The 876,414-nt window shown below is 50.5% G+C and overlaps 308 protein-coding genes and 7 non-coding genes across 315 annotated transcripts; 152 read left to right on the top strand and 163 right to left on the bottom strand.

Moving 5' to 3' along the window:
- Positions 1-9,050: 9,050 nt before the first annotated feature.
- On the bottom strand, positions 9,051-9,124 carry PC9H_009609. Its single transcript has one exon. It is a non-coding gene; the product is annotated as a tRNA-Ala (tRNA).
- A 17,057-nt stretch (positions 9,125-26,181) lies between these two features.
- Positions 26,182-27,600, bottom strand: RRI1 (COP9 signalosome catalytic subunit rri1; the record flags this gene model as incomplete). The annotated part of the gene is made up of 7 exons (XM_036779107.1): positions 26,182-26,326; positions 26,375-26,436; positions 26,486-26,620; positions 26,676-27,068; positions 27,124-27,306; positions 27,359-27,410; positions 27,467-27,600. The coding sequence occupies 7 exons, from the start codon at positions 27,598-27,600 to the stop codon at positions 26,182-26,184; spliced, it is 1,104 nt and encodes a 367-aa protein (XP_036628496.1).
- A 159-nt stretch (positions 27,601-27,759) lies between these two features.
- Positions 27,760-29,564, top strand: LYS4_3 (mitochondrial Homoaconitase; the record flags this gene model as incomplete). Its single annotated transcript, XM_036779106.1, has 8 exons — positions 27,760-27,988; positions 28,058-28,279; positions 28,336-28,677; positions 28,731-28,784; positions 28,832-29,009; positions 29,060-29,179; positions 29,228-29,300; positions 29,355-29,564. The coding sequence occupies 8 exons, from the start codon at positions 27,760-27,762 to the stop codon at positions 29,562-29,564; spliced, it is 1,428 nt and encodes a 475-aa protein (XP_036628495.1).
- Positions 29,565-29,891: 327 nt separating this feature from the next.
- Positions 29,892-34,064, bottom strand: PC9H_009606 (uncharacterized protein; the record flags this gene model as incomplete). Its single annotated transcript, XM_036779105.1, has 20 exons — positions 29,892-29,960; positions 30,028-30,177; positions 30,231-30,409; positions 30,458-30,569; positions 30,616-30,819; positions 30,872-31,027; positions 31,079-31,206; positions 31,267-31,645; positions 31,696-31,866; positions 31,919-32,077; positions 32,138-32,323; positions 32,376-32,597; positions 32,661-32,749; positions 32,801-32,915; positions 32,966-33,085; positions 33,144-33,225; positions 33,276-33,440; positions 33,488-33,710; positions 33,769-33,930; positions 33,983-34,064. 20 exons carry the CDS (start codon positions 34,062-34,064, stop codon positions 29,892-29,894), a joined length of 3,153 nt encoding a protein of 1,050 aa, XP_036628494.1.
- Positions 34,065-34,259: 195 nt separating this feature from the next.
- On the top strand, positions 34,260-37,452 carry VPS34 (Phosphatidylinositol (PI) 3-kinase; the record flags this gene model as incomplete). Its single annotated transcript, XM_036779104.1, has 14 exons — positions 34,260-34,333; positions 34,383-34,469; positions 34,521-34,622; positions 34,675-34,818; positions 34,865-34,985; positions 35,035-35,121; positions 35,173-35,253; positions 35,303-35,536; positions 35,589-35,870; positions 35,921-36,187; positions 36,238-36,835; positions 36,884-36,958; positions 37,016-37,030; positions 37,079-37,452. 14 exons carry the CDS (start codon positions 34,260-34,262, stop codon positions 37,450-37,452), a joined length of 2,541 nt encoding a protein of 846 aa, XP_036628493.1.
- A 22-nt stretch (positions 37,453-37,474) lies between these two features.
- PC9H_009604 (uncharacterized protein) lies at positions 37,475-40,080 on the bottom strand (the record flags this gene model as incomplete). Its single annotated transcript, XM_036779103.1, has 5 exons — positions 37,475-37,707; positions 37,763-39,523; positions 39,582-39,684; positions 39,738-39,855; positions 39,911-40,080. 5 exons carry the CDS (start codon positions 40,078-40,080, stop codon positions 37,475-37,477), a joined length of 2,385 nt encoding a protein of 794 aa, XP_036628492.1.
- A 124-nt stretch (positions 40,081-40,204) lies between these two features.
- On the top strand, positions 40,205-41,112 carry PC9H_009603 (uncharacterized protein; the record flags this gene model as incomplete). Its single annotated transcript, XM_036779102.1, has 6 exons — positions 40,205-40,393; positions 40,445-40,473; positions 40,532-40,625; positions 40,679-40,782; positions 40,842-40,950; positions 41,008-41,112. The coding sequence occupies 6 exons, from the start codon at positions 40,205-40,207 to the stop codon at positions 41,110-41,112; spliced, it is 630 nt and encodes a 209-aa protein (XP_036628491.1).
- A 320-nt stretch (positions 41,113-41,432) lies between these two features.
- Positions 41,433-45,310, top strand: ACL1 (citrate synthase; the record flags this gene model as incomplete). Its single annotated transcript, XM_036779101.1, has 8 exons — positions 41,433-41,445; positions 41,508-41,818; positions 41,908-42,435; positions 42,485-42,746; positions 42,801-43,746; positions 43,798-44,935; positions 44,991-45,089; positions 45,143-45,310. 8 exons carry the CDS (start codon positions 41,433-41,435, stop codon positions 45,308-45,310), a joined length of 3,465 nt encoding a protein of 1,154 aa, XP_036628490.1.
- A 260-nt stretch (positions 45,311-45,570) lies between these two features.
- GAR1 (H/ACA snoRNP pseudouridylase subunit) lies at positions 45,571-46,422 on the top strand (the record flags this gene model as incomplete). The annotated part of the gene is made up of 4 exons (XM_036779100.1): positions 45,571-45,607; positions 45,656-45,718; positions 45,771-46,049; positions 46,166-46,422. 4 exons carry the CDS (start codon positions 45,571-45,573, stop codon positions 46,420-46,422), a joined length of 636 nt encoding a protein of 211 aa, XP_036628489.1.
- A 280-nt stretch (positions 46,423-46,702) lies between these two features.
- On the bottom strand, positions 46,703-47,484 carry PC9H_009600 (uncharacterized protein; the record flags this gene model as incomplete). Its single annotated transcript, XM_036779099.1, has 4 exons — positions 46,703-46,816; positions 46,866-47,033; positions 47,111-47,262; positions 47,319-47,484. The coding sequence occupies 4 exons, from the start codon at positions 47,482-47,484 to the stop codon at positions 46,703-46,705; spliced, it is 600 nt and encodes a 199-aa protein (XP_036628488.1).
- Positions 47,485-47,799: 315 nt separating this feature from the next.
- ILV5 (Bifunctional acetohydroxyacid reductoisomerase) lies at positions 47,800-49,356 on the bottom strand (the record flags this gene model as incomplete). Its single annotated transcript, XM_036779098.1, has 7 exons — positions 47,800-47,849; positions 47,900-48,126; positions 48,183-48,303; positions 48,356-48,371; positions 48,428-48,847; positions 48,902-49,138; positions 49,189-49,356. The coding sequence occupies 7 exons, from the start codon at positions 49,354-49,356 to the stop codon at positions 47,800-47,802; spliced, it is 1,239 nt and encodes a 412-aa protein (XP_036628487.1).
- A 248-nt stretch (positions 49,357-49,604) lies between these two features.
- Positions 49,605-51,499, top strand: PC9H_009598 (uncharacterized protein; the record flags this gene model as incomplete). Its single annotated transcript, XM_036779097.1, has 11 exons — positions 49,605-49,676; positions 49,728-49,876; positions 49,941-50,025; positions 50,080-50,140; positions 50,194-50,290; positions 50,343-50,448; positions 50,500-50,596; positions 50,646-50,740; positions 50,798-51,114; positions 51,169-51,254; positions 51,306-51,499. 11 exons carry the CDS (start codon positions 49,605-49,607, stop codon positions 51,497-51,499), a joined length of 1,359 nt encoding a protein of 452 aa, XP_036628486.1.
- Positions 51,500-51,590: 91 nt separating this feature from the next.
- On the bottom strand, positions 51,591-53,841 carry LYS4_2 (mitochondrial Homoaconitase; the record flags this gene model as incomplete). Its single annotated transcript, XM_036779096.1, has 2 exons — positions 51,591-53,544; positions 53,606-53,841. The coding sequence occupies 2 exons, from the start codon at positions 53,839-53,841 to the stop codon at positions 51,591-51,593; spliced, it is 2,190 nt and encodes a 729-aa protein (XP_036628485.1).
- A 202-nt stretch (positions 53,842-54,043) lies between these two features.
- PC9H_009596 (uncharacterized protein) lies at positions 54,044-54,969 on the bottom strand (the record flags this gene model as incomplete). Its single annotated transcript, XM_036779095.1, has 3 exons — positions 54,044-54,204; positions 54,265-54,518; positions 54,587-54,969. 3 exons carry the CDS (start codon positions 54,967-54,969, stop codon positions 54,044-54,046), a joined length of 798 nt encoding a protein of 265 aa, XP_036628484.1.
- A 167-nt stretch (positions 54,970-55,136) lies between these two features.
- Positions 55,137-57,660, top strand: RAD17 (Cell cycle checkpoint protein rad17; the record flags this gene model as incomplete). Its single annotated transcript, XM_036779094.1, has 10 exons — positions 55,137-55,244; positions 55,303-55,432; positions 55,487-55,527; positions 55,585-55,683; positions 55,735-56,222; positions 56,302-56,612; positions 56,677-56,819; positions 56,890-57,033; positions 57,104-57,298; positions 57,376-57,660. 10 exons carry the CDS (start codon positions 55,137-55,139, stop codon positions 57,658-57,660), a joined length of 1,944 nt encoding a protein of 647 aa, XP_036628483.1.
- A 335-nt stretch (positions 57,661-57,995) lies between these two features.
- PC9H_009594 (uncharacterized protein) lies at positions 57,996-59,357 on the bottom strand (the record flags this gene model as incomplete). The annotated part of the gene is made up of 4 exons (XM_036779093.1): positions 57,996-58,313; positions 58,389-58,801; positions 58,851-58,972; positions 59,032-59,357. 4 exons carry the CDS (start codon positions 59,355-59,357, stop codon positions 57,996-57,998), a joined length of 1,179 nt encoding a protein of 392 aa, XP_036628482.1.
- A 114-nt stretch (positions 59,358-59,471) lies between these two features.
- PC9H_009593 (uncharacterized protein) lies at positions 59,472-59,869 on the bottom strand (the record flags this gene model as incomplete). The annotated part of the gene is made up of 4 exons (XM_036779092.1): positions 59,472-59,519; positions 59,568-59,660; positions 59,692-59,779; positions 59,835-59,869. The coding sequence occupies 4 exons, from the start codon at positions 59,867-59,869 to the stop codon at positions 59,472-59,474; spliced, it is 264 nt and encodes an 87-aa protein (XP_036628481.1).
- Positions 59,870-60,206: 337 nt separating this feature from the next.
- On the bottom strand, positions 60,207-63,336 carry PC9H_009592 (uncharacterized protein; the record flags this gene model as incomplete). Its single annotated transcript, XM_036779091.1, has 11 exons — positions 60,207-60,283; positions 60,385-60,712; positions 60,798-61,304; positions 61,375-61,460; positions 61,532-61,653; positions 61,713-61,796; positions 61,876-62,066; positions 62,280-62,561; positions 62,619-62,993; positions 63,036-63,211; positions 63,267-63,336. 11 exons carry the CDS (start codon positions 63,334-63,336, stop codon positions 60,207-60,209), a joined length of 2,298 nt encoding a protein of 765 aa, XP_036628480.1.
- A 189-nt stretch (positions 63,337-63,525) lies between these two features.
- On the top strand, positions 63,526-65,708 carry PC9H_009591 (uncharacterized protein; the record flags this gene model as incomplete). The annotated part of the gene is made up of 11 exons (XM_036779090.1): positions 63,526-63,547; positions 63,608-63,688; positions 63,748-63,879; positions 64,036-64,165; positions 64,227-64,314; positions 64,367-64,484; positions 64,530-64,639; positions 64,698-64,770; positions 64,833-65,111; positions 65,307-65,379; positions 65,462-65,708. 11 exons carry the CDS (start codon positions 63,526-63,528, stop codon positions 65,706-65,708), a joined length of 1,353 nt encoding a protein of 450 aa, XP_036628479.1.
- A 3,156-nt stretch (positions 65,709-68,864) lies between these two features.
- RAS1 (Ras GTPase) lies at positions 68,865-70,125 on the bottom strand (the record flags this gene model as incomplete). Its single annotated transcript, XM_036779089.1, has 5 exons — positions 68,865-69,136; positions 69,240-69,433; positions 69,481-69,568; positions 69,948-70,068; positions 70,117-70,125. 5 exons carry the CDS (start codon positions 70,123-70,125, stop codon positions 68,865-68,867), a joined length of 684 nt encoding a protein of 227 aa, XP_036628478.1.
- Positions 70,126-70,249: 124 nt separating this feature from the next.
- Positions 70,250-72,355, top strand: CNHHK5_2 (His Kinase A domain containing protein; the record flags this gene model as incomplete). Its single annotated transcript, XM_036779088.1, has 2 exons — positions 70,250-71,799; positions 71,926-72,355. The coding sequence occupies 2 exons, from the start codon at positions 70,250-70,252 to the stop codon at positions 72,353-72,355; spliced, it is 1,980 nt and encodes a 659-aa protein (XP_036628477.1).
- Positions 72,356-75,255: 2,900 nt separating this feature from the next.
- CNHHK5_1 (His Kinase A domain containing protein) lies at positions 75,256-79,703 on the top strand (the record flags this gene model as incomplete). Its single annotated transcript, XM_036779087.1, has 20 exons — positions 75,256-75,593; positions 75,682-75,754; positions 75,827-75,865; positions 75,936-75,971; positions 76,026-76,290; positions 76,459-76,605; positions 76,732-76,847; positions 76,907-77,019; positions 77,087-77,120; positions 77,183-77,364; positions 77,473-77,662; positions 77,728-77,808; positions 77,888-77,986; positions 78,051-78,074; positions 78,145-79,091; positions 79,152-79,173; positions 79,222-79,292; positions 79,351-79,388; positions 79,439-79,586; positions 79,640-79,703. The coding sequence occupies 20 exons, from the start codon at positions 75,256-75,258 to the stop codon at positions 79,701-79,703; spliced, it is 3,027 nt and encodes a 1,008-aa protein (XP_036628476.1).
- Positions 79,704-80,146: 443 nt separating this feature from the next.
- Positions 80,147-82,363, bottom strand: PC9H_009587 (uncharacterized protein; the record flags this gene model as incomplete). Its single annotated transcript, XM_036779086.1, has 8 exons — positions 80,147-80,263; positions 80,316-80,459; positions 80,513-80,570; positions 80,621-80,823; positions 80,880-81,569; positions 81,630-81,793; positions 81,852-82,294; positions 82,341-82,363. 8 exons carry the CDS (start codon positions 82,361-82,363, stop codon positions 80,147-80,149), a joined length of 1,842 nt encoding a protein of 613 aa, XP_036628475.1.
- A 1,930-nt stretch (positions 82,364-84,293) lies between these two features.
- PC9H_009586 (uncharacterized protein) lies at positions 84,294-85,201 on the top strand (the record flags this gene model as incomplete). The annotated part of the gene is made up of 5 exons (XM_036779085.1): positions 84,294-84,337; positions 84,427-84,541; positions 84,627-84,663; positions 84,813-84,864; positions 85,000-85,201. 5 exons carry the CDS (start codon positions 84,294-84,296, stop codon positions 85,199-85,201), a joined length of 450 nt encoding a protein of 149 aa, XP_036628474.1.
- An 877-nt stretch (positions 85,202-86,078) lies between these two features.
- Positions 86,079-87,160, bottom strand: PC9H_009585 (uncharacterized protein; the record flags this gene model as incomplete). The annotated part of the gene is made up of 2 exons (XM_036779084.1): positions 86,079-86,996; positions 87,059-87,160. The coding sequence occupies 2 exons, from the start codon at positions 87,158-87,160 to the stop codon at positions 86,079-86,081; spliced, it is 1,020 nt and encodes a 339-aa protein (XP_036628473.1).
- A 692-nt stretch (positions 87,161-87,852) lies between these two features.
- SSL2 (DNA repair helicase RAD25) lies at positions 87,853-91,266 on the bottom strand (the record flags this gene model as incomplete). The annotated part of the gene is made up of 15 exons (XM_036779083.1): positions 87,853-88,364; positions 88,415-88,508; positions 88,558-88,677; positions 88,736-88,924; positions 88,995-89,031; positions 89,072-89,159; positions 89,270-89,477; positions 89,531-89,624; positions 89,672-89,782; positions 89,835-89,992; positions 90,043-90,104; positions 90,160-90,517; positions 90,640-90,727; positions 90,777-91,191; positions 91,242-91,266. 15 exons carry the CDS (start codon positions 91,264-91,266, stop codon positions 87,853-87,855), a joined length of 2,559 nt encoding a protein of 852 aa, XP_036628472.1.
- A 156-nt stretch (positions 91,267-91,422) lies between these two features.
- On the top strand, positions 91,423-93,249 carry PC9H_009583 (uncharacterized protein; the record flags this gene model as incomplete). The annotated part of the gene is made up of 5 exons (XM_036779082.1): positions 91,423-91,465; positions 91,516-91,680; positions 91,864-92,056; positions 92,106-92,553; positions 92,608-93,249. 5 exons carry the CDS (start codon positions 91,423-91,425, stop codon positions 93,247-93,249), a joined length of 1,491 nt encoding a protein of 496 aa, XP_036628471.1.
- A 345-nt stretch (positions 93,250-93,594) lies between these two features.
- Positions 93,595-95,479, bottom strand: PC9H_009582 (uncharacterized protein; the record flags this gene model as incomplete). The annotated part of the gene is made up of 9 exons (XM_036779081.1): positions 93,595-93,755; positions 93,808-93,990; positions 94,039-94,122; positions 94,179-94,243; positions 94,302-94,447; positions 94,509-94,746; positions 94,797-94,905; positions 94,964-95,221; positions 95,272-95,479. The coding sequence occupies 9 exons, from the start codon at positions 95,477-95,479 to the stop codon at positions 93,595-93,597; spliced, it is 1,452 nt and encodes a 483-aa protein (XP_036628470.1).
- A 301-nt stretch (positions 95,480-95,780) lies between these two features.
- PC9H_009581 (uncharacterized protein) lies at positions 95,781-97,704 on the top strand (the record flags this gene model as incomplete). Its single annotated transcript, XM_036779080.1, has 10 exons — positions 95,781-95,856; positions 95,889-95,948; positions 96,006-96,034; positions 96,223-96,272; positions 96,330-96,597; positions 96,778-96,860; positions 96,907-97,024; positions 97,080-97,409; positions 97,465-97,560; positions 97,618-97,704. The coding sequence occupies 10 exons, from the start codon at positions 95,781-95,783 to the stop codon at positions 97,702-97,704; spliced, it is 1,197 nt and encodes a 398-aa protein (XP_036628469.1).
- Positions 97,705-97,956: 252 nt separating this feature from the next.
- On the top strand, positions 97,957-99,366 carry PC9H_009580 (uncharacterized protein; the record flags this gene model as incomplete). The annotated part of the gene is made up of 9 exons (XM_036779079.1): positions 97,957-98,203; positions 98,256-98,375; positions 98,445-98,482; positions 98,538-98,611; positions 98,667-98,740; positions 98,802-98,846; positions 98,899-98,993; positions 99,045-99,229; positions 99,282-99,366. The coding sequence occupies 9 exons, from the start codon at positions 97,957-97,959 to the stop codon at positions 99,364-99,366; spliced, it is 963 nt and encodes a 320-aa protein (XP_036628468.1).
- Positions 99,367-99,595: 229 nt separating this feature from the next.
- Positions 99,596-100,760, bottom strand: PC9H_009579 (uncharacterized protein; the record flags this gene model as incomplete). Its single annotated transcript, XM_036779078.1, has 8 exons — positions 99,596-99,902; positions 99,963-100,042; positions 100,096-100,140; positions 100,194-100,200; positions 100,256-100,329; positions 100,385-100,509; positions 100,567-100,647; positions 100,697-100,760. The coding sequence occupies 8 exons, from the start codon at positions 100,758-100,760 to the stop codon at positions 99,596-99,598; spliced, it is 783 nt and encodes a 260-aa protein (XP_036628467.1).
- A 183-nt stretch (positions 100,761-100,943) lies between these two features.
- SWD2 (member of Set1p complex, histone methyl transferase) lies at positions 100,944-102,308 on the bottom strand (the record flags this gene model as incomplete). Its single annotated transcript, XM_036779077.1, has 4 exons — positions 100,944-101,018; positions 101,070-101,940; positions 102,013-102,179; positions 102,234-102,308. 4 exons carry the CDS (start codon positions 102,306-102,308, stop codon positions 100,944-100,946), a joined length of 1,188 nt encoding a protein of 395 aa, XP_036628466.1.
- Positions 102,309-102,410: 102 nt separating this feature from the next.
- Positions 102,411-103,320, top strand: RPB5 (DNA-directed RNA polymerases II 24 kDa polypeptide (RNA polymerase II subunit 5); the record flags this gene model as incomplete). Its single annotated transcript, XM_036779076.1, has 6 exons — positions 102,411-102,485; positions 102,540-102,619; positions 102,682-102,786; positions 102,845-102,926; positions 102,977-103,116; positions 103,176-103,320. The coding sequence occupies 6 exons, from the start codon at positions 102,411-102,413 to the stop codon at positions 103,318-103,320; spliced, it is 627 nt and encodes a 208-aa protein (XP_036628465.1).
- Positions 103,321-105,789: 2,469 nt separating this feature from the next.
- Positions 105,790-106,968, top strand: COP4 (Linoleate 10R-lipoxygenase cop4; the record flags this gene model as incomplete). The annotated part of the gene is made up of 4 exons (XM_036779075.1): positions 105,790-106,166; positions 106,221-106,509; positions 106,559-106,803; positions 106,860-106,968. 4 exons carry the CDS (start codon positions 105,790-105,792, stop codon positions 106,966-106,968), a joined length of 1,020 nt encoding a protein of 339 aa, XP_036628464.1.
- A 465-nt stretch (positions 106,969-107,433) lies between these two features.
- Positions 107,434-110,756, bottom strand: STR3 (cystathionine beta-lyase; the record flags this gene model as incomplete). The annotated part of the gene is made up of 11 exons (XM_036779074.1): positions 107,434-107,720; positions 107,777-107,930; positions 107,992-108,105; positions 108,161-108,251; positions 108,317-108,688; positions 108,741-109,045; positions 109,104-109,215; positions 109,289-109,480; positions 109,543-109,895; positions 109,955-110,448; positions 110,510-110,756. The coding sequence occupies 11 exons, from the start codon at positions 110,754-110,756 to the stop codon at positions 107,434-107,436; spliced, it is 2,721 nt and encodes a 906-aa protein (XP_036628463.1).
- A 181-nt stretch (positions 110,757-110,937) lies between these two features.
- Positions 110,938-111,608, top strand: PC9H_009574 (uncharacterized protein; the record flags this gene model as incomplete). The annotated part of the gene is made up of 4 exons (XM_036779073.1): positions 110,938-110,962; positions 111,022-111,104; positions 111,163-111,360; positions 111,411-111,608. 4 exons carry the CDS (start codon positions 110,938-110,940, stop codon positions 111,606-111,608), a joined length of 504 nt encoding a protein of 167 aa, XP_036628462.1.
- Positions 111,609-112,669: 1,061 nt separating this feature from the next.
- PC9H_009573 (uncharacterized protein) lies at positions 112,670-115,072 on the bottom strand (the record flags this gene model as incomplete). Its single annotated transcript, XM_036779072.1, has 8 exons — positions 112,670-113,763; positions 113,832-113,942; positions 114,014-114,206; positions 114,258-114,373; positions 114,428-114,580; positions 114,645-114,665; positions 114,725-114,962; positions 115,019-115,072. The coding sequence occupies 8 exons, from the start codon at positions 115,070-115,072 to the stop codon at positions 112,670-112,672; spliced, it is 1,980 nt and encodes a 659-aa protein (XP_036628461.1).
- A 640-nt stretch (positions 115,073-115,712) lies between these two features.
- On the bottom strand, positions 115,713-118,343 carry RAD30 (DNA-directed DNA polymerase eta rad30; the record flags this gene model as incomplete). The annotated part of the gene is made up of 12 exons (XM_036779071.1): positions 115,713-116,131; positions 116,195-116,407; positions 116,457-116,645; positions 116,715-116,734; positions 116,793-116,842; positions 116,975-117,052; positions 117,107-117,163; positions 117,205-117,249; positions 117,305-117,334; positions 117,392-117,732; positions 117,796-117,874; positions 117,933-118,343. The coding sequence occupies 12 exons, from the start codon at positions 118,341-118,343 to the stop codon at positions 115,713-115,715; spliced, it is 1,932 nt and encodes a 643-aa protein (XP_036628460.1).
- Positions 118,344-118,827: 484 nt separating this feature from the next.
- Positions 118,828-119,651, top strand: PC9H_009571 (uncharacterized protein; the record flags this gene model as incomplete). Its single annotated transcript, XM_036779070.1, has 2 exons — positions 118,828-119,153; positions 119,177-119,651. The coding sequence occupies 2 exons, from the start codon at positions 118,828-118,830 to the stop codon at positions 119,649-119,651; spliced, it is 801 nt and encodes a 266-aa protein (XP_036628459.1).
- A 149-nt stretch (positions 119,652-119,800) lies between these two features.
- PC9H_009570 (uncharacterized protein) lies at positions 119,801-121,201 on the bottom strand (the record flags this gene model as incomplete). Its single annotated transcript, XM_036779069.1, has 3 exons — positions 119,801-120,334; positions 120,388-120,784; positions 120,834-121,201. The coding sequence occupies 3 exons, from the start codon at positions 121,199-121,201 to the stop codon at positions 119,801-119,803; spliced, it is 1,299 nt and encodes a 432-aa protein (XP_036628458.1).
- A 1,796-nt stretch (positions 121,202-122,997) lies between these two features.
- On the top strand, positions 122,998-128,506 carry PC9H_009569 (uncharacterized protein; the record flags this gene model as incomplete). The annotated part of the gene is made up of 24 exons (XM_036779068.1): positions 122,998-123,098; positions 123,150-123,645; positions 123,692-124,293; positions 124,353-124,534; positions 124,592-125,028; positions 125,094-125,231; positions 125,282-125,365; positions 125,423-125,904; positions 125,958-125,978; positions 126,038-126,065; positions 126,118-126,222; positions 126,271-126,321; positions 126,379-126,412; positions 126,464-126,493; positions 126,547-126,704; positions 126,758-126,894; positions 126,947-127,114; positions 127,166-127,423; positions 127,473-127,620; positions 127,720-127,941; positions 127,995-128,064; positions 128,123-128,206; positions 128,258-128,319; positions 128,378-128,506. The coding sequence occupies 24 exons, from the start codon at positions 122,998-123,000 to the stop codon at positions 128,504-128,506; spliced, it is 4,227 nt and encodes a 1,408-aa protein (XP_036628457.1).
- Positions 128,507-128,910: 404 nt separating this feature from the next.
- On the top strand, positions 128,911-130,603 carry PC9H_009568 (uncharacterized protein; the record flags this gene model as incomplete). The annotated part of the gene is made up of 2 exons (XM_036779067.1): positions 128,911-128,919; positions 128,972-130,603. 2 exons carry the CDS (start codon positions 128,911-128,913, stop codon positions 130,601-130,603), a joined length of 1,641 nt encoding a protein of 546 aa, XP_036628456.1.
- Positions 130,604-131,463: 860 nt separating this feature from the next.
- Positions 131,464-133,246, top strand: PC9H_009567 (uncharacterized protein; the record flags this gene model as incomplete). Its single annotated transcript, XM_036779066.1, has 7 exons — positions 131,464-131,613; positions 131,666-131,781; positions 131,869-132,033; positions 132,086-132,221; positions 132,274-132,504; positions 132,567-133,103; positions 133,166-133,246. The coding sequence occupies 7 exons, from the start codon at positions 131,464-131,466 to the stop codon at positions 133,244-133,246; spliced, it is 1,416 nt and encodes a 471-aa protein (XP_036628455.1).
- A 594-nt stretch (positions 133,247-133,840) lies between these two features.
- PC9H_009566 (uncharacterized protein) lies at positions 133,841-135,600 on the top strand (the record flags this gene model as incomplete). The annotated part of the gene is made up of 10 exons (XM_036779065.1): positions 133,841-133,999; positions 134,069-134,154; positions 134,214-134,230; positions 134,283-134,404; positions 134,468-134,655; positions 134,705-134,747; positions 134,813-135,097; positions 135,157-135,180; positions 135,234-135,458; positions 135,520-135,600. The coding sequence occupies 10 exons, from the start codon at positions 133,841-133,843 to the stop codon at positions 135,598-135,600; spliced, it is 1,230 nt and encodes a 409-aa protein (XP_036628454.1).
- Positions 135,601-137,243: 1,643 nt separating this feature from the next.
- On the top strand, positions 137,244-138,196 carry PC9H_009565 (uncharacterized protein; the record flags this gene model as incomplete). The annotated part of the gene is made up of 5 exons (XM_036779064.1): positions 137,244-137,285; positions 137,336-137,580; positions 137,640-137,838; positions 137,903-138,055; positions 138,107-138,196. 5 exons carry the CDS (start codon positions 137,244-137,246, stop codon positions 138,194-138,196), a joined length of 729 nt encoding a protein of 242 aa, XP_036628453.1.
- A 2,485-nt stretch (positions 138,197-140,681) lies between these two features.
- On the bottom strand, positions 140,682-143,097 carry PC9H_009564 (uncharacterized protein; the record flags this gene model as incomplete). Its single annotated transcript, XM_036779063.1, has 12 exons — positions 140,682-140,697; positions 140,748-140,887; positions 140,956-141,347; positions 141,405-141,577; positions 141,630-141,694; positions 141,751-141,800; positions 141,857-142,084; positions 142,147-142,321; positions 142,381-142,411; positions 142,471-142,631; positions 142,688-142,873; positions 142,945-143,097. 12 exons carry the CDS (start codon positions 143,095-143,097, stop codon positions 140,682-140,684), a joined length of 1,770 nt encoding a protein of 589 aa, XP_036628452.1.
- A 1,959-nt stretch (positions 143,098-145,056) lies between these two features.
- Positions 145,057-145,507, top strand: PC9H_009563 (uncharacterized protein; the record flags this gene model as incomplete). Its single annotated transcript, XM_036779062.1, has 3 exons — positions 145,057-145,098; positions 145,158-145,296; positions 145,350-145,507. The coding sequence occupies 3 exons, from the start codon at positions 145,057-145,059 to the stop codon at positions 145,505-145,507; spliced, it is 339 nt and encodes a 112-aa protein (XP_036628451.1).
- A 79-nt stretch (positions 145,508-145,586) lies between these two features.
- PC9H_009562 (uncharacterized protein) lies at positions 145,587-147,224 on the bottom strand (the record flags this gene model as incomplete). The annotated part of the gene is made up of 2 exons (XM_036779061.1): positions 145,587-146,854; positions 146,906-147,224. 2 exons carry the CDS (start codon positions 147,222-147,224, stop codon positions 145,587-145,589), a joined length of 1,587 nt encoding a protein of 528 aa, XP_036628450.1.
- Positions 147,225-147,602: 378 nt separating this feature from the next.
- PC9H_009561 (uncharacterized protein) lies at positions 147,603-149,566 on the bottom strand (the record flags this gene model as incomplete). The annotated part of the gene is made up of 5 exons (XM_036779060.1): positions 147,603-148,422; positions 148,482-148,780; positions 148,831-148,925; positions 148,977-149,163; positions 149,213-149,566. 5 exons carry the CDS (start codon positions 149,564-149,566, stop codon positions 147,603-147,605), a joined length of 1,755 nt encoding a protein of 584 aa, XP_036628449.1.
- A 1,474-nt stretch (positions 149,567-151,040) lies between these two features.
- Positions 151,041-153,259, bottom strand: PC9H_009560 (uncharacterized protein; the record flags this gene model as incomplete). The annotated part of the gene is made up of 7 exons (XM_036779059.1): positions 151,041-151,115; positions 151,171-151,633; positions 151,689-152,090; positions 152,143-152,456; positions 152,512-152,606; positions 152,658-152,847; positions 152,897-153,259. The coding sequence occupies 7 exons, from the start codon at positions 153,257-153,259 to the stop codon at positions 151,041-151,043; spliced, it is 1,902 nt and encodes a 633-aa protein (XP_036628448.1).
- Positions 153,260-153,893: 634 nt separating this feature from the next.
- Positions 153,894-160,318, top strand: PC9H_009559 (uncharacterized protein; the record flags this gene model as incomplete). Its single annotated transcript, XM_036779058.1, has 41 exons — positions 153,894-154,045; positions 154,103-154,154; positions 154,202-154,267; positions 154,325-154,666; positions 154,716-154,760; positions 154,816-154,950; positions 155,004-155,144; positions 155,199-155,231; positions 155,290-155,296; positions 155,353-155,405; positions 155,456-155,600; positions 155,657-155,707; positions 155,765-155,831; positions 155,882-155,999; positions 156,054-156,380; positions 156,434-156,547; positions 156,599-156,695; positions 156,751-156,767; positions 156,822-156,866; positions 156,919-156,985; positions 157,039-157,437; positions 157,487-157,610; positions 157,660-157,744; positions 157,807-157,902; positions 157,957-157,999; positions 158,049-158,069; positions 158,116-158,145; positions 158,196-158,261; positions 158,324-158,407; positions 158,459-158,618; positions 158,667-158,715; positions 158,767-158,839; positions 158,890-158,942; positions 159,001-159,025; positions 159,079-159,358; positions 159,428-159,491; positions 159,542-159,557; positions 159,611-159,884; positions 159,935-160,020; positions 160,073-160,134; positions 160,187-160,318. The coding sequence occupies 41 exons, from the start codon at positions 153,894-153,896 to the stop codon at positions 160,316-160,318; spliced, it is 4,296 nt and encodes a 1,431-aa protein (XP_036628447.1).
- An 897-nt stretch (positions 160,319-161,215) lies between these two features.
- Positions 161,216-163,929, top strand: LCC5_6 (laccase; the record flags this gene model as incomplete). The annotated part of the gene is made up of 22 exons (XM_036779057.1): positions 161,216-161,337; positions 161,398-161,432; positions 161,487-161,518; positions 161,569-161,622; positions 161,675-161,724; positions 161,778-161,858; positions 161,912-161,973; positions 162,024-162,065; positions 162,116-162,143; positions 162,197-162,352; positions 162,402-162,535; positions 162,592-162,655; positions 162,715-162,749; positions 162,806-162,915; positions 162,978-163,052; positions 163,106-163,216; positions 163,272-163,347; positions 163,400-163,486; positions 163,539-163,568; positions 163,626-163,657; positions 163,720-163,826; positions 163,884-163,929. The coding sequence occupies 22 exons, from the start codon at positions 161,216-161,218 to the stop codon at positions 163,927-163,929; spliced, it is 1,569 nt and encodes a 522-aa protein (XP_036628446.1).
- A 332-nt stretch (positions 163,930-164,261) lies between these two features.
- On the bottom strand, positions 164,262-164,761 carry PC9H_009557 (uncharacterized protein; the record flags this gene model as incomplete). The annotated part of the gene is made up of 4 exons (XM_036779056.1): positions 164,262-164,462; positions 164,510-164,575; positions 164,630-164,703; positions 164,755-164,761. 4 exons carry the CDS (start codon positions 164,759-164,761, stop codon positions 164,262-164,264), a joined length of 348 nt encoding a protein of 115 aa, XP_036628445.1.
- Positions 164,762-165,100: 339 nt separating this feature from the next.
- On the top strand, positions 165,101-167,303 carry PC9H_009556 (uncharacterized protein; the record flags this gene model as incomplete). The annotated part of the gene is made up of 10 exons (XM_036779055.1): positions 165,101-165,294; positions 165,358-165,371; positions 165,433-165,842; positions 165,896-166,094; positions 166,150-166,316; positions 166,370-166,726; positions 166,782-166,869; positions 166,927-167,006; positions 167,060-167,194; positions 167,247-167,303. The coding sequence occupies 10 exons, from the start codon at positions 165,101-165,103 to the stop codon at positions 167,301-167,303; spliced, it is 1,701 nt and encodes a 566-aa protein (XP_036628444.1).
- A 151-nt stretch (positions 167,304-167,454) lies between these two features.
- On the bottom strand, positions 167,455-167,825 carry PC9H_009555 (uncharacterized protein; the record flags this gene model as incomplete). Its single annotated transcript, XM_036779054.1, has 2 exons — positions 167,455-167,717; positions 167,789-167,825. 2 exons carry the CDS (start codon positions 167,823-167,825, stop codon positions 167,455-167,457), a joined length of 300 nt encoding a protein of 99 aa, XP_036628443.1.
- A 402-nt stretch (positions 167,826-168,227) lies between these two features.
- PC9H_009554 (uncharacterized protein) lies at positions 168,228-172,227 on the bottom strand (the record flags this gene model as incomplete). The annotated part of the gene is made up of 10 exons (XM_036779053.1): positions 168,228-169,783; positions 169,851-169,994; positions 170,049-170,283; positions 170,337-170,426; positions 170,482-170,817; positions 170,875-171,446; positions 171,495-171,528; positions 171,580-171,689; positions 171,735-171,990; positions 172,060-172,227. The coding sequence occupies 10 exons, from the start codon at positions 172,225-172,227 to the stop codon at positions 168,228-168,230; spliced, it is 3,501 nt and encodes a 1,166-aa protein (XP_036628442.1).
- Positions 172,228-173,335: 1,108 nt separating this feature from the next.
- PC9H_009553 (uncharacterized protein) lies at positions 173,336-175,193 on the top strand (the record flags this gene model as incomplete). Its single annotated transcript, XM_036779052.1, has 6 exons — positions 173,336-173,472; positions 173,541-173,616; positions 173,684-174,094; positions 174,150-174,427; positions 174,482-175,055; positions 175,110-175,193. 6 exons carry the CDS (start codon positions 173,336-173,338, stop codon positions 175,191-175,193), a joined length of 1,560 nt encoding a protein of 519 aa, XP_036628441.1.
- A 250-nt stretch (positions 175,194-175,443) lies between these two features.
- DBP6 (ATP-dependent RNA helicase dbp6) lies at positions 175,444-178,027 on the top strand (the record flags this gene model as incomplete). The annotated part of the gene is made up of 11 exons (XM_036779051.1): positions 175,444-175,503; positions 175,573-176,125; positions 176,179-176,321; positions 176,374-176,490; positions 176,539-176,609; positions 176,659-176,767; positions 176,821-177,231; positions 177,285-177,550; positions 177,606-177,771; positions 177,827-177,931; positions 177,989-178,027. 11 exons carry the CDS (start codon positions 175,444-175,446, stop codon positions 178,025-178,027), a joined length of 2,040 nt encoding a protein of 679 aa, XP_036628440.1.
- A 926-nt stretch (positions 178,028-178,953) lies between these two features.
- KNS1 (dual specificity protein kinase kns1) lies at positions 178,954-180,870 on the top strand (the record flags this gene model as incomplete). Its single annotated transcript, XM_036779050.1, has 8 exons — positions 178,954-179,427; positions 179,481-179,550; positions 179,599-179,779; positions 179,834-180,000; positions 180,054-180,154; positions 180,209-180,350; positions 180,403-180,671; positions 180,724-180,870. The coding sequence occupies 8 exons, from the start codon at positions 178,954-178,956 to the stop codon at positions 180,868-180,870; spliced, it is 1,551 nt and encodes a 516-aa protein (XP_036628439.1).
- Positions 180,871-181,781: 911 nt separating this feature from the next.
- On the bottom strand, positions 181,782-183,768 carry PC9H_009550 (uncharacterized protein; the record flags this gene model as incomplete). The annotated part of the gene is made up of 10 exons (XM_036779049.1): positions 181,782-181,871; positions 181,927-182,154; positions 182,208-182,231; positions 182,292-182,582; positions 182,632-182,674; positions 182,724-182,911; positions 182,964-183,082; positions 183,133-183,149; positions 183,205-183,545; positions 183,607-183,768. 10 exons carry the CDS (start codon positions 183,766-183,768, stop codon positions 181,782-181,784), a joined length of 1,503 nt encoding a protein of 500 aa, XP_036628438.1.
- A 552-nt stretch (positions 183,769-184,320) lies between these two features.
- On the top strand, positions 184,321-185,461 carry PC9H_009549 (uncharacterized protein; the record flags this gene model as incomplete). Its single annotated transcript, XM_036779048.1, has 7 exons — positions 184,321-184,375; positions 184,436-184,651; positions 184,707-184,751; positions 184,801-184,842; positions 184,896-185,017; positions 185,073-185,315; positions 185,366-185,461. 7 exons carry the CDS (start codon positions 184,321-184,323, stop codon positions 185,459-185,461), a joined length of 819 nt encoding a protein of 272 aa, XP_036628437.1.
- Positions 185,462-186,210: 749 nt separating this feature from the next.
- Positions 186,211-188,213, top strand: PC9H_009548 (uncharacterized protein; the record flags this gene model as incomplete). Its single annotated transcript, XM_036779047.1, has 8 exons — positions 186,211-186,357; positions 186,410-186,780; positions 186,831-186,950; positions 187,001-187,136; positions 187,193-187,423; positions 187,480-187,610; positions 187,664-188,013; positions 188,077-188,213. The coding sequence occupies 8 exons, from the start codon at positions 186,211-186,213 to the stop codon at positions 188,211-188,213; spliced, it is 1,623 nt and encodes a 540-aa protein (XP_036628436.1).
- A 507-nt stretch (positions 188,214-188,720) lies between these two features.
- Positions 188,721-190,062, bottom strand: PC9H_009547 (uncharacterized protein; the record flags this gene model as incomplete). Its single annotated transcript, XM_036779046.1, has 6 exons — positions 188,721-189,115; positions 189,173-189,298; positions 189,350-189,438; positions 189,490-189,546; positions 189,646-189,909; positions 189,965-190,062. 6 exons carry the CDS (start codon positions 190,060-190,062, stop codon positions 188,721-188,723), a joined length of 1,029 nt encoding a protein of 342 aa, XP_036628435.1.
- An 850-nt stretch (positions 190,063-190,912) lies between these two features.
- PC9H_009546 (uncharacterized protein) lies at positions 190,913-191,565 on the top strand (the record flags this gene model as incomplete). Its single annotated transcript, XM_036779045.1, has 4 exons — positions 190,913-190,973; positions 191,033-191,169; positions 191,236-191,362; positions 191,414-191,565. The coding sequence occupies 4 exons, from the start codon at positions 190,913-190,915 to the stop codon at positions 191,563-191,565; spliced, it is 477 nt and encodes a 158-aa protein (XP_036628434.1).
- A 310-nt stretch (positions 191,566-191,875) lies between these two features.
- Positions 191,876-192,328, bottom strand: PC9H_009545 (uncharacterized protein; the record flags this gene model as incomplete). The annotated part of the gene is made up of 2 exons (XM_036779044.1): positions 191,876-192,192; positions 192,268-192,328. 2 exons carry the CDS (start codon positions 192,326-192,328, stop codon positions 191,876-191,878), a joined length of 378 nt encoding a protein of 125 aa, XP_036628433.1.
- A 1,705-nt stretch (positions 192,329-194,033) lies between these two features.
- Positions 194,034-194,624, top strand: PC9H_009544 (uncharacterized protein; the record flags this gene model as incomplete). Its single annotated transcript, XM_036779043.1, has 3 exons — positions 194,034-194,091; positions 194,156-194,428; positions 194,482-194,624. 3 exons carry the CDS (start codon positions 194,034-194,036, stop codon positions 194,622-194,624), a joined length of 474 nt encoding a protein of 157 aa, XP_036628432.1.
- Positions 194,625-195,286: 662 nt separating this feature from the next.
- Positions 195,287-195,890, top strand: PC9H_009543 (uncharacterized protein; the record flags this gene model as incomplete). The annotated part of the gene is made up of 3 exons (XM_036779042.1): positions 195,287-195,344; positions 195,407-195,691; positions 195,748-195,890. The coding sequence occupies 3 exons, from the start codon at positions 195,287-195,289 to the stop codon at positions 195,888-195,890; spliced, it is 486 nt and encodes a 161-aa protein (XP_036628431.1).
- A 1,140-nt stretch (positions 195,891-197,030) lies between these two features.
- Positions 197,031-199,184, top strand: PC9H_009542 (uncharacterized protein; the record flags this gene model as incomplete). Its single annotated transcript, XM_036779041.1, has 8 exons — positions 197,031-197,160; positions 197,324-197,364; positions 197,416-197,485; positions 197,552-197,700; positions 197,770-197,884; positions 198,014-198,304; positions 198,357-198,529; positions 198,579-199,184. 8 exons carry the CDS (start codon positions 197,031-197,033, stop codon positions 199,182-199,184), a joined length of 1,575 nt encoding a protein of 524 aa, XP_036628430.1.
- A 470-nt stretch (positions 199,185-199,654) lies between these two features.
- Positions 199,655-202,019, top strand: FBP26 (Fructose-2,6-bisphosphatase; the record flags this gene model as incomplete). Its single annotated transcript, XM_036779040.1, has 15 exons — positions 199,655-199,728; positions 199,783-199,874; positions 199,926-199,969; positions 200,026-200,085; positions 200,138-200,158; positions 200,220-200,272; positions 200,327-200,469; positions 200,526-200,553; positions 200,608-200,959; positions 201,017-201,145; positions 201,202-201,321; positions 201,438-201,498; positions 201,561-201,652; positions 201,705-201,829; positions 201,911-202,019. The coding sequence occupies 15 exons, from the start codon at positions 199,655-199,657 to the stop codon at positions 202,017-202,019; spliced, it is 1,503 nt and encodes a 500-aa protein (XP_036628429.1).
- Positions 202,020-203,027: 1,008 nt separating this feature from the next.
- Positions 203,028-203,786, top strand: PC9H_009540 (uncharacterized protein; the record flags this gene model as incomplete). Its single annotated transcript, XM_036779039.1, has 1 exon — positions 203,028-203,786. The coding sequence occupies one exon, from the start codon at positions 203,028-203,030 to the stop codon at positions 203,784-203,786; it is 759 nt and encodes a 252-aa protein (XP_036628428.1).
- A 657-nt stretch (positions 203,787-204,443) lies between these two features.
- PC9H_009539 (uncharacterized protein) lies at positions 204,444-206,482 on the bottom strand (the record flags this gene model as incomplete). The annotated part of the gene is made up of 3 exons (XM_036779038.1): positions 204,444-205,991; positions 206,138-206,271; positions 206,341-206,482. 3 exons carry the CDS (start codon positions 206,480-206,482, stop codon positions 204,444-204,446), a joined length of 1,824 nt encoding a protein of 607 aa, XP_036628427.1.
- A 735-nt stretch (positions 206,483-207,217) lies between these two features.
- Positions 207,218-208,496, top strand: PC9H_009538 (uncharacterized protein; the record flags this gene model as incomplete). The annotated part of the gene is made up of 7 exons (XM_036779037.1): positions 207,218-207,364; positions 207,415-207,478; positions 207,530-207,878; positions 207,932-207,972; positions 208,031-208,225; positions 208,264-208,302; positions 208,360-208,496. 7 exons carry the CDS (start codon positions 207,218-207,220, stop codon positions 208,494-208,496), a joined length of 972 nt encoding a protein of 323 aa, XP_036628426.1.
- A 522-nt stretch (positions 208,497-209,018) lies between these two features.
- PC9H_009537 (uncharacterized protein) lies at positions 209,019-209,448 on the top strand (the record flags this gene model as incomplete). Its single annotated transcript, XM_036779036.1, has 3 exons — positions 209,019-209,145; positions 209,212-209,347; positions 209,400-209,448. The coding sequence occupies 3 exons, from the start codon at positions 209,019-209,021 to the stop codon at positions 209,446-209,448; spliced, it is 312 nt and encodes a 103-aa protein (XP_036628425.1).
- Positions 209,449-209,690: 242 nt separating this feature from the next.
- Positions 209,691-212,062, bottom strand: PC9H_009536 (uncharacterized protein; the record flags this gene model as incomplete). Its single annotated transcript, XM_036779035.1, has 17 exons — positions 209,691-209,831; positions 209,882-210,021; positions 210,076-210,096; positions 210,147-210,328; positions 210,382-210,440; positions 210,489-210,558; positions 210,607-210,663; positions 210,715-210,746; positions 210,802-210,829; positions 210,879-211,079; positions 211,133-211,193; positions 211,252-211,373; positions 211,434-211,537; positions 211,586-211,728; positions 211,843-211,869; positions 211,928-211,953; positions 212,007-212,062. The coding sequence occupies 17 exons, from the start codon at positions 212,060-212,062 to the stop codon at positions 209,691-209,693; spliced, it is 1,470 nt and encodes a 489-aa protein (XP_036628424.1).
- Positions 212,063-213,204: 1,142 nt separating this feature from the next.
- PC9H_009535 (uncharacterized protein) lies at positions 213,205-214,670 on the top strand (the record flags this gene model as incomplete). The annotated part of the gene is made up of 5 exons (XM_036779034.1): positions 213,205-213,470; positions 213,527-213,599; positions 213,656-213,904; positions 214,381-214,479; positions 214,530-214,670. The coding sequence occupies 5 exons, from the start codon at positions 213,205-213,207 to the stop codon at positions 214,668-214,670; spliced, it is 828 nt and encodes a 275-aa protein (XP_036628423.1).
- Positions 214,671-215,516: 846 nt separating this feature from the next.
- On the bottom strand, positions 215,517-217,177 carry PC9H_009534 (uncharacterized protein; the record flags this gene model as incomplete). Its single annotated transcript, XM_036779033.1, has 6 exons — positions 215,517-215,564; positions 215,630-216,052; positions 216,115-216,345; positions 216,404-216,444; positions 216,503-216,687; positions 216,738-217,177. The coding sequence occupies 6 exons, from the start codon at positions 217,175-217,177 to the stop codon at positions 215,517-215,519; spliced, it is 1,368 nt and encodes a 455-aa protein (XP_036628422.1).
- Positions 217,178-218,191: 1,014 nt separating this feature from the next.
- On the top strand, positions 218,192-220,991 carry PC9H_009533 (uncharacterized protein; the record flags this gene model as incomplete). Its single annotated transcript, XM_036779032.1, has 8 exons — positions 218,192-218,357; positions 218,410-218,583; positions 218,645-218,780; positions 218,834-219,124; positions 219,175-219,696; positions 219,746-220,298; positions 220,350-220,893; positions 220,954-220,991. 8 exons carry the CDS (start codon positions 218,192-218,194, stop codon positions 220,989-220,991), a joined length of 2,424 nt encoding a protein of 807 aa, XP_036628421.1.
- Positions 220,992-221,234: 243 nt separating this feature from the next.
- PC9H_009532 lies at positions 221,235-221,307 on the bottom strand. The gene has a single exon. It is a non-coding gene; the product is annotated as a tRNA-Arg (tRNA).
- Positions 221,308-221,690: 383 nt separating this feature from the next.
- Positions 221,691-223,190, top strand: PC9H_009531 (uncharacterized protein; the record flags this gene model as incomplete). The annotated part of the gene is made up of 9 exons (XM_036779031.1): positions 221,691-221,861; positions 221,928-222,020; positions 222,076-222,246; positions 222,297-222,449; positions 222,499-222,605; positions 222,652-222,675; positions 222,726-222,847; positions 222,901-222,954; positions 223,009-223,190. The coding sequence occupies 9 exons, from the start codon at positions 221,691-221,693 to the stop codon at positions 223,188-223,190; spliced, it is 1,077 nt and encodes a 358-aa protein (XP_036628420.1).
- Positions 223,191-223,533: 343 nt separating this feature from the next.
- Positions 223,534-224,329, bottom strand: PC9H_009530 (uncharacterized protein; the record flags this gene model as incomplete). The annotated part of the gene is made up of 2 exons (XM_036779030.1): positions 223,534-224,263; positions 224,319-224,329. The coding sequence occupies 2 exons, from the start codon at positions 224,327-224,329 to the stop codon at positions 223,534-223,536; spliced, it is 741 nt and encodes a 246-aa protein (XP_036628419.1).
- Positions 224,330-225,162: 833 nt separating this feature from the next.
- Positions 225,163-225,668, bottom strand: PC9H_009529 (uncharacterized protein; the record flags this gene model as incomplete). The annotated part of the gene is made up of 2 exons (XM_036779029.1): positions 225,163-225,537; positions 225,600-225,668. The coding sequence occupies 2 exons, from the start codon at positions 225,666-225,668 to the stop codon at positions 225,163-225,165; spliced, it is 444 nt and encodes a 147-aa protein (XP_036628418.1).
- A 1,221-nt stretch (positions 225,669-226,889) lies between these two features.
- Positions 226,890-227,395, top strand: PC9H_009528 (uncharacterized protein; the record flags this gene model as incomplete). Its single annotated transcript, XM_036779028.1, has 2 exons — positions 226,890-226,958; positions 227,021-227,395. 2 exons carry the CDS (start codon positions 226,890-226,892, stop codon positions 227,393-227,395), a joined length of 444 nt encoding a protein of 147 aa, XP_036628417.1.
- A 1,897-nt stretch (positions 227,396-229,292) lies between these two features.
- Positions 229,293-230,738, top strand: PC9H_009527 (uncharacterized protein; the record flags this gene model as incomplete). Its single annotated transcript, XM_036779027.1, has 9 exons — positions 229,293-229,409; positions 229,459-229,551; positions 229,604-229,774; positions 229,828-229,980; positions 230,036-230,142; positions 230,190-230,213; positions 230,266-230,393; positions 230,445-230,501; positions 230,557-230,738. 9 exons carry the CDS (start codon positions 229,293-229,295, stop codon positions 230,736-230,738), a joined length of 1,032 nt encoding a protein of 343 aa, XP_036628416.1.
- Positions 230,739-230,857: 119 nt separating this feature from the next.
- PC9H_009526 (uncharacterized protein) lies at positions 230,858-233,313 on the bottom strand (the record flags this gene model as incomplete). The annotated part of the gene is made up of 7 exons (XM_036779026.1): positions 230,858-231,292; positions 231,346-231,905; positions 231,958-232,141; positions 232,210-232,375; positions 232,442-232,640; positions 232,696-232,739; positions 232,784-233,313. 7 exons carry the CDS (start codon positions 233,311-233,313, stop codon positions 230,858-230,860), a joined length of 2,118 nt encoding a protein of 705 aa, XP_036628415.1.
- Positions 233,314-233,750: 437 nt separating this feature from the next.
- Positions 233,751-234,315, bottom strand: PC9H_009525 (uncharacterized protein; the record flags this gene model as incomplete). The annotated part of the gene is made up of 2 exons (XM_036779025.1): positions 233,751-233,980; positions 234,030-234,315. 2 exons carry the CDS (start codon positions 234,313-234,315, stop codon positions 233,751-233,753), a joined length of 516 nt encoding a protein of 171 aa, XP_036628414.1.
- A 791-nt stretch (positions 234,316-235,106) lies between these two features.
- Positions 235,107-236,332, top strand: PC9H_009524 (uncharacterized protein; the record flags this gene model as incomplete). Its single annotated transcript, XM_036779024.1, has 4 exons — positions 235,107-235,437; positions 235,497-235,610; positions 235,671-236,080; positions 236,141-236,332. The coding sequence occupies 4 exons, from the start codon at positions 235,107-235,109 to the stop codon at positions 236,330-236,332; spliced, it is 1,047 nt and encodes a 348-aa protein (XP_036628413.1).
- Positions 236,333-237,323: 991 nt separating this feature from the next.
- On the bottom strand, positions 237,324-237,989 carry PC9H_009523 (uncharacterized protein; the record flags this gene model as incomplete). Its single annotated transcript, XM_036779023.1, has 3 exons — positions 237,324-237,522; positions 237,575-237,617; positions 237,671-237,989. 3 exons carry the CDS (start codon positions 237,987-237,989, stop codon positions 237,324-237,326), a joined length of 561 nt encoding a protein of 186 aa, XP_036628412.1.
- Positions 237,990-238,047: 58 nt separating this feature from the next.
- PC9H_009522 (uncharacterized protein) lies at positions 238,048-239,971 on the top strand (the record flags this gene model as incomplete). Its single annotated transcript, XM_036779022.1, has 9 exons — positions 238,048-238,083; positions 238,138-238,218; positions 238,268-238,481; positions 238,537-238,645; positions 238,698-238,848; positions 238,897-239,062; positions 239,112-239,274; positions 239,327-239,476; positions 239,527-239,971. 9 exons carry the CDS (start codon positions 238,048-238,050, stop codon positions 239,969-239,971), a joined length of 1,515 nt encoding a protein of 504 aa, XP_036628411.1.
- A 4,549-nt stretch (positions 239,972-244,520) lies between these two features.
- PC9H_009521 (uncharacterized protein) lies at positions 244,521-245,618 on the top strand (the record flags this gene model as incomplete). Its single annotated transcript, XM_036779021.1, has 9 exons — positions 244,521-244,525; positions 244,583-244,622; positions 244,678-244,687; positions 244,739-244,832; positions 244,908-244,967; positions 245,036-245,063; positions 245,295-245,411; positions 245,469-245,531; positions 245,592-245,618. The coding sequence occupies 9 exons, from the start codon at positions 244,521-244,523 to the stop codon at positions 245,616-245,618; spliced, it is 444 nt and encodes a 147-aa protein (XP_036628410.1).
- A 2,826-nt stretch (positions 245,619-248,444) lies between these two features.
- PC9H_009520 (uncharacterized protein) lies at positions 248,445-249,088 on the top strand (the record flags this gene model as incomplete). The annotated part of the gene is made up of 5 exons (XM_036779020.1): positions 248,445-248,515; positions 248,572-248,599; positions 248,651-248,708; positions 248,786-248,943; positions 249,002-249,088. 5 exons carry the CDS (start codon positions 248,445-248,447, stop codon positions 249,086-249,088), a joined length of 402 nt encoding a protein of 133 aa, XP_036628409.1.
- A 312-nt stretch (positions 249,089-249,400) lies between these two features.
- On the top strand, positions 249,401-252,074 carry PC9H_009519 (uncharacterized protein; the record flags this gene model as incomplete). Its single annotated transcript, XM_036779019.1, has 6 exons — positions 249,401-249,592; positions 249,683-250,361; positions 250,416-251,321; positions 251,378-251,568; positions 251,622-251,723; positions 251,775-252,074. The coding sequence occupies 6 exons, from the start codon at positions 249,401-249,403 to the stop codon at positions 252,072-252,074; spliced, it is 2,370 nt and encodes a 789-aa protein (XP_036628408.1).
- An 834-nt stretch (positions 252,075-252,908) lies between these two features.
- Positions 252,909-254,159, top strand: PC9H_009518 (uncharacterized protein; the record flags this gene model as incomplete). The annotated part of the gene is made up of 1 exon (XM_036779018.1): positions 252,909-254,159. One exon carries the CDS (start codon positions 252,909-252,911, stop codon positions 254,157-254,159), a length of 1,251 nt encoding a protein of 416 aa, XP_036628407.1.
- Positions 254,160-254,463: 304 nt separating this feature from the next.
- LYS4_1 (mitochondrial Homoaconitase) lies at positions 254,464-255,276 on the top strand (the record flags this gene model as incomplete). The annotated part of the gene is made up of 4 exons (XM_036779017.1): positions 254,464-254,607; positions 254,673-254,696; positions 254,764-254,913; positions 254,968-255,276. The coding sequence occupies 4 exons, from the start codon at positions 254,464-254,466 to the stop codon at positions 255,274-255,276; spliced, it is 627 nt and encodes a 208-aa protein (XP_036628406.1).
- A 67-nt stretch (positions 255,277-255,343) lies between these two features.
- Positions 255,344-258,233, bottom strand: PC9H_009516 (uncharacterized protein; the record flags this gene model as incomplete). The annotated part of the gene is made up of 10 exons (XM_036779016.1): positions 255,344-255,707; positions 255,760-256,639; positions 256,739-256,955; positions 257,017-257,075; positions 257,125-257,239; positions 257,298-257,482; positions 257,534-257,635; positions 257,688-257,869; positions 257,979-258,002; positions 258,067-258,233. 10 exons carry the CDS (start codon positions 258,231-258,233, stop codon positions 255,344-255,346), a joined length of 2,295 nt encoding a protein of 764 aa, XP_036628405.1.
- A 169-nt stretch (positions 258,234-258,402) lies between these two features.
- On the top strand, positions 258,403-258,755 carry PC9H_009515 (uncharacterized protein; the record flags this gene model as incomplete). The annotated part of the gene is made up of 3 exons (XM_036779015.1): positions 258,403-258,444; positions 258,515-258,656; positions 258,709-258,755. The coding sequence occupies 3 exons, from the start codon at positions 258,403-258,405 to the stop codon at positions 258,753-258,755; spliced, it is 231 nt and encodes a 76-aa protein (XP_036628404.1).
- Positions 258,756-259,092: 337 nt separating this feature from the next.
- Positions 259,093-259,726, bottom strand: PC9H_009514 (uncharacterized protein; the record flags this gene model as incomplete). Its single annotated transcript, XM_036779014.1, has 3 exons — positions 259,093-259,490; positions 259,547-259,597; positions 259,651-259,726. 3 exons carry the CDS (start codon positions 259,724-259,726, stop codon positions 259,093-259,095), a joined length of 525 nt encoding a protein of 174 aa, XP_036628403.1.
- Positions 259,727-259,977: 251 nt separating this feature from the next.
- PC9H_009513 lies at positions 259,978-260,062 on the bottom strand. The gene has a single exon. It is a non-coding gene; the product is annotated as a tRNA-Tyr (tRNA).
- Positions 260,063-260,643: 581 nt separating this feature from the next.
- On the top strand, positions 260,644-262,371 carry PC9H_009512 (uncharacterized protein; the record flags this gene model as incomplete). Its single annotated transcript, XM_036779013.1, has 7 exons — positions 260,644-260,740; positions 260,790-260,909; positions 260,971-261,221; positions 261,297-261,503; positions 261,557-261,803; positions 261,866-262,013; positions 262,077-262,371. The coding sequence occupies 7 exons, from the start codon at positions 260,644-260,646 to the stop codon at positions 262,369-262,371; spliced, it is 1,365 nt and encodes a 454-aa protein (XP_036628402.1).
- Positions 262,372-265,303: 2,932 nt separating this feature from the next.
- On the top strand, positions 265,304-267,118 carry PC9H_009511 (uncharacterized protein; the record flags this gene model as incomplete). Its single annotated transcript, XM_036779012.1, has 7 exons — positions 265,304-265,352; positions 265,403-265,490; positions 265,542-265,836; positions 265,891-266,002; positions 266,114-266,533; positions 266,581-266,695; positions 266,752-267,118. The coding sequence occupies 7 exons, from the start codon at positions 265,304-265,306 to the stop codon at positions 267,116-267,118; spliced, it is 1,446 nt and encodes a 481-aa protein (XP_036628401.1).
- A 401-nt stretch (positions 267,119-267,519) lies between these two features.
- PC9H_009510 (uncharacterized protein) lies at positions 267,520-268,518 on the top strand (the record flags this gene model as incomplete). Its single annotated transcript, XM_036779011.1, has 6 exons — positions 267,520-267,623; positions 267,677-268,041; positions 268,095-268,211; positions 268,262-268,273; positions 268,331-268,364; positions 268,416-268,518. The coding sequence occupies 6 exons, from the start codon at positions 267,520-267,522 to the stop codon at positions 268,516-268,518; spliced, it is 735 nt and encodes a 244-aa protein (XP_036628400.1).
- Positions 268,519-268,930: 412 nt separating this feature from the next.
- Positions 268,931-271,764, bottom strand: PC9H_009509 (uncharacterized protein; the record flags this gene model as incomplete). The annotated part of the gene is made up of 20 exons (XM_036779010.1): positions 268,931-269,007; positions 269,062-269,127; positions 269,189-269,204; positions 269,264-269,333; positions 269,384-269,406; positions 269,464-269,540; positions 269,597-269,708; positions 269,771-270,405; positions 270,463-270,484; positions 270,540-270,679; positions 270,730-270,795; positions 270,846-270,872; positions 270,922-270,967; positions 271,019-271,037; positions 271,094-271,101; positions 271,168-271,242; positions 271,297-271,328; positions 271,377-271,425; positions 271,477-271,511; positions 271,560-271,764. 20 exons carry the CDS (start codon positions 271,762-271,764, stop codon positions 268,931-268,933), a joined length of 1,800 nt encoding a protein of 599 aa, XP_036628399.1.
- A 1,537-nt stretch (positions 271,765-273,301) lies between these two features.
- Positions 273,302-274,502, top strand: PC9H_009508 (uncharacterized protein; the record flags this gene model as incomplete). The annotated part of the gene is made up of 6 exons (XM_036779009.1): positions 273,302-273,558; positions 273,615-273,880; positions 273,938-274,050; positions 274,113-274,173; positions 274,238-274,400; positions 274,457-274,502. The coding sequence occupies 6 exons, from the start codon at positions 273,302-273,304 to the stop codon at positions 274,500-274,502; spliced, it is 906 nt and encodes a 301-aa protein (XP_036628398.1).
- Positions 274,503-275,003: 501 nt separating this feature from the next.
- ERG24_2 (erg24, C-14 sterol reductase) lies at positions 275,004-276,634 on the bottom strand (the record flags this gene model as incomplete). The annotated part of the gene is made up of 7 exons (XM_036779008.1): positions 275,004-275,070; positions 275,132-275,266; positions 275,317-275,398; positions 275,458-275,698; positions 275,754-275,969; positions 276,017-276,231; positions 276,292-276,634. 7 exons carry the CDS (start codon positions 276,632-276,634, stop codon positions 275,004-275,006), a joined length of 1,299 nt encoding a protein of 432 aa, XP_036628397.1.
- Positions 276,635-276,945: 311 nt separating this feature from the next.
- On the top strand, positions 276,946-278,533 carry PC9H_009506 (uncharacterized protein; the record flags this gene model as incomplete). Its single annotated transcript, XM_036779007.1, has 3 exons — positions 276,946-277,004; positions 277,071-277,189; positions 277,302-278,533. The coding sequence occupies 3 exons, from the start codon at positions 276,946-276,948 to the stop codon at positions 278,531-278,533; spliced, it is 1,410 nt and encodes a 469-aa protein (XP_036628396.1).
- Positions 278,534-278,907: 374 nt separating this feature from the next.
- PC9H_009505 (uncharacterized protein) lies at positions 278,908-280,229 on the bottom strand (the record flags this gene model as incomplete). The annotated part of the gene is made up of 10 exons (XM_036779006.1): positions 278,908-278,950; positions 279,011-279,080; positions 279,140-279,276; positions 279,331-279,347; positions 279,401-279,487; positions 279,541-279,604; positions 279,658-279,737; positions 279,789-279,834; positions 279,894-280,128; positions 280,178-280,229. 10 exons carry the CDS (start codon positions 280,227-280,229, stop codon positions 278,908-278,910), a joined length of 831 nt encoding a protein of 276 aa, XP_036628395.1.
- Positions 280,230-280,394: 165 nt separating this feature from the next.
- RPT2 (ATPase of 26S proteasome regulatory subunit 4) lies at positions 280,395-282,006 on the top strand (the record flags this gene model as incomplete). Its single annotated transcript, XM_036779005.1, has 6 exons — positions 280,395-280,397; positions 280,449-281,069; positions 281,116-281,402; positions 281,454-281,669; positions 281,729-281,906; positions 281,959-282,006. The coding sequence occupies 6 exons, from the start codon at positions 280,395-280,397 to the stop codon at positions 282,004-282,006; spliced, it is 1,353 nt and encodes a 450-aa protein (XP_036628394.1).
- A 582-nt stretch (positions 282,007-282,588) lies between these two features.
- On the top strand, positions 282,589-285,248 carry PC9H_009503 (uncharacterized protein; the record flags this gene model as incomplete). Its single annotated transcript, XM_036779004.1, has 21 exons — positions 282,589-282,671; positions 282,731-282,903; positions 282,959-282,971; positions 283,024-283,073; positions 283,131-283,248; positions 283,305-283,390; positions 283,445-283,538; positions 283,597-283,665; positions 283,714-283,884; positions 283,939-283,959; positions 284,015-284,028; positions 284,084-284,129; positions 284,185-284,256; positions 284,311-284,323; positions 284,376-284,428; positions 284,487-284,591; positions 284,716-284,738; positions 284,798-284,871; positions 284,929-284,973; positions 285,034-285,131; positions 285,197-285,248. The coding sequence occupies 21 exons, from the start codon at positions 282,589-282,591 to the stop codon at positions 285,246-285,248; spliced, it is 1,473 nt and encodes a 490-aa protein (XP_036628393.1).
- Positions 285,249-285,507: 259 nt separating this feature from the next.
- Positions 285,508-286,377, top strand: PC9H_009502 (uncharacterized protein; the record flags this gene model as incomplete). Its single annotated transcript, XM_036779003.1, has 5 exons — positions 285,508-285,603; positions 285,667-285,755; positions 285,815-285,932; positions 285,989-286,131; positions 286,185-286,377. 5 exons carry the CDS (start codon positions 285,508-285,510, stop codon positions 286,375-286,377), a joined length of 639 nt encoding a protein of 212 aa, XP_036628392.1.
- A 516-nt stretch (positions 286,378-286,893) lies between these two features.
- PC9H_009501 (uncharacterized protein) lies at positions 286,894-287,318 on the top strand (the record flags this gene model as incomplete). The annotated part of the gene is made up of 3 exons (XM_036779002.1): positions 286,894-286,925; positions 286,976-287,104; positions 287,159-287,318. 3 exons carry the CDS (start codon positions 286,894-286,896, stop codon positions 287,316-287,318), a joined length of 321 nt encoding a protein of 106 aa, XP_036628391.1.
- A 227-nt stretch (positions 287,319-287,545) lies between these two features.
- On the bottom strand, positions 287,546-289,159 carry CDB4 (Curved DNA-binding protein (42 kDa protein); the record flags this gene model as incomplete). The annotated part of the gene is made up of 7 exons (XM_036779001.1): positions 287,546-287,780; positions 287,843-288,057; positions 288,122-288,282; positions 288,366-288,643; positions 288,705-288,765; positions 288,824-288,983; positions 289,076-289,159. The coding sequence occupies 7 exons, from the start codon at positions 289,157-289,159 to the stop codon at positions 287,546-287,548; spliced, it is 1,194 nt and encodes a 397-aa protein (XP_036628390.1).
- A 435-nt stretch (positions 289,160-289,594) lies between these two features.
- PC9H_009499 (uncharacterized protein) lies at positions 289,595-291,656 on the bottom strand (the record flags this gene model as incomplete). The annotated part of the gene is made up of 8 exons (XM_036779000.1): positions 289,595-289,808; positions 289,883-290,781; positions 290,849-290,887; positions 290,950-290,967; positions 291,029-291,110; positions 291,173-291,279; positions 291,336-291,474; positions 291,538-291,656. 8 exons carry the CDS (start codon positions 291,654-291,656, stop codon positions 289,595-289,597), a joined length of 1,617 nt encoding a protein of 538 aa, XP_036628389.1.
- A 282-nt stretch (positions 291,657-291,938) lies between these two features.
- On the top strand, positions 291,939-292,531 carry PC9H_009498 (uncharacterized protein; the record flags this gene model as incomplete). Its single annotated transcript, XM_036778999.1, has 3 exons — positions 291,939-292,172; positions 292,226-292,438; positions 292,499-292,531. The coding sequence occupies 3 exons, from the start codon at positions 291,939-291,941 to the stop codon at positions 292,529-292,531; spliced, it is 480 nt and encodes a 159-aa protein (XP_036628388.1).
- A 353-nt stretch (positions 292,532-292,884) lies between these two features.
- On the top strand, positions 292,885-292,956 carry PC9H_009497. Its single transcript has one exon. It is a non-coding gene; the product is annotated as a tRNA-Met (tRNA).
- A 1,463-nt stretch (positions 292,957-294,419) lies between these two features.
- RAD2 (DNA repair protein rad2) lies at positions 294,420-298,406 on the bottom strand (the record flags this gene model as incomplete). Its single annotated transcript, XM_036778998.1, has 10 exons — positions 294,420-294,908; positions 294,971-295,058; positions 295,108-295,190; positions 295,244-295,297; positions 295,359-295,784; positions 295,836-297,093; positions 297,149-297,877; positions 297,926-298,038; positions 298,094-298,304; positions 298,354-298,406. 10 exons carry the CDS (start codon positions 298,404-298,406, stop codon positions 294,420-294,422), a joined length of 3,504 nt encoding a protein of 1,167 aa, XP_036628387.1.
- A 351-nt stretch (positions 298,407-298,757) lies between these two features.
- On the bottom strand, positions 298,758-304,086 carry PC9H_009495 (uncharacterized protein; the record flags this gene model as incomplete). Its single annotated transcript, XM_036778997.1, is given in 6 exon segments — positions 298,758-299,935; positions 299,985-301,815; positions 301,833-302,255; positions 302,320-302,933; positions 302,987-303,218; positions 303,271-304,086. 6 exon segments carry the CDS (start codon positions 304,084-304,086, stop codon positions 298,758-298,760), a joined length of 5,094 nt encoding a protein of 1,697 aa, XP_036628386.1.
- Positions 304,087-304,534: 448 nt separating this feature from the next.
- PC9H_009494 (uncharacterized protein) lies at positions 304,535-305,434 on the bottom strand (the record flags this gene model as incomplete). The annotated part of the gene is made up of 3 exons (XM_036778996.1): positions 304,535-304,648; positions 304,701-304,920; positions 304,995-305,434. The coding sequence occupies 3 exons, from the start codon at positions 305,432-305,434 to the stop codon at positions 304,535-304,537; spliced, it is 774 nt and encodes a 257-aa protein (XP_036628385.1).
- A 945-nt stretch (positions 305,435-306,379) lies between these two features.
- PC9H_009493 (uncharacterized protein) lies at positions 306,380-309,826 on the bottom strand (the record flags this gene model as incomplete). The annotated part of the gene is made up of 18 exons (XM_036778995.1): positions 306,380-306,714; positions 306,765-306,853; positions 306,906-307,021; positions 307,081-307,268; positions 307,321-307,387; positions 307,438-307,519; positions 307,571-307,752; positions 307,799-307,963; positions 308,015-308,116; positions 308,167-308,267; positions 308,323-308,493; positions 308,546-308,635; positions 308,686-308,736; positions 308,788-308,882; positions 308,939-309,313; positions 309,370-309,617; positions 309,663-309,727; positions 309,781-309,826. The coding sequence occupies 18 exons, from the start codon at positions 309,824-309,826 to the stop codon at positions 306,380-306,382; spliced, it is 2,568 nt and encodes an 855-aa protein (XP_036628384.1).
- Positions 309,827-310,159: 333 nt separating this feature from the next.
- PC9H_009492 (uncharacterized protein) lies at positions 310,160-313,105 on the bottom strand (the record flags this gene model as incomplete). Its single annotated transcript, XM_036778994.1, has 20 exons — positions 310,160-310,339; positions 310,396-310,434; positions 310,489-310,542; positions 310,719-310,819; positions 310,938-310,988; positions 311,039-311,046; positions 311,103-311,156; positions 311,211-311,300; positions 311,360-311,485; positions 311,550-311,580; positions 311,639-311,769; positions 311,823-311,921; positions 311,971-312,250; positions 312,312-312,380; positions 312,447-312,491; positions 312,542-312,651; positions 312,705-312,727; positions 312,832-312,859; positions 312,915-312,976; positions 313,028-313,105. The coding sequence occupies 20 exons, from the start codon at positions 313,103-313,105 to the stop codon at positions 310,160-310,162; spliced, it is 1,659 nt and encodes a 552-aa protein (XP_036628383.1).
- Positions 313,106-313,977: 872 nt separating this feature from the next.
- On the top strand, positions 313,978-315,565 carry PC9H_009491 (uncharacterized protein; the record flags this gene model as incomplete). The annotated part of the gene is made up of 6 exons (XM_036778993.1): positions 313,978-314,110; positions 314,164-314,226; positions 314,279-314,342; positions 314,394-315,074; positions 315,141-315,351; positions 315,410-315,565. The coding sequence occupies 6 exons, from the start codon at positions 313,978-313,980 to the stop codon at positions 315,563-315,565; spliced, it is 1,308 nt and encodes a 435-aa protein (XP_036628382.1).
- A 213-nt stretch (positions 315,566-315,778) lies between these two features.
- Positions 315,779-318,506, bottom strand: MCA1_6 (Ca(2+)-dependent cysteine protease; the record flags this gene model as incomplete). The annotated part of the gene is made up of 24 exons (XM_036778992.1): positions 315,779-315,805; positions 315,855-315,875; positions 315,932-315,968; positions 316,027-316,072; positions 316,140-316,158; positions 316,221-316,301; positions 316,377-316,577; positions 316,646-316,659; positions 316,723-316,747; positions 316,810-316,872; positions 316,921-316,956; positions 317,012-317,022; positions 317,079-317,141; positions 317,194-317,254; positions 317,305-317,390; positions 317,450-317,531; positions 317,589-317,748; positions 317,800-317,919; positions 317,974-318,018; positions 318,071-318,121; positions 318,174-318,206; positions 318,257-318,331; positions 318,392-318,403; positions 318,457-318,506. The coding sequence occupies 24 exons, from the start codon at positions 318,504-318,506 to the stop codon at positions 315,779-315,781; spliced, it is 1,419 nt and encodes a 472-aa protein (XP_036628381.1).
- A 921-nt stretch (positions 318,507-319,427) lies between these two features.
- On the top strand, positions 319,428-321,235 carry PC9H_009489 (uncharacterized protein; the record flags this gene model as incomplete). The annotated part of the gene is made up of 7 exons (XM_036778991.1): positions 319,428-319,457; positions 319,657-319,767; positions 319,817-319,944; positions 319,992-320,025; positions 320,084-320,277; positions 320,339-320,802; positions 320,859-321,235. The coding sequence occupies 7 exons, from the start codon at positions 319,428-319,430 to the stop codon at positions 321,233-321,235; spliced, it is 1,338 nt and encodes a 445-aa protein (XP_036628380.1).
- A 5,965-nt stretch (positions 321,236-327,200) lies between these two features.
- Positions 327,201-328,433, top strand: PC9H_009488 (uncharacterized protein; the record flags this gene model as incomplete). Its single annotated transcript, XM_036778990.1, has 5 exons — positions 327,201-327,226; positions 327,277-327,310; positions 327,365-327,558; positions 327,612-328,075; positions 328,129-328,433. The coding sequence occupies 5 exons, from the start codon at positions 327,201-327,203 to the stop codon at positions 328,431-328,433; spliced, it is 1,023 nt and encodes a 340-aa protein (XP_036628379.1).
- A 694-nt stretch (positions 328,434-329,127) lies between these two features.
- On the bottom strand, positions 329,128-330,708 carry PC9H_009487 (uncharacterized protein; the record flags this gene model as incomplete). Its single annotated transcript, XM_036778989.1, has 7 exons — positions 329,128-329,519; positions 329,575-330,038; positions 330,118-330,278; positions 330,330-330,363; positions 330,409-330,527; positions 330,576-330,621; positions 330,677-330,708. 7 exons carry the CDS (start codon positions 330,706-330,708, stop codon positions 329,128-329,130), a joined length of 1,248 nt encoding a protein of 415 aa, XP_036628378.1.
- An 865-nt stretch (positions 330,709-331,573) lies between these two features.
- Positions 331,574-333,051, top strand: PC9H_009486 (uncharacterized protein; the record flags this gene model as incomplete). Its single annotated transcript, XM_036778988.1, has 5 exons — positions 331,574-331,671; positions 331,851-331,884; positions 331,937-332,130; positions 332,182-332,645; positions 332,699-333,051. 5 exons carry the CDS (start codon positions 331,574-331,576, stop codon positions 333,049-333,051), a joined length of 1,143 nt encoding a protein of 380 aa, XP_036628377.1.
- Positions 333,052-333,898: 847 nt separating this feature from the next.
- On the top strand, positions 333,899-336,971 carry PC9H_009485 (uncharacterized protein; the record flags this gene model as incomplete). The annotated part of the gene is made up of 2 exons (XM_036778987.1): positions 333,899-334,440; positions 334,502-336,971. The coding sequence occupies 2 exons, from the start codon at positions 333,899-333,901 to the stop codon at positions 336,969-336,971; spliced, it is 3,012 nt and encodes a 1,003-aa protein (XP_036628376.1).
- Positions 336,972-337,338: 367 nt separating this feature from the next.
- On the top strand, positions 337,339-339,390 carry ERG11 (Lanosterol 14-alpha-demethylase; the record flags this gene model as incomplete). The annotated part of the gene is made up of 8 exons (XM_036778986.1): positions 337,339-337,497; positions 337,557-337,673; positions 337,725-337,847; positions 337,899-338,363; positions 338,425-338,597; positions 338,651-339,119; positions 339,183-339,275; positions 339,328-339,390. The coding sequence occupies 8 exons, from the start codon at positions 337,339-337,341 to the stop codon at positions 339,388-339,390; spliced, it is 1,662 nt and encodes a 553-aa protein (XP_036628375.1).
- A 1,858-nt stretch (positions 339,391-341,248) lies between these two features.
- On the bottom strand, positions 341,249-341,723 carry PC9H_009483 (uncharacterized protein; the record flags this gene model as incomplete). Its single annotated transcript, XM_036778985.1, has 4 exons — positions 341,249-341,372; positions 341,419-341,521; positions 341,582-341,634; positions 341,695-341,723. 4 exons carry the CDS (start codon positions 341,721-341,723, stop codon positions 341,249-341,251), a joined length of 309 nt encoding a protein of 102 aa, XP_036628374.1.
- A 217-nt stretch (positions 341,724-341,940) lies between these two features.
- PC9H_009482 (uncharacterized protein) lies at positions 341,941-342,791 on the bottom strand (the record flags this gene model as incomplete). Its single annotated transcript, XM_036778984.1, has 2 exons — positions 341,941-342,329; positions 342,389-342,791. The coding sequence occupies 2 exons, from the start codon at positions 342,789-342,791 to the stop codon at positions 341,941-341,943; spliced, it is 792 nt and encodes a 263-aa protein (XP_036628373.1).
- A 1,242-nt stretch (positions 342,792-344,033) lies between these two features.
- Positions 344,034-345,347, bottom strand: PC9H_009481 (uncharacterized protein; the record flags this gene model as incomplete). Its single annotated transcript, XM_036778983.1, has 5 exons — positions 344,034-344,386; positions 344,441-344,904; positions 344,960-345,153; positions 345,204-345,237; positions 345,295-345,347. The coding sequence occupies 5 exons, from the start codon at positions 345,345-345,347 to the stop codon at positions 344,034-344,036; spliced, it is 1,098 nt and encodes a 365-aa protein (XP_036628372.1).
- Positions 345,348-349,327: 3,980 nt separating this feature from the next.
- PC9H_009480 (uncharacterized protein) lies at positions 349,328-351,056 on the top strand (the record flags this gene model as incomplete). The annotated part of the gene is made up of 10 exons (XM_036778982.1): positions 349,328-349,454; positions 349,509-349,579; positions 349,634-349,725; positions 349,777-349,801; positions 349,856-349,924; positions 349,975-350,390; positions 350,440-350,548; positions 350,602-350,697; positions 350,757-350,960; positions 351,015-351,056. 10 exons carry the CDS (start codon positions 349,328-349,330, stop codon positions 351,054-351,056), a joined length of 1,251 nt encoding a protein of 416 aa, XP_036628371.1.
- Positions 351,057-351,326: 270 nt separating this feature from the next.
- On the bottom strand, positions 351,327-352,296 carry PC9H_009479 (uncharacterized protein; the record flags this gene model as incomplete). The annotated part of the gene is made up of 3 exons (XM_036778981.1): positions 351,327-351,532; positions 351,582-351,819; positions 351,874-352,296. 3 exons carry the CDS (start codon positions 352,294-352,296, stop codon positions 351,327-351,329), a joined length of 867 nt encoding a protein of 288 aa, XP_036628370.1.
- A 309-nt stretch (positions 352,297-352,605) lies between these two features.
- Positions 352,606-353,793, top strand: PC9H_009478 (uncharacterized protein; the record flags this gene model as incomplete). The annotated part of the gene is made up of 4 exons (XM_036778980.1): positions 352,606-352,726; positions 352,783-353,151; positions 353,204-353,685; positions 353,737-353,793. The coding sequence occupies 4 exons, from the start codon at positions 352,606-352,608 to the stop codon at positions 353,791-353,793; spliced, it is 1,029 nt and encodes a 342-aa protein (XP_036628369.1).
- A 3,992-nt stretch (positions 353,794-357,785) lies between these two features.
- Positions 357,786-358,489, bottom strand: PC9H_009477 (uncharacterized protein; the record flags this gene model as incomplete). Its single annotated transcript, XM_036778979.1, has 4 exons — positions 357,786-357,899; positions 357,952-358,037; positions 358,090-358,185; positions 358,231-358,489. The coding sequence occupies 4 exons, from the start codon at positions 358,487-358,489 to the stop codon at positions 357,786-357,788; spliced, it is 555 nt and encodes a 184-aa protein (XP_036628368.1).
- Positions 358,490-358,671: 182 nt separating this feature from the next.
- Positions 358,672-360,785, top strand: PC9H_009476 (uncharacterized protein; the record flags this gene model as incomplete). The annotated part of the gene is made up of 3 exons (XM_036778978.1): positions 358,672-358,756; positions 358,807-360,269; positions 360,321-360,785. The coding sequence occupies 3 exons, from the start codon at positions 358,672-358,674 to the stop codon at positions 360,783-360,785; spliced, it is 2,013 nt and encodes a 670-aa protein (XP_036628367.1).
- Positions 360,786-361,275: 490 nt separating this feature from the next.
- PC9H_009475 (uncharacterized protein) lies at positions 361,276-363,391 on the bottom strand (the record flags this gene model as incomplete). The annotated part of the gene is made up of 13 exons (XM_036778977.1): positions 361,276-361,414; positions 361,498-361,614; positions 361,678-361,720; positions 361,799-361,837; positions 361,893-362,082; positions 362,132-362,145; positions 362,200-362,323; positions 362,379-362,482; positions 362,534-362,618; positions 362,673-362,736; positions 362,783-362,955; positions 363,010-363,158; positions 363,208-363,391. The coding sequence occupies 13 exons, from the start codon at positions 363,389-363,391 to the stop codon at positions 361,276-361,278; spliced, it is 1,425 nt and encodes a 474-aa protein (XP_036628366.1).
- A 388-nt stretch (positions 363,392-363,779) lies between these two features.
- Positions 363,780-366,044, bottom strand: PC9H_009474 (uncharacterized protein; the record flags this gene model as incomplete). The annotated part of the gene is made up of 13 exons (XM_036778976.1): positions 363,780-363,879; positions 363,943-364,086; positions 364,152-364,268; positions 364,335-364,377; positions 364,433-364,471; positions 364,528-364,725; positions 364,840-364,963; positions 365,010-365,113; positions 365,169-365,253; positions 365,301-365,364; positions 365,422-365,594; positions 365,659-365,807; positions 365,858-366,044. 13 exons carry the CDS (start codon positions 366,042-366,044, stop codon positions 363,780-363,782), a joined length of 1,527 nt encoding a protein of 508 aa, XP_036628365.1.
- Positions 366,045-366,950: 906 nt separating this feature from the next.
- PC9H_009473 (uncharacterized protein) lies at positions 366,951-372,913 on the bottom strand (the record flags this gene model as incomplete). Its single annotated transcript, XM_036778975.1, has 29 exons — positions 366,951-367,098; positions 367,154-367,231; positions 367,295-367,707; positions 367,762-368,008; positions 368,063-368,133; positions 368,190-368,265; positions 368,328-368,348; positions 368,400-368,534; positions 368,590-368,791; positions 368,839-368,958; positions 369,025-369,189; positions 369,245-369,401; positions 369,453-369,729; positions 369,783-369,873; positions 369,929-370,206; positions 370,261-370,289; positions 370,346-370,529; positions 370,585-370,680; positions 370,730-370,853; positions 370,917-371,090; positions 371,143-371,239; positions 371,360-371,635; positions 371,687-371,717; positions 371,767-371,774; positions 371,827-371,942; positions 372,003-372,037; positions 372,091-372,226; positions 372,279-372,476; positions 372,529-372,913. The coding sequence occupies 29 exons, from the start codon at positions 372,911-372,913 to the stop codon at positions 366,951-366,953; spliced, it is 4,368 nt and encodes a 1,455-aa protein (XP_036628364.1).
- A 341-nt stretch (positions 372,914-373,254) lies between these two features.
- Positions 373,255-373,953, bottom strand: HYR1 (peroxiredoxin hyr1; the record flags this gene model as incomplete). The annotated part of the gene is made up of 5 exons (XM_036778974.1): positions 373,255-373,365; positions 373,422-373,595; positions 373,649-373,716; positions 373,770-373,792; positions 373,847-373,953. 5 exons carry the CDS (start codon positions 373,951-373,953, stop codon positions 373,255-373,257), a joined length of 483 nt encoding a protein of 160 aa, XP_036628363.1.
- A 763-nt stretch (positions 373,954-374,716) lies between these two features.
- PC9H_009471 (uncharacterized protein) lies at positions 374,717-376,112 on the top strand (the record flags this gene model as incomplete). Its single annotated transcript, XM_036778973.1, has 3 exons — positions 374,717-375,668; positions 375,724-375,860; positions 375,915-376,112. 3 exons carry the CDS (start codon positions 374,717-374,719, stop codon positions 376,110-376,112), a joined length of 1,287 nt encoding a protein of 428 aa, XP_036628362.1.
- Positions 376,113-376,429: 317 nt separating this feature from the next.
- Positions 376,430-377,236, top strand: PC9H_009470 (uncharacterized protein; the record flags this gene model as incomplete). The annotated part of the gene is made up of 1 exon (XM_036778972.1): positions 376,430-377,236. One exon carries the CDS (start codon positions 376,430-376,432, stop codon positions 377,234-377,236), a length of 807 nt encoding a protein of 268 aa, XP_036628361.1.
- A 125-nt stretch (positions 377,237-377,361) lies between these two features.
- Positions 377,362-381,027, bottom strand: PC9H_009469 (uncharacterized protein; the record flags this gene model as incomplete). The annotated part of the gene is made up of 21 exons (XM_036778971.1): positions 377,362-377,558; positions 377,724-377,890; positions 377,942-378,011; positions 378,067-378,144; positions 378,198-378,296; positions 378,351-378,435; positions 378,488-378,619; positions 378,680-378,828; positions 378,878-378,965; positions 379,030-379,126; positions 379,186-379,292; positions 379,345-379,419; positions 379,482-379,601; positions 379,656-379,787; positions 379,844-380,061; positions 380,118-380,205; positions 380,254-380,406; positions 380,456-380,500; positions 380,554-380,676; positions 380,723-380,949; positions 381,000-381,027. The coding sequence occupies 21 exons, from the start codon at positions 381,025-381,027 to the stop codon at positions 377,362-377,364; spliced, it is 2,478 nt and encodes an 825-aa protein (XP_036628360.1).
- Positions 381,028-382,263: 1,236 nt separating this feature from the next.
- IWS1_2 (Transcription factor iws1) lies at positions 382,264-383,607 on the top strand (the record flags this gene model as incomplete). Its single annotated transcript, XM_036778970.1, has 5 exons — positions 382,264-382,272; positions 382,331-382,385; positions 382,443-382,700; positions 382,752-382,986; positions 383,037-383,607. The coding sequence occupies 5 exons, from the start codon at positions 382,264-382,266 to the stop codon at positions 383,605-383,607; spliced, it is 1,128 nt and encodes a 375-aa protein (XP_036628359.1).
- A 3,296-nt stretch (positions 383,608-386,903) lies between these two features.
- On the top strand, positions 386,904-388,946 carry IWS1_1 (Transcription factor iws1; the record flags this gene model as incomplete). The annotated part of the gene is made up of 3 exons (XM_036778969.1): positions 386,904-387,161; positions 387,246-387,604; positions 387,653-388,946. 3 exons carry the CDS (start codon positions 386,904-386,906, stop codon positions 388,944-388,946), a joined length of 1,911 nt encoding a protein of 636 aa, XP_036628358.1.
- A 1,828-nt stretch (positions 388,947-390,774) lies between these two features.
- On the bottom strand, positions 390,775-391,121 carry PC9H_009466 (uncharacterized protein; the record flags this gene model as incomplete). The annotated part of the gene is made up of 2 exons (XM_036778968.1): positions 390,775-390,956; positions 391,028-391,121. 2 exons carry the CDS (start codon positions 391,119-391,121, stop codon positions 390,775-390,777), a joined length of 276 nt encoding a protein of 91 aa, XP_036628357.1.
- A 166-nt stretch (positions 391,122-391,287) lies between these two features.
- PC9H_009465 (uncharacterized protein) lies at positions 391,288-392,272 on the top strand (the record flags this gene model as incomplete). Its single annotated transcript, XM_036778967.1, has 8 exons — positions 391,288-391,390; positions 391,452-391,471; positions 391,530-391,558; positions 391,611-391,686; positions 391,739-391,831; positions 391,890-392,013; positions 392,077-392,160; positions 392,220-392,272. 8 exons carry the CDS (start codon positions 391,288-391,290, stop codon positions 392,270-392,272), a joined length of 582 nt encoding a protein of 193 aa, XP_036628356.1.
- A 276-nt stretch (positions 392,273-392,548) lies between these two features.
- On the bottom strand, positions 392,549-394,471 carry PC9H_009464 (uncharacterized protein; the record flags this gene model as incomplete). Its single annotated transcript, XM_036778966.1, has 8 exons — positions 392,549-392,599; positions 392,887-392,963; positions 393,014-393,551; positions 393,605-393,764; positions 393,836-393,874; positions 393,941-393,986; positions 394,040-394,235; positions 394,289-394,471. 8 exons carry the CDS (start codon positions 394,469-394,471, stop codon positions 392,549-392,551), a joined length of 1,290 nt encoding a protein of 429 aa, XP_036628355.1.
- A 543-nt stretch (positions 394,472-395,014) lies between these two features.
- PC9H_009463 (uncharacterized protein) lies at positions 395,015-397,665 on the bottom strand (the record flags this gene model as incomplete). The annotated part of the gene is made up of 16 exons (XM_036778965.1): positions 395,015-395,105; positions 395,172-395,178; positions 395,227-395,317; positions 395,368-395,387; positions 395,438-395,661; positions 395,967-396,104; positions 396,155-396,194; positions 396,243-396,332; positions 396,383-396,594; positions 396,654-396,776; positions 396,827-396,837; positions 396,888-397,070; positions 397,123-397,226; positions 397,276-397,462; positions 397,512-397,576; positions 397,638-397,665. The coding sequence occupies 16 exons, from the start codon at positions 397,663-397,665 to the stop codon at positions 395,015-395,017; spliced, it is 1,614 nt and encodes a 537-aa protein (XP_036628354.1).
- Positions 397,666-398,049: 384 nt separating this feature from the next.
- MAP2 (Methionine aminopeptidase 2) lies at positions 398,050-399,785 on the bottom strand (the record flags this gene model as incomplete). The annotated part of the gene is made up of 10 exons (XM_036778964.1): positions 398,050-398,112; positions 398,163-398,243; positions 398,300-398,408; positions 398,461-398,513; positions 398,563-398,729; positions 398,781-398,877; positions 398,930-399,075; positions 399,125-399,423; positions 399,483-399,621; positions 399,674-399,785. 10 exons carry the CDS (start codon positions 399,783-399,785, stop codon positions 398,050-398,052), a joined length of 1,266 nt encoding a protein of 421 aa, XP_036628353.1.
- Positions 399,786-400,002: 217 nt separating this feature from the next.
- On the bottom strand, positions 400,003-402,731 carry PC9H_009461 (uncharacterized protein; the record flags this gene model as incomplete). Its single annotated transcript, XM_036778963.1, has 16 exons — positions 400,003-400,116; positions 400,172-400,341; positions 400,440-400,663; positions 400,714-400,802; positions 400,853-400,910; positions 400,971-401,108; positions 401,169-401,217; positions 401,268-401,360; positions 401,416-401,630; positions 401,683-401,805; positions 401,853-401,863; positions 401,921-402,112; positions 402,174-402,277; positions 402,335-402,521; positions 402,574-402,638; positions 402,683-402,731. The coding sequence occupies 16 exons, from the start codon at positions 402,729-402,731 to the stop codon at positions 400,003-400,005; spliced, it is 1,881 nt and encodes a 626-aa protein (XP_036628352.1).
- Positions 402,732-402,942: 211 nt separating this feature from the next.
- Positions 402,943-404,153, bottom strand: PC9H_009460 (uncharacterized protein; the record flags this gene model as incomplete). Its single annotated transcript, XM_036778962.1, has 5 exons — positions 402,943-403,077; positions 403,131-403,161; positions 403,221-403,677; positions 403,738-403,943; positions 404,023-404,153. The coding sequence occupies 5 exons, from the start codon at positions 404,151-404,153 to the stop codon at positions 402,943-402,945; spliced, it is 960 nt and encodes a 319-aa protein (XP_036628351.1).
- Positions 404,154-405,110: 957 nt separating this feature from the next.
- Positions 405,111-406,145, bottom strand: PC9H_009459 (uncharacterized protein; the record flags this gene model as incomplete). The annotated part of the gene is made up of 5 exons (XM_036778961.1): positions 405,111-405,167; positions 405,219-405,550; positions 405,604-405,828; positions 405,876-405,964; positions 406,021-406,145. The coding sequence occupies 5 exons, from the start codon at positions 406,143-406,145 to the stop codon at positions 405,111-405,113; spliced, it is 828 nt and encodes a 275-aa protein (XP_036628350.1).
- A 377-nt stretch (positions 406,146-406,522) lies between these two features.
- On the top strand, positions 406,523-407,879 carry PC9H_009458 (uncharacterized protein; the record flags this gene model as incomplete). The annotated part of the gene is made up of 6 exons (XM_036778960.1): positions 406,523-406,723; positions 406,778-406,868; positions 406,916-407,019; positions 407,098-407,176; positions 407,227-407,791; positions 407,846-407,879. 6 exons carry the CDS (start codon positions 406,523-406,525, stop codon positions 407,877-407,879), a joined length of 1,074 nt encoding a protein of 357 aa, XP_036628349.1.
- Positions 407,880-408,410: 531 nt separating this feature from the next.
- PC9H_009457 (uncharacterized protein) lies at positions 408,411-410,129 on the top strand (the record flags this gene model as incomplete). Its single annotated transcript, XM_036778959.1, has 9 exons — positions 408,411-408,489; positions 408,543-408,637; positions 408,689-408,928; positions 408,990-409,080; positions 409,134-409,260; positions 409,379-409,392; positions 409,459-409,478; positions 409,540-409,971; positions 410,022-410,129. 9 exons carry the CDS (start codon positions 408,411-408,413, stop codon positions 410,127-410,129), a joined length of 1,206 nt encoding a protein of 401 aa, XP_036628348.1.
- A 416-nt stretch (positions 410,130-410,545) lies between these two features.
- On the top strand, positions 410,546-412,254 carry PC9H_009456 (uncharacterized protein; the record flags this gene model as incomplete). Its single annotated transcript, XM_036778958.1, has 7 exons — positions 410,546-410,624; positions 410,688-410,782; positions 410,837-411,061; positions 411,121-411,211; positions 411,265-411,391; positions 411,664-412,087; positions 412,144-412,254. The coding sequence occupies 7 exons, from the start codon at positions 410,546-410,548 to the stop codon at positions 412,252-412,254; spliced, it is 1,152 nt and encodes a 383-aa protein (XP_036628347.1).
- A 152-nt stretch (positions 412,255-412,406) lies between these two features.
- Positions 412,407-416,070, bottom strand: PC9H_009455 (uncharacterized protein; the record flags this gene model as incomplete). The annotated part of the gene is made up of 8 exons (XM_036778957.1): positions 412,407-413,147; positions 413,196-413,863; positions 414,152-414,293; positions 414,353-414,610; positions 414,663-415,439; positions 415,492-415,571; positions 415,622-415,767; positions 415,829-416,070. The coding sequence occupies 8 exons, from the start codon at positions 416,068-416,070 to the stop codon at positions 412,407-412,409; spliced, it is 3,054 nt and encodes a 1,017-aa protein (XP_036628346.1).
- A 359-nt stretch (positions 416,071-416,429) lies between these two features.
- Positions 416,430-418,419, top strand: PC9H_009454 (uncharacterized protein; the record flags this gene model as incomplete). Its single annotated transcript, XM_036778956.1, has 3 exons — positions 416,430-416,684; positions 416,744-417,147; positions 417,207-418,419. 3 exons carry the CDS (start codon positions 416,430-416,432, stop codon positions 418,417-418,419), a joined length of 1,872 nt encoding a protein of 623 aa, XP_036628345.1.
- Positions 418,420-418,681: 262 nt separating this feature from the next.
- Positions 418,682-418,993, bottom strand: VMA9 (H(+)-transporting V0 sector ATPase subunit e; the record flags this gene model as incomplete). The annotated part of the gene is made up of 3 exons (XM_036778955.1): positions 418,682-418,710; positions 418,764-418,852; positions 418,902-418,993. 3 exons carry the CDS (start codon positions 418,991-418,993, stop codon positions 418,682-418,684), a joined length of 210 nt encoding a protein of 69 aa, XP_036628344.1.
- Positions 418,994-419,819: 826 nt separating this feature from the next.
- Positions 419,820-420,251, bottom strand: PC9H_009452 (uncharacterized protein; the record flags this gene model as incomplete). Its single annotated transcript, XM_036778954.1, has 3 exons — positions 419,820-419,893; positions 419,945-420,029; positions 420,069-420,251. 3 exons carry the CDS (start codon positions 420,249-420,251, stop codon positions 419,820-419,822), a joined length of 342 nt encoding a protein of 113 aa, XP_036628343.1.
- A 772-nt stretch (positions 420,252-421,023) lies between these two features.
- Positions 421,024-423,611, bottom strand: PC9H_009451 (uncharacterized protein; the record flags this gene model as incomplete). Its single annotated transcript, XM_036778953.1, has 4 exons — positions 421,024-421,530; positions 421,583-421,682; positions 421,738-421,822; positions 421,895-423,611. The coding sequence occupies 4 exons, from the start codon at positions 423,609-423,611 to the stop codon at positions 421,024-421,026; spliced, it is 2,409 nt and encodes an 802-aa protein (XP_036628342.1).
- A 368-nt stretch (positions 423,612-423,979) lies between these two features.
- On the bottom strand, positions 423,980-425,291 carry PC9H_009450 (uncharacterized protein; the record flags this gene model as incomplete). Its single annotated transcript, XM_036778952.1, has 5 exons — positions 423,980-424,359; positions 424,418-424,881; positions 424,928-425,121; positions 425,176-425,209; positions 425,263-425,291. The coding sequence occupies 5 exons, from the start codon at positions 425,289-425,291 to the stop codon at positions 423,980-423,982; spliced, it is 1,101 nt and encodes a 366-aa protein (XP_036628341.1).
- A 1,313-nt stretch (positions 425,292-426,604) lies between these two features.
- PC9H_009449 (uncharacterized protein) lies at positions 426,605-427,069 on the bottom strand (the record flags this gene model as incomplete). Its single annotated transcript, XM_036778951.1, has 2 exons — positions 426,605-426,654; positions 426,697-427,069. The coding sequence occupies 2 exons, from the start codon at positions 427,067-427,069 to the stop codon at positions 426,605-426,607; spliced, it is 423 nt and encodes a 140-aa protein (XP_036628340.1).
- Positions 427,070-427,771: 702 nt separating this feature from the next.
- Positions 427,772-428,468, bottom strand: PC9H_009448 (uncharacterized protein; the record flags this gene model as incomplete). The annotated part of the gene is made up of 3 exons (XM_036778950.1): positions 427,772-427,968; positions 428,045-428,187; positions 428,335-428,468. The coding sequence occupies 3 exons, from the start codon at positions 428,466-428,468 to the stop codon at positions 427,772-427,774; spliced, it is 474 nt and encodes a 157-aa protein (XP_036628339.1).
- An 833-nt stretch (positions 428,469-429,301) lies between these two features.
- Positions 429,302-429,840, bottom strand: PC9H_009447 (uncharacterized protein; the record flags this gene model as incomplete). Its single annotated transcript, XM_036778949.1, has 2 exons — positions 429,302-429,724; positions 429,793-429,840. The coding sequence occupies 2 exons, from the start codon at positions 429,838-429,840 to the stop codon at positions 429,302-429,304; spliced, it is 471 nt and encodes a 156-aa protein (XP_036628338.1).
- A 104-nt stretch (positions 429,841-429,944) lies between these two features.
- On the bottom strand, positions 429,945-430,958 carry PC9H_009446 (uncharacterized protein; the record flags this gene model as incomplete). Its single annotated transcript, XM_036778948.1, has 1 exon — positions 429,945-430,958. The coding sequence occupies one exon, from the start codon at positions 430,956-430,958 to the stop codon at positions 429,945-429,947; it is 1,014 nt and encodes a 337-aa protein (XP_036628337.1).
- Positions 430,959-431,235: 277 nt separating this feature from the next.
- On the bottom strand, positions 431,236-432,347 carry PC9H_009445 (uncharacterized protein; the record flags this gene model as incomplete). Its single annotated transcript, XM_036778947.1, has 6 exons — positions 431,236-431,516; positions 431,579-431,749; positions 431,825-431,865; positions 431,952-432,015; positions 432,077-432,152; positions 432,225-432,347. The coding sequence occupies 6 exons, from the start codon at positions 432,345-432,347 to the stop codon at positions 431,236-431,238; spliced, it is 756 nt and encodes a 251-aa protein (XP_036628336.1).
- Positions 432,348-433,267: 920 nt separating this feature from the next.
- PC9H_009444 (uncharacterized protein) lies at positions 433,268-433,810 on the bottom strand (the record flags this gene model as incomplete). Its single annotated transcript, XM_036778946.1, has 1 exon — positions 433,268-433,810. One exon carries the CDS (start codon positions 433,808-433,810, stop codon positions 433,268-433,270), a length of 543 nt encoding a protein of 180 aa, XP_036628335.1.
- A 647-nt stretch (positions 433,811-434,457) lies between these two features.
- Positions 434,458-435,327, bottom strand: PC9H_009443 (uncharacterized protein; the record flags this gene model as incomplete). Its single annotated transcript, XM_036778945.1, has 1 exon — positions 434,458-435,327. One exon carries the CDS (start codon positions 435,325-435,327, stop codon positions 434,458-434,460), a length of 870 nt encoding a protein of 289 aa, XP_036628334.1.
- Positions 435,328-438,564: 3,237 nt separating this feature from the next.
- PC9H_009442 (uncharacterized protein) lies at positions 438,565-439,925 on the bottom strand (the record flags this gene model as incomplete). The annotated part of the gene is made up of 3 exons (XM_036778944.1): positions 438,565-439,336; positions 439,383-439,508; positions 439,564-439,925. The coding sequence occupies 3 exons, from the start codon at positions 439,923-439,925 to the stop codon at positions 438,565-438,567; spliced, it is 1,260 nt and encodes a 419-aa protein (XP_036628333.1).
- Positions 439,926-440,330: 405 nt separating this feature from the next.
- On the top strand, positions 440,331-441,699 carry PC9H_009441 (uncharacterized protein; the record flags this gene model as incomplete). The annotated part of the gene is made up of 3 exons (XM_036778943.1): positions 440,331-441,305; positions 441,367-441,600; positions 441,658-441,699. 3 exons carry the CDS (start codon positions 440,331-440,333, stop codon positions 441,697-441,699), a joined length of 1,251 nt encoding a protein of 416 aa, XP_036628332.1.
- A 178-nt stretch (positions 441,700-441,877) lies between these two features.
- On the top strand, positions 441,878-442,799 carry PC9H_009440 (uncharacterized protein; the record flags this gene model as incomplete). The annotated part of the gene is made up of 4 exons (XM_036778942.1): positions 441,878-441,990; positions 442,060-442,330; positions 442,383-442,568; positions 442,617-442,799. The coding sequence occupies 4 exons, from the start codon at positions 441,878-441,880 to the stop codon at positions 442,797-442,799; spliced, it is 753 nt and encodes a 250-aa protein (XP_036628331.1).
- Positions 442,800-442,805: 6 nt separating this feature from the next.
- Positions 442,806-443,397, bottom strand: PC9H_009439 (uncharacterized protein; the record flags this gene model as incomplete). Its single annotated transcript, XM_036778941.1, has 3 exons — positions 442,806-442,907; positions 442,963-443,146; positions 443,207-443,397. The coding sequence occupies 3 exons, from the start codon at positions 443,395-443,397 to the stop codon at positions 442,806-442,808; spliced, it is 477 nt and encodes a 158-aa protein (XP_036628330.1).
- Positions 443,398-444,027: 630 nt separating this feature from the next.
- Positions 444,028-446,903, top strand: PC9H_009438 (uncharacterized protein; the record flags this gene model as incomplete). Its single annotated transcript, XM_036778940.1, has 18 exons — positions 444,028-444,048; positions 444,298-444,325; positions 444,375-444,410; positions 444,457-444,618; positions 444,669-445,006; positions 445,054-445,229; positions 445,372-445,445; positions 445,498-445,608; positions 445,663-445,730; positions 445,791-445,810; positions 445,865-445,923; positions 445,973-446,154; positions 446,207-446,315; positions 446,373-446,458; positions 446,509-446,529; positions 446,582-446,604; positions 446,661-446,703; positions 446,760-446,903. 18 exons carry the CDS (start codon positions 444,028-444,030, stop codon positions 446,901-446,903), a joined length of 1,701 nt encoding a protein of 566 aa, XP_036628329.1.
- Positions 446,904-447,601: 698 nt separating this feature from the next.
- Positions 447,602-448,183, top strand: PC9H_009437 (uncharacterized protein; the record flags this gene model as incomplete). Its single annotated transcript, XM_036778939.1, has 1 exon — positions 447,602-448,183. The coding sequence occupies one exon, from the start codon at positions 447,602-447,604 to the stop codon at positions 448,181-448,183; it is 582 nt and encodes a 193-aa protein (XP_036628328.1).
- Positions 448,184-449,419: 1,236 nt separating this feature from the next.
- On the top strand, positions 449,420-452,004 carry PC9H_009436 (uncharacterized protein; the record flags this gene model as incomplete). Its single annotated transcript, XM_036778938.1, has 3 exons — positions 449,420-449,739; positions 449,793-450,175; positions 450,236-452,004. The coding sequence occupies 3 exons, from the start codon at positions 449,420-449,422 to the stop codon at positions 452,002-452,004; spliced, it is 2,472 nt and encodes an 823-aa protein (XP_036628327.1).
- A 3,406-nt stretch (positions 452,005-455,410) lies between these two features.
- Positions 455,411-456,404, bottom strand: PC9H_009435 (uncharacterized protein; the record flags this gene model as incomplete). Its single annotated transcript, XM_036778937.1, has 4 exons — positions 455,411-455,718; positions 455,768-456,131; positions 456,184-456,249; positions 456,309-456,404. 4 exons carry the CDS (start codon positions 456,402-456,404, stop codon positions 455,411-455,413), a joined length of 834 nt encoding a protein of 277 aa, XP_036628326.1.
- A 3,344-nt stretch (positions 456,405-459,748) lies between these two features.
- PC9H_009434 (uncharacterized protein) lies at positions 459,749-463,587 on the top strand (the record flags this gene model as incomplete). Its single annotated transcript, XM_036778936.1, has 12 exons — positions 459,749-459,792; positions 460,988-461,051; positions 461,101-461,287; positions 461,393-461,436; positions 461,498-461,567; positions 461,694-461,739; positions 461,826-461,909; positions 461,970-462,187; positions 462,532-462,683; positions 462,796-462,884; positions 462,932-463,031; positions 463,480-463,587. The coding sequence occupies 12 exons, from the start codon at positions 459,749-459,751 to the stop codon at positions 463,585-463,587; spliced, it is 1,206 nt and encodes a 401-aa protein (XP_036628325.1).
- Positions 463,588-467,509: 3,922 nt separating this feature from the next.
- PC9H_009433 (uncharacterized protein) lies at positions 467,510-470,382 on the bottom strand (the record flags this gene model as incomplete). The annotated part of the gene is made up of 8 exons (XM_036778935.1): positions 467,510-467,805; positions 467,868-468,375; positions 468,507-468,893; positions 469,011-469,414; positions 469,472-469,850; positions 469,914-470,012; positions 470,084-470,105; positions 470,168-470,382. 8 exons carry the CDS (start codon positions 470,380-470,382, stop codon positions 467,510-467,512), a joined length of 2,310 nt encoding a protein of 769 aa, XP_036628324.1.
- Positions 470,383-472,009: 1,627 nt separating this feature from the next.
- Positions 472,010-474,295, bottom strand: PC9H_009432 (uncharacterized protein; the record flags this gene model as incomplete). Its single annotated transcript, XM_036778934.1, has 5 exons — positions 472,010-473,403; positions 473,471-473,596; positions 473,651-473,942; positions 474,016-474,117; positions 474,176-474,295. 5 exons carry the CDS (start codon positions 474,293-474,295, stop codon positions 472,010-472,012), a joined length of 2,034 nt encoding a protein of 677 aa, XP_036628323.1.
- A 2,634-nt stretch (positions 474,296-476,929) lies between these two features.
- PC9H_009431 (uncharacterized protein) lies at positions 476,930-478,649 on the bottom strand (the record flags this gene model as incomplete). The annotated part of the gene is made up of 4 exons (XM_036778933.1): positions 476,930-477,442; positions 477,494-478,117; positions 478,184-478,486; positions 478,587-478,649. 4 exons carry the CDS (start codon positions 478,647-478,649, stop codon positions 476,930-476,932), a joined length of 1,503 nt encoding a protein of 500 aa, XP_036628322.1.
- Positions 478,650-480,509: 1,860 nt separating this feature from the next.
- PC9H_009430 (uncharacterized protein) lies at positions 480,510-481,041 on the top strand (the record flags this gene model as incomplete). The annotated part of the gene is made up of 5 exons (XM_036778932.1): positions 480,510-480,599; positions 480,650-480,671; positions 480,728-480,791; positions 480,852-480,924; positions 480,979-481,041. The coding sequence occupies 5 exons, from the start codon at positions 480,510-480,512 to the stop codon at positions 481,039-481,041; spliced, it is 312 nt and encodes a 103-aa protein (XP_036628321.1).
- A 2,676-nt stretch (positions 481,042-483,717) lies between these two features.
- PC9H_009429 (uncharacterized protein) lies at positions 483,718-487,504 on the bottom strand (the record flags this gene model as incomplete). Its single annotated transcript, XM_036778931.1, has 2 exons — positions 483,718-486,401; positions 486,448-487,504. 2 exons carry the CDS (start codon positions 487,502-487,504, stop codon positions 483,718-483,720), a joined length of 3,741 nt encoding a protein of 1,246 aa, XP_036628320.1.
- A 4,115-nt stretch (positions 487,505-491,619) lies between these two features.
- Positions 491,620-493,249, top strand: PC9H_009428 (uncharacterized protein; the record flags this gene model as incomplete). The annotated part of the gene is made up of 2 exons (XM_036778930.1): positions 491,620-491,880; positions 491,930-493,249. 2 exons carry the CDS (start codon positions 491,620-491,622, stop codon positions 493,247-493,249), a joined length of 1,581 nt encoding a protein of 526 aa, XP_036628319.1.
- Positions 493,250-494,279: 1,030 nt separating this feature from the next.
- Positions 494,280-494,878, bottom strand: ATG8_2 (ubiquitin-like protein atg8; the record flags this gene model as incomplete). Its single annotated transcript, XM_036778929.1, has 5 exons — positions 494,280-494,367; positions 494,418-494,554; positions 494,606-494,674; positions 494,730-494,785; positions 494,845-494,878. 5 exons carry the CDS (start codon positions 494,876-494,878, stop codon positions 494,280-494,282), a joined length of 384 nt encoding a protein of 127 aa, XP_036628318.1.
- A 346-nt stretch (positions 494,879-495,224) lies between these two features.
- On the top strand, positions 495,225-497,707 carry PC9H_009426 (uncharacterized protein; the record flags this gene model as incomplete). Its single annotated transcript, XM_036778928.1, has 11 exons — positions 495,225-495,265; positions 495,322-495,382; positions 495,447-495,485; positions 495,606-496,018; positions 496,078-496,162; positions 496,251-496,340; positions 496,540-496,606; positions 496,673-496,845; positions 496,922-497,051; positions 497,131-497,183; positions 497,240-497,707. 11 exons carry the CDS (start codon positions 495,225-495,227, stop codon positions 497,705-497,707), a joined length of 1,620 nt encoding a protein of 539 aa, XP_036628317.1.
- Positions 497,708-500,607: 2,900 nt separating this feature from the next.
- On the top strand, positions 500,608-501,234 carry PC9H_009425 (uncharacterized protein; the record flags this gene model as incomplete). The annotated part of the gene is made up of 3 exons (XM_036778927.1): positions 500,608-500,913; positions 500,972-501,075; positions 501,132-501,234. 3 exons carry the CDS (start codon positions 500,608-500,610, stop codon positions 501,232-501,234), a joined length of 513 nt encoding a protein of 170 aa, XP_036628316.1.
- Positions 501,235-503,891: 2,657 nt separating this feature from the next.
- PC9H_009424 (uncharacterized protein) lies at positions 503,892-505,017 on the bottom strand (the record flags this gene model as incomplete). Its single annotated transcript, XM_036778926.1, has 5 exons — positions 503,892-503,956; positions 504,254-504,325; positions 504,378-504,444; positions 504,498-504,625; positions 504,681-505,017. The coding sequence occupies 5 exons, from the start codon at positions 505,015-505,017 to the stop codon at positions 503,892-503,894; spliced, it is 669 nt and encodes a 222-aa protein (XP_036628315.1).
- A 536-nt stretch (positions 505,018-505,553) lies between these two features.
- Positions 505,554-506,898, top strand: PC9H_009423 (uncharacterized protein; the record flags this gene model as incomplete). Its single annotated transcript, XM_036778925.1, has 5 exons — positions 505,554-505,634; positions 505,703-505,765; positions 505,831-506,063; positions 506,121-506,275; positions 506,330-506,898. The coding sequence occupies 5 exons, from the start codon at positions 505,554-505,556 to the stop codon at positions 506,896-506,898; spliced, it is 1,101 nt and encodes a 366-aa protein (XP_036628314.1).
- A 921-nt stretch (positions 506,899-507,819) lies between these two features.
- Positions 507,820-509,632, top strand: PC9H_009422 (uncharacterized protein; the record flags this gene model as incomplete). The annotated part of the gene is made up of 4 exons (XM_036778924.1): positions 507,820-508,116; positions 508,175-508,503; positions 508,561-509,345; positions 509,400-509,632. 4 exons carry the CDS (start codon positions 507,820-507,822, stop codon positions 509,630-509,632), a joined length of 1,644 nt encoding a protein of 547 aa, XP_036628313.1.
- Positions 509,633-509,754: 122 nt separating this feature from the next.
- On the bottom strand, positions 509,755-511,531 carry PC9H_009421 (uncharacterized protein; the record flags this gene model as incomplete). Its single annotated transcript, XM_036778923.1, has 2 exons — positions 509,755-509,813; positions 509,869-511,531. The coding sequence occupies 2 exons, from the start codon at positions 511,529-511,531 to the stop codon at positions 509,755-509,757; spliced, it is 1,722 nt and encodes a 573-aa protein (XP_036628312.1).
- An 899-nt stretch (positions 511,532-512,430) lies between these two features.
- PC9H_009420 (uncharacterized protein) lies at positions 512,431-513,624 on the top strand (the record flags this gene model as incomplete). The annotated part of the gene is made up of 4 exons (XM_036778922.1): positions 512,431-512,658; positions 512,722-512,917; positions 512,991-513,523; positions 513,580-513,624. 4 exons carry the CDS (start codon positions 512,431-512,433, stop codon positions 513,622-513,624), a joined length of 1,002 nt encoding a protein of 333 aa, XP_036628311.1.
- A 298-nt stretch (positions 513,625-513,922) lies between these two features.
- On the bottom strand, positions 513,923-517,486 carry VTC4 (vacuolar transporter chaperone; the record flags this gene model as incomplete). The annotated part of the gene is made up of 16 exons (XM_036778921.1): positions 513,923-514,204; positions 514,269-514,945; positions 515,002-515,072; positions 515,127-515,234; positions 515,288-515,489; positions 515,547-515,687; positions 515,742-515,844; positions 515,910-516,067; positions 516,143-516,311; positions 516,371-516,466; positions 516,524-516,613; positions 516,664-516,719; positions 516,775-517,147; positions 517,198-517,299; positions 517,348-517,413; positions 517,463-517,486. The coding sequence occupies 16 exons, from the start codon at positions 517,484-517,486 to the stop codon at positions 513,923-513,925; spliced, it is 2,718 nt and encodes a 905-aa protein (XP_036628310.1).
- Positions 517,487-517,685: 199 nt separating this feature from the next.
- SGD1 (suppressor of glycerol defect) lies at positions 517,686-520,371 on the top strand (the record flags this gene model as incomplete). Its single annotated transcript, XM_036778920.1, has 12 exons — positions 517,686-517,803; positions 517,852-518,034; positions 518,086-518,194; positions 518,246-518,316; positions 518,381-518,509; positions 518,566-518,829; positions 518,883-518,979; positions 519,040-519,179; positions 519,236-519,480; positions 519,537-519,632; positions 519,700-519,975; positions 520,030-520,371. 12 exons carry the CDS (start codon positions 517,686-517,688, stop codon positions 520,369-520,371), a joined length of 2,070 nt encoding a protein of 689 aa, XP_036628309.1.
- A 25-nt stretch (positions 520,372-520,396) lies between these two features.
- On the bottom strand, positions 520,397-521,303 carry PC9H_009417 (uncharacterized protein; the record flags this gene model as incomplete). The annotated part of the gene is made up of 5 exons (XM_036778919.1): positions 520,397-520,478; positions 520,531-520,597; positions 520,647-521,077; positions 521,135-521,200; positions 521,248-521,303. 5 exons carry the CDS (start codon positions 521,301-521,303, stop codon positions 520,397-520,399), a joined length of 702 nt encoding a protein of 233 aa, XP_036628308.1.
- Positions 521,304-521,540: 237 nt separating this feature from the next.
- Positions 521,541-521,915, bottom strand: PAM18 (mitochondrial import inner membrane translocase subunit TIM14; the record flags this gene model as incomplete). Its single annotated transcript, XM_036778918.1, has 2 exons — positions 521,541-521,691; positions 521,755-521,915. 2 exons carry the CDS (start codon positions 521,913-521,915, stop codon positions 521,541-521,543), a joined length of 312 nt encoding a protein of 103 aa, XP_036628307.1.
- A 1,265-nt stretch (positions 521,916-523,180) lies between these two features.
- On the top strand, positions 523,181-525,477 carry PC9H_009415 (uncharacterized protein; the record flags this gene model as incomplete). Its single annotated transcript, XM_036778917.1, has 10 exons — positions 523,181-523,316; positions 523,365-523,446; positions 523,506-523,578; positions 523,634-523,715; positions 523,770-523,876; positions 523,930-524,134; positions 524,190-524,794; positions 524,848-524,923; positions 524,976-525,337; positions 525,388-525,477. 10 exons carry the CDS (start codon positions 523,181-523,183, stop codon positions 525,475-525,477), a joined length of 1,818 nt encoding a protein of 605 aa, XP_036628306.1.
- A 1,477-nt stretch (positions 525,478-526,954) lies between these two features.
- PC9H_009414 (uncharacterized protein) lies at positions 526,955-528,717 on the top strand (the record flags this gene model as incomplete). The annotated part of the gene is made up of 6 exons (XM_036778916.1): positions 526,955-527,148; positions 527,199-527,307; positions 527,360-527,486; positions 527,537-527,739; positions 527,792-527,934; positions 527,994-528,717. The coding sequence occupies 6 exons, from the start codon at positions 526,955-526,957 to the stop codon at positions 528,715-528,717; spliced, it is 1,500 nt and encodes a 499-aa protein (XP_036628305.1).
- A 312-nt stretch (positions 528,718-529,029) lies between these two features.
- PC9H_009413 (uncharacterized protein) lies at positions 529,030-530,144 on the bottom strand (the record flags this gene model as incomplete). Its single annotated transcript, XM_036778915.1, has 3 exons — positions 529,030-529,589; positions 529,703-529,853; positions 529,917-530,144. The coding sequence occupies 3 exons, from the start codon at positions 530,142-530,144 to the stop codon at positions 529,030-529,032; spliced, it is 939 nt and encodes a 312-aa protein (XP_036628304.1).
- A 1,136-nt stretch (positions 530,145-531,280) lies between these two features.
- Positions 531,281-532,411, bottom strand: PC9H_009412 (uncharacterized protein; the record flags this gene model as incomplete). The annotated part of the gene is made up of 3 exons (XM_036778914.1): positions 531,281-531,850; positions 531,972-532,112; positions 532,172-532,411. 3 exons carry the CDS (start codon positions 532,409-532,411, stop codon positions 531,281-531,283), a joined length of 951 nt encoding a protein of 316 aa, XP_036628303.1.
- Positions 532,412-533,659: 1,248 nt separating this feature from the next.
- Positions 533,660-534,491, bottom strand: PC9H_009411 (uncharacterized protein; the record flags this gene model as incomplete). The annotated part of the gene is made up of 4 exons (XM_036778913.1): positions 533,660-533,665; positions 533,715-534,241; positions 534,300-534,310; positions 534,367-534,491. The coding sequence occupies 4 exons, from the start codon at positions 534,489-534,491 to the stop codon at positions 533,660-533,662; spliced, it is 669 nt and encodes a 222-aa protein (XP_036628302.1).
- A 1,550-nt stretch (positions 534,492-536,041) lies between these two features.
- Positions 536,042-537,217, bottom strand: PC9H_009410 (uncharacterized protein; the record flags this gene model as incomplete). The annotated part of the gene is made up of 6 exons (XM_036778912.1): positions 536,042-536,191; positions 536,242-536,648; positions 536,699-536,773; positions 536,824-536,915; positions 536,969-537,009; positions 537,068-537,217. 6 exons carry the CDS (start codon positions 537,215-537,217, stop codon positions 536,042-536,044), a joined length of 915 nt encoding a protein of 304 aa, XP_036628301.1.
- Positions 537,218-539,476: 2,259 nt separating this feature from the next.
- Positions 539,477-540,834, top strand: PC9H_009409 (uncharacterized protein; the record flags this gene model as incomplete). The annotated part of the gene is made up of 7 exons (XM_036778911.1): positions 539,477-539,504; positions 539,562-539,726; positions 539,780-539,849; positions 539,910-540,066; positions 540,116-540,173; positions 540,229-540,425; positions 540,481-540,834. 7 exons carry the CDS (start codon positions 539,477-539,479, stop codon positions 540,832-540,834), a joined length of 1,029 nt encoding a protein of 342 aa, XP_036628300.1.
- A 1,008-nt stretch (positions 540,835-541,842) lies between these two features.
- On the bottom strand, positions 541,843-543,362 carry PC9H_009408 (uncharacterized protein; the record flags this gene model as incomplete). Its single annotated transcript, XM_036778910.1, has 2 exons — positions 541,843-542,534; positions 543,341-543,362. The coding sequence occupies 2 exons, from the start codon at positions 543,360-543,362 to the stop codon at positions 541,843-541,845; spliced, it is 714 nt and encodes a 237-aa protein (XP_036628299.1).
- Positions 543,363-545,147: 1,785 nt separating this feature from the next.
- Positions 545,148-558,023, top strand: FAS2 (3-oxoacyl-[acyl-carrier-protein] synthase; the record flags this gene model as incomplete). The annotated part of the gene is made up of 21 exons (XM_036778909.1): positions 545,148-545,225; positions 545,279-546,602; positions 546,703-547,012; positions 547,071-548,481; positions 548,536-549,432; positions 549,489-550,330; positions 550,387-551,251; positions 551,303-551,398; positions 551,451-551,652; positions 551,704-553,338; positions 553,389-554,448; positions 554,510-555,216; positions 555,267-555,777; positions 555,828-555,908; positions 555,959-556,169; positions 556,223-556,329; positions 556,380-556,794; positions 556,847-557,034; positions 557,090-557,568; positions 557,623-557,927; positions 557,982-558,023. 21 exons carry the CDS (start codon positions 545,148-545,150, stop codon positions 558,021-558,023), a joined length of 11,766 nt encoding a protein of 3,921 aa, XP_036628298.1.
- A 469-nt stretch (positions 558,024-558,492) lies between these two features.
- On the top strand, positions 558,493-560,533 carry DBP5 (RNA helicase required for poly(A+) mRNA export; the record flags this gene model as incomplete). The annotated part of the gene is made up of 11 exons (XM_036778908.1): positions 558,493-558,535; positions 558,592-558,658; positions 558,713-558,753; positions 558,816-558,876; positions 558,932-559,024; positions 559,077-559,179; positions 559,228-559,758; positions 559,813-559,944; positions 560,032-560,176; positions 560,304-560,449; positions 560,510-560,533. The coding sequence occupies 11 exons, from the start codon at positions 558,493-558,495 to the stop codon at positions 560,531-560,533; spliced, it is 1,386 nt and encodes a 461-aa protein (XP_036628297.1).
- Positions 560,534-561,623: 1,090 nt separating this feature from the next.
- On the top strand, positions 561,624-562,742 carry PC9H_009405 (uncharacterized protein; the record flags this gene model as incomplete). Its single annotated transcript, XM_036778907.1, has 1 exon — positions 561,624-562,742. One exon carries the CDS (start codon positions 561,624-561,626, stop codon positions 562,740-562,742), a length of 1,119 nt encoding a protein of 372 aa, XP_036628296.1.
- A 2,702-nt stretch (positions 562,743-565,444) lies between these two features.
- Positions 565,445-566,898, top strand: PC9H_009404 (uncharacterized protein; the record flags this gene model as incomplete). The annotated part of the gene is made up of 5 exons (XM_036778906.1): positions 565,445-565,537; positions 565,613-565,678; positions 565,742-566,145; positions 566,200-566,775; positions 566,832-566,898. 5 exons carry the CDS (start codon positions 565,445-565,447, stop codon positions 566,896-566,898), a joined length of 1,206 nt encoding a protein of 401 aa, XP_036628295.1.
- A 1,506-nt stretch (positions 566,899-568,404) lies between these two features.
- On the top strand, positions 568,405-570,575 carry PC9H_009403 (uncharacterized protein; the record flags this gene model as incomplete). Its single annotated transcript, XM_036778905.1, has 6 exons — positions 568,405-568,674; positions 568,732-569,255; positions 569,309-569,389; positions 569,445-570,054; positions 570,112-570,243; positions 570,297-570,575. 6 exons carry the CDS (start codon positions 568,405-568,407, stop codon positions 570,573-570,575), a joined length of 1,896 nt encoding a protein of 631 aa, XP_036628294.1.
- Positions 570,576-571,387: 812 nt separating this feature from the next.
- PC9H_009402 (uncharacterized protein) lies at positions 571,388-572,662 on the bottom strand (the record flags this gene model as incomplete). The annotated part of the gene is made up of 6 exons (XM_036778904.1): positions 571,388-571,851; positions 571,908-572,042; positions 572,096-572,216; positions 572,269-572,461; positions 572,520-572,593; positions 572,645-572,662. The coding sequence occupies 6 exons, from the start codon at positions 572,660-572,662 to the stop codon at positions 571,388-571,390; spliced, it is 1,005 nt and encodes a 334-aa protein (XP_036628293.1).
- Positions 572,663-572,934: 272 nt separating this feature from the next.
- On the top strand, positions 572,935-573,017 carry PC9H_009401. The gene has a single exon. It is a non-coding gene; the product is annotated as a tRNA-Gly (tRNA).
- Positions 573,018-573,181: 164 nt separating this feature from the next.
- On the bottom strand, positions 573,182-575,847 carry PC9H_009400 (uncharacterized protein; the record flags this gene model as incomplete). Its single annotated transcript, XM_036778903.1, has 11 exons — positions 573,182-573,262; positions 573,317-573,644; positions 573,702-573,770; positions 573,837-574,036; positions 574,105-574,372; positions 574,426-574,666; positions 574,788-575,029; positions 575,079-575,162; positions 575,266-575,301; positions 575,352-575,486; positions 575,540-575,847. 11 exons carry the CDS (start codon positions 575,845-575,847, stop codon positions 573,182-573,184), a joined length of 1,992 nt encoding a protein of 663 aa, XP_036628292.1.
- A 315-nt stretch (positions 575,848-576,162) lies between these two features.
- PC9H_009399 (uncharacterized protein) lies at positions 576,163-578,544 on the bottom strand (the record flags this gene model as incomplete). Its single annotated transcript, XM_036778902.1, has 14 exons — positions 576,163-576,206; positions 576,258-576,334; positions 576,396-576,527; positions 576,586-576,635; positions 576,689-576,800; positions 576,862-576,992; positions 577,051-577,101; positions 577,161-577,369; positions 577,424-577,657; positions 577,704-577,783; positions 577,837-577,867; positions 577,924-578,050; positions 578,121-578,395; positions 578,451-578,544. The coding sequence occupies 14 exons, from the start codon at positions 578,542-578,544 to the stop codon at positions 576,163-576,165; spliced, it is 1,647 nt and encodes a 548-aa protein (XP_036628291.1).
- Positions 578,545-578,761: 217 nt separating this feature from the next.
- On the top strand, positions 578,762-578,842 carry PC9H_009398. Its single transcript has one exon. It is a non-coding gene; the product is annotated as a tRNA-Gly (tRNA).
- Positions 578,843-579,127: 285 nt separating this feature from the next.
- PC9H_009397 (uncharacterized protein) lies at positions 579,128-581,401 on the bottom strand (the record flags this gene model as incomplete). The annotated part of the gene is made up of 9 exons (XM_036778901.1): positions 579,128-579,957; positions 580,048-580,200; positions 580,303-580,318; positions 580,377-580,409; positions 580,466-580,552; positions 580,693-580,778; positions 580,832-580,854; positions 581,027-581,156; positions 581,266-581,401. The coding sequence occupies 9 exons, from the start codon at positions 581,399-581,401 to the stop codon at positions 579,128-579,130; spliced, it is 1,494 nt and encodes a 497-aa protein (XP_036628290.1).
- A 646-nt stretch (positions 581,402-582,047) lies between these two features.
- On the bottom strand, positions 582,048-583,462 carry PC9H_009396 (uncharacterized protein; the record flags this gene model as incomplete). Its single annotated transcript, XM_036778900.1, has 5 exons — positions 582,048-582,272; positions 582,343-582,720; positions 582,756-582,877; positions 582,993-583,251; positions 583,283-583,462. The coding sequence occupies 5 exons, from the start codon at positions 583,460-583,462 to the stop codon at positions 582,048-582,050; spliced, it is 1,164 nt and encodes a 387-aa protein (XP_036628289.1).
- A 526-nt stretch (positions 583,463-583,988) lies between these two features.
- Positions 583,989-584,793, top strand: PC9H_009395 (uncharacterized protein; the record flags this gene model as incomplete). The annotated part of the gene is made up of 3 exons (XM_036778899.1): positions 583,989-584,477; positions 584,529-584,580; positions 584,633-584,793. The coding sequence occupies 3 exons, from the start codon at positions 583,989-583,991 to the stop codon at positions 584,791-584,793; spliced, it is 702 nt and encodes a 233-aa protein (XP_036628288.1).
- Positions 584,794-584,907: 114 nt separating this feature from the next.
- On the bottom strand, positions 584,908-585,408 carry PC9H_009394 (uncharacterized protein; the record flags this gene model as incomplete). The annotated part of the gene is made up of 3 exons (XM_036778898.1): positions 584,908-584,980; positions 585,030-585,231; positions 585,285-585,408. The coding sequence occupies 3 exons, from the start codon at positions 585,406-585,408 to the stop codon at positions 584,908-584,910; spliced, it is 399 nt and encodes a 132-aa protein (XP_036628287.1).
- A 288-nt stretch (positions 585,409-585,696) lies between these two features.
- HCR1 (Translation initiation factor 3 subunit J component) lies at positions 585,697-586,710 on the top strand (the record flags this gene model as incomplete). The annotated part of the gene is made up of 5 exons (XM_036778897.1): positions 585,697-585,709; positions 585,785-585,879; positions 585,940-586,210; positions 586,274-586,589; positions 586,644-586,710. 5 exons carry the CDS (start codon positions 585,697-585,699, stop codon positions 586,708-586,710), a joined length of 762 nt encoding a protein of 253 aa, XP_036628286.1.
- Positions 586,711-587,340: 630 nt separating this feature from the next.
- On the top strand, positions 587,341-589,072 carry PC9H_009392 (uncharacterized protein; the record flags this gene model as incomplete). Its single annotated transcript, XM_036778896.1, has 6 exons — positions 587,341-587,834; positions 587,891-587,989; positions 588,041-588,112; positions 588,172-588,410; positions 588,460-588,737; positions 588,794-589,072. 6 exons carry the CDS (start codon positions 587,341-587,343, stop codon positions 589,070-589,072), a joined length of 1,461 nt encoding a protein of 486 aa, XP_036628285.1.
- Positions 589,073-589,610: 538 nt separating this feature from the next.
- Positions 589,611-591,344, top strand: PHO5_3 (acid phosphatase pho5; the record flags this gene model as incomplete). The annotated part of the gene is made up of 9 exons (XM_036778895.1): positions 589,611-589,796; positions 589,854-590,056; positions 590,116-590,176; positions 590,235-590,390; positions 590,446-590,633; positions 590,684-590,785; positions 590,837-590,926; positions 590,980-591,093; positions 591,155-591,344. 9 exons carry the CDS (start codon positions 589,611-589,613, stop codon positions 591,342-591,344), a joined length of 1,290 nt encoding a protein of 429 aa, XP_036628284.1.
- Positions 591,345-592,461: 1,117 nt separating this feature from the next.
- On the top strand, positions 592,462-593,693 carry CAP2 (F-actin-capping protein subunit beta; the record flags this gene model as incomplete). Its single annotated transcript, XM_036778894.1, has 6 exons — positions 592,462-592,673; positions 592,786-592,899; positions 592,952-593,034; positions 593,100-593,314; positions 593,421-593,522; positions 593,577-593,693. The coding sequence occupies 6 exons, from the start codon at positions 592,462-592,464 to the stop codon at positions 593,691-593,693; spliced, it is 843 nt and encodes a 280-aa protein (XP_036628283.1).
- A 310-nt stretch (positions 593,694-594,003) lies between these two features.
- CYP10 (Peptidyl-prolyl cis-trans isomerase cyp10) lies at positions 594,004-594,802 on the bottom strand (the record flags this gene model as incomplete). The annotated part of the gene is made up of 6 exons (XM_036778893.1): positions 594,004-594,054; positions 594,123-594,335; positions 594,389-594,550; positions 594,604-594,642; positions 594,708-594,743; positions 594,800-594,802. The coding sequence occupies 6 exons, from the start codon at positions 594,800-594,802 to the stop codon at positions 594,004-594,006; spliced, it is 504 nt and encodes a 167-aa protein (XP_036628282.1).
- Positions 594,803-594,955: 153 nt separating this feature from the next.
- PC9H_009388 (uncharacterized protein) lies at positions 594,956-597,028 on the top strand (the record flags this gene model as incomplete). The annotated part of the gene is made up of 10 exons (XM_036778892.1): positions 594,956-595,147; positions 595,224-595,242; positions 595,297-596,029; positions 596,083-596,135; positions 596,186-596,379; positions 596,438-596,546; positions 596,599-596,653; positions 596,704-596,836; positions 596,891-596,924; positions 596,979-597,028. 10 exons carry the CDS (start codon positions 594,956-594,958, stop codon positions 597,026-597,028), a joined length of 1,572 nt encoding a protein of 523 aa, XP_036628281.1.
- Positions 597,029-605,467: 8,439 nt separating this feature from the next.
- On the top strand, positions 605,468-607,345 carry PC9H_009387 (uncharacterized protein; the record flags this gene model as incomplete). Its single annotated transcript, XM_036778891.1, has 3 exons — positions 605,468-606,166; positions 606,217-606,919; positions 606,972-607,345. The coding sequence occupies 3 exons, from the start codon at positions 605,468-605,470 to the stop codon at positions 607,343-607,345; spliced, it is 1,776 nt and encodes a 591-aa protein (XP_036628280.1).
- Positions 607,346-610,208: 2,863 nt separating this feature from the next.
- On the top strand, positions 610,209-611,583 carry PC9H_009386 (uncharacterized protein; the record flags this gene model as incomplete). Its single annotated transcript, XM_036778890.1, has 10 exons — positions 610,209-610,227; positions 610,285-610,364; positions 610,422-610,476; positions 610,530-610,585; positions 610,633-610,771; positions 610,821-610,847; positions 610,897-610,990; positions 611,041-611,158; positions 611,214-611,354; positions 611,404-611,583. 10 exons carry the CDS (start codon positions 610,209-610,211, stop codon positions 611,581-611,583), a joined length of 909 nt encoding a protein of 302 aa, XP_036628279.1.
- Positions 611,584-613,380: 1,797 nt separating this feature from the next.
- On the top strand, positions 613,381-615,037 carry PC9H_009385 (uncharacterized protein; the record flags this gene model as incomplete). Its single annotated transcript, XM_036778889.1, has 8 exons — positions 613,381-613,589; positions 613,638-613,657; positions 613,715-613,809; positions 613,863-613,941; positions 614,008-614,529; positions 614,590-614,768; positions 614,821-614,903; positions 614,956-615,037. 8 exons carry the CDS (start codon positions 613,381-613,383, stop codon positions 615,035-615,037), a joined length of 1,269 nt encoding a protein of 422 aa, XP_036628278.1.
- Positions 615,038-615,782: 745 nt separating this feature from the next.
- RFC5 (Replication factor C (RF-C) subunit) lies at positions 615,783-617,396 on the bottom strand (the record flags this gene model as incomplete). Its single annotated transcript, XM_036778888.1, has 11 exons — positions 615,783-615,821; positions 615,873-615,950; positions 616,001-616,075; positions 616,132-616,300; positions 616,365-616,501; positions 616,562-616,743; positions 616,796-616,893; positions 616,950-617,044; positions 617,099-617,209; positions 617,260-617,325; positions 617,376-617,396. 11 exons carry the CDS (start codon positions 617,394-617,396, stop codon positions 615,783-615,785), a joined length of 1,071 nt encoding a protein of 356 aa, XP_036628277.1.
- A 266-nt stretch (positions 617,397-617,662) lies between these two features.
- PHO5_2 (acid phosphatase pho5) lies at positions 617,663-619,374 on the bottom strand (the record flags this gene model as incomplete). Its single annotated transcript, XM_036778887.1, has 9 exons — positions 617,663-617,852; positions 617,914-618,027; positions 618,086-618,175; positions 618,230-618,331; positions 618,386-618,573; positions 618,623-618,784; positions 618,836-618,896; positions 618,947-619,152; positions 619,213-619,374. The coding sequence occupies 9 exons, from the start codon at positions 619,372-619,374 to the stop codon at positions 617,663-617,665; spliced, it is 1,275 nt and encodes a 424-aa protein (XP_036628276.1).
- Positions 619,375-619,791: 417 nt separating this feature from the next.
- Positions 619,792-621,774, bottom strand: PHO5_1 (acid phosphatase pho5; the record flags this gene model as incomplete). Its single annotated transcript, XM_036778886.1, has 9 exons — positions 619,792-619,984; positions 620,036-620,152; positions 620,204-620,299; positions 620,355-620,456; positions 620,513-620,700; positions 620,763-620,924; positions 621,005-621,065; positions 621,240-621,448; positions 621,577-621,774. 9 exons carry the CDS (start codon positions 621,772-621,774, stop codon positions 619,792-619,794), a joined length of 1,326 nt encoding a protein of 441 aa, XP_036628275.1.
- A 362-nt stretch (positions 621,775-622,136) lies between these two features.
- On the bottom strand, positions 622,137-623,146 carry PC9H_009381 (uncharacterized protein; the record flags this gene model as incomplete). Its single annotated transcript, XM_036778885.1, has 6 exons — positions 622,137-622,196; positions 622,260-622,395; positions 622,453-622,492; positions 622,554-622,841; positions 622,899-622,988; positions 623,047-623,146. 6 exons carry the CDS (start codon positions 623,144-623,146, stop codon positions 622,137-622,139), a joined length of 714 nt encoding a protein of 237 aa, XP_036628274.1.
- A 536-nt stretch (positions 623,147-623,682) lies between these two features.
- PC9H_009380 (uncharacterized protein) lies at positions 623,683-624,291 on the bottom strand (the record flags this gene model as incomplete). The annotated part of the gene is made up of 2 exons (XM_036778884.1): positions 623,683-623,906; positions 624,039-624,291. The coding sequence occupies 2 exons, from the start codon at positions 624,289-624,291 to the stop codon at positions 623,683-623,685; spliced, it is 477 nt and encodes a 158-aa protein (XP_036628273.1).
- Positions 624,292-625,081: 790 nt separating this feature from the next.
- On the bottom strand, positions 625,082-627,296 carry PC9H_009379 (uncharacterized protein; the record flags this gene model as incomplete). Its single annotated transcript, XM_036778883.1, has 12 exons — positions 625,082-625,129; positions 625,219-625,261; positions 625,372-625,430; positions 625,705-625,838; positions 625,943-626,033; positions 626,089-626,170; positions 626,227-626,241; positions 626,299-626,598; positions 626,654-626,772; positions 626,823-626,898; positions 626,951-627,108; positions 627,201-627,296. The coding sequence occupies 12 exons, from the start codon at positions 627,294-627,296 to the stop codon at positions 625,082-625,084; spliced, it is 1,221 nt and encodes a 406-aa protein (XP_036628272.1).
- An 850-nt stretch (positions 627,297-628,146) lies between these two features.
- Positions 628,147-630,288, top strand: PC9H_009378 (uncharacterized protein; the record flags this gene model as incomplete). Its single annotated transcript, XM_036778882.1, has 12 exons — positions 628,147-628,218; positions 628,276-628,341; positions 628,401-628,432; positions 628,489-628,587; positions 628,662-628,861; positions 628,914-629,109; positions 629,162-629,362; positions 629,420-629,458; positions 629,505-629,658; positions 629,713-629,791; positions 629,849-629,952; positions 630,013-630,288. 12 exons carry the CDS (start codon positions 628,147-628,149, stop codon positions 630,286-630,288), a joined length of 1,518 nt encoding a protein of 505 aa, XP_036628271.1.
- Positions 630,289-631,031: 743 nt separating this feature from the next.
- Positions 631,032-631,823, bottom strand: PC9H_009377 (uncharacterized protein; the record flags this gene model as incomplete). The annotated part of the gene is made up of 2 exons (XM_036778881.1): positions 631,032-631,178; positions 631,236-631,823. 2 exons carry the CDS (start codon positions 631,821-631,823, stop codon positions 631,032-631,034), a joined length of 735 nt encoding a protein of 244 aa, XP_036628270.1.
- A 528-nt stretch (positions 631,824-632,351) lies between these two features.
- Positions 632,352-633,430, top strand: COQ4 (Ubiquinone biosynthesis protein; the record flags this gene model as incomplete). The annotated part of the gene is made up of 3 exons (XM_036778880.1): positions 632,352-632,556; positions 632,617-632,843; positions 632,978-633,430. The coding sequence occupies 3 exons, from the start codon at positions 632,352-632,354 to the stop codon at positions 633,428-633,430; spliced, it is 885 nt and encodes a 294-aa protein (XP_036628269.1).
- Positions 633,431-636,177: 2,747 nt separating this feature from the next.
- Positions 636,178-637,883, top strand: PC9H_009375 (uncharacterized protein; the record flags this gene model as incomplete). Its single annotated transcript, XM_036778879.1, has 10 exons — positions 636,178-636,191; positions 636,243-636,431; positions 636,483-636,631; positions 636,687-636,802; positions 636,862-636,982; positions 637,036-637,049; positions 637,107-637,378; positions 637,431-637,562; positions 637,623-637,766; positions 637,817-637,883. 10 exons carry the CDS (start codon positions 636,178-636,180, stop codon positions 637,881-637,883), a joined length of 1,218 nt encoding a protein of 405 aa, XP_036628268.1.
- A 1,091-nt stretch (positions 637,884-638,974) lies between these two features.
- Positions 638,975-639,593, bottom strand: PC9H_009374 (uncharacterized protein; the record flags this gene model as incomplete). The annotated part of the gene is made up of 6 exons (XM_036778878.1): positions 638,975-639,057; positions 639,115-639,174; positions 639,225-639,354; positions 639,405-639,424; positions 639,480-639,489; positions 639,540-639,593. 6 exons carry the CDS (start codon positions 639,591-639,593, stop codon positions 638,975-638,977), a joined length of 357 nt encoding a protein of 118 aa, XP_036628267.1.
- Positions 639,594-640,498: 905 nt separating this feature from the next.
- PC9H_009373 (uncharacterized protein) lies at positions 640,499-641,845 on the bottom strand (the record flags this gene model as incomplete). Its single annotated transcript, XM_036778877.1, has 11 exons — positions 640,499-640,625; positions 640,685-640,710; positions 640,765-640,805; positions 640,856-640,882; positions 640,933-641,034; positions 641,094-641,198; positions 641,261-641,392; positions 641,439-641,471; positions 641,522-641,581; positions 641,631-641,766; positions 641,813-641,845. 11 exons carry the CDS (start codon positions 641,843-641,845, stop codon positions 640,499-640,501), a joined length of 822 nt encoding a protein of 273 aa, XP_036628266.1.
- A 697-nt stretch (positions 641,846-642,542) lies between these two features.
- Positions 642,543-644,625, bottom strand: PC9H_009372 (uncharacterized protein; the record flags this gene model as incomplete). Its single annotated transcript, XM_036778876.1, has 5 exons — positions 642,543-643,273; positions 643,337-643,396; positions 643,448-643,486; positions 643,540-643,578; positions 643,632-644,625. The coding sequence occupies 5 exons, from the start codon at positions 644,623-644,625 to the stop codon at positions 642,543-642,545; spliced, it is 1,863 nt and encodes a 620-aa protein (XP_036628265.1).
- Positions 644,626-645,095: 470 nt separating this feature from the next.
- Positions 645,096-645,610, bottom strand: PC9H_009371 (uncharacterized protein; the record flags this gene model as incomplete). The annotated part of the gene is made up of 3 exons (XM_036778875.1): positions 645,096-645,106; positions 645,161-645,450; positions 645,513-645,610. The coding sequence occupies 3 exons, from the start codon at positions 645,608-645,610 to the stop codon at positions 645,096-645,098; spliced, it is 399 nt and encodes a 132-aa protein (XP_036628264.1).
- Positions 645,611-646,213: 603 nt separating this feature from the next.
- On the top strand, positions 646,214-647,656 carry PC9H_009370 (uncharacterized protein; the record flags this gene model as incomplete). The annotated part of the gene is made up of 8 exons (XM_036778874.1): positions 646,214-646,270; positions 646,343-646,360; positions 646,421-646,766; positions 646,821-646,900; positions 646,960-647,000; positions 647,050-647,203; positions 647,262-647,426; positions 647,480-647,656. The coding sequence occupies 8 exons, from the start codon at positions 646,214-646,216 to the stop codon at positions 647,654-647,656; spliced, it is 1,038 nt and encodes a 345-aa protein (XP_036628263.1).
- Positions 647,657-647,747: 91 nt separating this feature from the next.
- On the bottom strand, positions 647,748-649,034 carry CWC2 (Pre-mRNA-splicing factor; the record flags this gene model as incomplete). Its single annotated transcript, XM_036778873.1, has 4 exons — positions 647,748-648,301; positions 648,358-648,713; positions 648,777-648,828; positions 648,878-649,034. The coding sequence occupies 4 exons, from the start codon at positions 649,032-649,034 to the stop codon at positions 647,748-647,750; spliced, it is 1,119 nt and encodes a 372-aa protein (XP_036628262.1).
- A 231-nt stretch (positions 649,035-649,265) lies between these two features.
- Positions 649,266-653,027, bottom strand: PIM1 (ATP-dependent Lon protease pim1; the record flags this gene model as incomplete). Its single annotated transcript, XM_036778872.1, has 9 exons — positions 649,266-649,522; positions 649,579-649,846; positions 649,902-650,393; positions 650,459-650,697; positions 650,750-650,796; positions 650,849-651,016; positions 651,066-651,364; positions 651,449-652,042; positions 652,098-653,027. The coding sequence occupies 9 exons, from the start codon at positions 653,025-653,027 to the stop codon at positions 649,266-649,268; spliced, it is 3,294 nt and encodes a 1,097-aa protein (XP_036628261.1).
- Positions 653,028-654,935: 1,908 nt separating this feature from the next.
- PC9H_009367 (uncharacterized protein) lies at positions 654,936-655,786 on the top strand (the record flags this gene model as incomplete). Its single annotated transcript, XM_036778871.1, has 3 exons — positions 654,936-654,978; positions 655,039-655,154; positions 655,211-655,786. The coding sequence occupies 3 exons, from the start codon at positions 654,936-654,938 to the stop codon at positions 655,784-655,786; spliced, it is 735 nt and encodes a 244-aa protein (XP_036628260.1).
- A 1,095-nt stretch (positions 655,787-656,881) lies between these two features.
- On the top strand, positions 656,882-658,308 carry MFS1_1 (MFS sugar transporter; the record flags this gene model as incomplete). The annotated part of the gene is made up of 8 exons (XM_036778870.1): positions 656,882-656,912; positions 656,934-657,404; positions 657,470-657,494; positions 657,556-657,579; positions 657,644-657,701; positions 657,755-657,857; positions 657,914-658,113; positions 658,177-658,308. The coding sequence occupies 8 exons, from the start codon at positions 656,882-656,884 to the stop codon at positions 658,306-658,308; spliced, it is 1,044 nt and encodes a 347-aa protein (XP_036628259.1).
- A 253-nt stretch (positions 658,309-658,561) lies between these two features.
- Positions 658,562-662,581, bottom strand: PC9H_009365 (uncharacterized protein; the record flags this gene model as incomplete). Its single annotated transcript, XM_036778869.1, has 11 exons — positions 658,562-659,721; positions 659,782-659,848; positions 660,186-660,243; positions 660,290-660,336; positions 660,974-661,138; positions 661,199-661,392; positions 661,459-661,565; positions 661,620-661,678; positions 661,736-662,082; positions 662,135-662,380; positions 662,437-662,581. The coding sequence occupies 11 exons, from the start codon at positions 662,579-662,581 to the stop codon at positions 658,562-658,564; spliced, it is 2,595 nt and encodes an 864-aa protein (XP_036628258.1).
- Positions 662,582-666,149: 3,568 nt separating this feature from the next.
- On the top strand, positions 666,150-668,345 carry PC9H_009364 (uncharacterized protein; the record flags this gene model as incomplete). The annotated part of the gene is made up of 4 exons (XM_036778868.1): positions 666,150-666,617; positions 666,672-667,392; positions 667,445-667,850; positions 667,907-668,345. The coding sequence occupies 4 exons, from the start codon at positions 666,150-666,152 to the stop codon at positions 668,343-668,345; spliced, it is 2,034 nt and encodes a 677-aa protein (XP_036628257.1).
- Positions 668,346-668,853: 508 nt separating this feature from the next.
- On the top strand, positions 668,854-670,104 carry CAR1_2 (Arginase, catabolizes arginine to ornithine and urea; the record flags this gene model as incomplete). Its single annotated transcript, XM_036778867.1, has 6 exons — positions 668,854-668,889; positions 668,952-668,971; positions 669,031-669,310; positions 669,370-669,472; positions 669,530-669,930; positions 669,985-670,104. 6 exons carry the CDS (start codon positions 668,854-668,856, stop codon positions 670,102-670,104), a joined length of 960 nt encoding a protein of 319 aa, XP_036628256.1.
- Positions 670,105-670,498: 394 nt separating this feature from the next.
- PC9H_009362 (uncharacterized protein) lies at positions 670,499-671,974 on the bottom strand (the record flags this gene model as incomplete). The annotated part of the gene is made up of 9 exons (XM_036778866.1): positions 670,499-670,640; positions 670,687-670,734; positions 670,794-670,819; positions 670,871-671,053; positions 671,103-671,184; positions 671,238-671,278; positions 671,398-671,457; positions 671,513-671,790; positions 671,842-671,974. The coding sequence occupies 9 exons, from the start codon at positions 671,972-671,974 to the stop codon at positions 670,499-670,501; spliced, it is 993 nt and encodes a 330-aa protein (XP_036628255.1).
- A 304-nt stretch (positions 671,975-672,278) lies between these two features.
- Positions 672,279-673,964, bottom strand: PC9H_009361 (uncharacterized protein; the record flags this gene model as incomplete). Its single annotated transcript, XM_036778865.1, has 5 exons — positions 672,279-673,095; positions 673,155-673,542; positions 673,608-673,724; positions 673,780-673,807; positions 673,869-673,964. The coding sequence occupies 5 exons, from the start codon at positions 673,962-673,964 to the stop codon at positions 672,279-672,281; spliced, it is 1,446 nt and encodes a 481-aa protein (XP_036628254.1).
- A 3,253-nt stretch (positions 673,965-677,217) lies between these two features.
- PC9H_009360 (uncharacterized protein) lies at positions 677,218-678,705 on the top strand (the record flags this gene model as incomplete). Its single annotated transcript, XM_036778864.1, has 12 exons — positions 677,218-677,268; positions 677,323-677,332; positions 677,391-677,410; positions 677,463-677,595; positions 677,654-677,791; positions 677,843-677,974; positions 678,027-678,125; positions 678,179-678,280; positions 678,334-678,360; positions 678,412-678,452; positions 678,503-678,528; positions 678,576-678,705. The coding sequence occupies 12 exons, from the start codon at positions 677,218-677,220 to the stop codon at positions 678,703-678,705; spliced, it is 909 nt and encodes a 302-aa protein (XP_036628253.1).
- Positions 678,706-679,894: 1,189 nt separating this feature from the next.
- Positions 679,895-680,447, top strand: CYC1 (iso-1-cytochrome c; the record flags this gene model as incomplete). Its single annotated transcript, XM_036778863.1, has 5 exons — positions 679,895-679,910; positions 679,967-680,066; positions 680,125-680,242; positions 680,295-680,378; positions 680,439-680,447. The coding sequence occupies 5 exons, from the start codon at positions 679,895-679,897 to the stop codon at positions 680,445-680,447; spliced, it is 327 nt and encodes a 108-aa protein (XP_036628252.1).
- A 317-nt stretch (positions 680,448-680,764) lies between these two features.
- Positions 680,765-682,032, top strand: PC9H_009358 (uncharacterized protein; the record flags this gene model as incomplete). The annotated part of the gene is made up of 4 exons (XM_036778862.1): positions 680,765-680,851; positions 680,903-681,058; positions 681,143-681,318; positions 681,396-682,032. 4 exons carry the CDS (start codon positions 680,765-680,767, stop codon positions 682,030-682,032), a joined length of 1,056 nt encoding a protein of 351 aa, XP_036628251.1.
- Positions 682,033-682,135: 103 nt separating this feature from the next.
- Positions 682,136-683,321, bottom strand: PC9H_009357 (uncharacterized protein; the record flags this gene model as incomplete). The annotated part of the gene is made up of 4 exons (XM_036778861.1): positions 682,136-682,306; positions 682,371-682,477; positions 682,540-682,648; positions 683,196-683,321. 4 exons carry the CDS (start codon positions 683,319-683,321, stop codon positions 682,136-682,138), a joined length of 513 nt encoding a protein of 170 aa, XP_036628250.1.
- Positions 683,322-683,536: 215 nt separating this feature from the next.
- Positions 683,537-684,847, bottom strand: PC9H_009356 (uncharacterized protein; the record flags this gene model as incomplete). Its single annotated transcript, XM_036778860.1, has 7 exons — positions 683,537-683,704; positions 683,770-683,909; positions 683,965-684,086; positions 684,137-684,320; positions 684,454-684,580; positions 684,636-684,753; positions 684,810-684,847. The coding sequence occupies 7 exons, from the start codon at positions 684,845-684,847 to the stop codon at positions 683,537-683,539; spliced, it is 897 nt and encodes a 298-aa protein (XP_036628249.1).
- A 1,715-nt stretch (positions 684,848-686,562) lies between these two features.
- Positions 686,563-688,026, top strand: PC9H_009355 (uncharacterized protein; the record flags this gene model as incomplete). The annotated part of the gene is made up of 2 exons (XM_036778859.1): positions 686,563-686,856; positions 686,926-688,026. 2 exons carry the CDS (start codon positions 686,563-686,565, stop codon positions 688,024-688,026), a joined length of 1,395 nt encoding a protein of 464 aa, XP_036628248.1.
- Positions 688,027-688,771: 745 nt separating this feature from the next.
- PC9H_009354 (uncharacterized protein) lies at positions 688,772-690,100 on the top strand (the record flags this gene model as incomplete). Its single annotated transcript, XM_036778858.1, has 2 exons — positions 688,772-688,990; positions 689,039-690,100. The coding sequence occupies 2 exons, from the start codon at positions 688,772-688,774 to the stop codon at positions 690,098-690,100; spliced, it is 1,281 nt and encodes a 426-aa protein (XP_036628247.1).
- Positions 690,101-692,828: 2,728 nt separating this feature from the next.
- On the top strand, positions 692,829-693,633 carry PC9H_009353 (uncharacterized protein; the record flags this gene model as incomplete). The annotated part of the gene is made up of 2 exons (XM_036778857.1): positions 692,829-693,069; positions 693,125-693,633. 2 exons carry the CDS (start codon positions 692,829-692,831, stop codon positions 693,631-693,633), a joined length of 750 nt encoding a protein of 249 aa, XP_036628246.1.
- Positions 693,634-693,951: 318 nt separating this feature from the next.
- PC9H_009352 (uncharacterized protein) lies at positions 693,952-696,189 on the bottom strand (the record flags this gene model as incomplete). Its single annotated transcript, XM_036778856.1, has 3 exons — positions 693,952-694,058; positions 694,329-695,793; positions 695,845-696,189. The coding sequence occupies 3 exons, from the start codon at positions 696,187-696,189 to the stop codon at positions 693,952-693,954; spliced, it is 1,917 nt and encodes a 638-aa protein (XP_036628245.1).
- A 701-nt stretch (positions 696,190-696,890) lies between these two features.
- Positions 696,891-698,118, top strand: PC9H_009351 (uncharacterized protein; the record flags this gene model as incomplete). Its single annotated transcript, XM_036778855.1, has 5 exons — positions 696,891-697,025; positions 697,074-697,275; positions 697,339-697,522; positions 697,574-697,883; positions 697,951-698,118. The coding sequence occupies 5 exons, from the start codon at positions 696,891-696,893 to the stop codon at positions 698,116-698,118; spliced, it is 999 nt and encodes a 332-aa protein (XP_036628244.1).
- A 1,253-nt stretch (positions 698,119-699,371) lies between these two features.
- On the top strand, positions 699,372-702,192 carry PC9H_009350 (uncharacterized protein; the record flags this gene model as incomplete). Its single annotated transcript, XM_036778854.1, has 10 exons — positions 699,372-699,629; positions 699,678-700,022; positions 700,070-700,248; positions 700,299-700,526; positions 700,578-700,662; positions 700,721-700,898; positions 700,956-701,638; positions 701,694-701,745; positions 701,805-701,895; positions 701,961-702,192. The coding sequence occupies 10 exons, from the start codon at positions 699,372-699,374 to the stop codon at positions 702,190-702,192; spliced, it is 2,331 nt and encodes a 776-aa protein (XP_036628243.1).
- Positions 702,193-702,803: 611 nt separating this feature from the next.
- On the bottom strand, positions 702,804-703,874 carry PC9H_009349 (uncharacterized protein; the record flags this gene model as incomplete). The annotated part of the gene is made up of 1 exon (XM_036778853.1): positions 702,804-703,874. The coding sequence occupies one exon, from the start codon at positions 703,872-703,874 to the stop codon at positions 702,804-702,806; it is 1,071 nt and encodes a 356-aa protein (XP_036628242.1).
- Positions 703,875-704,466: 592 nt separating this feature from the next.
- On the bottom strand, positions 704,467-706,402 carry PC9H_009348 (uncharacterized protein; the record flags this gene model as incomplete). Its single annotated transcript, XM_036778852.1, has 2 exons — positions 704,467-706,254; positions 706,307-706,402. The coding sequence occupies 2 exons, from the start codon at positions 706,400-706,402 to the stop codon at positions 704,467-704,469; spliced, it is 1,884 nt and encodes a 627-aa protein (XP_036628241.1).
- Positions 706,403-707,302: 900 nt separating this feature from the next.
- On the bottom strand, positions 707,303-708,752 carry PC9H_009347 (uncharacterized protein; the record flags this gene model as incomplete). Its single annotated transcript, XM_036778851.1, has 3 exons — positions 707,303-707,988; positions 708,297-708,483; positions 708,537-708,752. The coding sequence occupies 3 exons, from the start codon at positions 708,750-708,752 to the stop codon at positions 707,303-707,305; spliced, it is 1,089 nt and encodes a 362-aa protein (XP_036628240.1).
- A 207-nt stretch (positions 708,753-708,959) lies between these two features.
- Positions 708,960-712,402, bottom strand: PC9H_009346 (uncharacterized protein; the record flags this gene model as incomplete). Its single annotated transcript, XM_036778850.1, has 12 exons — positions 708,960-709,162; positions 709,237-709,275; positions 709,340-709,401; positions 709,466-709,543; positions 709,606-709,672; positions 709,725-709,839; positions 709,956-710,112; positions 710,208-710,339; positions 710,427-710,560; positions 710,631-710,719; positions 710,906-710,986; positions 711,049-712,402. The coding sequence occupies 12 exons, from the start codon at positions 712,400-712,402 to the stop codon at positions 708,960-708,962; spliced, it is 2,511 nt and encodes an 836-aa protein (XP_036628239.1).
- A 540-nt stretch (positions 712,403-712,942) lies between these two features.
- Positions 712,943-713,052, bottom strand: PC9H_009345. Its single transcript has one exon. It is a non-coding gene; the product is annotated as a tRNA-Leu (tRNA).
- Positions 713,053-713,172: 120 nt separating this feature from the next.
- Positions 713,173-716,933, top strand: ORC1 (Origin recognition complex, subunit 1; the record flags this gene model as incomplete). The annotated part of the gene is made up of 8 exons (XM_036778849.1): positions 713,173-713,700; positions 713,763-714,909; positions 714,975-715,057; positions 715,153-715,352; positions 715,767-715,936; positions 716,008-716,230; positions 716,322-716,589; positions 716,661-716,933. The coding sequence occupies 8 exons, from the start codon at positions 713,173-713,175 to the stop codon at positions 716,931-716,933; spliced, it is 2,892 nt and encodes a 963-aa protein (XP_036628238.1).
- Positions 716,934-717,424: 491 nt separating this feature from the next.
- Positions 717,425-719,077, top strand: PC9H_009343 (uncharacterized protein; the record flags this gene model as incomplete). The annotated part of the gene is made up of 2 exons (XM_036778848.1): positions 717,425-717,634; positions 717,689-719,077. 2 exons carry the CDS (start codon positions 717,425-717,427, stop codon positions 719,075-719,077), a joined length of 1,599 nt encoding a protein of 532 aa, XP_036628237.1.
- Positions 719,078-719,334: 257 nt separating this feature from the next.
- Positions 719,335-719,681, bottom strand: PC9H_009342 (uncharacterized protein; the record flags this gene model as incomplete). The annotated part of the gene is made up of 2 exons (XM_036778847.1): positions 719,335-719,370; positions 719,427-719,681. 2 exons carry the CDS (start codon positions 719,679-719,681, stop codon positions 719,335-719,337), a joined length of 291 nt encoding a protein of 96 aa, XP_036628236.1.
- Positions 719,682-724,281: 4,600 nt separating this feature from the next.
- Positions 724,282-725,567, top strand: PC9H_009341 (uncharacterized protein; the record flags this gene model as incomplete). Its single annotated transcript, XM_036778846.1, has 2 exons — positions 724,282-724,584; positions 724,782-725,567. 2 exons carry the CDS (start codon positions 724,282-724,284, stop codon positions 725,565-725,567), a joined length of 1,089 nt encoding a protein of 362 aa, XP_036628235.1.
- A 1,758-nt stretch (positions 725,568-727,325) lies between these two features.
- On the top strand, positions 727,326-728,345 carry PC9H_009340 (uncharacterized protein; the record flags this gene model as incomplete). Its single annotated transcript, XM_036778845.1, has 1 exon — positions 727,326-728,345. One exon carries the CDS (start codon positions 727,326-727,328, stop codon positions 728,343-728,345), a length of 1,020 nt encoding a protein of 339 aa, XP_036628234.1.
- Positions 728,346-730,663: 2,318 nt separating this feature from the next.
- On the top strand, positions 730,664-731,314 carry PC9H_009339 (uncharacterized protein; the record flags this gene model as incomplete). The annotated part of the gene is made up of 3 exons (XM_036778844.1): positions 730,664-731,022; positions 731,070-731,223; positions 731,273-731,314. The coding sequence occupies 3 exons, from the start codon at positions 730,664-730,666 to the stop codon at positions 731,312-731,314; spliced, it is 555 nt and encodes a 184-aa protein (XP_036628233.1).
- Positions 731,315-731,325: 11 nt separating this feature from the next.
- PC9H_009338 (uncharacterized protein) lies at positions 731,326-732,889 on the bottom strand (the record flags this gene model as incomplete). The annotated part of the gene is made up of 4 exons (XM_036778843.1): positions 731,326-731,718; positions 731,768-731,944; positions 731,993-732,499; positions 732,548-732,889. 4 exons carry the CDS (start codon positions 732,887-732,889, stop codon positions 731,326-731,328), a joined length of 1,419 nt encoding a protein of 472 aa, XP_036628232.1.
- Positions 732,890-734,406: 1,517 nt separating this feature from the next.
- PC9H_009337 (uncharacterized protein) lies at positions 734,407-735,035 on the bottom strand (the record flags this gene model as incomplete). The annotated part of the gene is made up of 2 exons (XM_036778842.1): positions 734,407-734,888; positions 735,029-735,035. 2 exons carry the CDS (start codon positions 735,033-735,035, stop codon positions 734,407-734,409), a joined length of 489 nt encoding a protein of 162 aa, XP_036628231.1.
- A 2,585-nt stretch (positions 735,036-737,620) lies between these two features.
- On the top strand, positions 737,621-738,409 carry PC9H_009336 (uncharacterized protein; the record flags this gene model as incomplete). Its single annotated transcript, XM_036778841.1, has 3 exons — positions 737,621-737,719; positions 737,776-737,983; positions 738,042-738,409. 3 exons carry the CDS (start codon positions 737,621-737,623, stop codon positions 738,407-738,409), a joined length of 675 nt encoding a protein of 224 aa, XP_036628230.1.
- A 5,763-nt stretch (positions 738,410-744,172) lies between these two features.
- Positions 744,173-744,601, top strand: PC9H_009335 (uncharacterized protein; the record flags this gene model as incomplete). Its single annotated transcript, XM_036778840.1, has 3 exons — positions 744,173-744,281; positions 744,333-744,420; positions 744,469-744,601. The coding sequence occupies 3 exons, from the start codon at positions 744,173-744,175 to the stop codon at positions 744,599-744,601; spliced, it is 330 nt and encodes a 109-aa protein (XP_036628229.1).
- Positions 744,602-746,134: 1,533 nt separating this feature from the next.
- PC9H_009334 (uncharacterized protein) lies at positions 746,135-746,580 on the top strand (the record flags this gene model as incomplete). Its single annotated transcript, XM_036778839.1, has 2 exons — positions 746,135-746,470; positions 746,536-746,580. The coding sequence occupies 2 exons, from the start codon at positions 746,135-746,137 to the stop codon at positions 746,578-746,580; spliced, it is 381 nt and encodes a 126-aa protein (XP_036628228.1).
- A 2,774-nt stretch (positions 746,581-749,354) lies between these two features.
- On the bottom strand, positions 749,355-751,527 carry PC9H_009333 (uncharacterized protein; the record flags this gene model as incomplete). Its single annotated transcript, XM_036778838.1, has 9 exons — positions 749,355-749,608; positions 749,677-749,703; positions 749,762-749,922; positions 749,980-750,110; positions 750,173-750,537; positions 750,591-750,851; positions 750,924-751,025; positions 751,090-751,279; positions 751,333-751,527. 9 exons carry the CDS (start codon positions 751,525-751,527, stop codon positions 749,355-749,357), a joined length of 1,686 nt encoding a protein of 561 aa, XP_036628227.1.
- A 2,306-nt stretch (positions 751,528-753,833) lies between these two features.
- On the top strand, positions 753,834-754,733 carry PC9H_009332 (uncharacterized protein; the record flags this gene model as incomplete). Its single annotated transcript, XM_036778837.1, has 5 exons — positions 753,834-753,876; positions 753,932-754,171; positions 754,231-754,320; positions 754,372-754,545; positions 754,606-754,733. The coding sequence occupies 5 exons, from the start codon at positions 753,834-753,836 to the stop codon at positions 754,731-754,733; spliced, it is 675 nt and encodes a 224-aa protein (XP_036628226.1).
- A 932-nt stretch (positions 754,734-755,665) lies between these two features.
- On the top strand, positions 755,666-756,500 carry PC9H_009331 (uncharacterized protein; the record flags this gene model as incomplete). Its single annotated transcript, XM_036778836.1, has 5 exons — positions 755,666-755,737; positions 755,789-755,960; positions 756,022-756,075; positions 756,133-756,300; positions 756,358-756,500. The coding sequence occupies 5 exons, from the start codon at positions 755,666-755,668 to the stop codon at positions 756,498-756,500; spliced, it is 609 nt and encodes a 202-aa protein (XP_036628225.1).
- A 1,631-nt stretch (positions 756,501-758,131) lies between these two features.
- Positions 758,132-759,412, top strand: PC9H_009330 (uncharacterized protein; the record flags this gene model as incomplete). The annotated part of the gene is made up of 4 exons (XM_036778835.1): positions 758,132-758,257; positions 758,335-758,922; positions 758,981-759,236; positions 759,321-759,412. The coding sequence occupies 4 exons, from the start codon at positions 758,132-758,134 to the stop codon at positions 759,410-759,412; spliced, it is 1,062 nt and encodes a 353-aa protein (XP_036628224.1).
- Positions 759,413-759,646: 234 nt separating this feature from the next.
- PC9H_009329 (uncharacterized protein) lies at positions 759,647-760,078 on the bottom strand (the record flags this gene model as incomplete). Its single annotated transcript, XM_036778834.1, has 3 exons — positions 759,647-759,691; positions 759,762-759,934; positions 759,994-760,078. The coding sequence occupies 3 exons, from the start codon at positions 760,076-760,078 to the stop codon at positions 759,647-759,649; spliced, it is 303 nt and encodes a 100-aa protein (XP_036628223.1).
- Positions 760,079-761,143: 1,065 nt separating this feature from the next.
- PC9H_009328 (uncharacterized protein) lies at positions 761,144-762,315 on the top strand (the record flags this gene model as incomplete). Its single annotated transcript, XM_036778833.1, has 6 exons — positions 761,144-761,269; positions 761,327-761,519; positions 761,575-761,743; positions 761,801-761,892; positions 761,954-762,132; positions 762,193-762,315. 6 exons carry the CDS (start codon positions 761,144-761,146, stop codon positions 762,313-762,315), a joined length of 882 nt encoding a protein of 293 aa, XP_036628222.1.
- Positions 762,316-763,081: 766 nt separating this feature from the next.
- D25_3 (Carbohydrate esterase 4 protein) lies at positions 763,082-764,168 on the bottom strand (the record flags this gene model as incomplete). The annotated part of the gene is made up of 6 exons (XM_036778832.1): positions 763,082-763,406; positions 763,470-763,593; positions 763,646-763,672; positions 763,726-763,845; positions 763,895-763,985; positions 764,040-764,168. 6 exons carry the CDS (start codon positions 764,166-764,168, stop codon positions 763,082-763,084), a joined length of 816 nt encoding a protein of 271 aa, XP_036628221.1.
- A 1,313-nt stretch (positions 764,169-765,481) lies between these two features.
- Positions 765,482-765,935, bottom strand: PC9H_009326 (uncharacterized protein; the record flags this gene model as incomplete). The annotated part of the gene is made up of 2 exons (XM_036778831.1): positions 765,482-765,618; positions 765,668-765,935. 2 exons carry the CDS (start codon positions 765,933-765,935, stop codon positions 765,482-765,484), a joined length of 405 nt encoding a protein of 134 aa, XP_036628220.1.
- Positions 765,936-768,543: 2,608 nt separating this feature from the next.
- Positions 768,544-769,614, bottom strand: D25_2 (Carbohydrate esterase 4 protein; the record flags this gene model as incomplete). The annotated part of the gene is made up of 7 exons (XM_036778830.1): positions 768,544-768,561; positions 768,616-768,853; positions 768,913-769,036; positions 769,090-769,116; positions 769,169-769,288; positions 769,339-769,429; positions 769,486-769,614. 7 exons carry the CDS (start codon positions 769,612-769,614, stop codon positions 768,544-768,546), a joined length of 747 nt encoding a protein of 248 aa, XP_036628219.1.
- Positions 769,615-771,473: 1,859 nt separating this feature from the next.
- Positions 771,474-772,774, bottom strand: D25_1 (Carbohydrate esterase 4 protein; the record flags this gene model as incomplete). The annotated part of the gene is made up of 8 exons (XM_036778829.1): positions 771,474-771,487; positions 771,544-771,724; positions 771,782-772,019; positions 772,077-772,200; positions 772,251-772,277; positions 772,328-772,447; positions 772,498-772,588; positions 772,646-772,774. The coding sequence occupies 8 exons, from the start codon at positions 772,772-772,774 to the stop codon at positions 771,474-771,476; spliced, it is 924 nt and encodes a 307-aa protein (XP_036628218.1).
- Positions 772,775-774,458: 1,684 nt separating this feature from the next.
- On the bottom strand, positions 774,459-777,889 carry PC9H_009323 (uncharacterized protein; the record flags this gene model as incomplete). The annotated part of the gene is made up of 14 exons (XM_036778828.1): positions 774,459-774,543; positions 774,600-775,334; positions 775,381-775,517; positions 775,566-775,789; positions 775,837-775,954; positions 776,005-776,164; positions 776,214-776,282; positions 776,332-776,489; positions 776,545-776,895; positions 776,947-777,348; positions 777,401-777,455; positions 777,504-777,523; positions 777,576-777,658; positions 777,790-777,889. The coding sequence occupies 14 exons, from the start codon at positions 777,887-777,889 to the stop codon at positions 774,459-774,461; spliced, it is 2,697 nt and encodes an 898-aa protein (XP_036628217.1).
- A 619-nt stretch (positions 777,890-778,508) lies between these two features.
- Positions 778,509-783,292, bottom strand: PC9H_009322 (uncharacterized protein; the record flags this gene model as incomplete). Its single annotated transcript, XM_036778827.1, has 4 exons — positions 778,509-781,739; positions 781,797-782,794; positions 782,953-783,114; positions 783,208-783,292. The coding sequence occupies 4 exons, from the start codon at positions 783,290-783,292 to the stop codon at positions 778,509-778,511; spliced, it is 4,476 nt and encodes a 1,491-aa protein (XP_036628216.1).
- Positions 783,293-788,715: 5,423 nt separating this feature from the next.
- PC9H_009321 (uncharacterized protein) lies at positions 788,716-789,990 on the bottom strand (the record flags this gene model as incomplete). Its single annotated transcript, XM_036778826.1, has 3 exons — positions 788,716-789,750; positions 789,801-789,897; positions 789,956-789,990. 3 exons carry the CDS (start codon positions 789,988-789,990, stop codon positions 788,716-788,718), a joined length of 1,167 nt encoding a protein of 388 aa, XP_036628215.1.
- A 1,495-nt stretch (positions 789,991-791,485) lies between these two features.
- Positions 791,486-793,574, top strand: PC9H_009320 (uncharacterized protein; the record flags this gene model as incomplete). Its single annotated transcript, XM_036778825.1, has 3 exons — positions 791,486-791,953; positions 792,029-792,214; positions 793,242-793,574. 3 exons carry the CDS (start codon positions 791,486-791,488, stop codon positions 793,572-793,574), a joined length of 987 nt encoding a protein of 328 aa, XP_036628214.1.
- Positions 793,575-793,710: 136 nt separating this feature from the next.
- PC9H_009319 (uncharacterized protein) lies at positions 793,711-798,657 on the bottom strand (the record flags this gene model as incomplete). Its single annotated transcript, XM_036778824.1, has 7 exons — positions 793,711-797,964; positions 798,041-798,067; positions 798,120-798,161; positions 798,218-798,277; positions 798,333-798,398; positions 798,453-798,518; positions 798,574-798,657. The coding sequence occupies 7 exons, from the start codon at positions 798,655-798,657 to the stop codon at positions 793,711-793,713; spliced, it is 4,599 nt and encodes a 1,532-aa protein (XP_036628213.1).
- Positions 798,658-799,022: 365 nt separating this feature from the next.
- On the bottom strand, positions 799,023-800,751 carry PC9H_009318 (uncharacterized protein; the record flags this gene model as incomplete). Its single annotated transcript, XM_036778823.1, has 6 exons — positions 799,023-799,158; positions 799,215-799,378; positions 799,427-800,096; positions 800,147-800,172; positions 800,221-800,453; positions 800,508-800,751. The coding sequence occupies 6 exons, from the start codon at positions 800,749-800,751 to the stop codon at positions 799,023-799,025; spliced, it is 1,473 nt and encodes a 490-aa protein (XP_036628212.1).
- Positions 800,752-801,319: 568 nt separating this feature from the next.
- PC9H_009317 (uncharacterized protein) lies at positions 801,320-803,405 on the bottom strand (the record flags this gene model as incomplete). Its single annotated transcript, XM_036778822.1, has 10 exons — positions 801,320-801,496; positions 801,550-801,932; positions 801,986-802,155; positions 802,209-802,251; positions 802,299-802,373; positions 802,430-802,648; positions 802,700-802,857; positions 802,921-803,081; positions 803,136-803,309; positions 803,364-803,405. The coding sequence occupies 10 exons, from the start codon at positions 803,403-803,405 to the stop codon at positions 801,320-801,322; spliced, it is 1,602 nt and encodes a 533-aa protein (XP_036628211.1).
- A 1,349-nt stretch (positions 803,406-804,754) lies between these two features.
- PC9H_009316 (uncharacterized protein) lies at positions 804,755-805,554 on the top strand (the record flags this gene model as incomplete). The annotated part of the gene is made up of 2 exons (XM_036778821.1): positions 804,755-804,931; positions 804,982-805,554. 2 exons carry the CDS (start codon positions 804,755-804,757, stop codon positions 805,552-805,554), a joined length of 750 nt encoding a protein of 249 aa, XP_036628210.1.
- A 449-nt stretch (positions 805,555-806,003) lies between these two features.
- Positions 806,004-806,382, bottom strand: PC9H_009315 (uncharacterized protein; the record flags this gene model as incomplete). Its single annotated transcript, XM_036778820.1, has 2 exons — positions 806,004-806,266; positions 806,346-806,382. 2 exons carry the CDS (start codon positions 806,380-806,382, stop codon positions 806,004-806,006), a joined length of 300 nt encoding a protein of 99 aa, XP_036628209.1.
- A 713-nt stretch (positions 806,383-807,095) lies between these two features.
- PC9H_009314 (uncharacterized protein) lies at positions 807,096-807,583 on the bottom strand (the record flags this gene model as incomplete). Its single annotated transcript, XM_036778819.1, has 3 exons — positions 807,096-807,129; positions 807,216-807,368; positions 807,435-807,583. The coding sequence occupies 3 exons, from the start codon at positions 807,581-807,583 to the stop codon at positions 807,096-807,098; spliced, it is 336 nt and encodes a 111-aa protein (XP_036628208.1).
- A 1,724-nt stretch (positions 807,584-809,307) lies between these two features.
- Positions 809,308-810,411, top strand: PC9H_009313 (uncharacterized protein; the record flags this gene model as incomplete). Its single annotated transcript, XM_036778818.1, has 2 exons — positions 809,308-810,001; positions 810,050-810,411. 2 exons carry the CDS (start codon positions 809,308-809,310, stop codon positions 810,409-810,411), a joined length of 1,056 nt encoding a protein of 351 aa, XP_036628207.1.
- A 3,042-nt stretch (positions 810,412-813,453) lies between these two features.
- On the top strand, positions 813,454-816,985 carry PC9H_009312 (uncharacterized protein; the record flags this gene model as incomplete). The annotated part of the gene is made up of 5 exons (XM_036778817.1): positions 813,454-813,837; positions 813,905-814,058; positions 814,118-814,437; positions 814,503-815,334; positions 815,865-816,985. 5 exons carry the CDS (start codon positions 813,454-813,456, stop codon positions 816,983-816,985), a joined length of 2,811 nt encoding a protein of 936 aa, XP_036628206.1.
- Positions 816,986-817,463: 478 nt separating this feature from the next.
- SPT5_2 (transcription elongation factor spt5) lies at positions 817,464-820,643 on the top strand (the record flags this gene model as incomplete). Its single annotated transcript, XM_036778816.1, has 9 exons — positions 817,464-817,481; positions 817,530-817,608; positions 817,663-817,931; positions 817,987-818,389; positions 818,600-819,123; positions 819,298-819,515; positions 819,562-819,743; positions 819,814-820,101; positions 820,537-820,643. The coding sequence occupies 9 exons, from the start codon at positions 817,464-817,466 to the stop codon at positions 820,641-820,643; spliced, it is 2,088 nt and encodes a 695-aa protein (XP_036628205.1).
- Positions 820,644-827,708: 7,065 nt separating this feature from the next.
- Positions 827,709-829,521, bottom strand: PC9H_009310 (uncharacterized protein; the record flags this gene model as incomplete). The annotated part of the gene is made up of 13 exons (XM_036778815.1): positions 827,709-828,033; positions 828,084-828,193; positions 828,244-828,357; positions 828,416-828,457; positions 828,512-828,574; positions 828,624-828,665; positions 828,725-828,808; positions 828,867-828,908; positions 828,963-829,028; positions 829,082-829,165; positions 829,215-829,277; positions 829,336-829,377; positions 829,441-829,521. 13 exons carry the CDS (start codon positions 829,519-829,521, stop codon positions 827,709-827,711), a joined length of 1,158 nt encoding a protein of 385 aa, XP_036628204.1.
- A 141-nt stretch (positions 829,522-829,662) lies between these two features.
- PC9H_009309 (uncharacterized protein) lies at positions 829,663-831,084 on the bottom strand (the record flags this gene model as incomplete). Its single annotated transcript, XM_036778814.1, has 5 exons — positions 829,663-830,155; positions 830,208-830,315; positions 830,371-830,532; positions 830,587-830,948; positions 831,022-831,084. The coding sequence occupies 5 exons, from the start codon at positions 831,082-831,084 to the stop codon at positions 829,663-829,665; spliced, it is 1,188 nt and encodes a 395-aa protein (XP_036628203.1).
- Positions 831,085-831,739: 655 nt separating this feature from the next.
- Positions 831,740-834,141, bottom strand: PC9H_009308 (uncharacterized protein; the record flags this gene model as incomplete). The annotated part of the gene is made up of 8 exons (XM_036778813.1): positions 831,740-832,168; positions 832,220-832,609; positions 832,664-832,927; positions 832,976-833,134; positions 833,185-833,420; positions 833,474-833,695; positions 833,752-834,039; positions 834,105-834,141. 8 exons carry the CDS (start codon positions 834,139-834,141, stop codon positions 831,740-831,742), a joined length of 2,025 nt encoding a protein of 674 aa, XP_036628202.1.
- Positions 834,142-834,630: 489 nt separating this feature from the next.
- PC9H_009307 (uncharacterized protein) lies at positions 834,631-837,369 on the top strand (the record flags this gene model as incomplete). Its single annotated transcript, XM_036778812.1, has 8 exons — positions 834,631-834,780; positions 834,837-835,019; positions 835,069-835,216; positions 835,267-835,399; positions 835,451-835,534; positions 835,590-835,938; positions 835,998-836,109; positions 836,165-837,369. The coding sequence occupies 8 exons, from the start codon at positions 834,631-834,633 to the stop codon at positions 837,367-837,369; spliced, it is 2,364 nt and encodes a 787-aa protein (XP_036628201.1).
- Positions 837,370-838,498: 1,129 nt separating this feature from the next.
- PC9H_009306 (uncharacterized protein) lies at positions 838,499-839,828 on the bottom strand (the record flags this gene model as incomplete). The annotated part of the gene is made up of 6 exons (XM_036778811.1): positions 838,499-838,860; positions 838,909-839,218; positions 839,291-839,375; positions 839,437-839,458; positions 839,508-839,616; positions 839,667-839,828. 6 exons carry the CDS (start codon positions 839,826-839,828, stop codon positions 838,499-838,501), a joined length of 1,050 nt encoding a protein of 349 aa, XP_036628200.1.
- Positions 839,829-840,160: 332 nt separating this feature from the next.
- PC9H_009305 (uncharacterized protein) lies at positions 840,161-840,744 on the bottom strand (the record flags this gene model as incomplete). Its single annotated transcript, XM_036778810.1, has 4 exons — positions 840,161-840,436; positions 840,491-840,569; positions 840,668-840,684; positions 840,742-840,744. 4 exons carry the CDS (start codon positions 840,742-840,744, stop codon positions 840,161-840,163), a joined length of 375 nt encoding a protein of 124 aa, XP_036628199.1.
- Positions 840,745-842,029: 1,285 nt separating this feature from the next.
- Positions 842,030-842,534, bottom strand: PC9H_009304 (uncharacterized protein; the record flags this gene model as incomplete). The annotated part of the gene is made up of 2 exons (XM_036778809.1): positions 842,030-842,268; positions 842,321-842,534. The coding sequence occupies 2 exons, from the start codon at positions 842,532-842,534 to the stop codon at positions 842,030-842,032; spliced, it is 453 nt and encodes a 150-aa protein (XP_036628198.1).
- A 761-nt stretch (positions 842,535-843,295) lies between these two features.
- PC9H_009303 (uncharacterized protein) lies at positions 843,296-843,798 on the top strand (the record flags this gene model as incomplete). Its single annotated transcript, XM_036778808.1, has 3 exons — positions 843,296-843,459; positions 843,508-843,678; positions 843,765-843,798. 3 exons carry the CDS (start codon positions 843,296-843,298, stop codon positions 843,796-843,798), a joined length of 369 nt encoding a protein of 122 aa, XP_036628197.1.
- A 782-nt stretch (positions 843,799-844,580) lies between these two features.
- PC9H_009302 (uncharacterized protein) lies at positions 844,581-845,366 on the bottom strand (the record flags this gene model as incomplete). The annotated part of the gene is made up of 5 exons (XM_036778807.1): positions 844,581-844,774; positions 844,824-844,942; positions 844,997-845,126; positions 845,170-845,214; positions 845,261-845,366. 5 exons carry the CDS (start codon positions 845,364-845,366, stop codon positions 844,581-844,583), a joined length of 594 nt encoding a protein of 197 aa, XP_036628196.1.
- A 167-nt stretch (positions 845,367-845,533) lies between these two features.
- MIP1 (DNA-directed DNA polymerase gamma mip1) lies at positions 845,534-849,666 on the top strand (the record flags this gene model as incomplete). Its single annotated transcript, XM_036778806.1, has 3 exons — positions 845,534-845,726; positions 845,779-847,190; positions 847,252-849,666. The coding sequence occupies 3 exons, from the start codon at positions 845,534-845,536 to the stop codon at positions 849,664-849,666; spliced, it is 4,020 nt and encodes a 1,339-aa protein (XP_036628195.1).
- Positions 849,667-849,879: 213 nt separating this feature from the next.
- Positions 849,880-856,338, bottom strand: PC9H_009300 (uncharacterized protein; the record flags this gene model as incomplete). The annotated part of the gene is made up of 9 exons (XM_036778805.1): positions 849,880-850,214; positions 850,262-850,734; positions 850,784-850,923; positions 850,993-851,666; positions 851,720-854,772; positions 854,824-855,005; positions 855,052-855,900; positions 855,954-856,147; positions 856,242-856,338. The coding sequence occupies 9 exons, from the start codon at positions 856,336-856,338 to the stop codon at positions 849,880-849,882; spliced, it is 5,997 nt and encodes a 1,998-aa protein (XP_036628194.1).
- A 2,018-nt stretch (positions 856,339-858,356) lies between these two features.
- PC9H_009299 (uncharacterized protein) lies at positions 858,357-860,155 on the bottom strand (the record flags this gene model as incomplete). Its single annotated transcript, XM_036778804.1, has 7 exons — positions 858,357-858,672; positions 858,725-858,937; positions 858,985-859,277; positions 859,335-859,468; positions 859,522-859,567; positions 859,618-859,911; positions 859,964-860,155. 7 exons carry the CDS (start codon positions 860,153-860,155, stop codon positions 858,357-858,359), a joined length of 1,488 nt encoding a protein of 495 aa, XP_036628193.1.
- A 101-nt stretch (positions 860,156-860,256) lies between these two features.
- On the bottom strand, positions 860,257-863,643 carry PC9H_009298 (uncharacterized protein; the record flags this gene model as incomplete). The annotated part of the gene is made up of 13 exons (XM_036778803.1): positions 860,257-860,912; positions 860,971-861,115; positions 861,168-861,289; positions 861,341-861,494; positions 861,555-862,042; positions 862,093-862,272; positions 862,320-862,564; positions 862,622-862,934; positions 862,982-863,347; positions 863,399-863,454; positions 863,505-863,521; positions 863,573-863,583; positions 863,640-863,643. 13 exons carry the CDS (start codon positions 863,641-863,643, stop codon positions 860,257-860,259), a joined length of 2,757 nt encoding a protein of 918 aa, XP_036628192.1.
- Positions 863,644-864,782: 1,139 nt separating this feature from the next.
- Positions 864,783-867,247, bottom strand: PC9H_009297 (uncharacterized protein; the record flags this gene model as incomplete). Its single annotated transcript, XM_036778802.1, has 8 exons — positions 864,783-865,728; positions 865,778-865,841; positions 865,892-866,127; positions 866,178-866,640; positions 866,699-866,722; positions 866,778-866,813; positions 866,867-866,932; positions 866,989-867,247. The coding sequence occupies 8 exons, from the start codon at positions 867,245-867,247 to the stop codon at positions 864,783-864,785; spliced, it is 2,094 nt and encodes a 697-aa protein (XP_036628191.1).
- A 468-nt stretch (positions 867,248-867,715) lies between these two features.
- On the top strand, positions 867,716-869,879 carry GUA1 (GMP synthase (glutamine-hydrolyzing); the record flags this gene model as incomplete). Its single annotated transcript, XM_036778801.1, has 10 exons — positions 867,716-867,772; positions 867,827-867,926; positions 867,976-868,088; positions 868,140-868,280; positions 868,331-868,546; positions 868,597-869,215; positions 869,274-869,533; positions 869,596-869,645; positions 869,699-869,804; positions 869,862-869,879. The coding sequence occupies 10 exons, from the start codon at positions 867,716-867,718 to the stop codon at positions 869,877-869,879; spliced, it is 1,680 nt and encodes a 559-aa protein (XP_036628190.1).
- Positions 869,880-871,868: 1,989 nt separating this feature from the next.
- On the bottom strand, positions 871,869-873,550 carry PC9H_009295 (uncharacterized protein; the record flags this gene model as incomplete). The annotated part of the gene is made up of 7 exons (XM_036778800.1): positions 871,869-872,109; positions 872,165-872,263; positions 872,326-872,530; positions 872,579-872,635; positions 872,691-872,938; positions 872,994-873,120; positions 873,175-873,550. 7 exons carry the CDS (start codon positions 873,548-873,550, stop codon positions 871,869-871,871), a joined length of 1,353 nt encoding a protein of 450 aa, XP_036628189.1.
- Positions 873,551-876,414: the final 2,864 nt, after the last annotated feature.

Raw genomic sequence — 876,414 nt, 5'->3', positions numbered from 1 at the left:
TCCCTCTGCTAGGTGAGCAGCCCTCTCATGTACTGTAGTTAGTCTTATTCATCTCTTTGGATTCTCCCTCTGCTAGGCTTGCGCTGTGTGGCCACCTTGAGGTTGCCCTTACAGCAGAACAGGATCTCCCATCCTGGCACCAGAGTCCTACGGAAAACGTCCTGTGCCACTCCGGACTCATTCCCGACGTCTCTCCGGTTTTGCGGACATTCCGGACACTCTCCTGCTACTCCCACCCACCTCTGAGGACCCAAGGAACTCCATCCCTCGCTCCCCTGACGACTCCAAAATGCCGGGTGCCTCCAGCCAGATCCCGCCATCCGAGCCAGTCGCTTCAGGACCGGACTCCGACTCATTGAAACTTAACATATTCCTCGTACAACTCAAACTCTACTTCAACGCCACCCCCGCACTCGCCTCCGACGAGGATAAGGTGATGTTTGCCTGCTTGTACCTCAAGGGAAACACATTCGCCTACTTTCAGCCTTGTTAGGGCAACACTAGTCAAAGACTAACGTGGCTCCTACAAGAATACTAAAACCAAGAGGATAGACGAAGTAGCTTAGTTGACTTAGTTCTCACTATTACTAGTGGAAATCCCAAGAGAACGAGCTAGCGTTCTAGGGCCTGTTATTGGTGCTTAAATACTAAGATACATGCGTAACCCTCATGTACTACTACATGCCTACTGCAGCCGTCTTTCCATGGAACGCGCACCGATTCCATGAGGGTGCTTGGTAATGTACTGCGGACATGTGTTGTGCGTGAGGATCTTACTAAGGTACCGTAATGTGAATTAGTAATAGGCGCGTCCTGCGCGTTTAGATAAGATATCGAGAAAGATAATATTCGGAACAGACCGGACCATAACATCACCCCCCCTCTAGGATTCGTCAATTCCACTTGACGAAACCGCTATCTCTTGATGTCCCACATCTCCTTTGACGACATCATTCCTCGGCTCCCCATTTGGGATCGTTTCTCCCCCGCTGAGCAAGCCGGCCTGATTGCCATGCTTGTCTTCGTGGCTGTCGGGTGTGTCGGGTGGATCAGCGCTCCCCTCGGGTTCGTCGATCTTGGTCGTTTTACTGATGGTCGGGGTAGTGAATACGTATTTTGGTTTCCAGATCAGTTCCTCAAATACCGCGGCCGCAATTCGACGTGGAGCTGCAGAGTGTCGGGCGTGGAAGGCCCGAGTTTGCTCGGGTGCGTTCTCAAGGTTCTTCTCGGGTTCCCATGTGTTATGCTCATCGGTATACCCTTTCCACTTGACCAAATATTCTAGCCGTCCTCGTCTGAGTCGGCTGTCTAGAATATTTTCGACTTCGTACTCATTCTCGCCCTGGATCCGTACCGGTGGGGGTGGTGGTGTTTTTTGCCCTGGTATCGTTGGCATGTTGGCCTTTTCCGTTCGGTGGGTGGAGATCGTGGGGTGAATAGATAATGTTTTTGGAATTTTAAGGGTTATTGCGTTTTTTGTGGGTACCGCAACCACTTCGTACGGCCCGATTTTCTTTTGTTCCAATTTTCGCGAAGGTCGAGACGTGTTTAAGTTATCGGTGAAGATGAAAGCTTTATCCCCCACTTTGTACTCCGGCATCTCCCCTACTCGTCGGTCTGCGTACTTCTTCATCTCCTCTCCTGCTTTTACCAAGGCTGACCGTGCTTCTTCCCAGCTCTGGGCCATTTGTTTGGCAAAGTCATTGGCGGCTTCCACTTTTGACTCTCTCCGTGGTTCAATCCCCATTCGTGGATGGCGTCCATAATTTAAGAAGAAAGGGCTCTGCCTGGAGCTCGTTTGAGTTTTATTGTTTAGGGAGAATTCACATATTGCCAGCCATTCCGCCCAGTCGTCTTGTCTATGGTTGATGAACATTCGTAGGTAAGTCTCGATTTCTCGATTTACTCGTTCCGTTTGTCCATCGGTCTGTGGGTGGAAGGCTGTGGACAGTCGTGTCTGAATTCCCAATAATTTATTCAGTTCCTGCATCATTTGTGATGCAAATTGGGGTCCTCGGTCTGATATGATAGTGGTGGGTAGACCAAAGTCCTTCCAGACATGGTCCCGATATAATTTAGCTAGACCTAATGATGACAGTTCTTCGGTGGTTGGTACTAGACGGACCATTTTGGTGAAGCGATCCACTACTACCAGGATTGCGTCGTAACCCTGTGACCTCGGCAGTTTGGTAATGAAGTCTGCTGAGATATCCGTCCATGGTTCTGACGGGATGGGGTTGGGTTGAAGCTTTCCCTGCGGTTGTCGTGAGTAGGCTTTGCTTCGTTGACACTGGTCGCATCCCTTGACATACTCCGCTATGAACCTGTTCATTCCTGGCCACCAGTAGTTGCGTGAGACCAGCTCAATTGTCTTCCATCTTCCTGGGTGACCTGCCACCGTTGAATCATGGTGCAGTTTTACGATCTCCCTTCGGACCTCCGTGTCTTTGGGTACGTATACCTTCCCATGATATAGCACCAGGTCTTGCTCTTCTGACCACTCCGCCTCTCTCAGCACCTTCGTTGGGGATCTCTTCAGCTCCGTTACTGCTTTTACCACCGACTCATCGTAATTTTTCGATTTTCTGATTTTCGACAAGATGGTAGATTCCAGTCCTTCGATCAAGACGTGGCCCTGTTGCATGGCTTTGATTCGAAAGTATTCTGGTTTCAGTAGGACCATCGTGTTGTCCTCTTCCCCCCTATCAAGGTCTGGTCGTCTCGACAAGACATCTGCTTTCATATTCGACGCTCCTGGCTTGTGTTTTAATAAGAAGTTAAACCGTGATAAATACAGTGCCCATCGCGCCTGGCGTCTGTTGAGTTTTTTGGTGGTCATGAAATATTCCAAGTTTTTGTGATCCGTCCATATTGTGAATTGTCGACTATTTCCCTCTAGGTAATGTCACCATGCCTCCAGGGCCCGAATTATAGCCAGCATCTCTTTGTCGTGGATGTCGTAGTTTCGTTCTGTTTCCGTGAACCCTTTAGACAGGAAGGCGCATGGTCTCCACTTGTTGTCGTCACATAGCATTGAGAGTACCGCTCCTGATGCGTAGTTCGACGAGTCTGCTTCGATCTTCATTTCCTTGTCTGTATCCGGTAGTACCAGGATTGGTTCCTCGGTAAACAGCTTCTTAAGCTTTTCAAAAGCTTCTTGTCTCCTTTCGTTCCATACAAACTCCTCATCTTTTTTGGTGAGCTCGTGCAACGGTTTAGCGACGGTGGCGAAGTCCTTTATGAATCGTCGGTAATAGTTGCTGAATCCTAAGAACTGTTGCACTTGTTGCACGTTCTTCGGAACCGGCCAGTTTTTCACTGCTTCTATTTTCGCCTCTTCCATCTGCACCTTTCCGTCCTTCACTACTACTCCTAGAAACTCGACTTTGTCTACTTCGAATGCACATTTTTCTGGTTTTATATATAAATCGTTGTCTTCAAGAATCTTCAGAGCCCGTCGTACTACTTCTCGGTGTTTTTGTACATCATTGTCCGTAAAGATAAGTAAATCGTCTAAATAGATAACTACAAGGCCTTCGTCAATCAGTTCTTTGAAAAGTTCGTTCATCATGGTTTGGAACGTGGAAGGGGAATTGCTAAGTCCGAAGTGCATGACCATTGGTTCGAACGCCCCTTGTGGCGTTTGGAACGCTGCCTTCCACTGGTCTCCTTCTTTTATTCGTACATTGTTATACCCCCATCGGAGGTCCATTTTGGTAAATAAGCGAGCCTTAGATACTTTGTCTACTAGTTGCGAAATCAGAGGTAATGGATATGCATTTTTCACGGTGTATCTGTTTAGGTATCGGTAGTCCTGTACCAATCGTTTTTTTCCATCCTTTTTTTGCACGAAGAATACTGGTGAGGTTTGTGGGGATTTGGAGGGTCTAATGTACCCCTTTTTTAGGTTGCCGTCGAGAAAGTCGTTGAGTTCTTGTTGCTCGATTGGCGACAGTGGATACACCTTTGAGGCCTTTGGTACAAAGTCTGGTGTGAGTTCGATTGCGTGGTCCCATGGTCTCGTCGCTGGCATCCTTTCTGAGTCCCGTTTTCGAAATACTTTCATGAAATCATGGTAGTAATTCGGTACCATTTCTTCTTCGGTTTTTTCCTTTTTGCTTTCTATTTTCTCTCGATCGTGCTCAATGACATAGTTGTACTTTCCTACTGCTTTCAGGTGCATTTCCTCCTCCTTGTCTGCCGTTTCCACCTGCATGTGTTTTTTCCACATTCGGTTAATGTACATCCGGGCTACCGACTCGTGATATTGGTTGGTTAAGTCGTCCAAGTCTCGTAAGTAACCGCTTCTCAGCCTATTCCACTGTCTTACTCCTGCTACTGAAATGTTCCTCGGTTCCATTTTCCGCACTTCCTTCACCTCTTCCTCGTCTTCCTCAGTTTCTACTTCCCCTGGGTACGGTTCGTCCTGTAAGTCTTCTGCCTCCTTGTTCATCCTTCTCTTGCACTCCCTTGGGCATCTGGTCATTACCACCTCTCCTGTTTTCCAGTTTACTTCTGGGTTGTGTCGTCTGAGCCAGGTGAGACCGATGATGACGTCTACGTTTCCTAGGTTGGTTACGTAGAACGTGGCCCATTCTGCGTGTCCTTTGAAACCCATTCTTAGTTCTACCTTTTCTTCTACCCTTCCCGCGTTGTTGGGGGTGCCGTCTGCGTTCCTTATGATTGCGGGTCTAGTCAGTTTCTTGGTTTTCAGCCCGTGCTTTCTGACGTATTCGCGATCAATGAACGAGTCTGAGGCGCCACAGTCCAACATTGATTTGGGGTCGAGAGTTTTAAGGGTGTCTAGAGAAGTAATGGTGATCTTTATGGGGACGTAGTTTTTCTCATTGCCTGTCCGGTACAAGTACCCTTCCTTGGATTTGCTTTGCGTCTTAGTTTCCGTCTCGTTGTTTTTAGTAGTCGAATCTTCATTATAAATAGCTACTGGTACATCGGATTCTACTAGTGACGAGTCCGGCTCCTGGGTGAGTACGGAAAAAGAATTCTTGGAGCTCAGGTCGACGCTTCCTGAGTTCCTTCGGAAAAACCCTGACGGGTCAACTCCTCCCGCCAGTATTGCAACTGCTCATCGTAATTCATGGCCCTAATGTCCAATCTTCTTTGACAATTTCGGGCGATATGTCCCAGTCCTCCGCACTTAAAGCACTTGACCGGGGTCCTCTGCGTTCTGTCTATGTCCATCGCGTTTGGATCCCTTGGACGTGATTGCTGGTTCTGTTGTGGGGTCGGTTGCTGCTGCCCTTGTCCCCTCCCTTGCCATTGGCCTTGCTTTTGGCCTTGCTGCTTCTGCTGGGACTGTCCCTGTTGTCGTCCCTGTCCATGCCCCTTGGCATAGGACTGCGCTTCGCGCCACTGCCTGTCAAACCGGATTGCCTCTTCGCTCCATGCCTGGTAGTCTGCGGGGAGCGGGTGGAGGCTGTAAAGCCGGTTCAACAGTCCGGGGTTCATTCCTCGTTTGAATAGTTCCACCAGTGCTACGTCGTTGTAGCCGGTGTCCGCTCGTAGCGCTTCGAACTTCATTACGTACTCTTCGGCTGGTTCGTTGCCCTGCCTGAGGGCGGATAGAGTGGAGATAGCCGTTTCCCTGGGGTTTGGGTCTCCAAACATTCTTTCCAGTTCGTCCGAGAACCTTCGGAAGTCAGAGACCACGGGATCGTATCCTCCCTGGTCCCGCCAGTTGAGTGCTCGGTTGATGACTTCGTTTTTCCAGTTATCGACTTTCCGTCCCTGGATGAATGAGAGGGCGTATAAGACTTTGGTGTTTTCGTTGGTGAACTGCCACTGATTAACCGCGATGTACATCCGGATGCTTCTGAGGAACGAACGGCATTTGGCACGTTCGCCGTCGAATATCTCGGGTTTGGCCAGCTTAGGGCCTACTGGTCGTGCGGGTTCGGCAGGTTGGGGAATCGGGGCAGGAGCGGGAACGGGAGCTGGTGCTGGGGCTGTTGGTGGCGGACGGGTTCGTACGTATTGGGCTAGTTGTTCGTATCGAGCTTCCATCTGAGCCAGCCGGTCCATCATCATCATCATCATTTCTTGTGTTGATGGTTGTGGAGGTGGTGCGGGTTGGTCTGAAGGGCCGGGCATGTTCTGGTCTCCGATGTTCTCGAAGCTCGATCCGCTGGAGTGGGACATGGTGGGGTTGTTGGTAAGGTACCCTGTCAATTGACGTTGAACTTCAAACTAGTGCACGCCGGCACCTGAGCGGACAACGTAAATGAGGAAGGAGTTCTTCGGCTTGGCTAAATGCGAAGCTTCACACCGTCTTGCTGAACCGACGAGGTAGAGCCTTCTTTCTTACTCAGCACCTCGCGCGCTGACCCCTCTCCGAGGATTAGTGATCAGTCGGCGCCTTTAGATTCACTCGGAGGGTCGTCTCGACGTTACCCCGCTGGAGTATTGAATCTGCGGTTCGAATTGGGTGGGAAACTATAAGGGTGTGAAACAAACAATCAAAGCCTAACGGGCTTATCGGCGGAAATTGGAAAGAAGTTATGCGGTAGAGAAAATGAGAAATATGAGACGTATCCTGTCTTGATGTCGGGTGGTCGATCTTCGCAGTTAGACGCTGCAGAGTAGGATGGATGAGAATGTAGAGCGTAGGAGGGACGTTGAAGGGATAGCTCGTTCTTCTGTTAGGGCAACACTAGTCAAAGACTAACGTGGCTCCTACAAGAATACTAAAACCAAGAGGATAGACGAAGTAGCTTAGTTGACTTAGTTCTCACTATTACTAGTGGAAATCCCAAGAGAACGAGCTAGCGTTCTAGGGCCTGTTATTGGTGCTTAAATACTAAGATACATGCGTAACCCTCATGTACTACTACATGCCTACTGCAGCCGTCTTTCCATGGAACGCGCACCGATTCCATGAGGGTGCTTGGTAATGTACTGCGGACATGTGTTGTGCGTGAGGATCTTACTAAGGTACCGTAATGTGAATTAGTAATAGGCGCGTCCTGCGCGTTTAGATAAGATATCGAGAAAGATAATATTCGGAACAGACCGGACCATAACAAGCCTGAGCTGATCGATGACGCTGCAGACCCCGAATGGCTCCATACAGTAGCTACTTGACCTTCATTCAAGTTCTCCAAGAGAATTTTGGTGCATTTGACGCTACCGCAGAGGCCGAGGCGGCATTGGATCAACTCAAGATGGGGGACAGGCAGCGCATAAGTAAGTACAATGTGTTGTTCCAGCAGCACTCTGTGTTGGTGTCCTGGGGCCCCGCGGCTCTCCAGCACAATTTACTACCAGGGTCTCCCGGACAGAATCAAGGACACTCTCCTGAACCACTTGAAGCCAGGCTCGCTCGCACGGCTCCGCTCCCTTGCACAGGCCATCAACCAGCATCACTGGGAATGGGAGGCCGAGCGTACGCACAACACCCATGCTTCCGAGAAATCCGCGCCTGTGAAATCCTCTTCCGCGTCCACCCCATCCTCTAAGTCCTCCACTCCTTCATCCTCAAAATCTTCGTCCTCGACTTCCCGCACACCTGCGACCTCCAAAGACTCCACCCACCTCGGCGCCAACGGCAAACTCACTCCTGAGGAACGTCAACGACGTTTCAACAACGAGCTTTGTTTTTGGCTCTGCGGCGGCGCGGGGCACAAGGCAAACAAATGTCTGAAGAGTCAGAAGAAGGCCAAGGGCCGCGCCGCGGTCACCGAACCTGCGGAAGACGCAGAGTCCACCGCACACATCTCTGATGCCAAATTGAAAAACTAACTGGCGCCTCTGATGTAAGGGGACACTCCTATTTTCTCTCCTTTCCTTCATCCCATGGACTCTTACCTATATTCCCTTCATTCCCCTTCGTTCCTTTTCGCTCCCTTTCCTTTCCACTTCCTTTCCACCCACTCCTTTCGCATCCGAGCCACGTCCGGTGACTCCGGAGTCTTCCCGCACTTCGGACACTTTGGACTCGCTCAGACTCGTTTCGGACACTTTGGACTCGCTCGGACTCGTCTATACTCTTCGGGGCTCGTCCGGGTTACCTCTATCCTCTTTCCCCACTTCGCTACCCTTCGCCCTTACTCCCCCAAGTCGCTGGCACAACTCCTGTGCATTTACCCTCCACTTCATTATCACATGTTTCCTTGTACCTTGTGATATTCGCTTGGACTTGTGGCTGGTGTACTGTACAGTTATCCTGCATTCCTCTCACGCTACTACAGTATATACTTTGCTTCCTAGCATGGAGAATCCTTATCCTGTTCTCTTTGGATTCTCCCTCTGCTAGGTGAGCAGCCCTCTCATGTATTGTAGTTAGTCTTATTTATTATCTTTGGATTCTCCCTCTGCTAGGCCTGCGCTGTCGGCCATCTTGAGGTTGCCCTTACATCTGAGTCTCCGGCTCGTGTAGGTTGCCCTTCTGTTCTATGGCTGGCAGTTTGTAGATTAAACGGTTCCGCGCTTTCCTCGCCCTCCGCATTACATTTACTACTTACTTCTAATTCGCTCTCAGACTCCCTCGCTCGTTTTCATGCTCTCGTTGATTCTGGTTCGACCCATTGTTTCGTAGATACTATGTTCTCTCATTCACATGGACTCATTACTTACCCTATAGCTCCTATTAAACTACTGCTCTTTGATAGTACCTCTAACAACTTCATTACTGAAGCTATAGATATCCATCTCCGGTTCCCGTCTGGTGACAATATGACTGTCACTTGTCTTGTGACTCCTCTGGATTCGTCCTGTTCTGTGGTTCTTGGATATGACTGGCTCTCCCACTACAATCCGTTGATTGACTGGGCTCAGAGCAGCATCACTTTCCATTCCCCAATTCTCAACTTCTAGTATAAGCACTTGTGCGCCGCCTGTGGTGCGCGCTACCTCTTGCATTGAAGCACCTCCTTCGACTCCTTCGACACCCTCGGCTCCGACTTCATCCTCTCCGCCAAACATCTCACTGGTCAATGCAGCCGCATTCCGCGCTGCATCCTGACTTGCGGGATCCATGGTTTTCCAGATTATGATACACCCCAAGACCTGTTAAAATCAGGGGCAAGAAAAGATGGCCAGACTAGGGTTTGAACCAAGGACCTCCTGGATGCTTTCCAGACGCTCTAACCATCTGAGCTATCTGGCCTTGTTCAATGACTGCACAACCAACAATTATGTATTCCCCATCACATGACCACCCAACCATTTATTCATTACTGGCCGGGCAATGCCCCTTTCCAGTCCATTCAAATGGTGATCATGTGCCGGATTACATCATTCCAACAAGACCACCTCCGCCAGAGCCGCTAGCATGGCCGACCCCAACCCATCCGTGGTCCCCAAAGAATACCACGAATTCTCGGACATGTTTAGTAAAGGCAAGGCTGACACACTAGCTGAACACCGACCCTATGATCTCAAGATTGAACTTGAAGACAGCGCTGCACCTCTGGTCGGCGCCATGTACTCGCTTTCGCAATCAGAGCAGCAGACCTTAAAGGAGTTTATCGACAAACACCTTGGACTTGGATTTATACGATCCAGCAAGTCGCCCCACAGCGCACCCGTTCTTTTTGTCAAGAAGAAAGACGGTTCCCTTCGGCTTTGCGTCGATTACTGCGGTCTCAATCACATCTTGAAGAAAGGCCACTACCCCTTGCCCCTCATCTCGGATCTCCTCGACACTCCACGCAAAGCATCGGTATATACAAAGATCGACCTCCGGCACGCGTACCATCTGGTGCGCATCACCGAGGGAGACGAATGGAAAACCACGTTCCGGACCCACTACGGCTCCTTCGAGTGGTTGGTTGTACCCTTCGGGTTGACTAACACTCCCTCTGCGTTCCAGCAGTTCATGAACGACATTTTTGCAGATCTCCTTGACGTCTATGTTATCATTTACCTGGATGATATACTAATCTACTCTGATAACATGGCAGATCACAAGAAACACGTCAAGGAGGTTCTCCATCGGCTCCGCCAACACAAACTCTATGCGTGCGCCGACAAATGAGAGTTCCATGTGGACACCGTGGAATACCTTGGCTACATTCTCTCCCCTCAAGGTCTTACCATGGACAACTCGAAAGTCAAGACAATCCAAGACTGGCCGGAACCGTAGAAGATTTGTGACATACAATTCTTCCTCGGCTTCGCCAACTTCTACCACCACTTCATCTGGAATTACTCAGATATTGTGGTCCCTTTGACCCGTTGCACGTGCAAAGGACTGCCCTGGAATTGGGATCAGGCAGCGCGCAACTCCTTTGACACTCTCAAACGAGTGTTCACCTTGGCCCCCATGCTTACGCATTGGGTACCAGATGCGCCGCTCGTCGTGGAGACGGACGCCTCGGATTATGCGCTAGGCGCAATTCTGTCCATCTACATGTCTGACAGTGAAATCCACCCTGTCGTGTTCCACTCACGCACTTTCAGCTCTATGGAACTGAACTACGACATTCACAATAAAGAACTCCTCGCCATTTTCGAAGCATTCCGTGTCTGGCGCCATTACCTGGAAGGGTCTGGTAACCCAATTGACATGGTTACTGACCATAAGAACCTAGAATACTTCTCGACCACCAAGATTCTGACCTGCCGCCAAGCACGGTGGTCCGAGTACCTCTCACAATTTAACCTCCTCATCCGCTTCCGTCCTGGAAGGCTCGGCTCCAAGCCTGACGCCCTCACGAGATGTTGGAATGTCTACCTTAGGGAGGGAGGTGATGACTATGCTACGGTCAACCCTCAAAATTTTAAGCCTATCTTCTCAAACGAACAACTGACCGCATCTATCCGCGCGACTTACCTCTCGGGACCCGTGCTCCGCAGCTCCATTATTATGGACACAGAGAAGTTACACAAAGATATTATTGATGCTTACCTGTCAGATCCAGTTACCAAGGCCCAACTTGAAAATCTTGAACCACGGTGGTCGCCTCCAAAGATAATCTACTTCGCCTTGACGGCCGCGTCTACGTCCCCGACCACGGAGATCTTCGCCTCCACGTACTCTGTTTCAAACATGACCATATTCTTGCTGGACATTACAGCCAGAACAAGACCATCAAACTCGTGCGCCGCGAATATACGTGGCCAAAGCTCCGAGAATTCGTTCAACACTACTGCAGTAAAGTAGATTGGCCTGCAACCTTTGCCTTATGTGATGGTTGTAAAGACTATTTGAGTAGTTATAAGTAACTTGTTGAATGGGTATATATAAAAAACGGAAAAGAGTATGACCAGCGTGTAATGGTAATGAAGGTAAATCGGTACTGGTTTGTATACTAAAGGTCTGCGGGGTTGGGAGATTTCCAAGTAATAGCGCGGCGTCTACCATGGCCATCAAAATAGTATGTAGGGTCTAAGTATCCATCATCCAGGAGTTGGCGCACATCGTCCTCCATGAAGCAGGTGAGCCGTCACAAGTGACGAACTGTTGAAGTGATGTGCACACTTGTTGTACAAATGTATAACAAAGTTGCGCTATACTAAGCGCCCGGTTCCCACGCATTGGGGACCACCCATAGACACTGCCAACACCCATTGGGACAACCCAGGTCATCATGGGATGACTGGTGTTGACAGTATTGCTAAAAGTGCGCAAGCACTGTTTAGCAATCTGTACATACTTTACAAGCGCACGACTCCCACGGTCAATGCATCGTTCCCACGTTCAGCGCCCCATTAGTAGGTCTGTTGACCTCTATTGTGACCGCCGGAACAGGCACCGGAACGCCTCGGGAAGCAAAAGCAGCAAAAATGAAACATGGAGCCATCATTAGAATGATGTCTGGCATGTTCCCAAGCTGCTCCGGAGCTAATCAAATTCGGACGCGATTTAGTGGACAGCTATATTCACGCCTCGCGCAGAACAGTACCCGTGGGAACCTGGGATGGTCATTTTCCATACATGTCTAGAGTAATAGACACAAAGAGTCAATAGAGCGCAAATCATTACATATTATTGATTGATTGCATCAACATCATTAGTGATTGTTACCAAGGCAATTAGAGTGTATTAGGACGCTTGTACAAGCTTCTGATCAAACTATAATAGCCTATAGTTTAACACCTCTCCCTTAATCCCAACCTCAACCTCGCCTCAGCCCGCGCAAGGACCTTCGTAACCAACCTCGACGAGCTCCATCAAGAGCTGCGTACCGTGATGACTGAGGCACAAGCCCATTATCAAGGACCAGCTGACCGTTGCCGCGCACCCACGCTGGATTTCAAGGTTGGCAAAAAGGTCTTTGTGAAGGCCAAATTCTTCCGTACCATGCGCCCCTCGCACAATGCGCCCCTCGCACAAACTTGCGGAGAAATTCCTCAGTCCATTCGAAATCATTCACCAAGCAGAACCCTCTTTGTTCACTATCCATCTCCTGGAAAATCTCTGCGGGGTCCACCCCGTATTCCACATCTCTATGCTCGAATCCAAGAGACCCAACACAGCCCCAAATCGTGTACAATCCCCTCCTCCACCCATTGAAGTCGATGGTAACAACGAATTCGAAATAGCTGAAATTGTAGACTCCAAAGTCGACCGTTGATGGAAAGTAAAACTCCAATACTACGTTTGATGGCTCGGCTACGAGCACACTGATGAAGAATTCTTGTGGCTCTCCGTAGACGAACTCGGGAATGCGCAAGAACTTGTCGCAGAGTTCCACCTGCGCCATCCTGACAAGCCCGAACCCGCGTAGCGGCCCTTCATCTATTTTCTCTATTTCTTTTCCGCGTTACCGCGCACCTTACTTATCACTCCTTTTCCCCCATGCACACCGCACTTGTATGAACTGTAGATTACTTCCGCTGCACATCCTGTTAAACTTTAGGCTATTATAGTTTGATCAGAAGCTTGTAGAAGCGTCCTAATGCACTCTAATTGCCTTGGTAACAATCACTAATGATGTGTTGATGCAATCAATCAATAATATGTAATGATTTGCGCTCTATTGACTCTTTGTGTCTATTACTCTAGACATGTATGGAAAATGACCATCCCAGGTTCCCACGGGTACTGTTCTGCGCGAGGCGTGAATATAGGTGTCCACTAAATCGCGTCCGAATTTGATTAGCTCCGGAGCAGCTTGGGAACATGCCAGACATCATTCTAATGATGGCTCCATGTTTCATTTTCGCTCCTTTTGCTTCCCTGCTGAGACCGAGGCGTTCCGGTGCCTGTTCCGGCCGTCACAATAGAGGTCAACAGACCTACTAATGGGGCGCTGAACGTGGGAACGTTGCATTGACCGTGGGAGTCGTGCGCTTGTAATGTATGTACAGATTGCTAAACAGTGCTTGCGCACTTTTAGCAATGCTGTCAACACCAGTCATCCCATGATGACCTGGGTCGTTCCCATGGGTGTTGGCAGTGTCTATGGGTGGTCCCCAATGCGTGGGAACCGGGCGCTTGGTATAGCGCAACTTTGTTATACATTTGTACAACAAGTGTGCACATCACTTCAACACTTTCTTAGATACCCAGCAAGCAGACCTTGTCCCCATTCGCAATGAGGGCAGGGTCTTGGTGTACAAGCATGAGGACCGCACCATCGCTAAGCCCCGTGCTGTAAGGATCCCTTTGGCTTACACCTTGTGGCCTGTTCTCAAGGCTATGGTCAAGAAAATGACCACTCTTGCAGGTATGATACACATTTTGACTTCGCTTTTTTGCTTACTATTTGTTGCCATTTAGACTCCGACATCTCGTTGTGGGTCAACGATGACTGGGAGATGAAGGGCCCATTTGCTGTGGCTATTGAGGGGGATGAGCCTGTTGAGTGGGACAACAACAAGGAAATGGAGTTGTTAATGGTAAGCAAATTCCGACTTGACTTGAAAAAAATTCTGACTCTATCTCACTCAGGAACGCTCAACCCAAGGCTCTGGCTTCCACCCCCCTCCTTCCCCCTCTGTCACCTCTGTCGACGCTCCCTCCACCATCTCATCTCTTGCCCCCTCTGCCTCCGTCTCCACTGCTGGTGCCGACACCGCCTTGCTTACCATTTCCCAGCAGCTCACCACCGCCTTCTCCGACCCCGCCCTTCTTCAGCTTGCCATCATGCTGAAGGTGCCCTACAGCATGACGCCCAAGGCATCTCAGAAGGGTGAGATCCTGCAGATCTATGCTTGGATGAAGGCAGCTGCCCAAGTCCCAGCAAAGTGGTTGGAACTGAAGAATGCAGGGAAGTGGACTGGTCGTGATCTTTCCATCGACGAACTTCGCTCACTCTACATCCGCAAGACCAACTACAAGTATATCTGGCGGTCCACCACATGTCCACGTGATGCCCACGTGGCACCATGTGGTCAAGTGATTGTCACTTTTTTGCCACATGGATACCATGTGGATACCACTTTTGCCACTCAATTCCACTTCTGTTCACTTAATTCCACTATTTTACCACCTGGTGACCACTTCAAGACCACTTTATATAATATGAAACTAAGTAGACTTGTCAATGTGGTCTCCATGTGGACACCAGGTGACATCCAGGTGGTGAAAAAGTGGCAGGGTAGACTAAACAGTACAACACCATTAAGCTCTTAGCCAGGTGGTGCCCAGGTGGTAGAATGGTGACATAGTCAGATGGTGACCATGTGGTGTCCAAGTGGAGACCATGTGGTATAAAAGTGACTAGAGTATTACACATACCCTTACAGCCATAGAGTAGAAGCTCAGCTGGTACCAGGTGGTGACCAGGCGGTGTATATGTGGTATTAATGTGACTCACAGATTTCTCAAAAAAATATACAAGTCCAAACTGATACTCAGGTGACTACCATGTGGCATTCATGTGGTGTATATGTGGATGTTTTGTGGTAGTCACCTGGGTACCACCTGAACATCATGTAGGACTTATGTGGTAATGCAGTAGATGTCCTAGTAAAAGCAGTGAAATTCATCAAGTGTTCAGGTGGTTTTCATATGGTCACCACCTGGTGTTCAAGTGATGAAAATGTGATATTCCGATGGTTGCCAGGTGATATCCAGGTGGCACATATGCGGGCATTGTGTGGTCACCCCTTGAATACCATCTGAGTACCATGTGGTACTCAAGTGGTAACAGAGTGATGTGTTGGCAAAAATATACACAAGTCCACACAGATAGTTAGCCTTTTTTCCTGCTCATGTGTCATATTTGTGGCATTCATGTGGTGTACATGTGGATATCAGGTGGGTGCCAGGACGTAACCAGATGGGCTCCAAGTGATATATATGTGGTATTTATCTGGATATCAAGTGGTGCCCAGGTGGTAAAAAAGTGGTTGCTGGTATTTGTTGAAGTGATGTGCACACTTGTTGTACAAATGTATAACAAAGTTGCGCTATGCCAAGCGCCCGGTTCCCACGCGTTGGGGACCACCCATAGACACTGCCAACACCCATGGGAACGACCCAGGTCATCATGGGATGACTGGTGTTGACAGAATTGCTAAAAGTGCGCAACCACTGTTTAGCAATCTGTACATACTTTATAAGCGCACGACTCCCACGGTCAATGCAACGTTCCCACGTTCAGCGCCCCATTAGTAGGTCTGTTGACCTCTATTGTGACCGCCGGAACAGGCACCGGAACGCCTCGGTCTCAGCAGGGAAGCAAAAGGAGCGAAAATGAAACATGGAGCCATCATTAGAATGATGTCTGGCATGTTCCCAAGCTGCTCCGGAGCTAATCAAATTCGGACGCGATTTAGTGGACACCTATATTCACGCCTCGCGCAGAACAGTACCCGTGGGAACCTGGGATGGTCATTTTCCATACATGTCTAGAGTAATAGACACAAAGAGTCAATAGAGCGCAAATCATTACATATTATTGATTGATTGCATCAACACATCATTAGTGATTGTTACCAAGGCAATTAGAGTGTATTAGGACGCTTCTACAAGCTTCTGATCAAACTATAATAGCCTATAGTTTAACAGGTTATGGGCCCTGAGCTCTAACTTGACAACACTGATTGATTGTTCCTGCATTATTGAATTGCTGCCTATTGTTATACTGGGGGTTTATTGTGATTGATCTAGTGACTCATTGAGTACTGATCTCGCATTTTGGCCTATTGGAGCTTATTGAAAGTCACAACAAGACTATAACATTGTTATTGATAGTCACTACAGGACTCTAAGCTGTTATTGATAGTCATCACAGGACTCTAAGCTGTCATTCATAGTCATCACAGGACTCTAAGCTGTTAATTGTCAGTCAAACAAGACTATAAATTGTATTGTTGCACTATGTCTACTAGTTCTAGCTCAGATAATGGGGTCAAGGTGAAGCCACTGACCAACTCCAACTATCAGGAGTGGTGTGGTGAAGCCAAAGCCTATCTGATGCGACTGGGGCTGTGGAGACTAGTGTCTGGGAGGGAATCTAAACCTTCAGACAAGGCTGAGCTGACCAAATGGGAGGCAAAAGCTGAAAAGGCTGCTGGGGAGATTTACCTGTTGGTGGAAGCGGACCAAAGGATTCATTTCCGAGGTCTAGAGGATGATCCAGTGGGAATGTGGGCTGCCATAGAGAAGGCACACCTGTCCAAGAAGCCCGGCGCACGCTTCAATGCTTATGATGACCTGTTCTCAATCCACAAGGAGGACAACGAAGGTCTCATCGATTTGGGAGTCAGGATTAGCAAGGCAATGGCTAATATCCAAAATCTGCGTCCAACAGGCTTTACCATTGAGCAGTTAGACGAAGAGCTACAGTGCATGGCATTGATTCGGGCTCTGCCTGATGAATACAAGCACTTGTCAGCTTCTTTGTTGCTAATGGAAAAGCTGGACAAAGACACCATACTCCAAGCATTCCGAAGCGAAGAGCTTAATCGTCAGCGCCAGACTGAGCAAGCGAATAGAGCCAGTCACAAGGGTTATGGAAAGAAGGGTGGGGCATACAATGGAAAGGGCAGAGGTCACCCCACAGTTGATGCAGACACCTGCTCATTCTGCAAGGGCAAGGGTCATTGGAAGAAGGATTGTGAAGCACTGAAGAAGGTCATTGCTAGCAACAAAGAAAGTGGATCTGGGGGGAGCAATGCCAAAGTGGCAGTGGAAAAGGCAGATGCTGCGACGGAGTTTGCTGGTCAGGCAAGTGCTCGTTCTATGGATGAAGCTTGCGCTGCATTTTCTAATGATACCCATTGGAACACAGATACAGGGGCCACTTCTCATATGACACCTCACAAAGAATGGATTCGCAATTATACCACATATAGAGTGCCAATTAGGCTAGCGGATCACACCATTGTATATAGTGAGGGCGTCGGAAATGTGCTCTTCAGACCTGTAGTTAATGGTAGACAAGTTAGAGATGTGGAGATCACTAGAGTACTCTATGTTCCTGCATTGTGCAATAATCTGCTTGCTGTTTTGTACTTGACTCGCAATAAAGGCTTTAATGTTCATATCACAAAGGAGAAAATGGAGTTTGTTCGTAATGATGTTCTTTTGTTCTGTGCTACAATCAATGATGCTGGTATAGGCTATTTAGATGGTAGTACAATAGATACAAATGAATTTGTTCATGTTGCGTCCACTCTGCCTTTGGATCTGACTCTATGGCATAGACGGCTTGGCCACCAACACCATGATGGAATTAAGCAGATGATTAAAGATGAAATGGTGGTTGGATTGACACTGGACTCTTCTGCAAAGCCAGATCCTGTTTGTATTCCCTGTCTGACTGGGAAGATGCATGCAAATCCATTTCCTTCGTCAGCCAACAGAGCTGATGAGCTGTTGGCATTGGTACACTCTGATGTTCACTATGTCGGAATTGATTCCCACTCTGGTCAGAAATATTGGGTCACATTCATTGATGACTACTCCAAGCTGAAGGTGGTGGTGCCACTGAAGCTGAAGAGCGAAGTCTTTGCTGCCTTTAAGCGGTTCAAAGCATGGGCGGAGAACCAAACTGGCAAACATATCAAAGTCTTCAGATGCGACCAGGGTGGTGAATTCATGAGCAAGGAGTTTGACAAGTATTTGGAGGAGCATGGGATAGAAAGGCAGTTCTCAGTGCGAAACAGACCACAGCAGAATGGAGTGGCTGAGCGTGCAAACAGACTGCTTAGTGAACGGATCACTGCAATGCTAGATGAGGCTGGATTGTCAAAGGCGTTTTGGGCTGAGTGTTTGGCTGCACTTGTTCATGTCTTGAACCGATGCATCACGTCTTCAGTAGCTCATGCTACGCCATATGAGGTGTGGCATAGACGAAAACCTAATGTTGGGCATTTGCGCGTATGGGGATGTGTTGCTTATGTGCATGTCCAGAAGGACAAGAGGGAGCATTTGGGTTCGCATATGGAGAAGTGCATATTCATTGGGTATCCTGATGGGTACAAGGGTTGGAAATTCTACAATCCAAAGACGAAGAAGGTCATCATCTGTGAACGCGCAGACTTTGATGAGCGCTACACATACAGTGGTCAACTTCTGAAGGGCATTGATGAGCACGATCTCTCCGAACCAGTCCCTCCAAAAACCAGTCAGCAGAGCGCACCAGAGGCACCATCCAAGGATAACAATGATGCTCAGCAAAGGGTTATAGACTTGCCTGCAGCTGATAATGACGATGAGGACAATAGCAGTGAGGATGACACTGTTGATGATGATAATGTGAAAGAAGAAGAACAGGTGGAGGGTGAAGCGCAACAGGAGACACCAGAGCCAGAGGAGATACCCCCACCTCGTCCTCGTCGCAGAAGAGCTGCACCTCGTGTGGATGACAGTGATGATGAAGCTGAAGTCGATGATAGACCTGTGGCTGTAAGAAGACCAAAACGCGACATCAGACCTCCAGGGGAATGGTGGAAGGTTCCTGCTGCACCTCCAAAGGCCAGGGAGGCAACTCCGGACGTCTGGGAAATGCGAGATCCAACTCCTGCTTTAGATGATGATGATTCTCAGTCTGAAGAAGAAGCTTTGGAGGCTGGTCCTGTTGGCAAGCTAGTCGAGCCAGAGACTTATGCTCAGGCAATGAGGTCACCTCACGCTGCACAATGGCATGAGGCTGCACTAGCTGAATACAACATGCTGCTTGCTAATGGGACTTGGACACTAGAACCTTTGCCAGAAGGAAAAGTGGCAATTGGAGTCAGATGGGTCTTTCGGGTCAAGTATCATGCAGACGGAAGCATTGAACGGTTCAAGGGTCGGATTGTTGCTAAAGGATTTAGTCAACGGCCCGGATTTGACTATAATGAGACCTTTGCTTCGCCATCGAGACACGCTACCATCAGGACTGTGCTCGCTCTAGCTGCTAGAGATGATCTGCACTTGCGCTCAGTTGACATTTCGCAGGCATTCATAAACAGTGATATTGATGCTGAGGTGTATATGGAGCAGCCTGAGGGATTTAAGCAAGGTGTAACCAAGGGTCAAGGAAGGATAGTCTGCAAATTGAACAAGTCTCTGTATGGGTTGAAGCAGTCACCTCGGTTGTGGAGTGAGAAGCTGGGTGAAGCACTACATTCAATGGGCTTCAAGAAGATTTACTCTGACCCCTCACTCTACATCTATGATGATGGCACTGTCAGAATCATAGTCCCAGTGTGGGTGGATGATATCACTCTTGCTTCGAAATCAAAGGAGGCTCTTGACAAGTTTGTGATTGAGCTGGAAAAGCATTTCAAGTTGCGGGACTTGGGGGAGACTTCGTATCTGCTGGGCATGGAAATAACACGAGACTGGGACAACCACAAACTCTACATCTCGCAGCGTCAGTACATTGTCAATAAGCTAGCGCAGTTCAATATGTCTGATTGCAAACCAGTGGGGACTCCCATGGCTCCGGGTATGAAGTTGACCACAGATGACTGTCCCAAAACGTATGAAGAAGCACAAGAGATGGTGGATATCCCCTACATGAGTGCTGTTGGCTCCTTATTGTACTTGGCTACAATGTCCCGGCCTGATATAGCCTTTGCTGCGAGTGCATTGGCTAGGTTCAACTCGAACCCAGGCATGATCCACTGGAAGGCTGTAAAGCACTTGCTACGCTATGTGAAGGGCACAATGGATATGAAGTTGGTATATGGACCTGATCCTGCCATAGGAGATGAAATCTTCGTCACGTACAGTGATGCAGACTATGGTGGTGACAAAGGGACAGGGCGGTCTACAAGTGGTTATTTGGTTAAGATTGGGCTGGGAGCGGTCTGCTGGAGCAGTAAAGCGCAACAGATGGTTGTTCTATCAACCACTGAAGCAGAGTATGTTGCTGGGGTTGCTGCTGGTAAAGAAATATGCTGGATGAAGAACCTCCTCTCGGAAATTGGTTACAAGCCAACTTCACCATCCACGCTCTACATGGACAACCAGTCAGCGATTAGAGTGGCAAAGAACCCCGAACACCATGGCAGAATGAAGCAACTGGACTTGAGCTTCTTTTGGTTACGCGATCAAGTTGATTGCAAGCGCATCCAGCCAGTCTATCTTCAAACAGAGGAAATGCCGGCAGACCTGCTCACCAAAGCACTGGCCAAACCACAAGTGGAAAAGTTGAGGGAGATGATGGGATTGGTGGGATAGGAGGATGTATTGGGCCAGGGGGTTGTTTGTGGGTGCCCCAATACGTGGGTCCACCAAGTGTTGCATCAGGGGGTTGTGTTGAAGTGATGTGCACACTTGTTGTACAAATGTATAACAAAGTTGCGCTATGCCAAGCGCCCGGTTCCCACGCGTTGGGGACCACCCATAGACACTGCCAACACCCATGGGAACGACCCAGGTCATCATGGGATGACTGGTGTTGACAGAATTGCTAAAAGTGCGCAACCACTGTTTAGCAATCTGTACATACTTTATAAGCGCACGACTCCCACGGTCAATGCAACGTTCCCACGTTCAGCGCCCCATTAGTAGGTCTGTTGACCTCTATTGTGACCGCCGGAACAGGCACCGGAACGCCTCGGTCTCAGCAGGGAAGCAAAAGGAGCGAAAATGAAACATGGAGCCATCATTAGAATGATGTCTGGCATGTTCCCAAGCTGCTCCGGAGCTAATCAAATTCGGACGCGATTTAGTGGACACCTATATTCACGCCTCGCGCAGAACAGTACCCGTGGGAACCTGGGATGGTCATTTTCCATACATGTCTAGAGTAATAGACACAAAGAGTCAATAGAGCGCAAATCATTACATATTATTGATTGATTGCATCAACACATCATTAGTGATTGTTACCAAGGCAATTAGAGTGTATTAGGACGCTTCTACAAGCTTCTGATCAAACTATAATAGCCTATAGTTTAACAGTATTTTATCACTGCACACTTATACATGGTGCTCAATGTCAGAGTCATGTCATCAGGTAGACACCAGGTGAATGCCACCTATACTACAGGTGAAGTCCATTTATCTAATACTCAATCATATCCTCATCATCACTTTCCTCACTCTCAACCACCTCTTCTATTCCTGCTGCCTTCTTGATGTTCCTCTCCTCCTGCCTGGCAATGACTCGCTGGGTATGCAAGAATAGCAACACATGCATGGTGAAGTCAAAGTTGCTGACAGTCATCCGGTTGAGGACTGTCTGGAACCCACCCAACCATGCATTGAGTTGTTCACAAGCCTAAGTACAACAAATGAGACAAGTACAAGTGGCTGGCTAGTAGAATCACTTACCTGAGTGTTGAAGGCCCTCTTGTAGTACAGGTTGCCTTGTTTGTCTTTATCAACCACCACCAAGTTGGGGGCATCTCCATTGAGAGGTGCAGGATTGCACCAAGTTCGACAGAGGTGGTCAGTGACCCCGTGATTGATGTAGTGGTAAGAGTCAACAATGATTCGAGTGGTGGGTCCCCAAGCAGGCCAGTGCCCTTGCCAGACAATGTGCTTGAGCAAGGCACACCCCTTGTCAATGGCAACGTAGCTGGGGCGTGAGGCAGGATCAGGATAGACATCTTCAAGTAACTGAAGAATCTTGGCCACCCCTTCCGACTTGGCAAACTTGTGCCTGGCAATCACCACACCACATGGAGCACAGATGGTCTCCACACAGTAGAACCTAGGAGCAGAGAAGTAGTTGTTATACTTGCTGCCACTGACCTGTTCAACCTCCTGCTCTGCAAGGTCATCATGTTCTGGCGCCTCTGCTCTTCCACCAACAGGCAACCACTCCTGCCTCTCCTCCTGAGCCCTCCTCAACATCCTCTGAACTCCCAAGAGTGAGGAGTTGGCATAGCGTCCACGGAAGGTCCTCCACTGCTCCTGATGATCTTCACATGCCTGAGTGAGACCAACCTTATTCTTGTTGCAGTTCTTCATCCGGCAACAACCCTCCATCTCCTCCTCGTGCTCTTTGCAAAACACCCCAGTCTGAGCATTAAGCAGCCCAGCCTCACACCCAGCAATGGCACAGTGACGTGGCCCCATGACAATGCCATCAATGACAATCATGCGGACATCTGCATTTGTGTGAAGTGCAACACCTCCAGCAGGTTCAGGTGCATCATTGGCTGGGACATTGTCAACATCCATGGCCTCAGCATCTGCAACAGCTGCTGCCACAGCAGGTCCTGCATGCTCAGGCACATCACAATTTTCATCATGACCAGCAAGAGCAGCGGGATTGTCATCCTGGTTGGGAATGACGTCAGCCACATCTTTGAATGCATGACAGCACTCATCGCATGAATGGCCAACTGCGCTGCGGATGATTCCCCCATCTCCAAGGTACAAGTAGGCAGCAGCCACAAGCTCACTGATCTTCAGATTGTCCATGAAGATCATGGTCGAGTTGCTGAAACCTGCAAGTAGGCGGATGGACTCCAAGACAAAGGCTTTCCAGACTTGTCTGTGAGTGAGGGTGAATGAAGCTCCACTGGGCTGGACAAACGAATAGTTCCAGAACTCTGTTATTGCTGCTGTCAAAGCATGGAAGCTGTAGTTGGCATTCATGACAGCCTTGGAGACAATGCGATCCACCCAGACCTGCTTGCCAACTTTGAGGTACTTGGCATTGGGAAGATAGAGTGCGAGTTGTCGATTGTCGTCAATGAAGCTCTCATGGTCTGCCCAGAACATGGTGGAGCACTTGGGACATCTACCAGCCAATACCGGAACCTTCTCAAAGCACTCACTTCCACGAAGCAAGGTGACTTTGGAGATATCACGTTCACGGAGGTATTGAGTGAGACCATGGCCATGACAGCCAGCAGTAGAGCAGCCCATGACAGGAGGGGTGATGATGATGATAGGCTGAATGGAGGAAGTGGAAATGGGAAGGAGTTTGCGACGTAGCTGGCGTTTATCGTTATGTGTGTAGAGATCCAGAGAGTGGCAGAGAGAGTCAATTTTTTTACCAAGTATGGTGGTCTGGCTCTTTGCAGAACACGATTTGTGGTTGTCGCTGGCCAGAAAGAGAGTATCGAAGACAGTCTCAGCATTTACAGAAGCGTCAGAGGAGCCAGAGCTAGAAGAGCCAGAGGAGTCCATGTCTTCATCAGATCCAGAGTTGGAATTATTGTCAGAGGCATCCATATTGTCCTCAGAGGACCCAGAGTCTGAATCGACATTGCCAGCACCAGCATCATCATCATCAGAGTCGCCAGGGACGTCAGAGACATCAACCTGAAGCTTGTCTTTAATGGCACGAACAAAGGCTGCCATCCAGCTAGTGACGACCTGGTTGTTACTACTCACTGTTGAAGTGATGTGCACACTTGTTGTACAAATGTATAACAAAGTTGCGCTATACCAAGCGCCCGGTTCCCACGCATTGGGGACCACCCATAGACACTGCCAACACCCATTGGGACGACCCAGGTCATCATGGGATGACTGGTGTTGACAGTATTGCTAAAAGTGCGCAAGCACTGTTTAGCAATCTGTACATATATTACAAGCGCACGACTCCCACGGTCAATGCAACGTTCCCACGTTCAGCGCCCCATTAGTAGGTCTGTTGACCTCTATTGTGACGGCCGGAACAGGCACCGGAACGCCTCGGTCTCCGCAGGGAAGCAAAAGCAGCAAAAATGAAACATGGAGCCATCATTAGAATGATGTCTGGCATGTTCCCAAGCTGCTCCGGAGCTAATCAAATTCGGACGCGATTTAGTGGACACCTATATTCACGCCTCGCGCAGAACAGTACCCGTGGGAACCTGGGATGGTCATTTTCCTTACATGTCTAGAGTAATAGACACAAAGAGTCAATAGAGCGCAAATCATTACATATTATTGATTGATTGCATCAACACATCATTAGTGATTGTTACCAAGGCAATTAGAGTGCATTAGGACGCTTCTACAAGCTTCTAATCAGACTATAATAGCCTATAGTTTAACATCTTTTACGCCAATTTCTGAGTCGATCAATATTAATCCAGATGGTCCATCATCCTCAAGTACTACTGCTGATATTCTTCCCACCTCCATCTCCGCCGATGAGGATTGTGATATGCATATGAGGGCAATCCGGGGTGCCGATGATAGCCTCCAATGGTGTTGTGAGTGGCCAGTGACGGGATCCAACGGACCTGTCCTTTGTCTCTATACGGCTAGTAAACCCACAGTTAAAGGCCACATCCAGACAGTCCACCTAAGAAAGAAGCCAGTCTTATTTATTATCTTAACTTGAATGGGTGTCTAACCTTTATATTTTAGGTGTTTCGTCTGTAAGACGTGTGGGATGGCCTTTCCTCACTGTGCACGCCTGTTCGAGCACTCCCATTCTCAGTAAGTGTCAAAGACTTGTCTGTTATGCTCGCGCCGCTTAATGAGGATATATTAGCACTGGGACAAAACCATACATATGCAAATTTGGCTGTGGTAAAAAATTCACCATCACTAGTATCAGGTTTACGCATTACCTCGTGGAACACGGTCATATTCCAAAACCCATCAAAAAGAAATCCAAGAATCAGTAACAAGGCATGCTCACATACAACAGCCATCAAAATATCTAGACGCACATGTACAGATTCAACTTGGTTACGTCGAAGATAAATAAAGATCATATCCACCATAAATATCACTTGGTCGAGCAGTGTCACGAGCTGGACTTGCTTCATGCAAGTGTTGTAGAAAATAGCAATCGGTTATTCCTGAGTACGAAAGAACTCAACAAGCTTAAGATGGAATACGCGAGGCGGTGTTAAACTTTAGGCTATTATAGTTTGATCAGAAGCTTGTAGAAGTGTCCTAATGCACTCTAGTTGCCTTGGTAACAATCACTAATGATGTGTTGATGCAATCAATCAATAATATGTAATGATTTGCGCTCTATTGACTCTTTGTGTCTATTACTCTAGACATGTGTGAAAAATGTCCATCCCAGGTTCCCACAGGTACTGTTCTGCACGAGGCGTGAAAGTAGCTGTCCACTAAATCACGTCCGAATTTCATTAGCTCTGGAGCAGCTTGGGAACATGCCTATGGGTGGTCCCCAATGCGTGGGAACTGGGCGCTTAGCGTGCGACCACACAGCACAACTTTGTTATACATTTGTACAACAAGTGTGCACATCACTTCAACATCAAGAACAATAGCTTGTTCTCTTGAGATTGTTGAGTGAGCATCTGTCCATCAACTCTAATGAGGAGGACAAGCATGTGCTGAGTGAAAGAATAATGTCTACTCACTGGTTGTTGAAACTAATACTACTTGTAGCTAGGTAGCTTGAGGCACACATTTAGTAGTTCTGTGGATAGAGCACTGGCAGATTGTAGACAGATACAGGCTCCTTATATACTGTAATCTATCTATGATATAAATAGATCTGCAGTCAATACCCAGTCAGTATGACTCACACTGTTAGTAAGATCCTTCTATGAAGTTCTACTGCAGACACCAGTCTGACTAATGGTCATGGTCATGTGGAGGTGCATGTGCAACAGGGATTTTCACTAATTCTAGTGTGACATCTGAAATCAACTAAGCTAATCCTTTTCTACTTCACTTCAGTATTCTTGTAGGAACCACATTAGTCCTCTGGATTAGTGTCACCCTAACACCTCCACCCCTAATAGATGAGCTAGGAGCCCTTGATACGGTCCTTAACACAGGCCCTTAACAGGTAACACAAAAGTCAAGGAGAAGTGTAGCCAATAAGAACAAGCAACTGCCTAGTACTGAATGATCATGCAAGACAGTGAGAATATTGCTCACTCTTATTTCCTTTTATGGGTTACTAAACCTTAAAGCAAACTAGTACAGTACAATTGAAGCATAGCTATTCAGCCAATGCTCATCGATGCATCTACTACATCGGACACCTGGGCATCTGGAACTATGTTGTGCATCCTAGGCCTCATAGAGAAAATGACATCTTTGAGTACTTGTGATATCAGGCCATGTTGAGCTTCAATGGCAATCTTTGTGCTGCAAAATCCCGTCAATACGGCGACAATACATTGAATCGTATTTTACCTGTCTCGAACGCTTTTAGCGAGCTGATTATCTTCTTTCTTCTTACCGTCTTCTTTATCCTTCTACGGGATGATTAGATGGCATAGATAGCATGGAGTAATCGAGGGAGACCTTGTTAGCCAATGCTCCGTCCTTGTCTTTCACAGCAAGGGTGGGGACGGCAGCGCGCGTCGCGTGTACAGAACTTTGAGCTTTAGCGAGCTTTTGATGAAAGTCAGAGAGCTGTGATACTGCATACGCCCGGTTCTACATGCGCGAGGTATCAGTATATGGAATCTGGCAACTTCGAAGGGTCGCCTACGGAGATCAGGGGGCTCTGGCTGAGGGTGTTGACCCAGTATTTATTCCACAGCATGCCGAGAAGCTCGTTATCTAAACTCGATTTGAATATTTCAACATCTATGGGGTAGTATTGATTAGCGTGAACGCCGAAATCCTCGATCTTGCTCAGAGGAATCGACTGATATTCGGATGTGGTGGCATTTGGCGGTGTATAGTTTTCGGGATACGTCCTGAAGGCGCCGATGTCGACCTTGCCTGCAGAGATGGTGCGATTGGGGTCAATCACGACGGCGACGAAAGGATCTTGAAACTTTTGATTGTTCATTTGCGTATTGACGTCTATTCCCGAGAGCCAGCATCCATATCCTGGATGGGAGTGGTACCATCCTATGACATGCTCTAATCGTCCTGCCTGCGCGATTGTGCGATGAGACGCGACGATTATAAGAGACGGAGACGAGGCTCGCCTTCTCATTCCCGTTGACGTACTCGACCATGTACTCATTGGCTTCGTTTGCAGCATTAACGCGTGTCTCCGTTCCCTGCACAGGTAGAGCGAAAGAGTCCATGATGACGAGGGATGTGCCAACGACTTTGCCTTGCATCAGCCCCATGATCTCGTGGGGGACACCCGACCTGGCATGAATGACCTGAAACGAAAGATCGAGAGCAGGCTAGTACACGAAGAGCATAATAACATACCATCTTAATGAGCGCGATGGCAGATATCTTGCATGACTTGAAGTAGTGTGGGCTAATGGAACAGAATTTGGATCGGTGGGTGTGATTGAGGACGCGGGGACGACTCACTCTGCTTTCCAAGGAGCTTCACGGTCGATGCGCCTGTTCTCTTCTACATCGAATTTGAATATCTGATCCTGCGGCGATACTTCAAGAACATCGTTTGCAAGGTTGAAGGACCTGTACGCCGTGCTGGATGACATGGGCCTTGCAGTTGAACGACATTATGCATGTCCGTCACTCCAATCGGCCGAATTACATAAACCCCGACATGTGACCTGGGGTTAGAGTCACAGCAGATCCTCAAAAGACGAAACATATTCAAGGCTCCTCAAAAATCCCTGTCGCCCTCCTCCCTCACAATGTGCCCACACCAAAACGGAGACTCCCTGCCCACCGTCGACCGCGCTGAGATGGTCCCAGTGGATTTAACCAACGGAAAGGCCTCCGTCAATGGCAAGAGGGGAACATCCTACAAAAACAGCGCCGCTGCCCAGCTCGAGCAGCAACGCCTCAACCCTTACGCTCCCCGAGCTGCTGATTTCCTCAATAATGTCTCAAACTTCAACATCATCGAGAGCACCCTGAGAGGTTTGTCTTTGATCCTCTACTCCGCGCATCTTGATCGACTGACACTGAATAATCATCCCCGGCGTGCAGAGGGAGAGCAGTTCGCTAATGCTTTCTTTGATACCAAAACCAAAATCGCCATCGCAAAGGCACTCGATGCATTCGGCGTTGAATACATCGAGCTCACATCTCCGGCAGCATCAGATCAATCGCGACTGGATTGCGAGGCCATCTGCAAGTTGGGTTTGAAGGCCAAGATCCTCACCCACATTCGATGCCACATGGACGATGCCAGGATCGCTGTCGAGACCGGTAAGCAAGCTTTTAGCCGCGTGCTTTCGGGTATTCAAGCTCTACTGTGCCTTCAGGGGTGGACGGCGTCGACGTTGTGATTGGAACTTCGTCTTTCCTCCGCGAGTTCTCTCATGGCAAAGATATGGCATATATCACCAAGACTGCTATCGAGGTCATAAATTTCGTCAAGTCAAAGGGAATAGAAGTCCGATTCTCTACCGAAGACTCGTTCCGATCAGACCTAGTCGATCTCCTTTCAATATACCAAACCGTTGATAAGATCGGCGTCAATCGAGTTGGCATTGCGGACACTGTTGGCTGCGCCAACCCAAGGCAGGTATATGAACTAGTCCGAACGCTCAGAGGTGTCGTTGGGTGCGACATTGAAATTCACTTACACAATGACACTGGAATGGGTGCGCCGAACAATTAACTGTGTACCAGACTTACGTGCTTACTGTAAACTCAGCAATCGCCAACGCCTACACCGCTCTGGAAGCTGGTGCAACCCACATCGACACATGTAAGTCAACCTTCCATCGTCCAAACATTTTATCGACGTTGCCTTAGCTGTTCTCGGAATTGGAGAGCGTGTCGGAATCACGCCTCTCGGTGGCCTCGTAGCGTGCCTGTACGCAGCCAACCCCGAATACGTCAAGGCCAAATATAACCTCTCGATGCTACGAGAGATTGAGAATCTGGTCGCCGAAGCCGTAGAAGTCAATGTTCCATTTATGAATCCCATCACGTACGTCATTCAAACCACTCATATCGCACATCGGGCTCACGCCCTTGCAGCGGCTACTGTGCATTCACTCACAAGGCCGGCATCCACGCCAAAGCCATCCTGAACAACCCCTCAACTTACGAAATCCTCAAACCAGAAGACTTCGGCCTCACCAGATATGTGTCCATCGGGTAAGTTACCATCACCATCTTCTCCGTACCCCGGGCTAACATATCCAGTCATCGTCTCACCGGCTGGAACGCTGTCAAGTCTCGTGTCGAGCAACTTGGGCTCAAGCTGACCGATGAGGAGGTTAATCACATCTCTCAACGATCACCATTTTGATACTTACCCCACTGTCCCCAGGTCAAGGACGCGACAGCTAAGATTAAGGAACTCGCTGACGTTCGAACACAATCTATGGACGATGTCGACTCGCTCCTCCGTATCTACCACTCTGGTATTCAATCGGGCGAACTGGCTGTAGGTCAGAAGGAAGCTCTTGATCGTCTGCTGAGGAAGCACCGTGAACAAGCACAAGGCCGCGAGGAAACATCTGTCGAGCGATCTGATTAAATCTCTTGCACCAAAATTTGCATGAACGCAAAAACCGATCTACGTTGTACAACACCATCATTTACCATCTCAGTCGTTTGTACACCGCATCACTCGCTTGTAACTATCTATATACTCTTGCTGCATGTATCGCAATTTCCTTCACGCCGTTGAAAATGGCCAAATCGATGACAAGGTACATATATGTTTTAATGCGCGAGGACCACCCGATTAGTCCCTCCCCGGAAGTAAACCACCACCTCTGGCGATTAATAGATAGTGAGAGAAAGAGACCAGATATTATACACTTGAATTTATCTGTATATATCGATACGTACAGTAGAGCTATTACTTTAACTGTAAGAACATTGACTTCGATGCCTCCAGCGTAGTGATCTCGGCTTCCAAGGTCTTCCTCTGAAAACGCGAATGTAGACGGATATAATCAGCATGAGTTGAATGATTTGATATCATTCAAACGAACCTTTTCTTCGTTAACCAACCGGACATTGGCGGGAACGGTGTCTTCATAGTCCGCCTGGGACTCAACCTTGACGATCTTCTGCAGATTCAACTTGGCAAGGTCGAGCTTCTTGTCGCACTTTGAGATCTCCACATCGAGGTCCACAAGTCCCTATGCACCGGCTGGATGTTAGCGAAGTAGCGTTCACGGGTAATTCGACGTACCCGGACGAGCGTATGCACCGCGACAGTCGCAGTAACAATGGAGCCACCACATCCAGGTGGAATCTGAGAAAGGTCTCGAACTACTTGGGCACTCTTGCAACCTTTGGTTAATGTCACAATGGTAGGTATTTGCGATTCTAGGAGCTTCGCTTCTTCGTCCGTCTGGGCATGGAAGAAGACTGGTGGGGCGTTAGTGGGGGTCGTTGGAGGTGTTGGTGCCTACGTACATTGGATTTCGCTCTGGAGGTTGTATGAGGCTGCGAGCGAACGTCCAGTTTTCAGTGCGGAAAAGATGAGGTCAAACTGTTTGTCTGCCTCTTCGAAGGCAAACGCCGCATCCTAGGGTATTTTAGTACGAGAGCAGAGGGTATAGTGAACCACCCACGTGGACCGGGAACGAAGAAACCATAATGGAAGGAGTCGAATCGTTCGGGCGACGTGGCAGACGCTGCCAGAGTTCCTCGGTGACAAATGGCATGAAAGGATGCAAAAGTCTTAAACCATGATCAAGACACGTATACAAAGTCTGCTGCGCAGATCTTCGTACTGCTGGGGATGCAGCTTCGTCGGTCATGGGTTTCATGGCTTCCTAAAAAGGATACGTTATCCCTGAGCAAATGGCTTTACGTACCAGAACTTACAATATAGACATCGCACAGTTCGTACAGCCAGAAATTGTACGCAGCTGTAGTGGCATTCATGAAGTTTCTGTCGGCGAGCTGCTTGTTGATCTCCGCAGCAGCAATATTGAGCTTGTGTAAAATCCACTTCTCAACGAGACTTTCTAAGCCCGTTGGCTAAAATACAATTCGTGAATAAAAGCGATGATTAGAAAAAGGAATAAGAACCTTAGGTAAAGCTTCGGGAACGAAGGTTTGATCCAGTTTCAACATTGCGAACTTGGTTGCGTTGAAAATCTTGTTGCAGAATTTACGGTATCCTTCAACGCGAAGGATTTCAAGGTTGATATCACGCCCTATATTATACATATATACCATTAGCGTAGACTTCTGATCAAGGCCCTGTTATCACATACCTCCTCCGGAGTAAGCGCACAAAGCGAAACGCAAGGCATCCGTCCCACACTGAGGGATACCTTTCGGGAAGTCTTTCTTCTGGCCAAGCTTTGCCTTCTGGATTTCTTTCTCGTCCAGGTTACCCTCGTAAAGCTTTTCGTGCAAAGCCTCTAATGGGAGACCCTGGATAACATCCAAGGGGTCGATAACATTGCCCAGAGATTTGCTCATTTTACGGCCGTGGGCATCACGAATCATAGCGTGGCAGTAAACCTCCTCGAAAGGAACTTTACCTGTGAGATGGATGCCGAGAAGCACCATTCGGGCAACCCAGAAGAAAAGGATATCCCAGCCGGTCTCTAAGAGAGAGGACGGATAGAAGTCTTGGAGGTCGGGAGTCTAATCGGGGATGGTTGGAAGATGAAGGAGCTAAGGAGGCCTGCACGTACCTTGTCTGGCCAGCCCATGATCGAGAAGGGCCAAAGGCCTGAGGAGAACCACGTATCAAGAACATCCTCATCTTGCTCAAGAATAAAGGGCGCTCCATTCGCCACAACCTTCGCACGTTCGGTCGCCTCTTCGAGGGTGCGGCCGACAACCCAGTTTGCCCCGTCGATACGCTAAAGTCTAATCAACGAGATGAAAAAGCCTCATGATGGAGGTGTTACTCACATCTTGGTCCTTTCCTTCGATTCGGACAAAGTATGCTGGGCAACGATGTCCCCACCATAATTGTCTAGAAATGCACCAGTCCTGTATCCCTTCAAGCCAGCGGTACCAGTCTGCTTCAGACTGTTTCGGTTGAATGTGGAGTTCGCCGGCTTTTGTCCTCTATATATTATATAAATACTCAATCGCGGCAGATATGTTCTCTGGACTAAATCGGCTTACTTTTATCGCTTCGTCCGCTAAGGGCTTACAACTCACCCACCACTGAGGTTTGAGAAGAGGTTCGATAATGTCGCCGGATTTGCTGCACAAGGGTATCTGCATCGGATTGTCCTTCGTTTCAATATATAGGCCCAGCTCTTTCAAGGCCTTGACGACCTCAACCCTACCATGGAACCGTTTCATTCCCTACAATTTACATCTGAGTAATTGGAGTTCCATGTTATGGGAAAGGACTCGCCTTGAATTTCTCGCCCGCATTCTCATTGAAGGTACCATCATCGTTGAGAATATTGATGAAGGGAAGTTTATGACGAACGCCGACTTCATAATCGTTGGGATCGTGAGCCGGCGTAATTTTGACAGCTCCAGTTCCAAACTCCATATCGACGATGATAGAATCCGCAACAATGGGAATGCGACGGTCCACAAACGGATGTTTGGCAAATTTGCCGTGAAGGTGCTACATAGTTGTAGATCTCGGGTTAGCAGCGTGTAAATGAATGGCGCTTTAGGGACGGGCAACCTTATATCGAGGATCGTCAGGATGAACGGCTATTGCTGTGTCACCAAGCATGGTCTCCGGACGCGTTGTAGCGACGATAATCTTTTCGTCTACCCAGCTTGCACGTCAGTTGAGGTACCCAAAAGGGCAAGGAAGCGTACCTGAATCTTCTAGTGGGTACGCAAAAGATGTGATGACACCAAACTCGAACCTTTCTTTTGCATCATAACCGGGGACGTTGAGCATTGTCCGCCCCGTTAGTTGCTTTTGATCGACCTAAACGAAAATGAATCCGAGTAATCGACGATAAGAAACCAGCTACGTACTTCCAAATTCGACAAAGTTGTATTGAGTTGCACACACCAGTTGACCAGACGGTTGGCCCTATAGATAATCCCGTCTTCATGAAGGCGACAAAAAGTCTCTATGACTGCTTTTGACAGTTTCTGTAAGCGAATGAGCATGCTTGTATCACTCTCGAGTAATAGAAGCCTGTGTTTGCACCTCATCCATGGTAAATGCCACACGCTGCCAGTCATAACTTCCTCCGAGACGGTGTAACTGGTTGGTAATCCGTGCTTGGTAACTGTAAGAACATGGTAAGCCACATTAAATTAAAGGTACGCGTTCTCTTACTCGTTCTTCCAGGACATCACAGTCTCCAAGAATGCTTCTCGACCAAGGTCGTGCCTAGTTTTACCACTAGATTTGTACAGCCGCTTCTCCACAACGGACTGGGTTGAGATACCAGCATGATCAAATCCTGGAACGAAAAGGGTCGTCTTGCCAAGCATGCGATTCCTATACAATATCAAAGTCACTGTATACGTCTTTGTCGCGCGACGTACCAGCGTATTAACGAGTCCTGTATCGCAACGGTGAGGGCATGACCAATGTGTAAGCTACCAGTGACATTGGGAGGAGGTGAAGGGATGACAAAGCTCCCTTCAGCTTTGGGCTTTCCCTCGGAGGTCGTCTGAGGGGCGAAAAATCCTTGCGCACTCCACCAGTCATACCATGCCGCTTCTACAGCGATCGGGTTGTATCCTGCCGGCATAGGAGCAGAAAGATCTACAAAATTATCAAGCTGAGTCACGGCTACGTTGCACGGGTAGCCATTACAACGTACCTTTCTTCTCTCCCTTCGGCGTAGTGTTGACGAACGGCGCTTCCTCCACCTTCTTCTCCTTCTCTGCCTTGGCCTTTTTCTCGCTGCCTGGGGCTACTGCTGATTTGGATACTTTAGCAGCAAGTTTGGCCTCTTTCTCAAGTCGTTTTGCCTCTTTCTTGGCTACGCGTCGCGTTTAATCAAGATAGATTGCTCGGGATAGTGATCTACCCACCTGCACTCTTTGTTATCGGTGTCGACTCGCCAGCGGGAGTGACAGATACATCGCTGGGAGTACTTGCTGCTTCTTGGGACATTCTAGCGATCAGGCGCAGAGCTGGTGGTCGTCGAAGAGCAAGATATCGATACAAGATTGACATCCAAATACGGTCATGCAGGTACGAGTCACGGTGATGATGAGCTACAGGACACGTGATACCATGTCCGAATATGGCGCTTAAAGTTAGACTGCTCTCACTTGTACTACTACTACCCTCACGGTCACCGCGTCAATGGACAAAGACAGTAGAGATGACTTTACCTTTGCCAAGCTCTCAGACTTGAATATGCCTGTAACATTGCGAATGTCGGTGCTTGCACAAAATAGCCTGAATCAATGTTGAATGAACCTGTAGATCTCAACTAGAGGGCATGCGCAAACCCAAGTCCTTTCGGGAGATCCTGGACAACCCAGAGTTACGCTTTCATGGAGTTCAACTTCCGTATGGCTAATAGCTCTTCTATTGTATACTGCTAACGAGTTTAGATCAAAGGACACTCTCGGATCTATATGTTACTTGCCAACTGGTTGCCGACAACAAACCCCTCACGATTCCCTTTCGGACATCATTCAAAGCCTTCAAGAGTAACTACATGTGACGTAGCATGATTATCCTCGTTTTCGCTCTATGCTCAACATATTTGCAGATGGAATGAATGGATCACATTCCCGGTTCGCTATTGCGACCTCCCTCTAAACTCTCAAGTCACTTTCACCGTTTGGGACATTGCTGGTCCGAGGACTGCAGCTCCTGTTGGGGGCTCTACCTTCCGCCTGTTTAGCAAGAAATGGTAAATGTCAACTTCACGCCCTAATAATCCCTCTCAATGCGTACAGGACCCTACGCCGTGGCAAACATAGACTGTGGTTATGGCAGGGAGTTGAAGCGGATGGTTCTGTTGAGAGCTCGACACCCAGCAAGCTTGATGTTCGAGATGAGATGGGAAGATTAGAAAAGGTTCGCATCCCTCTACGAGTAATTCTACCATTCTCAAGCCCTCCCAAAGCTAGTTAAGAAGTACGAACGGGGCGATCTTCCCAAGTCTGATTGGCTTGATAAACTTGCCTTCCGCAAGATGGAGGACGTCCATGCTGTGCGATGCTAAATCTACTGCGCATTCGGTCCGTAACTTGACATTTTACAGGCAGAGACGGAAAAGTCTCAGAATTTATTCCTGTACATCGACTTGCCAAGGTTCGACTTCCCGGTGGTCTTCACAGAGCCAGTGGGTTGAACCCCTCTACTGTCCTGAACGAATTGACACTTCGGAATAGGAAATGTCAGCTCCTTCATCGTCACTAACAGTGTCTCCCACGTCGATGGTGCCTACTGCGGGCTCTATATCTTCCACATTCATCCACGAAGCACACCTGTGGGGTGTTGTTGATCCCGAAGTGACCCGAGAGAACCCCGTAGAAGACAAGCATCGGCGGTTGATTCGAAGTCATCGCAGCGGTCCGTACGACAGGGAACTGAAACCGAATGCAAAAATAAGAGATGAACTCGGAGTAGGTTCACACCCCAGGTGCCATGGCGCTTATCGAACTCGTTGTTGTATAGATCATACTCAACTATGCTCCGAGCCAACCGCTGACATCCGAAGAAAAGGATCTTATTTGGAAATTTCGTTTCTATCTCGTAAGGGATAAGCGAGGCCTTACCAAGTTCTTGAAGTCAGTGACTTGGAGAGATTCATCAGAAGTGAAGCAAGCAGTCGAAGAGCTACTTCCCCAATGGACGGAGATCGACACGGATGATGCCCTAGAACTCCTGGGACCAGGTACCGTAGACTCAAGGGTGCGCGCATTTGCTGTAAAGCAGCTAAGTCGAGCAGACGACGAAGTGAGTGCGACGTAACTTCCGTTTCTTTTTCATTGGTTCACGCAAAGCAGGAATTACTTCTGTATCTACTGCAATTAGTTCAAGCCCTCAAATTTGAGAACGCCGCTAGCGATCAACGGTCATCTCGTTCTGCGACAAGTGCTATTTCGTATGATGACAGCGGGCTAACGGACTTCTTGGTCCAGCGAGGCGTAAAGAACGCTGTATTAGGCAACCGATTGTATTGGTACCTCATGGTGGAAGTGGCTTTAGAAGACCAGGTCATTGCCAAGTTGTATGGTCGAGTCGTCTTCAAGTTCATGAATGATATTGTCAAGGCTAGCATCTGTTTTTTTGCGTACATACACGATTCATAACACTTTTCTAGACGGAGGGAGGCTCTGAGCGGCGGGAATCCATGCGGCGGCAAGGTTTGCTGGTTGAAACCTTAGCCAAGCGAGCGACAGAACTACGGACCTCGAAGGATCCTCGCCCAAAGAAAATCGAGAAGTTGAGAGCTTTCATATCTGATTCTAAACATGGGCTATCTTCCATGCCACCAATGCCGCTGCCCCTCGACGCACGCAAGGAAGTCACCGGCATCATAGCAGAGAAGTCTTCGGTGTTCAAGTCCAACCTATACCCGATGCTTCTCTGCTTCCAGTGCAGCGACGGCTCTGAGTTTCCCGTCATTTTCAAGGTTGGCGACGATATGCGGCAAGACCAACTTGTAATCCAACTCTTCACGCTCATGGACAGGTTGTTGAGGAAGGAGAATCTCGATTTAAAACTGAGCCCGTACGATGTTCTGGCTACTGGTCCTCTCCAAGGCATGGTGCAGTATATCCCCAGCAAGACCATTGCGGCCATCGTTAGCGAACATGGCACTCTTTTAAATTATCTCCGAGCAAATTATCCGGATGAAGGCAGCGTTGGGACCTCGGGTGTAGAACCCTCAGTTATCGATACTTTTGTAAGGAGTTGTGGTACGTGTACATTGCTTGCTCTGTCGATCTCCTTCTTATTTCCATCAGCGGGGTATTGCGTCGTCACGTACTTGTTGGGAGTAGGTGATAGGCATTTGGACAATCTCCTACTGGCCCCGGATGGTTAGTCTGACCGTCATCCGTCTATTTTTGTATTCAGGCTTACCCTTAGATCTCTAGGTCACTTTTTCCATGGTGCGTTATCTCACAGACCGTGGATACAATGACTGACGCCAGCGATAGTTGATTTTGGTTATATCCTTGGACGCGATCCAAAGCCTTTTCCTCCGCCCGTCAAGGTCTGCAAAGAAATGGTTGACGGGATGGGAGGGGCCCAATCACCTCATTATGCGCGGTTCAAGAACTTCTGTTTCACGGCGTTTTCCATCCTTCGCAAAAGTGCGAATCTTATCCTAAATTTGGTGGCGCTCATGGTCGACGCCAACATCCCCGACATTAAGCACCGAGATGTCCACGAACAGATCCAGGAGAAATTTAGGCTAGATCTGACAGAAGAAGAAGCGATCGAGCACTTCGAGGCTCTCCTTAATGAGACTTCATATCTGACCGTAGTATTAGATCGGATCCATGATCTAGCACAATATTGGAGAAGTTAGAATACAATTACGGTCTTGTTATCTACTCATCCTGTACGGCGTGTTTCTGCAACGCACGCCATATTCTATCCTCTAGAGAGCGTATAACGTCAGGCGAGGTGTTGAGGCTAGTCATGAAATAGGCCACATCCCCAAGCGTGCGGAAGTGAACTCCAAAAGGTACACCGCCGGGTGAAGGTGAGATGCGGCTTGAGTCCTGGGGTTCAGGGACCTTCAGTGAACTCAGCAAAGCTTGCGCCGACGTCGACACGTAGCCTAGATGAAGATGAATATAGTGTAGTTTAGGAATAGACTTGGTGGATATTCTTACCTTCTTCTCCTTTGAGTTTTACTACCAGGACCGTGCCCATGGACATAACTTCCTTAACTACATCCATGCGCGACAACTCCATAACGAAATTTCGGTCCCAAAGACTCCATATGCGAGATGACCCCGAGGCTTGCGACCAATTCTCCTTGGCTGTTATCCAACTTTCCGATGTCGAAAGTTCCTGGATGATTTTAAGTGTTTCGCTTGCAACGGCGCAACCTATTGGATGCGCTGTATACGAATGACCGTGTAGCAGAGCATCTGCTTTGCTGTCCCCCAAGAAAGTTTGGAAGATAGAGTCCGACGCCAACGTTGCCGCCAGAGGCATGTTTCCGCCAGTCAAGATTTTGGCGTGAACTGAAATGTCGGGCAAGACGCCCAGAAGTGGGCCGGTACTCTCCATTCCGATACGGTACAGACCAACGAAAACTTCGTCAAATATGATGGGGAGACCCCGCCAGCCGGAGGACGAGGTATCTTCGCTCCGTATGGTGTCTATCATGATTCTCTGGAAGAGGGGATCCACGAAGATCATGCCGCCAGCTCCCATGACCAAAGGTTCTAATACCAAAGCACCAAAAGTGACACCCTGGGCTTTGAGCTTTTGGAGGGTGTGTGTGATATGTTTAGAGTAGATTTGTGCCAACTCAGTTCCCATTCTCTGTTCGACATCGTAAATGGCGGCGGATGATTCGAATCGGAAACTAGATGGGTCTAACACTGTGCCGTCAATCCCGTTTGGCAAGGTGATAGATACCCGTTCGTCTTTGATTCCAACCGTTGGAGGATCAAACCAGTAGCCCTTCGCATTGTGCCAGTCGCAGGTGTATACGCCTTCCTCACAAGCATCCATAGCACCTATAGTATCGCCGTGGTAGCTTCCTTTGAGGCCCAGTACGCCCAGTCTTTTGCTATCCTCTCGTGAAATACCCGTGCGTGCGGAAACAGAACGCAGTGCCATTTTGAGTGCAACTTCCATGCCCGTGGAACCGTCATCCGAGTAAAATACTCGTGATGCCCAACCCCGTCCCGGACCCTGGAGGAGCTTTTCAGCGAGTTCGAGCGCCGGTAAATGTGTTGCTTCGGGGAACATTACGTGTCCGTAACGGCCACTCGCTCGCGCCGCCGCGAGAGTAAGGGAGGGATGACCATGACCGAGGGCTTGTGTCCACCAGGAAGCAGAACCATCGAAATCGGACTGTAGCAAGGACATAGTCGTTTTGGCTGGTGTCCGGCGTCTGAAGACGCTGAAGAAATCGGAGAAGGCGCTATCAATCACAGATACGTCGGACTCGCTCTTGACGTGTTTGTGTTGCACAAACGGCCACCAAATGGCGTCAAGGGTTCGACGAGGGAGGGAGTCTAGGGTTGCAAGCCGACTTTGATGGCAGGTGTCGAGATGAGTGACCGCGGGGGTGATGTCGCTTTCAGACGACTGCGACGCGATGCGCTCATAATACTCTTCAGTCAGGCTGGTGTTCAGAGTGGGATCGGGGTGCTTTTCTGGCGGGGTATCCACTGCGAAAGTGCGGATGCTGCGCGTCTTAAAATAGGATTCTAGGTATTCATAATTGCGGTAATAAGAATCCTTGAATAGAATGACGGCGTCGATATCGTATCCGCGCAATAAAAGCGATTCGTAGGCCGAAATGGTAGCAGATATTCCGCCTAGCCTAGAATCGCCGACCAGGATTGCAGGTAGAAACAACCGTCGATATAGGTCAAGCTGGGTAGTGCCGGAGATCCCGGGGCTGTGAACACCTGAGAGTTCGGTAAATTCGAGTCCGCGAGGAACTGTGATTTATTGAACAAGCCTTACCTCCCGCCGTTTCTACGTACATGTAGGTTTGCTTGCCTACTTCCTGGGCTTGTCGCTGAATAGACATAGAAATTGCATTGATAAATGTATCATCTGTGGGGGCCTTGATGACATATTGTAAGGTTCATTGCGGGGGAGAAGTGCCAAAGTAATGACATTATACGTAGCATCTTCACGAATGGCTGCTAGGTGCGGACTGACTGGATCGCGCAGCCGGTACAAACACTCGGCTTGAACGCGACGATTGCCCAGATTCGTATACTTCACGACGTGCCTACAAAGTAAATGAGTGAGATGAAGGCAATGTCGCGAAACGAACACCGGCTTACCCGTCGTCGGCATCCTCAGATGGTCCAGAGCTCACCGGCTTGAGGTAAATGACACGATCTGCCTTCGCTAGAGATGCCCTAGCGAGGGCAGTGGATATGATAGTTTTGCCGACATCTGTATTTGCACCGAATATTTGATGAATTCGGAGATGTTTAAAGAGAAGAGACATCTCATGTCCGGCGCTCACTTGCGAGATCGCATTATCCCCGCGTTATTTGTCCCGAAGGTATTTGGCAAACAACCACCACAGTCTCGGACACGGGACTCGGGCTCATCGTAGCTTGCAACCAGCCATGCCTCACGAACACCATCACGGATGTGGGCACGATGCACACGACCATGACCACGATCAAATCGATGACCTGGGCCCACAGGATAGCCTATTCAATCAGATAGATCGCGAAAACATCGTGGCTTTGAACGGCGACGGGGATCCTTCTGTCCTTGTCAAGCCCTGGCACGACAGGTTGGATGAGACCAAGGTTTGCACGGGCTCTGCTTCGTGAACAGCGGTCCCTCAATGGAATAGATAGTCTCTTCAATCTGATGATGACGACGAACTGTGCGTGAATTGATTTTCGCACAGCTCCCAGCCATTTACCTGCTGTGCCTGTACATAGAATAGTCCATATCCCGTTCAACACATCCGTCAAGCTGCGGGGTTTCATGCTCAAGGCTGGCCCTGGTGCGGTTACGCCAAAGAAGGTTGCGCTAGTATGTCGACAGGTCTTCCTCGAAGCCGGCAAAGCAATTGAATCTACTTGTAGTATACCGGCGACTCCGTCATGTCCTTTGATGATCTGTCGGATAAGGTGCCACTCCAGGAGCTAGAGGTCGTAGAGAGTAGAGAAGTTGGAGAATATCCACTGAGGTCTGTTACCCGGTCCCCTTTTGCGTTTTCCGACACTTAGTAATGGGCCGGGTGGCTAGGACTGCGAAGTTTTCGAATGTATCTTCGATAACGTTATTCTTTCCAGAGTCCCAAGGGGCTGACAAGGTCCAAATATACTACATCGGATTCCTCGGGTCGTGGTCGGAGGTGCGTTACATGGTATGCTGTTGGTTGTGACGAGAGGCTGATCTTTACCACTGCCAGCACAAAAGAGGGCCAGTCGTCACTGTATACGAAGCGCAAGCCAATCTGGCCGATCATGAAAAAATACAGGGCACAGATGGTGCGTTCAGCAGCGCCCAGTTTTGATAAGGATTGGCTATCATCGAGACAACAAGAGATGGTCGAGAGTACTCCTATTAGGTGACCGGTAGCCGGCAATGTGCAGAGATCTCTGGACAAAAATGAGGCCTGAGCCCTGTGTGATCGCCTACTTGTGCGATGAGACATGGGGAGACCATGAGGACTAATTTAATGATACGATTGATATTTGAGACATGCAGCATCGATGGCACGATGTTTTGATACAAATCATAATAACTCCGTGCGAACTTTGGGGTTAAAAAGGACGCGCGACCTCAGTCCCCTCCAGGGATCCTCTCTTTCTCTCTTCTTCCTCTATCTCCACCATGTCGTCCAAAGGTAAGCCCACCGCGTTGACGCCCCCTTCGTCCCCCAACTTCTTTACTGATCCCCATCGCTAGCCATTAGAGAGTACGATGCCAAGCTGCTCCTTGCTTACTGGCTCGAGCGTGCGCCCCCGGTTGATGCATCGGCCAAGGCGTCACCAAACTTCGTCTACCCGTCTCCCAAGGTTGCTCAGATCTCTTGGGATCCCGAAACCAATACGATCACCCCGGATACGAAGCTCCCTCAATGGGTCTTCACCACAAAGCTTGTAGCAAAACCAGATCAACTCATCAAACGTCGTGGCAAGGCCGGTCTGCTGGCTCTCAACAAGACCTGGGACGAGGCCAGAGAGTGGATCAGCGCCCGGGCTGGTAAACCTCAGAAGGTGCGCGTTCATTAATGATACCACGTGACCGATCTTTCATCTGCTTTCGATCACTTGAAGTAGACCTCATATTGACATTGTTTCATTAGGTGGAATCGATCACCGGTACTCTCAACACCTTTATCGTCGAGCCATTCCTCCCCCACCCTTCTCACACTGAATACTACGTCTGCATCAACTCCGCGCGCGAGGGCGACAACATCCTCTTCACCCATGAAGGTGGTGTAGACGTCGGTGATGTTGATGCCAAGGCTCTCGTCCTGCAGATTCCAGTCAACGCGCCATTCCCCGATCGCGCTACAATTGCATCCACCCTCCTGAAATTTGTCCCCGCTGAAAAGCGCGAGACCCTTGTCGACTTCTTGGTCCGCCTCTACTCCGTCTATGTCGATCTTCACTTTGCCTACCTTGAAATCAATCCCTTGATCTGCCTCGATGCAGTTGACGGTGGCCAACCCACCATTCATTATTTGGATATGGCCGCGAAACTTGATCAGACGGCCGAGTCAATCTGCGGACCCAAGTGGGCTATTGCCCGTGACACCTCCGTGTACGAGCCCTCAACCAGTGCTGCGACTTCGAAGGGAAAGATTAACTCCGATCGCGGCCCACCAATGGTATAAAGTTTACTTCCCAGTACGAATGTTAACTTACCTGGCAATATAGGTTTGGCCAGCTCCGTTTGGTCGTGACTTGACCAAGGAGGAAGCGTACATCCAGAAATTGGATGGATCGACTGGTGCTTCGCTCAAACTCACAGTTTTAAACCCCGAAGGACGTATCTGGACCATGGTTGCTGGTGGTGGTGCCTCGGTCGTCTACTCCGATGCCATTGCCGCACACGGCTTCGCCCACGAGTTGGCCAACTATGGCGAGTACTCTGGTGCTCCCACCGAAGGACAAACATACGAATATGCCAAGACCATCAGTGAGCTAATTTCTCCAACCTCTTTCTAGTGTTAGTTCCTAATATGTCAACCAGTCGACTTGATCACTCGAGGCACTCCCAACCCCAAGGGCAAACTCCTCATCATTGGTGGAGGTATCGCTAACTTCACCAACGTCGCCGCTACGTTCAAGGGTATTATCCGTGCCCTCAAGGAGTTCAAGGCAGGCCTCATTGCCCACGGCGTCAAGATCTACGTCCGCCGCGGTGGTCCAAACTACCAGGAAGGTCTCAAGGCCATGCGTCTCCTCGGAGAATCCCTTGGGGTGCCCATCAGGGTCTATGGGCCCGACACGCACATCACCGAGATCGTCCCTCTCGCCCTCGGTATTCCACCAAAGAACAAGGGAGCTATCCCCCAGTCTGTCCCCGCCACGGCCCCTGGCTCGCCTTCCCAGAAAGCTGGAACTATCCCGGAGCCAGAACCAACTGCCGCTGTCGGTGCCATCCACCCGGACGGAGAGCGCACCCAACCCGGTGATCAAATCGTACACTTCGACACCACCAGCATCAAGCAACGTCCCTCATACCGCCCCTTCGATGCCTCCACCCGTTCATTCGTCTATGGTCTCCAGCCTCGTGCTATCCAAGGCATGCTCGACTTCGATTACTCCTGCGGTCGTGAAGTCCCCTCAGTCGCTGCCATGATCTACCCCTTCGGTGGTCACCATATCCAGAAGTTCTACTGGGGAACAAAGGAAGCTCTCCTCCCCGTCTACACTTCGTTGGAAGAGGCCGTCAAGAAGCACCCTGATGTCGATGTGATTGTCAACTTCGCTTCTTCCCGTAGTGTCTACAGCTCGACCCTCGAAGCGCTGAACTTCCCTCAACTCAAGAGCATCGCCCTTATTGCAGAGGGTGTACCTGAGAGACACGCCAGAGAGATCCTGCATCTCGCTAAGCAAAAGGGTGTTCTGATCATTGGACCGGCCACTGTCGGTGGAATCAAGCCTGGGTGCTTCAGAATCGGAAACTCTGGAGGGTATGTTGTATCTCTTGACATTGTCATTTCAATGGTCTGACTTGCTACTAGTATGATGGACAACATCATTGCGTCTAAGCTTTACCGACCAGGATCCATCGGCTACGTCTCCAAGTCCGGTGGCATGTCGAACGAACTCAACAACATCCTCTCCATCTACACTAACGGAACGTACGAAGGCATTGCCATCGGTGGTGATCGTTACCCAGGCTCGACCTTCATCGACCATCTCCTTCGTTATGAGGAAGACCCAGAGTGCAAGATGCTCGTGCTCCTTGGCGAAGTCGGTGGTATCGAAGAATATCGTGTTATTGACGCCGTCAAGAAGGGCATCATCAAGAAGCCAATCGTTGCTTGGGCCATTGGTACCTGCGCCAAGATGTTCACTACTGAGGTTCAATTCGGTCACGCTGGCTCAATGGCGAACAGCGACATGGAAACCGCTGATGCTAAGAACCGCGCCATGAGAGCAGCTGGGTTCGTTGTACCCGAGACCTTCGAGGACTTGCCATACGTCCTGAAGGAGACCTATGACTCACTCGTTGCGCAAGGAACCATCAAGCCCCAGCCTGAGCGAGAGCCCCCTGTCATCCCTATGGACTACAAGTGGGCGCAGGAACTCGGTCTTATCCGCAAGCCCGCTGCTTTCATCTCTACCATCTCGGACGAGCGTGGACAGGAGCTCATCTACGCTGGAATGCGCATCTCTGACGTGTTCAGAGATGAGATCGGCTTGGGAGGTGTTGTCAGTCTGCTTTGGTTCAAGCGTCGTCTACCACCTTGGGCTACGAAGTTCATCGAAATGGTGCTGATGCTCACGGCTGACCACGGTCCCGCCGTTTCTGGTGCCATGAACACTATCGTCGCTACCCGTGCCGGAAAGGATCTCATCTCATCGCTTGCTTCTGGTCTCCTCACTATCGGATCTCGCTTCGGAGGTGCCCTCGACGAGGCTGCCGCTATGTTCTCCAGCGCTCGTGACACTGGTCTTACACCCCGTGAATTCGTCGACAACTCACGCAAAGCCAACAAGCTCATCAGTGGCATTGGTCACAAGATCAAGAGCGTAAACAACCCCGATCTCCGTGTTGAACTCGTCAAGGAATATGTGAGGAAGAACTTCCCCAGCCACAGTCTCCTCGATTACGCGTTGGCCGTTGAGAAGGTCACAACGGCGAAGAAGGATACTGTGAGTAAAATCCTCTCACTTCTTAATCGACTGGCAACTAATAACATATCTGCAGCTCATCCTCAACGTCGATGGGTGCATTGCTGTTTGCTTCGTTGATCTCCTCAGAGACAGTGGTGCCTTTACTCCAGAAGAAGCTGACGAGTACATCAAGGTATGTCCATTTCACCCTTCATTTTGTGTACTCCGATCTCATTCACTGTGTAGATCGGTACTTTGAATGGCCTATTCGTCCTCGGCCGTAGCATCGGTTTCATCGGTCACCATCTCGATCAGAAGCGACTCCGTGCTCCTCTCTACCGTCACCCCGCAGACGACATCTTCATCAACATGGCCGACGTTGCGCAACCTCGTGTCTTGGGAAGAATGTCATGAGTTGCGCCGTTCCTTGTCAGTAAAATCAGTAAAATACAATGTAGTCGGACGTTGTCATGCACCTTTGCTATGGATTAGTAGAATTCTCGGTTACCCTAGTTAGTGTAGATCTCAAGTGAATGTATGTTTTAGCGCTCAGAAACCTTGCAATCCGTTGGCGTGAACTGCAACTGAACTGTTGTATTGCCTGATTTGGTATTTCATTGGCTTACCTCATTTCTCATTTTTGCGCCAGTGCAACGATCTTGACTGCAGTCACAATGAGCCGTGGTGCAAGAGGCTTCAGTCGCGGCGGTGGTATGCTGAATCACTCATGCTTTACCGAAAAACTGACCCGATAAATAGGCCGTGGAGGTGGACGAGGGGGCTTCCAACAACGCGATTTTGGTCCTCCCGACACCGTTCTCGGTTGGTAGCTTTCGTGCAAACATATCAGCTAGGGGATCTAACATGCCTTCAGAAATGGGAACGTTCGTACATGCTGTAGAAGACGAGATGCTTTGCTCATCACTCCTTCCCGACAAAGTCCCTTACTTCAATGCGCCAATTTACCTACAAAATAAATCCGTCATCGGGAAAGTCGATGAGATCCTGGGGCCAGTCAACGAAGTCTATTTCTCCATAAAGATGGGAGAAGGCATGGTTGCAAGCAGTTTCAAAAAGGGCGACAAAGTCTATATCGGTGGTGACAAGCTGTTGCCCATCGAAAGATTCTTGCCAAAGCCCAAAGTCGCTGGAGGTGCGTTGCACATCGTCCGTCTTTTCTGCAACATGTGCTCATTGTCGTCCTTTAGGTGTCACGAGTAAGCCTTCATCTAGGATATTACAATCACCAGTGTTTGATGGTTTTTACAGAACGCGGTCGCGGGGCCGGTCGTGGTGGACGTGGGGCGGGTAGGGGCGCTCCAAGAGGTCGGGGTGGACCTCGTGGCGGTGGTAGAGGCTTTGGCGGTGACAGGGGACGAGGAAGAGGAGGATCGAGAGGAGGGTTTGGAGGAGGTGGCGGCGGCGGATTTGGTGGAGGAGGGTTTGGAGGTGGAAGGGGCGGTGGTCGAGGCGGGTTCGGAGGCGGTCGTGGAGGTTTTGGAGGTGGCAGAGGCAGAGGTTCATGATCACATTTGTAAGATCGCCACAAAATGTACCAACGCTAACTGCACGATTGGCCATCCAAGCAACTTTGTAGGCACCAATGGTAACTTTCTACCGTTGCGCCTTGCTACCATCACGGTGTTCGCCCACCGTTTCTATCCTTTGTTACTACACGCATACCAATGCAATTGTGGAACTACGAAAACATACAGCAATGTATATTATCACTTTTGACTTTGATTGGTAAAACGCAGGGAGAATGCTCTTAGCATGCCCGGGTGGAGTCGTGCCCCTTCTCTCGACTCAGTCCAACTCCTGTGTCAGCTTCACGAAGTTAGCTCCCCCATCATCCATGTGCGGCATGAGTTTGTCAACCTCGAGGGCGAACAGATCTGTTTTCGAGTACGCGGAATGGTGCTGCAATGAATATCAGAAACGCCGCGTTTTTATGTGCCACTCTACTTACTGCGCGACTTTCCCATCCCAAGTAATAATAGTTCATATTGTCATCGTTGGTCGCTGTGCTCCAGTGGCCACCCGTAAACCCATCAGCGAAGTAACAGTCAGTGAAGGTCTTGTTCAGCGAGTGGGCAAGGCTCTTCTTGTCCGCCGTTTTATCAACGTGAAGGAAACACTGTTATTCATTCATTCGAACACACTCGTTAGCTAATGATCCTTGCGAACAGGGGTTATATATCATATAGCTCGTACCAGTTCGCAGACAGGAGCAGTCAGGGCGGGTCTTGGTATACTGTCGTGGGCGAACGGCAAGTACCAACTTTGCGGCGTTTCATTCACGTCCAGAGTTTTGACCGCACTTCTGAACTCTGGCGATTCAAGGGGGCCTTTATCGGCGTGCCATTCTGTCTCAAATCAGGAGTAAGCTCCAGTTCCTCGAAGAAAAAGGGGAAGTACGCACGAATAACCCACAATAGGATGCTCGACGAATTCATGTCTGTTCCATAGTATTGCTCCTTCGCGCCATTCGCAGCCACAGTTCGGCGTAGGTTGGTGAAACTTGCGGAAGCAAGCCGAAAGCTGGGGGCAACAGTGAACTTGAGGAGCTCTGAGATAATGGGAGGCATTGTTCAGTGTCCAGAAAGGACATGAGTTCAGTTTCTCTTATACGCGACATTCTCCATCTTGTCGGTAAATCAACGTTCTGGACAGTGCATCAGTGATGCTATAATAATATGGACTCACAATGACTCAGCAGGATCCTACTTCGCGCTTTCTTACGTCCCTATGGAAGGAATGATGCACGATTTCCAGTTGATATATTTGTTCGTGAGATCATGATAGAAACAAGGAATAATATAAGCGTAGTGGCTAAGATGATCGCGGCATCATAAGCGCGATCTTTTGACTCAGTGTTCGACCCCCGTAAGCATAGGAGAAATTTACTCGGATTCAGGCTTGTAGTCGGGTCGTAATGAGCGAACGACTTTGCCTGTAGAAGGATCAGTATGAGGCAATCGTCAACAGCGTTTATGCACGAACCTGCTCTCCAGATCTCCTGGTTGTCGATCACAGCCAACTCCTTAGCGAGATCCTCGCGGTAAGTTGATCGTCCATTGAACTCCAAGGATTTGCGCGTCTCAGTCCCGTTCTTTACACTCTCGTAGAGTTGCTCGAAGATGGGAAGGTTGGCCTTCTCGAACACGGGTGCCCAGTCGAGGGCACCGCGACGTGCTGTTGTAGAGCAAGCATTGTACATGTAGTCCATGCTAAAAGGGACAACGTCAACCAGAAGGTACATCCTAGGTAATCACATCGAACTCACCCTTTCTGACCAATCAAAGGGTACAGAGATTGGGTGGCCTCTTCCACAGTCTCGTTGAAGGCCTCTGAGGGAGTGTGTCCATTCTTGCGGAGAACTTGGTACTGAGCGAGGAACAGACCCTCTGTGGGAGAGGAATAAGTAGCTATTTCACAGCAGCGGACTTAACAACTTACGAATAGCACCCATGAGCTAAAGAAAAGAAGTCAGTCAAATGTATTGCCGGTTGGAGGCGGGGGAAGACTCACAACACCACGTTCACCGTACAGATCCGAGTAGACTTCCTTTTCGAAGGTCGTCTCGTACATGTACCCTGATCCGATACCTACGCCGAGGGCAATAGCCTTCTCCTGGGCCTTGCCGGTCACGTCCTGGAAAACGGCAACGCTGGAGTTGATACCACGGCCCTCCTTGAAAAGGGTGCGGACGGTTCGTCCAGACCCCTTGGGGGCAACGAGGATAACATCGACGTCCGGCGGAGGAATGACTTTCGTGTCCTCCTTGAACACAACAGAGAAGCCGTGAGAGAAGTACAATGTCTTGCCCTTGGTGATCAAAGGTGCGATGGTGGGCCACGTTTGAGACTGAGCAGCGTCGGAAAGGAGGTTCATGATGATTGTGCCCCGGTTGATAGCCTCTTCAATGGGGAACAGAGTCTCTCCAGGCACCTTGGAAAAACATGTAAGTAAAAAAGGTAAAGCGGGGCGCAAAGGTGGATTTACCCATCCGTCTTCCTGGGCTTGTTTCCAACTTTCACCGCCTTCACGAACACCGACGATGACATTGAGTCCGTTGTCGCGTGCATTCAAGCCCTGTCCGTGTCCCTGTGAACCGTATCCAATCATGGCCAGAGTGTCATTCTTGAAGTAGTCCTGGAGCTTCGCCAACGGCCAGTCGCTTCGTTCGAATACAACCTCCCTCGTTCCAGCAAAGTCGAGGGTCTTAATGCCTCTGGCACCCTACTCAGAGTTTGATAAAAGCACAAAGTCGACAAGCCTACAAGGCATACCTTGACATGTGTGCGCTGAGCTGCTGATTTCGCGACAGCGGCACGAGAAAGGGCTGAATATGATGCTCGCTGCACTGGACGGGCAGCAGCATTGGCCACGGCGCGTGAAGAGCGACGGCTCGCTGTGCGGAGGGCTTGGGAGAATGAGGAAGAAGCAAATGAGGCCATGGTGTTGGTCGGTGAACAAGTTGCAATTCAAAACTTTTTAGTCGCGCTTTTTCAACGACCAAGCCTAGTCACGTAGCGATCGGCCGAGATCTCTCCTACCGACTATTCCCGACGAACCATGATGAGTGGAATTCACCGATCATTGTTACCTAATACGGCTCAGCCATGCGCGACAGGGGAGAGGATCCGACTCGGTAAAAGACGACGGTGCTCGGTGCTTGATCTCACATCAGGAAACTATATCAGTGATGAATTCACTACTAATTCGCTCTCTGGAACGTCTGGCTAGGACACGGCGTGCTGACATTCGCGCTCCTCAGGTAGGAACTCAATCCTAATGCTACTACTACCGCTCCGTTCACTAGCAATAGATCCGTAGTTTCTCCTGCGCAACGAAGCTCTTGTACGCCCACGAGCAACGGATTCTATTTCCAAAAGCTAGCCCGACTCAGTTGCCTTCCGCAAACGTACAAGACTCAAAGATCGTAATAAACTGGGAGACGAATGTACAATCTAAATTGTACGTATAAATCATCAATGCGTCGTTCGTCAAACAAAACACTGAACGGGATCTATTCCGGCAGCCATAGCATTTGGTTGAGAGACCATTGCCGATGTCCTCAGTGCTTCCATCCTATCACGAAGCAACGTCTCGTGAACACATTCCAGGTACGCCACATTACTTTGTCGTACATTACCCGATCTCGTTAACATCTTGGCTAGTTACCTCCCGCGATCAAACCCGTCAGCTTCCAGGTGCTACCACAAGGCCTTGAGGTTACTTGTATGGCCACTACGCATCGTTCATAGTTGCATTCGCTCAACCAATGTTCCTAGGGTCCTCCACGGACAGTCATAAATCAGTATACCCTTGGACTTGGCTCCAACGAAACTCTTATGACCCGAAGTTCGATGCCGTTCCAGATGTCGACAAGTAGGCCGTTTCACCTACGTCTCGCCTGTTTTTTGACATATGGCTATTCCAGGAAATCTTTATGGGGTTCATCGATTCAAAAGAGTCCCCCAACGGTTCAATACGGCGAAGTGATGTCCAACGACGACAAAGGGCTATACCAATGGCTATCCCATGTGGTGTGTTGACTTCCAGCGGCGCCCAGGCTATGCTTACCACTGCTCCTGTAGCACGAACATGGCTTCTGCTTCGTTTCTGGTGTCCCAGCGACGCCAGAGGCAACCGAAGAATTGTCTCGACGTATCGGTTTTATTCGCGAGACCCAGTGTAAACTTCCCTTCTCTTCCATTTGCTCCGAACCTTAACATTGTTGTAGATGGACAATTTTGGGACTTCACATCTGACCTCGCTAAGGGCGATACGGCGTACACGACGCTGGCCCTCGGTGCGCACACCGATAACACATATTTCGTAAACATCCTCCTCCTACTACTCCTCATCTCACAGTTATTAATCACGTTGCGTTAGACCGACCCTTGTGGACTGCAACTTTTCCACCTGCTCTCTCACACCGAGGGCACTGGAGGGGCCACGCTGCTCGTCGATGGGTTTTACGTCGCATCCCTCATCAAGGACAAACACCCAGATGCCTACGCCCTACTATCCAACACCCCCATCCCCGCCCACGCAGCCGGCGAACCATCGTCCATCTACTGCCCCAGCCCCTCTTCGGGCTATCCGGTGCTCGGCCACGACATCTCAACTGGCAAGCTCACCACCGTACGCTGGAACAATGACGACAGAAGCGTAATGAAGCACATCGCACCCCATTTAGTGGAGGAGTGGTACCACAATTCCCTTCCCTTTTCCTCTGTATCATATATCTGAGCGTGTTATAGGTACGACGCCATCTCTGTATGGTACAAATACCTCACCAGTCCCGAATGCGAATACTGGGTGCAGCTGAACCCTGGCACAGCTGTCGGTAAGCACGGATTCCAATGCTCGTGGGATTGTCTCAATGGTACACTTCTAGTAATCGACAATCATCGCGTCCTGCACGGCCGCTCTGCATTCGATGGCAAACGGCGCATGTGCGGGGCCTACATCGGCATCGACGAATATCACTCCAAACTCGCGACACTGCGCGAGAAATTCAATCCTACCCCATACGCCACGACAAATGAGCATACCATCAATGGTCGATCTATCTGGCATCCAGCATTGTAGCTGCAGGTCCCAAGATCCAAACAAATGATGATCACAAATATACAGTTGGTAGATCTAATACAGTCTACACCAATTGGTAATGTAATATAACTTATGGCTGATCCTGTTCGCTGGCTTGGATCTCCTTGAGCACATATCCTTCTAAGCCGCCACATACCCACAACTCCTGCACACTCGGACCAACGGGGCGCAAACGATATACCTTCTCCTCGTCATTCCCGTATCTAACAACCGTCTCACCAGTATCCATACTAATATCCACTTTTATATCCTCATTCACCGTCAGCTCCCCCTTGAGTCCCCCCGCCCCGCGCTGACCATCCTTAGCGAACCGTTCCGTAAGGTCACTCACCAGCTCCGGTGATTCCAGACAGACCAATCCGTTGTTAATTGCATTTCGCTTGAAAATATCACCGAACGATCCCCCAATAACCACAGGAATCCCCGCCGATTTCAGGGCCGTCGCAGCCTGCTCCCTCGACGACCCCGTGCCGAAGTTGTACCCCGACACGAGGACAACGCCCTTTCCCTTCGCGCGGGGGACGCCCAGTCCCTTCACCAGCGAGGCGAACCCGGGATCGTAGTTCTCCATCACGACCTCCGCCTGTTTCTCCAGCGTGATATCGTCCTGATACGTATACTTCCCTGGATAGATCCCATCCGTGTTGAGGTTATCCTGCGGCGCGAAGAGCAGCGGGCCCGCGAATGACTTTGGGAATTCCGGAAGTAGAGGTTCGACGCTCTGCGCATCCGTGGATGGCCCAGCATTTTTGGCGGAGGAAATCGAGAATGTTGGTGCTTTCACCGGCGGCATGGACGCTGGGTCGGGAATCGCTGGGCCGCAGATATACCCTTTCACCGCGCTGGCCGCTACAACTGCTGGACTGGCGAGGTAGGCCTGGGCCTTTGGGTGCCCCATCCTCCCCTTGTAATTTCTATTTGTCGCACTGATTCCTACTTCCCCTTCTTCCAGCAACCCAGTCCCCAACCCGATACACGGCCCACACCCAGCAGGCAGCACCTTAGCACCTGCCGAGACCAGCGTATCCCAATATCCCAGCTTCTCCGCCTCTTCCTGGACCACCGAACTCGCCGCAGCGATGTAAAACTCGACGCCTGGCGCGACTTTCTGTCCGTGCATCACCGACGCGGCGGCCGCGATGTCTGAGACACGGGAGTTGGTGCAGCTAACCAGGTATGCCTTGTTGATTTTGATGTGTGATTCTTCCAAGACGGGTAGAGGGGTAGATATCTTGACGCTATTCGGGCCAGAGACGTGCGGGACGAGAGTTGACAAGTCGAACACCAGGTGGACAGCGTACGAAGCATCGGGGTCTGAAGCCAGTCGCGATGCGCGAAGAGCCTCTAGCCGAGTCCTGTTAATTCTTGGGTGTTCAGGCGGCGGTGGGATAGCCAGATCGTCGAGCCCACTCGAGAACGTCCTCCGTTCCATCTTGTTCACCATCTCCTCATACCACCCAACCAATCTCTCATCCACCCCAAAGAACCCTACCAGCGCGCCCCACTCCGTTGTCATATTCGCTATAGTAAGCCTCTCATCTACGCTCAGCGACGTGACGCCCTCGCCACAGAACTCGATCGCGCCGTTCAGCACCTCGTCTTTGTTAAACGACCCGCACAAAGCCACGATCACGTCTTTCCCCGTCACGCCCGGCGGTAGCTTACCCTTCAGCTCGACCTTGACCATCCGCGGGACCTGCCACCACGTCTTCCCCGTCGCCCACAGCGCCGCCGCGTCCGTCCGCACGATCGGTGTGCCCACACAGCCGACCGCGCCGTACATATTGCTGTGGCTGTCACTGGCCACGGTCAGCGTATTCGGAAACGCGTACCCCTCTTCTATGAGTACTTGATGCCCGATTCCCCGCCCTGCCGGGTAGAAATCCACCCCGTGTACCCGCGCGAACTGCTCAATGGACGAGTACTTCGCCAGGTTCTTCGACGACTTATTCTGTACGTCGTGGTCAAGCGTGAACACCGGTTGCTGGGGATTGTGTATCCTCGTAGCACCGATTGACTTGAATCTGCCAAATGACAGTATCATTAATGAGTACTTAGACTTGTACCGGTAGAATGTGCACTCACTTTGATATAACCGGACCCGTATTATCATGGGTCATAACATGCTCGGGCTGAATCATGACATAGTCCCCTGCTTTCACCACCTTCCCTTCACTCAGACCCACAGCATACTTTTGCACGATCTTCTCAATAGCCGTTTGAGGTATGCGCACGCCATTGACGACGGCGGCTAGCCATCGTCTCTGCGTGCGTTTGAACGCATGGGGGGCAGCGACTGCCCGCCTGGCGAGAGGAAACATGAAAGAGTGGAAGAAACCTTATACGTTGTCATTTCAGTTGTTCACCAGAATTCAAGGCCAAATTTGGGATGTCGGCCGAAACATGCGACCCTGATGAAATCTAAATCCACAAAGTTGCATTGGCTGGTATTATCAATGGGCATTGTACATGGCATATGAGCTACATCGAAATAGGAACAAAACAAGCACGAAGCAGAAGCAATTATGCACCAACACTGGCAGAAATCGGTGTCGCAGCAGCCGGCTCAGGAATGGGAGCCTTTGCCTTCTCCACCGTGACCACCTGCTTCTCAGTATCTTTCTCCACAGCTGCAATCGCAGTGGGGTGCGACAGTTTCGCCTTTTTCTTCTTCTTCAGCAGTGCTACAACACACATATTGTATGAGCCAACCGGACGATGCAATTGAGAGGGAAGAAACGCACCTGCAGACACAGCACTCTTCACATTATCTACCAGCTCCTTGCTCTCCTCCAAATACTCCGTGTCCTCAAAACGATGCTTCTTGCCCGCGAGCGCAACCACATCCGTATTGCTTGCACTAGACCCCGACCCAGAGCCAGACGCAGCGTCCCCCGGCTGAATCCCTAGCTTTCTTTCTAGTGCTTCCAGTTTTGCCTTCTGTGCATCGGCCTGTGCCCGCTTGCGCGCCGGCTCGTTCTCCAGGTACTCGGCCAACCTGTGGTGAGTGAAATAGAACAATGAGCACCAGTAACAACGCCATCGGCGGGAAAGGGCGAAACGCACTTTTTCGCCTCCTTAAGAGTGCTCAACCGCCGCCCGTTCAGATCCCTGCAGGAGTCATTGTTGCTTGTCTTCTGGCTGCTCATCCTCCCACCAGCAGCCCTCAGCTGCGACCCAAAGCCCCCCTTGCCTCCAAGCACTCGCGGGACCAACCTGAGAGAAACGAACTCGGCTGACCCTTCATGTCCTTCGTTGTTGTAGAGGAAAGATACCGGTTCATCATCCAAAGGACACACCCCTCTGTGCGTCGCGAGTCGCAGCCCTCTCGGCAGTTCGGGATACCGTGAGTGAATCTCATCCTGCACTTCTGATAACCGTGCGGACGGCCGTAGCGAGAGGGAGAGAGTGGGGAACGGGGCGAAGGTCGATACGAGTACGGACAGCATATTTTGATGACGGAAGTGAAGAGAGAACGAGCAACCGTCGTAGAAAGTGAGTCTAATGTGGCTGTGTCCTCCGACGCACACAGTCACATGATCAAACTCTCCCTATCTCCCCATTTGCCACTAATAGTAAGGCGCCTCTTCGTTCCATATCACTCACCGCAATAATAATGTCTGCAAAACTAAGCCAGCCAAAGAAACTCCCGAAAAAACGCAATGTTCTTCAACTCGACTCGCAGCCAGCTCCCCCGACGCGACGCGTAAACCCCCTTACCGCGGTATGAGCGATCTCTGATTCTCCACGGCGCGCGAGTGAATTGACGAGAAGCAACGTAGTTCTCGTCCCAGCCCACTGCTTCAAGCAGCCAGCCCAAATCAACGATGCCGCCACCATTGCAAATTCAATTTAAGAATTCAAAGGGGAAAGGCAAGGCAGTATCACTCGTATCGAAGCGAGACGTTCCCAGTATGTTGCATTCACGCGTCGAATCATGTGCACTGAGTATCTAAACCATTCTAGCTGATTCACTTTGGGTGGATATCTACGAACCCTGCTCAGAGGTACGGCTGAACCCTCACTACACGCGGTGGGGCAATTAACGACTAGCGAACTTGAAGGCCGAATTAGCTGTTCACCCAAAGAAGGTAGAGGAGGTGAGGCGCTGGTTCTGCGAAGCCTTTGAGGGAGGTCCTTCTGGCAAACTGCGCAAATACCGAGTGCGTGATACACTTCATCGTTCCTCAGGCCAGTCCAACGTGTTTGAGTAGAAGATCCTGGCGTTGTCTGGCCCCGCAGGGGCAGCGAAGACTGCCACTTTACGCGTCTTATCCCGCGAAATGGGTTTCAGTATTACCGAATGGCGTAGCTCCTTCGAAGACCAATACCGAGCCTACGGTGGCGACGACGACTACGAAACCCTTTTCACAAAGTTCCAGAACTTCATGAGCAGGGCGACAACGTGCACCAGCAGTCTCTTCCCCTCGACCGGCGGTGCCGAGCGGCAGGTCATCCTGCTCGAGGACCTGCCCAACATTCTGCACCAAGACACGCAGGCCAAGTTCCACGCGCTGCTCGAATCGCTCCTCGACCTGCCGCGTTCGACGCCTATTGTCATGATCCTCAGTGACGCGGGCGTGCGGAGCGAAACGGGGGATGACGAGGGTGGCAGCTGGCGCAGGAACACGAGCAGCGCCGTCGACGTGCGCTCCGCCATCCCCAAATCCCTGCTGGCCGGCCCATACGTCACACATATCGCGTCCGTCCGTCTATCTTACTCTTTCTCTTCCCCACTATCCCCGCCTCCATTTCTAACCGCAATGCACTTGCCATAACAGATTCAACCGCATCGCACCGACGCTTATGCGCAAAGCCCTGCACGCCATGCTCAACACCCATTTCGCCGGCTTGACCGCCGCGCCGCCGTCCAAAGAGGCACTGGATCTCATCGTTGAGTCCGTTAATGGAGACATCCGCAGTGCAATTATGGCTCTGCAGTTCGCGTGCGTCGTGGACGCACCTGCGAGCAAAAAGGGCCGGGCCAAAACTGGGCGTGGGACGTCGACACGGGCCATGCTGGAGGTTATAACTAAGCGGGAGAATAGCTTGGTGCTGTTCCATCTGCTCGGCAAGATCCTGTACAACAAAAGTGGGGTCTTTATCCCTATGGATGTGCGAATGCGAGGCGACTGACGGCACAATGGTATGTATAGGGAAAGGAGATCCCCCGAACGCGTCGGCTAGTGCGAAAGATATCCAGCGGGAGAAGGACTCAGACCTCAAGATCAAAGACCCCCCGCGTCTCCCTCCGTTCTTCCAAGAGCACGACAGAGCGGCTAGTCGCGTCGACGTCGACGTGAGTTCCCCCACCTTAAGCGTGTTAGCGTCGTATCCGGTATATAGTATATTGACATCGCGACCTGAAGATGCTCTACGCCGATTCGCCTATCGACGCGTCTCTGCTCTCCCTGTACATCCACCAAAACTACCCGCAGTTCTGCGACGACGTCGAGGAATGCGCGGATATCGCGGAGTGGATGAGCTGGGTCGACTGGAGCGGCGGCGAAGCGGTGCGTGCTCCGTTCCCTAATCTTGGACTCTTGGTTATCGACATTGATTGTACTGATTGTGACATTTTAGTGGTATCAAGCAAACCCCCACCGGTTCCATCTGCTGACACTGGGGACCTTGCATTCTCTGCCAACGCCCGTCACGCGGAGGTCTCAGAAGTTCTACAAGCCCGCGTACTTCGAGCAGCTGAAGCGCGAGCGGGATACCGGTTGTGCAGTCGCCGACGTGCAGGGATGGCTGGCTGACGGGCCTCACAATCACAGTGTAAGCCAAGCCCTATTCCCCGCGATGACGACAGCACACTCAAGGCTTGCCCTTCACTGATTACTCACCGTTGACAGACCCGCGCGTTGAGCAAGGCCGTCATTGCGACCGAGCTTGGGGCCGTTCTCAAGACGCGGACGGCGCCGCGCTCGCACCAGCTATTTACGCACATGCCATTCAGTTATGGTAACGATGACTTGCAGCTTTTGGAGGAAAGTGATGTTCTTTCACAGCATACTCACAATGATGAAGCCGAGTGGGCAGAAAGCCATGCAAAGGATTTCAGAGGCGGAGAGGGTGCGGATGATGAGGTGAATCCTAATGGTGGATGGTTGGAAGGCGATGACATTGAGGAGTTCTGAGCCATCAGAATGCAACACCCAGAGATCTGCTGAGGCCATTGCTATTGGAGTCCATCTACCCCACACTACTTCTGCCACTCACTAACAATGTCCTCTGTTATCCCCTTCCATAGCAGCATCCCAAACTACCTCTACCCTCATTACTCTCAGAGTACACCCCTGTCCCCTGACCAAACCAGCAAGATCTAGGATCAATGACTCAGGACATTATAGTAGTATGCAACAGAAAACAATACCAAGTAACAATTTATCAACTTAGCTATGAACAACTTGAAAACGCACCCACAACACATTGCAAGACATTAACTATAATGAATCATCAGTAACCAAGCCTTTCATTCACTTTTACTCTTCCCACTCCCGCTTCCACCCAACACACCCAGCACACCCTTCACCACAGTCCCCACCGGACTGAACATCGCCACCCTCGCTCTATACGCCCTATACGCCTCGGGGTACTTCCCCGCCGTGATTGACTCCGTGAATATCGTCGATGACACAAACAAGATTGACAGGCATACTGCTGGTAGGAGGGGAGCGAATGGTGTGAGGGATGAGAGGGACGGATTGGATACGAGTTGGGGAAGGGACGCGAGGGAGGGCAGGAATGGAGGGGCGGAGGGTGCGAGGATGGGGAAGAAAGTGATAATCCACTATTCAACCCGTCAGCATAGCCCACCACATGTGAAGGGAAAAGGAAGAGGGGGGAGGGGAGGAGAGAAACGCACCCAAAACGCCTGCTCGCACGCAAAATTCGGATGTCTCGAGTACGCCCACAAACCCCTACATACAAACCCCCTCTTCGCATCTTCCTCCGTCCAGCTGAGCCTCGCACCAGGCCACTGGTTCCCCGCATCATACGTCCACCCGTCACGGCTCTTCACGCCCCTGCTATTGTGCAGGTCCGTATTCGTCGTTAGGACCGCCGCGACCGTTTGCGCGAGGGTGTCTTTGTGGAGTAGAGCGTGTTTATATGTTTGGAACGCGAACTGCTGGTTGTCCGCCGTAAACTCGAGCGCGAGGGTCACCAGTGCGAGCGATGCAAGGGCGAAATCGGTGGCGCCGAGGGGCGTGTGGGGCTGGAGGGCGGCAGAGGCGGTAGGGATGCCGAGGAGCCATAACAAGAAGTTCTGGGTGATTGCTGGGGGACGTCAGTGAGAGTTGTGAAACGGCGCACATATTGGGCGTACCAATGAAAGATATGTTGAAGATCTGAAACAGCACAGGGTGCAATTTCGTGCGCAGCACCGCCCAGCGGTAGTCTTCCTCCGTCAGCGAGAACAGCCCACGTCTATACGTGTTATAACTCAATCTACAATACGATCACCCTCAGTACTCAGTTCTAGAGACGCATGCTTGTCATCGACGCACCTGAACATCCACAGTGTCACTAGCCCAAGCATCAGGAGCGCCCTCGGGCTGTAGTCCTCAACTAACTGCAGCCAAATGTCCTCTGGCTTATATGGCACGACATTCGGAGACAGAAACCAAAACTTAGACGTCGCCGCCGAGGTCGTAGGCCATACGGGGAGTAGAGCGTAGTACGCGGTGTATATGGTGGGGAGGAAGGTCCACACGCGGTCGACTTGGGAGACGTTGCCTGTGAGGATACTCAGCACGAACGTCGTCGCCGAGGAAAAGGCACAGAAATGCAGAGGCCATCGATGCTCTGGGGGAATTGCGTTCACGAAATCCATCGTGGTGGTGGTTGGGGTGAAAGGGAAGGGAAGGCAGTTCTGATTTTATTCCACACATGGGAGGAGTCGTGAACGTCAGATGGAAGTCTCGTGCTATAAATAGACTGCCCCTGTTTACTCTACTACCTCGTTTAGCTCGCTCGCCTTTTTCACCACAGCGTTCTATCTAGACTGTCAGTGCACACTCGAATACGACAGAATCGTACGCACTCCATTGCTCTGCTTGATCTCGACGGCCGGATTGCCTGGCTCGCCGTTCTTCGTTATCTGCCCCCCGGCGACGTGCATGAGATTGCGAGACGCCTAAGCGAACTGATGGCCCGGGCGGACGTACATCATTCCCGTTCTTGCTTTTGATTGTGGTCTTCTCCTCGTGGACGCCGACGACCTCGCCCTTCGGGTGGCCTTGCCCCCAGTTCCAGCTGCGCGTAACAGGTGTTAGGGAACAGCGGTATGCAATGAGTGAGTGACACGCACCTGACTGTATCGCCTTTGTTGAGTTGGTCTGACATGGCGTGGTTGTGAAGAATGGGTGGTATGGTGGTGGTAGATGAAAGAGTTGTTGGTCTCCGGATGGCCTTATATGTTGTACGTGCACGGCCCCTTTACGTCGATCCGTTCCCTGACCCTCTCCTGCTAGCCCTCTGGTCTGCCGAATGACTTACTTATCTGATTTCGCTACATCCTGACGGCACTCAGAATTTGTTTGCGGCAGCTCGCTATTCAGGCTTGGTACTCATTGCGGTAGAGATAATTAGATAGATTCATTCCCAAGCGGTAAACACAGTGAGGATTCGCAGAAAGCCAAGTCAGGTAAGTCGGAGCGTGATGTGGAACGGGAGACCACGCTCAGCCAGCATTGATCTTGCATTGCAGGCCGAGCATCCTACAAAAGGAGTCTGTTTGGGGATTCCTATACGCCGGCGCTATACGCAGAGAGCGAATGAGTCAGTCAGCTTTAGCCTACCACCTCCACCTCCACGCAAATGCACAAAAGCAAGAACACGAAGGAACAGGGTGCACGTACGTTGTTGCCGCGCCTGCCCACCTTCTACTCCTGGCCCCGGGGCCGTCATAACGAATTGCTGATACTCTTCCACGGTTTTGCATCTCCCGTCGCCGCCAATACCACCGTTTAAATTCGCTTCAACCCATGCAAGCTCCTTCGCCACCATCGCCCGCGCCTCTGCTTCCTCAGGGAACGGCTGCTGCTGGGCCCGGAGGCTGAAATACGGATCGAATGCACGAGTGATGGCTAGCCATTCCGGATCGTACGTTAACGTCGGTTTAGCAGGGGATGGGGGAGTAGGGGAAGGAGAAAGGACATTGTCACTTGATGTTGGGACATCTATCACCTAAACACTCAATTAGCCATACAGATGCGTTGGATAATTTACCAGTTGGAAGAAGGATAATGGACCTAGAGTAGGGAGTACGTACTTCCAGGAACTGTCGGCCAGGAAGGCATTTATCCAAAGCGAGGAAGTTTGTGACCGTTGGTGCCGGCGGCGGCAGCGGCGGCGGCGCAACCTCCTCCTCTTCGTCGTCTAATTTTATCTCATCGGGGTTTAGAGGGGCACCACTAGAAGGCACAACATCCGCCGTTTTGCTTTCTTCCCCTCCCTCTTCGTCGTCAATCACAATCTCATCAGGATTGGTCCCTTCAGCGGTGCCCACGGGAGCAGAGGCTCCAGAAGGCACACCTCGAGCACCCTGACTGCCATCGCCGTGTGTTACAGTAGCCTCGAACCGCGTATGCAGATGCGCGGAGAACCACCACTTCGGTTGGAGCGTTCGAAGCAACCCCATGAGCGGAGGTGAACCCAACCTCCCAGAATTAACGTCCTCGGTGAAGAACCGCTTCCTGCGTAGAAGATCGCGGACGTCCCCATGTTGTTCGATGGACTGAGGCCAGTCGTGAGATAGAAAGATGTCGGGTGAGGATAGCTAGGGGTGGAAGACGTTAATATTCAGGTGGCAACCTTTGACAGAGTAGGGTACAAAGACATCTACTTACCAGTGACAGTCGCCGAACGTTATACTCCCGGATATGATATATACTTCTCATAGTGCCGTGGTCGTACGGTAACCTTTCGTAATGTCCTGCAATCAGTCGCGTCCAGAAATACACACGTCAATACCCTCATCTATGCAAAAGCTGTGGATTTACATACCCTTCCTGAAATCATGGGCTTTGAATATGCCCGACGCGCCTGCTATCCGGATACCGTTGACCTGGACGCAACCCGCATGGCCCATGAAATACATATTCGGCGCGATCCATCCTCCATGATACCTACGAGACTTAAGAATCAGATCATACTTTCCGCGCCGAGAAATGTCGACTCAACTCACAATTCCCAAAAGTAATTCGAGGCTTCGTGATTCCCCCCAATCACGATCGTCAAAACAGGAGCGACGCGTTCCCCCGTGTAATACCTACATAAAACCGTTCAAGTCAAAGTCAAAGTCAACAATTTCGTCGTCAGAATCAAACCCTTCAATGAGATTGAATTACTTATGGAACTCGCCCAGTTGCTTGTACTTATCGGGCACGGCCATGCACTGCAAGTCGCGAACGTTTCGTATTGCCTGGAAGTCGCCACAGATAATGAGGAGGTCGACTTTGTAGTTGTTTCGTTGTTCAAGGGTAGCGATTTGGCGGTAGATGGCGTCGAGCGCGCCGTGACAGCATCCTTCGACCGCGATCTATACCGACAAAGGTGTGGGAGGGGTGCCACATTTACCAACTGCAAGCCTACCTTCATCACGAGTAGTGTTGAACCGCACACGGGGTATTCCCAGAGCTTGAAGCTGAAGACTCCAACGAAGATGAGTGTACGAGGTTGGGATCAAGCATTTCTCACGGTGATAGTGCACAGTGACTGTAAATATATGTGGTGACTACTGCTACCGCCGAACATCCTCATCGTTAACCGCCCTAATCTCATCAATACCAAGTTCATATCGCCCCTCTACACCGCTGTTCCCTCCTAATATGCTGATTCCGATAGATTTGACTTTCTCGCGACGAATTGTTGGTTTAGATTGAAGGGACTGGAAGGAGGGAGACGACGGTTGCTGGTACGAGTCGGGGGATGTGTCCGGGTCTGAGGAGTGCGAAGCTGAGTCTGACGGGGCCGAAGACGAAGGGGAGTCGACAATTTCGCCGGCGTGCGTAAGGACGAAGTTGTTGAATGGTATCTTTAGTGGATCAAATGAATACGAAGGCAAAGAGAGATAGAACACAAGGATACGCACATACAACTCCTCCCATCCACCGTCTTTTACCCCCAGCAACTCCTCTTCTGGCACATCCTGGTTCTTGAACATCAGTCTGTGCTGCCAGACTTCCATTCCTCCTCCCAACCCGCCTATCCCCATGCCTATATCATCCTCCGTCTGGATATTCACGAAATACGACGTGCGTGTAATTGGGTTCCCTGAGGGGCGGAGGCGGAGGGCGAGGTAGTCGTGTGAGGAGAGGTCTTCTGTTATGTTCCCGAAGAGTGACGGGCGAGCTTTGTTACGAAAGCCTGCGTAGCCTGAGCGTGTGATGCGTGGCTTGTTCGCAGCGGGTGTAGATGGGATTCGAAGGCTCATTGTCCCCCAGAACCGACCTGTGCCTACAAGCGGCTGTGCACCATCTTTGGTTGATGGAGGGGTCGGTCGATTCACGCGTCCAATGGGCCCGTTCACCGTCTCATCTTCTATGAAATCAAAATTGACGGTCGAGAGGCCACCAATATCCGAATCCGATCCCGTGGCGAACTGCGAAATGTCCTGCGGTGTGTTGAACGTGAACAGTGATCGTGGGGCACGAGAAGGTGCGTCTGCACCCTGCATAAGCAAGACTGGGGCCGAGGGTGAGGCTAGCATGCTAGTAAATGGGATCCGGATAGGACATACTCTTTGCAAGGTTGTCCCGGAGGACTTGAGACGATCTATTGACATACAGCGACCAGTGCGACATAGACATGTTTTGGGAAACTCGGTGGGCGGGAGAAAGGGAGATCGCCACCACGTGACCCGGCGCACTTGGCTACAGCGAGTCATCTTCACATTGGCTTCACCTGTACTTCATCTACGCGCGGTGCTCTCCGCTGGCTCTGTTACCCGTGTCCCTTCCAGAGCTCTACTCAGACACAGAACGTTCCATACATATATAATGCCCCCCAAAAAGGCTGAACGTATGTTTCTCTGCTAATCTACAGACGTGTGGTGTCTGAGGGCTTATATTGATGAAATAGCGAAGACAAACCCCAAGAAGCGGGGCGTTGAAGATGTGGGGGATAATGTTGCAAGTTCTTCGAGCTCTAAAATCGCGAAAGGTAGGTCTTGTGCTCCCAATGAAGTTGATGCCGTAACGTTCGGCCATGCGGCATTTCAGTGCACCCATTCTTCTCGAAACCAAAGCCTAATGAAGAAGGGGACGCCTCATCCTCTAGTACTGGTTTCCGATGGCACGAACCCCTCGGACCGAAGAAGACGCTCATATATGGGACCAACGGCAACCCCAGCGGTCTTCCCTCGTCGACGTCGTCTACGATAACTCAAACCGAGGCGGAAACAAATATAGACGTGCAAATCCCAGGAGATCATAAAAGGGTGGAAGTGAGAAAGGGGGACCTTGTGGTCACCGAGGAGATAACACTGAAGGCGAAGGCGAAGGGGAAAGTGAAAGTGAAAGTAGCAGCATTCGATTTGGACGGAACGATCATTGAAGGGAATGGGCGGACCGTGTCTGCCGATTGGAAGTTTTGGAAAAGTGGGGTGAAGGGCAAGTTGGAGGCTGTTGTTGCTGAGGGGTATGTCTTGTGTTATGATACATTTGTCGCATTAGGGAAGGTGACTGACGCAATTTTTTAGGTACTCGTTGGTTATCATCTCAAATCAAGGGATCAAAACCGAGCGACTAAAGGTGTGGAGGGAGAAAGTAAAGTCGATTGCAGCTGCTGTGAGTAGGTTTCACCAGCTGTCCGAACCACCCCAACTATGTGCTTGGCCAGTTACCCGACGTTCCCTTCCGATTATTCGCGGCGACAGCGAAAGATGGGTACCGCAAACCTATGCCGGGGATGTGGACCGAATTGGAGAGAATGGTTGCTGAACACGGGCAGGAAATTGGTGGGTTGCTCCACTCCCCCTTCCGTGCCAACACTGATTATGCAGATAAAGACCAGTCCTTCTTTGTCGGTGACGCCGCTGGCCGCAAGGGTGACTTTGCAGGGACGGACAGAAAATGGGCACTCAACGTTGGGATCAAGTTTTATACACCCGAGGTACGTTTGAAATCATTCAAAGCATCTCTATAATAAACCTGGTTTCTTGTGATTCAAGGAATATTTCCTAGGACATCCGCCTGCAAAATACGAGCTTCTTGGTTTCCATGTGTCTTCACTTCCAGTCGACAGTACGCTTTATATCATTATTATGAGCTCTCTCCTCCCATGTAACCGCTGTTCACTACCACAGTACCGCCCTTCACGCCTACATCCACCCCCCTCGTCCCTTCTTCCGACCATAAACCTAAATCAAAGGGAAAATCCAAGCCCTCCTCCTCCTCCTCACCAAACCCAGCCCCGGAAATAGTCCTCTTCGTCGGATACCCAGGGGTCGGTAAAACAACGTTTTACAAGCGTCACTTCGCGGACGCTGGGTACGTGCATATCAACCAGGACGTGTTGGGGAGCAAGCCGAAGTGTTTGAAGGCGGTGGAGAAAGCGGTTGAAGATGAGCAGAGATGTGTCGTTGGTGAGTTAGCTTCATTCTCTTGTTCCTTTTCTACGAAGAGTAGCGACGATGGGTCCCGTCAATATTGGAATGGTTGCTATAATTACGGTATCGCCTTTTGGGCATGACCCCGATTTCACGACCCTATCTTTGCTCTATTCGGCTCCCGCAAGCGGGAAGTAAATTGCTCGAAGCCAAATCTCACTAAACGCGTAGATAACACAAATCGAGATGGAGCGACAAGGCAAGCGTACATCTCTCTTGCCAAGAAGAAGAATATTCCCATTCGGTACGTTCTGCATTCCTATCATCCAATGCTCCATGACACAACGACTCACTTCCGCCTGCTTTTTTTCGATTTCCATGCGTAGGTGCTGTCACTTTACCGCTCCCATGGAACTCGCGTGGCACAATAACCTGTATCGCGCGTACATCGTACCTGAAGAAGAGCGACGACCCGCCGTGCCATATCTGGCGTTCACTGGCTATCGAGCGGCGTTTGAGGCGCCTGAAGTAGATGAAGGGTTTGATGAGATTAGACAAGTCAACTGGGTGTTTGAGGGGAGCGAGGAGGAGAGGAAGAAGTGGGGAATGTGGTTGCAGGTGGAGGGCAAGTAAACAGAGGGCGGGGCCGAGAAGTGGTGGGAGGCAGTGGGGTAGATGTATAGGGAAGAGGGGGAGAGGCTTATCGAGTGGTAAATTCGCCGAAGAATCCGGCCTCGTATGCTCAGAAGTGCAGAAAGCATATTACATCGCGCAATCTCTGATTACATCAGTGCTTCAAGTACAAGTGGGACCAAGTGTCCGACCCCAACACTCCGCTGAAAGCCAAAATAGTTGTTACCCCCTCTGTATTGATTCAAAGTGCTCGTCAACCCGTCTACATCGAACTTCCTTGCGTGGCTACCAAAGCGATAGCATGAACAAGCTGCGTCTTGTTAAGAGACTATTCAAACTCATCTGCAAGGAATACACCCGATCCATCTTTGCCACTCCCCCCAGCAAACCCGTGCTACTTGTGACTTACAGACACCGAATTCTAGGCGCCTGGTGTCACTCGGTCCCAACAAGCCACTTAGCAGCACCGACGCGAGGGAAAAGACTGCGCTCACGAGCCTCGACCTGCCCATCCGGACTTATCCTTTGCCTCTCGCGCTCCCACCTTGCTTTTTTTGAAGCCCCCCTCCTTGCGCCGAAGCATGATACGGCGATCCCACGTCCCCGCAGGCGCTAACTAAACGCCTCAGTACAACAGCGATGGAATTCACTGAATCTTCAGGACAGTCCAAATGGATCGTCCCACCACCCTCCCACAGAAACTGCTGCCAACGCCAAGATGAGGACAACAACCATACTATCACTTCTGCGCAAGACTCCTGCTTTGGGGTGACTGGGGGTTTGTGTGCATACCCCAGCAACTTCAGTCGACGAATATATGTCAGTCGACCTTACCCACCTCTCCTTTATATCCTACACAACAGAGGACCGACTGTGCTTCGGTTTATCTACTGCCTACCTTCCACGCGGGCCAAGGTCAAGGTCCAAAGTACACAGCGCCGCCCTCCCTATGTATCGATGAGTTCAACGCAATTATATCACACACGGGATGTGGTGGCGATGCTGCGGCTATTGACACCCTGACCTTGAACGCCAACTTTGGCAACTTCAACTTTGGCAACTTCGTCATGGCGGCATGTATCGTGAAACGGTACTCAAATTACTTATCTCCATGACCACGATGATAGACGATGGGCTCCCTTTATTCAGGCTCTCTGACATGCTGAATGCCTTCCTCAGCAACCTGACTCTTTCTCTCAAACGAATCTCAGACTCAGTCAAGCCTCTGCATGGGGCTGATTGTATTTACTACATACACACAGCCGGGCAGTGATCAGGCCCTTCTGTTTGCAACATATAAATAATTATTAATTATTTGCTACCTAGATATTCGACAAGTTCGTCACTGTCACTGGTGAAGGAATACAATGATATCCGCACAACTACCCCACCACGAGATCTGACGATGTCACCAAATGATTGTCTGAATCGTCGTTCTCGTCGTCGTCATCATCATCATAATCAAATCCATAAACTTCGTCAAAACATATTTCTCCAGTTGACCGATGATATCCTTCGTTATCCTACACGCAAAGATTTGAAAGAAATCGATAACTATCCCAATCAGCCTACGTTCTTCAAGGACCCGCACGATTAATGTGACACTGAGTTTGACATCGTAGTTACCCAGTTGAAGTGTTTTCGTTTTCAGCCTCGGGAACGGTTGCTCGGTGTCAGCGGGTTTCAAAAGGGCTTGGATACAAGTTGCATTCACTTCCTCAGCTTCCAACTTTTGCACATGTTCGTGTCGTCTAAACAAGCTCACCCAATCGCCCCCCCCCTTATTAGAGAGAAGCCACTAATGCGGAAGGTTTGTGCTTGTGAACGAGGCAATATAACAGAGAGCCTGAACAGAAGAAATATTTCTTGGGCCGTTATGGAAGATGGAGCTCGAGCACCATCGAAATCCTGTATCGTCACGGTATCGATATGTGCAGCGCCGTCGTTACTCGCCATATATGATAGGATGGCCCTCAGATCGCCTATGCACAGGGAGGTGCGAGCATGATCACGGGAGAACTGCGATGTAAACTTCACCCGCGCAGGGGAGGATGATGTGCCGAATTGTTAATGCCGAGTTGGCTCGACAGGGAGGCGCGTAGGTGAATTGGCGAAGTTGTGGGAGTATGGGGATCATGATAGGTGGTTTCCGACGTCAAGGGTCTGCAGATATGGCATCTGTATCGCGCTGAAGACGCGGTGTATTCCCTCGTGGACAGGGTCGGTGGCACTGTATAGGCTCGCTAGTTTATCCAGATGCAAGAACCGCAGTGAGCTAGGCGCGTTGTTCGTGGCAATCATTTCCACGATCCTCAAGAGGCCGGTGGAAGTATGAGTTGTCACCGACTTGATCTTTAAGTGTTCAATGCTGTCCATGTGGGCCATAACAGCAGAGAGGATGGCCCTCTCACTCGCCGAATCTGTACATTTGACGTGTAGCGGCGCGTTTTGAGAACGCGCCAGAATCTCTGCTGCCCAGAGGCGTCGTGGCCAACGGCTTGGCCAAAATAAATATACATATCTGCGAGCAGCTCTGGCGGAGTCCTTGAGATGGGGGCAAGGGTGTTTCTCCGTGTCCTTAGCTCCCGAATGGCTTCTTCGTGGACCGCGATCTCTTCATCGATCGCTCCTTGGGTCGCGTGTCCTTCCTTCGTGGATGGGAGAGAATACAGGATCAATTGCTGAAGAGTAGTGCGAGCAAGAAACCAATACCTGAAGCATTACTCGCTAGTTGTGGTGGGCGCAGTCTTGTGATGGCACGGTGGTGACGATAAGTTGGATGGTGGCTTGATAGAGTCGAGCACTAAGTTATGAGCAATTGTCGTAGCCATGGGCGCGCACGCCCACTCTATTATCACTGTCTCGCACCCTTGAAGAGCCCGGAAGTCGCACTCGGCCAGAACGAATAAATAATCCGCGTGCGTTGCATATCATATTCCTTTGCTCGTTTACTCGTATGATTCGTTGAGCGCATAGCCATAGAAAGTCAAAGTCAAAACCATATCAAAACAAAACAACATCTGCTGCATCATTGGCGCTCGTCCGCTCGAGCCTCGTAGCAGTCGGTCTTCCAACGCCTCTCCCTCCCCACTGCCTCACCGCGCTCCTACCACGGGTCGCTGTCCTCGATCCACTCTCTCCTCGATCCAATCTCCCCTACAACACAACACACCCACAGCACCCGCTGCCCCCCTCATTCCCGTACCCCCTTCCGCCCGCGCCGCCCATACCGCCGCCCCCTCCCATCCCCATTCCCGAACCGCCCATGCTCCCGCCGCCAGGCAGCACCGGCCGCCCCGTCTGCTGCTCCTTGTTGTATTTTCGGATCTCGCGCACGAGGTTGCAGAACGCCTCGTCGACGTTGATGCGCTGCTTCGCGGACGTCTCGATGAATTTGCACCCAAAGTGTTTGGCGAGGTCGCGGCCCTCTGTTGTAAAAGAACAAAGTACATAATTGAATTATTAGACGGTTAATCAAATCATTAAGGATGATGGGGTGATGGGGTGAGGATGGGAATGGGGGGGACGCACCGTTCATCCCAACCTGCCTCTCGTACTCCAAATCGCACTTATTCGCGACTACAATCACCGGGAAGCTGTCCTGGTCCTTGACGCGCAGGATCTGCTGGTGGAACGTCGAGATTTCCTCAAACGAGTTGCGCGATGTGATCGAGTAGACGAGTAGGAATCCCTCGCCTGTTCGCATGTATTGTTCCCGCATGGCGCTATTAAATTAACCGTTAGCGTTCGGTGAAGGGGTCAGAAGGGGAACACATGCCCGTATTCCTCCTGCCCGGCAGTATCGAGGACGTCCAGCAATGCGACCTCGTCGTCGATCACGCATTGTTTGCGGTACGAATCTAATTCGGTCCGTACGTCAGCGTTCCGCCAGTCCACGTAAATGATCAACGGGTCACGAGTGCAAATGAAAGGGATTGATGAACGGAGTGGAAATGATGTGATGTGTGTGATGTGGTTTGTGATGATTATTAGGAAAGGGAAAGCGGCATAGGCAGAAATGATAGATGGCAGGAGAGGTAGGGATGCTGCCTGATGATAGATGGTCGTATGGGTAGCAGGAAAGGGCGGTGCACGTAGGTACGCAGAGCTGTAGAGGTACCTCAACAGCCCGCTCCGTTGAATTCCCCCGCGCCAAAGACATCTCGCGACGCACCCATGGTGAAAATAGAGTAAAGCCAAAGCAAGAACCGGTAGCAAAGGCAAGGAAATGGAGCTCACCCTCGATAGTAGGATCATACTCGTCCACGAAATGGCTTTGGATGAACTGGATGGTCAAGGCTGATTTTCCGACACCACCACCACCGACGACGACCAATTTGTATTCACGTAAGAAGGTGGCCTATATGGCCATCTTAGCATCGACTTGCCAAGGTAGAAAAGCACGTACCCGAGACATTGCAGTAAGAACGAGAAAGAGAAGAGGAAGAGAGGTGAGGCGCGCAAACAAATACAAACTCAATATATTGAGTCTGGGCGCCTATTCGCTGGCTTGAATCGGTCGCTGTTGCTCGTTGATTGCAATGGCGTCGCACACAACGCACACGCTCCAGACGACCGCCGCCGCCCTTCGTTGGGCTGGTTCCTTTGTTGATATCTCACCTCTGGCCCTGCCGTCGCCCGAACACGAGCTCACGGATCCGATGCGAGGTGCGCTGACCGCCGTGCCGCGATCGCATCCCCCGCCAGACCAGCATCTGCCCTCGTCGCCGTCGCTCTTCCACCATCAGCGCCATCCATCGTTGCCCACGTCCCCCAGCGCGACGTCTGCGTCGGCCTCCTCGTCGTCGAACACACCATCAGCCCCGTCAAGCCACAGCCATCATAGCAGCAGTATCTACACGCCAGGCGGGTCGCGCGCACGGCTGTCGTCGTTCTGGGAAGACGTGCTGCCGCAGCAGAACCTGGACGACGTGCCAGAGGATGCAGCGCCTGCGACAGACTACTTCTCGCCCTCGCATCTTCAGCTATCGCAGCCCCAGCCCCGTGCTCGACCTCGACTACTGTCTAATTCGAATTCTTCCAACAATCCGACCCCGACATCTTCCAGCGCAAACTCCGTCTCGTCTTCTACATCGACACTGACCACCGCCACGCTCACGACATCCCCCACGACTGCCGCTATTCCCATCCCCCTGCCAAACTTCCCTCTCCAATCCCCCCTCCGCCGCCCCTCGCACTCCATATCCCTCTCCGACAATCCCCTCCCCTCCGCCTCCCGCCGTGCTCACTTGATGCGCCAGTCATCTTCGCCACTCCCCCAGCCCGTTCAGCCGTCCCCCCATCATCTCAGTCTCAACCTCACTGGTGGTGAGCTGGGGGGTCACGGATATCCACTGCACCTGCAACAAATCCTTGCTGACCAACGCACGCGCAACGACAACCCCAACCGCACTGTGCAGACGCAGAGTCCTGTGCCCTTCAATGGTGATGACGTCAATGGGAACGACTCTGATGTAGTAGATGAGAACGAGTATGCGTTAGATACGGACAGCACTGATACCGACTCGAATGCTTCTGGGGATGGGGAGCATGCAAACGCAAGGGAGATGGGGGTATTTGGATCAGATAGTGCGATAGCGTTTCCGGCTATGACGAAGGCACGATCGACATCGACGCTGCTGCCTGCGTTGCCCGTTGCTGAACGCGACCGTGAGGAGGGAGGGAGTAAAGAAGTGAAGGGGAAAGAGACATACAGAGAAGGTGGCGGAGACGGAGAGGGTCCAGATATGGAGAAGGACAAAGAGGGGGAGGGAGAAAAGGTAAAAGAGCAAGTGAACGGGAGCGTAGGTGAGGGTAGTGATGATAATATCGAGGGACAGCGTGATGCAGAGAGTGGCGCAAAAGACGCAGATGGTAGTACGAGTACATTCGCTACCCCCCTTCCTACTGCCAATCCTTCAGCTAACGTCCCCGCAATCAACTCTACGACTACCCCAATGAACATTCTGAGTGTCCCAAACATACACACGATGAACATCCCGACGGCCTCGCTCGCGTCTTACCTCTCGCTCGGCTACCTCCCTGCGCCCTCGCCGCCTGACGAGCTGGAGCGCAGAAGGGCATTGTACAAGTGCGTACCGTCTATATTCCTCGCAGCTTATCCCGTCTTTATCTTTTCTGTCTCGCCTTCGCTTTCACTCTTTAATCCTTCCCAAATCGCCTTGTTTTGTCATTGAACACTGATGATCGGCCGTAGATTCAACATACTACACACCCCACCCTCATTCCCCTCCACCACCACCACCACCCCTTCCTCCGCCTCCGCCTCGACTTACACCGCTGCGCATGCTGCGAACTACACGAACCCCGCGCACTCGTCTTCCCTGCCGAATCCACCGTCGTCGTCCTCACTGCCCAATTCTACTTCCATCTCCAACGCCATCGCCAACACGGATGCCAGGAGCGTAGATAGTACGAGTAGAACCTTGGAAGGAGGCAGAGAAGCAATGAGGGATAATAGGGATAATAGGGAAAGGGATGGCGGGAGAGTCGTCGAGAGGGACAGAAATGGGGACAGGCTAGTCGACCGCAGCACGGAGCCCTTCTCGCGCATCGCGCACCTCGCGAAGCTGGTCTTCGCGACGAAGGGCGTGGGCGTTGGGTGTATAGATGGCGGCGAGCAGTGAGTGCTTTTCTTCTAAGCTCTGTTCGCTTTTGTTTGGGGTTTGGGGTTTGTACGTGTGTGAAGTTGGAATGGGGGGAGGGCAGGGGGAGGGCAGGGGATGGGACAGAGGAAGAGTCGGGAGTTGGACGGGTGAAGTGAAGTGTACGCGACTCTAGGACGCGTCGTGTCCCTTTCCCCCTTCCTCCCGCCTCCCCTTCTCGCGCGGATCCGTTCTCGGCTCTCTCTAGCTTTGTTCTCTTTTTGTTTCGTTCTGCTCGCAATCCACGCTAATCAAACCATCATCACTGATTAGGTGGTTCAAAGCACAGTGGGGGCTCAACGTCTCGAGCATCCCGCGTCATGTCTCGATCTGTGCGCACGCGATTCTGGAGAGGTACGTTACCTCCCTTGTTTGCCCCTTAACGCTACCCCTATTGCCTCTCCCCTTTAACGCTACCCCTATTGCCCCTCCCCTTCCCTGATCCCCTGTCTCACCCCTTTACTCCTGATGACCCTTCAATCCTAACTGACTATGCCGACTGCTTCATCCTAAATGCATGAACATATACATATAACCACGGAATAGAGGTGACGAGCCGATGATAATTCTCGACACGCACCTCGATTGGAGATTCGTGAATAACGTGCGTCCTTTGAACTACATTAAAGTATCAACAACATAAACTCAATCAACGTACTGAAAACCAATAAATCATGTTGAACCGGAAAACGCCAACAGCCTCTGGTAACGGGCCCGCCGTACATCCGGTTCTACGCAGGCGCGCCGCTCCGCACGAGCGATGGGTTCAATATTGGAACGTGAGTACCGCTCGTCTTTCCACTTCTTGTTTTATTTTTCGTGGGTTTCTGGGTTGTGTTTCCTTGGTGGATTTTCCGATATGCGACGTTCACTTCCGGTCCCTTTTTCACTCTTGGGCGCCGTTTGGACGCCGTACGCGTCGCGTAGCGCGGCGTCCTGTATAACGTCATTTCGGCGAGCGCGCCATGCTACATACCGTTGCATTTCGCACTTAGCGGACTTATCGCTGTGGCACGCGAGGCAAGCGACGCTTTGATCACCGTTCCTTTCGCTCCTCGTCCCTCGTGCTTCGCCTCGCATACCGCTTACCGCTTACTGCGTGTCGCGCATCGATCCGGCATCCACACAATCACCCGCTCTCTTCTATTTCCTCGCTCCCTTCTTTCTTATTCTCGCCCCATTTATTATCTTATTTCGTTTGCATCCTCCGAGCGCTCGCATTTTACTTTGTGCGTGGTTTATATTCGCCTGTGAGCGGCTCGCCGTGGAATGCTTCGAACGCCCCCTGGCTAGTTGTGCACTATATTCGTGGCCATTATCTCTGTTCTATTCGCCTCTGAATTTAGGGCTTTGATGACCGTGGGTTCTCTTCTATCTCCCCTCCTGTGCGCGCCTACCCGTGCTTTACTCGCCGTACGCGAGCTGGCGAGATTCGCGGCCACAATCTATGGAGTTCTGTGTTCTTCATCGGCTGCGGTTTGAGGGTTTGTGGGCTTTGATCGCCGTATCTTCGCGCCTACCCGCCTACCTCCACCTCCTACCTTCCCACCATTCCCTTCATTCCCTTACTCCCATATCCCTTTTTTTAAAATTTTGCTTCGCATCCACCATGTTCGAGCATATTCGCCGGACCGATGGGTGCTATTCTCCCTCCACTTCCTCCCATCTGAGCCTTCTCTCATTTCTCTTTTGATCGCCGTCCGACTTCTCTTCTTCTCTCATTTCTCTTCGACCTTCGCTCGGTATCTCCCTTACTTCGTTCTTCGCTCGGCACTTGCCTTGCATCTTACATACTCGTTGTTTGCTCTCTCGCCTGCTCCCACTCTCATTTCGCTTTCTCGCCATGCGATGCGATACGATACGCTGGGAAGTGGGGTGGTGAGGTGAGTGGGGGCAGAACGCGAGAATGCAAGGAAGGCGAGAAGGGTGGGGCTTCTTAAATTTTCGTTTCTACTTCATTTCTGCATCTTCTGTTATTTTCTCTGAGTTTTCAATCTCACTCATTTCTTTATTTTGGTCCTTTCCGTCTCCGTCACTCGTTTCTTCCTCCTCTTCACTCTCCTCGCAATCCTCCCACTCTTTTCCCTCTTGTTTTCATTTATTTCTTAAATTAAATCCTCCTCGATCTATACGCGGTTGCTGACGAATTTCTCCCTCTATCTCTCCCCAATCTCCCAAACAACCCTCGCTAATCTCTCCATCCCTCCCCCTCGACGACATCAACCCTCAATGTCTCCTCGCTTTGATGGTTTCCCTGGCCATCCATGGATGACGCTCGCCCATCTATTCCTTAACACCGCTAAAATCCATCCCTTTATCCACCGGTCTGTCCACCTATCACACTCTGTAACATCACCTGGCTCGATCGCGTGCGTGATTGTCTCGCTCGCTCACACGTATCGACGACGTGGACCCTCCCCCACAAACATAAACACGAACACGAACACGAACGAACGAACTATTCTATGTGCATGTGTTGCATTCCGGACCTTCAACTCGTCGTCAACGCCTCGCGTAATCTGCTGCACGCTACCCGCCGGCTCTCCATTCCCCCATTGACCTACCCTCCCCACTCTCTATTCCCCATTCTCCACTTGACTACGCCACTCATCCCCATTTTCTCAACCCCCCTGCCTACCCTGAATCCGGATTGTACTTGATGATCGCACTCGTCGACGCCTGCGCCTCGGATTCTCCCTTCGGTGTTGCTGACCCACGGTATGTGGTAAACGACCCTTGCGAACTTTGTCGATTCGCCCCCACTTGACCCGACCCGACCCGGCTCCATCATGCGTCAACCCTACCCATGCGTTCTTGCGTTCATTCGCACTTGTTCCCTCGTATCCACCCACGATCCATGCGTCCTCCTTACGCAACCTACGATGCCTGTACTCGCGCTATCTTCGTATCTGCATCCGATGGATATCTGCATCACCATCATTGACATCACCGCACCCCCCACCTACACCTCCACCATCACCGCCCAATACAACCAATCCCTCTACTTGGGTTATTATTATCTGAACATGACATCGTATCTTGTCCCTTCTGGTAACCGTAACCCGGTAATTTGCCTGGTTCGCATTCCTTTCGGTGTTACCCCACCTCCCCACCTTGTTCACACGACTTCGACCTTACGCGACTTGACATTCGGACTGGACTGGACTGGATCGGTTTTGACGCCTGTTTGCTTGTTCCTCGCTGACTTTGCTTGCGTTCGGTGACGTTGGCACCGGTTGCACTTGGAACACTCCAAACATAATTCTTCTATCCTCGCTCTGTTGTCACGGTTATGTACAAACTGATAGTTTGATGGTAATCGACGATGCGCCTCGGGAAGAGTTTTCCCCGAGACAAAGACATACGCTCAAAGAATTTGCGGTACGTGACTATCTCTCGTTTCCGTGTTGCCTCTTCGTTGAGCTCACGCTTTGGACATGGTGGTGGTTATAGGCCATTGCGATGCGCGAAATGGAACTTTGGAGGGACAAGGTAACGATTTTATCGCCGTCGAGTCGATTTATTCCTTTTTTCTGTCGCTGACGTTTGCTGCGATGCATAGATCCAATTACGCATACGAGATAAAATACAGAATTCGGTAGGTCTCCCGCTATTCGCGGCTCTCCCCATCATAACACACGCCCAATGATAGATGGAGCAATTTTCTCGCGAATGTCTCGAGATCGATTCTGAAGCCCAAGCCGTAAGCCCGGACCAGCCTCATAGTATCGTTGGTGCATCGATGGATAAGGTCTACTCTCGGGCTGCCAAGTTGGTGAAGAAGACCTTGGATGTCGAGGGGGTCATTGTGGTGGATGTAAGCCATTGCGAGGTTCTCGAGAGTTTGAACTCGGAGGGGAGCGTCAGCGTTGTTCTTCATCACGGCGAGCCTGTAGTGAATGTAGCTGCCGCAGGGGGTAGCTGCGTCGACAATACGGATGGCGAGTTGAACGATAGTGCTCATGGTACACCGACTCCCAGCACGCCCCTTGCATTGCCATCCTTCAGTAGCGCGCCTCCTCCCTCTTCCTCGGGATCCAACACGCTACCACATGACAACTTCACCCCGCAACATTGCGCGTCAGGCGAAACTACTGCTCGTCAACTCACGCCCGAAGAATACAGTCGCCTCGTAGATTACTTCGCTAAACACCCAGACGGGAAGATATCGGAAGGAATCGTCCCACCGGCGTTCAGGCCGTTCTTGCCTACAAGGATCCAGTATGCACTAAGTGAGTTTTATGAGTTTTCCTTCCACGTCCATTATTTCCCTTCCACCCCGGCCATTGTTGCGATGATCGGACGCTGGGTTATTCGTCTCTATGCTCTGCATATTTGATGCTGTGCATCCTATTGAGTTGTCACTGACGGCGTTCATCTGTCGGAACGAGTAGCCGTCCCTATATTCAATGTTGACAAGAGGCCGTTCGCCTTACTCTGTGCCTACAATGCATCGGAGCATACCAAAAGATTCGTACGTGATCTGACCTTTTCAACGCCATACCTGGAAGCGAATGTTCAGCACTCGATTAGTTGGAGGGCCACGAATTATCATATCTGAGGGCTATCGGGGTAATTATCCTGTCCGCTGTTTTGAAACGCAGGATGGCATTAGCGGATAAGGCGAAGAGCCTGTTCATATCCAAGTATGTGTCGTCTCCGCGCGTCGGTCTACATCTGAGATGACGCATTTTCTTCATTTCTACCATCTAGCATCTCGCATGAACTCAGGACGCCGCTTCACGGGGTCCGTAACTTCGGTCGAATGAATTGTTGCCACGGCTAACGGTTCCGTTGACTCACATGTAGATTCTCGCCGCCGCCGAACTTCTGGCAGATACCCCGCTAAACCACAGCCAAGCCTCATTCCTTCAAACCGTCCAAGCCTGCGGTACATCGCTCGTCGAAACCGTCAACCATGTCCTAGATTTCACTAAACTGAGCGGAAACTCAAAATCTGGAGGCGTCGAGAAGGTCATTGTGCCCACTAAGTAAGTCGTGATCTCAACGCTAAAACCTTTTCCTATATTAACAATAACGGAAAATTGCCCGTACTAACTTTTCATGGTCTTTGTGGCACCGACTCATTATTGATCAAGGGTTGATCTGATGCAGCTTGTGGAGGAAGCAGTCGACGGTTGTTGGGTGGGTTACCGCGCCCGAACCCAAATTATGCGCGACTCTGCTATTGGCAGCGTATATTCTCCACCGGAGAAAGACGCAGGTAACGGCCAGTCGTCGAAGCGTAATCTCGTAGAGACCGTCGTAGACATCGGTCATCGTGAAGGGGTGCGTGGATATTCCTTCTCGCTTATCAGTTCCTAATTAATCTTGTTTGGCTTTGCTTGTGTCAGGGTTGGCTCCTAAAGTGCGAAAGGGGAGGCATTCGGAGGGTGTTGATGAATTTATTCGGGAATAGTCTGAAGTTTACCTCAGTTAGTGGACACGCTGCCTTATGGTCGCACTGCTTGCTTATTATTCTCCCTTGCCTCGTGTTTGTGGTCGTGGTGTTAGAATGGCTTTATCCATGTCATCCTGCGCCAATTACCCTCAAGCAAGGACGATCCACCTAATAGAGTGAAGATCGAACTCGGTGTTTGTGATACGGGAAAGGTAAGCACACGGAACATTCTATTTATTCCTTTGGAACCCCACCTAACGTCAGGATCCTTCCTAGGGGATTAGCCAAAGTTTTCTGAAGGTTTGTCGTTCAATCAGAGTCTACCTAACAAAAATAGGGAAATCCATTCTATTGACACAAATTCTTCCAGAATCAGCTATTCCATCCTTTTTCGCAGGAAAATCCACTACAGACCGGAACCGGCCTCGGTTTGGCGATCGTCAATAGCATTGTCCACTCGGATAGTGTGAACGGTACCGTCGATGTATGGAGTGAAGAAGGGCTAGGTACGGAGCTCAAAGTAACCTTTTCCGCGGACGTACTACCCACCGATGAGGGAGGTTATTTGCCCTCCTCGACGGACATGTTCCGGTTTGACGACCCCAACAATCCGCCTACAGTCGCCTTGGTTGGGTTCGACACATCACACCCTGGTGTCCAGTTATTGTTTACCGTCACTCGAAATTATCTCGTCTCGTGGTGGGGGTTCAACGCCATTCAGACAGAAGACCCCGGATTAGGAGACATCGTCATTATCAACAACGATCCGTCCGCCATTGTGGCCGCCACGGAACGGCGAGATACTGCTAGGCCCTTCCTCATATTTTCGGCATTAAGAGGTAGCCCGGCCTTAATGGCCATCGCTAGCGACCACGAAAACATAGGAGGTTTCTGCCGAATCGTTTACAAACCCGGAGGCCCATCGCGACTGCGCACGATCTTGAACTTAGCTATGCATGCTCTCAAAATCGTCACTCGATCGCAAAGTATCTCTCCGTCGGGGGACCCAAACACCGAAGGGTCTAGAGTCATTGGTTCACCTATCCCTCGAAGAAATTCCGAAGAAATAAGCACCATCCGCGGCTCTCGACCTTTCTTCCCTCGATCATCGACGGCTCACCCAGGAGTAACGTCTTGGAAGGCACTCGTCTCCCCTATAGAGGCTGACGAATCCCCCGAGCCGGAAATAGTTGGCCCGACGATCCCTATCGGTAACGGTGGGACCTTGCTAAAGTCTTCAGTAGGCACAATCGACGTCGCTGTACGTCGGTTTCGTGTGCTTGTAGTTGAAGACAATAGTATCCTTCGGACCTTGCTGTATGTAAAGTCCAACATCTATCTATATGGGGCTTACAACTTCTTACTGCCCGGTCACAGAGTCCGATGGCTGAAAACAAAGGTCAGGACTTTGACAATGTACTCGTGAACTCGTTTACATCATTTCCAGGGATATGATTATCGGGATGCCGTTGATGGTCGTGATGGCGTCAACATCTATCAAGCCGAGGGTCCTTTTGAGTGAGCAACAGTACAGTTTTTTTGTCTCCATTATTGTGCCTCACCCTTAATATTGCAGCGTGGTCCTGCTTGACCTGTCTATGCCCGTCTTAGATGGTCGGTGCGATCTTCATTAGCGTTGTCTATCCTGACAAAACGGTGGCTAGGTATTGGAGCCACTTCCGAAATTAGACAAATTGAGGCTGCTCGCGAGCAGTCCGACAACAAGCCTGCTCGGGCATGTATTTTAGCACTAACAGGTATGTCCTCGCTAGAGGATAAGAGAAGGGCGTTTGAAGCGGGTGTAGACGGCTAGTATGTGTATAACGCTACCCTAACGTCGCGCCGACTAACGAACGCTACCTTAGTCTCGTCAAGCCAGTAGCATTCAAGACGCTTGAAGATATGTTCCATAAACTCGGCATAACATGACCTGTATATTTCAAGGGTTTTTTCTTGGTTCCTGCACGGTACCTTTCCCTCCGCATCAGCATATCCTCTACAGCTCGAGGGACAATGTAATCGGACAATCATAAAAGCTAGACACCACCATATGTACCAGGAACGCGATGAAGGATCAGGAAGGCTTTGCTCAGGGGCTATGACATACTTAGTCATCTTCCCCGATCGTTTCTAGATTGTACATCTACCATCTACAATAAAATAATTCGCATCAAAATCAGAGTCTGTCCCAAAATGACAATCTGAGCTGCTCTTTTTGCCCTCAACTGCACGTATAAGGAAATTACTCGCTCGAGGCGGCGATCGGAGTTTGTTAACCGCCGGCTTCCCACGCCATTCATTGTACACTGTAAAACTGTAAACGTATGCTCTTGCTCTCAGGATCGCCAAACTTAACAGTGAGTGCGCATTCATTACCCTAGAAACTGTAGTATACTCCACATGAACAACGGTAGAGTAAGGTTGTCATTCTGAACAGAAAGGGCCTCTAGAACTGAAGAAATCGCTACGGTGGCCGCGTATTGTACGGTCTAGCCGAGGTATCAGATGGAATGGACAACCGAACCACGGAAGATGACTCACAGAGAAGGGTTCTACCAGTCCTAAAATGCGAAGCAACCAGGCACTTGCAACAACTGATACGGTGAGTGCCATGCTTCCTTCCACTGTTTTGGGCGAGGTAGGCGACCACCGGTGAGTGCCAAACCGCTTTCCGATAATGGATGCCTTTATGAGATTAATTAATCATCTAGACACAACGCCATTTATCGGCTACTTACTAGAGCGTCGCCCACGCCGATAGTCAAAATGCCCGTAAATTGTGAAAGGTGTGATGGGCTGGAGACGGTGAGATTTTATTGTTTTCGGCTTAGGAAGCAATGGCCTACCCCTCAAGCCATAGAGAACCAGCGCATCCTGTCAGAAGGTAAAAGTGGCTGAGGATGGCCGTCCCGCTATCTTTGTGATCGAGGAAATCGTTCATGAACACATGGATTGCAGCTCCGAACGGATAAACCGCGAAATATCGGATATACTCGGCGAACGTAAAGACGGCGAAGGCGACACTCAGCGATAAATGTGTGAAAGCAGGCTATCAGGTGCAAGTCGTCAGCCACATCTGGCCGAAATGATAACGGTAAGACATACGTCGATTGCAACTCCTGGGACGAACATGACCACGGCTAATGCGTGAAAATATTTCCTTCTTGCGTTAAGGCTTAGTGTCGGAACATGTTTGTCGGCCGCATCCAGAAGATCCGTGGTGACCTGAGAGGCGTTGGGCAAGGCATTCAGATTGGGGAAGGTGAGACTCAAAGGCCCTGGACTGGCTCCATTCGTGGATGCTATATCAGCTTGGCTGGTCGTGTTCGTTTCGGAGGCAGTGACACCGTCAGATGTTGCGCTTCGAGGCTTAAACCTGCGGGATCGGGCGAGTTGTCTATTCCACCCAGCCACACTGAGTGACACCAGCAGTCCCCAATAGGCTAGCAACACTGGTCGACTCCATTTCCTGCGCCCTTCGAGTAGAAAGAACACTGCCCAAAGCCAGGGATCACGATCGCCAAGGCACCATCGTGCCCACATACCGATGAGCCCCACAACGATGAGGACCGTTCCGACATAAAATCCAAGAGCAAGTTGGCGCCGCTGGCGTAATTTCTCTTCCGGCCGTCGGAGGCGGCGTACAGGGCGTTGAGCAATGTGACGAGACAAGATAAGGAAGGGAGATAGCATAAACCCCGTGAGAAAAGATCCTGCAATGAGGGCGACCTGGAATACCAAGAGTGGCGTAGGCAGACGGTAGGTCTTGATGTATGGTGTAGTGACCGGCCAAATCTATCATGTTATGGTTAGCATCGTTAATAGGAGGTGTAAGATGACAATAAGAAGACTAACGCGTGCCATGGTGATATTGAGTAACTCCATGAACAATGCAGTGCCTCCGAAACACACAAGACCCAATTCTCCAATGGTAAAGCCACGATGGGCAAGGCGTAGCGCCGCGTAAAGCGTGAATTGATAGAAGAAGCTGCATACCAGCAGCTCGAACTGGCTCATGTCTAGATTTATAGATTTATGGTGATTACACAGTGGGAGAAGACCAGTGAAATTGCGCACGCTGCCATAGACCTATTTTTGCGGATTCCAACCAGAGATTTAGGCCGAGCACCACGGATGATACACCGATGGTAAACAGGACATAATACCAGAGCCTGCTTCCCTCGCTACGAGGGACAGAACTTCGCTCGCCTTCAGGGGCGTTAGCGCGACGACTATGTTGTGCTTCTAGCCAAGATGATGACCAAACGTGGATGAGGAGGAGAGTAGAACACAGAGTCGAGATATCCAATATATTGAACCGTGAGCCAATTAGAGCGCCTAAGATATTGATCGCGTCGGTTTGGCGAGGAAGTTGGATGGGAGGTTCTATAAGCCATCCAGTAGGTAGTAGATCTTGATTGGAAGGAGAGAAAGCCCGTTGCAGAGATGAATATAGCAGCGCAGATGCAATAAGTGGCCCGAACAGCAACGCCGTCAGAATGCCATCATCAGAGGACTCTCTGAAACGACATGAGATGATGATATAGGCTTGAGAAATAAACTCACCTGTAGTTTTTAGGAACAGACATCCAGATAAACCCGAAGTCAGACTTCCGGACGACGGGGGGCGCCGGACTCCTTTTAGTTTCTCGTACATCGGTCGGACGGCCTCCGGAGTTCGTGTAATGAAAACGAAGAGCGAGTGGAGAGAATGATATTAATTTCGGCAATGCTGCTGAAACTGATGGATGCTTTGATATCGAGGTGTGTGCCCATATTATATATATGAAGGAGGCGATGGATAATAACCAGAGTTCTGGCGCGAAGGAGTTGGTTTCTCAATAACCACGCAGTTAGCTGTAACTCACCTATTGATGCCCATAGGATATCATCGCTATACGTGTACGGCGCCGGGCCTGTGGTTCGTAGACTCGCGATTTTTCCGGCCGCAACGACCGTCGACGCAAGCAATATTAGGCACTCTGCCCCTCGCCTTGCGTCAATATATATACTCATGCTTGACAAATTATTCCAGAGTGGTACTTCAAGTTCTATTGCTGTGGGTAACATTGATCTATGGGCTGAAGCCGTAGAGAGTCGGGAGAACAAGTTCATGGAGGCCGTCGATCGCCGCGAAGAGGGTTCAAGGTTTGACGATGTAAGCGGCCTTGGGGCAGGTGACCGAGACCTAGTAAAGGATAGGTGTCGTTTTGGTTGAGGAGAACGACTCCGCGAATCGCTTCTTGGGCCTGACACTTGAACTGGTGGCACCCGCGGATGATTGCTTTCCGCACGCGACTGCTGGCTGTTAGCAGCACCAGAGCGTCGGCGCAGAACATTTGTTCGTCCGCGAGAGGTCTGGGTCGATTCCTCCTCCGTAGAGCTGTCATTGTCACTGCTACTGTACATCGCCGAGCTAGGCCGGGTCTAATAAGTGCTAGAAACGGAGCCAACCGTGAAATGAGGACGTACCTGGACGATCCTGCCTGGTAACTGGTACTCCAATCCAAGGGCGGTGCATCTGGCGACGTGGGCTGCACCTGCAAAACATACCAATTGGGCTTGCGCCTTGCCACAGAGCGGCCACCGTCTGTGATGGTATTCTTCCTCCCATCACGAACTACGGCCTGCACAGAGCGTGGCGGACTTGGAGATGAGCGTGAACGCGGCAGCTTGAAATGTCGGGTATTTCAAGGTCGATGTTGACGTTGAGGTCGAACGGTTGAGTCTACCAGATGCACCCTGGACAGCGGACGGTGCAGTACGACCACGCGCTCACACAATCTTTCTCGTGATTTCCTAACAAAGCAAAGACAAATAAAGTAAGCGCCGGGACCACTTTCGCACCTCAACTTGAAAGTACTTCAGTACCCGAGCCTGAAGCTATGCTTGTCATATTGAAACAACGATTTCTTTGTCGTTCCAATGCCCCGAGCGCGCATCTGTCCTCATGGGTCTTGATATCTCGAAACATGACGCGTACTTGACACACCTTTAGACTACAGATAGAAACCTTGCACGCGGGGTCTTGCCCCGACTTTGCATCTGTCTTCTGGTAAAAGGAATAAAGAAAGGATATATATGATAGTATCGACTACGTTCTATACCTGCTACATCCTGTATTGGAAAACAATTGGTCAACTTGAAGTGCGTACTATAAATGTCGATGAGATGAGCGCTCGCCAATAGTCGATCGTCCGAGTGTCCTTCTACTTGGCGTTGGTCACGACCCATAAGCCAGATATATTTCGAAGATATTTATACAGCGTTCCAACAGGTGGCTTTCAGTCTGCCATACATCAGGAATCCCCGCCTCAAGCAACCAACAAATAACGGCAATGTATTCTCGTCAAGATGTGTTTTCTGGTTCACGAACGAGTTCAGGTGCCAAGAGTTCCGAAAAGGGAATTAAGCTATCAATACCAACCAACTCATAAGGAGGACCAGTTTGTTGGCGTCACGCCCACTTGATTGAGCGCTTCGAAGGCCGGACCCCATCATTCCGACCTGTCTCCACAAATGCCTCTTACCACAGAGTACTACTCACTAACGAGTGGAAGGAGGTACTTGGTTTTTTTAACCCGGGTGGTTGGAAAGGTTAGTATGCATCACCTAGTAGCGGAGAACGCAGGAACTCATGTCATCTATCTAGGTCAAGAGCACCCGTTGATGAGATCAAGAAACCGCGTTTCCTGGCTCTCAAGGAATTTCGGTGGGACCGGAGGTTGAGGAGTGACGACACTTCTCCCTCAGCGAATATACCCACCGTGGGTTTCCGCCCAGTCTAGTATTCAACGACTTCCTCATATCGTATGTGATACGGCAAAAATACCTACGCTTGATCTTGGGCAGGGTATCCTAGGCCAGGGCTATCACAGTGGCCGTGGCTGTAAGCACGAAACAAGATGTACAGGGCTGATCCGCCACTGTGTAGTGCTTTCTATCCCGACAGGCCTAGCCATTCCGCCAGATACGCACCCAATATTTGCCACGAACGAATAGAAAGCAAGCTAACGGCATTAATATTTTTGACTCGAGACCGTGCAGAGCTTCAGGCGGAGTATCCCGAATTCCAACCCCCGAAACATGGGTAAGTACTTACTCGTGCCGTCCATCGTGGTGATACACTGACGCCATTATCTTGATACCGCCAGAAATCTGACAGCATGGGCATCTAATGGGGTTCTTATGTTGAACACCTGTCTTACTGTGTGGGCTGGCCAAGCTGGTTCACACTGAACCAGGGCTGGGAAAATTCCACGGACAGAGTCGTGGACATGGTTGATAGTTATGGGGGTGCTAACCTTCCTTCTAGGGCGTATGATCAAACTGGATCCGACAAGAGCGGTATGGGCCGCGGCATCGTCTTCCTTGCTTGGGGAAACTGGGCGGCGAAGAGAGTCGTCCAACTGGATAAGGTCAGCTGATGAAACAACCTCTTTACTCTGGTTCTGAACATGTATGGCATACTGAATAACTTTAATTTCTACCGGTGCTGTCAGCGACTGCTCGAAACACATTGCTGGCCCAAGTGTCATTCACCCCTTTAAAGCCCACCTCTGCAAATAGAGCAATTTGGGGTACCGCTAAATGAATGGTTGGGAAGGTATTCGGTCGAGACACTGGAATGGGTTGGCTGATGCTGCCCAGCTGTACGCATAAAACCCGGGCGTGTGCACCGCACGCCAAATCCTCCGTTAGACTCAGGTTGCCATGGATTTCTTCCGTGCAAATCATTAGCCTTCTGGTATATTCTTCGGTTTACGGATAGTACTGTTTCACCTCCCAATGTTACTAACTTACCAGTCACTCCGAAGACTGTAATTAACATTTTTATTCATCCGCGGACTGCTTGCTCTCAGTTATTTAGGAGTGCGGGATGGGTACAATGTTGACCGTGCTATACTTTGTTTTGGTTAGTTTTTGGCTGTGGAAACTCCGATTCCTTCCAAATTTAACCGAATGTCGGTTCTGATGGGTTAGTCCGAGGGTCCACGCCCTCAGGGAGTTTGCAGGAACTCACGTCTCCACGTGGGCGTCCGTTTTGGGGTTCTAAGTACAGGTGCCTGCAGGCTGCCGCGCCACCAGACTACTTCACCGGCGAAGTGCCACTCCAGTCGCCAAAAATCGTTAGGAGCAAATAATGTAAATTTAAAACAGCCAAGTAATGATATAGTACAACTCTATGGACTTTGAACACATTGTAAGAATTAACGATACATGCTGTGTCGACAGGTTAATGTATATACGTAAGAATAGTCCAAGATCATCAGCGACTACATCATGCAACGCGCGAGATGCCGACTATGAGAGAGAGTCCAGACGCCCATCCGGCGCGTATGTTGCATGCCTGGGATATGATTGGGGGTGGGGTTGCATGCCGTTCTCTTGTAGCCGCAGCGGTGACTGCGGGCGCATGAGATTTTGCGACGGAGGAGGTGGTGGCAGATGAGAAAACCCGAGAGAGTACTGAGGCTCGGTCTGGGAGCGGCGATGGGGATATGCGAGGGAAGCCGAATATGACTCCCGCTGCGAGAGGTGGGACTGGGAGTGGGCTGGTGCCGTCGCTGGTGGGCTTTCGGCCGACATACTACTTGCAGTATGGGAATCGTATGGTGATTGATGATAGGAATAGTCAGGCTGTCGCTGTTGCTCACGCATGCCGTCCATACGCATCATGTAGTTGCCGTTGCTCCCGTACGTGGTCGACATCGGTCTGTCTTCTGACTGAGGGGCGAATGTCTGCGAGTCCATGGTATACAAAGGACCCGATATCGAATGGCGAGCCGCCGGTGACATCGCATGCATGGGAGGGGAGTGATACACTGAAGGGTATTGGAATGGCTTTGAAGGGAGTGGCGCCGACATGGGGGGAAGCTGAAATGTCGGTGAGGCTGTGGACAACTGGGAGTCTGCATGGTCGTTCACAACAAGTGGTTCCCAGGGAGCAGTGGCATCTACGACTTGGACGCTCCTGGATGGCATCGACGCGGTGATAGCGGACGGCGATAGAGAGCTGGTGCGAGTGGATGTGGGAGAATCGGCATCTGCTGAGGACGAATCGCGACTTGAACTGAAGAGCTGAGCACTCTCGTTGAGTTTGGGTTTATCCTTGCCCGTCGGGCCTTTGCCCAGCAGAGGACGGTTGGCAGGCGGCAGGTTTAATGCCTGTCTTAGGCAGTCATTTTCCTCCTCGAGTTCAGAGACACGTTGCTCCAAAGCCTAGCGTTGTCCAAAAGTTGGTAATTGAGATCTATTTCACATATAGCAAATTATGCACATACCTCTAAGTGGGCCGCCCTTCTGGCTCTGAAAGCCCTCTGCACATCTCTTGCACGGTTTGGAGGTAGATTGTCGTTGCGCTTGCGGCCTCGTTTAGAGGACATGGTAGGCGTGAGTGGTTGGGTGGCGAGAATGTTGGGCAACAAGATAGTGGAAGAGTTGGAACAACATATAAAGGGGACCGCCGAAGGCGAATCTTAGATCCAATATGAACGCGATCGTTCACAGGTCTGGCCTTAACTGTTCCCCTATTGGGCCGACCCTGTCCGCCGTTGTTCGTTGCCGTAGACTGGCGCCTGGAACCTGGTCTCCTGTCCTTTGAGGGGGGCAAACAAAGACTGCTTACCTACCACAAGCTAGGCAACCAGTTTATTTTTTCTACGGGGCGGGAAAATAATTATGCACTTACTCCGATAGGACACGGCGCGCGACGGGCATCCCCTATGTCTGAATCTCGCAGTTCGATGCCAATCTTGATTTTTGGCCTAACTTTCCTGATGACAGCTTCTGCCTCATTTTAGGAATCCCCTCCTGAGCTTAGTGCGGAGTCAATGAACGATCGCGAAAAATACTCAGTTCAAACTCAGACATACCTCACGTGTCTTGGAGGACGTCCAGCCACCGATTCCTGCAAAATTGCCACAAAAATGCCAAGATTCGGTAGAAATGATAATATGAAGGTAAGGTTTATACTGGTAGCGGTCCTGGTAGCCACGCGACGTACTAGTGAAGCCGCGAACCTCGATGCAGCCGGCCACTGCCTAACTTTAAACACAGCACAAACAATCGTCTTAGCCTACGCTCTAGCTTCCTTCCTGGCAGCCACTTTATCCTTCTCCCTCTTCGCAAACAGCTTGTGGCGAGGCGCAGCTTCTTTAACCAGCTTCTTGTTAGCCGATTTGTTCTGTTCGACGTACGACATATGTTGACCCCCACTGAGTGCCGTTAGCGATCCGGTCGTCCGTTGGGCCGCCGTAAATTTAGTTGGCCCGAAGTCCTTCGAAGTAACCGTACCTGCCAGGTCGCCTTCGCCGGCTCGGATGTCGGAGCCTAGGTCCGCCTCGCTTTCGTTGGCCAGCAGCACCGACGACAAGAGTTCAATTTGCTCATCGCGCGACTTGTATACTAATTCAGGAAGGTCCTGCAGGCCATCAAGATGCGTAATAACTTTGAACGCATAACCTTGATCAATCAAAAATTGTTGGCGCTTCGTGCTGTAAAACATCTCTTGTGTATCCTTGGATACAAGTGAGTAAAAGAAGGCATTGAAGCCTTCGTCGTTGCGCCGTTTCGCTCGCAAGATGCGACCTAAAAAAGTTAGACGGCTGTGTTACGATAGCGGGGATCAATCTGCGCACCTAACCGTTGCGCCTCTTGACGGCGCGAACCGAAGTGTGAAGATATTTGGATGAGGCAAGTTGCCTCTGGCAGATCGATTGATGTATCTCCCACCTAGGAGACAATGTTCGAAGGGAACAAAGAATATGGATTCATTACTCACCTTTGACAGGAAGATAGTGTTAACCCTTGGATCATGTTGGAACCGGGCAAGGATACGCATACGCTCGACTTGCCCGACAGCCCCGTGGATGAAGAGCTTGTTCAACTTCTTGGCATAAGCCTATACATGCCGGTCGGGGAGTTCAGTACGGATCTATGCCACCGCGGAGTATGCCTACCTCGAGGGCGAACACGTTGTCCGAAAAGACTATAATCTTGTCTCCTCTGTCTTCGTGGTACTTAATAAGGAACTGGCACGCTTGGAACTTGTTGGGGTTCATGCAATACAAAAGCATGCCCTTCCGTGATTGCTCCCGTAGATATTCACGATAGAATTCTGGGGTCATTGGGCACCAGACTTCTGCGCACTGCGAGTGAATGGACCACGGTGATGAGTTTCCTACGGCTGTCAAGACGTAGGAGCATTTCCGGTCGTACCTGCACATTGGCTATATGGCCTTTTGCGGCAAGGTCCCTGGTTTGAGTGATAAGCAACATACCGCCCGAGCAGACACACTACTTGCATCCAGTTTGCTTCGTACAGCTTCGGCCCAATCATATAGTTCAAATCGGCAATCTTATCGTCCTCACGTACCAGGGTTGCTGAGAATGAAATATCAACGCAGTGTTCGCATGTATTCAGCGACATGTGGGAGCAGGCATGAGAGGGAGGGGTGGGGCGATCCACTCAAAAGTCGGAAAACTCCACTCACCAGTGAGGCCAAGTTTAGAGTGTGCCTTGATGGTGGTGACGACTCGACGAAACATCGCAGCGGGAACAACGTGCACTTCGTCCAGTAGGATGAACCCCCATTCCCTCGATGTCAAGAAGTCCATCATCTTCTTCGACTCGTGCGAACGGTTGTGTGTGTTAGCAACCATGGAATACGTTGAGACAACGATCCCACTTTCTCCAGCAAACTAGATGCGACAAGATTGAGCGCTTACCCACTTGATGCTTCGGCGATACTTACCTTTTCTTTTTGATCTGCCGTGAAGACCGCGCATTGACGGTCCGTGATGTTAGACCACTGCATAAATTGCTGGCGCCATTGCATGACTGAGACCCTGTAAAGAGTTAGAGGCAGCGTTTCGTAACGATGGAAAAGCCTTACGACGAGGTGCAAAGCACCAGACACGACTTCTTGATAGTACAAGCCGCCGTGATGCCGACTAATGTCTTTCCAGCACCGCATGGAAGTACGATGATTCCAGATCGAGCGCGCCTAGCAACCCGTTAATTAGCACGTCGGGCTGTGACTGGGAGAAAATCGTTACCCATTCCCAAACATCTTGCTCAAACTGGTTTCCTGGTACGGTCTGATGATGGTGGCTGGCTTGAGGTCGATGTCTAAATTTGGATTGATTGTGTCATTACGGAAGTCATATTCTTCAAGCATAGGGTATTCAAGTTCGTTGCAACGTTTCTTGACGTCCTACAGAAGGAAGTTGATAAATGTAAAACCCCGCCGACGCGCCAACATACATCTATCATTGTATCATTGATCTCGAAGGCGTGGACATTGTCGTCGTCTTCGTCTGCTTCATCTATGATAATGTCATTGAGTGGGTGGGGGATGTACGATACGAAATGAAGATTCACCACCATCAACACCGACCACGGAAGTAAATATATCAGCATCTTTGGATGCACCGCCGAGTGCGGGTTTCCCATTTTGTTGATCATCCTTGCGTTTATCAGCTTCCCGGGACCCTGGTATCACTAGGCCACCCTTGACCGGGGCCTTGCTGGTGGTAAAGGTGGAGGCCATGATACTATTGTCAGCTTGGGGGGTGACTATACGGGCATCGCGAATGACTCGATCTTTCAGAAGTAGTTGAAGGGTTTCGGGATGACTTGATTCAATGAAATACCGATTGTGTTTCAACACAAGTTTGACCTTCCCGTAGCTCAACGTCCGTTCGCGAATGAAGGATATGATACTTTCAGGAACGGGGACCTTCCGTCATTACAGTCAGGTTACAGTTGAATAGACACCAGAGTTGAAGCAAACCTTGGATAAGCGGTTGAGGACCTTGCTATGAAGTTAGTTAGGGAAGACACGAACAACTAGGGACGGACTTCAATGATATCCTCCGTCTGAAGACCGACAGAAACCGCGGCGTAGAGTGAATAGGAAGTGAGTTTGTATTCGTGTATGAACGCCGGTCTATATTACGGTTTCTAATTGGTATCTACGTATGTATCAGCTTACGCACCTGCTGACAGGTTCACTGATAGCGGTGAGGAAGTCCTGCGCCTGCTCAGCTATTGGAGAAAATGCCTCGAGAATGATGTGGCCGTCTTCAGGACTTATCCATAACGGCCTTGAAGCGTGATCCGGCTTGAGGTGTAGCCATGAAAAGTCCTGATCCATGAATATGTGCGAGATGAGAGCGTCTTGTTGTCGTCGGTGTGCGTCGATGGAAGGCCCGCCCACACTATTGTCTACCATTCGCTTAGCCTCGGCCAACTTTCGCGTTAGAGCACTGAAGTTGATTGTTGCCCCTCGAGGGACGAGGCCCTGTCCTTCTGGAGGTGAGGGTGGAATAACGTCGTCCTCATTGTCGATGTCAAGATATTCTCCTTGGTCCTTAGAGCTTCGTGCTCTCTTCGCGGGATAAGACACCTCGTCTGCAGGTTCTCTAAGCATGGATTCAGCGCAAAGCGTCCAGTGAGCTGACCTTGTGCAATACGCTTTCCAGACATGATGGACGTTGCAGTTCAAGCACACAGGACAAGTGACTCGAGGTCGGGATTGTATTAGATAATGAGCAGGGAGGCGGACTTCGAAAAAGTTCCGCATGAAGGTTGCTGGTTGCTTTCTCCCATCATCTCGAAGCTCCTCGTCAGACATTCCCAACGATGTGGAAGCCAGCTACCCGCCAGATAACTGGAACAAATGATGGTGCGTCGTGATCGCTGTATACACCGTTGTCGAGCTGACCTTCGTTTTAGTGCCTTTGGGCCAGCGGCGCCGTTTTGGCCCAGCACCAACAGAGGAAGCAGCCCCGCCTCAACTTGCGCAACCTTCTCCATCTGCGTACCCTAGACCGCAACATCAGGACAACAGCCCAGGAAAAAGAGGACGCGACGAGTCTCCCACCTCTAGTGACCCAAAGGGTAAGCTACCTTTGCTATGTTCTCACTCTGCAGCTCGGGGCTTGGCTGTTGAGGTCTTTGCAGCGGCATTCGACGCTTTGCCAACGCACACGTCTCGCAGAACTCACTTGTTTACGCTGACTCAGGATCTCTCGCTGACATAACTAACTTTTATTTTCTTGATGCACCATCTCTTGTCTCCAGTTGATCCTAACGCCCCACGCAAACGACGCAGTCGATGGGGTGAAGCCAAAACAGAAATTCCCGGTCTACCTACTGCCATTTCTGCAGCGGGCGTTTCTCAAGCCCAACTTGACAACTATGCTATTCACCTTAGGTTAGAGGAAATAAATCGCAAACTACGCATGAATGACTTCATTCCTCCGGAGCGTGAAAGGTTTGTCATTATAGAACAGGGTGCATATATATCCTTATTGTTGCTGTAGATCGCAATCCCCTCCGCCCACTTACGATGCCCATGGTCGCCGTACCAACACCCGCGAGGTGCGATATCGCAAAAAACTGGAAGACGAGCGTATTAGACTCGTCGATCGCGCCATGAAAAATGATCCCAACTTCCGCCCTCCTGTCGAATATCATCAACAAAAGCGCTCTCAGCGACCTTCCGAGAAGGTGTACATACCTGTCAAGGAGTTCCCTGAAATCAACTTCTTTGGTTTGCTCGTCGGTCCCCGTGGTAACAGCTTGAAGAAGATGGAAAGAGAGAGTGGTGCGAAGATTAGCATCCGAGGGAAGGGCAGTGTGAAGGAGGGCAAGGCCAGGCCGGATCAATATGCTGATGACGCGGAAGAAGACCTCCATTGCCTTGTCATTGGCGATTCAGAGGACAAGGTAGCTACGTGCGTCAAGATGATCAATCGAGTTATTGAGACGGTCAGTGTCACCATGATATTCCATTGAGCTGAAACTAAAATTCCCGACTTTTAGGCTGCTTCCACTCCCGAAGGGCAGAATGACCATAAGCGCAACCAGCTTCGCGAACTGGCCGCCCTCAACGGTACTCTTCGGGATGACGAGAACCAGATCTGCCAGAACTGCGGTGGTGTTGGTCATCGTAAATATGACTGCCCCGAACAGCGCAACTTCACTGCAAACATTATATGTCGTGTCTGTGGAAGCGCTGGGCATATGGCGCGCGATTGTACAGTCAACAAGGATCCGAATGCGCCTCCGATGGGTAGTCCTAGCCAGGCCATGGCCGTCAACAGGGGCGGGTTTGATTCGGAGTACGCCAGCCTTATGGCTGAGCTCGGGGAGTCGGGAGGGGACTCAAACAAGTCACACTGGGCAGGACCAAGCACGGGCCATGACATCACAGGTGGAGGCTCTAACATTCCGCCATGGCGCCGTCCAGAAGTTTGGCAGACGCCCGCACTTACTCAGCCACAACAAGGATATCGACCTCCTCCCCCTGGTTATGGAGGATATGGTGGTGGTGGATATGGCGCCCAAGCGTGGGCGGGGGCAGGATACACTCCCACTGCAGGATACAGTGCTCAAGGCCAAGATTACTCTGCTAATTATGCATCATACTATCAAGGCCAATACGCTCAGCAACAGACCAGCTAATCGCATCAGGACTCACTATTCTGACAGTCTCAGGTCACTGAAATCAAATCTCCTCACCTTTCTTCACTTGTAGATCCCGCGCTCTTGCGTCACGACCTCACCGCTCCTTACGTGTTCCATGTTTCCCTTTACCCATATTGTCAGCCAGCTGCATCGTCTGTTCACAACGCAATTGCGACAGGTATTCCACCTTTCCGACTCAGGCTTGTACAAGAATGTAGGCACTAATCATCGACTGACGCGGTCTTAACAGGCTTGCTCGTACATGTTTTTAATATGATTTGGTTTATCCTTAATCCTTAATGGAAATGCATGAGCACGTCTGAGATAAAGACCTCGGTAACATTATCGTTTCTGCTTATGTTTCTTCTTCCGTGGCGGGTCCTCGGAGCTTGGGTTTTTCCTTTTCTTCATCGGGTCCTTTGTCCTCTTGACGAAGCATGACACGAAGAAGCCGTTGGTCCCATCTTCGCCAGGTGAACACCGAATCAGTGACTCGGCAGATTCTATGAAGCGGGTGTTATGTTTTTGCAGCATCAACCCATTCATAGAACGTACCTGGAGCATTCATCTCGCTTGGGAGACCTCGACGAGGCCAGGTTGGAAGAACGTCCTCTTTTGGGGCGAGCTGAAAATTATTGGAAACAGCTTCGTCGGATGCTAACGCCTCTTTGACAACGTGTTCGTTCTCTAAGGCATGGATGCTGCAAGTTGAGTAGACGATTCTCTGGACAGCGGGAACTACCAATGGGTTAGGTGCTGAATGAGATGTACCATGAAACGCCTTACATTTCATAGCATGCTTAATCATCGATAGTTGAAAGGCGGCCAGTTTATTCAGGCGATCATTGGTTTCTACCTCGTTTTCGGAATCTGCAGGATAGGGAGTTGATAAGTGGTCTTGCCAATACGCAAGGACGAGTAATTACCTGTGTCCACGAGATAATCAAGCCGATTTACGATTCCGGAGCCGCTGCACGAAGGATCCAGCAAACTGCAAGTTCGTGAGGTCAGCGATAATTGTCCCTAGACCCATGCCATCCATGTCTCACATATGTGTGGCTCCAGCAAAACGTGTATCCGATGGGTCGACGGTCAAGAAGTCCGCGTTGACAGGTTGTACATTCTGACATCTAGCGCTCGACAGCATATGTTTGAGGGTGGAAAAGCGTTTGAAGTCCCGTTCGAAGGCATACAGCTTGCAAGGGGGAGTGGAAGGTCAGAAGGTACAGATCACGGTGTAAGCCATTCGGACCTACTGTGCCTTTGCCACCCATGAGCGCGGACAGGTGGGATGTCTTATTTCCAGGAGCTGATGTAGCATCGATGACGGTAGCTGTCTCCGTGGAGGGAGGGTTCAGAACAATAGCGGGAAAGCATGAGGCCTTGTCCTGAAGGATGATCTTTCCAGATAGATACGCATCGTCTTCGTGAAATAGGGTTCGGGGTGCAAACTGCAGTAAATTCGGCACGTGTGCATCCCTTCCAAAGCCAGTGCTAATGGCAAGGCGATAAGGCAGAGCCATGACGAAACAGAGGCGACTCACTCTGATTCAAACGGCCCTGAAAGCACGAAGCCACGGGCGACGAAATATTCAATAGCATCGGAGCTATTCCATAGTAGAGTGTTCACGCGTGCGTAACGAGGTATCTGTTCTGTCAACGAGGGGGAGCTCAGGTGCTAGTGAGCTGAGTTCTAGGAGGTAAGACGGACCAGCACGCGGATCGCCGCTAACGGCAAGATCCTTCGCGTCCTTGACGCCCCGCTTGATCTTGATCTTCTGAAGCTCTGCATTGAGGCGGGTCCTGTGACGAAGAATTGCCTGTTTTATGGGCCCATCCCCCGCTTGGATACCTTTGGCCAGCAGGAGGTCATGGACGAGAAGCAATGCGAGATTTGGGGACTTGATCTTCTTGTTCTCCTCCTTCAGTAACTTGGCTTGAGAAATCACCTCTGTAATGACCGATTTGACTGTTACCAGCTCGCGTCTGCGTGTTCTTTTCAAAGCAACTGTCTCTCACATTTCAGCGTTTCGATGACGAGAGCTGCAGTTCTCTTCCTGTCCTTTGTGACAACGGTGCCCAGCAAGCCCTTGATAGAGCCCTTCCTTGCGTCAAGCGAATCAAGCACCTTAGCGGCCTCGAGGTAGAAATTCATCGATTTAGTGCTATATACACAAAACGGAACCTTCAGCATGTGCCCCCGAGCTAACATCGAAAGACAGTACATTTGTCTCTATAGGAAGTCGGCTGATCATAGTCTGGAGGTAAAAGGAAGGAGTCAGTGGGCAGTTCTGAAGTTCGTTGAAGAAAGAGGGTCAGAATCGATTTTGCGTCACATCTGAGATAAACCCAGTCGGACAATGTAGATAATTAAGAAAGAACATCATGAAGCTGGGTGCAAAATCGGAGACTCACGTACTGAACCAAAAAGACAGAAGTTGAGGGTACAAAAGAGAACGGTGGTAGATTTGCAACAAATTCGGAAGCTATATATGGTGTATTTTAAACTCCGACGGTATTTTCTACTAATGAGTGATCGAGACGCGTGCCCGGCCTGCACGCCTCCACCACCACTGCTCTTTGCTGAGTGCGTGTCCTATGTTCGTTTTTGACGGCTTCTGACCTTTCTACTACAGTGGCACCAGTTGAAACGACGCTTTACGATTTGCTTGGCGTTGCCCCAGATGGTAGTGAAGGTGCATAGACTGTCAAGCTTTGGTCGTTCGACCGCTTAACTATACTTTTATTGCCAGCTGACATAAAGAAGGCCTACCGAAAGAAGGTACTACCTACCCATCGTGAGCGACGTCCTGCTGACATTCTTTAGGCTAAGGAACAGCACCCGGTATGTCTTCACCAACCCAGTGATTCCTTCACAGGAGAAGCTGACATTCTACGACGCTATTTAGGACAAGGTACGCGTTCCACCCCGCTTGTGAGGATTTCCCATCTGATAAATTGCTTCCGTAGAACATCGATGACCCCCGGGCCAGTGAAAAGTTCCAGGAGATGGCCGCTGCGTTTGTTCTTCCTTCGTCATGGCCTTCCGTGGTTCCTGATTGCTACCTTCTTTGTAGCTATGAAATCCTAAGCGATCCGGAAACGCGAGAGGTATACGACATGCACGGCATGGCCGGTTTAGAGGGATCAGCAGGATCGGCAGGCATGAATGAGGCAGACCTCTTCTCTGCCTTCTTTGGTTCAGGAATGTTTGGATTCGGCGGTCCTCGGAGGAATCAAGAGTCGGTCATCCCTTATGACACCACTCTGGAAGACCTGTACAATGGCAAATCTGTGAAGATGAACATGGAAAAGGAAGCCGTCTGCGGCCTTTGCAAAGGGCATGTTTTTCTCAGAGTCTCTGTGAACTCATAGTTTACCCCAAATGCTCAGATCGGGCGCGCGAGGTAGCGCAAAACCGAAGCCTTGCGTTACCTGTGATGGGAAAGGCTGGACGTTCGTCCAGACACAGGTAAGGGGAATTCCCTGAGAGTCTTGACCCTTTAACTATTCTCCAACACGTAGGTGGCTCCTTCCGTGATAGGAACATCGCGAAGTAACTGCCACAGTTGTGAAGGAACCGGTTCTAAGCTTCGAGAGAAGGATCGGTAAGATAACTGGATCCTCACACGGCCTAGCTCACCAGTCTCGCAGATGCAAGAAATGCAAAGGAAAGAAAACAACTACGGAGAAGACCCGGCAGGAAATCTTTATCGAGAAGGGCATGGAAGACAAACAACGGATTGTTCTCTCTGGTGCCGGTGATCAGCGCGTAAGGTATATCATCTGGAATTCTGTACTATATTTGACATGTTATTCGTTTTAAGCCTGGACAACCTCCTGAGGACGTCGTCTTCGTTTTGCGTTGTGCTCAGCACGATAGCTTCGAACGCGCGGGCGACGACTTGCTCATGCATGTTTCCATCACACTTTCAGAGGCCCTCCTAGGGTTTTCACGTATTCTTATCAAACATCTTGATGGAAGAGGTATACACCTTCGAAGTCCGCCAGGTAAAATCATCAAGCATCATGATAGCATTGTACTGCGTGGTGAGGGCATGCCGAAGTACAAACACCCTGATCAGAAAGGGGATCTCTACGTTATCTTTGACATTGAGATGCCCGATGAACAGTGGCTGAAGTCTGTCGACAAAAAGGTATGTACACGATCCTCTATTCCCTCTACCCAATCCAACGCAGTATGTCTGGTAGGTCTTGGAAAATGCCCTACCTCCGAAAAAGCGGGACGTAGAACCACGGCCCGTAGTAGTTGACGAGGCTGCATATGAAGAGAGCGATATTGTGGATGTGCGTTCAAGGTCTTTTCCGGCTGGAGACTTCTTTGACCAGGGCTTTGCGTCACAGTTCGGTGGAGGGGAAGATGCATGGGTTGATGAAGACGAAGACGATGAGTTCGATGACAACCACGAACCCGAATGTCGACCACAGTAATGACCCCGTCCGTCTCTTTGCATTACTTGAGGACATACCTCCACTCCTTCCCTGCTTAGTTTATAGAGTTTTCTTCATAGTGTAGATATACCGCCTAATATGCAGCGCTAATCTATGATTCAATTGGATCCATGGTATACCTATTAGTAACTGTGGGAACATTTACCCGAAAACGGTGGGTTAAGTCAGTGGAGTGTGTTCCATGCATTGACTTCGCCGGTGCACGATGCTTGCATCGTATTCCGGATTCTGATGTTGACATTCGCCTTCACCGTCTTCTTCCTCGTCGTGTCCGCCTTTGCTCAGTCACCCAGAATTCTAATTTATTCAGCAACTAGAGGATTCCGTCATGACTCCATCCCAACGGCCATTGAAGCCTTACAAAACGCCAGCAACACAATTAACCTTCGCTTCGACAGCACCGAGGATCAGGCCCTCTTCAATGAGCAAAATCTCGCGAGATATGATGCTATATTATTTCTAAGTACGACCGGAGAAGGTGAGTTCAAATATGAAGTCAGCAGACTTAATATTAAATTGCGGCGTGGAAGTCCTGGACGATGCGGGGAAAGCGTCTTTCCAGAAATACCTAAACTCCGGCGGAAATTTCATCGGCGTTCACTCTGCCTCGGACACGCTAGTCAATGCGACGTTCTACGAGCGTGAACTTGGTTCGTAACCTTATACCCATGTCTTGTATATTATGCGGCGGGATGCGCTGACAGCATGCGTGTGCTTAGGGGCGCACTTCGACTACCATGCCGACCTCCAGGAAGCTGTGAGTAACTCTATCCTTGGGTAATATTCCGTGGAACTTGCCTGCTCGCCTATAGACCGTCGATGTCGTCGGACCATCTCATCCAAGTACCGATAAGCTTCCCCGCCGTTGGCAAATTCGGGACGAATGGTCAAATACATCTACCCAGCGCCTTACAAGTAGCTGAGACGTGTAACCTTCGCAGGTACAATTTCAAATCTGACCCCCGGGACCTTGGCGCCGTCGTCGTACTCTCCGTTGACGAGTCGACCTACTCCGGTAATGTCACTATTTAGTCTATGTGTTATATGGACTTTGGAAATTCACTCGCCGCTTTCAGACACCGGGACTCGCAGGTTCAATCAAGGCACCCCACACCCAACAGGTAAATAAATATCAGATATGTCTGACTTGATGACATGCCCCTTCTTTCGTAGCATGGTACCAGGAGCACGGTGCTGGCACCTCTTCTGGTGGTGTGTCCGGCCGCAGCTTCTACACAAGCTTAGGGCATCTGAACGAAACGTGGAGGGTGAGTTGACACCCCTTCTCTGCTCAGTTTGCGCCTTATTTCCTTTGACAGGACGAAACATTCATGGGTCATGTTCTTGGCGGAATCGTATGGACATTACAGGCTAATACAACCAAGGCTTTCAACACCAGTGCGCTGGTCGGAAGTGATGAAAGTCCTCCCACACCCACAGGGGGTCAAAGTGAGGTCTCTGGCACAAGCGACATAGCGGGGACACACACGCCCTCGCCGGCCAGGTACGTGGAAACACAATTGAAGGTATCGTTTGCCCTAACGTGAGACTGGCAGCAACGACGCCACTGCACCCATAGCTTACGGCACTCTGCTTACAATAATCCTCAGCACACTAGCAGTTGCTCTTTACATCCTTTAGTGTGTACAAAATAAGTTTCATTCAAGCCCACTCGTCGTGCAAATTTCCGATGGTTCGCACCAAGCACCGACTAACGTGGATCACGACGGGAACAATACTTCCTGTGTGCGCAAGGTCACACAGTGAGGAGGATCAACGTGGATAGATACGCCACAACTAGTTAATCAAGCCCATAGATATTAAGTAACCCAACTAACAGCATTTTTGGATGCACATCAGGGAAGCAGGTTTACTTCTTTGTTTTGCGTTTCCTACCCTCGGTGCCACTAACTTCACCGCCACTGAGCTCATCCCCACTTGTTCCAGTTGTGAAACCACCGTCCTTCTTCCCTGCCTTAGTGCGCTTGAGATGGTGCTCAGGGATCCACTCTTCCTGATAGCCGCCCGCGCCGCTAGCAGTCACTGTACCTGTAGGCGCACTTACGGATTGCACACTGGCCTTTCCACGGGGTTTCTTCGCTTGAGGAACAAATGAAAGATAGGCGAAATACCCAAGACCTCCACAGAAAGCGGCGACGATGAGGTAAGTAATCAAACTGGGTTTGTGGCCACCAATTAGCAACATCAGACGCAGGTGAAGGGGATATTAGACACACAGTTTGAGGTCGAAGATAGAACCTTCAGGTTCAACGATAGCTACGATTGAATCGTAGGCTACTGTTCGCAGTTTTTCATCCTGCGGATGGGTTGGTCAGAGTTGGGACGGCGGACGGATCTGGACCGACATACATCACTGAGGTGGTCCAGCCATACGCGTAAGCGGAGGTCTCCGGGCTAAACCAACGTGAGATGGGTTTACGTTTCAACAGCGCCTACTGCGACCATACCTTGAATCTAGGGGTATATGGTCAGCGACAGTAGATCATCGGACGCGGAGATGACCACTCACTCGCTATGGAAGTTATATGGAAGGTTTATTTTCAGGCCTTGCGGGACTTGGACGTCGTATTTGACGCTCGTAAGCTACCGTTCCGAAGTCAATATCGCGAATCGCGGCGGAAGCGACAACACCACTCACGTTCTTGATGAGTTTGTCAGTCTCCGGGTGGTGAACAGAGCCCGCAACGCTAACGACGGTCACAACCCGAGGTGTCTTGTTCTCTACGGCTATAGACAGCTGGTTCTTTTCTCCGTTAACGACATCTGTTTGATGAACGGTGAATAGGCCATTCGGGACCAACGAGCACCGCTTCTACGCACGACCGAATGGGTTGCTTTCAGCGAAGGACCCAACCACCGACAACTCCGGCACGGTTTCGGTTTCTTCTCCTATTGGCGAAGCTGCAAAAATTGTTATGGTTGTGGCCTGATCGGAGCGTAGAGTACGGACATGCGAGAACGGTATGAAAGGCTAGCAGAGAGCAAGCCCCAATGAGATATTGACCAATGCGCATTGTGAAAAGGAGTGCTTGGAGAAGAGAAAGAAGAAAACAATTAGTGGACGCGATTTACAGTGAAAGCAGAGAATGAGTCGGTCGCCACGTATGTTGGCTCACGGACGCGTGCAATCGGCTTGGGTTCCAAACAGGTATACACAGAACGGAATCAATACAGCTTCGACTACTATTAGATGTTATTTATGGTACTTTCTTCTTTAGCAGCTCGCGTGCAACTTCATCGTCGTCCGCAGACTTGTCGGGCAGCCAAAACGCCTAAAAACAGTGATGAATTTCAACTACGAAGCAGTGATAGTTTAGAGTTACCAGTTCTGCGCCGGCTGTGCACATCATAGCATAACGAGGATTGAATCTCACGCATCTCGACGGGCCAGGGTGTCCTTCTAGCGAGGCCAGGGGCTGCAAGCGTAATGGAGGAACCTTGAGGTCTATGGGCCCTTCTCGCGTGGGTAGATCTTGCACGTCCCAAATAGCAATCTTGCCATCGAGACTACCGCTAATGACATATTTGCTGTCGGGCGTCCAGCAGACTTCTTCGCCACTGTTGCCTTTGGAAGGCTCAATCGATGGTGGAGTTCCCATTCTACGTCGCTCCAATCCAGTATGCCCCTCCAGCTTCGCGAGCAAGTGGCCTTCGAAGGAGTCCAGTATATAGTGGGCATCCCCCGAGCAACCGACCAGTAGATACTTGCCGTTACTGGAGAAAGACATAGACGTCATATATATAGGTCGAGGGGGGTACGAGATCAGGGAAAGAGTGGGATCTTCAAGAGTTATGGTTAGGAAAGGCGCTTTGTCGAAGCTCGCGTGATCGTACAGGAGAATTCTTGAGTAGTGGTTAACTGCGACAGCAAAGACAAGACCCGACAAATCATATGTGACTATTGGAGTAGAAGGCAAAGCGAGAAGGCCTCTGCATGTCGGCGTGCGGAGATCCCATAGTCGAACGGTCTTGTCCATAGATCCCGACATGAAGCAATCGTCCACAGGGGACACTTCTAGTGACACAACTCGATCTTTGTGCCCCTTGAAGTATTGCAAGTATTTGTTGTCGTGTAAGGAATGATACCGTACGGTATCGTCTTCCTTCGTCGACGCATGGACAATTGAAGTATTCTTGTGGGTAAACCGGGGTAGATCAACTCCATACTTCTTCGAATGTAGTGTTTTCAAGGGCCTATGGTGAGATGAGGCTTAACGAATTTGACACATGAACGGGGAAACTTGCTTGCCGGATTTACAGTTGTACAAACGGAACGTCTCGTCCTCAGCTGCTGTGATCACTTGGTCCCCTCTATCGTCAAAGGAGATCCCGGTGATATGTTTGGGTCCATTACTCGATGTCCTGCCACCGGGAGATGGAGGTGGCGTAGCCTCCACCGCGCCTTTGAAGATCTTCGCCGGTTTGAATTTCCCCTAAGTCGGTCATGAAATCTGCCATTTGCCCAGGTGTCTATAGAAAACCCATACCATGAGTTGGTTGGTCAAAGTCATGGTTTGTGGGGGATTCTGGTTTGCAGGTTGAGGCTGCGGTTGCGGTGCCATTGCGAGACAAAGTGGTCGGTGAATGCGGCGAGTAAGGCGCGTCCAGGCAAGATGGATCGGAGTTGTAATTTTTCTCACCGTGACTCCCAACATACAACTGCCATGGCAGAGAATGGCGACGAGTCCGCTAAACTATGGAAGGTCAATCGCACAATACACGAACTTGTAAATGATAGAGTGAGCCCGTATTTCCTCTTGGTTGCCCCCGATTGTCCCTCAAGCTTGTTCCAGGGCTTCCTAGTTTCAGAGGAGGAGATATCAATGGACCTGGCCACATTTCGCGCTACCTATGCCCCCCATGGCTCCCTAGAGTGAGCAGAATTCTCTCAGACATAGGGAACGTCAAGATGGCATCCTCATCTCACCGAACCAGCCGCTCCCAGTTGAATTTCTTCACCAGTTCGAAGACGAATTCGACCGACCAAATTTTCGTGTTCTTTACCGAAGAAAGAAGCGTAGGCGTCAAGACCATGCGCAAGTGCGTAAGGCGACGTCTCTTCCACCATTCCATTCCACTTATCGCGTTCAATACTTAGGCTCCTCGGCATTCTCGAAGAAAAGAGCATCAACCGTGGTATAATTGTGTTCCCCGGTAATATGACACCGTCAGCGCGAAAGGTAAGTATTACCATGCATCTTGTAATCACGCTAATACCAATAATTAACAGGTCATTGTCGCGATGGCTGCTCAGTACAGATTGGAGGAGTTCTCCGAGGCAGATCTACTTGTAAACATCACCCACCATACCCTTGTTCCCAAGCACGAGGTCTTGAGTCCTGAGGAAAAGAAAGTTCTTCTAGAAAAATAGTACGTGCCTTCTCCACCTTCGTATGCCCTCATCCATGATCTTTACATACGTTATAAAGCCGGCTGAAGGAAACGCAACTTCCGCGGATTCAAATGGCGGACCCTGTGGCTCGGTATTATGGCCTACGGCGGGGGCAGGTTGTCAAAATCACTAGACCCAGTGAAACCAGCGGTCGATATGCTAGCTATCGCATCTGCTTCTGAAGGTTTACTGTTGTGAATGAGACTCCGTTATTCACGGCGCTGTTGTTATCGTATCTTTGGGCTTCAACCCAACGCTTTTCATATGTATCTTCTATTCAACTAATGTAATTGCTACTGACGGGGTCCAAGCTTTACCCGCCCAACACTCTCTCAAGAGATCTAGCCCGCCGTTGTCCCTTGACTCTCCGAGCGATCCATGGCTACGATTCCGTCTCTCAGTCGTATGAAGGCATACGAAGCTCGTAGGGTGTTGTAGTGTACCTCACCTTCCCTAACCCCACGCGGCGAGGGCCCATTAGGTGTGATGTAGTCAAATGCAGAAACTCTGCTGGTCTTCAAGGTTTCTCTACCGTTTCTTCCCTCAATCCACTGTAATCGGTGCGTGTGTCGACCGGATTCTATTTTCGCAACTACCGTGCTCCCGTTGCCCCGCATGCAAAGATCGTACATACGTGCCCACTTGAACTTCTGCCGGCTCCCCGGATGCCGTCACGACAGAGGTTCTGTGATGTTCATCTTTGACGGCCACGAGTCTCGCAATGTCCGCTTGCCGTCGGTCCCATTTCCCGGTGTTCAAATAACCTGCGTCCATGCGAATGGGGCATGTGGTCTACGAGAGCCTACATTGTGTCCCCGAGCATCACAAACTTCGACACTCAACTAGAAGCGTCTGAGGTTTACATCAATATTACTTTGCGTGTACTCACCGTGTGTTCCACTTTATTCAGACTTTGGAGCTTCTGATGTACCTTGATTCGTCTAATCCAGAAATGGACCACAGGTCATTAGGCAACTTCACAACCTACTGGAGTGCTCGCTGGATCTAGCTAGCTGGGATCAAGCTTCAGTTCTGAGCACTCGGATAGTAGGCCACCGTCTATTCCGACTGGTTAGATCCTTACTTCTCCTGGCAACTCGGGGGTGATAAAAAGAGACAATCGTTTCAAGTACATGCATACAGAACGTCACAATGATAATACAAGGAATGACAGGCTGACTCATACTTTGCATTGGCATCAGTAAGTACTCTGAAATGCTTTAATGCCATTCCGTGAAGACTGTCTTCCGGCCGTTATCGGAGGGATACCCAGTGTCGTAACTCCGAGTCCTATTTCTGAGTGCACTGCATTTCGGTCCGACATTAATAGCTAAACGCTCCGACGACAAAGCACATATCGCGCTGGGCTGAGGTATGTCGACCACTGGGGCTCGAGTACTTTGCTCATTTTACATCCGGCAAACCTCTATGTGTCAAAGAAGTTGTAACGGACAAAGTCTGAATTACACTACACTCCATTAACAACCGTTTCTCAAGCACATCGGGGATTTTTACATATATTTTAAAAAGTCGGTCCATCTCTGAGCAACAATTGTATTCTATGCGACGCCTGCGCGACATGAGGCCGAACGGCAGCAGTTCGCACACCCTGCGAGCCTCGGATAGGCTGGAACTCGTGAATTGAGGTGAGAACCATGCCAACAATTTGACTAAGAGGAATGCAATATCGTAACCCCCGTCGCCTCCCACTGATGCGCTTCACCGATCTCACGCAGATCTGGACACGCTGTTGAACCAGATGGCTGCAGGGATGGGACATGTGTACGTTGGCCCTAGTTTCTCGGCCAATCTGGGTGGGCTTTGGCGTACACTAGCGACTATGCCAAACTCTGCCGCCCCCAAAGCTTCCATGTACCACCGAGCCTCTGGATTCCATTTCCATCTCGAGATGTAAGGGTCGTGGGAGAAATTTAACTCGTGGCCTATTTACCTACAGGATGACTGAGATGCACGACTCTCTTGTATTTTCCACTTGGATTTCTTTGCCTCGTGCCGGACCCCCTTCTGAACATCTATTCAAGAGAAATTTGCCGTCCTAGTCCCGTATGAGGTCTTAGGTCTCCGTCAAAACGTTGTAGATCCCGCTTAACAAATGTCAGGGATTTCAGCCACAGCCCACTGCGGGCAGAGGGCGGCTGCGAATCTGTGTCCGTTACAGCGTTGATTTCAATGATCTGTCTCGATAGGTGGAAAGTCTCGAAATGATAGTTTCTGACCTGTCGATATCCGCCTGGTTTCTCGGAGGTTGCAGCAGCAATATGTCCGGCTGTCTGGTTTCAGTATTCAGTATGTCGGCGCTCCTTGCCGTTTCTTCCTTCCGCGCAACGTTAAACCCATATATGTTCCTGATCCTTAGGAGTCCATTAGTGGCATTCGCCGTATAGCGCCTTACTTGATCTCATCTGTCCCCGGAGATGAATGACACAACGCACTCGTGTCGACGAATCTCCAGATTCGCTCCTCCTACTCAATAATACCAGTCACTCGATCCGGGAATAAACACAATCTCATGGGAATAACCATTTTCTACCTGGCTATAAATCTAGGGCGAAGTAGAGCGAAAAATCCTCATCCACAAGTTCTACTTACTTACTTCTCCTACTAGTCCAACCACTACTTCCCTCTCCGCGATGTCTTCCCAGCCAACTCAAATCGTCCTCCCTGACCTCCTGGCCATGTGCCCTCTGAAGGGATACACGAACCCTCACTACAAAGAAGCAGCCGCAGAATCTGTCGCGTGGATCGACAGCTACAACGTCTTCACTGACAGGAAGCGTGCCTTCTTCGTCCAAGGTTGCAACGAGCTCCTTGTCTCCCACACATTCCCATACGCACCCTACGAGCAATTCAGAACATGCTGCGACTTGGTCAACCTACTATTTGTCATCGACGAAGTGAGCGACGACCAGAGCGGGAAGGATGCCCGTGCAACAGGCCAGGTATTCCTCAACGCTCTTGGCGACCCAGAATGGAACGATGGTTCTTTACTGTCCAGAATCACAAAAGAGTACGTTCTCTCGTACTCAGGCAAGGTCTTTAAGCTAACTCCATCTTCGTTCAGCTTTAGGGCCAGGTATTTCCGCCTCGCCGGACCAAATTCTTCTCGTCGCTTCTTGAAGCACTGCGAGGACTATATCAACGCAGTGTCCACTGAGGCTGAGCTCCGTGAAAGGGGCGAAGTCCTGGACATCGAGCCCTTCACTGCTCTTCGTCGCGAAAACAGCGCGATTCGCCTCTGCTTCGGTCTCTTCGAATACGCACTTGGCATCGATCTGCCCGATGAAATATTCCAAGACAAGACATTCCAGGATATGTACTTTGCCGCCGTCGACATGGTTAGCTGGAGCAACGTAAGTTAAATCCCTCCGCCGCAGTCTCCATCATTAAACCCGCCTGCAGGATGTATACTCCTATAACATGGAGCAAGCCAAAGGACACAGCGGAAACAACATCGTCACCGTCCTCATGAAATCCAAGGGAATGGGAATTCAAGAAGCTGTGGACCACGTTGGCGTTCACTTCCAACAAATTATGGACATATATATGGAATCAAAGTCGCGTCTACCATCATGGGGGCCTGAAGTTGATGTTAACATCGCCCGCTACGTCGAGGCACTTGGCCACTGGGCAAAAGGAAACCTTGAGTAAGTATACTCCACCCCATAGGATCGATTCCAATCACTCACCCGCTTTCCCTCAGCTGGAGTTTCGAAACTCAACGTTACTTCGGTGCTGAGCATCTCGAGGTGATGGCAACCAGAGTCGTGACTCTAAGGCCCCACGGCTCGCCCGAGGATTTCGACGAATAGATCGGAGAGTCCACGTCTTCCGATGGCTGCTGCATAAAGAATAAAATTATTGAACCTCGTAATCTACATTATCTTTGTAATCGTTTTTTCCCCTGCTTCATCTTAAACGATAATGTAGAATTCCATAATACATCTTTGATCTATTTGTTGCTCTTTTATGTCATTACAAGAGTCAGAGAAACGTCCGCACCGACAGCATCATCCAACCCGAAGACGAAGACGAACAGAAATCTGTCAATGATTGCTACGTACATGGACGTCGTCCATTCTAGGAATTATGCTGTGTTGGAGCGAAGGCATCCGACGGGTAAATGCCGTACTTATCGAAAGTCCCCCTTCTACATCGGGTGTGGCGCTTCAACTGAAAGGCGGATATCATTACAAGGTACAAAAACACATGTCATAAACAGATTGACAACATGATAGATACTACAGCTGAAACTGCTGTTAAATTCAAGGAGAAATCTATACGTATAGCCAACGCCCTAACTCCTCAGCCCATTTAGACAGACCAGTAGTCGCGGTAGTTTCGAAAGCTGCATTCAAAGGGACTTCTTCGCCTCCTGTTGTCTGCGAAGTCGACTCCCCAGGCGTCTCTGGGGGTGTCAATCGGCCTAGAGATTCTGCTGAGCCTCGGCGGGTATACGGCGAAAGTACACCAAGCCCGCTTCCCCCAACAGAAGTGAGATAAGGTTCATAGCCGTCGCGTCGTAGGTCCTCGATCAGGTCAGATAGAGCATCTTCATGGAAGTCTACGGTACAAGGCAAGGTTAACTCCAGGCACATTGTAATCATGGTAAAAGCTTACCGTCAGGTACAAGTGTAACTGCACAACCTCCGCCGCCGGCCCCAGTGAGCTTGGTGCTTAACTGGCGAGCAGCAGTCTTAGCTCTGATAGCTTCCAGCGCAGGATGAGACACGCCGAGATTCGCCAAATGGATGTGGTTTTCATTGATCAAACTCTGTGAACGAGTGGTCGTATTGTTAGGAGGCCGGATTGAACAGCATTTTTTGGAGGCTCACTGAAAGCGCGGAAAGCAATGCCTCGCGGGAGACTTCCGGATCTGCTAGCGCACGCCGCCCCTCGTCACTGATAGCTTGAATAGCGTCTAGGATTCCATTAACAAGCTCCGGCTCCTAAACAAGTACAACGTCAGATAAACAGTTTACTTCTCGAAAGGTCAAGCCGCACCTCCAACTTTTTCTGGCCGACGCCGGCAACCAGCCGCTTGGTGTCACGGGGCACCTTAGAATTAGTGAGCAGGAATCTCAAAGACTTGAATCTACGGGGCGAGGTAATGAGCGAGATGCCACGGTCTGATAACCATGCCAGTCGTCAGAAACTCACCCTTGTATCCCCTCCATTCCAGATGGTTTCCCGAAGCCCGCGCGAGTATAAGCTAGAGCACCACCAAAGACGGCCACGCTGTTATCGACGCCACTGGGGTTGCCGTGGAGGATCTTCTCCGCCACGAAGGCCCACCGATTGACTTCCTCCGCTATCGCTGGAGTAATGGCCTTACGTCCCTGATGGGAGAAATGGATATGACCTGGATCGTTGGGCGAATCTGACGCGCGAGCGGGTTTAGGTATGGTCGGCAAAGAGATCCGCCTGTGAACGAGGAGAAGGGCCATGGCCGAGCATGTGGAAAAGGACGCGGAGGAACCAAGACCAGCTCCAACAGGAAGAGTCGACCGTGCGGTGAAGTTAAGCGAAGGTCTAAATACGTCGACACGGAATTAATTGTGTATTGATCCTGCTGTTGAGAAACGGGTACCTGTCGCGTGCAAGTTTCATGTAAATGTAGAGGAATGCAAGCGCTGCAGCTTGGGCACTTTTGTGACCTTCCAAATGGGCGAGGGGGCCCTGTTGAATTGCATCGTATAATTTTTGGTCGACTGAATCTGGATGCTCCTCTCCTTCCACAATAATGGAACAATCATCCCAAGGTAAGGAGTCGATGTCCCATTCGCCACGGAAGTCATCAATATCTTTGAAATGCAAGGTTATCTTATTGTCTTGACGCGGTGTTACGTAACCGTAGCAGCGGAGGTCGACAGAAGCAGCGATGGCGGTCTGTGAACCCATATGTTTCAGATCATGTTCTGTTAATAGGATCCGGGAGATGACTCACCACCCCATGAACGACAGCGTGTTCGCCGAACAGAATGACTTTACCAGGCGCACTAACCAACCATTCTCGATTATCAGGGGTTTCTCTCATGGCGAGTTTCTCTACCGCTCTACTGATGGCCCCGTCGCGACTGGGGGTCAAAAGATGAACTGATGCTTTGCTGTCATACTTTAAAAGGAACCTACAGCGAGTTATCTTGGAGATTCGCCCGGACATAAGAATTAAGATCGGAAGCGAGTGCGATAGCGCCGGCGTCTACAAGCGCACGCTCTAGATCATCAAGGAGATCGGTTGGGTCCTCGATACCAACACATAGACGGATCAGATCCTCGGGTAACCCACGGGCCGCTCTAGTAGCAGGATCGATAGATGCGTGTCTACAATGATATGGATATGCGACGTTAGAAAAATGGACAGTGATCAAAGATAGCTTCCTTACGACATGGCGCAGGGCATACTGATCAGACTGTTGACGCAGCCGAAGCTCACGCTAATACCCCATAGCCGCGTAGCTCCAACAATTCGTTCGCTCAATTCTTTATCACCAGTTCGAAAGCTCAGGACAGCGCCCGGCCCATCTGCGATGCGGTCATGGATTTCTTTCCCAGGATGGGAATCAAGACCAGGATAATAGGTAGCGAAGCCTAGGGTGTGCAGATATTTGGCTACCAGCTGGGCAGAGGATTGTTGCCTATCCATGCGTACAGCGAGTGTCTTGGTGCCTCGCAGCAACAAAAAGGCGTCGAAGGGTGTGAGCGCATTTCCAACTGAATTGATCATGAACGCCATTTGCTGTTTGACGAGACCAGTCAGTAAACATATGACTTCAAGGTGTAAACCATAGTATTGACCTTAGCTAAATCTGCTCGATTACAAGTGATGACGCCAGCCATGAGATCGTGGTGGCCACTCAAGTACTTTGTCGCGCTGTCATACACGATGTCCGCGCCGTGATCAAGCGGGCGCTGTAGGTAGGGACTCATCATCGTATTATCGACAACAACTACGGCATTGGGTGCAGCTTCTTTCACGTCCTTACTCAGCTGAGCCAAATCAGCAATCTTGAGCAGAGGATTTGTTGGTGACTCCAGAAGGACCATGGCTGTCTTGGTTGCGTTCAAGTAAGGGCGTATTGAAGAAGGATTGGTGGTGTCAACATGGTGAACGGTAACGCCGCCATGGGTGCGCAGGTAGGTAAGAAGACGGTTGGTCCCTCCGTAAAGGTCATCGCCCGCAATAACTTCGTCCCCTGGCTTGAGAAGCCGCAAAATAATGTCAAGTGCAGCCATGCCGGATGAAACGGCAAACGCATGCTCAGCAGACGATATCTTGGCTATGTGGTGTTCTGTCGTACATTGATACTCGTCAGTGACGAGTCTCGCCACGACGATACACATCTAGCTTACCGAGGTGGCTCCTGGTAGGATTGCCGCTCCTAGAGTAGTCGTATTCTCCGTTCATCCCCTTGAAGGTAGATGTTTGGTAGATTGGCACAGAGCTGCTTCCATATTGGTCCTTCTGGCTGGGGTTTTCAACCGTAGCGCATAACGTCGAGAACCGGTAGGGTTTGCGCGGCCGAAAGGGAGATTCTGGCTCTGGAGTGGGCAGATCATGCAGAACTTGGGGCACCTTTGGATCAATCCTGGGTGCCATCGTCGAGCTCGATGAGAAAGATGCTGTTCTAAAGTTTGTAGTGGACAAGCAATAATGGTCAGAGTCAGACACGGGGTAGAAGGGAAGAGTCGATTTCTGTTTCTGTTTCAGTGCGAACAACAGGTGATCATGGCGTGCTCGAGCTAAATGAGGTAATTGCGAGATCCTGTATCACACCACCATGGTCAAGAAAACCAGAGAGCGTCGTGAGCTGCAGCTTTGAAGTCGAATCTCAGAGCGCGCGACTGACAACTACAATTCTCAGATGCCCGAAAGGCTGCAGCTCTACCTGGCCTTGACCCAGAAATTATTGCAAAGCGAAAGAAACGGCATCTTGACGAGTTGGAGGCAAGCTGTCTAACGCCCTGATAAATATCTTGCCGCTGGGAACTGAGCCCGGCATTAGCGCTCCAATTACTCTGAACCAACGCTTCTCAACACTGAAGGAGATGGGGAGCCAGATGGAACCACCAAGGGGCGCGCTCGACAGACCATTTCCGACAAACGGGATTTCGAGCGACCTGGCAGAAAGAAGAAGTCTACAATGAACATTCGAACTGCGGTTTTGTATCGCAAGAACTTGTCAACTCTCATCGAAGAATCTGTAGGTATTGGTAAGGCCAATATTGGACGTAAAAGACTTTCTCACTGTAGCATATTGCCGAATATCCATCTTCGGTACCTACCTATTTGACGGCAGTTTCTCCACCTCCCCGTTATCCGCCGCGGCTTCTGTGCTCAATATGTGGCTACTGGGGCCAATATAAATGTAAGCGGTGCGACATGCCCTTTTGTGATCGATCCTGCGAGGAGGTGCACAATGAGACGCGGTGCGAACGGCGAGTGATGTAATGAGCAGTACGTGGTGAGCCGCTGGTGCATTTTTTCGTCCTCGTGCTCCTCAATTCCATCAACCGTAAGCAGGGCTTTCTCTACTTGCCGGTTGGCGCAGAAATAACCCACCCATATCGCTCCTCGACCCTTCTGCTGTTCTGCATTCTCCGGCGATCGTGGCTAAACCATGAGGCTGCTCTGTACTCAAGACTAATAATGTCAGAACATTTCGCCTCCGTTCAATGGTGATTTTCTTTTTGTCTTAGGTCCGCTTACATCAACGACAGCACTTCGTTCCTTCGCTTGATTCTCGGACTTAACTGATATCTTTGGGATTCCCCACTTGTATTAACCTTTTTGAGGCCAATACATTACAAATGCACTGAGGATCCCACACGCTGACAGTCTCAATGTTGCATGAAGTGACAGTACCTACCGTGACTCGAGACCATCAATAGCGCTTGCCGAGACGAGATATTATCCACAAGAGACCAAAATGACGATGCTTTCTTCATTTCAAGCAAGTCTCCATGCTTGAAGGATACCGACCCGTCAGGAAATGACTGGGCACAATATCAATAACGGTATTATGAATGTACTTCGTTACCCGTCCTAACACTTCGTTATATCAAGCAATCTCCGGTCAACCTTAGACCGGAAGCGGTGATGGGTATCTGAGATGTCAATTCCTTCATGCACCAGCAGTATGATGGAATCATGTTATCCGCCGTTGTGTGGTGAATGCTCATATGTACGGATCTTCCGGAGCTGCAGGCACGATGGGGGCTCCTTATAGAGCTGTCGAGGCACGCGACACGACGACAGCGAGCGCTACCGATTAGGCCCATTGTTAGAACGTATCTTGAACGATCTCGGGATACTTCCTACATCGTTCAGCCTCGACCCATTCATTTGCGGACGACCAACGCGCCAATCATTCTGCTGTGTATCCAATTATATAGTCCTTCGATTAATTTGTCCGTAAAGTCACAACCCATCCATAGGCTAGTAAAGGATGAAACGAAGTTAAGCTTCCGAGGGTATCTAACCACCAGTCACTACTGTAATTTACCAAACAATCAGAAAGCTTTGCCGGTGGCAGATGGTCTCCTGGTATGGCTGCTCGTCGAGAGTTGCCGCACGTGGCTGCCTCCGTCCGTGACGCCAAATGCTGATACTGAGTACTTGTGAGAAATCATCGTTTTACCTTCTCCTGAAGTGAGATTCGGATCCTCGTTGAGAGATGCGTTGGGACTTGGTGGGAAGGGTGGAAGAGGTGGAAGAGGTCGCTCGGTGGGCGATTCGGGAGCGAAGTAGTAAGAGAAAGTGGGCGAAGGAAAGCTAGTCTGGGAGGCTATGGCGCTGAGTGGTAAATGATGGCCCGTATGATCTCGTAAAATGTGCGGTGTATCGGGTACCCCGGCGTTCGACTGAGAACTGCTCTGCCGCATCGTCCACTGATCTTCAGTCATCCCCATATCATGGTACACCGATAACGATGAACTCGATTGCGCAGATAACCGAGGTCTGGACGTATCTTGATACGGAGCGCTGAGACGTGTTTTCGCCGGCATAAGATACGGGGATGACATTGAAGCGCTGTTCACCGCCGGTTCTTGAGGGAGGGCGCGCCCCTTAGTCTCCACACTCTCAGGACTGGGTGTATAAGAGATAGGAGAGCGACCCCGCCGAGGAGGCGCAGGTAAACTGTTGACTGTAGAAATAGACCCTAAGCTTCGACCATACTTCGCGGATGGGGACGACGTATGCGATGCTGTTTCATCTTGAGAGGATATCGGAGCTCCAACAACAATCTCGCGATTTAGATCCGTAGCGGGAGAGATAGAGCGGTCTAAGGAGTATGTCACAGGATTGAGCTGTCCATCCGCCTGAGGCCTGAGGAGTCCAACTGTTGATGAGCTACTTTGAATGGAGTACCTGGAACTCCCTGCCACGGAGGTTATCCGCGCATCAGTCGCGGCCATTGGATTACGACCAGGAAGCGGTGGTTGGTCTTGCTCGCGAGGAAATTTGGTCACGTAATCTGCATCGTACGTCTTGTACTTCTCCCCGGTATCGAAACTCTCCGAGTCACTTGCGGCTGTGTTACGGATGTCGAAAGTAGGTCCTAGCACACGGAGGGTATTGTACAGCAGGCCCACATTAGCGATCCCTAATAAAAATAAAATCCAGTCGTTCCTTGATCTATCTCCGCTGGTTGTCAAATAATGCGAGACGTACCTAGGAAAGACCAAAATACCGACGCCAAAACAACCCCAGCGAACGAAACGAAGAACCCCGATATGCTTAGCAACCGGACTATGGAGTATGGTAGAAGTAGCACTACGTAGGCTATGGGGGCCAAAAGATGGCGTCAGTATGGACTTCTTTCTGCCGGTATGATCGAGTTTCCGGACACTTACCCAAAGGATACCACAGCATACTTTTAGCGACCGCAGTTACAAAACGATGATAGCCCTCGTAAGTAAGGCGCCCTCTTGAAACGGTTGGAGGGCCCAAGTTCAAGCTCAAGCCACCCCGTATCATCAACGTGCCCCGAAGAACAAGGAATATCAACGAGTAGAGGAGGGCGGAGAACACAGAGGCAGTGAAAATCTGCATACGATCGATCAACATTAGGTCAACCAAGCGCTCTAATGTGCTCACCGGCAAAAGATGAAATAGAAATTGTTCTCGTGCGTAAATGGCTCGAATCCCGCACGAAAGGCCCGATGGTCCGTACAATGGCCCCACAGGCTGGGGAAAGTAGAGAGGACTTAGCGCTGAACACTCGCAGTGAGAAAATGCCATGTAGTAAGTGATTCTGATGGACTGACCGATCGTCGCAGCCACTATCCAGCCTAGAGTTGCAGATATTCCACATACCAGCATTGACTGCCTCTTGTGCAGCACCAATGTAAGGAATGTATGCACGGCGATGACAATGGAAAAGTACGCGGTGGAAAAATTGCCAATTTGCATGATAACACCTATACGCATTCAATTCATCGTCGATATGTGTAGGTCATGATTAGATCATCCATTTCCGCTCACCCTGAGTCACACATGTAGAACCTGGTTAATGTGATTCAATGTGATTAGCAGCGAGACTATGTCATTCAGGCGTTACGGACCAGAAGTAATGACCCCTTGCGCAAGCCACTTCAAGTCGAGAAGCCCAGCTAGACTGATGCAAAAGTTTCCAAGCAAGAGACACAAGGCATAGCGGCCAAGCTGTGTACGAAAGAAGACGTGCTCCCGAGGAGGAGGTCCTTCCGACTTGGTGACGCACTGACGAAGGTGTAAGTAGGCGACACGAAAAATAACACCGGCTATCGCGCAAGTAGCAAGGACAGAAAATGCAGCTGCAAACTACACCCAACGAACGTTGTCAGCGTTTGATCATTAACGAAGTTAAGACAACGTACGCCCGCGCCCACAATTTGATCATGGTCCAATACCATAGAGGGGGACGAAGGCATGTCGTTGATGATACCCTTTGATGGTCAACAAGAAGTTATGTTTGCATGCACAGCTTCGCGAGGGACTGGGACAAACGGGGTAGCCTTCCTGGGCCTAAGAACGAAGAGAGCGTCCCGGACGGATAGGTAGGTAAAAGGAAGGATGCAAAGGGGGAGCCCGCCCTGGTCGAACGAAAGTCGTAAGTCGTGAACGAAGTGGAAGGAACGACGGTCGCGAACGTGAGAAGGGCGGATTCCATCGCTGTATATCAATGAGAGTTTACCGAGCGGAGCGATCACAGAATCGGATTGATTGATGGTTGATGATGGATTCCACGGTCTTGTTTCACAGACGATACAATTACAGCTGGGAACGCATGGTAGTATCATTAGCTATGAACATTCAAGGAGAAAAGACAAAGTTCCGCAGCGACAGCAGTAGTGCTGCGGTTTGGTGTAGCCAGATAACAATGTGAGAGGAACTTACTTCCAGGATCCACTCTTGTGAAGAGTTTGCCATCATATCATACACACGTTACCAATGGAGAATACTTATAGAGTGTCGATCAGACCTAGGTAACCGATAGAGTAGACGTACATACATGCATCATCGGCAGCAATGTATCAACGTCCAACGCCAACACCGCCTCCTCACAGCTCCTCACTTGGACGTATTGAAGAACCTCTCGATCCCTGGCGACTTGCCTTTTGTGGATACTCGACTCCGACTCTCCGTCTTTCGTTTCTTCTTCGAGGACGAGCCGGATACTGGCCCGGGCATGCCTACCTTCAACGTTCCGTTAGTTCTCCGTGTCAAATCTAGTGCGTAATGGTAATCTTCATGCTCCCGCTTCAAGTTATCAACCCTCGAGTTCCAGTCCAGCCTCGCCCTGCTGATATCTGTTGCGCCGGTCGCATCATTGAACGCATCAGAGTTGTTCACCTCCAAACTTATGGTTTTCCCACAACGCGTACATGTGAAAGATGGAGCTGTATGGCAGTCTGGGGAGTTGCGGCCTGGGTTGATTGGCGTGCCGTCAGTAAAGGGCAACACATCGTCGTCTTCGTTCGCTGACAGATCTTCTTCAGCATGCGGTTTCCTCTTGCTTGCCGTTGATACGCTTGGAGCGATTGGCAACGGACTCTTCAAGAAACCTTCTATACTGCCTTGGCCAGTTTCCGCCGTTCCTACCCCCGTGAAGGACATGTGCATATGCCGTATATTTAGAGGGGCGCCCTCGACCTCGAGCCCCATGAGCTCTTTCCACAGCTTATCCGCAATCGAAGCGATTATGTCGACGGACACATCTTTGATGAAGGGGAATGGCGCTTGCTTCGAGTGTCCGTTGCCAAATCCTGGAAGGACATGTTATATACGGTTTCCAGGCGTCTGGTATCCATTTACCTTTATATGCACCCAAAACCAGTGTCTTAGGCCAAAGCGTTGGCTGTTCGGCCCGCGCAGCCTTCAGTCTGAATACTAAATCCGCAGCAAGTATCCTGATCCAATGTGCGCCTTCCGCAGGCTTCACGAGTGGTTTGAGCAAGTTCTTGGAGGCTGACATACTCTTGAAGAACGCCGTCTTCGCTTTAACTACACCGACATCAAATGTCATGTCGATCAATCCAAAAAATATGGGTTAGAGGCCTTACTAGTACCCACCTTCTGACCTGTCTATGCCTCTGGGAAGGATCGAGGCATTATTTTCGACTCGATCTCTGAATCAAAGAAGCTCCGTACCGAAGAATCTCCCAGACCCACAATGCGCTCTCGCCGTACTTATTTTGTATCTCCTCTGCGTCGTCTCATCAGCATGGAAACCCTTGGAGCCGGGTGCAATGTGCGGCGGAGCTTACCGACGCTGACCGATCTGTGAACGAGAATGTCAGTTTTGCCGTGGGGAAATGGGCGACCGAGCGCACGCACAAGAGATCCCCTACGGTGCTGGCATCGTATTCTTCTGCGATCGCTTTGCCGAGCTTACCCCCAAGGAATCGAATCTACGCCAGGCCTCAATGGAAGTCGATCTTAGCACCGGGACTCATTTCGCACACCTTTTGAAATGGCATTGGCCTGAGGTAATTGGCAATAGCGGCATTGCGAAGAATCGACTAACCACAGTTGTCTCAGTCGCCGTATAAGCGGTGCAAACAATTCTTCGTACCTGGCTATTGAACTTTCTATACGAAGCGGTGAGCTGGGAAGAATCCTTTACTTTTAGAGTTGCATCGGAGTTGAATAAACAACGTTACCTTCGCAAGAAACTTGTTTCTGGCGATCCCCTATATGAACAAGCACGATCGTATCCAGTATCGAGCGAGAGCGTTGCAGTCACGCACTGCAGACGTTGTGTACCCTAGCTTCGTTCGCACCTTCTCCCTCACACCCGCCATCAGCTCAGCACCAATAGACAAAGCCACGTCATGCCATGTGGGAAGAGACTCCTCCTTCACAGCTTCGGGTATTTTTGACGATTGCCCCTCCTTCTCGTCCGCCGGAGTTGTTTCGGGTTCGATGGGTATGAGGTGACCGAGTTCATCCCATTTGATTGGTGGGGGAGGCGGAAGCGGTGTGTCCATGTCCTTAGGAGAGGCAGACGCAAGATGGGGATAACGGCGCAGAAGAGCTTCGCGAACAGGACGAGTCAGGTCAAAGAATGCTTCGTCTATGGAAGCTTTCTCTGCGGAGATAGCATGAGTTGTATGTCGTTCAAACTATAGGCGTTGCACAAATATCTACGCACCAATCTCTACACCCGGAAGCTCCTCTTTGAATACATTCAGTATCTTCCCACTCTCAGTACGGTACGTATCCAACGACGTCTTCAAATTGAAATCATCAAGCTTACATGTATAATCCGCACGAATGTCCCGTACTTACTTTATGTGTCCTCGGGTCTACGGGCCCCCAATGTCCAGGCTCAGCATCCCCTTCCTTGTACGTTGGTACATGTACACAAATAAGCTCTGGGCATTTCTTCTTCGCGTCGGCCGCCTTATCCATTCGCGATATGCCAAACTTTCGAGCAGGGTAGTTCACTGCGATCAGGGAGTCCCACTGTTGTACCACCAACGGTAGCTCGGGGTCTGTTCCCAGACGAACCATTTCACAGGCGGCATAGAATGCGTCTGAGTCGCAAAGGGCAATGACACGAAGGGGATCCCGAGAACCAAGTGTTTGAGACAGAAGATGTCGATAGGTTATGGCTTCGTGTTGGTGTGTTGGATCGGTGTTGTCGGTGTCCAATGACTTGGATTTGCCTTTTAGCAAAGGGTGTATTTCAGCATCCATGCTGAAGGTGAATCGTAGAGAGAGATGGCGATTCAAAGGTATTGTGACTGTCGCGAACCGTCACACGTCACGTGATCATTTACATCCGCCCCCCCTGCTCAAGCGCCGGCGACCGGGCTGGCCTACTATTTTTGTGTGTGTGGCGCTAAAATCACGCTGGGTCAACTATTCTGCAGACAGCAATAAGCTCAACTTGTAGTACAACTTCTAATCTCAAAATCTGCACCCGTTAACGTTCACCATGGACCCGGCCGCCCGTTGTCGCAGTCATATACCACGAAGTCCCTCCTATAACTTTCCTTGAAGGTGAGCTCAAACCGTAAAAATGGCCGACTGATGTGACCAACTGGCTATTTCGTCGCCGGCGCTGTGCAGCACGCCACAGCTCTGGCTTCTTTAGGATAGGCTCTGATATAAGTATCACAGCCAGTGACCCCCACGCGCCTTGTTACCTTTCCCCTACCAAACTAGTGTAGAATCGGGCATGGATAGCGCTGACGGCGCGGGCGACACCCGCTCGCCTCTCGGGATCGCTTGGAGTTGTTTGGCCATCATATTCGCCTGCACCTGGACCGCCATTCACCCCAACATCCCCTCTGAACGTATCCGCCATAGCGAATGGAAATTACGCCGCTGGCGTTTAATCCAGGCTATCTGGGCCCTGATGGTTCCCGAGTTGATGGTAATGTGGGCGGTGCAACAATGGGCTGAGGCGCGACGAGTCTCTGAAGCCTACAATGCCGCCAATGGCATCGGCAAGGGAGGGATGGCGGCGCTGAACGATGTTGAAAAGAACGATGGAACAGGTACGTACAGAGTGTCTAATTCAGCAGGGATCGTACGCCGACGATTGAGAAGGAGGAAATCGATGACAAAAGCAAGGGTGATGCTCTCGCTAAAGCGATCGTCGTCATCCAAACCTCCTACTTCCTCATCCAGCTCCTTGCCCGCGTAGCCCGCCGCCTCACGATCACGAAACTAGAGATAATGACACTCGCCTATGCGCTCCTCTGCGGCATGCTCTACGCCTTCTGGTGGCACAAGCCCTACAACGTCCAGCGCCCCATTTCCATTCGCATCCAAAACTTCAAACCGCAGCCACCGCCTCGAAAGCCAGCGGGCGGCGGTTACCTTGCGCGAATCATGAACGGAGGCTTTATTCTGAACCTCCACGGATCCATCGTGGGGGATGGGGAAGGTCTCGAAGTACTCGGGGAGTCGTCGAAGCCTTCGTGCTATTACGGGATTTGCCCCCATCCGCTGCTGCGTCTGTTGACTGGACGTCGTTTATACCTCACGTATAACTAGTCATTTACCGCAACAGACCTTATTTGCTCTCCTGACCTTGTATATTGTCGGTTTTTGTTCTACGATTAGCTGTTTCGAGATAATGTATTACAGTTTATACAGTACAGAAGGAAACAAACAGAAAGAAGGCGCCGATGACTGCCAATAAGCTAAAAGCGGGAAACTAGTTTCAGTGACTCGGGGTCGCGGTACCATGCATCTAGATCTTGCACAGGATATTCCTTGCCGCGCCGCCAACTCAGGATGGACACGTACTTCGTATGGCGTTCTTCGGGATCCGACTCCTCATCATCACTGCTGTTTTCTTCAGAATCCATTTGATAGTCATCGGACTTGTGGTCGACATTTGTTGATTCGTTGTTGTTTCCACCCGAACGTTCATCAGCAGGAGAGCTGCCTCCATCGTCACCACGCGCTAGGCCCGGGCGAGCGCCCTTGAGGCGCTTGATTTTAGCCGTCTTGGACCTTCCTGCGTCATATTTCCGCCAGTCGTCTGCCCGTTTCCGCAATGCATCCCAATCGATCAGTGCAGCATCGTCGCGTTGGCGTAGTTCCTCGAAATCTTTCTGCAGGTTAGCGTCCACGGTCTTCTTCAAGGCGAGGATGAAATAAAAGCATTCAACAAGGGCCGACGGATGACGGAGGTCCCAAGAATGGGCAATAGACATAGACTGCTGCAATTGCTGTACAACAAGGGAGTCAGTCTAAAGCATCATTCAACTAGCGGAAAGGACACAACGTAGGAATTATCGGTGCTATCAATCGTCATGGCAGCGAGGTGAAGGACGCCCTTCTCAAATACCATACCATATAAGGGGCGGGCGGGCAACTTGAATAGTTGCCGAAGAGCCTGCATCGCATAACCGTAGTATACAGCTTGACGCGAGGCGTCCGAGGGTGTCGAGTTACGCTTCCATTCTGCAAAGAAGGTCCCAAAAGCTAGGTCTTCCCGTTGGATGTCCATACACCTTAAGCTGCTCGTATATGGCGCAGCATGCATCGTGAAGGATGCAGCATCGATCTTTTCTAATAGATCCTTTGGAGCGACCATGCCAAAGCAAGTATCCGCCCGCGCTGTCTTGAGAGGGTGTGGAGAGTCGAGCATAACTGGAAGGAGGACGTCGACCTCTGTGCTGCAAGAAGAAATAAGTAGACGTGACATAGTGGGGTGTTTACACTTACTACATTGTATGACGGGACTCGTCCGAGGACCCTCCAGAAAATATAGTATGCAGGAGAGCATCTGGCGCAGTGCGGGCCGCGAGCTCACACGATCCAGCTTGGATAGCATCCAAGGTTATGCACCAGGGCGTGTAGAGTTGAAGAACGTCTGGATTCAGGGCCTCGTCCCAACGACTACGCTCCGGGGATTTCGCCCATTCAGCGATGTCATCTAGGAACTTGTTGTACTTTCCAAGAGACGGCACCTTTTGGCGGAGGTCTGAGAGATTGCGAAGCTTGGAAGGATATCGCACAGCACTTGCTACCGCTTCCAGCTCGGTTGTTACAGAAGGAATGACATGGACGAAGGTGTGTACTCGTTTCGTCATAGCGTGCACGGACGCGCACCAACTGTCCCATTTGTTGTTATTTCGAGCGATTTTGGAAGAGTATAAAATCAGAGTGTATGCTACCAGCAAGGTGCAGCACATACTCGGAAGCAACATCGTATGTAGTTGGAGCAATGAGGTCGTACAAGCTAATTTGGATATTAGGATTCGCAAGCGACTAATCACAGGAAATGTACTTGTCCTCGATATCCTTCATCAGGTCGCTACCACAGAGATCAAACTGAGGCCGTTACAAAATGAGGATTGAACGCTCACGTATAGAAGCCAGGGGCGACGCCATATCTGATCAGTGTCAACAGTCAGTTCCTTATCATGGCTGGCTAATAGCATACTTTTCGAAAATCGATCTGCAGATTGATTCCTTTGTGCCATTCGTGGTGGCCGACATTAGAGAGTTTGCGAAAGCCACCGGGTGGCTTTCGCGGAGCTTGCGGAACTCGGTGGCTTCCCGGTCAAAAAGCCCGAAACTCACCGGCTGGTGGCTTTGGGCGTCTACTTAGAATTCGCTAGTAGCCTCTCCTCCAAGCAGCAGGATAGCTGTATTGTGTTGCGCATTCACAGCTGCGCGTACGAGCTTATTATGCCGCAGAAACTAAATTTGTGCTCCATCAACAGAAGGAGTAAATGCTTGTCAAACCAGCCACCGGTTTGCGCAAGCTGAAAATCGCTCGATTTGGGCATTCGGTGGCTGACAAAGCCACCTGGGTGGCTTTCGCAAACTCTCTATTGTGGATGGTTGAGAGCGAGGTTGAGAACGAGGTTGAGGAGAAGCAAGAGGCGAGGCGCTGCAGCAACAAGGACAAACATCCCTAGTCACTAGTCACTAGTCACGTGACCGTCGCGTGTGTGTAAATCTATATTAACCCCTACTGAGGCCTGCTCCTCCATAATCCATTGCGAAGTTCGAACAGCGAGGAAGACGGAAATATGGATATTTCTCCCTGACAGCTAATTGGGGTCCTCAAGTACATGTCAAAGTCCTCTAGTGATTTATCTTAAGCGCCTAGCATTACGCCATAGATGTGCGCAACGGCGTGCGTACTGCAAGTCTTTAAGGATCGCCTTCCGTAACCTGAATGCTGCAATCGTTCCTGGTACCTTCCTTGTCATCCATCTTCATTTTCTAGCGTTCTGGCAGCCTCTCAGAGTTGTAATCCGACTGTGCGGCACGTCGCCTTGACTCGAAGCTACAACGGCATCAACGTCCGACGTCGGGGAATTTGAAAAATAACCTTTTTGGGGGGCCGCGAAGGAGTTCCTCGGTTGACTTCTCAGACGACTCCCTGCTCATTTAGTGGGGTAGAGGGAGTATTGCCGTGAGTTTTCGTTGGCGATCAGACAACAAGCTGCGGAACATCTTGAGCTCACGATCGCTTTTGTCTTGATTTAGCAACCCGACTGCCCTCAATCAGTGCTCTGCTTGCAGCTAGGCAGCAGCTCATTGAAGTTCACATTTGCAGTAAGTTCCACCTACGTGACCGTCAATGCCTGTATATACTGAAGTACACTGAGTCACAGTTCGTAGCATTCCGAGGTGAGCACACCGATGGCACGCCCCACGGGGCCATATCAATGACATGCCACCCCCGTCCTCGAGGTCGAATGCCTTCTTCGTCAGCGAGCATGTGCGGGGGGTTGTTGGAAATTGAAAGACCGTCGGCTGTACCGGCAGTGGAAGTTAAATATAATGTTTGGTGAGTCAGCGAAAGTTTCCCTGCTCCCAGACATTGCTGCGTGGCCCGCCCCCTCCTCCTTGCTCCCTGTCCCCGAGGAGTATGACCAAGTCGACGTCCCCTTCGCTCGACGACGACTCCAACGCCGAGAAACAAGACAAATCCAAACTCCGAACTAACTACCAATACCCTGAACGCTCAGTGTACGTCATATTGCTGACCAAAGAGGGATTTACCAACTTTCTACATTGCAGATTCACGAAAGTACCTTTCATCTCGACCAAGGCGCCGCCCCCACCGAAGGGATCCATTGACGATGCAGAAACTATCCCTGAAGTCAAGGCTAGTTGGATAAGCCTTATCACATTTGGCTGGATCACCCCGTTACTTGTCCTTGGCTACCTTCGTCCTTTGGAGGCTTCGGATCTGTACAAATTACAAGCGGACCGATCGTCTGCATATGTGGCCGAGAAGATAGTAACGTCGTACGATCGGCGACGGAAAGAGGCAGATGAGTACAACATGCGATTGCGCAATGGGGACGTCAAGCCTCCGGTGTGGAAAAAGTTGTGGTGGATTCTTAGAAGGGACAGCAAGGCGCGCGAGGAGAGGTGGAGAGATTTTGATGGCAAGAGACGCGCGAGCTTGGTCATGGCCATGAATGACAGCGTCAAGTGGTGGTTCTGGTCCGGGGGAATCCTCAAAATCCTCGGTGACGGCGCGCAAATTACCAGCCCTTTGCTTGTAAAGGTATGTGGTCCCTAGGTCCATTGTGACCTCATCTTACGGGTCCAAGGCAATCATCAACTTTGCTACTGCATCATACACGAATCACCGAACGGGTAATTTCGACGCCATCCCGCCCATTGGCCAGGGAATTGGTTACGTATTCGGATTGCTGGGTCTACAAATAGTCGCCTCCCTATGTACTCACCACTTCTTCTACCGCGGTGCATCAACAGGGGTGCTCCTTCGTGGTGCTCTCATCACTGCCATATTCCAGCGTTCGCTCCGGTTAACATCCCGTGCCCGCTCCAAGTTACCCAACGGCAAACTCGTTAACCATATCTCCACTGATGTATCGCGCATCGACTTTTGTTGCGGCTTCTTCCATATGGCATGGACGGCTCCGATACAAATGATTGTCTGCTTGATCCTGTTGATAGACAATCTGGGACCTAGTGCCTTAGCTGGATTTGGGTTCTTCCTCCTCGCGACTCCAGCGCAGACGATGGTGATGAAGAACCTATTCAAGCTACGAAGGAAGAGCATGATATGGACCGATAAGCGCGCGAAGTTGCTGCAAGAGCTGCTAGGCGGTATGAAAGTCATCAAGTTCTTCGCTTGGGAGACACCATTTCTTCAGCGCCTCGTCGATTACAGGCAGAAGGAATTGAGGTAATTGTTAGTTTGTACTGCGTATACAAGTTGTTACTGACGGAAATGACTATACGCAGTTACATCCGCTCGTTGCTGCTCGTGCGATCCGCCAACAACGCTGTTGCAATGTCACTACCAGTCCTGGCGTCGGTCCTATCTTTCGTTACTTACTCGCTTTCTGGACATTCGCTTGATCCAGCCATTATTTTTGCGTCTTTAACTCTGTTCAATTTGCTGCGACTACCCTTGATGTTCCTGCGTGAGCTTCCTAGCTTCCTTCTCCCACGAATGAATTGACTCACCGAATCGACTGTAGCCGTGGCATTCAGCTCGATCGCAGATGCTGCGAACGCTACCTCGCGTCTATACGACGTCTTCGAAGCGGAGACACTAGAAGAAACACAAGTCACCGATCCTCAGTTGCCCTATGCCATCGAAGTCAAGAATGCGTCCTTCATGTGGGACAGTCCTCCTCCCGATGACGCAAAGTCGAAGAAGCGGCCAGGCCTTTACGCGCACGTTCCAACCTCGACTACCTCTGCAGGGAAGGCAAAGAACGACGACAAGACGATATTCGAGATGAAAGACGTGAATTTGACTATTCCAAGGGGCAAATTGGTTGCCATCGTCGGCGCTGTGGGCTCCGGCAAGACGTCGTTATTGCAAGGCATCATCGGGGAAATGAGACGCACATCCGGCACAGTGACATTCGGAGGTTCTGTTGGGTATTGCCCGCAGACTGCTTGGATCCAGGTATACGATTTTCCCAAAGGAAATCACGAAGACTAAATACTGAGCTGACACTGCGTGTCACTTAGAATCTAACGATCCGCGAGAATATTTGCTTCGGGAGGCCTTTCGAAGAAGAGCGCTACTGGGCGGCCGTTCGGGATGCCTGTCTTGAACCTGATATCGATATGCTGCCCTACGGCGATATGACTGAAGTCGGGGAAAAGGTGGATTATGATTTCACTAACGTATATTCACACACTAAACTCCTTCCAAGGGCATATCTCTTTCCGGAGGCCAGAAGCAACGAGTGAATATTGCTAGAGCCATATATTGCAACACCGACATCCAATTCTTCGATGTAAGTCAATTTAACTTTTAAACTACGCAACGATGACACCGATCATGTCAACCATAGGATCCGCTCAGTGCCTTGGACGCCCATGTTGGCAAGGCGGTCTTTCAGAACGTCCTGCAGAACACTCTTTCTGGCAAGACGAGGATCCTGGTGACGCACGCTCTTCACTTCTTGCCGCAAGTTGATTACATTTTCACCGTCGTCGACGGGCGCATTGCCGAACGCGGGACTTATGCCGACCTTATGGAGAACAACGGCACATTCTCGAAGTTTGTTCACGAGTTTGGGTCGCAGGAAGAAGAGAAGAAAGAGGTCGAGGCGGAAGAAGATGCTATAGATGCTGAAAAGGACGGTAACAAAAAAGCGAGAAAGCCAGATGTTATAGGCGCGTCTCAGATGCAGGCCGAGGAACGGAACACTGGAGCCATTAGCGGGCAAATCTATAAAGATTACGCAAAGGCAGGGAATGGCGCAGTTGTCCTTCCCCTCTTAGCGTTCGCGTTGGTGTTTTTGCAGGGCTCGAATGTTATGTCGTCCTATTGGTGAGTTCATCCAATCGGCCATCGTTTCCTTGCTGAACAACAACTGTCCCTAGGCTTGTGTACTGGCAAGAAGAGTGCGTCCTTTACTTTGGCGATTAACTAGCAGACATACTATACTAACAGTGATCACTAGCCAATTCAATCAATCTCCGGGCTTCTACGTGAGTTCAGGAAACAACCTCTTTTTACGTCTTCTGACGAATGTCCACACAGATGGGGATCTATGCATCCTTGGGTATCTCTCAAGCCCTGGCATCTTTCCTGATGGGAAGTACATTTGCCATGTTGACGTACTTCGCATCGCAGCGACTGCACAAGGTAAGTGCATCCAGACGCTGTTCAAAGTAATGCTCACAGAGCTTGTAGGCCGCAATAAACAGAGTTTTACATGCGCCCATGTCATTCTTCGACACTACGGTCAGCCCCTTGTTGATCGATTTGACAATCATGGAATATTGACTCGGGAATCTGTAGCCACTTGGTCGAATCATGAATCGCTTTTCTAAGGGTGAGTTTCTTCGATATTCTTTATGTTTGTACGCTGATCAAGTGGTTGTAGATATCGATACTATAGATAACCTACTGGGAGGTACGTATCCGACTACATGCTTTATATCACATACTTGACGGTTCTCTATCTAGATGCCCTACGCATGCTCGCGGGCACTTCTTCATCTATATTGGGAGCTATCATCTTGATCTCCATCCTGCTTCCCTGGTTCCTCATCGGCGTCTTCTGCATCTTGATCGTCTACTACTACGCCGCCACCTTTTATAGAGCTAGTGCTCGAGAGCTTAAGGTGACACTGTTCGCCTTAGCAATCTTTTGATGATCGCTGAGATGACTTTGCAGCGGCTTGATGCTATTCTGCGATCCACGCTGTATTCACACTTTTCCGAGTCCCTATCTGGCCTACCTACGATTCGAGCCTACGGTGAAGCGGATAGGTTCAGACAAGAGAATGAGGATCGCGTAGACATAGAGAATCGGTGCGTAACGTTTGGTTTCCACCTAAAATCGATGCTGATCTGTCCGATGCAGGGCCTATTGGCTAACGGTCACGAATCAAAGGTGGCTGGGTATCCGATTGGACTTTTTGGGCGCACTGCTCACTTTCGTTGTGGGCATGCTTACCGTCGGCACTCGCTTTTCTATTTCTCCTGCTCAAACTGGTGTGACCCTATCTTATATCCTCTCTGTTCAGCAAGCGTGAGTGAATTTATTGTTCAAAACCTCTTTCTTACTAAACGCCGGGGTTAGATTTGGCTGGCTCGTTCGTCAAAGCGCGGAAGTCGAAAACGACATGAATTCAGTTGAGCGAGTAGTGCACTACGCAAAGGAGATTGAACAAGAAGCACCCCACGAACTTCCTGACAGGAAACCTCCCGCACCGTGGCCCTCTAAAGGCGACGTGGAACTCAAGAATGTTGTACTCAGTTACCGCCCAGAGCTGCCAGCCGTCTTGAAGAATGTCAGCATGGTTGTAAGAGGAGGCGAGAAGATTGGTATAGTTGGACGGTCAGCGGTAAAACTTTTGTTGATTCAATGGTATTGATTTGGGTTGTAGAACTGGCGCTGGAAAAAGCTCGATTATGACTGCGTTGTACCGCTTGGTTGAGCTCACTTCAGGATCTATCATCATCGACGGTGTCGATACTTCGACCGTTGGACTGACCGACTTGCGAAGTGGGCTAGCAATTATTCCTCAGGATCCCGTAAGTCCGACACCTGCTAGTATCTTCATAATTCTGAATCGTTTCACAGTTGTTATGTGAGTATTTCTTCGAAGACGATTGATAACGCCGCTGAAGTAGCAACAAGTCTCTGGGACGCTGAGGACTAATTTGGATCCCTTCAACTTACACGATGATGCGCGACTTTGGGACGCTTTGAAGCGCTCATACTTGGTGGAGTCCGCAAAGAGGAATTCTGCTGCCCTCGAGGACGATCTCCCAACCGGTGCAAATACTCCCACCAATCGTTTTACCCTTGACACTCCAATCGAAGACGAAGGTTCCAACCTCTCCGTGGGCCAAGTACGCCGTATTGTGCTCCGCGCTTCGTCGCTTGTTTAACGTTTGGTTTGCAGCGATCTCTTGTATCCCTCGCAAGGGCGTTGGTGAAGGACACCAAAGTGCTAATTCTTGATGAAGCCACGGGTACCTACTCCCTCTTTCACCATTCTTAGGCGTGCCTTACAGTATATTGCTCTTTTAGCGTCCGTAGATTATGAGACCGATCGCAAGATTCAAGATACGATTGCTCACGAATTCCAAGATCGCACGATATTATGTATCGCTCGTGAGCATAGCAATCGTGCCTACTACTCACTTTGCTAATGCCATCTGCTAGATCGATTACGGACTATCATTGCCTACGATCGTATTTGCGTGTTAGATGCCGGCCAAATTGCTGTGAGTCGCCTTTTATTTGATGCAGAGCTCTAACTCAGCAGCTATTTATCTGCCTAAGGAATTCGACACGCCTCTAAACCTATACTCAAAGGCTGATGGTATCTTTAGAGGGATGTGCGAGCGATCCTCGATCACTTTAGACGATATCAGGCTCGCGTCCAAAATCCGCGATGAGAACGCGTACTGACAAAACGGCATACAACTATTCTGATGGTATATACAGGTTTTCAGTGATTGAACAAAACTTGTATTAGACATATATAATCTGACTGTTTACATCTTAAGTTGACGTACTCAAACATCGTGTTTCTTTACTGACATTGCCCTGTCGATAAACTACGGTTATGCTATCAGGTAATTAATGAGCTACTCAAACCGACAAGCAGACGATGCCCTCAGCCTGGCCTTTCGACGAATAATGAATTTTCCAGTCTAGGTACAACGGGGGAGTAAACCTCGGACTCGGGACTCCCGAGCCGTCCTAGCGCTGGGCGTCTAAACAGCGAGTTACACCTTTAATCCTCGCTTTACTACAGTCTACAACATACTACTACGACGACTCGTCGCGACTATCACCATTAGGCTCGGACAATGTCCCCAGTAAATGGTCACTCGCTCGCGATCCTTCATCAACTAATAACATGCTCTCCAGCCTTCCACAACGGAATGCCCAGCCAAATGGCACGGTGTCCAAGCAGCGATCGACAAGCAAATCACGGCCTACGAATCTGCCATCCTGGAACTGCGTACCCGTAGAAACGATCACGCTCCTATCTCCAAACTCCCAGTAGAGCTTCTTGAAGAGATTTTTGTCTTAGCAAAACTATCCGTCACCCGACAATTTTCTTACCGTTCCCCGGGTGATCGTGGTGGTTGGCTGAATGTCGCCCAGGTATGTCGGAACTGGCGCAAAATTACCCTCAATGCGCCTCGCATGTGGGATGAACTCAATGCATCAAGAATAAGGCACCTCGATTGGGCCATTGCGAGTCTCGCCTATTCTCAGAACGCGCCGCTCCGTGTATGGTGCACAGATTCGGAAAGTCATTGGGCCATTCTCTCCGTCATTTTGGCCCACATGGACAGGATTCAACATTTGGATATCAACTCGGACTCTGGACGTAATTCCACTGTTCTCCTGAAGATCATAGAAGCAATCGTCGTTGGAGCGGAAGTTTCACCTCTCATACTCCAGTCTTTGCATCTGCATGCGCGTACCTCCCCGCTCAGTTCCATCGATGCTGCTTGCGAAGGGATCCACCACGTCTTATGCACAGCGCAGATGCCCTTTTTGAAGACCCTTGAAGTCATAGGCTTCACTTTGCCGCCGACCATACCCATATTCTCGCAACTTCGTCAGCTTTCCTACACTCCTCCCTATCATATTGTGCCATCAGTGTCATCAATACTATCGATCTTGCGCAGCACGCCTTCTTTGAGGCGACTTGAGATTGGCGGTGCCTTAGAAACCTCGAATGAAGTAATCGACGAAAGTACAGTAGTCGAACTTCCCGAGCTCTGTTCCTTATCCTACACCACAACGCAATTCAAGGGCTCTTCCTTGTTTCGGCAAATCCGCTATCCTCCCTCTGTACGAGTGAGGTTCAGATCAGTCATCTCTGACGATGATGGCCGCATCACATCCTGCGCCGACGATCTGAAGGCTCTCTTGTCGCATATAGCAAGCGACGACAACATGCTGAATATCGTTGATGTGTCCATAAGTAACCCTCATGGTGCTTCCTTATGGATGATTGTAGCCGATCGTCATGGTCTGGTACTGAACCTGCACTTCGAGTTATCAAGCCAACCCGTACACCATACATTCAAGCTCTCCCTCATGCTACCGCGCTCACAAGCTCCCATCTTCTACGTTTCTGGATTCCCCTCGATAAATAAAGAGGACTGGGAGACGTTGTTCAGACGACACGAACACGTGCAGAAGTTGGTAACCGAGTATGTGGGCTCGAGCTGTATTCAAGCACTTTTGAAACCGCCTGCAGCTGAGCAACCACCTTTTGCACAGCTGAAAACCCTACAATTGTGCCAATTCGATATTGAACTCAATGTCGCATTAGTTGTGCACCTCCTTGAAGAACGTAAGCAGCTCGGGTTGCCCATCGATTTGTTGGAAATCGATCAGTGCGAGATAACGAAGGACATTGTTAGTCGACTGGAGGGATATGTGAAGGTCGAGGGAGATTTTGTATTTGATCAAGACACGCAATCTACTGGTGATAAAGAGGACATCGGCGAAGACGAGTCGGATGAGGATGAGGATTAGTCTGCCGATCAAGGACTCCATGCCTCTTGTACTTCCGGTGTAGACTACGGACTGAATAGAAAGAGGCCTTCTGACCCTCAGCTAGTCTTGAATTAATGTGTTGTGTTAAACGACTGGCTCGGAATACTGTCCTAGAGTCGCAGTAGGCCTTACCTCCGCTTCCTCCTTACCTTGCTCACTAAACGCAGTAGAGCCACAAGGTAATTGAGGGAGAGCCTCAGAGACATTTCTGTAGTGGCTATATATTACTCAGTGAATTCTATAGTGGGACCGCTGTATTGATTACCACGTACAGGCTGTTCTGTCCGTTGGTCCCGATACTAAAGTAGAGACCCACTTGTTTCTTCTTCCTACCGAAGTTTGCTGGAGAGGACGCTAGGGTGCCGCCAGAAACACATTCCGGCCTACAGGTCACCCAGCGAGAAGTAACGAGTTCGGATAGTACACATAGGTACTTACGCCTGTAGTCTTTGTTGCTGTCCCCATTCCGACTCGAAACGCTGGTGCAAGAATGATATTAGGGGCTTGGCCATCCACGTGACAACAAATACAATGGGCGTTGAGGCTATTGTTCAGCTCACTTCCATTGTCAATTATTCGTTGACCGCACAACCAATTGAGCCCTAACGCAACCACCATGAGGCTGCAGCAAAACAATTGCAACGCCGAGCCACTGGTAGCCTTCGAGCCGTATATAAGAAGTTCCCGGCGTTCGTACCATGCTCATTCCACACGCTTCCTCCGTTCTTTCTCCTGCCCTTTCTCCTCTGCTCCAGGTTGAGCATTTCTTCTCCTAGATTTACCTTTCTCTACTATTCATCTTCAGCTACGCAAGCACGACCACTTTGGACCACTTCACCATGCAATTTCAGCTTGCTTTCATTGCAACACTCCTTGTCGTTCTTTATGCCGGAAATGTCGACGCGCTACCAGCCAAACGAGGAGCTGGTATGGTCTCTTTGCCCCTTCGCCGGGTGCAGCAATTGAAGCGTGATGTCCACCCCCATATCGTAAGTGTGGCGCCAATTTTGGGGGAACAAAGACTGACGGAAATTTATACAGCTGATGCAGCAACATATCAACCGGAGTCAGCGCCGCTTCGCACGAATGACTGGACGCGACGGGCCTACAGACGCTGATCTTGTCTCCAACCTTGAGAAGCGACTGTTCTTGCTTCCGTCCGATCCTAAGCAACATGGCAAAAGATACAACATCGGGGGAACCAAACACACTACCACTTCGGCCCCCGATCTCTCTGCAGCGAGCATTAGCACCAAAGCTCAAACCAAAGAAGGCGGCTCTGATCCCATTGTCGCGGCTACGGATAACGCGGACGGTGTATCAGACGTCGAGATCGAAGCGCTAGCCAACGGAGGGATCGCGTTCGCTGACACACCTGCAGCGGACAATTCCATCGGCCTGGACATCATGTGAGTTTCCTTTGCCCGAGTGCGCGCGTGGGCTAAATATATGTCAACATAGTGCCAACGACGTTGGGTATTTCGCAACCATCCTTCTTGGGACGCCCCCTCGCGAGTTCCGAGTGATCATGGATTCTGGGTCCGCCGATTTATGGGTTGGTGCTGAAGACTGCGACTCGGATACAGCTACCGGATGCGTAAGCCCCATTCGCCCACTCCCATCCTCACCTTTACTGAGACATGCGGCAGGGAAACCACGTCTTCTTGGGAGGCATCAGCTCAACCACCTTCGAGGACTCTCAAAGGCCGTTCCAAATCACATACGGGACAGGCGCTGTTGTCGGAACAATCGTTCGCGATAACCTCAAGCTCGCCGGCCTCTCACTTGACGGTCATATCTTCGGTGTTGCCCACAACGAATCAAAGGAATTCGCTGGCAATGATGTTGCCTTTGATGGTATTTTGGGCACTGCGCAATCCGTAGGTTTTGTTTGCAATCAGTCGACTCATACTCTCCTCTGACAAGTCTGGCCACCTTTCAGACGCTCTCGAACCAGAAAACTTTAACCGCCGTCGAATCTCTGGCTCAGAATGGCCTCATTCAAGACCCCATCACGTCTTACAAGATTTCCCGCCTCGACGACCAGAAGAACGACGGCGTCATCACCTTCGGCGGCCTCGACGAGACCAAATTCGATCCTTCTACCCTCGTCACTGTCGATAACCTCTCACGTGTGGGCTTCTGGGAAGCCGCCATGGACAAGATTACCGTCGATGGCGCGGACACCCGCCTCACCCGCCGTACTGCTATCCTCGACACCGGCACCACCCTGATCCTCGCACCCGACGCCGACGCGAGGGCCCTGCACCAAGCCATTCCCGGTGCGCGCTCAGACGGCCAAGGGGGGTTCATCATTCCCTGCACGACCAACGCGACTATCGCATTGACCTTTGGAGGCCGAGAGTTCACTATCGATCCCAGAGACTTGGTGTTTGCGCCTCTCAACTTGAACGATCCTACTGGCGACTGCTTCTCTGGTATCACTTCAGGCAGCATTGGAGGTGCCAACCAGTGGCTTGTACGTTCCTTTTTTCGCTTGCCTCCTTCTCCGTTTACTGACTTGGCTTGGACTTGGCATAGGTTGGAGACGTCTTCCTGAAGAGTGCATACTTCTCGCATAATGTGAAGACGAACTCGATGTCCCTTGCTGCGTTAGCGTGATTCAATCCATGCAACATCTTGACTCATTCGAAACGATTTTACACTCTGGACTTTGGGGCATTATTGACGATAACTGAATACGACATTCATTTGTACACTCACCGCATTAATTAATGTATTATAAACTATATGTATTTACTAGCATTATTCAAATCTAGTATTGTTGAAGTACTTTGAAGTTGTGGTCACCATTTTAAACAGTGGTGCTGTTTCATGTTCTTACACACAAACCACCATCTTCTCACTTCACACCAAGGGCCACCCAGTCACTATCGTCGCCGACCGACGCGTTTTTGGGCGCTGCGCACGCAATAAGCACCTTGTCTGAATGCCGACTGTCACCAAGCGGCCGCGTCGGCTTATCCTCGAGCTACCGCCGTACTAGCTTCGATTCTCCTCAGCCACCACCAAGGCTTGCTGACCTGGCACAACAACATGCTCCCTAGTACCTAGTACTTAAAACCTCCTTACTGGCAGCATTCCAGTTAACCCGTTTGCCAACGCCATCAACTCAGGCGTTCGGTAACGTCTCCTCCCTTGGGTCCTACCTCCCCAAAGCTCTTTGCGCGTCCTCCAAAGACTTTGTGGCTCACCATGTACATCGCGTCGGTACCGCAAGCGGCATTCCTCGCTTTCTTGTGGTTGCAATCGCTTGAAAGTACGTGGGCGACACCGGCAAGGACCCAGGGATTCCTAGCCATCCCTCTCACCAAGACGTACAATCTCCCTTCGTCACAGCTGGATGAGCCTAACGTAAGCGACATGCTCTCTTTGAATACAGTCGATTGGATTTTCTGACTAGAGTTTTGATTGGACTTTCAGGCGTTGTTTGCGAATGGAGGCGAATTAGCAGGGACGATCCAATCCCCTACGGCAGATGCAATCCATTCGCTTGGACTCGACATCGAGTGAGTGACCATCGCTTTCTTCATACTGACGTGTCGCTCAAAAAATATCGAAATCGCAGGGGTGACGATTATGGCTGTAGGTCATCTCATCTATTCTTGACGCAGGTATTGAGGACGATGCGATGTAGACGTCGCTTCGATGCTTATAGGAACACCTCCCCGGCCGTTCAGGCTCTTAGTGGACTCTGGGTCCTCGTACCTATGGGTCGGTGGTGAAGGATGCGTAATGGGCGACGGCAGTGGTGACTGTGTCAGCTCCGTGCCTCTTCTGATATAAGCCTCCCTTGCTGATGCCATGCAATCATTTGAATAGTCGAACCACACCCTCATTGGCCCCCAAAGCAGCTCGACCTTCAAGGACACCGGGGCGCCATTCTTCGTGAAATACGGCTCTGGACCAGTTGCAGGGCACATCGTGTCCGACCATGTCAATTTCGCTGGCATTGATGTCAAGGATCTAACATTCGCCGTTGCCCTCAAAGAAAGCAGGCACTATGGACTGTGAGTGTAGTGATTCCCCCCTGTATGCATCTCGTCTGATCATCACCAGGAAGAGCACGCTATACGACGGCATCCTGGGCCTTGCGCGTTTAGTTCGTTCCTTTTTCCAATTCTCTTCTATAGAGCGACCTCTGGCTCACCTACTTGCCTGCCGCAGCTTCCCGGTCAAAGTAGCTTCCCTCCACTCATCGACACGCTATACGAGCAGGGGTTCATCAAAGATCCCATCGTATCCTATAAAATCCCCCGCCGCGCAGATCACTTGGACGACGGCGAAGTCGCTATCGGTGCCATGAATCCCGCTAAATACAAAGCCGCCACCGTCATCACGCTCCCGAACATCGGCACCCAGCGTTTCTGGGAGGTGTCATTACAGCGCGTCGTCGTCAACGGGCTCAGGATGACGTGGGGCACGAGAAGCGCGGTGCTCGACAGTGGGTCTGTGAGTATCAAGCGTTGAGATCAATCATAACACGACATTGATATTTGTTGCTTTGGTAGACATTCATCCTTGGCCCACGGAAGGTTGGTTGACCGCTCATTGCCAATCATTCACCAGTCACTTACGAGGACATCAGGACATAGCCAAAGTCCACACGGCGATCCCAGGCGCACAGTACCAGAACGGAACGTGGGCCGTGCCATGTCACACAGATGTGATCATATCCTTCACATTTGGCGATCGCACATTCCCCATCCCCGCGCGCGATCTCCCTTTCAAACCTGTGGACAAGAATGACCCCGACGGGCTCTGCCTCTCAAGAATAGGAGAGCTACAGGGGTCGACGGACAGCAGGTGGATCGTAAGTCATTTCCTGGTTCATGATCCCGGTCTTCGTCTGCATTACTCACGCCGATGATAAGGTTGGCGATGTGTTCCTCAAGAACATATACTTCTCCACACATCTGGGCAAGAACGAGATCTCAATAGCTGAGCTAGCATAAAGCCTTAAGCTTCAAGCTTCAATATTCATCCAATAGTAAACGCATATGTAAGATATTGTTATCTTTGGAAAAGACGGCGTGGTGCATGCGAAGTAATCTGCCCGGTGACTTACCTTGCTTTCTACCAACAAGGAGACGATACTTCGGACAGTTTTAGATGGAAGAAGTACGAAGACCTACTCACTGAAGCTCCATTTATGGCTAATCGTTCCACACAAAATACAGGTCGAAGAGATGCACTCGTCGTTGGTCGGTCGTACTCGTTGGTTGTGCCTTTACGGATTAATGCGTCAAGTTCGTCTATTACTGGCCAAGTTGAAAACTTTCCTATTTCGGGACGTAGCCGTAATTTCTTTTTTTGTAAGTATAAGTACTACACGTGAGCGACGGGCTCAAGTGCCGCCCACGAAGTACGCCGACTACCATGCAGTGGCCCATTAGCGAGCCCAAGCTTCCTGTACCCATCGATAATGGGTACTCTGCATCTACACCGACAGTCTCCGCGGCAACGCTCGTGGCCCCACGCTTCGATGGCATCATCATAAAAACGACCAAATACAAGCCTCTCGTTTCTTGGACTCTGGGAGCCGACCTGCGATACGTTACTTCAACTTTATGGTGCGCGCCACTTTGCGCGTGTCATTTCTCTCCTCACACTACTAAATCCAACATGTAGCAAAGGGCTGGCTCTATTCTACAATCTACAAGAGCGGTGTTAGGCAAATGCGGCCCGCCGAGTTAATTTTGTCGAGTTGACAACGAAGAAATTCCGAGGTCACCAAATGAAGCAGGGCGGCAGCGCGAGCACTGTGGCAATGCAGCTCCCCAAGAATAGATGGGGAAGAGGCGCAGCCATGGCTAGGAACTTAGTCAGTACAATGCACAGGCTCGCCGTTGGTTCCGTCTTACTTATATACTGCGATCGCTGCGATGAATAATATCGCTGTTCCAACTGCTTACTGCATTAATAACTAGATCTCTCGCCTGCTATGCAATTACTTAGCCGACTCGGAAGAGGAAGACAAGATGACTACCTTTGAATTCCGGATGCAAGTGGATTCAGAAGACAAGCGCAATACAAGCTATTGACCGACTTCACGGCCAACGGTTAATAGGATGACTGAGCAGCCGGCAAAGAAACTTTCTGAGCCAAGAACATGGGGTTGACCATTGCACAGGTCCTGAATGTTATTTCGAGCAAAAAAGCAGATCTCTGCAAAGAGAGATGAACGGGGAAGCCGGTATTTGATAGCCGCATAAAGTGTACGTATATTAGAGTGCTCCGAGCCCTCGAGAACGTCGCCGACATCAATGAGCAAGCCAAGCGGTGGCACCGAGCGTTTACAAAGCAGCGGTGATCACAGGGCCGGGTGGTGTGTCACGTGTGTCCAATCTTAGCATTTGACACACACCGGATTGGCTAAGACACCAACTCAACGCCATGCCGCTCACAAGTCCGTTATATCACTAAGCTTGGAACATCCATGATCAGAACTGCTCTGCACTCATAACGCACTCTCCTATCCGCCTTTTAACTCGTTCGCCACGACGCAGTCCATTTACTTGCCCCCTGCATCACCCAGCCACCATATCAACCTCCACCACGGACCTCTGTTCATCTTCTGCCCCCAATATCGAGCGAAATGGCCAACAGAGCGGTCAAGATATTCGTTGTCAATGATTTCGTGCGTTACAAGTCAAATGTCGGGTTGCTTTTTGTCTGATCATCCCGTAGGCATGCCACTTCTGCTACATAGGACACATCGAGCTGCTGCAGGCCATATCATACTGCAAGGACTCGCTAAACCTGCCGTTGACCGTCGAAGTCGAATATCGCCCATTTCGGCTCATTAACTGCTTGAAGGAATTTTCCCCCGGCATCGATAGAACAACTTTCTATATGAACAAGATGGGGAAGGAGAAGTTTGAGGCCACAGAAAGCGCCATAGACAAGTGGACGAAAGAATCAGGTGTCCCTATGTGAGTCGAACAGATATAGAATTTTTATTTTCAGACCGTTCATCCCGTGTCTACCGCAGCTCCTTCAATGGCCCCATGAGCCAGACAATCTGGGCGCATCGCCTTAGCCTCAAAGCATTCAACATCGGAGGACAGGCCTTGCAACTCCCGCTATTGACAGCACTTTTCAAGGCCTACTTCGAGGAGAAGAAAGATATCGGGGATATCAACCTTTTGGCTGACATATCCGAGGAAGTGGGTGTGATGACTAAAGGCGAGGTGTGTCCAGGCAAGCTCACCCACCCGACGACATTCATGACTTATTTCTGTGCTATCCATGCAGGCCATTGAGTTCTTACAATCAAACCTCCACGAAGACGAAGTCTTGAAAATGACCGAGGAAGCCAAAGCCAAAGGTATCACAGGAGTTCCTGTGTATGTCATCGATGGAAGGTGGGTTCTCAAGGGCGGACAGTCAGCAAGCGTCTTTATCGAGGTAGATTCTCCATTTGTACTCCATCGTGTGACTATCTCATACTCGGTGCAGATTTTTAAGAAACTTGCCAGCGGAGCAAGTTCGAGTCGGGGCTCGTCCCCTTTCATGCCACAGCTCCATACGACCACGCAATGCTGCTGAAGTCAATCGGTGGACCCATTCATTATCGTTTGTAGGTTGATGAGGATCTCCAACTAGGGCATACCCTTTACTCTTCGTCTCGTTCATCTGTCGATTCTTGCCAACTTTGCTTTATACATCAGGATGCATCGTTCCGTCATATCTCCCCTTCGTTCTACGTTCTATCTCCTCACATTACATTCCTTACCTCTGTTTCTTCTATTCTGCAAATTAGCCTTATTATGTTGACCCTGGGGGCCTGAGACCCGTGAATGTCGGCCGAAGACCGAATGATGATGTCGCAAGAATGGCTGATGTTCATGTCATCGTCAGTGGGTTGAGCTATGTTATTCACGGAGGGTGATCCAGAACAAGAACCGAGTAATGATTTCTGCTATCTGGGCGCCATTATGCGAGGCCATGTTGGGGGTTGTAGCATTATATCTGGTGCGCTGGACCCCGCCCGTTTATATACCCTCTGACAATGTGACAGGGACTCCATGGTAGCACATGGACGGTGTACTCGACCATAGGGTAGAAAGTCGGAAGATATCACTGCATCACATACAATAGTCCCGGTACTCATGGGCAGCACAAGCGGCTCAATTGTTAAGGATCTCCGCTGACGTCGCGCTGTACGTCCATGTACGCATTCGTGCAATACGCTCACACTAAGCTGTGGGGATTGTAGTCCCTGAGACCACTCTGCTTCATTTGACATAGCTGTAGAACTTGCTGGATTGAGAGGACCCACGTACGTATGCACTTCTTATCCGTTGTTATTCTAATCTGTTTCTAATATGCACGGCCCGTCTGTTTTGGATCGCAAGCGCTACGCACATGTGGCCGACACCACTTACACACACACCGGTTCCTGTTTGCTCAACTGTGGGTTCGGATGATCGTTCTGGGTACCGGTCCTCTGTGCTTCTTCGATCAAGGAACGCGAGTGAGTAATTCCTTGAACCACTTTTCTTGGGAATGATATGAATTTTGTGGATGTAGGTGGTGAGACTCCGAACCAGCGCAATGGAGAACCGAAGTTGCGTCTTGACAGTGGGAGTTAAAAATCTTTATCCCGGGGCAAAGGCTTGCTTGAGGGTCGCCTATTCAATTGACACCAGGCACTCATCGATTATCGGCTACATACGCGCACTTCGTCTTCTGGGACGTAGTTGTCCAGGTTGTGCGAAGGCCAAAGACCATACGCACTGTGCCGCCTACCGAAATGCCAAAATTCGCCGCCGATACAGGAAATGTTCAGATTGGTTCACATAACATGCCACGATCACTTGATACGCGGAGGGCCGCTATTTCCAGCCCATCCTGGCATGGGAGAAAAGTTGCGGTTGCGCTCGACAATGGGAGATCGGGCGTGCCGACAAGCGAGTGGAGAGAACTGGAGAGGTGCGTTGAAGGAGCGGAATTCGGACACCAGATGCAATGATCAATTAACTTATGCGTCCGTTCACTCACAGGCTGAGCATCGCGCTGACGTTAGCGTTTGAATAGTTTATAATGCAAGGCTTATTATTGGGATGGAGTCGGTCATGTGTGGCTTCGGGTGACCTGCATTGTTGCTCTGCTCCTGCAAGCGGCAGACCGCCAAGCCATGGCTACTCCCAACGTTTCACGGCGATTGGCTCACACAGTAACCATTGGCCACGGTGCCGACTATCGTCTATTCGTTCGTGATGCCGCGGATGAGATAGGAATCTACTGTGAGATTCTTAGCGTCATAACGCGTGCGCGTGAGTCCCCACACCAGTGGCTCCCATTGACTGCTGCACCATCTCTTTGCACCTACTGTTTTAGAGCCGTTCGCCCGAATACACTGGACTTTTTACGCTCTCCGATACATCGCGGTTACTGCCTCCTAAATAGTCTCATCGCTAATGCTGTACGCGGCTCTTCATACCAACGAAGTACGCCAAGCATTACCTTGCACAGAAATGCACTCCATCATTGGCTAAGGCAGTCTCTCTTCTTCGGGCTTCGCGAGGCTTTGTTTCCATCCCATGTCAATACGAAAAGCTGTGGAGCCTCAATGGAACTCACCGTGTCAATCACACCGATCATTGCCTACTTCTATGTGCCTCCCCAATTCATGCGGCATCTGTGCTGACGCTTAGCGGGGAAGTTCTAAAGTCAATCGATAGTGTTGTGAGAGTTGTTTATCTCTTCGGGTTTGCACTTGAGGAATCCTCGATTCAGTTGGAAGAGAACCTAGTGTTTCTTGGGGTACTACAAGGGAATTCTGGGATTCTTTGTAGGAGCACGCTTGAAATCCTGCAAGTCTTGGTGTCTGATCTCACTTATTTTTCTGCATGATTCTAACGAAGACTCAATAATGTATACATCCCCACCATTTCCTCAGTGTAACAGGCAACGAGTTTATATTCCGCGGGGATGTTTATGCCATGGTGCTGGTCACTGTAAGGGAGAGCTTCGTATTAGGAAACTAGTGACACAGCGACTGCATCCAACGTAAGTACACGGATAAGATCTATGGCTTTGGCATACTGAATTCATGGGTGAGCGAGGAATTGTAGAAATAAACTCTAGCACTTACGGTTTGGCAGGAACTTTCTCTTTGATGGGCGACCCCAACTCTTGGTCAGTTAAACACGTTCGAATGCCGCCTGACAAAGCATTTACTTCCGCAAGTGTGTGCTTGGGCTTGGAGAACCCAGCGGTTTTTGGTGCGCAGAACTAGCATGGCCAAGTCGTCAGTTACTATAGCCTCCCTGCATGGTAGCCAAATTGGAAGTTGGACGTACGTGGTATATTTCCCAAGCTGGGCTTTCCCATAGCGAGAGCTCACCGGCAGGCGCATTCCATGACAGAAGGCCACCTTCTGCGCCGCCCCTCACATGCAAGCCGCCGTCGATCCACAAACAGACGGCGGCGGAAATCGAGTTCCTCCCAACAAGATCTCTCATCCCATGAGAATACGGCGGGACGTAGTCAAGGCCTTGGACATCCCTCTTATGTCCTACTGCTGCATCGGCCTTAGCGACGACAGATGCCCGTACCCAGGCATCGACCCCGACCCAGATACTTGCATGGGCGGCACCATTGATAGCAGTGATACCGAGATGGAGTTTAGGCGTGAGCGTTCCTTGAACAAACCCTTCGGCGCTCAGATGGGCGGAGGCTTGTAAGTTAAGATCTGTAGCAGTAGTCACATCAATAGCCACGAACAAGGTGGTGATATTGACGCGCTTACCGCTGTCCTTGCTCTTGATGCCATCCTCCTTCATATACTTGGCCTCTTTCTTGGGATACCACATCTCTAGATCCTTGAATTCATAGGCAAGATGGACGTCCGCCGTCAAGTCGAGGGCGAGGTGGCCTTGGGCTTTAGCATCCAACGAAATGTAGGGACCAACGGTGACCAATCTGCAATATATACCGGTGAGCAGAGGTATGTGTGCCCAAAACAGGCACATACGGAGGAATGCTCAATCCTGGGATACCCAGTTCTTTGATGATATTTTTTTCGAACGTGAACCCCCCCTGGTTTACGGCGCACGTTAGTAGAAATACTATCAGGCAAGTGCCGCTCGTCGCACAGAAATAGCAAGGTCGACATGCAAATGAGCATCGAAGTCTCCGTTGATACCTATAAAAGAGTTACAATGGCTCAGAGTGACGGAAGACATCATTGCTACGGCTCACCTCCGAAGGCGGCAAATTCAGTAATATTGGGAACCGGAACCACGTTTCCGATGATCACGATCCCAGCTTTGACCACAACGGACCCTGTGTTGTGGAATTGGACGTTGACCTTCGCCTGTTTCCCGCCGGGGCACGTTGTGGGGGGAGTCCCAGCTGAGAGGTCGACGTCGGCCTTGAGAGAGATGTTGGCGCTCTCGACGGTCGGTTTGATCTCGAAGTGTGTTTTATCTTAAGGAAATATCGGGGGGGAGAGACATGAGGGGCGGTAGTTTGTACTGCAAGAAACATACTTTTGAGGAGGTCGCTGAAGTCTTTGAGGGCTTGGCCCGCCCAGTTTCCGACGGCCTTTACAGCGCCAGTGGCGGTTTGGGCGACAGTTTGGACAGCCCCTTTTACCCAGTTACCAACGTCGCCAAAGATGTTGTCATTGAATGCTGCATTCAGATCAAGGCCCGGAACCGTTGCCTGAATAGAACATTAATATTCGCCCAACTAATGTCGCACTCATCAGCAGAAGAACTCACGCCGACGAAAGCGAACTTGATGTCCCCCGCTCTTTGGCAACAGGGGCGATCAGGAGGGCGGTACATGGGGGTAGTCAAGAGTATGCTTACTTTTCGGCGTCGATGGCGGCGAAGTTACCATCGAGTTTGACGACGTGGACTTGAGCAGCAGCGCCCCCTCGACGGCTGATTCTCCCTTGTGCATGGGACGGAAGTGTTTGGTCTTCAGCTACTGCCATGCTTGCTATCCTCAGGAATGGTCCCCCGCCGCACTGGTGTAGGTCTTTGTTAGCAGACATCAGGAATACGACTGGCGGCAATATCTTACGCTCTCTGGAAGTCGCACAATCTTGCCAACGGGGCCATGGTGGTCAAATACGTGGTTGCATCCCGAGTCTTCATCGTCGGTTTCGCAGACGAGGCGGATTTCCTGGTCGAGTAGATTCGGGTCGCAATCCAGGATGACCCATCCAGCAGCAGGAGTTATGTCGCTGATGGACTTCGTCGAACCAAACTGTAAATAAAAAACAATAGTAATCAATACCACTCGTGGACCAAGACATGTTGTAAATGCACTGTACGTACTAGCTTCATGATACCAGACCCTCCAGAGCTCTCGGGAAGATCATAAGCGCACTCGCCGTCGAAACAGGGCTTGGTCCAGTCATTGGCGGCGTCGGCACCAATAATGGCGAACGACACGCTGATAAAGGCCACAAATCCTCTTGAGAGCAACATTGCTTTCGAGGGATAGGAAGGAGACCCGGATTGTCTGGTTTGCATGTCATCGTACCACGGCAATTATATACTATTCATTAATAAGATAGTCTGTGAAAGCGCGTTGTCAGTAAGTTCGACTTCAAGACTGATACTAGTGCGCGCACGGGATAGTGCATGGCCTTGTATGTCGGTGACTTCAATTACGTAGGGAGGGTACCTATTATAAGAACGACATTGAGCAGGCATTTGAATCTATAAACCATACCATGGAGGCTCAAGCGGGATCGACAGACGCTCATTAGTGGTCACCAATACAGGAGTAGGCGAAGGCCATTGTCATGTCGCGCCATGAACGAGTGGGTGAACTAAACCAAACATACGCTTGGGTATAGTACACTATTTGTCCGTTTGAGAACTCGCGCGTTGATGCGTATGTTTCCTGTCCACTATGATGAAGCTTCTCTGAACCCACGCTAAATAGTGAATGACCTTGACGCGGGAACCTCCATCGACCAGGCTAGCTTAGAGCTGAACTGAATGCTCTTAGCTCCATATTTTCCCCTATGAGTGTGCAATGCGTGCGTTAATTGATGGATGAATTATCGCCTGAGTCGTAGTCACGATTGCCCCAACTGGTTAGCCCTTTGGTCTGTTGCAGCTCTGAGCTACCGCCCAATTGTTCGTTATTTGCGGAAAAGGCGCCATACATTGGAGTCTGCGACGTGACGGTTGCGATCATAGGTTGACTCGGGCGCTTAAGCGCTTATCGATCATTCTTCTTCTTCGTTCTGAATGTTTGATTCTTCTTTACCTTTTTGTGATCACCGTTTGATTTTTCGAGTTCATGATCGTTTGTATTTCACAGTGCAAGCTAGATACGTAGCTTGCTTGTAACATTGTAGTTTCCTAAGGGTTTTACGCCCTCTCTAACCTAGGCCTCCAATCTCGAATTTTGCATTTGGACATGCTGACGGCCGCCTGACACCGACGTCTACCCCACAATCCTCCTTCTGAGAACAACTCGATCCTCTGGAACTCCCGCGACTGCATGCACAGGGTCTAGCTTAGTCCTACTCGTAAAACCTGGCTCTAGGTAGGTCTTCCGGTGTCTTTTCGGCCCCCTTGATTTTGTGAAGGCACTGACAGAAAGGTACTAGGAGGAACGTTATGTAGTTCCGACCTCGACGTGCCCAGCCCGGAGATGGGCGCCTATCGACAACCGGGCGTGCTGACAACGATACTCTGACATAAAATTAGAAGACTTGGCTTCTCGCAGTCTCCGCCAAGTACGTCATGTCTGCGCAAGCCAGAAGCCATGCAGCCTCCACTCCTTTTCCTGTGTTCTTATAAACCGTGTGCTGCGGTGTGCACACGATCGTATATAAATCGCTTCAAGCACCCGCCGAACGCACACGACATTATTTGGCACCTTTGGGTAGCTTTCATTCCTGTTAGATGACGCCTGCTTCACGATACTTTCATTGGCTATATGTTTGGATTCCCCTCTTTGGTGCTTTTATCTGGTTTGGTGAGATATCTTGGATCTTCGTATTCAACTTGCTGATTTTTTTCCCAAAAAAGGCACGCTGTTGTCGATGCTGATAACATGGCTGGCGCAAGGGCGTCCCAGATATGTGTCACAAGACGGCTCAATAGCGTACATATCCGACGTCGGTGCCGATATTCTCAAGCCATTGTTCGTCGCAGGGTGTTCAGTAACGGCTGTATGCTTTTTTGCATCACTAGTTATGGAGAGATGGCTGCGACATTCAGGACGGCACGTACAGCTCTTCATAAGGGATCAAAACGTTAACCTCCTTTGACGATAGATTGATTCCAATAATGCGGAAAAGGGAACGCGCCTTTAGCATTCTTGCGATACTCAGTTCGTTTATGGGCGGATGTGGACTGATATTGCTGTCTGTTTTTGACACAAAACGCCACACGAGTCTCCACAGAATATTCCTTCTCGTCTTTATGGTTGGCGTGGTGTTGAGCGCCATTTTTACCGTCGTGGAGGTTCGCCCCATCTTTGTTCTTTGTTACATAGTGGGCTGGCTGATTGACCTGTTCGACAGTACCGATGGATCAGTAAAGACTTTGTTTTCGTCAGATCACTGAAAAAAGCCTACGTCGTCAAAGCCGCTATAGCTAGCATTCTTATAGTGCTTGCAATAGCCTTTGGGATTGCACTGTTCAAAAGCACCAACGTTGGAGGTGAAATTTTCCATCAATATTTAAAACGCACAATTCTGAATCCCATTTCAAAGGCGTCTTGGAATGGACTATTGCATTCGGGTTCACCTTCTACCTCCTGACGTTCTTCTATGATTTGAGGATGTCAAAGGGCGTCCGCAAAGGAGAGCTCACAGCTGCTTACGCCGACCACGAGCTCTCTTCTAGAACGAGGAATACAAGACACGTATAGAGCACATCATGACGACATACGACGGACTATGGACAACGAATTACATGTAGCCTGCACTAAATCACTACTGTATCAATCACTATAGATTCAACTCTCTATCCAACTGGCGGGCAAGTTCTAAGTCTTTGTCTTCTTGCTCTTTCCGCTGAGCTGCCTCTCTTTCGGCCTTACGATGGGCTTCCAGCAGCGCCGCGTCTGTTGAAGACCGTCTTGCTGGTGCTGGCGCTGGCGCCGGTGCCGGTGCCGCTGGTTGCACTATTTGGGCAGGCGGTGGGCTAGATCCAACGGTCGTTGCTGATGGAGGGAGCGGAAGGGGGGACTGATATCGTGTCTGACGGTGTATGTCCTGGATGTCGCGTGGCTCTCGTCCCCAACTGTGAGTAGGAGTAAATGTAGGCCCTGGCGATCTGGGACCAAGCGTGTGCGACGCAGGGGGCGAGTGATGCAGATAGCTCTCTCGCACGGGGGAAACGGCTGGGACGGGAAACGATAAGGGAGCTGAGGCATCATACGTTCTCCACAACTCTGGGACGGCTTGTGGTACAGGCGTGGTGGCGGCATGGACAGGCGGTGATCCGTATCCAGCGTTGGCGTGTTGGCTCTGAGGCCTTATATGAGGCTCTGCATAAGGGTTGCCGGTCACCTGGCCATAGCTGACCTGTCTCTGGGGTTCGATGGGAGGAGCGTATTGCGTCGAAGGTGGTCCAGGGTTGTGGGATGGCTGTACGGGGTGTGCGGGCTGCTCGGGCGGTGGATGGTGGTAATATGACGAAGGCTGACCAGAGTTATGGGATGGTTGTACGGCGTGCTCTTGGGGAGCCGCTGTCGGCACAGGGGTGCGAGCGGGAGCATTGGGATTACCTGGTCTGAGGATCGCGGGAAGGGCACCCGTCGGAAGCTGGGCAGGCTGAACGGGTTGAGGTGTTGGCTTCGCTCTCCCAGCCCCCGGAAGAAGAGTCGATGGGATGGGCGGGGATTGCATGCGATCCGGCTCCTCCGGCAGAGGCGCATTCAAACGCTGTAGTGACACAGAAGTTGATCTCGGATGCGGAGGTGAGACATGGCCAGAAGCAAGCTGATTATTACGCAGCGGAGACAGCTCTCGGCGAATTCGATTATCTGGTTGAGTGAATTGGGATCCGTTGGTAGATAAGGGGGAAGGTTTGGTAGCAGGACGCGAAAGCCGGTCCGCCTGCGAGAGCTTGGACGGCCGACGAAGGAGCTGTGCACCCGGTGCCGCAGAAAGACGGTTTGATGTGGCAGGCATCGGGGCAGCGGCGTAGAAGGTCATTTCTAGATACACATCTCCTCTCACACCTGCCTCTGGGGTTGACAGACTGATCCAATCTACAAGATTCTGCAATCAGCATCTGTCTCCCAAGTCTGGAAGATGCTCACCATCGAATTCGCCTGTCTTCAGAGTCTCAGTAATGTCAATCTTTCCCTCCCCGAGCTTTTCATCAGTTCGAGGCTCCTTCGACCAGCATGATACCTTGAGTTCCCGAAACTTTGCGGCACTGTCCTTCATGACAGGGAACCGAAGCTCTGCATCCCACACAGGGTGTTGTCCGCCCTTGACGTCCACCGGAGTGGACTTGCTTTCATTGTTTAGCGACACCTGCGTGTAGACATCGGATTTGTAGAACGAGTGCGGATCTGGGAGGTTCTTCGCCTTCAACACGACGATGATGAGAGTTCCAAGCAACTCTTTAGACATTTCCTTGGTGGGAGAGATACGTGGGATGTAGTCCTTGCTCTACTGATCCATGACCTATAAAAGCAGCGCCCGCTGTCGCTGCAGTGCCTTGGACGTCGTCAAGACAGGTCATGCAGTGTAGGTGCAATATCTTGCATGGGGTATCTAATCTAATCTTATCAACTCTCAAGAATTCCGCCAGCGTTCCGATACAAATGGATATTGCGATAAATATATACACGTTATAGGAACAAGCGTTCATTAAGCTCTCTCGGGGCTGTACTGAATCAGGTTCGGGAACGGGTTGAAGACCATCTAAAGGGAATGTTAGCCACGAAACAAGCAAGGCAAGGAGTCTGTCACGGCGTACGTCTCGGTAAACACCCTGCAGTCGCATTCTCAACAAACACTTTCCGGGGACGAGGCATTTTCTGGAGCCAGCCAGGCCTTGCGCAACGGGTGGTCGACGGGTATCACGTTCTGCAGGTGCGTCCGAAGCATCTCCCAGCCGAGTCCATTGTGGTGCATGCCGAGGATTCGGATGAGGCGCTGTAGATGATTGTGGAACAATGTGTGGTAGAACTTCGGATAAGTTTCTTCCAAGGTTGCTGTCTCGATGCAGTGACCCGGGAGGAACTGGAAATCCGTGCCAGTGGATTCACGCAAAGTAGGCGCGTGGATGCGAAGGCCGCCGAGGTCTCGGACTACGAAACCCAGCAATTCTCCGGAAGTGGTGTCGAAGCGTGCAAGGACGTTTTGTGCATGTGCTTCGAAGGAGACGCCGTTGTAAAGCAGCGGCGGGATGAGCGCTTCGCAAGCAAGACGTATGTATCGGTCGAGGAATGCGGCCTTTTTGTCTGGAGTGTCCAAGTTCAGGATATGCTCGATGGCTGATACACCGGGCTGGAGTCCTTCGTGCCCCATTTCTAATAACGCTGCACAAACGATAAGGCACTCTCCCTCGCGCGGATGATATTCTTCTCTGAGGACAGCGGTCAGGTGTTTTACGGTGTCTGGATCTCCGCGGTAGACGGCGCTCGCTGGCTCAAGCTCAACCTTCAGGATATCGGGGTTGATCACTAATTTTGGAACAATTTGCTCGGAGAATCGCGGTCCAAAGTCAGCAGTGAAGTGGGAGATGGTTCGCAGCGAGGAGGATATCTTGACCCCCACTGCCAACTTGAAGGCAACACCAGGCATGTCCGGGACGATGACGGTCCTGTGACGCAAATGTTAAGATACATTAAAGGCCGAAGGCTTCTTAAACGCGTGGCTGACCTGATGCTTGACTGCGCAAGTGCCCCCACGCTAATTTCCGAGTCAAGGATTGATACGTCGTCAAACTTCTGAAGAATGTTCGAAATTTGTTGTTCGTGCACAGGCACAAAGACGATGTCGGCATCGGTAGGTAGTGATTTTCCAACTTTCGCGGCAGTGCTCTCTACCAGGCCTCGCATTTTCTGTTCAAAGTCGCCGGAAATGTGGAGCTTCGAGCGCGGAACGCAAGCAAACCGTATGCGTGGATGGTACCAATCGTAGCTAGATGGAACGGAAGCCATCGATCGGGCACGGTGCATCTACCGGAAACGTTGAGATCTACCAGTTTGGAAGGATCGATGGTACCTACAGGGTGGGTGGGATGCCCTGCCACAAGGCTTTGTTCCCACTCGATGGCAGGGGAACTCAAAGAAGGGCATCGCGGAGGGTGTTCGAAGGCTTCGCCTGCAGATGCGTCAGTCTCATTGCGCCATCGACACTAGTAGAGGTGATTACGTTGCCAATTCAGTGAGCTTCTGAGCTCCTTCTCGATTGTCTCACGAAGCGTTTGGTCCAGTAGAAGTCCTTCGACGAACTTATTCCACAGGCGCACAGGCTCGAGTGCGTCAGAAAGGGACGTGTAGCGACCAAATTCCCAAGGAGGAGGCGTCAAGCGGGATAATATTGCGCTCTTCAAGGCGTCCTAATGTAAGGGTTAATTAGGATAGTGTAATGTGCAAGAAAAGACCAACATTTTTGTCGTCGGTGGGGGCTACTTCTGATAGCTCGTAGACTTGCGGGAGCATGTCCAACGGGTCGACCAGGCCAACTGCTTGCCCCTGTTTGTGTGTAGACCCCTTCGTCATAGGGGCATGCCGCACAGGGACAATGGCGAACACATCTCTTGGCCGTAGAGCTCGATCGATGACCGGGTGCTCTGACATGAGGTGCGTGGATAGCACGACAAGTGCACCGGAGGCTGCATCAGAGTCGATGGGCACATAGAATGCTCGAAGGAGGCCTTCGGTGACGAGGCATGATAGGAGGCGCGAGGTCACAGCGAATGCTGCGTGCTCAGCGGGCGGTAGAGAGTAGCCAGAGGACATTGAGCGAACAGGTGAATAAAGATATTGGAAAGAAAGGAGCCGTATTTAAACGTTGGGCGGCTGAATGGGGAGATCCTGTATGACGAATAAGGAGCCACCGTGCGTGTACAAGGATCGAACAGAAGAGAGGCTGACTTACGGCTAGTTTCAATTAAGACATCAACGCCCCTTTGCCGACCAAAACTCGTTCGTTCTTCAACTAACAAATTCGTGGAGAAGAAACCCCAACAAGCGATAGTCGGAATGCCGGTGATGGCAACAATCTCACAGGAGGCTAACAGCAATTGGATGGCTGAACGGGGGGACTTCTAAAGATATGGTTAACGAACATGGGGGATATCAGTCTCTCACATGAGATTGGGATCTCAACCGATTTGAGCTCACCTACTAAATCGTCAGCTACGTGGTGACATGATTATCGGGTTTATGCATCAATTGGGGCAGAAATTGCACGTTAAAGACACTCCCATTGGACTGCCAAGCATACTGGGGCCGTGGTGAATAAAATATGAGGACGACACGGTTCTTTAAGTGAAGACAGCCCTGGTCGCAGGACATTCCAGGCGTTCTCATCGGCCCGCAAGATTTGCGCAGCGGGTCTACCACTCCAATCCATGGCGCAATAGAGATCCAGGAACAACAATCCGGGGGGTTCCCCTCAGAGCAGCAACGCATATGAATGAGTCACTTGTGCACTCGTGGTCGTCCTTTGGAACATGATTCGTTGCGTGTTCCCATATGCACGTCGTGGCAAACGCCAACGTGCTTGATGAGTCCCCGAGAGAGCTAGGATCAGAAATCCGATGGAAGCAAACACAAAGTTGGTGGCCTCGAGCTCGGGATCGCAGTGTTGTTTAACCCGAAGTCCGGCAGGCCAGACAGTGCCTATCTGATAAGATAAAAGCTTGTGAATCACCATATTACCGAGATCTTATCGGATAAGATAACGGAGAAGTCACCCTTCCTCCCGCTACAGAAGCTGCAGAATATGTCTGATGGAAACCCAGCACACACAAGTCGCGAGACATGCGACACGTCTTCGGCCTGAATACACGTAATGCTAAATAGGGTAGAGGCAACCCGCTCCTCAGCGCGAAGGCGTCGTACGGCTGTGTGAGGAATTGGTTTAGATGCATGGAGAAAATCGCTGGCACTCACGGAGACCAGACGCCTGTGGGAAGCGGCGGAAAGGCTGCAATTCGAAGAAACAAGCAAATAATCCCATTAGTGGGAACCTCTTTTGGTTTGGGATTATCCGTGGAGCTGGGGCTATTCTCATAAGCTCAACTACCGCCCATTAGCTACACAATGATGATGCCATATTTCAATTTGTGGATGCCAGCTGAGATTAGAAAGAGTAACGCTTCCAACCCAACGGGCTCATACAAAATCCGAATCACTGTATGCAGAAGGCAGAACGAAACAAAGGTTACATATAGTTTAATTTGACATATTTCTAACGACATCGATCATGTTAAGCATCTATTGGATCGTCCTCCATGGAGACCCCTCGGTAGTGAATTAGATTAGGGAAGGGCCCATGTAAGTGCTGTGCAGGAAGAACATTTAGCATTTTGATTCAATAGCGACATTTGCAAACTCACGAATCGATACATCCCCTGCATCCGCATTCTCATGAAGCACTTGCCGGGGAACGTTTTGTTCTCTGGTGAAAGCCAGGATACGTAAAGACCATGATCATGCGGGATGATCGCATGCAGGTGTTTCCGTACAATCCGCCAACCACGGCCGTTGTAGTGGAGACCAAGCACGCGGATGAGCTGCTGGAGGTGGTTGTGGATGACAGTGTGGTACATCCGAGTATAGACGTCGTCGAGGTCCTCTGCGATGATCGAGTGCCCCTCCACGAAATCCACGTCGACGCCAGTAGATGCCTTGAGGGTCTCTGGATGAATACGAAGGCCGCCGAAGTCACGAATGATGAACCCGCGCAGTTCTTTGGTGTCCAAATCAAACCTAGCCACACAGTTCTGGGGATGGCATTCAAACGCTACGCCGTCATGAATGACAGAAGGAAGGAAAGCCTCGAAGAAAAGTTTGACAAATCTATCAAAGAGGGATTCATCAGAAATGCGCGGTTCGCCCAAGAATCGGAACGTACTTGTCCAACCAGTCGGCTCTCTTGTCTTCGGTGTCTAAGTCGAAGATGCGGATTACAGCGGGAACATCTCCATCAGATCCTGCATGGCCGCTCTCCACCAGGGAGGTGCAAACAATGAGTCGTTCGTTTCGCTCTTCGCTGGTGTTCTCGTAGCATTGCCGAACGATGGCAGAGCAGTGTTTGGCTATTTCTCCATCTGGATGGGCATGAACAACGCTAGCCAGCTCTTTGGCGACAGTGACAATGTTCCAATCCATAGTCAGCGCTGGTACGACTTGCTCTGAGAAACGGGGGCCAAGATATGCTGAAGCCGGCGAAATCGTCCGCACAGCCGAAGTAAGCTTGATGCCCACTCCAAGCTTCAGCGACAACTCCTTGTACGCCTCAGGAACGATGACCGACCTTGAAGTAGTCAAATTAGAAAATAGGTCGTTCTGAAGATGATACAACGCACCGAATACTTTGTTGGGCGAGGGCAGACACGTAAAACTCAGGGGGATAGATCACCGCATCTTTGAACTTGTCTTGAATGTGCGCGACCTGTAACTCGTGGACTGGAATGGCGAGGAACCCTTCAGGGACAACCAACGGTTTGTTTGCATTCGCAGACGCTGCCTCACGGACGGGTGCCGTTAGGCCCTCAAAGTCGTGGGTGATTTTGAGGTCGTCTTTTGGCAAGGCCACAAATCGCAACTTCGGGTGATACAAGTCGTATTCACCAGGCTGGAAATCGGTTATCGGGGGCAAGAAGCGGCGCGTTTTATGCATCTGAGCGTGTGTTTCAGGACTAAACACAAAATAAAAATAACACAATGCAACGAACGGGATGCGTAGGGTGTCCTTCTACGATGGACTGCTCCCAGTCAATACTCGGGGAGGAGAACAGAGCAGCAGCCGGGGGATGTTCGTACGAATACGCTATTGAATATTTGTTAGGCAAGGTCAGCCTGGAAGGGTACGAACACGTACTCTGCCATTTCACTGCACTTTCGAACTCCTCTGCTATGCTTTCAGAGAGATCGGTTGCAATTCGGGCGTTTGCAGCGTATCGATGCCAGATCGACAGAGGTCCTTTGAATTCTACGAGTTTGAAAGATTTTGGAAGAGCCCAACCAGGGGAAGGTAAGGCTTTAATAATGGCGGCACATAAATCAGTGTGCTGAGTTGGGGTTAGCAATGCCGTCATCGCCAAGGGCTAGAACGCGTACCTCCGCTGCATTCGAAGCCTCGGTGGCCTCGATTGGCTCGAATACCAGTGGCAGCATGTCTAGGGGATCGAGCAATCCGATCTCGGGGGCCCTAGGATCGGCGCCATCGTGTTTGAAGACTGGGACGTGCTGAAGCGGAATGACACAAAGGATGTCGTTGGATCCGTAGTTCACGTCGATCGTAGACATTGCGTTACACAGAACAACCGCGACACCACTGGCTTCGAACCCATCCAGAGTGTAATACAAAGCACGGACGACCGATTCGGTTACAAGACACGATATAAGTCGCGCCGTCGTTGCGAATAGTGCACGATCAGCAGGGGTAGCTTTGACCACCATAGTTGCGGTTGCGCCTGTCATGTTTGTGAATCGAAGAACGTTTCTGGAACGTTTAAACGTGTATGATGCCTTTATGGCGTGCAGCCTGTACGGCTATGGATCCATTCAATTAGCAAAACAGTGGTAGGTTCCAAAAAATGCGACATACGAAATTCCACACCACTGGCTTCCCACCTTGGATCAGGTGTTACCACACTTCCGGTGATGGGGAATCTCGCGGAATGAGCCTTGGGAATAAGCTGAGTTTGCTGTGGTAAGTTTGGTCTTCCCCGGTTCGCGATGCTGTAAGACTCATGGGTATGGATTCAAGCCGAACCCATGGCTACGACGCAGAATCCTACGATATGGATCTCGACAAACTGGACGCATTCGGTGCCCGGAGTGCATGAGGAGGTGTGAGCGGCTGAATCTCTCATCAATCTTGTTTGGTCTCCACTGTGAACCAAACATCCATATACGGCTTATCTCCTTTCTACTGGGACTTGGCAGAATTGACGTAACTGGCCACTCGGTTTCGTTTGCCCACCACGACCAATTGATGATTTTTCTAACCATAGAATATTTGCGGACACCGTTTCTCTCTACGGGTCATCAAAAGTTATGTTTAAATTAGAATTCCACCGGGGCGTTCCCCCCTCCACGGGTCCCCCACACGATGGGCGAACAAGAATCCGCTGCTAACAGCAGGTCATCGCTTTCAGAAAAGACAAGTCTCAGCGGCTCGAAGGAAAACGATGCGCCCCGTAATGTTCAGCTAGACACTGGTATACAGCGTGTCAGACTTCGCCACCATTGGTGGCAGTTATGGTAAGTTCATAGTGTGCTTGAAGTTGGTATACGTTGCTTACTGATCGGCGTGCACAGGATTCCTCGACTTCCTCCTCCGCCTCCGCGCACGTCGCTGAACGACGCGCCCGTGAGTTTTCACGTAAAATTACTGTCGCCGTCTAAAACAGTGCCCAGATCATCCCGCTCACCGACGCGTCGATTTTGGCACAACTTACATACACATGGATCACAGATATCATGGTTTGCAACACTTCAAGTCATGTATTATGTTGATACGTTCGCTGACCCATGCATAAGGTACTCGGGTATCAACGTACGCTCCAGGCTTCCGATCTGTGGAAGATGGACGACTCCCGGCTGTCTGGTAACATATCCGACCGTTTGGATGCCGCTTGGGCTCGTAGAGTAGAAGAAGCAAACGCTTGGAACAAGGGTATAGCCTGCGGAGATATTCATCCAAGTCTAATTCGACGTTTGACATGGGTATTACGGTCCCTGCCTAAAGGCACCCGTTATTCTCAGCATAGAGCATCTCTACTGGAGCGATGGCGCAAAGCTGACGGACTAAAGCAACCTAGCCTAGCATGGGCCTTGAATGATACACTCGGTAACTTATTCTGGATTGGAGGAGCCTTCAAGGTTAGTGTTCGCGTGCGTTCAGGCTCCTGCCCCTCACAACCTTCCCTAGGTGTTTGGCGATACAACCCAGCTGATGGGACCTCTCTTGGTCAAGGTAATGAAATTTCGCATAGTTTGTGAGACGACGAAATTAATGATACTCTTCAAAGGCTATTATCAACTTTGGAAAAGCGCGGTCAGCTCGTGAGGCAGCAGGCGCCAAACCACCCAACATTGGTCAGGGTATTGCCATGGCCATTGGTCTGTTCTGTATTGTCATTGTCACTAGCATCTGTCAGCATCAGGTAAGGCGTTCTTATTGCTTACGAGTACGTCGGCCGACAATCACCCTTCACAGTTCTTCTGGCGCTCTATGACTACGGGCGTTCTTGCGAGAGCCGCTCTAATCAACTCCATCTATAAACGAGGGGTTCATCTCACGGGCAAGTCTCGAGCAAAGCTTCCGAACTCTGCATTGGTCAATCACATCTCGACGGATGTACGTTATAATCACGCCTTTTCGTAGTTGACCTCTCACGCAATACTGCATCAGGTCAGTCGAATTGATGCATGTGCACAGTGGTTTGTGAGTTCTGGAAACTCCTCGTTGTTTTGATCTCACATTTTCCCCTTTCGTTGTTAAGCACCCAGGTACGCGTGAAGCGTCTTCACGAGACTCTGATTGCGAGGTCTAACTTTCCGTATAGGATGGACTGCTCCGATTCAGGTAACGGTGTGCTTGATCATCCTATTGGTTCAGGTATGATCTCAATCATCTCATGAACAATGCAATACTCAGTCGATGTATAGCTCGGGCCCTCTGCACTGGCCGGCTTTTCGCTGTTTCTCCTTATTGCCCCGATCCAAGAACGTGTCATGGCGCTTCAGTTCGCCGTTCGCCGTCGCTCGATGAAATTTACCGACCAACGCGCCAAGACATTGTTGGAAGCGTTAGGTATGTTGTTGGGGATATCACTGCCTGTGGCTTTAATGAATGCTCACGATGAACAGCTGGAATGCGCGTGGTCAAATATTTTTGCTACGAGGTACCCTTCTTGAAGCGTGAGGAATATCTAATTACTGAGCTTGGAGACGGTTCTCATCCTTCCACCCTATCAGGCATCTTCGAGATCAGGACCAATGAACTGCGGGGCATCAGCAAGATCCAGAACTTCTCATCAGCGAAGTGCGTCTTCTCAGACTCGATTAAGCGATGAGTAACTAACCCTCGCAAAGCATCGCCTTCGCCTATTCCACGCCAGTTTTAGCCGCAACGCTTGCCTTTCTGACTTACACACTTACGACAGATGGCTTCGATGTTGCCGTTATCTTTGCCTCGTTGAGTTTGTTCCAGGTACGCATATTCTCCAGCCGGTTACCTATCCGCTAACATCAAATCGCTGTGAAGCTACTTCGGCAACCGATGATGTTCCTGCCTCGGTCACTTTCAGCCATTTCCGATGCCAAGAACGCGCTGGGGAGACTGAGCAACGTTTTCCATGCCGAAATCATAACGGAAGCTCCATTCGTCACAGATCCGGATCAGAGCGACGCACTGATCGTGAAAGATGCAACCTTCGAATGGGAAGCAGTTGCTAACAGTAATGTCAAGCATGAGAAGGGCGATGATGAGTCCGTTGATGATGATGTGCAACCATTTCAAGTGAAGAATGTCTCCATGAATGTGCCTCGGGGAAGCCTTGTAGGTATCGTCGGTAGAGTTGGAAGCGGCAAGGTAAGAATAGTTTCGTGGCATAGAATCGTGCAAGACGCTAACAAATACGTTAGTCAAGCCTACTACAGGGCCTAATTGGAGAGATGCGAAGGGTTCAAGGCGAAGTGTCTTTCTGTGGACGCATTGCTTACTGTCCTCAGGTAGCTTGGATTCAGAATGCGACTTTGGTACGACTTACTAGATACGGTATACTGACTACTCTGACCGATTTATCACAGCGAGACAATATCCTTTTTGGTCAGCCTTTCGATGAAGACCGGTACTGGCAGGCGATCGAAGACGCATGCCTTTCCCAGGATCTACTTGTTCTTTCCGGTATGTGCTCTCCTAATAAAGATTTAGACTACCTCTGACGGTCCAATCATTTAAGATGGCGATCTTACAGAGGTATGAAATCCATTGCAAGCAAGCCGTTATACCCATCATCACAATTGTTTTTAGATCGGTGAGAAAGGCATCAACTTGAGTGGAGGCCAGAAGCAACGGGTTCGTCTTATCTTTCTAGATCTACTATCTTTATCTCACCGCTATCTTGTAGGTTAATATTGCGAGGGCACTCTACTTCGGCGCCGATATCATTATCTTCGATGACCCTCTATCCGCACGTAAGATCTTTGCCCATTGTTGTGATTTATCTGGAGCTGAAGACGTCCAATAGTCGATGCGCATGTTGGAAAGACCCTCTTCCACGGAGCCATACTCGGCTCATTGAGAGCCAAAGGAAAAGCTGTTATTCTCGTGACACACGCCCTTCATTTCCTGCCATACTGCGACTATATCTACGCGATGGAATCCGGTAACATCGCGGAGCATGGAACGTATCAAGAGCTTATTGCCAAGAAAGGAGAGTTTGCTCGCCTTGACAAGGAGTTTGGTGGGGGGCACGAGGAGACTCAAGAAGAGGACATCACCTCCCAGACACCTACCATCGTTGACGCTTCCGAGGAAGCAAAATCCAAATCCGCTAGGATTGAAAAGCGCGGCGCCGGTACGGGTAAGCTGGAGGGTCGCCTCATGGTTAACGAGAAGCGTACAACTGGTTCAGTGTCATGGAGCGGTACGTGTCTCAAGTGTCACCCTTCGCTTAGTTCGCTGAGATCCTGTAGTTTATTGGACATATCTCAAGGCGGGACGCGGATATATTGCAATCCCACTGATTGTTGCATCGATAATATTGATGCAGAGTAGCCAGATCCTCAACTCGTACACTCTGGTTTGGTGGCAGGCAAAGTGGGCGGATTTGGTCTTGCTTCTCCCGACGCCCCTGACGCTCCCCTAGCTCTTTTGGGAAACCGTTTTCCTTTTACCAGATCCTATACGCGTGCCTGGGACTTTCGCAAGCAACGTTCACGTTCTTCCTGTGGGTCATTATTGCATGACGCTACTTATTCGGATAACTTATACCATATGTTTGCAGCGGACTTAGCGTCAATCTTCTAGCTCCATGTTCGTGTCCCGAAACTTGCACCATGACTCTGTTAGGAATATTTTCTTTGCACCGATGTCATTTTTCGATACGACGGTGAGTAAATTCACGGTAGTCACTAGAGTGTAAAGGGGCTGATAGTGTACCTAGCCTATGGGGCGTGTCCTTGGGGTCTTTGGCAAAGACATAGATGGTGAGTAAATACTCTGGCTATTTTGGCCTGCTTCTGACCACATTTTAAGCAATTGATAATCAATTACCTGGTATGCTTGTGCTTCCATTACCATCCGTGTATAAATTACTGACTAGATGCCATGATCTCAGTGTCCATGAGAATGTGTACGTGCGGTTTCACTCAATCATCACCCCGGCTAATCTGAAGGCCTTAGTTATATTGACGATGTCCAATGTGTTCGGCGCTGTTTTGGTGATTACTATCGTCGAACACTATTTCAGTAAGTTACCACCACCATCCACTAACAAAGTCTGTTAGATGCTTACATCTGGGTTTTACAAGTTATTGCGGCTGTTGTACTAGCTCTGGGGTACAACTATTTCGCTGCATTTTATCGTTCAAGCGCGAGGGAGTTGAAGAGACTAGGTGGGCTATGGATTTTGCTGAACATTTGTCCCTGTCCTGATGTTGTCTCAGATGCCATGCTACGATCGCTGCTATACTCTCATTTCTCGGAGTCCCTCACTGGCCTCCCCACCATCCGTAGTTATGGTGAGATGCCACGGTTTATTCGCGACAACTCTTATTATATCGATCTTGAAAATCGGGCTTTATTCTTGACCGTGACCACGCAAAGGTACGTTCGATCGCTTCATTCCAGCCTGCTTCGCTCACGAGAGCTCAGGTGGCTCGCAATACGGCTTGACTTTCTTGGTGCTATAATGGTCTTCATCGTGCGTGGTCAGTTGTACATATTTGAGGACACTAACTCACACCAGTCGTAGGTGGCGTTATTAGCCGTTGTCGGCGTCTCTGGCATCAGTCCCGCAGAGATCGGCTTGGTCCTCACGTACACAAGTAAGTTCCATTTATCCACAACTTCACATCAAGGCTTTGACACTTTCCAGCATCGCTGACACAACTGTGTGGGCTGGTCACACGTCAGTCCGCTGAGGTGGAAGTGAGTCGTCTATTTTGAGCTAGCTAGCACACGGTAATCAATCTCCCATCACCCGCAGAACTATATGAACTCGGTGGAAAGAGGTCTGTATGGTACAATCTTTTTCTTGGCCGCCAAGTCTTACTCCTATCTCCAGTCGTTCACTACAGTCGAGGGGACCTCATCGAGCAAGAGGCTCCGTACGAAATCGAGGCCACAAAGCCTCCTACGACATGGCCTACCCATGGAGCAATCAGGTTCCGCGACGTCTTTCTCAGCTATCGCCCTGGGCTGCCGCAAGTACTTCGGGGAATCTCCCTTGACATTCGAGGCGGCGAGAAGATCGGTATTGTGGGTAGAACGGGTGCTGGAAAATCTTCATTGGCATTGGCTTTGCTCAGAATCGTCGAGTGCACGGGAAGCATCACCATCGATGAGTAAGTGTTTCCATACATTCGGATACGAAGGGGCCTAGGCTAAACCTAACGATGCGTTCTCGTCATAAGTGTTGATATCTCCCACATCGGCCTCAAGGACCTCCGTGCCAACATTTCTATCATTCCCCAAGAAGTGCGTCCTTTATCCGCTAGAACGACACCCTTCACTAATAGCACGCAAAGCCCTTGTTATTCAGTGGTATGCTTATGCTTGCTCAGATGTCCGATGACCAAGGCTAAATAGGGCATCAGGGACCGTAAGGTCAAACTTAGACCCTTTCTCATTGTACGATGATGCGATACTATGGGATGCCCTTCGGAGGTCATCCCTACTCGGCAATCCAAGCAGCAAAAAAGACGCTTCGGCCCCGGAAGTTCTCGCAAGTAGCCACGCGCATGGGAGGATAGGCTTGGATTCGGTGATCGAACCGGAAGGGGCTAACCTGAGCGTTGGGGAACGATCATTGCTCAGTCTCGCACGGGCTCTAGTAAAGGATGCGAGGGTTGTTATTCTGGATGAAGCAACGTGGGTCGTGAGCGTCTTCGTAACGGATTGGTGCTGATCTAGACCTCTAGGGCATCGGTTGATTTAGAGACCGACAGTAAGATCCAAGAAACTATTCAGAGTGAATTCCGCGGTCGCACATTGTTATGCATAGCGCGTGAGTGACATCGTAGGAATGATTCCATGAAATGAACTGAAAATTCTCACAGACCGCCTACGAACAATCATATCATATGATCGCATTTTAGTCCTTGATGGAGGGTCTGTTGCAGTGCGTGCTTATTTTCTATTTGTTCATCTTCGTCTTCTGAATCCTTTCGCAGGAGTTTGACACACCTAGTAGTCTGTTCTGTCAGTCCAACAGCATCTTCCGCACGCTGTGCGACAGGAGTAACATCACCCTCAGTGATATAGAACAGAGTCAAGCTACCATACCACATACTCCCATTGTCTAATTTACCCGTGTAACCGTCTTACAGTAAACTATATCGTGCACGCAGCAAGAGTCTGTCAAGCTGATGACGCAGGCACGGCCGGGCCGTTGGAAATACGCTCTGTTTATTTATCTGTATTTGTCCTAGGGTCTCCGATCATTGATCGGAGGTCAGAACGGAGGCAAACTTGGCCCTTGTGCTGGCCGAACGCTCAACGAAATCATTGCGCCCAAAGCGCGCCGTAACCTTCAATAGCTCCATTCACTCGGCAATCCGCTCGAATTTGACTCATGTTCCGCCGTTCATGAGGTCGCGACGATGGTGAGAGCCTAGAGTTGATGTTCCCATCGACTCGGTGCTGACTGAATCCTGAATTGCTCACCAAGTTCTCAGGCCCATCTTATCTCAAGGGAATTAGGCCCCATCAGAGCATTTACTTCTAACCTCAACTCACCAATTGGTGGGGAGGTGGTGATGTTCAAGGATGTTCCACATGGGCCCTCAGCGTCCGGCTGTGGGCCTGTCAGTTGCTAGCGCCACTTGATGCGCAAAAATCAATTCCGTAACTCAGGTAAGCGTCACGCAGTTCCCTCGACGGTTTCCCATTGATGAAAATATCGGTGCTCTCATAGGAGGACCGTGGATTCCGGGGGTCGCATACCGTGTTTCACCCCCTGCCGTGACTAGCTTTGCATTCAACGGTATCTCCTTTCCAATCGAGTGGGAATTCTAGCCCACGGCGATGGGAACTACATGCAGATGTCACTCAATTTGCTTTGCATCTCACAGTCCTGAACGCCTGGCGATCATCGCTCGCGCCTGTGCAATATTGCCGCATCCAAAGATGGGATGCGACGAGCTTAAAAGCCTGGGGTACAGCCCTCTGGTTTTCCAAGCCCCACTCGAGACATTCTCACAATGGTGCTCTCTACTAAGCTCGCTGCTCTTGTGGCTTCGCTCCCCTTCGTTCTTGCTGCGACGAAGAAACTCGACTTCCACATTCGAAACGACGTTGTCTCACCAGACGGCTTCGAGCGCAGGTGAGGCATTTTAGCCATGTCGCGCATTGAGGGACGATCCTGACCCTTCTCTGTGTTTAGGGCGATTACAGTCAATGGCATCTTCCCTGGGACGCGTAAGCTCTACCGCTGACTCCAACGACGGCGACATCTTCATAACCTGTTTCTAGCCGTTATACTGCAGAAGAACGACAAGGTCCAGGTAAGTGACTGGACTGTTTGCCATATCCCCTCTCTAACAGAGCCCCATAGATCAATACTATCAATGAACTGACGGACCCTGGCATGCGTCGCAGTACCTCCATCGTCAGTAGTGTCGTTTACCCATCCAAGACTTCAACTAACGACCCCGATATAGCATTGGCACGGTTTATTCCAACATAAAACCTCCGGCATGGACGGGCCTTCGTGAGTCAGATAATCACGCAGCGTCTATTACTCTACTTACCTTGATCCGCTAGTTTCGTTAACCAGTGCCCGATTCCCCCCAACTCTACTTTCCTTTACGACTTCGATACCGCAGGGCAGACCGGAAACTACTGGTTCGCCGTGCCCGCCTTGATATGGTATTACCCGGCTGACACGAAGGCCATAGGTATCACTCCCACTTGTCTACGCAATATTGCGACGGTCTTCGTGGTTCTTTCATCGTTTATGGTGCGTCTTGGTCCTTGAGGCGTTTCAGGAGTGCGCTGACGCCACAATAGATCCCAACGATCCTCTGAAGCACCTGTACGATGTTGATGATGGTACTATATACTCCCTCCTTGATCAAAAGTATTTACTAAAGAATTTACAGAGAGCACCATCATCACCTTAGCAGATTGGTTAGTCCCTCCTGACGAACCTCTAGGGGATAGGGGTCCTGACTTGAACTTAGGTATCATGACCTTGCTCCCCACGCTCAAAACCAGTTCTTCCAAACTGGTTCGGTCCCGATTCCCGACACTGGTTTGATCAACGGTGTTGGACGATTCAAGGGCGGCCCTCTTGTCCCTTACGCCGTCATCAACGTTGAGCAGGGCAAGCGCTACAGGTACGCGCTGCCTCACTGCTGGCTAAATACAACGTCTTGACGCTCTGAGAAGATTCCGCCTCATCCAGATTTCATGTCGTCCCTTCTTCACCTTCTCTATTGACAACCACACATTCGATGCAATTGAATTCGACGGCATAGAGCACGACCCAACACCCGCCCAGAACATTGATATCTATGCTGGTACGCTTCCATCTATTATTAAATGTATTGATATATATGCCTAACACATTTCCCAGCTCAACGTGCGTCGATCATCGTCCACGCCAACCAGACCATCGACAACTACTGGATCCGGGCGCCGTGCGTGGTTTTACTGGTTTCTTTATATCATTTTATTCACGGAGCAGCTTGTTCACTAGACTCACAGGGGGAAACCCCGCAGGTAACCCTAACCGTAAGTCGTAGACTGCGCGCACTATGGCGTTTCAAGCATGCTAATATCGTATGTAGTGGACATATCGTTGATCAGGGCCATCCTTCGTTACAAGGGTGCTCCCGCTGTCGAGCCCACCACAGTTGCGACTACTGGAGGCCACAAGCTCAATGATGCCGATATGCACGTAAGTGATATTCCCCTTGTTGTCAGTACAACGGTTGTTGATTTTTCTATGCCCGCTTCCAGCCAATTGCTCAGGAAGGTCCCGGAAACTTGGGCACCGGTCCCCCAGACATGGCCATCACCTTGAACATCGCCCAGGTATGGCTCCATTTGTCCTTATCAATCAATATTTGACTCACTAGCGCCTGAAGCCGAACCCCCCATTCTTCGATATCAACGGCATTTCGTATCTCTCTCCTTCGGTTCCAGTGTTGCTCCAGATGCTTAGCGGTGCTCGCAAACCACAAGACTTCCTTCCATCGGTATGCCCTGCCTTATACTTACGTCGTCGGCCATCGGGAATTCACACTGTTATAGGAACAAGTCATCATCTTGCCCGCCAACAAGCTTATTGAAGTCTCTATTCCCGGTGCCGGCGCGCATCCTTTCCATTGTTAGTTATTCTACCTCGAACCGTCCGGATGATGGCTGACTATCCTCCGTAGTGCACGGTCATACCTTCGACATTGTGCGCACTTCGAATAGCGACGTCGTGAACCTTGTCAACCCACCGCGTCGCGACGTATTGCCTAGTAAGTTTCCTCACCGAAAATGGCGAAAAGCGTAACTAAGCATCATTTCCAGTCAACGGTGGAAACACAACATTCCGTTTCTGTAAGTGATGCCCTCGTCGCGTGCGGTATCAACCTTACGATACCCTCACTCTAACAGTCTCTGGCAACTCCGGTGCATGGTTCCTCCATGTGAGTAGAACGCCTGATGTCAATACGACCATGTTTACTGACTAGGCTCCCAATTAACACAGTGCCATATCGACTGGCATCTTGAAGCTGGCCTCGCTGTTGTCTTCGCGGAACGACCTGCTGAAGTGAACGAGGGCGAACAGGCTCAGATCGTCACCCAAGACTGGAGGTGAGTCACAATGGTGTGGGTTACAGCCGATGCGACGCTGACCCCCCCGATCTGTAGGACGCTTTGCCCAGCTTATGATGGCCTCGCTCCCGAGTTCCAGTAAATAAACGATTGAATGCGGGACTCGTCTTTACATTAAGCTTCCCTCTTTCATACTATTTGTGGCCTTTGAACAATAATACCATATTTCTCCAAACTCGTATCATTACTGTATAGTGAAAGCCATACCGTGAGGACCTTATTGACATTGCGAGAGGTTTGTTGTCTGTTTGTCAACTTTCCCGGGATAGGAGGAATAGGGGTGTGGTGGACTTGTTGGGAATTAGCTCTAGCTCGGTGATACTAGCTGTATAAAGCATGTTGGATTTGAGTACAGAACTCTCAAAAAGAACCTCCTGACATTGGTAGCAGTTCAATGCGGCGATGTACCTATAATCAAGAACCACTCATTCCCATTTCCTTTCTAAACCACGTCTTCATCCCCTGCTGAACGACATCGACGTTCAATATTAGGAACTTCATATCTGGAGCTTCTTTCAAGCCTGACCAGGTCCATAACTTCGCACTGGCCTCCAGAGGAATCGTTGAAACATGGTGGAACTCGAGATACCTCAAAACTTGCACGGTTCTGTAAGTCTTCGATGTGCATTTAACGGTGAGAGAACTAGATGCTCACCACGTACTCTCTCTAGGAATGTCGCAATATTCTGCTTTTGGCCCTGGACGACCAAGACGCCCGGTTTGCCTGCCTAATTTTAAGAGATTATGGATATCCTCCGTGAACTTCGAGCATATGTACAAACCTTGGCCCAACCAGAAATATTGGAGGCTTCGGCACTCATCTTCAGTCTACGAAACTTTTTCTGACTGATGATGTCTAAGAGGCGAAAGTTCAGAAACGAGCCAAGAAATATGATGGAGTTCTTACGGTGCATGCGCGACAGCGAGATATACACTTGGTTGGTTTGCATCGCTCGCTTACATGGACCACATCTGAACTTCGTTAACTGACAAGAACGAACTTCGTGAACGCCCTGAGAAGCAGCACGTGGCCGTGCAACTAGCGCTCGCGATTCTAGCTTCAGTGCACCACGACTGACATCACCATTGACACCCTCATATGGACAAATGGTCGCGCGTTGATTGGCGGGCTGGCCGTGTATTAGTGATCGATGCTCTTGCGCTGTTCCCTTCCTCGCACACTCAGGCCGCCGCTATCTCGACTCTTTCCGTACTCTCATCTTCTCGACTCTGATATCACACGCAGGAGAACAATGGCGACCAAAACCGTAGCTGTACTCAATGAAAACGAACTCAAGGACGGCGAGATGAAGCAGGTCGCCTTCGAGGACGGCGAAGTGTTAGTTTCAAGGATAGGAGATGAGATTCACGCAACAAGTGCTTTCTGCACGCATTATGGGGCGCCGCTTGCAAAGGGAGTGCTCACCTCTGATGGTCGAGTTGTCTGGTGAGCCATGGTAGCGCTGAGCCCCGTCACAGTACATTTCTCAAACAAACGGACTATATGCAGCCCATGGCATGGAGGTACACCTTCCTTTAATGCGCAATGTATGAAAGTGAATAACGTGTTGTCTCCGTGAACTAGCATGTTTCAATGTTTGCAACGGCGACATCGAAGATGCGCCCGCGCCAACGGCTTTGCATTCATTCAAGGCTTTCATCTCGGACGGGAAAATAAATGTTACTGCAGATCCAAAGAACACCACCAAGGCCAACATATCTCGACCTCCCAAAATTATGGCGCCAGAATCAACGGCAGCAGGTCACGGTCAAGGTGTCGTGATCGTTGGCGGTGGAGCGGGTGCCTTCCACACCATCGAATCCCTAAGGGAAAACGGATATAGTAAACCAATCCTGCTGCTCTCGAAGGAGCCCCACGTACCCATTGACAGGACGAAGCTCAGCAAATCATTGGCGACTGATGTCTCCAAACTGGAATGGCGCTCTGCCGCTGAATTGAAGTTGAGGTTCGGGGTAACGATCCGTACCGACGCCGTAAGTTATGCGAGGCCCTGTCCAAGTGTGGAGCGGGCGCTGACTCAAACTAGGAAGTAAAATCCGTGGACCCTCAAGCCAAGTCGGTGACGCTTGTGTCTGGAGAGTCATTCTCGTACGACAAGCTGGTGTTGGCGCCTGGTGCGAACCCCAGAGTGTTGCCCATTCCAGAGTTACGTGGCGAAGACGGTCAACTCCGTGAGAACGTCTTCACCTTCCGAGGCATGGCAGACTCTGTCAAAGTTGACAAAGGTTAGTTCGTCCTGCCGTTGTATTGCATGCGCTCACAATGCATCAATCGGGCTAGCTGCGAAGGAAGGAAAGACGGCTATTGTAATTGGTTCATCGTTCATCAGCATGGAGTTGGTGATCACCATGAGCAAAAGAGGACTAAGCGCAATTCACGTCATCGGCCTTGAAGACGTGCCATTCGAAGCTGTCTTGGGTAAGGAAGTCGGGGCAGGGATCATGAAGGTCCGTAGTTTCTTCCACCGGCCGCTGATGAACTACTAATTCTTGAACGTCAGTACCACCAAGCGAATACTCCAATCATCCAATTTCATATGGCGTCCAGCGTCACGCGCGTCCTAACATCCCCGGGGAACCCGAAAACTGTCGATGGTGTCGTCTTCAAGACCAAAGGCACCGAGGGCCAGGAAACAGAGACTGAACTCAAGGGCGACTTCGTTGTCCTTGGCGTCGGCGTAGCACCAGCAACCGACTTCCTCAAGAACACATTCCAGCTAGAGAAGGATGGCGGCATCAAAGTGGACGAGTACCTGCGCGTGGGTGGGAGCGGCGATATTTTTGCCATCGGAGATATCGCGGTGTACCCGCAACTGGGCAGCCCTGAAGGAGAGTTTAGACGCGTTGAGCATTGGAATGTATGTGTTTATGTCGGTCAGAGCTGAGGACGGGATGCTGAGTGGCTTTAAACAGGTAGCAAGTAACCATGGAAGGGCGGTGGGTAAGACAATTGCCGCAGCCGCTCAGCCATTCGTGAAAGTTCCTGTATTCTGGAGTGCTCGTACGTCGGATGCCGACTGACGCGTTGAAGTCTGCTGACATCAATCTGAATATGCAGAGGGACAGCAGTTGCGCTACTGTGGCGTCGGCAGCGGACATGACGAAGTAATCATTAAAGGTGATCCCGCAGCCATGAAGGTATGTCGTTATAGGTCGTCCTGGATTTATGTTTCGAGGCCAACACGATATAGTTCATTGCATATTACGTCAAGAAGAATGCCATCGTCGCAGTCGCCTGCGCGCAAAGTGATCCAGTGATGGGGAAAGCCAGCGAGTTGATGCGACTCGGCCTCATGCCCAGTCCAGAGGAAGTGCGTAACGGAAAGGTGAGTTCCCCGCCCAGTATGTTGAGGAGGAGAAATTAAAGAGTGTTACCAGGACTTGTTGACTATTGACATCTCCTCGGAGGCGACCAAACCCAAGGTAGCATCCTAAATGGAATGGACGTGGGATTCTGGCTTGAAAAGCTGAAAGCAGAAGATTAGTTGGATAGTGTAGCAATAGCATGGACTTTCGCAAATTGAGCTAAGTTCGCGTGTTCAGAGTTGCAAAACATATGGGATAGATAGAACTTCAGGCATGTTTTCTACACTTCTATACGCTTGTATCCCTTGACCTGGGACGCGGGTGCAGGGAACTCGTCAGTACCTATAATTTGGTTTAACGAAACACGGCGCACCTGGCTGTCTTTCAGCATAGTGAGGTACTTCTCCGACAACCATTTGCAATTCTCGTAGTGGTTCACCCCTTCGGCCTTCTGGCATTTCTCTAGTTCCTCTCGGACCAGCCGTGCCTCCATGGCGCGGACCCAGGATTCCCGGATGTGTTCCTCGCGCTCCTGGAGCTTTGCTGTTGCCGGAAATAAGTAGTTCTCTCCATTAGTGACTGCGCTCATCGATTCAGAGTCGACGATGTCGTACCTTTTACTGCAGCGGCTTTAGCCTCGTCAATGGCCATGATGGAGGAGTACGGTTGAGTGTAAGTTTGTGCATATTTGTCGCTCTTCCAGTTATGCCTCACGTGATGCATTGCTGGACTTATCGGATTCAAACTTCAAGAATCAAAGAATCAAAGCTGACCAGAGTCAAGTCTAGTCAAGTTCGTCAAAGACGGGGTGTAAGAAGTGCAACAATCACAAAAAAGTCTTCTACAATAACACAATGACTGCTTCATAAAAGTGAGCGAACATGGAGCAAACATGAAAACTAGAAATAACATATATGCCAAAATGAAAGACAGTAAGACTGAAAAGAATAGTAACCTACTACGAGTAGAAGTACCTACATTACGCATTGATATGAGTTCCCCAATACCGATTATACATCCACACAGATAGCTAAGTACATCATGAACGATTATCTACACTTGACTGAGTCTTGCAGTATCCGATATATCAAGCTCGTCATCTGGCTCCCCTTCGGCATCCTCTTCATATTCCCCGTCAGCATCTTCGTCGCCATATTCATCCTCTACCTCCATGCTTGTCGACTGATCAGGGATCGCTCCTACAGCGACCTCTGTCTTGACGGGAGTTGGGGATGCCATAGTGGCGTCGACGGACATTGTACAATCAACGGATTTGACCTCCGTAGGCGTGCTTGGGACGGTCATGGGCATTGTGTGGGAGCATGTAGCCACGTCGACATGCGTGCCATTGAGATATGGTTGAGGCATAATCTGGTCGGTTATGGACATGACCGGCTTGGTAGCTTCCGGTTTGAGGTCGGCACCATTACTACGGACGGGTGTAGAGTTGTTTAGCGATACAAGGACCGTGGCGATATCTAAATCGCTTGCAGTGCAAGCAAGGCCCTGCTCCCCGAGACCGTTGACTCCAGGCCCTATAGTGTGTTGATTGTGGCCGTTGGGATAGGGATGTATGTGTTCGGGCTCGGTGAACACCACGGGACTGGATGTTTCGGAAACATTTTCCTGTTTATGGTTGCCATTGACGTGGGGGTGGGGAATGAGTGTGGCTTCGGATGGTGGGTCGTATTCAATATCGTCGTCATCTTCGGGGGACTCTATCCGCTTGCGTTTGAGGGAGAAAGATCTCGGTGGGGTGGGAGATAGCCTGGGAGGCTGGGTAGACGAGTCTTGCCGTGATCGCAGCTGCCGTCTTGGGCGTTGCTCTTCATCCTGCAGCTGAGCCGCCAACGCTTCGTCTTCAGCAAGGATATCGTCAGGGTTGTGGGACAGGACTTTGCGGGACGACGACCGTGTAGCCCGGGCACGTGAAGTAGATAGAGATGGCGAAGGGGTTGATGGTGAGGGGGTATATTGCGACCTTGTTCGCCGCCTCGACAACGTAGGGGGTAAAGGGGGAGGACTGGAAGACTGACCCGTGTCAATAGACAGTGGAGGACCCCTTGACCCGTCCACGGAAGATAAGGGTGAATGTACAGGTAGAGTATCGTCTGTAGGGTTTTGCGAATGAGCTTCGGGCGACCCTGCTTGCCTTGAGGAGGTAGACTCCCCACGTGGTGCACTCGTAGAGGCCTCGCTTTGTCCTCCGTCCTTGCCTTCTCGTTCTCGTAACGGATCATCTTCCAATGCCGGCGTGAGTATCTCAGCTCTCGAGACCAAAAACGGAGTCCATTTAAGTTTCTCGGGTTTCAGCTGCAGGTATCCCTTTCCCTCCCAATTTGTCAGATACGAAGACACCTTCCCCTGATCCCAATGGATGCGGTACGACTTCGGGGGAACGAAAGGACCCTTCGAGACGTCATCGTCTTGTGTCTGCGTCCGCTGAAGGGCCCGCCGGGCGACCCCAGCCCTGCGGCCTTTAGGATACTTGATGGATTGACCTGGGGACGGTCGGGCTGATGGAGTCGTCTCACGGGTAGTTATCATGTTTTGTTGAACAAGCGTGTTATAGACATCTTCAATGGTCATTGATGTACCATTACTGATATCTGGAAAATAATTTTTGCCCCCCGTTAGCGGGAGTTTAGGGAGGACTTCCGCACGCCCGAAGCTCACCTTCCAATCTTAGATCACTCCGCACCGTGTCAAGAAATCGCATGATGGCCAACGTCCAATAGTTCCGATAGCCAATAGCGCCCAGTGCTGATAGAGGCTTCTCCGGAGACCCTGTCCTCTTCTCCTTCTTCGACAGAAGGTAGCCTGCATATAGAGCGGAAAGTCAGTTTCGACTCCATGAAATAGAGAAGCCCTTACTGAAATCCATAAGGAAGTTCCCCCATCCTTGCCGCTGCCGCACAGGAAGGGTCATGATGCAACTGAGATTATAGTCCTGCGTGCACTGTTTCTCCTTGCTAAAGTAACCAACAAAATGGGCGCCAAATTCGTCCGCCTCCGTTATTACATAGAAGAGAAAAGGCTCGACGTCGTAGAATAGCGACTTGTGATCAAGAAACATCTTTGATAGCAAACACAGCTGCTGGCAGTAGATCTGCAAGCCCTGACGTCAGGCGATTTCCAAATTCATCGCGAAACACGACGCACTTTGTTCTTCCGGCCATCAACTTCAAATACCGAAATAGCACCATCACGGTAAATTTCGTCGCCTGGAGGATGCCTGGCCTTGCACTTAAGCTGCAAATGGAGGTGTTGTTAGGGCGCGGGAAAGAGGGCCAGGAAGACGCCATACCTTGTGTCGACCCGCGGTCAACCGGCTTTTCATATACTTCAGGCAGAATTCACATATCCACAGGCGACCGTCCGGTATTGATGCATATTCTTCGGGGAAAGGTGCGTCATACCAGGTCTTGACATCAAAAGGTCCAAAACGGATAGTGCGTATGCGCAGCGCGTTGGGCTTCATGGAGGGAAAGGCGGGCACTTTGGCACCGGGAGTTGAGGGAGTCGGAGAGGCGGGGGTAGTTGGCATTGATGAGGAGAGACTATGCATGGCGGCCGAGCGTAGTGGCCGGGATGGACCTGCAACTGGGGTGGCGGGGGCTTCGGACGACGGGGCGAGTTTCTCCTGAACGAGCCAATCTCTGAATGGGCAATAACGAAGAAGTGGGTATTCACGACGTACCTCAGCAACCTGCCTGCTACGCTCGAACTGTTGCTTGTCCCAAGCAGTAATCGTGGTCTTCGTCGTGTCACGATCTTCGGGAGGCAGTATATCGTTGAACATCCCTTTAGGAGACTCCGGTGGCTCACGTTCTTTGCCTTTCCATTTCTGAGCTGGGAGCCGCAGGCGAATGCGTGGCAGCGGTCGATCGGGAGATTGGACTCTCTGGCGTTTGGTTTTGGGAGACTTGACTGGTGTAGGAGCTACCTCCTGATCCGAAGATAGTACAGATTCCTCCTTCACCGCCCTTTTCCTATAAGTCTTCCTTGATTGCCGTCGAGTGGATGGTACCTTCACTTCAGCTTCTGATTCTTCCGTGAAGATTGATAGTGATGGCTTGCTCCTGTGGCGAGAGGAAGACGCGACTGATGACCCGCGCATCGGATCGTCCATTTGGACGGGAACCTCGGTGAATACAAGTGCTTCCGTTTGAAGGGCGATCATTTCAACGTCCAAACTTGGGCACTCTGGACAATGCCACTTGCCCTGCGGCGTCTCCTCGAGCGGCGGGTTCAGGCAATCTGTATGCCAACCTATAATCTCGTTGAGAAGTACGTGACAAATGGAGGCGCAGCTCATACCTCTATCGCAGTGGTCGCAAAATACCATCTTCGCCTGTATACAGTCAGGGGCTGCATTGATAGCAGGAAATGAACTTGCACTAACTTCATCTCCCTTGCTCAGACACACTTCGCAGATCTTGCAATCACTGCACCGCCATGGATAAGATCTCACGACATCTCCAACTACCTCCGCTGAGATACAACTGGGGTGATCTAGGAAAACGTCAGTATATGCGCGAGCACAAACGTCCGACGCACCTTTGCGCCCACACTCAATACACAGCACCATTAATTCTGATGAGTGGTTGGAATCGCAGATGCCGCAATAGTCTGGTTGTCGTGTCTTGCGCTTCTTCTTGGTTGTCGTACGCGGAGGGGACTGTTCGATCGGAATTGGCAAAAAAGGTGGAGGAGGAGGCGCAAATGGATCACCCTGGGGTCCTTGCGAGTATTGTCTGAGGGGCTCCGAGTATTGTCTGGGCTCTTCGAGGGGAGGCGTCGGCGGAGGAGGAGGCTGCAAAGTGGTACGACGCGACGCGTTCGTCTACGGCTTGGAGGTGCGAAAGGAAACCCAGCGACTCACCTGAACTTTGTCGGCATCATTCTCCCCTGCTAGAAATGCCGGGTCAAAGGGTATGCCGGTGAGGACTGGATCAATGGGAATTTGGTGGCCATTTATATGGATCGAAGGATATTGTGTCGCGGCTTCGCTGGGGTTGGCGGCATGCTGAGTGACTTCCAGGTGTTGCATCTAGAGCGCTGAAGAGGTGCACAGGTACATTCAAGACGATGGGGAGTGAGAAGGAGCCTCTTGGCTCGCGTCGTCGTCGTCGTCTTGCACAGTGAGCAGGATTGTTTACCCTTGTTTGGTATATTCCGAGCCAAGTCGCTTGTTGCGTGATTCTCTCGGTTTCTGACACTCAACCTGCTGGAATTGGACCCCTTTCAAGAGAATGGGCCTTGTATGAAACGCATCCCCGCGCTGAACAGGGCGCAGAGAGTAACGGTGAATAGGCGCAGGATCATTGAGCAAGCCATGTTGATGTGATATGAACGTGTGACTACCCCTGACAGGGGTAGTTAGGAGACATTTAGCCTTGTTCTTTATCGACGCTGACGGGCGCACGGTAGTACTTGCTGCGTTTCTGAGGCAGTGAGAGCATACACTGCGGGAAAAGACTCCTACTTTACTAGCGCGAAGATGCAATCTCTGGGGGATCAGTCGTGCACAAGGAACACGTTCTAGCTGACCGTTTGCTCGAGGTGGAAGAACCTATACGAAGGAGACGGCCAACACGATTACATGGTGTGGATAGAGACCCAGTCAAGAAGAAGGACACAAATAGAGGCGCAAGCGATAGGTAGTTCCCATCCATCACTGCTGCCCAACATATACAAAGTATCATGACTCTGAAGTTCTATATTGCTTGCAAGGGCGATAGGTCTATATCCCTCCATTGAGCAGCAGGGAGAACAGTTGTTCTGTTTCAAAAATGAAGGTAACGGAGCCGCGATGTCAGAACCGAGGAACTAGACATCACACATATTCAGTATATATTGAGGCACTGGCTGGGTCAGCGACCTTCTGACAACGTCGGACGGTTCATTGAATCGTTCAACTGATTCGTTCCAAATGGACTCGTCCCTTGGGGAAGATGTGACAAAGGCATTGATCGAGAAAACACCGTGGAGAATGACATGCATGTTTTTTTTTCCATAGTGCGTTCTTTACGTCTTTTCCGTGGCATTGGATGGGGTCTCCTGCTGCTGCTACGGGTATGAATCGACTTGAGAAGGAGCATGAAGCAACAACCGTATATCCTAATTTCTAGGCTTTGAAACCCCGCGACTGTCTGTGTATGCTTGGCTGGGCAGCTTCGGGCAAACAAACCTTGCAAATCGAGCCGCTTGCGAGCCAACAGCAGTTCACATCGACAACGAACGATTTCGAGCGGCTCGGGGACTCAGCCGGTTCGATGGACACACAAGTTCAGAAGTACGTTGTGTCCATGAAATCTTCCAAGTATCATCCAGTTCATAGACTTCGCTTTGACCATGTCCCAGTGAAACAACGATGCAATATGGCCACATGCCTGAGCGAAGGGACTCGAACCTCTCAAATTTAGACAGCAACGTCTCTGTAAGTCTCTTGAGATAAATATATAGTAAGCTGTCCTCAGTCGTTCTTGTTCAAGACTCCGTTTCAGTCCCATCAAGGCCTTGGGCATGCGCTGGGCATTCCGCACACGGTTGGTGGCAGAGCTCCATACCAGGACAATTATCCCATCTCACCCCCGCCCCATGTGCCCAACGGCGGCCCTTCCCAGCAGCATCCTGGTAGTTCCCATAGTTTGGCGTACCAGGTGGGGCCAGGGCAGGCGTCGTCGCCCGGGCTGAAGCGCAAACCTATCGATGGTCTCGGGGTGGGGCCGGGGCAGATGCAGAAGAGGCGGCGGGACGTGGACGATGCTGATCAATACGATGTCGATGGAGGCGGTCAAGGCGCTAAGCACTGGACAGACGAGGAAAAGTCCAAGCTGTTCAATTATCTCATGGGGAGGGGTCAGGACGATCACTGGCAATCACTCAAGGCCACCAAAAATTCATGTCTGCGAGAGGTAAGTTACACAGCTACAGCGCCCTCGTCTTCATCCTTACTCATGGTGCTGTTAGTGTTCCTCTGAAGTGTTCGGAGGGAAGAAAACCTATCAAGCATTGAAAGGGTGCTATGAACGCAATGTCAACCTTTACAAGCAGATCAACTGCTTTGAACGATTTCAACTTCAATCTGGCAGTCCGTCTGTGAAAGGGCTTAGTGAAGCCGACCGATTGCGCGAGTACGAGAGGCGTTTGCAGACAGCTCGCAAGTCTGGCATCGAAGTCGGAAACATTGCGGCAAGGACGGTTGATCACTGGCACCAATTAGGCTGGTATGATCTATTTTACAGCCGGTAAGTATCACGAAGTTAGTCGGGTGACCGGTGGTGTTTACTAACTGATTTCAGCATGGGTGATCAAACAAACCCAAGACCATCTTCGTCACGCAACGCAGGCGGTGGTCAACATTCTGTGGGCTTGGACGAACCAGACGACGCCGACGACCTCACCATGGACTTTGACACTAGCCCCCTAGCGGGGCCAAGTGGGATGAATGGAATCCCTCACGAACGCTCTCACAACCCCGTCTCATACATAAACCCTCAAAATCTCCGAGAAGGCCCGTCCAACATCCCCAACTCACCTGTTACGCCTGGTAATGCCCAACATCAATCCACTCCTGTGACATCTACGGCAGCGATGCTTCCCCCAACCCCAGCCACTACGTCTTCATCTTCCGACCAAACCGTAGTCAATGTTTCAGTAACCCAAGGCATGCTTTCTACATATCTACAATTTCTTCAAGTCCAAACGCAAACGAGTAAGATGAAGGTGGAGTACATGCGCAGAAGAGAAGAACGGGAGGAGAAGGAGAGTACACAGCGAAGAGAAGTCGAGCGGCTTCGTCAGGAACGGGAGCTCGCCGAGTTTGAGCACACAAAGCAGTCGGCGATGATGAAACAGAAGGCTGATAGAGCAATCGTAAGTATCGTGCCCCGATTTTCTGACGAATATTATTACTCACTCATCTTCCAGGAGCTGCTGAGTAACCCCAGCGTTGATTCTGCTCTACGGCAGGCTGCTAGCGACTACTTGAGGAAGCTTTTCACATCCGACTGATCCCGGATTTTGCATTTTCTTTCCATCTTCACGACTTGACACGACGTCCACTATGTGTTTTATGTCTCTGTCTCGCAGCATCATCTTGTAGCCTTTGTCATCCACGGACTTTCACCTCATTCATTAATACTATACGATAACAGCTATCGACAATCTATGTACTGTGTCTTTCTATATAACTGCTGTTTGTAATGGATGAATTCGCGTTGATTTCTGCCGGCGCTTCTTACCCTTCTACTTCCTCCTAATTATGGCCATCTTGAAAAAGATCTCTGGCCCTCCTCCAGATGCCAAACAATCGACGACTAAGGTAGGGATTAGTTTATATACGTCCATACCAAGACAGCAGTTCATGGGGCCTTACTAGCGCGAAATGTAGGTTAAGACGAAAGCCAAGCAGAGATATCTAAAACGAAAGAAGGAGCGCAAAAAGACAAAAGGCAAGGCTCCGGTTCGAAAGGGTGCAGACACAGATGTGCAGGTCGAATCGGATGACGAAGAGGCCGTCGAGGAAGACGTCGAACCTAGTGACGAACCCGATAACAGTCCAGCGGTAGCGGAGGACGAAACGCCTTCAAGTAAGGCTCGCAAAGCTAAGAAACGGCGGAAAACCGAGGCAGAGGCACCCGATGATGACGAACCTATGCTAGTGGACGATGTTGTGCCCGAAGCGCAGGTGCCTCCTCCACCAGAAGAGAAGACAACATCGCCCGTCGCGCTACCTTCATTCCCACTTCCTTCTCTTCCCAATGCCCCCTCAAAACTCGCGCTTGCTCGCCAAGGACTCGATCCAGCACTCTTAGACGCAGAGATCGTTGACCCCAATACTTCGTTGACCATTCCTTCTGATGGTGAAGTGGACGGGGGAACGTATCTGAGCCAGAAGACTCGAAAACGGCTCAAGGAGTTGGGGATCGAGGAACTATTTGCTGGTGAGATACCTTTCCATACTCGTACCTAGATGTTATGGTTGACGTTATTGAAGTTCAAACCGCGTTACTACCATTCCTATTGGGGGACGCATCTCAGAGACGCCTCTACTTACCGTACAATCCTCCAAGGGATGTATGCGCCTCCGCGCCCACTGGAAGTGGCAAGACACTGGCTTATGTCCTACCCATCATAGAGGTAAGTATCTTTCATTTCGCGTTCTAATGTGTATTAATATCAATGTGGGTAGACTTTGTCAACACGCATCGTCACCAGGCTGCGGGCCCTGATCGTGCTTCCCACCCGTGATTTGGTCTCCCAAGTTCGAGAAACCTTTGAAGCGGTTGGCAAAGGGAGCGGTCTCAAGGTTGGGCCCCTTGTATGGCATAGTTTTCCACGCTGAAGTCTTGGATAGATCGCTACAGCAACAGGGCAACATTCATTCGCCCATGAGCAAGCACAATTAGTAACAGATAAAACATCGAAGTACGCTCCAACGATATCCTCGACCACATCAATGCTTACGATCCTGCAGGCTTAAAGGGGGCTCTAGCCAGGTTGACATCTTGATATGCACACCTGGTAGGCTCATTGACCATCTCAACGAGACTCCAAATTTCACGCTACAGCATCTACGGTTTCTGGTGCGTGTGAATGACCGGATGTATATAGAATACTGCTCATATATAATTCACAGGTCGTTGATGAAGCCGACCGTCTTCTTGCCCAGTCTTTTCAAGACTGGCTGGCTCAGGTACTAGCTGCGACGAGACCGCCTGTTCACCCTACTTCGGGCTACGAATTATCCCAAGAAGGGAACCTGGTAAATCTTGGAAAGACTTCGCTATGTTCCGATGCCGTTGCCCCCGCGTTTCTCCATACATTTTCCATACCGGACATTCCTTGCTCTATAACCGAGAGAAAGGAGCCCTCGTGCCAAAAACTCTTGTTTTCCGCGACGCTTACTCGGGATCCAGGTAAACTAGCTGCCTTGGATCTCAGACAACCAAAATACTTTATCGTCCAAGGAGGCAAAGCCTCGAAGGGGGATGACGATGGCATCCTGGCCGTTGGTCTAGAAAAGTTCACGATGCCTGATAAGCTATCTGTATGTTTTAATGATGATCGCATCTCTATTCAAACTGACATGCCTGTGATTAGGAACAATATGTTGTTTGCAGCGGTTCACAGAAGCCCCTCGTGCTATTCTACCTGATTGTGACGCACAATGTCAGGAACGCCCTCATCTTCACAAAGTCGGCCGAGTCGACCACTAGGCTAGTTCGGCTTTTTACATTCTTTGAACAAGCGAGGGCCCAAGAAGATCCAAATGCCCAACCAATCGTCGCTCGCTCGTATTCGAGCGACCTCTCGACTTCCGAACGAAGGAGTATACTGGACAAATTCCGAAGCCAGGATATCCAAATGTGCGTGGCCAACCTGAAGCCACCGATCCACGTAACTCACCGCATCACGGGGTAGCCTTGTGTGTTCTGACCTGATCTCCCGCGGCATTGATATTAGTCACGTATCGCACGTTGTCAGCTATGATGCACCCGTGGATATGCGGAAGTATGTGCATCGCGTTGGACGAACGGCACGCGCCGGTCGCTCTGGTGATGCGTGGACATTAGTGGAAGAGCAAGAGGTCAGTGATGCGCTCTATACACTTTAAGGCGGTTAATCAATCTATGGATTGGTAGGCGCGATACTTCAAGTCCATGATGAAAGATGCGGAGCATCTGGATAGCATCAAACGTATGAAGGTGGACAGCAAGAGCCTAGAGCTTTACACGAAACATTACGAGGTAGGTCTTAATCTATGTTGACGGCTCCATAATATGTCCACTGACGTGTCCTTCTAGTTGGCCTTAGAGCAGCTCAGAAGTGCTTACGAACGTTAGTTGGTCTTGCAGACAAGGATCTAAGTTGTAACACGCAAACATTCGCAAACAAAAATTATGCGCTGCTTGACACGCTGCAGTGAATGCCGTACTTAATGCAAAACGAGGTGATGCTGGAGACACGGATGCAACGTATTTCCCCGATGCGGCAGCGGGATGTGCGCCCTAGCTTCACTCCTGTACCCGGAGTTATACGGCCGGCCTCGAGCCTACGGGCTCCGTTGGCAGCGAGAACAATAATAGTTCCCATCACTGTATGGACAGTTGGTCATAACCTTAGGTCTCGAATCAGTCTCGAGGCAACAATGATGCACGAAGGACGACGAATGGAGAGCTCCCCCGGACGGCGCAAGAAACACACTGATAACTGCCGCACACTGGGACAGCACGGATTCGCGTACGAGTGTAATTTCATTCTGTGCTCCGAGGCTCACCTTCGTTATCGATCGATATCTAGGCCTTGCTCCTCAGACCAGCAGCAGACCTAAACCAAAATTGAGATTCTCCCATGGTATGGCATGATGGCTTATGCCGAGTCAGTGCCGCCCGAAGGCATTGAGTGGTACGGACCGTGACTGCACAGTGGGAAAAAAGATCAAAGAGGCAGATGGGGTAGATACAGGTTCAGAGGAATGTCAGGCCCCAGCGCAGTGGTGATTTATTCAGCGAACCGGCTCGAAAAAGGCATTTTGTGGGCAGAGGGAAACTGAAGGGGGGATGTTGTGGCCACTGGCAGAGCGAGCCAAACACGGAGCCAAACAAAGGCCCGTCCCAAATTGCTTGTAGTGACCTGTTCAGGTTCTCGTTTTGCTGTCCTGCTGCTCAGATTCCCCCAAGTTGTCGCCGTTGCTCCTTCGTTTCTTACCACCACGTCGTACGTCGTAACCCAGACGCTGCAGCCAGCTCTGCAGCAGCTGCCACCCACAATGCTTCCACACTACACCCGCCAGTCACTCAACGGGGTTGGAGCTGGTCCCAGCGTTATGCCGACCCCACCGCTAGGGACTCGCAAGCGAAAACGAGCCCATCAGTACACCGTCAGCTACAGCGAAGTCCAGGAGGTAGACAGCACTGGACGACTGCGAGAAGTCATAGTAATTGAAGATACACCACCTCCAGCAACCATATCACCCGCAACCACCCACAATGGAGGCTACTCTGCATCATATCAACCGCCCTTATTCTCTGCACCAGTACGGACAAGAGCACGGGCCGCTGCTGAAGCCCAAGCTTTGTCTGCGTCGACCTCATCTGCCATTGTCGCACCAGCGCCCAAGAAAAGGAAACGGGAACCTGACCAGAACCAGGTCCGTGCGCCGGTTCTGAAGAAACCCGCCATCGCCGCCATCCAGCCGACACAGTCTTCCTGGGATAGCAGAAGCGGTGCGGCTACGGAGGACGTTCGTGACGCTCATTCTTCCATACCACCGATTACGTACTAAATCCTACACAGGGCCCTCCGCCATGCGATGACAAAGAAGGCCATTATATTATCGTCCCAGATGATATGATTCATGGGCGTTGTACGTTCTTTCACGCGATTCTCCAATCGTGATTCATCATATTCGTAGACCGGACGATCAGATTGCTGGGCCAAGGCACCTTTGGCAAGGTAGTCGAGGCAATAGATACGACAAATAATGCACGGGTCGCTATCAAGATTATTCGTGCCATTCCCAAATATCGAGATGCGAGCAAGATTGAGATACGAGTCTTGCAGAAACTGAAGGAGCGAGACCCGATGAATAGAAAGTACGTTCTTGATTTATTCCGTATTCTTCTCCCGAATAATATCTGTTGCGCCAGTAAATGCGTTCATCTTCTACAGTACTTCGACCATCGGAATCATATTTGTTTGGTCACTGAGCTCTTGGGGATGTGCGTATACGATTTCCTGAAGGAAAACGACTTCGCGCCCTTCCCTCGGCACCATATACAGTCCTTTGCCCGCCAATTACTCGGCAGCGTGGCTTGTAAGTATATGCCTGCCGTGCTTCTTCATTACTGACTGCGCCCTTGGTTCTAGTCCTCCATGAGCTGCGACTTATCCATACGGATCTGAAACCCGAGAATATCCTTCTCGTCCACAACGACTTCAAGGTCGTACATGTCTCTGGAAAGGTTCGTGTTGGCTCCCTTGTTGAGCCGAAATATCGAACTGACAAACTTACTGTCGTCAAGCGTCACGCTCCACCGAAGCCGAAAAGGCTTCTTCATTCCACAGATATACGTCTAATTGACTTTGGATCGGCGACGTTTGAACAGGAGTACCACTCGACAGTGGTGTCAACCAGACATTACCGTGCACCGGAAATCATCCTAGGTTCGCTCGAATAAGTCATCATTCGTAACGCCTTCATTTATCACCTCACTAGGTCTCGGATGGACTTTTCCATGCGACGTATACTCTCTAGGCTGTATCTTAGTCGAGTTCTACACCGGCATAGCCCTGTTCCAGACCCACGATAACCTCGAGCATTTGGCCATGATGGAGATGGTCATGGGAAGGATGCCAGACAAGTTCGCACGGGCGGGAGCACGGTCGAAACCTGAATATTTCAAAGACGGTCACAAATTGGACTGGCCAAAGCCCAAGGCGTCCAGGCAAAGCAAGAAAGATGTCCGTGCGACGAAGGCATTGCATGTTGGTGTATCCCCTCTGCTGCATCTGGGGGCTTTGACTAACAATTATGTAGGAGGTAATCCCTCCGACGGATATGATTAACAAGCATTTCCTCGACCTTGTACAAAAGCTCCTTGCATTTGATCCATCTCACCGCATAACTGTCAAAGAGGCCCTGCACCATCCTTATTTCTCGTTAAACATCCCGAACGAAATATAAACTGTCGCTCCCATCTTCGATTTCTATGATATATCATCCACCCTCGACTCCACGACCACTCTCTACAACTCAACTCCGCCTGTTGTTATTACCTTCACATGTGTACTACTTTCTCGCGCCGTCGGAACCCTATATTAACGCCATCATACGATCTCGTGTTCGTTAGTACCTTCCTCCAGCCGCCGCCGACGCCACCAACTCATCAGTTTGCCTTGCAAACAAACACTCAAGACTACCCTCCAACGAACGTATTTATCCAGCATCTGACGTATGTAGCGCATTCCAACAACCCTTCAAGTCATCATTATGGCATTCAGCCCATCCTTGTCATATCCCGCATGATTGTATTCTAAAGTTGCTGTGTTTCTTCTCGTTATATTCTTGAGCACTTGTTCCTCACCTTTGGGGCTTTGCACTTTGTATACATCTACGTGTTTAATACTCTGTCTGACGTTTTTTATCCAGAACCTCCGGATTCAAAAACCCACGCAGCAGCATCGAGGAATCATTTATTAGGTCTATTCATGTGCATACCAGCCGTTTTCTTCCAGTCCTAGACGTAACGCAATTCATTTCTCTATTTCAATATGTATCAGCATCAAACACTGTCGTATCGTTTCATATCTCCAACAAATGCACAAGCTCGGATCCCATTCTGCCCAACAAGGTTCAATGTAGTGCCATGGGCGCGGACGCAATACCCTCGTGTAGACCTTCCAGCGAGATGAATGCCAGCGGCGGTAAGCAGGCGACACGGACGGGCCGACGCGGCCTAGGTTTGTAGCGCTGGGGATCAAGATGTGATGGACTCGGGGGTGTCGGTAAGTAATGCATTATGCTACACTTTGATGTTACTTAGGGATACAATCAGCTACGATAGCAGAACTAAAGGGTACAGGGTTTGAGTATTTTCATGGTCTTCCAGGTAAGCGTGCTATGGAAACTTGGTTGGTACGGATGTTGGTCGAGAAGTATACGTTCTTCAAGAATACGTCGCCAAGCTATCCACCAACCGAGTCAATAAAACTTCAAGCGTTATTAGGGAAGGACGCTTACGAGCCAGTGGTCCTGTCCGGAATGGAGGACTACTTCGGTGATTGCTGATGCGCAGTTGCCCTTGAGATCGCGTGTGTCGAGTGGGATAAAGGCGAGGTCGCGGGGGTCAATAGGGAACTCCTTCCCGCCGAAGTTGAGGGTTATGACGGCTGTTGTCGTACACGGGACGGTCCATGCATGGCCGTTGTATATGGCTCCCGGGATATCTCTGTGGAGCAGAGCTACGTCCTGCAATGAAGGTAAGCTTTTAGACATTCTCGCTCTTGAAATCTGCTACATACATCTTTCGGGGCTAGGAAAAGCGTCTAATGGAGACAAAGAATGTAAGCGACATTCCTAAAGATGATAATGCCGAAATGATTGACCGTTCCGGTATCCAGAATGACGTTCCTGGATGTGAAACCAATGGACTTGCCCCCAACCTTCACGTCCTGTAGGAAGACCTCCCAAAAGCCTATGGGACTGATGTTGGATAATGTCACTAATGTTGCTGGGTCATAGTTTGCTGGGTTCATTGCGCCCAACGTGAGTTCACCGTCGCTTTGAACGCCCATAGTCGTGACCCTAGGGATCTTGTAAGACGCGATTCCATCCTTGATCAACCCAGCCTCATAAAGGGCCTCTACGAATGTCTTCGTGCGCTGGCGAGATATCATCTAGTGAACGACTTTAATAACACGGAAAGATCCCGAGGGTTGGACCTACGGATCTCGCTGTGCCGGCAATACCATCGAAGGGTATACGATCTCTGCGGGCGCCGTTTGATTACTTGCGATCATAGGCTAGTGGATACTCACGGTGTAAACTGGATCGTCTCGTTCCGCGCAACACCGAAGAAGAACTTCTCCAGAACCAACCCGGCCACTTCGAAACGGTCATACACCAGATGACCCAGCACGGCGCCCGAACCATACCGTATGGCCCATATCGTGTCTGTTTGATTATAGGTGGAACTCGACTTCGGACCCAGGAATTGATGCTTGCCCTGTTCACCCGACGTCAGGGATATACTTCGCTTGCTCAATAACGCCACGTACACATCCCCCGCCACCTTGCGCTGTACAGTCTTCCCCGCCAACCCAGAGATCTGCCGAACCAGTGTCCATCAATAGCCTAAACGTTTTAGGCGGTGTTCCCAGGAGAAAGTGCCCCATATCTGTGTGTCATTTAGCTTCGGATGAATGAGCAGGAGTAGCGGCGGCTTACAACCAAGTTCGTTGCCTCTGCCGTTGACGATGACGCGTGAGTGAGATGCATTTTATTGTGGTTTGTACTCACTGTATGTCTAATCCCATCGTCGAAGGGAATTCCGGCTGCTTCGCTTCAGTGACGGTGTGCATCACGGCGACAGCAAGCAGGCTGGGGCTGTAGCCACCAGCACCTTCGTCCGAAACGTGTGCTTGATTGGGTACCGGTGCGCCGGGGAAGATGCTGTTGATCGACATCAGGTGGCTAATGGACTCCTCAATCCCCTCGTGGTTGTAGCGTTTGCGAATGTCAGGGTGTAGTGAATCAAGGCGATTCTTCATTTTCGTTAGGAGCTCCAAGGGCGACGGCTCGGCGCGCCCAGAAAGCCTGGCATATCGTGTCAACCCCCGGTTGACGTGTCGCTGGTGGAGCTACGAGTACATCGTTTCAGTCCTTTGTCCAACCACTTGGTGATATAATAATGGGACTCACGATGTCAGGATGGACGTCCGGGTCTCTTTTGTCGTGGACGCTGGTAAGGGGGACGGATATATAACCGGTCTGCGTGGCAGGAAGACCAACAGCAGGCTCCGGAGTAAGGAGAACTGTGAGGAGGAGAGATACCAGGACAGCGGGTAACTCAGGGAACTTCATCCTTCCAGCTCAACGGGAGGAAACTACTTGGGCAGACATCTCGGGTTATAAAGGGCGCTACGTCGAGAGCTTAGTGTTCGCTACCAACGGATGACCAGCAAGAGATGAGTGACTGCATGGAAGAAGCATAAAGCACGTCTGCCAGCAACGGCTCGAACAGCCACCGTGCACGCTACCTTTATAGACCAAGGCGCTTGGGCGTTGCGCATCACGATTAATTGTCGGACATGATATTATCTTACTGGAAAGTGCTTTGAGAGTTGGCAAGAATTTATGCCTTCCTTGAGGGCCTTTCATAAGCGCCCATAGAAGCTTGATTGTCAGTCGGTATGCCACATGTGGTCGATCTTGAACTTCATTCTTCTCCACACCACGATGTGTGCACCATAGAAGTAGCATTTGTCAGGCGAACGAGCACCCGGCGTCGAGCCTGACCCTTGTGTCGTGAATCGGTTGATTCAGGATATCCGAATATCACATGTCTACGACCTTGAACTTCATGATCATCAATCATGACTTCCCCACAACTTCTACGCTTGCACCACCACTACAATGTCTTACCCATTGAGCCTTCCAGCTGGCAACCCACTCGTAACGCTCACTAACCGTACGTATTCTCCGCACGTGGCCATATTGGAACGGCAGCAATTAACGCACTATTTCATAGCTAAACCTCACCTCTGGGTGATTGAGCTGCACAATGGACAAGATGCAAGACTAACGGTCGAGTTAGTGGACCAAGGGCTGAAACCCGCTTTGGACGCAGCTGAGAAGCACTGGCGACAGCAATGGCGGGCGGCGCAAAAGGCTAAAGATAAAGAAGGCGGCAAAGGCGCTCTGATTATTGTTGGCCGTCGGGATCAAGATAAATTCTTTAGCAATGGTTTGTGTTTACTCTCTCTATCATCCAGGCAAGGAACACTGAGGATTTCTCGTAGGCCTCGACTTCGCAAATGTGGTGAACAACCCCAATTTCTTTCCCCGTAAGTAGATTCTGCGCGAATTTACGGAAGTCCGTCTGACCGCGGCTAGTGACGTTCAACCCTCTGCTCAGCCGCTTGATGACCTTCCCTAGTGAGTCTCCCAATCTATCCTAGTCGCTATGTCTACGACGAATGCGTGCCTAGTCCCGGTCATCGCAGCTATCAATGGACATTGCTTTGCGGGGGGCTTCATGCTCTCGCTTGCCTGTGATTACCGTGTTATGACTGACGGTACGAAGCGAAATGCGTGGTTATGCATGAACGAAGTACGTAACGACCAACTTCACTGATGGTAGCCTCACCCACCTTGTCTGCTTCAAGGTGCACTTCGGCGCTGTTTGGCCTGTGTCGTTCACAGGTGTACTCAGAGCCAAAGTAGGTGATAGCAACACACATCGAAAAATAGCCCTCGAGGGACACCGTTTCACACCTCAAGACGGACTCAAAGCAGGCTTCTTGGATCACCTCGTCAGTGGCAGCACTGATGATGTCCTCGCCAAGGCAGAGCAACTCGCCGACTCCGTAAGTTCCTTGGCGAATACGGGAGTCTGGGGCTTAATCAAGGCACGTCATCATTCATGGCATGCAACCCAATCATTCTAACAACGCTGCAGGCTGATCTGTATCGGGATTCTTTGGAATGGGTCGCAAAAGATCGAAGGATGACAAACGCCTTCATCGAGGATGCGGCCGCCAAAGCTCGTCTATAGTTTTGCCCGAGCGGCAGTTGTACAACAACAAATTCAACGTCTTGTCGCTCTCAAGGGTCTTCATAATTGGTCATATGGATCAGAAGCCACCAGTGTTCGGCATCAAGTTAAGTGTTCGTTGGTTCGCGAGCATGATTCATTCCTTCCCACGTAAGCATGGACTCCGTGCCGTTTGGCTCAGATGGGGTATCTATGGTTGGCAACATCGCGAAGCTATGTTCGTCAGATCGTCAAGTCGCTTGTATCCGGAATCATCAAAGATCGTTGTGAGGATGCTATTTTCTGCCGTCCTTAACCTCTGCATCCCCCACTGGCTTTCAGTATTCTCAGATGCTCACTGTCCTTTTGAGCGATCGGATTATCCAAGGGGTACTGTTTCTTCGGCAAGGCATGTCAATGAAAACGAACGGCTCACACCCATCACAACATATAAATATCAACCTATTTTTAGCACCAACCACCTCACCTGTCTCGCGACGCGAAGTCCACACGGTATACGAACTGATGTAGTACGCAGACCCGGAAATCGGCCATCTTTGGTCGGCGTAACTACAGGTTCCTTGTGAGTACCCACATAGCCCCTGGTTCTAGATATATAAATGATATTCTACGATCAGGCATTGATCAGCCTCCTTCATCTTCTCCCCTTCTCCGCTGCCCCAGGTTGGGCATTGCTTTTTTCCCTTCGCTCTTGAGTGCCTCCGGTAGACCACATTCCACCCACCTTTTGGCCTTCTTGTCCGCTCGTTATGCAGTTGAAATTGACTTTCTCGGCACTCCTGGCAGTGCTTTTGGTTTCCGTTGAGGCCGCGCCAGTTGCTAAACGGAATACTCATGGCATAATCACTCTACCTCTTCACCGAGTGCAGAGAGACGATAACGTCCACCCGATTGTGGTATGCCAAAGTTCGCATATAGCATGATCTACCGAAATGACATTAACTGTAGAAATTGCAACAACACATCAATCGGAGTAATCGACGTCTAGCCCGGATGACGGGCAGAGCGGAGCCAGATCAGCATGAGATGGTGGCATCTATCCAGAAGCGTCTTGTTTCTATAGATGACACCGACGTGCTTGAGAAGCGTTATAACCGCCATGGTACCAAGAGCCAAGGTGTCAAAGGTCTGAAACTGGTCGGTCCTTCAGTAGGGAAGGCCGCAGGTACGGTTAAAGCTGCGACGGGTCAAACGTTGCCTGGCGCTGGGGCTAAGCAGTCTGCTGCAGCCCCCGGTGGTGCTGGTTCCGCTACAGCTGCCCAGCAGGCAGGTCAAACTGCGGGGAAGAAGTCCAAAGCAAACAAAGCCGCTACTGCTATGTAAAGTTTACCTTTCTCAACATCTCATTTCCGTGCTGATATCCGCCCAGCCCTGGTGGAGCTACGGCGAATCCTGGTGTCAGTCAAGTTCAGCTAGATGCCGTCGCACAGAACAAGGTTACGGCCGCAGGTGCCCCTTCAGTTGGCAACTCTATCGGACTAGACATCGAGTACGTGACTTTGACATCGTCGAATAACGTTTCTCGAGCATCCATAATAGGAGCAGCGACGTTGGGTATCTAGCCAGTGTACAAATGGGCACTCCCCCTCGCAACTTCGAACTGTTGATGGACTCGGGATCGGCTGATCTGTGGGTAGGAGCGGAGAACTGCCAATCTCAAGCAGGTGGTAATTGCGTAAGTCGATAATGACATGCTCGTTTCATTAATTTTGGTATTTAAAGTTGTGATAGGGAAACCACAACTTTCTCGGACCGGCATCGTCTAACACGTTCAAGGACACCCAAAAACCTTTCCAAGTCACTTACGGCACTGGTGAAGTCCAGGGTAGCATCGTAACGGATGACATCAGTGTGGCCGGTCTTCCCCTCCAAGCACATACGTTTGGCGTTGCCACAACGGAAAGCGTGGATTTCTCGGACAACTCGACGCCCTTTGACGGCATTATGGGGCTGGCCCAGTCGGTAAATTCATTTCACCAACTCTAACACCATCATGTTATCTGATCCGTCGTTACAAGACTCTTTCTCAACAGAATACTGCCACACCAATAGAGGCTCTTGTCAAGACTGGTGCCCTTAAACAAACCGTTGTATCGTACAAGATTTCCCGACTTGCGGATTTGAAGAATGACGGTGAAATCACGTTCGGGTACGTCCCATATATATAAGTAGCGAGTTCCGTCACTTAACCATGATCATTAGCGGGCTTGATGCTACCAAATTCGATCCTTTGACTCTCACTGAAGTCCCGAATGTTAGTCAGCAAGGCTTCTGGGAGGCATCGATGCCCGCAGTTTCGGTAGATGGAACAGATCTCGGATTGAAGGGACGAACAGCCATCCTAGATACGGGCACGACTCTCATCATCGCACCAGCCGCTGATGCACTTGCCATTCATCAACAAATCGCGGGCGCTCAATCCGACGGACAAGGGGGATTCGTCATTCCTTGCACGACTACCGCAAGTGTTGCTTTAACCTTCGGACAAACCTCATTTGCCATTGACCCGAGAGACCTTGCCTTCGCCCCCTTGGATCCCAACGACCCAACCGGTGAGCTGTCCCATCTATCTTTAGTAGTACGGCTTGGCAATTAACAAACAACGAATACTCTAGGTGATTGTGTATCTGGTATCTCTTCTGGAAACATCGGAGGAGCAAATGAGTGGCTCGTGGGCGACGTCTTCCTGAAGAACGCGTACTTTTCGACAAACGTGGACAGGAATACGCTGTCTTTGGCGAAACTGGTATGATGAGCTAGTGTTCTGTGTACGCCCCCTACCAGTCTGTATTTTATAATTATATGTATATATATTGGTCGTAACACTGGGCTTGCTCTTTATTTTGAGATTCAGTCAGAAATATGGTCAAGACGATGCTGAGTCGAAGCCTGCCCTATGTGATTAGCATTGTATTATCTTCCCGACCACGCGCATACTCATAATTCCTGATCATCGTTGCTGCTGACCCGTCCGGGGGAACCGAACCAGTCTTGGATGATGATCAAGAGATGAAGAGCGTAGTCGGGTTGGTTGCCAAATTGAAACTATAAATGACTGAATTTCTTGAGCGCGCACAGAGAGCTCCGTGAAAACGGTCATATCTAAGGAGAGCCTGCATAATACGTACAAGACCATTTCCTTCAATAGAAATACTAGGCGCAGCAGTTGATGGGAAGAAATACTATATTGAAAGCAATACTAACAACCGTTATATATGAATTGTCACCGTGTCCCTTCAATCTGCAACTCACGAAGTAATCACTCTGTCATCGCCAAGGTTGCATTGGCTATACTCCCCGTGACGTCCCACAACGTTTTCGCTAAATCACCATCTTGGCCGTCCTTGGTGGCCTTCCCGATCTGTCCATAAGGGACGACGTACGCCCCACCAAATAGTCCTGCATTCGCCCGAACTTCGGCTGATGTAGCAGCGTAGAGAGCCGTAGTTGCGCCCTCTAGAGGTGATTTCCAGAACGTAGAGAACACGAATCGAACCAAAGCGCTGAGGAAGGGATACATGGATGAGGTAGCCAACGCTCCGTCCGTTGCGACCCCTCCTGGATTGACGGAGATAGCGAGTGCGTTGGAGCCAACGGCTTTGAACTCTTTCTGCAGCTGTATAGTATAGAGCATGTTCGCCAACTTGCTTCGGGCTAAGGACGTTGTAGTCAGGCCGCTGTGTCAAAGTCATCGTGAGAGGAGGAACACACAGTATCGAAGATGGTTGGATATGAGACCATCAGGAGCAGATGCAGCCGAGGTCAGCGGGGAGTTAATTTCGTCGAGAGTCGAGAATTGCCCTCCAGCGGGTGCTTGAGCGTGGAGAAGGATGACATCTGGGTGTATTTGTTATTCACGTCAGCTTCGCGCGGTAGGATGAATTGAACTCACATTCACAACTCTGACATCCGATTCCTTGGCTGTCGATACAAGGAGATCAAATAATGTCTGGGTGAATACGAATGTCCCGAAGTGACTAAACAAGCGTCGGTCCATAGAAGATCGTTGTAAGAAGAGAAATACCTACTTTACTGCCATGGTGGACTCTATGCCATCAGAGGTTGTAGCATAACGGCATGGTAAGCTAAACGAAGAGTGAATGGGTGTCGAATCCCCACTCCAAGCCCACTTACAGGGCAGCATTATTTACTGTATAAAAATTGTCACGAAGATCATGAAGAACAGTAATGGAAATATCATACTCAGAACGTCAAGTCGTTTCTCGAGCTTGAGGAAAGTCTCGGCTGCGGCCTTGCTACCTTTGAGGGTCGATAAATCAAGGTGCAAGAACTCTATCCGGTTCTTGTCTCCGAGCCGTTGAAGCTCTGGGGTTTCATGCTCGATCTGTTCGATAGCCTCCTTCGCCGCTGCCTCAGAGCGAGCGGCGAGGTACACTTTGGCTCCATATTTCGCAAGCTGCTGCGCCAATTGGAAACCGATTCCACGGCTATGACAATATATGTCAGTGTCTACGGTTTCTGGGTATGAGAAGGAGTATTTACTTTCCGCCGGTGACGATGGCCACCTTTCCTTCCAAGTTGGGAACGTTGAGCGTTTTCATTGAAGCTAGGATGCGACTGGAGAGAGTTTGTACTGCCATTGTCTGGTTCCATGGTAGAGTATATGTATGGAGCCTGGTTGCCACAACGTGACTCGGCCAGAGTGCATATCACTAGTGCGTGCGCATGCACCAAGTATCGATACTAATGGAAGAGTTTAATGGATTAATTGCGGATGAATCGTAAGACTGAGTCGATTTGTGCAGTTGGCGCCGCGAAGAGAAGATATAATGGGCAAGCAACTTCCCTGGCCTAGCTTTCACGACCCAAGAAGACGTGGATGGCGAAGAGGTCAGTGCTCATGTAGACTGGGCAAGGCGAGGAATCGAGATTTTTTCGGGAGAGACCTCGTACGTTCCGCATTTGCCAGGGTCTATGAAGCAGTGAGAAGAGAACGAATAAGTGACTCTGAAACGGGGCACCACTACTAAACGAACACTGTTCATCGACATCCTTCACCCATCTTATATGGATTGATTGAAAACCGAGAAAATACCGAAGAGTCAACTAATCAATATTCAGGGGTGGTCCCTATTTCTTCTATCCGTTGCAATCAAGCTTGCTTGGAAAGAAGAGGTACGCGCCAGGGATTGCGACCTTTGGCGGTCAACATAATACGGGGTCGTTTAATCACTGTGCCCCTCAAGCTAACAGCACAAATACCACTGACCCAACCTTGTCGTGAGCGTTGAGCGCCCGAACTGCCTTCGTGCCTTAAACTTGTGCGTCCAGTGGTTGTCCCTTGATGACACGGCCGTCAGGGTCCTTCATCAGCGCACAATATAAATCTACTCAATGGTTGAGGAAGCAAACTCATCTGCTCTCCTTGCTCCTTGTCCCCCTTCCCCAACAGCAACACTCCCTTACCCCACATTCGTTCAGAACTAGAACATGATCGGCTTCTCCTCCGTTGTCACTGCATCTCTCGCAGTTCTGTTGACTTCGCGTCAAGGTCAGTCGTGGCAAAGATGCTAGCACCAATTCGAGTCATTAACGGAGGAAAAAATACAGTTTTTGCCACCCCATCTCCCCTCGAGCCGTCATCTCTGCACGGTCTGCTCGCTCGCCAGTTCGATGGTGAACTCGATAGCAGCGAGATCCCTGAGCAATGCAAACCCGCGTGCTCATCAATTTACGACGCGATAGCCGTATGCCTAACCCCCTGTCCTCCTCCTTGATAACTTCTGATCCCCCCTTTTCCCTCTCTGCCGTAGAAATGTACCAGCGTCGATTGTATCTGCACCGACAAGAACGCTGGACAGATCACCTCTTGTCTGGCTTGCGCCGTTGGACTCGAAGGCTCCGAAGTAACAGTCGCCCAGGCCCAAACTGGGGTCGATCGTACGTCTATTCGCATCACGCCCCGTACCGCATCTAACGAGTTTTCCGCAGAGTTCATCGCGAGCTGCAAAGCCGGGGGCGCAGACCTCAAGTCACAATCTGTCGCCGATGCGCAGAAGAGCAATAGCAACGGCGCGTCGCACACCAAACCCGCCTTCATCGGGGCTGCCCTCGCGATGTCTGCTCTCTACCTCTTCAACTAAGTAAGCTCCACGTCGATCCGCCCAGAGGGCAGGCAATACCTCGTTTCCAGTATACCTGTGAGTACTCTGTTGGTTGATCCGGTATGCAAATACTGACCGCGGTTTCAAAGTGAGTTTCATTACGCGAGTGTATGTAGTATATATTTGTCTAGATTATTTTTGTTCGCTCGTGCAAGCTGCACCGACACAATGTACATTCGTTGAAATCATACCAATGGTCACCATACGTCGCTTGTTTTTCAACGCCTAGGCCACCCTATTCCTAGGCCATCCTCCATCTGACACGCGTCCGCCACCGTCAAGACGAACTTTACGGCAGCTCTTTCAGGGTCTCGCGCTGCTTGACCTTGACCCTTCTTCTTCTGCGCCTCCTCGCGCCCTGTCCAACTGGTGTCAAATAGTCGTCCATACATCCCGCCGTATACAGTGCGGGTTCCGTGACGAAGCCCGGAGTATTTTTGGCGCACGGACATGGTGTGTTGCCTTTACGTGGGTTCAAGGCGGGATCGGCGAACGAGCACGGGCGCGGTGGTGCAGGTTGTGCCAGGGATGTACCGTTCTGAGCGCGAGCGCCCGCTTGTGCAGGAGGGAGTGTCGTTGAATTCGTCGATGCAAGTCCGGCTCCTACTGCAGATGCGATGTCAGATGAGCAACAATTGGAGAGGTCAGTCCGATTATTCTGCACTCCAGACGTTCACATACCCTGCGGCACAGCTAAAACCACCAAACAAGAGGCGGATAATATAGCGGCGAAAGCGACCATCGCAGATGGGTAGAACAACAAATATATTGAAAGGGAAATAGGGCTCGGGGGAAGTCGAAAGGCGCTTGACAGCCGGGGATGAGATGAGAACCCTTCCCCAGCCCTTATAAGAGAGTCGAGACGCTTGTGGGTGTCTCCTTCCTCATTCGAATTTTCAAGAGGTGGGTCCAAACTCAAGATGTTGACCATCATGAGTTGATTGCACAACTAGGGGTAGGTTTTCTTCTGAGTTAGGCAATCTAGCGGGTGCTACGCAAAAAAGCCATTCGTTTGCGATGGCCTTCGCGATCGATTATTAGCCCTCGGTATCAAGGTGAGAGTCTATTAGGTTGGTGGTGCCACACGGCTGGTAGTTAGCGTCACAGCCAACGATTGATGGTATCAGCAAGTTATCATAAAGGCACTGCTCACTGATCAACTTTGACCGTGGTTGCCCTGGATCAATCAGTAGTATACAGTACGATGCGATTTAAATGTAGCTATACCGCCTTCTGATGCACAATAGCCTAACTAACCATTGATATTGGCTAGGGATCCGATAGATACTGAAAATCAACATCCAGCACAGCGGTAAAGTTGATTAAACTACCAAATAGTCAGTAGGGACACGGAGTGGAGACAGTATCAAGTTTCTTGTGCTGCTGTGAGCATCTACATATACGTTGAATGATGCACTATACAAAATGAAGCCGCTCGGAAGAACAAGACCCCCGTTTCCCACTGAGATTTTGTTATTCGTTTACTTGTCTATACTACTATCACAATATTGCTTCGGAGGCATCGAGCAATCGTGAATTGTTTTGGATGGTCGCACCAAACGAAATCCGGTTTGAATCTTTGATTCTGAGCCCGCCCCTTTAATCCCCTGGCCGCCCCTTGATGGGCCTTCAGTCACTAAGCATGATGGAAAAGTATGTACTGAATGCTTCTTCGGCAGCCTCTGCAACCACGTAAAGTAGCCGTTGAGCTAGCTTCGTGATGGTTTCAGATTCATGTAAAGCCCATGTTATCCCTATCTGCGTTCCTCAGACTTAGGCTAGCGCATAGTACTATGTCGAGCTGGCCTTGACTAGTCAACAACGCAGTCCGCAGATTGTAGTAGAGGAGGCATCGCTCACCGATAGATATTGATGAGAATTTCCTTGATCACTGGTACACCGGCGACACGGCATGGTATCTATGTAGTTCAACTCTGAAATAGCCCCATAAACTAAACGTGAAGATGATCGGATGCGCCAAATGCAATATCGCGAACTTGATTCAACCGGGCCGCACCATGCAACGTTCGTGATTGATTCACAACCAGATACAAAAGGATGAAAATGGCACTGAAGCATGGATCGGATATTGATAAGTACTTTCGCTGGGCTGTCGACAACTCGCTTTCGTCCAATGATATGGTCTCCGAGCAGGTTGCACCAAGTTGCCACTAGTCCAGCGATTGATCCGAACCTTCGCAGGCAGATAGATATAAGAATACACCCTCTCCATAGCTCAAGGCTAGAGTCGACTGTTGAATTCCATAGACTGCCTGGGCTCGACCTAATAAAAGGTGTTATGGAGCACGCGAATGTTGATGGTGACCATGGGAATTGATCCTCAAGTATAACAGGGAATCCAGTTTCACGCGAAGCCCCTTCCCCCCTCCTTCATTCCCTAAGTGCTTGCCTTCTCTCTTTCACTTTTCTTTCTCCAGCCATTTGAGATGGTTTCGTCTTTGTCGTTCGTTCACGCCATTCTTTGCTTGCTGGCTGTGCCGTTCGGTAAGAAGGAATTTTGCTTGACTCACTCTGTACGCCTCTAAGTCCGAAAATTCTCTGAATACAGTTATTGCCACTCCTGCTCTCCTGGAGAGAGCCATCGCCCCTGCTGGTACCCTCGTCGCCCGTCAATCAGGTCTCGTGGGATTAAACTTGACAAGCATCCCGTCTGCGTGCCAAAATGACTGCAGTGAAGTGATGAAGCTCAAAGACTGTGGGGTGGACACCAGCTGTCTCTGCTCCGACACGGTCTCAGATAACATCGCGAAGTGTTTGAACTGTTTCGTCACAAACGACAACAAAACTTTGCCTCTGAAGGATGCCCAAACAAATATGGATGGTGAGTGCTGATTGCCCGCCAATTATATATGAAGGTAGCTGATCCCGGGACAGCTTATGTTACTCAGTGCGGCCAGGCCCTTGTAACGGTGAAGGCTCAGAAACTGGGCCCGCAAAGCAACGGCGGTATCGGTTTGAGACCAGAGGTTTGGGGCTTGGTCGGCATCGTCTTGGCTGGCGCGGTAGCTTTGTTGTGATGCCCGGAGCTGTAGAACGAAACACAATACGGATTCAATGACATCGACTTTGATTTGGGGAATGCCCGAGAGTGGCTAGTAATTCACCAAGATTTTATAGTTCGTCCAAGAATGAATCACGACTGCTGCCTACGTAGCTTGATTGGCGCGTACTGCTGCCGCATCACAATCATCAAAACGGCCAGATGGACGTTTTTACACGCGGGAGGGTTCAGAATGCATAGGAACCATACTGTATCCTACTTCAGGATTCGATGGCGCCTGCCATGCCAGTAAGTTGGTGTAGATGCGCGATACTCACGGGGTTGGCTTTGACAGTGGGCGCCGACGCTCGAACGATCTGCGTCGATTGATTGCACCGTATTGACGGGTCAGCACCACCATTGGCTCGCAATTGGCGGGGGCGGTCAGTAACAAATTGCAAAAAGCCTGGGGCAAATGATGGCAGCTATGTTGGCTGATATGCGAATCATGTTGGCTGATCTGAGTAACACCTTACGTCTGATTCTGCCTAGAATGAGAGGTAGACGCATGCAACCGTGAGCAGTAGACGACATATAAATTGACGTAGACAGGTACTCGTCTCGCTATCTTCCTCTTCTCACTTTGAGCCTATTTCTCCCCTCGCTCACCGTAAATTTCCCATAAGATCACCATCTGGAATGGTCGCTTTCATCAGCTTGGTCGTGTCTGCCATCCTGTGCATGTTCTCACAAACAGGTAAGAGCTAATCATATCCAGCACGCATGTTCGAAGTTCAGACTCACAATTACTCGGTACAGCTGAGGCCACCCCTGGGTCAGACTTTGCATCACTTATTCCGCGCCTCCTCCCTCAACAGCTTGCCGCTCGACAAGACACGGTCAATGTCCCAGACATTCCCGAACAGTGTAAAAGCGCGTGCAGTGGCCTTGAGAACCTGGAGACGACTTGCGCGTCGAATAGCGATCCCGCCAAGTGTCTGTGCAACGACTCAGTATCTGACGCCTTTGGATCGTGCCTGAATTGCGCACTGGAGCAAAACAAATCAGACTCCGCGAAAAGCCTTGCACAAACGACTTTCGATAGTGAGTCGGAGTCGCCCTTGAGACCACTTCATGTGAGACTGATCTGGACTTCGCAGAGTATGCGGACCTCTGCAAGGAGGCTGATTCGCCAGTGAAGAGCCAGAAGCTTACTGGTTCAAGCAACAGTGCCATGGGCGTAGTACCAGGTGTATTGGGTGTGGCATCGCTCGCAGCAAGCGCGCTAGCTATTATGCTCTGAGAATAGAGCGTTGCAGAATCTGGACCCTGTCTCTCCAGTATAGCGAATTGTACTCCATAATCCGCTTAACACCAGCAATAAAACCAGCAATATGGATCGTAGAAGACGATCATAGTGTTCATCGCTCGATAAGCAACGACCAGTGGCTTTGAGTTGTCGGTTGCGTGCAAGTCTTTTGAGACAACGGTCAAAAAAATAACAGATCGCAAGTTCGACGAGTTCGGAGGTCTGGGGACCAGTGCACAGGTTTCGATCCAAGGTGTAGGCGTCAGGAAGGGCAGGCAAGTGAGACCCCAGCTGCTCCATAATGCGGTGAACGCGCCGCGTAAACGTGCTGCTTCAGTGTAGAATCCGATCATATGAGACTCATGTCAACCTCGGCTGTAAAGTGTACGAAAAAGGTCGATTGCAAGCCACAGGTGGATTTAATGACCGCGAGGCCAGCTGAGCCCAGGGCAGCGACGATTGCTTCAAGATGCGTGGTGCTTCACCTGTCTAAGAAAGTCTAAGTTCGCCCAGGGGTCGATGGGGGCTAGCGAAATGAAACGCAAGGAGTGGGGTCGCTTGGCGAGTGCCGACTGTCAAGCTACTTAATTCTTGCCGCCGGCGGGTGCAGTTCAGCCAGTCTCGAATGGCACGGACGCGTTGTTTCGAGCGTTCAACGCATTGTTTGCATTGATCACTGGCTATATGGTATTGAACGCCTCCAGTTCGTGCGAAGGGATCCTGCGGCGCACGTCAAAGGTAATCACAGGCAGAAGTGAAGTGTAGCATGGGCGTCTATCGAGCCGACATGGATAGTAAGGCGAATTTCGCTCCCGCCCACTTCAAATCCTAAGCAGAAGGTCAGCGCGAAGCCATGCACGTAAAAACAAAACAAGTCGGTCACCGGTCAAGCCTGCACGCAGTCAAGTATGTAACGGAAACAAAATGGGTGCACTGATGGCACCAGGTGGCAGCTGCACGTGGTCCTGTACGGCGGGGAATTCAGAGTCCGCTTTTCAGCAAATCCTCCAACTGTCCCATTTCTTCATCCCCTCTTCCTCCGGCCAGGACTTGCTTTAGTCCTCCAGCCAGTCCGTTTCTTCAAGATTAGTATACCAGGACTGGCGGCACAGCTTTTCTACCCCCTTTCTCACAATGACCACCCCCCACGTTATCGCCTCTTCGTCCCACCAGCAGTCTGCTACGTCAAATGTCGTCGGAAGCCAGTATAGAGTCGGAAAGAAAGTCGGTGAAGGGTCTTTCGGTGTAGTTTACGAAGGTTCGTGTGCATTCACGGCTGTCTCGTCCCAGCGGATGTCCATGGGACGCTTTTGGTTCATACCCGTTCCTCTCGCATTGGGCATACAGCTCTTGCTTTCACGACTGCGGACACCATACGCAGCAAACGACATCGGAATCACATAATTGACATATTTCCTCCCTCACAGGTGTACGCTTGTCCGACAATCGACCAGTGGCCATCAAATTCGTTCGTGCTTTCAGACGATCGCATCTTGCGGTGCGCTGATTCCCTAAATAGGAACCCCGCAGATCCGACGCTCCCCAATTACGGGACGAATTCCGCTCGTACCGTACTCTGAATGGGACCCGTACGTTCCCTGACACTTTCACACTTGGTCGTGATCTCACATTACCCTTTCGTCCCTGCTAAACAGTCGGCGTTCCGCAAGTGCACCATTTCGGACAGGAGGGACTCCACAATGTCCTTGTCATCGATCTTCTTGGGCCTAACCTCGAAGACCTCTTCGACATGTGTGGGCGCAAGTTCACCGCTAAGACTGTCTGTATGGCGGCTAAGCAGATGGTATGTGCTACGCCTGACCATCTATGCCTGTAATCCTTGCTTCCATATGCTGATTTGACTTGAACCTAGATCTCGCGTGTTCAGTCCATCCACGAGAAGTCTCTTATATACCGCGACATCAAGCCTGACAACTTCCTGATCGGTGTCCCGGGAACTAAGACGGCGAACATAATACACATTATAGGTGAGTTTGCGTTTGCATGGGTTCTGTTGGGGAAATCTCTCGCATGAACCCGTTCATTTCGGGTGAACACGCCACCTATCCGATAGTCGTGAGCCATGATGCACGTACTAACAATCCTTGGTGTCTTAGACTTTGGCATGGCGAAACATTATCGTGATCCACGAACGAAACAGCACATTCCTTATAAGGAACGAAAGTCGCTGTCCGGGACAGCACGTTACATGTCCATCAACACTCATTTGGGTAGAGAGCAATCAAGACGCGATGATCTAGAGTCACTGGGCCATGTCTTCATGTATTTTCTACGAGGTGGTTTACCATGGCAAGGCTTGAGGGCTGCTACGAATAAGCAAAAGTATGAGAAAATCGGGGAAAAGAAGCAATCCACGCCAATTGCCGAGCTTTGCGAAGGTTTTCCTGGTAAGCGATTCCTGATTCCAGTCTGATAACATGTTCTAATGTCCTGCTGCAGAGGAATTCGCTATCTACATGAATTACGTCCGAAAGCTTGGATTCGAAGAAACTCCCGATTACGATTTCCTTCGGGACTTGTTCTCTAAGGTTTTGAAGACATTGGGAGAGCCTGACGATGGCATCTTCGATTGGATGCTCTTGAATGGCGGGAAAGGATGGGAAGCTGGAAACGTAAGGAAGCTCCGCTTTGTAAAGGCTGCATTAACTAACACTTCCTTAGTCTCCGGCATCACACCTTGTGCAGGCTCATGCAGATGCCGCTTCACCCCATCGCGACAGAGAACGAGAGCGCGAGCGGAGGCACAGGCAATCGAAGCAGGTGCAAGACAGCGCGTCGCCTCTGGTCCTTAGCCCAGCGCAAGCCCACATCAAAAGCAGCAGTCGTCGACCATCTGATCGCAATGCTTCGGCCCGTGACATGAGTGTACAGCCCATACCCCCTACCAGTCGTCGGGCTAGTCAACAACGCGATGCCTACGGATCTGCTAATCCCAATGTTCATCCATATGCTGCCGCACCCACCGCCACTAATTATCGTACGACCAACAACGCCTTCGTTCATTCTCCTGTACCGCCGCCGGCCGGATCGCAAGCTCTCAATCACCCCAACGGCTCCGAATCATTCCTGTATGCGCAGCAAGCTGGGAAGAACCATTCGGACTCGCGGGACGGGACCACCACCAATGGGACTGGAAACCTTCCCGGTGGGCCTCGTGGTATGGGTGTCTACGATCGCGAGCAGATGCAACGAGTTGGCGAACACGATGATGACTACGGTCATGGGCGGAAACGTGGGTTCTGGAGTATACTATGTTGTCGTGTGTAGGCTGCAGGTCAGCAACGGTTCGATGTTTCTTCACGGTCAGTACCCATTCTTCCTTCACTCGACCTCGAGCGCTGAACTTGCTTCGGTAGGGTTTTTACTAGTTTAGACTGCCATGACCTTCCGCACCTATCTTTCCTGATTCATGCCCGCACATTGACTTACCTTTACCCTATCGTAAATCATGCACCTCACGATGATTATTGATTGTCCTCTGAACTCGCTATCTACGCAAGCATTGCCATGCACCCCCACGATACATCCTACTCTACTCATCCTTTGCATTTCTTCATCCATTGTATTATTTAGGTTCAACCCACTAATGTCCATCACTATTTCCTGTGTATATTATTTGTCTCGCGCGTTCTTCCGTGGTGCGGGGCGCCGAATACCATTTTGATAGGGGTTACCCTCCTCGTTCATTCATCTGAACCGCGTACCACCGGGGCAAGTTGTCTTGAGCCGCAACCAGTATGTCCACCAACCTGAAGATGCCTCCTGGTTCGCCGGAGGCTCCTCCTGTTTTGTTTGGTGCCGGAGGTCCAATGTCAGTATGTTCCCGAGATATATGCGACTAGTACTTATCTGAAGTGGGATGTAGGTTGAAGAAGTTTGATGAGTCGGCCGCATCGAGTCGGAAGGCTTCTCGCGCACCTTCGCCAACGCGATCTGTGTACGGCATTGGTGGCAAAGGTTCGCGCACTGATTGGTACGAGCGGGATCGCTGACATCCGCCCGACGCAGTGGCGAAGCCGGATTACTCAGAGTCGAAGATCGTGCTGGCCATGGTGCGTCGGTTCATGCGTTGGCCAGTTCTTAGTTGACTCGCCAATCCTATCGCCAGGTTGGACTGCCAGCACGCGGCAAGTCATATCTGAGCAACAAATTGATGATCTACTTGAACGTATGTGATCGAATTTGCTGATTGGTACGCGCAGTACTCAATAGTGGTATAGTGGTTAGAATACAATGTCAAAGTGAGCTAAAGAACTTTAACGACGGGTCTCGAATACTTAAAGTACTTTTGTTGCTCTCCAGGTGTTCAACGTCGGACAGCTACGGCGCACACGAGCCAAACAAAAGGCCTTGCAGTACGTTGCCGTCCTTTAACTCAAGCTCGAGGATCGCCCATCACTCGTTTCCAGGAGTGGAGTCAGGGAGGACCACACGGCTTCATATTTCAGTCACAACAATGAGGAGGCAACCAAGCTTAGAGATCGCCTCGCAGAGGATAGTTTAGAAATGCTGATACAGTGGCTAAAGGACGGAGGAAACGTTGGCATCCATGGTATGCTTCCACAGCAGATGAATTGTGAGCGTGGACCTAATTTATTTCCCTGGAAGATGCAACGAACAGCACTATGAGCAGGCGGTGGGTCTCTGGCATGATGTATCCACTCCTACCTTATGCCTGACCAGTTTCCAGGGCGAAGATTGAAGCGCGAGTCAAGAAAGAGAAGGGCCTTTCCGTGATCTTCATTGAGTCCCTTTGCGACGATCCTGCCGTCATCGCGGCGAATGTCGCCCTGAAAGTCAGCTCAGGCGATCCCGACTACAAGGACATGTCCCCCGACAAAGCCAAGAACGACTTTCTTCGCCGCATACAAGAATACGAAAAAGTCTACGAGACGATTACCGAGCCTGACATCTCCTACCTGCGCATCATGAATGTCGGCAAGCAGGTCACCGTCAATAGGATCAATGGGTACCTCCAAAGTCGGATCGCGTTCTATTTGATGAATCTCCACTTGAAGCCGAGGAATATATTCTTCTCAAGGGTAAATGTTTCAATTTGTTCGTTGTGACGAAGATAATGTATTGACGAGTGTTGTTAGCATGGTGAGAGTCAATATAACGTAGAAGGTAAAATTGGTGGGGATGCATCGTTGTCGGAACGAGGCAAGGAGTATGCCAAGGCCCTACCAGAGCTGATCTTGAAGAACATTGGGGACTCCCCATTGACGGTATGTCGCAATATTCCCTCTCTCTCGCGTTCCACCCCACTCAACTCCATCCGCAGGTTTGGACTTCCACCCTGAAACGTACCATCCAGACTGCTCAAGCGCTCCCCTATCCTAAATTGACTTGGAAGTCGCTGGACGAGCTAGATGCTGGTGTATGCGATGGAATGACGTACGAGGTAACTGACTTCTCCCAATACCTTGGTATGACTTTGTCGCTGACTTAGTCCAGGAAATTGAGGTATACAATTCCTATCGCCAGTGCAACCAGGTTTTGAGCTGGTTCTTGATTTAGCAAGCCTATCCGGATGACTTCGCCAATCGTGACGAGGACAAATTTAATTACCGTTACAGAGGTAAGGTATCCCATTCGAGAGTCGTCTAAACCGTGAAACACTGAGCGGAATTCGCTGTTTAGGTGGCGAGTCCTACCGCGACGTCGTAGTTCGATTAGAGCCTGTCATCATGGAACTTGAACGTCAAGAAAATGTTCTTGTCATTGGCCATCAAGTACGCTCTCGGTCTCCTTGTCCCTCTCTTCCCCTCACCGGCTCGCCTCTAGGCAATTCTGCGCTGTCTTTACGCGTATTTCCATCACCTTCCCCAAGAAGACCTTCCATATATCAAGATTCCATTACACACGGTCATAAAGCTTACCCCCAAAGCTTATGGTTGCGACGAAGAAAGGTCGGACATTCCATTTCTTGCACTCCCATCCACTGATCTAGAACGTATCCCTGGCGTTGCCTAATTCCTCCATTTCCACAGGTATCCGCTTCCAATTGCTGCGGTCGACACCCATCGTCCGAAACCCAAGGCAGCTCAACAGCCTACGGTCAAAGTATCAACTGCTCGAGAATATTACACTCCGTCATAGATCTTTAATTTGCGGAAATGAACTAGGCACGAGGCTCCCCGAGGTGAAATATAGAGGTAGAAACTCATAGGAGGATGTATCTTAGAAACGGTTGTATTCGATGCGAAATTGTTAGCCGTTGCTGCTTTCGTCAAGAAGGTCGAATGTGCGATCAGCCCGCAACGTAGTCGGAAGTCTAGCAGGGCACACTCATTATTGTTATCAGCCCCGGATGTTCGAGATCAGCCCGGGCTGTAGTACTAGCTGTGGACCTCTGTGAGGATACAGCATTCCATATAAGTAGGTACGTAGCACAGTAGAGCATAGTCGAATACAAACGTTTCCGCCCGCCAAGCCTAGAGTAAAGCAACATGCTTAGTAGCCACTCTTCTAGCATAACTTTGAGGCTGCTGAGTGGAAGCGGACTACTGGTGTATTATTAGTAACACCTCCACACAGGCAGTCCCTCCACCGGTACGTGGCATCCACATTCACTGTCTTTGATATAGATCACTTAGAATGGGGATTACACCGGCCATAGATTATCAACCTCAGGCTTTGATTCGTATCTTGTGGACTAGATCTAGCGTGTATGCGCCGGTGTGTTGGTGTTCATCATCTTCCTACTATACCTCAAATGCACATGGGCTGCTGGTCCTATCCGGCCGCGGCGTACTATTGCTGGAACAGGTCGTTCTGGCCATGGAAGGCCCCGGATCCTTGAGATTTCCTCAGAGTCAAACAGATTAACGACCACTCTGGATCCCCCTCTTGGTCACAAGTGTTCACAGCTGACCTTTAGTTGACCGGTGGTACCAGGGTATCGGCCGGACATATACAAGCTCGGAAATTCGGTGGAAACCTGACAAAAATACTCTGCTGTGCATCCCCTCTCAGCTTGCGTGTACAACTCCGAGTATTGATGCAGAAGAGCGGCATTTGGTGTAAAAATACGACAATATCGAACCATGAAGGGAATAAAACGACTTTTTTGCGATTAGAGTTCTTGCCGATCGGTTCCTAATTGGGATGTTTCGCACTATAAAAGGAATTAAACTCCGCGACCCCCAGAGTTCCCACGTATATGTCAGGGTACATATACCAGCCTTCGATGTTCTCAGTAAAACCCCAACTTCCTTCCTCTCTGCCCTCACCAACCGGCTCTTCACGCTCGTCGTTATGTCCAGCATCCTCCGCTCTGTTCCTATGCGCGCGCTCACCGCATCACGATCAATACGCACATTACCAGCGGCCGCCCGCGCGTTCCACTCCCCCTTTGCCGTACTCGACACATCACCTCTGACATCATCTCCCCCACCTGCCTCTTTCTACCAGAAGGAGGGCGACGAAGCCGTGTACGACGCATTCAGCAACTCAAAAACATATGTTGTATGCCAACCTGATCCTTCGAATACATTCCATGAAGTCCCCTCTGGCGCCTACCCCACTTCTGCACCCTACGTGAACTGGGATGCCACCGAGGCTCCCGACGCCTCACAATCGACTTCGTACAGCTCGACCAGTTCTACGCAATATGCACACCCTATAACGCGATCGGCGCTCCGCAATCCTTCTGGCGTGGGGGAGAGTGCGGCTGTAAGGAATGCGTCAGCACCTGGCAGCATGGGAATGCGGGGAGGAGGTTTCGGTGGGCTGGCGTTGATGGACAAGGCTGGAACGCAGCCTGGGGACGGCGAGCTGGCTTCTAGGAATCCGCAACCCGATGGGAAAGTTGCCGAGAAGTTCTCCAAATTGGGCGTAGAAGGTGCTTGGAAGGAGAGGAAGTAAAAGGCTAGGCTGATCACCTTGGCAAGGGATCAAACGCACCAATCATCATGCCCGCGTTTCTCAACGCTTTCTTGTGGACACGCTTTGGATTTCTTCATGCTTTTGACGACTGACTGATTATTATTTGACAAGAAACTTGTGTACTAGTATAATAGACTGCATCACTTTATAGACTTGTTGCAATTTCTGACGGTTATACCCACAAATGCAAGCGCTTTCATTGGTTTTGATCTGTACTACGCTCCTGAGACACCCTGAGACACCCCCTGACGGACTTCGCATTGGCAGAGAAGCCAGAGAAGGCCGTCGCTGAAGAGGCTGTTGTTGCTGTTTTGACTTTAGCAGCTTGGGGGGGGGGATTCCCTATGGAACGACGAGCGGTGTTTGTTACGCGAATAAGCTATCCGCACAGTAATGCTTTCGATTCTTCCAGCAGCGTGCATAACACCGTCGCTCAAGATATGACAGAAGTTCAGCTATTGCGTCGACACGAGCAAAAAGATTCGTCACCACTCGTGGCATCGCCAAGCTATCAACAACGATGCTACGCAGGTATAAATGTAACACACCATCAGTGCTTACACTGCTCTAAGATACAACTACTACAATAGATAAGATAAAATAATGCACAATAATGAAAGACAAGAAACGTGGTACTTAACTGAGCGCCGAACCGCGTAGTCCATACTGCATCGTCCGTACCATGGAATCGGTCATTTGGCTTGCATTGTGTGTAGGATGTGTCGGAAGAGGTACGGCGGGTTCTCTGGGCGGATGGGGAGCGACAGGAGCACGAGGTGAGGGCTGCTGCTGCTTAGTGTCTTTACGGCGAGAGTTGGGCTTGCCGAGTGGATAGGTTCGTACATCCTTTGACTTGGATGAGGGCGTCGCGCTTTTACCGCGCCCCGTACGGGGAGGCGTTTGGGGGGGAGAGGGAGGCGCACGCGGAGCCTTTTGCCTCTTTACATTAGGTGGGAGGGTCGTTATAACGACCTCAGGAATTAAACGCGTCCGGGGTGGTATACGCAGGATAATGCCCGACCCAGGGCTCTCGCCCTCACACTGCGACTCTCGGCTCGAGCTACTATGCGACCGTTTCGACCCACTCGTAACCACGATCCGTCGCTTGGGCGAAACGTCGAGTTTGGCATCCTGAGCGTGCTTCCGCTTCGCGCTCTTTGGTGGTGTAAGCGTCTGGGTCTGGGTCTGCTTCATACTACAATCGGCGACGGCGTTGAATTCGCGGTCAGCTGCTGCTGCTGCTTCCTCTTCGCGTTTCCTCTTGCGGTCTAAAGCCTGCTGCTTGGCCTCCGCTTCCTTCTTGATCTCAGCTTCCATCATCTCGGCAAATATCTGCGCGTCTCCTTGCAACCAGACATCGAAGACGCCGTCCCATTCCCGAGTCGGCACGGGAAAATCCATATTCAAGTAGATGGATCTGAAGGGCGGGTCTTCATCGTTAGTGGGAGAGCGGCGAGGGGATGAAGAGGGTGAAGAGGTAGACGACTCTTTGGGTGATGCACCCCCTCGCGCGTGAACGGCTTTCGCAAATTCGCGCACCATCCTTTTCGTGCCAGGAACGCGAAGACTCGTGCCGACAACGAGAAGTAGATCTGCACCACTTCTACCTTTCCCTTTCGACGACCCCATCAAATCCTTCTCTACAACATCACCAACGCCTTCGCCGTCCTGATGCATCTCGTTGTACAACACCACGCTGGGTCGAAGTCTGCCGATTCCTCGAGCGCGCTTACCGATGACCTGCCGCGTCTCCTCCATCGACGTGCACTCGGGGCACTGCGGGGGCAGACCAGACTCTAGAGACGGTAAATACTCTTCCAGCGGGTATTTATGTGTGCACGTCTGGCAGTGCACCGTCTGAAGCGTCCCGTGGAGGGGGATGCACCGCGGGATCTCGAGCGGCGGCGAGGGCAGCCTGCTCGCTGACTGCGTGACCGCACTAGCAGAAGAGGGGCCTATCGAAGACTTGCTCTTCGACCGAGGCTTCGGAGACGATTCGGGGACGCCGAACGACAGCCCGGCTTTGCGCTCAATGGCGTCTATGTTCTGTGTGTATACGCGCAGCAGCCGGCCACGATCATCGAGGCTATGGAGCAGATAGTGAAAGGGGGTCGGGTCGGCGGTCATGGAGAGAGATGAAAGTCGGGCAATCATTTGGAAGAATAGGGAGGTTGTTTGTTCGGACTGGGTGATAAGTTATCAGCACTGAGTTTAGGTGGATAGCATCATGTGTCGAGGGGGACTCTGGCAGTCCGTGGAGAGTAACAGATTTATCTGGCAGTCGCCTCCCTCCAAGGATATGTTGCTACCACACGAAATATAGCACTCACGTTGAATACAGACGCATCAAAAAGATCTCTCCCGGAAGATAGCTGCTCGCGGGGGTTGTCCCGCTTCAACGTCTGAAACAACCCATCAGGAGATCGAAAGTCCGGTATGCCAGCTTTAACCGATATTCCAGCTCCTGCGTAGTGACTGTGCATCAGCCAAAATCCAGAGCCTCAAGACTCGAGACAAAAAGCCGGTTGCGCACCGCATATTATCACGACTCGCTTAGCCTTCAGTATAGCTTTCACCACTTTCGCTGTTTGTGTTCGGGGATCCGATGAAGCGACCAGAAATGGAGGCGACGACGGTAGGGTTTTGGCCGGTTCCAACGGCAGGAATATGGTCATCGGAAGCCTTTGCGCTGCTACCCACTCGCCAGCTTGATGGCGGTTGAGTCGAAAGGCGATGGAACAACGTGTGACGGTGCTCCTACCGAACTTGCACGTCTCTAGTGAGAACAGTTGTGGCGTGGGAACAACATTCCTATGCAGTACATTGAACAGCGATCGGGTCACTGAGTTTGGGCAAGTCGAACAACATTCAACATGTTGTCTGTGCATCATACAGCGAGTGCTGTTGGGATGTGATAATAATGTGACGCTCTATATTGATTGCGCAGATCAGAGGTACTTCTCTCAATAGCATGTCGAAGTTGATTGAACTAACAGTGACCAAGATCCACGGTCAGTTGGCTACTGCAAGTCTGCAACCTTCCTGTAGACACCATCCCGGGCGCAACGCTGGCACCACATACACGGTATCAATCTATAATGGAGCATTCTCTTTCTAGAAAGACAATCAATGCTCAGAAATGGCGTCTGTCCCATGACATGAATAATTTCCTTGACGAACCACGGTTGCCATCAGCCACTGCTGTACTGGGCCTTCTCCTGGATCAAAGGGCTATTTATGCTCCTTGCGGCTTCCTCGTTAATGGATAGAACACCAACCCAACGGGACGCAGCGGACCGTCCGACCGCCAGATCCTTCAATTTCGCCGAGTGGAGTGCATTCTGGGACTCTATAAAGACGGAGCTCTAGCGAACGATGGAACGTACAACAACTTCACATTGTTCCCAGATATGAAGGTTATTGTTCTCCTCTCGCTTTTGGTGTCTTCCGTTGTCGCGCAGGATGGTTACGCCGCATTGAATGGCGGGACTACTGGCGGCGCTGGAGGAACGACTACAACCGTCTCTGCAGCAGCAGCTTTCCAAACCGCCATCAAAGTACCTCCTCTCTCATTCTCAGTTAGAAATAATCCTCGTTGAATTTGCAGAGCAACACGCCCAAGGTCGTCTTCTTGAAGGGCCCCATCTCCCTTTCTTCTCAAGCCTCAATTGGTAACTTATTCTCCATTTCTGGCGATGTGATGAAGAACTAACACTGCCAAGGGAACAATACTTCCATCATCGGCGTCGGGACCACAGGCATCATCAACGGCGGAGGCCTCAGGACCGTCGGCACATCAAACGTCATCATCCGCAACCTGGTAATCAACAAAGTCAAGGGCAACGATGCCATCACGGTGCAGAAAGCCCATAACATCTGGATCGATCACAACGAGTTCTTCAGCGACACCGATCATGGGTTTGATTTCTACGACGGGCAGGTTGACCTGACGCATGCATGCGACTTTATCACTGTCTCGTGGAACTTCTTTCACGATCACTTCAAGTGCTCGTTGATAGGGCACGATCCTGGTAACTCGAAGGAAGATACCGGGAAATTCCACATTACATAGTATGTGTCTTCAGTTTCATCGTTTGCTAGACTTAGATGCTGACGGAATATAGTCATCACAACCATTGGAATAACATCCACACTCGTACCCCGGGTACGCCGTTGACTCATTTGACCTTTCTGCGCTTGGCTTACCATCTGTCTTCATGCAGCTATGCGCTTCGCTCACGTTCATTCCTTCAATAACCTGTTTGAGAACGTTGTCTCGCAAGGCATCCACTCTCGCTCCTTTGCACAAGTCCTTATCGAAGGCAATGTCTTTGTCAACACCACGGAGCCAGGCGAGTCCATAGTCTTCACATTGAATGAAATACAGAGGCTAACTAATCTACAGTGTCTACATACGGGTTCGTCATTCCTGACGATTCACCAGCGAATCCATCAGGCGACTTCGAACCCGATGGCTTTGCAAACTTCGGAGCAGGTGAGTCTACCATCAGGGTTTATTTGCGCACTGCTCAACATCGCTGTATGTGCTTAGCCAGCGACTTTGGAACTGGAAGGAATAATATCACGGCCACGGGAAACTTTACCAGCGTTCCGTATACCTATACCTTGACGCCCCTCACGAGTGTCCGCTCAACTGTTACGTCTGGTGCTGGCGTGGGCAAAATCTGATTTTTAATATCCGCGCCAGATTTAGTGTCGTAACGTACTATCTACATGTGGTGACCACTAGGTGAATTGGAAATTGTACTCCGGAGACTGTAGACAATAGGTCGTGGAATAAGTGAGTAACTGGTTCAGGGGGTATATTCAGGAGTCGAGCAACGTAGCTTAAGCGCAGTGGGCTACGACGAATCTCTGCAGGTGCAAGCCATGTGGTGGAATCCAGTCCGTATAAAGAAAGTCAAAGAGCACTATAGCACTAATCTGTCGATCAATCAATGTTACATGTTCCAAAAAGCATCAGAGCATATTATTCGGTGGTTTGTAGTATGTACGAATGTACTACTTAAACTACCAGCTTCTGGACTTGTTATATTCAGGACTGCATTCTTAGGCCAAGTAATAAATGGTCTTGAAACCCACTTCTTAGTTCGCATTCAATCTCCGACAGCATATATTCTCATGGTCACTGACGCGTCGCCCAAAGTCAAGCGCGTGCCCAGTGCCAGAGTTTAATCAACTACCACCACCATGTCCTCAGCATCGTCCTCAAAGCCTACAGAATCATCATCGAAATCCTCTGATATAAAGAAAGAGGACTCCCTTCACCTTGGTGTCCTTGAGGAGGATGATGAATTTGAAGAGTTCGCCGCTGCTGGTAAGTAATAGCCTTGCCTGGGCTTAGCTTCATTGCGATCACATTGCTTTCTGTCTTTTCGAATAGATTGGGATGACTCCCAGACGGACCTAGCTCATCTGGGTGGTGCTGCACCTGGAGCCGCAAAATCAGGGGGCGACAAGCTATGGGAGGACAACTGGGATGATGATGACATCGAGGACGAGTTCAGCGTGCAGTTACGGTATGTGGTGCCACCCAGGGCGTCCGGTTGAACTTGACTGATATTTTGGCAGCAACGAACTCGTGAAGACGGGAAAGTCTAGCGATGCGATGGAACACTAAACGAAACCCATCCTTGTATTTCATTATTCCGCACCTACGCAGGGCGATAGTCAACCAGTCTCGCTTCATCTCATCCCGATCAAACTGCACATATACTCTCAAATGACATGTCATAGGTTGAACAAATAAAACGATCCAAGAGCTACAGAGTGCCGATAGAAAGCGGGCAAAGCGTAAGAAGAACACATTAGCTACATAATTTCATCGTGTGGGTGAATAACGAAACACGTTATAGGAACAGATCAGACAACATAAGTAGAATCCCTTGGAACCTTCTCTTCACTGATCTTTTCCTTTTCGATGGAAGCAGTGTCGCTGCTTGCCGTGCTGTGGAGGCCCATTTGAGAGGTGTCGTATCCGTTGGCTTCGAGATACTCGCGGAACTGCGGCGACAATTTAGCACAGAAACTCCCGCACTTCCAGGACAACTTACGAGACGATCTTCCTCTTCCATGCCGTCGTGGGACAAAGGCTTGATGAAGACGAATGTGATAATGGCGCTGAGGATAGCAAGACCACTTCCAATCCAGAATGGGCCGGTATTTCCTCGTACAGAGTCTGACCCACCGAAAGCTAGAGTCGTACGTCAGTCAATACATCTCAGCCGACCATCTAAGCACCTCATACCGTCAATCATGGGAGGGAAGGCTAGGGATGATGTCAATGGCGATAAGTTTCTTGGAAGAAGTAACACTCACCCCATGTGCCAACGAAGGCACCCACCTTGCCGACGGCGGCAGCAATACCATAGAACTGGCCACGGACAGCAGTTGGACTAGTCTTACTCGCAAGTAGACCTAAGCAATTGCCTGGACCAAGCTCTCCGAAACTCAGGAAAATGCCATAGACGACGGCAAAGGCAGCAATGTTGTTGGTGAGACTTGGACTCGGATGTCAGTAATCGTTGTTGCAGAGAAGATGCAGCAGACTAACTGTACGTAGGCACCGCTCATGATGAACCCAATCACAGCTTGGGCCAAAAGACCGGTGATCTACGCTATTGTCAACTCAGGCCACAGCAAGGTGAAGGTGTTACGCACCATCGTGTATTTGGGACCGAGATAGTCGACAATGAAGGCACCTCCAAGTGTACCGGGCATGTAGAACAAGCTACTCGGATCAGACAAGGCTCCGTAGTTAGCCGGAGAAAGCACCCACTTAATGACAACAGCCCAGCCCAACACAACACCCATGGAGTCGTTTCCACCGGTAATGCTGCCACAAAATCAGATAATCAGGTTCACAGATGGGGCATAGTCGACGCACTTATTAACGACAATGGATGAAAAGAGGCCGAACTGCAACGGAGATCAACCAGTGACCGAAGGGAAGAGGCGAAGAGGTGGTACATACAGGATAGACAATGAAGTCATACAGGAACCTAAAGATGAGTTAGTCAACATACTTTGCTAAGCTTACAAGCTACTCACCATGTGAACGAAACAGCGGCCAGCGAAACGCCATAACGCCTTAGGATAAGCATGTACGGAACCTTGGCGTGCTTCATTGAATCTTTCTTGTATCGGTCAGGCTCCTCCATACTGAGTCGCCAGACGAAGACGGCCATCGCAGGAACGACGCCGAGTCCGAGGGAGATACGCCAAACAGCCCGGAGGTGATTATCTCCGAATCTACCAACCTTGTCAGCTCACAGGGCGAACACAGGGGACAGATTGGACCTTACATCCAGAACAGCACAAGTGGGACAAACGCAGAGATGACGAAACCGAAATCGATCATAGAGTCTACGTGATACCCCCAGGTCACCATTTGATTCGCGACTAAAGGGAGGAAGATACGCACTTGTCGCCAAAGTGAACCAGCGGTGTTGGGCATTGCGGCTAATTCCCTCTTGTTCAGACTGTTCAGATGCTGATACCGAACCACAGGGATACTCGGCGCCGACACCAATACCAAGGAGGAAACTAGGGTGCATGAAGTGGGTACTCGCTCTGATGACACTGGGTAGTGCGATGGACACTTACCGACAAGCACCCAACATCGCCAACATACCGCCAAAGCTCCCATGGGCACCCGACGACGCGGCAGACAATAGAGAGAAGAACGCAACAATGGCCGTCGCAGACATCTAATGGCGTATCAGCTTGTGCACCGATCTTGATTCGGTCATACACACCATCCCAAACTTGCGTCCAATTTTGTCCGAGAGGTACCCAAAGATAAGCATTCCAACCACCGTGCCGGCAAATCCAAGACTGCTTATTGTCGTGCTGTAGTTGTGTGAACCGAGCTGCTCCTTGCCATAGATACGCGTCAAGACTGCAAAATATTGTATCAAGTTTCGCGCGATCTAGTGAGGTCAAGAAACTTACTCGTGTTGACTATTGCAAAGCCTGTGAGATTTCGATCACACGAGCGGAAAAGGGCACATACCATTGCCAATGACACCGTTCGCGTAGCCTATCGTCGTGCGTTAGTCCCTCCATGGTTAGCTTGCGTATTACGGCACGGGATTTACCGTCAGAGAATAGCGCGGTTCCACACCTGGCAAAAGACAAGGTCAATCGATACCCCGCACTCAAGGAGACACAACTTACGCGAAGATCAGCGAAACACTCTTCAGACGCTGCTTGAAAGTCAAATCCGAGCTCATCTTGAAGTGAAGGACTCGACTATGGGGGATGGAGCAGGGGGCGGAAGAATGAAGCCTGGTTTGACAGTTTCACCATGCGTCTAATATAAACACAGTCGGGCGTTGGTCGAAACCGTTTTGAGCGACTATCAACCGCTTATGGGGAGGAACACATGGGCCATCGGAGCAAGTGTCAGGGGGCATGGGCACGCCCTACAATCTAACTCTTCAGCAGAAGAAGTCGTAGGGCGTAACATTACTGGGGGACTGGCGCACGTTTGCTTGTCGGGTAGCGAGCGTTTCCCCAGGATCATGATGTTGAATCACGGGCGTTGGCGTTGGGCGAGAATGTTGGCACTCTCCGCCATATGAAGGTCCCAGGAAGAACTCCTCCACGAAACTCGGGACTAATTTAGCCTATCTGTACACGACAGCAGGCTAAATGGAGCTTCAAAACACACGCACGAGGCGGCCTTCTATTCCCACTGAGCAGTGTCTCATCGCCGACCAGAGTTCACGAACAGAGCGAGGAGAGAAGACCAGCGTGATAATTGAACGGAGGAACGCACAACTCGTCGGCCCCTGAAAGTGATCGCGGAATGTCTCCCGCCAAGATCTCGCGACTGTGACCAAGACAACCAAGGCAAGTGCGTCACAGTTGACAGGGTTTTTTGTGATTTATTTATCGCGTGCTATATAGGACGGTACTCAACTCTCTATCATCCGCTAGTACCTACCAATGGCCAGCGAAGCACATGTCTTACATCAACCTTGCATTGAGGCATTCCGGAGAAACAGAGATAGCAAGTTCACTACTGTTCAATATCAAACCTTCGCGCCCATTAAACTCTATCTCTGATTGTGCAGATAAACTGACAGATACATGGAAGTGGAATCGTACTCAGCATGACCAATCGATTGACGGAACTTGAGGTTTGATACCCTACAGTTGAGTCGTACCGTTCAGCTTCAGCTAATATGACCCGTAGATAGTATTCGGGCTTCCTCATTAGCTAGGACCGATGTTCACGGTCACATATGTATTATGACTCGATGACTATCGGCATGACTTCCCGCAGTAATTGATGCACTGCCCGGGCCATCGGCGAGCCGTATACATATAGCAGCCTCCCCACAGAACCCCCACATATCACATATTTCAGATGATCACCAACAGCAATCTATCGCTCACCCTCACTCCGGATAACCCGAGTAATTGCGATCTGACCGACGCTGAAATAGGCAAAGTCGTATACCATGTTTTCACCGTCTTCGATCCCCAAACTACTACCATCGTGGAGAATGCCGCAGGAGAGAAGATCGCATCGTGGGAGTGGAGTGACGTGCGATCAGACGTTCTTACGCTGGGAAATGCGCCACCAGTATCCTCGAGCGTTTGGTTGAAGAAGAGTATGGTGCCGTTCAAGGAGTGCGTTGCTTAATTTATATTTATAATCGGCCGGGCTCAATATGAGCTCCAAATAGCACTGTCATCTTCACAGGTACCGATACAAAGACCTACAAGTGGAAAGGTAACAGCCTCGGAAGCTCTCTCGAGGTGAATACATTCGCACTTCCTACCCCTATCTACCCCTCAAGGCCTCGTTCCCCTAGCTCTTTTCTCCGGACGACAAATCCTCAGCTATCGCGCGATTCACCAAGTCGTATCGAGTGAAGAACCAAAATACCGATCCTCCTACATATACCACCACCCCATCGCAACTTGTTATAGCGGGATATGTCGTCTCGGGCGACTTCTCCTCCCCTGATCACGAGGCACTACGCCTGCAAGATCTCATTGTGGTATCATTCCTCATGCTTGAAAAGAGCAAGCGGGCGCGCGACAAATCTGTAACAAATAGGGTAAATACCATAGCCCATCCTTCTTTCACCCTTTCGAATGCAGTCGCTGCGTAGAAAGTAACGTATGTTTATCCAAGGGAGCCAATGTCATATGTACGCTTGCAATGCTGTTCAGCGGCGGCTTGTGCTCAATAGACCCGTATACGTATATGAACCTACTCTCAAACCTTTCTCTCCATCGCACGCTCCCTCGCCATCTCCCACTATTTGTCGCAATGCACAAGTTAGTCCCATCTTCAATAACAAACCTCCGTGCCCATTGAACTCTATCTGATAATAGAGGCGAACTGCTTTATGGAAGTGGCACCGTAAGCCATGCCCATTGATCGATGGGTGTCCGTTACAACGTAGTTGTACCGTATACAGCATTCGTTAGCTGGGTCCGATGTTCACGTACAATTCCACATGCACACTATACGACTAAACTTCCGCAGCAACTGATGTACTGCCGCACACATATAACAGTCTGTTCACAGTCCAAACACCGTGTCTTCACCGTCTTCAACCCCAAGACTACTACCGTCGTGGAGAATAATGCTGCTGCAGAGAGAATCGAATCTTTGGAGTGGAATGATGTATGGTCGACGTTCTTTACTTTGGAAAATGCGCCTCCAATGTCCTCGAGTGTTTAGTTGTTGAAGAAGACTATAGTGTCATTCAAAGAGTGGGTGACTGTATTTACCACCCTCCCCGCTCCGCTCAAAACGAACTTCGAACCATTCGCACCGTTGCCTTTACGGGTCTCGATAACAAGACTTACAAATAAAAAGATAACACCCCCGGAAGGATTCTCAAGGTCAGCGCCGTTCCCACGCCTGACCCCTGACTATACTCCTAATACCCCCACCTTTTCTCTCTAGACGATAAATCCTCTGCTATCGCTCGACTCACAAAGTCCCATCGTATAAAGAAGCAAAAAACCGACCCACTTGTGGGGTCAGTGCGAAGAAGGATATGTTGTGCATTTACAAAACACCCTGTGATCTGTACGTTTGTAGGGTATCTTTGTGAATAAGATAGGCCATAGGGACTATAATCGCTCTTGCCACACTCTACACCGTGGCTAGCTGAGGGAAAGAGGCAGCACGTACGCTCAAGAGTACCCGCGAGTGATAGAGTTTGGCTATAGCGCCTCGTGACACCGGCTGGCGTCCTACCATAATACTGGGTCCAGACAGGCAGTAGTCGACGTGCGCCGTGCCCATGTACGCTTATACGTCCAGCTCAATCGGACAGTTGAAATTTTTGACCCAATAGCAAGATGAGACCCAGTAACCTCCTTCAAGACTTCAGATTGAGAATCACTATGCATGCAATTTTCCGAGGTAGCTTAGAGGCCGTTTAGTGCTAGAAACAACGAAAGGACGTACTCAGTGATCTGCACCCGATCTTTGAGAACTTTGAGAATGAGATAGTAGGCGACGTCGGGTGTACTCAGAAAATAGATGTAGCAAGTGCTAGCAACTCACGCGCACTCTGTCGGGTGGATCATGCAGTGACACATTAAAGTTAATACAGGGTTATGATAAACACTAACCAATCCATTATCCGATAGTCCACGGTTCGTTCTAGCAGCGGCCTGCCCAATCGTCCCTTGATAATGTATATGAATTTAGTCCCAGAACTTCTTCGCCAAAGCGCATTCCCGCGCCATCTCCAACTATTTGACGGGTGAGAAGCACAAGTTAGTTCCACAAACTCTATAAGGGGGGAAGCCGCCATTACCTGTTCGTCGGTCCTACAAACCAACAACTTCTTCCCCTTCTTCCCGACGACCTCTCCGTCAGGCCTGCCCGCGCCCAGATCCACGACGACACCCTCCGACGCATCCATCCCTTCATTCTTCTCCGCATCGACCGCCTCGAACCCTAAGCACGCCATCTTCCCTCCAATAACCCGCCTTACCTCCTTGCTCCTTTCCCCAATGCCCCCTGAGAACACCAGCGCGTCGACCTCCCCGTTCAGCTTGAGGTAATACCCCCCGACGTAGTCGACAATACGGTCGATGAGGAGATCGAATGCCAACCGGTTCGCGTTGTTCTCGTAGTCGGGGTCAGAAGAAAGATCGGCTTTGGCAGTGACCTGGGCGAAGTCGGTAGTGCCCGTGAGGGCCTTCCACCCCGATTGGGTGTTGAGGATGTGTTCTGCCTATACGTGGAGAGGTAGGGGTCAATACAGTCAGGTTAAAGCATACATGTGGATGAACGTACTTCGGTAACGTGCAATTGCACGGCGGATTTACGGTCATGGGTAATTTTACCCGCTTTGTTCGTGTAGTGGAATATCAAGCTCGGGTCGATGGCGCCAGCACGCGTCGCGCCAGGAAGCCCATTCAACGGCGTAAGCCCCATAGATGTGTCGAGGGATTTTCCCTCTTTGATAGCACAGGCAGACGCGCCGGAGCCGAGATGCAGTACGATGAGATTCAGTTCTGATGGGAGCTGGATATAGATACACGTTAGAGATCAGAAACGGAGGTAAACGCATATATATGCGCACCTTTTCTAGATGTCGAGCGACTGAACGTAGGATAAACGCGTCTAATGAACAATTGAACTCAATCAGACGCATATATACGCATATATGACCAGAACTCACAGCTAAGGCCATGGAATCCGTATTTCTTAAGACCTCTCTTCTTCGCTATCGTTTGGTTGATTGCGTAGCTTGAGATATGGGCTGGCATAGGCCGGTGGAATGCGGTATCAAAGTATGCGATTGACTGCGCCGATGGTATATTGGCTATGCATGCCTTGATCACGGACAGCGCTGCACCGTTGTGCCTTGAATTGAGTCAGCAACATCGCAAAGGTAATCGAACGACAAAACTTACAATGGTGCCAAATCAGAAAGCCTTTCAATGTGATGAAAACTCTCGTCGGATATGATAACAGGATCACTGTAGTTTCCACCATGAACGACACGGTGGCATATCCTTTGTATGCGCTCCCTGTCAATATTGGCTTCCTGCTTCAGATAATCCAGGAAATGGGCAAACGCGCTGGCGTGGTCAGTAATCGAGTCCACCGGCTCGTCCTTCACGTCTGTCGCCTGCTCGCTGACGATGCCATCGGCGTTGGCGACCTTGAAGGAGAACTTTGCAGGGGGCGCCGATATATTGGAAATCGATGACGTCAGCAGCAACGCGACGGGATCCACGCCCAGCACGAATTCATGGGAGTGCACGGCATAGAGGGAGATCTTCAGTGACGACGAGCCAGCATTGACCGAGAGCGCGAGGGGCTCTGGGGACTGGTCGGAGGGGGAGGACATGGTGAAAGGTAGAAGTGAATGAATGAGTGCACCCTCGATCAGGGCGCGTGTAGATATGGGAGCGATAAACTTAGATCGCCACGATAATCGTGCCCTCTGCAACCTCCGATGGAGAAATTTCAAGGAACTCCATGCCCAGGCTCCGTCCACCTAGAGCATCGCCCAGAATCGCTGATACGAACGTGTCCATCGCGGCGAATATTTGGCCTCGGATTCAGTGCAGCGTGCATGGTGAAACTCTGGGGAACTGCACCCCGACGCGCTTATCGTAGCCGCCACTGAATAGATGGGCCCTGCCTAGATTTGAGGGGGCAATTATCGAGCTATCATTGGATATACCGATGGTGACCTCTGATACGCTGCCTCCCAAGCACAGGTCGTTCGGTGAGCCTGGGACCGCTTGCATCAAGCCTAGGCGTAGGCGGTGTGTCGCTGAGTTCTGGCCAGCGTCACATGCTCAAGGCTGCTCAAGACCTTGGACACTCGCCATTGGACCCGCCAGCCAAAGGCATATTCAATAGCCATCTGTGTGGCCGACGAGTGACGAACGAGGTGAGATTAGAGGTAAAAGAGGAACGTTGGCTGCATCGTCCACAACGAACGATCACAAATACTGAATTACCACGGTCAATAAACACATTCTCACGGTCAATACCCGGCAAAGCCATTCCAGACCTGCGCAATGTGGTCACAGTCGCGGTGTTGAGTAGGTTGTGCGGTGAAGACCTTGTGCGTCCATCAGATTTCATCAATTCGCGCAGCATCCAATAGATAAAAGGCGGTATCCTGCACCAACATGGTCCAGGCAGCGGTGACAGATGTCCAGATCAGAGGGTCTCGGCTCATTTATTCCGCCCACTCCAATCTGACTGGCGCGGTATTGGCAAACAATCCGTGCATACACCCGTAGTGCACCATAACACTCCACCTATAAAGCCAAATGCCTCCAACCCTTCTCTCTCCACTACCACAACATCGCAAGCCTCGTTCTCGTTCTCGTCCTCCATAACCATCATGCCTGGACAAGAACTCTTCCAACCAAATCCACCTGCTGACCCTTCCCAGCTCCCGGATTCCATCCTCGAGTACAGCGTCAAGCTCAACACCAAAGATTACCTTAAACCCGATGAACTCAAGAATATCCAAATGTTCCGTCGCGCTGCAGACTACATCGCAGCGGGTAAGCGTTTAACGTTGCCATTAATACGCATGTCTTCTGACGATGATCGCAGCGATGATATTCTTGAACGACAACGTTCTTCTCAAAGATAAACTCACCCACGATCAGATCAAGCCTCGTCTTCTTGGACACTGGGGAACATGCCCCGGTCTTACCATGGTATATGCGCACATCAACAGGCTTATTCGCAATAACGGAATTGAGGCACTCTATGTCGTCGGCCCCGGTAGGCGCATATAGTCATACCTTTCGTCATTGGCGCTGATCCACAACGATCTCATCAATAGGTCATGGAGCTCCAGCAATCTTATCTTGCTTGTGGCTAGAGGACTCCATGAGCCCTTTCATGCCCGAGATTACTCAAGATAACGCCGGGCTCAAGAAGCTGATCTCGCGATTCAGTGCCCCCGGAGGCTTCCCAAGGTTTGGATTCGCGCCGATCTACATTTACAGGAAGATCTAACTAAGTACCATAGTCATATCAACGCTGCCACCCCAGGCGCCATCCACGAAGGTGGTGAGCTTGGGTACGCGCTCAGTGTTTCCTTTGGTGCCGTCATGGACAAGCCCGACCTCGTCGTCGCTTGCATTGTCGGTGACGGTGAGGCCGAGACAGGTCCCACTGCAACTGCCTGGCACGCATACAAGTACATCGACCCCGCCGAGTCTGGCGCCGTCATCCCTATCGTCCACGTCAATGGCTTCAAGATTTCTGAGCGTACTATCTACGGCACGATGGACAACAAAGAAATGACCGCCCTCTTCACGTAAGCCTATCTGACATCCGATCAGGCCCACATACTTACTTTGCTTATAGCGGTTATGGTTATCAAGTCCGAATTGTCGAAGATCTCGAAAACATCGATCAAGATCTCGCTGCCTCTATGGATTGGGCTCTTGGCGAAATCCGCACAATCCAGAAGGCTGCACGCTCAGGAAATCCCATCGTCAAGCCCAGATGGCCAGTACTCATCCTCCGTACACCCAAGGGTTGGTTCGGTCCCAAGGCCTTCCACGGAGAGCTCATCGAGGGCTCCTTCCACTCTCACCAAGTCCCCTTACCTAACGCAAAGACCTCTGATGAAGAACTTTCTGCACTTCACGATTGGCTCAGTTCCTACAAGCCCGAGGAACTCTTCACCGAGTCGGGTGTGCCCGTCCCAGAGGTGCTCAGCATCATTCCGGAAAAGGCACAACTCAAGCTCGGTCAAAACCCCGACAGCTATAGCACATACGTTCCTCTGATCACTCCAGACTGGAAGCCTCTTTGCGGAGAAAGGGGCTCGCAAGATAGTTGCATGAAGGCCGTTGGTCGCTTCCTTAAGGAAGTTGTCAAAGAGTGAGTTGCCCCCCAATGTCCTCCTACTCTCGCGTTAACCTCGTCGCAGGAATCCCACTACCTTCCGAGTTTTCTCCCCCGATGAATTGGTTTCCAACAAGCTTGACGCCGTCCTCGACGACAGCGGCCGTAACTTCCAATGGGATATCGCCTCTCGCGGTAAGGGAGGTCGTGTAATTGAAATCCTTTCCGAGCACACTTGCCAAGGTATGCTCCAAGGCTACACCCTCACCGGCCGTACCGGTCTCTTCCCATCCTACGAAGCCTTCCTCGGCATCGTCCACACCATGATGGTCCAGTACGCCAAGTTCGCCAAAATGGCCGTTGAAACTACATGGCGCCAGGACGTCGGCTCGCTGAACTATATCGAAACATCGACGTGGGCGCGTCAAGAACACAACGGGTTCTCGCATCAGAACCCAAGCTTCATCGGCGCCGTCTTGAACCTCAAGGCCCGCTTCGCTAGGGTCTACCTCCCTCCTGATGCCAACTGCTTCTTGTCGACTGTGTCTCACTGCTTGCGGGCGAAGAACTACGTCAACTTGATGGTAGGCAGCAAGCAACCGACCCCGGTGTGGTTGTCTCCCGAAGAAGCCGACCAAGTACGAGCTTCACCCTTGTTCCACAGACCCCACTCTAATCATCATCTTTAGCATTGTATCGCTGGTGCCTCAATCTGGAAGTTTGCTAGCACCGACGGTGGTGTTGACCCGGACGTCACTCTTGTTGGCATTGGTGTGGAAGTCACCTTTGAAGTTATTGCCGCCGCTGCCCTCCTCCGCAAGCTCGTCCCAGAACTCCGCGTCCGCGTCGTCAACGTCACGGATCTCATGATCCTCAGCTCTAGCGGCACGCACCCGCACTCGCTCACCGACGAGGCCTTCGACAGCCTCTTCACCAAGGACAAGCCAATCCACTTCAACTACCATGGTTACCCCATCGAGCTGAAGGGTCTGCTGTTCGGCCGCCCGCGGTTGGATCGTATTACAATGGAGGGATACAAGGAGGAGGGAACGACTACTTCGCCTTTCGATATGATGCTTTGCAATAACACATCGAGATATGATGTTGCTATCGCTGCTGTTCGTGCTGGTGCACGCGTCAACCCCAAGGTGGCTGTCGACGCCCACGCGAAGGAGTCGTATATCAAGCATCTCATCAAGAAGGATCGTGATTTCATCCTCGAACACGGAAAAGGTTAGTGTCTTTGATCACAATATTCATATTTTTTTCACTGATTTGTTGCCTTCACTCTAGATCAAGACGACTGCTTCGATACTCCCAAGTTCGATTAAGCTTGGCATTGCACATCTTCGTTCTTCCACGATCAATTGTTTCTTTACATATCAGTGCATCACTTCATCCCGGTACCACTTCGGATCCATCCAGTAGATTATTCCCTCTTTTCTCTCTCCAACAATTAAAAGGACTTGTGTTGTATACATGTAGTGCGATTCTCTAGGGCTCTGATAGATACTCTTAATAAAATGCTTTGTCTTCAAATGTTTTCGAAAAAGAAAGGAATGGACCTGGTTTGTAACCAACGGTGGGACTCGAACCCACAGCCTTTGCCTCCGGAAAGCAACACACTAACCATTGTGCTACGTTGGCTTCTGCAATAATCAGATGACCTAGCAGTGTTCAACAACTAGACTTTTGCGTCGAACATTTCGAACATTTCGAACATTCGACTCGAAATGTCTTCTACTGCCGGGTTCAAAGTGCTTTCAGTACCCAATCGAAGAGGACACTTGTCGTGTCTCCTGGCTCTGCCAAAGATCTTACGACACTGGTTTTGTGATTACTGTGATTGAATTCAGGAAGATTCAGGAGGTGAGGGTATACTTAGCGCCCGAGTCATGTGTAAACACCTCCAAACGGCGCTTGACATAGAATATCCAGCCTTGCCACTCTCGGGCAAGGATATTATTCACCGTCCACTTGCAATCGTACATCCATCCTAAGGACGTCAAGGAAATCACAAAGAACTCAACATGTCATTTTTTGGCTCCGGCACGGGCGCAGCGGCCGTGAACACCAGCAATTCTACCGCCGCAGAGAAGGACATTGAGGTTGAGGTTGCCGATCCGCCATCCGACTCGATATCTTCACTTTCATTCTCCGGCCAGGCGGACTACCTCGCAGCGGGGAGCTGGGACAACAACGTGAGTCGGTTCTGGACGTGCTTACGCGTCGTAAGCTCAAATTCGACGCGTTCGTGTCGATCGCAGGTTCGGATATATGAGGTAGGTGCTAACGGCCAGACGCAGGGGAAGGCCATGTATTCGCACCAAGGACCGGTCCTGAGTGTCTGCTGGAACAAAGTGGGTGGCCTTCTGCTCTCAGCAAACAATCCTAACGATGGGTTTCTTTGGCTAGGAGGGCAACAAAATCATTTCAGGAGGTGCAGATAATGTGGCGCGCATGTTCGACGTCACAACGGGCCAGGCCGCCCCGGTCGCTCAGCACGATGCACCGGTGAGATGCGTCAAGTGGGTCGACGCGCAAGGGGGGATATTGGCAACAGGGAGCTGGGATAAAACGATAAAGGTGACTGCCCAAATACTCCGGATCCTAGTTGAGCTCACTGATTCGAACAGTACTGGGACCTGCGCACTCCAAACCCCGTAGCGACGGTCCAGCTTCCCGAACGCTGTTATACTATGGACGTCCAGTACCCTCTAATGGTTGTAGGCACAGCCGAGCGACACATACAGATATTCAACCTGACCAACCCCACCACGCCTTATAAGGTATTCGTCTCTCCTCCGTTATCTTGTGGTGATACTTACCTCGAATAAGACTACTATATCTCCCCTCAAGTGGCAAACTCGCGTAGTATCCTGTTTTACAGCAGCCACAACCTCCGGATTCGCTGTGGGCAGTGTCGAGGGGAGAGTGGCCATCCAGTACGTGGACTCCTAGCCGGGGGAGCATTATTATTGATTGAACCAGATATGTGGAAGATAAGGACGCCAAGTAAGACTTATACTATGTCCAGTTACCCTTCCGGCTAACACGCCCATCAGGGACAATTTCTCTTTCAAATGCCATCGACGTGACTCTTCGGCCAATATCAAGGATCAAGCACTAGTGTATGCCGTTAACGATATTTCATTCCACCCTGTGCATGGCACGTTCTCCACCTGCGGTATGTTCCCTCTCTCTCTACTCAAGCGCCAGTCATGTAAGGATGCTTCCTAGGTTCTGACGGAGGGATTCACTTCTGGGACAAAGATGCTCGCAGTCGGCTAAAGTGTAAGCGCCGTCCTCTTCCGATTTTTCTCGTATTCAATGTTTCCATCCATGCAGCCTTTGACACCGCTCCTGGTCCGATCTCTGCTACCACATTCAACCGCAACGGCAGCATCTTCGCCTACGCCATATCATACGACTGGTCGAAGGGACACTCGGGAATGACACCAGGTCACCCGAACAAAATCATGCTCCACGCTTGCAAAGACGACGAAGTGAAGAAGCGACAGAAGAAGTAATAGATGGCAATTGACACCCGCATCCATACGTACCATTTTTACCTCTTGCTATCTCATCGTGTCGATTTCTGTGGGCTTTGTATTTGCGATATTGACCCATGTCTGTTTCTTTAGTGCTATGCATGTCATGTACGGCAGCCGAGCCTGTTAATTGACTCGCTTCGCCTTGGACGGCGAAGGAGATGTGTACTAGATCTGAGCAACAATGTTCGATCCATTTTGAGCATCAAGGCCTTAAACGTCAAATAATCAAGCACGTAGAATGTGGCGCAGATGCTTGCAAATGTCCTTCTCTGTTGTCCACTAACCGGTCTATCGCTTGATGGGTAAGCCTACAGGTAAATCACTCCACTAATTCAAATACAGGGCCATGCTTGCCTACATTGCCTCTGACAATGACCCCGCCTTGATCAAGAACCCAATTGTCAGCTTCGAGTGCCTCCCGGTCTAACTGTAATGTCTCATCTTCGCGCTTATCTGACAACTTCTTATCCTTCAACTCTCCATCCAATCCCCCCCAATACGAGGTCGCAACGTCGTTGAGAATGCGTTCATCCGTCCAGACACGGTACTTCAACCCCGGTGTCAAATCCTCGCACTTGACTGTGGGCTCGCGGCTCAGCATTCGCTCCAAGGGAAGGGGGTGTTCTATCAGAAGTACGCCAGCGTTCTTTGGGGGGACAGTGACGAACTTCAACCATTCGATCTCCTCCAGATCTTTGTTCGCTGTCTCTGTACGAGCGTAGTGTGGTTGTGTGGTTGTGGATAGTGCGATGGATTTGCTTGGATCGGTGATACACTCAAGGCGGAACGCCCCACGAATGTATGAATCTACATCCAGTGCAGTGCGACCAGTCGCGATAGTTATAGGGGCGGACGCTCTCGGAGAGGCGAAGACGCGTACGGAGAGAATTAGACGGAAGTTGTCATCTGGGTTGGAGAGGGAAAGCGTCGGCGATGATGTGGTGATTTCTACTTTCAGAATGACGGTGTCCGATCCTGCATCGTCAAGCGAGTCGTCGTCCAGTGGATTGACGTCCCCGTATTCTTTGGGATTGCGGCGGAGTGTGCTACTATTCGTGGATGTAAGTGCTTCTCTTCATCTGATCATTGTCTTGGGAGAATCACCTGCGCGCCATTTGACTTGCTGTTTGACCAGCACTCCTGAACTCCAGCTACTTATATACGATATGATATGAAACAGCCATCATGTGGGTAATCTCTACAAGGCTGTGTGTCGCTAAGTTTCATACAACGATAAACATAGATCATCGCAAAACGCCTGATGGCTGGAAGTAACCCCAAGTCCTCGCTCGGGCGCTCGAGATTCAAAGGCGCAGGTTGCAACAATGATGGGTTTGCACTTGTGGATCGTCCAGCATAACAGATGAACTATATACGCATTGCAACCTGTTGCATGATTTCTTGCGTGTGAGTTGGGCGGACTTCCTAGCTACGTCTCAAACTTATGCTTCGTATATAGCATCGAGTTGGTTTCTAGACGGAGCCTTTTGTTTACAGGCCCCGCAAATTCACCATTGAATGTGGGAACTATTTATGTAAACAGCCCTCATCCTAGGATTACTTACTTCCCAGTTTCGCCACCGTTTCTTCTCAGCCATTCAGAAGCAATACGCGTACATATTTGACTTCTCGCCTACACGCGGATACTCAGTACATCAGTTTGCGTTCGCACCGGATACCGTGTCTAGTCAGTTCTTCTCACTGCTACGTTGTTGTTACTTACTTCGTTTCGGGGTTTTGCAAATGGATAAAGTTCAGCAAAGCGGCAACGCTGAGGCCTGAACTAATACTATCTTCAAGTAGTGAACTATGATTTACCCAAATACTCAAACCTGTGTATTCGGTCAGAAGGAGTAAGTCGCAGTGTATCATCCAATTCCATAATCCTAAACTTGTACAAATCACAGAACTAATATTGGCCTTGGTCTCCTTTCCCCTCTCCCTTCAATTAGGTGAATGGGACGTTGATGGACCTGGTGCCAGGGGTGAAGCAGAAGCCCCCATCGAGTCTCGTCCCGCAGGAATTGAACGTGTTACAGCTTCCTCCACACCCGCCTCTGTCGCAGAACGCGACATCCGTCGTAGCCATCAGGCAGGTGGTGTCTGGAGCGTTGAGACAGGCACTATTTCCTTCGTAGACAGTACAGTCGCCTCCGCAAACGGACCCACTGCGGCGGTTGCAGTAGACTACCCTCGTATTGAGGGCGCTACGCTTGGCCAGAGGTCCTTTGGCGCTGCCGGTGAAGGTAAGGACCGCATCTGTAGTGCGGAGCCAGTCGTCGAATTCTGCATTGCTGACGATGGATGCCTCGACGTCCCTGTTCTGTTGAAATACAGGTCAGCAATGATCGATACGTGCAGCAAGATTGGCAAGACCATACATACATAGGCAGGGCTAGCAAGGACCATGGTCGCGAGCGCGACAACGGAGACGAGTCTGAGAGTGAATTGCATTGTGTAGAGACGAATCTGCTGAGTGTCAACTGGGAAAGCTGACTGTCTGAACCAGTAGGTCTTTGAACGCCTTTTATACTGTCCTGCGCCATTTCAAAATGAATTTATAGGACCTACCGTCCTCGGAGGAACGAGGACGACATGTGAGGTCAAGATCGTTCCGTATTTGGGCTGATGATTCTAGCGGTTTTCTACCTGGAAGGGCCGTACGCCCCGTAAGACAAGCACGGAGCATTTATCGACCGCCGCTTCTCGCGTCTGGCATCTTACCGTATGACCCAGACAGCAGAGATCAGTATCCTTACGGCTTCGCGGGGTTGAATTACTAGTATTGGTGCCCGGCTCGGAACCTACATCCTGGTACTGCTAGCCGCAACATCCCGAGGCGGATTGCGATCAGATTTAAGTCGCTTCCGTCCTGGATTCAAAAGCTTAAAACCTGCTTCGCACGGTCTCCGTAAAAGCGTCGTGGCTACACCAATCCCATTCTACAAGGCATTGTCTCAAGTACTAGAGGGAGGCCCTGTGGTCACTCCCCAGGAGTCCTGGTGCACAACCGCCTTCCTCCAACTCTGTGAGAGAGTGAAACAAGTTTTGGGACATGGAGAAGGGCGACTTCAGCAAGGTAGGTAATTGATGTCCTCGGTGCCCAGGCCTACAGAATGGTATATCCTCAAGTTGATGCCATATACTGAAATAAGTGTTGGCCTTTACTAGAATAGATGCATCCCCCCGAGTGGGGCTGGCCTTCTTTCCGCCTGGCCTGACAGATTGTCGTAATTGTGTTCTCCCGACTAATCGAGGTGAAACGATTCCATATGTACCAGGAAGTAGATGCCGAACCCGGTACTCAATTAATCACCGCCCGCAGTTCAATGAATCGTTGGAATGATCAGAATATACAGCCAATGATATCTTCTGACTGAGGCCGCGGGGTGACAAGAATAGATAAATCCCTGTCATTGTGTCACAACGCATATGGCGGCCTTCCTAAGAATAACTAGTTTTTACAACGCCAACCTTTTAAGAAAAGCCCGCTAGAATCATCAGCCCAAATATGGAACGTTCTTGACCTCACATGTCGTCCTCGTTCCTCCGAGGACGGTACGTCCTATAAATCCATTTTGAAATAGCGCAGGACAGTATAAAAGACGTTCAAAGACCTACTGGTTCAGACAGTCAGCTTTCCCAGTTGACACTCAGCAGATTCGTCTCTACACAATGCAATTCACTCTCAGACTCGTCTCCGTTGTCGCGCTCGCGACCATGGTCCTTGCTAGCCCTGCCTATGTATGTATGGTCTTGCCAATCTTGCTGCACGTATCGATCATTGCTGACCTGTATTTCAACAGAACAGGGACGTCGAGGCATCCATCGTCAGCAATGCAGAACTCGACAACTGGCTCCGCACTACAGATGCGGTCCTTACCTTCACCGGCACCGCCAAAGGACCTCTCGCCAAGCGTAGCGCCCTCAATACGAGGGTAGTCTACTGCAACCGCCGCAGTGGGTCCGTCTGCGGAGGCGACTGTACTGTCTACGAAGGAAATAGTGCCTGTCTCAACGCTCCAGACACCACCTGCCTGATGGCTACGACGGATGTCGCGTTCTGCGACAGAGGCGGGTGTGGAGGAAGCTGTAACACGTTCAATTCCTGCGGGACGAGACTCGATGGGGGCTTCTGCTTCACTCCTGGCACCAGGTCCATCAACGTCCCATTCACCTAATTGAAGGGAGAGGGGAAAGGAGATCACGGCCAATATTAGTTCTGTGATTTGTACAAGTTTAGGATTATGGAATTGAATGATACACTGCCACTTACTCCTTCGGAGAGTGTAGAAAGATTTTTAGACGTTGAAGAGCCACGGTTACGTACGAATGTGAAGATATAGCCTTCTCGAATGACAATCGATAACCAGACTGAAGTATTTTCAGAGCATGTAAATACGGAGAACTTGAACCGCAAGATCGACGTTCTCCGAACAATACAACAAATGTTTGGGTCAATGTCGAATGGTACATACGCAGTGAAAGAAGTTCGGTCAGGCGGGGTGAACCCGTCCAAATCATCAAGATGAGCCAGTGAGACATTTAGCATTACAATGGATGCTCACTCTCTAACTGTGTTATGCACGAGGCGCATCCCACAGAGAAGATATAACTTCTTTCAGGAACAAGACTTTCTGAACTGAGGGGAATACGAGAAGACCATAGGAAAGCGTTGCCTGTACAAACAAACAAAATCAAACGATTGAAGTTTGGAGGGATCGCCTCTTTGTGTGTAGCTGGAAATCAAGCCTTCCCTCCCTAAATTGGGACTTTTCGTGCTGGAGAAGGTTCTGGAGAAGATTCCTTTAAGTCGATCGTGCAGGAGGAACTGAGAGCAGTGGCCGCCTGAACAATGATCGATGTCTTCACCTCAGCCTCACCAAGCCCTCACGCATTCGGATTCTAGGTCATTTTACACGTAGTACTACTTCAGTCTGTATAGGTTTGATGGGATGGTGACGAGTCTGATTCCACCGTCTGATCTGGTTCTATCCATGACTTCGAGTCCGATTTCGACGAACTCGAAGAACACGAATAAAACGGTACGGTTCGAGTTTCTCAACGCATTCTTATTTCAAATTTACTTCTAGTCACTCGTTCACTGCGCCGCACACTTAGATTGCATATAGAGTTCAATACACGACTCCCTGTATTATGACTGAATGTAAACTATTGTTATATAGTCTACAAATATGTAATGCATCTTTTGCAATCCCACGTTACCGGGCTTTGGTCGGGCTTCTTCCCTTCAATTGAGCTTGACGCTGCCTTACGATCCAGCCTTCTGCTTGTGAGTTTTCCTTAAGGCCCAAGCTTCACCTTTTGAGTTGTACTTAATCTTCCCAAAGAACCGCTTACTTTCTCAAGCATTGAACTTAGCAGCTCCTGAGGGGCTCAAAAAGCCAGGGACATGGCTTTTGAAGAACACGACGACTTATTGCTTGAACGGCTTGAAATGGAAAGCCACCAAAAAGCCGATGTGCGGTTTTACTGATGCCTCACTGTTTTCCCTTGGGCAGCATCATATCCTTGGTATTTTTCTCTCGATCGCGGATCCGAACACGTTAATGCTTGGTTCCAAGAGATGAATCTGAGTTGCCACGGCCCTAGAACTTCCTGGATGAAAGTTGCGCTCATACAATCGCTGCATTGCTTCTGCAGTACTCGACGCACCTTGAGGATAAGTTCCTCACGCGACGTAATCAACGGGGGCCACCGGGACACCGCAAGCGACGGGCACAACGAGTAATTTGGAAAACCGCAGATACCGTGTTCAAAGACCATTATATTTCCAAGTTGCTCTGTTTTCTTCTTTCTATCGAACCACGGATGGAATTCGAGGCTCTGCTAAGGGAACGAGTGTAGCCCTTCCCCTCAGTAACCCATATATAGTGCATGTTCTCGACCTCATGAAGGAAAGCGACCTTTACGTGACTGGTGAATCTCGATGCGATTTACGGTACCGAGGGTCCCTTTGGTTACTACGCGGATGACTCGAGCAGACCCTGGCTTCCTATATTTACCTCTCGCTCTTCAACTTTCGAGCTTTCTTGCATCTCTATCCTTCCTTGCACAATGAGCACGGAATCACAGAGAGACGTTGAAGCACCGCAACCTCCTTCGGACTCGATCTCCTCGATGTCATTTTCTGGTCGGGCCGATTACCTTGCGGCAGGTAGTTGGGACAACTCGGTTAGCCTCATCATCTGTGTCTTCTTCCCCTAATCACATCTCTCGCCAGGTCCGCATCTATGAAGTGGACAACTCGCTCCAATCACAGTACAAGGCCATGTACTCTCACCGAGGCCCTGTGTTGAGCGTTTGTTGGAACTCTGTGAGTTGTCTCCACTCGATCATATCAACAAGAAGTTGAACAATATCTTTAGGCTGGAGACAAGCTATTCTCAGGAGGTGCTGATAATGCCGGACTCATGTTTGACCCGTTCACTGGCCAGTCAATACAGGTTGCTCAGCACGACGCCCCTATCAAGGCCGTGAAATGGATCGACTCCCAGTCCGGTATTCTGGCCACCGGAAGTTGGGACAGAACTATCAAAGTACGGTTCAACGATGCGTCTCCTGCTTCACCCTTGGTAATCATTGTTCGCAGTACTGGGACCTCAGAACACCCAATGCAATAGGGAGTGTTCAACTTCCCGAAAGATTGTATTCTATGGATGTTCTATTTCCTCTGATGGTTGTAGGCACAGCTGCTCGTCACATCGAAGTCTTCGATTTTCGCAGACCGAACGTCGCGTTGAAGGTCAGTTCTCAGCCTCAGCAATGGTTAACGGACATATCACTAATCGAGAACGTAGAGTGCTATGTCGCCGTTGAAGTTTCAAACGAGGGTTGTTGCCTGTTGCACCGCGTCCCCGAAGCCCGCTTATGTCGTTGGCAGTGTAGAGGGACGATTGGCTGTAGAGTAGGTGATGTGTTAGGTACCCAAATTTTTACTTTAATTTCTTATAGGTTCGTCGACCAGAGCGAGGCCAAGTCGGTTGACTATCCTGCATAACCCTCGTTGGATCGCTGATTCCTTTCCCAGGAGCAACTATACCTTCAGATGCCATCGTGAAGACAAAGAGAAGGTCAATGGCCGAGTAACATCTTCCTTCGTTTATGCAGTGAACGACATATCCTTTCATCCCACCGAAGGAACCTTCGCAAGTGCTGGTAAGACGTTCATCACATAAAGAACCGCTTCGTTGTGCTCAGCAGAGATAGGGTCTGACGGAAACATCAACATATGGGATAAAGACGCTCGATGCCGTCTTCCGACCCGTGAGCGATAACGCCCGCATTGCCTCTAGTCATTCTCTTTAAAAATTGCACCTAGCGTTCAAGAAAGCGCCAGCGCCGATCTCTTCGACCTGTTTTAATCGCACCGGCGGTATCTTTGCCTACGCGATCTCGTATGAATGGTCCAAGGGCCATATAGGTATGATGCAGAACCTCCCAAACAAGATCATGCTACATGCAGTCAAAGACTCGGAAGTAACAAAGAGGAAACCTCTCTGATCCCCTCTGCTTCTATCTAACCTCTTTGTGATTCACTTCACGTTTTGCGACGCCGACACCTATGAATGGAATTTTGTTACACGTTTTTGCGCGACGTACTTAAGTAACATCCTAGAACGTTAAAGGTAGAAATCTAGCGGAAAGCCTAGGAATTCACACTGGGCTTTCTCCAGGAAACTACTAGCCCCCGTTTGCAAGTTCAAACGCCGAAGGATCTGACTCCCGTTCAAATTCGTCTTGGTTACTTTCTGCCATTTACTCCTCTGCTGCCTCACACGGAGTAACGTCCCGTCGAAGCCTCTCGCCTGTAAGAACGATTCCGAGGGGTTTGGATCGAAAGTGCGCGCAAACGACGCCCAACTGTCCAGAATGAATTGGTTGAATCCCAAGTCGTCATTATCTCTGAACGGCAGTGGAAATTGTCCAAGGGTCCCGAAGACGTAGTAGAGCTCGCCCGAGTGGCACTGTAAATACGGTAGGCTAGGATCGCCGAAGGGATGTGAGGTGGTAATGGGAGCTTCGCATGTCGGTGGGTTGGGGCTGAAACCTGGTGTCTGGTAGAAGCGTGTCATTTAAGTAAATATATATGCTGTGAAGATGTGATTACCTGATATGAGCGATCGAATTGATACATATGCACGCTTTTGAACACATCGTTTCTGACCGCCGCAAACACCGTGGCCTGGTCGAGGCACCTGAACTCGAGATCGGTCGTGATCCTCGACGTGACGTTGAAAATATCCAGAGTATGATTCGTGGTGGATGGAATAGGGAAAAGGCTGGAGCTTTGAGCAATCTCTTCGGCCACCGTCTCGTTCGTCACGAAGAGGCTGGTGAGGGCTTGTGTTAGCGTCTGCCCATCCTTTGGGAACCCTATGAACGGTGCTCCGTCGAACGCCATCCATCCCCACATGGTCGGCACTTTACTGACACCAGGAGCCTTCCCACTCAGCTGTAAACCATCAGACGTGATGAAAGTACCATCTACTACGATAAACCTAGCCACATCTGGCAAGGAAACCAGCTGTGTTGCAGGGGCCGCTAATAAGCACGCCCGGACTGCGGCAGGATCGTCGTTCGCACAGCCTATTTCTGATATGATCGGTCGAGCGACCGTTGCCGCCTCCTCTTCGATCGTGAAGTATTTACTGTACGTCGTGGCGTAATCTGCAGTAGATGTGTCAACGGAAAATCAAGTAGTGGCACGTAGTATACGTACTTGCTCCTGCTAAATTTGACATAGGGATGGCTGCATGGAAGAGCCCTTTGGCCTTCGGCGAACCAAGTAGGGCGCGTACGGAAGCTGCGCCCGCCGACTGTCCGAAAATCGTAACCTGACCAGGATCGCCCCCGAAATCAGCTATATGTTGTTGTACCCATTTCAGGGCAATGATTTGGTCCGCCTAAAAGCGACAAACTCGTTGGTAAGACTCAATTTATCCCTTTATGTTAGGCGTATGTCAAGACTCACAAGCCCGTAATTCCCGTTGACGACACCATCATCGAGAGCGAGGAAGCCTAGAGTTGACAGGCGATAATTGATGGTGACGAGCACGACGTCGCCGCGAGAGGCCAACGACCCGCCGTCAAACGTGGCGTCAGACCCAGTGCCACCAGTGAACGCGCCACCATGAATCCTGTACGTACACGACTCCAAGTTAATCCACATTGCACCCACACATTGAAGAATGACCCCAGCTGACCAAAACATGACGGGCTTCCGCTTAACGCTTCTTCCATCCGTCCCAGGTAAAAATGGTGTGAAGATATTCAAGAATAGGCAGTCTTCGGAGACGTTCGAGTCGCCTGCTTGGACGCAGTGTGCTCCAGGTCGAGTGCTGTCGAATTCACGCTGGGTGCCTGAATATAGCGTGGAGTGTTCAAATCTCTTTGGAGGATTGGCTATGGAACAAAGTTGCCGTTCTGCGACTGTTTTAGAGTATGCGGGATGGCTCACCATACGGAATCCCGAGAAACCTAAAAGAAGCGAAATCGCGGTAGCTAGTAGGCGAAAGGATCAGAACTCCTGATCATGATCGAAGCACTATAGCTCCCACCCAGTAAACCGCTTTCCACGACTGTTCACCGCTATCTGGAATTGAGCGGACGTGTCCCGAGTACTCGCATTACTAAAGGGCGCGCTTTGCGAACACACCGCTGGTAGATGGCTCGAGCAGGGCGCTGCAGCGAACCGAAGCCCATTGTTTGTGACTTGTACAGTCTGACAAAAACCGAGCGCCTTTGAGTTATTGGATTCATCGCCAATCCAGAATCGTTGTGATGTGCCACCCTGGAAGCGTAGGAGATCGACCAGGTCCTGCGAAGCCGTGGCGGACAGTGACCGAGCTACAGCAGGGGTTTCCGACAGACTCTGGCAAGCAACTGTAGCAGAGTGCCCTGTGACATCGGAGATAACGATGAAGCCACCAGGAGAGAGCGCGTTTTCGGTGTGGTTGAGCGAATTTTGGAATAACAGAGTCAGGGAGGGGCCATTGACTGCGACTGGTTTCACGGCGGCGTCCACCCCGGCGGAAAGTAAACACAGCAGAGGCAGCCCAGAATGAACGGCACGCATTGCGGGGAATTCGACTGGGTACGAGACGATGCCATGGTGTTGATTCTATAGTAGATGAGAGAAGGACAGGGAGAAACCTCGGATTGCGGGCTTCGTCAGAGCTCCTCATGACTTCAGGATAATTATCCAGTCCGATATTGTGAGAGTGGGATATCGGAAAGCGTACATTAGGTGCTCACGTCAGGGTGTCAAACGAGTACTGGTATATATTAGAACCGACAGCAGGCGTTTCTGTAGGGTAGGATATATATACAATATTTACGGAGGGTCAATGTTTCTACAATATATAAGCACAACAACAATGGTAATGAAGGGACTTTACAAGGAGTGCCAGCGGGTACGCTGTGAGAGTATGGTTACAGTGTTCCAAAGAATGTAGCGTTAAAGAATGTAGCGTTGCGAACGAAATAAAGGCGCGGCGGGGGCGGGGGCAATTATCAAAAGACAACAGCAAGAATGATGCCTGAGACGATGCACGAGATAATGGAGAACGCCCATAGACAACGGAGGCCCCAGCGAATCTCTTCGCTGAGCATGCGGTCGTATGCGATATCCTTCTGGTGCGTGATCTTCTCTGGAAGAAGCGAAGAGGATTGTCGCGCGGCTCGTCGGGTGAAGAATGCGACAAACATAACAATGGCGCCGGCAAGCCATAGGAGGGGGAAGACTAGAGCTCTATAAGGACGCTTCCAGTGCCAGAGAACGACAATACGCACAGAAGCCGAATTTAAGCAATCGTTTTGCTAGCGGCGTGGGTGTCGGTGCTGGAACTCGTCTCACAGCATGGTGGTAAGAGGGAAGACTCGAATCTTCACGCTGGTAGGCAGGGGGCGCCTCCATGCCAAAAGAATCGCTCTCGTAAAGCTCTCTCCACCCGCCATCTGTGTAACTTCGAACGTCGCATGTGGAGAGTTGGAGGTGGCCGCCGACGTGTAGGTAGGCCGGTGAGGGGTAAGAGAGTGTGGTAGAGGACGAGAAATCAAACGAAGAGGAACTCGACATTAGGACAACCCAAGTCGCTAGTCAGTGGGGATTGGCTGGTAAAATATCCAGTCGAAGCCTTCTAGATCCAGACGGGTCAACGAGTCCTTAAATACAGAGTCGGCTCAGATCCCAGGCAAACGGAGAAACTCCAGACAAGGGGCGTCGCCATGGACAGGAAGCAGCCAGCCAGAATGTAGGATGCCTGGAAAGCCATGTATTGCGCCTGTCACCAGGACCATGAAGGTAAGAAGCAAGAGATTTCCAAGTCCATTTGACGAGCCAATCAACAAGACTGCGCCCAAATACACGTCAACAACCCGCCCAGCAATCCCGCCGGCCCGACAAAGCTGGCTGTCACTCTCCTCCACAACGATGCGTCCATTCCCCCTGCTTCGGTGCTCCCATGGCCCAGCTGAGACGCTCCTCAAATTACTGACCGATTGACAATGAAAATTGAATATCCAATATATTCGCCTTACTGTCATGATATCAGAAGCCTCACTGCAGCCACTTCCAAGCGTGTCGTAATCCTTGTACTTGGCCATCACGGACCAGCCTCAGCACAAACTCGTCCACCCTTAAAAGTGATGCTGGCTGACGGAATGGGCTGCAACAGGTGCGGCGATAGACCTCCCGTACGGGCCAGCTGAACTTCTTGTACTCTATAACACACAAACCGCTTCTCAGCATCGTATGTTTCCTCGATATGTTCTCTACGGCATATCCGATGTCAGAGTCCTCATTACTCATGGATCTCCTAAGAGTTCTGGAACATGACCAGTTGACTCGTCACAATCACCCCACTTTCTATGTATAGCCTCTCCAATATGGCTTTTGCCCGAACCATGACCATGCGCGCAGTTGTGTGCCCTAGTGCCCCCATACCACCCTCGAAACTCGTCTACAATGTGTCCCATCCCACTCCTGCACCAAAACAAGGTCATGTACTAATTCGAGTGAAAGCTTTTGGCCTGAACAGGTCGGAATTATTCACTCGGCAAGGCCATTCGCCTGGGATAACATTTCCTCGTGTGCTTGGAATTGAGTGCGTTGGCCTGGTTGAGGACGCGGGTGGAGGCAGCTGGAACAAAGGCGACGTCGTAGCAGCTATCATGGGCGGCATGGGACGTCAATTCGACGGTGAGGGGACATTCCCTAATGTTACTATCTATTATCCTGGTTGCTGAACTCCGTCATAGGTGGATATGCGGAATATACACTCGTACCCAAGTCGGCCGTTTCTCAGCCAGTGCGGCTTCCTGAAGGCATGAGCTGGGCAGATTTTGCTGCCGTACCAGAGACATTTCTCACAGGTGCGCCACGGCACAGTGCACTCATTGAATACTTACCCAACCCACTCCTGTTCTTTGCAGCTTGGGGAACACTCGCTCAATCCCTCAACCTCCAGCCGACGGACACTCTCCTCATCCGCGGCGGTACAACAAGCGTCGGACTTGCCTGCTCCACGCTCGCCCGCTCCTCTCTCTTCAACTGCCAGAAGGTCATCTCGACCACCCGTTCCCCCAGCAAAATCAACGCCGTCGAAGCCGCTGGCGCCACCGACGTCATTGTGGACAGAACGGGCGAGTCCATTGCGGACCAGGTCAAGGCACTCACAGGCGGCGGTGGCGCTACCAAGTGCGTTGAGTTGGTTGGGGGGACGACGCTCGTGGATTCGTGTAAGTCCTTGACACCGACAGGGGTTGTCTCCATGATTGGATGCGTGTCCGGCGAGTGGACGTGCAAAGAATTCGACCCGATGATGACGCTCGCTCCTTCCAAAGTACGCTGTTCCTTTTCTTCGCTGGCGAGGTTGCATTGATTCATGGCTATTTCTATTTAGCACTTGACAATGTTCGGTTCAGCCACCATCGACGTCGCAAACGCTCCGATCCAATGGATCGTAGATGCTGCTTCTCGGGGCGAGCTCAAACTCAACCTAGACAAAGTGTTCAAGATGGAGGAAGCTGGCGCGGCCCATGAATATATGGAATCCAATGCTGCGGCAGGGAAGGTCGTTTGTGTCGTCGACTGAAGATGCAGTCCGGGCGCTTTTGGGACTGCTGGTCAATGCAGAAGTAAGAATCGAAGTTGAACTTAAAATGTTATGTACTAGTGAATGCCTGTGTATATGAACCCGTCTGACTTTAGAGTGTCGCAACATGTACTTGGTTGTCTGGTATGGAAAGCAAGACTGATCTGCTCTCCACCGGCTTGAAAGGTCCGAGTTGTTTATTCCTTGGCACAAGGCCCCCAAGCACTGCAGTTAGACACGCGCTTCCTGAAGTAGGTACAAATATGTACAAATATCTAGTGCTCAAATCATCGCACAAGTTGGTGCTCTAAGAGGGGGGATGGACCAGCAAGGTCAAAGAATGGTACAGGCAGTCTATAATAATCATGAATAGACTCACTAAGCAGAGAAAGTGAATCCATGGCCATTGTGGCTGACCAAAGCCATAGTCACTGGTTGGTATGTAGAGAGTGCGCTTACATGAGGCAAACATGCACAAACATGGCACTCACTTGAGTCGCCAGTCAAATGTAACCATGACTGGATGGACCAATAGCATTATATGGAGTGTGATACTGTTAAGTAGTAAGATGATTCAAAAAAAACCCAGTGTCTTGTTCATCATGAGAGTCAGACCTTGCTTCGTGCTAAGCAGGAACCTTGAAGCGCCAGCCAGACAAACATTGACAAATAACAAACTCCGCACCGTGGATTGACTATAGAGCATGTAATTTGAGCCACAGGATGGACCGTTAAGCCTCCAACAGTGCTGGGTGTGTGTGATACACATATACACAGCAGATTGGCATCATCAAACTGAATCCACTGGCACTACTGATCAAAGTAAGTCGCACCCACCATTCTCTGAGTGACTGTGACATGGTGTGACTGTAGTAATGATACTCGGTTTCGTTCATTCGTTTCCTTTCGTTCGAAGGCCATTCTGTTATCATTTGTAGCTAAGAAGTAGGTTTAGACAAGGCTTTTGGTATTGTATATTAGCTATACATAGTTAAGCTATCTTATCTGGTGAATCAACAGATCCTACAAAGAGAGGCTGGTTACTATGGGACTCGGAGTCGGAGGAAGAAAGCGACAGAGAGTGTAGTTTATACCACTTGCAAAAATAGTTGCAGGTATGTAGCCTTTTGAAGTTCGTAAACGCACTGGGCAGGTTGCCAGATGCGAAGATCTGTCCTTTGGTGATACTGCTGTTCGAGTTTCAGCTACTTGCTGAAAAGCAAGAAAGGTAGAGCCACTCACGGATCGGTTGTGATTTGAGGGTCAGTGAGAAGAGTATCACCACCTGAGGGGCATGTTAGCGGACAATAGCACCTCCTTGATCGCCAACATGCTTACCTTGAAGATCAGAAATGAAAACAGACTCTGTCTTGAAATACTGAACATGCTGAGCAAAGGCGAGGAACTTTGCTCGTCGTTCCTGATCCAGATTCTCCATTGGAAGAAGCTCTGGGCTGTCATTGTTGATGTACTTGATGAACTTCCCATCAATGACCTCCTCGATGAGATAAGACTTCTTGACGCCGTCCACCTCATTAGAATTTGCCAGCGCTGCATGAACACAGGGAACTGCCAGAACAATACACCTGGACTTCAGTGTGCTATGGATCTCTGTGAGTGCTCTATACACTTCGGAGATTTCGCATATGGCTAACATACTACTTGTCTAGATTGCCTACCTAACACATATGTCGCTTCAGTTCTATACGAAGGACATGTGGTACAACTCTATACTGACTGTCCCCAAAAAAGTACCATATATTTATCGTTGAAGCATTATTGTTACTGATGGCAATCTACTCTAGCTTCGTGGTTTCCGAGTTGGCCTGGCCTTCGAGTTTGAAACTCATACCTTAGCATTTGTGACGTTAGACAACGTCTTCCAGGTACGGTCTTGAGTTACTGCATTAGAGACATTAGCTAACATAAATACAGCCCAACTGGGCAGTCTCTTGCGACAAGCTACCGCCCACTCCATCAGATGTCTATGCTGACTTTCATGGATTTCTCCGTGGAGTGAGCACTTTTGTTGAGGGCATTATGGGCTCACGCAAAGCTGGTCTGGCTGCTGATGGCATGCGCACTGCGCCGAGCAGGGTGTTCTTTGGCATGGGGGTTTACACACTTTGCGAGGTATTTTTTATGGCAGGTAGGTTGCTTTCCTCCTCTTCATCCTCCAAACACTCATCGCAATGAACACCTAGGAATTCCCATCCATATTTCGATACAAGACTTTTGCCAAAGTCCGTCTCGAGTGGCCCGACTCTGTCTGGCACTATGGGAATATACAAGAAAGTCCCATGATAATCTGTGGTATGTTCAATCAAATATATTGATGTTTTCGCTTACTTATTATTATATATAGGTCGGATATTTTGAAGCCTGCATTGGTGGATAACATCTTGGCACCCACCAGAAGGCAGAGGGAGCAATATGGCGACTGGCTGATGGTGTATGGGAAGACAAGGACTCTTGTACCCCGTCGCATGGCAGAGTTGATCGTCAAGCATGAAGCAGTAAGCATATATTCCCAAGTTCTCAATGATCAGCTCACCTATTGTTAGAATGATGTAAATGGGGAGGGTGATATCTTCGAGCCTGGATATCTCAATATTGCCCTTCAGGAGCACCCCTATCTGGGGTATCTTGTTTTTGGAGAGAGTGCATGGACTCGCCTCGGCGGGTCCGTGGGTGGGGGTGATCCCTTGTCTTCTCTTTTCAATAAGCACAGTACGTGATGATAGATTCCTTTCCCCCTTTTTCTTAAACATTGAGGTAGATATGCTTGACGCAAAATCCCATATCAACCCAGAGTACTACAGCAGCATTGTCCCGTACGACTTCATGGACAAGACTCGGCCACGAAAGCAGACCTACTTGTACTATCAAGCACATAAGACTGGCGGGAAGCAGCTCTGGACGATAGCCAAGATTCCTTCCTCGTGTGCTCATTTATCTATTTATTCTCCTGCTCCACTAACTGTTCCTTTCTAGTCATGCGGAGTCCTTCGATCTCATTACTGGGGTGGAACGAAAGACCCGTCTCTTTTCTGAGATTGTCAAGAAGTCTGCAAGTGTTGCTATTGGGCCTTTAGAGTACTGCGGAAATGGTCGCATCATAATGACAACACATCAGAAGAAGAGGTAAGCCTCCCCACTCATTCATACATTGAAGAGTACTGAGATAAATACAGAGTATTCGTTGTACAAGGTGACCCCTCGCTATCGAACACCGATTTCAAGAGATACATCCGAGGTATCTATCGGATTAAGAACCACTTGGATGAACCAGGCCAACCAAAAAAGGGAATGTCCAAGGAGCACCAGACGGATCTCAATAAATGGATTACTTCCTTGGAAGTTGTTCGCCGCCATGCACTCTCTGGCTCGGGATGCGACATGGAGGAGACTGAGGATGGTTTCAATGGCTCAGATGAAGCCGCCAATGATGACGATGATCAGCAGATGGTAGTAGGGCCTTCCTCCGACAATACCCTTGTTGGCGATGAAGATGATCAACCACCGAGAAAGAAGCAGAGGCTCAGTACGGATGCTCGGCTATCGTTGACCTTTGGAAAGCAGAATATCATTCCTCCACTCTTTGGCATACGGGTGACTAGACGTAGCAAGAAGCCTTAGACTTGATATATTGCTTTTGATTGACTTTGCTAGTATCAAGTAGTATACTTATATTTCAAAACTATTGATGATTGAGATGCACATGAAAGGTACCTGGGGTCCCACTCAAGGGGATTCGTTCGCAACCCTGTTGTTTGTGGCGGACCATTCTGGTTCGCAGGCAAACAGTGCAAGACTGACCTGCCAAGGAGCAGATCAGTCTTGCTTTCCATAGTCTGGCTTACATCACGTGCTAGTGGTACTTTCAGTTGGACCGACAAGGCTTCTAGAACTGTTTTGGGGTCGAATGGGTAAGTTCAGTGTAAAGCCCCTAACGTTTGTCAGGTGACCAGTCATGAACATACATGTACTTAGTCGCGATGAGACTTCTTTTCAGCTGCGTTTCCTATGCATATCGCTTAATAGCGAAGCTGCGCCATGTTCGGTCCATGGACTCACTCAGTTCCACACCACAGCTACTGCCAAACCGTTGACAATTGGACCTCCTCAGCAATCAGCGAATATGATATGCTTCTACCGAAGAATCCGCTCAAGTCGCAAAAGCCATTGGCTGGAGCTGCCAAGGTTGATTGATGATCCCCAACGTAAGTCGCTTCATGCATCTTGTGGCATCGTTCTTACATATCAAACGTTTTCAACCAGAAATAAATTTCAATTCTCTGCCCATTTAAGAGAGGATGCGGGTTCTAAAACCTGGCCGCTCTTGGGTTGCATAAAGCTACCCTGCCCTTTTGGGTCTTGCCGGACGCAGGCAAATCGACGCCAGTTGCCCCGGCATCGATCAAAACTCCCCCCGATCGTGAACGGCGAAGCCCACGTCACCAACATCCGAGAAACAAAGCCCCGGTCTACAACGAATGTTACAAACCCCCGAGCGACATCGCACAATGTTACATGGCGGCAAACAACAAGACTAGCAAAAAAAAGAAAATGGCCCGGCCGCGAGGGCCGGGGACTTGAGGTCGGTCGAATCGAATCGAATCGCCCTATCCCATAACAATCAGTCCCCGCGTAATAAGACAACCTACTCAGGGCATCAGAACCTTGCTGCGAGTCTTGATGTCGATTTCGGTGTGGATCGAGTCCACGAACGCGACCTATTTGACAGGATAAGCACTGCTAATGACGCGACAATTCAACACGCACCTGTCCACAACGCGCAAACTCGAATACCTACATCCTACAACTGAAGGCACAGCGAAAGGATACGACGATACCATGCTGCGTCCCCTCGACTCATAACGAAAGCGCGATAAGAGTATTGAAGGCATCGCCTACGAAGGCAACAACCCCCAAGTGACTTCACGCCGACCTTCCACCATGGTCTAGGACATAACAAGGCAAGCCTATTATCCGCTGTACGTTCAATTGTAGGATGTAGATATCCGAATTTGCGCGCTGTGATATTCAAGCCAACGTATGTCAGCCAACGTTTCTTTGATGCCACAAACATTGACTTACTTTTGAAGCTGACCACCAATCCATTTCGACGGCCTCGACTGGCTGTAAATGTGCACACGAGATGGATCCCCCCAAAGATGAGGCAGGGCCGTACCACGATGCTCGAGTAGGCCAGAATGCGACCTGAGCCCGCCTAGGGCAAGTCTGCGCCCGCCAAGGACGCGACGACTAAAGACACCATTGTAAAGGCTTATAACGGGCGTCAGCCACCAATACCCAAAAGGCGGGAAAGCCAGAGACTCACTGTGGGACAAGCCTCACCCACCGGCCATCTCATCCGCCCGCCATACGCATAGACTTATTTGCTATGGCGTGAGCCCCCGCCGAAGAGGCTAGACCAAGGCGAGTTCAGCGACCGCTCAGAGATAGAAGCATAGTCAAGCAACAACACGAAGAACATGTTGAATGTTGAAGTTGAGGGCGCAATGGACTGACGGACGAGCCGGATCGAGCTAGGGCGGGGTGAGGAAGGGGGAGTAAGTATGGGTGAGGCCGGATGGTGGTGGTAAGGAAGAAACCCAGAGCAGCTGGGGAGAGGGAGAAACAGCAAGGTATTTATATGTTCTGGCGGGGATTGAACCATGCAAAGCGGATGTACAGTAGGTCAGCCTCCCTGCTACGACCATGGTAGTGGCCGCGAAACCTACCTCATTGAGCGTTGGCGGAGCTTTCATACCACTGGCGTGGCGGTCAAAAAGAGCAAGGAACAAACGCCGTTGATATACAACCAAGCACGGATAAATGCAGGTGCACCCGATTATTCTGTTGCTGGGTTATATCCTCATTCGCCCGGCATTGAGCTCATATCTTCGTATTGTTATCGGGCATGTTGCAGTGCATGTTGCAAAACTTTCGACTCCCAACTACTGACAGGTCACAGGAAAGTACGCCACCCCAGAAGCGAAAGTAGGTCAGCCTATGTGGTACAGCTGGCCCTCCCTTGCACTCGGTTTCCTCGGTCTCCTAAGAGATTCCACGTGACCTTGACGCCACAAATGCCCTTCAAGCTTCAACTTTCAAGTGAGCCGTCTCGACTCTCGAACTTGAACGTTTGAACATTCTGACTTCGCGAAGATTTTCTGATGCACGCTGCAGCATGAAACATCGTGACTTCATCTATCACTAGCTGGGACAAACTTGCGGTGTCGGCATCTGATTCAAATGCTTCTATTACCGCAGTCGGGAGATCATCTAGAGATCATCATATTCCCTAGTGAGTACACCAGAGTTACAGGAAAGACCCAGTGCATATAGTGCAATAGCTAACATCGCTCTCGCTCTCGCACTCTCGCTCTCCCCTACATTCTTCCATATCTTACTATCATCGTCGTTCGTCCTTATTTCAGCGGAGGATCGGGGTTCGGTGGACACTTATATCATCCCCCTATAACGTGTTGATCCGATCGACACTTTATGATCAAGTCTCGAGGAGCCTTAGAAGTAGTTAACCGCCGATGACAGCGCAACAGGCCGAAAGACAAGGCAGCCACACATGGTTTCTTCCTTCTCCAGAGATCAGATACCCACACGACTGGATAGTTCACATCAACCATGGAGTAAATGATCAAGTCTGATCAAGTGCATCGTGCATCCATGCTGCACCTTGTTCAACAGTATTCCTCGGCTAGTGTGTAGCATCAGCGACGTAAGTATATGAAGGGTTCTGGGTTAGTTCTTGGTTCTCATAGGCTTGTTGGGTTCTTCCCTTTTCTCTCTCTCTCTCTCTTCTCTCTCTCTCTCTCTCTTCTCTCTCTCTCCCTCCCTATTTCGTGCCGCAGTCAGTTTCCAAAGAGGCCCGAGGTGTCCGTGAAGTCTAATGGCTGCACCACTGACTGATAGTTTTGGTGCGCACTGAAGGCCCATTGAGTACGACAGTATTTCGACTAATTTGGTGCTCGTGCTATGAAGGTGCCATGCTTGTTGGCGCTTTGATCACGATGATGTGAGTTTCCGATGCAAAGAATGAACTTAGCGCGCAATATCCATGAATGACTTCTGGCCAGGATGTATGGAATCACGAACCTACAGGTATGTCGATGTTAGTTATCGGACGTTTTGAATGACAGTCACATTCGTCTTAGACTTATTTCTACTATTATGCATACCCGAAAGATCCTTTCCGTCTCAAGCTTCTTGTGAGTAATATACCCTGTTGTAGCTCCTGCAACTTCACCGACCCCATCATATAGGTATCAGTACTCTGGTATGTTACATCTTCGATGTTTCGACCTGATGTTGGCTAATCCATTCAAACAAGGATGCTGGACACACTCCATGTTGCGTTCAGTACGCCGATTCACAGATCGTTAATTTCATTGGAATAACCGACATCACTCTGATAACAGTGGGACATGCCCTGTACTACTATCTAGTACGTAACCTCCTGTGATTGATGCTGACCGTCATTGTTACTCATTATCTGAGGAATATAGATAATAAGCTACGGAGTACCGTTGCAGCTTGAAGAGGGCACATTGTAAGCACTTCACTGTACTACGCTGGAATCACGTCCAAATCCCACTACTCTCCATTTCCAGTTCTCTATTCGTACGTGTCGCCTCAAGTTATGACGGACTTTTATCTATATCTTCAGACGGGCAGGCATCTATCGCTATCAACGTCAGTCCCCTCTTCAACCTCTTCGAATCCCGTTGTCTTACCTTCTCAATGATCTAGGTTCTGATGGCACTCGCGGTACAATGGTAAGCCCTTCAGGTTTATTCAGTCTGAATTGGTCCAATTTCCTATTAGGTTCTTTTCTGTACGCATTTTCCAACGTGAGTCGAAATCAGGACGTCAAATCATTTGATGCAAAAGCCTTCTGCTTTTGTACAGTTCGGTCAGGGAAGATAACGTTGTGTCTTGCCATTGTTTCTGTATGTCCCCGACACCTTCTGCATCATCTAAATAATGAGGGCGCTTGTAGGCGTTCTTCGTATTCGCGCATTTTTGTAAGTGAAAGTCGTAGCCTTCATATTCCTGAGCCTTCATCGACTTACACCCTCTCCGGCGAAAGGCTTCGGCATAGGTAAGCCTCCACCGTTCTCAGAGGGCATTTGATCCCTAATTCAAGGAAGAAATGGTCATTATGTGGTATGCAGCTAGCTACCTGTGGTTAGCATCTCTTTCCTGACAGTGACTTCGTCGTAGTTTTATGAAGAAGCGGTTTGACAGGCAGTCTGAACTTAATGTGTGTTCAACTATCATCCTTTGCTGCACCGTACTCATGAGGGAGCGATACATAGTACATCGCAGGTACGTGATTTGTTCTATTTACATCGTCCCCTTGGCTGATTTATTCTATAGCTATGCCTTTCGCAGTAGCAGCTATCCTCTCGGATGTCTTGATTGCAGCTTCCCTTTGTTACGTCTTGGGTAGCACAAAAACAAGTTTCAACGGGTGAGTCACTCACTGGGTCTTCTATGAATTCGAAAATTCATTGTAGACCATCCATATCTACACTGTGGTATCTAGCACTCAGAACATCCTCAATAAGTTGATCATCTGGTCGATCAACCGTTGCATCTTGACCTCGTGAGTTCGGGTTCATCACTACTGAATAGCTTGTTTGAATTTCTTCCTCTCTGCTATGTTCCTCTTAGTGCTGTTGCCATTGTCGAGACAATTGTCGTGAGTCCAAATCACATACATAAAATTGCCCAACACAAAGAGCTAAAGGGCTTTTAATTTAGTTCGTCACCGTTCCGCATTCACTCTATTACTTCGCTTTCGACTTTATCATTGGAAAACGCGAGTGCTTCTCAAATTCAACTTCTTCGAAGTCTTACCGTGAATGCTGGGCGTTGTAAATGTCCTTCAGTCTACGTAAATTCTCTACTAGCCGCGCTGAATTCTCGGAAGTCATTACATGGATCGGTCGTCGATACCAGTGATCTATCTACCACCGCCGATGGGTCCATAGGTTTCCGAATTGCCACTGCCCGTGGCACCGAAAATCAGAACCACATCAGCCTTCGAGTAAGTTCAAATTCATTTACCTTGTAATTTATTTCTTCTTTATTTCGTTCTATGTAGGCGAGGGGCTCAGGCGATCTAGAACGCAGAGGATCGCCATACCTCGACGCAGAAAGCGGATCGGTGCGTCTCTCTTGCATAGTAATCTGAACGGTGTTCATTGTTCACTTTGGCTATCTCCAGCAATTTGTGGAATCGGCAAAGGTGTAACGCTCACCCACGATCTTGTAAGCCCGGTACGATATTTATGACCCTGTCTGTTCCCTTGCTTGAAAAGGATTCCTCGCCCCCATTGACTTCTTTATCTAAATATTTAAGTGACGCATGTTCCCCCTGTTTCCTATCACCCACTCACCATAGTTTAGTACACCTCTTGACTATGTACACATATTTGCATTGATTTACTTGCTTGCACCACCTCTTCCCTCCGTGAAGAGACTTCGCGGGTGTATAGGAATCCCGATGCTATAATACGAAGACAAGATCGCACGTGACGTCGACGGACGCGACCACCCGAGCGAACCTTCAATAACGCGAGCGAAGTTGGTCGTACGCTTCGATTGTTTCGACTCCTGCCAATATCAAGCGTTCGTGAAATTCGATACAGCTCGTTGCTCTATAAAACGTCGTAAACTATTTACTGGGCCAAGTTGGAGCAGTGCTGTGTGGTCATTGCTTCTATCATATACTGGGTCCGGAGACCAGGGGAGATCATCCAGTAAGTACGCCATGATCAATGGCCAAGTATGCATAGTGGGTGGCTGACAGCGTTGTCTCTCTCATATTCTTTTAGACCCTCAAGCTTGATCGTTAGCAACTTGGCGTTCATCATCAAATGTAATGTTACTTTACGCGATGGACTCAACCATCCTTTAGCCACCCTTCCCCCTTCCCCTTCAACTTGCCATTCACATCGATGGCAGCGCAACAAGCCGGTAGCCACTCAGGGTCTCTTCCCTTTCCAGACACCATACACACTGACATGTGAAATCTTATCCGAAGATCAATAAATGTGACGTCGCCACAAGACACCAAGACCCGGGAGAACATTGGCTAGCAACACCTATGTAGCATAGGCACCGAATGGGATTAGTGATCACATCAAATTGTCAATGTTCAAGTGCATCATGCATCAAACTTCGAAGGGTTGTCTCGTCAACTTAGGAAAATCCTCCATGATGTGTTTTATTGGTGCGGTTGCTGTATAGCATCAGCGGCGCAAGCGTATGAAGGGTTCTTAGTTCGTGTGGGCTTGTCGGGCCTTTCTCCACTTTCTCTTTCTACCATCTTCCTGCCATAGCAGTTTTCTTGCCTTCGAAGCTCGAAAGGCGTCTGGGCAGGAAGTTGCTTGGGATGAGCGGTCCACTAACTGATAGTTTCGGTGCGTACTGAGATTGGATTGGTTCGGAAGTAACAGAAAACTGACTAATTGGTGTTCCTGTGGTGTACTAGGTGCCATGCTCGTCGGTGCTTTGATCACGATGATGTGAGTTGCAATATCGCTACAATGTAAGACATTGCGCTCGCAGCTCGATATTCACGAATGCATACCCTTTGATCAGGATGTATGGGATCACCAATCTACAGGTATGTCGTGTTCGGCTAATGGACGGTGTCAAACACCAACCCTCTCCCTCTCCTGTGATATCAGACGTATTTTTACTATTACGCATACCCAAAAGATCCCCTTCGCCTCAAGCTTCTTGTGAGTGATTTAGTCTACCGTGACTCTTGGGTACTTCACTGTCCCCGTTATCACAGGTTACGGCACTTTGGTAGGCTTCGCATATCTCACATTGTGACCCGACGTCATGCCCTTCCTTTAAACCAGGGTGCTGGACACACTACATGTTATACTCAGTAAGTCAATCCGAACATTGAATCAAACTTGTTAGAGTAACGAGCATCACTTGAATACTAGTGGGCCACGCCCTGTACTACTACCTAGTACGTAGTCTCCCCGCCCCGAAAGCTAGCCTCGTCACTCGTGATGTTTGGCGACGTAGATTAAAAGCTACGGGATACCATCACAGCTCGAAGAGGGCACATCGTAAGCTCTTGCCGTGCTCCATTCCAACCATTGGTCTGTCCTTAACAGCTACTCGCCGTTTCCAGTACATTATTCGTACGTCTCAGCTCCGTTATAGCGAATTTAGTGCCTGAACAGGATGGTAGACATCTGTTGCTGTGAACGTCAGCCAGCCTCTTCTTCTCCGCCTCCACACACATGTTACTTACTTATGAGACTGTCTAGGTTCTTATGGCGTTCGTTGTACAGTGGTTCTTCTCTGTGCGGATATTTCAACGTGAGTCGGCTCCGAAATCTGATGTGAGAAGGTGCTTTTCTAAGTCGGAAGGCTTTTCGTCTTGCAGTACGTACAGGGAAGATAACATTGTGTCTTGCGATTGCCACGGTACGCTCACGGCGTCTCCACACCGTCTTCTCTCCCTAAATCGCGAGCATGTGTTCTAGGCTTTCTTCGTATTCGCACATTTCTGTGAGTTCGCTCGTGGCAATCATATTCTTGTCCCCTTGTTGACTAACAACTGCTCTGGCTGAAGGCTTTGGCATAGGTGCGTTTCCCTCGCTCTGAGATAGTATATCATACTTCATACCCAAACCTATGAAAGAAATGGTCATTCTGAGGTACGTAGCTCCCTGAAGTTAATCTCTCTCTCTCTCTTCACGATGCTAATATACTGCGTAGTTTTGTGAAGAAACGGTTTGACAGGCTATCAGAGCTTAATGTATGTTCTTCTAACACTCTGTCTTCGACTGTCCATGCGAATTATATCGTCTAATGACGCGTAGTACATCGCAGGCAAGTTATTCATCATACTCGTAACCTTCCCTTCGATCAATTCTTCGTTCACAATCCGTAGCTCTGCCTTTCGCTGTAGCAGCCATCCTCTCGGACGTATTGGTCGCAGCGTCTCTCTGTTACCTCCTGGGTAGCACGAAAACAGATTTCGATGAGTGAGTAATTCACTAATTCTCGTATCGGCTCGCAAATTCACTGTAGATCGTTCATAACCATGTCCGCTAGCACCCGAAACATCCTCAACAAGTTGATCATTTGGTCGATTAACCGTTGCGTCTTGACTTCGTGGGTCCAATTCCCTCGCCGGGTAAAGCCATTCCCATAAAGTTGTGCCCTTCTAGTGCTGTTGCCATCATCGAAACAATTGTCGTGAGTCCACGTATCCCGTCATTCAATATAAATGGCTCAAGTTTCAGTTAGTTCGTCGCCGTTCCCCATTCGTTGTATTACTTTGCTTTCGACTTCATCATCGGAAAACGTGAGTCTTTCTCGCATCTCGCCTCGCCTGAGATCTGACGGTGATACGGTGGATATTGGTCATATACATCTGATCAGTCTACGTCAACTCTCTGTTAGCCGCTTTTAATTCACGAAAATCACTGCACGGATCGGCCGTTGATACGAGCGATTTCTCGACCGCTGCTGACGGTTCCATAGGGTTTCGCGTAGCCACTGCGATCAGTGCTGAAAATCAAAACCACATCAACCTTCGAGTAAGTCCAGAATTCAATTTTGATTTGTTTCTCAAGAAATCTTCGCCGTTCGTTTTAGGTGAGGGTTCCGGGTGAGCCAGAACGCAGAGGTTCGCCATACCTCGATGAAGAGGCTGCAGAAAGCAGCTTGGTGCGTCTTTCCTGAATTATTTAAATGATCATTTGACGGTGCTCATCGTGCACCTGCTTTCGCCATTTACTCAGCGATTTGCGGAATCGGGAAAGTTGCAACCCCAATCCATGGGATTGGCACTGTAAAGTAGATATCCTAATTACGTATGGCCATGTCTATAAATTCCCTCGTGTATGATTCGTTGAGCCATAACTATTAAATACCGTGTGCCCCTCTTTTGAACTAACTTTGTGACCGGAGCCAAACTGGAGCTTGCACACGGCACACGACCCGCCATATGAAGCTTGTGCCCACGACCACCATTCCATCTTCACTTCGTTCGCCATGACTGTGCACCGAAGCGTACCAAGACTCCTTTTCGTTACCTGTTTCGTCGTAAACTGCATCCTGTGGTCGCAAAGTCGATATGGCCGGTTCCACGATCTCCACTCTTCAGAACTACTGGACTCGTCGACAATAAGTCTGGTCAGGAGGGGGCACGGTAGTTTGGAAGGGCTTTTGGGTCATAAAGCTGAGGTAAAGTAATTTTACAACGTCGAGTGTATTGCTGAGCGGGAGCTCGTGCCCAAGCCTCGTTCAGTTACTGACGCCCAATTCAATCGTTAGTGTCACCCATTGACCTTCCCGGTTCACGAACAATGCAAGCATGTCCATAAAAGCTGCCCGACGAGCGATACCTTCCTTTCACTCGACTACCTCAGCTTCTACTTCTGCTTGAGCCCTGCCTTGCGACCCCTTGGCTTCGTCGCCCTCATATTATGGCTAGCTTTCCTTTTCTCGGCCCTCGGCATCAGTGCATCCGATTTCTTCATCCCGAATCTGTCGACGATCGCGCAGCTGCTTGGTCTGGACGAGAATGTCGCGGGGGTGACGTTTCTGGCGTTCGGGAATGGCAGTCCTGACGTTTTCTCGACATTTGCCGCGATGCGCACGAACTCTGGCAGCCTGGCCATCGGCGAGTTGATTGGGGCTGCTTCGTTCATCGTCTCAGTCGTTGTGGGCTCCATGTGCATCATCAAGCCTTTCCAAGTCAATCGGGGGCCTTTCCTGCGCGATGTAGGATTCTTTGCCGCGGCGGTGGCATTATTGTTGGTTATATTGCTCGACAATGAGCTTTTGTTCGTGGAAGCGGCAGGATTGGTCGTTCTGTATGTTTTCTACGCTCTGGTGGTTGTGTCTTCAAGTTGGTGGGAACGGAGACAAGAGGGCAAACGGGTTCTGGAGGCTCGGATCCGTGCAGAGTACGACGAGAATACACCTCCGTTTATGCCATACAGGGACAATCGTGAGTCTCTGCGATACCCTTACCTTCAGTCGTAGCTAAATTAATCTATCTAAGCCAATGGTCCACAAACGACGTTGGTCGTTCCGACACCTGTACCCGCTTCGCGTGCTCGCGCAATATCCACCCCCGGGCCCCCTCGAATTCAAACAACCCTCCCGCCTCGCCCACACTCTCGGAGCCCCTCCCCCTCCCAATACCACCACCACCCGCGTCTTCCCTCGTTCTCGCTTGTCGGAGCTCTCGAGTTCCGTCAGGTCGTCAACTCCCTCAGTGCCGACGCCGCTGGGCCGCAGCTGAACGCATTCGACAGCCCAGCCACTCCATTCGCTGGCGGGCACTACCACACACCGTCCCATGCCAGGTCCCGATCCCCGTCGTTCATCGAGGAGAATCCCTTCGAGGCCTCCCTCGGCGTGCCCCTTGACGAGCGTTCCGCACCACGACTCGCCATCACGCCAGCCTCCGACTCAGATGAATCGCGGCCAGGCAACCCAGATGGCGACTCGCTATACGGCTCCACCATCCCCTCCATATCTGTCACGCCGACCCCTGCTTCCCCCATATTGTCCCAATTCTCCGAGGATTCCATGCTACCTCTGACCTCGCGCCGCCGCCGGTGGATGCACGTCGTCCGCCGCATTCTGCATACTCTGTTTCCTTCGTTGTATCACTTCGGTGACAAGACGGCAGCTGGGAAGCTCGCGAGCATCTTCGCTGCGCCGGCGGTGATGATGCTAACGTTAACGCTGCCCGTGGTCGTTATGAAATACGAATACGCACATAATTCGCCCCGGCACGTACCTGAAGGCCGGCTGGTGGATTTCGAGGAGGAGGGCGTGGAGCGAGTCTTAGTCGCCGAAGAAGAAGCGAAGGACGAACTTCACGACATGGATTACAATAAGTGGTTGACGGCAGTACAATGCGTAGCTGGCCCGATATTCGCTGTTTCCGTGTTGTTCAGTGAGTTCTTCATACATTGGTCGCGGGCGCGACATGAATTCAGCTCACTCCCTTAGATGCGAGCAGTCACTTGAAGTGGATCCTGTTGGCAACATCCCTGGCTGGCGTGACCATCGCTATCCTCGTCGTAGTTTTCGGAGGGAAAGGGAATCATACATCGACTCGCACCGCCCGATGCTTCATGGGCTTCTTCGTCGCCATTGTCTGGATCATGGCCGTCGCAGACGAGACGGTCAACATCCTTAGGGTTAGCTCTTCCCCTCCTATCTGCATGTTGACGGCTCAGCATCTCCACAACAGACATTCGGCTTCATCTTCGGTCTATCCGATGCTATCATCGGACTGACAATATTCGCGGTTGGCAACTCCCTCGCAGACCTCGTGGCCAACATGAGTGTCGCAGTACGTCCCTCACGCGTCCCTGCTCGTACTTCCTAATAACTCTTCCTCCAGACATTCGCCCCCATCATGGGTTTCTCCGCCTGCTTCGGCGGGCCCATGCTCAACATCCTCCTCGGTGTCGGCATATCCGGCTCCTACATCACGCACCAAACAGGCGTCCCCTACGAGCTTCATTTCTCCACAACTCTCCTTGTGAGCACAGTCGGACTGCTCTCCCTCCTCGCCGCCACCGTGATATTCGTCCCCTGGAACGGGTACTTCCTGACGAGATCGTGGGGCGTCTTCCTCATTGTATCGTACTGCATCATCATGACTACGAATATTGTTGTCGAGCTAAATAGCCATCATTAGATAATTTCGCATTTCTATTTATTATTTACTTCGTTGGTATCTATCACTGTGACAATGTAATCAATGGACACTGGATAGTACTTCGCGAGTCTTGAGACCTCGCGGATAATGTACCGACGGGGCAAGGAAAGAAATGAATCCCGCTGATCGATCACAATGATCGCGCTGCCCTCATACGGCGGAATCGTGGCATGTATGTGTGGTTGTTATTGCCCATCCTTCAACTGAGGGTCTCGAGCGAGCTTACCCTTCGACAGGCAATGAACGTCTTGACTCATTGGATGTAGCTAGCGATGTACTTTGGAGGGTGTTGAGTCGAGCTTGCACGAGCGCTTTAAACCCGCAACCCTCGCCTTCACAGTACATCCCCCCTGTGTTTGAACCTTGCAGTCCTTGTTCATTCTCATTCCAGCTGCCACTAGCAAAGAGTTATCACCTTCCACTGGTGGATGAGTGTGTTAAAATAAGCTGCTGAGAGGTCGCGCGATATTCAAGTAATTGAATAGGTGTATTGCGTTTGACTGGGACTGCAGCAAATGCATGAGGATGGGCGCTCGATGTAATCTTACGTAGTCACGTGTATCCCTTATACCCCTGTACCCCCAAGATGGGTTGAGCTTGTATTTCAATTGCTTTTCAGTCGCCGCGAACTCTGGGCTCGAACTTAAGCGCTGGGCTCAATCAGCCGCTTAAGATGTACTTCCACTCAGTCCTGCCACGAATGATTTGGCAGTTCATCGACCCAGGCCGTCAAAAAGCTCTGAAAGTGAGTATAACTACTGTACTGCCTTGACGCGGCTGACGATTCTAGACTCCCCTAGCCGCGTGGCTGAGATGCAGCCCATGAATCCCCCCAGTGCCAGCAATAGCCTCCCTGCTGAGTTATGGCGCGATATCTTTCGAAATGCCCTCGGAGACGAGTTCTTCGACCAGGCAGAAATGTCGTCCGACTACAGACCATTTGAGTCGACAGGCGAATGTCCCTCTTGGACTTCGCGTCCAATCTCCCTCGCTATATCCCAAGTCTGCGTTCAGTGGAATTTAGTCATGCTGGAATTCTTGTACGCGAAGATACTTATCCGATACGGCACTGTTGGCCTACGTCAAGCGTTGAGCAGACGAACGGGTCAGCGGACCAGGCCCACCGTCGGTCATTTCGTCCGATGCATCGAAATCCCTCCCTTCGCCGTCTTAGACGATCCATGCTCGATTTATGATATCCTCACGTGTTGTCCATCGGTGAAGCTGATTGTCAAAGCTACGCTAGGACGGCATGGCGACGAACCCTTCTGGACTGCTCTCGCCCGCCCTTCTCCTTCTGTCGACAATCTATCTCTTAGCCATCTGGAAAGGATCGACTGGTCCAGTAGATTTGGCCGGCCTCGATACGTTGAACACCTCGAAGTGGTTTACCCCATCCTTCGAACCATCATCCTACAAGCGCCCAATCTTCGATACCTATCCATAAACGACTGGAAAGAACATATGTTCGATGATATCCCTCTACCTATCCTCTTTCCTTCCCTCGAGACACTGCGTTTACGGGGTGCGACGGGGTTTCTCTCTGCTGGTGTGAGGCCCAGCGACCTTCCCAAGTTATCGAACTTCATCGCTGAGCCTATGAACATGTCATATCGATTTAATACCGAAGAGCCAGAAATACTGCATGTATTGGGAGACAAGATACATCGCTTGGAACTCGACGGTAGTCCAGCGGGCTCGGAGTTCACGTACATGGGCGTTGCGGATATCTTGATGAGCTGCCCCGCACTCGAAGAATTAAACTTCCAACCTGGGGCGCCACCGCTGATCCTTCACGAGTCAAACGTCCCTCACGAGGCGCTGAAGACCCTGCGGATTTACGCAGACGCCGCGAGGCACCGCCGACTCGGCTATAATGGTATTGAACGATTTCAACAACTTATGACGGCCGCTTTAGAAATGTTTCTTGCTGAGGAACAGTTTCCGTATCTATCCCGTCTGGTAATTTACGGCGACATAGACATTGCATCATCCTTTATCTCACAAAGTCAGATCATCTCAGAAGCTGTGAATACCGGGAGGATAAGCCTCGAATTGGTGTAGACAGCGGACATAATCTGTTTACATCTATCTACGGTACTAGGTCGCATGTCCTGACGCTCTCCCTCATACTGAAAACCCATTTTAGCCGGGCTCAACTACGAGTTGCTTTTGCTCAATTGTTTTGTTCTAATGCCGATTCACTGTCCCCTAGATACACGTACTGCTTCCCTGATAATCGAACTGTTCAATCAATTTGTAATGCATATTCTGAGATCACATCATATTGCATCACACGACACACTGTGGCAGTTTCCTTCCAATACCTCTCCCGATCAAGGGCTAAGCTAGTGTTCACGACCACACCATGCCTCTCGAAACAGTTGATACTATCGAAAGCACGCCCACGGTATCCGCATTCTTCTACGGGACGTTGATGCACCCAAAGATCCTCCGCCGCGTCATTGGCAACAACGGGAAGCATCTGCAGATATGTCCAGCAGTTCTCCTCGTAAGTGCATGTTATCCTCGTGAATAGAGGAGTCCTCTCAAGCCCCTATTCGCGTTTACTTGTAGGATTACACGCGGCACCATGTGAAGGTGGGCGATTTAGACATATCCTTATCGTCCGGCGACATGTAGTTAACCCGATGCTATATCTGTCTAGAACGCCGACTACCCAGGAATCCTACCCTACGAACGCAGCAAGCAGGTCTTTGGACTTGATTTAGGTGTGGAGGAAAGATCGGTCAGGGGGACGATGGTAGTCGGATTATCATCGCATGATATCGCTCTACTAGACGTGTTCGAAGGCAATGTGCATTGCGTTCATTTACATTTACACTTCGTTGAAATGCTCATCCTGGTGTAGGAATATACTCGGGACGAGGTGTCCATTCGTCCCCTCGGTCCCCTGACCGAAATTCCAGACCTGCAGCCCACCGTACAATACGACCTAGTGCCTACCAATCCCCCACCACTTCCACAAGATATCTCTCAGCTCTCTCCGCCAGTGAAGGTTGATACATACGTCTACCGCAATGCCACAGATTTAGATGCAGCGCTGTGGTCGTTCGATGATTTCGTGAAGCAAAATGCTTGGAAATGGACGGGGCATGAAGATAAACACGATTTCTACACGGAAATTGATCGAAGGAACGATGCAGCGAATAATAAGTAATGAGAGAGGGAACGAGGGTCGTAGAGTGGATCCATACATATTATACTCTAGAATAAGACGGTTAGCTTCATCTACGTTTCGACGGTGGTGCTTCAATCGCTTCTTCGCCAGCTTTGCGTTTCGCAGCAAACCCGAATGCCACCTTCACACGCTCGCTGGGAACGGGGGTGCCGCCCTGCGATGATGGTTCTACAACAGCGGTTGCAGATATTCTAGAGAAGCCAGCCCGAGGTGCTGGTGATCCACTCGTTGTCTGAACGCCAGACGAAGGAGCCGGGCTATCAGCGAGATGTAATTGTTGCAGGGGTGCCGGAACAGTCATGAAGCCGTTTTGATTTGGCTTTCCTTCGTTCTTCTTCTGTTTCTTCTTCTCCGTCTTGCCCTTAGATAATGGCTGAGCATCAAAGAACTCTGCAGCTTGCGGGACAGCTCTGTATAACTTGGTCAGATAAGACGCAGCGTCAAGTAGCAAACGATACTGACCCCCTGTTCCCAACGGACAGAACGAAATGGGCTTGACCCGTCTTCTCTTGCCGTTGCTGGAATGCTTTGCTCATGCTCAGCGGGGTATCACCGCTAGCCATGGCTTCTTTCTTCTTCTCTTCCGCGATCTTCTTCAGCCGCTTCTCCAGCTTCATCTTGCCACTGCCCTTCCCGTGGAACTTATGGGACAAAGCCTTCCAGGCCTCCTTTGGCGTCAATGAGCGACCAAACTCGTCGTAGTACTTGATTTCCACGTCCGGCTTGTAGTGCTTAAAGGATTCCAAGTTATCCCGGGCCTCCTGTTGCTCCCGCATGCGATTCTCATACTCTCGTTGCGCCTGGTCTTTATTGCCCCCACGGGATTGCAGACGCTCAAGCTCTCGCTGGGCAACTCGCCTGCGTTGATCAGCAAGCCACAAATCACGTTGCAGTTGTATCCGTTCGCGATCGGACTGATCTGCACTCGGGGTTGCGAGAATACCCTGCTGCCGTAAGAGATTCAGAGTCGAAGCCATTCCAGAGTTGAATGTAGGTTCCGCCGAAGTGCCTCCAATAGCGTCCGTGTCGTCTGGTTGAGCATCAGCAACCTTCAATGCATCTTCGATGGCGTTGAGTACGGCCATATCGTCCTCTTCCTCGTCCTTGACGGTAACCTCGCCCGCCTCAAGCTCTTCTAGAGCCTGATCTCCTGGAGCCATCGAAACGTCCCTAGAAGGTGACCGCCGTGGTGGCGAAGCTGCACGAGCAGGGACTGCAGAGGCTTCTGGTGGTTCCCGCTTAACAACGGGATTAAGGCCAACTGCACGCACAAATTCTGATGTATCGTCGAAAACCAGGCCCGTTTCTTGGTCTTCTTCACCGTCCTCTATTTTGATTATATCTTGAGGGGCTCCACTCGCTTCTCTCGTACGTTCCGCAGCAACTAGGAAGACAACGAAGTCAACAAAATGGCAAATAACCGTTGAAGGATTCAACTCACTCTTCTTGGCCAGTTCCTCAGGCGATAGCTTCTTGGGTTTATGCACTTTCGCCTTACGCGAGCGTGCTAGCATAGCTTGCAGCTCATCATCGTCGACGAAGTTGGCATCTAGGTCTCTCACTCTTGGTATGATCGGCTTAACGTCGACTTCCATGGCATCGTCTGGGGCAAGTTCAGCGTCAGCAGCGGCGCGTCGATTCGCTCGCTTTTTCTTGGTCTGATTACAGTCTGTTAGAGGACCCCCATACTCCGAGCTTTCTCCGCCATGAAAATCATACCTTTGGCTTCTTGAATCCGACGTCGCCTTCTTGTAGATAATCCGCGAGCTCCAAGTTTTCTATAATGGTCTGAGGTAAGTTATCCGTGAAGAGGCAGATAGAACGTACTAGCGTAATCTATGGACAAAAGCGATTTGTTGACGGAAGCAGCGGCTTCTTTCTCCTTCTTCTCTGCCCGCTCGGCTTTTGTAGCTGGGGAAGAGGAGCTTCCAAGTCGAAATCCCTGTGCAAATAATTAGGAAGGCCATACAATGAAACCAAAGGGTATCTAGCTGACGCACAGATTCTGGCGCCGTCAATCCAAGATCCTCGTCATATTTAGCCAAGATAGCTTTCTTCATGTTAGCGTTTCCAGCTGTGAACTCATCGTCATCATAACCAGTGTAATCTCGTCGCTTTATCTTCAAGTCATTGCGCTTCTTCGTTCGCTCATCCTCCGCCATTTCAACGTTCTGTAGCTCGTCCTCTGTGAGTGCGTAAGCGTAATGTAGTGGCCATTAGTGCGACTGGGACGTACCTTCATCATCTAATACACGACTATCTTTGAGTGTAAGAACACGGGCTTCGCCTTCGTCGAGCTCCTCAAAGTCATGGCTAACCTTAAGTCCAGCGAGGTCACCTAGAATCCCATTGAACCAATCATCCCGAACTCGGAATTAAATGCAACGTACGCTCAGTGTACTCTTCCTGGAACTGCTTGTCCATGTCCTCAAGCTCCTCCTGTCGCTTCTTCGCCAGCTCCTTCTCCTTCTTCTTGCTGCGCTTGATCCATTTCAGGGTGTCGTCGTCGCCATCTGCATCTCCAAGTGTCGAGCCTTTGAGTGAGGCGTTTAATTCACGCCTGTTTCTCACCCTGGGGGGACAGATTGTATGTGAGCAAACTTGCTCTGCATGTCGTTGGGCCTAGCTGCCCGAGGAAAGAAGATGGAAGTGACTGCAATGGACAATGGAGGGCTACTCACTTGGCAATCCGGTCAGCTATCTTCCTGCAAGCAAAAGGAAGAAGAGAGCATGTCAGTACGCGAGTAGAAGGCCAGACGACATACGCACTTCGCATCTCGCTCTTTCGTCTCCTGCTCGCGCTTCTTCGCGTAGTTGTCCTCGGCCTCCTTCTCCTTACTGTCAGCTGGCGCAGCGTCTTCGGTGAGAGGCTTCAATCCAAGGGAGATACGGATTTTGTTGGTCTCCTCCAAGCTGATACTTTCTTCCAGCGACATTTTGAGGAAGCGAGGGGACAGCAATGACTCGACTGGCGGTGATGGTGGTAGAGAGACAACAGTGAGTGCACATTGGGCACGACCATTGTCGGCAATCCGTTCCCACGCACTTGGTCCCCGAATCCATCCAACTCGCCGACTGCTTTGGGCTGCTACAACAACAATAGAGATGTTCTTCACCCAAACATTGCGTTCGTCCTACCGATACCTGGTGCGTGCCATAGCTATATCCTCTACAGCTCCGCTGACCTGCGTGGAACGTTTGCGTGCGGCGTTTGCAGCAACGGCAGGCCCATGAGAGCCCCGTCATCTTCTATTCGTGTGTTATTGGTGCTATTGGGCCAGTGATGGTGGTGACGGTACCCCCAATTCGTGAGCGGATGGGATGGAGACCTGCCGAGATAGTTCCTACTTCGTACCCGCGTACGTGAGCCAAAGCATATGCTCGAGGCAGCGTTTTCTGACCAGTTTGTAGTTCCCCAACGCGCACGGACGCCAGTACAAGGCTACGAGGACCAGTAAATGCCATATCTACGGGCAATTTAGAGTCTCGATATTGTCGTACACTGCCCAGATGGACCGAACATCCTTGATAAAACGATTACCTGTGCTAGTCTAGCAACGAAGGGGAATACTACAAGCCAAGGGCGTTCTACGTGTGAGGTCTACTCTATGAAAGTACAACAATGGCTTCGAAAACAACTTGCAGCTGTCTCTGGGGATAGCCCATGCGCCTGATACCCTAGGGACATACAGCCGCGAGCGTGCGCAGAGAATCTGTTGAATATGAGCGGTCACTGTAGTGGTGTTGGCGCGCAAACATCGCCCTGTCTGTAAGAGAGCGGCAGAACCTCGATTTCTAGTCTTCTTCCGCATCCTCTTCGCTCTCGTCGTCTTCATCTTCATTTTCGTCCGCTTCATCTTCATCTTCGTCGTTGTCTTCGATGTCGGTAGGCTCCAATGTCGGTTGTGTAGGTAGGGCCGGCTGTGACTGGTATTGATTCGAAGCAGAGCCACTAGCCATCTTCCTCGCCAACTCTGCCCTGACTGCCTCCTCCTTCGCTTCGTCTATAGGTAGTAGTTCTTCGAGAGCCAAGTCCTTCCACCTCAGAGCACCTGTTACACCTCCATCATACCCCATATCTTGGAATAGCGCTTTCGACATAGGGTCATAAAGAGGGCGTGGCTTCATGGCAGGATGCCGGGGATTGGTGGGATTGCCGTATGGATACGAAGGATGCACTTGCGATGGCAATACTTGCATATTACGGATATTCAGGCAATACACCATAACAAGCACGAGTGGCACGTACTATCGGAGTCGTCGGGATTCGGCGGTACCATGTATGTTGGGAAGTCCATTTCTGATCTACTATGAGTCCCTCGAGCAGAAAATACTAGTGAATAAAATACAAACCATCATCGGATATCTCCCCTTTGATGTAATCTGGTGTCTCCAGCGTTTGTAAGGTTTCTAGATCGCCTTTGGCCATATGCAAGTAACAGAAAGTCAGGTCCTGGCCAAGGTAAACGAGGTAAGTTTTGGCAGGGGTATAAATGTGTAAGTCCTGACTTACAGTCATGCTGGACAGTAAATCACTTAGTACGCGCCAACATTCAATACCGAAGAATGTACACTGATGGTCGGAGAAATGTCGCAGTCAGTTAAGGGTCAGGTGATTAGACGATGGATTGATTCCGACTCCGAGACAAAAACTATTGCAACCCTCTTCTACAGCACATCTCCCTCAGACCGGGATCGAACCAGTGGCCTTGGGATGAAAGGTATCCATTACAGTCCCACGCTCTTCCAACTGAGCTACCGAGGGGGTTACCTATGTGCCATTTTGTTCATTTGTATCCCACTTTACTGAAGACAAACACTCATGAATGTGTGCCCTTCTTCTGACAGACCTCTGTGAACGAACGGTGATTGGATTATGAAGTCCTGATATTTACGTCTTCAAGTTCATCGGCATCCATCCTGACCTTTTGGATCTTTCCGGTCACAGGTAGATCAAATGCCACTTGCTCAACACTCCTGCAATCGTGAAAAGCAAACTTGAAGCCCAATGAGAGTACCATATCTTGGGTGCAAAGCCGTCTATCTTGTCAGACCGTGATTTGAGGTCGCGATAAGCACTTCACCCTTCACCCCATTCTTGAAAACATTCCCATAACAAGTCGAGTCATATTCCTGTTTGGTCGAAGTCTACTGCAGTCTGACATTTATCGATGGGCAATCATAGGAATCTGGGAGTGAGCTACATCTGCCATCCGCAACCCATTCACTCCGCGAACCACGATGAGGACGCACGTCCAACCGCGGCTCGCCTTGATTCTTGATTTAAGAAAAAGATAATCGTCTTCATAATTCAGTGTGCCCCCTCGTTCATACCGGGGAGTAAATATGACTTCTAGGCGCTCCACTCGCATGGCTTCCAAAAAGTCTACCGACGCTCATCCCTCTTCAGACCCAGCACAAGAGCCAGCGCAACTTGCACCAAGTATGGTCGTTTTCGTCTCACGATTGTCCCTATTGTGATAACTATGTAGTAGCCTTCGCTGAAGCTCTGCCTGGACTCCAGAGGAAAATAGAACACAAACGACAGCAAAGCTCGGAAACCGAGATCGCCAAAGAGCTTCTGGAGACAGCTGAGACAGCACAAGAACTTGGTAAGGTCATATTCAACTCATAATCCCTCTTGTGATGAATATGTGGTCTTTGCCACGAAAGCTACACCTGGGCTTCCCCCGCTTCAAAGCAAAACAGAACACAAACGACAGCAAAGTTCGGAGACTGAGGTCGCCCAACAGCTTTTGGAGGTAGCTGCAGGGATCATTGAAGGTGTTAGCGCTAATTTGGTAAAAGACGGTGTGTTGAATTTGGACGAGGTGAGCAACCTCGAAACGGCAGCAAAAGAGACAGTGGAAGTCATCAAATCCATTGCAAAATTCGTCAAAGAGCACGAAGGATGGGATGTCCAGGTACGTCTTCACCACGACGCCTCCTTCGTGCCGAACCTTTGGGCTAACTGTAGATGTGATGATTTCCCGTTGCAGGCTGTCTCATTCTCCCGTATGAGGAACAAGCATCTTCTACGGCTTGGGGTCTCTACTTTACACACCGTAACATGCAAGGCCTTTGCAGGATTCCTCCTCGAGATGGAGCGTGAAGCCAGCAAAGAAGTCCAGAATGCCATGGCGATCTGGGATCCCAACCCTCTGGGAGAATCAATCGCGGTGTGGGAGAAGCACGCCGGTGGTGGGGTGAGCCTCCATCAAAGTCGTGCATAACTACTCTTGTGACACTGACTTGATAGACCGAGGCGTGCAGTGGTTTAGTGGTTAACCAGTTCATCTACTCCTTGATTGTTTTCTGCCATCCCCTTGACCGGTCTTCAAATGTATTTCCCGAGCTCACACTTGCCAAGGCGGGGAACTCGCCTGCTTCATTTATCAACAATGACAAGAGAAAGGCGACATTTCTGACAGGATCCACCGACTATGGGGTCATTACACTTCAATGGGACCGGCCGCACCTTACGGAAGAGGCTGAGGAAGTAACAAGTACAGGCTTCTCTTCTGGACACTCACCTGATGATCTTGCTGATTACTATACTATGTCTTAGCCCTACTTAGTGCGAGCACGTTATCCGATGTCCTCAACGCTCGACGTCATATGAAAAAGGACTCAAATTTGGTTATAATTGAGGTGAAAAACCCAAACGAGCCGTTGCGCGCTCATATACCACAAGCAGTGGGAGAGGCTATGGCAGGGTGTGTATCTGTCTCTGATTTTTATAACTCTGGGCTTGCCTAAAGGAATGGACTTCAAAACAGGATCGAAGTGGTGAAGAAGATGAAACTCACCAGCAATCACTCGCTCTCATTCGCGTTAACCAACGGAAGACAATGGATATTTGGTGCAATAAATGAATCTGCCGACTCTATGGACTATGCCTGCTATCTGACTGAGACACTGTCAGCGCCAAGTTTCAGTATCGAAGCTCAGTCTAAGGCCCTGTTCTTCTGGGCAATTTTGACATTGTTCTTTTCAAAGGCTACTAGCAGTGGTGCAACCCTATGCAGTGGTTTGCGAGGCGTGGCCTCTACGAAAGAAAATCTACAACGATGATTCTTCCGTCCTTTGAACAATCAACTACCCTTCCACTCCATTCATCAAGTATTGTCGGTGAGAAACGATGAATACTGTCATTCCAATAGTGCTCGTTGACATCAAATTGTTGGTCGCGTAGTAAGTTCAATGTAATGACTGAGTCAGGCATATAATCTTGTCGAATGAGCGTCCTGTGAAGACCAAGTGCATAGACGGTGCCTTCAAATCTCATCGCATAATCGATCACTTTGATGACGGATATTTCGTCATTGACTGCGTCGGCAGCAAGAGCAAAGATATGCTGACAAGTCGCCAACAAAACATATATCTTCCCAACGGGACTAATGTATGAGGGAGATATACCGCCGATAACCAGTTGACCGCCCACAGATATGACTTGGAGCGGCACGCTTCGGAGGTCGTGCTTTCGGAATGGATTCGTGCCTTCGGAACGGAAGTATTTTTATAGATTTTCGACCCAGTATAGCATACCATGAGCCATATATTCTTGAAATCCACAACTCAATTGGGAGCGCAAGTACTCACGGGCGGGCAACCTGAGGCAGCCTAACAGATAAGTCCGGGTGAGCAAACTGGCAGAATGAATTTCAAGGATATTCGCATCTCATGGGCTAGTTCCCTCTTAGTTCATTTCCAATTAGAAAGATGATTAGGATATGCACGCGCTCCAGGGTCAGTCGATGCCTCGATGCCATGCTGGCTCGCAGTTCACCTCATTTATCAAGAGTCGATGGTTTATAGGAGCTCATTGGGCCTCAGGGGGCATGTCGGCGTATTCCGAAAGCTCAAATCCGAAAGCACAAACATATATGCCGAAGGTAAAGCCACTATTCCGAAACCACAAGATCTGTTCGTTTATACTTCTTTGTTAGATTATGCACTCAAGCAGCTCTCCCAAATACCTAGGTTTTTTGTCCGCTCACGTCCTTCATAGCCAATAACCAGTTGACCGCCAATAGATATGGCTTGGAGCGGCACTCGGGCCTCCGTGGTCTCCAATTTGTAGGCCGCCGCCGGACAAAAGTAAGCTGAGCTTTCGCCGAAATCAGCTCTATGTACAGCGCGTTATATTTGAGGGTGTGTGAAACATTTTCCTTTGCAGGTTTTCAGAACAGCTTCCGTTGGGGTTTCGGAGTACTGGATGGTGCTTTCGGAACTAGTGCTTGTGCTTTCGGAACTGGGTCTTACGCCTCGGAGGTCGTGCTTTCGGAATGGATTTGTGCCTTCGGAACGGAAGTATTTTTATAGATTTTCGACCCAGTATGGCATACCATGAGCCATATATTCTCGAAATCCACAACTCAATTGGGAGCGCAAGTACTCACGGGCGGGCAACCTGAGGCAGCCTAACAGATAAGTCCGGGTGAGCAAACTGGCAGAATGAATTTCAGATAACCAGTTGACCGCCCCACAGATATGACTTGGAGCGGGCACTCGGGCCCTCCGTGGTCTCCAAAGGGACAAAGGGAAGTGTCGCTGAATGGTAAGCACACTCGGGGACGGCGTAAATGTGGATTGAGCTTTGGCTACCGGTGAGTATTCGTCTACCAGGTAGCAATCGTACCGACAGCTTGATGTGATACAATGTTAGTCCTACGTAAGGAGTGAAAGGTGGGGCTTACCATGTCTCCTTCCGGACGAACATGAGATTTTACATGAAACATAGACTGCGAGCCCTCCCAATTGAATATCTCAACGGCCCAGGGGCTAACGATCCGAGCGTACAACGAGTGCAATAGAGAGGCGTCGAAGACACCTACTGAAACCCGCGTATAGAAGGATTTGATGAACTTCGAGGTAAGTTTTGAACAGTGATCGGTAGTCTCAACGAGTGTTATCCTCCATATAGATAGTCTAGAGGATATCGCGCGCCGCCCTACGAGCAGACTCAGCTTTGCCACAGATGAATCAACGGAAGAGACCCAACTATAATCGTATGAAAGCGCCAGATTGAATGTTAAGGTAGGAGAGGATCGATCGATACAGACGGACAAACTCGTGATGTAGGCATGATCTCGTCTATCTTGGGGTCGGATTAGTACATATGTTCCCATATCGAGAGAGGGGGAATCCAAGTCGTGCGCCAGAACCGAACCACATTGGTCTGTCGTAAGGAGCCAGCGACCGCCTTCGATCAATGTGAAGGGAGTATCTTGCCATTCGAGGCACCTGATACGCTGACGAGGAGGCTGCTGCCCTATCGAGCACGAAGACCATGCATGATCAACGCGGATCCACTGGAGAACCATCGACTCTAACGCGGCAGCATTATAACTCGACAGAGGCCTTGGGGGAATGATTGGAATGACATATGAGTCCGAAAGTTGCTGGAAGAGACGCAGCCAGATGGTCCGCGATTTTGATGCAGCGTAGAGGGATCTGCAAGACTAATTGAACCAGTCATCAGTGCTCGATACAGACAGTGGATAATTCTTACAGAGCGAGCACGCCGCAGATCTCTGAGTTCAAGTTTGCCTAGAACCAAGGTGAGCAACTCCAATGGAAAGGATGCCAGCGATTTGGCAGGTTGGAAAGGCGCGTCGATTCCTTGTACAAGACGCGTCGCTTCTTATCATCAATAAATATATAGTGCTCCGTCCACACCATACTAAAGTTTGAACGCACCCAAAAGTCTGAACTCTGAAAGACGTCGGAAAATGTTATACACGATGCCTAACAGTCTGCGGGAATAGATCCAGGTCCCGTATTGACGTGCCCGTTGTGCCAAATGCAGCAGGATCGTTTTCCAAATGTTCAAGAGTCGTTCGATGGTCGGGTGACGCAGAGACATTCGGGAATTGACAAACATGACAAGCGCCCATCGCCGCGTCTTTATGAGCCCACGTGACTGCCAGGGCGCCTATAGATCTTTCTTGGATCTTTCTGTCTCAAGTTCGACTCGCCTCTGACTTCGCTCGCTTAGACCGCCATGACCTCGTGTGGTAATCCTGCTGCTGAAATCGATGCGTTAATGACTCGTGTGTATCAATCAGTCTGTCTGGCTACTCTCTAATTTTGTAGTGCTCAGGTCGTCCCAAGTTTGACCATTCCAAAGAGTGTGTAAAGTGCAAAGGACGAGTCGGGAACATCGTAATACGGCATGTGGTGTACTGCAGGTGGGCCAAGCCATCGAGTAAATCAGTAACGCACACATACCGCTCTACAAGGGAATGTTTTCTACCTCTCGTCAACACTAAATTTCGGAAGATCCTGCAGCCATCTATCAAGGAGAAGCTTGATGGTCCCCGTCAAAAATCTCTGAAGGCTTCTGGAAATCTAACCATGGGCCTTTCTGGCGGCTTGGGGTCGACAGTGCTCATGGATCTGGTGGCGAAGAACTACTTCAGGAGCTCCGGCCCTGAAGACAACAAGGGAGGGAAGGATCATCCTCGAAAACTAAACGAGAAGGTATGGAAGGCGGGGTATGTCTGCTATGTGGAAGTTTCCGACGCATTCCCAGGGGTAAGCGGCCTCTCGTGTTTTGTCTTTAGTTCTCAGCTTGAGCTAACGGCATAGATGCGAGACAGCACCGCCGATATTCGTGCGATCGTTGAGAGCTATAACGTGTTTGAGTTCGTTCCATTGAAACTCGAAGATGCCTTTGATCCCTCTTGGTGGGATCGGGTTGGTGGGGTCCCTCTTCAGTCCGATCTTGGATTCAAGCCAAGAGGAGACAACGCACAAGAAGGCACGTTTGTTTCAAATGTCTCTCCACATCCATCCTCAATATTGTCCGCAGATCTTTTGCTCTGCGACATACCAAGTTCAAATTTCTCTACCCCCCTCGATCGCCTGCGTGCTTACCTATCAGCAATGCCCACTCAAACAGCACTCTTGAGTAGTGTACAGGCCCTAATCAGACTCCTCCTGCTCTATTCAGCTAGATCTACTCAATCATCCCACCTCCTTCTTGGAACATCCCTCACATCCCTTTCGATCAATCTGATCTCGGGAATCGCCCAGGGAGGCGGTTTCGCCGTACGCGAAGAGGTGGATGAGGAATGGCATACTGGCACGGAAATGACTATACGAGTCATTCGGCCGCTGCGAGACCTTACCATGAAAGAGTGTACTGCTTGGGCGTGGTGGAATCATTTGACGGTGGTTGGAGAGACGCCGATCCCGAGCGCAAAGCAAGGGATCGGTTCCTTGACCAAAGGTTCGCCACTCATTCAATTCCCTCTTACCAAATCTTGACTGCTGTAGATTTCATCGTCGGCCTCGAGACCGACTATCCCTCGACGGTCTCCACTATCGCAAGGACTTGTTCCAAGCTTGCCCCCAAGGATAAAGCCACAGGGGTTTGCGCATTGTGCCAACGGTTGGAATTCTTTGAGCTTACAAGATACCGAGTCTCTTGATGACATTTCCCCGCAGACCTACACAGTTCAGGGCCCAGCAGTGGAAGTCGCAGATATCGATTCTATCGTACTCAAACTCAAAAGAGAGCACCGATCGAATATCGCTCGCACCCTCGCTTTGCTATGCATGTCACACGAGTTTAACCGGTCGGAACAGCCGCAGCGTAAACCGTTCAGTCAAAAGTCACGATGATATCACATCCGACGTCCCCATCCCCCTCCCTGTGTGGGTCCAGTCTCATGCGAGCATGCAAAGCAATTCTCGCGGCTCAGGGACCTCCCTGATAGACGATGCAAGCACAGACATTATGAAAGTAAGGAAGATGAATAGAGAGGAAATGAAGGAACAAATAGGATCGTATCTTCTGGACGATGATCTGTAGTAAGTCATAACTAGTCCTCTTCGTACGCTACGTAGATAGACCCGCAACCCTGAATACCAGTGGCTGCCAGGTGAGTCGTCCTTCGCCTGATCATGTTCTTGCTATAAATTATCCTCCAGCGTACGTGGTTAATTTAGATCACCGCCTGCGCACGCGGGCACCGATAAAGCTCCTTCGAATAGCTACGTCTCTACATTCCACGCTCATACGTGGCTCCGAGTCTTTCGTTCATGTGATGCCAGTGCACTAATCACCAGATCTTCTGGTCGTACACCCGTCCCGTATGCCACTTCTGTTTGCCGCACGGCCCGGTAAGCGTAACTGTGAAAGATATATTAACGACGGGGGTGGTGGTCCGAGACGACCCCACCACTCGGTATTCAAAACTCATTGACGTCGCGATGATGCTCCTTTCTATGTATGTTGTACTTGCGATATCTGCTTTGTCCGCGTACGGCGCGGGCACGTCTTTCGTCTTGGTAGGAGATAGTACCACCGCCAACGGGTCTGTTTTATACTCCCCTCCTGAGTTCGCAGCTTATTATCAATTGTCCTCAGTACGACACCCAACTCGGGTGGATGGGGCAACGGGTTCTGCGCTTCGCTGGTTGAAGGCACCGCTTGCATCAATACGGCCCACAACGGCGCAACAACCGGCAGCTTCGTCGCCGACGGCTTCTGGGATATATCTCTGTCGTTTATTCGGAGCGAGGTGGCTAAACAGCGACGTACGCTCGTGACAATTCAATTTGGGCATAACGACCAAAAGATTGCACCTCCTGAATCTATGGGGGCTAACATGACCGTAATGGTCGACACGATCAGGTCTCTAGGAGCAGAGCCAGTGCTAGTCACAAGTTTAACTAGAAGAAGCTTCAATTCGGACGGAACGATCAGTGATCAACTAGGACCTTGGGCAGATGGTATGCGTGGTCGTAAATCTACGACATGAACAACCACGCTCATATCTCTGCAGAAACTATTCTGATCTCTCAACAGAAGCAAACTCACTTGCTAGATCTCCACGCAAAGTCGATCGAATACGTCGAAGCCATTGGACCTGATGCTGCTCATCGGTTGAACAGGCTCCCTGGTAAGTTCATCACCTCGACATTTGTTGCCTGTGTTAACAATTCGTTGTAGACGACAACACGCGTGTGTACTATTTCTCTGCTGCCTCGTCGGCTCATGACTCACGGAAATTGCTTGCAGACTTGAATGTCAATGGAACCATCGTTTTCGGCCGGTACGTGAAACCCTAGTCATGTGGAACAGTGGCTCATTCTTCATGTATCAGTATGGTTGCGGATTTGATGGCTGCCAGCTTCGCAGGCCAACTCCCCATAGTTCCTAACCCGCCCCTTACCTTCAACATCACAAACGGCATCCCATCCTTTTGATCGCTGTGTAAGACACTGTATCACGTATGCAGGCCCGTTGTAATAGACAACGCAAAATAGAACAATGCATCGAAAGACACTTGCATCTACAATCACATCATCAATCTTGCTTACCTTCCTGTTAACGTTGTGATCTCTTCGGAAGAAGCGTGAATCGAAATGTTCTAGTACAAAATCAAAGAGTACATGTAATGTAGGATAGCTAGCCTGTATACGAGGTATATAATGTCGGGAATAATATGCTACATCCGAAGTCGTACCCAGTCCGCCATTCTAAAGGCGGCTGGCTACGTGCGAGTACTATAGAAAGATATCCGTATCCGTAGTGAGAGTTATAGAAGTATAGATCAGTTCGGTTGTGCCATGTATTCTAGATTCTAGAACGTAATCGTGTGAAGTCCGAGTCCAAAGCTCAACAGGTCGTCAACGAGATCGGGAGGTTGGCACCAGGGTAATACCAGAATGCCACGCCGATAGTCATATAAAGACCTGAAAGATGTCCTGGCTCAGAAGTTCATCAGGGCATCAATTAAAAGCACCTACAGATCAAGATCATGCCCTCCAGCCAATTCGACTTGCCGTCGGCCACGACGTAGGACATTGTCTGAACTAATGACATATACCATGATCAGTACACTCGTCAGGGATACTTAGCGCGAAAAAGATTTACCAGCGATATACAACACCTTGAATATGTACATCGCAAATCAGACTCGGAAAAGTAGCCGGAAATCGTCAGACTTACAACTGATTCAAAGGGGTCAAATAGGAGAGACATCGGCTTTTCCATCGCCCACCCGACACAGACCATCAATCTAGCCGCTATTCAGCCGTTGCGCAGTAGTCAGATAGTTCGTATACTCACGGAATGACGAAGAGAGCAGTTTGCTATCCAAAGTCATTTAAGCCACGGTAAGTGGGGACTCTAGGAAGAGGGGCACTCACAATCGTCGAGCCTACAGCCAAATTAATGGAGAATGCTAGCTGATCCTTCACCGATACATTAACCGCTGTCACCATCTCTGCCGGATTACCATTGTTATTTTGGAGTCAGTTGGATGCAGAGGTCTGGACGTACCTGCGACTGACGTTACAGCAGGGAGCAGGATGAGCCCAATCCACTGTTTACTGACGGACTTGGATATCTCGTCGAGAGTTTCTACCAGACTATCAGCTGTAACGACAACCAACTATTGCATCGCCATATACGCGTCAGAGCATCAGGCCCACCGATGCCGGAGAACGCACTTACGATGGTTACGACAACAAGCGTCACGATGGTCAGGAATATACTGAGCCGAGGGACCTCGTCTTCCTCCTCGCGTTGCACATCTTCTTGCGTTGCTGCCTGACTGCGCTCCTCCCTCGAAGTCACCTCCACTACAGGGCTCAGTATCCGCGGTCTCCATTCAGCCTCCTCGCTCGTAGAACTGTCAACGCTATCCAACGACCCCTCCCTTCGCACATCCTTAACCGAGCCCTTCTCGTTGACCAGCCGCACAGTCGGCTTAACCCCGCCTTCCGCAGAATACGCCTTCTCGTTCAGCTCCAACGTACTGCTCCCCGCGAGGGTCGTCTCGGACCGAGACATCATCGGTGCAGAGTACATCTTGCTCGGTTTCTCCACAAGCGTGTCTTCGCGCTGGCGCATCTTCAGGGACAAGGACGACGTGGTGACATCCTCGCTGCTCTTCAAGTGCTCGAAGTCCCGGACCGAGTCCATGTCCGATGAGAACCGGCGCCGCCAGGTCCCCCCGGGGCTCCTCTGCTTCAGCACCATAGCAGGCCCGTTGGGCAGCCTGGGTGACCTTTGGGTGTTCGTGAGAGTCGCGTTATTGTATAGATGCGTGTGCGACCAGAGTTGGAAGAGAAGGTAAGATAGATAAACTATTGATGATTGGTGGTTCCGTTAATGGTAGGCAGTAGACTAGATCGGAAACGTACTAAATAGCAGGATGATAGATACCTAATGAAGAAGAATAGTTAGCGTATACTCGATGTCAATCAGATACTTAGCTCACTCCGTGGCTCATTTTCAAAATCCCACGTCGTTCGTCGGGCGAAGCTTCAGACGCAGTATGGAGAGAGAAATGATAGGCTGTGGGTAGAATCACAGCTCCAACGCTGATGCTCAGCAACGACGAGTTGATACCGGTGGCGGCTAAAGAAATGAAGTTAAGATCATACTTCAAGTCGGATCCTTCTACATACTTGAATCGAAGTCCTGCTCCGAGAAACGCAGACCACCAGCGAAGAAGCACATTCCAAGGACCAAGACTGTGTTATCATCAGTCAGGCAACTTGAAATCACTGATAGAACCACGAACGCATCTTGCTTAGCATCGAGCCCAGAACTACATATAACAGTCATTCAGTGGTCCTCAAAATGTTGATTGGACATACGTGCAGATTGGACGACTTTCAGTTCACATCGTCGAAGAGCGCTAAACTGCAGTACGTCAACGGACCGAAATAGAATTCAATAAATCAATGCACTCACAGCCACAACGATTTCGACGCTGATATAAATACGTCTATTAGCCCGAGTATGCTATAAATAAAGGCGGCGTCTTACAGATTACCCTGAATAAGAAGCATGTTCAGTACACCGCCCAAAAATTTACTTTGTGCGCTAGAAGATGAACCCACCATGGTAGCGTTGATGAGCCCTGTCCTGGAGCTTCCCAGCCGTAACGAGAGCTCCATCGTAGTGAGTTCGTGTAGCTACAGCGTCCTTGGTGAGCATGTGTGTCTAAAAGAGCAAGAGCGCGATAGAACCTTGACGAGCGGGATCAGACCGAGAATGCAGCCTACGCGATATCAGCCGACGATGACGCAGTAATGTTGGACGTACTCACAAGCAAACACCACGCTCGCCCACTCTGGTACAGCCCAGCCGATAACCCACTAAGACATATGTGTGGTCAAGAACCTCCTTGTCTCGCAAGAGTGACGTACCGCCACGGGTAAAAGAAACAGCAAAACATTGAGCCCTAAGTGCAGAGTCAAGTTTTGCCATCGGATAGTCCAGTCAAACGTACATGATCCCAGTACCAGAAGCTTCCAGCCCAGAAAATGCTTTCGTATTCCACGGCGGGGCGGTTTTGACCGTGTCGATGGCGTGTTTCGTTGCTGCGGATGGAATAGAGGCAGATCGCCATTGCTTGAAGCTGCGACCAGCCCACCAGTGGAGTCTGTGGAAGTGGAATCAGGAATTGTCCTTGGCGCGTGTTGATCTGAGTGCATGGTAGAGAGCCAAGAGAGTGCAGGATGACAAAAGAGCGAGGGGAGCACTGGATGAAATGAGAGGACGGTCACCAAGCTGTGACACCGACTAGGCGACGTGTAACGTGCAGCTTGTACTATAGCGGAATGGTGATTCTGCCGTCCATAAGCCGAGTGACATTCAACACTAAGTCTGAATATGGAAATTCTATTTCCCCATTTGGTTATGGCTGAGTTTCGCTTCAGATTCTGAAGCAAAACTTAGAGTGATTCCAACAAAACAAAGGAAGCAGCCATCACTGGATGCGACTACCACAAGATGGGCGCGCTACACATGTGGAGAGTAAATCCACAATAGGAAATAAGAGAGAATGGAGTCCTCACCGTCTCGAGTGACCATTACACGAGTGGCCCCGCAACTGGCCTTTGAGTAATGGGACAATAGTACGATATACTTAATATATATATATGACCTATTAGGTTGAAATGAACTCTTTGGCTTCAATATCCAATCCAGTTGGGCAATATTGGTAGAAAATGCACCCCTCATTCTTGCAGTTAGCTACACATCTGGGAGACATATTTAGACCTTTCTAGTACAATGCATATGGATACTACAGTATGTGAGTACAGTACAAGCTCTCTTAGTAGCAAAATATCTGCATGGCAATCATGTACCGATCCTTGGCTCATCCACATCTAGCAGGAAATATTGTGTTATAATGGCTCGTTACGATGTATTCATGCAGATATACCTTACCCATATGTACTGAATCAGTCTACAGGGAGTACCAATGCCGCAATGTGTCCCGCTCGGTGCTGGCAGAACCTTGAGCTTGAGTGAGGATTCACCCTATAGTCACAGGGGCTCCCCAGGAGTCGGAAAGTGTATGTTCTAGAGTCTGCCGCCGCCGCTATCAGAAGACTTATACTATTGGAGAATCACCGACGGAGCTCGTATGCCATTCCATGTCGAAGTAGAGCTCGCCTCATGGTCTACAGAAGCTCTCCACAAGTGGCATGCCTGTTTAACTTCGGGCCAAGTCCTAGGACCCTACCAGCACTCTGGTCAGTTGTTCCAATACATGCGGTTGTCGGCTATGTCTCATCTCCGCTGTCGGGACAGAGGGTGAGCAGCTGCCCACGTTGTTAAGACGATACCGGAGCCAGCTTTCTACGCGCCATCCCAACGGCTTCTCTCATCTTCGGAGGATAGACTATGTTCTAGAAACAAGCAACTCTTTATCTAAAACTACATTGGAGTGGACCTACGAGCAATGCCGAGATGCGAAGCAGCGACACTAGAAACCATCAGACACCGCATTGCACGGGTTCTGACCATCCTAGGCAATAGAAGCGCAAAGTTTGGACAGGTCCTCGGTTCGGAAAGGTAAAGGATGTTGGCGCTGAACCCATCGAACAATGAGCCAAGCCTCAATGGAACATCTTTGGGTAGTTGCAGAGAAAGTGATATAAAGCGGTGGATTGTGGAGCGAAGTCTTGTAACCGACTTCTCCTCCTCCTCCTCCTCCCGCCTCCCCTCCCCGATCGCAAAACAATGGTCCAATTCACTCATTTTCTCCTGGTCGCCGCCGCCTTTTCCGCAATCCCTTCAACGCTCGCAGGCCGAACGATGAAGCGAGTCTGCAATCGCAAGCATACCGACATCAACTTGGTCCTCAACACCACAGTACACGCCAGCCCCGCCAAAGCAAACACCGCTTCGAGCCTGACGCCGAACGGGATCAAGGCGGGACTCTCTGCTGGCGATGCCCTCGCTCAGCTGAAAGACCACATCGGATGGTGGTACGACTGGTGAGCACACGCCCGTTTCAACCGACGTGCACTCAGAAGCTAACCCCATTTCCTAGGTCGCCCACCCCGCGCAAGGCCGGCTCTCCCATCGGCGTGCCCATGCTATGGGGCGACGGCACGGCGGACGCACAAGACGCCAAACGATACGCCCAATTCAAGAAGCTCGCCTCCCCGCCGCCCTACGTCCTCGGTTTCGAAGAACCAGACTGTGAAGGGAACGGCTCCGCTGGGATGTCGGTCGACGACGGCGTCTACCAGTGGGAGAAGATGATCGCCCCTTTGAAGGCCTCGGGAACCAAGCTCGGGAGCCCCGCGATGTGCAGTAAGTACTTCAAATTGCAGTAAGAAGGGGCGACTGATGGATAATTTCTGGCACTAGAGCAAGCCGACGAAACGTGGTTGGCGCAGTTCAATAAGAAGGTCAAGACGCCTTGGGATTTCACCGCTATCCACATCAACAAGGACAACATGGCGGGCGTCCAGAAGGATCTTGTAAGTTACTCCCTGCCACTACTTCGCAAATTGAGAGTCCTTACCAACGCGTGCCTATCTAGGACCACTACTGGAACACCTACAAGAAACCAATCTGGGTCACCGAGTTCGCCTGTGTCAACGGTGCGCTTTGATGTCCTGGCGTCTGGTAGATTCATGTCTGACATCTACCCCTCATGTCATGCAGACCACAACACCTTCATACCATGTACCGATCAAGGCAAGATCAACACCTTCATCAATCAAATCGTCGACCTCCTTCAGAAAGACTCCAGAGTAGTGGCATACGCATACAGCAATGGCTTGGGCCTCGGAAATGTTTGGCCTATGTGGAGAAATGGTCAACTAAGGTTCGTATAGTGCTTGCTTCTGAATGGCCTTCATCTAACCATTAATTTGGTTATAGTCCATCTGGGCAGACGTACCTCAATGCCATCCGCAAATATCATTAAACCCACTAGCCCACTCGACACAACGCGGTTGACCCGATACACTCATAAGGATCCAAATTATAGAAGAGGACTCGCAGCGGCTGGACCGTCACGCCTCACATCCTGTCCTGTATAGATCGTATATATTGTATTGTTTCCAAGCCTAGTTGTAGAGGATTTCATAGATGTAACTCCATGTCGATGTGTTGACTCCTTATACTTCAATTCGTTTTGTACACCAATAGGCACCAATACATTGCAAGATCTCAGTCGTCCTCGTTAGGGTAGAAATGTTCCAAGTGCTATATCAACATGATTAGGAATCTTTAATTTAGAAGAGGGCTTACTATGCCTGGACCGTCAATGTGTCAAGCTAGAGCTTCAGGATCTGTATGAATCATACCAATACACGACTTTGGATATCGCACGGCGCACTCGAACAGCGGACTCATTACACACAAAGGGTATTAGAGTAGATCGCAAGGTTCTCGTGTAAGAAAGGCGGTCGTAAGCTTGGAGTATTTAGTAAATGTAAGGTATAATGCGATAGGGAACCATCTTCTTGTACTTCTCCCAGTCTTCGCCATATCTACACCGATGACTTTGATCAGCAAGGAACGCTCCGTAGAAAAGGAGGAAGCAACACATACTTCTTTTCGCAGTTCTCGTCGTCTCTTCGCTGCCTATGGATGAGGAGGACGGAGAAGTAGATAACGTAGAAGTATGTGATGGGGGTATTGAACTCGGTGGGTAGAGACCATGCGAGAGCCATGAGGACATCGCCGCTGGAGAATAGGTCAGTGATAGAGATGGATATTGTGTAAAATAAACGTACAGGTAATTCGGGTGTCTTGAGCGACCCCACCAGCCCGATGTAAGCAATTTGGAACCGCTCTTCGTAGTAAAGAACTTCAAGTCTAATAATTCAGGAGCACTATTAATTCGCTTATCACTGGGAAATTACAGCGATACTTACTCTTTGGGTTCTTTCCATTCCTGAAATCATTCTTCTCGCCATTCGAGTCTCTGAAGATGTAGTAACCAGTGAGGTTGACGATCAAAATCAAAGCGACTTTCACTGGGCCGAGTTCCACGTGGTTAAACGCGAGGTAGCGGGCTTGCAGAGAGTAGACAAAGGGAACCCAAGCAAGGTCACCGACGGAAAGCATGAAGCCGAAACCATCGGTGGTGATGTCCATTGTGGTGAAGATGGCAGTCTGAAAACGAGGTGTGGGTTATTCATGAGAAGTAACGTGAAGTACTGATACGAACCTCGTTATATAACGCATCTGCAACGTACCAAATCTGGAACGCGAGGACGAGCCACATGGAGTCGGTGATCTTGTCAAGGCCGCCACGACGCGTAGCCTGCTCACAGGCCATGCCAACGTCAATGAGCGCCCATAAGATAAGTCCAGGACGAAGCTCGTTGAAGGACTTGATGTCGAAGGAACCAATGGAAGGGTTCAATTCACGTCCAATGAAGAACTACGGGGGTGTCAAAACGCAAGCTCTAACGCTACAAAGCGACGTACATCATAGATGAAATTCCCAGAATTTCCACCTAGGGCCAGTAGCTTCCCTGCCTTGAAAGACGCGATGTAAACGTAGAGGGCTTGGAATACTGACATAGCAATCGAGGCGGTCACGAATCCGAGCCATTTGTCGTAGAAGAAAGTGAAGGATTGGGGTCCATATCGAATAATGATACCCGAGGTCACGCCCATGGCGCACAAGAAAGTAGCAAAGGCTGCATGAAATCCAAGTCAACTTAGCCAATATTAAGTCACGTAAAGTAATACAAACTGACCATTGATTTTGTATTGCTTCTTCTGCCCATCGCGCATCACCACACCGTCGACTTTGTCTCCAGGCAGAATACCCCATGTCGCGACGCAAAACGCGTACCAAGCGAGGTAAATGAGGGCAGCTTCAGTGTCCCAAAGCCCCTTCCACCACTCAGAATTAGACAAGGACCTTGAGATTATTGGTGACCATTGGGAGAAGTTGGGTGGCGGGCACCCTCCCGACGCCTCAGAGCATCCAAAGTAAAGCGCGTAAGTCGTGATTGGGACCGCGAGGGTGATGAACAGTGCTCCTGGAGGACCCAGAAACTCGTAGGAGGTCGTTTTCGGATTGAGGTCCTTGGACATCGTGGTGGTAGCAAAGAAACCGTCGTCGTACGACTTTGACTACCGCGTATAGTCAATATCCAGATATTCACACAGTTGCGGCTGCACTGTGCAGGCTGTGGCATGAATACTACCAAATCAAAGAATCTCCATTTATTTGTTACTGGGATCATTCAATCTTCTTCCAGGCTGGATGTCGCCATCAGCATAAGAATTCCAGTTGTTTTGAAATGCTGGTTTGCGATAAAGGGTCTGACATTCCCAAATCGCATCCCCTTGTCCTCTTCTCTTTAACCTTTCCTTTACCTCATGAGTTTTTCAAGACCAGTATCATGACACTCGCTCAACGACTTGACGAACTTGCCGTAGCCAACGCCGAGGGCCGTCTCAGGTAACGAGCACAATTAAGAAACTCCTTCTCAGGCAAATCTTGATTGACCACGAATTCCTGTATTAGCGACGATGAATATCGACTTCTACGTCAGAATCTATTTGAACGGTTTGGCAGCGGTGCTGTCGTTCCCGGGGAACCACCTGTAGTACCGATTGGAGGGCAGACGAAGCATATCAAAGGAGGTGAGTCCATGATCAAGGCGCCACTAGCAGCCTAGCCGAGCGGGGGATTCACGGTGGATCCCATATGGCGCTGTGGGCTTCTGGAGGAAAGGTTCTGACCGTGATGCTGCAGCGTCGGTCTCGTCGTCCTCCACGCAACCGAAGACGCAACCTAGAACACAATCCGTCCAGGTCGAATCCGCTCGTATCTCCCTTATCTCCCCGACGAAGAAAAGACCGTCGGGAGTCACCAATTTCATCCGTATTGCGACGGGGAAAGCAGACCCATTGTCCCATCAAACGTCTCCCCATGATCCCAGTAGCGGGGCGGCAGCGAATCAGCCCAAGCGGAACCTAGTTTCACGGATTCTTCTGCGGAAGGGAAGCAAACAACTTGCCGTGCGGACAGACCTTCCTGTACAAACCTCCCAGAGTCACCCGTCCTCGCCAGTTAAGCTTGGGACCACACTGGGTTCGTCTTCCTCCACGAAGATCAACACCCTTGCCCCACCGTCACCAGGCCGCGGGTATCCGCGTCGCCATAGTCCCGCTAGCACTCCCCCACTGTCACCGTCATCTAGCCGTCACGTTCTGCCGTTGGATGTGTATAACGACAACAATTTAGTTACTAGCAAAGACATTCAACAAGAGATTGCCCACGTTGAAGTCGAATACAAGAACTTGTTGGACGCGTTCAATGGGCTGGAAATGACGACCCTTGTTCGAACACAAGTACATGAACTGCGGCGGTTGCCCGTGCAGACACCTACGTCTCCACTAGCATTGATGGCGGGACACGATTGGAGGGACTACTCTCAGACTGCAGCTTCAACGTCCACTCTTCCTGTTGCAGATGGCGGCGACCACGCTTCTATACGGTCTACCTCTTCAAGAAAGAGTTCCCGCTCTTCGTCTTCTGGGAATTTGTTTGGCCGCGGGAAACAGCATTCTGGGATACCTCAGCGTGTATCGAGCCCGTTGTCCCCCCTCAAGCGCGCCGCCTCGACGAAGAAGAGCTCGACCTCAAGCCTATCGCTTTCATCCCAAGGCACACCTCACAGTTCTTCGTCCATGCCCGCACGATTGAACGCGACATTGCATCCCGGCATGCATGGGACCTTCAAACCCTCAAGGAGTGCTAACCATCTCCCTCTCAGCGCACTCCACGAACACCCGTCACGCACTTCGCAGGATGTAATCGACCTAGCGGATCCGGAAAATACACCTCGGCCAGCATCATCCGGCGAGCTTGAAGATGTACGATACCGCAAAGCAGAGTTGATGAAGCGGTACGAAGCCCGTCTAGAATACCTCCGTGCTCGTTTGAAAAGCGCATTGCTCCACGAGAAACTTTTGCGCAAATAATGCGTTAATAATGACCCAAGAGACGTTGTCCTCTCACTTAACACTTATTAATTAACCTTCTTGATGTCTTTTTGGCGTTCGCACTACAACGGTCGTTTGTGTTTACTCTTGGTGCCCTCATTGACTATTCACTTAAGCTACTCTACTTCGTTCTGGATAATCGTTATTACCTATTGCTCATCGTAATTTATCGTCCGTATGTTCTATTCTTCTGCTTCTCTGTAACATGTACGCTGTCAAATGCTTCCGCTCGTTCTTGATACCTTACTATACATTCCAAAGGTCAGACTTGCGATAATGAATAGGTCGTCCGTGTCAAGGTAGACATACTACCCTAAGGTATATATAATCAGTTACATTGGCAGCAACGGTATTTACTGGATCAAAATCATCCAGGCGAGGATAAAGTAGAAGAGCCTTTGACCGTATACAATCAGCTTCCATTGCGCGATATGTCAAAATATAATGAATACGCACAGGAGAGGGTAAACAGCAAGCAGAATGCGCTGCTGCTCTATTTTCGTGCCGTCCAAGAAGTTGACGGAAGCTGATGATTGACGCGGTGTGATGTGAGCAAGGCTCCAAATGACATGCGCCTATACGTACCCCATATGCACCAAGCCCAGGCGATAAGAGCAACAGGTGCTCTGACATAGATCGGGCGCACGAAGCAAGCAACAAGGGCAGCAATATCGAGGGGTGCAATGCAATAGCCGAGTACACATAGTCCCTGGAAGAACGACCTACAGGAAATGGCGTTAGTTGGGGCGAGACTTGGTAGTGAGGGGGATACTCACACTCGGCCACCGAGGAGCTAAGATACGGAATATAAATTAACCTGGCATTTGACACGAAGGGTAGCCGTACCTTGGCTTGAACGGTGACGACCAATGCACCAATTGAGCATATAGCGATTACACTGGTGAAGACACCGAGAGATTGTGAAGCAGGGGCCTGAGAGTATAGTTGAGGCCAGGCGCGTTATTCCAGCGTGCTTTACTACTTACGTTGATGCTGAGCATGATACCAAGCATGAGGCAGAGAATGAGAGGTCCCCAGAGATCCCAGTCCCTGTTTGAGGTTGTTGAGGTTTCGGCGCCGAATCACAGTGATAAAGCTCCTACCTGAGAACTTCACGACCAGTAGCCTTCCGAGGGTAGAGAACCTGCACAATTTTAGAGTAGACAGACATTAAATCGCGTGCCTACAAACAATTAGAACATGTCCAATCACTTCTAATATGTTATCAACGTACGATAGTTGTGGAAACGGGTTCATCCAGTGTATCCACACCAGTATATCTGCAGGACAGCTGGTCAGCCTCAACAATTCTATTCGCAATATTTCAAAACAAGCATACCGCGTCTCGACTTGAACGCCGCCCACTGTTCGTCTGTTTGGTCTCGGTGCACCGGCAGGCGTACTTCCAATGTTCCCAGACAGCATCGGACTTGCCATGCTACCATTGCCAGAAGGTTCCGCTAGTTGTTCTGGCTCTCTTGATCTGCCTTTCCCTTTGTCGGGTTGAGGAGACTGCGGCAAGCCAGGATGCGTGAACCCCGGGATGTTCTCCTCGTCCGAATCGTCGTCGTCGTCTGGGAAGGGAATTCAGCATTGCTCCCCCATAGTCACTTCAATATTTACCAGCTTGGATGAACTGCGAGCTCGCTGTGAGAGGTGTCTTCGCCGGGTCCATGGTCAATGTATGGTTTTGACTTGCCACGCTTCACAAGGGAGAACGCCGTCACGTCGCCAATGCTAGCTTACGTAACAAATCACTGAATGCCCGTTTTGGCAGGCGTACGCGTCTTCAAGTCCACTTCCTCTCACTTTTCGCCATCACACCGCGAAATCTCATACAATGGTGAGCAGAGGTCTAATTCGAAGAACCACAGATGTCTGATACATTGCGCAGGGAAATACACCATCAGGACTGGGCCAGGGAGCTCCTGGCGGCAATCAGGGAGACAAGAAGGATAAAGACCAGAAAGACCAACCACAGAAGAAGAAATGGGAGCCGCCCCTCCCCACTCGCGTCGGAAAGAAGAAGAGAAAAGGTCCTGCCGCAGCATCCAAACTGCCCGCCGTCTTCCCCACTACGCGGTGCCGATTGAAACTGCTGAAGTCGGAGCGGATTAAGGACTATCTCCTGTTAGAGGAAGAGTTCGTGCAGAACCAAGAGAGGTTGAAGCCCGAAGGAACGAGGGAGGAGAAGAATGAGCAGGACAGGTCGAAGGTTGATGATTTGCGTGGAAGTCCGATGGCGGTTGGAACTCTGGAAGAGATTATCGACGACGACCATGCAATTATCAGCACGGCGTCTGGCCCGGAGTACTATGTCTCGATAATGTCGTATGTCGACAAGGACCTACTGGAGCCAGGCTGTCAGGTGCTCCTCCACCATAAGACACAGGGCATCGTCGGTGTCTTGCAAGATGATGCGGACCCGTTGGTGAGCATTATGAAGCTCGACAAGGCACCGACGGAGAGCTATGCGGATATTGGTGGTTTAGAGACACAGATACAGGAGATCAAGGTTTGTGCCTCTCCTCCAAGCATTTCCCCGCTAATTTGATATTTAGGAATCCGTCGAATTGCCTCTCACTCACCCCGAACTTTATGAGGAAATGGGCATCAGACCTCCGAAGGGTGTTATCCTTTATGGCGTCCCCGGTACAGGAAAGACGCTCCTTGCCAAGGCCGTTGCAAATCAAACTTCTGCCACTTTCCTTCGTGTCGTCGGGTCAGAACTTATCCAGAAGTACCTTGGTGACGGTCCTAAGCTCGTCCGAGAACTCTTCCGAGTGGCTGAGGAGCACGCGCCGAGTATCGTGTTCATTGACGAAATCGATGCTATTGGAACAAAACGGTAAGAATGTTGAACGTAAATACGTGAGATTTTGAACTGATTTGATTTCAGTTACGACTCCACATCTGGTGGTGAACGCGAAATCCAGCGAACCATGTTGGAGCTTCTCAATCAACTAGACGGATTCGATACTCGCGGCGACGTCAAAGTCATCATGGCCACGAACAGGATAGACTCGCTGGACCCCGCCCTCATTCGACCTGGCCGAATAGATCGTAAAATAGAGTTCCCTCTCCCTGACGTGAAGACAAAGCGACACATCTTCCGGTGGGTTTATTCGTGGATGTTTTCCCTGCCCCACCGTTGTTCATCCTAATTTCTTGTAGATTGCATACATCGCGGATGAGCCTGAACGAAGATGTCGACCTGGAGGAGTTCGTCATGATGAAGGACGACCTGTCGGGAGCTGATATCAAGGCTGTTTGCACGGAAGCCGGACTGCTTGCTCTGAGAGAGCGGCGTATGCGGGTCACAAAGGCAGATTTCACGTCTGCTCGCGAGAAGGTTAGTACCCCGCATTCTCCCCGCACTCCACTCGTTGACTTGGCGTCATCAGGTACTTTATCGGAAGAACGAGGGCACTCCGGAGGGGTTGTACCTTTGATCGAGCTGTTCCGTTCCACTTTGTCTCATTCGTAAACTTCTAATAAACATTTTATAATCGGCATGCCCCGGGATAGTTGAGTGCGTGGTTCAACGTGGTTCGGGATACTTCCCAATTAGTATTTACATATTCAGCACTATATTATCACATCCTATCCGCTATGAGATCTTCCGGTGTCGCAAACCGCTTCGCATGAATGCTCCGGATGCTCTAGTTGCCGGAGTCGTGATAAAGCAAGAGCCGACCAATGCTGCAACGCCCTCTGCAGTGTAGCCTCCAACTTGAGAGAAACAACTTCGGTGAGCTTCGGGCTGAATGTGATCTTGTGAGGGAACGGAAGTGCGTACAGGAACGCTGAGGCCCTGCGCAGACAGTCCTCTTCCGTTTCCGAGCTCCCTGAGATCCAGACGACATTTTAGCGCCCAGTACACAGCAGCTCCACATGTGATTGTCTCAGTAGAGCATCATGAGCGCTAGAACATACCATTTCCAGACGCGACTTGGTAGCAGACGGTATAAGTATGAAGCTTGCCTCCTGCCATCAATCTCCATCTCCCCACTACACCCCCACATCACACTATCATGGGACGACCCATAGAAAACGCAGCTTCCGACAATACATTGAGTGTTCGCGATAATCGTACCGGGAAGACCTACACCATCCCGTAAGTGAAGATTTCGTTGTTTTGTTTAGTGAATGGCTGATTGATAGTCGGCTGCGTAGAATCGAAGATAACAGCATCTCGGCGACCGCATTTAAGGCCATATCTGCACCGAAGGCCAAAGGTGAAAGAGAGGAGAATGAGACGGAGAAAGGGCTACGCGTTCAGGACAAGGGGTTCTTGAATACGGCGGTGTTGCGAAGCAAGATCACGTATATTGATGGCGACGCAGGTGGTGAGTGTCTACGTTGTTTTCTTCGACTCAGCACACGCTGACACCATTGTCTCAGTGCTGCGCTACAGGTGAAATGAATGGCCTTATGCTATTGAAACATTGAACTGAAAGCAAATGAAGGGGGTATCCTATCGAGCAGCTGGCCCTCCAGTCTTCTCATCTTGAAACCGGTAAGTCCACATTGAGTCGGTGTTCTCTCTCACCAGATGCTGAACCCCGTGCTATAGCATATCTCTTGATTTATGGCTCGCTACCGACATCTGCTCAATATAAGGTCTTCCAGGATGAAGTTATGCACCACAGTGTTGTGCATGCCGATGCTGAGCAATTCTTCCGATCATTCAGGTAAGGATGTGAAGAGTTGCAGCAATACAGCAGCTAATACTTAATATCGATCGTAGATACGATGCCCACCCTATGGCCATTCTGACCAGCGCATTGGCATACCTTGGATCATACTACAGCGAAGCAAACCCTTCTCTACAAGGTATGTGGAAACTTCCATTGTATTAAGTGATCGAGTTAATGTGACATGTTTTAGGCCAAAACTTGTTCACAAAGGGCGACGCAGCTTCGCTCGCGATCATAGATAAACAGATCTACAGGCTAATTGGCAAAGCCACGACGTTGGCAGCGTGAGTTTCGTCGGATTCTGGTGTATAGTTGTTTTGGTGACGCATTCGAATGCTTTAGAATGGCTTACCGAGTTCGTCAAGGTCGAGAGTTCGTCACACCACCCACAGGTCTTAGCTATACGGGCTCGTAAGTCCTGAACGGTTCGTTTCGCTTGTCGCCTAACGAAAGAAATAGATTCCTCTACCAAATGGATCACCTAGGTGAAACTGACTACAAACCGAATCCCGTGCTAGAGAAGGCCTTGGATGTCCTATTCCTTATCCACGCCGACCACGAGCTTAACGCATCAGCAACTACAGTGCTACAAACAGGTAGCTCTCTAGTTGACCCGTATTCAGCCGTGGCGTAAGCGCTTTTATGACTGTTGCCGAAAGGATGATACTAATAGTCAATCTGTAGCGCTGGTTGTGCATCCTTGTAGTGAGTTGCGAGACTATTGAGCGTTCCACTCCTGATCATTCACACACACTTATAGTGGACCGCTACATGGTATATTTTTAGAGGATCTATTTGCTTCGTACAATGAACTAACGGCTCTTTGTAGGTGGTGCCAATGAAGCCGTCATTCGAATGCTGATCTCGATCGGAAGGTAAACATCTACCCGGCGTCGGCCAGGCTTCGAAGAGATGCTAACTACTTATTAGACCGGAAAATGTTCCGGCATTCATCGAGGCAGTAAAAAATCGGGAGAAGGTACTTTCTGGATTTGGTCACCGGTGGGTTCATTAAGCCGTGTATCATTGCTAGCTAGCGCTGATTGCCTTCTTTAGCGTGTATAAGACGGTATGTACGCTTCTTGACCCTGTGTGAACGGATCTGATGTTGGTCGGGCTAGTCGGACCCCCGATCCTTCATCGTGCGTAAGATGGCGGACGAAGTCTTCAAAGTGTTAGTGTTTTTGCCTCGATTTTGGGGTGGATATTCTGAATAACCCCAAATACCGTAGTACTGGTAAGGACGAGTTGCTGGAAACGGCCATGGCCCTACACGAGGCCGCGATGAAGGATGAGTACTTCGTCAAGCGGAAACTGGCTCCGAACGTCGACTTCTGGTACGCATGTCATTTAGTTCCGCTGCTTTCATCAACTGACTAATGTATGGTGAACCTTCTATAGGAGGTGAGAATGCTTGCGTCACTGACATACTGTGCGAATACTCATTGCAAACCTCGACAGTGGCCTGATCTACCGTGCAATGGGTAAGTGGAAGTGCTTCGGTATCCTTGGGAAACGGACTGAGACTCGACATTTACGTTAGGTTTCCCCCTGGATTTCTTCCCGGTCCTATTTGCCGTGCCTCGCGTTGTCGGATGGCTGGCGCATTGGCGTCAGGTAAGTCGTGTTTTGTGTGGGATAGTTACAGAGACTGATACCCTGAGCGTCTGCTAGATGATGCTGCAAGAAGGGGGTGTAAAAATCTGGCGACCCCGACAGGTAAGCAACGTGCTGGGGTAGCAAAAACGCGAAGACAGACACGCTGAAACCTTCCGGCAGATCTATGTTGGTGCTCCGAAGCGGGATTATGTGGCCATGGAACAACGTGTCCCCGTGGAAGGATTGAGAGAAATGCCCTCGGCCGTTGCGCATTCTGGGTGCGTTTTATATCATGGACCTCGTCTGGAACCATGGGGAGGTGACCATGGTGACATTTTTGCAGGATATCGAAACGGACCATGCTTGCGTCGTTCAAAGGCAAAGCCAAGCTGTAAATTATTTCTTTGTCGTCGGAAGGCTGTGTTAATAATATTGTCGGAATTGCATCCAACGTTGCAACGGGCCGATTGATGTGATTCTGATGCTGTTGCCATTTGGCCCATTGTGTTCATGGGGGTATTTGGTCGTGTTTGGCAGCGCCCATGCGGTTGCCTGGTGCGTTTGTGCTTGTGTTTCTCTCATCTCTCTTTTCAACTCCCTTCATCTCGCCGTCTCCGACCTTTTCCCCTCGTTAACCCCCCACCTGTACACGAAATGTTCAACACACTCATTACCGTTTCCCTCCTCGCATCCCTCTCCATCCAAGGCGTTTTCGCCGATTTCGCTGTCTCCCAGCCAGAATTCACCCAGGTGAGCACGCTCTATTTTTGATCTATGACGATAACAAGGATTTAACCTTTCCATTTCTCCCAGTGTCAAGAGGCGAAATTCAGCTGGCAGAAGACGAAGGGGCCATACAACATCCTCATCACCAAGGCCTCTGACCCATGTGGCGACGCACTGTGAGCACTGGCCTCACAATGTTCATTTTTCGTGTCACTGACTGAGGGGACGTGAGCAGTGCCGACCTTGGGGATTTCGATAGCACAACTGGTGCATGGAAGGTAGCCCTCCCAGCTGGAATCAAAGTTCAGCTGTCCATCGAAGACGTGGACGGTGAAGAGGCATGGACTGAGACTGTAAGCCGGATTTTTTTCGCCTTGTGAGAAATGCTTGGCTCAATAATTTGGAAAAGATCACTGTCAAGGGTAGTAATGATGCGTCCTGTGTCCCCCCTGCCCTCCTCGCCCTAGGCTCTTCATCTGCCGTTTCCTCTGGTGCTGCTTCTACAAGTACTGGGTCATCATCGGTTCCTGCTATTGCAGTAGGCGGTACAACGTACGTCCAGTATGTTAATATTCTGCTACGTACTTAACCCTTCTCTTGGACAGTCTTGTCGTTCCCGCTGCTACGCAAACCACTGTCGCCACGTCTTCCGTCGCGCCTACCCCCGTTGGTGCCGCGAACGCCGGTTCCGATCCCTTCTCCAAGGCAGCCCAAAACTCTGCTTCGGCCTTTCACACAACGAGCATTTCCGCGATGGTGGTCTCCGCCGTCCTGGCCGGCCTTGTTCTCTCCCTGTGAATATACCCACCCGCAATCTCTAATGGGCCAAGGTCTATACCCAAGCGGCGTCCCAACCTACCCTATCCTGGCGATACACACCCTTGTATCACGCTTATAAGCGCAGGTATACTACTGTCCAGTTTCTTTTATGTTCCGATTTGTACTAGAGAGCAGAGTCGCGTTTGTCCCGAGGGGTTCATTTTTTGTGTGGAGGCGGTTGGTGTTGATTCTTTCTCGTTTCATGAAGAGTTTTTACGACGTGACGAGCTGGTTGTGATCAACATTTCTACTTTCCTCCCCCGTTTTTAATGTAGCCATAACTTCTCGTTGTTTGACCCGGGCACCCTCCGCTACTTATCATTATTTCATCAACTGTGTCGTTCATCCTCTGCGAGTTGCATTATTACGTAGGAGTACTAGTTTACTGTTGATCTGTCGAATGGAAATTTGTTGTCCATCCTATCATCGGTCTGCATTCGCGCGAACAGGAAATCTCAGAGGTTTGAGGTTAGATAATTCCTATCGCTTACCATCATGTCAGAGCCTGATGCACAATGGCATAGGATGTAAGAATCTCGTTTCACGTAAAGATTAGATCCAGCTAAACTTGTCTCAGCGTAGTACGGATTCCTTTTGCATCCCACAAGCACGCGACCATCGCGAAACAGACCATCGAGGTCGACGCGGAACTCCAACCACAGGCAGTGAAACGCCAGCTCGATGTAGACGATGATACACTCATAGGGTAAGCTCTTTGCTGTATCGCATGGACGACGACTGACTTATGTTTTGTCTGCAGGTCATTCGAAACGCTGACGGTCAGACTCGCTCGCTTGGCCGTCAACTCTTTCCTCGAAAACGTCGATTTGGTGGCTCGAACGTTGGCTGAGTTTGGCGACGATGCTGAACGGGGTTCCGACAAAGAACCTGCTGCGTCGCTACCACCAGGATCACGATAAGCGAATCCTCATGTCAATGGTGGTTAATGCACCACGCCCGAGGGTGCCATGATCGCGGGCTTACAGATTAACGGCAATGTAACATGATACATTCAACGATAATATTCACATTCGGTGTGGGAGAGGTTGTACGAAATACAATTGACAACTACGCAATGTCCATTTGACATCACTACAGCTTCGACATGTTCGAGTTTGACTTTCATCCATCCATGGCCAACAATTACTCAGTTATCGTCACCTTCGGCCTCACCGTCAGCCTTTGTCTTCTTCTTCTTGGACTTGGTAGGTCGCAAATTTCTGGCGAGGAGGGCCTTGGTCTCTTCGTCCTCTAGCTCCTTCTCGGTCTTGACAAGCTCCGGCTTATACCACACCGGTGGGTGGGTGATTAAGGCAGGGCCGGCGGGGAGAAGGGCGATCGTAAAGTGGAAAGCGGCAACGAAGGTGCCAGCGGGAGTGTAGCTGGAAGAAGAAGACGGGCACGTAAGTAGGTAAACACACACAGAGACGGATCGAACGCTGACATCACTTCGTAGGGTTTCACTAAACTATGCTGGACGGCCTCCTGAAGACCCATGCGCGCTCGTTTCTCATCTTCGAGACAGCGGATGTTGAAGGGGAAGGCCCCAGACTTCTTCTGTACCTCAGAGAACACGGCTCGGGAAGTCTTCATCTTCAACTGGTAGGTAACAGTGGAGTCACGCTGGTAGATGGTGGTTCTCGACTCCTCCAGACGAGCCTACAATTAAACCACGGTTAGAAACGAAAAGAATGTCGACCGCGAGCCGAAAAGGCTCAATCACCTTTCCGTCCTCTCCAGTCGAGATCAAGATGTCCATGCCATAGACTTCGTTCTCGGCGAACGTTATCGTCTCGAATTCACGTTTCTGCGATTCACTAGGGTTGAGAATGATGCGCTTCTTGCCATCAATAACATTTTGCGTTTGCTGGCAGGAGAGCATGCCTATCACATATACGTCAGTCAAACCGCGATCGACCGGTGCCAAAAAAAAAGAAAATAAAGTAACGTCGGGAAAATCAACGCACCTTCTACGGGCTTGCAATCCCAAGTCGACACGATCTTTCCGACGGCTTCAGTGACGGCCCAATTTTTGTTGCCCACTTTGATGTGGCGCATAGCGATTTCAGCGGCGTGCCATGCGGCCTTGATCGCATCGGCTCGGCGACCGGTTACGGGGTTCTCAGGTGATGCGCCCACGACGATTGTCTCAGCAGACACGGCAGCATAGCCGTCGATGTGGGCACCGACATGAATCTTAACGACATCGTCTTTGGCAAGGAGCTGCGATGAGAGGGGATCCGACCTAAGACCCGTATGCCATGTCAAATAAACCCAATGCATGATCAAGCTTCAAACAAACGTACGCCAACGGTGAAAAGTGAGCCACACAGTTGTTGACAGATATACTTGTAGGAAAGGCGATGCCTACGATTTCCCTCTAACATCAGCGATGATTCGGCCAACTGGTAAGACCGATGCTCACCTTTCTGTACTTTGACACCTTTGACGGCTTTGTTGTAAACGGCCCCAGTGCCTTCCTCGAGGAGCTTGTCCCCCTCGACACAGATATCGAGCACTTTCGCGCCCTCGACGCAAAGATCAATCAACTTCTTGACCACTTGGTTCACAATATCTGCCGCAGTCTGCAACCCAGGTAGTAGATTACGTCGCGATCGAAAAGCCCCTTCGATGATGAATAGATCATTCGCTAACGAGGTGATTTGCGAAACGGTACCTTGTATTTCGTGAGATCGACTTCATTTGTCGGAACCTGTTTCTTTTCGACAGGAGGGGCTGCAGGCGTTTCGGTATCAGACATTTTTATTTAATGAGTGGGAGGAGGAGGGTGCGGTGGCTGGAAAAAGGATTGGGCGAAATTATCAGGCGCGTGCAATTCCAGGACCCCTGTCTTCAATAGAGTCGATCACGGAGATGGCCAGGTTGCCTTATCCGTTTGCGATCGATCCACAGGCTGGAAGTAAGGAAATGAATGATCTTGCAACTTCAGGTGTATATTGCATATACAAGTTATCTCCCACAACAGATGGTATATATATATACAGCGTAAGTTTCCAAGGTATATCTGATCCCAACGAGATGAGAAGTCTACGATCCTTGATATTTGATGTCTAGTGATCCGTCGAAAGTGGCTTGCAATCAAAGCAGGGGGGACGGATGCATATACGAGTGATTAATAGATAGATGGATAGCGGCGAAAAATGAAAGAAAAAAAGAATGTGTTGGGTATGCGGCGTTATGATGTCGGCTTCCACGCGACGAACCCTCGCATTGACCTGCAAAGCTCCGGTATTTCATTCAGCGAGCTCTTTACGGAAGGAACGCGCGGAGAGAGTTTCGTTTCCAGGTTATCGCGCCAAACTCTCCAGTCCGGACGGTCGCCTTCGGGCTCCGGCCACGCACACTCGGAGATGATTCGCCCTCTCATCCCAGTCCGATCCTTCATATCACTGTACATCGATTATTGTTAGCACATTCCTCGCCCATTTAACCCAAAGCGGAACACGAAAACGGATGCACCCACTTTTCCCAGTTGGCCCAGGCTATATCGAATTCTTCTCGAGCGGAAGGGTTGGCAGTCTCCAAGTGTATGGGATTGAGAGTCCCATTGGGACTAGTGAGCGACTTCTTCGGACGAAACGTTTTGAGTATCGGTGTGGAAGAGGGTTTATCACGGTACAGTTGGTCGTACTCTTCCCAAATGGCTTCTTTGCAGCCCACGATAGTGTTCACCGTTCGAGCTAGATGCATAGGCGCCCACGACGGCACAGTGCGCTGCGATGACTTTTTAGCCGTGGAATTGGTTGTGTGGTCTCCTTCGCTGGACCGACGTTTAGACGAGGGCGACAGCTCAAAGGCGCTGTCCGGGTCGAAGCGGTCGCCTATGGTGATAGAATCATGAGTAGATGTACGACCAAGGGAATTCTTCCGTAAAGTCGAGTGTGAGTTGGGTGGGAGTGGGATCGATAACGAGGGGTGGGTCTGCACATCCACGAAGTAGGAGGAGAGATAGAATGGAAGGACTGTAATGAGTTGTGACGACAGAAATCGGCGCGAGAGCATGGCTTCCCATGCCGCCTTTAGCCGCGTGTGATCCTGGGGATGGGGATCGCTTTCGAGTGGTGCGGGTTCATCGGGTAGGGGGAAACTAAACGAAGGGTTGGGGCTGAAAGGAGAGCGAGGGGACGTCGAAATGGGCGATTCATGCAGCGTGGAGAGGCTAGCCTGCTTCCTGATAGATCCATCAGCATGGGGCTGGTCATCGACATTAACGGACCAGGGGTCAGAAAGGAGTGTAGTCGAGCTTCGCGCTGAGTAAGGATTTGGCGTGATGGGATTCCCGGGGAAAACGTCGAAGGAGATGGGCGAAAGGCGTGGCTTTGGCGGTCGAGCGCAAGGGAAAATCAGATCTTCCTCGATTATCTGTGGAGGGTGGCCATATATTTCTGTTCCATTTACACCTTTGATATTCGCAAATAAATTCGCGTACCTCAAGAACGCCGCCTGGCTTCATGACGCGCGCGATGTCCTTTAATAATGAACCCGTCAGAATGGGGATACCAAGCGCCAAAGTGGAGTGTAAAAATATACCTCCAAGACAAACTGCCACTAACGCCCCATGATTGTTAATGTCCGATAAATATGTTATCTGGTGGCTTGATTCACGTACCTCATCTTCGGGAACACCCAGACCAATGCCGGCAACTCGCACGAAGTCGAAATGTGAAGGGGGAAATGGAAGACTATCCAGCCTGAGAGATGAGGAGTGAGACAAGCGGATTTCTCAGGTGCGCTGCACGATGGTCTCACGAACAAATTTCCATGGACCCATTGGACCCGACGGGCTAGGTCTCTATGCGACGGCAGCACAGAAAGGTTCGGCTGAACTCTATAGTAGTCAAACCCGATGATCGTACTGCCCTGTAGCGCTGCGAGTGAGCCACTGATTGAATGCGCGCACCAAGAAAATTACATACTAGCCATTGTCGGGCGGCCTCCATCGCCCAATAGCCACCTCCACATCCCAAGTCAAGTACCATCGGAGGGGGGACATCGAATTGATGCATCGTGAGTTTCCTGCAACAACTAGTGAGGAACATATGATCCCAAATGTCGCTGAGTTGGGGTGCAGCTCTCATTTAGTACGGGTACGAGGAGGCGAGGTGACTTGGATCTCACAAATTGAGCATCTCCATTGTGTACCGCAGTGGATATGGTACCTCGCCAACCTTGCGACGCACTTTGCGCTGGCGCAGCAGTTGGTCAGATACGTCCTTCTCCATGGGGGGCGCAGCCATGATGAAGGCGAGGGGGAAAGAGCAGCTCAATTTACCGCAAGGTTGTGGTATATATACAAGCTTGAATCTCGAGATCGCCAATAAAAAATTACGGTCACCCCATGATGGCCGGAGGTTGTCTAAATTCTGGAGAAGGAAAGGAACAAGGGTCCTTGAGTTTCCTGCAAAATAAAACCTCAAGCGAAATATACTCCCGAAAATAATACTGATCCCCGTCCCCACGTGCTCATTTTGGTCCCTTTCTGCTGTTAAACTCCGCGCCAGACATTCCCACGCTTCACCATGTTGTCTTCCACCGTCGTTCGCCGAGTCGCTGGCGCGCGCGCCGCCGCCAGTCGGCCTCTCGTTCAGTGCGCCCAGCCGTCGCTGCTTGGCCGTCGGGCCTACGCGACGCCACCAAAGGAGGAGACAGATCCCCAGCTACTCGGATACCCTCAACTTCCGTTTACTTCAAGTCAATATCTACCGGCCAAGGGTTGGCAAGACTCACTCATGAGGAGGAACTACGGCGACACTGTGAAATGCCTATATATTCCCCTTGATACAGGACACTGACTAGTCAACGATAGCTGCACGACAAGGACGAGATACTGTCGATGTGGGGGCCGGACATCCCGCCGATAGAGCCATCCCGTGCACTCTTCCAATTCACACTCGTTGCTCTCGGCTTCGTCACATTCGGACTCATTGCCAAATATAATGTCCCGGAAATGCCGTCCATCCGACGTGAATACCCATTCTCCGGGCTTGTCACAGAACTCGGCGGATTGGAAGATAACAAAGTAAGTTGCACGCACATTCTTTTCGCTTCGCCAGCCGAACTAGCGGGCTTTCTTCCACAGGCTAGAATAGAGGCCATTGATGATGAAGAGTGATGTCCATAGATGTCTCTTAGACTTGTCCTTGTACATGGGGATTGCCAGGACTATCTAGCCAATTATTAACGTTAGCCCACAGACGTGAGTAAACACTAGAGTACGATACTTCCATGCAAATCACTCCAGGGCCTTGGCATTATGCGAACCTATGCTGTTGGTTCAACCTTCATTAACAGACAGTTCATCTTCATCAGGAGATCGTGTAGGTAGAGCTTTAGTCCCGCTGTAATCGCTGCAATGTCACGTTTCTGGGGGTCATATCCGATCTCATTCACCCTCGCTGCTTCTCAGTTCTTGTATGGATGAGTGACTTGCCTCACTTAGCACCTCCTTCGGCGTTCATAAGCAATAGCAGCATGGCGCAGGGGAAGCGCGCAGGGCCCATAACCCTGAGGTCACTGGATCGAAACCAGTTGCTGCTACTGAAGTGCGCATCTTATACCACGATGTGTTTTTTATTGGGATATCAGCCTATGTGCACGACTGGTAAAATCATATATCGAGAGGATACCTTTACATTGTCTAGCGACGATGACAATATGTATTGTACAATGGAACAACGGAACTCGCTGCACGAGTTTAGCCTATTTTGTATCAGCGCAGTGGTGATACGACGTATATATATATATATGATCATAGTTGTGCTGATCCCATGTGCCGCATTCCCTATGCATTTGCACTGCGAGCTGTGGCCGATAGCCTACTCACTGTGCCCTCCTTGACCCTGTCGTCCCCTATTCCGATGGTGCAGAATCTCAGGGTACGGTGGCGGCCTCCAGGGGGAAGTACTACTTCGAGGATGGCGACCTTTACGTCCAGGTTAGTTGTCCAGAACAGCATCAGATTAGCAGCTCCAAACGCTGGGTTATGCAGGTTGAGGATGTCCTGTTTAAGGTTTACAAGCATCTCCTGTCACCCTCTGCTATCAGCAACACAGTTGCTGGGAGTGCAACTGATGGATCAAACCAGGGACACCAATACTTATTTCCCAGATCACACAAGAAGATTTTGAGGACCTTCTATGGGTCTTTCACGATGAGTGCGTCACTCGACATGGATTCGGTGTTCCGGAAATCACTAGCGTTTTAGATCACTACAACGCGAAGCACCAACTAAAAATGGCTAAGCATCCTCCGCACCGCAGAGAGGCTCGAGATCAAACGAGTACAGGAGTTGGCAGTCATAAAACTCACCAGGCCTGTCGATTTACGATGTGGATCCGACTGCCCACACCACATTGCTACTCGGCATCGAAATGCAATGGGCCGAGGTATCATTTACAAGTGTCGCCCAACGGCGGGAACCTCTTACAAAAGAAGAGGCTATAGACATCGGGTCCTTCGCTACCATGACCATCGCTCATTTCCGCGGACGTCGAAGGTACATGAATGATGACCAACATCTCAACGCATGTTTTGACCTGTCGTTTCATAATCTAAGCTGAGGCTCGACTCTGTATCCAGCGCGTCGAGTTCGGATGTCTTGCGCATGATGATGTGGCTGGAGTCTTGTGGTCTGTGAGAGTTGGAGGAGTGTGATTTAGCAATCGAATTTCGTTCTGCTGCCGAGGCGTCAACAGCGAGATAGAAGCGTCGAGTCTTCCTTGCAGGTAATTGAACACCAGGGATCTGAGAAGGATATTCATTCCTACACCAAAGAGGCTAGCGCAAAGCAGTCTGCATGACTTGGTAATGTGTTAGTACTTGGTACACACTGAACACTCTATCCTCCTTTCCCTAAGCCACCGCTAACGAACCCGGCGAACACAGTGATACATCGAGTTCGAACCTCGGGATGTATACATCGTGCCATGACACCGATGTCTTCTACTTTTGGCGGCTCGTTCTGCTTCGTGGCACTGATCCTGTATCTTAATCGCAATGCACTATACACGAGCTAAACGTCGCGGACGAGGTCTCTCTTTTGCTTCGGCGGGAGGAAGAGTTGGAGGAGGCAATCCAGTATCGGAGAGCTCGCTCCCCTCAGGTGTCGGGTCTGAAGCAGAAGATTCGCTCTCCTGATGGGCTCTTTGGTTGGCCATATTTCTGCCTCTCCCTCGCCCGCGGACACCCTTCCCTCTCCCTCGCCCTTTCCCGGTTCTGGCCACGCCATGACTCCCTTCACCCTGAACGCTCTCTTGAACGCGCTTCGTCCTCTTCTTCTTTGGGCCCGCTTCATCTTCAGAGCTTCCCAATACACCTGCCTCTACCATTGGTGTTGCGCTCCGAGATGAGTTGCTCTTCCTGAAATCGGCCACCACCTTTTGCAACCTCTTACTTGCATACGCTGTACGCTTCCTGGGCGCATACGTGCCTTGGCCAACGGAAAGGTCGAAGTATTCATTCAAGGTCCCTTGTTTGTTTAGCGCTGCCGCCTGTCATCGCCGTTAGCTTCGTAAATAAAGGTAGTGGTAAAGCTTATTTCTGAAATACGCACCTGAACACGCTTTCCCACTTTTTGGATGATGGGTAACAATAGTTCGTCAACTTTGACTTGATGCCAACCAAGTTCTTCCTGGAGGAACCTACATGGGATAAGACAAGGTACCGTAGAGGATAAAGTTGAAAATGTACATTCGAAGGCCGTCTAGGTCGGGTAAACCCCATTTAAACGGTTCGTCCGACTCATCGACCGTAGGATGATAATATGCGTCTCGCTGACAAAGTGAACGACTATTACAAAAAAAGTGCAGTAGGAAAGCAAACGCACAACGGCGCTATTAGGCCAATCTTGAGGTAGATAAAGTTTCTTGAATTTCTTCTTCTGACCATCAAGATATCAGCAACGTGAAGAGCATGGGAGCGTGAACTACACAGAAACTCACAAACCGTTTGCGGAAAGCAGACTTGTTGACCTCGGGTTTATCTTTGCCACTTTGGACCTTCAGCCACCATTCCTTGAATTTATGCAACCCATCTTCTCCTGGGAACTCCTTCAGCAATTCCATTGCTACGACGGGGCCCACACCAGGCAAACCCTCGACGTAGTCGCTTCCGAGCAAATATGCCAGACGAATGAGGGTGTCTCGGCCTAGACCCAACTCTCTAGCAAGGTCGGCAAGTAAGAAACACTCCACCGTCTTCGACTGGTTGAACATGTTCTTGAAGACCCGCTGTCCGCCAAATAAGAAGACGTCAGAGTCGTCCGTGATGATACCTTCAACAAGCCCAAGCGACACTAAAGTAGCACACTGCGCTTCGGCTTCCATTGGAGCTGTGATATAGGGAATTCCGAACAGTCGCAACATCGTCTAATATGTTCCATGAGTGTTTGTCCATTTTGACAGATTGTGATGTTTTACCATGATTTGTGAGATCATCTGTTGTGTGATGTCCTCCGAGTCTCTCATGGCTGCCTTCCGCTCTTGATTGAGGGTCTTGATTTCATCGTCAATTTCACGTCGAACTGCATCAAGGTCCTTTCCCTGGACTTGCGACATAAAACGAACGTACTCATCCTCTTCCGCCACAACATCGATCTCCTGAACAGCATCCCAAGATTCGTCCTTGAGCGGTTCCGCCCTACCGGCATTTACATCTTCCGCGGTGTCGTGAATTGAGGGAGACGGGGATCGGGATAAGACGTCTGCGTCCCCCTCCTCCTCTTCGGCGCTAGAGACATTGTCATCGAGTATGGCCTTGGTTTGATCCGTGTTGGTATTCAAGATAGTGGAGTCTAACTTGAAGGAGACGGCGAATCCAGATGTGCCTACGTTGCTCGCTTTCGACACGGGTGCAAACGGGTGCAATTGCTCCTGAGTATCTACCTCGATCGTCCCTGGCGTTTTCGTCTCGGCGGAATGGTCAACAGCATCCTTCGAAGTTGCGTCAGCTGGCGCAAGCAATGATGGGTCTAGACGAAAATGAACTGTGGGCGGCGAAATCTTTTCAGAGGTGCTCGACCCGGCATCTACACCTAGATCAACGGCAGCCGGAAGTGAGACAGGAAGGACTTCTTCCATGTCCTCGTCGCTTGAGGAACCCAAGTCTTGGACAGTGCCATGTGTTGGTGAAGATGGGGAAGGCGTGACCGGGCGGTATGGATCGAATGATGCAGGTTCAAGGTCTGAAGCGTATTCCAACTGCGGAGACGGAGACCTGGGTTTTGCCAGACTGGTGATTTTCGTTGGGAAGAGAGGGCTCTTCATGGGCGTTCGAGAAGGACCCGCGCCTCCTATAGACAGTGCAGTCTCCAGACGATTATAATACAAGATGGCATCCTCTGACTGCTTGGCTTGTAGGGGCTTCGGTGGTGTCGTAAATAATTTAGGCGACTCGCCTGGAGATCCAGCATGGGCGTTATATACCTGACTGCTGTCCAATGACTGTTGGATAGCATACGCTAGGGCTTGATCATCGTCAGAGTGAGCGTCGAAGTGGTTTACTCCTGCGTCGCTCTCGTCATCGGTAAGATCGAACAGAGGTGTTTTTGACTTCACCACATTAGATTTAGTGGTCAAAGGAGCGAGGGGTTTGGAAACATATCGGTTTGAGAGGGCAGTCAAGGCCATTTCCCTACGATGACGACGGAGATCCTCATCGATTGTTTGTTCCTTCCCGCTGCGCACAGAAAACAATTGATTGCGCCATTGAAATGTTACGGAAGACTACTTACAGGTCGACCTCATCCATGTCGGCGTCGCTATCGTTGCCAGCAGCTTGTTTATCGTCGTCTTGATCTATCTCAATAGGCTTGTCCCTAGTTCCGTCGTCACGAATACCCAGGATCCATCCGCCATTTGCTCCTTCGTTCTTCACCAGAACATACTCCCTATTCCGTTCGCTAGCAATGCGAATAGGGATTTCAATATGAGCCTTCCCGATACTATCAGTGGTCGACAATAGCTGTTGCGTCAATGCGTTTCTTTGCTTCAAGTTGAGTATTTGTTGCTTGGAGAAATCTAAAGGAGTTCGAGCGCTTCGGAGCATATTCTGCAACCTATGGTACGACGTTTGTCGAGATTTGAGACGTAAATCACCAATGATCTCGTATTGAACTTCGGTCGGTAACTCTCGAAAGGCAGGCGACGTGACATCGAAGTCCTCTGGCCGCATATCCTCGATAAAAGCTTGTAGTTCATCTTCAGTAGCGAGACGGGGATCTGGAGCGGTAGATTGAGTGGCTTTGGAGATGACATCGTTGAGGTCGACCTCAGGAAGCTTATAGGGATCATGATCATAGAATTTCTTCTTGGGTGAGTTGTTCTTTGGTGACTTAGAATCCGGTACTCTCTTCACAGGAGATCGAGGTATCCTCTGGTCAAGATCCTCGAGATAGACTGTATTATCATCCAGCCTCACTGGCCCCGACTCCGCTTTCCCTTTCCCTTTGTCTTTGGATGACCTGAAGATGATCAGAAAGGACAGCATCAGGGATTGAATCCGAACCCACTTCGCGCCTTCAATGTGGTTTAAAGCCTCGCGTCTCAGCTGGGCAGCAAGTAATTTCTCCGCGACCTTTACGTGACTTGATGCAGCACCTCGTTTCTTGTTCTTCCTCTCAGTCTAGATACGTATCAGTAACAATACTCTCCTTCTAGTAGACATCTTGGCAACTTACAATGGTATTCCGCTTAAGTACAGGTGCTCCACCATCGAAGACGAATACTGGTTTGATGCCATAGAACAAGAGTTTGGTTATACGTCGCAGAAATCCAAGGACATGAGCGTTCGACAAGGCACGGCCCTCCTTATCACGCATGGTTGCTTGGAACTGATATATCCATATACTCGAGTCGATGGCCATTGTCTTGCCTTCGACCGTTTCCAGCCTGGTTGGATCAGCATCCCGCCGACGTCCAAATTGGAAGAGCTTCGTACATGACTGGGCGGCCAACAGGAGTCAGCAGGCTCCACAAGGACTTGACACCCATTGCGCACTACTACGAGGATGACTTGCAGCGTTTTGCCATGGGTATGAGGACAAGATGATAGATGACTCGGTCCATTCAAAGTTGTTGCATTGAAGAAATAATGATCGGTGCACGTGTTGTCATTACTACGCACTGAAACAGAAGTCCTAAAAAAGAGAGGAATACTTTTGGTAACGAAGATGCATTGTATAACATAGAGTCCGGGATATCATGATGTAAAACTAACAAAGAGTTGAAACGTAGTACTATCAAGATTCGAAAAGTAAATGTGAAAGAATCTAGGAGGTATAATACCAAAAGAAACCTGAAGGAAACGAGCGAATCTTGGCCAACGTTATGTTGGAAGCATGATTACTGCTTAGGAGTCGGGGGGCGTGAAGATGACCGCATTGCTTCTCCTTGTGATGGTGGGCGGGCAAGAGGTGAGCCGTTCCTGGCTGGTGAGCTCGTGCCGGAAGAGTGGTTTTGACCGCCGACAGCACCAGGAGGCGCAAGACCCATGTCGTTGGGAGGTGTGTTGCTCATGGAAGGAGGGAATCGAGGATCGAATGTCGACATGCCACCGCCTGTCATTTGCATCTGCATTGGATTGGCTGCCATACCATTCGCTCCCATACCCATGCCCATAGGTCCCATCATACTCATCATAGACATTCTAGGATCGAAGTTGCCCATTCCACCACCCATGCCACCGCCTGTCATCATAGGATTGACCGCGCCAGGAACACCACCCTCTCCCCCAACTTGTGAGCCAGCAACGGAGAAGGCCATCATCGCCTGCTGGTACGCTTGGGCTGCCTGTTGAGCAGCGAACATGTGCTGAGGGTTATAGCCACCCATCATGTTACCGTATGGCATCTGTCCAGGCATTTGTCCAGTCATCATCGGGGGCATCGCGCCGCCGGTCATCATGGGAGACATGCCCATCATAGGATTCATACCCATCATCATTGGGTTCATCATGGGATTATATCCAAACTGGCCGCCGTACATTGCTCCTCCTTGCTGCATTTGATCAATCTGCTGGCGTTGTTGTTCGTCGAATCTACGCTGCCTCTCTTCCGCTACTCGCTTTTCACGTTCGCGCTCGGTCAGGGCAGCGCCTACACCGCCCTCTCGCTTACGTTCGCGCTCATGAGCGGTAATGGCACCGAGTAGACCAGTCTGGGGAGGGGGAGGTTTGTTGGGTACGTTGATTAGAGAGGCCCCACTTTCACGAGCAAGCTCTTCTTGACGTTTCGCTGATCGGTCCTGTTTATCCTGCATACCAGCGGAAAGAAGACCTTGAGGTGTGAACGCCTTTGTCATGGTCTGCGAGGGCGGCTCTAGTTGAATGAAGGTATCCTGTTTGTTGGTGTTCTGCTCGCCAAGGTTGCGACCTGGGTCAAGAACTTGGCTCCATACTGACTGACGAGCAGCTCCAAGTTGTGGGTAATTGGACTGTGGGCGATATTGCTGGCCGTCATCATAGTACGGGCCTTGGTCAGCGGGAACACGACGCGGTGGAGGTGCGTTGTAATCTTCAGAATCTAAGGAACGTGATCAGGAGAGGCAGTAATTAGAACGAATAGGACACACCAGATCGGCCTCCAGGGATCTGAGGCAACGTACGAGGTGGTCTGAGATTGGGATATGTAGGCTGAGGCTGCGCTTGGACATCTGGCCCGGTGTTTGGCTTGTTCATACGAGGTCCTGCATTGGGGGAGGATTGTCTTGAGCGCCGGTCAAGGGGTGGCGACGGCACAGCATCAGAGTCCGCATCATCATCTTCCTCCTCGTCTTCTTCCTCCTCCTCGTCACTACTTTCATTCCACACAGCCCTTTCAGGCACCCTCGACTTCCGCTTGCCGTTCGATCTACCGGGCTTATGGACCGCAGCTTGGTGAGCAGCTTGCTGGGCTTGAGCTTTTGCCTTCCTCTCCGCAGCTTGTTTGGATGGTGCGAACGATGATTTGAAAGGTGCACTGCCTTCGTTTGACGCGGGAGGGGGTGACGGGGAAGAATGTGAACGCGGCGATTTAGTGCGCAAGGGCTCTACAGTTTGTGTAGGTGGCATAGGAGGAGGGACGTCCTCATCGTTCACGGTGAGATAGCTCAACGCGGCTAACGCGTCTCCATCCATGTCCTCTGATGTCGAGTTCGACATTTGTGGGGCGAGTGGAGCAGCCTGTCCTTGGGATACGCGCGTGTCGTTCATGTTCTTGCCTGCTTCTTGATAGCTCGCCTCGTTGTTGGAAGCGTCGTGTTCGGAGTGAGAAGGCAACGAGGAATCCCCATTGTGGTTGTTTTGCAAGCGGTTTTTAGCAGGGGCACGTGCGCCCGATGGCTTACGTCCAAAAGTAGGCCTGGATTTCGGACTGCGCCGGTCGTCTGGGCTGCTATTTCGGGCACTCGATCCTGACGGTGATTCTCGCTGTTGTTGTGGCACGTCTACAGGAGTTGATGTAAACCTGTCGAATGCCATAGGTGTACCTTGCCGCTTTGGAGGCGTGCGCTGTGTCTGTGTAGAGTACTTCGTGGCATTCACAGACCCGTTGTCTTCTTCTGTTGATTCGGAATCAGAGTCATCATCGCCATTCACGCCCGAAGGTATGGGAAGTTTTCTCGGCTGGTTACCGTCAACATGCTGCATGTAGTACAGGGCGCCAGCTTCCCCAGCTAGGAGATTCGAATCATCACTGGTAGGCCGCCGTTGTTGAGCCTTGTATGACGAAGCAGAGTTAGAGGGAGACGGCCCGTTCGAGGTCATTGTACTTTGCCTGGGCGGTGAAGAAGGGGGCGTGAGCTGAGGACCTTCAAGTCGATTGAATTCTCCAAAGGACCGGGTAGGCTCGATCGGAGAATGAGGAGAAGTCATCAAGGAGTGGGGAGAAGTTAAGATAGAAGAAGCGTCTGCATCCCTCCCATAAGCTCCCGGAGCAGCAGTAGACTGTCTCATTACGGGCGAAGGAAGAGGTGAGTGTGGGGAAGTGAGGACGGTCATGCTTATTGACTTTGGCGATCCAGGAGGCTCCTGTGAAGCTGTTCCTTTCGTGCTGTTAGACAAAGATGCAGTGGACTGGTTGGTTCTGGTTTGCTGAGAAGCGACATTGGTAGTATCGACACTAGCGTTTGACATAGAGAACACAGATTTCCGTTCTTCTACCGGAGAGCCTGGAAGCCGTACATTGGCAGGGCTTGTACCGCGCACAGCGCTATCCATCGAAGTTCGAGCAGGCGAGTTCAATGCCGTAGGTTTGTCTGAGTTGAACCGGGATGCCGGAGCAAAAGAAGCCCCAGAACCAACAACGCTCGGACTAAACGCTCCCTTTCCCGGCACCGCAGGACCAGATCCTGACGTCTCCTCGGCATGCGGCGTAGGACTAACAGTTCTGCGCGAAGGGTCGTTGAGGATGAAGGATGACTGTTCCTGTAGCCCCGAAGCACCCGTAGGAGTGGGGCTTGGGCACTTCCACTGTAGTTGTCGCTAGAAATGCTCTGCTCCTTGATTGGAGTCAAATATGACGCTTCCTGTGGTTTATCTTGGGCGGCCTGTCCAGCGTCGAAATTGAGAGGAGGTAGTTGAAATCCACTTGAGAATGTCGTACTCTGTTGCTGCGCTGGTTGCTGATTCTGCTGCGGTGCTCCCGACGTATTCGGTATCGGAGGGAGCGAAAGGGGAGCGGTCGAAGTCGGTGGTTGTCCGGCTTGTCCAGGAGGTTGTAGAGGGCGCTGAGCCGTAGGCTGTTGACCAGGTTCGATTGCCCGCATGCGATCGGTAAGAGTTTCGAGGAGTTTCGAGCGGATTGCAGAAGTGCGGTCCTCGCGAGGGTCCATAACTTCGGCCGCCTCGCGGTCGAGGAACAGGAGCTGGAGTACGAAAAGCAGTTAACGACTATCTTTCTCGAACAGCGAGCTGAGAAGAGTGCCTTACATCTTTGTGAGGTCCAACCGGATAAGCAAACATCAGAGAGGCAGGATCGCGAGGATCCCAGGTCCATGCTTGCGGCCGTCCGTAGAGTTCGAAAGCGTCATGCAGGGCGGTGATCCACTTCAGCATCTCGCTTGACTGGCTCAACCCGCCCTCCAGCTCAGGCATCATCAGTATCCATCCTTCCCGCAGTTTCATAGCCTGAGCGGCTTCGTCATCTCCAAACGTGCCCTCCATCTTGATCAACGTACTCCTGCTAATCAACTCCGGTCGTTCAGGGTACACAGCAAAGGCCTGTGTAACATCGCTAAACGTCAGGATTGCTTTCTTCCTCTCCTTTGTTTTAGCTCCAGCGTAGAAATTAATCGCCGCTCGTGCAGGAACGGCTTCATTGGTCTGAGAGTTTTGTGAGGTATTTTCATGTCGTGAAAATAAGTTCGACATCCTCTTCTTCTTCGGAGCCGGGAAGTTAGTGGCGGTTGCGCCCGGTGAGATTGGCAGTGCATCAGCGGAAGAGATGACCATCCAGAGAAGTTTCCAGTCAGTTTGGCCAGCTACGCGAACGCGCACCCAGCCCTCCATCTTGCCACGAACCAACGTCGATGGTGTGTCCCGCGCTATATACGGACGAGGTCAGGAATCCCGAAACAATAAAAGAAATGGTGCATACCATTGATGCTGATGCGCAGCAAGTGTGCAGTGTATATCTCTTCCAGTCTTGATTTCTCCCAAGCCGAGAGGCGTAGGGCGGACGCCCAGGAGATCAGCGAAGCAGTCGAGGGACATGAGAAGAACAGTAAGTTGGACCCAGCAGTATTAATGGCAATGACGTTTGTATATGGCTGGCCTGGGGGTGCACCCGGGGCGGTAGGAACCGCGACTGATCCTAGTACTTGCACAAACTGAAGACTTGTCAAAGACATGGAGCGTACAGCGATTATACATGATACTTACAGCATCGGTTATGTTAACGTACGCTGGCGGAACCTCTTTGCCATGCTTATTGGCCTCCTCGATCTGTTTCATGTCCCATATACTCAGCGTTGTTCCTCCGAGCTGCGCCCAGACATTCGTCCATCCCTCGTCCTTGGAGGGTCGATGACCGTCGGGTTGTCTCTCGATCCGTCGTACCAGAGGCCCAGAGAAATAGATTTTGTGAGCATGGGCGATCGTGAGTTGGACGATTGAACGAATCTCGGGATGCAAAGGCGCCGGTTGTGTCTGTGCCTGCGCGCCATTCAATGACGGTGTGTTGGACAGGGTTCGGGTACGCGTATGTTGTTGTTGAGGGTTCTGGCCTGCGGGCGGTGATGCTGGCGCATGCCCTTGGCCAGCAACGGGTGCTCCAGCTCCAGGAGGAACACTACGACCAAATTCATTAACATTTTGTCCATTTAATTGATCCTTCCCGCTGAGAGACCTGGTTACGTTGGGTCTTATATCCGACGCGCTGTTCTTGCGAAATGAGAAGAACGAGGACACTCGACTATGTCCAGAATTTGTGGTCGAGAGGGCCGGGCGCGGGTGGTCTCCTACGGAAGCCACCATTCCGTTTCCCCCTGTGCTATTGCCCGTGGGTGTAGGACTTGCTGCTTGTGGTATTGATGGCTGATTTGGATTATACTCGTTTGACAATGGACTCGTTGCTGAGCGCTGATGTTGATTCCTGGCTGGTGGGACAAAGCCACGATGTGGTCCGGGAAAAGAAGCTTGAACTGCGGGACCAGCAGTCCACTGGGAAGGTCGTGCGGAAGATGCGGTACTTGCCATCACTAATAGGATATGAGCATAAAGTAAAGAAGTTGAGAACGAGATGGAATGTGGAAGAGAAGCTTCTGAAGAGATATCATTACAGCGCCCACTCAAGCGCCCATAGAAGCGCTCAGCGCTGGGGGGCATCAGTTGAATTCAACGACCTTACAACTAGGTCTACGAACGTCGGTTGTTTAGGGAGTTGAATCTCGAAATGTCAAAATACTCGCGTTATGCAATAATTGGGAATGAAAGCGATCAAACTAGTACTACAACTATCCAGGCGAATAAATACTATGTTCATATGTATCTCGTATACTATGGAGGACAGCGTTGAACAGCATGGATATGTGGATGTTGATGTGGGTAAGTAGAGGCCATCGTGGCCGATATACAGTAAATGACTCAATGCGCTGCTGCAGAGGGCTAATTTGATTCCGTGACGAATCCGCAAGGATGTCAACGTTTATGAAGTCCCCCGGCTGCGCTGCCTCGATCTGGACTCCCCGGCTCTCGAGCGAATATTAGGGTATCTGAGCACGAGTTGGGAATCGTCCATCGCTGCACGTATTTCCTCAAACTAAACGCAGAGGGTGTCAACATCGTGCAAACAACTACAAGTGTAGGCCCACCTTTGTTCCTTCTGGTAGGGCGATCGTTCTGTTGCATTGTCTCTCTCTGCGTTCCCGGACGACAACCCCCTGCTCTTCGCGCTCCAACGCCTCTACCTCCGTCCAACTCACTACCAAGCGATTCCGCTGGTAGCTGACGTGCACATCCTGTTTTGTGAGCCCCGGTAAATTGAAGAACGCCATCACACTTCGACCACCGGACGATTCGCGAAAGCTGACACTAGCATGAGAAATCAAAGACCCAATTGAGTTTCCAGATCCAGGGCATGGAGAGCGTGAAAGCAAAATTCTCACATCGGCTTCGTGTTTGATGTATTCTTCGAACTGGAGTGCCTTTCGGAGGGTTGTCTGCTTGACGTAGGCTGCATCTCCGAAGGGACTCCAAGACTCAGCCCCTCGAACGATTTGACCTTGGGTGGTTCCTTCGCCATCTTCAACTCTTTCTGCATCCGGAGGGTACCCCAGAGCTCGTCCAATGCCTGGTAATCGGTGGGTGTGATGGGGTCCACTGTATCATGCGACTGCGACCGTTCATCGATAGAGAATTCGGCCTCGATATCCCGGAGGATTGGATTCTGCCTGCCATTGTCTTGCACATTGCCATCTATCGGCGAGGGAAAGAAGAGGCCCGTAACGGCGGGCGTAATGGGTGAATTATTGTGAGGTTTGCCGTCCCCTTGTTTGCTGATACTGAGATGGACCTGATTGTGGGCAGAACCAGGAGTGTTGTACATGAGCTGTGCTGTTGCGGTTATACAGACGGCTGCGAGAACGCGGGTGGGGTGGCGAAGAGGCGACAGGGCAGAGGGGCAGAGGAAGGGAGACGAGAGACACGGAGAAAACAAACGCTATTGTGATGTCAAAAGATAGCCAGTAGAGAAAGGAAACAAGGCTCTTTGATCAGGGATTTTATCGCCTACGGTCGGGTACATGCCTTGCGTTGAGCACGAGGAGTGTCAGATCAAGGACAAATCCATGGTTCAGATTCCTGCGGATCTCGCGGGATCAATCTGCGGGGATATCATGGAGTCTGGGAGGGACAGCGTATGCGGGCCATTCAGCAAGTCCGTTGACCAGCGAATCGACAGCTTGTTCAGTGCAAGTCGGGTCCGGAGCCAGCAGAATTCGATTTCGTCATGACATGTTTAAGGTGCATCGATGGCCAGGCGTTGTCAAAAGCAAGAATGCGGCCTAGAGATTCTTGGTGATAACTGATTCAAGGAAAATTGGGCACAAGGCTGGCCTCGTTGAAACCATGAGGCAAATGTCATCGAGGTGGCATTCCACCAGAAGCTGGTGTGCCTTGTTTGACCCGCCCGCCAACGTCCACCAAGTCAAACACATCGTGGTGACCAGACGACTTTTCTTGACGTTCCTTCCATCCGTCCAACCAAAAGGTGAGTAGACCAAAACATCCTCTTGTCTCGCATGATGGGGTTCTACCCAAGTCAAACAGCATGTTAGACTACCAACGCATCACAGCAATGTGGAAACTTTACCTTGACTCTGACCTTTCAAAAATTTACATGACAACGCCTCGAGTCTCACCTCAAGCTAACGTTCTTCCTAGGTTTTGAATTCTTTGACCTCACTCTAAATGGACCGCAAATTTGGATTAGGATTAGTTGGCTCTACATGTGTATGTTCTAATGTTACATTACCGACGTATGGTTTCATCATTAAGTGGGAGGTCTAAACTTTTTGTTCGCGTACCCTACGTGCGATCGACCCATCCCCAATCTCCGTTTAACACCCACACTTGTTCCTTCTGACGAGGAGCCTATTACAGGCCCCGAACTCTGCGCAGCTGCTGTTGGGTCCGGCCTCGTCTGAAGATTGTAAGTAGCCGTTGGTGTCGTGTGTATGAATCTGGGCTCGTGAACTTTTGTCGGCAGCAACCGAGTGCCAGCCTTTGCGCTTACAACAGGGACTTCAGGACATGGTGCCATACGGCGTCCAGCTCCGACATTGTCTAACATAACCCTGCTTGACGTTATTATATCCAAGGAAGGGGCTACGAACCTTCAACCGATATGCACCCTTCGCACAGTTAAATGTACTGACCTGATTGTGCCCCGAGGCTGGGATGCCAATTATAGGCACTCGATTGCGGATTGGAAAGTGGCTCGGGCCTATGGCGTGCCGTTCGGTTGCTGAACGCCAATGATCAACGAAGTAAAACATATTAGGGACGCTGGGACGCACAACTCGGCGACGTGCTTCGCTACTTCAACGTGCTTAGGTTCTGGCCGACTAAGAACCCTAGATATAACGGCGCGATCGGCTGGAAGAAGCTCTGGGGCCCGATCGCTGAAGATTGTCTATATTAATATTAAAGGCGGTCATTTTAGGGCCGCAAAGAGTGCGTCGTGGTACCTACCCTGTCTTGGTGGTGCACGCTTGAGACGAAGCCAGAGAGCTCGACCGACTTGGTCTCTCCTGCGACCATGCGCTTTCCACAGTGGGAGAGATAAAGGAGACACTGGGCGCGGGTGCATGCGACGTAAAGCAACCGCCTCTCTTCCTCAACATCGTCACACCGGTAGAACGGGAAGGTCCCATGTTCGACTATGTCTACCATTAGCTACTGAATTAATGTCCGTCTTTGTGAACGAGTTACCTGAAGGTACAATTACGACAGGCCATTCTAGTCCCTTCGCGGCATGACAAGTTGAAATAGTCACTTTCTGCAAAGACTCGCGTTAGGATGTATATTTGGAGAATGAGACCCACTGACATCATTGCTGTCCTCGCCATTCGATTGATCACCTTCCGATGAAAGCATGGAAGCCTGTAGAAACATACGAAGAGGCGTCGTGCTAGAGGGCATTGGTCAGTGTCAAATGTATATCCTGAGGGGTCCCAAACACCTTCGAGTCTCTTCACTATCATCCATCTCAATAATATCACCTTCCACCTCGCTAGCGAAGGTGATGAGCTCTTGCACATTTTCCCATCGACTCTCCCAGTCCTGCGGTTGCGCCTGCTTGAGGTGCTGCTCGTAGCCAATCAAGTCAACTAGTCGGCGAATTAGATCCACCGGCGATGAACCCTTCGCAAAGTCAACGTGAGATGTGGAAAAGTGATGATGACCTTACGTCTATGGCTAGATCACGCAGCGTCTGGATAGTTTTGACGAAGGAAGGTATCTTCCGTTTTATCGGAGGCTTAATGTCGGGGACTCTGCCTCCATGGATTAGTTCCACCAATTCCAACGGCGTCTTGTTCGTCTTCTGCGCGCGAAGCTCCAGCTCTGTGATAGTCTACTCTCACTATCAGTAAAATGAAGTCCAACGGATTGGTGCCAATCAGACCTTTGCCCCTATGCCCCTCGCTGGCACGTTGATTACTCGACTGAACGCGGGGGTGAATTGAGGGTTGTCGACAAGTTGCAGGTAAGCGAGTAAATCCTTGATCTAGTCCCCTGATGAGCACATCCCAGCCGCGGGCCATGCAGTTCGCGCACCTCCATTCGCTCAAAGAACTTGTGACCTCCCAAAATTCGACAGGGAATGCCCGATTTCTGCAATGCACTCTCAATGACACGCGAAAGCGCGTTAAACCTAACTGCAGGATGTTAGCGAGATGAAATACGCCCGGCCCACTTGCCCCTTTGACGTACGCAAGACGGCAAAGTCCTTCCATTTCAGTATGCCTCCCATGTTGGCCGCCGTTCTCTTGATTTCGTGGGCTATGAACGCGGCCTCGTCTTGGTCGGTCGCAAACGACACGAGGCTGGGAATGCTGCCCGATGGATGGGAGGTATGCAGGGACTTGGGCAATCGCGCCTTGTCTACGGTTTAATGAAGTTAATAATTACGCATGTTGGCACGCGTGCATTTCACCTTGAGAAACAATAGCAAGACTCGCTTTCAGGATCGAGGCTGTTGAGCGGTAGTTCTCCTCGAGTAGTATGCTCTCCGTTGAGGGAAAGTCTGCCTCTCTGTCAGCAACGTGCATGGCATGTACCGCCAGCAGCATATACCTTTCTTCATCTTAGCAAGATTAGTGACATCTGCTGACCGCCACCCGTAGACTGTAGAGCAGGATTAGTATCCTCGACCGTTGACACGTTCACGTCAATTACTCGACTGATCGGGATCCCCCACCACGGTTAGGCACTGGTCGGCGGATACCGCGAGTGTTTTCATTAGTTCGTATTGAATGGAGTTAGTGTCTTGACTGTAAGCCTGAGATCAAGGAACCGCCAAACATCGAGAAGCAGCGTGCGCTCTCACAATTCATCTACTAGGACATGCCTGCACCATCCCGCTGATTCCTTGTGATCCGTGAATAACTGAAGCCCGAATAGCAGAAGGTCATCAAAGTCGAGCGAGTTGGACTTGCGAAGAGCGCGCTCGTACTCCCGATACACTTCAGCTACCACCGAGTTTATTTCGTCTGTTATGTGCCGGGACTTGTGCTGCACGCCGGTATTTTCCTTGTCGCTCTTGCTCTTCGTAATGCGGAGTTCGGCGATGACATCCGTAGAGGTGTTGCCCTTGTACTTGTGCTTGGATATCATGGAGAACACGGTGGCTTCCTTGAGAGTGATATCCCTAGCTTCCAAGAACGTCTGATAGGGCTTGAGGAGACGTGAGATCAGCTTCTTACTGGTTTCAACATCAGCTAATGCAGGTGGCATTTCAGTATCCGACTGCCCGCGCACCTTTCATCCGCGTCGCATACACTGAAGTTGTTGGATAATCCCACAACCAATGCGTGTTTACGCAGAAATAGAGCGCATATCGCGTGGAATGTTCCTAGTTTCAGCGCGCGAGTTCGTTCAGTTCCAATTAGCTTCGTGAGCCGCTCTCTCATTTCGTTGGAAGCTTTGTTAGTGAATGTTACAGCGCATATTGCGGTTGGTGGGATATGGTGGTGAAGAATGAGATGGGCGATGCGGGAGGTGAGAACCTACGCACAGGTAAGTACAAGAGCACGTAGTAAACCATCACATACCCTCGTTTTCCCACTTCCTGGCCCAGCAAGAATCTGTAGAGGAACTTGTGGGGGATGCTGAACGGCTGAAACGACCCTACCAGTTAGCGTGAGTTGCAAAGGCACGGAAGCATTTAACCTTTCTCCTGAACGGTGTTCAGAGCCTCCAGGTAGTTCGAGCCCATGATCCTGCGGGCATATACTTGTAGATGGGCGGACAGGATGTAGTCGGTGTTGCAGACGCGCTGTGGCGGCGCGTCTCGGCGCGTTCTCATCATGCATCTCACGTGACCAGGATATTCCATCGGTCCGGCTCCGTCGCAGAACGATTTCATCCCGGTTCTCCACTCCACTCACAACGCTAAACGGGTCCATAAAAACCATCGTCCATGGAAGACAAACTCATGGAAGGCTGGGAATTATTACACAAATGATACGGTTACGATGAAAGTAAGGAAGCTACACAAGAGTACATATAAACATTCGAATTCCAACCTTTGCGCCATCACGAATAGAATTTACTCCTCAGACACCTTCGTCATTGACTCTCTCACTTCTGAGGGCTTCTCGCTCATCGACAGCAACCCAATTTTCCTATGGATAGCGTGTTGGCGTTCCAGGTCTGCAACGCCCAGCCCCTCCGAGTCCCCAAATACATCGTCCATCTCTTCGAGGGTCAGTCCCTTCGTCTCGGGAACCTGCATTTATCGGTTACTATGTTCCGCCAGGTAATACATGATATGACGGTACTTACGAAGAAAAGGATGAATAGTCCTCCCAAGAGGGAGAATGCCTTTGTGCATTGTCAGCAACTACAGCAGTAGCGCACCATGGATGCGAAGCTTACACCGAAGAAAACGAAGGTCCCGAAGCCCAGTTTATCCAGCATTGTTGGCGTCACCTAGAAGGTCATCAGTAAGCGTACGACCCACGCCACAACTGTTGCAGCGTACCTGGCCGACTAGAAACACGGATGGGACAGGAGATGAATAACGTCCAAACGATATTCAGTGAACTAATTCTCACCAATGAAGTTATTCATCTAGACGCAAGATATGAGTCTCTAGAATATGCGACAGAAAGGACGCTTACCCAGTTAGACGAGGAAGCGATCGACATTCCTTTGCCACGGACACTCATAGGCCAAATCTCGGCAACGAGGATCCACGCACAAGGGCCTACAAAATGTTTAGGCGGTCATCAATCTCTGTACGAGCAGGTGTGTATACCCCAGCTATATCCGAAGCCTATTTCTCATGTCAATTATTGCCGTAAGAATGTAGAAGGTGCACGAACCCATTGCAAAGACCCAGACAAGAGCGCAAGCGGCCCATCCAGCGCTAGCAGCTACGGAAACGTCAAACGATGTCGAAGTCCAACAAGTCGCTAGAAAGTACCTTGGTGACTAGAAAAAAACAATTGGTTCAGCTATCTTACATACAGCCATTGGAATGTACCCACTTCGCCCAAGATTCGTGGAACAAGCCAGTAAGCACTGCGACGATAAAGTGGCATCTACACCAGCAGAGCGTGAGAGGCTGTCAGGACAGCGACTAACGGATGACTTACGCTGCCATAAGAAAAGCACCAGAAATCAGGACAGGCTTTCTGCCGACCTGATCTACCCATATCACGGCGGGGATGGTGGCCAGGAACATGCTGCGCGAAAGGATTAGAACGGCGACAATTGCGAAGGTAGATGATACGATAGGACGTACGCGATTCCGACGACCCCTGTAGCTAGCAAGGAAATCGCGGTTCCGGTAAGCGACAACGACTGGAATATCGTAGGCGCGTAGTAGAGGATGGCGTTGACGCCGGTCCATTGTTGGAAGAACATCGTCCTGAAGAAGAGAACCGTCGCATCAACATTCATCTCCGCAGAACCTTGGAGTCTAGATGACGCACAAAGATCCTACCGCGACTCGGTAGAGGAGTGCTATAGACATCATTGGGGATAAGGCGTTTACAAGTGTATGATAGGAACAGATACAGACTGCGCGTGGTGATCAAGCTAAGATACTCGTGTAATCCGAGCTTGAACGACGACATGTACGATCCATCTTGATACTGAGGGAAGTTTATTTCCGACGTCTCTTTCTCAAACAAGTACTGCGCTTTGATTTCGCTGTTTGCAATTATCAGTGACTCGAAATCAATTGAAGATACGCGGGAACATACAGGAACTCGATTTGTACCAAGTCAGAGTCGGGCGGCATCCTGCGAGCTGCACTGAGCACCTTCAGAGCTTCGTCGTCGCGTCCCTTGTTCACCAACCACCTGATCCAACGGATCAATAAAATATCAGTTGATAGACTTATAGACATACCGAGGAGAAAATGGCATAAACAAGATACCTACGCCGAGAGTAATAGCAGGGACCAACTGAAGTGCGAGAGGAATCCTCCACGCCGCTTCGCTCTGCACACCTCCACTCTTGATGTAGTTAGTCCCAAAGTCAATCCAGAATGAAACCATGATCCCAAATGTGATCGCCAACTGTTGGAGGGCCACCAGACTGCCTCTGACCTCAGGCGGCGACAGCTCGGCGTTGTACAAGGGCACGGCCATGCTCAGCGATCCGACACCCAGACCCGTGACAAAGCGCCCTAATCCCACCCATCAGAAGCTCAGAACGAGCCAGACATAGCCAGTTAATCGATTCCGCACCCCCATAAATAGAATCTGGTGCAGCAGCGGCAGTCTGGACAATGACGCCGATACAGAAGATAATGACGGCTTCAGACGTCCGCAGCCGGTCATAAATTTAGCATCACCATCACAGTGTGTGTGATTGGGGCGCACCGAGGAGGATGGTGTATTTTCGCGACAATTTGTCAGCCAAGTAACCTAGCACTGTAGTAAGATACCAAGAGGGCGGAGTTGGGAGAACACTTTACCCGTCACGAGGACGCCGAACCATGCGCCCAACTCAAGAATAGCGACAAGCCAGCCCTTGGTTCCGGATTGGTCTACTGCAGAAGCCATCCTCTCATCGAAAGATGCCATCCTAGGGAGGCGAAGTGAGTCTCGTTTCTATTAAACATCGTTGAGACTTCTTACCCAAGGACGCCAGAGAAGACCCCCTGTTAAAATTCACAGAGTGAGCATCAAGTCATTTAAGATAAGGGTATACTTTCCTGATTGTACCCTATGGGAGCCATTTCAGCTTCTGACTCATACGGCGCACGCTCGCAGAGGAACACATACCGTACAACCTATATACTCGCGAATTAGCGCTGCGCGACGGTGCAGTAGAAGCAAGTCACTTACAAACCGCCAAGTGAAGCGAAGACAGACGTTGCGAAAACGCGACGGTTGTGGACCAAACCCGCCTGCGATCAAGGTCATTGAAGGCAAGTATCAAATGGAGGACGTCTACCTACCCATCCTGAGGCTCCAGCTAACTCTTTGCGCCTGGTCGCCGCATACGAAGTCCCTGTGGCACCGATTCCTCCAGCCATGATTGCAGTAGAGCGAGAAGGGAGATGATATCCTGGGGATGCGGGGATTGCAGGATAGAGCTATCTTTATAAAGCCTCCACCGGCATCTATGTCGGATTGTGAGAAGACTTGCTTTGACGATATCCGTGGAGAAGTTGGTTCATAGTCGCATGTGGCTTTCATTCCTGTTCGATTTGAATGTGGGTCTGGCGGGCCGGCAAAATTTGAGATATCCAGATGGAAGACACTGGGATCACCTGAGAAAAATACAGAATTGATTGTTGTACTTACACCAAGGAGTTAGTCGCCGGCACCGCCTATGCGACTGGAGTAGATATAGACTGATTGTTCGCAGCGTGGCTTCAGTTAGTCCAGGGAAACTCCATTCCACCCTTCGTTGGGCGGTAATGGCGTACATTCGCGACTGAATTACGTTGACTAGAAGAACCTGGATGCACGAAGAAAGTTATCTTGCAATAAATGTTAGTTAGAAAGTGCAGGTAGCGCCCTACTGGCCCATCGTGTTCTCTGTTCCCCGACTGAAATATATATCCACATATCCGGAGAGCTCACCGAGATTCCCATCGCAGGGGCCCAGGGCAGGGAGACACGGGGCCACCTTTCCTTGCAAATCGGGCATAAGTTGACGGCGTAGAAGGGCCTTTGACTGAATAGGAAAAGGAAGGCAAGTCATCTTGTACTATTTCGTGCAGGGAAATTGCCCAGCGTACGCTTACATCCTAGAACACACTGGCTCAGCCTTGGTCTATAGGAGTACATCAATGGCTAGTGAGAGTTTGAGCTTCGGACTTTTATCAGATTAGATAGTGCTGCGCCACCGTCACACTTCCGCTTCTGCTCCATTGGAGTTCACCAATTGAACATCTCATTCATGGACATCCACCGCCTGAAGGCACTCGCCTTTACTACCTCGCTGGTCGCCCTTGTATTTCTCATCACGCAAACCAGATTCACATTTTCCTCCGTCAATCTCACATGGCCGCCTTTGACGTTCGGCGGCAAACGTACGAGGAGTCCTGGAATTGAATTGCGATTTCATTGACATATTCGAATCCAGGACGGCCAGATTTCAGCATGTATAAATCACTCTCGATCTTGTCTGTGCAAGACTTTCCTCTGGGTATTCCTCGATTTGTATGAAATTTGCAATTTGATTGCTAACACATTGCCAGACCCGGCGGCGAGTCGACGGACAGTGATAATAGGAGACATACATGGGATGAACAGTTCGCTGAGGTGTGTCTCATATCCAGCGCGAGAGACTATACTAACACTAACCCCCTGCAGTTCAATTCTCGATGTGCTCGACTACGACCCAAGCTCTGACGTCCTCATCCATGTCGGAGACATCATAGCCAAAGGGCCCTACGAAGGCTCACTGGCCGTCCTATCCTACATGGCGTCGCACAACATCACCGGCATCCGGGGGAACCACGACCAAAAGGTCATTGAATGGCGCGGCTGGCTTGACTGGCTGCACCGCTTCCCCGACGGCCGGAAATGGCTGACTGTGTTGGAGCGCCGCTGGGACGAAGCCGCTGCGGAAGGCGCAGACCCCGACGTCTGGGCCAGCAAGCAGATGAAGCGCCACCGCTCGCCGTGGTGGCGCACGATCCCCAAGGACTGGAAAATCTTCGCGGAGCACTACAAGATCGCGCGGGCGATGTCCGATGCGGAATACCGATACCTGCTCGCCCTGCCGCTGGTCCTGCACATCCCGCATGCGCACACGTTTGTCGTGCACGCAGGGCTCCTTTCGTCCGATCCGCGGTACAAGCCGAGGGACCCCCGGCAGCCTCTAGCTCGCGTCCCTACGCTATTCGACTCTGCCAAGTCGAAGCATGGGTCCGACGTGCCCAAGCTTCGCCGCGCGCAAGAGTCGGCACTCCTCTCTGACATCGAGCAAAACACCGATCCCTGGGTCAAACTCAACATGAGAGGTGTTCTGAAGAACCACGATGTCACAAGGTTGGTTACCGGTTACCGAAAGTTAGTCTACATTGCGGCGTAGTTAGCTGACATTTCTCTTCAAAGGGGGAAAGACGGCAGGCCGTGGTCGGATATCTGGAATCGGGATATGTCTCGATGTGACGGGTTCGAGCACGGTCTTAGCTTTGACGACGACCATACAACCTCAAAGAAGCGGAAAGCCCTGCCTTGTCACCCCTCGACAGTGGTATACGGCCACGCTGCGTCAAGAGGCCTGGACATCAAGCGGTGGACAGTGGGCTTGGACTCCGGGTGTGTGAGTATATTCCCCACCATCATCTTGTTGGTATTCATCGCTCATCGCGCACTCCAAGGTATACGGCCGCAAGCTCTCCGCGTTGGTCCTGGGCCGCCACAAGCACGTCAATCTACAGAAGCACCAGAAGCACCAAAAGCCCACCCCCACCGATATTCCCTTCAGCGACAGCCTGACGGGGCACGTCGTCAGCATCGAGTGCCAGCTAGAGTGAATTATCCTCCCAATCTGGGACTGTAATACTGAGCGGCAGCAGACGCTGGCCCCTACATCTTGCATTTTGTTTATATTACACTACACGGACGATACGCCTTCTAGTACTACCTAGAATCCACTTGCGAGACGTTGTCATAGTCATACTTACATGTAAATACTAATAATCGAGTGTCTGTCAAGAAAACGGACGATTCGCGTCGAGATGAAGACATTAACATATGAACAGCAGGTTAGTTTCCTGAAATGAAGGTCAGTGTCGAATCGAACCCATTAGTGCAAGCACAGACCATGGGATGAGAGCTCGAGAGCTATGAGCGAAGATAGATGAGACTCTGAGGTTATCATGGATAAATGTAAGACTGACCTGAGGCTTCTGACTGTACTTGGCGCGAAGGATGTCTCTGTGGAGGTAGGCGGGTGATGAGCAGAGACCAACTAGACAGTGAACTGTGTACATACCTGATGTTATTTAGGAGCTGCTGATAGCTCTGCTGCGGGTTCTGGCCTACGGGGGAAACGGAAGTGAGTGTTCAATAACCTACAACTCGGACATCGCGAATCATTATGCTTACTGAGAGCAGCGATGAAAGCCTATCGTGATAGGTTACTGTTAGTCAGACGATCATCATCAACCAGAAAAACCCAAGACGAACATAGCTCATAGCCCCCGTAGCCTGCCCGGCTTCCTGGGTATCCGCGCTCGTCTGTGAGTCTTTGCACCCACTCCACGAAATCTACATTATACCACAACATCCATGAGCCCCAAATACTCTGCTTGTTCAGCTTTATTAGGTGTGGACGGCACTTACGACATCCGCGGGGCTCGTCCTTGTGGCCTTGGAGATCTTGTCTGCCTTCGTCGAGTTGCCCGTGGCCGTTTGGAAGAGGCTCTTTGCCGACGAGAACACGCCGCCCATGTCGCCCCTGGCGTATGAAGTCACTGCGGAGAGAAGGCCCTGACCGGCCTCCGCAGCGAGGTTGGGCTCTTTGAGCTTACCCTCCGTAGAGTACTAAATCGGTGTCCGCAGATCAGTGGTCTGCGCGAGATTTAGGTTGGGCCTTAAGAGGGGGTGCTTACGATGTAAGGAAGATCTGGATACAGACGTATAGTTAGTTAGACGTGTGAGAGAGCGAGGAAGGTATGGGTACACGTACCGAGCGCAGATCCAGAGTGGCAAGACTGTGGTAAGGAGATAGTTTCAGAAAATGAGGCAGACCTCCAATAATGCCATGGGTACGTACATCGAAAATTGCTGTCAAACGACAACCAGGAGGAAGGGGCCTGACCATGATAGCGTGCATTTCCTGTGCGTCCATTGAGTACGAGTAACTGCACAGAAACACGGAGCGTACATCATCAACAATATGGCCATTCGCTTCGTAGTCCATCTTCGCGAAACATAAGTCCTCGATCATTTCCGCTCTTGAAATGAGGGGCACTTACAGGGTATATAACTAGAAGGAGAGTGTCTCAGTTTTTCGAATACAGGGTAATGGGTAGGAACTTTTACCTTCATCATAGCCATCGCCTTCGTCACCGTCGAGATCTTTCGTCTGGCCACCATGTCCGGAATCTGCAGTTCAGTCTCGCATGTAAGTAGTCGTCTCGACGATTGTAGAACGCACAGTGGAAGAAGAGGGAGTCATTGGGTTTCGCGTCGCGCACTAGCCATCTCATAGCGTTGATCTGCTCAGATAGTCAACATTGAGCCCTCGAAATACATATAAGACGCCTACGATGTTATCATGAGTTGGCATTTGTCTAGGGTTAGTCGCGTCATCCGTGAGCGTCACGATATCATCCTCGCGATAGCCAAACTGGGCTGAAAAGTTTCGAGTAAGCTCCGCTTGTGCAACATGGACGACGTAGGCAGGGACATACTGCAGAGGAACCTCTTGATATTCTTAACGTCATTCACGCAACCCGCCAGTTGGCCACTTTGACCGAAGTAGTTTATCCCAATCTGTTTATGAGTGCATGAGAAGGAACAGCAGGTAAGGATACGTGTTGAGAAGCGTACGCATAACGCCTTCTTCTTTCCGTTACATTGCGAGTACTGGAAATTAGGCTGTCCACGATGATGATGCGCATCCTCGAATTGCGGGCCGTAGTATTGCGTTTCCGTTGGCGGCCTGGGAGGCGGTCCTCCAGGCGGAGGGTAAGATCTAGGAGGCGGTGGGCTATAAATAAACATCAGTAATGGCATTGATGTAATCCTGCTGTTAACGTACGGTGGTCCACCGTATCGACCAGGATACCCGCCGCCTGCATTGCCAGAGTTCTGCTGGTGCCATTGCTGACCAGGGTAGTTGCTCCTTGCAACAGGCGGGGGGCCCGATGGGGGAGAAAACCTGAATTTGTAACTTTAGTATCGGGACTCCGGTAAGTGAAGAACGCCGACTGACCCCCGTTGCCCGGGAGGAGGGGGAGGCCCTGGTGGTGGGCCATAGCTAGAGCGAAGTTAAAATACGATGTAGACTTTCTGAAGGAGATCAGACATACCCCGAAGGAGGTCCTGGAGGTGGGGGGTATGGTGGGGGTCCACCGGGGAACCTGGTGGATACGTTTAGCCCAAGGCATATGCGCAGCCATTCGAATAACTCACCCTACTGGAGGAGGTCCAGGTGGGGGCGCGTAGCTGAATTGCGGCGATCAGAGTCGTCAGATAGAATGGCCTCCTATACTCACCCTCCGGGCCCAGGGGGCGCGTAATTGGGAGCGTAGCCAGGATTGTAACCGCCTTGCGCATTGGGGAATCCTCCGCTGGAGAAACCATTTCTATCAGCACTGAACGTGGGCCCGATTAACCCTCGTCAGACTTACGGACTGGGAAAACTACAATACAGTGAGATGAACCGAACGATACGCAGACGGGTGTTAACACGTACGCTGGAGGAGTACCATAACTGCCTTGGTTTTGGTTGTTGTTGTTCCACATGCTGAGGGACTAGCGAGATGGTGATGGTTCGAGAGAAAGAGACTGTGCAGCTTACTCGGGCTTGTTGGCGACCGTGACTCGCCACAGCCCAACGCTTGAGCGCTTGAGCGCCCACTGGTGGCTGTTCTTGTCCCACACCATCTCCATAAACCTGTGCTTATTCAAGTTTCGTTGTCCTCGCAATGGAGAAGCTGGCGGGAGGACATGGGGGCAGACGATTGCTCTGATGCGAATGTGCCCGACCGATCTTTCGCACTCAAGATTGCGCCTGACGAGTGGTCGTACTCACAGAGTCTTCGGTGCCTGTCATTTATGCTCGACGTGTTCAGACGAGGAACCTCACACTCATCAAACGGTTGTTGCAACAGTCTGAGTCTTCGGGGATCGGTATGCTATGTCGCGTCGTTATATAGTGCTCACGTTTCGGCAGCAAAGACGTTCTTCCCGTCTTGCCTAGAGGCTCGCAGTCATATATCACGTTCCAAAGTTTGGTGTTCGACCGTGCCTCAAGACTTGGAGCATAGTTGAGTGGACGCGCGGTGAAAGGGTGTCGAAAACTTGGCGGGCGTAACTTAACTGTGGAGAGAATGGTCCTTGAGGTACCAATTGGAGAAGCTGCAAGAAAGGAACAAGCGAGGCTGACTGTGAGTGTTCGTAACAGCCATCCAGCGTGTATCGGCAAAGGCTTCAAAGAGAACATATTCTTGCAGCATGGTGTCCAAGACCAACACTAGTAGCTAGATGAACAGCCAGCAGCAGCATTTCCCCCTCGAACGTGTTTCGGCTCTCTTCTTGCGCAGCTCCAGACCTCCTGCTTGTTTGTGCCTTCTCATATCTTCAGCTCGAGTCTCAATCCCCTGGACGTCTTCAGACCATCCACAGTACCCACATTCACAACCCTCATTTTGTCTACAACCATTCATGGAGGACCCTGGGCCGCGATGGTTCAACGTGAGTCTCCTTCTCCACAACTGCCCTGCTATTTGTCCGTTAGGTTCCGTAGCACTCTCCTCATGCGTGAATATACAACATGGAGACAACGCCCCACATGCGGCTGCAGTGTACATAAAACAAACGTTGCACTGCTGGGGCTGGTGGACCCAGGCAAACCAAAAATGCTTCCAACACAATTGACTATGTCTTGGAGCAGACTTACTTCCCTATATACACGAACTACGAGGTCGAGTTCCCTATTGGTTCATTATCGACCGCAGAGCTAACGGAACGCCTCAGTTCGAGCCCACGGGCAAAAGGGCCAAGCGTAGGTCATTTGATTTGATGAATACCCACTGACTATTGAAGCGTAATAGTATTCGTCCCAGCCGGTGAAAGAACCTCACAATACCAGGCTAAAATCAACGCCCACTGGTAGTTATCGTAGCCCCAAGCCATCCTCTGAACGAGATGCGAACAGCTCCGGCGACGAAGTACTCATTGCGTGGGTGTTCCCTCCTTGCTTTGCATGTCGCTACTAACTGTGCACAGCGTGATGGGAGCCACCGGCAGCGGAAAAACGACCGTGATTATAACTTATGTTGCACAATGAGCTCAGTTTTGTTAACTTGGCGATGCGGTAGTTCATAAACACCGCTAGCGGATCCGCGCTCCGTGTAGGTTCAGGGCTCATGTCGTGCACCAACACTGTTCAGGCTTCACAACCCTTTTCGTTCGATGGTCGAACGGTCAGACTCATAGATACCCCCGGCTTCGACGATACAACAAGAACTGACACCGACGTGTTGACCATGATTGCAGCATTTCTTTCCGGCACGTGAGCACTTTGTTGTCATTTCTCTCCCTCAGTCTGTTTATGTCGATGATGCACCGTAAAGGTACCAGCACGGCGTAAAGCTCTCGGGCGTAATATACATCCACCGCATCTCAGACTTCCGCATGGGCGGCACGTCAACCCGGAACTTCAGAATGTTCAGAGAGCTATGTGGTGACACTACACTCCGAAATGTGGTCATTGTCACGAACATGTGGGGCGAGGTCTCTGTCGACATTGGTGAGGCCCGCGAGGAAGAGTTGAAGAACCGGGATATCTTCTTCAAGCCCGTGCTAGGCAAGGGTGCCCAGATGAAACGACATGACAATACATTCGACTCTGCCTGTACGATAATCCGTTGCATTGCGTTCAAGGCTCCTCTGCCATTGCGAATTCAGAGGGAGCTAGTGGACGAGAAGAAGGACATCACAGAGACTGCCGCTGGTGCCGAGCTTGGTCGCGAGTTGCACGAACAGGCGATGAGATACAAGGCAGAGCAGCGGCAGCTACAAGATGAAATGAATGAAGGTATCTTCCCTACAACTTCGAATCCATCTTTGGCACTAAGTACGTACTTCCCCCAGCACTGAGGCAGAAGGACGAGCAGGCTCGAGAGGAGCTCGAGCAGGCGACGGCGCAGCTGAACCAAGATATGATGCGTGTTCAAAATGAATCGTACCGGCTTGCAGCTTCCTACGCCGAGGAGAAAGAAAGGTTCCAAAGGAGGATGCAAGACCTCGAGGTGACATCTCGCCTAGAAATTGAACGACAGGCTGCGGAATACAAAAGGAGGATAGATGAAGTCAATGATACGCTCAGGCAGACACGAGAAGCGGAATTGAGGGAGAAGATGGAATTGGCGGCAACTTTGCAACGGCTTCAAAAACAGCATGCTGAAGCCCCTCGACCTGGGCTTTTTGCCTCAATTGGAAGTGCACTTGACTCGATCTTCCATCGATGAATGACTTCGTGTTCATGACTCAATATAAATGTGACGTCTACGATAAGGAAAGACGAAGAACCCTCTTCGGCACTCTTCACCGTAGTATGAAAACTTCTTCCCCAATCACATTGGAGGTGTTGCAATCCTGTATTTAAACCCTGCTATGCCCAGCTGCTGTAGCATTATTACTCACTACGAGGAACACAGCCAATCGATTCGGTAAGCCATACATATTTAACAAGTTTCAGGCCCGTGACTTCGTCACGCATGGGACTCAGGCTTCCATGATAGATATAATGCAGAAAACTCAAATCAGTGACTGTGGCTTTGGAATACATATATGAATCCCATTCATTGAATACATCTTAAAATCTTGTTGATGTCCCGCACTGCCTTTAGTGGATGACAATCCCTTCCACCCTCCCTGTTCCCCTGTTCTAGTGCTTCCATCAAATCAGGAGTGGTGTTCACTTCATTTATCACGCAGTTTTCCTTGCATTTATAGTTAAGAGTAACATAAAAGAACATGGAATAAAATCAATGGGCCATCCTCTGCTCTGCTTAAATTAGATGTATTTTGAGTGATAAGTGTATCTCATAGAAAAAAAGGAGTTGGGAGTCATTGGGACAGAGTTTATAGGTAAATATTATTATTCATAATCCCTCATCTTTACTATACATCTAATCTGCTAACCACTCACTTTGCCTGGAAATATAACATGAAAACTTCAGCTAACATACATATCTACCCTTCATGCCCCTAAATTGCTCTAAGGGATATCAGTCATTGTTATCAACAATGGTCAGAGTGCTCTCTGGTATTATTCCAAACCACTGTGACAGCTTTTGCTATGCAGCCCCTGGCAACTAAGCTACCCTAAGGGCTGATACATGCTATACAGTATTTACCTGTTCTGCTTGCTCAGGAACACTTTTATCGAACTTGGAGATTTGGAGATTTGGAAACTCAGAAAGGGGTCCAACATACTTGCATCCTCTCAAAATTCCACAGCTTCATAATAGAGGATGTCAGAGTTGGTGTAACAGTCAAAACGAAATGATCAAAACATTATGGTTCCACCAATATGAAGGATTCAGCTCTGACACCCCAATAATGCAACCAGAACAAAACAAAAAGCACTAACTCCGGCTTAGGGGCAGGCTTGTTAGTCCGTAGCATACCATACAGTAATTCAAAAGTAAATAGCTTTATATAAGCTATGGCTGAAAGCAGTAACAATGTGACATCCACGGTAGTGTATGTATACAGGCCAGATGTGATATATGATGAAAACAAATGGAACAACAAAGACCTGCTTGCTACAGTGCATTCTTCAAGAGTTCATTCTCTGCAGTAACAGTTTCAGATGGCAAAGAGCTTGGGGAACTCAGCATATCTGGTGTAATATTTTGACCATTTTGTTTCAACCATTACACTAACTCTGACATCCCCTAATCATGCAATTGCTACATTGTACAATCTCCCAATTGTACTTCCACAAAATCATAGTTAAGTTGTAAGTCACTGCTATAGGCACATTCAGGAGGCCCCTTAGGGGCTACGATGAGTGTTTCCGGCTACGTACCCGGGCTGTGCACACACACGGCTACACAAACATGTCACGGACTATGGACTTGCACATATTCGAGCATGCTGTACTTATTCCTACCGGACTCGTTGCTGTTTTGTGAACGTGCGGACGCTGCGTGTTTCCCAGTATATATTCCTGTACTGTACATACAGTTACCTTAGTTCAAATATTAGTTCCTTTTCCGCACATGCATCCTCGCCTCTCATTTGAGGTCCCTCTGTCGCATCCCCTCGCCTCCCCTCGTACCCTCGGTACGTAGGACTCCCTCTGGAAATACAGGGCACACAAGAGTGTGGAAGGCGCAGCCAGTAGCTGAAGCCAAGCCCGTATGTCCTTGCTCTCCTTGTTTCCCCTCCACGTCTCTATGTGGAACCGCGCACCCGCAGGTCCGTGTATCCCTGAGCCCCCGCGAGTGTGGCTCTTAACAGTCACTCTGAGAGGTTTACTGTATAGATGTGTAAATGGGTACTGAATATTCTCATCTAACTTCCAACTTCCTCCCCTCTCCTCCATACTCCCTTTCTCTCCTCTATCTCTCCTCTCCTCTTCTACTCATACTCCCTGATCTCCTTCTATACTTGAATACCATACTCCTACAGTATCCCACCCCACTACCGTCAAAATCCAAGTTATTTGATCATGATCATCTTTTGCTCTCACCACCCCCTGCCCTCTCTGTTTTCTGACTATCTTAAAGGTGTTCTGCTACATAAGCAGCTTACTTATCATGAGTCTTGACATTCAATGGGAAGAGTTAATTCTAATCCCTCAACTTGACTGATAATTGAAATATTCTATGCAAAAGCTCTGAAGTACTAATGTCTTTATTGCATACTTACAATAAGTTGTGGTGTCATATACCAGTCCTCACGCCCCCTTAGGGGTTCCCCCCTACGCCCCTTTCGGACCCTCGGACCCTTGGAGCCCCTCAGGCTCCGCCCTCGCGGCCTATGCATGGTGCGCAGCACTTGGATTCACTTGTTACATGTTTCACCTACATGTGTTAGTTAGTATTTATAGTAGCACTAGTAGACATGTATTCCTCACTCTGAATCTTAGTTCCTTCTCTGTCACTTGTCCTTCTAAGTCTTCGCTGCGGGCTCCTCCACGGAGCCCACCTCTCACCTTGCTCTCTCCGAAATCGGGACACCGCAGGGCTAGGAGGGCGCAGCATCAAAGCTGAAGCCAAGTCCCGTGTGCTCCGCTCGTCCGCGCGTCCGCGCTCCCGCGCTCCGCCCGCGCTCCCGCGCCCCTGTGCGGACGAGTCAGGAGGCCCCTTGACACGGTCCTTAACAGTAGATTCAGAGTAACACTCCACACCCTGCACTAATTCGTCATGACCTCAGATCTCATGCTCCGCGGGGCCCACCGGGCTCTGCTCCTAGTCAGGATATGACCTCCACGCCTTACCACTCCGCTTCCGCGGCCCGTCACTCATTCGTCACCATGTCCCTTTCCGTCCCTTCACTTCAACCTCGCCTTTTGCCTCACCCCCCCTCGGATTTCCGCTCTCCCCTCGCCTCCGTGCACCCCCACGGAAATCCACCTTTGACCCCTTGACCCCCTTGACTGTGGCCATGCTATGATTTTGAGAGCACCATTGACTTCCCACAAAATACAATCCGTCGATTGTGTGGGTTAAGCAATACTTCGCATTTGAACTCAAGTTTGACTTTTCAGTTTGACCTATGAGCGCCTTACCCCCGCGCAATTCCGTCACATGGTACTCTACCATGGCGCTCCGGCGCACCGCGCATCCCCACGCTCCGCGGCCCCCCCCTCGGAGAATTTGAACACTCTTTGTGCTGGGCTGTATGCCCAGTTTTTATCCTTTCGTTTGACCCTCACCCCTCCGCGCGTTTTGCAGGTTTCCCCGCAGTTCCAGCGCGGAAACCCGCGCCCCTCTTCCCCTCTGAAGCATGCCTCGCTTGCCTCGGAGCCCTCGCCCCCCTGCGCACTCTTCCTCACTCCTCTTGCTGGGCTACATGCTCAGTTTCCGCTCCTTCCTTTTTCCCTTGTCCCTCTGCGCGTTTGCGCGGTTTTCCCGCAGTTCCAGCGCGGAGAACCGCGCTCCTCCACCCCTCTGAGACGTGCCTCGCTTCCCTCGGAGCCCTCGCCCCCCGCGCATCTCCCATTCTCTTTTCATTTCAGTACTACTTGGGGTACTTGGTGTTTTGTTCGTTCAAGCGCCTCCGCGCTCCTGCGCGGAGTTTCCCCGCGCCGCTAGCGCGGATACGCGCGAGCACTACGCTTCCCCTCGCCTCCGCTGTCTTGGATTTTTCCCGCCGTTACATTTCCTCCTACAGGCTTCAAGATTTCGTCCTATGCTAGGTTATAGGTGTTTGTCCATTCAAGTATTTCCTGCGCATTTCTGCGGATTTCTCCGCGGCTAAGGCGCGGATACGCGCGCATGCACCTCTCCGTTTCATCTTCGAACCCTTGGCCTTGTCACCTTTCCCCCTCCTCTCCCTCCAACTTCAAGATATGTGTTACGCTGGGTTGTATTGGACTTATGTTCGTTCAAGCGTTTCCGCGCGCTCCGTGGGTTTCTCCCGCGCTCCAGCGCGGAGACGCGCGCACTCCCTTGCCCTTTGACTCCCTCGCCAGCCATATTCTTGTCCCTCCGCGCGTCCCCTCGCAAACTTCAAGATACGCGTACTACTTAGGTGGTATTGGGTTTTTGTCCGTTCAAGCACTTTCCGCGCATTTCCTCGTGTTTCCCGCGGGTAAGCGCGGCTGTGCGCGGCTTCCCACTTCCTTTTGTTTTTGCCAACTTGAATCCTTTGCCGCCTCCCACTCCGCCTCCGCGGACTCCTTGTTTTGAGTCACTCTGGGTAGCACTCAACTTCATTCGTCTCACTCCGTCCGCGCGTTTTCCTCGGAAAATTCCCGCGCACACTATGCTGTCTACCCACCACCTCGCTTTGCTCGGAGTTTTCGAACTACGGACTCCGCGTTTCTTCGCGGAAAACTGCGTCTTGTACATACCTTGCACTTGTCAGTGCTGCACCTTCGTTTGGACTCCTTGTTAGGTTCCGCGCACCCCACGGACTCCGTCCTTTTTGTGCCAACTCATGTTCATTCGCTCCCTGTCCATACTCCTTCGACATCCGCTCCTTCGCCCTTCGCTCTGCGCGCACCCATGCATCCATGGCTCCTATGACCTTGACCCTTGTGGGCCTCTTGGGAATCGGCCTTAAGGGGGAGGTACTGTCATATACCAGTCCTCACGCCCCCTTAGGGGTTCCCCCCTACGCCCCTTTCGGACCCTCGGACCCTCGGAGCCCCTCAGGCTCCGCCCTCGCGGCCTATGCATGGTGCGCAGCACTTGGATTCACTTGTTACATGTTTCACCTACATGTGTACTTACATACTAAGCCTCACTACATACATGTGTTAGTTAGTATTTATAGTAGCACTAGTAGACATGTATTCCTCACTCTGAATCTTAGTTCCTTCTCTGTCACTTGTCCTTCTAAGTCTTCGCTGCGGGCTCCTCCACGGAGCCCGCCTCTCACCTTGCTCTCTCCGAAATCGGGACACCGCAGGGCTAGGAGGGCGCAGCATCAAAGCTGAAGCCAAGTCCCGTGTGCTCCGCTCGTCCGCGCGTCCGCGCTCCCGCGCTCCGCCCGCGCTCCCGCGCCCCTGTGCGGACGAGTCAGGAGGCCCCTTGACACGGTCCTTAACATGTGGTCATTTACAGTTGAGTAGTTCCTCCCCTATTTCCTATTTCCTGTTCATCTACAGCCTCCTGGTGTACCCTTACTAATCCTGGCCACTGTTCTGATCTCAATAACATATGTCTATCTAAAAGATTCATATTGTAGACTTTTCACCCTGATTTACATTGAGAGGCATTGGTTCTCATTGTTAATGCTTGCCAGAGCACTCCCCATGGTTATCTACATAGGTACAGACTTTTGGCTAAAAAATAATAACTAAGATACCTCAAAGTTCAATCTCAGACATCAATCACAGCTGTAAATAAATGATCAAAGCTCCAATTGAATACTAACTGCATAATCCTGCAGTCTACATTTTGTTGATATCCTGCTTCAATGTTTTGATGAATTGCTTAATCTGAGTACTTGAGGCTTATTTATTAAAGTATGTTATGCAGAGGGAGAGAAGACATGATGCCTTTATGGCTACCCTTGTCATAATCTGGTAACATTGACAGTCCAGAGTTCAGTCTGGTAGTCCTTGTTCCCTATTCCCTATTCGTCTCCTGTCCCCCTGTGTGGCTCTGCATTGAGGTGAGCGCTTTTTTTTTGATTATGTAACATTAAATTTGATTACATAACATTATGGACCGTTGTGTTTTAATAATATAGATTCCTTGTATACGGTGTGCTAAATCGAACTGATGGCTTTTAGCTTGCAAACATATCATGGCGAGCAATCATGTACTCATTGCGTACGTCTCTCCTGCATGCTACATCATATGCATTGGCTCACTCCGCGCAGGGTGATGGGCATGGTCGGAAGCGGGAAGACTAGCGTTAGTCGAGTGACACCTACCTTGTTGTCTCAATTAACCCCCTTCATACTTCAGTTCGTGAACTTAGCGAGTGGGTCCGCCTTCAATGTCGGGGACAACTTGCGGTCCTGCACCGCTGACGCTCAAGTCTCGAAGCCCTTCCAACTCGACGGAAGGCAAATTTCGCTTATCGATACACCGGGATTCGACGATACCACCAAGAGTGATTTTGACGTCCTCAACACCATTGCCACTTTCTTAGCGCAGTCGTATGTCCACCCCATCCTGTGGCTGTCGAATTGATTTAGACCTTGGAGCGTAGATACAAGCAAGGTACAAAGCTCGCAGGAATTATCTATTTGCACCGCGTGTCTGATGTCCGCATGGGCGGCATCTCGACCCGCTGCTTCCGAATGTTCAGGGAGCTGTGCGGAGAGACGACATTCAAGAATATCGTCATTGTAACCAACATGTGGGATCAAGTCTCGCAAACAGTCGGTAACGCCCGCGAAGCCGAGTTAGCGAGTGATACACTGTTCTTCAAACCAGTGTTGGACAAGGGAGCACAGCTCCTCCGCCACAACAATACGGCTGACGGCGCAAAGAACATCCTGCGCCACATCATCGAGAACCATCCTCTCCCATTGCTTGTCCAGACTGACCTAGTGGATCGAAAGTTAGATCTTTCTGGAACGTCTGCCGCCAATGCGCTCGACTGTGCAGTGAACAAACAGAAGGAAAAGCACAGAATTGAGCTTGCACGTGTCCGTCAGGCCAAAGATGAAGGTATCGATCCTTTGTCACTCAGCAATTGAAACTGCCTCACCTTCACTACCTAGCGTTGCGGTCCAAGGCCCAGGAGAAGCCAGAAGTAGTGGCACAGTGCACTTCGCAGCTCAGAACCAATCTCGCTTACTTGCGAGTCGACTTTGAAAACAAACAGAAGACATTCGCTGCCAGTAATGCGACGCTCCATCAACAAGTCCTCGATCATTCCAGTGCCTCTCGGATAGCAACCACGCATATCATTTCCGAGTATGAGGGGCGTTTGCAATCGTTGACTCAGAATTTTCAGAATGTGCGAAGGCAACAAGAAAGCGAGAAAGCTGGTTTGATCAGCAGACTCAACCAGCTACGGTCGTAATTCTGTTCGTGATATGGTTGCACGGTGTTTCATCTTACTGTTTGCTATTGGTATTGCTGCGTAGTATTTTTGGTGTCAAGTACAAATTGTTTGGGGACATGCAACTTGTTCAGTCGTAATTCTTGTTAAGCCACGGCTTGTGCTTTCCGCCTCTCTGTTTGCACGGCGGTGGTAGGACGTCGTACTAAACTTAAGGTAGACTAATACACATCGACACGGGCGCAGGCCAAACCGTCCTAGGCCTGGTGCTGAACAAGGCTTACTTCTGACGTGGTAACATGAGGTGCCCCCTCGGTGGGGATCTAAGGCAGACTAGAGATCGACCAAGTAATCTGTGACTTCAGCTTTGAGCTTGATCGTGCCCACCGCGCTTGGCATCTGAAGCTGGGATAACAAATCGGTTTCACCGACAATAGGCGAACCGACGATACAACATGTCTCTGAAGCTGGAGGACTTAGAGATCATTTGATGTGAACTTACAAGTTTGCGGTCACTGAAGCAACCGGGATTCGTGACGCAGAGTGATGCAACTGTAGCCCTGTAGCTTATGTGGAGAACTAAATACAGAACTTGCGACCCCTTCGGCCACGACGAAGAACAAGTGTTCAACAGCGCGAAATGGTAATCAATGTCTTTGGCTCGCCCTGACCGCGAATCACATCATCCATCCATGAGCACAAAGCGACTGTCTATTCAGTCGGAATCCAGAGTGGCGCTGAAACGACGGGACGGTGCTGATTTAGACCTGAGAAAGCCGCGAAACCGTTGGAAAAACGATGGTGGAGTTTCTTCAGCTTGCCGTCGTAGGCGCTGCAAACTTGCCGCCAACTCCATTTTCCCCCTCGATTCTGCCTCTGGTGCGCGCCTGAGCCCGCCATCGACACCGGCCATCCTCCTTTGGTGCCCTGCGGCTTGTAGTTCACTTTCTCGTCGAGCCGGCCGCCTCTTTCCGAGCCTTTCTTTCTCATCAGCGTAGGAAGAGGCCAACTGTTGCCTTTCATCTTCAACACGCATCATGTCTCGATTCAGCTGAGCTGTCGCTTGCTCGAGCTCCTCTCGAGCCTGCTCGTCCTTTTGCCTCAGCGCTGGGGGGATATGTATTTAGTGCTAAGGATGAATTAAAAGATGAACGGAAGATACCTTCATTCATGTCGTCCTGTAGCCGACGTCGTTCTTCCTCGTATCTCGTCGCTTGTTCGCGCAACTCACGGCCTAGCTCTGCCCCAGCGGCGGTTTCTGTGATGACCTTTTGCTCGTCCACTAGCTCCAACTGAATGCGCAAGGGGAGAGGAATGTTGAATGCGATGGAACCCACAATATCCCGGGCCGATGTGGACGTATTGTCGTGGCGTTTTAACTGTGCACCACCATCTAGCACAGGTTTGAAGAAATCATGGTCAGACTTCAATTCTTCTTCTCGAGCCTCGCCAACGTCGAGGGGAACATGGCTCCACATGTTCGTCACAATTACAACGTTCTGCAGCATGTCGTCCCCACATAACCCTTTGAACAGCTTGAAATTTCGGGTCGACGCGCCACCCATACGAACGTCTGAGATGCGGTGAATGTATATGGCACCGGAGAGCTTCACGCCTCCCCGATACCTGCATCATCGACGTAAGTCAAAGATCACGGCTATGACCTGAACTCACATGCTAGACAGAGATGCTGCGATCAGTCAACACTTCGGTATCGGTCTTCGATGTATCATTGAAGCCAGGTGTGTCTATCAGCCGAACTGTTCGATTCTCGAGCCAAAATGGTTCTGAAGTCTGAACAGCGTCGGTGCACGACATGAGCCCCGATCCGACTCGTAGCGCGGACCCGCTAGCCATGTTGATGAACTATCAGACGGTGAGTTGAAGCGGTAGCATGCGAAGAAGGATACAATATACACTGGTTTTCCCACTTCCGGTAGCCCCCATCACACTGCACCCAGTCAGTAATGTATAACACAGAAGAGGAAGCACATACGCAATGTAGACTTCTTGAGAAAGTTGGGCATCTATTCCTGGCTCTGGCAAGGGATTTGTGTGGCGAGCTCGGGATGTCTCTGCCCTCGTATTGCTAGGCGGTGTTGCTGGCCAAGACGACTGATCTCGATAGTAAGTGACTATGTTGGGGGTAAAAAAATCGCTCACGCTCAACACTTGAGTTTGCCGAGTCGATCGGCGGCATGCTTTAGGTCTACGGTAGATAATTAACCAAGAGCGAGGACGACCTGAAAATGTATCACGCATACATGAGTGTGGACGAGCTCCGACGTTGGAACATGTCAGATTATGTTGGTTAGATGTTTAGTTTCTGTGGATCCACCAGCATCGACTCCGCGGTGTCGGTTTTATGCAGTCGCATGCAAAATAGTGCGATCATGTTGTATATTCACCATGCGAGTGAACCGTAAAAGTGGCTGCGGAACTCAATCAATACAAGTCCCAGCAGCAGACGCTCAATCCTCGGGGAATATGCAATGGAAAAATGAAGAATGTGGTTCTTGTGAATAGCGCAAAGGTGCCCTTCGAACATGCTGGTGCTTCTCTGCGCTCGAGGTCAGTACTATTTTGGTTTGAGAGGTAGTAGAAGTGGGGGTCGTGGCCCAGTCCACAGCGGTCAGTTGATCCCGGAGTTCGTGATCAGTGATTAGGTCAGAGAATCATGTACCTACAGACCGCATTTCAGTGCCTTGTTATAGCCTCGAGCGGTCCCGGAGCAGTGAGCTTTATACCGCTTCGTGGAAAAGGGACTCTGGCAGTGCGGTTATGATACCGTGACTGTTTGAACCAATCAATCACGTGCGGCTTTAAGTTCAAGTCAGAGGCACTGCAAACTAGGACGTAAACACTCTTGTCAGCTCAGCAGCTTGAGAACACCTTTCAAAAGCGAAGCATCGTCCCGGAGATTAACAGGAACCCCCCAAAACGAAGTTTCCACGCTTGTGCACCGATCGCTGGGCCTGCTTGCAGCTTCATGATCATCATTGTAGCCGGAAGGCTGTAATGATTTGGCAGTGATTCTGCTAGTAGGAGACTCAATAGCTCGGCCAAACCCTCTCCTTATCGCCCAGTCGGCTTGAGCTTCCATTCAATCGCAGCCCGGGGTGCTACTCAAATTCACTTCACATCACTGTCTATCTTTCGGCATGCACACTCCGCAGTCAGACCTCGCTCTTTCTGTATCTTCTGTCCAGCTTCTGGACGCGAAACGGCTGGAAGATGCTATCTTCACGATGACTAAATCGTGAGTCGCGCTTGACTTAAAACGGCACTAAGGCTCATGGTGGTGAGCCAGTTTTCACTCGTCCTTCATACCGTTTATATAATTACCAGACATGCAAAGCAATTCGCAAACAGATGTTCTAGTCGCGTGAGTCCAGTCTCGTTATACTCTAATACTTGGCGATTCCCACGCTTTCTTAGCATCATGGGTGCGACGGGTAGTGGCAAGACGACAGTTCGTAATACTTCTGCCACTCTACACAAAATTGTGACCATAGCGCCGCTAGTTCGTCAACAAGGCCAGTGGTGGCAACCTGACAGTCGGGGCGGGCCTGAGGTCATGTACGAGTGACGTGCAACTATGCAAACCGTTCGAGGTCGACGGACGCAGGGTGATACTCGTTGACACACCAGGATTCGACGATACGACCAAAAGCGACACGGATATACTCTCCACAATAGCTTCTTTTCTTACTGCGTCGTATGTCGTATTCATTTCCAGCCGCTCGAATTCCGTTGACACCATGCGTAGGTATGAGCAGGGGAGGAAATTAGCTGGTATCATCTACATGCATCGCATATCCGATGTTAGAATGGGTGGTATATCCTCGCGGAACTTCAGAATGCTCCGACATCTGTGCGGGGACACAACCTTGAAGAATCTAGTGATCGTCACGAACAGGTGGGAAGAAGTATCTCCATCCCTTGGTGAAGCTCGCGAGGCGGAGCTTGCGTCGCAGGACATATTCTTCAAACCAGCCTTAGACAAAGGGGCGAAACTACTTCGACATACCAACGACGTGGACAGCGCAATGAACATCCTCCGCTACACGATCCGGAACGCCCCGCTCCCTCTCAAGATCCAGGAAGAAATGGTTGACGAAGGGAAGAGTCTTGACGACACCGCCGCCGGTGCCGAGGTCCACGCTGAAATCAAAAGGTTGATGAAGAAACATGAAAAAGATCTGCGCGCACTCAAGGCTGAGATGGATGAAGGTGTTTCTTACATTTTCTCTATTTCTTCTCTAAGCTAAAACTCAGCCAAACAGCTGTGCGCCGCAAGGACGAAGAAACACGGCAGGAACTTGGCGCTGAGATGGCCAAACTACGGAATGAAACGAATCGGGTCAAACTCGATGCTCAAGCCATGACCTTTAAATACGACTTGGAGAGGAAGAAGCTTGAAGCTCAGATGCAACAGAACGCAGAGGCTGCCAAAAAGGAACAAGCGAGGCTAACTAAGGAGTATGAGGGGAAGCTCGGGCAAATCGAGCAGAAGATACGAGAAGGAGGGAACACCAAGGAGATCTTGGAGTTGCGCAAGCAGATTCTACAACTTGAGGAGCAGATAGCCAGCAGACCATGGGACGAAGGGAGCAGCGGCCCTTGTGTGATCTCGTAGTTACCATAATGCCTAGCATCGTCAGCAGCCCCGGGACACCTTCACATGTGTCGCATGTTGATGAATGTCCTCTTCACGATCTTCATTGGAATTCGTTCTCACATTCCAGGACTTTGATGAGCGATCCGGGGTTGAAATTGTACTTACGGGTGTCCCCCGTGGTGGACAAAAATCGATGCAAGAACTGCATAGACCATGTTTTCAGCGCCGAGATTGACATTGAAGGCTGATGTGGACGAGAGGCTTTGGCGTTTGGCTAGAAAAGAGGATTGAAGGAAAGGTCCTGTCCCTGCGTGAAAGCGGAGTGGGTCGGTGCGAGGATAAACCATATACTGAGCAGCGCGAGGGATGGTGAGAGCCATGTTGTTTACAACCCAATGATGTTCAATGTGTACTATGTAGCGACCTGGGCTACTCCGTGGAGGGATCCAGCGACTGTAAATGTTTCAGCTAGCCTAGTACTTCTCAGCAATTGCATCAGTCCCTTGCGTCGCAGTACTGACTCAAGCGATATCGAATGGGGATCAACATGCATCGCAAGTTGGACTTAGGTTGGACGCAAATTATGCTCCAGTGTCAGTAGGAGAGACAGAGATTTGAAGGGGAGCGGAATTTCGGTACTCATTCCACTGGGTCGGTGTGCTTGAGAATCACTGCACTATCCAGCTGCCCGGTCTTCACACGATGATCATGCATGAGTGCGTAGTAGACCCTACAACTCCGACTATTACCCAAATATGGAAATAGAGGCGCGGGAGTGCGCCTCCCGAGTATGTTTAGATAATCACAGACGCCCATAGCCATAGTATTCCCTTCCATTTGGTCGAACTCCCTGTTTCCTTTCTGTATGCAAAGCCGACTTCTCCGTCGACTATGTTACCGCTCATACTCGACCGCAAAACTTTCGAAAAGCTCCGGGCAGCAGAAATTACTCAACGCTGAACACCACCATGGTCAGAACGAAGACAAGGAAGTTCAGGACATGATGGACTTTACGTCCGACATGATAAGTGTTGCCTCTGGAAGCCATACTCATGGAGCTGCCTGGGCACATACGAAATCGCGTCGGGGGGACGAGCAGAGGTTGGTTGCGTCTCTACGTTTTGCAGAGGACGCGTCAGTGGTGCCGCCGTCGCCGACACTTGAAAAGGTCTCTGACCCTTTGGGTGAGATCACCTACAACTTCACTCACTCTCCTGCCAACAAGTACCGACCTGAGAGCAACACGCACATCGAGGAACAACGCGCAAAGCTGTCCGCCCGAGTTACGAAGCGCCCGATATCTCTGGAAAAGGCTCGATACCATGCAGACGAAGAGCTTTTCGCAGAGGACGCGGACCCGTCGACTTCGACTATATTCACGCCGGGATCATTCATAGAGACCAGAAGGTGTGTCGGACACCTACACTGTACACGTTATATCCCCTTGACAAGTCTCGACGATGTCCAGAAACGAGGTCTCCACCCACGGCATCGTCTTGGGTGAAATGCTAAGTAATAGAAGGTGGCGCATTGTCATGCTCGTGAGCTCGGGCGACGTTTGGACGCCGTTGCGCGACGACGTGATGTTTGCTGTGGCAGACTTCGTGCCAAATGATCTGATTTCCCGCTGCGGAGGAAAAGAGGTTGCTGGGAACGACTCAGAGCTTATGGCACGTGTGAAGGTTCTGCAGCGGCTACATCAGGTCGACAAGGCAGTGGAAGATGCGTACAACAAAATTCAACGGGCAGCGCGCAGCCTATACAGCCGGACAAGGTCGTCCGATCCCCATGCTTGGTCGACTGTCGACCTCGCGGACGCTGCAAAAATTATCTCCCCGAACCCTGACCTCGTCCACACCTTCGCGGTACATAAGTTCCTGATGAAACAAAGTTTGCAATATGTCGCCGATCCCGACTACCGCGTCGCTCGAACATTCCATGTGCGGCCTCAAGCGCACGTCGATATTATCAACGCTGTGACAGCCATGACACGCCAAGGGGATGCGCCGAGTAATCCCTTAGTGGAATTCGTGGCGAAGGCTCGTGAACTTATCGCTCGCCACCAGCAGATCCGACAAAGTACTCGTGACGAGTCACCTTCTATAGTGCCGACCAAGGTGAAATGGACGCCAGTGGAAAGGCAAATCCTCACGTTCTTGCTGCACTCCCTTCGGCCCAAACGTAGCACACAGATTGATCCTTACCACGTTGGGACTTTCGCGATTCTCAAACGGCTCCATACAAATATTCAAGAGATACACGAGTCTGTTGTTCATCAAACGCTCGTAGATCTGGGTGTCATTGCACCATGGCAGGACGCTGCTTCTCTCGTCGGCAAAGTGGACCAGCCGCCCAAAAAGCAGAAGCTGCTCGAGATACAGGAGAAGGCTATCATCGACAAAGCTTTCTCTTCTCCTTCTCTCCGGCAAACTGCCTCTGTCCCGGTACCCCTTGGACCTGAAGACTTCCACCTTCAAGATCCTCTTCACTCTATTCGTCACGATTTCGGGGATTTGCCGGTATTCGTAATCGACGATGTGACCGCTGAGGAACTGGACGATGGAATTTCTGTCGAGAGTATCCCATCTGAGCCTGGGAGCCACTGGGTACACGTCCACATCGCCGACCCAGCCTCTCTTCTTCCAGTCAAACATGTCTTCTCCGAGGCGGCCAAAAAACTGGGGTCGAGCTTGTATATGATCAATGCCCCGCAATCCATGCTTCCCCGTGCTTTGATGAGCCATGGTCTTTCTTTGGGCTCCGCTTTGCAACGCGGAGAACCACAGCGAGTCCTGTCATTCAGTGGGAAGATTGATGCCGACGGAGACATCGTGGACTACAAGGTCCGCGCAGGGATTGTCAATAACGTGAAAATCGTTGATTACGACTCCGTGAATGCGGCCTTATCCCTTCCTACAACCCAGCGTCAAACTCCCTTCGAGAGACAAGGCACTTCCCTGCCCCGTCCACATCGTTCCCTTGCTGCCGGGGATGCGACACAACTCATGCTCTGCAATGACGTTGTACAGAGACTTGTGACGCGACGCCGAAGAGAGGCTTCTTTCATCGTATCAACGATGGGGTCCGAGATATGTCTGCGCCAGCACGGCGCACCAGAGACACCCATCCACCTCAAGCATGTCGCTGTGTTCCGCGGATTTCCCGACCTTCGGTATACGGTCTTTGACCCAGCGTCCGAAGATACCGGCTCACGACAGATGGTCGCAGAGATGATGAAGGTCGCTTGTAGGGTAGCATCTAGATTTAGTCAAGACCGCGGTCTGCCCCTTCTGCGCAGAATCGCGCCCCCAGCAACTCTCCCCAACCCTTCTGACCTTCAAGATTTCCTCAAACTGCGCACCCACAACGGACACGTACCGTTCGTCGAAGTGCTGAAGAAAGGTGTTGTGCTTGGGAACGCCTCATACTCTGTTGAACCACTTGGTCACTGGGGGATCGGTGTTCCCGATGGCGAAGGGTACTGTAGGGTGACATCTCCTTTGCGCCGCTATTCAGATCTGGTCGCACATTGGCAAATCCACTCCGCGCTATTGGCCACTTCGCCCACCTTCTCTACGGATTGGTTGAAGGACTATGGAGATGCTTTGGTTTGGCACGACCGGGCACGCAAGAAGCAACAACAGCTTCACGACGATTTCTGGAAGTACTTGTATATCCGTCATCAAATCGAGAGCCAGAGCCCAGAAGCTCGTGCAGTACTCGGTAATCTTACTGGTGAAGTCATCTCTAACGGCGCGTTGAACACCATGTCAATGCATTTCCAATGTCAAGTCGCCATCCCGAAGCTCGGTATATCGGCAGGTTTGCGCAATATGGAGGAGGATAAAGTCCCTAAGATTGGTTCGATCGTTCCGATCAGAGTAGAGGAAATAAAGCTGGGTAGCACTCCTCAACTGGATTTTGGACTTATCTCATGACGGTCAAAATCGCCTCATCTTTTAATTGTATCGTATCATCTACCTAATCATTGACGCATAGTATGTATATCCCCCTACTCAACGCGTTCTCCTGCTCCTTTCAACAGGCCTGGGCCCGACGTGTCGAGCGTCCTCGAGCGTCGTTTCGTTCTGGACAAAGTCCCAGCGCTCCTGAAGAACGATAGGAGCTCGTCATATGACTTGTAGCCAATCAACGAGCCAGAATTTCGCGTGGGACCCTGGCGCCTGCACCCCTGTCTTCGTGTGATCGTTCGATTTTGCATTTTTAGAACGGCATACATAAATTGGTGCTCTCCAAGCGTGTCCCTTGCTTCTGACCGCCATCTTCCCCACTTCTCTCTCGGAAATGTCGCACAACGCAACAGTGCCGAACTTGGATTCATGGTCGGGGTATCTCACCGAGGCTCAAGCCCACCTTTTGGGAATGTCGAATACTCGGCTTGCTCTTATTGCGCTCATAAACGCGCCCGTAATAATCATTCTTCTGAATGCTGTCTGGCAACTGGTACGTGGACGGCGTTGAAGATGCGGCATTGCCATGATTAAATAATTCGCTATTCCCAGATCGCACCGAGGGATCCATCAAAGCCACCCACCGTGTTCCATTGGCTTCCAATAATTGGTTCGGCTGTCGGTTATGGGAACGACCCTTTGAACTTTTTCCTGGCGTGTAGGGAAAAGGTGTGTGGCCTGTACACGTTTACTGTTTATTCATTCACACCTTTTTCACAGTATGGCGATGTCTTCACATTTATATTGTTTGGTCGTCGCGTGACTGTCGCGTTGGGAGCGAAGGGAAATAACTTTGTCCTGGGAGGGAAATCAACGGTTCTTAACGCGGAAGATGCGTATACAGTACGTCAATCCAGTATCTCATAGCGCTCTACTTTGACGTTTTTCGCTCAGCATCTCACTACACCCGTTTTCGGAAAAGATGTGGTGTATGACGTCCCGAACGAGAAGTTCATGGAACAAAAGCGATTCGTCAAAGTGGGCTTGTCTACTGAAAATCTTCGCGCGTACGTCGGGATGATTGAGGACGAGGTCGAAGAATACATGAACAATGATGCCAATTTCCGCGTCTATGGAATGAACGACATCAACGACTGGGGCATGTTCGATGTGGTCAGCGTTCTCCAGGAAATCACCATTCTTACCGCTTCAAGGACTCTACAAGGAAAGGAAGTTCGTAGCAAACTCGACAAGACATTCTCGCAACTCTACAACGATTTGGATGGCGGATTTACGCCGCTGAACTTCCTATTCCCCAACCTGCCTTTGGAAAGCTACAGAAAACGGGACCGAGCGAACGTGAAAATGACAGAATTCTATGTCGACATTATTCAAAAGCGTCGCCAGGCGGGCGCTGACGTACGTCTCCTTCTCCTAGTCTCCACTGGCTACTATCACTCATCGTGTACATCGACACTAGAGCGACCACGACATGATTGCTGCTCTTATCAAGCAAACCTACCGCGATGGCACTCCTCTCAAAGACCATGAGATAGCCCATATTTTGATTGCTCTTCTCATGGCCGGCCAACATACTAGCTCTGCTACTGGTTCATGGGCTCTGCTTCACATCGCAGAAAATCCGGATGTTGGGTCAGTCTATTCTCCGCGAAAACCAGAGAAGGCATTAACAATTACTCCTGCAGCGAGGCTTTATACCAAGAACAAGTTAAATACTTCGGTACCCCAGATGGCAACCTGCGCTCTATGACTTACGAAGAACTTCGGGAGCTACCTGTCCTCGACGCCGTGATCCGTGAAACACTCAGGCTTCATCCTCCTATCCACAGTATCATGCGCTATGTCCGAGACGACGTGTCTGTCCCCCCAAGCCTTGCTGCCCCTTCGAAAGATGGTGTCTTTGTCGTTCCTAAGGGCCACTACGTTCTTGCTTCTCCCTCTGTCAGCCAAATGGATCCTCGTGTATGGAAGGATGCCCAGCGCTTCGACGTCTCCAGGTGGACCGACCCCGATGGTGTTGCCGCCCAGGCCTTCAAGGCATACGCGGACGAGAACGGCGAGAAGATTGATTATGGCTTTGGTGCAGTCAGCAAAGGAACGGAAAGTCCTTACCAACCCTTCGGTGCTGGACGTCATCGTTGCATCGGCGAGCAGGTGGGTTATTATCTACGCATGTTGATGTCCTTTCTCATTGACATTTTCGCTTCATTCAACCAGTTTGCTTATCTGCAATTGGGCACACTCATTTCGACGATGATCCGTAAAGTTGAGCTACGGCTCAAGGACCCAGTACCCGCCCACAATTACCACGTACGTCGGTCGTGTTCTATCCCGCCACCTCCTCTAACTTTTTATCCCGCAGACCATGATCGTCATGCCCAAGAAGCCAAGAAACATACTCTACCGTCGCCGGAAGTTCGACTGACGTTAGTAACTGATGATTCGGATATTTTGATACCATTCTTAGTATATTTACATCTTAGAATATTCCCATAAACTTATTTCTAGAACATGGATGGATCAACTGCTAGCGACACATGGACCTACTTAAGAATGTGCACACTTCTACAGTACACACTTCTGACCTTGCCCCTCGGAGAAATGCCGAACTACTTACTACCAAGGGCGACAGACTTGCTGCGCCCACAATCATACTGTGGGTGACCCAATAACGAGTCACACTTAGTAACGAGTCATGGCTTGAATATCTCATTCCTGGCCGCCACTCGCTTTCCTCAAAGTATGGCATAGTGTAGCCTATGCCATTATTATTGTGTACCATAAGAATTGAGGGAGCATAGACCAAAATGAGGATATAAACTTGAGATGCAATCGCGCGACTCCTTGTTTTCCCTTCCAATTTGGGACTCCCGCCACGCCGTCTCCATCTGCAGCAACAACGACCACCAAGAACACCTAAAGAATGGTACATAAGTGAAGCCTAACTACTTTTCGATGTACTGATACAATTCCCGGGGAGATTCACTGCCCTGAGAATTGAGCATCGACACGGTCATTCCTCGCCTGATATTGGGAGATGTCTTCACACATCGTTAGTCAAAGCTACGGACCGAAGAATATCAGCCCGAACGAGTTCCGATTGCGATATCGATCACTTCGGCCCTCCTGATTGTATTTTTTCCGGATTTTTAGAGTTGCCCTGGAGCCCTATATAAAGAGCCTTGCTCCGAGCGAGGCATTATCCCCCCTTCTCTCGTTAAAGTTTCCTGGTGCACGCTACTTTGCTTCAGAGACAGCAAAATGTTGTTGAATGGTATGCTAATAATAAATGGAGTATTCAGGCATGCCTCTGACAATAATAGCAGGTAAATCCAAGTCGCTGTGCGACACACACGCTGTTGAGGCCGAGCGCTTAATATCGTGTCGCGTTGAGCCTCGCTGTGTTTGCAGATGGGAACTTCGTCGGGTTTTCCCGAGCACTGACTCGTTACAGGTCATTCCGTCCCTAAGAAATAAAATATTCATTATGCCGATATTTACTCTCCCAAAAATACAAAAAAGTAGATGTTTGCTTAGAGTAGATACTTACGAAGACGTCCGCAGCATTTCTGTGCCATTACAGTGATGTGGCCGTTAGTAATTGCTGGCGCAGACGGAGTTGACTCGTTACTAGGTTACCCACAGTATGCCCACAACGCCGCAAGTTCGTTGTCGTATATTCGCTGTATCTGCTGAAAGTCGTTGTCCACACTGTTCTGATGGGCTTCGTATTGTGCAATGAGTGAATCCTTCTCCCTCTGTGGGGCTTCCCCCATTTCTTTCATCTGTTGCTGAAGTCTGATCGTCTCCGTGCCAGGTTTTGAGCGCTATCGTGTACTCGCTGGATTTCTGCTTGAAGCTTGCAACTCCAACTTCGTTTCCTCGTCCTTGAGTTGTATTGCTGCGGAAAGGCAATAAGCACTAGGTCTCCGAACCCACAGAGCGAACGTGGAATTTACCTTCGTTCATCTCTGGACCTGCCGCATTTCCTCTTTATGTTTCTCCACCTGATCACGGAGCTCGCGATCAAGTTCGGCTCCAGCTGTTGTGTCCACGACTGTCCTCCCCTCATCGACCAGTTCCGTTTGGATGCACAGGGGTAGTGGGTGATTCTGAATGATGCGGCCCAGAATACACTTCGCACCCTCGAATGTGTTGTCATTCCGCATGATTTGTGCACCTTTGTCCAAGACCGGTTTGAAGAATGCGGGGTCGGAGGCAAGTTCTGCTCCGACCTGAGGCGACACCTGGCTCTACATATTCGACACCAACACGACATTTCGCTATGTCGCTTCGCCACAGAGCTTGCGAAACATCTTGAAATTGCGCGTCGAGATACCTCCCATACGGAAGTCAGAGATGCGGTAGATGTAGATCACCCCAGAAAGCGTTGTCCCCTGTCGATAACTTATAGGATATTAGCTGAAGTTGATGAGAGAAAGCTTTCACATACGTGCTCGCGAGGAAAGCTGTGATCATTGCTAGTATGTCTGCGCCGCTCTTTGTTGTGTCATCGAAACCGGGGGTGTCGATGAACGTGACTAGACGGCCATCCGCTTCGAAAGGCTTGGATAGTATTAATGAACTAGACACTCAATCGATTAGCCTCGACGAACTGTTCAAGTCACTGTCGTCTTTCCGCGACCCGTAGCTCCCATCACCCTGGGGCCTGCGTTATAAGTTGCATTACAATTGTGCTGACCTTGATCGTCAGAGGACGGAGACTCACGCTATGAGGACGTTCTGCGTCGAGGTCATTGTGGTATATTTGCGCCTGTAGTTTATGGCGTATTAGCGTATTAGAAAGCACGGAGAGGGAGGTATAGTTCTTGCTCGAGGAGGTTTCTGTCTACAATGAACACGAAATCCGAGTGTGACTAGACTATGAAGGAGTATTTATTAAACCATGAAGAGGTCTTCTCTCATCACAAGTCACCTGCATCGATCCATGAGCACGAAGCGAGAATCTCAATATTTAGAATGGAAGGATCGAGTCAAGTAAACCCCCAATCGAGCTGAAAATCCCGGGTCGAGATTGCCGTCGAGTAGCTTCAGCATACTGTTGTTGAAGGCGCTCCACCGTCGCGTTCAGCTGCATCCTTTCTACCGAGTCCGCCTCTTGTGTACGCCGGAGCTTGTCATTGACTTCGTCCACCCTCCTTTTGTGCTCGGCAGCCTGCCGTTCGATTTCCAGGCGAGATGTCGCCTCAAGGTCTTGCATCCTTCTTTCGAGCCTGTCTTTCTCTTCGGCGTAAGAGGAAGCTAGGCGTTGTGATTCATTCTGCACGCGCATCATATCTCGGTTCAGCTGCGCCGTCGCTTGCTCGAGTTCCTCTCGAGCCTGCTCATCCTTCTGCCTCAGTGCTGGGGAGAAGGATACACATTTAGTGGAAAGAATGAGTTGGAAGGTAAAAGGAGGATACCTTTCTTCATTTCGTCTTGTAGCTGCCGTTGTTCTGCCTTGTATCTCATCGCCTGTTCGTGCAACTCGCGGCCGAGCTCGGCACCGGCGGCAGTCTCTGTGATGTCCTTCTCCTCGTCAACCAGCTCCCTCTGAATGCGCAAAGCCAGGGGAGCTTTGAACGCAATGCAACGCATGAGGGCACAAGCCGAGTCAAATGTATTGTCATGTCGTTTCATCTGGGCACCCTTGCCTAGCACGGGCTTGAAGAAGATATCCCGGTTCTTCAACTCTTCCTCGCGCGCCTCGCCAATGTCGACAGAGACCTCGCCCCACATGTTCGTGACAATGACCACATTTCGGAGTGTAGTGTCACCACATAGCTCTCTGAACATTCTGAAGTTCCGAGTTGACGTGCCGCCCATGCGGAAGTCTGAGATGCGGTGAATGTATATTACGCCCGAAAGCTTTACGCCGTGCTGATACCTGCATCATCCACCATCGACATCAATAGACTAAGGGAGAGAAATAACCACAAAAGGTGGCACTCACGTGCTGGAAAGAAATGCTGCAATCATGGTCAACACGTCGGTGTCAGTTCTTGTCGTATCGTCGAAGCCGGGGGTATCTATGAGTCTGACCGTTCGACCATCAAGCGGAAAAGGTCTCGAAGCCTGAACGGCGCTGGTGCACGACATAAGCCCCGACCCTACGCGCAATGCGGATCCGCTAGCGGTGTTTATGAACTACCGCATCGCCAAGTTAACGAGATCGAGCTATCTGCAACAGAAGTTATAATTACGGTAGTCTTTCCACTGCCTGTGGCTCCCATCACGCTGCACACGGTCAGCGACAACCCGCAAAGCGAAGAGGGAGCACTCACGCAATGAGGACTTCGTCGGGGCCGCTGGCGTCTGGTTCTAGCTCGCGAAAGGATGACTTGGGACTAAGGTAGCTACTAGCGTGAGGGGATATCACCCTGGCAGTGCGAGGCTCGCTCGTCGGCCAAGGCGCATGCTATACCATTTCAATGGTTAACGGATGTTCGTGTATCCAAATAATAGTTTACACTCGACGTTTTCGCCTGTAGACTCGACCTATGACAATGGTTAGCTCCGTGGTAGGTACGCAACGAATAGGGGCTCAACCTGGCCATGGATCGCCCGTTTGGGGGAGTGAATTTGCTCCAGGACATAGCTGATTGTGGTTGGAGAACTTCTGCCTTAGCTGGATCGACTATCCCCGCACGATGGTGGTTTTATGCAGATTGTAGCCACATGCAGAATGCTGTCTTCATGTTGTCGACGGTCGTGTTGTATATTGACAGTGCAGGTGGACTATAGAAGTGGTGCTGCGGAACCTAATGAACAGAAGTCCGGCGAAGCTGTGGAGAAGCAGATTCACGTTCGATCGTCGGGGTCTAGGGTCTATGAATGGGTGGTGTAGACAAAAATAGGGTTGTGTCCCTCAAACCCTTCGCATCCCCCCCTCGACTTCGGGGTTCTTCTCAAACCAGGGCCTTAGCTGTGACTGCAAGGGGCGTCTTGAACTTCCTTTCCACTTCCGCTCGGTTTGGGAACAATGCAGACCGTAAGTATTGGAAAGGCTGGAGAGGGAATTCATAACATGTACAGCGTCCTGAGGAAGCAACCCCCACGCGAGCATCACTACAAGATCACACAACCGCCTCGACTGCCTCCCCTCGAAGGTGGGTTGGCTATCTGCGTCTCAAGCTGTAGGATCTTCTTGCGCAGCTCCAAGACCTCCTGGTTGTTCGCACCTTCTCGAATCTTCCGCTCAAGTTCCCCGAGTTTCCCTTCATACTCTCTGGTCAGCCTCGCCTGTTCCACCCTGGCAGCCTCTGCGGCCGCTCGTATCTGAGACTCGAGCCTGTTCTTTTCTGATTCGTATCGGGAGGCCATGTCTTGCGCGTCACGCTGAATGCGATTGGCTTCGCTCTGCAGTTTACTGATTTCAACACCAAGCTCGTCTCGTAGCTCTTGATCTTTAAGGCGCAAAGCTGTGTGTAACAGAGAGTTAGCCCAAGGAATACGTTGAGGGATGTAATAAACACCTTGATCCATCTCGCTCTTCAATGTGCGAATTTCTTGTTCATGCTTATTTATCAAGGCCGCTAGCTCAGCGCGCAGTTCGCCCCCAGCGGCAGTCTCAGAAAGAGCCATGCCGCTGTCGACCATTTCACTCTGTATTTGTAGTGGAAGAGGCGTGTTGCCGATGATGTAACGGAGGACATTCATTGCACTGTCGAGGGTGTTGATGTGTCGCAGGAGCGTCGCGCCTTTGTCCAAAGCGGGCTTGAAGAACAAGTCCTGGGACGCAAGCTCCGCCTCGCGTGCTTCGCCAACGGCTGCCGGCACTTCTCCCCACATATTGGTGACGATGGCCAAATTCTTCAGCGTCTTCTCTCCGCATAGATGCCGGAGCATTCTGAAGTTTCGCGTCGAGAGTCCACTCATCCGGAAGTCCGAGATCCGGTGCAAGTATATGATCCCGGAGAGTGTCTTTCCCTGTTCGTACCTACGTCGCGGGACCATCAATTGGTTGTTGGGGAAAATGTGGCAATCTCACTCACGATGCAGTGAGAAATGCAGCTATCATAGCGAGGACGTCCGTGTCGCTTTTGGTCGTGTCGTCGAATCCTGGTGTGTCCACCAGAGTCACCCTTCGTCCGTCGAGTTCGAATGGTCTGCATATTTGCACGTCGTTGGTGCACGATCGGAGGCCCGCTCCTACAAGCAAGTCGTCGCCACTGGCCATATTGGCGAACTAGAGAAGATGTCAAAACAACAACACCAAATCATCAACGTATAACGAACGGTCGTTTTGCCACTACCCGTCGCGCCCATAATACTAGAAACAAGATCAGTATCGCCAAGATACTATAGAGAGGGACGTTGCTGCACATACGCAATTAGGACGTCTGGCTGCTCGCCAGACCCCGCTCTTCGGTTGTTCTGCATCACTAAGTATGTTTATTCGTGAAATGGGTGGGGTTGGAGATTTGAAACTAACCTACAATCACTTTAGCCTACTATTTCAATTACCCACAAGGAATAGGGTTTCCTCCATCGATTGTGATGTTCCCTAGCAGCGTCGAACATGAGGAATCAGTGAAATTCGTCTTCTGGTTGCGCAGCAGTGAAGGTCGATATAATAGTGATGGACTCGAGATTGGGGGTGCTTCTGAATGAAAAGGTCGTCTCTTCGAATATATGGAGCTCGATCGGAATGTGGCAGGCGAGGAAGCGGATATGAGAGTGTCCGTCAAGGATATAGGAGAAGACGTGTTCACGGTAGAATTGTCGTCGACAAACGAGTTGGCTATAACCATCCCTCGGCGGCGGAAGCACCATGCGCGTTATTTAGGTTTTCGGGCGGGACGCCAACCACGTGGATGGACTGGGGGAATTGCCAACAACGTCTCTGCCACCTGAGATCCTTCATCCGGCGACCAAGTGGCCATCGCTCGGGTGGTGTGACGAAGAGGGTGCCAAATATTAAAGTGCTGTTCAGGCTACTGGCTCCATTCACGATTAAAGATGGTAAGCTTGTACGTGAAGTATCCCATCAGAGTGATATCGGGGCGCTGAAATAACATAACAGGCGTTTGCTCGCTCATTATCAGCCGAAGACAGGGAAGAGTTTGCGAGGCGTCTACTTAGAATTCGCTGGTAGCCTCTCCTCCAAGCAGCAGGCTAGCTGCATTGTGCTGCGCACTCACAGCTGCGCGTATGAACTTATTATGCCGCAGAAATTAAATATGTGCTCCATCAACAGAAGGAGTAAATGCTTGTCAGACCAGCCACCAGTTTGCGCAAGTTGAAAATCGCTCGATTTGGGCATTCGGTGGCTGACAAAGCCACCTTGCACCTGCAGAGTGCACGACTTGAACCAGAATGGATGCATCCTTGTGCACTGCTGGCTGCTTTAGCCGATTACTGCCCAAACCTCAAGCACCTTTTGCTTTGCACCGCTTGAATCCAACGTACACCCGCTTTCCATTGCTATTGTCATAACTTACGATGAACTGAAGCCTCAGTTGTCTGGCTGTTATAGGCGCATCCAAGAAGTCCCTTAGGGGCTACTAGGGGCGCATTCACGTGCGTTCCCAGCTATGGGCTCGGACCGCGTATACACGCGGCCGCTCGGACTTCTCGGGTTACAGACTAAGTACATATTTGAGCACACTGTACTTACTATGACCGGACTCATTACTGTTTTGTGAATGTGCAGACGCTGCGTGTTCCCCAGTATATATTCCTGTACAGTACATACAGTTACCTTAGTTCAGATATTAGTTCCTTTCCGCACTCACATCCTCACCTCTCGTTTGAGGTCCCTCCGTCGCATCCCCTTGCCTGCGCTTGTACCCTCGGTACCCGCGTAGGACTCCCCCTGAAAATACAGGGCACGCAAGAGTGTTGTAAGGGGACACTCCTATTTTCTCTCCTTTCCTTCATCCCATGGACTCTTACCTACATCCCCTTCGTTCCCCTTCGTTCCCTTTCGTTCCCTTCCCTTCCCACTTCCTTTCCGCCCACCCCTTACGCATCCAAGCCATGTCCGGTGACTCCGGAGTCTTCCCGCACTTCGGACACTTCGGACTCACTCGGACTCGTCTATACACCCCGGGCTACCTCTGTCCTCTTTCCCCACTTCATTACTCTTCGCTCTCACTTCCCCAAGTCACTGGCACGACTCCTGTGCATTTACCCTCCACTTCATTATCACATGTTTCCTCGTACCTTGTGATATTTGTTCAGACTTGTGGCTGGTGTACTGTACAGTTATCCTGCATTCCTCTCACGCTACTACAATATATACTTCACTTCCTAGCATGGAGAATCCTTATCCTGTTCTCTTTGGATTCTCCCTCTGCTAGGCTTGTGCTGTGCGGCCATCTTGAGGTTGCCCTTACAATTTGGTTACAAAGGATATTCCTACTGGGAGTTCTTCACTCAACCGGGAGCCGTAGACTTGATAAAGGCAAATGTCCAATTGTCTTGTTCTTGGGTTAATGTGCACGCCTCTCATATGTTCACAGATCGATAGCTTCCTTCAGCTTCTTTATCCTAAACGCCCGGAAGATTGGTGTGTATATATGGCTCTTCATCACAACTAATATGCAACCCAGATGGTGTAAGGGGACACTCCTATTTTCTCTCCTTTCCTTCATTCCATGGACTCTTACCTACATTCCCTTCGTTCCCCTTCATTCCTTTTCGCTCCCTTTCCTTTCCACTTCCTTTCCACCCACTCCTTTCGCATCCGAGCCGTGTCCGGTGACTCCGGAGTCTTCCCGCACTTCGGACACTTCGGACTCGCTCGGACTCATCTATACTCTTCGGGGCTCGTCCGGGTTACCTCTATCCTTTTCCCCCACTTCATTACTCTTCGCCCTTACTTCCCCAAGTCGCTGGCACGACTCCTGTGCATTTACCCTCCACTTCATTATCACATGTTTCCTTGTACCTTGTGATATTTGTTCGGACTTGTGGCTGGTGTACTGTACAGTTATCCTGCATTCCTCTCACGCTACTACAGTATATACTTCGCTTCCTAGCATGGAGAATCCTTATCCTGTTCTCTTTGGATTCTCCCTCTGCTAGGTGAGCAGCCCTCTCATGTATTGTAGTTAGCCTTATTCACTATCTTTGGATTCTCCCTCTGCTAGGCCTGCGCTGTCGGCCATCTTGAGGTTGCCCTTACAGATGGCCTGAATATATTACCAAAGAGGCGAGTAGGATCTTTCGGCGCAATGATTACGTCCTTAATATTCATCGTAGGAATTCGATAAGATAGGCCTCACTCAGAACCGTCTTGGTCATGTGCCAGGCTGTGACAATGCATGATGAAACTGTTCAAAACCCCATACAAAAGCTTAAGCTCGCTAAATCAAAATTTTGTCTGCAAGAGATTGTTAAAAATGCAAATTGGCAGATTTCCTTGCGACCAGAATTATGAATTCGAGGCGTACAGAATTTGAACTGAGTTTACAAGTTTCCTTGCCTCAGTTTGGTCATAAGCACAGTTACCATATTAGGCATGGATAGCCCTTGCCTCCCAAAGTGCGTCGCGTCGCGACCACTGACACACTACACACAATCTTTCCAATGCTATTTTACCAAAAAAAAAATGAAAATAGACAAAAATAAAGACAATGTATGTCATGGACCTTGACACCGATAATGATTTTACGATGACATTATGACCATTTATGACCATTGGATATATTTTAAAACTACTATAATTCCCATTCTTTGAGTATATACAGAGTAACCTTAGTGCAATAGTGAACCGTAGTAGCTTTGTCTATAATAACCCCTGTCGAGGCCGCTAAGCTCTGCGTAACGGAATGTCACAAACTCACATGACCAAGACGGTTCTGAGTGAGGCCTATCTTACTATCTGCCAGAACCTTTCAAAGGAGGGCAGCATACAATCTTGTATGAACTGGTATATATCTCAAATGCATAATAACGACTTGGAAGATAACAGAAGTTTGTTGCCACTACGCCAACTGTCAACTTCACTGACGCCTTTCTTCTACTTTCGTAGAGATTCCTGTGGAAAAATGGAAGCTTTCGAGCCCCTCATTCTTTGCCGTTGCTTCAAAAGACAGTATCTGCACGCCTGTCCGAGGGAAGGCAACGATGGCGCAGTATGGAGTTGAGGTAACAACGTAGAATATGACACTGGTCACTGGGTGCATCTGGAGGCGACTGAAGAGGTTAACAACGATCTACACAGTTGGCTTTTGAAACACTTCCCCACAGCATAAACACCTTTTTCCCAATGAATACTAAGACCACCTACTGTTTCTGTCACCAACTTGAGTTGTGCCCGCCCCTTGAGTTTGTTGTTGTTAAGTTCGGGAGCCGAATCCAGTCCCGAGAGCGCTCATGCCCTGCGCACCGACGCAGCACGACCAGTCACCACTATGTCAATATCCCAGCAACTATTCCATACATTCGAAACGGTCAAGGATCAAGCAAGGGATGCGCTATGGGCACTTTCTTCTTGCTTATGCCAGCAGTCTGCGAAAGTCAAGATAAATGGACGAACTTGTGAGGAGCCGTCTCACGTCGAAGACACGTGTACCTAATGATTTGTGCCAACAGTTACGATTGTCAAAGTCCTGGGCGAGGGAGGGTTCTCCTTTGTATACCTAGCTCAGGATGACCATAGCGGGGTGAGGCTCAATTAACCACTGACTGCACGGCTTTGCTAACAAAAATGGGTAAAGCGTCAATTCGCGCTCAAGAAAATACGGTGTCCGACGGGGAATGACGGGGTCAAGGAAGCGATGCGCGAAGTGGAGGCGTACAGGCGGTTTAGGTACGTGGTATGCTCCTGCAAGCTCCTACGCCAATTCATCTACCACGATAGACATCCCAATATCATTCGCATTCTGGTCTGCATGCGCTGTTTTGTATTCACTGCCGGCAACTGACGGAGTCTGTTATAGGATTCGGCGGTGGTACAAGACCCTGACGGCGAAGGCAAGATTGTCTATCTCTTCCTGCCTCTTTACAAGGTCCCGCACATCGCTATGTCACTAAACACGTTTGCTAACCCTAATATCAGCGGGGGAATCTCCAGGATGCCATCAACACCAACGTCGTGAACAGAACACACTTTCCAGAGAAAGAGATGGTCCGTCTATTCAAGGGGACATGTGAAGCTATCCGGGCAATGCATGATTACCGTGCACCTATCCGTTCAACTCCAAATTCGAACGCTGCGGCCGCTTCTTCGTCTAGAAATCAACAAGAAGCTGTTGGTCGACATTCCGATGACGACGAACGATTCCCGCAACCCGAAGGTGATGCTGAGGGTGGTTATTCCTACGACGGCGCTTCTGTGCCTCTGGTCACCCGTCAACGAATTGAGGAACAGGGAGACGTCGTATTCGATGGAGACGAAGAAGCCCAGCAAAACGGCACTGCTGACCCTAGTAAAACGGAACACGTCCCGTACGCCCACCGAGATTTGAAGCCGGGGTATGTCCTGTTTCCAAGCACGCTACTTGCGACTCATCATGCGCACAAGGAACGTTATGATTGCGGATGATGGTGTTACGCCTATCCTTATGGACTTCGGCAGTACGATCAAGGCGCGTATAAAAATCGACACTCGATCTCAGGCATTATTGCAACAGGTACGTAAGGACCGCCCGAAGCCCACCATGTTGTATACTCACCGTGGGTCCAGGATATCGCCGCAGAGCAAAGCACCATGGCATACAGGGCGCCGGAGCTGTTTGACGTCAAAACGGGGCACACGTTGGACGAGAAAGTGGATATATGGGTGCGTGTGTGCACCAACACCGCTCAGGCGTGTGACGACTAATGCTGTATTTCTTGTAGTCACTTGGTTGCACGTTATACGCTCTCGCGTACTCGCATTCGCCGTTTGAGAACACGCAAACGACAGAGCAGGGTGGTTCGATCGCAATGGCCGTTCTCAACGCGCAGTACAAGCACCCCGACTCCGCCTATTCGCAGGGCTCGAAAGACCTGATCGATAGCATGCTCAAGGTCAATCCTGACGACCGGCCAAATATTCACCAGGTGAGTTCGAAATACGATAGGGCGGATGGGTAGTTTGTCTTATGCCGCTTGTAGGTTATCGAAAAAGCGGATGCCGTGCTAAGGTCGCTTTCGTGAGCACGGCATGTGGTGGGTATCACCGCATGCGCTTTCCTTTCCTATCCTTATTATGTCGCTCTCTCTGGATTTGTCTGTTGGACATTGTTGCTACGTTAACTCATCAATATGAGGCCATTAGGCCGCCACGAAAGAAACGCATTCTAGATGGTGAATCATGATTGACATTTGAATATGATAAATGGATAGCGCACAATGTATGGTTAGAGGCGGGGCGCGCTTACCTGCCCATAACGCGATGCCTTGGGTTGTCCGCCGAGAACACGACAACTACGAAGGCTTGGGAGGCTTGGGCGACTTCTTAAGTTTATCGGCCTTCATTCGTTTCGGTCTTATACCTGTAGCCGTCACTTTTCGTGGTGGACTGGTGCCATCGTCACGGTCTTTCGCTGGTTCTACCACAACCCGTTTTCGTTTACGCTGCGGTGACGGTGACGCGCACTCTGGCTGCAGGTTTCCTATGGTAGCTTCATTCGCTTGTGCTTTTGCTTGAGCCCTTCGCTTGAGCCGCTTCTCTTTCCGTACCTGTGTAGATTTTTGCTGTGGAGGGCGCATGAGTGAGATGGTAGATAGCCATTCGACAATAATAATCACTCGCCCGTTTAGACGCGCGATTTGATTTCGATGTTATAGTGATACCATCTTCGGCCTGTCGCGGGTGGTTGGGGCCTTTTGGCAGCCCACCGAGGACTTCAGACGCTTTACCCGTGGGCTCAAAAGATTTTGCGAGTTTAGAGAAGTTCGTGAAGCGTCGTTTGTGGGCCTAAGCAGGACGTAACTGAGTCAGCTTCGAAAATTTACTAATAGTAGAACAGACCTTGGATTCTCGGTGAGCATCAATCATTTTCGACCCCTTGAATATCTTCCCCGGGCAGACGACGCACTGCCATTCACCGGCACCAGCATCCAGAGAGGAGACGTATATCGGATCATTCAGAGCCTCCTGAACGGTCACTTTCGATATCTCGTCGGTATCAGACTCTGCACCCGCGTCCCAGTCGGCTTCGCTCTCTTCATCCGCTTCGATGGGTCCCTCATCCCTGTCGCCAACAACGGGCTCTTCCAACAATTTTGAAAGTTCTTCGTCGTCTGAATCCTCATCCTCCGAGTCGACGCCAGAACTGTCCGATTCGTCCGAATCGGTATCGTTAAATCCAAGAATTTCTTTTGTGTCATCGTCGAGTCCGAGCTCGGCTTCTTTCTCTTTTTTCTGTATCCTTTTCTGAATGCGTTTTAGCATGATGGGACACTGGAGGGTAGATGATGAATCCCAAAATGGTAAGCATCGCGTCCCGGACGCGTGGACGCAAGACTGATCGATCGGGCAGGTCGGACAGCTGATCCAATTTGTGTACATGTTACATGCCCACTGTAGGCTCCAGATTTTGGGACATTCTGAGGATGTTAACATGGCTTGGCATTATCGGCGGTTGGGCTGGGAAGATGGAAGGCCTCAGTCGCTAAATGGAACTCGATTTCTTGATTCAAATGGCACAGCTTCCTCAAGTACCGTCGCCCTCGCCCCGCATCTGCACTAGGGCGCCCCAGCATGGCGTCGACTCTCGCAATTAATGCCAAAGGCACAGAATTTGCTTATATCGACTCTGGCCCACCAAAGACGCAGACTTACGTGACTATTTTCGCCCTACACGGCTTCGGTTTCTCAAGTCGTGAGTACTTACGCTGTACTGTTGTTCGATCTCTGACCTCTGTGGCCTTGAGTTAGATGTCTTCTCTAAGGTATCCGATGCCTTCAGAGCGAAGGGCGGGCGCTTCGTAGCCATTACCCGTAGGGGGTACAGGGGATCGACTCCGTTTGCTGCAGACGAACTTGCTGTGCTCGCTGAGGGTGACGAGGCCCAGAAGACGGTCTGGTTGAAGGATCGAGCAGTCGAGATCGCCAGCTTCATCGACAGCTTCATCCAGCAACAGAAGTTACCCGCTCCATCCAGCGACGGTAAACAAGGCGGCATCGCAATTTTGGGTTGGTCGGGTGGAAACTCGTTCACCGCTGCTGTCATTTCTTCTATCGATAGCTATGCTGAGCCCGTACAAATTCGCCTATCGCAATATCTACGGGCGCATATCATGTTAGGTGTGCAATTTTCCAAGCTCTTGACAATAATCAAGTATGAACATGTCGACAGATCCACCATCACTCTCTTTCGGCTTACCTTTTCCTCCCAAGACATACACCCCGCTCGCGGACATGTCAATTCCGGCTGACAAACGCGGCCTATCATTCGTCGCCTGGATTACATCGTACTTTCAGCATGGTGATCTATCCACCCGCAACTTAGATGTGATCGAATACGTTGTCCCGGCCTTCTCCCATACGCCCAGCATCTGGAACATGACCTTGTCCGACATATCTGAAATGGTGGATGAACCAGGCCTCAACGTTGATATGGGTTTGCTGGGATTCATCGCTACCAACGGCGCTTCTTACAAATCTGCGACGTTCGACAAATCTATCAAAAGCCGGTTCACCCACTTGCAGTTTTGGCTCCTCATCGGGGATCTCACATCCTCGTTCGGCCTAGCTGCATTGTGGTCTATTCAAGATGACGACAAAGCCAATGGCGGCGATAATGTGCACTACAAAGTGATTAGTGGTGCTAACCATTTTGTGAGCGTACTTCTTGTCACTAATTCTTCCCAGTGCTGAAAGATCCACCAGATGCATTGGGACGAACCAGAGAGGACCGCAGATGTACTTTTGGAGACATTGTCATGACAAGAGCATGCTTGGCCTTACTGTATCTACAGGCAACTGTTACTTTCGTTATTTCGTCATGTGAATTTTCTGCCTGAGGCCACACCAGCCTCCCCCCTTCGTCGTGCCCGCCAGCTATCAAGCACACCACTGGGCAAAGCACAGGACAGGGACCTGTTAAGGAAGCACTATGGCTTGGGCGTTGTCCCCTTTCCCCACTTTCCGGAAACGCTGCGGACCCCATGTACGGAAATCAACTTCTCTCTCGAACAGGACGGTTCCCAAAGGGGGTCAACTTCCTTCTAGCGCGTTCTATATTACCCGTCTTGGCTTGTCAGCAAGTTACATTGGTTTACCTTCTCCTCCACCGGCCAAGTGATGGGACCCACCTTGTCAGGGCGGCCTTCACAACACTCTAGGCGCCTGGCGGTAAGGGAACTTCACCACGCCTTGCGAAACCAGCTAACTTTGATGTGGAAGTCCTTGACTCTTCTCTATCGCCGTATTATTTCGCAACTCTGATGGGTTCTTATTCCCCTTGCATGCAGCCAAGCATACACAACCCATACACGCCACTGTAGAGAAGGTCAACCGAAATGGAAATGTCCGTTATCGCAAATGCTTCACGCCCGCTAATGCAACATCGATTGTTAGGAAACATTATGTGATTTCTTATCAGCGCCATTTTCGTCGCAAGTGATGGCATACTCAACCAGCGCACCACAAGGTTTCGAGCCCAATCGTTGGGGCCAACTCTGTAGGTTGCACATCTGATGAGACCCGAGACCTATACCCACCGTCACTGGTAGGTAGAACGTTTAAAGGAACGCAGCCTGTGTTATCAATAGTCTTTGGAAGCTGCGGAAGTCCCGTGGCAGAGATGCTGTGAGTCTCATCATATCTTGCCTGATAAAACATGATGCATGAATACCGACCAAGTAGGGTGGGAGGGGAAATTGGAAATTGTCTTGGCTGCTGGTCATTATCTTGACCTGGTCTGCGTATACGTGATATCTGCTCGGTGGTAGACCTACTAGCACCGTTTGGTAGCGGCTTAGACGATGATTGAGACAAAGAGTGGCGTCGTGATGGCGCATGTCGTTGCCTTCTTGCCCCTTAGCCACTTCAAGGTTCCTTTCAAGTGTCAAGGCGTACGACTGAGGCCCACTAGCGACCCCGCGCAGAGGGGACAACTCTTTACAGTGCTCTCCTTGAATTTCCCCCAAAGCATAGACAGGGGGGCTAACAGGGGCTAGCGTCGCAAGCGCAACACCTTACTCCTGTGGAATCGGACACACGGCGCGGGATGCCATATGATAAGGGACGGTAGTTGGGGGGACTTTACCTATCATTTGTTAGACTATTGGTAGTTGACTACGAACTGAGGAACCACAAAGTATCCTTGTTCAGCAATCAAGCTATGAAAGCAACAAGAACGAAGGGAGACCGAAGTTGGCTCGCCCAAGGCTCATTAAGCAAGGTCCCCCCGGTACCCCGCTCGGTAGTCACTTGGGGTGAAGGGGACAATCACATAATCTTCTGGGGCCCAATCTCGCCACCACTCCGTACGATCCATCACCACGGGTCGAAGTGAGCGAAGCTTGACTGCCCGCGGCGTCCCCCTGGTAAAGCAACAATACTCGGGAAAGCTCGCAAAGGGACCGACCCGGAAACTGATATGAGTGAGTGATGGAAGTCTATCGAATGCACTGAGCACATTGCCGTGATCCCACGGGGGATCTTCCTCCATAATGTCGAATTGCTGCGAAACGAGCCAGCCAGCATGAAAACGCAGATGGCGGAGCTTGGTTGCTTGAAATATATTTGAGACAGGACATCGGGTATCGGTGACTGCAACGAGGTCAAAATTATGAATGGAGAGAAATAACGTACGAACTTACAAACAAGGTATTTATTTCTAAACATTCCAGATTTGGCATTCGTAGTACGATAGCCGCTGGGGAAAGTTGCCCTTCGAATTTAGGATAGCCTCTAATGATACAGACCACCACATCCCGGAGGGCTTCATTGTTGACACACTCAACGGGTGATTTGGTTTGTTTTGACGAGGGTCTTCGTGGCAGCCGACGGTAAGTGAATCGTACGAAGTTTAGGAAGAGTCGGAATTCGAAGGGAAGGGTAGGTATTGTATGGGATCGATAGACGTTGTAGTGACTTTTGCGAGGCAAGAAACCATTCAAAGCCTCCCGAATCCAGTTGCAAGAGATTTGTATACCATGCAAATGCTTTGAGTGCAAATGGGGGTTGCGAGTTCTGTCGTTTGGAATCTTCGAAGAGGGTGCGAAAGTTCAGAGATTTTGTTTTTTTGCGGCGACGACGAGGGGTAAACGCGTAGATCTTCGAGATTCGAAAGTGACTTTAGAATACTTTGAAACAGTGGATAATGGTCTCCTTGGAAGGAGTTGCAGGGAAGAGATAAACTGTTGACGTAATGGGCACAACCAGAGTCCCTGGCGATGCTATGCATGAAATTGCTGGCCATTACTGATATATCAGCATCCGAGTACCCCACGCGTGGCGCCGCGCTCGACATACCAGAGGCAAGGAAAGAGACACTGGCGTAGATGTACGGTTCGACGAGGCGGCGGAAATCTTGGGACACCAGGAGGAGATTGAGCAGGGACCCTTTGTCTTCGGCGTAGTATCCTGTAATGATTCGTAGAATATCAACAGGAACTATTGGGACGACCATAGCGGGGAGTTGAAGACATGTATTCGATCCGGGGTATCAGTACTTAAGTATTCATTTCAATTTCGAGGGACCAACGAGAATGGCTTCTTGAGATTGGCGGACCGAAGAAACCGTTTCCCCTGGTGCACTTGGCTGGAGCGCTGATAGACGCTGGTGCTGGTGGTCGAGCGCTTCTGTGAAGAGGAGAAAATGGACCAAAAGCCCTACCTACGGACGCCTAGTAGTCGCTTTGGATGGCTTAGACGAGGCGACACCCGAGCAAAGACTCGCAATTCGTGCCACCAGTCCCACGCACGGAATGAAGCAACATGCACTGCAGCAGGCAATCTGTTGCACATGGACTGGTCCAATATTCTCGATGGTGCGCCTTGATCGCGATGTATCGAAGACAGGTGTATTGGAAAAGTGACGGAAGACCATTTCACCTAGCATGATAGAGACACAAATCCCAGCACATGTGAGATACGTAGGCGCGGTAACGCTGCCTGAAGGGTGAGATAGGTGAATAAACGGACGATGCCAGATCCTGCAGCGTGACTTGCGCTCCGGGGTCCTAGACATTACGCAGGTAGACGGTTACAAAGTTGCGGGAAGTGGCTATTCGACCACTAAGTCCACGCGAAGGTCACGACGACGACCTGTCAGTCTGTGTGCCTCTAGGCACGCCGATAAATGCCCCACAGACGACGCAGGTCGTGTATCGCCGCCATGGTGTCCTTGTGGAGAGGTGTCTTAGTAAGTGCGCTGGGTATAAGCAGTGGGCTAAACGCTCCATCGAGAGAATGGTAGTGGAGGCTCCGAGAGTAGGACACCCGGAATACGAGTAAAAAACTTACATGCGAAACCTTGAGAGGCGATTCTGTGGCGGTCTGAGGGGTGCACCATGATAACTGCTATCCATATTTGAGCCGTTGTGAGGGTGCGGAATACCCATCCACAATGTACTACATCAAGTGACACACAGGCGCCAGCTGTTGCCCCAAGTTCCTTCATGACAAAATACTGGGTCATTCATGATGTCTTTATAGGTTGGGATCAAGGCATCAGTAGGCAGCGACGAAGTGGCGAATCCTCGACTTCAAACGCGGGGTAAACGAAGGCGAGATAAAAGTCTGGGATTGGTTAGTTCTGTGCGCGAGGGATTAACGCCACCTATCTTCTCAAGTCCCAAGCTAACAGTGTCGCAAGAGTGTCATCGAGGCTTTGCCTTCAGCATGGAGGAAGCCACCAGTAGGGTGTTCGTCGTGAAGTGAAGGTGCTGGTGATGAGCGCAGCCATTGATTAAGCAAGGGTATTTATGCTAGTCCGAAGCGTGCGGCTCTACAGAAACCTCTGCAACGAGGCGAGAGATATCGGAAAAGGCTGCCTTCAATAGATCCAAATCGGCGTCGAGACTTTCGGCTCTGGTTTTGACCTAAGGGGCTTCGAGTTATGAGAAGTAAAGAATATGATTCGAAGTTATTTACCGCTGCTATAGTATCACTAGCAGCAATCAGCTCGTGATGATGATTGTATACCAATGACTGTCTCTCGCCGTCCAACTCCCTGATTTCTTGGAGTAACATCAGTATAATAGTCAAAACTTAGTGCCTGCATATTAATACCTGTCAATAGTTCGTTCTCTCGCTTGAGCAGAGTCGACAAGGATGCTGTAGTGATCAATTGCTCGTAATACGACTTCGCATCAAAGGCGCTGGAATCTGAGAAGCTGTGAGCCCAACGTATACCCATGTGAGCTTCCATACCGAGACTCATGGGGTCAGCAGTGTTTCCAGGAAGCGGGGGAGGGGGCCCGACGCCCAAGCCATAGTGCTTCCTTAACAAGTCCCTGGCCCGTGTTTTGCCTGGTGTATTCGATGCTTGACCCGCGCGACGAACAGGAGGAGAGTGGTGTGGCCCGGGGGTGGATGAAGGGGAATTTCTGAGCGGTGAAGGAGGTGGTCGAGGTATCGAATCCGGATTGCGACTGGCGGGACCAGGAGTCGATGGAGGACTGAGTGGCATGTTGTATGTAAGAAGTGTTATGAGCGTGGGAGGTGAATACTGAGTGTGAGAAAGCTTGGTTGCGTGACATCCATCACGTGACGTGACCTTCGCGTAAGGTGCAGGCGCGCTGATCCATCCTTAGCCCGCAACCACCACCTTCCTGTAACTTTATTGGCACTTTATTGGCTTATTTAAACTTCATGCAAGCGGACGATCAGGAAGAGGTTATTGCCGACAGCGAAGAGGAAGATATCTATGCTCCATTGGACACCACTCATGAGACAAGTGAGTCAATGACATGGTAGGGATATCGACTGTTGACTCCCACCATCCAGTTGACCATTATGAATCCACCAGAGTAACAAGACCCTCCTCTGTCGATACTTATGGGATCCCGACGACAGAACCCTCAAATATTTCTAACTTCACCGATCTACCATCCACACTGCTCGCGCGCTCAGACATATCCTCAGTTGCGATTTTCAGCACTGTGGGCGACCTAGCTACTACTACTGGCTCTACTTCACGCCCAAAACCGCGGCCGATTAAACGGAAAAACGACCTTGACATCTCGAATTCTGCATCCTCGTCTTCCGCACTACCTCTCGTTGTGGATGATGACGTCAAGAAGAAAGACCGCCCGCGCCCGCGACCAATCAAACGGAAACAGTCCACCGTAGATTCCGACCCTCATCTCGAAGCTGGAGGTATCGAAGGCGCTATTGTTCAACAGACGAAGGATAACTCTGGGCCGTACGGCATGGACATCGCGGAACGCGCGAAAGTGAGACGGCGTACGGCGAAGGAGAAGGCTCTATCAGTAACCGAACCTTCATTGGCCATTGTCCTCCCCCCTCAGAAACATAAGACAGGCAACACCCACCCAGAACCCTTGGAGGTTATCGAATTGTCCTCGGAAGATGAGCTATCCATGGCAGCTCCAGCACGGCCTCGAAAGGGCCCGAAGGCCAAAGGAACTCCTCGAGGGCGCGCCATCTCTGATACTGTTATTATGGCAAATCATACGGCGCCCGTCACTTCTTCTCAACCTACTATACCAGTCCCTTCATCGTCCTTATCTGGTTATCACCACGCGCCCTTGCATTTACCCCCATCCGACATCCCCGAATCACCCCTCACTGAACCTGAGCACCCACCAATCGCGGCGTTGTATGAGCCAGATAGCCTTGACATCGGACCGCAGCTCGACCAAGGACACGAGCCGTCGCTGTTCACTCCCGAACCTGCTGCGCGCAAGCGGAAACGTGGCGTTATTTATGACGACGACGAAGAAGACGAGCTCGCCACTATCAAGCCGCCAATCCCGACATTCTTTGCGTCCTCATCGCCGCCTCTGAACCCTGTAAAACAATCGAAGACTCCGTCGAAGAAACAGAAATCTTATATTCCTCTTGAACCCCTCCCGGAAGCAACTAAGAAGAAGGCCAAGCCGCGATCGAAGAAAGAATCAACGGCTGTATCAGCCACGGGAGACGGCGGCAGTACTGCACCCAAGCGCAAGGGGAAGGGGAAGAAGAAAAGCGACGAAGTTGCTAATGTGCCCGACGAAGAGGTGGAGGGTTCCCATCTAAATATGGCACCGCCGTCAAGGTTGATTGCCACGCCCGATCCAGACGATGATAGCACCGGGCGTGCAAGGGAGGAAGCAGCCCTAGTCAACGGCCCTCCTAACCCGGAATCCAAAAGGAAGGGAAATCGTAGTCGAAAAGCAGAAACTATTGCACCGGAAATGGCTCTGCCCAGAGTGGAACCCTTTGAAGAGAATCCACCGGCGAAGGTAGGTCACCTAGGCTACGTTCATGGCCGAGATGCTCACAGACTCAATCAGGAGAACCATCCGCCAGTAACGCCGGCCAAACCTCCTGGCAACACTTCGTCAAGTGCAAGTAAATCGTCGGGATCATCTCTCACATCGCGCTATTCCATCGCACCTCGTACGAAATCCACGCCTATGTCTGAGCTAATTCGGCGCGTCAACTCCATGCCTGGCTCCCCATTCGCTACTTCGCCAGCTGCCCGAACGGGTTCGGCATATTCACCGTATCTCAAGACGTCTAAGAGTACGTTGTCTAGAATAGCTCCACTTCATCCCAATAGACGAGCACCGCCCCCTCCTCCACCCCCTCCGCCGCCAAAGAAGAAGACCAAGAAGGAAATTGAGCGCGAGGAAAAATGGGAAGAGGAGCTGATTGAGAGCCTTGGTGGGCTGGATGCTTGGGTAGCTTTGAGCGATGCAGATAGGAAAGACCTTCGTCGAGGGAAGTTTGAGATGGAGATGAATGGCTGGGATTAGGGAAGCTTTGTACGACTACCTCACATAACAGCGACTACATTGTACAAGCTGTTTTCTCCGGCTGATTGGTTTGAGAAATACAGTTCGAAGCCTTAGCGGGAGGAAATGACGGAAGATGAGCTCTTATAACTCAGATATGTCGTCTTGAAGCCGAACGTTCGTTTCCCAGTCTTCGTACTGCGGCGCGAGTCTCAAGGACACTTCAACTACTACATCCAAATTGGCAACGCCCGATCTGTTAGGACACGTTAGCTGGCACCAGCTTGTGTGTATAGCAGCATAGTAATGAGTTTCGACGTGGAAGTCAGGATATTATGTTCCTGGATGTAAGTAATGCGATGCTGCACTAGCCCTATTCCGAACCTGCGAGCTCCGATCGGTAGACCGGGGGCTGATCTTGCACTTGAAGGGGTTTGGAGAACTAGTGTACGTAGTACACGCAAAAATCAGCACAGATATAGATCGGTTTAGTCGCAGCTAACTCACCTCACTACACCAGAGCTGAATTCAGGACGAGTGAAATGGGGTTGCCTTCAAGGTCTGTGTCTGCGGAGATTTCGAAAGCGGCCAAGATTGAAGCCACGAAAAGGAAGACTGAGTTCTCGGCGAGGTGCTTGCCAGGGCATATCCTAAATCCGTGTGAAGTTATTGACGTTGAACATTTGGAAAGGGATGATAATATGAAGGGAACACAAGACAACGAGATGCGCACCTCCGACCGAAACCGAACGAATAAGTAGCCGGGTCAATGGGAGCATTTTCGTCGAGAAAGCGCTCAGGTATGAACTGGGAGGGCGAGTACTGGTCGTTGCAGTCGCTAGCTATGGCCCTGGAAAGAGTGAGGGATTAGCCCATGTAGAAAATGATAACAAGAAAAGTTGGTAAGTAGTACCAAATGTTGGGGATTACGATCGCCCCTTCGGGAATGAAGTGACCTATAAGATATTACCATTTATCGAGTCAGCAGGCAAAGTACCTCTTCGCAAATCTCGAGTAACATATGGTTTACTTACCTAAGTAGCTGTCATCTTTCGCAGTGCGGCGGGCGAGACCTAGAGATATCAACGCGTCAACCTAGGGCGTAAATTAATGGTCTGACGACCATACTCAAAGGGACAGCGGGATGCCACCGTAGGGATTCTTTGATCAACGCCTCCACATACGGCAGGGAGCCCTTGTCATCTAGCGTAGGCAATCTCCCAGCCCCAATGATGGAATCTATCTCTCTGTGACCTCGGTCTTGCTTCTCTGGATGAAGTGCGAGAGCTAGAATCACTGTCAAGACAGCGGAGAATGTCTGCGAAGCACTCTGAGTCACAACACGACTGGTACGGCAAGTGACGCACTGTTTCTGCCCCAGCTGAAGCACGGATAGTTAGTGAAGGCAACAGACATCGGAAGTGGAGGTGCGGACCGCCATATAGAGCACCACATATCCATCTCACAGCATCTTCGTGATCTTGTTTGCTACTAAAGCCATGATCTGAGGGGTCCTCAAGTAAATGCTGGGCTAACGAGGAGGGCGCAATTCCCTCTGCCTTCGGTCATCAATGATTTCAGATCTATCCTTAAGTTAGATCGACTTTGGCTCACCATTTGCTTCTGAACATGATGGAAAGGCCTGTTGATGAAGTCCCGAATCGTACTCCTGTCGTGTTCCACCTGATTACGGAATAACCAGGGGTGCAAGCCTTTGACTGGGGCACTAATGTCAAAGGAGTGTTGCCAGCTAATGGGTTGAAACTCACGACTTGGAAATACATCCGCTAGATAAGTCCCAGGGACCGTGACTCTAGAGACCACAGACATCGCTTCTTCTGATAGTGCAATAAACTGAATGTACCGTTAGCAAGGTCCTCCAGGCACTGCTAGGGGCCAATGAAGTACCTCGTCATCCAACGAGCTTATTGGAATCCCGTAGGTTATGGTAAGGATGAGACGCCCAGCAGCACTAAATAAAGTCAGATAGCGTTGAGCAGTGGAATCAAATCGCCAACAGCCTAATGTGGTTGCGGAACGATTCAGGCGTGTCAAGCAATGCCATATTGAGGAGTGCAGCGATATCTTCTTGAAGAGGTTGATACTGTTTGATAGCCCCGGGACTGAGAGCAACCCGTGCTAACCTGCGCCGAATTTTCCAATCGTCATCGTATGGTTGGAGAGCAAAAGACTGTCACGAAGGCAGGCATGAGTGAGAAATGACGGATGTCGGAGTGACACGAACCTTGTCGAGATCGAGCAGGTCTCCGGCAACAGTGAACACGGGTCTATGAGAATATGTCGACCCTCTCGCATCAAGAAGTTCCTTGATAACCGTCATATCGCCCAGAACAACAATGGAAATCCCCAATCCATGAAGACGGAAGATACTTCCTGAGGTTCCGCATAAATAGATGGAAAATCAGGCAATTAAACTACCAACCATATATATGCCTCCACTCCGTGAGGAGGTGCCATGGTTGGATCGAGGGAATTTTGAGGAGGTTGCCAACGAGGGGCCATCCAGGGGGCCCAGGGGGGTACTTGTACCGAGAGGGTTTCCCCCAAACCCAGAGTAAGCAAGTAACAATTAACAATGTGCCGATTGCTAGGATGTCTGTGATCATTGTCGCAACGAGGAGACAATGTTGTCCAACTGTTGAGTTTGAGTGTTTCCTTCAGGCTGGGCAACACTGATAGATGAACAGGACTCGTATAGTGGTGCCCAACTTGTTGCGCGTTCCTGAGGGATACGATCAAACATTCGAAGCTAGCTATGCAGACTGAGAATTGCGCACCTGTGGAAATTGTGGAATCGATGGAACGACCCCTTGTTATTTAACATACAGCGAACTTATTCTCACCAAAGTTACATAACTAATAGAAATCCGTTAGGCCGATTGCAGCCCAAGCGCCACTCATTGATTGATAAAGGCCCCATCGCAAATATAAACAGGCCGCATGTGGCCCTCGTTATCTCGCAAGGTCATTTGGGCATACAGCGGAGACAGCCCATCATGTTATGTACGATGCCACGGCAGCAGCCCTATCGCGAACCTGTACGCCCCGTTCTGCAGATCGTAGTTGAATCTTGCACTTGAAATCCTCAGGAAAGCTATGTACAATGATAGACAATAATGAGTAGGGCATGCGTGCAGGCCATCATTAGGGCTCCTACCTAATGAGGCCGGACGAGAATTGAGGGTTGTACGCAATAGGGTTTCCGTTATCGTCTGTTTCCGGGGATACGTCGAAAGCGGCCAAAATAGAAGCGACGAAAATGAACACAGAGTGCTCGGCGAGTATATTCCCAGGACAAATTCTGGGGAAGATACGCATAAGTGATTGAGTCGAGAGCGGGAGATATCTGCTAGCGACGGGACGCACCTACGACCAGAACCGAATGTGTAACTATTCGGATCTAGAGGAGGATCCGAATCCAGGAAGCGTTCTGGTAGGAACTCTTTGGCAGGATATTTTCCTCCGCCGTCTCTCGATATTGCCCTGATGCGTTACACGCCGCACAAGAGTCAGTGTGTAAGTAGTGCAGTCTGAAAGCAGGAGCACTACCAGATATTCGGGAAGACAATAGTGCCGGCTGGAATGAAGTAGCCTATTGGCATCATGGGTTAGCAGGGACCTGATCCCGAAGGCCCCTTTGGACGTACCTTCCCACACATCATCACGCGAAGTCTGGCGACCGAGACCTATAGAGACAAGTCAGTTCATATCGGGATGGTAGCTTGTGAGGATGTTGGCATACTGAGAGGTACAGGGGGTTGCCATCGCGTGGCTTCCTTGATAAAAGCCTCCACATAGGGCAAAGACCCTTTATCACCTAATGTCGGCACCCGGTGCGTGCCAACAACAGTATCTATCTCCTCCTGTGCACGGGCTTGCTTGTCTGGATTCATCGCCATAGCGAGTAGTGTCGTTAGTACGACGGCATTGACCTGCAACGCTAAATAAGAAGGGGAGGTCGTCAAACACTGAATGAGCCCACCGTTTCAACCCCGGCTACCAAAACCGACAATATCGTTAGGCGAGACGTAGTATGATAAAAGAGAATAAGCACCCAGATAGAGTGAGCCCGTCAACCATTTGACAGTGTCTTCGTATTCGTGCCGATCGACAAATTCTTTATCATCTTCATGAACAAGCAGTTTTTTAGCAAGCGAGGGTAGGGCGCTGCCTTCGGCCTTCGAAAGGTATAGTGAGTGCATATATGTGTACAGGCAGACTTACAATCGCTTTCTTGACGTGATCGAACGGTTTGTTCAGCGAGTCTTGCACAATACGTTTGTCGCGTTGAATCTCGTTACGAAACCACAAAGCGTGGGGTTGCTTGACTGGGGAAGTTATTTATCATTGGGCTCTCGATACATCGAAGGCGACACGCCTTACGAATGGGAAAGAGATCTGCTAGGTATGCGCCAGGGTTCGTGGCTTTTGAGATCACCTTCATCGCCTCTTCAGCTAGTACCACATGCTTTGTCCGCAGTCAGTGATCTACATTGGTGGAGAGAAGTGCGGTACCTCGTTGTCGGATGTTGCTACTGGGATTCTATAAGTTACTGCGAGAATCACGCGGCTGACGGCACTACAGTTGTACGACACATACTTAGACAGTGCATGCAGAGACGGTGGTGGAACATACAGTCGAGTATGATGCTCAAAGGCGTCCGGGTCTTCTCGTAACGATTCACCAAGCAGGGCTGCAATGTCCTCTAGCAAAGGGTGGTACTTTTTGACAGCGTCAAGACTCATAGCGGTCCGTGATAACTTGCGTTGAAGCTTCCAGCCGTGGTCGTGCATGCGTAAAGGCATCAACTGCGGTAACACAGTACGCACAATAAATGCAACGTCATCACCAGTCGAGTATTTCATAACTGACCTTGTCAAGCTCCAGTAAGTCTCCAGCAACGGTGAAGCGCGGCCTATCTGAATAAATGCCTGGCCGTTTCTCGAATAACTCGGCCACTAATTCCACATCGTTAAGGAGTAGGATAGAGACACCTGGCCCGTGGAGATAGACCAGTCTCCCTGAGGACCCTGGTGAGGGATCCTGCCTAGGAAATGGCGAGAGCACCTACCATATGTTTCCTTCCATTCAGTGAAACGAAGCCATGGATGTTTTGCCGGAAGTCTAAACAAATTGCCAATTAAAGGCCAACTTGGAGGGCCAGGAGGGTAAATGCGATTAAACCGCTTGGTCCTAAGCATTAGCCAGCAGGCGACGCCCAACAGAGGCAGAATGATACTGAGATCGCTGTTTGCCATTGGCGGGTGCAAGAAGTGAAATGAGCTTCGTGTCTGTATATCCACACATCAAGCTATATCAGGCTCCTGAGAGGTGGCAATCAAAATTGTTCGTTCCAGAAGAATCCACAAAGCTTCAGTAACTGCTCCACGCAAGCCTTCGAATCATGAGGGCGACTCCGACGTACCGAGTTGGGATCGAACTAGCTATACGAGCCTTGTAAACATGCTGAGCGCCCTATCAAGTCGCGATCACTGGTCTTCGTTCTTCTTTGCTCGTCGTCGCCATCGTACTTGGCTTGAGCTTGAGCTTGAGCCTGTCAGTATCAAGTACTGTCCGTGGGAATGAGCTTTGCTTTGTTTTGTGTGCATACGCTGCGAAACAGTGTCTCTCATCAAGGGCATTTGTAGAGTGGAAACCGGGCCGTAAACCTGTCCTTCTGGCTGGAATGGTGGGATTGTTCGCTACAATTCTGGCTTGTCTAAAAGCTACGCCGCGATCGCTTTGAGCCGCTGCATCCAAGGCGCGTTCAATGGCAAAGTCGGTGGGCATAGCTTGCGTTCTAAAATGTGATGGTGGAGGTAAACGTTCGTTCACTTTGGTGTACGACATGAGAGTAATCAAAAATCAAGATCACGATCTAATATAGCAGATGCTTTCAGCTTCCTCCTGTCTGGACCATGGGAAATACTTTCGGGTGGGTTGTCTATCTCTACTCTACTCGGACGTCATTTTCAAGCAAACTGTCGATATATACAATTAGGCCTTTAATCGGCGGGTCGCTCGCCAATCCTGGAAGCCGCTGGCCTAGTACACCTGGGAAGATCCATGATAGTTGGTGTTGAAGTCCGGTCTCAGGAAATTAGGGGAAGAAACACATTATAGAAGCATAGTCTACAACTTACTACCTCAAATCGACGCTCACACTAGTCCAGAGATCGCCTCTCCAGGATCTTCGTAATCTCCCGGTGTTCTGTAAGCCACGCCGGGAAAGTCGCCTCCAGCGCGCCTTTGCTACGGAAGCGCTGCTCGATGAGGTAGTTGGCGAACGCTATCAGGGTGCCATAGCGATACCTGAAAGGTAGAGTGTTGGTGAGCAATGAAATGGAGTAGGGAGAGGAGTGCCTACAAGTAGTTGACGGTGATGCCGCGTAGCTTTTGCTCCTTGAGGCTCCCTTTGGCACACGCATCCACTTTGAGTTTATAGCTACATTCGTCGCAAGTCGGCATTGGAGAAATCAAAATCAGGAGAACAAAGAAAGCAACGTACTCATAGATCGCCTTTCTCAGATTCTGTACATCCTGCATCATATCAATCGCCTTGTCCGTCATCTTCTTCGCCGTCTTCCCATGCGAAAGCACCCCAACCAACTGCAGGATCGTCTTATACTCTCCCTGGAGGTACGCTTCCTCCTCTGACGGACCGTCAATGGAATCATATGCCCCACCAGATTCTTCATCCTCTTCATCCTCCTCTTCATCCTCTTGTACATAATTCTGCTCATTGGCACTCCATTGCATGGTTGTGGAGATCAAACATGCGGTAACCATCCCTGTTGTCGTCCGCCCGCGTCCCATCTGGCAGTTGAAGATGAAATCACCAGTAGAAGAATCCGACAACCCTTCCCGCACGCGCTCAACGAGCTGCCAAAGCGCATCCGGAAGCGGTGCTTGCTCGTCCGTCTATCAATCGAGACTGAGCCCTCCACACCAAAATAAACCTTTCATCGTACTCACGATTGCCACGCGTCCATAATTGATCCTGTACCCGTCCTTCACCATAACATTGAACACATCCCTCGGAGTCATAATCTCATCCTCTTGCACAGGCTCCCACAGAGGCACGATACTGAACACACCCGGCCTCTCTTCTACCTCGTCGTGCAAAAGAACACGTCCGTTGCCCATGCGCAATTCACGTAGAATGTCCTTCTTAAACTGGTTCTCCATCGCTTCGACGGTGGCCGTTGTGACTCCAGTTGCCCTGTAATTGGAAATAATGAGAATTGGATAAAATAACTAGAGTGGGCAAACGTACTCGACATTCTCTAGGGGCTTGTCCACTAGGCGAAGGACATGCGGCTTGCCCGCAACGTAGACAACGGGTTCCTAATATAGATTACTCAATTTGCTGAAAATGTCTTCCAGAGATAATGAAGGCATACCTCCCGTAGAGAAGTCCAATAAACCGAATTCTTCCCGTGGGGTCCTGCGTCAACGCGGAGCAGTGCACGTCTTAGTCTGACCACAAAGCGAAGGTCAGTTAGTCATGAGAGGCCGATAAAATGTCTCCAATTGCTCACCCATCTACTGTAGGCATACCGCTACCAGCAACAAGTCAGTGGAAGACAAACAGAAATAAACGTAAGGCCAACCTTCCGCATACCCTCCTCCCAGCATTCTCATCTTGAACGACGAACTCCGTAGTGAACATATGTGGAGACGTGCGTCTCGCCAATACATTGAGCGTCAGAGGTACTCTTCGGAAGTTAGGCGAACCGTCAATGCGTCTGGGGATCAGGTACTTGTTAGCGGGAATACACAGATGAGAGGGGCCTCGCGTACTCAGGTAGAGTCATCTTCTGGAGATTCGAGAAGAAGTCGCTCTTCAGGATCGTTGAGGCGGAGAGAATACTACCAGATCGGTTAACGACGACTTGCTTGACCTCATCGGGATGCGCCATATCCTCGGTTACCTCTGCCCTTTCGAGGGGCTTGAGCGCATTGATTCCAACGGTGACCAGTTCCTTTTGAAACGTGCCGATGACTGAAGGAACGTCAAGCAGTGTCAGTGATCAACGTAAATAAACGCACCAGGTCGGCTCTTGACAAACGTCTCAATATTTTCAAAGGAGCTCAATGTATCAGGCTCCGTTGACTGCAGATAATACTGGAACACAATCAACTCGAAATACCGTCTCAGGTTATGGAGGCCTAATTATGCAAGGCATCCGTCAGTGATATTGTCAGGTAACTAGTTATAAAAGGAGTTAGAAAGACCTTTAGTAGCGTGCACGCGCTTCTGCTTGTCATCGGTGGCCTGCTCTGCTCTGGTACGAGCTTCTTCTATAGAGTCCAGGAGGCTGTACACTTCGGCGCATTGTTCGATCGCTTCGTCGACGGTATTCTTGACAGCAGGTCCCTTGCGCATTACCCGGAGCAAGTCTATGATGATTTTAGTCACAAGAATTCGGCAACGAGGAAAACGCTGGGGACTGACTATTGATGATTTGGTAGGAGTGTCGATGTTTTGAGGGGAGGACGACCTCGTTCCCATTCTGTGAAAATGTAGACATCGAGCGAGAGGTACGCGGGGTGGGGGGTACAGTGACCCTACGATGCAAATCCAGCCACTGCTGGATCAACACAATGATAATCTGAAACTGACGTTAGATTCTGCCTCTAGTGTAGAGCTCACGCGCACGCACCGAAGCCAGAGTGCTCCTCCCGCGACCCAATTGGCAATTCAGGACAATAGGCGTGTCCGCTGACTCGTTCACAACAAGCTCGATCAGCTCAGTCAAATCGGCGAAGTCTGGTGCACGCTCAGCCGTAATGGGGATCCGACGATACACGAGTTCTACACCAGAGCCAAAGGTCTTGTTTCCGGCCATGACCTCCTTGAGAACAGCGACGTCATCCGGGCCAGCATCTTCCCATACAGGGACCACCGATCCATCTGAGGTTTCGGTGTGAAGGAGTAATCTATGGGGATGGGATTGGTAGGTCAACATGGACTGTTCGACGGGCACACGTACCTCCCACCGAAGGCATTCAGCTCTGCAACTACATCATCCTTGAGTCTTTCTTCTAGCACTTCCAACCTAGAGGCAGAGATGCCACCGTAATCTGATTGTTAAGGGAAATCAGTGCGAGAAAAAAGATACGATTCAAGTCAAGACACCTTTCATATTCCGCAGTGAGAACCCTTCTCGCCTCAAACAATATGGGGCACCATTGACGTATACAATAGGCTCTTCGCGAAGGGTGATCCAGACTATCCGGTGGGCGGAAGGGTGAGCTTCCTTGACACGACCAACTACCTCGTCGATGGCCTCCAATGTTGGTTGTCCGAGAGCATAGATCTTCGTCTTCGGAACTTGCCTGAAGTTGATGGCGCCACGCACTCCGTGTTCTACGTAGTGAGACTCGCTGAGCCATTGGTCCGACTTGAGGAGTGTGCTGTGGGGAAAGGTCAGTGTTGTAATCAATCCACATCCGTGGATCTGAGCGGACCTTTCTCGTAGGATAACTCCACTGCGATTCTAGTCGGAATCGGATTGAGAGGGAGGGCTAATAATCGAGCACCTAGCACACATACCTTGACAACGTGGTCAGAATATTCATCACCCAAAATCTGGCCACCAGCAATGGCTACATCATTCCTGCGCCCTGGGACTAGCGACCGCCCTGACGAGCCGGTCATGGAAAGAGCAGACAAGTCGTTTACTGGGGCGAAAACGTTCAGTCGTGAGCCATGCGACTTCCTCAGGAACGAGACTTGACTACAATCGAAATCAATACATAAATAATGAGAAGAGATCAAGCCCCGGTACTCACTTCCATATCTCCGTCCGGGCTTTCAACCACGCTGAGAAGCTTTCGCCGAAGTTGTCAGTAGCTTCTACATAGCTCGTGAATGCAATGATAAAGAAGCTAAGCCAGAATATTGTCAGTATCGTCCCACAGCACGAAGAAGACATACTATTTCTCCAACGCTTTGACGGCTTTGTCCAAGGATACCTCCCCTTTAACCTCGTCCATACTGGTTAACGAATACTTCAGTCGGTGAATGAGAATATCTTCTCGCAGGTTTGTGACTTGGTCGGCTGGTGGAGGCAGGGTTGACGAATCAGATGAGGTTCGGAGAAGAAGTGCACGCGACAACGTACTGGCGTCGATTACCCGATCTACGAGCTTCTTTGCCTGTAGGCCATGGTCCAAACAACCCAGTAAACTGAGTATGATTCCATAATTACCCATGTGTACTTTGCGAAGATTGTCCAAGAGCGAGTACTGAGACATGAGAAGTTCCACAGCTGATTGTGAGTTTCTGTCAGGTAGGCCTGTGGCGCTATTGTGAGGGCTACTTCAGGATGCGAGGTGCCCGGAACTTACTTTGCTGTAAGAGATACGTCAAACGCAAAAGGGATTTGTTGAGATCTTGCTGGGCACTGGCCTGCTCAAGGGAATGGAGGATCCTTGATTCCATTTGCTGGAAGTCTAGGCGTTACATTATGATTTTTTGTACTCAAGATGCTATGCTCACCGGGTTTGTGGGCTTCGCGTGAAAGAACGTTCAGCGTTGGTACGGAACAAGATGCGGAAGGCGCACCGTATTGAATCCAGAGCCGGAATTACTCAACGAACCGTTGCCACTTGCGCTGTTCGAGTTGCTAGTGTGCATGGCCAAGGAAGCAGCAAGACCCACCCCCTTTGTTGTGTAAGGGTCCGGAAAACCCTTTGCCATTATTTGCTTGCGTCTCACGAGAGAGGCTGCAACCATGGCGAAAGTCGTTCGGACGGCGCCCATGCCGCAAGAGAACACGCATGCCGTCTGGAGGGGATCCAGTGTCTTCAAAACGCTGACATAGGCATCTAGATAGTTATCCTATCAAGAGAGTTACTCCTGCATCAGAATAACGAAGCGGAGAGGACGTGCCTCGATGGGCCTATCAGGAGAAATGGGAATCCTACACTGCAAGTCAGCAATAAGCACTTCACAAACTACTCTATATTCACCGATAGTACTACGGCAGAGGATCAGCGCGCCGATCCTATGTGTGCAAATAGTAGACTTACGTCGACATTCCACCCTTGTCCTTTCATGGTCTCCCAGAGTTCGCGAGATGTCTTGACGTTTCCGGTGTCCACAGCTGTCCATGTTGGAAGAATGGCTCCCTCGCCACTATCTGAAGCTACCAAATCGCATTATATGTGAGAAACCAGTCGGTGGTTAGCGCGCACACAAAGCTGACCTATCTCATTGTGAGTCAAAACGACGCCGCCATAGCTGAAGAGTAGGGTATCAGCTCATGCTCGTCCATGTAGGAAACGGATAGTGACCGAGAGGCTTCTTGTAGTATATCGTGCTTGAGTCTCAACTCGATGGCTTCAAGGTTTTCTGCACGATCAGATAGAGAGAGGGTGCGTCTTGGTTCGGCCACATCACGAAGCACAAAGGGTCGGCCAGAGATATACACTATAGCATTGCTCGATCTGGGCTATCCTGCCTAAATTACATTCGTACGCACCTATAGGTTCCTCACGAGTGGAGAACCATACGACGTGAGTTGGTTTATTGATGTTTGGTCGACATCCAAGGACAGATAATATAGCTCTTAGACCCTGCGTACGAGGTTGTGCGGCTCCGAAGACATTTAGCCCGCCCACACGAGGCGCTCGGAAGTTCGGTGCACCATGTACGTTGAGGTCCAGATCCAATGCTCTCCCTGGGACATATCAAGAACTAGATCGTAGCGCAACATGTCATTGGCAACTCACCAGAAGGATAGTGGTCCGTTTTCAATATAAAGCCACGCGATAGCACACTCCCGCTCCGAGACTTTACAACCGACGGAAGCAAGCGTTGCAGAGAATCTAGGGGTGTCCCACCAGAGCTATTCGCTGGTGACTTCCTCCCCGTTACATGACTTTCACTGATAACCCTCTGAGCGTTGCGTTCACCCAGTGCTGGAGGAATTGACGACGGTCGTCCAAACGAAATCGGCTCCGACTGAGCGGGCCTCATGGCCATAGGAATGGCAAGCGGCGCTGAAGCAGGACGCGCCGAACCATCTTCCGATCGCCCATCCGGCCTTTCTGAGCCTGATGTTGCGAAGGTACGATCTATAGCTTGCCGAGAAAGCGCGGATTGTCTGTCGGACATGCAGTATTATTAGGCGAAGAGAATCGTGCGCGAATGAGGGGTTCACAAATTTTTTGAGGTGCCAGTACAGGATTTATGATGAAAGTCTGTAATGAAGGAAGCAGGCGTTGTCCTCAAGGTCCGTCCTGCCTTGAGGATGTAGGCCATGTTTCGATTCGAGCGCTAAACGAAAGCATCCTAGTCCCAGGCGCTTAACAACTCTTGCGTACAGCGTAGACACAGAATCTTAGGCTTGAGATGTGTAGCTTTCGGGTGAAACGAGGTAGGTAGAATATACATAGATAGATACGAAAACAACTACATATTCACAATTTAGGGGTGGGGTCAGTGGGCCCTTCTAGTCACTGCAAGAGTTTTGCAACCTCCTTGTCGATAGCTTCTGGGCTGGTGGTGCTTGCCCAGCGATGGACGACGTTCCCCTCCTTGTCAATCAAGAATTTCTCAAAATTCCACTATCGGCCACGCCACAGGTAAGACTTGCTGGGCGAAGACAGAGCGAGAGGCATACCTTTATTCTGGTCAATCCCAAGAGGCCAGCCTTCCTCTCCTTTAACCACTTGTAGACTTCATTGGTCTGATCCCCGTTCACGTCCGACTTGGCCATGAGTGGGAAAGTCACGCCGTGGTTACGCTCACAGAATGTAGCGATTTCATCATCCGTGCCAGGCTCTTGTCCCCCAAACTACCAGGAGTCAGCCACTATTATCCGTTGGCAAGGTTTTGTTGTTGGCTTACTTGATTGCAAGGAAACCCAAGGATCTCGAGGCCCTTCTCGTGGTATTTCTCATACAAGGCCTGGAGACCTGCCACACGGCGTTAGGAACCATATGGTTAGCGATGAAGCGATCACACACACCTTTATATTGGGGTGTGAAGCCACTACACATTGGTATGTGAGCGCCCATGGAAAGGAGCTGAAGTGGTAGGACGCACCATTGAGAAGCAACATTGACGATCAACACCACCTTGCCCTTCAGCTGCGAAAAGGGGTAAGGCTTTCCTCCAGGTAATGTAGCGCTGAGATCGTAGAATGAAGTCATTGTCGAGCTTGAGCTATGCGCGCGCGAGATAGGCGGAGTTATGAGACGAGGGGAAAATTGGGATACAGAGATGCGGAAAGAAAGAGCTCTTGATACAATATGTGAGCGGCCTGATGGGTATTTAAATACCGTCCGGCCGAGAAGTGAAGACAGTCTCAAATGCGGATGAGTGACGTTGATGAGAAATATTCTGCGTGCAGATGTCGTGACCGCCATTGCGCACATGCTCCCTGTTGTCATCGATGATCAAGACTTGGAAATGCACAGCACCCCGGTTGATCCGTCGGTGGCGCTCAGGGTGGCTTTCAAGGTTTCTTTCTTCCTCACAACTTCCTTGAACATAAAAGTCTAAATTACAGACGTATCGCACGCGGTGGTCACTGGTCAGACACATAATACCGGTTCTGTTACTTATCCGGGATTGCCGGGAGATGGTGAAACGTTGACAGAACGTGAAACGTTGACAGAACGTGTACAAGTCAGCCAGCCGATCAGTACTGGATCTATATGGCAATTCACCTGCCTGATAAGGTGCAAGTGGTTGATATCACACACAGTGTCCGTGCTGTTGGTTGCATCCCGCGCTCACACCACCACCTAGAGGACCTCATCGTCGGTATCTTTAGCGATATTTCCTATACCGAAAATTGGGGAAGTCTGGTCTGCTACAATCATTGAGCATTGGCATCCCGAAAGGCGATTCTTCGATTCTGGAACAACGACACCCTCCTAGTCAGCCGGCGAAATTGCGACGCTGGGCGAGATGGATCCACGATTAGGCGACCAATACGACGAAGGAATTGATCCGTCTTCATGTGAGTACACTCTCGAAAGCGGACTTCCCATCAAGATCGTCGGCGAAGACCCTAGTGGCACTGGGATGCAAAAGTCAGGGAGCAGCATGGAGCAATGGGCGGGAGTTAGCCCGCCGGGTAAAGGGCAGGTAGCGGCTGCAAGTGAGGCGGAAGCCAGCCTTCGTAGACTTCAGACAGGCCCGACCAGCCCGACCACCGACCGACGAAGCCGCAATGGACATAGACGAAATTTCACTCCAACCGGCCTGCAAACGCAAGTCATCTCAGAGCGGGGAGAATCTGACACTTCAGATATGGCAGCGCCTTTAAACCTACCGGCGGTCACTCCCCTGCAGGACTCCGCCATTCCTCTCGCCCAAGGGAGCAGCGGCTTGGCGGCGACCCCTGATACACGGATAGCTCACGCTGCGCCTCAGATCACGGTAACTGCAGACACAGAAGTCACCTCAGAAACCAGAAAAGTGGACATAACGGAAGTTCATAGTATCTCAGCCCGAGATGATGGCGCTATAGGCGAGTACGCATACTCCGAATCAGTTCTTTTGAGACAATCAGCCATCTCTTCATCTGGTACATTCTCCCCTTCTGGAGATTCAGGGGGTAAACACTGGGAAACGCATAAGGTTGATGCTGCGACGACCGAGAAGATACGATACACGGAGGCGCATCCCGTGGCTCCTTCGTCCGGCCCAGACCATCGAAGGTCTCCTGCTGTCTGTAAACCTAGCCCCGTTTCAGAACGGCGTCACCAGACATCTGGACTCGGCATGGGGTGCTCAAGAAGTTCATCGCGATTATTATCCGACACTGCACATGCCGCACTCTTCGGGTGTTCGATGGAAGACAATCATAATGCCATGAAGCATAGCATCAGCATGCCTAGTAACTTTGGAAAGCACGGTTAGTTCCAGATATATGTCGACTTTTAGCCACAGTGTTGACCACCGCAGAATAGCTGGCTCCGAACCCTTGTTACCCCCTGCTCAGATCAACCGCAAGACTCCTAAAGCTGGTGGCACTGGGATCGAAAACGAGAAGAGATATAAACAGCACCTGAATGTTTTGGAAAATCTCCACAAGAAAGCGACTGAGGTATTATATTTACGTTACTTCGCGGGCCAATATCCTAACGATAGATAATCGCAGAAAGAAGGAGAAGCGAGAGAAGCGTACATCTCTACAACTTATGAGTTTCACAGTGCAGAAGCAAGTTTCCTCGAAGCGGAAAGGAAGTTGAAGTTACAAAAGACTAGGATGGAAGGTAGTCTGAAGATATTGTATACGTGCTGCGAAAATGTCGATACCATCAGCAGTGCACTGTCACAATGGAGATCGAAGAGGTAGTTAATAGCCTTATATATATATTGTATCATTGAACTTGACTTGAAATAATGCACGTTCAATGTGTTCAACGAAATCTCCTATCCCCTGTGACCCCTTAAATAGTCACAAGATTGAGAGCAAGCATTGTTTCCGTTATCCGTCGGTCCAACGCGGATGCTACGTTGACCTAAGAGATAAAAGCAGTGCAATCGATGGTCGAGACATCCGGACGGGAGTACTTTCAGCACTGAAGCTTTGCCTCCTAGCCTCCTAATGGCAAGCCGACGTGAGTATATAAACGCAAGGTATTGCCACAATTCTTCATCAGACCGGCCACCATGTTGACACAAACCACCCCTCGGGAACTCCCCACCGAACTTGTTGAGAAGATCATTGAAATCCTCTGGCTATCCACCTTTAGCAATGCAGAACGGGTCAGATTCATGGCTGCGTCTGTGCTTATCAGCAAAGCATGGACCTGCCTTTATAGCCGCATCTCCTCGCGGGACGTTGTAATCCCCTCAGTCCAATACGCTAAATACTTTCACACTCACCTCCTCGACGAACGGTCGGTCATCTTTGACAAGACCATCCATGACATGCCGAACGAGCATTGCCGTTCCCTTCGCTTCCATGTTGAAAGCCCCTCAGTCCAAACACCCACGCATTTCAATATGAAGTTCGCACACAGCATCGACAACTCAGAGAGCGTCTTCGACCTACTTGACTGGCTCGCCGACATCCCATATCTACCCTTCCTACGTCACATCTCCATCGAGTTCCACAATTGCGGCTTCACCGACCTCTTCGACAACATGCGACTTGTCATCTTTCCTACTCAGGTCACAAATTTGGACATATCCTTCGGCTTCACGGAAGGAACGTCCCCCAAACGTATTCGCGACTTGCAGAAAGACTATCCCCTGCGCATCCCTGAGGGACTTCCGCTCAATCATATCGAGACACTGGCCATAGTTGGGGGCGGCGTGTCACCGGTGCTTGGGCTGTTGGTGACAAGTTGCACTAGCTTGCGGGTAGTCAGGACAGACCTTTCTGATAAATCAACCGTGGAAGAAGAAAAAGAATATCTAAAAATATTGCGCGAAGTCTGCATCGACCGGCACATGTCATTAGAGTTATGTTAGCTTACATTTCCGCTTTTTGGCTCTATCTTTATTCATCTACAACATATTATCGATCGGATCACGAAGTTTGCAAGTGAAAGGATCATCTCCTTGTTGATATGCAAACAGAAGTGCGTGAAACAGGTTCAAAATCGAATAGGTGCAATGGAGGATATTCCCTCTGTAATCAGCTTGCGGAAGCGCTTGTTGTTGTGCCTGTATTTGCGTGCAGCGAGATCTCGTAGAAGCATTGCAAGCGTATGTCGGCCATGCAAATTTTTGAGAGCAAGAATTGACATGAACGCGTGCATACCCAACCTAGCTTTTATTAACATGGAAGGGACTGTTGCACGAGGATGAGCACCCACCAAATGATGTCGGTTCTTCGTAGAGAAGCACAAGTCGGCTTTGAAGTTCTGCACAATGAATTGCTCGTGTATCGCACCACACGGCAGATGGAACCTTAGAGAGTGAGGTCAATGTTTCCACGTACTGATATGCGACTCACGATATAAGTAGGCAGAGTCTCGCTTCGTCTTAAGCCCCCAACTTCGTACATAAGCGTGCGTTCTCATAGCAAGCATAAGGAAATGCTGATAGACGTTTAGCAAGACGACATGCTCTGAGTTGAGCTCTGGATCGTAGAGAATTGCTTGACTGCGAGATTTTGCTAACCTAGAGAACGATCAACATGGAATAGAGGTGACTTGCAACGTAGCGACATACCGGAGGATTTTATTGACGAACGTCTTCCCGGGGTTGCGACCACGATCCACGGTCAGCGTGTTCCCGATACCTGATGGATCGAGTCAGTGGGATCAGGGCATGCCAACGGCGCGGGAGGGAATTACTTGTGCCATGGAATCGAGAATAATCAACCGCTACAGACAAGTCCTTCATGTTAATGGATAAACCACACCACGGAAATCCTAAGGCAAATGGCGAGTCAATTATGCGTCTTAGAAGGCAGTGTGTAGCGTACTCTGGTCGGAGGGCGCGACCACATTCATAACCATCTGGCCATGATCGAAATTAATTAATGTCTTCTCTTTGGAGATGAAGCATCCGTATTCGGGGTGACCTTTGTGGTCGAATTAATAGAGAGGCGTGGGCACAGAGAGAGTATGTCACTTACCTTCTAGCATCATGGTCAGGAACTTCCTCGCTTTCGTTAAACTCGTCGTAACGAACAAATAGTCATCCACCATTCTCAGCATAATCTAATCATGTCCTGAGTTAAGCTAATGGGGCAGGGTCCTGTAAAACACGTACGCTGTCTTCGCCCTCGCTGACGGCAGCGGGAAACCGTTTCTCCATATCGCCGTAGAAGAAGGAACAAAGTAGAGTGGATAGAATCGAGCCTTGGGGTATCCCTACAGTTTGTTGATAATAATGGCTCCCTATCTACATGGCGACAAGTCACATGGATTATCTTTGGTGGGTCGTAGTAAAACATATACTGACCTTCACGATATTCTCTGTTATATGCTCTTCTAAAAGCTGAAGAATATCGTTCTGCTTTGCGTGAGGATAAACGACTTGGTCGGCGAAAATTGTGCCCCGCAAGCAGCTAGCCAGTTCGGTTGCATATCGAAGAAAGTGAGGTTGGTCATCTGTAGGACAAGTCAATATAAATCGACACGAAATGAGAACCGTGGTCACCGTCAGGTACAGCCCGTTTCATGTACCGTCGCTCTATTTTACCAGCGAACGACGAAACTTTACCATAGCGTTGAAGGAGGTACGTTTCCTGTATTAGAAGAAGGCAATGAAGTAAGAAACCACACTTCCCTGGATAATCCTCACACGCTAACCTCGGAGATCAAAGACCGCAAGATATCAAGCAGCTTAGCCTGCGTTATACTGTCGAAGCAGGCCTGAACATCAAGCTTCACGAAATAAAGCTTCGGCCTTCAATGAATGTAATCGATTTAGCAACACTCAGTAAGGCGTGCAAGAATTGAACGTACAGTTTGCCTCTGGCATCTTTGGGTAGATTTGCCCTGAAGCTTTTCAACTTTTTGTGAATCTCGTCTGGACTAAAGACGGAGGCTCCGAGGAGCGATGGCTTATTTTGCTGGTTTAAATGGTGAGGCTGACGAACTAGAGATCATGGTTAGTGTCTTTACCTTCTCATACGATAGGATATGGAATGCGGCCTGTAGTATTTGGTTGATGGACTTCTCAGGACCGGAAAACGTGCCCTTAAAAACACCCAGCTCTCTGGTTAACGAGTAGATGACTAAAGGAGTAGAACAGTACGTACGACTCGATTTTGCACCTTCCGTCTCAAGTTGACGATGGGCCGCACCCCCGTATCCTTAGGTAGAAGGCGTACGAATGCGAACCCAAGTTTGCGTTGGCGAAGTAGTTCTTCGGCGTCTACCTACCATGAATCTGTCAGAGGAAATATCAAAATATTCAAGAATGCATCGCATACGTCGGGTATTTGTGTGAAAGTTGTCAAGGTGAGCTTCTCTAATAGTGGTGCACAAAGTGTTTCCCAGTCGTCCTGACGAAAATACAACGTTTTGTTTCTGAATGCCGACGACTCCGTGATGTAAAACGTGGTCTGTGAATCTCACTCAGTAACCACGAGCAATGGACATGCTGAGCAACTCAACGAACCTTGAGCAACGGTAATATGAAGCCGTCGAAGTACCAGAACAAGAACTCTTCGAGTAACTCGCGACGCTTGAGTGAATCCGAGACAGAAACGCGCCTCTGCTTTTGAGCCTTCTCGCCGGGAGGCATCAACCATTCGCATGCTGCGGTACTGAAACCTTGCAATACGCAATGCAGGCTGAGGGTTTCGTATCGCCGACATGTTATAAAGCGCTTTACATCTAACCCGGTCGAAGCCAATGAGAACATATATGAGCGACGAACTCTTACAACTCACGTCTCATTATTAGCCTATAATTAGCTTCGCTGCCCCAGAATGCTTTCGGGATAACGCAGTGCGTGATAGCAGCAACATAGCGGTAAACCTAGAAAATGGTCAACATGGGGGTGCTCATAAAAGAGAAACTCCTTACCTCAACATAACCACAAGCGAATTCAGCGAACTTAGGTCTAGGCTTGGCCTGATCAATTGCTCCCAGAGACGCCTCGTATCGGGACGTGTCCATTGATGTATCAAGCTGAGCCGGCTGCGAGAATAACGTAGAGGAATCTTCCGACATCATTTCCTGCACGAGAGGCTCAATCGACCGCCAAAAATTGACAGAGTATTCTTACAAGGATGGTTGTGCTATCGAAGTCCTCCTTCCCCGAGGGTTTTGCCTACCCAATGCGAATTGAGTGAAGAGTAAATGTCAAGCCGTATCTTTGCACACCTTTGAAGGACAGAACTTGTCTCTGAGTGGTTTGTAACCGCATTTGCTGTGCTTCCAAACCATCCGCTGCAATATCTTAAGCGATTCCTTTAGCCGCTTCGGAGTTTTGCAGGTTCCCTGCGACTGCGACATGATTAAGAACATGGGGTTTAGAGCATCAAGTAGAAACGAGTACTTGTATCTCTTGCTCTCTGTCGGTATAGTCAGGGATCGTATATCGTTCATATTGTTGTCTCTTGATCATAAATGGGCTCGACAAGCCATACTGTCTTGGAAATATATACTTTGACAGATATCTAGCGTCTTCGGCTTGTGTCCTTGGATCCGGATCGACCCAGGTTTCGGGTGATGCCTTCGGTTTACGGAAGTACGACGGGGCGATTCTGTTGAGGACATCTGATGCCGGATGAGATATACTGAGTGATCTGAAAGTGTGGGAGACTTACGCTTCGGCGGCAACCCGACGACAAGCATCCTGGTTTGCGGTACATACAGTGGGCGGCCGTAATATATTCTCGTCCGAAAGAGGGAGATGTCCGCTGGGGAAGCTCTTACAAGGGGAGTATTAGTGACATGGATGCCGTCGATAGGCGGCAGCTTACTCCTCCACCAAGACCTTTGGACGAGGGATGCTTGAACCACTTCTTTGGAACTTTCGCCGCTTAGGATGTCGTTCTTCGCCTTCTTGTCCCTTTCGTTTCAGCGGTCTTAGCACAGGCTCGGGCTTAGTCTGCGGGCAGCCAAGCTCCCGGTATCTCGGGGTCAAATGCATTAATGGCTGACCCGTCAATTGACAGAGGCAGTCGCTGGGCAAAGGAGCGAATATGCATGTGTCCGTCAAGAGATGGAGAGTCGCGTCTACCCCTGTTCTATGATACTATATATCAGCGATGTCTCACGCGCTTTAAGGCCTCGAAGCTAACCGCTCCAAAAGCAACTGCCACTCAGGCGTTTGGAGGGCGGTAACCATTGTATTGACAAAGAAATTGACAACGCCTATGCGGTTAGTCTTTCCGCGTTGACTGTCACTTGAACGCTTCACGTAACCTAGTCAAGATTCTAGAGAAGGCTCGGAAGTGGCTCTGCTTACCAACTTGTATCCAGATGTTATGATGTTTTGTGGACGCGCCGAATTAAGGATGCGTTCTTGGGCGCGGTCAATTAACTGGGAAAGTGAGAGAGATTACTCAGAGTAACCTATTTATTCACTCACTTCGTGAATCCGCATCATAGGAGGCAGGACGCAAAAATGCCTCGGGGTCTCGGAGTGCAGACACACCACGAAGGTCTGGAGAAACGATGTAAAGGCCGGCGAATCATTATCATGTACAGTTTCAAATGCCACTTCAGAAGGTTGTAGTATCGCCTTGAGGTGCTCTGATAGAGTCCGAACGACCGGGAAGTAAGCGCGAAGGATCGAAAGAGTTATCTGGCTGCCGGAACCCTGAGCCATAGCTGAACCAGGATTCGAGGGAGACATTATGTACAGAGGCCAATCTCTGAGTCGCTAGAAGAAAGTTTGAGCGTCGACGTCGTCTTACGCCCTAAGGGTCGCGTGCGGACTGTGGTGGTGGGTGGCAAGTGCACTGAACGCGATCATGTGAGGATACAATGACTGTGGGAAGGCCATACTGACTGTGGGAATATCCTGCGGGGTACCTGACAATGACAAGGCCTCACCTTCTGTACACTCTACATTGACAAGCAATCATGGTCAACGTTCGTATTTTCACCATGCTATTATCACTTCGACGAGCTCACACTCACCGTTTTCTAGCAATTGGAGCGAGAAGTCTTCGGTTCTGGTTCCGACCTTTCGGACTTCGAGGAAGGTATGTTATCTGTGGCAACTCTCGAGGCTCTGCATTGAATACTAAATGATAATAAAGAGGTTCAGCAGCGCCGAAAGGCCCCAGTAGCCCGAGAAGAAGAGCAGTCCTCTTCAGGTGCTTCTTCAGAGGACGACTACGTCCAAGAGCGTCCTGGAGGAGCGAAGCCTATTAAGAAAGCAGTAAAAAAGAAGTCCCGCAGAAGCCACAACGGGGAGGATGAGGATGAAGTAGGCAGACCTAGACGGCAGGCGCAGAAGAAGAGAAAGCGTCAGCAGCAGCCAGAGATTGACTTGAGCACCTTGCCGCCAGAGGAGGGTGAGTCGCAATTGTATCCATGCTATGGCCATTACTCAGCGACCGGTTTAGCTAAGAAAATTCGCTTGGATATGCAAATTGATGCCATTATAAAACCCAAGAAAGGTTCACGAAGCAAGAAGCGCAAGAACGAGGATGAATTAGACAGATTTGCGGACGACGAAGTCGCGAGGCTTAGGGAGGCGATGATAAATGCTGCGGACCAGGATGATATTGCTATCAAGGAGGGGAACCCTGCGCTTCAGAAACTTAGGCTCCTGCCCGAGGTCATGGATGTTCTCCGCAAGTGCGTTCTATCTCTATATCTCTTCTGCGAATGGACCTGACAGCTTGCAGAGCCTCACTAGCTCAGTCTATAGTGGACAACAACCTCCTCCAAGGTGTCCGACGGTGGCTGGAACCCCTCCCAGATCGTTCAATCCCTGCTCTCAACATCCAGCGCGAGTTCTTCCCCCTCCTAAAAAAGATGGATTACATCGACAGCGCCGTCCTCCGTGAATCCGGCCTCGGCAAAGTCATGATCTTCTACACACGATGCAAGCGCGTGCAGCCTGACATCGCTCGGACTGCCGGTGACCTCGTCTCTACGTGGTCGCGGCCTATTATCAAGAGGTCCGCCTCGTACAGGGATCGTATTATTCCTATCGCCCAAGAAGAAAACGCGCCCTCACGACCTACTGGACGCTCGCTCAACGCTATACTGTCACAGGCGAAGGAGTCTGAGAAGGGACGAGTTAGGAAGAATGCGGTTAATATTCCGAGGAGCGACTTGGGGAGCTACACTGTGGCACCGAAGAGTGGTGGGCTTATGAGAGGGAATACGGTCAGCGTGGAAGGAGATGTAGAGAGGAGGAGAAAGGCATCGGAGAGGCTAAGGGCCCTGACCAGGAAGGTCCATGCGAAGTGATGCTCCTGGATCTGCTTTTTTCTTTGTCTATCTTTCCACTGTTGCCTGATATCGCGACATATGTACTAGGATTCCGTCTTTGCTTACTCTCATTTCCCTGTATAGACAGTCTCTTTCACTCGCAATCTACACTCGACCCATCAACGGTGATGTCCATACCCGCATCATCGGGCATATTCATTTCATCGTTCCATCAGTCTAGTCTGAATATGTATACTCATTCCCTTGCTCAGTCCTCTAGACAATGTGCTTAAATTGCCGCCGCGCTGGAGTATGTGTTAGTATGCAGTTCCTGAATATGTGTTTATCTACCAATCCCCTGGGCTCATCCTTGGACTCCTTTGTCTCCCCTGGTACTCTAAGCGTTGAACCCTCTGAACTGCCCGTTCCCTGACGAATTTACGGGTATGTATTCCAGACAAAGCAGCCATAAATGGTGTTCCAACAAAGAAACAGTAGCTTTATTAGCGTGACTATTGCCTAGGGTAGCTAGTTGCAATACGCGATAGAGATTACGAATTTGCACAATGCATAGGAACCAAAATAGGCGAGACGAGGGTCGAACGACGGATCTAGCCGACCGCCAGCACTTCCCCCGCCCCCGCCTGTACTCGTACTCGTACTTCTGGGTGTCTGTCAGTCTGATAGCTATGCATCAGATTTCATGGTGGAATCAGCTGGCATCAGGCCCATGTGTTATGTCGTCGTATGCCTGTTATGTCGCCGTCAACCGTCAAAGACAAGCCAGAGATCAAAGTGCTGAAAGCGGCCCTGAAGTCTTCCATCTACATCAAGGTTCTCTGAAGTCGGTTTTGGCCGCCACAGACACAGACACAGACGGATACTTAAGGTCGGGCCACGGGGGACGGAGCTCGCTGTGGGCAAATACAGAGGTGCGGGTATAAGAAAGTACCGTCGTACTGTATGAGCTTGCCGGTTCTGTATAAGTACACACCATAGCTACAGTCAGACGTTGACGGTTCCAGCAGGATCATACGGGTGATACGGGTGATACAAAGACCTAGATACACCCCAAACTTACATCCATCAATCAAGAAGAACGCGAGTCGGGGTAACCCCTCGGCGACACCAGTACTTCGTGATACGAGTACACAGGAACGCTGGGAAACTGCTTAAGTCGAGTCATTCGCTCTCGACTCAGACCGGCGTGAGACAAGTAAACGCTTGCTAATGATAGCAAGGTTCAATTTGTGAGTTGGAATGACTGGATCGGATGGAATGGAAGAACGGGGCCTCGAGGCACCCCGATCTGGCATACTATGATATGAGGCCGTTGAGCGGGAATCAGGCGAAGAGATAGTCTGATAGTCCAACCCACCACAGAACATGCTAAGTTAGTCAGTTAGGGAGATGCTGGATCATATTTTTACAACCGAATACTCATCACAGAAACGATGATCGTGTTGTGAACGGCAAGCTAAATCGGCCGTTGAATTGGAGACTGCATGCAAGAGAATTCATGCCATCGTAGAGCTGTGGTGTAATGTCTTCAAGGTGATGACGACTTACAGGCGAGCGCACGCCGTTCCTGTAGTAGTAACCTGATCACTTCATCATTCGAGTAAGTATAATGCAAACTTAACTTACTCCTTCGGTACTTATGCATTATGAAGTGCTTATGTTACCAGGAGCATCGAGAACGGAGGGCACGCACCGTAGCATGCGATCGAACTGCCTCGTGTTGCATTAGAGCGTAGTGCGGAGCACTCAGGCTATCCCCAGCGCCCGCAAATCGTGTCTGGGAGAATGTACTTGCGCATGGCTGTGCACTAGTGACGATGCACTATTACATGCACTGTACCCCCATACACCGCACACTATACACCATACACGGCTCACGATAGGCGCATCTCGACTGAAGTATGTTCTATTGATTCCCCAGCCCAAGGCACATGCTAGTGCTAGTGACGGCATTTAATCTCTGAGGCTCGATGCGTGAGTGCTGGCGTTCACGCCGTGCTCCACTCACAGCTCCAGTGTTGACGTTGTATTGAGACCTCAAGGCCTCGAGGACCTCTCCGATACTTGGTCCGCAGATAACCCTGATGCAGTATTGGGACTTGTCATGACTTCGGCCATGGTTCCGCTTCCTCGAACCTACATCTGCAGCGATGCTCGAAAGCTGTAGTGGATGTCACGTCGGAGGGAAACGGTGGCAAAAGAAAACACCTTACACATAAAGTAGGGGCCTATGCCTTGAACCCCGATATCTCAAGGCCACAGATTCGGCATCACTGAGACGATAGTGACAGTCGCGTTGATCCTTGTTAATGACGGGGGTCCGTTTTCTGCTATGCATTTCGTCGCGTTACGGTGCGAAGTAGAAGGGGCAGGGGAGGCTTCGAAAGTCGGAATAGGACTGAAGGCTGGATCCAAGTAGTCGAAAGGCGAGCAGACCCCCTCACCTGGCCTGTGTTCAATGCACGAGCCGCCGGAGCCGGGACGACACCATCGTGCGGACGTTCCCCTCCCTGCGATCCCAGTCTGCCTGCGACATCTGTACGTGTTTGACCTTTGTACTTGCGCTTCTTATCAGGGATCCTACACTCATATTGCAGTATTCCGGGCGAGTGTCTGTGATCGTGCGTAGGATCTCGTATGCGTATCTGGCCGGCCAACGTTGGTACGATCAGATTGTGGCGCCACGCCGCGCACGCGTGATCATTCACTGAGTCCGGAATCAATTAGCGTACGAATCTGTAGATTACGCTGTGATCGACTTGCTGATGACCTCTGTTGACTGGTATTCTTGTCCCACATTCGGTGAGACTCATATGATAACGTCGGGACGGCTTGTGGTGATAAGAAGGCCGTCGGGCCTTTCAGAGACGATGAGCTGGCAAGTGAGACATAATGATTTGGGCTGTTGCAACGGTCAAAAAATATGAGATACCTGTGTAGCGTACTTGTACTCCCGAGGGACACTTACGTGAATTTGAATGAGGAAGGAGCTGGAAGGAGACGCTATGTGCAAGCTTTTGTTTGATGTGAACATGGTGAAATGGTCAAAGCGTCGAAGCAGGGGTGAGAGAATTACCAAAAGCGGAGTTCTAAATCGTTAAATTGGATGCATAACACGTTCCCCTCGTCCCCCCCAAAGCGGGCATCCTTCTTGTTTCCCTCCCATACTATTGAGGATCACCTATACGTCCAAGGTCGCTGCCTTAGACGACGCCCGCTGCTTCTGCTCATCGTCGTTGACAGCGGCCGACTCTGGATATTATTCTCCACTCTCCCTACAGTTTTTTCAAGCTCTATTTCCCCGACTATCTATCATGCAGGTCCGAAGGCCTTCTGGCGTGACCCCACTGGCCATTGTTCTTCCCCACCCCCCTCTCCCGCGTCGTCGCTCGTCGCTGCTATCCGCTACCTCGGTTTCGTCGCCGCGAACTCCTAGTTGCGGCTCACCCAAATGCTCAACTCTGTTCTTCAACAATGCTACGAATAGAAAGAGTACCGATAGTTGGAATAGTTCCAACGCAGACGATTGTGAATGGGAGTGGAAGCCTGAGCAGACGCTCCTGCTATCAAGGGTACGTCGACCGATTTCTGGGTCTTTGGGACGGTATTAAATCGGGTTTTTCTGCCATTGTCGCGTCGTATTCTCAATACGACAGACCCTCGACGCGTTGCCCGCTCACCTCTTGACCCCCTTCAACGGTCCAGTACCCCCGTCCAACCTATTGGATAAAGTTGCTAGAGGTGTCTGCCAATCGAAAGGTCCAGTGGAATGGCCTCATTCTATCCGCGCGACACGCGCGAAGCTCCTTGAGGTCGCCAAGTCTCGGGCAAAGGAGGAGGCTATTGAAGGGCGCAAGGTCATTGCTGAAGAATCTGAGGCCGACTTCGATGAGGAAATGCCTGAATTCCACGAGAAGGACGTTTTGCAACAGACCACTAACATACAACGCAAGCGGCCATTGTATCGGCAGTCTAGTATGGACTTTATCAACGCCGAATTGAAGGACAACGAGAGGTGAGTATTCACATACTTCTAAATGTACGCCTCTCATCCATTTGCTAGGAGTCGCCTTCCTCGTCCCGACCGTCTCTTTCGAGCATTCCATCCTTATACACCCAGCCGTTCCAGCCGCCTGCTTGACCGCTCTTCGTCGCCTCCACCTGCTGGCGCAGTCCCTTCACTCATCAACCCTTCGACCCCGTCTTCGTCGACTCTCAATTCGATCAACTCCATCAGCCTGAGTGCTACTGCTCGACCCCGCGCCTTACGTCGTTCGACTTCGACATCATCGAGCATGTCCTCCATCAGTTCTTCTTCAGGGTTGTTCGTTATGGCTGATCCCCGTATCCAACGTATGCGCAAGGCAGACACTGCGTCAATCAGTAGTAATTCGGGTAGAGGTTCACCTCTTCCTTGTATGCTCCACGCTCCTTCTATCTACAATCGGCCCCTCCCTCAAACCCCTGATCTCATGACGCCTCCACCTCTACCTTCAACCCCTGGCGCATCGCACCGAACATCGGCCAAGCGTGCACCTTCCTTTGGCGCCCTTGCTCAGGAAGTCCGGACGCACGGCAAATTGCAAGCGTTGTTTGTGGGCGGGCACAAGTACTCTGACTCAACGAGCCGCATGTACCCCAGCTCGGACGAAGAAGAGAAGATTCGCTCTCGATCTGCAAAGAAGGTGCGCACGAGGACCGGTGCCGCCGATGCGAACGCTGGGATCGTCGGGCTCTCTCCTTCGCCGATAGCTACTCCCAGCAAAGCTAGCAAGAAGTCGACGGAGTCTTGTGTTTTGCCTGTGAAGGTGGAAAAGGCGAAGAGTCCCAAAGGACCGAAGGCCGATACCCAGAAGAGCAAACCTGATCGCGCCAAGGGGCTGGGGGTCGAGAAGCTTTCGAAGGCTTCACCAACTGAAGGTGCCAAAACTCAACCGAGCAGACACCGGCCAATGAATGTCCAGCGCAATCCAAGTATCCTAGGCGCCGAGCTCCCCGCCTTAGCTATGAGCCCCACCCCCATCTCGACGTCGAAGAGGGAGAATCGTCACCATCGTTCGCACTCTAGTAGCACTCAGGCTTCCGTTGGCTCATCACCGTGTTCGCCTGTGCATTCGTCGAAGCTATGTTCTCCAGGTACCGATGTGCATATGCATATCCCTGCTCCGTCTAAGGCTGGAGTCCCGGTTTTGCAACCAGCGCCCACCCAGAAAGTTCGCACTTTGAGACGAGTCAGAAGGCTAGCCCCAGCACGGAAGATATCCTTTGGCAGCTTGACGCCTGGCGATGGCACGGATGCAGACGTCGAGGGCGAGGGGGACGAAGAGGCCCTGGGAAGCGCCTTTCAGCTCAAGTAGGACCTTGACACCGCTTCCCTTCCTTGTTGGATATCATGATTCACCAACGACCCACACATTTTGCCCCGCATATTTCTTGGTTACCCTGTCTCGGAATGGATTGGACAAGGAGGAAAACTAGTTGAAGACCCTCTTGGCTTTTTGCTGCGACTGGGAACATCACACGCACACTCATTACAATTCCTACCACTCATCTCTCAATAACGAGCCCCCATCCGCTCCTTTGCTTCACCCATATCAGTTCGTTTGGACGAACCCACGCTCCTTCTCTCACCATGTATAACCCGTCCCACCTTCAATATTTTTACCTGGTCGGGACGGTATCGTTTCGAAGACTTTAACGACACACTCCTTGCATTTCTGCCTGCTTATATCTGCATTACATCGTTTTCGCATTTGCTCACACTCATTTCTTGTTCCTACCGTATCCCCCTCGCATCATTACTGACTCTCAGCTGCCATGGTGCAGCTTTGAATTCCCGTAACTCTTCCACCAGTCCCCTCACACGTGTACTCACATCCTTTCTCAACCACCGGAAAATGCCTCGCTTTGGACGAGATGTGTATCATCTTGTACAGTACAAAACCGCCTCCGGCTCCCCATCCCTGCTCCATCATCACAACTCGCATCCATCATATTGCATTTCAATTATTGCATCTCTACCTACCCCTTTTGCCATCTATTACTTTCGAATTCGACTCCTTACTATTCTTCGGGAAATCCTCTGCTTGATGTTTTCAGCCTCGTGGGCTCACTGGATCATTTTCCCTTGCCTCGTTCTCTGTGTTACACCATACACATGTTTTCAATGTTTGCTTCCTTGACACACTTTTCTACTATTTACCCAGTTCGAATTCGAATGTCTGGCACAGAAGGATACTTACATTTACTTTGTACAATTCATAGCCAAGTGAAATTTGTTCGCTGGACACCTACTTAGATTCCAATAAATATAATCTATTCGGAGGGCATTTTGCCCGTTGCTTTCTGCCCTTCCCACGTCAATTAGAATCCCTGACGAAGGCGAGAATGTTGGGCCTCGTGTTCATTATGTCGTGCGTGGTAAAGCTGGGGAATGGAACGTCGGAAAGTCGGACGGAGGAACAGGCCAAGGGCCGTGGCGGAATATTCCGCAAGATTGGCGACTGATGGACAGCAAACTGATAGAACTGGAAGGGCTACGTATGTTGCTGATGCATCAGTTTTTAGGGAGACAACGTACTGTAGGTACTTTGACAGCTCCACCCCAATGTAGGGTATTCACAGGGATTCGCATGTCGTTGGTTGCGTTGGAATATTCGTAATGGTGGCCATACAGAAGCTCTACATATGGTCAGATAACGTACCCAGAGGCTTCCGACGATATCAATCAAGAGTCAAGACAGGAAAGCGTGAGCGCCTCCTTGAGGACAGTCTGTCGCGTTCCCATAAGATGAGTAATGAATGGGAATCGAAGACAGGCCGACTCTGTTGTACGTTCTGATTTTCAGGACTGACGGTTGGATTTTTTTACATGCTCCACCTTCTGAGCACGAATACTGTGCGCCTAAGGATCCACGCTCCCGAGATCTTTCAAGGCCCACAAGGGTAAAGCGAGCCGTATCCCGGTCGGAGATTGCAATGACTTGAGGTACGTCCAGGATATGCAGTGCTAACACAGCGGGCTTCATGCTGGGTTGGTATGCATCAGAAAATGTAGCTTCGCGTACGAGGATACAGCCAACAACTACCGCATCCTATGCACTGTCTACCCATGCCTGCATCTCAAGTGAGCACGTCGTAACGCAGAAACAGGGATTTACGCACATAGGCCATCAGGAACGAAAGCTAATGCGCGTGCGCTAGCGCTGCTGCACCAGCCTCTTCGGCCGCCGTCACCTGTTGCTTCCTCCGCTCTTGTATTTCAGCCCGTTTCTCTGCAATCAAGACAGCAGCCCGCTGGTCCCACTGATACGCCCAGTATCCACCATAGCCAAATACACCCATCGCAATCAAGTGTGCACCTGGGTCTGAGTGTTCCGGTTACATACGAAGTCGGGTGTCAGCGCAAGTCCCCTTGAGCCAGCGAGTCGCTACGCACTGTCGAATAGGTTCCTTTTCTGTATTCCAAGCTGTCCAAAACGCGCAGCAAGGCCGAATAGTGAGAAACCGACTATATTTGAGAGCAGGGACATTTTGGTGAGCAGATGAACTGGCGCAACTTCAGACTGGCGCACTTTGGCCGACGGGCAAACAGAGCCAAATATTCTTAGCGCTGCTACTAGAAACAAATATGGGCGTCTATTTCGAGCATAGAGCTCACCAGAATTTGCCTACAATACAGCTTTGCATCAAACCATCATGGCGTCCTCGAACCCGGTTTCTGTGGAAGAAAAGGTTGCGACTGCGAAACAGCACAAAGACGTTGCTGATCAGGCTTTCAAGGCAGGCAACACGAAAGATGGTACGCCATGTCTTATATAATCGTTAAGGATGGTAAACTCTACAGCAGGGTGGCGATGCAGCTCTTAGATCGTATCACCAGGTACGAAACTACCCATATCCGAATGAACCATGGCGCTGACTTAACGCTGCGTCTGCAGGCTCTTCTGTATCTCCTGGGTTTGGATAAGTACGTGGAATCGAGCACGGCGAAAGTAATCAGAACAGAAACGAGGATATAGGAATGCAATGCAAGGCCTTGGCATGGGAGCGCCACCCCCACCTGCTGGCGAAGAAGTGAAGCAGGAGAGGACCGAGGTTCTCATAACGCCTTTGTAATTGCCGCATGCTTTCTGAATCCTCTTCTTAGATAGATGAAATTGTCGAGAAGGTCTACGCCAATATGTCGGCGTGTCATATCAAACACTCAAATTGGCAAAGGGCAGCAGAGACAGCAGAGAAGGTTGTTATTTTCGATCATCACAAAGAACGACATACTAAGATTGTCTCATCGTCGTTAGGCTTTAGCCAAGAATGACAAAAATTACAAGGCCATGTTCAGGAAGGGAAAAGCTCTCGGCGAGCAAGGCTTCTTTGAGAAGGCGATGAAGGTTCTAGAAGATCTGAAGAGCAAAAGCCCGGAAGGTACAATGCACGTCGCTGGTCTTTGGCAAGCTCACACTTAGACCCTCTCCCCTGATTTATCAGACGCCGCCGCTGCCGATGCTGAAATGACAAGACTGCGAATCATTGACAATGAACGCGAACGGGTTCATAAGCAGAAGATGAAAGGTGCGTATAACCGGCTCTCCGTCGTGTCTATGTGTAACGCAGTTTATCGTGAACAAAAGGTTTCCTGAAGCAGAAATCCTTATCCGTGACAGAGGAATCCATTAGCTCTTGATTTCGATTTGATTGTCTAGGATTTCTTGTCTTCAGTATCTACCGATTGTACTTGTGCGTTGACTAGTTGCGGCAACATCGTAAGCAAGGCACCTGCAAAGTCATCTTCTTTGCAAGTTGAAACACTTATTAGATAGGTCATACGATCGAGAGTACAGGTTGCGAGGGCCAAAGCCAGTATCTGAACAGGCATCTTGCACTTCCTACTTCCGGCTATTCGATCGTTTCCTCGATCGACATGACTGCCCTGTAGTGGGATCCAACTAAGAAGTAACTGCTAGGATTCGAAGTTTGTGTCCTGTTTTGGTCGGTGCTCCACCGAGGACATCTGGAGTTAGAAAGAGGTCAAATGGCTTTACTAAAGTGGTACTAGAAGACCTACCTACGAGTAATACGTTTAGCAAGGTACAGCCTATGGACTCAATTCTCAAGGAGCATCTACTATCGTCCACCCTCTATTTTATCAGGCAATCTTGAGGCGGCGTACAGGCCCACCATGATAGTGAGAACGATTATCAGATAGACTAGATATCCACCGAGCAAATTATGTTCCACTGATAGGGAAAAGAGCGAGGACGAAATCGAGGGTGCTAAGGATCTCATGATCGAACTGACCATTTGGGTCAGCCCGTTGACCGTTGCGAGGGAGTTTTGTCCTGGTACAGCAGCGATGATGAAAAGTTGATTTGAACCTGTATGATGTTCAGTGCTAGTCGCTGGTGAGGATGAGAAGGAAACTTACCGTAAGACATGGCCCCTAATACAAAGCAACTGAGCTGAACGACGAGGACGCAGATAACCTTGGCATCCACCCCGTTTGCTCTCTTAGCAAAGTAACTCATAACCGGGTACAAAGCAAAGCAGATCGCATAACTTCCATACGCGATTCCGAACGTCTTCTTTGGGCCAAACTTGCGGATAGCACGAGCGAAGAAGACGAGCTGGAATCCCCCATTGCAGAAGCCCCAGACGGCCATGATAGTGCCAATGCGCGCAGACGAGAGTGCCAGACCACCAAGGTGAATGGATGTCGATAGCATCAGAGGTAGGAGAGTGCGGAACGACTCCATAGTAACAGCTTGGAAGGCATGGGTTGTGAGGGAAATAACTATTGGTCGAATGAGGACGCTGCGAATAGGCGGGGAGCTGGCATCTGCCGCAGACGACGTGTCCTCAGCTGCTGGGTATTCTTCGACCGATTCATTGTTTATGCTGCCATAATCTCGGCGGGAAGCAGCTAAATTGCTTTGCCTCTTCTCTGCTAATTTCGTGGGATGTGTCTATAACACAAATGTGTGAGCACTGTGAAACAACGGGGATCCTTCGCACTTACTTCTTTCAAGACAAGAGCTCCCAGGATCGAGCAGAGCAACGCAAAGAACGACGCAGTGGCGCAGGGTAAAAAATATGGGTATTCAATGAAGAAAGGAATCTTCCCGAATGTACCAGGCCAGCGGCTTCCGGGGTCGGCGAGCTCGCCCCCGATCAAAGGCCTGGTCGAATAGATTTATTAGAGTTGACAATTCGCTAGAAAATGAGGACCGAGTAGGGATAGACAACCCACCCGAAGGTATTTCCCATGGTCCAGACAGGCGGGAGGAAGCTGAAAGCATCCGCTATATTAGATGAATCCGTGATCTCGATTCTCGATTACTCTCATGTTGTATACCAAAGTTGAGGAACATATACCTCTACCATCACATTTTTAGCGACCCCTATCCCCTAAATCAGAACCGAACTATGACTCGGGTGTAAACGACATGCGCACCGACATTGCCATTGAAGGCACCTTGGATGCAGCGGCTCAAAGCGAATGCGGCGTAACTTTTGGACAAACCAGCACTCAGAATTGTAACGAACAATCCCACCATTCCAGCCAGAAGGACAGGTTTACGGCCTATCCGGTCAGACAGACGACTCCAGAACAGTACTGTGACAAATTCTGAGAGGAAAAACAGAGAACCCTGCAGGTAAAGAAAGTCAGAGATATGTGTTTGTTGATAAATGATAGATTTACGATAATACCAGCATAGTACCCAACTTTGCGCTCATCGCCACCGGTGACCCCGCTTTCTAGCACGAATTGATTGACGAAAGGAAAGATGACTGACGCGGTGATCGGTTCGGCCGCCTGGATGAACAGTATGATGCCCAACTGAAAGGCAGGCAACGGCGTACGAGCATCGGACGACCGAGTCATGAGTGCAACGGTCAAGTCCGACCGCAAGAAGTCTCACAAATGCCAATGGGTCGAATCCCACAGAAGCGTGAACTTTCTCATGCTAACCCACGTTGAACTGAGTGTCTATTGTAAGATATGCTTCATCCATACTCATCAAACCTCGCTTGATGTGACATCGCGTTACTCCACGCCATTTTGGTGCCCTGCTTTGTTATCATAATCTCTCAATGGCTACAAAACAATTAGATAACAATGTGTACCCGCAATTCCTTAGAAATTCAGAACTATGAGAAATTCCAAAACACTATTCAATAATTTATCATAGTTCTGGATTTTTGATTTGAACAGTACCAGGATTGTTATGTGAAATTCTTTGAAAACATCACGCTTTGTCACAAAGGTTTGATGAGTATGGACGAAGCAAACCTTAGGAAGTCGACTACCAACTGCAAGGCCAATCGATAGCCACAGAAGCATGATTTTAAACATGAAACCAAGAGCGAAGTGATAAAGAGACGGAAAATCCGACTGCCGAGGCGGAAGGCCCTCTGTCCTTGCGCCTCACAACTTGATGCCGAGTTCTTCGGCAATGATGACTGCTGCTTTCTCGCCTACACCCAGCGCCGTGTTGTACGTATTTGCGGAGACATTGCTAGGAGCGATAGAAAGCTGTTTGATACTCGTCAGTCAGTTATTTGGTTGATTCTAAAGGGAGCACCATACGTCTACACGTAGAGATTAGTAGAATATAACGTATATCTAGTACGACGTACCAGCAACTTTGAGGCCTTGTAATCCATATACATTCAGCTTGGAGTCCACAACACCCCCCTCTGCACGAGGTTTCATGGCACAAGTTCCCATCTAACGTACCATAAATATTAGAGTACGAAGGTGCAAGCAGAAAGTCTTACAGAGTGCCAGGAGGTTTGAACTAGTATCAAGTTGAATACACATTGAGTAGAGAGAGACAACCAGACTCACCTTTCATACGGACGTGTGAGTTTATCGCTTCGTCGTCTTCGGCGGTATAAACAATATTGGGTGCCGAAACATCTACAGGTCCGCTTCGTTCTCCGCAAGCAGCGTCACTGTCTGGTGTAAACGCTGGATGGCATTGAGTGGGTTCGCCACGGTAAAGTGGCATGCGCCGCGCAATCTCCCTTCCTTTCTTGTAGGCCCATCGCAGAACTTCTAAATCGCTCGGGCTGCAACCCACGCGTTAGTACGAATTTCTGATGTAGGTGGAAAACAGCTCACTCATTCAAATACCCTGGCTCGAAATGAAGAGGTTTGGATAAATCGTTGGCTGTAATGTACAACCTTCCTGTAGAAGCTGGATAACCCTAATTGCTGGTTGAACAGATTGGCTGCAGACGTTCGTGGAAAGTAGACTCAACCATGTACGTGACCATCGACATGTATCTTCGCTTTGGAACGTCAGTGTCCTGACCGGCATAACTATCCTAGGGCGTCAACTGTGCCCATAACGTAAGTAAGCATATCGTCTCACTTGGAAAGTGGGCCCATCCATATGATAGGCTTATCGGGTGCATTTTCAAAATATGCTTTCCATCGCTCCTGGAACCCAGGGCCTAACTCCTTGAGCTCATCCACACTGGGTCGAAGCTTCACGCCTGCATCGATACCACTAGAAAATATTAGCGTGGGACTGAGATCTTCCATATTAAACAAGCATACTTCGTAGCCATCAGGCCGTCTCCGCTACGTTGCCATTGAGCTATAGAGTTTTATGAGGGATCGCCAGTGCCAGGATGCTCGAACATACACTGTAATTCATCTTCATCCATCTCCATGATAGCCTCAAGGGTTGTGGTGCTGTCTGAGACAAAATACGGCTCGACTATAGCTTGATGGTCTGGAGTTTCCTTCAGTGTATGATCATGGAGTGACACATGCCTCACATACCCAAGTAGTTCTCGCCCACGCCGGGCAGGTCAACGACCGCCGGGATTTCTAGCGCCGTGAGGATTGAACGTGGGCCAATCCCAGAGCGTTGAAGGATTGCAGGGGAACCAAAGGCACCAGCAGAGACGACGACAAGCTGTGTAGCGAATATCTTTGTAGCGCCGAGTGTCGATGTAGGAGTACTGCACTCGATACCAATCGCTCGTCCATCCCTACGCACAAAGGTATGGTAAATCAGTGTGCGGCCTACCAGTGACTCCTGATAGCCTACTTGATGATCACGCGTAACACTGTAGTATCAGCCAGGACAGTGAGATTGCTTCGCGCATGGTCCTGGTTATATATAAAGCCATGCGCGGTATCTGAACGGAGCCCGGTCGACCCGTCGATGTATCTGTGGCACTGTTACACACGAGGATTCGATGTTCGCGGCGATAAACTTACTTGGGCCAGCGCTAAAGCTTGGGAGATCAGTGACAAACCGTGGAGGTATATTGGTACATACGCTATAAGCGTTCACAGTGTGAAAATCGTTCGCATCTTGAGTTGCTCCACGAAATTTGTCGTATCTCTCGGCGACTTCTAGGAATTGTTTACCCGGATCCAGGCAGACTCCACCAAATGATACTTTGATAGGACCTGACTGGCCGTGCGAGGATTGATCTCCGTCGACTTCGTAAGTTTCCACCTTCGCCAAACGTATGTCAAAGAGAATACCATCAAGTGAGGCCGACAAGTACCTTCTTCAGCAACGGGATCATGTCTTTGGAGCCCCAGCCCTCGTTCACGTACAATGTTTCCCAATCGTCGTAGTCGGACGCAGATGCTCTAGTGTATTTCATGACTGTAATCGAGCGTTAGATAAGACGAGGATCTATTCATAACATTCTCACAATTGATGCTGGATCCTCCTCCGACACACCTTCCGCTTGGAACAACGACGGGCCTACCCATCAAGGCATTGCTAGGTTGGGAGATATGGAAAGAGAAGACTTTGGTATCTGGCGTTAAATTTTTCGGGAACAACGCAGGCTGAAGATGAGTTTGTAACTCCCTGGTGTGCGGACCCTGCTCGATGAGCTGCGACAAATTGAAATGAGATTCTTCTTGGAAAATAATATGTGTTTACCAGGATTCGTAGATCAGGCCTAGCGGCTGCAAGGCGACCTGCCACAACGCAAGCAGTTGTGCCACCTTAATTGTTGATTCAATAGCATTAGTACGACTGAGATAATGAGACGCGTCGAAAACGCACCACCAGCGAAGATGATATCGTATGTCATAGTTGCTGCGAACTCTTAGAATACTGGGAGTGAAGGAGAGTCATTAGCCCGTAGGGCTTATATACGCGACATCAACTGGACCGTGAGTGCCATCATTACTTGTGCAACCAGAAGAGCATCAGAGAATGTATGTGCGCTGGAGTTTGAACAGAAGGGTAAAGTGATTTGCCCCATGTGGTTTTGTTTCAAGTTTTCTGATTCATGGTCGTTTAGGCGTTGCTGCTGATAAATCGGGGGTCCTTCTCGGAGGGAAATCCAGAGCGTGTCGCTGCAACGCTATCTCCCGATGTTGGTGACTAAGGAGGAGCACAAATTAGACATGTATTTTCATGGACGATACAAGCCTTCAAGATGATAAGGAAGCGTGTGGTCCGCCCAACAACTTCAATAGTCGTCACCCCTGCTGACCACCTCCTTAACGGTTGGACGAATAAGTATGGTATGTTCCTGAAGGCGCTCAGTACGTGGTAAGGTGTGTTTATAAATGTAGCACGCACGAATTGAGCCGTCATGGATCCTCGTTGGTCGCACAAAGGTGGGTAGTCCTGTACGATCCCTTGAGAAACAAGGTGATTGAGCTAAATCAAGTTGATGGATCAGATGGGATAACTAGGTCCAGAATGGCGAAATGTACCGCCAGCAGATGTTTGGTCTCGCCAGCACGTTCGAGGTACCTCCTGCAAAAGGCAAGTGTGCTAAAATTCTTGTTGATCGTCTTCAACAACGACTTCGCCGTGGTCAATCTATTGCCAGCTCGTTAGGTCAATGTCGATGTGAACGGAAGTCCCTTCTGACCTTAGGGGGACGTGGGGCGCATCTACTTTTCGAGCGAAGTGGGAGCAATCACCCTACAATATAATTAGACATGTTCCCACTAAATGGAGACAGAGGACGCACAGTCTCGACGATGCGTCCACGACCTGTCGTGCCAAATGTTTCTATCGCATAGTATTCCCCTTCTTCCATCTTCGTTTGATCATCATTGCGCACGGGAAGTATGAACTTCTCCCCGTGAATCTGATACCGGTTGATCTGGTGACCGCTCAGGTTGTCAATACATCGGACTATTATCATACCATTAGCGGTCGATAGGGAAGGTATTCGGGGAAGCTAACCTGGATAAACCTTGCCATTGACTTCCACCTCGTAAGACTCCATCGTTTCTTGAATGACCCCACCTATCTCGCCCAACCTAGCGTCGACGCCAGATTCCTGATCCGTGCAATCAGAACGATCAAGTAGGTAAGGAAGCGTAGAGATTTACCTTGATACCTGCGTTGGTAGATGCCCTGACGGCTTCCAGAAGTTTGTTGTATGTAGGCTCGAAGTTGACGGTGAACGCAGAGTCTACTATCCGTCCCTTTACATGAACACCGAAGTCGACCTTCATCACATCACCCTTAGATAAAACTAGTCACGGATGATGAGACATTCTTAATTGGGAATTTGTTGCACATACTTGTAGTGTCTCCTGGGTTGGGCGAGAAATGGGCCGCACAATGATTGAGATTCAGCCCAGTGGGGAATGCAATGCCAGCTTCCAGTCCATCCTCTTCAACCAGGGCACGAACTCCGTCTTCGATATAGTTGGCAATTTCCATTAGTGACATGCCGGGTTGCATGTATTTCTGCAGTCGTTGTCTGACTTGTCGATGAACTTCGGCGGCCTTCCTGATGTTCTGGTACGTCTCATTGGGATCTTGCTGGATCACTCGCTCGATATGCCGCTTCTCTTCTGAGGTCGTCCTCCATAGATTACTATATTGCATCGTGATGAGCCACCTGGAATACAGAGATCATTGCGTAACTGTGCGCACTCGTCCTTGTACGGCTGAATCTCACCCTCGGGGTATTTTCCCTCTGGAAAAAGCTTCGATAGGCCTACCCGAGGCGGTTCAGTCTGCTCCAGCTTCTTCTTCTTTGGCTTCTTCTTCTTCTTCTTTTTCTTTGCGTCGCCTGAAGCAATGGCGTTAAAGATCTATCGTCAACCCAAAGTCATGAGACGCACCGTTTACGCCATCGACAACCTCTTCAACATCATCAAGTTCATCAAGGTCCTGGAGGCGGCCTTCCTCAGCTTCTGGAGCTTGCGCTGGCTGAGGGTCTGCTACCGGACTCATCGCTCAGAGGAAAGCTTTATCGTGGGAAACCATATACAGTGTGCAATAGGGAACCTCCCAAGGGGAGTCCTTACCTGTCATTCAAGTCTGTAAGCAAGTATCGCTATAAAAACTACCTTCATAGCCTTCTTTCATTCCAATAACCCGTTACCATACATATTTTTTGTATACAATGGTGCTCATGACGAGCTTTACAAGGCGTGTTAATCAAGAAAAATCAAACAGCCAACTTTATGCCCAAGTCATCTGCAATTATGACCGCCGCTTTCTCGCCGATACCGAGGGCGGTGTTGTAGGTATTGGCAGAAACGTTGCTAGGGCATATGGAGAGCTATGGAAACAATGAACATGAGTTTGACACTTCAAGGTTTTTGTTGTGGACGTACATCTGGAGGGAGGTCGGTAAGCGTTTGGTTCAGCTCAGCGTAGAGGGAAATATGTACTGACCAGCGACTTTCAAGTTTGTCATCCCATACACGTTGAGCCTCGGGTCTACTACGCCTCCTCTGTCCCTTGGCTTCATGGCGCATGTGCCCATCTGTCTTCCAAGTCAAAACTTGAGTCTAGTGAGGATGTAAACACGTACGGAGTGCCAAGTAGTACTAACTTGGGGCTGGTCAGCATGGCAATACAAATGTACAATGGAAAACTTACCGGTATTACGCAGGAAGTCGTGGATTGCTTCATTATCCTCTGCGGTATAAGCAATATCAGGTGCGTCTACTGGGACAGGGCCATCGCGAGAGACGCAAGCTGCCTCGCTATTCGGGGAGAACGTCGGGTGTCCTTGCTGAACCTCGCCTCTATAGAGTGGCATACGTCGTGCTACTTCTCTCGACCTTTTGTACGCCCATCTAAGAATATCAAGATCTGCCGGCCTTGGGGAATAATAATGAGCGATGTCGGCTGAGGGGCGATAACAACATACTCAGTCAAGTAGCCCGGCTCGAAATAGAGGGGCTGTCTCCAATCATCACCCGAAGTGATGTGCAGTCTCCCTATTGACTCGGGGTATTCCTGCTCATAGTTATCTCAAAGTTCGATGTCAAGACAAGGGAAGCACGAACTGGGAACCATAACATCGACATATACTTTCCGTTGGGATCAGGCACGGGCCCGTAATGACTGATAAACGGGTTCGATGCATTGGTTGCCAGCTCTTATAGTAGGACCAAGGGTACCCACCTAGCGAACGGCACATACATCATAACAGGCTTGTCTGGTGCATCTTTGTAGTAGTTGTTCCAGATCCTGGTGAAGTTAGGCCCTAGTTCTTTAAGGTCGTCCTCATTTGGGCGAAGTTTGATGCCAGCATCGATGCCACTACAAAGAAGCGTTGTCGAGTCATGAAGCAGAGGGAAATCAGCGGGCTGGAGAACCCACTTAGTAGCCAGTAAGCCATCACCATGTTGTCCCCATCTGTCCACATAACCTGCACACCGTCAGAGTTGATCAAAATGTAGGGCGGACTTAGTCACAGACTCTTCAACTCGTCTTCTCCGAGATGACCGCTGAAGACATCGAGAGTTTCCGTGCGATCGGGTACGAAGTAGGTCGCGAAGCCAAGATTGTGGTCTGACACGACATTCTTCTGAGCAATTAATTTGAAGGCGCAAAGTTCAGGGCATACCCTGGTAGTTCTCGCCTACGCCCGGAAGGTCTACTTGCTCGTTGATATCTAGTTTCTTGAGAAGTTGACTGGCACCGATCCCAGAGCGTTGCAGGATCGCCGGAGAACCGAATGCTCCTGCAGAGACAACAACGAGTTGCTTAGCGTATACACTATTGAGCTTAGAACTGTGATCGGAAGAATCAGCGTATTCAACACCGATAGCGCGATGTTCCCTGTGGAAGCAGAGGGTAAGATCCACGAAACGGGATAAAACACTCCACCAACTTGATAATAATCCGATGCACGGCAGCGTTTGCAAGTACATGTAGGTTGCTATCTGCACTTTCTTGATTGTATATAAAGTGGTGAGCAGCATCGGACCGCTTTCCGGACTTCGCATCTATGTACCTTTGAAAAGTTTAGTAACCCACAAGGATCTACGGAAGGGACTTTACTTCATCCAGCGCTATAGGTTCATCATATGTCAGCGAGCATACTCCACAAATATTCTAGAAAACCGTACCGAATAGGCGTTTATGGTCAGAAAGTCATTGCTATCGACCGTTACTCCATGCTTCTTGTCATATGCACGAGCGGTCTCCATAAATTGCTTCCCTACTTCCGTGGCTACCCCACCAAAAGAGACTTTGATAGGACCGGAATCACCGTGCATTCCCTCTTCTCTGGCGCTAAGATCATCTTGATACGTCTCGACCTTGGTTTCGCGAAGTCAACAAACGACGAAAGGTTGTTTGGAAGGTTATTCTAACTTATACCTTTTGGAGCAAAGGAATCAGATCTTTTGAGCCCCAGCCCGTATTCCCATGAACAGTCTCCCAATCATCGTAGTCCGACGCTGCAGCCCTAGTGTACACCATGACTAGGACATCCAAATTCAACGTAGTGTCGGCGGCGATCTAGAAACGGGACTTCTTACAGTTTACGCAGGAGCCTCCTCCCACGCATCGACCAGCGGGCACAATCGGTGCGCGACCCAACAAGGCCTCACTAGGTTGCGCGACGTGGAACGTGAACACACTGCTAGTCGGCACTAGATTTGCGATGAACCGAGCGGGGTGGATGTGTGCTGGTAGGTTGCGAGTATCCGGTCCTTGTTCGATAAGCTATACGTTGCGATTTGAGACGGGAATTCGCCAGAATGAACGTTATAGGTACCAGAATCCTGAGACTGGGATCTGCCTCTGCAAGTCGACCAGCAGCGACGCAGGCGACGGTTCCGCCTGGCTAAAGTCAGCCATATCCATGAGAAGGGGAAACAGCCTACCACCGGCGAAGATGATATCGTACTCAGAACCAACTCCAGAGGCAGACATGATAGAAAGAAACCAGGGCCTCGGAGGTGTCTGCGGGGATTAAAAGCAGGAGATAGATAGCAGTATGCGAGGCGGATAAATACATCGAGCGAAAGAAGCCCCAGTCAAGATGCTGGTTATAGAACGTGACATTAGATTATGGAGTCTCTATCCACATTTGGGAGGGGCTCCGGTGGCGAGATGAGCATGTGGTCAAAGAAATGCGTGCATCTTAATAACTGGGGTCTGAAGTCGCCTTTTCGGATCCCTCTTGCGCAGGGGAAGAAGGGGTAGGTAATGCTGTCGCCCTCCATCCAGCTCTGAACGAAGCTAATCCAGCGATGAGGCCAAAGACTCCGACCCAGAACTGATATACATAGAGTAAGCACGGCGAAACGGCCAAGGTGAGAGCAAACGTACGTCATTCTTAATGAAACCTTTCTCTAAAGACCTGAGAACGCAAGTGTACAATTAGCAACAATGAATAGTGCCTGTGAACGAGGTACAAACCAGTGAACAGTTAGGGGCAGATATCCTAGATTGACCACCACTTCGTTCCAAAACGCGTCCCATCTATCACCGAGCTCCTTTTTCTCAGCCGCACTGATGCCAGTACCACCAGGTCCGCGCTTTGCCTTGCTGATCGCACGTTCTCTTGCCTGAAGCAACTTTCTATCCTCCCGAAGGTGCGCGAATTGCAGGAAGACGTAGAAGGCCCAGAAGCGGGTGGACCACATGCCAATAGCATTTGGATCTAACTTCGTTGGCTTCGCGGTCGAGGAGAAGATGGATTTGATCGAAGGGATGGTGGGTGGGATCAGGGAATGCGAAAGCAGGTAATAGAGGTGCTCGAGCGGGTAATAAGCAAGCATCGACCATCCTTGCAAACGTTCAATGTTCAGAAGCCTTCTAGTAGGTTGAGGGTTACGTTCCAGCGATACCAGCCATTGAATTATCGGAAGGAGCCCTTGGGAGCTGAAGGTCAGCAACAATATGATTCGGTCAGCCATAGTACAGATGTGCTCACCCCATATCCTCCACAGAGTCCGAGCATCACCAATGATGCCACCCAGTTTGGAGTAGCTTGCCGCAGCGCTGCTCGTTGGCTTAGCACGGAGCCCCGCGCGGTGCTGGATCCTCGCCCGAAGCTCCAGTAATGGAACAATCACTTTGACTGCATATTGAATGATCTTTGCGCCGTGTGAGTACTGATAACTCTGTCGAACAGCTGTTCTGATGACCCACCATGAAAAATTTGCTGCCATACCCGGTTCAATGGAACGTCTGGATGAAGAAACCGAATAGAACTTACTCGCTGCCACTCCATGTCCCCAGGTACCGCACCAGATGGTCTATCGTCTCAGATTGGGGTACGAATATGAACGCCCCGAGCGTCAGATCGCTTATACGGGACAGCGACAGCGGCTTTGAGACTCGAGACATGGTGGTCAACAGCTAGTGTTATTTTGCGCGCGGAAGTTCATGATCCCGGACTTGTGATTTCGTCCCATAAACTTAACCGGGGAATTGGTTGAGTGAGCGTGGGTATACTTTACGTAAGACTACGCAGCCTATATAAGCCACCGATGTAGCTTTTGCTCCTCAGAACAAACCATCGAAGACTTAAAAGTTCGGGCTTGGCTCAGCTCTTCCGCCTCCTTGCCCGCGTTCCCGTCTTCAAGAAGGACCGTCTCTCTTTCGTCGACTGAATCCTTCTCGCTAGACCGAGGAAAAATTGCTGTCGAGGCGCCGCTTTTGCTGGCGCTCAGGATCCAGCAGTTTTTTCTTGGGAGAGACTGCCTCATCCGAACGGTGTCGTACATATCCTAAAGATAATATATACCTTCTTTTTCTCCATCTCCGTTGGGTGAAACGAACCAAGAACTTGAGTGCCTAAGATTTTATAGTCCATAGACATATGTTCCCCGCTAACATCCCACCAAAGAAAGTCAGTCAAACAGCACCCCCACGAAAGTACCATCTGAAATTTGAAGGACGAACATGGGTGGTTGTCTTGTCGCTATACATTGCGAGAAACACAGAGGCAGGGTGCAGAACACAAGGCAAATATCAATACTATTACTCATGGTCACGCCTTGCGACGGTAACCTATGGCACTACTACTTTCTCGTCGAAGCTCGTTGGTAGACGGAGTCGAAGTCTACGTGCGCGCAGGGTCATAGAAACAAGGCCGTGGTAGCCGTAGTCGTGTGTGGAAGTTGGTGCTGAGCTGATATCGACGACCAGCTCTGAACGTCTTGATTGCCCGTAGGCAATGTTATGAAGATGTCAAAGTTCCTTTGGTGTTGCCATGGTGTGTATGTAAATCTATTGATAATTCTATGGGACAGAAAGGCTGGGTCTATGTCTAAGAAGGCTAACATCGGACGGTCTGGAAATCTATTTATGTCTTGCAAAAACGTGAATGTGAGCGAGCCCTAGAACGCTCTGCAGCCTCTGCAGACCATTGTAATCCTCATTGATTCAGGTGATGAAGGACGAACGTACCGGTGGGTTGACGAACCATGCAGTCTCCCATTCATCCTCAACCCAGCGTTGTCGAACGAACGCGTCGATATAGGACCCAGCACGCTTGACCAACGCTTCCTCTTCATCACTGCCTTTCGCCGATCTAATCAGCTTGTCTATTGTGACCCCCCATTCAGACAATGCGGGAAGATACGTGGGAAGCAAGGATGGGGAGGGAGGCAGTGTCGTTGTCCCGGTGAATCCCCACAGCCCATCCTGTTCCACACGAGCTGCTATAGATGAGGAGATGAGGTCGGGGTGGAACACGGGGAGCCGCGTCCATATCAGAGTATGTTCTACCTCGGGTGGCACTGATACGAAATGAGTTGAAGTCAGTACAAGTGATTTTGACGCAACTATGCACCTGAATACGGCCAGTCGTTCTGTATGATGCTGATGAACTCCTTCGGCGTGTCAGCTGCAAAGTATGGTGGCGCGTCAGGTGGAATAGGTGGTAGTGGACGCGAAACACTAGGATCTAAAAGCTTCCGCGTCCCTTGAGATGGCAACGACTCGTCGAGAGCCGATCCGAGTAGTGACAAGGTATCAGGCTGCCCCCATTGCAACCTGTAATTCAGTAAATAGTTGACTGCCACCATGTCAGTCCTAGCGATGGTAGATGTTACTTTCACTTACCTATAGACCCGTACTTTTCCTTGATCCCCTCTGCCCAGGCATTGTATCGCTTCTGCAGCTTCTTGTCGCGCTTAAGCAAGCCCAAGTCTCTGGTCGACGGTATAAGTCATGCCGACCATGACCTACGATTCATCAAGCCTCATACCCAGAGTTCACAAAACATTTGAGCTGCTCCCAGGTGAACTTTGCAGGGTAGTACACCAGCAGCTCTTCGCGTGTAGGCGGGCCTGTGCCGAGCAAAACTTGTCCATGGACAGCTTCCGGGGCCATGACAGACGTTCGTAGCAGAGTTTCAGCCAAAGCTTAGGAAATTGAGGTGCCGGGCTCGAAGCACTTTGTCGCACAATGGTAGCCCAGTGAAGGAAATGCCGGGCCGAGAGGCCGCCGAGGAAGTATACGTCCTTTACCGTTTCGCCGTTTCGTAAGTTGACAACGAGCCTGGCTGAGTTGCAGCTAAATTTGCATTTCGTGGCCGAGTTTAGGGAATGTTTCTCTGGTAGGCTGTTAAAATATGCGTATACTCTCACAATTCTCATCAGGTGTCCATCCTCGACATGCCAGGCCCCAGTGCACGAAGCCTCGGTAGTATTGTCGTGTTTCGATAAAAGGACGAGGAGAGACGATGCTCTCGACCCCACAATTGCCGAATGAAGCTCTTATTCTCTTTTCTATTGATCACTCTTGCCGGACAGGGCGCTGCGCAGCTCAACCGTGTCGCACAGGCCGCGGGGAAGCTGTATTTTGGCACTGCTACCAACATCGAGGAGCTCAGCGATTCTGCTTATGCTGCAATCATAAACAACCGCACTGAATTTGGCCAGATAACCGCTGCCAACGTCATGAAATGGGTACCTCGGCATTATGAGTGCAACTTGTGTATGGACTCACAACGTTCCTGCTAGGACAGCACGGAACCCTCTCGAGGGGTCTTCACGTTCGGAGCTGGCGACCAGATTGCTGCGCTTGCTAAGAAAAACAATCAGCTTTTGCGAGGTACGTGAACAGATGGTTTGTGATGAGCGCGGCTGATTTTTGGATAGGCCATAATTGCGTCTGGCATCAACAACTTCCGAGCTGGGTGACTGCTGGTCATTTTGACGCGCCTACACTTTCAAGCATCGTATCAACCCACTGCTCCGCATTGGTGGGCCACTACAAGGGACAAATGTACGACCCATGATACTCCTTTACTCGTCCCTCTATTCATTCGTGGTATTTATAGATGTACGTCTCCAAATTTCAGATCCCACTCGAGCTAAACTTTCACCCGCAAACTAAAGATAGCTGGGATGTCATCAATGGTTCGTTCTGTCATGTATTGCTTCCGTTCTCTGGCTGAGATGCTGCGAAGAATGCTTAAACGACGATGGAACCTTCCGGCAGTCTGTTTTCTTCGACACACTCAATACGTCATTTATCGCAACTGCGTTGCGCGCTGCCCGAGCTGCTGATCCGCAAGCTAAACTCTATATCAACGACTTCAATATCGAAGGGCAAGGCCCCAAATCCACGGCCATGGTCAACCTTGTGAAATCGCTCCAAGCACAGAAGGTGCCCATCGATGGCATTGGGATCCAAGCACACTTACTCGTGGGAGGCGTGCCCCCAACTTTGTTAGCTAACTTGAAGCAGTTTACGGCCCTGGGCGTGGAGGTGGCGATTACGGAGTTGGACGTCCGAATGACGTTGCCTGTTACGGCTGCTTTGCTGGCACAGCAGCGTCGAGACTACCAGACTGTGATCAGTGCATGCCAGGCCGTTAAAGGATGCATTGGCGTGACGGTATGGGATTTCTCCGACAAGGTTGGTGCCTTTTCTGGTCCCGAGGAAAACGCACTGGTTGACCTGTCTTTCTATAGTTTTCTTGGGTGCCTGGAGCTTTTACTGGTCAAGGTGCCGCTTGCCCTTGGGACGAGGTGCGCTGATCGCTCATCGTATGGTAACATACTCAAAAGATACTATATCTTCAGAACATGGTACGGAAACCCGCTATTGACGGCATAATCGCCGGATTCGCTTAATATGGCGGCCCTCCCTTCGTAACCTATATGTTCATCATCGAGAGATGTGGCTTCTTGAACCTGTCTGTACCAGACACCAATCTGATTGGTTTCGCGACGAATATATTGTCATTGTCATGGCCGCACCCGACCACTTCAGCTATTGACGTGACCATGATGCGCGCATCCGATGTCCGACCGAAGTGCGCCCTTCGTCAGTGTCATGATGTCCATTTTGCAGATCGCCCACAACGTCCAGGGCCCATTACACGGACTGCCCGTGGGCAAACAGTAAGTGATCGCGACGCTAATAGTTCCGCTCACCAGTTCCTGACATATCGACAGGTCTTCGCTGGCCGATCACACCTGACCACTTACCATATCTAAATTGCACGAACACAAGGGCGCCGCCGCCGACCACTTGGTCTTGTCGCGAGGAAGTACCGCTTCCAAGCACAACCCAGTATGCCTATAATATTTAAAGCATAAATATCACCCATTAGAGAACAATTTCGACTTCGTGCGGTACCTCATCATGAAGCTGAGCATCGCATTCTCCTCATTATTGGCCTTGATCCCGCTTGCTACCGCCCAACAAGGGCCTTGGCAGCAATGTATGTGGTCTAAACGGTCGATTTGATACTGCTACTGATGTCAAGAGGATTAGGTGGTGGCATTGGCTGGAGTGGCGGAACCACTTGTGCCACTGGGTGGATCTGTAAATACCAAAATGATTGGTACTCGCAGTGCCTCCAAGACACCGTAAGTGCCATTCTCCTCACTAGCGACGCGTGAGATAACAGAATCGCGTAGAATCCCGTAACACCCCCTCCCTCCAGCTCGTCGAGCAGCTCCTCTGTTCCACCTACATCGACCACCTCCTCGAACCCGCCGACTGCTACCGGTTTACACAATGTCGCCGTCTCCAAGGGCAAATTGTACATCGGTACTGCGACCGAGATGTACAAACTCAACGGCGACGCCCCGTATGCCGCTATTGCCAGCGATATCAATGAATTCGGAATGATCACCGCAGAGAACAGTATGAAATGGGTTAGCATCGGCACTATCAGATACATACCGCTAATACTCAGGCAATATTTCCATGCACTAGGATGCCACTGAACGGACCCAAGGAGTTTGGACGTTCACTGGGGGAGACAACCTTGTCAACTGGGCCATTGCAAACGGCCAAAAACTCCGAGGTAAAACTCCGAACTTTTGATGCGCATGGAAGCAACTAACGCGCGATGTATAGGTCATACCACGGTGTGGCATAGCCAGCTGCCCAGCTGGGTGTCATCGGGCGGCTTCAGTGCGGCAGCGTTAACGAGCGTCATCGAGAACCACACAACTACTTTGATTGACCGCTACAAGGGGAAAATGTGAGTGCCTGGTCTGCTATTCCGGTGACCTACCTGAACTGATGTGATGCATTCTATGTAGATGTAAGCAATTTACAACCACCCCCTTCTTTAGAACTGACCATATTCATATTGACAGACTCATGGGACGTGGTCAATGGTATGCGGTTCATTGCACATGGTAGGACCTTCGCTGACAGTATTCAACACGCAACTCAGAGCCTTTCAATGACGATGGAGTAAGTACTATTCGGTGCAATCAATCTTCATGTTTAACGTTTAACCTTACGATTTCCTCAGACTTTCCGATCATCCGTCTTCTACACTACCCTTGGCACCTCTTACATTGCCACCGCCCTACATGCCGCCCGAGCCGCTGACCCTGCTGCCAAGCTCTACATCAACGACTACAACATCGACGGTCTCGGGGCCAAATCGACCGCCATGGCTAACTTGGTCGCGCAGCTGAAAGCTGACAATGTCCCTATCGACGGCATCGGTATTCAGGGCCATCTCATCGTCGGTGCGGTCCCAAACAACCTGCAAGCCAACTTCGAGCAATTCGCCGCTCTCGGTGTAGAAATTGCTATCACCGAACTGGACATCCGTATGACCCTGCCCGTCACACCGGAAAAACTCGCTCAGCAAAAGGCCGATTACAAAAAGGTCGTCGCTGCGTGCAAAGCTGTGCCAGCGTGCGTAGGTATCACCGTGTGGGAGTACACAGACAAGGTAAGCATTTCGCCTCGATACCGGCGCAGATCTAGCTAATACGTTTCTAGTATTCATGGGTACCAGGTGTCTTCTCCAGCCAAGGCGCCGCCCTACCATGGGACGATAACTTAGCTAAGAAGCCTGCGTACGACGGTATAGTCGAAGGGTTCAACTAAAACTCGTGTTATCCATCTTGGCTAGTAAATTTCGCCCTTGTTAGTGCCGTTGTAATCACATTTGTGTCGTGGCACACCGTGGGCTTGAATGAGATTTTTCGGGCTGTAGCCAATTGATGATAATGACTGACCACGCGTCAATGATGCGACCATTCGCCTCACAGCCCTTGAAGGAAGTATCACTGACGAATGCACGAAGAGGTAGCGCAGCGTTGCGGAGAAAATAAATTGCGACGATCGCGAACGAAGCGCACTTTCGCCACGACTCCTGCCAGCACGTGTACCACTTCCTTCCAGCTTTTCAGCGAAGAAGTCCCGGTCGCTACAAACGCGAATATTTAAGAGATACAATGTGGTGGATATTCTGATTACCCACTAACCTTGCCTCGCAATCACCTCGGCAAATAGCTTCATCCATGAAATTGACTTTGGCATTGAGCTCCCTTCTGGCCCTGCTTCCTTTGGCCACCGCCGAGCAACCCGCCTGGGCGCAATGTACGTCCATATTCCTGACGTAACTTGGAAAGGATGTTCACTTACCAACATTGGAACGTCAAGGCGGAGGTATAGGCTGGACAGGCGGCACTGTCTGTATCTCTGGATGGACATGCGTGTGGCTCAATGACTGGTACTCCCAGTGCTTACAGCCGACGGTAAGTGATCTAATGACTGTAAGCTGAACCAGCAAAGTGAATTAATGCCTGCAGACGAGCGCACCGGCGACCACAACGCCGAGCACGCCGACTACGTCGACAGTACCGACAACAGTACCATCAGCCTCCCCCGGATTGGATGTGGTGGCGAAATCCAAGGGGAAACTGTACTTCGGGTCCGCCACAGACAACGGAGAGCTCAACGATGCGCCATACGCTGCCATTCTCAGCGACAACAAGGAATTTGGCCAGATTACACCTGGAAACAGCATGAAATGGGTAGGTTTCGCATGCCTCTGCCATAGAGACGCAAAACTAACCAGTTTCGAACGCGACAGGACGCGACAGAGAGGTCCCGGGGTGTCTTCACATTCTCTGGTGGCGACGTTATTGCTAACTTCGCTGCGGCCAATGGGCAACTTCTGAGAGGTATGTTACTTCCGCGTACGCGTTAATTCCACATTAAATTCGGAATTGTCTAGGGCACACATGCGTGTGGCACAGCCAACTTCCCAGCTGGGTCACTGCAGGCAATTTCAATGCAGCCGACTTGACTAGCATCATCGAGACGCACACCACCACCGTGGTTGATCACTACAAGGGACAAGTGTGAGCCAACAGATCCTCGTTTATTGAGTTCATTTGCTTACTGCCTCTCTCGCTCTATAGCTGTAAGTACTGTCCATGAACTCAATTAGCCGATTTGCTTAATTTTACATCTATGAAGACGCATGGGACGTAGTGAATGGTGAGTGATGAGAATTTGTGCGTTAGCCAAAGTACTAAAGCTCTCACCTCAGAGGCGTTCAACGACGACGGTGTAAGCCCGGATCGCAATAAATATATGTGGGCGGGGGCTGATTTCAGCGACAGACCTTCAGAACTTCGGTCTTCTACACAACCCTCGGCTCTTCATACATTGCCACCGCCTTCCACGCCGCTCGCGCCGCCGACCCCGACGCCAAGCTCTACATCAACGATTACAACATAGACGGTCTCGGGGCCAAATCAACCGCCATGACCAACCTAGTCGCACAACTGAAGGCCGACGGCGTCCCAGTTGACGGCATCGGCATCCAGGGCCATCTCATCGTCGGTGCGGTCCCAAACAACTTGCAAGCCAACTTCGAGCAATTCGCCGCGCTTGGTGTGGAGATTGCTATCACCGAACTGGACATCCGCCTGACCTTGCCCGTAACACCGGAAAAACTCGCCCAGCAAAAGGCCGACTATCAAAAGGTGATCGCTGCGTGCGCGGCCGTCCCTGCGTGCGTTGGTGTTACCATTTGGGACTGGACAGACAAGGTACAGTCCTGTGTTTTCTTCTGCAGGACGCAAGCATTGATCTATGTCGCCATCAGTACTCTTGGATTCCAAGCGTATTTAGTGGACAAGGCGCTGCGCTCCCTTGGGACGAGACTTTCGTGAAGAAGCCTGCATACGACGGTATCGTCGCAGGCTTTGGAGCCTAAGCTTAAGACCTATTTGGTTCCAGAATAAAATATCCATAGTTAGCTAGCTAGCGCTATAGAAAGAGGAACATGCGCCTTAATTCTGCTCCTATCTCCTGCCAATCCACCCACATTCAAAAACCTTGATTAAAGATTAGACCTGAATCACAATACTATACTAGCCCACTGCCGCCCATCTTCACAGTATCGAGAACTGCCCTTACGACTTCTCCCCATACTCTTCCTACCATCCCCGCGCCTTCCGCGGCCTGTAATCTTTTTCGTACGAGGTCCGCCGTAGCGATCCCAGCGCTAGCCCTCGATCCTGGGCCAACCAATTTCCGCCGCCCTCTCACTCGGAAAAACAACGACACCAAAGGGAAGATGATGAATAGAACAAAGAACGTGGTGAATTTCGACGTGGTGAAATACGGTTGGAGGAACGCTTTGATGAGGGAATACGCGCTGGGTGGACGGACCGCGACCGGCTGTTGTGTTTGAATGTGTGAACGAAAGGGAAGAACAGCCGAGACGCTGGAGCGGTGCGAGCTACTATGATGTGATGGACTTCGACGCGATGAGCTACGTCGTTGCTGACTACGCGGGGTCGCTGTCGCTGTCGAGTCCGTGGACGAAAGGGATGCTGACGAGCCGTTCCGTTGCCTCTGGAGGGCCGGGCGGCCGTTTCTTAGGTCACGAGGCGTTGACGGCACAGCTGTGTGAGTAGATGTGGTAGAGAGGGACGAAGAAGTCGATGCTGCGGACGGTGCTGGTGAATGCGATCGCTTGTTAGCATGCCCATTTCCATTTGGAGTAGCTGATCCGTTCGCCGTCGGTTTGAGGGGGACAGGTTCTGGAGGAGCCAGTGATTTCAAATATTGCTCGTGCAGCGCGTGAAGGGATGTCTTCAGAGCCTGGAGTTAATGTAAGCGGGAGAGAATGCAGGCAACAACGTTACACACCTCTCGTTTCTCCTTCGCAAGCTGGGTTTCATAGTCAAGGAACTCTCTTGCGTATGCCCAATCCTGGACTTTGGGCAATACCTGTAAACAATACAGTTCTATGACTTTGTCGTACCCTCCATCCTCGTTGGTGTCCAATCCGATAAGACCCCATCGGGCAAGCCATTCCTCAATGAATTTCCTTCCAACATCCGGGCAATCCAATTTCAGAGTTGAATAAATTAAAGTAACGAGAACTTGAGACGGCAAATATGCCGAGTCCCTTTTGTGCTGTCCGTCCATTGCCGGCGTAAATAGTTCTAGCGAGCGGGCGTACATTGACTGAACGAGCGAGTGGGGTGTTTGAATTAACAATTCACGGAGATCCTGGGGTATGGGGTCTGTGGGGTTGCGGGGTGAAGCGTACAATGTTGTCTCCATTGTTATACGCAGGATATCCCATTTCCGTCGCTGACCATCGAGGGGGTCCGCCTTCGACGACGGTGAGGTGGGTGGTGAAGATATTAATGAAAACGCTGAGTGCAGCAAGGAGTTGGTAAGTGAAATATCTCGGTTCAGAAAGGCTTTTGCGGCGCGGTTATACATCGACCGTAGTGTCGCCGTATTGGGGGACGAAGGCCCGGACACCGTTGGGGACGACGACGCCGCCGCCGCCGCCAAAGCCGATGCTGGGCTGGCCATGGCACTTCTGGTGTTGACAGTGAATTGAAGCTTCGTGACCGTCGTGGTCGGCGCAAGCACGAAGCGGGATTCACGAATCACGAATCACATGCTCCGGTACTCGGCGCCTACCGCTTCACGAATTTTCTGTACACTGTAGATGCAGGAAGTGGAATGTATACATTATGTACAACATCAATCATCATTATCCACGCCGTCACTCTCTTCACCATCGCTGACAACTCCAATAACTCCACCGCGATTTTCCGCCTCGTTTCTTTCGCGGAGAGCCTTACCCGCGGCCTTCAATTTAGCCCCAAAGGCCTTCCTGGCACCGAAATTCGCGCCCACATCCCAGAGCTGGAGCTTAGCTTTCGAACCACCCGCTGCGAGAGTCAGGGGGTCATCGGGAGAGAAAACTGTTGAGAACACCTTGCCCTGATGGCGGAAACAGTCAGATTTGAACACTGGGTTGGGCGGGGACCACTATCACTTACCACACCGAGATCTCGTGAAGTAACCAAGCTAACACTTCGCTTACCACCGTCATCTTCGGCATCGATGACATTCCAGACTTTCACCATTTTATCAGCACCGCCAGTGACTATGCACCCTCGGATGTGTGGGTTGACGTCCAGTGCAGACGCGGCACCATCGTGTGCACTCAGTGTAAAACGCGCAGGGGACGGATCGTTGAGGTTAGACGGTAGTGTCCGCGCGTCGAAGTTCAATACAAGACCGTTCTCCAGGGAAACCTGCAAACTCAGGTGAGACATCCTCTCCGCAACAAGAAGAAAACTAGCGTACGTAGAAACCATGTGCTTCCCAAGGATCCCAACGCAGAGCCTCTACATCAGACCCAACGACAGCACCCACACCAGCACCTGGCGCGCGAGAGTCGAACGTCCGCACGGTACGATCATAGCTCCCAGTTAGCAACACCGTTGGCTCCTTGTCGTTCCATTGCACCGATTGCACCGTATCTTTGTGCACATCATCAAAACTTCGAATAGCACCTCCACCCTCTCCGGAAATAGTAGGATCCCTGCTCAAATCCCAGAGCTTCACCGTTCGATCGGCGGAAGCACTGGCTAGCATATTTCTGTGCGTTTTGTTCCACGATAAGCTCAGGACTGCACCTACGTGATATGCTGAAGAGGCAGCGCGGTGCTTGGTCTTCTTCTTTTTCTTTTTTCCGGTTCCAAGAGGTACGGGAATGTGGGCGGCAGTCTTGTCTGGACGACCAAGTATGGAGTCGGGGTACATGGGGTCAACAACATCCAGCGACCAAATCTCTATTTCAGGATCGAGGGTGCCGACAGCAATGTAGTTGCCCATCTGTCGCAACTCATTTGCTTTCGGTGCGGTGTGTGAAGGAGTAGATATCGGTGCGGGAGAGAAGTCGAGCCATTCAAGGCATAGCGGGAAATTGGGCAACATGAGATCGTGGTGGGTATATAGATTATCTTGGGACTCGTCGTAAACGTAGATCTCTAGTTGGGATATCTCGTCTTCGGTTTTAGCGACGACTAGGAGGTTGTCAGTAGGGTAGATCTCCAGTTCTTCCCTTTCGTCCTCCGGATCCTACAATAATCATGTGTATTTCCTCGTAAAAACCAATCATTTGGGTACGCACGTCTTTGAGGGTTATGTACGGGTCCTCTTCGTTGTCCTTGTAGTACGTGAGGCCTTTTATATTGCTGAATGGTCCTGGATCTTCGTGGAGAGTCAACGGGTGAAGCAGATGCACAGAAGGATGTACATACTGGAAGAATGTGTATCGTCGTCGTATTCGTCTAGTTTGTACGCAGATAGATCATCTGGATCATTTTTTGGTTGCGTGTTCGGTTCGCCATCGACATCCATCGCATCGTCCTTGCCCTCTGATTCTTTGCCCTCCGAATCCTCATCGCTGAGAACCCCGTTTAACAAAAAATGACGGTGAATGCAATAAAGGAGAAGAACGTACTCACTCAACCCAAGCGTCGTCGCCATCGTCGTCTACCACGTCGTCCCCTTCATCCCCCTCAGCTCCCTTCCCCATCCCTTTCGCAGCTTCATGCGCCCTTTCCAGCTCTAGCTTCGCATCTTCCAGTTCTATCCGGGCCAAGGTGCTTACACGTTCGAGTTCCTTGTCATCGAGGACATATTTTGAGGGGTGTTGCTCGGCTACACCCCTGCGAACCCAAGAGACCGCAGAGATGAGGTTGCTCATCTAACTTGGTGCATAAAATTTGAGATTGCTGCTGCCTGCAAAGTTATTCTGGCGACTAAAATTTCCTTTTTTGAAATACTCTCACGGTCGCGATAATCTGACGTTAGGCAACAATGATTATCCAGTTAAAGTGAGCGCAGTCCATGAGGCGGATCTAGCTAAAGAAAGAGAACATGCAGTCGACTTTACGCTTTGTTTCACAAATCAACGTTTCCTCGCAACGCATGTTCTCATTGTTGTAAGGTGGGAGTGATCTGGCCTTTACCTCGAGGCGTTGGAACTAGTTACTTATAGCGCAAGATCACACTTTCTTTCTGTACTGATTCAAACGGTACTCCTTAGTGGCGAGAATATCCGACATGTCATTTTCACCAGCACCACCAAGTCCCAACAACTTTCCATCGAATCTACCCAGACGAGAATCACTCGGACCATCGCCGCTCTCAACACCTGGGCTGGAAGTCGAGTTTCAAGGGATTGAGATATCAAGCGAACCAGAGACCGACCATGACGCCGATCCTGAATCCGAACTCAAAGTGACGTTCTATCCACCGCTTGTACTTCAGCGGCGGATATGGATTCTCAACATCTTGCGAAACCAGCGGATCACTTCGGTGAGTAGCCTTTGTCATATTGCGTGTTCAAAGTAGCCTGACGCAGGACGACGTTGAAGATTCTTGATATTGGGTGTGGAGAGGGTCAGTTACTCAGTGTGTTGGCTCAACCCGCGCCATGGCTCCGTGCACCACCGCCAGACATATTATCCCCGGTACCAGAATTAGATTCAGCGGACGAAATCATCAACCTCAACCCTAAACGTATTATTGGTCTAGACATATACGAACCCGATCTGGAATTCGCCCTGCAGAGTATTGCACCACCACCCCCACCTGAGCAAGCATACCAATCCGCTGTACAAGGCATCGACCTAGGTGGGAAGACACCGGTAACGCCAACATACATCAGGACCCTTCAAACCATACGATGGGAGGAGATGGAATCCAAGATTTGGCTGGGGGGCCTTGAGGTAGTGAACGAGGAGTTCTTGGACATTGAATGCATCACGTCATCTGAGGTGTGAGTAAAGACATTTGGGGCTTCGCACACAAGCTACTCGCTGACATATTAAACATTAGAATCGAGCATCTACCAGAACATATCCTTCCCTTCTACGCACCAGTGATTCTAGGAATATACCAGCCTCGCTTCTTCTTGATAACAACCCCATCGTACACATTTAACGCGCGCTTTACCGCTCCCGATGCTCCACCTTCAGCTCGCAATGGGTTCCCGGACCCAACGGGACGAACAACGCGCGTATTCCGCCACCAGGATCACAAATTTGAATGGACTCTAGAAGAGTTTAACGACTGGTGTACGAGTACTGCGGCAGAATGGGGATACGATGTTGACATTTCGAGCGTAGGGAGGACATGCGAGGAGGATCCGTATGGGCGGGATGACGCTTTGGGTGGAGCGTCTCAGGTCGCCGCATTCCGACAGAAAGAGAACTTTGAAGGGAAGCGGAAGGAAGCAAGGAAACTAGTGGATGAAATGTGGAAGGATTTGGAAACGAAGGGCATACATCGAGAGGCGCATAGGCTTCTCAGAGCGGACATCCATCCTGCGCACCCGAGCTCCCGGAAGCCTGTAGCAATCCACGCGATTGGCGAGGCGGTTAAGGCGCGGATGGAGGAAGAGCGTGAGGCGTTCGTGCGTTTTGAAGAATTGTGGTTTGATCCAGAGATCTCAACCCTCTGCGGTGGATGGATAGAGTTCCTGTTGCAAGGAGTGGACAAGTCGCCGCACTTATTACTACAGAGAGATGGCCGGCAAAATACGTGGATGGTAGAACTCATCGGGGGGCCGAGAGACACCAAACCGCCCATTTGGTCACAAGGCACGCCAGATGGAGCTCCATCTCTAACACTCAGCGATAATCATAACGAATGGGACGAGTATCAGGATGGTGAGAGAAGTGTAGACTTGATACCTTCAGATTGGATTCCTGGGCAAGAGGGGAGCTGTTATGGTGAGGGCGAGAGCAGCGAGGATGCAAAAGATTGGGAATCTACGGCGGCCGAGGGAGACGTTTCGTGGAATGGGTCGGAGGTGGGCGATGATAGAATGGATGAAGATGACGAAGCTGGATGGGGTAGTGGTCGAGGGTGGAATCTCATTGACAGTCGACGTGGTTGGGGGATGGACTCGCTGAACGATGGGGAAATCCAAGCCAAGTTTGGCAAGGGCAAGGGCAAAGACAAGTCAAATGACAAAGACGAGACACTCAGCGGATCGGGTACTTCGACAGCAGGTTGGGACGGTGATGCAAGTGAGGACACTTCATAGTTTTTTATTCCAGGCCCCTTGCCAGACTGTTGGGCAACCATGTACACTTACTAACTTTCATCGGTTCAGAACCTTTATTGGGTTCCCATTATGCTATTCGAGTAGGATGTAGCTGACAGCGGTTGTAGTGACTGAGGCCGAGAGACAGTCTTTTGAACAAAGCGGTGGAAACCACGGTAAACGAAAAATGTCTAATCGAGGGTGAGAGTTTGGACGTCGCGTGGAAGAAAGAAACGTACCCAGTACATGCCCACCACAGCCATCACTCAGCTAAAGGCGAACGACGCGGCGCTGCGACGAGGTACCGTCAGACAGGAAACGATACAGGGGACTTTCCTGCTCACCAACTAAAGGATGTAGCTGGGCCATGTACGTGACCATCCATAGTAGGTAGCAGGCTGCTACGGTGAGCATAATGGCGGTTCGAATTGTCCTGTTATGGAATTGAGGCAATAGACAGATACGAGTTCAATGAAGCGTACACTTGATGGGGACCCTTTGGTGTAAACAAAGCAGCAGAAGTCATTACGCCCAGTGTCACGACAAGGAGAAGAATAACGGGAAATCCGGACATGGTGGGCGGGAAGATTGATGGTTGGAGGTGAGGGCGCGCCGATTCAGGAAGGTCGGGCGCTCGGCGTGGGAAAGCACTCATCGCCAAACTGTGGCAATCTCCGCTGCTTCCTGGAAAGGAATTACTCGTTGGGAACCGAGCGAGTCAGCGACATCAGATTTTTGTATGAGGAAAGGGCGGCCCTTTGGTGTATTGGTGCCCCATAATCTCTTTGGTATTGTATGATTTTACACTGAACTTAACTAGAATAGTTGCCCTGCCTTATACGCGTCCATCAAGCCATGTATAATACCGCCGCAGCCCAACCTCGCACTAGCGCACCCGTTCTTCAGATCTTGGCCGAATCTTGCATCTAAAGTCCTCCAGCGCGCTATGTGCAATGCCAGACAATAAGCAATAAGTACAGTATACCGCAACTCATCTACCTTTTCTCGTATTCTTGTCTGCTGGCGAAATCTTCATCGTCTTAAGTTCGTCTGCGAGTGATTGCTGAACAAGCGAGGGCGGACCTCGAAAAATTTTAACGATTGTGTACGTGGGTACAGGCAGACTTACGATTTGTTTCTTGACGTGATCAAACGGTTTGCTCAGCGAGTCTTGTACAATCTTGTACAATACGTCTGTTACGTTGAATGTCGTTTCGGAACAACAGCGAGTGGGGTTGCTTAGCTGAGCAGATGTGTCAGTAGACGATAGATGTAGAGAAGTCGACTCCAATGGAACATACAGTCGGATGTGATGGGTAAATGTTTCCGGGTCCACTCGTAACGACTCACTTAGCATGGCTGCGACATCCTCTAGCGAAGAGTGAGACCTTTTGACGGCATCAAGACTCATACCACTCCGCGCTAACTTGCGCTGAAGCTTCCAGCCGTGATCGTGCATGCATAAGGGCATAAGCTGTAGAAACACAACACGGACATTCAATCTAAGGATCAACACCCGACATACGTTTCAAAACTAACTTCACGTTGTTCAGGAAAAGGATGGTAGTGCCGTCTAGCCCATGGAGGTAAACCATCTGCCCTGAGGACCACTGTGAGTGATGGGGAAGAAAGGCACGGAAAGCACACACCGTATCTCTCCTTCCATTCGGTGAGACGGTGCCACAGGCGCTGTCCCGGAAGTCTGAGTAGATTACCAACAAAAGGCCAACTTGGAGGGCCGGGAGGGTAGTAGCATCGGGACGCCTATTCTTAATCCATAGCCAGAAGGCGACACCCACAAGTGACAGGATACTGGGGGTACTAAAAACCATTGATCAAGCGGAAGTACGTGCCACGGTCCCAACAGCGTTCGTATTTGTACCCAATGGCATCTAGCGACATGATAACATCAGAAACGAGAAATACCGATCACGAAGAGTGGAGCAGCGGTGGAATTCGAAAGAGCTCCATGGGTGTCCGGTGAGTTGTTCTCCTGGCTGACTACTTGAGATCTTGTCATGAGTTTGTCAATTTTCGCTGTTGATATGTCCTGGCTTCGTCGCTGGGATGTGCCACCAAAGGAGACAAACCTCGGGTAGAAATCCGGAGCCTTCGTTGGTACCGCAAGATGAAATCCCCAGAACAAAAGTATCAATCCCCTGCAGCGATATAGCTCAAAAGCGTGCTCACTTAATGGCTAACAACACATTTCATAGTGTAAAAGTTGCGGCCTGTAATCCTTTGTCGACTGCGAGAAGCCCCGTTAGCAGCACTGAATGTCGATCTACATCAGAAAGAATTCCAGAGCTGTGCGACATTGTTCAGTACACGGCGTGCCCAATTGATGTTCAGATAAGTCCCGCTCGAAGTTACAACCGCGTATATTTGTCGTCACCGGATGGTGCGGACGACGTCTATTATTGGATGAAGCGGTCGATGAAGCTGGTGAATTGGACGCCTTCTGGGTATCGTAGCCTTCGGTACACCAAACGAGTCACCGCTCCCACAAAAAGAGACGACGGGGCATTGATCAATCGGCATGACATCCATCTTCAAAGCTTGCTACTGTGGTAGTTACATAGAAAAAAGAAAAGGTGAACCGACTCAAATTCCCTTCTTTCCCTTTTTCAAGCCCTTTGAAACCCCCTTGTCCTTAGAATCCCTTCTTAAAGTGAATGTGGTGGGAAGAAGAGGGATATGGCCTTCTAAGATCCGAACGAATTGTATGTACGCACGATTGAACAAATCGATGAGGTCCGCTTCGGAAGTGGTACGCATCTCTTTTTCAAAGGAAGCTGCGCTCGCAAACAATTTGTGCAGTAATTTTCGGAATGGCCGGAGGATCGAAGAGAGTTTGATCTGCTTGTACAACTCTGGGTCCGCCCACATTGAAAGGGTGGCGTGCTTCGAGAGAGCCGCGATGTCGAGCCTGACGGCGTTCATTTGCTTCCACCATGCTTTCTCCCGTTTGGTTTTCTTAGCCGTCCAGCGAAGGAGTTCATAGAGAAGTACCCAGACAAACGACTCCAGATCATCAATGGGGGTATGGGAGGGCGGCAATCCAACAAGCCACCGATCAGCTACTTGTGCTGAAATGAAAGGTAGCGTGCCCTGGAAAATAGATCAGACGAAGCATTCAGTTCGAGCAACTGTGGGTACTGACGGATCGGTGAGAGGCTTGCTCTCTGCTACCCCACTCTTTTGCAACATCGCCGTCGATGAGGACCGCAATGCATTGATTGCTTCGAACGGTTGAAGATAGGCTGTATAAAGTTATGAAATCGGTCGCCGCGCGGGAAGGACTACTCTTAGACTTACATGGGAGGGATCTTGCAGCCATCTATAGGTTTAGGCAGCACGACTATGTTGCCGTTGCTAACATCACGGTGCAAATAACTGCCAACTGTGAACAATGCACAATGTCCTGGTAGGGATGAGCAGGACGGACCGATGACGAATATGTGAATAAACTGACCGATTATTGCGTGTTGTATGGCGCGCGCAAGCGTTCTGGGGCCATCAACAAGCTCAAGACGTCGTCCCACAGTCTTGATAATGAGATGACGATGACGTCGGATTTCAATGGTGTGATTTTGATGAGGCTTTACTTCCTGAATTGCCGCATCGTCTTCATGGTTGCTATCGTCTTCAACGCTGCCAACACCTTCGTTGCCATCACTGTTCCCATCTGCTGTGTGGTCACTATCTTCATGGTGGTCGACGTAGCTACCGCTTCCCCTCCTGTCGTCATTGTCGTCACTACCATCGTCGGTCTTATACTCGATTGGGACGATGAGGTTTTCCAAGTCCTCTACCTCGTCCGCTGCTACCGTGTTTTCTTCAGCATCACTCCCGTAACCGTCTGAATCGTCTGAATCGTCTGAATCGTCTGAATCGTCTGAATCGAGACCAACTTTATCATGCGAGATAATGTCCCATTTCACCGCGGTATGCTCCGTCGGGATATTGAACTGTTCAGCTTCATAACCACCCAAGATCTCGGGGATACCGATGAACCCTTGCACGGAGTGGAAGACATCCTCCTCCTTGTGACGACCATCAGGTTGGTGGGAACATTTGACGATGAAAGTATCAGGGAACTGAATCGGGGCAATATGTTTTGTCACCGATGGAGGAAGGGGGATCAAGTCATCAAAGGGGCTCAAGCGGGACCAAGGTTCAAGCTTCTTATCGTTCAGCAGCAATACGCGCGCCATGTTGTCACGGACTTGAGATCGTGTTTTGATGCCTTCGTCGGCCGGTGTTTCGTCCTTCTGGACGACAAAGACGCTGGTTGCCCGAGCACGGATAGCTTGGCGACGGCAGAGAACAGCGGTGATGCGATACTGACAATCATTGAAACTGATGTGTGAGTGAGACATAGATGGCTCGCATCCGGCCTTCTTTAACGAATCCCATTGCCAGAGGCCGACAATGGTGGATACAAACAAGTGAAACCCGACAATCATCTTCAGATTCATCGCCGTACTCGCCAATAACCCGCCACGATGGTATAAACAGAGACGGAACGAACCTTCGGCATGGTTCAGACAAAGGATGGGGATGAAGACGTGGTGCTCTGTCGCGGCGAACATGCATCGTGCGTAGGTAGCCGCTTGAGCTACGAGCTCCGGCCAGCTAAGCCTAACCTCGCCGGCCAGCATGGCATGATACCAGTAGATGCGTAGGCCTCCATCAAGGGTGGTTTTACTAGCTAGGAGATCCGGTTTCAATGCAGCCTCGCCGTCGACGGAGCCCAACATGCTTCTATCATAGACGTAGAACCTTGTGCCGGCGAAAAAAGACCTGGCGTATTGATTAGGATAAAGGGCTTTGAAGGCATCGATGATAGCGTTGAGTTTCTGTATAAATGGTGCATAGAATTGTCTCTCCCCAGCGCCGGGTGCTGGCCAGTTAGTGAGAACGACTTGCTCTCCGCCCAGCGTTGTCGTGAACACTTGTTGTTTCTTCAACAAATCAAGAACTCTGGTAACAACAGTTGGGTCGGCTGGACAGAAGGTGTCCGGCACCCAACTTGCCTCGAAGGTGGCGTTACGGAGCTCCCGTTTGACTATAGTCCGAAGCTTCTCTTGTTTGCGAAAGTGGGTTTTTTTGTCGTCTGTCTTGAGGGCGCTCGTGTTCGTAGAGTGGAAATGGACGTTGGTGTTCTGCTTGAGGGGTGTTTGTAGCATCGTGTGGACGTCTACGAAGCCTGCGCGATTCACTGTCTTAGTTGGGGAGCTTGCTCTTTATCTGCGTGGGGGGTTCAAAATGTGTACATATACCTTTTTACCTATTAGATTAGCGGAAATTCAAAGCCAGGCGAGCACAGTAATAAGGTCGAAAAGTAACTTTATGCACACTCCGAGCGGCGCAGTACAAGTGCGCTACCCGAGAGGAGCCCGTATGGTAAACTACTACAGGCATAGCGCATACTATTAGGTGATACAAATGAGTGCATAGTAATCCACGAACGGCCGTGAACTATGAACAGTGTCCTTGGATAGCTAGAAAGGCCGCGACCCGAGGGCCCGACCCTCACACGACAGACTTGCTGCGGCTACCATCGTATGCCAAATGGTCCTCTCCTGCGCCTCTTTCGCGCCTGCGCCGCGCGCCTTGCAGCCTCCTCTTTCTGTGCCTCTAATTGCTGAATGCTCGTCCTCAATGCCACAAGTTCGTTGTCGCTTGTTCGCTGTATCTGCTGCAAGTCGTGGTTCACACTGTTCAGACGGCCTTCGTATTGTGCAATGAGCGAATCCCTCTCCCTCTGTGTGGCTTCCCCGATTTCTTTCATCTGTTGCTGAAGCCTGGCCGTCTCCGTGTGGTAATTCGTAGCCAGGTTCTGAGCACTATCGCGTACTCGCTGGATTTCTGCTTGAAGCTCGTTGGTACGCGATTGCAACTCCAACTTCGTTTCCTCGTCCTTAAGTCGTATTGCTGCGGAAAGGCGATAAGTACTAGGTGTCCGAGTCCACAGAGCGAACGGGAAATTTACCTTCACTCATCTCGTTCTGGACCTGCCGCATTTCCTCTCTATGTTTCTCCACCTGGTCACGGAGCTCGCGATCAAGTTCGGCTCCAGCTGTGGTGTCCACGACTGTCCTCCCCTCATCGACCAGCTCCGTCTGGATGCACAGGGGTAGTGGGTGATTCTGAATGATGCGGCCCAGAATACACTTCGCACCCTCGAATGTGTTGTCATTCCGCATGAATTGTGCACCTTTGTCCAAGACCGGTTTGAAGAACGCGGGGTCGGAGGCAAGTTCTGCCTCGCGAGCCTCTCCAACCTGAGGCGACACCTGGCTCCACATATTCGACACTAACACGACATTTCGCAATGTCGCTTCGCCACAGAGCTTGCGAAACATCTTGAAATTGCGCGTCGAGATACCTCCCATACGGAAGTCAGAGATGCGGTGGATGTAGATCACCCCGGAGAGTGTTGTCCCCTGTCGATAACTTGTAGGATTTTAGGTGATGTTATATCAGAAGAAGTTTCACATACGTGCTCGCGAGGAAGGCTGCGATCATTGCTAATATGTCTGCATCGCTCTTTGTTGTGTCGTCGAAGCCGGGGGTATCGATGAGCGTGACTAGACGATCATCCACTTGAAAAGGCTTGGACAGTTGAACCTCGCTCGTACACGAACGCAGGCCGAGACCAACACGTAAACCGTCTCCGCTAGCTGTATTAATGAACTAGACATTGAAATCGATCAGGTGATGATGAAGATCGTATCATGTTGGAGTCACCGTCGTTTTTCCACTACCCGTGGCTCCCATTACCCTACGTTATGAGTTGTGCCATGATGCCATGACCGACAGAAGGCAGAGACTCACGCTATGAGGACATTCTGACCAGAGGTCATTATGTATTATGTGATTTCAGTACCTGTGAGTCTATCGCGTGTTAGTATAGTATCGTATAACAAGGGGACCAAGGTATAGTTCTTACTTGAGGAGGGGTTGGGGTTGCAGCTACAGCGAATTCAAGTCATTCTTCTATATATGACAAGTAGCGATAATATAACTTTAAGCCCTGTACCATATTTGGCGTGATGTCCTACCACCGCCGCACTCCAGGGAGGAGAGAGGAAGGAGGAACATTGATCTTCACCGCAGCGATACTGCAGAGTTCCGATCTTCCGTTCATAAATAGAGATTGCGTGAAGTTTTCAAACGATCAATCACAAACGTAGATGGGACATCGAAAAGAACAACGCATTAGCACAGAAACACTATAAGATGAAACAACGTGCAAGCATACCAACTGAAGCAGGATCATCACCGCAGCTGGTCGAAACAGCTTTCTTGCTTTAGCTGACTTCAGAAGGTTCATAACTTCATCGTTCGTCTGGCCCGGGAGGGCACGTGCAAGCCCATGCAGTGTCTCTCCTTCTCTTCGTTGACTTCACGCGTCGCCAACAAGCTGTATACCTTGCTTTAGCAACGCATCAAAATACAATACAATCCGGCGAGCGAAGGGGGTTTGTACATCCGAGCCCTATAGAATGTGAGTGATTCGTGTAAATGTAAATGTGTATACAGCATGCCAAAGAGACATACGATATAGATGCATAATTGTTCGATAAGGTATGCTCCTGCACATGGGAGGCATTATTTCAAACTCGCAAATAGGAGATTGCATTCAACTCACCAAATCGACTGTCCGCGAATTCCTTGCAATGGTGGACCACGATATGACAGATATGTGAACTATTAAACACAGGATTGATTGCTACTCCTCGGGAGCGACTAAGAAGAGATGTTTATTGACTGGTGAATGGTTCTTCTACCTCCCATATCACTGGTCACTTACATCGATCCATAAGCACGAAGTGATAGATTCACAAATGAAAGATCGAGTCAAGTACGTCCCCGATCGAGCTAAACATTCCGCGTCAAGATGGCCGTCGAGCAGCTTCAGCATGCTGTTGCTGAAGGCGTTTCACAGTCGCTTTTAACTGCATCCTTTCTATTGAGTCCATCTCTTGTGTGCGACTTGGCCTGTCATTGACTTCGTCCATCCTTCATTTGTGTTCCACAACCTGCCGTTCGATTTCTAAGCGAGATGCCGCCTCAAGGTCTTCCATCCTTCTTTCGAGCCTTTATTTCTCCTCAGCGTATGAGGACGCGTTGCGATTCATTTGCACGCGCATCAAGTCTCGATTTAGCTGCGCTGTCACTCCTCTCGAGCTTGCTCATCCTTCTGCCTCAACGCTTGGGGTTTGACTTTTAGAGCAAAGGTTGAATTGAAAAATGAACGGAAGATACCTTGCTTCATTTCATCCTGTAGCTTCCGTTGCTCTGCCTTGTATCTCATCGCCTGTTCATGCAACTCGCGACCAAGCTCAGCACCAGCAGCAGCCTCTGTGATGTCCTTCTTCTCGTCCACCAGCTCCCTCTGGATCCGCAATGCCAGAGGATCCTTGAACGCGATGCAACGCATTATCGTACAGGCAGAGTCGAATGTATTGTCATGCCGTTTCATCTGCGCGCCCTTGCCTAGCACAGGCTTGAAGAAGATATCCCGGGTCTTCAACTCCTCCTCACGGGCCTCGCCCATGTTGAGAGAGACCTCGCCCCACATGTTCGTGACTATGACCACTTTCCGTAACGTGGAGTCGCCGCATAACTCCCTGAACATTCTGAAGTTCCGAGTTGATGTGCCGCCCATACGAAAGTCTGAGATGTGGTGGATGTATATGACGCCTGAGAGCTTCACGCCGTGCTGGTACCTTTACGGTGCATCATCGACATAAACATACTAAGGGAGAGAAATAACAACAAAGTGCTCACGTAGTCAACTGTGGTTGAGGATTTCTGGCTCATCGACTATCCTCCGCCGCACGACGGAGGTTTTATGCACATTATAGCCGCATGCAGAATACTGTCTTCGCGTTGCGTATTCACGGTGCAGGTGAACTACATAAGTGGTGCTCCGGAACCGAATGAGCGCAAGTACGGCGAAGCTGTTGAGAAGCAGAGTCACGTTCGATCGTCGGGGTCCAGGGTCTATGAGTGGGCATAGACAAAATTAGAGTTGTGTCCCTCAACCCCCGTCGTATCTCCCACTCGACTATTTCGGCTCACCTTGGGAACAATGCAGACCGTAAGTCATGGAAAGCCTGTGGAGAGAATCCATAACATGAACGGTGGTCCTGAAGAAGCAAACCCCACGCCGGCATCACTGTGACAAGACCTCACAACCACCTCGTTTGCCTGCCCTCGACGGTGTGTTAGCTATCTGCGTCTAAAGCTGTAAGATCTTCTTGCGAAGCTCCAAGACCTCCGGGTTGTTCACACCTTCTCGAATCTTCTGCTCGAGTTCCCCGAGCTCCCCTTCATACTATCTGATCAGCCTCGCCTGTTCCACCCTGGCAACCTCTGCGGCCACTCGTATCTGAGCCTCGAGTCTGTTCTTTTCTGATTCGTATCGGGAGGCCATGTCTTGCGCATCACGCTGAATCCGATCAGCTTCGCCCTGCAGTTTGCTGATTTCAGCACCAAGCTCGTCTCGTAGCTCTTGATCTTTGAGGCGCAAAGCTGTGTAACAGAGAGTTAGCCCAAGGAATACTTTTGAGGAATATAATAAACACCTTCATCCATCTCGCATTTCAACGTGCGAGATTCTTGTTCATGCTTAAGAACACCTCCTGCGACGGCTCGCGAGCTTCGCTAACAGCCGCTGGTACTTCTCCCCATATATTGGTGACGATGGCCAAGTTCTCCAGCGTCTTCTCCCCGCACAGATGCCAAAGCATTCTGATATTTCGCGTCGAGAGTCCGCTCCTCCGGAAATCCGAGATCCGGTGCAAGTATATGATCCCGGAGAGAGTGTTTTTCCTTGTTCGTACCTACGTCGCGGGACCATCAGTTAGTTGTTGGGGAATGTGTGGCAATCTCACTCACGATGAGGTCAGAAATGCGAGAGCTGCATCTATCATAGCAAGGTCATCCGTATCGCTTTTATTCGTGTCGTCGAATCCTGGGGTGTCCACCAGAGTCACCCTCCGACCGTCGAGTTCGTCGTCGCCACTGGCCATAATGGCGAACTAGAGAAGTTGTCAAAACAACAAAACCAAATCATCAACGTATAGCGAACGGTCGTTTTGCACAAAAGGACGGTCGAGCATACTCCTCTTGGTCTACATGAGAGTTTCAAGGGCTATGGGGCGAGCTACAGTTCGACAATAGCTTGGTGGTCTGGAGATTTCTTCAATATAGAATCATGGAGAGCGATCCACATTGACTTACCCAAGTAATTGTCGCCCACGTTGGACCTTGTGTCTCCTCCTATGCTCCTGGTACCGAACACTGTTCCTATTTGACTCATCTCGACTCAATACTGAATACTAAGTACCCAGCTCTCTCTAGCTTGCGAGTCGTTCTCATATCGGTTCAGTGGTATATTGGCAAGTCGCTTGTTTGTCCGTTTCCGTCTGGGCGGCTCAGGATTGATATTCCGCGACTTTGGGGACCAAAGCTTGCCAGGCAAATCGTGTAGGCCACCGACATGGAGTCTGTCGAAGTTGAGGTTCATGCGTTGGGATACACTTCAAGCTTTCAAGCCACTAGTCGCTGGCGAACGTGGGTTGCTCTTGGCGCACCTCGCGCGACTGGCGGAGAGTACGTGTTCAGCTGCATTGCAGGCATGGCGCCAGAGGTGAGTTCACAGAATTTCGATCGTGATCAGTTTTTTTCTGTTGGCAGCTGCGAAATCACAAAAAAGGCTGGCTACCATTACCACCGTACGATTACACGATCCCAAAGAAATAGACAAGACGAAACAAACATCATAAGCAATATAAGCCCTCAATCTTCAATGTCCATCTTCACCTGCGCTTGGCCTAGCGGCATCTAGCACCACGATCAAGCTCTACTTCCAGATCCCCAACTTTCTCCCCGACTTCCGCCCCGGACTGCTCACATCCTTCATCGGTGGCGCCTGTGTGTGCCCCATCTGCTCCGTGGTCCCATTCCTTAATGGACTTCCCATGCCCTGCGCTGGAGCATTCCCACTCAATGCCCCCATCTTAACCACCCTTTCCTTCTCCCCGACGTTCCTCTCCTCCTTGAACCCCTCCACCTCCATCCTCTTCGCCCTGACCCTCTCCTCCACATCCCTTACACCCTCCTGCGCCTCCTCAAGATACTTCCGCGCATTACCTACGTTCTGCTCGGACGACGAGAGGCGCGCCTGCGCGGCTTCAAACTTCTGGCGCAGGGTGTGGAAGGACGTGGATTCTTTCTGGAAGGAGGAAAGGACAGACGAGTGCGAGTGATGCGCTTTGGCTTCGCGCTATGTAAAGGGCGAGGGTGAGTATGTCTTGATTTGTACGCATCGGGAGTGAAGAGAAAGGGACATACTTTGACTGCATCCTTCTGTAGCTTGATCAGCTCCTCCAGCTCACTCATCTTGACCGCCAAAGTCTGCTTCTCCACCTTACTCTCCTTCTTCAAGATTTTCGAAAGTCGTTTACTCTCACTCCCTATAGATCCCAGGTCTGTGAGCAATGCCTTCAAGCGAAGGAGTGGAGACTGGACTTGCTTTGTACCTTAGCGATCTGCGACTGCTGCTTTGGAGTCAACGCAGCGTCCGCAGACTGTTCGCGCGCGTGGAGGCTCTGCTGTGAGTTGTCGCCACCACCTACGCCTGGGTCAGCGAGGGCGACACCGTTCGTTCGTGGGTCGTATGCAGAGTCTTGCGCTGGTTCAGCAGAATATACGCCTCCATCGAGTATGGTGCCATTCGAATTCGGTTGCTGAGGATGAGGCTGGGCGAGCAAAGTGTTGCGCCCCATCGACCCGGCAATCGAACTCCCTCTCGCATGTCCTACCGTACCGCCCGTACCGTTTCCATTTCCGTTCCCGAACTCTTCATTACCGTTACCGCTACCATCGTACATTCCAGTCCCTACGCCCGCCATATTCGTGTTCTGGATGTTATTTATCCTGCTGTTCGGGTTGTTTCCATTCATGATGAAGGAATTCGGACGCGCGGGCACGGGCGGCCTCTTTGCTGGGGAGACCGAGTTCGAGCGGTTCACGGGTCCACTATTCGTCTGGCCCCCGCCGACGCCTGGCCGGTACATGTGCGCATTGCCGCCGCCATTTGCGTAGTTTGAATTCGCGTTGTTTTGGTCGTAGTCATGATTATAGTTGTTGTCGACAGCGGGGAGCCAGCCAGGCGACTCAGCTTCAGTTTGCTGGCTGCTAAATGGGTCCTTCACGCCGTCGCCACCGCCATAGCCGTGTATTCCATTGCCGCCTTCTCCGAGCACGTCTTCCTCCTCGTACACCGCCCTTTGCTTGCCGTTGCCCGCCGCTGGGAGCACGGATCCCGGCGCGGTTGGGAGGACCATCCCGCCGCCGCCGTAGCCGTCGTTCTGGGTGTTCATATTGTTCATTGTATTGGCTATGGGATCTCTATCTCTGGAGTCGTCGGGGGACGAGAGCGGCGATGAGGGCGCGTCGAAATATAGAGTGGAACGTTCTGTGCGTGTTGAGGGAGTGGAGAGAGCAGATCCTAGCATTATTGGGGATGGGCGCCGGGAATGGCGCGTTATATGGGGGGATGAGGGGGATGAGGTCATGGCTGGACTGGCTCTCTTTTATGGAGTATGACGTCAGCAACGAAATTAGGCTTGGGCGCCTAGACCTCCGTTCCCGCTCGCTCCAAGACGATCCCGAGTAACGTAGAGCTCAATATTCCACTGACATATATCTACAAAATTGAACTTACAGGCAAGCAGCAGGACCGTATATTTCGACGACAAACCATCCTATCCTCAATCTTCTTAGTATTACACTCTACGCACTCCCCACTTGAGCAATGGAGCCTCCATCCGCACCGTCCCACACAGCGGGCCCAGGAGCCTGGTACGCGGCGGGATTGCCGAAGGGGTCGTAGAGGTTCCATACGATGCCAGGCGTCGACGAAGTGTACGTCCCGGGGAAGCTCGTGCCCCCGGGGGGCACTTCGGTGCCGTTTGATGTGACGCGGATTTGCGAACAGGACATGTACATCTGCACCCCACGGATGGGGTTCGAGGTGTATGCGACGTTAGCTTCGTGCAGCGCTGCGATTTCGGCTGAAACCAGTCGTATACAACTGTGAATAACTCCACCACGGGAGGTTGGAGGATGGGCTTACCGCGAAGGAGGTAGTCGCCAGCGGGGATGTCGGGGATTGTGACGCTGTGCTGGCCGTGCGCGAGGATGAGCTTGTCGACCGCCCATAGTCCGTTTTCGTATGAATCAGAGAAGAGCTTCGTCCATACTGGGCCGGCGCCGTTGGAGGAGGTCGGGGCGATGTAGACTTGGACTGAATACGCGTAAACATAAAGCGTTGAGTATTGAGTACTTGAGTGTATATGGGGAGGAGAAGATGTAAGCCTACCGGGCCCTTTGTGGGAGGATGCGATTATATCGTCGTCACGGCTGTCCATGAGCACATGAGAGAAATAATTAGCTAGTGAGCAGGGGCCGCGCATGGAGATACGGGGCATGGGGGAAAGGGTACATACGTGTCGTGGTACCATTCGAACGTCACCAAGTCGCCTTGCTGCACGGACACCGTGTTCGGTACGACTTGCTCGGATATCAGAAAGGGTAACGGACGATGGAGGATGTCACTGAAGTGAGGACTGACCTCTATTGTTGACGTTGCAGGCCATGGCGTTCGACGAGAGGTCCTTCACTGGGTTGTTGTTCGGTGGCGAGCGGATCTACATACACGCCGATGGCGACGGTCAGTACGCTACCAAGAATCAGGATCTTTTGCACATTGGGGCACATACGTATAAGTTCCTTCCATCACCCTGGAACGCGCCATTGACCCAGAGGCCGTATACAGTCGTATGCGCCGATACGGCGGCGACGAGGCAGGCGAGGGTGAGTAATCCTGCGGGGACGTGCATCATCAAAGCGACTTTGTGTATACGAAATCGAAATCGAGGGACTGTTAATATATGAGACTCGAGAGACTCCGGGCGTGAATCGTGATATCCTCGGCTTGACCTGCGCTTCTGCAGATCATACGCCGATATGCCTCAGTTCATCCGACACGCCTTCGTTCACGGAAAGTGCATGGGGAATCGCGTTATGGCAATGATCGGATGCACCGCAGAATTGTCGCGCAGGTAGTTGGGGTTTAGTTGGGGTCCAAGGCCAGAGTGGAGTGCGTTGCGCCGGCGGCTAGACATTTTGACAACGCGGGGGAACAGAATAGCCATTAGGTTCCGAGGAATGTGCGACATGAGGGGAGTATGGAGGAGGCGAGGTAGTAACTATGTCGGCAGCAAGCTGAGTGCCGAGTACTAAGGCTCGTAGTCTTTGGTAGTAGGGACAGGATCATGATGGACCACCCATCGCACCAACCCCGATACCAACCCGGAGACCGAGTATCTGCCTAAACGAATTAAGCATCAATGATCACGGTTGTGGTTGGGCTGATGTCGGATGGAAGAGATTAGGTTTCGGACAGAAGTACATGGGAGGTTTGGTACTCGCCACAATCTCCGAGAATTAATTTATCTAAAAGGTGTTTGCAGTGTTCCTGTCGAGGAGGAGGTTTGGGTTCAAGAATAAGTTGCTTGTTCGTGTTTGAATCTATTGATCGATCATGATCGGTATATGGGCGCTTAAATGAACAACCAGTTGTTGAACTTCAATGACTTTGTCACAACTTCAGTCTCATCACGATTCATCAGTCAAGACCAGACGACCAGGCGCCAGGATATATTATTTCCTAAATCACAAACCACTATACCTACTAAGCACTTGGTTCAGCACTTATATCCCCTAATCCACTCCCAACTTTCATGGTTGCTCCACTAAATCGCTAGCACGGGTGTGCTACGACGCTCGAAGCCGTCTGGAAGAGCTTGACTTCGTTGGCTCTTCGAGTGACCAGGCCCGGCTGTACTACCCCACCAGCCAAATTCCACCGCGGCAGCTCCTGGGCAGCAACCGTATTGGGCGTCTCCCCCGCATTCAACCGGCTCACCAGCGTCGACGACCGCATATTCGCGCACCCGACGTTGAACGTCCAAGATGTCAGTGCACCGAACTGATTATCGTTGAGGCGGACACTGCTGCTGATGGCGGTGTTCAGGCAGCTCGTTGCGGTGCGGCTGTCGGCGAGGAGCAGCGTCGTCGCGCGGGCCTCGGTGAGCGGGAACGGGCCCGCCTCGCTGCAGCTCGAGGTCTGGCACAGGTGCCCGTACCCGACGGTGGGCAGGCCGATGGGGTCTGGCGCGGGACTGGGCACGAAGCCCTCGGACGACTTGATTAGGTTGGTCGTCGCAGTGTTGATAGCTGGTGGGCATGCGGCGTGCGCGAAGCCGCAACCAAGGACCAGGGTTACGAATGCGAGATACTTCATATTCGTGTTTGTACAGACCCGGTTACGCCAGGCTGCCTTTTAATCAACTCGTGCAGTACCGTCCATATGGCATCCCGACTTCCAAATGTCAAGCTTGTCAGAACGGCTAGAGACTGTAAACCGTTACCGGCGCCTCCACGACAAGCTCCCGCACATGAAGAATGATATGATTAATGATCAGCATGCGTGTCTGTCAACAAAGAAGCCTCACTTTCTTCGTATCAGCATTTGTTCCTCCAATACCAGGATCCTCGCCGTGCTGATACAGAGCAATGTGATGACTGCACTGTGGGAACGAGCAAAACCAACAGATGGTGTTTCTGACAGACCGTGCCCAACAATGCCTCAATATATCACTACGACCGCTTCTTGACCTTAGGCTAATCTCCCTTGTGATGCGTCCGTATATTGATTCGGAGTGTTTCACTGAAGGAGGTGAGCAGAAGACTTCACTCATGTGGCTCATTGATATCATAGAAGCAGAAAAGAAAAAATGAAGCATGGCTCAAAACCAAAGAATGCGCACACTTCGCAAGATAGGCGGTTTCCATCCGTTTCTCAGAAGTCGTCGCCTCAAGATACAACACCTAAGTACATTGGCGATGTCTCACATGGGAGTGCCTACGCAGGGTCTACACCCGCGCTAATTAACAGGGATGGGCGATAACGCTCGAAGCCGTCTGGAAGAGGACAACCTCCGCCGCTCTCCGTCTCGTGAGCCCCGCAAGGACCTGTCCGCCTGCCTTGTTCCACTTCGGCAGCTCTTGTGCGGCGACCGTATTCGGCGCCTCTCCCGCATTCAACCTGCTGAGCAAGGACGACGACCGCATATTCCCACAACCCACATTGAACGTCCACGACGTCAATGCCCCGAATTGATTGGCATTTAGGCGGACGTTTCGGCTGATGGCCGTGTTGAGGCAGCTGGTGGCGACGCGGCTGTCTGAAAGGAGGAGCGTGGTTGCGCGGGCTTCGGTGAGCGGGAACGCCCCGGCTTCACTGCAACTAGTTGTTTGGCAGAGGTGGCCGTAGCCGACGGTGGGGAGGCCGATGGGGTCAGGTGCAGGTCGGGCGACGAAGCCTTCGAATTCCTTGATCAAGCTGACTGTCGCGCTGTTGATCGCGGGCGGGCAAGCACCTCCTCCGGTGCTTGCAGGGAGGCAGCATTTGAAGTCGGTAGGACCTGGGCAGAGGCCTACGATATTCCCGTCAGCGTTCAAGTAACTGTCTACAATGTCGGCGAAGAACATACCAGAAGCAATGTTCCCAGTCGAACAAGAACTCGTGAAACGGCAGTTGCCCCCAGAACCGCACGCGGTCTTCGTGCAGCACTTGATGTCGGCGGGGTCGTTGGGGCAGAAGCCGACGTGTGTCGTCCCACCGCTACCTGTGCACGACGCACTTGCGAGGCAGACACCAGGCGTGCCGTTGACGGAGCACGCACCGTTTACGGCTGCGTGCGCGAGGGGTGCACTGAAGACCAGAGATAGTAGAGATGTCAAGGCGAGGTATTGCATTTTGTTGGGGAAGGACTGAGACGATTATTGCTCCTTTTATATCACCTGTATATCGCTTCTCTGAATATTTAGATCAGCGGAGAAGCAGACCATATGGGTGTGGTTTCCTTCTAGTCATCTGCGCAATGACAATCTGGAGCCTTGTGTACTCGCGGTGTCCGAGATCACATATCGTATATTGTATGTCGTTTCGCTCGGATATCAATGCATCATGAACGCTGCCACGTCTCGTCGGTTTCATGGCAGTCAGAAATGTCTGGCTCGACCTCGAGCCCAAGGTTTTGAAATGGGGGGCCTTCGTGGTTAGCGTTTTGACATGACAATATGGACGTGTCTGCCTTCTGTTTCGACCTCATGCACTCATGTTCGCCGAACGCTGCCCCCAAGGTGTCACATTAACTATGTAGGAGATATTTCATGGATATGATATGCATGATACGCATGATACGAATGGGATTTGCAACGTGTGTCTCGCCGAAGCCAGAGCTGAGAGCCCAGCCTGTAAAAGATATATTGCTATGCGCCATGTGGGCGGGTCTCAATCTTTCCCACAAGTCATTTGTGATCTGAGCTGTCTTCCCTAGGACTCCCTTCCTGTGTGACAGCAAAACTCGGGTGGGGTAGTGATACTTCGTCAGTATTAGTTGTTGGATTTCAGCAATCTTGGCGGTACAGGGGTATAGGGGATACACGTGACTACTGTAATGTCGTGTCGCGCGCATGTATTATCTTAAGTTTATGCGTTTGCTGGCGTCCCAGCCAAACGCAATATATCTACTTGCTCACTCGGAACTCGCACGACCTCACCAGCTTATTTCAACATTAGTGAGATGTAGTTTAAGTGAGGAGTCGTCGTATCTAGATGGGGTACAATACATCGTCCGTGTTTAATGTATATTCAAGTCCTGGAACGGAGTTGTCTACACTACGCTTGAGTCCATCTTGAAGTGCTGTGGATCTCGAATTGAATGTCCGGCGTTAGGATATCTTCGCATTCTGACTCTCTTTCAGCGCAGGCAAGATGCACTATACCTCACCTTGTCAGTAAAATAGCACGGTGGCTAGGGGTTCAGAAGAGTAACACTCACGCACGATCCTGGTCGACAATAGACTATGTAGATTGGATTGCATTCTACGTTGCCAATTTAGTGTCAGCTTGGGATACAGCTTGGAGCTGCCCGAATCGAAGGGGGAAGGAAGGGGTGGGCTGCTTACTGTATGGTGACTGGCCGCAGCAGAGGCTGCAGGTGGATGAGTGTGGTGTTAGTGTTGATTGCACGAAGTAGCCTAGAAAGTCACTCACAGGGATTTTTGACTCGAATACGAGCTGGAGAATGGTAAACGCTGCACGGTTGATCGTTAGTAGAGCGCAGGAATTTAGGTGCTTCGAATGTAACCAACCAACTACAGAGAACGCATAAAGGAGCCCTGTCTGCGCGTTAGCTAGGGCTTTCTGGGGACAGCTCAGGTCGTAGTGTACCTACCATCTGCCCAAAGCATATCGGCTATGTGGGAACCGCCCGAGATTTTAGAGCTTCTCCTCCACCTAAATATGACGATAGAAGCCAACGTCAAGTTTACTGCCGATTCCCAGCAGGAATTGAACGGGAGCGTCAGCAGGAGAAACAAAGCTATTACTGGTGAGCTCACATAGGTTGAAAAGCATGCACAATAGTGATGGGATTGTATGGAATCTAGTGTGGAAAATCGGGGACGTTGGGGTATCAACATTATCGTACCGGCATGTCGGGTTGCTAGCTGGTTTCACGAAGGATGTGATAGGATATTGGATGACTAAATTTACAGTGATTTATGACCACAACGTTCAGTTAGACTCATGAGATGGCGAGCTTACATGATTTGTCTGCGTATTCGAAGCCTACGACGATGCTGGTTGGAATTAGGAGGATCTAGGGGTTGCGGTCTGTTACGTAGGGGAATCTGATGTTCGGACTGCTTACCAGAGCTACGAAGGAGAGCGATACTGCGGTTTTGCGGCTTCGGAGCCAAAGTGCGTATGTTCTGACAGCAAGGAGGGCTGTGTATCACGATGAGACCGATTACATTTGTATGCAAAGTCAACACACCGTTTGAAGAAAGGGCGACGAGAAACATCAAACCTATCCATGCATGGTAACCTCGGTTAATTACCAGTAACAGTGTGCTTGGAATGGGCACCACGTACTACCACAAAGTAGTGTGACAGGCCTGGAGTACTTGTGTCGTGTCTTCGTCAGGACTGGAGTCCAGACATATGCGGGGAAGTTACCGACTCACCGAAAAGAGACTCAATAATGCTGCAGAAGCCCCAGCATACCGTACAACGAGGTAGAGGTACCGGGTGGCGGTACGCCTTCCTTCTCTTGCTTTCCCCAGAAAATAAAGCTAATGCAACCAGCATGTTGAGTCGCGGTGGATAGACTTAGCAAACGAAGGTTTACTTGCCTCGTCGTTGAAGGCCAACAAGTAGTCATAGAACTAGAGGAAATGAGATACGCGTACTAGCCACAGTTCTAATCTAGAGGGACGCACCAGGATCGCAATGCTTCCGTCTATAGGCGCGTCGAAGTGCTGAGCGCTAAAGGTTTGATTATCGTTCCGATGGCACTCACAGGTTATACTCTACAAAAGCAAGTTAATAGTGCGCCTCGATGGAGAAAATATATCATGTACGGGCAGCTCACCAAGATTATTCGCAGTTCCTGGGCACAAGAGGGGATTACTTCTTCCATGGATCGCACATCATCAAATTTCGTTCGTTGAAGCTTCTTATACTGAGATCTCTGTGGAGAGGCGGTTCGACATCAGTGTAGGCTCCAACTCGGAGTCAGTAGGAAATAGATTCGTGCTAATCGCTGTGTCAGCCAGTGTACATTTTCAATGAGCAAGCTGTGTAAGTGACCCGATCATCATGGAGAAGACTCTAGCCGGATATAAGTTCGTACAGTCATGGTGGCCACGCAGCTGATGTATGATGCAAAAGGAGCAAACGAGGAATGATAAGTCAGCCTAGATCCTGAGTATAGCGACATAGAGGACGATTGACCGCGGCCTTATTAAGGGCGAGAGGACCATCAAAGTTGCACGACCAGAGATTGAAGGAGTAATGCGGCATGTGCCTGGTTGGTAGATGTGCTTCAAGTGCGACTCTAAGCTGCCACATAGAAGCCCCAATGCGGACGGCTTGTGGATATTGCTATAATATAAATTATAAACAAGGCAATTATACAAACCCACTTAGTGTTTAAAGTCCCCGACAACGACCCTCTCTTCATCAACCAACACTTCCTGCCGATCAGGATACAGAGCACTAACAACTTCTCTCTCCTTCCACACTTTCCCTGCGACTGGCGTCAATGTGTAGTGGATCGAAAGTGCGGACAGAACGCCCCCGTAGGCGTGAGATATCCCCGTATCGATGATTATAATCTTGCCGTTGCATCGGGACACGATGCCCGTAAAGTCAGGCGTATGTCCCATGATCATCCGTCGCGTCCCCGTCTTCTTCAACACCGCGTCAACATCCCCGCATACCTTCTCCTCGCTGTCCATCGCCCACCCACGGTACCACAAAGGCCCATTCGCATCGTACAGTTCGTGTTCCTGCCGCGTTGAATCTGGTGGAAGACCCGGGTATGGATACGGCGGATGGGGTGGCGGCTGGGCTCGATGTTGGAGTTTCCGCAGTAAAGATGCGGCAATATCATTGATCGCAGAGGGAAAGGGACTAAGTTGTTTGTATGTCGGGGATAATCCACCATGTACGAAGGAGAGCGCGGAATGCGAGAGTCCTTCGACAACGATGTCCTCTTCGTCATCGCCGTCATCCTTCTCGAAGACGTGATGTGATGGGTATGGTGTATTTGGTTTACCGAGAGACGGATGTAGAGGCAACCGCGCGGCAGTCGTATAGTTGTTCGCCCATGAACGCCCGATTCTGCCAGTCGAGATAATTTTTTGACGGTCAGACACTGAGCCAAATGTTTTTATTTCGGTTGGATATACGTATCTTGCACAGAATAAGTGACGATTCCAAGCAGAGAGGTATCGCTCACCTCCAATCACCGATGGCATTCATCCATTCGTGGTTCCCAAGTACCGAGAGAACAGTCCCGCCGACTGCAGACGCCTGCGCGCGGAGCTCATCCATCATGGTGAATAATGGGATTGTATCGTCACCTCTGGGATAGAACTAATTGTAATGCGGTAGGTGAGGGGATAATCCATGTTACATACCTGTCTATGATGTCCCCCGTCTGGACCAAGAAATCCACATCACCACTCCAGTCGCCCAAGTCGTTGAGCACACCAGCAAAGCGCAAGACGCGCTGGGCGTTCGGCATGTCACCATGTAAGTCCCCCACCGCAACAATATGTCTCGTAAACGATCTCGTTAGGTCATCACTGCGCTCTTCCGTTGTTACGGACTCTGGAGTAAAGTATGGAATGGATGTAGGCAGTTGCCATCGCCAGAGTACCCCATGAAGCGCAGCAATATGAGGTGATAAGTTAAGGTAAATCTGGGTCGGATAGCGATACAGAATCACTGCCGCGAGCAGGAATGTCGTGCAGAAGATGAGGAGACGGAAAGAAGGCATATGGATGCGCTGGCCTCTGACACTTGCGCGATGCCTAGGCTGAGGCAGGGGCTCGGTCAACTAGCTATTGGCCGGGTCCAGTGACCGTGTGGAACCCGGCAGATGACGAGGACCTGCCTTCTTCCCCGCAGACTCAATTCTTTTTCCCAAACCACCATCTGGTACTGCAGACTTTGGTTCCTCAAGTCCTTCCCAGTAAAATCTCCACAATACCTTCCCCGTACCCTCCCATTTCCACGATTCCTATCTTCCGACACGGGAGAGGATTCATGCTTCGTCCGCCAAACGGTATACCAAAGCACAAAAGACCGTTTTCTGCCGATTCTTCTATATCTGTACGTTGACGAACATTGTGTGCTAGCTTTCAAAATGCTGACAGCTGTGCAGCGCTAAAATCTGCCCAACATGGCTTCTGGTGGCATAGTGAACATCCGCCGCGATGTCGATGACAAATTCTACCGCTATCGAATGCCCCTTCTCACAACCAAAATCGAGGGGAAAGGAAACGGCATTAAGACAGTGGTCCCGAATATGTCTGACGTTGCTCGCGCTCTCAGCCGACCTCCGACTTACACTACCAAGTTCTTCGGGTGCGAACTCGGAGCTCAAACCTCCTTCGACGAAAAGAATGATCGCTACATCGTTAATGGTGCCCACGACGCAAATCGCCTCCGTGAACTACTTGACGTTTTCATCGACAAGTTCGTTCTCTGCAAGGCATGCAAGAACCCTGAGACAGAGCTCGTAATCCTCAAAGTGGGGCGATCGGAGGACATCATACGTGATTGCAAAGCTTGTGGCGAGCGTACGGGTATCGACATGCGTCATAAGCTTACTACCTTCATCCTCAAGAACCCTCCTGTCAAGTCCAAGAAGTCGAAGAAGGGAGGGGCTGGCGGAGGGGCTGCTGATGGTGTCGGTGGTAATGCCGCTTCTCCCATTACCAACGGCGATCATGGCGACGGTGAAGGAACCCCTGATGGCGCCGAGAGTGACGATGAGTTAAGCAGGCGCATCAAGGCTGAAGCCGCTGAGCTCAACGATGACGCCGCACTCGCGAAGGAAGATTGGTCTGCCGATACGTCCCCCGAAGCCGTTCGGGCTCGTCAAGCCCTCGAGGCAGGCGTTGCCGCCCTTGCACTCGGTGGTGGTGATGATGACGGAAGTGACGAAGACGTCAATAGCCCTTACTCTCAACTCGGACGCTGGATCACTGAGAATCATGACGACGACGCCAAAGCTTTCTCCATCGCCATCTACAAGAAAGCGGAGGAATTCGGGATCGAAAAGAAGCACAAAACTGTGCTTGTCATCGTGCAGGCCCTCTTTGACGCCGACATTGTAACTCAGATTCCGAAGTACGCTGCGCTGCTTGCCAAGGTGTGCAGTCCACATGGTGCTTTGTTATGAAACTATTTGATTTACACACGCGTTCTATTAGATGGTGACATCGGAGAAGCATCAGAAGGCACTGCTTGGGGGTATTGAGCGGCTTGTTGGCATTTCACATCCTGAGCTTATTGCGTTGGGTGTCCCCAAAATCCTCATGGCCCTCTATCAGATTGACGTCCTCGACGAGGAGGTCATCACCCAGTGGGGGACACATGTCAGCAAAAAGTATGTCGACAAAGACACTAGTAAAAAGGTCAGAAAGGCCAGCGAGCCTTTCCTCAAGGTTTGTGTTTCCTCTTTACAATGAAGCATCAGCAACTGACGTTTAAACAATATTCAGTGGCTCGCGGAGGCTGACGACGACGATGACGATGACGAGTAGGTCGGCGGCGACTGGACATGTATGTCAGCTACATAGACTATCTTCGGAATCTACCCCCTATGTATGCCTTAACTTACAGAGCGTGTTACAAACTACTTTGTTCGCCCGTGACCAAGGCTGATAAATAGTTCGTGGAAAGGGATGAAGCTTGCACATCTCATCCTCCTGATACTCCGCGATGTCTTCTAAACGTATAATCATTCCCAGAGGACACACCGAGCCTTCGCCCAAGAGAGTACGAGTCTTGTTCGGGGGAACGTACATTGTCGATACACGAAAGGCGAAGTTAGTGTGAGTCGACATTCCATAAGAGAATTAATCTAGTCGCAGTCGTTCATGAGGCCTACACTGTATACACAGATGGGAAAAGCCATTCTATCCAACATATTTCTTCCCCCACGACGCCCTTGATACGAAATACCTACAAGAAAGCAGTAGCTCCAGCTACTCAGGCAAGATATACGACATAGTCGTCGGAGATCGTCGCGCGGAGGGTGCGGTCACGAAGTACTTTCAGACGGATGGCGAGGATGGTAAACTTGCTGGGTTACTGAGGATTACGTTCGGGGCGATGGATGCATGGTTTGAGGAGGATGAGCAGGTGTTCGTGCACCCCAAGGATCCCTATAAGGTCCGTTCGTTCGTACTCGCTCGCTGACGATTTGATGGATGATGGTGCGTAGCGCGTCGACGTTCTGCAATCCTCGAGGCACGTCCGCGTGGAAGTGAACGGAGTGGAAGTAGCAAACACGCGGAGCCCGGCATTGTTGTTCGAAACGGGCTTGCCTGTGCGCACATACATCAAGAAAACCGACTGTAGGGTCGATATATTCCTTCCCTCCGAGTTAACGACGCAATGCCCGTACAAGGTATCCCCGACCGTGCCTTGTGTCAGAGTCTTGCTGAATGAGTAGCAGGGCACAGCTAATTACTACCACATTCGTGCTGGTCAAGAGTTGGCGAAGGATATTGTGTGGTGGTACCAGTCACCGATCCTGGAGGTTGCTGCGATCAAAGGATATGTGGCGTTTTACGACGAGAGAGTGGATGTTTGGGTAGATGGGGAGAAGCAGGAGAGGCCTGTCTCGCACTTTGTTTGATCATGATCACTGACTGTTTGGTACCTCCGTGAGTGGCTGCTCGTTTAAGTATGGTGCAATGTCAGGAAAGCTTTGTATCAGCGCCTCGTTGAGATACGTGTGATATGACTAGGAGAACAATATGAGACAAGGACGAGGAATGGAAGAGCTGGTCCAAACTCACTTCAATTGCAGCAATTTTACCATTCATAAATTGATTCTCGGTAGCAGCTCGCTCTATACGATCGCGCGTGACATTCATTGGGTTGCGGGAGTTATCGATATCGGTCAGCACTTGCATCGGTACCATGATGTTCATGTGTTGTGCCATTTCGTCCAGCGTGGCGAGATGGTTGACAACCTCGTTCCTACAGACACATACGAGTAATTCCACCGTTGCACAATTATATTCCGCAAGGAAAACTCACACTCGTTGAGCGACAGGCTTTCCTCCTCCTGGTTTATCCCGATCTTTGGTTGAATCGGCTATAACGGTCGTCCCAAGATTGTAGAGTGAGGTCGCAAGGCCAAACAGCTCCATTTCTAAGTCCCCCTGGACCCCAGTTGGGGGTGGGGACTGTGAGGAACGGGGCGAGTCTGGGGCGGGAGCAGGATTCATGGCTCTATGTGCGTTGAAAGCAAAGGATGAACCTTGTGCAGGCGCGTGGCGTGGGAAGATCCAAGTATCGTAAATCGTCGCTCCTCCAAAGCTTCTTGGACTGGCAGTACAAAGCTCAGCAACATCGTTTGTTTGTAAATTTCAATTGGGTGGTGCCCAAATGCTCGCTGGAGGCTCACGCGACGGCCCGCAACGATTCAACGTCGCTTGACGGGAGTCCGTGTCAAGTCCGTGTCTGATCACCAGGAGTGCGCAGGGCATTTCCTCTCATGTACGTCTCGCAATTGCACACTATATTTCGTTCCTGAGTATATAGAACACTTCAGAGCCAACGTTTCTGTCAGATGGACAGACCATGGGTCGAGCAGCTCCCAAATTTCTCACCCACATATGATTAGAGTCTTCCTGAAGCTTCCTCTATACGTTAATCGAAGTCGCGGAGAGGCGAATAATTGCCTTCCAGGTTATTTTCTCCCTGGGCGGACCGTAGGTTCATGCTTTAAAATCGACCGGGACTCAATGATGGGAATTGAGACAGCATGTTTCGCCCTGGTTTCTTGCTTGCATTCGCGTCTTTGAATGTCTGGCGCTGCTTGGCGCAGACCGTTACTGTCAGTTCATCGGCCAGCCATGCCATTCCAAGCACTCTTTGTATGCTCTATCCTCATAGCTGTACTCTCGATGCCGGACTGCTGACCATCCCCGAACAGGGGGTCTGATGTTTGAGGTAACTACCCCATAACTCATGTCGAATAACTCTCAACGCCAGATCACCGATACTCCAGGATATCAGTGTAGGTATTCTCAGCCTGAAACATCATATCTGACCCAAATTTGAATACCTTATAGCACGTACGTATGGTAGGGTATTCCCCTCGAGTCCTGCTTATATTTCTGTAGAGCGGGGACGGAGGCCTCTACGGCGAACGTAAGTATAAAAATTTCATTTGAAGGCTGCAGTCCTGACATCCCTGTAGTCCTCCAGAATCGAGCCTTCCAGCAGGTAACACCAGGTGAGTACGACCGGCACATCTCACGTCCCTACCTCATCATGACCAGGAACATCTGGTGCGCTCAACGCATGGAGCTCCATCAACGGTGGTTCCATATCGATTATCAGCGATGATGTGCCAGTCTCTAACTCTCTGAGGAACTCTCTACGCTTCGACGTCCCAAACGGCCTTTCCGGTCCCGTTGGCTTTGCGAATTCTGGCTTCTTCGGTACAAAATATACTACAATAGTCCGGCCAATGATATCTGACCCAGTGTAGGCATCAAAGTTGATTCTGCGTGGACGTACAAGGCTTCATTCCACTTTCGCTTCCCGACTCGTTCCTCCTTTCGCGGAAACCTCGTCGTTGGTCTGCGCTCCTCAAGCGGTGAAGTCCTTGCGTCTGCTACTGTGCCTATCAGTGGCGCTTCGACGAGCTGGCGTCAGGTCAATGTCTCCCTCAGGCCTTCATCATCGGCAAGCTCCTTCTCCAACCAATTATTTGTTACGGTGGACGGCAATGTTGCTCGTGGCCAAAAAATCAACTTCGCAATGTTCTCGCTCTTCCCTCCAACCTTCAAAAATAGGCCGAATGGGATGCGCATCGATATAGCTACTGTATGTACCAGGATACCTACGGTATCATTCTACTAACGTTAGAGTAGGCCCTTGCGGAGATGAAACCTGGTGTTTTTCGCTTCCCCGGAGGTAATAATCTTGAGGTATCACCCAACACGGTCCTCTTGAATTCTGTTGTTAAGTCTCCTATTTATGCAGGGGCAAACTCCTGCCAGCCGATGGCAGTGGAATGCCACCCTTGGAAGCCTATTGGATCGACCAGGTAAGTACGAGTCCCAGCGCAAAGTTTCAAGGCTTAACGATACTCTCCAGGACGTGCAGGGGATTGGAGTTACATCAACACAGAGTAATCTCCAATGGCATCAATTCCCAAACTACTCTCACTGACATTTTACCCTTAACAGCGGTTTGGGTCTACTCGAATTCCTCACTTTCTGTGAGGACGTCGGAATGGAGCCTATTATGGCAGTTTGGTCAGGTCAGCTCCATGCCGCCTCGTCTTGATGACTGAGCTACACGCGTGACTCTAGGCTTCGCACTCGGCGGCACCAGTATCGCGCAGGACCAACTCCAACCCTTTATCCAGCAAGCTATGGATCAAATCAACTTCGTTATTGGCGATGCTCGCACCAACGCAGCAGGTAATATCTCAATCTCCAATTTGATTACCCTACCTGATGATAATCCATCGTTAGCTGCACGCCGTGCCGCCTTGGGCCACCCGTCCCCCTTCAAATTAAATTTTGTTGAGATTGGCAATGAGGTGCGTACAGCGCTACACCCCGCGCCAAGTGTCGCAACCTTGTTGAACCATCACGTTCAGGATTTCTTCGCTGCCGATACGTGAGTACCCGTTAGATGATACTACTCTTCATTCAAATTATTCGAACTCAACAGGTACACGTATCGGTGGCCCGCTTTCGTAAATCCCTTGAAGAGCGCGTTCCCTCACTTGAGTACGAACGTTTCCGCCTTATCTCGTCAACTTTCTCATTGTTTGCCCAGAGTTCATCGCTACCTCCAACATCAACGACCCCGTTCTTACACCAAAACCCCAAGTTTACGACCACCACGTGTACCAAACACCCAGTACGTCTCCCATCCTCCTTCGCCCGTTTACCAACCAATCAAACGTGTTATTCAAAGCCTTCTTTGCCCAAAATTCATTCTTCTACGATGATATGGCGGTGTGTGCATTTACTGCTCCTCTTCATTGGGCGCCAACACGTTCATCCCTAGCGCGACGGAACACAATACTTCGAAGGAGAGTACGCTGCCATCTCCACCAATCCTAACGACATCTTTGGTACGCCTGACGATGGTCGACTTCCCTTCCCTACTATGCAGGGTATGTTTTTGTTTAACCATCTGTTTATAGGCCGACGAATTTTCTGTTTGTGGATAGGTTCCACTGGCGAGGCCGCGTACATGATTGGCATGGAGCGCAACAGTGATATCGTTTTTGCCGCTGCCTACGCACCACTTTTAGGTGTAAGTTTCTCTTCCCTCAGACTGGCTCAACGACCAATTGTCCCTGTCAGCACGTGTCTAACAGCCAATGGGTATGTGGAGTAATGGAGTTGAATGTTACTTGGAGAACTCACAGTGGTCTAGACTCCAAATCTCGTTGGATTTGAGTGAGCTTTATTTAACGTAGAGATATCAATCTCGATAGTAATATCAATTCTGCAAGCTCCGGACAAGTTTTCAAGTCCACGAGCTACTACGTTCAACAGGTTAGTATTTGCGTACATAGCGTTAAACTGAGTAAACTAACTGATATCTCGCGTAGCTTTTCAGCCTTAATAAAGGCACTGAATATCTACCGAGTACTTTGCCCTCCAGGAATGGTACTGTTTTCTGGGGCGTCACTCGCGACCGGACCAACTTGATCATCAAGGCGAGCTCAGCCTCTAGCATTGTCTCCTACCCCTAACGCTACTGCCGTAGATATCCAACACAGGGTCAAGCAGCGCGACCTTGAACTTTGTGCTACCTTTCAATGTGGCTTCCGTTGGTACTGCGCACCTGCTAACCGGTGCAGCCACCACGAGCAACACACCAACATCTCCCAACGCCATCCAGCCTATTTCTCGCTCCATCAGGACAGGCCGAAGGTTTAGCTACATTGCCCCGGCCGTCAGCGTCACCGTGATTACTATCAGGCGAGCGGCCTGAGTTGAGATCTGGACGATGCTGTAGTCTTCTCCCGATGATCAATTCATTGCCGTCTATCTCTAGTGGTCCTCCTTCTGGACAACCCCTGTCTCCTCTCACTCCTATCCTCCAATTTTACTTCCGAGGCCGAGCCTATTCGACAGACGACTGGCTGACAGAAGGGAAATAACATGCTAATGTCAGGTCGAAGGTAGGAGGTCGAGCGACCTGTATAAGTGAGTGCTGTAAAGGAGAGCCCCCTAGTCAACGAAGGGTATAACCATCATCAACGAAACAAGCGAAACGCGTGTGGGGAACGAGGACTGGGGAAAACTTGATCGATCGACCCGTCGGTGCAATCGTATGTCCGGCACAAGTGGACCCCTTTTCCAGCGATCGTGTTTCGGTGCTGGAATAGGGGCGACGAATGACCCCTATTCCAGCTTCTGGTAACATAAATACTGGTTGAGATCCCTCATGGAACGCCAGTATTCTCATACTAAACCTCCTACGACTACATCCCCCAATATGTTTACCGCATCGTCCAAAGCCTCATCTTCCTCCTCCAAGAAGAGCTTCCTCACGCGCATTTTCAAGAACGCGCACCCAACGCAGCCGGTCTACGTTGAGGAGTCTTCCAAGAGGAGAAAGGTGAGTAAACACCAGATCAAGTTATTGTATGTGGATTGTACGAAGCGAGACGAGCCGGAGAACCAAGTGTGGACGCGCTGCGAGAGGCGCGTCGTCAGCAAAGAGTTGATTTCTTTGGTTGGCGTTGACTGTACGAAGCGGATGGAGGCTGACGCTGGCGTCGAGTCGGATAGTGAAGGCTCAGAGTCGGAGACTGAGACTTGTGTTGGTGACGACGAGGACGATGATGCGAGTGTGTACTCGATGGAGAGCTATGTCGAGGTTGAGTCCGATGTTAAGCAGTTGGAGGATGGTGGCGAGCTCGCGGCGGCGGAGGCGAGTTTCTGGACTGTTCCTAGTGTGTACTCGATGGAGAGCATGTGCTCGTTCGACAGCGTGTGTTCTACTGACTCCGAGTTCACCATCTAAAGCACGGTCGGCTGGTCGGCTGGGGTTCAAGCTGGCCTCGAGCAATGCGATGCTCGCCCAGGGCGAGCTACACGTTTCCAGGTGAGTACAAATTATTCTACAACTTCCATGCTAGCCCTTTCTTCTTCAAGGACGCTGGCTACGGTGCCTGACATGCCTTTCGGCCTCGCGAAGTGAGATACCGAGGAGACTCCGGACAGATAGATTGATGAAGGCGTAAATGCTACGGAACAGGTTCTGTAGCGGGACTCGAGCCGTGATAATTGTGTGGGGTGGTTCAGTGATTCAGAGAGGGAGAGCCTAATGCAACCATGTACATGCCTGCAATTTCAACGATTCGTGGTCGCGTGATTCTCCTATTCCCGCACGAAGCCCCTAAGCATCCCTGAATAAACAGGCGCTCGTAGAATTGGAGGCAGGCTCCCTGCTTGGTCGAATCTTGGACAGATGAAACTTATTCGTCGACTTCGATGACTGATTTTTTCCAGGATAGTTTAGAACCAAACTTGCGCTCGTCGGGGACGATCCCACACACTCCGGGAATACGGTGACCTCTCACGCCTCGTGTTCAATTCCCGGCGACTAATGCAACAATGTCGACTGCACGCATCACTCGCAGGCGTGTCGTCGGCTGAAAACCGCAGGATACCACCACGGTACCCTTTCCTTCGGATAACTAGCATGCATACTTGGGACAGCTTTAAACGTAAACAAGCATTGCGGAGTACTCGAGCGGATTAGCCACACTACATGGAACTAGGCTTTTTTCATCGGTCTCGGGGGAACTAACACAATAATACGCGACAAGAAGATGGCTAGCCGGCTAACTTAATAACGACTCTACACCAGCCAGCACCGCTTCCTCAAGACGGCAAATCGCCCACACCTCGCAAATTAACTCTCCACAACATTCAGGACACCAGCTACTCCGTCAGGATGTCCTGTTACTCCGCATACAGGCAAGAGTCGTACTGCGCGACCATACTCGCGAGAGAGCGCCTGCATGTACAATATCGTGGAATCTATGTGCGAGGAACCGATTAAGGACGGATACAGTAGCTGGCGGCATGCGGTCACATTGCGGTGGACATATTTCGCAATGTCTGCCTGATGCTACAGGCGTGTTCCCCCTTACAAAAAACGGACTTCCATCTGCTTCTCCCTGGCACCATCGTCATCTTGCGTCTAGCTCTTTGCCGAGCATCCAGATTATATACTTGCAACTCTTAACCCATAATGGGCTGTTGCAGCTCAAAGCCTGTCTTATCCGCAGAGTGGAACCCTCCCCCGCCGCTGTCTCGTCCTCTTGTCAATGCCAAACCAGCAACACCTTCGGGGCAGGCAAACCAAGGTCTTGGGTTGCAAGTCCTGACTCAAACGTCACTCCCCCACAACGAAAGTCGCACTCCTCCCCCAGAGGGACTGAGGGCAACGCCGGCAACAACCGACCCGTCTCCATCGTCTGCTCCCACGTCTGGCACGTACACAGAACCTCAGATCATAAACTCAAGACCAGAGCCGGATCCCGATGCTGACAGCGAACCAAAGTCGCAAAGGTGAATGCTCTGTTGTCCCTCCAACCAATAATAACGTCGGATATATAATACAGCGAACAAATCTATAACGTTTGCCATCACTGCAAAGCTGGGCCTCTCGCACCGCTGTCATGGAGAAGCATCATGGATGGTGAACGGTTTGTTTACGAGATAACACAAAGTCGGATTGCGGAGAGTGCCGAAACAGGCTGCACCCTTTGTGCCGCCCTCTCGAACTTCCGCCAGGACAAACTTCCCACCGCTGGGCCGTTGCTTGAGGCGTCTATAATTTTGACCGGAGACCACCATAATTTGGTACTCCCCCCTCGTGCACAAATTTTGCGCATCTTTCTTCGAGATGCGATTGGTCAGGTAGCAGAAGGAAATGATTATGAGGATCTTGACTGGGATGAGGATGAAACTCTAGCGGATACGTGGTGCATCTATAGTGATCCAGGTATATCCCCACCACATATGTCATAAATCATCACCTCACTCACTCTGTGACACTCGGTAGGTGATCCGGCCGCTCTCGAGGTGGTCGCCAAAAGTCCCATCCTAGATCGTCGATCCTCTCGGGCATACGAAGAAGCCCGAAGAGCGTTAAAAGACTGTATCGAAGAGCATGTCAAGTGTCGCAAACCTCCTCTCGATGCTCCTCTCCCTTCTCGCGTCCTCGACTGTGCCGATCCATCTCATGTGCGATTGTTCGTTAGCCAAGGCACACGTTCCCCGTACGTGACCTTGAGCTACGTGTGGGGCGAGCCACAACCGTACCGCACCACCAAGGCCAATGTTGATGAATACATCAATGGAATCGCTAGCCACTTTATACCCCAGACAATTCGCGACGCAATTGAAGTCACGAACAAACTCGGCCTTCGCTATCTCTGGGTGGACGCCCTGTGCATTATCCAGGACTCAGATGAAGACAAGTCGCGCGAACTCGCTAACATGGCCCATATCTACACCCATGCATACCTCACCATCGTTGCTGCCAGTGCCAACAAGGCAAGCGCTGGCTTTCTCGAAACCGGTGCCTTCATGGGGCCATACAAAGACAATCCTCAGCTTCCTTTCCATTGCCGAGATGGCCGTCTGGGACGTGTACGCTTATTTGACCATCTCGACATGAAGTGGGACGAGCATCATGTTGTGAACGGGCCAATCGAGTATCGTGCATGGTGTTTTCAGGAGTCCGTTCTCTCTCCCCGAAAGCTAGTGTATGGAAGTGATGCCCTGAAGTACTATTGCCAGACATCACAAGTGTTCCTCGGGGATGTCGTCGCTCGGGCTTCCTGGAATCGGGCTTCCCGCCTTGCGCAAGGCCCCGACCCCGACAGCAATCTTCTGCTGCCTGGTGATGATGTACCGGATGTTTCAAACTGGTCCTCGAAGGAGTGGGAAAAACTGCGCCATACCTGGGACTGGATGGTTCGCACCTACACGAGTCGTTCGTTGACATATGACGAGGACAAGCTGAACGCGTTCGCAGCGGTCGCGGAAGTCTTCGGTCGCATCTGGGGATCTCGCGCAGGTCGATATATTGCCGGAATTTGGGAGAATTTTCTTCTACAGGACCTCTTATGGCGGCGCGACCCGCTGCTCACCACTGTCACCACTTCACGACGACTACCCGAAACTCTCCTCCCGTCGTGGTCATGGGCTTCTATGAATGGACCTTGTACCTCAGAGTGGCAGGGTTTATCGATGTGGTGGGGCGACATCGGCAGGGAATGGGCACAGGTTCTGCAATGCAATGCAGAGCTGAAAAACACTAATCTTCCCTTTGGGAACGTTGTCATGCCTTTAAAACTGATGCTGCGCGCATTCGTTGTGCCGACTCCTTGGATGCTCCCACTCGAGCCAGGGAAAACGTCACTTACACTGTCTCTCCACGCACGCGACCTCCCAAAGAAGGAAACTGAGGTGAAAGCAGGGCGTGGAAAGGAGTTGGTAGCGATGCGGCACACCGAGCGGGACGATCAAGTGAGGTATGACAAGATGAAGGAGCACGAACTACCATTCATGGGCGCGATTACTGTTGATTTCGACACCGACGACGCCGTGGTTGTTGAGAGGACGTTGGCTGTCGCAATTGTTAAATACCGATCGGAAGTCATGGGGTTGCTTGTCACGGACGTTGGGGGCGGAACATTTCGACGCGTTGCACTCTGGGGCTCCGACCCTCCGTGGGATGAAAGTGATGAAGCGTTGGCACCGGAGGAGGTCAAAATTCCATGGATCCACGAATTTGGGTCGGAACGGGACATTGTGCTGGTGTAGGTAATGATATGAAGTCTAATATTTATCTGGCACCGTGATTTGCTTTGCCTCGGACCTGATGGAATACAAGCGCTTGCTCTCTTTCTTCAACCCACGAAACTCATTTCTTTTCTCCTGGAGGCAAAAGCGAGCAAGAAATTCTGGCATCAACGGAGTGGAACTACTGCCAACGCCCAGCTACAAAAAGGCACTCGTTCCTTTTCTTCGATGTCTGTCCTCCATGATAGGCTCTTATCACCACGGTCTGGCTTTCGCTGTATTATGTCTGGGAAGTGGTTCACCTCTCCATACACAAAACTTATGCCTGCTGAGGAAGACGTCTTTAGGGTTATGTACAGCCCATCGCGACGGACGCAATACCTTACTCGTATCATCAACCAGGGCCGACTTTGAATGATACCTTAGAGCTGCAAGATGGCATCACTCTCGTGCCGACTTGGCTATCCCAGGCACTCTCATCCCATCGGGACCGGCTTCGAATGGGTTAACGCAACAATATCGAAACGACGAGAATGGCTCGCCAAGCTAACGGAATATATTCAAAGTATTGGCATCATATCGGCACAGCTTCTTCGTGACGGCAAATCACCAGCATCCCGCACATTAACTTCTGATCTTTCATATCAGTCCATCTCAGGCGAATCTTTCTTCCCAGCTATCCTATTATTTCAAATTCCATATACGAGCAAGGCTCGACTACGTGTCCAGGTTGTGTCCAGGAACTTGCTCATCCTGTAGCGTACTACAGTGGCAGTGCCAGTTTCGTTCAATCATTCTACCTCTTGGCTCTTTGAGCTTTCCATCGTTAACGCAGGCCTTTGCCTCCACAGAACCGCTGACGGAAGAATCCCACGTCGTTATGTTGTCGTGGGCACTTTGGGTTTGAGTCTTGACATACGCCGAACACTAGTATCAAACTTTAAGCTGTTTATAGCGCATGCCCCTACCATCGAGTCCCCTCCGCTTCATATCTTCAGTGTCGTTGCTGTAAGGTTCCCAGCATTTTTGACAGATGCGAAGAACCGTGTATATCGTTGCTTCCAAGCACGCCTAGGTGTATTCCATTCTGTATATAATAATACTAATCACTCCCGTTACGGAGGCTCGCCTTCCCCCCCCCCTGGTTCTCCTTTGGCTGCACTGGCTGTTGATCAGGCTCGATATGACAGGCTCATCGGCGGACGTGGACAATTATGTTACTTGCTTACAAGACAAGAGATTGAGTACAGTAAGTCGTCAGCTTTGTTCCTCAGTCAATTGTAACGCTAATCAACTTCACACGGCAGTATTTTATTTGTACGTAGCGGATGCATCCCAGCGCTACAAGCGGCCATGCACTCAACTATCCCCCTGCGTAGATGTGGCCACTACTTTATACGTACGCCTCTCCAGCTGTCAGACCTCTAGACACCGAACAAGATTCAAACTCATAGTATAGTTCTATGACTTTTGCCTGACGTTTGGTGCCGAGGTAGGTTGGCATTTTATATCATGTGTCAGGCTCAGACAAGTCTGGACAGCTCTGTCACGTTTGGCAACGACGCAAGCCTTCGCTTCGCAACGTTCTCTACCTTACCGCCCGATACTGTGGTTTCGCAAGCGCAATCGCTGGTACACTTCCCGTGCGTTTCTCCTGCTACTGTGGAGCTGGTGTGACCAACGATGGGCTAACATTCTAGTGGACCACTCTCACTTTGGGAAATGCTATAACCAGTCAGCCTCTTCCCCTCCGTTGGTCGTGCAATTAATGGCATACCCATAGGTCTGAGACTTATCACTATCGTTGCATCGGAGAGTACGCTTTGTGTAGAATTTACGTTGGATTCCTATGCTCAGTGCTCATTTCAGCTATACTCGTGCACCGTACTTGGGTTTTATGGCAACACAACAAGTTCGTCAAACGCCTGCTCGTAGCAACGTGTATTGTACGTCTTCAAAGTACACCAGAACGGGCACATAACACTCTGGCTTTAGGGTTCACTAGCACCATGCATATTCGTGGTGTACGAAGACATCATATCTGAAGGGGGTGAGCAGCGAGCTCCCACTTTGCCATGGAGTCAACGCGTCTCATTGTGATTGCAGTCGAGACATCAAGGCCAACGCCTGAGATAAACGCGGACGACATATGTAGTTTCCTGGTCAGCAACGCAACCAGTCTATGGATCATTCCGTACATCATGTCGATCTTTCTCGAACTTGGTGAGTCCTTCTCGCCATCATGAGTAGCACCAATTATCATTTCGGAGGTCTATACTTACCTCGACATGGGTCAGTCACTTTCCTGTTGGCATCCTTCGCCGCGTTGCTCTGGCGAGAACGCATCCCATCGTCAGTCCGATCATCTTTAGTCGGCATTCTTTGGAAGGATGGTGAGAACCTGGTTGCTGTTGGAAGGAAAATGACTGACTATGTCTACCATCTATACCAGGTGCAATGTACTTTGGATTTATGGCAGGTCAACTCATCCACTTCTTCGCTTGCGCTCCAAGAACAGTATCGGACTAACGTTTGTACCTCTAGGGTTTTCTATCTTTAACATCCTCTTGGTCATGTCCGTCTCTGTACGTGAGCTTGTTCATCAGGATAATCTCCTCCATCATCAAGTGTCTCACTGAGATCCCCCAGCGCCCCCAGCTCCGCAACGGCGGATCGCAGTAAGTAAACCGATATACCCAAACAATTTCCTTGCAGCTGAGTTTCCAACTCCAGACTGCAAACCCTCCTTCATAGCATCATCTCCTCCAGGGTAGTGCTTCATCTGGCATCCGTCCTCGACAACTCTGGGCATCCGTCCCTATCTACCCCACGCACCAAGCTCCAATTCGCTTCAAACCATCGACCTATAGAGGGGGGTTCAAGCGTCTATTCATCCAGTCCCTCTTCTGGCAACCCGAACGTATAGCGGACAAAGGTTTTGATTAATTCACAGACAATTTAATTGTACGTATATCAAATGAATCCCGGGAACAATATGGACGGTTCTTGCGATATTGACGGCGAGAGTCCGAGTAAAATCGTTCATCTCCTCAGGTGAAGAGCCCGCTTCAATCCATCCCATCTTGAAGCAGCCGATGGATGCGCCACTTCCCAACTGCAGATAGATCAAATTGAGTACCGATTGACCCCACAATTCATTTAACCCACCAAACAACCAAGTCGCCCCTGCCGATCACCCTTTCGCCCTCCGAGATAGGCATCCCCGCTCCAACAATTGTCCTCACACCTTTGAGTGTCAGCCTCCGAGTTGAGGATTGCTGTGGCTGAATGACCGCATGTTGCTTCCCGTCTAGGCCTTCGACGTAGATCTGCCCTCCAGCGCCGGCGTAGCTCGCCCATGGAACTATGACGTTTGCCATCAAATCGTCTTCAATCCGGAAGAACCTGTCGTGTCGCAATTCGTCGACTATGAATACGACATCTTGGGTTGAACCATCAACCCGTTCATGACCGACACCTCGGCAGACAAACCGTGTACCGTGGTGGCAGCCTGGTGGTATCCGGAAGTCGACAACCGCCTCTTTTTGTCGACCTGATCGGAGGGTGCGAGAAAGTTGGAACCGACAAGCTTTCCCTTTGAAAAGCTCTTCGAGGCTAAGGTGGAGGTAGAATATCCATTCGGAGGGAATGTCGCTGGGGTGAATGAATGTTTGTTCGTGGGTTGCATCAGCGCACAAGGGTGTGGCGGTCCTCCGCTTCGGCGATGTTGTGGTTCTGCAGAATTGTGGGTGCTCAACGCGAACCAGATACACCTAGAACATACCGTTCCCATCCCTGTTCGGCGTTTCTCCGGCGACTAGATTCTCGCGCCTCATGGGTAAGGTTGCTTTCCGTGGAATGGGAGTCGGAGCAGGATCATATCGTTCAGACTTTCTTGGAGTCCCCTGTTGGTGTTGATAGGGGAGGGTATGAACGAAATACGCGTCCCCTCCGATGTCCTTAGCTTGGAAATGGTAAGAGTCTTGAGTAGATGATGAATCCGTGCTTGAATTGTATCCGGTCGACACGTGTCCGAGGCTCGTTGGGATGGGGAAGTTGCGGGGACTACCAGGCGGTTGTGGTACTTCTCGTAGGTCCTGGGAGTGGGAGCGCCTTTCGCGCAGAACTGTGCGATAGGCATTGCTGACCTTAAATCAATGCCATGAAACCTGATGGAGTGGAACGTTCGAAGTGTATTACCTCTACGAAGCGTTCAGTGGCGTAGTCTTTGTTCTCCGCGTGTCGGTCGGGGTGCCATTGCAAAGCCTGAGGGATCCATGCTCAGCAAGATACCCCTCGATTGAAGGGACGAGGGGGCGGCTCACCAGCCTCTTGTACGCGACCTTGATCTGTTCGTTTGTCGCGTTGGTGCTAAGACCGAGAATACTGAAGCAGTCTGCGTATGATAGCTGTGGTAACATGAGCCAGACCGCTGGGGGATAGTAAGTGGATTCGTTCGCTGCTACCGTCGAAGGTTGGCAACCTTTGGTTGCGAGAAAGAGCACTATATAGACTGAAAGAACAGTTCTAACTCTGTCCGATGCTACTCCGCAATCAATAACCATATCAAGACGTAGATAGCAAGCGATCATAGAGGCATTCACGTTTACGCTTGGTTGGCGTAAACCTCGTGGGTGGGCACGCTGCAAAGGGACCACAGGCCTGATGAAGCTTTTGAGGGCGAGAAACAACGATTGCTGATCAACGTCAAGGGGCGATTCTAGCCGATGCCATTGCTCTTGTAACGGTTTGGTAAGAGAACAGTTGTCAGAATTTCAGAAATTTCGAAGCGAGTGTCGAAATACACGGAGGTCGGACCTGAGGCATTCTTGCACCCACGACATTTGGCAGACACCAACGAAAGCAGAGACCGAGGTATATCAAAGAATCTGAAGAAGAGGTTAGTCGTATCTGGGTTTGCGGCGTGTCTGCCCCGAGGTCAAACTTAGGAATCGCCAGGTAAATAAATGAATATACGGAATCAACCATTTGAGTATAAGCTCACCTTATCTATTTCTAGAAATGCCACAAAAATACGCGTCGCCACTTCCGCTTCGCGTTTTCTATCCTACAATCCAACATGGGCTTGTTGTTGACATATTACTATTGTCTCAACCACGAAATGAGGATGCATCATGATATGCATCATGGGGTTGACAGATCATGGCGAATAAGAGTAATAGCACCGAATCCTCCCGAGAGGCGCCAATCCGATGGAAGCTGGCCACCTCAGTTGGTTGGAAGAAAAGAATCGATAAGCTAGAGGATGCTAAAAAGGAAGGTCATTAGCTCATAATGGCGCGAGCTCATCGTCGGAGATGATGCATACCGAATCCCGCATCCTACTAGCTTTCGAGGGACAAGGCCTGGATGAAGTTCATAGAATGTGAAAAGAACCGAAGTCGGCCCTTTGTCGTAACCTTTCTAGGTACTCAGTTGTGTGGGTCCATGTGAGGACCGATCTTGACTGTCAATATAATGAACAGCAAACGAGATATACTCATTCATAAGCCCAGGGCATACCTGCCAATTAGTACTTAGAATATGAAGGCGCGTGATGGTGCAATGCCCGATGCTGAGATGCGACGACACTGGTATATACAGAAGCCATTGCTATGGCCGCCCTGTACTGAAGACGGGTGCCATTGCTGAAGCGCTGAAGGACTTAACGTAAGGAAAGGAAATTTGACTTGGTACGAGCGTTTGACAGTTTGGCGGTTCGGCGGAGAGTGTGCTCAGGGGTGATCAGGGTGCAGGAATAGGAGACACCATCACATGAATCGTTGAATCGCGTGTATATAATTGCATTAAAGGTTCTCTGAATTGCTGGCACCTTCCATCCATCTTGACATGTCAATTTACACCCCTGAGTACACCTCGCTCTCAGCCTCAGGGGAGTGGAAGTGGAAGTGGGACGAGGCCTTGTGTATATGAAGTGTTGATCTTGATGCATTAACTGGGGCCATATATAGCTGACCAGACGATGATACCATAGAAGTCTCCTCGAGAGTGGCGCATTGTCGCTGACAGCCTGCGGATGTGCATCCGCAGTAGACGAATTGCGTCGCGATTGAGGTTGGACGGACCGAGGCAGGCTCCCCACCCCAAGAGATGAATGCCTTTACTCGGTATTCGCTGACTCTGTAGTATAAAGGGATTGTTGGTGGCGGCATTTGGTGTACCTACAGCTAGGTTAATCCGTCTATGAATTGATCTTCGTCATGCGTTCGATTCCCTCGACGGGAGACTTGACCCGTGGCCGCTTGAACTATCTTCCGCGGTTGGGTGGTTTGGAGCAAATTGAATTCCTGTTCGTGGGGTGGGTAGGGAGGAGTGGGACTCGTCCAAGATGGATGCCAAATGGAGCACCGCCCTCGAGGAGATGATGCTATGAAGGAGCGTCTGCAGTCTTCAGCACGGAATAATAGCTCAGTTGCGTGGGCATGGAACGTTGTTTGGTTTACTTACTGCGATCCGCCATTGCGAAGCTGTGGACGCTGAGGGATTCTATGAGATGCTGGTGTTGAAGTGAGAGATGGAACGAGATTACGCACGGAAATGGACATAACCAGGAGAATGTTGAAGATAGAAAATGCTGGAGTTGCAACCGTGAGCCATCTTGGAGTACAGACAAAGGAGCGTGGCAAGTAACCTGCCATGAATCCGAAGTACATCGCGCCTAATACAGACAGTGGCCGCGGTCAGTCATTACCTTTCATACAACTGCCCGCTCTCACCATCTTTCCAAAGAACGCTGACCAGCGATGATCGGACTGGTGCTGGAATGCGTTCTCGCCAGCGCACCGCAGCAAGGGAGGCCAGAATGAAAGTAACTGGTCAAGCCTGTAAATATAGGTCTCCGGGTCGCGGACTGGCGGCAATCCTGCAGGCGAGGGCTCACCGAGTTCAAAGAAGATCGACATGATGTATGGAATGATCCATAGACTAGTTGCGTCGCTGACAAGGAAACTACATACATTATCTGGAGTTATCCCTGGTATCGTTCGAGTGGACGTCGCAACTGTAAAGGCAGTGAGGTGGGTTCGCTCTGGAGCATAACGAGGTTTTCACCTGCGGCGGATTTGATGTCTTCGTATACAACGAACAGACATGGTCCTAGGGCACCCTAACCCGGGGGACGTCATGCACATGGAGCTTTAAATGTATGTTCGGTTGTACCACGTACAAGGTACGCTGATATAAGGATACTTTTGACAATCTTGCTGTGTTTCCATAAGACCCAGGCACGGTGCGCGAGTACAACTAAGGGCAAAACTTGAGAGTAGGGAACGCAGTATGAACCTCATGCAACGCCTACCGTCCGATGCAACGATGGTAATAAATCTGAACCCTAGATGAGCATATTCAGTTATCACTAGTCCGCTAAGTGGGGGATAGGCCGACCTGTTACAACATTTCCCATAGTGATGGTGGGCTAATGGAATGTTACTTTATTTACACACACTAGCTCTAGAGTGGCATAGAGAACGCACGGGAAAAGCACCAGCGATTGCGCTTGCGAAACCACAATACCGAGCAGTAAAGTAGAGGACATTACGAGGTGAGGGCTTGCGTCGTTGCCATATGTAACGAAGCTGCTCCAACTGGTTTAGACCCCCATACGCCAGAATATGTCACCTTACCTCCGTCGCGAATGTTAAACCAAAATCATAGAACTGGACTTTAAAGTTAGATCCCGTTTGACGTCCTGGAGGGGAGCGTACTAGACGAACATATAAGGTAGTCGCCGCATCTAAGCAGTAATATGAATGTTGAGCATTTGCCAATCGGCCAGTTGAGAGCCATCTGGTACGCACAAAGGAAATACTATAGTGAGTTCGTGAGTGTCTTGTGGACTGACACAAGACCAACAACTCACTGTACTCATTCGTTTATCTTGCATGCAAGCAAAGTAATTGTTCACATCTGCCGACGAGCCTGGCATATTGAAACAAGATGAGCAGTCAGCCAATAATAAGAGGGGGAATCGACCAAGTTGCATCCGCAGTGGGAGTCACTGTTGTTATATATGGTATATCGTGATGCATAGGCGCGGTCCAAAGCAACGATACGAGCGGATCTTGACCTTTATAGCAATTCCACAAACATAACAAAGGGATTGAGACTCAATGGGCTTGTGGTGGGGAGGGGGGATGCGCCAAGATCATGTTTAGAACTTGAGAATGCCGCACAAGTGTCAAGTTCCTATCCTGCACAATATTGATATTTAAGGTTCTGGAGGCCAGTAAAGACGATCGCAAGGGTCCCACCGATGAGGGATAGATGGCTCGATGAACTGGCAGCACGAGCCTGAGGCTCTAGGACAAAGTCGACGGTACGACTCTCGCCTTTCCGCGGAACTTAAACAGCAAGGCTCGTGTCAGACAGATTAATAGAGAGCCGTTGGCGCCCCGAGAAGATCAGGATCCAGGAGTGATTTTCGTGGCATGTGGTGATATGACGGCAACATTGAGTTATTGCATCACCCATTAATTCTTTCGAAGCCGATTATTTCACGGTCGTGTAGTTGATTCATTGGAGTACTGGCGACGGTTGACTGCGATGGAAGCTATCCAGTAGCGATAGTGTGCACCGTCGAAATGCCCGATGCACGAAAATTATCCAGAGAAGGAGGAACGCAGGCTAAGCGGACATTTTGCGGCGTTGAGTCGTTGTTCTACGTTGAGAGATGCGAACACACCGGAGGGACCGCCACGAGGGCGCTCAGTAGTCGATAATGCGCATTTGTAGCCAAAGTCGTTCAATCATTGATGGCTACCCTGAGGAGTCGTACAGGAGGAACAGGACGATCCTTGAAAGGAGTAGTCGGAGTCTGTCGGAGTAGTCAATCCTTGAGTCACGTGAGGAACTGGGAAAATACTAGTACTTTGCACGACCTTGGCTCATCGAAAATAACGCGTCTGTTTCAATTATGTCCAAGAGTTTGATATCGTCTTCGGTGGAGGTAATCGCCTTGTCCTTCGATTTTATGAGTTTAGCTAAGCTGCTGGCGGAAAGGAGGAGCTCTCGTCTGTGTAACTGCAGGGAGGCTAATACTTGCATGTCGAGTGGACGTCGCGTTATTGATGAAGGTACTGAACACACCAGTACTCCCAGCTGATCGAAGCAGGACTGCACACATACGGCCCTCCAGAGCACGTACAGCCCGGACGATACATGGCATCGTTGATTCCAGCAAGCGAAGTCTTGACTTTCCACGGTAGCAAACCCAGTGATGCTCCACCCAGGCGGTCTGCGACCGTCCCAACAGGGAGATGTGTTGGAGGAGGTTCTAGTGTAAATCGTGAGTGACACTCGAAGCTGGTGGGACATCTGATTGAACCTGGTGGTTTTTGTTTACACGAGAGCTGCTACATTAGGCTTCGACGATTGGGAGACTCAAGGAAAGAACCTAGGTTGGGGGCTAAGGAGATGATTCCTCTCCTCAAGAAGGTCTACTTCTCGCGCATCCTGTCGCAGTTACTCTAGCTAAAAATAACTGTATCGTTCGAAGGTTGAGACGTACCAGGAACAAGGGACTGTTGATCGGCACGGATACCCAGGTCCTATAAAGGTGGTATCCTGTTTGACCACTGCAAACTGTTCCTCGAGGTTGCTCGCGCCTACGACCTAAGCCGTGAAATATCTAGCGATCTCAATAACTTCGGGACAGCGAATGCCTATGGGGTTTGTTTACCACCTGGGATAAGCTGTACGCGATAACTCACTTCATTCATTTGTACAGTGGTACACGAAGTGAGCTTTCGAGCTCTTCTTTTCCATGTATGCAAGTCGGATATCAGTGAACAGGTTCATTGACAAGAAATTCGGGTGGTGTTCAGACGCTGCTCACCACTTCATATACAACCAATTTTCGGTAAATCCAAATTGTTAACAGAGGCAGTGGTACGTCGTGTGCTGATGAGGTAGGTGAGGTGTATGAAGCCTGTGTGGCGCTATGTGGAAATGACAGCTCACCTGGGTAGGGATGGAAGGGCCATTGGTGTGGAGTACAGTGACGCTAGTGACCCATCTTCTACGGTCATTGCTGCATACGCAAGATACCTAGTCGTTGTATCGGCTGGAGCGTTGGGCTCCCCTGCCATCCTTGAGCGCTCCGGCATTGGTGCAGCCGAATTGATCGCCCAATTTGGCCATCAGGCAAGAAGTCGATCTGCTCGGTGTAGGCGGGAAAACTACATAGGTGAGCAACCACATCATCAGCGAAGACATTACTTATGATACATTCTGGTAGACCATAACGCCCTTTTTCCATACTTTCCATCTGAATCTACGCTTTCGCTAGACGCCTTGAACTAATGTAGTCCGGATGAGATGGAACGTATGTGACGGCCCTTCTTTCTCGCGTTCGAGTTTAAAATTGCTGCGCCAGTACATGTGGAGCGATGGGAGCAAGATGGAGCCGGGTAGCTTGCAACGAAGTACGCCATTGCATGCCATACATTTGATATCGAGGCGTCTGCTGAACCCCGTGGACTTATTTCAAGGCCATTGATGCTGGCGCGAGGCTTCGTCTTCATTTGGAAGATCTTGAAGAACTAGGGCCCCACTTCAAGAAGGTTTGGGCGGCGCGTTTCGCCGCAGCAACAGATAAACCGGTGGTCTGCATGGTGCCAGTTTCTGGGTCGGTATTTCAATTTATGTTGCAGCAACCATCACTAATCTTTATGTTCGCTACAGTTAAACAGGAAAGGATTCCGATCCTAAAAGTCAACACATGACTTTGAGTTCCTTCACCGTAAGCTTCCATTATTCATTTTTCGATTACAGTGTATTTCTGTTAGTGGTTAGACGTACCCCGTATCTACCGGGAGAGTCCACATCGCTTCCGCGGACGATTGGCAGGCCGGGTTAGATTTTGAGGCCGGGTTCTTGACAGAGTATGTGACTAGATCTACAGTCTTGGATACCTCCTCAGCTATCAAAGACCAGCAGACATTGATGCTCTCAGATGGGCGTACAGGAGATCACGAGAGACCGCCCGTCGCATGCCCTCGTACCGTGATGAATTGGCGCAAGCACCCCGTGTTTCCCCCTGACAGTAACGCAAGTTGTGGGAGAAGGAATGGCCCATCGGATATCTCCGCCACGGACATTCTATCCACGGCTGAAGACGACGAGACCATCAATAAATACATACGACTTAACGGTGAATTATGTCCCGTAGCGTTGGATCGCGATCTCCGACATGCTTGGCTGACACAAACCACCAACTACATGGCATTCAGTAAGGGTTGGACAATTTTTGGCCCGGTCACTTGGTGCTGAGACTAGTGAAGATGCGCACCTGCAGTATGAAACCTCGCGACCAGGCGGCGTTGTGAACTCCGGTATACGGCATTCGGAACCTCAAAGTCGCTGGTACATTTCCCTCGATTCTTTGTTCCCAAGCAGGCAACCGACTGCATCTGAGATGTCCGTCCCCTTAGTAGCAGGTGTTTTGGGCAATATCTCATGGATGCGATTGCTTTATAGCTATCTATTTGTCCGGCCAACGTCGGTGCCAACACTTACAGCACAGCGTTGGTGGTAAGAGAAAAAGCAGCTCTTAGCATTTCTCAGGAACTGGACTTTGACTTGTAGAAGGGTATATTTCTTAACCGACTCTGATGACCGTTGCAGTACGTTGCACTGCGGAACCCTTGTCTCAGCAATGCTCGGGAAGACTTTGACCGACTCTGGCCAGGGAAGTCTTGAAAGTAGTAAGGTACCATAACACATCGTCTGCAACTGCCTCCACCGCGTGATGTTCGACCGGTACCCATTTTTGTTTATCCCTAGATCTCTTCTTTGGTATGCATCGGAAGCTTCTACAACGAGCGTACTAGAGCGGTACCTAGCTTCCTTCTGGATCAGAAATCACAGTGCAATGAGTACATGTGCATAGCATCTATTGTCTTCTGCGGAAACAAGTGCGAAATGCAGATGGACGTAGCTGCCTCGTTGTTCTAGTAGCTGTAGAGTTTTTCCCACGCCTTTGGTACAGCCACTTACTTCCGCATAGGTTGGCACTCAATGTGACAGTACCTCGATCAAAGCGATTCCGATTGCATCAAGGAGAGTTAGCATTAGGAGGCGGAAGAGTTAGCTATGTACTGTGCTGTACACCCTCCTGCCACGCCCATTCGGCGATGCCATCTGCTGACACCGACCAATGTCCTGTCTTGTCTTGAACTTTAGTGGAGGATCTATCGTCCTTTTGATTGCTATTTCTGCTACACGGTGAAACCTCTCTAGTCGTACATTCATCAACAGGCCCTGCTCGGAAGATCGCCCTCCGGAGAGCACAATGACTACCTAACATACTGCCATCTGCCTGGGCGTGATCAAATCTCGCCTAGCAACGAAACTTAGTGCTTAGTGCGAACAAGAGAGCAAATGCGGTCAAAGAAGTTGGTTTGCATCATCGGAGAGGCATCACTCCATAAAACTTTATGGCCCAAGAAAGCGCCATGGGGGGTGAAACGGTTCCCACTGGATGTCATTTCTGCACTTGCGATATACTCACAAGCGCCGACAGGTGCGGATTGAAGCCCACCTTGAGGCCTTGAGGCACTTAACTCTACGCTATCTCTAACTCGTGACACGAAGGAACCATGCATCCTTCACACAAGAACACGCTTGGCTGGTTCGAACTAACTAGATGCCGGTGTCGCGTAGTGGGATGCGCCGGCGACAACGGGGCACATTGCTCCTGAGTCCTGATTTAGTCCGGGTTGCATTTACGCATCAACCACTTTCCCTCTCTTGATGAAACATAACGGTAGAACCGTGGTCGTATAATAAGCGATCATGGCATCCATAACTGTCTGTTCCACGAAGGCCATTTTTGGTTTCTGTGATGCATCAAAGAAAAGGGAAATATTTGATACTGATGGAGACGAAGAACATACTAGCCAAAGCGGGCAAAAGCCGCTGTATGTCCAGGCCCTCGCGAGGTTGGATGGGAGTTGCTGGTTTCATACTTCTGAAAATAAAGGCGGAGCGGCGAAGGTAATATAATTGGGGAGTCGGAACGACCCTTCCAGATGGACACTCCTGATCGTGTGTATACATACGTCCAAGTACATACAGATCCAAAGCAGGGTGGCCGTCTGTTCTATCCAGGGCTTGTAAAGCCACTATAGCCTAGAATGGGTGTCTTTGATGAGGAGGCGCCTATCGTGCGTCGACGCGTAACATTGCCGTTTGAGTGAGGCGCAAGTTTCTGATCAAAAGCCCGACCTGAACCGATGACTGGGAAGACCAACGGGTAGACCGGCGTTAATAGGAAAAGTTGACAGCCACAAGCGAGCGAGGGAACGAGGCCGAGAGCATGTCCACGTCCATTAGAGATATCCGCTTTTGTGTTTTGATAATAGAGGGTCCTGTCGGTGAGATAGAACGTGCATCGTTGTTCGCAGTCACTTGTTCCATACCTATCACGGATCCTAGTGTGGCAACTTCAAAGGGGGGCGTACGGATATGACAAAACAACATCCCGAGGTCTGGGGAATGTCAAATTTGTATCGCCATTGATATGAGAGTGGCATCAGGTGAATTTGTGAGTGGCGGAGAGCATTAAATAATGCGCAGTGGTCCGGCGTTCCCATGGAGGGGCAGTTAACGCGGCCTCATCCCATTCTGGGGCATCTTGCAAGGGAGACAGCGGCGGGTATCCTCGGCAACGTTAGTCATAGATAGACGACCACATCGAGATGAACTGGGTGTCTTTTAAGTTACTTACAGGGGACAGACAAACAGCCGGCCGCATTGATGTCCTCGTTTCTTCCTCCCAGACGCCAGCGACGATTGCCGCGTCCAACGGGCTGTCCCCAGCCTCGCCCCCCGCGTAAAGACCTACGGATCTAATAGCATTCACATTGCGAGTCATCACGACGAGGCGAATAGGTCACGAAAAGACAGACTTCACTGCTGCGATGATCGAGTCACCTTCCAGCCATACGGGGCCAGCTTCTAGGTTCTATAGCTACACTAGGCCCTGTATTGCAGACACATCATCATTCGGCGGCGGCGGCACCGAAGTGCTGGTCGGTAGTTGATCCGTATGGGTAAGACTGGGATTTGATTGGGATAGGTGTTTATTCCTTCGGAGGAAGCTAGAGGGAAAGGCGAAGGCTGCATTGACCTTCGAAGCGGCTGTTCAACCTCTTATATTGTCAAGCAGACGAGCGATGCGCCGATAATATGTTTGTGCGAGTCACAAGAACATTGGGCGGCCGTGAAGAAGTGCCATCTGCTCCATGAATGGGTAGGATGGGCGTCCCAGCGCTGGATCCTTTGACCAGACCATTATCTGATTCGTAGATAACTTCGCCCAGCTGACCGCAGTAGAAGGATTCTGATAACAACCTCCGTCAGCGCCAGCGCTTGAAACTCGCGCTCGAGTCATGTGGTTCAAGAGAATAGGGTGAAATCGACTCGAAAATTAATTTGCTGCAAAATGCTGCAATGAACTTGCAGAAAAAATAGAGCGCTATGTACCTAGTGGCGCATTCTTTTCATTGATAAACCATGCGCTCGTCCTCGTACCTTCGTTGAGCCAAAGTCAAAAGGTGGTTGGGCGGCACCACGTGATGGAGTGGGCGCACCGCTTTCTTCCTTTTATGTGGGCGTTGCATTTTCCGTGTCATCGGGCTATAAGCTCTTCCTGCCCACTCTTTCTCAAGAACCCGCCCACTCACCCTTCACCTCGCTGCTCAACGTTGTAGCCGATGAGTACGCCGTCGGTCGCATTATTCTCCTTGATATTCGTTGGGCCGTGTTGGTCCCGCACTATCGTCGGCTCGCCGGGCTATGATTTACTGCATGGAACACGAGTTCAAAAGCACCGTATGTCCCCTTCACCTGCCACTTGCACGGCCTTGACAGTCGTGATTTCTTTTACGAAGCAATGAAGGCGTGTGCTAAAGTATTGACGTCTTTCTAGGTCATGGGCACTTTGACGCTGTGTAAGGATTAGCCATATCGCGACGCCGTCGGGAATTGCTTAGATCTCATCGTTAGAACCTCCGGGCGGATATACGCATGGCTGTCGGTGGTCTAATGGACCTACTGCACTCGTATTCGCTTCATCACGCCTTCGTTGACACATTTGGAAGAGAAGTGCGAACATATGGCGAACATATGAATGCATATTTAATAAATATTGGTAAGATCTTTTAAAATATCTAGCACTTGTAATACACTGGCTAATTAATACTGGCACTCTTTGAAATAGGGATACAGGTGGGGTGCTTGCAAACCAAAAGAACAAATGCGGATGGGAGCGATCGAAGCATGGGAGTAAACGACTTTAAAGCGGTGAGTTATTTGCGTGCATTATATGGCTATTTCAATTGAGGTGAATTTGGAGTTGGGGTATCGTGGACAAGGTTTCGCCCTTCGCCAGTCTAGAGAGGTAGATTGTTGGATGCGCAAGTCGTGATAGGAGGGAACACCCGGTCCCTGTTACTGGTATTCGTGTGAGCATTTTCGGCGTCGCGTTCGTGTGTCCCTCGTTTGGTTACACCAAGAGAAGCGGCATCGGTCTTTCCCAGAGCATTTGCCGCCAATCAGCGGATCCTTCAACGTCTCGTTTTCGCCATACTAATTCCATCAAAGCACGCGTCTGCCTAATATTTCCCCAACCCTCGTCCTGCGCTTGGAGCCGTCCCTTTATGAACTCTCGCTGAGGAGAGCTGTCCGTCATGCATCCGGCGATGCAAATGGGGAATACAAGCGAACGGTCGAGCTCCGATCGAGGCAGTTGTTGCAGCAAGTGAACAAGTTGGTCGACACTTTGAGAGATTTCGATAACCCCTATCGACAATACTGGGTTAGTCACGTGTTGGCGAAGGAACGGAAGCAAAGCTGGTGCGTACCTGGGTTACATCCGTTGAGGACGGTTTGAAGATAAAGAACAGCTGACTCTCTGAAGATGCTTGCTATCACGCGGCGCATGTCATCCGTGGGGAAAGCAGGCTGCGGAGTGCTTGATAGTTCGCCATTGCCGTTGGATGCACTCTGGGCGAGGTTGGGGTGGAGGGGGGATCCAGGTGAGTTGAAAATATCACCGTGGTTTTGACGGAGTGCCGCCTCGATAAGGTCACCTCTCCTCAGGAGCTCACGAATGCTTAGTGTGCCTTTGCGCAGTTCGTTCTCTTTCCAATGGGCCAAGGCTGATATCTCCCCGATGGCAAGTACAGCATCATCCGGACATCCCATGAGGGCTTCCATATGTATGGGTGACGATGACGAATGTACAGTCGGACTAGTGAGGTCATCTCCTGGCAGATGACTTGGCCAGTAACCCGGAGTCAATAGGTATTTCCACAGGCCGAGGAACCTAGGCGGCGGCGAAAACGAGACGCTTGAGAATATATCAAACCACTACAGCAGAGTATGATGTGAGTAATCTTTATTTCCGGCGGGAAGCAGCGGGATGAAGAAAAAAGGAAGTGCAGAAGATCCTTGGTAGTCGGGGCTGAAGGGGCGGAAAGATTTGGGAGATTGGTGCTTACCATGGTCGTCTTAACGATCACTTGTTCGATCGGCCGCATTCCCATCAGCTTGGGCTGCGCGTTCTCATCAGCAGGGAGTCCCAGCTGAGCAACCCATTCATAGGCAACCGACAGAACCTGCCGCCAGTTGGTGGCGCCTCCGGAGAACAGGGAGAAGCTGACGAGATGGAGAGCTGCGATGGCATCAGCCTCGTTGTAGTGTCCTCGCATGGCCTTCGAATTGACGAGTTGGAGGTAAGCTTCGTCGTGGAAGTATCTTGCCGTAGAGAATTCCGGATTCGGATCGGGAGGTTCGAGCCCCTGGGCCACCCGCATCGCCGTGTGATGGAGGCTCGCGAGAGCACACACGGCATTTGTCACCGCCCCGCGTGGTTCTTGTAGTATTAACTACGTCAACGAAGATAGTGGGGTTAGATTCGGTGGGGAAAGAGCGCCAGTTACTACCACACCACGGCCATGATGGTCGGGGTGGAGAAAGCTAGACTGATAGAAAAAGGTACGCACGGAATAGGTCACATTGGTTACTGAATTTCCAGCGAAGATGTATTGTACCTTGCGAACGTTTTCAAAGTAATACATTACGAGATCTCCTTGAAGGTTCGTTTGTTGTTGGGATGATTGATCGGGGAAGATGGGAGTAGGATTGGGGGTGGGTAAACCGAACGATTGCCCGAACCCTGTCGACGACGACTCGACGATGCCGAACTCAAGGGGATACTGGCTCGTTGTTCCTCCAAGACCCAATGCCGGAGTGGCGCTGCTGCTCCCAGGGGCAGAGGATGGTGAGGTCGATGGTTGACCGAAATCATGGGCCGAAAAGAAATTTGATGATGTCGGGTCCATTGTGGGAGCGAGAGTGGGATCGAATGAAGCAGGCGGCAAGTCCCCGAATATCGAATTCGAAAGACCTAAAATTGGATACGAAACATCGTTAGTCTAGGTTCCTATTGTTTGTCGCGCAGCACGTTTTGATGCAGCCAACGATGACGAGATAAGAGGCTTACCGGGCATTTCGGGCATGTAATGGCTGTGTTGTGGTGCACTTGTATGGTACAGGCGGGACTGCCTGCTGTTGGGGTGGGGAGGCTGAGGCTGTCCGAGAGGGTGATAGCCAAAATCGAGGCTGTTCGAGGGGTGATGGTGGTACTCGCGTGGATGTGAAGATGATGATGGACCTGGATCAGCCGTATGGCGGTAACCTGAGCTCATGGACGAGGACGAGGCCGTTGAAGGCAAGTTCGCTGGTGTACTGATGGGGTTCGTTCGTGGTTGTCCGCGAATGAGACCTGCGCGAGTGAGCTGCGCTTTAATGTCGGCTTTATACCGTTCGACTTCTTGCTTGTCCTTTTTGTTCGCCGGTCAGCGTATGAGAAACAGAAGCACGGTACTAGAAAGAAATGAACGCACCCTCATCCAGTCAGGACGCTTCGATCCCCATCCTAGGCACTTTATTTTGAGTCGGATACATGTACGGCACGAGTCTCCTTCGCGTTGTTCGTCGCATTTCTATAATTGCGGGAGATGATTGGTCAGGTCGCGTTCAGAGAGGCGATATGGGAGACAAAAATAGAACATACCTTGCGGCGCAATCTACATGTCCTGAGTCAATGGTCGGTGGGTTAAATCGCTCGGTAGATGGAAGCGAACGGTGGATAACTCACCAGCAACCTCCTTTGCTAGCTGTCTGAGTGCGGGGTAGATCTAGAGGTATTCTGTTTGGTGTCCCCTTGTTGCTGCGAGAGGACGGTGAGTCAGATCCGTCGACGCTGGCTGGTATCATGGCTAGTGGGGAAGTTGTAGAAGACGGGGACACGTTGCTGCTCGAGAGTGTGTCTTCAGCTTCGCTGGGAGAGCTGCCTGGAGACCTGTAGGCCATATGATGAGCAGACGAGCTGTGTCGGGAGCGGTATATATAATATGTGTGGTTAAGCAGCGGCGAACACTGGTCCTGACTTGAAGTGGAAGAGATAAAGTTGGAGAGTGCTTGAGTCGGAACTAATATTGCGACGCCTTGTCTCAAAAGGGTTCGTGTGGATTTCCGGACTCTAGTGCTCCGGGGGAGGGACGTGAGTATGATCGTATCGAAGGACGAACTCACCAAAAATATTAATATAATAATTATTCACGCACACAGCCGGCAGGGTAGACGGCAGCAGACTCTCAGGTCTGACAAAAGCAGACGCCAGCCAATTTCCATCCTCATCGGAGCTGTTCTCTATGCGTCTTACGGAAAATAAATGGGCCCGTCAGAGTCTGAGATCTCTTTGATCAACTCGCAGAACATGGCTTTCTCCGGTTGACCATGCCCTGCGAATATTCACCGGTCAACTTCTGTCCATGTCATACTGCACTTGCCTTGTTCTCGATTCGCAACTGGAAGTCACTGAGAGCACTGCTTATGTCACCCACCGAAACAATCGCACTCATCCATGTGTGCCTAGCACAGGCGCCTACAGCCACTGACCAAGCATCCGATGAAGACCGTAATTGCATTTGCTGGTGTTGTCCATGTCGACGCCATGTACATGCTCTGTTGAAGGTTGATAGCGTTAGCTTTGTGATGGTTGCTGTTCCCTCCCATCAGTCCAACGGTGGCGCGTCAAATAGCCAATACTTGGTTGTCGTTAAACCTTCAAACGTGTACTACGGAGACAAACCGGAGACTGTGGCACACATGGACGGTGCAAGGCTCAGCAGCTTCAAACGTGCTCTCACATATCATGGAAACCAACATTGATTTACTATAGTACATTCCGGCTAAAAGTACTGAGTTTGGTACAAATTGCCTGACGGGATAGTGGCAGTCTGTCTGTCATATACACGTCGTAGTGAGTAATGCGTAAATAGAAATGAGCAAGAAAGTGAGGAGGGGGAGCGATGCATTGTAATGTACGTATATGGGGTATTGTTCTTCAAACAGGAGAGAGGCATGATGGAGACGAGAATAGCTGGCTGCACTGCCATATCGAAAGACCTGCAGCCTGCAACCGTAAACGCAAACGCTAGAAGCGTCGGCAAGTTGCAGGTTGTATTGCTGGGCCTCGATGTCGGAGAATAGCCAGCTGCTTGGAGATAACCGGTTTCTTCTAGCTTGATTTTTTTGCTAATTTTCTTTAGGTTATCGAGCCGATGGGAAAATAGGAATAGGAATGGACTAGGAAAATGAAGAGGGATCCAAGGGGAAGCGGGGTTCAGTGCAACGGAGAAATCGACAGCGAGGAAGGAAATATGGCGGCGGAGGAAGAAGCGGCGGGGTGAGACATAGGGAGGCGGAGGTACCACTCGCGTAGACCTTCCCATTTTAGTACAACCGAGATCTTGTCCAAGACGATGAATGGCGGGTTCTGGGAAAAAGAAGTCTTTGAGGTCGAAACCAGGCACCGACATATCGTCCATCTCCCACAAGTCCATCATACCATCACAACCTGAACACGCCGCCGGTCCCGGTCCTAACAGTTACAATTCCACCGACCCGACTCTCCTTCTATCACTTCCTTTGGAACTCAAACCAACAGAATCCCCGAAGCCTTCAAGGGCTCCCTCCACCTGACTGACCTCCTCCCATCCCGGTCGTATTGTTCCCAAATGCTCGCCATCAACCCAGAGATGGCAGTGCAGTTCCCCACATTATCCGCGCTCTGCTTCGCTAGATGGCAAAGCAAAATGTCCCTGTCCTGACGCTTCGTGGCAAACACCCCGCATACGAAGATACTGAACACCGTGCTGCGTACGATTGATCTTTCGAGGCGTTGTTCGCGCGGGGTAGTAGATGGGATGTTCGTCAGACATTTGAGGGTCGTTTGCACAGCGTTCGATACTTCTGGAACGTTTGGACGATCACCCGAAATGATGGAATGCAGCCATGCGAGCGTAGACGCGCGGAATATCTCCGACGTTCGAATCCGGCAAATATCTTCATCTTTGGCGTCGGCTTGTTGAGTAGGATAATAGGCATGCGTCAAAGCTTGCTCGATGTCGGTCCCTTTGGTGACCAACTCGGGGACACTAAGAGACCCTCTAGTGATTCGATCTTGCTTCCAGCATGACAATGCCGACGTCCTGGCCATGGCCCAAAACGTGTTGTTATCGCATCCCATAACGTCGAGCATGGAGACAGTGCTATAACCTTCATCAATGCGAGCCTGCTCGGGGCTGAACAATTCGTCGATGATATGGAGGTAATGAGGTGGTTCTTGGCTAGTGACTGAAGCGATTACGTCGAACCACAACGTCGTTTTGATGATGAACGACATCTTTGCGTCGGAAACACGAGCGAGGGCGTCGGCGGGGTTGCTGAATTCCTGGAAGATGGAATCAACGTAGAAGTAGGCAATGCGTAACCATGCGCGCCAGTCGCCCATGCCACCGTCGAAGAGCAAGGAAGAGATAATGAGCAGCGCAGTCATGGCATCTTCTCTCGTATACCCCCTTCTCTGGCCTGACGGCATGAGCTGCTGCAGGAGCTCGTGGTAAATCCCGTATGCGTTGGTTTCTACTCTTTGCAAGGCCATATCCTCGGGCCCTGTCACGCGTTTGTGCCGATGGACAGACGCCATCAAACGAACGGCATTGCGCACGAAGGCATTGTTTTGTACCGTGTTGAATATCATCGTCGCCGTGTCTGATTTGTTGGCGAGGAGGTACTGGATACCTACTACTGTTGACATGTAGTGTTGCACGAGTGCATCGATCTCTGGGTTCGGGGAGAGGTTCATCTCGGGCGAATCCCTAGAGTAGGAGAGCATCCCGTTATTCACTCCCAGAAGCGCCGGGTCGACTTGAGATTCATCGTATTCCTCAGCGTCAAAGGGGACTAATCCATGATAGTGCGGGCCAAACGAGCTGTAGCCCCACGGTTGCTTGCTCGAGTAGCGGAGGGGCGGTTGTGGTTGATAAACTGCGCGACAAAAGGGGGGAAAGCGTTGAGCATTAATTACATTAACTATTATTTCACTCAGTCTTACATGCTAAGCTATTCGACGACAAAGAGGGCGAGGTATACACAGGCTGCGCTTGCGCACTCTCTGGGGAGTGGTGGTAGTAGGGAGATCCAGGCGTTCCTGGTCTCATGTCATGGGGTGGCGGTGGCACTACTCAATTATGAACAAGTGCTTGGAGATTATGACCGTCGAGGGGGCACATACCAGATGGGTAGCCAAGAGGCGGGTGCGGGTGTACCGCCCATGTCTCACGTACAGCAGAAAGGTTATTAAATGGTGGTAAGAGGACTCGGTTTGGGTCGCCTCTGGTAGGGTCTGATAAAGCTAGATGGGGAGCGATGATGGGTTGGGCGGGGAAGGCGTCGTCGTTGAGGCGCAGTATTTGGGGTTCTTGTTCAGCTGTTCGGGGACCCGACCCCGAGTGACCCTTGATCATTCCCTGGGAAGCGAGGAAGCCCTTTATCTTTTCTCTTAACTCTGTTACATTGCGGCTTTCCTGGATGTGCGACACGGTGTCAGCGCCCGCCCGCCCGACGAGGACGACGATGGAGAAGCAAAGTGGGACTCACTCTGAGCCACTCTGGTCTCTTTGCACCGAAACCTAAACACTCGAGGCGCAGTCGTACACATGTTTGACAGAAACCTTGTTCATTAGGCTGTTCGTCGCATTTCTGGATGATGGTGGTCAGAGACAACGAGCAAGCGCGGTCGACGAGGCGCCTGACGAACCTTGCGTCTAATCCTGCACGTGTAGCATCCCGACTTAGCGCGCACAGCGCCTTTCGCCTTTGGCGCCCCTCCTCCGGCTTTCTTAGCGGCTGACGACGGCGACTTTGGTGCGGGCGGCATCGCTGCTGATGTAGAAGTGCGTCGTCGGCGTTGGCGTCCGTGGAGGTTGAATTTTCAGCGAATTTAATTGATTACAAAAGGAAGGGAAGGGGCGTTTGGCTGCAGAGTTCAGATGGTCGATGGGGGACTATATGTATTCTGAACGAACGAAAACATTTCAGTGGACTTGGTCGTCGAGAAAAAGGAAAAAAGGCACTCAACAATACCCTTTTTCCATTCAGTCCAGTTTCAATCTCCGATGCACTCCTGGGGTCCTGCCACCCTCTCGGCACTGGCGACTGCCCGGCACACCCCATAAAAGGCCAAACTCCTATGGCTTTGTCAATGATCCCTTTTGATTCCGTCGGCGACCCAGCAATCCCAGCAATCGCGGCCTTTGAATCTCGCAATCCTAGATACGTCCCCTCCTCCTCGTACTCTCTCACCTTTCCTCGATCCTTGGCCCGTTGCAACTAGCAACGTGCCCTGCTTCCCCGAATTCCGACATCATTTCATGGTCCGTGAAAGTGAAACGCCTGCTGCGCCACTCATCCACTCATCTAGCCCTTATCACATCTCTTGTATTTAACCTATCTGTAGCTAATTGAACCCAGCCGTAACCGAACACGTACGGGGGATCATCAAGGGGACAATGCATCGACCAGGGCCCCCTCGATGGCGCCCACATATATCCACAACTCCATCACATATCATACAGCCTCCCCTGTCTGACGTTTCTTCTTTGTTCCAAAACCGTATATCTGCTCTATGACCTTCTCATACCGACGCAGTAAAGCATTGTTCGCTGCGTGGTCCACGCATGGTATTGCAGTATCGTGTCTAGGTAAGTGTCCAAGCATTAACCATGTTTGGTTTCATTATTGATTCCCATGCTCATCTCGCACGGTGAGCCGTTGGATTTAATCATGGTGCCTCTCGGATTCACGAACATAACCCCCCGAATCACTGTGGCACCCTTCACATTCGCCATACATCTTACACATTGCAATTATCAGCATCGGTTCTCGGATTCGTCCTCCCTCCTTCCCCCCACTTATCATCGACGAGTGGGGCAATTGTCCTCAATTTCATACGCTTCGACTTCTCATCCCCCATTCGAATTATCTATTCTGGCCCGCGTGCACGATTGTTTAAATTGTCTGCTGTCATATGAACCGGGATGATCGGTGCCACTGAATAGAAATTCTTGATGCTGATATGTAAGTCAGTCAAATAAGGTCGTCACGTAAATGATTAGCATACTATGGTACACGAATGTTTGGTGGTGATCCACCGTCTCCAGACTCTGAGCTGGGAAGACGGTCGAGGTCATCATGAACGAACCAATATGTAAGTGCTTCTCTATCCCCGAGCCCGCCTACTCTGCCGGCTTCGAGACAAGTCGCCGACTTGCCGAGAAACGAAGAGATCAGGTCCAAATAAATCATCACTTCTCGCCGACCGCCAGACCGAGAGGCATTCCTGCGGGATATTCCTTGTATCCCAGTATCCCAGTAACCAGTGAGCGACGCATCCCGAATAAGTAACAAGAAGAGGAATAAGATTCCGCATTTAGCGGTGCCAACTATACATGGCCTGGGCTGGCTGCGAGGCGTTAGTGAGGCTAAGGGTAAACACTACTTGTCGTTGATGAGGATTGTCAAGATTGTCAAGCTGCAACGGCTGTTGTAACGCCCCACCGACTGTAGCAACCCTGCATGTGCCCCATGTGCTCGCCCGCGGCGCAGTCTTGGCTTCATATACGTACTATGTATATTGCAACAAAAGTACCCACTTCTCGGAGCGCGCAGTGCATATGTAGTGACATCAACTGCGACAATGCAGCATCATTGAAATTGAGAACTCTTGAAATCGCTACAATGGTCAATAGCGGGGCTACGCGGCTTCTGGCGATGATAACAATGATTCCTAGAGGTAACCAATTGAATTGTCACGATCTACAAATACCAATGTCAACTGCGTACGACAAATATTGAACTTCGCACCTGTGGGCTCTTGTTCGACTCAATGGGATGCATATCGGGATAATTAGTCGGTCACTATTATTGGCCACGAATAAACAGCAACGTGAAACATGCAGGTGAACGTTCGAAGAGAAATGATGCCGAAAATTGTTGTGATCATCTGTAGTATGTGGGTTTTTATGATAGATCGAGCCAGGTATGTATGATGTACGGGGGATAGAAGGAGGCGATGTTGTACAATGGCAGGGGACATTTTTTGACTGTAGCGGAGCGAGTGGATTGGTGTATTGAATTTGGTTGTGTGATGAAGAAAAGAGAGTATGTGCGAGGCGTGCTAGTGATGGAGAGAAGAGTGGCTAACGTAAAGGAGCAGAAAGAATGGAAACCTCATATAGTCTCTCGTCCATCTAATCTGACCGGTGGACGAGAGAAGCCCCGAATAACAAAGTTTGAACGGTAAGAAGATGCACTCCGTATCCAAGATTGTATTTGAAAGATGTTCCATCAATTCGAGTTTCAAAGAATATTTTGTGTTTCCGGAACGAGGAGCGTGAGGCCCAAGGGGAAGTTGAAGGGGAAGTTGAAGGAGTCGGATAGGGCAACGTCGGGTAGGATAGGTTCAGGGAGACAGTGTCCATGACCACGAATGCCGCCCACACATTCCCTCTGTTCACTCCCGATCAGTGGTGCCTCTATCAGGCCCGCTTCCACTCGCAGCGCTCAACCTTCTAGGTTTGGCTTTGATCCCCCCGCTTCCACCGCCACTGCTCCCGCCGGAGGCAGAAATTCCGGAACCCCCAGAAGCGCTCGCCTGATGGGCAGTATTCGCGGGGTTGCTGCCTTCGGGGCTCGCGCTTATGCTGGTTACATTGGGATTTGGGCCTCCCCCAACGGAGTTGGATGGGTTCATGGGGATGGCACCCGATCGACGAGCGATGAGCGCATGGACAGCGCCAAGCCACTTGATTTCGTCATCCTCGCTCGGAGCACACAGAAGGAGGGTGCGCTTGGTAGTGACGATTTTGAAGGTATGGGAGTCGCTGTCCATGTCGGGCATGGAGGAAGTGAATGAAGCTGGGGTGGTGCTGATGGGGGACATGATATTAGTCCCTCGCGCAGGGAAGTCGCACTCGAGGGCATCGAGGATTTGTTCGTGGGGGAATTGACGATGAGGTTTAGAGTCCTAAAAGAGTTGGGTCCGCAAATTGGCTTGGGCGATACGGTGACGACTTACCATGTGGCTGCCCGTATACATCAGCTTCTCACCAGTGAGGATAAACCATCGCTTTCTCCAGTTCCTGCGTTTAGAGTCACATTTCATGAGGTATCCCGATAGTATCATCTTCGCCCGGTCAGCTGGCAGAGACTTTGAGTTCGGGGATTGAGATGTAGCAATTGTGGGTGTCTGTGGCTGCTGCGACGAGATGGAGACCGTTCGCTGCGCTCTAGGGGATGCATCCTCCGAATCAGACGAAGTGATGTTCTGTTGCATGTACGATGGATTGGGGGGTGATGGGGTAATAGCGATGGGATAGGGTCTCGGAGACGACTGCATCCTCGAACCTGGTATGGGGATCGGACTGGTAATGGATGTCTGGGTCGAAGTGGCCAAGAGCGTTTGACGTGCATCCTCAACAGCACTTATCCATCCCTCGACTTCAGACTGGGATTGCGCTTGCAGGTAGTAAGTGCGTGATTGCGAGACTAAAACGAAGGTGTTTTCGTGCTTCTTGAGGGCAACGGTGGTGCACGAGTGGACCTCTGAGAGCTCGACAAGACGAAGTAACTTGTATTCAGCGGAGGTCTTGTAGTACGCTAGGTGCGCTGGTCTCAGAACGAACCAACGCTTCTTCCACGTCTATTTGGCGCAGTCAATATATCAAGCCACAAGATAACGCCGCTGCCCGATGAGTATAGAACTTACCTTTCGGCGCTCTCCCTTTTTCCATAAGTACCCGGTCTTGATGACGGTTTCGTCCACCGAGCCTCTTGGCAACGATTCTCTTGTATCATCATCTGCCCGAAAGTCATCCTCATCGTCGTCCTCGTCCTCCGAGTCTTCCCCGCTTCCCGACCTACGCTCAGCAATCGAAGACAGCGGTTGCGCATTGCCGTGGATGCCAGGCCCTGTGTAGCTCGACGGGGTCAACACCGGAACCTCTTGCGCGTACATCGAATCTGAATCTGACTCTGTTCCCGAGATGGCGGATATCGATACATTCGAAGGCTAACGGAAGAAATGCGACAGGTATGAGCCGCGTTCGGGATTTCAGCCAAGAACACCTAGAACTTGCACTTGCCTTGGGTTTCGGGCTCTTGCCAGCGACTGAGTGAACTGATAGTTTGCGCTGGATTTCCTTGGGCGACGGGGGAGCTGCTGATGGCGACATGAGAATTTCGATACTGGCCGTCGAGGGCGATAGGATGAGAGGCCCCTGAAATTGCTGTTGAGGAGAGCGCTGGTGTGGTGGAGGGGGGTACCAAGTGGTAGTAGTCACGTGTTTGTCATTCGCTGATCTCTCACTGCCACCAGGGTCCTCGCAGCTCTGTCCCTTCTCAATAATGTTTGCCTGGCAGTATACCAGTGTTCGCGTCATTCGGTACGTATCAAATCTTCCTACATATGTACAGCTACTCATGGCTGGGGTCCTACATTCTCGTACTTTCCTTCTCAACCATTTCTATCAATTCTCTCATTCGAGGAATGATGGTTTAGTTCAAACACCATCGACTGGAAACATGTGGAGAGGTAGTTGTAAATGATCCTGCACGCTCACATCACTGATGAGGATTTTTCAGCCGCGGATATCTCCTAGCTCTGGCCTCCAATCTCTCAGAACCTAACACGGGACCGGGGGGCTCGCGCCCGATGCCTGGGGGTTCGTTGAAAACTTAGAACATCGCGAAAACAGCCCCGCATCAACACCACCCGGGCAGATATTGGCTGGCCAACCGTCCCTGGTGCCTATTGTCGACCGCATGCCTACGCTCTGGTTCCAAGTACCTTACGTTGCCTACGTTAGGTATCTATGGTCAAATCTATCACGCACTCAAGAAATGAAAAGGGCGAAGTCTCATGTATCCTCGCTTACGGAGAACAATGTCTTGACACCATGCCCGTAACCAGATGGTCTTACGGTCCCTTTCCATCAAGTCAGCTTCTCCTCGATAGGACCGAATTAAGCTCGTGGCCTGCGGGGGTCCCCACGCAATAGCCACGAGGCTTCATTCGGCTGTTCTAGCTCAAGGCATCCTACTCGCCTCCACGGCACCTTCAAGCTGCGGCGGGCACGCACGGCTTGGGCGCCTCTGGCTATATTTTCATCGGTCAATCATCAGCTACAGCGTCCGATGGGCTTCGAAGCTATCCCTGATCTGCATTTCCCCAGCTGCGGCACGCTCACTTGCCGTATCCCCCGTTCTTATTCACGTCATCGACTCATCTCATCAGCAAAGTCATGTGTACTTCATACCGAATCTGACAGAATGGTGTCGATATGTTCCTTTGTACCGCAGCACGCATTTTCGAAGCCGATGGAATCCCCGACCTCATGTCCTATTCACTGTTCGGGTTGTTGGCCTCGCGGAAGGCGCACGCAGCTTATCCTCATGATAGTACGCAGCTGCTTCAGGCTACAATGGAGTATATACGACCTCCGAAGGCGATACTCAATTAATTGTGATAGGTGGCTATTGTATGACGCGGTGTGAAGAAGGCATACGAGTGGGTGTTAATTACTCTATTCCCAGGATGTCAAAGCAGTGGACAGAATCTTCAGCTTGGATTGTTCTTTTTTTCCCACTTCCTTCGGATAAAATATTGCCCAAGTGTCTCTGCCCGATGCTTCTAGCGCCGGAGACACGATTGTGCAGTTTGCATCACGGCGATTGGAAGTTTCTCCTCCAAAAAACAAAAACGTTCGTACTTTGCGCAATCTATGACTCCCTGAATTCGTGCTGCGCTCTCACGTACATATCCCAGTGGACGAAAGTAGCGATCCTCCGAATGCTCCTTATGTCGGGTTCAAATCTATTTCTGTAGTGGTCACTAAGGAATACTGTGCCTCGGTCTAAGGGAGAAGCCTAGACATCGCAGCTTTCGAGATTACATGGGGCTGTAGTCGACAGTCGGCGATCATGAGTGATAGAGATTGAATAGGGGGCGTGTTTCCGCTTTTGGGCATGTGCCATTAGGACGGCTTCGATCGATTTGGCCAATCTCCTCTCATCAGTAGTGCACGTCCACAGCCATGTCTGCGAAATTCGAGAAAGCCGTCAGCATCGTCCAGAGCCTTCCAAAGGATGGACCGATTAAGCCCACACAGGATGATCAGCTCAACGTACGTGTTCCTGTAGCAGTATTATATTGTCAACTGAACCATGGCTGTAGTTTTACAAGCTCTACAAACAAGGTGAGCCCAAAGGATCAGTCGTATACACGTACAGCTGACGCATTGGCGCAACACAGCTACTGTCGGCGATGTCAACATCCCCCGTCCTGGCATGCTAGACTTTACAGGCAAAGCGAAGTGGTGAGCAGCCGCGTTTTGATGAGTCGCCTCGTTCGTTGATGAGTCGGCCTTCCTTTCTAGGGATGCTTGGGACTCTGTCAAGGGCCTGTCCAAGGAAGATGCCATGGCCCAATACGTCGAGAAACTGATTGAGGTGACTCACCCATCGACGTCCTTCGAATCTTTAGCCTGACGGATATGTTTCTAGATCTTGAAGAAAGCTGATACCGAGGAGGCCAACAAATGGATCGCGGAAATCGAGGCAGCTTGATAAAGCGTTATCTCTGCAAATTGAAACCTGTATTCAAGTTCGCTACTTATCGAAGACATTGTCCTCGGTCCGAGTGCTGTTTAATCTAGGTGGAATCCCGAGAATCCTGCGATCGATACTCAGATAACAAAGCTGTGCAGAAACGCCCATTTATGGGCGTTCGATTTGTAGCGCTTGTGTCAGATGATAGGGTCTATGGTTGAAGCCCCCGGGGACTTGCATATTCGAAAATTGTTTCATCTTATTTTGGCGCCTGCCTTGTGGAGAATGGGAAAGAGCCGCACGTCTGGTTGCTGTAAGGTGAGTCGTACGGCATGCTGTTACTGGTGGCTATCAGACTAGGCAAAATACGGAGGTTATCTAAAACGATACCCATCTCGTCCTCCCCCCTTCCATGATGCTGTCAACTACCATTCCCTATCTATATCGAGAAGAAGTGCCGACCCATTCAGTATGGACAAAATATAAGGGCAAGAACTGATTTTCTGGGCCACGGTAGTACGGTGGAAACCAGGGCCTGATACGTCGCGGCCCTCGAACGGACTGCAGGGCGACCCAAAGGGTGTTTTCCACCCCAGAACGTTGTTTATCCCCGAATGTTACCCGATCAACCCATTGTGGGGTGAAACTTTGAAGAAACAGCTTGTGAGCGAGAGAAGCCTTAGAAGCCTGGGGCCACAAGGAAAACCAACGGTTGGCCCGAGATGTCAATGCAGAACACCGTTGGTGGGTCCGAGATACGACGAAGCATGCCCTCGCCACAATACCGGACAGAACTTAGTGGCTGATGCTTCTCTTCATACACGCACGAAGACAGAAAAAGGTTACGACGTTTCACCCTCGCCAGGTGATCTTTCTTTTGACTGAATGTTCCTGTTGGCGAGTAGATGGATGCCTGAATGGACCCACGAGCAGGCTAAGAAGCAAACACGTACGCGTTTCGGTCCTTGGACTTGGACACAACGTCAATTTGGTTGCTTCTAGAATCTGCTCGATGTAGCTTCGTGGACGCGAACAAGCTGTCAAAACCTTCTGAGCGCGATCTCAGCGGCGGGGTATGCTGGAGGTAAATCGCTTTAGAACTCAGCGAGTTTGAGGCGCTCTACACCGAACATGTCATGTCGCCCTTGCCATCAATCAAGGTGTTTCACTCGCCCTCAGAGGTGAGTTCTTTTGCAATGTGGCATCCCTCATTCGTTTCATTTCTTCAGCTCGCAAGCCCAGCGATGGGACGAAGTTCGGACGCGTTAATAATCATCCTGCTATCTGTCAGCATGGAAGGGCCGCTTTCCATCCAGGACAGATAGTGACTTGGTGCGGGCAAGTTTGCCCCGTCGGTCCTAACTAACCTACCACTTTAGTTGTTGGTGAATGATGCGGCATATATTGCCCGAAACAAGTTCCCGCCTCAAGACCCGTCGTCGCCTCGTCGGTGGCGTCGGTGGCAACCCCACGAGCAGGACATCATTCGAAACAATGCACGGAAGCATTTTTGCAGATCAACTTCTAACGTCGATTAGGTTCAGAACAAGACACGCCATTCTAATGTAAGGCATACTTTCAGATTCTTGGACTTGTGCTTACTTGAGCTCGCCATCTCTCACAGCCGCGACCCGACCCCGGCGAATACAATTTATTGAAGGCTACTACTGCTGAAGACGATGAAAGAGGCATCTATTTCTCGTGGAAGGACTTCTAGCCGCCGGGTAAATCGTTGGCGACTTTGCTTTCTGGTGCTGCATGATCCGTCTCGAACAAGTCGGTCGGCATCCATTAATCATAATGGTTCTCAAGTTGAGTGCAAAATTCGACCTTCCTCTATTTGCGCATAGTTCGTGGCAGTTGTCTTGTTAGGTTCGCGTACCTTAACTACGAAGACTGGCTAAACGATCTTCCAGCCACAAAGCGGTAGCCACCATGCCATCCCGACACTCTTTCACCGAGAGGCCGTCATGAACTATAGAAGACCGCATGCTGAACGTACGGCTTTCATGTCTTAATCAGCTCATTGCGGCCGCGTCTTTTCATATTCGACTAAACTGTATTTGCCTGAGGCGTAATCTCCTTTCAAATGAACAGTGGGGCTTCTCAGTATACGCAATAGGCCCAGGCGGGCATCGTTTCCTCGGCTGAAATAGTCAACGAGAATCGTCTCATCCCCGCTGGACCATGAGCATCCTCCATGCTAATCCATGCGACTTCCGGGGCACGAATTAGGGCTCTAGGGTCCCAGACTCTCCGTTATAATAACAATAGTGCTTCGAAAAAGCGCCCAGTGATGTAGATACAGCTCAGATTGATAAATTAAACCTTGTACATGTCAAAGAATGATTACAAAAAGAGATACAACATGGTTCCCGCGAGGCTAGGCGAGGCGATAACAGCAGTAAAATGGTCCAATGTAAGGATCGGGTCCGGTGCGTGTGTAAAAGGTGGCCAAAGGTAGATGAATCAAGAACATCGTGAAGGGTCGTAAATGTCATAAAGATATCAGTAAACAAAATGAACAATCGGGAAAGTAAAGGCAACTCAGAGGTCAGCAGGCAGCTGTTACAGCTTCTATACGGTTACAAGGAGGGGCTAGAAAGCAAGATGGAGGAGATCTGGATCTAAATGTAGTAATGGAAGAACGCGTCCGCAAGGCGGCTGCGGGCAGGATTTGAAGGACGACGGGTTCTACGAGTCGCTTGTCGAGCCCTTCCGGGAATCTGGGTTTGTCACGAACAAACTCGGGCGAGGGGCAAGCCCGTAGTCAACGTGTTTGCGTCGTGTCTTGTCTTCCTTCACGCCTACAGGAGAAGCTATCGGGCTGTCAACGTCTTGAGACATTCGGCGTTCGTAGGCTGCTACGCGTGATGCAACTTTCCCACCTGGTGCTAGCCTTGGTGGCGGCGGCCGTGAGCTGGGAGTGGAGGGAGTCTTAGTGGGGGATGAATGGGCACCAGGGGAATTGGGGGATTGCATTGGTGATGTCGCCAGGGGGGTCATCACGTCCTCCAATTTTTCCTCCGGTGACCGGTTCGTAAACATGCCCGCTAAGACTGCAACGTCGGCGTCGTAGCCGCTATCATTACTCGACAGTGTATCGACGCGGGAGAGTCGTCTGAATGATGTGTTACCACTGTCGGCACTTCCGCTGGCATCACGGATGCGTTGTACAACTTGCATCGTGCCTCCCAATCGTTCGAGCGCTTCCGAGTCCATCGTCCGCGTCGTTTGCAAGGACGTCGTGCTCTTCCCATTGTGTATTCCCTGAACGTGCGTCTCAGCCTTCTCGTGTGCCCCGGCGGCCCCGCCGCTAGTCGCACTACCTGAGTGCTGATTCTCTTCGATGGGATTGAGCCTCGGCGGGGGGTTCGGATCTCTGATATCAACCAGTCCACTGGAGGGCCCCCTCCTCGAGGCATCGCTGCTCCCGCGGTCTAGGAACCTTGTGCGAGCAAACCTTCCCCACCATGTGTCGCTTCGGCGAAGCGGTTGCGTAGGCGCCGACGATATTAGCGTAGTCGACATAGTCGGACTAGTAGGCGGATCAAGGATGGATGACGGCCTCGCACCGAAGTACGATGTTTGCTGCGATTTTGCAGTCGACGGAGTATCCGAGGGCGAGGACTGCTGCTGAACAGCTTGGTGAGCGCCGAATGATGTATGAGAAGATGACGGTCGATCAAATGAAGAGAGCAGCTGATTTGATGATGCGGAACTATCTGCGCGAGATCTAGAAAGCTGGGCGCTGTCGCTTAGGTGGGATGCTGACTGGGATGCCGACGGCGAGTTTGTACGTTCGAGTGCATGCTGGGTAGGCGACTGAAGAGATGGGTGAGAGGATTGCTCGCTGAGCGTGCTGAGCGTTTGAGTATACATCTGGGAAGAAGGGAGAACGGTCCGGATCGAGGGTAATTGAAGATCGGGCGCGCCGAGCTCGCCGCCATTCTCAGGCGCATGGCCATCTTTAGCTTGTTGCTTATTGGGCCCGGATAACGCATGAGCACCGAGAACAGCAACACCCCCACTGAGTGTTATCCCGCCCAAATCCCTGTTCTTGTCTGGCTCCCGCGGTGCTGGATCCGCGAATGGGTCGACATATCGCAGACTACTCTTCCTGCTCGGCGCACTGGAATGGCTATACTCGCGCCTCATTCCTGGCCTCGACCCCCCGCTCGCAGCGTTGTCAGTGAACACAGAAACATATCCCTCTTCCCCGTACCCACTTCCACTTCCACTCCTCCATTCACCGTCGAATGGATCGCCTTTCTCGTTCCACGGCGTGGCTACCCGGCTGCTCACCAAACTAGAACCGCCATGGCTAGGTTCACGGCTCCGCGCACCGGCGCCGAAGATGCTCAGCAAACTCCATGCACTCCCTGCACTCCCATCCGCCCTCCTCCGCTCATAGTCAAACCAAGCACGCCTCCTCTCGCTGCTGGCGCCGCTCCTCCATCGCCGGTGACTGGGATTGGGGTATGCGAACTCGCGCGTATCTTCGTCGGAAAGCATGTCCCGTCGCTCTGGCAGCATGCGCACAGCACTCGGCGGAGGCCTCGTGTCCCCGCGCGCGTAATGCGCTCTTTGGTGGGCAGACGACAGTCCCAAGAGACCGGCGAGCGACGCAACACCCGCGCCGACAACCGATGTCACCGTACCAACGCCGCGGCCAACCGCCCCAACGACCCCATCACTGCCTTGGTTCACAGAGAACCGGGACGAAGCCGGCGAAGGTGTGAAGGGAGTAGCAAAAGACGCGTTGCTGATATTGCTGTAGATGTGGTTCCTTGTGGAAGCGTTACCTAGATCGTTGATTGACGTGACGGGGTGCTCCATAAACGGACCGCCCTTTTCCGAGGGGAGACCTGCAGCTGTGCCTACGGCGGCAGCACTCACAATCCCAACACCAACACCTGAACCGGGTGAGCCGCCGAACCCATCTTCCCCGTCGTCCAGCGGCGCGAACAGACCCTTGCGATACTCCTCCCTTGATTGTCTGCGGTAGTACCAGATCACACCGCCTATGATGAGGAAAACGCCAAGGGCACCGAGGGCACTCCCCACTGCGATGGCCGTCACACTGCTGCTTCTGCTGCCGTCATTCTCACTGCCGTTTCCGTTATCATTGCCTCCGTGGCCACCACCATCTCCACCGCTGCCGTTACCATCATCATCATCATCTCCACCGTGGCTAGAGGTACGCGTGGGACGGACACTGGTATTGGTGTTCGTTTGTGCGGGTTTGGACGTCTGGACGGGACCTGGTATCGTTGGGGAGGGAGGTGACGGCAGAGGGGTATGAGAAGCAACGAATGCGTTCGACAAAGAATCGTAGATTTGCAGCGGAGCAGGAGCGGGCGCAGAAGAAGAGTAACCTGCAGTTTATTTAGTAGCATGATCGTGTACGAAGAGAAGACTCACCAAATCCAAATATCACTTCATTGCCACTTACCACGGCAAAGTGGTCTCTCCGCGCGCCCAGTTGGCTCAGCACTTCCACTTCTTCCCACACCCCATCTCCACTCAAATCTAGTATCCACCCGTCGCTGTACACTGCCTGCGCCGAGGCATCTTGCCCACCGTGTATCAGTATTCGGCCGTCGACAAGTAGAGCCGTAGCAAAGTTGCGTCGAGGCACAGGAAGTGCGTTCGTGCTGATGTTGAGCTGGAACCACTCCGGATCAACGCGCAAAGTATCGAGCGCCCAGATGGTGTCGAAAGGAACGAGGCCCCCAGAGATAGGTGACAGACCCCCAAGTACAAGCAGATGGCCGTTTGGAAGCATGATACAGCTGTGTCCGTAGATAGCAGGCGGTCCCCCGTCAGATCCTAGCAAAGTGAATGAAAGCGACGAGTCGAAGATGAGATGCTGAGAGAGCGCGTTCCCAGATCCATCGGCCCTCACGCCCCCGATGATGAAGACGCGTCCGTCAGGCGCAGTGCATGCGGCGTGCTGCATCCTCCGCACCGGTTCGTTCGCGTACCCTGCGTCGGGATGGGCGATGATGGTCGGTGCCAGTTGATTGAATACGTCGATTAGAATGGCCGAGTCTGCGCGAGTTTGAATCGAGATGTCCGAGTTGGGATCGGCAATTCCTCCAAGGAGCAGAGCCATGGAGGTGTTGACCGGGGAAAGGGTAGACCAAGCGATGTGGGGGCCCTGTGACGTTGATTCGTTGTTCGACGAGGCCAGTAGCGTCCAAGGTGGTGCCGCTGCAGAGAATGGCGAAGAGAGTGGTAGGATGAGTAGCTCGTTCGTTGACGGTGCGCCAGTGTAGCCAAACGAGTTGAATTCGTCGGTCTTCCCTCCATATACGAAGATAGCTTCGTCGACGAGCATTTGCGACTGTCCCCACCTGGAGGCGTATCGTTTAGCAGGTCCCCCGACGAGAATGAGCGACACACACCGAGGCAAAGGATCAAAACCGGAGACATAGCGCACCAAGTGCGCAACAAAAGCCAACGTGGTTCTTTTCATGATGTTTCATGCAGTTATCGTCGACTAGGAAAGTATTTCATCGGTCGGTTGGGGACTTTGAGGGAGACTTGGTGAAAGTTCGTGGAGAACTGGGATAGCGGCACGTGATATCGAGCGCACACCAAGCTGCCCAAAAAAGGAAGATTCCCGACTTCCCGACTCCCGACTTCCCGACTTCCCGACTCCCAAACCCGCCCTCCTGAAAAAAGATCGCGGTGTTCTGGGCGCAATGCTGGAGACCGCGATTCCAGAGGCTCCTCATTGAAATTCTTCGCAACAAGTATGATGCCCGCTCCTCTCGTCACAATCACGATTGCTTGCTCGTTAGCGACCTCGCATCCATTATTCTTGAATTGTATTCTTTCAAGAGAACCTTCTGGTATTTTGGAATGTTCCCCTTTCTCTGGCATCGTGGCATACTATTCGTGCTATTTTCAACACCCATCCCCGTTGAGCCTTGTGTTTCACCTTGCCTTCGTTTGTCCATCCTTGAATCAACCGTGTGCACGCCTACGAAGCACACTCTAGCACTGGATTTCAATCTAGATCAGACCGCCTAGCATTCGGTTCGCTGCTTTTAGCTCTGGGGTTCGAGTATTTGCGAATACGGACCATTGCAGGAACAACGAACCTTCTTGGATTCCCCCACGGTAACCCAGACACGCGTTTGGTGCCGGGGGCGGAGATGATGTAGGGACGGATTCCAGATGATGCGTCTCAGCCTCAACGAAACCATGCCCTCGCATTCTGTTCCTGACATGAAGTGCAGATTCGAACCCCGTTCGTTGGAGCCATGGCCCATAGGAACCAGTAAGTGTATGCACATTGTTCTCATTCCACGGATCATTCCATAGACCATTGACAAAGAATCCACAGTTCTACTCGGGGACGTTTTTCGTCGTGGCCCCTTCGACTCACCTCGACGGTAATTTGCGCATCCACTGTGGTCTCTTCAAGTTGTCAGCGTCAAGCACATGGCACATCGTATTCTGTAGAGCCGATCCATGACCCCTACCCACAAAGCGCGGCACTTAAACTGGGATGTTACTCACACAGTCCATACGGTTGGTATATTTACAGGGCGCTATCTCATGATGGCACTACAGAAATGGCTAAAGTTCAACGCACCGCATTGGACGTCCCTACGCCGTGACATTTCCGCGCTTTCTGTGCGTTCGATGGGCTCCCACCATGACCACTTCCGTCCTCGCTTCTCCTACAGTATGGCGTATACATACCTAGGATTGACACTCCCTTCGTGTGTTTCCCCTCCCAACTCTAAGGTCCCGCAACAGAAGTCCCTCAAGACCGTGTATCCTGCCCAAACAAACGGTGGCGAGCCTTCACTCATTGGCCTCTGCGTCCTGGCCACCCGGCCAACCATCACCTCTGAATTCGACTCATCTACGAATCATCAAAGGCCCGTCTCCTGTCCTACCTCACCTACACCATGAACAGCTGTTAGTTTGGGCTACCGTCGTGATGAAAGTATGCCTCACTCGCTCCTACAGCACCCACTGACATACGGTCCCACCCCCACCACCTTGACCTAGTAATGCCTGGTGTTTCTCGTCGCAAATTGAGGCCTTGCAGCTTTACGTTTTGGTTCGGTGCTTGGATGTGGACGGCGCAGCGCCAGTTATGACAAAGTATGTGTCTCGAGCATCGTTGTTGTGTTCCTCATGTTAAATGGTGGCTCCAGTGCCTCGCGCAATGAAAACACCCTAGCTGACGAGTAGCAGCGACCCCTCATCGCCGACAGCCTCCCAAAACCTAATCGACGGATGGCTTACATGAAGGCTTGCTCGATACTCGCACGCTACATGGGGAGCTACCTATCTCATGTGTACCCTCTCCGGTAGCAGCAATCTCAATCTTAGCAACTGCCAACTCAATGATGCTCAAGATCGCCAGCGCTTCAATAACAAAACATATAATAACTGTCATGTCACGATACTCAGTACATCGTTAACAATGAGCCTCAACTTGACATTGGCTATCCCGTCCGATTATCCAGTATGCTATGTTTCTCTCTCTCAATCAATACGCTGCCTCATGCTGACGCCCCGTTAGGATCGATTAGTGATTTCATCTGATCATCAGTTGACCAATCACATGTGGAGTCTCTGGAAGGGCAGCACAAGCAGACCACGCTATATGGCCAGTCCTTTGAATGTGCACTCCCTCCTCCCTCAAACCTTTGAACCATGTATTGAACGATCCCCTGGTGAAGCACTATCTAACTCTCGTCCTCAATGATCAATATCATCTCGTGACTAATAAGGTGGCAACGCCCACCCTTATCTATATGTCACGGTGCAAACCAACGCAACCGTTTTCTCGCAGCAGCTCGACTACTTGCTATTGTACGGCAAGACAAAGATTGTAGCGGAGAACCTCGTGCTTTGGAGTCCTCAGGGGCGGCTCTGAAACCATTCTTCAGACTCGGGCTAAAGATGCTGGTTTGATTTTTATCGTCAAGACCACATTCTGGTATTTTCATCTGTAAGTCGGCAGCACAAACCTCATTAGCATCACGAAATCATTACACTTTTTTATCGTCCACGCCCTGCAACGTCCACGCCCTGACTCTCTAGATGAACATGCACAGGGTCATTGAGAACCAGCAGCTTCGCGTGGTGGATCTGCTCTGCATGGCCACGATTGCACGGCTACAGTCGCTCATTGCCTGGCGTCTCCTCATCAAGCGCACCGTCAATGAATTCCTCATATCTCTCTGAAATGTCCCCCACGATGAACATATTGAACGGCGCGAAGACGGACAGCTCCTCGAGGACCACCTCCAGCAGTCGACAGACACCATAGGGAACTGTACGACAATCGTTACGCTGTTGAAGCCCTATCACGTATCGTTCAGTTGACCTTGGAAGTTGGCCCTCTTTTACTAGTAGCCTCTTCTATCCGATCCTCGAGTGCCAGTTCAGAACACCCCCATCGCATATGGTGTCGTGTCCGATTATGTCCCACGAACGGATCGACTACCCCCCATATGCTGAGTGTCACTCACTTCGCTAGCACTGCTCTTCTTTTCCCTGCTAGCAATGCTAAGCTACTGCACGAGGTGTCGGAATGTCACCCGGTATTGCCACTTGGAACACGTTAGTTCGTGATGTTAATGTTATTAACATGCCCAAGTGTAAATATTCATCATGGACACAGTACGGCTTCTCTCATCGAAATGTACAGGTCATGCTTTCGCTGCATGAGCGAATTCTGAATCTACTTGAAGCGCCGCAACGAATCCATCCGCTTGCACCCTTCAGCCTACCTTGGGGGCCTACCGGCGTCTCTTCTCCCTCGTTCAAACATGTTGCGAAGTCATTTTCTGATACCTGTCCGTTAAGCGCGGCCCCCGACTTGGAAACTCCTCGCACAACGCATGCATTCGGTTTACATCCTAGGCGCTATAACTCGTCACGGTAGTACACGATTGGACAGAAGTCAGAGCAAACACGATCAGAACGCGAAGGACGTGCCTACACCGCGCTAATTCAAGACATCTCAGCGTCTATGGACTCCATTGGGCTCCAATCATTTGGTTCTATGCAGGCTATATAACGCGGTGTTCGACGGGACTTTGGCGCTCCTGTACATTTCCCCTCCCCAACTCCCTCCTGCATAAAGAATCCTTTTCAGTTCATAACATGTCAAGACATGGCGCTGCACAAACGAGTAGAAGTCTCTGCGCCCCGCATGATTTTGCTTTACTCTCCAAGCCTGATACATCAAAGCCATGTACGTGTTCCTCCCTCCTCTTGCTCTCGTTGTTATCACCAAATCATGCACTTGCGGCGGACCGCTGCCAACGCCGCCTTGTTGCTACCTGCCACCAGCCGTGTCAGCTCGAGATTTAGGTCCGGTTGCAGGTCCGAGCTGACACGTTGTCTGATTGACGAGTCTTCTATTCCTGTTATCACATATCATTGTCAGTATTTCTCTTATGATTAACTCTAGTGGTGCAAGGCGAGTGCCTCGTGGTGCCCAAACCTCCTAGAAGATCGGTTGAACCAATATGCAGGACACTTTGTCTCTTATTCGCATCCTCCCCAGCTCCCAACAACGGTGGGCTTATACAATGCTTGATTAATATCCTCATGGCAGGGGCGTGGACGCCTCCTTTTAATGACCCAGATGCTCTCGCCTCGGACTTTGTCACCCATTTCTTCACTATGGGTATCCTCCGCGCAAGCAGCGATTTCGAAATCAGAGATTCTCAGTTTAACGACGTTCAAGGTGGTCAAAAAATCTACATCAACACATTCAACGACTGCCGCTTCGGAAGCGTACCGTTTACAACGAAGGGGATGCACCGGCAGCAACGCTCGCCATCAAATGGCATCCCGTCAGCTCAGCAGGTGGGCCAATTTTCAGCGTCATAGTTCAACTCATGTTCATGCCTATTAGGTCCCTTCGATCTTTACCTACGACCCTTGCTTTTCGAAAGGGCGTCGTGGACAACCCGCCATGCAAGACTGGGCTTGTACTTGTGGATACCGTTCTCTTCCACCAATCCCCTATTTCTCACGTCCGTCACGGCCGATTCGGCCGTCCAACCGCGCATTGGACGATCCCCTTGTGAACCACTATCTAACCTGCGTCGTTAGCATACAATATCTGCTCGCCGACAAAGAGGCCACGGCCACTCTCATCTATCTTACTGTCCAAACTAACGCAACCATACACGAGGCAGTCCGATTGCTTGCTGCTGTACATCAGGACAAACGTCGTTGCGGACAACCTCGTTCTCTGGAAACCCCCGACCGAGATAGTTCCCGCATATATGGTAAGCTCTCGGTGGCCTTACTCGACAAGAAGCAAGCCCGGTATACGAAAGAGGATGCCATGGCGGCGTTACTAGTCGTCTCCTCAGTCCTTTTTGATGGCGGGACGGGCGGCTGGCAGCTATGGCTCCAGGTTGCGTTTGATTATCTTGACCAGATTTTCAAGTCACCTGATGGTGTAGAAAATGCCCTCAGAGCTCACGCCAAAGACGATAGCTTCATCTTCATCGTTAAGAATGCATTCTGGTTCGACGTCATTGCGTCGGCCACTCGGCAACAAAGACCACACTATTATCACGAAATCGACACAATCTTTCATCCCTCGCGCTCCCCAACATCACCGCCCTTGCTCTCCATGGAGGATTCCATCGGCTGCCACAACGACATTTTTTGGGCGTTGAACCGGACATCCGCATTCTCGTCGACGGCTCGCCCGTTTCTAGCTCACTCCCGTGATGTCGATTTCATTATGGAGCTCTTGAACGGGCATGCGCAAGGACACCGCCACCCAGAACCTGCGGCTTGCTGCTGCGAGTGGAGCCGGCGGTACACGTCCCACATGCTCTGCATGGCCACGATTGTATGGCTACGATCTCTCATGAGTGGCGCCCACTCCGTGTTTCCCATGGAACATATAGTGCAGAATTTTCTCCAATCTCTCCGAAGCATTCCAACCGAGGAGCGTACACAGCGTCACATTGTCCGCAGCTCCGTCTTCTCTATCTTCATATGCGGTCTTTTCGTAACACAGCAAGAAGGCCGCCAACTCCTCCAGGACCACCTTCGCCAACAATCCACGGACAGCATAGGGAACTGTACAGCTATTATGAACCTATTGGAGTCAATATGGCAAGATCATGACACCGTTACCGAGAATGGGAAATGGCTCGCACCTGTGACATGGCGTGGCCCGCTCAAGAGGTCTCGTCTTCTACTCGTTTGATGGACGACTGGGTTATGTTTTAATTTATCACTAACGATTATGATTATGTGTATTTATATGTGACATTACATGGAGTACGTAGATGTGGAGTCTAATATGCTGTACTGCTATAGGAGGACAGAGGTGTCGTTTCTCCCCAGTGTGGTGGATATATTGTCGCGATGAGTGGAAATAATGGCTTTCGGGGACTTGTTTCGTTTTATTGATATGAGCGTAGTATGACGAGGCGACGTCTCACATAACGGCAGGTAATACCCTACCGTATCACAGCCGTGGGCCTGCTTGAAAGTGTGTGTGGGGGATGATGGACGTCAACGCCGAGGGCTTTTGCCTGCAACAGATTCGGTCGAGGTTGATCGCAGGTGAGACTAGTCATGGACAAAGTTGATGATATTGCAGGCATTTCTGTCTGCTACCGAGAATAGAATCTGACACGAGGTGATCGCAACGCTGTATTGAGACTCGGGAAGCGTGTACACCAGCTGCGCTTCGGAAGCATCAAAGCAGTGCGGTAGAACGAGAACAATGCTCACCTACAGCTTGCACACAGGCACGAAGATCATCGGTCACCTACTGACATTATGAAGTTGATGTGATCAATGGCTCGGCGGGCACTTGAGCAGTGAATATTTGCATTGTCACTACAGAACTTCACTCAACGTCACGGTGACGAAGTCGAGTCATCTAGAATGTCTGGACGACTGAGTCAGTGCCTGCCTAAAGCATCCCCAGTCATCATGCCTGTAATACTGTGTTGGTTTGCTAGTATTGGTTTGCTATACCAATGGGCTTCCGATTGGTTCGTTGTGCAACGTCCAAAGGATCTTGTATAAAACACCATCTATTCCACATTGAAAAAGAGAAGCAAAATATATCGTACAAACCCTTGGGAACTCAAGGGGCAAATGTATAAGTGCAGCAGGTGAAGCAGTTTGTGGGGAAGCAGGTGGAAAGAACAAAGACATCACTGATCAAAGAGGTCCCGACTTGTATCCGTTACGCCACGCCAAAGCCATGCGGGAACGAGCCATCACGAATCCGATGGAACTTCCAGCCATCCTTCCATGCCAAACGTGTTCTCTCCAGAATAGCTGACATACAGGAAATTATCCTCGTCCCTGTCGAGTAATCAGTTACGGCTAGACGATCTAGAGCGCATCAAACTTACTTATGCTCCTCGTATATCGCACTCATCAGAGCCGCAGTGGGGGGTAGAACTTCATCCACAAAGATGAAGATGGCTTTCTCTGGCGCGAGCTTGATACGTTTCCGTATCACGTACACAAACTGCCCCACAGTAAGATCCTAGAACGATAGGGTTAGCGGCCTTCAGGTTCCTGAGATGCGCTTGCGTACAGATGGCACAAGATATTTCTTCTTGTCTATTGTGGGGATATCAGTGCGGTCTGCCTTCTCGCAGATGACCTACGCAATAAACCTGTTCAGTAAAGCGCACCCAGTCGCAAGTTATCAAGCTTACCGGGATGCGATCTGGATACTTCTGTCGTATCCTCTCAGCTTCGGCCTTGCGCTTCTCTATTTCATCGAGGTCATTCAGCATGTTCCGCTGCACTACTGCGGATATGGAGGCGTACCAAAGGGATGCTCATCCTTGAATTTGGACCTCATATTCACAGCAAAGTGGATAGTTCAGTAGAGTAGAAGAGATCAAAGAGGAGAAGCTGATGGTGGTGGTACGAAAGATCGGCTGTAGGGACACGGTGCGGTGTGGACAAGGCGAACACGCCCAAAATGGCAACACGGTCCAGGTTCCGGCGCCAGAGGTCGCCGGATGCAATTATTGGGCGCCTATGTACTATACCCATCTCCGAAAGGGTAGTTCGAGAATGAGCCAAGTGGACTGCGCAGACATATCGTGTCCACCGCCCACTGATACGCCCAGGGGCCTTATAAACGCGATACGCAAGCTCAAGTGTCCCCTACCTCACCACCTACGAAGCTCTAGTGCGCGCAAATGACAAGTAACGAACCCCGAGTGGTCGTCATTGGTGCTGGGTAACCGCCTTTTCGTTCCCGTTACATAACGACTGCTTACTGACCGTTTCGAGCAGCCTGGCAGGCATTTCCACCGGTATTGCATTAAAACAGCAACTGAACTGCAAGAATTTCACGGTTGGACTTTGTTATCAGATGCGCTGCTGCTGCTGCTGCTGCTCAACATTCACCGTGCGTTTAGATTTATGAAAAGGCCAACAATGTCGGGGGAACTTGGAGGGTGAGCGCCTCTCCGCAATCAGTATCTCGCGCTCGCTCAGACGCGTTTATCCAGGACAACACCTATCCCGTAGGCTAAGACTTCCTGTTTGCACGCGTCTACTCACGAAACACCTCCTAGGGATGCGGCTCAGATGTCCCCGGGCACTGGTACAGCCTCTCCACGGAGCTGAACCCGCATTGGAGCACCTACTTCGCGGGACAGCCTGAACTACAGGCCTACTGGGAAGGCCTATTCCACAAACACGGTCTGGTGGCGCACACGCAATTTAACACCCTCTACAAGAGTGCTGTCTGGGACGCAGACGCGCAGCTATACCGGATTGTTTTAGAGGACAGCATCACGGGTGCAAAGATCGAAACGCAGGCCCACGCGATTGTGTTTGCGATGGGGGGATTTGCGAGGGGGATGTATCCTCCAGAGATTAGGGGAAGAGATGTGTTCAAGGGTGCTATTTGGCACTCGGCGGAGTGGGACCATGGATATGTACTTGAGGGAAAACGTGTGGGGGTGATTGGCAACGGCTGCTCCGTGTACGTTGAACGCCAGCATCTATATCTTACTAAGGAACGTGCGCTAATCGTTCATCCAGGGCACAATTCCTCCCAAAAATAGCTGCCGATCCGACCGTGCAAGTCGTCAATTTCTGTAGGACCCCTCAGTGGTTCGTCCCCGCGGTGATTATTCTCAACCCAACTTCTGCCATCCGTCCATTCTGCCAATCTCCCAATCGCTGACCCAGATCAACTCTCGAATCTCGTGTAGGTTAACTCTAAATACCCTGGCTGGGTGCAAACTCTATTCGCCTACGTACCAGGCGTAATGCGACTTTACAGGAACATCATCATGGCTAGGGTAAATTCAGCACTTTTTCACCATTGAGCATTACGTGGCCCTCATTGCGATCTATCAATATCTTGATATCTAGTCGGACACAGCATCGCTCGCCTTTCGCAAGGAGAATACATTTGTACTCAAGCAGGCTAGAAAGGTGCGTTATACGATACGCGGCTCCCCCACGACTCGGGTTGTTAATTGACCGTGTGGTGTGTAGGGGTTCACCAAGTACCTCAAATCCAAGCTCCCTAAGGAAATGCTCGAGAAGATGACACCATCCTATCGTCAGTACTTCAATCCCTCGTTTTGACCAAAATCATGATTTATTCGCCACAACCTCACGGAAATAGCACCTGGGTGCAAGCGCATCATCGTCGACGTGGGCTACCTCGATGCCCTCCAGCAGCCTAACGTCACTGTGAACTGGGACGGCATCGACTCGATTGTCGAGGGTGGAATCAAGACGAAGACAGGCGAAGTTATCGAGCTAGATGCTATTATCTTCGGGACTGGATACGTGGTAGTGCGTATGGTTTCACTCTTTTGGTACTATCTCAAGTTCACTGAGCCGAACGCTGATCGTGTTGTTGTTGATATAGGAAATGGGCAATATGAATATACTGGGACGCAATGGGAGGACCGTGGAGGGGTACTACGCCGAGCGTGGTGGCCCCACTGCGTACCTCGGCACATGCATCCCTGGATTCCCCAACGTGTTCACCTTGCTAGGTTCGTTGTTCTCTGCTACTGCTCTACTACTGAGGTGTCTGCTGCAATGTGTTGTGCGCGAATTAACGGTTAAACAAAGGACCCAACACGGCGACAGGGCACGCGTCTGTCATCTTCACCGAGGAGGCTCAGGTATGCGTAAACAGTGCGATCCAGCTTGAATACATAAGCTAATTAATAATCCACAGATAAATCTCGCCGTGCAACTGCTCCAGCCCATACTAGAAGGCAAGGCCAAGTCGTTCGAGGTAACTGACGCTGCTACGAACAAGTATGATGAATGGTTGCAGCGCCGTCTCGCGACCTCTGTCTGGACGGAGTGTCATTCGTATTACCAATCCCAAAACAACTACGACGAAGGCTCAAAATCTGAATTGGAAGCAAAGCCCAGGATTGTCGCGACCTTCCCTGGGCCGGTATCCTATCTCTGGTGGATGCTCCGCAAGCCCGTGTGGGGCGACTACATTGCTGTCGGGGCCGAGCCATGGTTCGCGAGTATGCGTAGTGCGAGGAGGAAGAATGCCGTGATGTTGAGTGTTTTTAGTGCACTGCTCGGCGTTGCGGTTGGTGTAAGTCTGTTGCGCGCGGACGGGCTCTCTGCAAGCGTTGGGTTTGCCGATGTTTGGGAGAGGGTTCTGGGGCTAATCTACCCGTAATTTATGACAGAAATAACCGCGCTGCGTAGAATACTTTGTTAGCGACTAATCTTACCCAACAATTCACATGGGCATTTTGGTATCCGAGTGTGAGACGCCTGTAACTGTGCCAGGGCGCGTCTAGTCCCTTTTACTCAAATTTCACTCAGACTTGCCGTCCCACCGTTGGTGTTTGCTGATATTTGGTACAAACCTTCTATCGCGACGCGTGACAATTGTGACAAGGCGCGTCCTTAGCCTGTCCGACCTTCTCTCCGAGACTCTGACTGCTACCGTCATGTTGCATTCAGGGAGCTCAGAAAATGAACGACTCGAATCTTCATAGAAGACCACCCTTCCTTGCGCTCGAAGCGTGGGTTTCGCCACAGTCGTTGACACCCCGTTACGCGGAGTTTGACGCGTCTTTATTTCGATTCACTCTGACCGCGTTGAATCTTGCTTGAAGGCAGAGAATGGGAAAATTAGTGAGTGGTTGCCAAATGCGCTACATACACAAGGCTCACCACTGCCCTATTTCAATCCCTGCGTATCCCTATTCGACACGTAGCATCATTTGCCACTGATAGATTTAATCAACGCCTTGTAGAAGCTCGCGTCAGATGCGGGGCAATCTGAACGTAGATTTCGCGATTGTGCAGTGGATCTCTGCGGAGGCGAGGTTTTTTTTAATCTTTCATTTCATTTCCATGCATATATTGACGGCGTGGTCAGTCTTCGAACTCCAGCAGCGACCAGGATGGCAGCCTTTGACAGAGAACCTGGCATTCGTACCGATCCAACCGAGAAAAAAGACCCTAGCAAGGGTAGCAAGGGCGCATATAGGTGATCGATCCACCGTTTCTGCACACATTAGTTGGTCACTCATGGCGGCGACAAGAGTAGCAGAATTTCTGGATTCGGTGACGCATAGGTGAGACCTCTTCACCAGGTGGCCCTCCACGTGGGTACGACGGACGAAACCACCCTTCTACTATACCCAGGCAAACGAATTTCTGAATCTACGTGGAAGATGGTTGAAGTGCATACGCCCGTCCAAACTCACTTGCTTCGTCTTCGATGTCGGTGAGTTCGGGTTCACCCTTCAGCAATCGTGAGATTTGATTGGCCGGAAACATGCCTTGGCACTACCCTCTTTTCCATCTACTAGCCACCAACGCGTGGAGGGAACCTCTAGCGTCGATGACAAGTTGCTTAATTCGCTCACCACTGACGGGACCGTTTCACATTCGTGACGTCCCTTCCCAGAAACTAGCGTTCAAGCGTGTCAATTATGCTACATCTTCTACGCGGGAGAGATTCACTGCTGAATCTCAGTGCATGATTTCCAGAATTGAAGGTATCCATGGCTGATGCGTACTCATCTGCGCTCATCGGTTAGTGGCTCTTGTCTTTAGTGACTCTACTACTTCGCTTCGTCACTTTCTTCAGTCTCCCTCGGAGGAACAAGCGCTCCTAACCCCTGTCTTCGTGTGACTTGATGGTGTCGCGTATTTTTCTTCAACTTCGTGCGAAACCGAATAGTCGAGCCTTCCAGCAGCATCCAATATATCTGTAATCGCTACCCAACGACGCGACAGCAACTCACACGGCAAACGTGGAAGATAGTCAAGTGCTCCCGTCTACCGATGCAAGCGCTACCGAATTGCAGAGTGCCTCTACGTAGGAGCCTGAAGACTGTGCCACTGCTTCTTTTCTATGTTGCCCGATGGACATCGATGAATGACTACATGCAGAAACTTTGGCTTACCATCGATCCATTCCAAATCTTTCATCTCCGTCACGATCACCGCCGTATGCGAAAAATATTAGAGGTCGATTGATGCCCTCTGTGACACCCCCGCTGCAGGTATGTCATTTATCACATCCGTAACAACGATCCCTGTATCTTCGAACGTAAAGTGTACGCCGCTATGCCCGCCACCCGTCGATCGATGTGCGGCCAACTTGTGCCTTCGTTCTCTTTCTGTATGAGCACCTCTCGACTACGATCGACATCTTACATGCGTTGGCTGTCGATCGGTATTTCGTCCGTGTGGGCATTCTCCGACCTAAGGCCGACGGTTTGAGCACACGTTTATTTCACTGGGAATACTACCTGGCTTTCATGGGATCGACACATGCATGCTCCTCGGTAGTTGCGGGCGCGCCAGGAATAGTGACATTTCGCCATCACTCCCATCCCGCCTATGCATTGATGACCCCTCGGAACCGCTTGCCGGGTCCTCGCAAAGTCGCGCGTATGGCCGACCCTTCGCGCCAGACTGGACTGGCACCCTCATTCTGGGGCTCGATCTTGCCACTCGATCAGACAGATGTAGACGAAGAGGCTCTTGAACTTATGGCATTACCTGAGTGTGGAGCTTAAGCACGGGTTCTCTTCCACTTCCACGACGATCTATATTAATGAAGGCTCACATAACGACACTTCGTAGACTTCGCGACAATCCCGTCCGAGTAAGTCAATTATTCTGGGGGAAGACGAGTGGGCATTAGGCGCTCGTTGTCGTCATCATGTGAGATCTTGCACCAGTTTGCAGTCCGCATCAGGAAGAATGGGTCAATCAATAGTTCGTTTCTCCTTGGTCTTTGGCGCACCAAACTCGCGAACTAATCGCTCTGAACAGCCCGACCCCTGCCAGCAACCGCTGCGAACACCGCCACGTTCACCTGACACACAAACAATAGAGTTCCACCGATTCCGCTCATTTAGGGCATACGTGCCATCTGTAATATTGTACCTCGGACATTGACGTATTTTCAAGACATACTCCGACTTGGTCTAGTCAATATCTCGTTCCTCGAGATCTATCGGCGCGATATTCCAGAGAGTAGAAAAGGAGGCTCGTCTCCGCCATGAAAGAGTCATTACGCCCCCCAGAAATCCTCCCCCGCACTTCATCATGTCTTTAATACAATCCTCTGCCTTCGAATCACGAACGACAACAACCACTGTTTCGCTGTCCACCCTCTCTGACTGGTCGAAACAACACATACATGATGTCTTTGAAGCACCTAACGATGACATGTGCCTTCGCGCCATCGAGTCGACATTCGCAAAGAACTTGAAAGCTACGATAAATGGCGCGCCTCTTGATCGCGAGAGCATCAAGCAATTGGTGCTAGCCATGCGACGAGGTTCATCCACCGGCTTGAAGGTCCACTGGCATCAGGCCGTCCCTGCACCCGGAGACCCGACGACAAATAGAGTTAGTACCCGTCATTATTTCTATGTTATGTACGGGCCGCTCATTGTATCCCTACCAGGACGGATCTTTTTGGGGAGTGTACGTTATCAGTGGCATACAGAAGCAATTGCCAGGCATGAGCAAACCTGCCGAGTTTGAACGACATAAGACAGTTACAGTCAGGTTAGTCCAGAATTCGAGGCCTACTCACAAGAAAGGAACCTGACCATCTCTTTCAGGATCGAATCCTTGTCTTCTGACCCATACGTCGACAGCCGAAGGATCGTTAACCTCACTTTCGTTGCGAACGACGTTAGGGTGGACCGCCAAGCGACACTCTGATCATCCCAGGAAGACTATTTATGTATAATTATATGATTAGGTTGATGATGGCCCCATCCATTTCATCTGTATTAGCAATTCCCTCTGACATTCCGTAGTATAGGCACCTGTGTAACTACTGTCTATTTTAGATACATCATAATTTTCGGACTAATCATATCATGTCTCGTTATTCGCATTGGGTGCCAGCTACTCGGCCTTGGAAGAAATCCAACATATGCCCAGGGGTACGGAATGTCGAACATGTTACTGTTAAGGCTTGCAGTGAGTGCTCGAGTGATCTTATGACGGCGACATGTGAGGTTGACCTGATGCGAATTGCGTGCCTCGAGGCATGTGTTCGGAGGCGATGAGCCCTTTCGGGAAATGCTGTCTACACCACTCAGTTTACAGTCAAACGACGGAATGTTTTCAACTTTTATGATCCAATCTCATGGGGCAAAACCGGCACGGGTTGGCGTGGCAATGTAAGTGGTCAGAGGCATCATTCCACGCACGGAAAGGGTAGTGGTTGCGCGGTTGCGGGCAACACACTTACATATTCTACTCGCGCAATATACGATATGATGCATGATTCATCATCAACGACTCACCAACGTCGGACCGACTAGAGACATATTAAGCAACCCGAGAAGATAGGAATCACATTTCGGATACCCAACCCTCTCCACCCTAGGGGAAATGCAGAGATAGCGATTGTATACTTGAACAGCCCGTTTGTTCCCATGAGCGCGTCAGCTGGCCGCAGTCTTGTCACGGCGGCGGCAGGTGTCCGCCAAGCGGCTACGGCACCTACCGACGGCTAAGCCTGCGTTGGATGGACTGAAGCGAAACCAAGACGTGGGCCGGGCGGCGCTACAGGATGGATGCAGCCCAGGTTGCAGCCCAGGTATGCCCATGATCCGTGCTATCGTGGAGTACTCGAGTTCGGTAAGGCCTGAATTACTAATAGAAAGTGAGTGCTATCGGGTCTGTAAAAGACATAGTGCGAGCCACCGATATGAGATCGAGGCCACTGTGGGTGCCTGTGTGTGCTCTTCGGGAAGGTACTTCCCACTTCCATAACTTGCGTCCAGGAACGCGACTGCCTGTGATCGGGAGGAACCCAAATTCGATGAGCCTTACAACTACGTTACCCTACAGCCGGGAATACGTTTTGGCTGCTTGTCATCGATCACACCTTCAATTACACGGTGATAGATGTCGCGAGTCGCATGTTTCAAAGCGGTGGGGTCTGGAATGCATCAGGGCTGAACAGCCATGCGGGTAGGCATGTTCGCGGGTGCAGTGAGACTCTTGAGAGTCTTGGGGTAATACATTTCGAAATCAATTCGCCACATCCCAAATGCCAGAATCTCGGGTAGATGCCGTTTGGGAGAGATGTGCCTGAGCATTAGCCATACATGGTGATCGCAGCAGTGACGGTTGCCAGAGCCCCTTCGTATTCCCGCATTCAGTCGGGACTCGGCGTCACTTGTTCGGGAGTAAAGCGCCCTGATGCATCGATATGAGCGTTTTGATCTGATAAGGGCGTACGCGTTATTGTATCGCCCACAACGATCCGACCAGCATAAAGATAGCTAGTGGAGGCCAGGAATGCACCAGCTCGAGACGAAGCTATATCGGGCTAGATATTTGGAGCGCGGCGGCCGTGTTTTCTGGTGGCGACGGGGTGAGCTGAACCGCGCGCCTGCAAGGCCAACAATCCAAACGATAAGAATTGAGCTAAAATGAATGATCATGAAATGCACTCGCCAGCGATGCTAGGCCGGTATTAATGAGCACGGCCTAGGTGAGAAAGCAAACCACTGGGTAGCAATTGTTCCCGTACACAATTAGTGGCGGCAACCACCACTTCCTGGGCCACTAGCGTGAAACGACACCAACTCGGACTGAAGGATGATGCATTGATGCGCCAAGATATCGTGTTCTGCGCCGTATCTGCAAATTAACGGGGATGGTCCGGACTTTGACGGCGATCGTGCTTGATAATACAATGCTCGACACGCACAGTACTTGAGACACGGTCTTCCCACCAACAACGACAATTGCAGTGATATCCCCGGTATGTGAAACAGAGTACCCGTCAGTCGACAGATAGCGTGCAGGTACGCGAAGGCGGAGAGAAACGAGGTCCGAGTGCGAGCGCGGACACGGCTCCGCACTGAGCGCTGGCGTCGAGGCGTCATGGTCCATGGGTCATGGCATCGAGTCATTGTAAACGACTGCGACAATATAGGTGTTACAGTCGATCGGTCGGGCGTCGCCGTCGGAGTATTCGGAGTACAAGGGTGCGAAACTAGTTGCACGTGCCATACCATTTCTAGCAGATACCTCCTGGTACGGTGTGGACGGGAGGACGGGACAAGACACATCGAATCAATGTGTATGATCAGGATTCAGCAGGATGCTCACACTCAAAGGTTTGCAGCGCGGGTTCAGCTTTCCGAACGAAAATATCAACTTCGAATTGATTGAATACGATGGGTCAATCTCACCAATGGTGACATGCTCCTTATTGATGATAGGCGCTACATATACCTGACCCATTGGTACGCGCCGAAGCAAGAATTGCATTCGAAGCGAAAGTTGAGCACTGTGTATAAGCAGTTAATGGAGGCTGGTTTTGGGTCTGTTGTGTTCCAACCGCCGTCAAGTCAAATCTCGTAGTGCAACGTTTCGTTTCTGACACTCATCCCGGCACGTTCAACGTTTGCGTAACCTGTGATCCTGGTGTAAGTAGATATCAACTAGATCTTTCGTATTTCACATGGATAGACAGGGAGGAAGAGTTACGCAAACGGACGTGGAACGATGGTAGAGTTGGCTGATACATTTCTCGAAAACATCTGAAGCAGGTCGGCCCCTGGAATCGGTACGTTCTTCTCCTTGCTACAATGGCAAATTTCCAGTTAGCGACCATCACGACTGCAAAGTAATCGACGTCCTTACAGTTCGCGTACTGATAGAGACCAACCGGTGTTAGATCAGAGCATCAACAACACGTTGTGAAACTTACCACGGATGACAAAATTGGCTAGAACCGCGAAGAACAGAAGCAGGCTCACCACCACGGGCCCAGCGATCATGTCTGCCATTGGCGTCGTCAGTAGGTAGCCCTGTGCTACAGTGGCACCACGCACCAAAATGCCCTGGATCCCGTCGCCGTATCATGGAGATACGGTGCTGGTACAGCGAGTATCCGTAGATCTAGGAGAAGTGTCATTGAATTGAACTACCCCCGGTAAAGAGAAAGCACGCACCAGAACGCCGACACTGATGAGTGCATACACATACGCAAAATTGCGCGCTACTGGGTCTTTAGACGCATTGAGCAGCGCCAACGCGAGTGTTCCTATCACTATCGAAAGGTCCAGCCACCCCACCCACGCTGCGCAGTCCACAGCATCAGTGAATCCAATGTAGCCGTCGTCGCAGTCACTCACTTCGTTCATTCGCAAACCAGACCTTGGCTTCGACCTTGACAGGAGTCGGCACTTTCTTCGGCACTCGTACTTTCGGGGCGCTGCTGATGGCGTGGTAGTCCTGCACCGTGGGCCACTGCCCGTTGTCGTCTTGTTCGGTCTCTGGGATCCCGTCGGCGCGGTGGTAGCGCACGGGGCGTCGGAGGCGGGGAAGCGAAGCGAGCGCTGAGGAGGAAAAGGGCGACAGAATGTCGGTCATTGCGTGCCACGATCTGCGAATCATGGAGTCTGGTCGTTCATCGCGCAAGGCCCGTGCGTTCACGTCGCCGTTCCTGGGTCTCGGCGTTGCTGTGGACATCCCGCTCGCAAGTTCGAAGGTGTGCTCGTCGTCGGGATTACCTCCGAGTTGTTTGAAAAGCGCCTAATTTTGGGGTCAGCTAGGGGTCAGGAGTGTCTCCTCCTCATCGACTTTCCCCTCGATTGTTCACGGGAACCACAAGAAATCGGACGTGGCTCAGAGGGCACCAATATCTACTATATGTCTCTCCGAATAGGCTAATACTAAGTCTTTTCCGGTCTATTCCCATACTGTGAAGCCTTCAATCCCATAGAGCTCGATTGCAAAGTCCGATCCCTATGGACGATGAGCGTGGGTAAAGTCACGCGATACTTAGGTTTGGGCGGAGATTGTCGGAGAATGAGATGGAAGGTGAAGCCGTGCGACGTCATGTCACGTTTCCAGAAGCGACTAGAATCATCATAATGCGGACAGAATGTGCTCAAATCGCCTACGGCCTAGGCAAAAGGAATATAACCAGCTCCGAGCCCTCATTCTGACTCCCCGCTCTTGATTCACTACCACCACCATCTCAGTTTTCCCATTAGAAATTCATCATGGGTACCGACTACTACAAACTATTGGGCGTCGATAAGAAAGCTACCGACGAGGAAATTAAGAAGGCCTACAAGAAAATGGTATGTATACACTTTGTGTTCCCATGAATTCCAGGTCGAATCATTGATGCTGATTGTTTGTTTTACAGGCCTTGAAATGGCATCCTGACAGGAACGGAGGCTCAGAGGAGGCCTCGAAGAAGTTCAAGGAGGTATGTATGGGTTTCTCTCATCGCCGCTTCCCTCGAAATGTGATGCTAACTTGGTATATTCACAGGTTTCAGAAGCCTTCGAAGTCCTAAGTGACAAGAACAAGCGCGCGGTATACGACCAGTTCGGCGAGGAAGGTCTCAAAGGAGGAGGACCCGCACCCGGTGCCGGTGGGCCTGGAGCTGGGGGATTCTCAGGTTTCAGCGGCTTCCCTGGAGGTTCGACGTACACGTTCACCACGGGAGGCCCTGGAGGCGGAAGAGGGGGATTCAGTCCGACTGACCCCAACAAGATATTCCAGTACGTACATCCCTTCCACTTCCATCCGTATAGACGAAAGTCTCACCTTCGCCACAGGGAGTTCTTCAGCAGTTTCGGCGGAATGGGAGGCGGCCTTGGAGGCATGCGGGGTATGGGCGGCATGGGTGGTATGAACTCGTTCGAGGACGAAGACGACGATATGGGCGGCGGACACACGACATTTAACTTCATGGGCGGCGGAATGCCAGGCGGTATGCCCGGCGGAATGCCCCGTGGTGCTAGGACTCACCAATCACGGCCCTCAGCACGATCCACCCGCCCAGATGCTGGCCCCTCAGAAATCACCCGTCCCCTTAAAGTCTCCCTAAACGAGCTCTACTCCGGCATTACCAAACATCTTAAAGTTGGCCGTCGACTGCTAGATGGCACCACCGAAGACAAGGTCCTAGAAATCGCTGTACAACCCGGATGGAAATCCGGCACCAAAATACGGTTCCCTCGCGCTGGCAACGAGCAGCCTAGCACAGGCGAAGGACAGGACCTCGTATTTGTCGTCGAAGAGAAACCACACGATGTGTTCAAGCGGGAGGGAAACGACCTTATTTGCAAGGTGACGTTGCCGCTGGTAGAAGCGCTGACGGGCGGCGGAGGGAAGAAGGTTGTCGAAGCGCTCGACGGGCGCAAGATACAAGTACCAATACCACTTGGTATCGTCAAGCCCGGGCAAGAAACGACTATCCCGAACGAGGGGATGCCTGTGCGGAAAGAGGGCAGCGTGAAGAAGAAGGGTGATATGATCGTCAAGTGGGATGTCGTCTTCCCCGACCGACTCACGCCCGCACAGAAGGAGGGTATTAAAAAGGTGCTAGGATAAGTACCTCTTCGATTTTCGTGATAATTATTATTTCGCTTTTGCATATTTACTTTATACCCTCATCAACTACGCAAGCATGTATTGTAACATTACACAGATATAAATTAGTGACCCAGGACATTCGTAACTCTGTTAGCGTTGATGGCGCTGGAGTCTATTTGTCTACCGAAGTCGCTTTCTAAAGGCCTAATCTTATCCACTGAGGCGATTGAAGATTCACATCAGGTCTTCAACTGCCTCAGTCTTTTGGGTGAGAATTTTAGGCGTTCGCTGATCGTGAAATTGATCCATACACCCACAGGTAGTGCTGCAGCGCAATGTCAAGTACAAAGTTTTAGCGTGAGTCAACAGCGAGTAGGAATGTTCTCTTTGCAAACGTGCAAACGCGGCAATACACACAAGCACGGCGGCCTGAAGTCAATAGACTGAAGTGGGTCCCGAATCTGAAGGTGTATGATGTTGAGGTCCGATGATGATTCTTACAAATAGTCCTGGATTTTTGGGAACATTGCGTTCAAAGCTGTTCAAAATCTCACCGGTAACAGCGAGCACCTCTTCCGAGGGGGCATCCTAGGCACCGCCTCTCCTGCTCTTTCTCGCAGTTCCATTCTCCCGGGTGGAACTCAACCCATGGGCGTGGTACTTTTTGGCTTTTTGACATCACGGTGAGCCTTTATTGCCCATGATTGCATACTGGCTCGTTAATTGGGCAGACTTGGCGTGAGCTCGAGGGAGCGATGGGGAGTGTGGTGAGAGGGTACTGCACGTCGGGTACACGCTAAATGGATTGGGGCCTGACTCCCGTCCCACAACAGCGTAGGTGCATGTCTTCTTCCTCCCATGGAGATGGATATAAATTTGTCGCTGGGATGGAGGTGAGGGCTGCAAGAACGCTGTCTCATCTCCAGCCCGATCGTCAGAATGCGGCGTTTGCTCTCCCTCTTGACAGTGCTCAACCTCGTATTTGCAGCTCCGAGCGTCCCCCAATGGAGCTTCGATCTCAAACAATCGACCAGTGGGATTGTTGCCCTGGAGTCCATAGTCGTCTCACCGACACTGGCCATCTTCTTTAATCGCCCTTCACTTGACCCCTTGCACATCGACAACCATTCCGCACTGGGTGCCCTTTGGGATCTACGGACAAGTACCGTCAGGCCTCTCGAGGTTGTGTCGAATGCATTCTGCGGTAGTGGCGCTCTCATCAGTAACGGGTCCATGGTAATACTTGCGGGTGCTAATTATCGGATATCCCTCTCATCACCATCTTTACCTGTAGGTCAGCATTGGAGGCGACGCTCCAGGCGGTGGTATTAATCAAGCCGGCAACCAAGCCATTCGTATCTTCGAACCATGCGCATCTCCCTCAGGTGAAGGCTGCACCCTCTTTGAAAATCTGGAGACCCACCATCTCTTCGAACGGCGGTGGTACGCTTCGACCCTCCGGATTTTTGACGGAAGTCTTATGATCGTTGGGGGCACACACGCCAACACGAAGTTCTACAACATCGATCCCGTGAACTCGTTCGAATTCTTCCCAAAAAAGGAGGCGACTACTCGGCCGTCTGCTTTCCTCGAGCGCGCCCTTCCTGCAAACCTATTCCCTAGGTAATGCTCCGTTTCACCGACGCTGTATCATTTCACCCTAATACGCATCTTGAACAGAGTATTTGCTCTCCCTGACGGTCGTGTATTCATGATAGCCAATAACCAGTCTATCATCTACGACATCGAAGCCAACACTGAGACTATCCTCCCCGACATCCCCAACAACGTCCGTGTCACCAACCCGATTGACGGCTCCGCGATATTGCTCCCCCTCTCCCCACCTCAATTCATCCCCGAAGTCCTCGTGTGCGGAGGAACACAAACAGACACCATCGACCCTTCGCTTCTCTCCTCACAAACCCCCGCCTCGTCCCAATGTTCCCGCATCAAACTCACCGAAGAAGGTATCAAGCAAGGATGGCAGGTTGAACACATGTTGGAAGGTCGAACCATGCCAGAATTGGTGCACTTGCCGAACGGACAGATCCTTATCGCCAACGGTGGGCGCACTGGGTTCGCTGCCGTGAAGTCAATCGCGGACCCCATAGGAAACTCCAATGCGGACAACCCAGTCTTGACGCCTTCGTTATACACACCTTCGCTCCCCCTCGGTCGTCGAATCAGCAACAAGGGAATGCCCACCACCGACATCGCGCGTATGTACCATTCCAGTATTACTCTAACACCCCAAGGCAACTTCTTGATCGCTGGGAGCAATCCGAATGATAATACGACCGTGGGGGCCAAGTTCAACAGTGAATTCAGAGTCCAAACGTTAGATCCTCCATTCATGAAGGTGGCACGACCCCGGTTGCTGAGTATGCCGAAGAAGTTGAGATTTGGGCAGCGAATTAGTGTTCCTATATCAGTCCCGCCCTCCCTCATAGGCAGAGACATTAAAGGTAATTATAAAGATACCAACGCTACATGAACATCTATGCTGATACCGCATCTAGTATCCCTCATGGACTTGGGATTCTCTACCCACGCTTTCCATTCGAGCGCCCGATTAGTGTTCATGGACGCTACCATTTCGCCTTTCAGGAATATTCTGACGTTCACGACCCCGCCGAATGGACGGGTGTTCCCTCCGGGGCCCGCCACCATTTTCCTGACGGTGGATGATGTGAGCAGTGAGGGTGCGTGGGTTATGATGGGGAGTGGAGCATCGCCGCCAACTTTGGAGTGAGTGGAAGGGGGTGACGGACGACGGCGAGGAAAGATTGAAGAGTTGTGATGGGGAGTGGACTGGCGGAAACCAACCTCGACTCGGGTGTACTTAATATCGGAAAATGGACTTGTATATGAACCTCAGCGTAAATGTTTTGGCAACTCCTTTAGCGAAGTACTCAGATAATGCTTGCAATCATCTGAGTGAAGGTCAGTCGCATGTTATGGGGGTATAGATGCATCCAGTTCTCTCACCTTGGTTGATAAATGTCAGCTCAGTGCTAATGCCGTCTCCCACAAGCATTCTTTGCTCTGCGTCCAGTGAGAGTTGTCCCAATTTCACGACCATGATGGGCAAGCCTCGTTTTTTCCGCTTCAGGAAAATCTGACCTAGGTAACTCAAGATGATATTCAACGATCCCCCGAGATCAGCCTGCTGCACAACTACAATGCGCCGCAATCCCGGGAGATAAATTGGGAAGCTAGAGAGCGTGAATCCGTTCTGTGAAGCTGGTTTGACCAGTTTTGATTTCGACTTCGTCGCTCGGGTAGCAGCGTTCTGCAAAGGAGGGTGGACCCCTTCTAGGTGTTGGTTAGGCAATAACGCCTCCAACAATTGTGTGAGGTCGATGAAGTGGAATTCTGCTACTCCGGCCATATCGAGGGCGAATCTCTTCAGGCTGGGACAAGGCCGATGCTGCCACTGCGAAGTTAATGCAACGACGTCCGGCGTCGACGCTGAAGGCAGCGAGGAATATATATCACTTTCAACATGCCGTGTCGCTCCCACCAGTTTGAATTCAGTTGCCAGCTCGAAACGGAATTCGGGAGACGGAGATGATATCTGCATGACTAGACCAAATTTATCGTCGGCTCCGTACAATCTCTTATGGAGGATGGTGTGCCATGAGTCAATAGAGGCGGAGGGAGGGGGCAGTAGCTTCCATATAGATTGCAAATCTGGGAGAGCGGTTTCTGTCTGCGCAAGGAGGTCGATACGAAAAGAGATTAGCGGCTTTGTCGTGATATGTTCGAAGATGACGAGGTCCTCCCAACGAAATTTTGAGATGGCAAGATGCTCTAGATGAGGCAGCTCAACTTGTAGATCCGCTGGTATAGGTTTCCTGTCTCTATATTCCAATAGGCCAAGACATTCAAAGGTGCGAAGTTGAGGCATGGCGTGGAGGGCGTTGAGAAGTTGGACAGGGTGTAGACGGCCATGAAATGAAGAGAGATCAAGTTTAAATTCTTGAAGGGAAGGGAAAGATGCGATCTGAACCTTGAGAAGGACGTGTTCAAGACGAAGCGAGTGAAGGCGGGGTGCTTCCGCCCTCCACACAAAGCCATTTGGGTCCGGACTGTGACACTTGGTCCTGTCAAGAGTCATACATAGGGTGTTGAGCTCCGGTAAATTCTTTGACCGCAGGACTTTATGCATGAGATTCATCGTCCGATCGGAGTCTAGTACGAGATCCAGGTGACTGAATCGTTCGGAGTCCAGTCGTAAGGCAAGCACGTCGCGTTGTTGGAACCGCCGCTTGTGTGGAGACCGTATGGAAATAGGCGACATTGACTTTAATCTTTCCGCGATAATATAGTCCATCCATTGCTGTGAGCAATTGGCGTAGAAAATCCCCCAGATGGAAGACATGCTCAATGCAAGGATTCTCCACTTGCGGCAGACACGAGTTACGTTTTCGCAAGGGTGGTAATCGCCAGATGACCTCTCCGGTTGATGGTATGGGCTCGGGGAAGGCTCGTCCGGGTCTACTTGAGCAAGGAATTCAAAAACACCTGCTAGGAGTTCACTCGGAATTCGGGAGATGAGGGGGATCTGCGAGTTTCGCTGCTCCCTCAACGACCTGGCTTTCTCAATGTACTCGGCAATTTTGCCGTCAAATTGGTCGGCAGTGTTCATGCTAAAGCGGAGAGCGCTAGCGTGAGAGCCGGAGAGCAAGTTTTGGACGAGATTGACTGTCGAGGAGATGGTGGTCGTTGTGGAAGAAGGCCTGTGGAGGCCAACGCGCCACCACAAACGTGGTCTATGTCGCCACGTGATCGTGAAAAGAGCGGGACGGGCGTCTATCATTCTACGTGATGTCGCGACCCTGTTTCGCTTCTTAGTCTTGACCATGATCATGTCCAGTTCACGTACTCAATAATCAGGCCTCCAAGTCACCATGACTTGCCTGTAGGATTACTGAGGTAAAAGGTCTAGTGGTTAGACTAGTAGGCAAGACGAGTTACCTTCACTCATGTAATTGTAACTCAGGTGCGTACTTCGTTCTCCCTAATGTTTCTCCTTGCTAATATTTTCTCGGCTTTTTTGCGGCTCTCGTGTGGCTTAATGATTACATTGCAATAAATACTAGGTGGGTTTGCTGCATTGATACCGTTCACAGATCGCGAAGTTCATCTTCGACTCCGTGCTACTGTTTCGGTTCTAACTTCTCAGCAGCCGGATATCCCCAAAATCCATGCATCTCTCCGCATCACACGTAACTGTCTTCTACGGTGCCGTGCCGAACCAACATTAACTGACTCGGAGAACGATGGCAATCACCGTTGGCAGTCCAAGTCGATCACGATCATCGAGTCATGCTCTGACATGCTGCCTATGGGAGTATGTAATCGCGGGATATTCCCCGAGGTGTCACGATGCAAACAGGACTAACGGCGCACCAGGATCTTTGTCAGTAGCCCTCCTGCACGGGGCTTCGTCGATTTGTCCAAGGGGATATGGTCCATCGACGACGATATAAGATGTCCTCGATACCACCATACTACGCAACTTGACTCCACCAGCCTCACTTCACAATGTCGCCAAGATTATCTACCTTGGTTCTCTTGTTCTTGCCCCTCTTTGCTTTCGCCGCTGCTGCGACCACTAGTAAAATCGTCATCTCCGCTGACGGCACGAAAATCTACGCAGACGCCACCGGCGATCCCGAAAAGCAGAGCATCGTCTTTGTTCACGGGCTCGCGCTGAGCAGCATAGTATTTGACAGGCTCTTCGCAAACAAACGGCTAGCCGATTACTATCTCGTAAGTCGATTGTTGCCTTCTCAGAGCTTATTACCAACATGACTGATTAGGGATTTTATGAAGGTTCGTTATGACATGCGTGGCCACGGCCGCAGTGATAAGCCAGCCACCGTTGATGCCCACTCATCTATCCGATACTCTCAGGATTTCGCAGCCGTTATGGATGGGTTCGGGCTGAGCAAGCCTATATTCGTCGGGTGGTACGTCTCTCCCAACAATAACACTATCAAGCTAAGCTTACCCCCCCTTATTCACAGGAGTCTTGGAGGCAAGTTCCACAAGACTACACTGGTAGCAGTTTCACGTAAACTAATCATACGCATCCTATCCAGCGGCCATAATCACCGACATTGTAGCCAACAATGACGTTCTTCCCATTGTGGGGGCAGTTGCCCTTGGCGGCAGTCCTGGCCTCAGTGCCGACATACTGCCAATAATCGCGAGCCCCGTCTTGCTCAGCGAACTCCCTGGTTTCATCGCCAACGACAACGTGACCGCAGCGTTAGCAACTCGCCGATCGTTCATCGATGGCCTCTTCCAGGATCCAGCCAATGTGGGCTTCAGCTTGAAAGCTGAGTATTTAGGGCAGACGGTAGTTCAATCTCCTGCCATCAGCGCTCTGGTATCTACGCGGGCCCAAGACCCTACGAAGCTCTTCGCAGCCGGGGAGGCGGGCAAGCTTCCTCTGCAGGTACTCTTCGGTACCTCTGACAGGAAGGTGGTGGCCGATGGCGTCGTTAGCGTGTTTGCCCCTCATTTCGGGGACAAGCTGTTCGTCAGCAAAGTACCTGGGGGACATGCCCTCTTCGATGACAATCCAGAAGGGTTGATTGATCAGCTGATGTGGTTTGTCCAGAAGATCACGGTAAGTATCAGTGGCCGTTGGTCGTGATGGGGGACTGACCTGATGTAACTTTCTAGGCGGACAAGTCCGCCAGAAGCACCGTCTATGCGAGGAAATACTAATCGACCATCCTGATTGATGCTGGGCGGCGTACGTAACAGATAAGATCACTACAAGACTCGAGTAGCTATATGAATAAGTAACCACGACTAGATGGGAACCAGGTGGCCTTGGGTCCCTTGCATGAGTTGAATGATAATCCCACTGAGTGAGTCAGGAAGCAATAGCATACACCCCATGTAGTCGGGCTAAATGCATATTCAGGGTACAGATGCTCATAGAAAGATATCGAATGATGCAGCGGTGAAACAATCATAGCAATAAATGTCCGAGAAATCGACAATACAACACCTATCCAACTCACAACTCTGGCAGCCGCAGTGCAACGTTTGTGGCCATCGCAGCAAACATGACGAAACAGAGCAAGCTAGGTCCGTACTTGTCATAGTACAGCCCCTCGGCTCTCCTTTGCCTCAGTCGGATTGCTCGATACACGAAGACGCCTCCGGCGTAGGCAATGGCGATCAGGGCAGCAAGGGTGAACACTCCCGCACTGATCAACCCGCGGGGATCGTCTGGCTGCACGAAGTTCAGTAGAGTTGTTGCGATTGTGCCAATGAAGACAGAGATATTGATCCATTTCTACGAGGAAGTAATGTCAGGCAACCACTCCGAAATAGACTCCGAAATAAGCTTGCGGACTTACAAGGAACGTCCGTTCGGCGGCGAAGTAGACTTTGGGCTCTATGCGCACTGGAACAGCTATACGTTTTCCTTTCGGAGCCTTCCATCTTCGTTCGAGTAACCTATCTTCACCGTTTGGCACTCCCTCATCTTCCTCATCCTCATCGGCGGTGTGTGGTTCCCTAGGCGCACCATTGCTCGGATGCGCCATGCGCAGACGGTCTTTGAGTGTCTCGTCGAATGCGGAGGAAGGTGCGAGAGGATCGATAGACAACGCTCTTGGCTTTGGTACACTCACACTCGTCCTTCTTGCTTTCAAGAACGGCGTCCTTTCATCGCCACCCTCGCCGTCACTTTCTTCGACTTCTTCGGAAACACCTATACCACCGTTGCTCTTCTTCGCGCCAGCTTCCTCCCCGTGCGACTGGCGCCGCTCCTTGAGCATCTGCTCGCGGTACGCGATCGCCTCCTCCACTTCCTTGCCAGATAGACCAGTGCGCTTGTGTTCGTCTCTTGCGGGCGCGAGATCGATCTCCTCATCTTCTTCGCCTTCGGACAGTGGCTCGGTATAAAGGGGAGTTTGCGATTCGACGCTCGTTCGCGAGGATGTACCCTTGGAGCCAGAGCCCGACGCTATGTGACTGGGCCTTTCGATGATCGAGAGATAGCCCGTATTGGGCTTCAGGATGTCGGTGTCCACTATGGATGACAATAAATATATCAGAAGGATTCTTTACAAGATTAAGCGCGCTTACTCTGAGGCAACCAGAACGGAACAAGATCAACGCGATGGGGCAGCAGGGTAGCACATCCATGGATAAATTTACTATACGCCCAGTCAGCAATCCTCAATTGACCACAACCTTCGGCAAGAACCTACCTAAACTTTGGTACTGCCTCCACCAAATGTGATTGCACGAGGTCGGTAACCCATTTCGGGGGTTCCTGGCCAAACTGAGTCTGCAACTTAACTTCTAAGACACCGTATCTGTCGAACGCTATGGTCAGTAACGTTAGGGAGGAGGGGCCAAGGCCTCATACTTGAACAATTCCTTATCCGTTTCAACTACTTGGTCAAAAGGCCAATCGATCCCGATATCCGTCCGTCGCCAATTATCAGCACTCCGAACGGCGCCATCCCAATTATCCTCTCGCACCATCGTTAACTCCGTGTCGAGCGATATACGAACACGGGCGTCACCGGGAAGTTGGAAAGCGGTTCGGTTATAGAACGTGCGCATTACTGCATAATTCACGTCAACGAACAACACAGAGAACAGGGAGCACTGCTCAAACTTACCTGGTTTCAGCCCCCGAGTGACAACTCGATATTGTACTTCACTGGCGAGCTGAACCATAGAATCAACCTCAGACTGGGTCTTCTTGCCCTTAGCCACCAACGCCTGCCATTCTTCCTTAAGCTGTTCAACGGTATAATCGCCTGTAGACGCGAATCAGCCGCCAGGTACGGGCAGTAGGCGAGATATATGCATACCTCGTAAGAAATCATTGATTAGATGTTCCTTCAGCGGGAAGCGCGCCTTGACGGACTTCTCCCCAGTCCAGTCTTCTCTGTGCGTCTTACGCTCCACGAAGATCTAGCGTCGGGCAAAACGGCATACGAACATGAGCGGGGAAGCACACAAACGAAGTCAGTCCTCACAGTTTTCACGCCCACATCACCGTACCACCGCAACCTGATCGCCTCAGCGCCCTCCGTTTTCTCCAACCTCCCAAGATACAGCTCCAAATCCTCATTATCGAAGTATATCGAAGTAATCGCTGCGTCCTTGGGCTCGAACTCCTTATTTGGATCGAATACTAGCGTCATAAAGTTGGGGTCAATGGTTCGCTCGTTCTCAAGGAGAACGTATATATATGCGGGAGGTAACATACCTAGAACGGGGAGATTTCGTAGAATGGCTAGTTTGAGAGGCACTAGGTTATCGGGATGGACCCAATACTTGGTGGTTTGTCGTACAAAGGCACTTTGGCCGGCCCCAGCCATGGCGTCGCCCTCCACCGGGTGACCTCGTGTTCGGACAAGATCATATAGTCGGGATAGCTATGGGTACGGTAGACGACATTGAATACGTAGCATATACGCGTGTGTATTCGACCAACCTTAACGATCAGTGCATCCCAGTTATATTTGTAAAACGGACGATCTGCGAGATATGTGTTTATGAACGTAGATTTGAGGGGGACGGGAGTTTGTTTCTGCAATTATACCGTCGGTTCAAAGGTTAGGAGAACATGTGATTGTACGCCACTTACGTCGTGCTTCTTCAATATTTTCATGAATCCCGTTATGTTGAGTTTCGTGAACAGAGCAAGGTCGTGAACGTCCGCCACCAACGTAGCTACCTACACGCCATTTGAGCGGGACAGCAGGAGCATGGATACAAACCACATACTTCATCTTCTAATGCATGAAAACGTGCCTCGAGCGAGTCGAAGGAATCGTCTGTGTCTGTATCTGTGTTGAGATGATATATCTCAGTTACGAGGACGAATGGGCCACATACCCATTCCACCAAGCTCTGAGTCTGAGTCGGACTCATCAGAGCCGTCCGTGAACTCGGTGTCGTGCTCTGCCTCGTCCTCTCCATCCGAACCATCATCCTGAGTATACATGGGCCTTGAAGCACCTTGGCTCTCGGCGTCGAGGCCATTGGAAGTTGATGCGATAGGCTCTTCCGCTACTCGCACCCGCTTCCCCACCACATGCGTCTCAAGCTGCTCGTCTCCGGCAGCAGTCGGCGGTTGTGGGAGTTTGCCAACGTACACCTCCGGGGCATGCTTTGGCCGATTCGCTGTCGGCGAGCCAAGATGGTCCGTTCCGACGAGCGTTTTGACCTGCTCTTCTGCATCACGAATACGGTGCGAGAGCTCCGAAGTCTGTGAGAAGCGTCAATGCCGCACACCGAGAACGAACGTTGCTAGAGAACCTTTTCCTTCTGGAATTCATGGACCTTGTCGAGCTCGCGTGCAAGCATGGCTCTGAACTCCTTCTCGTCCTGGTCCGTCCAGTCATGGTTGCTCGTCTTGTTCTAAAGGAAATTCAGAGCACGGCTCAAGACAAAGTGCATGAAAGTGACCTTCAACTCCTGCTTGAGCAGGTTGTAGTCGATGTAGAACGGCTGCCACTCGCTGTAGAGGTCATTCTGCGGAGATGGTGAGAACCAAATGGGACAAGCAGAAATGCGGACGCACGGAGATCTTCCGGCCAAATTTCATGATGCAGATCGATGGCGCTCGTCGAGAACTGTGCTGCGCGCTGATATAGGCTTTTGAAGAGCCCAAACGAGAATCCGGTCCACTGCTGCACTCAGGGGAGCTGCAAGAACGTGCGTCGCGTATTATCTCCTTCACGTGATAACCCCATTTACATAATCAAAAAAGCTTCCCCCTAACTCAAGCAGTCGCACTTTCAGCAATGCGTCGAAGCAGAGATGAGGCAGAGGAGGACGCGTACATCGCGTATCTAGAGTCGAAACTAGGGTACAGCAAGGGGGGGAAGAGGAAGAAATCAAACGTGGGTGATGGGTTGGACGGTATGTTTTAATTTCATCCAAAAATCGCGTTATTTGACTTTCTGGCAGACCTCTTTGATTTAACCGAATCAGTTGGGCTTGCCGACGGCGGGGGCTCTGAAGAGGAGGAGGGCCAGAGTCCGGACGACAGCGACGTCGAGTACGAAGAATGGGGCGGTGTTGAACTCGAATCCCCTCCCCTACAGGTAGCGAGTTCATCGACACCTGTGACCACCAATGCATCACCAGCTAGTACGCCTCTCTACTATAATGTTTGGAAATAAATTATCTGACGGATTTCAGAGGGGAAATATGTTCCTCCTCACCTTCGCAACGCGCCAGCCCCAGTGGATGATCAACCATCGGAAGCACAATTGAGGTTGCGAAAACAGTTGAAAGGTCTGCTCAATCGGTGAGTTGCACCGAGTTCTCGATAAATATGCTCTGATACACCTCGGTCCAGCGTGAGTGAGCAGAATATGACCTCAATTCTCGATACCATAGAAGGGATTTACCGAGATCACCGGCGCAATGGTCTGGCTATTTATCTTCGCTCCGTGAAATCGTGCTTGTCTAAAACTGACTTCGTACCCGCCAGATGTCACCTGTACGATAACGAACTTGATCATCCACGGCATCACGGACCACTCCTCCCTCCTCGACTCCTTCGTTGTACTTTACGCTACTCTCGTTTCTGCCCTTCACAAAATTATTGGTATCGAATTTGGTATGTCTGTGATTTTGTATGGATCAACATGCTGCTAATCACTACTACGACACTAGCGGCGTACTTCGTCCAGGATACCGTTGCATCGTACGAGAAGCACTACACCGCCGCTTCCACCCAGCTCTCTCATCCGCCGGCGCCCGACGCTCAAAAGCCCGAGGAAGAGGCAGGGAAGGAATGTCAGAACCTCATCATCCTGATATCCGAGCTGTACAACTTCCAAGTAATATCCTGTGTGCTTATATACGACTTGATTCGGGCGTTGTTGAGCCAAGACGTCACCGAGTTGAATGTCGAGCTACTGCTGAAGATCCTGCGCAGTACGTCTTTTTGTGCCTCAAGGTAACCCGCCGATGTTGACTGGAGAGTGTAGGTTCGGGGCAACAACTGCGCCACGACGATCCATCGGCCTTGAAAGATATCATCGACATCGTACAAAACAAACTAACTGCAAAGGGTGAGACGTTGAGGTGTGTCGCTCTGCCAAATCATAGTCCCTTCTTTCCGACAACTAACTTGATTTGCGCTAGTTCTCGCGCACAGTTCATGATCGAGACTCTCACGAACCTCAAGAACAACAAACTCAAGCGAAACGCCACGCAAAACCAAGGCGGGGATGCCGTCGAGCGGATGAAGAAATTTCTCTCGGGGCTAAGCAAGAAAAGACACGGTACGCAGTGATCCATAAACGTAGTCCGTATAGCGCTCGTACTCAGTACTCGTTAGTCCTCGCGCACGAACCCCTCCGCGTTTCGCTGGACGACCTCCACTCCGCCGAGAACAAGGGCAAATGGTGGCTCGTCGGCGCAGCTTGGCGAGGCGACCCCCTCGTCGACCAGCAGAACGAACCCAAGCCAGCAGACAGTCAGCCTGACTCAATGTCCGAGAGCGCCTTGATGAAGCTCGCGCGGCAACAAGGCATGAATACTGATATACGGCGGAGCATCTTCGTCGTTCTGATGAGCAGTGAAGTGGGTGGGCTTATTACAGTCTTCTGGGTGTGGATGTGCTAATGGGGAGGAAGTAGGACTACGTCGATGCGTGCGAGCGGCTTTCGCAGCTCAACCTTAGCGAGGTGCAGCAACGAGAGATCGTGCGCGTCCTGCTCCACTGTTGTGGAAACGTTAGTCCCTCCATTTCCCCTTCCTTCGTGCCCACTTTGCTCATTGACGCGTTCCTCCAAACTGCAGGAAAAGTCGTATAACCCGTATTACACCCTCGTGGGGCAACAGCTCTGCCGCGTCTCCCACTCTCACAAAATCACGATTCAGTTCTGCTTGTGGGATTTCCTTCGCGATCTGGGGGAGACGACGGTGGGCGGCGCCGAGGTGATCAAGAATGCGGGTGCGAGGGAGGACTTCGGGACGTCAGATGGGACGAAGATCGCAACTTCCAGGCTTAAGAACGTGGCAAAAGCGTATGGTTGGTGGATAGCGAAGGATTCTGTCGGTTTGGCGATTCTCAAGGTACGTTCCCTTCTGTACTCATAACATGAAGTTCGTTATCTATCCAGAGAGTAGCCCGTGGACTTCACGATCCTCAAGCCACCCGCCCGGGCTTTCCTCAAGGAGCTCTTCACTCAAGTATTCATCTTCAGCCAGACGTCCAAACCTCTGCTCGCTGAAGGAACCAAAAGCCTCCCTACGACCCGTAACCGAGGGTCATTGGAAGAAATCTTCCTGAAAGGCTCGCGAAACGAGACCTTGGCAATGGGGATTGTATATTTCCTTTCGGAAGCATTTCGGAAGCAAAACAAAGGCAGCAGGGAATCAAAAGTAGATGATTTTACATTATGGGCTACAGGTGTTGCGCGGGAGACGTTGCGCACTGGTGTCGACGTAGTCCTGGACCTGAAGCAATAATATGACATAAAGAAGAGCTTGTAAGTCAAGACTTTCGAAAGGCAATGCTTGCGTAGCTACTACCACGCTGACCGCCAAAGGAAAACACGGGGTATTTGATACTGGAACTATAAACAAATTGTAAGCTGCAGTTCAGCCGTAAAGTAGTAGAGGACGAACTGATAGGCCAATCCAGTCGCAGGAGTGATGAACCTCGCTTTTAGCTCTTCTTCAGTGAAATTGCAAGCTACAGGCCCGTTATACGAGAGCATACCTAAAGGACAACGATAACGTACATGTGATGAGGAAATGACCATCGGAACTCAGTAACTGAGACACTCTACTTGGATATCCTTCGATGAGAGGCTTTCCGTCGTCGCCCGGCGGGGCAAGTGCGATAGCGTCGAAGGTCCCCTTATCCATCATCACATCCCAGCCATCTGCATTATCTTCTAGTACTAGCCTCGGCGGATCCTCCGATAAAAAGTCGCACTCGGCGAACGTTATGCCCTCCGTCCCCCGGGATGTGGCGACGGCTTTGGAAAGCTTGACGGCATCGCTACTGTAGTCGATCCCTGACAAATGGGATGTCGGGTAGCCAGCTTCGGCGAGAGCAACGAGAAGCGTGCCGTTCCCGCTCCCGATCTCCAGGATCGATTTTCCTGCAGATGGCGGGACGTGCGCAAGAGCCCAGTCGACCATTTTTTCCACACTTTCCTGGCCGAACCTAGTGCGGTTCGCGTTTCAGGGGTTCAATTTGCTGATTCGGGGGAAAGAGACTCACCAGATTTCACCCTCATCGCCAATCTCTTCAAAATTCACGAGTTCATTCTCGTATACTTTGTCCCAACTTATGAGGGTACATTCTGCGTCACAAATTGAGACCGAGAGGCTTACTGGTCTTTGGTTCCGAGTTTGGATGGCTTGAATTCGAGGTCGTCCATTGAAGTCATGGCGGCAAGTACCAGAGTGGAGTTTACGATGAGTCAGCAAAGAAACGCGGGTGATATTTCGCAACTTGAATGAAACGAGACCGGCTGGGAACTAGGTGAAGGTCATTCGAGAAAGAGACGAGGTGGGATTAAACTACACGAAAACAAATGCTATAAGATAAAACAAAAAAATACTGGCGAGCTGTTAGCCAGAAGGGATAGCCGTGAGCGCAGAGTACACACACCTGAGGCTCATCGCTACCGTCCCCGACCGTCTGTTTTGTCGAGCAAGTCCTTCGCCTCATTGATTTTACTGGCAAGATATGGTGAACCCCCGCGGTCAGGATGGTTTGCTAGCATGATGTGTCGGTGTGCATCCTTCAGACGGTTCTTCAGCGTAGCGCCATCTCTTACCGTGACAAAAAGTACCACCCGTAAGCTCCTGTCCCTTTGAGTAAGAGAGAGCACGTACTTGAGACCGAGGATGGCAATGGCTTCTTTCCGGTCCATCTTTGCCTTGAATCCGCCTCTAACCCACTGGTCGGCCGCGCCCTGGCCCGCGCGACGAAGAAAGTGGCGGCCTGCGAGAGCTGCCGCAATAGCACCAACACCGACAATGACAGGTGTAGCCATGGATCTGGGACGTTGCAGCTGAGTCTAGCTGTAAAGATTGGTGAGAGAAGGACTCCGAGAGGAGTCCAAATTCTTGCCTTTCGATCACGTGATGCGTGGCGGACGCTCAGTCGCCTAAAACTAAAACTCCAGTCCAACACACTCTGTAGTTCAAGGGCAGCCAAGCGGGAGAGAACGTAGATTGCTGCATCGTCTGACAAATCCAGCCCGTAATTCGGGAGTAGGAGAACTTCTAGCAGGAAATCATGATAACTTGTTCTTCAACGGAAGTACTCTTGTCATGATCTGTGCAGCGACGGGCCGACGCGATATCAGAGCCTGATAAAAGCAAGGAACGGGGCCATTTGAAGTAGACTGACGGGTCAACCATGTCCCTTTGAAGTTACAAGTAAGTTTGTCCTAGTAGTACTAGCAGGCGTCTGACGGCGTCTGTCCTAGGTCCAGTCAATTGCCTATCCTTGATGGAAATGCACGAATTAAATGGTAACAACCAATAACGTCCTCGTTCTTGTACGCTACGAATAGCTAGGAACTTCAGCAATGTCGGATGGAACTAAAGGTGTAGTTTCATGCTAACGGAGTATCATCCAGTCATCCAGCGTGCCTCACTTGTCCCCTCCAGTCACCGTCGCGAAGGTGGGTGCGTGCACTTGGAAGGCACTAGGCTCTACGGTATTATTAGGGAAATGGCATGGCTCGCGAACTATGTTGCTCGAGAAGAAGACAACCATCAAGTCGGCAAGGACGCTCAACTTAGTCGGCGATGTTTGTCACACTCGACAGAACCACTCAGCCAGCTTCACCTACAGGCTATGAGTGTACGGACCAGCCTTCCGAGTCCTGTTCATCAAAAGCAGTCGGCAGCCACATCAGCGGGTTCTGACTTCTGGGCGTAGGCAGCACAGGCAGCACATAATTACTTCGTCGGGCAGCGAATTGTGTAGGCGAACAACTTGCGACGATGGCGCACTGTCCCTGTGGCACCGTCTGGGGATGTCATACGCGAGCTTCAATTACTCCCAACTAGGCACCCGCAACTGTCGGCGGGATGGTACAATGACCAGTAACCCACTTTGACGCGCAGAATCGGTGCCGCAAGTAAATGCGTCGAGTGGGTCCGGTTGGCTTTCCTTTGAAAGACTCCCGTTGCTGCACTGTAGTGCAGGGTACTTAAAGGGCGCGAATTGACGACAAAAACATCACCATCCCAGCATCTCTTCGCATACTTACTACGCATCTCCTCCTAATTATTCAGCATCGTGGAAATGAAGTTCCAATCCCTCGCAGCACATATTTCCCTCGTTCTCTCGCTCCTGGCTCTGCCACTCGGAGTCTCCGCTGGCTTATACGGAAAGGCAGCTGACCTGCCAAACGTGTCTTATGACTTCATCATTGTCGGCGGTGAGCGTAATTTACTCAGTTGTTATTCCAGAACTGACAAAATACTAGGTGGTGTTGGTGGTAGCGTTCTTGCGAACCGTCTGACAGAGAACCCAGCAACGAAAGTGTTGGTTCTTGAAGGGGGTTCATCGTGAGTGCAACGGCTCCGTTATTTCACCCGTCTAGCTCACGCTATACGACAATTTATAGGAACGAAGATGCCTTCGAGACGAAAGTGCCGTTCTTCGTGACACGAATCCCGGCCGAGTACACTTGGAACTATGTACGCGGCTGTCTACTCCATTTTCTAAACAATTTAGCATTGACGCGCGTTACAGACAACCACGCCGCAAGTAGGGATGTACAATGCTGAGATCCCATTCCCCCGCGGATTCGTGCTTGGTGGCAGCAGCTCCATCAGTAAGCCGCACTATAATATCTCAGGTCACGCGACAGGATACTGACAATGAATAGATGGGATGTTCTATACACGCGGATCTTCTGATGACTTTGACCGCTATGCGGAGGTCACCGGTGATCCAGGCTGGACATGGGACAATGTCCAGACGTACTTCAAACGTGTGAGTATCTCCGTTTCTTGTTTAATTTACCAGAGTCTGATTGGATATCACAGAACGAGAAGTGGACGCCTCCAGCCGATGGACACGACACGACTGGCCAATACGACCCCTCACTGCACAGCACCACTGGCATGACTTCATTTAGTCTTTCTGGCCACCACCAAGCACTCGACCCGATGGTATTCCAAGCGGGGCAAGAGCTAGGGGGTATCTTCGACTTCAAGCTCGACTACAATGACGGTCGTCCTCTTGGACTGGGTATGTCTAAGATTTTATTAAGTCTAGGTATCTATATTGATTTGGCTTTATGCAGGTTGGCTTCAAGCAGCCATCAATGGCTCGCAACGTAGCAGTGCAGCGACGTCCTACCTCGCGCCTCAATATATCAACAGACCTAATCTTCACGTCCTCGTCGGCGCCAGGGTCTCTCGGATCCTCAAAACCGGATCTGGTTCCGCTTTCCAAGCCGTCGAATACACACAAGATGTCGTGAATGGACCCTTGAGCACCTTCACCGCGTCGAAGGAAGTTCTCCTCGCCGCAGGTGTTATCGGTACTCCCCAGATCCTCCTCAACTCCGGTATCGGCGACTCGGGCTACCTCTCATCGATTGGGATCACGCCGCTGGTCGACCTACCCAGTGTTGGCAGGAATTTGACTGACCAGCCGACGACTGGGTGCCTGTGGAATGTGCGGAACGATGCAGACACTTTTGATCCTGTGTTCCAGGATGAGGCGGTGCTCGACAGCGCAATGGACGAGTGGAACAATGATGGCACTGGGCCGCTGGTCGTCACGCCTATTGGGCAGGTGGCGTTCTATCGCCTAAACGATACCGAGCTGGCTGATCTCGGTGTACCTGCCGGCGTGGACTACGCTGCTGGTCCCAACACGCCGCACTTGGAAATAGCCATCGGCGTACGTCCTCTTTTGTTTCTCCCGGACTTAATGACACTAAACTATTGGCACAGAATGGCTTTGTGTCTCCTACTCCCCCTCCCGGCAAATGGCTCACCATCTCTACCAACCTTGTTTCAGCAACTTCTCGTAAGTGCCCCCATTCTCAACAAAATTTACACGCCGACTCATCCCCTCTTAGGTGGATCTGTTACACTTGACACCACCGGCGGCCTCGATGTCTTCCGTGCGCCCCACATCGACCCAGCCTTCTACACCACGGAATGGGACATCAAAGCCATGCGCGAAGCAGTCAAAGCAGCGAAGCGTTTCGTGTCTGCGCCTGTGTTCCAGGACTATGTGCTCGAAGCCCTGGGTCCGCTTGCCACTGCAGAAACGGACGAGGAGATCGAAGCATATGTTAGGGGATATAGTGGAACAACGGCCCATCCTGTCGGGACAGCGAGCATGTCACCGAGGGGCGCGCAATGGGGCGTCGTTGACCCTGATTTAAAGATGAAGGGTGGTGTCCAGGGCGTGAGGATTGTGGATGCTTCCGTCTTCGTGAGTGTTGAATGTGCTGCCCATATCTCAGTTCTGACTCTTCATGATAGCCCTACAACCCCAGCATGCACACGATGGCCCCAACATATGTCGTTGCAGAACGCGGGGCCGACCTGATTAAAAGCACTTGGAATCTGTGAACAATTACTCTATATGAATATACCTATATCTTATAGCATCCCTAATCACTTAATTTACCTTGTATTCTGTACTGTAGTTCGTCAATGCTGTTTCGTATTTTTTTTCCCTGAGTGAAGATTCCGATTCTCCGCAAGTCCACCAGCGTTCGGAGCCCAAAGTTCAGAACTTTCTTCCACAACGACCGCCACCTCCCCGACATGGTCAAAACCCAGGCTCTCACTTCTGGCGCACTGGGCTTTGAATCCGCATTATGAACACCGCAGATCAATTTGACGGCAAAATCGCCAGATACCTCGAGAAAGCCAGGTCGTTGAAGGAGCAACGAAACTCACAGATCCCCCTCATCTTCCGAATTCTAAGTGAAATCCTAGCAATTATCTTTGAATTTCTGGCTCCAGTCAACCCGATTAAAGCACTTCCGAGTCGATTCTCTCCTTATTTACCTCTGAGAGGTCGTCTGGCGATTACCATCCTTGCGAAAACTTTACTTGTGTCTGCCGCAAGTGGGGGTGCTTGAACTGGGCATCCCGTCAATCTGGGGGGTGTTCTACAGCGATTGCTCGCAGCAGTGGATGAACTACGTTATCAGAGAGCGATTGAAGCCGATTCCATCAGGACACTACACAAGTGGCGGCCCACCCATGCGACATACTTGCCTTACGGCTGGACTCCGAACGATTCAAAGACCTGGATGTCGCGATAACAACCTCGCGAGTCAATGACTCTCATGCACGAAGCCCTACGGTCGAAGAATCTGCCGGCGCTCGACATTTTACGCATATCTGTTGAGGCAGACGTGACATGGGGTACCCGGGGCTGTACAAGCTTTGTGTAGAGGGCCTCCCGGCTCCAAGCACTTCACCCTAAGCATATCCTTCTGGAGGTTCGGGTGCCCTCCTTCCCCGCTCTTCGGGAACTTAGTCTCGATCTTCTTTCTTGCGCTCTGTCCATACAACCTGACGACCTCCTCCATACTCTCAGCGCCATACCCCGAATTCGGAGAGGCGCAGGCGGGACATGAATACTTCGCTGAAGGAACTGCTAGAATATCTGGGTTATTGAATTCATATACAATATTCCATGCCCTCGCCTGTTCATCTCAACGCCGGTGACGATGCCGCTGCCCCCGTCGCAAACCACCCTCCCTTATCACATCCAACGCCAATGGAACGGAAAGCGTGGGTGGAGAATCTCCACTTCGATGAAGAAACTTAGTAGAAGCGCCGTCACGTTCATGTGCCGCCGATGTAAATGTAATTACTTTCGACATCTCTACCTATGTATAATATGAGGGATTACACGGGCGTTTTGATTGCCATCCTCATATTTCGTGCCATCCTCCACGAAGTGATTGAGCCCCTAGTCCTCCTATGAGGACCCTGGATCGCACAGGACTCAAGCGTGTTCTTGACTCATTCTCTGATCTCTGAGCGTGTATCATTTTCTTTTCTCGTTTGCACGCGACGGACACATTCAATGGCCAACTACAGTTCGACATCGGCCTCTTCGTCGAGTAACCTGAATAACTCGGTGAAGCGCACCAAGATTCTGCTTCTTGGGCTGCGTCGCAGCGGGAAGACCTCCATACAACAAGTACTTTTTAACGACCTATCGCCGAAGCAGACATTCTACCTGGAACCAACCATGAGAGTGGTGAAGCATGCCTACGAGTGAGTGGCTTTGCTCATGAGGCACCTGGATCTTCGTGACATTGCTACAGTACACTAATACCACTGGAAATATGGGATTGCCCAGGAAATATCACCGTAGATACACTCGGCGCACCGCTCTCGCAGTTCTCTTCCATCATATTCGTTATAGACATTCGCGTGAGTTCTTCTAATCCCCGTGGCTGGCTGAGGATGTCAGAATGTCGTACAGGATCTCTACAACCAAGCTATATCCAAACTCGTTGAATTCATCGTTGCCTCGTACCACCAGAACCCGAACATCAACTTTGAAGTATTTGTGCACAAAGCAGAAAAGCTCCAAGAAGACGACAAAATAGGTGTGCATTGTAGTCGCATATCCATGTGCTCAAGGTGCTGAGGGCAACAGAGAACTTCCGACAAATCCATGAAAGGGTCTCCGACCGTCTTCTCGATATTTCATCCGAGGAGGCATCATACGAGCAAGTGCAGCTGAACTTTCACCTCACTTCGGTCTATGATCACTCCCTACACGAAGCCTTTTCGCGCGTCCTGCACAAACTTGTAGATAGCCTGCCGTACCTCGAAGACCTTCTAAACGGATTCTGTGCTGTACGCCACTGCATCACCCCTCCGTCTTTCACTAACGCGTGTTCCCCACCAGAACTCCCAATCACCCAAAGCCTTCCTCTTCGATATCTCTTCTCGGCTGTACATTGCCACAGACGCGTCGCCAGTCGACTCTGCCACGCACAACCTCTGCTGTGACTATCTCGGCATGATCAACGCGTTTGGGCCGCTATATCGGTGATTCCTCCATATAACCTACGCCTTCGTGTTGTGCTGAGACGCTGCCTTTCTCCCAGGTCCAAAGTAGATAGTTCACCGCGACAACAACGTGTCACGCCCTCATCGGGTGCGCCATCCGAGCACTCGCCCGATTCGCCTTCAGCCTCGCAACCCCAGACGCCCCCTCCGACAGCAGTCACGCCGACAGCGATACACAGCCCCGCAGAGCCAAGTTCGCGGCGTCCCTCGGCTTCTAGTCCCGCTTTGGCCTCTGGTCGGCCGTTTGCCTCGAGACAAGGACTCATGCAGGCTGGTTCCAATCTCCTTCGCCCACCGTTAACTCCATCGACATCATCGTCGTCAAACAACACGGCGGTCTCAAGCAGCGCGTCTTCTGCCCGTCAAACCTCAAGTCCGCCGAAAGACCTCTTCTATCCATCCGCGTCTACGACCCTGTCTCCTACGCCATCCGCATCTACCAACCACAGTTCGAAACACACAAAAGCTGCGCTAAGCAACCCGACCTCGGGCACGTCCACGCCGAACGGTCATCGGTCAGGCAACCACGCAGCGTCGTCACCAAACAACGGGACCGCATCAAACAACGTCAATAGCTCGTACACATACCCGAATGCTACGACGTTGACGTACCATGCGCTCACTCCGCATTTGGCGTTATTGGCTCTGTTGCCTAGCGGTGTGTATGAAGGCAGGAGGGGTTTGGTAGAGTGGAATGTCGTTTGGGTGCGTGAGGGTGTGAGAGAGATTTGGGAGGTTGAGTGGGAGGGAAGGGGAGGCTGAGCCCCCGATCGTCTTCGTGGGGGTCATCCTTGGTACGACCAACTGAGTAGGTCCCTCTAGAGTCACTGCGCCATCCGCGCGCCTAGCCGTTGCGCTGCACGATATCCGATCCCTGCACGTATTGTAACACAATTACTAGTGATCTGCTATGTTATATACATTGTCCAGTATCATTCAATTAACGTGGGTATCTATATCGTCCACTGCGTCGCGTGAGTTTTGTACGGCAAGACGTTTGATCAATGTTCCCTCGCGTAGATGACGCTTCTGGGGGAGGTGCCGGTCTACGAGTGATGCATGGTTAGCTCTGTGTCATGAGCAACGGTCGAGGATGCTTACCGTGACCTTCTGGACGAACCATGTCAGCTGGTCGATCATGCCTTCTGGGTTGTCGTCGAAGAGGGCGTGTCCGCCAGCGACTTTGCTGACATAGAGCTTATCCTTGAAATGAGGAGCGAAGATGCTGACCACGCCGTCGGCTACCACCATCCTGTCCGAGGTACCGAAGAGCACCTGCAGGGGAAGCTTGCCTGCGTCCCCAGCAGCGAAGAGTTTCGTAGGATCTTGGGGCCGCATAGACACCAGGGCGCTGACAGCAGGAGGCTGCACGACGGTCTGCCCCAGGTATTGTGCCTTGATGCTGAAATCGACCTTGGCGGGGTCCTGGAAGAGCCCGTCGACGAACGACTGGCGGGTCGCAAGGGCGGCGGTAACGTCGTCGTTGCCGTTGAACGCAGGGAGTGTATTGAGGAGGAAAGGACTGGCGATGGTCGGGATTATGTCGGCGCTGATGCCGGGACTGCCGTCAAGGGCGACCGCCCCTGCGATAGGAAGAACGTCGTTATTGGCTACGATATCGGTGATTATAGCCGCTGGACAAGATGGATATCATCAGTTTACGCGAAGGGATGCGTGTGGGGGTGGGATACTTGCCCGCAAGACTCCTGTGGATCGAAGGTCAATAACGGGGTTTTATTGATGGCACTTGGTGGGACGTACCATCCGACGAATATGGGTTTCTTCAGTCCGAAGCCGTCCATGACGGCTGTGAAGTCCTGAGAGTATCGGATGGATGTGTGTGCATCAGCGGTAGCTGGCTTGTCACTGCGCCCATGGCCACGCATGTCATAGCGAACCTACATAACATTTCGCGGTCGATTACTCCATACATACATTGAGCAGACAACGCATCCACTTACAAGATAATAATTAGCCAACCGCTTGTTGGCGAAAAACCTGTCGAATACCACCCCACTTAGCGCGAACCCGTGGACAAAGACGATGCTCTGCTTTTTGGGATCGCCGGTAGCATCTGCGTAGATTTTTGTGCCGTCGGCGGAAGTGACGATCTTACTAGTAGTTGCAGCGGAGACGAAAGAAAGGAAAGACAGGAACAGGAAAACAAAGGGAGATAGCCTCAGCGACATTGTGGGTTGAGCGTTGAGGATCAAGTCGCGTACTGATGGGCTTGCTGCACTTATATGTAGCATCTGGCAGTCGTTGATCAATGATATCCCCCTTCGACGGATCAACCAAGCGCCGCGTATGAGACCTTATTGACCAAGGCCCTGTTACGGCAGTCATGTTGGGAGGTGCCTCGTACTGTTAGGCGATCCGACATTAAGGATCGAATACTGAGCGCTGGGTGTGATCCGCATGGCGTAGATCGGTCCTGGGTACTATATCTATTTTATCTCCTCCGGTGGGGCGGGTATCGCTGTGTCGTGAAGCTGTGATGGTTTCAACAAGACTAGCCGAATTCACTTGAAGTTGCCTGGTTCTTCTCCAGCTAGTGGGAATTCACCGAATATTCCCATTGAGCCTTCAGCTGAGCATTAACTCAGAGTGAAACCGGAATTGCAGTCGGCAAGAGTTCAGTGGGTGGGTCGCGAGGGACCCTTCATTGACCACCACTGTCAGCGACATACGTGATCAGTACTTGTTCTACTGAAAGACAGCGCATGGCTCACCTTGTGGTACTCATCAAGCATTAGAGTTGCGACAGTTCTTCGATTCGCAAAGAACTGATGGACTCATGGATTCTGGGCCATCGAGGAGGAGTTCCTGGTGGTTCTGTCAGAGTTCAAACGTTGATTGATGCTGGTGCAACCCTGTCGCTCTTAGGAGATCTTTTAGGGACATTTATCAGGGGCTTGTGCATTGTAGTTCGAAAAATTCAGTATCTATAAATAGGCGTTAAAGATGCGAATCAAAGTGAAATATAGCCATCACTTGACGAGGAACGGCAGAACATTAGCGTGAGGAGCTTCGAAAAAATTGTGGTGTGATTACTGAAATGTATTGTACAACAGCCTCAACGAACGTGTATGAGGACCCATGCTGATTCACATCATTGCCTTGTATATTATTAGTGCATGAGAGATTGTGCAGTGTCCGTAGATTTGACATGTATGGCTACAAGGCGCAGAGATAGCGTACATTGACGTATGGATAGTCCAGCACCTAGTTGTGGGTTAACAGAGCCTGAATAATGCACGTAAGCCGTGGAATAGTAAGCCCCGCAAATGGATTTTTCTAAAAGACGTCGATTAATTGATCGTGTTCAATGAGAAGGAAAGGAAATACTAACAACCACATCGTGAACGAAGGAAGTCAATTCCGCGACCGTGCCTTCGAGGTTGTCGTCAAACACAGCATGCCCTCCGTCTATCTGCCTGACCCGCAGATTCTTGAAATGAGGGCCGAATATCGAGTTCACGCCCGCCTGGATCACCATAGAGTCCGATTTTCCTGAGAGAAGCATCATGGTAAGCTTCCCAGCATCACCCGCTTCGAAAAGCTTGGAAGCATTCTGCGGACGTATGGACACCAAGGCACTGACATCCGGGTTCTGAACCACGGTTTGCCCCAGGTACTCAGCTTTCAGGCTAAAGGGTACATTGGCAGGGTTGGCGAAAAGGGCATCCACGAAGGACGTGCGAATCTCGAGGGCAGCCGTGACGTTCGTGTTGTCGTTGAACACAGGGAGTGTGCCTAACAAAAGAGGGGTGGCGATCTTTGGAACGATGTTCATGTCAATGCCGGGCGACCCGTCGAGGGCGACGGCGGCAGCAATTGGGATATCTTTGTTATTAGCCACGACATCGGTGATAACAGCGGCTGGAAAGAACGCCTGAGATGAAAGAACTTCTCATGCGAAGATGGCGTGTGCATACCTCCAAGGCTCCTGACAAATCATCAAAGACAGGGAATCAGCGAAAACTGTTCGTGTGATCAGGCGGAAGAGGGCTCACTAACCAGCCAACCAGAACCGGTTTATCAAGACAGAAAGCTTTCATCACTGCTCTGAAATCATCGGCGTATTTATCCGATGTGTGTGCTTCTGGTGTATTCGGTTTGCCACTTCTTCCATGACCGCGCATGTCGAAACGAACCTGTTCCAAGCACCCCCATCAGTTAGCAAAAGCTCCACTGCACGTCGGGACCGGCTTACGAGGTAGAAATCGCTTTTGAATTTGGGGTTGGCGACTAGTCTATCGAATGCGAGTCCGCTCAGCGCGAAACCGTGCACAAAAACGATGCTCTGCTTCGTTGGATCCCCCGTAGCTTGGGCAAAGATCGGTGTGCCATCTCGCGATTTGACTGTCTTCGACGTCGTGGCGCTGAGTGCGGAAACCACAGAGGCGCAGGAAACGAGTAGAAGAACAAGCGGGGCGAGTCGCAACACCATCATGGGGGACAAGGTGTCGTGAGACAAGACCTAGCAAGCTTTAGTGGTTCCCGACCAATATAAGTCTTGCTTTGAAGCACGATGACAGATGGCACCCCTTATTACAGTTGAGGACAGTCAAAGTCCGCTAAAATAAAAAGTTTTTTTATTGTGCTCCGGACTTGCGCGGAATACATTCCGGCTTGAAAACCCTTTCGAATGATACCGTGCTTGTCCAATTCTGACGAGCCGATCGCCCAGAAAAGGCGAATTACTGGAAAATACCCTCAAATTTTTGGCGTAAGCCGAATATATTAGATAAAATCATGAAAAATATGCCAATCGACTCCTTTTGATTAGCTCATGTTGATCCCGTCAAAATCTTGGACTTCTATCGAGCCGTTCCTGAGAAAAAATATTCATATTTCTGGGCGCTTCGTGATGGGAAAACCAGGAACGTGAGAGAAAACGCCGTCGGTGTGAGAATTTATGGCTTGAGGCGCTTTTGGGATAGTTCCAAAACAAAGGCTAGCGATATTTCGACGCAACTTCCAATCGGGGATCGTAAGAATTGGGCTGCATGCCCAGTCTTGGGCGCCTGTCATCCCGAAAAGGCCCACAGAGGTACACACAATTTGAATTTTTTGCTCCAAAATATTGGCGCAGACAGATTCTCGTGGGAAAAACTTCGGAGGTGCTTTTTCAGACGTTTTCAGCTATCCTGAGTCTGAATCTGGCGTTAGTTTGTCCCCAAAAAATCCCCTTCGAGCGCTACGCAATTTGCGGACTTTGACTGTCCTCAACTGTATGATGGCTAGCACCGTGCAAGGGGGACAGAAGGGCTGCCGATGCTCGAGGTGTCGTGTTGATGTTGCCAAAATATCCTTCCTGTGAATGCCTCGATCAGTACGTCTCCGAATGCCAATGTTGATACTTCCACGAGTTTCACCGCGAGCGCACGTTCACTCGAAGCAACCTTGATGGTCACATTGGTAACGTGATGCCAGTTCTCTAAGCCTAAAGTCAGTCAGCCCAGGTCAGGCCACCATGCGGGGTATGAACAGATCCGAGGCATCGTCAGCACCGACTTATCTCAATTCTCTAGGGCGACAACGCCGTAGGGCCTTCACTTGATAGTGCTGGGGAGTGGCGAGATCACGCCACTGATGCCGAGACACGGGTGTGGGAGACCAGACGAGAAGCACACACGAATCAACGCCGATGACTGGCTTCTTCGGAAACTGCCTCGAATATTGTACACAGTGTGGATAACTATGACTGCGGTCTGTTCAGCAACACCCACAGGACGTAGAAACGACATTCTCACCTGTACACTGAGGACGAATTTACTCAGCTCGTCCACCAATTCCGCTTGATTGTCATCAAACAACGCATGTCCCCCGTCAATCAAGCTAACCGTCAGGTTCTTGAAATGCGGTTTCACAATGTTCACAACGGCCTCGCCGTCCAAGAACTTGTCTTGTTTTCCGAACAGAATCTGGAGCGGCAACCCCCTGGCACCCGCTTCCAACATCTTGCTCGGGTCCTGTGGCCGAAGTGAAACAACACTGCTGATGTCAGGCGATTGCAAGACGGTCTCTCCGAGGTATCGCATTTTCAGGCTGAAAGGGATCTTATCTGGGTTGTTGAACAACGCATCAATGAACTCCACGCGCGCTCGTAAAGCGAAAGCAACGTCGGAGTTGTCGTTGAATTTCGGTAGCGCGGCGAACAGAAACGGCTTCCCAGCTACGCCCACCATTTCTGGGCTGATGCCGGGGCTCCCGCCGAGAGCTACGGCCCCAGCGATGGGGAGTGGGTCCACATTGGCACATATATCGCTGATGACAGCGGCTACGACGAGATCTTGTGAGTATGGGTAGTGTAGGCACGCGAGGACCTAGAGACTTACATCCTACACTCCTGAAATTCAAACGGTCAAAGCCCCGAGTATTTCAAAGACAGACAATATTACTTACCAGCCGACAAAGACAGGCTTGTTCAGCGCGAATCCGTTAGCTACAGCAGTAAAGTCTGCTGCGTATAGCGCCGATGTATGTCCCTCGGGGGTGTTTGGCTTTCCGCTTCTTCCATGGCCACGCATATCGTACCGAACCTGAGACAACGTTTAGTATAGAATCCGGATCCCCCATGTCAAGAGTGTCTGCGTGCCAGGTAGAATTTGTCTAGTAACTTGGGATCATCGAAAAGGCCGTCCCATACAGCGGCCGATAGAGTGAACCCGTGAAGGAAGACGATGCTTGGTTTGGAAGAGTCCCCCTTCGCCTCAGCATAGATTGTTGTTCCATCACTGGACTTGAGATACTTTGAGGTTACGGGAGACATTGGCAATGGTATAGTATTAGATACAGCAACGCACTTGCGAGTGCTTATATTGCGAATCAAAAGGATAGCCACTCTGATGAGGCTAGCTTGTGATCATGTTGATGCCCGTAGACTTCCAGAAAATCTGATTGTTGACCGGTAAGTTGCTTATTCAAGAGCGCCTTCATCGTGGTTTGCCTCTCCACTATCATCCCGTGCGCCCGATCTACGAAGCACGAACAAACAATTTTCCGAAAGTGTCCTGAAAATGAGCGGTTCCAACTCCATGGGAAACCTAGCTTTTCAAGCAAGGTGATCAACTCATCAACAATGCGATATGGTACGCTGAAATAATGTAGTATGACCGTCTTGTCCCTTTGGATGAGGGTGTTGTCACCCATCATGCCCTGGTCGATTGCACTTGACTGAAGCCATCCGCGACAATGGTTATTCAGTAGGGAGAAAGTTCTTTTCCTTGATGATTTCCTGTCTATTCGGCACCTAACCTAGTGTGCTCAAGGTCGTACTCTGATTGCTTGGACTTCCCCATGGCAATCATTTTGGGAATCAGTCTCGCTCATAACGAACGGGGCTTTTGGGTGCCATGGGTGACATTGGGACCGCCCTATCGTGACTGCGCTCAATATTCACTACTTTTATAATCCTTTGTCCGAAGGTATCGTGTAAAGTATGATGAAAGTATTGAAGAAATTGCCTTTTTGGGCAACTTTCTTCAATACTTTTCGCATACTTGGACCATAACTGAACCATACTTTAGGACAAAGGATCGTGAAAGGATTTAAAATACTTTCATCATACTTGAGCCACTAGTATGATAACAGTAGGGATCCTTGCACGCTGTGCTTCTGCTGGCGCCACGCCGTCTCGATTTCACAGCCAACCAAGCAAACGTCCTTCTGAATTTGGTCGGCCAAGACATTCGACCTTCTATCCACTCCCTTTATCTCTTCTTCAATCTGAGTTCGCGCGTTTGAGGCACTCTATGTCCCCCGATCCCACTTTGAACCCCCTTGGTGTAGAGTCATTCTTCGACTCTCTCAGCATTTATCACTCCAGAGTACTGTGGAGGAATTCATGGCCTGCCGTAAGTGAGGCCCGGTGATTATTATACAGTTGGCTAGTATCCTTGCCTTTTAAAAATTTCATGATAGTTTATTTATCAGCATGAAAGGTTTGTGTCTGTCGGATGCTATGTTCGCGCCAGCTGTTGAACGTTGATATATAGCTGGTCTGGGTACGATTGGTCACTTCATCAGGGTCGGGGTCGAGTGCAAAACCAGTGAACATTCGAAAGCAAGAAATACTCAACTACAGTCTAGTTACAGACCAGAACAGTAGGTAAAATACAGGGCCAAGCTCTCCAAGAGACTCCGATTTGTTGATCTTCTTAAGTTCGACCTCAACTTTTACGGTACCTTTCTCGAACACCTCCCCATCCCACAATGCTGTCCAAGTTTCCTGGCGACTAATCAGCGGCTGGTACGATATCGCCAAACGCAGGAACTCACAGGGGAATGACAAAACATGTTGGGGTCACCTGGTGTGGCATCCGGCCCTTCCCTCTCGAAGCCGGCGGCGTTCGCAGTGAAACCTTTTTGAGGAAGGGCACCATGTGAACCAAAGATAACAGATCCAGGTAATGGGGAGAGCAACGCGCCGAGCGCCCTCGCTAGCTCCAATTGTTTCTCCTCCGAGAATAGGTGGAACACAGAGGAAATGTGGATGACTGACACATGGCCATACAGGGGATTCAAGCTTGTCAGCGTCTTCAGACTTGGGACAGCGGTGTTGGGAACAGTGTAAGCTGGGGCTCGCACAACGAGGTGCTCCGGGTTGAATACGTCGCCGGCGATAAAGGGGACCGGGAACGACTCCGGGGTAGACTTGAATAGTTCGTGTCCAATATCCCAGAATTCTAAACGGGCCCTTCAGCGATCACACTGGGTTGAGGGGAGCTAGGCTTACCTCGGCGCAAATCAGTGACAATCATGTTGTGAATTGGGTAGCCATCGGCAACAGATTTTCGTGTGTCGGTGCCAACTACGACAGAATGAGCTCGACGGTCTCCAGATGGATAGGAATTTACGGACAACAGCAGCCAACCTCCAAGTAGATAGCGCCGTGTCGCTCTTGGCCTATCTTTAGGGCTTGTTTGTACGCTGGTATCTTGGTGCATCGATGTCTAGACGGTTTGATTATTATAAATATCACTGTCGGATGCAGCCAAATGCATACTCAGTGAACCCAAAATTGCGAATACAAGGGTATCTAACGACCTAGGGTAGTAGGAAACATCAGTGCGTGAATCTGATTCCATTCACATTAAATACCCACTCTGTATGAATCCTCTTGAATTCGGACCAGGTGTTGTTTGATTTCCTCGTCGTCCTGGATCCCGGATGCTTCCTTGAAGAAGGCAAGCTTCTCAGGAGTAAGCTGGGAAACGAACGTTGGGTCCAAGTCAGGTCTAGTTGAACCGGTCATTGTATCGCTAAAGTTTGCTATATGAGATTGCTGAGCCTTTTATATCAGCTTGACCGTGCCGCTAAATGGGGAGGAGATCGAAACGAGTATTTACCTTTAATCAAACACACTGCCGCTTGTCTGGTGGTGTCCAGAGGGTTGTGGGCCTCTCCTTGGTGACGATTCTAGGCAAGAACGCCCACATCCACAAGTATTCATCAAGCAGGCATATCGGCTAAGAAGCGTTCAAAATAGCATGTGTGTCCGTCCGTGGAAGTAGGTGAGGTCCCTTGTGCGTTGCATAAAAATTTACCATCAGGCCGAGTGGAAGGCGCTCAAAATTAGTCCGCTGTTTCGCCAGCAAATGGCCAATCTAAGAGAGTGAATATCAAGGCATCATGGAAGAAGGAAGGAACCAGACCGAAGGCCGGGGAAGCGTGGGACCCCTGGCGGCGGTTGCCCCTTAACAACCCCTATCGGCCCTCTGCTCACGTCCACCGACTCGGATACTGCGCGCGCCGCGCGTACGAAGGTCGTATTGCTAGGATCTCTACGGGTATAGTCCTTATCCACCGTTTCGGTGGTGGAAACTGTGCGCACTGCTCGTTGCCTGTTGTAGGTCTCACATCATGATCAAATCAAAAGGTGATGCTAATAGTACCTTCTCAGAAACATCAATCTTGCTCTATTGATGGTCGCTTGCACTCAGCCGCTCTTCATCCTTGTACAGCTTCCATATCGGCTTGTGTATCTCCTCCCGGTTTGCCATTGAGTGCTCCCTGATACTAATCTCGGCTGCGCATCACACGTAAGTTTGGCGGACGTCCTACTGTAACTTGCTCAACGTATATTGACCTCTAAGTCGGGAACTATAGATATCACGCCACCAGCTTCGTTGCTTTCACGGGAAAGCGTTGCGAAAACCCCATGTTTCCCCGCCAAGCGGGCGCCGTAGTATGACCACTCCCTTGGATGTGATGTACTCATGGGAAGCCTTCGAATGGCTTAATTGAACTTGGATCAACCTTGACTTACATGGTGTCATAGCTTCCTCCAGGTCAGAGGCCGTGTGGATGTCCAATGAGATCCCACGCATCATGACCTCCCACACTGTTGTCGATCGTTCATGTTGTGTCGAGTCATAATTCCCAGGAAGATCGACAAATGGTGCAGTACATTACTGATGCCTTTGATGCCTCTGATACCTTTGATTCATGACGCATGATGGCTCAGAAGTTCCTATGCAATAAGCGGTAAGTTTCCGCCATCTAGTTGTGTGCCATGCAGGCAACTCGGCTAACTTCAAGTTACAGACTTGTCCGTGTAACAGTGCCAAAAGGCTTTCTACACCATGCCAATCTCCCCAGAGCATGCCGGTCGAGGTGACTGACCGTTCCTTTGCCAGCTCCTTGATCCGCTGTCCCCCCATCATCTGAAGAGTGTTTCAACACTTATTCTGGATTGCCCGAACATCACGAATTACCTCATGTTCTATTTCCACTCGGAGCCACGAACGTGCCTCGCTCAGAGGTCCGGGCTGTGCCCCGGGCGCCAGATGCGTTGGTACCTCGTACGCCGTGCAAGGCAATGACTACAAAGGTAGTAAGAAGAATAGATCGACCTAGCACTATCACGGTTTATCATTAATGCTCTGAATCCTTCCCATTATGGAGTTGGCCGTTTTATGCACGAGGAGACCTGATCAACCTTGATGCAACAACTCGGCAACCGTCGAAGAGTAAGTCAATGTTGATCACTTGTTCATGAGAAGTACTCACCTAGTGCACCCATGCACTAGGCGACCCACGGACAACATGAACCCCTCCACCGACTTTAAACCTTCTCAGAGGGCCCGCCTCAACTTCATGCATGGAGATCCCCGACGACGCATCGAGACGCCAGGCAGACGTGGTTATGGGTCATGACGGTTCCTTGTGGACAGTAATAACACTTCATCAGTATCGGAGCCCAAATCGTCGAAGACGGAGATATGTCAGATACACTGTTCGTTTCGGGGGAACCTATTATCCCCGCTAGGACCGCAACCAGGTCAGGATAGACATTGCAATGTGTCGCGTGTGCGCGCCTAGGTTATGAGAAGATCCTCACCTTCGGATCGTGGCACTGCCTTATCCGGGGGCATCTAAACTCCCGGAAATATATAGGCGTTTATAACAATTGCGAGGAGTCAAGCCCCTTCCCGCGTTCGCAAGGTCTATCCAGGTATCTTTCTATCACGACAGTCCACAGGTTGGGCTACCTCGCAGTACACCATCGACGATGCCACCCACAATCGACAATGTCAAGGGTCAGTGATCTAGTGACATGCTCACTGTGGCAGGCACTTACTCTAGACACCCACTAGTTACCGCCCTCACGGCCCCGACAGTCGCCATGGTCGTCACTGTTGTCCGGATAATTGAGCGTATCCGCACAAAGAGGTGGGGTGTGGATGACAGTTTCGCCAGCCTGGCCACAGCCATGCTCCTTGTCTTCGTTGTCGGCATGTTCGTTCATTTGGGCGACCCTAGTAAGTAGTACTTCCCACTGACAACACCCTTCAGGGTTGCTAAAGATCTACAGCAAACAAGACCCGGACGACTGCTATCGCACTCTCGTACGTCCTCCCCCAGCTGTTCTACGGTGTGCTATGGTGCGTTGGTCCGCACAATGATCTACGTTCGCCGAGGAATTAATGCGAATCTCGCGGCAGGTCCACTCGCCTGTCGATTTTGTTCTCTATCGTGCGCATAACACCCGATTACATCATGCGGCGTATCCTGTACGGCTTGGCTGTCGCATTCTGCGTATGTTGGGCCATCCTTTTCTCCCAGGTATTCTGGGTGTGTGAGAGCCAGCCGCTGTGGAAGGTTAGTGCGTTTATTGCCTATCGCTACCCTAGCTAATTCAGGAAAACAGGAAGCCGTTATTCCGCAATGTCCGCTTGGGCAAGACGTGGCCATCGCCCAGCTAATCAGTAAGCGTCATGAAGATCTGCGTGTAAATCATCCGTCTGATACAGTTTATCGCAGCTGATGTGTTTGCCGATCTTTCGCTTATTGCGATTCCCACCAAGTTGCTCTGGAACCTGAGAGTGTCCAGGAGCCAGAGAATCAGGCTGCTCCTGACCTTCTCCACAAGTATTATCACCACCATCGTGAGTTTGGTGCATGCCTTCTACGTGCTTCGTGTGGGAGGCTTGGAGGAATTGATTGCTGCCATCGTTGAGGTAACGGTTGTTTCGCGCACTAATATTCCCATCACTGACGGCTCAATATTCACAGAATTCGGTATCTTTAATTGTGTGCAACTCAGCTGTCCTCGTCACTGCAATCATGCAGTTGTTCAGAAAAGGAAGCATGGACGACAGCACGGGGAAAATTACTTCACGGGGTACTCGGACTGGGACCGTCTCGTATGGTATTACTTCCGTGCCACCCCCACCCATACAATACCAAGGCACCGGCAAGGCATCGGATGCGCTAAAACATATGGACGTCGACTCCGATAGTCCTTACACATCCTATCACAGGAAGGTCGACTCCCAGGGCGCCTCACCCACCGTCGTTCATGTAACCCAGGAGCATGTTGCTCTCGTTGACCTACCGCAATCAAAGAGAGGTTACCGCGATATGTAACTTGGTGATTTCCTTTGTATTTCTCCCCATCCGTTTATTCGTTCAGCGTGCTTATTTTACATCTTCTCCAAGCGTTACGATATCTTGATGTCCCCTTGTTTCATGTCCTCTTACGCTTGGTCAGTTAATGATTCGTACTATTACTACTCATGATACCCCTTCCGCGTTTTGTTATTTACGGGGTCAAGGTCTCGGACTAGGCTGTAAGTACTGAAGTACTGTATTAGAATGCTGTAACTTTTATCCAGCCACAAGGGCTGAAATACCAATTTAGCTACAATTTAGGTTCTGTTTGAGACGCTGTCAACATCTGTTTCAGCAGATCCATCTAGCAAGACGGGCGCCGACGTTGCTAAACTTGGTTGACTTGGGATTTGCAATTGCTGATTGGTTTCCCGCCCGCGGCGATCGGTAGGGTAGCGGGCGGGGCCGTTACTTACTATCAGTTTGAATGGGTCTTGATACAACTGATCGACATTGATTCCACGGGCGTACCCCGGTGTTAAAATACCACGAACTTGGATAGGGCGGGTCAATGCGCACGAGTTGGCTTCACACGTGTGATACAGCATAACCATAACCATGTTCACTTGATGATATCAAACCTACGATATCGCTCGAAGACCCCGTCCGGACACTCAGCGATGTCAACGGAGAAACACGATCTCTATTGTGTTCTTAAGGACCAAGAGATAATAAACATGCATGGGGCTTGATATCACTTCGTCCAGCCTTATGTTCGGATCATCACAATTCATTTGTCAATCGTTCCTATCCGAGGAGAGACTGAGGTGACGCGAGCCTATCGTCTTTGAGTAAGGAACAACGCTTTGAACTAGTTTACAGTATTTATTTACATGGTTACATCTTGCTAAGTATTTCGTGTACACTTGGCTTCATCTTTTCGTTGCTTGCGTACTTTCGATGACTAACGACCTGCGACCTGTTTGGGAACTGGGGAACAGGAAAGTGTCAGGATGTTTAATAACGAAAAGCATATGCAATAACCTAATAGAACCCAGCTTGCTTCAATGCAGGCCAGCGCGAAGCGACATCATGAGGGCCATCAATAACTGTATCATCGGAAGTCCCAGGTACGACGTGGATTCGGGCGTACTGGTTGCCATTGAAGCAGTAGACTTGAGAGGGGTCTTTGTAGTTCACTACGGCAACGTCGATGCTGCTGAACCCGACCTGCTTCAACGACGGCCACCCAGCCTGAATGTCCGTAGGACCATTCATGAGACTTTCATCCAGGGTGCCAGGAACAAACTTGATGCGGCAATAATTGCTGTCCTTGAAGCAATATGTCTCTCCGTCTCCACGCGGGCTCGGGAAGACTTCCTCGAGGGTAGTGAACCCGGCCTTCTTCAGCGAAGGCCAATAATCAGCGATGCTCTTCGGGCCGGTGATGATTTTGTCGTTGCTGCTCTCCGGGATGACTTTGATCAAGCAGTACTGGTCGCCGCTGAAGAAGTAGACCTCGGAGTCGTCTTTGGGGTTCGGGAGACACGCATCGATGCTGTTGAACCTAGCCTGCTTGAGGGAGGGCCACTCGTCCATGATTTTAGCAGGTCCGTAAAGAAGTTTGTCGTTCGTAGCGCCGGGGGTGATTAGCATACGAATGTATTGGTCGCCTTGGAAGAAGTAGCACTCCTCGGGCTTGCCTGGGCGCAAAAAGGCGGCGCGAGCGGGGGTAGCTGGTGATGAGCGTAAGCATTCGTACGCCGACAGAATATACAAATGCCAACGTACACATGGTGGACGACTAATACTTGTACACGGCAGCAATGTCGGGCTCCGTTGGTCTATGAGGAGTGAATGAGTAAATGAATCGAGGGTATTGTAGCGAAGTGCACATACTGTAAAGAGCCTGAGGAGATGCTGGTCAACCTGAAAGCGAAGTTGCGACTTATATACGGTCGAAGCTGTAACATACCGGCCCAGATATTCCACTAGATACAATTATAACCCGAATATGACGACTTTTAGGTATATAAACTTTGTCCCCTCAAAACATTGAAGCTAGAACATCTGCGCTCGTCACACGCGCCATAGCTGTATGCGAGCTTAATAGTCCTATGATGTAGCTTCAAAGCAAGGCCATTGGCCAGAAGATCCGACATTGGCAGGGGCAAGGAAGAGATTGTAGAGATAGTGAGAGCCTATCAAATTTATCAGTAAATCAGTGCTAGTAGGATTTGGGAGTAGTGGTCAAGGCGAGAATGTTCACCTGAGATGGCGTGTGGGGCCAATTGTGAGAGTAAATATCGGTAGCCAGAGTTAGCTGTGTTCCAATTGAAAGAACCCAGGTACTGGGAGGCTTGCGAGCTTATTCTGCGGCGCGACTCTCCAGGCTTTTGCTGGAATAGAACATCGGGCCATCCGAGCCTGATACTGGGGGATCCATGCGCAGAGCGACGAAGCCTTGCGGAAAACGAGCCGTCCTTCGCGGGTGACTACATGGTGGTTGTTAAAGGCAAACATGAACTTAGTCACGGCATACCCCTGATCTCCCCTGAGTCCATTTTGGACTCTGAGACGAACAGACTAGAGCTCACCGCATTCTTCGCCACGCATTTCGGGGGAAGAAGAAAAAGTAAGTGAGTGCAACGAAGATCTCTGAGCAGCTTGAATTTACTTCCTTCCTGTACTACGTGCAACGACCAACCCCGATTCCTATTTGTGACGCCCGCCATGATGTTCGGCAAACCTGACAGTGTCCTCGAGAGGAACATAACCTCCGCTACTGGTAACTTTTATAATCAGATACCAGAGTCAAAAAGCGAACGGCTAGCAGATAACATAAGCCGCTGTAAGGACCGTCACCACTGTTGCCCTCTGGCATGGGAAGCGATCCCGGAAGGCCTCCAAATTGTATCCCAACAACTGACCCACGGTTAGCTCAGACCACCGCAGCTCTCGCTGAGCTAAGACCGACAAGAAATTATGAGACGGGTTTATCGGCGGTAAGTCCCCGTCTAGGATTCTCCTTCGCATACTAGCGAACCAGCCTTTCCGGCGATTCAAACGGCCTGGGGCGATGAATTCATGATCAAGACGACCAGGATGTTGCCAGGAAGTTAGAGTATTTGCCAGCCTTTCTCCATGCATAACATATTCATCTCAACTCGAACATTGGAATTTGGTCTTGCTCATTCACCATGTTTGCCTTGTTGACGCTCCATTTTCTATTTCTCTTCTGCTACTGCTTGGTCGCTCACAAAGAGATACCTAGGGGGTATCTGTAGTAACGGTGAATAACGGTATCCAACACCAATCATGATATGATCCAATCAAAATCGAAGGCCATGTATCTCAGGGTATGTCTTGGTATGTCTCTGTGATCGTGACAAGAGACACGTTCAGCACCTGACGCTGTGTCCTGTAGGCAAGGAGCTAACTTTGAGTCGTCGTCCGCTCGTTGAAGAGAGAATAAGAGTACACCGAGCGCCAGCATAATAACGGTGCAGAAACGGTGGGGCCCGCGTCTGGCAACGGGTGAACCGTCTCCGTCGTTGATAATTGTGAGGAGGCTTGAAGAGTGCGCTCGATGCTATGATACCCAGGTACTACAGTATATTTCAACGTCCTGCCTTCATCAACGATTTTATGCCAATCTGATGGATCTCGTCTGGGACAAATGATCAGCTGAGCGTGAAACGTACGAACAGTCACGACGCGGTAACCGATTTGTGTAACTTTGGAGCGAAAACCCGAGATTTGTATGATGATGGTAATTGCGGCGCCAAATTTCCTGCAAATAATCGAGAGTTGTCTGATTTGTTACGTTGATGTCGATGGATTACTGTGATAGCGACCTCATGTTGTGCACGTCGCGCACATTAAATCGTCTTTTACCTAACCATGAGAACAGTTGGGTAGCTAGGGGATCTTGGTTTAACGATTTGATCCCCAATCTCGCCGTTCATGGGGTGAACAACACTAGCGTTAGCATTTGGGGCACACACCTCTCTCAAATACGGCAGGAAGTGTTTGTCAGTATATAAGCGCCCACGTTTTGTGAGCCTAGAATTCCCCCGCATGCCTTGAACGCGTCCATCACATGACCTTGATCGCAAAAAAAATCTTTGGGGTCAAGATTTTTGGACCAGAAACTGAGTGAGCCCATATCATTTGGGGTCGTTATATAACAGACCTCGACTGCCTCGTTCATTTCGTGAGGCTTTCTCACTTTTCGTCTTCTACCACCTCTACCACCATCACCACTACCGCCGTCGCTGGGCTGCTCATCTCAGTTCGTTGCGTTTTCCTGAAATCACATTAGAAGAGTTTGGATTGCAATCATAGACATGGCAATCAAGCAGAACGGTTCAGCCACCCCGAGTATCAGCATGCGTCCTATAATCATATCCTCTGGACAAATTAGAGTACGTGGATTTCATTTGTTGTCGTATGAAGATATTTTGTTCATTGATCGTAGCTTTCCATCCCCGTATCCGCGCACGCGGACGAATGGATCCAAGCTGAAGTCCTTCGGGACGAATTTACACATGTGGAGAGCCAGACGGACGCTGGCGTTGTTGAAGGAGAAGACGATGTTATGGAGGCAACGGTAGCCTTTACAGCGCGTTTCCTTTCGTATCTCGTCGACCACGAGGCGACCAAATCACTTATTGCGAACGTCCTTTCGTACTTCGTCAATTCATACCTGAAGGCCCAAGAAATCCACACTCTTGTTGCCGCGTACACTCCGGACACGCGAAAAGCCGTTCTTCAGGCTTACTTCAAGGCTCTATCTGCGTCAGGGGCGACCCCCGCGTCTTCTTCAGCTCTTCTCAATGCCGCGACCAACGAGAAAGCACAAATCTACGCCCTATTTGGAGGTCAGGGCACCAACGAAGTGTACTTCGATGAATTGCAGTCATTATACGACACTTACACGCCCTATGTCAAATCATTCATCGAGAACGTCTCGAAAAATGTCTTGGAACCCCTCGCGACGTCGCGACAATCTACCACCAATGCTTCCAGCACTTCGTTCTACACCCATGGGCTGTCCGTCGCGTCTTGGCTAGCGGAAGGAGCCGAATCGCGACCACCACTTTCATACCTTGCCTCCGTCCCCATTTCTTTCCCACTCATCGGGCTTACGCAGCTCGCGCAATATGTCATTGCTTGCAAGATATCGGGGTTAACGCCCCTTGACATGCAAGAACGTCTACAAGGTGCCACCGGTCACTCGCAAGGGATCGTAGGCGCCGTTGTCATCGCTGTATCGGAGACCTGGGAGGACTTCGAAGAGAACGCCTCAAAGGCCTTGAAATGGCTCTTTTACTCCGGCATGCGAGGCCAGGAGATGTTCCCTGTTGTCGCTTTGGAGCCTAATATGGTGAAGGACAGCATCGAAGGAGGCGAAGGTGCTCCATCTCCCATGCTCAGCGTCACTGGCTTGAGTCTTCCCCAGCTCGAGCCCCACATCAAGAAGACCAACTCTCACCTTCCTGACAATTCTCAAATCTACGTCTCACTACACAACGGCCCCCGAGCGTTCGTCATCACGGGGCCAGCTAAGAGTCTCTACGGCTTGGTTACGCATCTGAGGAAAGTCAAAGCGGCCAACTCCGATCAGAGCAAGGTTCCATTCAGCGAGAGGAAGCCAGTTTTCTCCACGAGGTTCTTGGTTGTCGGCGTCCCCTACCACAGCAAATACATGGAGGGCGCGTCGGACAAGGTCATGGAGGATCTTGGGGAGGAGTTGTGGACCGGCGAAGATTTGGGTATCCCTGTTTATAACACCGAAGACGGTACGTGTGTTATATCTCGATCATGTGCTTTTACTACATCAAAGCCCATTTGTCCACGCTTCTTTGATGTTACATGTGCTAATCGCGTCGACTTTATCAGGAACGGACCTTAGTGAACTTCCCAGCACAAGATCACTCACGCGTGAGCTGTGTGATCAGATTTTCACGAAACCCATTCATTGGTCGATCGCGACTAATTTCCCCGACACCGCCACCCACGCCATTGACTTCGGGCCAGGTGGCCTCAGTGGAATTGGGCCCTTGACCGCCCGTAATCTTGATGGCCTTGGTGTTCGCGTCATTGTTGTTGGCGACAAGACGAAGGGGGATGCAGAGTTGTACGATGCCATCACCGTCAAACACGAAGAATGCTGGAGCAAGAAGTGGGCTCCTAAGTTGGTCAAGACTAGGTTTGTGGCTATTACGTCGTTCATTTACTTGTGGTTGCTGAATTTTGACTTCATATAGTGATGGCACTATCCATCTCGATACGCCATTCTCTCGCTTGTTGGGCAAGCCACCCATCATGGTGGCCGGTATGACGCCGACGACCGTCAAGGCGGGCTTCGTCTCTGCTGTTCTTTCCGCTGGCTATCATGTCGAACTTGCTGGTGGTGGCCACTACAATGCCTCCGCCCTTCGCGCCAAGGTCGCAGAAATCCAGGCCAACATCCCTGCTGGCGTTGGCCTTACCCTCAACGCCCTCTATATCAATCCCCGTCAATTCAACTTCCAATTCCCTCTGTGGCAGGAGATGCGCCGCGAGGGTCTTCCCATCGAAGGTTTCTGTGTTGCTGCTGGTATTCCTAGCACCGAGAAGGCCAAAGAAATCATCGATGGCCTTAAGGCAGCTGGTATTCGTCACGTCGCATTCAAGCCCGGTAGCGTCGATGGTATCAGGCAAGTAGTCAACATCGCGTTGGCAAACCCCGACTTCCCCATCATCATGCAATGGACTGGTGGTCGCGCCGGTGGCCATCATTCCTTCGAAGATTTCCATCAACCGATTCTATCTACATACCGTGCCATCCGTCAAGCCGAGAATATTATCCTCGTCGGTGGTAGTGGATTTGGTGCGAAGGATGGAGAAGACGTTTTCCCCTACCTCACGGGAGAGTGGTCGAAGGCGATGTACGGGGCACAGTTGATGCCATTCGACGGTTTCCTCTACGCCAGCCGGGTAATGGTGGCGAAGGAAGCACATACTAGCGGAAGCGTGAAGGACCTGATTGTCGCCGCGGCTGGTGTTGACGACAGCAAGTGGGAAGGGACATACAAGGCGCCGACTGGTGGCATTCTCACTGTGCGTTCCGAGCTCGGTGAACCGATCCATAAGGTCGCGAACCGTGGTGTGAAGTTGTGGAAGGAGTTCGATGACACCGTCTTCAAGCTGCCGAAGGAGAAACGAGACGCCTGGTTGTCTCAACATCGTGACGAGGTGATTATGAAGCTCAATCGGGACTTCAGCAAGCCGTGGTTTGGATGGAAGAAGGACGACACCGTGGCGATCGACTTGCGCGACATGACTTATGAGGAGACTGTCTTGAGGATGATCAGGTTGATGTTCGTCGCGCACGAGAAGCGTTGGGTGGATATAAGCTTGAGGAATCTGACCGGTGATTGGTTGAGACGTGTTGAGGAGCGCTTCGCCGGTGTCAACGGGGGAGGGAACAAGGCCAGTATCCTCCAAAGCTACGCATCATTGGACGACCCCCTCCCTTTCGTCGAGGCGTTCTTGAAGAAGTACCCACTTGCCAAAGAGCAGCTCCTTGCCTCCGAGGATCGTGCTTACTTCCTCGCTATCGCTCAACGCCCTGGTCAGAAGCCTGTGCCATTCATTCCCATTCTAGACGCTAGTTTCGAGGTTTGGTTCAAGAAGGTAAGTCCAACTGAGCTGTTCACAATTGCCGTTGCTTACTAGCCGTTCGCACAGGATTCCCTTTGGGCGGCGGAAGATATCGAGGCTGTATTTGACCAGGATCCGGAACGTGTCTGCGTCCTCCAAGGCCCTGTCGCGGTCAAGCATGCTATCGTCAAAGACGAGCCTATCAAAGAGCTCCTTGGTGGTATTAACCAGTCCCTCATCAAGCGCCTTTTGGATAGCAAGTATGCAGGCGACTCAAATAAAGTCCCAACCGTTGATTATCTTGCTCCTTCTCCCCTAACAACCTCCCCCACTTCCAACGGTCCTACCACCTATACAGTCGGCGACGTGCTACCCGACACCCAGACCTGGCTTGAAACTTTGAGCGGCCATAAACTGACATGGTTGAAGGCTTTGTTGACTTCAACTACAATCGTCCAAGGCACTTCTTACATTGACAATCCTCTTCGCCGCATTCTTGCCCCCCGTCACAAACAGAAAGTCGTTGTCACCTTCGATGGGCAGGATCCTGCGTCTCTCACCGCTTACGGCGCGGCTCGTTCCTTCGGTCAGCCCTTAGAGGGATTCAAGGCCGTCGAGATCACTTACCACAAATCTACGGGGCTCATCGACCTCATCATGTTCGAGGAGCGCCGCAATGTTTCTGTTCCCCTTTTGCTGCAATTCCAGTATAAGCCCTCGCAAGGGTTTGCCCCGATCCACGAAGTCGCCGAAGGTCGAAACAAGAGGATCAAAGAATTCTACTGGAAACTCTGGTACGGTGACGACGAGAGTTTGCCCGAGATCGACTTGAAGGCATCCTTCTCCGGTCCCGAGGTCGTCATTGCTGCGGAAACTGTGGAGAAGTTCTGCTCTGTGGTTGGAAATCAAGGTGAGGAGTTCAAGACCAGCAGGAACGAGTCCGTGAAGGCTCCAATGGATTTCGCTATCGTTACCGGGTGGCAGGTAAGTATTCCTTGGGATAAGTCGGCACACAGCTCCTCACCATATGAGAAATATAGGCGATCATTAAATCAATCTTCCCTGGAGCTGTCGACGGAGACCTTCTCAAACTCGTTCATCTTTCGAACGGATTCAAGATGGTGGAGGGTGCGAGGCCCCTCCAAGTCGGCGACATCTGTAAAGCAGAGGCACGCATTGCTTCTGTGACCAACAGCAACGAAGGCAAGATTGTGAAGGTAAAGGGCCATGTGTACCGTGATTCTAACCCGGTTATCCAAGTCGTCTCGGCCTTCCTCTACCGCGGTCGTTTCACTGACTACGAGAATACTTTCGAGACAACAGAGGAACCCGACTATCTAGTGCCCTTGGAGAATGACGCCCACGTCGGCGTACTGCAATCTAAGGAGTGGTTTGAATGGAGCGACCCCTCCCAACCCCTCCTTGCCGGCACCTCCCTCATATTCCGTATCCAGTCCCAATTCTCGTTCAAGGATCGCGTCTCTTACAAGGACGTCATGGTCACCGGTGATGTCTTCGTTCGAGATCAGCTCAAACGTTTGGTGAAAGTCGGCTCTGTATATTTCCAACACGAAGACTCAAAGGGCAATCCAGTCCTCGCCTACCTTCAGCGTCACGGCGCACCCCAAGGATTGCCAACACCCCTCGCTAACGATGGATATACTATGACTGGGGAGGGCGTCCCAACCACTTTCAATGCGCCTTTGACCAACGAGCCGTATTCCAATGTCTCGGGCGACTTCAACCCGATTCACATCAACCCTTACTTCTCGGACTACGCCTCCCTTCCTACCACCATTACCCATGGCCTCTGGTCAAGCGCCGCTACTAGGCGATATATCGAGAATGTCGTTGCGAAAGGGAAGCCCGAGCGAGTCCTCGCGTAAGTTATGTATGTGACACATTGACATGATGTCTCACACCGTTCATTCTCTTTAGCTATGATGTCAACTTTGTTGGCATGGTTCTTCCTGGCGACGAACTCAGCGTCAAAATCCGCCATGTCAGCATGAGAGATGGGAACATGGTCGTCAACATTGAGACAACCAACACGCGAGGCGAGAAGGTCCTCCAAGGCTCAGCGGAAATCGCACAACCTACCACCGTCTATGTTTTCACCGGTCAGGGTTCGCAGGAGCCTGGTATGGGTATGGATCTCTATAATTCTTCGCCTGCTGCTCGCGCTGTTTGGGACGGTGCTGATGCTCACTTGCTCGCCGTCTATGGGTTCTCGATCACGGAGATTGTCAAGGATAACCCGAAAGAGAAGACGATCCACTTTGGAGGTATTAAGGGCCAGGCAATCCGGAAGCGCTACATGGACATGACCTACGACACCATGGACAAAGACGGCAACGTCAAAACTCTCCCTCTCTTCGCTGACATCGACATACGTACCCCCAAGTACACATTCAGTCATCCCAACGGTCTTCTATTTGCCACACAGTTCGCCCAAATTGCCCTTGTCGTCACCGAGAAGGCCGCCTTCGAGGATATGCGCATGAAAGGCTTCGTACAGAAGGACTGTGCTTTCGCCGGTCACTCCCTCGGTGAATACTCTGCGTTGGCGTCAATCGCCGACGTCCTCCACATCTCCGCTCTTGTCGATGTCGTGTTCTATCGTGGAATTACAATGCAACGCGCTGTGGAACGCGATGCAGAGAACCGATCCAACTACGCGATGTGCGCTGTCAACCCGAGTCGAATCTCAAGCTCTTTCACCGACGCCGCATTGCGCGAGGTCGTCGATTCCATTGCCTCCGTCTCGGGCTCGCTGCTGGAAATCGTCAACTACAATGTCGAGGTATGGGCTTCGAATTCGTCGGAGACTTGAATCTGACTATCGTGGTTTTAGGGACAACAATACGTCTGCGCTGGTGAACTTGTGGCATTGCAAACAATGACCAATGTGTTGAACTACTTGAAAGTCCAGAAGATCGACATTGCCAAGGTGATATCCTGTGTTACTGGCTATCTTACATCCACTAATTGATCTCACTTAGCTTACGGAAACCTTCACTGTGGAGAAAGTGAAAGAGATGCTTCGAGACATCGTCAAAGAATGCTTCGACCGCGCTAAGAAACAGCAAGAGGCGGAGGGCTACATCAAGCTTGAGAGAGGTTTCGCTACCATTCCCCTCCCTGGCATTGATGTTCCATTCCACTCGCGTTATCTATGGGCTGGTGTCATGCCCTTCCGTGCTTGTAAGTTACCCCTCCTGTGTTTTATGACTTTTTTGTTGATGTTTTATATAGATCTTTCCAAGAAGATTAACGCTGCACACTTGAACCCGGATATGCTCGTCGGCAAATACATTCCAAATCTGGTTGCCAAACCCTTCGACGTCTCGCAAGAATATGCTCAGCTGATTTACGACCAAACATCTTCGCCTCGCCTCGACAAGGTCCTCAAGAAGTGGGAATCGGAGAACTGGGGAGGAGCCGAACAACGCCAGAAACTCGCTTATATCATTCTCGTTGAACTTCTGGCCTACCAATTCGCCTCGCCCGTTCGTTGGATAGAAACGCAAGACAGACTTTTCACTCAATTCGCCTTTGAACGCCTGATCGAACTTGGCCCCTCCCCCACTCTTACTGGAATGGCGTCTCGCACGCTGAAAGCCAAGTACGAAGCTGCAGACGACTCTGTGACACGGTCTCGTATCATCCTCTGCCACGCAAAGAACGTCAAAGAAATCTACTACCAATTCGAGGATGAGCCCGAAGCTCCCGCCGACTCTTCATCATCTCCGGAGCCCGCTGCTTCCGCCCCATCTACTCCCGTTGCCGTCCCTGTAGCGTCTGCTCCTGCCCCCGCTGCTTCCGGCCCTGTCGTGTCCATTGAAGACGTGCCCATCAAGGCCGTTGATATACTGAGCGTCATTGTTGCCCAGAAGTTGAAGAAACGCGTCGATGAGGTACCTCTTGGCAAGTCGATCAAAGACCTCGTCGGAGGCAAGTCAACTCTTCAGAACGAAATCTTGGGTGATCTTCAGTTGGAGTTCACATCTGCACCTGAAAAAGGAGAGGAGCTTCCACTCGAAGAACTCGGGTCCGCTCTCGGCTCTGGACATAGCGGGTCCCTCGGGAAATACACTGCTGGTCTCGTCTCCCGCATGGTTGGCGGGAAAATGCCGGGAGGATTCAACGCGTCTGCAATCAAGACATATCTTTCCAAGAGTTGGGGCTTAGGTCCCTCTCGCTCAGATGCCGTGCTGCTGCTCGGAACAACTTTGGAACCCCCCAAACGTCTTGGATCAGAACCCGAAGCTAAGACTTGGCTCGACGGTGTCGTTTCCACCTACGCCCAAAGAGCTGGCATATCTCTCTCCGCTCCTGGTGCCGGGGGCGCCGGTGGTGCTTCTGGTGGCGGCGCCGTAATCAACAGCGAAGAGTTCATCAAGTTCCAAGCAGATCAGGAGCAATTCGCCGCGCAACAAATCGAACTCTACATGCGCTATCTCAAGCGTGACTCCCGCGCTGGCGAGATCGCCTTTGACACAGAGAAAGCGACTTCGGCGTCTCTTCAAGCTAAGCTCGACAGCATCACGAAAGAGCATGGCGATACTTATATTGAGGGCATTCAACCATTCTTCGATCCGTTGAAGGCCCGTCGCTTCGACTCCTCCTGGAATTGGGTTCGTCAAGATGCATTGCTCATGTACTACGACATCATCTTTGGTCGCCTTACTACTGTTGATCGTGAGATCACAGCTCGCTGCATCGCATTGCTTAATCGCGCAGATCCGGAGATGCTCACATACATGCAGTATCATATCAATCAGTGTGATCCGTCCAAGGGAGAGAACTACGCGCTTGCGAAGGAGTTCGGTCAACGCTTGATCGACAATACACGGGAAGTACTTGGCCAACCGCCATTGTACAAGGATGGTAAGGTTGGACCTTTAAAGATCACTTTAATGCATTAATATCGTTTGTAGTTACCTTCCCCACTGCGCCGCACACCGAAGTAACGGACAAAGGTGATATTGTCTACTCTGAGGTTGTCCGCGAGAATGTCCGCAAGTTGGAGGCGTACGTCGAGGAGATGGCCAGCGGCGATACTGTGTCTACTCCTGTGAACATCCAGAAGGTCCAGGACGATGTTTTGAAGTTGTGGACGGTCGTCAAATCTCAACCAGGCATCAGTCAGGAGCAGAAGAACCGTATCAAGGCGTTATACGAGGGCGTCGTTCGATCACTGCGAAAGAATCCTGAAGCTAGACCTCGACCGGGCGTTCGCAATCGACGATCCTCTTCTCAGTTCCTTCGTCCTCAGATTTCGACCATTTCTTCCGTCTCAGGGGACAAGATTCCCCTTCTCCATCTCAAGCGCAAAGTCGGCGTCAACTGGGAATACAGCAGCAATCTCACTGGTGTCTACCTCGACGTGCTTCACGAAATCGCCACTTCCGGGACTACCTTCAAAGACAAGAATGCTCTCCTTACCGGCGTAGGCAAAGGGTCTATCGGTGTCGAAATTCTCAAGGGTCTCCTCTCCGGCGGTGCTCACGTTGTTGTCACAACTTCGCGTTATAGCCGAGCCACCGTCGAGTACTACCAGTCCATCTATCATAGCTTCGGAAGTCGTGGCTCTGCCCTCACAGTTGTCCCATTCAACCAAGGCTCAAGGCAGGATGTGGAAGCTCTCGTGGATTACATCTATGCTACACTCGGCATGGATCTCGACTACATCCTTCCCTTCGCCGCAGTTCCTGAAAATGGTCGCGAGATAGATGGCCTCGATGACAAGTCAGAGCTTGCTCACAGAATCATGCTTGTGAACCTTCTTCGTATTCTCGGCGCCGTGAAGAATAAGAAGGCCAGCCGCCACTTCGTCACTCGTCCCACGCAGGTCATCCTACCCTTGTCTCCCAATCACGGCCTTTTCGGCAACGATGGTCTCTATTCAGAGTCGAAGATTTCCCTCGAGACGCTCTTCAACCGCTGGAATTCGGAAAGCTGGGGGGAATACTTGTGTTTAGCTGGTGCAGTCATTGGGTATGTTATCTTTAGTCTCGGTCTACTATTTCTCTAATTTTCTTTTCTTTCTCTTCTTCAGTTGGACTCGTGGCACTGGGTTGATGAGTGCTACCAACATAGTCGCCCACGAGTTGGAAACTTACGGCGTGCGCACCTTCTCCGCGAAGGAGATGGCATTCAACGTCCTCGGCCTCATGCATCCTCTCCTCTTCAGTATTACCCAGGTTGAACCAATCTGGGCGGACCTCAACGGCGGCATGGATCGTCTACCTGACCTCGCCGAAATTACGAACCGCATTCGCACGGACCTGCTCAAGAAGGGCGATCTGCGTCGCGCCATCACCAGGGACAACTCAGCCGATTTCACCGTCGTCAATGGTGTAGAAGCTGAGCGCCTCCTCCAAACTGTCGAAATCACTCCACGTGCCAACTTCCGTTTCGATTTCCCTCAACTTGAGACCCCCGAGAGCCTTGCTGACGTTGCCAAGCTCCAGGGAATGATTGATCTCGAAAAGGTCATCGTCCTCACTGGGTACGGTGAAGTCGGGCCTTGGGGAAGTGCTAGAACGCGTTGGGAGATGGAAGCTCGTGGCGAATTCACGATCCAAGGCTGCATCGAGATGGCATGGATGATGGGCTACATCAAACATTTCGATGGGAAACTCAAGGACGGCTCACTGCATGTGGGCTGGGTTGATAGCAAGACTGGCGAGCCGGTTGACGACAAAGACGTTCGCGGACGCTACGAAAAGGACATTCTTGCCCATGCCGGTATCCGGCTCATCGGTCAGTTTGTTCCTTTAAGGTTCCCGCCAGCTGTACTAACTTCCTCTCAGAACCTGAACTGTTCCGTGGCTATGACCCGAACAAGAAGGTCTTCAACCAGGAAATCGAGCTCATCCACGACCTTGAGGCCATCGAAGTGTCCGAATCGGAAGCTCAGAAATTCAAGTATCAGCATGGCGACAAATGTGACATCTGGGCCGGCAAAGACGGCTCCTGGTTCGTCAAGTTCAAGAAGGGTGCCTGTGTCTTCGTTCCGAAAGCGTTTAAGTTCAGCCGAACCGTCGCTGCTCAAATCCCCACCGGGTGGCACGCTGGCCGCTATGGCATTCCGGATGATATCATTGCTCAAACAGATCGTGCCACTCTTTGGGCTCTCGTCTGCGCTGCTGAGGCACTCAACAACTCCGGTGTCACTGATCCCTACGAACTCTACAAATATATACACCCGTCTGAAGTCGGAACGTGTATCGGCAGTGGTATGGGTGGTGTCGTGAGTATGGCGAAGATGTTCAAGGATCGTCGCGACGAAAAGGATGTTCAGAATGATATCCTCCAAGAGACGTGAGTTTCTTGCTTAGTTGCGCTCGACGCAAACTGACATTCCTCGCTAGCTTCATCAACACGACTGCCGGTTGGATCAATCTACTCCTCATGTCTTCCAGCGGACCTGTCAAGATTCCTGTCGGTGCCTGGTACGACTATCGCCTTTATCTTCTCTTTCTGTTGCTCACTTTGCCACCAGTGCTACGGCTCTTCAGTCTCTTGAGATTGCCTGCGATACCATCCTCTCTGGCAAGGCCAAGGTCATGCTCGCAGGTGGCTTTGATGATCTGAGTGAGGAAGGATCCTATGAATTCGCCAACATGAAGGCTACAAGTAACGCTGAGACCGAATTCGCTATGGGACGCGAGCCGACCGAAATGTCTCGCCCAGCAACAACGACGCGTGCAGGGGTAAGTGATTTCTATTCTTAACATTCTTCGTCGAATCTTACCGGTTCTCGTAGTTCATGGAGGCGCAAGGAACCGGCATTCACATCGTCATGAGCGCGAAGACTGCTCTTGAGCTCGGCGCTCCTATTCGTGGTATCCTCGCATTCACTTCGACATCTACGTATGTTCACAACTTCTTATGATAAGTGTCTTTTATTAACTATCGAATAGTGACAAAGCTGGCCGATCTGTCCCTGCTCCGGGTCGTGGCGCTCTCACAGTCGCCAGAGAAGTACCATCGAAGCACCCCCTTCCCATCCTCGACATCAATTACCGCTCTCGTCAACTTTCCTTCCGCCGCAACCAGATCTCCCAATGGCTTGACAATGAGCGCGCTCAACTCCAGCAAGAGCTCGAGTTCCGAAAGGAATCGGGCGAGCCCATTGACGACGAATATCTTACCTCGCGCGTCGCTGCTATGGAGAAAGAAGCTAAACAGCAAGAGAAGGACGCACTTGCTATGTACGGCATGCTTGAAGGCTCTGATCCCCGTGTCGCCCCCATCCGCCGTGCACTTGCTGTTTGGGGACTTACTGCTGATGACGTTGGTGTTCTTTCAATTCACGGTACAAGTACTGGAGCAAACGTGAGTCCTACTTGAAATCGTAATAGACACGGGCTAACGATAATCTATGCAGGAGGAGAATGAGACCCATATTTGGAACGAGATCTTCACCAACATCGGTCGTACGCCTGGTAACGCCGTTCCGGTCATGGCGCAGAAGAGCTTGCTCGGTCACTCGAAGGGTGGTTCTGCATCCTGGCAAATGGGTGGCTTGTCGCAGACCATCCTCAATGGCATCATCCCCGGAAACAGGAATTCAGAGTAAGCGTCTTTGATCCTGACCCCCAGTATCAGCATGCTTACCGTATCACTCTAGCAACATCGATTCTCACTTCCAAGATCGTCACTTCCTCATGTTCCCTTCGAAGTCAATCCACACCGACGGCATTCGCGCTGGCGCTATGTCATCATTCGGCTTCGGTCAAGTTGGTGGCACTGCTGTCCTCGTTCATCCTCGTTACCTCATGGGTGCTCTTGAGCCTTCTTACTACAAGGGCTACGTAGAACGCAATCGCTCGCGCAGTCTCCAGGCCTACAAGGCGATGAGTGAGATGATGATCAAGCCTTCCCTCGTTCGCATCAAGGAGGCTCCCCCCTACACCCCCGACCTCGAGGATAAGGTCCTCCTCAACTCTATGGCTCGTGCTAGCTTCGACTCCAAGAACGGTAGTTATACATTCAAGGCTAACTTGCCCAAAGCCCCGGAGTTCGACGGCAAGAATGTCCAAGCAATCACTGAGGCGATCTCAGTTCCTCCTGCTTCTGACTCAGCCATCGGTGTTGGCGTAGACCAAGGTTTGTAGTTCTCTCGTTACTTAAACTCGGCACACTGACTCAGATTTGCTTCAGAATTGATCTCTGCTGTACCATCGCATAACCCTACCTTCGTTGCTCGCAACTTCACCGATGCCGAAATAATATATTGTCGCGCTCAACCCTCGCCCCCATCATCATTCGCAGCCCGTTGGGTCGCTAAGGAGGCCATCTTCAAGTCTCTCGGCGTTCGGTCCAAAGGGGCCGCAGCTTCCATGAAAGACATTGAGATCCTCAATAACGACCAGGGCGTTCCTACCGTCACTCTTCACGGCGATGCTGCTGCTGAGGCACAAGCAAAGGGCATAAAGAATGTCCTTATTTCCCTCAGTCACTCTGATGTACGTCTTCTTCTATTTTCCCTTGGACTGAGTGGCTCATTAAACTTTCATCAGACTGTCGCCATCGCGTTCGCCCAAGCCACGAAATCTGCATAACTCTCTCATCTTTACGACTGCCATGGATCTATTAGACTGCTACGATACATAGATTTTGCCACGAACTCACCTGCAATGTTTTACTATCATCATGTTTTCTATACCAATATACAATAGCTTCACGAATCAACCGTCCAGTGTGCCGATTCAGTCTTCAGAAAACTTCGTTACTATCATGCATGTATTATGTCCACTCAAGATACCTCGTCATAAATATCGAAGAGGCTCATTATAAGCCAGTCGGATGGTGAGCTTTCATGACTTACCCCCGCGACGTCCCCAAAAATCCGAGCGTGCACCATGAACTGAAATACGGGTTTCTTGACTCTGAAGGTTTCTCAGGTCCGCCCCGTTTCCATATTTGGGTGAGGCGGCGCGCTAAAACACATCGGCCATTGCCGTCGTCACGTTCCTCTGAGGATTAGCGCTCTCTGTATTTACCTGAACATTTCACGAACAATCCAACGACATGGCTTCCCTAGAAAAGGATGCTGACGGTTTTTACACGCCTGGTAACCTTGAGTCCATATTTGTACGCGATGTCAAACTGATGCGAGAATCCCACTAGCCGAATCCTCTACAGCACCAGTTGTGGCACCAAAGGTGGAGGAGGGGAACGATGCTGAGCCAGGCAAGTGATAAATCAAGCAAGAGTGTGCATTATACTGACGTTGACTATCATGTCCTAGCTGGGGCAAGCGATCTCGTCAGTTCAACCTTCGAGGTTGCCGTAAGTGGTGTACTAGTTAATTCCATGCACTGCAGTTCACGTCGAATAGGTGACACTTGCAGATCAACAAGCCGACCCAAATTCGCCACTCTACAGTGCGAAATCATTTGAAGCCCTTGGACTGTGAGTCGGGCGATCCTCCTTGCGCTGAATTGGTCATAGAATGAGATATCACCAGTCATCAAGATCTTCTTAAGGGAATATACGATATGGGATTCTCCAAGCCGTCGAAGATCCAAGAACGCGCTATGCCGCTTCTTCTTTCCAATCCGTTAGTCTCACCCTCGATTACACGCCCCAACAATCCATGAACATCCATTCAGACCAACGAACATGATCGGCCAGTCCCAATCTGGAACCGGCAAGACCGCTGCATTCGTCCTCACCATGCTCAGCCGAATCGACTATTCAATCAATAAACCCCAGGTACGTGTATGTGCACCTATTGCTTCCCTATGTCTATAGCTTTTCTAGGCCCTGTGCCTCGCGCCATCTCGTGAGCTTGCCCGTCAGATCATGTCCGTGGTGGTAGCCATGGGCAAGTTCACCCAAGTGCAAACGGAATATGCCATCAAAGACCATCTTCCTAAAGGCGCGACACGGATCACTGCACAGGTTATCGTTGGAACACCCGGGACAATGACAGATTTGATGAGACGGAAGGTCATTGATCCCAGCGAAGTGAAGGTTTTTGTGTTGGACGAAGCGGACAATATGCTTGACCAGGACGGCCTCGGTGACCAAACTCTTCGTGTCAAGAATATGTTGCCGCGGACACATCCCGTTCAAATTATCCTCTTCTCTGCTACTTTCCCCGACCATGTCCGCGCGTTTGCCTCGAAATTCGCGCCGAATGCCAACAAAATCGAACTACAACAGAATGAGCTGAGTGTAGATGGAATACGGCAGTTTTACATGGATTGTAAGAACGAGGAGCACAAGTACGATATTCTTGTCAGTTTGTACGGGCTTTTGACCGTAGGGCAGAGCATCATCTTCTGCAAGGTAAAATTTCCCGCCACATCCCTTGATGTTCCCCCTTTTTGACCTGTGACTTAGCATCGACAAACCGCAGATAGAATATCACAGCGGATGACAGCCGAGGGACACAAGGTCGCCTCCTTGCACGGTGCCAAGGATGCTGCCGAACGTGATGCAATCATCGATGGTTTCCGAGAGGGCAAAGAAAAGGTAAGCTTGTCTTGAGGTCGAGATCTCATTAGCTTCACCTCCGCTGATTCGAAACTTCCTTTCATACTTTATTCCGTTACGACCTAGGTTTTAATTACCACCAATGTTATTGCGCGTGGTATCGACATCCTCCAAGTCAACATGGTTGTTAACTACGACCTACCCCTTATGAATGAGCGTGATAGGGGCGGAGATGAGAGGCCCGACATCGAAACATACCTTCACAGGATTGGTGCGTTCTTACTTCAAATCCCCTTTGATAGCAAAACTTACAGCGATGATCCTCCTTATTTACTATGTTTACCACGGCGGTTCATATTGTGCCTGTTTCGCTTACTGCTCCAATCGCTGTTGAATAGGCCGCACGGGTCGCTTCGGACGGAAAGGAATTTCAATTAATTTCGTTCACGATCGCAAGACATGGCTACAGATGGAGCAGATCGAGAAAGCCCTGGGAAAGAAGATCATCAGGATTGAGACGAACGATTTCGACGAGATGGAAGAGGTACGTCCCTTATTTTATACCCTTCTTTTCTCATAACTCATTATCGTGTATCCTTTCTAGAAAATGAAACAAGCCTTGAAATAGATGGCTTGAGTGACGTCCATCGTTTCCCATTGTTGTATTTCTTCTCATGCTTCCACTACGATAATCCGGGAGGAATGTTAAATAAGTTACCCTTCCCCGCCTCAAGGTCGATGATTGCCTCTTTGTGCTCGTGGCTTTAGTTGGCGATCGGTGTCATGGGTTCGCCTCGTTGTTTCCACAACATGGGAAATGGGAAGCGTGTCTGATATACGATAAACATAACCAAGAGACTCCATACACGGAAATAGTTTCGGGCCTTGCGAGAAGCCGCCGAAGCCGCCGGTACGCAAGATCCCTCCACAGTTGTGTTATCCGGAAGTTTCATGTGCCGCCATACGTTCATGTCGACGCCGCAATCGACTGTGAAGAGGTGTTTCTCCGTTTCAGACATTGAAGTCGATTGCTGCTCCTTCCCTCCGAGCTAATCGACCTGGCATCCCTAAACCTCGTGAGTTTGAAATGCTAAAGTGAGCGCTGGCCCGCCTACTGCACGTCGATTGTTAATTAATGGAAAGTCGTTCCTTATGATGTAAACTGCGTAGCGCAAACCTACTAAGAAGCTCAGTAAACCTTGAGCGTGTCGGTGCTCTGGTTACCACCCCTGAGTCAGATGCCCTCTTTGTCGACAGCAAGTCGTCCTGATGACCATGCGCAGTCCCGGTTCTCTCGATCTCGACAATCAACAGGGATGTTCCGACCGACAATATAAATCGCCCTTCTTCGCTATAGCGCCCGTGAACCAACTCTCCCAGCCCAAGCCTAGGGATATGCCGTACTCCCCATTGACTTGCTTCGTGGGCGCAAGGTCATGTTATGCACCTTTGAGCTCCGTGTCCAATTTTAATCCTGGGTATTGCCTACGCTTATCGCCTGCATTCCTAAATATTTACCCAGGTAGTGTGGTGTTCCCCCTGGATACAGCCAGGATGTTTAGCGTTTTAACCCTGCCAAACCGTAAACTGTAACTCCTACTTCGCGTAAACGAGGAAGTAAAAGCCATGACACGTTCAGATGAGAAGCGGCCGGTCTTATCTTATCTTAGTCTAGGCAATCCGATCTTATCTCTTATCCGGAATTTGTCTGAGCCACCATGCATGTCCCATCGAGGGCGGGGATGCTCTCTCTTTTACACAGGGTTCAGCAGAACCTTGCGCCGGTCGAACTCATCTACGTCCCGCACGACGCCTGGCCGCTGCACAAGGACGAGCAAACCGCCGGGAGGTCGCCAAGGCCCGTCAGAATCTCCGTCCTCGACTCATCTTTCAACCCACCGACGCTAGCACACCTAGCGCTAGCCAACTCGCCGAGACCGAAGCGCAGCTTCACCGATGAGCGCGATGGAGCCACATCGGATGATCTTGGCTTGGATTATGATGCGAAACTCCTTCTACTGTCTGTTCGGAATGCTGATAAGGTGCTGAAGCAGAGGGACGCTTCATTGGTGCAGCGTCTTGAGATGATGGTGCTGCTGGCCAAGGACATCGTATGCCCTCCATCGGGACCCCCCGACGTTGATAGATCTGCGGAATCCAACGTCGCCGTAGCTATCATCGATGAACCGACGTTTGTCGGGAAATCCACGAAGCTACTGACATTTCTACGCAACCGGTTGGCTGGAATGTCGGAAAGGGCGGGGTCGTCGGCAATGTACGAACCCAAGCTCACTTTCCTGTTGGGGTTTGACACACTAGAACGACTGCTATCACCCCGCTATTACGCCGCCGCCGATGCCCCGGCAGGCTCAGACTCAATGGAAATCATGATGGTGTCGCTGCGACGATTCTTATCCCCTGCTCCCCTGGGGGATGATTCTGCCATCGTCTGTGCCAGACGCACTATGGCAGGCACATATTCTTTCAACGACAAATCGCTGCGGTCTCTGGCTTCGTCTGGGATCCATAATCCGCAAAATGAGGACGCCAGCACCTCACCGTCGTCATCATCTACCGCGCTGGATTTGACAGCAGAGGAGAGGAAAACACTTAACACTGCGCGAGAGTTTGTTGACTCTCAACGGATACAACTCATAGAAATTGGGGACGCGGAGCGGACATTCAGCTCCAGCGCTGTGCGCGAAATGAAGAGGGTCACATCCAGGACTATTGACTTCACCGCGCCCTCCGTAACAAGTGGAGGCGAATGGCGGCGTCTTGTACCGGACCGGATTGCTGAGTATATGGTTCAGGAGGGGTTGTATCAAGACTCTTAACCATGATCTGCTTCTCTGAAGGTACGTGCAACAGTTTGTGCAACCTTAAGCTCAATTCTGAAGGCGATCCGCCCTCATGTATCAAACCTTTTCACTGTCGGCCGAGAATAGGTGTGAAGCTTTGAGCTATCTTTAGGGAATAGAATCCCCTCCAGACCTCTTAGTTACCCGGCTATCTTCACTGTGATGGTGTCTTCCTACATGTGTATCTCGACTATTAGAGGTCCAGCCCCTATCACCCGTGAAACCATCGAACCACCATCGAACATGGAGAACCGCAAAGAGTCCTGGATCGCCGTGTACCGAAGGAACCAATAACGGACCCACTGTTCGTGTGCACTTCATTTACGCACTTATGCTATGAAACTTCGACGGATGAAATTCATGACGAGTTATCCGTGGGATGCTTGATAGATGCTGGCAGAGGGCAGAGGGCTACGTCAATCCTTACTTTGGTCGTGCAGAGAGAGAGAGAATCTTTATCCCGCCCGGAGACCACAGCAGACGCCTCGGCTATGCGGCTGCAACATGATTTTATCGATAACTTTGTATTGGACCCTTCGACGCGTTATCTAGCCTGAGGACGCGATTGCAGAGGCTGTTGTCGCCACCAGCCTTGTAAAAACATTTTACACCTCTGCTTGCAGGTGCAGACCCTTACGTGTGAACGCTTCATGAATACCGCTTCATGTGTATTGGATGCGATGATGTTCTTGCTGTGAATTCTGACATATTCTAGCACATACCAAAAGGGAACACATGGAGTTACAGTGTCGAACATCATAGATACCAAATGAATCCGAGAGAGACCGTGTTTCTAGGAAGCCACCCAATGGGAGCGGCTTCAACCCCTGGTATGTGAGATAGGGGTCCCGACTCCCGACCATCGAAGATCATCGAGCCTCAGCGAGACAAGCGGAGAGGTCTCCACAGACACGGAGAAGACGAGACTTGAGGTTCTTTCCTCAGAGCCTGGTATCCAATTGGACTGGAAGCTTCCGTCCCATTGTGTAAACACGCTGAATGGCGTTGAAACAACCAAGTGATACCGATGTGTTCGATACAGTCCTCGCAAATGAAATGCCGAAGAAAGAAGTGTGGCAAATTGATTACCGATACGGCCATTGCGACTGCAAGCTTCATCGTGGCGCGTACAAACAGCTGAAGCATGATAAACATGCTAAAATGACAAGGATAATAATAAAGTTGGAATAAAGCGACGATTACTTCTCAAGTGAAAAGCTTAGCATTACACGAGCAAACCACATCTCTGCTTCAAACGATGTCATGGGTCGAGGGCTCGGGGATCCAAGCTATCCGAAAGAGGTTTCTGTGGTCGTCCGAAGGGAAGTGCGTACGATGCGAGTTGCATTCAGGTGGTGGGAGGCTTCGAAGCACAGTTTCATTGATTTGAACAGGCTTCGTGCATGCGATTACGGCAGATTGGATAATGAAAGGACGGACTAGGTCGTGTCTAACGCCTCTCGAATTTGGGGTGCCTTTGATATCCAGGAAAGAACCAGCCTCTTCGGGGAGGGTTCGTTTACACCAAATGGATATCATCAGTGCTTGAGTGGATACTGTTTAGATAATGGGTATGTACCTCCTGGGTGTAGATATTTCGAGAAAAAGGCCTAGTTCTCCGGGAAAATATTGGACTTGAGGACAAGGGCGCGACCGCGGTCAGTAGTCGATTTGGGAGTAAAAACGGCTCCAAATTCAGGAATTCTGCAGCATGTTCTATGCGTCTGACGACGTGCACAAAGAAATTGATACAGATTCTGTCATCGGCAGTAAGTTTTTTAAATATTACGAAAAGGACGGGCTTATCTTTGTCGGCAACACGAGGTCGCTTATAGCGGCATCAAAGAGGCAGACGTCAACGAGGCCATGCGGCATCGCGGTATTGCCTGGATGAATGGTTGTTGGATTATCCCGAGTCATTCCTCATGCGTTCCTGTCGCATTCGCAGTCCAGGAGTGTTCTGGGAAATGAGCTCCAGGAGATAGCTCAGGTAACGCCTGCTCACCAAAGCAAACTATATTGCATCCTAACTGGACTTTATCGGTATTCGGGAACCAAACCTTGAGCAGCTTTGAACAGCGGTGGCCCCCGCAGTGCGCACAATCCAGTGACTGCAGCAGGTGTGGTTTCACCTTCAACGCCGCTGTATGGTCAGCAGACTAACAGCATTTCTGCCCAGCAGTGAAGCAACAGGAGCGATTGGTGCGGGCCATTTACATAATTTACGCGTCGCGGTCCTGAGTCGCCCCCTTTGTGCCATCAGATGAACTCTTTCTCCAGAGATCAGGTCCGCCGAGACAGTTCACTTGACCAGGCCAGGTTGGCATCGACGGCTTGTTGCGACAGCATGTTGTCTCTTTAGTCAAGAACCAGCGTGAAGCACATTATAGGGTGATGGGCTTTTTCTTCGCGAGCCGCAGCGTGTTCATCATGAGGCGACCGCGAAGCTTGAGCTAGTCCGCATTTGTTGATTCAGTTCATTAACGATCTCAGGCTATTCTGGTCTTTCACGTCGCGCCCTTGAAGATGATCACGCCTGCGCTGCAATCAACCCGTGGCTACACTGGAGATGCACCATTATATAAAGATTTGGTCAGGTTCAGAATTCCCTCAGCTTCACCGGTTTTCAAATTTCTCCCCACTTTCTTCTACCATTCCATTCGCATTTCACCACTACCATGTCCACCGTCGACAACATGAACTGCTTTGAGATTCTCGGGGTTGAGGAAGGGGCGACGACAGAGGAAATTACGGCAGCGTACAAGAAGCTGGTGAGTCGCCCTAATCTACCTTTCCACACCGTGAGTAGCAAAGCCTCATCGTTGCTATCAACCTTTCTCTCCCAGGCGTTGAAATGGCACCCAGACCGTCGATTGAACGACCAAGAGAATGCCACCAAAAAGTTTGTTGAGGTTAGTGCTTTCCGCCCACCCCCACGATGAAAGTTTGATACAACTGACATGCTTGTCCCCCAGATCAACGACGCATACCGCGCCTTGCTCAATGAACGGAGGGGGAGATCGAAGAGCACAAGTTCTTCGGATTCCCGTAGCCGAAGCAGGTCTTCGTCCCGTACCCCAAGCAACGACTCCTGCCCAGACTTCGACAATCGTAGCACATCTTCCTTCACTACATTCGAGTCTGACTCCTGCGTGGGCGAGGATGACACTGCTCAAGATGAATACATGCGAAACCCGTCTATGAACAGGTCTACGTCCAACATCAGTTCCAGCAGCAGCTGGACTCGCGTCGATGAGTCGGCCTGTGGATACGAACCCCACCCAGACGACGAGCCGCCTCTCAAAAAGTCCGCCCACGATCTCAAGGACAAGCACTTCAATTCCAAATTTCGAAACCCCTTCCGACACGGAACTACCAGGTACGTCTGCGCTGATTCGCCGGGGTACAGTATATGTACTCACCCTACGTACAGGCCCCCGATTCCTGCATGTAGCTCCACAGGAACGTGCGACACGGGTCAACAAAAGCCGGGCTACAACCCACGACGTGTCCCGACAATCACCCCTTGCAAGCAGACTTCTTCTAAGGAGTGGAAGTACAACCTGAAGCTTACGTTGGAAGAGCTCTTTCACGGGAAGAAGTGCCGTTTCCGCCTCGACCGCTACCTACAGTCGGGCGTAAAACGGAGAATCGTCATCAACATCGACGTCCCTCCTGGGTGTGCTCCCGGCACTCGAATCGTCTGTGCTGGTGCGGGGCATGAACACAAAGACGGCACATTCCAAGATATCGTCTTCGTCGTCGACGAAGAACCGCACGATATGTTCTACCGCGTGGCTGACGATTTAGTCATGGAGGTTACTCTTCCCTGGGATAGCAATCTCGAGAAGGACGAAGGAACCGTTCGCTTCCGTGGCCTGGACGGCGAGATGTTGACCATAAAAATAGACTACCGGAAGGAGAGGTCATTGAAAGGCTGTAATGTTATCTTCGGCGCTGGTATGACGGGCAAAGGAGAGCCCTCAAGACGAGGCGATCTGTTTGTCAGGTATGTGCTTCTTCCGCCTAATTGGAACCTTGGTCCTGACTACCCCTTCCTCACAGGTGGCAGATCGAGCCACCCTCTCTTCCGAAGTGGCAATCATTCAAGAAGATCTTCCATAGGCGATGAATATGATACATGACGCACTTTCTTTTTCTCTCTTTGGGTTTTCGGTCGTCCACGAGCTGCCAACCTCGTTTCTATGTCGATATGTACCAAGCATCGGACATCGTGTATGCCAATAGGACATAATTAAAACCACTGTATTTGTATTTCGTCTAGCCCGGTTGGCTGGTCGTTCTATGTATAATATATACCCGCGAACCCAAGAGATTGGTCTTTACAACGCTACCTAATGAAAATTCGTGTTCGTGTTCGTAGAAGTAATATATTCCGTAATGTCCGCTCCCAGCGATTAAAGGCAGGTATCATACACATGCACAGATGTGAAGGTCGAAAAGTGAGCAGCTGACTAGCAACTGGGCTTCCTACCCCGAAGGGACTTGCAGCAGGGCAAAGAAGGTGTGGGTTCGGTGTGATGTGAAGGGACTGGCTACCTCCTGGATGGCGTTCTAAGTAGTAGGGGGGCTAAAACAGAGCTTCGACTGCAATTGTGGACCTTTCCTATCCATTTTTGACGGGGGTCGTGTGTAAGTCGCGTAGAAGTTCTGTTGATGATTTGATCAAAGATCCATAAACAGCAGCTCGGAGACAGGGGCGGGGCGCGAGGCGGAGTCGAAGGGGGTGCCGCACCCTCCTCCACCGACATCCTGTCAGGTCAGCCGACCAGAACCGCCTGGTCGCCGTATAGGTAATAATAACGTCGCCTACGTGAATTGAGGGGACAACAGATATATCCGAAAAAAGTATTCATTGTGTAGACCAGGATGCAGCTGCAGTCAGTCAGCTGCCTTGATCACTTGTTTTTTCGCAGCCCCATGCATGCACAAGTCAAGCGGTCAGGGCTTTGGACCCAGTGAGTCCGTGTGTGTAGTCGCCTGGAAATTATTGTCATTGATGTATTCCAAACAAAACTCCACAAACTTACGAACGGTTTCCGATGACTTGCGCGATCGTCCTATATAAAGTCCCTCTTACGTGGGTGTGCTTTTCCGAGGGTCGACAGACTTCCGATAGCCTTGTCGATAGCCCATAGACTGCTGCAACCGTTCGCCAAAGGTGAGGATGACAGGACAGAAGCCGCAGAGGCAGTTTGCCGTCCAAAGCAGGGAAAGGGGAGGAAAATGAAACATCTAGCCTCGGATATGCTTCAGCGCATGCAGTAAAATCAATACACGCGTATACGGCGTTGAAGCCTTGAGACAGGCGGCAGCCAGTCAATGTCTTCACTGAGGGTCTCGGAGTCTGTCATGCTGTCGGCGGTCGAGTAGAGAGCCACTTGAATTGGAATACCACATCTCTGGTGTAAGGCAGGCAATTCTCTGCCTCACCGGTTTGTATTGAGCTTTTCGAGCGTCAGTGCTACGGTTACGATGCAGCGAGACTCACGCAGCAACGAAAAGTCTCAGGGGACCCAGGGGCGCCAACTGTAAATCTCGCGGTCACGTGTCTCAACGCGTGCATGTTCGTTCGGTTTCCACTTGTAGTTTCAGACAACGTTCATTGCCTCAGACCATGTTCAAGAACATCCTCCCATCGCACAAGCGCATAGCGTCGACAGACTTTACCATGGTAACAAGTCTGGGTGACTCGTCTGCCAATGGCAAGGAGAATAAACCTCAGATGTCGAACACCGCGCAAACTAAGGGCAGGCCACCGAACAACGGCGCCAAGAGCTTCGGCCAGCCAGCAGAGAAGGACAGGAGGAGGTGGTTGGAGAAGAAGATTGTTGTAGAATCTGAACAACAACCAGCTGAGATGGAGCAAGCTTTCGATAAACTATTGGTATGCCGTAGGTTCAGATGCTATCTCGCGAAGTCCTCACTAACGACGTGTCGCAAGGATGATCTACAAATTCCTGATACCCTACGACCAAAGCTGAATGGCATGGATGCCACTGTGAAAGCAGCCATGCTCAAGTCGTCCCACATCTTGGTTTCGAAACCGTCGCAATCACCCCCAATGACCCCACGGACGGCAAGTCTCCGACGGACTCGAAGCATCGACTCTATAAGTTCTCCGGGTAGATCGAACTCGGCTCTGGACGGCGAAGTTCTCCAACCTCCGCGACCGAACTTCGTTTACGGAGCCTCATCTGGTGAACCTGGAAGTCCTCGAGGCACTCACAGCCGCGGGTCATCTTTCGATCTTACCAAACATTTCTCTCGGAGTCAGGTCAACCTCGCCACTTCAAGCTCACTAGATCTGAGCACCCTCGTCGGCTCCAAACCTAACAAGGAGAAAGTTCCCAACAAAAATCTATCGCCAGCGAAATTCTTCAATATCCTCTCTGGCACATCAAGCACCCAGATGGAAGTTGAAACGATTAAAAAATTGAGACTTCTTCTGCGAAACGAATCAGCATCGTGGGTAACGTTTTGATGTGCATAAGTAACGAGACTCAGCATTTTTTACTTAGCTGGACACAAGAGTTCCTAAGTTTGGGCGGTTACAATGCTTTGTTGACCCGACTTAACGAGATTCTCGAAGTTGAATGGCGGTCTGTCCCTCGGTCTCTTGGTTCATTCTGATCGACTCATGTAGCAGCGCTTCAGGGAGGAGCAACACGACGACAAACTTCTTCACGAGCTACTTCGGTGCCTCAAGGCACTCTCCACCTCCAGCATCGGGTGCTTTGCTCTCCGAAGTTCGTGCCCGACACCTTTCGTTCAGCTGATGTCCCTTCTGTTCTCCGATAAGAAGCCAGGCGAGGTGGCCACTCGTCAACTGATCGTCGACCTTCTTTTGATTCTCTTCGAACTCTACCCACAAAGCGCACTACCTGCCATGTCTGGTCAACCCCGTCGCGAGGCTTGGGAGTCCACCGCTACGGTTTGCACATCAAACGTCATTACGCTTCCGGCACCACATCGCAATATCTTCTCCCTCATTCGCGCCCTCCTGCTGACACCCGCGCCACCGCCTTCCGAATCTCCTGCAACCCCCATTTCGCCTCACGCTTTCATAGAGAACCTGCATAAACCACGCGTATACAAGACGTACTTACAGGAGCTTAGCGACGTTTGCAGAGATTACTTCTGGGTGTTTTGTCATCCAAATAACACGATCTGGCTTCTGAATGAAGTTGACGAAGGCAAGGTAGAGAAGCCCAGAGCACCTGGCGGTATGACAGGTGGAGTTGAATTCGAAGCAATGGGATATTTCGTAAGTGCAGCAAACCGTCAATGTTTCATCTCCAAACTCACCCACGTTCTTGATAAGACCAGTCATTTGCGTCTAATTAACGCCATCGCCAAATCTACCGAAGATTTGAACCTGCCCAGAGACCATGAGCACTCGGCCTACCGCTTCCACACCGACATGTTCCTCTCCGGGTTAGAGCGTATCATTGCTGTAAGTGACTTGTTGATGGATACGCATTGACTAAACTGGCAATACGATTCTAGATCTCACGCAAGGCATCGACCGTATACTATCCTAACCTACACCTCGAGTTGTCTAGATACATCGCTATGGTTGGCCGGTCCGACTTTGAGCTTCCATGGACCATCACAAGGTTGATTGGCCTGCCACCCACGGGCGTGTGCAGGAACCCCACACCCCCTGCTAGCGCGAACACCTCAAGCAGGAGTAGCACACCTGGCCCGCGAACCGGGCGTACCAACAGCACATCCCCTGGGTTGCCACCCTCGGTGGCGCTGGAACCTATCAAGATGGGAGTATGAGTTCGGTGACCCGGATGAAGGAAGGAGGCCTCCTATTGTACAATCTAGAATCTAGCATTGGTTGGCGTTTAGATCTTCTGTTGTTGTGACTATGCATGTTTCGTTTTCTCTGGTATCTGCTTTTATGACTACGCAGGCGTTGACGCTGCAACATCTGTACACTATATTTATGCAAAAACAATGCTACCGCTGCTCTGTAGAATTTATTTGCTACCCTTAGAAAAGTTAATTAGGAACTCCAACCAGGGCGCTAGCGCTTGTGCGATCTTGGAAGCAACTGACGAAGCGCCCGCCATGATGTGCATGAGTACTTGAGTCTCCAGGCTTCCACGATCATCTCGTTCTCAAACTTGCCCATCGTATTGCTGTTCCGATGATCGAAAACCATTATGACAGCTCTAGCATCATCGACCATACTCTCGACGGTGACCTTGCAAGCTAGTAGCCTATCGGCGAATACAGAAAAAAGGTTCGGCCGAGCGACGGCCCAGAGGCATACATTAATGGACAAGGTGAGAGTTACAAGCCCCCTAGAATCACAGAGTAAGTCTATATACTAGACGACGTTGCTTCATGGGTTTCATTATCACGAAGTATACAGCTTACTCCCCACGAGACTTTGCTTCTTTGAAGTCCCATGCAAGCGAACAATGAATTGTGCCTTGTAGAAGATGTAAGTATGGCTCCTAGCGTCGATTAGCTTACCCCTTCACCGCTATATCTCGTAACTTCATATCTCAAGGGTGAGTTCTATGATTTTCATGACCTTTATAAACATCTGTGCTTCCACAATTTACGCAAAGGTACAGCTGCTACAGCCATTCTTTCTCTGCTTCTACTAATCTATCAACAGCATCCAGAAACGTGGATTCCACTGTATGAAATTCCGTTTTCGACATGCCCAGAACATCTTCGATCCTCCCAAAATTGATGGGTAGTGTCAGCCGTTCGAACGTTGGGACGGGTACTTTCGTCAGTCTCTCCGCAAGTTCGGGTCTTTTCTCTCTAATAAGTTGGGTGATTTGTCGAAAGTCCAAAACGTGTGGCGAGCCGACTATGATGCGTTTCCGGCCGACTATGAAGGTTGGAGGCGACTTCAAAGCTAGAACATGGGCACGAGCGACATCTCTGACGTCTACATGGTCGACCGTTGTTGGAAATGCGCCTGTCGGGAAGAGGAGGCGGTACACGAGTATGTTGGTGGAGAGGCCAGCTGGGTTGCTCTTCGGAACTTTATGGGACCTGGCGAGTGGCCCATATATTATTGTTGGGTTTACTGATGGTTCAGATGCTCAGCATTACACCAATCTTACAATCCAATGAGTGTCTCACTTGTTGTAAATTCGACATGCGGGTGTGAACTCGCGAAATCCCAGATGGCCTTTTCTGCTAACGTTTTGGCCGTTGTGAAAACTGCAAGAGGGTTTCCGCTCTGAAGCGCGACACCTCTATCTACAGGATTCCATTCTATACGGGTGTGAAGTCAGAACCACGACTGAGGAAGAGGGAGCGCGGTAGACCTTGGTCCGATACATTCCCCTTTGGTCCGAATGCCGTTGCGGCGGCACTCGTCACAATTATCTTTTTGATGCCGGCCCTTTCAGCTTGACGGATAACGTTCAGCGACCCATCGACCGTGTTCTGGTACATCCTGTTTAGTGTTTCATAGGTACGTGGCGTCGATGTGGCTTACCCGTAACGTGCATTCAGGATGCTCTCTTCCCACCTGTGGCGCCGCCATATGTATGAGCGCGTCCACGCCCACGAAGAGGGTAATAAACTGTTCGTTCGCAAGATCCATGATTCGCGTGATCTCCATTCGACCATCGGTAACATGCTGGGCATAAACCTCCAAAAGGCCTAGAATCTTTGCTCTTCGAGCTGCTCTGCGTACTAACGTTGAATTTGACGCATTTCAACGGTCCACGAAATGCAAATACACACAAACGGACGTTATATCCTTCATCAAGGAGTTGCTCTGCGACGTGCGAGCCTAGGAAGCCTGTTCCTCCAGTTATCTATACACGTGAATTAGATAGCATGTCCTAAAGCAGGTAGCAAACACCCACCAGAATGCGCTCGGGCATGATGACTACGGACAGCTCCCGCTCGACCGAAACCAAAGAAGGCGGGTACGGAGGGATTCCAAGCGGTTATATATACAGCTACTGTCGAGTAGGGAACATGCTGGAACTTAGTCTTGTCCCGTTGCTTCTTGGCTATGGTCTTCGTCATCCGGGGCCGTAGATGACAGTGAAGGTCGGGCAGAAGTGAGTTAATATCTTTTAGCATTTAGCACATAGCACATAAGACATATATCAGCATTACCATGAGTTGAAGGACGACCGTATTTATTGAAGCGTGGATGGTGTAGCGGTAACATTGGGTCTTCCCACTTTGTCGTGTTTGGCCTAGCTCCGGGTTCGACTCCCGGTTCACGCATTTCTTTTTGCCCAAAACACTTTCCTCGGGAAATTAATCCGGTCAAGTACGACTTGCACATCAGCGAGTCGGATATATATCATAGAACGCGAATACACAGAATGGCAAACGGTAGCCCCAAGATAATTACACAGTTGGAAGTGGACGGCGAAACCCACAGATGCTTAGAATTCTTCAAGATTTGCTTTCAGTTCTGCCTTCATCTCGTCAGATAGTTTCTCCGCCATGGCAATGCATGCGCCAGCCTGTAAGTCACAGATGTCAGTAGGCAAAGCAGTGGAGTATATCAAGCCACCCACTGTGTGTCCGGAAACCACATAAGAGAAGGCAGATGCATCACAAACCCGCAAGCCATCCACACCATACACCCTTAGCTTCGCATCGACGACGCCCCCGTCCTCCTTTTTCGCCATGCGACAGCTGCACGCGGGATGATAGACCGTCTCGACTCTTTGTCTGATGATCTCTAGCAATTCGTCGTCTGTCTTCTCATGTAGGAAGTGGTCAAGATCGCTGCGCCTTTCTGAATGGGTCAAGCAAGAGGACAGGGGTTCGGTGTGCGCAAGTCGTAAGCAGAGCCGGGCTCCTCGGAGGAGTTTGTAGATGTCAGCTGAAGTCTGAAGATAGCTGTGGTGAAAAGTGTTGTACATCAATGCTCGGCAAGTCCACGGTTGTGTAACTCACTTTGGGTCTACGCTAGGATTATCAAAGGGATTATTCGACAGGAGTCTGATGTACCCCTTGCTCGTGGGTCTGAGGAATCATATTAGTCGGAATCTCAAGGGGTGAGGAATACTGATCTCGATCGAATCGGCGTACCTCAACAAGTACACATGCAGAGCGTATGTATGCACATCGAAAATGAATGCTCCATGTTCCCTATACCCCAAGGGAGTGCAGAATAGCTCCAAGTCAGGACTATCCTTACTAGGGGTGCTATCTTCCAACTCTTCTTTGAAGTCGTCCTTCGGAAAGAGCGATGGGTCATCAGTTCGCACAAACGCAGCCGCTTCGCCCATCTAGAAACCGCATGAATGAGTCTTTGCTTCTTCATCAATCTACCAACACCGAAGGAAAGCGTACGCACATTGTTGCATAATGGGCCCCTTTTGAATATGGTATACTGGATCAGAGCTCTCATAGACTTCAGTCTGTCCATGACATTCGCTGGCTTCAAGAAGCTCAGAGAAACGCCCATCTTGTCCTTGAAGATGAAGTCAACAATTGGATGGTCGACTAGGTTTGCGCCGACGGCAGGTAAGTCCACGACAGTGGGTATATTGTGTGCCGAAAGGTGTTCAGAGGGACCAATGCCGGAAAGCATCAAGATGTGAGGCGAATGCACCGCGCCAGCCCTGCAGGAGACATGAGTTTATCTATCCCCTCAAGCAAAGAGTTAGTATCATACGATAGAACAATTTCGTTCTTCGCGAAGACCTTGTATTTCTTCGGCTCCGCTACATCTCTGTCTTTGGTGGAGGCAATCTCTACGCCTATAGCTCGAGGATTCCCATTCTCTGGCTCAGAGAAGAGAATCCGTGTTGTGTGGGCGTAAATGGCTACTGTGAGGTTGGGACGCGACAAAACCTCGTCGGTCAAGTAAGCGGACTCCGACGACACGCGAGTACCGTTCGAGTCGATGTATGTCACTGGTAAAGACACGGACTTAGTCATTCGTAATAAGGTGATAAGGAAGCATGACCAAACTCACTGATCTGCATCGTAATTTATGTGTGTGAATGACCGTGAATTAACTTAAGAAAGTCTGACTCACTCTTGAAACCCCGGCAGTACCACTCGCTCCGTTGAACGATGGAGTGTACGGTATTCCTACATTGATACACGAGCGAACGAAGGATTTGGACGTCTCCGACACGTAATTGAAGAACCCTACTTCAACGGGGCCGGTTAATCCAATTTCCTCTTCCTTTTCGGAGGGGTCAGGGGAAGAAAAGGACGTGTAAGGCGAAAACACCGGGTTCGCAACGAAGTGCTCGAATTTACGGAAATACCTAGGTTGTGATTAGTGCAGTAAATAGATGACAACGCAACTGGGGTTACTTCGCGAAATTCTTGAATGACCAGGAATCGTCGCCTATAGTTTCTGCCCATTGGTCAAAATCACCAGGAGCACCGTATTGAGCCCTGTACATCCACTTGTCAAGCTATACTGCGGAGGAAAAGTAGGAGGCGTACATTTGGGCATTTATAGACGAACCTGAAGAACGCGACCGTTAGTACACATCACATCAAACGCGACGCTGACATACATCCACCAAGCATCCTCGCTGTAAGATCATCAGCATTATATTGGCGACGGGGGAGTAACAGGACTTGCCTCTAGGCCAATACTTTGTCTTCCCTTGGGCATGCACTTGGGGCTCCGTCCTAATGTCATAGTCGTAGTTCTTGTTGTGGAAAAGACGCCCGAAAGCAGATGGAATCCTTGTGAAGATCAAAGCCTTACCGCTGCGCGGTGTCAGCTCAGGTCGAAACTGGCTCGACCAATCTTTCGCACTCACCTGCCTCCAGATTCAAGTAGTAGAACCTTGATGTTTGGATCTTCGCTCAGCCTTGAAGCAAGCACACAGCCAGATGTGCCTCCTCCAATGATGATCACGTCGTATTCACTATCAAGCTCGTCCAAGTTTGCGACCAAATGGTTCTTTTTCGTAGGTGCCTTTGCTGAAAGTTTGTTCGAAGAGACGAGCAGCTTATGGAGGACCAGAAACAGCGCCGCAAGGCCTGCTGAACCTGCCAGAAGTTTCATACGACCACCAGGGGCCTGAGAGCGCAGGGAGGCCAGCAGAGCGTCCGCGGCATTCGACATGTTCGACATAGTTCTTGATCAAAGCGCCAGCCTTCGAATGGGGTCGTTAAGTAGAATGTCGGAAGCGAGAATCGGAGCAACGAACGGCGCGCGCATCACGCGGGGAATCGGGAGCAATCTGTCGGCTTGTGATTTCTCCCCCACATGCGCCCTCGTTACCCCACAAAGACTAAAAATCCCCCTTTCGAATTTCAGGCTTTCTTAGGGGCATGTCGCATCTGCAGATAACTAGTTGCTTTCATGAACACGTTACATTTAAGTATATACACTAAGAGACCACATTGGCAAATATTATTCTTTCGCGTACTGCCATCTTCAAAGGAACCTCTTGACACGCAAGGGCATATGATCTGCCGGTTCTGCAGCATCTCGTCAGGATAAAGTTGTACGAACTTATCTTCTGTACTTACTCATCGTAACGGCGGCTGTGGGCTGAGCCACCTGACCCTCGTAGGCGGGCTCAAATTCAAAGTTTGCGATTAAAGCGCTGGATTGATCGTACGTCAGACTCGTTGTATGATGCAAGAGATCAAATGGAGTGGGCGCACGCTAAGACTGCCTTCATCTCCATCACCGCCATTGTCTTTCCGATGCACGCGTGAGGCCCGGCAATAAACGAGAGGAAAGACAAGGTCGGGGTGTACGCTTTAGGTAGGCTTTGCCAGCGCAGTGGCCTGAATCTGGTTGCCATCGAGTTAGCAAGAAATGGAAATGCTCAGACAGCGAAGGCAAACGTACTCCTCAGCGTCTTCACCCCAAATCTCCTTCCAGGTGTTGACAACCCTGATCTAGAATGCAGGTTAGAACTGATCATATGGACCAAACGTGTCAATATACTAACGGGAATATAGAGCATAGTGCCTTTGGGCACAAGGACACCTTCAATGTAGTCCGTTTTCCCCGCTTGACGGAAAGTCATGGGCACAGGAGGGAGCAAGCGCAGGCTTTCCATGCTAATGTCACATGTACTCCATCAGCTTGATTTCGCAGTCAAGACTACGTTCGAGGACTCACACTACGCCATCTAACCAAGTTAAATCCTTGAGCGTACGGTATTCCGGCCTAGGGTTGTTCTCGAAGATAGGCTTCAATTCCTTCCGCAATTCATCTTGATGTCCCTTGTTGTTCGCGAGAAGCCAGAGAGTCTATATGTCGTCCGCTAGTCAGCGGTTTACCATATCGATGACCTAGCGTAGAACAAACCCAAGCTAAGCCAGATGCAGTCGTTTCGTGACCGGCCCCGAGGAACGTAAGCTGGAATGACACCGGAGATGAGCTCCATCGAACGATGCAAGACAATAGTATAGTCGTACGACTTGGTCCATCATTTGCTGGTCAGTCATCGTGTAACCTGATTTGATCGCTAAATCGGCATTCCGTGCTCTAACCAACAAACTCATGATGTCGCGTTTGGCTTCTGTGTCAGACAGCGCCACAGCATTGTCCTTCGTTTTCTCAGCCAGCATTTCAGCGGAAATTTTCTTGATCCGATGCATCGCGTCGAGGGCGATGCTCATTGGCGCTTTACGATCCAGAATTAGATCAAATGATCATTGAGTAGTAAATGAAAACTCACCCAAGAGACTGGATTTGGCGAACCAGTGGCGGTGGTTGTACGCCCAATCCGAATTGATGAAGCGCTTGAAGCCAGGAATGGAAGCCAGGAGGATGAATTCTGCGATGTTCTTTCCGGACTGGAGATTGAGGAGGTCTTCGTATGCCTCCGATAGAGCGTTATGTGGGTTGTTGAGAGAGTCAGTTCTATATCCGAAAGCCGTCTCGCAAATGATATCCAAGGTAACTTTGCTCACTGAGAGAAATTAGTCTGGAGTTGGTGTGGAACAGCAAAGACGTACTCCATTCATACATGTGAATGACTTTGCCCTTCGAGGGCTCGGTTTCGCCGTCAATTTGTTCGTTCAGGATCCTCACAAGACTGCTATCGCGTTAGTAGATGGTTCAGTTCTAAGTGAAAGAAATCAGCCTTGCTTGTGGATGGGATCGTAGTACATGTCCGTCTCTGGCAGGCAACGCGTCAGGGAGAGACCAAGGACATCGACAGTCACGATAACGCACGAGCCATAAGATTGGGAATAGAAAACGCTGGGTTCATGGCTTTGCGCATCTGCTTGTGCTCAGTCCCCGTCACCGTCAAAAGCCCATAGCCAGCGACGAAGCCCAAAATCTCTCTCAGGAACCCCGGCTAATCGTGCACAAACATCTACCGTCAGCCAACAGACCAGAAATGACAAGAAAATGTATGGTAGACGTACTCGGGGATGTTCCATCCATTCACTCACGAGGATCTTGTGCAGCGTGTCCGCTTTCGTGTAGATAAGTCGCTCGATGCCCAACGGTCCAACAACACGCACAGCCGAGCCATGTTGCTTGACCCATTCTCGTTGGGGGATCCCAGCCTCGCCTTGGATTATAGCAGGAAATTGTCCAGCAATAATCCCTCCGAGAGGGGGACCCGGAACAATTCGCAACGGAGATAAAAATCGAGGCCAGAGCACCAAACGGTAGAGGATCCGCCACGATATCCAAGCTGTTTACAGATCCGGCGCTTGAATGAGCTGATTTTCTAATAGAAGCAGACTTACCACAAAGGCCAGCGACAATGTATATCGGCCTAACATGCAGCAAGGATTCGCCTACGGTCGCTGAGAAATCTGAGAGCACGCTGGGGGGAGGCATCTTTGTTCGCTTCCGAACCCTGCAAGCATGCCCACTGCTTTTATGACGAAGGCGGGGTACTACAACAGACTGTGGCACACGGTCTTGATTTCACATGCCAGCCCATATCTTGCTAGAGTGACTTTGGAAAATGAAAATGATCATGAGCACGATCAGCACCACGCCGCCGGCAATGGAAGCACTAGAAGCATTACTCGCTTTGACAGACAAAATGCAAGCGTGGATGGTGTAGCGGTAACATTGGGTCTTCCCACTTTTCAGTGTGGCCTAGCTCCGGGTTCGACTCCCGGTTCACGCATTGCAGAACGTATGTTTTTCTTTTTTAGGTCCATTATGTATATTACGCAGTTACACTACCAACGTACCACAGAACTGAAAAGCTACTACACTAAAGGCACTTGCATATCATAATTTGTCCATGGTCGTAAATGTCGTGGATATCGTCCGTAAAAGAGGGAGTAAGAGTGATCGTTACAGTACTCGTGTCCAAAGAGAGGTAGTTGAAAACATTATCGAGGATCATAGAAGAGGTAGCGCGAGGTGACGAGCGGCAAGAAGAAAGACACCAAACTGGAGACAGTGCTTACCGCCCTGCACTGTGACTCGTATCTATCTGCAGGGCGCCTGTCGTAGGAACCCTGGACTGAGAAGACGAAGCCCGCTTCTGTTTCCTCAACACTCTCGCCCTGTCCTTCTCCGACCCTTTCTCCAAACCTCTCGAGCCACCGCCGTCCTCACCTGGACCTCGCCTCCGCCCTGTTGGCAGGGTTCTACTTCTCGACACACCGAGTGCCCCCGCAAATCCGAATCCCCGTTCCCCTGTAGGACTTTCTGCCACAGGAGACAGCCCACCGTCGTCGACTCCTGGGCTCCCTCCTGGAGGCGTCAAACTCTCTTCCTGCAAGACACCGCCGTCACCTCGATCTCTCCGCGCGCTCAGGGGCCGCGTAGGCGTCGTGGGCGAGGCCAACGTCCGTCGACGATGCACCTTTCCCTGGCCCTCTTTCCCCCCTCTTCCCCCCCTAACAATCAACTTCCAACCACCACTGACAGACGATGTATGATCGCGCTCTTCATCCGAACTTGGGATGATGTGGAGATCATGATCGTCGACTTCTGCCCCAGAGCCAGAACCTAACATCCCATGCCCATCTCCCCCGCCACCGTCGCCCGGCCGACGGCCGCCAAAACCCGTTCTCGATACCGAGTTTGGTTGACTTCCTCCTGATCCAGCGCCCGTACCTCCACGACCATCTACCTCAGGACCTTGTGGCGGTGGCGGTATGTCCAACATGAACCAGTCTTGGTGTTCAATCAAGAATTCTAGCACCTTCTGTGTGAGGTGATGTTCGTTCGGTAACATCTCGTGTGTTGGATGTGATATTATACCAGGACGGAATATAACAGCGAGGTCTATCCAAGGTGGTTTTGATTGGGGAAAGAAGAGGGAAGTGATCGGTCAGAACCTCTGAAATACTGAAAGAGAAAGCAAGCTTCACTCACTTGTAGCAGTCATCCTATTCTTATCGGACTTTCTAGCGAACACCGAGAGTAAATCCAACACATATAGTAGCAAGTATTGGTTTGCCCGCGGCATTGAGCGTATGAGACGTTTGTACGTCGATATAACTTCATTATGGTCGTTTGGTATTTTGGCTTGAATTCCATGCGGAGCAGTTGCGACCAGGCGAGAATCGAGGATGAATTATGGGATGTCAGCGCGATTAGTACATGCATAAAGAGGAAGATACCACATACCTAGTGCATCCCGGAACTATATCGACAAGGACAAATTCGATCAACTATCTATGGCTAAATCGGCAACAACGTACCTCGTGGTATAGATTATGTGGTATCACTGGCTCCTGCGGAGGACCTCAGGACGGGGAGATGAGTGAGAGAACGAACACAGAGAGCTCACGGGCATCTGGGTAAGGTATCTCCGGAAAACACTTGCTACATCGTGTGGGGTATATGTCTCCTGTTTCCAATCGAGTGATTTACCGTACTGATCGAGCGGAAGCGTGGGATTGGCACGATTACGGAGATGCGGGCAGAAGTGGGAGGCATTGCACAGACGTGAGTGGGAGACGCGAACAAATAAAGGTCAATGCAGCATCAGGGATAGCGACGAGGGTCACGACTCACTCGTGGCGGTGTCTCAAACGCAGCCTGCAATTCTCTCATCCGTTTGGCCGATCCGTTGACTCGAAACACGCCTTCGACTTCCGTAGCTAGTTGACGTCAGCACCTGTGACCCGCAGCTGGAGGATCGATATACACATACCGTTCTCTTTCAGAAATAACCCACTGCATCCCAAAAATACATTCAGGGATAGTGATGAGGGCGCGATAACAGTGACATGCCAGGACGGGATCAAGTTGCCGGTGCCATCATCAACAGAAAGTGTTCGGGATATCGAAATGAGCGTGGAAGCGAATGAGTGAAATTTGAATTAGATACGCCACGAATGGAACTCACCATTTCGCAACGACGACGGGGATGTAGCCCCAGACGTAGAGCTCTCCGTTCGCGTTCGCAGTCGATATCTGTACGCTAGCGTACTTGAGGCTCTCTTTCAGCGGTTTCCCGAATACGGTGTGCACTGGTTCTGCGTGAGGGTATGCGTAGATCCGTGAAACAGCCGATCCGCAGGGAATGAGAGGAGACAGCGCGCAGTCAGACTGTGACCATGGCGAGAACAGTCGACAACGACTCACCGCCCTTGTTCAACGCCGCCGACTCGCTGTCTTTCTTCATCTTCTGGGCAAAGGTGAACGACTGCCACCACGCCTTCAAGCTCGCCTTGGTCGGTGCGTGCATGTGTTCCGGGTCTTCGAGCGGCCCCTTTCGCATTGTAGTGACTATGGGTAGTAGTGTTCTTCTTCTTCGTTGTTTGCGCTCTCTAGGCTGAGGCCGCGGCCGTGAACCCACCGTCGGAGTCGAGTTATTACCCAGATTTAAGGTCGGGGAAGAGAATGGGCTGTCGGGGTGCGGCTCAAACACCTGCTTTATACCCGTTCTGGGCTGCTTCGGGGTAGAACCACTGGCAACGCTGTTCGAAGATATTGTCGCCGATGGAGATGTGGTGGGTTGGCTTGTATTCGGCGTCGATTTGGTGTCTGTGCCGGTAGAAGATGATTTGTGAAGTAGATTTGCAAAGGAGAACTTTGTTCGGCGAGCCAGCTTCGAGTTTTGGGCTGGTCGCAGGGAATATTGGTGGATGTCAGAAGAAAAGCAGTTCAGCAGGCGTCATAAGCGTGCGCGCGCCAACTTCCTCTTTTGGACAAGTCAAACAAGTAGTTCGGTCACGCAGGCGTGCAGAAATTCTATTCGTTGTACAAAGTATATTTGGATCCCAGAGACATTTCCAAGATAACAAAACTACTGATGTGATCAGACTGAAGGCAAGAAATTCCTAGCCAGAATGCGCGGTCGGTGACAAAACCCATGAGCCAAATGTTGCCCAAATATCGAACTCCAAGCCCAGAGCTCGAGCGAGCTACTTTCTTCGAGAAACTTGAGACCCGGCATTTCCTTTCGTGGTTGCAATTTGTGCATCAATCAACGCCTCTGAGATCTCCAAGGTATTCGCCAACATTCGCATTGTCAGTTTGTGAGCTTCGGTATTTGCCTTTCGGAGGCGGGAGAATTTATCATGGAAGCCAGAGGTCTCGTCGACATATCTCGAGGGTGAGATAGAATTGCTTGGTTTGTTTGCCCTTTTCTGAAGAAGCGATGACCAGGAACTATCAGTTCCAAACGTTGAAGTGATATAGGAGACCCCAGGGGCTTACCTTGAGAGCACTACCAGTTGGCTCGTCGACTTCGGAATCCGATGAAATAATTACCGACGTTTCGTGTACCATCCTCTTCTTCGACCGCGTATTTGGAGAAGAGGATCTAGAGGAATCGGATGGTCGTAGCCTCTTCGACCCATTCCCCTTCTTCTGGGATGATAGGGGCATCCATTTGACCAGACTACCTCCAGACTTTGCAGCAGGTATCTTGCTGGGTGGGGGTGGACTGTCTTCGAGCTGATATTCTTGGGAGCTATCTTCTGCGATGTCACTGCTATCGTCGTCGAACCCTTGGTGCTTCATCGCCGAGCTTTGAGTGGTCGGATTCACCAAGTGCTTGGTGTGGCTGCAGCGTATGTGCTTCCTTGCGCAGGCCTGGCAGAGGTGACACCCAGTGCCTATGCACACACCCTCGCCTGATTTTTGGCATCGTGCACAGCGCCGAGAGCCGGTCCAAATTCTGTCTCCCCGGCGCCGCACAGGCTTCTCACCATCAGGCGATACCTTGTCGTGGGGATGGCTGAATCCGCATCTGAAAGATTCATTGTTAGGATTCGTATTGTCATCATCGACGTCGTCTATAAAGTCTCAGGTGAAAACTAGTAAATAGGCAAGGAAGGTTGACTTGCTTGAGTCGGGTTCTTCACTTTGTTTTATCGACTTTCTGAGGACCTTCTCGGGCGTCGGCGTGAAGAGTCCATCTCGGGGCTTCTGGCTGTCCTGAGTGCTTCCTTTTACCACAACGGGCTGCCCTTGCTCGCGGTAGTAAAGTATGACTGCTTCCTTGTAAGTCTTCACGAGAGATTCCTCGATCCACCCAAAACAACCTAGTTCTTTTGCCCGTCCACCGACAAACATCACTTCTTTCTGCAAGTTAAAGGGGTCGAGTTCAGCTCCCGGTATACTCTACAGTAAACTAAGATTTGCGAAGTCTTACTATGCTCTGATCCATACACCTAAACCACTTCTCCCATTCCTGGCCTTTGCGGTCTTGCTGCTTGGGCATTGATTTCGCAAGAGCAACTACATTCTTCACGCATTCTTCGTGCGTTGCAGCAAGAAGGAACTTGTTGTCCACAAGAAATGCGGGGTTTACTGGATCTAGGGTACTTAACATCAACGAGATAGGCTCGGTGAGTCTACACGTTCAACTTGAAAGTGTTGTTGGAAAGAAGTTTGTGCAAAGACGGAAGCTAGTGGCTTTTGCCGAGGAAACCATTTTATAGGTGACGGGAATTCAACTACGAGTAAGTAGTTCATATAATGCGTGCTTCTCGGAGCATGGATTGTACAGCACGGCAATACAACTCGTGATAATTTCAACAAGGTATTTGTAGCCCCTGGCCTTCCAGGGGCAAAGCCCATCCTAGTTGTAAGTACATATGGGCTTGTTTTACAGGGAGACATAGATCGACGTCCAGTACGTTTTACTAGGTTATGCTTTCTCCATTCTTATAAGACCCAAACTCACGTATAGGTGTAGAAACGCTTGAAGCTGTTCGCTGCTTTTCCTGTTGTTCCTCGTGAGAAATAATATTAGGAGGCGGCATGACCCTTGGGCGCCTGTACCATACAACCATACAATTGGTTCCGTCGTTCCATCCGTAAATGCTCTCCAGGTCCGCCATGTAGAAAATCTCACAATGGCACGCGTTCTGACGCGTTTTACTAGTGTCCGTCTCCTCAAACTTGCGCTGCCTTTGATACCGACACATGGTTTCACGCGCGCCGCCCTCGCTGAATCCGTACTAGCCCTGCCGGCCTCAAGTCAGCACACCGCCCCCCTCTCAGATACTGCAGTTTCTGCGCTCTTTGGTGAAGGAGATGATGCTCGAAGGACTCTGATAAATGCATGGCTAGCGGAGGGAATCTCACAGATGGGGAAGACGCCGAGCTCAGCGCCGCCACTGGGACAAGCCTCGCCGAGACCGTCCATCAGAGATATTTTGCATCAGAGGCTGAGGTATAATGAACAGGCTCTGCAATACTTGCCTGAAGCATTCGCTTGTCTGGCGACACCGACTTCTATCACGTCTATGATGTTGACGCCTCTCGATCCCGTTCCGGCGGTGAAGCATGCCGTGGGGATAGCTGATGAGGCATGTTGCGTATCGGGGGACCAGTCGCTTCAGGTGCGCTTGATTCACTATTCTCAATTTCGTCATATTTTATCTTGGATGCAGCTTTCTTGGTATGCCCGACGTGCTGCGCTCGCTGGGATCTATACAGCAGCTGGTAGGTATCTCGCATCCTGCGGAGGCATTACTCCCTGATGTTTGATTTGCAGAGCTTCATCAATTAGCGTCACCTAAAACTGCCCATGCTTTCCTGGACTCCCTCCTAGCATCTTCATCCAAATTGCACGCCTCAGTGGAAGAAGTAGGGCTGTTCGGAGGATACGTGATGAAGAGCTGGCAAGGGATCATTCGAAGTAGTGGTATCTTTTAATCTCAATAGCTGTAGAAAGCTCTTGTACATGCTTCTGGCGAGAAGTGGTTTCTGATTATGTGGACGTACAAATATCAATGTCTACCGGGAGTCTAGGAGAGTGGGACACTACTTTTACTGAATTACACCTGTTTCTACTTGGGCTTCTTCTGCTGGCAGAGGGGGTGGGTAGTTTTTCAGCGGTTCACTTGAGGCCGCTTCAGATCCACAAATCAGAAACTTCAGGTAACACATACCTCCGAATGTCCCAGACGTCCTCACTGCTCTTCGTCATTCTCCGTTTCGCCCACCACTCCGCTCTACGCCGTATCCACGCGTCTCGCTTCTCCTCCGGGTGCATCATCTTCATGGTCAAGCAGAATTTGAAGTCCTCGAGCTTGTCGCCACAAGAAGACATTTGCCCGTACCGATACAGGGACTTCACCTGCGTTCGTATGGCTAGCAAATACGCAATTCAGCAAGGATTGGAGGCAGACGGATTCCTTACGTACCATTGCATGAAAGGTAAACGTCGAAGAGGTTCATACATCCTGGAATATCTTCCGGGGTCGGGTGCACGCGTCTTAAATACTCTTCTTCTCGTTTGACGGCATTTTGGAACGCTGTGTTGGCCATATACCACAAAACGGAGGAGGATTAACGGGAGTGCGTACTAAAAAGGTAAATACGACAGCCAGTCAACAAACAAGCGCTGACCCCTGACATTGAGCGCCCATGTGATAATTTTTGTGATTATCAGTCCAGCAGTTATCTTGATCTTGGATGTCTCAAAACTATTACTGTCACTACCAGCGCGAGGGCTTGACATCGAGCACGTAGATTGCCACCAAGCACCCCCTTGCAAGCTCAAAATCCGCACACATACAAAAGCAGCCCCTTCGTAATCTATCAAGTAAAGCCATCATGTCTGATTGGGGTGCGTCGCACGATCTCCAACAGTCTCCTGGGCGTTGACTTACCGCCAGAATTATCTGTGGTACAATATGTTCAGAAGGATCTGAGGACGAGAAGCCTGCGAAGCAACCGATCGTCGTGAAGAAGGCAAAGAAATGGGAGGGCGAAGACGAGGAAGAAAGCGAGCCTGCAGTGCGTTACCTTTTCATGGTATTCTTCCCTTTATAACTAATTTCTGCTCAATTTTGATAGAGTGACTGGGAAGAATCCTCAGAAGAGGAAGAGGAGAAGCCAGCTGCTGCACCAGTCGCTCCGCCAAAGAAGAAAGGTACATTGAAAGCGAAATTGGCTGAGAAGGAGGCTGCGAAGGCTGCCAGAATAGCTGCTGGAGAGGATGATGATGTCGACTACGACGAAGATGAGGTTTTGGATCCCCGAGAGAAAGCTAGGAGGGACAAAGAACGCGAGGTTAATGCTGATTTGAATAATGCTGCAGAACTATTCGGAGCCGCTGCTTTGGGAGGTAAATGGCCGTCTATCTCAGGATCGCGGTTTCGTTCCTGAATCGGCTATGCGTTTACTTTAGGTACTTCATCTGCGGAACTTGACTCTATCATTTCGTTCCAACCACGCACAAAGGAGGATTTCCACACCCTTTCTTCCCGCATCATCGAGTATACCATCAAACGACATCAGAACAAGCCTCTTTACGCAGCATTCGTGGAGCATCATGTACGGCAGTTGGCGATGCCATTGAAGGATGTGGAGATACGGAAGGCCGCGAGTGGACTGACCACGCTGGCGAACGAGAAACAGAAGGAGCAAAGGGAGAAAGCTAGCGGGAAGAAAAAACCGAAAGCTGCCACTAAACCGGCACTCGGAGCGGCGAAGGCTTCGAATAGGTGCGTCTTTCCTTTCCTCAGGTATCACTTACGCTAACATTGGTTTTGCCTTAGGCTTGATACTAATCTATATGACGAGTCACTGGATGATTTTGGGACCAACCCAGATGATTTCATGTAGAAAATTTAGTCCGAGCTCGATACTAATGAATGGGTCTTCTTGTTGATTCAATGCCCCTCTGTTGATCCAAGATCAATGTGAAAGGAACGAGATGCTCACGCAGTTTATCATGCACCGTTTTACAACTTCGCGTCCGTCCAGGTCAGGAACACAACATATTTAAAGAACATCACTTACAATCGAAGCGGATGGTTTCCATAGGTAAGCCAGCGCAACTTTGATGATGTGAAGTGGAGTGTGATGTCTCTTATCAGTAGTGGTCAGCGGGAGGATTTCACACCTCGCACCTCTTTGGCCGTTGTTTGGCGGCACCTTAAACCCCCAAGGCCATCCGAAATTGACGGCATTATGTGAGCTACCCAACGTAGGCCTTTTGTTGCTTGTAGCAAACGGAAAGCGAGCTCGTTTGTGAACACCGTCCGTTCCCTTGGTATGCGCTGTACATGTGATCGTAGGTCTCAAAAGCTGCAATCCCCGAGCTCGCCATTTCGACCGACTGAAGGCTTGGTTTCGCGTCTCATCTCACGCCAAGTGCCAACTGGGGATTATAAGGCGCTCTGCTTATCACCACCATGTCCAAACCTTGCTGTATGATGCTGCAGGGTCCTCTAGTTGCCTTTAACCTCCACGATGTCGTCGCCGTTCTCCCCCACGAAACGGCAATTCTTGATCCTGGGAGGGATAATCACTGTCCTCTTCGCCACCCTGCTGTGGCAGTACCCGAAGCAAGAGAAGAGCACATATCTCGGAGCCGAATATGGCCAATCCAGTTGGCTGCAGAAGCTGTGTCCCCAATCACCAGCGCCGAACGTCTCTACGCTCCAGACAAACTTTGACCGCCAGCGGTTACGGAGGAAGAACATCGCGATCGCTTCTACGTTTGGATTCCATCACGATGTCTTCCTTGCGCTGGCATGGACGATGAAGCGAGTGTTAGGGCCAGCTGGCGGCGCCGTGCAGGTTTATGCGAGGACCCCGTACGCATTCGGTTTCCAGGAGATTGTGGACGAGCTCAGGCTGTATTCAGGGCCCGTGAAGACGCCTGAGGAGCTGGTGCAGGATATAACCCGGAATAATGGTGAAGGCAGCATTGATTTGGTTGTCCTTGGAACATGCGAGGTAGAGTACGTTTCTTGGCAATCGCATATCGATGGATGACTTTTAATCAAGGATGTTTTAGCCTGCGAGGAGATTGGCATGAGCAACTGCTGGCCGCATGGGATGCACGTGATGGCGATCATAAGTTTCAACTTATCTGTATTGTGCATCATGTTCTAGAGTATGTGAGCCTCCTTCGAGCAACGTGAGCTAACGCACATTGGGACGATAGCACGGCTTGGCAACCTCGAATCGCGGAGTGGTCACGTAGGGACGCCATTCGTTTGCTGCCCATATCCAACCAGTAAGCGAGCTCCTAGGCTTCGAACGTACTTCACTGTCTAAACGGAATAATTGAATCAGCGTCGCTCAAGGCTTCAGAAGATCGTTCAACGAACTCGCCGACTCCAAGGATCCGAAAATCCGCTCAGCTGGTTACGAGTACATCCCGATTGACGTACATGTTCCTATCTTGGACGTTCCTCGTCTTCCCCAAACCTTGGCCGACAAAGTCCTGTCCAAAGCCGTAATTCAGGGATCGTTCAACATGGATCGCCGCGATTATGCCCATCTATTTGAGGACTTGAAGGACTCCCTGGCTGGTGAATAGACACTGATGGTATCCTTTATAGCGGACTAACTTAGTGACAGAGTCGCCACGAAGCTGGGGTTATTTACCCCTCCATGATCGTGATTCCTATGTCATCGACCCGGAAGACCCGAGCCCGTTCCATCTCTACCTCATCGGTTCGGGCCATGTTGATGTGCCCACGGAGTTGAAGAACATCGTTAGCGTCCATGTCAACCTTGAATATTCAGCCTTCTACGAGTTGATGGGTAGTATGGACATATGTATCCCTGCGTTTGCAGAAAATGGGTATTATGAACACCAGGCCAGCTCGACTTTTGCCATGTCCCTGGAGTGCGATGTAAGTACCCGCGTGACTTGCCGGTGTTAAGACGCCTAATCTTCGCGGATCCATAGGTTCCTATACTTGTCACGCACCGTATGCGGGCATCATATACCTATGCAGACGACGACAGAGTTGTCGTCACTCGCCCTGCGGCGATGCGGGAAATTGCAGCGATCAAAGCTCTTCGTACCCGGAAGGTTGAGGACGAATCTCCGAATCTTCAAACAAAAAAAGCCATGCAGGAGATGATGAGCAGGGGCTGGACTCGATCCAAAAGGGAGATGCAGTTGTTCAAGGAGGAAATCTGGATGCGGAACGAGAATGTTGTACAGAGGATATTGGCGCAATGACTGTTTCTTAGTACGCTGTCGGAGATTGCCGTCGACCAACAAGAAAGGCATACCCACGTTTTCGTTTTCGAACCTTTGAAGCGCCCTGGTCGTTCCTTTCCAAGATCACCGCCACAACAGTCGGAAACTAGTTGGGAGCCCAGTGGTATTCGATTCCGCGCTTCTGTGAATTCCTTTCAACCGGAATCGTTGGTATCACATGGCCCACCCCAATGGCTCTTCGTACTGTAATCCAGCTACCGTGACGGTCATACATATAACATCTTATGAGCCCCCGTTGTGGAAGCTACCGACTTCGCGCTTCTCCATTACGACTGCCTCTCAGACCCTCTACAAGAGTGATATCGACATCGTTGGGCAAGGGTTTGCCTTCTCTACTTTTTCGAAAAATGACTCGGTCGCTTTAACCAGGTACATGTCATAGGATTCTGAGGGTTGAAGCTGGCAGGGTTAACAAAGCAGGATCATATGCCATCCGATGACTTTGGTTTAAAACCCGTCGAATTTCTGGTCGTGTGCCATCGCATCTTGCCCCAAGATGCTTTTCCAGTGGGTCTTCGTATCGCTCTCGTTTCTCGCCTACGTCGCGGCGTTGGTTACGCCTCTGAGCGATTGGGCTAAGCTGATTAAATTGGGGCCCAATGCGCCGTATCACAAGGCTCCAGCGCCCCGAGGGGTCAAGCAGAACTTGCCGTCCGATTGTAAGGTCAAGCAAGTTGTGTATGTGAGTACATTCACATTCAACCGATTTTATTCCATGCTCATTTCTCTCTCCATTCAGCTGAGTCGACATGGTAGTAGATATCCCGGGTTCGAGGGGACTTATGTTAGCGCCATGGCGCAGACGGTGACTACCGCTCAACCGGTCATTGCGAGTGCCAGGCTACCGAGGGAGTTGAGGTTTCTCAAGACATACACTTCGACTCTGGGATCGGAAGACCTCGTTGACAAAGGAAGGCAGGAAATGGTTCACCATGGCAAAGAGTGTGCCCTTGCTCGTCTCATTTTGTCAAATCTTCAACTCATATGACTTCGCTTACAAGATTCCGCAAGAGATATCCTCACTTCAGCTTCGAGCATTTTGTGACGTCAGGCTCATCTAGAGTGAGATAGATTTGGTGTTCCTGGTCGATTGTCAGCTCACTTTGGATGTCTGGTACAGGTCATCGAGTCGGCGACTTACTTTGGTAAAGGCTACTTCGGGCACAACTGGAACGATCCTTCTATGATTTCCCCCATTCCAAGTAACCCCGCTACACTCTCACACCTCACGCCTTTTCAAGTTTGTCCAAATCACAGTTTCTCCGTCAGCGACTCAGTATGTGATGACATGATCTCCCTTCTTTGTACTCATATGTAAACGATGTTCGTAGATTAAGGGAGCTTGGCAGAACATTTTCATGCCTGCCATTACAGCACGTATCAATGCTGCAGTGCCTGGGCTGAACTTCGCAGATATCGATACTCTGGGTGGCTTCTATGCCTGTGCTTTTGACTATGCTGCTCATGGTGAATCACCGTGGTGTGGTGCCTTCACAAAACAAGAGATTGATCAATTCGAGTATGTGTTTCCATCGATCAAATCAGTGTGATACTCATGTCACCTAATAGGTACTACGCAGACCTCGATGTTTCCGCATCTTGGGGTTTAATGCACCCTCAGAATATGGCCCGCGTCATGGGCTCAGTATATACCAAGAAGTTGATTCAACGGTGAGTGATGAGGTAAACCACGCCCACAGATCACCTAATTTCGGGCTATAGTCTTTCTACCAACGAGGAGAACGTCGCTTATGTCGAGCTGGGCCATGACGCGACCATTGCTGTCGCAATGACCGCAATGGGATTGGCTACGTATGGTCCTATTCCTAGGGAGTCAGACCCAAATGGCTCATTTGTTCCAACAGGGATGATCCTCTCCTCCCCACTACACACATCGTACCAGAAAGGAAGATGAGGAGTTCCAACCAAGTACCTTTTGGAGGTCAAATGGTTTTCGAGAAGTTCACTTGTTCGAGATCGTATGTTTCCCCTCTAGCCATCGTTTTGTCTGTATATTGGGCTCATCTCAGTGGTCAATAGATTCGAAGGGCCGCAAGTCCGACTAATTCTGAACGAAGCGACGTACCCTTTGACTCCTTGCATTCAGTCTCCACGAGATGCTAAGTATGGGACTTGTTCACTTTCGAATTTCATACAGTCCAACCAATTCAGCATGTCAATCGAGTTTGGCGACGCACAGTGGGCGGCCTCATGCGGAGTACCAGCTTGAGTCTGGATGACTATTTCATGCCGTCAAATTGAATATATTATATATTAATATCCTTCGACGCAAGACGTAATGGAATGGGAATTTGTTGATATTTTATCAATACCTTCTTTCCGAGATCAACAAAATAATGCATCATAAAGCGACATTCAATTCCTTGGGACAACGAGGTCGACTGGGAGAAAAACATTGAGCACGGAAAGGTTGCGGGTTCGAGCCACGGATTGTCCTTTTTTCACTTCTTCGTCCTGCTATCTCACCACTAACATTCATTAATAAATAAACACCACAAGCTGTAGTACTGTTTATTGGAGGGAATAGATAATGCAGTTGATACAAGGTGCCACCAGGTATATTAACGCTGACATAATAATGTGACAGGAAGGTCCTAACCCACCCGCAAACCCCCTGGTACAGCAGACCAAACTGTCGGTTTGGAGTAGGTTTGGGCCAGGTTTGGTCCAACCGTGGGAGCCAAATTTGGCAGGTAGGGACTAACATCTCGACGAGCAGACCGGGCCCTAAAGGGTTCAAGGCCCGTGCAAATAAGGCCAAACAAATTCTGCGTACTTTGGAGGCTCGGTCGTGTTTTTTTTTCTGGCTGAACTGGCCTCTTTTCCACAATTCTGAATCATGGGAAGTGTGGATTTTGCTTGCCGTAGTTGGTTTGCGCCAAGAAAGCAGCACTTTTGGTAGAGATTTGATGATTTAAGACCGTAATTTGACGAAGGTTGTTCAACTTCCATCAACTCGAGACTTGCTGACGTGGCGCGCGCCTAATTCTCTGAGCTTACGGTGTACGCACTGGGTGCATATCGATGAGAACTCATATGTGCCCTCCTAGCGCTCATAGATTCTACGCAAGTAATAGCTAGCCATCTACCTAGTCTAGGAATATACACTGAATCCTTGCCCTAGCACTTCGAAGCGAGCTACCGCCGGCGCGGCCCGCGGATCCATATTCCTTAGGACTGGGAGAAAACATTTATCGTTTCATTTTGGCGCTTGAGCCCCTGATACCCCTGTATGCATCACCTTATCGTTGGCGCCCATCAACTGCGACGCTTGAATGTTGCATCGCGTCTGAGATTCAGTGAACAACTTCCTTTCTACTTTCAACATGACGGACACCGTGGACTCAATGCTGGATCTGATGCGGCGCCTTCCCCCGACGCGTACTGAAGAGAATGTAGCAGCGCTGGTCGATATCTGCCCCGAATACGCGGACGATCTGCTGGGCAGTGTCGATCAACCATTGAAGCTTAAGACTGACAGAGCTACGGGGAGAGAATATTTGGTCTGTGATTATAACCGTGATGGAGACTGTCATCGGTGAGCTCGTCTCATTGCTAAGATATCGATGTTAAGGGTGTGGCTGCAGTTGCAGTGATGCTCATCTAGTGATATCAATTGTTGAAACAAAGCACTGACATTTATCACTAAGGTCGCCCTGGTCAAACGAGTATGATCCACCGTTGGTTGATGGCACGGTCCCCACCCCTCGACTGCGTAAATTGGAGATCGCCGCGAACGAAGCATTCGACACATACCGTGAAATGTGTGCTCCCAACCACATTCCAAACCAATCCCTGATGCCCTACTGACTGCAGGTACTATGAAGGCGGCGTATCGTCGGTATACCTATGGGATCTTGACGATGGGGGATTCGCTGGCGTAGTGCTACTCAAGAAGAGTGAGTGCCCTGCATTGTCATTCTGCGACGCGTTCTCAGGCAGGGTGTATGTCTCCTCCGCTCAGCCATGACACCTGCGACACCAAATGAACCCTCTGGATCCTGGGACTCCATCCATGTCTTTGAGACAGCCGAACGCGGCAGGCAGGCTCATTACAAATTGACCTCCACCATCATGCTTCACCTTGTCAACCGACGGTCTGACAATGGCGAAGGCGCCAAGAGCGACGGCAGGAAGAGAGACGGTGAAGTCAGCCTAAGTGGAAGTATGACGAGACAGGTTCGCGGCAATGATCCCTTGCCCATTGACACATTACTGATGTGATCGAATGGCACCATCTCTTTGATTCCTGTTCATCGAACTTGTTGGTGGCGGTTGCTTGTAGACTGAGCAAGACTGGCCGCTGCAGGACGCGTCATCTCATATCACCAACACCGGTAGGATGATAGAAGAGATGGAAATCAAGATGAGGAACTTGTTACAGGAGGTAAGCCATATCGCTAGCTTTAATGAGGTGATCATGGTGTACCTTTCTGACCAGGTTTACTTCGGCAAAACGCGAGATATCGTATATGATCTTCGGAGCGTAGAGGACCTGGAAAGGGCACGTCGCCAACGAGATCTGCAGAAGGAGTTGGTAGGATTCATCAAACGGTAGCCATTTGGTCATGTACGGCTTTCTTATTCCTCAGGAGACTTCACTTCCGCTTCTTTGTTTTGTTGACTTATCTTGTGGCTGGCGGATCAACGGATTACGACCGATCTACTAGTTTTCAGGGACGATCTCCTCGCGCTCGACTTCATGACGCGTCGACCTGAAGTGGCGCTACACATCTAAGGGCAACCAAGGGGCCCGAAAGGCTTGAGAGCGGCTACGCTCGAATCAGCTAGATTGAGTGGGCGTGGTCAGGAAGACAGCAATTGTAACAGCGCATCAACGTTTCATATATAGCTAACTATTCAGGCGTTCATCTTCCAACAAGCCTGGCGTCAGCAATGGGATTCGCGTGGATTGTTACCTAAAGATATGTAAATGTCAACTTCGGCCTCGGATGCAAAATCAGCGGGCGCAAGCAGGCACACTCACGTGGGTTAACTGAACCTCAGTGAACGGTCGGTTTTTGGCATTAACAGGAACGCGTTCTAACGCGTCCAGTGTGGAGTCCGCGCCATCTATGACCTTGCCGAAGATAGTGTATTTACCATCTAAATGAGGCTGTTTCGCGTAAGTTATGAAGAACTGCGACTTGTTAGTATCAGGGCCCGAGTTGGCCATCGCGACCATGCCTCGGGCATTAAACTGCCAGTCCGGGGTCAGTTTCGCTTCACCGAAGTAGGATCTTAATTACCAACCTTCAATGTAGACCTGATTTCGTCAGGAAAGGGTTTTCCCCAAATACTCTGGCCGCCTTTGCCAGTCCCTGTTGGGTCACCCGTCTGGGTCATGAATCCTTTGATATTACGGTGGAAGAGACATCCATCGTAATAATTTGAAGCGCAAAGGGCCAAGAAGTTCTGAGAGAGGAAGATAAGTAGAGATTCCCTCGATATTTGCAAAAAGATGGGACCTCAGCCGTCTTTGGAACCGCTTCACAGAACACCTCGATCTGTGTACAGGAAATTGCCGAATGGGTCAGGCTAGGATCCAGCTAGATGATCAGTGGGACTTCACCTTGAGCTCTCCATGGGACGTGTGCAATGTCACTGACTGCGAAAGATACAGTTACTCATCGTGAAACTCAGGGAGCGTGCCATGTCGGTTACCATCTGATGTGCAAGAAGGACGCTGGTGAGGGAGAGAGGGTTCGAACGTGGGTTTCAAGCTCCGACAGCTTTACACCAAATAAATAAATATATCCCCTCTCAGATCTCGCACTGACCTCAAATATTCCCGTTTTCCCTTCCGTCTCTACCACCACCATGCGCACTCCCTCCATCTACAGCCAGGACGACCCGATCTCGGCGGCTCTCCAGCCAGCCTCAGATGAGACAGAGACCGAGCGCAAAGCCCGTCTCGAGCAGGAGGCAGAGGCAAAGCGAATCTCAGAGGAAATCGACGAAGAGCTTCGTTTGGAAAGGGAAAGGATTAAACGCTCCAAGGGCGACGTGAAGGTAACGTACAAAGCTTGGCAGCTGCTCTTTGCTGGATATATGCGCATATACTGATGGATTTGGTTGGCGACACTAGCTTCTGCTTCTGGGACAAGGTACGCACTCTAAGCTTTGCTAGAGGGAGTTACAGAGTTTGATAAACATTGCAGCCGAATCTGGAAAATCTACTCTGCAAAAGCAATTCCAGCTCATGTACAAACCACATACTTTGGAACAAGAACGCGCTTCCTGGCGGACTGTCGTCTACTTCAACGTTGTGCACTCAATAAAGCATATATTAAACGTCCTCGAAGCCTGGGATGACGGGTTGGAGGATGAGATAGCAGACATGGACGACTCTGCCTCAATTGCGCCTTTCACCTCTCGTCACATCATCACTATGTCGGAACAGCCGTCGCCGTCAACATCATTAACGAGTTCTCCGCACACGGCCACCAATGGTTTACCTTCGTCTCCGCCAAGAAGCGAGGCTATCGAGGAAGCTGCTCGAGTACAAAACGGCGCCGTTCCCATCGCCCCCATTCGACGGCGCTTGACCTCTCTTGTCGCCGCTGACAAGCAACTGGCCGATCGGCTAAGCGGAGGCATTACTGTTTCGGGGTCCGGTAAAGGTGGAGTCTTCGTCCGCAGTGGATGGCAGGCTCGGGCTATCGAGAACGCGCTGGGTCGCGTCAAACGAAACAAGCGTACTTCGACAGACGCGGACACTAAACCCAGTAGGGAAAGTATATCTACATCAGAGAACGCCGACGATGCCTTAGTGCAAGAAGTGGGACGTTTACTCGAAAGCAGCAAGGAAGACATCCAGATACTTTGGAGCCATCCTACTGTCAAAGCTTTGATGACAAAACGGAAGCTAAAGTTGGATGAATGGTCTGAGTTGTCAGTGTCCATATCTTTCTTTCCGCGCTCCGACTTACCATCATTTTCCACAGCTTCTTGAGTCACATCACCCGTGTGGCAGCGCCCGATTACATTCCAACAACAGGTTTACCCCACTTCGTATGCCAATTTCGATGGGAATTGACAATTTGGCAGATGATATTTTACACGCTCGAATACAAACCATGGGCGTTGCAGAACATGTATTTGATGTGAACATTCACGGTAAATCCGTGGCATGGCACTTATACGACGTTGGTGGTGCTCGTGGGCAACGACACACATGGGTACCGTACTTTGACGACGCCAATGCCATCATATTCGTGGCTCCAGTCAGTGCCTTTGACCAGGTGAGCATCCAGAATTGATCGGCCTTCGGCGTTTTTCTCAGCGGTCCCGAATCCACAGTACCTGGAGGAAGATCCTCGTACGAATCGAATTGATGATTCTCTGCAACTGTTCACGCAAATCTGCTCCAACGCGTTGTTGAAGAACGTTCATCTGGTTCTCTTCCTTAGTGTGTATTCTCCGCCGTTGCATTCCTCATGCTTATCACCTAACTCCTTTAGACAAGACAGATTTACTGAAGAACAAAATTGATGCGGGCGTGAGAGTCCGCAAATAGTAAGCATCCGGAAGTGCATTCAATAGCGCTGGCTCACGACGCATTGTAGCATTACCTCGTTCGGAGAGCGGTCAAACGACTACGAAACAGTTATTCAGTACTTCCGCGCTCACTTTTTGCAAGTCCACCGGAGGAACAATGAGAATCGTAGAGTATTGTACACGCATTTCACCAGTGTTGTGGTAAGCTTCGATTTCAATCAGCCATCATAGAAGAGGTGTTGATTTCATTCCCAGGATACCAAGACGACTCAACGAATCATTGGGAACGGTATGTCGAAAATAGTCCATTTTCAGGCCAGATGACTAAAATACTTTGATGCAGTCCGTGACTCCATATTCCGCGGCTACCTTCAATCTGCAGCACTCGTGTAACGGTCAGGAACCTCCCATGACTTTCCCTATTGTTGGTTCTCGTGATCTCGCCGTATTCTCTCTGATGTTTCACCCTCCGCTTCTTGTCGACATTGCTCTCTCTCTCTTGCCTCGTCCAGAACGAGGGCAGCAGTTGCTTCTCTTGTACACCATATAGACACGAACCGCTATGCCGCCTGTCTCTACTCTCTTTCCAATGTACCTCCTGCAGACGTTCCTCCATCCAAGCTCCCTCCAGTTTCAATGACCGTCCTCGACCACGCTCAGTATATGTCCGCTCTTTGCGCCCCATCCATGTTAGTTGTCGCTCCCCCTCGTTGAACAAGGTTCGCGCTTTGTATAATACGTTATGGCAACCTACCCATACACTATGTGCACGTTCTCTTTTCTATTAACATTATATTTATTCTTAATCATCCCCCGATGTTACGCATTCATGGCTATTAATCGAGTTGCGGTGGTCTCCTGATGATGGCGGGTCCTAAGGCCTAACTACTCGAACTTATGGTCTGGGACGGGCTACACCTAGAACCGGGGACCGAAATAGATAGTTCGAACAGCGATTGATTGATTCACGTATCATTCCCTATCATGGTTTAATCGCAGGGTACTTGGGAAGAGAAATCCCTTTGAGTACACTTCGTCTTCTTTATGTAGCTTAATGAAGTCTCGCAGCTTGTTCTACCGTGGCCTCCGGGTATAGTGATACCCGTACTACACGTCAAACTGGCGCAACACTGATGTAGCATCAACGTTGCATTTGGAGAATTGCAGCCGTACCAAGAGCAGTCGAGCTAGCTTGCTAGAATGCCTCATGGACGGGCGAACTCCCATTCTTGGGTTTCGAAGCAAAGAGTGAGAGCTGCACCAGACTACGCATCAAAATAGCGTACCGGTCACGATGACCACTCGCAGAGAACAGTTGAATACAGCTATCTTTGGTACGTGAAGCGGACAGTTTGTGTCAAGCATGTCGGAGCAGCCATGTGGCAGAAATTAATCAATTCACATGGAAATCGTTTTGAACAATGTTACCGTCATGCCACCGTCTACGGCACACATTCGCATGATGTATTGTTGGAGTCATGTTCATGTACTTGCATTTACGGTTGGCGGGCTCCGACAGTGGGGTGGTTTTCTTTAGAGAACGACTAGAAATGCCATCACACTCAATTCCGTGCACCACATGCAGTCGCGGCCCAATGCCCAGGTGCTCCTGTCAAGGGACCGACCGCCGAGAGCGCGGCGTCGGTGTGACTAGCAAAGCTGTAACGACTGGCACAGCGAATAAGATGCGAACGGACTCAGCTTCGAACTCGTAGATGGTCTCGCCAGCCTTTGACAGAGGGCGCTCTTTTGATGATATTCTGCTAGCGTTGAAATATATTGAATTGAGATCCTAGATGGTGCAAGCAGCGTGAGTATTACATTGAGCTTTGACTCTTGACGACCTTCCGTGCCCTCCGTCGTCCTCGCCGCTATGTCGCCGCTGAGGGAAAATTCACTTAAATAGGCTTTAAGTTTCCGTAAGGGCCCGGTCTGCTCGTCGAGATGTCAGTCCCTCGGGCCTGGGGTTGGCGGAGATTGAACTTGACAAAACCTAGCGCTGGAGTCTGCTCAGGGCGCTTGGGAATCGTCACAAATAAGTCACAGACATCATGGTGGGAAAGCGGCAATAGATACAAAGTAAATACATGCAAACTTCTGCTTTCGGTATTTCTTGTATTTCTTGTCGGCGACCTGAAGTATCCCGGCTCAGTAGGTGATATACTAGTCCAAAAGAGTTTAACATGTGGTACGTTGGTTTAGCGGTTTGCGCGCTTGAGTACTACTTTTTAGCACGGAAAGGTTGCGGGTTCGAGCCACGGATTGTCCTTTTTTCACTTCTTCGTCCTGCTATCTCACCACTAACATTCATTAATAAATAAACACCACAAGCTGTAGTACTGTTTATTGGAGGGAATAGATAATGCAGTTGATACAAGGTGCCACCAGGTATATTAACGAAGCGTTTCCCGGCGGTCTATCGTCGTGGGGTTATCACATGCTGACTGGCTCGTTAGCGAGCATATGCATGGCCCGTGAACTGAATCGCCTGGTGAAGTGGTGATGTGAACGCGGGAAAGAGCGGTTGGTGGCGCAAGTAGGCATATGGAATCGCATATGAGTCTCATCATATTGGAAGGCGTTTCAGAAAATTTACTTCCAGAAGTTCGAACTTCCACACCAAGGCCAACTTATGCACCCTTGAGCATGGGATGAAAGCAGGGGTATCGAGTCCTGCGAGTAGGAGGGACCGCGAGCAAGCAAACGTTATTTTGGGCTCTAGCATCGGGACTCAGTCGAGCGGCCCATGACTTCATCTCGAGCCAGTGCTGGTGATCTACAGGAACAGTTGGAGGTAGGCCCTCCCATTCCACGTGAGGGAAGGTTAGAGAGGATTAGCAGGGAGCAGACCTGGAGTCATAGAGGGTGCGAGGAGGCAACCCTCAATGAAAGAAGGCCCGCGGAGTAGAAATGGAATCCCAAAATACGGATCGACCACGCGCACGAGTCCCAACATTACGTATGTAGTTGGGGATATTGGAAAAGAAAGAAGCAATTGCAAATAGCCTCCACGATGGGGAACGTCTGGATACGTATGCAGGGGGTTCCATGGGGCACTACAGGTTGGTCTAGTATGCTGGAGACGCGTCGACTGGCAGGACTCTGGGGTTTGCATCCTTATGCCCGGGACATGGCCGAAGTCTGGTTTAAACTTCTTCCCCGATCATGATCGGGTTCAACGAGTTCATTTTAATTCACGTATTCAGGCTGAAGAATGGGAAGGAAATAAATCGAGCTGCATGTGCTTCCTCCTTGGCAATGCGAGCGGCCAGTCAGCCAGTGGCCCAGAGGGCCTCGGCAGGGAATTTGCGAAGCGGGAGAACACCATCGAACGTCGCACCATACGTCGGTGAGGGTCGGGACTTTAGTGAGGCACAGAAGCAACGAACAAGAAGGTTGAGTGCGTATGACTGTTGATGCGCATTGTGCGCAACAAGTATGCTTGCTGTAATGGTAGCATGGTCATGACACATTTCCATCGTTTTTTTCCGCAAGAGTTAGCCGTCAAATGGTACCGCGCTGACCCCAAAGCGGCACAAGGACATGCGAGTCATGGTCGATATTATGGAGTTCAACGAATGGCGACAGCCGGGACGACCATATCGAGGCGCCGACATTCTTGCAGTTATGCATACTTAATGAGCGTACTGCATGCCAGTGGCCCTTGCTGCGTTCGTGTATATCCGCCACCGAGGACGCCGAGCCTTCTGATGCTGCATACATACTTGTACGTAGCGGGCGGGACCGGGCTTTCGGGAGATGCTCAAGAGCTCCCTCTGGGACGTCCGGTGGTCGGGAGTGCACAACTCCAACATGCCACCAAGTCGCAATTGTCAAAAACATGCTGTTGAGCGCCACAATCGATGCGAAGCCGTACGCCATAGAAACCTCGAGACGAATGGAACAACGGCACATGCACGCTCGTCATGGGTCTTGTCTTTTGATGAACCTGATGGATCGGTGGGCACCACAAACTGGGGTGTCTTGGGCGGAGGGCGAGATGGACTGAGTCATTTCAATCGGAGAGATGCGAAGGACCCAAGGAGTATGACTTTGGGGTTAAAGTGGAGAAACTCCCTAGACATCGATAGTGGAACAAGGGGACCTGTGGATGGTAACCATTGTTCGCATGCCCGTGGACTGCGAAGTCGAGCCAAATGGAGCCTTCGACGTGTCTGAAGAAGTAGCTGAGTTAAAGCGATGTTCTAAGAAGGTTTCTCTGTCAGGATTGCTCCCGCGTCGAATATAATGAAAGGAAGGTGCGGTTATGCGGCGAATGAAATCCGGAAAACCGGATGGTTCGATTTTAGCCTGAACAGAAGTCATATTGTATCTGTGGTCCTCGAACAGAGGGTCTGGCAGTGGAGGACGTGGAAGACAGGAAACGTCCGAGTCTGACCACCACAAATCACGAGGCTCGATCCCTTCCAAGGACAGACAAGGATGAAACAACGCGCATGACAGCTGCGCAACAAAATCTCCTACATCCTCAGCCCCGAGCTGCGCGCCTGACGATCCTCTATACTTCGGAGATGGGGAGAAAGGGTAGGAAGGGCCACGAAGGTCGACTATTTGGCACCAGGGTGGATAATTGATTCCGCTTGACCATGTGTATACAAAAGCACTAGAATACACTCGGGCGGATCCGTATGTACCCCTTTGAGCGTAGTTGCACCGAATGCGCGGAGGTGGACTCTAGGCTCGAAGGCAGAAGACTAACCAGAGATACGAGGGTCGAAGCCAGATACTGATGGGCCCATTCTGCATGCCGGAATTGGGGTGAGATTCGGGGGGCACATGCCAGACCAGGGAGTCCATTAGTGTTCATCTCCGAGACTATTGGGGAGGGACGACGGTTGCACCGGCTGGACCACCTCTGCGGGGACCAGGGTGCTGTCAAAGGCCTTAGCTGCGAACCAAGGCGGATGATCCACCTGCTGAGCTGGTTGCACAACAAGCCGAGGTCCCAAGCCGAAAGAAGCGCAACTTCAGAATGGAGCAATGTCAATCGTATCAAGGAGGATTGAAGTTGGAGGGAAAGACACCGACCCAGGTGATAAGTGTCCAGACGCGTCTTCCGTCGAATGGCTGGAGTGCAAAAGGTGTGCAGGAGGACATTTTAAGGCCTCCGCCTCAAGAACAACCTCTTGCAGAATAGATGCTACACAATCTAACTCTAACTTGGGGATGGTCCAGCCGAGCCACAGGTCAAAGATAGAGATAGAATGCTGGCGGTTCAAGATATCGTCGAGCCTACATCTCAACAATATCGTATCATATCAACCGATCATGTTTCAGCCATCCACAACTACAAGACGCACCAACATTAGCCATAGGACCCTCCTACATCAATCAATCATGGACCTGAAAACGGTTGTCGAGCGATCTCCATTGGAGTCTTGGTGGCTTCTGTAGCTTTCTGGCCTGAAGGAACCATCGGCGGTGGACGGGGTCAGAAACTGAGGTAGTACCAATGGGACAGAGCTACATTAAGACAGCACGATGCGCACTGGTTGTCAAGAACGTCGGGATAAGCCATATGCTGTGGCGTCCTCTTCCCCGTTAATCCGCCTCGAGGTCGTGCAGATAGAGGCTCGGATGCTTGGTATCCACGGGCACAAGGCGTAATGTCTCGAATTGAGGCAGTCTTGACATTTCGTTGCCCCTCGACCTCTACTTCCCTTGTCGCGCTGCCCGGTAAATATAATGAACGACTGCAAAATTGAGCCGAGCACAAAGGATGTACACCTTCAGGTTTGCGTACAAGTGACGGTTCATTGCTACTATCGTCAGGTTGCGAAAATGTCAGGAGGTTGGGGTGGTTCTGTTCAACGGGGAGTGTTTGAGGGTGACTGAACGGATCACGAACGATCGGCGTCGAACTACTGAACTTGCCGCCAACGGAGTTCGCCACATGGCTGCACGTGGCCGAGCGGATCAAATCTCCACGTGCGACCAACTTTAATAGGCCAACCGGTGCCAGCCCTGCGGCGGACGTCAAAGGCTGGACGATGTACTGCCTACATTCTAAACGGCCGAGTAGACCAACCGCAGTTTCTGAGTCGCAATAACGAACGTATATTTGAAACCAGTGAATTTTTCGAACGGTCCCATTCCATAAAAACGATGTCGGAGCGCTTCAGGCACAGACCTAAAGCTCCGCTGAGAGTCTGAGACACATTCGGAGGATGTGGCGGTAGACTACGAGCTACCCCTATATCGTAGATAATTGTTTCAGCCGCTATAGTAGACGTCAAAATAGACGTCCTCGTAATTTCTGCGGATGTAGATCAACGGGTAAGGGCTAGGCAATGTTGCCTTGGATCTGACAAGTAGGTGCTAGTATGGAAATTTCCTGGGCAACCTCGTCATGAGGTACCTGAACTTCCGCTCAACGAACCAGCACCTGCAGACGGACGTATCAATGAACTGACAGAACATGATACGATTCGGTCGGTTGATCGTGAAGTCTCCAGGAATGAGCGAAAATGCGATTCCTGTATTAAAAGGTCGATGAGTTGTAGATGTTTAAGTTGGACGACCCTTCAATGTAGGCCTTCACGACACCACCTCGTCGAGGAGGTACAAACAGTTCAGTGAGAAAGATAGCAGGTTTGATCTAAAAATATGTCACCACCAGTGGAATTCTGCACATGTCAGTCAGTCATTCAGAGTCTTCGATATCAACGGATTGTAACTATACAACGGAAGGCGGTTCCAGAGTGGGTGAGCGCCTCGGACTAGCTTCGAACAAGATCGGCGGATTTAATGAATGGCTATTGACATCGAAAATGTTACTGGCGGCTAAGCGAAGCTGGGGGCCTTTTCGTAGTCCACTGGTACACACATCAGCCAGTCTTTCTGATGCCTAGGTCATGATGGTCCGTTTGCGCGCACGAACCGCACTACTTCGGGGGTCGGAGGTATAACGACCTGATGAATTGGAGTCAGTTGGGTATCTAAAACGCCGATTTGCCCAAGATTTGCCACTATTACTCACAATCGAAATCGAAGTGGCGCAGGCAGTAAGTCAGCCAAGGCACACAAGAAAGCCTACCCTTCCTGAAGCAAGGCACTGGATCGATGAAATGTTTCTCCTTTGCCCCGTATGCCATCATCGCGGGCGAAGTTCATTTTCACCAAGCCGGGACGAGAATTTGAAACAATGCAAAGGCTCCGACACATTGTCAGCGCATGCCTTTGCCACGACGCAGTTCGCTGCCAGTGAAAAGTGGACTTTTTGGGGCTTCAATAGACGTCAAGCCGCAAGCAAGCGAGGCCTTCTTTTTTGTTGATATACCTGAGCTTGCTGCCAGGTCGTGAAGTTGGACAGATTGTATGATGGGAGTTACTTCGCCATAAAGTTAAATCCGATTGGATGTGGGGAAGGAAAGCTTCCGTGCTCCGATCATCATGATATCAGCGTTACGACACCATTAAACCCCCCACTTAGGCGCCGAATACAGTTCAGTAATGGTTACTTCCAGCTTCCTGGTGCTTTCGTGCTTGGGTTTACCGAGGAGAGTGACAAGCGCCCAAGAAGGCTTCGTCTTGTCGGGGCGATGCGATGTCATATATTGATATTTGATCAGGAAGGCATTGCAATTTTACGAGTGAAATGCAGAAGTCCATTTCTTCGATACGGGCGCTCTATACTGTTGATACAATCAATCGAACTGATCGCAAGTTGCAGGCAGTGTCTGGATGATTTTGGGCCTCGAGTAGACTGATAACATTTACGCTCAGCTGTCGATCGCCCAAAATAGTCAAGAATGGTGGTCGATTATTGTGAGTGACCGCGATGCGCGACGAGAATTATGCGGCCGACATAGTCATCCGTGAGGCTGTGACTCCCACTATTAGCGCAAGAAAGGAATAAATTACGGTCCGACATCAAAGGTATTCACTCACCATGTAGGATGACGCGGGTTCAATATTGCCAATCCTTGATGGTAATTTGACCACGGCCGGTACGCAAGAGAGCCAAAGGGCCTAGTTCCCAAAGTACCTGCGTCCGAGCACAGCAAGGGTGCTAGGACATTACCGTGAAGCTCCACTTATTTTGAACACGAGTCACAGGGAAGAATTTGTAGACTTGGTTGATCGTAATATTGCCAACGATAAGTGGTTCGCAACACAGAAGACCGAGCCATCGTGACCGTTGACGGGCGAATATAAGAGACTTGGTCGCGAGGTAAGGGTGTGCGACGCCACAAGTGTCGACTAAGGCCCGAAGGTGCCTACAGCCCGCAATACCTTTAGGACTTAGTCTGCAGAGGTCGCGTTCAACAAATGGAATAAGACCAGATCGACCGTACTAGAAGTACTGCGAGGAGCGATGGGCCATTGTGCGAAGAAATTGGAGTCCCGCGACTTCGAGAATGAAACTCAAGATTTTTGCGGAAAGCAGAGGCCGAGAGACCATGCGGACTTGTGGTTGAGCCCAAGTCAAGTGTGTGATTGGTGGAGAAAGCGACTGCAGCGGTTGACTAGGGTTGGAGAGGTTCCTTTAGAGACGAGACGCATGAAAGCCTTTGCATTCCACATGGCAATGATGAACCGAGCTAGTTCGTTTGGCGCGCAATGCAGGGGCATGCCCATTTGGGTCGGACCGGATTGAGATCAAGTATATAACCAGATCTCCTAACCCAGCCCAAGGGTCTGTTTTTCCTACAAACCCCTTCCTCCTCACTGTCCACCACGACGTTGACGAGCTCCTCATTGACGACGGCGAAGGTCTCCAGTAACACAACCAATCTCTTGTTCACGCCGCCTTAGACGTTGCCCAAGCTGGCTATCGATCACAACATTCTCGTTCAGCCTCCTCCGGCAATGTCCCTCCTCACCCCGAACGAGTCCCATGCCTTCCAGTCGTTCCTCTCCCAGGTGGATTACGCAGAGTCAGATCAGGTAGCACCCGAGTGGTCGATGTACTCGTCCCCGGACATGATGCAGGAGGATCTTGACCCGGCCCAGGTCCAAAAGCGCGAAGCTTTGGCCAAGGCCACGAAGGACTTGATGGCTCTCGACGGAGGCCGGTGGCAGCAGCAGAACGGAGCGGGAAACCCGTACGGCATGCAGCAGCATCAACATCAGCAGGCTGGATACGACGCGTATCAGCAAAGTCCTCTCGAGCAGCACCATACCCCAAATATGGATTATGAATATGGCCACTACCAGCAGCAGCAGCAACACCAGCAGCAGCATCACCAACAGCAGATGCATCAGTCACCTTACACGCACTCACGCCACGAGATGTTCCCCTTCCTCAACAAGCAGCAACAGGCACATTATCCTCACCATGACCAGGTATTGCCGCCAATTTCGGTGAACGTCAACGGAAACTACGCCTCTTCACCTTCAAGAGCGTCAGCTACGCCGCCAATTTCTGCTTCATCGACGCATTCGTTTTCGATTGCGACACCAACATTGCCATCCCCAAATAATACCCCATTTCTCCCGATGAACGTATCTAACGGGTCATTACAAATACCGCAACCGCATCGCGGCATTCCCTCACCTGCTGGCTCGGTATGTAACGTCTATTCGAAATATAGCCTTTCTAAACCGCTTCTTTATAGCACCCTAGTTCATCCCGCGGCTCCCCCGCACTTCCCCCTAGTCTAAGCAACATGTCGAAACGGTCTACTTATGATGATCTTCCGTTACATCCTACGAAACGACAGCGCATGTCACCTGTAAGCGCTGCAGCTCACCCTTATCCGATGCAGCGCTCACGGTCACATCCCATCCCTGGCGCTGGTCAGTATCCTAACCACTATCTTCCCAATGGTCAACTCGATGGCGGTGTTCACATGCACCAACCACGTATATCTTCCTCACGGCTTGCACCTCCCTCGCGCGCCGCCTCGGTGTCATCCAATTGCTCATCACGGCCGGGTTCCTCGCACGCGTCAATGGCTTCTCTGCATCCCAATCCCTCTCATACAGCCTCGAGTAAACCTGCACTCCTCTCTCCATCGCAGAAAAAAGCAAATCACATACAAAGTGAGCAGAAACGCCGCGCGAATATTCGTCGTGGTTATGAGGCCCTTTGCCAAACTGTCCCCGCACTGAGAGAAGCGATACGCGACGAGGAAATGGGGAAAGGAGGGAAAGGCAGTGCAAATGGCGATGCCGATATGGACTTCGAGGACGACAAAAGCACGCGGAGATCGACAAGATCCAAACGGACCAGAGGCAAGACCACTAAGGACGAAGCGGCCAATGACAAAGTTGACGGACGGGCTGGCCCGAGAAGCGAGAACGTCGTGTTGTCAAAGAGTAAGCCCTGTCCACTGACTAGTTCCGTCCGTTCTAATACCTGTTATCGCAGCTATTGACTATATTACTGAGCTACTCGCTGAGCAATCAACTCTTCTCGATCGCATGCGAACTGCCCGCTCTGCACTGCCTTTCGGCCACCCAGCGCTTACACCATTATGTCAGAACCTGTGCGTGTTCAAGGAGAAGAAGTCGAAGAACGGCGACTCGACACCGAACTTTGCGAACAAAGGCGACGAAAACGCGGCCATGATCTCATTGAACGGTCTCAGCGGTTTAGATGCTTCAAAATTCAAAGAGGGGGCGATCATCAAGGACGGTGTCGTGATGGTGCCTCTATGGGACCGAGAATGGCGCGGCGGCGATGATGACGATGATGACAAGGACGAAGACGGTGACGGTGACGACGATGAAGAATCTGCCTAAGCCCAGACTCAATGCAAATCAAGTTTAATGCCCCCAATCTCTCATTTGTATCAAACAACGCCCCATTTCTCCCCTTCTACCCCCTGGACCGCCCAATCGAGCATCGGTTTCTTTCAGTTCGCTTCGCTTCCTCCATCGATGCTCCTTCACCCTACATTATTTCCTTCCTAATGCATCTTCCATCTACACCAACCAAATTCAAATACACCCTTCCTTCGGATTCGGTCCTCCGATACACATAATTTCCAATTCTTTCCTTGTTCCTGGCTTCGGCTTTGATTGGACGGACCGAACGGGCGTCCGCTATTTCCACTTTCATCTCACATACGTACTCTGCGTCAACAACATCTTATCGCAAAACTGTCCGACTTCACAACATCCGACCCCCACTGTAGCTTACCCCCGTCTCGCCTTCGAATGTACAGTTTATCATATCATACTATACTTAATTCTTAATAACCTGTCGGTCTTGTCACCTTACTACACCACCATGATATAGCCATAGAAAATCTTCCTCTCTTTCCGTTCATGCTTCGAACTTTTCGCCTTCGTTGTCTCCTTCAAAGGACTTCTTCTGCCCCACTTACGTCGCATCGATATCTACCATCATACCATCACGACTTGTCCAGCACACCACATCAAAATTGCATTCTTATACGAATTTATGAACGAGCTTTTTTTCGGTCGACTTTCCTTGAGACCCGTTCATGGCGGGCTCTAGCGGAGGTTTTCCTTCGCAAGTTGCCAATCGCCCGTTCCGATGTACTTGCTGTGATCATATGATGTGGCGTATTACGAAGATCTGTCGGTGTATCCAAATTCCATTAGGCTATTGTTTACTAACCTCTTCAGCTACTAGTGTCGATGTGACTACCATGGAAGCTTGGCAAAACCTGCCCCATGCTATGCATTAATTCTGGGCGCCCTAAATAAGGAGTTGGCTGCGGCGCGACGTACCTATATGGAGAGGGACGTTCCCAGACGTTTCCATTTCAGGGCATCCCCGGAGCGCTTCTTCGCGGGAAGAGGCGCAGAAGTCGGATCATACGGCGCTTTATTCCCACGGTCGCACTCAAAATTGTACTTGGTTGACTGCGGAATCCTATATGTAAAGTCCCCCAACCGGGCCTCGCGATCGGCAACGATCAGGAGTAGTGACCTCGTGGCACCCCCTTCCGATTGTCGCAACCCCCTAATATAGCGCACCCACTGAAAGCTTAATGTCCGAGCGCCTCATGCCGTGGAGTGGGACCCAGAGTATGCCGATTTGCAATCGATTGAACGACCATTGGCCCATTCAAAATCCACCCCAACCAGATTCTTACATTACTCATTCCGCTGAAGCCTGTGCCTGTAGAAACAATTGTATTACACCGCAAGATCTTTGACGCGAGGACAACTTGCGTCGGACTGGCCAGACTGGCCTCGCTGGGTGAATTCAAGGGACAACAGTTGCTCCGTTTTACTGCAGATTCAATAGTAAATCCTGATTTTACAAGAATGTAGACCTATGTCCGGTAACTGTAATCTGTGGTGGGTGTAATGTATTGACCAAGAGCGGCCCTTGTTCTTGGCCCGCACACTGTGACCGTCGGTTATTCAACAAAGTATGCACCTCTGGTAGCGCCGTGTCGTGGTGAGCGGAAGTATTCCCTGGGTGTATGTAGTTCCGCCTAACCGAGGCGAATTAGTTCTGGCCGGGATGCTTGAACTGTCAGTGAGCATAAATATCGCCATCTTCACATTCGACATAAATTACGAGATTACATATCAATCCTGCCATATGGCATGTATGAATCGAAGGATCCGTGCGACGGCCGTCATAAAAGAGATGGAGAGGCGGCAGCAAGACGGCAGTAGAATTTTTATTGCGCGGCCAAGTCGCGGGTCGAAGCAGTACCCCAGCCGATCGAAATTAGGCAAGAAGAACCTTCAAGAAGGGAACGAAGCTGTAGTAGATAGCGTGAGTAATGAACGGCTTGTTAGGAGATGAATCACAGAAGCCTGAAGAGACAGTGGCGCCCATAACGCTGGTCATTGAATAGTAAGGCCCCCAGAGTATGTGCGTCGGATGTTGTAAGGACTTCATGTCGAATATGGCCAGATGTGTCGCGATTTGATCCAGAACTTGGGGGGCGGGTACACCACGCCTCTTTGTCAAGCGATATAGGTGTGTCATACAAGGCTGGGTCCTCGTAAATGTAGTCCCTGGTGGTAGCGTAAGGTCAAAGCTCGCATATGTTGTTTGCGCTCGCTGATCGAACATGGTGCGCTTCTTGGAGGGGGTCCATCATCTGGGGTGAGAATGACACGTCAGAATGCTACACAAAGGTTCAGATAGCACCTCCCCCCACACGTGTCAATGCCATGCATCAGCGGCGAAATTGTTTGATGAGCCTCACGAAGCAGGCTTGAAGTACTACGCAGCCACTGCCGTGGACGTCAATATAATACCCGTAGACAACGGAGATTATCAGATAGACTGCTTACTGGGGTTGTCGTGGCATTGAGTCCTTCCCATGTAAGTTCCCGCTCTCTAAGTGAATCAGAAAGACCAAATGGCATTGAAGTGTGCAAGTGAAATGGCGAGGCTTGCCTTCATCGGTTTAGAGCATTGTGAACGCGTGTATGGAAAGATTGGTAGATTACACTCAATCTTGCTCGAGATCTACGAGGATAAGCAAGTATCACCACTGAATGAATCGGTAGTTCGTGAACTTTGCCCATATGCGACTTTCAGAGTCCTTGGCCTGTCGGCGAACCACGCTGTAGAATTAGAAGTTTATTCAGACTCCGCTTCAACTTATCAGGAAGTTTGACGCTCGCACTTTGTACCGCTCCGTGTCTTGAGAATTTCGGTTCCATGTCCCCAAAGTCGCAAGGTATCGAATCAGCGATGCCTCGGATGTCGATGTCTCAAAATTTACTCTAAATCGCAGTTAATGCCGATTCCAAACATTCGGCCGGTCATAAGAGGTCACATCCTGGTCCTACTGCTAGAAGCAAGTACCGGCCGCGAGTAGGCATCTCATTCACTACGTCGCTGTGATGTGTGTATGTGTCTGACGTAGCCTAGGACGGGGTTGGATGGACGAAGAGGACAATTGACGGGCCTGGGATTTGGGCTACATGTGCGTCGCCATCGCCTACAGAAGTAATCAGACTCAATGAAGATAGAATGCAGGCGTAAAAGGCAAGGAAAAACAAGCCGTTGGCGAATTATATGACTTGTTTGACACCGTACGTCTCCGGACGGCAAATCGCTTCTTGACTTACGGTCTAAAAAGCTGGCATCTGACATGTGGCCATTGGGAATTTCAAGCAACGATTCTGAAGGCGGCAACAGTGATGAAGAACTCTCCATTGAGGCGCAAATAGCTAAAGAAGTTGCTGCCATGAAACGACCGAAGATTGAGTCGCGATTTTGTAATAACGGTTTCACTCGAGAAGTCCAATGCTGACAAAGGGGTACTAGCTAACTGCATGACTGGGACCCCGTGTGGTATGTAATCATGAACTTGCTGTTAAGTGAAAGCTAATTCACATTTTAGTCATTTTCATCGCCTGCAAGGAGCCCGTTGATCCCGTCAGGCTGGTGGTCTCCCACGTCGAGAATGTACAACGCACTGGAATTTCCCGCACACGGTAGGAACGACGCGTCTTCTGCCATAAATGATTGATGACGTGTCGAAAAGTTATACACATCGATTAGTTCCTTCCGCTGGTGCTTGTGCCGCCAACCTACCTAATATCGATGATCTGTGCGCAAAGATTTTCAAATCATTCTTCGAAGAAAACCCAGGAACTTGGAGTGTAAACGCCTTGCTGCTCGGTCCCAATGGACTTGGTCACTGACAATTTTCTCAAGTACAAAGTTGAATTGCGAATACGGAACCACAACACACACTCTCGTGACGTATTAATTCAACGGATAGTACGATGCCTTCCCGAGGGCCACAAAGTCGACTTAAACAATCCGGAAATCTTTATACTTGCTGAAGTCTTCAAGGTGAACTGGCACCTTGTCCTGACCATCCTTTGTTGACACAACCAAACAGAGTGTGTGTGGCATTAGCGTTGTGAAAGATTATTATCGCCTTCAAAAATTCAATATTATGGAAGTCGGCAAAGACAAAAGCATCGCCACAAACTTTGACGGGGGAGAAGGACGTGTGTCAAGTGGTCAAGCAACCAGCCGAGGCGACAGGACTCTTCCAGACCCCGTTGCTAGTACATAGACACGTAACGTGGAATTTGATCTACTGCCGACTATAGAAGGAGTAATCTCAAGCTGTGGACGATAAGACATGGATCAATGAACTTCTATACTCACACCAACCATTACTAATGATCTCTGGCATCCAGATTTCCCTGTGTCGTCCGTGCGCACACAGTACCTATGGGAGGACTTGGCTCTTCCCAGGAGGTTCTGTGTTGTAGCACACGGTGCATGAATTACTCTTCCTCGGACCGCAGTTTTTATGTCATCTAACAACCCCAAACGTTCACACCTTTGGTGGCGCGACTGATGTTGCACCCTCGTCGAATGGGAACCTGGCATAGGGCCCATCAACCCCGAGTCTGAGCCACCGCCGCCTCCTCCAAATATTTTGCGGGCGGCTTAATTCAGTCGGGATGTACGACTTTTCGCCAGATTGACTGGGACGACCCTCTTTTGCTGTACCTACGGTGGCCGAACTTCGACCCGGAGCAGTCGGCCCCGTGGGCTGATTTCCCAAAATGGTTGGGACCCGACGACCTGTCGACACACCCATGCCGTTCAATCCAAAAGGTATTCGAGGTGTCTCCATTCCTTCCCGATCTACATTTGCTTCCTTGTAGAGTTAGTAGAACCCTGAGTCGCCGCGTCCCACACAAACCTTGCGATTTCAAATGTACCGACACTCGACTCAGAGGAACGCCTATCACAACTCGACCTGTCGATTCTTGTATGCGTGGCTAAGACTTCTTGTGATCCCCGCACCTCCCGCGCCCTCAAAGTACCACTCCATCATGTTTCCGGCTATTTCAAAACCAGATTAACCGGGAGCTGTGTAGAAAGGGTTTTCTAGCCTTTCTGTGTGGCAACCAGGTACGTCGAAAGTGCAATCGCCCAGATGACGCATTCCCTTCCTCATGCAATTTTCTCATGAGCACTTACATATATTCCGATTTGGGGTCGCGGGGCTTCTGGGTGTCCGACGGCGCGCCCCTCTATTATCCGCATACAGTTTCTATCTAAGTACTCAAAAACCTAGTCTTAGGGATTGAGGCCCCACTTTTGGTACGGTCACGCAGCAGGCTCAGGTGCTCGAGCTTCTGGATCTGGTGACGGAGTGATTCCTTTGGGCTTATAGATCATCCTCGTTCCCAGTCGAAAATCCACTAGCAACCAAGTGGTCACCACGATCCTTCGTAAGCTCGCTCATCAGGCACTCGTGGTGTAGCTCAAGGATGCAACCCTTAGAGAATATATCGACGCGTTTCATCCAGTAGTGGCCTAGTATCTTAATTGATTTCACGCGTCGTTATTCTGGGGGTAATGGCTGGCAAACCCAAATTTGGCCCTTCCTGGAGCTAATGAATCCCTCATGAATCCCTCACCATTGCAATGTGTCAACACACATGTAGTGGCAACAAGTCATCCAGACTTTCTCCAAACCCAGCCAACACGATGGCAATGCGTGGCTAATATCAACATCAGTAACGACAATATATCACGTCTGACCAAGTATGTATCTTCTAGACTTGTGAGTGCCGGCCAGGGCCGATTTTTTCCAAAAGGTCGCAAGGATGGCGCTAACCTATTATAAACCAATTTGCTTCCGCTCGATTGAGATCGAGATCTATTCAATCATAGGAACATAGCGGTTTCAAAAATCGAAGGCGACCGAAAGCCCTTCATTTCGTACAGCACAGCTTGTCTTGGTACTTAAGGAATCGGTCTCGAAGAGCTAAATGTTCGTAAACTTCCCGTATCCATCCTCATCACTGATCAGCGGCCCTCCGCCCGCCAACCCTACTATAAGAACACAATGTCCTTCACAGATTGGAGTACAGGACAGAATGTCGGCGCGGGTAAACAATCGTCGATGCTCGTGTCTACTTCGACTATCGAGGACTTCGGGCACATTCCATCCACCGAAGAGCAGACGCGCGACGAAGCGCAGAAGGCCGTAACCGGCCGCCGTAGCTGGAAAACCGTGAGGGGTGGTTCTGGAGAAGCGGTTTGGTCCCCACAACTGTAGGACAATCCCCTCTATCGATTCACACTATACTGATGGCTCGTCAGAGAGGCTGCTCTGATAGAAGGTAGGGCATAATCGGAGATATTCAGTAATCGCTTCGCTCACTTCGGAACGCTGTCAGGTTTAGAAAAGTACCAGCCGGAGAGTAAGAAGGCAACCAAGTCTCTGGGCAGGTTTCCGATGCGAAATCGCTTCATTTCGGACTACGTTTTCCAGGTTGGCGGATTGCTAACTATTTAGATTATACCACAATAATCCCCCTCCCCTAGGTCACTGGTAAGAGGCGGACACCGAAACAAGTGGGAAGCCGAATCCAACAACTTCGAGACACTTGCAAAGGAGAACACAGTAGGCCTCGAATTCTAGCGCTTCGGTATAAAACAATGCTCAAATATATCCTTTATTTGCAAATAGTCCTACGACTGATATCTCGCAATTCCGGGAGCTCAGGATCCGTCACGCCTGAGCCGCATTGCTCACCAGACCCATCGCCATCACCAACGTCATCTACTTTCCCCCCGGAGCATGCCACAATCAGCGCATCCACCCCAACCGAACTGCGGCAAAGAATTCCGATACAGCTGAGCGTCACCATCTCGACATGTGCTAGCTCCTCTAGCTCCAGGCCTCCATATGTCTTCCTTGACCCTCCTCAAAATATACAAGGGATCCGACTGGGATCAATACCGGAAGCAATGCATCTCGTTGATCACCGAGCATCAAAGATGCTCGCAAGTATGGATCCGTCCGTCATGATTGTATCTGGAGTTCAACTTTGGGAACAGTACGATATTTTCCTCCTGGAAGCTCAATCAAGGGCATTAGTCTATAAGGAACGCTGTCAATTGCAGCCGTGTCCGCCTACGCAAGTAGGCCAGTGGATCTATCGGACCGCTCTCGTGCAGGGGCGTTGGAAAGACTTATGTTGTGACCAATGTAAGTCGTTGCATCGCCTTAAACATCACGGCTAAATGAATTACCATCGATTGTTCGAAGTCCCTGAGCAGTACGTCATTCAACACTCCTTCGTGCCCTTGCCCTCCGTTATCACGGCAAGCAATAAGCACCAAGCTACGTATACTGGAGACGAAATATCAGTGCTTTATTTCTTCGATGGCCCGGTATACACCACGCCGTCAGACAACCTCTACCCACGGGGCATAAGCTATGATCAAGTAAGCGCTTGGATGGTTCTTGGAAGTATTAATCTAACCTTTTCCATCCAAGTCTTCATCTGGGTTTCCTTCAAGTATGCCCTTCTATGAGATGCCTCCGGATGCCCAATGGCCATGCGTCTTGTCGGCTAGTCGGTAGATTGCTGACCTTTCCTGCCTCGTCGAATCTCTTACGCCTGTTCCTTAGATCCACTGATTCTTGGACTCATGGCTCCAATAATACAAACGTAGGAGAGCAGCAATACCACTACCCTTACCATGGACAGTAAACGCCGTAACATCTATTGATCTCCACTAGGACTTCTATCCACGTTGCTGCATTTCTGAATGATCTCGGTATTTGTGTCTCTTTCATAGTATACCGACCAATTAGTTGTACAAGTGCTGGCTGCTGACGTCGGTAAACATATATACTTACCATCCGGTGGGTGCTCAGACTCCGGGACTCACTCTTGCACCGACTAATCGACGGGAAACAAAGAAGGCGTTCATCACATCAGTACTAACACCACAGGGCACACACACGGCGAATACTTGTCAATGCCATCATTACCATGTGGATTGAAAATAACGAGACCCCGCGGGCTGGATGGTCATATAGAACAAAGGCAACAATTTCAGCCAATCGAAACCCTCCGCCAATTCGCGGCCGTGCTAAAAACAACGGCGAGCTGTTTGCTTCGATAAGCACCCGCATAATGGAACCTTGATACAACATAAGAACGAGTTCGAAATACAACTTAGTACACATGTACGCCGTCTGGCCCGCGATCTGGCTCTTGTTGTGAACCTGCCAGTGTCGACTAAGAGAATCGAAACAGCACCATAATTCACGGGGATATGAGATTTAGCCAGATCTGTAATTGAGAGCCACACGGACACTGCTCGACATCCGGGAACCTGAGGTGTGCGTTGACTAGCCGGCAGTGAATCGCAGCCCCACGCCTGTGTGTTCCCCACTTAATATCACTCTTTGATTGACACTTCTTTGATATTCAGACAGCTACGTATGTCTTAATCAAAGCCTGTCAAATCCATACCATAAAAGAATTGCTAGTGCGGGATGAGCGGAGTTCGTTTGAGGCTATGAAGGAAAGCACTGACTTTGTACAAACTCATGACTTTTACAACCCACGCCTCGAGATGGAAGATCTTCTTGCTACCGACCCGCATGCGTACCTCCTAAAGAGCTGAAATTAGTAGGTATAAGGAAAGAAGCGGACCATACATACGTAAAATGCAGCCCAGTGCATGATGTCAGCCTTGAGTGCCTCATCCACCCTCTCCACAACACGCTCAGCCACCGTCTGATAAGGCGATAATGAGTTCCCCGTCGCCGTACAAGGTATAAGGGAGATCAAACCTTCAATATCACCGTTGGCGGTATGCAGTGACTTAATAATTCATAGAACTTTGCTCGCACTTCCATGACACGGGCAGGTGTCTGTTCTTGCACTATCAGATCGGCCACCTTGTGACAGTATGTTTCCCAATCAGGTTTGGCGATGCTGAGGTTCCCCGACAAGTCAGGACTACGGAGGCATGGCCGACCGTCAGTAGCGAGGCCCTGCTTAGTCAAGATAACCAAACACATACGATTGCATTTTTAGCGCTTCGAGAACCAACAATGCCTTCCGCATGTTGCCCGCAGCATCTTCTACAATCTGGCCAGCGACATCCGGCGGCAGATCGAAACCCACTCGTCGAGCTACATAGTCGAGGACGGTACCCATCTACAACAAGTGCGGGGTTTAGACTTGTTCTGGTGATACGTGGGACGAGTGAATACTCACTGCATCCGAGTCGGGGGCCGCTACACGCATCAGCAAGCATCGACTTCTTATTGGAGCGATCAAGCGGCTTGTACTATTGGCACACAGTATTATCCGCATGTTGGACATGTATTTCTCCATTGTTCGTCTCAGCGCAGCCTGAGCATCCCGGGAAAGTGAGTCGGCTTCGTTGATGATCACGACTATCCATAATTGAGTAACAGCAATACAAACAGATAGGTAAGGCCCCCTCACCTTTGAACCGTTGTTTTGCATTCAAATCAACCTGCTGTGTCTGTGCAATCTCCTTCAACAATTCTTGGATCACGATACGATCATAATTTCCAGTTTCGCTACAGAGGGAGATGCTCCATGAAGTTGTATAGGCAATACAGCAGTGGGAACACACCTAGGTGTGATTTCTATGTGGAAATTACTCTGCACGAGGTTGACTTCGAGCTTACGCTTTGAAGGTGTAAGAAAGATTCGTTGGTCAATTTTTATCTACATAACCTCTCAGCAACATAACGCGAACACATCGGGTAGAAATAGGCCCACCTTTTCGACGCCCGGTCCGAACAACTCTTTCAGAGTACACGCTATCCTTGTCTTCTTTCCAGCTCCCGATGGCCCGTAGAATAGCATATGAGGGAAATCCCCCGACGCAGCCTACTACTCTGTCAGCTAAGATATCCTCGTGATAGTGCTCGGCGTCGTACCAATGACCTTAGTCGCGCGGACAGTCCTTGATGGTAATGAAGGTCGTCGAGGGACCTTGGGCGGTACTATGAGCATAGGATCAGTGACGACTAACATAAACACAGCAAAAAGTTACTTGGTCGACCCACAGAGACATTGTGGTGTAGTTTGTACGAAGATAATGATGAGAACACGCGACTCAATTTGTCACATGTCGCGTTATGTCACGCGATTCCAACTCGGTCACACTCAGGGGCAAGGTGGCTAGAGTCTGAGTATCCTCCTCGTTTCTCCACTTTCAAGTCGAATTTCCTACTGATTTGTCTGTCTTATCAAAACAGTCTCACGAATAGTCCCTGAAACCGCGGCTCTCAACTACTGCTACTACAATTTGACGAGTACTACATTACAAGTAAAACCAAGTTACACCACTTCGCCACATGCCCGTTTCCAGGCAGCATCGCCGTACTTAACCGATCTACTGAAACTATTGGCTTGCACGAAGTTATCAAACGAGCAGGACCCATATTCTGCATCTTTTTCCGATTTGATACACGTCTCAAGTGGGAACGGTGCCTCGTTGAGAACGAGCCGAATTTGAGGCCCACTGAACCTAGATAGTAAAGAGAATGGTAAGCCCTGGGTTGCCCCGGACGCTAAATAGATAGACATACGAGCTTGAGCAGCTGAACTTCTCGAATACCATCTGAGCAGCAAAAGGTGTTTGCTGAGAGCTCCGATATTTCCTATTGGTAATTATCTGCGAGGTAGACAGCTGCGGGATATCTCTGGAGTAGCATCGATGTTAGTGAGGCCTAGGGAAGGGGGATTGCAAAAACAGCGCACTTCGTCAATCCCATTGCAGTCAATGCCAAAGATATCGTGACATCGTGGCCAAACTCCACATACGCCGGTTGGCTGTCTTGCGCCGAGAAACTGCGAGACAGGATGAATCTGGGGGACACATACAGGTTGGCATTCACGGCCTACCGGTCAATTAGCGTGTTGATGTAGATGGATCCCATGACGGCGCCGCCGTTATTCGGCAACCGCGAGCCCCAAATCGCGTTCATAGATATGTCAGCATTGTACCTGTTGCGTTGATCCGTCAGGCTTAGCAAAGTATGTGAAGTTAAGGGCACAAACTCGAATCTCTCAATCTCCTCATCTGTGAACACGTCGCACCAAGGGGAGGAACCATGTGCAGCATAGTCGTAGCCACAGGCCTGGAAGGCCGCCAGGGTGTCATCGGTGGTAAAATTGAGCCCGGGGACTAAAGAGTTGAGGCGTTTGGTTATCGGAGGCAGATAAACGCTCCCCCATTCCGCAGAAACCTAGAGCCTAGATTAGTGATAGAACTTGCATTCGTGATGATTTGCTCACCTTGTCGGTAGTATCGAAGCTCAGATCCTTGCACACATGCCAAGGCGTGATGTGGGATACCGTTGAGCTGTCTGCGGGGATTATGGAGACCATGGCACTGGAATTGGCGGCCCAAGCATCTCCGAAATACCCTCTCCCAAAGTAATCCGTGGATTCGACAACCTTGAGTTATCATGGTTCATTGTAAATCGGGAAACCGTGGAAGATGTTTACCCTTTTGACACCAGAACACTGAAGTTTGTCGACTTTGAAGGTCGGGTATTTCGCGCGGAAACTAATAACGGCATGGTCAAACGCGTCGCAATCCACTAGGGGAACGCATACCTTTTGCCGTGTGCAAAGAGCTGTTGCCTACCCGTTTCCACCAAGTCTCCTACTCCGAGATCGGACACATACCCATTCTTCAAAAATTGGAGTTCCTCCGGGAGATCTGCGGAAGCGATATAGTCCTTCGCCCTTGCAACAGCTGCGACCATGGCCTTTATCCCATCGCTTTCATGTTCAGGGTATCGAGCACCGTGACGACCCAGCTATTCACGAGGGCATGAGTATCATCCTGGTAGACCCAGTGATTTGTACGCGTTACTCACATGCATGATTTGGTCGACTTTGCAGTCCGAAGGGAGAGAGACCTTGGTACCCCCCTTTACGGGGGCTGTATGGTACGGCGATAGGGCACCAAAATTGTTCAGCCTCGACGGGTCGCGCTGGGCCAATGTAGCGCCCAAAAGCGAGAGAAGAATGAAGGCCATTCGAGAGACCATCTTAGAATTCGGGTAGAGTCCTTACTCCAGACCGCTGCCTTACTTGGATTTATAACCTGCGCGATAGCATGTTTTTGCAGCGTTGGCGATATAGCAAGTGGTAAGGAACAAATCACAGTGTAGAAATACTAAAAACATCGTGTAAGGCAAAAGCATATGTAGATACACCGTTAAAACGTCTTACCTTCCCTGACGAATCAAACGTTTGGAATTGCAAAGTGGGACACGGAGGGTATACCCGCTGAATCAATATATAATTCGTCTAGTAAGTGGCGAATCAAAGCGTACAAAACCCCTTCATGTTTCTCTGTCGAATGACAACGGGACGATTTGAAATCAAATGTCTAGTCTGGGGCCTTGTAACCATGTTCCGCGGAAGCAAATGCAATATTATCGTGTGCGCGATTACAGCGACGAAGCACCGCAGGTAGCATTCCACGCGGCATCTCCCCATTGTCGAGATGTGCTGAAGCTGTTTTTGCTGACGAAAGCATCGAACGAACACGTTCCGTAAGACCTGTCAGACGATGTCTTTGAACAGAACGTCAGCGGGAAGGGCGAATCGTTGAGGACAAGGCGGATTTGGGGGCCGTGAAACCTGTAAGGACCATGACGTGAGCATAGTTCTGCGGGAGGCCATTTAACTCACGATGAATCGCAGCTAAATTTTTCCCAGACCATTTGAGCAGCGAATGGGACTTGTTCCGAAGTCCTGAACTTCCGCTTTGGACGGACGGGGCCCGTCGGTGAGAGTGGCGGAGAATCTCTAGGGAGGAAGAAGCATCAGCTCTGATACATAAGATCGAGAACTACCCACTTCGCGAGCCCTAGTGCAGTCAAAGCCATGTCAATGGTTGTGTCGTGCCCAAACTCTAAATAGACAGCCTTTGCATCACTCGAGGAATTAGAAAACCTAAGCCATTTTTTACTTAGCATTGTCGGGCTCCAAAATGAGAAGCAGTGCATACCGTTCAATCAGCTTGTTTACATACAGGCTACCGAGAGTTGGCCCCATATCGCCAGGGAGATTGTACCCAAAGGCGCCATTCATCAACAGATCAAGCTCATATCTACCGACACACATGGTTAGCGAGTACTCGAGATCATCATGTAGGCTTCGCCCTACTCGAAGCTGGCTATTTCTTGATCTGTGAACGCTCCGCACCAGGGGGATGTGCGGAGCGCCGCATAGTCGTACGCGCAGGCATAGAGTGCTCCGTGGGTATCCGCATCCGTGAAACGGAGTGCGGGTGTGAGTCGATTCAGCCGCTTTGTGATGGAGGGCAAGTATTTGTTCCCCCAGGAAGTGACAGCCTTAACATAGTCGTGAGCGTTTGTGCAAAAGAAGCATATTTAGGGAGCAGGGGATGACTTACATCACCGCCAAAGGCATACTGCCACTTAGGACAGGTATCCATCGGCGTTATCCACGAGACGGTTACATTGTCCTCAGGTATTGTAGAGAATGCATTCCCAGAAATCTCAGACCAACTGCGACCAAAGTACCCTTGCCCAAACCACTGCGCCGATTCGATGACCTATGCGCCGAAAAGGGCGGGTTCCACGGATGATCTCGTAAGTAAGGGCTTGAATATTGACCGGGCTTGGAAGAACAGACCCTATCTTGATCGCCAGCCAAAATAGCATCGGCGGTGAGATGCTGGTACCTGAGCCTGAAACTAGCGAACAAGCGTGATCAGTCCACCCGACCAAAAATTCGGATACGAATTTGAGACGATGGCAACAATACAGCCGCCCGGTTACATGACAAAACGGCGCGAAAAACGAAGCGAGGGCGGGATCATTACAGTATATTGTATAGGGAAAAGGGCGAGTGTTGGGAAGATACGTACTTTACGCCGTGATCAAACAGTTCCTGCCTTCCTACAGCCGTCAGATCATCATGACCTAAGGTAGACGTATACCCGTTCTCCAAAAACCGAAGTTCTTTCGGTAGTCGAGAGCGAGATATCGCTTGCGCGTTGGACGAGAGTTTCGCCGTCATATTCGTTATGAAGATTAACTCTGAAGCGAGGGGATATCGACTACCATGCCGGCCAGTCTACGACACGAAATCAGTGAATTGCAAATCGTACAATGCCCCTTAGTGGAGGTGAACGCGGTGGAGTCGAACAATAATGGATAGTCTCATCCCCCGATGGGGGGGTCCGCCAAAAGCTGCGAACGTACCAACATAACCTGATCGACTCTACAGTCAGCCGGTAGGACTTCTTTCACACCGGACGGTATAGGCGCCTTGTGATAGGGCGACAAATTCCCTAGTCGGTTCCACTTCTCCGAGACCTGCGCATCACTCAAACTTGGTTGACTGGCGGCCGCACCAAGCACCGCAAGGAAAACCAGAGAGAGCGGAGAATACGCGGGCATTGTTCAGAAGTCTTTAGCGGGGGGGGAGCGATGATTCATGCAGTCGCCCGCGAAAAAAACTGTCAGTATATTTATACGCCCATCCCCTAGGGCATAAACTAGAAATTAAGCAAGAACCATTCGGCGAAGCTCTATCAACGACGCACCATGTTGAGTTTTCTATGAGGTCCATGTGGTGCACATACCCACCGGCCAGCGCCCCCATGGACTCCATTTTGCCGACATGCCGCAATCAGAATGTTGGTCTAAACATGCGTTTCACTCCGCCGCGAGGCATTCAAGATAGTGTGCGCGCGGAGACGCGCGGCGCCGTAAGCAAAGGATTATTGAATCTAGTGAGGAACAATATAAGAAGTACCGCCCTATGCAGCAGGAAGCGATCCTGCGTATTCTTCGTCAATTGCCTCCAGAAATCCCACCAGCTACACGAGTCAACAATCAGAATGTCACGATTACTTGTCCCATTTGGAAGGTCATCGACTCACCATTTGGTGTCGCTTCCTCCCCATCCGCTTCCCTGGCTCGGTTTTGAGTTGCTCAGAAATGTGGAGAAGTTTGTCGTGGAAGTGCTGTATAGCGGATGTATCATTGGCGGGGTCCTCTGCTGGTGCGTGCAGAACACTGTATAGAATCGCAAACATCAATATTTGTCCAATCATGGTCGAATGTGCTCCGTACTGGTTGGTGACCGCGTTGTATGCAGCACAACGCAATATTCCTATCAAAATCCTCCACTCAATGATTCGCTCTCCAATTCTTTGAGTTCAGCAGGGACTCACCAAATGCCCCGATGGCGTCCAGCCTATCCGCATCCTGGACACAATGGAGTTCCACGCATTCCCTGTGCCAATCCGTCACCAATCCTTTTTCGCGCAGTGCTTGTTCTGTCTTCCAAGATATGTTATCAATGATCCTTGTAATCAATCGAGCTCGGCCGTCGGCGATTAGGTCTAGCTCATCCTGGACTGCGAGCGTGGATTGAAAGAAGGGTAGAAAGTACGCATATGGATCTGAAGCTTGCTCAGGGCTAACGTATTTCTTGTCGAGCACATCGTGAAGCAGAGCGGCTGCGCGTCCATTTTATAAGCATATTGCGCAGTCAGTTGTGAAATGCATGCGGATACCGAGTTCAACGACCAGTAGATCGGGCTTGGTGGGAGATGAGGATGTCACCGAGTTGGCCAGAGCGAGTGCAGTCTTCCGAACACGTCGCACTGTGCTCAAGCGGTGGTGAGACACGTCGAGTACGACACTGCTGAAGCCCATGCCCACCGTGGAACGCGTCGTGTGAGGCATCGTAACGCGACATTGTCTCCACCATCAGTTTTTCTGCTTCATCGATGATCTTCTGCTCAATGCTTGAGGGGTACATAATGGTCAGGAAGAAAGTATAACATTGATGAGTGACTCATTTCTTCATCTCCGTGGGGCCTGGGGACTGCCACGCGTGTAACATACGCTCACTAACGACTGAGCGTGGAAGCGAACGTATTTCTGCAGAAAAAGTACAAAATGTGTTGGGGTTAAGTGATCAATAATATCTATGTGACTAGCTTAGATGATGGGGGGTTTAAGAGGGATTATACAAACATAGCAAATGATGCGACAGTGGACCGAAAACAAAAGGTGATGAGGATTGCGTCTATCCCGTCGAAGACCGAAATGTGGCGTTGGCTTGACAAATCAAGCGCAGCGTAGTGGGCTGGGAAGAGGTTGCAGTTAACGGGTAGAAAGTAAGGTAATGAGGACGCAATCCGAAACGACCCCGACAATCTATGCAATGCTCGTGTGTGAAGGTTCAAGTGGGGTAATCGTGTGTCCTAGAAGGGAGAGGGTGACGGATCCGCCAAGTCAGGGCGTACGGCCGATACAATTGATAGTCGGGCGACTTGGACGCTAGCTGATGCCCTAACGACGTGGAGCCAAGGTAGACATCTTCAAGCCTTCCGATAGCTCCTGCTTCCACTCTAGGCGCTTGATAGCCTCAGCGTAATCCACCCACTCCCTTCTCCGCTCCTTCGCTTCAGGCCAATCAGAGTCAAGCCCTGACACATCGAGTTCGTAAAAGTGATATGTCGCCGACGGTGAGTACGTCGTTTTCACGAATCGCGTTATTTGACCGCGAACACCGGCTGTGTTGACAATCGGGGTGGAAGTAGGAGCGGCACGAGGCATGCGTGCAATGGCGTTGCGCAAAAATAAAGGGGCAAAGAGGACGAGACGTCAGGAAGTGGGGAGACGGATAGAGGGACAAAGGGTGAGACCTTCTTCCAAGGCTTCCCGTAACGCAGCAGCCTGCAATTCACCATCAGACGGCTCCCATCCGCCCTTCGGCACTGAAACAGACGTCATGAGCGAGAACTCTGAAGGGGGCTTGGAAAAAGCTTCCATATAGCACTCACATAGCCAAATATCTGGTCGTTTGCGGCTTGTCACTACAAGGACCTTTCCAGCTGACCTTGCGATAGGTATGGCGCAGCACACGATCCGCGGAGTCGAGCGGCCTTTAGTACTCATTGCGATGTTATGCCCGGTTGGGGTGGTGGTATACGACAAGGGTAACAATGTGGGGCGAAGGAGCAAGTGTTCCGAATGCAAAAGCGCCTTCAGTGAAATGAGATGACGACTGGCAGATTTGCCGCGGTTGCCGTCCGGACGACCTGGTGAATCCAGTGAGGGACGTTTTTGATTGGGTGTCGGCGCTATTCAAAAGTCACGCTTGGGCGTCGCGACGCGGAAAGCTTGACTCTATGAGCTGGACAGTGTCGTGAAGTGGATTTGCGGCGAAGGGATGGTTCAAACGTGAAAAATCAGCCGGGTTATAAAAGCACTGAGGTCTAGAATGATCGGACCTGGATTGGGGCGTCGCTCTTGATAAAGGTGTTTGGCGCCGTTAGCGACGACCTGTAGAGTGCCGAGGGCAGCGTCGAGGGCGACGTGGAGAGGAACAAATTGGAGAGACATGGAATAAACCAGCTTGCGAAATTATATATTTCCGGCAATTTGTCACGGCTTCGTCACTTTCACGCACGTTCCTCGGCTTTTTGCTGCCGAATCTGAATCAATTATGTCCCTGACTCGACGACATTTGATCTAGATGCAGTACTTGCAGTCGCGGCCTGACAGCTTCAAGGATGATGGATCATAGCAGACCCGCAGCGTTCTATTCTCCACTGGAAGTTTCGAGCAGTAGGTCTAGGGAAGAAAGGAAGAGTGTATCTATGTATAACGCTCCTACTACTCATTCCATCTATATTGCCAGAAACACGTCAGCCAATCCAGGCAAGGACAGAGAACAGGGTAGGACTCACGCTACCAAGAACATGCACACGACACCAAATGCCATCGCTGCGAACTATCAAGCCAAAATAGAGTCAGTTCCCAGCCCAGAAATGAAGATCCAGATCGGTGGCCTGCGTATAAATACGCCCCCCAGTTACTCACCTCTCGTATGGCCTGCTTTCCGCTTTTGCTATCTTCCAGCAACCTAGCAAGGTCAGACGACATGAATAGATACGTTACACGGAGTAGGCATGAGGGGTGAGATTGACGGTAAGTTCTTAGCTTACTTGGGATAAAGATGGAATGACCACGTACGTTGGCAAGACAGCAACTGCACCTATGTACAAGAACCCCCCTGCCACGAAAGGGATAACCTGGGAGAGTAGAGCAATTAGTCAAGATCCGTGGCATATCAACCGTGCACCGGCGGCAAAGCCAAGGGGCACGTTGAGCGATAGTGCCTTTAAAGCGCATAAAACTCAATGTACATGAAACATCCCGTCAGTAAACGAGGAGTTCGTTTTGCGAGTCAACCTTCAGGGCACATGCCGTGGTAGAGCATTCAGTGTACCTTGAAGCTCACATGGGGTCTATGTCCTCGCGATTGCCTCCGGTGGATCAACATTGAGATAACAAGAGACAGCTCACCAAGTCCCCAATATGGGTTGTTGTCCCTAGGATGCCAGCTGCATCCTGTCGCACGCCAGCGGCAAGGTCGATAGCGATCTTTGCTGCATCCGAGGAAGTCGCATTATGAATAGCGATACCCATAAAGGTGCTGGCTTTGATACGTTAGAATGGTCTATAACAGCCAAAAGGCTCCAGTTTCTCACCCGACCTGTAGATCAGGGAATTAGCGCGGAATATCATGATCAGTCAAAGTAACACACGAAAGCCCCAACAGCGGTGAGAAATTGAGATTGCATGGCCTGCTTTTTGGTGAAGCCGCTGCGAACGAGTATCGAATAGTCCGCAATCTACGCAGGGGGGCGCTCAGTTGATTGCACACGAGATGGGGAAAATCGGACCGACTTCGTGGGGGATCTCGTGTGCGAAACATGCGAGTGTAGTTGTTGCACCTATCAGAGGTGAAGAGTAGAAAGAAGCAGCCATCCTAGATCGCCGGTACGTAAGCGACATGTAGAAACAATACAAAAACGAATGCCGTACGCGAGGCCGTCAGTGCTACACCAACGATATGTCAGTAGGGATACTATGCGGCTAGTCAAGGGTTCACCGCACATATTGTGAACGAAGTCTCCAAATAAATTAAGGTATGCGGATAATTTAGAAGGCCCTGAGTTTGTCGTCGGGGACACGTCAATCTTCTCGAGGGAATCTTCCTTTTCGTTTTTTGCCCGCGAACGAAGCCCATTCTGTTTTTCCGAAGTTGAAACGCCTGACGCGTGTCCATTAGCATCCGAGTCTGAAAGAGAGTGTGAATGAGAGTGAGAGTGTCCTCCGGATGCATCTTCGCCAGCTAGTACCCGGAGTGTCTTCTCCATGAAGAAGAATGAGGCGAAGCCAATGAATATACCCAAGCTACCAGAAGAATGGTGCATGAGGAAACGTGCTTGAATGAGGAAGAATTACGAACCCAACGAGGATATTTCTCTTCTCTTCAACCATCACAAAGTGAACACCATCATCCTGGTGTTCCCCAACGAATGAATGCGGCACTAGATGCAGAAACACGTCTGACAGCAACCCTCCCGTCTAGTAGAATTCAGCACAATGTAACGTAAGGAACATATCTAGACGCTCACGGCAAAAGCTGTCATAGTATTTAGCGTTTCTGGATTGATTTGCGCAGGAATGAAGGCGAGAATCAAATTGGGGACGCTACATGCGCGTTAAACACGCCCATAAGGTCTAGAATTGCCACAAGACTTACGAGCTGATATAGAACGTCCCCAGTATCGCATTCCAGCCAGGTCCAAAAGGGAAGAGCCACGCAAATATCTGCCGCAGAATGGGCGACTCCCCATCCTCTATCTGTGCCTTCAGTGCACTAAGCTTCTGTATTGGTTCACATGATTGTATATCACTTTCCTAGATAAGCAAAGAGCGTCGCCATGTCGTCAGCAACCCCGCGTGGACACAGCAGACGGGCAGCCAAGAAGAACGGAAGAACTGAATCTCACCGAGACTCTCAAGGGATTCTTGTTTGATAGTCCCAGGACTTCGCCGGCTAACAAAACCGCGAGAAACAGCCACAGCAATTTAAGTCGGGGCGACATGGCACAAAGGGGAGGACGGTTATGCCGACGAAGACTGGAGGTGCGGGCTACTGCGAGTGCGTGGTGGTTGGAATTGGGCAGCCTTGATCGTTGTCACTCTAGCGCGTTCCAGACGACGCGCTACACTCGGTCTTTGCCGACGCGCTGGCATTCTGGGCGCCAATTCTGCCTCAGTTCAACGACAATGGGCACGTCGCACAATGTGCCCCCGGTTGGCTGCCGCCCAGCGTTGAAATCCCCCTTGCAGCTCGTGAGGATCAACCAACTTCCTAGATGCAAGCCCAAAACTTCGATGAACCTTGCAACTCGTGTCGCTTTCATTTCAATGCACATCGTAGATTTGTGGCGAGTCTGTCTCCTAACGCGTCGATGAGGTTCGAAGTCCCCTAGGACACGTCGATAAGGACGCTCAAGGTTGTGCCTATCGTAGAACGCGTCGTGCGAAGATACTTGCCCACACCTATGCTTAATAGCATTCCCCAGGGGGGATGCGGAGAAGAAGAAGGGGATCCCCACCAGAAGGCAACGCCCCAGCGCAAGAACCCCACTGTACACTGCCTCGCTGCGTTGTGCGCTCCGATTCGTATTCAGAACCTTCCGCGCCACCGCCCTTCTCGAAGGCCACGAAGAGTCGGACACTGTCGAACCGAGGCTTTTCCTTTGTTGGTATCTTCTTGCAGTTGTTTCCTATGCGCTGTCCGAATGTTGCGATATCGGGTTCCCATCGTCGAAGCTAATCAACGTACAGTCGGCACATCGCAGCTAGTTAAACTCGACGATGACACCGGCTTCTTTTTTGTGTGGCAAAATCAAGTCAGAAATTTTCGTCTACTGTTGTTCACTTGCCGCCATGTATTCCGAGTCGTTCACATTCAAGGACATGGTTGTTGTCGGCGCATTATGCGGCGTGACAACGTTGAACGTGAGTCGCGCCGGTTTCGGATTTCCGTCGGTGCCGTGAGCCACCGTCCTTCTGCAGGTCTTTCTATCGGGAGCTCTGACGGTTGCGTTGCCAACGATTGGAAAGGACCTTGGCTTCAAACAGGTATGTACATGCTCATTTATTGGTACCAGAGGCATGTTTCCTGACATTGTGACGTCCAGGCTGACCTCCAGTGGCCTTTGAATGTCTTCGCGTTGGTGTTTCCGTCCTCCTCGTCGAATATTATATGCTAAATGTCTATGCTTATAGTTTGTCTTATGGATGTCTCCTGCTTTTCTTTGGTAGAGTTGGAGACATCGTGGGCGCGCGTACACTCTTCTTGGTTGGTTCCGCATGGTTCTCGGCCTGGTGAGCAAAGCAAGAGTTGTCAACCTGCATGTACCTTCAGTCAAGTCAACTGAAACCAAATCGTCTTCTTGTAGGAGCATAGCAACTGCGTTTGCTCCAAGCGCTGCGACGTTCATCCTTTTTGTGGCCTTAAAAGGAATGGGCGCTGCCGCCAACACACCTGCCGGAATCGGTTTACTATCAACTTACTTCCCTCCCGGTCCGAAACGGAGTAAAGCATTTGGAGCGGTAGGCGCCGGTCAACCATTGGGTTTCATCGGCGGATTGGTCGTGGGTATGTATCCCGATTCTGTCATATGCATCTTTCTGTATGCAACATCTTCTAGGTGGAGTATTGACCGACAGTCACGCTACTTGGCGTGCTATCTTCTATATACAAGCTGGTCTTGGAGTCCTCTTTGTCGTACTCGGATGGCTGGTACTCCCCCATGCACTGGAATCGCAGCGGTACAAAAAAGGACTCGACTGGGGAGGTGCAGTTATCAGTACCGTCGCGGTTGGTCTGATGACATACAGTCTTGCGTTCGTCGCTCTTACGGTCCTCGATTGCATTAATCTGACTTTTAAACCGCAGAGATTCAGGTGCGGCCACCCGAGGATGGGCTACTCCGCATATTCCTGCTCTTCTGGCGACATCTGTAGTACTGTTGGGCGTTCTGTTGTATTACGAGAAATGGCGTGAACAACGCGATATGTCGGTCCTAATTCCTCTCAGCATATGGCGACAGCCAAATGCGAAGATGGGAAGTATGGTCGCGGTCGCCTTCCTTGCGTGGTATGTATTTGGCAACTGTAGATACCCTGATTCACTCGCTCAGGCTTTTACCTTTAGGTGGAGTTTCAACACGTTGGCCTACTTCGCAACTCTATAGTGAGCAGTATGCTCCCCTCGCATACAACTTGTTAACCCGTCTTAGCTATCAACAGGTCAAATTCGTGGACCCCGCACATACATCCCTACGGTTCATACCTATGGTCACATCGGGATTCATTGTTAATATTGTCACTGGATTTCTGGTCTCTCGTCTGCCTGGTCAAGGCTTGATCTTGGCCGGACTTGCTGCGACGATGGTGTGTATTGCGCCTTGGCTCCTGTCGTTCTTCCATCCAAACAATTCGCCCTAGGTCGCAACCATTATATTCAGCACAATCGATGTGAACGCGTCGTATTGGGCTAGCGCGTTCCTGGTGATGATTTTTGTTGGTAAAGTGGCATCGCATCTTTCATACTTCCGCCATCGCTCACAATCTCCTATAACAGTGGGCGTAGACGCAGTATACCCCGTCGGAAACCTACACCTCGTCCGCAGTTTCGATGAAGCCTCCCAATCGCTCGCAGGCGGTATCTTCGCCGTTGCAACCAGAGTTCGTGTTCCCATTTCTCCTCCATCCCCCCGCCGTCAAGGTTCACGTTCATATAAATAGCTTGGTACTTCCATTGGTCTAGCCCTCACCAGCACCATCGCAACCGCAGCTAGCGACAGATACAACGCAGCCCGTCCAGACCTTCCTGCGGGCTCTCCTGAAGTCCTGATGGTCGGCTTTAGGGCGGCTGGGTGGACTTGCTTCGCTGCGGCAGGGGTCGCGTTCTGCATCGCGGCGTTTGGACTCAGAAACATCGGTGTTGTTGGGAAGACCACGCTGCAGGAAGATGAAGACGTGCTTGTGCCCACACCCACACCTGAAGGCGGAAAGCCATAGAGGGACGGACCCCTTCGTTGCAATAGCTACCATGCATCCAGACGATATGACGTCCTAAGTATGCAGATACGGTCATTTCTTTCTTTCGGGCTTGGATTCAAGACAAGGACGGTTACGGGATGTGGGGCACAGAAACGGTATATATAGACCTACGTATATACATGGTTGTTATAATAAGGCTACCACGATGAATTTAGACACTTGGTTGACCTCACGTCGGTGAGTTGCATGCGAAGGGGTATGTCTAAAGATAGGGGTATAGGAGAATGGACTCCTCCACGACGCTGAGCGCCCTGAGGGTGGATGAGAGAATGGATCGCGGGCTAAAAAATTAAAGCAAAAGAATAGTATGTTTTGTAGCTAAAAGTGTTGATGGAATATCGAGATACATGATTAATGCAGTATGTTTAACGCTGAACAACAGTATACAACAGGTGACGGGAATTAATGATAGTAGCAGACCATGAGATGAACAACATGAACTAGGTTGGGAAGGGGAAGGAACGGGGAAACATGAAAAGTATGTAGATCAGAGAGCATATTAGAATGATCGGCGACGAGCAAATACGCTAAACATAGACTTAGAGGGAGACGGGGCGTTAGACGACAGCAGAGCCGGGCATGTGTGTGCTGACAACTCCCACCGATGACCATATGCTCGGCTGCAGTTTGAGCACTTGAATCTCCTGTTATTTCGATCTGTAAGCACGGAAAGAGATCGGTGATGAGAAGAAGAGGTATAGTTACAGGTCATGGAGATTGTGGATATGCATATGAGCAATGAGAGCCTTGACGTCTTGGACCACGTTGCGGCAATCCGCTCGGGGACAGGCGATAGCACTGTCCTCATTCAAGCCGCTCTGTTTCAAAAGACTGTAGGCTTCATTTCGCTTGAAATTGGAAGTCAGCGTCAGCCAGACGTTGCGCTAAGCATGTAAGACACTGACAGCTTCACTGAGGCCGGCCGTGTCTACAATCCTGATCCGAGCAAAACAGTCCTCGTCGGGGGACAATGCGATTCCAGAGTCAACGGAGGAGATAGACATGCTGTCGAAGGAGTCACCGAAGAGGTCGATGTCGTTGCCAACTTGCTGCTCAGTCTTGACTGCGTAGTCTTGAATATCCTCCGGGCTCATGCCTGCACGGTAGCAATTGACGATGTGCTCGGCGGGAGTGCAAGTCCTGTATGCACCATCCTTCGGCGGCAATGGAGGAGCCTCGTCCAGCAGGCTCTGGTCATCGTCGGATACAGTCCCCGAGGTTGCAGAATCCAGCTCGGGAACGTCGCTATCGTCTTCGCCACGAGGTACAAGACGCGGGGTAGGGGGTGTTACTAGTATAACATTCGGTGCCCTACCCGCCTCCCGAGTATCTGCCATTAACATATTTTGCAATTCAGCGACCGCCCCGACGCCTAATAACATGCCATAACGCTTCGTCCTATCCCTGGAGACCGATTGTCGACGAGTCGATGGGCTTACTTTCCCGACGGCGGAATCGTTGCGGGCAGGAGACGGTGCGAAGCGAGTATGCATAGGCCTTAGAGTAATGGGAGACAAGAAGATGGAAATGTGGTGATACTGTCCCAAGGACCACCTCATATATACCGCGTTGGCGTGGCTGACGCTTGCATGCGTTTGCCTGCCACCGTTGGCCTAAGAAGGCAATTGGCCACAAATTCGCGATTTGACCGACCACAGCAAATTGTAGACCACAGTCGCCACCTGATGGCCACAGGAAGCCCAAAGTGTTCCACTCGAGTATCGACATCGTTGTCCTCTGGCTAGTGGCAGCAAGGACGAGGCAACCGAGTATATTGATGAAGCCAGATCTAGGGGCGCCCAAGGGAAGAACCTATCAAAACACAGTGTCAGCCTCCAGTGTCGGCCTCGAGTCCGCGCCAGCCAGCCACAATATAAGGTAATTGGAATTGGAAGAGTCACTTGTATGCCCGACGTGCTTGACCATATTTGGCAGAAAGCGCTCATGCGGCGCGGGAAAAGTCAGGCAGCCAGGCCCAAAGCGTTGGCGCTCGTTTCTCTTTCATCGAGACTATCATCATTATGCGCCTCAATCCTAGCGTTCGAATGCGTCCCAATGTATGCTCTCGAAAAGCTATGGTGAATATGTTCAACAGAGGGTGTATCCTTAATCGACACCAAAGTACCAAACCTGCTTATGAGGGTCACATCCCTCTAAATTGGTTCGAAAACGCGATTCTTGCCGCTGGGTCTGCGTTTATGTCGCTAGCAAATCCGCGACGAGGTGGTGCGCCCTGATTCTCTTTTCTCCTCTATGGTATCGCGACGTGACCTATGAATTGACCAGACATGGTTGCGGCTTTGGCGGAGACGACTGCCGGCCCAAGCTTGCCGCGCCTTCGAGATTTGATGTTGGAGAGCGAGGAAGGGAGGAAAATACTAAAGGAGCGACCGAGAGTAAATACTTCCACAGTCGACATGGACCAACTCGCAAAATATCCTGAGGGCACATTTGGGCGTGCATATGTAACGTGGCTTGAGCGTTGTGGGGTTACACCGGATACCCGGGAGCCTGTTAGTGTCGTGCTTTCCCTGATAATCGTTATACGGACTGACCTCGTCGATCATCTACTGCCATACGCGCTGCGACGGTCCTGTTCACGACCATATGCGTTATCAACTTATCCCATATCACCAATATACGCCAGGTTCACTACATCTCCGACCCCGAGCTCGCATATGTTATGCAGCGATATCGCGAGTGTCATGACTTTTACCACTGTATCACCAACCTCCCCGTCAATGTTTCCTCCGAACTCGCAGTCAAGTATTTCGAATTTGCCAACTTGGGCCTCCCCATGACGGCCATTGCCGCATTATTCGGACCTCTTCGTCTGCGTGCGGATCAGAGGACAAGACTGTTCGCAGAGTTTGTCCCATGGGCGCTTAAGTGCGGTGGGAGTGCGAAGAGCTTGATCACTGTTTACTGGGAAAAGAGGTGGGACCAAGATGTGGGGGAGTTGAAGAAGGAGCTAGGAATCTGGGACCCACCCGAAGTTAAGTGGGGGAAACCTTTGAAAGAGGCTCAGGATGCAATTTTAGCACGTCAGAAGGCTCAAGCAAATGGTAAGTCCTCTGGATGTCATCCTGGTTATCATTAGCATCAGTGGCTCATCGAATCGTCAAGCGTCCGCAGCCTGATGTCTCACTAATTGCGGTGTTGTCAACCCAACAAGGTCAATATCAATATCCAATATACTACTGTTAACTGCGCAATCGGACAACACGCCGCGGTCTGGCCTACACAATCAATGCAACCCAGCGTCATCCCTTATTTTGTAGAGTTTGTAGAGTGAGAGGAGCTGTCTTCATTCCTGGCCCGTTCGACCGATAAGCGAGGCTGCGGCGCGTAAGATCAAAACTGCCTTCCCGACATCAGTGCCCTCCGCAGCAAGTTTTGCCAGCTCAATAACGGTACTTATTCTGCCTTGTGCTTAGGGTGACGCCCCGCTGCACCTTGCGCCCTTTCATGTCTCAAGTTCTTGATCGTCTTGTATGTTCTCGATAACGACAGCGAAAACTGGAGGCGTTGTTGACAAGCGATGCAGGTTTCACAGTTTCAGCCCCACCTTTCGACCTTCTCTCAGCTTGACGCCTGAAGCCAGCCCACATCGTCGCTTCCACGACCCCGCAGCGACGCAGCAATCTATCTACGTATAGCTGATGGCAGACTTCTCAGAGAGTGTCTGCTAAATCTATGTCGTGGCCCCGCCCAGGTGGTCGAGTGTGTCCCGCAGGACGAGCATGAGATGGCTCAGGGCAGATTGGAGGGTTAAGGACAGGAATGCCTAGCTGGTGGTATGTCGGTTACCTATTATTTTCTCATACCTAACGTAACATAACTTTCTTGTAGCCTCATGGCCGATGAACCCGACTAAGGCAAATCGTTCTTCTACGCCTCAAGTTGAAACTAAGTTACAGGATGCATGCCCTGCGCACAATATGGGTGATCGTGAAACCGCGAAGTAAGTGTGGCACTTGATCGTTTCTAGCCGATCTACCCCTCCACCCTGACGAATCCCATCCCTTCCTTGAACGCTCGTGTTAGACAGAGATGGTTCTCTTTTTCTTAGCAATTATCTGGCAATTCCAATGTGGGTCCCATGTTGTCTATATGGGTTAATATCAGCCTTGTTCAGAGTGCTTCGAGAAAGGCTAGAATCTCGGGAGTCTGTGTTAATACCAAAGGAGTGGCGTTCTCTTAGAAGATAATCGCTTTGGTGGACATAGCGCCGTCGTACCCCCAGGGCATCATCCGACCCACATATTGTTGCTACTTCGAACGGTATGCGGGCACGCCTCACCGCCTACATGGTCGCCTACCCTATTGCCTCGGGCCCGTTTACCACTCCCTCGGTGCGATATTACATCACTATGAGGACATCTTTGGGTAACTTTGTTCCTGCGGATGACCCCTTCTTCATTTACAATAGTCATATGGTGCAAAGACATGACGGTATGTTGCAGATGTTTGTATTCATCGAAGTCTCGTAGTCCGTACAGCAAATTTCCACGCTGGCTTCGACGTTCCTACTCTCGGTTTCCAATATGACAGGTTTCGCTACCGCCTTGCAAGTGCCTAAACTTCGCGAAAAGCCAAAGGTGCATATCTGGGCCTTACTCCACGGGTCGTTACATACATGTAGCAGCGTCGCGATGCATCCGCAAGGATTGATGGACGTGCAGAAGGCTTTGAAGCGGAATCAACGGGGTTTTGGGGCACCCCACGGAGGGAGGGACTGCGTACGCCATCGGACACTGGAGAAACCCTAGGTCCGTTGATCGGTTTTACCCCTCTTGCTTCATCTACTAATGCGCACCATGTATACGGGCAACATAGTTCAAGTTTCACCACGCTAGTGCCTGTTCTTCATGGTCGCGTTAGCCTATTGACAAACGAACACAGCCGAACTCTTATCCTTGACCCTGTTAAGTCCGCGGATCTGGTATACTGGGCGCCACTTGCGCGACGTCGAACTTTCTTTGCCTGTTGTCGGTTGTTCACAGTCGTACTGTGCCTGGTGTTCAGTACCGTGTCCTATCCAAACGGCCCAATCGCAGCCAAGCGCTCTTGGTGGTGGCTTCGCATACATCTTCAAGTGCAACAGACATGCCTATAGCGAGGGATCCTTTTTAAAATTATCCCAGGCGGCACTCGTCGCAACCCGGCTTCATGAAGGACTTCCTTTACTAATTCAATTGACTAACAACCCGATGGATTTTCCAGCTTCCTGCACGCCTTCTCACATCCTCCGATATCTGATGAACAGGCACTGCGACCGACGGTCAATTTCTCGCTCTCGGTATGTTTCTTCCCCGGAGATGCTCGGAAATGATTGTGTATCTATAAATGGCGAGATCTTAGAAATCTTGCTGTATTGTAAGTGTATGGTGGAGTCCATATTGGAGCCCTATATGAAGGCCAGCCCAAACGCGTTAGAAAGCCCACAAGCAGCCATCCTCGACCATGATCGAACTTACCCTCTATTCACCGAAATCCATTTTCTTTGCCATAATATGTGTCGCCGCAATTCTTCGTTGCATCTATTCTCAATGGGTTGCACGACGCCTTCCCCCTGGCCCTTCAATCTCTTTCTTCACGATTTGGTCGAAGGGCTTCGAACTACCAAGCGCGTTTGCCTGGCTAGTCTACGCTGACTGGCAAAAGATATTCGGTGAATTTACTTCCTCGCCCCTCACGTCTCCCAAGGAATAACTCTGAAATCAAGGGGACATAATCTACTTCAACGTCTTCGGAAATCCACTCCTCGTACTCAATTCTGCCTCAGCGGCCCACGAGTTGTTGGAAAACCGAAGCGCAATATATTCATCCCGTCCAGTCAGAACGATGCAGACTGAATTGTAAGGTTTCTGTTCCGAAACGCTGAGAACCCATTTCTGATGCCTTTCTAGGATGGGCTTCGACTTCGTTTTCTCTGGGATGCCTTATGGTCCTTCTTTCAAAGAACATAGAAGCCTTTTCCAGAAACATTTCCAACCGAGGGCAATCAGCAAATACCACCCAGGCATTATCAAGCATACTCATACGCTAATCCGCAATCTGTACAACACCCCGAGTAACCTTGAGCATCATCTTCGCAGGTAAGAATTAACGGTCAGCATGAAATTTCATCTAAGCGGTGTCAACAACAGAACCTCCGCGGCCGTTATCATGGAGATCTGCTATGGTCATCATGTCGCAGAGAAGGGAGACGAATATGTTGCTCTAGCGGATGAAGCGCTAGCAGCAGTTAACCAGAGCAGCATCTTCGGGTCCTACATGGTCGACTATTTACCATGGCGTTAGTGCCTGTCTCCTTTGCTCTAAGCGACATGTCGTCTGATGTTATTTTGCAGTCAAGTACGTGCCGTCGTGGATGCCTGGAGCAGGGTTCAAAAAGCAGGCGAAGGAGTGGCGAGGCCTCGCCGAGAAGATGTTGAATAGCCCTTTTGACATGGTCAACCGCAAGATAGTACGTCACGAATAGGATCTGAGTGTTTGGATTAGACTAACTTACTTCGCTATCATCAGAGAGAAGGGGCTGCAGAACCTTGCATGATGACTCTGGAACTCGAGGATTGGTTCGCGAAGGGCTCTCCCAATGACAACCGTGAAACACTAGTGAAGAATGTGGCTGCTGGAGCTTACGCAGGTAAGCCTCGTTGAAACTCGCCATTTAACCGAGCTCACGTATTCTGTTTTCAGCCGCGGTCGATACAGTAAGTTTTATTGAGCCAGCTCCATTCCAAGAACTAACGAAGCCTTTGCGCATCTAGACGATGTCCACTCTCTCGTCGTTTTTCCTCGCCATGGTCCTTCACCCGGAGATACAAGCGTTGGCCAGGGCAGAACTCGACCGCGTCGTTCCCGCAGATCGTCTACCACTGTTCTCCGATAGATCAGAACTTCCAATCATCGACTATCTCGCCTTGGAGACGATGCGATGGAATCCATCCGTAAACATCGCGCTTGCCCATTCAGTAACCGAAGACGACGAATATCGCGGTTATAGGATACCGAAAGGGACAACCATCCTTGCAAACATCTGGTGAGCTTCTATTACATGACCCATTGTCGCTGGAGTTCATTCAGAACATCAGGACCATCCTTCACGACCCACAGCGGTATCCAGATCCCAAGAAGTTCAGCCCGCAGCGCTTCGCTGACACCAAGGGCAACTCGGAAAAGCAAATCAATCCCATTCCAGATCAAGCTTTTGGTTTCGGGCGAAGGTAATTCAACATCCAGTGCCTCTGTTGCTACGAGCTGAATTGATATTGATAATTCTATAGAATATGCCCTGGTCGATTCCTCGCCTTCGACACGATATGGATTGCGATGGCAACAATTCTTTCTGTCTACCAGATCGCCAAAGCTTGCGACGAGAAAGGAAATCCCATCGAACCCGATGTAGCCTACACCCCCGGATTGATCAGGTAGGCGACCCAGCTCCCACACAAGACAAAGATACTAAATACTCGATCAGCCGTCCGAAACAGTTTCCGTTCAGGTTGATTCCGCGGGCGCACAAGCTAAGCGCATTGTCTGATTGATGCCTGGTCGTGTCGTGGAATGATACAATTGATCCTGATAAGTTAATAATAAATACTGGTAACTGATAACTATATACGCCAGCGTAATGAGTACCTGTAGTCCACTGTAGCGAGCGATTTGAATATATGTAACTTCGGTGTTAAACGTTAGTCGATTACTGTTGACCGTCGCTGGCGTGATTTCTATGGTACAACTCCAATGGAGGGGACGGTTGGAAACGGGCTCAAGCAATTGATATTCGAGACATCATCGCCATCGATGCAACGGGCATAGTTTGCTTGTTCCCGCACATGCAATACTACCCTGCATGTCAGGATGCTATGCAATACTCGAGTGAATCTGTTCAGTCGGTGAGTACTTGAGTAGCCAAGAGGAATGAAAGACGCCAACACGCATCATACATACGATGAGAAAAGATTGACAAAATCAGTCTGTGGCAGTGGGTCAGAACTCGGAAATTGGAACAAAGCTCGAATACCAACCGATAGTGTCAAGATAGTGACGACGTTCGCTAGGGAGAAGACTGAAAAAAGCTGTTTGCATCGTGGTGCCCGTTGAGGTGATGCGCCAGTACTCACTGAACAAGAGTACGTAGTATGCGACGCCTAGGAACAATCTATCAATATGGGAACCAGACAGCGAGGCAAAATGCTACCATCAATGTATAAAGCATCAAGCAAGGGCGAACTTCGCTTCGCAGAGTACACGGATACTGCCTGTACCACCATCAATATCATGATGCCTAATCATAATCAGAGTCAGCAAGGCAGTTTCAGCGAGCAGTAAAGCCGCAAGTCACCCGCATCATAGATCAGCAGCACACACCAGCAGACATATAACAAGACATTTCCCACATCGGCAAAGCAAGTAGCTTTCTCCGGCACTGGAGATCTCATTGCTAGTAGAATAATCCCGATCACTCATTGTGGGATGTACAAGAGGAGAAAATGATGCGTACCATGCGTTGACTCTAGAAATAATCCCATCGAAGTGAATATAGCCGTCCAGCATGTCAGGAAGAAAGCGGTGAGTATCATGCCCAGCATGCGGCTGCGCGTGTATAACGACCATGTCCGGATGGTCAGGATAACTAGAGGTTGATCAACCACGGGTATGATGCATTTGAGACGAATTCCATACTTTCTCCGATTGCTATGCCAATTGTGAACGACCCTGCGCAGTCCGAGACAAGTCAGAAAGTATCCCAGTGTCGAAGATGACGATCCTTACATGCCGAGAACCTATACACTCTCTCGCAGGTGGACGTTTCAAGTCCAGGGAATAGCTGGCCTGACGAACGAAGTAAGAGAGGTGCAGCAACAGATGGAACAGTTACCCACTATACAGTGAAATGCCCACGTCGAGAAATGGCGCATATCTTGTGAAGAAGAAAAGACAGTCTAATAGGGACAGATTTCTGCCCCATGTATACTCGATTTCCAAGTTCAACGTGAGGACATAGTCATAGACCTAGAGAACACAATTGAGGCTTCATCAGCCTCGCATATCGGCGAACGCACCAAAACCATTGCACTGGCGACTGAAGATAACCCTGTTGAGCATATTCGTCCATTCATAACGAAGCATAGACATACTGTCCCATAGCTGTTCGCTTTAGCAATTTGTTTGGGCGTTGCAAGGGAAAGGGAACTCACTTTCACTACTTCGACATGGTAGATGGAGGCGATATCAGCCTGAGTGAGCAGCATGGCGCCGGGGGGGGCGGTGTGAAACCAAGGTCCACCTTCTTATGGTCGGGTTCTATCAAGGAATCAAAGAATAGCACCAGTCGAAACATTGATCTATTGACATCAGCTTCCTGATCAAGCTGGCGATTATCAGTCGAAAGCGTGAGATCAAGGCGCACCTAGTGGAGGCGCGGTCTGTTGGGATGTAATCAAAACGTAAGTAATGTAGTTGAATGTCACGAAATCAAGCGCTCGAGAATACGACTCCTGTACCAAATGAGACATTTACGTATCCCTTCTTTGACTTCAACGATACAGGGTTGGAACGAGGGAGCCCGAAAACGTGGCATGCCTCCCTACTTGCTCGCGTAGATGAAGGACGATTCTCGAGATAAGAGTAGCGTGGATGGTCCTTGAAGTCTACGGAAAGGTGATAGGTCCTGATAATGAGATAATTGAGAAAGTTACAAAAGCTCACCTTGAAAAGAGGTTGACAAGTTCCCGCTGTGCGTTGCTGGTGTGAGAGTAGCAACATCACTGGATGAGTCGGAGGTCTAGTCGTTGCTGTAGGTAGAGTCTAGTAAAACCTAGATTACGAGATCTATGGGTGTACGTGTCGATGATACAAAGCCAGCCCACGGCGTTATTGACGGATTTGGCTGTCAATGTAAGAGAGTGTCGAACATATTCATTGATATGAAGGCCAAGACTCATTGTCCCATGACTACGTGAATCAATGGGTTCACGTCGTCTACGTTGCGCATCATGCAATGTGATCAGCATTTATCAAGTCGGCATGTTGCGTTATTAGTTTGAGGTCTGACCGGCGTAGAAAGACGAGATGAACTTCGAGCTTGGAAGACTTGGAAGCGGCGCTTTGACATGACGGTAAGATCCGGAATCAGTGCACAAGCTGATGGCATTTTTTAAGAGGCCTCTGTGGAAATATATGTGGCAATGAGAGTGTCGGAAAATGTGTTAAGCTTCCCCGCCTGCTCGCGAAGGTGGAGAATGACTCTAGAGGACAAAGCGGTGTGAATAGCCCTCTGAAGTCTGTAGAGGAATCGTGTATCAGTAACGCGATGTACAAAGACATCTTCGGAGAAGCTCACACTGAGAAGAGATTGACAAGATCCCTCTGAAAGGAATCATCAGTGCTGAAGCAGCAGATAACATGATACCCTCGACTTACGGGAAGTATCACAATGGTGATGATGTTCGCCACAGACAAAACTAAAAGCTTCGTCATGGCCGAAGGATTAGGTGATCAAAAAGAGACGTACTGAACAATGCGATGTAGTATGTTATACCTTGCGGCGATTGAGGACCAACAATGCCATTCGCATGTTTAGGTACTCACCATCCCTGTAAAGAGTGAACACCAGCGCAGACGAGCCTCTAGGTTGTCCACGGAATTGCGCGCATGACTTTGCACCAGCTATAACCATCAATAGCATGGTGCCTATAGAGGGCAATGGTAAGCCTTGCCCTTACGGGAGTGTTGACAATGGAAAGCCTTACCGGTATCGTACACAAGGACTAAAATCCAACACAGATAGAGGTTAACATTTCCCGGGTCCACGATGCAAGCAGCGTATTCGTATTGCGGCATCCGAAGATTGAAAACTGGGACGAAGAGAGAAGTATGAACACGAGATCATGCTCCCATAGTAGGCACTTGGTTTCACCGTTTGCGTGTGTCAGGAATGTTCCAAAAAGGATGAATATCGGGACCCAGCAGCCCAAATAGAACGCGGCTAAGGCGATACCTAACCAACACTTCGTCTTCCAGAGCGTCCAAGTTCGCATTGTGAGGATCACTACGAGTAATCAGTCTCCGTAAGAAATATACAAAAGCCTAGGCACCTTCAGATAGGGCGATGCTGAAGCAGAATGACCCTATGAAGGCGGCGTTATCATGGCGTACAGTCCTGAGTACAATGACCTACAGGCGGCTAAACGGTACAGGAGCTTGCAGTCTCGGTCACTCAGCGTGGGTATCAACTGGGCTATAAGATGGATCAACCTTGCAGGTAGGCGGGTAATAATAACACTTACCGCAAAGTGACACGGTGATATCCACGAATGGCATGTATCGATTGACGAAGAACAACACACGGATTAGACTCCAGCGTTGTTTGGACCACATGTAGTGATTCTCCAATTCAAAGGTCAATACGTAGTCGTAGACCTTCTGTATGTCAGTGGCGAAAGTCACTCAAAGCCATTGCCCAACGCACCACAATAGCTGCGCTTGCGACTGTGGGCATCATTCAGTATTTTTTAGAGAGTTAGACGGCTGGAGGTGCATTACGGGAAGTATACTGTGCACGTCAGATAGCATCGACGCAAATTGGTGAAAGGACCACGCACTAACACCCAACGGAGATACTCGAGATTGGTGGCCTGCATCGCTGACATCGCCGAACGGGTTCAAGCGTTTTGTGACCACCACAAATAAATAATGAAGTCAGTGTTAGAAAGGAAGGGTTTGTGCACAAGAACATTTCGTTCAACAACTTTATGTCTGCGAGACTGATGTATTTCCATCAGTAGAGTACTTGACGGCGGTCTAGTGATTGTGATGCTTCTGTTATGCAATTCTGTTATGAAGAAAAGTGGGCCTTGAGCTTGAGGGCCTGACCCGATAACTTCGAGCAAGAAGGTCGTGAGAGAAATGACCGAGCCCACACGCCATACATACCGAATCCCACAATCCAACAGTTGCCACCATGTGAGAATCATAGGGTTGACTCTCACCGCTGTTATCATCGTTGTCCCATCGGTTGTCGGATGCATGAGTTGCGTAAGAGACAGAGTGGGGCGGTTGCTGTGGGACAAATGTGTTTCTATGTATAGTTGTGCGTATGCAACATGATGCGCTGGTAAAATGAGTGTGAAGGAAAACTTTTGCGTATGAAAACAGGACAACACGAGTGATTCCATCCTTGACTTATTGACGGTAATTTATCAATTGATTCTTCTACCAGGTACTGGTCGCACTAGACGCGTCGCCGCATTTCCGATGTCCCCGGTCGATTTCCCTCTTGATGTCGCTGAAGGGCCCGGCAATCTGGATGGCGCGGAAGTTATCCGAGGTAAGCCGGACACTTTTCCTGGGATGCGCGATGGCTTCAAAACGGCCGCCGGCGAGTTCGCGCTGACAGATGGGGTCTTAGTGTCGGGAATACCAAGAGGCACCCTGCGAGCGGGAGGACCAGTTGTTGGGGGTAAAGCAGGAGATGTGACTGCACGAGTGGTACGTACAACCCCGATAGTTGCTCCTGAACTCCCCTGGGAAATTGTAGGCCTGCCTGGAGCACCAGAAAGAGCGGACACAGTCGAGCTGGCGGAGGTGCCTTGTACAAGTTTAGGCACTGGTGGACGAGGTGGCTTGAAACGGGGAGCCTGGGAGGGCACGCGCGCAGGCCTGCTACCGCTGCTAGAATCCTTCGTGGCATCAGAGAGCGGCAAAATGGGTCTCGACGAAGAAGGTCGTATGGCATTTATCTCCTCTGGGAGGTTACTTGATCGGGGACGCGCTTGGGTAGGTTGTTGTAGCCTTGATCGCTTAACAATCTTGAGCGCGTGGACAGGGGGAGGAGCCATGGAAAGGGCGGTAGGCTTAGGGGTAGCGCTTGAATTAATTGGCGGTTTTCGACTGTGGAAAGCTTCCTTCATTAATTCCGTATTGTCGTAAGCTGGAGCATGAGGTAGATGAGTATACACATCGGCATTACAAGCACCACAAGGTTGGCGCGTACCGTCGTCAAGTGATTTCGCAGTCGAGAGTGGGGCATTCTTTGGGGACAGCTGGGGAGTACCTATTATAGAGCGTGAGTGAGCTAGTAGGAGGAAAGACGATGTCGGTTCACTTATTGGAGTCTCTACCAGCGAAAATGCTTGGGTTTCATCTACAAGCGTTAGGCTTAAACGTGTTCATCATTCGAAAAGGGGGCCTCCACACCTGAAGTTGGCATCTGGATGTCGTCCAGGAAGTTGAGAGCTTCGAAAGCGTAAATAAAAACATAAGATTGAAGACAATGAATCTCATCTTACTATCAGTCCCCTTGGTGGTGTCTTTGGATGCTTCGTGACTCCTTCCTGAAGCTTTCACTTGAACGTCGAAGCTATCATCGTCATCGTCGAAAGAAGTCTCCATTCCAGGTCCCCCTGCCGACGCGAAGAAGGATATTTTATCGTTAAGAAGGTCAAACGAACTGTCTGCTTCTTGCATCTGCAAGCAGAACGACTGTTGAAGGTCCACGGAGCAACGCCGAGGATCATCGATAGCTATATCAGTCGACTTCCGGGGTCGCAGTGTCGAAGAGGGTGAGCTTGGGAGTATGACCGGTGAGTCCTCCTCTTTGCCTGTCACAGCTGTGGGGGAACTATGCGACGGCGAGGCAGCAACTGGAGAAGAAATAGTAATCACGGGGTTGAACGACGATTCTGGTGACGGCTGCGAAGACTCTGAGTCGGGAATCGATATTGTTAGGTGGTCAGGGGTGGTCTCAGATGTCGGCAATGCCAAAGATGGCGCCTGGTCCTCCGAGTGATCCGGAAGAGCTCCGTAGTCAGTGAAGTCGGTTGGAATTAATGCAGGTGGGGTGCGCTCCTGATGGGTAAGTGCAGAGAGTCCACGTATATGGGATCTGACGGCCTTGGGCGTAACGGGTTCCTCGGCAGTAGGTTCATCAACAAGCGGTGGTAAATCGTGTGGCGCCAGTACCGTCGTGTCGCCTTCATCATCTCCACAATCAACATCTCCTTCCAAATCTTCGCTCAGCTCCTCCAGACCAAGCGACATGATTGAGAATTCGTCCACTGTTATATCACCAACGTCAACGAGCCTCCGAGTGAGCGTAGGCTGCATGGGTTGGAGGGTAGGTTTATAAGTGCGGTTGAAGAAGGCAGTCATCGTCAGCCCATCAGCAGGCTTCTGCGCACGGGTTGGCGTGGCGTTCTCCTTCTCAGAATCATCGCCCAGTGACTGCGTGGTGGATTGGTTCAACGGGTCGAACATGGACAGAATGCTTTGCCGAGGATGCATGATGATTCCCTGCGAGTAAGAATTAAGCATAAGGTGCAGTGCGCGATTGCAAATCGGAAGACAAGGATGAAGTTACTGGTGAAGGAAGAAGACAGCGAACAAGCCGGTGCATGAGGCGAGCGCGACCAAACCCACTCTCCACGTGACCGTCTTTGAGTTCCACCCCCTATTTCGCTCCAACCTTCACCAAGTTTTAGGAGTTGCTTAGGAGGAGCTGAAAGCTATTGGCTGTGCAATGTCTAACGACTAATTCTGTATTTCACGGTCTAATAATACCTTCTTTGGTACCTCAGAGTTCCCAGCCGAAGCAAAGGTTCTGCCGCGTGTGGTGCTTCCAAGGTGGATAGATAGGCTGATACATACAGATAATACTATTTAATAATAAGATCTGCGTGCCAGTAATAGCGACAGAATTCTTTTTGTGACAAGAAATGGTCGTCAGCAAACAAAGACAATGCCGGAATCCAAGTCTATTTGGTGGCTACGATGAAAGTAAGTATGATTTTCCCCACACGAAGCGCGATGCAATGCTCACATTTCCCTTGATCGTTAGCTGATGCCGATTGTGACGACCCCGAGCTTCTACTAGCTTGCTGCGGACGACCACTCAAAGCCTCTTTGGGATTCACATCAGAGGATGGGGAGTCTGGAGCATCCTCTACTTCAGAGAGACTTTGATCACGAGCGCTGCCGTATACAGGACTTTCTGAACGGCTGCTTCGGACATCCCCCTTTGATACATCGTCCTCCTCTTCTTCGTCCTCGTCTGCGTTGTATAGGTCGTAGAAGTCCATGTCGTCGCACTCGCTGGGTGTTGACGATGATCTAGAGGGCAGAATTATGTGAGTCCGTCGTACATCGTCCAGCCAGTGCAGAAAGAAACCTACGGCTTGGATCTGCCCTCTCGCTCGTCTTTCGCCGTGGAATAGTAAGACGAGACTAGGTCATCGACTAAATCCGGTTGAGTGTTGTCCGCGAAAGGCATTGGTAGAGAGAGTGGCGATGTGAAGGGAAATGAGAGGATGACTTGGTCAATGTTCTGTCCACAAAGGCACCCAGTATTTATACGCAGGGTAAGGAACGGGCGGGCGTTAAGGAGACGGTGGGACGAAGACCCAACTTTACGGTTATCAGGATGGGGATGGGTAATGCATGGACTCTTCGAAATTAATCTCGGCTGCAATTTATATGCTTATGTTCTATGTAGCATAAGCCAGGACTGATGGAACGGAGCAACGCCTCACGTGTAGTCATTTGGCACCTGGCATAACGGTGGAACACTGACCGGTCTGACGGTGAAGTGGGATCCCCTGTAATTAATACTTCGCGGCACACAACTAGGGCCCCAATAATATATTGAGCTAAGGTGGAAACACCATATCGTAATTAATGCCCCAGGGTGTCAATGTTTGGTTTCATTCCTAACATGAAATCGCAGTGAAATCGATTTAAGAAGTGAAAATCTTATCTGATACTTATCTGATTGAAGTCATCACGTGTCATCACAAGAAGCACACGCCGAGGACGGCATCAACGACGACGACCGTACACAGCAGCAGCAGTCAATTGACCACTTCTGTTTCTCAAAATGCCTCCCAAGAAGCAGCAAAATGCGCCCAGCGGCTCCAAGGTGAAGGAAGACAAGGTGACTCCTTCCCCATGTCCCCGCTCTCGAAGGACACTAACTAACCAAGGAATCCACGTCTACTCTTCATAGACCTTTGGGATGAAAAACGTTTGCGTTGTTCACTACCCCGTATCAGCAGCGATCTCACGAAACAACCGAAATCTCTAGAAAAATAAATCAGCCAAAGTCCAGAAACACATCGCTCAGATCCAAGCACAGCAGGCCGTGACCGGTAAATCTCGTGAGGCACTCGCCAAGGAGAAGGAGAGAGAACTGCGGGAGAAGGCAAAGGCTGAGGAAGAGAAACGAGCAAAGGAACAGGCGGCGCTGCTCAAACCCGTTCAGACACAGAAGGTGCCATTCGGCGTCGACCCTAAGACAGTCCTGTGTGCATTCTTTAAGGCAGGCAGTTGCGAGAAGGGAACGAAATGCAAGTTTAGTCATGATCTGAATGTAGGCCGGAAGGTCGAGAAGAGGAATCTGTACGAAGACGGTCGCGAAGAGAAGATGCAAGGTGCGCCGATCGTATACGTTGATTGAGGCGCAGTCCTGATGCCATGTTCTCCAGACACGATGGACAAATGGGACGACGAAAAATTGCAGAGAGTCGTTCTCTCCAAAGCTGGAAACCCTCGGACGACCACTGACGTTCGTATCGCCTCATGCTCTCAATGTACGCCTCTAACACGTTGCTTGTATATCTACAGATTGTTTGCAAATTCTTCATTGAAGCCATTGAAACACAAAAGTTAGCCTCGAAAATCTCTTCATTTTGGCTAAAGCTCATATGAATGTAGATTCGGCTGGTTCTGGGAATGTCCAAATGGGAACAACACTTGCCAGTACCGACATGCTTTACCTCCTGGATTTGTCCTCAGGTCGCAGAAAAAGGCTGCTGATGATGCGGCGAAAGCCAATCAAATCAGTCTGGAGGAATTCCTTGAGGTTGAGGTGAGTATGACTTCATTGCGCCTCAATACTCTGAGCCTGAAACCGTTTGACATGCCAGAGACATAAATTGGGCTCCAAATTGACCCCTGTTACTCCGGAAACGTTTGCTGTATGGAAGAAGACGAGGATGGACAAGAAGGATGCCGAAGCCGAAGCAATTCGCAAAGCCAAAGAACTGCAAAGTTCAGCAGGAAAGAACTCAGGAATGAGTGGCAGAGACCTGGTATGTCGCTTACAACCCCTTCATGTTCCGTTATTGACGTTTCGCTCGCGTAGTTCCAATACAACCCCGAATGGTTCGAAGACGAGGAAGAAGCTGAGGAGGACGAATGGGATCTGGCGAGGTTCCGACGACAGAAAGAAGAGGAGGATCTCGCCGCCGAAGAAAGACGAATTGCAGAGTTGCAGATATATGACAGCACAGATGGCAGCGGAGGCGGTTCTGGCTACTAAATGTCGATAGTCCTATGACCCAGCGGCATTGCATGTAAGCTTCACTACTAGCTATATCATCATGAATGTGTACAGTACATAACACAAAGCATTACTCGTCATCACTACCATAGTCCGCAAGGTTTAAGCCGGTGGCTGACGCCTTTATTGGTGGTTTCGGGGCGACCATTCCTAACCCGTTACGCTTTCGAATCTCTGCGAAATACTTGAGACTTTCCAGTGTATCCACGCTTAGCAAGCCAGAAGGTTTCGGGGATTCTTGAGCAGGAGGCTCTGGCGGGGGAGAGGGTGTGCCGTAGCCTTCGTCTATACGACGGCGTTTATTGGAGTTGCCTTCTGGGTCGCCTTCTGCCTCATCGAGGTAACCATCGTCCAATACATCGCCCTCTTCCAATGCTCGAACCGCTCTCATAGCATCCACAATTCGGGGATCCATCTTGGCACGAATAGCCTCTTGTCCCATATCTTCCAATCGCCGTTTCTCTGCTACTTTCTGCGTTGGGTTCGGGTCTTCCGTCGCCCACCGAACGTTGAGAATTTCGTCATTGTCGAGAGACTGGCAAGCCATGGATTCTTTAGCGAACTGCGCGTGGTATTCTGAGACATAAGTTACGAAGGCAACACTCCGGTATTGCAAAACCCGAACTATGGATGAACAATTATTTCCCTGGGTTGCGGGAAGAAAGGTTTATGATACGCACTTCGTTCGATATCACCCCATTCCCTAAAGTGCCGAAGAACCACTTCCTCCGTTTCCTGCCCGTTTCCAGTCTCTTTGATTCTGCCAACGTAGAGTGTCCGATTTTGCCGGTTAAAGCTTCCAACACCACCCATATCGTCTCGATAGTCGGCAAATTTGTCGCGAGCGAAGCAGTCCTTGGAACTATCCGGCATCGCCTTTTCAGGATCAGGTAGAGCGTGGAGATACTCGCATTCCCATCCGTAAGGACAGCAACCTCGAGCAAAGAATAGGCAGCAGTATCTTATCCCAGTCGTGTTCGCTCTTGTCAAACCCGAGTCACGTTTGATCTGGCACCGTGTTTGTGACTTGACTTTGCTAAAGAACGAAGTCAAAACCTCGTATCGTGTCGGGTTATACAGCACACAGGCAAATACTTACTTTGAGTAACTGTCCTCCCTGTCACCGCCGGCCCATTTATTGTACCAGATATCTATTCAGCGTTTAGCATTGCGGCGTGTTACTAATGGACATGGACGTACTGTACTCCTTGCCAGTTTGGACGGTCTCTTTCTTCTCTACATCTCCGGGTTTAACCTGCTTGCGAGCAGGCTTCAACTTTTTGAGTGGTCTGGGAGCCTGCGTAGCCGCAATTTGCTGAACGGCTTGCTGTTCTTCGGTGTTCTCCTCAGTGTTCATTGGCAAAGTGATTATGTTCCCACGCTAACTAGAAAAGAACTATATCCCCAAATCCTAAGGTTAGACAAGATGTGGAATAAATCGATTTACATTGATCTGGGATTAAACGATACAATTATCCTGACGATAAGACTATGTCTATGTTACTAGCACTCCTGGTGTGGAGGAATAACGTGTGATGCGGCAAAGTGGTAAGTGCGAATGCAGAAGACAGGAAAGCAATGCGATGATCTATAGATTTGTGTCCTTCCAACGCTCTGTGATGGGTTCACCCCGGAAGACCTCGTTCAAAACTTCCCTAACGTCCTCGACGTATACAAACCGAATGCCCGTCTTCACGCTCTCCGGGACATTCTCCTCGATATCAGCGCGGTTAGCAGCAGGGGCAATAATCGTTTTGATACCGGCGCGGTGAGCTGCGAGTATCTTCTCCTTGAGCCCGCCGACTGGGAGCACCTGTCCAACCAGTGATATTTCACCGGTCATAGCTGCGGAGCGAAATTAGTAGCGTCACTCTTAATATCAATTTGTGGGGACTGCGTACCGATATCGGGGTTGATCTTGGTTTTTGTAAAGAGCGACACGAAGGCGGACAGAATGGCAGTTCCCGCGCTGGGACCTTCCTTGCCGATGCTACCTTCCGGCATGTGGACGTGGATGTCCTTGTCATTGAGGAACTGCTCATCGGGTGACGCGGTGATGCCAAGCTGGTAGGCATGTCCCTTCACCCAACTTAAGCCGAGCTGCGCACTTTCCCGAATTACTTCACCAAGTTTACCGGTCAGTTGCAAACCACCTTTTCCAGGCATGCTCTACGGCACGTGTATTAGAATTAAAATACTCAAGCCAAAAGAAAAGCGACGTTACCATGGCCTCCACAGGCATGACGGCACCGGAGCCATTGCCTAAGTAACCCAGACCGGTACTAACACCCGGTGGAGGGGGCATCGAGTACATCCTGTCTTTCTGATACACAGGAGGACCGACGTAATCCTTGAGAGTTTCGGGTGTTATGGCGATATGCACAGTCTCCGGTACCTTCATGGGCTGACGTTCCTGCGTCGTGACGGTCTTGCGTTCAGCATGGGATGGGGGAGGTAGATCTGTAGGCGTCGACACTGGGGCAGATTCATCGGCTGGGATCGCAGAAGCGTGCTGTGATGATTTCGAGGTCGACTCTTCCGACGAGGCTGAAACAGGGCTGGTGTGCGGCTCATTACTCGGCGGTTCCTGGGATTCCACAGACGCAACTTGGGCATCCTTTTCGCCAATCGCAGCCTCTGCACTTGGCACCGCAGGCTCCGGGAAAACGTCTTCACCGAGATCTTGAACAATCTTCAAAGCGGCTTTACGGTAAATCTGAGGTCGGACACCACTCGTTAACTCTCCGCTTGGTAATGCGGGCCGCAAGAAGCTGAACTCACCTTGTCGATGTGTTTCTTGAGGTTACGAACGCCGCTCTCCCGGCAGTAATATTTGATCAAGACGTCGATTGCCTCGCTGTCCAACACGACATCGGCCTCCTGTAGACCAGATGCCTCCCGTGCCTGAGGCCCAAGGTACTTCTCTGCAATGACAGATTTTTCCTCGGAGACATAGCCTGAGACCTCCAATACTTCCATACGGTCGAGGAGAGGTGCTGGGATCGTGTCGAGATTGTTGGCTAACAAAGGGACATTAGCGATCACAATACTTGCTTGTGGAAATATGCGTACCAGTGCAGACAAACAACACTCTTGACAAATCTACGGGAACATCCATGCTATTCAAACCGATCAGCGAAATGACTCCCCGAAAAGTAAGTTCGAACATACTAGTGATCCAAGAAATTGTTGTTCTGCTCGGGATCCAACATCTCCAGAAGAGCACTAGCAGGATCGCCATTATGTCCGCGACCGATCTTATCGACCTCGTCGATGAGCACAAGAGGGTTTTCGGTGCCAACCCGCTTGAGCGCCTGGATAATCTTGCCTGGTAGTGCGCTACAAACGAGTCAACGTCGTACAACTTGGAAGTATAAGCGGTACCCACCCAACGTATGTTCTCCTGTGCCCTTTGATCTCAGCGACGTCGGTCAAGCCACCGACAGAGAAACGGAAGAACTGGCGTCCGAGCGCCCTGGCGATACTCTTTCCAATACTTGTCTTCCCAACACCGGGAGGGCCAACCAGACAGATGATCTTGCCTTGTACGGTACCGCGAAGCTTACCAACAGCGAGGAATTCGAGGATGCGCGATTTCACGTCGGTCAGGCCATAATGATCAGCGTCCAGGACAGTTTGTGCATGCGAAATGGAGTAGTTCTCAGGAGAATGTTGCCCCCAAGGAATCTATAAGAAGGTCAGTTGTCAATCGATATAAATACGAAAGTAAGGGCCCGCCTGAGTAAGCCACTCGAGGTAGTTCCGAGTAACATTGGCTTCGCTGGCCGCTGGTTCCAAACCAGCCAGCTTATTCAATTCCTCGTCGAAGACTTTCCTCGCTGCTTCAGGCATCTTCAAGCCCGCCGCCCGTTCCTTGAACTTCTCGATCAACTTGTCCTTCCCATCACTCTCCATGCCCAGCTCCTTCTTGATACCCTTCAACTGTTCCATCAAATAATATTCGCGTTGCCGCTTAGCGATCTTGCTGTCAACGTCACGGCTGAGTTTACTTTGCAATTGAGCGTTGATCAGTTCCTTCTTGAGTACCAAAAGTGCTTTGCGGAGACGGTCGTCCACGACAAGAGACTCGAGAACGTCTTGGAGTTCTTGGACTTCACCGGTGGAGACTGCGGCAGCGAAGTCAGCCAACTTGTCTGGTTCGTCGAAGACGTTCGAGGCAACCTGGTTGATAGAGAAGTTGGTGATCTGGTCTCGGAAGAGAGGGTTGAGCTGAGCGATATCTTTGAACACGGAGACGATTTCAGACATGAAGGCGCGGATATATTGGTCATCCTTGTTGTAGGGCTGGGTATAAAGGTTCTCAACGTCGACGATAGAGATGGCATGCTTGTGTAGGAAAGATGTCTGAACAGGACCTAGAGAGATTTCAAGTCAATATAAAACACTGAAAGCCAATAACGATAGTCATGCCTGTGATTGGCTCCGACTTCGGTGCAGCAGGAGGTTCAACTGTCTGTGGCTCTGCCTCATCTACTTCTTCTACTTGTGCAACTTGCCCGGCCTTGACCAAATCAGTTATCTTGATGCGCCTGTGAGGGTATAAGACCGCAGTTAAGCCCTCTTCCTTTTCCTCGCCAGTAGAACCAACGCTATTCGCGGCGAAAATGCTGGTAATTTGGGCAAAAACACCAACAGGATGCACTGAATTGATGTCCGTGATAATATCCGAGTCCGTATTTTCGTCTTTGAGGAGGAAAGCACCAAGGTAAGGTTGTCCGCGCTTCATCATCTCCTTAATCGCGGCGACAACGGCGGGATTTCGGATAACGACAGCTTTGTAGAAACCGGGGAATAGCGGCCGACGAGCAATGGGAAGTGCGAGTACTTGAGGATATATTTCCGGGACAGACTGTTTCGCGATGGAACTCGCGCCTTTACCTGGCGCATTCGGAGGCGTAGAATCTGGTGGTGGTGTCGGTGGTGGCGTCGGAGGAAGTTTGTCATCTGAGCCTGAGGATGAAGAAGCCGGTGGTGCAGAGTCATTCGCGCCCGGGGGACTACTGCCATCCTCTTCAGAAGAATCCAGCTTCACTGCTTCACTCTTCCCCCGCTCCGCCGAATCTTCTCCGTCCACCGGTTTGTCGTCCCCACTACCCCCGTTCTTATTGTTTATCCATCTCGGGGAACTAAGCAGCTGGGATGGCTTGGCCAAAACCGACGAGGTATAGTGCAGAGTTCTTCTCGATGCCGTTATAAGACTGGAAGCCTCTCTGCGCGAACTAGGACCTGCCCTGGAGAGTTCAACCAGCAGGTCCCTTCGACAGCATGGGTGAAACGACGGTCTTGATAGCGAGTTTGTCGCGGTTCGCAGACCTTTGACCCAGCTCATGCCAGTAAAGGTGAAAGCGCACACGAACACAACTCGTCAATTGCGAATCTTCACGGAATTACTCATCCTGTTTGCCGCTGTTGCCCTAAGGCTTCTCAAGGGCGCCTATTTCTCATCTTCCTCTCATGATGATCCTGACTTCGACTGAATTGGAACGAAATGCCTCCCCCCGTTTCCCAGTCCCATTTAGGATGCGCTAAGATGAAAGACGGGCAAGAGACGGGCTCGTTTCTTCGCCAAGAGTGTAGGTAATCTAACCGTCGTAGACGACACCTTACTAACAATCCCACCTTGGATCATTGACGATTACTATAGGTACTCACCACTAATGTGAATGGGGATGGTACTAGACCCACAAATTCATCGCCAAAGCCAAGCGCTTCATCCTGACAAAGGCTCAAAGTACATCCACCAGCCCCATGGGAGAGGATAGACGTACAGTCGCCATTTCGGAAGCGTGCTGTCCCCAATCTTAATTTGTGTTGACCTTCGCTGGTTGGGCGCGCATGACATAACGGCACCAGCCACCATGGATCACGAAGTTGGAAGCACCGTGGAGGCCCTGGAGCTCACCCAACTGGGTGCCCCCCGATTTTCCACTGAAGACCAGTTGAGGAGACTTCGCGCGCGCCGAGGCTATTCTTACCGTGGTGCCATGGATTTTCTTCGCTGCATCATTCAGTGACATGAACGTCTTCTAGAATGTATTCTCACTGTCCCCGGTAGTGTTCAACTGCCGGAAACTATACTCTATGTACTGCTATGGTTCGCAATTTTCTCATCATCATGGTCAAGTGCCCTTCATCAAGGATACAACAGGGAAACGACCCCGAAGTGATATTAGCACGATGACGCAGGCATCAGAAATATTGGACGGCTCAAGCACGCTAACTCCTTTCGAAGAAGGTACATTATCTCTCGTAAGTACTTCTATTGTTTTCGGGGTTACTAGATGGAGTTCCAACATTATTCCACCTTTTAGCTCGCCCTCACAAAGCCATGCACAATCGTAACGCGTAACGAACGACATCGCTGGCCAGCGCCTGTCTCGCCAAACCGTCGTAACCCCATGCCTCTACATGTGAACTCGTAGATTCCAGAAGACCCATATCATCCTGAGACGTCCCTTCCCTATTTGAGCTACGGAGCTCCAACCGCACTTCACAGAGTTGAGATACGTACGGCCAACAGGAACCACTCATCGGTGACGATTAGATCTCATGCAATCTACTTTGCCATCATCATCGAAGCAACTATGGCAGTTCCCGATGGCATTACCCGGCACGTACCTTCTGAGTGGGCGAGAGAATGTGGCGCGTTATACACGCGCTCCGGACAACTGTAAGTTGCGACTCGTCTCCCGTCTACTAACATCCAATACAGCATGATTCTTTACCGCATTCTAGACGAGTGGTGACAGTGCGAAACTCGGGAACGTGGGCGCAGACCAGGCCTTCCCGGAGTATATTAGTGTGCGATTTGCTGTATTCCTTTGATTGACCTTGCTCACCTAAATGAGATCAGGTTTTCGATGCTAGATTTCCTCGTTCAACGCGCTGTCTACCCTCGATCATGTCTAAGATGCTTTCCCCGGTTGTATCGTCGTTCCATCCCCGTGCTCATCCCTGCGCATCCCTAAAATGACCTCGCTGCCTTGAGCAGTTTGGAGAATTCTCGGTAGACCGGCTGGTTGTAACCCACGTAAAACAAGCGACCAATGAATTCAGGGCATCCCGGTTCTCTACCACGAGGAACATAGTGCGATTCATTTCCATGAACGCTTCTCCACGAAGCTAGGTCACCTCGCGGGGTGTGAGAGAAGTGCTTTACAAACTCATTTAAAAGGACCCGTTAACCGTTCACCTCCATTCAAATCAATCCCAAGCTCACATCCCTTACCTCGCCACCATGTCTTTTGCAAGGCTTCTTTGTCTGTCCCTTGAGGTCGCAGGTAAGACTTCTACTTACATCGTCGTGATGGGGCAAACTTTTGAATTGCTATGACCATTAGGAATGTGGATTACGGCTAGCCCACCGAACCCGTCTCCCACCAAGCAACGCTGCTTGATTCCAAATTGGAGAGAGGAGTTTTTGAGGAAGCTTGCCTGGCCTTGCGTCTTCCTGAGGGTAAAATCAAATTGTCTTCTTTGGTGCGACGTTCCTCACGCCCACAAACTGTCTAGACGATCTTCTGGTTGACTGCCCTTACGGAAGCAATGGCTATCGTCACTAATATGGTTTATTTATCCTCTAAGAGCCGACGGCCCTTCATCATGGAATTCACTCTCATCACGTCAAGTTTTCCACATGCGCTCTCAGCTGAGAGGGTAGCCGTTACACCGTTATCTTTGCTGGGAAGCATGACCACCTTTCTAGGCGCGATGCTCCGCGTCTCATGCTACAATACGTTGGGAAAACTCTTCACATTCGAGCTCAGTCTCCATCGAGGACATCGTCTCATCACCGCCGGCCCGTACAACTACATTCGACACCCAAGTTATACGGGCATGATCATGACCATTATCGGGGTTATCTGCAGCAATGCTGCTAAAGGATCTTGGCTCCGGGAGAGCGGCATCATTCATTTCCCCCTTGTGCAAATCACCGTGGCCTACTGGCTGACGGTGGCAATGGCGGTGATTGTTAGCCTTGTCCTGCGTATACCAAATGAGGATGAGATCCTCCGACAGGCGTTCGGGGAAGAGTGGACGGCATGGTCGAAGAAAGTGAAGTATAGTCTCATTCCAGGCTTTTACTGAATTGTGCGTTCTTGCGGTTGGTTTTGTAGATATGCTTTATTCTTTGCCTTTCCTGGCCTTCGATGTTGATTATCGGATTGTATTATGTTAGTGGCCTAGAAGGAAATGTCTGGAGCTGTATTACCGCCTGGTTGTCTGCCACGCTCGATGTTGTATATAGTAATTATGACCGTCTTTTCTATGTGTTGCATGTGGTTCAAATTCATTTCTGTCATATTGCCTCTAGCTTGCTTTAATGTAGTCTAATCAGACGAGGCGAACAGGAGAATACCCTTCCCCATCCTGCCTTTAGCTTCAGCCGTCGGCACAAAAAGAGGACTGCGAATCTTACTAAAATTGGGGCGTCTCAAGTGATTATGTACTGAGGCGATCTGGAAATATTATTAAGACACATGAGCAAGCCTCAACAACAAACCCTTGGGCCAATCCTGCTTCCAAACGTCACGGCATCCGACCATCCTTCGGCAGCGTCGGTATTTGGGGGGACTCGCGACATCGACATCGCTGCTAGATTATTGTTGAGCTATGTAGCCCCGAGGTCTAGGACCGGTTATCTAGTGTCTGTTGCCGTAAAAGGGAAATGATTAGGGAACAAATCGAGGCGCCTAGTAGAGTGCCACGTAACGGAGCAAAACAACTCAAATTACGAAGGCTGCACCCCGTTAACATTTAAATGTGGCGAGCTGGACGCTTCAAGGCAGTAAGTTCCTTCCGGTCTCTTTATATGTCACCGGTCATGTGTAGTCGAAGGTTGTACAGATTGAAGCTCAGACCCCCCAAACCTTCGGTCTGGAGCCACAAAGGAGGGTCGTGAACATTTGATGAACGTACACGCAAAGTATAAGGAGTGTACAAAACACCGACATCGATAAGGAGCCAAGCATATGAGTGGACATGGTCCTGATTCCTTCAACGATGAGGTAAGTACAGGGGAAAATGCTGCCGTTTGTGGAATGATATGTGAAGGATGCGAAGGTCGGAAACAAGGTCGGAAACACCAGAGATCCTGGCCTCATGCGGCCTACCGGGGACTGCATGGTCAACGCCTACATTGACGAGATCGATCAATTCGATTGATTGTCGAGCAACGCAATCATGGCAGACTATGGTACCAGGGTGATGTGGCGTTTGTAGGATTAAGTTCTAGATGCTCATCTATGGATCAAGAGGGAGAGCAGCAAGCAGTATGATAACTATGCCCGAGGCACGACATGGAACTACCCTCATTATAGAACAGTTGCTGGAGACGAAGCCGGGGACAGCCGAAGAGACAATATGAAGGGTGCAGTGATGTTCCTTTGGGCCATACGTTTCTTCTTATTCAAACTCTGCGAAAGCCCGAAGTACCTTATGGGCCGTGGGCGCGATGAAGAGGCGGTCGAGGTGGTTCACAAGGTCGCCAAGGCGAACGGGAAGGTGTCCCATCTAACGGTTGAACGATTGAAATCAGCAGGCGCGCTCGAAACCGCCCGGGCAGTTGAGGGGGATCTTGAAGTGGATAGCTCGGCCATCGCTGTCCTACGCAGACATCTCTCCAAATTCAGTTCCGGGCACGTCAAGTCTCTGTTCGCCACACGCAAGCTTGCTTATTCAACAAGTCTGCTGATTATCTTATGGGGTGAGCGCCATCATCCGTAATCTTTCCGAAGGCACCTCTGGGGCTCACCACACTTTTATTTGTAGCTCTAATCGGCTTGGCATTTCCTTTGTAAGTCTATGCGTCAATCACGCTTCCTTCCACTCCTTACATTAACGCTTCTATCGATCAGGTACAACAGCTTCGTCACATACTAGTCCGTTGGATCTCCTCCCACACTGGAGACTCGCCGTGCTCACATTACTTCTCTTTTATCCCAGTTTAGACAGCAGAGGGGCTGACTTTGGCGATGGATCTGTCCACATCACCTACCGAAACGTAGGTCCTTGTCTTCTTTCCCTGACACATCACTGATAGGGTTGCCTTTTCAGCAAGTAATTCTGAGCGTCATCGGGGTACCAGGTGCTTTGTTGGCCGGGTGGCTCGTCGAGCTTCCGTACTTAGGACGCCGGGGCACTCTCGCCATTTCAACCGGTAAGTAAACTACCCTGCATGACACACAATGCACGACACTGACCTGATCATCTTAGTACTCACTGGCGCATTCATCTTGGCATCGACCACGGCACGTTCCTCCAACGCCCTACTGGGATGGAACTGCGGGTATAGCTTCACCAGCAACGTCATGTACGGCGTTTTATACGCACTCAGCCCCGAAGTATTCCCCACAAAAGATCGGGGTACCGGCAATGCATTAACTGCGTCGGCCAACCGCATCTTCGGTATCATGGTGAGTGGATCTCACGGTATCCGTCCTACCGAGGGAGTGATGTTGACGTGAATGATCAAACAGTCACCTATCATTGCCATTTACGCTGATTTGACCTCGGATATCCCTGTCTTTATTGCTGGTGCCATCTTCTGCGCGGCCGGTTTCATTGCTTTACTCCTGCCCTTCGAGCCCAGAGGCCACGCTTCTATCTAGAATTTTCATGTCTTTCGAGTACCTGCGTTTTCTGCGGCTACTATAATATCTGCAAGACTCGGCTATTAAATAGTAATCGCATTGATATGTTGCATAGCTGAGAGGGAGTGTCCGTTGAGTTACGAAGTTGATAAGGTACGAATATTGCAAAGCGAGACTACGAACAACACATAGTCAAGGTTGGCGACGGACGTAGAAATATATAAATATTTGGTATATTGATAGCCACTTCTGCGGTCTGGACACGGCCAGCCTACGAGGTAATTCCAGCCAGCACTTTGAAGACGTCATCCTGCCTCTCTCTGAAGGCACGCAAGCGTGACATCCCCAGAGCCAGGCCATTGATCCTGTTGACAAAAGCAACGGCTCGTCCCTCTACACTCCGACGCCCTTCGCCATTCGCATTTCGTTCAGACGACCAGCCAACACCCTCTTCGAGCATCTTCCTCGCTCGTTCGAGTCTCGGCAGGGGTACCTCCTTTCCTTCCCCTATGAGCTTCATCGCCTCGGTGTCGTCGTCTTCCGTTATACTCTTCGCCTGCGAGCCGATACCTAGCAGTTCGGTCATAAATGGCCGCAATTCTGTAGGGCATTCGTCTAGCGTCAATGTGGTTCCAAGGACACCTCTTATCCCTTGCCCATCTGGGGTAATGGCGTTTTCAGCCGTGTACAAGATGGCAAAGCCTACTGAGGCAAAATACGCCCGAGGGGCATCGCGCTTGAGAAGCTTGCGAAGGGATGAATGACTCTCGAGGACATCACCGAGAGCTGCGTAAAGGGTTTCACGGATCAATTCGATGGCAGGCGTTTCTGGTGTTAATATGGATGGAGTCGAGGAAGTTGATGATGCGAAGCTCGATATTGAAGAGGTTGGCGAAAGCAGCGATGAGGACGGGACAGGTAAAGTCTTATCGGCGTACTGGGCGGAGGTTCGTTTCGGTAGTGGTGGGGCTTCGTCGTGCGATCGCCGAGGGGAAGGCGGTGGTGAAGCAGCTTCGTATGATGGAGGGGGGACAAACGACGCTTTCCTGCTCCTTGGGTCACTCTGCCCAGCACCGGAGTCCAAAGCAGCTTGCAAATCAGATGCGTATCGATTCTGAAAGCTCCGCCGTTGACTGATTTCAATAGCTACTGCACGGAGGTCCGCAGCAATCCCATTGATAGATGGGTTAACTTGCTGCGAAATTGGTTCGAGCCCACAAATAATACGAGCCAGGTCGTGCTGCTGTTCTGGCACCAGGGACTGGATCGGTTGGACAACGTTTGACCAAACACGGAGGAACCCGACAAAAGCAGGCGGGCAGTTTGAAGGCGATAGATCCATATGTGGCGAGGTCTTGGACCGAGGCAACGGCACAGAAGGGGGGTTCGTCGTGCATCGCAACGCAGCAAAGTAGAGGCACAGAGCGGGTCCTGTAGAACTCGCGTAAACAATCTAGCTCCCGTACGACATGACATTCATCTATCGCATACCTGTGATCATCAGATCACCCTCTGCACTGCTGAGCACATCTGCGTCAAGGAGCTTCTCGAGTTTGGCCTGTGTGAGAGATGATTTTAAATAGCTGTGAAAGCTGTCCTGGATGAAGCTTTCTGAAAGCTGCTCGTTTGCGGTCATGATTGAAAGTGCTGAGTTGGCGATGGGAAATCACTTCAAGTTTATGATGTCAGCTGTCTGCACAGCCACAGCCTGCAGTCCTCCGCCTTCCAACGGGCGCGGACTCTTGAGACGGCAGACGGCGACAGCAGAACCCGTTCCGGAGGATGCACTACTTGTCTGTGACAGGATATCATATACTCAGGCTAGCTGTACCGTTTCGGTCGTCAAGATGTGGACCATCAGTCGAGTTGAACTCAGTTCTCAAGATGGTACTTACAGCCTGAGCTCCGAGCGGTGGTCGTTGTGGGCCCTCCAGACTCCTCAGGAACAGCTGGCTGTTGTCTACTTGCCATGAGGCAGACTGTCCGGGGCAAAGTGTACTCAGACCGCCAGATACGGCCAAGGTGCGGTAGACTTCGCTGAAAACCCTGGAAGGCGGTAAACATGTGCTTAGCATACTTGTATGGATAGTAGGGATATAGAACAGCTTGAGTGTAAGCCTGTAGCCTCCTTGGATCGATGAGAAGCTTGGAATTGAGGGAGTGGAAGAAGAAGGATTACTTCGTCGCCGAATTCTCACCGGGCGCTACTACAGCGCTCAGGCTGGGTGTCATCGGCACCGCCCATCCTTAACGTCTCAGCCTGGAGGTCTCGGAGAAGGACGCGACCTGGACGCGACACGCTTCTATTTCCCTTCGAGCGAATATGACTCGCGGTGCATTTCATTCGGAACGTTGAACCGCAAGACGACGCGTTGTAATGCCCGCAGTCCACCACGGGAGGGGCGAGCCCTTGGAGAAGCAGTATATAATATATAAGGAGGTGTTGAGTTAAATATTAGAGTAGTGATAATGGGTAATCAATAGAGAGGATTAAATATAGTCCGTATGTTCAGAGTTGGGCGTGGTTTCTATGACTGAGTCTGGGAAAGCATCGCTAGTCCGCGAAGAACTTCGATCTAGCCTCTTGACACGCGTTGTTCAGAGCTTTGCCAAGGTACTCGAAGTCAGAAACCTGAGGACTGAGTCAGTTACTGCATCAAAGGTCGTATCACCTATTACTCACCTCGTTCCAAATTTGAGCACTGCAGCGCACCCACCACGAACCACCGTGGCAGAAGTGCACGGAGGATACGTTGTGTTTATGTAACAGCTCGTATTCCAGAAAGCTATCGATCTTTCCCTGGAGCTCTTTCGATGTTGTCGGAGGAAGCGGTAGTTGTACATTCACCTGTTGAGGCTAAATGTTAGCAACGACGTACGAGAAGCATGGAATGCGAGTCATGCATACCATGTTGAGTGTCAAATCCGCAGAAGGTGACTCGTCGAGGACACAACCTCCAAGAGCAGAAGCTAATTTCCGGCCGCCCTCCAGTGCCAGCTTGTGGCAATAGTCGTTGATCGCCTGTTCGCCACCGATCTTCTCGCGGAAGTCCATCGCAGCACAGACACTCAGGTAAGGCGAAAAGTCGATCGCACCCGGCCCTGAGAAAAGAAGGGTCGCTCGATCAACACAAGCTCCGGCAAGGAGATAAGATGAAATGCACGTACATTCATGTTGGAGAACGAAACCAGTATCGTACGCAGCAGGAGCAGACTCCTTAGGGGAGGGGTAGTCCCAGGATGTTACCAGCGCAGACTTGATGATGTGTTGGTTCCTACGACAACATAATCAGAATGCATAGATATCAGTTTAGCTAGCCAACACGCACCGCTTCGGCACATATAAAACGGTAGAACCACGTTTGGCGAAAAGCCATTTGTGGCAGTTCTGGTTGGAATGAGTCAAGCTAATCTTAAAGGTCTAACAATTGATCAATCAACGTACCGATACCCAAAAGTCTGGCTGCGCAGATGCCAGATCTATGTTCATCTCCTGGCCAATGGAGTGGGCTGCGTCAATAATGCTGCAGACGCCCTCTTCGCGACAGATTTGGGTCATCTGTTTCCAGGGCAAAGCAACACCCGGGTGCGATACGACCGAGTCGATTATGGCGTAGACCCTCGATGAGCTGTGACAGCTTGCCTTGACCCCAACAACGTGTTCTCGGAAGCGTTTTACAATCTCTTGATGAGAGATGGGAAATGTCAACTCCACGGTTGATAGCGTCACTTCGGAATGAGTGTCGGCTATGTATCTAGCAACCCGTTCCACCCCTTGATAAGTTGTTGAGACTATTGCAAGTAAATCAGCATTTCTCGGGAGAGAATGGTTAATCATGCCTACATTTAATGATTACATCGCCTGAACTCCATTCAATGTTCCGTAGGATTGTGTTGATGCCTGCAGTGGTGCTCGGAACAAACACGCATTCGTCCGTGTCTGCTCCGATCAGTCTGGCAACACGAGCGCGCGCAGCTGTGAGGAGCTCCGCAAACTCGAGACGATGATATCTGTCCGGATTCGCTTCAACCCTGGCAGCATGTTGCACACAAAACTCAGCCACCGGCTTGGGGAGGGACCCAAATGAACCTGTTCGCGCACTTAAGTCAGTCGCAGAGTCGGAGAGGAGCGAAGCTAGCACCTACCATTGTTGAGGTTGATGTATCCGGGCTCAAATGAAAAGTACTGTAGCATTGAGTGGCCAAAACCAATGTTCGAGGCCAACGGGGATTCGGAGATACCCTTAGCAGCGTCGTCTGCGAGAGTAGGGAGTGAAAGAGTTGGGGCCATGGGGGGATATTGGTGAGTCAGTTTTTTCCACATCGTTCTTTATATCTTTTGCATCCTCACAGGATTCCAGTCTTCGATACAAAACCGTCCGAAGGTTAGCTGAGAGTCGCCGGGAGCTGTAAAAGGGAATGCTGACTCAGCCTGTATGATCGGTCCGTTCGTGAGGCGTACTGGCGCGCGACGCCTGAACGCGACGTAAGAACTGCGTTCTGCTTGGTGAGCAACTTTAAGCTCGGAAATGCTTATGAGAGGTCGAACGCTATGCCCTGGCCACCTGGGTTCCGAGGGAGTACTAACGTCATGTCCATAATTGAGTTACTTGATTTGGCTTAGTCCCGTAGGAGTGAGAGCACGAAAGTTCAGCAGTCCATCCTATCGTGAAATGCAATTAAGCACTGGAGGGAGCTCAGTCAAAGCGCCGACAAGAGATAACACACATGGCACGAGCTTTGGTGATATACAATCAAGGTGGTGGCAGCAGGTGGAGCTAACGGAGCAAACGCTATTCGTCAGCGACGTAAAATGGAGTTCGATTTTCTGCACTCACGGTGACCTTCTATGTTCACAGAACGGCAGCAGAGATCATATTACCGGTTGGAGATGTTCTTCTTTCATCGCAGTGGGCTCTTCTCGTTGAGCTCGGAACATCCGCACTCCCCGCAAGCACGCAATCTTCAATGTCTCCATTTCTGGAACAATGCAAGGGCATGCAGTATCTCTCAAGAGTTTCAACCCTCGGAATTGGAGTCCATCCAGTTCGGCCAGCGCTAAATGCAATTGACGCTGGCTTTGATGCCTGACAGTCGACTGAAGCTCTTTGAAGTATGACCAATGCGATAAGAGGAAGTCCTATATATGATCGAGTATCAGTAACGAATGTTCCTTGCAGTAGAGGCAGGAAGAAGGACGGCGCACGAGGTGGAACCACCCACAATTGTGTGCTGTAAGAGCATATTATTTCCGTCAAAGAGCATCTAGCATACGGTGCAGTCCGTACGAATCGCTTGTTGAAGCGGTACTATCTCCACAGGATTTCGGTTTACATCTTGACCTCGGTTTGCATCATGACCGCGGGATGTGTCTGACCGGCGCAACTGCCCCAAATCGCTGGAGGGCCTGAACTCGATGGACGGGGTCGTCCATTTCATTCAGAGAATCACCGAATGGAGAGGATCCTGGGATCGAATACTGCCATTGTTATTGATTGTTCTGCGTAGATCATTCGTTAGCTATGCGACAACTCATCGTCGTCACCATACAACGAGCTTGTCGGACGCAGCTTGACGATTGAGTACGTATTAGGGTGTTCAGTTGGCAAAGGCAGCAACCTTCAACCGTGTATCGCCCCATCATTGGGCTCACTCATTGACAGTAATCCAGCTTCATCCCAGCCACAGCAGCGCAGAGCAAACTGTCTCCGTCATCCTGAGGTATGTCAGACAAATTCTTCCTGTCAACCGTGTAAACCGTGTAAGCGGTGTACCCACCGCCCAAAAACTCTGCCAGCCCCTGGAGTTGGTCGTGGGCTGACCAGCGTCTTGTTGCTAACATGCCGGAGGAACACCTTCTCCTCCTTCGCGAGCCAAGTTTGTTTGGCAGACATCTTCGATGACATATTTCGCGATATGGTCATTCCCAGAGATCTTGGAGGTTGCAGAGAGAAGCTGTAAGCGCTGTTCTCTGATATTGAACTTGCGGTTGAAGTGATTCAAGGTTGATACGAGCAACCAGGAGGAATGAGATATTCCCTGTTGAGGGCCCTTCTCGCGTAGTGTTGCCCGCAGTTTCATCTGGACACCGCAAGTCGTTAATCCTTGTACCTGAAGGATACAACGTCGTGCTCAGAGGCCGGAGGAATACAGAGTAATACATTTACTGTATGTCAACATGTCACGTGGTACGGCGCCTGGCATCCCTTTCTCTTCGCTTCCAGCTGCACATTTCGGCGTGCTTCATTTACGCTGAAACAAAGACATAGCACAAGCTCGCGGATGCATCGTAGCCGTTGCTCTACTCTCAGCTAAATCCAACACGTTGCCCAGCATACGTGTATCATTTTTCGTCAATCTCACATCCTCCACAAGTTTCTCAACTTCACCGTGTCATCCGATTCGGGCTTCGCGAGAGTGTGGCTTTCTTGCTTTTCCCCTTCAGTTTCCTAGGTTATGCTGCGTTGTTGCCACGGGGCAGCATGCGGGTCAATATGTTTTAATTGTATAGATAGGTGGCGATACGTCTACTTGGTTATGCAAATCGGTGATGTGACGATTGGAATCAGTTCTTGATCCATAGAGCTGCTAACCGTTCCATGCATTGCTTCACCAGCACTGTCGTTTGGCACTAGGAGGGATCCTCCACCGAAGCCGAGGCCGATCAAGACGTTTCCTTGCTCAGCCTCCGTGTACTATCGCCAAACGAACGCCTTTGCAAGGTGTTAGCGCACGCAGAACAGCTGAACGCTGGTATGGATGGCCATTTGGTCAATTTCAACACAACCGTGTCGAGCAAAACATATCCGATGTTCTACGGACGGGTTAGCTGATGCGGAACTCATTATGATGGATGCTGAAGTAGTAAATGATGATCTATCGATATGTTAGGTTAAGCGCGCGAGACGACTCTACGACGTCGATGTCTGCGTGCTAACGGAAACGAAGCAGTCTCAACTGAACCGCAGTCTCTCATCTCGAACCGAAAGGACCTTGGAAGAAAATAGACGGTCGATAGAGTATTCGGCGATCAAGGCTAGTCGTGAATTAAGTTAAAGGTGTGATCCGTTATTTCAGCGTTAGGGTACGTTTTTCTCTTTTTTCTCGTTTACGTTCTATTGGAGCCTTGGTAGGACTACGCTGCGATTGTTCCATTGTCGTCCATTGGCAGAGCGTGGTCTTCGGCGGTGACTACTGACTCATCAAGCCCAAGTTCAGCCACCAATCATCTTTACCGGTTTTCTAGACTTCTACATCGTTCCTTTACCCACTTTGGGGGTTGCTAGTAAGCTGCTGCCTGCGGGCAGCTCCGGCTGTATATGTCACCCTAGTGTCGTGGCAGGCGGTCAATGTTTTTTGTGTGCCCTGAGGACAATTGTTATCTAATCAATGAATCTCTGCGAGATCATAGAGGCGCGTTAGCTCCCGCAAGTACCGTCATGCAAAAAATTTCGGAACGACCGGTTCAAACTCCAAACCGCTTCGTAGCTATGCTGTGTCAGTGCGTTGGGTGGTTGATCATTCAAACAGAATGGCGACTACGATGCTATCAGATTACCTCTGGAATGTATGGCCAGCAATGAGCGGCGATAACCCACGGACGGAGGACTCCTCATTTCTAAAATGCAAGCTCTTTTGTCCGCTTTGCTGTGAGATGCTGGTGGAACGGACCGACCGTAGCTGTTCCCATGGACCGGATTGGCAGTAGAGTGAGTGACTCCTGTACACTTTGGCATGCAAACGGTTCACTCTGGTTCACTTACGGAACTAGCTCCGGTTAAGGAATCACTCCTAGTCATGGTATAAAGCTGAAGCTCAGCAGCAGTATTTCAAGACAGCAATCGCCTCTCCTATCAACAATGGCCTATACTCCCAAAGACCCTACTATGTTATATCCGTACACCAACTGGCCGCAACGGTCAACTTCACCAAGTCCAAGTATCGAGTCATCGAGCTCATTCGACTCCGAGCGATATGATTCAGACCATACGGACTGCGACACTCATCTATCTCCAGCTTCCTCACGGACGGACCTCAGCGACGCCGGGCTTGACGATCCTACTCTCACCTCGGACGCGGCAAAGGAGCTCGCTAGGAATGAGGGCGGCGATTCAAGTCCACCCGCTTTGACAGTAGAGTCCCCAACTGGACACCTTAGCAAGTGCCGCGAATTCATAGCAAGACGGCTTTCAACCTTGCTTTGCGTCGATTACTTCTCGGTCTACGCAAAGGTCTTCTACAACAAGCGAGGAGGAGACTTTATTCTCCCCCTTCGTGCTCTCGGCCTCGGCCATCTCGGCCCTATCGAGTCTGAGATTTTAGCTGGAGTAAGACCTCCCTTCTTATCCTGAATGCAATGACTGATATATATATATTCGTAGTTCCAGCGAAACGACATCATCTCTTCAGTGGTCATAAACAACGCCTTCGCCATTTTTACATGCTCTACTTCGACCCTTGTGTCTGCCGTGCTTACAGACATTGCTGCGACTGCAAACTATGGCTTCAGTGATCTAGGACTCGGTCGGAAGATGATCGTAGAGTACTCATCACCGAACATCGCAAAGCCATTCCACATTGGCCATCTTCGTCCTACTATCCTTGGCGCCTTCCTTCGAAACCTCCACCTACGGTCAGGATGGAAAGTGACCGCAGTGAATTACCTTGGCGATTGGGGCACACAGTTCGCCATGATCGCCGTTGGCTTTCAAAAGTATGGATCCGATGAAGCGCTTCGCAGGGACCCCTGCAAACACTTGTTCGAGGTCTATGTCAACATTACGAAGGATGCCGAAACGGACCCGAATGTCAAGGTCCAGGCAGCTGCATTTTTCAAGAAGATGGAGGACATGGACGAAGAAGCGATAGGATTGTGGAGACATTGGCGCGAGCTCACCGTTGCACGATATGGCAAGGACTACGAACAACTCAACGCCCATTTCGATGTTTACGCTGCCGAGAGCGAGGTTGGGCAAGACTGGCAAGATAAGTCAGTGGAAGTGCTCGAGGGGTTAGGCTATATTACTCCGGTAGAAGGTAGCCTTGCGAAGGTGGTCGACCTCACACCATGGAATCTCAACAAGGGTGTCTTGCGGAAAGGAAGTGAGTGGAAATCCTTTTCACACGACGCGCTCCTTTAACTTCCGTTTTCCAGACGGGACCTCTATCTATCTTTCCAGGGATATTGCTGAAGCAGTGAGGCGCAGCGAGGCATACTCATTTGACAAAATGGTCTATGTTGTCGCGTCGCAGCAAGACGTTCATATGGCGCGGGTGATCAGAATTCTTAAGCTGATGGAGTTCCCTTGGGCCGGCCAATGTGAGCACGTCAACCATGGTCTCGTCCATGGTCCAAAGGACGCTGCTGGGCGTATTACCAAATTTTCAACCCGAAAGGGCAACGTTCTACCGCTTGATGACGCGATCTCCCAGGTGGAAGACGCAGTACATATTCTATTGCGTAAAGACGCCCAGCGCTACGCCTCCATCCCTAATCCCGACAAAGTCGCTGAAGAGCTTGCAATATCTCTTCTTAAAATTGCCGACTTCTCACGGAGAAAGTGAGTAACGCATTATACGGCCTATTGGTCACACTGCTGACGGTTGGCTCTCTCAGAATCAAGAACTATGGCGTGGATGCCGAGAACCTCGAATCAATTGTCCACAAAGGCGACAACGGGCTGTTACTACAACTCGTATATTCTCGGCTCGTTGCTCTGCGGCGGCGGAACCGACATTTGCTCCCAGTTAACCCCCAAGGTGTCGACACCGACCTGTTAACGGGCCCACTGGTTCACCGCCTCGTATTCCTCCTCGGAAAGTACCCGGACATTATTCACACCACCATAGCCACGAACGAACCTTGCAAGGTTGTCAACTTTTGCTTCGAGTTGTGCCACGCCATCAGGCGCCTGTTGAACACTGCCGGAACTCGTGGCAACGAAAGTGAGGCGACGGCAACGGCAACGGCCCAGCTCTTCATGTTCGGGTGTGCGGAGAAAGTTCTCAAATCTGCTATGGAGCTGTTGACCTTGCGCCCTCAAGAGCAGTTGTAGGGCAAGAAGCTGTTCAGTCGTTCATCGTGCTTGTTGTCGTATTGCTTTCCGAGTTGGACACACACTTGAAACCCAATGTATTAATGGAACGATATATCTACCTATAATTATGCAGTACACCGTGTATCTAGCAGCAATACCTATCGTACATCTAGACTTTTTACATAGAAACTCTCCATATCATTACAAATGATTCTGATAAGATGCGATTGGATACCTGCCATCAGCCACTCGGAATTGTGTTCCAAGGCAAAATTCAGTGTTTCATTCGGGGAAACGGAAAGCGGCAGCCAACTGCATTTCAAGCTGTACGCAGAATCCGTGAAGCTGTTGGGGATCTCGGCTTGCGCAATGATCAATGCGTGGTGATTCATGACTCGCATTTCTGCTTTTGCCCAAAGTAGGTGGCCTGAGGAATACTTATAGAGAGGAGAGACAGCTTCCTATAGTACCTCTTCAGAAATACCACACACCAGCTGTTCACTACCAGTACCGACTATTCACAACGATGGCGATTCAAACCAAGCAGCAGAAACCGTTAACAGTATGTGCGAGGCTTAAAATGGGAATAAAATAGCTGAATACGACTGGTTTGCCTGATTGTAGGTTCTCGGATGCCGGTTTAGGTACGATACCTGACACCGCAGTCTAGCGCAGTCAAAGAAGGCTAATTGTTCTCTATTAGGGGCGGGCAGGGGAAAGCGGGAGTTGAGGATGGACCAGTTCATCTTGTTCGAGCCGGGCTTATAGAGGACCTCAATAAACTCGGGTACAATATCAACTTCGATGGGCATATCAGCTTCGACGATATCACTGAAGAAATCAACGAATCCAAGGACCCCAAAATCGGTCGTATGAGACGACCGCGCTTGGTCTCCAAGGCCTGCGAAAAGGTCTACAACATCGTTGAAGACCATGCCAAAGCTGGCAACATTGTGCTCACCTTAGGCGGGGACCATTCATTGGTGGGTCTTCCTTCGCGAAGATACAACAGCTCCGAGGTGCTGATCAGAGCTATTCGCAGGGAATGGCAACCATTGGAGGCACCATAGAAGCGCACCCAGACCTCTGTGTCCTCTGGATTGACGCCCACGCGGACATCAATACACCGGAGACTACGATCCAAGGTAAATTCAACACCAATGCAGAGTCAGACAGCAACTGACCAACGTGCGATTATTCAGGGTGGCTACATGGGATGCCGGTATCCTTCCTTCTGGGCCTGTCAAAAATGGAGGAATACTCCTGGGCGAAAGGAAGATTGGATCCTTCTCGTATTGCCTACATCGGGCTTCGTGACATCGAAGATGGCGAGAAGGAGACCCTGAAACAATACGGGATCACAGCATTTAGTATGCATCATGTGGACATGTATGGTATCGGGAAGGTCGTAGAGATGGCCTTGAGTGCCATCAACCCCGAAGGAGACCGCCCAATCCACCTGAGCTTCGACATCGATGCTCTGGACCCCACTTTTGCACCAAGTACTGGTACAGCTGTTGAAGGGGGCCTGAGCTTCAGGGAAGGAAGGTATATTTGCGAGGCTGTTGCGAAGACGGGCAAGCTAGTCGGGATGGACCTCGTGGTAAGCTTTTTGTGTTGCTAACAATGATCGCGAACCAACCTGACGGGTGTACAGGAAGTCAACCCGTCACTCACAGATCCTGTCAGTGCCAAGAAGACAGTCGACGTGGCGTGCAAACTGATCCGTTCAGCATTTGGTAAGTCCTCGAAAAGTCACCAAGAGCAGAGTTGCTGATACAGCTTGTTAGGCGAGAATTTGCTATGACCGTGATCCGACCATTGTACACAGGATTTAGATAGTTTTAATGGTATCCTATACTTCGCCTTGGTATAATAGTATATATCTGCAGGAACACAAGTCAGCATTGATATATATATAGACGGGTACAGGTGTTAGACGCAAGATCAGGGAGAGTTGTTTACTAGTAAGCCGGACATAGATCACCGAGTATCCAAGGACCATAGCTGTACGCATAAGCATATGGTATGGTCCTTCAACTCATCATATGGCCCCGGCAAGTCTCATCACGAAGAAGACAGTAAGGAGGAGGGACGCACCACATCTACGGCTAAATCGTTCCGTAGCAACGAGGTAAGGTAGATAGGCGAATAATGTATCGGGGCTAGCCCTACTCCTCCTCGTCCTCTTCATCGGTAAATTCTTCGCCGATTTTAAGTCCATAGTGATGTTCATATCCAGGCCGGCGAGCCCAATGCCGGCCATCAGTGTACGGCGGCACTCGAAGAGGTAGCAACAGAGTGGTAAACGAGCTACGATATCGTGAGGAGTGGCCTAAAGTAGGCAGACACGACGTACTAGCCACCCTCCCAGATATTGAAGAATAGTTTCAGGTTCATGATTTTTCTGCCGGAAATTCGTCTCAGCCCTCAGACCTAGTAGGGTACATTGGAAAAGACACTGACCCAAGGTCGTACGAGTTGACGAAGTCCTGATGGTTGTATGAGCACTTAGAGTAGAGGGATATATACGTAGGTCTTACCTCTCCTCGACTGTTTGCTAACTTAGAGTAGTGCTCGTGATCGTGAGTCTCGACGGTGGTCTCGCCTTTTGAAATAGTCCAAAGGTGATATGAGAGCATAATGCCCACGGCGAAGCATAGCACGACAGAAAGAATATATGTCAAGATGTAGGCGAGCTCTGGGACATGGTGTGGCCATTCTCGCTGCAAAGCAGGATGAGCAAGAAGGACGAGTTGCAGCAGAAAGCATTACCATGTAGTTGACTCCCAGTGCATCGAGAATGTATGGATATCCAAGCGTCGAAAAGCAAAATGTAGACAGAACGAGATACGCCCTAACGTTTATTGAACTTCGTGTCGTGAAGTTGGAGGGAAAGGATGTACGTACATAAATAGCACGAAATGGCGTTCGTTATGAACGCCAACACACTGGTTGATCCCTTAAGCGAAATTGAAGTAAGAAAACACCAATCAAATTCTTTGCACGCTTACACTGCGCGTAGCGTGTCTTAGGTCAATGCATTCGAACGAAGGAGGTTAAGGCTCACGGGACAATGATGGTCGTACTTCAGCACACAGCGGTTGCAAACTCGGCAATGATGTGTTCTCTCGACGACAACTCAGCAACGGCGACAATGCGAAACAAAACTCCTCACAACTTACCTCAGGTCTAGTTCCGCACTTCCTGCACTTCGAGGCTTCCGCCTTCGTTATCTTGACGGAGTCGCCAGCACTCCAACTGACGCCGCTTGTCAAAGCCCTCTTCTTCTGCGGTTTTTTAGCCCATAGAAAGCTCTCCGGTACACTTCTAGGTGGATCCTCTACGAAACCGGGCGGCACGGTGCACACGTAGAAGTAATGCATGTGGAGGTTGAGAGCAATAATAATGCACAGCGGCCAGCTGATTAAGGGCCACTGTAGACCAGGAAGCACAACGTCGACTGCGATATTTGCGTTCAATCCTCTGGAAATCGGGGAGTCGAACTACTCACAGAAACATATCGTGCCAATTCCAATTAAGATGACCGCAAGGCCAACGAAGTACGGTCCTGCCGCACCCGTTATTCTATCGCCTAGTCGTTCGAGAGATTTAAAGCATCGGAAGACAGCCCGCGAACATGTCATGGTGGTAAGGAAGTGAAGGATGAAACAGCGCCCGCGACGTGGTAGACGGTGACACAGGTGATGATACACCACCTCGGTGCGTCAACGTTTGTTTAGGCGCTCAATGAATGTCACGGTTGAATGAAGCGATGTTACGAGCTCGAATAATGGGGCTGAGCGTCGGATCAGGTATACAAGTCTACATCTACATACAAATATTACAAACGAACATATAGATGAGGCACCCAAAGGAGGAGAAAGAATAAACTATAGTTGACGGTGTCGATATACCTCAGCCCGAAACAGGAACCTGTACCAACTGTGCTCATCGATACTCCCTGTCCCGCCCAGGTGTGGTGCCCCGACCAGGAGTAGTCGCTCGCCTTGGTGTACCGGGCATCTTCCTCGGCGTCGTTGGTACCATCGGTACCCCAGTCAGCCGCCGTTCGCCAATGCCAGCACCCCTCTCCTCCGCTCGTTGCACCTCTCTGACAGCACGCCGAGCAGCGTCGCCAACCTGACTGGGAGGACGCTCGCGGTCGACATTGGCCAAGGCCCGCATGAGCTCCTGCGGGTCCGCACTACCACCCGACACGATGCCTCCCAACTCGCGCGGGACGTAGCTCGATAGCAAATGTCCTGTCCCAGCAGACTCCGGGGGCATGGGATTCGAGCGTGATGCCAGGCTAAATGAAAGCAAAGCAAACCGCTGGTCGAGAGTCGCCTCTGCGATATTCGTCGTCTCCCTGGCCGTATTGAGGAAGGAATTGATCATATCGAGGTTGAATTCCAGGTCCTTCTCCTGCCGCCGTAGTTCCGCCTCCCTTTCTTCGCATTCCCGTATATGTGCTGCATACGTCGACGCTGGCCCGACGATCCGCTTCTCTCCCTTTCCACGCGTCTTCATTTGAGACAAGACGGCCTTAGCAAGATCTAATCCGGATCTGAGGGTCTCAGGAAGGGCGTGTTCTCTTATCTTCCAGTCGTCGTCCTCGTCAATATCGTCGTCCGAGGCACGCTGCTTGCCTTTCGACTTTGAGGACGGGGTGGAGGGAGATTGTGAATCGGTAGGCGTTATGCGCTTGAGGTAGTCCTCATAGAATGTGTCGACATGATTCCAACGATCTGCTTCTTGCCGAGCTCTGTCGCATGAAGGGGGATCCGTCGGCGAGGAAGTAATTTCAAACGCGTGAGTCCGTACCTTTGTATCTGTGAACTATACGTCGTCTCCCATTGCCGATTCTTCGTATTCTGCGCATTCTCCTTCTTATGGCTACCATCATCAGGTTCGTTCGATTCATCTTTAGAGTACAACCGAATCGGAATCTTCTTCTCAGCGAGCATCCGGAGCATGCTATCTTGCACGTTCTTAATAGCAGTCGCGCCGACGGCGGAAAGTACGGGAAGTTTCGATGGGGGTGACGCGGTCGACGAAGACGCTATCGAGGTACTTGGCGGAGAAGTTGCATAGGAAGATGCTGCGCGAGCCGAGCACCACGTCAGGAGCTGTCGGACGCGCTCGGGCTCGTCCAAGTCGAGATCAATGTGTTTGTAAAAACTCGAGTCGGAGACTGAGTTATGAGGTTGGGCTGACGGTGGGGGGAAGTATGAATATCAGGTACTATTAGGTGGAGGAACCGGTCGAGGAACTTACATATTATTCCCGTATTCTCGAAGACTTCGCTTATCCTCTTTCCCCTTGAGCCGACTGAGCTCTTCCTCCTATGCCCGCCACTTCCCCCTGCTTTCTCCTTCTCCTCGCCATTGAGCACTAAGAATGTGAGCCAACTCAGTAACGAGTGTGTACGGTCCTTATAGCCACCTACATTGACGTTTATTGGCCAGTGTCTTGGCCTCCAAGATTGAATGTTTAGCCTTTAGGGCGGAAACAGCATAGTAAAGATAACTGACTCACTTGGTCCTTTTTCACTCTCTTTGCTGCAGCAAGTAGAGGATTCAGGTCTTCTGTGGCTTTCCGTTTCGTTGGGAGTTTAGGCTGGGTCGACGACATTGGAGCGCGTTCCGTGGCGCGTCTGTCGCGACCGTTGATAATGATGAGAGTAGCGTGGGAGTTTCAACTTCCCCACTACGCGATCGAGCGGCTTATGCCGGCCCGGCTTTTGTTGGCTTCCCTCGGCTGTACTAACTTTGTCTACCATCTCATGTAACCAGTATATCTCCTTTCGTTCACCACGATCATGTCAGCTCGCCCGTTTCCAAGTTGTAGGCTATCACCACAAAGCCGAATTTGAGGCGGCCCTCGCCAGCCCATGCGATCGTGCTTGCTCTGGTCAGGCTCGCTGTTGCACGGGGTGTCTGAGTCTGAAGCCGTTGCTCGACACGAACTCTGCACGTCTTCAAGCACCCGCAAATCACTGCGGATCCATTGACACGGCCTTCTGCAAGCCCAGATCAACGACCATCACGGAGAGTGTATGTGGATCTGACTCTCTGCTCCTTCATCCCGGTTCACGCAAGACCCGAACGAATGGAACTCCAAGTTATGAGAAGCGGCAGGAATGGTGTACTAGTCAAAACCATGGGCGAGTGAGGCTCCTGTACATATGTAGGACGTTCGCGATGCGTGAGTGGTCGAATTCCCTTCCTCAGCAGCTTCCTGAAGGGTACCTAGAACTAGACACCTTCACGTAGATACCACCACCGCTTGGGTCTGTATCCCTCCGTGCCGGGGCCTAGATGACGACAAGCAGGAGACATCACACAATTCGATATCGGTCAATTAAGAGTAACGTTACAGCGGGGAATAGCGAGTCTCGACATGGGCCATGGCGTGTTCATGCCTTGGCCTCGCACCATATTAGAACTCACATAGTGGGGTTTCTGGAATTGCGACCAATTCTAATCCCCGCCCATCTAGATGCACACCAACAACCTCGACCGGTCAGCCACATGCCTGTAAGTAAACATCAAACCCACATATTTTGAACCTATCTGATATCGATATTACAGTTTGGATTCTAGATTACCTACAAGTTATATATCACCAAGGGGTCACGCTCGAGCTCAGCGACGCCTCGATACCACCTGCAACGAAATAGCCGATGAAAGACACGATGTAAGCACCTCTCGCAACGATCACTTTCCCTCCCGTTATTTTGCTTCGTTGCTCATTGTCGCCCTCTTCTCCGTCCCATTCCATTCGTGGTCGTGTCCATGTTCATGTTCGCCGTCCATTCTCGAGTCGTTCCTTCTTGCTTCCTTATAACCCATTTATCTTTATCTTTCAGTGAAAGCGATTAACGTCGATGACGGCGGCGTTTCCCGAATAACAACTCCTCAGCACGCCAACAACGTCGTAAACCCGCCGAATCACCTTCATTAACATAACGCACTCGTAGTTCTAGAACATGCTGCACCCACCCAAAGGCGTATGTAGCTCACTTGGAACGCGCACGTCGATGCGTCTCGTTTTGTCTTCTCGTTGTCGTTCTCGCGTCCCCCGATTCCGTCTTCGCCCCTCGTACTACGTGCTCGTCTCGTCGTGTTTATCACTTCTCTTTGCGCTGCTCTGATTCTCGTCTCGTTTGGTTTGCTTCAGATTGCATCTGCTTCTCGACGCCCTCTCCGCGTCGCTGACTTCCCCTTCATGGCTCCACAGATCCCCATCTCGCTCTCTCTCATAGATCATGGACCGCGGGCGCTGAAGGCCGCGCGCTCAAGTCGTTGGCTACAGGGTATGAAATGAAGCACGGAATGCGGAATATAGAATGCGAAGAGGAATGAACACAAACATGGGGGCAAAGACGAATGGAGGGAACGAGGGAACTGAGGGGATACACATCCAAGCGGCGCCGAGAAGGAAAGGGACACAACGGAGAGGACGAAGGGGACGTACCTGGGCGTACCTGTGTCCTTTCGTTCATGCTCATCGTCGTATTGCGTTTGTTTGGCACATTCCTTCCGTATTCCCTCCGTATTCTATCTGAATCTGCTCCCTCTTCCTTCCATTCGTTCATTCCGCGCGCACTGGCTTGCCCATCTCCCCCTTAGCATCCCCCCGTCCGTCTTCGTGACTCTCCAATGGCCGTCCAAACGCCAAAACCTAAATTATGTACTCCGTCGCATCGTTTGGTCCGTTTTTCCATGATCGCCTAACATGATTACTGACTGACTCGTAGTCCTGTCCACTATGAACTTCGTCATCATGATGCCCCCTGTGCGCACAATCCTGCACCGCTTCGGGCTTAAACTGTAGAACAGGGGGATCTCGTCAACCTCTTTACGGTGTAAGTTATTCGCAGACACCCTACTTTGGATATTCATACTCACTAATAGTATATGCATCACTCTTCCATAGACTGAGAAGGTTGACCCGTTACCACTCTGGCCTCTAGGGTGATCCTTCGCCTACGCGAGCAAGCGGAGGAACGTGCCATATTTTCCTATTCTCTCATTGTCACGCATCAATCTGCAGCCTCAGAGGGAGGCTTCGTGATAGACACCAGGAGAGTTGGTTTTTCTCTACTGAGCTTCTATCTCTACACACAGATATGTCAGACACTTTTATACACGGCTTGAGCACCCCTTCGCTGTCGACGAGCTTGTGTTTCGCAAGCCCTCCGCGATGCGATCAAGTGGCTAATCCTGGAAGTGTCACGCGACTCAATGAGAGGAATCTTGTCCGATGATGAGTTTCGTGTTGGCACCACGATCATATCAGAAGTGGATGGGATGCCGCTAGCATAGAGACTATCAGCTCAGCGCTTAGTACTGAGTATCCATGGAGGCTTTTCTAGGACCTAACATCATCAAACTTCCACACGCGCGTTCTTACCCCCAGCAGAGTGCCACATTTGCCACTCGAAATGCACGGTGCTTAGGATCTCACTCCGTTGGAATTGCGGGAACGTTGCGGGCATTTGACTTGACCTGACCACAATAGTCACGCACTTTGTAGCGTTGGTAAGCAAACTTCTCAACTGTGTCTTCGATAGCTCACTTCCGTCCCTTTGACCGCATCAAACCTCAGTACGACCCGTCGATGTCCAGTGGGCCCGAACAGTGTTCCTCTAAAATCTTCTAGACCCGCTACAGCTAAAACAACCAGATCATTATGCCCGCGTCCCCCCGGTGATGAGAAAACATCAGGTACAGGGTGCTAATTTCGTACTGGGTCCATATCTTCGAGCCAACTGATGCCCACGCATCCCCTGGTCTGGTTTCTGCCACTTGCCTCGAACTTCCCCTGCGCCGCTACTCATAACTAGAGCCACGACGAAGGCCCTCCCCCGTTGCCGGCAACGATGGACACCTCCAACCTGGTCACTGTCCTTGAACACTCTCGTTTGGTGCTAGTGAGTCGGATCTGCTCTTAGGCTCGTTTATAATGTCTGACTTTCACGGCTCAGTATTTTGATTGTAACGCACTCCCAGTACTATCCGTTCGTGAGATACGTATGACTGACTATATCCGTAGTTGCAAGTGCGGCCATCGCGGTATGTTTATTACATCCTATCTCCTTCAGTATATATTATTGACGACTAAAAGCTCTACGACTACATATTGACGCTAGAACTGGAAACTCGCCACATGTGGTTCAAACAACGCTGGTCCCTCATCCGGATATTGTTCTTCATAAACCGTTATACCCCCTTCGTGGACATCACTTTTTCACTCTACAGTATGTGATGCTATCACATTATTTACTCCGTTCAACTTAATTGTCGTCTGTTTTCAAGACGTACTTCTTCCGACCGAACAAGGCTGCACATTCATGAATAAATTCAGTGGTTGTGAGCAATCTACAATACTCACCCGTGTGCTCCGTGACAGCGTCGTCCTAGGGTCATTCTGCCTCAGTATCGCATTATCTGAAGGTACTCTTGACTCCGCGCGGCCCCAGCCTGGAAAACTGACAGCGGCTACAGTAATCCTCACAATGCGCACTTGGTCACTGTGGAAGGGGTGGCGCTGGTCGTGCGTGGCGCTAGTCGCCTTCTATCTGAGCTGCTGGATTCCGATTGGTGTCCTCCTCGATATATTCTTTGCCCACGCCGAAGGTAAATTGAACCCAACAAAACAGCAATCTATCTTTATGAACATTGCCTGCAGTGTACGCCATTCGTCTCCCCGGATATGCTACATGCCTCGTAATCCCTGGCAACAAGAGTCTATATATATGTTGGACTTTGCTTTTGGCGTACGACACCGGTGAGGGTCTCAATTGGCTGTTACCACACATTGAGGCTCATTCAATCCTGTAGGAACACTGGCCTTAATGATCGTCGCTGGCACTAGATCGTATACACAGTTGTACGGACGATTAAGGGGCTCCTCTGCTCTTTTGCGGACTATTTATAGAGACGGTAGGCTGACCAGAGAATGTAATCGATATCGTTGATATTGATCACTTCGTTAGGCATAACATATTACATCGCATTGTTTAGTACGTTCCCCTTGTTTGTCTCTCCCTCCGTTACTAATGAAGTCGTACTAGTTTTGGCTCTTATGAACATCGTCACCGTTGCGATGCTTCCTGTACGTCAACGTGTTGCGTTATATATATTTTCGATCTGAATCATCCACAGAAGGAGTTTGTCAACCTCTTCTCAGTGTAAGTACACGCCTGTATCTCAGTACGCCTCCTCATAATTTCCGCAGACTTATGAGGGCTGTGCACTCCACCCTGACCTCCAGGGTCGTTCTTCATCTACGCGAGCAAGCAGAGAGGTCTACCGTGTTCCCTGATAGTACTTTCGACATCACGTATCACTCGACAGGGCCTTCGTGAACGCCTCCAGGCAGACCAAATTCCGTCTATTTTTACTGAGCCTCCATCTCTACATCGCAGATATATCAGATATTGTTTGGCATCTATACGGATAGCGCGCTCTTTCGCTGGCGATGTGTTTGTGTTTCGATCGTACTCAGAGTCCATCGACCTCGAAGGAATGGCTACTGATTCGATTCTACGTGGGTTGTGATCTACGTTTTTGTTATATCTTGACATCTCATGCCCCTTGATGCATCTTGATGAGACCTCCGCCTCCAACCTCTGATATCCACTATGTTGGATCGATCGGGATGGAGAACACGACAAAGGACGCTTCGGGCTGGTTTAGCCTCTGCCAACAGATACTTGATGAATTGTGTTTTGGCCTGGGCAACCAAGTTGATGCTCATCAGGGAGCGAAAATGTCTGAGATACTTCTGCATCTATCTATGATGTTTGAGTAACAAACCATGCAATAACGGACACACTAGTTTACACGCGCAGTTTATATGTACTGTACAGGCACACCCTCCCACATATGGGCCCGCCACAACGGAGGTAAAACAGAGACTCACAAAAAAAAACCCATGCAATTCGGGGAATGTCAGCGCCGCTTGCTATGGAGCTACTTGTGCATATTTCTCTCGCTAAAAGAATACGGGCCGCCCTGAGTTGACCTTGTTTCCGAGAGTCTTGCTAACCGACGCCGATTCGGTGAATTACCATTGTAATCAGAAGCTCAAAAATGATATTTCCACCAACGCCGCAGTCGAGAACACCGGCGCGAGGTATTCCATTCCGCATTACCTCCTGCCGAACGTCGCGAACTAACCATGGAACGAACAGGATGTAGTTCCGAAGAGCATTCATTCAGTGCTACTTACATTGTGCACAGATTGTACACGTAAAGCTCAAGGGTCGAAGGGTCGTATTCTTCACGACGACTCGACTGCTCGCGCCCAGACCCGCAAGTGCTGTGGGTGTCCGTGGCCGGAGTCCCCTGAGTCGTTCCGGCATGATCGGCTTGAAATGGAAGTTATCTGATTGGCTGACGGAAAAAACCGGCTCTCTCCGGCGATACAAAATCATCGCGAAACCGACTCCAATAACTCAGTCACCTTCCACCTCATCACCTCAAAACTTCAACGACGGGTCGTCCTTAATCTCTTCTCTTCTTTCTGTACTCTATACCTCATAGACCTTAGAAATGCCTTTTGCTGCTGGTATGTTTGCTCTTTGCTTCACGCGTTTCAATGGAGAGCTCAACGCGCCCATATAGGTGACGCCGGAAAGGGTGCTGGTCTCTTCAAGACCCGCTGTGCTCAATGCCATACTCTCGGTGCTGGCGAGCCTCATAAAGTCGGTCCTAACCTCCACGGGTGCGTCGGTTTCAGTGTTTTGTATGCGCGGCGCATACTGAAGTGATGTCATGTGCAGGCTCTTTGGCCGTAAGAGTGGAACCACCGACGGTTTCTCGTTTACCGCCGCCAACATCAACAAGGGCGTAACGTGGGACGAGAACACCCTATTTGAATACCTAGAGAACCCCAAAAAGGTGAGCACGCTTTCTTCAAGTTAACGGCCAAATACTAAACGTGATAATCCAGTACATCCCTGGGACCAAGATGGCCTTCGCTGGTCTCAAGAAGGACAAGGATCGTAATGACCTGGTCACGTACTTGAAGGAGGCGGTGCGTGCTTCCTTGCTTTTGCAAAACTTCTAAGATGGCTGACTGTTATACTCTTCATAGACCGCTTAATCGCCTTCTCTTGCTCGGACTACATCTTACACGTGTTACTTTAACATTATACATTTGTCGTTACACTATTCGTCATTGATTCTCAGCTTAATTTTGGCTGAGGTCTTGGATGTCAATCCCACCTCTTTGGAATACACTTGCAGTCCGAATTTCAAAGATTTCACGTTCAACGGATGATCGTCTCACGGTGAATCATAGGCAAAGCGCGGAGCGGTGTCGGTGTGAACGGCTAACTTAAATCTTCACGTTGCAGCTGACGACGCGTAGCATGCGGCGCTAGTCTTCATTGACCGCCACCACATACCTACCTCTAGTTGATGGAAACATCCCCCGATGTGTTTTCCTCACATCACCCCGTCGTCCGAGCCTGCAAGGAAATTGCATTCGGCAGTGTGCGTGCTCGCGTGAGCTTTCTGACCTTCGGGACCTTGCTGAGGCAATATGGGGCTTTTCAGGTCGCGGGGATGGTGTCGAAGGTCTTTGAGCATCCTTTCGATCTAGCCAAAGTGCGCCTGCAGTCCCAGGTTCTCGACGCCACTGCGCGATTTAGCGGTCCTATCGACTGTCTCACAAAAACCTGGCGTAATGAAGGTATGCGGGGATTGTATCGGGTGCGTACGGACAAAGGCGAATTCCATAGCCATTACTGCGATTCCGAGCGATATTCATGCTTTTTGGTGTTCGTGTGGATGTAGGGGCTGCCAGCACCGATTGTAGGTGCCATGGCCGAAAATGCCTCGCTTTTCCTGGCGTATGGCGAGCTGCAAAATGTCGTTCGTAGGATTTACGCCCAGCCTCTCCCTGAAAAACTGTCAATGGCCCAGCTGGCCGTAGCCGCCGCTGGCGCTGGTGCTATCACTAGCTTCGTCTTGTATGTACCTCGCGATTTCATTGATCCAATTATCAATTCACGTCTGGACATCCACTTTTTCTGGCTACCCTGTTTAGGACCCCCATTGAGCTCATAAAATGCAAGATGCAGGTGCAGATGCTCGTCAACCCGGCTTTGGCTTCGGCCACTGCTACTGCTGGCGGAAGTAGTCGTGGTAGGGCCCTTGGTCCTATCTCCGTGCTCTTATCCGTCGTACGAACGACCGGTATTCGGGGCCTCTGGCTCGGCCAAACTGGCACGCTGATCCGAGAAACAGGCGGGACGGCCGCCTGGTTCTCCACCAAAGAGTTCGTCGCGACCTATCTCGTCAACAAACGCACGCAAAGGGACCCGGGGTCTGTGACGTATGCTGGTGGCGCAGGCTCGGAGGATGGGAGGGGGACGGGCAAGCCGGAACTGCTGGTGTGGGAGTCGGCAGTGAGTGGAGCGATTGCAGGAGCGACGTTTAACTTTGTGCTATTCCCGGCGGATACGGTGAAGAGTGCTATGCAGACGGAGGATGAGATGAGGCCGCGGGGCGTGGGGGATGCGAAGGGGAAGGGGCGAAATTTCTTCCAGACATTTGGCGCGATGTATAGGGCGCAGGGGATCAGAGGGTTGTACGCTGGATGTGGGGTTACGGTCGCGAGGTCCATCCCGAGTAGCGCGATTATATTCGTGATATATGATCAGCTGAGTAGGAGATTTGGATAGTGGAAGGCAGTTCATACAATGCCTCTCATGGACATAGAATAATATAGAATCAGAAATGATGATACAAATAGGGTATTTAGTACATTAGTTAGATAAATTCCTCTCATTCGGATGTTAGGTCAATTACCTCTCCCGGGACGAATGCGGATTTCGGTCCCCTCTTTACACGCTTCCGAGCCCTCTGCGCCGCAGTGTCCGGCTCTTCCTTCACGCGTTTGGCACCGCGAGATTTCTCTAATTCTGCAAGACGCTGCTGCATGATTTCCATCTGATGCTGTAGTAAACGATATCAGATTGGTTGGGAAATTGCATCGTTTATGCGCGAAGAGATAGCTGACTTTCAACTCTTTCTCCTCCGCAGAGACGGCCCCATCGATCTCCTCAGGATCGGGGCTCGCTGAGGCTGGCGGGGGCGGGGGAGCAATGCCGTTCGCTTGTAACAATGCTTTGACATGGTTGAACCATCTTAGCTTTAGACTAGTCAGGAGAATTTTCAAAACAACACACCGAGGGGGCGATACTTAAAGCTGAAAGTTGCTAGGTGGTCGATACAGTCCCACAATTCGGCTGTCGCGCTCTCCTCATGCTCAACGGCGCCTAAGCTAGTCCCGTATTTCTAGACGCTACGGATGAAGAGCATGGCAGACTAACCCAATGCAATGCATGCCGCTCTTCTTCGACTTTTCATGGACTGGATCATTTGGTAGCTGAACGCATGAAGCGGGCCCCGTCCTTTCGCTATCCTGAGCAGTCCAGATATCCAAGGTAATTTCACCAACGTTGAGATGCGCTGAACGTTCTAAATATTGATCATCATCTGATACACAAATTTGACGAAAACCATTTAGATATACTTCATTTAATACACTGGTAGTTGACTTGCTTACCGGTAGTGCTCATCCTCGAGAAAACAAGTGCCCTCTGTTCCGTAGGAGATACTCGGACCCTCGTCACGCAGCCTGTCCGCTCACACTCGCCTCTAGGGCGCGGCACGAGGACGGGAGAGTGAACCTCAACGCCGTCTACACTCAGTGTCCAGCATGTAGCTATCCTACATGAAGTATCCTTGATATGAACGCCAAATGCCTTGGGAGAAGTAAGCAAAAACCTCTTGCGTTTCCAGACACGATAGATTGCAATATAGTTACAGAGATAATACTCACCTTGCCCTCCTCTGATGCAATCCAGCAAGTGACACGCTTCGGGTCTTCTTTGACTTTAATGTTGTATTCCTGCGCTGCGATGCCTTCGATTTCTACCCACGCAGACAGGTTCTCGCTGACGAGCATGGCGAAGAGAAAGCCTCGAGCGGTAATGTCTCGAAGAGGGCCGATTTAGCGGAGTACTTGCGGCGTTACTTAGAAGTAGCCATAGGAGCTGGCTCAGGGGTTCGGTACTCAGGTTCGGACACAAAGCTAAAGCATTACTAAAGAAAGGAAAGCACGAAAGGACCATTCCCGGCGTTGGACGGAGGACAACGTTTGTATGATACAGAAATCCGATCTTAAGTGAGGTCAATGACTTCACCTGATATAAAAACTGGAGCCGGACCCTCCGTCTTGACGCGCTTTCGTCTTGTATGTGCTTTCTGCTCGGCCGCATCGGATTCTCGCTTCACACTCCGAGGTTTTTCTATCTCGTCCAATCGCTTCTGAATGAGTTGAAGTTGTTGCTAATAGTAGAGCGTAAGATGCTATGGGCTACCGTCGTTGCAGAGTTGAACTGAAAAGGACTGACCCTCAGGAGATCTACTTCTCCTGTGTCAACGGCGTGGGCCTCGGCACTATGGTCCCTGGGTCCGGGGCTGCGTTCTGAGCTTGCTGGGGTAGGTTCAACGGCGGGCGGGAGGGGAGCGATGCCGTTCGCCTGTAATAATGCTTTGCCACAGATGTATATTAAACGAGTAGAAGGACAAGAAAATGAACGACGTACCGAGAGGCCGATACTTAAAACTGAAGGTCACTAGGCACTTGACACGCTCCCAGTAGTGTGTCTCGAGCTTGGTTGCGCTGCTTTTCGTCCCCTTTTCTAGGCTGGGCACGGGCTGTCCATAACTGTTGACTTGTTCATTCAAATGTATCAACCAAAAGCTCGGAAAGCTGACCTGATGCAATGACCTCCCATTTTCTTGGACTTCTCATGAATCGGTCCTCCTAGAATCGGAGCAGCAGCAGGAGCACTCGTCTTCAGCTGAGCCTTGCGGTATTTCACCTGTTGAGTACTCCATACCGATAATGTGATCTCGCCAAATTTGGCATCGATTGAACGGTGCATATACGCGTCGTCATCTAAGAGTTGTATCACATTCAAGTCATATTAGTAGACAGTGACACCAAAGCTTTTACTTGCCAGTCGTGGTGATCTTCGAGAACATGAAAGGACTCCTCTCTGTGGCGGATACGGCCATGTCCCTCATCGCACGCGTGGTCTCAGATGGACGTCCCTTTTTCGCAGGTTTTGTATAGAACTTTTTCATCTTCACACCATCTGCTTTCAACGTCCAGCATGTGGATGCAGAGGAGGCATCCTTAAGGTTTACGCTGAATGTCTTTGAAAAGGGAGTCAGTGAGGCCCCTCTAGTACGATGAATCCAGTGCGCTGACCTTCGCCTCCTCCGACGCGATCCAACATGTAACGACTGGGCCCTCTGCATCTGACGTGATCTCTACGTTGTATTCTTGGGTTGGAACTCCTTCTGTTTCTATCCAAGCCGAAAAATCACTATGCTGAAGCATAGTTAGCCACCGAGTATTGAGGGAGAAACCACAAGGGTTCACTCCAAGTTCAAAGGCATAGCGGCTCGGTCACTTGACATGGCTGCAGATTCAAAAGGACCTGATAAGATTAGATATATGATATACATATGTACCCTAATTTCAACAGGATTTTCATGACTACGTAAATCTTCCATTGAAGTCGCGAGTCTACCTCACCGCGTGATTGTAGCATTTAGAGATAAGCACGGAAACATCGATACTAAGTAGTATTAGACAGAAAGATGTGGGGATTTCGATGTCCATTCTTTAATCTGATGTGAGGTCGATGACTCGACCTGAAGCAGAATCTGACGCTTGATTCCGTCTTGACGCGTTTCCGGCCTTTACAGAGCTTTTGCTTGACCGCGTCTGGTTCCCGTCTTGAACCTCGAGGGCGGTCTATCTCATCCAGTCGCTTCTGGATGACTAGTGGTTGTTAGGAGATTTATTTCTCCCGCGTTAGCTTCAGTGCTGCGAGCTCCGGGATCGGGGCTACATTCAGGACTCGCCGAGGGAGATTCGGCAGGGGATGGGCGGGGAGCAATGCCACAGGCCTGCAATAATTCTTTTGCATGATTACATATTAAATACTAGGACAAGAAGAAAGGACGCACCGAGGGGTGCACGCTTGAAAACAAAAGCCATCAGACGCCCAACGCGCTCCCAATGGTGGGTTTTCAGCCTGGTGCCACTACTTTTTGCCGTTTCAGCAGGTAAAGCTGTCCGAACGAGGTACTCGTGCTAGGCCGAGCTTTGCGGTATGACACCCAGCGAGTAGTCCATACCCACAGCGTGATTTCACCGACTTCTGAATCGGCCGAGCCAGTCATATACGCGTCGTCGTCTAGAAAGAACCAATACTGTACTGCGTGTTTTACTCACCAATCGTGGGGATTTTGGAAAACACAAAAGGGCTGTTCTCAGAGGCGGATATAGGCATGTCCTTGCTTGAACCAGAAATTTCAGATGGCCGGCTGTTTTGTGCAGGCTCTAGAACAAGTCCTCCCATGCTCACGCCGTCGACTCTCAATGTTCCTTGTATGGGGCGTAGCAGCGCTTGTCTCTGAAATGTACACTGAATGCCTTCGAAGGAAGACAGTTACTTAATCTAGCAGCAAATAGAGTCCAGCGCACTCACCTTCCCTTCCTCCGACACAATCCAGCAGGTAACGACCGCGCGATCTTCTTCATCTTTTGTGACCTCAATGCTATATTATTGAGTTAGAACTCCATCTATTTCAATCCAAGCTGAGATGTCGTTGCTATGGAGCATGTTAACGGAAGGAGAATGTGCACATCCACAAACTCCAGTTCAACTTCAAGTTTAGTCTCGACGGCGACATTGAAGAGTGCCATGCACGTGGCAGCGGACAAAGGTGCAGATCCGGAGCTACGATTCAGATAAGATTAGATGTAGAAATCCAGACATTTGTTCAATGGAGTAACTGAGAGTTTTTGTTTTTCGCCGTAATTCGTATGGTCAGCAACGGCAAATGCGAGGGCGGAAATAATTCCAGTCAGCACGCCATTCTGATTCTGATGGGCAAGTGACCAAGTGACCTTAATACGATTTCACCCGCTTCCAAGCAGCCTTTGGCATCTAGCCTTTTACTATCGTGACGGCGACTTGTGGATTTAGGTGAGTAAGAACACGTTGGCCTTCTTGTACCTTCGTCGTGAAATCCCGGGCTTATAAAGGTTAAATTGTCATGTGTTATTCAGCAGCCAGCCTCTTGATTTTAGTTCACCACCACTAGTACAAGTCAACGAAAACATGGAGTCGCTCCCTTCCCAGCATTTCCTGTCCCTCGGGAGACCCGATGCTGTCTCGGGGCCGCCACCTGGGATGGTTGATACGACCACCCTGGCCGCTCACGATTTCGATGTCGATAATCGATCGGGATTTATGCCCCCGCAAGTTCCGGTCAGGCGTCTACCGTCGAGCTGGGAGCTTTGGGAAGTAGCCTTGGATGAAGCGATGGCAGGGGGTCTCCAGCTCGGCGACAAGCCTGATCTGAGTGAGCGGGAAGTTACAAACGCAGAAGAGTGGCGGGCTCGCGTGCGATCGGTGAGTTTGTAATCAGCTTCAGGCCAGATCGAGGAATTGATCACTTCGTGGTTGGGGTGGTTATTCTAGTTGCCTGTCCTTCCCATAACCGAGCTCAAGAACTCTGAAGTCAATCTTCGTCGCGGCCACCTCGTATTGGCGTGGATATTGCATTATTATGTCCAAACGCATTCCGCCACGGCAGACGTTCATATTCCCCCCTCGATCACACTCCCCCTACTTCAGATATGTGCGCAGCTTCAGCTGCCACCCGTTCTCACCTACGCTGACAACACATTCTACAACTGGGACTTGAAGGTCCAACAGGGTGAGAACGAGATCCCCCGCCTTGATAATTTACGCTGCCCGATTCTGTTTACTGGAACGGAGGACGAACAGGAATTCTATCTCGCATCTGCCCGTATTGAGCTTCGTGGCGTCGAAGCGCTGGAACTGATGCGGGCTACCATGGATGAGGCATTCGTAGGTGACGATATCGCGCTACGCCGTATCACATCGTTCCTCCTCCGCCTCGCCGTCGTCATCAAGGACCTACGCGAGCTGTTGCTCGGTGTCCGCAAGGGCTGCAATCCAGACGTGTTCTACAACCAAGTGCGCCCATGGTTGAGGGGACTGAATTCGAACAGCAGAAAGTGGATCTTCGAAGGTTTGGAGGACGACCCAAGCTTGACGGAACCGTCAGAGCTATCTGGTCCCAGCGCAGGCCAAAGCCCGCTCATCCACGCGCTGGATGTCTTCTTAGGGGTAGATAGGTTCTCTCATGCCGGCTCTAACTCAGGAGCGAGCCCTGGGGTCGCAGCACCATCGTTCCTCGATAGGATGCAACTCTACATGGCCCGCCACCACCGTGCATTCCTCAACCATCTGAAGTCAAATCCCCGGCCTCTGAGGGACATGGTGCTCTCCACGGACAATGCACCTTTGCTGGAAGCGTATAACAATGCGGTAGTTGCACTGAAGGAGTTCCGGGACGCCCACATGATCATCGTTACTATGTATATCGTAGGCCCTTCAAGGCGTGCTCAACCAATCTCCGCTACTCCGGCCGAGGGTGCTACAGCTGCGAGCGAATACTCTGGGCCCGCTCCTCTCAAAGGGACTGGTGGCACAGATGTCGTCGGTTTCTTGAAGGGCGTCAGGGACTCTACGGCAGAAGCGTTGATCCATTGAACCGAGTAATCATTCTCGTACACACGTAGAATTGATAGAAGCCAGTAGATTATTCCTAATCATATTGCAACTTTGCTTGCAGACGATATGGCTCTACGTGAAGGGTAATACGTAAGTATTACGGGCGGAAGATTGAGTAGGCAATCATCAAGCGCCCAGGCGCCCAGTCACTTCATTCGAACTATCAGTGAATCACTACATACACTAGCACCAGTTCAGAACCTTATGGAACCTCCGGATTGCCAGCTAGCGTTCTTCCATGACTTATTTCGCCATTCTTGGCTCCGTCGAAGCCGCAGCCGTTGTCAAAGTCTGACTGACAATGTGGGTCACTTACCCCCTGCGACTGTTGTGACAAATCCTGGTCTACTATCTATTCGGTAAACGTCGACACAGGTTGACACCTACAAGTATGTTGCGGCGGCATCACAATCGGGTATTTGTTGAATTGATTGCGCATCATGATTTGCAGGGCACTATGTTTTTGACGTCGACACTTGTCAGAGTAGATCCCGTCCGTTGACGGCGCACCAGGGCAACTCCATTCATTTCTCCATCACATGCGTACCGCCATCACCTCAGCAACGATAAACTTGCGCTTGACCTTGAATCATGGAGTGGCCGGGCGGCGAGGCTCGGCGGACTAAGTTGCGGCTAAGAGCCGATCGGCGACTCCTATTGCATTATAAGGCCAAGAAACTTTCTTCGCTGGCCCGCCACCTTCAACGCGTTGAACTACGTCGATATGACCGTCGCTGACTTTTCCTCAAATGATTTCCATGTCTCGCCGACGACAGGCTTCATGCCGCCTCAGCCGCCTCCGGACAGCCTCCCAGCGTCCTGGAAACCATGGGAGGTCGTTTTCCGCGACGCGCTGGACGGTGGCTTCATGCCAGGGGACAAACCAGACATTACTGACGAGCAGAAGCAGGATACTGAGCGGTGGCGGGCCTCTGTGCGCCAGGTGAGTAGGCAACATCCTCTCCTCAATGCCACTTCTGACGCTGAACAGTTGTCCGTCCTGCTAACTCATGACCTCATGACATCAGAGGTCAATTTGAGACGAGCTCACCATGTCCTCACATTTATTCTGCATTACTACGTGAACAGTCTTCCCCCTGATGCTCCTATCCTCATCCCTCCTCCCATCACCGTTCCTCTGCTCCAGATATCCCAACGGCTGCAGCTGCCTCCCGTCCTCACGTTTTCCGACAATGTTCTATACAACTACATCATCCCATCCGCCCATACAACCATGCCTTTACAAACCCCCACTGTCGAGAACATTCGTTCACAAGATCTATTCACGGGCACGAAAGACGAAGAAGAATTTTACTTGTGCTCAGCTCGGATTGAGCTAGCGGGCGTCGAAGCACTCAGCATCATCCGGGACGCCATGAACGAGATATTCATCGGTGACAGCCTTGCTGTTCGACGAATCACGGCATACCTCTACCATTTGTCAACAGTCATCAAAAGGCTCAAAGACCTACTCATGTCTGTACGCGACGGATGTGATCCAGAGACTTATTACACCGTCGTACGGCCTTGGTTCCGTGGCGAAGACTCGGATCCTAACAAACGGAGATGGATCTTCGAGGGCATGGAGCAGGATTCTAGCCTCAAACAGCCTGTGGAACTGTCAGGTCCAAGCGCTGGCCAGAGTTCCATGGTCCACGCCCTTGATCTCTTCTTGGGGATACAAAACCGCACGCCGTCCTCCCTTGATAAACCCGCTTTCCTCACACGCATGCTTTCGTATATGCCGAGGCATCACAGGGCGTTTTTGATTCATCTCGCGAGCACACCTAGACCGTTGCGCGATTTCGTTATGGCTAAAGAGGACGCGGCACTGCTTGCTGCGTATAATACGGCAGTGACATCATTGAAGGAGTTCAGGGATTCGCATATGATCATCGCGACGTTGTACATCATCTCGCCTGCGCGCAGGGCGGCAAAGGCGGCAAAGGTCACCGAGGAGGAGAAGCCGTTGAAAGGTACTGGTGGGACCGATCTTGTGAAGTTTCTGAAGGACACTCGGGATCGTACAAAGGACTCTGTAATTTCCAAATAATTGTGATACTTCTGTTGCTTGATAGCTTATCCTTTACCTTTTTAATCTAGATACCCTTAGCATACTTAGCCGGGTTAGATTTACGGACTATTATGTAGACCTTTTGCACATATGATTATGATCTTCCTCGAGTCCCGCTTTGCACTTAGTCTTTCTGTCTGGACTCCGAAGTATTATGATTCAACCATGTGCGTGGAAGCATTATTCCACTTCTACGAAGGGAATGAAATGGTTCTCGGGCATCGAACCAGGAAGTAGAGATGCTTGCGCTTCTATAGATAGATCACTTCAACCCCGCATCCTCACATAAGCTTAGACAGCTGAGGAGGCTACTTCATATGATCTTCCTATATGATTTACAGTCATGTGAAAGGTCGGCGAGTCCTTGCAATTGTGCAGGTCACACTAACTCATTCGAATCAGTCCGAACAGTCTATAAGAGCAACGCGGAAGAGACAATAATACGACCATTGCAGTACCGCTGTACCAATGATAAGATGGACTGGTCCAAAAAGAGTAGGGTGGATGAAGAGCGGACGTAGCTAGCTGCGATATATCTAAACCTATGACAGCGCTCGTGTTCGGTGATGTTGGATTTCAGCAATCTTGGCGGTACAGGGGTATAGGGGATGCACGTGACTACTGTAGTATCATGTCGCGCGCATGTAGTATTTTCTTCATGCGTTTGCTGGAGTCCCAGCCAAACGCAATATATCTACTTGCTCACTCGGAATTCGCGCGACCTCACCAGCTTATTTCAACAGGTGACCCGAGTTGTTGGACCTGCTGCTTCAATTCGGAATCCTGAGATGACTACGTCCCCACTCACATTTCCCAAGCAGAAACAAATGGTGTACCAAATGACAACACCGGTACTGACGCCGACCTCTACAGCATCCTAGTAGACAGGTAAATGTAACTAGCAACGGGACCAAGAATCCGCATCTATGGACAAGGATCACACACTGCTGCCTTTCGTAACTAGGCAATTCAACAATGTCTTCGAATCTGCCTTTGGTGCCTTACCAAAAGAAGCTGCCGGACTCGGCCAGTGGGCCCGTTCCTTAGACATCGTCAACAGCATTGCGACATATAGACTGCATTCGCCAGTTGGCTTCTTATCTAGCCGCCATTCTATCGCGCGAACCTCGTCGACGTCGCGAAAGCGATGCCAGGGAGAGGCAAAGAAACACCGAGGGGGCGTAGCGGAAATAGGCAATGTCCCTTCGGCGCTTTGCGCACTCGGACCCTTCTTTGAACTCGCGTCGACTGTAGGTCCACTCCATATCAGCGACCGTGCCGACCTATCAGCTCTCGTGGTACTCATCTGACTCAACAAGAGTGAAATGATGGCGTCCTGGCTTCGCGAGCTTAGCCTGATATAGAACAGAACCACTCACCTGACCATTGACGCGATACAGAAGCATGCAGATGGCGGCGCAGTTGCGCAGACCTCGGGAGATGTTGTAAGTACCCAAGGGTATTTGTACGGTCCCGTATCGTGGATTGTCCTGAAAGAATGGAGATCCAAACACTCGAGCGTCTCTGATACTCCGTACAATGCGTTGGCGTTTGCTGGCTCAAAGATTACAGTGTGGTCTCCCGTGATACCGCGCATTGATGGCTAACTGTGAAATCAACATATCACGTGACCGCGTTCTATCAGCAATATTGCTGGTGCCACTGTTGGGTGTTCGGAGTTGGAGGGTGTTAACTTCCCCCGTTCTGAGTCCTGACCCAGTGCACATAGCAACCTCAAGATCTCAACTGTGATTCCACTCATAAGCGTATGGGTAGCTGTTATAAACGGTAGTTTTCTAGACGACGACGTCAATACAGCATCGTAGATAGATTCGCAATTACGGTTTACGCGCCGAGCAGTAGAGATTATAGCCGATGAAGCATCGGCTTTTAGTTGGCCTGATTGAAACACCTATGCGATGCAGACTCTCTGATGTTGAGTGGAAGTGTTATGTTGGTTCAGCGCCTAGTAACAGCTTGGCGTCTCTTGACATCTTACCAACATCATGGCTACTGGCCAACGGCGACCACAGACCATGTTTTCCAAATCGGTTGGTCTTCAGCCAGCGGACAGCGCTGCAGAGTTTAACTGCTGAGTTCCTCTTTCTCCGAGACCCCGTCATCAACACAGGCGTATACAGCTGCGCTGCTATTTTGGCAAGCACGTTTTGTTACCATGCGATCAACATGCGATCCCGATATTGAGGGTGGGTGAGCCGCCTTCCTTGGCTTTTCGGTTCTCCTCACAATCCAAACAGCGTATGCAATCTATCACGAACCACAATGGAGGGACCGCTTCTAGCGTTTGTTTGATATGGGAGCGGCCGTTCGGGCGCTATTGGCACGCCCTGATACCATTTGGAGAAAACTCCCGACACTGATTTACCCGATATGGTAACCGACTAGCGTCTATCAGTTGATCGGGACCCTTCACTCGGAGCATGCGAGGGGAAAATGACTCGTCTCGCGACTCCCCGGGGTCGCCTTGACCAAAGTGAGACGCGCGCACCCGATTTCGAAGCTCGCAACTGCTCTCCCTCGTGACTCACCCCATTGTGCGCCTGTATGTCGGTGTTGGTTCACATATTTGCGTGTTGATGACAGCTGGTCCTATAAAGATTTCGACTCGAGATATGACTCGGCTCGCTACCCCCCACCCCGCAGACCTTTCTCGCCCTCACTGACTCATTCAGACTACTTGTTAGCCATGCATATGCACACAGGCTCGCCGTCGCCGTCGACATACAGCTACGATGCAAGCAAGTCACCATCACATCCGGCGTATTACACGCAGCACGCCTTGTCACCTGGTCCTTCAATACACGATCACCGAATCCCCGCCGTCCAATCCCCGTATGGCGTTGCACAGCCCCATTACTCACCGTCGGTACGGGCACCCCAAATAGGAAATATCCCGCTCCCCTCAGACCAAAGCGGGAAACTAGCTCGTAGGCATCATTCTGCATTGGCACCTGTGGCAGACATGCTGATCAATTCTAATAGATCGCGGACACGGCTCTGGGAGCCCGTCGTTCAGTTTAAACCCAGCATTAGTCTACAACCCGTCCGGTGTATTATACTTCAACCTCATGTACCCTACAGAAACCATCCGTTTCAAGAAAGCCGCCCAATTGCCGCAGCTCAGCGAGCCCGCGACACATCCGTGTCAGTCTAGGCTTATTCTGAGGATATACAATCAAGCCCTTCAACTTGACTCGTCTTTCGCAGCGGAGAATCCAAATGGGTTAACCCTGTACGATGTCCTCCATCGAATCTACACATGGTTCCATACTGGTGTTTCCCGCCAGGAGATGCAGGCTCTCGGTTCCCAGCAACGGGCGTACTTAACGGACTCATTCAGCCGGCGCACGGCCAATAATCCGAATGAATACCGTGCTGGTGTGAAGCGCCTTGACTGGCTCGGCCAAAGCACCTTTTTCTTCGGCCTAAGCCCCGCCCCAGACGGTTCTGGGGCATGGATCATCAACGTGGGAGCGCAGCCTATGGCATAGTGGCATAATAAGCCTATCAACCATCTGCACCCTGGATTGGACCATGGGAATCTACCCATGAGATCTCTCAGACGCATTCCATTATTCCCCTCAATCTCAGCGAAGATCTCCCACACCACTTTATACCCCGACCACTTCGACTCGCGCCCGGAGCGCAACTGGTTTTCTCTCCATGGACTTGGACTTGGACTTGTTTGTTTCTCATGTAGCGCTAAATCCCCTATCATCCATCCTGTGTTTCTCCTGTTTCTCATTATTGCTGTCCTGTTATCGTTATTGGACTATTACTATCGTAGTTATCGTACTGTACATGTTGTGCTATCGTGTTCTCCTATTAGTGTACCGCCATCTTACTATCCGGACTCGTGACAATTCCTCATCCCTACTTCCTTCCACTAGATCGTCGAAGCCCACTCTGGATATTACTGTATAGCTAACTAGCTTTATTGACACAATGTCAACGGTTACCTGTACTCACTCTACGACTTTGGAAGTATCATGAGCGTCATGAAAGATACATAATATTGGACTCAGCGACATAAAATAGGCAGTGTGCGAAACAACTTTGTTATTAATAAACAAATCGATAATACATCTGAGCGAACAAAGCTAGTAGAATGTGTACTGAAACCTTCAAACCTTCGGAGATGAACCGTTCCGCATTCTCCATGGACATCGTGATCCGGAAAACGCACGATTCAAGCGCCATCCAGCAGGTTTCTGTCTCCAACTCTCTGGCTCGGAGACGACCTTTGTCCTCTTCGGCGAGAACATCTCTTGATGGCCTGAAATGTCTTCGTGACCATCCTGGATATCAATATTCGTTGAGGTTGTTCGTCTGCGTTTACTAGCTCCCGATGTAGAAGAACCGGCCACTTCACATTCCAACTGAGGATCTAACGCAGGGATACTAGCTACCTCGAGATCAAGGATTGAACCTAGCGATGAACCGAGGGACACGACAGTTAGGGTAGGACTAGACGGAATCACTGGAGATCGGGTTTGCGTGAACGATGGAAGAGCAGCAAGGGGATCATCCCAAAACTTCTTGGCTTTCTGCGCTTCCTCTTCACCAATGAATGTCCCCGGCATCGAATTACTGGAGACAACGATACCGGCTTCGTGTGCCCGTTGCGTGAACGTTTGTTTCATTTCTTGTACGGCTTCCGCGGAGTAGACATACAGAGGTTGTAGGACGCATCGCTTCTCGGGCGGGATGGAGAGCATCACCCTGTTGTTCTTCCGTGGTAAAGGTGCAGGTAGAGGGTGTACCATTGGCCCGCTAGGAGAAGCCGATTCGGCCTTTAGTTCCTGAGTCTTCCGACCAGTTTCAAAGCGGAGACAATCATCCGCGGCGTCAGAGCCACTTTCAGAGTGACGGTCGTCTGCATAGTGAGTCTTGTCCAGCTCATGTGCACCAGGGACGAGGTGTAGAAGACTGTCGTATGCCAGTATCTTTTCTGGGGTGTCGCCGATCGGGGGTAGAGAAGCCAATAGATCTTGCGAAGCCTTCGTGCGAATCAGAGAAGAGCTGCCGGTTTGCCTTTCGATCTTGAAGCCTCTCGATTTGGGAGTTGCAGCTCCAGACACGTTGATCGTCTTGCCAGATTCGTCTGAGGGCAACAAGTCCTTTCCATCACAAGTATTCAAGTCGGTTTCAAGTCCATGAGTAAACGAGGGCATCCGGGTGTCGCCAAGATACAAACCAGTCGACTCAGAGGGAGGAGTATCGCCTGATTCTTCATGTGTCACAAAGCCAGTATCAATAACAGGAGAGGGTATCGCGATGTCTTCGAAGGCCAGAAAGTCCGAGACGGCTGAGGATTCGACCTTTCCAAGGTCGCCGTTAATTTCAGTTGCGAATAGCGTTTCCGAAAGGTCCATATCCAGGAAGATATCGTCGATGAATACAGGGAAATCGGCGTCGTTGGGCGTGGAGCACGGTGCACAGCCAATATCGAGATCGTATATCACGGAGCGATGGCTGTTTCCATTCGATAGTTCCGGAGTCAGCGTTTCCTCGCTAGATGATGCTGATACCACAGGACAAACCGAATTCGTCCGGTTCGATGCAGCTTTAGCCTTATCTGCTGACTCTTTACGTGTTGGTAGTCGACGAGTTCGGGGTATAAGATCAGGAGCGATAAAGCCTAACAAAATCTACGGGCCATGATCGACACGACAGCGCGCGAGCCCGAAAAGGCGTCTTACCGAAAGCAATATCCACCCGCACGACACAACTGCATCTAGGAAGGGCGGCCGCGAGGGAACAGCGGGGGAGTGGACGGCGAGATCCTGAGTTGCGTTCAAACGACCTTCACCTAAACGGTTGTCATTGTGTGCACCGTTCACGACCATGTAGGTTGAAGAAGAGCCTGATATCAACAGCGGGTGAGTGAAATGTCTTCCGGGGCCAAGAGTAAGCATGGGCGGGGGTGCAGGCAGGAAGAAGTGCAAAGGCGATTTCGTCCATGAAGCATCATAATCGAAAAATTTCGAGAAAAAGAGGCGGAGGGAAACGTAGGCGCAAAGGGCAAATTTCACTGAGGCGTACATGTATCGCTGAAGTATCCGACGCTGGGCAGAAGGTGGTGAGACTGGAGAAAGAGACGAAAGCTGAGACGGACTATGGCAACCACGTGGACTCGAACAAATCCGGCGTGACACACTCAGTGCTTGATGCTTGCTTGATGCACAGAGCCGATGAATTGTTCCCAATGACTTCAATGTTCCCTTCAGCGGCAGGCCAGCAATTAGCCCTGATACTAGATACTACTCACCGAGTGTCTGGAGGCGCCGACAGAGTCTGGTTTCGCGTCTCCAGGCCTTGACGGTGTCGTTCACCTGGACAGGTTGGAGTGAAAGACTCCTTATGCAGAAATGACAGGTACGCAATCATCTCTCACTGAATTGTAGGACTAGGTATTTTCCCGGGCTCCGGTGCGCGTAGGCTTGACGTGGGTGTATGATTCCAATCCGTCCATCCAACTCGCCGAGATATAGTGCCTACACCTTGGCGTAGAGTTCTAAAGTGCCCCATGGAGTGTTCCTCCACGTGAATGTCCCCGAACTGAACATCCACACTTTGAGTACAGCTCCTCTGCTTGGGGCGCTCCTCGCTGCCAACAAGAGCTCCGTCCACCACACAGCAGTGATTCTGTGTTATAGCGAGAAATCTAATGTTAGTCACGTGCGTATGCGTCAAGAACACCTTCACGGTGATCTTCGTACATACTCTCTCTCTCTTTTCACTCAAGATGGTCCAGAGCAACAAATTCTCAGCTTGGATTGAAATAGAGGGGGTTCCGACTAAAGAATACAATGTAGAGATCGCAGAACACGAAGGTGGAGTCCCGGTCGTTACGTGTTGGATTGCATCGGAGGAGGCAAAGGTGAGTGCGCCGGGTAACGGTTGGGAACCTCACTAAACTTCTTTGAAGACGTTCAGTGTACATTTTAAGGATGTATCCTGCTCTGCTGACACATGGTGGAGGCTGAGCGCAGATGGTTTGCCGATACCAGGACCAATTCTAGGGCCAAAACGCAAGGGACGTCCGTCTGAAGTGACCGGTACGATCAAGGATGTACCCGTATCTTCAACAGAGACGAGTCCTCTCGTGTTCTCGAAGATCACCACGACTGGTGAGTAAAATATACGGACTTTCGACTTGGAAACTTTCTTCATTGATGGCATTCAACCCTTAGACGATGACGCATATATGCACTCTGCGATCGACCCTAAATTTGGGGAAATCACGCTATCTGCGTGGTCTACTCGACTGGGGAGATACCTCAAGGGGGAATCTAGGACGGAGACAACTTCTGCTGCTCCGCGTTTGGGAGGACCAGTCCATGAAACGTCTAAGAAAATAGGAGGCCATTGCGTTAGGTCAGCTTTCAAAATTCTTCATCAGCATTATCTGAGCGGACGTGTCAGTAGCTTCGGAAAGCCTGTCCAGGTTAAACGGACACCGGGCATCAAAAATAGCAGGCCCGCGACACACTATTTGGAGCGTGTCGAGCGTTTGGTCTCTTTCAGTTTCAAATACCGCCCTCTCGGTACGACTTTGGCTTTGTTGCCCTTTTACTTTACATCCATTCGCGGCAAAGCATTATTACAGGCAAACGGCATTGCTCCCCCTCCGCCCACCGTTGAACCTGCCTCAATGATCTCCAGACGCAGCCCCGAATCCGGGGGTCAGAGTACCAACGCCCATCCTGTTGACACAGAAGAAGTAGATCTCTTAAGAGTCAGTCGCTTTCTGGTTCAACTCTGAAACAATAGCCATCCATCACGTCTCACACATCTGCTATTAGCAACAACTTCAACTCATTCAGAAGCGGTTGGACGAGATCGACAAACCTCGAGGTGTGAAACGAGAACCCGATACGGCCGACCATAAAGCCAATAAAAGGAGGAAACGCGTGAAGACGGAGGGTCAAGTTCCGATTTTCATACCTGGCGAAGTCATCGACCTTACTTGAAGGCGAATTTCCGTATCATACAGCATTATTTTCCGTCTAATGCTGATAGTTATAGTTTCGTGCTTTCCTTGCAATACGTCTGCGCGTGACAGTTTGTGTATACTAAATGATGACAAGTATTTGAACCGGCCGGCCCATATCAATGTTGGTGAAATTTCATTGTGTGTTTGGAACACTATATCTATAGGGAAACGAAATGCCTCTGACTTTGTCCGGTCACAGCATGGATCTACTTCATGAAGGGTCAAAGTAGAGCGGTGGATATTGTGTCCAAGCTGCCTGCTGCCCGCTTGGTGTATCGATTCTTTTATTAGGATCATACATGACACAATCCAACTGTACCAAAGTACTTTTACACCCAAACGGGATCGCGAACCCTTCTCCACGGGCCCCAGCGAGCCCCCGCCCCGAGGAAAGCAATCCCATGGCCGTAGAAGAACTAAAAGAGTCAAGAGCCAGTCACTTCCCCGTAGCACCCCGTGGACCAAAGTTGTTATCTGGCTAGTATTCCGCAGCGTCAGATGCAAACCATGCAAGAACGCCGATTAGAGAAGCCTCGCGGCACTATTGGGAGAATACAGAATCTGTGTATAGTCGCGTGAGCCCCTGCAACCCCTGTACGGTCTGGATTGTCAGAACGCCTGATATCGCGGAGCGAAGGGCACGGAAGCGTGCAAAGGACTGTAAAGGATGAACCAAAATCTACGACCCGACCTAACGTCTGAACAAGAGGAACTCGTACAAATCCAATTGTAGATGTTTTATCTGTAGAACGTACTCGCTATGGACCTTCAAGTTACGAACAGGGTTCGAGATCTTCCATGCCCCACACTCGAGTTCCTTCATGTCGACAGCTTAGACTTGCCCGTCCTTCCCCCTCGTCGTAATTTGCAAAAAGTACTGGATACATACGAGGATTGACTTCACCTCCATGTGCACTTCTAAGTCATATTCAAGTTTTCGTTATTTCAGTTATTTCAGTTGGGAGAATTTCTTTGGGGCTTTATTAAACATCCGAGATCTCTGTTTATACCACTGGGGTGCTCTGACGATGAGCGACGCTTTACATATCCCGTACTTGGCTGTAAACCAAAAAGATAATGAATCGGACATTTTAGACCACGAGCGCCATCCGTCGAAATCACATGCCCCGCCCCCACATGCACCATCCCACTAGTACTGTGCTTGTATTCCTCTCACCTCTGCCATCACGTCTTGGAACGAGCAGGGGCTGACATATGGTGTAGACTGCCATGAATCTCTTCTCGAAACCACTCAAGCCATCAATACCTCTATCAAGAAGCTCAGCGTTCACATTACTGGCCGCTTTTCTCGTTCTGAGGTCCCGAGTTTTTACGATACCAAAGGATGCTCTCGCGAGACTCAAGAAAGTAGCAGGAGTAAACCAGAATGCAGCCCAAGAGCTAGCGGAAGCCCTTCAGCAAGTGTACACCAAGGAGGCGGACGGCTCAAAGACCTTGCTTGTACCGTATCGAAACACAGTGTCCAAAGTACGTTCGTCGTCTTCATGTCAGACCTGTACTCAGCTTCCCCCCAAGGTCAACATCCAGCCGACACCGACAGAGAAATTCGAGTCCGATGCTCCGTACTTTCCTGAGATCCCCCCTGTTTCGCAAACCAAACCAAATGTCGACTCCAATTTCCTACGGCAGCTGCGAGCCATACTATTCCGAATAGCCTTCCCGAAATTCCGGTCGAAAGAGACGTTCATCGTCGCGCTGCATTCGTTCTTCCTGATTCTCCGAACTGTGCTTAGCGTTGGCGTGGCCAGGTTGGACGGAATCATCGTCCGTGATTTGGTTCGCGCGGACGGCAAAGGTTTTTTAAAGGGATTGGGTTTATGGTTCCTACTCGCGATTCCGAGTACATACACCAATTCTATGGTGAGTCCTACATTACGAAGAAACACAGTTTCTGACTACGGTGTCAGATTCGGCATCTTCAAGCCAAGTTATCACTAAATCTACGGACGCGTTTATCGAGATACATCAACGATTTATACCTTTCTTCGGCGCCCAACCTCCGTTACTACCGCTCTGACTTGGATGGCATCGACCAATACGTCACCGCCGACGTCGACGCGTGGGCAGACGCTCTGGCAGGCCTCTAGTGCGCATTCTTCATCCATCTAGACTCGTAGGTATTAACGCTCCTTATAGCGGGAACATCCTGAAACCCTCCCTCGATATCCTCCTCTTCACCTCACAGCTATCACGTACACTGGGTATACGCGGTACATTACTGTTGTTCGGAAACTACTATGCGACGGTCTCTATTCTACGGGCGGTGACTCCTGCGTTTGGGAGGCTAGCAGCTGTTGAGGCACGCCTTGAAGGTGAGTACCGCGCTGGGATGGGACGGATAGGTCGGGAAAGCGAAGAAATAGCGTGAGTTTGTTGTTCCATGTTCCAGCTAATATTATTGACCTATGCGCCCAGGTTCTATGACGGCGGTGCCCGCGAGAAGGATATACTCAGCCGGGCCTATCTACGGTTGATCAAGCACGTCAACTCCATCTATAAGGTATGATATACGCCGTTTCGTTGGAGACAGAGTCTCGGTCTCACCAGTTCCCGAACAGATTCGAATAGCCTATGAATGGACAGAAGACTATGTTATCAAATATATGTGGTCTGCTGCTGGGTATGGACTCATAGCTGTACCGTTGCTGTTCACACGCACGAAGCGCTCGCTGGGTGTCCAGACCGGCGCAGCTGCTGGAGAGAAACCTGACGATGCTGTTGCAGGTAGAACGGAAAGTAAGACCTCCATTCGTGCGGAATGCCAGTGACCACAAACTTACAATCTATGGCTAGCTTACATCTCGAATCGACGCCTACTCCTCTCGTTGGCCGATGCTGGCGGCAGGCTCATGTACGCCTACAAGGATCTGCTCGAACTTGCCGGTCTGACAACTCGGCTATACACTCTGCTGTCGAACTTGCATAATCTTCAGCCCCTTCCACCGAGTTCTACGGACAGCGAAGACGTGGTAGAACTAGACCACGTTCACATCGGTATCCCACGCCCGAGGGGAAATAATCAGGATATCAACATCGATGGTGATGGCGCCCTTGGCTTGGATTTGCAGTCCTCGAATGAAACGCCGGCGTTAGTCAAGGATCTCTCATTGGTCTTGAAAGAAGGCGAGCATCTTATGATCACTGGCAGCAACGGCGTCGGTAAATCCTCCGTCGCTCGCGTTCTGTCGGGTCTATGGCCGCCCCAAGGAGTCAACTCACAGGTCAATCGCCCGTCGGACAAAGGACGCAAAGGCTTGTTCGTCGTCCCACAGAGGGCTTACATGGTCGCGGGGAGCTTGCTGGATCAGATAATCTACCCGCATTCTTATGCCGAGTTTTTGGAATCAGGCAAGACGCTGGAGGATTTGATGAAGATCTTGGAGATGGTGTATCTGGCTTATTTACCGGAGAGAGAGGGTGGGTGGACGACGAGGAAGGAGTGGAGGGATGTGTTGAGTGGGGGCGAGAAACAACGGGTAGGCCACCCGATTTGCCCTGGCTACGGGACTCTGAAGCTGACTAACTGTGTAGATGGGTATGGCTAGGGTGTTCTATCATCGTCCCAAGTTTGCCATACTAGACGGTATGTATCCCCCTTCTCCCCATATACTCATACTCGAGCTGACAAGTTTTTTGTTTCAGAGTGCACAAGCGCCGTGTCCAGCGATGTTGAAGGCCGGATGTACGAACACGCAAAGTCGCTCGGTATCACCCTGATCACCATATCTCTCAGGTACATACCTGCCTCTTCCACCCCCATATCCTCAGGCCCATCTAACGCGACTTTCTCTCTTATAGACCTTCCCTGATGAAGTACCACACCAACTTGCTGACGCTGGCAGGCGACGGGTCTGGGCGTTGGTCACTCTCGCGCGTGGGGACGGCGGAGGAGCTCATGGGCATCGACCGTGAGGTTATCTCATTGGAGGCCAAACTGGCGGAGGTGGGCAATTGGGAAAGAAGGGTGAAGGAGCTTGACGGCTTGCTATCGGCGCAGGAACCTGCAGACGACGACACGGTCATCGTGTAATGGTGTAATGTGTATAATCTATCATGACATGTACTTAACATCTAATGGGGCTGCAGACGAGGAAACAACGTTGGGCAATCACATACCCCGATGGCTCCTAGAGATTTTCATGGGTGTATGAACACAATTCTCGTCAGTACCAGGGGGTTCTCGTCCCCGAGAATTACGAGCTTCTCCAAAAGCCGAGGGGATGGCGCACCAAGCCACCCGCGAGGCTTACTTGATGTTGAACGATGTAATCATAAAGTAGTCGGTAATGGATCAAATTAACTGAACGAAGAACGATCCCATTTCCCAAGGCAGAGCCTTTTGTTAGTGGGTGATAGTGGGTGCCCCGCCGATAGAATCGCGAAACCGCGAAAAGCACAGACAACCACGCGCCAACCGAACACGTCGCGCAGAAGACATTCTTTCAGGACGATGTTCTCTCATACATGAGTGTATGTACGGCCATTCGGTTGCGATGTTTGCGGCTTATCCTTCAGGCGAAAGGAGACCTCAGCCGCTACAAAAAAGAAAAAGCGTTTTGGACCAAAAAAGAGGTACATGGAAATACAACGTTATATGTGTACTTGGTACATCGACGTGACAAAATTGTTGCGGCGTTGGCTTCAAAGCTGTGGTGAAGTATCAACACGTCTAATAACAGAACTGGACGACGTTGCTACACTTATTGATCTAGATGACTGGTATAGGTCTCGGTCAGAGTGGTCGCAAGTGATCCGTCCTGTCCGCACTCCTTGAGCTCGTACTTGCTTGAACACAGGGATAAGCCGTCGAACTTCATCCCAATGCTTTGCGTTGAGTGAAGGGTCTAGCGCACAGTCATCGGGTAGAACACTACTTAAATAGACCGCGAGCGAGATTGGCGACAAAAGGGACGACCACCCGATAGCGAATCTCTTCAAGGTCGTAAATTCCGCCGATGCTGGAAGCGCTCGGCGGTGTTCATCGTCGTTTGCAGGAGGTGGCGGTATGTGTTCATCGGCGGCGTTTACGTACAGGCCCAGTGATACGAGGTTGGGGCAGAGGTCACGAAGCATCGAGAGCACCGACACGGCAAGCGGCGACGCTGTGGGGAAGTGGGGATCCGGATTCAAGACCAGAGTCGTAAGATTAGGCAACGCTCGGGCGATTGCGACGATGTTCTTTGTAACAAGTTGAAACGGCATTATATGGCGGAAAGAAACCAACTGAAGGGCTGTGAATTGCGTTATTGATGACAATTCGCGAAAGGTTATGGCATCGTCTTCTCTCGCGTCTCCTCGTGGTCCAGTGGCGAAAAGGGTGATAGTTTCTAGGTTCGGACAGTATTTTGATAACGCAGATAAAATTACTTTGTATTCGTGCGGTTCTACGATACTATCGGGAGATTGAGCCTCGAAGCGGGTGAGTGTGTTGAAATGGCTGCCTTGTGAAATGAACTTCGCTGCGCGGGGGAATGGAAGAACGACGGAAAGAATGCTGATCGCCGGAAACCCACCGGAAGGGAGAGACAGCGAGTACAACTGGTCATAATCAAAGAGCTCGATGTTGGCTCCCTCGTCGGCCAAGGTTGATGTAGATAATTCATGCAGGCTACTACAAGATGCCACAGCGTCGACCATGGCAGGGGTGAACCAGGGTATCGGGAGTGTCAATGATCGTAGCAATGTTAGCCCCGGCAGGGCTTCAGCGAGCATAGTCTTGGCGAGCGTTCCCTCGTGGCCATGCAATATCTGAAGATCTGACTGCCAAAATCAAAATTGGTTTACTATATTCTCGCCAATGCGCGGTATAGGATCCCCCAACTCCTGCGGTTGGATGGTGAACGGTGGTCATGATCACATTTTCTCGCACCATCAAAGTTACTTTCTTACTGCATCCCATCTAGTAACACCGATCCTGCTGGTACCGCCTAAAGTGTGAGGCCAGTGGTGCCTCACTTGCAGCCAGAAGAAACCCCAAGCCTCAAGCAGGCTTTATGGCGAAGGACAATCTTGAATGTACGTGGTTACTGATACTTCGTTCGGTGGTTTGTTTTGCACCCCCGTCTCTGCCCATCTTTGCATCAACAAAACAACCCTCGAGTTAACAATGCACATAGTAGATAAGGCGCCCTTCATATGCGACATATGTCCCGGGAGAGCGTTCAGGGCGAATATAAGTGTAAGCTTCATACACTGTGTACTTGAATGTTATACCAAAGGATGAAACGACTCCACTCCGCACCCATAGATAACAGCGAGATCGTCCGAATATTTCGTCAAAAGTCTGTGATGGGTCCAAGTCTAACTAGGCGTCATATCGAGCGGCATAAATAAACTGACTGTCCTTTGCGTCGTCCAGCTTGACAGGGTGGTAGTTTGAAGCCATACGCATCGGGCCTTTGCGAGCCCTCCCACTCCTGGATACGAAGACGTAGAAACCTAGTCCGCTCATGACCAGCATCAAAGCTAGGTTACCAGCAAGCAACCCAATTATGACTGGGCCATACTTGTTCAGAAGTATCGACGTGTCAGAAGGATTGGCCCCAGCTCGGCTACCGTCTGCAGCGAGAACACGGCCAACAGTCGCATCACCGGGGATGCAAGCAGCAGATGGCGGTGTTTTCCCCTTCGACGCGGGATCCGTAGCAGAAGATTTATCCTTCGTGGTAGGGCCCTTTGGAGCTTGATCCCCGGCCATGTTCGAATTCGAGCTCCCCTTCGATGTTGGTCCTTTCGCTGCCGAATCGGTTTCGGACTTGGCTTTCGACGAAGGTGGCCTCGATGGTTCGTCCTCCACCACGGGGTCAGATTTGCCCTTGGATGCAGGTACGCGGTGCGAGTCGGAAGTGTTAGTCTTCGCCTTCGAGGCAGAATTAGCTTGTTCCGGGTCGTTGCCCTTTGATACTGGCGTCTTAGAGTCAGATTTCTCCTTGTTGGCGGGTTCTACCGGCCGAGGTTTCGTGACGGGATTGTTCGAGTCATCATCAGAGTCGGCCGTTGAAGGGGAGGGATGATTCGAGGCAAAGTTCTTCGCATTGGCTGCATCCTTGTTTGGGGATGAGGAAGGGGAGGATGGTGCAGACGAGCCAGGCTGTTTAACACCCGAATTTGACTCTGGCTGGCTCTTGCTCTTGGACGCTTCCATAGCTTCCTTGGCCTGCTGAGTAAAGGTCTTCGGTTTCCCAGCATTTGCCAGTTCTTTCGCTTTTTCCGACACACTATTCGCTTTCTCCTTACTCTTCCCGGCGGCTTCTACCTCCTTTGCCTTTTGCGAAATATCCCCTCCAGAACTGTTGGGTTTGTTATTCACGGCGACGCGAACAGGAGCATCCGCGTTCCCACTCCCCTTGCCGGACGATTCGAATGGTGCGACAGGTTTGTCTGCAGCGGGTTTCGTAGCCGACCCGCCACCGCTGCTCTTGTTGCTACTTGCTACTTGAGTCCAACCGCTCTGACCGACCTTTGAAGACGAGTTAGGAGACACAGGTTTGTCCATCGTTGGTTTGGTGGAGCCGCCCGGGTTGGGCTTGTTACTTGACGCTACCTGAATGGGGCCACCGGTAGCCCCCTCTTTCGTTGCGGACGATATGGGCTTATCGGCTGCTGGCTTGCCCCCGGTACTCTTGCTGCTAGTCGCAGCCGTCACAGAGCCGGGGGTATCGGATTTCGAAGCAGACGACGCAGGCGAAACAGGTTTATCTGTAGAAGGCTTTGCCAGGGCGCTGTCGTAGCCATCCTTCACTGACGATATCAAGCCGGGAGAAACAGGCCTGTCTGAACCAGGTTTTGCAACAGCATTGCCTGGGGCTCCCGTTTTGCTGCTCGAAGCGACCCGCACAGGCCCAGAAGCTGGTGATCCCTCCTTCGTAGAGGCGGACGCAGCATAGACGGGGTTTTTCGCGGGAGACTTGATAAATCCATCGGACCCGCCTTGCGATGTGGCCTTCTTAACACCATCCACGACTCCCTTCATAGTCGAGCCCAAAGGCTTATCTTGCGATGTGGTCTGACCAACAGCGCTCATGGGACCTTTCAACGTCGGGCCCAACGCACCCGGCGTAGCTTGAGGGGCACGTTCTTGTAGAGTTGGCGACTTCCACGATGCTCAGTTGAGGTGCGATCTATTCGGAGAAGGAACTACTCACACGAGCATCAATGTCAGGAATGGGAACCAAGCGAATTGCAGAAGAATGGTTGACAAACAGAACTATGAAGGTGCTGAACAGTGCGACAAGCTTCATCGAAGAGGTGCAGAATGCGCGAAGGTGAGAGGGGGGAGATGAAAGAGGTGAGACAAGGTATATTGACTCGAGCCACCGTCGTCGAGCCTGACGTTGAGACGGCACGGGTTGTATGGGCTGTGCAGCAATTGAATGCCGTCGAGGACTGTATTAGTAGCCAACACAATACGCGTGCCACATATCCAGAAGGTCCATAGCAGAATATCGATTCCCGATACTACCAATTGTGAGTGTTCACTCATAGTTTAGGCTGTGTATAGATCATGTCGATACAAACAAGAGTACTCGCTCATGGCCCGTAAACTGAGAAGAAGTTGTACGACCCCGAGTGGGGGAAATTGCTTGGCATTAACTGTTAATCCATTTGCGGTCATGTGCGGCATAGCCCAGAATTCAGTGACGCTGTTACGGAGTGCCTGGTTTGGCTGCTTACTGTAACATGGGCCACATACTAAAATTGATGGAGCGAATGAGGCCGGTACTGATTACTGAGTGTTGACTTGAATCGGAATTATACTTTGGCTCTGGTCTTCGGCCTCTGCATCGTGACATTAGCCGGTCCATGCTCTGAGTACGTACGCGCATGGCAGCTTCCCGTTGGGCGTACTATTAGTGGTTACCTAAGAAAGATAGCATGTCACTTGAAGGTCTTCCGGCGAAGGATTGGGAAAAGAAAGTTCTGAAGACAATACGAGAGCAGGATTAAGCGCCTGAGCTCCCTGAATAGGGCTCCTGAAGTCTCCTGAGCGGCTCCATGAAGTGTCTTATCTTCCGGTATTTGAAGAAGTTGTACATTTTGCTTGGTTAGTCGGCCGAGTTTGTCCATGAGGACAAGGCTAATTGCATATGACGTGGAGCGGGAGAGGGTAGGATGAAGTGACACGGGGGAGTGATAGACATTCAAAGTGCTTGCGCGCATGAGGCAGCTGCAGGCATCATGTTGATATGAGCAGTACCAATATAAATAAAAAATAAAAATGAAGCGAGGTCGATGGTGACCATCGATAAACCGGTCAGGGTCAACGAGAGAGAGCATCGCGGCCGCGACGCAATAGACCAGTTCGCATCCCTTGGGCTCGCACTTGCTTGAACATAGGAATAAGCCGTTGGGCCAGGCTCTTCGGGCCTCAACTCTCCGTAACTGCCAAAAATCAGCACACAACCAGGCGGAAGGATGTTACTTAGATAAACGGCGAGCGGCACTGGAGATGCGAGGGACGAAAACCAGACAGTGAGCTTCCTAAGGCTCGCGAATCCCACCTTTTCTGGGACCGCTTGCTGAAGTTCTTCGTCAATTGATGGAGGTGGCGGTATGTGCTCATTTGCGGCGTTCAAGTACAGCCCCAAAGATATGAGGCAGAGGTCGCAAGGAGGCGAAAGAACCGAAACAACAAGTGTTGACGCAGCGGCAACATCGAGGGCTGGGTTTAAGGATAGATCCGAAAGATTAGGCAACGCTCGGGCGATCGCGATGATATCGTCAGCGACAAGTTGAAGCGGCATAGTATGACGGATACCATCAGATTGAAGAGCAGTTAGTCGGGTTATTGTTGACAACTCGCGATAGGTTATGGCGTGGTGTTCTGCTACGTTTTCTCGTGGTTCAGCGGTGCTGAGGGTGATACTCTCGACCCGAACAGAAAGTTGATAACGCAGATAAAATCACTCCGTATTCATCCGGTTCTACAATACTATAGGGAGATTGAGCCTCGAAGCAGGTGAGGGCATCGAAGTGGTGGCCTTGGGAGATGAACATTGCGGCACGGTGGAATGGAAGGGTGATAGAAAGGAAGCGCAGCACTGGAAACCCATCGTGGCGAAGGGACAGTGAATACAACTGGCCATACTCTGTCTCCGTCCAAGGTGGCTGTAGATAATCCATCTAGGCTAGCACAGGATGCAGCAGCGTCGACCACGGCAGGGGTGAACCAGCAGATCGGGAGAGTCAAGGATTCTAGTGATGATAGCCTGGGCAGTGCTTCGGCGAGCATAGTTATAGCATGTGAGTCGTCGCCTTCATAAAAATTAGCGTAATAGTTGAACCGAGCCCAATCTTTGCTTGTCAGTGCACGGGTAAATGCCTAGATCTCAGTTTATCAACGAATGTAGTACGGAAGGAAAACAGTATACTTACAATTACTCCATTACTCGGGGTCAGAGGCGCCAGCAGTCGGAAAAGCACGCCCAGGTCGTCCAATCTCTTCCAGATGAGATTGAGGACGAGATTGCACCAAAACCTGCTCACGCGTGCAGATCGAACTTGTTCACCGCGCCATGAGCCTTCAAATATCTGGCTCAGAATTTCCGGTACCATGGCTAATCGTTGGTCTGCTGTTTGATTCGGGAACATCGTGGTGAACGCGTTAAGGACCAAAAAATTACAAGCCGTACCCACGTGACAGGATCTGCGGTTCCCAAGATGCTTCGATATCTCGAAAGTACTACGATTTACAGCATTACACGGATGCATCAAGTAAATGGGGTATGTAATGTCGTTTATAATCTATGTCGATGGCACGAACACATCACAGCAATACAACAATATTAGCAGACTCTATCAGCTTACGAATCTAAACAGAACACTTGAATTTCCTTTTGCTTCCTCTAACAACTCTTCTCGCTCTCGCTCTTCTGGCGTGAGCTCAGCGTACCGATTCGCGTGCCTCCGGTTCAGGTACTGGTAGTAGTATTTCTGGACGAGCCACATGCAGAGGGCCGTCGTGGCGAATGCCACGTTGATGGAGTTGCCTCTGCGGAAGTCTGACGAATAGGATCGAGATTCGAGAGTGATCAGTAGCCGTGATGTGGGTTGATGGGAAATGTCATAAACGTACCAGGTGCATCGTCCGCACGATATATTTGCGAGCCCCAAGCTATTGGTGGGCACGATGTAAATCAGTTCGTATTTCATAGTGGACGGAGAAGTTGCCTGCTCACTTCCATGGATAGCGGAGAATCCACTCATTGCGCCAGTCGCTATGACCCTCTTTCCTATGCTCCTGCATACGGAGGAGGCGTAAGTATGGTCGCGCACGCGCACACATAGTGCTAAAGGGGACGAACCCAGCATTCTCGGCCATCCAAGCCACGTTGAGGGGGTGGACCGCTGGATAGGACGCGACGATGACGGCAGCAAAGTATCTATCGGGTTGGGGTAATTCAACCAGATGAATGGTGCGCGAGGAGAAGAGCGGGGCACGTACTTGACGATCCTTGGCGTTCCGGAAGGCAGGAACAGCAGAAGAAACCACCCGACGAGTTGCCAGCCGGCTATTCCCCAGATGAATAAATGACTTGGTATGCAAAGGAGGAACGGACGTACTTCCTATAGCACCGTGAAACCCACGTTCTCTCACACGATCGGAATGCCGTATCAAAAGGATGGTGGAAATAGCTTGAAGGAAATGAGGGGGAGCAGTAAGTGCATTAGCAGCGAACTACAAGATCTGGCATCAGTTCGGTGTCTTCTGATCTGAGTTAACAGAGGCGACGTACGACGTTGAAGTGGAAATTCTTGATAGTCAGCGGAAAGTCTGTCAAAAAATAATAAGACGACGTTTGACAAAGGAAATTGCAACGATGGTGAAGGAGGTAACGTACATGTATGCAAAGGCGTCATCGGCGTCAAGCCAATCGTCGTGTTCAGAACATGGATCCATATTTTGGGGTCCGAGAACGTGTCTCGCGCATCGGCCCACGTTACAGGTTTGCTATTAACGCGCAAAAAGGCACAAGTCAGTACCAAATCACATAAATGGAAGGTGATAGAGCAGGAATGAAGACAACGGACGAATCCCAAACTCACTCCAACCTCCGTTTCGCAATATCATCCCTCACGACCCGCGTCACGCTGACCTGCACCTGCCGATCCGTGAACCACGGTTTCTTCCCGCGTATCCCTCCGGTAGTATGCGCGGCGTGGCGGGGAAGATAAAACCTGTTATCATTATAATTTGGTTAGCTTATAGGGGGTGCGGAACAGTGTACGATGCGAGGATGTGGACGTGGACATGGGTGGACACACCAAGTGAATATCGCCAGGACGATCGTAATAACGCCGTCCGTCAGAAACAACCACCGCCAACCCTCCATCTTGAAGATCCCGCGCAGGTGCAGGAGCCCGCTGGCCGAGAGCCCGCTCACGGCGCTGCCTATCATCTGGAGACGTTAGTTCTTGGAACGTAGAAGTGGAAGGAGAGGGGGAAGAGATAAAAGGATGCATGCATACCTGCGCGCTCCACAGGTACGCCAACCGGGTCGCGAACTCGTTGCCCTTGTAGAACCGCCCGAAGTAAACGAGTATCGACGGTATGACGCCTGCTTCTGTTATCGCTATCCCTGGACAGTAGGTACGTGCATTAAGCGATATTTTCAGGTGGGGCATATGAGAGAAGGGGACGTACATGATCGCACTGACCACCGCAAACCATACGAGCATAGAATAGAGGAGGCACGAAGAAAGTGAGCACTAGATAAAGGAAAACGATGGGAGACGGGGCGTACCGGCGAGGTAATCCCTCCTGTTCCGTATGAACGCGTGTGCAACAGTGATCATGCCCCACGCGAACATCAATATCGGAATGACTACAAGCAAATTGAGTTCGGTCAACAAACACTCTCATCGAGACCTCCAAAAAGCTACTCACATCGCGCTGGGCCGACAATCTTCGCCGCCACCGCACCCACCAAACAAAACACAAAGAACAGCGTCGAGTGCACCGCCGCGCCCACATTCACCGTATCGATATCAAACCCCAGGTCTTGCGGCAAATTGTCCGAGATCGCATTCGAGTGATTCGTGCGGTCCATGCTGAGTACGAAGATGGAGATGAGGATCCAGGGGAGGAGCCGCGTGTCGAGGACGCGGATGACGGAGAGTTCCTCGGAGGAGTCGTAGATGATGTCGGGTGCGAAGTAGGGGTCGGAGCTGAATGACTGGGGAGGGGGCGGCGGCGGCGGTGGAGGGAGGAGGGGGTGCGTAGGGGGTGCGCCAGGGATAGAAGGACGTTCCTTAGAAGCATCTAAGGATGCGCGGCCAATGGGCGATTTCTTCCGCAGGGGGCTCACTTTCTTCAGCGCGCCATGTGCACCGCCATCGCCGTACGTCTCCTTCATCTCGGGGACATAGTCCTCCCCTGAGTCCGCCTCGCCCCTCTCGTCGCCGTCCTGAGGATGGAAGAGCGTCTCATCGGAGTTGAGGCCGCCCGAGCGCTGGCTGGCGGGTGACGTTAGGTGGGGGAGGACGTGGCGGGGCTGGTCGGGCGTGAAAGGGCGCGGCTGGACGGGGTAGCGCGAGGTAGGTGATATGTCCTCTGAGGTGATCGCCTCCCCAGGAATCACGTAGACCGAGGAGTGGGAGGAGCGGCTGTGGGTCGACGCTGATGCAGACGTTGCGAGCCCCCCGATGACGGGAACGGGGAGGTCGATGTGCGACCAGCGTTCCATTGACGGGTGGGGGTACGAGGGGCGGGGCATCGCGAGGACGGGAAGCGTCGTTGCGGCAGGTGACTGAACCTCTGCCACCCCGAAATCGTGGGCCTGGTCTTCCACTGGTGACGATTGCCTTGTGCTGTCGGGGGAGACGGAAGATGGGGAGAAATGGTCCCCTCGGATGACCACTGTGATGTTCTCGTCGGAATTGAACAAGGGTTCGCCGCGGTGGTGATGGTGGGGGAGGAACCACGAGTCAGCAGCGGGGAAAGGGATGCTTGGGGACCCGAACGCAGAGGCAGAGACAGATGCAGACGCGGACGAGGCTTGACTCGGGGAGGTCGGGGGGAAGGAGTAGAAGGTGTCGTCTGAGCTGGAGTGCCTCTGCGGGAGCGGACGCTGCGAGGCGTAGTTCTCCACGCCCAACGTGGTCGACGTCGAAGGCTGCTGCTGCGTGGGGCCCTTGACGGACTGAGGCTGAGGCCGAGCTTCGGTGCCGGTGCGTTGACAGGGTAGAGACTCGTCGAACGGAGGAGTATCATCATCCGTGCCGCCATCTCCACTCTTCATATTCCAGAATTATGGCGAATGAATGCAGGTGATGGGACAAAGCCTGGCATGAGAGAACCTTGGCAGAGGAAAGCCAACACGGCGAGTAGGGAAGGAGCATTCGTGCTGACAAGGCGCTCCACGGCAGTTGAGAAGGAAGCATGGCGGTTCTTAGTGCCATAGTGCGTTCATAGTTGATATCTACGGAAGAAAGATGACACTAGTTCACTGCGGATTCTATAGACAAATACGAATCCCCGGGTGAGCGCTGGAATTTGTGGATTCGTGAGGATGGAGTCGGAAGAGACAGCAAACAGGAAGTTACAGGATCCGTGCTGGCCAGCTGGACGCGTTGTCAACGGCGTTAACGGCCAGCAAGAGACTTACTGCTGTTCCTAAAATATAACTCGGCGGGCGATGCATGAAAGCACGGACTGTGCTAAGCACTAGCGCGAGTCTCTCATGATGACAGGTCGCAGGTTGCTGCCAGATAGTAATCTGATGTAACGCGGTCACGTCGTGACTACGTCTTCCTCCACGGACAGAGGGCAGCAAAAATAATGACAAGAGGGGGATTCGAACCCCCGCCATCTTTCGATGATGAGAAACCTGCTTATGCAGGCAAGCTAATCGCTTGAGTCACACGCCATAGACCGCTCGGCCATCTTGCCTTGTTTCCTAGTTGGAAAAGCCACTATCAGTCGGTGTGTCAGTTTCAGTCACAAACGCGTCCAGTCACACTCCACTACTCCGCGTGACTAACTCTTCGTCCCTTCATCATTTCCACCACCATGTCAATCCCCACAACGCCCCGCCGTTCGAAACGCTTCCAACCTCTGCTATCACCTTCGAAGCGCCAGGATATCCACACGCCGCCTCCTGTATCCTGGGCACGCGCTCCCATCCACGAGCGCCCGACTGTCGTTGAGACGGACTTGTTCGACGAGGAGCAAGCACGCATTGCAGAAGCTGATGATCCCACTGACTACAGCACATGCACGACACTCTACTACGATGAACTTATACGTTACTCAACGCCTCCCCAGCGCTCCAAGGCCAGATCCCGCGCCTCCAAGCAATCCAAATCAGAACCCGCAGAACGCTACAAAGTCGGCGACACGGTGCTCGTAACCACTGCAAGCCGCCACCCGAGCATCGCAGTCATCTCAGGGATGTGGGAAGTCAAGCCTTCGGACGGGATGGAGGAAAACGATGGTGGAGAGGAGGGCGATCCTGAAGACGCGTTCAAAATTCGGATACATTGGTACCTAAGACACTCTGACCTCCCAAAAATCCGGGCTGCCCGTGAACATTACGAGGTGCGTCATCAATATATTGCCTCCGTCGGTATCTTCCATTAAATATGCAACAAATCTGGCAGAACGAAGTCTACTACAGCGTAGCGTCTTCGGTACTCATCCGGCCTAGCTCTATCCAATCACACTGCCTTATATCCACCACTCCCCCCTCCAAAGAAACCACAAAGCTCTCGCGCTGGTCCATCCCCTCCACATCTACATCCTCCCGACGCACATCATCCAAGTCCAAGCCCAAGCCCAGTTCTAATGTAACGGACTCCTCACTTGGTGATGAGCACACCTACTACTGCCACCTCGCCGTGCACTCGCGGCGTGGTATCTTCTACGAGTTCTCATGGCCCGACCACCTTAGCTATGCGTTGTCTGCCATGGAAGGAGATCCAAGCGATGCGAGTGCGTGGGACTTGTCGCCTGTGGATATCGTGCGGTTAGAGAAGGGGGAGAAAGAGAAAGAGAAGACAAGTAAGCCGGCCACGAAAGCGAGGGGGAGGCCGAGGAAAGGCGGCAAAGTGGGGAGAGCGACGAGGAAAGTAAAAGAAGGAGACGAGGCACATGATGAAGAGGATAGGGAGGAAGAGGAGAGTCAGCCTAGTGGGGACGAGTATCAGGCGTCGGCAGCGAGCGACGGACAAGGTAGCGACCCGTTTGAGCTCCCTCAGCAGAACGAGGACACAGAGGACGAGGATTCACAGGAGGAAGAGGATGATGAAAGTGAGGACGAGTACGACGTCCCGCAAACGCCTACTCGCAAACGCAAGCGCGCCGCCCAAGCTACACCCCGCAAATCTCCACGAAAATCTAAATCCTTGCTCGTATCATCGTTCGCTACACCCCGCAAACCGCGCCGCGCCGCATTGGCGCAGCCGACACCACACTCGAAGGCTGCGCTCGCCAAACGCCGGAAAGTGGCTTATAAGCGGCGCAAACAGCTCGACGGCGAGGGCTCTGTCGGTGGTGAGGACGAGGACGATGGTGTTTTTAATGTTGGTGGTGTTGCGGGCGTTGGTGGGTCGTCTGGTCTATCGACCTACGCATTAGGCGTGGGCTCTGGAGACACAGACAACCTGCCGGACGACCCGTGGGTCCGGGCGATGTATATGTTGCATGTGGGCAGCCGCCCGGACGCGCTGCCGTGCAGGGAGAGGGAGTTCCAGAAGGTGCTGAGGAGCGTCAGTGAGCTGCTCGAGGAGGGGAGTGGGGGCTGTATCTGTGAGTACTTTTAGTCAGCACTTTTAAGGTGGGTTGTTTATTTAGATCGATGGTTTGGTTTGTAGATATTTCTGGTGTGCCGGGAACCGGGAAGACGGCGACTGTGCACGCTGTAGTGCGAGAGTTGAAGCGGCAGGCTGAGCAGAACGTATGTCCTTCTCTCCCCTTTATTCCCCTTCCTCTCTTACTGACTTTCATCCTCCCCGCCGCCCTCTTGTGAAAATATGATAAACCGTTCAACAGGAAACCAACCCCTTCACCTACGTCGAGATCAACGGACTGCGCCTCTCCGAGCCCGCGGCCGCGTACTCCCTCCTCTGGGAGGCCGTCTCGGGGCACGACGTCGAGGCGGAAGGCCACATGCGGATTTCTGCGAAGGAGAGCTTGAAGTGCTTGACGAAGCATTTTGCGGGCGGGGCACGAGGGCCCGGTCAGCATGCTTGGTGAGTATCTCCAATTTTGCTGTTTTCACCTCTACTTTTCACCTCCCCCGACATTTCTTCATTCTGAATGGTGTGTGGTGAAGAAGGGATTGCTGATTATATCTATTCTTTTTCCATGCTCTATTTATATCGACACTGATCTTATCAACGCTATTTATACCGACGACTGATCCAAATCGAAATGGATATCCGCGACATCTGGAATCTGCGCCCCTCTTCGGCTCGGTTATTTCGGTGCCTGATCTCGCCGCACTGCCTTTCGCTTAAACGTTCGATCTGGATTCCGCATCTGCCATCTACCTCCGCGTATACCTTCCTTAAACGCCTATCACACTGCACATCACCTCGCCCCGCCTTCCCTCACTTGGCCCATGCGACGTTCACCTCCATCCGTCCTACGGTTTGCGATCACAGCGTTGTCCTCATGGACGAACTCGACCAGCTAGTGACGACCAAACAAGACGTCGTGTATAACTTCTTCAACTGGCCCACGCTCGTCGGTAGCAAGCTTGTGGTGCTGGCCGTCGCGAACACGATGGATCTGCCCGAGAGGGTTATGAGCGGGCGCGTGAGGAGTCGGCTTGGTGCGTGGTTTTTCTCGGCCGTGGTATGAATATATTGGTTGCTGATTGTTGATTATTGTGTTTGGGTGTAGGTATGGTCCGGATAAACTTTACGCCCTACGATAAATTGCAGCTAAGTGAGATCGTTAATGCTCGACTCGCTGCTGCACAGCTCGCCTCCAATGATGGGGGCGACAAAGATGGCGATCAAACTAGGACTACTGTCGAAGTGATGAAACCTGACGCAATCAAGTACGCTGCCATGAAAGTGAGCAGTATCAGCGGTGATGCGAGGCGGGTTCTGGATATCTGCCGGTGAGTCTGCCTTTAGTTTTTATATATCTTTGATTGGGGGATCGTGGTGCTAACGGGTTTATGTCCTGGCTCGCTTTCCACCCTGTTGAAGACTTACCATAGAGCAAATTCATCAGGGGCACCAGTCTGCTCTCGCTTCCTCTGATGCTTTGCACCCCTCGGCGCCTATCCCTCCACCGAAACCCGTAACGGTCTCCGACGTGAAGCAGACGCTGCAGACGATCCTGATGCAGACTAATACTAACTACTCGATAACATCGTCCTTCATACGCGACTGCAGTCTGCATGAACGGATCATGCTCGCGGCCATTGTTAAGTGCGTGAAGAGAGAGGGCGTGGAGGAGATCAAATGGGGCGAGGTCGGTCGCCTTCCTTCCTCGTCTGTCTACATTACGCTCAATGACACCGTATCATTATCGTGTTATTCTAGATTCAACACCAGCATCTTGCCTACGCATCCATCCTCCCCGCGCACGACGAGCCGAAGAACAAGCCCTCGGCATACGACCTTACCCTGATCCTCGACTCCCTCGCCTCGTCGCACGCTCTGATTGTTGAGAATCCCTCCGGCGGTGCGAAAGGGAGGGGAGGGGGAAAGGTTGGCGAGGAGGAGAGGCGGGTGATGTTGAATCTAGAGCAGGTGGAAGTGCAGAGAGTGCTCGGTGACGTCGGCGGAGCAGTGTGGAAGACCGTGCTCGGGTGAAGTTGGTCATCTAGATGGTTAAGTCGATGTATGTTGTATGGTTTCTTGATATTTCGCCTTGCTTGTGGACACGTAGACGCTTTGTATTTTTCGGACATTGAACTCGAACTTGTAGATTAGGTTTTTTGTTATTCTATGTTCTTATGTTGCCGCGTGCGCTTGACGCATAGTCTGAAGTTCGACGGTATGGTACAAGCTCATCTTCCCCCATGGTCGCTTGCTCTGATGATTACGCTTCTACAGACATGACTTCGTGATCACGGACCATAGTCATTTGTGGTTTTGGTCATAGGACCGCAACGCGTGGACTGCTCAATTTTGGCTAACAATGTCTCCGACACGCTTACGGAGGGCAGAGCCCTATTGTCCTCCATTCAGACCGAATCAAGGTAAGGTGTGGCCAAAAGCCACACACTTCCACAAACTGCCACAACTGACCGATCCATAAAAGCCAGGACTGGTGGACTCGTGGCTTTGAACTCAACATCACCATGCCCCCCTCTACCGCTACCCAAAGGGCTCTGCGAGTCCCCGAAATCCTCCATCAGATATTTGAGGAGTCAAGCAGCGGCGACCAAGCTCGCATTGCCCAAGTATGCAAGACCTGGTTCAATATCGCCGTTGGTCTCATCTGGAAACGGATGCCAGATGTCCACGTTCTCTTGTGTATCCTGGCGCCTCTAGCCATGAAGGACGACAAAGTGGTATGCAGTCGTTCTTGTCGCTTCATAGACCATGCTGACACGGAACAATAGGTCTTTACCCGCGCGTTGACACCACAAGATTGGGTTAGATTTGATGTGTACGCTGGCCGAGTGCGTGAATTGCACCAGCATAGGTTCTGCGCCCGACCGCTCCACCCCGACCTTATGTTGGAGCTACTGGTCACGCGCCCCCCGTCAGAACTTCTTCCAAGGCTTCGCGACTTGCACCTCCACACGTGTACTCTCAACTGCGCCAGTCTCTTCCTTCACACGTCGATCACCTCATTAAACATATGCCTGAAAGGGAGCTTCCCCCTGCTCGGACCTCTCCTCTCTTCGCTGCCCATGAAAACCCCAGGCCTCGAAAAGCTTTCATTACAAGAAGATGGGTTCTATTCCCCAGAGGCCGGTGTTGAAGGGTTCCTCGCTACTGCGATACATGGCTTGCCGTCGCTGGCGTCGTTGTGTCTCCCACCCTTCTGGCTTACCTCCCCCATAGCCAAGGCCGCTGCTTCCGCCCCCGCCTTGAGAGCCTTGGCCGCATCATTCACAGTCGCGGAGGAAATGCCCCTAGCTAAATCTTCCGAATTCAAGTATCTGATGTCAACGTCTCTACCCGCGGACGGCTTTCCTGCACTCACCAGCCTCACCGTCCCCACGACGTTCTCCCGCGCAACGCAGGTCCTTCTACAGGGAGACCACTTCAGCAAACTCGCCCGCTTTCAGATTATTTCCCCCCGGATCGAATCGCCGAACGCATACGAGGCAATGTTGGCTGTGTTATCCGCTTGCTGCCCCGGCCTTGAATACCTGTCCATCTCCGTCATTCCCATAGAGCCAGCAAGCTACGAGCCTCCCGCGATAACCTTCAACGACATCAAGCCGGTAACCCGATTGATGGGCCTTCAGCATCTTCATCTCCACCATCCTATGCCATTTCAAATCGATACAGAGAACGTCATCGCCATCGCCCGGGCGTTGCCCTGTATCACTACCCTTTCGTTGAACCCAGCTCCAAATCTCAAAGGAACATCGACGCTCGGTGTCGGCGTCCTTTCCCCACTTCTCAGCTTCTTTCCGGACATCAATAAATTAGGGCTATATCTGAACACCTCGGACAAGCACATACCATCCCCAGAGCGCGACGAAGAATATCGGCAAGTGGTCTTGGAGTCGGGGGAATTCACAGGGTTGGCAGAGCTCAATGTTGGGAAGACATCTATCTCGTCGCCGATTCAACTCGCGATCTATCTGAGCAGAGTTCTACCGCCCCATTGCGCCATCGAGGCGTGCGTCACCAGCGACGACAACCCCGACGAAGATGACGAAGATGAGGAAAGAGTTGTAGATGACTGGGCAGAGATTGTGCGGCTTATCCCTGCGTTTCAACAAGTGCGAGCCGAAGGGTCTTGTATCCCGAGCAGGCCGTCCATTAAATGAAGTGGACCACCATGACTGCCTAGCTCCCTCGTCAGGTTGCAGTTCGCTTGTTCATTAGGATCATGTATTAATCACTATGTATATGTATGTGGATCACCAGTAATCCAATGGTTGACTCTAGAGACAGAGATCAAGTAGCTTTCATAGGGTGAGAAGATTCTCCCCTTCGAAACTGCAAAGCATCAAGGTGTTTCTTTGACCTCTTGTGTCATTTGAGGTCTGACCCCCTCCCAAACAATGTCCCGCAGATATCACAACTATGGGGTCTCTCCCTCGGCGAGCTTGCATATGATCTACACGGAGATTAGTGATATAGACGATATCTAACAGCGCGCTGGTGATCACTGACATTTGTAGTTGTGCTTTGCCGGGAAGACGCTTGGACAAAAAGTGCAACTAAATCTAGCCTCAGCCGGCCGGCGGCGTGTCCAGGCTGGTCTGGCTGAGCGTCCCGTTCCCCGGTGAATGAACCGCGGTGCGCGGGCGAGCCTGTGGTCGAGGGCGTGTTGAACAAGATCACGCCGGGTACTGAATGATACGTCGATGGCTGGTGGGAGGTGGTAGACGCGGTGATCGCTGATAGCTGGGAAGGGGACTGCGACATCGTGCTGGAAGAGTGCTTGGTGTAGGGGTGATAGTGGTGGTAGGTGCGAGAGATGAGACTGTCAGCCCCCTGAATTTTCTGACCGTCGGGCTGACATTTTATACCCTCCCCGACTGGAGCACGCGCTCTCCTTATCATCATCGTAATCCGCTACGACCTCCTGTCCACCTCCTGAAAGCTGTTGTTGCACATCTTCGCAGTCCCGCTTGTCGACCTGTCATTACATTAGCCGTATCTCCCGGTCTGCGTCACCGAGGTAGTGGCGACGCGCTGGAGGCTTTTTATCAGTAGAACCGTCCGTCTGTGGTTTCGCAAATAGCTGGTACGATATTCTGTGGTCTACACGGAATAGCATTACTTGACCCGCGACATCTGAATGCGAGCCAGACGCTCTGAAGCTGAAGGTGCATAGCTCAATCAGTGGGACACTAAATTGCAACAGACTCGCTTGTTCTTGTGTTCTGCGATCAGGATCGACGGTGGATCGACATAATCAATAGGGGCCGGCGGCGAGAATCCCTGCACTCCTCTCCGTCAGGGGTTGAATTGATTCCATCCCAGGCCTCAGGGATGTCGTCACCAGAATATTAATGCTTCCGGGGAGGTTGCCTTGCGCTGGAAAGACACACACTCTCTGTCTGACGCGATAACATCCGGCTCATTGCTAACATTGCTAATTACCTCGAGCCGTACTGTCCCGCGGATCGCTCAACACACTATTGGGGAGGCTACATCGTCCGTTGCGTAGGGAGAACAGTGCAGGTCCAAGCTCCCTTCTTCGAACAGCCCCGCGCTCCCATATTGGCTCATGCGCATGCGGGTCCGGGGTAACCTCCCCCGACCCCCCCTACCCCCGGATTTTCGGCTCGCCTGTCCATCGCCGTCCGGATGTATTGCACTATTGCACTATCGCACTATTGCACAAGACGCATGCACATTAATATCAACGGAGTATGCTGAATAGCCGTCAAGCATTTCGCATTTCGCATTTCGCATTTCCTGCACCGCATGTACAGTAGCCCCCCGCGAACTGAGCGCTGAGTATCCCGAGCCCTAATTTCGTCGCCGGCTCCTAAAGCTAAGCGCTAAAGGCCTAAAGCTTTCGATCGAAGGACTTGTAATTTTGAAAGTCGAAGCCGATCCCGGCGCCAAGTCTGGTTGATGTTGGTGCAGAACGCCCGCCCACGCATTATCCAGTCGAGGATATGCATTCATTCATTCACTCATCTACTCCAACGCACCGCGCATGCATGCATGCATGCATGCATATCACCTCAATCCCACTCGCAGTGATCCCAAGGCGAGCACAGGCCACCGAATGGTCACCAGTCACCGGTCGCGGCCCGACAGCAATCCCCTCCGGCGCGCCCCCGATTCCGCGAAAAGCATGGTGACATGGTGACATGGTGACGTCTTGACAGGCGGGGCCACGACGGTGTACGGCAGGTTTCAGGAGGTTTCAGGAGGTAGATAGAGATAGGGGGGCGCAGCCTGAGCGGGTTGTGACCACGAACGGAGGGTATATAAAGCGTCAGCGCAACGGTCAACGGTCAGGAGGCGACCAGAGAAATCGAAATCCTCGCTCTTACCCTTACACCATTACAACCCTTACAACCATTACAACTATTACAACCATTACAACCATTACAACCACCACACCCTTACACCCTTACAACCCTTACAACCCTTACACCCTTACACCCTTACAACCCTTACACCCATTACACCCTTACAACCATCACATAAAGTATTCTTGTTCTCCCAGTACCACGTCGCAGCCCCTTCCCTGCTATCAGCCACTTCCACTTCCACCTCCCGCCAACCCACCTCCCGCCAACCACGGCACATCTACCACGGCACACCTACCACGGCATACCGTGCGCCATGTTCAGCGCACCGCCGCCATCGGGCTCGTCCACCGGAGAATCGGAGTCCCACACCCGCACCCGCACACCCGCACACCCCCTCCCACCCACACACACCCACACGCACACACGCACACACCCACCCACACCCACCCACAAACACAAACACAGAAGCAGGCGGGGCAGCAGCTCCTCGACAGGATCACCCGCAAAGTGCTTTGCACATAGCATACGAGCATACGAATACTGCGAATACTGCGAATACTGCGAATACTGTGAATACTGCGAATACGCCGCGCCAGACGACGTACCGCGGGCGGAGGGGCTGAGGTATGCGTTATGCGTTATGCGTTATGCGTTATGCATGCATTGCGAGGGGTGGATATCAATATATCATAGGTGGGTAGGTGGGTAGTTGGGTAGGTGGGTGGTTGGGTAGTTGGGTAGGTGGGTAGTTGGGTAGGTGGGTAGGTGGGTAGGTGGGTAGGTGGCCGCATGATGCATGACGCATGATGCATGATGGTGCACAAAGCTTGAAGCTTGAAGCTTGAAGGAGCGATGAAGGAGCGCGTAACGAAGGAAGGAGCGCGTAACGAAGGAAGGAGTGATGACGGAAGGAGTGATGAAGGAAGGAGTGATGACGGAAGGAGTGATGAAGGAAGGAAGGAGCAGAAATGTTGAGATTGAGATTGAGATGTTGAGATGTTGAGAGTCGCAGATGGGTGTACAGAGGGGGCGCACTAGACGGGCGAATAGGTGGAGAAAGGTAGTATATATACATAATACGTAATACATAATACGTAATACATAATACGTAATACATAATACATAATACATAATACATGATACATAATACATAATACATAATACATAATACATGATACATACTAACAACAATCGAAACGGGATCGAAAAGGGCGGAGGGGGGCAGGGCATGTTATGGCGACGTGCGGCACGGAGGGAGGGACGACGAGGACGAGGGCGTACCAATATACCGTGACCGCAAGCACGAGAACAGAGCCTGCCAACACGCAACAAGATCCCAGCCTCCCAGCCGCCCAGCCTCCCAGCCTCCCAGATATGTGGGAGGGAGCGATGGAGCGATGTGTACGACGGAGAGATGGAGGGATGGAGGGATGGAGGGATCAAGCGAGGGAGAGGGAGAGCAAGGGCAAGGGCAGACGGGGGTAGTAAGCGGTAAGCGGTAAGCGGAGGAGCAGAGGTATGAGGTATGGTTTCGGGCCCGGGGGAAAGAAACGTCTTGATCTTTACAAAAGCGGGCGCGTGTATGGGTGTACGGGTGTACGGCGCGTGTATGCGGTATGTGGTATGCGGTAGAGATATGAGGGCTGAGGGCTGAGCGCTTGAGCAGAGTGCGGGACTAGTGATAGTAGGGGCGAGGCCAGCGGAGGGCTGAAGACGCAGGAGCAGGAGCGGGAGCAGGAGCAGGCGGGCAAGTCGATGGGAGAGGAAGAGGAAGAGGAAGAGGAAGGGGGAAGGGGCGCATGCACTGGCCGGTGAAACGGGCGTTGATGTTGAACGTTGGGCGGCAGAGGCAGAGGCAGCTACAGAGACAGAGGCACATATTCAAACGTTCAAACGTTCAAATTTCGAACTTCAAATGTGACGGGGATGTTGATGTGTTGAGGTGTTGAGATGAGTGCACCGCTTGTTGATGGAAAAATGGGGAGCAGCGCCGGGTCGTCCCGCCCGACGACGTAGGACGAGCACGAGCACGAGCATGAACACGAACACGAGCACGGAGAGATGGCCTACATACCAGTAATAGTGCCTGGGCTGAGGCCCGAGGCCTGAGGAGCGGGGGTACTCGTAACGAGGGCAGGGCGGTGCTGGGGGAAGAACGGAAGAGGGCAGCGCAGCGCAGACGGGCACGGTAAGTGTATGGGCAGGCAGAGGCCGGAAGGAGAGCAAAAGCAAAAGAGAAATAGCAGGAAGAGTCGTAGCACTTTTGATGGAGGTGTACACGTGTCACATACAGGGCGTGGATGCTACGGACAATGAAAACTGTGGAAGGGAAGAAGACGGCTAGAGACGAGGGCTGTAGGGCTGTAGATATCTCAATTCCTGGGCGTAGGAATACGAGATAGGTGGCAGTCGGTAGTCGGTAGGTGATGTATTGATATTGATAGGCAGGAGTCGGCGAGGAGGACATACCAGGATACCGTAGACTGACAGCGAGAGTCTCTCCAACCAACGGCGGGTGTATGCTACTAAAGAACCCCTAAGATGAGTTGGTGCGCGTGCGTACCTCGATCTAATCAGGCCGTCTCTTTGTCTCTTTTGTCTCGGATCGCTGCTTCTTTCAACTTTGAACTTGCCTAATCCGTCCTTTTGTCTCCCCTCTGACTCCGACTCTTTTTGTTATTCGCCCAGACGCCTGTCCTGCTTTTTGTTACTTCCTCCTTTCCTGCCTTTCGCTCGCCGCATTCCGTACCCGATCTCCACGTTTGCTTTTTGTCTTCCTGTCTCGCTTTCTTGTCTTCTTGTCTTACACCGTCCCTCGTCTCACTCTTATTATCATTCCTCTATTGTTATTCGATCGCGCAGTGGCTATGGCCTCCATTTCCGAGTACGCTCCAGGATATGCAGCCCGCGTGTATATATACCGCGCCACTCGCCCCTCCTCCTCCCAACGACTCAACCAGTCTCAGTGATTAGTGATTAGTGACGAGTACCAGCGATCAGCGAATCAGCGAATCAGCGAAGAACAAGACATGGCCACTGCGATCTACACACACCAGCCCCCGGCCAACTACTCCTCCTACCACGCCCTCGCCCCCCAGCACCACCAATACCCCGCCGCCTCCTCTTCCGCCGCCTCCTCTTCCTCCCACCACTCCTCCTCCCACCATCCTTCATCCTCATCCAAGTCCTCATCCAAGTCCTCGAAGATGCACAAAGAGTCACGTGAAGCGAGGGAGCAGCGGGAGATGCGCGAGCGCGGATACAGGCTGTGCGACCAGTGCGGCGCCGTCGAGAACCCGGCCGTCGCGCGCTTCAGGCTCTGCGGGGGATGCGTGAGTTGCCGTTCTCTTTCTCTTCCCACTCTTTCTCCCGACTCTTTTTGTTCCTTCTACACCACTTACACCACTTACACCACATACCCATATACACCGCATCCCCGTCCCTCCTTCGCGCATCCCCTCCAACCCCGTTTGCCCGTTTGTTGCGATCAGAGAACACGTCGAGCTAACCTTCACCCGTGCGACGATAGATGACGACCCAGTACTGCTCGCAAGACTGCCAGAAGGCGCACTGGGCAGCCCACAAGGCGCTCTGCCAGCACACCGTCGCCCAGCAACACCCCTCCTCTCACTCCTCTCTCCAGCACTCCTCTCCGCACACGCACACGCACGGCCACGGCCACGCCTACGCCTACACCCCCGCGCACGCCGCGCAGCACGAAGCCACCGTCGCCGCCCTCCGCAAGTACACCTCCGCGCACAGCGCCCTCCTCGGCTGGGCCGGCTTCCAGGCGCTCCGCCTCAAGAGCGTCCCCGCGAACATCCGCCACAGCGCGCTCGTCGTCAACCTCACCCCTACTTCCCATCATCATCATCATCACCCCAACAGTTCATCGTCGTCGTATAACAACAACAGCAGGAACGCATTCGCATTCCACTCGACGCAGATCCGGCCGCTCGCAGCGGTCCTCGCCGACCCGCTCATACTCGCCGACATCGCGCGCCGCGCACAGCGCTCGCGCGCGGCGGGCGGCGTCGGGTGTCTCATTGTCGTGCTGAAGGTTCTGCCGCCTTCTTCCCATTCCCACTCCCATTCCCATTCTTCTTCTCGCTACGGTGAAGGAGGGTATAACGGTGGTGAGGGGGGAGAATATGGGGGATATAACGGTGAGGGAGAAGGAGGAGAGGGAGGAGAGATCAACCAGGTCGTGCCCGTGGAGGTCGACCGCGTGGAGGGCATCCGGTGGGCGGAGCGCGCGGACTGGGAGGCCGTGCTGCGCGAGGCGCTCGAGAGCGGGCGCGAGTTCCGCGTGTAGGGGTCTAGGGGTCTGGAAATATTTGGCGTTAGATATTCGGTGTTATTCGTCTTTCCGCGGCGCACACCTCACACCTCACACCTCCGCATTTCCGCATTTCCGCATCCTATATACTGTACCCCCACATCTTCGCGGCATCTTCACATCTTCGCTTTCGGCTTTCGTCACACCCCACCTTCGGATCTTCGTTCCCACTTTTACTTCGTTACATCTTCGTTATACATCTTCTTACCCTTTACATCTTCGTTCCCACTTTCCCACTTTCACCTCGCTAGCCGAGTCCATACCACCATCAAAGATCAAACATCTGTATTGTATTGCTATCATGATACATTATATCCCCTGCACCCCCTGTCGTCTTGTTGTATAGTTTTGTTGTATAGTTTTGTTGTTTTGTTGTATGTGTGTCTAGTTTTGTGTATATGTGTGTGTATATGTGTGTGAATATGTGTAGAGATATGTCCTGCAAAATCGAGCTCACAGAAACAGAACCAGAAAGTGAAAGTGAAATGCGAAACGTGAAATGCGAAATGCTCAATGCTCAATGCTCAATGCGAAATGCGAAACGTGAAATGCGAAATGCGAAATGCGAAATGCGAAATGCGAAATGCGAAATGCGAAATGCGAAATGGGGGACCGGGGACCGGGGGAGGGGAGCGCGGGGGAGCGTCAGTAACAGTAATCATATATTAATCATATGCATAAACCCTAAATATTAAATCGCAAACCGTAAACCGTAAACCGTACATACATCGTAAACCGTAAACCGTAAATCCCCCGGAAGCACACGCAGACGCACACGCACACGCACCATTTCCATTTCCATTTCCATCTCCACACTGGCATTTCCATTTCCATTTCCATTTCCATTTCCGTGTTGGCGTGTTGGTAGTATGGTACCTGACTATGTTACATGTTACATGTAGCATGTAGCATGTAAGTAAGTAGAACTCGTGACGGTGACGGTGGTTCGCCCATCGTCGGGACCTCGTCTATCCCTATCCCAGCCCGCAAACTCGTACGAACGACATGATTCGATATTCGATATTCGATATTCAATATTCGATACCCAGCCACTCCAGGCCTAGAACACTCAACGCTGAACGCTGAACGTTAACGTTTGGTGGTTCGAACCGCCAGCCACTGCCCGCCACTGGCAGCCCGCAGCCACTGCCACTGCCACTGCCCGCCTGCCAGTGTGCAACGCGCGTAATTCCCACCATCGCCCCAGCTGCGAACTGCGAACTGCGAACTGCCATCAGCGATCAGCGCAAACCGAGATGCTCATTGCTCCCTCAACGTAACGTCCAACGTCCAACGTCAACTTGGGTTTGGGTACCACTAGTACTTGACTCTCAGGCTGTCGCATTCCCCGCCTGACATGTGCATGCATGCATATGTGGCATGTAAACCTGGGACTCGGAGTTCACCTGAGTCTGGGGTGACCGGTGATGGCGGGCCAATACCGTGACGCGCTGGTACGTATACGATCCATCGCACAGCGAAAGATAACAAAATATGTTACCGGTAAAATGTTGTACAGTCTGAAAATATGGTAGAATATGCATTGAATATCCAAGCTATAGAATACACATACCTATATTTTTTTATATTTTGAAGCGTTAAAGATATGCAAGAATAACATCAGAATATGCCATGGGTGGGACTTGTCACAGCTGTGACAGCCACGTACACATCGACCAGGTGACTGGTTGATTCAACCAGACGCTCACACGAATCGACGACGATCTCACACATATGGCGCCCCAGCCACTGCTATGTCGCTGTGATTGCAATAAATGCCGCAAGCATCCTGCAGGATTTCAATGGCAGACGAAGAAACTTGCAGCGCAGCACGTCAAGCTTTATCCTGTTCGTTGGACCAGCCAGAATGCCGCACTGAACCGCCTTCGACGGAGTATGTCCCGAAATCGTGCTCAACCACCTGTAGATCCCACCATACTTTGTCGTGAATCCCACAGACTTCGACTTCAGCGAACCCGTTCAATTAGGTCTGGCCAGCACTGCAATGGCTCCAACCCAGCAGCTAGGCAACAGCGCTCTCAATCAAACTCAATTCCACGGTGGGAGGACTTTCCAGCGCATCCCCCTTCTCCAGAACATTCCCCAGAGCCCGAAGGACCCTTTGGACCAGTTAATCCACCCGAAATACAGGATTTGAATGCGCCCATGGACGATCTACCAACATACCGACCCCCTGCATTCCAAGAGGCTGCTTGCGTCCGTCTGGCCTATATGCAAGCAGTAATCGGCAATGTCTACAATGGTCTGACAATCCAGCAGGCTACAGACCAACTTGTCTCTACTCTGGATGCCCTCGAAGTTGCTGGAGCTCTTCCCGAAATCCCCCGGCCACTACAAACATCTGACGGTGCTAAACGTCGGCTCAGTATCGACCCAGATCTTTGGATAACCCAGTACGCTATTTGCCCCCACTGCTGGAAGCATTTCAGCCCAACGGCTCTACGCGAGCTGGAGACTCCCGAATGCCGAGTTGGAAATTGTACTGGACTCATTTACGAGGACATCACTGGAGCTAAAGGGGAGACAAGGCGTCGGCCTCTCAAGATAATCCCCCAGGTATCTCTTATTGATAGTCTTCGCCGAATGTTCCTTCACCCAGGTTTTGCCAGATCGATACGAGATAGCCGAGGCGAGCCAGAGTGCCTGAACGATAATGATGACTTTGTCATGGAAGATATCCACCACAGCGCTGCCTGGCATGCGCAACATGTCAACATCACTCGGGAAGTGTAAGGGGACACTCCTATTTTCTCCTATTCCCCCTGTCCCGCCCCCTTCCTCCTCGTTCCTTTCCCCTTTCCTTCATCCCCTTTCCTTTCCTTTTGTCCCCTTACCTTTCCGCTTCCCTTCCGTTCACTCCCTTCGCATCCGAGCCCCATCCGGTGACTCCAAAGTCTTCCCGCACTTCGGACTCGCCTCGGACTCGCTCGGACGCTTCAGACTCGCTCGGACTCGTAGATACGCTTCGGGGCTCGTCCGAGCTACCTCTATCCTCCTTTCCCACTTCATTACTCCTTGTCCCCACTTCCCCAGGTCGCTGGCACGACTCCTGTACATTCCCCTTCCACTTCATTATCACATGCCCCCTCGTACCTTGTGATATTCGTTCGTACCTGTGGCTGGTGTACTGTACAGTTACCCTTCATTCCTCCCACGCTACTACAGTATATACTTCGCTTCCTAGCATGGAGAATCCCCATCCTGTTCTCTTTGGATTCTCCCTCTGCTAGGTGAGCAGCTCTCTCATGTATTGTAGTTAGTCTTATTCATTTCTTTGGATTCTCCCTCTGCTAGGCCTGCGCTGTCGGCCATCTTGAGGTTGCCCTTACAGGAAGTAGACGAGATTGGTAGAATACGAGACCAACCAAACAACGGAGCTAATGAGCCGGACAAACTTACAGCAAAACGTTACGGCCTTCATCTTACCCTGAATGCAGACTGGTAAATGATTATAATAGCCATTACCTCTGCTAATCTATTCTATTTTATAGGCTCGGTTTGCTGTCAAACCGGCCACATTCGACTGGGCCGGCGTACGTGAGCATTAACGATCTGAAGTGTGACATCCGCTTTCTTCAGACAAATGTGGTCTGCGCCTTTGTAATGCCTGGTCTGAAGGAGCCCGATACCCAGCAGATTAACCACTGCCTCGAGCCACTAGTGCTCGACCTACTCCAACTGAAAAATGGTGTCAAAATGGAAATCTACGATGATGAAACAACCGAGAAAGTTTTTTCTGATCTCATCTGTAACAATTGTGACACTCCAGCTGCCCGAAAGATATCTGGCACCGCTGGGCACGCGCATGAGTTCCACCCATGCCCATACTGCGAGGCAATGCTAGTCCATGTTAATCAAGCCGCAGGTTATAACGGTAGTAAGCATAGAGAATTACATTATCTACTACGGTGCAACTTACGTTCTTCACATCAGCTCATCAACGGAAGGGGGATTTCCCGATGCTTCGACAAGCATTCCAATCCCGTTACGCCCAGCCCCAACGCCGTGATGCCATCCTCAATGACCATGGTGTTCGGTGGTCGATACTCAATGTCATACCTGGCTGGCTGCCATCTTCGAAGACGGCCTTGGATTTTATGCATAATGTTTTTTTGGGACTAATTTGTCACTTATTTATAAAGGTTCTCTTCGCGGCACATATGTTTCCGGGTGCGGGGGGTGCGGACTCCCACAAGCAACGATTTGAAGATCTCATCAACTCTGTGCAGTGGCCTAGCCATATCACGCGTCTGCCAAAAAATGTATGTATCTAATCACATAGAAACTGAAGTTTAACACTTACTCCAATGAAGCTCGGCGAGAACCAATCACTCAAAAAGGCAGACGAGTGGAGACGTATCCTTGCGATCACTCCAGTTTTGCTATGGTGGTCTTGGCGAGATGCTAACGATACCATTCCTGACACGGCGCCCCCAGTAACCGCAAACAAGAATATCACCACAACCCATTCGCGACAGAGGCGTTCACTTTACTCTGCCATTTTGCTTCTTTGCGCCGGTGTTCGCCTGCTCGCTATACGGAAGATCACCATGGCTCAGGCTCGGCTCGGTCAAGACTTTCTCATTGAATACTGCCACATGTGCCTTCGTCTTCGCATTCCCCTTGTCATCAACCATCATCTCTCTACTCATTTCTTTGACATGATTAAACAGTTTGGGCCTATCTACGCATGGTGGCTGTTTGCCTTCGAGCGGTTCAACGGCATGCTAGAGCGAATCCACCATAATGGTCACGATGGTGGACGGCTGGAACTCACCCTGCTTCGCAATTGAACTCAGACCCACCTCGTATACGAGCTTCTTCTTTCTCTACCTCCTGATGCTCACGCAAAGGAGCATGAGTTACTAGAACGGATAATACAGAAAGAAGCACGATCTCGCGGAAGCATGATGTCGCAAATTGCCATTTTTCGAAGCGAGGTAGATACTGGTGAGCAACAACCTTCTTCATTTGTTTGCATTTAATTTGTATTTGTAGACAACGTCAAACTGCCACGTCGAATTGCCAAGTCTACAACCAATATCCACCACATGTCACCCACAGGAGAATATTACCGCCTTCTTTTGCGGTACTTCCAAGATCTTTGGCCCGATCTTGACCTTGTAACAGAGTTTGCAAACCACCCAGGGCAGGCATTTGTGGCCGAACGGGTTGCTCGTGCTCTACCTTACATCCGCAAGGATGGCATTCGATACGGATGTGCTTCGAACCGTCGCACTCAAGCTGACTGCTATGCCTTTATCATTGAAGATCAGGCCCGCCTTCCGGTAAAAATTGAAGCACTGCTAGTCGTCAATATCCCTGGATGCCACAAGCCACCTCATGTGTGTGCAATAGTGAAACGGCTTCGAGCGGACGAAAATATCCCCATACTTCCATGGGATCACATGTACGTTGAAACACCTAGGCCTCGCACATACTGAACATTTGGATCAGGAGTTCAACCCTTGGTATTCATACCTCATACCACGATGAGTTCTGGGGACTTGAGGTGATCTCAGCAGCTCAAATTGATGCGCCTCTAGCCATGGTCTCGGTATACTCAAGTGTAATCGAGCGGCAATTATCAATTGCTATTTCGTTTGATCATGTAAGTCAATCTACGGCTTGAGCTGATCAAACTCTGAACAACTGAGTAGGCAGGAACAGAACCCGAAAATCTAGACGACTATGATGTCTAATCCTTCCATGCTCACATCTCGTCCTGAGCAGCTGGCTGTACAGCCTTGCCCTTCACCTTTTTTTTTCTTGCCATCACTACTTCACCGCCTTCAATACGCGGCTGCTTTCTCTTGGCCTCCTCCTTTTCCTCCTTTGCCTTTCGGTGCGCTTCCTCAATTTCCTCAGGATCCTTCTCATCACCCCATTGCCGTCCACTCTCTGCAATTCGGCTCGGCGTATCATAGATACTATTTGCTTCGTCGGTAAGCCACTCGTTGTTTACCATCCAGCGCCGGATCCTCGTTGATAAACTTTTAGTCACAGGCGGTGGAATGTCCTTTATTTCACCTGCAACCCGAGGTATGTAGCGCTTTGCAGGAGCGGGGTCACCACATGCATCAACGGCTTGATACAGCTGTATAAGCTACAGTCGGTGTAAGCTTTTCTTCCCATAGCTTAGTTTTACAACTCACAATTTCACTGCGGTACAATGGGGCCCTTGAAATGAACCGTCCAGTAGGAATGTCGCCATTCCCAAACTCATCTTCATCATCAGACATCGCCGTTGGCTTGAAAGCAGCATCGTATTTTGATGACTTATAAATGCTCTCGTCTGGCATTGTGCGTTTGCAAGTGCGTACTTCAACCTTCTACTAAAGCATTTGAGTCGAAGTGACATGGATTGCTAGTGTACTTACCCCTCGGGCACGAGACTGTCGTGTTGTGGCCTTCAATTTCCGCTCTACCTTCTCCGGCACCACCAAGGGCTGTGCTTGCATCAGGCCTTCATCCAGCGCCATCCCATCACCCTCATCCACCCTCACTTCTCCTCCATCGTTTGCACCTTGCTCTGGCATGTTTTCATTACGCCCCGCCTTCTCTGCATCCTTCATCTTTCTTGCCAAGCTCTTGAACTGCTTCTTCACACTCTCCAGCCTGTCCTCATCGGATACAACCAAAATTGCGGGAGCAACCCGAGGTGAGTGGGCTGCTCCATGACGAACGATTGAGTCGCTAATAAAGGTAATCATCTCCCAGTTGTGCTGGTCATGATGATCTCGATCCCACTTGAAGCGGAGGAGGCGCTGAGTGGGTATGTCTGGACGCATTGGCCAGTCCTCCCCCTGCTCTGGGAACGCGGGTAGGTATTGTGGCGTGAGCTTGCTAATTCCCATCCCTTTTGCAAACATGGTGCGAACCAGATCCTTTTAATATCATGTCAGCATGTCCATGCAGTGAGTTGTTCATCATACCTTCCACCCGTTATCTCTAACCCATGCTTCGCTTTCAAGAGCCTTGCGCTCCTGCTCATCCAAATCCTCTTCCCCATCAACTGCGTGCTGCCCCACCCGTTCCATCTTTTCACGAAGCTCTACCAATCCGCAATCAACATAATTGCGTAGAAGCTCTAACTCAGCACGAAGCTCGTTCCCCTCCCTTCGGTTCTCATCTAGCTCGGTCCGTAGTACCAAGTTATCCTCTTCGAGATCACCAATCCGGCGCTCCAACCGTGCCATTCCTGCCCCCAGTGCTGCAGCAGACCGAATTGCATTGGTGTTAACGTTAGTGGTGCCGGAATTGCTTGTACTTGCCATTGGTGGGGTATGGGCGTAGGGCGTGGGGGGTGACAGGCAAGCTCATTGTGTAGACAACTTATTTAACAATTCTCTTCTGGCTCTGCGCTGTTCGTAGCTAATTGCTGGGGTGTCAAGCGTGAATACTGTGACGGACTGGAAATGACAAGTAAGTCACGAGACTTGAGATTTCAGGGGCTTCCATATTTGGAAGAGTGACAGTCTGTTGAAGTCATACGTGTATTGTTTGAATATTCTGAGAATAGTTAGTTGTCAGGTAGTGCGTATTTGTTGTATATTCGAGTAAACGAGGAAAGCTATATCAGAATATGCACATTGTAGAATTTCGGGGATATTCTGGATATATTCTGAGATAATTTGAAAATATCCCACAAATATCCCACAGGTGTAATTTACAATCTTTCGCTGTGTCGGCGCTTGCCCTTGAGCGTTGTCATGTTTTTGAACGTTGTCATGATCAGGACTCGGGACTCGGGACTCATAGTGGGGAGATACGTATGTATACGGTGGCATACAGATACAACATACACCGCATTGGCCACCCAAGTCGAATGCGAATGCGAACTTTGTCACCCCCTGCGGTTGTCAAGCCTGCGGTGAGCGCCCAGTGGCCGGTGACCGCTCACACCGTGACTGGCGGCTACATTGCGGAGCCTGAGATCTGAGATCTGAGAGCGCGTCTGCACATCCGTACTGCAGTCTGCGCAGGACTGCTCGCGTCGGTGGCAGGAACTTGTGGGTTCGAGTTCGATTGCCTCCGAAGAAGGACAGGTGCCGCCGGACTCGCCGTACCGCGCAGGACATACGCGCAAGCTCGGATTTTGTGTGGAGATATTCTGTCACGGTTGTTACGGGCCCATCGCCACATAAAGATAAAGCCGGGACAGTGTCGACGGCGCTGCGGCACGCGGCACGCTCGGGCGCGGTCAAGTAGCACTCAACGGCCATGCGAGTGGAAATGAAATGGCATGATATCGTTGTCTGTTTTTCTATGTATGAAACCGCGAGAGATTGCCAGTGAGCCGTCTCGGTGCTCCTTCGCCTGGCACCGTACGTATACGCTGTCACTTTAGAGCGATCTCATCATTCGCCTACCTCCGTGACAGTGACATGCCCCCCCTCGAGCTTCGTGTTCGTGCGTGGTATCTGCTTTTATTGTCTCGATGCAAGCTATATAACTCCTTCTCTCAAAAACTATAGCCGTCAATCCCATGGTCGATACAATACGAATCCCATCAACGTTGACCGCGCACCCAATGGCGATCACTGGCGGAAATCCAAGTGAACCTGGCCTTTAATGCGACCGCTGGCAAGAGACATCGTTTCTACTGCCATCGACCTCTGATGTCCGTACCGTAGGTCCGCTGGACTCTACTGTCGGCTGTCGGGCTGGGTAATGGTGCGTTGGCGCTAGCGCTCCATCCGTCCCCGTGCGAGCTGACTATATGTCCTCTTCCATGATGAGGTCGCCGCGAATAGTTATTGCTCTGGGGCTCACGAGTACGACTTTCCCCCCTTTACCACCGATCATGCGCGAGGCCAAGTGCCTTCGCAAGAACACACCAGCATCTCGTCGCACCCCAAATACGCGAGCCTCTGCCAAGAACCATTGGGCCCTCTGCCAGGACCCAATATGCATCTCTCAGACACTTATGTTTCAGACGCTGAAGCTGAAGTCCGTGCCACCTCGGCTCTTCTACAGGCAGATCAGCAATCATTAGGTACATACAGCGTGCAGTACCCTTCGGTATCAATTCAATCTCATAGACCCACAGCATCGTCGATTGAAGGGAGCGGCCAGCCTTCCTCCACACCGATAGCGGGGTCACCAGTGGCCACGAAGGATGTACTATCCTTGCGCGCACGCGTTTCTGGCGCGCATCGTCCGCAAGATGCGCCAGCACATCGAGGACCGGCACACCGCGCCAGCGGAGAAATCGCACCTCGAGAAGCTGAGGCATGAGTTGCGGGCCATCGACATCACGGTCGAGGTCCGCTGCTACAAAGTATACCGAGCAGCTGTGCGCCGGGTGCAGAGGCAGCCTTGACAATTATCGTACCGATATTCAGTTACGTTCTCGACCAGGTCTTCGCTCTATGTTTTGGCAAATATTTTGTTATCCCTATTTGAGCACGTACAGTTCATATATGTCGTTATTGCTGCAAACCGAAATCCTTCTTCTGTCTCGGAGCCGTGTACATTCGGCGTATCCAGAGTCCGCATTCGCCGCTCACGCTCCAGTGAATTTGCGAGGGGTCGATACGCTGACGTGCTAGCTAACGCCTAGCACAAGGTACTAGGATAAAGCGGGACCTCGACGTTGCATAATGGACGATGTGATACGGAGAACGGTATCGAAGGTCGATGTGTGTGTTTCACTCCAGTTTTTCCAGAGGCGCAATCGTGGTACGCGAGTGTTGTCCGAGCTCGCGCACGCATCGTTCAGGACATCGGAAAGCGATAGGGAAGTTCGAGGGCGTTGAAACGAACGCCTAGCGTAGGCTCGAGTTGGACAAATGCACTGGTGAGCACATATGATATGATTGAGACGCGGACGTATGCGTATCTGGAGTATTCACCTATTTTCTCATGTAGCACCCGGTCTTGAGATAGATGTAAACCATTTCACGGGTTTGTATCCTTCCAAGATCGGCAACCTCGATCCTTCCAAGTTGCTTGAGCTTCGCGGAGTGAGAAACCCCTGCGTGAACGGAATCAATATATGGCGTATGGCGCTGTGGTGCCTCGAAATTGGTGTATATTTCCAGTTTTCTGAACACGGAGAGGAGGAGGATGAGGAGGAATAGTTAGCGTCGATCGACGGGGACTTGAGGCGCATGTCGGACATATGCACTGATATGTACAATTGAGATACGGACGTATATGAGCGCCCGGAACACTCACCCGATTCCCTACGTAAATCCCTTTGGTGATGCGAATCGTTACGAAGGTTGGTAAATGTTTTGCATTCAACCAAGTAGTAGATCGGCGGCCTCGATCCTTCTAGGTTGCTTGTGGAGTGTGAAATCCCATACCGCCGGTGCCAGATTGCAATCGGATATGTATTGCTATTTTAAACGCAGAGGGGCTCACCGAGCGCGTTACACGAGGCGCGACCTCGGGAGGCGAGTTTCAAGTTCTCGCTTATGGTCTTCTTAGTATTATCAATAAGATACGAGATGAGTTGGATCGTTGGATCGAACTAGCGATGCTGAGAAAAGAGAGGGGAGTCATGAGTGATTCATGTCGATGAGGGCTGTATGCTTGCAGTGGACGTCCCAAAGCTTGTCCGATCCCTGAGGATCATGAAGCCTCCTGGTTCATTGAAAGATGGAGGACCCAGTGACTTTCGACAGTCTCCCACTCCTATAGCCTCACTCGGTGTAGTGGACTGCATCGCCCATGGCTCCAAAGGCGTATAAATGTCAGTAACCCGAGGCAGGCTTTCAAATAGCTACACACCTCAAAGCACGCAACGTCCACAGCACAGCTTGGGTCGAAGCCATAGCACACCGCGTTTACATTGATCAAAATATGAGGACCCTTGCCCATCGGTTTGCATCCACGCTCGCTGTAGACGAGGAGCGTGAAATCCGTGTGCTGGAAGTGGGTGAATATGGTGAGAATGGATTTGGGCCTAGCGCGACAGATGATGACCAGGCGCTTATGTATGCTTTCTCTGCATCCGAGTCCCTCATCCTCTCCATAAGCATCCAGCCTCCCAGTCATCGTTGCCCTCTATGTACTCACGCGTCGCTCCGGCGTCGTCCTTCACTAATAGCTTGTTGCCATGGAGACTCAGGTGACAAAGGATCCAGACGTCTCCTCTTACCTTCATAAACTCGAACCATCGCTTCCACTTTCACTTGACACAGATCCTCCCCCTCAGCTCCTACCTCGCCAACCCGCTCATACTCGCTGACATCGCGCAAACCGCTCGTGGGCCTCAGGTGGGGTGGGGTGTTTGATCGTCGTCGCTGCGTGTCGTTCCCTATGGTATTGATGCGAACACATCAAGTAACGGTGGGGGACTCAGTTGTATTGGAGGTAAAATCAACCAAGTCGTGCCCGTGGAAGTCCACGGGGTGGAGGGCATCCAGTGCGCGGACTGGGAGGGCGTGCTGTGCGAGGGGTTGGAGAGTGGGTGCAAGTTCCACGACTGAACATATCTGTTGATGTATGAATTTCATCCTCCTTCGGATTGGAGTCAATATTACACCACGCGACTGACATCGCACGACTACTGACGACGGGTTTCTAATATCTGATATCTAGTTTCTGAGGCATCAATCAGAGTTGCATCGATTATTCGGAACAAAGTCCGTCAAGGAGTACCGGAGTACCGGGTTGAGTCTGGCATTGTGTCCACCTTCTACTTTCCCGCTCTACGTAAGATAGGCCTCACTCAGAACCGTCTTGGTCATGTGCCAGGCCGTGACAATGTGTGATGAAACCGTTCAAAACCCCATACAAAAGCTTAAGCTCGCTAAATCAAAATTCCGTCCGCAAGAGATTGTTAGAAATGAAAATTGGCAGATTTCCTTGCGACCAGAATTTTGAATTCGAGGCGTACAGAATTTGAACTGAGTTTACAAGTTTCCTTGCCTCAGTTTGGTCATAAGCACGGTTGCCATATTAGGCACGGATAACCCTTGCCTCCCAAAGCGCGTCGCGTCGCGACCACTGACACACTACACACAATCTTTCAATGCTATTTTACACTCCATATAATGGGCTCTAAACGAAAATGGAACCTTAAGAATCTAGGCAACTGGGTTGGCTACTCACCAAAGACAAAAAAATCGAAAATAGACGAAAATAAAGAGAATGTATGTCATCTTCACCTTTCTGCAGTATGAAAAATGCCTAAAGCGCCCCATTGAAGACTCCAATATACCCGGAAACATCGAAGAATGCCTCAGGCCCTCTCAACGACGCTTCAGCAAGCAGTTTCCACAGCAAACACTGCCCACATACCTTTTCACTTCCACACACTCCTATTGAGGCCAGCCAGGCTCCTGAGCCAGCAGCGACAGATTGGCAGCGCAAAACGAGAGCTTCTGCTGCTGAGAGCGACGTAGAAGGACCTTTGGGTGAGTCCGACTACACCAATCCTGAAAGAGAAGCAAGTTTCTGAGCGCAGATGAATAGACTTTCAGCCGCCGCCTCTAGCTCACCCACCTGAGGAAGACATAGAAGATGGATGGCTCGATGATTCAGACGATGAGGGAGTTGGTTGCGGAGATGAACCGTTTGATCACGAAGACGATGAAGACATTGACGAGCCAAATTTAAATGCAGATGCTAGAGATGACGAAAGCGGTGAAGGCGTTGAAAGCGAGCATTCCAATGTGCCGCTGAGCTTGCCTGCTGATGACGAGAATGAGAACAGACATGACATCATTGCAAACGAAGACAGCAGCTACAATCCTGATACGCACCATAAACCAAAGTATGCCGGCACATGGATACCCGCTCCAGATCTTGACGCGGTGTCACACTCAGTGGGGTTTCACTGAAATGTTTTGGATGTAGTCGGATCAGTCTAGATAGATCGGACAGTCACCCAAGTTGCTGCAGGCTGAGGTGTGTTATTGAAAGAATATTCACTGGGATTCTACAAGGTAGTAGAAATGGAAATAGGGGATGGATAGGGATAGGGGTAGAAAAAGAGTGTAGGCTAGAAGTCAATAATGGCTTCACGAGGATGAGGAAGAAGGATAGAATACTATACAGTACTAAAGATAAGTTGAAATGAAGTATGACAATAAGACTATGATGAGGAAATATTCTTTCCCTAGGATACGTTGTATGACTCCGCAATGAGACAAAACTATGAAGCTCTAGATCAGACGTTTCTGCTAGATCACTTCCAAAACTGAAATAACAATAAGACACCCTGCAGAATCGTTCTACAGTCTAAATGTCCAAGTTACGACAAAACAATATGCGGTGGAATCAATACACAGGTATCCAGAATAATGTAGACACAAGCTACCAAATTACTCTGTTTTCTAGTAAAGAATGCTTTCACTGATCTGAGTACTCAATTATCAATATAATCAAGACTACTAATACAATGAGACTATACAGAAGTTCTATATAGAGGCTAGGATAAGGACAAACTTTATCCTACTATGCTGAAGGAATTCATTCTCAGGGAACAGCTAGATCAAAGAGAACTAATAAATTGAACTTCACTTCGCATTGCATTGCATTGCATTGTGTTGCATTGCGCTGCGTTTCCTATCTATCTACTACAATTTGGGGGGTATTTATACTCTACGAATACTAAGGCTGTGCAAGGATCAAGAGTAGTAGGCTGTGCAAGGCTGTGCTAAAGCTATGCCAAGGCAGTGCTAAAGCTATGCTAAGGCAGTGCTCAAAACCTATTTCATCAGTGCCGAGCCTAAAACCAAGTACTTGCTTTATAATTGCTTAGTAAGGAAGAAATCAAATTCTTCTACGTTCCAGAATATTCTTCCAAGTTCTACAGGTTACCGTATTGTCCTACAGTCTCCTATAATCTTCTTCAGCTTGTCTGAGTGAAGTGTAGTAATTGGTTGAATAATCCTGATGTAGGAGTGAAGGATAGGAGTAAAGGGAATTAAAGGGCTTTGGAAAAGGGTAATGTAAGGTAAAATAAAGTCTATGACCATAACACAAGATCCATAGGACTTGATTCAACTTGCAACTTGCGAGGTGATGTCTATGGATTATAGCAGTGTATGAAGGAAGGTATAAAACACTAATATTCATGTCACTTACTACAAATCCCAATTTGGAGTATGACAGCGGTTAAGGCTGCGCACGCTGACCTCGAGGCTATTCTTAAACCGAAGAGGAAGAAGGGGTATGGTCATCAAGATCCTGGTCTGGATCACGTTGTCCGCGAACGCTTTGAGGCCATGCGTCTGTTTTGCTTCAATGTCATCAGCTTTCAGACAAAGAATCCTCACACCTCACAATGGACACAGGCATCACTCTACACAGCCAAAAGCCTAGGACACGGCCCTTATCAAGCCAAACTCCTTCGAAATTGGACACGGGAGTTTGTTCTTAATCGTGAATTCATTCCCGAGCACAGCTGGAAAGGCGGATTAGGCAGGAGCCACTTGGATGATGAGGACTTCGCACAGGAGATCAACCTGCACTTGCAAGGCCTTGGACAGTGGATCCGCGCTCAGGATATTGTCGACTATGTCTCGCGCCCTGATGTTCTCGAAAGGCTGGGCCGCCAAAAGCCAATCTCACTTGCAACGGCACAGAGATGGTTGGCAAAAATGGGGTACCGTTGGACCAAAACACCTAAGGGTCAATACAGCGACGGCCACGAACGCATCGATGTTGTGAGGTACCGAAAGGAGGTCTTCTTGCCGGCCATTGCCAAGGTAGAGCCTTCGATGCGGAAATGGAACAACGATGGTACTCAGGAAGTGGAGGAAAACCCGCCGCCTCGTCGCAAAGTCCTGTGGTACCACGACGAATCAACATACTATGCACATGACCGTCGTCGAGTCCGTTGGGTCCACAAAACGGAGAAGGCAGTGCCGCTTGCGAAGGGAGAAGGGCATTCATTGATGGTGGCTGCATTTGTCTCTGCGGACTACGGGTGGATCTGCCTGCAGCTTTTCCGTGCAGGAAAGGCGCGTGATGGGTATTTTGACAACAATGATGTCCGTGCCCAGTTCAAGAGAGCTATGGAGTATGTTAGGGAGCATTACCCAGACGACAATCACAAATTCGTTTACGACAACACGAAGACACATACAAAACGAGCCGAGGGTGCACTTTCAGCATCCAAAATGCCAAAAGGCCCTTCGTCAACTTTTGGAGTTGATGTTAATGTGATGGGACCCGATGGCAAGCCCGTCTACGACACTGATGGGAAAATCAAGAAGGAGAGAGCCCGCATGGCCAACGGGAAGTTTGCGGATGGGCGCGAGCAAGACTTCTATTTTCCAGAAGGGCATAATCGTGCTGGTCAGTTCAAAGGGATGGCAGTCATCATCGAGGAACGGGGGTTCAGCGATATCGCCAAGAAGAAGGCGCAGTGCGGGAAGAGCTTTGGCAATTGCCCAGAAGGAGCCACTGACTGTTGCTGCCGCCGGTTCCTCTACAACCAACCTGATTTTGTGCACGTCGAGTCTCTTCTCGAGCAGGACGCGAAGGCGATGGGATTCCAAGTCATTTTTCTCCCAAAATTCCATTGCGAGCTGAATTTCATCGAGCAATGTTGGGGATACGCCAAATGGCGTTATCGGATGTATCCGCCCTCATCGAAAGAGGAAGACCTTGAGCGGAACCTTCTCCAGTCTCTTGAGGAGGTGCCTTTGATTGCGATGCGAAGGTGAGCACTTGTGATCCAGGCTCTGATTACTGTGTTACTGATGAGACTTGATGCAGATTTGCGACTCGCTCACTTCGTTTCATGGATGCGTACCGCAAAGGACTCAACGGCGCAGAAGCGGCTTGGGCTGCAAAGAAGTACCGTGGCCATCGCACAATCCCTGAGAACATCCTGTCTCAGATTGGTACCCTTATGAATGCTCCTCAACACCGATAATGATTTTACAACGACATTATGACCATTTATGACCATTAGATATATTTTAAAACTACTATAATTCCCATTCTTTGAGTATATACAGAGTAACCTTAGTGCAATAGTACCGTAGTACTTAGCTTTGTCTATAATAACCCCTGTCGAGGCTGCTAAGCTCTGCGTAACGGAATGTCACAAACTCACATGACCAAGACGGTTCTGAGTGAGGCCTATCTTACTATACCATGAATCCACGCACGCCGGCCCGGCCCATGGGCAAAGAAAGCCAATGACAATAATAACAACTCGCCTGAATTGGGTTCGGATGGATATACGGGGCGAGGCGTAATACATCATAGAGGATTGAGAATAGCCACTTTTGCTGTGGGACCCATTTCCATAGTCTTTGCGCGCCAAACGGTAGGAATGGGCTCCAAGACAAGATGGCATACCGGGGGAGTAGCGAGAGCATCGGTGAGGGTGGATAGAGGACGTCCACATGCGATAGCAATGCTCTCCCCACATCATGCATCATGCATCACTGATTGACCGATGTCCACCAGCTCCCCAGGCCCCCAAATCACTCTCGCTGTCAACGGAGCGCAATGCGCAATGCGCAACGCCGAATGACACAGAAGTCCCAGAACATAATCCATGTGGATTCTGGATCCCATGCATTCCATGGCCCCGCCTGGAAAATAAGTCTCCATGCCAGAATACGACTCAGAGATGGTTCGAAATCTCAACGTTTAACGTTCAACGCCTGGAGGTTATGTGCTGATGAAAGAGATGACTATGTTGCACAGTGGGCTTCAGGGACGCAAGAGGGTGTCATTGAACTGGAGCTGAGCTCCATCCTTTCCCCATATGCACCAACCAAAGTTTAGAGGCAGTGTCGATGAGAGAGCAGTTGGCAGTACCTGGTCAATCGAGGCTAGGGTGCACCCAGGGATCTCCTGGTCCTGGACAGAGAAGCAAGGATCATGAGGCGGCAAACATTAAAAGACTCCGTCCAGCATCAAGGAAAGAAGTGGCCACGAGTTCAAGAATCACATCTGAGATCTGATTAATCCGACTGCTGATTGTTTGGATACAAATATGTTCATGAAGAGCCCGAAGGGCTGTTAGGCAACTTGTGAAGGAGATGCCATGTGTCCCACACATTGAGACCATTTCCCCTCCATTAAAAAGGTGGACTTGTGGGTTTTCATTCCGATACGTGTACATTGAGCATGAGTGACAACTAAAGTCTATGGCGCCCAGCTGAATGTGTGAGAAAGGAAGAACTAACCGAGGATATATAATGAGCTGGACATCCGAAGTAGCTGGCAACAATTCTACCTCAGTTCATACCCTCAACTACACATAATCAAACAAGGAACACATGTGTACGTCTCCCACAAGTAATATTCAGCACAAGAATCTTACAGCCCATAGTACAATCATTGCCGCACAACAATCCCCAAGCTCCTCGCAGTCCGCAGACAGATGGGTCATCCTACTGGCTACATCAGGACAACACTGTCAACACCAATGCTGCGAATGGGACATTCAATCAAGTCAACGGACAGCAGTACTATCACTCAATCATGCCACATATCGAAGTACCTATCCATCTAACAATGCTCATGCCGACTCATCGTTTGACGGCATCTGGAGGAGGATATACTGGGCCTTTGGTGGAAGCAGCTTTGCCCAGGCAAGGTAGCTATACCTGCTGCTGCTCTGGTACATATGTCGGATTTACTCAATGCAGCATTCGTAGAAATGTCAATGTCAGAGCTCAATGCTGAAGGAGAATATCTTGAAGCAGCCGTCACCAACCTCATGAACACGCTGGGTTGGGGCGAACGGCAGAGGTTAGAACAGAGAACCTTAGGCTTGCGTGTGGCACTCCAGGCCTTGGAGCAGATCGCGGCTGAGGGATCAAGGTTTTGAGCAAGGGCCGAGGAGCAGGAGGAGGGAGGGAGGCGGAGGCGGCGACGAGCACGAGGACAAGTCCGGGGCAGCAGAGGTCGCAATAGCGCCGGAACATCCTGAATCGATTGGACGAGTATACATTTGTATGAACGTGATGCAATCTCTTCCCTGTCGCGGTTCGGGACGGCCACTTGATAATTTGATTGATCTCCGGATCACGAGATCTCTTGCGACGAGAGCGTGATTGATACAAGACCGAAAGATAGCCACACAAAGCCAAAGATTGCCGTACTAAGATGCAGGCAGATGAATCCTCAACCAAGCCGGATTGTGTCAATTGGGAGCCAACTGGTCTAGACAGGCAAGAGGAAGAGAGCCGAGCAGTAGATAAAATTGAGAACGCCAGAAAGAGAGTTTAAGCGCATAGAGTTTCTGCGTCCATGTCCGTTTCTCAATGTACCAAATAGCAAATCCCGATAATAGGTGGCGAGGTGCTGTGAGGTGAGGAGAGGACATGTCGCACAGGGATCGTAAGCACTAGCGGTACACCACGTATCCGAATGGAATATCCAGAAATGCACGAGCCTTGCGGAGATGGATGGTGATCGGATATATGTCTGGGATTAGTCATTCACAAAAGCAGGATGAAGAGGTAAGGCAGCGCACAAATTCACAAAGGCAATAGTGCCGGAAGACACCAGCGCGGAACTGCGTGCGTTTGATGACTTTGGAACACTGAGTGCGGAGCAAGTGACCTGCGAACAAAGGTTGTATTTCGACGCAGGTGTAGATGCTGCTGGGACTGAAATGAAACGAAATGGCCATTGAGCAACCTCGGGGTCCAGGGAAGATTATGAACACCTTCAAGGATATCTGCGACGTGTTCTATGGGGTTGCATTGATACAACGATATCAACGATGTTATCGTTAGCGGTCCAGACATGCCATGGGAGAGGTAATTACTGGAGTTGACTCAGTACTAAGAAAGGAAGGCGACCTTGATAATGCATACGCACCAGGAAGACGAGGGGCAAGAGATGGTATCAGCCAGTGGCCACCGTTACTGTGAGAGGGCTCGAGTCAACGTTGCTGTGGCTTACTGAAGTTTTTCAGTGAACACAATTGGAGAGCTGGAACCCAGACTGCCCGGCGACAAAGGGTTTTACATGATTGCGAATTGTGGTATCACTGGGAGTATGTTCTCAGAGCGACGTTTGACGAGGGTAGCGAGAAAGACAGCAAGTAGCGCCGGGTGCCGGCGTACGTTCCTGCGGGGTTGTGCGAATAAATGACACAGGGGTACCCAGAAATGGAAATGTTATACACGTGTCGACCTTCAGCCATTGCTCTTTGCTCCTTGCACTTCGCTCACCACTTCTTCTCCACCTGGGAGCCGAAGTATCTCTCAGGATCTTTTCGTGCCACGACGCCCTCTGAGATCTGCAGTTGTAGTGGACTATAGAATTCGCGGTCGACGTCGTCGTATACTAGTACATCCCGCGCGCATACTCCTCCACTCCTCCACTCCTTCGTACACCTTTGCCGGCACGCTCCCTGCCTTTTTCATCCGTTAAAACGACTAGTCATGCACTCATGAACTCAGTAACATTCGAAAGATGGGGAGTGAAGATGCTGGATCCTGCTTTGCTTCCTTTTTGTATGCCTTCACGATCTATTTCAGGCGGCTTTGGTTTGTCGGCAGATCCAGTTGGGTGCCCACCAACCAATACACCAATGATTGTTTTCACGATAAACAGGGCAGTCGACAGGCGGACTCGAGGCACGAACTATGACCAAGCCGTTCGTCGGGCCTCTGTAGAACCTTTGAGAACGTATGCCGCACCCAGCAACGAAAATTAGGGGTTTGGGATACTCAGTTCGTAGTGGGCTACATGCACTGTAGGAAATGCTTTACGGATATCCAGCGTACTTCGTCCATACGCAACTATTGATATGATCGGTGATGCCCGAGTGGACTATCCTAATATTTACAGGTTAGAGACTCTTTTACACAATATATACAGACAGCGATGGATAGGTGAGTCGAGTAGAGGTGACCCGCATGAACCAGGGCAATACGAGGAGGACGAGGCCGTTCGAAGAAAGGAGCTTAGAACTGCACTGTTCTCCCTACTCAACCAACGATGTAGCCTGTCCAGTGGTGTGTTAAGCGATCTGAGGGACAGTACGGCTCAAGGTGACAAGTAAGATATTTTTGCGCTAGACAGAGGGTATCCTACAAATGTAAGTAAACCTCTCCGAAAGCATTCTGACAATGACATCTCTAGGTATGGAAGCAATTCGACCCCTAACATTACGGAGTCTCACCGCCGGCTACGTCGATCCTGATCGCAGAAAGCCAGCGAGTCCGTTGTCCAGTATTTCACTGATTGAGACTATACAGAGTGTTGGGTTCGCATTACGATTTCGCGGGTCAGATAATGACATTCCATGTAGACAACAAAATATCGTACCAGATATTTGCGAAGCCACGGACGAACAGCTCTGGATAAAAAGCCTCCAGTGCGTCGCCGTCAACTCGGTGACGCAGACCGGGAGATACACCTATTGACAGGTTGACAAGCGGGACTGCGAAGATATCCAACAGCTTTCAGGAGGTATACAGGAGGTCGTAGCGGATTACGATGATAGCGCCTGCTCCAGCCGGGGGAGGGTATAAAATGTCAGCCCAACGGTCAGAAATTTCAGGAGGCTGACCAGTCTCATCTCTCGCACCTACCACCACTATCACCCCTACACCAAGGAGTATTCCAGCACGATGTCGCAGTCCCCTTCCCAGCTATCAGCTATCACCGCGTCTACCACCTCCCACCAGCCGTCAACGTATCATTCGGTACCAGGCGTGATCCTGTTCAACACGCCGTCGACCACAGGCTCGCCCGCGCACCGCGGTTCATTCACCGGGGAGCGGGCCGCTCAACTAAACCAGCCTGGACACGCATTTCTGGAGCGCATCGTCCGCAAGATGCGCCAGCACATCGAGGACCGGCACACCGCGCCAGAGGAGAAATCGCACCTCGAGAAGCTGAGGCATGAATTGCGGGCCATCGACATCACGGTCGAGGTCCGCTGCTACAAAGTATACCGAGCAGCTGTGCGCCGGGTGCAGAGGCAGCCTTGACAATTATCGTACCGATATTCAGTTACGTTCTCGACCAGGTCTTCGCTCTATGTTTTGGCAAATATTTTGTTATCCCTATTTGAGCACGTACAGTTCATATATGTCGTTATTTGCTGCGAACCGAAATCCTTTTTCTGTCTCGGAGCCGTGTACATTCGGCGTATCCAGAGTCCGCATTCGCCGCTCACGCTCCAGTGAATTTGCGAGGGGTCGATACGCTGACGTGCTAGCTAACGCCTAGCACAAGGTACTAGGATAAAGCGGGACCTCGACGTTGCATAATGCATGATGTGATCACGGAGAACGGTATCGAAGGTCGGTGTGTGTGTGTGTGTTTCACTCCAGCTTTTTCAGAGGCGCAATCGTGGCACATGAATGTTGTCCGAACTCGCGCACGCATCGTTCAGGACATCGAAAAGCAATAGGGAAGTTCGAGGACGAGCATGATGGGGAGCCGCGTTGAAACGAACGCCTAGCGTAGGTGCGAATCGGACAAATGCACTGGTGAGCACATATGATATAATTGAGACGCGGACGTATGCGTATATGGAGTATTTACCTATTTTCCCATGTAGCACCCCGTCTTGAGATAGATGTAGACCATTTCACGGGTTTGTATCCTTCCAAGATCGGCAACCTCGATCCTTCCAAGTTGCTTGAGCTTCGCGGAGTGAGAAACCCCTGCGTTATGGTCGGAATCAATATTTTAGTCTGCACCTTACTTAATGTCATCAATGTTCAACGAAAGTGACCCACTGAGTTGCGCCCTCGCGCCGTATTTCTGGCTCCATTTTTAGCAGTTATACGATGATGATCCCTGTGTATTATGGCGGCTTCAGACTGCGGGTTGCGCTGTAGATGTAGGCTCCAAATGCTTGTTGACAAGATATGGCGTATGGCGCTGTGGTGCCTCGAAATTGGTGTATATTTCCAGTTTTCTGAACACGGAGAGGAGGAGGATGAGGAGGAATAGTTAGCGTCGATCGACGGGGACTTGAGCCGCATGTCGGACATATGCACTGGTACGTACAATTAAGATACAGACGTATATGAGCGCCCGGAACACTCACCCGATTCCCTATGTAAATCCCATTGGTGATGCGAATCGTTTCGAAGGTTGGTAAATGTTTTGCGTTCAACCAAGTAGTAGATCGGCGGCCTCGATCCTTCTAGGTTGCTTGTGGAGTGTGAAATCCCATACCGCCGGTGCCAGATTGCAATCGGACTGCGCGGACGGGAATTTGATATGTATTGCTATTTTAGACGCAGAGGGGCTCACCGAGCGCGTTACACGAGGCGCGACCTCGAGAGGCGAGTTTCAGGTCCTCGTTTGTTCTAGGTAATATGATGATCTTCGAGTATCAATATTGCAGCTTCTGACTGCCCGAGGATGCGGCGAAGGCTTTGGGTCCTTATCGATAAGATGCGAGGTGAGTTGTCTCGTTGTCTCGTTGGAGTAAACCAGCGTCGTTGATAAAGCGGAGTAATGAGTGATCGACGCCAATGAGTGCTAGTACTGAAAGCTTGAGCGCTGACAGTAGATGTCCAAAGATTGACCAACTCCCGAGAGTCAAGACTTTCCTTCAGCCCGATGGCCAATCGACAGGCTGTCGCAGTAAACCTACGGGTTGTCAATATTAATCGGTGAAGTGGCCACGAAAGTGTTCGGGTTCAGCCCGCGTGCACAGCCCGGCCCCTTCAACTGAGGATCATGACGCCTCCGAGTTCGTCGAGAGATGAAGATGGGATAATAACACCGCGACGAGTCCAAGTCATTACCTAATGACTTTGTTTCCTCGATATGCTACCACCACCCATCTGGCATCACTCGGGGTGGTGGGCTGTCGCTCATGGCTTCGAAGGCGTATGTCAGTGAATGTCATTAACTTTCAAATAGCTACGCACCTCGATGCACGCAACCGGCACGACATAGCTTGGGTTGAAGCCACCTCACCGCGATTACACTGACCCATGACACGAGGTCCATTGCCCGTTGGTTCGCATCCACACGAGGAGCTCAAAATTCATGTGTTGGAAGCGGGTAGCATGGTGAGAGAATAGATTTGAATTTTGCCTCTTGCCAGTCTCCGGTACCCTTCACAACACCGCTTATTGTTCGAATATTACTTACTGTGTTCACTGCTTTGATACCATCCCTCTTTGTGGCCCTGAGCTCCGTGCGAGTGTGCATATCCCTCGCCACTCCCTGCTCGCGCTACCACCGCCGTTCCTCAAGGCCTCACCGCTTCACCCTACTACCCCACCAGATCAACGTACGGAGTACTAGCATTCGTATTAGTGGAGAAGAAAGACGGCCACAGCGATCTTTAGCCAACCACTCTTACTATGCCCTAGCCGCTCAGCACCACTCTCAGCCTGCTTCATCAGCCAGCCATACCACACCCTCCAAGAAGATGCATGAGGAATCGATAAAAGAAAGGGAGCTACGTGAATGCAGGCGTAGGCTATGCAACCAGTGGAGCCTGTGCGGGGCGTCACGTGTCCTGCGATCATCCTCCTGTTCGACTCGAAACCAATTGTGTACTGAATTCAATTAAAGGTTGATAGGACTACCAGGAAGCGCACTGGGCCGTCACACAATGCGATCTGCCAAAAAACTGATAGTGGTATTATTATACCCTTTGAGGTAAACTCTGTAAGTATATGTGCTCTGCCGACTTTTCACGGGGTGATACCGTTTTCTGTGCCGATGTTTTCATCTGCGGCTCATTGCTCGTCAGGAATCGTCGGCTGACTGGCGGGTTGTCAAACAATTACTATAGTCCCTTACCATCGCTTCGTATGAACATCAATGTTAAGGACGTAATCGAAAGAGACTTGTGAAAGCAAGATTCAACTACAACATCAATGCCGCTGCGGGCCTGAAAAGTACGTCCTGAAGTTGTGTAGTAGGAATAGCAGCCGCGAACGCCTTTCTTTGAAGCCTCGTCTTCGTCTTTTGTTCGTACGCAAAAGCGATGCTGATAAGCTTCGACTCGGAGAACGCCGTTCCAACGAAGGACAGGCCAAAGGGTGCCCCTGGAGCAGGGTACACAGTAAGCGGACCCGCTGAACGGGTTGGGGTGTTGTCGGGGAAGAAACCAAGAGGGACTGCGATGGATAGAACGATCATGGTGAGGTCAAAGATTCGTAATTATCAAGTAATGAAGTAAACCTACCTGTGACGATAGGGTACCCCGCGATTGCTTGGTGGAATGCATTGGCTTCAGGTTCAAAACAAGAAGGCAGGCCGTTGAGACGTACCAGCTGGGCCGCTAGCAACAGAAGCAGGCATTACGAGTGCATCCAAATTGTTGTTCCGGAGCGCTGCGTCGATTCCGCGTGTTCTCCCTAGGTCGTGGTTCGACGCAAGGGACTCGAAGTACGCTGCAGTGAACCCATTGGTTGCTTCCGCTGCAAGCAGGCTGATAGACGACGGGGTCAGCGATCGATCTGGGTGAAATGGGGGGCTATTAGCATACTCGGATTGGTCGCTAAATCCAGGAGGCAGCTCGAGCTCTGGGTTATCCAAGTCAAATTGGATCAAATCCGCGAGGCTGCGCACTCCGGATGGGTTCTCAACAAGGTTTTCATACCACTCATTCAACTGGACCTAATCGCAAGGTCAATCATCAGCACGTCGGCGTAACGTGTACTCCAAGTATGGAAGCACACCTTGAAGTCGGTGTTCAGGACAAGACTCTCGTTCCCAGACGCCCGTATTTCATTGATAGATGGGAGATCGGCGGGATCAACAATAATCGCGCCCAACCCGCGCAGCGTATCGAGCGCTGTCTCGAACGCAGTAAGTATAGTGGGGTTCGCTCTGCTGACGAGATTAAGCCTCGGGACGCCGATGCGCTTGCCCTTTATGGCTCGCACGTCGAGGGCCTTGGAGAAGTCAGGGACAGTGTCCGGTTGCGCGAGTGTAAAATTGTCGTTGGGGTCTTTGCCGGCGATGACAGAAAGGACGATGGCTGCATCGGTCAAAGAGCGCGTTATGGGCCCGACTGTGTCTTGATTGGCCGATATCGGGATAACTGACGGTGGTGAGGCGTTAGCGGGATGTAATCAAGGGGTTGAAACGATCTACCTCCCGCACGTGAAGTTAGACCAACAGTTGGTTTGATGCCAGCGAGGTTGTTGTGCTCAGAAGGACAAGTGATACTGCCGTCCGTTTCCGTCCCCAACGTCACAGCCGCTAGACCGATAGAAGCAGCGACGCCGGAGCCTGACGACGACCCACAAGGATCTAAGCCGGGGAAATATGCACCCGAGTTCTGCCCACCCCGACCCGACCATCCAGACGCTACATTTCCCCGGAAGTGTGCAAATTCAGATAAATTGGCCTTGCCTTACGCGATGATAAATTGACGTTAGATATTAGCATGGAAACCAGTATAATGGCAATACGGGGCGAACACACCCAAGATAATAGCTCCAGCAGCTCTCAGCCTCTTCACAACTCCTGCATCATCCGGAACTACTGACCCTAACAGGCTGAACGAACCAGCCGTGGTGTTCATTCCTATAGATTATCGTCGACATTTAGCACAGATATCGTCAGGTGCACACGATATCTCCCGGCTCACCTTCTGAAGAAACAGTTGCAATATTATCTTTGAGTAATACTGGGATTCCATGCAGAGCGCTGCGCTTTCCTGACGCTTTCCTTTCTGCATCGAGCTCGGCCGCTTGCGTTAGAGCTGACGGATTAGTTTCGAGCACTGCCCGAAGGGCTGGACCTTGGAGATTAACTTCCTCGATGCGCGCAAAGTATGCCTAAATCAGAAGCACGTAAGGACATCTCCGGATCGTGATTAGATAGTAAGTACCTTGACGAGATCAACGCTGGTGAAATCACCCGCATCTAGTCCAGCCTGTAGTTCGGGCACAGATGCCTCATACAGATCGGGTAGCTGCCTTTGGACGCCGGGAGATTTCATGAAGAGGTCGGAGAACGAGAACGATAGACGCTGAGCATAGCAGATCGTTGATAGCACGAGCAGAGTGAAAGAGAGGCGTCGCATGTTGTGCTCGGGGCGAGTCTGAGCTTCTTGAGGAACGTTCTTTCACAGTTCTAGTTATGACCCCCGACGCTGGCTCTATAAAGCTGTTATCTCGGTCTTCGCAAAGCCAGCATGCGACTGACTGACACTCTCACAATGATGTGATATTACCCAAAGGACGTCAAAGGTGCACATTGCACCGCTCTGTTCAGAATTCAGAAAGTATGCAATGTACATGGTATCGTCCAGTAATCCTTGAGGATTTCCGTTAAAAATAGCTGACCTTGCCACGGCCCCTCGAGGCCACACGAGTCTGAGAAGGAACCATCGCAAGAGCATCTGGTATTGCTTGTTCCATGAAACTTTGAAAGTCTTCCTAAATGCGAATCCTGAAGCAGAGAAAGGGCAGTGTAGTATGTACGAGCTCTAAGGAACAAGTTCAATTGAGACTTCATAACTGGCAGTGTCACGTGCACGTTTGAGCAGTCTCCAACCAAGGAAATCAAATTTATCAAAAGCTGTATCGTCTTCCACGAATACGTGCCAGCACGCAGCCGAGCGCCGAGACGGTTCGAAACTAGGGATCTGACCAACACACGGATAGGCCATCTTTGTGCAACTCTCAAGGATGCTCTGGCCCATGTACATAGTACTTTGACCGTTTTCACTCGGTTCACCATTTTCTCCCTGTCGACGAACTATTGGTTATTACTAGCCATAGGGTGCAGCTGCTAGAACCTGTCATATATAATCAACAGGGCCTTCTCTTTATCCTCTCCGATCTACATAGCAGGGCAGTCAACCTCTACGCCTCTGCCCCTGAAGGGCGTCCACCCTGGTTGCCCTGACGATATGGAGCTTACAGCGTCATTGGAATGGTCCCGGTGCGTGAAAGAATGAACGAGGTGCCGATCTTCTTGATGAAGGCCAACCGACGTAAGTGCATTCGTATGAATTGTCAACATGGGTATAGTGCCGGGGGACACAGCAACTTCGAATGTTGCACAACTAGTTAAATGGTCACAAATCTCGAGAAGATCGGGGAAATCGAGAAGAATCTGTCGAAGATGCGATAGATGGCGCTGATATACAGTGGCTGTATCTTCAAACGGGGTTGCCACGGAGTGGGCTGCGCAAGATCGAAAGTCATTGAAGGCTCACGCGCTCACGTCCTGCACTCAACGGTATGTGGCCGCCAGTGCATATCTAAGCGGTTGACGCAGTTTGCATCCAAGTCTCCATGGTGTTGGATCCCAGAATCCTTTGCCCTGCGTACTGACACAATCAATGGAAGAAACTGCGCCGAAGTGGAGGGCCAGGAAGGGAGAGGTTTCATGCGGGAGATAGCATGCAGTATGGACTCTTGCTGAATTGCACTATACTGCTTGTACTCATGCACCACCGCTAACTAGTCAAGGTCGCCCCGTGTCAGTTTCAAGGAGTCGTTTACTTGGATGCAGCAATACGGCGGTGATTCTGAGAGAATCTCTCAATTACTCACCGTTGGCGATCGGCGACCAGCAGCTCCATACAACTGCGACATCATGATCGTGTGTATCTAAGGTTTATTTTCCATGCAAGCATCAATGATATCAAAGTCGCTAACCCTTATCTTGAATTGCAATGCCATCCTCCCCACGTCTGCATTTGGGCGCGCAGTCTCCTCGTCTGCGATCTATTTCCAAAATACACTGTCCTGTGCACCCGGACGGGAGGGGCAGTGGAAAAATGGAGAGAGACCGCGGACCCGTGTCAAGTTGGAGGGCCAGCAGGAGACAGGGTTCTGGATGGGGGAGAGAACACGTGGTATGCATATGCACCCGCACTGAATTCTGATGAACCGCTCATCCTCATCCACTGTCACCATATAATCAAGATCACCTCGTGCCAGTGACAAGTCACGATCAATCAATACAGCGTTGGTGAATCCCCCAACGACTCACCGAGGCCTATCAGCACTCCGCGACAAAATCACAATAGATCATGTATCCAAGGGTTGTTCAGGTGGTGCCTGCTAGTCCCCTCCAAGCGTCCATGACTCTGAGATCTTGAACTGCGCTATTGCATTCCAGCAGTCCCGTTTTCCATCTATGACGTTGGGCTGCGTGTCCATTCCCAGCATGGCTAGTTTGGCCCAAGTCCTTGCGTTCGCCGTACGATCCCCAACCTTGACCTTCTCAATGCTGTACTATCAATTACTTCCAAGAACGATCACAATAGAAGGAAGTGACTACTCGCTTGTCAACTCGGGGTACTGCGAGACGCAAACAGGGCGCATATGTAAATAGGATCGATCTCTAGATCCAATTCCCCAATTCACCACCCCAATGCCCGGCTGCCACCGTTGTCCCACGGACCCGCTCATGTTGTGTATGTTTCATCGCAATCTACCTCCCACTAGTGTTTGATCTTGCCGTATGTCTAGTCCACCGCTGCGCCGGGTGGCCGTCACCTTATACCAACAGCAGCGACAATATTATGCAGAATAATGGAAGCACCCCCACGAGCCCGACAGGACGATCGCAAGGGCAAGGGTACCCTTACACACCCAACCTCCCCCACAATCAGCCAGGGCAGTATATGCCGAACCAGTTACCATACCAGATACCGGCCTCGCCGATGTCATTGAACGGCTACAACTCGGGGTCCGGACTGAATAGCGGCTGTACGTTGTTTTGTCACTTTACCGTGCCCGTTGAGTGACCTCTTCTTCCACGATCCTAGTGACGGTGCCTATCCACACCTCAAACGGACAAGAGCACTACAAACATGCTGGTCGTTTATCTCATCCTGTACCATCTGAGAGTCGTGCGAGTAAGCCCTGGTCTCCCGTCCCAGTGAGCTCATATTGACTTGATATCACAGCTTCATTCAGTCAGCATCCCTCCTTATTACCTCCCGCCCTTCCCGGGCCCATCGTGAGGGATGTAGTAGGTTCTGAAGCTATGACCTACGCCGCCAACCTCAGGCGTCAAACCTCGGCAAGGTTCTACTGCCCGCACTGCCCGAGCAGCTTTACAGCAAGGCACAACCATCGTAGTGCGTCCACTATGCACACATGTCTTCAACCTCTCATTGATCTCCCACGTAACCTTGCAGATCATATTCTGGCTCACAGTGGCCAACGTCCGTTCAGATGCGATGTTTGCAATGCGTCCTTCACCACTTCCGGAGATCTCAGACGCCATAAGAGGACGAGGAGACATGCGCAAATGCTTCAGTGTTGAGCGATGACCAGAGGTCGAGCTTCTCTTATCACAGAATACCGTGTACCACTTGGCTCTTCTATGTAGATTATGACATTTATGTTTTCGTGTTTTCGTCACCTGATCCAGGGCCCGATATCGGACGTGTAGAAACCCAAGCAACTCGCATGGACATTCCCCAGACTCTATGCCCGCTCCGAGGGCTGAGCGCTGATCGATGATCTCTCTGAACGCCCTAACCCTAATCCCAAATTTCGATCTCAGTGTCTCAAAGTTTTGTAAAACGACTGTAAGGCGCCCAATCGATAAGGTCGGATTTTGTCTACCACCTCTGAATACCGAACGTTCTATTCCTATATATGGCCACTGCGTGCAACCAACATAGCTTGCAGTGACTATCGCTTGCAGTGATGACTGCATCCTCAAGGCTTCATGTATTGTTACATGCTCCGGTTAGGTTTAAACACAATAGATGCAATTGCAAATCGTGTTAACTGCAATACTCAGGGACGAATCCCAGGTGAGTATGATTGCTTGACCGTTTAGTAAAGGTGAAGTAGACATATACAAATCGCACCGATTGTTAGGGCTCGCGAAGAATTCCGAACGTTTTCAGTGCTTGTCCGTGCGTGCGACGTTTATAATGTTGACACAAGTTGCCGGGTAGCACACCAGTTCTACGCTCGCCAGGGACCATCTTGGTTATGCAGTGCAGCTTCCGCCCGAAAGGGCAGAACGAACAAGTTTTGGGATCGACCTCTGGTGTTTATCATTCATATCCGTTGGCTTCCAACAATGTGGTAGCTATTCGTACCCTCACTGCTTGCTATACATCTTACTGCTTGCTATACACCTTATTGCGCTGTAATCCAAGACCACAAGAAGCCAGCTGCTCGACTTCACCCTTTATATGTCCTGAGCGACTCAACGAGTCTTCAGTACCATCGACCCCAATGCGACCCAATCAGTCAAACCCAGCTCAGCCCGTCTTTCCAATGGCGACATCGACCCTCTGTCAAATCTGCGTGAGCAATATCTTGTTCTGGTGTCATCGTACTGAGCGTTGCATGATCTAGAGCGGTCAGCTTCCGACCGATGCTTGTCCCACCCATACTACGGTGTATAACATCCATGACAACGATATCAATATCTCCACTACTGCCCCGGTCTACCAGTCGTTTGGATGTTCGACCAACCAGGGAAATACACAATTCGAGGAGCAAACCATGGGCCCAGGCATGGGGAATGGTAGCTTGTTCTGTTACTTTTAGTATCATACCTCGGTGGCTGATTTTCCACCCGATCGCAGCTATGCACACTGAAGGATACTCGTACGGTGACAATGATCAAGGCATCTATCCATGTGAGACAACCTTCATGGGTTTCGAGATACGTATTGAACCTTAAGCTTAAGTCTTAGATACATTTCTTTTTCCCAACGTCCCGATAGGACAGGCACCCACTATACGAACGGTGGGCTCTCCTGCTATCACCGCTGCCTCCCAAAACAGGCGTAGGGTCGAAGCTAGATTTCAGTGCCAATTTCAAGATTGCGGCAAGACATTCACAGCAAAGCATAATCTTGACAGTACGTACGGCACAAGCCATGTTTACATCAGAGTACTCAGTCGTTCTTTCATTCTAGGCCACATGAGAGCGCACCTCGACATCCGACCGCATGGATGTAATTGCGGTTCTACGTTCACGGCGAAGGGAGACCTTAAACGGCACCAGAAGTCGCAGCAGCACGCAGGCGCAATGAATCAAATGTATCTGTCGCCCAATTAGAGCATTAGCAAGGCTTAGCCGATGTGGTGGCGCCACTTACTTCGTACTTGTGCATTCAATCTTGTCTTCCATTCATCTTTGCTACTAATAGATGCCGACTCTTCTTTCATTTCGCGTCCGGTAGTTGACGAACGTTGCTACATACGCATATTGAATTTGATCGACAATGACGAGCTCGCTACGCGCTATGTAAGTATCGTCTTCGCGCCGATGCAGTCGCGATCCATTCGCGGAGTATGCGTTGGATCTCCGCGCGTGGCCAACTATTGTGATTGTGTGGGTCCCTGGGGCTGTTGCCGGTCGCTTGTAAATGACCAGACCCCCACGAGCAAAGCTATTGCGAAGAAGCATTCTTATTGTTTTGTGGTGATTATTCGATTCGGAGGTTGCAAGTTAGTGATAGTTGATGTCCCCAACCTAAGGCGAAGAGTGCAATGTCTGCTCAATCACCAGCAGCTGATGTGTTGCGGGGAATCAATCGGGTTCGGATGCGAACGCTTTGACACAGGAAATCTGGAGATCCTTGATTGTGTGATGTAAGTGATGCATGTGTAGCCACGCCTACGTGACCATCGTAGGGAGAGTCTTTCGTCGCAGAATGGGAAACATGTGTCTGTGAACAGAAACAAAGCCTGTGATCGTACAGGAAAGTAGGGTGAAGAGTTTCGTGATGTTATCTAGATATGTGACTGCACAATGATGAGTACGAGTGGGGTCATTGGTGGGCGTACGCACTGACTCTAGCTGATAGACTCGGCGAGCAACATCATTTACAACCTCTGAGCTCCTGAGCTCTAAGAAAGAAAATACGGCGTGCACCGTCATGTTGTACTCTTGTCTTTCCCCTTCCCCTTACCCGCGGCCTTTCCCTTAGGTACCTGCTCATAAGCATTCGGCTCCGACACGTTGTCCTTCATTAAGCGATCGCCGCCACGAGAGGGCTGTGCTCTGTCTGGGTCTCTTCGGTGGGAGTGTGGACGTGCATGATCGTGGTCATCGCAGTCGGAATGAGAATCAGAGTCGGAGGAATCTTCCTCTGAGGACGATTCGTCGAAGTTGCGGGGTTTATGATAGATACAGCAGACTGATGGAGATCAAACATATCGTCAGTGATTTGTACGCCGAAGTGCCCCATCAATGGCTTTGGCTCCCCTCTCATCTTTGCACAGAAGATATTCTCCTCGGATGGGCAAAAACGGCCGAGACGTACTTTTCGACGATTTCCTTCCGCAGCCTTCGTTATCAACAACATCTTCATCCCATACCACACGGTGATTGTCCCGCCTGTTCGTAGCTCGTACCCGTATTGCGCCAACCGATGTCGCCTCAGTTGGATTGGGTTCTTGGATCGGTTCGGAGTCTTGGATTGTTATAGTGCGAGAAGCATCACCCGGCGCTGATGTTGACGGCCTCTGGCGTGTATTTGACATATTGAATCGTAGCAGTATAGAGCGTGTAGAGAGTAATACAGAGAAGCTGAAGGAGAGAGAGTGAGAGAGTGAGAGGTGCACAGGACGGTGGCATTTGCGGACTCCACAGTGTTATGTAAGCGTCTAGACGCCCACTTAGTTCGTGTCTCGCTGTGTTGTGGTTCTTGTCTCTTAACCTCCGCCCATCATCCTAGCGCCTCAATGGAAGAAGTCGAAGACGATAAGAAAGTATTCGAGCCTAATGACAATCATGAAGACGATGCCCTACCGGACCCAGATGAGCAGCTCATGTTGGACCAAGGAAATGGGAGGGTATGGCTCGTGAAGGTGCCATTTCATTAGCTCCTCGCGCCCAATGCCATCTAACATAGGATGTACGGAATTGCTGCGTGCATGTGCTGTAGATTCCAAAATTTCTTATGGAAAGATGGTCAGCTATTGATGCGGAAGACATTCACTTAGCCACAATACGAGTCTACTCGAACGCCATCGGAGCGAATGGGACCCCACCTCGCATTGTTCTTTTCCTCCCACCGAACAGAAATCCCAATAGTGCACAACATACCAGCGAGACAAACAACCCGAAGCGACCAGTCTTCACCTCGACTACAAATTATACAAGTGACGAACCGGATCAATACGAGCTTGATATGGTCAATGACGCCGTCGAGAATCAGATCGTTGTTGCTGAACGTCCGAAAGATAATTCTTTTTCTACTTCCTCGACATCAATATCAGCAGCAGCAGCCTCGGCGAACTCCCGCGCACGAACGACTATTCTTACAGGTCGAATAAAACACGAATGCAACCTTCGACCCGTTTTCACAGAGAACTATCGGAGACAGATGAAGGAAAGGACGAAGAAATACAACACACCGAGACGGCAGATAATGATGATTGAGGAGGCGGGCGTTGCTGGAGGCAGGGGAGGGATCAATCGACTCAGCAGTGGTGTTGGCGTTGGTTCTGGGAATGCATTCAGTGATCTTATTGTAAGTCTTCAATCCCACACATACTCTGTGCTTCGCCTCACCGCTTCTCCAATGCCAGAAATCCAGACCAAAACCAGTCAAAGGGAGCTTTGAACGCATGGCGCGTATGCCAAGAAATCAACTTCTGGATCTTATATTCCATTTGTTCCGTGAAACCGAACGGTGGGGGTTGCGGCCTATGCGAGAACGTACCCAGCAGCCCGAAGTTTATCTAAAAGAGGTATTATCGGAGGTCGCGATACTTCACAGAAGCGGAGAGTATAACGGGTTGTGGGAACTGAAAGAGAACTTCAAAGAAGATGGGGTGCGTTCTCGTTCCGTCTTTCACGTCTTTATATATCTCTGACATGGCTGTACCCATGGTAAGGTAAAGGCAGAGGCGTATGTGAACAGCGCAGCCGCTACTTCTGGGGATGTCACCATGGATAACATGGACGATGGTGATGACGATGACGACGACGACGACGACGATATGGAGGAAGTATCATGAACCATGACCATTATCGGTGTGTCTCCGATCCAAGTCCATCGTCAATGACCGGACACTGATAAAAAATTGCAGTATGTAACATTTTATTTTCCCTTTGACTCGCGCTTTCGCCGCAATTACATTATTGTATCCATATCTATACCGCAAGGAAATATATACAATCAACCGTTTAGGTATATTCACATAACACCACCGGCGGCACCCTCCCAGCAACAATGACGTCACCGTTATGAACTACACGGAGCCGCCTAGACAACCACAATTCTTCTGCCACCATCCCTACGCACAAGGTACGATGCGTCAACCTTTTGGCTTCGACACATCGTTCGCCACTGTAAAGCCGGCTTACCTGAACCTTCAACTTTGTATCTTCGTACGTTTCTTCACCTTTGTCTGCTAACTCGTCGTGATTCTCGACGCCGTAATCCACGGTTTGTTTTCCTGCTTCCTTCATCACGCCCTCGGAGTACGCGTCCATGTTTGACTTCTTAGGGTTTCCTGGCTTTGGCGGAGCGTGTGCATCTGCGGTGAACGTACGATGAGGACGTACGGAAGGCTGCGTGGAAGGAGAATGTTTGTACTCATGTGTTGTGAGGCAGCAGGTTGCTCATTTGTGTGGTGCCCGTTTGCAACGGGCTGCCGTTCCTCGACTTGTTCTTGTGGCATGGCTTCAGTTTCCCTTGGCGAAAGGGAGAAGGGGATGGATACGTCGAGCTTGGTTGGCTCGGCCGTTATTTATACGCAACTTTCGTGCGTATCTTTACTCTTTATAACACTTGACTGATAGACGCTGTTAGATACATGACAGACTGATGGGCGTGGCTTCCGAAAGCATAGTTCTCGTGTCACGGCTTACACTCGCTAGATGGGACGACGGGACACGAGACTGCATTTATCCCTCTGCCCTCGCTCGATGGTAGCCTGCGGTCACATCGACAGTCTTCGGGCACTATCGAAGGCCGAACTCCCGACAAGTGCGTGTTCGAATAGCATTTCTGCGAACGTGTGCACACTTGAAAGAACACATTCACAGCGCCTGATGTCCAACTGTCGATCAAATGAGACGAGAGACCTGAACTACATCGCAATAAACCCATCTTCGGGGTTTCTGGTGTGACTTAGCGTCGCTCATCATCGAAAGTGCTGTAATGGCAATCACTGAAACAGTATGATTGGCACTTGGGACTCTTCGCAGATTAACGGTTACATGATGATGATGATACGTATCATTTCAGGTAAAGTATTCCGGGCATCAGGGCTGTTGAGTATATACTTAGTTCTAACAGCATTTGCTGTTGACGAGGTGTATGCTAAGTCGATACCTGAAATAACAATCCGATTCAACCTTGGATGTAATCAATTCCTTGGCGGAGGCCATGTTGTGTCTTTCGGCGTAAGTAATTGCTTGATGTCACGCAGGTGTACCCCTTGAGTCCAAATGTTGATGTGCCGTTGATTTTATACGTGAAAAAGTGACACCTACTGCGGTCATCGAAATACTGAAGTTTTTGTTTTACCCCACCTTTAAATTTAAGCTTTTCTTCTTTGCCCCTGAGTCTTTGTTTTGGTTATGCTTTTCTCACGACTGCTTAACACGGCACCATTGACAGGCTTTCTTACGACGCGAGCGCCGCACTGTACAGAATTCCTATAGCATATCCATTCTACGGTTTCTGCACCGCCGGACCTTGATACTCGCTCAAAGAGATAGTGCCCATTCCCCCGCCCTCCATGCTTCAGCTAGAGAAGTTTTCAGCATGGGTCACCATAGACGGGAAGGAAACCCCAGAGCACAATGTGGAAATCTCCGACGACGGTACAGAGGCTACATGCTGGATTGCTTCGCAGGTTAACAAGGTATGCATGTCGTCTATGTGGCTCATTGAGGTCCTTTCAAGACATGAGGCATTTTAGCCCTTTGAGGTTCATTGGCGCGCTGAACCCAACCACACCGCGACGGCGGGGGATGTCAGAGTGGATGGAAAGAATACGTCTGGGCAGGTCGTTCACCCATCTATGTATATGTCGCAAGACGCTTCTGTCAAGGGCGTGCCGATATCGCTCACGCAAATCAGACCTTTGATGTTCTCAGCCACAGAACTGACGGGTAAGTGTCGCGCAGTTGTGACCAAGTACATGTCTTATCAGTGCTGTGAATCTAGACGATGACTCATATCTCAACGTTGGCGTATCCCCCGAACTTGGCTCGATTGTTCTCGAGATAAACAACGTAGATGTCACAGACGCCCCACCTAGACACGAACTGCGTGATACGCAGTTTGAAAGCAAGGTTCATGAACGCTCGAAGAAGCTAGGAGCACACTCTGCCCGGTGAGGCCATCCGTGCTGACTGAAGTAATTGAACTAATAGAACCTTATTTCACGCAGGCTCGGAGAACCCGAATATAAAGTCTCAAAATATGTCTCAATCAGAAGATATGGACGCGTCGCGTTGTTCACTTTTCGATACAGGCCTTTGGGTACGACCAACCATACATCCTATCGACTAAAATCATGGAATGACGTATTGTTCCATGACAGATATCTTGCAAGCCCAGAGCATTGTCCCACCTCCCAATTCCTCGAAGCGCAAGGCTGACCATACTCCCGACGAAGAAGAAACCGATGCGCCAGTTGATAAGAAGCCAACAATTCCGGAGGTCATAGAACTTGACGACGACGGTAATGAGGACATTGAGTCTGAGCTCAAAGCACTACAGGTGAGTCCTCACTAGCACTGCTCGCCCCTGGTCTCAATTTCAACGCTCGGCCTTCGTCAGGCTCGAATGGAATTACTAAAGGCTAAACAAGTCAAGAAGGAGAGATCAGAACCATCTGCGAAGCGTGTCAAACGCGAGCACAAACCAGTCCTCATACAGGGCGAAATTATTGATCTAACCTGAGGGCCTGGTTCGGGCTTGCCCATTTACTTGATACAGATTACCATACCAACGCCTGCTTAAGTTTCGATTAGTGTATTCCATGCTTAGTTTAAGTTATATACTTGTACAGTAACACACTTGTATGTGCCTGGTATCCATAGTTTCAACGTTTGCTTGGACGTTTGCTTCCATTGGCATTCATTAAGTCTGTTAAAGCCGTCGGTTGGCATCAGTCCCAAAGGCTGAAATCTAACCTACCCGTAGTACCACACTAGTGCAGCAATCGCAGCCTATTGATCAGCGCAAAAAAGGCTGTCGCTAAACTAGTTGCTCATGCAAAGGATAAAAGGGCTGGTCAAAGATGTGTTATGGGTGTGGGGTAATCGTAAAGTACGAGGCCTGGTAGAGCGAAGTACGAAGTAGTTATGCGGGATATATGCACGCAAGTTTTTGAAACCAGACGGTACTAGCGACGAAATCGAGGAAAGCATCGAAGCAGTGCGAATGACGAGCTACGGGGTAACGAAGGCCGAAGAAGCGTAGTCCGAGTCCGAAAGTTCTGCGGTCTACCTAGTAAACCATCGTCTGTGCACGGCATGCGGAAGACAAAGGTAAACTAGGATCAGACACCAAATAATGGACAGAATAAGTAAAGTATGTTCAAAAAGAATGACTAGAGTCCGATATGAGCTGCAGTGGTAGAGCTATATCAAATGTAGCGGAGGGTCATGAAGGTTTGGTCGTCAAGTGTTCAAGAATGTTCGGGTGTGTGAAGATGTGGGGGGTGTTAGCAGCTTGAGGCCTTTAGCACTTCCAGCTCGCCTGTTTCAAAGCTATAAGGTGCATGCGAAAGTGAGAAGGAGGGATTACTGACGTCTTTGGTTTGGGGCGCGCCAACCCATTGGTATGGTTGTTGATTGAGGCACTCAGCGAGAGTGACGAGCTTGTAACCGGCTCCCTTCAGCTTCTGGATGGCGTGGGGAAGGACTTGAGTCGGAGTCGTAGGGACGGTCTCGTGGTTCAGGGCAAGGATGGTAGAAGGATGTTCGCGGACCACAGTATCGTATCTGTTCTTGCTCTCCTGAGCAGAGACGCCAAGAGAGTCACCAGAACTATTGGTTGATATCGTTAGTGACTGGAGCGACGACGACGATGATGAGCAAGTATGAACGCACTCGAAGTCCCAGATAGCGATCTTCTGACCACGGACGGCAGAAGCTTCACGAACAAGGTTGTTGTAGTTGCCGAAAGGAGGGCGCATGAAGGCGGGTTGTACACCGCAGATGCGCTGAAGGGCCTCTAGAAGAGTTGGTCAGGATTTCTTCTCCACAGACAAGGATAGATATCTTACGTTCAACTCGCCACATCTCGTCATGAACTACAATTTTTATGATGAGTGTACCAGTCAATGCAAAATAACCAAGCACTTACTCTGATCCCAGGAGAGCGTCGAAAGGTCCTTGTGACCCCAGGTATGCGAGGCAACTTGGTGACCTTTGTTGTAGGCATATTTGACACGCTCAATATTCGCGTCGTCGTAGATGCAGCCGACTATAAGAACGTTAGGGGAGTGTGAGAAGGATGGCAAGGCATTACTCACAGTTATTACCGTTGAAGAAGAAGGTACCTTTACCACCGGCAGCACTGAGGGCATCGCTGATAGCGTGGAGCGAGACATGAGGGCCGTCATCCTGTCAGCGAAGAATTCAGAACAAATACACATGCAGACGCGTTCTGACACTCACGAAAGTGAGCGCTACCGTGTTGGGAACGGTGCATTTGCTGTAGACTTGAGCAAGAGCACGCTTCTGTGGGGCAGCACTGACACAGCCAGCGAGGGCGAGGGCGACCGTGACGAGGAGAGAAGCGAACATCTTCGAGAATTGGGCCGGGGAGGGGGGAAGGAGTATTAAGTCGTGACGTGGGGGGATAGACTGGCATTCTGAATTATTCTGTTCGCCTTATATTCAGCTAGAAGATTCAGGGTGATATTAGGTGCATGATATATGTTTACGTGCCCGATCAATATTCACGAACCTGGTGCTCGGAACGTTCAGCATGTAGACCAAATGTGGATGATCTCCTCACTTCCGTTCAAGCTCGTAGCAAACGTCCAAAGATGAATAATATCGACAAATCATCACCATAGAGGCATGCGCGAGGAAATGCCCATACTTCCTTGACTTCGTGGGGACTGCTCTGTTCTGCTAGGCTTGTGCCAGTGGGCTTGCCATGCGAGCGTTCGTTGCCGACAGTTTCACGTGGACCATAGTTCCGACTGTCCAACGGATGGAAGCTTTATTACTTACCTGATCAGCGTAACGACAATTGTTCGGCACTTGATACCCACAGAGATGTAAGCCATGCAAGCCCGAAGGCCAACACCCACAGCGATGTCAGAGCTCGAGGAATAGCACGGCAAGTGGCGAGACGATGTAAACTTGAAGTGTGCTGCGATGGCCATCGGATGCCTTAAGTCCAGTCTCCATTTCCTTGACTGCGGAGGGCAATTTTCATGGGAGCCATAACATTCTGAGGGAGGAAGGATTACAACGTGATTTTGTCCGGAGAAGAGTTTCATCGAAATTGAGGACCACCCTTACGTAATTAAATATAAGTTGGCCCTGTCGAAGCTCTTCGCCTCCGGTCTAAGTATCTTTACACCTAAGATCGAGTTCCTACCTCTCCGTGCAGCCATGAATCACGGCGGCGAAGTGCGAGCTCAATCCAACGGATTCATTCTAGATTCGGCTTAAATCTTTGAGCACTTGAGGTGATTAGTCGGATTGCATTCCTTCTGGGATTTACAAATAAGGCTAAAATCGAGAGCTCAACTCGCTCGTCTGTTCTGCGTGCCACTGTGCTTCAACGACTTGAAGTGTCGGGTGAGGTCTCCCTTTGTCGTGAATGCGGTACCACATACATCACATTTATGCGGCCTTTCATCGCGATGTGCTCTCATGTGGCCTACACAGAAATTTTGAGTATCGGGGGGGAACATGGGCGCAAGCATGTCATATATACCTTCATAATTATGCTTCGCAGTGAAACCTATGAAAGATCCTAGGCAATCTTTGTACGGACAGAAAAACTTCGCCTTGTTTGCACGTCTGGATTCTGAAGCGACGCTCATGGCGACGCTCCCTACCGCCCGAACGGTTGAGTACGGAGTTGGTGGCACTGAATACTATTTAGAAAGGTCTGCAGTAACCACGAAAGAGTCCTTACGAGTATTACAGATCTGGGCAAGGTCGTTCAGCCAGCACTTGAGGGTATCCTCGTATATGTAATCACTTATATACTGTTGGAGAGGCATGTCTTGATCTGAAATCTCAGCCATCGTGCGTAAATACGAAGCAAATGGTCCACCTACAACCGTCTAGGTCTGGTCCCGAGAGGAGATTGTCACCAGGCGGACGCTGGGCGTCCGAGTTGTCCGTTTGTCCGACATTGGATTCGCCGTCCAGAGGGGTGAACGCTTCTTGAGCTTGTTGTACATTGTTGTCGCTGACGCCCGGATAGTTCGTATCACCTATAGCATTGCCGGCGGGTAACGGAGGGCCTGGTACTTGATACGTAGTTCCCTGATGATATAGGAGCTCAGTGAGCGTCTTTGCTGGCGAACTAGAAGAAGGTAACATACGCAGACTGAGCAGCGGATAACAAGTGAGTTGGTATGAATGTTGATTGAAATGCAGTCCGCAAATACACGATTTAGATCTTTCTGGAGATATAGTAGCTCAGCGAGAGTCCTTGCAAACAAACGAGGCGAAGAAGACGTACACAGACCGGGCACGATGGGTAGATGGTCTCCAATGGGCTGGTATCCATTGTCGATAGTGATTCTGAACACTCGTAGACATAAAACCAGCAGTTTTATACACGACATGAACAGTAGCGGGCTAGCTGATAGGGTCAACTTTTCGGTCGTCCATGCAATTCATCAATGTGCATTCAACTGCGATATAGCATGCAGTATCACCTACCAAAAAAGCTTGGGCGTAAGCATCTTAGTCGTGCGAAATGAGACAGACCTTGTTCGTGTTCGTTGTGAGCCCTGCTCTCATCGAAGTAGCGTCGATTTCCCCAGAAGCATCATAGGTGCCGGATACTACTGTGCCTCGTTCAAGGGAGCCGTCCCATCAAGTTGAAATAGTTGATGATCGTTGAGAATCAAGACTTTTGAGTTTCGCAGACATATTAGTAGTGAACTACCAGATATCATAGCTATTGCACGAGGTCACAATCAACCATGCTCGGGGATCAGCTCACCTCGGGGAGGGTTCTCCCAATACTTCTATCTATCTCCCCGCCAACTGCTCGTCAGCTATGGTCAGCAGATGTATCGGAACTGAATCCGCTGGGCCGAGGATGGTATTATTAGGTACTTGGATGTTTTGAACGTATTGCATTTTCATATTGGGACGGCGGAGACTCTTCAAGATTCCTAGTTGGGACATACATTGCATGCAGTAGTCACTGCAAGCTGTATGAACAGTTCTAGAGTATTACAGAAACCGCCTTGAATCAGAGATGGTGCAGCGCGATCGTCTGGAACTAGTTGTGTCGTTTTACCTGGTCATTGATGTAGAGTAAGCAAAGAGTAGGATAGTGGCGCTCGTTAGACGACTGTGGCGCGCCCGTTCAAGGCTCCTCGATATAACAAGGAAGGTCGGCGCCGAGGGCTGGTTGCTGACTCCTAGGTAAAGCGATTATCGATGTGACGATCGTCTTCCTCTTTCGGAATCCCTATTCTTCCCCTGTTTCACCTTCCCTCTCCGTACCACATGCCCTCTCTATGTATCCTCCCTATGTTCCCGTGGATCGGACAGTTTGTACTTATTATGGCTGCTCTTCGCTACCGTATAAATACTCCTCATGTACGTACTAGAGAGGGCAGAGTTCCCTGAAAATACGAACGGTTAATCCTTTCACTTCGACGGACTGACTCTACCCCCACCCCTATTCTCCTATCCTCGTGTTCGTGACCTCTACTTCGTAGTGCCCCACGTTACAATCGATTACCCATCACTAAAGTTTCAACTAGGCAAGCACACAAACAAGGGATAACGTGGACCCACAACTACTTAGGGGATAGGGGTATTCACAGTTGTCAATGATAAGGCCGTGCTTGTAAGTCGTCTTAAACACCCTGCTGAATTCTTTTCTGACTGTTTCTTATTTTCCCAATGTTGCTTCTTTCTAAATTGCTGGAGTCTCCAGTTAACAAGTCGTGAGTCACAGTTGAGCCACTGTCACTACTGCTAAACCCAAGAAATGCACCGAATTGAACCAGCTTGCCGCCAGACAAGCGGTTACGGCAGCTAGCGCTAGCATCGAGGGGTGTGTCGATATGACTGCGGGTCTGAGCATAGATGCCGGCGTCGGCGCCAACTTCTTTGGACTCTTTGACCCTACTACGAAGCTCAACCTCTTCTCGAAGCAGTTCGAGCTTTTCAGCGTAAGTGACACTACATTTTCTCTCCTTCCTTGACAATTGCTGCCACAAAGCGGGAATACTCTGAGGCTCCCCAGTACCTCCACAAGCCCCCTCTTACCTGCACGCGCACCTCCGATCCCGCTTCTATTGTTTCAGTCGTGAAGGAAATCGCCGCCCAAATCAAGGCGAAGGCTGGCTCTGCGTATGAGTCATACCCACCTCACATATATCTATACCCCTTCCAGATCACACTTGGCTTCGTCCTGGTTATACTTAATACTCATACCTGTGGAATACTTGTACTCGTTCGACAGACTTCATCGCTTTGTCTGTTATATTATAATTTATTACTTGTTCAACGGAGGAGATTGCGTACTCATGTGCTGCTAGACATGGCACATAGGTACTTGCGCAAGGTCCGCAATCTGTACAGCAAGTATAGGTTCAACGTGACTGCAAACACTTCGAGAACGATCACACTCGATCATGATCGAGCGATCGGGGTATTTGGCGAAACGAAATAGTACCACAGGGTAACACGGCTACTAGCAGTACAGGAGTGCATTGGTCTTGATAGGGCAACCGTACTTTATAGGACTCCATGTCTATTAGTCCGAGCTATGCGGCACAGAGTGCATGAGCGCTGTCGCAATTGACAGCATCCCGAAGAAGTTGATAAGGTGTAAAATAGAGATGTCCGAGCCGAAGCATAGTCCATATCCGAGCATAACAGAGCACCGTAACAAAATGTCGTGAGTTCGTGATAAACAGTCTAGAAGGTATGAGAGCGTGGTGGTAGGGTAAAACCTTCAGCAAGTCCAGTTTGACTATTGAAAACGGTGGGTTATTGCCAAAACTAATGAACAAGGGATGGGACGTACGTCTCTCGTTTGGGGTTCTCCTACCCACTGGTATGGTTGCTGACCGAGGCACTCAGCCAGAGTGACAAGCCTGTAGCCGGCTTGCTGCAACCGTTGTATGGCGTAAGGAACAACTTGCTCTGATGTGGACGCGATAGTTTCGTGGTTCAGAGCGAGAATGCTGCTGGGGTGTTGGCTTGCAACCTCGTCATATCTGTTTATGCTCTCCTGAGCAGAGGCCCCGAGAGAATCACCAGAACTATTGATGGATGACATGAGGACCGCATTGGTAAGTAGAACAAGGATGGATAGACGCACTCGAAGTCCCAGATTGCAACGTCTTGACCGCGAGCCCCGGAAACTTCAAGCACGAGATCGTTGTAGTTGCCGAGGGGAGGGCGCATGAAGGCGGGTTGTACACCGCAGATTCGCTGGAGGGCCACTAGTAGAGCGCATTAGCCCCAGAAGAACACAGACAGAGGGTCGTCGCCTTACATTCAACTCTCTCCATCTCGTCATGGACTGTGGGAGCAGTCTGGGTTAGTTGTGCGTCTATGAAAGGGGAGGGGCCTACTTTGGGCCGATGAGAGTGTTGCAAGATCTTTGTGGCTCCAGGTATGGGAGGCGACTTGGTGACCATTATCGTACGCGTATTTGATACGCTGTACGTTAACGTCGTCGTAGATGCAACCAACTAGAAAAGACGAGTCAGACAAGCGCATGGTCGGAAAGGAAGCTGCTTACAGTTGTTACCGTTGAAGAAGAAGGTGCCTTGGGCTCCGGCAGCACTGAGGGCGTCGCTGATATCGTAGAGCCACGCATGGGGGCCGTCATCCTATTTTGGGCATCAGCCGAGCATGACAAGGTGTGGCCACGCGGGTATATACTCACAAAAGTCAGAGCTACCGTGTTGGCAACAGTGCATTTTCTATACACTTGAGCAGGCGCACGCTTCTGCGGGGCAGCACCGACTCCGCCAAAGAGGGCAAGAGCAACCGTAACTAAAAGAGAAGCGAACATCTAGACGAAGGAGGAATTGTTAAGTGGGGGAGGGTTGAATCTTTTGATTCGTTCAGCTCATCTTATATTCCGTTGGACAGTTCAGATTACATACATATTGGGGTTGTTTCACTAAACATCGCTTTTTGAACAATAAGGGTCTACATTCACTGCACGACCCATTCTTTACGTACCAAGTAAGTAGTCTATCTCACCAACAATATCCGGCATGGCTCACCTCCAGCTCACTCTCAAGATTCGTGCTTCGTGGAGAACATCCAAAGTACTGATACGTACAGTGCCGTGGATTTTCTCGGGTTTTCTGGGTAAAATACGAGTCCCTGTAGGTCGTCTACGGTGTGGGGCCTTGGGCAGGGAGCCACGCAGACATCTGTTGCGGGCGGTTTCAAAAATCGACTACTATCACGTGTACTGTAGTGCAAACACACATAGATATGCAAAACCAATTTTAAGTTGTTGTAGATTCCATGTCCTATGCTCGGACATGAAGTATGTTTGAGAAATAGACTTCATTGAGCTACTGTAAAAATCTCAAGGCATTTGAGAAGTTGCAAGCCCATTTCCGCGGGCAAAATGTGACGTGCAAATAGTCATTTCAAATTTGACTTGAATGCTGTGGAAGTAATAACAATCCCACAGACTTCTGATTTTTTTCTTAGCTAGTATAGTAGCGCTAGAGTCTGAATCTAGAGTCCCTTGCACTCGTACCTACTGGTTCATGCACAGGAAAACCAGCAACATTTTGCGTGACAAAGAAGCTCCTATTTGCCCCTTGTTTTGCAGATCCATGTGTTGCCGAGCGAGCGGCCGAATGCATACGGCGGCACACGGCTGCGCTGCTGGGTCTGAATGACGCGTGACACACTGTGACGAAAAGTTTGCAAATCTATGTTTTTGGGTACTTGTCGTACCGGCATCGTCATTGCTCTACTACTCGGAAAGGGATTCACTCAAAAAGTTGATAGGTATTTAGACAAGATGAGCGACAACCTCTCGTAGCATGCCGGGAGTTGTAGGGACATCCAATCTGGAGCACCGGGTTGAATTGTCCAAAATTTTGCAAATCTGTCTAAGTGATAGTAGTCCCGACTGCCTTGATGTCGGCGAAAGGTGGGCGGGCAGCATTGCCCGGTTCAAGTCAATGCCCAAGAGCCAAGCTCGCCTTCCGGACTCCGGGCTCCACGAAGCCACATAATTATAGAACATCGAAGTGACGCGAGTGTCTAGATTGTTGACTGGATTCATAATCCCTTGGAGGTCTCGAGGCTCGAGGAAGGATATTCTAGTGATATTCTGGCGTGGGGGATTCAGCGGAATCATTTTGAGCTTTAAACGCCGGATGGAGCTAGAACACACCTTCTAGAGGGTCGCCCGTATCAAATCCGGGGTAGCTGAAGGGCCGTCAGCTCCATGCTTACAACGATGCCTTCAGCGCTTTAGTAGACAATTCTGAGTTCCGACGGACGTGAAGTGAGAGGTCCTTCCAATCCCCATCAAACGCCAGAAAAAATGTGACAGATTCTGGATTATAATGAGCGAAACGATGGGAAATTGTGAGGGAGCCAATGAAACGTCTACACAACAAGAGACTTTTTCCTGAGAGAGACAGGGATTGGAGGTATATTGATGGACGTAGTACGTGGTACGTGGTATGAGTATGGGGTGATCTTGTGAGTACAAAACTTGGTGTTTAGTACAAGAGGAAGTGATTTATGCAAGATGTGTACGCATGTATACTTGTGGTCACAAACATTACAATCGACGGGTAGATATAGCATCGAAGGGTGACGGGGAACGAAAACGGAGTGGGAACCGTGCATAGTCCGAGTCCTAGATTACTCCTGACTAGTAGACCGACACTACCAAACTTTGCCTTTGGATGACAAGGGAGAGATAGAGGTAAACGAGATTAGAGAGTCAATAACGGACGTAATAAGTAAGCAAATAAGTCGAAGCGAATGTCAGAGGTGAGAGGAAGTCCGATATGAGTCTGATTAATGTAGAGGTGTGCGAACGTCCCAAAGAGGCATGGGCGTAAGCCAAAATGTTCGAGATTGTCCAAGATGAAGGGTGAGGGGGCGCATCGAGCCTTTAACACTGTCCAGCTCGACTACATTTCAAGGTTATAAGGTTTGGGGCGAAAGCGACAAAAAAGGAAGTAACTTACGTCCTTGGTTTGCGGTGTGCCCACCCATTGGTATGGTTGTTGACCAAGGCACTCAGCAAGTGTGACTAGTCTGTACCCAGCGGCTTGCAATTTCTGGATGGCGTAAGGGATGACTTGTTGCGAGGTGGTGACGATGGTTTCGTGGTTCAGAGCGAGGATGTTGCTGGGGTGCTGTCTGACAACGGTGTCGTATCTGTTCTTGCTCTCTTGAGCAGAGACGCCAAGAGAGTCACCGGAGCTGTGATCAACATCGTGAGCACTGAGGTTGGGGCAATAAGATCAGGAATGGACATACTCGAAGTCCCAGATCGCGAGGCTCTGGCCACGAACAGAGGAGGCCTCACGAACAAGGTTATTGTAGTTGCCGAAGGGTGGGCGCATGAAGGCGGGTTGCACACCACAGATACGCTGGAGGGCCACTGATAAACAAGTCAGCTCATCCCTTGCACTGAGGAACGGTGAAGCTTACGTTCGACTCTCCACATCTCATCGTGGACTAGAGCAGCGTGAATAAGGACTGCGCGTCGGGGGAAGAGAAGCGCTTACTCTGATCCCAGGTGAGGGTTGTGAGATCTTTGTGGCCCCAGGTGTGAGAGGCGACCTGATGCCCTTTGTCGTAGGCATACTTGACACGCTTGATATTAGCATCATCGTAGATGCAGCCGTCTAAGAGAGAGTCAGACGCGTGATCGACGAGAAAGGAAAACCTCGCTTACAGTTGTTGCCGTTGAAGAAGAAAGTACCTTTTCCACCGGCAGCGATGAGGGCTTTGCTGATATCGTAGAGCCAGACATAGGGGCCATCATCCTATTCGTAAGGGGGAGGTTTGAATAAATCATCGCTCATGCGCGCCGTGTTACTTACAAAGGTAAGAGCTACAGTATTGGGGACGGTGCATTTACTGTAGACTTGGGCGAGAGCACGCTTCTGCGGAGCAGCGCTGACACAGCCGAAGAGGGCGAGGGCGACCGTGACGAAGAGGGAAGCGAACATGTTTATAGATTAGGGTGGGTAGAAGGAGGGGAGGGAGTATTAGTGTCGTGAAGTGGGGGGGAGTTTGGATCAGTCAGGTCCATTCTGTTCGCTTTATATTTCAGACTTTCAGCCAGATCCAGGGTAATTGAGGTTTTTCGTATTGATCTAGCCTTCAAGCAAATAAGGGGCTAAAATCCCGCATGATCCTACCGATCAATCAACACAAACTCTCCAGCATGCAGACAATCGACTCACCCCCATTCAAGTCCGTACATCTCCACAGCGACCCTCGGAGCGAACATTAATATATATATATAACCTTCGTCTCGACGATATATCTGATTCCTGGCTGCGTCCAACGACGGAGGGGTATTTTCTTCCTCTGTGGGGGTTTGTGTTGTTTTGCTGCCGCGAACGGTATTTGTCGCCGATACTTCCACGCAAGGGGTGGCTAGACACTTTTCCTAGACTTTCCTCGACTTGGAACCCTCTACGAAGAGTCCTCCGTTATGGATGAAAGCTCCGCCGCCCCTTGGTTTCACGTGTGCTAGTCCCCGACGGAAGCTACCTGCGGGGGGAAGTGCCCGCCCCGAGCCCCCCTGGACGCCTGTCCCTGGGCCACGCTCATTCGCGAGACCCCTCAATGCTCAAGTCGCAGAGGAGCTGGAGGGCATGGCAATCAACCATCGGATACCTCGAAGCTGCCCAGTACCCCTAAGAAAATCTTATGTTTGTTGCGGGTATCACTGGGCGTCGTATGACATGATCGTGTGGTCATCCGTTTACCGCTATCCGGTCTGAAAGGATCAATCAAGTAGTCTTCTTCCGATACATCCTCTCGGAGAACTCGAGTCGTTGGACGATCTAGCATGCGTCTGTAAAGCGGAATCAACCATATAGTCTAGATGCCCGGGCGCAGACCTTCTAGGGGCTCATCTTGGGCGTCGGGCAGACGGGACAGCTGGAATTGCGTGCTCCGTAAACCCATCCCCAAAGCTACGAATACCGGAGCTTGATCGTAGCATCGATTCCCTGATTCTAACTTTGAGGCTCTCTTCGCCTCCTCAACGCCTCCCCATGGGGCGAGAAGACAAATGGCGACGAAATGAACTCACAAACGTAAAGGACTTCACCTTGACTTCACCCAGCCCTCTCAATCCCCACCGAACTGCTCTGATTTTTCTGATTTGCCAATGGCCATCAAAACGCGATGGTATTGTGTCGGCGAAATTGATCACAGGGTCCTTGTTGTGCCTAACCTGCCCACGATTGTGTAGAGTGACGATAGAATGGACACCGACTGAAAAGAAGGTACAGCGTATGATTGGTGCGGTGATAAAAAATGTACATGATGGTAGAACGGATGGACGTTGTTGACGCTGCTTGACGCTGGCAGAACGGGCATCAGACGCCATTGTGGGTCCCCTATTCAATGTAGGAAGTAAGCCGTAAATATTAATGAATTATTCAACGTTCGTGTCTATAATGAGGTGACATCGGGAAGCAGAATCATTGTTGTTAGCAAATAATGATGCAAGTCAGCGCGCAATTGCAATTTACACAGCGTCAAGGCGAGGAGGGGATGTTGACATTGATATACAAAACGAGCAATACAAAAGCGATATAGCACGAATTAATCGCTACACGGTACGACACATCACAATCTAATTTAGTCTACGAGAAAAACACGAAAGCTTTGGCATTATCGAATATTTGGGTCCCCCGAAGGAGGCATTCCCTGCGTCAACTCGCTGACGTTCGAAAGGTACTGTCCCCAGTCATCCAGCCTTAACGTTTCTAATAAGCTCGGGGGCACGTCAACCTCGTCGGAGAGAGCACTTACTCGAAGCCCGATGGCGCGTTCGTCCACATGGCTATCGTATCAGGATCCAAGGTCATCTGTTGCGGCATGGAGGGAGAAGTCTGCATCATCAGGGGGTCGAGTGGTCGATTATTAACTAGAGTGGGATCGGACAAGGGTTGCTGATACTGCTGGTTATAAGGCATCCTCATCGTCGTCATCATGAGCTGTTCATAAATGGTTTGATCGGCCAACGACAGTTCGCCCGAAGGAACGGGGCCCAAATTGGACGAAGGACCTGGCATATTGGGAGGCTGAGGGGCGAAGGAAGGGTACCAGAAGCCGTTGGCATTTGCATTTGCGTTCGCGGTCGAGGTGCCAGCCTGCATATCGTTGTCGGTCCGAATCAAGCTATTGGGATCCGCTTCTCCGTGCAAGGGGAGTCGACCGAGCTCTTCGCTGTGTATGGGCAGCCCCATGGTTGACGTACCTCGAGAAGATAACGAAATCGGGTCTTTGCTAGCGATCCGCCGCGAACCAGCCAAGCTTCGGGGCATGTTGGGCGGCGACATGGTGACGCTCGCGTCTTCGGTGGTGGAAGATGCCGGACTGTCTGAGCCGCGTTCACGTTTATTGGGAGCAGGGCTTGCTTGTGGTAAAGGAAGGTCGCCAACACTCGCCAGCTCGTACAGAATGTCCCTAGAAGGAAGGTCAGTGGGGAGGTACGTGTAGAGATAATAGCGCCCAACCATAGACGACCAGCAGTCAGGATCCTGTCTAAGAGTCAAGAGATGTGATACAATCCAGTAGACAGAGAACTTGCCGTTTCTCGCTGCTCCGAAGCATCTTCATGCACTTGTGTACGTCCGCCATCTCTTTCTTGGGATCCGTAGTCAAACCCGACCGTTTACCAGCCCAAATGTTCAGCAGCAACACCACGCCCGCGGTGAATGCCGCGGACTGCGACGTGGTCAACATCTGAGGATATAGCTACAAAGATACACACACCATGAGATGCGGCTGAGGCTCCAAACACCTGCGAGAGTTGATGTCAACGATATGGCTACACGTTCGCGCGGCATTGGTGCATATCGCCATGGATGGAAAAGCGAGGGGGGACGGCTTCCGAATGAATGGCCGATGGATGAGGATCTGCAAGTGATAGTAATGGGTGTAGAGCATGGCGGATTGGGAGAAGAAGTCCAGATCCTCTCGATTTGGGTCCCATCGAACTGGGATAAAGGTGAGATAAGAGGATCGTAGAAAATCGGGGACATACGGTGGTCTGGTACAGAATCGACCCATTTGTTCAGAGCAGAGTCTAGCTCGGCGACGATGTGTTGTTCCCATTGTGCCCCTACAAATCCTAGGAGAATTTTGGATTTATTGATAGAGTACTGGGGCAGGTGTGAGTAAAGCCCGCTTCAATTAAGACGAGGAGACGTACAATAGTACGCAGAGCAATCCCTAGAACTTGATTGAGGCGGAGATAACAATTAAAGAAGGTTACCAAAGACGGTTTATTGGGAGGTTGCTTGAACGCTTGGTCAGGATCAGGGTGCTCCCAATATTCGTCGTCCACTTCCATCGGTAAGTCCAGATCAAAGCTATGGATATAAGGCACCCGCTCGTAACTCATGGCTCTGGGAAACTCACTCCTCATCCTGAATGGCAACAGGCCGACCAAGGATCGTGCTGATAACTCTGTCCATTGCGACGAGAACCCTGAAATGAGTGTCAACGAGGGAGGCAGGTAACCAGAAGAAGTACAGACCAAAATGCACGTTTCCACAGTTCATCTTCGACGGAGAGCTTGTGCGTGTGTGCTTTGCGCCTATGGGCACCTACGTCTTGAGCTAGGCGTATACCTATTCCGACCATGATCCAGCAGGCGTGAGGGGCGGATGATCCTTGTAAAAATTGAACGGTTAGCTAGATTGGGCGGGTTAACATGCGGCGGTCCAAGAGATTCAATGCCGTTACTCACGCAATAAAATTGCAAATCGTACAGTGTTGGCGGAGCAAGGAGTGACTTTCGTACCATCTGTATTTGGGTAAACCATTTCCAACCGGAAGAATGTGGTGAGTTGCCTTCAAGGAGGACGCGGGGGTCATTAGAGTACCGAGCACCGTTGGCACAGACAAGTAACACGACTCCAGCGAAAGTGTCGTTAGTGAGATGTAGCCCTTCTGCTATACCCCTTTCAAAAGTAGGTCGATGGAGTAGCGGGAAGAATATGTTATAATACTTGAAATAGGCGTCAACAAGGGGCGGTATGAGGTCGGGGTCGGGGAAAATGTAATCGGGATTCTTGGGCTCTGAGACGAAAGGTTCCCACTATACATGAATTAGGACGTAGAGACATTGCAGAAAGCATCAGAAACGTACGTCGGGTCGCGACCAGAATTCATCACGTCTGCGAGACAAGATATTCGGATGCGGAAAGGCCCTCTTTGGTTGGCCGGTGTATTCGTCCTTGAGGTCCATCGCAGCTTGCAGCAACATGGCGCCGCTTGACTTGCCGAAAAAGCGGTTTCGTATCTGATCAGTAATTTCAAGTCCCCCTAGGTCCTCCTCCAGAACGACATGACCCAGATCGTCGTCGTCGTCGGGGATGATTGTCCTCGATTGGACTTCGCCCATGGATCGAATCACATTAGACGCGAACTCGGTGGGGGATTTAGATAGGTTCGGATCCGGTGACATGGGCGCGCAGATAGGTGTTCCCGCCTCGCCGCTGGTCTCGAAGAATTGATCAAGATCTTTCGAGAAATCGCCGTCTGGATAGAGCTACACTGACGTGATAAGAGAAAATGAACGGTGAGGTTAACCGATGACGAACTCTCTTGAGCAGCTTTTCCATTTTCTCTAAACGGTTTTCCAGACTCTCGACATATCTATAAAAGGAAATGAATAAATGAAGGCGTCGGCACAGCTCGACCTACCCTTTTGGTGGGCCACGCTTCTGGAGGAGCATTGATGTTAGGGTTAGCGATAAAACAGAGGCTTATACTCACCCTCGCCGCCTCGACGTAACTGCATTCAAAGCTGTATGCGATGCAGTTTGAGCATCGATTCCCAGGCATCTGACTGCCATCGCCTAGCAAACGTATCGTTCGCCGTTCAATTTTCTGTGGAATAAATGCAAGTTGTAGACTCACAGCGTACTACATGATGATATTAAGGAGTAGTCAGAATAAATTATAACCAGGATATTACAACGATACGTACTCTTCTTGCGCCGACATATGTCACACGCCCGTTGGATTCTGCGCTTTTTTGCGTTCTGGAGGTAACTGGAGCCATCCCCTTCGTCCTCGTTTGACGACATGGTCACCGTCACAGAAGAAGCAGTCGCCAATCTTATAATGTCGCAGACTTGGGTGACGATTTCCGGCGGCTCATCCGCCGCATTGCATAAGCAGACGCGCAGTGTCCGCAGCAAATCGGCAGACTTACATACACAGCCATCATGCATCAAATCGAATGTTCAAATTCAAATCTCACAATCGTACGACTCGAAGACGTGTACCATTAGCTATATACATTACAAGGGTGGTACATGGGGCATACGCATTGATAGAGACGGTTCCTAGCATAGGAGAGCAAGATAAACAAGGAAAGAATGCGCAAAGTAGTAAGTAGGCGACAGGTAAGTAGGGTATGGGTTCAGAAGGGATATGGAAGGTTACACCTTGGATAGGCCGGAAATTAGGATCAACAGATGACGGTAGCTGGAATACTAGGCGTGTGATGGGATGGTACATATATGCAATACAAATTGATGATGAGAATGAGACGATTGACGATGCCGGGATTTGAAGTACAGTGAGTGCGAGTGGAACGTAGCCGTGATGTTGAAAAGCAAGGGTCCAGATCAAACGAGCTGTATCGGCCGTTAGTATAATCCTTGCCCAAGATTGAGAAAGAAAACGTACAATGAAACCATATTACCATCCGGAGGCATGGTAATCATCCGCCCAACTACGATTACGAGTCTTCGCTAATACCCTACGCATCCTCTCCTCATTCTCTTTTGCTTCCAATTCACGTTGACGCTGACGCTCTTTCTCCTCCTCCTCTCTTACGCTAGTATTTGAGGTCTTCGCGCTCAGTTGAACCATGCTAGGTGTCGTTGTGAGATGGCCAGGACGTCCAGCTGCACCCTCCCCAGTACCAGTACTTCGACGACGCGGCCCTAGGTTCATTTTGCTTACTTGTCGTTCCCAAAGGAGATTCCTCCTTAGACTTTCAGGCATTTCTGACTGAAGGAATCGTTGGCGTGTCGTCCGAGGAGTCGAGGGTGGCGACGGAGGAGGGAGATTGTATGGATGCGCGAGAGGAACAGGAGTAGCTGATACCCGCGCATCATGGGAAGACGTCGACTCGCTCGTTGTCAAAGCACGAATTGGCTCAGGCCGCTTGGGTGCAGCGTCCGCGCGTTGCTTGCCATTGGCCACAGCCCCACGGCGTCCAACCATTTGAGCGAGTTTCTGATAGACGTAGGACTCCGACATCGGCACAGAGTTATCGGCGTTGTCGTCGGTATCTGTATCATCTTCGAGTTCTTCCTCTTGAGGACGACCTTTGGGCCTGTACGGTCCCGAACCACCGCTTTGGTTTGGGGCAGGGACGTTACTGACGGTGACTTGAGCTGCCAGAGGCATAGCAGCGGCCCCCTTTGTACTACGCCAACTACCGACGATGGGCGGAAGCTTTGGGGCTTGTTCGCTCGGACGTCGGACGTGGCCGCTCGTGATATCCTCGATACTGGGGAGTGTCGCGACCACGTTACCACCACTACGAATGGCAAACCCTCCAGCTCCGGCGCTAACAACCCTTGGTACCGTTGCCATTTTCCGTAAGTCGACGGCTGAGTAGCTCTGCCTGTACGGATGATTAGGCGGAAAGATCGAGGGATCAGGGTTCATCAACTGGCTGAGCAAGCCCGACCTCGTCCTCTGCATGGTTGGCTGCACTGGGACCTTCGTAAACAGCTCGCGTTGGCGTTGAGCTTCTACAGCCGCAGCTTGCAACTTCAGAGCAGCCTCGTCCTCCTTCGACAATAACCGTCGTGACGCCTGTGCTTGTGGGTGAATGGCAGTAGAAGTATGTCGACGGTGTAGTTGCGGCGCCAAAGGGCGCTGATGTTGTTGTTGAAGGCCGGAAGACTTCGTTCGCTGCGCCGGTGCAGGGGCTGGAGCTTGCAGAGGCGACTTGGCCTTGCCCTTCGATGGTCCCCCTGTTCGCGAATGTCCTGAAGAGGGACCTTTGCCGCGACTGCCTACGCTCCCTCCTCGTTGGTGCGAGCGCTTCACAACACTGCTGGAGCCTCCCTTTTGACCCTTCGCGAAGCCCACTTCGTCATCGTCTCCTTCACTGATATCTTCGCTTGCCCAGGATCCAGCCTCCTCCTCCTCCTCCTCTTCGGAATTACTCTCGGTCTCGTAATCCTCAGATGATGTGTTAGTCACGACGACACGTTTACGCGAAGGTTGAATAGCGGCAGTGGCGGCCTCTGGGTTAAGCGCAAGCGATGCCGGATTGGGGAGCCTTGCGACTACATGAGGCGGAGACGACGAGATAGGGAGTTTGGCTGGTTTGTTGGTGGTTTGGCCTTCCAGAGACGGAGGCGACTGCCGGTCCCCATTCGGCACGATGTTGTTAGAGCGAGCCGCACCGGGCATCTTCTGCGTCAGCTCACGTGCACCACCGCTGCCCCCAATTGACGCGCTAGCGCTCCTACTACTAGTCTCTCCGCCCTCGCCAATCTCGACACCTTCAGACGAACCACTACCAATATTGAAGGAGGCGCGATGCATGACTGCGTTAGGACGAGGTGGGGCAAGTACTTCGGCTCGCGATGACTTGCCCTTCCCATTCGAGACTACGGCCTTCTTGGTCGAAAGCTCGTCCGCGTGAGCAGCAGTCGTGGTTGGCAGGATTCCACTGCTCGCTGCCCTCTTCATCCCTAAAGCGACCTTGCCGGTGATCCCCGTTCTCCCGACAACTCCTTTACTCTTTGTCATCGTCAACCCACCTCCAAGACCCAGTCCCTTAGACCTCGCACGCGTCCCACCAGTCAGACTCGTTGTTGACGTGGTTCGCTTGCTTGCAGTAAGCGCACCCGATGACCTGTTCTTGGTGCGCGATGGCGGTCGGGCGTCACGGCTGAGACTGCGCTCTTTGACGGCACCCGGATCGCCATCTTCGCTTTGCCATGTCTTGCGAGCTGTCACTTTATCCTCGTCTACGACCTCCATCGCAGGCTCCCGTCCGCGCTGAGCCACCCGAGGGGCTACTACGACAGTAGGCTTACCCATATTGGCATTCTTTGAACTATCGTCGCTGCAGGCAAGGTCTGTACTACTCGAGGCGCCAGGAGAAACAACCGAATCCGGCGAGCGCTCAGGAGACTGAAGAAGGAAGAATCGGCGATCGGAGGGCTTCAAGGTGCGATCCTTATCCACCATCACAGATAGGCCTGGCTTCGAAAGTTGCGGGCTGATGCTCGATGGTGGTTTTCCTGGGGGCAACTCGTCTCTCTGATCAGGGACAGGCAAAGGTCCGCGGGCACTGGCGGTAGTTCCCATACAGGCCAATACGGAGCCAGTACGGGTGCGATCTGTATCCAAAGTCGCGTTAGCATTAGGGGTGGGAATGGAGCTTGTCGTCCTAGGACTCGATGGCGCAGGAGCGTTCGCCGTGGGTGAAGAGCTCTGGATATTGGCTGAATTGCTGGTCTGATCTGGTCCCAGTCCAACGCCACACGCCGTTACGAATGAAGGGACAGTGGCAGAAACCAATGTAGGCGTAGCGGGAGGAGTCGGATGAGGGGTTGGCTGAGGTGTGGGATTCACAACGACAACAAGGGGTGCTAGAGCGAGGTTCACGCTACCGGGATTTGTAGTCGGTGTGCGCGGTGAGGTACGAAGAAATGCCGTGGGGGTGTGAGGATGAGATGCGACAGGTGAATGAAACTGTGGTGTGCCTGGTACAGAATGTGTTGGTGAGCGATTAGGGGTAGCGGGATTCGATGCGGGAATATGCGACGCAGAGGTCACGTATACAGGAGCCGGAGCATGTTGAGGTGATGGGCTAGGGGAAGGAGTGATAGTTACAGCGACGGTGGGCGAAACCGGTTTACAGGACGCCTCGCTTGGAGGTTTATCGTAGAGCGCCTGAATCGGTGCGATAATCAAATATGCGAAAATTGGGAGAAATAATGCGGAACTTACCGAAGAGGCCATGTTCAAGTTCATACCGACAGACTCATGTTCAGGTGTTGGGAGCGGACACTGGCGTCGAGATGGGGAGCAGAATTTACCATTCAGCAGTATGGGCGATTGAATTGACCCGGACAATGAAGGTATTAAATCGCGAGGATGCTGCTCGCTGAGGGCCGAAGAGAACGACACATCTCCAGGAATGATATCAGATATCATCCTTCCAACGGTGAGCGGTGAGCGATGCGTATGCAATATTCGACGGCGGGGTCCGTCCGTTACCAAAAAGCCGGGAGGAGGCATTTTCGACGTCGTCATCGTTGAGCCATTTGTCCTTATGATTGCGTCCGCCACATTATCCGTGCTTGAAACAATACCAGCGTTTGACCTGATTGAGCCTTGCGCTACTTTCCTATTCCCCCCGGAACCACTATCCCGCTCGGAGATATCATGCCTTCGTCCAGCATCAGGCCGACGGAAATCACCGTTAATTTCATTATCTCCGGCGCCGTTATGGGTAACATCGTTGCCGGCTGCTGTTGTACTGGGTGCGGGGTACGGGCTAGCATCAGTGGATGTTTGATCGGCGGCAACAGTTTGAGATGGAGTTGGGGACGAAGGACAAGGTGAGGGAGAAGGGGATGTTATCGGTGAGGGGATGTGCGACTTCGTGGATTTTAGGTGGCAAGACGGACAGGTAGTTTCCGAGACGTGGACAAGGGGAGCCGATGTTGTGGGGAAGGACAGTGTACCTCCACCTGAACTTGACATAAGGCGCCCTAACTGGTCATCCGAGGAGTTCGCACCTGAATCTGATTCGCTGCCACTGCTACCATTCGCAGACTCTGAAAAAGCGATGACGGAGGCAGAAGGCGAGGAAAATGATCCAAGGGAAGGCGCAGGTGATCTGTACGCCGCAGAATAAGATGGATTGGCCAATGGTGTGCGTGAAGCCGTTAGTGTCGTGGAAAGTGGCGGAGGCGAAGGATGAGCGTGGATTGTCCAGCCATCTGTATCAGCCATGAGATAACATCAGCAAAAGGTCAGCGAGAATGAAATGGAGGTAAGACGAAGGGGATTCCACAGCACCAACAGCACTTCCAGGAGCATCAAATCAAGGAATCGGAACGGTGAAAAACCCGAATGAGGTCGTGAATGGTAGACTCACCAGTTTCAGAAGAGGAGCGGGAAACCCCGTCGTTGATGGAATCGTTCTGGGCATGGATGCACGTACGATGGCGGTCAACGACCATCCCGCGATGCCATAGCCTCCACGAGAGATTCTCCAATCGTTCTCCGTCTTTCAAGCTCCCTTTGCATTTCGAGAAGACTAGACGTTGATGATATCAATGCATTGCCGGGAAAGTCAAAGTCACGGTTCATGAGAACCCGACACACTGCGCGGAAGAGATAGATAACTCACGCGCCCAGAGACTACCTGCATTGTCCACCTCCCTAAGAACGTCCGAAGCAATGGTCAACAGTGGCGAGGGCTGATTGTCGAGCATGATGGTGGTTCAGAGACAAGAGTGCGAGTGTCTCAATTAGAGTATGAAGCCGAAGTCGAAGGCAAAGTCAAATACGCCCGCCTGACCCTCTGGGTTTGGAGTATCCGAGGAGGGCTTGATGCTGACCGAGTGGCGTCGAGAACAGCGACGGCAGCGACGGGGGCCTCGGGGGCACTGGTCCTAGAAGGACGACGTTGTGGACTGAGCTGAAGTTAGTGAAGTGATGACTGTTTGGTTCCGCACTTGCTCCTTCGACAAGGCTGCCTGTTCCCCCTCCGGATTCGGCCCGCGGGCAATCACAAGAAGTCGCACACCTGATTTTGGGCCGTGGGAATGCCCACATCGGCCTCGCGGCTGTTCTCATGACCTTGGATGTCACACATTTCGGTGTTTGCCTGCATGAATCTTGGTGATAATCGATGACAGCCTCCTCATGAGCCACCCGTGCACTCGAGTACTCGGTCCTATGAACATGGAGCTTTCTCCAGATATCTCTGTTCTTTGGCTCATCTCGGAGCTCAGCTACTCGGGCTCCAAACCGTCCGACGGGAGTATTTTACCTCTTCTGGTATAGGCGCGGCCATCCGAAATAATAATATTTTCACGTCCACAAGCAGCCCTTTCCCATCGCACTTTGTCCTAGATCCACATCTTGAAGGCTGAACTCAAAGGAGCATGTCCTCGTTTACCTTTTCGACCCGACAAATTCGTTTCTAGACAACTCGTGCCAGTTCCCGTGCTTCGTGCTTCGACAACGGTTAACCTAAACCTCGTACAAGCCTGGCTGCAGCTTGTATGCATCATCGCCGGCTAACAGCCATATCGTCCATCGCTTGGAAATGGCAACAGCTGGCTTGGATGAATGCTGGTGCACGGCGGCCGGATTTTTTACCTAACGTTAAAACAGCTCAGGCGATCCTAACAACTATCGACCAAAAACAAATTCTGGACCCACAACCCTCAGCAACGCGCTATTGCGACTACGGCGTCTTCATCTGCAGCCGCTGAATACTGATCGTATGTTCGGTTCCATAACCAACGACGGTCGCCGAAGTTCTGCGCCCACATCCCGCCGCTTCAGTCGGCTACACGGTTAACCGATTAATGGTTCGAAACGAATCGCTTGACTTTATGTACTTTCTTCGTCAAATCATACCTTGTTTTTGTTACGCGTTCTCAAAGTTCCTATCATCCTGGGGAACGTTGAAGCTCAAGTGCACGGAGCGCCGTGAATCCGGTTGCGTAAGTACTCGATGGAAGGCATTCGTACGTATCGTGAGGACCGCTCAGCAGATTCTTGAGGCAATGCTTACTACGGTGAAGTGTAAAGTCTCAAGCTGACTGACTCTATAGACTCCGTTGCGGGGAAAGGCACAGCATAAACCCGCGAGACCAACAACAAGCGCAGCATGCCCAGCAGCTATGTATGGACCACCGCAAATCCGGGGTTCCCAACACCCGACCTGCCACATCATCACCGTACGCTTGCCTCGGAGTGATTCTGGTAACAGCCTCCGGGCTTCGCCACTCCAAGTATAGGCCAAGCGCCAACTGTAACCAGTCGGAGAACATACGCAAGTGTTGCAAGGCCAGCCGCATCCGCATCTCCAAACCCCATGACCATCATGATGATATCCGATGGCATTCATATGGCATACAGGTGACCAGCGCAGTAGTCGCTGATTGAATAGAACAGTGAAACGTATCAGTCCATATCAGCCGCAGGAGATGCTTATAACCTGTCATTGAATATATGTACATCGTCATCAGGCAACGTTGGAGGAACTCCTGATTAGATATTAGGTTGATATGGGCATCTATCTACAATGTATCACGAAGTCGTCGCATAGTGCTGGAGCAGAATATTTCAACAGCGGATAGACATCTTGCATCAATCCACCGATATCGAGGCTCAAGGTCGATACCTGCGGCTGAGTCACGATATTAACACTAGACACAGCTTGTATTAAACGGCAAGACAGCATTGAAACTGATCATCAACCGCCGCCGTCTAACTTGATAGGTCCTCAAAATCACAGACTCCCCAGTTATACCGCCCAAGGTATATCGTGAACGCCACTATTTACGATTAGATGTGTTGTTCACATAAGAGCGAAGGCGCAGCCGCCGGTAAGTCTATGTCCTACGTGACTTACTGCCGAAATAGCTCTTCAGCTAAACTAACGGTAAGCCAAAGTAGGGACTTCGTTAGTGTCATACATGCTAATGGGTTGGTTTGATCGGACGATATAAACGAACATCAATTTGCACAGTACAAGCGGAAGTAATTTCACTGAACAAGGCCCGCCAAATTTCCAGGAACGTAGCTAACGAAGTTCTCGATATCAGCACGTCTTTTGTTGACCCATTTTATGCTTCCGATTGTCGCAACAAGGATCCTTTTCATTAGGTCGCGATCTACTCAGCCACATCCACTTCTGCTATCTTTTGCGCCAAGGCCTTCATAGATCTTCCAAGGTACGCCTCCGTGCATCCATCAGTGGGCCCTTCACCAGGCCCCGCTCGACGACTCCCATCACCCCATTTCCCATCAATGACCTACTGAGCCATCGTCTATAGTGAACCGTGATCTTGCTCACTTGACATGGCCCCATCAAACGACGGTAATGAACTAGGTATCTTATACAGTAATTCAGCTGCGCTGTCTCTCGGACCAGTACTTCAGAAAGTGGCGCATGGCGCCTGGCTGCAAAGGGTCACCTGGTCGACGCGACTAGTCAATTGTGTTTAGGCCATACGAGGTCGATCTACTAGAAGCCTGTACTAGAAGCTTCGACAAACTTGAACGGTCCACTGTAGAATTCCTTAAATGTCGACGGTGATCTTCTGTCGTTGTTCATTGGAACCCAGAACGCCCAACGGGGACTCAGAGCCTTGAGGCTGGCCTCAGAATCGCGGAGGGCGAACTCGACCACACGGCTGAGTCGAGGTGTAAGGGAGCGCAAAGGGTCGGTCGGGCATCATAGAAAACTGGGGAAGGTCTCCTGGCAGGGTATCGTAGTTAGGGGGTGCTGCTAAGCATTTCAAATAGTATGGCCTCAGAATGCGAGCCTGCGTCAGGTCTTCAGGTCCGGGCATCGGTACTGCTACGCTCCTGGCAAAAAAATTGTTAATTGCTAGCCGTCGTTGAACCTTGAACCGGTTCTACGTAGAACTTGATCACAAAGGCTACCTGGTCGTCGGTCTGAATTAATTTCCGACTCGAGGACGCTGTTGTCCACCAGTTAGTAGTCAGTACGCTGGTGTTGGTCTCAAAGGAATGTATACTCCAGTGTCCGACATTACCAGCTAATATCATGAGGCCTCGGTCTCCGAGTTCTGAGTAGTGTACCAATAAGTATATGATAGCGCCGCGCGAGCTATATACTCACACCTGACCAGAGGTGAACCGTCCTAAGCTTTTGTAGAAGCATGTGGACAACAGGGCGTGTAAATTAATCTTACTAACTGGATATGTGGATGTTGCTTCGAGTAGCCTCGTGTAGCATTTCGATGATAGAAATTGCATAGTCGGGGACTGCTGAAAGGCGGAATGCTGCTAGAAGCACTACAGGGGTTTGTCACGATCTAGACTCTACCTATGTTAACAGGTTTAGTATGTTATTAGAATACGTGCGTAGTCCAGGACTCAGCGACTTACGAATGCAGACACCGACGATCAACTTAGGCTCCTCGGGCGATATTGCTGAGTCGGAGCGGGGAGATTTAGATCAATCCCAGAGTGGATTACCCCAGTACCTGCAAGTGACTTACTGTCAGGCGAGCCGGGGTAATATGAAGGAGTTTGAAGGGTGTGAAGGTGCGCGTAGTCTTCTTAGAAGCGTGATTTTGGCGTGGAAAGTGCTGAAAAGAAGTAAATTGCGAGAACAACTCCAGTGTTCGCATCATACGACGTTGAGTGTTACGTACGGCTCAACCCACTTGCACCCGGCAGATGAGAATGAGATCAATTGGCCTGTCGGGGAAAGTTTGTTTGGGCCTAACGGTGGTTAACGGTGGTATGGAAAGGAGTCGCTAAGGGGTCTCTAGGGGTGGTCAGCTGAGTATATGGCTCGAGTCTTGTTAGGATGCAGGCATCAATTGCGCCGCGAAACGAGTACTGCATGCGCTGCCATTGACGATAGAACGACTTGTCGCCCAAGCCAAGTGCGCAATTGTCAAGGAGATTTCAGTAACCTTAGGAGCCGCATGTCGATAAGCGAGCGGGGATCTGTGCTGTCCTTTGTGCAGGTCCATGCCACTGGATACCGCCTTGGAAGCCACATGATGCATGATCGCCACAGCGTAGAAGTTCCCTCGAAGGCAACTTGAAGGCGAAGGCAGACCCACGCGGACACTTGCGCTCTGGCTATTCCAAGCCAATCATGGACCGCTGATAGTGATGATGGATCTGTCATTAGGTCTAGAAATAACGATGCTGTTGTATCGCCGGATACTCATATGATGAAAGTTGAGTACATACTAGGCGAGGGAGATCAACGTAGGGCTAGGTCCTCAATCCTAAACATGTGGTAACCGCCGGGACCGACAGGAGGGGTGTCCTCGCCGTGCGTAGTCAGTACTGTAGCGCAGTGACTTCATTATACGCTCTCAAAGAAATGGCATAGAGTACATATTATTATTGCATTGTCTATTCAAATTATATACCAGATGTCAGTTATGTTTACAATACTAGAAGCACAAATGCACATGTGGATGCCCACCATACAAGATTATACATAGAATGTATCCGGGCATAACAAGATCACCAGAAGATGGGGTGAGGAGTGGTGGGAGAGAAATATCGACAGAGGTTGTACACCGATGGTAAAAGCCAATGAATGATGAAGCATAACAAGGCGCCCGAAGCGCCGCTTGATCCAAACAAGCTCTACTTCGGCGGCCACGTCAGACAGGACGCAGGTATCGGGGGAGTGTGGAATGAGCTTAACCCAGTTCGGAAGGGAAGCAAGACAGTGCCGCCCACGGACATGAGAACCAGAGGACGGATTGTATTCGGCGTTGAGGGGGAGATCTGAATATCCAAACGGCAGACACTGAACCCCATTTCCACGTCCGAGACAACACAATCTCCATTGGTGGGTCGTTCCTTCCACGACGTTGACATGAAAGAGCCCGGTGGCGTGAAAGGATACGAAAGCTGGGAATCTTCGGTGGGCGACTCCAGGCGACTCCAAGAGTATTCGAATATCGGACATAGGTGGGCGACGAGTAATATATTATAGCAATTAATAGCCATATAGTTAACTTTTCAAGGATGTATGACTTGAGCGAGTGTATTGAATGGATGAAATGCTAACGGCGTTGCCGGCAGTTCCATTACGTGTTTTTGACGACGATTACGAGTTGGGATGGTGCAGGGGAGAACATGAGGCGGACGGGAGGCGGAAGGGTTGCGCTGATCACGAGAGAAGAGTGTTGCTAAGGTAGGGAGGCTGAGAGGAGACAGGGACCATGGGAGTAGGCGAGGCGATTGGATACGGGTACATATGCATCGACACGGGCTGCATGGCAGGTAAAGACAGGGGCGCCGACGTTGGGGAAGACACGAGGCTCGCCGGCGCCGGTGATGAAGACACTGGCGATGGCGAAGGCTCGGGCTCAACTGCGTCGAAGCAGCATGTTCCCTTCTCCAGATGATACTTGAGACCGTTCGGGTTGAGATACGATTTTGTGCAGCCGGCATGCGGGCACTTGTAGGCCTTCTCCCTGCGCTGCTTGCTCGCTGCCTTCGCTGCAGCTTTTTCGGCCGAGAAGGCACCCTTGGCCTTGCCCTTCCCACCTTTGGTAACGGTGACCTCCTTTCCCACGCCGCGCTCACTCCTATTCTGCGCTTTCATGCCCGTTCGATCCTTGCGCATGATTGAGGGCACGTAACCATCCTCTTGGTCGTGTGGCAGGATGTCAATGCTAGCGTTGCCCATGAGCGAGGCTAGAGCGAATGGCATGTCGACCTCGGGAAGCATGGGAGCGGATGGGCAAACCGGGGACGAGAGCGCCGAGCTAGACGCAGTCGATGGGAAGGATGATGACCCAGAAGAGGATGGCGACGGGGAAGACGGGGAAGAATAGAGCGGTGATGAGGGGGTGGGAGAGGAAGGGGGAGGCGTGCCTTCGAATTGATCGAATTCGGGGAACTCTCGCGCGAAGACGGGTGATGTTGAGGACACGAGCCCGAACTCGGAGTCCGGTGAGAACAGCTCGGTATCATAGTTTTGTCCAAACCCTGGGAGGTAGGCCGACTGCACAGCATCGATGAACGGCGATTGAGAGAAGGGAGCGAGTTGAGAGTAGGCGATCCCAGGGTTGCGGTTCAGTTGGAGCGCCTTGACAGGAGAGGGCCGAACGTCGGCCAAGGCAATGTGCTCGTCCTCATAGTGACCAACGAGGCCATGGAGAGAGAATGTCGAGCTCTCACAGCAAGCGAGGTTGGAGAACTGCTTCCAGTCAATGTCATGTCCGTAACATGAACGACACGAGTACTCACGAAGCGCCGCTCAAGATGATGGATGCGATCAATGTTCTCTGACAATGTATGACTCTCTGCCTGGACGTTCTGGAGGTAATCTTCAGGCGACACGGGGCTACGTCGTCGGTGTGAATATCGAGTGAAATGGTGTGATGCTACACAAAGGGGCTCACCTGGCAGAGAAGATGCTCGAGTATGTCGATTGCATTTTGACGGAGGAGTGGCTTGAAGCGAAGGTGATTATTGACGGAGGGGGCGAAAGATTAAGTGGGAGGAATGGATCGGGGCACACGAGATATAGCCTGAGGGTGGGACAGGTGACGGAGCAATATGGAAGACGCGCTGGAGACGCGTAGACTAAATATTACGATTCTGTTGATAATCAATCCGAAGTTCATTGTTATGTAGGTTCGAATGCAACTCACAATGGGATATCAACAACGAGGCTACGGAGAGGCAACGTGGCTTGCGGGCGGTCTGAACTGACTACTAAATAACGGTATACAGGAACACGAGGCAGGTAGCTCACCAGTTAAGTTTCGCAGATGTGCGGATCACTTGAGCGAGAAGTGAGTTCCGGGGCTTCCGTGGGTGATAGAAGGCTTTCTCCGTGTACCGTTCGCGAACGAAGGAGTAGTGGTCGAGTAAGATATGGATATGGGATGATCTGCAAGAGCTTCGGTGGTGACTCGTTCTATGTCGAGAGCAAAAGGTTGATTAGGTCCACGGGGGAACAAAGGCGTATGTGGGGGGGGATATAACGGTTGTAGAGTCTATGATTCCAGAAAGTGACTTTGGATGTCGTGATGGCGACTCCTGGGGGGTGGGTTTACGAAATTTACTGATCAACATTTGTATCAATCGGCCTTTCCATATTTCGCCTGGTCTCTAACGCCAGGAAGCGCATGAAAAAAAGGGAGACATGGTACCTTACGCTTAGGGCCAGGGCCGTGAGATCATCAAACATCGACGACCACCCAGCGGCGACTAAGATGAATCTCATATCCATTTCTCCCAGCCCTGTGACGGTGGCGCTTGCTCGTTTGCTCAGTTTGCGCTGAGTTTCGCGCTGACAGCAGCGATGCTGGCTTGCTGGCTGCACAGGAACGCCCTCCCCCCGACGCTCCGTCACCGCCTCATGCCTTTGGTGCGGTCTCGTTTATGCAATGGATACGACTGGATACAGGTGGCAACGACTCGGCTGCTGTGAATTCGAAGCGAATACGGAGCATGTGGCGAGGAGGTCGAAGGAAGGTGCAATTTTATGCCCTCCATGGGGATAGGGAATGTCGCTATTGTTTCCCGAGCCTGTGAAGTCGTTCGACTTCCGTACTCAAGCTTAAGTCGCACTCGCTACCTACAGCGCATGTACGCGCTTGAGAAATCGGTACTAGACGTCTTGAATAATAGTATGAGGGTGTATGTTGCAACTGCTGTGATACGCGTTTCAGGTCCTTGCAGAATTTGAAATCCAGCACTAAAGTGAGTGCCGACTCACCGAAACTGACCACCGACACTACACCGCCTTTTCTTTACTTCATTGACGGCGTCACAATGAGCTTTTGAAAAAAAAAGGCAAAACACCAGGAGGCCATTGTGTCAATTGAAGACAAGTTTGAAGCCTCGTTCCAAAGCCGCATGTGTGGGCGCTTGAAGGCGCTTGCGGTCTACAAGCAGGCTGGAGCAGGGCTTACAACGCGCACATGGATATGGAGCCGGAGAAATCAGCCTCAAAGTCGAGATCACAAGCTGTCGACATCCTCGTCGTCGGAGCCGGCTGGACGTCCACTTTTCTCATCCCAATATGCGAAGCCCGTGGATTGACCCACGCAGCAACATCGCGAAGCGGGCGTAATGGGACCATCCGATTTGAGTTTAATCAGGAGCTCGGTCTAGGCAGTGGTGGTGGTAGCACCGGTGGAGAGGGGAACCATGAAGCGGAGAATGGAGGCGGGAATCAAGGGGAAGCAGCGGCATCGGGGGTGGGAGATGTTCATCGCGACGACGAAGAAGGTTTCGCGCGCCTCCCGCAGGCACAAACTGTCCTAATAACCTTCCCTATCACCAAACCTGGCGCCGTTGCCAGGCTCGTTCGTACGTATATGCGTCTGCATGTACCCGAGGGCTCCAGTGCTCAGTTTATCCAACTTGGGGCGACGAGCATATGGGACGTACGTTGAATTTATTTAGTGCACTTATCCATGGAGATTCGCTCACCCGACAACGGATCACAGGGAGTAGCAAAGAACCTGCACCGTTGGTGTGACAGGCGGTCGCCGTATACGCGCACTGACCGTGCGGCCTCGGAGGACGAACTTCTGGCTATAGGGAATGGTACGGTTCTCAATCTCGCCGGTCTATGGGGCGGTAAACGCGATACTCGTAACTGGGTGGGCAAGGTCGCCCCGACGAAGGAGGCATTGCGGAATAAGGTGAGCTTGTGTTCCTTTCGTCCTTGTCGTTTGGGCGTTCGTGGGGGCAGTGAGCGCCGTTCGTATCCCCGATGAGGCTGCGGACCTTCACGTACGATTGCCCTCTCACTGGCGACCCTCTGCGAGGTCAAATTTCGTTGCCTTCGACCAAGATCACGGCCAGGACATCACGCATCTCATCCCTGGCGGTTAAACATGCATCTAGACAACCTCCAGAGGGCTATTCTGATCGCTAGCTATCTTATTACTAGCGGTAGCTCCACCCTTCAATTTCCCTGCTCCGTCGTTGCCAGTTCCCTTGCGTGCTGATCAGAGCACATTCGACATCCGCCCTCCTCGCATTTGGTGACTCTCTCGAGAAACGCCTACCTCTTCCGTCGGCTTGTCTAAATGGTCTTCCATTCCAATCGCTGAGCGCTGAGGAAGCAGATGTTCGGAAGTCGGATCATTCGAGGCGACTTACTGTTGCTGGGAGTGTGTTCATCGCAGCCCATTTGTCGGAAGTTCCTACCACGGTGTTCCTTGGCTGCGAAACACCGAGACTGGGATTCCATTCCTCCAAACATTTGATCTACTTCAGACGCTGCTGGCCGTATTCCCCGATGCATATCCTACTTTGAGAGACTGGCTGGTCACCCGAATCCCTCTTCCTAACGGTCCGAGGCCCGCATGGGCCTCCACAGTAGCGCTGCTTTAACTCGTCGACACTAGCCCATGCCCCCATCACTCCCGGCACTTAGCGGGTGTGCAGTGTACTGGGTTTGACATGCTCAGTCTTGTGAGCTTGGTTATCGTTAGCCCTCTTTCTCCACTAACTTAGTGCTTGAATATTTAGCCAGGCCCGCACACCAGAAGACGGAGGGTATCACCCCAAGTTTCTTAAACTCAACCTTTCGAAGACCTTTTTCTGAGCCCACGCAGTAACGCCGCGAAAGGATTCTATCTTCGTCCTTTTATATGTTCTTTCATATGTTCTTTAATCTTAATTCTGTCATCTCTGCCCGTCCTCATGTTTTACTATGAATAGGGCAGCATCCACATGATCCACGGCCACGACGTCGCGCGGGCTATCCTTGCCGTACATGCAAACTTTGACAAGGCCGCTGGGCAGCGATGGATCCTCAGCGATGGTCGTGTCTACGACTGGTGGGACTTGGCGTCAGCGTGGGGTGTACGGGACTCACCAAGCGGTGATCGTGGCCCGCATCCACTTTGGGTCCTCGAACTAATGCAAGAAGCTGGAGTTCGTGGACTTCCGCGCGACGTATCGCTGCTAGGCCGTGCACTTGACTCCAGAGACTTCTGGGTTACGTTCGGACTTACGCCCGAGAAGGCGCGGTTAGATTCGGGAGACGTGTAACCTCACAACTAGTGACTTATTATTCTTTGACTACACGCTACTTGACTATGAAATCATACAGGGCTACTTCCATACAAACACGTCCATCTATCAACTTCTATCAACATCCGCAGTGTGACGCCCTTGACCTTGTGACTCAGATTCCGACATGGATGAACGGTGCCCAAGAGAGGAAGTCCTTCTCTCCACGCTTGGCTTGCAACTGACTGACTGCCTGGTGGAGTGCGTACGCCGGCTTCATCTCCGCGTCCTTCATCCCCTCCATCATCGCTTTGTAAACCACGGATGTCACCACGGGCGCATCCGCATCCTTGATAGACCACATCGTCGCGAACACCGTAGGAAAACCAGACACCTGAACACCCGCAGCCAAGTGCATCGCCTCCTCTGGAAGGTTCTGATCGCCCGACCCAGTCTGGCACGCAGAGAGGAACGCGATACGTCCGTGCTTGAACTGCTGCTTCATTATATTTGACAAGGTGAGCTTGCCATCTTGAAGATAGAACCCGCTTTGAAGGGGGTTGGTCGTATCCTGGATGGCGTGGCATGCTAGGTGAATCCATCCGTGCTTGCTGATTGTGTCTAAGACGCTTTCCACGGTCGCCTCTTCACCATCCAGCCGTTGCACGTCGACGCCGTACCTCGAGGAGATCGCAATGAGTTCGTCGACTTCCATTCCAGCGTTTGGTAAGGGGATCTGACCCGGGGTATTGGTTTGGCTGACAGCAAAGATACTACAGAGGCGGCTGTCCTCGGGATGTAACCTAAGCAGGGCGCTAAGCGACGGCGTGTAAGATGAGACTGCATAGTCGTGCAACTTGCCGCGCGGTCCCAGAGATGCATCGTAGCATCCCGCGGCGTGAAGAGGAAGGAACGCAAGCAACCCGGTGGTACACCAAGTGATATGTGGAAGTGTCGATGATTCTACGGGCTTAGTGGCAGTGTAGTATCCGAGGTACTCCAGAATCGGCTTCGCCAGATCAAACCACAAGGCAGTCAACATCTCCTCGAAGGCATCATGTCGCTTTACAACCACGCGCTTGAACTTTGCATGCCGTTCAATATTCTGATTTTGCGTACTACCGCGGGCTTTGGGTATAAATTGCGGTAGCACTGTGCACCACGCCGTGGCTTTGCTCTCGGTGAGCTTGTCCAGATGAAGATGTCCGATTGAATGGGACGCCTTTCTGATCACTAATGCATGGCACTCTCCTTTGTGCAGACTGATGAAGACAACATCTGTATTGCGGGCAGCCCCGAAAAGGTCGTTGACGGATTTCGGTTGAAGTAAACTCTCAAAACCGGGGAGAGCCCGCGCGCCTTGAAGTAAGCTCTCCCATTCAGCGACAAGCTTTCTATATTGTTGACCCTTATTGTCCATCCTGTTGTTCCGGCTTGCTGTACCATCGAAGTCAAGCAAACTGCTAACCACTTCAATCTCTTTAGCAACCTTGGACAATTTTGAAGCCAATTCTGGATGTGCAGCTTGAAGATTGTCCAATGAGGTTTGGAGTTGTAGCTTCTGACTCCAGACAATAGCTCTCCCTTGCTCAAGCCACTCAAGTGCTGAACCAAATTCACCAGCATTGATGGCAGCTGTTGCGGCCTCCGTCTGGATTTGATCAAGGTCTGGTATTTGCTTGAGCCGCTCCGTAACTGACTGACCAAGCCAAATATGTTCAGGGAGAATGTGCAAGACAGATTTATATGCCAAGAGTGATAGTGACTTGTTGTAAGGCTTGAGCATGTTGGCTAACCGGTAGGCAGCACCATACTTATGACTTGGCTTGCCCACAGTGGCAAATGCTCCTGCACAATATGCTTGTAAGGCATGAAGGTAAGGCATATCCTCCTGTTGAGATTGCATCCAATGCTTCACATCCTCTCCAAGCTGCATAGATTTCAGTGCCTTCACCATGGATGAGGGAACCTCTGATGTTACATTATTTGGTGATGATTGCCAAACAGTTTCCCAAGCATATCCAAGTTTCATAAGGTAGAATGATATTGATGGATGACCATTGGGTGCTGACTGAATTGCTTCGTTGTAGCAGTTGATAGCTGCATGAAGAGAACTGAGCTGTTTGAGCTTTTCATACTTGGAGTGATAAGACAAGGCAAGGTAGCAAACTTGGAGATGCCTTCTAGGATTGCCTTTGTCTGTATGTTCAACAGCCTCTTGATTTGCTTGAATGGCATTCTCTAGATCATGGATATTGTCTGATGTTTCAAACAGAGTCTGAAATATGCAACCAAGAGTCCCTTGATACATTCCTGTATTTGAACCTTTTGGTGGTGTCAAAGTCAATGCTTCTTGGAGAAGCTCAATAGCAGTATGTAGATCTTCTATAGCTCCTCCATGTGTTATACCATCATAGTGATAGTAGTATCTGCTATACAATGCATTTCCTAGTCCATAGAGATGCAGGGCTCTGTTGGCATGATGCTCTGGTGTACAAGCAACTGCTTCTTTGTGTGCCTGAATTGATAACTCAATATCATCAACATTCCAGAGTCTTTCAAACCTGTGAAGATATGAATTCCCCAGGTTGTTAAAGTGCATCCCTCTGTTGGTGTGCTCATTAGGTACAAGACTCAAGGCTTGCTGATGGCAAGAAATTGAATTGTCAATGTCCTCAATAATGCCACTGCTTTCATAGCAAACAGAGTAGGCTAATCCAAGTTGGATGAGGTAATATGGCTTGCTGCTATGTTCATCTGGTGTCGAAGCAGTGGCCTCTTTCAGAAGACTCAAGCTAGTTTGCATGTCCTTCATATCTCCAAATGCCTGGAACTGCCGGCAGTATGCACCACCAAGGTTACTAAGATGAGCAGTTCTTTCCGGATCATCATCTGGCACTGCATCAAGGGCCTTAGCATATGTTTTTAATCCCTTCTGAAGATCATGGGATTGCTCAAAAGCATCATATCTTGCTATTAATGCAGTAGCAAGTCGCTCAAGAAGGACAGGCCAACTGGATTCACTTTCATCACCCATCCTCACTGCTGATTCACAATGTGAAATTGCTTCTTGAATGTCTGAGACATTGCCAAATCTCTCAAATTTGCGAGTGAGGAATGATCCAAGCTTTGAGAGATATAAAGATTTGTTGGAAAGGTCATCAGACATTAATGTAATTGCCTTAGACATATTGACAATGCAATTGTTCAAGTCATCAAGCTGACCAGTGCTTTCATATGCATGCATATAGGCAGTGCTAAGGTTCACCAACCAAGTTGGGAGATCAATATGATCCTCTGATGTCAATGCCACAGCTTGTTGAAACAAACTAAGAGCCTTTTGGATTGTAGCAGACTGATGAAAGACCTGAAAGAGACTCATATATGATAGGCCCCAAGTGTTGACATACATGGCCATATTCATATCATTTTCTGAGGCAAGTGTAACAGTCTGTTCAAGGATTTCAATAGCTTTATGAATGCTTTTGATATCATAGGTTTTGTCAAAGTGGCTCTGATAGGCACTTCCAAGATTATGAAGATATACAGAGTAATCAGAATCAGATGTGGTCATCAATGACACTGCTTGCTGATGGGCATTAATAGCAAGCAGCAGAGTTTCCAAGTCACCCTGACTATTATATAGCAATTGATATGAATTGCCCAGATTGCTAAACTGATAGGCTTGAACTTCATCCTCCTGAGAGGCCACATCAATGATCTGCTTTTGATATGTGATAGCTTCATGTAAATCAGGAAGTCTTCCCCATAGCTCGAAACTGCTCTGCAAGGCTACGGCAAGGTTGGTCAAATATGCCTGCTTAGTTGGCAAAAGGCCAAGAGCTGCTCTGTTAAGTACAAGAGCCTTCTCCAAATCTGCAGAATGTCCTACATGCTCAAACTTGAGCCAAAGAGCCCGGCCCAAATTACTTAGATGTTCATGCCTGCTGCCATTGTTCACAGGAACAATTTCCAGTGCATGGGAGAATGCAACAAGAGCATCATCAAGTTTGTCTGGCTCATTGGACAGCTCAAAATGAGCTATTAGGGCATTGCCCAAAGCCCTGAGATGGCCGGGATAATCCTGCCTCTTAACAGAGGGAAGAGCACATAAGCTCCGGTATTTGGAGATGGCATGCTCCAGATATTCCACCTTGTTTGTGGCAGAGAACAAGCGTCTCCAGGCATGGCCAAGTTTGGCCAGACACTGAACAATGTCTCGGCCTCCAGTAGTCAACTTCGCCCCGGCAGAGGTAAGAGCTCGAATGGCATTGTGGAGGAAGAGTATTTCATCCTCTTCTTCCTCAGCATCCTCATAATCATCGAGGCAAGCGAGGCCAAGTTTAAGCAGCTTCCGTGCGGCAAAAGTCTCAAGGTTAACCGTTTTCCCATTGTAAACCAACAATGGGCCTTTGTCCAGAGGACCAACCTACAATTTTCAGGATGGGATAGTCAGAAGGATCAACCGAAACGAGTCATGCGTAGCTTGGGACCGCTGAACGCACCTCCGAACCGTCTTGCGACCCAACATCCTATATCAGTCGGATGAGCGAGATAGCTGCTAGACAAAACCAATGGGCATACCTCAAAATCGCTCTCCTCAGAAGGGAGCGTAGCACCCGAGTCCTGTCCGGTGAGAATGGTATAAGCGAAGTAGGTAATGTCCATATGAAGGTACGGACCTCTGCTACTTCCGCTAACTGAGAAGGCTCTTCCTCGCGCTCGATAGCGAGATACTCTGTCTAGATAGGCGGAACGGTCAGTATAAGATATATGCCATCGTTAGATTCTAGTCACTTCATTTAATCCTTCTGCCGAAGAAGCCTCCCTTCCTTCGTGATCCCCAAACTCGGCATGCCCCATCTACACAATAGTCAGAATTGACACATTGTCGTGGATGGCTGTAGCGATACGCACCCTCTCATATTTGAGTTCAATACTATCCATTTCCTCCGTCCTCATCTCTTGAACTCGATTCCCGTTCTACAGCATTGTCTCTTAGTGACCGCGATTTCGTAGATAGATCGATAGATCGGACCTTTGTATCACTGTTACTTGCAGCTTGTTCGACGATGGTACCACTGATAGCTTGAAATTCAGGATTATCGGCGAGCTTCGACATAGAGATAGAATACGGTGTTGTTGCGTTGTTGCTATCGACGTTTCGACAATGTATAAGTTCGCGATCAAGATGTGGTGGGATTAAGCGCCTTTGGCCCGTCGGTCGAGCGCCTAACCACAAGCACGTAGCATAAGTTAAAAAGAAACGAATCAAATAAGTCATTATGATAGGTGATGCAGTGGGGAACTATGGATGTGTATAGTTATATGTACAAGATTCCGTGAATGAGCGTCCCAAGTGAGTGTCTATGTGTCCTGCGGACACTAAATGGAGAATGATATCGCAATGAGGTCTACGAGAAATGGGCTTGGGGATTGGTTGAAATAAAAGATGCTATAGGTCATGCTGAAAAAGGGATAATAATCCTAGTCGTCGAGCTCTGAGATAAGCTGCAAGCGCTCGTGACACAGGCGAGCGACGACCGCACCATCTATCGGAATGGAATTACCTTGGAAGCCTTCAGGGTACGCGACCTGCGGTGAATCTGGGTTCGTAAAATAGCTGAAGGAAATCTGCGTCAACGTCCATGCGAAGGATCGTCGAGGACGACGACTTACTCAGCACCCCAGAATCCGTAATGAGTCATGCCTAGTGCTCTTGTAGTGTACTCGTAGTCATACGCAAAGCCACCGGGGTAGAAGAACTCCATGACAGTGGATCGAGGCGTCGGGTTCATCCAGATGAGCGAGGTAAGCCCGTTTCCATGCACACCCATCATGATCTAATTTTACATGAGCGCAACTTTTACTGGGAGGACAAGAGACCATACCGTAGTCTTGGCCGCCAATGTAATTTGCTCCTGTCTAGACATTTTATCCATGGACACGATGTTGACTTCGTATCCGTAGTTATCGCGAAGTTTGTAGAGTTCTTTTACTAGCTTATCGTGATCCGCAGGGATCAACATTCGCCTACCCCAGGACTGCCGACTGATATAGGTTATAACAGGCGTATCAGACGTGCTTTCTCCGACTCTTTGATGTGTATGGTTCCCCAAAGTTTTGGCTTCTCCATAGGCTACGTCTACGCCAGCGAAACTGACGATGGAGTGGCGAATTGTCATCCACCAGTGTACGCTTCCAGGAAGGCCGAAAGGTACGGAGGAGATGCGTTGGAAACGTTGGAAGTTGTAGCCATACATAACGGCCGAGCGGTCCTCCAGAATGATGCGAGTGAAGACAAAGGGCCTCTTTAGGTCAGCGCGTTCACGGAAGTCTTCTGCGAATTCTAAGGTGATGGAAGGCGCGGAAGATAAGAGGGTCCACTGATTCATAGCTGCGTAGTCACGCCAATGATCGCCGTTAAGGTGAGAGAACATGATTCGGCGAGGCGGAGGTAGCGAGGTGTGTCCAGTCGGGCTAATGGCTGGGTCGAGCGCCGAATACGTCCTCCAAAATCCGAACCAAAGTTCTGCGGACCAGTGGTAATAGTGCGTGATGCTGACGAATACATGAGTTACATCCTTTCAAAGATGAGAGGGGAGCCTCACAATTGCGAGGGGTCGTTTACATAGAACTAATCCCAAGTTAATTAGCGATCAGTTATAAGATTGTGTAGGCTTACTGTGACACCATCGATGATCTGAGCCCCCGTACCAAACAGCTTCTTCGCTGCCTTCGTACTAATGACCTGTATGTCCTCTGCGTCCGGTCGCCGACCCTCAATCTCTCCAGGACCGTTTTCTATGAATTTTGCTTTCGACAGCATGAGCGAAATGTCCGGAATCGATGCTGGTTCGTCAGAAACAATGTATACGATGCCATTCATGAGATATAAGCGGTCGAAGATCGTCCATCCTGCCGACATTCAATTCTAAGCGAAATCCAACAAAGGAGCTAGACACAACATACCTGGAACGTGAGCGAGAAGCTTGGTCTTGGGGACGCGCTTGTCCCCCCATGATAGCCGGGTTTTGTAGGACTTGGGAACAGGGACGGAATCGACGTTTGCGTTGGTTTTCGAAGTGATATTGAATCCAAAAGGTACTGCCGCTATCGAGTTCGTTATTCGACCGGGGGCTTGGAACAAGATGAGGAGAGTAATCCATAAGGCAGACACGAGCAGTATCTCCCTAGTCGTGGGTGCAGACCACATTGCGACCTGGCGAGCCCTGTATTATTTGCAGGACCTGGATAGCACAATTCGCAGAAGGAGGATGATGTCCGAGGCCAGGCCATGCCACATTGGAGGCGTGGGAATATCGTTTCTCCTGGGCAGCATATTCGCCGCCCTTACGATATTCGACGCTGGTTGAGTGGAGGAGAGAAGACTAGAGAAGGTCAGCGAACTGAAGACTAGAGAAGGTCAGCGAACTCAACCTTTTTGCCTTCTAGCTTGGGCGTTATCAACTGGAAATTGGATCCAGGGCTATGGCTACCAGTAGTCCTCGGGGCGCCCGGTATGACATGTGTTGAATACGCCAAGGCGGCGCCGCTGAAGGATTCAAAAGTTTGCGGTCGCATCAGCACGAACACTTGAATGCTCAAACTCGAAGGAAGAGATCGCACAGCAATAAATTATAATATAAGTACCACAAACAACACGACGAAAGCCGTCTAGTACAAACATTCCGTGGGTATGCTTAACAGTTATATAGTGAGCGTGAAGTCCATACAATCCGGGGCTTCAACCCGGAAGGGGGTATACGGGTATGGGTATTGAATCATGCAATCGTGGCGGGTGGTGCAGAGCCAGCCTTCGCCTTGATTTGGGCAGCGATTTCCTTCACGACCGAAACGATGGAAGCAGGATCAGATGTGCGTGTGCAGGTAAGGGCACGCTTGTGGAGATACTTGGGGACTTCAGAGAATTCCCGCTTTGTGGCAGCACCGAAGCATTTCTGCATTCCCTCCTCAGTAATTGTCAAAGCCGAGAGTTAATAATGGTACTTACGCTGAAAAGTTCGAAGCGTTTCGAGAAGATGTTAAGCTTCGTGGTGGGGTCGAAGAGGCCGAAGAAGTTGGCATCGACACCGGCGTCGACGCTCAAGCCTGCGTTGATATCAACGCACCCCTCGATCCTGGCGCTCGCTGCTGAGACCGTTTGCCTCGCGGCAAGCTTGTTGATTTCGGCGCGCTTGGGTTTGGCGGTAGTGACAGTGGCCTTTGCGTTTCCGTTGAGTTTCATTGCTACTTCGGCACTGGCATCGAGGTTGAGGAAGATCGTGGCTTTGGCGGTACCTCCGAGAGCAGTGACGCCAATATCGAGCTGGGGGATCATATGGGCTTCGAGATCGACTTTGCCAGCGACGGTAACATCAGCCGAAAGAGTGAGAGCTAAGAGTGGCTCAAGTCAATTACTATAAACTCTCAAACTGATGGATACGTACGGGACTGCGCGGGTTCAATAGGACCAACAGATTTTTGGGCTGCTGACGGCGGGAAGAACAACTTGACATTGTTCATCTTGTAGTTGAATGGAAGGTCAAGCTTCATGCCGAGCTCCATGTTGGCTTTGCCCTCTGCGATGACCTTGAAGCTGGGACCGACGGTAAGGATGCTATGTATATTAAATTAGAGGGTGGCGCTTAGAAAGAAGCAGGGAATACTTACCCCGGGAAGTTGAGTCCAGGAATACCGACGGGTGCAACGATGACTTTGTCGGCGATGGTTATGGAGCCCTATGAGAATCTTAGTGGATACTCTTGGTAAGATCGAGCAAACATACAGATACAGATCCATCTAGGGAAAGAGTGCCGTCGATTTCTCCGTTCATTTCTATGTGATGAAGTATTTGAGCAGGGCAGAGCAAAGAATTGTCGTCAAGTACGCACGAGCGAAGATGCCGAAAGCATCAAACTTGGGAGGAATGATAGTCCCAGTCGCAGCGATACCAACGGTGACTAAGGCATCTGCCTGCAAACTGGCATCCGCCTTGATGGAGCCTTGTACTTTCCCGCAGGTGATCTTCTCGTCGAAGATGGTGACGGACTTCTTCGGGACCTTCAGGGGAGGGAGTTGAATGGTCTTGTCGCTGCTGAAGCTATTGAAGTCTATGACCCCATTAGTCTAGAGGCTGGTAATAAGGAAGAGAATAGACCTACTCTTAAAGGCATCCTCAATAAATGACAATAAAGCTCTACGGTGGACGGCCTCGCTTCTACGACGGCCGGGAGGATTGGGAGCTGGAGGCGTGATAGTAGCATTGCCATTCTCCCCAGCGACGGTTGCGCCTTGGATAGCGATAGAAACGTTTCCGGACCTAGGATAATGCAGACGTTAATAAGATCCGGTCCCGGATATGATCGGAGACGGGTGTTCTCACTTTGAGGGATCGACAGCAGTGAAGTTAGTGTCAAGCGCAAGGCCACGAACTTGCGGAATCTCGTCGGCGCGTCGAGTGAGTTTCGCACTGACATCAGCGGGAAGAGTCTGGTCCTCGTGGACCCACGACCTAGACACCCGAGCAAACGGCGTCTTCAAGCACTGCGGTCCGATGAGTATAGGGTTGCAATACGCGAACACATGTAGTCGACGTACGTTCTCAGGAAGACGGACTAATTTGCCTTCGGCACCGTTCTGAAGCAAGTGCTCGCAATCACCGCCCTTTGTACAGACGAGGCGAATATCTTGTTCCATTGCTTCTTTGTCGCAGCCGATAATGGTCCAACCAGCAGCGGGAGTAATGTCGGAAATGGCGTTCGGGGATCCCCACTAAGAAAGCGAATGTTAGTAGTGACCTTGACAAGGAACTATTGTAGAACGTACGATCTTCATACTGCCCGTAGCCATACCGTCTGCACTAGGCATATCGTAGTAGCATTCTCCTCTGGTACAGGGGATGGACCAATCGTTTGTAGCCGCATCAACGGCAGGAAGAGAGATGAAAAAAGGAAGGAGGACAAAGAGTGCAGAAAACATCTTGAATGAAAGTGTAGATAAGTGTTAGAATGGGTCACTAGGACGTTAGAACGAAGAGGTGGTATAAAGTGCAAAAAGTAGAAGGAGAAGTGAGGAGAGAAGATGCAGTTACTCTACGATACTGGCCAGCATTAAATACCATTCTATAGGTGGTGGTGGCGGTGATATTCGATGCTCCCTGGCCATCTGTAGGGGATACGATTCGATATCGACACGACGGCGTTGTGCAGATGTCGCTGAACGCGGCGGCATTCAGGGATGAAACACTCCGCAAAGGGAAAGCACTGTGACAGGCAGCGACCGCCGACGTCACGCCGCGACTCGCAGTAGCGTAGCGTTAGGGGATGTCACTTTGGCGTACAGGTGAAATCCCCGCAGCAGCTCTGGAGTTCATGTCTGCTTATCGTCAAGGGGTATACGAGCGCCTAAACACTTGTCATCAGTGAGCGCGGTTACTGCTATGTAGTGTTAGAATGACATTACCTGGTCATCAGCGCTAGTCTCGACAGCTTCAGCCACTACCTGACATACTATCAAAACTTCAACCTGTTCGAATTAGTGGGACAACTGCATGCCAGGCCCAGATGCCGTGTACACTAGCACTTTCTGGACTTGATGGGAAGGGGTCGATAAAATCGAGGGTACCGCATGTTGCAAGTATCCTTGAATGATTACATACCTGACTTTACACCCTTCGACGTCTGAACCATTACTGGCCGACTTCTCTGAACTTCACTTCTGCGCGTACATATTGACGGTGAACCTCGCTAGTGGTCGTAACAAGTGCATCGTTGTCCAACTTCGTTCTTAGGATCGATCAAGGAAAGGCGTCAAGTTTCAAAGGCTGTAAGACGTTGTCAGTTAGTCGCCTCACGATACATGACATAGAAGAGACAAGTGACATACACGTCATGGGATTCCAGGAAGGCAGCAGCTGTACAGTCGCAAACGAGTTTGTTGTGCTCAGTGGCGTTTTCAGACACTGGATGATAAGCTGGATTGAACCCATGGCCATCTCCTGTACCAAACTCCTGCCACGGTTGAGTTATGTGATTGAAAGGGCTCACTCTTACAACACAAATGGGAATATGTTTCATAGCGAGAACAATGATTAATGAGGCCTTGAGCTTGAGGCTCCGTAAGAGCGGGCGGCTTTGCCGCAATTGGCGGGTACCACCGCACCACCGTCGTCCCGATTTAGAACCGAAACTTCTTGTTCCGCAACCACCATCACCGCTATGTCGAGAACAATCGTGGAAGAACCGCTTCCGTTATTATCGCTCAAACTGCTTGCTGCCTACTCGCCCGAGGCTCTGGTCGAGCAAGCCACCCAAAAGCTGCTGAGCGCAGGAATACAGCTCATCGAGTTCAGATATCAACTATACCGCCGCATGGGTGTTCCGGCTGGCGTACTGGTAAGTCAGGTTGTTGGAGCGTTACGAACTGCTCACTATCGCCCCTTTAGAACCTTTGCTATCTAGTCGAAGATGACCAGCTGGACGAAGCTAGCAACATCGTCGCTGGATTAGGGCTACCACTTACGCACCCTTTGCTAACAAATGCGAATACAGAGGGGAAATTCGTAACCCTCAGCCGTCTGCACCGCATCACTGCCAGCACTACGCCAGATTCACAGCGATTCCTGCAACTCCTACCCGCCTCGTTTGCAGGCCTGGCGCCCTCCGATCTCATCCCCTCCTCGTCCAAAGCAAGCATCCGCATACCGAGGGAATCCGCGGTCTATGCCTGTCTTATCCGCATCATCGCACTGTCGCCGAGGCACGATCCGACCCGGGTACAGGCGTTGAGCGATTTGGGGATGCTGGCGATGCACCACATATATGGCATGGACGGGTATTCTGATGAAGACGACAATCTCGCACCTGACGACGACCCGGCGATACAGGGAGCCCTGGCGAGAGTGCGCGAATGGACCTGGAATGGGGAGTGGCGTGTAGGTGAGGAGTGGATTGGCGATCTGTTGTACGCCTACGTCGAAGGTACTTATCAGGACGCCTATCTTCCATGGTGCGATTGATTGCCACGCCTCACGACTACGCCAAAAGTATGTAAACTATTACCTTGTATCTTGTGTTGTCTATTATATGTGTCTTCGATGTAGCGTAGGATTTCTGATACAATAATACATGGGCAGTGGGCATAGAGTGCTTAGGGTCTCTGGCGAATGCTTGGTAAGGCGTTGCGTGCACAACGCTCGGACGTTGGTCTCTTGGAACAGCCGGCCGGTATAAAGCATTGGCCTGATCAACGGGAGGCAGCGTTTCACTGCGTTGTAGTTGTCCCCGGGATCAACCGATGGGATAGTCAGTGTTTCTGACCTAATGGGAGGGATACATATGCCACGGTGTGAATTGAACCAAATACACGCAAGACACATAGTAGGCCGCCAGTGTAGTAGTGAAGTCCACTGCCCAAACATGTTATAGGCCGCAACTACGTCTGAGTCCGAGAAGATCAGCCTGCAAACTAATCCGTTGGTGGCAGTTCCGAAGCCTTCAAGCGAGCATGAGCAGCGGAATTCCCATGGTTCAGCTGTGCCGCCTCTATCTCGCTGCGATCGTCGTCTCGGAGGATCGAAACAAGCAGCTTAACCTGCTCCGCGTTCTCGCCTTCAAGGAGGTGGTCCCAGTACATGCGAACGTAGTCGAGGAGCACGCTGCGTTCCTTGCCCTCGGAGAGCTGGTATAAATCGAAGTCGATATACAGCTCCTCCTGGATAAGCCATTGCACTGCGGGGATAAGCCGATAACCTCACAGAGGGAATTGAGATGTTAGCTTAGTGATTACATTAAATAAATTCCCATTTACATCTGCGGCGGAAATGAGAAGTAAATGTAATTAACATGTAAAATAAATTCACACTTCCATCGGGGAAGATAATCAGAAAACCTCCTGAGATAGCAACCGGAAGTTATCGAGAAAGATAATCTAAATATCATCCGGCTATGTTCTGAATTCCCTCGTCGAGGGAAATCAGGATATCTTCTGATTACCACGCAAGATGATTGGCAGAAGATAATCAAATTGCCATCTTACCATCCTCGGCGAGGGTATCCTGATGGAATTCTAATTTTCTTTTATCTTATCTTCGGGCTACCCTCGGCGATGGTATTTAGAATATCCGAGGTATCTATATCAGGCAATTTTTTATCTGTACCTCATGTGACTTGAATCATCGGCATCTTCCGCACCCGATCGCCCCCCAAGTCACGTCGCGGACTCCGTGATCCGTTTTTTTCCTTCTTTCCTTCTTACCACCACATACACCTTTCCTGTAGATACTATGAATATAATGAATATATACATAACGCACATGTAGCAAACAATACATACTGTCCAAAATAATAGACATCAGAGAATGACGATTAAATTGACACTCCACATGCCTGAGCTCACGACCAGTATGCACATCGTTGTATATTAAGAAAGACAATCATTATCATTGTTATTCTCTAAGTCATTACTACAAGTTCATCTATCTACTTATTATTGCTATGTAGCTTTACCCAAGATCTACCCATACTTTTGCTGCTGATTTACACAAGTACTACTACTACATTACAGCCGTGAATCAAGACCATGTTGTCCCTTTCTATCAAAAGAATATCAATAGATTTGGCTAGCGTGTAAATGCGAAAATGAGCGTCGAATTCATACCGTACGTGTTTCTGTACTTACTTTCGAAGTTGTGTTGTCTTTTGCCGTAACTTTTTTCCGTTCAACCAGGCAGTGTAATCTTCGTAACGGTACCACTCATCCACGTAGATGTGGACCGTGATGGCCGCCCATTTCCCCTGAAATCCCCGGATTGTGATGTGTGCGCCGTCCGTGCTTTGATGGCGTCCATTGCTGCAAATGCTCAAATCAGTTAATATTCTCATCAGGTAAGCTACGTACATTATCACCCATGTGCTCAATTGCTCAACATTATACCCCAGACGCTCGCTCATCTCTTGCTTTGTTTGATCGCGAGTTAGAAAGTTCAATGTCACTTTGATCGTTTGTCGCTGGACGTCTCGTTGATTCGAAAGCAGCGATTTGACCATAGAAAGACGTGTCATGCTGGTGTTCAAATGGTAGTGTTGGTAGTGTTGGTTTGTTGGCGAGTCTGCGTAAATATCGCACCTTCGCGCGTTGGTGAGTTCTCGAAACCATCAAGCGCGGGGAAGACGATGCATATTCCGCCACGAAGGGCAAAAAATCAGTCACGACGATCATCCTTCGTCTGTATGAGGCCTTCGGTGGACATGCCAACGCTCAACTAAGGATTGCAAGCCATATTCCTGTGGCCAAACTTTTTGGAGGACGAACAGAGTGGACTCCATTTACATTCCACCGACCATGCCAGTCAATCAGATACTTTCGTGAAACTCGATTTCCGCGGATTCGAAATCAAGACCGTGAAGTTGGTGATTGATACCAGTGAAGATGCGAAGTGAGTTCATGGTATCAGCGACGGCACAATCGTCTACTCACATGATCCTAGTGCGAAGAGAGATAGTTGGGTAATCATATAACACACGGACAGTGTCAGGATTACGGAACATACATCACAATACATACCCTTGACAGATCTGAAGATCAAAAGGGCGACCAGCAAATGGAAGGGCACGAGGGGCCCAAAACACACGGGCCACACCAGCGCTGTTGCACGGAACCCTTGCGGCCTTAAAACTGCACAGCTGGATTGTATCGGCGCGCGCTATATGTCTTCGAAAGCGGAGACCAATAACGCCAAAGAAGAAACCGTCGTATTCTAGGCCAATTGTTGATGCTCACCTGACGTCGATGAGTGGTGCTCAGATAGTGCCATCGAAGCAGTTCTTCAAATGAAGATAGGACAAGACCAGCACACCGAGCCTCCGAGTACTAGTAGACCGCATGAATCGCCCGTAATAGGTGACCTCAAGACGATCCTCGATGCCAGTTTCGTTCACAGGACTGACGCCTTTCTTTTGGAAGCATGCTGATTGTTAGGAAATTTATTTATACCTGGAAGGATGGCTATAAAATACCATGATTAGACTGGTTGGCTGTCAAACCACAGATATCCCACCAGTTCAACGGTCCTTGTGTTGATTCTTCTACTTTCGTCTTCAGCCGCCGTCTTGTCGCGATTTTGGGGGGTTGGCCGCCGAGGACGCTTGCTTCCTCCTCGGCCTTCCACTAAGTTTCTGCTAGGAAACGCAAGTGATTTTCCGAGATTTATGCCCTTTGTTCAGTAAGTGCCTGCACGCCTAGTATAAGCCAATTCGGTCACTCGTCGTGGTAGGTTTACACGCTGGGCAGCAGAGTACGGCCAACTAGTGTCGGTCAGTCTGATTTATAGGGAACGGAAGGCGGTTGATGTGGCACCCCTTAGCTCAAGATCTTGGACCGAAATATGGTAATTCTGAATAATGCCCCCGCGGTGAAGGAAATTCTGGATAAGCAAGGCCTTCTTAGTGGAGATCGTTAACGGATCAGGCATAACGGATCAAGCCAAGTAATTATAATTTTATTAAGATAACAAGTTCCAGATAAATCAAAATACAAAGAGCTGTGGTGTCACCCTGGCGTACACAATCGATTACGATATTAATCGAGGGGCAGTCAACATTGTTCGAATTCACTCCCCTCTAGATCTCCCGCGCAACCTCAAGCCAGGCTCGGACCCACCTACCGTTCTACAGGAAATGAGCGCAAAGAACGGCGCACATAATGCTAAGCCTGAACACATTTCTCGGCGCGCCTCCGCAAGTCACGTAAGCCCCGCCTTTGTGCACCTATTATGCCGGGTTCGAGACGTTTGATGCAGGATGGGCCATCCGAAGGTTTCCTAGATTTTACGCGATGCATGCTCTGGGACGACGTCATTCATGCGACTGTGATGCGACAGCTATCGCTCAACGCGTTGCGCTGGTATTCCTTGACCTGCAAAGCGATCTACGATGAAGTGCAGATATTCTATCAACGCAGTTACTCCCTGAACCCCATACTAGAACCGTTCATTCCCTTAGAGCATATTCCGGCTTTCCGTCGCCTTCAAGGAGAAAGTGGACTCGTTATCTCTGGTTCTGCAGCTCTACAGTTTTTTACAAGAGCAACATACCCGGAATCGGATCTCGACCTCTACGTTGAGTACGCACACGCGTTTGAAGTCGGCAAATGGCTCGAGTGGGATGTGGGGTGTATTGCGCTGAATCATCACGGCGAACCACAGCCTTTCTACCAAACGTACTTCCACTGGATCGCTTCAGATGCCCAACATCGTCGCATTCCTTGCCAGAGGCCTTGTTACACAGCGCTGCCAGGAAGCAGGGGAAATGCAGTCCCTGGTGACTTGGCGCATAGTACGCAAGGCAATTACAGTTTCAAGGGCATCCGTGCCGTCGTCAGTTTCCTGTCTCCCGTTCACTCAAGGAAGATCCAACTCATAATCTGTCGGCGCAATGTCATGGAAGTGATCCTCGGGTTCCACTCAAGTATGCCCCTCACACCGTCCCTCTTCTTTATCTAACTCTCCCGGATAGCGGTCGTCATGAACCTGATCACAGCGTCTCATGCTTACAGTCTGTACGGCGAGGAGACACTGGAGAGGAAGATATCTCTCCCCGTTGACAGCGCACGCTCAGATCTTGCAATTGGGAACCTCGAAGCCGCAAAGAGTAAATATGTGGCTCGTGGTTGGACGATGATCCCAACGCAAGCTGAGGCCTTGCGGCGGAAGGCATTCAAAGGATGGACGGCTAGACATGTGGGCGATTCAAAATGTTGGGTGGTCAACCTGCCGGTGAAGCGCGCGGACTTGTTCAAGACGACGGACCCCCTGCGCAAGAACGAATGGGCGCTGGGATATAAGTTCGGCGTGCCAATGATAATGCTTCAGTTGTGAGCATGGGCATCTCCATCTTTCCTTAGAATTTTGATGCGAGTCCTGAGACTAGGTCTTATGATGATTAGTCCGGCTGAACATGTGGATCCTGCCAAAGCTTTTCGGTGGTATATATATTACAAGTTCGAAGTCCATTGATGTATTATAGTCCCTATATATCCCCCTGTCTCCTTGCTTGCATTCAGGAGTTTCCCCCTTAACCTCGTTTCATGTTTGGCCCACTCAACGCCAGTCTGGATCCATCATATATATACGTATACGTATCTAGAAGGACTATATATAGCACCTACATATGTACTCATTGTGTACCGATTCATATGTGTGTACTTACCTTGCAATTGTTCGCAGCTGGCCATGGAACCTCCCCGTGCGAACCATCACGTGCCGTAGCGCGTAACTCCGATATGATATTCATCCCCCCCTGTACATCTCCCTGTCAAGTCCTAGCAAGTATACTAGGATATAGGAAATGTCCTGGCCCTCCCCTCAACAAGAGAAATTTCTCTCTGCTTTCGCCTTCGCATACGCCAAAACTAAGCCATACTCATCTCAACGCAACAGATTCCTTAAGACATTACGGTGTATATGGAGCACTCTATGGCCTCTGAAACCGAGGCGAGAGCAGGCAGCAGTAAGACTCGTTAAGCCCTGAAGTAACTATTCTGATAACGTTACCCGGATCAGATGTTCCATGCCTTCTTCCGCAAGCAGCATAAGGGAGAGAAGCAAAGCCCTCGTCGATCAGGATTTCGACCATGCACACACGGTGGCGCATGCAGCGGGGATGTTAATTCAGTTTCACGATTGTCGATTCCCCCTTCAAGTGACTGTGCCGCCGAGACGCTGAATGACGCGGAGCGATTCATGTCCGAAGAAGTTACAGATGCAGGAGTCAGGCTACGCCAACCACGGTAAGTTAACTTTGATTGCCGCTACTTCATCGCATCATGTTAAACCGGGCAGGGTGCGCAGCTACGAGAGGAATGGATTATCTTTTGTAGAGGTTGAGCTGCCCGGTATCTCGGCCGCAGACATCACACTTAGTCTTCAGGACGACCGCCTGACACTGTATGCCCTTAACAACCTTGGCCGTATAGCTTATGAATGGGAGACATATATCCTTCCAACGATCCCAGTAAGTCTGATTGCCCCAAAGGCTTATTGCATCACTCAGGGTGCAATTGATTCACAGACTCGCAACTTCCAATGCGGTATGAAACGTTGTATATTAGGTATATCTTGGCTGAATTGGGGGAGTGGGGAAGACACGTCTCCCCAACAAATACAGTCCCTCGAGATTTGTGGTAAGCTCAGAATTCACGTTTGATGACCATGTTAGTGATCGTCGTCTCCTCAACAGATGAATGGCCATGGCAGTAACAGTTACGACGTAATACCACAACGACCGCAACCGAGTCCTACGAGGATGGCTGACTGCATTGCCTACTCGCGCCAGTGTATCATTTATACCCCACATCATGCTCTCATAGTGCATACCCTTTCGCCATTGACACATCTTGACCATGTAGTTCACAACAGCGTGCTTGACAAGCCCAATTGTATTCTGATCTGAATTTGCAATTTAGAAAGTCGTACCTTGCTAGACTTGACTACTGAAAACAAGCGAAAGGTGACAAAGCTTGAAGCTCGAGTCTTCATGAATATATCTTAAGTGTGGCATGATAAGATATTATAAGAGACAATGCATATAGCGCCGATGTTTTGTCCTATCATATCATATCTATCTTATCTTATCGTAACTCATGTGACTTCAGTCACTTCGGCATATCCCGCGTCGTTCTCGCCCCGAAGATTCCCAGAGCGTACAGAAGTTGGACTTTTCCCTTTGTACTTGTACGACCACGATGTATATGTCAATATATGTTACAGTACTAGTAGGGCCTTACATACAGTGCGACACAAAATAATACATCCCCAAATACCGAAAAGTGTAGGAAGAGATCAGCTCTAGCTAGCACCGAGTAACAAGAAATTCTTCGGGTCAGGAATGGTAGTCTCGCACTAGGGGTCCCTGTTTCCGATCGTAAGAAATGAAGCAATATTTGTGTGTAGAAGCTTTGGTAGTCCCGCCGTCACGGCGAGTAGTTGGGACAAGAAGCAATGAATCGATCACGATCAACAAAAAATCTAACCAAATGCACTCCCTAATAGACGTGTTTCCTATTGTAACTCACCTCTCTTGTCATTTCCATCGTTCTGTGTCGTCTATTGCACACTGTAAGTGGTGTATACGTATGAACCGCGCATCCTTAGTAGCAAATCTTTCAGATGCTGGACGACGGGAATATGTCTGACCTCACTGACCTTGAGGAGGACACTCGGGCGGTCGTATGGGTCCTTCAGGATTGCGACTGTACCCAGTTTTGCACAAATAAGCAAAGACGGTCTCTCTCCAAGTGTCTAGAATGTCGACAGGGCGTTAACCTGGATTTATGTCGATTCAGAGGTTTGCTGTGTCCTTGTCGTCCGGTTCAGATCTAGATGAATCTCATTCCCTCTTACGACCAGGCATGAGAAGGATTTCCGCGAACTCGTCATGCGAACCCGACTTGAGAGGAGGGAAATTCACCAATTGGTACCCTGTCAAGGGCGCACGGTGTGATATCAACTTCCCCCGCATTTTCAACCCCCGAATGACTAGCGAGCACGTCGACGCGATGAAAGTGGGTTCAAACCTATTACGTTGAATTCGTCCCCGCTGATTATATGCAGTCTGCAATCGCCCCACTTTTACTCTTGGTGGTCTCACAGGCGTTGGAGGCTTTTACCAAACACTCATCAGAGGAAACGGTAGTGCCAGTGCAGAAATCAATGATCATAGCAATGACATGTGGTATGTTGCGCCCAAGTTCGTACACTTTTCTGCGTCTGATAAAAGGATCAGATCGCTGTGAGTGGACTATGGGCTTGGTCTCTTGGATTTGCCAACTTTGCGGCGCAATGTGCTGCTTGACTTGCCACCCATCGAGACCGCACTGCGAAGACTGCTGTGCAAATTCTATAATGGTGCTTGCGTCAATGATGGCTCTTCCTGAGCTTCGACATTTGGAACAGGACTTGAAGCACGCCCCACGAAATTCCCTCGAAACCCCAGAAGTTCGTAGCTCTCTGGCAAAGATGATCGATGCTGCTCTAGATCCTACGGATAGGTCGATCCCTGTCATAGAAGGGGAGTGCCCCCAAGTCGATTTCGAGATTATATGGTCCCGCGCCTTACCGTTGGTGGTACGTGGAGCTCCTGGACTGTTATATGACTGGTCTCCACAATCCCTTTCGTCTCTCTTTGGGGATGACTCGTGTGATATCATCGACTGCGAAACAAGTCACGTCGCGAGAACGACGGTAGATGCGTTTTTTAAGGACCTAGGGGACGCCAAGTCGAGCGGACCGATTTTGAAACTCAAGGTGGCTCCGTCCATGGCTCAGTGCACGTGTAGACTATATCTCACCGATGCCATATACATATATATAGGATTATCCTGGAGACAAGCTATTCAAGGACAAGTCTCCGATGCTGGCTCTTGATTTCAAAAGTGCTCTCCCCGTTCCAATGTACACCAACGACGATGGATCGCTGAACCTGGCGTCCATGTATCCTCTGGACTATGAGTGCAAACCTGATCTTGGTATTCCATTACGTATACACAATAAGCAACGGAACGACAGCTGACATTAAATGTGTTAGGCCCCAAGGTATACGCTGCGATGGCAAGCAAACAAGATGATGATCACCATGGCAGCACTCGTTTACATATGGATATGGCGGATGCGGTAAACATTATGGCACACGGCCGGGCCTTGTGGCACATTTTCCGTAGCGATGATGCTGATGCAATCCGCGAAGTCTTGAAACGACAATCCGACTCGGCCGACCCCATCAATTCGCACAAGATGTATTTGACGCCCGGCTTGCTGAAAGTCTTAGAGGGCAAAGGTATCAAACCGTATATATTTGAGCAAACCCAAGGCGATTGCGTGTTCATTCCCGCAGGCTGTGCGCACCAGGTACATTCTTTTCTTTTGCTATCTCTTTTCCCAAGTTACCCACAGACACGCTCCCTCATAATTAGGTATCCAACATCTCGTCTTGCGTCAAAATAGCAACCGATTTTGTCTCTCCTCAGAGCCTGAAGCGCTGTGCTCGGGTAGCAACCGAATTCCGTGATTGCGAGACGATACACGAATGCCTAGAATTCTCTTCCCTCTTGCTGTACGCATGGATGTCAGTGACAGTCATGGACAGCTTATTACCGCGTCCATATGCATCCTTCAATCTCAAGCGGAAGACGCCGTCCTCTGATCTCGGCGATGAGTCAGGCCAATGGTCAACAGTCAGTCCAGAGCAACTCGATGTGGCCAACGCTACGCGTACGGGTGCCTTCAACACGATGGCCATCGAAACTCAGCAGGTTGGCCCAGAGAAACCTAACGGTCCCAATGAGGCGATCGCCGCGGATGCCTTCAGTACGGACAGTGAACTTCCAAACGTAGTTGGCCGAGAAAACCCCGACGCTCCCAATGAGACCGACACGTATCCCTGTAATACGACAGCCAGTGCGGAAGTAGTTGACGGTGACGCAGAGAAACCTGACGGTCCCTTAATTGAGGCCATGGCCACCAGTACCACTGACGCGGATTCCCTTAACACGACGGCCAATGAAACTCCGGAGATAGTTGACCCAGAGAAATCCAACGGCCCCAATGTAACCGGCGCGGATGCTCAGCAAGTGTTACAGATGTTGCTGCAGGCTGTCTCCAACTCCAACTACGCTTCAAATTATAATGCCAATGCCTCGCCAATGCCCTTCGTCGACCAGAGGACCACACCCTCGACCTCCGCTCCACCTAGCATTGTCCATGGCAGTGCCTTTTCGCTCAGCAGCACTACTTTTCAACCGATAAGTGATTTCGTTAGACGGCCGAGGAAAGAGCGGACGTGTTTGAAATGTGGTAAGGGATACCGATTGTGCAAAGGGGCATTAGTCCGGAAAGCATGTTCCAACAGCTGTCGGCATTGTGGTAGTAAGGAGTGTACCGGTCATTGTAGGGATTGAACTTGGAAAATACACCGAATCAAAGTCCTTTGTGCTGAGCCCCCTTTGAGGCCTTTGAGATAGTCAAAGGTCCATCTTCAATTGCTCGTGCTAAGGCTTACGATTCTTTCTTGTCTTTCTTCGAACACGGCATGCGGACCCCTTTATTGAGCCACTTACTCTGCAGCCCATCCTTATAAATAAGCTTTGGCACCGACACTAACACCGACACCTTACTCCTTCAAAGTCATAGGGACTATCGCCCACAAACCTCACGCCCTCTGCGCTCGTTCATATAATTGCCGCAGACCCCACAATCAAGCTCGATGCCAACCGCCAACATACCAGATGAAGTGCTTAGGCATATTTTCTTCTGGTTGATGACACTCTGTTCCGCAGGAAGTGATTCAGGGCGTCAACCGTGGCTAGTCGTCACCCAGGTTTGCTATCAATGGAGGAGAATAGCGCTCGACTGCGGAGAACTATGGTCAATTGTCGATCTTTCCTGGCCAGAAGCCAAAAAGGCGACCCATGTCAAGCGGGCTGGCGTTCATGGACTCGATCTCATCTGCACACGAACCCTGCACACAGTCACGGTCCCACAACGTCTATACGCATCGTTGGACCAGGTGGAAGCAATCCAAGCAATGTTTAAGACAGCCGATGCGGTGGTGGAATTGCGAGTCAAGTTGAATCCCCGCTTCCTGACCAATCTCAAACGCTTCGAGTTGGGCCTCAAGAGAACACCGGGCTCGCTACCTAAGGGACTATTTGTGCCCAACACTCTACAGTTGGTCACCAATATAACGTTCACGAACTTCATCATGTACGAGAGTATCCCGTCCCTTCCCAAATTGACGGTCCTGAAGCTGGAAGTCGTCCAGACGGCCGCAGACGTCATCCTAACATCTATAGTCAACAACCCTCAGCTCCGAGCATGTTGGCTGACATGGGCAACATCGCCTAACTTCAATGACGGGATAATCGCTCCCCCAGACCCCCTGTTCGTGACGCAGCTACGCCTCCTGGATATCAACACCTCTTGCTCTGCAATAGGGGACATCCTAGCGTCGTTATATCTTCCGGGCGATTGCTACCTTAACTTGCGGTATTCCGGATCACCCCCGGAGTCGGTTCGATCCTTCGCTCGTAACTTTGTAGCAGACCCCTTGAGGGTTGCTCTTATAGATGATGTAGAAGTCGTATTCGATCCACCCGCTTCTACGAATGTCAAGGATGTCGGCCTCTGGGCAGGTCCACTTCACTTTCAATTTCAGATCAACGGAATATCCGACTTCTTATCAGTCATGTCGACGCTCCCATTCCAACGCATCACCAAACTGAACCTTCGTAGCGGCGATTTCACGGGCTCTTCAGCTTGGATCAAATTCCTGTACTCCTTCAACTCTGTGACGCAGCTTAGACTCAGCTACCCGAGTGACCTGCTGGCGGAACTCTTGATCTTTGAAGGGCGACAAATTCTCTTCCCATCGTTGACAACGTTAGCACTCGAGGCGTAGGTACTTTTCACTCTCCGGCGTCAATCGACATGTTATTGACTGATTTCTTCCGCAGCACTGCTTCAATCACGGACACCATATTAAAGGCAGTCTTAGACTGCAGGCGTCACGCAGGCCTCCCTGTATTAGACTTTTGTCTAGCCGATACTGGAGGGAGGGTCGATATGGTTGAAGACCCCCTTGGATACGAAAGGACATGGGGGAAATGCGACTTCGTAGCATTCACGTATAAATCGTGACAAATTCTACAACATCTCGTTTATCCATTTATCCCAATTAGCACGTCCTAAGCTACAGCCAGATCCCCAATACAGAGCATGTATATATATATAGTTCTATGTAGGTCACGACTACTGTAGATACGACCACGTGATGATTCACGCGCGCAGTCACACGCCCAAAAATGGACTCTATATATATGCCTTTTCGCCATCCGCGTTGGTTAACGTTGTTGATTTGCATTATTCGTACAAGGATTATGAGATCATACCGAGATGTAAGTCAAGTCTATCCGATATTTCCATGTCCTGACACTTCCGCTCAGATACTGGCATTCCTTGATATCGAGGCTGGGGTGGAAAACTCGGACGACGACGGAGACGAAGAGGATTTCGATGCCCCTGGTATTTAGGGCACTCTGAACCCCTCACTCCCAACTAACTTTCGTATCTGAACAGGTTTTATCTCAGATGAGCCCGAAATAGATGGAGCCGAAATAGAAGGAGGCATTTCGATTACTAGCAGAGATCGCGGGAATTCAGTACTATGGAACAATGATGCCGAATCCATAGTGAACGACATTATGGACCGCTACAGAGGTTGCGAGGGCTCCGCTTGGAAGCGCCAGCACGCAACGGAGCAAAGGACATACATCGACGGATGGAAGAGCATCGTGGCGTATCTACCTTCCGTTACAGATGGTGACATTTGGAAGGTTGCCGTTACGGTAGCATTTCGCCTACATCATGTTTTGACAGGAACGCTCATGATACCTTCTTTAGCCTGGGAGGGAGCTTGTGGTGGTCGCGACCATATTCAACAAAGTTTTGGCTCTGCAGATCGATGGTGTCGACAGTGCCTTCTGCAGAGAGGGGATGCCTGGTGTTGTCTACATCGAGGCTCGTCACTACGGTGCTGTGCTCAACCTTCTCAACGGCATCAACAACGTCTGGCCTCGGTATTACAAGGCTGAAGGCGGGCCAATAGACTTGGTACCTATCAGCGAAAGGCTTGCGTTGTTGACACTGGACATTAGCCCGGTCAACGAAGTTGAAAAGGCTGCGGACCAGTGGCAACGATTTGTTCGCATCCGTGACCGCACTCGGTACAGAAACCAGCTTGCCATTATTGGGAGCTACATAATGGACGCAAGGGAAGCCCTCGTCCTTGTCGTGCCCCGTGCAGGTACATGTAGGCGTTTTGCTGCGCCACCTACCCTCAAGAGGGCAGACCCCGTCGAAGGGGCTTCAGATCTAGAGGACGATTCACCGCTCTTTCTCACTTCCGCCGGTGTCGACAATCTACATTCAGTAACTTCAGAAGGGCAATACCTCTCGGGGCTGGAAGTCAGGAGAATTGACATTTCCAAACTTGTCTATCATGACATACACCCAGCGGCCCACGAACTGGATCTTTTCGAAGCCACGCAACACAACGAAATATGCGAACTTGTTCGCAATGCTCGAAATCTTCAAATTCGTCAAGGCGAGAAATTCGAGGTGACTCAAGGGCCTTGGAAAGGGTTCAAAGGTGTTGTTGAAGATACAATGGTCAACGATCTAAACATATCAATACGAATGAAAGGTCGATACTCCTGGGAGGACATCGAGGTGCCAAGATCGGACTTGACGTATACGGGCTCGAAAGGTTGCGCAACAACGGTCAAAGCAGGCCCTTACAATGGATTGACTGGGAGGATACATGAGTACATCGGTGGAGATATGGTGGTCGTCTCGCCAGACGCTGGGGAGGAACAGACAGTAGACGTCATGGTTTCGGATATACAGCGCACCGTTGATCCGGGCGACGAAGTTGAAATTATGACCGGTAGTCTTAAGGGCCTCTCAGGCTTTTATGTGAGCACAGACGATGAGGCAAAGGCTAGAATTTATCTTCCGTCGACTCCGCAAGGAAGAATGGTGAGTTATTCATAGCTTCATGACCACCTCACGCTCAAATGAATCCAAAAGGTCAGCATACCTTTTCCGTGTATACGAACTCCCCCAGACGCTCGCAATATACGCCTTGCAGCGCAATCAAGTCAATCTGGCGTCGCTCCTTTCAAATTTCCGCCGAATACACGAAGTTTCGAGGACTTGGAATCGCTATACACCGGCGACCCCTTCCGAGGGCTCCAAGTACTCATCGTCGATCACCCTCTCAGGGGTTATGAAGGCTACATCGTTGGATCCCGTTTAGTCAAGCCGGTAGTTGACGGGGACGATGAAGCATTCGAATTCGAGGTCAACAAATTGAACCATATAACCCACTACACAACCCGTATCTCCGCTAAATATCTCCAAGAGAAACAGTACGTTCCTCATGCCATGATACTTCCAATGTTGATCGCATAGCAGTTCTGGGATACCCCTCATGGAAGCCATCCATCTGCCCCCGCAAATCCTTCATCAGCAGACGCGGGGGGGTACCGTACTTCCAGGGACCCCTCCGCCTATAGGAATGACCCCGCGCAGCCATGATTCAGAATCTACGTGGCAAGAGGTGGCATACGAATATACTCGCGGTGAAATCTTCGCAAGTCATGATCGTTTCCAGCGTATTGAGTCGTTCTATGTTCCTCAGAGTCATGCACTAATGATGACTTGCAGACCATTGGCTCAGGAATCCTGCCATGATGCACAAGAAATTCCAAATAATGGTATTACAGACCCTCATTGACGACGGATCATATCGGACGGACAATATGATCAGTGGGTACACTGTAGTGACGGAGGCGGTGACTCCTTGGGCTGAGCGGATCGTTGTCAAGACGGGGAATCAGAATAACCTCAGACAAAAAGATGCGGAGCTGAGGAAGGTAATTCCAGATAACCTTGCATTAAAATCCGGCGAACGAGTGATTGTCATCGGGACGGACGCGGCGGGCAGCACCGAAAGTATGGGGCTCGTAGGACTTGTGACCGACTCACCGTATGCGCTAAAAGAGGGTGTTCATTTGATTGCGTTTACTGAACCACCCGGTCGCTATGCATATGTTTCCGGATTCAACTTGTGTAGGACAGGTGGCCCTGCGCTGTGGAAGGGGAAACTTTATGCATAATCCACATGTACTTCGTGCGGGGGAGGCAATTCCTTGGTAGTAATATTACAGGACACTCTACAATCAATATTCTATTTCCTGGTGCCCAGGGAACATAGGGAACAGGGGAATATATAATTTCATGGCGAAACGGTAGCTCGCGCAGTGCACGGGGCCCGGGGATGTACATTTCATATGGGTCAACCGCGTGTCCCCAAATACAGAAACCAATCAAGACATTACAGCTATAACACGTTGTCCTAACTTTAAAGGACACTACATTCATTCCTAGTAAAGACAGACCGTCAGAAGGCGGAAGACAATTTGCGTGGATCCTCAACTTACGAAGATTTGAGTGGGGGTCGCCTCGTGCGAGTCAACGGCCCCAACGACTCGTGACAAAAAGCTTGTCATGCTGTGAGCATTGGACGATAACAGCGACATTAGGAATATGTTCTCACAGGCGGATGGCTCGGTGAATGTCTTTCTGTGATGCCCCCCGTGAGGACCTCAGGAACGGGACCCGTTCACCGAGTCTAAATACAATCAGCTCCCCCCTCCATGGAATATGAGGGGAGATGCGACGAAGCCCCTCATTGAGAGCGCCTTTCTTCATAAGGTAGGCGTAAACCTTGAAGCGGTGCTTCGGCGGACTGGACAGAGAGACCGTCGCTTGAATGATGGTGGGGGAATCTGCCGCCGGGAAGAGATGCGATGCCTCTTGGACATTGACCAAAGGGATGCAGTGTCCTACGGCTGGCGTACCCCTCGTTGTAAAGTCCCTCCGCCGACCTGTATGATCGTGTAAGGGGAAAAATAAACCCTCAATTCTGGGCTGATGGGTGAGACCGTTAGCTCGGCAATTTATCCAATTGCAAAGAGTTCAACTTACCGCCGTATCCTGGCACTGCGTTAAATCCAGGAAAGCGCCTCGCCTGCGAAGGGCCCGGGAACGGCGTGAAGTGCTATGAGTAGCGGAACGCATCGAGTTCGAACAGCAAATTTAAAGAGATGTGGTCACTATGGGAAGTGTCGTCCACATGAATACGGATATATATACGATAATGGCTTGCGTACTTGCAAGCCATGGATTGTCAGAAAAATATTAATATTGCAACAATATTTCGCATGTACATACCTGATCACCACGAGTCATTGATATCGATATCAGTGCCTGCAGCTGAATGTTAATGCTTCGACTTGGCGCGTAATTATGGATGTGTCGCTCTCAAACATTCCAAACAGCTCCCGAGGATAAGGCATGCAGTCCTCAATGCAAATTCTGAGATTGCATCGTTTTGGCCGCATTACTGATCATGAGGGACTGTTCAGGGCCTGATCATGATACGCAAGCAGACATTGATATTATAGTTCTGATTGTCGTGATGCATGAGGCATGAGGAGGCCTGCGGATGTGGGGCGAATCTAAACTCATGTCGCTGGGATTTACACGTGCGGCCAAAGCGTTGTAGTTCGGTAGTACCTAAAAGGAGATACAGTCGTAAGTCGCGTGACTTCAGGCTCAAGCGTTGCACCTACACTTGTCTATAATTAATTTTGGAACTTAGCTAGGAGTCCACACCAATGAGAAAATTCGAATGTGCCTAGTTATGGCATAGTCTGCCTTCATATACATGATAAACATATACGGCCCTTAGGTATGAACCACGGTCGGTCGTTCCTTACCCCTGTCAAACCCCTGTAGTAGACTGCTCGACGAACCACGCCCCATTTTTTTGCGGTGGAAATGTACAGCCCTTGACATGTCAATGGCCCTCAGCTAGTGCTACCTGGGGGCATTAGACTTGACGTAGATATGATGAAGTTGACCGTTGAACTTTCGAATAGATGAATCATGATAATCTCGAAGAGATGGGCCGAAGGTGTGCGCTTGCCTCGCTTAAGCTTCTCGCCTATTGCGATTGGTACCTTGTATTAATCCCTTGCGCACTTGTCATGTTGTTATCGTTCCGGGCCCGTACTTGGAGATAACGATCAAGATGATTATCTTCGGCGCTAATCTTCCTCCATGAACCTAGGAAGTAAGTTCATCTGATCGGCCGTCTAAAGGGTCCCCTCAAAGGGTTTGCGATGCTCTTTGCCATGGGTAGTAAAGTAGTATATACGTCGATTGTGCGCTCGACTAGTACTAGTGAAGCACAGTACATGTACATGTATCGGTGATTCTAATTAGGTCTGCCAACAGTCAACGTACGAACATCACGCGGCCCGGATATGCATCCTGGCATTGTTCATGACCAAATATTTACGTACGTAACTCCAACTGCAAGTCGATATCACTGCTCTTGGCCTTGACCTTTGTTCAAAGAATTCCGTGCTCCCTAAAAAGTATTTCAACGTGCACGACCACGATGTCAGGCAACACTAGACAATTGTTCTGATTGCTGATTGCAATTGAAGGCCCGGGCCTCGGCCTTATATAATTGGCCATATTGGGGCGCATTCGCCTTTAATCTAACCTGTGCCTGCGCCGCTATTCGGTGTCAAAGCGTTTCAGTCCAGAAGCGGACAGTCCAATGTTCCATGTGCCTTGGAACGTGTGGATTGCCTGATCATGTCGATCATGGTGTCTCCACACTCTGCGGGAGGTGCGCAATATTGTGTCCCAATTGGGTTTGGCTCGAGCTCCGCCTAGCTATAGCTATAGCTAGAATACACGGACACGACAATATTAATTACATACTACATCGATATTATCATATACCAAACACGACTAACAATTGTAAGACCTGCGTCGTGGCGATTATTGGCGCTGGCCATAAATCTGAAGTAAATTAGCAAAACCCTTAAGTGCCAACTCAACAACTTGTACCAGTACTAGTACTGAAGGAGCAAAAGGTCTGGAAACCCAATCAAATTATATTACTCCCTGTGAAGTTTTGTACGCCAAATATATATATAGCTACACACGATCGTTGCTTGTTGATATCTGGGGCCATTCAGTGATACATACAGGTATGAAGGAGCGGGAGGACCCACCTTTTCGAGAGACAAGATATGAAAAACATCGCCTTCATCGCCGCATCCCATCTTCGTGACCGCACAGTGAGAAACAAGCTCGGACACGGCAACAATATGAAGCCCTCGAGATGAACTGCAGAGATAACCTGCCGCGGGTCCATAACGCCTATAGGGATCTGAGGCAGCCTCGACGGGAGTGAAAGAGCGTATGGCTAAGAAAACGCCAGGCTCGCAGTAGAACTGCATAATATGATCGATCTGACCTGCTTGGGGTTCGGCTGAGGGTGTGGGATGAAACATGATGGCGCTATTTCTCCATTTACTCGATCCCGTCCGACCGTAGGGGATCCCCCCGACGCAGATATCATCATAGAAGATGGCATGCCTGAAGTCCACCGCGCCAGAGAGCAACTCGTTAAGAGGTGCTTCATAATCCTCGTCGACAGATACATCGGCTGCAAGCAACGAGCCTAAAGTATATTCTGACCTGCCCATTGCCACCCCCCACCCATCAGTAATGTCGAAATCGTCGACGCGATGAAATCCTCTGGCTGGCTCCCTGGCGAGCGTCGTGAGCCTGTGCATCATTTCGCGGGTATGCTCATTCTGTTCGTCGGCAAGGAGGGCACGCATGTTGGCGCTGCGGGAAGAAGCTAACATAAATGAGACTTCCATATCACCTATCAAGGACTTGTTAGTTTACATACGCATATATAGCCTATATATATATTGGGGCTTGAAGGTGTCTCACCAGGTTTCCGATTTATCTGGGCGCGGTGCATAAAGTTGATATAACGCTCATAGTAGGGAGCGCTATGCGCGTGGACAGGCCCAAACCATTCGAGCATTGTGCCAATATGCAACGCTGCGTGCTGATGTGGCTTTACCGCTTCGTCTTGATAAAGTTCCAGGGCTTTGACCATGTATCGATGCATGTATGTGTTGTATGTTTCGACATCTCCGGGAGACGTAGTTCGCATGTTGGCAACGCGAACGGCGTTCACGAGATCCATGAAATTTGCCAGAATGCTCTGCCTCCTGTCGTCGGCGCTATGCCATAGTCGTATGAGGGTGATCGGCAAATGGATGGTGCATAAAACGCGTGTCTGGTCGGCGGATAATTCGGAGGTAGTTGACCATTCTCGAGAACCACCAGAGACCCAGCTCGGGAGTTGGGTATGGCCCATATCGGTCCAGATTTCTTGCATTATGTCCCTTCCTAGCACTACACGACGGAGAAGAGGCTGATCACGCTGACTTGCGGTCTGCACACGCATTTTTATCGCAGCAAATGCTGTGTCATCTTCCACGATCTGTATTGAAGTGTAAACATATCTGACAAGTGATTATTTGGTTACTCGGAACAAACCTTGTCCGCCACAGCCTCTGCCAGCATCGACTTTCTCGTTCGTGGAACAAGTCCAGATATATCAATACTTAACATTCGGCAACACGCTTCTAGTCCAGATTGTGTTACCCCGCGAGCTCGAGGGAGATCCATCCATTTGTCGTTTTCAGCCCCGCAGGCTAAAATGGCCTTTACCGTGTTACGGATTGCTTTGGCATTAGAAGGTTCCTCCTCACGATCGGCAACCGACGGTTCTCTCGATCCCTCTCGAAGAGTTTTTGATAGTGCATCCTCATCTAGACCCTCACACTTGGTACGTGAGTCAGTCGTAATGATTCAATGAGAAAAAAGTGCCACACCTCGTCACGTAGTTTTCTTGCAAGCAACGCCTTCTTGCTCATGTCTGTAATGCTGGTGTGATCTACACCAACGAGTTGACATATGGTCTCCAATATATGCAGAGTAATTCCCGCTCTATCAGAGATTTGGCCAACCTTATCCTCCTCAATGGAGGATATGATGATCCTGAGAGCTGTGACAAGTTTGGCTTCCTTAGCCGCAGCTGCAGCATCGATATCATTGTCGCCGCCATCAGCATGATCAACATCCGCATCAGCATGCTCAATCGATTCCGCATCGTCGTCAACGTCAACATCAACTCCGGCATCATTGCCGGTGGCGTTTGTCTCTGCACAAAAAGCAATAACAGCTGGATCCTGCTCGTTCTGCCGCTAAATCATAATCTAGGTTGGCTGGGGCATTATTCTGAATCGAAGAGATCAAACATACCCAGCGAGCTATATTCTTCGCTAGAATCCATTTCGTCCCAAGAACCACGGCTTCACCCATAATCTTGAGATCACTGGATATGACATATAGAACCGACCGATGATAGCTAAGAAGTTCGTATAGTAGGCCACGGCTGTTTTCTACAACCAGACGTTTGCATTGATTGAGATCCGTGGGTTTAACGTTGTAGCGCTTGAAAACTGAAGGGACTGACAACCCATCCCCTCCCATTTTAACCTTCAGGCTCAAGCGAAATAGATTCCGGAGATGGTGCTTCAATAAGTTGATGTCCAGAGCATGCATCGTGTCAATTACAATGAACCTGACTGGATCCCAATATTGGAGCTCAAGTAGGGGTGTCCAGCGCAGACCGAAGGCGTCGAAGATAGCGACCCTGTCGTTGATCGACCTTGCAGATTTCCACAGGGCGGCGATTCGGCGCACATGTTCTGCGTCGCGCATTATCCAATCCTTTATATCAACATTATCGATGTCGTCAATGTCAAGGTCGCACGTTGTGCAGAAATAATGAGCGTTGATAGCGGCGAGACCTGCTACCTGTCGAGCACCCAGCATATCACAGATGAGGGGGACAAGTAGCCCCTTCATGGTCCTCCCAGCGTCACATCTGCGCGTGCGTGTGAAGAAGACACCTGGCGACCAGAACGGCTTGAATTCATTGACAAGTAGCTGTATATATGGGTTGATGTGATGAGTGTCTGGTTTGTGCGGCCCGGCGATGACGCCCACGAGATATATATTCTCAGGGAGGTAGCGTAGATGGGGCGGGAAGTTGTAACAAATGACCCATATTCCGGTAGAAGAGTAGCTTTTTTTGCCTGGTTTCATTCCAATGGGTTCAAATGAGTCGACTGAGAACCCGAACACAAGGCGGCCCTCTCCCCGTTTGCCTTCTAGGAAAGGATTTCCATCGCAATCTTTTAGCTCCTTGAACACGGCCGCCAGCCAGATGTCGGAGACGGGATGCGTTGGGTCGCTGCCTAAGCTAGCTGGATAAGTGTCGAGAATATCTTCTACACCTTTTCTTGACAGCAAACGCCCCAGCCAATGCTTGAAGTCCTGATGCCAATATTTTACTCGCGGCACGAAGATGGATCGTGGACCAACACTGATTTCTTTGTATAATTGTGCGCCACATATTGAGCTCGTTTCGGTCTCACGATGAGTGCAAGATTGAGCTTCATCATTGCTCCGATCGTATGGATAGAGTGCGTAACAGGTGGGGCAGCTTACATACTCATGGACCACAGGATCCAAGTGTAAAGCAGAAATGATAGTTCCGGGATATTGAGGGAGGCTGTAAGTTGCTGGCGACGCTGGAGTACTAGCGGATTCGACGATATCCTTCAGGCCTGCTAGGTGGACCTGTAGTGCTCGTCGTGGTCCAAAATACAATGTTTGTAGAGTAGCGGATAAAAGATATGCCGCCCTACTTGTAGGTTCCTGAGGACCCACTGGTTGAAAGTAGATATCTGCGCACACACTGTTAATTTGAGCCAGTAAAATCGCAAACTGATGCTTGCCTGTGTGTACGGTATTCTCCGATATCGATATCGCCCCGCGCTGGATGTGTTGCATCATCCAATGAAGTGCTTTTTCGTTATTGAGTTGGTAGAACGCGGTTTCCAGAACGGCGACAACAGACGTCCGTTCCTTCGAAGGGATCATTTTCATGGCAGTAGACATCAGATGGGACAGCCGATACTCCAAGTGCAAGAAGGGCGCGTTGTAATGTGACTTCTCTTTCAAAGCGCGGTTGCCTTGGTTGGGTGCCCGCCAATCCATATCAGAGTTCTCAAGGTCATCCTTTGGATCCTTGCAAAAGACGAGAGGGCGGGTAAGGGGGGCGATCGGATCCCGATAAAGTACAGCCAGCTCTGTCTCAACCGATTTTACCCAACGTCGACGTCTTTCTTCCAGAAGCTTAAGCCTTGTCAGAGGCTTCGGCGATGTGGATAGGTGATTGATCTTTAAATTTATTGCAACGGGAATCTTTGATGCCCTGTAAATTCGTAGTGCTGCCATTCGACGATCGTCTCGGGTGTGGTTATGCTTGGTTCCTCTTGTAACATGCTTCCCCTTCCCGATTCGAGTTTGAGTATTCGAATCCCATGTTGTGCAGTGGCTACGACACTTGCAGACGACGACTCGCTGTGAGCGACCCATATTGGTCGTGTGAGATTGGCGGGCGAGGAGACTTTGACTTCTAATTGTGATTTACATGCATATAGATTCAAATCGACTTTGATCGTCGTGTAGTAACTTGGCATGAACACGTGTACATACTACGCCCATAGGTACGCACAACGGGCGTCTTTCCCTACTCATGCCTGCAAATTTCGTTTCTCCTGGGCTATATCTTTGGCCTGTTGTTGCAAATGAGCCTTCCGGGTGGACTTGCCAGCTAGGGGCTTTGCTCCCATGGCAGTTATAGCCGCCTTCAACATATCCACAGTGAACACATTATCAATGTCGTGGTCAGACGGCAGTTCCGACGCCGGTACCATTAGTTCTAACGGTAATATTGTGGCTGGTGCGACTGCCGGTGCGGCCAGCTGAGGCGAGCGGGAAGGAGTTGCAATTGGTAGAGATGATCTAGTAGTCATCCCTGCCCGAGGTCGTTTCAACCTCGAACTTCCCTCAGACAATCTACAGACATCGACAAGTTATAGCTTTGCAAAGTGACCACAACAGCGTACCTTCCATCTCCTTCGCCAGACGCATGATCCTCGAAGACGTCGGGGTCCACCTGTGCGTGTGAGGTGATTGCCTCAGACGAGTCTATAGTTTCCCAGGGTAATTCCTTCGCCTAGTCTAGTTAGACGGGATATGAAGTAGCAAGCTTAAGTTTGATCTTACAGCTTGCCCGACGTTCACAGCATCATCCTCCACGCGTTCCGAGTGAAGTTCGGCATCAAGGCGGCGGTCATCGTCCCTATGTTGAGCAGCAAGAAGTGATTGTTGTTTACGAATCTGGGGATCATGAATGGCCAATCGAGATCGTGTGCGGGAAACGGGACGAAGAACCAACCTTGCTTTTCGATTCCTCCAAAGCATCTTCCAACAATTTTACCTGCCACTGTGTTGTCAACAAAGGGCCAATGATCGTAGTCAATTGTCGACAAACTTGGCTTTGCGCGAGTTCGACTTCGTTTTCCGCTCTCGACAATTTTATGTTCAAGTTTGTCAGCTAGGGAAATGCTAAGTGGCAGGTCGAAATTTCACTTGAAGATACGAACCTCCTTCTTCGCCTCGTCTCGTGCATCCCGCACTTTTTGGATCTAAGATAAGTGGTTGCTTCAATTATGAGAGTCTCTGGTAGCATAATAAGGAATCACACCTCCTCGTCGTATCCCTTAAGTTCTTTCTCTTGGGAATGCACGACATCATTTAGATCGGCAATCTCCTTAGCGTTGTCCTTGCACTTCTCATGATTAGGCATTATAATAACCATCGCTCTGCTGTGCCGTGTGGAGACGTACCTTCTTCTCCAAATCCGCAACGGTGCCCTGCAGCGTTATCAACTGCGGAGTATGCGTAGTAGGCAAGGCCCACGTGCGAAGTTCATTCAAACCTACCTCCGCGCTCCACTCTTCTTCCCTCTCCATTTGTCTCGCGGCAGCCTCCCTCAGAACGTTCTCTATCTGGCACTTGAGTGAGTAATCGACCACCCAAGTCAACTAAACTGAATGCTAACTTCGGCAGAAACTACTCGCTGAGCGGTAGTCAAGTCTTGAATAGTAGCTTCCTTGTCGAGGTTATTGCGCCGTAGAATGACGTTCTGGTCCCTTCGATCTGTAAGACAATCGAAAGACAATGTCCTTGCTCACCTCTTCCTCTGATTCAATCAAGGCACGGCGCACTCCATCTAGTTGTGCCTGCGTACGGTTTATCTATTCGACATCGTTCAAACCTACGCGGTTTCAGCGGTATATATGAATATGTCATCACCTCCTCTTCCTTGTCCGCCAAGTGACTATGCAGTTTATCCATCTAGATGGATATTTGAGGGTTGTGCACGATATCAAATAGGCATTGGCCAGACACTGCAATCACCTTGTTGACGTCGGATACTCGAATTGCGAGCGTCGAAGCGCTTAGGACGGCTGCAGCAACGTCTGCGATCAGAGGGGGCATTGTTTAAGGGATACCTTTATGATGACCGCGAGGTAAAGCTATATAGTAAATTGGCAGGATCACATGACTACGTAATACAAAGTAGTAGTTGTTGTCACATATAAACACAATCTGAATGGTTTAAATCTCTAATCACCCGTCTCACTCCTTCGAAGTATTTCTGCGAATCTTAGCCCTCTGCGATGCTGACTGAATCCATGACGGTTTACCGGCATTCTTAGTAAGGAAATAATCGCACATCCCGACTTGATCTGGGTGGGCGATATGGGCTTCGTCCAGACCTTCATTCCACGCTTTGGTTATGTTCTTCCAGCCATCCTCGAAGTACCAGACTCTGTGGGGATCGGCGCCCTTGATGGCTTGTGCTGACCGCACATTGTAGAGGATGAGTATGTCGCCGTTCATTGATGTCCACACCGCAGGCACCAAGACACCCGGGTTGGGTAGAGTCTTAACTTTGTGAAGTTCGTGGCAGTAAACTGTGACGAAGCGGATTCTATGCTTTCTGATGGGCGTCGTGTGGTCAGATGTTACCGCTTTCCAGTCAACACCCCGATGTCTGCTTCGAACCTCAGCATTGACGGTCGAGAGTGGTGAAGTCGAGAGAGGCTCAGGCGACGAGCGGCCAGGTTTCCTTTATATACACAGTGAGTACAAGATTAATCACGGAATGACGGATAATATACTCTAATGGTTTGTTCGCGAGCGGTGCAGACAGTCCCTCTATCTTCATGTGGACGGAGACCGGTGGGCGGGCCCCCAAGCCATGACGACCAGAGGGCGGTTTGAGTGGACTTGGAGCCATGAGGTTAGTTAACGATGAATATAGCGCATAGGGGAAAGGATTACCTTTGAGTCGACGTCTCGTTCTTAGCAGAGGAGTCACCTTCGTCCTCTTCCTCTTCCTCTTCCTCTTCCTCTTCCTCGTCTACTTCCTCAACGGTCACCTTCCTTCCCCCTGACGATTTCTGGGAGATCGACGAAGGCACGAACACGGATGGCGCTACAGGGCTAATCGGAGGTCAACGCAAGGCAAAAGAAATGAGAAAGCGGGTGCATTCTCACTCGGTGCCGTCCTTCAATTCGGCGAGCATGATAGCCACAAGATGAAGGGGCTTTGTCTTTTTGCGTTCGGCCTTCGACATCTTGTTCTCGAGAGTGCTGGTGGCGAAGACCGTGAAGTCTTTTTCATGCATGAGCTCATACATCTGGGCCAAGATATCCGCGATAGCCTCCAGCCCATCCTCCCCCGGGCAATAGGTAAGGAGAACCTGGTGAATGGTGTCGCGAGTCGCCTGACAGACCAAGCTGCCGTCTTTGTCCTTGTCCCTGTCCTTTTCCCTGCCCTTGCCCTTGTCCTTTGACGTGTTCGAACCAGAGGGGGCCGAATCTTTCGGCTGCGATTTGCGAAAGCTGGTAGACAATATCTAAGAGAAGAATGTTAACGTTAGACCCGATTATATCGATTGAAATGGCCGGTAGACTGACATTTGGTCTTACAGGAGTTGGACTTTGGAGTCGAAATTTGAAGCGGCTCGTGTTGACGTTGTCGGATGTCGACATCGTATTGCACGCAGCAGAATTGGGTGGGGGGGTGGGGGGGAGAGGATGTGAAATTCCAGCTCTGAACCGGATACCACTATGCCACTATGTGTATGTTGTCATCTATTGAATACGCTTCGACGTTATCGATAATCATGTACATGCACACGTCCCTGTCTCAACGTGCACGTCGACTGCATCTCGATGGAATCTTGCAATCTCACTCCTCATCGCTAGATCTTCAACGTGTACACACGAGGTTCTCCCAGATGTTTCTCACTGATCACCGCTGTAAATTTACCTGCAACAGGACTAGCGATGGTCCGGTGGCGTACCGGTACGCCATCGACTAGTATATTGTTTTCTGAATTATTATGCGCATGTGTATATATTAAGTATTACATATTGATTGCGTCGGTAAGTAGTAATCTAATCTGATCATATTGTTGTAGCCCCGTAACTCACGTGAACTCAGGCCAAAGTCATGTGCGAATACGGATCCCTGTCCCCCTCCGCGTATTTTTAATTGCCCCGACGAGTTGTATAACCCGTACTCCGTAGACTGACGATGATGCTGAGTGCGTGGTCATCATTCAGCACGACTGAAGAGTTTGTGCGGGTCATGAGCCCCTTTACAATCACGCTCGCAATCAATACCAACATATATCATTCCCATTTACTCAGTAAATTCAATAGGAGAGAAGTCCCCATGCTCTTGGGAAGCACAAACGTCGGACTGTCTAACCATCCATACCTGGTCGTAGGCATTGAGCGGCAAACCCGCCACAAAATCTTTCGAGGTGCTTGGCTCGGTGTTGTCCCGAACGCGTACACGTGGGTAGCAGCCTCGTTTGTCCTGTGACGCTTGTCGTTGCCTCAGGTAGAAAGAATCGAAGGCTTGAAGCCAACGTCCGACAACCTGAGCCCTCCAAACAGGCCTTCGCACCCGAAATCTCGGCGCAGCTGTATGCACTTCTGAGCCCATGCACTCCTCTCCGTCGGATTCATCGCTGGACATCCCATCAACGCCTAGACGGTCTAGTAAGGATATGTGCTTGTGGAGGCGATGATCATGCAGCACAGTGTCGTGACGCTGGATGAAGAGCTGGAAAAAATGAGAAAAATGTCAACGAAAGCAACGTCAATTAAGTATTACCGTCCTCTTTCTCATTTTCCTGCGCTTTTGAATAATACTGTTCTGTTGTTCCCTCTTTGATTTCTTGGAAAGTTTGTACTCCTGTTTGAGGGTTTTCAACCGCGTGAAGAATGCAGTCCGCACCATCTGCCGGTCCAGTTCCACGCCGGTGAACGCCTCGAATGCGTGGACGAATACATTGGCCGCAGATGTGTTCCACAGGCTCCTTGGCGGGCCAATCAAGTCGATCCTGAAATCCTCCACGGTGCAGCAATCACCGCCATCGACGTCATTGCCGCCGCATAATTCGGCGAATCTCTGGATGTCGTCGGAGCCGACGGTCGTCAGAGCCTCCGACCTGCCTTCCTCTCCCATCCGAAGGAGAATAGCTAAATAACCTCGAACACTCTTCTAATGAATAACGTCAAATTTCTTGATTCGTTCTGATGAACTGACATGGCGTACCGCGAGAACAAGGGTTTCCACCGCTCTACGCTTTGTCATACCAGGCTTCTTCATATCTGGGGAAGCGAGCTTAGACGCCGTAGTGCTCTGTCCGGCGTTGGATATCATGGTCGAGATGGTTTCACGTAAAGATTGCACTTCTTCCAATACCTCTTGGTTCCCTTCCACGACTATGTCTACTTTTTCAGATAAGGCATCGTACTTATTTGACAATTCTTCGATTTCTTCATTAAGTTTGGTGGTACCCCGTTCGGATGGGTCCTTCTATGTAATCAACGTCAGCGTTTGAAACTCATGTGATCGTTTCTTTACTTCGCTTAGAAATGAACTAATGGAAGCACCCCATCCTGAAGGTGTACCCAAAGAGGGTCCTTGGGGGCTTCTGTCACTCGATAAATGCCCTGGTAAGGGCTCCGGGTTCAATAAAGCCTCAGAGGCTGCATATTCGACGCCGGGCAATGCTTCTAGACGCTATCTCCATTTTTTGTAACTCAGGATAACAGAGCGATTCTAAGGCTTACCTCAGGTGTCTGACGTACTTGGCTTGTCCCATCTTCGAGGACCCGCTCCAATAGTGCCGTTCCCATTCCATACCCTTCGGATATGAGGGGGTTGGCCCAAAAACCTTGCGCTTGTTCGCTTTGCACATGGGTGTCCTCATCGGCTCGATTGAGTTGAGGCCTAAAGACGGTCTGGTCGGATGTCTCGCCCCTACGCAATGGGAGAGTCTTGAGGTTGCGGTACCCTGACACACTCGCTAATTCTAGGTATCAATATCGTAGGATATGAGCATGGAAGGAGGATACACACTTGGAGGCCATCGCTCAGCGTTGTCCCCCCGTCTTAGTGGTTCCATCGATGCCGTTCCGATGCCGCGACCTTCGGATAGGGGAGAGTCGGCCAAGACACCTCGCGTTTGGTCGGTGTCCTCGTCAGTTCCTCGGTTGACTTGAACCCTAAATACAGCCTGGACAGATGTTCCGCCCCTGTGCGATGGGGGTGTCTTCAGCTTGCTGTATACAGAAGTACTGTCTGATTCTAAACATCAATATGGCAGGATGGAAGAAAAACATTGAGGGAGGAAATACCCACTTCGAGGCCGTTGTGAAGGCTGGCGGAGTGACCGTTCGCTACTACTCCGGCGACTGCTAGCATGCGACGTTGGTGGTGGTTCAACCTCGGGCGAAGTTTGGGGCGAAGCGACCGTTGTTTCTTGACTTTGAAGACCAGGAACGCGGTTACTGCTGGTGAAGCGTGCGCCTTTGGAATATGAGAGTACCGATCACCGGAATTGAAACCAAGTAACTGACTTTGACTAAATAGCGGTCCCCCAGGCCTTGCAAGCGCGAAAAGACGTGGATCGAGCTGTGTTGGGGCTATAATGGACATCAATACAGATTGTGTTCGTCGTATAGGCAAGGAGCTGAGGTAGTGAACTTACTTCGTCTCTTCTGCTGCCCCCTTGGGGATCCAATCATTGCTTGACGGCACAAATATCGATGATGCTATGAACGACTTGCGATATATTTTAACCCTTATTTCACGCTTGCCTCACGAGGTTCCTGGGTAGCATACAGCGCACTCTATATTTATTTATAATTAATCAGGAATGTTGTCTCCTCGTTCCCTCTACAGAGTTAACGCGGCCGCGCAGGGATGTCTGCTCGTGTATGTATACACATGTTGATGGCCATGCATATGCCCGATCAGGGGATCCAATATCTGACATCGTATTTACGTCTTCGAATGACCCTACGGGCTCATGTGTTCGACACATTGTTCGACACAATCATTGTGGCCGTCATACACGTGGGTCATGCACCAAGATCTATAGCTATCTAAATTCAGTATACGTATACCGTACATCTATGGCAATGCGGCCGTACAAATCTTGTGTGAAATCGTAGCCCTTTGAATATATTATCGACAATTACGCATCAGAGCAGCCCCACCTTTCGTGTTGGAGTATGACAGTCCCTTCGTATGACCATGATCTCGACACCGATTTCCACCTGTTTCTGTCCACAGACAATGGATCCAAGCCAGTGACATCTATGCAGATATCCCCCGAGCCTCATGCGTTCGTTGCGGTTGGCGAAGTGGGAGGATGCACCAAGGTGATTGTAACTTCTTTGATTGAGTGGGTCATGTTCTCATCTCGTGTTTTCGACAGGTCTACAAATGCGAAAGCCCATTCAATGTGATCGCGAGTTTAAGCCCAGCGCCTTCCTCAGATCTGCCATGCGAGCCCAAATCTCTCGCCTGGAATCCGAGCGACCCAACCGAGCTACATGTTGGGTTTTCAAACGGAGACATAAGCACGCATCGATTTTACAGAACTAAGGATCATGATGAAGTAAGTAAATCTCTTTGTTTTTCTCGAGATTTAGGCTAATTGACCACAGTTTCAATGTACCAGTACAGTAATCCAGAGAGATACGACCGACGAAAAGCAAGAAGGACCCGTGAATCATCTTGCATTATCTCGGGATGGGACCATCATGGGCGCCATTATCCACCAACGTCCGATCGTGTTTCATAGAGATTCAAATGGTAAAGGGGGTTCAGCTCTTTGCGAAAGCGAACTGAAGGAACAATCACAGGCGCTGTGGTGAAGACAACATCTATAGACTGCGGCTCCTGCACACCCTGGCGTCTGGCGTTCTATCAACGCAGGAATTTCGACCGCATGATAATTGCGATGCACAATTCAAGTGACTATAAGACTGGAGTGATGTAAGTTTTTACGCCATGCCATCTCCGATCCCATGATGATCTCTCATCAAGAGCGATACGCGTGCCCGCTCCGGAAGATGGCAGCAACGATAAGTATAATATGCTATGGAAAATAGAGACGCGGCAAGACTTTATGTAAGCTGTCCTTCGAAAACTCGTCATTATCATTTACAACTCTTGCTTCATACAGTCTGAGTTTTGCCATTTCTCCTGATCAATCTCGCTTCGCCATCATTTACGCACACGGAGGCCTTGAAGTTTATTCCATCTCGTCGGCCTTCATCGCCGCCTGTATAGCATGGGATCCTCCGTCTGATGACGACAACTTCCCCGTGGATGTCTGCTTCATCCAAAACAACTCACTGGTCATTGGTCATTCTAGGCGCCGAAGGCTTGTCCTCGCCAACATCGACGGCATGGACATAATGACTACAGTGGTTGATCTTCGACGGGCAGGACGCCAACGAGGTAGGATTGTTTTCGCGTCAATATGCCACATTGTAACTTACAGTTGTTCGACTCGAGCATTATCTCGTTTAGTAAGTCAATTAGTTGAGTATGAAATCAATTACGAGGAGTCTCTAATCTGATGGTGTAGGATGCGGCAACCTCCTCTCAGGGCGAGATTCTAGTCATTATGGGTGACGGACACCCTCGTGCCTCTAAGGGAGACATAATCTTCCTCACTACAAAGAAGATGCCGCCCCAAGGTATGCCTGACACCTGCTATCATCTCGATAATCACGAAGGATAACTGGAAAGTAGAAGCCGCCCCAGCCCCCGCCGTGGCTTCTGCGCCGGCTCCAGGCCCTCTAATTACCCCCACAACACCCGGGCACACTAGTACTTCTGCACCAACACCCGTTCCTGACCCCGCCCCCGCTGCTCCCACCCCTGCACTAGCACCCGTTCCTGACCCCGCCCCAGTGCCCATTCCTGACCCCGCTCGCGCTTCTGGTCCGTACCCTGCCCCCGCCTCTGGCCCTGCTGCCGGACACACCCAAGTATCAACACTAACTCCCGACCCTTCTCCTGCTCCCGCATCCCCTCTGCCGCCGGCCGCGGCTCCATCAGTTGTTGGCCCGAAAGGTGCTTTCAGCAGCGTCGGCGAGGGCTCACTTGTGGCACCAAACACACCAACTGCGAGGTCCCTTACATATGCGCCGCCTTTGGTACCTCCGATGAATCTGGATCTCAACAGTGTTCCCATCGATATCGATAGTGTTCACGGCGAGGGTGCGGCAGCATCAGAAGCAGACACCTTTGACTCTTCTTCGTCATCTCCGACGGACGTGCCAAGAGCGGCACCAATTGTGTCGCTGAAGACGACCATTATATTGGGAGTTTTGCTTGCTGTATACTCAGCCATCCAATTCACTCAAGAGACAACAGAGACAGCCACAGTGCATGTTTATTCAGTGGAAGCTCCCCCTAAGCCTGCCGCATATCCCACCATAACTACAACAGTGACGGAGACAGCCACAATCGTATCACTCCCCGCCGCCTCTACATCCTTTGTAACCAAGACGGCAACTGTCACCTCAACAGTCATGGGCGCAGACACATCAACCCTTACTACGACCGTATTCACAACCGAGACGGCGACACTGACAGTGCGGGCAAAGACCCATGATACGACGACCTTATATTCTGCGGCATCCCGCATTGGCGCCATTCTGTACACGATCATATTCGTGTTAATATGCATAGTCCTACCTTTGGGAGGACTGGCACTAGATCACCCGGATGCTAAGGAAGCGATTTATGGATGTGCCAGGCAAGTCTGGGGGTCTTTAGGCGAAACTCATCCAAATATCCAGAATTTCCTTGTAGTTTTGAGTGTTTTTTTGCGGCGTCACTGGAACAAGTTCATTGGACCAGGCGATAACGATGACAATGGTGATGGCGACAGAGACCTTGGCAAAGCCGTGGGGCCAATTTTCATGCCAGGGAATGCGCAACTCGATTGACGAAGTGCATATTTATGTCTGCTTTTCACTATCGCGGGGGTGGATATATATATATGTGGCGTATTACGCAATGACTTTTTCGGGGCGCAATGTATCTATCTAATGAACCACCTACGTATACAAGGACAGATATACGAGTAACGACTACATGTACACATGTACACTTAATCGCGACCACATAGCTATAGTGTTACATTGCGGCAAACACTTGTGCATGAACATTCAAATATATATTGATGCCCACGATAATGGGAGGGTGTACACATGTACATGTAAACGTGTACATATACGAGGAGCATTAATTGCCGAGGAATGCGAGCTCAATAACCACGGACTATTCATATATAGAGTCCGACAAAATTATGAACCGGATACTTACAATTATGCCCGTAGTTGTTTATAGTCGTGTTTAGGCCATGGTCATGTCCCAGCTTGCAAACAACTCAACTGGCCTTTCCGGAACTTAGTTTGTTTTTGGCATGAGAAGAAGCGTAGATATTGATATTCGAATGAAGAGGTAAATTTGTGCGCGCGGCAGAATCCTGTGGGTCCATCGTGGCCACATGGCGCTAATAGTTGTGGGTCCAAGATTTGATCAGATACACAATATATATTCGAGGAAGCTATCTAGATCCAACATCTGCAGAACGATCGAAATACAAAGTTTATATATAGCCACGTCTCCGATCTAATATGCAAGCAAAGTTAGTGTTCCCATGTCGGAAACAGAAGATAGTGCGCGCACATTATAACATGGGGATTGAAGCCATGAGCTCATAGGCGAGCAACATCTCGGAGAAACAGAAGTACACACGTATGAATTGGTACACAATGAGTACATATGTAGGTGCTATATATAATCCTTCTAGATACGTATACGTATATGATGGATCCAGACTGGCGTTGAGTGGGCCAAACATGAAACGAGGTTAAGGGGGAAACTCCTGAATGCAAGCAAGGAGACAGGGGGATATATAGGGACTATAATACATCAATGGACTTCGAACTTGTAATATATATACCACCGAAAAGCTTTGGCAGGATCCACATGTTCAGCCGGACTAATCATCATAAGACCTAGTCTCAGGACTCGCATCAAAATTCTAAGGAAAGATGGAGATGCCCATGCTCACAACTGAAGCATTATCATTGGCACGCCGAACTTATATCCCAGCGCCCATTCGTTCTTGCGCAGGGGGTCCGTCGTCTTGAACAAGTCCGCGCGCTTCACCGGCAGGTTGACCACCCAACATTTTGAATCGCCCACATGTCTAGCCGTCCATCCTTTGAATGCCTTCCGCCGCAAGGCCTCAGCTTGCGTTGGGATCATCGTCCAACCACGAGCCACATATTTACTCTTTGCGGCTTCGAGGTTCCCAATTGCAAGATCTGAGCGTGCGCTGTCAACGGGGAGAGATATCTTCCTCTCCAGTGTCTCCTCGCCGTACAGACTGTAAGCATGAGACGCTGTGATCAGGTTCATGACGACCGCTATCCGGGAGAGTTAGATAAAGAAGAGGGACGGTGTGAGGGGCATACTTGAGTGGAACCCGAGGATCACTTCCATGACATTGCGCCGACAGATTATGAGTTGGATCTTCCTTGAGTGAACGGGAGACAGGAAACTGACGACGGCACGGATGCCCTTGAAACTGTAATTGCCTTGCGTACTATGCGCCAAGTCACCAGGGACTGCATTTCCCCTGCTTCCTGGCAGCGCTGTGTAACAAGGCCTCTGGCAAGGAATGCGACGATGTTGGGCATCTGAAGCGATCCAGTGGATACGGTAGTCCAGTAATTCCACTTCTACACGCGGCGCCACGATGTGTAACGTGTAGTGACGTCCATTCTATGCCATCATAGAGTGTAAATCGTAGGACTTTAGAAATTCGGATGCTAGGTGATCCCATGTCCTTCGTACGCGCCCGCCATCCTTTTTGGTCTCTTCTGCGTTCCATCTTCCAAATAACGTCCTGTTATAGAATCTGGAGTGCCCGCCCGGGACTCTTGATCCTAAGCGGTTAAGCACAGTATGCAATGAGTTCGGGGTGGAGGCCCTATAGCTACATGTATTCCCCGTGGATGGTCTCTACCGCGTAGTGAGTCCGGTGGCCCCTCATCAAGTTTATAAGACTAACCTTGGATCACAATTCTACCTTCCCCAATTGTAGGACGCTCCATCGACTTCTCGTCTAGTGCAAAAATCAGGCGTAGCACGCCGTTCTTCATGCCGCAGAAGGTTAGCCGCTAATTGCAAGTGTCAATGATTTACCCCCATGAGACACTCTAGTGCGTACCGTCCCTTGCCTCACGCGGTAGTAGCCTGAGCGTCGCCGATCTGGTCCACCATCCGTTGCCTGCCTCGCCGCGACGAGAGCCAGGCATCTATCCTCAAACGTCAACTCCACGTCCTCCACTGAGAAGCCGGCAAGGTCTGTGTCTAGAATTATGTCCTCCATGGGCCTACACTCGTACGAACGCGCACACTGCGCTCCGCAACCCACATGATGATCTGTTTGCATTCGTAAGATGGTTTTTAGACAACTCTCGAGCAATCCCGGATTTTCTGAGTTCAATACTTTCACACGAAAGAAGGTGAACATATGTTGGAGGTATTATAGGTATAATACCCTGTAGATACATCGTGTAGCGAGTATGTAAAGCAGGGCAATAGAATCCGGAAACGACAAAATGCGAATGAAAGTATTATACCGCGCAAAAAGATGCGTCGTTGCAAAAAATACGATGATGATCAAAATATATAGACTGTGCCGACACAGAGGAAGACAATTCAGCAATAAACAGGTGAGCCGTGCGTCATGAGATAGTTTTTTAGGATGGGGAAGTCAGCTATGGACGCATTGGTCATTGAAGAAAAGGGCTCGTCGCGGTATTTAGCAATGATGATGTTGCCTCGCCAGGCCACTTCCTCTCGGAAGAGAGGCCCTTGAATCTCGCGAAGGAGGTTGTTGATGGGGAAAGGTAGGCCATCCTGGGAGACGGTTGGGTAGAATATAATGTAGGGGTGGGTAAACTTGCGATGCATGCCATCTAACGCTTCTACCAACTGAAAGGTTTTACATTGTCAATTGCATGATAATAGATAGCGGTACAAACAAACCTGGTATCTCCATGCGCGTGAACCCAAGCCCTTGGCAATATAGTCCATGAACTCCTCCGGGTGAGGCATGCGTAGAGGACTGAGAGTGAAAGATGAATGGTGAGCCGACATCGTGGTTGGGCTAACAAAGAGGAAGCAATGAATTCAAAAGCAATTAGCGATAATCGTGCTTATTACCTCGTCGTGAGCGATACCTGTGAACGTGTGGTAATTGTCAGAGGGGTTCCTATATCAACGACGACTGTACGTACCATATGTGGCAGCCGTCCGTCCGAAGGGAACAAAATGGCTTCGAAGCTGGACATTTGTTCCATCACAAAAATCTCCTGTGGTCGTGCGTTAGACCGAGATATTATCTTACGGCTAGTGACTGACTGGAAAAATAAAGATAGGGCTGGGTAGATGAAAATATGTCTTTTCGTATCCTTTCGTATTCGTTTTACCTGCGCATGCGGGAATCTCGAGTGTCTCTCGATAAAGTTTAAATACATCAACGTTACTGATGGTTGAAAGCGTTGGACGACCTCATGACTTTCACTCCGTTGTTGTTCAGGGATTGTGGATTGATTATTTAGTACTAAACTACAATATATATCCATGTATAATGAGCAACCTCGACATATTCTATGGACAAATGTGTATGTACTCCTGGAGTGGTGATGGTTGAAAAGCAAAAGGGAAAACTTTCGGGCTCCGTCGCGTCGCGTCACTTCAGGAAAGAAAGGGTGCGGGGGATGCCGACGTGATTCAAGTCACATGAGCTACGATAAGATAAGAATAGTATACCTACAGTACAGTAGGTGAATACACCACGAACTGGACTACCCGCCGACTCATTAATTCACAACTACAATACTGGATACATGCGCAGGGATCATCACCCCGGCCATGCTAGGGGTGTAATGTAAACTGCCACGGCGCGACTACTTCTCATGGGCATGACGTGGAGTAGACATAAGCGGTAGATATAGCACGGTACATGCCCTCCCACATAGGGCAATGTCACTACGGAGGGTAATTGGATTCAAAGAGCAAATACTATGTAAGTCATTGATCCAGAAACTCCTCTCGCGAACTGGCACTCATTTACATTCGCGGATAGCCGTATCGAATGAATTGAACTTAGATTAGAAGGCGCGTACACACCAAATAACAGGCCGACCGGTTTATCCATCAACACAAGCCTATGATAGGTATACGTACATGCCGCAAACTAGACAAACCAACGAGACGAGGCGCTCGCTATCTACTGACTAGGCCGCATTCCCTATTCGCTAGCTGCTCGTGCCCGCGCGACTCTAGATCTGTGGGTCGTTGGCGCCGAAGCCATGAGCTCATGTGAGCCTTCGAGTACGCGTGGGAGGACGAGCGCGTGAGATCCAAACGACGCTCCGCCGCCGTACTTGTCTCGTAGACCGTGCGTGAGTGTCGTGAGGGCCGATCTTGATTTGTCAACCCAGAACCCTGGGCCGTGAGTTGTAACGGCCACATATGAGGCCGTACTCGTCGGTTGCAAATCACATACGCTACCGCAGTTGGCTACTCGCTTGAGAGGTTCCGAAGCCAATTTGCAACGGACGAGCGATGCGACTCGTCGACCTCTTGAAACAGAGCATAAGCGGTAACATCCTTCTTACCACCCTTAGGCCCCGAACCCAACTTTTCCCAGAATGCGATGGCCGTGGGCTGGATGTGAACAAGAGTATCCCCTTTGGCTAGAGTAATCATTGGCGACTCCGTAAGTTGTAAGACACGCTCAGGCGAGGTGGATGAGGTAGCTGGAGACATGTCAGAATCGCGCTGCATAGATTCAGAAAGGGAACAACACACCCAGTGAGAAGAGGTCTCGCAGTTCCATCGGCCCTTGAACGTTGGGTAATCGTGACAAAAGGTGAGCGATAAAATGGATGTCGGCGTGCCAAGCCTCCGCCTGCGGCAGGTGAGCGGTTGCTTGTACATTGGCAAACCAGCATAGAGCCCACTCACCGTTGTCCACCACCTCCTTGGCAATCATCAACGCGGCGGCTTCCAGCGATTTAGACATTTCGTTAGCAGCGCCAAGGCCAGCACCAGGAGAAACAGGCGTTGGAACGAAGGTCGCACCAGGTCCAGCAGAGATGTTGGCAGGCGCGACAACGGAACTTTGAGGTCGAAGTGGAGCTCAAAGGAAGGAGTTGTGAATGATGGAATTGAGAATGAAGGAGTGAGTGTCCCAATGGAAGGTACGCTGGAGGAGGCGTGGATGCTCTTGTCGTTACTGAACTTGTTTGTTTTCGACACTGACCCAAGCAATTATGTTGCCTTGCGAATGTGGGAGTGGAAACCCATAAGAGTGGTGTGCGTTACTCCTTGTCTTCTTGTGAACACTCGTGCTCATTGGGAGTCCCACCTAGCCTTCGGTTCCCGACGTTGGTTGTATCGGTGCGTCGTTGCGCCTGCTCATTGCGCGCCCATTCTTGCTCGCACGCCGTTAACGTTCGCTTTCTTGTTCATGTTTCTTTCTTTCTCTCTTTCCCTGCTTTCACCGTCGTTTCGCCTTTCTTCGTCTGCCTGCGCGTTCTCGCCATTCGCATCTGCCCGTTCGATCGCGAACGACTGGTCTAGGAACTGTGGGCGGCATTGATCGTGAGTGAGTGAGTTGAAGAACTGACGTCCTATATTTCGTGCGCAGCTGTGAGTGCTCTCCGATCGTGAACGAAAACGAACGTGAGTCCGTCTGTCGTTGTCACCAACGCGTGAAGGTGCGATATTTACGCAGACTCGCCAACAAACCAACACTACCAACACTACCATTTGAACACCAGCATGACACGTCTTTCTATGGTCAAATCGCTGCTTTCGAATCAACGAGACGTCCAGCGACAAACGATCAAAGTGACATTGAACTTTCTAACTCGCGATCAAACAAAGCAAGAGATGAGCGAGCGTCTGGGGTATAATGTTGAGCAATTGAGCACATGGGTGATAATGTACGTAGCTTACCTGATGAGAATATTAACTGATTTGAGCATTTGCAGCAATGGACGCCATCAAAGCACGGACGGCGCACACATCACAATCCGGGGATTTCAGGGGAAATGGGCGGCCATCACGGTCCACATCTACGTGGATGAGTGGTACCGTTACGAAGATTACACTGCCTGGTTGAACGGAAAAAAGTTACGGCAAAAGACAACACAACTTCGAAAGTAAGTACAGAAACACGTACGGTATGAATTCGACGCTCATTTTCGCATTTACACGCTAGCCAAATCTATTGATATTCTTTTGATAGAAAGGGACAACATGGTCTTGATTCACGGCTGTAATGTAGTAGTAGTACTTGTGTAAATCAGCAGCAAAAGTATGGGTAGATCTTGGGTAAAGCTACATAGCAATAATAAGTAGATAGATGAACTTGTAGTAATGACTTAGAGAATAACAATGATAATGATTGTCTTTCTTAATATACAACGATGTGCATACTGGTCGTGAGCTCAGGCATGTGGAGTGTCAATTTAATCGTCATTCTCTGATGTCTATTATTTTGGACAGTATGTATTGTTTGCTACATGTGCGTTATGTATATATTCATTATATTCATAGTATCTACAGGAAAGGTGTATGTGGTGGTAAGAAGGAAAGAAGGAAAAAACGGATCACGGAGTCCGCGACGTGACTTGGGGGGCGATCGGGTGCGGAAGATGCCGATGATTCAAGTCACATGAGGTACAGATAAAAAATTGCCTGATATAGATACCTCGGATATTCTAAATACCATCGCCGAGGGTAGCCCGAAGATAAGATAAAAGAAAATTAGAATTCCATCAGGATACCCTCGCCGAGGATGGTAAGATGGCAATTTGATTATCTTCTGCCAATCATCTTGCGTGGTAATCAGAAGATATCCTGATTTCCCTCGACGAGGGAATTCAGAACATAGCCGGATGATATTTAGATTATCTTTCTCGATAACTTCCGGTTGCTATCTCAGGAGGTTTTCTGATTATCTTCCCCGATGGAAGTGTGAATTTATTTTACATGTTAATTACATTTACTTCTCATTTCCGCCGCAGATGTAAATGGGAATTTATTTAATGTAATCACTAAGCTAACATCTCAATTCCCTCTGTGAGGTTATCGGCTTATCCCCGCAGTGTTGGACGAGGAACGTGATGTCCACGAGATCAGATGCCGCTTTCTTGCGTGACTTGGGGCGGCTCGATGCGAAGATATTCGTCCACCGTTTGAGCTTGGTCAGGATCAAGACGGAGGGGTGAAGCACGGGCAGTTCGATGGGGAGATCTGACTCGGGGTCGTTAGTGGCTGCAGGCTAAAGCTTAAAGCTACGGACCTTGTGTCGAGAATTGCAGCGTGGGTTCAGGAGCCGTTGGGAGACCAAGGTTCCCGGTGGCCAGTGTTTCTATAAGGACATGGGCTCGAGCCTCAGATTGGGGTGCGGGCGCGTCGGGGCTGTCACAGTGGCGGTATCTTAGTACATATGTGGTGGAAGTGTTAAACACCTACTCGAGTATCTGGCAGTAAAGCTTGAACACGCCTATGTTTGCGAAGTGGGGGTCAACTTCAATTAGTTTCTGCCGAATATGCTTCATTTCTTCCTTTCCTGGTTTTATGAGGACGTCGATATCGTGTCCAACTGCTCTTTCAGCCTCCAAGGAGTAAGTTAGGTTCGCAAATACTTATCTCTGTGAACCGAGTGCTGCCTAAGAGTCGCATAGCGTATCCTATGGGATATCAGAATAAATTAGAATTAGGAGAAAGTACACTCACCGCCGATGTAAGCATGGGGATAACCGAGATCGCGAAGAGCATCTGACAGGATACATGCTGCTTCTCTCTGGCGATTTGGGTCAAAAGTAAAGATACGAGCACTCATACTGAGCTACAGTGGGGCGAGGGGTGGGAACGAGGAGGAGAGACCCTAATAAGCCCCTAGGAAAAGTCACGAGTAAATCACGCGGCAAAGCCCCTATTTTGCTTTTTCCAGCGTTTGCCGCCCAGGGAATTTTCCAAGCTCCTCCTACGAACTTGCATGGTCTACGAATGCTCAAAGGAGGCCAGACGATTGGGAAACGATGTCCTAGTTTGCTTAGGAGGCTTTGTACTTCTTCCCCCAACTCCTTCCAAGCCCTCAAGCCCAAGCCCTTGCGACCGGTATCGACGAAGCGACACGAAATTAGGGAGGAGAATGTCACGCAGCGGGAGGGTCAAGCGAGGGCGACAGCGGTGCAGCGAGGTGAGTATCATGGTCTCTTTGTATTTGCCTGTAAAAAGTGACATGGAACCAGTCAAGCGAAACGAGCTGGGAGTGCAGTTACTCTCGCGAAAGCTGCACGAGCAGGTTTTCAAGAACGTCTCGTTCCCCTCTCCACCAGAGTCCTTCGTCAATATCGCAAGAGAGCATATCAAGTCCCATGGCCTCGACCCGACCCAAGGGTCTGTTCTGCCCGACGTCGGATTCGATTTACCCGCATTACAGGGCCCCTCGCTCCTCCACCATTTCCACAACATTGGCTCCGACATGGCGCAGCCGTGGTTGTCACTTGCCCAGGATTTTGCCGACGCGACTCTGCCGCCCTTGCCAGAGCAGTGGGATATCCAGGCAGGCTGGACGAAGTACCACTATCTCGAAGACGGATCGAGCTACAGCGAACACGTCGAATACCCAGCTCACGAGACGATGCTCGCGTTCGATGTCGAGACGCTGCCGAACGAGCACTCGTACGCTATCATGGCCTGCGCGGCTTCACCCAATGCCTGGTACGCGTGGATATCCCCATGGCTACTCGGCCAGACGGACGATCCTCGACAGCTGGTGTCCATGGGGGACAGAGACATCGCACGTGTGGTCGTCGGACACAACGTCTCATATGACCGCGCGCGGATCCTTGAGGAGTACGACTTGGCGCCGACGAAGACGCGGTTCCTTGACACGATGGCCCTGCATGTCGCTGTCAAAGGGATCTCGTCGAACCAGCGCCCCGCCTGGGTGAGGCACAAGAAGTCAAAGGAGACGGAGCAGACGCAGAAAGAGGAGGCGCAGGAGACGCTGCTGGAGATGCTAGCGAAGTGCGACGATGAATTGCAGTCGCCTCAGGATACCCAGCGCGAATCAGAGCTGCAGCAACTACGTGTGGAGCTCTCTGAGAGCTTATGGACTTCAGTTGAGACGGACGGTGAGACGGACTCCAAACGATGGGAAGACATTACATCCGCTAATTCACTTGCGGATGTCGCAAAACTCCACTGCGGCATTCAAATGGACAAGGAAATCCGAAACGACTTCATGAAGCTCGATCGTGCGGCAATTCTCGCCGGTCTTACGGACTATCTAACGTATTGCGCCACCGACGTCCATGTCACCCATTCGGTGTTCGAGCGTGTTTTGCCTGCGTTCCTTCACTCATGTCCTCATCCAGTGTCATTTGCGGGCATCCTCACCATGGGTAGCAGCTTCCTCTGTGTTAATGAAGAATGGGAGAAATACATCGAACGCGCCGAATCGGTGTATCAAGGTATGGCGGAAAGCGTGAAGGCGAAACTTAAGCTTCTAGCGGAAGAAGCCAGAAGGCTGATGCGACCTGAAGGAGGGGGCGAATGGGAGTCCGATCCTTGGTTGAGTCAGCTAGATTGGACACCTAAAGTACCCAAGAAGTCGCGAGGCATAATACCTGCTGCAGTCGCAGATGTTGAGGTCAAGGTAAATATTTTTATCCAGCTCGTTTTGTAGACCGTTGACTGACGCGCTAAATCTATGCCAGCCGGTTCCCAAAGCCCCTAGTACCAAAGCACACACATCAGAAGAACCACGTTTCATCACTGTCCCTACTTGGTATGCAAAGCTACGCAAAAGCCCTCTACTATCCGGCCCAATCAAGACGAGAATGCTTCCCCTACTATTGAAACTCGAATACGATGGACATCCCTTAGTTTCCTCTAAAACCGAGTCGTGGCATTATATTGAAAACGACGAGGTGAAACGGCTCCCCACTGCTGTTAACACTAAGATTCATACCATCATGTCGCCGAAACATCTCATTCCTGCGCTAGAGAGCGGGCGGTTGACGTCAAAAGACCCGGAGCTTGCCACCGCCCTTTCGCTCGACAAGGACCCGGATCTGGAAGCCCGAGTCTTGGAGTACGCGCAACGTATCTTAGACGAATACAGCACGACCGGAAAGGATGACCCATCCCTTTCGCTCCTCGATTGGAAGCTCGTTGAGATACCGGATGACCTTGCTTATACTCCCCCGAAGAAACACGGAAGGGCGGCCAGCACGAAGGTCAAAGCGCCGAAGTATGTCGAAGTGTGGCCGAAGTGGTACTGGGACGCTACGGCCCCGCAGAAAGGCTTACCTCCAGGGACCCTTGATATCACTACTCGCTCCCACCTTGCGCCAATACTCTTACGACTTTCCTGGTTGGGTCATCCCCTCTTTAAATCTCGAGAGCACGGCTGGACATTCCGCGTCCCGTCGAACGGCAAATTCACTACTCGATCTTCACCGTTGACATTCTACGACCCCGCGGACGATACCCTCGCGGAAATGGCACTGAGGGGCGGATATGTTTTCTACAAACTGCCTCATAAGGACGGAGATAAAGCTAACGTTGGTAATCCTCTGTCCAAGCCCTTTATGAAGTTCGCGCAGGACGGAACATTGAAGAGTCCCGATAAGACCGCGACGGAAGCCTTGGATATGAACGCGCAATGTAGTTATTGGATCAGTGCTCGAGATCGCGTTCTGGGCCAGATGGTTGTTTGGCAAGACGACAAACGAACGCTGGGAGTTGCAGACAAGCCGAGTGAGGATAAGAAGTGGGGAATCATCCTACCTCAGATGATCACGATGGGCACCGTTACTCGGAGGGCAATCGAGAAGACGTGGCTCACTGCCAGTAATGCTAAGAAGAATCGCGTTGGATCAGAGCTCAAGGCTATGGTCCGTGCTCCCCCAGGCTATGCTATCGTTGGCGCGGACGTCGATTCGGAGGAACTGTGGATATCTAGCTGCATGGGCGACGCTCAATTCGGGTTGCACGGAGCGACAGCTCTGGGCTGGATGACGCTTGAAGGCACGAAGGCCTCCGGAACAGATCTTCATAGCAAGACAGCCAATATCCTCGGTATCTCTCGCGATGACGCCAAAGTCTTCAACTACTCGCGCATTTATGGTGCCGGTATGCGACACGCTATCCTCCTTCTCCTGCAATCAAACGCCGGTATGCTACCTGAACAAGCACAGAAGCTCGCTGAGAATCTATACGCATCGACGAAAGGCAAGAATACTCATCGTAACGATATCTTCGGACGCAAATTCTGGTTTGGAGGGACGGAAAGCTTTGTGTTCAACAAGCTCGAAGAAATTGCGCTATCAGACTCGCCTGAGACCCCTGCCCTTGGATGCGGCGTTACCCATGCGCTGTCTAAGAAATACCTTCCCCCCGACTTTGGCTCCGATTATATGCCTTCACGAATCAACTGGGTAGTTCAATCGTCTGGCGTGGATTACCTTCATCTCCTCATCGTTTCAATGGACCATCTCATCCGCCGTTACAACCTTCAAGCCCGTTTCCTCATATCCGTGCATGACGAGCTGCGATACTTGGTGAAGGAAGAGGACAAATACCGAGTCGCTTTGGCCCTTCAGGTGGCGAACCTGTGGACAAGAAGTATGTTCGCCGTGAAGCTAGGCATGGACGATCTTCCCCAGAGTGTGGCTTTCTTCTCCGCCGTTGACATCGATCATGTTTTACGCAAAGAAGTCGACTTGCCCTGCGTAACGCCGTCGCAACCCACCCCCATCTCACCTGGAGAAAGCCTAGATATATTGAAAGTGCTGGAAAAAACTGATGGGGGGTCGTTCTTGCGAGAAGAAAAATCATCATCTATGCAAGGAGGCAACATGCCATCAACACCTGCAGCTTTCGTTCAGCCCGATTGTCTCGTACACCGCGCCCCTTCCGCTGCGTTCTTGCAAGCCCAGTCTACAAATGATTTCGAGGAGATCAAATACCTTTCCGGACAGTCCTCCGGAAAGATAGTCACTGGTGGCATAGGAGGCGGCAGCCGTCCGGAAAGGCAGCGACGCCGTCGCGCACCCATCGGTGCAGGTGGGAGCATAGACGCTGACCAGGAAATCGTTCGTTGCCAAGATTTGGAGCATTCGTCTTAGACTTATTTTATGTTATGTTGGTGTATCTTTATATAGGTCAGTAATATATCTAGTTAATTGTTGGCTATGCTCATCCGCCTTCGACGTCCACTGCAAAGGGAGAAGTTTACCCTCTACCGCTACTGGTTTAGAACTAAGTCTCGGAGAAACGTAATTTGATTCTGAGTACGGCCTACACTCATTTCTACTCGACAAAGGTTACAGGCCGTGTGGCTACAGCAGGCTGACATTTTGGATAGGAATATACCTTGGGAAGGACGAAATCTGGGAGCCAAGCATCGTGGTGCTGACTTGACCAGGTGCATTGCTCTGAGCACTCTGATTGTTTTGCGGTCCCGCTTGGTCCTGGTCCTGATCATTCTGGATTGTGGAAGCAGCGTAATTGAGCGCGACCTGACCACCGGGATTAGTGACCCTGTTACCAAGGTCGAGTGCTAGCTTCGTTCCATTGAACTTAGCAGGGACTAGGTCGTAGCTGCCCTTCTTTTGCCAGAACTTGTTCACCGCTGTCTTTTCTCTGCTTGCGGCTCCAAAGCCAAAGTCGACGGCTGACAGAAAATTAGTTGCGGTAGGACAGTCGCTTGGAAAGACCTACCTGCAAGAGCCGCACCTTGCCATGCGCCAGTAGCGGCAGCGTCGGCCACACCCTCACCAAGTGGACGACCACTTATTGCGTTCTGCACAACCTGGTTCAAAGCGCTTAGCCCGCTGCTGAGCCCAGTTTGTAGAGCCATTCGAGCGGTTGTCCGAAGTACAAACCCGCCAACAACCTTCAAACCATTTGCTCCCGTCGCCCCAGCTAGATTAGCGAACGACGCGGCAGGCAGCATGACGTCAATTCCAGCCGACGCAGCACCACCTATAGCACCTATCACTGCGCCAATGCCAAGTTGTATTCCCCAATCCTTGTCGTTTGATTCGCCCGAGATAGATGCTGAAACGTCGTAACTGAATCCAGATACTCCTGCCCCTATAAGGGCACCTGTAACAACGCCAACGGCGATAGCATTGACGCCTGGCACAAACATGAGAGCGACTCCGGCGACGACGAGTAAGGCATCAACAAGCCTGGTATCAAATCAGACGGGTCAGAGTATCAATGAGCAGGAAGGCGTACCAGTGCCACCAGGGAACGTTCCCATTGAGGTCAATGTAATTGATAGGATCGTTGCGTGAAAATGTGTACATATTGAAGGTCGAAGGTCGGAGCCCCTTGACATCTATGGCATAATTGTCCAATGTCAAGAAGCGACCGATCTGGATACGATATCAATATCCCAATATATCGTTTGAGTATGAGTATGAGTATGAGTATGAGAGGCTTACGTCGGGGTCATAGAATCTTGCCCCAAAGTAATACAAACCTCCGAACTGCTCCTTTCCAGAGAACTTATAACGCGACACGTCAGACCCTTTGATGGTGCGAACTTGCCCGTAGGGGTCGTACTCGTACTCGGTGACAACGTCCCCCGCTACGTTGGAAACAGCGACTGTGCTACCTAAGTGGTCGGTGTGGTAGTAGAGGACCGAAGACGACGTCTGCGAGGAGGAGGATGAAGCGCGTCTGTATCCTTGGACGATGTAGGAAGTGTGAGTCTTCTCCCCGCTGGCAGCAATGTCAACTTCATATGATTGACTCGGATAGATGCGAACATCGCCATTGGGTAGAGTTGCCTTGATCAAACGACCGCTGAAGTCGTAGACAAAGGAGGTCCCGTCGAGATCCGAAAGTCGACCATCCGAGTTGTATGCCATCGATCTTTGGATCTGACCAGCAGCGTCGACTTTCGAGACCATATTTCCATCATCGGAGTATTCGAAGGTGTACTGCGTAGCCCCAGTCTGATTGCGAATTTCAGAAAGTTGCCAACCATTATTGACGAACAAGAGATCGCCTTTCCGGGTTAGATTCCCACTTTGGTCGTATGCGAAGAGCTCCGGTGTTTTTTTCCCCTCTTGAGATCGGAGGTTAGCATTCACACTACGCTGAGTGAGCTGCCCTAGAAAAAAATCAGCCACCCGCCTACTCCGTCACGACGACAACTTTGCTTACCTGCAGAGTTATAAACAAAGGAATTTTCACCTTCGCCGGGCACCATGGACGGTGTGACGGTATCATGTCTACGGACGCGACTAAAGGCATCAATTTGCCAGGATTGAGACTGTACCGGATTGTTGTTCTTATCAAGCGAGAGGGTGGCGACCGTACCATTCTGAGCCAAGGTAGCCGTTGCGATAATGCCGTTCCCAAATGTGCATCTGAGAGGCCTACTAAAGACGTCGCTGTAATCGTCGAATACCACGTATGCACGCCTGTTACCGCTCGAGTCGAGGAGGTCGATATTGCTAACAGATTGACCATCAATAAGCAGGGTACGCTTGATGACACTACCATCAGGGTTGGTAGCTTGCAAGAGGCCGCCGGAGAGAGACCAAGAGTATTCTGAGTTATACGATGAACCGTCAACCGATAGCGTCTCGGAGATGAGGTTGCCGTGAATATCGTAGTTATACACGTGTTGAATGTTCCTCGTCGACGATACAGACACTAGCCGCTCCTTCGTATACTGGCCACCTGTATCGTACGAAAATGTTAGTGTTTCGTCCGGTGTGATCTTCTGGAGCGGCCGCTGAGCCCAATCCATTGTTGTCACGACATTGGTTGCGGTCAGATTGTTGGTAACAGTCCTCTGGAAGGTATGATCGTCAAAAACGACTGATGTATGTTGGGTCACCTTTGGCGTGCCGCTGACTGGGTGAGAGATCTTCTTATCTATAATTCGGGATAGTCCATCCCAACCAACAGCAAGCTGCACTCCCCCTGCATCAGTAATTAAGATAGGCCTTCCCATCGCGTCGTAGCTGGTCTGGACTGGTTGCCCGACTTCGTCAACGGTTTCGACGATAAAGTTCCGTACGACATTTTGGCTGGAAGGCTGGGGGTTGGGAAGGGCCTGCACGTATTGAGTAGTTGTGGCATCGTTCGAGGCGTTGCCATCGGAACGAGTCTCTACAACCTTTGTCCTTCCGCTGTCGAAGGAGTAATTATATGTGATGGTAAGGGGCAGAACTTCCGAGCTCGCTGGAGGCATGGTTTTCTGCACGACTCTGGATAGGGCATCGTAACTCGCAGTGGCGTATGGTGGAGTGGATCCTGAGAAGTAATCACGACTCGAGCGCGTAAGGCGACCAGCGCCGTCATACTCTATGTCTGAGAATATGATGTCGGTGGGATCATCCGGCCTTGGTCTCTCTGTCCTCCATACGCGGTTCAACCCGTCGATGTGGCTAACGGTCCTGTACAAGGCGCTTTGGGGCGAGTCCAGAAGACTTTCCTCGACCTTGCGGAAGTCGTTCCCTTGGACTTCGTATGATCGCCTTGCGACAACCTTGTTGCCCAAGGAGGTCTCAACTACCCGTCCTAATACATCATACTTGAGAGTTGTTACTTCACCATTAGGAGTTGTCGAGGTGATCGGCTGGCCTATAGTAAGGTCATATGTAGCACTTTCCGTAAGCGTGTTATTTGCGGACGTGTGAACCGTTGAAGAAGTGCAGTGCGTGTACGTGTTATCGTAAGCAAGTTTCCGGAGAGACGGCCCCGGCCCACTGACGGTGACGTCGTTTCCTGTGACATCGAGTTCCATGGTTTGAGTTATCCATATACTATCCTTGACCCATTGGCTATTTGCGGTGACCGTACTTGATTTGGGAGCATATGTGTAATTTGTCTGTTTAAGGACGACATCTCCTTGTTTGACGATTTCGCTCGTTCTGTTGCCAATCACCCAAGACGAAGTGTCGTTTTGATATTCCGACAAAATGGTAAGAGGGGAGGCGCTGGCCTGCGTCTGGATGATTGTGCTTGTGATGTTGCCGAACGAGTCGTTTTGATAGGTTACGTTGACATCGTAACTAGGTACACCGCCCTCGTAGTAGCTATCCTCGGTCAAGGATAGAGCAATATGCTGAGTTTTGCCATTGTTCCCCGAGATGGACGACCAGACATTCGAGGTGGTCTGAAGCAGTGTGCTGGTATTCGCCACAGCGGAAGACACATATTTCGTCCGGCTAAGAAGAGGGAATTCCTGATAGTACTCGGTCTTTACCTGTGAACCCAACGTCTTGCTTATCTTGGTAATGCTTTCAAAACCCTCCCATCCACGGCCTTCGTAGGAGTAGCGGGCGTTTTTGTAAGTATATCGTGTCTCGTCGAGGACGCTGGGCTGTGCAGCATATGGAGCCTGGGAGAGCTGGCAAACAACGTAGGAAGGAAAGTAAACAATTTGTGAGCGTGAATGAGCTGCGACTGCTGAAATTGGGGATGCAGAGGTGGATGAAAGCGCTGAAGTGAACGATACATTCCGGGATAGACCATTGATGGCGGACAGAGGGGATCCAACCTCGTTGTTGTCGGTTTCGGGTGTAGCGTCCGTGGTGTAGGTAGTCCGGTCACTGAGTGGCGCGTACGTGACGTTTACTTTCGCGCCAAGACCATTTTCGTAACCAGTCACGTAGTCGACGGGCTGCAGCGTCGAGCAAGGCATAGTGGCGATGCTCAACTTGCCAGTGGTGTCGTGGGTGGCAAGCAGGCAGTCAGCACGTCCAATACCCCTCAGATCAGCCCATGAAACGAAGGACGAGTGTACCCCAGGTTGAGTAACGCCTGTGACCCTGACGAAACTGTTGCTGAAGAATCGAAGTACGTCGACATTCGTTGTGCCGCTTATCGTAGCGAACGTGTTGACAACGTCGACAGTAAACGGGCTAGTAGCCCTAGCCAGTGTTATGTTACCACTATAGGCAATGTTCGTTGTGATCGGCTCGCCAGGCGGGAGGAGCGTAGGGCCTGTACTACGAAGCATCTGTACCTGCAAGTTCCCAGAAAGGTCCTTGGTCGCAACGAGCAAGCTTGCCTTGCCATTGTCTTCGGCGTCATACGGAAGAAACGCGATGGTGGGGACCCACGCTATCGATTGGCCTACACCAGCGAGGGGTTGATCGCTGCGATAAACAAGACGCCCTTCTTGTGACTGAAGTAGGTCGATATGCACGCTATTGCTCCCTTGCACAAATTTGGAAGAGATCAAGAAAACATCCTCGGCGCTGGCGACACATAAGTAAGCCAAAGTTAGAAAAGCGTTAGAAAGGCCTCACTGATCTCCATTCATATCGCCGGTGACCACCTTGGCTGAGTCCACGGAAACGCCGAGCGGGCCCAACTCAGGAGCTAGCGCCGTGTACTTCGAGCCATCTGAAACGAACTGCACAAATTTGATTTGGGGTGATCCAGAGACGAGAACCTGATATATATACACCAGACCAACGTGTCCGTTTCCCTACAGAATGTCAGCATCGAGCTCATTCAATCACCAATAAATCTACCTCGAAATCCCCGGCGTAGAAATTGCCTCCTATAAACTCTGGTGTAAACACGTAACCCGCTTGAGCCACGTAACCGGAAGGAGTTGATAGCAAAACAGTGAGGGTATGGGAGTTTAATTGCTGTGTGATGTGCAGGAAATCGTTTCGGCCGTCCCCATTGAAATCCAGTGGGATGAGCTGAGTGGGATATTGCATTCCATCGAACTGTGAGCTCGGAGTGGTCATTATGTTACCGTTTACGTCCGTCTCGTATACGTCTAAATGAAGCTGTTGGACGCCACCGGACAGACGCTTGGATGCGACAACGATATCGCTTTTGCCTTTTGCCGAAACATCCAAGGGGTAGATCTCTGCGGTAGTATCGTTCGGGTTGAGCACAACGGGCGCCTTGACGTTGTCGAAGACGGCTGGGTTACCATTGACCCAGGAGAACTTCAGGGGACGAACACTGGCACCTGATGGATCGACGATGGTAACTTGACTCAATCTGCTGACGCCGGTGGATGGTGCCTGGTCATACGTCAACCGATAGGTATGGGCAAGCGCGCCTTGTACAGTCAATGCGATTGAAACGAGGCGTTTGTCTATCATCACTTTTGCTCCTCCAACGTACGTCACAGTGATATCGGGTCGAGTTTCGTATGTAAAATCGAGTCGACGCTGATGTGCCATTTCGAGACTGCGATTACCGCCGTAGGAAATCTGAGAGACATAGAAAGCGCCGGAACCAGAAGGTTGGGAAGAGTCGTTGAGGTAAGAATAGGAAACGTAATTAGAGAATGCGTCGATGTATTCTGTAGCGCTCCAAACGCGGGTGGCTGATTGACCGACAGCTTTGATGTTGGAGTTCTACCATCTCCAATGAATATAGGTTCAGAGAACCGGTCAACAGTGAGACGTACCGATGAAGCACCATAGGTACGCTTGGATCCATTGGGTAGGTACTCGACCCAAGAATCAGGGTTGGCAGAGTCGGAACCCTCCGCGACAATTCTTGACCATTGTTCAAGTTCGTACCGATACTCATTGTTGCCAATGCTCATTAAGCGCTGGCCATTCAAAGAGAAACAGTCCTTGCTGTCGTAGTTGATGACGCCTAAGGGACAATGCGTAATAGTCAGGTTTTTAATCCCAATGTACTGACAATAACTCGCCTCGAAACCCATCTTGAGCGATAGTCGCTGGCACACGTTCGATGGAGGAAACACCCGTAATTGCCCAGCCCATTCCGATGGCAGATGCAGAGTTTGAGGCAGAATGATATGAGAGGATGATCTCAGGAGCCATCTTTGCGGGAGACACCTGGACAGGGATGGAGCATGTGAGAGAACCATTCTGATCAACCCCATGGTCGATCTTGGGTGTTCCTACGATTTTACTCATTTCTGTAAGTTGTGAGTGGTGGTCTATGGCATCATGGTGGTTTTTATACCCCTCTTACCTTGATTTCTCGGCGCTGCATTGGAAGATCTTCCCCACGTTGCCCCACCCCGTGGTGAGTTTACTATAGAAAGTTGCAACAGATGCGACAACCAAAGAAGCGAACACCATGGGTCACTGGTACAGTACTTACTTTGTGGAACCTTGTCAAAGTCTGTTGTCATCTGCCCCTGGGTCTAGAAGTTCTTTTCGAATGCTCGACAGGAACAACGTTCGCCCTCTCATCTTCCAAATCCGCATTCTGTTGGCAAAACGGAGGCATCAGTAGAAGAGAAGTTTGCCGCGAACATGAGAGCGTACCTGATGGAGCACTCGTGCGCTCCAGTTCCGCCATGATACTTTGGATATATACTTTCCTGGGGATGAATCGAAAGTTTCATCGAATACAGCTTATCAAAGGAGGACATCTGGTCTCATTCCTCTCAATCATATATCATCGCCTATCTCCGGGGCATTCAGAAGCCCAATTATAAGTAGAAGCCTCCACTAGTAGCCCAGTGTTCGTTTCCGTGATGAAAAGCACCAGTATTGACTTTGTTGTAGCACCCCAAAGGAACGGTAACTTACATCGATATCGAGCCTAACCGTATTCTCGAAGTCAGAGCTAAATTGTATGAGAAACCTTGGGGAAATCCAACTACGAACCAGGAAGAACGGGCGAACTGGGAGGGATTCTGGTAACGAACATGGAAAGGCCGTGGAGTTCAGTAGGGCGATGATTTATCGATCCCTGCGCAAGAGCGAGGCTGCTATTGGTGACTTGCAAGAGATTCGCGGACGGTACTCACTGATGTCATATTGATTCCAGACTGCATGATACTACCAGTAGACACGGCTGAAGTTTTACTGGTATTTCGCGTTGAATAGAAATGCCTCGTTTACTTGATTCGTTAGCATTTGCATTTCTTAGCTGTAGTTGATTGAGCCTCACGACCGTTGCGGAAGGGGGGGTGAGATCATATAATCCACAAGAACCCAGACCAGACACATTATCACCCGACATCGGACACCAACCCGCTGTATGGTAATTGAGCTGTAGGTGCCAGGTTTGACTGGACAGAAAGATCCTCACCTAGCTACTGTGTATAACGGTGATATATGTAGATTACCTTAGAAGCGAAGCTCGGGTCCGTCTGAGCAGCAGCGCCGGCGGTATATACCTCTGCACAGACTGCATCGAGTCTTCCAAAATTTCGAGAGGCGCCAATCTCATGATTATGTAAGTCTGAAGTAGTTCATCACAGTTCAGACTTACTGTCCGTAGTACATCGTCCCAGGAGGGGGAATTAAGACGTTCGCCATGCCAGACGATGGCGACGATCCAATGACTTATTCAAACTTCGTCGCCTTCCAGAGCTTTGTTGTTTGCTTCTGTACTCGTGACTTCGGTAGTGTTGCCGATTAATGCCACTAACATCTGCGGCTCACTGCCGATTGAGTCTCACCTTGATGGTCATGGGATTGCTTCGAGGCCAGGGCGAAGCAAGTAACAATTTTAGGAAGAACGGGGATTATCTCTTCTCTTGCAACGTTAGCTTTTAGTTTCCGTTCAACTGGGTTCTATCCGGGCCATTCCCCGAGGCGCGAGGCCTTTCTAAAGCCAATAGATAGGTAGTGGCCAGTACCGGGCTCGAAAACCCGTTCCAGCTACGGAGAATTGGGGTAAAATCTTCAAAATGCCACGCCTTTGTAGAAGCCTATTCGATGCCGGGGAGGTGTAACTTTAGTACGCGAGCAGATCAAGAGCTGAGCGTTGTGTCCTGACGGAAATTGGCCTTGACTCAATGGTGTCATGGAGTCTGCTGCAACGGTAGAATCACATTGATAGTTAATGAAGCGGGAGCAAATGAGACGATGTGAGAGTATCAAGAGGGCACCTGGGTTTGGGGAACTAAACCCCGACCCCTGCCTCGAAAACCTCTCGATGCACCTCTACCACGACTAGGGCTATTCCCTCTACCACGGTTGAAGATAAACGCCCCGCGCGTGGCACCTCGCCCGCCATGCGGAGGACTATGGGGACCATCTTGCGGCCCAGAATGACCAGCTTGTACTGTAGTCGTTGCAATTGGCTGCATAACAGTTCCTCGACCGTTTTGCGCTGGTGGAGCGCCGCGACGAGGGATATTACCTCTCCCTACACCGTTTGGATTGGACATAATTTGCACGTGGGTTTGGTGACTATACTGAGATTTAGCAGGGAAAGATTTGCAATTTGAATATGGATACTCACTTTGCATGGGGTGCTGGGGCAGCACGAAAGCCGGAAGCTGGCGTTTGGCCGATACCAGGACGTATGTGTGGATAAGGTCCAGAGCGAGGCTTGAATGGTGGATTGTTGTTGACCGTCGGTGGAACTTGGGGGTTGGTTGAGGTGACGTATTGAGGACGACTGAGATTGAGACATGTGTTGAACTCTACAGTGGCGCCGCGATACTGCGAGCATCTACAACCAATTCAGGACAATGTCCCTCCAGTGAAGGACGAACTTACCGATCCCCTAGAGTCACACCAGACATGAACGCAACGTCCCAAACGACATCCATCGATTTGGGATTTAACCCTATCACAACGCCTTTGACAGCCAATGGCACGCCGCCAGAGTCCTGTACCATGATTACCCGATCTCCCAAGGAAAAGTGTTGGTTTTGTAGCCGATAGACAGAATGAGATGGTTTTAGGACTGCCTGCCGTGGAATCCCCTTGACAATTGCCTTCTTAATAGCGGAAGAAGACTTATTTGCGCTCAAACTGTCGGCAAGCTCCTCGATTTTCGAGACCGTTTCCTTAATGACGAAGTGTGTCGTTAGCCATTATCAGCTCAGAGAACAAGTCTGACGTACCTTAGTCAATTGGTCAGCGTATAAGGACACAGGTTCAAAATCCCTGACGCCCTTAGATTTCAGCCAAGCTTTGATTTCCTTCACTTTACTATCAGGATCAGGACCGGAGAAGACCTCCTCAGCCTTTGCCATAGCTGCAAAAAGGATATATGAATTAAGTGGCGACGATCGACGATTCAAAGCATACCGTCGCCTCCTCTCTCGACCGTTTGGAAGATTTCAGGGAATTTTGCCTGGAATTCCGTTAGATGGTAATTGGAAATGTAGACGGAGACCTACGTACCTTGTACTCCCGTATCAAATCAACGGCCTTCTGGCTAAATTCCCAAAAGCGACCATCTTTGCGAGAGTAGTTGATCACTTTCAGTCCTTTTGCTTCGAATTTAAGGCTTAAACCAAGATTGGTTTTTTGGTGATCAGATGTAATGACCATCAGGCTCGAAGTAATCTTGGATAGCGCTCGCCCGGAGACACCGATGATCTCAGCGGTTTTGAAGGATGGGTAATACCGCCCTGAGTCTCTAGCATCGACTATTTCTTTGAACCTCTCGTTCTCGGCCTTTTCTGACGGGAAAAACTAGATTACCAGTATTAGTGACATACACGCACATGGATGATTTAGAACGTACGGCCAATATCACCGAGAGCGTATCTTCTGCTGTTGCAGATACCTGGGCCGGCACTCCGTATGCGTGCTCGCCTAGGAAAAAAATCTTGGTGCCGTCAGGGAACTCCTCTGAAAGTGGTGGTGGATCTTGCTCAAGGAATCGCGGGTCTTCTGAGGCCACCTCGCTCAAGGACATTTGAACGGCGCATTCCATTTCCTTGTTTGGCTCCTCGTAGTCTTTCACAAGAGCGCCGGTCTCCAACCGTTTCAACCCTAAGGTGATCAAGGTGAGTTTTTAGCCCTTCCGAAAAGAAGTTATAACAGGCCTTTTAGTGGTCTGACGTGGAGGAGGACCTCGACATCCCCAGTTATGACACCCCATTTTTTGGAATAAACTTGCTCGATCCGCTCTGATTTCATCTTCCAGTGGCCAAGCCCCTGAGGGGCGTGTGGGTTGGAGACGACCTTTGGGGGTGCGTTGGGAACGACTGACATCTTCTCATACTTGAACAGTGAGTCGGATACAGAGACTACCAAGCCCTCCTGAAGGTAGGGCCAGCCAGTGAACACACGGCGATCCAGAAATTCGTTAGCAATATCCTCCGTCTTGCGATCCTCATGGATATTTTGAATATGAACAACCATGGATTTGTTGCGACTCTCGGAGCCGTGGACATTGACACCGTGGAAGCCCAACTGCGCTGTATGAGGAAGAGTCTTGAGCGATGGGAAGCCTGCGAGGGCCTCTGCCCCAAGGAAGACGCCGTCACATAGACCTTGCACAAGATGCAGACCGTTCAGTGTAGGTAGGTCGAACGGCTCCATGATACAAGTACAGCGGTAGATGGGCGGGAAGAAGCCCGGAAGTGAAGAGGGGTATGTGGTGGGCTCTCCTGGACTGTAGGTGAACTTCGTGCTCATCCCGAAGCTATTTCGCTTGACCTCTGCTGGAGTCAGCCGATGCTCACGACCTGTAAACCAAGTAATCAACCAACGGTTTGGTATCAAGTCGGAGGGGTAGAGACATACTGGCCATAGCCTTAAGTAATCTAGTTTCGTCAATAAACGGAATCTTAACGATAGCTTCCCAGTCTTGCTTCTTTCCATTGAGATCTTGTTCGAACTCCAGAGGATAGAAGTCTAGAATCGGAGAATTTGGGCTGTACATGAGATCCTAATGTCGCCGTTGGTCAAGTTATATTAGAAGCCACTATTCGTGACCATACCTGATATGCCTCGGGGATGTGCTCCATGCTTGCAACGGGCAAGACGCCCATTAACTGCTGAAAAGGTCGGAAGGGCTTGCCTAAGTCGAAATGGAATTCCATCTTGTCTACGCCCTTCAGATCTACGTGCCAAATGAGCTATATCATAATCGCGAGAGGTTGACAATGCTGACCAGATATACGCGGGGCGTAGTGGTAATTGTAAAACCAGCCCCACGATGCTACGCCACTATAATAATAGTGCATCACCCACTGTAGCCCTTCTATGTATCTATACGCTAAATCCCCCATCGACTGCGGGTCATCATATGAGAACTCAAGTTTCCCCTACATTGGAAAATAAGGTCAAAACGGAACCAGAGACGGCGCAATTAAGCGATAGCCTACCATGTAGTAACCACGTTTCCATTCGTCCATCTTCTCTCTCACAGACTGCTCATACCTGGCGTCAAACCCACCATCGGCGTCATCGTCCATGACTTGGGCCTTCTCGTACTTCTGCAATACACGATCTACAGCGGAGTTGGCTTCCTCATCTTCCTCCTCGTCGACATCCTCCCATTCTCCATCTCCTTCCTCAGCTTCATCGCCGCCGCCATCACTTCCCGTCCGTGATGCAGGAATAGGTTCCTCTAGAGAAGCGCCCGGAAATCGCCATGTCACCAAGTTTTGGTCGTCTTCATCATACTCGTCCCATGTTAGACACAGATGAAGCTCTTGTGCCAGTGTTGAGATAAAAGCTCGCTCCCGAGCAGGGAATGTGTTAGGCATGGTCAGCAGTGCCGATCTCGTGTGCGATGTTGACATGGCCGCCCGATTCTCCATCACGAAGGCCTTAACCTCATCAAAAATTTGGCGTTGCGGTGCGGTTAATACTGAAAATGGGTTGAACCGACTAGCATATAACGGCGTGTGGTGGAAATACCTAATCTTGATCTCTTTCGAGCTCCTTCCATATCCTTTACATGCTTCGCTTGTTTCCCTTTGTACCAGTTCAGATCTGCATATTCCTTCTCGAAGACTTCCCGCTCCCATTGTGCCATCTCATCCAGAACTACCTGCAAGCGCTGTGTATTGATGGTCCCGCCATCGTTGATATAACCCCCTATACTTCGTTAGTGATGGCTCCCCGAGATATTGTCTTCAGCTCACCCATTGAGGGCAATACTTTCTTGTACACTTCGAACAGCCTTTCAAGCCCATTCTCGTGGATATGTAGATCAGGGAGATTGGGCAAGAAGTCGTTCCCGACGAATACCGCCAGCAAAATGAAATCGTCAATGACCCGCTCGAGGTTATAGGCGAATGGTATGACGTGTTGGACTTCGTGGAATTCGAGGTCTAGATACTCCCGTAGTAGGGAGAGATGCAACAAATAAAAGTTTACAGATTCCAGGCTGATAGACGCTCATGCATTTAACACCATTCTTTCGAAGATTCAAGGAGCGACCGACCTATTGTTCTTCTTCTTTGAAGATGGTCCGAATTTGACCTCCTCCCGTAGTAAACAAAAATGCGGGTCGTGGCTCGCCAAACCCAGCATGATCAAGTCAGCATCGAGGCCATATAAGCAATGGCGCACGTTCGGGTTGTAGTCAGGTTGTGCGCGTGAGAGACGAATGTATTCCATAATCTTGTGCTCGCCCTCTCCTGGGACCTCATGCCCAGATAATACCACTTCGATATCCCTCCAACTCGAATCTTCTGAGATCTTCTTATTGATAAAGTACTTCAGTTGCGCGGACAGCCGCGTCATAAACGGTGTGCCTAGCATAGTATGAGCGGATTCAAAGAGGAAGGAGGTAGCAGCTCACCAGGCGTAATACAGTTACTGTCAAACGCTTTCTCATCCGGTAACTTCTCGCCTTTGCTCTCAGCTTTCTCTCTCACCTCCTTTGCTTCCTTGGCAGTACGGAAACGACGACTACGTTGTTGATTCATCTTTGCTCGAGGAGCCACACCATCAACAGCCATGAAGAACAGCTTCTTTGGCTTGATTTTGGCGAAAAGGTGGTCCACATATGCGAAAATGGAGGTGAATATTTGCTCTTCGGACAATCGAAAGTGGGCATCCTCGTCGTTTGGGTGAGAGCCTTCATAAATGAGCGAGGAAAGTGCTTCAACAACAGGCAGAGACCTACAATTGTGAATGATGCCGTTGAAATCGAGATATAGGTTGTCTTCACCACCATTTCAGGTAAGCCCCAACGGTAGAACGCGTGTTCACGCACCAAATTCGGGAATCTTGTTCTCTTGAATTAGCTGCGATGTGAGGGGGTACCGTTCACTACGAGGACTTTAGATATCTTCTATGAGGTTATAATTAATGGACCGCACGAGATATAACGAAAGAACTGGTCGAGAAGTCAGCACCAAAGAAGCGTGGCAATGAAGTAATGTCTGACCTTTGGAATGCCTGAAAGGGCGCCGGAATTGAGGCCAGAATCGTGGAGTGAGTCAGGGAGTACTCACCCATGTTTCTCTAATCCTGCGAGCAACAAGGTAATGTAATGATGCTGGAAATATTGACAACCGAATCGAACAACGATGTTGGCAAGCGTGCCGACCGAGCGCTTATCCAAACGTTCATGTGATCGGTGGCAGAAAGGGAGTTCTCCTGACCCCTTTCTTAACCGACGAGCCTTCGGTGCTGAGCGCTGAAGCATGAATGTCAGAAGTCATGCATGTTCATTTTGGTCGCTACGTCCCATGTATACGGATTCAAGATTCAAGTTTAAAATGTTGATACCGCACCGGCGGCGATACGCTAATTTCTCGACCCCTACTAACCGCCGGTCTCACTGTGTCTATAACCTCAGGGTGAATCGGACTTCTGTACGATCACTACTGCTGCAATTATCTTCGTTGCGGTTCTAATACGGGATGTAACCCACGCTGACATGCTTGGTCCCTTCGAGAGTAAGGCTTCGGATGGTTCTGCCTTGTAGCTGACCGACGACATTCAGTGCGGACCTATGTTCGACGGATGTTCATTTCACGTACGAGGGGGACTTCTGCGATTACCTTGCTTGGAAAGCTAGGTCCCCCGTGGTATACATATATGCATTGCTTTACATTCGCTCTATGAGTCATGGGATGTGTTTAATTAGTACATATTGAAACTTCTTACATGCAGAATGAGCCCTAGTTCAAACCCGTTCAATGTCCTCTCAACAACCAGTCACTGAAATTACTACCTCGCACCACGGTAAATGGTCGCCTGCCCATAATGTGTTCTTGCTCTAGCAGGGTGCGACGTTCTGCTGTCAACTTCATGAGGGGAACCTATGATCTTTCACCCGAGGCCTTCCATCGCTATTCAAACACCTTTTGCGCCACTCGCCTATCGCGAACAGGGGCGTTTAATGGTGAAGTCGGGTACGGGCGAGTTGGCCGTTCCCCACAAAATTGAGATCAGACAGATATCTGTTAACCCTTCAAGCGTGATCAAGCGTGATGTATTTTCGAGTTGTACAAAGTATAAAGTGGAATGTATACAAAGCCATTGCGGTGGGTAAAAAAATACAAGTTGTCTCTAAGGCGCCTACCAAGACGTCGGCGACGGGTTGAGCCATCCCACTGTGAGGCACAGCGATAGAAAATGCTAGTGCACGTTTACTGAGCGAGCAAGAAACCAGAGAAGTACTCATCCAAAGCAGCTCCCTCATCGGGTACAACCGTGATTCCGGCCCATAGGTCCGGTCGCACTACGACAACTGCACCGAGTGCGTGGTTGACACCGTAAACCGTATGGGCATCAGACCCAGGGAGGTGATCATCAGAAATCCACCTGACGTTCTTCCTGAGGTATTCCAAGTCGCCGTCTGCAGCGAGGGTCTCATCAATATCTCCTGGAAGTTGCATAGTGATGCCGACGAGCGTGAACTGCTCGCGGCCGAATTTGTTGACGAAGGAGTTCGGTGAGCTGAGGTATTGGTCGAGTGCAGCGAGTCGTCGACGGACAGGCCCTTTCAGATCTGAACCGAAAATTATGATAGGGAATTTGGTTGGTCCCTCGAAAGTGTCGTAAAGGTAGCCAGTGGAGGTAAGGGAGAACGTCACTCGGGGGTTAGGGGCGCGAACTCCCCACCTCACTTCAGTCGCCTGCCTCTTTGACACGGTCTTCAAGGAGCTAACGCCATTGAAACTCTCGACTGTGCGTGGGGGGTTCAATTCGCTGTGTCCATATGGAACGTCGATACCCAGCAAGAATGGAATATTCTTAGCGAAGAAGGCCTTCAAGAAAGCCTTGTCCGGGTCAACAGCCTGAAGTTGCTTGTCGAAGACGAGCCCGTCGTCTGCTTCTTGGTCCTCTCGCTTCTCTGTTCCGATGCCTTGGAGTTTCGAGACGTCAATGCCCGACTCGCTAACGAATCGGAGATATGTCCCAGAAACCTCGATGATCCGGACAGCATGCCTTCGGCGCTCCTCCCCGTAAGTGTGGATCAACTTCTCCGGAGACGCGAGGCCCTTGATAGTCCAACCGAGTTTCCACCCGAGATTAGCGGCGTCGAGGATACTGGCGTTCAGACCGAATGCACCAAGGACACTATGGACGTGGCTAAGAAGATGGTCAGAACCGGTCTGTTCCACTGGAGGAATGGATTTACCATGCATCACCAACAAGATGTACGCGGTCTTTGTAGGAGAATTGTTGCGCGACACGTTCGCTGACTAAACAGAGACGTGAGTAACCGCGGAAAGGAAGTGCCCGAACTACGCACTGTTCCACACCGTAAACCAACTGAGTGGCGAGCCAAACTTGAGCTTGAAGGGATGGAAGATCTTGTTTGCTTGCTCGAGAATCTCCTCCGGAGTGACGTTAGTGATGTTCAATCTGCCGCCCTTCTTGTTAACGAGCGTCTTGTTTTTGGCGGACGAAATCTCCGTGTAAAGCCGGATCATCCCATCTTCACGGGGAATAATGCAGCAACCGCCATGTTCTGAGTTCATAACGAAACTTTCGGACGGCATTAGACGGAGAAAAGCATATGTATGACATCAGCTCACCCGAATACGTTGGCATGGGGGTAGTCGGTTTCAAAGACGGCATCGAGAATACCCCAGTGAATGTCTGTAGTCTCTCCTTCGAAGGGAATACCAGCCTGCTTTCTGATAGTACTATTTCCTCCGTCGGATCCGACAAGGTGCTTGGCTCTGACAACTTCCTGCTCGCCAGTATCCTCGTTTATCAGTGTAACGCTGACTGGGTGGCTGTCGTCGCCTGATTCATCGACAGTGAAGGACTTGACAGTAGTTCTTCGCTCGACTAGCTTCTTGTGCCGAAGAAGGTCGCGAATGTAGATGTGCTCAATGGCTGTTTGCGTGATAATATGAAGGCCGCGGTAGCGAGAATCGGACTGATGGGAGTGCCCCCAGTGGAGGCAACGTCCGTCTTTCCAAATGGCCGTGCGCTCGATCAAAGGTCCTTCTTCAGCGACTTCGGTAGCCAAGCCCCAAGTCCCAATGGTTTCTGGATAGGCACGATGATTGAGTAACAACGACGGCTCCTGCCTGAGAGATCGACATACCTAGGAAACGTGGTTGTACACCATCTTTTCCAAATAAATAAGAATTTGGAGGAGCAACGAGCAATGAGCAAAGGCTTACCGGCTCTACCAGCTAGCAAGGGAGCAGCGGCCTTATCTACACACGTTGGTGAGTATGGAAATGCAAGAAAGGAAGAATATATATCGTACCAACAATTCGGAAGGATACACCTTGCCTCAGCAAGGAGACCGCTACTTCAAGGCCGGAAGGTCCAGCTGGCTCACAGTAATTAGTTCAATCAACACGTGTGATATGTTTGTTTATGACTTACCTCCACAGATGACAACGTCGACTTCAGAGTCCTTCTTGAACCAGCTTGGGAGAACCCCTGGAGCACTGGTACCCGCGAGGAGGGATGGGAAAGTAGCGTCCTTGAGTATCCCCTTCTCATTTGGTTTGAGCGATGTGGGCTTTAGGGCTGGCTCAGGATATACGTAGGAGGGCTTCTCCCCGCTAGTCTCCTCGGTGACTGGCGAGTCCGGTGCTGGAGCCCGATAACCGTTGGTGTACGTGTACTTGTGGAGAGGCATTTGAACAGCTCAATACCGTTGATAGAGTGGCACCCTCCTTTTTATTGTTTCATTGGCCCCGAGGCGCATAAGTTCAAGTGGGGGGAGCCACCTTAGTCCTGCAGATGCAGGACCGAGGTAGTGGTTATTAGTGATGATCTCGTAGCGCAAACCCTGGGCCGAGAGTCTCGAAGTAGCTGAGATGCGCACTTGTGCATATTGCTGTACCCCACGCGTGGGCACATGAGCCCGGATTCAGCACGTTGAAGGGTAGGATCAACCGTTCAAACGTTCTTTGCCGTCAGCAACAGTTGGAAGTAGATCAAGTAACGTAAACTTACGCCACCAACACTGTCCGAACTAATCTTATCAGTAGGCGCCAGGTTCAGAGATAAGATAACAAATTTCATCTACAACGATCATGAGGGCAACTCGCGATTATCTTAGTCTGTGATTTCCTCTCCAACCTTTCTGTTTCAGACGACGACCATGGCAGAAATACACGATCAGTTCGATACCATCCTCATTCTCGACTTTGGATCCCAGGTTTGATGTTTGATTCGATCTACGATGGCAAATGTTCAAGAAATTCACATATAGTATAGTCACCTCATCACTCGAAGATGCCGAGAACATAAAGTCTACGCAGAGCTGATGCCCTGCACTACGAAGCTCAAGGATGTGCACTTCAAACCAAAAGGTGTGCAGGCCCTTCCTCTCCCCGCGATCACGCTGATATTTGGACGTAGGGATCATTCTATCGGGCTCGCCGTACTCGGTATACGACAAGGACTCTCCTCACGTCGATCCAGAAGTGTTCTCGTTCGGAGTACCGATCCTTGGCATATGCTATGGTTTGCAGGTTGGCCGGCTCATTCACCTCAAGCGCCGCAACCACTGACCCCGAGTGCAGGAAATGGCCTGGAATCTTCAAGGCAAAGTCGCGAAGTGCGAGCATCGCGAATATGGGTACGCCCAGATCCAGATTTCGAAGGTTGGTGACAGTGGGTCCTCTGTCGACGCGTTATTCGACGGTCTGGGTGAAGAGATGCAGGTGCTTGCGGACTTACGCCATCTTTGCAGTTTTAGTCTGACTCTCTTTAGGTCTGGATGTCGCACGGTGACCAGCTTTCCGAACTCCCCCCCAACTTCCATGTTATTGGAAGAACTTCGTCAGCTCCTTATGCTGCCATCGCGCACGACTCTAAACCGTTCTACGGGATACAGTTCCATCCAGAAGTCACGCATTCCCCTCGCGGAAAGGAAGTCATTGGGAAATTCATCTTGAACATATGTGGATGTCAACAAAATTGGACCATGGTGCGTTAGTAGCCTCTTGGAGCTGTCCCCGTCCCCGAACACCTCCCTAGGAAGAGTTTATCGGAAAAGAGATTACCCGTATCCGTGAGATTTGCGGACCCAAAGGACGAGTTATCGGTGCTGTCAGTGGGGGGGTTGACAGCACGGTCGCAGCGAAGCTCATGCACGAAGCCATCGGCGACAGGAAAGTTGTCCTTGGGACCAAGTGTAGACTAATATTAACACCTATCTCTCAAACTTACAGATTTCACGCTATCATGGTCGATAACGGAGTACTCCGCATGAACGAAGCTCAGCAGGTCTTCGACATGCTTAATAAGGATTTGGGGGTCAATCTCACCGTTGTAGACGCCTCCGATTTGTTCCTCTCAAGGTTGGACGGTGTAGAAGATCCGGAGAAGAAGCGGAAAATCATTGGTAATACTTTCATTAATGTGTTCGAGGAAGAAGCAGCGAAAATTGAAGCCGAAGCCGAAGAGGAGGAAAAGAAAGGAGCAGAGGCTAAAGGGCGCGTGGAATGGCTGTTGCAGGGCACATTGTACCCAGACGTAATCGAGAGCATAAGTTTCAAAGGGCCTAGCGCGACCATCAAGACGCATCACAACGTCGGCGGACTTCTCAAAGACATGAAACTCAAGCTCATTGAGCCGTTGCGTGAACTGTTCAAAGGTACTGCCCACCTTGTCCGTCGTCTACACGTCGTTCTTCGTTCTGATGGGCCTGTCAGATGAAGTACGAGCCTTGGGACGGTTGCTTTCCATTCCCGCCCCACTCGTCCAGCGACATCCTTTCCCTGGCCCTGGCCTGGCCATACGTATCTTAGGCCCAGTCACTCGTGATCAAGTGAAGATTCTGCAACAAGCTGATAGTATTTATATCGAAGAAATCCGAAAAGCCGGACTTTACGATCAAATCTCTCAGGCATTTGCTGTCCTTCTCCCTGTCAAGGCCGTTGGAGTGATGGGCGACGCGCGGACGTACGAGCAAGTGAGTAACTTTCCCTACATGTGTTGCACCCATGTGGTTGTTGACAACCATGTCGCTCGCAGGTTATTGCTCTACGGGCTGTCCAATCGGAGGACTTCATGACAGCTGATTGGTACGGTGAACTTCAGAATCTTCTAATAAATGCATACTGACCTCGACTGCCAGGTATGCTTTTCCTCCAGCAGTATTGAAACGTATATCCTCCAGGATAACAAACGAGGTTTCTGGAATCAATCGCGTCACTTATGATATCTCTTCCAAGCCTCCTGCGGTGAGTGTACCCATGCGTTCCGCTTAGCATTCTCATTGACAGCAACCCTCTTTTCAGACGGTGGAATGGTTGTAGGTCCTCCTCGGTCTGTGTCCAGCCGAGATCGGGATGATCTAATCTTATCCCCCACGTTATACATTGCTTAATTTCCCCAATTCTGACTATTACGTATATATCATCTCCCTCCAGGCGCATCAGCACCACTGAATACACACAGCTACTAAATTGTACATGGTTTTTTAGCTACGCAGTTTCCGTCAAGGGCCCTTGTCAAGCTTGGGAAACCGGAGGTTATATACACATATTGCACCACATGAAGGAAGCGTCAAAGTGGTTGTGCAAAGGTTCCAACACACGAAAATCGATCAGGCACCTTTTCCGGGAGTATCCAGGCAGTTTGACCAGTGGACATACGTCGAAGTCATGGGGTCGCACGCAAAGAGTGTTGAAATTGATAAAATTCTACAGGGGTCCTTGCCTGACAGTTACTTTCAGTTGATAGTTGATGGACGACGCTTCTTCAAAATATACCTTGAGAAAGATCCCGCGGATCTGACATAAACGGACACCTGAAGTCCTGAAGGCTGGCACTTTTGATAGGAATCAATTTGTAGAGGCGGTTGTTGCCCAAGCAATTGCGGAGTGATCACTGACAGAGAATTCAAGGAATTGGTGCTCACCCAAGCGGGTGACGATTTTCAACGCGTCTGAAGTGGTGAGGTTCGGCTTCTCAGACCGCATTCACCGCTCTTGCTACGTTTGGCATACAGACTTCTATCCGAGGGCTTTGGGGTAAAGACATAAATAATCATTGCGGCGCATTAACAAACTTTGGGCGAGGCGCTTGGTTGAACCATATGAAGCCCATCGTGTTTTACTCCCTCCGTAGACTTACATCGCTCCAATAAGGAAATATCAGTTCTGATCGTATGAAGCTATGCTTCCATGATGGAGGCCTCGATCGCTTTTGATTGTCTATTGTCTATTGTCCGGGAATCAAGGAGGCTCTAGTACGCGCCTCGCTGGAGGCCTGTGTCGTACATGTGAAGTAAGCCGCGATGCATCTAATTGACTGAGCACGTAGCTGATGATCCCAAGTGTAATTTGAATACCAACACCCACCTTGACCCCGTCAGGGAGCTAGCTATTCGCCTGCGTGGACATCGGTTCCCAGATTGAGTGCTTGCTACACCAGTGGGCGAGAGTAGCGGGGTTTGATAAGTCTATACTACCAGAAGCTATGGGTAGATAGATGACCGGTGACTTACTGGGCTCTCGGGGACACCCGATGTACAGTAACTTCGAAGTCGGTCAGAAGGCGCCTTGACCTTGCCCGACGGCCCGTTTCTCAGCGGACGGAGTCGTGGGGCTCGTGCGATTGTGGTTACTGGCACAAATCATCGTGTAAATGGTTGACATTCAAGCAATCGCCGTTCCCACTCTAGCAATGGGAGGAACGGTGTGATGGCGTTGTGGCTCTACCTCGAAGAGACTCTCTTGTGAACGATCAGTCGGTTTGCATGTTTCGCCAGTCGTCAAATGTCCTAGCATCGGAATGCCTGGTCCCAGCAACTCCTTCGGGGCCAGCGGAGATATATGCGAAACAGTGCCTCGTTGGTCGGGACTTTCGATCGGACTGGACAGAGCTAAAGTGATACTTGCTAGGGTGATCCTTGGGCCTGAAGCTGAGACATGGAAGCTGAACGGAACACCGAGCAAGCGCGTAGATCTCTCCTACTTCCTTGACAGACGACACGGGTAAACGGGAGAAGCCAGAAGTTAGGCTATCGGGGTTGAAGGAATTAGATGAACGGTACACCCAAGGCACATGGTTAGGTAGTCCATATGGTTGTCGAAGACGATGAAGACGGCCACGAAGCTTTTATGAAAAGCTAGTTATTGAACAAGCCTTATAACTAGTTCGGGCTCCGAAGGCAGTATGTTCAGACTCAGAGAAGTCGGAGACTGAAGCCTTGTTATCCATCTCCCAGGATTCAGTGAACCATCCAATGTTGAATGTATAGATTCAATAGTAATGTACAATCTGTATCTCTAGTATGATATTCAGGCTGATTGAGGAAGACGGAGTTCGCAGAATGACACGATTCCACGGCACTCCCAAATCCTGCTCAATTCGAGCCCGGCTCTGTGTGCCAAATCACGAACCATAGCTGGCGTACGCTCCATGCCGTTGATAATGGTCATCATGTCCAAATCTCTGCAGTGGGCGAATTTGGTGAAAGCACCGTAGTTTGCAGGAAGAGGAGCTGGGGCGGATTGCAATTCCGGGCAGCCGACGGTGGTGCTATGGGAAATCCTAGGTGAGTCGTCGTTATAATTTGCAAAGAGCGTTGACTCACTTCATGACTTGATCGGCAATTAGGACGCGAGTGTTGGGGCCCATGCTCGGAGTCAAGCCCTTCAGGATGTCAACGCAGCGGTCATCTTCCCAGTCGTGCCTATTGGTGGTATTGGTGGGAGAGATGAGGCTTCGCACAACAACTCCGCCGAGGTGACTTACAAAATATATCTGAGCAAGAAGGCATCTGGGCCCTTGACCGGGTTTTCGTCGAAGAAGTTGTGTGGCATCAGCGTAACCCTGTTCTCGAGGGCCTGAGGGAACTCTTTCTCCCACACGGTACGAGCCTGCGTGATGACCTGCGCTCTGTCTTGAACAACGAATCTCAGGTTGGGATACCTCTTTGCGAGGTCCATGCTCATGCCACCTATCACCGTTAGTCGTGAAGCGAACAAACGGGGAAAAGCGAACTTACCAACACCTCCGCCAACGTCCACAATCAAGCTGTTCCCTAGTGACTCCCATGGGAAGTCTATGAATAGACGATCAGTACTCCGTGGGTGTTCTGATATTGCGGAGTAGCTCACCATAGTATAAGGGTGTTCCCAATACACGACCACCGCCGAGCATGGCTAATCCGAAAATGTCTAATTCTGGTCTCCGGGTGACCGTGCCGTCAGGCTGCTTAACACCCTCTTCCAACCACTCCCAACGGGACAGTTTCGTGTTCAAAGCTTCTTGGAAAGCGGTGACTTTCACGTCGTTGGATTTCCCTTTGATGGGATCAACGAGAATTTGCGGGAGCTTATCAGAAGCTGAGTAGATGTCCAATGCGCTAGGTTCGCCATCCAGGTGAGCATCTCTCTACGCAAGCAAACGAAATCACATACAGAGACACAATGTAGGCTCGCAATGGCTCGTTGTGGACGAGTGTCTTGCTGACGCTGTTGTTCGCGAAGTGATCATTCTGGACTTCTGCGAAGATGTGGGCAGAGCAAAGTGTCCTTAGGACTCGTGCTTTAAGCCAGGGTCAGCATCCAGTCGAATCAACTCCGCGACACTCTGACGTACCGAGTTTGCGCGAGTCGATACCGGTTGCCTTCGCCAACACATCGATGTGAACGCCAACTTTCGGATCGGCGTTAGCAACAAGGTCTGCGATACGGTGCTCCGAAGCAATATGGAGCGCTCGGGCCTCGAAGTATTCGCAGGCGACGGTCAACAAGCGGCTTTGGGGTTCGTCGACCAATTCGCCAATCAGGCCACAGGAGGCCATGATAGTACGGGTCGCATTATAGATTTCAACGGAGGGGAGTTTGCTTCCTACCCAATCCTCTTGCTGCGAGGCCTTGTCCTCCTTCTGCCATTCCTTTACTAGCCCAGTTGCAGCATCCTGCAATATCTGGATGGTAGCCAGGAGCTTTTCGACGCGTTCAGATTGAGCCATTGGAGTGGTCGGAAACGGATAGTGGTTGTTATATCAAACGATGCACACATCAGGACTTATAAAGCGTTCTACTGCCCCAGCCTGCCCCGGGGTCGAGAGACGCTTCCCCTGCTATTTCATAACGCAGGGTTTACCAGGCCTGCTTTCCCCTAACGTGGCGCCCTCACGTGATGCCTTCCTCTAACCCCGGTCCAAGATGGAGGCGTACAACGACCGTGTAAGATTCAGATTCCATCGTTGCCTTATCTTTTCTTCCTCTTGTGTGTCTCACTATCAATGGCTTGTATGCGGCCGTTCTATAGATACGCCTCGTTGACACGGCGCTCGTCCACAGAGGGTCATCGCAAGGCAGTGATATCCGTTTCTCTCCTCTTGGCACTGAATTCCCAAACGGTACCCGAGTCTATTGGAACCCTCCCCGTGATTGGCGCGGTGTCTTGTGGGGATACCATAGTAGCGTCCAGCGGCCGATATCCACTCAACACTGGCTTTAGTTGATAGTCCGTTGTCTGTCATGCTGGATGCATACGGGTGCTGTTTCACAACTGAGACGCCTCCACACGCAGGTATTGTCTTGCATGGCCTCTACCGAATTTAACCTTCTGAGTTTATGTCAGACTGCGAACTTGCAGGCACAAACAACGTCATTACGATTGTAACGGGGACATGGACGCCACCAGATCGCGCCCGGCAACTAGATACGTCCATAACTAGACAACCTAGGAGGAGGTAAGTCGATTCAATACCCCAAGATTCCCCAACTTCCGTGACAGCTCGTGGACATTATTGATGCGCTCTGTAGAACAGAGATCATTACTCCTAGACGTCTGGACTCGGAGCCGTTATGCGATGATCCAGAAGGCGGGTCCATCTATATGTTGGCCTTTGGTAGGCGATAATGATTGACCTACCGAGAATGTTTATTGGCGCGCCTCCCTGTCCGACTCGGGAGACCTTTCTGACATGATTAACATTACGTTCCAATCATCTTCAACCATATCGTCGGCCGTTAGGAACTGACTGATTAGTACAGCCGCCAGGAATCCATCGTGCATCTATCTATGCTGCGGAATGATATCATCCTATGCCCGACACCGAGAGCGTCAATCATCCCGCTAGCTTGATGTGTTTTGGCTTTGACCTCTGTGTGTCATTTTGCAATGTCTTCAATTGCTGACTATGGTGGTTGATGATCGGCTGGCACACCGTGCGCTGATACGTACCTTTAAACTGGGATTGTTAAAAGTAAGGTGAAAGTAAGCGGTTTATTTCCTTGGTACTTTTGAGCTGAATATTAGGAAAGTATTGAGCAGAAATTGCCATATAAGGAAATTTCTGATCAATACTTCTCTGATATTGCACCCGAGAGTATCGAGAAAGTAATCTGAATACTTTTACCGTACTTTCTTTAGTTCCAGTGTAAAACTACGAATCAGTGCACGGTGTGTGGAAATAACCTCCAATGATATTCTTCTTCCCCAATCTCGTTGACCCTGTAGATGCCGTAGGGTTCGGTAACTTACTTCTGGGAGAAGGCATCTCGCGTGTAAAGAAGATATCAATTATGGGCGCGAGGCAAGTGCGGAGCGACCGGTGTATTCCACACCACGGATGAATAAGGCGTGTATGTAGTAACGGTGGAAGAAGAACCTAACGGTGTTCTTCAATAATAGCTTGGCTTACTACGCCATTCATCTTATCCGCCGAAACGGCACAGTAGAAGAGACGTGGAAGAAGGAGAAGGAGAAGAGTGCGTATGTACAATAGACTCTCGGGGTATTGCTCATTGCGGGGGTATCGGGACGTAGCCGCAAAATCGGCTTTACGAGCAATTCTGCCTATTCAAATCCGAACTTGGTCATGACAATCGCGTTTACGGTTTAACCTTGTACCCAAAGTCTTCTATCCCTCCAAAGTGGGTACGGCTTAGGATGTTAGTGGTGGTTTTACGCATGAGAGATACAAAAGAAGCAAGGATCAGAATCTGAAAGGCTTGTTTCGATGTTAACTTTCGATTCAATCAACGAATGCTACCATGTGGGCACTCTTATCGGAAAGATAATGATTGAATAGTGGGACTACGCGATCAATATGAATGTGCTAGGACGGGGATGAGCGTCCTAAGTGGTAAATCAGAATCGTCCGCGGGTAAAGGGGTGCGATCGTCTCGCCATAGACAATCTGAGTCTAATCGGAGTCCCTAGCTCAAGAGTCATGGACAAGGGTGATTCCGAAGGCTAAGAGGGAGAACCGCAAGTTTCCGAAGGGCGACGTCAGCCTGTTAGCGAATTTGATAGGGATGGTCCAATGAGGGGTAGATTGCGTTCATTTAGATTGCGTCGCGGGATGTGGTATCAAGGATGTAGCCGTAGTAAATATGATTGGGTCAACCCTCGACGCCGCATATCTAGGTCGCCATGGTGGACTCGTAGCCTCAATGCCGTTGCCTGCCGGATAACGTTATGTTCGGGCACGATGAAGCGAGGACAGAAAACGTCCTCGGTGATGAGAGTGTGTAGAGGGCTGCGCAACCACTGGACGGATTTCATGGAATCATCATGGGATAAAGGGTGATGAGAATGGAAAGGGTACCGATTGATGGGCGTGTATGTTGTCGCAGGAATTCAACTTCAAACCAGAAGCCACCTCGGGCACCGGTGCGATCGCCTGGAAATGACGACCCACCACATGACGGCGGGGCTAGGCCTATCAGGATATTCGAGGATTCAGAAGCTGTATCATTAGCTTCCCGTTTCTTTGGAGAATGAGCATCACGGTAACGTTTGGGCGAGGCTTTGGCTTGGAGAGATGGCTACACGTTCTGATGCAGTCAGTTAAGAGACTCTTCTAACCCCATGCTATGA

The sequence above is a fragment of the Pleurotus ostreatus genome (assembly GCF_014466165.1).
Source record: "Pleurotus ostreatus strain PC9 chromosome Unknown scaffold_7, whole genome shotgun sequence".
Lineage (NCBI taxonomy): Eukaryota > Fungi > Basidiomycota > Agaricomycetes > Agaricales > Pleurotaceae > Pleurotus > Pleurotus ostreatus.
The sequence above is the reverse complement of the archived record's forward strand: the minus strand, read 5'-3'. Positions and strand labels throughout refer to the sequence as shown.